Source organism: Lissotriton vulgaris, chromosome 6, assembly GCF_964263255.1.
Source record: "Lissotriton vulgaris chromosome 6, aLisVul1.2, whole genome shotgun sequence".
Lineage (NCBI taxonomy): Eukaryota > Metazoa > Chordata > Amphibia > Caudata > Salamandridae > Lissotriton > Lissotriton vulgaris.
In genome coordinates, this window is record NC_141694.1 from 388,102,670 (window position 1) to 389,256,102 (window position 1,153,433).

The window sequence follows — 1,153,433 nt, forward strand, 5'->3', positions numbered from 1 at the left end:
TTTCAAGCCAGAGGTACAGGCGCACATCATCAATTCGCCGATCAATGGGGAAAACCGTTCTCTGTAGCACTGTGGATGAGACCCCTTAACAATTGAAAAAAGGACAACGAAACTTCAAAGTCAACGTGAGCATTGCAATTCAGAGTAAACCTATGGAGAGGAACAACACCAGCTGAAGACAAACAAGAGGAGAAAGTTTCTCTGGTACAACTTCATCAGAGGTTTCAGCGCAAAGCCAAACTTGGACACCATCACAACATTGGCAGTATCAGACATAGGGACGCCTGGCCTTTTGGGGACGTTTATGAGGAATAGCACAGCCTCACAGAGGAGAGAGCAGCCTCCTCCAGCTAGAGACTTATCACACCATCAAAGCCTCTCACATACAATACAGGACTTCCTTCAGCAGTAGAGGAAAATAACATCAGACAATTGGATATTAAACATCGTAAATACGGATACTGCTTAGAACTTATATAAAACACCACCACCAAAGGGACCTAAGAAAGTGGTCCACTCAAAAGAGGAAACATCCCATCTAGTCAAAGAGGTAGAGGAATTGCCGGGAAAAGGGACAATTGAAAAGGTCCCAAAGAAAGATAAATCAGGGAAATTACTCAATAAATGTTCTATTTCCAAAACAGAATGGAAATCTACGTCCGATGCTAGGTCTCCATTTTATATAAACAAGTTCATAAAGACTCAAAAAATTAAGATGACAACACTGCAAAAAGTAATACCACAGTTAAGATATGAAGATTGCATAGCAACAATAGACCTAAAGGATACTTACTTGCTCATCCCAATGAAAAACAGACACCAGAGATATTTGCGCTTTGTAGTCAGCAAGACATACTATCAATTCAAGGTACTGGCCTTCAGGATAAAGTCTGCACCCAGGGTGTTTACAAAGGGCCTAGCAGTAGCAGCGCACTTAAGACAAGGGATACACATATATTCTTCCTTAAATGATTGGCTAATAAGAGCACATTCTTTAGGTAAATTTCAAAAAGACACTCAGAAGATGATAGCAACACTTTTCAGTCAGGGGTTCCCAGTAAACATAGAAAGGGCATCACCAACGCCAGAACAAGAACACATCTTTCTAGGAGCAAGAATCAACTCAACAGAAGCAAAGGCTTATCCTTGAGAGAAAAGGATAGTGTTGGGCCTGGCCCTTTGGCAGGGTTATCCCCAAACGTTTTGCCTTCTTCCTCCTATTTTTTCTAACCTTTTTTTGTTGGCTTTAGGATTCTGGGTGCTTTACCACTGCTACCCAGAGCTCAAGTGCATATTCTCTCTGTCCAAATGGTATTGGTTTATCCACGATTGGCATTTTTGATTTACTGGTAACACCCTGGTAAAGTGTGCCAGGTATGCCCAGGGCCTGTAAATCAAAAGCTACTGGTAGGCTTGCAGCACTGAATATGCCACCCACATGAGTAGCCCTGCAAACATGCTTCAGGCCTGCCACTGCAGTGTCTGTGAGTGCAGTTTTAAACTGCCATTTCGACCTGGCAAGTGCATCCACTTGCCAGGCCGAAACCTTCCTATTTATTACATGCATGTCATCCCTAAGGTAGGCCCAAGGCAGCCCCATGGGCAGGGTGCAGTGTATTTAAAAGGTAGAACATGTAGTGGTGTTTTTTACATGTCCTAATAGTGAAATGCTGCTAATTTCATTTTTCGCTATTGCAAGGACTATCTCTCTCATAGGGTAACATGGGGATTGCCTTTAAATATCTTCTAAGTGCATTTTCCCATTGGGAGCAGTTAGAGGTTTGTAGTTTGGGGTCTCTGAATTCACAATTTAAAAATGCATTTTTGGTGAAGTTGATTTTTAAATTGCATGTTTGAAAATGCCACTTTTAGAAAGTGTGCAGTTTTTTTACTTAACGATCCTGTGCCTCTGCCTGTCTGTAGAATACACATCTGGATTGGTTGAGCTCTTGTGTATTCACTCTAGATAGTCACACAAAGAGAACTGAGGTGTGGCTTTCAGATCCCGATGGGCTATCACCAGGGTGATGGGTGTTCCTGAGCTAGATTGTTGGGAGGAGTAATCACTGACACCTGATTAGGCTGTGTTTGTTCTCACACAAAGCTGTCTCTTCCCCCTGTAGTGTGTCAGGAGCCAGGTCGGGGAATGGCAGGGTTGTGTGTACTACAAAGGCTTTCCTTCAAAGTTTGCCTACTTCAAAGGCAGAAATGGGTCTATGTATTGGACCTCTGACACCCCAAAAACAGAACACTTCTGGACTGAGGATATTCTGACAGGAAAAAGAACTGGATGCTGTAGGAGGGACTGCCCTTCTGCCTGTTGCTGTGTTGTGCTGGCCTGCTGCTTGCTGCTTCTTCTGTCCTGGAAGTGAAAGGACTGGATTTTGCTTTCTACATCGTGCTTCCAAGGCTCTCCAAGGGCTTGTGCATGCTTGCCTCCAGTTATGAAGTCACAGTGCCTGTGCTTTAGTGCTGAGAGTCCACATTTGCCAGGTGGTGCCAAATCCAGTTCTTGGTTCCTTGGAAGTGTATCTTGATGATCTAAAGAGAAAATCCACGCATCGACTCCCAGCGCCTGTTTTCGCTACGCTTTGCTGCACAATATCGACTCATCGCTGCTGCCTGCACCGCAGCGTGGTTCCACTGGAAGCATCAACCAATGCTTTTACCTTGGCCCCAGCTCTCCATTGCCACTACTCCAACTCTAGTGCAGCAACTGGTTGTGGCAAAAAAATGGACACAGTGCCTGCCTTGCAGCTGCAAAATCACCACATCGCCTGCTTCGTTGCTGCCGAATCGACTTAGCACATCTGGATTTTTTACGCATTGTCCCCCAGGATGCCGACTCTTCATCTGCACCGCACCGCAGTAAGTTACTGAAACTGCTTGTCCGGAAACCGACGCATCACCTTCCCTTCCAGTAAGGAACCGATGCATCATGTCTCCTGACGGTCAGAGACATACATATTACCTTGCCTGGCAGTAAGGAACCAACGCACCACCTCCCCTGGCAGTAAGAAACCGACAAATCCCCTCCTCTGTTTAGGGAGGAACCGACGTATCACTTTGCTTTTCCGGCATCTCCTCTCCCCTGCTCGTGGCACCATCTTTGATTTTTGATGCATCTAAGGTACTTTGTGTTAAAATAAATGCTTTCATTTATTTCTGTGGGCTAAACTTGCTTGTTCTTTTAAAAGAGCTATCTTGACTTATTTTGAATGTTGGATTTTTGTCATTTTGGTCTTGTTTTATCTGGATAAATATTGGCTATTTATCTAAACTGGTGTGGACTCCTTTTGTAGTGTTTTCACTGTGGTATTGAGTGTATGTACAAATGCTTAACACATTGCCTCTTAGATAAGCCTGACTGCTTGTTCCAGGCTACCAAGGTAGTGAGCAGGGTTTATCTTTGCTTTGTGACTCCCTTACCATGGTTAAAATGTGGGTCCCTACTTGGATATGGTGCAAAGCACTGCCAACTAAAGGCGCCATTTCTAACATTGGAGTGAGGATCGGACTTGTGTTTCAACTTTGCATACAGTGATTGGTGTACACTACTTTCATATTGCAGACCATTAGCATCAATGCTTCAAGAAAGTCGCCTCTGCCAGAGGGTGCAGCCTCTGATAGCAAGGACTGTGAGAAGGATAATCGGGAAGATGGCCTCTTGCATCCCTCATATTATATGTAAGGCTATATATGAGACTGATTTAAGAATGGGTACAAAGCCCAAGGTCACAAACCACGGGTAGTTGGGAAGATATAGTGGTTGTTACTCAAAATATATAGGAGGAGACAGTGTGGTGGAAGGGATCACATTTAACAGCAGGAATGCCATTTATACAACCAAATCCAACAGTAACCATTATGACAGGCACCTCAGAAATGTGTTGGGGAGCTCATATGGGCACACTCAAGATATATGGATGGAACAGGCAGCAGTACAGCAAATCAATGTTCTGCAGGTAAAGACTGTGAGCCTCATTTATGGGGTTTTGGTGTAGGGCAGAGCAGCAAGTCACCTTGCTGCGCTGCCCTATGCCAAAGTGAAACAGCAGCAATGCACCGTATTAATTAAATACGGCGCTGTCCTTTCCTTCTGCTCTGGTGTTGTTTCTGCAGCCTTACGCCAATGCAAGCATCCTTGTACCATGGTGCAAGGGTGTCTGTGTTGTAGGCAATATTGCTTTTGGGCAGGAAAGGGGAACCTTCCTGCACAAAAGCAATCCTTAGAGGTGTTTTCATTCTCTGTGTGCTGCAGAATGAGGCACGTATAGAAAGAGGAAAAACAAGGAGAAATAAAGATATTTCTCCTCGTTACGTGTGCCCTTGAGAGGCATAAGATTTTGACACATTCCCAGGTTTCCAAGTCCTTGTAAATCTGGGAATGCATCAAAACCCATGAAAGTTGCATGGGAACACCCACCGCAACCCCCATGGAATGCCTCCCTTGAGCAGAGTAAGGTGATGCAGCTGTTTGCACTGTGTTGCCTTACTCAAGATTTATGAAGGCACTCAAAGGCACACAGTGTGGCTTTTGCGTGGCTTCATAAATCTGACTCCGAGCCTTGCGTCACATTTGCATGGTGCAAACATGACGCACCATATGCCCCGGTGTTCCTAGCCTTACAAGCCTTTCAGAAAGAGCTGTGGGGAAAATCTCTTTTAGTTCAAACAGACAACACAACAACAATATTTTATCTCAACCAGCAGGGAAGAACACAATCCCTTGTTCTATCAAAACTAGCTCAGGAAATCTGGAAGTGGGCCATTCGGAGACAAATAGGCTTCACAGCAATTCATCTTCCAGGGAAAGACAATGTTGAAGTGGACAAGCTAAGCAGACAAGCTTCATCATCCCAAGAGTGGGAACTCATTCAAGCATTACTCAAACAGATATTCAAATGGTGGGGAACACCAGCCATAGATCTATAAGCAATACCAGCAAATGCAAAATGGCAGTAGTTGGTGAATGTTCTGTCGATAAACTGGTCAGGGATATTTGCTTGTGCTTTTTGGGTGGAGCCTAGTGGCAGCGCTCATGCACTGCTCGCTCTGCGAGGCATGCGGTAGTAGGGTATGCTGTGAAAGCCTCGTCCACTCTCCGCCCATATTTGTCATTGGCTTTGTGTCATTGTCCTTCTTAAATACTGGCTTCTGATTGGTTGATAGGCTTTTTAGTCCCTTCTTGGTACCGCCTTGTCTCTATTTGTTACCGCCCATAAGGACTGGACCTTTTACTGGTCATGCTAACAGCACTATTTTTCTTATTATTTTTTTATTTGCAGCGCGGTCCACTTTCATTTTAGCAGTCGCGTCTGTTTATTCAATTAATTTGCAGCGCGGTCCGCTCAAGTGGCAGCGCATGGTTATTTAATTAAATTGCAGTATAGTACGCTCACTTTAGCGGCCGCGCTTGGTTATTTAATTATTTGCTGTTTTCTTCTGCGTGAGGGCCACAGGCGGGGTTAGAGCCAGGCACGTCAAGCGAGGCTTGGTTCTGTTGTGGTGAAAGGCAAGGACCTTTACCTATACAACCATTTGCGATTCAATGGGTCTCACATATGCGTGAGTTTGAGCTATTGACATTGCAAATGACAATGCGTTTTATTTTTGTTTTTGTTTTTAAAACCTAAATAAAAGGCATTGTCATTTACAATGCCAATAGCTTAAACTCACGTACATGCGAGACCTATTGCATTGCCAATGCTTGTAATTAACTAGCATTTGACAAAGGAAGAACTATGTCCCCCAAAGCTAGAAGCGAACCAGGTCTATTTGGGCTCAGAGTTGGCCTAACTTCCAGAGAGGGAGAGACCAGTTAGGGTACTGCCAACTTTGAAGGGAGGCCCACCCTTGCGCCTGAAGTAATCTCACAAACCCTGTGCCGCTCGCTCTCCTTAACCGTAATCTGAAAGGATTTACACACCTCTGAGGGGTTGACTGTCAGAGAGAGCGAGCGAGTGACCCGTCCCGGCGTTGCCAGCTGTGATAGAGCACCTGAAGGTACGTCACAAGTCCTGCCCCTGGACTTCTCGTTGCGCGTGATCTGGTGGATAGGCATTGGACAAGCTTGACCTCTACACTTCTGCACTCAGGCACTCTCTATGAATTCCTACTACCCACAGTCTCCTGGGCACACCCGAAATACCTGATCCAAGCCCTGCGGCTCCAGGGTGGATACAACATCATGTCTTACAGTCAGACACATACCATGAACAGGCAGTGCAGAGGAGCCAGAGACAGGCACACAGGAGTGTGAGCAGATCTCTGCAGCGTCCTTCCTGAGCTGAGTGAGTGCAATGCTCTATTTCTTACTTTATACTGAATCCACTGTACAATTAACTCCTTCCCTGCGGGGGTAATTTCCCCCACGGTGCGGGGGGGGGCTAGGGGGTGAGCGCGGCGCCGCGGTGCTGCGGTGCTCGTGACGAGACCAGCTCATCATGAGTCACGGTGGAGCTGTGCTCATGACAAGCTGGTCTCGTCACGACCCCGCCCACTGATTAATTCGCCCGCACAGGCAGGGAATCAATGGCGCGTGGGCGGAGCAGCGCCGTTATGACGAGACCAGCTCATCATGAGCACAGCTCCATTGTGACTCGTGACTGGTCTCGTCAAGATCACTGAAGAGGTTAATAACGTTTATGAAAAACTACAATGGCTGTCACATTCTCGCCAAAACCAGATGACCCCTTTCGACTCCAACGTCCATGGTGGGTTTTATGCTGTTTTTCCGACTATACTACGGTCACAACTCTATAAAGACGCCTCTCCTCATCTTGAACAAACCTTGCTTACCCAGTGTCTTAATCCAAAATGGAGATGTGAGGTCTGAGAAGTGCTGGCACTCTCCAATTAAAAGTATTAAATCCCCTCAAAGGAGTGCAGATGCTCCCTCGCAAATCAAAGAAGTGCAGGCACTCAGTACTTGCCCTTTCACAGCAATAGTGGTAAACAATACTGTCCCCTTAGCATACTGCCCAGTAACCACTGGCTGAAACGTGAACCAAGAAAAGCCCTCATCCCTGTGCAGCAAGCAGTGCATGCTGGCATGAAAGAATCCCTTGGATGGGAGACATTTCTGGGTAGCTGCACCATGAACTTGACAAGACAGCTGGTTTGTTTTATCTGCTGAAGAGAGAACACTTTTTGAAAGCGACTTCCGCGCACCTTGCTTATCTTCTAAGGCAACCTCTTCTCCATTCCAAACATTTCCAGATAGTCACTCAAGACAGCAAGCACTGCTCTAAGACACGGCAAGAGAGACTGGACGCTTAGTAACAGTGCAGTCTTGGATTTAAAGTATCCCAAGGCTACTAGTTACACAATTGCATCCCACGTATGGTTCCAGAAACTGGAATTATATGGACATGGAGAATCCAGCTGTGTGGCAGGGTTGATTAAATTATGTCACAAGAAAATACAAATGATGCTATATAATGTGGCATGTTCTGTGGCAATAATTATCTTACTAATTACTATTTTGTCATTTTAACACACATTAATACTGTCTGGGCACATGCTATTAAAGAGTGACCTGTCAACATCTGTAAAAGGTCTGCTACAGCTCGGCATTCCTTGCAGAACCTTTTTTAAGTAACTTTTGATCTTTTTGATGAAGACACGAAATTATTGTGGTTATAATTTGTTATTTATGCAGCAGATGGTGGAATAAGAATGAAAATCCATAATCATGCAAAAAAACGCTGCAGCTGCAGAATCCCATAATTTCAGTGGCCCTTCTAATACATGGCTCCTGTCACAAACATGATTCATACAGACGAAAATGCCACAAATGAAGTAACTTTTTTTATAACACATTATATTGTTTGTGTTCCAGACATATCAATGATCGAAGCAGTGAAGTGCATGAAGTTCAACATTCTAACGTCATTTTCTGATAATTACCACTGGACTGGACCCCTATTACAATTAACACATGAAGTGATCGCTCCCGGCCCCTGGTCTCCCCTTCCTGTTCCCCTCATATCCCTATGTCTCCTCGTTCACGCATCTGACCATCATAAATTCAGATTTTTTTCATCCAGGGTTTGGGATTGCGTCTCCAAGTCGATGCATCTATATTGACAACTGCCTATCCATATTTGACCATTCTTCTGTGGGCACTCACTGGCATATCCAGACTCATGCAGTGGTCCAAGTCTCTCTTCCAGCCCTCTAAAAGTGTCAAGGTGTACTCCGCTGGATCAGGATGCAGCAAAAATGGTCCGCCTCCAAATCCCACCAACACTGATGTCAGGAATATACAGAGTATTCATACGATTAGGCGAGGGAAGGAGAGAAAGGGAACAGCGGGGAAAAGGGACCTGAAATGACAAGACACTAGTTAATAACTGTTCATAAATACAAACTACTCTCATAAGATCTCGCTAAGATAGAGTACGCACATGAGGTGGTCACCAAAAGACAGCTAATATATACACGTTCCACAATTTCTCTCTGGCCTCGAGAACCTAGATATAAAGGAGCAACAGATAGTTATAAATATGCACTTCTGAAACATAGGAAACTTAAATATGGGAAATGACCTTTTATTCACCCCTCAGTACCTCAGATTGTGGATTACTGCAATCTCCACTGATATATCAATAAAGTTTAAGTTGACCTCAACAACAAGAAGAAATCTCTCCTGAAAAAAACCCTTCCCTTTCTTCTTTGGAGAAAATAAAGAAACAGAAATGCTCCCAGGCGATAAGGTTCTAGACACCTTTGCCCCCAAAATAACTCCTTCAATATAATGTTGGTACTGTTTTCAAACACAGTTCTCCAAATACGGCAAAACGTGGCAGCCACCACCGTTTTCCGCTTTGGCACTTGTAATCCAATAATGCAAACAAAACATCAAAAGGAAACTGATTTTCCTTTCCTTTCTTCGTAATGGAAATGTGTAGCGTCCGCCACCACATCCCGCTCACCTTAAATCCTAATATAGTCGCTTGTTTTCATGACGGTAATATGTGGAAGCCTCCACTATATTCCGCCACACCGGACCGCCTAAAGTCAGAACTCACGACGGTAATACGTGGTATCAACCACCATATTCCGCCGTTCACTAAAGAACACCGTAGTAGAAGCCCCAGGAGAAAAGAAAGATGAAAGGTTCACGCTGCTGCACAACCCAGCGAAATCACTTACTGCTTGCTCTCCGTTCGGAAAGCAACTTGAAATACGATCCACGTCTCTCTCCAAAGGAAAACGTGCTTGAGCCCAAACACGCCGGTGCAACAGAATCGGCTCACTCAACCCGGAAGGAGCAACCGGGAAATAATCAAAATTAGGTACAACGTGGTTCGCGTATCACTGAACTTTTATTACGGCTTCACAGTCCGTGCCTCATGGGACTTGTAGTTTTCTGGCATGGTAGGCGCGACGTGCTAGATCCCGACAGTAGGCCCACCCGCCAACCGCCTCCTTGGACCAGGCTTGGCAGGGAACCTGCGATGGAAGGAAATCACAGCTTGCGGAGCATGCACATTACGCCATGGTTCCCAAGAATCATTCTCAGCAGAATACCCTTTCCAGGAAACCAAATACCACAGCACACCTCTACGAAATTTGGAATCACGAATGCTTTTCACCTCATACTCCAACACACCGTCCTGCATCACGGGGGAGGCAGCCTCCTACGGCCAGCAAGCGCCGGTTTCAACAGATGGCAATGGAACACAGGGTGGATACGCAGAGAACCAGGAAGCTTGAGTTTGTAAGCAACAGGATTGATTTGCTTCACTATCTGGTAGGGGCCAATATACTTGGGATGGAAAACACTACGAAGTCTGAACCTAATATTCCTGGTCGATAACCATACTCGATCCCCCATTTTATACTGTGGCCCATCGCTCCGATGACGGTCCTCCCATTGTTTATAAACCTGTTTAACCTTTAACAATTGCGTTCTCACCCCATGATGAATCCTTTGTATGCGTAGTACCTGAGCCTTAACTGATGGATGATTCGTAATGACCTCAGGAATATGAACAGGCAAGGTATTGGCATTGTACCCAAAATTGGCCTTAAAAGGAGAAATACCAGAAGAACTGTGCAAAGCATTGTTATACCCCAACTCGGCCAACCACAACAGTTCCACCCATGATTCTTGAGCCTCCTTAGCATAACATCTACGAGATTTTTTCAAGGTCTGATTTAAACGCTCTGTCTGGCCATCGGTCTGTGAGTGAAAACTAGTGGAAAGAGCGGTTTCGATATGCAGGGCTTGACACCACATTCTCCAGAAGCAAGCTATAAATTGTGGACCTCTGTCCGAAACAATCACTTCTGGAACCTCATGTAATCTGATAATGTTACCTGCTAGCAACTGAGCTGTTTGTCCAGCTGTGGGAAGTGTTTTACATGGGATCTTTGTGAGACTATCCACAACCACTAGAATAACTGTGAAGCCCTGATCAGTAGAGAGTCCGGTCACAAAGTCCAAATTTATGTTCTGCCAAGGCCGTTGTGGGTTCGTTAGCGGCAGGGGTTTTCCTTTTTTCCGAATCTTTTCCCCCTTTGCTCTTGCACATTCCTCGCAATGCGAAACCCACACAGCCGCATCTTTAGACAATGTTTTCCACCAGAAGTGTCTCTGTATTGACTGTACTGTCTTTTTAAGACCTGGATGGCCTGCCATGGGAATGACGTGATACCAAGCAAAAGCCTTCTTTTGCAGCTCTACTGTGGGCAAATGCAGTTTGTACTGAAAAAACGGAAGACCCTGTTTCACTAATCGTTCATCACCCTGCCTTGCCCAGGAAGTCCATCCACCCCTGACTTGATGCTTCCCCACCTCAAATAAGTTTTCAGCATCTATCACATATACTACCCTAGATGGACTTATGATGGCATTGGTGTCTTCCAGCCTGGGTATAGATGGCAATACCTGTCAGGACAAGGCATCTGCTTTACGATTCTCTGCTCCGGGTCTGAATGTTACCACAAAATGGAACTCAGAAAAGAAAAGCATCCACCGCATTTGCCTTTGTGTAAGATGCCTAGCAGATTTCATATACTTCAAATTACGATGGCCTTTATATACAGTTACCGAATGACAAGCCCCCCACAGATAGTGTCTCCGCTCCTGGAAAGCCGTCCTTATAGCCAGAAGTTCCTTCTCTGCAATAGTGTAATTCACTTCGGCGGGATTCAGTTTCTTTGATAAGTATGCTACTGGATGGAGCTGCCCCGTACCTTGGTCTCTTTGTGACAATATTGCCCCAACAGCCTCATCGGAGGCATCAGCCTCCACCACAAAAGGATGTTCTAAGTTTGGATGGCCTAATATTGGAGCTGTGGTAAACGCCTTTTTTAGGAACTCAAATGCCTCCCCAGCCTTATTGGACCAGATGAAAGGGGCACCTTTTCTCAACAATCTAGTGATAGGGACCGCAACTTGGGAAAAATGAAGAATAAACCTACGGTAGTAATTTGCAAAGCCAAGAAAGCTCTGCACTTCTCTCACATTTCTGGGAATTGGCCAGTCCTGTACCGCCTTCACCTTCCTCTCTTGCAAACCCTCGGGACTCAACATCATCCCTAGGAACTCTACTGTGGTCACTCCAAATTCACACTTGCTCAATTTTACAAACAAGCTGTGCTCACGCAAACGTTCCAATACTTGGTAAACCTGTTCCTGATGGCATTCCCTGGTGACTGAATAAATCAGGATATCATTAATGTAGACCACAACAAAGTGGTTTACATATTCCTTTAAAACGTCATTAAGAAAGTATTGGAATGCCGCCGGGGCATTGCACAGTCCAAATGGCATAACCAAATATTCGTACAGACCAAAACTAGTTTTGAAGGCAGTCTTCCACTTGTCCCCCTCACGTATTCTTACTAGGTGATAAGCCCCTCTGAGATCTAATCTGGTATAGATCTGTGCTTCTCTCACTTGATCCCACAGTACTGAAATAAGAGGCAATGGATAGCGATTGCAAACGGTGTTCTTGTTTAACATCCGATAATCCACACAGACCCTGAGATTCCCGTTAGCCGTTGCGATGAAAAATAATGGGGAAGCTGCCGGGGAACGAAAAGGTCTAATAAATCCAATGGCCAAGTAATGATCTATGTACTCCCGCAAATGCTTGGTTTCTGGCACCGATAAGGCATATACCCTGCATGATGGTATCGTAGCTCCTTCAACCAAGTCTATGCAGCAGTCGTATTCCCTGTGAGAAGGTAGCTGCTCTGCCTTGATTTCGCTGAAGAGATCCCTATAGGAATGGTATTCCACGGGTAAGACTGTCTCCTTCTCTACAGCGGTAGCCACCAAGAACGGAGAAGCCAATGCAGCCACCTGTGAAGGTGGACTAAACACCAGGTGATCCTGACATCCCTCTGATAAAAATTGAAGAGACCTGTCTTGCCAATTAATGGAAGGATTGTGGAGGCACAGCCATGGCATCCCTGGAATCACCTCATACTGAGGAGTGTCTATGATGTTTAAAGATAACTCCTGAATATGTTGTCCTCTGTTGACATCTATGGACAATAATAACACCTCAGTGCATTCGATAATAAGACCTGACTTCAGGGGTTTACCATCCACTGCTAACACTTCCTCAGGTGTATCTCTGAGCACTCTTGGTATCTCCAAATGATTCACGAGGCCGTTGTCTATAAAGTTACCTGTCTCCCCTGAGTCCAACATGACCAATACCTGATGGACTTTATGATTGCTTTCAAGACTCATATGGAGTACAATATGTCCTTCCGTATCTCCTGTACTCTGTGCGGATAGCGATGGAAGATTCCACCCTGTGTTTACATTTTGCTAAACCTTGTATTCCTCAGTACTCTCTGACTCTCTGATAACAGCTGATACCGCAACTTTCTTATTCCTAGCCCAAGCATTGGATGTCTTAGGTTTAGAGGGACATTCCCTCACATAGTGACCCTTTCGTCCACAGTACATACATAATTACATAATCCATGCACTCTCCTACTGTCTCATTCTTCTTTTGAGAGGAGAGCCCTTATAGCCCTTATTTCCATAGGTTCTGTAACTGCCTCAGGGGGACTCAGTATCTTGCGAGGGGATCTATCATACCTGTAGAATCCGCTCTCCCATTTCCTTCTTTCACTCCCTCTCTCGAATATGCGACTATCCAAACGTAAGGACAGATTAATCATGTCTATATAGGTGGTAGGCTGGGGATCTATTTGACCTATCATGTCTTTTAATTCTTAACGCAATCCTTGATAAAACAAGGACATGCGTTTCTCCTCAAGCCATTCAGCCTCAGCCACCAACCGATTAAAGGTAGTTAAATAAGTGATCAAATCCCCCTTTCCTTGCCTTAGGTCAAGCAATTCTCTGTCAGCACTAAAGGTAGTAGCCCTACGATCAAACACTCGCTCAAACTCAGCCCGAAAAGCATTCCAATCAGACAACACAGCATCATTTTCCTTACTAATGGAACCGCCCAGTTAGCTGCATCACCCACTAAATATGATATGCAAAGGCCACTCTTGAGTGATTATTCGGAAAAGATGCAGGCTTACGAGAGAAATGTAGCATCACCTGAGTCAGAAAAACCTGGATTTTTCAGGGATCCCCTGCATATCTCTCTGGATTTGCTAATGGGATGGGTGGTGGTACCGTCACTTGTATCTGGGAGGTGGCTGATGAGGCATTAAAAGTGTTCCTAGTCAACTGCTCCACCTTATCTTTCAGGGCTGCAGTCTCAGCCTTAGAAGAGGCCAACTCTTGTTGAACCAAAACCAAAGTGTTCAACACGTCCTCCATGGAAGCCATATTTTTCTACAACCTGATCGGGCAGAATAAATATTCTTGGGCGCGTAATTCTGTCAAGGTGTATTCCGCAGGATCAGGATCAGGACGCAGCAAAAATGGTCCACCTCCAACTCCTACCAACACTCTGATGTCAAGAATATACTGAGTATTCATACGATTATGCGAGGGAAGGAGAGGAATGGAACACCGGGGAAAAAGGGACCTGAAATGACAAGACACTGGTTAATAAATGTTCATAAATACAAACTACTCTCATAAGATCTCGCTAAGATAGAGTAAGCACTGAGGTGGTCACCAAAAGACAGCTAATATATACACGTTCCACAATTTCTCTCTGGTCTTGAGAACCTAGATATAAAGGAGCAACAGATAGTTATAAATATGCACTTCTGAAACATAGGAAACTTAAATATGGAAAATAACCTTTTATCCTCCCCCCAGTACTTCAGATCGTGGATTACTGCAATCTCCACTGATATATCAATAAAGTTTATGTTGACCTCAACAACCAGAAGAAATCTCTCCTGGAAAAAAAAACCTTTCCCTTCCTTCTTTGGAGAAAATAAAGAAACAGAAATGCTCCCAGGCGATAAGGTTCTCGACACCTATGCCCCCAAAATAACTCCTTCAATATAATGTTGGTACTGTTTTCAAACTCAGTTCTCCTAATACGGCAAAACGTGGCAGCCACCACCGTTTTCCGCTTTCGCACTTGTAATCCAATAATGCAAACAAAACGTCAAAAGGAAACTGATTTGCCTTTCCTTTCTTCGTAACGGAAATGTGTATCATCCGCCACCACATCCCACTCACCTTAAATCCTAATATAGTCGCTTGTTTTCATGACGGTATTATGTGGAAGCCTCCACTATATTCCGCCACACTGGAACGCCTAAAGTCAGAACTCACAAAGGTAATACGTGGTATCAACCACCATATTCCGCCATTCACTAGAGAACACCGTAGCAGAAGCCTCTGCCAAAACAACGGCGTTCAACCAGGAGAAAAGAAAGACGAAAGGCTCACGCTGCTGCACAACCCAGCGAAATCACTTACTGCTTGCTCTCCGTTCGGAAAGCAACTTGAAATATGATCTACATCTCTCTCCAAAGGAAAACGTGCTTGTGCCCAAACACGCCGGTGCAACTGAATCGGCTCACTCAACCTGGAAGGAGCAACCGGGAAACAATCAAAATTACTCACAACGTGGTGCGCGTATCACTGAACTTTTATTTTGGCTTCACAGTCCGTGCCTCATGGGACGTGTAGTTTTCTGGCATGGCAGACGCGACGTGCTAGATCGTGACAAAAAGAGGGATGCCAACACTATTCAATTCTTGGGCTACATATCTCTTAGCATCTGCTAACCCCATTCAAAGCAATGCCGGTTGTCATCTATTGCCAGATTTAGGACTAATCTGGAGTCCTTCGAGACTCCCCAGGCCAGCATCCAAATTAATAGTTACTTTTAAAAATTTTAATTATATCGAATTTACCCCTCATTGCTATTAGGAGTTCCTGGGTTGCCAGATGGTGATGGTCAGATGCTTAGGTCGAACCTAGTGGCAGCGCGCATGCGCTGCTCGCTCTGCGAGGCATGCTGTAGTAGGGTATGCTGTGGAAGCCTCGTCCACTCTCCGCCCATATTTGTCATTGGCTTTGTGTCATTGTCCTTCTTAAATGCTGGCTTCAGATTGGTAAATTGGCTTTTTTGTCCCTCCTGGGTACCACCTTGTCTCCATTTGTTACCGCCCATAAGGACTGGACTTTTACTGGTCATGCTACACGGTCTGCTTTATCATGGCTAACAGCACTATTTTGTTTTATGTGCAGCTCGGTCCGCTTTCACTTTAGCGACTGCACTTGCTTATTTAGTTCAAATCAAAACACCTTTATTCCATTTTGCATTTAGAAAACCATAAAAGTTACACAACATCCAAAACTCATTTAAAACATGATACATTAAAAATACAGTTAATACCAATAAAAAGAAGATGGATCCGTTAAAAACACATGTACCACACGTTAAAACAGAAAACACCTTCTACCAGTGGGATAGCTACATTTCCAGGCAAGCCCTAGTTCTCACCGTAGATTTAAGATATCCTACGATGAAGAAAATGCAATCTTCCTTACACAATTGCAGTGTATTTAATTAATTTGCAGGTCCACTCACTTTCGCGCCCATGCATGGTTATTTAATTAATTAGCATCAACGTCTGCATACTTTAGCGGCCGCGCTTGGTTATTTAATTAATTTGCTGTTTTCTTCTGCATGAGGGGCGCAGGCGAGGCTAGAGCCAGGCACGTTAGGCAAGGCTTTGTTCTGTTGTGGTGAAAGGCAGGCACTTTTACCTAAACAAGCATTTGTAATGCAATAGGTCTCGCATTTACGCAAGTTTGAGCTATTAACATTGCAAGTGACAATGCCTTTTATTTTTGTTTTCGTTTTTAAAACATAAATAAAAGGCATTGTCATTTACAATGCCAATATCTGAAACTCGCGTAAATGCGAAACCTATTGATTTGCAAATGCTTGCTTCCCGATACCATTGCTACACAGGATAATCAACAAATGCACATATTCCAACATGTCACTGTGTCTTATTGCCCCTCAATGGGCGAGACTAACGTGTTACTAAAACCTGATAAGAATGGCGCAGGGCAAGATTCAACGGTTACCAAGACAGCAAGACCTGCTATCAATGGAACGGGGAAAAGTTATTCCTCGAGAACCAGAAGGCTATAGTATAACAGCATGGTTCCTGAGGACATAGAATTGGGCCACCTAGGTTTAACAGAAGACACAATGGCCATTCTCAGAGAAGCAGTAAGGCCGCCAACAAGGAAGTGTTATGTAGCCCAATGGGAAAGATACTCTAAGTGGTGCCTAAAAATTGGGCTATTACAGGACAACACTAAATATACAATGGTTGTTAATTATCTTACGCACCTCATAGACTGCAAACTAACTTATGCTTCATTAAAAGTACATTTAGTAGCAATAGTGGCCTACACAGGAGGTCATATAAGAAGGGGTTTCTTCAGAACACCTGTAATAAAAACGATTCTTATAAATAGCAAAAAGGATAGAGCCTCCTGGGCGGGTTCCAGCCACTAGATGGAACTTAAACCTGGTACAAACACAACTAATAAGGAAACCTTTTGAGCCTTTCCACAAGGCCTCCCTAAAAATACTCACTCTGAAAGCAGCATTCCTTTTTTTTTCTTTATTGAGTTTTTAAACCAGCAGACAGACAAGAAGATAAATGCCAAAATAAATACACTATATCTCCATGGATTGTAAAACAGCAACAGCGAAAGACACAATGATACATACACAAATATAACCAACAGAATCCTTACTGCCCCATCCATTTCTCAATTGGTAACCATAATTTATGCCCAAACATTTTTCGTCTAATACCCTTAAGTTTGTACAAAGAAGATTCAAGATGATATATAGATAACAATTTAGCTTGCCATTTTACAAAATAGCATTCCTTGTTGCAATAAGATCTCTTCACAGGGTGAGTGAACTGCAGGCACTTACAATCCAACAGCCATATTTGCAAATCCACATGGATAGAATAGTCATTAGGACAGTTTCTCAATTCCTACCCTAAGCCATTTCACATTTCCACATAAATCAGTCAATTCAATTCCAAACTTTTTCAAGGAACCTAAAAATCAAGCGGAAAAAGCGTTACAGGCACTAGATGCAAGAACAATCATGTACTATATGTAAAAGACAAAGGCATGGAGGGAAAACAAAGCTGTTACTTGTTTTGTTTGCTAACAACAACATGGGTAAACCTGTGACAAAGGGTACAATCTCTAAATGGATTTCACAAACGATTCAACTGTGTCAGTCAAATGCAGGAATATAGTTATATTCCAAACCTAAAGCAGACACTACATGCAAAAAAAGGAGCAACAATAGCCTTTCTAGCAAATATACCTTTGCAAAGCATTTGCATGACAGCTACTTGCTCATTGGTGCACACTTTTAAGAAACATTACTGCATAGATATTCAAATGAACAAGGAAGCTCAAGTGGGACGAAAAGTATTAAAACATCTATTTACAAGCTCAAGCTCATCTTCATACCAACCTACACATGTTCAGCAAACTGCTACAAAATCAATGCACAGCATGTGACTCCAAAAAAGAGTCATGCTGCAATAAAAAATAGTTTGTAGGAGTTGTTTTGCAGCTGGAATAATTTTCAGGAATCACAGGCAACCCGCCCACCTCCCCTAGAAGACGGAAGAATGAGAAAAACAAAGAAGAAAAAAAGAATCTGAAGATGGTGACCACACGTGGGAGCCTCCGGGAGGGTGTATGACGTCAAGAGATGATGGATAAGACACCAAATAGAAGGACCGTCGATGCCCAAAAACTAAAAAAGAAAAAACACTACTAGGCAATGTTCCCTCTAATAATTGTTTTTGCTGTGTGGCAATGGAGTGTATATGTGCACGCTTTTCTGAGCTGTGTGCGCAACTGAGTTGTAACAGGAGGGAGCGTGCTACCTCTAAAAAAGGTGAAAGGCAACACCTCTCTTCCATTTTTAGAGAAAATGGGAGGCGGGGTGCAAGGTCTAAAGTTTTTTTTAAAAAATAAGTGCTATGATGCAGTTATCATTGGCAGCACCATATCTCTTTTTGTTGTTGTTATGGCAGGTACAGGGGCAACATGAAATGAAATTAAATGAATTTGTACTTGAAAGCGCACTTATACCCCAACCGGGGTTTCCTGGCGCTGTACGCATACCGCTGTGGAACCCTTCCTGGCTTTTCCCTGTGAAATGTCCACTCCTGGGCACCGCCAAGGTGAGTCCAGGCATCCCAGCGCTGTTGGGGCCGTTGTGGAGATTAAGCAAGCTATTGCCCAGAGTTGCAGAGTGGGACCCATGATTAAAATAGGCACCGAGGCGAGAATTATCAGGTCCGAGGAAATTGAGCCCAAGACCCGCCGAGGCAGGAATTGAAACCTGGTCCCGGGCTAGACCTCTGCATCAGGGTCAGCCGCTCTAACCATTGAGCCACACTTCTCCACAACATGGACAGCAAGAGGAGAGAGGGAGGGAGGGAGCAAGCAAGAATACAAACAGTGGTAAGAGACCGGCAAGAACACTGACAGCATTTGGGGACAAGCACGTAACAGGACGGAGAGTGGGAGTTAGCTAGCAACAACACAGAGAGCTGGAGGAAAGTGGGAGGGGACAAGCTACAACACGGATAACAGTGGGCGGAGAAAGCAATTAGACAGACAGCAGGAAGGGGAGAAGTACATGAGGGAGCCAGATGTAAAAGACCCACTCTGGTAGAGTCCTTAAACCTATTTAAAAAAAAAGTAGAACCTAATAAAATGAGCAGTGGAAGGATGCAAGTATTGCATCAATACTCCAGGGGAGATACGAACAAACAAAGAGGACTATGTAAAATTGTGGGAAGAAAATTGTTTCCTGGTGTGTTAGCTAAAATGGATCAGCCCATATAAACTGAGAGCACAACTCCTAGAATGTACATGGTTGTTAAATGAAAATCTAACTTTCAGCATATTAATGGAAGTGAAAACGGTGGACTTTGAAAAAAGGGCTAACAAGAACAAGGGCCAGTTATGCAAAGGCATTTTGTGTTTACAAAAGTTCTGATTTGCAATATCGGACTGTTTGGAACTTCAAAAATACATTTTGGTATGTAGCAAATCCAAATTTGAATACAGTAACACGTTATCAAATCGCAATTTGTGTTTGCCACTAAATACCAACTCGGTATTTGTAAATGATATATTTAGGGCGTCCCTTTTAAATACCAATTTCGAATGGGATGAAATATTTTTTCGGCCTAAATCAGGTATTTTACTGACTACACAAATGTCACGGTAACCCTTTGTTAATGTTGACAAAAACATTTCTTTGCGTGTGCGGTGGTCCCCTCCCAACTCTTGAAAAAAAAAAGTATTTGAACTTTTCTTTTATTAGGTTTTCTTTTAAATGCATACAGTTTCCTTTTAGGACAATGGGCTGCATTGAACATATATATATGTTATTGCTTTATTTAAAAGCAATCACAGTCATGGTGATTTGCTGACCCAAGCAGGCCACTCTCCCTGTGATGGCTGTGAATCATAGTTGGTCTTATTTTGACCTACCTTATTAGTGTTCATGAGGCAGGTTGAATTGTGACCCACTGCAATTTGGCATTTTGCAAACCAACCTATTAATACATAGGTCGGTTGACAAAATGTCACATGGTTCAAAAATACTGGTTGCAAAATGCGACCAGTATTTTGTGACCAGTGCTTCATACATGTGGACCAAGATATTTAGTAAAATTACTTTTTGGGAGTAAATTAACTACCATCATTTCTGCTTAGTGCAGCGCTTCACAAACATTTTAGAACCACTGCCCACTTTTTAGTATGACAAACTTTCTCAGCCCACCTAGCTTTAATGGACATGAGGTGAGCGATTGTTTAATGTAACTACAGGATGGTGTGTTAGCGCTTTTTCATTTACGGATAGCACATTTCCATTGAAATGGTCCCTAAATTTGCACAGACAGATAGTTTTAAACTGTTTTGCACATACATAATAATGTGTAGAAATCGGGGTTCAGTGAATATTTATTATTTGAGGGTCTTGATTTCTTCTGATCCTAGTAAAAACTGTTTCAATCACACTTCAGAATTATTCAGAAATGTGCTTTATTTTTGCTTTCATATCTGCTGAATTTATACAGTTTATTTACAGGTATTCACATGCTTGCTTTCTGCTACGAAAAAACGACATCCTACAGCCTTTCCATTTTTCACACTTTATATACCACAGCAAGATTGGCACATAATTCACTTTGCTATTCTTTCTCCTCACTGCATAGTGAGAGTAGTTTAAAAACTCCTGTTCTGTGTAAAAAAAAAGAAAACATAAGCAGCAAACAACATAGCCTGACTTTTTCACCTACGTGTTTGAAGTGTGCAGCAAACTTGACAAAATAAACTCCGAATTCAAAGACATCTTTATATACAGCTTGGACCTATCACCATGAATAAAGTTTCAGGAAACTCTGGGTTAGAGCTAAAATTAAAAGAGTGTCTATAAACTGTATGCAGAAAGGTAGAAACTGAGTATAGTCTGTGACAAAATAAGTAACTCTTTGCAATGTGTTAATACCTTTGATTTACTGTGTTTTCCTTTATTCAATTCTAGTCTTTTCTGTAGCACAACAGAAAAATGCTGCAACATTTGAAGGCAGCCCACATTAATCGGCCTCCAAATGGGTTAAATATTTATCCACTCTGCTGTGCTTTAACTAAAGCCAGCCAGTTTCCCCTGCCCCGAGTTGTCCTTTTGATTGCGGGCACCCCTATCTTTGTTAGTTTTCAGACGCCCATAAAGATCTTCCCTGCTGATCAGAATTAGGACCCTTTGTAATGCGCGCTCTGAAGGGCCCCCTGCTCGGCGATAAATGACCATGTGCACGGCCGCCCTGGCGCGCACTCTAGAGGGAACAGTGCTACTAGGATACTAGAGAATTCCAGACCCAACCACAAGATGGTGTAATAATGCACAACATGTGAATCCCAAAAAAATTTCAAGTTGCAAAACTACTTCTACAGGTAAGGAACTATTTTGATTTCACGTCTTGGCCTAGTCAAGATTTCTATCTCCTGAGCTAGTCTCTTATTTGGAGCTCAAATCCTCTATTGGGACAATCCTGAAGCTCTACCGGATGAATTGCTCTTAAAATAGATGCCTTTCCTGTGATGTCCTGCTGAAGCTAAGGAGGTCTTTGAGGTTCAAAAATGTTCTAAATCCCAACTTTTCACACTTTCAGGAGCAGCTCCTCTTGGTCATGTACAAGACTCTCCAGTCCTTAGGAATAGTACTTTGGGGCCAGGACTCACTCCAGCAGAGCCCACCAGTAGGGCTGGTATAGTAACAGCAGGTCGCTATAGAAAAAGGACTCGTAGAATGGTATGTACTTGTAGGAACAGAGGAAATCTGAACCTTGCAGGGCACTTCTCAGTCCAGGACACAAAAGGGAGCCAGTCCAGCCCTTCAGGTCTCCACACAGGTAAGGAATAGCAGGCCCAATCCTCAGTTCATCTAAAGGTCCAGATGTGTTCTGTGGAACTTGGGGTAATGTGCCCTCTATTTGAGAAAGGACACAGGCAAGTGGGACAGGAGACTCCTCAACACTAGCAAACCAATGAGCAAAAAGCTCCCAAAGGTGAATCTTGCAGCACATCGTATTTGCCTTACTGCAAACTATCCAACAGTGAACAATTATTTTTTTATACTTACCTTTATTAACAAAGTTGCACATAGAATGTTTACATCAAATATACGTCCCACCATTAGTCATACATCTCAGCTCTGAGCCATCTATATTTGGATACAAGAAAGCTTGGATTTACATTTATGTAGCATACATTTTACTGTTGCTTTCACACGGACTCTCAGAGAACTTGTGGCTGCATTCGGGTGTCTATTTATCTCGGAATTTTGCGTGCAACCATTTTATTTCAGGTATAATAAACAATAACAATACTACAACCTCTTATATAGGAAAAGGAGAAAATAAAGATGTGAAATAAATAACAGAAAAGGGGGGGCGGGCAGCGACCTGACTCTCCATCATCTTATGTAGATCATAGAGATTTTTCTAGGGCATGGGCATCAGGTACTTAAAGCAAGAACCTCATACAGGGGTAGAATTAGTTGGTCAAAGCTTAATTTTGCCTATGTGTGTGTAGGAAGTGAGTGAGGGGAATCTGCATTATCTAAACTTTGTATAGGTGGCATGCTCTCTGGTGTCTCCTCCCCATGTGACGGTTGGTTAGCTGAGTAATGGAGGGCTATCAGCATATGTATACACTCATCCAGATCTCTCTCTGCATTTTCATCCATGCATACACTTTTTAGGCAAACTTCCTTTGCTACACCCCATTCCAGCATATTTGCCCTCCATTTATCTATATTGGGGGTGCTTTATGGGTTCAATAAATTGCAATTCTGCGTTTTGCCGTAATCAGGCCTAGAAACACAACTTTATGTCTCACACATGACCCATTTTTGGGGACTGGATGCACTCCCAGTAGGCAATGTTTTAGGGAGGCTTCAACACGTAACTCTGTGGCTGCACCTATCTCCTGTCTCACATGCTGCCAAAATGCCTGGAGGTGGGCGCAGCTCCAGACCATATGGAGGAACGTGGCTGGATCCGAGCTGCATCTGGGACAAGCGGCAGACCTAGCACGAATATAAAGTGCCAATCGCTGGGGCGTCAGATATGCATGTTGTAAAAAATAAAACTGAGTATGTTTAAATCTAGCATTACTGGCTACCTTGGGGAGCTGTGCAAATACTCTTGTCCACTCTCTCTCCGTAAGCGGGGCGGGGAAGGTCCACTTCCCAACTATCTTGAGTTTGAGAAAGCTCGATAGTACGGTCTGCCTTTAAGGATTTATATAGACGCAATATCAATACTCTGGTGGAACCTAGGTCAAGAATTAATGCCAATGTGTGAGACTTTACCTGTTAGTCTGAGAACGAGGTCCATATCTCTCAGGCCGTGCGTGTTATTTTTGCATATTGCAAGAACTGGCCATCTGTGACCTGGTACCAGTCTTTCGCCTCTTGAAACGTCAAAAACGTTCTATTTGCATATAGGTCTCCGGCCGTCAGACAGCCCCCTTCATACCACTTTGTGATATCCATTACCGTTTGAATTTGACAAAATCCCTGCAATCATTGCAGGGTGGTGCTGTGGCGTATGGTGCCCTCCGGATAATCAGGGTGACTACTTTTCCCATGTTGTCACCATTTGCCAGACTATGTGAGGGCCGTCTTTAGGGGTGTGAGAGCCCATCATGAGGTATCCTGGGAGTGTCATACTGTTATTCTGATTCGCCAGCAGTTCTTTCTCTGTGTTCCGGCCCTCTGCGCACCATTGTAAAAGTTCTGCCAGATAGAGCCTAAAATCTGGGAGACCCAGGCCACCCGATTCTGTATCAAGCTTAAGGACATCTAGTTTGACTCTGCTTCTCCCTCCAGCCCTCACTAAGGAGATCAAGAGGCTGCTCAGCCAAACGTGGCTTTTGTTATTGTACAGAACGAGTTTGGGAGCACATACAGGCATCTCAGGAGCATCAATATCCTTCTCATAGCTAACCTTCCAATGGCTGAGAGGGGGGGTTTATTCCAGAAATTCACCGACTCTTTGAAGCCATCTATAACTTTACCTACATTCAAGGTTTATTGCGCTTCCAGTTGTTGTGTCACCTGTATACCAAGGCATCGAAAGTGACTGCTCTCCCATTGAAATGTGACTTCTGTGAGGTTTGATGCCTCCTCTGTCGAGGGAAAACAACTGTTTTTTGACAATTCATATGTAGGCCTGGCAACGATCCAGAAGAGGCTAGGATGCCCAGGAGAACTGGGATTGCCTCTTTCGGGTGTCAAACATACAAGAGCACGCCTTCTGCATATAATGAAATTACATGTATACGGCCATCTATAGGCATATGCCATCAATGCATGTCCTGACATGACCTGACTGCTAGTGGCTCCATCGCCAGGGCAAACAAGAGTGGTGACTGCGGACATCCCTGTATTGTGCCCCTTTCAATAGTAAAGGCTTCCGATATCAGACCCCCACTTCCACAGTGAACAATTCTAATTGAAATCCAAAATGGCAGAATCCTTCTACCCCTAGAGGACACTGGCATCCTAGTTCAACAAAATCAAGCTACTTCAGAACCACAGACCAGTTTTCACACCTCAAGGAAAAAGCACTGATTGGGTGTAGCTGCGTCCGGCTAATTAGCATTATTCTGCCAATTAAACTAATGCTATTTAGCCTAATGGAGCTTCAGGCATGCAAAGTCTATCTTTTTCCAAGTTAGCTTCCTTGTATATTTATCAAAAACTCAACTTCACAATCTAATTTAAATTTCAAGGATATTAAAAACAGTGGCTGAATTACTCTGTAGCTTATCCTAAACCAGAGTTAATAAAAAATAGTATTTTAATTGCACTTTAGTGTCTACCATAGGATCAGCTACATCCCTTTACAGTGAAAATAGCGTTGGGGGCCAGTTACTGTTGAAACATGTCATCGTAATTTTTGCATGTAGCACTTTTAAATGCATTGCACCCTAAAATGTAGGCTAGAAGGCCTATTTAGGAGTGACTTGCCTAATCTTTAAATGTAGATTTCCTTCCTGTCAGAAGAGTTATTTTGACAGGCTTGCTTGCAGGTGTAAAAGCTATAACAGTCTTATATGTTTTCTAGTGCCCTCTAGAACAACAAGATTCAATATTCTAGCCCCTTGGCACTAAGGACTCAATCAATGTACCAACCAGAACCAGAAGATCAGTTGGTCTGCTCCCAGTACACAACCCTCATGACACTGCTATAAAGAGAACAGGAAGGTGGCTGGGTATGTAGGCGCACATACCTCACTCAGTACCGGTAGTATAAATGCATAAGATTCCGTTTCATGTATCTCCATGTATCATTTTTGGGGCTCTGGAGAAGGGAGAATTCAAGAGGGTTCTCTGAGCACTCAAGAATCGATCAGATGTTGAGGTCGTTGTCTCAACAGTTCCTATATTTACCTTGTCCACTTTCAGTCCTTACAATAGGACTTACACTTGCCAACACATGTTTCATCTATTGCTGCAATCATAACAGCAGACTTCCCCAGGGCTCGTTCTCAATCTATTCAATTAAGTCGTTTTTTTTAAAGTTATAACTATCTTGTTTGTTACGTCCAGATGGTCATTGAGTAAGTAGTCTGCTCTTAATATTTCCCAAAATCTTGTGTGAAGACTGGGTATGTTTATGGAGTCGTGGTAGGAGTGGTCCCGTGAAGTATCAGGTCCCCGGCGTGCCTGAGAGAATGTGCACCACCAGGCTTTTATTAAAACATCTTTGCTCAGTGTGATTTTCTTTTTGCTTATTTACTTGTTTTAAAGCTAAGAACAATTCAACTGACCCAGTCAGTTTTAAAGTACACCAGTATTGTGATCTGCTCAAACTGCATGTAGGAAAATGCCCCTTTTAGTATGGTTGCCCCCACATTTTGCCAAACTGTTGATTTACTTTGACTGAGTGTGCCCTGGGTTCCTGCCAACCAGGTACCTAGGGCCTATGTTCTTTCCCTAAATTGTACTGTTGCAAAACCCAATTGGCAACTCTCTGGCCACATGTAAGTCCCTTGTAAAAGGTTCCATAGGCACCAACGGCACTGTGACCAGGGAAGGCCTCTAAGGGCTGCAGCAGTTACTGTGCCATCCTTAGAGGCCCTGTACTTTTACACACACACACTGCCATTGCAGGCTGTGTGTTTTGGTGCAGAACAAAGTGAAGAGTCGACATGGCACACATCCACAAGAAGTATTTACAATACCCCTGGATAAATGTTACTAGGCTAGAGGCCCTGAGAGATAGGAGGTGCCAGTGTCACTATGGTAATAGACACACTGGTTTCCCCAGCGCAGTACCTTATTGGGGAGTCTTACCCAGACACCAACGCTGACAGTGTTACTACTAACCATGCCATGGCTATGGTGGCATTAGACTGGAAGGGGGGGAGGGTTACTGGCCTGAAACAGGTAGTCGTCTCTCCAAAGCCTCCAGCTGCCTGTCTGCTTGGAAATGACCTGGAGGCCTCAGCATGGGCTGAGGTAGAATTGAAAACCCATGCAGCAGTGCTGGACATCCCTGAGATTGTGTGTATTAAGACTAGAGCACAGAGCTGAAAGAAGGGAGGTCAGAAGACTGGGAAACCAGCTTCTGGATAGCCAAATAGCAGGACCCCTTTCCCCAGGGAGAGGACTTGGAAGCACCAGAGGGAACTCAGCCGATGGAACTTGACCCTTACCAGGTTGAGCTATTATGTCCAGGGGGATCCACTAGGGAGGAGCTGTGCCTTGGACAGCAGACCTGTCCAACTCTTGATACCCAGAGGCAGCAAGCTGCTACACAGGAAAAGGGAGAAATCAGTGGTACCTACAGAGCTTATTGGGAGAAGCCACTCCTGTACACTGAGGCCAGGGACCCCAACCCTGGTGCCACTAGGAGAGTGGTAATGCCTCAATTGTACAGAGAGTTATTAATCACTTTGGCTTATGACATCCCCCCTAGCTGAGCATCTTGGCAAAAACAAGACTTGGGAAAGGCTAATCATTCACTTCTACTGGCCCCAGATGTCCCAGAAAGTAAAGGAGTTTGTCAGCTCCAGTGTTACCTGTCAAGCCAGTGGAAAAACAGGTGGACACCCAAAGGCCCCCTTAATTCCACTACCAGTGGTTGGGGTTCCATTTGAAATGGTAGGTGTGGACATATTGGGTCCACTTGAACCTCCCACAGCATCATGAAACAAGTTCATTCTGGTGGTAGTGGATGATGCCACCAGGTATCCTGAGACAATTCCCCTTAGGACTACTACAGCTCCTCTAGCAGCCAAGGCCCTCATTGGTGTCTATCTAAGGAGGTAGGTTCAGACAGGAGGTCAAACTTCATGTCTGTATACCTCAAACATATGTGGAAGAGTGTGGAGTGCAGTACAAGTTTACTACACCTTATCACCCACAAGCCAATGTTCTAGTTGAAAGGTTCAACAAGACATTGATGGGCATGATCATGCGGCTTCCAGAAAAACTTGAAAGGAGATGGGGGTCTGTTTGCTATGCTTGCTTTTCACCTACAGAGAAGTGCCTCAGAAGAGAGTAGGGGTTTCCCCCTTTGAACTTCTGTTGGGCCCTCCTGTTAGAGGACCACTCTGTCTTGTTAAAGAGGGTTGAGACACCTCTCCAGGAACCCAAACTAGACATTGTGGACTATGTACTAGGCCCAAGGGCCAGAACGACAGAAAATGTGGAAAACGCTTCTAAATATCTTGAGGCCAGCCAGGAGCTCAAGAAGCATTAGTATGAGCAAAAAGCTGCACTGGTGGGCTTCCAACCAGGGCAAAATGTGTGGGTTTTGGAGCATGTGGCACCAAGGGCCCTCTGGGACAAATGGAGTGGCCCTTACCCCATCTTAGAAATGAAAAGAGAGGTCAACTAATTGGTAGACGTGGGCACAAGCAGGGCCCCCAAAAGGGTGATCCATGTTTACCACCTAAAGTTTTTTCTTGACAGGGTTGACATAACTATGCTGATGGTTACATGTGAGGATCAGGAGACAGAGAGTGAACCTTTTCCTAACCTCTTCTCTTACAGTCCCAAAGATGGGTCAGTAGAGGGAGTTCTCTATTCAGACACCCTTACTGCCAACAGCAGGCTGACTGTAAGCAAGTCTTACAGCAGTAAACTAAGCTTTTCCCCTTGACCTCTGATCAGACAAACCGGTGTACCCATGATGTGGGCACCAGTGTGGGCACTGGGGACGGTGTACCTGTCAGGAACAAAAGCTATCGACAGTCTGATCAAGTTAAGCAGAGCATCAAAGCTGACGTCAGCAATATGCTGGAGTTAGGGGCTATTGAACCCTCTGAGAGCCCCTGGGCTAGCCTAGTCATTCTAGTCCCCAAACCTCATCCACAGAGTGGAAAGAGAGAAATGAGGTGGACTATAGAGGACTGAACTCTGTCACCAAGACAGATGCTCACCCTAGCCCAAGAGCTGATGAGTTGATAGGCATATTGGATGCAGACACATTTCTAAGTACCTTTGAAGTAACTGCAGGGTTCTGGCAGAATGGCATGGCACCAGGAACAAAAGAGAAACCAGCATTCGCCACATCTGATGAGCAGTATCAGTTTACTTATATGCCCTCTGGTTTGAGGAATGCCCCTACCACCTTCCAAAGGATGATGAACAAAGTCGTTGCTGGATTGGAGGCCTTTAATGCAGCATATCTTAATGATATTGCAGTGTTTAGCTCCACCTGGCAGGATCACTTGATCCACCTGGGGAAGGTTTTGAAAGCCCTGCAAACTGAAGGCCTAACTATCAAGACATCCAAGTGCCAGATAGGGCACGGAACAGTTATATATATGGGCCACCTTGTTGGTGGAGGCCACGGGCAACCTTTACAACCCAAGATCCAGGCCATCCTGGACAGGGAAGCTCCAACCACTCAGACTCAAGTCCGGGCATTACTTGGCTTGATTGGGTAATACGGGAGGTTTGTGAAAGGATATGGGTCCATTGTGACATCCCTCAAAGAACCTACCTCCAAGAAGATACCCAAAAAGGTGACCTGGACATTTATCTATCAAAAGGCTTTTGACACCCTGAAAGAGGCAATGTGCTTAGCACCAGTTCTCAAAGATCCAAACTATACCAAGCAGTTCATTGTGCAGACTAATGCCCCTGAGCTAGGGATAGGAGCGGTCCTATCCCAGACCACTAATGAAGGTCAAGACCAGCCTGTTGTTTTTATAAGCTGGAGGTTACTTCCAACATGTGAGAAGTTGGCGTGGTATATGATGTCCACTATTCTAGTGGGCACCTTGCACCAGTCCAAACGACCATTATTGATGGTAGGTTTAAAGTCAACTTTTATAGAAAGTTATCCTAGTGGTAGCTGTGGAGAGCAGCCTTCAGGCTAAGACTTAGAGGCGAGTTGAGCAAGTTGTTTTACCAGTTATAATATCTTGAATGATCAAATGAAAGCACACCACACAAGGTATATATCAAATATATATATTTATTCTAAACACAACCCCTCTGGACTCTTTATGAGGTCAGAGGTAAAAGTACAATACAAGGAACTTAATTAGCATACAATAAGTTGCACAGTTTACGTTAAGCCCTAGGGGCCTCACAAACCATACACTAAAATAGTGTTATAAGAACCACGTGAGGGTTAGCAAGCAGGCCTGTGGTCTGTAGAACCGCTGGAGCTACCAGGAACCACCCAAGGTAGGGACGCAGGAGGCCCCCGGGGACGGGGGCAGTGTCTAAACACAACCGCAGATCACCATTGACTTTCTATGGAGAACAAACAAGTTACAATTTTAAAGATTAAGGGTACTTAGAGGTGAACTACGATGGAACCCTTTTAGACTAGGACACCTCCAGAGTCAAGACTCACAGGAGCATAGGAGTACTCGTGTTACCACACCCAGGAAATCCGGGTGCATAGGTGTCTTTTGGTGTCGGGTTTCGTCGTCGATTCCTTTTAAAAAATATATTTTTATTGGTTTTTCACAAAAACAGTTTCTTAGCAAAGCAGCAAAAGAAAGAGAATTCAAGACCCCCCCCCCCCCCCGGACTCTCCGCCCACCCCTTACAACCAATAAAAGCCAGTGGCACAGGTACAAAGAAACATTAAAAAAAAGACCAAAATAGAGAATATAGTAACAGAAGAATATACCTAAAGAGGTATTGTAGGGTTCTAGTGACCCTACTATGTCTCTTGGTCCCCTTGCCCTTGTTGATCAATCCATTTGGAGAATGCCCCCCAAACTTCAAGCCCAGTCCTCCTTTTCCTTCGTCCTATCTTGGCAGATACAGATTTTTCTAGATGGTATGTAGCAACTAATCTAGCCAGCCATTGTGCGTAGGAGGGAGACTCAGAATCTAGCCATCCGGAGGAAACGCATATCCTCCAAACTGCCATTGCAATAAAAGTCAGCCCTTCCTCCTTTACTCTTGAAGAGTCAGATTGTGTTCCCAAAAGAATGGTCGTTGGATTTAGGAGGATTGGTTGATTTGTTATTTCACCAAGTAAGTTCTGTATTCTGAGTAGGGTGGAGTCAATAGTTGGGCATGTTGCAAATATATGTATAGAGTCCGCCCCTACCTCAGAACAACGTCGGCATAATGTTCCTCTCCCAGATCCCCACTTGATGATTTTACTAGGTGTCATATAAAGAAAAAATATAGTTTTAAAATGTTGTGCCTGTAATTTGGCAGAAATTAGGATTTGTTGTGATAACCGCAAGGAATTATAAAAAGCACTTTGAGGGGAATCAAGTTTGGTGTGCCATTTGGTAGCAATAGATTCTAAGTCGTCTGGGGTTTCCTTGTTTAATATTTGATGAATACTTCCAATGCGAGCAGTGGTGATATTCCGGAGAGTATTCATAAGCTCAACCTCAGCAAATCCATTGGCTCCTCCCACTTTCCTAGAGAGGTAGTCATAAATAGCCATGTATTTAAATAGATCTTGACTTTTTAGTTTGAATCTAGTCTGTAAAGTTGAAAAGGATTCAATCCCCCTAGCTGTTATAAGATCCCCTAGTTTTATTATTCCTGCTCGATACCATTCAGACAGGTAGGATGAACTAAATATAGCAGGTAAGTTGTTGTTGTTAGTTATAGGGGAGTAAAAGTTAAATCTACAGATTCCAAGGATTCTCCGGACATGGCGAAAATCTTTATAAGAGTTCATTAGCGTCTTAAATTTAACGCAATTGTAGTATCCATAAGTTGTTTCACAGATTAAGCAGCTCCAGTGTTGTTCCCCTAACAAGGACCGAAAGGGTGAGGGTAAAGACGGTTCAGCTCCGCAGGTAGATTCTCTAATTAGAACTTAACTATATTGTAGGACTGCCACCCAATAGTATAAGGTGATGTTAGGAAAAGCCCATCCCCTTCTATCTTTCAGTAACGTGAGATGTTTTAGTGCACGTCTGGGCTGAGCGTATGCCCAAATAAATTGGGTGAAGATGTGTTGAAACTTAAGGTCTTTTTTACTGAACTCAAGGGGTATACAGCGAAAAAAATGAAGTAGCTTAGGGAAATAAGTCATTTTGACGACGTTGCACCTGCCAACCAGCGTTAGATGTAAATTATCAATTTGTTTTAATGCCTTCTTTGCCTGGACAGCAAGGGGAGCCAGATTGACTGCGACTATTTCCTCCAGCCTAGATGAAACCAGTACGCCCAGCTATTTGGCCTTTGGCACCACTCTGGCGTCAGTCCAGTTGTTTTTGTTGTTTACGAGTATCTGCGTTTTGTTCTTATTTAGGACATACCCAGATAATCTCCCAAACTTGTGGGCCTCGCTTTCTAGTGCCCGTGTGGAATTGGCAGGGTCTGGAGTAGTAATGGCGAGATCATCAGCGTTAGCCAAGATTTTACAGCTGTTTTGGAAATATATTACTGGAGAGATGTTATGATTTTTCTCTATTTGCTTGATAAGGGGGTCTAGGTAGAGAGCGAACAGTAACGGGGAGCAGGGGCAGGCCTGCCTTGTGCCTCGTGAGATTTTAAAGGGCTCCGTCAGTTGTCCATTTATGGTGACACTAGTAGTTGGATTGTAATAAAGTGCTTGCGTCGCCTGCATGATCCTGCCCCCGAACCCCATACTGTCCATTACCCTCCAAAGGAATCACCATGAGACCCGATCAAAGGCCTTTTCGGTGTTGAGTAATATAAGTGACATCGGGTCTACGGCTACTTGGGCAGCATCAAACAGAGTAATAACTCTTCTGACATGTTCGGTGGTCCCCTTCTTGGGTATAAAACCAGGTCGTCGATTCCAATGGGGAGCTGCGAAGAAATGCTGCAGGCCACCAGAGGAAAAGTGTCCGGGTGGATCCAAGAGTGGATCGGAGATGTGGAGAACCTAAAAGCAGAGGGTAAAGAGTCTGGGTCACTAGCCAGTGACCAGGATGGCGATAGGAAGATGCCAACCAATGTCGGGTGTTTTCAGGTGAAAGAGGTGAAACTTGACTCTTCAGCCACGAGGACCAGGAGGCGTTGACGATGACCAGGAGCTGGATTTGAGTTGTCCCACAAAGGATGTCGAGTGCTGTAGCGTTGGAATTCAGATTGGACCCAACAAGCCTTTGCAACAGCAACCCACGCAAGATGACAAGATTGGCTTCGGTTCAGACCAGCAAGGTCTGGGGGACTCCTCCTTTGAAGGGGAGTCAGAGCACATCTGAAGCAACCAAGAAAGCTCAAGAAACAAAGATTGGCCTTCGTCTGGGCTCACTAGCTAACGGACTAGGAACCGTGAAGGAGTCTCGAGCTGCGTTGAAGAAAGGGGGCTCACGCGGCACTCGTGGACTGCTGTCCTCTGTACTTCGGTGCAAAAGGTGCTCGGGGCAGGGGCTTCAAATACCCCAATGCACAACTTCGGGATACCTCGGGAAGTAGGTGTAGGTGCAAAAATGCAGGATGTCCAGGAGATCCGGTCCCACGTCTCTCGTGTCAGCTACGGGTCTCAGCTTTGCTGGGATCTCGGGTCAGCTTCAGAGATGTCTGGAAGTCCATGCCCTGTGTCGCAGATTCTTCGGGATCTGGCGGGAGCCTCGAAAATGCAAACCGGCAAAGATGCTTTTGTTGCCTGTTTGAACAAGGTGGTCACTCCTTGACCACAAGGGAGAATTCTTCCGTCTTCCAGTCGATATGGAATGTCGAAGGTCCAAGATATATGTTGCAGAGTTTTGCCCAGGGTAATCTAAAGTCCTAGGGACTGGGTTCCTATTCTTATAGTAAGTTTAGGGGTTGGACTAACTCTAAGGTCCCACCTATGGGTGGACCTGAGGAGGGGATGGTTACACCCCTTCTCCTTTGTCCAGTTTTGCACCAGAGCTGGGGCTGAGTGCCCCAGCAACCGGTTTGAATTGGGAAATGCATGGGGCACCTTGTGTGCCCCAGGCAGTGTCTGAAAAGCATTCCCTGAATGCAACCCACCCTGCCCCCATACACTAAAGCCTATCTGGGGAGGTGCTAGCACCTCCCTGGACATGAAACCTATTGTCCAGGCCTCCACTGCCGGAGTTTCGTCCAGCAGCAGGAGGGCAGACTCGTGTCTGTGGCAGCAGCATCCATTTTGTGATGCTGGGGCTCTGTTTAACTTTAACCGGGTATACCAGTGTGTACATGTCTTCTCCCTCTAGAAGGGTGGAATGCGACCCCCACCACCAGAACTGGTGGGGGGTAGTATTCCAAAGTGTTTGACACCAAACACGACATGTTTTGATAAAGCCAAACCAATGTTAGCATTAACTGCGAGGATTATAATCACTTAGGAGTATATGGTGGGGCTATATCATAGAACAGCTTTAAGGAGATATTTCCAAAAGCTGCAGAGAGGCTCAGCTCATGCTAGGGCACCCTCTCACACAAAACCAAGCACTCTGTTTTCAGGATTGTCAAGGCCTACCATAGGAGTGACTTATAGGTTACTATGTGTTGATATGTAAAGGTAGATATAGGTATACGATATCTAAGTAAGGGGTGCTTACACCACCTTACCCAGGCTGCAAGTGCAGACCTGTGATGTCAGGTTGGAAGGCTAACCAGGGGTGGCACAATACATGCTTCAACCCCTGGTAGGCCTCTGGGGTGCCTATGCCCTGGGTACCTAAGATACCATATACAGGGACTCACAAAGGTGACCCAGTAGCCAATCTGGTATGTACCTAAAGTACATGGAATACATTTTAGTAAGAAAGCAGATAGACTGGGACCCTGAATACTAGGATCCCAGTCCAACTAAGTCGAAAACCAGCACAACACCAGGCAAAAAGTGGGGGTAACCATGCAGCAAGATTCCACCTTCCTAAAACAAGGAGCAGCGTTGGAGTGCCATTGAGAGAGAAGCTTTTTCCATGGTTTGGTCCCTCAAGAAGCTGAGGCTATACTTGTTTGGCACTCACTTCACAGTTCAAACTGACCACAAACCTCTCAAAATGGCTAATACTAATGAAAGGTGAAAACCCTAAACTTTTGAGGTGGTCCATCTCCCTACAGGGAATGGACTTTACAGTGGAACATAGACCTAGGACTGCCCATTCCAATGCAAATGGGCTTTCAAGGTTCTCCCACTTAGACAATGAAGACTCTCTAGGGAAAGGACAGTTGCATCTTCTTTCATTTGAGTGGGGGGTGTTGTGTAGGTAAGTGCCCCTTTTTGCATGGTTGCCCCCCCCTTTTTGCCAAACTCTTGATGTACTTTGGCTGAGTGTGCCCTGGGTTCCTGCCAACCAAGTACCCAGGGCCTAAGTTCTTTCCTTAAACTGTACTGTTGCAAAACCCAATTGGCAACTCTCTGGCCACACGTAAGTCCCTTGTAAAAGGTACCACATGTACCAAGGGTACTGTGGCCAGGGATGGCCTCTAAGGGCTGCAGCACTTATTGTGCCACCCTTAGAATCCCTGTACCTTTACACACACACACTGCCATTGCAGGCTTAGAGTTTTGGTGCAGAGTAAAGTGAAGAGTCTATAAACCAACTGGAGGACACTGTTCCTGCGGCGGGGGTGCAAAGTGTCACCCGGACGCCCAACAAGGATAGATAAAGAAAGGAAAAAGATTAAAGAATCCTAGGAAAACGGAACCCACCAGTGAGGGGAAAGAAAAACTCTTGCCTCATGTTTACCTCACACACCCCGAAGGGTGTCATGCTTCATCATCGGGCATATGCTCATCGTAGGGCCGGCGCTGCAATCCCCTACGGGCCCCCCGAAGGGTCTCTTTGATGGAGATCTTTTTAGCAATGCCGGATGGTGCCTGCGGGTGTGTGGGGAGGGGGTTTTTTCTTGAAAAAAGGGTGAAAAAGTGCCTGCAAAGGTGAATTATAAAACTGTCTAGGGGTCACTATACTCAGGTAAAAACTGGGAATTAAGCCTTTAAAAAAGAAGTATGAGAATAGAAACCAAAGGGTAAAGGATGTACCCCTCAGGTAAAGTTTTCCTGGGTATAAACGGCCAACATGTTTCGCGCCCTTGTTGCCACATGGGTCATTGGCGCTTCTTCAGGACCAGACACAACATAAGTGCACATGACAGTGAAATGAATAAATACCCTTAAAATGAATCAGGGGGAGTCAATTCCATAAGGTTGAAGACTGCTACTGAATGAAACCTAGGAAAGGAAAACACAGGATAGAGACAAAGAATGAGCACCAGTCCAACTTGATGCGTCATAGTGTGCCACGGTTGTGTGTACAAAATATCACATAGAAAAGAAGACATGTAAGGTAGGACAACCCAAAGTGAGACAACACATCCCACGTGACAACCCAAACATATGTCACACGGAGGGCCAGGCACAAATAGCGCCAAAAATGCCAGCCGTCAAGTGTGCAAGTCCCCCACAAATCATATCGTTACACAGGGAATGCAACATGCTAAAACTAGAACCCCCATAGTCATTTCATGGGACATCTCTACACTCCTTACCCCTTGTTGTTAGGGAAATACTCCAATAGCTCGGAGCGACAGGACCCTGCATCTCGCTGGGCTAGACGACAAAGGATCGAAGAGTCGAGATCAAACACAACGTACCCCTCGGGAAATGCCAGAGGCAGAAGTGGTCCCGGGCACTCCTCGCTCGGTTAGCCCAAACTATGTGGAAAGTACACACGAAGTCCCTACTTACATAGCATTGCAGGTGCCTCCTCCCGTCTACCTACCCCGTCCATGCTCCAGCCATAGATGACTCACACAAGGCTGCGCACAGACTAAATAATGTGAGTAATGGAGGACTGGGCGGCCCCTCCTTCTGGTGCGTCCTATTACGGACGTATGCATCAGTAAGCGGTATACACGGCGCATGCGTGCTGGGAGAGAACTACTTCCCAGTGCATGCGCAGAGGAGTGCTGATTAAATAAGTACCAAAACTGACACCATTGACTGTGGACTGCAGGTCCACGGAGCGTGAAAAAGGATAATAAATATGGGGTGAAAACAAAGGGGGGGGGGGGTAAGGACAAAGAAGGTTTGTGCTGCAAAAGTGTGGATGCCAGGGTGAAATACCAGGCAAGCTCTCACTGTAAAGGTGGTCTCAACCAATGTGTAGAAAAGGTAAAGTCAAGAAGGAGGATATATATATATATATATATATATATATATATATATATATATATATATATATATATATATATATATATATATATATATATAGAGGATAGAGAAAGAATAAGGTCCCTCGGCTGTCCCGCGGTGCTACAACTATATCAATACAATCCAAGTAAAGGAATGGGACCAAGGAGCTATTAACGGTCCAGTGCCCATGCTCCTCAAAACATGATATATAAACCAACTGGAAGACACTGTTCCTGCGGCGGGGGTTCAAAGTGTCACCCGGACGCCCAACAAAGATAGATAAAGAAAGGAAAAAGATTAAAGAATCCTAGGAAAATGGAACCCACCAGTGAGGGGAAAGAAAAACTCTTGCCTCATGTTGCCCTCACCCACCCCGAAGGGTGTCATGCTTCATCATCGGGTATATGCTCCTCGTAGGGCCGGTACTGAAATCTCCTACGGGCCCCCCGAAGGGTCTCTTTGACGGAGATCTTTTTAGCAATGCCGGATGGTGCCTGCGGGTGTGTGGGGTGGAGTTTGTTTTCTTGAAAAAAGGGTGAAAAAGTGCGTGCAAGGTGAATTATAAAAACTGTCTAGGGGTCACTATACTCAGGTAAAAACTGGGAATTAAGCCCTTAATAAAAAATTATGAGAATAGAAACCCAAGGGTAAAGGATGTACCACCCAGGTAAAGTTTTCCTGGGTATAAACGGCCAACATGTTTCGCGCCCTTGTTGCCACACAGGTCGTTGGAGCTTTTTCAGGACCAGACATAACATAAGTGCAAGTGACAGTGAAGAGTCAGCATCCCTGTGTGCCATGGCTACAATCCACTACCCTGGCATAGGTAAGCCACCCCTCTAGGTGGGTGCACTATACCATTGGTAAGGGTACAGTTGCATGAGCCCTGTACCCCTACAGTTTCTAAGTCAATTCTTAGACATTGTAAGTGCAGTAATGCCATAAAGAGTATATGTTGCCGGGAGTTTGTCATTACAAACTCAAGAGCACCATAATGGCTTTACTGAAAACTGGGAAGTTTGGTATCAAACTTATCAGCACATTAAACCCACACTGATGCCAGTGTGGGATTTAATGAAAAATGCACTCGGTCTAGTGTCCTGGCTGAGTGGCTGCTCGCCAGCTGCCACCACCGGACATGTTTCTGGACCCCTGGGTCGAGAGCCTGCCTCCCTCAGGGTCCTGAAACAAAGCACATCCTGGGATGAGGTGCCAAGCCTCCTCCCCCAGGATGGGCAAGGTCCACAAAGGGGAAGCTTCAAAGGCTTGCTGCCTTTGTGAGCTACCCAGCCATTTGCTGCTCCCAGCAACTGGCCCCCAACGGTTCTGACCCTCACTTTGGGTGGGAGAATTGGCTGGAAAACCAAGTTAGGAGGAGAGGTGTGCCCAACTTTGCCAACCCCACCTCTCAGGTGTGGGATGCGAGGTGAACAACTCTCAGTCCCCGCCATCTTGCAGATGGGGGGACCCAGCCAACCAGAGTGAGGCATATGCCCCCCTCCCAAGGATGGCATAATAGCGGGTGAGCTACTCAGCCATTTGCTGCTCCCAGTAACTGGCCCTCACCGGTTCTGACCCTCACTTTGGGTGGGAGAATTGGCTGGAAAACCAAGTTAGGAGGAGAGGTGTGTCCACCTTTGCCAACCCCACCTCTCAGGTGGGGGATGCGAGGTGAACAACTTTCAGTCCACACCATCTTGCAGATGGGGGGACCCAGCCAACCAGAGTGAGGCATATGCCCCCCCTCCCAAGGATGGCATAATAGGGGGTGTACTCACCCCAAGGAAGGGACCCATTGGTTCCAACCTGTAACCACCTGTAATGCACCTAAATACACTATTATGGGGCAACCCCAAACCTAGCCTACTCAGACAAGGAGAGAAAAGGAGGACTGAAGAAACCCTGCTGAAATAAGAAGAGCAAGACAACAACTGCGCTGTGGCTTAGTTCCTGCTCCTTGGAAGCAGGCTCTTATTACGCCACTGCTGAAGAAACCCTCCTTGAATCCTGAGTGTCTACAGAATTATCGGCCTATCTCCCTGCTACCATTCCGGGCAAAAATTGCCGAGCGCTGGGTGAGCTCTTGTCTCTCCAAACATCTGGAGCAGAATCACTTCCTGGACGAAATACAATTTGGCTTTCGTCCAGCCCATGGCACCGAAACAGCTCTACTCACTGCCAAGGAGGACCTCCGTATGCGTGCAGACAGGGGCCAGGCAGCAGCCTTGATCCTGCTGGACCTGTCTGCCGCATTCGATACGGTTAACCACGTGATTCTATTGGAGAGACTAAGGGAGGCAGGGGTGGATGGCACTGCCCTGCTCTGGTTTCATTCCTTCCTGCGGGATAGGAAGCAGGCTTGTTCCCTTCCCCCGTTTCAATCGGCCTTCTCCCCAGTTCTCCACGGGGTGCCTCAAGGCTCGTCCATCAGCCCTATTTTATTTAACGTTTACCTTAAACCACTGATTACGTTAATAAAATCCCACAGGTTAAAGGCAATCAACTACGCTGACGACACTCAGCTCATCCTCTCTTGGGCGGGTGAGGAATCGATCCCTCTGGAATCTTTTCATGACTGTCTGAGAGACACAGCTGGTTGGTTACACAAAAATTCTCTACAGTTCAACACCTCCAAAACCGAGGTTCTGTTCTGTGCCGGAAGTCGGATCCCCCGCCCGTTCCCGGCTGAGTTTTGGCCCCCTGAAGCCCCGGAAAAGCCACAGCCGGTCACCACTGTTCGCAATCTGGGTGTTATGATGGACAACAAACTCAGTATGGAAGCCCAGGCTGCGAAAACAGTGTCCACCTGCTCGGCCCTCATGCGATCTCTTCATAAGATCTTGCCACTTCTCCCCTCATAGGCCCGGGCTTTAATAGTCAGGTGTACCATTCTTAGTCGCCTTGACTATTGCAATGCGCTGCTGCTCGAGGCCCCAGCTGTATTGATAGACAGACTCCAAAGAGTTCAAACTGCCGCTGCCAAATTGGCCCTTGGTTGGCCTAGGAGATCTTCGGCCACTGCGGCTTTGGCCGAGCTTCACTGGCTCCCTATGAAACAGCGAGTGGCCTTTAAATCTCTCTGTCTTGTTTTTAAAGCCCTGCATGGAGTCGGGCCCGGCTCCCTGCAATCCATGTTCACCTGGTACATTCCAACCAGAGCCCTCCGATCTACAACAGCCTGTCTTGTTACAGTACCGAGATTCAAAAAGGTCAGGACTGGGGGGAGATCTTTCAAAGTTGCAGCCGCAAAACTTTGGAATAGCTTGCCCCTTGGCATCCGCCAAACAATGGAACTTCTCCCTTTCAGGAAGCGGGTCAAAACCTTGCTGTTCCCTAAATGTTAAACTCTGGCTACTCTACTAATGTCTCCCAGTGCATCCATCTTAGGAGTTATCTTTAGCGCCAGGATACCTGCAAGGTGACAGCCGCGCTATATAAATGTTTTAAATAAATAAATAAATAACTGACTTGGCCACAGCACTACCAGCCTTTCCCAACCTCAAACTTGCTCCAGCGAAACCTTGTTGGGTCTTGTAGCCAGCAGCCCCCAAGAACCCGGAGGACCTGCCCTGCCTTCCAGAACCAAGACTTTGTCTCCTGTGAGTACCAGATTTGATCACCAACAGACTCTGGTTCCGGTCAAATCTGCAAGTCTGCACCCCTCTGCATCCAACGCCCACGGACCAAGTTTGAGTGGCCCAAAATCATTTGAAGGTCTCCTCAGTGATCCTGACCTGGGATCTGGTGATCCCTGACCAGCCTCAAGTCTCCAACTGATGCCTGCAGCCCCTTTCCAGAGGATCTCCCCGACTGGAGCCGGTAAGAAAAGCCTGACACCTAAAGACACCCCTGCAGCCGACGTCTCACGTCCTTGGGGGGCCCAAACCACACATCCCCAGGCATCCCAACTTACCTCTCAAACCGGTGGTCGCATCCAGAAGATCTTCGTCCCCAAGCCTGCAGTGTTTGTTGCAACTGGAAAATCCCCATTGAAATCAACACAGCAGCCGACGCCAAACCAGCAACCTTTACTAGGCCGCCCCAGTGCCACTGTGGGTACACCTTGTGTGCTAACTCGGATCCCCATTTGGCCTGAGCCTAACACCAGGACCTTTGCTCCCAAAACCTTCTGGCCTGCTCATGAGCAGCTACCAACCGGAGGCCCCCTATCCCCCATTGGATAAAATTTGGCCTCAGCACTCTGCACTCAGTCGCCCTAGTGGTGCTGAGGGTCGTTTAAGAGTGCATCCTCGACCCTGGGGGAACCCTAGTTCTAACCCCAGAAACCCAACTCCCACAACCAAGTGCTCACCGGTAAACCAATAACTTCATTTCCTCCCTTAGGATTGCATTGACTGCTTTTCCTTGAGTGGAGTTGGTTTGTATGAAACCTTGAAAAACTGCAAATATGCAAAAACTGAATTGCTTACCTTTTGTCTAGGAATTGTCACAGTGTGGTTCTAGGCATATCACACCGATTATCAAAAGTGATTTAAAAAGAAATCCAAGAAGTAACATGTACAGTAATCTACAAAGTAACTGAAAAGTAATGTTGACTGTTGACTTACCTGTAAATCAACCAACTGTATGTTAACCTGCATTCAACTGTAATTGACTGCATAAATCTTGCAAAGTATTATTTCACTTACCTGCACCAAACCAGGCATGGTTCTAGAAATAAAATAAGTAAATAATATTTGTATACAAACTGAATTGGTTCTAGTTCAGTCTTTGAGTGTGTGACATAATTTCTTCCCTGAGTGTGTACAAAAAATGCTTAACACTACCCTCTGATAAAGCCTTACTGCTCGCCCACACTACCACAAATAGAGAGTGAGGTATTGTTTACTTTTACCTCTGCCTACCTTTGGGGTTCCACTGGACTCTGCCAATCAATCAATCAATCATTGTACTTGTAGAGCGCGCTACATACCCGTGAGGGTCTCAAGACGCTGAGGGGAGGGGGGTGCTGCTACTGCTCGAATAGCCAGCTCTTGAGGAGTCTTCTGAAGGTGAGTCGGTCTTGGGTCTGCCGTATGTGGGTAGGGAAGGTGTTCCAGGTTTTGGCAGCGAGGTAGGAGAAGGATCTGCCACCGGAGGTCATTCATTGGATGCGGGGGACAGCAGCGAGGGCGAGGCTGGTGGAGCGGAGCTGGCGGGTGGGGGTGTCGAAGCTGAGTCTGATGTTCAGGTAGGATGGTCGGGCATTGTGGAGTGCTTTGTGTGCGTGGGTGAGGAGCTTGAAGGTGATCCACTTGTCGACGGGGAGCCAGTGTAGGTTTCTCAGGTGGGGGGTGATGTGGCTGTCGCGGGGGACATTGACGATCAGTCGGGCGGAGGCGTTTTGGATGCGTTGTAGTCGACGTAGGTGTTTGGCTGGGATTCCTGTGTAGAGGACGTTGCCGTAGTCCAGTCTGCTGCTGACGAGGGCCTGTGTCACCGTTCATCTTGTTTCGGTCAGTATCCACTTGTAGATCCTGCGGAGCATGCGGAGGGTGTTGTAGCAGGAGGAGTAGACGGCGTTGACCTGTTTAGACATGGAGAGGGAGGAGTTGAGGATAAATCCTAGGTTGCGTGCATGGTCGGTGGGTGTTGATGCTGCTCCCAGTGTGGTTGGCCACCAGGAGTCGTCCCAGGCTGAGGGGGTGGGTCCGAGGATGAGTATTTCCGTCTTGTCCAAATTCAGCTTCAGACAGCTGCTCCTCATACAGTCGGCGACGGCCTTCATTCCCTTGTGGAGGTTGTTTTTGGCGGTGTGTGGGTCCTTGGTGAGGGAGAGGATGAGCTGGGTGTCGTCGGCGTAAGAGATGATGTTGAGGTTGTGATGGCGGGCCACTTGTGCGAGGTGAGCCATGTAGATGTTGAACAGTGTCGGGCTGAGGGATGAGCCCTGGGGGAGGCCGTAGATGATTTCGGTGGCTTTGGATCGGAAGGGTGGAAGGCGGACGCTCTGGGTTCTGCCGGAGAGGAAGGACGTGGTCCAGTCAAGGGCCTTCTCTTGGATTTCGTCTTCTAAGAGGCGTGTCTTTAGAGTGCGATGGCAGACTGTGTCGAAGGCGGCCGACAGGTCCAGGAGGAGGAGGACTGATGTTTCCCAGTTGTCTAGTTGGTGCCTGATGTTGTCTGTGGCGGCGATGAGGGCTGTCTTGGTGCTGTGGTTTCATCTGAATCCGGACTGGGATGGGTCCAAGATGTTGGTGTCTTCCAGGTGGGGGGCCAACTGTCTGTTGACGATTTTCTCGATGACCTTTGCCGGTAATGGGAGCAGGGAGAAGGGCCGGAAGTTCATGAGGTCCTTGGGGTCCGTCTTGGGCTTCTTGAGGAGGGCGTTGATTTCGGCGTGTTTCCAGCTGTCCGGGAATGTCGCTGTTTCGAAGGAGATGTTGATGACCTTCCGTAGTTGGGGTGCGATGGCTGCGTCTGCTTTGTTGAATACGTGGTGTGAGCACAGGTCTGACGGAGATCCTGAGTGGCTGGAGTTCATGACCTTGCGTATCTCGTCATCGTTGACGTTGGACCAGGAGGTCAGCCGGATGGCGCTGTTCACATGGGAGGTGGAGTCTGGCGTAGTCGGGCGGTCGTGGTGTTAGAGCTGTCATGGATGTCAGCGATCTTGCGGTGGAAGAAGGTGGCTAGTGAGTCGCACAGCTCTTTACTATATACTATACCTTACTTTGGTATAGTATATACAGAGCCAGCTTCCTACACTGCATACTTTTCCAAAACTTTCTTTGGGAGGAGGAGGGGGTGACTAAATAGTGAGATGGATGCATCTGGCACAGTGGGTTTTAGGGTACACCAGTTCCTGCTAATTATCCCTGAAACTAGAAGCCGAAATGCTGGATCCTGCGCAATAGATCTACTGACACAATGTATATTATATTCCGACATTTGCGAACTAGCCTGCTAAAATTCGTGGTCGGAGAATCCTAAATCCCAGGGAATTGTATTCAATCCTGTTACTACTTAGACCATTGATAACTACCTCGCGTTCTTTAAAAGACAAAATTCGACACATTGTCCGAAAAATTCCCCTCTCTTTTGCACAATGGGGTCCTGGGGGGGGGGGCCGACCGTAGGGAGGCCTGCCCCGCCCGGGGGAATTTGGGGCCGGGGAGAGGGGGGGGGGGTAGAGATGGCGCCGTCACGGGGCCGGGGTTAGGTGTTCGGTAGCTTTTGGGCTGGGGGGCGGGGCTGGGTTGGGCTTCCTTTTGGGCGGGGCTTTAGGATCCGCCCGGCCACGCGGCAGAGACACCATTTTAAGTGAGGTGTCTCGGCCGCCGGGCGGGGGGTGGCGGGTGGACAATTTTTGTGTGGCGGGGGGGGCAAATTTTGGACAATCTCCTCAAGTCCCCATGGTTGCGGCACGAGCGGAGGGCCTGCAGCGGAGGGGACTTCACGATTGTGGGTGACGGGACTTTGCGGGCTTTCCGATGGGTCAGGTCGGGCTTGTGAGGAGACTTTTCAAGGCGCGGGACACATCGCTGGACACATCGCTGGACGTGGGAGGAGCTCGGCGAGAGCAGCTTGCGGCTCCACGTGACCGAGCGGATGGGCCTGTTCTGGCTAGTGCGGGCGGTCAGGCTCCCACGTGGGACTAGGTGAGTCACTTCTGCCCCCTACCCGAAGGGTCCGTGCGGCCGCCGGGGTGCCCCAAACAGTACAGCTCGGACGATAAAAGTTTCATTGGAGTGCCAAAGGCCCCCGTCGGGGGCGGATTTCCGAGAGTGGCGAGTCAAAGGTTAAAAAGCGGATTGCTCCTCGAATGCATCACTGGAAATGTTGCTGTTTGATTTCTGTTCCAATGCTCGCTGTGCTGAAGTAGGATAACGTGCCGAGTTGAGCATTCGCACTTGATAATTATCAACTACGCTCTTTTTCAGGCATCTGTGTAAAATATTTAATCAAGCCCTCTTACTTAAAATAGGCAACCAATACTGTTAAATGTATTTATGCATGTGTTTTTAGACTGCTACAGATGGGCTCCTAGACTGTTGTATTGGGGGCGGGGGCGGGGGGTGAAGACCTTGAGTGTTGGTTCAAAACGTGGTTTGTTGTACGGATATTGTTTACAGGGGCTGTTGTCTTTCCCCACAGAGGGGGGGTGGAGGCAGGCTGGAGCTAAATATGTGGCTAGCAAAGTAGATGACCACAAAGTCTGCCTTCTTATTGAAAGTCCCCTTCCTCTTCGCGGGTATTGTCTCCATCTTCTAAGTGGGTGCCAGTGACTATGGGTGTTTAATGAGAAATGAAAAGGTGTGGTTGGTTACCTATTTGGTAGTTTGTAAATTTTCGAATGCACGTTCAGATAACTTGTCGTCTGGTCGTAAGGGGTGCCAGTTTTTACTGATGGCCAAGCGCAGTATAGCCATGCACTGGGGAAGAAAGAAGGCGCCCGCTCTGGAGGACTGGGTTCGGGATGTCACATTTGGTCAAACACAATTAACAACTTATTGGGAGCTGATGCCGTCGGCATCCAGGCCTAGGGACATATGGTGCCCCCTTTGTGGAATGGGCACGCGCTCATCGGGAGGAGGATGGGGGCACTTCTGGTGCCCGAGAGGCCTCGAGGGTGAACTCCTGTCAGTCTTCTGAGGTTAGAAAATGCGGGACTGTGTTGTATGATATACACTAGATATGTCTTCATAGTTGTGGAGGTGGCAGGCTAGAGGTTGAATGTGTAGGAGTGGTAAAAATGCGTTATTTATGGTGTTAGATGGTATTTTTGGTGGCGTGCACTCCCTACGTTAACAAATATGTATATTCTCTTTATTCAGTACGGATGGAACTGTACACTCGATTTGTATTTAAGCAATACAATAACATAACAATGGCTAGACGCTGATACATAGTACGTAAATGGCTGTTGGTTGGAAATGTTTGTTATTAATGGAAATGCTAATAAAGATAAACAAAAACATGACATTTCTACACCTTCACTGGACATGCCTCCTAAGCTGGGCGTGGCCTCCACACCAATAGAGAGTGAACATCTAGGTGAGGTGTGTGCCCGTGAACTGTCCTAGGGACAACAGCTTATTTCGTTTGTGAGGAATGCCAGCTTATTTACCTGAGAGGGATTCTTTATTTTCTACAATGGAATCTGTTGAGACCGGGCATTTGCGGTGCAATAGGTATCACATTTACGCGGGTTTGAGCGGTTGGCATTGTGGATGGCTGTCTTTTATTTATGTTTTGGTTTTAGGGCATGGATGAAGGGCATTGTCGTTTGCGGTGCTGATGGCTTAGGCTCGCAGGGGCGGGGCCTATTGCATTGCAAATGCTTGTTTTTAATAGCTACAAAAAAAAAAAAAAAAAAAAATGCCATAACGTTAATGTTAGCAGCAGTTTTCCCCGTGATCCCTGTAGCTAGTGCCATATAGTGACATGTTGTGAATACTAAGCTAACAAGGCGATAGTTTACCGCGGTATTTAAAATATTTATCGCTAACTGAGGTTTCGCAATTTCTTGAGAATATCCCCCTGGGTATTTTCTGCCAGCCTGTGGGGAGATTTCAGGACTTTTTATGACCAGAACAACCATAGTTTACATAATTGTCCCAGTCAAACTTCTAAATGTGAGGTTCGGTAGTAGTCTTTCAATACACCAGCTGGTCAGGGAAAATAAAATGAAAAAGGAGCAGAGCCTTTTTTATTACCGTATGGGGAGCCCTTCATCATGAAAATTACTTTTCCCTCGAGCTACAAACATCCTTTTTTGAGCCCCATTAAAGCCGTTTCGACAGGCACTGTGTGGAGGACTTCTTTCTGGGCGCCGGAGGGGAAGCACGGTCCCATGTCGGTGTGGTCATCTCCGTAATGAGCTCGACTCCGTGGCCAGGGAGCACGCCCGCCGAGGACAGGGGGGGGGGGGTTCGCGACGAGGTCACGGTCGTGCGTGCGGGGTACGTGATGCAGTGGGTTTCTTCCTGGCGGACAGGCTCTGGGGGTGACGCACTGTGTGGAGGACTTCTTCCGGGGCGCCAGAGAGGAAGCACGGTCCCATGGCAGTGTGGTCGTCTACGTGGTGAGCTCGACTCCGTGGCCAGGGAGCACGCCCGCCGGGGGACTGGGGGTCTGACGCCGAACGGCAGGGGTTTCTTCCTGGCGGACGGGCGCAGGTGTGGGGACACGCACCCGGAGGGCTTCTCTCTCTGGTGGGGCGGAGCGGCTCTCAGGCCTGGTGTTCACAGGGGTGGGCCTCTGCGCCAGAGAGGGGGCACGGCCCCGTGTTAGTGCGGCATACCTGTTAGGGAGCTCGATTCCGCGGCCAGGAAGCACGCCCCGGGGGGTGACGTCGACTGAGGGCATGGCCCTATACGGTTAGTGGCGGAGGGCATGGCCCTATGCACGGGTGTCGGAGGGCATGGCCCTACGCATTGGAGACGAAGGGCATGGCCCCTAAACATTGGTGACGGAGGGCATGACCCGATACGTTGGTGACGGAGGGCATGGCCCTATACATTGGTGACGGAGGGCATGGCCCTATACGTTGGTGACGGAGGGCATGGCCCTATATATGGGGGACGGAGGGCATGGCCCTATACATTGGTGACGGAGGGCATGGCCCTATACGTGGTGCGGAGGGCATGGCCATATACATTGGTGACGGAGGGCATGGCCCTATACATTGGTGACGGAGGGCATGGCCCTATACGTGGTGATGGAGGGCATGGGTGTCGGAGGGCATGGCCCTACACATTGGAGACGAAGGGCATGGCCCTAAACATTGGTGACGGAGGGCATGGCCCTAGACATTGGTGACGGAGGGCATGGCCCTATACATTGGTGACGGAGGGCATGGCCCTATACGTGGTGACGGAGGGCATGGGTGTCGGAGGGCATGGCCCTACACATTGGAGACGAAAGGCATGGCCCTAAACATTGGTGACAGAGGGCATGGCCCTATACATTGGTGACGGAGGGCATGGCCCTATGCATTGGTGACGGAGGGCATGGCCCTATACATTGGGGACGGAGGGCATGGCCCTATACATTGGTGACGGAGGGCATGGCCCTATACGTGGTGACTGAGGGCATGGCCCTGTACGTGGTGTCGGAGGGCATGGCCCTATTCATTGGGACGGAGGGCATGGCCCTGTGGTTGGGGGGAGGACCTGCCGGCGGTTTGGACGCGTGGATAGGAGCACAGGGTTTGGGGGATTCCGCGGCGGCCATATCGTTAGGGGGTGGGCCTGCCGAATGGGCCAGGTGGCGCGCCCCGGGTTTAAGGAGGGGGAGTCCTAGGGGGGGGTCGAGGACCGTTAGCTCGTCCCTCGAGTGGCGGTTCTTCCTAATATATGGGGGAAGAGTGGAGAACTGTTTGGAGTATCGGGGGGTAGGTCTAGCACAATAAAGTATTTAGCCAGGTGGAGAGGCAAATTGACGTTATGCTAATTGTTAATGTTTGTGGATTGTGGGAATCAGTTAGGGGAGGGGGTGGGGGTGAGGCAGGAAATTACATATTTATGAGGTTTAGATTGTGCGGCGCAGGCCGAGGATGTTATTGTGTAGGATGCACCTGCTTCCAATAAAGCGGCCTTTATCACACTTACATTGAGTCCCGGGTCGGTGCTTTCTCCCCCCCCCCCCTTTCCCCAATGGGCCCCAATGGGGTCCTGGGGGGGGGGGCCGACCGTAGGGAGGCCTGCCCCGCCCGGGGGAATTTGGGGCCGGGGGGAGGGGGGGGGGTAGAGATGGCGCCGTCACGGGGCCGGGGTTAGGTGTTCGGTAGCTTTTGGGCTGGGGGGCGGGGCTGGGTTGGGCTTCCTTTTGGGCGGGGCTTTAGGATCCGCCCGGCCACGCGGCAGAGACACCATTTTAAGTGAGGTGTCTCGGCCGCCGGGCGGGGGGTGGCGGGTGGACAATTTTTTCCCTCCCTCCCTCCCTGGGCCATGATTCGGGGGGGGGGGGGTGCCCGCGGGCAGGCGATAATCTTTACGGGGGATTTTCCTTTGCGGGGGAGTTTGGGGGCACTGGGGATTTTGGGCAATTTTTGTTGGAGGCTGGTGCATGAAGGGGTGACCGGGGTGATAAGTTTGGTGGACGGCGCATCTTGGTGTCCTTAGGCTCAATAGAAGCAAAAGAGTTCTTGCTTTGTGGATCATTGCTCTTTATTGTATAGATGAAAATGTGGTAGCCGACAGGTGCTTCGACTCTGTGGCGAATTGCGCCAGGGCTTTTCAAGGCTATTTACAATGTTTTGTATTCTGTGCAAAAAGGGGTTTTAATTTTTTGGATTGGGTGGGGGGTTTTCGCATGTCGCTGGAGCAGGTGTGGGGTGCATTATGTGTGTAGGGCGGTTCTTCCTAATATATGGGGGAAGAGTGGAGAACTGTTTGGAGTATCGGGGGGTAGGTCTAGCACAATAAAGTATTTAGCCAGGTGGAGAGGCAAATTGACGTTATGCTAATTGTTAATGTTTGTGGATTGTGGGAATCAGTTAGGGGAGGGGGTGGGGGTGAGGCAGGAAATTACATATTTATGAGGTTTAGATTGTGCGGCGCAGGCCGAGGATGTTATTGTGTAGGATGCACCTGCTTCCAATAAAGCGGCCTTTATCACACTTACATTGAGTCCCGGGTCGGTGCTTTCTCCCCCCCCCCCCCCCTTCCCCAATGGGCCCCAATGGCCGGAGCCGCCCCAAGTCATTTTAAGAGGGATGTTAAAATAGCCCCACCCTTTCAATACAAAATCTTAACTGTCCCCTTCCAACCCCGGTAAAGTCTATTTGCTCTCTTACATCACGTCCATTTGCTGAATCATAGGAGCCTCTTCCAGAAGTGTCAAGATGAGTAAGAAATAACTGCTAAATATTTTGTCTTTTCTAGGGATAGATTGGAATTTTCATGACCCAGGTAAGACCGCGAGAGCTTCCAGTTATGAATAAAGCATATAATTGTGTCCAACCAGATGCTTGAGGAAGACAGACATCCCTGGCTTTGATTTGTATGACATATTTTTGCATTCTGATGCCTTTGGGGTTATGGTTTCTAAAGTGAAAGCTAAAACTACAAGTACCAGAATGCACAATAATCCGAGCTATAAAGCCGCGACAGGCTTAAACTCATCTCTGCTGTACAAATAAATGTTAGGAGGGCCATTTTCAGCCACAAGAAGACAAGATCTAAAAGGCTCACAAATAACACGAAGAGTGTAATTGACCCAAGAGAGCTAAAAAAAACATGCTTAAAATTCTCACTCTACCTCGTAAAAGCAGTGAAGCTGTGTGTTAATTCGGAGGTAATTTTAGAAAACGTCTTACACTTCTAAGAAAACGCAACAGATGAGATAACCACTCGCCCGAAAACATAATTCGTATGAGGAGTTTGCTGGCCGGTGAGGCGGCTTTCGCAGAGAACATTCTCGTAATTGGCTCAAGTGTGCTGAAGAGACGTGTCCAGTTAAGTAAGGGCGAGATCTCGTCCTCCTTTCTAGCCCTCCAGGACCCATACGGGGAACAAGGAGGGCGGGAAGCTGAATGGAGCAGCCCTGCCTCCCGTGAAACTGGAGCTGCTGCTGCTGACACTGCTGCACAGCTGTGCACACCGCACCGCTGCCCGGGCTGCTGCAGACTCACGTGGCCTCGCAGGAATGCGGGGCACGCACATAATGATGAGTGAGTGTGGGAAGGAGGGGACAAAAGCTTTACTGCCAAACCCTCTGCTGCAGCCTGCCATCCAAACCACGCACCCACCCACCTCGGACTGACAAAGGCATCCTCCAATAGCACTGCTCCATTTCCATCGCGCGTCCAATCATCAGCACTCCAACTACCACCGTTTGTTACTTTGAAGGGAGAACAACACTATCCAACAGCCAGGGTAGAGGGGGAAAAAAAAATCTTTCCGGGCTGGAGGAAGAGGAGTTGAAGAAGAGGCACGGATCCAGGGAGGATGGTGAGTGGTGGCTAATGTGGGGGGCCCTTCTGCGTGGGCGGTGTTGCATCCGTGCTGGCAGGCTTGGAGCATCTCTTCTGCAGATTGCTGCAGCCTCGCTGACCTTTCTGCAGAGTGAGCCGATACACAACCAGCCTAGAGAGACGTGAGGGCATCAAACATGCCAACTCTCCTCATTTAGGAGAAAGGCGGCGAGACTCTCGTGTTGACGTTTCTTAACTTTTGTTTTGAATTCTCGGTCCCAACATTCCATCGAAAGACAGGAGTTTATTTAAAACGACCGTTTTTTTCGTATCGCAATCGGGGTTCCCTGCTCGATATCCAGAGCCGACCATGCACCTTGCCCTTATTCGTGGACACTTTTTCACAAGTCGTTCATTGCATATTTTCGCAGTATTCCGCCTCGACGAGAGGAGTTCGGTGATTTTTTTTCTTTCCAGTGTGGCTTTGCGTTAAACTTTTAGTGACGTGGAAGAAGAGGGTAGAGGGGTGCGTACATCGCACAGTGAACACTGTCTCTAAAAAGCAATGCCAGTACTTTGATAACTCCGGGGCAATTTGTCTTCTATTTTCAGCTTTATCACGAACTTCAGCTGTATGAACCAAACTGCTATTAATGTTGCTAGCGCAGCTGTGTGTCTCCATTTGGAACAGGCTGCTGGACACTGGTGCTGTTATGACAAAACTGGTGGTGACATCAGCACATTCTTCTTCTTGCAACATGTCTTGGGGATGTGACTGGTTAGCACCAGTCCTCTCAGCAGCAGTCCATCTCGGAGCACATCTGGACGTGGGAGCCCCAGCTGCTCACATGCTCTTTAAAGGCGTGCGCGGTGCGCTTCACGCCACGGCTGCTGGGCTCCGCCGAAGGGGAGGCAGGATGCTGCAGTTAGACCGACGCTGCACGCTGTTTGGTCGCAGTGGACCATTTCACACTATCATGACGAGGCTGCAGTGACCCAGAGGCATAACATTAGTCAGCTTCTGGTGCGATTTGTTCGCATATATATCAGTTTACCGTATAGTAGTGATTTTTGCCCTTGCTCTTTTTCTCAGATTGTAATATGACAGCATGTGAAGGGAATCTGTAAAGTTCAGAAGTATCAATGTCATCACCTTGTTTGTTAATGTATAATTATGTTAACTGTTTGGGCCTGTTGGGTGCATTTTGTTATCTGTCTGGTGTGATAAAATCAGAGCTCGTGCATACCGCATGTCTCTGTTGTGGGCAGCAGTGCTTGTATCTAGTGGGCTTTATGTCCTTAGCAAATTGCTCTTCAAAGGAAGTTTATTTGATCTAGCACCTTCTGCGTGCAGCTACACTGAGCAAGAAAATCAAGTGCCTATAATTAAAAGTGCCACAAGGTGAGGTGAACGGGGCACGTGCACAGCACAAGCTCTAATAATCGTAATTTTGTTTAGGGAAATTAAAATGTACGGGCCAGTTTGGAGGAAGAAAATAGAGAAAGAACTTGAAGAGTACGCACAAAGCACAGAAACAAACGTCCAGGAATCTATGAGCGGACCGTGTAGGGTGGAACCAGTAGCTTTCAGTCCTAGAGGCAAAGCACCAGAAAGCAGAAAGGTCACTCCAGATTTCTTACTTGGGAGTGACAAGAGGGGAACGGTTCTCAGAAACACTTTGGGACTCATCGATAAATGAACTTATGAACTCTGAAAACAGGTGTACTACTGCTTGTGCTCACAAATTCATTTGTGAATCGTCCCCGAAATATTTAAGTCCTATTAGTAAAAGTGAAAAGAGGGTACATTCCTTTCTATTTATACGAACTGTTTATGAATATTTCCTGACTACCCCAATAATATTCCTGTTTTATGTGTTTTGGTCCAATTTACAGAGATATATACAAGTGAGTGAATACAGAAATACAACTTTGCATAGTCATAAATGCTTTTGTCAGCCGGCCCCTTTATTTATATTTTAGCACATCTGGTAGCTTCTTTTAGTATTAAGTATCATGCCGCGCCCTCACTCACAATCTGATCAAATAAGTCATGCTAGAGCATGTTTTTCATTAATAAGAGTTAAAGAATAGCTGTTTTGAGGGTGTCATCAAAGAGGTGCGTCTTCAACTCTTTCCTAAATGAGATCAGTGTTTGGCGGCGCTGCTGGATATGAGGATGTTGTTCCGGATCCTCACTGCGTAGATTGAAACGGCCTGCTGCCTTGTTTTTGCACACTTCTTAGTCTGCAGTCTGCCAGTGTCATGCCTACAGATGTGCTAAGAACCACCGGAGATGATAAGCTTGTCTGCATGCTGTTTATGATGGCCTTGCAATGAATAAAGCTGGTTATAAAGATGGTGCAGGCCGGCACGGTGTGGCAGTCATGTTCCATGAGGATGGAGGTGGAGTTTATATGTCTTCAGGGCCTGTATGAGGTGTGCTGAATGTGTAGGATTCCCCTAATGGTGCCCATGTGTAATCTGGGAGATCATGAAGCAGGGCATTACCGCCTTCCATATGTGAGAATATGAGGGCTTAACCCCATCGCTACGGCGGCTATTGCGCCGCAGCGCTAAGAGGGCGGGGCGGCCGCGCGGCGGCCACATGCTGGTGACAGAACCGCTCCGTCACCAGCCGCGGTTGGGCTGTGCTCGTGACGGAGCGGTTCCGTCATGGCCCCGCCCGCCTAATAGAACGCGCTGCGCAGGCGCGAAATCAGCGCCGCACAGGCACGGCGGCCGGGCCATGACGGAACCGCTCCGTCATCAGTACAGCCCAACCACAGCTGATGATGGAGCGGTTCCGTCATCAGCATCGAAGTAGTTAAACCGGAGTTCTAAAGTCACTTTCTAGAAGAAATGGTTTCACTTTGTTTGGTAGAGAGAGCTGGAATAAGAGAACTGGAATGAGAACACCTTTGGTTTTTGGCAGTGTGCTCCTTGGGGGTGAGGTTGGGGTTCAGAGTGAATCCAAGTGACTTGGCATTTGGTGAAATTTGGGGTTTGAAACCGCCATGGTTCATGTCATTGAGCCAGGTTTGTATTGACTCTTGTTGTTCTTGGCAAATAACAGCAATTCTGTTTTGTTTGGGTTAAAATTGACTTAGGCACTGGACAAATCGGTCTGGATGCTGTGTCAGCAGTGTTTGAGGCATTGTATGCCTGAAGCAAAGGGGACTTTCAAGTAGTGTTGTGTATCATCTGCATATTGGTGAATCCTGATGCTGTCATCTCTCAGATGAACACCAAGCTGCTCCATGTAGAAGTTGAAGAGAAGAGGGGACAATGGAATCTGGAGAACTCTGTAGGTGGAAGGGATCTTTTGTAACCTGGACTCACCCATTTGAACAAACTGCTGTTGGTTGGAAAGAATGAGCGAAGGACATTGCCAGTGAATCCCATTCTAAATGCCAAGGTGCGTATGAGGGTAGGATGGTCGACTGTGCCAAAGGCGGCTGAGAGGTTCAGCAATATCAGGAGACAGGGGGTCATCTTCATCTGTCGTCAGAGGGGAATACTCTATGATTTGTAAAGTAGTGTTCTTCTCTGTGCTGCAGCATGATAGAAGACACATCTTTAATTACAAGCCCCACCTCCCAAGCTTGTTCAACTTGTTGAATGACCAATTTTTCTGCAGCTCAAAGACTGTCATGCATCACAAACCATCCTGCAAATCCCTCTTTGGCTGTATGCTGCTATTTATTTTACTTTTCTGAGTGTTTTCTATAGCATAGACACATCTTTAAAGACATCAAACTACTTTTGATAGGAACATTGAGATACACAATATCTCAATGAATACGTAGGGGTAGAGAATAATTAATTTGTGAGGCTACTTAAATTCAACAATATCCATAGGATGGATGTAGTACTCAAACATGATGGCACTAGACAAATAGCTTTTCGGGTGTATTTGAAGCTAAGCTCCCAGGACGTGAACAATATCCCTCTGCACATAAGACTTAAGCATGCACTTGTGTAGTTAAGAAAGATGCTGAAAGCACATCTCTTCAAGGAGCACTCTATCTGCCACAAACACATACTATCTAAAAGAGGGTCTAAGGGCTACTTTAATGACTCCAAACTGGACACATGCCCCCAATAGAACTACTTGCAACAGAAAGTATCCAGGAGTCACAACCCTGTTTTCATACTTTAGACTCAACACTATATGACTAGCAAACTAAATTGTGAGTTAAATATAATTAGATATGTAAACACCATCTAGACACTCATATCTATGACATACAGCCCAGGTAGGAAAATTTTCCCATCAGTTGTCGTTCTGTGCCACCATTATTACATCATTTGGGTACTCCTTACCCAGGAGTTAGTATGAAGTCCGTCACCCTAATTAAAAGGTGAGGGCTATATGAGTCAGGAGATGTTGGTAATAGTGTTGTTACTGGGTGGTGTCAGTATGGTGTTGGTGTTTACAACTGAAAAAAAGCAGTGCAAGTGAAGATAGGTGAAGTGAGTAAAATTAGGTGGAACTGAGTAGAACAGAAATTTTAATGGCTTCTCTCAGACCCCTAAATTTAAAAACCAGTGAACAGTGAAAAAACAAGTAGATTTAACATAATATCTACTCAGCAAGTGGTCGACATTTTCTGCATATAGGTGGAAGTTATCCTATGCTTTCTTCAGGACCATGATATTGCTACTGCTGTATATTATTGAGTGAGAAAAATAAATAGAAAAATATCACCTGTTTTTCAGGTGTTGATTCTCCACCACAATCCAATTTCTGTGGGGATGGCGCCTCACCTCACCTGGCTGCAGCTCAGGTAAATAAGGAGCACCGCTCTCTCTGTCGGTGTCTCCCAGCGTCCCTCTGGGCTGTTCTGGGGAGGCCAATCTAGGCACTCTATCTGCCACCAGCGAGGAACTTCCTCCTCCATATCTGTTTCACGTTTTTTCTTGAGACATAATCATCTAAAGAAAGGTAAATACCTTCCTGAGCCCCACTCTCCGAGTCAGACACAACCTGCTTAATAGGAGCACCGAAATCCAGAACTCTTTACTGACACTACCACATCTGTACTCATCGCAGTGTTCAACCAATGTAAAAGACTTTTCAAAATCTCAAGGCTCCTTATTGACTAATACACCTCAATTAGATGGTACCACAAGTAAAATATTTTAGTCAGATAACCTATTGGAGATGCTAAGAATGTCTGACTAAATTCAAGTTTTTTAGTTTTAGCTGCGCAGTGTGGTAATACCACTACTAACTAATTTGTGTTCTGGCCCCATTCCTCTCCACCCTTTTTTTTAATCGCATGCCACCTAATTAAATACCAGGCACACAGTGCTTGTTTGCATCAGAGTACACCCTCCTCGGATATGTGTGCCACAAACTAGGACCATACACCCAATTACATATAATCCGCGATCCATAATAGGCTTGATTTTGGAGATTATAGGCCTCATTAGGATTGCGGTTTTTCCGCATCCTCCGGGCCGGCGGAAGTGTCCGCCGGCCCGGAGGATGCGGAAAAACCGCTGCGGAGCCTTCACAGACCCCCCCGCCAGATTAGGATGGCTGGGGGGTCAGGAAGACCATCCGCCGCTTTTCCGCCGCGGTCGCCTTACGACCGCGGCAGAAAAGCTCTAATATGGAGGCGGTGTCTAACAGACACCGCCAGCCATATTAGGATGGGGGTAAACAGATGCCTTTCCGCGGCGGCTTCTCCGCTGTGGAAAGGCATACAGTGATTTAATTGGGGGCCGGTTGCGGGCCCCCAGGGTGAGAGGTGCACATGGGGGGTACCTATGGTACCTCCCTGCCTTTGCGTGCACACAGCGGCAGGCACCGCGCGGTGCCTGCCGCTTTGTGCATGCAAATGCAAAGCATGAATATTTAACCTTGCGGCTGGTGCTGTTTCAAGCAGCACCCGCCGCAATGTTAAATATTGAGGATGTGACCGCCAGGGTGGCGGTCACATCCTAATTGCACTGGAGGGACCGCCGCTGCCCCTGCGGACGGTCCCTCCTCCTCTGTGGTGGCGGACGGACGCAGGTCCGTCCGCCATCCTAATGAGCGCCTTAGTCTGGATTGAAGAGATGCAGCAGTTAAAGATGGTGTCAAGGATTTTAGTCTGGGATAGACTTTCTAATTCATATAGTGCAAATTGGGTCATTGCTATATGGGCAAGCAATGCTGATCATGGTGCTTGTATTTTCCTTTTTGGCATACATGACGTTGCTGCTAATCCAGTCTTCTGTGCCAAAATGCATTATGCTTTTCTAGGGCGTAACACATTTGAATTGCCAAACTGAACTAACAATCTTTGGCGTATCTATAGTGCACAAACTGACAATGCTGCAGGCAAATATGCACGTGCAGTGAAAAACACACAGTGAAGCTGCGTATGCACACCTTCTTTCCCACAGACACGTTGGGTGCCGATGAACAAAACCGCGACTGAGACCCTTTTTTGGCACTGCAGGCATCGAACACCTTCAGCTAAATTAATGCAAGAAGCAAGCCACTCTTAGAACACATTCTTTAAGAAATAGAAGGTAAAATACATTTTCCAAAGAATTACTCTTATGACGTCCCCTCTGAATACAGGAAAAGTGGAGGTGGTAAACAAAGCACTTTGGGCTAAAGCAGAGATTGAGTGGATCATCTGATTGAAATCTTCAGGACTTTTCTGACCTTACATATGCATAAGAATTCTCATTAGGGCAGATTCTGACTTATTCCTCACATGTAAGGGCATCAGAATTGACCTAGGGAATCGAATTCATTAAACTAGCTAGCCATGAGACACTTCACATAGTTTTAACAGTAGGCGGGGCAAAGGTGGTGACCCTGTTAAATCATTATATTGGGTGATATTTTTTTTATTGCTTGATTAATAAAAACCGTAGCATTGAAATACATAATAAACACAGTACAACAAAGTATAAAATCAAATCATCATCACCTAAAGTTAAATGTTCATGAAATCACTTAAAACCCATTAAGATTTAGGGAACTTGTTTTAAGATCAGGGTAAAAAGGTTCTAAGAGAGTAGAGCGACCATTACACAAAGACCATTTAAAAATAGAGTAAAAGCGCAGAAAAGTTTTTAAGTGCTTTAGGGTGCAGAGGTGAAGATTCTAAAATTTTCTATAGCAAAACCAAGTAGGGGATGCAGGTAGTGTAGTCTGAGGCGAGCTTTAGGAGGTGACCCAGCATTATATTGGCCTAAAGTCTTGATGGCTTGTTGGGAATTCGGAGATGGTACCTTTTGGGAATAAAGTGCAAGTGCTTATGCCATGGTCAGTTACAGTCAAAACAAGTTACTGGGAAGAGTTTAAGGTATATGTGCGCGAATAATCAGAAGTAGTAATATTTTCTCAGGCAATTACTGCTACCCCGTCTTCTGCTGATTTCTTAATGGCAGGCTTCTTACCAAATCTCTGTAAATACTTGACCATAGTATGATTCTGTTGGATCAATGCAGGCCAGCACCGCCTTTCTGCATGACCGTAAGCCCCAATCTCTCCACTTCCTTCACAGAAGCTCTCGTCGATCCTCCATTCATGCTTGACACAGGCATAAGACATGAACAATATTCTCCGGTTCTTTCCTGCATAGCCGGCAAATATCTTCCCGTACTCCTTCCCCATGGGGAGGGGGAGATGTCTTAATAGGGGTAAGAAGCCAAGCTTGTATTTCAGGAAGTGGACTCTAGCCTGACTGCTGTATGGTTTTGCAAGGTACCCTTGAGGTTTTAACCTAATGTAGTTTTGAAGTGCAATCCACCTGTGACTGCACTTGGACAGCCTGTCTTTGTCCTCAAACATTGATAGCCACTATTATCTTGATTTAATGGCCTAGAATAGATCCCAGGCATTAGGCTAATGGAAAGCAAGCCCAGATTCAAGTAGACCTGTACAAAATGTTGCAACCCCTGAGTAGAGGTCGTCCCCTGGTGCACAGCGTAAAGAACACAACAACGTGTTAATCATAAGTTTTCACCAGATTAGAATGGCAAAGTCTTTTGCTACTGGTATGTTTTTATTCGAAGATCACTTATTTTCAATGATCCTTATTTTTCTCATTATTGAATGTTTTCACAACATGTAACATTTGAGTCACTCAGGATGTAAATAGGTCCAAAATCATAAAGCCATAATCCCAATGCATTTCGGGCATTGATGTTGCTCTTCATCAGTGGATCAATCTAGGGGGAAACAAAAAATGAAGGGCTCTTAAAAAGGGAAAGAATCTCGATGGGGCTTAATAGTCAGCTGAAAGATTTTCAAGCAGGTGAGAGGAAACTCACGTGACGTGATAGTCAGAATGAAGGCATAGATTGAGACTCATGCCATATTATAGAACATTTTGTCACTTGCTCTGCTGTGTTGGCCTGTGCCTGCTACCTCTGGAGTGAGGGAGGTCTGAAACTGCCCTCCACAACCTTTTTGCTACCCAAGAACTCCAAGGGCTTGTTGACTTGCCCCCTGTTGTCGAGGTATCAAAGCCATCAAAGACATCATTTTCACCAGATCGAGCACTGTGCTCTACAACATTCCAGCATTTGCTGTTGGACTTCTAAATAAAATCTACAATGATCCATGCTCTGCACCGATCGTAATCGCCAGCTCTGTGCATGGGCTGACGCTGCAGCACCGAGGAAAGCCTTTGTGTGTGTACCACAGCATCACCATAACAATCAGAGACATAGTGCCAACCAAACCTGAGTTCTGGAGGACAGGGTGAGTTGTGAGTTAGATTGCTGTATCGGGCCCTTTATTTTGCTAGAGCCACCAGACTTGTCTGCCTTCAACCTGCCAGCCCAGGCTGACTGTCGTAAGATCATCTCCCAGCTTCGAGAGCTTGCCGTGTGACCAGCCCTGAACCAGGATATCGACACTCCTGTCACTCCAGCGAGAGCTCAAGTACTGTGGGGTTGTGCAATCCTGGCTGCCAATCAGCATATCAGGGGTTGCTGGGAGGACATTTGAAACCCCAATTCACCCTTTTTAGGTCTTGCCTATGCGCTGCTCGCTTGGAGACTATTGTCTTCGATTTAGCTTTGGAAGCGGGATGAAAGCTCCACCCATGCTTCTGTTTGGCGCGGGTCAAAACGGCGTGCATTTAATTGGAAGGGAAGCATGTTATGGTCCCGCCCTGCCTCCTGCTCGCAGTGCCTGCATGGCGCGCTTCCACTTTCTTTTGTATGCTATTCTGTCATCCCAACAGCGTTTCAGCACAGCGCTTTCACTTTCTTCTACATCCTGCCCCATACAGCACTTGGGGCACCGGCTTCAATAATGGTGGCTGCTTCTTGTGGTGTCTTTCTACATTCTCTTGTAACCTCTAAGTTCTATAGAACACAGAATTGTTGTCTCATACCTCCATACAAAATATCTATTGAATCCTGGTATTATGAAGAACATTACACTGGCGACGATCGTCAGATTTTAAAACGGAGGAAAATCACCTCAACATCCAGATGAGTATCTGACGCTGTCTAATGTTGGCATAGAATTAAATGCTGACAGAAGTTATTTGAAATTGAAATTTTGTCGTCTTGGCCAGAGAAATACAGGTAGTCCGGACCTGTAAGGTACTGTGAATCATTTAATTCTTTTGGTCTGTGTGGCGTTTTGATGAGAGACAGCAAATGGGGGTGTATAAACTAATAATGTGTGACGAAATACACGGAGGGAACTTAAAGAGCATAATATTATCAGGAAAATCTATGGAAAAAGATTTGGACTTACATTATTTCCCAAACTCCTCCAGCGGCTGTTTGTTTTCGAAGGGAAAGTGGATGTGCATTTCTCCAGCGGCTGTTTGTGATTGTGTGTTTGTGGTGAGGAGGATGATAAGAAAGAACGGAAGCTTCTTGGGTCTTCGTCTCAAAATTATTAATAGTTTTGATCATTGTGTGGCTGTTAACTCAACAACAGCAGTTTCCTGTTTGCGAGCGATCGGTAGTAACAAGAGCTCCTCTCTCCTCAACAGTCTATGGTGACTGATGACGCACTAGAATCCCGCAAAGGGATTTGATGATTGTGAAGCGTCATCAGTCTCCTGAGCTTCATTGCGCAACTGCAGACTTTGCCTCTTATGACAGAACCAACACGTCACCTCTGACAGAAACAACTTAGCAACTTGACGGGGGCACTGTTTGAAAGAAAAGTGTCTCTACCAACACGTCATCTCTGACAGATGTAACTTAGCAATTTGACTGGCCCTGTTTGAAAAAGAAAAGTGTTTCTAAGATTGTTTAACACGACGATCGGCACGTCTTTTCTGTATTCATTTAATTTAGTGGTCCGCCTCCCACCGTTCAAGTCAGAGGCCACTGAAGTCATTTGCGGCGTGCCACAAGGATCTTCACTCAGCCCCACCCTCTTCAACGTATATATGAGCCCCCTCGCGACCATCGCACGCCAACACAACCTCAACATCATCTCCTACGCCGATGACACTCAACTGATCCTCTCACTCACCAAAGACCCTCTCACCGCCAAAACCAACCTACATGAAGGAATGAAAGAAGTCGCCGAGTGGATGAAGCACAGCCGTCTGAAACTGAATTCAGACAAAACAGAAGTCCTTATCCTAGGTACCTCTCCCTCCGCCTGGGACGACTCCTGGTGGCCAGAGGCCCTAGGAAAAGCACCCATCCCGACGGACCACGCACGGAACCTGGGTGTCATCCTGGACTCCTCACTCTCGATGACCAGACAAGTCAACGCCGTTTCATCATCCTGCTTTAACATTCTCCGCATGCTCAAAAAAACATTTCACTGGATCCCCACCGAAACTAGAAAAACGGTCACCCATGCTCTGGTTACAAGCTGCCTGGACTACGGAAACACCCTATACGCCGGTACCACCGCCAAACTTCAGAAAAAACTCCAACGCATCCAGAACGCATCAGCCAGACTCATACTAGACATCCCGCGTAAAGACCACATTTCTGGCCACCTGAAAAACCTCCACTGGCTTCCCGTCAATAAGAGGATAACATTCCGCCTCCTAACCCACGCACACAAAGCACTTTACGAACTTGGACCCGAATGCCTCAACACACGACTTTCCTTCTACACCCCCCCTCCCCGCCAGCTACGCTCTTCCAACCTAGCCCTTGCCGCTGTCCCTCGCATCAACAAAACCACCATGGGAGGAAGATCCTTCTCCTACCTGGCGGCTAAAACCTGGAACTCACTTCCCATTCACCTTCGCCTCACTCAGAACCACCTAGCATTCAGAAAGCAACTTAAAACCTGGATATTCGACATGTAATTTCCCCTCCCACCCTCAAGCGCCTTGAGACCCTCTGGGTATGTAGTGCGCTATATAAATTATTTGACTTGACTTGACTTGACAGTATATATATTTGATCAGTATTTCAACATTCACAGTGATATTCACATCAAAGCTTTAGGTTATTTTTTTTGAAAAACACTTTAATCCTTAAAATATGTTCAATTTTAGAAATCCTACTTTGCACTGGCACATTCAATTATTTTGTTGAAGCATAAGTTGATGAAATTTCATGAAACTTCGTGTCAATTATATGTGAAATAATTACATATATGTATTATTTAATTTTAAAGTATGTATATATATATATATATATATATATATTTTAAATAATTTATTTTGTTTAGAAATTTGCAACACAATTGTGACAGCAATGCATAATGTACATGCTCCACCTTTCTTTTTAAGTAATCCAGGCGAACCTCCTATTAAATGGAGTAAGTGGAAAAAAATATTCTCTCACTATGCTACGGTCTGTTGATCAAATGTAAGTGATGAAAGAAAATATTCTTTACTTATGAACTGTTTAGGCGCTGAAGGACAAGAGGTACTAGAGATTTTACCTGCTCTCACTATGCAGGAACCGAGAGGGCTAGATGAATATGAAATATGTATTTTACAACTAGATAGACATTACTTACCTTGTGTAAGTACAATAATGGAGAGATATCATTTTGGTCTAAGAGAACAGGTCAAAGAAGAGTCTGTAGAAGAATATTTGCTCACAAATCTCTATTATTTCTAAAGAAACATTTTGCAAGTGGTTTCAAGAAAAAATAAATTATTCAAGATGGATGTGAATCCAGGAGGCTATGGCGGACAACCGATTAGCATGTTAGGTTATTTCAATGCTTGTATAGAAATGGAACAGAAAATGATTGTTGGAAAAATGTATGTCTCAAAAGTAGGGGATAGTCTGCTTGGTTGGCCACACCAACGTTCATTAGGAGTTACTTTGAATCCTAATCCTGATCCACAAGTTCAAGTTCACAAGATTTGAAGGTGAGATTAATAATTTTGTGGATAAATTCCCATGTTTATTTCAAAATGAATTAGGTTGTCTAAAAAGATGCAAACATTGTATCAAACTATAGAATGGAGCTATACCAATAGTGGCGAAGGTGAGGTGAATTCCAATTGCTCTTCAAAGAAAAGTTGAGCTAGAGTTGGATAAACTACTACAACAGGGTATAATTACTCCAGTAGAAGCGTCAGAATGGTTGGCACCAGTGGTGGTTGCTAGCAAACCCAATGGAGACATCAGACTTTGTATTGATTTAAGGTCCCTTAATAAAGAGGTGATTGTTGACAAATTTCCTCTCCCTCATATCGATGAAATTATGTCAACTTTAGATGGTGCTAAAGTTTTTACGACTCTTGACCTTACTCAAGCCTACCATCAAATTGAACTGACACAAGACTATCAAGATTGTACAGCTTTCATCACTCCAATGGGTGCATTTAAGTACAAAAGAATGCTGTTTGGTCTTGTGTCTGCGGCGTCTGTCTTTCAAAGAGTTATGTGTTCTATTTTGAAAGGTGTGAAAAATGTAAAGTGCTACCAAGATGATCTGTTAATATTCGGTAGTAATCAACAAGAACATGACGATTCTGTGAGGTTTGTTTTAGGAAAATTAGAAAAAGCTGGTCTCTCATTAAAATTTGAAAAATGCAAATTTAGTGTTCAAGAAGTAAATTATTTGGGCATTGCATTTCTGCTACAGGTGTAACTCCTAAAAAAGAATACATTGGTCAATACTATTGTTAATTTAGCATCTCCAAAGAATAAAGAAGAAGTGGTTTCTTTCTTCGGTATGATCGAATATTATGGGAAATTTGTAAATAACTTGACTAGTAAATCAAATAATATGAGGAAATTACTTAGTTAAAACAAGGAGTTTATTTCGTAAGATGAATTTCAGCTGGAATTTTTAGATTTAAAACAGGATCTAAAGATTGCCCTTAGTTTGCAAGCCTTTATTCCAGCTGAACAAACTTGTATTGTAACTGATGCTAGCTCGAAAGGATTGGGTGCGATTTTAAAACAGAATAGAGGTGGTAAAGAACATTTAATTGCTTGTGCATCCACAAGTTTATGTTGAGCGGAAGTAAATTACTCGGTAATAGAAAAAGCAGCTTTGGCCATTTTCTGGGCTCTGAATAAGTTTAGAAACTTTGTTTGGGGAACTTATTTCAAAGTATGTTCTGACCATAAGCCATTGAAAGTGATTTTTACTAAAAAAAGGTTTGAATTGCATTTCCTCAAGGATTAGGAGATGAGTTATTGATCTTCAAGATTTCAACTTTTTTGTGGAGCATCTTTCTGGTGTTGACAATGTCACACCAGATTGTTTATCTCGCCTTGTATGCGACACTGAGGAAGAACAAGTTGAGGATGATTTTCAAGAAGAAGAAGTGAAAGTGTGTGAAATAACCTTTGGTGTAATACACAAGGATGAGTGGAATGATGAAGTAAAGAAAGATTGTGAGCTTACAAAGGTTATGCATATGATTAGGTTTAATGTTCCCTTTGACAATTCTTTGGTAAAGGTTTGGTGCTTAATTGCAGAAGAATTGTCTGTGGAAAATGATATCTTTTTAAGGATTGTAAGTTACTTCCTCCTTCCTCTCTTAGGAAAAGATTAATTGAGGAAGCTCATATAGGACACTTAGGAATTGTGAAGACCAAATAAAGACTTCAAACTTCTTTCTGGTGGCCTGGAATGGATGTGGAGATCGAGCAAGAAGTAAGAGAGTGCATGCAGTGCAAAATTAGTGATAAAGTACTTACTCCTCCTCCTGTCCCCGTGGTTTGTCACAGATTACCGAATGGTCCATGGGAGGATATTGCCATTGATATTTTTGGTCCACTTAATGGTGAACATCGCACTCCATTTTTGATAGTTTTGATGGATCTCTATTCCAGATGGGTTGAGGTTTCATGTGTATCAAATGTGACATCTTCTTGTGTGATTTCCTTTTTACAATATATTTTTAAACGAGAAGGTTTTCATAATACACTTCTATCTGACAATGGTCCTCAATTTGTTCTGGACAGATGTCTGATTTCCTTTTGTTCTGTGGAGTTTTTCATAAAAAATGCTGTTTATCATCCTGAAACCAATGGAGCAGATTTAATAGGGTGAAAAAAAGAAAATATTCAACTATCTAGGGTAAATTATTTAGATTGAAAGGAATAGTTACAAAAATGTATTTTAGCTCATTGTTTCTCCCCTCACACTTCTAGTCTGAGATCGCCATTTGAATTGTTTAAAGGTAGATCTTAAAATACCAGATCATGTCAAAGTTGGATTACCTGGGGTAAGGGTGTGAAAGACAACGGTATTGGTGATTGGAGGAAAAAGGAGGAATGGATGCAACAAAAGAACAAGTTACATTTTGATAAAAGGAAGAAAGTTCTAGAAGTTATTGTAAAAGTGGGCGAAGTAGTACGTGTAAAAGCTCCTGTAGGAGCATTATCCTGGTCCAAATACACTGCTCCCATGCATGTAATGAAATGTTTCAGAAATGCTGTTAAATTGCAAAATGGGAAGATTTGGAATTTGAGTTGTGTTGTTGTCTCAAGAATAATTCTCATTTAATATGTGTGATGAAGATGTGGATGTTAAGTCCAGTGTCTCAAAGGAAAGTTATCCAAAACACAGCCTTCGCAAACCATCTGTACCAAGCTATCTGAAGGACTATGTTGTTCATTAACATTTTAGTTTGGGGTTTTAGCTTATTTATATCTCTAGGTTGCATTTGTTCATACTGTGTAAATTTGATGTGTATTTTGCAACACCATCTTATTTACTTTGTTTTAAAGTTATATTGTATCTCAATATGGGTAGGGAGATGTTTGGTGTCTTGCTCCATTCTCTTGTAACCTGTAAGTTCTATAGAACACAGAACTGTTGGTGCATTTGATTGTCTAGGAGGCAGTTGCTCTTGGGTAGCTGATGGCTGAGGTGTAACTAATAAACCTCCATACAAACTATCTATTGAATCCTGGTATTATTAAGAACATTACACTTCTGGTTTTAAATGTATTTTCTTTTGATGTTTTGAAGTCATTCACTCGGGAGGTGGGTGCAGCCTTCCTATTAGTTATTCTGCTGCTGTTTGGGTGTAGGTTTTGGTGCGCAGTCATTTTCTTTGATGCCTTGTTTACAAAAAAGAGGAATTTATTGGGGATTTCGAAACTTGCATTTTACTGCAGCGATATTCATTCAGCAACTGCCGGGACCGTTTAGAAAGTATACCTGTGTGGCCTGCGTGTCTATGCTTCTCGCGCACTTGTTGGTTCTACCAGTAAAACTCTATCACTCCTGCGGCGAGCCAACGTATTTAATGTCTGTAATGCAACTCGTGCTCATGTAAAGCGCTCTGCTAACTTTGGGTCCCTTCACAACATGGGTGCTCCGCTTGATGTTGTAGCACAGCACCCGCTTAATTTCATATGCAGAAACACCACGCTTAATCACAGCTCCCACTTAATTTAATATGCATGGATGCTGTGCGTGATCATGGCGCCCGCTTAATTTCATGTGCCAGGGTGCCACACATGATTACGGCGCCCGCTGAAATTTAATATGCACTGGCGCTGCGCTTAATGTTGTAGCACGGCGCCCATTTTGATTATTACTTTTTTTTTGTAGTCATCAAATCTGGGCCATCCAGTGCCCCATTTGAGGGCAGGCTCGCCGTCAACGTCACTAGCCTGTGACAAGGGACAGTATAGGAGCAGCAGCCTGGAGCCAATGGCAAAGTTCCCTAACAGTACCTAACGCCAGGATGACTCCCACCAAAGCACAGATTTTTTTGTGTGATTCGGAAAGCATGACAACGGAATGAAAATTACCAGTTCATGTGTATACCGAACGTTATTTGTAAATATTCACATTTTTGCTCTGCTTTGGTCATTATGTGGCAAAATACTCTGGTACGTAAGTAAGCATTCCAGTCAGAATAATTATAGAGTAGCTTCATGTTTGATGACGACTCAAGATAAGCTTGCAATATGAAATGATTGGGCTAAAACTGTACCAAGATTGCTAAGCCCGTCTACGCCCGTCTACGCCCGTCTACGCCCGTCCGCGCCTGGACCGCGCTCAGCGCCAGACCCCCTGGTTCCTGTAATACCCAGCCCACTCGCATCACTTACGATGCCGACTCCCTCTTAGCCCTTAACTCCGGCCGCTCCCTCAACTGCGTCCAAGCCGCTCCTGGACACACCCATGGACCCTTCTCATGCAACTCCTGCAAGTTCGACGGCACCAAAACCAACTCCTCATCCACCAACGCGACACAGAGACCCGACACCAACCACCTAAAATGCATCCTGCTCAACACCCGCTCAATCCACAGACATGCCATCGACCTTTGGAATCTACTAGACACCATCTCACCAGACGTCGCCTTCCTAACAGAAACATGGATGAACGCCTCATCAGCCCCAGACATCACCATTGCCATCTCAGAAGGATACAAGATCATCCGTAAGGACCGCGTCAAGCATACAGGAGGAGGCATCGCCATCGTCCACAAGAATTCCATTCACATCTCAACCAGCTCAGATGACAACCTTGCCAGCGCCGAGCACCTTCACTTCCAGATCCACACCGACCCCAAAACCATACTCAGAGGCACCCTTCTCTACCGGCCCCCGGGCCCCCGGGCGCAATTCAATGACGATATCGCTGACTTCATCACCCCACACGCCCTCCCCTCCGAGGACTACATCCTATTGGGAGACCTCAATTTTCACCTGGAAAAGAGCAATGACAACAGCGCTACCACCCTTCTGGACAACCTCGCAAACCTCGGACTTAAACAACTTGTCACTTCCACCACCCACCTTGCAGGTCACACACTCGACCCTATCTTCACCTCCAGCAAATACGTCTCTTTCAGCCACACCACAGCTCTTCATTGGACGGACCACAGCTGCGTTCACTTTTTCTACAATAAGCCCACAATCCACTACCACCCTCAACCCACCCTGCGTAGAAATTGGAACAAACTCACCATCGACCAGATCTCTTCATCGCTCCTCCAAATCCCTCCTGTCCACTCCTCAAACCCCGACCAAGCAGCCATTAACTTCACCCAATGGCTATCCAAAAGCGCCGACATCCTAGCACCGTTGAAAAAACATCAAAACAAACTAAGCAGCAAGAAGGCCTCCTGGTTCAACGATGATCTTAAGAAATCCAAGAAACTCTGCCGCTCCCTGGAGAAAGCATGGAAAAAAGACCCAAACTCCAACACCAGAGACGCCTTCAAAAACGCCACCCGCATACACCACCAACTAACCCGGTCCGCCAAGAAAGCCGCCTTCAAAGACCGACTAGATAACAACGCCCACAATAGCAAGGAGTTATTCAACATCGTCAAAGAATTTACCAACCCATCAGCCAACTCCAACGACATCACCCCCTCTCAAGCCCTCTGCGACTCCCTAGCCTCCTTCTTCCACAACAAAATTGCAGACATCCACAACAGCTTCGACAACCGACCCGAAGACCTACCCACCCAACCTTCTGCAGGACCTTCTCCCCCCTTGAACATCCTTAACAACTGGAACCCAATCTCCACTGAGGACACCATCCGCCTGATGAACTCCATCCACTCAGGATCCCCAACTGACCCATGCCCTCACCACATCTTCAACAAAGCAGACTCCATCATAGCACCACACCTCCGAGACACCATCAACTGCTCCCTCAACTCCGCCACCTTCCCGGAAAGCTGGAAACACGCAGAACTCAGCGCCCTTCTGAAAAAACCCACAGCTGACCCCACCGAACTCTAAAACTACCGCCCCATCTCGCTCCTTCCTTTCCCGGCCAAAGTCATCGAGAAAGCTGTCAACAACCAGCTTGCCGCCTTTCTCGAAAGCAACAAATCCCTCGACCCCTCACAGTCTGGATTCCGAGCCAAACACAGTACTGAGACCGCACTCATCGCAGCAACAGATGACATTCGAACCCTACTGGACAATGGAGAAACAGTCGCCCTCATCCTCCTTGACCTCTCCGCAGCCTTCGACACAGTCTGCCATAGCACCCTTTTACAGCGCCTCAGTAACATCGGAATCCAAGGAAAAGCTCTGGAATGGATCACCTCGTTCCTCACCGGAAGAACTCAGAGAGTCCGACTCCCTCCATTCAAATCAGAGGCCTCTGAAGTCATCTGCGGCGTGCCGCAAGGATCGTCACTCAGCCCCACCATCTTCAACGTATACATGAGCCCCCTCGCAGCCATCGTTCGCCAACACAATCTCAACATCATCTCCTACGCTGACGACACCCAACTGATCCTCTCACTCACCAAGAACCCCAACACCGCCAAAAACAACTTACACGAAGGAATGAAAGAAGTAGCCGAGTGGATGAAGCACAGCCGTCTGAAACTGAATTCAGACAAAACAGAAGTCCTAATCTTAGGTACCTCCCCCTCCGCCTGGGACGACTCTTGGTGGCCAGAGGCCCTTGGAAAAGCACCCATCCCGACGGACCATGCACGGAACCTGGGCGTCATCCTGGACTCCTCACTCTCAATGACCAGACAAGTCAACGCTGTCTCATCATCCTGCTTCAACATTCTTCGCATGCTCAAAAAAACTTTTCGCTGGATCCCCACCGAAACTAGAAAAACGGTCACTCACGCACTTGTCACGAGTCGCCTGGACTACGGAAACACCCTATACGCCGGTTCCACCGCAAAACTCCAGAAAAAACTCCAACGCATCAAGAACGCCTCAGCCAGGCTCATACTTGATATCCCTCGTAAAGAACACATCTCTGGTCACCTGAAAAACCTCCACTGGCTCCCCGTAAATAAGAGAATTACCTTCCGCGTATTAACCCACGCACACAAAGCACTTTATGAACTTGGACCCGAATGCCTCAACACACGACTGTCCTTCTACACCCCCTCCCGTCAACTACGATCCTCCAACCAAGCCCTGGCCACTGTTCCCCGCATCAACAAAGCCACCATGGGAGGTAGATCCTTCTCCTACCTGGCAGCCAAAACCTGGAACTCTCTTCCCACTCACCTTTGGCTTACTCAGAACCACCTAGCATTCAGAAAGCAACTTAAAACTTGGATATTCGACAAGTAATTTTCCCCCTTCCTCAAGCGCCTTGAGACCCTATGGGTATGTAGCGCGCTATATAAATTTCTGACTTGACTTCTATGATGGGTGGTATAGAATTGCACCTGGAGATGATTTTGGATTTAAAAATGGCACGTTCTCTTACAGGTACCAACTGAATGAAAGCGTCATGCCTATAAATATACATGTTCATAATGGAACAATTGTTATTCTTATTGGGTCTAAATTACAGTGTTGCATGTGACACCCAGCTGCTTCAAGGAGCTATAAAGGCAAAGCACCAGGCTATCGCCAGAAAGCCAAGGGGGTTATTATGCAAACGATTAGAGCAGCAGAATTTGAGTTCTCAGCACAAGTGTTCACAGTGTCATCTTCTTCCCTCTAATGCCATTGAAAGTAGAGGAGCCGTTCTTAGCTGTAAATCAAATGTAACACCCTACCAGTCAGTATCGCACGGTATGTCTTCCTCATCTAAGCCTCAAAGCACTGTAAACAAGCTTTTACAATGCAATCATTCTTGCATTACTAAAAGTTTAAGGTATTGGCGTTGCATTATTATTTGCAATGCCAATAGCTCAAACGTCAGTAATGCGAGACCTGTTGCATTGCAAATGCTTGTTGTAACAACCCACTAACTCCAAGTCTGTCGTAGCCTTGCTTTCCCCCTCCCCCAATGGAGCCATTCCAGGTCTGATCCCCTAGCGGTGATTATTGTACTTGGACTAGAATTTCCATTATAACCCCACAAGAAGCACATTTGTACTAAAGCACTATCAGCCAGATTCATAAAAGACTCTTTTTGCGCGTCTTTAATAGCGATTCATAAGGAATCGCTATTACAGACTCGCAAAACGGGATTCATGTAGGAATCGCAAAATAAAATGTGATTCCTACACATTCCTTATTTGCGATTAGCAATTTGCTAATCGCAAATTAGGAATGGTAAGGAATCGCTATAAAAAAGCGATTTTGTACATACATACCGTTTTGCGAATTCCAAATAGCGATTCCTTAAAATTCGATATTTGGAATTCGCAAAACGGAACTATGATACATATGGCCCGAAATTAGGTTAACACACCATATTACCATTGTTTTTAGTGTAGACACATCACTTTTTCACAAGGTCCTGAGGAATTGCCGCCAGATCCACCAGACTAACAGGCAAGAAACATGTTGACCGCATAAGATTGAGCGCTACATTCTGCAACATCATTGCAGAGAGTCGCTATTCGTTTTTAACCAGGGTGGGAGGCAGGATCATTAAAATTATTTTTCCTAACTCTTCCAATTCCCCGTTTTAACTCACTAGGTCTACTTGACCTCTACTTCTGCACTTCTACACTCTAAAGACCCCTTACACCCACTGCACTAAATGGCAAGGAATAAAAGATCTCCACCAAAGAGCCCCTGCATAGGGTGCCCGTTGGGTATTGCAGCGCCGACCCGACGAGGAGCATGCCTGATGATGAAGCATGACACCCAGCGGGCTGGGTGTGTGAGGGCCCTCATTCCGAAAGGAAGGATTCCCCGTGCCTCCTTTCCTTAGGAACCTGTTTTCTCCCCGCTTCGGATCCCGCCTTTTTACCTTCTTACCTCCTCCACCCTCCAAGGAACTGCATACCTATTTGTTTTGTAAGGGCCTGCTCCTCCCGGCACACATGGGCTCAGCCAGCAGCTGAAAAATAAAACGATAATAAAATGTCATTTTATCTTTCTGCTGCTGGCTCTGAGCCATTGGGACGATGCTCCTTTGCCATTGGGGAGGGGCCAATGCTGGATGTACTATACAAGTTGTTGACGAGCCTTCAGGCTTTCAGTTAATCATGTATTTTGAGCAAAAAGATTCAGGGGAAGTTAAAGAGTCTATATGGGCGGGCATGAGACTACCCAATTCATGATGAATGATCAAGAATTCCTACATACTGCCAGGAGTGTGACTGTTTTCTTCCCTGTCAATCTGTTTCTTTGTTTTTAGTGTCTGTGAAGCAAAGGTATTCGCTTACAGTTGAGGTGTAGATTGCAATGGTCCAAGCTAATTTCCACATAATTCATCATGAGTGAGGTTTGTCTGGAATTACTGATGTGGTGTTCTTGCCATGGCCCCCTGTTGCACACAAGCAAAACAGCCATATGTATAACCTGCTAGCTCAGATATTACCATCATTGTATTTCATCACTCTGGTAATTAAAGAGCTAACATATAATATTATCATTAACTCGACTGAAATAGCCCCCACATTCATACTTTTTGCCACAGCTCAGACCTCATATTGGTGGTTCTGTATGTCTCTAGATTTCCATGAGAGGGCAGAACAACAAATCTAGCATAGAACTTCTCAGACCCAGATACACAATTAAAGGTAAAATGCATTTTTTTCATGGTTGTTTTTTCATTAAAAAAAATTTAATCAAGCAGGGGCACCAACCCAAAGGGCTCTGTTGTTCAGTATTGAGCATTTAATGAGAGTTGTAGTACGGAAATATACTTATTTCCAGGATTACTGATAATAGGAAGATATCCTTAAAATAGACACATTTTAGGTATGCTGTAGGCAAAGCTTTTGCTGTGTGGTCAGCCTCATGTAATAACAAGCTTTGGGAAAGCCAATAGGTCCGGCATTCACTTTGGGTAAGCCATCTTCATCCATTGATCTGTTAACCGTATTCACTTTTTGCTTGCGCCCACTACAGCATACAGCAGTGGGTCAGCACCCATCAGCCATTGGCTCCATTGCACAGTGAGCGACCATATTTTTCCTCATCACAAGTCATAGGTCATCGGGATTTATTGAGAGCACATATCACCCAGGGGTCTCAGAGCGCTAGCGATCTCCAGTAAAGGCCATGGGCCGATTGACAAAGAGGGGAAAGGCGGTCTTCCTGAACTGTTTATGGTCTGTGAACATGCTGAGCTGTAATGGGAGTTTATTCCAAAATGCAGGAACCAAATGGGAAAAGGATCTACCGCCATTCTTGGCGGTATGAACCCTGAGGGGAGTAACCTGAACATCCTGTTAGGTAAGTACCAGTTACGTTTTTTGACATACTAACATGGCCCATTTTCATACGTGGTCTGAAGTACCAGACTGATAACCTTAAAACGGATGTGTTTCCTGATCGGAAGCCAGTCAAGAGCTTTCAGACTAGGTGCAGATGGAGACTGCGATGGAAGCTTTAGCTCCAGCCTGGTGGCAGTATGCTGTAATACTTGAAGTCTGGAATAAAGCTCGTGGTTTCCTTGATTACATTGGAATCCATTGAAAAATCTTACGTAAGCTACTCATTAGTCCATAGCAGGTGTTCATTGTATGGTTTATATGATCTTTTATGAATATCTGATTATCGATTTTTACTCTAAGATTCCACACCATGTGTTTAGGAGATGGACCGGGGCCAAGGCTCTGGGACCACCAGTCATTCGCCCAAAATTCATATGCCTTCTCAAAGAGGAAGACCTTGGACCTACTGGCATTAAGATTGGTTTTATTTTGTTTATTTGCATTTCCCCCCCAAAAAAACAACATACAGAAGTAAAAACAAAAAACGTGAAAAGACAATCCGTTCAAATCATGACATATACAATCCGTGGTAACATGGAAGATACAGAGCAAACAACAGATTTGTTTCCAATGGCTAGCGCATGTCTAACAGATGACCTGTAATATGCAGCCACTTCAACACTGTCAATGCGACCTCATAATCAGTGCTATAAACACACAGTGACTACCAACAAACACAGCAGAGCTATGCATCATAATTAATATCAGAATGCAGTATCAATTATGTCCCTTGAACCTATGACTCCTGTGGTGTCTGTGATGGTGTGTCGTTAGGCTCCTGTGAGCGCTGTAAATATGCGAGCAAGGGTTGCCAAATGTCCAACGGTCTAGAAGCAGGCGGCTGCAATTTAGCATATGTATCGCTGGTGGTGTTGCAATATGTCATGCTGTGCAACCATGCATGAAGTGTGGGGCTAACTTTACCCGCCCACTTAAGGGCCACCTCACATTTGGCTAGCAGGAGGGCTATTGCTACAAAACAATGCCGGTACTTTGGAGAGGTCGTGGACGTACCCCAATAGGGCAAGGAGAGGTGATGGTACTATGTCTAAGTCAACCATCTTAGACAGCTCACTAAAAATGGAAGTCCAATAAACCTCCAATTTGGGACATGTCCATGTCATGTGGGCAAAGTCCGCCTGCGGGGCTTTACACTTCGGGCAGGCGTCAGACCGCTGGGTCAATGTGGTGTAGTTTGCAGGGGGTGAAATATAGACGCCGCAGAAACTTGAAATGCAGCAATTTATGACAGTGGTTCAGGGATACTCTCTGTGTTTGCTCACAGCAATGCCGCCATTAAAGATCAGTTAAGGGATGTCCAAGATCGCCCTCACCGCCGTGTCTCTACTTGATAGCAATCCTATCGCCCCTTTATACAGTCTAGCAACCAAGTGGTTCCCATCACCTCCAGTAATGACTTCAGTCAGAAGAGGAAACTCAGTGGGCGCCAATGGGTAGCTCTCAATACAGGCACACGCATTGTGGCATCCCGGAACCGAGGATCCTCCATATGCAAGAATATGTGCCCCCCAGGGAACAAGTCCCCAAAGGTTCGCAGCTGGAGTTTAGATAATGTGCGCTTGACTAGCGCTTCTTGCAGGATAGGTATCCAGCTGTTACCGGCTAGGGGAAGTGCTTAAGAGTACAGGATATTCATGCTAGTCACCTTCGCCAGTTTGCACCAAGCCCAACTCGTGGTGGACAGCGTTTAACTATCACGCGGATCCCGAGGTAAACCGCGAGGCAGCAGTGCACAAAGTAGGTCCGGGGGTGCCAAATCCACCTCAGGCCGATAGTTACGAATCCGGATATCCGTGTTATACCAGTGTCGAACGAAACTGGCCTGTGCAACCAAATAGTAGATATGCAAGTTCGGGACTCCAAATTCAGCTCTGATAGCACCAAAGTGTCCCTTCCAACTCGAGGCTGTTTCCCACCCCACACCAACCTCCCAAGCAAAGTGCGTAGTCTAGAAAAAAAACGTTCTAGAGAGGGATTGGGATGTTCGTTAAAAAATACAAAAACTGTGGCAACACCACCATTTTTATTAAGGCTATGCGACCTGCCATGGAGAGGGGGAGTCGCAACCACCGCTCCACATTGCTCTTGAGCCTTTCGACCGCCGGGCCATAGTTCAACTGTAAGACACGGTCCCGGTCCCTATGGATATGGACACCTAGGTACTTGACCGAGTCATCGCACCAAGTTAATGGGTAGTCTATTTATTTATTTATTTATTTAGAAGTTTTCTATAGCGCTAACAAGACCCGAAGGTAGCAGAGCGCTTTACAGTAAAAGGAATGAAAAGGTGGACAAAAAGACACGTAACAAATAAAGGTGATCATCAAATGACAATTAGGGGAGAGGAGAAGTTCGTACAGTAGGACTTCTTGGTAATAGGATAAAGAGTTATCACATAGTTCTGGGGATGGATGTTGATCCTAGTTACCCTGGACCTAGGGAACGGATGAGGAACAAGGATTTGAGTTGGCTCTTGAATTCCGCATAGGACGGTATGGTTCTGATATGCGGGGGGATAGAGTTCCATATTTTGGGGGCATTTCCTGAGAAGGAGCAGTCCGCAGTTTTCTTCTTTCTGGTTTTTGGTAGGATGAGCAGCAGGGAGTTAGAGCTTCTCAAGATTCTACTTTGGCCAGCTTTTGTGAGTTTGTTTGCCAGGTATTCTGGTTTTCCGGTGTGGAGGGCCTTGTGGGTTAGGCAGGTCGTTCTGAAGGTGCTACGCATATCCACCGGGAGCCATTCAAGTTCTTTGAGTGCAGGGGAGATGTGGTCGGATTTTTTGCATCCTGTGATCATTCTTGCTGCCGCATGCAATGTTGTTTTTAATGGAGCCAGGTGTGATTTGGTGATGCCTGTTAGGATAGAGTTCCCATAGTCCAGTCTAGATAGAACTAGAGATTGCGTGGCTAGTTTGAGGTCCTTGTTGGGAATGAAAGGTTTGATTTTGTTCAGACGTCTGAGGTTAAAGAATGCGCTTTTTGCCGAGTTCTTAATGTGGTTTGTCAAGGTTAGTTTGGGGTCTAAGGTGAAGCCCAGAGATTTTACGGAATCAGCTAGCGTGAGAGAACCTTTAAGAGCATCGATCGACTTCAGCCACTCGATGATTTGAGGGTTGTCTTATTTGTTTGAGATGAGAAGAGTTTTGGTCTTGTCGGGATTGAGTTTCAGGTGATTCTTTGTCAGCCAATCTTGAACATCATTTAAGACGGCATTTAGTCTGTGGATGTCGTTAAGTGAAGAGGTTTCCAGGTAGATCTGTGTGTCATCCGCGTAGAGGTGGAAGTGGATATTGGCATTCCTGAGTAGTTTGGCGAGCGGTTCCATATAGATGTTGAAGAGCTGAGGAGAAAGTACTGATCCTTGGGGGACACCCCTGTTGACTTGCTGGGATTCGGAGGTGAAGTTCTTCATTTTTATTATTTGCGAGCGGTTGTGTAGAAAGGAGGAAAACCAATCGAGAACTACCTCGCCGAGGCCAGCTCTTACTTGCAGAGTCTTGATGAGGAGCTGATGGTCCACCGTGTCGAAAGCTGCGGATAAATCAAGGAGTATGAGGAGGCAGCATTTGTCAGCGTCAAGGGAACCGTGAATGTCGTCTATGATGTTCAGCATCGCGGTTTCTGTGCTGCGGCCTTGTCTGAAGCCGGATTGGAGGGGGTCTAGGAGATTGATGTTATCCAGATGATGAGTCAATTGCAGGAGAACGCATCGTTCCAGTGTTTTGGTGAGTAGAGGGAGGTTAGATATCGGTCTGCAATTGTTCAAGTCAGTAGAGTCAAGACTGGGCTTTTTCAGCAAAGGGGTGACTTGTCCCATTTTTAGACAGTCGGGGACCACTCCACTTTGTAGGGAGCTGTTTATGATTTTGCCCCAGATAGGTGCTAAGGTGAGCTTCATTTTTTTGATTAGTGAGGGAGGAATGGGGTCTGAGATGTGAGCTGATGGTTTGGAGGTCGAGATCAACAAGATTATCTCAGTTTCCTGCACGTGACGAAAGCTTGGCCAACGGAGGGGGGAGGAGCCGGATGCTAGGGCCTGTGGGATGGCCGCGTTGTTCTTCGGGAGGTGTGAGTTGTTGATGTCTAGAGATAATTCGATTTTTAAGACTTTATCGTTGAAGAAGGTGGCGAAGTTATCGCATAGTTCTTTGGACTCCTGCAGGGGTGAGGGCAGAGGCTTGGATGTTTGACGTCTGATAATGTTGTAGAGCTCCTTAGGTCTGTTTTTGGAATTGGCTAGTGCCTCTCGGAAGAAGCTGGATTTCTTGTTTTTGATGTGGTTGTTGTATTTCCTGCGTGCTGTTTTTAGTTGCAAGCGAAGGATGGCTGTTGGGTTGTTTCTCCACTTTCTTTCTTTGGCTCTCAAGGATCTTCTTTCTGCGTTGAGGTCCGCATTGAACCAGGTTCTAGAAGGGGTGGCACAGCTTCTTTTGAGCTTTAGTGGAGCTAGATTATCGAGAATGGAGACTAGCTCGGAGTTGTAGTGGTCGATGAGATCATTGGTCGAGAGGTGCAAAGAGTTGTCTGGAAGAAGTGAACTTAGTTGACCTTCTAGAATGTCTTGGGGTACTTGGGAGAGGTTTCTTGACCATTTGGGGGGGTCTTGGGGAGGTTTGAGCGGGATGATGGGGTGATTGATGTGAAATAGGATCATATGATGATCTGACCAGTCAACAGGTAGTATGTGGTTGACCGTGATTGAGTTCTTTTGTGCGATGATGGCGTCTAGTGTGGGTCCTTTGTAGTGCGTCTCCTCAGTGCAATGTTGAGTAAGGTTGTTGTTGGCGAGGAGGCTGGATAGCGATTTGATTAGAGGGTTATGGATTTCGTTCCATCGGAGATTCAGGTCACCAAGAATTATGTTGTTGGAATCACCGAGAGCGTCTTGTGCAATCAGGTTGGATAGTTGATCTCCAAACTCGTTGTTTCTGCCCGGGGGGTGATAGAGTAGATGACACAGTAGAGAGTCGTTGCCTTTGGTTTTGATGACAGCGGATAGACATTCGAATGAGTTGTACTCGAAGGAGGAGGTTTCTGTGATGCTCCAGCTGTCCTTGTGGATAATAGCAACCCCACCTCCTCGTTGATCAATCCTGTCTTTGGAGATGAGGGAGAAACCAGGAGGTACCAACATGTCAAGGCAGGGAGGAGATGCCTTGTTTAGCCAGGTCTCCGTGAGGAACGCAACGTCAATGTCATGTGTGAGAATAGCTTCGGCTAAGTCCGTTGCATGTAGTGAGGCCGATCTGCAGTTGATTAGGAGGCAGTTGGTGATTTTCTCCTGATTGCTGGTGGTTTTGTCTTTAGCCTTTCTAGGTATAGCGGTGAGGACTGGTAATCTCTGTCGTTTGAGGGTGGGTAGGTCTTTCCGGTAGCTCGTGATTACTTGGAATTTTGATTTAGGTGAAACTGGGATGGTAGGGTCGTAGGTAGTGGCTAGTAAGGCTGCTTCTCTGTCTGACATAGGAGCTTCTGATCTGCGCGGTCTGGAGGTCAGGTGTTTTGAGCCTGCTAGGGAGTGAGAAGAGATAGTGGTCGGGGGCCTGGTGCATGGGGCTCTGGAGTGTTCGAATTTTTTGGGACTGGAAACCGGGTCCTTGGGATATGGATCGATCGGGTGGGCATTGAGGGCTACTGTGGGCCCCTGGGTGATGTTGGCGAGGAGAGGGGTTCGGAGAGGGGGTTTGTGGGGTTTGCAGGCTATACCGAGGTTAAGAAGGATTTTGAATAAGCCCTGGCTGATAGTGTCGACCTGGTTTTCAAGGGCTGTGAGCCGCTTTGTTATGGAGTCAATGGGGGGGTTGTGAGCAGCTGTGGTGGGGCCGAGCGTGTTATAGTTAGAGAGAGTGGGTTGAGAGATAGGGATCGGGGTAGTGGGAGGGGGAGGTTTGGGGAGAGGGCTAGGGGGAGGTTTAGACATGGGAGAGATAGGGAGAGGGACAGGAGGAGGATTGGACAGGGGAGGTTTGAGAGTAGGGGGGAGACTAGAGGGGAGGCTCGTTGGCTGGGGACTGCCTGTTGGCAGGAAGGGAATTGTCCTAGGCGGTGGTCGGTGGCTGTGGCTGGGGGGGGTGAGATGGTTAGAGGGCGGGGTAGGGGGTGAGGGTTGGGATTCCTGTTGGTGGTGGATGGGTGGGCGAGGGGGGTGAGATATGGTAGGTGGAGGGGGAGCCTGGCGGGCTGTGTGTGGATCGAGAAGTGGCGTGTCGAGGTCTTCTCTGTCAGCTGAGAGAGTGGTCGGTGAGGGTGTAGAGGCGAGGTTCGGAGGGGTAGGGAGGGCTGCCTTGAGAGAGGGAAATAAGGAGTCAAAAGCTTCCAGGTTATCATTGTTGGCTTGTATGAGGACTGTGCCATTGGTGAAGATAGTCACGGTAGTATAACCTCTGCCAGCTGATCTGAACGGAAGAATCGCAGTTAGTTTGCAGCTGTGAGGAGTGGAGGTAGTTTTGGCGATGAACATCCGCGTTCTGATCGTGGAGATCCAATATTCGGGTCTTTCGGTGTGAAATATTAGATCCATCTTCATCGGTCCTATGGAGGTCGAGTGGTAGATGTCAGTGATTAGGGTTTCTTTATGTTTGCGGATGAGTTTCTGCTTGAAAGTGCGTCGAAGCTTTGTAGAGAGGAGGGGGGGGAAGATGATGGTGAAGGCGTTCCGACTGTGAGGTTTGAGGTGTGCAAGTGGGACTGGAGAGGGAGGAGGAGGCTGGTCCCGGGCCATCGTGGGGATGAAAGAGGGGGGGGGGGGAGCCTGATTGAGTTGCGATGTGGGGCTTGGAGCTTCGGTGGCCCAAGGTGGCGAACCGTGGGGTACCAGTAGAGCGAAGAGTAGAGCGAAGAGGGAGAGGCTCCAGGCCTAGGAGGGGGTCTTAAAGACCGGGTGATTCTGCTTAGGAGTTTGCAGGTAGCCAGGCTCTAATTGGCAGTTGGACCTTTGTGAGCTAGCACCATGTCGTAGCAAGCCTCAGCAAGGCCTGCCAGTGCAAGGGATTCGCCCTTCAAGCCTCAGCAAGGCCTGCCAGTGCAAGGGATTCGCCCTTCTTTGCTCAGAGCCCTCAGACCAATAATAAGAAGTTGGCACAGAAACTGGAATAGAAAACAAAGTATTTATTAAACCTCATGAGATGGAAACACAAACATACAACACCCTTCGGTACTGTATGAAGTAGCACACTGACTAGAAGGAGCTTGGTCCTTTTATACCCACACAGGGGCTGAAATAAAGGTGGTACAAGGCACAGAGTGTTGGTTTCAAATACATATAAGGTCATACAGAGAGTGTGCTAGCAACAAGTGGGAAAGGCTGACAGTAAGCTAATTCTGGTGGACACATCTTGACAGTTACAAATTAGGAACAGCTGTAAGCTCTGCTGGGCATTTGCACAGCAAAGGAGGATAAATATATCTCGTCTCTAGGCAGATTTCAAGAGCAGTTAACAGGAAGGTAGGACAGAGCACTTGGTGAGCACATGGCAAACAAAATGGCTGACAGAAATTCAAAATGGATTCCATAAACGGACAAGATAATCTCTAAATACAGGATGTCTTCTGCTAATGCTTAATCTAATCGCTGTTCATTTACAACAGTCCCCGGTCGTGGCGCAAACTACATCAGTCAGGGGAAACACCTCTGATTTACCCCAATGAATGTGTAAACCGGACAAGGTGTCATATCTAGTAACCTCGCCAAGCAGCGGTTGTAAATTGTCATCAGGGCGCCGCACATATAATATAATGTCGTCGGCATAAAGTGTGAGCAACAACGGTCCCATCTTGAATTGTAAGCCACAGTTTCCTCTGTAAATGGCGCACCAGCGGGTCTAGCGCCAGTATAAAAGAAGGAGGGACAGGGGGCATCCCTGCTGTGTCCCCTGGGTAAGTGGAAATGCCCTAGTCCGTGTGCCATTGAGGCGAATGCAGGTTGTCGGCTGGGTATACAACAGTCTAACCACTGCCAAAAACCAGCTCAAGGATCCCCAGGGCTCGCATGGTGGTATATAGGAACGGCCATTCCAGTGAATCGAACGCCTTTTCGACATCCAACAACACCGCTGCAGCCGGTAAAGTCGGTTCAAGCCTAATAAGAGTGGTGAACAGCCCTGGATTTGTGCGAAATAAAACCGGACTGCGCCGGGGAAATGTGATGCTCAATAATCCATGCAATAATCCATGCAAGCCTAATGGCAATTGTTTTAGCAAAAATCTTATTGTCCAAGTTCAGTAGTGACAGGGACCTGTATGAGGAGCATTTCAGATGGGCTTTACCGGGTTTGGGTATTAAAATTATGACTGCTTCCCTAAGAGTGGGCGAAAGTATCCCCTTATCTACTGCCTCCTGGAAAACGTCTATAAGATGAGGGACTAACAGATCTTTATACTTTTTAAGGAAACAGCTGTAAAACCGTCCAACCCAGGTGCATCAATGGCGTCCGAGATCTCACCCTCTGCAAAGGGTGTAGCTAGGAACTCCTGATGCACCTTGCCCAACCAGGAGAGGGAAATCTCATCGAGGTACTCCTGGCAATCCTCCAGGGTCGAATCAGTCCTAGAGGTGTATAATTCCATATAATATTTCAGCACCTCGCGCAACACCCCCACATTCCCAGTTATCCGCTTCCCAGAGTCCTAGTCAATGCTGCAATGTACGTGGGTCTGCGAGTGTATCGCATCAGCCGTGCCAGTGTCCTGCCAGGCCGTTCTCCCTCCCCGTACCTACGAGCTATGGAGTATTTACCCAGAAAGTTGGCCTCTCTATCCGCAGCTTCATTGAACTCGGCCAGCAGAGAAGCATGCCTAAGCGCATCAGAGGAGTCTGGTGCGTGTGAGCTACCGTTGAGGTCCCGTAGTTTGGTCTCTACCTGCGCAAGTGTGAGGCGAAGTGACCGGAGCACACCAGCATGTTTGGAGATACAGATACCCCTAGCGTATGCCTTAAACGCCTCCCAGAGGGTGGCCTTGGTGTCAACTGTACCCACATTCAGTTGGAAATCTTCAACAATAGCTTCCCCCAATTCAGTTGCGAAAACAGAGTCTTGTAGGGCCATGTCCAGAAACCACCAAATGCACTCCACCCTCCCAGCCCTAGGAATACGCAACTGTACCAGTGCCGGAGAATGGTCAGACAATGTATGCGGCAAATGCTTCACATCTCTAAGCCACAGTAACGTGGCTTCAGAGAGGCACCAATAATCGATGCGAGTCCAAGTGTCATGGGGTGCAGAGTAGTGTATCCTAAGTCGCTGCCAGAGTGGTGGCGCCAGGCATCTACCAGATTAAATTGTTCGAGAACACCCCACAAAGCGCGCGTGTGGTTTAGTGACTGTAGTGCGTGAAGTACTATCCAGCTCCGGGTTAAGAGTCAAGTTAAAATCACCTCCTAAATATACATAATCAGCCCCCATGCGAAGAATATGTGAATAAACATTGTTAAAAAACTCAGGGTCCTCCACGTTCGGGGCATAAACATTAACATAGAGTACGGAGTGTTCCAGCATGCATCCCTTAACCAACACGTATCTCCCGCCCTCATCCCTGCATACCTCCTCCTCATGAAAGGGCAATCTCTTGTGAATTAGCACAGCCACACCTGAGTCATAAGAGCTATAACCCGCAAAGTATCTATGAGACCCCCAGGCTGAGCAACTAATGGGGTAGCAAATTTAGACAGGTAAGACTCTTGCAGGAAGGCAACGTCTACCTGGTGGCGCTGTAAGTAATTTGTCACTAGCCTACACTTGCGAGTGTTATTAAAACCCCGAACATTCTAAGATAACAGAGACACATCAGCTTCCGCCAGAACATTACTAGCCATAGTCCAGTACAGAGTAGACTATTAACTAAATTGGAGCAGATTCAGTTGAAGTTCTCTGAAATGTCGAAATTAATGAATGAAGATTGATTGGGTCAATTATTTCGATCAATAGGTCTAGGACCACTGTTTATTTATATCGTAGTATACCCAGGTCCATACCTTGTGGGCTACCCCATTTTCTTTAATGACTATACATACAATAGGCATGCTAAACCACAAAATGTACACAATACCACATATAGTACACAAATTCGACCAACTGTCCCAAACCACTCCCACCCCCAACCCATCCGCCCCATCAAACGTGGGGGGAAAACCCAATCCCACATCAGAACTCCAAGATGTGACTGCAAACTGAAAACCCCAACAATGAGTCCCCAAAAAATCAAACAAATGTGCATCCGCACAAGGGAGGTGGCAACACCCCGCCGTAACCCCATACCATAGCATAACACAGCAACATCTTCGCACCTCTGTGGCGGCACAGCCCGCGGCGCCATTGAGGCGCCACTATGGAGAGCTGCAATCAGAAGGAAAAAAAAGAAAGAAACACACACATAACGTGGTGAGCAGTGTCAGCAATTACAATAGAGCAGCACAACACACAGAGCTAACCGGTGCCAAACAGGTCAGCACTCTCTCTTGAATCCGGAATGTGCTGAGCGTGCAATGGAGATGCGCCAGAGTTCTTCTTTGCAGCATTGGAGTAATGGTGACAAAACTCCTGAGCTTCATTGATGGTGTCGAAAACCTGTGACCGTCCATCCACATCCACTTTTAGACGCTCAGGATACAGCATTCCGTAGCGCAGGCCAAGTTTCCGCAGTGCAGCCTTAACCCCCGCATATTTCCTGCACGCCTCCTGCACCATCGCTGTGAAATCAGGGAAAAGGGAGATGGCGGAGCCCTGCCAGGTCAGTTGCCCCTTATCCCTAGCCAACCATAAAGCAGCATCCATGTCCTTGAAATTCAAAAGACGTGCTATAATCTGGCATGAAGGACACCCCGGTTTCAGTCGAGGCCCCTGGATGCGGTGCGCACCTTCCACTACAAAAGTATCAGTGAGTACCAAAGAGGTCAGTGAGGAGTTTTTCAACAAATAGGTCCAACCTGCCCGTGTTGGTCGACTCGGCCACTCCCGTAATGCGGATATTATTTCTGCGCCCCGGGCCTCCAAATCTTCGTTCTTCATTGCTACCTTTTTAAGGAGCCTCTCTATCCTCTCATACTTTTTGGCCATTTGGGCCGCCCCATTCTCCAGGTCGGTGATCCTACTTTCCGCCACTGTCAGATGCCCCTCATGAGTGTCCAAACGGGCCACCATCGCATCCAGGCGTTGGTCAAGGGCATCAAATCTGGTTTCCAGGGCCTTGAATCCTGCCCGCACCTCAGCCAGAAGGCCCACCGTCCCAATCGCCGCCATCGCGGGAACCTCGCCGCCCTCCGCCATGGTAGATTGCTGTGCCGCGGTGCCAAGCCCCAAAGCTTTGAAAGGAAATGTGCTCTGGCGGGGTCCTTACGACCAATACCCCTTTACTGGCTGCACAGAGTAAGTAGAGGAAGCAAGAAGCAGCGCTTTGAAACAGCCCCCGTTGGTAGTCACTGGTCACAGCAGTCCCAAATATATATAGAGAACAAGGCAAGGCGGGCTGCAGCTAGTCAGCAGGCAGCCTTGCAGCACCCAGAGTGGACTCCAGTGGGGGAGAATGAAGGTCCAGCAAGGATCACCCCCAAACGAGCACAGGCGCCACAAGTAAGCTAGATACAGTGCCAGACCAGAAGGTGCAGGGGCAATCACACAGGCCCAAACACAGGGCAAGGCTCCAGGCAGCAGAGGAGTAGGGCATCAATGGGGGCCAAGGTGGAGGGCCCCGCAGGAAGGGTACCTATGGCAGGCAGGGCAATCGCTGTCAGACGCCAGGGATCTAACACAGGTGGGAGGGGGGTTCCAGGTACATCAGTGAGGTAGGGCTCCAGCCAGCGCCGGTCGGCCATCACACACGCAGCCTCCAACACCGCGGTTCTGCCACCGTAGCCTCCACACAGCCTCAATGACTAGGGAGCCACTGACCCCCCACTCCGGCAGCCGCTTACTGCCCATCCACCGACAGCATTGCAGTCCCTCTGACGCGGTACAGCTCCCGTCGCAGCCAGGTCTGCAGCATCACGCAAGGCCCCGGCTTCAGCTCCCGGCACAGTCCCAACCAAGCGGCATCTATCTCCACACGGCGCCGCTCCGTAGGTAGCGTGCGGTCCGAAGCTGCAGCTGCCGCAGTCCTCCCCCTCGCCTCTCGGAGTCATTCCTGCAGCAAGATACCCGTAGGAGCCGCCACAGATGAAGTAGAAAGGATGGGCTACTGCGGAGCTGCCAGGCTACGCAGCCATCACAGTTGGCGGCTAGGCCATGTCCCCCTACTGGCATTAAGTTGGAGCTGGTTGGTTTACATCCAGTTATTAATGTGGGTCATACCATTTTTAGGTCTCACGACTTATCAATGCGCATGCGCATTGAGCGGAGCGAGAATTCAAGTTCTCAAAATACTCGTGAAACCACGGGTTTTTTCGTGCGGTTTTCTTCGAGTTCATGTGGCCACAGGCACGCGCTTTTGGGCCATAAACTCTCACGGCCATATGTTCCCCAGCTCCAGCACCTCCCCTCTCTCTCCCCGCGCACAGCCTTCCTTGCATTTCTCCTCCCCCTCCCCAGCCAGCTTCCCCCAGGCCGTAGCAGCACTCCTCCCACACCTTTGAAGTGAAGCTCCCCTGCTGCTTCACACCCTCATCGCCAGCTCTCCCCGCTCGGCCTCCTCCCCTGCCCGCCGTGTCGCATTTCTCCTCCCCCCTCCCCTTCTCTGCCTTCCCTCCGTCTTGTTTTTTAGCTCCGAGTAAATCGACATCTTCCCCTATTATTGACCTACATTCTTACATTTTCGTCCATCATTCAAACAGCTGAAAACAGTTTCATATTTTGCAGCGCTTGTTATACATGAGTTTGGTAACGGTAATTTCTTCTGTTAATAGCCAATGCTTGCCCCAATTAGTAACTTGGTATTGCATTGTAACTCAGATGAGTTAGTTAGCTGTAAAGCGCCTTAATCGTGGAGCAACACGAACACAGAGTCAATAAAAGCAAGGCGCAGCAGAAGAGCTAGCACTGTATGTATGCTTCCGCTACTCCATCTGTATTATATAGTTTTCTGTCCTGAATTTGTTTTTCACCAGTGTGGCATGCTTCGGGTACAACAATGGAGACCACGGCTTTCTTTTCCTATGCTTGGCTCGCTCATAAGACAAGGACATGAACAACATGAAAGGCAAAATTATTTTGTTTACAAAGAGACACATCGCGCTAGAACTTTAACAATGGCGGCCGCATCCTTTATTTTGTTGAGTGTGGCTGTCAAAATACAATCAGTCCTTGCACGGCAACATTCTAAATTATATTTCCCATCGTGGCACGCCGCAAATAATACTACACAATGACGGCCGCGCGTCTTCTGTGCACTGAATGTTTGTTCTTTCCTTCATTGCATCCCCTCCTTCAGCGTACAGTGACAATACTTTCGACACAGTGGAACTGGAATAGAATTGTCATGGTGGCTTCGCGCATGTGCACATTTAGTTCTACTTGGAAAAGCAAGGCAGACAATAGGCGTTTGAAAGGTATCATGTACCTCCTTGCCCTGGTAGTGAATCAAATCAGATTCATTAATCACACGACTTGCATGGTCTAGTGCTTGTTAAAGTGACAAGTTGCTGTTTCTGTTGCACATGCGCGTGGTGGATCAGAGGCGCTGACGGCTTGCATCGTGTTTTAAGCTTCTGGATCGCGAATTGAGCCTCTCTTACTACTGACATCATGAATACTACCCTATGCCGAGCCAACTCTCTCTTCACTTTCTCCATAAGTGCCATTGCTGAGAGGTTCGTGCCTGTTGGCATCCACGTGCCACAGGTCCCAATTGCATACTGGAGCTAGCTGTTAAGCCCCAATAGCCTCATGCACTAGCATCATCACTCTCCTCTTGATAACATTGTAACTAAAGCTTATTGCCACAAACTCAAAGCATTTGGAGCCAAAACAGGCAACCTCTATCCTACATAACTTCCTTTCTTTCCCCCTCGTACTGCGGTCTTCTACATCACTGTGCTCTTCGGTATCACTGTGCTTTATTCAGAAAATGTTTTTCCCTTTCTCTTATTTTGCATGGCTCGAACAGGGACATTTTGTAAAAGTTACATTGTGCGCTTTTAGTAACATTAATGGCGGGCGCAAATGCACTAAGCTAGTAAAGGGTGCAGTGCCACAAGCTATTACTAGTTTTTTTTCACAACTCTCATGCCTGGCTGCCCTTCTCATCTCAGCTCTGATCCCAAAGCTTGTCGTCCGTAACAAGGACTCAGGCCCTGCCCGCCCTCTCTTTTATTAGACACGGTCCCCCGCAAATTATTTTTTTTTACAACTCTCATGCCTGGCTGCCCTTCTCATCTGAGATCTGACCCCAAAGCTGGTTGTCCGCAACAAGGACTCAGACCCTGCTCGCCCTCTCTTCCCTATCCTGTGTCATCTCTCCGGATCACCAGGGGCTGCATTAGGCTACAACCCACAGCCCACTCACTCCAACTCGACCATCCAACTTCACCCTCCAACTCCACCCTCCAACTCCACCCTCCAACTCCACCCTCCAACTCCACCCTCCACCCTCCAACTCCACCCTCCACCCTCCAACTCCACCCTCCATCACTTAGGGGCACCACCACATCACTCGGGGACACCACCACATCACTCGGGGACACCACCACATTACTTTGGGACACCACCACATCACTCGCGGACACCACCACATCACTCGGGGACACCACCACATCACTCGGGGACACCACCACATCACTTGGGGACACCAGCACATCACTCGGGGACACCAGCACATCACTCGGGGACACCACCACATCACTCGGGGACACCACCACATCACTCAGGGGCACCACCACATCACTCAGCCCAACCACATCATCACTCAGCACCACAACAGCACTGTCCTTGCTTGCTACCAACAAGCATTGCCATAGCCAATAGGACTGGCATTAGGAAAGTGTAAGCTATTGGCTTTGTGAATAACAATGCTATTAATTTATATATTTTCAAAGCCAACACATATTTAAAAAATGTGTCATTTACATTACCAATAGCTCACACTTTCCTAATGCGAGACCTATTGCATTGGCGTTATTACAAAACGAGGAGAGGGTAGCCTCACACAACAGGATGTGTAAAACATTTAGTGGACACCTCAAACGAACCCAATTGGTGAGGCTCGCGGGTGGGAGTTGATGGTTGTGCTATCATGTTAGGAATATCACTAAGGTTTCTCACCTTTTAGGTGTTATAGACTGTGACAAGGGGCGGGGTAGTGATGCTTTCCTATATTTTATACAACACTCGGCACCACAACAGCACTGTCCTTGCTGGCTAACAACAAGCATTCCCATAGCCAATATGACTCGCATTTGGAAAGTGTAAGCTATTGGCTTTGTAAATAACAATGCTATTAATTTATATATTTTCAATGCCAACACATATTAAAAAAACAATTGTCATTTACAAAACCAATAGCTCACACTTTCCTAATGCGAGACCTATTGGCAATGCCAGTGCTTGTTAAATCTGAATCTAGTGTTTGTTGGATTAAGACCAAGGGTGGTCTGTAGTTTGGTATCGTCAGCGTATGACACTACATCGAATCCATAGGATCTGATCCCTTTGCCCAAGGGTGCCACACAAGGATTGAAGAGCAGGGGACTTATAATGGAACCCTGAGGGACTCCCATGTCTACCAACCGACTACGGGAAACCGGGGTGCCCAATTGTACGGTGGAGGTTTGATCTGTTAGATAGTTTCTAAGCCAATCTGAGGCTGTTCCTCTGAGTCCCGTCTCCCACAGCTGTTGTTCCAAAATACTGTGAGAGATGGCGTTGAAGGCAGCCGACAGGCCCAACAGAACAAGCATGGCTGACTGCCTGTTTCCTTGGGTAAGTCTTATGTTGTCGGCAACCTCCACCAGCGAGGTTTCAGATTGAGAGGGGTCCAAGAGTTCATGGCTTTCTAAATGAGTTGTTTGTTAACTAGGGACCCGCGTACCTTTCCAAAATAGGGAAGAAGAGAAATAGGGTCATAATTACTGTACTCCTTAGGATCTATGAAGTTTTTTTCGGGATGGGTTTAAGGACATGTTAAATAGGTCAGTAAGGTTTTTGAGGAATGAGAGGGCAATGATAGACGGAATGTGGGGTGAGACCGGGTCTTCTGGAGAAGCCGACTTGATCCTAGAAAGGGCAGTTCTGACTTCATCTTGGGTGAGTTTGCTAATCTCTTCTAGAAGAGGAGTAGTAAATTCAGGATTGGTTGGTATCCAATTTGCAATAAAAAAATAATATTGTGACGAGGAAAGGTGCTATGAATAGTATTGATCTTTTCCTCAAAAAAGGTATACAATGTGTCTATCCATACTTGTGAAGAAGGGTTGCCAGACTGACAGGGGGGAGGATTAGTAAATTCCTTTAGTATTTTATAAAGCTCCTTATTAGAGTTAGCAGCTTTGTTGATTCTATTGATGAAATAAAAAATGTTGGTTAATTTAATATTGTCTAAGTAACCTCGGTGGATGAGTTTGTAGGCTTGGCTATCTTTGATGCTTTTTGTTTTCCTCTATTTGCATTCAGCTTTCCTACTAGATAGTTGTTCAACTTTTAGTGATTCAGTAAACCAGGGTGATACATTAGGCTTAAACCTGACCCTTGACAGAGGTGCAATGATGTCGAGGGCCTATGTAATTTCTTTCTCAAAGGCCTCCACTGCATGATCAATACTCTTGGTGCTTTTTTTAGGCAGGGGGCTAAAATGGAACGAAAAGTTGCATGAGTAACTTCCCACCAAGGCCTACTCCACATCTGCTTACTACTAGGATCATTTTTAGTGGTGACTGTTTGTAAGGAGAATTTCAATAAGCTGTCATCTGAATAGAGCAGAGGGATGGGCTGTGTTAGTGAACAGGAGGTCAAGGGTATGACCTGCCAAGTGGGTGGGTCCCATCACCATTTGTACTAGTCCCAGTATGTTTAGGTTAGAGATCAGTTGACTTGTGTCAGTATCTAAAAGAAGTTCTGTGTGAAAATTAAAATCACTGATAAAGAGTAAGTTATCAGCTGCTAGTATGTGTGGAGCAGTAGTCTCAATCAGGCGGTTGATAAAGTTGGTTTTCGGGCCAGGAGGTCTGTAGACTAGGGCACCTTTCCAGGTTCCCTTGGTTTGTCTTTCAGTTCTAAAAATGCACAGTTCAAACTATTCCAAGTTGATGCGCTCCAAGATATTGATCTCCAGTCCAGCCCTGGTGGCTTTTGCTATACCACCTCCTCTTCTCTTGGAGGTGCAACCACCTAAAACAAAGTACACTTCACCTTCAGGGCATCTGGGTCAATAATTTACTTTGGCAATGTTGTTTTGTTCCCCGTTATTTTGTTTTTCATTTTTATGTATGAAGAATGTTATCTTTTGGTTATAGTAACTTAAAGCAAATAGTACCTTATATTTCCAACAATATGAATCATATTGTCCCGTGACCCCATTAAAACAAAAAAGGGTTTCTATACCTGTTCTAAGTACACTTGCCTGCTATCAGACATCCATACTCTTCTCTTAAAATATGTGATTATTTTCATTTTTACTAATTTATTTTTCAAACGTAACAATTTTATTTCAAGTGTATTGGCACGGTGTTTAGGCAGTAATAGTGCTTTCATTTTAAAAAGATTTTGGGTGATATACTTGCAATGAAAAATGAATAAATGTATCCATCGCACATGTCTGCCATGGCCAGATGATTGGCTTAGCCTAGTGATTGTTTATATTTTCTCCTGTGATTTCTGTGCTTGGTCAAGGATTCAGCAAAGATTCATGCATTTGCCCCTTTGGAATACCAACCAGCATTATGGACTCCAGTCTGTATTTTGATTCTTTTTAACTTGGCGTGTAAAACAGCTATCAAGCACCATCCGCATTATTATTATTTATCAAGAATGTTTGGGGAAATCCTACAATTGCTTATCTATACCAACTAAGGGGCTAAAATAATGAAATGTGTTGCGTGCTAAAAATATTAATGTAAAGAAGCTATTGGACCTTCGATGTCTCTTTGATTTGATGCTTACTTGCTCAGTGGACCAGGTGAGCATGTATGGTATGCATAATAACCATGAATCTAGCACCAGCAGCACACAGCTATGCCATGTCCCTTTCTTATTCTGCTCACTTTACCAATAACATAAACAAAGTTGAGATCAGGAGCAGCATTCAACATTTCACTGTGTGTGTGTTCATGAAAATGATTGTGATTTCACAGACATGTCTTCATAGTCTTCTGATGTGATAGACTGACCAACATTTCTAAGTGCTTTGACGAATAAATTACTCCAGCTGTGTAGTAAATGCCCCAGGTGCAGAAGTTGTTATGTTATTTTATCAATGAATTGTAAAGCGCTTGTACACCGCTTGGTTTCTTGGTGCCGAGGCGGCTAGGGGGCCGCCAACCCGGAAACTGTTCATTCGTATGCTTGTGTGAATAGCCAGGTTTTGAGAGATGTTCTAAAGTTTAGTAGGTTAGCACTTCTCCTGATTTCCAAGGGGATGGAGTTCCACAAGCGTGGGGCCAGAGTAGCAAACCTACATCCCCCTTGGCGCTTCAGCTTGAAGATAGGAACCGTCAGGAGTTGGAGTTGGGCAGAGCTGAAGTTTCGTGTAGGAGTTGAGATTATCAATGAATTTAGGGCTGCGGCCGTTTAGGGTTTAAACACCAGGCAGCCCTCTTTGAAGGCATAGCGCTGGGGGATGGGGAGTCCGTGCAGCTTCCTAAGAAGAGGGGAAGCGTGTTGCAACCAGGGCTGTTTGTATATTAATCAGGCCGCTTGGTTCTGTACCAACTGAAGCTGCCTAGTGAGGCCAAGTGGTAGTCCAAGGTATGTGGTGTTGGCGTAGTCTAGATGAGATAGACCAGGGCTATCACAACCTGTATCAGCGCAGCCTGGGTCAGTAGCCTACTATCGTTCTGATTTTTCACAGCTGAAGGAAGCAGGTGAAAATCACCTTTCCTACATGCGTTTTTAGGGACATGTCGTTGCCTATGGTGACCCCTAGACTATTTACTGAGGAGGAGGGGGCGGGGGAAGACTAATTCGCTAGGCCAGTATTGTGGGCCCCACTGATTGTGGCCTCCACCGTCTGTATCAGTTCGGTTTTACTTGGGTTTAGTTTTAAATGGTTGTGATCCATCCATTGACGGATGAAGATCATGGTGGATTGAAAGTCAGATATTGACTGGGGGGAGTTATCGATTGTAAACATAAATTGGAGGTCGTCTGCAAAGTTAAAGGTGGTCACTCTTCTTTCCTTTAGAGATCTTATCAGTGGGAAAAGGTAGAGGTTGAACAGGTGCTGGGAGAGCGAGGAACCCTGTGGGACCCCGAATGTTGTTTTTAGTTTGGGGGCAGTAAAATTGGCAATTCGGGCTGCCTGGGTACGTTTTTTTAGTAAGTAGTTGATCCAACTAAGGAATGGGCCCTGGAAGCCTGCCTCGCTGACACGGTTTGCCAGCATTTTATGGTCAACCGTGTCAAATGTGGCCAAAAGATCTAGCAGCACCAGGGCCTAGGGAGTACCTCCGTCCGCCTTTTCTCGTAAGGAGTCCAGTACCGCCAGAATGACCTTCTCCGTGGAGTGAGCTGGCCGACAACCGGCTTGGCTAGGGTCAAAGAATCCTGTCTGTTCCAAGAAGTTGGACAGGCATTTTGCCACATGAGCTTCTAAGAGCCTGGCCAAATAGGGGATCTAAGAGATGGGGCAGTAGTTTGCTAGCGTCTCAGGGTCTGTGCTAGGTTTCTTTAAGAGGGGGACTACTGTAGCCTCCTTGAAAGCGTTGGGGACACATCCCTGGGACAGAGAGTGGTTTAGGAGGGCAAGAGCTGGGTCTGTGAAGGCCGTGAAGACCGCTTTTAAGACGTGAGTGGGCAGTGGTCCAGAGGAGAGCCATATCTAACTATAGCTAGTCGGTTACTCAAGGTCTCTATGTCAATGGGCGGAAAAGAGTCCAGAGAGTGGGGGTTCCTGGACGTGGACTGGGTAATTTCTAGTGATGTCTGGGAGGGAATGCTGGCTTTGATGGCAGTGATTTTGTCGATGAAGAATTTGTTCAGAGAGTCACAGAGGGCCTGAGAGGGCTTGGGTTTGATTAGAGCTCTCTCTGGATTTGACAGTTCATCAACTATAGCAAATATTTCTTTGGCCTGGTTGTTGGAGGCAAGGATTCTTTAGGAGAAGTAAGCGCCCATGCAATAAGATTATTTTTAAACTAAGACTATCTTTTTAAATTGAAGTCCTTGTAAACTGAGCATGAAAACCTGTTTTCAAATAAATGGCGTTTGATAACATCACACTTCTGTTGTGTGTCTGTATATGTATGTATGTATGTATGTATGTATGTATGTATATGTGTGTGTACATATATATATATATATATCTGCGCAAACTCCAAAAACAGCCACTACTGGTTCTAGTAGGAATCAGAACCCTCCAGGCAATATAAATATGTGTGTGTGTGTATATATATATGTATATATATATATATATATATATATATATATATATATATGTGTATATATATATATATATATCACAATAGTACCTCCTCCCTCGAGAAAGATCACCACGGACACCTCACATGGATTGCAGAAATTTTAATCATCCAACTGCACAGCAACGCGTTTCGACTTTACGTCTTGATCACGCTATATATATGTATATGTATGTATATATATATATATATCCTTGTTCTCGACTCACACCACTGGAATTCCCTTTCCAAAGAGAGGAGGTGAACCCAATTGCGTGCTGAATATTTTGTATTTCTTTTTCTTGCCCAGCACCGCCGCCAATATATATATGTATATATTTATCTATTTCCAAAGGAATCGAAATCCGGCGGAACAGATTGCTCGGGCCCACTCTTTCAATTAGACAGGTAGACAGGTACGTTTATTTAAGTTGCAGACAAGGACGATGCTTTTGACCACGTCCGTGGTCTTGGTCACATGACCTCTGCCTCCATTTACAAGTCTTTTATAGGTACAGTGGCGCATTCATAGACATAAAGAAAATAAATGTTTTGTCACAATTAAATTATATAAGTGCCAAAATTCATAATTAGAAATAAAAGCAAGTAGCAGACCGAGCAATTATGTATAGATTTGGTATTGCTTGAGGTGTCTCTTGATGAGGAGTTAAAGCTTGTATGGTATGTGTGATCTATGTTATAAGACGTGAAGCTTGTGCTTGGTTTATATATCGCTATTATAGTGTTGTAACCTAGCTTTTGAGAACAGAAGGCTTGCGGGTCTACTGCCCCATGCAAGGAGTGTTCCAGTGTCCAATCAATGTACTGATCTGATAAGATCAGCGGGCACGTTTGTGTTGTACATGAGTTTTTGATCAGTAGTGCAAGTGAAGGTATAGTACCCATGGTCTACGTGAAAACAAGTGACTCAGAGTAGATGGGGTGACCGCCCGTGATTCCAGTGCTTTATAGTTAATACAAACGTGACATTCAGGTGACTCTCAGCTGCACTCCCCTGGAAAAATCAAACCAACATAATGACATTAGCAAACTTGGTTTGAACCACATACATTACCATCTGTGCTCAAGTAAGACATCTTGTTGAATGAATACTACAAGAGAAAATAGGTTGCTATTACAATGTTAAAAACAAGAAGGGTTTGAAGTGAAAAGTAACAGGTGGGAAGTGAGTAGTTCGTCAAGGCAAGGACAGTAACTTCTTCTAAAAATTTACAGGTGGGTATATAACTCCTCGTCTTGATTTAGGCCATCTGGGAATTTAGTGTCTGCTAAAAGGACGAAGCGTCACTCACGTTTGTGAAAGGCCGCTGTTAGATTTCCTCCTCTTGGGTTATAAAAATCTGGCTTTGGTCCAGCCCCATTTTCCTTGGAAAAGTGTCTGGCTGTGCTGTATCTTTGGCCGCAATTGGCAATTGCACGCCAGTGCACTAATATTCTCTTTTTTTACTGCAAAAGTTGTGGACACCATGTACCAAAGGTCACACAGGCATACTATGGCATACACCACAAAATCTGTGTTACAGGTTATCAGTTTGGGTATCCTCCATTGTGTTTTGGTTCTCTCTAGGGTGATCTCGGTGACATTACTGCTATGCTTACAGGCTTTGCATTTTCCGCATTTGCAGAAGCCTTTAGCCTGCCTGAGCCAGTTGCTCTCTTTGGGCTGGAGGTGACTGTGCACCAGTATGTCTCTCAATGATGCACTTCTCTTGTATGTAATGGATGGAGCTGCACTTATTTCGTCCTATTTAAGGATGTCCCATCTGTTTTTGAAGATTCTGCGTATTTGATTAGATTGGCTGCAGTATCTAGTGATGAATCTGGTGGGTTCTTTGGCCATATCTTTGTGGGTTCTTTTGGGTATTCTTTTCTCTAAGATTTCTTCTTTGCAATGCTTCTCCACTCGCTTTTCTGCCTGGAGTAGTGCTTTTCTAGAGTACCTTCTCTCTGTAAATCTCTTTCATCTCCGGTTTGGTTTGTGTTTAAGATGCCTTGGTACTACAATTTCGCTTAGCTCTAAGGAATTCACTATAAGGAATTCCCCATCTAAAGCTTAGAGAAAGCGAGCTAGCGGAATGCAAAATCGAATTTCCTGCAGTAACTTTTCTGAATAAGTTGGTTCTCACTCTCCCATTTTCCACAGTAAGTTTGAGATCAAGAAACTCAATGGAACTCTGGCTGTAATGTCTAGTAAATTTCAAATTGACATTATTCAAATTCAAACAGTCAATAAACAAATTAAGTTCACTTTCAGGTCCTCTCCACACAAAGAAAATGTGGTCGATATATCTCAACCATTTTGACACATTGAAAATCCAGTGTTCTGTTTGGTCGTACCGAGCACCTGCTTCTCCCATCAGCCCACCATGAGGTTGGCGTAGCTGGGGGCGAAGCAGGCGCCCATGGAAGTTCCTTGCAGTTACTTATAATATTAATTTTCTTTTCTTTTTTTTTATTAGAAAAAAGACCTGGTCGTAACAGAGAATAAGTACAATTCATCAAAACATATGTCTTATGTTAAAAAGCAATTATAGTTTTAGATAAAATTCAGTTTGTAACACTAGTTAAAAACAGCAGTACATAGAAAAACTGAAAACACAGAAAGACAAATACATCATTTGCAAATATATACAGAGTTATATACGGGGTGTTATCCATTCCGTGATTGGTCTCCAGATATTTTGTCTCCACTCCCTTATCACTCTACATCTGCGTTTATAAAGAGCGTATTCGATATTAAAGATTCCCAAGAGCCTTGCCAGCCATATCTGATAAGAGCGGGGTGATACGTCCTTCCACCAAGCAGCTAGCAACAGCCGGAAGACCGCTACTGATTTATATATATATATATATATATATATATATAAGCTTTGTTCTCCTCAATAAGGTCCAAGTTGCTATCAGCTCCAATTACCATTAGGGTAGGGGATAGGTCAACCCTAAAACCTAGCAGCCCCTCCCAGAATTTTTCAATCTCCCCCTTAATAACAGTTAGCTTGTCACTATAATAAAACATATGTAAAAGGTCAGCTGGGCCTTCCAAGCATCTAGGGCATTTGTCATCCCCTCTTTTCCCCCAATCAAACAGTTTAGCAGGAGTGAAATACAAGTTAAAAAGTGTTTTAAAGTGTTGAGCTTTTAAGTTTGAGGACCGGAATACTTTATTTGATAACTGCAGGGATTTATATATGTCCGCATCCAGGTCAGCCAATTTGAGAGCCCAGGACTTTTCATTCTTTTCTAGGTCATCATGCAAACTAGCAATCAAATTACCATAACTCATTTTAATGTTAGATCCACCTTTCAACAAATAGTCTATAATACTAATCTGGCCTCCTGGAATAATCCGGGGACTGATGTTCTTCAATAAACCGGAGATTTGCAAGTACTTAAAGGTCTGATTTGCTGGAATTCCGAATTTCTGCTGTATTTCCAAGAAACTCAGGAGATTATCCGCTTCATAAATATCTCCTATTCTTTTAATCCCCTGTTGTTCCCACATTGCCCCCATGTTATCATAACTAATCTGAGGAAAGATGCTAGAGATCCACAGGGGAATTTAAAAGTTAATTTTAGGAATTTCCAGAACTTTTCGAATTTTTGACCAAATTCCACAGGCACTCTCAACCACCTTAAAGCGCGTCTTCTTATAATAATATCTCCTATTATTAGTAGCAGAAGGCCGAATGCCTCCTTACCCAGCAACAACTCATAAATAGATGGTATGTATATCTTGGTTATCATATCGAGTACCAGAGGTTTTTGTTGCTGGTTCAAATAGAATCGCTATCTGGCTCAACAGACAGGGCCGAGTGATAAAATCTGATATTTGTCATCACCAGCCCACCCCTTGATTGGGGAAGTGACAAAAATTTCCCCGAACACCTAATTTTGCCGTATTGCCATACAAAGTTTATGAATACTGACTCAATTGTTTTTAACATAATGTCGTAAATCAAATAGGGAATTGAGCGAAAAGGATCGAGTATTTTAGGAAGCATAGTCATTTTAAGTATGTTTACTCTCCCTATAATATAAAGATGGAGAACATCATTCTCTTAAGCTCTGTATTTATTATTTTTACCATTGGATTGAAATTGATTTTTACAGTATCCGTGCTCACAGAACTAACCCTTATTCCTAAATAGACTGTTGACTCCTGGTATCTTTGATCTACCTTAAAGATGTTGTTTGTGCAGATTATTTGCGTTTTACTTTCATAGAGAAGATACCCTGAGCCCCAGCCAAACTCCTTTGCTATACCAGCAATCACTACCATGGCTTCCTCTGGTTCTGGCGTAACAGCTTTGTTTCATAGCCATTACAGACCACTGGTTTAATTTCTACGCAATTTAATAAATATCGTACCAGCGGGTCAATATACATCGCAAAAAGAATGGGTGAGCAGGGACACCCCTGTCGTGTCCCTCTTGAAATGCAGAATAACTCTGAAGAGACTACCATTAATTTGATCCTTGCTTTTGGCTCGAAATACATTGCCCTAATTGCTCTCATAATTTTTGGGCCAAAACCCCTCCGGCCCAATATCCCCCACAAATAATTCCACGCAACACGGTCAAAGGCCTTTTCGGCGTCGAGGAGGATCATGGCCATCGATTGCCCCATGACAGCATGGACATCAAACAATGAGATGGCACGTCTAATATGGTCTTTGGTCCCCCAACCCGGAATAAATCCATGCTGCCACGGAGAAACCAGATGACCCCCTCCAGCCTCTTGGCCAAGACCTTAGCTTCTATCTTTCCGAATTTATGAGGGATAGTGGGCGATAAGAGCCAGGTTTCTCTTAAGGTTTGCCCTTTTTATGAAATACAATGATATTAGTCTTGTCCCATGAGTGTGGAACCTTACCAGAAAATACAATACCATTAAATAAATCCAATAAAATGGGAGTAATTTCCTTCTGCAGGCTTTTATACACTTCCAGGGGGATTTTATATGGTCCTGAGGCATTTCCTGGCGCCAGCTCCTGGAGTGCCTCTATTAGTTCTTGGACATCTATATCTTTATCAAGCCGAATTCTTTCCATCGCTGCCAACTGGGGGCCATCATCCATAAATTTGAGATCCGAGCTAACGGATTGTATCTCTTCAATGTATAACTTCTCATAGAAGTTTCTGAAAACCCTCAGGATATCTTCTGGCTCTGTATAATTCTGAGCACCCTCTTCTATCTCAGTAATTATATTTCTATTGAAGCCCTGTCTTATTTTCAGCGCTAAAAGTGTCCCTGCCTGTTCCCCTGTCTCGTAAAGTCTACCCCTATAAGTATGATAATCATCCGCCGCTTTTTGTGCTATCCCCCTACATAGCTCCGCTTTTATGGCCATGATCTTCTGCCAACTCCCAGAAGCGTCATTTCCCTGAATAATATCTTCACTGTGGCGTTCTTCACTCTCCACCAACTTAGCAGTTAATCTCTCATTATCCTGGCGCTCCTTTTTCTTAAGACTTGCAGCGAAACTTATAGTTTCCTCTCTGAGAGCGGCTTTAAATGCATCCCAGACATTATTTCTGCTAGCACTATACCGATTCATATCGAAATATTCTATTGTCCATTTCCTTAGATGATAACTGAATAATGGATTAGCCAAGAGCCTTTTTTCAAAAGACCACTTAGAATGAGTCCTAGGAGGTATGCCTGTATCATATTGCAAGATAAGTGGATTGTGATCAGACAAAAGCTTAGGTAGTTTTTTAATCGCAACCCTGTTCAACTCTGTTGACGTTATAAAAAAGTAATCAAATTTGGTGTCTTTTTTTATATGGACAGGAAAAGTAAGTATAGCCCTCTTTATTCGGTTCCTTATTCCCCAAACATCCACCAGCCCGTGTGATTTCAACAACGAGCTTAGATCCCGATATACCTTGGGTTTGCGGCCACCCTAAGTCGTATTATTCGTTAAATCAGAGGAGATATTAAGATCTCCGCATAAAATTATTGGTATTGGCCAATTTGCTAACTCTAACTCCATCAAATTAAGTACATCGGGATCGTCTACATTTAAGTCATAAATTGTGCACACTGTACCTCCAGTTTCCAATTCCGCCACAGCCCATCTCCCTAGCTTATCTGACATCTGGCGTCTAGCTTTCACTCCATTGGATTTGGCCAATATTGCTACACCTTTGATCATTGAAGTCTGTGTAGAACAGGTCAAAGGATCATACCCCCTAAGATTGAGTAGATATTTTTTTAGACCAGGGAAGATGGGTCTCTTGGAGGCATATTACACCCATTTGAATCGACCTAACAAAAACACCTATATTTTGCCTCTTCCTCCAGTCGTTCATGCCCCCTATATTAATTGTGCAGATTTTAAGCATCTTTCAGTTCTAGATCATTTCCTGCTATTTTACCAAAATATATCATAATTATCTCTAAATCATAGACATAGATAAAAACTTCTCTGTTTGACATACATACCAGGAATTTTTCATTTTTCCCCCTTTTTTTGTTCTCTCTCCCCTCCCTTTGCCCCCAAGCCCCCCTCCCCTCCCAATCCCCCCAACACACCCCTCCCACCCCCTACAGCCTTTGTGCTACTGAGGCACTCAGACCTTGGTCTTGGCATATGATACGCACACCAGCAGCAAGCTAAAAGCACAAAAGTTCCTTCCTTTTTATTTTTGATTCTCGAGCCCCTAAATCCTATTCTAACCAATACTTCAAAGTAAACAATTCAACCTCCACCCATGCCCACCTACTCACCCCCAGCCCTGTGTCCCTCCAAAAGCTATGGCCCTATCTACCCAAAGAAAGTAAAATAAGAAAACCATGAAATAAAACATAGGTTATCAGCAAAAAAAGAAAAACACCATTTCAGACCACCCCTGAGATTCCCCCTGCTACTCAGGATAGTTTCAATATGACACTTTCAACTTGTACTATTCCTATGTATTTACAGTCTCTAAATAGTCCTTCGCTTTAATCTCTGATGAGAAATAATGTGCCCGTCCATTATGAACCACTTTAAGTTGAGCCGGGTTGATAAGGTAGACTTGGATATTTTTATCCTGAAAAGGTTTTATTAGCTGCCTCAGTCTCCAGCGTCTCTCCACTGTTGAGTGGCTAAAGTCGGGGCGAACAAAAAATGAGATTCCCTCGGCTGACCTCCTAGCTTCTGGCCTAGCTTTCTCTGAGATAGTTTGTCTAAGGAGAAAATTACCTAGAAAGATTAGAATCACCCTGGGTTTATCTCCCTCTTTTGCCTGTACTTGCAATTTAAACAGCGTTCGATGAGCCTGTTGAATCTCCGTCCCCCAGTTCCACTCGCTCAGCTCAGGGAAGGCAGATTTGAAGAGGTTGGCAATAAATGATCTAGTATCTTGCCCTTTAACCCCTTCCAGGACACCCAGAACTCTGAGGTTATTCCTCCTCTGCCGATTTTCGGATTCTTCCAACTTCCATTGAATGTCACAATTTGCGAGGTATGCGATTCGGACTGGACAAAGGCATTAGAGGCTTCCGCTTCAGTAGTAACGATTCTCTCCTCCAAGTTTGATACTCTTTCTCTTATGTCGGTGCAGGCTTTGGAAAGTTTCCCAACTGTCCCTTGAATCTTCCTCACTGTCCTGGCGCGTCTCCTCCCTATGGGAGAGGATAGCCTGATGTATTACTTCAAGCGTCAGAGTATCACCGCTAGTTTGTGGCTGGGATTTATCCGATCCTTGAGCTGACAGGGGGTGTTTGATGAATAGTCCCACTTAATGTCTCTCTTCCCAGACCTCAGGCCAGTGACTGAATTATATTTCTTAGCAGTCATGGGAAGGTCCCCTTCAATTTCTTCTTCTAGATCAGAATCTAGATTGCTTGTTCCAGGGGAAGAACTCTGGTCTGACCATTCCCCTGCGTCCGAAATTGAGTAAAAGCAGTCACTAGGCTCCTTATCCCCCTCAGATGTTTATTTGTCAGTGGACACAAGATCCATAGCCTGAATCGTACCATTTATTTCTTTCTCTACAGCCAACAAGTGGTTACCTTCATTATCAGTAGTTCCATTGCACACCGATTTTTCTTTCCTCATGCATTCCTCCACAGTCAGGACACCGGGATGAGTGGCCGATAAAAGGTCTGATGGAAGACCTACTTCCTCAGATTTGTTTCCTAAGTTATCCCCATCACTAACATTATGCAATATGGTCTGTGCACCGTCCCCATCTGCAGCCTCTCTTTCTACACCCAAAGCTATTGGTTGTTGTTTCAGTTGTTTCAGCTGGGACCCTTGGGGTACCAGGCACATTCGAGCTCACCTGAGTAGCTTCATTTCTTTTTGCCGTCCCCTTCTCTGTCTGGATCTGCACTTGCGGGTTTTTCCCACGTGTAAGCATCTCTGCTATGGAGGCGGATGGTGCTCGGTTCTTCAGTGTCAACTCTTTCTTCATTTGTCTTGCCGCACCAGGTGAGGGAGTTTGGTCCGATCTAGTCACCGCCCGTTCCTGCTGCTCCTGGGCCGAGAGCGCTGAGGCCATCCGCGTTTCTCCGCGGGCTTTCTGAGCTTTCTATGTTATAGCGGCTCCCTTTGCATCCGTAGATTTCGCATTAATCCTCGGAGCCGGATTCTTAGGAGCTGCGTTCTTTGGAGCCATTCCTTCCTCGAAACAAACGCTCCCAGCGGCCGGATGAATCAGCTGCCACAGGTAACGTAGGACCGCCCTCTCGATGAAGCGTTGTCCGGTACTGCACCGACACAGTGCGCTGCAGATACTTCGTGACCTCAGCATAGGACCCTTGGAGGGGGTAAGAATCTTTAACACTTTTTTAATCCGATCAGGGATGGTTCATGACGGTTGGTGACGGCTGAAGTTAGGTTAGGGAGCTCTTTCTCCTTAAACTACCTAGCTCATAGCTTGCTGCTGCCGCTATTGACCTCTAAGTGGTCGCCATCTTGCCTCCCGATATAGTATTCATTTTCAAAGATAAACATCTTTTAAGCATATTGTGATCATGTCTAGGAGCATTAAAGTCTAGAAATTCTGCCTTACGTGTTTTCAGGCAAAACTGACATGCTTGAAGGCCTTCATCGTGCCTAATAAGTGTATAAAGCGCCTCCACATCCAAGCACACCAACCAGTCATTGTCTCCTAGTGTGACATCTTTGATCTTATATAAAAAGTCGGTTGTGTCCCTCAGATAGGACGTGAGATTCTTAACATAGGGGAATAGAAAGTGGTCCACATACGTACTGCTGTTTTCCATCAAGCTGTTCTTAGAAGACACTATGTGCCTGCCTGGCAGGTTTGTGGTATTTTTGTGGATTTTAGGAAGGAGGAACAGTATGGGAGTGGTAGGGGTATCATTTTTAAGGAACTGTTTTTCATCCCATGTTAGGAGACCTTGTTCATGACATGCCAACAGTTTGTTGTGATATAGATTTGTTTTAGGTCCGTCAGATATTTCCAGTCCACCCTCCTATAGCATGTTCTATCATTAAGCTTGCGGTTTGCTTCTCTGGTATACATGGTTCTAGTCATAAGGACCACGTTACCTCCTTTATCGGCGGGTTTGATGACCAGCTCATGATCGATTTGTAGGTTGCTCACCGCCTCCCACTAGGGTTTTGTCATGTTACCGCTCCCTTTGGTGTCTCTTAGGAGTTTGAGTAGATCTTGAGCCACCAGGTCGCTAAACACATCAATATTGTCTTTAGCGGGTGTGGGCACATATTTGGATTTGGCTCTAAATTTGATTTGAGCGGCTTCTCCGGTATTGATTCCTAGGAGATCAGAAATACCAGTGGTGTGTGCATGATTGAAAGGGTCAAGGGAGTCACTGATGAATTCCTGCGATCTCTGCTGTTCAAGATTAGTCATGGTTTGTAGCTTGGGGATGTCGTCAATGGCAAAACCTGTGTCACTGTCTTTGTTAGGATCGGTATTCGTCCCTCTCTGGTCTTTTCTGGTAGCATGCATTTTATACAGTTTAAGTTTAAGCTCAAATTTATATAGGAAAACTCTGGCCTGTGGGTAATCATAACCTATCTCAGGGCAAAAAGACAAACCTAATTCTAATACACTTTTTTCATCATTGGTCAGAATCTTATCTGTCAGATGAATTACTGTTAATTTAGGTGAAGTGTCCTCCATTATTGGTTCTTTGTCTTCTGGCCTCTTGTCCCCATGCCAGTTGTTCTTAAGTTTTCTGCTCCTGATGTTCCGTTTGTGGTTTTGCATGCTTTTCCTTGTCTTTTTCCTTTCGGCCTCCCCCCTGTTTGATTGTTCTTTCGCTTTTTGCACGAGGCGTAGTTCCCTGGAAAAAGACTGCTGTTCCATACTGCTTGATGTTGTGCTGTCCATTGATTCTTGATCCGAACTTAAGTCCATTGTATACATTTATAAAGTCATAGTTAGTGTTGCTGAGAAAACCTCAACATGGGTTTAAAAAAACTTACAAATGTACCGGAAAAAAACTACAGTTAAAGTGCAGTTATATTAACCAATGAATCTAACAGAAATACCGGAATTCACACATATGGGGAAGAGCACCATCCATAACTCACACAACAGCTGTTCAAGCTGGAACACTTATACCAAACGCAGTGCCCATGACCTCACCCTTATTGAAGCAGATGGAATTGCACATTTTTAAATCATTAACAGACGTGATTACGTCAGGTTTCCCTTATCCCTTTGACCGGGATGACTATGAAAGTAGTATCTTTGATTGGTTTGATTATGTGTTTAATTACATTTTATTGAAATGAATATTAAAAGGTCATAAGCATTTGGTGTGTGAATTATGGATTACATAATTGTTGTGCTTGTTATGTATTGTTCTCCTAATCCAAACATGAATTTCAATGGCTTTTATTTGTAATGATGATTGCAATCTAAATGTGTTTTAGGTGAATTTCTGGGTTTTTACATTGAGATGTTAAAACCAATGCCGACCATAATTTCACTTCAACCTTTGATTTTTTTATCACATACCACACCCAAGAGTTCTTTGTGCCTAACCCTCTCCTTTAGCTGTGCACAGGATGGTTGACCACAATCCAGGACTTCAGTCCTTTCCCCCACCGTCTGCAGGCAGCCTCCAGGCTACCCTGTGCTGCAGGGTTGGGTGCAGGGCCTGGCTTTTGGCAATCCTCTGTGTCTGTCTCTATGTGGGCAGCCGACACCTGCAGCACACAGCTTTTGGCTGTGCGTAGAAGGGGCTGTCCATAGAATCTAACAGTTTACCAGACCCTTCGTACAACACTCGACTGGTGGTTAAACCAAATTGTGCACAGTGTTTGCCCATGCATATTAAGAGAACTCCCATGTATCCGAGTTCCTCTATAGCCTGGGTGGCCAACACCACGGTTTTTGATCTTGCACAGAGAGGGTTGACTATAGGGCCTGGCTTGAGCCCTAGCCTACTGCAGGCAGCGTAACCCGACTGCACATGGCTTTACGCCCCATGCAGAACAATTGGCATCAGGCCTTGCCTCCAGCCAGTCACTGGTTCTGACGCTAACACTGGTGGTCAACACCCACAATGTATGGCCCATAGCCTCTACAAAATCTAGCTTCCATCCAAGCCCTGCCCCCAAACCTCTGCAGATGGCCAACCCCTGCTACACACAGACTTAATCTATGTGCTATGAAGGATTGGCTGCAGGGTCTGGAATGTGGTCAGGATCTGCTTGCACCCTGCTGAGTAGTGATCTGAAAACTATATTTTTCTAGAATCATGAATTCTATACTGAATTTGTGAGTACAATAATAGAAGACATTGGATTCACGAATCGTAAAGGAAGATGGGAGAAAAATCTCCCTCATCCAACTGTGTGCTTAAGGAGTAGGTGGTGACTGACAACAAAAGAAAAAGTTAAACATGTTTTCAATTGGCATTTTTATTCTGAACCACATCTGCAGTTTCACAAGTTTCGTGTACTTTTTTTTAATAGCAAGTCTGATGTGCCAGCCTAATTTCTTTATTTTTTATTTTGATGTTGAAGTGGCATATGTTTACAATAAAGAACAACATTAAACATCGCACCAGCTTGTCAAATCCAGACCTATTGACTTTGTCAATGGTCATTACTAGTACGTTTTCACCCCCAGTACTCTTTTCATTCTTGGCATCAAATAATTCAAGTAAAATGTTGCAATGTGTGCAAATAATAATACTACATAATTTTAGCTTCTATATGTGGAAAGAAGTTAGGGTAACAGTTCAACTTCTCTGCGCTTGCTGATAGACAAATGCGTTCTTGTTGTATTGGGGTCAGTAGGAAGACTGTCCAGAGTGGAAGGAATCCAATAAACTTGGTTGTTCCCTCGATTTCCACAAATATGTCCCTGGTTCGTCTTTCTTTAGTGGTGTTTCCAAGGAGATGATGGGAGAATGCAAGTCACTTTTTTTCTTTCAGCTTTGGCAAATATTAGTCATAGATTAAGACCAGTGGAGCCAGAATAAGACTCGAGAGTCGAGCTCCCAAGTGAATAAAAGCGCCGACCTGCCACTCCCCTCCTGCGTAGGGCTTTGAAACTGCCCTACACGTGAATCAAGCTTAGGAAAGTGTGGACGCTTTTCCTCCCGCCCCCTATTGTGCTGAATTCTGATTGGACTGGCTCATAAAATATTCTTGATACACTCTTTTTATTAGCCTTAAGGTTGCCTCTGACTTTGAGATATGAATCGATCAATCTATTTTTTGTATTTTTATCATACATTTTTATGGATAAAATCAGCTCATGTAATGCTACTGAAAATCGGCCTAGTGCAAAACCTGTGGAATTATTGTGCTTCAGTTGTAATTAATGCATACTTGAAGGTGTAAGAACATAATCCCGTTTTAATTATTTCGCTTTAACCTGAAATTCTATTATTGTAACCCTTCACCCAGTCGCTACCGTAAATTATGTATGCTTGTTTTCCACCTTTTGAATTCTCTTGTTTTTATGCAGCCTTTTAATGACTGCCAACCACACCCTACACCCTTTATCGTATTATTACTCTATATATGACCACTCTAACCTCTTCAGCGTCCCCTATAAGTTGCTAAAATGTTAATGATGTCTCCTAAACCATTGTTTCACTTGTATCAAAATAATGTGAGACTCTCTAACGCCTCGCCGGTATATTACCTCATAAATAAAGAGAATACGAGAGGGTATGTGAGCAAACACAGCCACCTATCTGCCAGTCCAGTAAAACGCATCAAAGAAAGAACGGATTTATTTTTGGCGGCTAGAAGCAGATACAAAGAAAGGCTGAGGAGGAAGAAATGAAGAGCAAACTCTGCTGTTGACTGAGGTGGGCCTTGCAGGAGGGCTTCTAAGCTGGGAGAAGATGCAGAGCTTGGCTAAGAGTGCGGGTCTTCGAAGAGAACGGTGGCAGTTGGCATGCACAATTCTTGTCCCAAGAATGCACTACATGAAAGTCCTTTTGAGTGCTCATTCATTAACAATAGCGGTTAAAGCACAAAGGGACCTGCTGTTTTCCACAGGAGTCCAACTCAAGGTTCCAAAGTCCTGGGTTTTCCTACTTCCAGGGCTGCCTATAGTCTTGATTTTACCTCATGCCTCTTTCATGCAACTCGCCTGGCCATTCTGCTTGTCTTGCTTTGATTTATTTGGTGCAAAAACGAACGTCCAACGAGGACAAAGACTTTGTTCCTCTGACCATGATGCGATGCGCTACTTGCCCACGCCACCCATTGTTGAATTAAAGCACTTGCCCACACTGCCCATGTACTTGTTTCACAATGTGAGAATCTTGCGCAATCTAACAAGAAAGACATATATACATTGCAAAGGCTTAATATAAAAACACAGGGTTAGGGTGTTGTTGTTGGGCACCCAGGTATAACAGCGCCAAAAATCGAGCACACTAGATTTATATAATGCAGCACCGCTCCGATATCAGAGAAATCAAAATAGGGAACACTTAAGCCAAGATGCTTCAAATTATCCGATCAGTCTGAAGCCTTGATCTAAAAGGGGAAAGTTTGAAACTGGGCCATAAGGGAGCAATTGAAAACTGAAAATCAAATAACCATGCGGTTCTTTCTGCGGTTTGTACAGGTGTTTGTTGATGTAGAAAAACTATATACAGATAATACAACGCAATGCAAACACATATCAACAAGATGGACAACCCGAGAGACAAGCCGGTCGCATCATATAGAAGGCCTGGTTTGAAGCCGGAGTGCCTATAAACTAAAAATACATCTTGTATCGCGTACTTACTACACAGCTCCGGAAAATCTACCGCCTGCAATCATTAAACCATCTCACTAACTGCGTGTGAGGCAGCAATCACAGCTCAAAGTGCATGATGAATAGAAACAACAGCATGGATAATTCCACGTTACAGCTCTCATGTTTAAACCATGTCACGGTGAACGCTGATTTCTCAGACGGCTACATGGCCCAGTGCAGCCGCTGACATTGCAGATGTGTTAGAAGTGTGGGAAAGGTAGAAGGACGTCCACTGACGTGCCTGGACAGTTTGCAAATGTGTTTCCCAAGGGCATGTCCTGTTTGAGCCCTGTTTAGATGAAGTTGACACATAATTAGAGAGCTGGTCTTTCCAGCCCTGGGGAACGGAAAGTACAGTAGAGCTATTGATTTGACCCAGGGAGACATTTAAAGAGCAAGCAGTCTGGTCTTTACTCATGGCTGTGCTTTTCGCACCAAACCAGGAGGCAGAGTGTTTTAAAGATATGAGAATGTATTTCATCCAGGTGTGTGTCGGAGAGGGGTAATCGAAAATCGGATATTTATGCGCACTTTGAAACTAAGCTGCTCGGAAGCTTTGAAACCACCTGCAGAATAAATTGTGTGGAAATATTCAGAATTAGAAGATTTGTATAAAATCTAAAGCTTGTATTTCAAAATGTAGATTTTTTTGAGGAGTATGCAGACAATATTCAACATCAACCTTAGTTATACACTATGCATTCCAGGCCACTCTATACTAAACATTTTGAGGTTCTACTGGGCCTATATGGTTGCATATCTAAGAATCTTAAGGTAGTTGTTTGCTTTATTTATTACTTTTTTAAATTGTATTTACCATTTTGTTTAGAGCATACATGGTCCCAGAGAGCTTTCTGTGAGAATAGTTTGCATGTGGACAGTTTACATGAGGACAGAGTGAAAGTTTACGTGTATGAATAAGTCTTGCTGCAAGGGAACATTCTTTGAATTGTATGCTGCAGCAGTAAGTGTCAGTGCAATGGCGAGCAGTTTATCCTCCAGCGTTTATCTTACCCCCACTGCCAGTCTACACTCCCTATTGCTTGGAGTGTAATAGATTACTTGGCTCACACCTAACATGGTGTACAGGGTCAAGCAATGATTTCAATGAGATGATCTTGCCCAGGGTAAAATGGACACAGTGGTCTGATCTTTTTTATTGAACTAGGAAAAAAATATGGCCACCTCCTGTGGGGCATACAGCAGTTATACATTGCTTCACGTCTAAGAATATTCACCTAAATCTGTGATGATGACATACGATCCTGTGATGATGACACATTTGGTTGAGATTGTCTAGATAGGCTGCCCTACCGCTAGCCTGTGAAGCCTTCTGTTGTGCTATCGCCATCGCTAGCCTATGAAGCCTTCTGCTACACTATCGCTAGCCTGTGAAGTCTTTTGATTCAAGCACCCGCCTGGCCGACCCCTGCAGACTACTGCTCATGATGTATGTGCATTAAACAACAATAACCGGATAGGACACAGGGTCATTCCTCACCCTCCGTCACTGTCTCCAGGACCAGCAAGGCAGCTGTATAGTGCTTCTGGTAGTGAAGGAGATGTAGAGGCCCAGTTTCCAGGCCAGGAATTTCAGAGCTGCGTGCCATGCTAATCCTCTTCCTCAAATCTCATGTAGGCGAACAGCTTTAGGTAGGGCCTTTCAGAGTAAATCAGGAGGGCTGCCCCATCTTTGAAGGTGTCCTGTTTCGACTCAGTCCGTGTTGTCTTGCTCAGGAGTGGTGACTGCAACAAGGGGCACCAGCGATGGTGAGCCAGAGGGGAGCTCACAGAGGAAGCCCTTCCCCCGGGACTGCCTTGTTGTTATAAATCTATAATCTGCAAACCAGACTGTAATTTAACATTTTAGACTATACCATTGCTTATTAAGTTACACTGGACACCAAGAGCTAACCCTGAGCGCATGACGCTATAACTGGCTAGGTATGCAGTGGTTGAAAATGGCCCTATCTTGACTGTGCTTGGACTTTGAGACTGTGTCTGGGAAGCTGAGGCTATATGTGGGCAGTTTATGAAAAGTCTGAGTATATGACGATTGTGATAGGATCCGTTCCTTGGAATTGAAGGCTGTGTCTTGGTATTTAAAACAATGCCTTAGCATGCAATGACTTTACCAAATCAGTTGAGGCTTTCTCTGGATATTGTTGTTATACCAAAGCATACCATGATTGTGTATGCTCCTATGAAGCAGGGCCTCACTTTGAAGGCAATAATTAGCCAATTGAGACAGTGCCTGGACATTCCAATCTATAGCTGAGAACGCTGTGACACTGCGTATCAGTCTGTCTATAAGTATTTGAAGATTTCCCTGGGTGTGTAATGTTTGTAGGTATGTGTTATAGTTGTGCCTGATCATTTGAAGTTGCACCCTGGTCTTTCATACAAGTTAGCATCAATTGCGGCTATGCGCTGGCATTTGACACTCTGGGAATATGAAAGTTTTGCCTAAGAATATGCTGCCTGTGCCTGGCATTTTTACACTGTTGCCGGGCTTTTGAAACTTTTCATGGTCATACGATGCCCTGGTGTTTCAATAAATGATTGTGGCACTGCAGCAACTATTTGGAATGGCCTTCACTTTGATATCTGCCCGCTCCTATCCCCTTACCTTCATCTTGCATGGGTTTCCAACCCGCCTTTTGATCCACTGTGCTATATCAGCTCCTCACCAAGTGACCGCATGAAGGGAGCTGATATCGGTGGCACCATGTGTGTCGGCAGGTCTGTGTTGCACAAATATAATCTTCAAAATGAGTTGCCTTGTTATCGGGGAGATGCTTTGAAATGGTTAAGCCTCTAGCAGAAGGTACTATGATATTGCTCTGCAACGTAATGACTAATCGTGTCAAGAATTTAAAACAGTATATCGGTACAGTGGAGACCTTTTTTGTATCTTGCACCAGAGATGCAAGTGACCTAAATCTTTGAAATGCTCGTATTTGTCTTTTCATAGGAAACTTTATATTGCAACTGAGGCATTCTGCCTTCTCCTTGAATACGTGTGCTTGCGATGACCCTCCACAAATGCTTGAAAAAAAACCACAGTTCCATATTTACATCCAAACGAGGAATTCCAAGTGAGTCCTGTGCACATTCCTATATGGGACCTGTGAGCCTTGTAGATCATGATGTCTCCATTGAACACAACTCGGAGGAAGCCTGCAGAATCTAGAACATCCAGAAGTCTGTCTACATGTAGGTTACCCCGATGAGAAAATTGTGAATAAACGGAGTCTCCGACCCCCCCCTTTCTGACATTCCAGCCCACCTTGCCATACGAGGAGGGTGCCAGTGGCGTAACAGACTAGCTGCATCACCCCAGGGGATGCCTAGGAATACATGCAAATAGACGAGGAAGGATTTCGTGGTACTGAACAACGAAGTTCTGCTGTGACTGCACTCACCCTTTTGAGAGACCTTGAGTCACCTAACTAAAGCCAGGGCGCTGAGTAGCAGGTGACACTGCAAACTTGTGTATATTGGCATGTATAGAGGGAATCTGCGTTACCAGCGGTTACACCTACACAAATTGCAGGGGCACACTTTTATATAATGATAACCACCCTGTTTGACTAAACGGAACATTGCTTGCAGAAATTCTACGTTTCGTAACAATATATTTTGTCGTTTTCTTTGATTTGTGCAAATTATTCAAGTTAACCCTAAGTATTCCTACACACATTAAAGTAATTTAAAAAACATGTGGCAGCTGCCAAGATAAATAGTGTTTGTGCACTTGATAAAAAACACTTGGATGTCTGCCATTGTATCTCTTAAATACTTTTTGAGCCAAGATTATCGGCTGCACAGCCTGCTGCTGCAAATAGCCAAGTGCTAAAGAATGCTGTGCATTTAGAACTTCTACTGAGGACCTTTTTAGGAAGTACCGTTGCCCGGTGGCATTCTGAAATCCACAGTTACTCACTCCTGATATGTAACTATGGCTGCTCAACCTACATTCTTAAAAGTCTGTTTGTGAATAGTAAGTTTGCTGTCTTTATAAAACTACTCTCTTACAACAAATTCGGGTATAGATCACATAGATTGTATTAGTAGCGGTGACACTTTGCACTAATATTTCTGGATTGTATAAATTGTGCTTTTTTTGCCAGTGCACATTTTTCCCAATTTGTACATCATCACCGCTATACATTTTGATGTATTCACTGCTCAGTCTTGCAAGTGTCATTTTTAGGTCTTGCTTAATACAGCACATGTGCTTTCTTTTGCCAGATCTTTTATTACCTTACAGGGGGCCTAGCGGTTGCCCATTTTTTGCTATTGGTTGGTTTCATTGTCACTCTTATTTCTTCGCCTCTTATTTGTCAACTTCCATAGGCTTTTTTCCTCTCTGTGTGTCGGTCCCACCTAGAGCTTGGAAGCATTACTATTTCCTTCCGCTGCTAATTTTTTCAAGAGGTACTTTTTTCTTTTTGTTTAAACTTTTGAGAGAGAGACAACGCTTTTGATTTTCAGCTGTATCCCTTATGTACCTCTCTCCTCTCCATTTTACTCCTCCAATCCTCCCCACCTATCCTTCCACAGTTGTCTGTGTGCTTGATTCATCCTCCCAACCCTCCATTGTCCTTGTCCTTCCTTCAGTTCCTACTCTGTTATCTGTGTCTTGCCACTGCTTCTGCTGTCTCTCCCTCCCTCCATGTTGCTGTGGGAGCACACAGTCACAAATAAAAAAGCAATATGACAGGGCCAGCACAAATGTGCTTGTTTTTTGTTTTTAAATGTGTGATAGCACTTTATTTTTTATTAGTTGTGGCCTTGCTGCACAAGCAGCTGTGCTTCTGTACAGCATGGCTACAAAACTTTGCTAGAGCCAACAACATATAGGTGAGACCTTTTGGCTTTGCCTGTGCTTGTCATTCAGTGCACTCACAGTGCAAGAGTTCAGTCGTACCATTTCAGTCAATGTAATGTGAACATATTGATGCAAATTTGCACCCCATTCAGTGAAATCTATGGAATCCTGCCCAGGGGATCTTATTTTCACCAGTTCACTACTAGGATCATGTTGATATGTTTCTTATAGTCTCTGAGTAAAAACAATGGAAGCGCTGTGCGCCTACAGGACATACTTGGCACTACACAGTAGTTCTTAGTCACTGTTGCAGCTTCATAGGCTATATAATGCTTCTTTTACTTTTAATGTCTGTGTTTCCTGTATTCTTTTTGGTTGTAAATGGATTCATCATTATCAATGAACTGTTTGAAAGTTTGCCTTACAAGAACCTGTACTATTCATGGGGGCGTGGCTAAGCACGCAATGGCGGAGGACGCAAAAGGGTAGAGCTCCGAGCTGAGCTCCCCTTCCCCGGGCCGATTCTCCGTCAAATAATCCTCGAAACAGGCTGAATTAGCAGGCGGACCACGGCGGCAGTATCCCGGGCAGTCTGGCCGAGTTCCGAAATTGGAGACCCGAAACAACGGCACCGACCTTTCCTGAGGGCCACTGGCGGGACATGTTGCCGGCCGGAAGGCGTGTGGGAGTACGGGAGGCCGCGGCTTTGGCCTGACGACAGGGCCCTGCTGCGCAACACGGAGCCGGATCGCCGCGACCCCCTGCCACACCGGGAATCGACCGTCTGGACACTCTGACCCCTGCTTCCCCCCCTGCTCCTGGAGAGACGCGTGGGGCCAGTGCTGGAGTGGCGCAAAAATCAGCCGGCGGAGCACAGCTGTGACGCCGGAGGCGGCGAGTGACACCAATGCGACTGCCCGGATTTTGCTGCACACACGCCTGAGAGCGGCGCGACCCTGACGGCACAGCTCCCATCACACCGGCGGACCCGGGAGACCAGGTGAGAGGGCCCCCGCACCCTGGACATTGCCTGAAGTGGCCCCCCCGCCCCCACGCAGGGGTGGCGACACACGGGGGAGACGGACACAGGCGGGGGCCTGAGCTACACGCCATAGCACACGCATCAGCGGCGCTGAGACCCGGACGGCGCCCCACGCCCGAGCGGGAACGGGCCCTGCTGAGGGAACTGGCGTGGCGTTCAGCGCACTGAGGGTGCCCTCCCCCCACGGCTCCTTGTGACCGTCGCCAACCGGGAGCCACAGGCAAAAGTACAGGCACGGAGAGACTGGGGCAGGGAAGCCACACACAACTCGCCGCCACTGTCACCGGTCAGGCCCGCAATCGGTAGATGGTGGCACGGCGGGCATCCCCCCCCCCCCCCCCCCCGCAGTGAAGACACACGCAAAGGCATCTGCGAACTCCCCCCCCCCCCCTCCGCACAGGCAAACGTGCAGGGAGGAAGGGGGGCCAGGAGGGAACGACCGGCCTCACGCGGGACACCCGGACCACAGGAGCGCCCGCTACCTCAGGGGCCGCGGAGGGGCGAAGACCCGACGGACCCCCCGCTCCCCCACGCGACGGCCGCGGCCGGGGAGGAATTAGGAACAACGAGCCCCCAACCCAGGCCGGGGGTGGTCCCAGGGGAGCCACCAGACCGGCGGAGACGATCAATCCGCTGGCCGTCCACCACCGCACATGTCAGGAGGAGTGCGGACCCGCACCGGGACTGGTGGGGCCCCGCAGAAGGGGAAGACGAACAAGCAGCTCGACAAAATGGCTGCCGAGCAACTGGCCACGAGACTAGACAGCGTGCTGGCGGCCGTCGAGCGAATGGAACAATCGCTCCAGCAGACCAGGACCTCCCTGGAGTCCAAGATAGACGGCGTGGCCGTGGACCTGACCCTCCTGAGAGACGATCACAGGAAGCTGTCCGACCGAACGAAAGCCCTGGAAGGCACAGTGAAAGAGATAGAGCCCAAACTCACCCAAACGGACAAGCACGTGCAGGATCTCCTGAACAGGGTAGAATTCCTGGAAGACAGGGCCGAAGATGCGGAAGGGAGGGCGAGACGCAACAACATCAGGCTCGTGGGTGTCCCGGAAAAATGGGAAGGGATCCACCCTGCACAACATGTGGAAGACTGGCTACGGACCCTGTTGCCAGAAGGCGCGCTCTCGCCCCACATTGTAGTAGAACGAGCGCACCGAGTGCCGACCAGGCCCTACACGACCGGCGCCAACCCAAGGCCACTACTCTTCAGGATACTGAACTACAGGGACCGGGACGCAGTGCTGCGGGAAATGAGGAAAATGGGCGAAATCCGCATAGACAATGCGGCGATCATGTTTTTTCCCGACTACACCATCCAGGTGCAGCGCCAGAGACATGACTTCCTGGAAGTTAAGAGGAGGTTGCGCACCGCAGGCCTCAAATACTCACTGCTCTTCCCCGCAAAGCTGAGAGTGGTAGCGGGGGACAACACGTACTTTTTCGGGACCCCCGGGGAGGTCAGCGAGTGGCTGGACGGAGGCACGGACGCGGCACCCAAGACCCATCGGGGGGGCGAGACAAGGCCCAGGCGACGCGGCCCACGACACCGCCAGAGGCACGGAACGCAAAAGTCCCAACGGGCAGAGGGAGGGTCACAACACTCTCCCCCGTTGGATCTAATGCTCCAGGAACAACGCGACGCTATGCGGAAAGTTTCCCAGCTCAGCAACCCACCCTCCCAGGAATCACACCCCGAGGACGGGCAGCAGACAGCGCCCAGCGACGACGACGAAGCCATATACGGGATCCCGAACTCACAGATCTCTGTGGACCTGCCGGTGGTCACGCCGCAAACCTCAGACCTGATTCACTAGCCCCACAGAAGCAGTCTGGAACAGGGCCGTCCAGGCGAGGGGGATGCGGCAACGACCGGCGAGACGCTGGGGCGCAGCTAGCGCCGGGTGCAACTGGGAATGCACTCCTCCACCCCACCTGCCTGCCGAATGGACAGCGGACCACAGACACAGTGAGTACTGCCTCAGTGGCGTTGAAGACTGATGAGATTGATGATGGTGGGGTTGCCCCTTGACCCGTGCTCATCCTTGGCCGGCTGCGGGTGTGACCTGGGGGGGAGAGGCGCCCTCCCTGACTGGGGCCAAGAGATCGCACAGAACTGTGACCCTTCCCCCCAGACAAAAAAAAGGCCGGGGTCCACACAAACGGGGCTCCTTGGGACCAGAGGAACGTCAAGTGCCGGTCCACAGCCGGAGGCCAGCAAACGGCCTGCACCCTGAGGCTCGGGGATGGAGCCGGAACTCCTTTAACTGACTTAACTTCCTCTTAGCCTCAACCGTGCTAATGTGCACTGCCCCTTAGACTGGAACTGTTGTCCCTCTCAATTGAGATTATGGACGGTGGCCCGTTTCGCCACGGTCCCTTTGGTATTTCAGTGGGTCTTGCCCACAGTTGGTTAATGTTGATTATTGTTTTTCCCCCACCTAATGTCTACCTGATCTATGCAAAGTGTACTACGAGGGGTGGCGATGAAAATGCTGAGGATGGCGGGAGGGGGGCCTCTAGTGGAACGGCTGTTTGTACGAGGGAGGGGGAGGAGTACACGCCGCTAGTATGACTTCGATTAAGATATGCACCTGGAACATCAGGGGAATGCACACACCTGCGCGCAGATACCAGATATATTCCTACTTGAAAAGGCAGCATGTCCAAATCGCACTCCTGCAGGAGACACACCTATGTGGGGCGGAGGTGGCTGCACTGCGGCGCAGGTGGAGGGGTCAGTTGTACGCCACGGAATACTCATCGTTTGCCCGTGGGGCACTACTGTGGGTTAGGCCAGGCACCCCCTTCACAATGTCTGAGGTGCTCATAGACCAGGGGGGGAGGTATGTACTGGTGAAGGGCCGGATGGACGGGCAGCCAGTAGTTCTGGCGTCCGTTTACTCTCCAAACACAGACCAGGGAAGCTTCCTAACACACCTATCGGAAAAATTGGCGCCCTGGCACGGAGTCCCCTGGGTACTGGGAGGAGATTACAACACAGTGCTAGACCCTACGCTGTACCGCTCGACCCCACCCAGGCCAGATGCTACATCTTTGGGGGTTGCACAGGCGTTCACAAGATGGGCGACACAGTGGGACCTCAGGGATGCATGGCGCGCGCACAACCCGGACACCAAGGTATATTCATATTACTCGGGGGCACACACGCTACATGTCCGCCTGGACAGATTCATGGTGACAACGGAAATGCTACCGCACATTACTGAGTCGCAATACCTCGGCCGGACACACTCAGACCACAACCCACACACGCTGACGATAGCATGGGAACGCCCACACCCACCAATACCCACGTGGTGGCTACAACCCGCCCTGCTGCTCGACGCACCCTTCAGAGACGCCCTACAGGCCCGAGTAGCGCAGTACTTCACCGACAACTCGGGCACGGCATCCTCCCCAAATGTGGAGTGGGACGCCTTCAAAGTGGTGCTTGGGCACACAAGGGAGCATACAGAAAGAGTTAGAGGCGGACCTAAGCAAGGTGGAGGCGGACCTGCTCCGTTGGGAGCGAGAGGCAGTGATCGGAGCGAGTGACCGGCTACGGGAGGCCCGTGAGGAACACGCTACACTACTAGAGAGACTGAAACACGTCAACTTCGCGGCCCACTCAGCGAGGGTGCACCAACATGGCGACAAACCGGGGAGGTTGCTGGCTTGGCTGGTCAAACAGGAATCCCGCACGGAACCAGTATCCGCCATTCGGACAACTGGAGGGGAGATCGTGTACACACAAAGCAAGATACACCAGGCATTTGTGGGGCACTACCAGGCCCTATACAAGTCACAGCTGAGGGTCTCAACGGCCACCATAGAGGGTTTCCTTGCTGACATCCAACTGCCTTCTCTGACGAACGCACAGCAGGAGGACTTAGGGGGCCCATTCACCCAAGAGGAATTGCGAGAAGCCATCTTCGCAATGTCCAACGGCAAGTCCCCCGGCCCCGACGGCCTGCCTGCCGAGTTTTTCAAGGCCTGCTCGGACGTACTGGTCCCGGAGATGCTCAAGCTCTACACACACGCGATTGAGGACTCGGCGCTCCCAAACTCTCTAAACGAGGCGAACCTGGTTTCGCTGCTGAAGCCAGACAGGGATGGCACGTGCATGGGGTCCTACAGGCCACTGGCCATGCTGAACACGGACTACAAAGTGTTCACCTCCCTGCTGGCCCGCCGCCTGACCCTAGAGGTCCCGGCACTGGTGCATGCAGACCAAAACGGGTTGATGCCGGCGAGGAGCACTTCCCGTAACCTGCGACGTCTCTTTCGGGTCCAGGAAGCGGCCACACTACATTGGCCGAGGTCGGGGTGCCTCGTATTAGACCTGGAGAAGGCCTTCGACTCGGTGGAGTGGCCGTACTTGGGAGCGGTGCTCGACAAACTCGGCGTCGGGGATGCCTTCATGGATATGGTCGGACTGCTATACCAGCGACCGAACGTCCGCGTAAGGACGGGCAAGCTGCTGTCGGAGACGGTGCGGGTGCGCAGGGGTACCAGACAAGGCTGCCCCCTGTCGCCCCTTCTCTTCTCCCTGGCGATCGAACCCCTGGCGGCTCTACTGAGGGACAAGGGAGTGGAATGGGGGATCCCACTGGCGGACGGGGTGCACACAGTCTCGCTCTACGCGGACGACCTATTACTCTATGTGCGAGACCTCACGACGGTGCCTGCAAAGCTGTCGGACATATTCCGGACATTTGAAGGGGTATCGGGCCTCAGAGTCAATTGGACTAAGTCCGGAGTATTCGCCTTCAGCTCGGACCTGGAGGAATGTGAGGTGCACCTTGGTGGCGCCCGGCTCACCTGGTACCCGACCACGTTCAAGTACCTCGGGCTCCACATTTATAGAGACCCGCAGAATATACTGGAAGGCAACCTGGTGCGCGCCGTGTCCTCGCTGAGGGCCCAGATGAACTTCTGGAGGACCCTGCCGTTGAATGTACCTAGCCAGATCGCTCTGTCTAAAATGATTGCGCTACCGAGACTACTCTACCACTTTGCGAACGTCCCGCTATATGTCCCCACAATGATCTTCCGCGAATTGGAGGTGATGCTCCGAGGCCTGATCTGGAACACAGGGCGCCCACGAGTAGCCCTGGCGAAGTTGTACTCCCCGACGGCGGAAGGGGGGCTGGCGGTCCCCAACATGGAGTTATACTACCTGGCAGCACAGCTGCAGTGGGTCACGTACTGGCTTAGCGACTCACACCTCGACGACACCGCCAATGCGGACTACCAATGGACACACCCGCAGGTGTGTGCCCTGTTTCACCCGCTGACCAAAGGGCCTCGCCCCCTGCCCTTGCACGTGGCCGTAGCCCGCAAATGTTTCCTTCGCTGCCTGAAGTTGACGAAGGACGTCAAACCGTATGCCCCCGCCCTTCCCCTGCTGGGTACCCCCCGGAGGAACGGGATGGTGTCACCACGTAGCATGGAGCCCTGGGTGGCCGCCGGAGTGGAGACAATGGGAGACCTCTACGCGGACGGGGGCCTGCTTCCTTTTGCGGAACTATCGGTGAGCACTGGCCTGCCAGCAGGGCAATTCCTGCTCCACGCGTCAGTGGTGCGGGAGTACACGGAGTCCTGGGGGGACATCCAGGAGGAGCCACAACTTCACTACTTGATCCAGTACCTGCATGTTATGGGCAGGGGATCACACATTACACACTGGCTGGCACAGGCGCTCCTCATGCACACTCAGAGGTCCACACAACCGATCAGGGACAAGTGGGCGACCCATCGGGGGAGGGGGTGGACAGACAAAGAATGGAAACTGGTCCTAGTTAGCCCTGTGAACATCCCACGTAACTCCCGCTTCCGCACTATTCAATTGTATATACTGCATCAGGCGTATCTGTCGCCGGACAGAATAAATAAGTATTTCGCGACAGACACCACAGCCTGTCCCAGGTGCGACCTGCTGGATGCCGACATCCTACACATGCTCTGGAGCTGCCCGACTCTGTCCACATACTGGGGGGAGGTGACATCGCTCCTGACGCACAGCACAGGCCCGGGACTACCCAACATGTGGGAGGCATGCGTTCTTGGGCTATACAAGAGAACTAAACAAAATAAAACACTAGCCCGGTTCTGGGACCTAGGCCTTATCACGGCCAAGCGCCTGCTTACCAGGCACTGGAAAAGTAGAGAACCACCAACCCCCACACACTGGTACACATCCTTTCTCAACTGGGCCAGAGCAGAGGGCACGGCACTGCGAAGTGAAGAGATAGCGGGTTTGAGGCAGTTCCCGATCGCACATGTTTGGAATGATATCCTGGGGTCCCTGCGGGAGGAAGGCGAGGCCAGGGGGCTCACGCAGAGACAGCTGAGAAGGGTAGGCGCCCCACGAGCGGCGACACCATAGGCAGGACCGCACGCCACGCTGCCCCCCCCCCCCCTCCATGTAGGCAGCACTGACTCCCCCCGACGTACAAGCCACGACCAACAATCAGCCGCACACACGAGGACCCTCCACCACACAACAGCACGACCACGGATCTTAGCAACTTTGCCCTGACCCAGCCCCCACGAGTACACTTTCCCCCCCCCCCTCCCCCCCTCATGTCCGACCCCCCCCACGTAACCCCAGGTTAAAGATTCCGCACTCCTGTTCTTACCAGTTGCGTGAACACCCACCGTCACACAGCGGCGGTCAAGCGCCACTGACTGGACACTCGACAAGGAACACAGGAAAGGGTGCCACCCACCGAATATGCAACAGGGGCGACACTTGTGTCTGCCACGCACGTCGTACACTGAACCGACGAACGGGGGGATGTCACCGCCCACCGAACCTGTTCCACACCAGCTTCACAGCTACTCACACACGCGAGCTATAGACCCCACATTTCACTGATGCGCCACCGACGCATGCCTAACATGTTGATGGGACGTTGGTGCCGTGCGCACAGATGATATGTGGCGCGGCACTGGCAACACAGACACAATGGGACATACTGATATGATCATCCCTGTTTTATGTTGGAAAGTTATTGGTTGAATTATAGAAAAATGTAAAATGAGACGTCAATTATGGAACAGAACGTGTGCGAAATGTGAAGCGTATACATAATCCGCCAGTGAAGAAGCGCGCCAAACAAAGAATGAGCTGATGCATAATGCCTTCCCCTGTAACCCTATGCCCCTACAATTCACTGATTTCTTGCAGCCGGCCCGCAGGGTTGTAGGCTCTGCTATATGTACTGCACTTTTTCTTCTACAATAATAAACGTCTTCAAAAAAAAAAAAAAAAAAAAAAAAAAAAAAAGAACCTGTACTATTCATGTATATCTTTTCTCTTACTTTCCTCTGAGGATTGCACAGACTTGACAGTTTCACTAATAGCGATCTGGCGCAGCATTACATACTCCTATACACCACTGCTAGGGATTTTCAGTGTATCCACAATAATACAAGATATTTTCTTCTGACAAGGGCTTGCAATACAGGCCATTTCCTTACTTTACTCTGCATCTAACCTTTAACTGGCTCAGCTTGTTACCACCATTTCATACAGCATACCTAAGACAAGGAAGAGCATGATCAAGGTACAAGCTAGACTGCATTTACAGAAGGCCTAAAGTGAAGTCATTTTGAACTCCTCACTTGAAACAGCGTTTCCAAGTCTGTGGATCGGAAACCTCAGGTGAGTTGCAAGACCACTTTTGGTGGGTTGCGGAGGTCCTGATCTATATGTAAATTACTGAAAATTATTAGCCCTGTTTGTGCACCAGTGGAAGGGTGCTGAACATTGTCCCTAAGTCCAGTTTTAAGACAAACCCCTGCAAGTATTCCCAATCAAGACTCTGAGTGAACCTACCAGAATATTTTGCTTCTGTCATTTTACTTTGCCATGCCGCTTCAACAAAGAATGTGCTCACTATACATGATCATGCACAATCATACCACTTGTGTACAACTTTCACACATAAATTGACAAATATGAATGTGGCATAATAGCAAGAGCTACCAACTTTGGAGATGGGTAACCAGGTTCCAGTCCCGCACTGGCTTAATATCCTTTGATTCTGGGCTAATCACTTAATCTCCTGAGCGAATCATGCTGATGATAGAATTAATCTGACCTTAAGTAGTATAATCAGGTGCTCATGTAAAGTACTCCAATGCCCTTGGACTGTGTTTTTGCCATATCAAACTGCAAAATATATATTCACTGAAAAATACAAATGTTAAAGTGACGTTATAGTTAGATGAAAATGTCAGTTTAAACGTAAGATTTTAAATGTATAAACCAAAAAGCTCACCAGTAATAGTTTACTGAAGTAACTATAACTTGTGCCCTCATATGCACAGTGTTGTCATAAATGATGACATCTGAAATGACATCAGTGATAATATCAATTATGTCATAGAACATGCCTCTCAGGTCACAGACCACAGGCCTAGTCCTTTTCTGTTCTTCCTCTGGTCCAGCAGTATTCTGAAGTGGGTGCCTGAGAGGCTAGATGGTGCTGGGCATGCACAGGTGTAGTGTAGTTCTTATATTCCAATAGGCTCTGCACATTGGAATAATTTATCCTATAGATTAGATTTAGGACTTAGGTCGACTGGGTCTCTATTGAATATATTAGACTTAATTGTCAGTGCCAGCTAGCTCAGAGGTCACTAGAAACTTTTTCCAATTCACAAGAAGGGATTAGTTTCTGACAACCGCTTAAACATGACAACTTTGTTTTCCCAAGAATAAACGTATCTTCAGAGTCGTGGAAACAATAGATAGATATTCTACTCAGTCAATTGTGCATGCTTCGTTTCATCAGAGGTGCAGAGAAACAAAGAGACGGGCGTTTTCAATAAAAGGATTTATTGAACAGTCTTCTTTCTCATGCAAGTAAAGTGAACTGCTACAATCGCAATACAGGCTGTAAAGTATAATGCATACAGCGAAAAGAGTATTATGAAATAACACTGTAAAAGCATTGAATGGTTTCTAAACCATAGATAAATACATACATAAATAACAAAGGCTAAAAGTACTCATCTGGTTCTTCTAAAGTACGCATACCCCAATGTACCTACCTAAGTCTAGTACGAGGGAAGAAGTAAGTGTGGTGTAGCATAGGTTTAGTTTCTTTGCCAAGCATCTATCCAAGATTTCTCTTTAGGGTCTAATCAGCTCCGTACCTTGGTTTTAGAATGAAGGAGGTCTGGTATCTCTGTCTCGGGACTCGATTTCCCAACACCCCGCGAGGGGAGCTTGGAAACACTGGAGCTGGATTCTCAGCGAGAGAAAGGACAGCTTTTCGATCAGTCCCTCAACTGGTTTGTCGGTTTCCTTCGGCACTTGCTGTAGAGAGCTGCGTCGGGCAAGTAGATAGTCGAACTGCTCTGAACCACTGTGTCTTTGCTAGACCAAGTGAAGGCATATTTATACCTTGAAGGTGCCTAGTTTGACGTACAGTCGGGCATAATAACGTCATCAAAAAACCCCAACGGAATGATAGTTCTTTGAAAACTCCAGGAGTTCTTGGACAAATCAAAATTCAAGCAAGGGCATGTCCCTGATTGCTTAAGGCGATTTTTCCAAGAAATCGTTGTGGCTTTTTGGAACGGGTGAAAGTAGCCATGCCTGTATTTGGACTGCATGGGATGTGTCTAAATATGGGTATGATTTCTATGCCTCTATTAGGCTAATGTGAATTGTACCTATATAAGGGTATGAATCGGGAAATTTCACTCGGATCCTAAAATGCCATACAACACAGGAGTCATTCCCACCCACTAGCATGAGTTATATATAAAAATCCAGAGACGGACGTCTGGTAAGACAATGCAGGGTTCATTAGCAACCAGAGAATTAAATATCTATATCACCCTAGGCTTGTTCTATGCAAAATGTATCTGAACCCTACACAGTGAAATAAATGTTAGGCTTTCAGTCTTTTTGTGGATACGCTTTTTAAATATATAGTGCGTATAATCGGTTATTGGCTGAGGGAGGCGAAACCCTACTCGAGTAACAACCACAATCCTGGTCAGAGTGAATCACAAAAGTCACTAAATTAACCTGTGCCTAACCCTCTGAAAGCTTGGCCCAAAAGCAGTCAGGCTTACCTTGGAGGGAGTGGGCTAAGTATTTATGCAGCACACAAACAAAAATAAAGTGAAAACACAACATAAGAAAAATCCCACACCAATTTGAAAACACTAGATTAAAGTTTAATGCATTAAATGATACCAGAATGGCAAAAATACAATAAATAGAACTGGTGATATGCAATTTCAAAGTCTTAGGCAAAAGTAGTGCCAATAAGGAGAAATTGCAAAATGTGGTTATCTGATCGTGCCGGTTCAGAACAGTGTCACAAATTCAAGCTGAACACGATGGAGCGCGGACCAGGTACAGAACTAAGTTTGGCCTGCTGGGCAATATACCTGGTAGTACTTGGACTGAGATGTGAAGTCCTGCATCCTGCAGCGTCGACTTCCATCGGTCTTGCTGAGGCTGCCGATTATGAGCTGTGAGACGCTCCGATGCGACATTGTGCTGCGCCAGATCCGATGAGGACACCAATCATGAGCTATGAGGTGCTGCGATGTGAGGCCATTCATGGCGATGAGTCAAGTTTCTTCATACTGCGTAGTTTCTGAGGGGACCCACAGTTTGGCCCGGAGGAGTAAACTCTGAATCCAGCCAAAGGTCCAGGACCTGGGGGATATCTCTTGGGGATCAGAGCTTACTCCAGCAGAGGCCAGCAGCATGGCACAGGCAGGTCCAGTTGAGTGTGGGTAGCCTGGCAGATGCAGGGCAGGTCTTTGGAGCTTTTTGTGTCCCGGTAGCTTAGAACAGGAGGCCGTTCAGCTAGCCCTTGGAGTCATTCTGGTGCTTCTGGGTTCAAGTAGCAGGTCCAGCCTTCCTTCCTGAAGTAACAGGGCACCAGGGCAGTACTTTCAACAGCAGGGCAGTTCTTCTTCTCAGGCTTTCACGGGTCCTGAAGTGAACTGGAGAGAGATGATTTGAGGGCCCAATATTTATAACTAGTGCCAACTTTGAAGTGGAAAAAACCTCTATACTCCATCACCCCTGCCAATCTGATTCTGAATTTCCCTCCTTCCCCTGTCCTAGTTCAGAGAGGTCTGGGGAGACAATTGACTAGCGTGAAGTCCTTTGTGAGAGTGCAGAGGGAGCCCCTTTGAGGAGCAAATGTAGGTGACAGCTCCGCCCTTTCCATTATATGACCCATCCAGACAACATCCAGTCCCCTGTTTTGATGCTGTCTGAGAATAATACACAACAGGCCAGTTGCCAGCTACACCTTGTCATGATACCCAGGAAACAGGTTGCAGGCACCAAATGGTTAGGACAAGAGATTTTCAACTTGCCACAGAATTGTGACTTAAAATCTAACTTTACAATTAATGTTCGTTTTATATTAAAATTAATTTAAGATCAAACTTGGCAGTCCTACCTGCTCCCAATCAAAAGTTATCACTTTTTAAATGTAATAAGATAATCCAAGGTTGTCCTAATGGAGAGGTAGGCCTTGCAGTAGTGAAAAACAAATGTAAGAGTTGTTCACTACTAGGATATGTAAAACTTAAAAGAACATGTCCAACAATACACTGAACCCTGACCTATGGGCTGGGTGGGGCCCACTGTCTGCCCTAGGGTCTGCCCTAGGGGTGAAGTATATGTATTAAAAAGGAAGATTAAGGTTTGGCAATCGGTTTAGTTAGCCAGGTTGAAATGGCAGTTTAAAACTTCACACAGGCTGCCATGGCAGGCATGAGACATGTTTAAAAAGGCTACTTAAGAGGGCGGTACAATAAGTGCTGCAGGCACACTAGTATCATTCAATTTACAGGCCCTTGGTACATGTAGTTCAACTTTACTGGGGACTTTTAAGTAAAGTAGTTTTGTCCAATTGGGTTTAATCCAATTGTACCATGTTTTAAGGGAGACTGACAATTATTTTAGCACAGGTAAGCAGAGTCCTAAAGCCAAAAAAAACAAATTCAGCAAAACAGGAGGAGTGAAGGCAAAAAAGTTTGGGGGTGACCCTACAGAGAGGGCCAGGTCCAACACAAGGGTATGCCAAGAAGTGGGTCCTGACCTCACTGAGCCACTATAATCAAATTATACCTGACTGATTAGCCCCAATATGGGCGAAGCCGGTGTTGTATTGCCAGTGTTCCAGTTCAGGGAGGGTCTAGCCTGGAGGTTCAGGCTGGACTGTTCCTATTGGAACAGGGTCAAGACAAATTTGCATATGACTGGATCCAAACTGAGGTAGCATGGTGGGCAAAAGGACCATGGGGTGGAATGTTATTGGCAATGGTTCGACAAATTGAAAGCATTCCTCCCATCACCATTTGTGCACTTGATATAACGTACTGTAAGCAACCATCTGGTACCTGGTCAATTGGTCTGCTCTGTCATTATTCTCTTAGAAGGCAGGTAGCATTACATCTGTGCGAAGAGCAAATTAAAGATCCAGAAGAACATGGTGCACTCTCAGCTTGGGCTGAAGCATCCTTGCTGTGCAGACTGCAGTGGTGTTTCAGTGCTCGTAGTCATTTGAATGGGCATTCAGCAAGCCACACACTGACCCAGACAAAAAGGGTGGCAGCAAGAATGCAGAGTTCAGTATTAAACAAAGGATGTCAAACCTGGGCTTCCAAACCAACGCCATGAATTTCAGGAAAGGGGCATGAACAACCCTATGATAAGGCCTTTTCAGGACTGTGATCTATCCAGAGAATTCTGACTGATATTTCAAATACATGGTGAAAAAGAGTCTTTTCCTCCAATGTCGGTTGCTGTTTACATCCTATTGAAGGAGGCGTTTGCAAGTGATGGGTGAATTGCAATTCTTTCATTCCCTTATTTTCTTCACCCATTTGCTAGAATATTTGTCCCTAATTTATGCTTTCAGATAGAGCTTCTTCTGTATCTACTCCCAAATGTTCTTGACAGGCTATATTCTCTTCCCCAATCTCTTTAAACTTCCTCTTCAATTAAGAGCTACAAGATTGCCAAGAAGTTTTTTTTCCTTTAATGATTTTCCCTCCCAACTGGGACCCCCCTAAGGTACTTGATACCTTTCATGTATACAATTAAGCGTAGAGTGGTACAAGTCTACCTTGCAGTCAAGAGGTAAACTGAACAGACCTCCTCCGCATCCAGTCCTTGACAGATATATTTGGCATTGCCATGGCAGAATTTTCCCTCCCAACTGGGACCCCCCTAAGATACTTGATACCTTCCATGTATACAATTAAGTGTAGAGTGGTACAAGTCTACCTTGCAGTCAAGAGGTAAACTGAACAGACCTCCTCCGCATCCAGTCCTTGACAGATATATTTGGCATTGCCATGGCAGAATGTAAGGGCATCCTTTGCAGCTGTTCATGCACCTGATTAATATTTCTTCTCTGTAAATTTGTTAAAAGTCTGTAAGGAGCCACACTTTCCTTTACATCTTAATCGTGGACTGATTTGAATCACTATTGAACAGTGTATAGTGTATACTTAAGTTTAACACGTTTAGGGGTTAAATGTTCTAGTAGTGAGAGTAAAGGAAGATACATGATTGTTTCTAGAAAACGGTTTAAAATGGTTCCAGTGGATAGTGGTGACTGGCCTTATAGGTGGGTTTGCTGGCCCATGCAAATAAAATAAATACCGGCCCATCTGATGCCACATGCCCTTTCAAAAGATCACAAGTCTCCATTTATTTCTCCGGTGGAAGTCCTTAGCTGTTCGGACAATCTAAAGGTAGATCAGCGTTTTAGAGCCCGATTCACCATTATCTATGTGCACAGAAACTATTCAATGCACAACTGTGGAAGTGAGAGGGTATTGATCAAGACATTGATCAACTGCATGTGTTTGTCAATGAGGTATGTGAATGTTTTGCAACTATTACCAAGTGATTGTTCAACATTCACGTTTTATTACGCGTGGTTGACAAGCGTTAGCCAGATAGGAGTGAGTGGGGAAGACTTTTTTGTTTTTAAGTTATCCCAATGTTTTTGTCCAGGATCCTTCTTTTGTGATGCTGGATCAATAAAGTGCCCACTCTCCTGGGCAGCTAAGTTATTTCCTCTCCTTCTTCCCTACAATGCGTTTTGACACGAGATGCCAAAAAGAGAACCATTGAGAGATACCATCAGAGGATGGATAAAGAGTTTAACATCCCCGACATCCTGCATTTGATTTAATCATTTTTAGGTCTCGCCTACGCAGCACGCATGCGCTGCTTTGGAGACCTTTAGCCGTCGTTCAGGTCTTTTTCGAAGCACATAGTCGTGCTTGTGGCGGCATACACCTTGTGGAAGCACGCCGGGACGCGCCACAAGAACGAGTATGTGCCTCGAAAAAGAGCAGACTGACTTTCGTGGCCGCATCGCTTTCACGGCCACACGGCCAATACTTGTTCTTTGTTGACATTGTTTAAACAGGCGCAGGACTCCCCTATTATTTGTTCTTCAGCCTAAAATCTTTCCTAAGGGGCATATATATTTGGAATTATTTCAAACTCATGAGGGGTAGTATTTTTATGGAACAGTATTTTCGGGACTTAAGCGCTCCTGACGTTGTATTTCATAGTGATTTAATGAGCATTACATTTCCAATCACAACTCCACTTCATAAAGATGATCCTTTTATTACCAGATAGCAATCCATGGCAGACGCACAATGAGTTGACACTATCTTGCCATACATGATGCATACATTGGAAAGTCACAAATAAAGCTGAAGCGTCACATTTTATACTTATTTAAATTCGAACACTAATGTCAGAACCCGTGTTTTAATATCTCAAAATCTCTTTGATTATCAATTAGAAGACAACATGGTAAACGTTGACTACTGCCAGATATAACGCATGGCAACAACACATGAAAGGTTTAGAGCATGTTGTAGTTAATAAGCTTTTGAAACTCATCGAAGAGGCGACGGAAGTGAATGCCTTCCAATGCTGGCTATTCTGTCACTTGTAGGCTCGCACAGAGGAGCATTCTGTTTACGACAGACACGCAGCCGCTGTGTTTGCAGACAGAATCGTGAAGTTCATTTATAGCGCAGATATTTTTGGCGCTTGTACTGTCAAAACCTGGAGTGATGGTGCATTCATATGGGAATGGCCTGTGCTCCTCCAGCGAGGTCAATTGCAATTTAAAATTAGTTAATGGGCGCTTTAAACAAACTTGTTATCATACCATTCCAGGGGGTGTTTCCCTACTCTCCAGAAGAGTAATTTTACTGGGTCAGTGCGGATTAGATTGTGGTAGCGTGTTAATGCACACTGGAGGTTGAGACACAGCAGACCCATCCTGCACTGATGTAAATAAAAATACAGGGACAATTCATATCCATATTCGACTGTTTTCATAAAGTTATAAAACACCATTGGTACATTGCTGAAGCAATGTTTTCTACACGTTGTTTGACTTTATCAGCTTTTCTCCAGGCACTCTATGTTCTTGCTTTTATATAGAAATGCAAGCACGGCTGTCAACAGCACCATGTCTTTGAGGTCCTGGCTTTTAAGCAAACCGCTATGAGCATGCTGGGATTTGTAGGCCCAAACAAATAAAAGGAAAGTGAAACTACAAGTTCCAACAAGGTTAGCGCTGGTGGCTAAAAACCTGGACTGTCTGATCTGAAGGCCACTCTTCGGAAATAGGTAAAAAGCTATGCTTAAGGGATAAAGACATTTTTGGATAGTTGCCTTTTTCTGTAGCAATGTATAATTCTGCAGTTCACTGAAAACAACAAAGGAGCAAAATATGTGCTGCATGTTTGTTAATAAGCAGGATTGGAAAGTACATAAAAGAATTCTACTATTGCTTAATGTCATTACCTCTTTTTCAAACTCCCAGTTGTTACCAAGAAAGGGACCAAGGAAAATGATTGTGGTTCAGTGGACTAATGTACCCAGTCCAGAAATCTGTGTTTCACCTCACGGTCACAGATTTGAGTCCCAGCAGGCCCACTCAGACTTTTATCCTTCTTGAGGTTGATTAATGAGTACTGTTGACTTGGGTAACAATAATCATCTGTTGTTTCAATTCAAAGAGACCGGAGGAAGAATGTGTGCGTAATATTAACTATGGTCTAGTGGTCCTCCAGCTGGCATGGACATACAAGAGCAGCTGTTTTTCCTTTTAAACTCAGACCAAAATTACACAAAACTAGACAATTTTCTAACCCTTTCCTAGTCTCATTGCAAATTTGATCCTTTGTCCCATGATTGCCCAGTAAACTAACTAATATTTGCTTGCGAGTGTAGGTAAAGGGCAAGGAATGGAAACCACAGAAAGTAAACATGACAGCAAAAGGATTGTTTAATGCATGTTCCTGCTGTTAGCTCGTCGTCACATAGCCAATAGGTCTCGCCTTTGGGACCTTATAAGTTTTTAATTATGCAGCACATGATCCTTCGTGCAACATCAACTGTTGCATGGCTAAACACTTATAATGTCCCAAAGGGGATTCCCATTGGCTATGCCGATGCTTGTTAACGTAGTCGCAGGTTCTTCAAACAGAAGGCTTTCATCTTTGATCCCCTAGCAGGCGCTGCACTGTAAAGGGGATTCTAGAATCTCAATAGTGTTATATCAGCTCACTGTGTATCGCATTGATCAACAAAGACAAAGTCCACATAGGCCTTGTTAACAATACAATAAATGCTCAACCCAACTCAACAAACATAACAGGCCAGAAATGTTGACAACCCAAGCAAATTTACACATCGGGACAGATAAATCATAAGCCAACCATATCATATACGACAATTTATGGAAGTTGCTGGTACACTCTTAAAATATTCAAGTAACACTATCTGGAAAAATTAGTGTGCATGTATGTTGTGGGGATATGTCTGTTAATAATATATTATACCATTGGGTTCAAAATTTGTTAGTTAATAATATCGGAATAACATAAACATGCAAGGCAAAACATGTATTGGCAAATCCAATATATGTGGATATTTTATATGTTGATGTTCTGTTTGTTTGATTGGTGAGTGTATGTTGGTTTGTATGGGTGTTAGTGGGTGAATGCAGGAAAGCATCTTTTGTGCATTAATGAGGACGTGAATGGATGAGCAATTAGAAAGTATGAATTATGAAGTTAATAGGATTTGTATGTATTGGCCCTGTATTTAAACATATCCATAAAATGTTGAGCACACCTACATATATTTAAGTTATCCACTGTGAGTCAAGATTGTCTGAGATAAATAACTCAAGCCACCACTTCTCAATATTCGCATTATGACACACATTCGAGATAGACCCAAGGTGCTTTGATGTGGCCTTTAAGCAACATTTCAATCCCCACCTTTTGCTGCCCTGTTGGCATATATATTTGTCAAGAAAAGGTGTAGCTAGAATGCCCTTATAATGTACACATATGACAGTAACTGGTCAGAGACCGGTGCATTACGCCTGATTTTTTCATTCAACTCCCATCGTATTACTCCCAAAATAATAAGGTCTAATCTGTTAGAGCACCTACAACCCTTAGGAAATTGTGACCTTTTTCACAGAAATGCAGAGCTGCTGGGTGTCTCTGACTTCCCCACCACTGAATTATACTCTGTCAGGTGGGAGCTTAAAGGTCAGACAAACCTGTCAGTGAATTGCTCATCTACTGGTGTAATATATAGAGCCCTGCACACCACACCCTTAAACCAGTATGTACACATAGTAGTTGTTGGTATTTTACACTTTATGATTATTTATTATACTCTATTCATCTGCAAATCAGACGCACTGGTTGTAAGTAGTACAAACAACGCAGTAGCAATTGTAAAAATGAGGTTAAATAGTCCCCATCATATTTCATTACACATTCCCTACTATTAATTTGAATCTCTCTAACTTGTAACCAGCTTGCTGATAGCATGATTATTTTTTTTATTTAAAATTTTCCATGTCATGTAAAGCCTACTGGTGTATCTTGCTGTGCTATCAAGCCTGAAGTAGAAACTTGGTGTTAGCTTTTTCCCCAGCAACAGGTCCATGTGTTTATTCTTCTATGCCTCTCATGTGCATGGTGTTATATGGATTGCCCATAGGGGAACAGCTGAAGCTCGGCTCCTGTAACCTTCCATAGGATTATTGAACAATACTTCATGGGTGGCAGCTATTTTTCGGCCTCCAGATAAATAGTGAATTTTCTCTGCTATTTATCCAGCTGCTGACTGATTAGTAGAGAGATTATGTACTGCTTGTCTGACAGCCATGCAAATAGCAGAGCAAAGGCACTATTTCATCATCCATGGGCTAAATAGTAGTGATTCTGCACTGTTTGGCTGGCGGTCATGCAAACAGGAACAAAACTTCGCTAGATACCCACCTGCTGGCTAAATAACATATTTAATTTACTGTTTGGCCGGCAGCCATGCAAACAGCATATACGCATCACTATTTTAACGGCTGTTGCCTGAATAGCAGAGATTATGCACATTTTGGTGCTGGTCATACAGATAGCAAAGCAATTTCACTATTTACCCAGCCATTGACTAAATAGGAGGCATTAAGTACTGTTTGATAGAAGCCATCACGGTAAACTTTCATTATTTACCTTGCTAAAAAGCAGACATATGCACTGTTTGGCCATTGGCAAACCAAATAATGAGGAAATGTCATTATTTACCCAGCTACTGGCCCAATAGCTCGATCATGCACTCTTTATCCAACCGAATGATAAAGAGAAAAAAAACTATTTTCCAAGCTGCAGGAAAAAAACAGAGATCAGGGACTATTTGTCCAGTGGCTATACAAATAGCAAAGAAACATCACTATTAACCCAGCTTCTGGAAAAAAATGCAGAAATGTGCATGATTTAGCTGTGACTGTGCAGTTAAAACAAAGAAGCTTCACAGTTTGCCCTTGAGTGTGCTCGCATTTCCATCAACCACACACTTTCTTCCCGGTCTATCAGTTCTCCCCCCACATCTGCCTGCTTTCCATTCTATTGGTCTAAAGTTGATGCTTGACCTTTTATGCGATCATGAGTTTTGATCATCTTTGGGTTAGACTTCTTGAGATTAAAGAAGATATCAAGTCAACAATTTTATATGAATATTTAAGGCCTCATTCACAAAGCTTTTATTTTGATGAATACATGTGATTATTAATGCAAATTTGTAAGTATGTTACACATACTTGCAGAAGCATGTGAACTAGGTACTCATTGGCATACATGTACTTGTATTTAATCAGATGAGCAGATCTTTGAAAAGTAACATAATAATTTTTTTTAGTACAATTCCGTGGTTGTTGTCTTTTTTTTTGTCCAATTTTTGTCTTCCCCTAGTTGAATCTGGCGATGTATATGTAAGAATGAAAATGCGTTGCTGTTACCCATCGTGGCACTGGGAGTATTGGCCTTGCAGTCAGGAAAGGCTCTCCCCTGTAGGGACTTTAGAAAAACCAAGTTTTCATTTCGTTCCTCAAAAATGACAGATGACTTTGGGCTTCCCGTTGATGCATGCGGAGGGAGTTCTAAAGTTTTGGAGATAGAATAGATTGTCATCCTTGTCCAATAATATTGCATTTTAGAAATAGCAAGTAGGTTTTTCAAAGACAGCGGCAGAAGGTGTGATGCATGATGAGTGATTTTGTTCCTAAAATAGTCAGGACCTACATTGTTAAGATTTTTGTGTCAGGCATAAGGATTTGAAAGAGATTCTTATACGAACAGGGAGCCAGTTTAGATTCCTAGATTTGGGTGTGATTGAAACATGGTTTGAGATACCCAGCATAACATCAAAATAACTAACTGCGATCAATGTAAGATGATTTGTGTCAGGGTGGCACAAGGCCATCAAGAGATGTAATAGCGTTGTCTCCAAACCATTGCAATCAGATATAAGGTCATGTCTGTGCAGTTAATATTTCAAAGCAGAAAGAGTATTAATGAGCCTGAATATTATGAATTGGCTCAAGGGGTGTGGGCAGTTGTGATTAACTATTATAATAGGGCTCATAGGGCTGGTCTAACAGGTGATCGTATGGGCCGATTTTATGGTCTACTGGGCTAGTCTTGACTATTAATTTCCCTGATATTAAAACAAACTTTGGCTGAAGCAAGCTCAAATACATGCAACCTTACATAACTTGTCAATCACTTATGCAGCATAGCTTTAGAAGTTCAATACTGCCACAATTTGAAAGCATGGGACAGGTTTGTAGTTTCTAATTCACTAGTGGATGTCATCGTTTCAGTTTTGGTGCCCGAGCCTATTTTCTGTCACAGGCCTGCCCTGGATTCAGTACGCTGTGCCCCCGAGTGTTAGGCAAATGAGCATGGTGTGGCACAGTGTTCTAGTTTTAGGGTGGTGTAGTAAGGAAGATAACCTTCCTATTGTGTTGGCATGTGACACTGACATGGCTAGCAGGTGAAGGATATAGCGTTTTTGGTGATGAGGCATTAACTTTAGCTGAGAAGATGCTTTTAGAGCGAACTTCATTCCGGTCACCAAATGAATGGTCACTTTGTATCTCTTGATTTTGGTAAGTTTTATTCAAAAAGCATTCTGCAATGCTTGGATATTATGAAGTTCCTTTTTTGTGTGTGTTTTTTAGGCAAGTGCAAATGTTGGCTACAACGCTATGAGGAACTCAGGAACTGATTTAAAGATGATAGTTTAGTATGTCTCTTGCATTTTTAATATTGCAGTTATTGGGTACAGAATGGAAAACTCAGTGTCTTCACCACTACATTGTGTCTGCTCAGGTTGTTAGAACTGTGACATGAGGAGTTTCGTATCAGGTGCCTTTAAAGAGAAGCTTGCCGACACCAGCTGCGCTTCAACGCGTCTTTATTCTGGCTGTCCGCAGCCCTATCTGCCGTTTCCTTCCTCCGCCCTTTCTCCTCCCCTTCCGGCCATGCCTGACCCTGATATTAACATGCCAGGTCAGGCACAGCAACACTACATCACTGGAAAAGTGTGGCTCAATGATTAGAGCGGCAGACCCTGATGCAGAGGTCTAGCCCGGGACCTGGGTTCAATTCCCCACCTCGGCGGGTCTTGGGCTCAAAATTCCACGAACCTGATAATTCTCGCCTCGGTGCCTATTCCAATCATGGAGTCCCACTCTGCAACTCTGGGCAATAGCTTGCTTAATCTCCACAACGGCCCCCACAACGCTAAGGATGCCTGGCCTCCACCTTGGGGGTGCCCAGGAGTGGACGCCTCACAGGGAAAGCCAGGATGGGTTGCACAGCGGTATTCGTACAAGTGCCTTGAGACCCTTGCGGGTGAGTAGTGCGCTATACAAGTATCAATTTACATTCTTACATCTCCCCCCCCATTTTATTTTAAACGTTCAAAGTTGTGCTTTCTTGGTCGGTGAGAGAGACTCCCTTCTCTCAGCTCACTTGGATTCACCATCAGTTAATATTCTTCTTGCTCTTCGCTTTCTCTGTTTGATATGTCTGTGTCCCATATAGGTTTGTGTGTTCGAATGTACACCGCAGGATTGCATTTCTTGAAGTGTGACACATTTCTTGTTGTTCTCTTGGTCCCAGAGGCGGCTGTGATCATGGTTCCTTTCGGCCTCGTCACTTGCAATGGTTGAACACCATATTGACGGTATTCCGCTCCTGTCTTACTAGTACCCAGTCTCCTTCTCAGATGTCAGATGCCCTGGCATGTCAACGATTGTCTGCATATGCTTTAATTTTTGCTTTCTTTGTCTTGTCAATGTTCAATAGGGTTTCGTAGTCCGAAGTCGGGATCTGGGTTGCATGGCAACATCTGCAGTTGGTATTCTGATGCGTGGTGTTCTTCCAAGCATCAGAGTGGCAGGCACCTGTTGGTGGTGCTGTATCGTGTGGTCCTGTTCGCTCATAATACTTCATTCAGTGCTGGCTGGATATCGCGTTGAGTCAGTTCGGCTTGTTGTATCATTTTCTTTATGATGGCCATGAACCTTTCGACCATCCCATTGGCCTGAGGCCACAAGGGAGTGATCTTTCTGTGTCTGAAGTTCAAGTGATTGGCAAACTCTGCAAACTTGTGCCCGTTGAATGGTGGCCCATTGTCCGTCTTCACTACTGCAGGGATTCCCCCCCTAGCAAACGCTTCATTGATGACTGGTAGGACTGCAGCTGCTCTTCTGGATGAGATGTGTTGCACAATAGTAAATCTGGAATATTCGTCCATGATGACGATGATGTATTTCCCACACTTCAGTGGCCAAAGAGGTCAACATCTACGTGTTGCCACACCTGGTCTGGGAGGTCGTACTTTGCAGCCGGGGATGCTGTTCTTCTCGTCCTACGAGTTGACATTGAGGGCAGCTTTGGAGTGTGGCTTCTTCCATCTGGTCAGGGGATGGGAACCAGGGTCGCTCCAGCAACGCTTTCTTCGTTACCTCCACACCTCGGTGTCCTTCGTGTGCTAAATTGACAGTTCCTTGTCTCTGTTGTTGAGGGATGATGATTCTCCTGTCTCTCAGTAGTAGTCCATTGGTGCTGATCGTGAGATCGTCCTTGATGTGTCCGAATGATACGAAATCTTGCATGTTAACTATGTTATCACAAGATGAGTTCTTTAGATGCCTCCACTAGTCTGTGTGGATTCGATGCATGACGTTTTGGAGCGTGACACCCTTGGCCATAGCTTCTATGATGGCATCGAGTGGGACAGCAGGTGGTTTTGCTTGATTGTTGACAAAATGGAGATATTCTGCTGCCAGCGAGCACTTTGTCGGCATCGAGGCCTGCGGATGTCATGATATGTAATATGCTGGGTTTTCCGCCTTCCCCGGTTTGTGAATGATGTTGTACGTGTAGTCTTGAAAGCGAATTCCCCACCTTTCGATCCGTGGCGGCATCTTCGCACGGGGATTTCCGAAGATTGTTGTTATGGCCTGATGATCAGTGATGAGCGTGAAGAGTTTACCATAGACGACCAGATGGACATGCTCACACACCCATACGACCGTCAGGCTGCGAGTATACTTTCTCCGTGTCCGTGAGGCTGCGGATAGTAGATGCCACGATGTGATGTTGTTCTCCTTCACCATCATACTGGGTTAAGATAGCCCCAAGAACGCCAGGGCTCGCATCTACTGTGATCTCCGTCTTTTTCTGAGGGTTGAAGTATGCTAGGTTGATGCCGGAGCTCACTGCTGTTTTGATTTGATTGAAGGCGTGCTCATACTTGGCTGACCAGTGAAAGCTTTGACCTTGTCTTGTGAGTTCTCGCAGTGGATAGCTGATGGTCGCATAGGCTTTAATGTAGCATGCACAGTAGCTAGCCATGCCTAGGAATGATCGTATGTCACTGACATATCGGGCTGTGGCGTGTTAGCTAGCACCAAGACTTTTTCAGGATCCAGTCTCATTCCATCTTTGGAGAAGATGTGACCATAGAATTTTAGAGTTAACTTGTGGAACTCTCATTTGTCTTGGTTGAGTGTGAGGTTGGCATTGTGGAGGGCATGGCATGCTTGATCCAGTGCTTTGTCATGGTCCTTGCGAGTTTTGCCAAATACCAGGATATCGTAGCTGTAATTGAATGATTTTGGGATGTGCTGAATGACGCGCCATACCGCCTCTTGAAAGATTTCCTCTGCAGAGGAAATTCCGAAATTGAGGAGCTTGTATCTGAATAGTCCTTGATGTGTGGTGAAAGTGGTAATATATTGAGACTTCTCGTGGAGCTCAAGTTGGTGGTCCCCCTTGTTCAAGTCTAGTTTTGAGAAGAACTTCGCTCCATTTCGGCAAGTGATCAGGTCGCTGATATGGGGACCTGGATGACGCTAGTGCTCAATCGCTTTGTTTGGGGCTGGCATGTCCACACACAGGCACACTTTGTTTTATTGTCCTCGTTTGGGCACAACCACCACCGGTGAAACCCAGGGTGTGGGTCCCGTTGACTTCTCTGTGATGTCAGCTCTCAGTAAGTTCTGTAGCTCTTCGTCCACTGCTTGCTGGAGGTGGAACATTACTTTCCGGTGGTGCTGGGCCACAGACATCACGTGTTCATTGATATGTAGTCGTACTGTGAAGTGAGCTAGTTTGCCTAGACAAGACAACAGTTTTGAAAACTTGCTGATGATATAAGGCGAGCCGTCAACTTTAAATAGAATTTCCACTAGTTTCAGACGTTCGGCTGTAGGTAAGCTGTGCAGACAATCAGCCGCTTTGGGGCCTTCTATCACATGGATTTGCGAGTGTACTGTCCTGTTCTTGTAAGCCAGAGACATGCGAAATTGACCCAGGCACGGTAGGGGTTCTTTGGAAATCCATGTGTATAAACGTACAGCAGCCAGTTCTAGCTTGGGCTTCGGGCTCATCTTCTTGTACTCAGTCGTGCATATGTGATTAAGTGATGCTCTGGTATCTAGAATGAACTTTGCTGGGTAATTTCCCATTTGAATGTGTAGCAGGTGATACTTCTTTAGTCGGTCGGGGTCTGGTACCGTGTATAGGTACTCGTCACTGTCTTGTGATTTCGGAGAAGGAGCTGACGACTCTCTTGAGGACAATCATTGAGACCGATATGAACCTCGCAACTGAGTGCTGGATCTCGACAAGCTCGTTGATCGATCTCTTCGCCCTTGTAAGGCCCTTGCATGGTGACTCTTCGTTGCGGGTTTGACACCACTTCAAAGTGGTTGACTTTCCCACACCAGTGACACTGTTGTCTGATGGCTGGGCATGGGCCCGTGTGGGGGTAGTCCTGGCCGCAGCGATAGCATTGTGGCGGTTGTTTGCGGGAGTTGCTGTTTCTGTTTCTACTGCGGGGTGAATTTGTAAATTGCAAGGGTTTCCGACGATCTGATTGATGTCTTGAAACTGTTCAGGACTGTATGCGGAAGGCTTGTTCATGTTTCTCTGTCTTGCCAGTTTCCATCTTTTTTGCGTATTCTTCCACTTGGTCGTTTATTGGTGTGAGCTCCTCAATGTCATCAAGCGAGTAGTGCTTCTTCAGCAGGCGATGGCGCAGTGATGCTGACTGGCACCCCTCAATGACTGGTAAACAAAGTGTGTCTTCAGTGCTAAAGTTGTCAAATTCACAGTAGCGAGCAAAGCGCTTGAGGCGCAATATGAAATCACCCATTGATTCACCTTTTTCTTGAGATGCAAGATTGAAGGTGTAGCGCTCATAGTCCAGGTTTCGTTTGAGGAGAAATGTCCTGTTTAGTGCTTTCTCACATCTGCGTACGGCACAGAATTGGCCGGCGATAGTTCTTTGATGATCTGTCCGACGTCTTTACCCACTAGGTTCCGCAAAGCAATGAGTTGCTGATTGGGGTTATTGACTTGTGAGCCCTTCATGAAGTCCTGAAAGTCTTCTAGCCTGCTTTGCCACTTTGGGATCATGCTATTTCCAGAAGTCAGCAGCAGGGGGACACAGGAATGATACCCCCATCAGCACTGGACTGGGCTGTATAATTTGCACTGGACCTGGTTGCGCATTTTGCGAAGAATTTGGTGATGTGGACATGATGATGTGCGACTGACTTCGCTCCCCTTTCCTGTCTCAGCGGGCAGTGGGCGTCTGGTAGTGGAGAAGTGCAGTAAATCAGCAGACGATGGCGCAGTGACTCTGACTGGCACCCTTCAATGATTCATAAATGAAGTGCGTCTTCAGTGCTAAAGTTGTCGAATTCACCATAGAAAGCTAAGTGCTTGAGGCGCAATATGACATCTCCCATTGATACATCTTTTTCTTGAGATGCAAGATTGAAGGTGTAGCACTCATAGTCCAGGTTTTGTTTGTAGAGAAATGTCCTGTTTAGTGCTTCACTCACATCTGCGTATGACGTAGAGTTGGCCAGCGGTAGTTCTTTAATGAGCTGCCCGACGTCCTTGCCCACTAGGTTCCGCAAAGCGATGAGTTTCTGATCGGGGTTATTGACCTGCGAGCCCTTCATGAAGTCCTCAAAATCTTCTAGCCAGCTTTGCCACTTCGGGCTCATGCTATTTCTGGAAGTCTGCAGCAGGGGTTCAGGGGACACAGGAATGATACCCCCATCAGCAGTGGACCAGGCTGTGTAATTTGCGCTGGAACAAGTCGCGCATTTTGCGAAGAATCTGGTGACATGGACATGATGATGTGCGACTGACTCCACTCCCTTTCCTGTCACAGCAGGCAGTGGGTGTCTGGTAGTGGAGAAGTGCAGTAAATCGCTGTGGGGTCGCAAACTATCTTTTGGCTGAAACAGGGAAGCATTTTTTTTCCCGCCTGACTTTAAGATGGCCACCGAACTGGTGACCTAGGCCTCTTTAATGCTGTGGCCTGACTTTAAGATGGCCAATGGGCGCTATGGCTGCATGCTGCATTGGGCATTTGGATTTAAGGCATACCCCTGCTCGAGGTGATGTTTCCTTCTTCTGAGCACTGGGCATTTGTTAGTGCTTGAGTGGCAGGCAATGTAGGGCGGGGGTGGTGCTCAACTTCAGCGCGATTTGCAGCGCGTGTTCATATTGGCACACCTTACAACCTGTTCACTGCACGAGCTGCAGTGCGTCGTCGGCGTGTGCAGGTTCGAGGGGGGTGTCTTGCATCCCACCCTCGTCCCCAGGTTTCGTGTCAGGCGCATTTAAAGAAAAGACGCCGACACCAGCTGCTCTTCTACGCGTCTTTATCCTGGCTCTCTGCTGCTCTATCTGCTGTTTCCTTCCCCCGCACTTTCTCCTCCCCTTCCGGCCATGCCTGACGTAAACATGCCAGGTCAGGCACAGCGACACTACAAGGAGGGACGTTTCAAGTAATCTGAAGATTACTTACTGGTGTTTTTCAGAATACTGAGTATCTACTTATTCTGTTGACAGCCTTGGTTGCCGTTCTCCAGTGCATTCTATGTCTCTTACAGCTGGATAGTGCAGGAATCAGTGTAATTTGTATTTACGTTTGGCTTTTTATGCTGTCTTTCATAAATACCATCTTTTGACACTGTGGAGAAAGAACTGAATTCAGCCATTTTGATAATAGGCTATGTACAAAATTAGTTCGCGAAGAGTCATGTCTTAAGAATCTTCCTGAATTGAACAGATCGGATTTGTTATGACAGTGGGAGGAAGAGAGCGTCATAAGAAGGCCTGTGTCTTAAAGTAATGACCACAGCAGCTTGCTAAATTATGGTCTGTTTTAGAGTTTGGCAAAGGGGTACACAATCAGGAATTATTATTAGAAGTGCATCATATCCGATGTTTCTTATAATAAGGCGGACAAGATATTTATCACATTAGTTGGGAGTAACCGGTCTGCCGAACTCTAAATCAGGGTCTTTTCACGGTATGCTGCAGATGGCATTTGGCTCTGAGACAATGCACAAATGGGGAGCCAGCGTAGCTATTTGAGATAGCTATATACGTTGTCAAACGTTCTAGGTTTGTAGAGTAATCTGACAATAGCAATCTGAAATCTTAGCAATCAGGCTATGCTTTTCTTAGCAAGGATCGAGTATAGTGAATTGTCATAATGTAGTCTTGACTGAATGTAAAGTATTGGCTACAGTGACTCTGCAAAAAGAAAGGAAGGAAGTCTCCTGTGCACCATTCTTGATGGAAAGACAGGTTTTAGTGGTTTTAAAGACTGCAGTTTATATAACATGATGGTTCAAAGAGTCCATGTAATTTCCACCTGTTTCTGGGCAGTTGCCAATAGAGCGTGTCCAAAGTACACTGAATCATCTGCTCAGATTGTTGCCGATGGATAGAATTTCGACGTAGAAGGGTTCAACTTTAAAATGTTTTTCACCATCCATCTTTGTGGTTTCTAGGTCTAGTAATAGGTTTGGATTAAAGTAATTCATATTGTCAGATAGCCTACATATAAACTGGACAATCATTTCTGTAGAAATATGCTCTTACATTGAAGTCCTGCATCAGAAATTCTAAAAGGACATAAGTAGAGAGCAAATCAGAAAGAGTAAATTATTGAGCTTTGCAGGATGCCGTAACATAGAGGTTTGTAAGTCGAACGATAGGTTCCCAGAATTAACTTCCTTGCAGGAAAGAAGAAATTAATAACGATAGTGTTCACACAAAGACTAATGATGCATGACGCGAAGGAGAGTTGGGTGTTCTATGGTATTGAATTCGTTGGGGAGGTAAAGTAGTGTAGGAACTCCTCCGTCGTCTTTTCCAACCATCATCCAAATGTCATCCAATACAGTAGTGACAATACGTTTTGTTCCTCCATTTAAAACCTGCTTGGCTAGGGTTGTAACAGCAAGGTCTTCACCAGAAGAGATTCCCATTAAAGGGTAACCGCTTTCTCTAATATGTTGGAGATATATGGCAATAATGCGATGGGCTTATAATGTAATTACTTATTCAAATCTAGCTAAAGTTTCTTTAGAAGAGGGTTCTCAGAAGTTTGTTTAAAATTCTCAGTTAAGATTCCAGTGTTAAGAAACATAGTTTTCATTCCCATAAGGTAAGGCAACACTTTTGAGTGTTTTCTAGAGGAATACTGGAATAGGATCATATGGATTAAAGGACTATCTGCTATAATGAGGATAACAGGTAATCTCTGCTTTATGCATGCCAACTCGATACTCCAGCTCCAATGGATGATCTTTGGTATGACATTCATAGAGAGTTAGACCCATTATGTGATTAATAACAGTTTACATATTTTCTTCTATGCCTTTAAATTATTGTTACTTTTTTTGTGATTTTTTTATTGTGGTTTCAAAATTCCTTTAATCATTTTTCTTGAATGGGGGGGGGGGGCGACACACTCATTTTTCTGTGATATTGAGTGTACCAGCTTTCCAACTATAACTTTTTTTCTCAAAATGTAGTTCAGCGTGTGATACCATTTAGAACTTTTCATCCTGAAAACGCCCCTAAATAAATATTTTGGTTTTAAATTTGCTGCACAGTCAGTGTTTTTGTGAAGAATTTATTGTAAAGGTTCTTGCGACCCAGTCCATTCCTTTGAGTTATGGTTTTGACTGCAGCACATATGTCTGAAAACATAGATGTTGGGGAACTCTGTAGTTTGATGTGGAGCAATCGCATATTAGTATTACTTTTTGTATATTACACTTAGATGTTTAATTGGTTGCTCAGATAATTGTAGGGTATTGCTTTTCTCAATGACTTTGGATACGTGGGGAACATTCATCTGTGAAGAACGTACCGTTTGAGATGCTCCATATATAATACTCTATCCATCATTAAGAAAATGGCATGACTTTTTAAATAGGAATCAACCCAAGCTTATTATCCTTTCATCCCTTTACCTATAATTTGTGTCATGTGAAGATAGGTGTTTCCAATTGTGATAGAGAATACTGGGTTTTATTAGTCTACTTCTCCCTCCAGGAATGCCTCCCATTCTAGAACTGTGGCTTTACTGGTTGATTGTTTTCCAATCACTCTTCCTGATTTTTGGTATAAAAAGGGTTTTTGATTTAAACATTTTTTTTTATTTTTAGGATTTTTCATCTTACTGAATGCCGAGAACATTTCTAGATATTATGGATCTTATAGATACCGATGAATTCCCACCTCCACCACCTGAAGGTAAGTAGTAACAATCAGTAGTGTTGTTGCAGAATTTGTGACTTACGTTTCATCCTTATAAAATACTACATGCACCTTTCACCTACATTGCCCTCATATTACACTACATAACGGTTATTAGGACTGGCCTTTTACCTAGTTGAGGTAATGACTAGAGGACCTGGGGATTTCTCTGAAAAGCCTAAGCCTCATTCATTATTCATGAGGATTCTTGGAATCATAGCTGGACAGCAGGCCGGACATCTCCTGCATAAAAACTATGTACAAGGGTCATTCCTTTCGTCATCCTAGTTCCACATGACACAGCGAGGGATATCCCAAGGGGGTATTACTTTGGGTATATATACACACCATCTCTTGCTAAGGTGGAGAGAGGAGAAAAGGACTTCAATGCTGACACACTGACACGAGACGCTGAGGCTCCTGCACACAGACATTCCACCCCTTTCGGGGTGTCCACCTCAAGACCAGAACGGGGTCCAACAGTCTCTCACTTCAGGTAGTGGGGTTGACCTTATCCGAGAGGTATTTTTGGCTTTACACCCACGTCCATGCTAGGTACATTCAGATATATCTAGTTAGGGACGCATCGTAAGAGTACGCTTTTATTACTGTCCTGTATTATTATACTTGCCTGTATTTATCGTTTTAGCACTATGGTAGAAGTCTACCCTCCTTTTAATCTGTTAGTGCTTATAATCTTTTATATTTGTTACTGTCTAATGGTTGTTTCAGCACACCTATTTTACATTAGAATGAAGCTGGTTCAATAAATACTTATTGAGAAATGTCCCCACCGTTTATTCTGTGTATCTCTCTCTGAGACAAAGTGAGCACGAGTGACTGAGCGAAAAGTAGCATTGTTTCCACGATCCCTGATGGGACAGAGTTGTCACGTTGGATAGTTGCCAAGAACTAGTCTCTCCTTGGTAAGAGGGGTTTCTAGTGGCACTGTGAACTAGCTGGTATTAAGGCTGACATACTCAATGGGGGTGTCCGGAATCAGTTTGGACACCAAGCCCGCAGTGTATGTTGTCGAAACGGGCAGATGCTATATAGGGTTATATGAACTACACGACCATGTAGATGTCGTACTTTTCCACTGTAGAGAATTTACAGCCCCTTCTGGTAGAATTCAGAGACTGCTCAGGACTATGGATTAAATAGAGTAAGTAATAATTAATGTTACTATGAGACTGCAGTGTGATCACCGGGAAGGAGCTGAGATACCTGTGGAACAATGTGAAGATTCGGGATCTTGGTTTTAGTGATCCAGTAGGGGTAGAGCAGCAATAAATAAACTAAGTAATCTAATCAATAAATACGCAAATGTACTTCTTTCCAAAATTAGTCACATCTCCTTATTTAAGATGATTATACTGTAGAGGTTTCTATATCTCTTCCTTTTCCTTGTCATATGACTGGCAACACAATTGTTCACTAGAATTAAATCTTTCTGTCTTGAATTAGGGAGGACATCGGTTGCTCGAGGAAGAAGTGGGAGACATTAGTGCAGTGTAGTGAAGAGAGGGTTTCAGCCCTAAACTTTCCAGCATTTTCTTAGTATCACAAATGCTCTTTCCATCAGGGTCACACAGTAGTGATGTCTCCCACAGGTTTACACTGAGCATTCACTGATCATCATAACAGAGGAAGATGGGGAAATATTTGGCAAAACCCAAACATTGTTATTGCCGTTAAATACATGGTTCCTGAACAGAAGGCCTGGAAGTGGCATGCTCGCTTTCTTAAACGGGTATAAAAAGTTATTGGTCAGGCTTGTTATGTGGATTTTTAAACAAATAATTGTTTTGTGACCTTAGAGGAGGTCAAGTAAGGGGGCTTGCATCTGCACCAGATATGATTATATATGTTAGAATAAAGCTGACTATAGCTTTTCTACAGAAGTGAATTCCATCCTAACACTATACTCTCACCATATAAAACTTTAAAGACAATATGCATGAGAAGAGCAGGTTATTCACAAATGTGTACAAGGAAGCTAGTAACATGATGGGTGTGGCTAGCTCATAGGCATGTCAGGTATGAGAGATAGCTGTCACTATGGGCCTGATTCCAAGTTTGGCGGTCTGATTGACCTCTAAGCCCGCAGTGGCGGTGCGGCTACTAAGGGAACCCTACAGGTCCCCCTGTTGCCTCTAGGCCATGGGATAAATGCAGGAAGACACATGGTAATGGCACCTCTGTCTGTATGTTCCCCCTGTTCCATCACGGCATGGACTTAAGAATCCATGCAGTGCTGGAACGCGCTGTGGCATCCCATGGTGCAGCCTTTCTAAGGCTCACATACGAGCCTTTGAAAGGTACCACCATGGGACCACAGCCGCAGGAGTGCCTGATCTGTATTCCAATCTAATACGGTGGGACTTCAGACTACGGGTTTGGTAGACTTGGAGCGGGGCACTGGCATGGTGGCCTGCTCCAAGACCACCAAACTCATAATCAGGCCCTATGTCTTTATCAAATGAGGACTGGACATACTTGTGCTTTATTTATTTATTTTAGAAGTTTTATATAGCGCTGGCCTGGCCCGAGGGTATCGGAGCGCTTTTCAGTGGATACATTGCAGAGATAAGAAACTATACAAGAGAACGAGACCATAATAATGCATGGCGATGTTGAGGGGTCAGCTTCGTAATCAAGGGAGCATCTGTTTTACAGACTCACGGACATGATGATGGAGCGGTGCGGGGTGTCTGTTACCCCACTCTGAGTGCTCCTATTGACTCCCTAAGGGACGATTGAGGAACAGGATTTTGAGTTTGCTTTTTAATTTTACAAAGGTGGAAATGGTTCTGATGTGAGGGGGAATGGAGTTCCAGATTTCTGGCGCCTTTCTGGCGAAGAAACAAGCCTCAGTTTTTTGTTTTTGAGTTTTTAGGGGATGAGAAGGAGGGAGTTGGAGCTTCTGAGGTTCCTGGCCTGACCCGCTTTTTTGAGTTTGTCCGCCAGGTATTCGGGTTTGCCGGTATGTAGGGCTTTATGAGTGAGGCAAGCGATTCTGAAGCTGATCCTCATTTCAACTGGGAGCCACTTAAGTTCACTGAGTACAGAGAGATGTGGTCAAATTTCTTAATTCCTGTGACCATTCTGGGTGCATCATTCAGAGTTGTTTTGATGGGAGCTAGGTGTGACTTTGCGATTCCTGGGAGGACTGCGTTCCCATAGTCCAGTCTTGACAGTACCACTGTTTGAGTGGCCTGTTTGAGATCACCAGGTTGAATGAAGGGTTTTATTTTGTTCAGAAGTTTAAGGTTAAGGAAGGTGCTCTTTGCCGAATTCTTGATGTGTCTGGTCATGTTTAGTTTCGGGTCTATTGTGATGTGTAGTGATTTGACAGTGTCAGCTAGGGTGAGATTTCCGTTGAGCGCAATTACGGCCTTTTGACATTCAGCAATTTGAGGGTTCTCCTCCTTGTTCGAAATGATAAGTATCTCGGTTTTGTCGGGGTTTAGTTTAAGGTGATTCAAAGACAGCCAGTGTTGGACATCATTCAGTACGTCATTGAGTTTTTGAATGTCACTGAGGGAGGAGGTTTCCAGATATATCTGAGTATCGTCTGCGTGAAGATGGAAGCGGATGTTGGCTGCTCTGAGTAGTTTGGTGAGAGGTTCCATGTAGATGTTAAAGAGTGCGGGGAGAGCACTGAGCCTTGATGGACTCCCTTGTTGATAGGGTGCGAGACAGAAGCAAAGTTTTTATTTTTTATTTTTTGAGTGCGATTGTGTAGTAATGAGGAAAACCATTGGAGGAACGCCTCACCAGCTCTTTCTTGGAGAGCCCGAATGAGGAGTTTGTGGTCTACTGTGTCGAATGCTGCCGATAGGTCAAGGAAAATGAGGCGGCAGCATTGATCAGAGTCTAGTGAGTGGTGGATATTGTCAATGATGTTGAGGATCGCGGTTTCTGTGCTACAGCCTTTTCTGAAGCCAGATTGGTGGGAGTCCAATTGATGTTATCCAGGTGTTGGGTAAGCTGTTGGAGTACGCACTTTTCTAGGATTCCGGACAGAAGTGGAAGGTTAGATACAGATCTAAAGTTATTCAAATCCGTTGTGTCAAGGCCAGGTTTTTTCAACAGGGTTGTGACTTGACCTACTTTAAGGCAGTCTGGAACTTCTCCATTTTTCATGGAGCTCTTTATTACTGTACACCAAAGTGGTGCTAGAGAGTGCTTCTGTTTTTTGGTTAGTATGGGTGGAATGGGGTTAATTACATGAGAAGAGGGTTTGGAAGTGGAGATCAGTGTGATTATCTCATGTTCCTGAATGGGGCAGAAGCTTAGCCAAGAATTGGAGGAGGGGCATGGAGCGACAACGACCGCCCCGGGCGTGGTGAGCAACAACGACTGCCCTGGGCGTGGTGCTCATAGTGGGTCGAGTGTTAATGGTGTCCAGAGAGAGTTCGATCTTAGTGATCTTGTTGTTAAAGAAGTTGGCGAAGTTGTCACAAAGTTCGTTGATTCAGAAAAGGGGGTGGTGATGGACAGAGTATCTGAATTAAGCAGAACACTTGTACCCAGTCAACAGATCAGGGCTTGATCCACCACTATTTTTTAGCTCACTGCACCATCCCAGCTCAGAACCTGGCTACATGCGAATTAGTCTGTCCCTGGCCCAGTGCATCATGGGAATAGGGCAGACCAAACTACCAAGCCAATTCTTGTACTGGAAAGGAAACAAGCTTCCGGGCACCGGTTTCTGGCATTACAGCCGTCTTCAGCCCGGCTTGCTTGAATCCTGATGGTGCAGTCAGCAAGGGACTCATGTCTGAGCATACCCTTCCACGCTTATGGTGGACAAACCGATTCAGAAAAGGGGGTGGTGATGGACAGAGTATCTGAATTAAGCAGAACACTCGTACCCAGTCAACAGATCAGGGCTTGATCCACCACCGTTTTTTAGCTCACTGCACCATCCCAGCTCAGAACCTGGCTACATGCAAATTAGTCTGTCCCTGGCCCAGTGCATCATGGGAACAGGGCAGACCAAACTACCAAGCCAATTCTTGTACTGGAAAGGTAACAAGCTTCCGGGGACCGGTTTCTGGCATTACAGCCGTCTTTGGCCCGGCTTGCTTGAATCCTGATGGTGCAGTGAGCAAGGGACTCATGTCTGAGCATACCCTTCCACGCTTATGGTGGACAAACCGATTCAGAAAAGGGGGTGGTGATGGACAGAGTATCTGAATTAGGCAGAACACTCGTACCCAGTCAACAGATCAGGGCTTGATCCACCACCGTTTTTTAGCTCACTGCACCATCCCAGCTCAGAACCTGGCTACATGCAAATTAGTCTGTCCCTGGCCCAGTGCATCATGGGAACAGGGCAGACCAAACTACCAAGCCAATTCTTGTACTGGAAAGGAAACAAGCTTCCGGGGACCGGTTTCTGGCATTACAGCCGTCTTCGGCCCGGCTTGCTTGAATCCTGATGGTGCAGTGAGCAAGGGACTCATGTCTGAGCATACCCTTCCACGCTTATGGTAGACAAAACGATTCAGAAAAGGGGGTGTTGATAGACAGAGTATCTGAATTAAGCAGAACACTCGTACCCAGTCAACAGATCAGGGCTTGATCCACCACCGTTTTTTAGCTCACTGCACCATCCCAGCTCAGAACCTGGCTACATGCAAATTAGTCTGTCCCTGGCCCAGTGCATCATGGGAACAGGGCAGACCAAACTACCAAGCCAATTCTTGTACTGGAAAGGAAACAAGCTTCCGGGGACCGGTTTCTGGCATTACAGCCGCCTTCGGCCCGGCTTGCTTGAATCCTGATGGTGCAGTGAGCAAGGGACTCATGTCTGAGCATACCCTTCCACGCTTATGGTGGACAAAACGATTAAGAAAAGGGGGTGGTGATGGACAGAGTATCTGAATTAAGCAGAACACTTGTACCCAGTCAACAGATCAGGGCTTAATCCACCACCGGTTTTTAGCTCACTGCACCATCCCAGCTCAGAACCTGGGACAGACTAATTTGCATGTAGCCAGGTTCTGAGCTGGGATGGTGCAGTGAGCTAAATAACGGTGATGGATCAAGCCCTGATCTTTGGACTGGGTAGGAGTGTTCTGCTTAATTCAGATACTCTGTCCATCACCACCCCCTTTTCTGAATCGTTTTGTCCACCATAAGTGTGGAAGGGTATACTCAGATGTGAGTCCCTTGCTCACTGCACCATCAGGATTCAAGCAAGCCAGGCCGAAGACGGCTGAAATGCCAGAAACCGGTCCCCGGAAGCTTGTTTCCTTCCCAGTATAAGAATTAGCTTGGTAGTTTGGTCTGCCCTGTTCCCATGATGCACTGGGCCAGGGACAGACTAATTTGCATGTAGCCAGGTTCTGAGCTGGGATGGTGCAGTGAGCTAAAAAACGGTGATGGATCAAGCCCTGATCTTTGGACTGGGTAGGATTGTTCTGCTTAATTCAGATACTCTGTCCATTACCACCCCCTTTTCTGAATCGTTTTTTCCACCATAAGTGTGGAAGGGTATACTCAGATGTGAGTCCCTTGCTCACTGCACCATCAGGATTCAAGCAAGCCGGGCCGAAGACGGCTGAAATGCCAGAAACCGGTCCCCGGAAGCTTGTTTCCTTCCCAGTATAAGAATTGGCTTGGTAGTTTGGTCTGCCCTGTTCCCATGATGCACTGGGCCAGGGACAGACTAATTTGCATGTAGCCAGGTTCTGAGCTGGGATGGTGCAGTGAGCTAAAAAACGGTGATGGATCAAGCCCTGATCTTTGGACTGGGTAGGAGTGTTCTGCTTAATTCAGATACTCTGTCCATCACCACCCCCTTTTCTGAATCGTTTTGTCCACCATAAGTGTGGAAGGGTATACTCATATTTGAGTCCCTTGCTCACTGCACCATCAGGATTCAAGCAAGCCGGGCCGAAGACGGCTGAAATGCCAGAAACCGGTCCTCGGAAGCTTGTTTCCTTCCCAGTATAAGAATTGGCTTGGTAGTTTGGTCTGCCCTGTTCCCATGATGCAAAGGGCCAAGGACAGACTAATTTGCATGTAGCCAGGTTCTGAGCTGGGATGGTGCAGTGAGCTAAAAAACGGTGATGGATCAAGCCCTGATCTTTGGACTGGGTAAGAGTGTTCTGCTTAATTCAGATACTCTGTCCATCACCACCCCCTTTTCTGAATCGTTTTGTCCACCATAAGTGTGGAAGGGTATACTCAGATGTGAGTCCCTTGCTCACTGCACCATCAGGATTCAAGCAAGCCGGGCCGAAGATGGCTGAAATGCCAGAAACCGGTCCTCGGAAGCTTGTTTTCTTCCCAGTATAAGAATTGGCTTGGTAGTTTGGTCTGCCCTGTTCCCATGATGCACTGGGCCAGGGACAGACTAATTTGCATGTAGCCAGGTTCTGAGCTGGGATGGTGCAGTGAGCTAAAAAACGGTGATGGATCAAGCCCTGATCTTTGGACTGGGTAGGAGTGTCACCGTTTGAGAAGATTACAGAGTCAGGGATTGACTAGAGGAGAGAGTCTGTCCTGAAGCACACCTGACTTGGATTGATAGTAAAACAATAGCACCTTCATCTTGAGACCTCCCGTGGCACCAGAAAACTGCTACTGTTAGTGAGTTCTCTTCTAGGATCTGCTTGTTGTTTCATATTTGCGGGGCTAGTGAATCTCAAAACAAAACCATTGGTGCTACCCTCCTATGCCTTATTGTTCCCGAGTTCTCATCAATACAGATTTTGGTGTGACCCTAAACCTAACCAGGGTTCTTCTTGTTCCAGCTGCATGCCATCTTATATAGTGGCTGCCCCTGTCTTGAGGTTATCACTCTTGCCCAAGGTTTTGACCACAGCTGACCTGGTCTAATGTAGAGAATTCTAAGGCTTATACCACATGCTCATACCCTATTTTCCAGGATATGTTGGTACCCTGAGCTACGGTGGAGATACATTTGATGCAACTGTTACTCTTGTTTTGTCATGGAAAAACACATTACAGCCTCCGACACTTTAAACCATAAACATATCAGAAAGACATGTGAATACAACCCGTGCCTAATTTCCTTTTCTCTAGCCAAATAGGAATCACGTTTTCATTGGCCGGGGATCCTCAATTCTCTTTTACGTGATGTTTTCTTTTTTTTTTACATTGGGCACTGCATTATGGTCTCAGTGAGCTGCCTTTTTTAACTATAGATCTCAGAGTAGGTAGGGCAGACGTCAGAGGTACAATAGCCACTTTGTACTCTGACATTTCCTGACTCGTGCCTACCATCCATTGACTAGTACTTGAACTGACAGAAATAGAGCCAAAGGTTGCCAAGTGTTTGTGGTCCATCTTCCATATGGAATAGTCTATTAGTGCCAGTGTTAGCATGTTTGCTCATAAGGGCTTCAATAGCATTTTTGAGTCATCACTTAACACCACAAGGGATAAAAAGAACCTGGTTTCTTTTGGAACAACTTATTTTAACCTTTCTATTCCATAAAAACGTATTTGTACAAATGAAAAGGCTGACTAGGATTTGAATTTAATGAGTGCTACTGCTCTGCCTTACTGCATCTGAATTCCGAACTTGCTGTCACTTCCAGGTATAAAGTTTTCACCCAAACTATCCTTTAAATTCAGCCTGATTAACTACATTTTGTATAGTCAAATGATTGGCCGTGGTTCAAATTAGCTTCCGCCAGTCCATCATACCAATAAGAGACTTGGCCTTTGTGTTCTTTCATGTATTTATTGTTGCTATTAGTATTCTGTAGAGTGGTGTAAAGCAAAATGATGCCACCTCCCTGCCGAAGAATGTGATAAGGGGACCCTGAGTCTCCAGTGTGTCCCACAAATATTCACAGGCTTTGGCTGGATGGAGCCCCCATAAAGTGTTGGGGGTCCCCTGAAGCGTTGGTGCCCCTCTTGCACCGCAGGGTCTAGTGTTACGCCCCCGATTCTGTCCTAAATTTATGTTTGATTGGATATTAAACAATATTTCAGTTCTGCTTGTTTGACCTTCTTATCATATCGATTAATCTTCCTTTCAAAATCACTCTTACTAGAAATTTTAAACATTTTCCGAGTACACAGCATAAAGACCACCCCACGCCTCTCGGAGAGTCATGTTTTAGTGGATGGAGGGAAATCCCAATAAACTTGGCATGCAGCGCGCTCATTTTAAATCATGCAAAAGAACCCGAAAACCTTCTGCCAAATGTTTCTGAAATACTGATAATTGGAATATGTGCACGTTTTTATTTTGCATCTCAGGGTAAATGAAAACATGTGAGCGTGATAAAGAGGCCTGTCAGGGATCTTGCTCTATTGTTCAGTGCATTCTCTTCATTGGCCATTTTTTTTAGTATGAATCTGTTTTCCATTGTAATTTCCCATTAAAATCTGCTGAGGTGACTTACTGTTCGCCGAAGACCGATGGAGGGTGGTGCACTGTAGTTGTGGTCGTTGAATAAGTACGCTTTACCACAGCTACTTTGCAGCTTCTCCAGAGTGTAGGGAAATCTTGCGAGAGAGGTGAAAAAGCGGCGATGATTGTTGTTGCTCTTGAGGTTATGCTGTGAAAAAACTCAGCAAAAAAAGACAGCGTTATTTCTACAAGGAACCTTTTATATACGGTTTTAGTGAACAACGTCCTGTTTCCTACATTTTTAACAGAGATCATGTATCTCCATTGGTCTGCATAGATCAGGTTTGTGTGCACGCTTTATTATTTTCCTACGGCTTTCCTAGTGCAATGGATTACTACATGGAAAGCGGGTTTGGGCAGATTGTGACTTTGCACTAGTTGAATTTTGATGACAATTTCCCCACATTCGAATTTATCAAAACGTCTGGGATTGGTGGACTTTTTGTGGAGGAGAGACGTTCCGATTGGTTGTTAAATGAGTGGCATAACTTTCTAGAATCTGTGGCAATTGATCACATTAAGATCACCCTTTATGTCAACCTCTGTTGCTTGGAAGAATCTCGTGGTTTGCTGGAGGGCAGGTGTTGGCAGGGCTATAAATATGTGACATAAACTCCAGCTGCCTTGGGATGCACAGCGTGCTCTACATCGATTACTCGTTTCCCCCCATTTTTATCTCACTTGATTTCCTCTGCACGGTGAGCAAGGCCTGCATTGTTTGGAGTACTGTGGCAGTTGACAAGGTGTTAGGCATGTGACATATGCTACAATGGGAATTCTTCAAAATTCGCCACATTGTAATCCAGGAAATAGATTAGATGTACAAACATGCTTTTATACCCTGCATGTTTGTACAACAAGCTAACAAGGATCTGAGAATCGAATGGAAAAAAGAACCAAAATGTTTTAATGACATTCTTAACCATACCCAATGCGAACAGACTAATCTTAGACCATTTCCCTTCTGTTGCCTTCTATAACAAGGCCACGTTGACCTCTTAAGTAAAAAAAAAACACAAAAATCACATGACTGTCGCTCACACAGCATTGTCTTTGGATGGCATTATTGTTTATTTTTGAACTCACTAAGTAGGTAAATCTGCCTCCCCTGCTTTGGTGTAGGAATGCGGAACAGCACTGCAGAGCAGGGAATCCTATTTTTATCAGTGTTTGACTATTTACTCTAGTAAGGTCTAGTTACTTTTTGGTGGGGTTTAGTGCCTTTTGTAGCATTAAACCAAAAGCAAGAAAGATTAGCCAAATAATTTTGAATCCTAGATTCTGTGCCATGCAATATGTTAGTCGATCTTGCTAACGTTTAATTCCCACAACATCTTATGCGCGCATTCACAGGCTTTGGACGAGTGTGGATATTTGTCATTAAACCGCCTACTTTTTTGAATATGTAAAAAATAGAGGGTTTGAAAGTTGAATTTCTTGCTCAGTTCGGGGCTAATGCACTTTTTTCAGGCCAGTACCATTACCCTCAACAGTTTGCCGATTCAATTTGTAAAAAATGTATTATACAGAGGCACTCAAACCTATCTTCTCTGTTACATACAGACTACACCAAAGTCAAAATGACAGTTTCCCAAAATCCAGTATTCGTTATTTCAAATGCTTTCTTAAGAGATCAATTCACTTTCATTGTTTTGAGTTAATAAAAACCGTCACAATATTACCAAATACTTAAATATGATAAAACTTTTCACATTCAATAGGTTATATGTTTTTTGCCAGTTGTCCTAGAAATTTCCATTTCCACTACTGTCCTTGGATTTATATTGATAATAATATTTGCAATCAACAGGCTAAAATATAAAAATGTAATGTAGTACATAGTCCTTTATGTTTATATTAGGCGCTTGGCATTGAAGAGTCATCTCTTTCACTGCCAAGGAGTGATTAAAGTGCCGTTGTGCAGATGCATATCATTAGTACATTACTACTAATTGTACAAAACAATACTGCGTAATAGGCATCCACTAGCAAGTCTAAAATTACTTAATATTTCTTGAAATGCTGACTTTTCCTTAGTTTTTATGTTTTGTGCTTTACAATATTTATCTTCTCTTGGGCTATATAAATGTAATTAAAGTGCTATTGTGCGTGCATGTCAAATCAATGTATTGCTTCTAATTATGTAAAGTACTACACAACCAGATATCCACTAGCAAGTCTAAAACCACTAAGAAGATCTTGAAATGCTAAATGTCATGGCCATTTAGTTCATTTATCGTTGATGCAGTTGTGCCACTATTTTCACCCAGGATAGCCTACTGTTTATGCTATGTCCAGTGGGCTCTGTTTTTAAGTAAATTACTATGCAATGTCAAAAACTTCAAGAATTTGCAGTGGATCTGGGGGTCAGTAGGTTCTAGACTCCTTCATTCTGGCCGTCAGAAAAGTTTGGATCAGCCGATGATTAAAAATGCGCTTAAGCAGTAAAATGCGGGCTCCCTTTACAGCAGGACAAATGCACATCAGGCGTAAGATATCTTTCTTGAGGGCGCCACATAGTCTGCATGATCTTAATCCATTATGTCTCCATGCGCCTTGGCCAGCCAGGGTTGGCAAGACCCCTAGCCGAATAGCCGTCGGCTTCTTCTTTAGACAAGCTGGATATTTGTATCAAGATATGATGCTGGCTGTAAAGTGTTGTAAGTTTGTATTACCATTCAGGCATGTGACCCAGCAGTGAATTTGTCCTTATCATTGGGGACCAGGACATCAATACCACAACACCGTAGTTTATCAGAATTTGAGATACTGAAATGGGAAGTTACCTTGGACCTAAATATCACTCTGGCACCCCCAAGATTGCCATGTTTTGAAACTTGAATCAAAGCCAAATCACTACTCTGGATAATTTTTAAATCATATATTTCCACAAAACAACTCAATAAATAAGACCTTTTCATATATAGCTCATAATAAAAAATAAAGACAAAATCCAGCGAAAGGGATACAGACGGCTGAGTGCTAACATAATAGTCTCCCTTAGACAATTTTATAGGATCATAAATCACATCACTGCCAATAGCGGATGCAAATAATGCATCTTCAGGATTCAAGCTACATTTTGCACCCGATTCAGTACTTGGATCTGTGGTATTAGCTACTTGAGACACAGAGAATGCAGTACAGGATTTCAACTGGAGTGTGTTAAAGTCTGTTGGAGAAACTTTCGCTTGAACATCTAAACTCTAGTGATCTCTTTCAGCAGGGGTTGGAGGTAAAGTTAGATTTATATTAGGGTCGAAACAGATTTGCTTAGCCCTTTTCTTCTTAATCCTCCAGGTGTTTCCTCTTTTTGTTTTCTTCTTTCTTCTAGCGGATTTTCCTTCATTTTTTAAGGCCTTTTCTTCTGATGAAATATGATCAGATTTTAGTTCCTTCGTAGTAAGATGAACAATTTTATTAATCCTTGTTTAAAAAAAATAATTGGATAAACTTTACGTTCTACAATAACTTTGTCCTTTCCTGTAATCGAGAGAGGTGAATTAGCAGAGGGCGACCTAAAAGACTCAGACTAAAAAAATAGCTGTAGCAAAAAGAGCTGAGATTCATCAAATAAATCCACACTTTCTTTATCTCTATGTTTTGGGGAACCAAGGGACATGTCCACCTGAGCACCGAAGACCCGATAATTTGGATTTGTACCAAAGCTCATTTGGGTAGATTTAATTAGGTTTTGATTAAATACCTGTGTGTGTAAAGGAGGGGTCTCTAAACAAAATTTAGACTTATCAGATAGAGGGAGGGAAACCTTACTGATTGGATGTATATGATCTGAGAATATTGATTTGGTCAATGACAAAAGTGAATCCAGAATATAATCAGAATTATTTACAAATCTTTCCATGAGAGCTAAATAGAAGATAAGACTCTTTCCAGGCAAAACAAGGATTCCAACATTAATATTTTATCATCAGACTCCTTAGTTGGGGGATCAGAATCCATAGGCAAATCAGGAGTGATAGAAGCTCTAGAGCTTATTGAGTCTGCTCCACTAGGCATACTACTGAAAAGTTGCATTTTAATAGAGATACCTTGAAGATGTACTTGAGAGTTTGGAAGATGTGAGATATCAAAAGTACGTGGCTTAGGTAATTGCGAAGCCCTCGAGGAATGGTTTAAATTAATATTTAAGTCTAAGTCAGGGAGTGTAAAATACTCCAATATAAGGCCATCCACTCCAGACTCAGAACATAAATCAATAAGGGACTGAGACATGCTTTTTCAGTAGAGTGAATAGTATAGATTTCACATGAAGAGCCCTCCACTCTGGTTTAAGGACTTACTGCATCTCTTACCCTATCCATTCTATTTCCAGGAGAGGAAACGGTAGTCAGAGGTGTAGATTCCTCTGTTCCTTCTACCTTTTGGAGTAGAGATCCAGACTTAGGCTCCATATGTGCCTCCTTATTTTAACGTATCTCTTTTTTGAGAAAAAAGTGGAGATGGCATTAAATCCTTTTAAAGTATTTATCTGTACTGACTTATTCCTTAGAGGGTTGGCTTTAGTTTTTTACATGCTCTTACAAATACCAATTTCCCTGAGCGTAGTTTTTTTGTTCTAAATAAGGCTCAGATTAAATCTGTTGGCTGTAGGGCTAAATAGCGCTATATTACGATGAAGCTGCTAAACCGCTGATTCGGTCTTCTTGAGGTCCCCTACGGCACAATCAACAGGAATCTTCAGGAAACGTGTCTCAGTCCAGCAATGTGGCAATTACCTTAGGCATAAATCCTTGTATGCCCGCGCCTCCTCGCCTCTTTGCTGCTGCTGCATCCCGCTAGCTCCTCGCATGCCGCGGCGGCGGCAGGGGTGGTAAAAATAAACTGACGAGCCGGGTGGGCTGAAAAACCTGGAACTGACTCCTCCCGGACAAGGAGGGCAAAACCGTAGAGCAAGGACAGGAGCAGCCAACTGGATGTGGCCGCCCGACCCGCAGGCTGCACCTGGCCTAATGCCAACAGCCTCCGCGAGTTTGCAGGTAGGGCCACAGGCTCTATTCTGTGTTGTCACCACCGGGCAGGAATCACCAAATGTTCACTGAGGGTGGAGAGGGTCACCGGTGTGAATCGCCAGCGCCCATGGCAGGAGGCTCTCTCGCAGCTCCTGTTGTGAGCACGAATAATGTTGCGTACTCCTCCACTTGCCCGCTCGTGCCTCACGGCTCATGGGAAACAGGAATGCCAGCTAGCCACCTCAGCTTCCCAGGCATGCGGCTGCATGCGCTGGACTGAACTAAGGATATCCCGGCCCCTACAAACCACACAGTGCAGGCCCGTTCGGCAACCTCCGCGGTACACTCTTTGCACACTCAGCAAGGGCTCAGCTGCATCCACAATCCCAGCAGGCTTTCCACCATCAACAATAAATATAGAGTCTGTGATAACTAATGAATTGATGTCAGAATTTATTCCACCCTTCAAGGGTATCTGACTCTCCTCATTTAACAATTGTGATCTTTCCTGTTGCTATCACCCTTAAAAACTGGGAAGAATGGGAACTTGCACTGAATGGGTTAAGCTCCATGAAAAGTATCTGCTTCTTGGAGGTAGTTCCCGCGAGGTAATAGCACTGAATAACAAATAGAGAGAGATGGACTTTCATGCAGTCAAGCTCTAGGTGTAGCTGCTCTTCTTGGAAGCAGTTAAGTTGTGGTGATGGCATTGAGCTACAATGGGAAATAATGGTCTCACAGAGTGGGTCAAGACTAATGGAAAACAGATGTTTTGGCAGCAGTTTTTATGAAAACAACCATGGCATTTGAATGCAAAGAGGAATATTATGCAAGGTGAATTGTATTTGGTATCCAAAGTTTGTTTTTCACACAACCAGGCTTAGTACCTTCTCTTGCTTTCATAAACGTAGCTCACTCTTCAAAGATATTGCCATTTTCTGGCTTCTCACTCTAATTAACCCCTTCGATGCTCATTACGAGCTCAGCTCGTCATGCAGTACACTGCTCGTGTGCTCATGACGAGCTGAGCTCGTCATGAACAATGGGAATGAATGAGAGTCAGCACAGAGGGGGAATTGCTGCAGCACTGATGAGGTTAATAGGCCTGGGTGGAGTCCATGTAGTTCTGCTCTGCGGATCTCCATGAAGTGCCCAAAACTGCCCAAATTGGTGGAGTGTTGTATTTCCCGCTGCTCGCGCTGATTTTTAGTGCCAGGAGTTTCTCCATTGCTGCAAGATCAGTGCGAACAGTGCTACCCATCGCACCAGAGGGAGCTGCTTCTTTCTGTTGCTCAAGTAGATATTCTACTTGAGCGGCAGCTTCCTCAATGCAAGTGGCAGATTTCTCAATGTGAGCGATCGTGACCTACCGTCCGTGTTGAGAAATCTCACCGGGAGGAGGTCTAGCGCATGATTTTTCCTGCTTGCGCTTGCCAACGTAAAATTGGGGCACCTCGAGCAAGAAATAACTCTGCTCTGTGTTGCTTCAGAGTTTTTCTGAACAGTGGGCAAAACCCTGTGAACTCTGCCGGCTGAGCAGAATATTTCGCCCCCCCCCCTGCCCCCGCCCTACTAAGCACCTTCAACATTAGGTACCACATGACATTCTACTCAAAAGTGTAGGTCAAAATGAAATATAAAATGTATGCAAAAATGCAAGTAGCACCTATGCATGTTTAGACATGACATGACATTGGAGCCATGTCAGATACTGACATGGCTCTAAACGGGACCATCATCTCCTTATGTTTGCTTTGTTTCTCCTAAGTTGGCAGGGTATAACAAGACGTGGGTCCATTGCTCACTTTGCAACTGGATTCAAGCTAGCCTGGCTGATGAGGGGTGCTACCCCGAAACCGGTCTCAGGGAAGACCTGGCATGGCAGTTCAGGCTGGACTGTTACCATGAGGCACAGAGTCAAGACTGATTTGCATATGGTTGGGTCTGAACTGGGGTGGCGAAGTGAGCTAAAGAAGGATGACTGATTCAACCTAGATCAGTGACTGCGGGTGAGTGTCTGAAAAGTTTCAGTGCTCCGTCCATTATCTCTTTGCGTTTTCTAAATGGGATCTACCATCACCCTCGTAGCCTCCAAGCTAGACTAATCAATCGTCATTTAGACCAGTAAGCCAAATATTGATTCATTATAGCAAGAATTAGATGTCTGAGCAGTAGAGGGTACGAGCATGATGTCCAATTAGTTGTTTCATTGCATCTATAAAAGAGTTGATGACCATCAAAATATCATCTGTAGTGTGTGCTCATACAGTAGTCAAATTATTTCTGTATATTTTGTTACCTGTTAAGTATCCTGGACATATCCGATATAAGTACAATTATAGTAAGGACTAATTTACCCGATAAATTCACTTATGGATATGACACATATTTTCTGAGTTTTCATAGGAATAAATTGTCGAAGCTGAAAGTGCATTCATCTTTAATTCATTCATCTTTAATTCATGAAAAGCTCAGCCAGACAAAGCCTATTTATATGTACGTCAAATCGTGCATTTCCTGACTCAGAGTGAAGCAATTTTTTTCCTTTCTCCCACCGCGCTGATTTGCTGAAGTGATGTCTTTTTCTCGCAATGCTCAGTTGCAACTGATGGGGATGACCCGAGCCAAGAATACAGCGCTAAGGGAAGAACAGAATATGAATTGTGTTTGTGAATGGCCTTTTGTTTCTGGAGTTGCTTTTCAGCTCTGTCCCTCCTAAAGCCCATATCAGAAAGCAAAGGCTGTTGGTAGAAAAAGAACAGTGAACACATTGATTTCAAATACAAGTACTCTGTATTGGTAAAATGACTGCAAGGGTGAATTTTGCTTCCTGGGACGAAAAACATTAAAGCTACTGGAGTAGCATGTATTCTTTTATTTAATAACGGGCTGTATCATGAACAGTTGCACTGGCTGAGATTATGTCAGAGTACCAGTCTTTATGCATTTTTAGTTTCTAAATCTCAAACATATAGCTCAAAGTTTCTCCGACGAAATGCATGCACTGCAGATAGCACAAGTCGAGAACAGTGACAAGTAGTTGCGTATCTTTGTGTTCAAGCTCTGCTGCGAACAATTCAAGCATGAACTTGTAGAAATTCGAAGTTACATTTTTATGCTTTGGACACTGAAAATGCAAAAAAACAGGTGTTAAGTTGTTCCCCGAGTCAGAGCAGCTGTTCAAGATAGGGTTCCAGCTGGTATTCGCAACGCACCGTTTTAGCCTGCACAGACCTTAAAGTCGCCGAACTTTGTGTATCCTGGTCGCGCATCGGATATTGCGCACTGTAATACTTTTAGCTGCCCCCTCACCTGCACGCGCCCCAGAGCGCCTCCCGCTGATCGTCCCCGCCTTGCCGGTCTGGTTTTCGGAGCAGGGACGGGCGAGTCCACCATCTTGGGCGGCTCTGGGGTCAGCGCTGCAGTTATTTGGCCCCTCCACCCCCTGCCACATCCCTTGGCCCTCCTCCCCTATGTGTCCCTATGTCTTGGTTACGCTGTCCCGGCAGCGCAGCGGACGAGCGCAGCGGGCGCGACGAAGGCGCGCCTAAGTCAAGCCCGTCTGCGCCCATCCGTGACGGGCCGGGACCAGGGGCCACAGACTCTGCCCTTCCTCTGGTTTACACCTTAGCTCAACTCTCTGCACGTCTTGCAACCTCCCTTCCTCCTCCTTCTCTATTGCATCGTCTTGATTCTTTTGGTATTCTTGCCCCCCACCCTCCCAGTCTGTTCCCTGTCACCCACAGCCCTACCTCTCTTCCTTCTGATCCCTCTCCTGTCACTCGCTCTTCTCCTGTCCTTTGGCAGCTTCCGCCTATTTGCTTAACACCCGCTCTGCAGCCAAACATCAGACGGAACTCTTCAATCTTCTGAACACAGACTCCCCAGACTTTCTATTTCTCACTGAGACCTGGTTCTCCACTGATTCCCTTCCGGATCTTCTGGCCATTCTCCCCGATACCTATTACGCCCTCCGAGCAGACCGCCCGGACGGTAAGGTTGGGGGAGGTGTGGCGATGATTATCCGTTCTACTCTGAAATTCCAACTTCTTGCCCACCCCCCCATACCTAACGTGGACTACTTGGTGGCCCGATCACTCAATCTTTCCGTACCTCTCACCGTAGTCCTTATGTATCGTCCCCCTCAAGCCATGCCTTCATATGTAGCTACTCTACAGGACCTTTTGGCCACGTTGGTGGTCAATAACTCTTCGGTTCTCCTGCTTGGCGACTTCAACTTATGGCTGGGTGACCCCAAGGAAGATCTGTCTTCTAAAGACTTTTCTGCTACCCTTCAGTGTTTGAACTTCTCATCCCATGTCTCGGCCCCCACCCATGTCCAGGGTCATATCCTGGACCAAATCTGTTCATCACACTGCGACGTTTCATCCCCCTCTATACTCCCTTGTCTCTGGTCGGACCACTCTATTATATCATTCTCCATTCACTTGGGTTCGGCCGACAAGTTCCCTCTACCCAAAAATATTCTGGCTCGTAGCTGGAACCAGACTGACCTTGACTCTCTCTCGCTCTCCTTGGCTTCCTCAGCTCCTGATCTTACTGATCTCTCTTTGGATTCTCAGGCAGACCCCATTAGTATCTGGCTCTCTTCTTCCTGCGATCAGGCCGCCCCGCTCAAGAAGGTCAAAGCCGTCCGCCCCTATGACGCGCACAAATGGTTTACCACTGAGCTTAAAGCTCTTAACTCGGTCATTGGAGACGGAACTATTGCCCCACTCTCCGCGCCAAATACAGACTCCTCCTCAATGATTATAAAAGAGCGCTCCTCGCGGCTAAAACGAAGTACTTCACCGAGAGAGTTGCCCTCTCTGCCAATAAATCTCGAGAAATCTTTTCTTTGGTTCATAATCTTGCTATCTCTGACCGCACCAGCACTAGTCTCGTCCCTTCTCAGATCCTCTGCTCCTCACTTAATGACTATTTTATTGATAAGATCGCCAACATAAAGGCCAATATCCCTACTGTGCTTCAACCTGGTTTCTCCTGCTCCCTCCCCTTGCCCTCCTCCTCTCTGGATCATTTTCCACCTATCTCTCTGGAGCTATTCCTTAACTTGCTTGTAAAAGTCAAGTCTGGTTCTCCTGCGGACTGTGCTCCTGCACGGATTCTTAGAACTCTCTTCACTAGCTGCCCCGCCCCTCCTCTCGCCCTTCTTAACGCTTCTCTGGCCCTGGGTTCTGCCCCTTCATCTTTTAAATCTGCTATAGTTCTTCCCATTCTTACAAAAACTGGTCTGGATCCCTCTCTTCTTTCTAATTTTAGGCCTGTTTCTCTTCTCCCTTATCTGGGCACGATCCTTGAAAGCTATGTGCATCTTGTCTGTCCACCTATATCGAGGAGAACCACCTCCTGGCCTCCCATCAGGCGGGTTTTCGCCCAGGCCACTCCACGGAGACAGTGGTCCTCGCGGTCCTGGACGAACTCAAAGGGAAAGCTGACATCAACCTCCCCCAAGCCCTGGTCCTCCTCGATTTGTCCGCTGCGTTTGACACGGTCGACCATTCCATCCTTCTCGACCGTGTCAGCGCAGCGGGCATCCGGGGCGCTGCCTTCTCTTGGCTCGCGTCCTTTCTACAAGATAGGTCCCAAGCGGTCCACCTCTCAGGTTTCTCCGCTCCCCCTCGCTCGGCTACCTCTGGGGTCCCCCAAGGCTCTTCCCTTTCCCCACTTCTTTTCAATCTTTATATCCACCCTCTTATCATCTCTCTTCTCGAGCTGGGGGTCTCTGTGTATAACTACGCGGATGACCTCCAGCTCGTCTTTGATCTCTCCTCCCCTCCTGATTCCCTCCCTAAGTTCTGTTCCACCTTAGTTTTCATATCTGAGTGGATGAGCATCAATCACTTGAAGCTCAATCCGGACAAGACGGAGCTTGTCCTCACCGGTGGTCCTTCAAACCCTTGGTCCTCGGTTCACTGGCCCCCTTCCTTTGGTTCCCCCCCTTCACCGGTCTCCTCTGTTCGGACCTTGGGCATCAAGGTCAGCCATGACCTGTCCATGCATGCCCAAATTAGCTCCGCCGTGTCCTCTTGTTTTCTGTCCCTCCGGCTCATCCGTAAGATTGCCCGGTTTTTCTCTGCGGACGCCCTCAAAACCATCGTCATGGCTCTTATCACCTCCCGCCTTGACTATGGGAATGGCCTGTATGTGGGCATACCCACCTATGAAACCCGCCGCCTTCAGGCCATTCAAAATCAGGCAGCCCGCCTCATTCTCCGTCTCCCCAAATCTTCCCACATTACCCCTGCACTCAAGTCCCTTCACTGGCTCCCTGTGCGCCTTAGATCTTTTTTCAAATTGGCCTGTTTGGCCTTTCGGGCGCACACCAGATCAGCTCCTTTCTTTATCAGATCTCTCATCACTCCTCACGCCCCCAGCCGCACTCTCCGCTCCTCTTCTCTATCTCTTCTGCATGTCCCCCGCTTCCACAAATCCAGAACAGGGGGCACCCGATTTTCGGTTCTGGCCCCCCGGTTCTGGAACAGTCTCCCTCTTTCCATCCGTTCTATCCCCATCTATACCCATTTCCGTAAAGCTCTCAAAACTTTCTTGTTCTCCCAGGCGTTTCCCTGCTAATCTCCCTGGGTCCCCTCTGTGAGTCTGGTCAAGTCCCCAGCGCCAGGAAGCCGCTTGGCCGCAGTGCGCTTAATCAAGTACTTTTTTCATCCATTCATTCATTCATTCATTCATTCATTCATTCATTCATTCATTCATTCATTCATTCATTCATTCATTCATTTAAAAAAACAAGATTGTCTTTGCTGGAAATTACCATCTCTTGCTTGGTATCCCACCAGAGTTTTGCCTTTTGTAGCTGAACCCATTTTTGCTGGCCATAGGACTTTGTGCTTTTTGCTCCTGCTAACTAGTGGTAAAATGCTTGTGGTGTCGATTTTAAACATGACAAAATTGGCATACACCTAATTGCCGCATTTAATCTACTTGTAAATTCCTAGTATATGGTGCAGCACATGCTGGAAGCCTGTAAATTAAATGCTACTAGTGGGTGTAAGAAAGGGCCCTCTTTTTGCATGGTCACCCTAACTTTTTCCCAAACCATTGATGTACTTTGACTAAGTGTGCCCTGGGTTCCTGCCAAAACCCAATTGGCACTCTTAGGCCACATGTCAGTCCCTTGTAAATAGTACCACAGGTACCTAGGGCACTGTGGCCAAGGAAGGCCTTTAAGGGCTGCATCACTTATTGTACCACCCTTAGAGGCCCTGTACCTTTATACGCACACACTGCCCTTGCAGGCTTCTTGTTTTGGTGCAGAACAAAGGAAAGAGTCTACATGGTACACATAGGTGTGCATAGTAACTCTGTACTGGAAACTACACATGCGTGCCATGCCTAAAACACACTGCCACCACCATACATGTTTCTGGGCCCCTGTGTCGAGACCTGCTGCTCTCGGGTGTCTGAAACAATGCACATCTTGGAACGATTGCCAAGCCTTCTCCCCCAGGATAGGCAGGGACCACGAAGGGGAAGCTTCAAAGGCTTGCCACCTTTGTGAGCTACCCCAGGCATTTGCTGCTTCCATCAACTGGCCCCCACAGGTTCTGACCCCCACTTTGGGTGGGAGAATCAGTGGGAAAACCAAGTGAGGAGGGCGATGTGCCCACCTTTGCAAACCCCACCCCTCAGGTGGGGGAGGCGAGGTGAAGCACTACTCTCAGTCCCCGCCATCTTGCAGATGGGGGGGAAACCAGCCAGCCAGAGTGAGGCCTATGCCCCCCTCCCAACGGAGAGCGGCATAATAGGGGGTGAACCCACCCCAAGGAAGGGAGCCATTGGTCCCAACCTTTACCTACCTGTAACACCACTAAATCTAGTATATTGGGGCAACGCTGAACCTTGCCTCCATAGAAAAGAATTGACGAGAAGAAGAAGAGAAGAAGTAGGACCGAAGAAGCTGTGCTGAACTAAGAAGAGGAGGACGCTCACTGACTTGGCCCCAGCCCTACCGGCCTGTACCTACCTCAAACCTGCTCCAGCGAAATCTTTGTGTGTAATGCAGCCAGCAACCTCAAGAACCCAGAGGATCTGCCCTGCCTTCCAAGCCAAGGACTTTGTCGCCTGTGAGCACCGGATTTGCTCATCCACAGACTGTCCACGGCCCGAGTTTAAGTGGCCCAACACCACGGGGATGTTTACCCTGCGATCCTGACCTGAGATCTTGTGATCTCTGACCTGCCTCGAATCTCCAAACGACGCCTGCAGTCTCTTTCTGGAGGTTCCCACTGACTGCGACCGGAGCTGCTAAGAAAAACCTGACGCCTAAAGACACCCCTCCACCTGACATTCCACAGCCTTGGGTGGTCCAACTGACAGTGTCCCAGCATCTCCAGGCATCCCAAATGACCTCTCCAACTGGTGGTCACCTCCAGAAGATATTCGTCCTGAGCCTGCAGTCTTTGTTGCAACCGGAGAATCCCCATTGAAATCAACAGGGCACCCAACGCCAAACCAGCACACTGCACCCAGCCATCCCAGCGCCGTTGAGGGTGCACTTTGGGTGCTAACTCGGATCCCACTTTTGCCCAGAGCCCGACACCATGAAGCCTGCTTGTGAGCAGCCACTTACCGGAGGCCCCCTATCCCCTGACATTGGGTCTCAGCACTCTGCACCCGGCAGCCCTAGTGCCGCTGTGGGTGCTTTGAGAGTGCATCCTAAACCCTGGTTTTAACCCAAGAATACCAACTCCCACAAAGTTGTACTTACCTTGAACCCGATAACTACATTTCTTTCCCTAGGACTGCATTGACTGCTTTCTTGTGACAATTGTTCTAAGTGTGGAGTTGGTTTTGTAAAAGAACTTGAAAAACTGCAAATAACTAAAAACTGCATTACTTACCTTTTCTCTAGGAAATGTTCCAGTGTGCTATCTAGGCATATCACACTGAGTAGAAAAAGTAATCCATAAAGTAACCTGAAAAGTAATCAAAAGTAAGCTAACAGTAATTTCCAATGTATTGAAACGAATTACAAACCTGTAACAGTCATTTTCATTCAGCTTGCTTGTATAGTTCAACCTGCCTTGAAAAATACCATTTACACTTACTTGTTCCAGGCGTGTTTGGTTCTAGAAAATAAATATAACTGAATAATATTTATATACAAACAAAGTGGTCTGAGTTCAGTCTCTGAGTGTTTGACCTCATTTGCTGCTTGAGTGTGTACAACAAATGCTTAACACTACACTCTGATAAAGCCTTTCTGCTCTGCCCACACTACCACAAATAGAGAGTAAGGTGCTATCTACTTTTACCTCTGACTAACATTAGGGTTCCACTGGACTCTGTGCACACCATAACTCACTTTGGTATAGTATATACAGAGCCAGCTTTCTATAGTGGGCAGCAGCACTCATTGGACCACCAATAAAGTAGCACTGTAAAATCTATCGACATGTCTGCCATTTCGGCATAGGTGGGCAGTTTTAAGCTGTCATTTTGACCTAGTAAAATAAAACTTTTGCTAAGCATAAACCTTCCTTTTTAGGTCTCGCCTAGGCAGTGTGCATGCGCCTCTCTAGGAGATGACCTTTAGAAATCGGTCAGCTCTTTTCAAGCACTTGTGCTGGCATCCACCTTGCAGGAGCGAGCAGCGGTGCACGTGCTAATTGAAAACAGATGGCCTGCACGCCACTGCTCGCTCTCGTGGATGCCAGCACAAGCATGAGTGCTTCACTAGGCTTGTAGCTTTAGTGAGCCTCTCGTGGAGTGCAGAACTCTTTTGTCGTTGTTTGTGTTTTCAAACTTTACCGCTCCTAAAGAAATGCGAATTATGGAAATTAGTTGGCAAGAGCTGTTTAAAATTATCCTCGGGTAAAACCGATCATGATGCTGTTTGTGTGTGGCATCACTTGCCTGAATGCTGATGTAAGGCTCCGCCTGCACTCCCAGGCTCATCTCTTCGGCATCTCCACAATGTGGAAGCACCCGCCGTTGCTCCCCAGGCGTTACTAATAGCTTTTGCCGTGGCGATTGAATTGTCAAGGGTGCGCTTTGCATGTTGTTAGTTGTAGTTCTAACAATGTATTTTATTGCGGGTGCTACTGGAATTTACGTTAAATATCGTTAAACCTTCACACAGTAAATGGAGGAAGTGGATCTGGCGATGCCATACAGTGGAAGCAAAACATGCACTGAATCAGAACTTACAGACATGCATGGATACCATAGAGGGCTCTGTAGAATCTGCTCAAGACTTATTGGTCTCAAATAAAGCTTACATGCATGACCAGCTTAAGAGGTAGTTTGATCTTTACAGAAAAGGTTTGCTGGAGGCCAGGACACACCTGGAATAGTGGTTCCATGCTTTAACGGCCCAATATCACCAACACCCAACAACAGGCATCTTCCACCTTCTTCCCAGGGCTAATATGGACTTCAACTCTCTGTTCATATCCCTGGCAGAAGAAGTCCTAGTGCGACTGAAGCACCAACACTATGAGTTTGGAGAAATGGTTGGATGGTTGCTTACACAACAGTTGAAACAGGAAGCAGCCTTGCACTCTGTACCAGAACTAAGAACCTGACAAGGGCTAGTCATCAATCCCAAATGTATTGTGGAAGAGTTCATGGCCTTCTACGGGGAGCTGGACACACCCTTGGATATTGTCACAATCTCAATAGAAGAGTCATGCTTCTTTGAATAACTGTGTCTTTCTCATCTTACTGACAACTCTGCTAATGATTTACAGGGCGACATAAAAGAAGAAGAAATCTAAGAAGAGATTAAACATATTCCACCTGGCATATCTCCTGGAGATGATGGCCTACCCGTTGAATATTACAAAATAAACCCACAGATTGGTACACTACTTCTGTTCAAAGTCCTTAAAGATGTGCAGCTCTTCAACATCAACGTCAACATCGTTCATCTCCCAAAGCTGGACAAAGATCTGCTTAACTGTGGAAGCTACCGACCTATCTCTTTCCTAAACCCAAACTTAGAAACTATTGCAGAGGTGCTGGCCATACTACTGAGAACGTGTATACCCAGGCTGGTGCATAGATCTCTGGTTGGCTGTGTACCTGGCCGCTCTTCTTTTTACTATAGGATGTTTCCATCACATGTGGTCTGGCAAGCAAACAGGGAAGGGGTGATGCTGTGGCGTTACTCCTAGATGCTGAAAAGGCATTCAACAATGTAGAATGGCTGTACTTGTTTTGTATTTTGGAGAGAGTGGGCTTTAAGAATTGTTTTCTCCAAAAATCAGACCTCTCTACTACACTCCTATGGTTCCTACTGCCAACACTGCAGACAATAGAAGGGAAAGGGGGTGGGTGCATGGGAGGTGTCAACAGCACAGACAATGGAAGGACAGCAGGTGGGAGGAACAGGGAAGTGTGGAAGTACATGTGGAAAGTATGAGAGACTGCATCCATTGATGCTTTCTCAATGCAGTGGTTCTGGTAATATCTTGGAAATTAACAGTAAAAATTGGCACACCAGACCATATAATAGGGCTGCAAACATCCCCCCCCAAAAAATGGCTCAAACATGCGTCCAGTCAGACAACCCACTCTGGCACTGCCAGAATGATTGCAATATAGTCTGGTATAACCCTGCATCTGTCTGCAGTGCTTATAGTGGCAACACTGCTTTGACCTGCAATGCTTTCAGTAAAGGCACTGTTTGGAATGGCAATGCTTACAGTAAAGATATTAATTTGATATGCAGTGATGGCAGTGGAGGCTCCACTGGGATGTCTGCAGTGCTTGTATTAAAGCTGTTGCTCGGATCATCAGCATTGACAGATAGGGCACTGATCGGATGTGTCCTGCATACAGTAGAGACACTACTACATCTGTCTGCAGTGCTTACAGGTGAAGCACTACAGGGACTGGCGGTGCTTACAGTGGTGGCACTGCTAGGTTTTGTCTGCACGGCCTACTGTGAAGGCACTGTTTGGATAGGTTCTGCTTACTGTTGAGAAACTGAAGTGAAATGCAATGCTTAGAGCGGAGGTACTTCTGGGATCTGCCTCCAGTGGTTAGAGTTGGGGTACTGCTGGGATCTGCAGTATTTACAATAAACACACTCTATAGAAGTGGCGCTTTGGAGATAGCAATGAGGGAGAATAAAAGCATAGGAAGGTGGGAGGAGGGCACCAGGGAGAATAAGAGAGAAAATGAAATATGGAGTGACAGACAGGGCACAGCTGGACAGACAGTGTGTGCAGCTGGACAGACCAAGATTGCAGCTGGGCGGACAGTGTGCAGCTGGACGGACAGTGTGCAGTGGGACAGACAGTGAGTGCAGATGGACAAACACCCCTGCCAAGTGTCACACATCCCGCGTTACACTAATGATTTTTAATTCAATGTACCCCAAGTCAAAAGATTGTCACGTAAATCAGCTTACTAAAAAGCTGAATGTATTACCTGTCTTCATGCTTTGTAGAATCCACTGTTTCATAAGCTTACCGAGACACAAAGCAGGCCGCACAAAGTAGCCAATGGGTATTTCTGTTATGAAACAGCTGGTTCACTCTATGAAGGCGGTGGTAACCCATTCATAAACAGGACGAGGTCCCCAAAGGAGCCCTTCCCATTGCAGCAACAAATGGTGGATGGAATGCTGAATAAAGCAGATATTCACCCCCAGTCAAGAGGGATTCAAGCTAGCCTGCCTGAAGAGGGATGATACTCTGAAACCGGTCTCAGGATGCTTGTTTTCGATCCAGGGAGGACATGGCTTGGCAGTTCGGGTTGGACTGTTCCCATGAGGGGCAAGGTCTAGATAGATTTGCATATGGCTGTGAGCAAAAGAGCTATGGATTTAACCCAGATCTCTTGACTGGGGAGTGAATGTTTGATTTATTCAGCATTCATCCATCATTTGTTGCTGCACCATTATTTAAAAAGCAAACACAGAGATGTGGTCTGCTGACCCCAGCAGGACACCATCCCTGTGATTATAGGTCATGCCCAATTGCTCATAAATGACGACCTGCCTCATGAATATTGATGAGGCACGTCAATTGTGACCCAATTGGGAATCACTCCATGTATCTGAGACACATTGGTACATCGCATTTTGTGACTTCCTAAGTGCAAGTAGGAAAAAGTTCAAATAGAAACTCTCAAAAAGTTTACGGCACACATGTGGCCCATAGAGTGGAGTGGAGTGGTGTGTCGTACAGTGGAGTGGGCTAGTGTGATGTAGTTTATTTGAAAGTGTCATAGAGTGAAGTGTAACTGAGTGGATTCGACTGTTTTACAGTGGAGTGGCATGGAGTAGAGTACAGTGTGATAGAATGGAGTGGCATAGAGAGAAGTAGAGTTGAGTGGTATAGAGTACTGTAGAGTGGAGTGGTGTAGGGTGGAGTAGCAGATTCAAATTGAGTATAGTGGAATAATGTGTTATAGAGTTGAGTGCAGTAAAGTGGGTTGGAGTGGCATTGAGGGAGTGTCGTACAGTGGAGTAGACTGTTGGACAGTGCTATGCAGTAAACGAGTGCTGTATACTCACATAGATTATAGTACACTATTGTATAGTGGAATGCTATAGAGCAGAGTATTATGTATAGAGTGGAGGGGCGTAGAGTATCATTGAGTGGAGTACAGTGGAGTAGAGCGGAGTAGTGTGTCATAGAATAGAGTGGAGTAAAGTGTAGTTTAGTGCCATAGAGGGTGTTGCAAAGTGTGTCCTAGAGTGGAGAAGAGTGTCGTAGAGCGCCATACAGTGTCATACAGTGGAGTAGTATGCTGTATTGTAGAGTGTATGGCATAGAGTGTAGAAGAGTGTTTTACAGTGGCATAAAGTGTAGTAGAGTGTTGTAGAGTGAGTTGTGCAGAGTAGAGTGTCGTAGAGTGGAGAATTGTAGAGTGGGGTGCATTGAGGTAAGGGTTTGCAGAATGAAGTATAATGTATGTAGTAAAGTAGAGTTCTTTAGACTCACATTGGCTGGAATACATTGTACAGGGGAGTGCTATAATGGGGAGTATAGTCTGATAGAGTAGAGAGGCATAGACAGGTAGTACAGGTTTCTTGAGTGGAGTACACTGGAGTGGCATGGAGTTCTGTTGATCACAGTGGAGTTGTGTACACTGGAATAGTGTACAGGAAAGGAAAATACAGTGGAGTGTCAAAAAGTGGAGTGGCGTACAGTGGAATTGCTTACTTTGGAGTGGTGTAGATTTGATTGGCATAGAGTGAAACAGGTTAGAGTGGGATGGCGTACAGTTGAATAGCGTATAGTGGAGTGACACCGAATGGAGTTATGAAGAGTGGAGCGGTATGCACTGGAGTGGTTTAGAGTCGATTGGCATAGTCTGGAAGAGTGGAATGGCATACAGTAGAGTGGCGTAGAGTGGAGTACAGTGGAGGGGGTACAGTGGAGTGGGGTAGAGTGGAGTGGAGTGGTGAAGATCAAATAGTGCTGATTTCAGTGGAGTAGAGTGTAGTTGCATACATTGACATAGCATGGAGTGTGGGTACAGTGGAGTGGCATAGAGTGCAATAGCATACAGTGGAGTGGCGTAAAATGAAGTGGGGTAGAGCCTAATAGCGTACAGTGGATTAGTGTGGACTGGCATACAGTGTAGTGAGGTAGTGTGTAGGGCATACAGTGGAATAGAGTAGAAGTGCAGAGTGGAATGGCATAGATGAAGTGATGTAGAGAGAAATAGCATAATAGTGAGTGATGTACAGAGGAGTGGTGTAGAATGGTGTGGCATTGAGTAAAATAGTGAACAGTGTAGTGACGTACAGTTGCGTACAGGGGAATACCATATAGTGGAGTGGCATAGAGGGGAATAATGTAGCGTGGTGTGGCGTACAGTGGAGTAGCTTAGAGAGGAGTGACATAGAGTGGAATAGCATACAGTAGAGTGGAGTGGTGTAGAGTGGAGTGGCATAGAGTTGAGTGTGGTAATTGAAGCAGACAGAGTGAGAGTGTGCAAACAGATGTAGATCTGATTTGGCAGGAATATAGATTATGAGGTGTAAATGGCAATTTGTGGTAGTAGATGTAACTAGTTTAAGTAGTATTAAAGTTATGAGTGTTAGTTATATATGGTGCCATGGTGATACCAGTCCGTGATTTCGCAGGAGCGCCGCAGCCGGAGCACATTTCAAAGCCAAATGCCGGGGAGGACGGGAAGACGTCAGGCAGCTGGTCGATCCGCTCCCTTCAACCCTTCAGCCTTTTAGCTTTTCCTTCAGCCCCAGTACCCTCTTATGGCCACTTTCTTGACGTGGCGGCCGGAGTTGAGGTAGACGAGGGAAACGACTGCCGCCCCCTACCTCCGGCCCCCGGCTCCAGTGCCAGTGCTAGCTTCTGCGTCTGCTCCCACTGACGGCCGCTGTCCTACCACCACCCCGGCTCTTACCCCCGCTTTTATTAGCGGATAGTGGGGGGGCAGTGGTGACGGATGGTATACAGTGGCAGCTGTGGCAGCGGGACTGAGCGGTCTTGAGTGGGACCGAACAGCTAGCAACTGAGCAAACCGTGCACTGTTGAGCAGTGGGGAGGAGAGGCAAGCTTTACCTCTTGCTGGTCTACAGGCGGCAGGAGGCAGAGACAAGTGCAGGCACGGACAAGTGGAGAACGACAGCGAAATAGGGAGTTGAGCTCTTGAACCTTTGAGCTCTAGATCTGAGGATTTTCTGAGTGTACCCAGGTAGCGGCACCGGCGCAGCGTCACAGATGAAGTTAAGGTGTGCAAGGACGAAAGCAGAGGTGAGCGGTGAGAGCGCAGGGGTGCTTGAGTTGGACCTGATCCCATCATTGGCTCTTCGCTCTTTGCTCTAAAAATAACAAAAACATCACCATTACTTTAGTTCACCACAAAAATCCACCCACCACCAAACACCTAGCACCACCCAGCACCTTAGCACCTTAGCACATAGCGCCATCAACTGCAAAAGGAGCAGATCAACGCAGAAGTGCAGAGTGCACTCAGCTACTAGAAACAAATGCTGTAGTTTAGATTCAGGCATAGTTTATTTCTGGTGGTGCAGTAAGCCGATGAGCATGGCTTACGGAAGCTCCATCCAGACAGCGGCAGAGCAGTAGCAGCGGAAGCAGCACTTCGCTACACGAGGGACATAAGTGTTAGCCAACCAACTGTAGGCGGGATGGTGATAGTGTCTGGTGAAACTGGTGAGCTTGACGTGGCCATTCACTATCTTAACTAACCAAACTTAGCCCAAATTGGCATTGTATTTGATACCAACTGCCAGGTACGATATAGTTGGAGCAAGAAAAGGGTAGCATGAGGTCAGGTCGTGTCCGAGGCGGCACAATAGTCAAAGGGGTGACAAAAAAGCAGAAGCGAACCACCAAGATGCTCGAGGGCGCTAGGGATGAACCGCCACCAAAAACCAGACTTGCAACACAGAAGGACTGCTCCCTTATTGAAATAACCGCAGCTGTAAATACTTCAGGGCTAGAAAAGAGCGGTCATCCTTTAAATTGGGAGACACTCAAGAAGCCAAAAAACTGGCAATTCTCGTACCAACCAAAGATTTTCACAAAATTTTGCTTTCTAAAGAATGCAGGGGACACTCTCCTTTCAAACGCAAGAGAAATACCAGGCCTTCAATCACCTCTTCAGCCAGTACAGCCAATACAACTGTTACAATTTACTGGCGCACAGGGAACTACTCACGAAAAGAGAAGTCCTAGTCCTAGCACAACTAGTAATGCTAGCACGACAGCCATTAGCCCATTACAAGCAACATCAACTCCACAATACAATAATACTTGGATAATCTATGAAACTATAGGCAAAGCTCCGACAATTGATGTTGAACTAATCCAAGTGCACAGATCAAACAAAGCAAATGAAACGTCTAAAGATGATCAGGAAGAAAATTAAGTAAACAGCTACGATACAGCTGGTGACAGTGGACCTTCGTACAATGAAAACAATTGGCAACTGTGCCATAATTGATGCACCAAAAATGTACGATCAGCTAAGCCCAGAGGCAAAAACGCTCTCTAGGAACACCGATCTCAACCAAACGAAGATAAGGGAGGTACGGAGAGGAATAGAACTCACTCTGGTAGCGCCCACCCCAATTATACAACAAAACAAACAAGCACCAGATTACAACACAATGCCAAATGTTGGGGGGGAGAGAGATAAAAAGGAGAGGCCAGCAACTAACTCTGCAGAAGAGACAGAAGTCTCTTCATATCTGGAAAAAGAAGAGTGGGAAGACCTTATGGCCGCCTACACCCAAAATAAGTGCAGGAGTGGGCTCATTGCAAACACTTTGAAAATGACAACTGAATGTAACCAGGAATTACATGCGGGGGTAGAAATTAAAGATGATCAAAATGAGACAACAAATAGAGCAATTGTGGAGGGATCACCAAAAAACTCAACTCAGGGAACTGCTTGGCCTAGCTTGTTAAAAACAATGCAACTTTTGGTAGAGGCCCTCCATTACCAATCCGATAAGATGGACACCCAACTGACGCTCTTAGATACCTTGGCTGTCTTTGTGGTTGCTATCGACACTTCTACAAAACAAGTATGACCAATCGCAAGGTGTGAATTAGAGTTGTGGATGTGGTCCAATTATTGATAAACTGGCCTCACTCCCATTAGTGCTGAGAGACCTATGCACACAAATTAAAAAGTCCCCGCAGGGCCCAGACACGGATTCTTTTGAGGGCCGCACTGGAAATGAAACAGGCAAGCATTCTTTTGAGGGTCGCACTGGAAATGAAACAGACAATCCGACAAATACAGAATACTAAAGCCATCAAAAAGGTATGCCCCGGGACAAAGGATCCACAGACTCTTACGACCCAAAAAGAAGAGGCCAAAGTAACCGAAACAGCAGATGACCAAACGCCCGTAGTTTCAAGGGAAGACAACCAAAAGGTAAACAAACAAATGAACGCAAAACAAAGGCGAGCAAAAAAACGGAAAGGCAGAAATCAAAAAATTAATTTAAACCATGAAGAATTCAAGCGTCTCTTTGGGTTGTCATCGCCATCAGAACAAGGTGAACTGAAGCCTGAAAATGACATCAATAAAAATCAAGAAGTGGAAGCCCCGCATCAGGAGGGGACCAGCCTGCTTCCCCAACCAACTAAAAAAGAAAACACACTAACTGAGCCAGTTCAGAAACAACGACAAAAGAGCAATACCATGACTCGTTCTATCTTCAATAAAATGACAAATAGTTCACACACTACGGCAATAAGGCTTGAGAGAGAAAACAACCAGCATACAGTCCCTAAACTGCAAGAAAATACAACAAGATGCGACCACGAACTGGCTTCCTTCAGATAACTGACTACATCTATACATATGAGGGCAAACCAGAGTGATAAAACACAGGCACACGCAATGGATCTGGGAACTACGCCAGTTGTCCCCCGTCATGGAGAGGAGGGCCAAAAGTTAAACACAAGAAGCACAACAAACACTTTGTCAGAAAGTGAGTGACGAAGTAGCACCTTCCACATATCAAACAATACTGACAGCAACACAAGGACATTCATTTACACAAGCAAGCTGAGTGAATAAAAAGACCAGGAGCCCCTAATATTTAAGAAATGTAACCAACACTATATGGCTCAATCCGGACTATATCTCGAAAGGTAGGCACAATATACTTAATAGAAGCAATATTTTACGGCTGCTATCTCACATTCCCTCTCTGGCAGATGTGACAACCTTGGACCTGGCTTCAATCAAATTCATAGCTGACGACGGAACAAGTGGTGAAAAAGCAACATGGACAACATCACTAGTTGCACACAAAATACTGCCAGAGGCTAAAACTTTCAAAAATTGTGGGATAACAATAGCTCCTTATATAAAACCAAGATATCCGGAATTATTAATTCCAGCAGCAACAGATGGAGTACAGGACTCTGTTAATGGATCCGGAACATCAGTACTTAGAGGAGCAATAGGGAAAGGCAGAGCAAGAAATGTGCAACATCTTCGAATTATTGGAAGTATTCCAGATGGCGCATCATCACCATAGGACTAACCGATCTAAGATGGATCTGCAGAACCATAAACAATCATGCAAATTAACAAACAAGTACACATTCAAGATCGAGTGAGCGCAACCATTTTAGTATATGCTCATGGAACGTCAATGGCCTGGCCTCTAAAAGGTCAGATTCAGACTTCGTCAGGTATATAAGATCTTTTGATATTGTGGCACTGCAAGAAACATGGCAAGCAGAGCCTCCGCACCTTCATGGATTTTTGCGTTTCTTTACTAGTGCAATAAGGACAGCGAAATATTGTCACCTTCAAGGCGGTCTATTGACCTATGTTTCAGCCACAAGTGCCCATGTGGTCAAAGAAATTGGATCAACTTCTCCTGAGTCAATGGCAGTATACCTCTCCATCTTGCAACTAGGCATGGGGAGAATACATCTTACATTGATCTATATCTATATTCATCCAAAGAGAAAATCAAAGGCTGCAAAAGAATTATGTAAGTTCCTGGAGAAGTGCATAAGGGAAAACCGTCAACAGATCTTATGATCACCGGGGATCTTAGTCTTATGGAATCTCGACAGATGATGAAAATCTATATCAAAATTCAGCCTGGGTTATACCACTCCAAGGGAAGCTACAAATATCCAAACAATCCAAGCTAGACAGGGAGATATTCGAGAACCTCGAGACCTCCAACATCAGAGCATTAAATGGAAGATTTATTGGAGACAACCCCCCAGCGAATACATTCCATTCAAGAAGAATCAATAATATACTGGACTACACCTTTATTTCATTATCCTTATTCCAACAAATGGCCTCATTAGGTTAGGGGAAAAAGTTGACAGTGATCACTACCCCCAAGAAATCGCTCTCAATATTAGCAAGCCTATATTTGAGTTATCCTTGGTGCCTAAAGATTCAGTTTACACTATCAACTATAAAAGGATCAAGTACTCGGCAGCGACCGATGAAAGCATACTAGAAAAGGCTAAGCAGCACTTTGAGGATAGAATTGGATCTAGCGAAGTTGAGAAATGGGAGAATTTTTTAACAACTATGGCTACTTATTCTACGATTCCTAAGCTACAAGTGGGACTGATTCGCAGTAGCATGAAACACTTTACACGAGAACATAAAGAGAAGATCAGGTACATAAAAAAATCTATCTATCATACAATGCAACAACTTAGGCGTAACCCAATGGATATAGTGAAACATGATCGTTTACGGGAATTAAAAGCATCACTGAAAAAAAGGAAATGGAAAGCGAACAGATCTGTGGAGGATAATATGTGGGCAAAACTACACACGGATACCAAACAGAGTGATGGTGCAAGATTTTGGAAAACCATAAATTACTTCATAAAACCTCCTCCTCTAAGAAGAAGTGTGGGCAAATCATCTTAGAAATCATTTTAATCAAGACAGAGATTCCCTCTTGGAGACAGAAACTGATAAGATGATAAGAAGTTTTGATAACAACAACTCAAAGTCACCGCGCAGGAGCCCCTGCAATCAAGAAGGCTATAGATCAACCGCGAATGAAGGAGTAACAATTTTACAAAAAACAATTAAGCATCAAATCAAAAAAGGAAAAAGAGAGGGGGCGCCAGGTCTGAACGGAATTCCGCCCATTCTTTACAAACAGGAGGAAAATGAATGGGCTGGAGCAATCGAGCCACTTTTTTTGGAAATTAAACACTTCAATAGATTGCCCGGTTCCTGGAAGGGTTGTACCATTTCTCAGATTTTTAAATCTCGGGACAAGTCTCTCCCACAAAACTTTAGATTGGTTGCCTTTATGGACAACAAGGCAAAATATGTTGCTGGGATACATTTAGAGGAATTGCAGGACTGGGCCACAGAGAAAACCCTAATTCCGGTTAACCAGACTGGCTTTGCTTAATTGGTTGGGACAACCACCAATATTTTAACCATGGGCCTGCTAATTGACAAGGCTAAAACAACTAAAATGCCCATCCACTTTTGCTTTATAGATTATAAATTTGCTTTCGACCATATTAATCGGAACCTTCTATGGTCAAAATTGAAGAGGTGGGGTATACCAAGGCCACTGTTAGACCTGCTGATCAACTTGCACACTGAGACATGGATCCAGGTAAAGCTGGGTGACTGTTCACTCCTGTCAAGACATATTCCAACCAACAAGGGTCTTAAACAGGGTTGTGTCTTAGCTCCCACACTTTTCAACTTGTTTTAAGGTGACCTTATTCCGATCCTTCTCTATGCAGATGACATAGTCCTAATCAGCCATACAAAAGTAGGGCTGCAATATCTTGTGTATGCTACACAGAGATATTCGGATGCAAATCAACTAACCATAAATCTGGAGAAAACACAGACAATGTCAATCAATAAGAAAAGGAAAAATTCCTACTCCTGGTTTTGGAACAAAACCGTATTGAAGATACGTCCGTGTATAAATATCTAGGAGTCAAAATTGACAATGGGGGCCAGTTTACTATTCAGAAAGCCAGCATTAGAGGTAAAGGCATTGCCGTAGCAATCTCTCTAAAAGCACTAAACAGTAAACTTACTAGCCCATCTCTTCTGCCTCTGACACAAGTAATACGAGCCAAACTCTTACCAACAATTACTTATGGGAGTGAAGTACAGAGAGACAGAGATGCAATGATTCTGGACAATACAGTTACAGCTGCATATAGGATTATTTTTAGCCTGCCGAAGCACACCTTCCACGGCTCAAATTAGGTTTGAGTTTGGTGGCCAGAAACCGCTTCTGGCAAGACAGGGGGCGTACATAAACGCTTGGGACAAAGTGCGAAAATCTAAACAGGGAACCTTAAACGATTATTTATGGATGGAACTAGAGCGGAACCCAGCCTCGCCTGAAAGTATCTGAAAAACAGCCTGGCGAATCTCGGCTTACAACAGCTTTGGAACCAACCATATAACGGTTAAAAAACTGGTGAGGAAAACAATTAAACATCTTTCATGGACTGAAGACAAGACTTCTCTTGTGAAAAGGTTACATGGCTGGATGACCCTAAACTCCTATTCCGCACAAGCACCACAGAGCTATCTTGACTTGGGCTACTCAAAAACTACTAAATTGAAGTTTTTAAAGTACAGATTGGGCCTGTTACACTGTATCTGCCATTTCCCACACTGGGATAAGGATAAGGTGTGATCCCTCTGTCGCTTATGTGGCATGGCGCCTGAGGATCTGCTGCATCTGTTGTGCTCCTGCGACAAATTGCTGGAGGACCAAAAACATTTGTTAAAATGTCAATTTAACCAGTGAGGAATACGTTTACGAAGACAAGCAGTTCTTGCCTGCTTTGCACCCCACGACCCGCAGCTGAACTGTAGTTTTGTGAAGTTTATGAAGGTGGTGGAAAAGAAAATGTCAAAACTTGACTCTAAATTGGCTCTAAGATAATATTATAATACATGTTATATCTCATTCTCAAAACGATCATCAAAAAATTGACATTTTAATGATTTTAAATGAAAAATTGAGACAGAAGATATACCATTTTATGTATGCAGATGTAATTTTAATGTTTGTAGTGATATACGTTCTTGCGTGTATACGTAATTTTAATGGTTGTATTGCAATGGTTTTAATTAACTATGCAAATAAAAATTACTTACTTACCTTGGTATACTGCGGTAAATGATCGGTATACCACTGTGCATACTGATGACAAGGCATTATCTAATTGGCTAATGGTTGCCTTTCCAAAATGTAAAAGGCATCCATTAAGTTTTCAGCACACTTTCACTGCATTCTGGTTTAGGGCCTTAGATGTCGGTATGTAGTAGGTTTTGTCATTGTTCCTTACATTTAACACTTTATTAAAGTGGTAATAGGTTGGAAAATCTTTATATTTTTCTATATATTTTCACAACACTTTACGGAGAACTGCGCTTTAAAAAAAAAAAAAGAAACACATGTAGAAGGTAAATTATAGGTATTACTGCTGTATTGCATAGACTTTTTTGTAAAACATTGAATATGTTAAACATTTTACATACAATGCAGTATGCTATATTTGTAAAAATATAGTGTAGTACAGTGTATTTTTAATTTTTTAAAGGGAAGGTTTCTTTGCTGGGTAGGTTTCTGAATGTTCCCAAGATGTCTTAAGCAAACCAGACAGATGTCCTGCCTGGTAGGCTTCGTCCTAAAAACAGGAGCGAGTGCAATGTTGTATTGAAAGGTTCATTTGACTGCATTTTATTGTAGAGGTTTCCCTTTTCTTCTTCTCACATATGCGTGGCAATCATTGGTGTCAGGCAAGTAAAGATAAATATAAATTTCAATTTCTCTGTGCAATCAGTTCTAGAAAGCGACTTCCATCAATGTCATTCAGAAGAAGACGAAGGAGAGAAGTTTGAATTCGATAGTGATGACGACGCTCCTGAAGCTGACAGAAAGCCACCCACTCCTCCCTCTGATGAGCCCAGAAGTGATTTAGAATGCAAAGACAATTCTGATGCAGGTACCTATAATTCAATGTTTATTTTACTGGTCTTGTAATTGTAATAAACAGGTTCCTCCACCCAGAATCAAGTGTCACCTAGTGATATTTTGCATTGACTCTCAAGCCTCTATTAAAATTGTACGTCGGATTTAGTTTTAGACAGGAAATTGAAAGAGCATTGACCCAGGAGGAAAGTGTATGAATTTCGAAAATGAAGATGCTTAATGCTAATCAAGGAAATCAATTGTGTGCTTAACTGTATGTCTTAAAGCCCTTGAATAAGAAAACACTGTCCAACAGATGGAGATTCATGATCACCTCATTTGTTTTCATGTCTATATATTGTGTTGAATTATCTGAGCCATTCCTGTTCAGCCTTTCGTAATCCATTGTAAGAAATAAGATGCTTGCTTACAGGACAACTGCCAAAAAAGGATTGTTACATCAATTAAAAAAGGCATACTTTATACTTAGAAAGACATGTTTGTTTCACCTGCAACATTTACAGCGTTACTCTGCTCCATGGAGACGAAGTAACATACAGACACAAACATATATACACAGACAGCTACACAAACTCTCTCTCTCTCTTTTCTTCGGCAGAAGAGCGTTGTCCCACTTGCTGCTAGCACTGCGGTAAACACAGAATAATAAAATGGTCATTACCATTTTATTATTCAGCGCGCCGATGGACATAGCGAGTGGATGGTCGAGGCGGGATGATTTCTGCAGATTTCAGGATGATATTTTAGGTGTTCAAGGGCACATGTAAGATTGCCTGGCTGCTTCTTACAGCTGGCCAATCTGACATACACCTTTCAAAGCCAGCAATCCCAGCTCTGTAAAACAGTTGAGGGATTGCAGGCACAATGAGTGCCTGGTTAGCCTGCTCCAACCAATCCTGGAGCTGCAATGAAGCTCCAGGATTGGTTAGATTCACGTGGCACAAGGGAGGAAGTCCCCTCCCCTTTCCTTCCAGCTCCGTGTCACCCCCAGGATCTGCGGGGAGAAGAGCATCTGTTTGGAGTATCCGGACCCCCAGAAGAATTTATGGTGAGTGCCTCACCATTCATTATTGTTGCCAGCGCCACTGCACGCACTCACGCACTCACTCACTCACTCTTTCTCTCTCTCTGATTTTCCAAAGGGGTTATCCAATCTAGATGTGCTGGAAACGGTTTACAGATTGCATAAGCCACTCATTCTGCTGTCCATCCATTGCAAAAATACCTCATTACCTAACAGGAGAGTTCTATGGGTGGGTAGTTGTAGTAATTGAGGGCCTCTTCCAGAACATTCCCAGATTAGGGCAAAACTCACTCTGTGAAGACAAGTGAATGGGGCAAAGTCCTGTTTGGTTTTGAGCATCAAATGTCCCTATGACGTTCTCCCAGATATGCAATAAGGCACGTTGGAATGAGCAGTTATAACTCCCTATGAATTGGCTCTCATTGTAGTATATATATGGGCATGTGATGTTGCTTAGGGCACAGGGGACCGGAGATAATAGGCACATCAATTATTCTTTCTCTGAGGAAATCCTGTACACACTGCAGCATCTTCAGTCCTGCAGACCTAACCCATATTGCTGACAACAATAAGTAGTAAAGGGACCTGAGAAGGACATGGGCTTCTAGGGTTATGCCCACTACTCCTTCATCTTCAGCCCATGAATCGGGATGCTGGTCTGCTTTCATATCAAACTGAGACTATCAGAGCATGCTGCCCTTCATTTATAACCTGCATCCTTCTCCTTATCTTCAAAGAAATTATAATAATTCTTCTCTTCCTCTATCTCTGCCTGTGATGGCATAGAGGGAAATCCTCCATCATAGCCTACAGGCTTCCGAGTCTCCTGCATGGAATGGGCCTAAATGTATATCTTAAACTGTGGCTTATAACGATATGCCACTGCCCGGGCACAATGGCCTGTCACGTATGATAAAAGAGTTACCAACTTGAGCATTCCTGTCTTTGGGTCCTCACCCTCCTGACTGAAAACTCTCACCAGGTTGGGACTCAGGCTATTGCATTTATACTTACTATCTGTAACTGGTGCACAACTCTACCATATATCTCTTCTTTTCCCAGCAGGGGTCTTATGCCCTGCAACATTTCCGAAAACACAGCTATCGAAGAGACCACTTAAATTATAGGCCACAATTTTATAAGTCAATAGGTCTGACTATTACAGGGTCTAATTGCACTCGAATATAGACTGATATTGGACTGTTTTATTCCACTCCACTGTAGTTTGTATGTAGTTGGTGTTTGAAATTGTTCTCTACTGCAATTACAAAACCATCATACTCTCCTACGCCTACATCAGAGTGAAAACCCTGCACAAACTCACCCAGAGATAACAACTGAGCTAACTTGTGATAAACAATCAGACGGCCTACAAATCGTACCCAGGAATTCTTTCCAAGAGGCTTGACCTATACAATTAAAGGCATGTCTTAAAACATGTTAACCAAAATCCTTGTATTTCCATAGCATGCCACCCAACCAGTATTTTGATGCCTCTCGGTGGCTTTCTGTTTCTTTATCCAGACATATAACGCAACAATGGACATATACCTAAAACAAACAAGAACTGCTGGTTTTGCCAGTGTTTGTTAGAAGTATACTTCTTTTCAATTCAGTTACTTTATTATGATAAAAAAATCCATAAAAGAGCAATTTACATAACTGCACATAAGTAAAATGCAGTATAGCAGTGTAAGATAAAGCAGTAACAATGATTTTGTCGTGAATAATTGGGATTGAAAATGTTTCAATGCAGTAGATAGGACTGTAATAAAACATCACTGACACCTGTGAAAGGGAAAGTGGAGTCTCAAAACACTCATGTGCTTCCATTCACACAACTGTCCTCTGCAGTCTCTCTGTTAAACATGTCTGCCCTTCTTCTCTCTACATCTTTCTAAAATCAATCAATCAATCAGAACATTTGTAAAGCGCACTACTCAACCGTGAGGGTCTCAAGGCGCTGGGGGGGAGGAAGCTACTGCTCGAATAGCCAGGTCTAGAGTAGTCTTCTGAAGGCTAGCAGGTCCTTGGTCTGCCGTAGGAGGATGGGGAGGGTGTTCCAGGTCTTGGCGGCGAGGTGGGAGAACTATCTGCCGCCGAAGATCGCTCTACGGATGTGGGGGACGGTGGCGAGGTCGGCGGAGTAAAGCTGGCGGTTGGGGGTGTAGAAGGCGAGTCGTCTGTTGAGGTATGCTGGTCCTGTGTTGTGGAGTGCCTTGCGTGCGTGGGTGAGGAACTTGAAGGTGATCCTCTTGTTGACGGGGAGCCAGTGCAGGTCTCCCAGGTGGGGTGTGATGTGACTGCGGTGAGGGATGTCGATGATTAGGCGTGCAGAGGTGTTCTGAATACGTTGTAGTCGTTTCAGGAGTTCGGCCGAGGTTCCCGCATAGAGGGCATTTCCGTAGTCCAACCTGCTGCTGACAAGGGCCTGGGTAACCGTTCTTCTTGTCACGGTAGGGATCCATCTGTAGATCTTGCGGAGCATGCGGAGGGTGGTGAAGCAGGAGGACGAGACGGCGTTGATCTGCTTAGTCATGGAGAAGGTAGAGTCTAGGATGAACCCCAGCTTGCCTGCGTGGTCGGTGGGTGTTGGGGCTGTTCCCAGTGTGCCCGGCCACCAGGAGTCGTCCTAAACTGAGGGGGTGGAGCTGAGGATGAGGACCTCTGTCTTGTCGGAGTTCAGCTTCAGACGGCTGTTCTTCATCCACTCGGCTACGGCTTTCATTCCTTCGTGGAGGTTGGTTTTGGCAGTGAGGGGGTCTTTGGTGAGGGATAGGATCAGCTGGATGTCGTTGGCGTAGGAGATGATGTTAAGGTTGTGCAGTCGGGCGACGTGGGTGAGCCGGACTTCATCTTCATATTTTGCATCTCATCTCTTTCCTCTTCAGCTCCACCTTTTCACTCACGTCTTCTGCATGTAATTCTTTGCATCTCGTTCATTTCCTTAGCTCCCTCGCACAATAGATACAGTCACCTGTAAGCTTTGCATATTCTTTAGTTTTGCCCTGACAATAATTCTATAGGAGTGTACCTTCTTCATACACTTTCACCTATAATTACAATTACAATTGCCAAATGTGACCATGCAGAGAGGTCAAGGATTTAATGATCATGTATTTTAAATACTTCCATTATCCACTGACAGGCACCATGGGAATACTTGCACTGCCTTCAGCCTTCAGCGCTCTCAAAAAGCTTGCCTTTTTTAAACATCTACCCACATATTTAATTTCCACAGACAATTAGAAGTGACTGAGTTCACAGTTCACACTCTGCAAGAATAATATGCTGCGTAAAAAATCTACAGAATCCCAATATCCTGCAAAAGCAAACACTCATAGAGAATGCAATATTAAGTAAAACAAGTTAAATGTTATAAGGGACTGCATTGCTGACTTGGACTTCTAGTATTTTCCCTGCGAACATAGGTGTAGTGTTGCTCCAGTGACGCAACTGGAGTGACCGGGATTGTTCCACAATGCCCTCAGGTCAGGTGTGTGTGCACCAGGGGGAAGAGCGTTGTTTGGTTTGGTCTGCACCGTTTGGTGCATAAAAAAAAAAGCTACCCCGGCCGGGCGTGGTCTAGGAGAGAACCCGGACTTGGGCAGAATACAAATTACACCGCAACTGTGTCATTCATTATCAGGCCCCCATGGCTTTGAGCATTCTGCATCCCCATCATCATCTGGTTGTGGCCCAGGCCTGTATACCTGGGAGATAACACTACACTGGTGATGAGTGGGTGTTGTTCCGCTCCCTCCAGCATTGTGTGGCTGCTACGTACCTGGCAGTAGTGTACGCAGTGCTCAAGCCACGTGGCTGGTGGCCCTGTGAATACCTATCATACTTCAGACAATCAGAGGCCACCCGCTCTCCTTTTCAGCGCGAGCGGAACCTCGGTGCTGGGGCTATGCGGTAATGATCAGCGGCCGGCTCAGTCATTAGAGGGATGAACACGTGGTGAGATACGCCCTGCTGGCTTACTCAGGTGAGTGGAAAAAAAGAGAAAGAAAACCAGCATATAATTAACCGGTCGGTACATTGGAAGCAATGGACACAGTGGATGGGGATGAAGCCTGCACATGTGATCTGTTCCTGTAGCAGGGTGTGCTGGCAGGCAAAATATATATATTTTTTAAAGTGGCAGTGAGAAGGCTGCCCCATAACTGGAACTTGAGGGCTGGTGAACTGGTAGTCGTATTTTCTCAAGAACAGGAGGTGACAGTCCAGGGTACACATCATCCACCTCATGGCGAACATACCAGCGGTGGAGCCATTCAAAGTTGAAGGTGCTCCATCGACACAAGCTCCTAAGTGGAAAGAATGCTTTTCTTTGAAGCAACTAAAGTGGACAATGCACAAAAGAGAGTGCTGATCCTACACTTAGGGGGACGGGACATTTATAAAATATTCAAATCCATCAATGAAGTGGCTCCCAAAACACACCTTACCCTCATAGCGGCTCTCATTGCACATTTGGAACCAATGGCGAACCAGGACTATGAGAGGTTTGTGTTTAGTCAAGTGAGGCAGAAGGTGTGGGGAGCAACCTATGACCCTGCTGCTGCACGGCTCTGCCTGCATTGTTTTTGCCTACTCTTGTATTTTTCCCCTGTGCCTAACTTGCTTTCTTGCCCAGACTTGTTTTTATTCCTCTATGCCTGTACTTGCTTTCTTGCCCAGACTTTTTTTTATTCCTCTGTGTCCGTACGTGCTTTCTTGCCCAGACTTGTTTCTATTCCTCTGTGCCTGTACTTGTTTTATTGCCTAAACTTGTTTTTCCTTCCTCTGCCCAGTTCTCCCGCAGCCCGCCCGTTTTTCCCACCGCTGAGTCCCTGTGGCCCAACTCCCTGCAATCCCATTTGACGCCCCACTCCCAGCTGCTCCTCCCTCCCACATCCCCTCATATGAAGGCTGCGCCGCTGCCTTGCTGCTGGCACGCCGAAGGCATGCCTAAGGCAAGCTCGTCTGCGCACGTCCGTGCCTGGACCGCAGCGCCAAGACCCCTGGACCTCGCGAATGCCACGATGCCCGACACTGCTATGATACCAGAACCCTCCACGCACTCAACACCGGACGATAACTCACCTGCTTCCTGGCCGCCCGAAGCACACCCATGGAGCTTACACCTGCCGGAACTGCAGCTTCACAAGCATCCGCCCCACCATGCTGCTGACCAGGAAAGAACCCAACCACCTCAGAAGCATCCTTCTCAACACCTGCTCCGCCCACAAACACGCTGTTGAACTCTGGGACCTACTCGACTCAACCTCCCCAGACATCGCCTTCCTGACGGAGACCTGGCTGAACCCCGCCTTGGCACCCGACATAGCCATAGCCGTCCTGGAAGGCTACAAGATCACCCGCAGGGAACCGCAACAACAGAGCAGGAGGAGGAATCGCCATCGTCCACAAGAACACTCTCAGAGTCTCGACCAACACCGACGACCTCCTCAGCACCGCCGAACACCTGCACTTCCAGATCCACACCGACCCCAACACCCCCCTCAGAGGAACCCTCATCTACAGACCCCCTGGACCCCGACCACAGTTCAGCGACTCCATCGCCGACTTCGTCAGCACCCACACCCTCGCCTCCACGGACTACATCCTCCTCGGGGACCTGAACTTCCACCTCGATAACAACAATGACACAAACTCCACCACCCTGATCGACAACCTAGCCAACCTCGGACTCAGACAACTCGTCACAACACCCACCCACTCCAACGGTCACACGCTTGACCCCATCTTCTCCGCAAGCCCCCACGTCTCCTTCAACCACACCACCGAACTCCACTGCAACAACCATCGCTGCATCCACTTCACCTTCAAGAAACCCACCACGCACCACCGCACCCAACAGATGCCTCGCCGCTGCTGGAGCAAAGTCACCGAAGACCAGCTAGCCACCACCCTCGCCCAGAGCTCACCCACCGACCCCACCGACCTTGACACCACCGACCGCAACCTCAGACAGTGGATCAATGACTGCGCCAACACGCTTACCCCGATCAAGAAACCCTCCAACAGTAACACCAACAAGAAAGCCAGCTGGTTCACTGAAGACCTCCGGGCCTCCAAGCAAACCTGTCAGAAGCTGGAGAAGATCTGGCTCCGTGACTAAACACCGAACAGCCACGTAGTCCACAAGAACGCCACCCGCAGACACCATTACCTCATCAGATCCGCCAAAAGGGCCTCCTTCAAAGACCGCCTAGACAACAACACGCACAACAGCAAAGAGATCTTCAATATCGTGTAGGAACTCTCCAACCCCAACGACGTCCCACCCTCGCAAGACCTGTGCGACTCGCTGGCCACCTTCTTCCACCGCAAGATCCCAGACATCCACAACAGCTTCAACGCTACAACCGCCCTGACAACAACTAAGACCTCCGCCCCTATGACCACCATCCACACCATCCGCCTGCTCTCCTGGACCAACATCAATGACAACGACACCATCAAGATCATGAACACCATCCACTTCGGATCTCCGTCAGACCCATGCCCAGACCACATCTTCAAAAAAGCCAGCACAGCCATCGCACCCCATCTCCAGAAAGTCATCAACACCTCCTTTGAGACAGCAACCTTCCCAGAGAGCTGGAATCACGCTGAGATCAACTCCGTACTCAAGACTCAAGAAACCCAAGGCGGACCCCAAGGACCTCAAGAACTTCCGGCCCATCTCCCTGCTTCCGGTTCCCGGCAAAGGTCATCAAGAAGACTGTCATCGAACAACTGACCTGCTACCTCGAGGAGAACAACATCCTGGACCCTTCCAAGTCCGGGTTCCACAGCAGCCACAGCACTGAGACTGCCCTCATGGCCACCACCAATGACATCAAGTCCCTGCTGGACAACGGAGAAACGGCGGCCCTCATCCTCCTGGACCTGTCAGCAGCCTTCGACACGGTCTGCCACCACACACTACGAATACGTCATCACAACGCCGGGATCCAAGAGAAGGCCCTAGACTGGACCATCTACTTCCTCTCCGGCATAACACAGAGCATCCGCCTTCCCCCCTTCTGCTCCGTAGCCACCGAGATCATCTGCGGCGTACCCCAGGGCTCATCCCTCAGCCCAACTCTGGTTAACATGTACATGGCACCGCTCACCCACGTCGCCCGTCGGCACGACCTCAACATCATCTCCTTCGGCGATGAGACCCAGCTGATCCTCTCCCTCACCAAGGGCCCCCACACCGCCAAAACCAACCTTCACGAAGGAATAAAGGCCGTCGCTGAATGGATGAGGAACAGCCGACTGAAGCTGAACTCTGACAAGATGGAGGTCCTCATCCTCGGATCCACCCCTTTGGCCTGGGACGACTCTTGGTGCCCGACCGCACTCGGAACCGCCCTAACACCCACCAACCACGCACGCAACCTAGGCGTCATCCTCGACTCCTCTCTCTCCATGACTAAACAGGTCAACGCCATCTCCTCCTCCTGCTTCCACACCCTCCGCATGCTCCGCAGGATCTACAAGTGGATCCCTACTGAAACGAGAAGAACGGTCACCCAGACCCTTGTCAGCAGCAGGTTGGACTACAGAAACGCGCTCTATGCAGGAGCCTCGACCAAACTCCTGAGACGGCTCCCATGCATCCAGAACGCCTCTGCACCCCTGATCCTCGACATCCCTTGCTGCAGCCACATCACACCCCACCTGAGAGACCCGCACTGGCTCCCAGTCAACAAGAGGATAACGTTCAAGCTCCTCACCCACGCACACAAGGCACTCCAAAACACCGGACCAACGTACCTCAACAGACGACTCCGCTTCTACACCCCAACCCGCCAGCTCCGCTCTGCCGACCTCGCCCTCGCCACAGTCCCCCGCTTCCGAAGAGTGACCTCCGGCGGTGGATCGTTCTCCCACCTTGCTGCCAAGACCTGGAACACCCTCCCTATCCACCTATGGCAGACCCAAGACCTGCTGACCTTCAGAAAACTCCTCTAGACCTGGCTTTTCGAGCAGTAGCAGCATTCCCCACCCCAGCGCCTTGAGACCCTCACGGGTGAGTAGTGCGCTTTACAAATGATATGATTGATTGATTGATTGCTTGATTGATGAATCGTTTGATGTCTTTAATGCACGCCTAAAAGAACTTGCGGTTGTGGTTTTAGTGATGAAACTTGTGATAAAACTTGTGGTTTTAGTTATGAAAATGAGGAAATAAGAGGCCAGATCATTCAGGGATGTGCCTCTGCAAAACTCTGTGAGTGTATACTAGAGGAGTCTGATAAATATCTAGCAGACATCCTAGCACTGGGCAGGAACAAGGAACTTTCCAGAGCACGTGCTGCTCACATGGGAGCTACCTTACAGACCCCAGTAAAGACCAAACCGGTCAACATCATCACACAAAACCCGCTGCCAAACATGATAGGAGAGAGGCTACCAAACTGCAAACCTTGGATACTGCGGAGGAAGCAGTCATCGCCCCTCTGAATGCCCAGCGAGACGAAAGAAGTGCACAGGGTGTGGAAACTCAATAATTTCATGAATCTGTCACTCAGGAAAAGGAGCAAGAGCAGCGTACCACTGTAAACAAACGTAAGCGAGAGAAGCAGCAACAAGGATGAGGACAAAACCAAGAAACACACCATCCACTCTGTCTTCACCATTGGCACCACTACTCAAACCCCACGCCGCCTCCCAAAATGCCAGATACAGGTCAGAGATCATCTCAGCGCTGATATGGTGGATACCATTACAAAGTTATGTCCGCTGAGGTTTACGATACCATGAGACCCACCTCAGAATTGCACTTCGCGAGGATCAAGATGCTCACCTATGGCCAGGATAAACCTCTTGCGCTGCAAGGAAAATTCAAGGCTGCCTTAACTTATGGCTCCCGCTTACTCGACTACAGTTTTTTAAGGAATAGGATGCCTGAAGGGAAAAGAGATCCACCAGTATATTGACTTGCCAGTGAGGCCAGTAGCGCTCCAGCATTGCATTTCACTTGATACCCCTGGTAGAGAAAGAATTGGACTAGCCTGAGGCTGCAGGCATCATCGAGAAAGTAACAGTACCGACACCCTGGGTAATGCCGATCGTGACACAAAAACCCACCCAGCCGGGGTGGCGCGAATATGCGTAGATATGTGCACGCCCAATGTCGTGATAAAGAGGGAAAGACATTTACCACCGACCATTGACAACCTGATTGGTGAACTCAGTGGAGCCTGTTTGTTCTCTAAACTGGAGTTGCATTCAGGATATCACCAGCTAGTCCTGGATGAGGAGTCCTACAACACATGTAGGCCTGCAACACTACAAGCGTTTGAGTTTTGGCATTTCCGGCTTTGCCGAAGTTTTTCAAAACACTATTCTGGAACTTCTTGTTGACCTCCCAGGCTTCGTTAATGTCAGAAATGACATTTTGATCTAATCGAAGGCTGTGCCAGAACACAATATGAGGTTGAAGCAGTTGCTCCAAAGAATTCAGGAGTTCGGTTTCACACTTCATCACAACAAGTGTGAACAGCAAGAGTTACACTTCTTTGGATATGCGTTCTTAATGGAGGGAGTGACTCTGGACCCTTGCACCTGCCATTGTGACTGAGGTTTGGTGTTTTTTGGCAAGGTCTATTATTGGGGCAGTTTCAATACAGCCCTCGTGACCCTGATACAACCTCTCCCAGACCTAACTAAAATGTCAGTGCCGTGGTCCTGGGGTCTCAAGCAGGAGGCTGCCTTTCAGGCCACTAAGGATGCCCTGTCTTCTAATGCCACGTTGGAATAATTTGACCCCCAAAAGGACACTAACATAGCTGTGGACGCTGGCCCTAAACGATTGGTGGCAGTACTGATGCAACAATCCACTGACTATGATGAATGGGTACATGTGGCATTTCCTAGTCACTCTATAACTAGCACTGAACAGAGACTTTCTCAAATTGAGGAAGAGGTGATAGCCATCCACTTGGGATGTCGCCATTTCCACCTTTATGTTATCGAAATCCATTCACTGTGGCGATGGGTCACAAACCGCTAATTCCTCTATTCAAAGGTACTGCGGCTGAGCCACCTCTGCGAATTGAAAAGTGAATCCTTCAACTCTAGGAGTACAATTGTCACGTGGAGTACCGCCCTGGATCTCACAACCCGGCGGACTATTTGCCGCGGCACCCTCGGGCGGCCACTCTGGTGGAAGAAGCAGATGACGATGAAACTGAGGAATATGTACGATATGTGACTGATCGGTCACATCCCATTCCACTCTCAGTGGATGTCCTATGCCAAGCTACCAGCCAAGCTGAGTGCCTTCAAAAAGCTCTTTAGACAGTACAAACCAACCAATGGCACACCTTCAAGAAGAATTTGTCTTTGCTCGCCCCTGAGTTGTGGCAAATTTTGGATAACTTATATCATGATCAACAGGAGTTGAGAGCTGATCCAAACAGGTGTCTTTTGAGAGGGCACCACCTAGTCTTACCCACCTCCCTTACTGACAGGGTCTTCCAACTTGCCTATCCTGGACACCAGGGTATGGTTAAGACGAAAAACTGACTGCGAACAAAATTGTGGTTTCCTTTGATGGATGAAAAGGTGGAGAAGGTGGTCCGATCCTGTACCTGGGCCAAGTAGCTAAAGAGGATAGTCCTCCACCGCCAGTAGTGAACCATAATGTCCACGACATTTGTGGGTGTGTGCCATTCTTGACTTTGGGAGCCTTTCAGATGGGCTTCATATTCTTGTGATGATCAATGACTATTCCAAGTATCCGGAGGTAGAGATTCTTGCGTCTTTGCGTGCCAGTGATGTATTGCCTAAGTTGGAGAAGGTTATGGCCACCCATGGTTTGATAAAGGAACTGTGCACTGACAATGGCCCACCTTTCCAAGGGCAAAAGATGATGTCTTATCTCACCTCTTTGGGGATAATGCGCAAGAAGATTACTCAGAGGTGGCCCCAAGCAAATGGAGAAGCCGAAAGGTTTATGCAAAATTTGTACAAAGTCATTCGAATCACCTCGGCTAACCAACAACATTTATTAATTCCTGTGAGTCTAACACCAGTCTCCCCATTCTACCACAGGTCAGGCTCATGGGCACCTCTCCATGGGATGAGTAGTATTGGAACCAATTCCTCACCATCCAGGAGGGTTTCCAGATCCAGTCAATGATCACTGTGTGTATGATCAACAGTAAAAGTCTAATGATTAAGCTAGTTACTGCCGCAGAACTAAAGTGCCTGATCTGCAAGTGGGTGATGAGGTATTCGTTCCAGATCGTTGCTCTGGCAGCAAGTTTCGGTTAACTGTTGTGGGAAATCCATGGACCATTGTCCCGTTACATGGCACCTGAGTCACTGCTCGTCATGGACAAGAAACCATCATGAGGAATATTTCAGCTTTTAAACAGTTTTATCAACCACGTGACTGTTCCTGAGGGAGTGGTATTGAGGCCCCTGCAGTGGATGACCCGGAGGGTTGTGTCAACTGAGACTTTCCAGAATGTGTGTCATCTGAGTCTAGCCCCAATGAATCAGGGGCTCCCAGTGTATCTGTGATCCCTTCGCGGAGCTCCCCAGCCAGCCCTTCTGATCCTCAGCCCAGCCACAATACCTGTACTCCATATGGTTTCCGAAGCAATCCTGTTCCATCTACTAGACTGAGAGACCATCTGGTGTAATGTAGTGTAGTTCCTAGTTTCCCACTAGGCCCTGCGCATTGGAATAACATAAACAGTAGTATCGACGTAGAAGTGCGGATCTTCCAGGCCTCCACTGACTATGCTAAACTTAATTGGGTTTGTTACCAACTAGCTCAGAGGTCACTGGAAACTTTCTTCTCTGTATAGGAAGTGATCAGCTTCCCTGGCACAGACAAGAAGGGATTCAGCTTTCCAACAACCGTGCAACATGACAACTTTGCTCCTCAGATCAAGAGTCAATCTCTAGGGTCGTGTGAAACAATAGACATGTATTTCACTCAGTCAGATTAGTGCAGTTTACTTTCACGAGATGTAGAGAATAGAGAGACGGGCGTTTGTCAATAAAGGGTTAACATTTATTGAACAGTCTTTCTTCTCGTACACGAGAAATGTATTGCCACAATTGCAAGACTTGTTATTATGAAGAGTACGTACAGTAAGATAAGTATTGCGAAATAATACTGTAAAAGCATTGATATGGTTTCTTAGCCATACAATGGTTTAAAAGTAATAAACATATATACAGTCATATATACATTAGGCTAAAATACTCAACTGGTGCTTCTAACTAAGCCTACCCCGGTGTGCCTGACCTAAGCCTAACACGTGGAAGGGGAGTAAGTAAGTAGCTTTAAGTTAAGTTGGTTTTGCCAAGGTTTGCTTCAAGAATTCTCTTCTAAGGGTTTAGTCAACACCATACCTCTGAATAGAATGATGGAAGTCTGGTATTTCCTTCAGGGGAAACTCGGTATCCCAGTCACCCGCGAGGGCAGACTAGAAGCGCTGGAGCTGGATTTCTCTGTTCAGCGCGTCGAGGAGGAGGACGAGGGACAGCGTCCGCGGGCAGCTTGGCATCTGCTGGGCTCTTCGCGGAGGGACAACTGTTCAGCACCTAAGCTCACCACACCATCGTTCGCGCTTTAGCAGCGATAATGGTATCAGTAGCTTCACCAACAGCAGCGGGGCAGCAGGCTGCAGCAGCAGGGTGCATACAGCATACAACAGCTAGCAACAGGGTAGCAGGCTGCAGCAACAGGCTATTGCTTAAGGCAACGTTGGTAATATTTATACCTGACAGGTGCCTGGTTTGACGCAAGTTTGCTGGACATAAGACGTCAATTAAAGATGTCACTAGGAAGTGATAGCTATCAGTTGCTCATTAGAGTTCCATTACTAATCAAAACACAGCAAGCGGGGATTTCCAGGTTTGCTGAGTTTTTATCTTGTTGAAGAACTCGGAGTGTTAATCTGGGAATATCAGATAGTGACTTCTGCTCTGTCATTGCACTAATTGGTTGCAAAGGAAGTGGCAGAAAACTATTCTGGAATGTGGCTCTGTTCGTGTGAGGCCAGAGATGACTTTCTGAATATCGCACTTGAACGGTTATGCCAATATAGGGAATAAATGGATTTATAGCCGAATAAGGGCATAAGGTCGCAGTATCGATCAGGAACCTAGATAAACACGCAACACCCACTCCACGTTTTCATGTCCATCAAATTACTAAAACTAGAGCAATAGGATGCATGTGTAACATTGCCCACCCCAAAATACATAAATGCATTCGAAATAGGCGTATATTGTAATACGTAAAATTTAGGTACTGTACGTTTTTGAAGCATAGAAATCATTCAAAAATTATTGCATATGAAATCAATGAACGATTATGCAAAAAGAATTACACATGAAGTATCTCTGAAACAGAAGAAGGGCGAGATAAATCATCACATATAAATGCATTGCATTAACATGTGCTAGAGGCTGATGTAAGTTTGTTATGTCTCTAGATGTGTTTAGAAATAGAAGTTTGAAGCTTCTGTTCTCTAAGAATAGTTTTTACCTTAAGCAAAGATTTGTTCGTGCCAAAAAAGGTCAATATTAAAAATGTCCAATTCAAAAGAATTAATGCTTGAACGGGAAAATAGAGTTCCAACGCTTTTAGCAGTTTTTGTTGATCAAAACTGAAGGCCGAATTCAGAGTTCATGGGAACGCTGTGTGTCGGAAAGCTTCTCCAAAGTTATTGTTTCTGTACGGGTGAGAACATCGTATCAGACAGGCTCTCAAAGAATTGGTCTACAAAATCAGGTGACAGTTCAACCAAATTCGATAGTGCTGTAACTTGGCAGGTGTGAGAATGATTGCTGTCATCATAGTCGGGAGCAGCAATGCTCACAGAAGGTCGTACCTGGGTGATGTTGCTTTTGTCACTCGCTCCACTGTTACCACCTAGTCGTAGTACAGGAGTCTCAACGAATGCCGTCATCAGGATTGGTAGCCGCTGGGGACAACACAATGCGTGAGCCGTTATTGGACTGAGCAAAGTATCGACGTCCATTGGTACTGCTGATGGAAGTGAAAGACAGATGTCCAACACGCATTCATCTCCGCATAGCATACATCGAAGTACCGGTAAGATACAGTTCTGCCATATAGGTCTGAATGAAAGGAACCAGGTCATGTTTAGATCTCTCAGCCTGGCCAATCCAAGGACGTTAGTTATCCTGTCCCGGTAGCGCATTGCTAGGATTGTCTCTTCCATTCCCATGGGAGCTATGTCTGAGTTTCGGCTTGCCATAACGAAGCAGGAGGGTTAAAAATAAAATCCCTGCTACAAGTCCCAAAAATAATGGTATGCCGCCAAAAACAGAGTGTACAAAATTAGGAACGATTCCCAAAATTGCCTGAAAAGGTGTTAGCAGTCCCGTAAAGACTGTCTTAAATATGCCTGGGATGCTTGTGGCACTAGACATGTTAAGGAGTTGGCTGAGCATTTCTACAAAATGCACGGGGCAATTTGTTGATAAAAGTTCATGAACTTCAGTAGCTGTCTTGCAACTAGAAGATCATACGTCTCTTTTGATGACGTTATAGGCACTGTTGTCTGCAAAAGCACAGACTTCATTTTGCTTAAAGTATCAATTCGTATAGAATAGAGATTCAGACGAGGCCAGATGGGAGTCACTGTGTCTGCAGGCCCACTCGGGAACAATGCTTGCATACAGCATTTGACCATGGATGTTACGCTTACTAGATAACTTTTCCCTGGCACAAGGCCACAACATCTGTGATCCGTTCTAAGAATGTAACTCCCGTTTGCAAGTTGCATAAAGAAGTGCTCTATCTGAGTTGCAGGTGTGACTAGCTGGTGGCATGAAAGGTTGTTAGAATTTCCATCACATGCTCCGTGTAAATTAATACCCTGACACAAAAGTATACCGCTTAGTGAATGTTTACAATTTTCACCACTAAGAAATACATTTTTGTCGCTGTCACTATAGCAAGAATGTGTGTATGGTAATTTCCATTCTGATTTTACATATCCTTTACCCAATCGTTCATACTGGCCAGTAGGTATGTATTCAAGGCATTTTTTAAATCGGAAAGTTGTTATCGAAATAGTGATAATTCTGTGTATTATCCATTCAATGACAGGACTCTCTGACATTGTCAATGGTAATCTCTCAAGTTTTTCGATGCTCAGGATTGTATAGTCTGCTCCTTTCTGTGCCAAACTGATCTGTTTATCAGTAAGGTTAAAAATGGAAAATAAGTACGTTGTGTTGATTAAATGCCAAGGCACATAGCCTGAACGAAGATTTTGCAGCGTCCAGCCTAATTGTATAATAGAACGTAATTGAGATTGGTCATGTTGTAAAATTAGCAAGTCTCTATCTATCACATCAAAGGCAGAGGATACAATATTGTCCAACGAATATATTCTGGAAGACAGAGTCATTAACCCATTGTCTACTACAGAAAGTGATTTTTCCAAATTAATACGATCAATTTCTCGTATTTTTTCTGCTGTTTCAATTTGTGTGACTTTCCAAGCCTCGTTGTACGCAGCATAGATACTGGTCGCTATGAAACGCTTTTGACGCTGTTTGCGTGGTCCAAGAATGAAATCGCGCAAATCAGCACCATCTTTTAGTAAAGACAAGTGTTGCTTAATTTCAGCCAGTGTGGATGATGTTAGCCATTCAAGGCAGAGTTTCCCTACACTGTATGTTGTTATTATCCCTGGATGTTGTCTCTGGGAATATCTCGGGTCTAGTCTGGTCCTTTTTAACCCCTGTGTTTTATTCAGGAATCTATCTTGACAGCTGTTTGTGTCAGTAGGCCAGATTAACCACTTTTTCCAATCAGGATGTGTTCTGTTGAAATGTAAAATTTGTTTAACGTCTAACTTAATATCCGCAGTTGTATTTTCAGGTATTGGCTTTGGTATAGACGGTGTTTTATGGTCTTTGATCTTAGCTAGGCCAAGACAAGATGTTTGGTGTATTGTGTCATTTAAAAACAACATTTGTTCTGGTATCATGCAGGTTCTAAATAGTGCTTCAAGGCCCTGTACCTGCCAATCTTTTGTACCCCAAATTGTTTTCGTTTCAATGTTATTTTTCCAATAATCAAAACCAAATGTCATCATTTTGTCATAAAATGCTTCTGAATATATCAATTTAGAATTTGTCAGCATTGTTTTCATTCCTGTTTTATCTAACAGTTTGTAATAAAACGTTTCTGCATCACTAGTGTTAAACCCTGAGAAGTATTTGAATTTCTCAAAAAATGCTTTAGAACTGCTTTTAGGTGGTGTAGCACAATGTTCCCATTGATTATACATAAAAACATTTCTAGGCTGTGCAGATTTATGCAAGTAATGATCACCATAATGTGTGAAACAGAACAGCTGCTCATAACTAGATGAACCTTGTAAATAATCATGATCTGTGAATCTAGCTGACGTGACTAAATCAGACATCATGTCATTAATACTGTTAAAGTCCCAATCATCAGAGAATGTACTAGGTGTTACAAAGTCACTTAAGGAAACCTTCAGTTGATGAGGATACTTCAGGATTTCGACCGGACCATATATTTCATAGTCTGTTTTCTCCCATACTACCCCACCAGGTATTGGAATTGCTGTGACATTTACTGTTGACAGTTCTCTTTTCTTCACATGGGATGATCTGTGTGGTTTCAGGACTAGGTTGATGTTCTGACTTGCTGTGTCCATTGTAATATATTTTCCCTCAATGAATTTTCCCAAACAAAGTACCACGATGAGCCAAAGCAGGAGGCAAAATACACCTAGACCGAACCAGAACTCTAGCCAAGGAGAAATAAGGTAGATTTCCTTTAGTTGTTGAAAGAGTTCCGTTGCTTTTTCTTTAAAAGTCTTTTTTGTTTCTGGCATCACTTCGGGGTCGTTTTGATCTTCAGAGAAGTTGTCGAAGTTGATGAAATAACCAGAGGCAGTTCTGTCAATTGATGGGATTGTTCTTTCAATCTGTCTTTCGGTAGCACTTTCTGATGCCACATTAGTGTAGACTGGTGTTGTTTCTTGACGAACTGTTTCAATCTGTGTCTCAAGAGGCACGAGTTCCATGGCATTATTGCATAGTCCTTCTCTGTGCACTGCAGGCTGATCGAATGTGATTAGTCTTTCAGTTTGAACCTCTTGGATTGTTGCAAGTTTGGGTATTCTGTTGTTTCTTGGGAGTCCACTGGGCCTACTGTTGATTATAGGCCACATGCTTGTGGTTTTACCAGGTCGATAGACACGACTCTGTTCTCCTTTTTACCAGCAAGGGGCGGTAGTACAACTGATCTTGTTCCGGTGACTGCCAAGACAGGTACTGCTTTTCTGTAAGAAGGCCCAAATTCCTTCTTCACCGCGATCTTTTCTCTGACTAGATCCCCAATCTTTGGAATCCAGACAGGCCTTGCTGGGGCTGTTGCTTGTGGTGCCTCGTCAGTGGTATCTGGCTGTTGCTTTAACTTTATGTTGCTTAAGGATTTTCTTGTTTCATTCAGTTCCTGTAAAACAGCCAAACGATCTTTGATGTCAAAGTCTGTTGTTTTTTCTTGTACCACTGACATCTGACTATCGAGGTCCTGAATGTTCATTCTAATTCCGAACAATAGTTTGTATGGGCTGAAACCTTTTAGAGAATTTCTTGGCAAGTTATTAAGACTAGTCTGGACACTTATTAAATGTTTGACCCACCCAGCGCCTGAACCTAATACCTTCGCTGTTATAGATCGCTTTATGTCCCGTTTTTTTCTTTCAACCACACTATTCCCTTCGGGGTGCGACGGACAAGAATACCGCAACCCAATTCCCATGCTGGCCATGGCCTCCTTATAAGCTCGAGAGCTGAAAGCAGGACCCTGGTCAGAATGGAACGTGGTAATTGCGTATATGCCGATAAAGACTCGCAGATCTCTCTTATAACAGTTCTAGGCGTCAACCGAGTGCCGGAGGCCACATTTTTAAGTGTGTTTAGCCTTAACTGTGTACAATGGGACGCGCTTCTCTTCTTTGATTGCGCAGATAGACCGCCTTATGCTGTCTAGCAGGGATCCTGAAACTACACTGGCCTGTTCATTACTGCGATCTCTGTTGCAGTCTTCACAATTTTGAGCAAAACATTGAATATCTATGCCCATTCCTGGCCACCAGTACTCTGATTGTAATTCTTTCAGAGAAACCTTGATTGTTTGGTGTCTCAGACCCAACCCCATGTGTGCTTCCAGTAAGAGGAAGCCCCTCCTGCTCCTATTTGGAATTACTCTGTCCCCCACTCCAGGGATGCGAGCAAAAGGAACGGAGTTTGCATCGATTACGTATGCATAATTGAGTGGATAGTTCACGGGTAGTGCTGCACAGTCGCCTTTTACGGTCGTTTTTACTGCCAGCATGGTTTCCCCGTCTATGTATTTTTCTGTACGCTTTTTTGTGGCTACGGAAGCCGGTTTAGTTGCTTCCGCTGTGGCTGTATTAGCCAATGAATTCCCTGCAACGTGAACGCCATCACGTTGAAGACTCTGTGCGTGAATCACGTGAGTCTTTTGTAGTTCTTTGTGTAAAAGAGCTACCTGTTTCCAGAGCAATTTATGCTTTATTGTGGCACCTGTGTCATCTTTGTAATCGTTTTCAATCCAACTCTGCAGTTTATTGTTGTAAGAGTTGACGCAAAAATGAGAATCGCACACGATAAGTGTCGGGAATTCACGTTCTGCATTTTCGAGCGCCATCTTTAAACATCTGATTTCAGTTCTCTGAACCGAACAGTTTCTTACAGATTCAGTTTTTGTTATTTTCGGTCTGAATTTACCGCACAGCCAACGACCTTTAATGATCGCACATGCTGCATCGTAGGATTTTCTCTCTACGTTGAAATGCTGTACTAATCCATCTGTATAGATTATACAGGCGTATTGTGGGAGAGGCAGAATTTCGATTGGCAGAGGATATTCTTCTTCATACTCTAAATCATTCAGTTCTTTGAATTGCGGGGCGAAATAGTATTTCACATCTTCCGCTCCTAGAGAATCTACACACTGTATCCATTTCGGATCCAGTGACACTGTAGGCAGGTTTACTGGGCTGAATAGCGCTTCGAAGGCGGATTCCGCTCTAAGGATATTAATCCGTTTGCCGTGTGCTAGTTCTCGTTCATTTGCTAATGCGATTTGCACTGCTTTCACAGTTCTTTCTGTGTGACTGAATGTTTTTTCTGCTTGTGTGTACAAGTGAGATTTAATTGAAATTGGTACCTTTTCTCCCTCATTAGAGGTCAGGTATGTGAATCCGCATCTTCCTGAGATGACTCGGATTACAAGATCGATCGTGTTGTCACGTGTATCTAATTTTGTTTTTGCTAACATGTCTGTTTGCAGTGATCTCAAAATTTCTGTGTGTTTTTGAGTCCAATTGATTTGTTTAAAATCAGGTTTAATTAGTTCGTAGAGAGGTTTAACCCTCTCTGCGTAATTTAGAATGTAAGTTCTTCCGAAATTCAGAAAACCTAGAATGGATTGTAAATTCTTCAGCGTTTTTGGAGCTTGGAGTACAGCGCACTTCTCTAAGAAGTTGTCCGCTAGGCTTTTCCCTTCACTTGATAATTCGTACCCTAAAAATAGTACCGTAAGATGGGCAATTCGAGACTTTTTAAAGTTGAATTTGTAACCCTCTGCTGCGAACCCAAGTATAATGGTGTTCACTCTTTTCAAGTGAGTATCCAAGTCGTCGTCTGTGAGATAGATATCATCTACGTAAGATGATGCCTCATCATCATATATGTGTAGTAACTCTGTTACCCTAGCTGAGAATAGTCCTGGGCTGTTCTTGAACCCCTGTGGGAGTCGACAGAATTTTTTCTGCGACCCAAATGCAGAGAAAGCGGTCAAATATCTGCTTTCTGGTGCAATGTTTTGACAAAAGAAACCATTAGATATGTCTAATGTCGTTTTGTATTTTTTTCTAACTATGTTATTCATTAGGGCTGCACTATGCGAGTTTTGTACTGCAAAAGTTTTACAACATGTATTAAGGTGTCTCTAGTCCAAAACTAGACGATATGAATTGTCTGGCTTGGAGACAGGAAACAAAGGATTGTTCATTTGAGAGGTGCATGTTTCAATCACCCCCTGGTATTCAAGTTGATCTAAGATCTCCCTGACTTGTTTTTTAGCTTCTTGCTTAATGGGATACTGCCGTTGGGCAGCTGGTTCACTTTTTAATTGGATTTTGTGAGGAGTTGAGTCCTCATCCCATCCTACATGATTTTTATACAATGCAGGTGCCTGGGCCACTGCCCATTTCCTTGCATATGTATAGTTTTTGTGAATCGGAATGTGATTCGAGAAGGCAGGCATAATCATTTCTTCGCCACGAGGGCACTCCCTGACAAACTCCGGGGGCCAATCTTTTTCAGCTAACAGAATATCATAGCCTTTTGAGAGCTTATCCCAAAATAGACCTCTTATTTTCCTAGTCTTATCACCCTCTATACGCAATGTTATTTCGTATATTTTATGGGGCTCGCTAAGTCTGGTGTCGGCAGTTTCAACCTGAATGTATTCATTCGTGTCCACTGTCTCCAGATGACTCCTCAAGATCTTGCGCGCTATACTGATTTCTGCTGCACTGTCCAACATTGTCAATGCCCACTCCCCGTTTTTCAACTGTGTCCTCAGTATTCTCGGCATGGTTGATTACTCTAATACTGGCTACCTTCTTTTTTGGAAATTGAGATTTTTTACTCTGAGCAGGTTCCTTGTCTTTGGACTTGGTGTGCTCTCCTGGGTCTGACCGTCCTCTTCTTTCCGAATTCTGTGGAAAAGATCGAGAGGGACGTGTATCAATACTTTGATATCTATCAGGTTTTTTCAGATTATCCCTATTTCTAAGGTTATATCTTTTCTCAGAGGGCTCCCTCTGGGGAGACTGGTGTTCTCGAGTCGGAGTTCTTTCCCTCCGTCGAGGAGACTTTCCTCCGGGCTGGAAAACTTTTTCCTTGGGAGTGGATTGTTTATTTCCATCCCAGCTCTTTTTAGGAGTGTTTAAATTATTTTTAATAAATAATTTTACTAACTCTCTATATGCTTTTGTTAATTCTCCTATGTTCTTCTTTACACATTTCTGCAATGTCAGGATGTGGTGTGTAGCTGGCTAGAACCGGCCACGTTGCTCCTGGTCTACCTAGTGGACCGAGCCTGGTAAAGTGATCATTATGTTTTAGGGCGCCATTAAACCAGAGCAGGTGCTCTTGAAATTTAAGTGGAATTTCAATCTCCTCGAAAGGAGCGTACTCTTCCGGAGGTTCCTCTATTTTGTAATAGTGAAACTCTTTTGTTGTAGCGTTTGCCGCTGGAAAGTTTATCCATGAATAGAATACCTCTGTCTGCCGATATTCGTGAGCCTCTATCACGAAAATTACTGTACCACCTTGTGGTGTCAGTCCGTTTTCTATAAGTTTTAACGTTATAGATTTTCTTAAATGGACCGGGATGATAATAGCACCCGGGTCTGTGTGTTCGGGACCCTGCTGAGTCGCATCTGCTGCGCCCCCAGTGGTTCCGTTTTCTCCTGGCATTGTTAAAATGCAAGGTTTGCAGAGTTGGTCTCCAAGGAGACAAAGATTAGGTGCACAATATTTTGGAACACTGTATCCTTCAACGTTGAATAAACCAGAGCTTTACATAGGAATCTCTTCCTACTAAGGTCGGGCGGATTTTAACCTTTCACCCACTCCAGACGTCTATTGGAGTATTTACGGGAGAAAGGGGTCTGTGTGAAATATGCACGACTGAGTTACTCTAACGTCTTGCGTTAGTTTATCGCCTTACCAAACGTTTGGGCGCCATGTAGTGTAGTTCCTAGTTTCCCACTAGGCCCTGCGCATTGGAATAACATAAACAGTAGTATCGACGTAGAAGTGCGGATCTTCCAGGCCTCCACTGACTATGCTAAACTTAATTGGGTTTGTTACCAACTAGCTCAGAGGTCACTGGAAACTTTCTTCTCTGTATAGGAAGTGATCAGCTTCCCTGGCACAGACAAGGAGGGATTCAGCTTTCCAACAACCGTGCAACATGACAACTTTGCTCCTCAGATCAAGAGTCAATCTCTAGGGTCGTGCGAAACAATAGACATGTATTTCACTCAGTCAGATTAGTGCAGTTTACTTTCACGAGATGTAGAGAATAGAGAGACGGGCGTTTGTCAATAAAGGGTTAACATTTATTGAACAGTCTTTCTTCTCGTACACGAGAAATGTATTGCCACAATTGCAAGACTTGTTATTATGAAGAGTACGTACAGTAAGATAAGTATTGCGAAATAATACTGTAAAAGCGTTGATATGGTTTCTTAGCCATACAATGGTTTAAAAGTAATAAAACATATATACAGTCATATATACATTAGGCTAAAATACTCAACTGGTGCTTCTAACTAAGCCTACCCCGGTGTGCCTGACCTAAGCCTAACACGTGGAAGGGGAGTAAGTAAGTAGCTTTAAGTTAAGTTGGTTTTGCCAAGGTTTGCTTCAAGAATTCTCTTCTAAGGGTTTAGTCCACACCATACCTCTGAATAGAAAGATGGAAGTCTGGTATTTCCTTCAGGGGGAACTCGGTATCCCAGTCACCCGCGAGGGCAGACTAGAAGCGCTGGAGCTGGATTTCTCTGTTCAGCGCGTCGAGGAGGAGGAGGGGGGACAGCGTCCGCGGGCAGCTTGGCATCTGCTGGGCTCTTCGCAGAGGGACGGCTGTTCAGCTCCTAAGCTCACCACACCATCGTTCGCGCTTTAGCAGCGATAATGGTATCAGTAGCTTCACCAACAGCAGCGGGGCAGCAGGCTGCAGCAACTGGCTATTGCTTAAGGCAACGTTGGTAATATTTATACCTGACAGGTGCCTGGTTTGACGCAAGTTTGCTGGACATAAGACGTCAATTAAAGATGTCACTAGGAAGTGATAGCTATCAGTTGCTCATTAGAGTTCCATTACTAATCAAAACACAGCAAGCGGGGATTTCCAGGTTTGCTGAGTTTTTATCTTGTTGAAGAACTCGGAGTGTTAATCTAGGAATATCAGATAGTGACTTCTGCTCTGTCATTGCACTAATTGGTTGCAAAGGAAGTGGCAGAAAACTATTCTGGAATGTGGCTCTGTTCGTGTGAGGCCAGAGATGACTTTCTGAATATCGCACTTGAACGGTTATGCCAATATAGGGAATAAATGGATTTATAGCCGAATAGGGGCATAAGGTCGCAGTATCGATCAGGAACCTAGATAAACACGCAACAGTAAGAGGGTTTGTTTTTTGTGTCTAGTGTCAGGTAACTTTTGTTTTCAGGTATGTGACTTTATCTTGTGGGTGCTACCATTGGCACCTATAAGCAGTGGGACTTTCTATTCTGTGTTAATTGTGAAGTTTTTATGACAAAAGTGTTGCTAACTTTAATGTGTTGTCACTTTGTATTTTGGGGAGGAATGTAGTGTTGCTCCAGTAAAGCAACCGGAGTGATCAGGATTGTTCCTCAATGCCCCAAGGTCAGGGATGTGTGTGTGTATACTTGTGAACCTGCAGTCATAGCGATGTTTGGTTTGGTCTGCATCACGTGGTGCATAAGAAATAAATGGAACCCCGGCAGGCGTGGTGTAGGAGAGAACCCAGACCAAGGCAGAATACACATTACAGCACGTCTCTGTGTCATTCATTATAAGGCCACAGGGCTTCAGTACATTCTGCATCCTGATCTTCAGGTTCTGGCCCCGGGCCTGTTTACCCAGGACGCAACACAACAATAGGGACCCTTTTCAATGTCTGTTTTTAATTACTGCTGGATTTGAGACCAGGAGGGATCTTCCCTCTTAAAGCTCTGAGTATGCTATGTCAGGCAAAAGTTTCAGGATTACTTTTGGGAATGTCAGGTTGAAAAGCCTCCTATTCTCTGAGTACAGCACAAGTGTAATGAAGTCAGTTCATAAACACATTTTTTCCTCCAAAGCATAAACATCTTCTCCATGGAGAATGTTTCTGTGAATTTTCACCAAATGTAGTGGTGATTCATTCTCCTTCTCACCCTGGAAAGAAAGTTGTCCCAGCCAACTTTGGGACATCATGTAACCAAAATAATTTGACCTTTCACTGCAGGAAATGAGGTATTACAGCATTGTTGCTTGCTTGAATGCAGGTGCTCCAATGTGATGCTTGGGTCAAAATCCATTGTGACCACTAAGGAATTCTGTTGGAAATGTATTAATTCAATTGTGGAGTAACGAATGGCAGTGTTTTGCCCCATCACTATTTATTTTTTCCCTGTCAAAGTCTACCAGGGAAGGAGAGATATAAGTTTGCTGGTTGTTGTCTGCAGTTTTTATATACTATGGGGCTCATTACGATGATGGGCGGAAAACCTCCTCTCGACAGTAAGAATCTCCTCGACCGCGTCAAGGCCCTTCCGACTGACTCGGTCAGTTTACATTCCGATCACCTGATTACAATCTTCGCTGTCGAAACGTAAACCGTCCAGTCATTTCGACTCAGTTCCGAACGACTTGCGGAGTATTCCTGTTGTTTATAACCGCATCGTACACCCCTATGGAGAGCGTTTCCACCTTCAGGATTAGAATGCCAATTTCCAACAGCCTTTCCGTGTCGGACAGGCTGTCATAAAGTGACTTGGGGGAGAAGGGGGGGAGGGGGCGGGAGGGGCTCGCAGGGTCCCCATTCCCCCGGTCGGCAGGCTGTCATAAAGTGACTTGGGGGGAGGGCCTCACAGGGTCCCCTTGCCCCCGCAGCCTATGGTTGATGGCCGAGCGGGTACCTAAGGGACCCCCCCTGTAAAACCCTGCACTGTGTTGCAGACACTGTGGGATGCCTGCGACAGGGTGAAGGGTTTTCTACATGCACCCCATTTCCCCATAGGAGACTGTGCTATGACCGGTTGATGGGCATAACACGAGCTCCCATTGGGGAACAATGGCACTCCGACCAAACAGCGGTCGGTCGCATTGTAATCCGGTGGTCGGAACCGCCGACCGCAAGTCAGTCGGTCCAGAATCCGAGTTGGTGTCGGGCGGAGGTTTTCCGCCCGACATCGTAATGAGCTCCTTTATGCTTTTTGCCACTCTTAACATTTCTAAATTAAATTATTTTTCGACATCCAATAGCTTATAAAATATTTAGTGATGGCAGTGTGGCTATAGCAGAACTGTGCATTTGAAATTGTTTACTATGTGTTCCTTGGAGAAGATTTCTGTTGTGCCATGTAATTTGGACGTCTGATTTACTTTTGATGTTGCAAATTTGACTCTACCTAAGAAGTACAGAGTGAACATCTCTGCTCTCTTTTATAGAGATGATTTAGATACATGACCATACACAATTTAGGTTGCAATGAACTTTATGATGAATTTACTTGGAATTAAGTCGAAAGCATTAACCTTTGAAATGAAAAAAACATCCTATACCATGGTGGATTTGTGAACTAGAAATAGCAGATTACTGTAAAATTGTTGTAGAATTACTGTTGATTACAGGATCTTTTGACCCCTCATTATTTAAAGCTAACCAGCAACAGTCCCAATGAACAAGCTGCGGCATCCCAGCACAAAGTTTAACGATTGGAGTACTATTTTAAAAAGTATGTTTCATTCCTTTTTATTCCTTTTTACGGTCTGAATTCCCCTACTGTGAACAACATGTCCTGAGTAATTAATTGAATGTGAATACATACGATTAAAACCTATGCACATTAGTTTAATCTTGCTTTGGTCTTACAAATGTCATAATCAAGCTTTCATGAATATATTTGTGGTATTTAATCATTGACGCTGACTATTTCCTGTTTAATCATTATTAGGAAATTACATTGTTTCGAGAAGGTTCATAATTTGTGTGTTTTTTTTAAAGAACACTGTCTTATAGAGTGAAAATAGCTGAAAGGTCATTACATTACGTTCTGATAAATGTTTATTCTGTAAATTAAGCTTGTGAATAATCTTACAGAAACTACGCATAGGGCATTAAGAGTCAGAGAGGACCTTCACTTCAGGCGGCACATGGAGGGGCACAGTCACCCGCCCACCTTAACTGAAGGATGCTGTGAGGCAATCGACCTTCACTGGCTGTCTGATGGTGTACTTTGCTGCCTGTACTTATCACACCCACAGCTGCCTTTGTGAGCCAAAATAGAACTTATTGTTCAGAAAACAAATACTGTAGTGTGAATCATCTTTGAAACCAAGAATAGACTTTTTATCTACTAATATGCTAGAGCTAATATAGTGCTTAGTACTAGTAATCAAGGGCGTTAGTGCTATAAAATACAGGGTAATCATGTTGGAGTACGTTATGCTGTTTACACTACCCATAAACTTCCTCACTACCTTAATGTTATCTTCGTTGTGATTACAATTTATATTGTGTGCACTAGATTAGTGTATTCAAATGTATATTCTATTTTTTAGTGATCCTTGTGTGTGTTATTAACTTATGACAGAGGTTTGGGGCGTGGTCTCGCTCAGCAGCAAGATGGCCGCTCTGTAGGCGAGCTCTGCCGGCTTAGCCAGGAATCTGTACTCATCTGTGCATCCCAGAGCCTCTTAGGGACACAATACTGTGCAGACTGTGCCCTGATGCTGTACATCCGGTGAGGAGTTGTGACTGCTGGCGGCTGGGCCAGGAAGGTCCGGGTGCTGCGCCTGGCAATGCGCGATCTGGTGATTGCGCCAGTCGGGCTTGCGTGTTCTGGGTGCATTGTCGGGCACTGCCCCCTTGGCCTTTCCCCCGCATTGTGGTGCATTTTTGGTGCACTATCCCCTCGGCCTGCTCCTGGGCGCCGCAGGCCAGGTGGCTTGGCCGGGCCCCTGATTGTTGAAAGCGGTGCTGGGGGTGCCTCATGCTTACCACAGGAGTAGGCGGCACACACCGTCACAGTGGACACTGGCCAGCCCATTAACCAGGATATACCTTGTTGCTGTCTGCCCTTCTGTCATGTCTGGGGGTCTGGAGTGGAGCGCCTTATACTATCTTTGTCCAGCACTTGACGGTACAAGTGTGGTGCTCTACTAGATCCTCCCCCACTGGCCTGTCCCTCTGCTAAACAGGCTGAACTGCTCGCCTGCACATCACCTTCCTTGGTAGCCAATTTACGGTCTTGTCTCCCCTGCATCTTCCTGTCACCACCAAATTCTGCAGAGAGTGACATACACGCTTTATAACCCAGCCCTTTGCCATGCATGGAGTAACATCCGCCTACATGGCCAGGGCCTTGGCGGAGGCTCAGTGGGACTTACAGCACAACTGTCCCCCCACTTCAACCCTGTCCCTGCTGTCCGCTGTCCTTCGGATCACAGCTCGCCATGGGGAAGCACAAGGCTAAGCAATCCAAGCTCTTATTTGAGCGGCGGTGTGCCTCCCCACAACCTGACTGTACTGAGGATGAAGTGGCGGGACCACTGCTGGCGGTAAACTCGGGGGCCACAATGCATATTTAAAGGAGATACTCATGGAGGTCAAATCCAGCCTGAAGGCAATCGATTCCAAACTAGATTTGCTCACATTGCGCTTTGACATTTCAAAAAACGAGTAGAAATGCATGACACCAGGCTCGACCAGCTGGAAGCACGTGTCTCCTATGCCGATGATAGCCAAACTGATACTAGAGAACAGATTTTGCGCATGGACAAAGTGCTGTAACTCATAAAGGCCAAAAATGAAGACCTCAAAGCGCACTCTTGGCACAATAATATCTGTATCTTGGGCGTTCCCAAGACCATCACGATATCCAAAATGCAGAACTATGTGAAAAACGTGCTTAAAGATTTTTTGGGTGCTGAATTATCCTCTGAATTCCTCCTTGAAAGGGCTCACAGGTCGCTGGGGCCCGGGACTCCGGTGGGGGCAGCCCCTCGCCCTATTATAGCTCGACTGTTGAACTACAGGGATAGAGTCTCGATCCTCACAATGGCGCAAGAGAAAGGCAAACTCCAACATCAGGGTAACTCGATCTCCTTTTACCCTGACTTCACTCTGGCCGTCCAGACATACTCGTCATGAAATTCTGCCTACCAAGTGCCTGCTGCAACAGATTAGCACGCAATACTCTGTCTTGTGCCCGGCAAAGCTCACGGTCACGCAGGACGGCAGGTCACAGTATTTCACAAATGCTAGACAGGCCTTGAAACTTGCCAAGCCGAAAGCCAAGTCTACTCAAACGCCAGCGACCTCTCCTAGCTCGTCAGCTGGGGCACAGCTAAGTGACAATGGCTGAATCCTTGTAATTCATTTGTAGCTCTTGCTAGATATTACATATTGTTGCTACTTCTTGGGGTTTTAGCAGGACTTCGAGTTTGCTTGCTTCTCCTGGCTGTTGGGTCATTGGGCTGCACTCTGCCTGTTTATGTCTAACCGTACCATTTTGTATTTGCATGATTCCTGGGAGGGCACATCTTGTATGGGAGCCCCTGATGATGCTCTACCCTCAGCCACCCAGCTATGGCGGGTAGTTAGCTCGGCGTTCCCATAGTGGAGAAGTGTGGCTCAATGGTTAGAGGCCGCAGACCCAGAGGCAGAGGTCGGCCTGGGACTAGGGTTCAATTCCCGACGCGGCCGGGTGCAGGACTAATGTCAGCGGGCCCGATAAATCTCGCCTCGGTGCCACTCTAATCATGGGGTCCTGCGCTGCAACTCTGGGCAATAGCTTGCTTAGTCTCCACTCCGGCCCCATCACTGCCAGGGATGCCTGGCTGCACCTTGGGGATTCCCAGTAAAGGGACCATTTCACAGGGAAAGCCAGGACGGGTTCCCCAGTGGTATAGCGCTGGGACGCTTCAGGGTAACTACGCGCTCTATAAATCCAACAATCATTCATTCATTCAGTCATTCATTCCCCCATGAGTTGTCTCCAATTTTTTTAATGGTAGAGGGTGGGTTAGCTCAGCCTAATGAAAGGTTGGTGTGGCACGTGAGAGAGTTAGAGTAAGCAAGTTCTTAGTTGGGGTTGGGAGTGGTTGTTTAAAAAGTTGTTATTTACTGTGCATGGCTTTCATGGTATAAGTTGTACATACACATCTGGTATTGATGCTACACAATCTTTCAGTGTCTTCGTCGCTGCCCGATTCATGTTCCTTCTTCCTTGTCCAAGCCTGTAGTGAGATGTCCATGGTAATTTGCCTAACTTGGAACATACGCGGACTGAATGATGGCCGGAAGTCCTGATTAATCCACGGCTACCTGAATAGACACAAAATGGACATTTACATTCTTCTGGAAACCCACTTGGCCAAATCTCCACCCCCAGGGTCTCTTGCCAGGGGTTGGGGGGGGGGGGGGGGGGCAACATACTCCTCGGCTTACTCTAATTATGCCAGGGGGTTCAGTATTCTTATGTGGAAGGTTCTCGCTTGGGTGACATCCCACTGCATCTGTGACAAGCAGGCGTGTTACATCATTCTGGCAGGTATACTACATAATCATCCCATTACGCTGGGTGCTATATATTGGCCAAATTCGGATAACTCTGAATTCTTTACCAAGATCTGGCATCTGATTGCAGACACGAGTTCCCGGACAGTGTTTGGGGGGGGGGCGATTTTAATTTCCCACTAGATGACACACTTATTAGAGCAGGCAGCACCCGGCGCCCCCACCCTCACGTGGCCCAAACCCTCCACACACTGATATCTGACTACCATCTCACTGACATTTGGTGACTTACGCATCAGGAGGCGTGAGACGGCACTTGCCTTTTGACATACCACAAAGCATTGTCCAAAAATGACTATTGGGTAACAACCAGAGATGTACTACTATGGGCACTGTCCTTCACTCATTTACCTCACACTCTTTCTGACCATGCTCCAGTGCAGTTAACAATTCAATTGTCCCTTTCTCTTCCTCGTGCTTTCTCCTGGCGTCTACCCCCAAACGATGCAGTGTTTAAGGAGGAGATCCGAATGGCTATTTAGGAGTATTTCGAGTTGAACACTAACTCAGTCTCGCCTTCCGTTCTATGGGATGCATTTAAGGTGTTCGTTCGCAGCATATGCATTTCGAAACAGAATGGCATCCTTTGGGATATTCACGGCATGCTCATTAGATTAGAAGCTCGAACTCAGCATTGGAATCAGACTTCCATCAGTCTGCAATTGCTGCTGCCCGTTATGGTGCGCCTGGACCAAGCCGACTTTAAACCCGACAGATCTACATCCCACTCTTTGTGGTGCTACACCACCTGCACCCGCAGTTTCCTGCTGCTGCCGAGTTAGATACACTAGAGTGAGCATATCTCTTTCCATTGCTGCAGAGACTCGGACTTGGCACCCGATTTGTAACACAGATTCAGCTCACGAACACCATACCCACTGCACGTATTCAACTTAATGGGCTAATCTCAGACCCAGTCCCTATCACAAGCGGCACTAGACAGGGATGCCCATTATCCTCTTTGTTATTCGCCATTGCGATGGAACCTCTGGCGGCACGCCTTCGCCAATATCCTGCGGATAGAGGCCTGGGCCTCACGTCTCGGGCCTCGTTGTCTCTTTATATGCAGATGACATCACCCTTGATATGAAGGACCCCCCGGGCCAAATTAGCACCACTAGTATGTTAGGTCATAAGATCTGGCAGCCACTCAGGTGTCCAAGTGAACTGGTGTAAATATTTATTGTTTCCTTTAAATGATATAACCATTCCCTTCTCTACGGAATACCCACTACAATGGTCCTCCAGCCCAGTTAAATATTTAGACATCTAGATCAGCAGAGACCCGGACGATCTCTGGCATTCCAACTACAGCTGGGCCGTAGACTGGCTAGAATGTCACATATGGATATGGTCTAGACTACCTTTATCTATAGCTGGCCCCATTGCCATCCCAAAACTGATTGTATTGTAATAGTTTCTATATTTATTCATCAATGTCTCAATTCCTCTTACTTCAGTTTTTTCCAAACGCTTCTAACGCTTGCGGTCAAACCTGATATCACTGCTGTGGGCTGGTCGACAACCCTGCACATCTTACGAACTGCTCACTCTACCACTATCGCAAGGTGGGCTGGAATCCCCAGATCTGCGCTGTATGCATTGTATGCTCACGCCCACTTTTTACATTACTGGATTTATCCTACACCATTCCAGCCTCATGTCACAGTTCAATTAGACTGAGCCTCTCCTAGGTTACTCTCGCCGGCCCTTTTCCTCCGTTACAAGCCACCTAGAGCCGAGATTGACCTAGTGCATTGTGTTCGCTGGGCCTGGGCTGGGCTCAGTATTTGCTTAGTTTGTCCCCAGCTATAACCTCCTTGGTCCAGTGGGAACCATCCGTTAAGACTACCCCTGCCAGACTGGGGCACTATTGACAGTGCAGCCAAACTTGGCATTCATTCATTTTTCGATCTGTACCCTGTCAACCAATTCCTAGCTCCTCCAAAATCAACTGATTCAATCACGGTTACTTTGCTGGACAAATTCCTATACTTTCAGCTGCGTGCCATGTGCCGTGCGCTACACAACACCTTCCCTAACCCCCTGCTATCACTAATAGCGCTTGAACATTTATACACAACACCGTCACCACGATAGTTAATAACACGCCTCTATTGTCTTGCGCAACAATCTACCACTGCGCGTATGCAAAAGGCGCGAGGAGCATGGTGTGCAGACGTCGCCACCCCCCTGTCGGATTGTCAATGGTCTTACTTGTTGCTCCTTACTTGAAATGTTATGCCCGAAGTACCGTCGCATTCATGGCAAATTTCTCCACAGACTTTATCGCATTCAAGTGCAGCTGCAGAGGATTGGGCTCTCTCCTGACTATGACTGCCAGCACTGCAATGCGCCTTACTCAGATTGGATGCATTTGACATGGCTTTGCCCGACAGTCACAGCATTTTGGATTGAGGTCTTCCGCACAATAGCTACGATCGTGGGTGTGGCTATTCCCCTCTCTCCACTCACTGCCTCCTTCATGTAGCCTGTTGGGCTACATGAAGGAAGTGCCTAGTGAGTTTCGTAAGCTGGTCGCCTTGACACTCCTCCACGCAAAGCACAGAGTTGCCATTCACTGGGGTATGTCATGGCCCCCTAAACTTAAAATTTGGGTTAAGGACATAGTTTACTGCCATGAACAACTTTCGACATGTTGGGAATTGTTGACTCTAAATGCCCGTCCCCGGGATATTTGGGAGCCTTTCACCTCCTATCTTCTTCGTACAGACACAACCCTTACTACAGACAAGAAGCACAACACTAGTTCACAAGTTGCACCCAACAGCACACCCTGCCCTAATCCACTGTAAGAATGATTTGTGATGTTGTCACTTAGCCAGCATTTCTGTGAAGCTATCAGTGCAATGGGAGCACAATGCGATTGACATCTCTGGTGGACTGGGGTGTGGGCGTCCCGCTTTCAACCTCTGTACATGGACTCTTACCTGATATGGCATCTTTTTTTTACATAAGCTATACAATCAGTATCATCCTTGTTATTGTATGTACATTGCCAATGCATATGTGTCATTGTTAACTGATTTGGATTTGCCAACTGTTAATAAAATAGAAAAATAGTTATGAAAGAGGTTTAGGTGTTTCACTAACAGTACCTGCCATGCCTCATGGATCTGACTGTCATCTGAAATGCACTTTATGCAAACATTGCTCAGTATGCTCCTTATGGGTTGCAGTCAAACATTCTTTGATTCATGTAGGTGCATTGACTAAGTCCTTTAGGTCAGCGAGTCAAGAAAAACAAACTCTGTGTCTCCAGAAAATTTAACACTGCGAAGCCTAAACAATTAGGCTAATGAAATAATGATAATTTCTTCTTTTGCCTGTAGATGCCCAAACTGGTATTCAATTTGGAATTTGAAAGAGGATAGTTTAGAGGCACAGATTTAGAACTAATATGTGATTGATAAATACAAACCATATTGAAGTAATTTTTTCGGAGATTGGGCTCCACTCATGTAGTTTCTGCATGATATAGGGTCTGCTCTTATGGTATTATCACTCCTATTTTTCCCCAGTGAGGTCTATAAATACTTTGGAAATGACCGTGGCCTGGCTCAATGAACAAGTTGGTAGAGAAGAGTGGGAAATGCTGTGTGAAGTTGCTGAATGACGTGGAATAGATGGGGAACCTCCAGTTTCCACCTTAACTCATGTTAACTTCTCCATTTAGGGTAACTAAATGGCCTAGGATTGCTAACTCCAGGTAAGGACGGGTGGACCTAATAGGGAGAACCTCATAATCCCATTTTTAGTTCATCAAGGTGATCTATATATGTAGTCTAATAGTAGAGTAAGTAATGATGAGGTTACATGTTATGCACTGGCTTCAACTGAGCCACAAGGCAGACTGTAATTAAAATGTGAGGAATGGATTTTTTCGCTTAAGACTGGAGGTAGCTAGACTTTGAAAATATCGAGGGAACATGGGTGGGATAAATAGGTCTTAAGGTTAATGGGCACCTACAGAATGAAAGAATGAGACATGTCTTGTTTTGTAACAGTGCTATATATATTTTGATTTCCTGAATCTGACTATGAAACAACTAACACATGAATTGAGGAAATACCTGGATTAAACTCACTCAGTTGCAATTACTCTTCTATGTCTAGAGTGGATAAAAAATTACTGACTGGGATGTGGCCAGATTACTAGTGTCTGGGATAAATTGAAACATTCCTTCAATCACCTTGTTGATTTTTTTTTACGATACCCTAAATGCGATCAGCACACACATATTCAGGTACCATGCTCATTGTGCCATATGACTGCATCTGCACCTCACTAATGAGGGCAAGGTTGTCAGAATCCTGTCTGGGATTGCTTAATCTTTCTGCCTAGCCCTATGTGTTAAGGTAGGTAAGTTAAATGCAGCCTCTTTATCATAACAAAATGTTTTAGTGACCAACCCTGATCATTTGAAATTAAAATATTTAAAAGGTGTGAGGAAAATGGCTGTAGTTAATAATAAATTGCAAAAGCATCACCCTTCAACATCAATTGTCTTAGCTCTTTGACCTTGAATAGTTAGGTTTGTGATATACAAATCCAACAAACATACCTAAATAGCTATATATATCCTTATTGATGAATATATATATATATATATATATATATATATATATATATATATATATATATATATATATATATATATATATATATATATATATATATGTATATATATATGTATATATATATATATGTGTGTGTGTGTGTGTGTGTTATATACAAATACCACAAATCTATTTATAACATTAATATATGTTAGTTTGTCTTCTTTTGATCTGCTCTTAAACTTGCTAATAAACTCCAATTAGAATCCAAAATAATAGCTGAATTGATTAACTAATTCAAGACTCGAACGCTTGACTGAGAAACATGACCTAGACTAGTGTCACTTGAAACTTTGAATGCCAGAATGGCCTACTACCAAAAAATACTAAGCAAAGTAGAAAGACCCCCACATGGCCTAAAGACCTTCTGAGGTTGAATGATCTGAATGGTGCTGTGTGCAATTTATTTTAAACAACATAGATGCTGCGTGCCCAGGAAACCATGTATCTTTGTTCTATATAATTAATATATGTTGCATATTTAATTCATTTAATTCCTTTTAATAGCTCCAATCAAGAAAGAAGGTACACGAAACAAAGTTAACCCATATTCAGTTATTGATATCACACCTCTGCAAGACACTGATGAAAGCCTACCTCAAGAACTAAATTGCCAACAAGAAAGCACTGGTCCCTGGGTACCAAGTGGATATTCAGTTCCTGTGCCATGTGGCTATGCTGTGCCATCAAATCTGCCTTTGATACTTCCAACGTACTCCACTCCAGTAATAATAAGGAATGTTTCTGTTGATGAAGAAGGTATGATCTTGCACAACTGTGCTTCCTCTCCTTATAGTTTAAGCTTTGTTTTACATCTGTACATAAAATCTTATCTATTTTGCTTACTTACCCGCAATCCAATTTTTTTTATTTAGTTGTTATTCATTTAATTGTTTTGTGCAACATTGATCTGTCACAATCATGCCACTCTGCAGTGTTAGGGAGTTGTTTGTACTGGTGACCCTCTTGGCTGATGGAAATCATAGGAGTTGTGACTCTAATTTAGAGGAGTACAAGCTTCATCTACCTTGTAGCAAAGCACTGAATTTACTAGGCAGTAGAGACCCAGAAAATGCTGATTCACTTATACCTCCGGCATTTATACATAGCCAGAAAAATGTGTGCTTCCCTTGCTGACGGAGTAGGGTAAGTAAGTTTGTAGATTTATATAGCGCCGCTTATCACCCATGAGGGTTTCTGGTAGATACAACTGCTATGGGCATGGGCATTCTAACTGAGCATCAGTCCTCTACCCCAACCACATGTGTCAATTTGACAAAATGGGTTTAACAGTTGATATGAATAGGCCATATCCTCATGCAAATATGGTGGCAGTTCTGACCAAATGTAACATGTACTGCTGTTGGTCAATGACCTGAAGGACGTTGTAGGTATGTGCACAGTGTCATAATTTGCTGTTTCACATCTTTATTTAAATTTGAAATTGCAGTGTATATATATACATATATATCTCAGTTAAACAACCATTCACGGTGACAATTTATAATGGCAATTCATTATTTTGCAATAACTTGACAGCTAAAATAATTTTTGGGAAATTAAGGAAGTCCTTGAAAATAAGATCATATGTACACCAAGGTTTTAGTTATTTTGCATGCTGTTGTACTCTGCCGTTCCAAGATGTCCTTAGATGTATGTTGGATTAAACAAAAAATAACTTGAGCCACACTACTTATTTAAAGGAGGGTTTCCTTACTGTTCTTCTAGAGTCTACTGATTCTTCATTATTGTCAGTAAATCCTGACAGTTTCATTAACTCTTAATCAGTAATATTCTTGCAGTAGCATAATGCCGTTTTAGATGTAGTGACATCGTATTCATCAGAAATTGACTGGTACATAAAAGCAACAGTGATGGAACTGGCTGTGACCTACATTGGTGGACCAAATATGTGAAGAGCTGTATCCAGAAATTTAAATTAAGTGCCCTCTAGGTATGTATCTCTTCATAACCCCCTTTTAATCTTGTTGGCTATCCATAAACATTCCCGGAATAAACACTCACCCCTCTTCTTCGTCTCTAAAACATCCTTCAATTACATGTGTTCTTCCACCTTATGTGAGTGTACTAACCTGTTGTCAGACACACACAAGCCACAGGAAACAACCAGACCCTCCTCCAAATATTAAACTGATCTGTAGCTGTAGATCACCTGCAGTTTATTTAAAACTTTGAACATTGCCCTGTTCATATGTGAATTGAAAATATTTGACTTCCCTCTTTCCCTTGACTTTCTTCGCTTCTTATTACTAAAAGTTTAGTGTGACCCAATTGTTGCCTTTAGTCTTCAGCCGTGATCTACATTTCCCTTGTGGATACCCTTTTTCCTCTCCTGTACTTCTACTCCTGTGAGATTATGCTGCAAGAATATCATAAGCATCCTCTGCCCTTATTTCCAGTTTTCCTTTCACAAAGAATTGCAATATGGGATTCCAACTTCATAATTGAGCCCTCATACGCCTCTTTACCTACTTGATCATCTTGAATATCTTCTTCACATTTTCGGTATGTCTTGGTTGATTAGTTTCCATCATGCTAATTTTAAGCCAACTTCAAATGACATTTTCATACATGTGATCACCTTAAAGAAGTCTACCTCTAAAATCTCAAGCCAAACCAACACCTCTTCATTCATTGTTGCAAGATTGGGCACATCCTTCATTTGTAGGGGTGAATTTCTGATCACTCTTCTGGATTTCTTGATCTCTAGCAGATGTTAATGTTTACAATCCATTCTGGCCATTTTAAATTTGAAGACAAACCCCTCCATAACATGGAATAAAACAGTTTCCACAAGTAAGTTTCAATAGCTAGGAGGACTTCCAGATATCACAGTAGAACTGTGAAAGCAGTTATGTATCTGGTGAAAAAACAAATTATAAAATAATATTTCCAACAGATAAACAATTAAGACTCTGTTTTTTTGTCCTTTTCTGTTCTTCACCCGAGATGGAGTCCGCGCCACCCGATCTGTCTTCAATGTATATTTTCCGTTGTGGTGCAGGTCCTGTCCACCCTACTTTTTACCTAATTCCAGAAAATGTCAAGGATATATTATGAAGTTTTGAGGAACTCCGATGTGCCATTTTCCAATCAACTATATTGCGATAGACATCGTTTTCTCTATCTGATATCTTCAATGTCACACTTTTTGCCAAGTAATATTTGTTTCAAAGGTTTGTATCTGTTACTCATTTTCTTGTACCAGCAAAGGTACACCTTAGATGTAAATCTCCCCTACCGTGCAGACCCTCCACCCAAACCACTTGAAAAGAAACTTGTATTCTGTAACTAAAACTAATTCACCAAGGAGAAGGAAGTGGGAGGAAGAAAGGAGAAATAGTGATGCGAGGCTAAACTGTGGCTAGGGGTGCAAAAGCATATTGCGCCCTTTTGACAGAAGTGGCATAGTCTCCTATCTCTGGGAAATTTGAGTCGTTACACAGGGTCCGATTGAAAGAAGCACAGCAGTGCAGTTTTTCAGGGTATTTACCCCATCTCTGACAAAGCTTTGTCTTGACTGGGGGATCTTTCTGGCCAGAAGGAGTGGGTTCTGTGCTCCCTGCAGTGCAGTCGCCATCGCTATGCACCACACCACTCACCTGGAGGTCTTCTAGCTTCCTCTCTCCCCCTGCCACCCCTCTGTGAAGAAGGCCATCCCAGGTGCATAAATGATTGCTCTTCTATTCAATTCCTCGGCCCCTCAGTTTGCATTTTTTTAATTGATGCGGCCCACCCCCCAGAACTACAAACCAGGGTTGGTTCTATAGCTATTCATTGTTAGCTGTCCTTGGGTGCCAACAGATGGTGGGAACCATGTTGTTAGTTAAAGCAGTAAGTCATGTTTATTTGGATGGTGATATGGGTAACTAAATTACACTTGCCTAATGTGGTATAAATTCTTCCACTGGCAGGAAGAGGTAAGTGTTTAGTCCACTGCCACTAAGAGGTAAAAGTTTAGGTAAAACATATCCAACTTCCTTCCTAGAGGTGGAATAATACTCTCTATTTTGGCACACGGGATAGAAATTGATTTCAGTGGCTTCCTGTAAGGTGTTACGGTTTTCTTTCTGATAGCCATTAGTCCTTGAAGAGGTCACCTGACTATAGTATCTCTCTGCTTCATGAACATATCATGTTACCTAGTAATGTCCTCATTTATCCCATCTTTTATGTCAATGTTCATTTCACTTCCACTTATCGACCATTAAATGCAGTGGCGGCCGGCAAGGATCGGGGTGGGGTGTTGGGTGGGGGTAAGAAGTTGTGAAAAGAAGAAAAACTGACCTTTTGCTGTGTCTCTCCCCTGTCTTCTCTCCCAGCCGCACAGGAACCAGGTAGAATGCCCAGGCTTCCCTGATAATCACAACCCTACAATGCCGTCTTGTTATTGATCTGATCGTTGTGGTTCAGCAGTTAGCTAGGGAATGGGAGCCTGGGCATGTTCTCCACCTAGGCAGGGTGGAGAACATGCAAAGTGCGCATGATGGTTTGACTGGCCAGCCAAACATTCATATACACTTAGAAGTGGTCAAACCACTCCTCCCCTGTTCCTCTGTCATCGGAGCAGCTCTGCCCGCAAAGCAGCAGCTGAATAAAAAATAAAATGATAATAACCTTGAGTTATTAACATTTTATGTTTCCTTTATTTCACTGCTGCAAAGCAGTGATGCGACGGACCTCAGCGACTGGTTAAATCTGTCTTTTTCCATATGCTGTAGGCATATGAGTCTTCAGAGAAGTTATGGAATCAAGTTATATATTTTGTAAGGTTTTACTTTGACTGTCCCAAGAAGGTTTAGCAGAATGATGTCCCAGTTGTTGTGCCCCAGGGAACATTGATTAGAAAAGTAAAATAGGACAACTAAAATAATTTAACAGAATCCAACAGTTACTGTTGCTATGTGGACAGCATGTAAAACAAGTTTTATGATGAGGGAGCTAGAAATATATTATTTCATGATGTGCAACCTTTTTGTTTTCATAAGGTACGCAAGAAGTAGCTACAGACAGCCACTTAAACTTCGAGGGCTTGGACGATCCATCAAGTAGGTCTGTGTCCATGGAAATATATCCCTACTAATCTTTTTATTTAATGTAAGCGTTAAATATACTGTAAAGAAATAGTTTGAATATATATGTATGTAAACAAAAGCATTTAATATTTATATATGATTTTAAAATAGTACTTCAAAAGTGGAGAAAATATATGCAAACTATACAATAAACATTTTCATAATTTTAAAATAGCTCAATGTGCAACAGACACTGATAAATGGCATTCAAGAATATAAAGATTATGAAGCAGCAATGTATAGGAATATTATGAAATATTATTAACTTATGATATCGTTTATTGCATTTATTTAATGATTAACTCAGTGTCTACAAACGTGTACATTGAGTGATTTGGATCTGCTAAAGATTTCCTATTTTTGTTTCACTCCTAAGAGAAGACATTCAAGTCAAAGGAGAAGAAAATGTACTAGCCAAATGGGTTGCTGATCCAGCCAACACTGAATGGATGGAAAGTAAGTTGCTGTTTTTAATTGCAAGTATTCCTATGTGTTGGCAGTCCTTCTTCTCCATAAAGGTTTTACTATTACACATATGCTGTCCTACTTACAAATGCACAGATATCTTAAGGAGGGTGGTTCCATGAAGGATTGTAAAGCTCTTCAACACAGATGCTGCAGGGAACTATTAAAATATTTAGCCCTCAACGGGTGTCCCTTCTGCCCTTTAGGTCAGTGGAGGCTATGTCCTCCACTAGTGGAGGACTACCTGCAGAATGCAGAGATATTCAACCCTACAATGGAATTGCAACACCAGAGCTTCTTCTGTAGGCTCCAGTGGTGTCCGAGGAGCATGCTGGGGACATACTATAATGTTTTGCTCTGCACAGCATTGCTTTTTTTTCTGAACATTTGTCCACTTTGAGGGTTTGTTATCTTTCTATGTGTGTATTGGGGCCTTTAATACAAGATCTGGAGCAAGGTCACTCTGCCAGGAGGCAATGATTCTGATCTCTTTCTTCATAATCCCAAGACACTTGTTAGCATGAGATTGAAGTTTTCTTTACAAAATGGGAAAATAGTTTCACGGTTGTGGGTGCCTGTAAAATACTGTGCTGCCTTTTGTCTAGGTTTGCACCATACAAATACCCATACAAATATACATATTTGCAACCATAAAAAGTGCATATTGAGTCAAGTTCAAATCCATACCTACCCACCATCCACCAAGAAGAGGCTAACAACAATGTAATTAGGGTTCTAGAAGAAGTGGGAATCATGCTCAGCAGAAGGCAATAGAAGAGAAGCCACCATCAACTTTGGGGAAGGGAATATACTCAAAAAATCACATAATCACAAAAATGATAGAACACTCTAATCACCCTGGATATTCAAACTCTGAATCACTGTGTACACTCTGCTCTTAAGTGCAGCCCGATAAGAAATTATTGTCTGCTGCAACGGGGAGTGGGGGAGTGGTTCTGGATAACCCTCAATTAAATGTTTGCATATTTTCACAATCCAACATATTCTGTCCATCAATAGTACCTGTGGTTTTTACTCTAAAGCTACCAGCAGAACACATTTTATCAAGCAAACAAGAGGTCAACGCCTTTCCAGGTAGGCTTGCCTAATTTCCTCCCTGAAATCTCAGAATTCAGGAACTTTCATTTGTATAAATAAATTGAACACATGGAAAGTATTTAATAAGCAAGTGCTGTGGTTCAAATATAACTGCTTTGTGTAAGAAAATGGGTTATTGGTTGAGGGGGTGAAGCTCCTACTCCAGGAACAACCACAATTCTTGTCAGAGTGAACCACAAAAGTCGCTAACCTGTGCTTAACCCTCTGGTAGCTTTGGACATTAAGCTTAACTTAGAGGCAATGGGTAAAGTATTTTTTGCATCATTCAAACAGTAATAAAGTGACAACACAACATAAGAAAAATCCCAAACCAATTTCGAAAAATAGATAGAATTTTAATGAATACAAATACACAATGAACACAATTAAGTCCAATCAATAGAACCAGAGTTATGGATTTTTTATGTTTTTAATGATAAATATTGCCTAAAAGATCAAAGCATCATTTTTGGTTATCTGTTTACGTGAGACTGAGCCAAAATTAAAAGTTAAGGCTGACTGTGATGGCTCGCAGGCCAGCTACATGAATTACCATCGGACTTTGAAGACATTTTGGAGAAATGTTATTGAGAAGGTAGAGTTTAGCAGGGCAAGGCAGCAGGTTGTGCTTCAAGTGGAAGCATCTTGTAGGGGAGCTGGTGGACAGAGTTGTGTGAAATGTTTACCTTCCAACTTTTTGGGACGTTGAAAATCTCCAGAGGGACAAAGCAGCAGGCTTTAACTGACTAGGGCTCCATGATGCCAGAGAGCTTCACTGAGCGGTTCCGCTGGACAAGATTTGCTGCTGTGGAGAAGAACATAGTTGGAGCAACCCCGAAGTCAGGCTGACCAGCGATGCATCGCGGGCTGATCAGCTGGCTGTTAGGTTTTGGTCTTGTGCTGCTTCTCAGGAGACTTTTGGTGACAGTTTTTTTTAAGTCTCAAGATTTAGGGTTAGACAGGAGCATCGCCTCTAACACCACTTCCAATGGTTTAGTACCTTGGGTGAACCACTTGGAGGGTGAAGCGGGGGGTGTTTAGGACCCTTTCTAGCAGAGGGCAGGTGCTCTGAACTTTATGTTTTGTCCCTGTTGCTCAGTCAAGAGACCAGCCAACTAGCCTTTGTTTGCTATAGCCCAAACTGTTTAAGTCATGGGTACTCACAAACTTTCTCTCTGGGGGCAAATTTACAGTGTGGTTTGTGGTTGAGGGCCGCACCGGTGGTGACTGGGTCAGTGGGGGAGGGGGCGGGCTATAGCAAAAAAGAAAACTATGACCATGAGGTTGAACACAGGCCCATGCAATGGACGCCTTCGTCCACTGAGCCACCAGACCTGCTATGTAGATGTGTGTGTGTTTGTATGTGTGTGTGTATATATATGTATATTTATATATATACGTATGTATGTATATGTGTATGTATGTATATATGTATATGTATATATATATATGTAATATATATATATATATATATATATATATATCCCTCCCTCTGTCTCTCTCTCTCTCTCTCTCTCCGTCTCCCTCTGTCTTACTCTGTCTGTCTCCTTCTCTCTCTCCCTCTATGTCTCTCCCTCTCTCTGACTCTGTCTCCCTGTCTCTGTCTCTCTCTTCCTCTCTCTGTCTGTCTCCCTCTCTCTCCCTCTGTCTCCCTATATCTGTCTCCTTCTGTCTCCCTCTGTCTGCCACCTTCTTCCCTCTGTTTCCCTCTGTCTGTCCCCCTCTGTCTGTCTCCCACCCCCCTCCTTCTGTGCCCCCCTGACTCCCTCCCTCGGTCACCCTCGGTCTCGCACCCCCTGACTCCCTCTCCCTGTCTCCCTCCCCTGTCTCTCTGTTTCCCTGTCTCTGTCTCCCTGTCTCTGTCCCTCTGTCCCCCTGTCTCTATCTTTGTCTCCCTGTCTCTGTCTCCCTGCCCCCCTATCTTCCTGTCTCTGTCTCCGTCTCCCTGTCTCTGCCTCTCTGTTTCTGTCTCCCTGTCTCTCTGTTTCCCTGTCTCTGCCTCTCTGTCTCCCTGTCTCTGTATCCCTGTCTCTGTCTCCATCCCCCTGTCTCTGTCTTTCTGTTTCTGTCTCCCTGTCTCTCTGTCTCCTTGTCTCTGTCTCTGTCTGTCCTGTTTCCCTGTCTCTGTGTTTCTCTGTCTCCCTGTCTCTGCCTCATCTGTCTGTCCCTGTCCCAGCTCTCACTCTCTGCTGCCCTTCATCACCCTCTGTCACCTCACCCTGTGTGTGTGGCAGCCCGGGCTGAGACAGCTTCCCAGGCACACACACAGCCAGCCGCACCCCAGTACTTCACAGGTCTTTAAAATACCATTTAGTTGTTAATGAGGCTTTGTTGTAGTTCACCTCTTCTTAGCTCCTCTGCATCTCCACTCAGTCAGTGGAGGTGTAGGGGCGCTAAGAAGAGGTGAACTACAACAAAGCCTCATTAACAAGTGAATGGTCTTTAAAAGAATCGCCCGGCCCCCATAGAGCAGAGTCCATGCTGCTGCAACCGGTGGTGTTTGACACTCTTAAAAGAAACAAACACAGGTACGATGTCTGCAAGGTCCATGGGCCGCAAAGGAAGGTGATCACTTCCCTTTATCATTACTTTTTGTTATTGGAAAACCTAAACAAACTCTAGTTGTGGTCTTTAACACGTCAGCCACTTATAATAGAAATAAGGGGATCATGCTCAGGTGAGCTACTGTGGACTCCCACATGATACTTGAGGAATTACTTATAAAATCTGGGGGCCACTCTATTAACTACCTGACTGTCAAACCACAAAAGGTAAACTGTATTCTTGGTATGATAGTCAATGCTCCAAGTCCCATCCAAATATTTTCTATGCCTTTAAGCAGATTCCATGTGACAGTGACCTGGTACGTTGGCTTAGACATTAATATGAACAGGCTATCTTACAGAGAAAAAGTGATATAACTCAAGCCTGGGATAAACTCTATGTAGCAAGCTGTAGCAAAGATCTTTATATGTTTTGGAAAACTGTAAATGATCTGTTTTTTTTATGCTGATCAGAAAACACAGAATGATATCACTATTCCTTCTCAAGATTGGCCTGATCATTTCTTAAACCTATTTAGTGAAGGTGCCAAAGATAGTCATCCTGAATTGCATTTTTCTACACAGTTATGATATAATATACCCATAGATCTACCCTCATATAAGGAGCTTCCCAACGCTGAGTCGCACTCAGAGAAACAAGGCCTCTAGCCCTGATGGAGTTCAAACGGATCTCTCTTTAGACAATCCTGAGCTATGGGCCCCCTTATTGACTAACGTTCTGAGAAGTGTGCCAATTGAAGGTCCTCCAAAAGCGTGGTCCTAATCCACTACAATACCTATTTTAAAAAAGGGAAACAGGCAAGAACCCTGGTGTTACCGCCCAATATTGTTAATTGGCATCACATGCAAACCTATGAGAAGAATTTTGCTTGAAGATTGGAGTTTTGCGTAACGTGTAAGGGGTGTTTTTCAGCTGTGCAGTATGGTTTCAGGCAAGGCCTTGGTACTGTTAAGCAGTGTCTCAATCTCCACCTACTGATCTCTAAATATACACCTGCCATGGCTGGTAGTATCCATCTAGGTTTTATGGATTTAACAGCTGCATTTGATTAGGTTGATAGAGGGAGATTGCAGATAGCTCTTCTTAATATGGGCATTGATCTGCCTCTAGTACATTTTTTGGCCCAAATGCATGTAGAAGTCGTAAGTATTCCTATGTGTTGGCAGTCATTCTTCTCCATAAAGGTTTTGCAATAACACGTATACTGTCCTCGTTACAAATGCACAGAGATCTTAAGGAGAGTGGTTTCATGAAGGATTGTAAAGCCCTTCAGCACAGATGATGCAAGGGACTATTAAAATATTTAGCCCCGAGTGGGTATCCCTTCTGCCCATTAGGTCAGCGAAGGCTCCACTACTGCAGGTAGTCCTCCACTACTGGAGGACTACCTGCAGTACGCAGCGATATTCAACACTACAATGGAACTGCAACACCAGAGGTTCTTCTGTAGGCTCCAATGTTGTCTGAGCAGCATGCTGGGGACATGCCATATTGTTTTGCTCTGCTCAGCATTTTTATTTCTATCTTTCTATCTGTGCATTGGGGCCATTAACACAAGATCTGTAGCCAGGTCACTCTGCCAGGATGCAATGATTCTGGTCTCTTTCTGCATAATCCCAAGACACTTGTTACCATGAGATTGGAGTTTTCTTTTCAAAATGAGAAAATAGTTTCACGGTTGTGGGTGCCTGTAAAATACTGTGCATTGATCCGCCTCTAGTCACTTTTTTGGCCCAGATGCATGTAGGAGTCGTAGGGCTGGTCAGATATGGAAAAAAGACGAAGAGCTTAGTGAAAGTTTTGAAATTAATCACAGTGTAAGGCAAGGCTGCATATGGGCTCCTTATCTATGCTGCCTGGACAACGACCTACAGAAGAACCTCAATTTAGAAGAGGTGGCTCCACCGAGAGTTGGATTTCGGAAGTTACTTGCCTTATTATATGCAGATGGCTGCGGTATAATCTCAAGAACTTGGGTAAATTTGCAAAAACTGTTAAAAAGATAACATGTGTTCAATAATGATTTGGGTTTAAATGCCAATACCTCCAAATCTCATGTGATGATTCTAGGGAAATCCTCAAAATCTTTGAAATCATTCCATATTAATGGTGAAAAATTATCAACTGTGTCCACCTTTTCTTATTATGAAATACTTATTTGACGGAAAAACTACTTGATGCTTTTGAATAAATGCAGGACGCGAAGACTTGAACAAATTATTACTGTGTTATTTAGATTTGCTGGGAAATTGGTTAGGAAACCTTTGGATGTTATGGTTAAGATCCATTCCATACATTGTCCATTGTCATTCATGGTGCAGGAGTCTGGGGTTACGGTGATGTCTCCAATTTACAAGTGTCAGAAAATGCCTATTTGAGGGGGCTTCTGTCAGTACTAAATAGTCTCCCTATTAATTGTTTGTCGTAAAGATTTGGGCTTAGTTCCTGTAGAAGATTATGTTAAATTAGCTCCTTTGATGCTCTGGGGATCCATCTGGTCAAAACAAGCAACAACACTTAATCACTCTATAATTAAAGACGGCATGTCATCAGATAGTGTTTGCCAAATTTGCAACACAAAAAGATGATGGACGGAATGTTAAACCTTGTCAAAAATTCAACCCCAGTCACAGACCTGGGTTTAATCCATTGCTATTTTGCTCACCACACCACCCCAGTTCAGACATGGCCATATGCAAATCAGTCTTGACCCTGTGCCTCATGGGAACAGTCCAGATCGAACTGCCAGGCCATGTCTTTCCTGAACCGGAATCAAGCATCCTAGGACCGGTTTCGGGCTTTCAGCCCTCATCAGCCAGGATAGCTTGACACCAGTGGTGTAGTGAGCACGAGACCCACGTCTGAGCATAGCCTTCCCACTTAGGGTGAAAATGCAACACAAAAAGATGATGGAGGGAATGTTGAACATTGTCAAAGATTCACCCCAAGTCACAGATTTGGGTTTAATCCATTGTTATTTTGCTCACCACGCCACCCCAGTTCAGACATAGCCATATGCAAATCAGTCTTGACCCTGTGCCTCATGGGAACACTCGAGACCGAACTGCCAGGCCATGTCTTCCCTGAACCGGAATCAAGCATCCTAGGACTGGTTTCTGGCTTTCAGCCAGGATAGCTTGACTCCAGCGGCATAGTGAGCACGGGACCCACGTTTGGGCATACCCTTCCCACTTAGGGTGAAAATGCAACACAAAAAGATGATGGACGGAATGTTGAACATTGTCAAACATTCACCCCCAGTCACAGATCTGAGTTTAATCCATCGTTAGTTTGCTCACCATGTCACCCCAGTTTCCAAATGTACCTGGTTGAGATTTGTCAAGGAACTTCTTGCCTTGATATGGAGAGAGGACTGCTATTCCAATCCACTTCAAATGGTTAATGTTATGAAAAAGCAGTTAAAATATGATCTGCTATTAAAGCGCATCAAAGGTAAGAAAAAGATAAAAAGAGGGTAATGGACTATCTCCAACTTAGTACATCTGTAAAATTGAGCAATATCTTACTTCGCATTTTCTTACACACAACGCTATTATTTGATGAGATTCAGGTTTGGCCTTGCCCATTATTTACTCTACTACATGATTTATCAAGATTCTGTTTTTAGAGCCCTGCCTGTGTGATTCAATCACAAGTCATTCCCTTTTGCATTTTTTTTATAAGCTGTATACTGTTCTGAGAAAACAATTTGTATACCATTCTTAAAAAATTTGAACATTAGGAGCTGTAATCCAGCCCTTATATATCTGCAGCTGCTCCAAACTGAATATATAAGTTTCATAATCTATAAATACATAACTTTCGCTGTTTGCTTAAGGCGATTAGTGGGGAAATACGTTTTTCCTCACTTTCACTAATGCTGTGCCCTTGAACCTACACTATGGCAGTTGGATGGAAAACATGGCGGCCACTGGCTAGAGTGGTTTGCGTGTTCGGATAGCTCTCCGAGGCTCTCCATGCACCATAGTACCGCTGACAGAGCGTGAATGTAGGCGGAATCTTAGCCCTCCACTCGGTTGTTTGATCCAGCGAAGACGACCTTACCCCCACCTCTCACCTTGTCGGTCGGCTTGCTTCTCGGCTTGTGGGCCTGTCGGCTCCCACCGCGGAGCTTCGGCGGGGTTTTTGGGCAACTTTCCTGTGTCATCCAAAGCACCACGGCACTGCTGATTGAGGAGAGGTCTGCTTTTCCACAGCGGTAATGGGAGCGTGAGCCCTGGCAGAATCTCGGCCCTTCGCTCGGAGTCTTGTTTTCAGCGATGATCCCATCCTCGCCTTTCATCTTGCTGCGGAGCTATTGCGGAGTTTCTTCGTAGGGCTGGTTTCTCACAGCGGTAATGGAAGCATGATTGCTGGCTCTTTAAAGCTCTCTAAGGCATAACAGCACTGCAGACCAGGGGCCGAGAAAGTGTTTTTGCCTTCTACAGAGGTATTGGGAGCATGACTAACCTCCCTAACTGAGAATTTTTCAGCGACTGTCTACAGTGATAAACCCGTGCTCACCCTCCTACTTGCCTGCTGGTTCCCATTGCGGAATTACTGCGGAGATCTCCACGGATGTGTTTGCGGGTGGAGCCGTGCCTCCCGCCTCCTGCTTCCTCGTTCTGCTGGAGTCGGGCCGTCGTGGAGCTAAGACGCGGCCGGAGAGCGGCGGCCCGGGGGGTCCTGGCGCTCAGGCTGGGCAGCAATAGAGGGACTGCTACCACCACCCACCCAGGTAAGGCGCAGGATTCGACTTTTTTTACCCCAGAGACGACGAAGCTTTTTGAGAAGCATATTGACAACCAAGGATTTCGGAAGCTGGATTTGGGCACCGTGAGTAGGGGTGAGGGGGGGTTTGGGAACCCGGATCTAGCCCTGACTCTGCTACAGACAGTCCAAATAACAGCACTAAGAAGCAGATCCCAAGGCGTACACCCAGAGTTCAGGCTCAGAGGAAACCAAGGAAGAACCAGAAGGCTGGGAAAAACAACAAGTCCCAGAAGGCACCACGGGGGAGGTGGAATCTCCGGGCAGAGTAGCAGAGGGTGCCAGTGCTGAAGAAGGGGGGAGGTCAAGGGCCAAGCAGAAGAGTAGGAGCGGAAGTAAAGAGGGGAGTAAGGGGGCAAAACCCAAGGGTAGGAGTAGCACAACAAGGGTCACCCCCTCCTTGCGCTCCTTCTTCAAAATACTGCCCCAGGTTGTGAACCTGCTACCAGCAGCTGAGCCCCATATTTGCACGTCTACAATGTCCACAATGTCCGCGGCAGCGCAAACCTCCACTGTGTCGCAGTCAATAACTGCACAACCCAATGCTATTCCGACACCTGCACTACAACCAGTGCAACCTGCCAAAGTACCGCAGCCTATAATATCGCAAACTACCGTTACATCGCCATCGTTATCTACAATACCAACAACTGATCCCAGGCAGCCTGGGATGGTGGACACTCCACGCCCAGAAGGGGGACCCCGAGGCAGGTGGTGGGGGGACGGAGGAGGAGAGTATGGATGGACACACCGGAGGGAATAGTGTGGGAAACACATTGGAGGCTTTGGTGGCTTCTATAGCCTTCAATGAGGGAGGAGATAAGAAATGACTTCTTAGTTTCCAAGGCCAACCAAAATGAGATCAGGTCCTCATGTGAGATCCTCAAGAGGAAAGTGGATGGCTTGTATGAAAGAACGGAGACGCTGGAGGGAGAAGTGGGTCTACTGAAATCTAGTTTAGGGATCACGGAGTCTAAAATTCAACACCTGCGGCGTGAGGGAGAGGCTATGCGGGAGAGGGCGGAATCACTCGAAAACTATTCTCGGAGGAACAATATTCGGCTCTTGAAGATCCCTGAAGGAAAAGAGGGGGGAGATGTGAAGGCATTTGTGGTAAGGATCCTAAAAGATTCTCTGTGCCTTGAGGAATCGGAGGAGGAACTAGAAAAGGACATTCAACAGATCTACCGCGACCCATTCCGTTTAAATTCTGGCAGAACCAAAGCCAGGAAGATATTGGTCAATTTCTTAACCTACTCCCTAAAGGAAAAAATTCTGAACTTAGCCCTAAAGGCAAAAACTCTGAAGGGCCCGGATTTCTCTTTCGAGATAAGGTCAGACCTGTCAAAATCCACATTGGACAGGCAGTGGGAGCTAGGCCAGCGTATGGATAAGTTCAGAGCTCTAGGGGCAACAGTGCAGATGCGATTCCCGGCGTTTTTACGCATAATGTATAACAATAAGATGCACAACATTTGATCACCCGCAGATGCTGATGAACTGCTAGAATCCATCAATATTCACTTTCAGGGGGGAGTCTAGCTTTTAATAACATGGATATACGCTAGAATATTATAACACCAGAAGCTAGGGCTTGACTAGAGGTTAGAAATGAGAACTTTAAGAAAAAAAAAAAGAATTCACTAAGGAAAAAGGGGTGTACACGTATTAGGGTAAAGGGGTTACACTTGGCAGGAAAAAATTAATTAAAAAAAAAAATGATGAGTAAATCCGGAAAATATAGAAAAATGAATCAGGAAGGAAAATCAAAAGGAATACATAAATACAAAAGTAATCCTAAAAGAAAGGGGAACAAATAAGTTACCAGTATAAACATATAATCCGCAGCAGCAACATTTCGGCACTACTGGTACTACTAAGGCTGTTCTCATACTGGGGGGTCAAGTCAATTAAAGTCTCCAGATAGTTAATTTTTCAGTATATCCCCGGGGTCCAGCGGGGCCAAATGATGCGGAGGGGGGGAGCTGTCGGAGGACACAATCCGGCCCTTCATCTAGCCGGAGTAAGTATGAGTGGGTTTTCGAGGGGAGGGGGGAGGGCTGGGGCAAGGGGCAAGGGGCAAAATGATAAAAAAAACCCTCATAAGATTGCTCTCTGTAATAGTGGTTTGTTTTATAACTGGGGTGCCAATAAAAGTCATAACAAAAAGTTAGCCAGGAGGCAGTTTAGTAGGAGAGAGTGGAAATTTACACGTTGATGTCAGTCCAGTTCTTATCTTGGAACGTCAATGGTCTGCGCGTGAGGAGCAGAAGAGAAAGGATCTTGCAATATCTCAGAGACTCCACCGCGCAGATCATTGTGTTGCAGGAGACACATCTATTGAAGGCTGAGGTTACTGGGCTATTAAGTAAACGTAGATGGATAGACAGTTTTTACTGTACGGATCGCAAGGTTAACATCAGAGGGATCCTTTTTATTTTTAAAAAATCCGCAAAAGTCCAGGTTGTGGACTCTAAAGAGGACCAAAGTGGTAGATGGTTGATGTTGAAAATTTCAGTGGATGGCTGGATATGTACAGTGGTTGGCTATTACGGCCCTAACACAGATGATAAAACTTTTTTTAGAGATAATTAGTGATAACTTAGTTTCCTTGCAAGATCCAGTAGTATGGGTTGGAGATTTCAATATTGTGCTTGATCCCAAATTAGACAAATCTCCGAGTTCTAGAGCGAATATCTCTTCCAAATCAAGACAGACGCTTATTACTTCAATGTTGCAACTTGGATTGGCAGACTTGTGGCGGGAAAGGGTGGGAAACAAACTAGGGGCATCCTTCCGTAACTTGAAATATAAACACAAGTCTAGGATAGACTACGCTCTATTTAGCTACAGCCTTAAAGACAGACTATCCATAATAGACTACCTCCCTTCTCATCTGTCGGACCACTCAGCTTTAACGTTTGTCCTCAAAATAGAGTCTCCGGTGAAACATCCTTCCTGGTCGTTTGACCGTACTCTTCTACTGGAAGGTGAGGAAGTAGCCTTTCTTGTATCTGAAACTAATTCCTTCTTGGAGGTTAATCTGGGCTCTGCAGCAGTGGCCACAGTATGGGAATCCCTAAAAGCTTTTCTTAGAGGTTGTATCACAAACAGAGCCTCGTATAGGCGTTAAGCGTATCGAGAACTGACAAACAGGCTAGAGTTGGAGATGAGGCACTTCGAGGATAAGCTGGGGGTGTCTATGGGCTCTCAGGAGGGGCAAAAACAACTTGGGGCAATGAAAAGACAGCTGGAGAGCATCCTCCAGGAAAGAGTATAAAAAAGATGGGAGGCAAGTAAGATCTCGCATTTTCAATTTGGCGAAGCGGCAGGGAGGATCATGGCTTGGAAAGTTAAGACCGAACAAGCCAAGAATTACATCAGAGAAATAAAGGTGGAGGGGGAGGCCCTGGCAAGGACCACTAAGCCGGATATTGGGCAAGCTTTTTATGAGTTTTTCGAGGACATTTACAGGGAAGATAACCCGAAAGACACTGCTAAAAGAGATACATGGTTAAATAACATTGCTCTGCCCTCTCTGTCAACAGCCCAGAGTAATTGCCTGGAGATGCCCATATCGGAAGCTGAGGTTAGTAAGGTTATTGGACATCTGAAGCAAGGGAAGGCGGCAGGACCGGACGGTCTGCCAGGAGAGTTATACCGAGTCCTGGATACCGCGGTTGTTCCAATATTAACGACCCTATTCAACATCATATTAAAGAACGGCGAGGCCCCCCCAAAGTCTTGGGGAGAGGCGACTATTGTTTTAATCCCCAAGCCAGGGAAGGATCCGACAGATTGTGGATCCTACAGACCAATCTCGCTTTTAAACAGCGATTATAAGATCTTCGCTTCCATTTTGTCAGCAAGACTGGGGGCTGTGATAGGAGAAATTGTGCAGCAAGACCACAGGGGTTTTATCAAGGTAAGGCAGCTGTCCGATTTAACCTATGATCTTCTTGGGGCAATAGATATAGCCTCGACCTTGTCTCTCCCTTTAGTCACTCTCACCCTGGACGCGACAAAGGCCTTCGATAGGGTCAATTGGTTTTACTTGGAGGCGGTCTTGAAAAAGTTTGGCTTAGACGAGGATTTTTGTCGTGTCATCTCGTTGATGTACAGTGATCCTTCAGCGAGGCTCCTGATAAATGGTGCCCTGACTAGCCCCTTTAAAATCACGAGGGGAACACGACAGGGATGTCCGCTTTCCCCTCTACTCTTCGATCTTTACATCGAGCCGTTTGCCCAGATCTTGCGGGAGGATGAAAACATTCCACCATTCAAGTTTGGAGAGTGGGAGAGGAAGGTTGCATTATACGCGGATGGCCTCCTAATCTTCACACCTGACCCAAACAAGGCATTTCCCGTAGTGATTAAGAGGGTGGAAGAGTTTGGGGGTATATCTGGTTACAAAATTAATGCCAGCAAAACTGATATCATGGCATGGAACATTCCCAATCTACATCTTGCGGTGAGAACCTCCATGAGATATTTTGGCATTAGGGTGGTGCAAGAAATAGGGGACATCGCCCACCATAATCTAGAGCGTATACATACCGAATGCAAGAAACTCATGAAATCATGGACTCATCTTCCCCTCACTAAGTAGGGCAGGGTAAATCTAATTAAGATGTCTATCCTACCTAAATTCATCTTCCTTTTTAACACAATCCCTTTGGCGGTAAATCACTGGACAAAAGTCAGCGAAAAATCAACTCCTTCATATGGAATTACAAGTCCACTCGACTAGCATGGAAAAAGTTGGGGAGGAGAAGGGAGAAGGGTGGGCTTGCTCTCCCGGATCTGCAGTATTATGCATGGGCTTTCCAGCTGTCACATATAAGAATGCTCCTTAAAACGCCACTGGGTACATCTTCTGGGTTAATGTTTAAAGCCATGCTGAGGGGGTCCGATTTGGCAACTGACGGGTTCTTCTTCAAATTTGGAGACCAGAATTTTTTTTAAAAGATCAAATTAAAAATTCTGGCTTCCATGGGGACAGTTTGGTCTCAGATCAGGAAAAGAATAGGGCTGGCCTATCATTCCAACTATGCACCGATATGGGAATCCCCGGGTCTACCACTATGTTTGCAAGACAGTCTGTCCATTCCTGTGAGGGATGCCGGGGTGGCAAGATGGGGGGAGCTTTTTGCGGAAGGGAGGTTGAAGGCCTGGGAGGAACTACGGGAGTTAGTGGGCACAGGCTTCTCAAGATTCAAATATTTCCAGCTAGAAAGTTGGGCTAAGGTTTTGATCAGGAAAGGGGCCCCATTGGGTAAGATTTGTAGTCTAGAACAACAGCTGGTGGAGCGCCCAGGGGGAGGCAAGGAGGTTGCCCTATGGTATTGGTCTCTGTTGGAGGAGGTGGATGGGTATCTGGTTCTCCCGAATGAACTGTGGGGTGAAGAGCTCGGGCTCCCATGTGAGGCATTATGGATAAAATCATTTACCCTCCTATACAAAATTGTGAAACCAGCCTGGCTTAGGCGTAATCATTTGTTCACGCTACATAGGGCCTACCTTACGCCCCTGAGACTGTCCAAATTCCTCCCGGGTAAGAAATGCAATAAATGCAACTACAGGGAAGCATCCGACATGCATATGTTTATTGAATGTCCCCTTATCACCAGCTTTTGGGAGGAGGAAAAAGGTCCCTGGATTCCATTCTAAACGTCTCGCTGTCACTCTCACTGCCACTGATCATCTTTGGCCTCGGGCAGGTATAACTGGTCAGGCTAGGTCCTTTTTATTATTCTTTGCGATCCTCCTGGCTAGGAGGCAAATCTGGGTAAAACCAAAGGGGATGATGGACGGAGCGTTGACAAAACAAACAATCACCCCCAGTCAACTGATCTGGGTTTAATCCATCACCATTCTTTAGCTCACTCCGCCACCCAGTTCAGACATGGTCATATGCAAATCAGTCTGACCCTGTGCCTCATGGGAACAGTCCAGCCCGAACTGCCAAGCCATGTCTTCCCTGGACCGGAATCAAGCTTCCCAGGACCGGTTTCTGGCATTACAGCCGTCTTCAGCCGGGCTTGCTTGAATCCAGTGGCAAAGTGAGCAAGGGACTCACATCTGAGAATACCCTGCCAACTTAGGGCGAACAAAGAAAAACCAAAGGGGATGATGGACGGAGCGTTGACAAAACAAACACTCGCCCCCAGTCAACTGATCTGGGTTTAATCCATCACCGTTCTTTAGCTCACTCCGCCACCCAAGTTCAGACATGGCCAAATGCAAATCAGTCTGACCCTGTCCCTCATGGGAACAGTCCAGCCCGAACTGCCAAGCCATGTCTTCCCTGGACCGGAATCAAGCTTCCCAGGACCGGTTCTGCAAAGTTTGGGTGGAGAACACAGCCCTGACACTCAGGTTGGCTTACATCGCTATACGAAACTTCTAAAGTGGACCTTGCTAGAACGGGGAACAAAAGAAATCTGGCCTTTTGGGACATGTTCGTTCAGTGGAGAGGTTGAGCCCGGGGTTTTTTTTGTGTTTTTTTTTCCCCCGGGTCCAATGATTAGGCCTAGAATACACCATGGACCAAGTACAAGGGCGCCCGTCGATAGACTGTCGGTCCGGCAGGTTGAGACATACCGAGATGGAGATGGAGGAATGGTGTGCTTGCACTCTACCCTCCCCCCTCATTTCTTTCGGGATTCCCCTCCCGCCAGTATAAATAATCGTGTCTCAACACATGAGGGGCAAAGTTCTGAAGCCTTCTGGCATGTGACACGCGAGGTGGTTGGCGAACTTGAATGGAGGGCAAGGCAAATGAGGATACAAAAAAAAAAAAAACTAATGCTGTGCCCTTGATGCTTTATTCTTGTTTACTGTTATTTTATGTTCAGATTAGCAAAATGTTCAAGTTTAGGAGTGACAGTGATTTATTGTATTTTTTTGTGCTGCACTGTTATTTACATCTAGTAGTACTATACTTATTTGGCTTGCTATTAGCCTATAAAACCATTGATCCTAATAATGCAGATTTGTTATGTATATATGTCTGTGGACTAATTAAGAGCTGCTTTATTTCTCCTGCTTATTTATTGCATGTTTTATTTGTTTTATATATTTTATTTGTTCTTTATCTTTCATGGTTGCATTTTTGTATAGCGAATAAAGATTTACCTGACTGGTGTCAGGGTCCTTTGTGCATGCTGAAGGCAAGCCCATTGACGTGTAAGTGGGGCTGGGAATCGCTCCCCCCAGCCATCTATGCTGGATAGCCCATCATTCCTACATCCAGTAACTTTTGTCTTTTAGTTTGGCAGGAATACACAAACCCCAGCAGCACAGCCCTTTACAATTACGTGACCTAGGGCACTGGCAGAGGCCCAAAAATGAATAGAGTAGGAAAATGCCAACGTTCTAAAAGTGGAATTTTCTGAATTGTAACTTAAGTTTTACTTTACCATTAAAGAGAATTTTCACTTAGAATTAATTTGAGTCAAAATATATTTCTACCTGCTCCCAATCAAAACTTAGCACTTATTAAATGTAATAAAGTAACCCAGTGTATTCCAGTTGGTAAAATAGGCCTTACAGTAGTGAAAAATGAATTTAGGAGTTTTTTACAACCAGGCCGTTTAAAACTTAGAGTTCCATGGCCTGCTTTTCAAACACAGTGCACCCTTCCGTATGAGTCTTTATAGCCTAATTTAGTAGTGAGCTATATGTATTTAAAAGGAAGATTTAGGCTTGGCAATTTGTTGGTTTAGACAGGTCGAAATTTTAGATTACAACTTCATTACAGGCTGGAGTGGCAGACAGAGACATGTTTTGAAGTGTTGCTTTAGTGGGTGGCACAATGAGTGATGCAGGCCCTATCAGTAGCATTTAATGCACAGGCCCTGGGTACATGCAGTACCACTTTACTAGGTGTTGGACCCGGCCCTTTAGGCAGGTTCACCCCTAGACTTTTTGCTTTTTCCTAGCCTGTTTATGGAACCTGGTGGTGGTGATTTTAGGCCTCTTAATAGCACGCCTGATAAGTATTTTAAAACTGTAATTGGCACATTGTCTTCGAAAGTATTCCAAGCTACTCTCACCTGCACTTTAATTTGCTCGTGGCCCCGTTCCGCCCCGGCTCTGTGCCGTTTGCTGCGGAGGGTCAGCTTGAGGAGCGTCACTTCCTGCTAGTTACACCACTTCCGCCCTGCACGGAAACTCCGCAGGTTAGCGGTCTAGTGCTGCCGAGCCTATTGAGTACATAATTCCCGCTTCCAGCTCCCAGCCCCATTGACAAACGCGGCGATCCAGGCTGCGGTTGTGTTGTGTTGTTGCGGATGCTGCTATATACTTTTTATCTCGCTGCTGACTTTAATAGCATGCCTGATAAGCATTTTTAAAATTGTAATTTGCACACTGTGTTTGATCTTGTTGATGATTTTAATAGCACGCCTGATAAGTATTTTAAAACTGTAATTGGCACATTGTCTTCGAAAGTATTCCAAGCTACTCTCACCTGCACTTTAATTTGCTCGTGGCCCCGTTCCGCCCCGGCTCTGTGCCGTTTGCTGCGGAGGGTCAGCTTGAGGAGCGTCACTTCCTGCTAGTTACAGCACTTCCGCCCTGCACGGAAACTCCGTAGGTTAGCGGTCTAGTGCTCCCTCACCATTAGTATTTAATGGCGATTTGGAGGAAGCGCAGTGGACGAGCGCAGCGGGAGCGCCGACTTCGCGCCGAAGTTGCGCACAAGTCAAGCCCGTCTCCGCCCGTCCGCGGCCGACCAGGCCCAGGGCCTTGTCGTAATGCCCAATTACTTCCCTACTCCTCTTCCGACCTCCTGACACTTAAATCCTCAGGGTCCATTCCCGCCCGCGCTATTAGAGCGGCTCAGGATTGTGGCATTTTTGTCCCTTCTGATTTCTTGGCACTAGAATCCCTTCATGACCTCCCCCCTATAACGCCGCCAACTTCCGCCTCATTACTCATTTGCTATCTCAATACCCGTTCCCTCATCCGCCACCAGCTTGAGATTTTCCAACTGTTGCATCAAAGCACCATTGATATCCTTCTCTTAGCTGAAACCTGGATCACTGATGACTCAGCCCCTGACATTCTTGCAGCAATCCCTACGGGATACTACATTATGCAAGCCAACCGGCCCACTGGGAAAACTGGCGGCGGGGTGGCGGCTATCATCCGCTCTGAACATACTTTCTCTGAGGTCATTATGACTCCTATTCCTAAAACTGAATGCTTAGCTCTAAAATTTACATCTGCTAAGTCGTCCTTTATTTGTGTTATCGTTTATAGACCCCCCGACTATATGCCCCTCTTTCCCCAACTCTTCAGCGATTCTATCGCTCAACTTGCGATCAATCACGCAAACATCTTGGTGATTGGCGACTTCAACTATTGGCCATCTGCTGCCCATGAAAGCCAATCTTCCGCGGAATTCACAGACCTCCTAAATAGCATGAACTTTTCCCAGCATGTTCACACCCCTACCCATCACAAAGGCCACATCCTTGACCAAGTCTGGACGTCCAACGTCGACATCTCACCTCCCGATGTCCTCCCTTGCTCCTGGTCTGATCATTGCTTCATCTCCTTTCAACTTCTTCTGCACACTTTGTGCCCTCCCCCTCGTGCAAAAAAGTTCGTGGCTCGTAACTGGAAAAGGGCCAATTTGCCTGAATTCCATGATCTACTGGCCTCTACTGCACCCACGTCATCGAACTCGCTAGGGGATCAGGCGGACCATCTAGATGAATGGCTACGCCAGGCTAGCAATAAAGTTGCCCCTTTTAAAAAGATCAACGCTAAGCGCCCTCACGACGCACAACGGTGGTTCACGGACCAACTCAAAGCGGACAAACTTGCCCTGCGGCAAGTTGAACGCCGTTGGCGTCGCAACTACGACCCACAGCTCAAACACGTTTACACTGACTCCCTAAAGTCTTATAAAAAATCGATTCTGATAGCTAAGACGGCCTATTTTTCTAAAAAAATAATGGACTTGAATAACAAAACTAAGGAGATTTTCTCTATTGTCAACGAGCTTTCCCTGCCTGATAGGGTCATCCCCCCCACCCCAGCCAACTCAAACCCTATGCGACTCGTTAAACTCTTACTTTATTGAGAAAATCTCAACCATGAAACACAATATCCCGACCCCTGCGTCCCCTACACCCCCTCCCCTTCCCCCCAGAAACACCAGCACCCTGACGGAGTTTCCTCCTATCTCCCTACAAGATTTCTCCTCTCTTCTTCTCAAAGTCAGCTCGGGTTCTCCCAATGACTGCTGTCCCCCGCAGATTCTGAGAGAAGCCTTCCTTGCGTGTCCGGACCCCCCTCTAGCATTACTTAATAACTCTCTGGCTACTGGGGAGGTCCCTCGCTCTTTCAAGCAAGCAGCCGTTTTACCCATCCTAAAAAAAAACTAACGCGGACCCCACAATCCTAAGCAACTACCGACCCATCTCCCTCCTCCCCTACCTAGGTAACATTTTGGAGACCTATGTCACCCGTTGCCTGAGCTCCTTCATAGAGAAATCCTCCTTTCTGGACCCCCAACGAGCTGGATTCAGACCCCATCATTCCACTGAGGCGGTCATTGTAGCAGTCATGGACGCCCTTAGGAAAGGTGCAGACAAAAACATCTCTCAGGCCCTTGTCCTTTTAGACCTCTCGGCGGCATTCGACACGGTCGATCATACCATCCTGATCGACCGTGTCCACAATGCCGGCATCCAGGGGGTGGCCCTTGACTGGCTTAGATCTTTCTTTGACCAGCGATCACAATCTGTTTACCTGTCCACTTTTTCTGCACCCTACACTTCCCTCACCTGTGGTGTCCCACAGGGCTCTGCACTATCCCCCCTTCTATTTAATTTGTACCTGCAACCCCTCTTAGCTTCCCTCCGCAACTCCCCGGCCCCTGCTTTCATCTCTTCTGTCCTGACTCGTCACATTCCCCTTAGAGCTCTTCGTTCAGCATCTCTCAACCTCCTAGTGGTCCCCAAATTTAAACGGAAAAAGCACGGTGGTTTGAGTTTCTCTGTTCTGGCCCCCTCCACTTGGAACTCCCTGTCACCTTCACTTCGTCTATGCCCCAACTATGACTGCTTTCGCAGACTACTAAAAACCCTGCTCTTTCAATCTGCCTACGAATAACCCCCTCACCCTTGATCACTGCACCTGTCAAAGAGCGCCATGAAACCGTTGGAGAAAGTGCGCGGTATAAATCATTTTAATGGGGAATATGTATGCCCATGGTAGTTCCTGATGTGTGGGGAGTGCAGGGTCGAGTTTGGTATGTACAAACTCGTGAGACTGAATGCTGCAAAATGGTATTTGCGGCATGATTGTGTCTAGTCTAGAAGCGCCACTTTTAGAAGTTGGCATATTTGTGTAAGTTGGTTCTGGCTTGCGATTGGCTGGTGAGCCTGGCCCAGGGTGCCTAGGCCTGCTGTGGATTAACTGTCTGGTTGGAGGGTGACAGGGGCTGCAGAGCCCCGGAGGTTGTCTGAGTCAGCCCAGGGGTGAAAGGCAACATCTGTTGCCAGGGAAGGGGGAGGAAGAAGCGCCTGAGAGTGCCGGGCTGTGTCTGCCTGACCACCATGCTGGCTCACTCCCCTGCCGGCCCACTGTCACCTCTGGCCCTGAAGCTGACAGGAAGAAGAACACCAGAAACATTCCAGTCCTCAGGGCCCCCTTGCACCAAGACTTCAAAGGACTTCAAAGACTTTTCTGTGTATAAGAAGGGGCTGTGTCCCCTTCCAAAATGTTCTTGTTCTTGTTTCTGACTTGAATCAACCAGGGGCAGGCGCTGCCCAGCCCCTGGATGCCTGGAGGACTTCTGGGGGACCCCTCTGCCTTGCCTGGGCTGATGGGGGGACTTTGCTTTGCCCTGGGATCCTGGGGGACCTTCCTCTTATCCCCCCAGGACTTTGCTGAATCTCCTGAAGAGCTTTGTCTGGACTTTGCTGGCTTCCAGTGCCTGGAAGCGCTGCACCTTGGCCAGTAGCGCTTGAGAGCGCTTTATTTTGCACCCGTAGCGAGCGTGTCGCTATCACGCATTTTGCGTGAGGTTTTGCAGGTGCCACCCTGCGTTAGGCCCCAGTAGTGCTATTTTTAACCTAAATTGTGCTACCCCTTGTTTGATGCCCTAGCGAGTGCCCACCTCGCTTATTTGCCGTTTTGCATATTTTTTAACTCGAGGGAGCCCACTCCTCGGTTAATTGAGACCCCGCCTAAGAGTGCCTGAAACGGGCCGCCGCGCTGCCCGCGACGACCCGGAAGTGCTTGGCCGGCCGGCCAATCCCAGCGCGGCCGGCCGGAAGTCCCACCCCGCAGCCTGGGAGGCGGAGAGGAGAGGAAGAAGGCGCCCGAGAGATGGCGGCCGGTGCCGAGAGGAGAGAGAGCGGAGGGGGGCCGCGGGGCACATTGTCGGTGCCCGCCCCCCGCCGCCGGTGAAGCCCCGAGTGAGGAAGCGAGCGGCCGCCTCACCGCGAGAAGGTGAGAGCCAGGGGGCCCGAGGCGCATTGTCGGCGCCTGCCCCAGGGAGACAGAGGAGCCGTCTCGTGAGTCCCGGTGAGTGGGGCTTTGCCTGGGCGGTTCCCTTCGTCAGAGCGGCCCCGTATGGCAGCGGGCCGCTCCAACGGTGTGTAGAGCCTGGGAAGGCTCGAGGGGCCAGTGTTTGTGTTGAGCCCTGCAAGGCTCCAACGAGGGGGCAGAAGAGAAGGGAGGGGCGCCGGGACACATGGTCGGTGTCCACCCCTCCCCATTAGCACGAGCTCGCACTTCTTGTAGTATGAAGCCATGGGGGCTTCAAGGGAGGCCCCGGTTGGCAGTGGGGGCGCCCCAACGTGTGTGAGCCCCGAGAGGCTCTAGGGGGCCATTTCTTGATTTACGAGTCCGGCGAGGCTCGAGGGCCCTTTTGTTGTTGCTGGTCAGGGCGGCCCCGATTGGCAGCGGGTCGCCCCAACGTTAGCGAGCCTGTGTGGATCAGAGGGGCCATATTGGGTTTAAGAGCCTGTTTGGCTCCAGCGTTGGGCCATTTCTAGTGAGAGGGGGCGTCGGGGCACATTGCCGGTGCCCGCCCCGCCTGCCTGCGAGAGATGTATTCAGAGTCTGTGTGGCTCCAACGTCTGGGGCATGTGCGATATGCCCAGAGCCTGGGTGGCTCCAGCAGTGGCACAGTTTGTGCCTAAGGGCCAGTGAGGGCCCTGGCGCAGTTTTGTTGGTCCTCAGCTGCCCAGCACTTTGTGGGCAGCTGCCACGTTTAGGCTTTTGTACTTTGAGACTGGCGCTGCCTGGCAGCACACCCTGACTTTGGACTCAGGGCATCTTTGCCCCACAAGGCCAGTTGGCCTAGGGACTGCCACAGGTGGTGGCTTATGTGAGTTTTTGCGCAATTGTATGGTTATTGCACCTCTGAATGTGATTTCTTGCATCATGTGTTGTTCCTGCACCTCTGAATGTTTTAGACATCATGTGATTCTTGCGCTATTGTATTGCTCTGGCACCTCTGAATGTTTTTATGCATTATGTGTCTTTCTTTTCCTGCGCTGCACCTCTGAATGTTTTAGGCCTCATGTGTCTTCTTGCGCGGCACCCCTGAATGTATTTTATTGCATCATGTGCTCTGTTCTTAAACACCGCTGAATGTGTAGGTTTATGCGTCATGTGTTTCCCTTTACTACTCCTCTGAATGTATATTTATGCATCATGGGTAATGTGTTCTTTCCTAGACCCCTAAATGCTGTGTGATACTTAGGTGGTTGGTCTTTTTAGTACAGGTGGTCCTAGTGAGGTCCTGGTTCCCTGCGTGACAGTCTCCTAAGGTGTTTAGGGTTGCGTAGTGTGTACTTACCTGTTCCCAGTAGTTACTGGATGTGATTCATAACTGTTACTTTGTGCTACAGTGATTTTATATTCTTTTATTCTAATTTCTGACAGTATTTCATTTCTACTAAGTGCTGATTATGACAGTGGCCCATGTGGCCCTGTCTTGCGAATAGTCCCATGTGAATATTGCCTGTGCCAGTTGGCACAATGTATATGTGTGATTTTATCTGATGTGTTTTTACAATTCAAAAGTTATTTTTATAATAACCTTGTGTGGAGTCTCTTTTGTGGTGTGCCTAGTATGTTGTTGCTGTTGTGCGCTGGCGCAAATGCTTTACACATTGCCTCCGAGTTTAGCCTTACTGCTTGTGCCAAGCTACCAAGGGGGTGAGCAGGGGTTATCTTGGCGTGTGACTTCCTTGCCCTGAGTAGAATGGTGGTTTCTGCCTGGCTTTGGCGTCAGCCTTAGCCTACCAGAAATAGCCAGTTCTAACATTGTTGGTCAGCGGTGCGGATTTGGACTTGTGTTTGCGCAGTGCCATAGCGACAACTGGCTACATTACAAAACTCTGCAATCTTTTTCAGATAGTCACATGTTTGGGATTATTGTTTTTGATTTTTTTCCTCAAGAGTGTCATTTTCAAATGTGTTCATGCGCTTTATGTTTAGAGGCAGATGAGAGAAAGTGACAGGGCAGGACGCCAGTAGAGGGGGAGGTTCCCATAGATTTGGAATCCCTTGCGGGGTCCAGTGTCCAATCCCAAATCCTGTCCCTGTGTGGGTAGATGGAAGGGAGGGAGTGTGAGGAGAAATGACTAGCTCAGGAGGGTGGTTATCGCCTGAGTGTAGTGGGTGTGTCTGGATTCCACAGTATGGTAGGATCCAGTGGTGGCAGCTTTAATGTGTCCAGTGTGTTAATTCCCATTCCCCGCTCCCAGAGTTTGGTACCTGTGTCACATGTGGTCAGGTTGAGTGATCAGGGGTGGTAGAAACTGCCTTACCAGTCCGAGGGGGGGGGAGTGTGCGAATGAGTGATGTGCTGAACTGGAGCAGTTGGTGTGAGTTTTCTTTTTGTTAAAGAGCTTGCATGCGAGGTGTACCTCTGGTGGTGTGCAGGAGGTCCTGCAGAGGCACTGGACAAGAAGGTGGATGTCTGGCGATGTGCTAGATGTCTTGCAAAGGCATTAGGGAGTGATTCTAAAAGGAGTGGCTTGTGTATCTGATGATCCTGTGTAGGAGAAGAGGTTACTGTGTAGCCCAGCTAGATCCCATTAGAAAGGGTAGGGTGTAGGGGCTCGCGTCCTGTCTCAGTGGAGGCGGAGTGAGTGTGGGACGGTGTGTCCTATGTTGCCCGAAACCCTGCCTGAGGGCCTGGAGGGTTCCCTAAAGGAGCGCCAGGTCAGGGGCCTAAGCTGTACATAGGTCATTTGAGGAGGATCTTCCTGTGTCTAGAGGACGGGGAGTGTCTGTAACCAGAACTCCGGCGGTCCTAGTGTTGGGCAGTACCGCTCCTAAGTGGAGGGTGCAGAAGTCCTGGCTCGCTGAGCATTTGACCGTCTAGAGTGCTTGACCATTTGTGGGGCTTCTGGAGGTCGTTCCCCGAGGAGGGGGGAAAGCCAGGTTGGGGCTGTGGCCTGACCTGGAAGGAGTACTGAAGGAAAGTGTGTCACTGATACGCCGCTGGCGTGTGCTCTGTCTAGCCTGGGACATACTGAGAATTACCCTGTGATAGGGAGTACTGGAGGAGAGTGTGTCGCTGATACGCCGCTGGCGTGTGCTCTGTCTAGCCTGAGACATACTGGGCCTGTAGTCATGGAACTGGAAGGGGGTACAGAGGGACGGTGTCCTTACTTCTGACCCCGGTGCAACCTGAGGGTTTAGAGCTTAGGTTGGGAGATTAGGAAACTTCTAGGTCAAGAGGAATCTCTGCCAAAGTGGATCAGCTGAAGAGACTGAGGGGGGCTGCCCTTGCTGTGTGATCTGGGGCTCACCTGCAGTTTGTTGTTTCCACCAAGGTAGAGGAAAGGGGGCTTTGCTGTGTGCTGTGTCCCCCCACTTGCTTGAAGAGGGACTGTGCTGTGCGCTTTGTACCTCAGAAGTGGAATAGTTTCCAGGTAGTAGGCCAGTGATGGAGTGAGGTCCTGATCTGGTAGGAGAATTGTGTTCTGGTGAAGTGCTTTTCTGTGAGGGTGCGGAAACAAAGAAGTAGAGGTAGGGTGGGGCATTCTTGCCCGTGACCTCTGGTCAGCCTGGGGGTGTGGACCCTAGGTTGTTGGATCAGTGGTAGTTGTAGCTACACTGAGAGAGAGAGTGGAGAATGGCTATTGTGTGCCAGGGGTTACTACCCCCCGCTCTGTGGATTGGTTAGGACCTGTGATATTTGGATGGTCTTGGCTGTGGATGACTAGGGAGTACCAGTATGGTATCCTGGTGGTGTCAGAGAGTTATTGTTTGGAGGTAACCAGGTGGGTTCAGAGTGGCGTAAAACCGGAGGGTGTCCCTGCCGTGCAGGTCCGCGTCCGTGTTTTGTCGCCCAAAGCAAGGAAGCCCATCAGTATAGTGATTGGTCTACCCTGCGTTTTGGCTGGAAGGGGGTTATGTTGGACCCGGCCCTTTAGGCAGGTTCACCCCTAGACTTTTTGCTTTTTCCTAGCCTGTTTATGGAACCTGATGGTGGTGATTTTAGGCCTCTGCACACTTTTCCACTGTGGTACAGTGTAAAGCGCTTGAGCTCTTTGTGAATGAGTGGTGAGTGACCTGTCCTCCCATAGGAATGAATGGGGAATATGTATGCCCATGGTAGTTCCTGATGTGTGGGGAGTGCAGGGTCGAGTTTGGTATGTACAAACTCGTGAGACTGAATGCTGCAAAATGGTATATGCGGCTTGATTGTGTCTAGTCTAGAAGCGCCACTTTTAGAAGTTGGCATATTTGTGTAAGTTGGTTCTGGCGTGCGATTGGCTGGTGAGCCTGGCCCAGGGTGCCTGGGCCTGCTGTGGATTAACTGTCTGGTTGGAGGGTGACAGGGGCTGCAGAGCCCCGGAGGTTGTCTGAGTCAGCCCAGGGGTGAAAGGCAACATCTGTTGCCAGGGAAGGGGGAGGAAGAAGCGCCTGAGAGTGCCGGGCTGTGTCTGCCTGACCACCATGCTGGCTCACTCCCCTGCCGGCCCACTGTCACCTCTGGCCCTGAAGCTGACAGGAAGAAGAACACCAGAAACATTCCAGTGCTCAGGGCCCCCTTGCACCAAGACTTCAAAGGACTTCAAAGAATTTTCTGTGTATAAGAAGGGGCTGTGTCCCCTTCCAAAATGTTCTTGTTCTTTTTTCTGACTTGAATCTACCAGGGGCGGGCGCTGCCCAGCCCCTGGATGCCTGGAGGACTTCTGGGGGACCCCTCTGCCTTGCCTGGGCTGATGGGGGGACTTTGCTTTGCCCTGGGATCCTGGGGGACCCTCCTCTTATCCCCCCAGGACTTTGCTGAATCTCCTGAAGGACTTTGCCTGGACTTTGCTGGCTTCCAGTGCCTGGAAGCGCTGCACCTTGGCCAGTAGCGCTTGAGAGCGCTTTAATTTGCACCCGTAGCGAGCGTGTCGCTATCACACATTTTGCGTGAGGTTTTGCAGGTGCCACCCTGCCTTAGGCCCGAGTAGTGCTATTTTTAACCTAAAGGGTGCTACCCCTTGTTTTGATGCCCTAGCGAGTGCCCACCTCGCTTATTTGCCGTTTTGCATATTTTTTAACTCGAGGGAGCCCACTCCTCGGTTAATTGAGACCCCGCCTAAGAGTGCCTGAAACGGGCCGCCGCGCTGCCCGCGACGATCCGGAAGTGCTTGGCCGGCCGGCCAATCCCAGCGCGGCCGGCCGGAAGTCCCGCCCCGCAGCCTGGGAGGCAGGGAGAAGAGGAAGAAGGCGCCCGAGAGATGGCAGCCGGTGCCGAGAGGAGAGAGAGCGGAGGGGGGCACATTGTCAGTGCCCGCCCCTCGCTGCCGGTGAAGCCCCGAGTGAGGAAGTGAGCGGCCGCCTCACCGCGAGAAGGTGAGAGCCAGGGGGCCCGAGGCGCATTGCCAGCGCCTGCCCCAGGGAGACAGAGGAGCCGCCTCGTGAGTCCCGGTGAGTGGGGCTTTGCCTGGGCGGGTCCCTTCGTCAGAGCGGCCCCGTATGGCAGCAGGCCGCTCCAACGGTGTGTAGAGCCTGGGAAGGCTCGAGGGGCCAGTGTTTGTGTTGAGCCCTGCAAGGCTCCAACGAGGGGGCAGAAGAGAAGGGAGGGGCGCCGTGACACATGGTCGGTGTCCGCCCCTCCCCAGTAGCGCGAGCTCGCGCTTCTTGTAGTATGAAGCCATGAGGGCTTCAAGGGCGGCCCGGTTGGCAGTGGGTCGCCCCAACGTGTGTGAGTCCCGAGAGGCTCTAGGGGGCCATTTCTTGATTTACGAGCCCGTCGAGGCTCGAGGGCCCTTTTGTTGTTGCTGGTCAGGGCGGCCCCGTTTGGCAGGGGTCGCCCCAACGTTAGAGAGCCTGTGTGGCTCAGAGGGGCCATATTGTGTTTAAGAGCCTGTTTGGCTCCAGCGTTGGGCCATTTCTAGTGAGAGGGGGCGTCGGGGCACATTGCCGGTGCCCGCCCCCGCCTGCCTGCGAGGGATGTATTCAGAGCCAGTGTGGCTCCAACGTCTGGGGCATGTGCGATATGCCCAGAGGCTGGATGGCTCCAGCAGTGGCGCAGTTTGCGCCTAAGGGCCAGTGAGGGCCCTGGCGCAGTTTTGTTGGTCCTCAGCTGCCCAGCACTTTGTGGGCAGCTGCCACGTTTAGGCTTTTGTACTTTGAGACTGGCGCTGCCTGGCAGCGCACCCTGACTTTGGACTCAGGGCATCTTTGCCCCACAAGGCCAGTTGGCCTAGGGACTGCCACAGGTGGTGGCTTATGTGAGTTTTTGCGCAATTGTATGGTTATTGCACCTCTGAATGTGATTTCTTGCATCATGTGTTATTCCTGCACCTCTGAATGTTTTAGACATCATGTGATTCTTGCGCTATTGTATTGCTCTGGCACCTCTGAATGTTTTTAAGCATTATGTGTCTTTCTTTTCCTGCGCTGCACCTCTGAATGTTTTAGGCCTCATGTATCTTCTTGCGCTGCACCCCTGAATGTATTTTATTGCATCATGTGCTCTGTTCTTAAACACCGCTGAATGTGTAGGTTTATGCGTCATGTGTTTCCCTTTACTACTCCTCTGAATGTATATTTATGCATCATGGGTAATGTGTTCTTTCCTAGACCCCTAAATGCTGTGTGATACTTAGGTGGTTGGTCTTTTTAGTACAGGTGGTCCTAGTGAGGTCCTGGTTCCCTGCGTGACAGGCTCCTAAGGTGTTTAGGGTTGCGTAGTGTGTACTTACCTGTTCCCAGTAGTTACTGGATGTGATTCATAACTGTTACTTTGTGCTACAGTGATTTTATATTCTTTTATTCTAATTTCTGACAGTATTTCATTTCTACTAAGTGCTGATTATGACAGTGGCCCATGTGGCCCTGTCTTGCGAATAGTCCCATGTAAATATTGCCTGTGCCAGTTGGCACAATGTATATGTGTGATTTTATCTGATGTGTTTTTACAATACAAAAGTTATTTTTATAATAACCTTGTGTGGAGTCTCTTTTGTGGTGTGCCTAGTATGTTGTTGCTGTTGTGCGCTGGCGCAAATGCTTTACACATTGCCTCCGAGTTTAGCCTTACTGCTTGTGCCAAGCTACCAAGGGGGTGAGCAGGGGTTATCTTGGCGTGTGACTTCCTTGCCCTGACTAGAATGGTGGTTTCTGCCTGGCTTTGGCGTCAGCCTTAGCCTACCAGAAATAGCCAGTTCTAACACTAGGGCTTACAAGTAAATTAAGTGTTCAATTCGGGTATAGTTCAATTTTTCAGTGTTTAGGGGAGTGATCAAAAGCACTTTATCACTGGTTAGCATTGGTAAAGTGCACAGAGTTTAATAGTAACAAAACAAATTCTGGTAACCAGAGAGTTGAACATAAAAAGATTGGGGTAAAACACACCAAAGATATCAGGTCTAACACTTTGCGAACTACTTTATTAAATTGTATATTAACCCTCTTCATGCTTCTGTCAGGGATCCCTTTCAGTATATGCTAACTGTTCAATAATCTAGCTTTGCCTACCCTTCTATTTGTGTGCTACAGTGCCATAATGTAAAATGATAGGACCCCAAGCAGAAGTTTAGAGGGGCTACCAAGACCCTCACATTTCACCAGTACTCATCCTTTTTAGATTGAATGGGGTCCCCCTGAAGGATGGAAGTCAACAGGAGCTACAGGGCCTGCATTACACCCCTGATCTGCGACCTCTGTAAAAGTAACCTCATGACTGAATTTTTAAGATTTTTGTGCTCAGGTCTTTCATGAAAAGATGGAAGAAGTTCTTCTCCGCTAGAACATTCCTGCTTCTACATGGAACATAACTGTTGTTCTAAAAAATCTTTCGGCCCATTCTTTTGTATTAATGTATATAAGGCACTGTTGTTTTTTTTAGGCAATTAGATCAATTCAGTGAGTTACAGGCCTTGGTAGGAGACAAAACATATTTGGAAGAGTTTATCGATAGTATTGTGTTATACACACATTCTATATTTGTAATTAGCATCAGCTTATCTTATTGATCAATCTTTCCTATAGACTAGAAGGTAGATTGTAGTTTGCCAGTGTTGAGCATATTATTTCCATCCTCTTCCCCTACTCTACGTCAACCATCAGTCTGTGGTAGTTGAAGATACCGCTTTACAGCCTGTACATAGGAAGTGAAACTTGAATAAATGTTTGATCAACATGGAAAATGTTACCAATAACCATCAATGTGCCACTTGTGCTGTGGGAGATTCACAAGTGACTGTACCACTTCTCACATTTTTTGTGAATATTCAGACTCCAAACAGTGTGGTACATGGATGATAGTGTATCACCCGGAAAACGGGGATAAAGCCTAACACAGTCGGTCATTAGGGTAAACTAGACTCTTACAACCACAGGAAGAGTCCTCCTAGCGGCTGAGTGGAGAAGATGAAGTAGCACCTACCCACGAGAGCAGAACAGCAATTCAAGCGCATTCTTTGGGGTGAGCCTGCAGGAGGCTAGGTTTCCAGGTTCTCCCGCCTGCTTGGAACCAACAACACTGCGGCCTTCCCCTGCCCCTCTATTGAGTAACCGCTGCAGTTTCCCTGACGGACAATAAAACCTGCTATTTCATCTCCCTCCTTAACTACTTGAGTGAATGTGGGGGCGGAGAGGATTGCTTCCCTGGAGGGTAACTTGAAGCTTCCCACAAAGGTCAGCCCGGCAGCTCAGTGGGGTTCTTTGCAGCTTGTCAACAATGGCATGTTCGGAGTTATCAGCAGAATAAGGTGCCACAGGAAGCCCCGGTGCCTTGGCTGTAGTTTATTTATTTTATTTTATTTTCAGAGTTTTATATAGCGCGAACAAGATCTTTGCAGATATCAGAGCGCTTTACATAGAAGAGTACATGTGGGAACAAAGTCAAATAGGTAGGTCGATAGTTCACAGAGTACATAAGGGAACATGAGGGAACAAAGTCAAATAAGTAAATCAGTAGATCATACAATACAAATAATACAATTGGGTGGCTGCAAAGCAATCAAGTGGGTGATAAGACAGCTCGTACAAATAGATAAGGGGTCAAGCAAGTAATAAAGATCATCGCAGGGTGTTGATAGGGTTCGAGATAGTAGTACAGGTGAATTTAGCCATGAAGATAGCTTTTACTTCTTTTTTGAAGAGTGTAGTGGAAGAGAGAAGCCTGGTTTCGGGAGGGAGTGAGTTCCAAATCCTAGGCGCCATTCCTGAGAAAGAGCGCTTGTATGTTTTCTCCTTCCGGAATCTTCGAGGTTTCAGCAGAAGATTGTTTGCGCCTCTCGTGTTTCTGGTTCCCCCAGAGATTGTCAATTTCTGAGCAAGGTAGCCGGGTGAGTTTAGGTGTACAGCCTTGTGTGTCATGCAGGCTATTTTCAAATGTATTCTGGCTTCAAACGGCAACCAATTCAGGGATTTCAAGTCAGGGGTGATGTGGGAGTGCTTTTTTGACCCCGTGATAAGTCTCGCTGCAGCATTTAGAGATGCTTTTAGAGGTGCGGTTGTAGTTAGTGGGAGTCCACAGAGGGAGGTGATGCCGTATTCAATTCGTGGGATGACTAGTGCTTGCACCGCTGTTTGGAAGTCTTTGGCTGGGAGGTAGGGTTTAAGTTTCCTCAGAGTATTGACCTCTCTTGCTGTGTTACATTTCCGAAAATGGCACCTGCTGCATCATTCTGCTCCGACCCGCTCTCAAGAGTGTCACTGTTTGAAGTACACATGTTAAAAGGACAATACAACGACTTTGTATGTGGGAGCAGGTTTCAGTGCGGGAACGAAAGTAAGCTGGCCTGCTTGTTGGGTGGTGGTCATTTCGCTGCAGACAGCGCTTTACTAATGACATTCGAATTGGTACATTGCGCGGAGTTTATGGCAAAAAGGCTTATAATTTTACAATACTGCACACGTAGCCAATTTTACGTAGGACATTCGAGGCTTACAAAAGCTACTCTCATAAATATTTGGAAGAGTAGACTAGCACGAGAGGTCACGGAGCTAGGGACCAAGGATCTTAGACAGTGGTTATTTCAGAGTGCTGGCTTCCATATTACATTCAAATTATTCATTCCTCGTCAAGGTTAGTAAGCGCTTTATAATATAACAGGAAAAACAAAGAAAAATAACGCCTAATAGCACCCTTCGGCCTCTTTTAAGCAGTGCTTTAAATGTAAATATAGAAGTGCTGATACTCACTCTCTACAGTACTTCTTTGTTCCTGGGAAGGGCTGTCCCATTTTGATTCACTTAGAGCAATCTCATAACCATACAAAACATATCATGCGCTGCCTCAGTGTCCCGGCCTTACACCATTTAGGGCCCATACACTGGAACCCTCTCTACCCATTGACATTCGTGCCTCCCAATCGCTTAGAAATTTCAAAATAGTATTAAAGTGTTGAGCTTTCGCCATTCTCAGCCCTTTTCCGGTTTAGTCAACTCAAACCTAAGCCTTTCCATGCAGCCCCTGTAATGTACAGCACAGCCAAAAATGATCCGACTGGAGATTCGCTAAACTGGAATGCCCCTGCTGCTCGTGCTCGCTGACATGGTTCATATAGCTCTTCATACCTTTGTATGTTTCTACTACAAAGTATATTTATATCGGGTATACAAGCGTACAAACTTAAAAAGCCAGGTTCGAGTTCCAGTGTTGGTTCATTAAAGTTACACTTAAAGTTCAACTATTTGACAACTTCGCTTGAGTGCCTTGCCTGTTCCTGATCCCCTCCTCCCACCAACCCCCCTTCTGGCCCCCACCTGCAAGGACCCTGTTTCTGAAAAGCTTGCATACTGTTTTTCTTAGAATACAATTCCAGCAACTTGCACAAGAACAGAACATTCAGGAAGACTCTATTCTTAACTGTTCCTCCCACATTCTCTAGTGCTTACATTCATGATGTGACTCTGTGACTGACTCCTCTGCAAGCGGCAATCACGGTTAGTGTCTCTTTCACATTACATCACTCGGGTGAATAATTATTTTATTGGTTAGCATGCCAGGGCGTGTGAGAATGGGTTAACAAACTAACATTTGAAAATGTTCTTTCTCATTTTATTTTGGTTTTACAAAGCCACACAGTGATTTTACAACTACAAGTGAAGTATTAGTTTGTCATGCTTTGTACTTTTTCTAGTGCTTATTTTATGTCAGTTTATTTTTTATTTAATACAACACTGCACATCAACAGAAATCATTTACAAACAAAATTATCGTTAAATTAAATCAGTAGGTGTCTTTTTAACCGCAATTGTATGCTTTCTCTTGCGTTGCTAGGCTACACACAGGAATGCCAATGTGCTGGGCTGCTTGCAAAGACAACAATCATGATAGTGCAGGTTAGAAATACCAAGGATTGCTTTTAGGTCACAAACTCGCCTGTGTCTTTATGTAGCACATTAGACCGACGTTCTGCTTCTGACAAGCACAACAAGGGTCTCAGCGTTATTATATGATGGACCCACCCATGTCTGTTTTTTGTTTTTTTTAACCAAAGAGCATGGCACTTTCTGGGATTTATAGTTTTGCTTTTAATATCGTAAAACCCTCTATTAAAAAAAGAAATCACAATTTACGAATTGTTAATGGTTGATTCAAAACTTGGTGAAACACAGTCAATGCGTATATGCTGCGCAGAATGCTGTATTCGTGTTATACTGCATTGACAGGATTTCTAGAAAGTTGTTCATGGCTCTGCTGTAAAGGCACACATTGGTGCAATTAGAAAAGGAAAATGTCATCATTCATGTTTAGGTTTTGCTTTTGAATTTGCCATTGCTTATTTAACTTCTACTACAATGCACCTCGGTGTGTGTGTGTAATCTTCATAGCGTTTCTCAGCCAAAATGCATATTCAGAAAAGTTAAACTCATGAAAACATTCTGCGATTAATAATTAAGGCCACACTATGTATGTTTTTAGATTTAAAACATAAATATATAACACTAGTTCATGACCTGACAAAGCAAATAGACTTCAACATGAGGGAAGTTAAGCTGGAGACCACTCTAATTAAATGTAAGGTTCTACATATTATCTCTTCAATTCTTTTCTATTCAGTGTATCTCCGCTGTTATTAGCTGTAGACCGTCATTTATAGATATGAATATTGGCTTTATCTAATGACTGGCTTTACCGTGATTCCCAGCATCGTTGGACAGATGATTGGGCGACTGCCTGAAGTATAGTAAGGGTCATACACTGCAACGTTTACAGCGGGTGCGTGTTAAATCTGACATCTTATTACGTTAAGCATAACTTGCCACTGACACCCATTCTTTCAGGCTGTTCAATAATCTAGTGATGTAGTCGTTCACAGAATGTTATAGTGCTGTTGACTTGCATTGAGGCACTTTAATTTCTATCTGTGCTATAAAATGCCTTGGAATGTATCCATAAATGTTTCCAGAGGCAAGCATGTATTCCTGAATCAGATTGCATGAACCATTGTGTAGTAACTGTATAGCTCTTCAATCCCTAGCACCACAGCACTCAGGATAATGTGCTGCATGGCTAAACATTTATAAGGTTCTGAAGGCGAGTCCTATTGGCAATGCCAATTGCTTGATAATAATTGAAGATAGAATGTTGGTCATAGTTGGGATTTTAGAGAAACTAGAATAATTGAAATGGTTCATCTGAATTTGGAGAATTATCATAATGTTGAGGAGACCCTTAACTTATTACAATTGATTCGCCAGAAGTACATATTGACATTTATTCATGGTTACAAAGCCAATGTTAATGCCCAGCAAGTTGTGAAAAAGATGGTGTAACTGGGACAAACAGTTGTTTAAAATATTGTTGAATAAAATATAAATGTACTTAGATAAACAAGTGAATTTTTAGGGCATTCTAGTGTCATATTTAGCTGCCTCGACGATTTTGCCATCAACAAACAACATTAAACTTGAGAAGCACAGAGGCAATCCCCATCATTCACTATTTGTTGGAAGTATAATTATCATTTTGGAAATATTATTTGTTATTAAAAGTGTGAATTATGCCACATGGGATTTTTCTAAAGCACTGACTGAAGTACTGCATTATAATTGTAAGTACTTCTATGAATTTGCACGGAGAGTTGTGTGTGGAGCATTAGGCCCTCACACCTCAAACCACCACTCAAAGTCAGTGCCTGTACTACCTCTCTGTCCTTCCACACCCCCTCCCGCCAACTACGATCGTCCAATCAAGCCCTCACCGCAATTCCGCGCATCCATAGATCCACCATGGGGGGAAGATCCTTCTCCTACTTAGCGGCTAAAACCTGGAACTCTATCCCCACCCACCTCCGCCTCACACAGAACCACCTCTCCTTCAGAAAGCAACTAAAAACTTGGATTTTCGATCAGTAAAGCACCCCCCTTCCTCAAGCGCCTTGAGACCCTCTGGGTGAGTAGTGCGCTATACAAATTTCTGAACTTGAACTTGAACTCTTAGACTATTTCATCTTTTTGAACAACAAGGGATATGGAGGTATTGCTGCACATACTGATTAGGGGCTCCTCATTCTGCAGGCTCAGCTGCTCCTCCTCCATCTAAAAACCTTATTGAACCTTGTGTTTACTGCTCGCAGTGTGTTCGGTCAACAATACTCATATTGATCCTCAGCCACCTGCCCTTTTGTCAGATATCCTGTGCTTTTTAGATGGTCATTCTCGAGGAGACCCACCGTGAATGGCATCAACTCACTTGATCTGCTTCTTTGGGAGGTTAGTCAGTAGTAGGGCTCAGGGAGATGAATCTTGGAGAGAGCTGGAACAGGGAAGTTGGTCATTTAAAACAATGAGACTGTTGCTTTTTCAAACTGAAGTCCCACATTCTGCTAAAGTTTAGGTAGAGGGATGACCAGAGCCTCCCTATTTGTGTCTGGGAGCTACCCGGATGACAGCTCCTCTGCGTAGAGAGCCTCCAATCTCAGCATCAATTCACCAGCACAGGCCACACAGAACTCTGCCAGTAGCCCGTCAATACCTGTGGATTTAATGTGCGCCATGTTTTTAATCGCATTTGCAATTTCTAATGCCATAATTGGTCCCTCTGCCACATCCTGAGGAAGGTGCCAGGGTCTCAAGCAATTATTCATGGGCCCTAGGGATAGATAGATAGAGTGAGGGCGATAGATAGATAGAGTGAGGGCGATAGATAGAGTGAGGGCGATAGATAGAGGGCAAAAGATAGAGGGCGATAGATAGAGGGCGATAGATAGAGGGCGATAGATAGAGGGCGATAGATAGAGGCGATAGATAGAGGGCGATAGATAGAGGGCGATAGATAGAGGGTGATAGATAGAGGGCGATAGATAAAGTGAGGGCGATAGATAGAGTCAGGGCGATAGAGTGAGGGCGATAGAGTGAGGGCGATAGAGTGAGGGCGATAGAGTGAGGGCGATAGATAGAGTGAGGGCGATAGATAGAGTGAGGGCGATAGATAGATAGAGAGGGCGATAGATAGAGTGAGGGTGATAGAGTGAGGGTGATAGAGTGAGGGTGATAGAGTGAGGGTGATAGAGTGAGGGCGATAGAGTGAGGGCGATAGATAGATAGAGGGCGATAGATAGATAGATAGAGTGAGGGCGATAGATAGATAGAGTGAGGGCGATAGATAGATATAGTGAGGGCGATAGATAGATAGAGTGAGGGCGATAGATAGATAGAGTGAGGGCGATAGATAGAGTAAGGGCAATAGATAGAGTAAGGGCAATAGATAAAGTAAGAGAAATATATAGATAGATAGAGTGAGGGCGATAGATAGAGTGAGGGCGATAGATAGATAGATAGAGTGAGGGTGATAGATAGATAGAGTGAGGGTGATAGATAGATAGAGTGAGGGTGATAGATAGATAGAGTGAGGGTGATAGATAGAGTGAGGGTGATAGATAGATAGAGTGAGGGTGATAGATAGATAGATAGAGTGAGGGTGATAGATAGATAGAGTGAGGGCGATAGATAGATAGAGTAAGGGCGATAGATAGATAGAGGGCGATAGATAGAGTGAGGGCGATAGATAGATAGAGTGAGGGCGATAGATAGATAGAGTGAGGGCGATAGATAGATAGAGTGAGGATGATTGATAGAGTGAGGGCGATAGATAGATAGAGTGAGGGTGATAGAGTGAGGGCGATAGAGTGAGGGCGATAGAGTGAGGGCGATAGATAGATAGAGGGCGATAGATAGATAGAGGGCGATAGATAGATAGAGGGCGATAGATAGATAGAGGGCGATAGATAGATAGAGGGCGATAGATAGAGTGAGGGCGATAGATAGAGTGAGGGCGATAGATAGATAGAGTGAGGGTGATAGATAGATAGAGTGAGGGCGATAGATAGATAGAGTGAGGGCGATAGATAGATAGAGTAAGGGCGATAGATAGATAGAGTGAGGGCGATAGATAGATAGAGGGCGATAGATAGATAGAGTGAGGGCGATAGATAGATAGAGTGAGGGCGATAGATAGATAGAGTGAGGACGATTGATAGAGTGAGGGCGATAGATAGATAGAGTGAGGGTGATAGAGTGAGGGCGATAGAGTGAGGGCAATAGATAGATAGAGGGCGATAGATAGATAGAGTGAGGGCGATAGATAGAGTGAGGGCGATAGATAGAGTGAGGGCAATAGATAAAGTGAGGGCAATAGATAGAGTAAGAGAAATATATAGATAGATAGAGTGAGGGCGATAGATAGAGTGAGGGTGATAGATAGAGTGAGGGTGATAGATAGAGTGAGGGTGATAGATAGATAGAGTGAGGGTGATAGATAGATAGAGTGAGGGCGATAGATAGATAGAGTAAGGGCGATAGATAGATAGAGTGAGGGCGATAGATAGATAGAGGGCGATAGATAGATAGAGTGAGGGCGATAGATAGATAGAGTGAGGGCGATAGATAGATAGAGTGAGGGCGATAGATAGAGTGAGGGAGATCGATAGATAGAGTGAGGGAGATAGATAGATAGAGTGACCAATCAAATGACTACATATTAAAGCCAGCCTAACAACCCTGGGGTCCATGGCCCCTCAGCATGTAGGAACCCCCCACTGTGCACCAGCCAATCACCACCCACCATAAGCCCCAGACAGCAGCTCCCTTTCAGGCCTATTTCGATGTATTTATCTTCTGTTCTTTTTAATCAGACAGTATCTGCAACTCTGTGGAAAGCTGTTATGGTGGTAGACAAAGCAGTGTGTCAAATGGAAGGATGAGCGGGGTGCCTGTACCTTTAATAGGACAACACCAGCGCTGCAGCAAAAATGAGTTTACTTTTAATAAGACTAAGACACTACCACTGCTTACTTTATATAGGACAGTGGCTACACTTTTACGCAGGATTGTGAATTAGGATAGTGCCTGCACTATTGAGCAGGTTGTGAATCTGGACAGTGCCTGCACTTCTGAGCAGGATCATGAGTCTGAAAGTGCCAGCACTTTGGAGCAAGGGAGTTCATTTAATTGTTCCAGAGCTTCTTTGCAGAGTGAGTATACTTAACAGGATATTACTAAGCATGGCCGAATTTTGCGAATCTGGCGTTCGCGAATTTGCGTATTTGCGAACTCGCAATCCGCAAAATCCGCGAACTCTTGCGAATTTGCGTTTTTTTTGTGTTCGCAAGAGTTTCTGCCAGTTCGCGAGGGTTTTGTACCAGTTCGCAATTGCGAACTTACTTGTCGGCTCGCAACGGTCGTGACTTTGTTGTTTCTACGTCTGGTTCATCATCACAGGTTCACAGCACCCTCTGTTTCACCACTGCCACCCTCTGATTCACCCATGCCACCCTCTGATTCACCCATGCCACCCTCTGGTACATCACTGCCACCCTCTGATTCATCACTGTAGATTATGGGGGGGGGGAAGCAAGCACACCTGCCCTGCTTCAACTGACATGAATTAATTTGGGGTTGATTAATGTGTCACTGAATTTAAACTTCCTGTCTGGCACCTGCTTCCTTATCTGTAATTTGCTTTCTGTTGCAGTGCAAAATTTTTTCCCAGGACCTTTGTTGCCTACTTGCAGCTATTCTATGAGCCTGCTGTGAGGGTCAGAGCAGGGTCATAGAATAGTTGCAAGTAGGCAACTGAACTCTGGAGGGGCCCCTCAGGAAGCACTACAGGGAATGGTTACTAATGATGAGTTTGAACTTTTGCACCTGCTGAGTGCTTTCAGTTTTGCAAAACTCGTTTTTCTGCAGAACAGCAACTGTAATGCCCCAAACAAACGTAGGCAACTGAACTCTGGAGGGCCCCCTCAGGAAGCACTACAGGGCATGGTTATTAATGATGAGTGAACTTTTGCACCTGCTGAGTGCTTTCAGTTTTGCAAAACTCGTTTTTCTGCAGAACAGCAACTGTAATGCCCCAAACAAACTTACTTGTGAAAGTTGATTTCTAATCCAAAAGTGATCCAAAGAAAGTCAAAAAGGCCTCAAATCCAAAAAAGTGCAGGCAAATGTCAACCTGAGGAGTTATTCTGATAAAAATCATCATTTTCAGAAGGTTTATGCTGCTTGCTGGTGGATTTCTTGTGCAGAATTGCAAATTTTGTAATTTCGCGAGTGCGAGATTGTTGCTGCCCGCCGCATCTACATGTTCGCAATTGCGAACTCTCGCGATGCGTCGCCAAACTCCAGCGGGATCCCGCAGCAAGATCCAAAATGGAGCAGCACTCGCAAAATATTGAGAAAAACAACTCGGCAAACGCTGAATGACGGTAAGTGAATGCCGCACGCCGCAATATTGTATCACCAAGCAAAAAAATCCGCTGCGTGCAAATTTGCGGATTTTCGGTAAATTTGCAAGAGTTCGGGGATTGCGAATTTACCGAAAATCCGCAAAATCCGCGAGCGGAACGGATTTTCCGCCCATGCTTAGATATTACAACACTTGAGACTCTGGTGACTATACTTTTCATAGGCCTTGCTGTTGTACAACATGGCTGAAAGGCTTTCTAGGACAGCTGTCAGTGTTGTCAATGTTTTTTAAGCATGTGCAGCAGCGCGGCTGCTGTACAACATGTATAAAAGTTTTAAAAAGTGCTATGACATGAAGCCCTGCTACATCATATTTCTTTTTTTTAAAAGTAGAACCATGTTGTACGGCAGCTGAGCTACAAAACATTGAGAAAGCCAATAGCTCTTGTAGGTCAGAGTTTGTGACTTTACCAATGCTTGTTTATGCACTTAAACTGCTAGGTTTTAAGGGGATCTGTAGGACACTCAACAAACAGTTCCTGGGTCTGTAAAGCCTCTAGCACAGGACACAGTCATTAAGCCTTTAGGGCTTTAGTGAAATTGACTGACGGCATGGGGCCTCTAAACGGTCCCCAGGGTGGGGTGGCACATTCCTGCCACATGATTCACTCTTCTACAACACCACTGGCTTTTTAGCATCACTTATTCTGTCACAATATTTTGACAGTCAGAGTGCACTTTATGGTTTATATCAATGACTTTGTGTCTCAGATAATACAGTGCTTAGAAGGTTGGGCGATCCTGTATGAGGATCTTTATGAAAATAAATGTTTTTTCCCTCCAGGTTGTTGAGCTGAAAAGACAGTTCGCCCCCTTGCTGCTGCAAACACTGGACGTCAATAGACGTGACGTCCAGACGTCAATAGATTTGACATTCAGACAGAGGGGTGACCCCGCCCGGCGCTCGTAAGCGTGCAGTGGCGTCACTAGGGGGGTGCGGCCCGCACCGGGTGACACCATCAGATGGGGTGACACCAATCTGGTAACCAACTCTTTCCTACTGCGGCAGACCTCTGAGCAGGCCTGAAATAACTCTACATATGAAAACAAAAGTGCTGCACGCTTACGAGCGCCGGGCGGGGTCACCCCTCTGTCTGAACGTCAAATCTATTGACGTCTGGACGTCACGTCTATTGACGTCCAGTGTTTGCAGCAGCAAGGGGGTGAACTGTCTTTTCAGCTCAACGAGGCCCTGTTCCCGTGCTCAGAGTCTCGTGACCCAGCTGTGTGAGTCGAGTCTTTGCAGATGTCCTCAGGTCAGTGGGTGCGGAATTACAGGGAAGGTGGGAGGGAACTGTAGTGATTTTGAATTAAACATTCCCACACGGAAGAAGGCATGGAGGCGAGTGGTTTAGTCTATTGCAGGTAGCACTTAACCAGAGCTTACTACTCATGCTCACATGTCAGATCCTGCCTAATGATCACTTGCACTCTATCATTATAGATGCAATTTAACAGCATCTGATAACGCGCTCGAGCAGCATATCATAGCTGTATGTGCTAAGTATTTTTGATTGATGCCTACTTCACATTCCTTACGGCAATAAGGTACTAACAGTGCAGCCCCCCTCATAATAATTCTATGTGTAGTAAGTATTCTTATGTATATTAGAAACTGCAGTTTTACATTGAAGTGGGATTTTATTTGCTCTCGAAGACGTTCAAAACCCACCTAGTCTGCTTTTCAAAAGTGTACATAGCACGGAGGGTCTCTGGTTTTAGGAGCAGGAAATGGCATCATTGATGTTGCCCTTTGCCTAACGTGATTTACAGGTTTGGTGGCCTAGTCTTTTGACCCCTTTGGGGGTTAGGAAGATGGATGGTTGTAGGGTGCAGTAGGGGCTGTTGGTAGTTGGTAGTTTGGCAGACTGTCCTGTCTATGCCAACAATGTAATTCTAGCTCAAGGGCTTTGTTTCACAAACTCCTATTAGCGTTTATTATTGCACACTGCTTTTAAAGCTTACATGGTATAGTAAGCGTTTTTATTATTGTTGTAGGGTCCTATCTTCATACAATGAACAGGTCATAGATGTATTAAAAGCGGACAATCTAAACATGAGCTAGGCAAGGTGATAAAGTGCCTCATCCCAGCGAGTTAGGGCTCCCTCACAGAGGATAGGGTTGAAAGTCTGAGGTCTCTAGGAGCGAAGGATGTCCTAATGTGATGAAAATATACCTTTGCTCTTTCCCAGTCTTTGTGCCAGGAGGAATCTGTTACGGTGAGCATTTTTTTTGCTTGAAGGGCACCCATGCGAGTTGGCAATTTCTTTTCACAATGTGCAAAGCAAAAGAGTGCACCTTTTGGCTGTTTGGTAGATGTGATCTTCACATGAAGCAATTAAGGTGCGCCACTGGAAAAATGGATGGGTGTAGCTTCCGTCTCACAATTTGCTTACTCACATTTCCATAATGGGTCACGAATGTCCCTCTAACAGAGTATGCACACTGCTATGATGATTAAGGCATATTATTATTGCATACCAGAACAGATCGGATATCTGGCTTTTGCCAGTTAGAGAGCTCATTGCTTAGGAGTAGAAAATGCATCTGCGGCTAGTATTATTCTCCACAGAGTCCTTCTCTACAGCCCACAGGGTGGAAAAAGATGGGTCTAAGGCTATACATTGTAAAGGACTTGGACCAGTTGCCAATTACTATCTCACTAATGGATGCTTGTGGGTGGCTTTGGGTTCTCGAACAAAGCTATTCTCAAAAAGTGTCTGTCTTCTAGCCAATAAGGGAGAGGGCCTAAGTTTTTAGGCACACTCAGGCACTGATGTATTCTTAAAATTTCAGTCCACTGTTCTGTAGAGGAGCCGTAATAATTTTGTAAACACAAAAAAGACCTGCCCCAAGAAAAGTTGTGTTAAGTGATTGAGTTGTGAAAGGTGAAGCTAACAATGAGGCACAAGAATGATATTGAATATATTGCACAAGTGTTTTTCTTAAGGTCTCAGGTTTTTTTAATTTTACCTCTTCAACAAATTATAAAGAATTAATGTACACTTGGATATTTCCACACAAATTTTCTTGGGTGATCCTATGGCAATGGCACAGTTAACCAACGCAAGTCAGACCTATAGACGCCATACTCCATAGGAACTGGGATTAATGTATTGAATCACTCTCCTTTTGGACTGGGCCTTGTAAAATCAAGTTAAAAGGCCATTGGGAAGAGTTGCTGTAGACTTGTAGTAGTTGCAGCTCTGTTGTTCATCTTGCACTGCTAACAACGTTCTGTGATCTTAAAATAGGAACAGATGAACTACGCTGGGCTGGTAAATGCTATTATAAATACCTATAAAGCAGAGTGAAATTTGAAAGCATAAAAATGTCAATATTAGTGTCAATGGAGGAGCATTGCAAATGGTTTATCATGGACCTACATTTACAAACTTTACTGAGGATTCTGTATGGTCCCGTAATTTGCCAACTGTGTCCACTCGGGGGAACAGCGTTTACAACGCAACTTTAACAACGCAGTACCTTTACGACGCAACCATTACAACGACTTGCGCTGGGGGGGCGCTCTAGGATAGGGAATAGTTTTAATTTACTATCCAACACCTTCCCTACTATCCACGGGGACTGGAGTTGGAATAGGAAATTAAACTATTCACTATCCAGCGCCCCCCAACGCAAGTGGTTGTAACGACTTGCGTTGTAAAAGTTGTGTCATAAAGGCATGCGTTGTTAAACCATGCGTTGTAACGACGTACATCCATCCACTGGCGGACTCGGAGCGGAGGAGGTCCATGCGGTAAGTCGTGAGGGGGTGACACCATGAGTTACCCGCACCGGGTGACACCAACCCTAGTGACCCCACTGCGTGCAGCACTTTTGTTTTCATATGTAGAGTTATTTCAGGCCTGCTCAGAGGGCTGCCGCAGTAGGAAAGAGTTGGTTACCAGATTGGTGTCACCCCATCTGATGGTGTCACCCGGTGCGGGCCGCACCCCCCGCACCCTCCTAGTGACGCCACTGCGTGGTGGGGAGGGGGTCGGGCTTCCTTTGAAGTCGGATGGTGTGGCAATGCGTGGTGGGAGCGGGGAATCGCATTGCTTGGCAGGCGTGGTGCGGCGGAGATCAAAGGAAGGGTGGGAGGGACATTGACGAGCGAGGGGTGAGGGGGTGTGCAGTCTTGTGAGCTGAAGTGGCAGCAGAGGCAGAGCGCGGCACGCATGCACGAAATGTGCGTGGTTGTGCTCACATTCACTGTACCCGATCCGCAGTTTGGGTAGACTATTGAAAGCTTTACTATAATCTCCCCAACAAGCATTGCTAAAGCAATGCCTTAGGCTTGACCTAAAAAAGAGCTAGATGGGTTGGAAATGGTTTCTCTTACCAAGCATCCATCTGTGACAATCAGGTTAGAATCCAACAGGGCCTTTTTCAGGAAAATGACTTGGCTCTTTTTAAGGTCTTAAAGATCTGTTGCTGTCTGCATTATATTTACCCAGCGCCAAGACGCCTCGGCAAAAGTGCGCTTTATAAGCTCTTCAGTCAGTCAGTCAATCAGACTGATCGGATGCCGGATCTGGGTTCCTGGGATGCCAGTCTGAGCATCTCTGGCGACGTAGCCAAAGCAGCAGCTATTGGACAATCTTTTTTTCTTATTAGAACAAATCTAGCAGATAGTGTGATGATAAATGGGGGGGGGGCATGGTTTTGTGCTGTGGTGACATAGTCACCCTCCATCTTTTTCTTCATGTAGACTAGTTGTGGATCGGGCGACAGGTTCTCAGCATAGTTGGTGGATGGGTAGTTCTAAACCCGGATTGCAGGGAAGCAGGGAGGTGGGTTTTATGTTTACTCTTCGTATAGTTCACAAGTTTGATGACATAAAGGGTAAATAAGGTCATATGTACAGAGTGCGACACTAGCTCTACGAGATTTATTAAAAATTCTTTGCCCATATCCTCCTGAAACAATACAGAGGGAAAGATATGAATTTAGGGTTGAAAGTCAGGACACTGAAGAGCAAACCCACCACACCCCAGACTGGGGACACAATGGTGGATTACACACAATAAAGGATAAGGGACTGAAACTCCTTTCCTGGAAGTGAATGGACTGGGGGACAAACTCAAACATGGGATAGTCCTACAATATATAAAATGACTCTCACCAGATGTAGTACTACTACAGGAAACACACTTAATGGGCAACACATGTAAATCTCAGACTCGTTGGGGGTACACATTGGTGACTCACTCTGGGTTCACCACTGGATCTAGTGGGGTGGGAATACATATGTGTGGCACTTTTCCCCAGGCAATAGACCATACCTGGTTAGACACACAGAGAAGATATATTGTGGTGGCCGGAGTCTGGGAGGGCCAACCTATTATGATTGTTGTGATCTTCATCCCTCCGGCACTCCATATTAATGCTTTCCAGGACCTGGGAGACCTGTTTTTACCTGTTTTTGAGTTTCCCAGTGGGTAGGTTGATCTTAGGGGAGATTTTAATGTCACTTTACCAGGATCATTGTTTCTCCCCCATGGCTCCTGCCACAAACCATCACATTTTCTAAATCTCTTGAGGCCTTGGGACTTTTAGACATCTGGCAAACTCACAACCCAGATGGGCAACAATTTAGGTTCCACTCTGGGGCCATAATAGTCTTTCCAGAATTGACTATATACTTACATTGGCGGATCAGGCTCTATGATGTAAGGACGTACTCCACTTGGCGAGGGGCATCTCTGACCATTCCCCTTTATTGGCGTTCTGTACATCAGGAACAAGACAAAATGGGAAGTTGTCAATGGTTGACCCGAGGTTAACTCAAGTTACCACAGGTGAGGAACGGCATGTAAAAGAGAAAGATTATTATTTTCGCGAAAACGATAGGTCGGTGGTGTCTGCATTAATTCTCTTGGAAGCCTTTAAGGCGGTAGCCAAGCGACAAGCCATCGCCTTGATCGCCAGGGTCAAGAAAAAAAAATTGCTTTAGTAGATAAAGTAGAAAATGAAATTTTGCAGTTGGAGGGGGAACTGCCTGGAGACGGCTCTGGGATAGTCAAGCATGCATTGAGTAGCAAACTGAAAGAATATAAAGAACTAGTTAGCGAAGCTGCTAGGGCAAAGTATAGAGTGACACGACATACAATGTATGATGCGTGAGACAAGGTGGGAAAACTACTTGCATGGCTTGATAGACATGTGCGAGCAAGTAGATAAGTGACCAAACTCTGGACGGATCGAGGGGTGACACTACATGACCCACAGATGATAGCAGACGATTTTGCTGCCTACTACGAACTAATCTTCTCCCCAAATAACGCTTCTACTGGGGAAGCATCTAATGAGTTATTGGTGGACATGCCCCTGCCCAGTCTCAGCCTGAATGACTTAAAGCCACTAGATTCCGACATCACTGAAGAAGAAATAGCTCAGGCCATCCGTGGGCTTAGCTCATTGAAAGAGATGAGACCTACTGGCCTCTCAAACGAGCTCTGTAAGATGGTGACTACTAGGGTCGCCCCCTAATTAAAGAACATGTACATAGAAAGTTGGATAATGGGTAAACTTCTTGCAGATCAACAATTAGCCACAATTATCGTCATACATTAAGAAGGCAAACCACAAGACTGCTGCTCTTCTTATTGCCCATTTCTCTGCTTAATGCGGAAGTCAAGATTTTGGCAAATTTGTTAGCCTCAGGTCTAGCAAACACAAGGAGATGAAACTTTATAGACACTCACCCCCAGTCACAGATCTGGGTTGAATCCATCATCGTTCTTTAGCTCACTTCGCCACCTCAGTTCAGACCCAACTTTATCCAAATCAGTCTTACTCTGTGCCTCATGGGAACAGTCCAGCCCAAACTGCCAAGCCAGGTCTTCCCTGAACCTGAAACAAGCATCCTGGGACCAGATTGGAATAACACCCTCATCACCCAGGCTTGCTTGAATCCAGTGGCAAAGTTAGCAAGAGACCCACGTCTGGGCATACCTTCATGTCTAGTACAGATTATCCCGAAGCTAGTACATCCAGATCAGTCAGGTTTCCTGCCAGGACGAAACACTGCACTCAACCGTCACAGGTTAAATAGTGTGCTGGGGCACGTAGAGGCACAAAGAGAGGATGTAAAATGGCTTTTGACACCATTGAAAGGCATTATCTGTTTACAGTACTGGAAAAGATTGGATTCAGGCCAAATTTTATGGCCTGGCTGAAACTCCTTTACAGCTACCCACTAGCACAGGTTGTAACAAAGGATAAGCCCTTTCCAATTTTTCTACTTGGAAGGCGGACGAGGCAAGGTTGCCCCCTTATCACCCTTGATTTTCACCCAGTACTCAAATCCCTGGCCACCTGTATCCACGGTGATCCATTGATTAGAGACCTGCGCTGAATGGGAGAGTGGCAGGATCCGATCTACCTCTACGCTGATGACGTGCTTTAGTACCTGGCATCTCCCAAATCCTCACTGAATAGAGTCCTAAACATATTTACACATTTTGGGAAATATTTGGGGTATACAATCGATTGGACAAAGTTTTTTATTTACATATTGAATGGTACAACCCCCTTGCCCAGGGCATGTGATGCAAAAGTTACAACAGAGGGGTTTCGCTACCTATTACCACTAACCCAGCATTATTTTACGATCAAAATCTCTTACCCCCTGCTACAAAAGACTAGAAGGAGATGTGTTGCATTGGAGGTACATTCCGTTCTCTCTGTTGGGGCTTGCGGCCCTATTGAAGATGATTAAACTCCCCAGATTTGTTGTTGTTGATTTAAAAAAATATTATTATTGCAGTTAGTGAAAACAAGCATAAACCGACAATTCATCAAAATACTAGTATCATTAGTATACGTAATAGATACCCCTCAAATTTACATAAATCAAAACCTATACAGACAAAGCCTTACTGGCAGTAAAATCTATTCATATTGATTTTACAATTCTCCTTATTGAAAGAAAAGGACAATTCATAACATGATTGCCCTCACAGCCTAAACCTACTTCCCGCCCCAAATATAATTTTTTTAACTAAAGCTCCTACTCTTTGCGAATATAATGTCTCTTTTGCCTCAATTCGAGACATCTTAAGTAGTCATTGAGAAAGATTTGGGAGCTCAGCCACTTTCCATTTTGCAGAATCAGGTATTTGGAGACAAGTGATGCAATAAAAATATACTGTCACTGTTGAATAGATAAGTTGAGTGTATCGATAATTCATAAAAAGACAGTGTTCGGTTCAGGGGCTAAGTTTTTTTGGAGCTTGTTGCTAAGCCAGTGAAAGATATGCTCCCCAGAATTCAGTTAAAGCTGGACATAAAAAGCAAATATGGGACCAATCCCCTTTGGAGCAATTGCATCTAAAACATGCTCCCGAAATGGAAGGACACATTTTATGGAGGCGAGATGGGGTATAATAAAGGTGCCATTTGCCGAAAAAAGCCATGCACTTGAAGTTGGCCCCCTATTATAGCTTTGTGCGCCCAGCTATTATAAGCTCTCCATGTTTGGATATGTACACAGCCTGTGGAGCTCTGATTCTTTTGTAATGCTTGAGGTAGTAGTTTTGGATGCAAGTGATCCAGTAAAATCTGGTACCAGTTCCCTGCCCCTCCTGTTTCTTTCACATAATAGGTATGACTAATCTGATTTGCCAGGGCATCTGGGGGAATTTAAAGTTACTTAAAAAATTACGGAATTGAAAAAAAGAGAAAAAGTAATGCGGAAGGGAGTCCTGGATTGGTCAATTTTATTTCCAGATTTTATTGTCCCTTCTATAAGAAAATCCGTAAAGCAATGTAGATCCACCTTTTCCCAAGATGATATACTTTTCTGACTTATATGGAGTACTTCTCTCAGTTTCCTGCGCTCGACCCGGAATCACTTGCTAGACTGTCCACTCGTGTGAAATCTGGATCCCCCAAGGACTGCTGCCCTCCTTTCGTGCTCCGTGACATTTGCCATACCTTTCCCCACTGTATCCTCCCCTTGCTCAACTCTTCTCTCAATTCAGGCACAGTTCCCAGCTCATTCAAAGAGGCCACATTGGTGCCCCTTTTAAAAAAGCCCGGCGCCGATCCAGCAGCCCTGGCCAATTATCGCCCCATCTCCCTTCTACCTTTCCTCTCCAAAATCCTTGAGGCTCATGTCACGACCTGCCTCTCGCACTTTATCGAGGAATCCAACTACCTGGCACCTAACCAGGCGGGGTTCAGACCAGCTCACTCCACTGAGGCCGTGATCCTCGCTGTGCTGGATAATCTCAGACGCAGCGAGGATAGAGGACAACCCCAGGCATTAGTTTTACTCGATCTATCGGCGGCTTTCGACACGGTGGACCATAACATCTTAATCCACCGTGTCGAATCCGCCGGAATCGGTGGGGCTGCTCTGTCTTGGATTAAATCCTTCCTCGAGGAGAGGTCCCAGGCAGTAAGCATGGGTCCCTTCTGCGCCACCAGTGTTCCCTCGTCCTGCGGAGTCCCTCAAGGATCATCTTTGTCTCCTCTTCTTTTTAATTTGTACCTTCAACCCCTTCTTCACTCCCTGGGTAAATGGGATATCACCGTGTTTAATTACGCGGATGATTTACAAATTATTTTTCCCCTCACTTCCCCCGATGCTGTCACTAATTTCCAGACTGCCATGACACATATCCAGCTTTGGATGAACCAAAACCAACTCAAGCTCAATCCGGGCAAGACTGAGCTCCTCCTTCCGGGGAGAAGTGCCCATTTTTGGGGCCCTCAGTACTGGCCGATTGAGCTCGGAACACCACCTTCTCCTGCTGGATGTGTCAAGAGCCTCGGAGTCTTGATTGACTCCGGGCTCACCCTCAAGGCACAGGTGAGCGCAGTAACATCTTCCTGCATGTTCCAACTTTACAGGATTCGGAAAGTCGCTCACCTCCTTTCACCTGAAGCCTTGTTGCAAGTCCTAATAGCCCTGGTGATGTCCCGGCTGGACTTCTCGAACTCAATCTACTACGGTCTCCCTAAATCTTTGTTATCGAGGCTGCAGATCGTCCAAAACCAGGCCGCCCGGCTGGTCTTCAAAACCCCCAAATGGCAGTCGGCCCAACCTTTACTACGCCATCTTCATTGGTTACCAGTGAACGAAAGAATCACTTTCAAGGTTCACTGTCTGATCTTTAAAGCTCTCACTGGTCCTGCCCCTGCTTTCCTCAAGGCCCTTATCACTCCTTATCGCCCCCCTCGCACCCTGAGGTCTACTCACCTCTCTCTCCTTGCTGTCCCCCGTTTCAAACTCTCAAGATCAGGTGGCCGCAGCTTTTCTTGTTTAGCTCCTAGGCTGTGGAACTCCCTCCCTCTTGCACTTAAGTCCTCTGGTTCCCTCCTCTCTTTCAGGAAATCCCTAAAAACAACACTCTTCCCCCACTAAATTCCTTTGTTCCGCTGCTTCCTCCCCTTCTTTCCCAATCCAATCAGCGCCAGGAAACCTCTGGTGACAGAGCGCTTAAGAAATCTGTTATAACATAACATAACATAACATAACTGTCTCGCTACTATGTGAAATCAAAATTTCAGTATGGAAGGGGATACACTGGTATTACTTCAATTCAAAAAATCTATCAGAAATAGCCTGAGGGGTCTTGTTTCTGCTGCCGCGTGGGAAGCTAAGGAATTTTAATAAATGGAACAAGCTGAGTGCCGGATTCTAGAAGCATTTGTTTCAAATAAAATTTGCCTCCCAAATTGTGTCTAGTGAGTGATCTTGTACACCAATCGCAAAACGCTGCCTGATAATATTTTTTAAAGTGCAGGAGTGGAAGACTGCTTTCTTGAATAGATAGCTGTAAAGTCTCAAGTTTTGTGCGAGGTTTCTTGCCAGACCAGACAAAATGACATAGCATTTGGTCTATCTCCTTAAAAAACTTGACGGATACTCTGATAAGTACATTAGCAAAAATGAAGAGAAAAAGAGGTAAATTAATCATTTTGGTAACAGCAATTCTCCCTATTAAAGTAAGAACTGCCAATGTTTTGAAAGGTTTCCGGCCTTCAAAAGTGTTAATTCATAATTAAACTGGTATAACTGCGAAAAGTCATATGACATATATATCCCTAAATATCTGATTGAACTGGTCCAATAGACCTGGTTACGCATATCAGATGGAAGAATGCAGTTGGACCACTTAAAAACATAAAACCTCAGATTTAGAATGATTAATCTTATATCCCCCTAGATACGAAAAAGATTTGATTTTTTTGAAGACATTCAAAATATTTTGTTTATCCGCAGCCAAGTATAGTATAGTATTATATTGTCTGCAAGAAGTTTAAGTTAAGGGCCTCCCGGCAGAGGTGCCTTGATTTGTGGATCTTGCCATAACAAAGATGCTAGAGGTTCTATAAATAATGTGAAAAGCACCTTTGACATTGAGCACCCCTGCAGTGTGCCTCGTCTAATTTGTAATGATCCTACTGTTTGAGGATTTATTATAAGCTTGGCTTCAGTGTTGCTATATATGTTTTTCAATAAATATACTCATTCTAAGGGGAAATTAAATTTAAAAAGAATTGCAAACTGAATTTGCCGTGGAGCTGAATCGAAAGCTGTTTCAGCATCTATCATGATGATTGTTGCTTTTATCTTTTTATTCATATATTAATCAATTGCCTGGATTAAAAAATGTTTATTAATTGCCATAGTTCTCCCTGCCTGATCTCTGCGAACCACTTCTTGAGCAGAGATGGTTATTCTAGCTGCCATAATCTTTGTGAACATTTTGTAATCACAGTTGAGTAAGCCAATTGGCAGATGAAATCCTGGATTATCGGTAGGTTTGACTTTTTTAACGAAACTTATTATGGCTGCTTCGGAAAAAGACTTGGGCACCTGATTTCTTTCTAACATTGCATTGAATAATTCAGCAAGAAATTTCACTAATTGCGTCATGAATACCATATAAAATACAACTGGGAAACCATCGCAACCACATGCTTTACCATTTGTAGAATCCTTAATGGCCTCTTGGACTTCCTCGACTGTGATGGTAGCTACTATAATGGCTTGTTGGACACTGGTAATTTTTGGTACCTCTATAGATTTAAGAAATTCTTCTACAGAAGCCAAGGAAGGTGGAGATAGATACGTATATATTATCTTAGAATAGGAGTGAAAAACAGCTCTGATGTCCGCCACTTGATCAACTTATTGATTTCTATTTTAATTGAAAATTTGATTTAATCATAGCATTATTAGTTCTCTTTTTTGTAGACCAGGCCAGAAATTTGCCAGCATGTTCGCTTTCTTAATACAATTTTTGAAAGCATGTATTCTGAATGACAATAGTCTTAGACTCATAAAAGGCTTTTAGCTAATATCTAGCTTTCTCCAATCTACTTTGGGTGTCTTGAGAATAGTCAATTATGTCTCTATGAACTGCTTGATCTAAGTCCCACTGCAAGGCCAAAACAGTAATCTTCCTTACTCTAGATATGTTAGCTTTATAAGATATTATCTGTCCCCTAATATAAGCTTTACAAGCTTCCCTAATAGAGAAGTACGAAGCAGACACCTTATTTCCTTCTAAAAAAAATCCCTAATCTTAACCTGCATATTTGTAATCCATTCTTTTTCGGTTAATAGTGTTTTATCTAGAGTCCATCAAGGATATTCTTGCCTAGTAAGATTGACTTTAAATTCATTCGCTGGAACTGAATGGTAAGGAAATTGATTTGATAGAATATAGGCTTTACCCCGAACCCAGAGATGCAAGATTAAATAAAAGTCAGTACTTGAAGCCGAGTTGAATCTTTTAGAAAAACTGTTATATTTGCATGTCTGGGGATATTGGACTCGCCAGGGATCAAGTAAAGCGAAATCTTGTATCAAAGTAACCAAACGTCTAGCTACTCTGGGTTTATTTTGGACTTTATTCTTACGTGAAGAGTTTCTTTGTAAGTTCTGCAATACATTAATATCCCCCATAGAATAATATAGCCAGGAAGGTTCAAGAGAGTGTCCGTTATAGGTCTGTAGAAGCCAACTATCTAAAAGATCTGGTTGCCCATCTTCCAGCTTACTATAATCCATCTATCGCTGTCATCTTTTATAATCTGTACACCTTCTCCCTGGCAATGCAGTGTAAACAAAATTGCTATCCCCCTAATTGCTGCCCCTATTGATGCAAAAAAGCATGGGAGATATAGATAGGTAACCTGCAGGGGGCCTATTCTTTTTTTAAGTGCATCTCCTGAAGTAAAATATTCTGAATTTGGGCAGATACCAACCACTGAAAAGTAGATTTAAGTTTAGTATGGTTGTTAGCCCCATTAATATTGCATGAGGCTAACCTAATCATTTGTTGCACTGCCATTCTGATTCAGCGTAGAGCCTATATCTCTGCTGGCTTTTTTTCCTCTTCTCTCCCTTTAGCGGAAAAAATGCTAAGACCATATTAAGAATGAAAAAAAGTTTTCCCTTGGAACCTTGAATTGGAGACTTGAAAACGTTACTAACTGCAACTTTTCTCTTTTCCGTCCTCTCACCCCCAAACACCTGTGCACCTCCAGCCCCTCAGCTCTCCCTTCAGAGGCACTACCCATCATGGGACCAATGTCCCACCTCTCCTAACCCCTTGCCCTCCCTTCTCCCTTAAATTAGTACTTTGGAATGGTATTCATAAGCTCATTTCCCGTAAGGAGAAGTTGATGGCTTAGATTATTGGCGGTTATCTTATATAACAAATAAAAATATAATAATACTAAAAAACATTGAATTTACCCCTGCCTTACCCCTATACCTTTCCCTTCTTGTTGATCGCATGGCTGGCATTTTTGTTCAAGAGTGCAACTCCGCCTTACCCATCTCTCTCTTTCACTATATGCTAAAACTTTTGAGCTCTGTCTACAGACAAAAATACATGGGCATGACCTTTAAATAACACTCTTAATTTGGATTGATACATAATCCTTTAAATAACACTCTTAATTTGGATTGATGCATAATCCTTTAAATAACACTCTTAATTTGGATTGATGCATAATCCATTAATCAGTCCAACGAATTCTCTTTGCCTTTGTGCTGCTAGAATCCACATATTTGCGAAAATTCAAAACGTAAAAGTTCTCTGCTTTGGAAAAGGATTTTTTTAGATTGCCTGTGATAGGATCTATTTTTTTATCCGCACATCGCCAAAGCTAGTCACAATAGTTTGAGGGTATTTGGCATTTAATGGGCGAATTGATGGGACCTGATGTGCCTGATCAATGGTGAGATCCCCTCCTTCGATTTCTGGCAATACATGCTTATGGATCAGATCAGAGATCAGCTTTGCAGCAGATGAACCAGCTTCTGAGCCTTCAGGTATTTCTGCAAATCGTAGATGTACACGTCGAGCTCTATTTTTAACATTGTCAATCTTTAGTTGGAGATCTTCCAGTTCAATCAGCATTTTATGTAGTGTAATGTCTTGGTTCTTAGAAAAGTCCTCTAGTGAAGAAACTTTGAGCTCCGCCTGGGTCATATGGTAGGATAGTTTCTGGAGATTCTCATTAATTTGCTCGAGGTGCTCATTAGTTTCCTTATGAACCTTTTCTTGCGAGATCTTCATCTCCCGTAATTCATTTATGATCTGATGCAAAGTCATATCATTCATCAATCGGAGAAGGCAACAAAGGGAGCAGAGGATTAGGAGTTGAGGCAGTTGGAGCCTCAACTACTGTATAATTAGACTTGACAGGCCCATAAAGACAGGCGGTGGAATTGCCTGTATCTACAGAAGCAATCTCTCAGTTACTAAAGCGTCCGCCCCTTCTCTTACTTCCTGTGAATACCTCTGCCTTGATGTCATAAGCGAAAGCAAACCGGTCTGCTCACTTCACATCATATACCACCCACCTGGAGACAAGCTCTCCTTCTGCCAACAACTCATGGACACAATAACAACCAATTCAGGACGGCAAAATACCCAAGTTTTCCTTGGCGACTACAATCTCCATTGGAACGACAGCAGTGACACAGTGGTTAATAGCCTCAAAAGATTCCTCACCGCCCTTGATTTCACCCAAATATGCAATAGCCCGACTCATGAGAAAGGTGCTGTCCTCGACCTCATCATCGCCAAAGAGGACGCTATTCAACTGGAGTCAATTCAACCTTGTGACTGGTCAGATCATCATATTGTCTCCTTCCTTATCAATGAAAAAATTAAATTTAACCCATTGCAACCCTCTAAGCCCAAAGTCTGGAAAAGGGACATGAAGAAACTCAACCCTAACTCATTACTGCCTAACAGCTGCAATCTACTACTTCCCCCGTCCGGCGCTACGGACGTTCAACTCCTGACTGACCACTATCTAAATGCTATGTCCACAATAATCAATGAGGCCGCACCCATGCAACTGAAAAGAGTCTCGTCCAAGATCTCCAACCCATGGTATGACGGGAGCCTCAATGAGGATAGACGGGCCATGCGAATGGCAGAGCGCACGGAAGGTCAGACCCCTCTGCACTGCACCTAAAAAGCCTGAAGAAGCAGAGAAATGCCTACTTCAGGAAAATAAAACGCTCAAAAAGAGACTTCTTCAGCCTCCAGCTCGCCCAAGCAAAAAACCGCCCAAGGAAATTGTTTGAGTTAATCAGAACACAATCCAAAGAACAACCCCAGACAATCAGCACCATGGGCATTACACCTTCCTGTGAAGAATTCTCTGCTTTCTTTAACCAAAAAAGCGACAACATAAGAAGCGATCTCCTCAATGACGCAATCCTTTACTCCAACCCCCAACTCACAGCAGCGCCTGAACCAAAGAACAACGCTACATGGTCATCCTTTAGCACCTACTCCGAAGAAGAAATTGGCAGATTGCTCAGCACCCTGAAACCATCCAATCACCTAACTGACCCCCTTCCTGCAAGCGCTGTAAAAGACTTTACCCCTTTGCTCCTCCCACACTGGACTAAAATCATCAATAGCTCTCTTCAACAAGGATCCATCCCTGATGCCCTCAAAGTCGGACAAGTCACACCTCTACTAAAAAAACCAACAGCAGACCCCACTGATCTAAACAACTACCGCCCTATTACAAATATTCCCACCCTCGCCAAACTGTTGGAAAAATGCGTACAGCTACAACTGACTAAACACATAGACAAGTTTGATCTCCTCAACGCTCATCAATCAGGCTTCCGTGCAGGGCACAGTACCGAAACAGCCATGACGCACATAGTGGACGACGCCCTCCAAATCCTAGACCAAAACGAAACCTGCCTCCTCATCCTTCTGGATCTCTCCTCAGCATTCGACACAGTTAAACATGAGAACTTACTCGAACTGTTAAACACAAGAATGGGCATTTCAGGGACTGTTCTCAAGTGGTTCACCTCCTTTCTACACAACCGCTCACAAAGATTCAAAAGCAACAACCTGATGTCCTCTCCGGTACCTGTATCACTAGGCGTCCCACAAGGATCCTCCCTCTCCCCTACACTGTTCAACCTAGTTATGGAACCTCTCACTACTTTGCTACAGACATCCAATGTTCACTTCCACATGTATGCCGACGACACCCAACTCTATCTCAAAATACAAGCCCCCAAGGACATCATGCTTCTGAACACCACGATCAGAAACACCCAGTCCTGGCTTGCAGAGAATCACCTCAAACTCAATGCCCTGAAGACTGAGTTCCTCCTGATCTCTCCTCCCGCAAAAATCTCCACGGCTCAAACATGGCTTAAGCAGTTAACAGCTTTAAATGTACAACCTACCGTCGTAGACTCAGCAAAATCCTTAGGCATAACACTTGACGCCAATCTCAACATGCAGCAGCACATCAGCAAGGCAACCAAAGGAGCGAACTTCCAAATCAATACCTTGAGGAAACTTAAAGCCTTCCTTCCACCCAAAGACTTCCAAACTGCAGTACAATCTATAGTCATCCCGCACATAGAATACGGAAGCACCGCCCTCTGCGGGCTCCCACTAACAACAACGGCACCCCTTAGAGCGTCCCTTAACGCTGCAGCGAGACTCATCACTGGCTCAAAAAAACACTCGCATATTTCCCCTGACTTAAAATCCCTGAACTGGCTGCCTTTTGAAGCCAGAATACATCTGAAAATCGCCTGCATGACTCACAAGGCTGTACACCACAACTCGCCCAGCTACCTCACTCAAAAGCTGACAATCTCGGGTGGCTCTAGAACTACTAGAAGTACAAACAATCTTCTGCTGAAACCTCGAAGATTCAGAAAGGAAAAAACCTATAAACGCTCCTTTTCAGGAATGGCGCCCAGGATCTGGAACTCACTCCCTCCTGAAACCAGGCTCATCTCCTTCAACAATCTGTTTAAGAAAGAAGTAAAAGCGATCCTCATGGCTAAATACACATGATCTATTATCCTGTAGCTCTCATGAATCCGCTCCGTAATACCGGCCTGACCCCTTGGTCTACTAGTACTATTTGTATTATGACTTATTTGATTGTATATGTTCCCTCTTTGTACTACTTGTACAACTGGTATTATGACTTATTTGATTGTATATGTTCCCTCTTTGTATTTTGATGTACTACTGACGCACTTGTCTGACTTGCACACTGTACCTACACCTCAACCATCCCTACTTTTGTACTACTGATGCACCTGTGTGACTATACATCCTGCACGCACCTACCTCAACTATGCCCACCTTTATGTTATCTCCAAAAACACTTGCAGCACGCTTAAATAAGTATATGCTTACTTTTGTACTTTTATATTATTGGCGCAACGGTTTGACTATGTACCTTGTACTGACACTACCTCACCTATGATCTACCTCCGGCTTTTCTTTGACCTACCTATGTAACTATGCACCTTGTACCTAACTACCTCAACTATTACATTCTATTACTTCATCTCCCCCTGTAAAGCGCTCTGATATCTGCAAAGATCTTGTTCGCGCTATATAAAACTTTCAAAATAAAATAAATAAAATAAGATCTTGTTAAGTTGCCTCATTCACAATCAGGGGTTCTGGCTACTGGGCTTATAGTAAATCAGTGGTTGTTTGAGTAATATTAGACAGTACAAGACTGCCTTCCCGAATCTCTTTAGTAGTAGTCCATGAAAATAACTGATATGGTTGCTTCCCTTTTTCAGCTTTTAAGGATGAAGGTAAGGGGATCTTGCAAGTAGTTAGAATGCTGGCTGCACTCTCCAGATTTTTCTATTTATTACAAAATATACCAAACCTGGTCCCAGCTTGTTATTTCAAAGCCATAGAGAGTGAGCAGAGAACACTCCTACAGGATGGCTAGCCCCTTCGGATAGCCACACAGAAATTGGTAAGGGGTGGTACGACGGGTGTATTGGACTCCCCAACATTCAGAAATATTACTGGGCATCGCAACTTATGGTAATTAAGCAATGCCTACATAGACCCCACGATGAACCAGCATATAGGATGGACAAATTGGTTTTACCAGGTGGTAGATACGAGAGGGCACTTTACATCTCACCAACATGGCTCAAGCTAACAGGTCCTAACAAACATACACTTCAAGTCTAGCATGCGGTAAACAAATGTTTAGGTGGGGACAACAAGATTACACTCGCCACCCCACTATGGGACACTTGGCGACTGGAAACCCTGAGGAACGCCAAGGGATTCGACAATTGGGAGCTCATAGGTATCTCACATGTGGGCGATTTGCGGAGACATTGAGATGTGGTCCCCTTCGCTACACTTCAAAAAGAATATGACCTAGCAGGTACTGAACTGTTAGATACATAGAAATCAGACACACTCACCAAGCAGCCATCCCCAAGGGGGGGTGGGGGGGGGGACTCCGGGAGTACTCACAGCTCAAAGACAGAATTCTCACTGACTACATGGATTAGGGGCGATCTCCTTGACCTTCAAGAAGTTAATTAATAATTCCCCAAACCTACTCCTTCAACTCTGAGAACACTGGGCACAAGATGTTGAGGAATTAGATGACGAAGAATGGAAGGAAGCACTGTCCTCACCCCAAGAGGTGGATATTTCTGCGAGATTCAAATTGATACAGTTCAAAGCACTACACAGAGTGTACTTCTCATGCCACACATTAGCTAAGATTGGTCTTGGGGTAGATCTGGCTTGTAGGAGGCACTGTGGGCAGGAAAGTACATTCTACCATACAGTCTGGGAGTGCAACTCTATAAAGAAATACTGGGGGCTGGTTATATGCTGCATGGGAGAGACATTGGGGACTAGACTAGAGCCAGAACCCAAACAGTGGCTCCTAAATATATGTGAAGCCACAGATTTGAAAAATAAAGTAAACGTCCTGGCTTAATTTGGGAATGACAATGGCTAAACTTAACATTACATCACAAAACTATGGGGAGCCCGAGGCGCCAACCCTCAGAGCATGGAAGGATGACATGGACTGGTGAATGATATCAGAAAAGACAATATATGAAAGCGGGGGCTGGTCGAAGAAGTGGTCATAGATATGGGGTAAATGGAACTCTTTCAGAGGGAATATATATATGTCACCACTATTTAACTCCCAAGCCCCTGCTGGAAATTGAATGGTCCATAATTAGCAGAGGTGCGTTTAAGAACATAATACAGATTGCTATAATGTATCATTCATGGTCTTTTCATACGCTGTCCCCTCATATCGAACGCATTGTAATGCTGTTGATATACCCTGCTTTTTTCTCAATAAAAATAATTTTAAAAAGAAGAAATGTGTGTTGCCATTCATCATGATCTTAAATTTTCCCAGGGAAAGGAGTGAATTTTGTAGCCCTTTCTCTCATAGTGCCTTTTTTTCTCCAAAAAGGAGGCCCATTTGGCTTATCCATCGTCCACTTGATTGACCTGTCTGTCCATGCTCGCTGCATTAGGGTGTCTAGTGCAACAGTTTAGCCACTACTGGCTGAGGTGGGTTCACCATGGCCAAAGGCTAAGCCAGGACCCCATGTGCCCATTCTATGGCAAAGAATTGCGTGAGTTGAGTGGGGCCAGTTCTTGAGGAAGGCCACCATATCCGGTCCCTCAGATCCCTCGGGAGGCCCACAATTTGGATGTTGTTTCATTTGTTGCACCCTTCCATGTCTTCCCTTTGGCACACCAGCCTATTGTGCCAGTTGCAAGACCTGAGTGGCTGCTTTAGAGTCTTTAACCTTATACGCCAATTGGTGGTGGTCGGCACGAAGCATGCCGAACTCCCCCAACACCATGCCGATCTCCCTGTGCAGGGTGATATTAGAGTTCTCAATGGCCCCAAGGATTCTGTCCAATGTCAACTGCTGTGAGTGGAGAAGGGGTCAAGGGACAACTCTATATCCTGTATGTCATGCTGCTCCTCAAGCATACTTGATTGGGGGCTGGGGACTTTGCTTTAGGTTTACCTATCTCTATGTTTAGGATTGAAGCCCGTGATGGGTACAGCATCCCGTCTCGGCCTGGTGGGCGTAGTTGGTACTAGACTGGTCGCACGCCCTCCAGTAGGCCCATCCAAACAAGGACACATTCCAGGTGGCTCAGGTGATGTACAGCTGTTGGGGGTGCATCACCAGTTCTACATCTTCCAGTACCATCAGCCTAGGCCTTGAACACGGTCGTGGATCAAGTTTCTCACCTCAAGAGTCTCCCAAGCCTCTGTGGGCAGTAAGGGTGGCACTTGGGCCTGTTTATTAGTAAGGCTAATCCAGATCACAAGCCCTCTCCACTTACTTAGGATCAGATGATGGTGCCCCACAGGTTCTAGAGCTGGTCTCCCCATGCAAGACTTCTACAACCGGGACTCAGGCTGACACCCCAGAGAGACGGAGGAAGGCCAGGCTGGTTGGCAGCCCAGTAGGTCAACAGACACTACTGTCTCTGACCGGGGAGGGGGGTGCATCTACTCCTAGGGCCACGTCAGAGCTCCTCACAAAGCCATCTGGTTGCTCCACACTCCGAGCATAGGTAGATTACACTGCACAAGTGGACCCCATCACGAGTTCTGCCCCCTGGTGCACATAAAAGCTCTCCCTCGTGCCCACGGAGGCCTTCAATATGCACAACAAATCTGTGCTCCTCTCTTTTAGAGGGGGGGCGAGAGCAGTATGTCTGTTGGGGTGGAATTTCACTGGGAATGTTCAGAAGGTTCTAGTGACCGCTAGGAGAATTCCATCACAAAGCGGGGCCACCTCCTCCTGCAGCATTCCGTACTGGCTACGTCAGTTGGCAGCCTCTGATGGGTCCACAGGGTTAAGTCTTCACTCGGGCCGCCATCGATACGTGTGCCATTTCCCATCACCTTTGTCTGGAAGAGTGGTGCCCCCATTTGGTTAGGGCTCCCTGGATGGACAAAAAAAAAGGCAACTTCTTAGGCCCGGCTATCTGGGACAGCAGGGCTCCTGTCACTGGGCACTCCTGGGGGAAATAACCCACACACAAGGGCCTGGTGTAGCGCCTACTTCTCGGTTCTCCTTCTTTTGGCACCGATCTGCCCTTCTTGACTGTCGGTCCGCACCACACCAAGAGTGTCCCGGCCACCTGTCTTGTAGAAGCTGGTGAGTGTGCCATTATACAGCTGCTGTCGCTTGCCTGACATACGATTCTTGGTCACCAGGGCCGCCCTCCCGTTGCGGTTTTGCATGTGGGATCACTGCAGCCTGCCCCTGAGGCTACGCCAATCCCCCGGTGCCCCCAAGAACATGACAGCCCAGAATTAACTGCACCTGAGGGGTCTGCTACATCCCCCTGGGTTTAATGAGCTTCAATGGACCCCTTAGGTAGGCGATGGGGGTCAGGATCGGCTCGGAGCTCAAAAATTGCACGGCCGCCACGTTGGCCTGCACAGCCACGCCCCTGTGTATATGTACACTAATGTGCCATGAGACACTTTTGAAGATAAAATCAACTTTCTTTTTTGTAAGATATTTTCATGTTCCTATTGAAAAATTACACTGATTCAGAGTGAAGTAGATATTCGAATTATTCTATTATCGAATGCAAAGTTTTTTACGATTGTCACACAAATTGTAAAACTGTGTTTGGTTTCTTTTAGACCCCGATGAAGTTATTTACGATGACGTCCCAAGAGAAAATTCAGGCTCTACGACAGGTGTGATTTTTAAACATAGTGAATTAATAAACTGTGACTGCATAATTGCTTTCTATATGCATGCTGCCTGCATAATTATTATATGTAACTCTGTATTCATGCAACGCTGTCGTTGTAAATTAATAATATTCCCTAAAAATAAGGATGTTTTCATTCTGTATTTCGTTTCTCATTAATTAATTAAGATAGCACCATCTTCACCCCTATCTCCGTTTAGGGCACTTTGTTATGAACAGGTAACAAGTGTCTCATTAGTGTGCGGTATAGGCTGAAAACCAAGCGTACTGCATGTAATTGAACTTATATAACCACCCGAACTTCATCGCCTGCAAATGTTTATTACAGCCATGATGATTCATTGATTGATTTCTAGATAAACCAGTTCCTATCACCACTGCTATAATTTACTAATTGTCGTAATGTAATAGCTGCTACTAAGATGTACCTGATTCTACCTGCTATCTGATGCTTTCTCGTATTAATGGTTTCATAATATTTGGAATAGAAGGATACCCGAGTTCTGCTCTAACCACCCTTCTACATGGATAGCATGACAATGTTTTTATGTTAGTAAACAAACTATCAACGTCAATGTCTATTGACAATTGACAAATCTGATTTTTATGCTAGGCATGGTCCTCATTTATAAAGATATTTACATCATCCATATTAGCTACACTAACACCACTCATTTTGAAGCCTTAGCAATATGTTGCAATCTTTCTCTTTCATCTTCTGCTGGGCTAACTGTGGCAGTGTTTAAACCTCCCGAAAGATGATTCAGTTTTTTTAGATTCTATTTCTGCCTTTAGGTATTAACTTTTGTCAGATCCCTCTTCATTCCTAGTACTAGGCAATTTTAATACAGCAGGCCTCATTCTGAGCAATACATATGACTTTTTTCACACAGAAAGCATTTCTGGACAGGTTATTCTGCTGTAATATATGGTGCTGCACAATATTTAATTCTTCTTCTTAATATGGACCTCAGGGTGGACACAGCTGATAAACGAAAAATGGCCTTCACCAAAGGCAGAGAATTAAGTACTTTGAAAAAAATCTAACGAATACTTACCAACGCAAATGCACGCATTACTATTCTGATGCACACACTAAAAAGTAAAATACAAATGAATTTGTAAATATTTTACAAATATTTCAGAAAGACTAAAAAGTTTTATTAATTGTTCCTATCAATCAATATTTAAAACAATCTCCACTGAACCTACTTTTCTTTTAAATGTATCAACATATTTATCTAAAGTTAAAGAATGAAGACATACGAGATATTATTCACACATAATAGCAAAAGCATTCAAATGAATGCAAGCTGATACCCATGATTTATAAAGACTGCTTACAGGTTTAAAATAAGGAGAGAGAGATACGGGGTGCGAATTACAAAGGCCAGACGTGGAAATAGCACTTCGCATAATGTAACAACATAGATTGGTAAAAAAGATGCCTTTGAGTTTGTCTCTTCAATTGGAATTCTTCCCTCTATCTCATAGTGTCCTTGAAGAACCCCCTCTATGTAGGGCCAGTTTAGCATGTCTTTCAGTCGTTGCTGAACTCAACATCCCTACTTGCTAAAAGAAAAACTGAGATGCTCAACTGAATGATCATGAATGAACATTAATGGATATACTTGCAGTACAAAAGATAATTTACAACCAGAAATCTCCTCCAGGATCAACTATGCCAATGTATGATTTCTCTTTGACAGCATATCCAAACTATTTGTGTCAGTGACAGTCACAGACCTATTTACAATTCAGATTGATAAACTTACTTGGTAAGCACCATTCAGTTGCACACTTGGAATATACCTCTCTCTCACAAAGCCAAATTTGACACCTTTGTGCCACTCTCTGTAAAATCCTTTCTGTTTACAGTCTTGCAATTGCTGTGCAGAATCACCTATACAGTATACCCAGCGCATGTTTTAAAAAGTTGATGCCTTGTGTTGTAGACTATTTATAAGTTCATATAAATTACTCCCCACTCTTTAGTTTATCAAGCAAAAAAACTGTTATTCTGGTGTTAAACAATTGTCCACTCAGCCAACTTTCGGCCCTTTCTTGCAGTTGTCCTATGTCAATAAATGTAGGTAATGTGCTGTAAGTGTTCACCTCCAACATTCCATTAAATCAATCAATTAATCAGTGCCTACTGAGATTTGTTGCATCTAATGAAGAAAATAGATATTGTGATGGACTCTTTAATTGGCAGTCTCAGGTTAGTGTAGGCAATTTTATTTTCTTAAAACTCAGTAACATTGTGGACTATTTAATTTATTGTCTCACCACTTAGTGACCATAGACTTCTGGTTCTCTCACTGCATGCCTTGCTCTTTGTTAAAAAGGCTGTTGTGGACCAATCCCTCCTTTTATCATTCTCTGGAAACCGTGGGGTGATCAAGAGCTGGTCGGAGACAGATTAAACCATCTTCCTAACGTAGCTAGTGGTTTCTTCACTCCCTGATTTTCCAAAATGTCTAGTTTATTATTATTCACAGGGCTGTGGCACCGAGCATCTTCAGAGCTACGTCAGGATTTGTGGTACAGCTTATGAACGGTTTTCGGTACCAATTAAATCGGGCAGCAGATCGCCCACTAAGTGGTTTGCCTCAAATTGCACGAAGAAACATAACCAGTTTCTAGCTGACCTGAAGAAAAAACCCAGAGATCAGGACGTGGTTTGAAGCTGGAGGACCCTGTATCATGTGTTCCCTTAGAGCAGGAAAGAATGCTATTAGAGAAGAAGCCTATTCCTGCCTATTGCAAGCAAGTGAGCTAAGAGACAGAAAAGTTTTCTGGGCAACAGTAAGCCACAATTATTTTGAGAAATTTAAAGGCCCTGGCATTGATACTGCAATTTCTCCTGATATCTGGATCACTCATTTCATGAAGCTCTATTCTGGCTCTAATATGGAGAATATTGTCTCCCTAGGCCGCACTATAATTGACGCATCTGGGTCGTCCGTAGGTTCTTTTGTATCCCTTGAGACCCTGACAAAACTTTCTACAACACCAGAAGTTGAATTGAGTGAGGTTCTATTGTTAATAGCCAGCTGCCCGGCTGGGTGTGCTCCTGGATTCCTTCGGACATGTTTAAAGCTAATACTTTTTCATGGGCTCCTGACCAATATTCTCTGTGTAGCCCTAGCTGCACGGAGAACCCAAGGTTTGGTCCCATGCTACTATTATCCCCATATTTAAAAAGGGCTCAAAGGGTGATCCACAACATTATCGCCCCATATCTTTGATTAATTTGACTGCCAAAATCATGGGGCGGATCTTGTTGGACTGCCTTCATCTGTCAACCAATGAACTTAATGTAGGTCCAATTCGTCTTCCGTCCTGGCCTAGGAACTGCAGAGCAGTCTTCGAATTTATACTTGTTAATAACTAAATATATAGTGGCGAAGAAGGCAAGCCTTTCCTGGCTTTTTTGGACCTGAGCTCCAACTTTGATTCCGTTAATGGGTCCAAACTCTGGAGCATTATGACAGACATGGGGGTTGATCAGTATATTGTCAATTTCCTCAGAAAGCTTCACAATGATGTCACTGCCAGTGTGAGGTATGGCCCTGGCAAGAAGACAACTACAGCCTTTAGTCTAGCTTGGTGCACTCACCAGGCCTGTGTCTTGCCCCTGTTTCTAGTTTCATTGTTTGTGAATAGCTTGGAGGAAACTCTATTAGAGCTTAGGGCTAACTGCCCCCACATGGGTGATCGCAGCGTTCCCACGTTAATCTATACTGATGATACTGTCCTAATAGCCAGGATAGCAATCGGTCTACAAAGTCTGTTGGACCGTTTCTGCCAGTTCATGACTAACTCAGATCTAAGGGTCAACCAGGTCATGATGCATGTTATGATCTTTGGTGCAAAGAAAAAGGATAGCACTGCCTTTTTATTCAATGGCTCCAAGGTTAGCATTGTACCTTTGTTTTCAGATTTTGACATTTTCTTTAACAGTCTTCTAACCTGGGGTCCTTTGAAGTCCAATAGAACTGCTACCATCTCCAAATTCATTGAGGCTGTTCTTAGCTTTGCCCGTAGACTAGGCAAGAAGCCTGTAAGGTAACTCATTGCCAATTAGAAAGCTATATGCTGTGCTGTCACCTGCTATGGGGTTGGGCTGTGGGGCATTACTGATCAGAAAGGACTGAAAACAATTGAGAAAGGTATACATTAAAAGGCTATTATCCGTCCCTAAAAGTACCAGTTCCTTCATAAGTCATTCAGAGATTGGTCATATAAATGATATTATCAGAATGCAACCACTCCTCCTGTGGCTCAGAATCGGCTAGAAGACCTCAGTCAAAAGGGCCATGAATGCTGATTGTCTGAAACTTGACCAATGTTTAACAATTCCCTGGATAAGGTACATTCACAATATCTGTCTAAGTCTGAGGCTGGAAGATCTGTTTACTTCTCACGGCAGCATGACAGCTGCCGCCCTCATTTCGCTAAAGAAAAACATTTTTCGATGGCTGCATGGAAGAGAGAATGCGGATGGTGGTTGATATGTCAACTCTTCAGGGGTACATGCGGATCTGTAGGAACAACAGCATTGAACCTTATTTAAAATGAGTATGTAACCAGCATCACAGATTTTTGCTAGTTAGACTTACATTGTGCACTGTGCACGTTCTGGGCGCCTTTGCTCGATAGGGTTCCTATTTTCATAGGTTGTGCTCAAAGAAACAATTTATGTTATTTACTTGTCTAAATTCTTTTCATTGCTGATATTTTTATTGCACAATTAATTAAAATCATTGCAATAGAGCCATATGAAAACAATATAAAGTGCATAAGTTCCAATATTATAAAAGGGTATATGAGGATTTATCACCCTGTTATTCTGGGATTAAAAAGGATTAGACACCATTTGGGCTACTATAAACATGGGGATTAAAAACAGATTTAAAACAGTTGGCTGGGCAATATGGATTACAGCTCTATATGATTATTCGAATCCAGAACTGCTTTTACTTCTGAGAGGAATTTGTTGAAGAGTGCCGCAAGCTGCACTGATTCACCTTTCAAGCACTCGACCAGGGCAGCTTGACATGTCTGTATATTTAAAATACGCACAATGGGGCGAAGCCAGTATATTCTCAAAGTCCATAGTTTCTCACAGCTGCACAGTATGTGGCTTAGAGATTCCTCTACTCCCCCACATGCTTGGCAATGAGTGGATACATTCTCTTTATACCTTCTTCCATTCTTATATGCCAACAGTGGAATCAAGCCAAACCGTAATTTCATTAGTTGGTGCTTCAATATTGGTTTTAAGGGTGAGGACAGGTAATGTGACAAGGCCCCACTGTTGTAAAGTTTTGAAGCCCAGCTTCCATGTCTTAAGTTTTTCAGTGTTTGTGTGTCAGTTTCGCCTGACATTATCTTTGCTTGTTTTGTTAAGAGTCATGCAGCTGCCGATGGGGGTATAAGGGTGGACCATTTTTCCTGAACTTTCAATACCGTAATACAGTAAGCAAGAAATTCACACCTTGTGGACCCTCGGCTGTTCATCATTGTCGAGATGTTTTTCTTTAGAATGTAATACTGCACTTGTTTGGCTTTTAGACAATAGGTTATGAATCTAGCTTTTAGGATCCACTTTTGAGATGAAAGGTTGAATTCCCTACGTATTTTCATATTTAAGGTAGCAGTCAGTGCAAAGGAAACTCTACCAAAACAGGCTGACTGAGCTCTATCCAATGATGTTGTCAATTTATCTTTGAAGGTAATTGCGCCATGGGCTACTGATGGAAGAAGTTTTGCCCCATTACTCGGATTAAGGGGGTAAGATTTGGTGAGTTTATGGCTTTCCTTGCTCTACAAATGGCACCCTATAAAAATTGAGCCATTTCTTGCATTGCAGGTATGTGAACAGACGGCCGTCCTTTGTGATCGATCCACACTCCTAAATACTTGTAAGCGATGACGATCTCAATAGGTTTACCTTCAATTGGTCCACCTTTCCTTTTTATTTGTCGGGAAAATATCATTCCTTTTGTTTTTGTCGTATTTATTTTTAGATTGTTTTCTCTGCAATGTAAAGACAATGCAGTTAGCAACCGCTGTAATCCGATTGGAGTTTGATTGAGCAAAATTGTGTCATCCGAATATTGGAGCGATTGGATTTTCGTTCCGGCTTATTTGGGAGGGAAAGCTTGAGCTTCAGCCAAACAATCCGGTAAATCAGCCAGGTATAGATTATAGAGCATTGGGGCCAGTAAGCATGCTTGCTTCAAACCTTTATTGTTTTTTTTTTTTTGGTGGTAGACCAGGTTGTAGTAACTCTAATCTTGATCCAAGTTTCCGAGTATAGAGCAACCAAAGCTTTTCAGAGAGTATTGTCAATGCCCCAGTTCTTTCATTTCATCTGCAATCTCGGGTGGGACACAGTTTTGAATGCAGTTTGGAAATTAATGTATGCAAGATGTAAAGCCCTACCTTTTTTTGCAAGTGTTGTCTCAATCAGGTGGGACATGCAAATCAGGTTCACTTCGATATGCAATCCCTTTTAAAACCCTATTTGCATGTGAGCTATCATTCTATGCGCTTCTGTCCTAGCCGTTAGTTCTTGTAACGATATACTAGAGTAGCACTTCCCGTCTAGATCTAAAAGCGCGATCATTCGATAATTTTCAGGGAGGAATCTTGAGCCTTTTTTTGTATTGGGAAGAGGAGGAATTCCCTCCATGACTCAGGGATGCTTCTTCCCAGCCTATACTCCCAGAATAAAGGTGCCATAATTATTGCCTATTTCTATGCCATCCCTTTATATACCATGGGTGGAATACCATTGGGGCCAAATGCCCCTCCAGAATGCATTTTTTAATGAGAGTCATAACTTCGTCAGGTGTTATTTCTGTTTGATCATGGGAAAGATATTGTGACTCTGTGATCCTATGTACGTTGTTACTGTTCCTCATGATACGGATTGCGTTATTATTACTGGATGTCTCCACATAGATGTTTTCTATGTGGCTTTCCCGTGATGTAGGCGAGATATTTATAGTTATTTCACTGGCTGGATCTGAAGCAATTAAACATCCAGTTCCAACATCACTTTTGGTCTTGTGATTTTATTATTTCATGTGCTTTACCCCAATGGTCTTCAATCATTCTGGTGTAGGATAATCTTGCTTTCATATATTACCAGCGGATAGCTGTAAGCTTTGCTTTTAAAAATCTATGTTCAGGGATACCCTTGGTGGTTTGGCACATGATATTATTTATTTTGCGTTTTATTGTCACTATTAGTTGTTTTTGTTTAGTGAGGCGATCATTTGTTTGGTGGAAATAGGTTGGGTCTTTACTTTGTCACAGTAGTTAATTTTTCCCATTATTTGAGAGCAATTCGCCATTAAACTGAGTTACTTTATTCAAGAGAGATTCCACTTTTGAATTAATTTTTCTTGATGTTCTATCACCCACCTTATTTTATTTATTGGTTCCAGTTTTTCCTCCTCACCGACCAGTTTGATTATTGGCCGGTGGCATTCCGGGGATATAATATCACAGGCGATGATTGCGTGATCGTTTGCCACAGTTGGTATTACCACATGAAAATGGGCAATCGAGATCCAGATGTAGTCCAGTGTGGCCAATCTAAAATTTGAGGAATGGGTATAAGCTGATAGCGAATCAGCTGCTGATCTACCGTTTAGGATTAGGAGGCCCAGATGGTTAAAGAAAGCTGACAATTTGAGACCATCATTGTCTTTTCGTTGGTACTGACAGCTTATATCTGGAATTTACCAGGTGGAGTCATCCAGGGCTACCAGAGGGGAATTTAGGTCTAAGTTAATTAGGTTGGTCTTAAACTCTCCCATTATTATCCATAGATCTTCTGGACACTGGGAAAGGAGGTCACATATTGATGGTAACATTCTACTTAGGGTTTCTTCTCGTTTTGTTTTAGATGGATGGAGATAAATGCAACCTAGGGTCATGGATTGTTCAGCCTCGGTTGACATGTCTGGTTTTAGCCACTTTGCCTTGACAAAAATATAATTTCCGCTTCCCTCACTTAGCAGTGATACCTGAGCTGCCAGGTTGTTTTTAACATAATTTACCCCCCCTCCCAAGGCATGTCCACCCACCTGAGATGCTTTGGCATGTGATTCGTAGACCGTGTAGTCCAGCACTGGTGTTGAGCGCAAGGCCCACATTTCTTTTACAGACATGATGTCATAACTCTGGAGATGTTGTATTGCATCCCTTTTATCTTCATTAGCCGTTAGACCCCTAATATTCCCAAAAACGTTTTTTTACTTGAAAGCAAAATTGTACTTGTTAGGAAGGAGCGCAGCGGTGTTAGGGACGGGTTTTAAGGCCCATGGTACCCAGGACCAATCTTTTCTGTTCTTTCCCTTAGTCAGGGATTGGCATTTGCCCCCTTCTGAATCAATTGGGATTTGTATTAACCCTTCGCTCGTCGATTTTGTTCTCGAGCCATCCTTAATGCCATGCAAGGTGGAGCCTGGTGGGGGTTTTATTGTGTCCTTACTGTTCTCTCTTTCTTGGTATTTTCGTTTTTGTTTTGCCTGCAGTACTGTAGCAGCTCCTCTTGTTTTCAGGATCGCTGGATATTTAATTGTTGCCGGGTTTCTGATCTGAAACCCCTCAGTCATCGAATCGATTTTTATTTTCCCTTAGGGCATTTACCATTGCCAGTTTAGAGAAAGTAACCATTTCATTGCTGAGAAAACACTATTTGCTACACTTTTGAAAAGAAGCAAAAATTCCCTCTCTCCTTACTGTGAAAATGGCTTATTAACTGCTGTTTACATTCAATGTGCCATAAAGCAGAGGGCCTAAATGATTATGCAGTAACTGATGCACTTCTCATTGTTCCTGTCTGTATGGATTTTTATGTTTTTAATTATCATTTTATATAACAGCTTTTTAAGATTTCTTAATATTATGCTGCTATTGGATGGTTTTCTGTGGTCAGTATTAACTTATATAAATCAATGCTCTTTTATACTTTATGGTCTTTTTTGACCGAATAAAGTCAAATCTGATCCTGGCACAGGCTGTGGGGGTTCCCATGCCATTGTCTGTGCAAACGGCACTGCTGGGTATATGGACGGACTCTGAGGCTATGTTTTATAATAAACTGCTGCTCATCTTGGGCTATATGGTGACAAAGAGAAATATTGCCTGGAAATGGGGCAGCCCGAACTGCCTAAGGCTCGAGGAGTGGAGAGAAGGAATGGAACTGTGCAGGAACAGAGAAAAATTGGTCAATGAGGGTAGGGGATATACCAGTAAATATGATAAAGTTTGGGGAGGATGGGAGGCTGTGACCAAGACACCTAACTAGGGGAAGGAAAGTAATGTGTTGATCAGTGGCTGAACAGGGAACAGCGAGGACACTCGCTGAACAAATGGAAGTGTACGAAGCAATCTATTAAACTCCAGAGGGTTTTTGTCACATTTACATTGAGTAAGACGGGGGCGGATTATTGTTGCTCCATGCTAACTGCCTAATTTGTTGATATGTTTGACAACTTTGACAATGAAATCAAAAAATGTTTACAAAAAAATATTTGCGTAATATTTTACATGTCTGTAGATTTCTGTTTTTATAAATATGTGAAGTGACTGGCACCATTGAACAGGTCCCATATACAAGAATCAAAATAAGGAGAATTATTGTCCTGCGTATTCCCTGAAAAAGAATGCCCTCCATTTCTTTACCAACGTGCAGCTGCTTTATGTTTATGTATGTTTGTACTTCTTTCCCATTGCTTTTTTACACATGCACTGCTTTAAAAATGCACAGATCATCTTTAATTATTTATATCTTAGAGTAATGTGGTGTACATGTCTAGACAGCTAATTACTGATTAAGTCTTACCGAAAGCAGCATGTCCCCTGATCAAACTATGGCATGGCTGCTATGTATGTAAATAGTAAAGGGTTTTTAAAGTGCATACGGACGAACGCTTGGTTGGAAATACAGGCACGAGTAAAGGTAAGGACAGTATTAAATGGATATAATAACATATTTTGTGACATTTTGCTTGCTTCTTCTTTTACAAGATCCAGAGGAAATGATTTACGATGATGTAGAAAATGGCGAAGAAGGTGGCAACAGCTCTTTGGAATGTGGATGGAGTTCAAGTGAATTTGAGAGCTATGAAGAACAAAGTGATTCAGAATGTAAAAATGGGGCTCCAATTTCCTTTCTCCGAATATCTAACAAGAGGCATGTGAGTAATCTATAGTATTTGCATTGTATTCTATTTTAGAGCCTGGCAATTATAATAAAGTAGCCTTTACATTTATTGACTTAGTGAGAAGCAGGATATTTGTTCTATTTACAGTAAGAGGTTAAGAATTTGATCATTTGGTCCAACACCATCGTGTTAGCAGAGTTGGAGCCAGAATCTATCATCAAATTCAGTGAAATAAAGCAGGGGTTCCCACCCTTTCAGTTCTGCATCCACTTCTGATAAATGACCCCCGCATCCCTCAATGAGCTACTGCCTAATATATGGACTATGTAAGATGTATGTAAAGTAAGGAGTTGAAGCAAAGAAGAAAAGAGAGGAAGGTAGGAGAAAAAGGAAGGATGGCAGGAACTAAAGCAACGAAAGATGGTACGAAGCAAGGAGAAAAGGGAGGAAGATGGAAATCAGGAGTGAAGGAGAGAACATAAAAATGAAAAAAACAAAGAAAGAAGAGAAAAGAGGAAAAGAACAGATAAGAAGGAAAAGGAAAGGAGGAGTAATGGAGGGACACAGATGAAGAAAGCGGGAAATAAATGAGAGACAAAGCAGAATGAACAAAAGAAGGAATGAATCATAAGAGAAAAGGAAAGAGGGACCAAAGAGGAGAAGGAGAGGAGTTGAGGCAGACAAAGACAAGGTAATGAAGTAAGGTGAGAGTGAAAGAATATAAGATGAAAAGTACAGCAAGAAGGAAAGGAAAGAAAAAGTGACAGAAGGAAAAAAGGAAAGCTGAAGAGAAAGAAAAAGCAAGAAAGGAACAAAGGAGAGAAAAACTGAGAAAAGAGGAACAAATTAAATGAAAGAAAGAAGTAGAAGAAAGGAAGGATCAAGGAAAGAAAGTGAATAGAAAAGCAATAAAAAAAAGAAAAAGAGAGTATATGAAAGGAAACACAATAGAAAAAGAAAGGGAAAGAGTGAGACAAAGAAAGGCAAACAAGGCAAACAGAATGGAAAGGAAAAGGAAGAACAAAGAGAAAGAAAGAGAAATGGAAAAGAAATAGAAAAAGGGAATTTAAATGTAGGGATGTTATCAATTACTCTCAAGTGATTTAAGCAATATGTTTTCAGGATAGTTGTCAAGAGAGAGTTACAAACAAATTGTGCTGAGGCATTTACTTTCAGGCTTATTAAGAGGAAGCAGCACGACGTTTGTTTATTTAACACAAGAGTGAACCTCCGAGAATTAGGCTCACTATGTTTTTAAGTGCACCACTAGCAGATTGGCACAAAGTTGAATGATTCCAAACTCCTGGCTGGAAGCTACTCCAACACCGCCTTAGAGCTACTGGTAGCTCATGATCGACATGTTAAAGGGTTCACACTGCAACTCTTTTGAGGACCTAGTTTTGGAATACATGGCCAGCATATATATTCACATTTTCAACCACATACCTCCTCTTAATTCAATAATTTTCGTCTGTCTTCTAGGATGCCCAATGTTTGTACAACTTATGCACTTTGGGTGGCAATAAATATAAATGTATTTATAGTAATTATGTAGCTCAGATCTAATCAGAAGGGCAGCTGAGCACTTTGCATGAAATTGATAGTAAAGTAACATTACAACAAAATATCAATAACAATAGGAGAGAACACAGTGAAGGAATTAATCAGGAAGGTAGAGTCTAAATGGGAGCCTTTCTAAGTCTTTTGTTAAAGCAAGGAGATTAGGGTTAAGTCAAATCTGGTTCGGGATGGAGGTACATAGTCTAGGAGCAAGACCTGAAAATACTTCTTTTGGGTTTCTTTTTTGCCTTTGGAGATTGAGAATTTCTGTTTCTGGTATTTTGTTCACCTATGGTTTGAAGTTTGTTCTTCATGTATTAATGAGGGAGATTGTGAACTGCTTTTTGGGTTATGCTTGTGCTCTTTAAATTAACCGTCACTTCAGAAAGGGACCCAGTGAATGTGTTGGGTATTAGGTGTGGTGTGATCAGGTTTTTTGGCTTCTCTAACCAACCAAGCAGTGTCACAGACAATAGCTCAGAGAAGGTTTGAAGGAATTGGGGTAAGCCTACTAGGAATGCATTTCACTTGTTCAGATGGGTGAGAACTAGTGCCTGAATTTGGTTTTTGCAAAAGTGTGGAATTGATGGTTTCATCTTCCTGAGCAAATAGAGTAGGTTAAGGTTTTAAATGATGATGAAGCTGAGAAACTTTACATGGAAGAGTAGAAACTTAGGCGATGTACAGTATCAAACCATTTGTGTTTTGGGGATGGACAGTTGTGGGGGGGAGAGCTAGGAATTCCGTTGTGGTCAGTTTAATTTTCAGAGAAAGCAATGACATCCATTTAGTTAGCTTCTCTAGAAAGATTTTTAGATTTCTTATCCTTGTGGGATCCCAGACTAGATGGCACAGCTGAGTGTCATTGGCATATTGGTATAAGTCGAATAGATTTGTTATGGAGTATTGTCGTAAGAGATGGCATACGTAACAGGTGAAAGAATGAACCCTTGTATGGCAAATCTTATTGGAAGTGTAGTTGATTCAAGAGGATAATTTTCCTTAGTAAAATTCTGAAGAGCGAAATGATTGAAACATTTTGAAATCATAGAAACCATTTATTTTTGTCCCAATATCTCAAAAATTCCTACACTCAAAGCTCTTTCGATGACATGAGCAATCTGGAGTGTTTACAATTGGTCAACCAAACCCAGTGATTAAGGTGGCACAGATCCTATTCACAGACCCAAGTGCGTTACAGACTTCACTGGTTATCTGCTTCTCTCACTGTAAATTCATGCTCTCATCCATGTTTCTGTACTTGATAAAGACAACCAAAGTGCGTATACTCCTAAATCAACAATCTACTAGGTTAGGAACGTTAACTGTATACAGCCCAAGATTCCTGTACGATCATCCCTGATACATCTTTAGTCACATTTGATGCCCTGGCAGATATCCTAGCTGCCCTTTTCATGTTACAAGTACCACCTTCAATGCAGGTGCCTCTTCTAATAGAAAGGATAGCCAAAGCTGTGTCATCCAGCGTACAATAAATGGTGCAAATTAAATTGCTCAACAAATCTCTTCTTAACAAATTTACAGTACTCAAATCGCAAACAACAAACTAGAGTTTTTCTTCAAAGTAACCTATTTTGACTGTGACCTTTTCGGAAATTAGATTTTTAATCTGTTTGTTACTCCGACAACTTGGCCGAGAGGGGTTGGTATGTGACTTCTACTGTTATAATATTAAATCAGATAGCTCCTGTATCAATAAGAAATGATACAGAGTGGCCGTACACTTCAGCATCTACATATGGTCCACTCTGGTCTATATCTAAGACTGCTCCAAGTATGAAATCTGCCTCCCACTCAGGCACCTTCAGTAAGAAACATCAGAACCTGAACCATCATTTTTTTTTAAAGGGATACTGCTGTAATGCTTTTTGATTTGGGTTAGGAAATGGTTCAATTGAATTCTGAAACAAGTTAGTATTATTTTTCGGCTTCTGATTTAAATTTAATCTGGGATTTCCCATGTTTTGTTGGATCATTTGAGCTGGTGGGACTGGCATGATTGGGACTTGTCCTTGCATGGGCACCGGCATCTGCTCTGTGGGCATGTTCTGCACCTGCGCTCTTTTTTGCATTAGAACATTTTCATTAACATTTTCTGGATTATATCTACACTCCCTCTTCCAATGCCCGATTCTGTGACAAATGTGACAAGGAGTAACTTTTCTCTTTGCAGCAAAATATGCGCCTGAACCTTTATTAACAAGAGTACCAGTACATCTACTCTGAGCCACATTAAACCCTTAAACCTTCCTTGGTTACCCTGGAACAGCATAACCTTGCATACCGCCTTGATTCCGTGTTAAAAAAAAAAAGGATTCTGAAAACCATTCTGAGACAACCTTGTCTGTGCTAAAATAAATTTCTCTTTTTTTTCTGCTTCATCTCCAATTCATCACTACAGTATTTTGCATATCTCTGAACTTCAAGTGATTTGCTCTGTCAGAAGATCACACTTTGAGATTTGCACAAACTGATTTCTGGTCTCAGCCCTAAGACAAGCTGAGACACAAACATTCCCATATCCTTTTCCTCAAGATATTCTATGCTTTTGGAACACCTGTAACAGTCTTTTACAAAACTCATGAACTAATACTTTTGGTTCCTGGGTTGTTTGGTTAATTTAAAGCCATTCCAAATATTTTCATGGCACTCGGCCCTTCAAGAAAGCAATCACTGCTTCATATTTCTCAATAACTTCTGGAGGTGGTGCATTAGTTCTAGCTTTTCTCACTGGTTCCTCATGTGGCCAGTGTGCAGTTGTGTTACACTCATCCCACAAATCATTAGGCATTACAATATCAAATAACAAATCCTTTTCAGCTCACAACACATTTGAAATCTTTATAAGCCGCTCTACTTGTGAGTACCACTGCAGAGGTTTGTCTCTCAATTTTGGGAAGTTATTCATAAATGCTGTAAGATCACCTCTGCTCCAAGGTACATGTACATACATCCCTTCTGCTATTTCTCCTAGTGGGTATGTTGTGGTTTCTCCCTCATTTTTCTCATCTTTCATTCCTGTTGCTTCAGCATCCCTCTTTCTCTTGTCATGCTTCTTTGCCCAACCGCTGACAGCCCATCAGTGGCAGTCCAACTGCCAACAGCCCTCCAGTTCAACCACTGTATTATGATACTAGTGGTCGCACCCACAGCTGTCGGATGCAACACCGCTGCCTCTTCCAGGATCATAGATCCCGACAGAGCTGCTGTCGAAGGAGCGTCCCTGAATGGCGGGAGCGTACAGGCACGCACCGCCTTTGGGATTAAAATATCCCTTTCCGACAGCCTTTTCTTGGGAGGAACCCTGCCATAAAAATGTTGTTGGAAAGTGATTGGGGGCCCAAAAAGGACCCCCGGGTGTTGTACATCAATGAAAAGTGTCACTGGGGCACATATAGTGCCCCCCTTACCTCCGTTTACCGCATGCCATGCACGATATAGTGCATGTTACACGGTGCACGGACATGCAGGAGGTGCTCCACAGTTGCGACATGTGTTACAGGCCTTTTTCACAGCTGCAGCATTCCCTCACCATGGTACTGATTACTTTCTGACCGCCACCCTGTCAGTCAAATCAAATATAGCAGTCAGACCACCACATTCTCATTGGGCGGTTTGCCTACCTCTGCAATAGCAGCTAGCAGTCCAACTGCCTGACATCATAATGAGGCCCTTAATTCCTTTTTTTTTGTTTAACCCCATTAGCAAATGCACGTTACCAGTTCCATAATATGCCAACGCATTCCTATAGGACGTATATTTTCATTTGCTACATCATCTAAATGAACCCTGTAACTTTCAGGAAGATGGACATTTCTGGAAAGATCTATTTCATATTTCTGACTTCATTCTGTCAATTTATCATGTATGAAAGATGCTTGGCTGGTCATTTCCTTACACAGGTCAATTCATTCCTTCTTTCGATGTGGTTCTAATTCCAAATAACCTCTTATTATTGCCTCCTATTCCACTTTTAGTTTGGTAATGTCTTGTAGCCTTTCTTTTTCAGTATTCAAATTAACTTGTGAATCTGTGCTTTCTGTCTTTTTAATCCCTGCAGCTTCTTCAAACTTAGGTACAAAAATGTCATCCTCAGTCGAATTTACTTCTCCTGTGATCAAGCTATGGTAAAAACAAGTGTTCCTCCATCTATGAGTGCCTGTACTGTCTGTGGTGTTCTGTGCCTTTACTGGTGGTGATTGTGCTGTACTATCCACAACATGTGTACTTGTCACAGTAGGAACTGTAACTTTGGTCGAGCTACTCCTGGTGGAACAATTTGAAGTATCTGTAGAAGTATTTTAGCCTGTACTACACTGGGTTCGATAGTTGCAGTAGCCACTGTACTATTCATACTAGTATTTGATTCACCTTGCACAGTGGATGTTCAAAAGGGTGGAGGTCTTGCAGCTAGTATCTCTTCTAAAATATCATCCTCTGAATTGCTCTCTGTTTCATCATCATTCTCTTTCTTCTCTTCACCCATCTCTGTTGCTCTTCTCTTATTTCACTTTCCTGCTGTTTCTGTTGTAATTACTGGATATAATCTAGTTCCATCAATCACAGATTTTCTCCATCTACACTGTCCTTCATCCTATTGAGCATCTTCATAATTACCAAATGCTCTCTTTGTCCTTCCCTGATATGTTTCCTTCTCTTTTTCTCATACAACCCACTCTCATAGTTCAAAGCTTCATATTGAGGTTTGGTGTGGTCTCTTTTTATACAATTTACCTTTTAAGTTTTCAATAATTGTAGTTTTAAAAGTTTAAAAACTCAATGGACCCTCTGTTTTGTGACCTTGCACCGTTGATGGAGCCAACACATGTATGTAATCCATACTCTGTTGTCATAATGTATGCAGTTGTACCTTCAGGAGGTGCCTTTTCACCTTTCTGCATAGTCCTCGCCCCTTGATATACACCAGTAAAGAAAATGTGTGTCGCATTAGAGAAGTAATTTAGCTTGGGTACACATTATAAATCCGGCCACATTTTTCTGGACACCATCTTTAAAAGTGGCAGATGAGTTGCAGTGATGATGTAATATATCAGGAAACATGAGACCTATATACTTCATTTTGGTGGCAAAACACAGGTTTTGGGGGTCAAGTAGTATTCTAGAGACAGAAAATAACTCCTTAGAGCAACCCTTCCTCCATTTTCTAAATGGAGGCTCTTTAATAATGCATTTTAGCTATGATAGTGGTAATTTATTTTAAGATTGTTTTTGTTTGAAGTTTTACGTTGATTCGAATCATGAGTGAAGCAGGTGATAGCAGAGGATGAGTGAAGCAGGTGATAGCAGGTGATAGCAGAGGATCTTTACCTCCTGACCGTGTTGCTAACTACAAAATCTGAGGACTCCTAAAAAAAAGAAAAATGTGTCATATACCAAACTAATCTGAAAGAAATGCGAACAGAAGAGAGTTTGAGATGATGTAGAAATACGGCAAGAAGAAGTCACAAAAGTTTGAAACTGATGGATGAATAGGATCAATTATTTCATCATTGTAACAACCAGTGCTGCAAGTCATATACAATGGGGAAAAAGCCTGGGAAAAAATATGTAAAAAAATAGCAGAAACCAGTGAATCACAACAAGAATCCGAGTCTTCTGAGAAAGCGGTGACAACCAAGCCCGGTGCCCATCCACTTAGAAGATCGATGGCTAACCCCCATAAACCTTCAACTACTGATCAGAAAGCGGAGGATCTCCAATGTGTAATCTGTGGTTTAGATAGAACAATAGCAAAAGGGATTGACAAAAGAACAAAGTACAGAATATGTGAGTCTCAAAAGGCAAACATGTTTTTATCTGCAGATAGTTTCTTCCAGGATGAAGTTTTCAGACGAGTAACCGATCTAAACAGCAAGGTGAATGTATTTGCAGTGGATTTGTATGCCCACCCAAACTGAGGCGCACATAATCAAGGCATGTGAGCTGTAGATCACATGCTTATGCAGAGATCACCATCTAGTGTTGGGCCCGGATGTTTGCACTTTATTTCTCTTCCAAGAAGTCTCCCTAATCATGAGGTAGGTGACTCCTCCTTTCGGTGATAGTGTGCATGGTCATCGACTCCATCTTCAGATTGTTTTTTTCCACCATCTGGTTCGGATGTTACTCGCTGTGCTCCACTTCAACACCGATCGTTTGGTTTCCCTTGGTGTGTAGAACACTCAACCTTGATGGTATTGTTTCAGATCGCGTATTCCATTCTTCACATATCGTGTTTAAACAAAAAAAATCGTATTTCGATCAAAGAGCTCGTGGTAGGCCGTTAGGCCTAGCCCCCAGTTTGACTATCTGTCGATGGAACAAACTCCCTTTATATTCTGTCCTCGGTGCCACGTGAAATACAAGTGCACCGACTCGCACGAAGTGTGCAACCTGTGTTTGTCACCAGAACACAGTGAACAGGACTGCAATGCGTGCTGAGATTTCTGCTCCAGAAAGACTCTTCGCGACCCTCTAGCTCGACGACGCAACATGCAGAGCCAACACAAAGGCTCCATTCTGGACCTGTTCGGACCGGATTCAGATGAAGAAGCCGGCAACCCTATAGAAGCTGAGGAGGAACAGGAACAGATCTCCCTTTCTGACGATGGCTCCGACCAGGATGAAGACATTCAGCATGGACAGCGTACTGTAAGTACAGTCCTTACTGTGCCCTGAATCCCAAGTCAGCCGAAAAAGAAGGCTCCGGACCAACCTGTGCCCTCGGGTCCCAGTCGGCCCTGAGACCACGTTTAACACCCCGTGTTCAGGCTCGGCACCGAAGCATACCAAAAAGACTCCAAAAAGCCCTACGCCAGGTCGTGTAACGAGCCAAAGCCTTCAGGATTGAAGCCAAAGTCCCGCTCCGAACATCACCATTCGGCACCAAAAACCACCTCTGATCTGAAAACACCAACCCCGAAGCCGTCGGCACCGAAGGTTTTGGAGCCGAAACAGACTGATACACCAAGGTCGCCTAAAAAGCACAGTTTGAATAATCCGTTCCAGAAACCGGACCCGAAACAGAAAATATTATACCTACATCCTAAAACTGGGCACATTACAACAAAAGTGACTCTAAAGAAAAGGACTAATACTGAAAAGGAATATCATATTCCATTGAAGAAGAGAAATATTGGCACAAACCCTTCCCCTCCTCTTCCATCACCACCTTCGCCTCAGTCTCTACCTGTGCCAACTTCACCTGAGCACTCACTACCACATACACCTGACAATCAGGGTGATGGGGATGGGGCTGATAATAATATTGATGATGATCAGCTAGCACCTACAGATGAGTGGGATGAATATAACACTGATTCGCCCACAGACAATGATCTTGACCCATATCCTACCATGTCCTCTCCACCAGACGACAGTGTAGGCTATATTGAATTGCTAGGCAGAGCTGCCAATTACTATGGGGTCCAGCTCCATAAGGAATTCCTTGAAGAGGATTTCCTTTTTGAAACACTGAACAGCACACAAAATCAACACATATGTTGGCCATGCTGAAAGAAATAATCAAGCATGTAGGCGAGATATTTTAAGGATCCTGTCAGGGCATGTATTTTTACCCTAGGGTGGATAAAAATACAAGCCCGCACCATCTGTTCCAGTCTACATAAGAGGACAGTTACCCTTAGATTCGTTATTAGTTTAAAATGCCCCCCGAAGGGCAGACTCCCAAACTACTGGAGACAATCAACCCCCAGATAAGGTGTCAAAGCTCCTTGAAGCTTCAGGGAAAAGGGTAGCCTCTCAGGCAGCTAACTTTTGGTGCGTATCTAATACACAAGCATTGCTAGCCATATATGACTGTGCACATTGAGATGAAATGGAAAAACTCACCCAAGAACATAAATCTAAAGCACAAGATTTGGTACGTGAGGGACAATTAATTTCAAACAATCAAATTCGGTGCTCCCTAGATGCTACTGACACATCTGGCAGAGCAATGAACACTAGTGTCCTTGTAAGAAGACACGCCTGGCTACGCATATCAGGGTCCTGAGGTTCAGACCTCCATATTGAACACACCTCTTGATGAAGAACACCTTTCTGGGCCGGTGGTAGGTTCTTCTCTTAAGAAGATACTGAAGTGGGAAAATCTATGGGAGCCCTTCAGTCTACACAAGGCAGTGGTTCCTTTTGGCACTCTTTCTATTGGGCAGGGTCCAAAAGTACTTCCTTGGAAACTGCATCCACCTATAAGGGCAATAATTCACCCTCAGGTTCCAAAACTTACTTTAGAGAGGGTTAGAGAGGAATTAACGGCAAAGCCTGTATATATAGAGGTTTGCACACGTACCTCCCCCTCCAATACAAAGCAGTGACTTGCCAATAGTTCGCTCCGACCACTTAACACTTGTGGGGGAAAGACTGTCACAATTCCTACCAAAGTGGCAGTCAATAACAGACATGTGGGTTCTACAACATATCCATTTTGGTTACTGCCTGGAGTTCATCAACACTCCTCCAAACATTCCCCCAAAGTCGCACAAACGTTCACCGGATCACCTACACCTCCTCAAACTAGAGGTGCAATCTGTACTACTAAAACAAGCTATAGAGCCCGTACCACCACAACATCAAGGGTGGGATGTGTATTCCTTGTACTTTCTAATTCCCAAAAAGGATGGCTCTCTCAGACCAATATTGGATCTCGGAGAACTACATTTTTACATACAGTCCGACCATTTCCACATGGTAGCACTTCAGCAGGTACTACCTCTTTTGCAAAAGGGTGACTTTCTGTCTACTCTAGACTTAAAGGACGCCTACTTTCGTATTCCAATCCATCCGGCACACTGCAAATTTCTCAGGTTTGTGGTAGCAGGTCAACATTACCAATTCAAAGTACTCCCAATCGGAGTCACAACTGCCACCAGAGTTTTCACAAAGTGTCTGGCGGTAGCAGCTGCGCATCTAAGAAGACAAAGCATCCATGTCTTCTCATACCTGGACAATTGGATCATCAAAACCGGCATGTATCAACAATGCTGCAAGCATACTTCCGTAACCATTTAGTTACTTCACCAGCTGGGGTTTACAGTCAATGTGTTAAGATCACATCTTCAGCCAGCCAAAACTCATAACTATCTAAGAGCCACTTTGGATACTCAAAGGGCTCTGGTTTCCCAATCAGCCAGAATTCAAAACATTCAGACATTCATTCTCAAGTGTCAAGCCAATCAATCACTTCCAGCTCAAGTTTTATGCAGCTGTTGGGAATGATGGCGTCTTGCATCATGATCGTTCCCCATGCCAGGCTGCACATGCGTCCACTTCAACAATGCTTAGCCAGTCACTGGAACCAGTCCCACGGTCTATTAACCAATCTATTGCTGGTAAGCCACCGTCCTCTCGCTCTCTGCAGTGGTAGAACACCCACAAGTTGCCAAAAGGATGGCCATTCATAGATCCGGTTCCACAGACAGTATTACCAGCGGACGTGTCCCTAACTGGCTGGGGAGCTCATCTTCAACGACACACAGTGCTAGGGCTGTGGAGCCACCAGCAAAAGTTGCTCCACATCTATCATTTAGAACTGATGGCAATGTTTCTAGCTCTCAAAGCCTTTCAAGATCATCTGTCTGGCAAAGCTGTCTTGGTTCGAACAGACATACATGACAGCTATGTATTACATACAGAAACAGGGTGGACACACTCTCTCCCACTTAGCTATAGACATCTGGAAGTGGGCGATTCACCACAATATCTATCTCCTAGTGGAACACCTCCCAGGAGTCAACAACCAGATTGCAGACCTCCTCAGCAAAGAGAGGTATCAAATACACAAATGGGAAGTTCACCCTCAAGATCTCCACCCATACTTCCAAGCCTGGGGAGTCCCTCACATAAATCTGTTTGCAACACCCCAAAATGCCTAAGCTTCTCCTCCAGGTATCCACACCCGTTGTCCAAAGGCAATGCTCTATGGATGAACTGGTAAGGGATATTTGCTTACGCTTTTCCACCTCTCCCACTCATTCCATCAGTGGTTCGGAAACTCAGGCAAATATCCCTCACACTAATACTGGTAGCTCCAACATTGGCACGTCAATCCTGGTTCACAACCCTGTTGGAACTCGCTCTGCTACAGCATTAAAAATTGCATTTAACTCCCAGTCTCCTCACACAGAGCAATGAAGAAATCAAAAACCCAGATACCAAACAATTGAACCCTGCAATATGGTTCCTGAAGTCATAGAGTTTGGTTTTCTGAACCTTCCACCAGACTGAATGAACATTAATTAGGCGGTCAGAAAGCCTACCACAAGAGCTTGCTACGCAGCCAAATGGAAGTGATTTGTTATCTATTTCAATAATAGTAACATCAACCTTCTTGATGCTTCCACACAAAACATTATCTGCTACCTGTTACATTTACAGCAGTCATCATTGGCCTATACATCCATGAGACTGCATCTCGCTGCAATTGCAGACTATCTTCAAAATAGGCAACATTTATCGCTCTTAAGAGTACCTGTAATCAAAGCATTTATGGAAGGATTAAAAAGAGTTATACCACCAAGACTTCCACCTGCCCCCTAATGGAATCTTAATATAGTCCTCAAAAGGCTAATGGGCCCACAATGTGAGCCTTTGCACAAATGTGAAATACAGTTCCTCTCTTGGAAAAAAGCTTTCCTCATTGCAATCACTTCATTGAGTAGACTGGGTGAACTTCAGGCACTAACCTAGAAGAGCATTTTTTCCAGCTACACAAAGATAAAGTGGTTCTTTGTACCAATCCTAAATTCCTAACTAAGGTAATATCTGTAGTTCACATAAATCAATCGGTTGAATTACCCGTTTTCTTCCTTCAACCTGACTCAATTGCAGAAAGAGTTCTACACACTTTAGATGTTAGATGTTGTATTACACTGAAAGAACAACATCTTTCGTAAGACCAAACAACTCTTTGTCACTTTTGCACCATCTTACAAGGGCAATCCTATATCCGAATCAGGTATTGCTAGGTGGATCGTAAAATGTATTTAGATTTTCTATGCAAAAGCCAAAAGGACGTTAATGGTACCCCTAGACCACATTCCACTCATAATATAGGGGCTACTGTGGCTTTCTTAGGGAACATCCCTATTACTGACATCTGCAAAGCTGCAACATGGTCCACGCCACACACATTCACAACGCACTATTGTGTAGACATGTTAGCCAGACAACAATGTAATGTGGGTCAGGCAGTACTTAAAACACTATTTCAGACAACTCCATCAGTTACAGGATAGCCACCACGTAGGGGAGACTGCTGTATAATGTATACATAAGCATGTGATCTACAGCTCACATGCCTCAAATTTAAAATGCTACTTACCTAGTATGCATCTGTTCTTGTCATGTAGAGATGTAGAATCTCATGCACCTGCCCACCTCCCTGGTTACCTGTAGCTGCTGTAGTTCTCTTGTTACTATTCATACATACACATGGACATCTCTATTATTTACTACTACTCCATTCTGGAAAGATTTAGGTGTTGGACTTAATGACAAATTTTGTGATACCCCATAGCTCCGCAAATCAAGAATGCCAAATGTTGTCTTAACCCCTTGCGCGCTGCGTGAATTTTCGTGCTGAACGGGTAAATTAAAGAGTGGGTGGGGTTTGGACGGCCCCAGACCATCCTCCTCACACACCCACTGTGATGTCAGACGGCCGTCCGCAGCACTCAATGGGTTCAAACTTTTTACAACCTTGTTTAATATCACCAAAGAAAAACAGAAGTCAACAACATTGATGATGGCTTTGAAGATATAAGCGAAGAAGTGCAAGACAATCCTGTAAACCCACAGGCTAACATTGTGCAAATGTACTGTCTTTTCCAAATCATGTTTTATGAATTCCATCACAGCAAAAAGAAAACTCTGCTACACATGATGACTGTCTATGCAATCTATGACAAGTGCAAAAATAGAGAGCGAACCCCTTCAATGAATCAGAGTGGTGTATGAACATATTATAATGACACAGTACGGAGCAGGAACTTGTTAGCAGATCATGCTGTAAAATCTGAATCTAACAGCACACCACTTCCAAGTCACTTTACCTGGAAAGGATTTACAATTGCTGCTCTTTCTATATTTAATTTTGAAGACAGTTCTTCTTTGTCTGGAACAACAAGCACACATCATAGTGCCATGGTGCTTTTTCAAGACTGTACCAATAAAGTAGCTGCTGGAAAACAAGCTGTGTCAGCTGTAAGCATAAACAAACAAAGTTTGCACCCAATTGCCTTGCCAACATGTGCAAAATCACTACCAGCTGTCAACACATCCCAGTCTACCAGAAAGTTTCAAAGTTGCTTAGGACATGGATCTTCTCCTACCTGTTTCTGCGCACTGCAAAGCTGATTTAACTGAATTTATCATATCACTTGTTCGGTGCAGACTGAAGGATGAAGAAAAGCCAGTTCCATCCGTGTGCAAATTCATGCTCTGATCTCCCAGAGTACCATCCCACTGTAGAAGGTTGGGCTTTTACCGGTAATACCATCTTCAGTCACAAACAATGCAACAGTATTCACATCTCTAAAAAATTTCCAAAATGTGCGTGCTTAACTTGAAGACGAGCCTATACTGCCAATTTTCTACAATGAAAGTATTTTCTGTATTGTAGCCGACATTTTATGAGCAGTCCAGTAGAATTTGATGATCTTTATCCAATGATGGACGTTTTCCACATGACAAAAGGTGCGTTGCAGTGTGCAGGAAGTTATCTCAGCGGATGTGGCAAAGACAATGCTTTTATTGACGCTAAAATCTTTGGATGCAAAAGGATCCAGTCAGTATTGAGCGGAACTCATTATGTTTGTTAGTTATAAGGTATGCTCATCAGATCTAAGGAATAGAATGAAAAATTTGGTTTTGCATTTCTTAAGAAGTGAAAAAGGCACCAGGTGAACTTCATTCAAAATATATAATGCAAAGCCAGGCAATGTTCAATGCACTCAGTTCAAAATCAGAAAATCAAGTTCGTAAAGTTAGTCAAAGAATTTGAAGAAAAATCTGAACTTTGCAAGTACTGGGAAAATGTTTTACACATGATATCTCTAGTGAAAAACCTGGTAGATGCTGATCAGGAAGGTGATTGGAAGCTGCACGTGAAGACTATGGAGTCACTGATTTAGGGTGTTTTGCAAATTAGATTGCATAAACTACCTGAACTATAGTTCTTGGTATTTGGAAAGAGTGAAGAAGCTAGACATGGAAAACCATACCTTTACAGAAGATTCATCCAAATGCATTTTGTGGTGAGAGAAAGAGAGGGAAGGTTCAATGCTGTGGCTCCAGATAAGCAACTGGAACAGATGATTCAGAGATAACAGAAAAGCTCCAAGGGAATTGTTGTTCAGACACACAAAAGTGAAGACGTTGCTCAATGGCAGCTAGTCTATTATCAAGTCCTTTCTATTTGCAATATTTTTAGAGAGAAGACAAATTCAAAATTAATGGGTCATTGTGAAACTGTTCCTCACCACAAACCTGTGAGAAAGAGAGGGGAACGTTTTAATAAATATGCTGACAGACTTCTTCATTTCTTGCAGCAGCAAGGAAACCCCTAATAATGACTGAGCTTGTGCAACTATACAACAACATTACCAAACAATATGTGGATAACAAAATAAATTTGTATTAAAAGAGAAAAAGCTTTTTGACATAATCACTAAAGCTACACTTCCACAATTTAATTGCCATGGTAAGAGTTTCATCCAACCAGCCACTACAAAACAGGTTACAAAAAAATTGCTTTAGAGTGATGGATATAGCAGAAGAAAGGGTTGAATTTATCAAGGACATTTTGTCGCATGATCTTCTTCCAACATATACATTATTTGATAGAGATGATGAAACCAAACCAGTGAAGTACAAACTCGTACAAGAGGTCGAAAAAAACCTTTCACCTGAAGAATTCCAATTTGGAAATTTGTCCTCATTGAAAACTGCTGTTGTTGTGGACTGTATGTCACAATTACGAATGGTCAAGGTTTAATCCGTGCAAGACTTATGAGAGGTGTTCTATAGATATCAAAGTCAGTGTGCACCTTGCAAGAACTGCACATTGTCTTTGACAGTTATCTTGAACTGTCTGTCAAACAATATGAGAGAACCCGACGAATGTCTACAAGGGAACAATTGATCTTGCCTGCATCAACAATTTGACACCTATACATGTGAAACTTGATAAATTCTGGTCATCAACATAGAACAAGATGGATTTGGAGATGTTGACTCGCCAAAAAAATGCTGCTGCTTCAGTGAACACCCAGTTTCCAATGAGTGCGAATGGAATTCTTGTCAATCAGAAGTTGGTCCCTGCAGAGATATATTCAAAAGGGGCGGGACATATCAGGGCACATATTCTTACTGGTGATGGCACTATGATCAAAATTGGAACAAAGCTCTGAGCTTTAATGGCTACACATGTGAAGTTTCTAAAATAATTTGTTGAGACAGAAGAATGTGACTTTAAAGACATAGAAAAATACTTTGTATGTGTGTGACAAATGAATTCTGACTGTCACCCATTTACCAATCTTCAGTATAGTGAGTTCAAGAGATCAGTCCCACTAAGTGACACATTAAAAGGACATTCTACTTGATCAGAAGATGTGTAAACGTTTTGGATCATGCATATGTAGAGAACGATCCATGTGAATTTGTTTGGGAAGTTATTGATGGAGTGCTAAAACCTATGAGATTTCTAAAGCCTCTAGCCACCAAATTTACAAATACATGCGCTTGCAAAACCTGTGGTGCAACATGATGTCCCTGTCGATATGCTGTTTTCAAATTTTCAACATTCTGCAAGTGTACCAAATAAATGAAGTGAACTATGAATTGTTTATAAAAGAGGATCAACTTTTTTTTCACATTCAGAACAAAAACTTAGTTTTGTATATACATAATAGGATTAAAACCAATTATTATGTGTTTCATTTCTATATATGTCACTTCCTCTTTTATAGCTCGCATTTTGGAAAATGGTGGAACGGTTGCTCTGAGGAGTTATTCTCTGTATCTAGAAGAGTACTTGACCCCCAAAACGTAGGTTTTAACACCTGAATGAAGTATATAGGTCTCGTGGTTCTTGAAATATTACATTATCACAACAACATGTCTGCCATTTAAAAAAATATTGTCCCAAAAAATGTGTTCCTTATCAGCAAAGTCTACGCAAGATAAATTACTTCTTTAATGACCCAAAAGCACAAATCAAAAATAAAAATCTCTGGACAGCAATTGTTTTACAGATGTATATGAGGGGAATTCGTACTGGGATTGTAACATCTCCCTTCACTGAATCCTAAATTTCTTTAAAAACATTTCTTGATCGTGATAAACTGAAAGGCAAAAAACTTAAATTCAATATTTTGATTCTGTTCCAGATTTGTCCATTCTCTACAGGCCTTTTTGTCAACAACTCTCAATGCGGTATTCACTCAACCACTGACCAATCCCAGCAAGGCACCTTTAAGTCAAACCACCAATCCCAGCGCATAAGCACACCAAGCAACCAATCCGAGTGCAAACCCTATGATGTATGATTTAATTCTTTGCAGCTGTTCACCCTTTCTACAATTTCTTCATGCTTGCACAAACTTTAGCACAAATGTTCTAATGACGTGACAAACATGTACCAATTCTTGCAAAAAAAACACAATCGCAAGTGCATTCTTGACAAGTGTAAAATCACTCTAATCAATGCTGCATCACCCTTTTGCGCAATTAGGTTCTGATAACATTAATCTATAATAAACAATCACAACAATGTTTTATTATCTCTGTATCAATGGAATTGGTTATGGTACCTCTCACGCTTCACATCAGACCTGCAAACAAGAAATACCATACAACAATGGCTCTTACAATCCCAGCATCATTCTATCCTGGGATCTTTAGACTACGGAAAGTTTGAAATTTTTCAACCTCTTTACATAAAAGTAAATAACAGCTCCATCCATTTATTCATTCAACTCCAAATCACAATTCAACACCAAACGCATTATCCTATTAATACTCACACCTCCAAAATAGTAACCGCCTTTGAATATTACCTTGCCAGATCTTCAGGTTCTGGGCATTTGATTTCTGTAATTGGGTAATTTATTCTAACTTGGGAAATTATTTTATAGCTAGATTTAAGGTGTGAACTGTACTCTTCTGCCCCAAAAACTGATACCGTGGAAAGAGTCCAAAATTGTATTTCCATTGTCAGTTCAATCTGTGGCTTACAAGACTGGGCTCCAACTCTCCGCAAATTCTTTCCTTTAGTCGACAGATATTTGCCCCCATTTTAGAATAGAAGCTAAATCAAATCATATTAATCGACATCAAAATTAAACAGCTCTTCAGTTCTGTCAATAATGAAAGTTTTTAGATCAGTTTCGAAAAACGTATTCTCATAAAGAGATTGGAAAACCTAATTTTCTTTTTATTCGATTAGTAAATCAGATAAAATCCATTTACAGAAATGTATCAAAGAAATTGTGGTTAATTTCACTAATAATGCAAAAATGACAAGCATGTTCCATAAATGAGTGAATCACTATTCTAAACGAAGGTCCAGTATTAAAAGCTATTAGAAGAACCCTTAAAGAGTTCAGGGAAAGAAGTGAGATCATAGGAGCATACATTAAAAAAATCAAATTAAATAGTGAAGTCCTCATGAAGAGTAGTTCCTGAAACTCAGCCGAGTCTGAATATCCAAAGAGCATTAGCATACAGTTGCATTAGCAATCTCTACAAATAAAGCCTCAACAGGGAAACATGGTGCAACAGATGCAGCAGTAGCTACAACAGTCAGGGATAGAAAAAGGATAGTTGAAAGTCTGCAAGAGAGAGAGTCTGGCAGCATTTCCTTCAAAAAGTGGCATCCCTCTAACTAGAAACACACACTGATACAAAAGAGAAGAACACATGTAAACAACATTGTCTCAGATTTGATCACTTCGGTCCAATGGGGAGACATATTTCAATGGTGAGCAGGCTTTGGTTTGCCATTCCCATGAAAAACACAGGAAGTCAACATTCTATTATAAAATATGTACCAGACATCACTGAATATTTGTTTCTGGAAGAGTTAACCTTGTTTCCCAGGGAAGCTTAATGCAGAGTCTATTCTATCATCTTTTCAATTTTCTACTGCGTGACAATGATACTAAAGACAGAAACATTTACTTGAAGATCTCCAGTTAGGCAATGCTTTTCGTATTTCATGTAAGTGAGAGTTATTGTTCAAATATGCAATTTTCTATTCCGCATTATATGAACACGAGATAGGAAGTTGATGCTTGGTGCAAACAAGAACATGTAGCTTAAGGAAGATATTAAAGTTATTAAACCGGAACAGTTTGCAGTTATGACGAAGATTCTAAGCAAGTTACATTAAGGTATCAAATACATTTGTCTATAATTCTACAATTTCTAAAGCTTCCATTTACTAAAAGAAATATACATTGGTCTACCAGTGAATATGGCTGCCTAATGCAGTTGGCATATTTTGATTACGTTTCATATTACAGTGTGTTGTTAAGTACATTTCTAAGGCAAAACATCAGCTTTGATTCATTTTTAATTTAACATTTCAATTTTCTCATAATTATGCACCGATAATAACAGTGTGCGCTGATTCCCACAATTCAATTGTATAGACAGGTGAAATTCAGCTAAAATTGATGATGAGGTGATGACTGCAGGTCATATAACTTTGCTTGAGGAGCTCTAAAGTAAAGACTCATAGGAGGCGATCTAATAGAAAACTAATTAACACGGGGTAAATCTTTATTTATTCTACAGGAGTGAGCATGAAATTATGAAGTGAATAGGTACAATACCACACAATCTCTTCTTCAAGAATCCCATTAGTTTTCTTATTCATTCTCCATATTTTTTTTCTGGAAGATAAGCTTGCACTGGCTGACAAAAGTGCATAACACAGTCTTTTATTTGTTTACATTTTTATTAGTAAATTTGTCTTTGTCGTTTTATGTACAAAAGGGATCTATTGAAAAGACCGGAAAATAGAATGGAAATAAATGAGGAAGATAAGGCGTTCATGCATTTAAGACAAATGACATCTTCTCCCCAAAAAATGATAAGGTTTGGGTGCTTAGCTAGATTATTAATTACTCATTTCATCATTTTATTTGCAGGGGACAATACCAGTTGGTAAAATAAACCTTCACTTATGAGTGAAGAGAAACAATGAGGGATAGCTGATAAACATGATTAAAAAAAATCTTGTTTGATATCCTATTTCTCAGGAGCAAAAGCTTTGGGAAGTCATTTATTAAGGTCATTGAGGTTTCAGTCTTCATTACTTAAACCCCACAGCATGAGGTCTTAGTACATACATATAGGCAACTGTTAGGCCCTCATTACGATTTCTGGCAGACCGACACCAACATAATGTTGGTGGTCCACCCGTCATCCAGGGCAGTGGTCTGGCTGCCGGATTACAATACCGGTGGTCGGAATGTAATGGTCAGGGGAAAGACCGTCACCTCCGACAGGCTCAAGGAGCCCATCGGGGGAGCGGTCAGACTGTAATCCCTACATGGAGGCAGTGCCAACGCAGGCACCACTGTAGGGATTATGATGTCCCTTTCCCTCAGCCTTTATATGGTGATCCCACTGCCATGTGAAGGCAGACAGAAAGGGGCTTTGAGGGCCCCATCTCCATGGGCCACTGCTCAGTGGCCAAGGGGGCATATCTGGTGCTCCCCAAACATCCATTCACAGTGTGCCAGGCACCAAATGGTGCCTGGCACACGGTGCATGGATATTTAAAAACATGTTTTCTACAGCAGCTTGTGCTGCAGCCATTTTCCAGGCCACAGCACAAGCCACAGTAGAAATAGACAGTTTCCGACCACCTACAAACCTGTCTTATCATAATATGGCAAGTGGGGCTGAGGACTACTTGTCAGACAGTGTCAATGCTGCTGCGATCTGCCATTGTAATGAGGCCCTTAGTGTCTGATAGTTTGTTCAGAGTGACAATATGGAGGAGCCCTTGGGAGGCTCGCAATGTGTCCGATTAGTTTTTCCACCTTAAATCTTCCCATTTAAAGGCCTCTTCTCACTTCTTTGTTTATAATTTTGCCTCAATTAGAGATGATCAGAGATTAATAAAATTTGAAAAAAGGTGACTATGATTATCGGAGTTTGAAAAATGTATAGTAAACAAAATGTTATAATCACATTTAAATAAGATCCTAGGGGCAAGGTCATGCAGCGATCAATGCAAGCCAGTTAGGTTTTAGAGGAAGAAAGATAACACTTAGTAGGCCATTTGAAAAGTTGAACTCTACACAGTGAGGGCCATTCTGAGAATGGGATGTTTTGTGGCACTTTCTGCCTAATCTGTGGAAGACCTAATTTAGTTCTATTATTAACTATCTGATATAATCTTCATCCTTGATTATTGAATTTTTAGTGATTGTTTAAGTGCCATAAACTGTTGGAGCTTGCTTGCCCAACAACCCTCAATCTAGAGAGGGCTAGTTACACCAGCTTTCTGGGTTTGCTGTTTGTGCACCCTAAATACCCCATGGCTTGATTAGGTCCACATCACATTTAAAGTGGAGCCATGCAAACATTTCGCTTTTCAAAGTGCTTATTGGTTTTTGTCTTGAGTACTTTTGTATTTTTGTCATTATGAAACTTTGTCTCTAGACCTAGTTGAGGATATGATTCTTATCCCTAGATAATTTAGGTTTTCGTTTCACTAAAGCATATTTACCCATATGGTAAGGGGCATTCTGATTCAGCTTTACAAGGTCTACTGACATGTTGGTGCTGTCATAGAATGTCTGTCTTTCACCTCTCTGGGTGGTGATAGAGTTTGTACAGCTCAGGTAAAACACAACCAGGGGATGCTGCAGATTGTATTCTGTTCGTTCTGGGTGCTCTATTTTAATCCCCTTTTCAGAAATATTTCCTTTGGTAATAAAGTTAGTTTGAGTGTGCGCCCTAAATGATGTTTGACTTGTATTTACACCTTTCTCGTGTGCTATACTAATCAAATCCATATAATCATTTGTAAATTCATATATCTTCCACAAATGATTAGGGCCCTCCCCCTTGCTATGATCATGAGGGCCTGTCCATTAATGGCATGTCTAATAGTAATAACTTTGCTCTTATCATAGTGAAAATTTCTGTTGCAGCGAATAAGCATTTGGGCTAAGTTACTTTATTGTTAGGCTCCTTAGTGTAAGCACTCTTTCTGCCCCCTGCGAGGCGCAGATGATATTCTGTCCATGTCTTGGATTGTCCATAGTAATGAAAATGGCCTATGAGTTTCTTGGGTACAGTCATATTCATACCTTACTTTTTAACGAACTCCACCTCCTCAAGCAGACTCTTCCTTCTTCTCACATGTCAATCTAAGATATGCTGCAAGGAGTGATGACTTGGAGGAGACAATACTGTATTTTGCTGTAAGAAAAAACCCAAACCCTTCCTTACAGGAAAGCATTCATTTGATAACTTTATTTCGGTCGAAGACCATAAAAGTGCAGATAAAATACATACAAATCACAAGACATTAAAACAATAAATAACGAACAAGTCCATATTAGAGATAAAATTAGATTAAACTCAAGAGTTGTCAAAAGCAGAAATATAGAATTCATAGTTCATCACATATATTATACAAAATGTTTCCTTCTGCGCCACATACCAATTAAGAAGCGAGATACAGCGAGAACAATAGGGGGGTGGGTATCATATATTAAGACCCGGGAAGCCTGAATAAAGTGTTGTAATCCAAGGTTCCTGCATAACTGGATCAACCAACATTTCCTTATTGTTTGCATATGCAGGACAAAAAAACATGACATGGGAGACATCTTCACGTTTATAATTACATGCCGGACAGGCTTCCTTATCTAATTTTGTCCATTTACAGTTAAATGCCCTGAGTGGTAGACTGCCATGCCTTAGCTGAAGGTACAACTTCCTCGCAAGAGGTGGCTGTATTACATTTAAGAATTCCTCAAATCGAGATTCCATTTTAACTAAGAGGAACTCTGCAGACAGCTTGCCCAGGGTTGCTGATCTGTGTAGGGCTAGTAAGTTCTGTCGCCTCATCAGGTTTTGTAGTTTCAATTTGGATATCCCCGGGCAACACAGCTCAGGGGTCTCCCAAAGCTGTGGCAGACCTATCCGTGTAGTAAGAGCCCTAATATGGAGCAACCAAGGGATATTTTTACTTTTTAGGGAAGCCCAAACCTCCAGGAATTCCGCTCTGTAAGAGGCCAGTTCTAGAACAGACTACAACCTCTTCCAATAGAGCATAGGCCGTGCAGCTACGAGCTCCTCTATTGACTCCAGCCTAGATCAAATCGCAGAGGAATAAGTGGTGTGCTTGGTGGTAAACCTACCAAATTCCTCATTAAGTTTTGCTCCACCCTCAAGAGGTTAGATGTATTTTTATGGCCCCAAAGTTCAGCATCATATACTGTGGCCATTCTGGCTTGAAGTCGCTATATTTCAAGAGCCGGAGCTGCCGGTTTGAGGTCTGATATTCTATGGACTTTGCGGATACCTCCAGTTACTTGGGATAGCTTGAGAGCTGATTTAGAAATTTGGTAGCCCCAATCAAAGTTCTCCGTCAGGGTAATACCAAGATAGACAAAGGTCTTGACCCTTTCCAGGAGAATGCCATTGAGAATAGGGTTCGGGCGTGTCTGCTTCGGGGGATTAAAAATCATAAACTTGGTCTTATCCAAGTTTACTTCCAATCCCCGCGAAGCACAAAATGGTGCAAAGCCATCCACAATGCGCTGAATGCCCGATGATGTTCTGGATAACAGCAGAGTGTCATCCGCAAACATCAGAGCGGTCACTCTCCCAGTGGCTAACCTAGGAGCGGCATTGTCAGTTACACCAATTAAATGGTCTACAAGACCATTGATGTAAAGACAGAATAACGTTGGGGCCAGGTCGCACCCCTGACGTACTCCCTTCAGAACAGGAAAACGTTCTGAGAGATCCCCATACCTCCCGCACCCAGTGGCGTAACGATAATTGAGGGGGCCCCCCTGCCAGGTACGTGGAGGTGCTCCCTCCGGACTCTCTTAGCAGCTCTCAGGCCGAAGTCCAGTGCTGAGGGGGCCTGCGGGGGATGCGGGGGCCTGTGTTACGCCCCTGCCCGCACCTAACTTGGGCATAATTGCCAGTGTGTAATCTAATTAGTATAGTCAATAGGTAGGGCGGGAGACCCAAGTCTGCCAAAACATTCCACAGCTTTTCCCTGAGAACAAGATCGAAAGAGGCCCGCATGTCAACAAAGACAAGGTAGAGGCTGCCACCCTCCACACTTGCCGTTTTCCAAAAAAAGACCTGCAAACTGAATATTTGATCCAGAGTAGAAATGCCTGTCCTAAATCCAGCCTGGAGTGTGGTCAATACTTAATTTTCCTCCATCCACCCCAGAATCCTGTCCAAAATAATCCTGCCCATTAGTTTTTGTGTTGCATCCATAAGACTAATGGGCCTGTAGTTTGGTGGGGTTAGCGGACAACCTTTCTTATATATGGGGACGATCTCAGCTCCAAGCCAAGTCCCTGGCAGCTCAATCCCCATTAGGATCTCATTAAATAGGACAACCAAATATGGTGCCCATATTTTAGGTTGGGAGCGAAATAGATCCCCAGGCAATTTGTCCAGGCCAGGGGCCTTATTGGGAAGTAGCCTTCCTATTGCTGACTCAACCACAATCAGTGTGATAACCTTGTGCCATTCAAGATGGCACACATCCCCATCATCCAGGGAATCCCGCCGCCGCTGGTCGCCCGAAGTCCCCACCAATCGGTACTCATGGTGGGAGCCCAGGGCGGCCAACAGAGGAGGCACCACATCTTCTCCCAGAACCAAGTCTGTCGACCCCGCAATCCTTGCTCCTGGAAAAGTTCACGACCTGTGCGGGTTATGGGATTGACTCAACACTAGCTTATAGCATCCCCAGTCACTCTCACTCATAGCTGCCTTGGCTCTGGCTGTCAGAACCAATCTTGACTCAGGGTGTTCTGGTCGGCCTTCCAAAGATGAAGGCAGGAGAAAGAGATGGAACTCTGGACACAGGAGTGGGACCATGGGGATTTTTGAGTACTGTGGACCTGGGCTCTTAAAATACATGTAGAATTGTTTCAGTTTTAGTCTGTGGTCTCATTACTGATTCCATAGGCATCAACTCGATTCATGTTGTTCCCTAAATATAGAAACTGTCCTAAATCCAGCAACAAAGGCGTGCCTCAATAGTTCACATATTGTTAACTTTTAACCCACTTATGTGATCGTTATTAACTCTCTCACCCTTTCGAAATAACACAATGACATAAAAACGAGCACTTTCAGGAAATGGCATGACCACCTGTTCAGCCACCATCGTCCAGACTTGCACAGTTAAAGGAAGTGATACCGACGAATCAGCCCAAATGCTACCATTTGCTTTCAGAACCAAGCAGGCTTTAGACCGCGTTAATGCATTTCATTTCTTATATCAGTAAACAGTCTACTTGCTTTTTTCAACTTAATTTTTAGCTCTTGCAGTGGTGTCGGGAGGAAACTAGCCAGGCTGGTAAGGTCAGTCTGAACAGAGAATGGGTGCATAGTATGGAGGTGCAGGTGGAGATGAGGGGTTGAGTGAAATATATGCAGTCGAAGACCTTATGTGAATGATGTATAGGCAAGTGAATGCAATCAAGTTAAATCAAATTTGTTAATTTATGATGTTAAACGGTCATTTTATGAATAATGTATTTTCGAAGAAAATTTACAAGGTCTGTTTTTTGCATGAGAGATTAGGGGTGCTTGAAATGCTGCATATATGTCATAAGGTCCAGTACCACTGCAAAGTAAGCAGGGATATTCCAAGTTTTCCGCAGCCCTATCACTCTCTTACAGGAGCTTTAACAATACTGACAGGAAACGTTGGCATATCAGCATAACCTGATGATATGCAAGCAGCATTGAAGCACCCTAATACCAACTGGTGCTTCCCGTTGAAGATGGGAAATCAAACAGAACATGAATCTAGAAATACACAGACATATCAGCACCAAATCATGATGATAATGTCCTTAATTGTAGGTTACTGAATAGATCACAAAATAAATTTACCTCGAAGTAAAGGGGAACTTACGCTTATATACCAGCAGTGTGTGCCCCCCTTCCTTTAAAGATGATTAATTTGGAAAGGTGTGTTTGGTGAAGGGATTTTGAATGGCCCGAGGTTAAAGAATGTGATATAAGGGCTATTTTAGAAGCAGTGATTTTAAATCCACAATGCATTGATTTGTAGCAGCTCAATTCTTTCACAAAATACTGATTAAGACATGCGTGCCATGAGCTGCGTGTGGTTTCTTTGTGCTTCAATGGCGAAATCATTGGCAATCTTTCATATTAATATCAATCAAATGGCCTCACGTGTTGTCCTGATAGTTGGTATAAGACTAGCTGAGGATCAGATATGTATGACAAGTATTTTGGAAATGTTGCCCAGTGAATTTTAATTTGTTGGCCCTTAATAGTACTTTGAGGTATGTACAGGTCTGTTGTGACCTGGACCACCTATACACATGTGATTGCAAGATGCCCTTGTCATAGAGTCTCCCGGAATACTCTTGAAATACTGTTGTACAAAGAATATCACAAATAATAATGCACACCACTTTGGCCAGCAAGCTGTATTTGTTGACTTTTTAGCATTGTCAGTCCTGCAAGGATTTTGGGGTTGTGTTTCAATTTCTTATCACATTTATTGCATATATGTTAATTCTTAATAAATGGCAGGTTGTCCAGGATTTTGTTCTGGACCTGGGAAGGAAATTAATCTGGGTAATTGGGATTTTACATGCACTTACGTTTTCCAAGAGTCCTCGTTTCTTTCCAGCATAGTTTAACATTTCATATGATGCACACATGTTGTTTTAGAGTTGTATATGTTTTACTATTATCATTTTGCACCCCTTGATCTATAGAGATGCATCCATGACTGTGTGTGACAGATCTCTCTTAGTCAGATTCACAAAGGCCAGGTTTCAAAATTTAGAAACTTACTGCTCAAAGGAATACCAGCTACTGTAGGGTTACTCCTCTATTTGGAGTATATGCCGGGATTTATAGGGCTAAGCAGGAATCACAAAAGTCCTGTTTTAAACTTTTCATGATTTTAAGAAGTACTGTAAAGTACAGAATTTACTTAGGACCTTTTTAAGACTATGGTAACACATCAAACCGATGATGCCACAGTGATGGTGTGGGCACCAGTGGTCTGACCACCCCATTACGACTTGTGCAGTTGGGCCGCATTGACCCCACCTCAACTGCTAGGAATCAGAGATCCCTGGTTATGTTGCAGTGGTCTTGAAGCCCCAATATGCTTGGTTGGGCCTCTGCGGCCCCGCCAAGCATATTACGAGTTTCCTCTCCGTCACGGTTTTCATGGCGGAAAGCCCGCTATGAAAAGTGTGGCGGAGAGGAAACCAAGGAGGCCCTACCTCTTGCATAAATGCTAGGGGATTCATGCACAGGGCACATGGCGTACCCCCTATCTGCTTGCCCCACCAGTTCCTGCAGGGCACTGACTTAAAAGTCCATGTCCTCCAGGTACCTGCAGTGGTGTTACCATTAAACAGGCACTCTGTGGGCCAGTTGCCACAGGACTGCCCAATCTGGATTTCAGTCAGAATACAGAGGGCGGTCCAATTAATATTTTGGCAGTGTGGGAGCGGGGCGCGGTTGTGGCGGCCTGCTTCCACAATGCCAAAGTCATAATAAGGCCCGTAGGCAATATTTTCATCTCGAATTGAATTCCTCTTGACAATGATGTGGACATATTTTTGAGATTGAAGCATCATGTTGACCTTTGAATTTTACTTTGCATCTCCATTTTAGTGAATTGGAAAATATTACTACTGCAGGTTTTTGGGTGTTGCATTCTAAAGAATTGAAATCTAATTAAACAAAATTCAATAAAGTTGAAATTAAATCTAATTAAATAAAATGTCATTCTCCTGGCAAACATAAAAAAGGCTTCTTTGTACTTATTGGCAACGCCTTCACTATGCAAAATACTATTACAAATAGTAGTTGATCAGAAGCAATTATTTCCCTAAATTTATGTGAAAATGTAAGATATTATATTTTGGAATGTGTTCACATGAAAGACCTGCATTGTTTTGATGCCTACATGTTGTTACTATTTTAACATATCCATATGAAATGATTACCTATGCTATTTTTAGAAAGCAAATAGATCAGTAGGATCCATTTTCCTCAGAGGAATGTAATAGAAATCCATGGCAAGGTGTGTGCCTTTGTTGGTAAAGCTCAAAATGTATCTAGAGTACGATTTCTTGATAATTATATGTAGTGCTTAGAGTTTGTGTTCTTGCATGCGGAGGGTCTGTGCTGTGTTTTTAATATGGATTAAGAAAATAAAAGTACTTATTTAACTTAATTTCCTAGCTATATTAGAGCAATTATTTAGGCAAAATGCTTAACTGCACATAAATCTCTTTTGCTCGTATATTTGCTCATTCATTCATTAATAACTCTAAATCGCGATGTAAACGGTTTAGTCCTTGAAAATATTTTGTCGTTCTAAATCTGCCAATAAACTAGCTTTGTAAAGTGTGTACTGTATTTCTTTGTGTAGCTTTCTCAAGACCTAACTCGTTTAAAGGATCACTACGAGAAAAAGATGAAAGATTTGATGACCAACAGAGTGGGAGCTGTAGAAATTCAGCAATTAAAACAAAAACATGAGATCAAGGTGATGTGCCTTCAAACTGATATTGAGCTATATTATGCATGATGACCTTGGAAAAACAATGAAACCTCAAAATCTGTTTTTATGTATATTAAAATTACTAAGTATGTAAATCAATAATGGTCCTTCTCTTGCAGATGCAGCGGTTGATGAAGGCTGCAAAAGACGGCACAAAAGATGGACTTGAGAAAACTAGAGCTGCTGTACAGAAGGGTCGTTCTTATATTCGAACCAAATCCTTCATACCTCATGGTATGTCACCTTTGTCTTGTGCCCTTTAGGCAGTAGTTATAACCTCTGTCCAGGCTTTTATAACAAACAAGTAAACATCATTCATCAATAAGGTACCATGAGGATTAAAACATGACTCATTATTTCATCCTCTCTACAAATATAACAATTGTTTATAAAATAAGAACATCAGGAAACTGGCATATGCTTAACTTGCATCCACATCTTAATATCATGCCCTCCACTTTGCCTTTAAAGTAGGAACCAGTGACGCAGTACATACCCAGATCTATTCCTCAAGCTACATAGAATGGCCTCAGCTCAGTGCCTTCTTTCCTGCTAGTGAAAATGAACGTTGTGATTACTATTCTTATAAATTAACAGCAATGAGCAATTATTAATAATTGTTTCTTATGGTATCCGATGGAAAATTTGTTTTTGAATTTGTACTAGACAATTTGATCCACTTAAAGTTGCGTTTCACCTTACTCTATAAGTAACCACAAGTAATCCACTTAGAAAAATCCACAATGTTCCACAATTGATCCAGTGAGCTGTCCCTGCTTTTCATAACACCTGTCAGAAATTGGCGTATTGATTTGGGGAGGAATAACTGCTATCAACTAATCTGGTTAGGCCAAAATATATTTCTAATTGAGTTTCTATTAATCCCACGGTAGCTATGACACTTAAGGTAATCCGGGGCAAGCGCCTATTAAGTTCAAACAGTCCCAATTCTTTAATGAACAAAATAGGAGAAAAATTATAAACAAATCACAAAAAAATAGAAAAAAGTTAGTAAGCAAAAAGGCACCAAAAAGTCAGACAAAGGGATTATGAAATATCTTTTTTTAAGGTAGTAAGTAGAAAATAAAGTGCCATTGAAAAACAACAGTTTGCTGTTGACCAGCACCTAAATGTGATTTCAGGCCATTTGCAATGCAGTGGAGGAGGTTGGATACTCCAACCGGTTCATCCGTTCAGAGCTTTTAACTTCTCAATTAGTCAGTTTTTTTGTATGTCAGAATACTGTAGTGGGGCAAGGTCCAAGGTTGAAGTCGACAAGAGTTCCTCACAGTAGGATACATCACCATCAAATTCCCACCAAAGGTTCACTACGCCAAAGTTCTATATAGGACAATGGTGGATTTTGTAGTCACTAATCTGAATCCTGCAATTGACGCCTGAGGCTTGAGCCGGGCGGTTACTCTTACTCCTTCTCTAGAGCTGTTTTTAAAATATTATTCTTTGTGTGCACTGCCCTCTGTGTCCCGCTGTTGTCTTTTCCGATTTTGGGTGAAGACTTCAATTCATTTTAAAATTAATTCCTGACTAGTCTGTACTTACCACACCTAGCGCTACCTCCCCCAGAGGGTCCGGACGATTTTGGGGCTGTTCGACCTGGGGCTCGGGCAGAGTTAGTGCGGCAGCCATCTTGGGTAGGGCTTCCTCCCTTGGGGCGAGAGGAAACAGTATAAAAACAGTAGAAGGACTCTATTCGCGAGAATCCTGCAATTGACGCCTGAGGCTTGAGCCGGGCGGTTACTCTTACTCCTTCTCTAGAGCTGTTTTTAAAATATTATTCTTTGTGTGCACTGCCCTCTGTGTCCCGCTGTTGTCTTTTCCGATTTTGGGTGAAGACTTCATTTCATTTTAAAATTAATTCCTGACTAGTCTGCACTCACCACACCTAGCGCTACCTCCCCCAGAGGGTCCGGCCGATTTTGGGGCTGTTCGACCTGGGGCTCGGGCAGAGTTAGTCTGGCAGCCATCTTGGGTAGGGCTTCCTCCCTTGGGGCGAGAGGAAACAGTATAAAAACAAACGGCTATGACTCCGCGCAGCGGACGCGTTCAGCAGGCGCACCGTATTCGCGCCGGAGTCAAGCCAGAGTCAAGCCAGAGTCAAGCCAGAGTCAAGCCAGAGTCAAGCCCGTCCGCGACAGTCCGGGGCGCGGGGCGACTCCTCTAAGTCCTCTGACTCCACTTGATGTCCCGGAACCGGTAAGGCACCTCGTGCATTACTCGAAACAGGAGCTTCTTGTTCTACGTTCCAAAATGGCCATTGGCTGTGATCATAACTATCCAGCCGATAGTTTACCTACCACATGCGACTTCTGTAACCACACTTTTTCATCACCTAATAGCAATACACTGCTCTTAGCTAAACCTAACATGCTATTACTCAACTGTAGGTCGTTGAAAAAACACAAATTGGAAATACACGATCTAATTACTAGCAATAAGCCCGTAGTGCTATTTCTAACTGAGACGTGGTTGGATGAGGAGTCTGCCCCAGAAGCGCTGGAAGCTACCCCCCCTGGCTACTGTCTATTGCGTCTAGACAGACACAAACAAAGAGGGGGAGGGATCGCCCTCATTCATAAAACTGAGCTAGAATGCACCCTAACAAAAGCCAATATACTGCATAGTGAAAGCGGCCTATTTACCATCAAACTTGGACCGAGAAACATCATTAACGGCCTGTTGATATATCGTCCTCCTGGAGCAGCTGGACAATTCGAAAGTAATCTTCTTGATTATATCACGCAACCAGCTCTCCGTTACAAAAAGTTTATAATTTTAGGTGACTTAAACCTCCATTTTGAGGATAGGGAGTGTAAAGAGGCACAGGAGGTGGCCACGGTATTGGCGTCGTTGGGACTGAAACTACAATCTACTGCCCCATCACACCAACACGGCCATCTCTTGGACCCCATCTTTGCCAACTGGGAAGGCATCACTGCCTTCCCTCCGGTAAAAATTATTTGGTCTGACCATTTTGTCATTCCGTTCCTGATAGATAATACACTCACAGATAACAGAATCCTTAAACCCCCTTCCCTTAAACGAAGAAACTGGAAGAAGTTTGACCAAGAAGCTTTCAGACTTGCTCTCCAAAAAAATCCTCCTTTGCTAAGTAATTCTCTTCAAGAAGCCTACGAAAGTTATGAAAATTGGCTGTCCAATGCCCTAGATGAGATAGCCCCTTGGACATCCAAGCCCCCCGCCAGGCAGTCTAAAACCGCTCCATGGTTCTCTGAAAAATTAAAACTAGCCAAAGCCAGATGTAAAACTCTAGAGCGCAACTGGAGAAAACATTACAACCACGAGGATAAAATGCTTTATAAGACTGAACTCCATAAATATCATAAACTAGTGAGATCGGAAAAAAGCTGCCATCTCAAAAATAGAATCGACTCAGCGGATAATCCTACCAAAGAACTGTTTTCGATCTATAAAGAACTTACTATTCCTACTAGATTGAAAGCTCAGGACACGTATTTGAAAGAACTATGTGACTCTATTGCTGATTTTTTTGTTAACAAGATTGACAAAATCCATGCCACCTTCACAAAAGATGAGCCCAGTTCTAGCGAACCGGCAGAAGTCAACAATTGCAACACGGGGACCCCTGGTCTCACGTGCTTCACCACTCCTGAGAAACAAGAGCTTCTCAGCATTGTTAACAGCATACAATCCGGTTCTCCGAGTGATGTATGTCCACCGACCCGCTGCAGAGGAGTCATGGAGTCTACAGTTATTGACTATATCAGTCTTATTGTATCACTGTCCTTCAAGGAATGTAAGGTACTAGATGCCTGGAAAATTGCCCAAGTAATCCCCCTGAAAAAAAGGCCAACATCCACATCTCCCAACTCCAGAATCTCCGCCCCATATCCCTCCTCCCTTTTTGTGCCAAGATTGTGGAGAAAGTAGTGAATAGGCAGCTCATGAGTTATCTGAAAGATCACTCGCTCTTACATCCTACTCAATCAGGGTTCAGAGCCGGATACTCTACTGAGTCAGCCCTACTTTTCTCCACCGAGAGTCTTAGACGCATAGTGGATGAGGGAGAGACAGCAGCGTTGGTACTATTAGATCTAAGTGCAGCCTTTGACACCGTGCTGCACTCAACGCTGCTGTCTTGGCTATCTGGAATGGGAGTAAAGGGGTCAGCCCTTGCGTGGCTGGAGTCCTTCCTGGCCAATAGAAACTTTCAGTTGCACTGCCCCCCCTTTAAGTCCTCTCTTAGAAAGGCGAGCCATGGGGTCCCTCAGGGCTCGAGTCTGAGCCCCACCTTGTTTAATATCTATATGGAACCCCTGGCTCGCATAGTAGAGACTTATGGGGTAGGCATTGTCAGCTACGCTGATGACACCCAATTGGTGTTCAAACTTACGCCCGACCACAGAGAAGATGCCACCAACTTCTCCAACTGCCTCTCTTCCGTGGCAGCTTGGACGAACAACAATTGTCTTTGCCTTAATGGCTACAAAACTGAGCTGTTGGTGGTCGGAAAATCCTCTTCCGCATGGTCCCACATGTGGTGGCCTGCGGAACTGGGCAGTCTGCCTTGCCCTGTGGCTTCGGTGCGGAACTTGGGCATAACATTGGACTCTAACCTGTCATATAAAACTCATGTGAACAAAGTCACAGCAAGATGTTTCAGCGTACTGAGGGTCCTTCGGAAGGTACTAGACCTTCTCCCCATGGACTCAAGAAAGACCATTGTCCATGCCCTAGTCACCCCCACCTGGACTATGGGAACGCATTGTTACTGGGTTTGAGCAAGAAGGGCACCCACCAACTCCAGTGCGCTCAGAATGCCGCTGCGCGCCTAGTGCTCAAGCTTCCTCGAAGAGCCTCAGGGAGACTGGCCTTGTCCAGACTCCATTGACTCCCCATCAAGGAGCGAATTAAATTCAAGGCCCTATGCTTTGCCCACCGCATAGCCCATGGCACCGGTCCAGATTATCTGCACAGTTTACTCACTATACATCGTCCTACCAGGAATCTTAGGTCTTCCGGTACGATGTTGTTCAAAATCCCTAAGATAACTAGAGCCAAGATGGGTGGCTCCTCGTTCAGATACTTGGCTGCCAAGGGCTGGAATGAACTCCCTCTTGAGATGCGGATGGAACCCTCCGAAATAAGATTTCGAGGAAAATTGAAAACCTTTCTCTTTCCCCGCATCTAACCTCTTCTTCCCCCTTGCCCCTGTCCGTTCTTCCTGTGTTCATTCCTCTGAGCTCTTTTGCGGTTTTCAGCGCGGGGACACTCTGTTCTTGAGTAACCAGGCGCTTTATAAATGGCTTCTATTCTATTCTATTCTACTAAGATCAAAAAGGCTATTTACCTTCAATGTGTCACAGCAAAGTTTTCAAACTGCAGCCAGAGCAAACTGGTTGCTATGGCAGCCATATCATTGTCTCATCTATGTGGGTGGTATAAATACAGACTACACCCTGCATATGATATTTAATTTACATGCCACTGGTGCAATTTCTGCACCATCTACCATGGTCTTACAGGAAAGTTACATAGACTATTTGGGTGAAACCTATTTAACCAATATAATTCTAGGGTTCGAGCACCCATGCATTTTAGCAATCAATATTAGAGTCACAGTGTACAGAGTGCTAATACCAACAACATTTAGCGTCCAGAAAATGGCGAATATTCAGGTCTTGCAATGCAGAAAAAACCCTGATTTTCTCCACGTTGCTACAACTGCTTTATTAGGCACACTTTACAATATTTCTTCAGTTTACATGCCTGTTAGTTATCAATAATAACAATCTGCAATTTTCCGCATAAAGCTTTGCCCCACATAGAACATCGTCCAAGTTCCATGTTCACCCTGGTGTTTCCTGTAATGACACACCATTCTTTGTTGATTGCTTTTGTGTAGCATATTTTTAATTCAAACATTTTCTGAAATATTTCCACTCTTTGTTTTGTACATAGTGACTGTATTATTGCACTCAGGTGTGCAGGGTGACGGGGCTAGTTGTTTTATAAGGACAGTGGACCAGATTAAGGCTAACCTTGTTAATTGTTGGTGCAGGTGATCAACAATGCAATTGGTGGGTGGCTAGGTACTGCTGTTACATATCTGTTGCTTTGAAACTGTGTCATGCCCATGATGGTGCTCAAGTGATGCCATTATGACAATCACAGACAGCAAAATGCAGCAGGGCAAGCTGGCAATTGATCTTCCACAACTTGCAGTATGCCTAGTCCTGGTAGAGAACTAAGAACGCAGAAGCATTCCAGATAGATTCCAAATGCAAAACTGATTTTTTTGCCAATAGAAGGCTCACACTATTTTTGAGCGTGCAGTGGGAATAAGACAACCAACAGTCCCCCAAGCTAAGGAACCGGTTTTAAAACAAAAAATAATGCTTGTTGTACTTGCCATGCAGCACGACCAGGAAAAAGATGAGAAACGGAAGCAACATTTTTGGGTATGTTAAGCAATACATTGTAATCTGCACTTCATTTAAAATGCTTTAAATTCCATTTCTCATAACTCAGGTTGGCTAACTCATGAAGAAATACACATAAAGTAGCAGCAGTGAGATCTTGAGCTTATATCACCTCTCTTCATTGATCTTCATAATAACATGTTTTTTGCAGTTGATTGCTTTATAACAAATATTACATATATCGTACTAAGTCTAAAGAGTTTTGCCAAGCAATGCAATTGTTTCTGGAATAGAAAGTACACCTCTTAAAATACAGTGTAGTTTATTTTGGTTCACTGCACATTTTTTGCACAATTTATGTGATCTTCATTTCAGATCGCAAATCAACATGCCTTGAGGATGAGGAAATGAATGTATTTATTGACGTAGACTGTATGCATACTGAAGCAATAATGACTCCCATGCCAGAAGGATTATCACAACAACAGGTAATTATCGATAATTATCGATAGGGCCATTGGTTTACAAGAAAATATGTTTGCATGATGATGCAAAGGGGAAGCCATTAACACGTAGCTGCATGTTATCCGTCTTTTAATGTTACAGGCACTGTAACCTGTCTTGCATGACTAAGCAAACTGTATCATTGCTCTCACTTTTCAGGTGCTCGAACGAAGCATGAAGGTACCTACTCATTTTGTTTACCATTCAGTGATAGTACTCGGTGTAGTCCTTATCCGTTGTTCTGTCTCTCTTTGTGGTTTTGCATTGATGATGGGCTTCATACCTGTCTGAAGTAATCAGTCCTTGGTTCTGAACCAATCCTAAATGTCTCCTTGTTGTTGTGGAGGACAAGGATGCCAATTTTGTCCTCTCTAAGAAAAGATCCACCCTTTGATTATCTAAGATAATCCTCCTTATTTAATTAAAAGTGGTTAATTTCCCTGTGATCTTTATCATTGATATAAGGTGTCACAACTGGGTAACTTGACCATGAAAAAGTTGGTAGAGAATGACAAGGAGGGGTAAATGATTTGTGGAAGATATACTCTTTATAGATCTCAAAGGGGAATGCTTAGTATTTGATGCTCAATTGCAATCTTACCTCATTTACTTCAGAAACAGTTTTACCCTTTCTTTTTGGCTTTTGATCCTGGAAAAGATTAAGCAGGACAAGATCTTAGGGGCACATGCATTAAGGTAGGCAATTGCGATTCCATAATTGCGATTATTAAGGAATCACAATTATGGAATAGCAATTGCCTGTGCATGTAGGTTTCGCTAAAATATTAGCGATTCCTACATACTCTTTAATTGCGAACAGCAAATTGCGATTCCCAATTAAGGAACAGCTTCCCATTCATTCCTATGGGCCTATAGAAGTGGTGTCCAGGGACTGATAAGAATCCTTGCAAAATTATCGAGAACCGTTATTTGGCACTTATGGTGGGTGGAACACTCACCAGGAGTTGGGAACAAAGACCCCATTCAAAACAGGTCATAAAGGTCAGAGATATTGTTATTTAATTCTGGCCCCACCTTGTGCGTTTTTGTGTCTGCTTCTGGGTTCATTGGATTCGGATACTGCCATGGCAAAGAATCATTCAATTTCCCCTGGTGAGTCTCTGGCTGTTCTGTCCCCCCAGGAGACCTGAAAGTCACTGCATGCTTTAATCTCCCCAATCTGTAGTCTCCACAGTAAGTCTGGGGATCCATAAGACTCACTCTGGAGGCCCAGGCCTATTGTGGTGGCCTTGCATGCAGGGGAAGCTCCCAGACTTAAATCAGTTATGGATACCGCCAACTGCTCCCTGTGCTGACTGCAGTGAAGCATGGGAAGAGCAGAAACAGGTGGCTTCCCTGCCCAGTCGCAGGAGATGAGAGAGCCGGTTATTAAGGAAGCCCAAGGCAGCATTGTCATCCAGTGAACTCTTTGTGTGGGTGCTCCGGAAAAAGCATGGTGACACACAGGGAAAAAACACAAAGAGGCACTGTCAGTTTTGAAAGAAAAGCAAGAAGAAGAGGTAAAAACATCAGTGTCACAATGCCACAACACAGAGGTCCCATAAGCCACTACTGGATTCAATAAAAGTGTGCATACTTCTCTTTGGGTGCTTCCTTAGGGTCTGTCAAGAGAATGGCAGCCACAGAGAATTCCACGTATAATTTCCAAATGTCTCCTGGGTGGAAAAATCCATGACCTCTGGGAAGGTGTTATGTGTTTGCAAGCGGTCTTGCAACTGTTGATATTGGTGCAGAGAGTTGGGAGCGTGTGGTCCTTTATTTCTGGGCCCTCTGTAGTTGGTCCACCAAGACCAGATCTTACGGTGCTTCTGTGGGCAGTCCCTCGCCTGAAACACCACAACCACTGCAGGCATACATCTGTCTAGCATCTTTTTTCAGTTGGTGATGCTGCATGGGAACGTACCCTTCCAATGTTGTGCTATATCATGCTTAGCTAAGGTGAGACCCAGAAATAAAAGGTGTCTCTTATAACAGTTCCCCAAATGTCCTCTGTGCTCTGTAAGAGTGCCAGTCTGGAGTCCAATGGGATATCCCACGCCAGGACGTGACCCAGGCAAGACAACACAGCGGACCAGAATGGCAGAATCACCCCACATCCCCACACCGTGTGTAAAAACGAACCGTCATCCGTATGACAGCAGAGACAGATCGGGGATTGGATTGCTCCCATTTTCCAAAGCCTATGGCGAGTGTAATATAACCTATTATGGTATTTAAACTGGATCAGTCTGGATCTGGTAGACACAGCTGCATACCGAGGGCTAGCCAAAGCCTCGGCCCAGTCATCATCGGCCAGGGCCAGCAGATCAGCGGTCCACGCCCCTCGGGTCTTGTAGATAGTGGTTTTAGTATGTGTAGTGAGTGTCTGATAAATTTCCCAAATTTTGTGAGCCCCGATATCCCCCATCAATAAACAGCCCTCGAGTGGGTGGAACTCAGGTAAAGGTTCCAACTGCTGGAGCAGGGGGGTCAAGGCATGACATAGCTGCAAATAGCGATGGAACTGCGATTTGTGAAGATCAAAATCCGATTGCAGCTGCTGAAAGGACTTAAGAGTGGTCCCCTGCATAACATCCCCGAGCGTGGAGATACCAATCAGGTCCCACTTGAACCCCTGGAGCGCCAAAACCGGCTGTACATGGGTACCCTGCCAGAGGGGAGTGGTGCACATCAGCTCCCCCCACCAACCCATGGACCGGACCACCCGCCGCCAAGTCTGTATGACTATCTGACAGGCCGGAGGGAGCGTGCCCAATGACGCAGTGCTATATAGAAGAAGGACAAAGGGGTGCCGGCCATGGCAATCCGTTTTCGGCGTAGGCCGGGTCCGTCTGAGATCCATACCAACACTCGTTAATCACCAGGAGGTGCGAGGTGGAGTATTACATACGAACATCTGCAGCTGCAATACCCCCATAGTATGTGGACTGTGTGCATGTTCAGAGCACCACGCGAATCAGACCCCCTGCCTGAAGAATCTATTCAAAAGTGTGTTGAGCTGAGTAAACCACGACAGAGGGATAGGGTGCAGATAATTCTGGAGGTTATAGAGTAAGCACGGTAAGGACACCATCTTAAAAATTGCGGTCCTACAGTGTAACGATAGGGGCAATTGGGACCAAATCGCATTTCGTCGCGCAAAGCCAGGAGTAGCAGAGCGATATTGTGTGTCTAGGCGACGGTGGGATATTGTGAAATATAGACCCCCAAGTATTCAAAACCAGTTTCTGCAATAATCAACTCCGAAGCCCAGGTCTGACTCCTTTGATCCCCATATGTAGGAAAGAGCGAAGATTTGGACGGATTGTCGAAGAGACCCGAAGTCTCGCCGAAGATGCATCCAGAGCATCGTCTGCATAGATCGCAATTCAATCTGAGTTATCCTGTGACCAATCCAGTCATCTGATTAGGGGATCCTGGTGTACCCACGCAGCCAGGGGGCTCTATCGCCAGGGCGAATAAAAGTGGGGACAATGGCCATCCCTGACGTATACCTCTACGAATGGGAAAGGGGGCCGAACAGCAACCGGCCTGGTGAACCCAGGCGTTAAGATCTGTGTACAGCAGCCTCGCATAGGCTATGGACCATGGACCCAAGTTGACAGCTTCCAGAATCTTAAAGAGATAAGTCCAGCTCAACAAGTCAAACCCCTTATCCATATCGACCAGTAAAACCACCACTGGGCAGCCTAAGCTAGAGTCACTCTCGATGGCATTATGGGCTTGCCTGATATTGTGTCTGGTGGAGTGCTGTGGCATGAAGTCGGACTGGTCCGGGTGTACAAGGTCTTGTACACAGGTGCAAAGGGGGTCTGCCAGAACTTTACCCAGGAGCTTGGGTTCGAAGTTCAACAATGTAATGGGGCGATAAGAGCCAGGGTCTTCTGGAGGGCGACCAGGTTTAAGGAAAACAACATTTTCAGCATGTCGCCAGTCTGGAGGCAAAATAGGCTGTTCCAGGGCTTCATGCCATGTCTCAAGTAAGTGAGGACCCAGGGTCGCCATGTGTGGGTGCAGAAAGTGGCTGGGGAACCCATTCGGACCCGGAGCACTGCCCGCGTGGATGTTAGCTAGCGCCGCCTGTAAATCGTCAGTCGTGAAAGAGGCATCCAGCAAATCACGTGCTTCATCGGACAGCCGGAGAGGAGGAATATTGGAAAACAATTTGTCTATTAAAGGCTCAGCTATTACCTCCCGCTCCTCATACAGAGCGGTGTAGAAGGAAGGGAATGCTTTGAAGTTCAACAATGTAATGGGGCGATAAGAGCCAGGGTCTTCTGGAGGGCGACCAGGTTTAAGGAAAACAACATTTTCAGCATGTCGCCAGTCTGGAGGCAAAATACGCTGTTCCAGGGCTTCATGCCGTGTCTCGAGTAAATGAGGACCCAGGGTCGCCATGTGTGGGTGCAGAAAGTGGCTGGGGAACCCATTCGGACCCGGAGCACTGCCCGCGTGGATATTAGCTAGTGCCGCCTGTAAATCGTCAGTCGTGAAAGAGGCATCCAGCAAATCACGTGCTTCATCGGACAGCCGGAGAGGAGGAATATCGGAAAATAATTTGTCTATTAAAGGCTCAGCTATTACCTCCCGCTCCTCATACAGAGCGGTGTAGAAGGAAGGGAATGCTTAAACCACGGCCTCGAGGGGATGAACAAGCAGTTCCATCCGGGGCCACCAAGAGGGGGGCCTGCGCCGGGGTTGACCTAACCTGGCACAGCCTTTGAAGCATTTGGCTGGACTTATTGCCCCATTGATAAATCCTGTGTAGAGTCACCAGCCACGCCTCTTTGGCATGGTCTTCATGTATATAGTGGAGCTGCTGTTGGACATACAAAAGATTCCGAATAGAACAGGGGTCAGATCCCTCTACCATTTGGGACTGCAGTTGGCCCTGGCGGTCCTCAAGTTCCCTCACCTGTGCCAAGCGCCTCCGCTTCTCCCCAGTGCAAAAACTAATGTCCGCCCCCCTATTCGTTGGCTTGGAGCCTCCCAAATGGGAATAGGTGACGGCGAGGTGCCCACGTTGAAACTAAGATAGTCCGCAATTGCAAAATTTAAAGTTTCCTGATAGTTGGCATCCTGAAGGAGCCTAAGGGGACATGCACCACCTATACGGGGTCCGGTGAATTCTCAGGTGCAACTTGAGTTGGACAGTTGAGTGGTCGGATAGGCCTCTGGGCAAAATGGAGGTGTGTGCCCCTCTATGAATTTAGTTGTGTGGTAGGAAATATAATCAAGACATGAAAGTGTAGGGTGGACCGCCGATGCATATGTAAACCCCGACTCCGTAAGATGAAATGCCCACCAAGAGTCAGACCAGCCCAGAATATGTGCAAGTACATTCAATTTGGAAATGGGGGGGTCATCTGCCTACCGGCATCGCACGCCATCTGTCGTGTGGGGCCATGGTGTCATTCAAGCCTCCATCCAGTATTGTCAGACCCCCAGGAAGGTCCCCCCAAAGCTGCGTGATTTAACAGATGAACATTGACCAGGCGGGGGAGGGGCATAAACACTCCCAAATGTCATCTGTTCGCCGGCCACTGTGCCTGAGACTACTGTGAAGCGCCAACCGGGTTCTAGCCAGTGCTTTGTGATATGGATCAGCAGTGGATAAGGATCGCTGTGCCTCGCGCGCCCCTCCTGAAGCCGGAATGGTACACTGTGGTGAAACCAAACCTAGTAAGGCAAGGGACTTTATTACCCAGGAGATGAGTCTCCTGCAATAGTAAGATGTCGATAGAATGACGCTTCGCTAGGTGAAGTATCGCCCCCATTTGATCTTATTCGATAAGCCCCGTACATTCCAAGAGAGAATATTAAGTTCTCCCATTGGAAAATTACCTGCGTTGTGAGTCATCTCCAAACATCAAAGTGTATGTCGGGCGGTATTGGAATGGTGGCATAGCATGTGACTCTGTGTCTGGTGCACGGAACATAAAAACCATTAACATGAGACCAAATAAGCCCTATCCCTCTCCCCCACCTCCATACATCCATTAAAAAGGTGTACCTGTTGCTGTGGAATTATGTCTCAGGTCCCAAACGTGAAGACCCAAGCAGTTCCCCCAATGGAGCCCATCCAACCCAACATTACCCAACATAACTCAAAGTGTCAAATGGCGTGGACTGTCTGACACCGCCCAGAGCCGATGCAAATGACACAAGAACATTAAGGTCCGATAACTCCAACAAGGAGCAATGGCCACAACATAAAAAGAAAAACCTGGCCGGAGCTGCTTCAATCAGTAGTTTCAGGTGGGCCATGGGCTCGCCAGTTAGACCGGGATCTGTGGTGCCTTCTTTTTTAATGTGTCTCTATCTTATCGGTTGCTCCTATGACATACCCTGCGAGAAGTAGGAGTCTATCTGCGGCGGCGTGTGTGGCCGCAGGTTGCGCTTCTCGTCAGTCCAGGTGACTACCTCCTCCGGAGAATCAAACAAGTGGGTCTTGGCATTAAAAATCACTTTCATCTTGGCTGGGTACAGCTGCGCATAGGATAAATTCAGCTCCCGGAGCCTTTGCTTGGCTGCAACAAAGGATTTGCGCTGCTGCTGCATCAGTCTGGTGTAGTCTGGGAAGACCATAATTGGATGAGAATTGAAGGTCATTTTATCCTTATGGAGCCGGGCGAAGCAGAGGATAGCATTGCTGTGGGCGTAGTTGAGGAGTCGGGAGGTGGCTTCTTGCTCAAAGCGTGGTGGGCACTCTCGATCACGAAGCAGGGGGACATGGCCTCGGGCAGCAACAATGCCCTAAGCTAGCCAGTGAGGAAGTCGTCCATGGATGTGCCCTCGCATCCCTCCAGAAAGCCCAATAGGCGGATGTTGTTGCGCGGCGCCCTTCCTTCCTCATCCTCTACCCACGATGCCAGCTCCTTTGAGACCATGGCAAGTTTATCGACCTTATGGAGGGTATACACAGTGTCTTCCACCGTGGAGACCCTAGTTTCCGTCTCCATGATCCGATCCACAGTTTCGAATGGTCCTGGCGGAGAAACGACACCTCTGATATGACCGCCCGATCTGGCCTCGAGAGCAGTCGGTGATTGATTGATTGCCGATAACAGGGTTGCATTGTCAGGAGATATGCCCTCTGCTCACTCCTTACCTGTGGGCGCGGTAGTATAGTGATCCATTGTGTTTTGTTTGTGGCAACCACCCCATATTTGTCCTTGCCCATCATGAAGCGGAGAGCCTGATGGAGATAAGAGCCCAAGACAGACGGCCGGAGAGGGTAATCCGGATAGGATTGCCCAACTCGCTGCTGCATTGTCCGCACATGCCAGATGAGGAGACACCGCAGTTACAGGCCCACCAGGCTATGGACGGTGATGCCGACAGACCAGGGGCTGGACACCGGCCGTGCCTCATGGAATCCTACCCTCCATACAGCAAGCCGCACCAGGCCTAGCCCAGCTACTTCAGCCACCAAGGAGGGACAGCCAAGTAGACCCCCTACAGGGACCAAACTCGCCGGACCCCGACCCAGGCATCCGCCCTGGCTGACTGCAACCCGGCTCAGCAAACAGAAGGCCCCACAATGATTGCACCTCACCTCTGGCAGTCGTAGCTGGAATGAAGGACCTGCAGGGCACGGGAGTCAGAGGAGCCAAAGAACTCCCAAACCGCAACAGCATGCCTCCCGGGGTTCCACATCTCTCCAGTCCTAGAGGTCTCCAGGAGGCCAAGAGTCCACTGCAAATGTCTAGGAGGGATGCCCAGGTAAGTTCGATTGGGCCGGAATGGGCTTCAAAGGCAGCAACAGTTGGATCCCTGCCCTTATGAGAGTTGTGCTCCTGTCTGCGGATGCCAGGAAACTCAGTGCCACCACTATCAGACAGGCCGGCCTGCCCCCGGGATCATAGCCACAGCTGACCGGATTAATCCCTCGCTGGCAGCCCCGGGGCCCGGTCAGCTCGCAGGCAAGGAGAAAAACAGGCAGCCACGAAGCCGATGGCCCCTGCCACGTCTAATGCCCCCAGGGCACGCGGCTCTGGCCGGGCACACCACCAACACAGAGCTTTCAGGGGGAGTCAGGTGGTCCACGCAGCCACCGCGCCCAACAGCAGAACAAGGGAAGAGAGGGAGAGGCCCGCAACTATGGTGCCGCTAGGGAGGCCAGGACCAGGTGTCCGATTCCACCCGTCTGCAGGTTCATCAAAGCCCCAAGTTCTCACCGGCACCTGGAAAAAGTCTCGATGGTCAGCAATGGTCGCCGCTGTGGGGCTCATGAACAGGGTCCCATCTGCTGCGGCCTTGGCCGCGCAGCTCAAGTAGCGCATCCCACACTTCACTCGGCCTCCACCAGGCCTCAATCAAGTCCACTCCGGGCCCAGGCCGATATCACTCACCACCACCATGATATTTAGCCCCAGGGGTCTTGATGGCCACCGCGAGCACTCCACTATACCTATGCAGTCTGGGCTCCAGATAAATGATGGATTCTGGCTTTACATGGGCTCAGGCTAACGGAGCTCTACGGAGACATGTCCGCCATGCATGACTCCTAAGCCATGCCCCCCTTTCTTTGCTGTTTTGGGTTATTTTTGCTTACCTCTCCATAACTTTTTTCCACATAACGTAGCAACGCTAATAATGTGTCCTTTTGTCTAACATCATGGGGATTTCAACAGTACCCAGGGCTTGTCGATGTAGGCATGCATGCACCCTAGTGCATGGGAGTCTACGTGATAAGTTAGACTTCTCTAGGAAATGGCCCGCTGCTTCATATAACAATTTCCCATTGTGATTTTTTTACTTTATGTAAGTGTGCTTCAGAATGCACCACACATCGAAACAGAAAATTGCAAGTAGAAGATATTTCTCCTTGTTACACTAGCTTCAGGCAGGTGCCTCATTTTGGCACAAATCCATGCCTATAAGTCTTTGTAGATATTGAGTTGCATAAAAAAATGGTGGATGCACAAGAACACCCATGCACCACCCATGGAATGTCTCCCTTACACCAAGTAAAGCAAGGCAGCGCAAAGCACTACATTCCTTTTTTATTTGCAGAGCAATGCAAATAGCCTATTGTGTTCCTTTGTATAATCTCAGCAGTAGTTTGTATTGGGTATGAATACAAAATGCATGCACACAGTATGTAAAATTGTTGGAAATCTGGCACTTATTATTTTAATGAACTCAAAGGCCACACCTAAAACTTAGCCCACATCAACACATTGGGGCAGTTTTGAATTTGAAAAAGAGAAGCTATACAAGTGTTTTGTATTGTATAGAAGACTACATATATTCTGCTTGCAAACTCCGCACTAACATGCCCATTCTGTTGGCCAACCCACTCTCTGGCTGTCCAGTAGATTAGAGTGTTTTAATCCCTAGCGGATGCATTTGCTCCCCCATGAGAAAACAACATAGTTAACCCTAGGAGGGCCGAACCCCAGAATGTGTGAGTGCCATGGTGGACTGGCCTATTGGGCAATCTGAAAATGTTAACATTGCTCGCCGGACAGGTCTGCATGTGAGATTTATTTGGGCTATTTATGATGACCTGTTGTATCATCATATGGGTTATTTATTATGGTTGATTTTCCTGCTATTACCACAAACATTGCATACAGTAAACACAAATGCATGCAGTCTGCCATAACTTTGCAAAACAAATATACAGAATGTTTTTGCAAGTTCAAAAATGCCCTGATTTGTAGATGTGGTACACTTTTTTAGCTATCTTATTTGCTAATGGGACCCCACATTTCTTTTGTTGCCCGGGTCCGTTTCCTATCCCAGTCCAATCCTTGTAAATGGCATTTTGTTTTCCCCTGGGGGATACACATGTGTGGCCAATCCATCAACAGTCCTGAATCGCTTGTGTACCAGTGGATTTGCAGGTATACAGTGTGGTGTTCTGATTGTGGTGCATCGATGATCCAAGAGCAGGAAATTGTTTGGGAAAGGCATTGCTGAAAAAGGTCGACTCTTCCCTTTCCAGTAATGCCTTCCTGGGCCTAAAATCCACAACAAAGACAGGAGAGTATACTCACCTGGTCCTCCTCGCCACGCCCAGTGGGGTGACATGACATTAGCTTGCTGATGATTGAGAAAAGGGATTCCACTTTGATGCCACCCTAGGGTTTTAAAAAAAGAAACCTCCAGGCTTACACCTTCACGTAAGGGTTTAAAGGTGAAAATAAGATTCTCAATGAAAGGTGGGCTTTTCTTTCTACTTACCATTACATTATGTCAAAGCCCATGACATGTTAGCACTGAATAGTGAATGCAACAATGTTTAATATTGCTGAAGTTTTTTATTATTATTGCAGGGTTTGTATCTAGCAAGTTTATTCTATGATGAGAACCTTGAAAGACTATAGACCTGTTTTTTTTTATTTATTTCCAAACTGCACACCACATATTAGGTACCTACAGGGACATTGGGGTACCTGCATCAAGTATTTTCGCCTTCACTAACGGGCTGAAGCAAATAAGCTTTTCAGATGCAGCAAACCCCAATTTGTGATTCGGTAACCTGTTATCGAATCGCAAAATGGGTTTGCGTTTCAGTAGTTGGAAGGTTAGGTCGTCCCTTCCAAATACCTAATCCTAACGGTATGCATGATTGTTTTGTGAAAACATTAACATATTACCACCTACTTCAAATAGGTGGTAACCCATTCACAAATGAGAAGGGGTCTCCAAAGAACCCCTTTCCCTTTGTGAATGGTTGTAAAATTATTTTTGACCACTGCCTGGTCTTAAAAAAATGAAAATAAAACTTTTCATTTTACTTTTTGTAATGTTTCTCGTTTTCCGTTGAGGAAAACGGTCTGCTTTACAGACAAAAAGATTACCCTCTACTTGGATGTTTGCGCCAAACGCTCATCTCACCTTCCCCCATCGCAGCAAGAGGTTTCGAAACCCCAATGAATTGCCTTTTGTTCCCTCTTTTTCTTTAATACTTAGCTTCCCGCATATATTTACATTGTCTCCTGAAGTACAAAGCCTCATCGAGTGTACACTTTTCATCCCAAGCCTCATTTATTATTTTTTGGTTCCCCTTTTCCTCTTTTTCCCCTTCACTCTTTAATTTGATGTAACTTATTGTTGTTATCCTAGCTTATTATTCCTATCGCTACTGTTGTATTACATATTACTTTTTGTAATGACAATTTTGTTTACCCTAATAAAATTTTATTTGAACTTAAAAGCAATCACGGAAATGGTGGTCGGCTGATCTCAGCAGGCCGCAATTCCCATGATTTTTGCGATTCCTAGGGGGTTGCAAATTACGATCTACCTCATTAATGTTAATGAGGTAGAGCGATTTGCAACCCCCATAGGAATCGCAATCTGAAAGTATTTGAGTTTCATGTATTGTAAATTACGATTACGTAATCGCGATTCTCAGTACTCGTGATTTGGTATTTGCAATTTACAATTTTGATGCAGGTGCCCCATTGTGTTTGTTGGGGCTAAGGTACACAGATCATTAAATGTTGGTCCGGCATACAGGGTCTAATCTGAATTTAGGTGTTTATTAATTGACATTTACCGTTCCTTGTAGTGGAGCCCTGTAATTTGTAAGGGCCTTAAGAGAGTGTCCGCAATGGTTCTTCCATCTGCCATTAGTACATATTTTTTAATATTTTGCCTACTATTTAGTTTCGTGTTTATTAAATTACATTTATTTTTTAAAGAAAAGTCACTAACTGCTCATCAATAATGTTTGTTGAATTGATCAATTCTGAGACTTAACCCCGTAGCTCCTCCCTAATTAAGATGTTTATATGGAGATTGTAAACAATCTCGCTTTTTAGTTACGGTCATCATTACTGGTGTTTGTAGTAAGTTGACACTCCTTGGTATAAATCCCAGATAACCAAAATGTACAGAAACTGTTCCTATATGTTTCTGGTTCATCAGTCAGCATCAAGTACATTATACCTCTCATGCTGAGTGGGATTCTGGTGGTTCATTTGTGATTAAGGGTTTCACAACTCACATAGGGCCACATTAACATCAGTTTTAGGCAGAATTGAAACCAGGCCGAAATTCAGGAGCATGGGAATTATTACTATTCTTGAATTAATATGAGCGGGGTCCAGAGTAAGTATCTAATAATTCTCCACAACTTTACACGCAGCTTTTAATCAGTTCTTGCCTCTATGATGACACCTCGGACTCTGTACAGCTCTGGCTGTCCATAGTCTTTTCATGAGTGAAAGCACACATGCAGCATTCACACAGACCCCACTCAAAATGCACGAACAAGAATTCAGGAATCCAACCTGGAAACCAAGCAAGTATAAATCGAAACTAAGAGATAGCCAGCTGGAGCCCAATTTAACTTCGCCCAAGTGGTTATGGGCCAAAAAAAAAGAAGCATAACAATATAGTGTGCAGTCCGGTTATCTGTGTGCAGCAGTATCATGGACAATGCCATCTGTGATGTCACAATGCTATTTGAAAATTCATCTGTGAGGTCATGGATGAAGAAATTTAAAAAGTAATCAGTAATGTCATGTGTAGTCATGAACTGTGCATGATGAGCGTGCAAGTTAAGGTTAGTTAAATATATACTAGCAGTAAATATGTGTTAAATGTAAATGTATAACTGAGAAAAGAAGCGAGGTTTTTTGAGCGCACTGCTTCTTTCTTGGTGTCTTATGTTTCACCTTTTCGTTTATAACTTTTATCAGTTTTTGCGTGCTGTCAAGGCAGTGCCTCTTGCCGGACACTCACTGAATAGTCCAAAAAGTTGTGCTTACCACTGACAAAGTGGAAGCATCCCTTGGCGCACAGCCGTAAATCCTACTGGGAATCACCCAGAGTTCCTCCAAAGTTCAACAGTAAGATTTTAAATGTTTGTATGTTTTTTTATTTTTCAAACAATATCATATTTGATTGAATTCATCAGTTTTTTCGAATACATTTTTAGTACTTAAGTCCAATGCATTTCGGTCATTTAGACCTTCATCTGGGACCACATAGGATTTGTAGTGTTAGTCAACATCTTATATCTTATGTTTGAGGTCACTTCGATAACGTTCCTCGACGCCAAAACAGCGTCTCCTCTCTCCTAATCTCGATTAGTCTGCACGGTCGGTCTTTCCGATGCCGAAAGACCGACCGTGCAGACTAATCGAGATTAGGAGAGAGGAGACGCTGTTTTGGCGTCGAGGAACGTTATCGAAGTGACCTCAAACATAAGATATAAGATGTTGACTAACACTACAAATCCTATGTGGTCCCAGATGAAGGTCTAAATGACCGAAATGCATTGGACTTAAGTACTAAAAATGTATTCGAAAAAACTGATGAATTCAATCAAATATGATATTGTTTGAAAAATAAAAAAACATACAAACATTTAAAATCTTACTGTTGAACTTTGGAGGAACTCTGGGTGATTCCCAGTAGGATTTACGGCTGTGCGCCAAGGGATGCTTCCACTTTGTCAGTGGTAAGCACAACTTTTTGAAATGTAAATGTATAGGCATTTATATAGCGCACTACTTACCCGTAGGGTCCCAAGGCGCTTCGACCGCTGCGAAACCCTTCCTGGCTTCCCTGAGAGATGGTCCCTTAATGGGTATCTCCAGGGTGAGACCAGGCATCCCCGGCGGTCTGGTGGGGCCGTTAGTGAAGATGAGGCAAGCTAATGCCCAGAGTTGCCGAGTGTGATCGCTGATCAGAGTGGGCACCGAGGCGAGAGAATTATCGAGTCTGCTGACCCTGGTCCAGAAACCTGCCGCACCGGGAATCGAACCCTGGTCCCGGGCCGTCCTCTGCTCTCGAGTCTGCCGCCTCTAACCAGTGAGCCACACTACTTCACTTCAGAATTAACAATGAAACATTAATGGACTATACATATTTTTCTATCATTCGTCGCATGGTTGACAAGTGCCTAGTTCAGCTGTGAAAATCAGGATATCTTTAAATGAAGGTTTATTAATGTATTTGTCTCAACTGGAAAAATCTGAGAGATTTTGATGGGTCCTAAAAAAGAGAAATAGATTGAAACTTTTAAGGTGCCCAAAATAATCTTTGTGTTTTAGTATGAAATAGGATCTGTATAAATATTTGCAAAAGGAAACCATGTACATACATAAAATGTAATACAGAAATGTGGTGTTGGGGAAATGTCAAGCAAACACAAGTACATTGATTGGAAATGTGCATGAGTAACTAAGAACTGGAGTGTTTCCTGCCACGAGATTTCTAGAGTGGTCTGTGAGGTCACTGTGTACTCTCGGGTGGCGAGGGGCAAACAAGGGTGCGGATACCTTTATACAAATAAGCAATATTATCTAAGGGAAAGGGGTAGATAGCTCACTTACTTGTTACTATCAGGGCACATTCTGGACTCCATATCAATGCCGACAAGTTGTGCGCTTTGCCCTTCACTGTCGCCCACATGGGCCCCACCTCGCTGTTAGCTGACAAGGATATCCAGGTGGGCTCACAAACATTATGCTATCTTGGCATTCAAATGTATCGCGAGCCGCAGTGCAACTCCATTTGTGCGGTTAACTTACTTTACCCTTATTTGTGGCAGGCTGTTGGGCCCTGGCAAAGATGGTTATAGTACCGCACCTCTTATACTACTTTGTGAATCTGGCAGTAAATGTTCTGGCATGGGTGTTCAGGCTGTTAAATATTATGCTGTTGGAGGTTGCCTGGAGCGCTGTATGCCGCAGGGGCAGCCTAGCTAAATTACAACTGATGATGGATGAGGGCGGCTCCTGACTTTAAGGCCTACTGTCTAGCAGGACAGCTGCAATTGCTGTCCTATTGGTTGGCTGGGCACAATCTGCCATAAACAGGCTACACAGCAGATCAGATTGATTGGGGTCACCTCCATAGATTGGTGTATTCCATTGCAACATTACCACATACGTGTTTTCTGATATCGCGCATAGCACTGGCATATTGGAAAATTAAAACGAGATACACCGCTTCCAGTTTGGCAAATAGGCCAAATATCCCATTGTGCAGTCTCCCTACATCCTCCGGCACCTCAACAGCACATAGGGTTGGCACTTGGGGGCAGGAGGGGGCACTGACAGTGGGCTTGTTGTTCCAGGATGGCAAGCTGATGTTGCATATGGATTTTGTGCACACACAGAGATTGCCAGACACTCATTTTTTAATGCACTCTATCTTTCTCCGCTATATACAACAACATTGGGTACCAGATGGGAATGAGCTCGTCAAGCATGAGCTAATCCAAACACTACATACCATGGGACACAGCAGGCACCTAATTAAGATGGCTCTATCGTAGGCTCAGGGCACACCTCAAGACACCCTTTATTTCCTTAATACCTAAATGGGAAACAGATTTAACACAGAAAATGTGCAATAGAGACTGGCCCCGCTTACTGGAATATCCCAAGAAAATCTCACAAATTTTGAGATTTGCCTATATCCAGTTCTCCATATTACACAGAGCGTATTTAACACCACCCATATTTGATCCAATGTTTTACATCGCTTTTTCTATGTGTCTCATTGTAAGGCATTAGATGCCGATCTCCTGCATATGTTGTGGACTTGTCCCCTTCTGTCTGCTTTTTGGGTAGGTATTTCAGGTGCATTGTTAGAATTCACTGGCTTAGACCAATCCAATGCACCAGAACAGTTTACATCCAAGGCCAAGGCATTCCAAGGTTACCATACGTTTTGATAAATTGGTCGTGGTGCTGGCAAAGAGGCTCATAACTAGATGCTGTAAATCCCAGTGGGTTCCACAGGTGGATCAGTGGTGAGAGGAGGTGTGGCACTGGGGGCTTGCAGAAAGCGGGACTTTGCGGCGGGAGAAATATAGAGGTTTGCACAAAAAATAATAACATTACAATGGAATGCCCTCTTAGAAGTATTCTGAGTGCAATAATTTCGCATCAGTGGGGGAAGGCTGAATTTATACATGCTTCCTTGATGGGCTCCCTGGCACACTGTATCCCACTATACCCCCCTCTCATTATTTTCTACCAAAGACAATAACAAGCACATGTTAATGAACACCTCCGAGGGGACACAGAGCCTAGTTCCTGCCTCCACAGCTGGAATGCTGAAGCAATTTCCCTCCTCCGACATACAATTCTCACGTACGTTACACACACTCTCATACACAACGCTTCTTACACACGGACCTTTTGATAAGTGACACAGACAGTTAGCAGGGGGAGGGTGGGGAGGGTTATGTTTGGGCTGTTTTGCTATTTTATATTATACTGTATGTCCAGATTGGTGAATATCCCAGTGGTTATGCTGTGGGATAATACTCTCACATCCAATGTATATTGTCTTGAACTCAGAATATAATGTGAAAGATGTTTCGCATGATGATTAAATGCAATAGAGTTTGTGCTAAAAAAATAATTATATAAGGGAAAGGGGTATTCAGGTAGTTATTGATGAGGGTGGAGTCAGAGGGCCTGAGTGGTAACAAAACGCCCAACTTCACCCTGGTTAGTAGCAACATGGATTTCATTCTTCCTTGATTAATATTGATATAGTAAATCAGACCCTTAGAATATCGATTGAGGCTACTGAGTGATAAGCATTAGAAGTGTTTGGGGGAGCAAGATGGCGTCCGGCTAAACAACACCTTTGGGATGCTCCGCTGAACATCCCCAAGCAAAACTGTGTAGAAAGCTGAAAGAACACCTTCGTAAAAGTAGCCTCGTGATTCAAGACACACAAGGAATGCTGCAAGAAAAGCATTTTTCTTTTGTCCTGACCTGGCTGTTGTGGATTGATGGAACGCAATCTCACTGCCTCGAGGAGGTGGCCCCCGGGGAAAGCAGGTCGGCAGACCAGTCTTTTCCCCGGGGTGTTCGCGCGATAGGACGGGTGGGCAGGAAGTTAGTTAGGGGAGGGATTAGGGGGTGGGGGTTAGGAGGTTACTTAAGGGGACAGGAGAGGAAGGACTTCCTCTTCCTGTCCCCAGTGCCTCAGGGATTAGGTTAGTTTGTCCGCCCACCCACCCTACAAGGTTGAAAGGAGTGGAGATACTGGGCGCTTTTGTTCGACAAGTTGTGAGGCAAGCCAGTTTAGGACAGGATGGCACGGGGGTGTTTGCGGGACCTGGGAGGGGTGGGGAGTCCATGACCGGCAGAATCACCCTTCCGGGGAGGGGGTTACAGGTGCAGGATGGGGGTGTGGTAGACGGGAGTGCGATGGATGGAGATGATGGAGGAGTTTGGAAGTGAAAGGGGGAAGTGATTGGTATATGTGAAGAGGTTGTGGTGTGAATTGGGAGTGGCTATTGGAGTACGTGAGTGGATGATGGTTGAGAGGTAGGATGTTTGGGGGGATTGTTAATTGTTAATGATGTTATGTTGATTTTGGCTGTCATGCCTGTCCTAATAAAATGGCCTTTTACGCTAACTAATGCGTGGAGTGGTTACTGTGCGACGTCTGTCGGGCTCTGGCATCCCAGATTGAATCCAGCCTGCGTGTAACACTGACAGATCAGCAAAACTGGAGACACTGGCAGCTCTATGCAAAGGGTGGGGGAGCCCAGAGGAAATACCTTTACACACTGGCAACGCGAGGTGAACACCACAAAGCATTTCTCAGAGCCGGAGCACTCGCTGTGTCACCCACTGTGTCATTCAAGGAGTGTCAAAACCGGCGGCTAGCTGCAAAGCACAAGGGAGTACAGAGGAGATACTTTAAACCGCTAGAAGCACATGGTGAATAGCACAAAGCTTTTCTCAGTCCCTCCTCATCATCCAGGAGAAACCAGTAAGGATGGCCAGCAAGGGGGGTCGCGCTGCAAAAGGCAAACATACTTTAACTGTTACACAGGGCAGCACAACCCTGGCAGCCTCACGCCAAAAGAAACCAGAAACCTTGGGAGTAAAAGGCAGAAGTGGGGGAGAGAAAGGTAGGGGAAAAGGGATTGTGCTGATTAAAGTCTCGGGGAGATCGATACAGCAAACAATACCATTGCAAAGAAAACACCTGCCCGCCTAATTAAAGAAATTGACTGCTGTCAGCCATTAATTACCAGCAGTTTTGGTGCTGTGGCAGCTGTGAGTGGGGAGGTGATCGATCCCAGGTTGTTGGCCGGGTGCTTCGGTGAAGCAGCTACTATGCCTGCACCAACTGAAGGAGAAATAGCAGATCACTCCGCATCAGCCAAATTTAGTGCTTTACTGTTTCTTGAGTCTCCCCCCTGCCCCCCACTCAGGATATTATAACTGGTTCGGTACCTTCTTCTCAGTTAGAAAGTACTCCTTTGGACAGTATCAACAGTGGCAACAACACCAGCGCTTTCCCAAGGGATAGTCCTAATGCTATAAAGGTTGACAGCTCAAAGGCTTCACCGGCCATCAGTACCACACAGCATGGCTACAAGCCAAGAACACCTCGCAATCAGGACTATTCTACTCTCTTATAGATGAACCTAAAGTGTCTGATGTGAGTATCTCTTTGTCAAGTGGAGAAGAGGAAGGCAAATGGAGCAGTAGCTCTAATTCCGACTTACAGAGACACAAACATCGCTTCAAGAAAGTGCAAAAAAAAGAAAAGCAGAGATCGAGAGTAGAAAAACGAGCTATCTGATAAGGAAGATACTGAGCTAAAATGGGATTATAATGATATATCACTTACGATCTGTTCTAACACTTCAGGGGGCAACCAAACAATTATTGATACCGGCGCAGCTGAAAGGGGGACGCACGGCACGCAAAGTAGTGAACCCGCTTTAACAGACATTTTGCAGTCTATCAAACGTTTTCAAGCTGAAGAAAAAGCTTATAGCCGCAGATCCCACCTGGCAGCCAAGAAATTGCAAGGAGCAGTCAGGAAAGTGGGAAAAACTTGCGCCAAAATTGTAGACCGAAAGGCATCAGTGGAAGAAAGAATGGAACAACTAGAGAAAGATGTTACCTCACTTAAAACAAAATCTGAGGAGCATGAGGGGCGATAAAAAGATCACATGTGGAAACTGGAGGAACAGGAAAACCGACAGACGTAACAACCTCCACTTCATAGGGATTCCAGAAGGCATTGTGAAGGATGATCCCAGGAATTCATGTTCTCGCTCCTTTGGGGGTCATTCCCCAAACAACAATCATGGGATTGGGACAAGGAAATGTAAAGAACGCATAGATTTCTTTTGACTCCTGGGAAGCGCAACTCTTCAACTCAACAACACCCTTGTGCGATGCTTTTGCACACGCCACAGTTGAGCACAGGTGGAGACTGAGGCAGCTCTTCGATCCCTTCCAAAAACTCGGGGCAACAGTTTATCTTCAAAACCCTGCCAGACTAAAAATTGTTCATCAAGGGAATACTCGTAGCTTTATTTCCAAAATACAAGCCAAAAAGTATCTTGATTAAATTTCAGGACATAAGTAATATGTACTAAACCAGGCTTAAGGGATACCCTGGCACAGCTTATTTGCAGTTAATGTGGGTTCGGGGTATTGAAAGTAGCAGCTATAGTTGCATTGCAAGCCCAGCGTGTAAATAATGCGAATTATGTGGTGCCCTTTAATTTCTGGATGTTTGGCCTTATATTGGGGTTTGGTTTGGGTATTGGTTCTTTTGGTGTTTCTAGTTACTACATAAGGGGGGTGTTTCAGCGGACTCATTGGGGTATTGCATGACGGATGTCTCGCACCTGGCCCTGTGCTGGCCAAGTATCCTCCAATAATGGTGGGGGGTAGGTGGGTAGGGGAGGGTAGGTGGGTGGTGGGTAGGGTGGAAAGTCGGACAGGCCATCAGTACATGCAAAAGTAACAGTAACCGGGGCAGGGTAAACTGGTATGCTGACAATATCAGGTCATGGTACGACAAAGGATCCATGCAAATGCCGGAGCAAACATTCAGGAAACTTGAGACTAAAGGATGGGGGCACTAAGCGTGTTATCCTTAAATATTTGTGGCCTAAATGATGTTAGCAAGAGGCAAAATGTTGCAATAGGATTGCAAACTATGGGTGCTAATGTTGTCTGTTTACAGGAAACCCATATAGAGGGTTCTCAAACACACCTTTTAAAAACATTGAGCTATAAATTGGTTGTGCAACATCACAAGGGGCTTGGGTACGGGGGGTTGCTATTTTAGCCACCGGCTCAGGATATACTTTTATGCGCTGCAAAGCTGATAAATTTGGATGCAGGGTAGTCACAGAGTGTCAGGACGGACAGGGCCAAAAGATAACGATTTGTGCTGTATATGGGAGCAATAGCAATGACCCGACTGTATTCAACGATATCTCTAACAAACTTTCACATTGGCCTCTACCTTTACTGATTTGTGGGGACTTTAATATTGACCTCCCCAGCGACTGGTCCATTAAGGAAGACTGGTGGTATAATGGCCCGAAACCCAAAGTGTTTAAGGCGATGAAACACATGTGCTATACACATGGGCTTATAGATGGATGGCAAATTTCGAATACTAATGATCCCAGCTATACTTTTTTTTCTAACCCATACCATACACACGTAAGAATAGATTACTTTCTGATGTCTAATTCACTTAAAACTAAGTCTCATATCAAGAAGCTGCCTAGAATTCTCTCAGACCATAACCCCTTAATTTGTACACTAGATTTAGCACGGGGAAACATAACGCCCAGATCTTGGACATTTGAGAAATCACTGCTGTTTGATGATAATTATTGCACACACGTGCGAGAGTGGATCCCTAATTTTCTAAAAGATAACATCGGGAGTGTCTCAATTGAAGTTATGTGGGACGCCCTAAAAGCAGGGATTTGTGGGGAAATGATGCAATTTTCATTAAGAGCTAATAAAATTGCCAAAGAGTCTATGTGGGAGCTGCAGGAAAATCTTCGATTGGCCGAAGAAGGGTTGATAAAGGCAACCCATGGGAACCAAGGGATAGAAGAAATTAATAGAATGCAGAGCCTAGTGGCCTTCGCAAGGGCCGCAATCACAGATGTCTTTACCACCAAAGCCATAAAAAAAGCCGCAGCTAATAAAGAGATGGTGTACGAGGATAACAAGCAAGTTGGTCACCAGTTAGCTATTCGTATGAGACAACAGGCTTCAGTAAATCTGATACTGGAAATAAAGGACCCAGTGGAAGGCCAAATTTCTGATCCAGAATTGATTAGAGAGGCTTTTGGCAATTTTATAGTACCCTATATGCTGAGGAGGAGGGGAAACGCAGCTGAGATTCAAAGTTATTTAGATAGTGGTGGCCTTGATAGGTTTAACGAAGCAGATCAAGTTATTCTAGAAGAAATTCCTAATACAGAAGAAATTTTAACTATAATCAAAAATGTACCGAAAGGAAAAGCAACCCGTTTAGATAATATACTATCTGAATTCTATTTAGTTTTTTCAGACCAGATTAAAGGTATCTTACTTGATTTATTTATTTACATTTTTAAAGGGGGGCAGCCCCCAAACTCCTGGTCCAAGGCAAAGATAGTAATTTTCCCTAAGAAAAATAAACCTCCAGAACAGCTAGGCTCATACCGCCCCATCACCCTCATTAATGCAGATTCCAAAATTTACTCGAAACTCCTGGCGATTCGAATTGCCCCTATCATTCACAAAGTAATAGCCAAATACCAGCACAGCTTTGTGCCAGGGAGATCAACGGTTAATTATATCCATAGAGTGATTACCCTATTCGACCACTCAGAAGTTGCAGGAGATTCTATGGCGTTGGTTCTCCTTGACGCCGAGAAGGACTTTGATAGGGTCTCATGGCAATTTTTGTGGACTGCCATGTCCAGGGTTGGAATTCAAAAGGGGTTTATCCAGGCAGTACCAAAATTATATGTTAACCCCAGGGCTATGGTAATGGTAAATGGTAGCCTTACTAAAGGGTTGATTATATCTCGAGGAACCCGGCAGGGGTGCCCTTGCTCCCACCTACTGTTTGCGATATATCTTGATCCTTTTATTCGCAGACTGGAAAGGAACAGAGAGATAGAACCGATTTTGTCACAGGAACAAACAACCAAAACCTTGGCTTACGCCGACGACATAGCGATTGTGACAGCAGATCTGAATATAGCCATGACTGCTATCACTAGAGAGGCTATAAAATTTGGAATGGTATCGGGATATGCACTCAACCAGGGGAAAACACAGATTGTGCTGAAGAAAATTAAGATGTGCGATCCTCTAGTGGTAGATAAGTCGACATATCTGGGCATCTGCATTACATCTAAACTTGAGAATCAGGTAGAACTAAATGTGAAGTCAATGTTGGATTCTGATCAGAAGGATCTCCGCCGGCTAGACAATTTACATCTTTCTTTAATTGGAAGGGTTAACGCCTTGAAAATGTTCTTCTTCCCTAAAATTCTTTACCTATTTAGAGCCATACGTTTAAAATTCTCAGATCAATGTTTTAAATCTATGGAACGTACCTTTTCCAGTTTCATCTGGGCATACGTGCAACCCTGGCGTGCTTATACATTTTTGACCATTCCAAAAGAAAGAGGTGGTTTAGCCCTCCCAAATCTTAAAGCATATTACTGGGCTTCTGTACTGCTCTACAGTCGGGAACTATTACAGAATATTAGCGATGACATGATACCAGGGGGCGTTCTGCCATCCATCTTTCAGCTAATTTTAGGAAGTAAAAGCACCGGATATTTATTGCGACATCTGCACAACAGCTACCTTAAAAAAGTGAAGTTTAAGACATTATTGAGTGGGTTTAAAACATGGAAAGCTATGAGAAAAATGCTGGGTTTAGGGCGAGTATCATATTATACCCCCCTAAGGGATAACTCTGATCTCCCAGAGATTTTTAGAGATAACTGCATGAATAAATGGGACGCGGCGGGAATAACGCATATTGGGTGTCAATTCTTCCCCGTCGGGATTCAATCTTTTGAAGAACTAAGGCAAAACTTCCAGGAGGACTGGCAGGACTTTTTTAAATACCTCCAAATCCGAGATTATCTTTCACGAAGGGTGAGGGAGGGGCTCCGTCTGAGAAAGTAGCACTAGTGGAAACATTAATTCACAGTAAGAAAAACACCTTTGGGGGAATATACTTCCTTGTAAATATGATGTTTCCAGATGATCTGGAGAAAACCGCTCAGAAGTGGCAGGGGAAAATAGGTATATCTTTGCATAAATTTAACAATGCCTTTTCAATGTCTCAAACAAGTCTTATGTCCACAAAACTCCAAGCACAGTTTTATAAAACTTGCTTTTTCTTATACTATACTCCTGATAAAATTGCCAAATGGGGGTGTGGTAAAGGGGCATGCTGCCCTAGATGTAAGCTATTCAATGCCAACTGTGTGCATATTTTTTTTACCTGTGACGGATTAACCTTTTTAGAACGTGACATTGAGGAATTCCTTTCCGCCATATTAAAAAGAGATATAATCCTGTCTAACGAAGTTATCCTAGTAGGGGCTTCAGATCCTAGCACTCTCAGATTTGGGTATGAATTCATTTTTTATTGCTATGGCAGTGTTAAGGATTTGCATAACCTCGGCGTGGCTGGATCCGATTGCTCCATCCTTTCAGCAATGGCTTGCGAGGTTACTAGCAATCTTTAATTTGGAAATTGGCATTTACTAAAGGAAAGGCAAGAAAAGGCATAAACAGGGGTTGAGAATTTGGTCCCCTCTAATGGATTGGTGTCAAACCCAAAGTAATACCTTATGATTTAGGAGGAAGATTATTTCATTGTATGCATCCTTTGGGTAATGTGAACATTGATTTGTAAAATGTTTATGGAAATGATGAAATGAGGATATTATGACCATATACAAATATGTATTGTATGTTTACTTGTCTGACCTGGAGGGAGGGGGGTGGGGTTGGGGAGTGGGTAATTGTCGAGAAAAACCAAATAAAGATATTTAAAAAAATAAAAATAAAAAAAAAGAATTCGGATTGACGTTCACATACTTATTTGCTAGGTACTGTGTTCTCTTTTGCACCATTTTGATCGAATGTTTAAATAAACGTCCCTACATGATGTTTTGGTGACATGGCTTCTTCATGTTTGTGTCCTATTGAAAAATGCATTGTAGTGAATGTCTGATTTTGAAGATCGCAATAAGGAGCTCATAAAAAGGGTGATAACAGATATTAGTCATAATATATATAAATAATTTATTGGCTTTGCTATACTAATTTTAGAACTTTTGAAGAGATATACTATGATTACAAGAAACACAAAATACACCATCCAATGTGTTGTATTTTCCATTATATCAATAAAATGTCATTTATCACAAAATAATTAGCCTATACTTTACTATACTTTCTTGCTACTTATAATACTAGAGTGCACTCAAATGAAAATATCTCTAACATGGGCTAATAACAGTAATACTGGGACAACAGTCAATTACTCACACTGTGTTTGTGGATTTCACCTTGTGAAAGTTCTAATCCTCTGCTGGGATTTCAAGACCAAGATTTTCTTTAATAATTTCTCATGGAAATTAAGATTTGTGTTCCAGAAGCTAAAATCAAGTCACATGTTGTATAAATGCATAATAATCTACTCACATTGTCTGACATGGTAAGACATGTACTTCCAGCAGCAACAGTAGGCTGTTAGTTAATTCCCAAGTGTTCTATTGTAGCTTCACCTCAGAACTGCGGTGAACAACTGGAGTGTTAAAATGTTACATTAATGACTATTACTAGCATGATGAACCGCATGTTACAGGATTAGAAGCTTTTGAATTTTAAACTGTTGCTGTTGCTGGCGAGGTGATGTAAATACTCATTGAGGGATTAATACAGATCTGAAAAAATCTGCTTAAAAAAACATGATGGAAAGTATGGCTTTTAAGGGACATTTGGCATAATCTATATAGAAGCGAATAAAAACAGTAAATGTAGGTGATCCATATCTGTGCTCAGTATTGCTTTCAGGGCCGGCTTTACAGCTGGTGGCACCTTGTGTGACAATGTCTGTTGGTGCCCCCCCAATGACCACTTCTCCCACGGATTCCCTCACCTGTGCCCATCAAGTGTCCAGAACCACTGTCTCTAGGATTAATTTTGTTTTAAACACCACTCATACCAGTGTAAGGTGTCAGAGCACTTTACATCACACACACATTGCACAAAGACAATCATAGGTGTGTAAATCAGTGTTTAGGAAATGTTACATCAGACAGGACTACAATGTGTAGTGTAGGAGTAACATACCATTAATACTGGTAGGCAATGTAGTTTAAGAGTCCTTATTCTGGAAAAGCACAAATTCAGAATTTAAAATGTAACACCATTGTTAGGGGTTCACTTTAATAACAATAATTGTTTTCCACCCAAATGAACCCTTTTGTCAATTTTAGGATAATGAAAGACTGGGCAAAAAACATATAGCTCTAACATATACCTTGCTATTTACACACAGCTTTGTGATGACAGTTAATAGCTCATGGTTCTATATTACGATTCTGACTTGCAAACAACAAGTAACAAAAGGAGCTCTCCTACAGAAGCAGTAACCCACTGACCAATTTACATTACATGCACTTTATCTTCATGGTGCACGTTCTTAGCAGCAGGCGTTTTAACCCTATGCATTCCTTTGGATGAGCCAAAACTTTCCCTAGACAAATGGTCTCTTTCCAGGAACACGATAAATCACCAGAGTTATCTTGACTCTTTAACTGATGCCTACAAAATTTGCTGGAGGTCTGGAACCTGCCAGCAGGTTAGTGCATTTAAAATGAAAATATTACTTGTAAAAATGACGCCGCCACCCCAAGTCAGCACCCGGTGAGGTGGCACCAATCGCACCGCCCTAGAGCTCGCCCTTACCAAGATTGCTTTTCCACACCGGTTTCCTCCGAATTTCCATCATTAGAATTGCGTAATGCTTAAAACGTAATTTCGAAATAGAATCATTTGGTAGACATAAAAGCCTTTTCAAACCTCCATTTAAATAAATGAGATTATTTTTTCATAGGCATGGGAAGTTATTTGCATACAGATCACAAAGGTAAAACAAATACATTAACAGTCCTACGAGCAATGAGACCCTCTAAATGAGTTGTTTTTTCGACCTTTAATTTTAATCTTTAATTTCCCACTTTTTGTTAGTAGTTGTATCTACACAAATAAATGCACATTACTTTAAATTATTTCATTTGTCAGGCAAATGTGTGGAAATTATAAAATGCATTAATATACCTAACTAAACAACTACGTACACATGTAATTAACTAAAAATGTTAACATAGATAACACTGTATATCAGATTGAACAATGAGGCAACTATTCTAAAACACAGTAAAAAATGGTATGACTCCGCAGCTTTCAAATACTGGTAACAATTTAAGTGACACGTTTACTAGCAAAGTGCTGCGCTCCATTGCGTGAAAGTGAGGGAGCAGAAATGCTACATATTTGCAAAGATATGAAGCATTACTGTCTTTTCCTGTGCTGGCACACCTTTGGCTGCCCAGCTCTAACACAGGCAGCCGTGGGTGCCTTTGTTACAAGCAGGATTTTTTGTGCAGTAACGGCAGCTCCCTGCACAAAAACAATCCTCTTTCTATGTGTGCTGCAGAATGTACCATGTATGGAAGGAAAAAATAATAAGGAGAAATAAAGATATTTCTCCTCGTTATGGCTCACCGATGAAGGCGTAGCATTTTGACGCATTCTGAGGTTTTCTAGATTTAATAAATCTGTAATTGCACCAAAATCCGTAGAGCTGAAGTAAATCGGGAATTGCACTAAAATCTGTGGGTGGATGTAAGCGAATGTGCACACGCTACACCTATTTCTTAACAAAGCAATCCAAAGCGGCGCTAATCGCCCCTTGTTTGGCTCTGTAAATATTGCTGAAGCCTTTGCGTTGTCCTTGCGTAGACTTGTGAGACACAAGGACAACCCATTACTTCAAAAATCTGCAACTAAATATACAACACAAACACATTAAAAGGAATGTTTATGGGGACATTAATTTCAGGAAATTATAGCTTCAGAGATGAAAATAATTTTCATGCACATGTTCAGCCTTGTACACCGGAAATTAGATTAAATTCTAAAGCTGTGTTTACTAGCAGCATATGTGTAGGTTCATTCTGTGAGCTAGTTTTTTATTAGAACTCTGATCTTAACAGGAAGGTGATCGGAACAGAACAGTAACTCTTCCAAACTTGTGTTGCATTCGTTTAGCAAGTGAGACCAATTAGGAGTACATTACTCAAAATTCCCACAAGGTGGCATTACAGTTTAATACCAGCTATTATTACACATATAACCTAGATGGAACCATTATGTCCAACGAAATACCAAGTGTCTAGAGGTTTTTCACTGTCACGCTGCCCAGAAGGATGATATAATTTACATGCAAGGACAAGAGAATATAATGTGTGATGCTTTCTGTCTCTCGCAGTATCTTATTAAAAGACAGACACTGATTCTCATATTGTGCTTCTTTTGGGGAGTTAAACCATTTAATTCCATGATTTCAAGCACTAGCTCTGTCAAGACCCTGAAAATAGCTTTTAATCACATGACGTCTCTTTTATTTATGAGGAAAAATACCAGTTTTAGTGGAATGTAAGCTGCAACAGTTGTAACAATTTTTAACTACATTATTTTGTGTGAGTGATTAGCTGGACCAGATTGATAAAGAATAGTCCTTCATCTTGAGTTACATCTAAATATTTAAGGAAAAGAGAAACCAAATGGAAAATCTACTTAAAAGGAAGAATAATATGTTCCTTCTTTTAAACATGTTGCACACTCTTAGAGGTTAAGTTGTTAAATGAATGCATTGGCATTGTGTATGGGCCACTGGGGGTGCAGAATGTTGACGCTGCTTTATAGACTATGCAGATATTTTATACAAACCACAAAGTGCCCAATAGAGGAGCCCATGTGAATTTAAAATACGTACATGAATTGTGAGTGGTAAGTGCCCAAATGGGACTGAAGTTTCACTTGCACAGGATTGCTGTAGAATTTGGAAAAAGACCTCTGTTTCAGAGTCTCTGTTAGACCTGGCATCCTTGGTGTGACTTTCCCCCTATCATTTTGCCTTCAACCCTCCTTTGTTGGCTTTATCATTCTACATGCCTACCACTGCTAACCAGTGCTAAAGTGCTCCCTCCCTACAATATAGTAGAATTGGCTTATAGCCAATTGCCATATTTAGTTTTCTTGTAAGTCCCTACTAACATGGAACTAGCTGTTCCTGGGGCTGTAAATTAAATGCTACTAGTGGGCTTGTGGCACGGATTGGGTCAAACTTCCAAGTAGCACTTTATACGAGCTTCAAGTGTGTCATTGCAGCCTGTGTGCAGTTTTAAAATACAATTTGGGCCTGGCATAATAACCCCCTTTCCAGGCCTAAACGTTCCTTTATAATACATAAAGGTCACCCGTAGGGTAGGCCCTGGACAGCCAAGAGGGCAAGATGCAATGTCTTTAAAAAGTAGGACATATACTCTTAAGTCTTGCATGTCCTGGTAGTGAAGAACCCTTACATTTGTTTTTCACTACTGCAAGGCATCCCTCTTCCAAAGGTCACCATTTGAGTTACCTTATAACACTTAATAAGCTGTAATATCCAAATGGTAACAGGTAACCAGTACATGCTTGATGTCTTTTGCATTATCCTAACTTATTGTGAAGTCGAATTTTAAATCACAATTTTGAAAATGGGACTTTTAGAAAGTTTGCATTTTCCTGCCTTAGCCATTTGTTGTCTGCAGTCTGTCTTTGGGTCACATGGCTGGGTGTAGTGTAGAGAGTTTTGAGGAGGTTTTCCAGTTGCTGTTAATATATTGAAAAGCAATGGCAAGAAAGAGATCAATTAATTGGTTATCAAATGCAGAGGAAGACCACATCTCAGCCAGCTTGTCCATGAAAAGGCAATTAACGTAAAAAGAATGATATCCCTAGAAAAGTGTAATAATTTGTTTCCAGACTTATCTCACAAGATAGGTACATATGTATATGCATTGAATAGCAATTAATATTATTACAGGACCAGCACATTTGTATACCACTTTTATACATTTTTTAAAGCGATTGTGGAGTGAAGAGTAAACAGTTCTATATAAAGTACAATGTTTGTGCTAGATTTGCATCTCTTGAAATTTTATGGAGTCTAAACCAAATCTTGTCCCAGAATATCTGAAACCTGGGAGCTTACAGATCTTGTTCCCAGAGCAATTAATTATTTATTTTTGGTCTAAGAGAGGATAAGGAGGCAAGAAATTTGTACAAAAGCGATGCCTTGGGATTCGCTTTAAGTAGAGGCAAAATGTTTTCATCAAAGGACGATTGGAAGGAGGGAGATGGAATAGAGGTGATGCCATCTACAATCACTTTTGATATGGAGAGAAACGCAGGACCCAATTTAGATCTTTGAAGGACTCTAGTTATCCCTCCACTGTTAAGTTAACAAGTACTCCACCAAGCTGACAAAATCCCGCCCGCCATATTTAGACGTATACTGGCTGATCCTGCATCCACACGGACAGTGTTTTTCTTTGTGTAAGTTCCTCACCGCTGCCAATGCAGTGACTCCTCTGCTGGCTAACATTACTCCGTCGCCCGCAGGGTGGCGGGATTGCGCGGCGCATATCCCGATTTCACAGTTGTGCTGGTGTTGTCCTTTTGGCAGATTCCTGAGGGAGGGATTCCAATGTGGGACTCGCTCAACATTATCCAATTTTTGTGGCTTTTGGAAGGATGCCAGCATCACACACCTGATGTCCTTTGGTTAATTGTTTATACCTGTATACCACACTAAAATGGGACTGAAGTTTCACTTGCACAGGCTTGCTGTAGAATTTGGAAAAGACCTCTGTTTCAGAGTCTCTGTTAGACCTGACATCCTTGGTGTGACTTTCCCCCTATCATTTTGCCTTCAACCCTCCTTTGTTGGCTTTATCATTCTGCATGCCTACCACTGCTAACCAGTGCTAAAGTGCTCCCTCCCTAAAATATAGTAGAATGGGCTTATAGCCAATTGCCATATTTAGTTTTCTTGTAAGTCCCTACTAACATGGAACTAGCTGTTCCTGGGGCTGTAAATTAAATGCTACTAGTGGGCTTGTGGCACGGATTGGGTCAAACTTATAAGTAGCACTTTATACGTGCTTCAGGTGTGTCATTGCAGCCTGTGTGCAGTTTTAAAATACAATTTGGGCCTGGCATAATAACCCCCTTTCCAGGCCTAAATGTTCCTTTATAATACATAAAGGTCACCCGTAGGGTAGGCCCTGGACAGCCAAGAGGGCAAGATGCAATGTCTTTAAAAAGTAGGACATATACTCTTAGGTCTTGCATGTCCTGGTAGTGAAGAACCCTTACATTTGTTTTTCACTACTGCAAGGCATCCCTCTTCCAAAGGTCACCATTTGAGTTACCTTATAACACTTAATAAGCTGTAATATCCAAATAGTAACAGGTAACCAGTACATGCTTGATGTCTTTTGCATTATCCTAACTTATTGTGAAGTCGAATTTTAAATCACAATTTTGAAAATGGGACTTTTAGAAAGTTTGCATCTTCCTGCCTTAGCCATTGGTTGTCTGCAGTCTGTCTTTGGATCACATGGCTGGGTGTAGTGTAGTGAGTTTTGAGGAGGTTTTCCAGTTGCTGTTAATGTATTGAAAAGCAATGGCAAGAAAGAGATCAATTAATTGGTTATCAAATGCAGAGGAAGACCACATCTCAGCCAGCTTGTCCATGAAAAGGCAATTAACGTAAAAAGAATGATTTCCCTAGAAAAGTGTGATAATTTGTTTCCAGACTTATCTCACAAGATAGGTACATATGTATATGCATTGAATAGCAATTAATATTATTACAGGACCAGCACATTTGTATACCACTTTTATACATTTTTTAAAGCGATTGTGGAGTGAAGAGTAAACAGTTCTATATAAAGTACAATGTTTGTGTTAGATTTGCATCTCTTGAAATTTTATGGAGTCTAAACCAAATCTTGTCCCAGAATATCTGAAACCTGGGAGCTTACAGATCTTGTCCCCAGAGCAATTAATTTTTTATTTTTGGTCTAAGAGAGGATAAGGAGGCAAGAAATGTGTACAAAAGCGATGCCTTGGGATTCGCTTTCAGTAGAGGTAAAATGTTTTCATCAGAGGACGATTGGAAGGAGGAAGATGGAATAGAGGTGATGCCATCTACAATCACTTTTGATATGGAGAGAAACGCAGGACCCAATTTAGATTTTGGAAGGACTCCAGTTATCCCTCCACTGTTAAGTTAACAAGTACTCCACCAAGCTGACAAAATCCCGCCCGCCATATTTAGACGTATACTGGCTGATCCTGCATCCACACGGACAGTGTTTTTCTTTGTGTAAGTTCCTCACCGCTGCCAATGCAGTGACTCCTCTGCTGGCTAACATTACTCCGTCGCCCGCAGGGTGGCGGGATTGCGCGGCGCATATCCCGATTTCACAGTTGTGCTGGTGTTGTCCTTTTGGCAGATTCCTGAGGGAGGGATTCCAATGTGGGACTCGCTCAACATTATCCAATTTTTGTGGCTTTTGGATGGATGCCAGCATCACACACCTGATGTCCTTTGGTTAATTGTTTATACCTGTATACCACACTAAAATGAAACTGAAGTTTCACTTGCACAGGCTTGCTGTAGAATTTGGAAAAGACCTCTGTTTCAGAGTCTCTGTTAGACCTGACATCCTTGGTGTGACTTTCCCCCTATCATTTTGCCTTCAACCCTCCTTTGTTGGCTTTATCATTCTGCATGCCTACCACTGCTAACCAGTGCTAAAGTGCTCCCTCCCAAAAATATAGTAGAATTGGCTTATAGCCAATTGCCATATTTAGTTTTCTTGTAAGTCCCTACTAACATGGAACTAGCTGTTCCTGGGGCTGTAAATTAAATGCTACTAGTGGGCTTGTGGCACGGATTTGGTCAAACTTCCAAGTAACACTCTATACGTGCCTCAGGTGTGCCATTGCAGCCTGTGTGTGCTGTTTTAAAATACAATTTGGACCTGGCATAATAATTTCCAGGCCTAAACGTTCCTTTATAATACATAATGGTCACCCGTAGGGTAGGCCCTGGACAGCCAAGAGGGCAGGATGCAATGTCTTTAAAAAGTAGGACATATACTCTTAAGTCTTGCATGTCCTGGTAGTGAAGAACCCTTACATTTGTTTTTCACTATTGCAAGGCATCCCTCTTCCAAAGGTCGCCATTTGAGTTACCTTATTACACTTAATAAGCTGTAATATCCAAATGGTAACAGGTAACCAGTTCATGCTTGATGTCTTTTGCATTATCCTAACTTATTGTGAAGTCGAATTTTAAATCACAATTTTGAAAATGGGACTTTTAGAAAGTTTGCATTTTCCTGCCTTAGCCATTGGTTGCCTGCAGTCTGCAGTCTGTCTTTGGGTTACATGGCTGGGTGTAGTGTAGTGAGTTTTGAGGTTTTCAGTTGCTGTTAATGTATTGAAAAGCAATGGCAAGAAAGAGATCAATTAATTGGTTATCAGAAGCAGAGCAAGACCACATCCCAGCCAACTTGTCCATGAAAAGGCAATTAACGTAAAAAGAATGATTACCCTAGAAAAGTGTGATAATTTGTTTCCAGACTTATCTCACAAGATAGGTACATATGTATATGCATTGAATAGCAATTAATATTATTACAGGACCAGCACATTTGTATACCACTTTTATACATTTTTTAAAGCGATTGTGGAGTGAAGAGTAAACAGCTCTATATAAAGTACAATGTTTGTGCTAGATTTGCATCTCTTGAAATTTTATGGAGTCTAAACCAAATCTTGTCCCAGAATATCTGAAACCTGGGAGCTTACAGATCTCGTTCCCAGAGCAATCAGTTTTTTATTTTTGGTCTAAGAGAGGATAAGGAGGCAAGAAATTTGTACAAAAGTGATGCCTTGGGATTCGCTTTCAGTAGAGGTAAAATGTTTTTATCAGAGGACGATTGGAAGGAGGGAGATGGAATAGAGGTGATGCCATCTACAATCATTTTTGATATGGAGAGAAACGCAGGACCCAATTTAGATCTTGGAAGGACTCCAGTTGTTCCTCCGCTGTTAAGTTAACAAGTACTCCACCAAGCTGACAAAATCCCGCCCGCCATATTTAGATGTATGCTGGCTGATCCTGCATCCACATGGACAGTGTTTTTCTTTTTGTAAGTTCCTCACCGCTGCCAATGCAGTGACTCCTCTGCTTGCTAACATTACTCCGTCGCCCGCAGGGTGGCGGGAATCCGCGGCGCATACCCCGATTTCACAGTTGTGCTGGTGTTGTCCTTTTGGCAGATTCCTGAGGGAGGGATTCCAATGTGGGACTCGCTCAACAATATACAATTTTTGTGGCTTTTGGATGGATGCCAGAATCACACACCTGATGTCCTTTGGCTAATTGTCTATACCTGTATACCACACTAAAAAAACACACTCCATTTCAGACCACTATTCTTTGCCATTCCACGGCAGCACCACAATATTAAGGAGCACTTTTGTCAGTAAGGTGAAGTCTTTGTTTGCTTTCTCTGTTTCTTGTCCATTTTTTCTTCTTTAACTTATTTTCTTGTGGGTCATTAAATATATTTTAGGATATTGTTTTGATAATGGCAGGGTGGAGAAATCCTCTTTTTGCTGAGGGAGAATTGTCAGTCATGGTAAATTACAATATTAGAGTAGAGCCACAATTGTTTGGAGCCCACGTACAAAATACAATTATAGCTCAGAAAAGGCAAGTGTGGGCCAGAATAGTTTACAGATTGAATGCTGTAGCAAAGAACCAGCACACACAGGAGGAAATTAGGAACAGGTGCAATGACCTATGGGCGAGAGTTCATTCTTTGGTCACTAAGCGTCACCTGGGGGCCCAGAAGACTGATGGTGGATCGCCCAAACCCCCTTTAAAACTTTTTCCCTGGGAAGGTCTTGCAGATCCTGCATCCTGAAGGCTTGTCAGGAATCCCTGGTGGAGTGGAGACTGGTAAGGTAAGCCTTTGAATCTGTCACTAAACCTAAATGTCATTGTTGCTTTTAATTTATCTGTTGGTAATGTGGCTTTCACCTTTATTAAACGTATAGCCCAAATATACCTTTATAATATTTATGTTTTGAGGAAATTTGTAGCATTGTTGTATCTCTCATTTTACAAATGGCCAATATGTGTGCTGTTCTTCCTGTATTTGTTGTTTTTGCCTTGTTTGTTAGACTGTATTTTGTTGTATATAAGGTTGCAGGTTTCAATCGCCATTTATTTTCACATGAAGGTATGGTGCTTTTAATGTTTTATTTCACCAAATAGCATATTTCATATATGTGTCTTGTATTGTCAATGATTGTTCATTTTCACTGCATATATTTTTCTAGGTATGTTCAACTTACAATTTTGCAAGCATTGTCAATGTTTCATTGTAATAACTACAACTACCATGATGCCTTGTTTTTGCTTTGTGAAAATAATATTGCAATATGATGTTTGTAATTCTCTCTTTTCTTTCAAATTTTCACATATGTTAAAGTGTTATGTGTTTATCAATCGCTAGTTCATTCTATGTTATGTTTTGGAATGCCAGTTTTTGTTTCATTTTGTATGCTGTCACTTTCTTGTAATTTTATTGAATTGATCTCATTTTTTTCACGAATCAAAGTATGTTGACTTAATTTTTTTATATATGCTATGTTGTATGCTGCATACAAGTTGTATTGATAATAAATGTACTTTGCAATTTTTTGTGATGACTGATACAATATAGCCTTCTAACTTGTTTAATAGACAACATTTTAGGCTGTAAAGCCTTGGAATGGTTTATTTCACATTCTTCCTCTCTACTGTGTTGTGTTGAATGTTTGGTATATTTTATGTAGACTTTCTAATTATTCTTTTCTTTTCAGGACATCCTTTTATCTGCTTTTCTGAAGTACTGTGTGTAATTTAAATGTTGTGAAATGTATTATAATATCACTGAAAGGTAAAATCATTCTATTAATTCTTTTTTCCCTCTTAGGTTGATTCATTTCTAGCTTCTCGATCATTTGATGCATAATCCAGACATTTACAATTGTGATCTTTTTATATTCATAATAGTCCAACACCCAGAGTATGTGGACAACCATCTGCCACAGAGGATACCTCTACTCCACTTCACTCCACTCCAAGAACAAGCCTTCAGTGAGGACTCCACTCCTGCAAGTCCAGATGTCGAGGAACTGCCTGGTCCATCTGGTCTGCCTGGGCAGACCGCGCCAATGAGTCTCACTTGGCCCACACTTACAACACACCTCCCACCCAGCTGTTAACACACTTCAGCTTATGGATACCTCTACTTCCCATATCCAAAGGAACATCACCCCTATCTTGTGCCACCCCAGTCCTGGCTTCTGTTGATCCAACTCGCATTAAAAAATGTTAGGCAACTGTATAATTCAACAATATTGTGATTCCATCTTAAGACTATTGGGGTATTTGATGACAATGACTAGTAAAGCAAACCTATCCAAATGTATTGCATCCAATTTGATCCAACACCACCACCACCACCATCTCCAGTTCAGCCTGGACTTGGTGGTATGTGGCTAACTTGGTCACGGGCACAGGGTAATGGGGGTAAGGGTTTGTGGGTGGGAACCTGTGGGCTATCAAGGTCTCTGGATCCCTCTATCAGTCCCAAGACATGATGGGCTAGCTCCAGTAGTTGAAGTAGTTGCAGATGGAGCACAACGTATAGATGGGCTCCCTGATTGGAGTGCTGCATGATATTTTTACCCATATGTACAAGGCTTTTCCAGCAGCAGCTTCCCCTTTCTGGGGTCTAACAACATCTGGGCCAACTACATCCATCAAAGCCACAGAACGGGATGCCCCGCTACAAGAGGAACCAGCTTCAGCCACTTTAGACCCTGCAACTGTGGATCCACCAGCCCCCCTCAGGAAGGGACGTTCAACTGGACTACCAAAAAAAGGATGGCAAGATCTCCATCACCACCAGCAAAAGGCACATAACCTAATTTCCTCCAGTGTGTGACTACCATTTACTCTGTGATCTAATTTCTGGACACATTTACCTTTTTGAAGCCAGTTGTATTTTGTACCTTTGATTCAAAACAATGTTGTCTATTCTATAATAGTTTAATTCACCATTGTTGACCTTTTCCTTGTTGTTTGCTTTTTTGTTTTCATCTTGTTTCAGTTTATTTTGTTCTGTTGAATAAAATCAGAACTAACAAAGTCAAAGATGGTGTCTTATTTCTATTATCAATTTGTTCATTATTTTCCTTCCATCATAGATTTTAAAATGTAAACATTAAAATGAATTCATAAATAAATTCCATGGAGGTAATGTTTCTCACATTTTTGAGTAATGATAAAAAAGAACAAAAACCCCAAACCCAAAACTAGTATTTGATTATATTGGAATAAAGAATTGTTTGACTCTCAATAGGAATCCCACATCAATAATACAAATTGTGAAAATCGGGCCAGTACTCCATTTTGTGTTAACATTATCATTCAAATACACTATTGGAGTATCTGGTGTACTGTCCAACTTTAAGTGGTGTGCTACAAAAAGTTATTTCTACCATGAGGATACGCATCAACAGCTTAATATACATACCGAAAACATTTAGGATTTTGCGAACATGAAGGGTGCTTAGTATGCTTTGGGTCAACTACCATGTGTTTAGAGCTATCTAACCAGCACATATTGGCTTGGTGGTAACATTCAGCAGAGAATAAGTCTAATGCAATCTTAAAAACTTCAATTCCATCACTGTGCAAGGTGTCTTTGTAGATGATATGTATACCCACAGTGTGTGTTTGTCATACACAGGGATCAACCCATGTTCTCTTTTTACTTTGCGACAGCAGCATATAATAGCAAATGTCACAACTTTGAAATGTCCAAATGAAGATGACCTTTTGAAGGAAGCTAAAACAGATTAAAAGAGAAAGATTTTTCAAATTAAATTACAAAATAGACACATTACAAAGGAATAATTTTAAGGACACATTTTCTAAGAACAATCAAAGATAAACAATGTAAATGAACATCTTAGTCAATGTGTCAAAACTCTTATCAGCAAATTAACCAGCATAGACCTTCCTCCTCATTAGATTAAAATTGGTTTACCAATGAATGTAATAATGTGTAAATATATACTTACACTCATTTGAAGGAGTACCATCTCAATGTTAGTCAATTCCTTTCTCTTCACCACTATCATCTTAATTTGGCATTTCAACATCCTCACCCGGTAGCTCTTCATGGTCTTCATCCTCTGCAATATATGAAATGTTCCGTTGCAGGACTATGTTCAGTAACATGCAGCAGGACATGGTGATTTGGCACACCTTATTGGCGCATAGAGTAGGGCTCCTCTACTCTCCTCCAGACATTGAAACCTGGCCTTTAGAAGCCCAACAGCATCCTCCACAGGACTCTGTGTTCTTCCGTGGGCCTCATTGAAGCAGACTTCCCCTGGTGTTGTCGGATTCCTCAACAGTGCTAACAACCATGGTCGGTTAGGATAAGCTGAGTCTCCTATATGAAAGAAATAAAATGAGGCAAAGTCTTATACTATTTTAGATCATTAAACTTGAAATTAACCAAACAATATATTGACAGATTGACTTAACAACAAGCCATACCCTCCCAGGTCCAAGTTATGACATTTGCAGGGGTATGATGCTGTTGCGTTGTCCAAAGGAATCCGGCATTGATTCTGGAAAATGCACACACACTCTTGTGATGTACAAATCTGGTATGCAGACAACTTTCACATTGATTGAATGGAAGATATTTCGAGTGTGGTAGGCTTGTTCCCTGACGTGTGGTGGCACTAAGGCAAAATGTGTACCATAAATTGCTACAAACCACATGTGGTTCGCGAACCAAAGCATAAAAGTCTGAAGCTGTTGAGATATCTAATCCTTGAAGAAAGAACTTCTTTCAGCACACCCCTGAAAGTTAGTTGTGACATTCCACCAGATACTGCAACACTAGATTGAAATGATCCTGTGACCACAAAATTAAATACTGTCATGATTTTGACTATTGGTGTTATTGAAGTGGGATTCCTACTGTGAGCCACAAAAGCTGACTCCACCTGATGACATAAATCAATAATCGCTTGCCTATTCAATCTGGTTTGTTTGATAATATTCCATTCTTGGGAAAAGGCCTTTACACCGAAACCGTTACAACGCATATATTTACCCCGCATACCGTTGCAACAAAAAAGGTGTGTAGCAGTGGGTAGAAGGTATTGGATTTAACTCCAACACTTTCCCTACTGTTGCACATACTGGAGTTGAAATAGAAAATCAATCTATTCCAACTTCCAGCAAGTCGGGGTAAAGTTTGGCATTGCAACGGCATGCGGGGTAATGGAATGTGTTGTCACCTCAACCCTCATTCTTCTATGATGGCAAGGTCTGTAAAACATGAGACTGTTGTCTTCTCACTCTCCCTGAGTTCATATGCCTGCATTAACAAATAGAAAAATATTTCATATTATTAGGAAACTTTTTTTATATAAGACACAAATGTCATGTATTTGTAAAAGTATATGTTGTTTCTTAACACAATCAAACACAGCTTTTACTAGTGATTCATTTAAAATAAAAATGTTGACCTGTCTGTACATTTTTGTGTAGAAATGTGCAAATAATACATTTTAGAAGTATTATTAAACACATTAAAAATTCTGTCAAGGGAAATATAAACAAAACCACGCAACATTCTCATTTAGCCAGAGTAACACACCACATAATACTTTTCTGTTGAAAAAAAATGAATAACATCAGCATTTTGTATGTGTAAACAAACTAGACACAATTGTAAGTGGTGGTGATGCACTTAACATTCACAAACACCCTATTTCTCAATTGAAAATGGCGGGCGCCTTACCTCACCCTCAGGGCATTTGGAATTAGGCAGATGTTGACCGATTAGTGCGAGTAAAACTCCATGACGGATGGAGCCATAAGATAACGTGTGTAAAAGCAACACACAAAAGCCAATGAATGTGCCCATATCTGTTGAAGATCACACAAGTCATGTAGATGTGCGTAGCATTTCAAAAAAATTTCATTTGCTACCTAACACTGCAGCCAGCTACACCTCAACTTTTGATGCTGTTTCTGACCTGTGGGAGCCACAATGCTAGGGAAAGCTCGACACAGGGCGCCAAACCTCTCTCCAGAGGAGCTGAAGTTGCTGGCTACTAAGGTCCTTTAAATGTACTGCTAGCTGTGTGGCTCACCAAATGAACAGGTACATTTTAAAATGAAAATGTATTCTGACGAACTTCTTTAAAGTTTAAGCACAGGCTGCAGTGTCGCTTTTAGTTCCTAAATGAAGTGTATTGATTGAAGTGAAATTTCTGTTCTTTTTAAATTACATAAAAAAATGTTAAGGGTGTTTATTTTTAAACACATTATAATTAGTATGTGTTGTGTGTTTGACCTGCTAAAATATATATATATATATATATATATATATATATATATATATATATATATATATATATATATATATATATATATATATATATATATATATATAATTTGAAATCTACAAAATTACCATGATATTCTTTTAGAAAATATATTATATTTTTAATACAAATTAACATGTATATATATTTACATAACAAAGAAAAATTATCTTTGCTATTTGTATTATCACACAAATACCTAGATGATGTTACTGGTCTGGATTAGACAAATGAGGACATAATGAGGTATAAGGGTACTCAACAGGTTACTGCCAATTTGTTTTTCTTTTATACAAAAAAAAACAACTTTATTTTTGTAACTTTTTAAAAATGCTTGTGATTGATTTCACAAAATTGTGTTACACCAATATTAACAAACAAAAGTCACAAACACTTATTAGTTTTTTTAACTTTTTGTAGCCATACAGGTCAACTCGCATCAAAAGAATGACATCTGGAAGGCCATCGTAAAGACGATGCAGCATTCACTGCCGAAAGCAATGGGAGGACCTACGAGCTGGACCAAGAAGTAAGTAGAAGTCCATATCTGTTTGTGTTCATTATTAATTTATGTCCAGATGATAAATCAATAATGAACACAAATAGATTAGTTAAAGGTATTTTGGGAGATGGAATGTTCCGTAACATATATGTTGGAGCATCCCGTCTGGAAAACTCCAAATTAGGCACTCAGTAAGAAATTTTAGAAATGAATCAAGGTTTAATCTTTTTCAGTTTGTGATTTTAAAACATTTATCTGAATCAGTGTATTACTGTAAGGTAATTTACTGTAATGTTGTACCAATTTTTGCCTAAAATGAAAGCCAGAATATTTTTTAATTTTTTCACATTGGTAAAAGGAACTAAGAATAACCCACAATATTTTGTAGTCACTTGTAAAAAATGATTGCTCTCAACTAAACTTGATGAGAAATGTATCAAGCCCTATGTATTTACTTGTGCTGTATAAGTAATTTGAAATTACCAACAATCTTTTTTTTTTAAATTCTTCAAAAGCCTGAGTTGATACTTTAAAAGCAACATAAGTACTGAATCCATTAAATGAATTTTATCTTTTTAAAAATACTTAAGTTACTTAAAGTAAGTGTTAGCATTGTGAAATGCCCAAACAAAAGAAACATGCTTTCACTTTATACAAATATTGTATAACATTGCTGTAAATATTAACACACATTGATTGATTTTTCGCCTTGTACACACAATGTACAAAGCGATTTTTGGTTTATATTATTTTTTGTAACATATGTTCACCATTAACAAAAAAAACAGTTATGGAAAATGATCAAAAATAAGAAAGGGGCAGTATTGGAAATTACAAAACTCAAACCAAATGGTTTCTGAAGATGTTCCCTACATACAAAAGATCATGATAAAATTAAAGCAACAATTAGAAGCCTTAAAGCTGGTGAAATATGAAAATTTGGAAAATGTTTTCAGCAAAACGTTCATGATCATTGCTATTTACACAGATACAATAAAGCTATTGTATATGTCTTTTCAGCATCTTCAAGAGCAGGCGGAAGGGACATTGGCAACGAAGGTGGGAAAACAGTTGGCTACTGTGTTTCGAGTGGTGAGACATCAGACACTGAAGGACGCAGTGACCTGGAGGGTGAGGGGACTGGAAAACAAAGGCCACCAGCACATCATCCTCTTCGGAGGTCTCTACAAGCGACCAGTCTCCAGTGATGGTGGACCCTACAGCAACTGTACCAACCACATCCTAGTCTGCCACCCAGAGACCCATCTCCACCCTCTGTCTTGCTCCTCACAGTTGACTAAACTCCACCCCCTAAAAGTGCTACATCCACTTCACCCCCTGCTGAGAGGCTATTGACCTCTTACGCAGCATATCTGTAGGCCAGACTGCAATAGTGAATGGCATCCAGGGCCTTAGTTGCCAAATTAAACAAATGGTTGCGCTTCTGGATGCCAATCGCAGTTCAATGTCTGTCGTGCAGAGATCACTTACAAATATAGCCTCCTCACTTACCACAGCCTCCCATTCAGCCCAACTGTATGCCCCAACTCCGGTCCCTTCCTCAACCAAAATCCCAACTCCCACATCAATCCCAAGCACCCTCACTTCTTTGCAAGCACCCACTTAAACAGACACAAGCATCACAATCTCACACACACACACAAACATATAAACAAGCAAACACAAACAACATACCACAGTATTGACACTACACCCACTGGAACCACAATCACCACCATACCCCCAATAACTAGCACAACCACCACCACACCACAAGCACCACAACTACTACCACACCTACAACCGGACATGTCTCTTTACTACGAATGCACTACAGCACATTCCATTGCAACACAGTTGTTACAAAGACTGTGTTGTTTCAACGCAAACCATTACATCGCAAGTCTTTTCAACGACTTGCTGTAGGGGGAGTGCTGGACTTAAGAATAGTAGAATTTACTATTCATACTCCAGTTTGTGCAACAGCAGGGAAAGTGTTGGATTGTAAATCCAACACCAGCGTGCCCCCTACAGCAACCTGTTGAAACAACTTGCAATGTAATGGTTAGTTGTAAAGACCTCGTTGTAATGGAATGCGTTGTAGCGCCTTTGTAGTAAACGATGTCTCCCCCCACAACCATACCAACCAACTTAACAGCACACTCATCCAGCCTCCTCCATCACCACTGCTTCCCATCCAGCCCAAACGTTTACCCCAACTCAGGTCCCTTCCTCAATCCAAATCGCAGCTCCCACCCCAATCCCAAGCACACTCACTTCTTTGCAAGCACCCACTCCAACAGACACAGGCAGCACAATCAAACAGACATAAACATAAACACATAAAAATGCAAACAAACATACAAACAACTTATACACACCACACCCACCCCAACTACCTCAACAGCACACTCATCAAAATCCATGCACTCACAAAAAAGCATACCTACATGCAAAATAACACTAACCGAACCCATATGCATGCACTCGCCAGAATACAAAACACCAGCCAAACCACACACATCCAAACATACACAACATACACCAGACCCACATGCAAGTGCAAAACATATATACACATGCACCACAACCACCTCAATGACATACTCATCCAAACCAAAGCACTTACACAGAAGCACACCTACACCCAAACCAACACCAACAAAACGCACACACTCACCCCGAACACCACACACATGCCAAAAACACACTGCTTTCCAACCCTGCCTACTCGTACTCTTCCTTCTAAATTCTCATATTACCTGCCCCAGTCAAAACTTAACCCATCTCTCCCAAGAAAGATCCTTGAGGATCTGCTCTGTGCACAATAGATGCCTCTTCTTGAGGAGGTGACTCTTTGGCATTAAGTATAGGAAGCAAGTTTTGGACAACCGTATGATAACTTGTTGTGAAGGGTAGCTTTTTGTTACCCTATTATGTTTTCCTTTAAATTAAATATATATGAGAGAAGTATCTAATTTGTTAATAAAAAAAAGTATTTTCATTTAGCAAAGTTTGTCGGGAAATTATTTTTCATTTGCAATTCATTAATTCCTAGAAATGTTAATGATGAAAATGTGAATAAACATTTTTTTCTTACAATTATGGCACGAAATACAGCTGTTTTTTAAAATGTAAAATTTGTAAAGTCCATTCACTAGTAAAAAGAATGTGATGGACATTTACATTTTGGTGCATTATTCATCAGGACAATGGGCACTTAAACCAAAAAGAGTGGTTTCTTTTTTAAAGTGTTAATACAGGGATGTTTATTTGAACATGATAAGTTGCTTTTTCTCCAGATGTTTCTTTTGGGTCTTTGTTGGTCCACAACACCAATTCAAGGATCTAGAAGTTCTGAGGTGCTCCTTGGGGATATAGGACTACAAGACCCACAATCACCTTGCTAGATCCTTAAGAGTTTACTGAACGCTGTCTTGCTGGGTTCTTCTTGGTGGAGATTATACAGGTAGTGCTCTTTTATTCTGTTGCTCTCAGTGAGTTGACTCCTCAAACTTTTAGAGTGAGTCAAAGTCCTTCTTTTGCTAAAGCCCAAGGAATACAGCAGGTGCAGTCCTTCAGAGTGCAGTCCTCTTGGTGCAGGCCAGGGGTTCAGCAGGGCAGTCCTTCTTCTTGTTTCTCCCAGGCAGGGAGTTGCTGGGCAGATCTCCCACATTTACCCATGCTTCTGGGATAACCAGCAGGGGGGCAACCCTGACCAATTGGGTATTGTGTGTCACTGTCCGGTATGACAACTTCCTCCAAAGTGTGGCAAATTTGTGTCCCAGAAAGCACTGTTTGTCAAAATCCAAACTGGAGAAAATATCTCCTGGAGCTTAACATCTGGCCAACCCAACCTACAGGTGTGGCTAACTTTCACTAACTCACCCCTTTCAGCCCCTCTGCTAATTCAATTACTGGTGCTTGCCTCTGGCAGGTGGGGGTGCAGGAAGTTAGGGTGGTGCTGTTCCTGCCCTAAACTCTCATTCTCACTTCGACCAGTTTGGTTACTCACCCCCTTTCTTTCTTGTGCTTGACAGCAGCAGTTCTCCCACCAGATGTTGCCTTTGTCCACATGCACGCCACTTCACTTCTTATACAGCAGTTTGTCTGAGCCTGTCAAAGGCTGGCTATCAGGAGAGATTGCTTGAAGGCTGGAATTTGGCACAACAAAAGCACTTCTTTTCCGTCATAGTTATAATAAATCCAACTTTGGCAAGTTGTTGGATTTGTTCTATCTATTATTTTAACACTTTGAAGTGTCATTTTAGCTCACTCCTGTCAAGACTTTAAGTTTAATCAGGTCTTCCCATGTTAGCCTATGGAGCAAATGCACTGCATTGGGGGAAAAACGAAATTGCCAGTTTCTTCCAGACCAGGGCTTATAAAACGTATTTTCTAATGTGACTGCTTATAGTTACAAGGCACCCTACCCATGGGGGTCATGGGGAGACCTTAGGTATGACTTCTAGGTAAAAATAAGGTAGTTTAAGACTTTGTAAGTACCTTTAATTCCAAAGTCGCTTTTGCATTTAAATTTTAATTTAAAAGCAGCCTGCAGAGCAGGGCTGACTGTTGAAATGTCAGCAGGCCACACACCAGTGCACACTTAATTGGGCCTCTAAATCTACATGCCCTACCATGCACTAGGTAATTATAGGTAGGTTGTCAGTACCAATTGTAATTACACCTAATTACAATGTACTTTTAATCAGAGCACAGACCCTGGGTCTGGTTACCAGGGCCTGGACCTATTCAGAATCAGAAAACCAGCATTTAGTGCTAGAAATGGGTGCATAAAGTGGGGGGGGGGGGGGGCACTGCAAAATGCCCTGGTTTCTCACACAATCTCCTTTCCACCCCAGTCAACAGTCCAGGAAACTTAGCCCAACCCTGGGAGACATTCCCTGGTTTGTCAGTTGTGGAAGAAAGTAAAGAAAACAAGCTGTACCACTGCAGGGCCTACTCTGCCTTACATCCTCCTGCTAAGATCACTTCCTCTTGGACGTTGACCCATCTCCACAGTAACAGGACCCATTTTAAACTGAAACTTCATCCCAGCTGTTTCCTTTTCCTCCTCTCTTTTTAGTTTAGATAGTGAGGTGCCCACCTTCACTATCCCTAACTTCGCTAGGGCAACACCTAGCTGACCCACAGAGGTTACCCCACACTTGAGCAACACCACCATGACCAACAGGGTCAGGGGGCCTAACTTACTTTTGCGTCTTGGGCCTGCCTCCCATGCCATGTACAGTGCAGCCATGAAGACCCTCACCCAGAAGAGGCTGCTGACAGCTGTCAGAATCCAGAACCATGCCCTAAGCTCTCCACTGACGTTCATGTACATCATTCTTAGACTGCAAGTAATTAAGCTGCTTCACATGGAACTCAGTTTCACATTGTGATTTGAACCAGAAGATAATACAATTAGGGAGGACTAGAAGGTAATGTCCCCACAGAAGCTCAACTGAAACGTGTATATTAGCAGTGGCGGTTTCTCTATGAGGGCGCCGGGGCTCCGCCCCGTTACATGCTCAGCAGTCATTTATTAAAACAAAATACCCGACAACGACATTGCACGGCCAGTCATTCAGTTTATGAGCTGCCAGAAAATGCCTTGAACGTGGGGCACTGTATGCCCCACACTCACTCACACTCCCTGATATGTATCACCACTAATGTGAGTCACGTGACTCACCCAGCCTGCCCTGTTGTTTCTTGCTAAGGCTACGTGGTGTTTGCCGGCTGAGAACCTCACAGCCCTGAAGGCTGTGACGTCATCAGCTCGGCAAAGACCTAGCTGCGAGGCACAGTCTCCACCCCCTGATGGCGTGGAGGTAAAGTTAGCCCCGGGCGTTTTCAATACAAGCCCGGGATTGCTAACCCGCCACGTCAATCAGAGAGAGTGGAGAGCTTGTTACTACACCCTTTCCCAACTCGCTACAGGGAGTGGGTGGGACCCCTCTCTGTGATGAGTTGGGAAAAGGTGTGGCAGGCAGGAAGCAGGAATGGAGTCTGCGCAGACTCGACCACCTCAGGTGTCCCGCGCATGAGTCGGCAGTGGGTCGGTGTTCCTTTTGTGACTGCATCATCAAAGTAACGAGGTAACACTTTCTTTAATCTTTCTCCCTTTTTATTTGCCCTTCCAACTGTAATTCCTCAAAGTCCCCAGTATGACCCCCCGTGCCATTTGTCCCCTGTCCGGCCCAATTTATCATGCCCCCTCTGTCCCGTGTCTGCACCTCCATCACGACGCCGGCCTTCAATTGAGAGGATTACCCTGGGCCTAATCGACATGGAGCTCGTCCCATTCTTTTGTGGCTTTGAAGATAAGGAGCGAGAACCTGAGTAAATCTCTTCATACTGTACTTTCATTACACTCTGCCCTCAGGCCCTGACTGGCTGCTGAGATGCACAGACACTTTCAAGAGGTGCCACGATTGCGTAAGGCTCCGACCTGCTGGCGGGGAGCCTGGTTCACATCACAGTGATCTCTGACTGTTTTGGAACACCCGGAGGGAAGGTGCCCTGGGAGAGGAAGAGATAGAGTGAGGAGGAAGCTAAATCTGTGGAGGAGACATAGTCCATCGCGCAAGCCAGTGGATGCACAGCAGGAGGTGTCCCTAGATGTCAGGGCCTCCAATAGTTCAGTAGGTCTTGGGACGGAGTCAGTCATGTGTTGGTTGAGTGCAAACGTGTTATTTTAGAACTAGCTGGCGTCTCTAAAATAGGGTTAGACAGATTATTAACTCAATCTGGCAGTTTAAGTCTGCTTCATTCTAAGCCTCTCTAGCAGATTTAAATGGAAAATATGTGTAAAAAGCTGTGTATTGCAGTACACCATATATTTTGTAGGTTAGTTCCCACTTTTACCATGTAAACAAACTGGTCCCTCACAGGCACCTATGCGCTGCTTATGTTTGCAGAGAGTCAGGCCGTGAGACAGGCATCCACCCTAGACTCCAGAGGAATCCCGCCACTGCTCTAGGCCTCGGAGTCGGTTACAGATCATGTGATGGGAACCGTGTGCATTTCAAACATGCCACTGACTTCACAAGGCCAGTACGCCTGGACCAATGTCAATCACATATCAGGTTTGTGTGTGTACCTAATCTGTAGATCTCTCTTTCGAATTGTTCCTCAAGTGAGATGGCAATTTCTCGATTTCTGACTTGTAATAACCTTGAGAACCCCTTGTGATAGTTTGTCGATGCATTTCACTCAAGTGAATTAATTATGGTACAGTGCCATGCTAGTTGGTGAAAAGCAAAGTTTGTTTGAGAAAAATGCCATTTATATAGAGATGGAAGGTGCATTAGGCCCGAAAATATTTTTGATGATAGCATTTACGAAGTTTCTCAGGTACAAAGTGACTATCAGTAGGAAAGATGACTACTTTTTATGACCAATTCGCTAAAGACCATTACCTCATGATATTTTATTTATTGGTATTTTATTTGCACTCAATTGCATCCCCAATTGCCCTGCTCCTTGAATGCACTTTGGTTTGTGTTTCAAGATCGGATCCTGGTTGCCCTTCCTATCGTCTACACATCTTCCCCATCTCATAGTGTGGTAAATATTTGATTTACCGTCCTAATTTCTATGCAGGTAAGTACTTTAACAAAAATAACTCAATCGGAAAGAAAGAGGCAGAGTCCGTGGTGTTAGAGTTCTTAGGGGTTTTATTCCTTAAAAAGGAATGGTCATGGTACCAGATCGGATATCGTGTTCCTGCCACCACTGGGGTGCAGGAAGGGATAGAGCAATATTTTATTGACAATACATAGCTTATATACTTAAATCATACAAAAGAAACCAATACAGTAGGCGTAACAGCTGAGAGAAACAAGATAAGAGCACACACGTGGTAGTGATACGTAATTAGAAGGCGTGAACTAGGCGTGAACATAGAGGTGTGTGCTAGAAACATCACATGTAAGTGTCACGAGTAGGTGGGTACTTAGCAGAATTTGGCAATGTCAGCAGAAATCTGAGGCCTGGATGCGCGCGCAGCTGCATGACGCGTGAATGACGTGGAACTGGAGGGTGCAGGGGACTTGACATTTACACTTGCGGAAAGAGACAGAAGTCTGGCATGTCAGATCAACTCGTACCTATATCATATCTGATATCTAATGTTTGGGAACCATATTATCTAGAGGAAAAGGTCTCTTGGGCAGAGGCTATTCTATACTGACTGTGAGTGCGTGTATAAGCGTCTAAGTGTCTGCATGAGATGCGAGGGGGTATGGGCCTACCATGGTAACAGAGGCTATGAATTACTTGCACGGAGACAGTGAGGCCGGGCCCTTTGCTCTGCAGCTGGAAGATGTTTACTTGAACTAGTAGGCAGGAATGTATGTTTGAGGAGCGGAACAGATAATTCGAAGGTTGAATACAGTGTTGGCAGGCAGCAGGCTGAGCTAAGCGCCGTTAGCCGCACAGGGAGTAAGGCAGAGGTCACGGGTACAGAGGCAGCCCAGGCTGAGGCGTTCAGAATCAGAAGGCAGGAAAAGGCTCGATGGCAGAATTCAGGGCCTACTTCGCCAGAGCTGAAAAACGTGTAAAGTACACCACAAAAAGACGTTGGCATGGCATATTTAGGAACAGAATATTCAACCCATTCAGGGTGGATCTGAAAGAGGACATGTTAACGTTGGACGCAAATGTATTTGCGTCTTCATAGCTGGCACAGGAGGGAAGTTACATGCACTTTAAGCTGGTACATGGAGACGGTGGGGTACACGTTAGGGAACATTTCTTGACCATAAAATTTATATTTCCTCAATAGTTACGCCAGGCTCCGCTTGTCCCCCTTTACTTTATGCTTTCAGAGATACAAAAAACGGGTTGCAGAACTCAGCCACATCCGGTAATGCTGTACACCAGTAGAGTACAGAGCAGTGAATTGCAAGTTTGTTTTCTGCCTCCAGAATAGAAACAGAGCAAAGATTAGCAATGCAGTATCTGCATGTGTAATGACACACAATCACGCTCTGTCTGTTTACGGAACTGTTTTCAAGTTAAAAATCCATGTAACAATCTATTGTGGGAAGTTGTCAGATTTTCAGTCAATTATTTTCCTGTTGTGTCTGATCGAACAGGGACAGGGTGCTCTGATGACGTTCTTTCATGTTGAATAGTTGCACTTTATTTAGTGCCCACCAAGAATGCACATTGCTTCTTGGCTCTTTTATTGAGGCGTTATTGTTAGCTGGAACAATGAATGGGAGGGTTCAGTCGTGACCTGCTGTGTAAACAACAGTGCATGCATGAACTTGGCAAGCTCTTTTACTGAGATTCGAATATGTGATCTGCCTGAGTGATGTGGTACATGCGTTGATCTGGTGAGCTACCTTACTTGGGTTCAAGTGTGCAACCTGCAGATTAAAATGGTAGATTCAGCTCGTGGGGGCAAGGCGCCGGGTGCAGTCACATTGGGTGAAATTGGTACGGTGGCTGCAAGGTTCATGTGGATCTATGGCGCAGGTTTTTTAACCCACTGAGCCCCCACACGCTATGCGGGTAAGGAAAGAATCAGATATTACATTGACTGGCTTTGAAAAATTGAGTAATGTAACATGACTGCGCATTTGACAATGGTGATACCTTTTTAGGGGCAGACTTGCACGCAGGATTTAGAAGTATTGCGTGGTTAATAAAGAGTATTACATTTTCATGTATGAATTTCTGCTTTTAGAAGAGTAAACTCGGTCTATGTAGAGCACACTCTGTACCTCACCTCTGAATGGGAGATGTAAATGTAAATGTAAATGTAGTATACTTGTAAAGCGCACAGCTGCCCCAGCAACGAGGCGTCCCGGCGCTGTATGACACTGTGGAACCCTTCCTGGCTCTCCCTGTGAGATGCCCCTCCTGGGCACCCCCAAGGTGAAGCCAGGCATCCCAGTGTTGTTGGGGCCGTTGTGGAGGTTAAGCAAGCTATTGCCCAGATTTGCAGCGTGGTGGGACCCATGATTATAGTAGGCGCCGAGGAGAGAATTATCGAGTCCGCAGACATTGAGCCCAAGACCCTGCCGCGTCGGGAATTTAACCCTGGTCCCGGGCCTGATCTCTGCTTCAGGGTCTGCCGCTTCTAACCAGTGAGCCACACTTCTCCAGATGTGGTGACCTTAGGGCTTCCAGTGTTCAACTGGTGGTGCTACAGCTTCTGGCTTTATAGATCCCTTGTGTATAATTCTGAAGTTTAATAAACAGTTGTTTTTTTAATACAAGTTAAAAAATATATCATAGCTATGCGTACGTTCCAGTTATGTTATACTTTATTCTCCTGCATATTCTTTTAAATCTGTATTTTCACAGGGGGGGGGGGCAGGTTTATAGGACCCTTACAATATGGAGGGAGTTCAGGATATAGTAGTCTATGTTCCATTAACAATTGACAGTGTCCACTGCCACAGAGGAACTCTATGGTCAAAGCGGAGAACGTAATGCCCTTTCCCACTGAGCCCAAAGCACCCATTAGACCCCAGGGGCACACGCACTGAATTCTGCTTGATATTGGACCCTCATTGCCAACCACAGACTGAAGCCCATCTCCTGGACTCAATCTTGTTCAATATACGGTTTACCTCTGTGGTATTCTATAGTTGTGCACAAAATAAACTCACTTGTGGTTGTACATCTGCTTTAACGGTACATTTGTGCTCCGGCCAGACCATGTGCTGGCAGCCTGCAATGGAATTAATTGTAATTCATACCTTACAATGAGTCATTTCATAGCAAGATTGGGTCTCTTCCATACCAAAGTGCTCAGGAGAATGGTGCCTGCTCACAGTATTCCTGGAAAGACACAAATAAGCCCCCTCCCCTGCTCTTAATGCGCCAGACCCTTGCTGTGCAATGTGGCACTGGGTTCTAGAAAGCCAGGTTTGAGTCACTGCTCTCCAGGTTCTGGGCAGCAGCATGTGTGTTACTGTTGGAATTCAGCGGCAATGGTGGTGCAGGAGGGCCAGCCTAGGTAGGCACAGTGCCAGCAGAATGCAAACTTCCAATTATATTTGCTTCTATAGTGCACACTGCAGAATTCAATTGATTGTAGGCGCTTCAGAGAGCTTTAATCTGGGGTTAGGGGTCACGGTTACCATAACTGACCCAGAGCTTGAGGCTGCAAAATGATCACTAACCAATATGCTATTCAATTCGATGTGGAATAAGTAAGCATTTTACTCTGTTGGGCCAACTTGAATGCCACTTTATCTCACATAGGCACTGGCTCAGTAGACAGATCCAACCTATTTATGCAACATTATTAAAATTAATTGTGGTTAATTGCAATTTAGAATGGCTCATTCATGAGGCCTTGGAACTGACAATAGTTTGAGGGGAGGCAGTGGTCTGTTTCTGTTTAGCAAAGTGGCTCGCAAACGTCTTGAAAATGCACCATTTGACCACTCCTTTTTCAAAAATTTCTCGGGGGGGAAACCCTCCGAAACCTCCTTAGGTTGTTCGGGCTCGCTGGCTATGCTCGCTCGGCACGGTGTGCTCCAAAACAAATTTTACGCCGCACCACTTTCAAATGCCACCAGCCGCCACAGTATATTAGATATCACAAGCTTACGAACAAGCTGAGGGAATACATTTTTAGGTATGCTTTGTTTAGGAGGTCAGTAGGTTGGGAGCTGTAGGCTGTATTAGCTGTAGCAGTTAAGGTTCTCTTTTGGGCGAATGTAGTTCTGTATTTACTTGTTTCGTATTTCTGGGCAAATCTGCTTCTGAGAACTGTCAGGCCACCAGTTGGCAACTCTTGTGCCAGATAAGAAATATTGTTATGATAGAATGTAACATCCCATTTAAAATTGGAAGATTTATTTGTGAGGATGGCAGCATCTTTGATGCTAGAACACAAAGCATGACAGCAATTAATGACAGCGTTTATGAGCAGAAAGTCCTGTCACTGCCATTTAGCTAAATTTCTCCTCGTCCTCCTAAGGACAGCAGATTCACAGTGGTTAGTTTTCTTGTTTGTGCCAGCATTTTACGAGCGGGCTAGCTATTTTGAAACACAATATTGAATATCTATTTTATAAATTAAAAGCTAGTGCCTAAACTCACTTTGATGAATGTGTTTCTCGAATCAAAACTATATGTATCCATAAGTTACTCATATATGACATTGTTTTTTCTTTTAAATTCCAACAGGTTGTAAGAAGGTATATTCTTGGTTCAATTGTGGACAGTGAAAAGAACTATGTGGATGCTCTGAAGAGAATTTTGGAGGTATTTTACTTTTGATGTCAGTGATGTGGCTAATCATATTTTGTCGGTAGAAAAACGTATGCGCATTACTGTGTTTTCTATCATATATTTTTATCCCGCATAACAATTCGCATCTAGAATATTTCGTCAGAAATATTTGCATTTTCATCAGTGTCTTTTTCCCCTGATTTTCAGGAATATGAGAAGCCACTTTCAGAAATGGAGCCCAGGTTATTAAGTGATAGGAAACTTAAAATGGTCTTCTACAGAATTAAGGAAATTCTTCAGTGCCATTCACTTTTCCAGATAGCCCTGGCAAGCCGTGTGTCGGAGTGGGACACTCTGGAAATGATTGGTGATGTTTTTGTGGCTTCGGTAAGTACATGCATGAAACTGGTTGGCTATAAATATGCCAAGATGAGAAGCGTTTTTATAAAAAGTTAATTCTCTTTCATTCTTGAATACCGAGGTAGTAAGATATTTTCCAAAATTCAAAAATGCTTAAAAACAAATCGCTAAATCAAAAAGGCACACCAGCATCTACTGGTGAGCTTGTAGTCCCCTTCTTTGCTTTGCAAATATCTGTAAGTACCTCTGCCTCATACACCCTTTACATTATTTCCTTGCATACCTTCTAAACAACCCTTTAAACAATATTTGTGTTTTTGTGAAGTTTTGACATTTGCTTATATGTATATTTGGACCATAAAATGTTTTACATAGAAAACCAATGTTCAATATATAATGTTCATAGTCAAAATAATGTAAAGTCAAGATGGCTGCACCACATTTTTCATGTCCTAGTCTAAAAGCATCTGGAATTTAAATATCTTCATCTGATTCTTAATGAGCACGCATACGGGAAGCAAGCTCCATGAAGCCTATCTAACAAAGTATTCCTAACCCAATAAGAATCAGCATTTATGAATCCAGGATTATTATCTGAGATGAACTTCAAAACTAGTCTCTATTTTTTTAGTTTTTTTATATAGCACAGTCTTTTCCTCAAGAGGATGAGCCATAAAGTGAGCCATAATCAAAACAGATTGCTTTACATGAAAAAGTCACAGATCAAATGCAGATAATAGGTATGGAGAAAGTGTTAACATATGAAATCAGGCAGGTACTATAGCTTACATATAACTAGCAGCAGTAGTAGGAACAGGACTAGAATGAACTTGTAATATATAACACTATCTGCACGTGAGAAGAATTTGAGCGCTGATTTACAAAATAGCATCAACCTGTACTTGGATAGTTTTCCATAAATGGAGAGGATCACCATGCAGCTATACAGAAACGTATTAAGGGCCTGAATAGGAGTTTGAGTGCCCTCCTGTAACACCACCACTGCTGCGCTGCCGGTAGGACTGCCAAGCCAGTGGTGCAGCCACCACCGGATTCCACGTTGAATTCAGGGCAGTGCTGCAGCGGTCTCACAGCAGTGGCTGTGTTAGGCTCATAGGAGAGCCTCAACAGCAGACCATCGCCATGAGACTGCTTGAAGCTCGTTTCTGCATGGTGTGGCACGGTGTGGCATGCACCATGTCATACATGTCACACCGTGCATGACCAAGGGTGCAATTCCAGGGAGGCAAAACATGTGACACCCCCAGCATGCACCTTCAGGCCCAGAAATTGCAGGGGCTCCTGTTTTGGACCACTTACCTGCATATTCGCCACCCTCTTCATGGTGGGCTCCCGCCGTGTTTTTGGTATCTGTGTTTTATAGGCTGCCAGATTTAGATGACCTTGCTTCAGCTTGTGAACCCACATATATTTTTCTGAGTATAATTAGTTTGTCAACATCACAAATTACAGGGTTAGCTTGGGGCATAGGCCCAATACTATGTTGACCCTGACCTAACTCCATCCTTTAGAAACAGTTCTGTTTTTTGATATCCCATAAAAAACAGGATTTCCTCCTCAAATATTTTTCAGAATATGGTAAATATAATACACAATCTCTTCAGTAGAGTCTTCATGTTTCCCTCAGAATTTCTGCATTGTTATTGTATATATAACCTTTAACATACTTAGATTGTTAGAGTTGCGGTTGTACAAACAGTGATAACTTGTATTATGCCATATGTCAGTACTCGTAATCTGCACCATCATGGTTTATGGTACCATCATTTTTTTTTTGTCCTCATTTACCGCCCATCTCACCTTGAGTGTACATTCTGATTGTCCGTACCCACACTCAGCGAACTGAGAGGCATAGGGGGCTAAGAATTTTAACCTCGCCCACCTACCGGCACTAAGACTTATTGGTATGCGCACTCAATGGTCAACCTAGATGACTCTATTTTACAAACTTCCAGAGCTTGATGGCCTTGTCTGAAAAGCACCCCGATAACCTTGGGGATGATCCTGACCATGACCTCAGAGTGTTCAGGCAGCATAATCATAGGACCCAAGAGGAAAAAGAAAAAAATAAACCCTCACCAGGTCTCATTGTGATTTCAGGATATTCCAAAAACTTCTCTTCTTTTGGCTGCCAGGTCTTGATAGATCCAATTTTGAGATCGCCAGGTCCAAAGATTCCCATTCTAAAAAGGAAGGAGGGATAGGATCTGTCCATTTTATGCAAATTTGCCTTCTAGCCAGGAGCACAACATAAAAAAGTAAGGATCTTGCGGGACCTCTGACATTCTATTGAAGGCCAAAAAAGACCAGAGGAAAGTCAATAATAATCTGGATTCTAATAAGGTCCAACATAAACTTGCCAAAGCTATCCCAAAAAGGAGCCAGAGCCGGGCATTCTTTAAACATATGCAAATCCGATGCCGGGACCAGGCCGCATTTCTTGCAACATACGAGTAGCTCTTTGTTGATTTTAGAAAGTTTCAACGGGGTAAAGTAGACCCTATGTATGGTATATAAGTGATTCCTTTTCAGCCACGCGGGCTTTACTATATCATGTAATAAATTACACGGGGCTTGGCACAGGGTATCGCACTCTTGGTCTGGCAGAACATTTCCCCATAGATCTTGTTCAAGTTTAAACTCTCCATCCACTGCCTCCAACACTGCCTGGTACCAAAAGGAGACTTCTTTCTTCCCTCGTGGTCTGGTCACAAGACTAAACTCCAAGTCGGTACCTTCCCCCAATAGGCCGCCCTTGGTAGTTTGTAGCGGAGCCTGAACCCAGCTAGACAGTTGGAGATACTTGAACCTAGAAAGGCCTGACCCTACCTTATCACTCAATTGCTCCCAAGCTAGTAGTGATCCATCAGAGATCAGATAACCCCAGACTTCCAGGCCTAGTTCCCTTATCGGGGCTGCCAAACTATCCCTCAGGCATTCTGGACCCCCGGGTGAGTGCCATAACGGGGCCATTTTCGAAAAGTAACCCAAAGATATCGACCTCCTCAGATCAATCCATGTTCTTGCCAAGCCCTGTAGCACCTTCAACCTAACTTTTTTGAAAAACTTAACATCCCCAAACTTAAACAAAAAACCCTCCACCGGTAAGTGTGCACCCTGAAGCATTGCTAAAAACATCCCTCCTATCTCAGTATTAACCAGCATTTTTAAAAGCATATGAGCATGAGATAATTGGAAGGCCCAGGCATAAAGTTGGATATCGGGAAGAGCCAGGCTCCCCTTCTCTCTTCGTCTTCTCAGCTTTTTCCTGGCTAATCTCACATATTTATACCCCCAATCAAATGTATTAATCTCCCTCTGAATTTTATCAATTTGTGCTTTATCAAAGTACAATGGGATGCAATTAAAAAGAAGAGATTTTAGGAAGTATTGACATTTTAGCCATGTTTGCCCTGCCGATAATCGAGAGAGGCAACGAAGTCCAGGTCTTCATTAACTTCACACACTCTCTGGTAACGGCCTTCAGATTGATCTCCGCAATCTTGGCTATGTCTTGAACTATCTTAACCCCTAAATATCTCATAGCGGGCTTATTTGATACAGATGCTGTGCAGCCGTCTGATTCCAAACCATTACCTCCGTTTTAGCCGTGTTGATTTCGTACCCTGAGACTGAACCGAATTTTTTAGCTTGACTAATGATGGCTGGAAAGGCCCTATCAAGGTCGGCCGTGAAGATTAAAACATCATCGGCATACAGGGCTACCTTCCTCTCCCACTCTCCATATCTGAAGGACTGAATATTATTATCCTCCCTTAGTCATTGGGCAAAAGGTTTGATATACAATCGAAAAGGAGAGGGGAGAGTGGGCAGCCCTGTCTAGTGCCTCTAGATATATCAAAGGGCGCAGTAAGACCACCATTTACCAACAACCTAGCTGAAGGTCTCCTGTAAATTGCTTGTACAAAGCGACAAACCTTCTCACCCAGATTGAATTTTTTCAAGGCCTCCGACAGGTATAACCAATTTACTCTGTCGAAGGCCTTGGTTGCGTCTAGGGTCATCGCTGACAATGGAAGAGAGAATGTAGATGCCAGGTCTATTGCCCCGATAAGGTCATAGGTTAGGTGTGATAACTGGCGGTCCCTCACAAAGCCCTTCTGATCAGGATGCAGGACATCCCCCACCACTGTACCCAGCCGCGCTGCCATAATAGATGTAAAACTTTTATAATCAGCATTCAATAAAGATATGGGTCTGTAGGACCCACAGTTAGATGCCACCTTCCCTTGTTTCAATAATAATACTATAATGGCCTCGTTCCAAGAGTCTGGCGGGATCAGGCCTTCTTGCAAGATCTGATTGAAGAGTTTGGTCATAATAGAAATAACCTGATCCCCTATCACCTTATATATCTCGGAAGGTAAGCCATCTGGCCCTGCGGCCTTACCCCTCTTAGTTTTATCAATTGCATCCTTTACTTCCAAACAGGAAATCTCCCTATCTAGATATCTTTGTTGCTCAGGGGTGAGAGAGAGAAGCGACATGCTCTCAAGCCATCTCTGGGAACTCTGGCTATCATCTTCGCCATTCTCAAGGAAGATATTCTGGACAAAAAGGAACGAAAAGCATCATGGATTTCCATATCTGTTGCAAAAATACCCCTTTCGTCTCTGATCTCTCAGATATAGCTCCTTGCTCGGTCCTATTTACTCTTCCAAGCAAGGAGCTTACCAGCTCCTTCCCTATATTCGAAGTGTGAAATCTTACTGGCCTCCCACCTTCGTAGAAGCCTGGTGTTTAAAATGCTTTCAAGCTGGGATTTTAACTCTCTAATCTGATCCCGCTTCGCCTGTAAGATTTCGATAGACATTGAAGCGGCTAGGTCTACCTCTGCGTCCCTTAACCTATGCTCAATATCTGAGATCTCTTCCTTATAAAATCTGTTCTTATAACAGGACCTATTAGTAATGTGTCCCCGTAAGAAGACTTTCAAAGAATCCCAGACTGAAGTGATTCGGGCAGTGCCCTCATTCCCCTCTAAATACCATGACGCTTTTTGTGAAAGATAAAGTTCTTCTTCCTTCTCCCTAAGTATAGCATGATTGAAAGACCAAGTCCTATGTGCACTAGGTGTTTGGCTTTTGAGAGTCAAGAGAACCCCAGAGTGATCCGAGTGATGGGATGCCAATTATGCTACGTTCTTAACCACACTTCTTAGGGAGTAGCTTACCAACACAAAGTCGATACGTAATTGATACCCCTCGGATATTTGCTGTTTGATTAGTACTAACATGGGAGTCCACCCAAGAATGGTGCTTTAACGGGGCAGTCATCTCCTGTTCCAATAGATGAGTTTTCTGGAGGACAATGAACTGTGCCTTGGATTCTCGTAAGTATTGTAAAATGCTATCTCTCCTTGGCCTCGTGCGCAGACCATTGCCGTTCCAGGAAAGAATCTGCAGAAAGGTCATGATGACTCCCCCTCCTCTACCCTAACCGACTGTAGAATGTTAATTATTAACACCCGCAAGACATTACCTATACCATTTATTTTAATTCAATTCTGGACAAATCTAAAATAGCGGAAATGAGGATTTTATGGACAATTTTAACCCTCCCACCCCCTGTATCCCCCACACATGGAGAACCCTACCCCAGTCATCCTGACAATTAGTCCAGACAGTGCAACCTGAGATTTCCACCCATATCCCCAACCTAAAAAAAAAAGAAATATAAATCCGCCCTGAATTGCAAATCCTAAAATTTCAACCTAGACATCCCATCTACCCACACCTATCCGTAAACCCATAAAGTACCTCTTAATCTCCCTACCCTTGCATACAGTTACAAATATAAACCTATTGTTCTCTGAAAAAGAAAGGAGGGAAGGGGGGGATGAAGAATAGAACCCAAAGTATATAAGGGGAAGGTATGGTCTAAACTAACCTAATCTCACTTATCTCATCTCACTCCCCCTCTCTTCCTCCATTTTCTGAGGAAGCCCTGCTTATACTCCCCCAACCCTTTCCTAGACCAGCAGATACCTACACTTCTTATTTGTAAATGCAAATCCTCACAAATCTGGGAATTAATCTAAAACTAATATCTGCTGAGACTAATCTATGCATTAAGACAACTGTAAATTTCCAAGTAGGTCCTCAGCCTCCTGTACCGATCTTACATTGTACATTTTATTTTTAAACATAATCCTCAGGGAGGTGGGACATTTTAGTGCTCCCAATTTTTTTAATCCATCCAACTTCCTCCCCATTTCCCATTGTCGATGTAGAGTAGCTCTAGCCAGATCCTAGCGGATCTGGAAAGGAAAATCCTCACCCCTCAGTGATTTAAGTTTGGGAGAAAGATTCAAAATCTTCTCTTTAACTGAATAGGTATGGAAATTTATAAGGATTTTCCTTGGCTTGGGATGATTAGGATTACGTCTGAAGGGGTCCCGGTGAATTCTTTGGATATCCCTGTCCAGCTCCTCGGCAGTGATCTCTAAATCCAGTGATTCTTTTAAGAGATTTATCATAAAAGGTTTTCGATCACTCCCTTCGCTGCCCTCTGGGACATTCAATACCCGTAAGTTATTCCTGCGGGAATTGTTCTCTACAATTTCCAGTCTGTCTCTCAATGCTCCCTCCACTTTCTTCAAGGCTGCGAAGTCCCCCTTCATGACGGTAAGCTGACCAGTCAGTGACCCTACTTCAGATTCCAGCGTTTCTGTCCTTACATTCAGAAGATCCACTTTTTTATCTAATGATTCGCAGAAACTTCTGATCTCCCTTTGGTTTGAAGCTGAAACATCAAAACCCTTTTTTATGTCCACCACCAATGAGGCCATGAGTTGTTCTAAAGAAGCGATTGAATGGGCCTCCATAGCAAAAGCGGAAATTTAAATCAGGGCCGCGGCCTGAACTGGAGCCGAAGCTAGGGCCGACACTGGGACCAGAGCCGGAGCCGGGACCGAGTCCTGAGCCAAAGCTAGAGCCGGAGTATGCACCTCTGAACTTTTTGCCATTGCTCCTCCATCTGAACATTCTCCCACGTTGTTAACAAGAGGGCTAAAACCCTTAAGTGTATCCTGAGGATTTCCTGAGGAGGCTTCATAAGGGATCTGGTCTGTGGACTCCTCTCCTCTCCCCTCTCTTTCTCCACCTCATCCTGTCACCTCTCGCTGCTGGCTCAGCGCTGTCTGTATCGTCTATAGTATCACCGTAGCACAAACACCCCCCAGCGTGTAGGTACCTAGATTTACTTTTACTAGGGAAGAAATAGAGGTACCTGCCTCGCTTGGGTCTGGTGCTGACTGAGGTCCGACCTCTCTTATCATTTTATAAGCTTCCCCCAGACATAGCACTTCTGGCAAGACCTTAAAATAAGACCTGAGGGAAGGTGTAATCTTGGATTTTGAGTCTAAAAAGGGACCATTAACCTTGGCTTTAGAAAGTTTGGGGTTCTTCTTTTTAGCCCACTCCTGATAGGTAGGTAGAAATACACTTTTTACTAACCTTTCCGCCTTTCCTGGTCTTAGCCTTCACCACCGTCCACCCGGCTCCGCTACCACCGCCACCACTGCCCAATTCCTCACACTCGCTCCCACTCTCAATATCCCCAGGGGTAAGACTGCTTGTATCTAGTCCTGTATCTATGTCCCCTTTGGTTTAATCCACTGCACCTGGTCAGCTGCTTTTTTTACGGGCTTAAACCTGTACTTCCTATCCCTCCCATGGCTCTTACTATTGCTCGACGGAGAGCTAGGAGAGGGGGCAGAAGCAGGCACAGGGGTGGAAGCTGGGACCAGGACGCCCCCTCAGTTATCCTGACACCTTTAACCTGCAACCCTTCCTGGATAAGCTGAGCTTGAGTGTTCACCGGCTCCGCCCGAACCTTGTACCTCCAAAAGCTTTGCCTCCTTGGACCTCTCCAGGTTTGCTTCTACTGCTGCTCCTTTGATACCTCCTCTGAGGAGACCGCGGGCCGCCACTCTGCGGCTCCTCCTCAACTCCAGTGCCGCAGTCCCCCAACGGGTGGAGCAGAATGTGGAAAAAGAAGAACAAATTCTGGAGTCCGCACAGTCAAGGCTGAGGAAGGCGGAGGAGATGTCCTTGTCACCCTCGCCCCCTCCAATGCACATCTGGATTAGCTGGACTATCTGGCTAACAAAGAAAAAAAACAACAACAAAAAAAGCACTGAAAGAGAAAACCAGATAGGAGCTAGGGGTCGAAGTTGAGCCCCGACAGTCTCGTACAGAAAAAAAAACCATCCCACAAGTACCTCAGCCTTGTTTAAGGTCGCCACAAGTGGCCGTCATCTCCCCCACTCTGCCTCAGCAGAACAAAATGCCAAACTACAAACTGAGAAACTTCCAAGACCTCCAAGATCTCCAAAGAAGCCTCACAGACCCACAAAGATTGAACCAGTACCATCATTTATAAAGCTTATCACGTATTTAAATATATTCCAAAACAAATCACACGTTTGAGACCCAGGAACACATTGGAGTAGTCGGGCAGATATTTTTATACAGCTCATTATGCTTCATATTCAAAATGGAATTCACTGCCACGTGGCCCATAGGGACATTGGTATTTTTCAATAACTTAGCATGTGGACGTTGCAGCTTCCTTGCTGCTTTGTCACGTTACTACATGTCTTTATTTGCGCGATAATTTCAATGACTGCTTTCACATGAGAACTCATCATTGTGTTCATTGTGCATGTTTCTAGGATTTTCACTGAACATTATGTGCAAGGGCCAAACGTTAGCCCTTAGACAAAATATACCAATGCAGCTGTTGTTTGGATAACATACTTTGGTTTTTAGTGAGGTACACGAATAGGTGACACACTTGGAGAGAGACCTTTCCAGGGAGAAGAGCGAGACAGCCCCTATGATGTAGATTTACCATCTATAGGCTCTACCATCTATTGAGCAATTTGATCTCCTCAACCCTTACCAGTCAGGCTTCCGAGCAGGACACAGCACAGAAACTGCGAAGACTCACATAATTGACGACGCACTTCAAATGCTAGACCAAAACGACACCTGCCTCCTCATCCTTCTTGATCTCTCTTCAGCATTCGACACCGTTAAACATGAGAATCTACTAGAACTACTAAACACAAGAATGGGTTTATCTGGAACTATTCTCAAATGGTTCACTTCCTTTCTTCACAACAGGTCGCAGAAATTCAAGAGCAAGAACCTGATGTCCTCGCCAATACCTGTAACGCTAGGCGTCCCCCAAGGATCCTCTCTATCCCCAACCTTGTTCAACCTAGTCATGGAACCTCTCACCACCCTGCTACAAGCATCCAATGTACACTTTCGCATGTACGCCGATGACACCCAACTTTACCTCAAATTACAATCCCTCAATGACATGCTGCTCCTGAACTCAACAATCAGATGCACCCAATCCTGGCTTGCAGATAATCACCTCAAACTCAATGCCCTGAAAACAGAGTTCCTTCTGATCTCACCTCCAGCGAAGATATCCACCACTCAAATCTGGCTTAAACACCTAACCGCACTCAATGTCCAACCCACCATCGTGGACTCAGCAAAATCCTTAGGCATAACACTTGACACCAATCTCAACATGCAGCAACATATCAGCAAGGCAACAAAGGGAGCGGACTTCCAGATCAATATTCTGAAGAAACTTAAACCCTACCTCCCAGCCAAAGACTTCCAAACCGCAGTACAAGCACTAGTCATCCCACGAATTGAATACGGCTGCACCGCCCTCTGCGGACTCCCCCTAACTACAACCGCACCACTAAGAGCTTCCCTAAATGCTGCAGCGAGACTCATCACTGGGTCAAAAAAGCACTCCCACATTACCCCTGACTTGAAATCCCTGAATTGGCTGCCTTTTGAAGCCAGAATACATCTGAAAATCGCCTGCATGACACACAAGGCGGTACACCTAAACTCACCCGGCTACCTCGCTCAGAAATTGACATTCTCTGGGGGAATTAGAAACACGAGAGGCACAAACAATCTTCTTCTGAAACCTCGAAGATTCCGGAAGGAAAAAACATACAAGCGCTCCTTCACAGGAATGGCGCCTAGGATTTGGAACTCACTCCCTCCCGAAACCAGGCTTATATCTTCCTTTACACTCTTTAAAAGAGAAGTAAAAGCTATCCTCACGGCTAAATACACTTGAACTATTATTTCGAACTCTGTTAACACCCTGCACCGTTCTGTATCACATGTTTTACCCCTTTACTTATTTGTATGAGTTGTCTTATTACGCACATGAACTATTATCTCGAACTCTGTTAACACCCTGCACCGATCTGTATCACATGTTTGACCCCTTTACTTATTTGTATGAGTTGTCTTATTATGCACATGATTGGCTTTGCAGCCACCTATTTGTACTGTGTGATCTATTGATCTATTTGTTTGACTATGTTCCTTCATGTACCCTCTATGTAAAGCGCTCTGATATCTGCGAAGATCTTGTTCGCGCTATATAAAACTTTGAAAATAAATAAAATAAATAAATAAAGGTATGGGGTTGGCTGACAAAGCCCAAAGATCTTTGATTATATAATAATACTACTTATTGACAAGGGGAGAGAGGTTAGGCACTTTTCTCCATTGTCTTTTTATAATGACATCTCCCTTCATGATATATGGACTAGCTGCAATGCTGACTGTATTTGTACTATGCCTTTTTCTGCTTGTAGTGTCACGTATACTGCATGTTAGGGCACGTTAATTAAAATAAATAATTTAAACTTTTTTGTGTCTCTTGGACAAGTACAAGAGTGTGAGCGAAAGGGTGTGTCTTGTTGTTACCGCGATTCCTGAGAGATCTGGGAGTGTTGGGTTCTGGGGTGTCTACTAAAGGTGACTTTCCCCTTCCTTTATCTTGAGGGTCTATTTTCCTTTTGTCCTTCTCGAGCCAATTCTCTATACATAAGAGCTTCATGCCCTTCTGTCAGGATCCAAACTGTTTTTCTCTCCTGCTAGCGTTTTAGATAGAAAGGCTAGGATGGCCATTGAAATGAATGGAAACTCTTCTGCAAGCCAAAGTGCAAATAAGTGTAAAGGCTGTCATTGGGGCTGCTAAATGTTCGAGACAAGGGGGTGAGCAGGCCATTAGAAAATACAGACTCACTTAGAAAGGGCAAATACTTCCAGAGATAGGCATAACAGTGCGCTGCACTTTGCACACTATGATTATACTTAGCAGGAACATTTCCATGTCTATGGAGGCAGAGATAGTACAAAGGCCTCACATGCGCAGAGGTAAGTTGCCTTGAATCAGCACTTGTTATGACTACTTCACTTATGCTTCAATTTGCATTTGGTCTGTTCATGCCCACATCTTTTGTTGTTTTCACCCCTCTTTGTTCCCCTTGACTTCCCATTTCTATTTGAACCTATAACCGGCTGGTATCTTGTATTTAGTAGTTTTGTCTCTCTTCACCCAGGTTTCCTCCTTACCTGTGATGCAGCATCTTATCCTCGTAATTTGTTTCTTGAGCTTGACTTAGTTATGAAGGGGGGTTTGTTACAGTCTGCCTGCACTCTGGACTAAGTCCAGATCCTATTCCAGTGATACCTATAATTAAATGTCCTTTGTTGTGGATCACTTCACTGATTGTGCTTGGTCTCCCTAATGTGGAAGAATACCAATCCCATGAATATTGGTCAAAGGTGCTGTACCATAACCAGCCAATCTAATTCTCCCATCTACCTACCACCAGGAGTATGATTTTCTTACTCTCTTTTTCCGTTACAACTGGATCCTCTTCACATACCTTGAGATAGATACAGGAGGCAGTGGCCTAGCAAGGAATCGCCAACATTGCCACCCCCCTGCGCCTAGATTTTGCGGCTGCGGGCAACAAATGCAGGAGCCTCAATGATAGGCCCAGGGCCTAGCTACATCACTGACAGGAGGTGAATTGACAAGTAGGGATGGGGTAGGAGGAAGAGGAATGGGCTTTGACTTCCTCAGTGTTTCTTAGTTACATTCATGTCATTAAGTGATGAACACTCCTGTCTCCCTGGGCCCAGCAACCAAAGCATTATCCTCTATGAGACAGTTTGTTAAATCTCAGCCAGTAATATGTATTGGGTTTCTGGAGTACTGTTGAGATGCAAGCTAGATCAAAAACTTTTTTCTTTCATGCAGCACTAACTATATTTTCCATACAATCTACTTTCAGCATGGTATTTCATTTTTTAACTTAATTGAAAATAACGTTTCATCTCTTTTTAACATTATCCAAATAGGAAATAAGGATGAATCTAATCCAATCCGGACCTTTTCTAGACAGCTGGTACTGTGAAAACAGCTTTCAGACAACTGTTCATAGAGAAAGCATGGTATTTCCAGAGTGCACAATGGCATACTTTTTTATATTAAACACCAGCCTTGGGATCTAAAAATGCACACTTTACGGGTTACTTCTCTCATATATAAAAATACAGTTCCCTACATTTCAAAGGGAATGTTCCCCGCAATGTGTCAGTTCAGTAGCTTTAAACTGCAGCCTAGAGAATGTACAGTCAAACTCCTGAGAGCCATTAGATTTTTATCATACTCAAGTGTTGTAAATGTTGCATCCCACACATGACATTTAACTACCATACCACGAGTGCACTTTCTGTGCCCACTTTCAGTGGCTTATTTAAGCGTTAGACACAAATAGTGAAAAACGATTTTACAGTACCATTTTAGAATACGAGCAGATGCTCTGTGGAATTGAGGGGAAGGGTTACAGTGCACAGAGGCATAATACCAGCGAAAATATAGTCCAGGAAAATAAACAAAACAATCTGGAGCACCAAATATAAAAGGCAACTTTGTTGAGAAAATCATAACAGTTCATTTCCATACACAATTGTGTGGCTGACTAAGATTTTATTTTACAGCAAATGTATTATTATAAGCAGGCTCCAATTTATAGACCTGATAGTCCTCCACGTTTACATCTTACCTCCTGTGAGAAAGGGCCTCTTTTGCATGGTTAGCCCCTCACTTATTTTTAAGTTTCAAAAGAAGTTTATTGAAAAATAGATTGCAATACATAAAATCATAATACTCTTAATGCAAAATAATAGCAATCATGGCAAAATAGGAATGAAATTACAATATAAAGGGAAAAACGAAAAGAGGAGAAAAAAGGAAAAAAGCAAAGGAGAAAGAAAGAGGGGAAGTAGGAAAAAGAAGAAAGAGGGAGGAGTGAAAGAAGAAGAAATCACAGAACAAAATTCTAATAAAAAATGCAGTAAGAATACAAACTAAGTAGAAATTCAACATAAGCTATTACATAATAAAGAGAAATACCCATATGATATATGAAAATTGGAAAATATAAACATATCATGGGGGTTTTAAAACTTCTTCACGTAAGGGGGTATGTAATGGATGAGATCGTTTGATGGCAAGTTGAACAGGATATACATAAGCTCTGTCAAGTCTATGGTTGTAGCAAATACCATACCACCAAGCCTGAAAAGAGACATTTGTAGCATTCTTCCATGACTTGGTGATCTGTTGAAAAGCCACTGCTAAAAGAAGATCAATGATGGAAACATTGGAGGTGTGGGAGGACCATATATCTGCTAAACTGCCTAGAAAAATGTGAGAGAGGGAAAACGGAAAGTGAGTAGAAAAAATCTAATTGATTTGTTGCCAAACTTTAGACCAAAAAATATGAATCATAGGACATGTGAAAAGCATATGTTTAAGATCAGCAGATGTATGAGGGCAGGACCAACAGGACGAGGAGATAGATGAATCAATAGCATGTAATTTGGAGGGAGTAATAAGAAGTCTATTATAAACAAAAGTAGTGTTTGAGTGGTATTGGCTGCTCTAGAGGACTTTCGTAATTTATTCCATATATCCTGCCATAAAGGGATATCATAAGAAACATTCAAATCATATTCCCAAGCAAGCTCAGTTTTGGATTTATCGCGGAGAGGAGTTAGCAAGAACATTACCTGCCTTATTTTGCGAAGAGTAAAATTTGGCACTAGATTTAAGTAAAAGCAAATTGGCAGAATTGGTAGAAAGTTTATTAAACGAAAGTTTCGCTGAAATGAGTTGAGTTAGAACAGAGGGGGATTTGGATGAAAAATAAGAATGTTCAATATGTTTTAATTTGGGATGTCAAAGAGGAAATAGATTTGGAAACCAGACGACGTCTCTTGGCAACGTGTGAAATAATGAAGTCCCTAGAGGCAGCCTTAAAAGTGTCCCAAATTAAGTGAGGAGAAGTGTGAGGAGATTCATTTTCAGTAAAAAATCGGGAAGCAAAATCCGGGAAAGCAGCAGTGAATGAAGGGTCTAGAAGAAGAGAATTGTTAAATCTCCATCTTCGTGTACCTGTAACAGGTGGGAGTAAATCAAGGCCTAGGGAGACAGGAGCATGGTCGGAAATTAGAACAGAACCAATATCTGAATGAGTAATGTGTTGGGTCAAAGCTTTAGAAATAAAAAGGTAGTCAATTCTAGATTGAGATGAGTGGACAGGAGAGAAAAAAGTGTATTCTTGTAAAGTAGGATTACTAAGCCTCCATGAATCAACCAGTGCTCGTTGGGAAATAGTGTTTGTAAATTGAGTATGTGCCTGAGAGGAAGAAAAATGAGAGGAAGATTTCCTGTCAAGAAACTGGTCCATAACCATGTTGCAATCGCCACCAAGAATAAAATAATCATCTGCATATTGCATGGAGGAGGAAAGAATTTGGGGCCAAAACAACTTATCAGGAGCAGTGGGAGCATAAATATTAAAAATGGTGAGAGGTATTTTATCAACCAATAAAGATACAACCACCCACCGACCTGAATTTTGGGAAATCAGTTGAACATTCAAACGTTTATGGCATAAAACTGCAACCCCATTACGTTTACCCGAACCCGGGGAAGCAAAAACATGGCCCACCCAGTTACGACGCAATTAAGGGATTTCAACATCTTTAACATGAATTTCTTGTAACAAAGCTATATCAGTTTCAAATGAGCTAAATGGGACAAAACACGTTGTCTCTTAATAGGAGACCCCAAACCTCTAACATTCCACGTAACTATATTAATCGACATTTAAAATAAAATATGAAACATATCCAAAATGCAAGAACAATGAATTAAGAACATAAGCATATAATAACAATTTAACCACACTAAGTGAAGATAATAGAAGCAAAAGAGAGAAGAAAAGATGGTAAACATGGAGTGAAGAAACTGAAGAGAAAAATGAGAACAGACTGCAAAGAAAGAAAAGTGAGAAGAGAGGAAAACCGAAGAAAAGAGGAAAGGAAGAGAGAAAGGAAATAGGAGAAAAATATAGAAAACCAGACGAAGGAGAAGAAAATACACAAAGAGAAAATAGAACATACGTGAAGGATAAATGAAGTAACAAAAGACATACCACAAGAAAACGGAGAGAACAGGGGTGGTGGAACCACATAAGGGAAACAGAACGCTGAACAGGAGACTCCAAAACGGGATCATGAGGAAACGGATAACTGCCAGGAGAAACAAGTGCGGTAGAAATTGAGAAGGAACCACAGTACATCGTACCTAAAAAAGAGAAATGTGAGGAAAAAAGAACAAGTCGAATATTAAAACACGTACTGCAGAGAAAGACAAGAAAAATCAACGACAAACATTATAAAAATCACCACACGATACAACAGTAAAAATCACCACACGATACAACAGAAACAATGATAAACACGACGAAAACATTTTTGTGAAGAAAAAATAAGTCTTCATGGTCGAGGAACTTCCATGGATTCTCCATTGCAATTGTCCAGAAATTTCTGAAGAAGAGCAGGGTCTTCGTAAGTGGCCGTCTTATTATTATAAGTCACTCTGAAGAGGCAAGGATGGAACAAATCATATCAAGCATTCAAACTGCGCAGAGCAGGCCTCATGTCCAAAATCTTTTTTCGACGATCTGCAGTGACTTTAGCGTAGTCTTGGGCAAAAAAGAGAGTAGAACCTTTCCAAGTCAGTTTTCCACGTTGTTTCGCAGCGTGTAATACTTTGAGTAACTCCGTATATCCAAAAAAATAAAGAAAACACCTCTGGGTTTCGAAGAGGCCGAAGCTGATGGAGAAACTGAACCAAGACGATGAGCGCGTTGAATATTCAGAGGAGGAGTATCAGGAAGACCCAAAAGAGTTGGCAAGAAGGACTGAAAAAAGGATATTGGGTTCGGACCTTCAAGACCTTCAACCAGACCATAAATACGCAGGTTGTTGCGCCTATTACGGTTTTCTAACTGCTCAATCTGCTGTTTAAGCTGAGATATCTCCTTAGATATGTGAGGGACCTGGGTAACCAGACCTTGAACTGAGTCCATACGATTTTCCAAATCCCCAACTCGTTGCTCAGTAAGGGACCATGAGGACTCCAAATTTTGTAGACGAGTATTCGTCTCTTCCATATGTGGTTTAAGGGCACAAATTTCCTCAAGAAGGAGCTCCATCGATATTGAGGAAGAGAAATTAGTGGGAGACGGTGGGTTAACTTTCACTCTCTTGCCAGATGCATTCGTTGACGTCGAGAGTGCTTTAGCATTTTGCTTCGAGCTGGTGCGAGAACTAGAGGAAGATGCAGAACCCTTAGACACAGGGGAATCCGCGTTGGAATCATCCACAGTCTCCTGAAGAACATTGAATGGATTAAAGTCTTCCAAACCAGCCTGTTTAGAGGACAGAGACGTGCCTCGAGGATTTCGAGATGCAGCCATGAAGAGACGTACAAAAAGAAGTCCGTCAGGAAAGTTATGAGGAGAATCTCAAAGTTGTGAGGTAACAACGAAAAAGTCAGTCAGCAGAGAGCAAAATGAAAGAATCAGCGTGGTGAAAATAAAGGTCAAAAGTATCCAATGTGAGAAGAAAAGAGTTGTCATCGCAGAGGAAAACATTTTCTGAGTGAAAAAATCATCACACACAGAAAGGAGCAAAAGTCTGCGGTAACGCCGAAAACAAAATGGCGGCCGCAACGTTACGCTAGGGTGAAATAACAAATTGAAGTGAATAAGGTTGCTGAATTCACCATGAGAGCAGATTTTCGCTGCATTAGGAGCAGCTCAGGTTCCGACGTCCGGGAAGGAGAAAATTCCAGTCCGGACCGAAGAAATAAGTCCTGGAGCCGTTCAAAACCCTCACGTCTCGGCGGAGCTCCCAAGAACAGCGGCCATCTCCGAAGGCTCCGAAGCCTAGCCCCTAGCCCCTCACTTATAACTGGTTTTGATGTGGTCTCTGAAGTAGTGCCCAGTGTCCCTGCCTTCCAAGTGCCCTGAGCCAGTGCTCCTTACCTAAAATTAACTCTCAATCAGTACTTCTACCCCGTACATCCTAGTAACTGGTACCCTTTCTACCTAGGGCCTGGGAGCGGAGGAGGGTCTCTTGTGACTCCCCTCCCTGGAACCATGCCACAGCTTGCATGCCCCTGGGAGGGAGACAGTGACAAAGTCGACATGGCACCGTGTCTGGGTGCCATGCCAGCCAACACTGCCTGGCAGCATAGATAAGTCACCCCTCTAGCAGGCTTCACAGCCCTATGGCAGGGTGCTCTATCCTACAGTTTAGGGCATATCTGCTGGAGCAGATATGCCCCTAAAATATTGGGCACCATTTCCCAATATTGTAAGCGCCAGTGAAACCTTAGATTGTACATGGGCTGGGAACTCAACAACTTGAGGTCCACAGCACCATGATCGCTTTACTCAATATAGGAGTGTCTGGTACCAAACTACTCCTTTGAATAAATCCCCACTGATGCCGAAGGAGGATTTATTGTACTGTGTGCCCAGAGGGCACCTTAGAGGGGCCCCGTGAACCCCTACCAACCCTGTTGTGCTCTCTGACCGACTGTAGGCAAAAATGTTTCTGGACCCCTGTGCAGAGACCCCCTGCTCTCTGGTACCAGAAACAATGCACATCCTTGGCAGAGGTGTCATGCCTCCTCCCCCAGGATGGCAAGTGCTAGAAGAGCGGAGCTTCAAAGGCGGGCTGCTTGTGTAATATGACCCCCCAGCCTCTGTTGCTAGCAGCAGATTGCAGCAACTGGTTCACACCCTCACACTGGGCAGGAAAACCAGTGGGAAACTTTAAAAACACAGGATGGGTGCCCACCTCAGTCAACTCCACAGCTAAGGTGGGGGTAAGTGAGGTGAAGCACACTTTAAGTACCCGCCATCCTGAAGATGGGGGGACCCCTCCAATCAGGGCTAGATTTATCCCCCTCCCACAGGAGGGTGGCATAATAGAGGGTGTAGTCACCCCAGATAAGGTGCCCATTGGCCCTACCTGCTACCCCCCTAAAAACGCCTCCTACATGTAGTATTTAGGTGGCTACCCCAGACCTGACCCTCAGATCTGCGGTGACCTAAGAAGCAAGAAGACAAAGCCAGGAGACAACTGCCTTTGCCCCACCCCTGATGGCCTGTCTCCCACTTCGACAAAACCTGTACCCTGTCTTTCAGCAGAACCCCCAAAATCCCTGGGAGGAATGTTTCCTTCAATAAAGGCTCCAATCTCCCGAGGACAGTGGAACTGTCCAAGAAGAACCAAACTCCAAGAACTGCCACAGGGAGGACCTACCTTGGTTGATGTGACTTCCTGCTGCACAAGAACTCCAAGAACCGCCAGTGTTGAGGACTGACACTGGTGTCAACACAATTCACTGTAGCCTAAGATCTCCCAAAGACCACAGTGGTAGAGGACTTGCACTTGTGTTGGCGCGATTCTGCCCTGCCTGCGGAATGCCCCCCATGACACGAGTTGTCTACAGCTCTGGGCCCAAGTGCCTGTACCCTCCTGCTAGTGGCCCTGCCAGCCACTTCCTGCACTGCTGACCTGACTGCAATCTCTCCAAGATGATCTGACTGTGGTGGTCCCCCATTCTAACTACGGCCATTGAGCGCCAGCGACCACAGCAGTAACTGTGTTGGGTGCCAGCTGAAACCTATCCCGCTCATTGCCCCTGCAACAGAACCAGCTTCCTACATTGGTGGTGCATCGTAGGGGTACAAGGCTTTGACATTTGTTTGACTACTTGTATGATAACTGATTTCACTGAGGAAATCCAAAAATTGTCTTTCAAATATAATTGTTTTCAATGTTTTATTTTTTTCTAAATGGTTAAAAAATAGTGTTAGGGCCTTCGGTAAGTCCCCATTGTTTTGGAAACTTAAGTGTTTAAAGCAGTTCGCCCTTTGAAATACAAAATTTTGTAATTCTCTTATAAGACCAACTTACTTTAATAACCATGACTAAGTCAGCAGGGAACAGTCAGGAACTCAGGCCGAGTCCCCATGCACGTCTTAAAGTTGCCCAACTTAAAGATTTGTGCAAAGCATGGAACCTTGCAACGGGTCCTAAACCCAATAAAGCCCATCTCCTGCAGTTGCAGGCAGAACATGATAAGACACTTGCAAGCAAAAACTCCCTCTATTAGGGAAGAAGTAGATGAAGATGAAGATGATGAAGTAGATGGAGAGGATCCAACAGAGGACACCGAAGCACACCAAATGTTTGTCACTATCATCCAATTTCAAAATTCTGTGAATCAAACAGTCAAAATGAATTTCCTTTAAAAGAATTCCACCACAATTGCTGTGTCGGGCCCCTTTGTTTGGTTTATTCCTTGTCAATACATATAGAAATCAGTAGCAGCTGACATAAGTCCCCCCCCCCCCTCCTCCAGGTTTTCTCACGGCTGCAAAAACATATTTACAAACTGTTTGTATGCTGTATTGTATTATACAGTTTTTCATATATAATGAACAAAGTTAACAAATGCCCTTATTGCTGTGTATTTAAAACACAACAATGTAAACATAGAAAAAAGGAAGAAAATAGAGAGAGACAGGAATGTCCATTTAAAATTAGTCAAGACCTAAAGATCTGTGAAGAGATTCCCACCTGATAATGCCCCAGAGAACTGTAGTGGCAAAACTACATTCAAGAACATTCCAACCAAGATCTACACTTGGTAGTTGTTAAATTTGGAAAAAAGGAGAAAAAACCCTGTGTGGAGGTTTACTCCAAGTGAATTAAAAGCTGAAGCATATGCAAAATTGGTTAAGATGACGAGGATTTATATGGTTTTATCCATATATATATATATATATATACCCCACCTAATGTTATCATAGGCCATATGGCTACAGAGGAACAAATATATATCCTCACGTACCCGGTCATTAAATTATGCAACGGACCAGATGTAAGAAACCTCACCTTGAATTCAATAAGCTGAGTCCACTTTCTTGTCTCAGATCGCAATATTCCAATTGAATGCATTAAATCGTGGTTAATCCTGAACATGAACAAAGGGGAGAACAAACACGTTTAAGGAAAAAAAATCTAGAGATGCTCTAATGTTTAACAGTCGGACCCAAAACCAGACAACAACCATATATGATTGCTCCCTGTCATCACCCACAGTGACGTTTACCAATGAATGTAAACAAAAAAGTAGCCTGGCTAGCAGTTATGTCAATTCTTATTGTAACTTGCATGAGTTTTTGTCGCGGACATGGAGGAAATTAGGCTCATGCACGCATGTAGGACCTTGATACGTCCTCTCTACAAACAAAACAAAACAAAACAGGTCCCAAAATGTTTGTTGCCGAGTCATCCTCCCAAAAAAGTTATCACCAAAGTAAGGTTTGCACAAAAGCACAATGCACGCCAATATTAACCACCCTCTTCTGCCTAAAATGAATACCATCAGCCTGATTCATCAAGCGAAATTGCGCTCGCAAAGGGCCAGATTCTGAGAATCTGGCCCTTTGCGAGTGCAATTTTTGCATTTGGGATTCATCATCCCAAAAGCAAAATTCGCTAATAATAAATTCCCAAATTTGCGAGGATTAGCATTTAAGGAATCTCTATTAGAGATTCCTTAAATGCTATTCATGAAACATTAAAAAACTTGCGATTTCGCAATTTTGGGCCGCTATTTACCACGAGGTCAAACCTCGTGGTAAATAGCGAAAACTTAGAAAAATGCATTTAAATGCATTTTTCTAAGTTGCATGTTACGCACACACATGTCCTTTGGACATGTGTGTGTGTAACATCTGTGTGAATTTACATTTCAGGGGTGTTACAGGGTGTCCTTTGGACGCCCCTGCACCCTAATAAGGAACCTGTAGGAATCGCAAAAAATATTGCGATTCGCAAAACTTCACTATGATGAATCAGGCTGCATGTATCTTCAATCCGTGCACCTTGTGACCGGCAGCGGCGCGTGTTTGACTCGCGGGCGCCATCTTTTTAACTACCCACACTCCAAGGTAATGGTAATAGAAAGCGGACTGAGGTTTCTTTCAGTTCTGTAATAAATCCTCAAACATTCAGTTCTGAAATATTATTATGGGCATTCCTTTCTATGTGTAAATACAATAGAAAAATGTCATATGTCCAATTTATAGTTGGCCCAGATTTTTAACGTATAATAGATGCAATTTCACAGTTTCTTATATATGTAAATCCTTGTCTGGAATCGATTCAACCCGAGTGCAGAGCTCCGAGTGAAAAGGAGGTGCTGGATCCTAGAAAAATGGACCAGTTCTCCAAGAGAAAGGGAAAGAAGACTGGTGGACCAGACTCTGAACAGAAGCCAAGCCAGGCTCCTCCTCTCAGGAAGAGTACTTGGTATTCTCGGAGGGAACTGAGCCTGAAAAGATTGGGCAGATCTCTTGGGCCCAGGGCAACCCTCTAGGATGGACCAGTGCGAGGGACAAGAAACCCACACATGAAAGCCAGAGGCAGCAAGCTGCTGCACAGGAAAATGATGACAGCAGTGGCACCCACAGGGACTATTGGGAGGGTGAGCTCCTATACACTGAGGCCAGATACCCCAAACCTGGTGTAACCAGAAGAGGGGTAGTACCTCAGAGTTTTAGAGATTTTCTCCTTACTTTGGCCCTTGATATTACTTTAGCTGGGCACATTGGCCAGGCTAAAACTTGGAGTAGGTTGGTCAACCACTTCTACTGGCTAGGGATGTCGCAGAAGGTGACAAACTTGTGTCAGTCCTGTGTCACCTGACTAGCCAGTGGCAAGGCAGGAAGCCACTGAAAGGCCCCCTAAATTCCCCTTCCAGTGGTTGGGGCACCCTTTGCAAGGGTAGGGGTCAACATTGTTGCACTCCTGGACTCTCCAAAAGCATCAGGGAACAAATATATTCTGATGGTAGGGGATCATGCCACCAGGTATTCTGGAGCTCTTCCCCTAAGGGCCACCACTGGTCCAGTGGTGGCAAAGGCACACCTTGGTGTATTCACCAGGGTTGGCTTCCCAACAGATTGTTGTCAGACAGAACTACCAACTTCATAACATATGTGGGATGAGTGTAGAGTGAACTACCAATTCACCACACCCTATCATCCTCAAACCAATGGCCTAGTGGGGAGATTCGATCAGCATTGAAAGGTATGATTGGTCGGCTCCCTGAACAACTCAAAAGGAGATGGGATGTCCTACTTCCGTGCCTGTTTTTTGCCTACGGAATGTGCCACAGAAGGGAGTATGGGTTTAACCCTTTAAAGTTCTGTTTAGGAACCCTGTTAGAGGTCCCCTAACTCTGGTCAGAGAAGGTTAGGACAGAGCTCTCAAAGAGCCAAAACAAGACTTAGTGAACTATATGCTTGGCCTTTATTCCAGGATAGCTAAGTACATGGAGAAAGCAATCCAGAACCGTCAGGCCAGCCAAGAACTTCAGAAGCAGTGGTATGACCAAAAGGCTGACCTGGTAGAATTGAAACCAGGATAGAAGGTGTGGAGATTCATGCCTGTGGCCCCTAGGGCCCTGCAGGACAAGTGGAGTGGGCCCTACCCGGTCCTTGTAAGAAAAGTGGAGGTCCCCTATCTGGTGAGCATTTGCATTTGGAAACACCCCAAAAGGATAATACATGTCAACCGCCTGGAGCCCTATTATGACAGAGCTGACTTGACCATGCTCATGGTCACAAATGAGGGACAGGAAAATGAGAGAGAACTTCTCCCTGATCTCCTCTCCAGCAATCCCCAAGATGGATCTGTTAACGGAGTGGTCTTTTCAGACACCCGCACTGACCAACAGCAGGTTGACTGCAGGCTAGTAAAAGTCAGTATGCTGAGCTCTTCTCTCTGACTCCTGGTCATGCTAGCTGGTGTACCCATGATGTGAACACTGGTGACAGCCTACCTGTCAAAAACTAAATTTACAGGCAGTCTGACAATGGCAAAGAGAGCATCCAAGCTGAAGTCAGCAAGATGCTGGAATTGGGTGTCATTGAATCCTCAGGGAGCCCCTGGTCCAGCCCCGTTGTCTTAGTCCCTAAACCTCACTCCCAGGGTGAAAAGAGAGAAATTAGGTTTTGTGTGGACTATGGGGGCCTCAATGCTGTGACAAAAACTGATGCTCACTCAATTCCTTGGGCAGATTAACTAATGTTCAGTTTAGGGGTAGCCAAACATCTTAGTACCTTTGATCTCACATCTGGGTACTGGCAGATAGGTCTGACCTCTGGAGCAAAAGAAAAATCTGCATTCTCCACTCCTAATTAACACTTACAGGATATTGTGATGCCCTTTGGATTAAAGATTGCACCTGCCACCTTCCAATTGTTAGTGAACAGCGTATTTGCTGGGCTGGAATCCTTTAGTGCAGGTTATCTTGATGACTACAGCTCCACCTGGCAGGATCACCTGATCTACCCTGGCAAGGTCTTGGACGCTCTGAAATGTCACAGCCTCACTATCAAGGTAAGCAAGTGCCAGATAGGGCGGGGGAAGGTTGTATACTTGGGTCACCTGGTAGGTGAAGGCCACGTTCAGCCACTCAAACCAAAGATCCAGACCGTTCTGGACTGTGTAGCTCCAACAACCCAGACCCAATCCAGGTCCTTCCTTCGCTTGACTGGGTACTCTGAGAGGTTTGTGAAGGGCTAAAGGCCCATTGTGACTCTCCTCTCAGAACTTACCCCATGAAGGATGCCCAAGAAAGTGTACTGGACGAACTTACCCCTAAAAGGATGCCAAAAAAAGTGACCTGACTGTGGCCTGTCAAAAGCCTTTCAACACTTTGAGGAATGAAATGTCCTCTGCCCCAATCCTGAAAGCACCAGACTATACCAAGCAGTTAATTGTGCAGACAGGTGCCTCCGAGGATGGGATAGGTGTAGTCCTAGCCCAAACAAATGATGAAGGACATGACCAACCTATTGCTTTTGTAAGCATAAGACTACTCCCTAGAGAACAGCGTTGGAGTGCCATTGAGAGGGAAGCCTTTGATGTGGTCTGGGCCCTGAATAAGTTGAGACCATACCTGTTTGGCACTCACTTACTAGTTCAGAAGAGACAACAGGCTTCTAAGGTTGTTACAGCAGATGAACGGTGAGAACCCCAAACTGCAAAGGTGGTCCATATCCCTACAGGAAATTAATTTCACAGTGGAACACAGACCTTGGACTGCCAATGCAGATGTCCGTTCCAGGTTCTTCCACTTAGAAGGTGAAGAATCTCCCAGGGAAGGTTTGTTTAATCCATTTTTGTTTGAGGGAGTGGCATGTGAGAAAGTGCCTATTTGAATGGTTATCCCTCCACTTTTTGCCTGATTTTGATGTGCTATCAAATGTAGTGCCCAGGTACTCTGCCATCCAGGTGCTTCTGAGCCAGTAGGTCCAGTTGCACGACCAGGTAGGGCCAAATGCAGCAGGTCAGCTGTGCAGTTGCTGAGTGGCCTTTGGAGTCTGTTGTGCCCCGGTAGCTTAAAACAGGAGCTAAGTCAGCTAACCCTTTGAGTCACTCAGCCATCCATGTGTCTCTGGGCCAGTGTTCCTTACCTAAAACAAACTCCAAATTGGTACATCTTCCCCCTATAAGTCCCAAGTAAATGGTACCCTATGTACTTAGTCCCTGGGAGCTGAAGAGGGTTCTATGGGACCACCCTCCCTGGCACCATGCCTCTGCTCTTGCAGCCTGCATGCCCCTGTGAGGGAGAAAACAACAAAGTCGATAAGGAAGCTATCTGGTTGCCTGCCACCTAACACTGTCTGGCAGCATTGGTGAGTCACTTCTCTAGCAGGCCTCACAGCCCTAAGACAGGGTGCACTATCCTAAAGGTGAGGGCATATCTGCATGAGAAGATATGCTCCTACAATATTGGGCACCATTTCCCAATATTGTAAGTGCCAATGAAGCCATATAGAGTACATCGGCTGGGATCTCCAGAACTCTAGCTCCACAGCACCTTGATGGTTTTACTGAATATAGGAATGTTTGGTACCAAACTACTGCTTTCAATCAATCCCCACTGATGACTGCGGAGGATTTATTGTACCAAGTGCCCAGAGGGCACCTCAGAGGTGCCTCCTGAACCCTTACTAACCCTGGTGTAGTCTCTGGCCGGCTGTAGACAGCCAGCCACCACCAGACGTGTTTCTAGACCCCTGGGTTGAGATTTCCTGCTCTCTGGGACCAGAAACAATGGACATCCTGGGCAAAGGTGTCATGCTTCCTCTCCCAGGATGGACAAGCTTGAAAAGGGGAGCTTCAAAGTTCTTCATTTTTAATGGTGACCCCCAGCCTCTGCTGCTAGCAACCAATGGCAGCCCCTGATTTACACCTTGGGCGGGAAAGCCAGCAGGAAAATTAAAAAAGATAGGTGGTGTGCCAACTTCTGTCAACCCCACCCCTAAAGTGGGGGGAAGCGAGCTGGCACACACTTTTTTCCCTGCCATCCTGAAGGTGGGGAGACCCCTCCAATCATAGCTAGGCTTATGCCCCCCACAGGAGTGTGTAGTCACCCCAGGTAAGGTGTCCATTGGCCCTACATGTTACTCCCCTAAAAACGCCTACTAAATTTAATTTACAGGTGATTCCCCCAGACCTTGCCCTCAGATTTGTGATGAACTAGGAAGCAAGAGGACACCCTGCAGCTGAAGCCAGGAGGCAACAACTGTCTTGGCGCCAGCCTGATGGCTAGTCTCCCACTTCGACGAAACCTGTGACCTTTCTTGCAGCACAACCTCCAAAACCCCTGGGAGGACTATTGCCTTCAATAAAGACTCCAATCTCCTAAAGACAGCGGACCTGTCCAAGAAGAACTAAACTCTGAGAACCGCCACAGGGAAGACCGACCTTGGTTGACACGACTCCCTGCTGCACAAGAAGTCCAAGAACCGCCGCTGGTGTTGCTGCAACTCACTGTGATCAAAGATATTCTAAAGAACACAGTGGTAGAGGACCGGCACAGCCCACAGAGCTCACTGCAACTGGACAACCTCCACGACCTCGAGGGATCCTCTCAGAACCACGACCCGAGATGTCCACAGCTCCAGAACTCAGATCCTGTACCCTGCTGCTGTGGCGCTGCCGGTCACCTCCTGCTCTGCCGATCGCGATCTCTCCAAGACGATCTGAAGGGGGCAGACCCCATCCAAACTACAGCCATCGACCGCCAGAGACCTCAATGGTAACTGTGTTGGATGCCTGCTGAAACCTATCCCGCTGAATGCGAGGGCAAAAATCATAGCTGGCGAAGATACTGAAATCTGCAGTGTATGGGTGCCCCAGTCCCCCACAACTAACCCTGCACTCCGTGAGGTTCTGACCACCCGAGGACTGAAAATTTAAGTTTTATACTCACTTGATAGACCCCTCATTTGATTCCCTCCAAAGGAATTTTGAACTACTCTAATATAACATTTGAACGTGAAACGTATGTTTACTTGAAAGTTACTTACATTAGCAACAAAGACTTGCTCTTAAAAGAAATACAAACAAAGTATAATTTTGTAAGATTGGTCTGGAACTCGTTGTGTTGTGTGTCATTTATTGATTATGTGTTCACAATAAATGTCTTACACTCCTCTATGTTAGGCCTAAGGCTGCTTGTCCACACTCCCACTAATAGAACACTTTGGGCTTTGCCTTGAACCCTGTATACTTTGGGGAAATCTTGGATTCTGTGGATTGTATTAGCAACTAGTGGAAATATAATATACAGAGCCAGCTTCCTACAGCTCCTGGTTGCCCTCACCTATGTCATGTAAGAATGTGGCTTTTTCCAGACACTGCACCTCATATAAATATGTTAATAGCTCATGTAAAGACAATTCAAAAAGAATAAATACGTTTACCATAAATAAATATATACCATTCTAGACACTCCCTGACTGCAGAACATGCTTGAGATTATATTTAGATCAAAAGCTTCTGTTTTAAAGTTTGATTTATTGTCCGATTTCATCTGTTTTCAAATTAACAGAGTTATTTATTATCATGAGATAAGAACGGGTGCAAAAACAACCCAGTGCAATGAACATAAGCGCTGGGTTTGTGTATATGTTTGCACCTGATTATTGACATTGGTGGTAGGTAGCCCGTGGCTAAGATCTCTTTTTTCTTTAAGGATCTTTGACCCCTGAAGCCAGTTTTCAAGTGTTATTCCTGACCGAATACCTTGTGACTGCAACGTATTTACGTTTAATTGTTGTATTTTTTAATTAGTGTTGTGCATTCAAAAGTTTCTGCTATAGTGTTTTTAATTGTAACATTTTTTTGCTGTTTTTCAGTTTTCTAAATCAATGGTGCTAGATGCATACAGCGAATATGTAAATAATTTTAGCACTGCAGTTACAGTTCTCCGGAAATCATGTGCCACCAAGCCTCAATTTCTTGAATTTCTGAAGGTAAGCTTGAGAAAACACACTTAATCCGTATTTCTATTTTCAACGTGTCTTTGGTTCCACTCAATTAAATAAACATGAGCTCAGTGTAAGCCACAGTTGCCCTTAAACGGCAACACGTTGTTGGATTCCAAATGGGTATTTACTGATGACATTTAAAAGTTAATTTAGGTCTAAAAATACAAGCCTGGGGTTTTGAATGGTGCACATATTAGCACGGGCTACACAGAGAGAAGTCTGGGTTCGATACACAAAGGCCCACTTTGCAAACCAGGATGTGCAGTTTCAACAGCGACTGGCTTGCAAATGCTTATTCAAATTTAAATGTAGCCAATGTAAAAATAGCTACCTTCACGAATTATACATTTGCAAGATGTTGCAGAACGACCTTTCTAAGGAATATTAAATACCCTGTCACAATTTGAGACTCATTGTGTATGGCTGTGAATTCAGTGGTAGGGTGGCCTGCGAAGGACAGGAGACCACCATCCTTGCCTTCACCCTTCTAAACTAGAGTAAATAAAAGCAGCCCTGGTACATTAAAGGGTCCTGCTGTAAAAATGAATGTTTTCAGTTTAGAAGCACATCAAGGAGAGTAGGCTCCTTTGCCTGTTTCCTTTAAGGCTGCCTGACTCTTCTTCTAAGGGGGAACCAGTCCCTCTGGAAAACTTCCCATTTGCAATATTACCCCTTTGAGGTGTTCATATCCAAGCAACAATAATTTGCAACCATGGCTGCAAAGCATTACTAAATTCCATTGCGACTCCCAAATAGAAGAGGATGCTCTTATATGCACCCTCCTATTTGTGATTTGTAATGTATCACTCTTTTTACAATTCTGAAAGAATTTCCTGATTCATAAAACATGTTTTATATATTTAAGAACACTCTTTTGCAGTCCCAAACCATCTAATTTCTTGAAGCACAGTGTGAGAAAGGGGGTTACTAGTGGAGTCTTTCTCAAGTAGCAGCCATAATCCTTGTCAGGTGAACCACAATAAATCACAAAATTAACCTTTGCCAAACCCTCTGGTAGATTGGCACAAAATCAGTCAGGCTTAACTTAGAGGCAATGTGTAAAGTATTTATGCAGCACACTAACAGTAATAAAGTGAAAATATAACACAAGAAAATCCCACAGTAAATTTGAAAAATAGAATACAATTTTAAATAAAGTATTTGACACCAAAATGACAAAAATAAAATCAGTAGAACAGGAGATATGCAATTTCAAAGATTTCAGCTAAGTATAGCACCTAAAAGCACAAAGTGTCACTCATTGCTATCTGGTTGTGTGAGACTGAAAGTCACAGGTTCAGACCAGCTGCAAAGGAGTACGGGCCAGATACAGGGATCGGGTTAGTCCTGCTGAAAAAGTTACCTTCTAAAGTCAAGCAAAAGAGTTCTGCTCACAGTGGAGGGGTCCACAAGCAGTAGAGAGCACGTTGGGGAAGGCTGTCGCTGTACCACGGAGATACTGTTGGTCATCACGAGTGGTTGGTGTTGGAGCTTTGCATTGGTGGTCCCAGCAGGCTGTTAATGCTGTCACAAGAAGTGCAGATCTAGTATTGCTGGTTGTTGCTGATGGTCGCTGTAGCAAGAAGAGTTGGGTTAGCCAGAACTTTGCATTAACCGGCAGCATGAATGGCAAGATTTTTGCATGAATGTGCCCGTTCATGGTCACGAAGAGCCCAGAACTTGAGGATTTCTCCTTTTTGTCAAGGATGAGCTCAGCTGATACCACACCATGTGTCCAGTACCTGGTAGGCACCTCTTGGGGATCAGGAACTCACTCCTGCAGAGGCCAGTAGGTCCAGTTGCACGACCCGGCAGGTCCAAATGCAGCAGGTCAGCTGTGCAGTTGCTGAGTGGCCTTTGGAGTCTGTTGTGCCCCGGTAGCTTAAAACAGGAGCTAAGTCAGCTGACCCTTTGAGTCACTCAGCCATCCATGTGTCTCTGGGCCAGTGCTCCTTACCTAAAACAAACTCCAAATTGGTACCTCTGCCCCCTATAAGTCCCTAGTGACTGGTACCCTATGTACTTAGTCCCTGGGAGCTGAAGAGGGTCCTGTGGGACCACACTCCCTGGCACCATGCCCCTGCTCTTGCAGCCTGCATGCCCCTGTGACAAAGAAAACAACAAAGTCGATAAGGACGCTGTCTGGTTGCCATACCACCTAACACTGTCTGGCAGCATTGGTGAGTCACTTCTCTAGCAGGCCTCACAGCCCTAAGACAGGGTGCACTATCCTAGAGGTGAGGGCATATCTGCATGAGCAGATATGCTCCTACAATATTGGGCATCATTTCCCAAAATTGTAAGTGCCAGTGAAGCCATAGAGAGTACATCGGCTGGGATCTCCAGAACTCTAAGTATAGGAGTGTTTGGTACAACACTACTGCTTTCAATCAATCCCCACTGATGCCTGTGGAGGATCTATTGTACAAAGTGCCCAGAGGGCACCTGAGAGGTGCCTCCTGAACCCTTACTAACCCAGGTGTAGTCTCTGGCCGGCTTTAGGCAGCCAGCCACCACCAGACATGTTTCTAGACCCCTGGGTTGAGATACCCTGCTCTCTGGGACCAGAAACAATGCACATCCTGGGCAAAGGTGTAATTCTTCCTCCCCCACGATGGACAAGCTTGAAAAGGGGAGCTTCAAAGGTCTACTGCATTTTTAATGGTGACCCCCAGCCTCTGCTGCTAGCAACTGATGGCGGCCTGAGATTAATTTACCAGGTCCAGTCTTCCTTCTCAGCAAGCAGGGCAGGCCTCCCACAGGGTAGTTCTTCTGTCGCGAGGGCAGTCCTTCTTTTGTAGTTTTCACAGGTCCAGGAGTGTACTGAAGAGTGGGCCTGTGGGTCCCCTCTTCCACTTTGTAGTGGAAGAAACGTCTGGAGTTTTCCCCTAGTGAGGTATCTTAAGTTTCCTGCCTCCCTACCCCGGTCCCAGTCTGTATGGAGTCACAGTAGGCTAGTGCAAAGTATGTTGCGTTTGAGCTGAGCCATGCCTTTGAAATGCAAGTATGGTAGGTGACAGCTTCCTCCCAGTGAGTCATGATGGCCTAGCCTGCCAACACCCAGACCCTCCTTTTTGATACTGCCTGGCAGGAATGCACAAAGACTAACCTCCAACTACACATAGTCATGTGACCCTAGATCTGGTCACTGAGCACCACAGGCCAAGATAACCTCTGGCAGATAGATGCCTATGGACCACATGGCAATATGGAATCACAAGTAAGGGAGTGGTATCCATGTGGTTCCACCTGAGTCCGCCCCGCTACCAGCCCCTCCACTGAAAATAGGGCCTAATTTCAAGAGTGGCATGGGCCCTTGAGACAGAAGTAGTGCAGGGACCACGATAGTCCAGCCAATAAAATCAAGTAAGAGGGGGTGCAGGGAAGTGAGGTCAAAGCAGGCTGTCACAACAGCTTTACGGTGACTCACTATGAAGGCACTCTAAACCCTCCCCACAACTCCAGACACAGCGAGGGGATCCAGTACCACTTCAGGCCAGAGAGGAGTGCATCAGCACCGACTGAGGGGCAGATGCAGGCTATCCAGCCAGAGGAGATGCTGTCAGACCCTCAATGGAATTTTCACTTTCCTAAAGTAATCAGCCTCCATTTTGCAATTGCTGCCTGGCTGAGGCCATGTGCGCACCATGCAGCCCATTTGGCCGCATCTGACAGGTCTCACAGGGGCCCACTCAGGGTCCTTTTCCAACAGATGAGCCACAGACCACCCAGTCCTGCACGGCACAGCATTGGCCCTGTCAGGCACTCGGTGTAATGGGCCTCACCCACTAGACAATTACTCAAGCTGCGTACCGGCCCCTCCAAGTCAGCTGCTACACCCTCATTCACTCACCATGCAATTCCACAGCACCCAAACAAATGAGGGCTCTGTGAGACCGATTCCAGTTTTAGCGAGGGCGGAAGGCCCTCAGACGTGCCTCTGATACACCAGTCACCCCACACCTCCCTGGCTGATCAGACCCAGCTGCGCCACCTCACCACCTGTCCCGCCAGATGCAGGCTACAGCCTCCAATGCTTTAATCCACAGGGGCAGCAGTGTTCAACTGCAAGGATTGATGCTACTGTGCACAGACCCAGCAGACCCCAGGTTTAATCGCCGCCTGTTGAGGGCCCACACAGCAGTATATGAGTGGTGGCCCGCCCCCGGCCTCAACTCACGAGGCACAGAATGCTGCTTTAGTTTCCCTGATGGCATCAGTCCCAGAGACAGAGGGGCCACAATTTTCAGCTCCACATCTCAACAGGAGTTACAATATGAGGGAGAAGAGCAAGTGCCCTTGAAAAGGATAGATTTTGCCAGATTGTGTGGATTGGAGATTGGAGCTCGGCAATTAGGAGGCCACCTCAGTCGGCTGCAGGCCAAGCCCCCATCTTCCTCTTTTAATTTAGTCCACTCTTTAGTACTTAACACTGCCGCGTCTCCCCAGTTAAGGGTGGACACAGAGCAGGGCCTTACGCGCTTGACCTGGAAGGACCTAGGGCTAAGATCCTTGTTCCAGGTAAACTAGTTTCATTATGTGCTTTGCAGATATCACCACTTCCACACTCATATCTAGATCAAACTCATTCACCCACATACCACTCACTAGAACATGCACCCATCACACAGCACAATATACTCAATAGCTATTCTTCAATTCATATTCTGTAGTCATAAATGCTCCACATCATCACCTAGCCAAACTATATGCACTCTTTTTCATTGAAAATCCTGTCATACCTACTATCACATACACCCTGGGTGCCTTCATCTGTGAGGTTTATAGCATCCAACAGATATACCACACACTCAAAACAAGAATGGGACTTACAGTCTTATAAGGATATCATGGCCCTGTATTCTTAGCAACTGTACCATACCTACTTCTTTCAAGCTCCTTCTCTTTCAAGTGCCTCTCTCAACCTTCAAAACAGCTTCTTTCATCTAATGAACAGACCACTTGGACCAAATTACTGCATCCTAGAAGAACTCTCATACCTCATTACATGTACCTCTATCCAACAATCCCACTCCATATCCTTCAGAGGCTTGAAAGTCCTTGGCAACTCCAATACGAAATACATGAAGGAAGTTGTTTACCGACTTGTGAACCCATTAGCTATAAAAGACTATCAATAACCCAACGCCCTCTAATCACTTCACACTGGGTCCTCTAATGTGCCCTGGACTTTCTTGACCACTTCACCATCACATATATTACATCTCAGCATGATAGCCCGGTGAAAAGAGGAAAAGTAATCTTCTGTTCTATCAAGGATATCCATCTGGAAAAATCCAAGAAGAACTAAATAACCTTCAAGAACACTTCAATTTCTCCACTTATGGCAATACTCTCTCTGGCATTAACAACACTATGTTGAAGTCATGTTGAGCATTAAGCCCACTGGGTGCAAGATTCCCCAAGCCAACACCTAAGCACCCTGGTACACTAAATAGGCTACTAAAAATAAACATAACATACAAAAACGGGAATAGAAATGCAAAAGATCAAAATATGCAGATGACCCACCCTACTCCATACACAGAGTCAACAGTAAAATAACCAACAGAAGCGAAGCCCTCATCAAGGTTATCACCACTGCACCAGTCATCTGCCAGTGCACACACTTGGCAAACAAATGCAATGCCATCAACTTCTTTTTCACATACAAGAACAACAAAACCAGATTAAAAATCATTACCATTTGAACAGTCCCTACGTTCCAGCCATGCCCCATAGCTTTATATACAAATGAACCTCATTCAATTTAGTTTTGCACATTAACCCTTCCAATATCATACAGCCTCTTAAGGCAAACTCCTATGAAGATGACACACTTTCTTCTTCCATCACCAAATGGCCCTTGTATCCCATCTCCACATTCTTAATGCCTTCTTATGCTGGGTAGCATTCTTTGATGCCCTTAAGGTGGGTCAGGTGCTCAAGTGCTAAAATCCAGCCATTCTATCCAGCTTTCACCCTATTACTCTCCTTCCATTAACAGGGAAAATCATTGGGAAAGCAGCAGCAAAATAGCTACAGGTGCACATTAGCAAGAATAATCTACAGGACTGGCAGTCCGGCTTCAGACCATGCTGCAGCACTGGGAAGCCATACTCCAAGTACGCTATGAAAGGAACGATCCCTACCTTCTGGTCCTTCTTGACCTCTCTGTAGCCTTTGCCACTATCCACAAGCCAACTCTGATCTCCCCTAAAAACATACATAGAATTTTCATACACTTTCTTGAAACGGTTGTTCTTCTATTTCACCAATCAGCACCAGGTCATTCAAATAGGCTCCATAAGATCAAGAGGAAACTCCCCATCAGTGAAGTACCTCAAGGCTCCATCCCCTCTCCTAGATGGAATCCCTTGGATCCTATCTTACAGACATCAGGATTGAAGTTCATTAATATGCAGATGATATCTATCTACCTAAGCTAAACAGAAACTCAAATGCTGCCTTGAACTCACCCAATGTTGGATAATAGCTTTCTTCTTGGAAATAAACCCCACAAAGTGTAAATTAATCCTATTTGCCAGCGGCACCAAACAACCCTAGATTCAAGACAGGCTCACAAAATAAGGCCTACTAGACCAATTCCCCCACTCCCTCCCCTCCCCTCCCCCCAACCCCCTCCACTCCCCCCCCCCCACCCCCCAAGCTGGCAGACCATGTAAATCTCCCTTTAAACAAACCTCTCATTCAAGTTACGCATCACCAGGTGTACCAACACAGCTTGTTTCCCCCTCTCTCTCTTTCTCTCTCTCTCTAGAAAAAAAGTGAAGCTATTTCACCAGATGAATACAAGACAGGCTTACTGATGCCTTAGTCCTCTCTTATCTAGATCGAAGCAATGCCATGCTCAGCAGTACCCCAGAGACTCTCTAGCATCCCTGAGGGGTATCCTACATGCAGTAGCATGGCTCATCAAGACTTCGAAGACATTTCAACCACAGTACTTGATGTGATAATATCTACACTCACTCCCCCTTTTAGACCAGATCATCTTCAATACCAGCTGAACCATTTATAAAGCCATCAACAGAAAGACCACCGCTTGTCAAAACAACAAGCCATATCTGGGGCACAGCGCCAGAATAGGAGATCAGTAGACCGGAGAGACAACATTGCAAGAAGGAAAAAACAAAATGCAAGCCTCTCATTTTCTGTTCCCAGGTTCTTGAACCGCATCCCTATCTATTTATTTTATTTTATTTATTTATTTGCTTGTAAAGCGCCTGAGTCAATTCCCGAAGGGATATCTCTGCGCTGTTGCTTGCAATTTAAGGCAGATTACTTTGTGCGTAGTAGCTGAAGAGGGGGGATGAAAACTATGGCCTGGTGAAGAGGTAAGTTTTCAGTTTTTTCTTGAATAACACTAAATTCCTGATCTGTTTCAGTTCGGTGGGTAGGGAGTTCCAAAGTATGGGTCCTTTGTAAGACATCCTACATCAGATCATCACCAATACATTTTTAAGGACCACTGCTCTTAACAGTTTCCCCCAATAATTGCATCTTCCCAGGGATCCTGCCCCACTCAGTGCTCCATTGCTCTTAATCTATATTTTCTCTCTACAAATATCAAGTCATACATACAATCATCCCGCTGTCACATTCAGGTCTTTTTCTCCTATATGCATACTATTTTGAAAGCAATTTTTGCAGCTTTTTTCACGATAGTAGCAAAGCCAACAGGGCAGTCTTTAATGTGTAACAGCATTTGTGCATGCAATGTATATGATAAACATTTATGGATACCCGTGTTTGCATGTCTTGACATATTAAATTAAGACCTATTCGGTTTGTCAGTGATTATTATGTTTTGATATAATGCCATTCCAGGTGGCACAGTGCCCATGAAGCAAAGGGGTCATAACAACAAAGCTGTTTGACCTCTGTTAACTCGTGTGTGAGAATTATGGCAATACTATATTCTGCAGGATGGTAGGAAATGAAATGTGGGGTCTTCTTAGTCATTTCTTACTTTTTCTTACTTCTTCATATTAAATGCATTTTGATCAGTATTATGTCAATTTATTAGGAACACATTTTACTTGGTTTGCGATAGTACAATATTTATTGTAAATAACATTTCAGTCAAATGTTGTACGTTTTTTTTTATTATAACAGCAGTGCCAGGAATCCAGCATTGATCGAATTACTCTCTATGGTTTAATGATGAAACCAATCCAACGCTTTCCTCAGTTTATTCTTTTGCTTCAGGTAATCGTCTTTACTTAAATGAACTAACCTGTTTGTTCTGAATATGTATGATATTATTTATGACTACACTTGTTTAACTTCAAGTGAAAGGAAATCCTTTATTCATCTGGATGGTGTCTACTCATCCCTAGAAATAGAGTTTAAACATTAGGCGATGTTACTGACGACTGTAATATGAAAATGAATTATTTAATAAATCATGTGCAATGCTGAAGTACTACAAACATTGGTAGCATAGAAGACGAGTTGATGCTTTCCCGTGTCTGCTACAAAGGTGTATAACTGTCATGAACAGCTGGAGATGCTATATTTCACCAGATGGCGCCCAGGTGTTTTATTAGACGATGTCCATTTTCATAGAGCCTGCCTTGGTATCAGTTCTAATTTGGTGGTTTCTTCTGTTTAACAACCTACAACGATGCGCAAATCCATCCTATTTATTTACAGTTTTATGCATTGGATTGGATTACAGTTACAACTGCAAAGTGCAACAATGTAAACATTCAAAGTCTAAATTTCGTGTGATTACAGGGGGATTTCAGTGCTTATGCCACATCGTGTATATTATGAAAGCAATGCTGTTCTGAAAATATCCCAGCATTCTAAAAGAAATGTGCAAAGAAGCAATATTCAACAGCACTCATCAAATACCTTTTGTGACATAGTCAATGGTTGCGTCAAAATTACAATCAAAGTTTGTTTAAATGCCTTAACTTTACCCAAAAACTCTAGGAACTGTATTTTCAATACAGAGAGTTGCAGCAATTATCCCGTAACTGAGAACTGAATTCAGCGCGTAAATTATCAATACGTGCTGGACTGCATCCAATGCGCAAGTGATTTGCAATAGGAATTCACAAAGGAAGAAATAATCTCCACGGAAAGTGCTCAATGCTCTCCGCCCGTTAACCGTTGAGACCTAGCTAGCTGACCGATGCCCGGTGGAGCTACCTGTTAGCAAAAGAGGAGATGGGTTGTGGACTTCCCCTTCAGCCGTAACCTACCCAGCCGGACTTTGGGCAGACTTTTTTTCATCTCTCCGTAGTATTCTTCCCCTACCCTTTTACCCTTCCACCTACCCTTCTACGCTCCATTTATCTCGTCTTCCTATGCTCTTTAAAATGTTTTATTTTAACCGAGACCTTGCTATTTGGCCGATGCCCGGTGGAGCTACCTGATACCTGAAGAAGAGATGGGCTGTGGACTTCCTCCTCGGCCGTCACCTACCCAGCTGGACTTGTGGCAGACTTTCCTTCATCTCACCATCGTATATCTCTCCTACCACTTCACCCTACCCTTCTACGCTCCATTTGTCTCATCTCCTATGCTCATTAAATGTTTTTCTAGTAACTTATGTAACCTGTTAACTGATGTAATTTTGTAACTTTGTGGTACCTCATGTAAAGCGCTCTGATACCTTTGAGTCTAGCCAGTGCTATATAAAACTCAACAAACAAACATTATTGATAATTTGGGTATTTGATGATTGCTCTTGAATATTGCTTCTAGTCCTGATGATGACCTAATAATTTGATATGGTCGAAACGCCATTCATGTTCCCTCTGGCAAGTTAATAGGACACATTTAATGAATCATGGATCCTGTTACATATTAAACAAAAGTTCTTGCATTCCATGTCAACACTTTTTGAGTCATGAGATTTTTCAAGGGGACTATAGATGGATCATCAAGGCCTAATCGGTGTAAATCTCAGTTTCAGAAATCCTCCAAGAGATCTAATGGAGTTTTGCTGCAACTGATTAGCAGAGATGGTTTCCTAGGTGAATACTAGCTGCGGAGTGGTTACTCTCTTACAGAACCCCACATCCTGTTAGGAACTGCCAATGGATTCAGTGAAAGGGGTGACCCATATTGTTTTTGCCGACCTTACTATCCTGACCAAGAAAAAAAGAAGGCGAGCAAGCTAGGGGGGGTTGATGATTAGTGTTCCAACAGGCTCCACTGAAATCCAGTTGCTTCAAATTCTTGTCTAGGTTTACCAGTGGCTGTAAGTGGGATGAAAAATCTGAGGGGTGTGGGAGAGTCTCTTAAAGGGGTGTGGCTGATGTAATTAAGGGCATGGCATAAAAATCAAGTACGCTAAAGATCTGTGTAAAGCATAGTGTGCCGCCCAATAGGTATTTTGCTGCTTCTTTCACGGCATTCAGATATATAATACAAGTAACATTACTCTTAAAACAAGCCAGGACTATTTGGTTTGCTAATGGCTGTTAGTTGCATAAGATAAATAAGCAACAACTGTGGCTTTGTTGTATATAATAAAGAAAATGCTTCAGATCTGAAATGATGTGACAGTGAACGTACTATAACTAGTCTCTTTGAAGTTACATCACAGGCAGTGAAGGGTGGAACTGCTGCAGAGTTAAGATTTGTTTTCTCCATGATGGTGAGGGCAAACATGGAGAGCCCAATAGGTACCCGTCTCAGCACTTGCTTATTAGAGTGGCTGGTGCTGAGCACAGGCAAGACCTGGCTCACTTAAATCCCTGGATTTACTAATGAAAGCAAGATGTCTGAGAGGGAATGCAAATAAAGAAGTGAAAAAGTAAGACTATACTGGAGATTACCTCTACAGTAGTCCATTCCACACGTTAAATCATACACCTGGTGACCTAAGTGAGTTCAATACAACTTGTAAAGTAAAATATAACTGTTGTAACTTGTTGTACATTTAGAAGAGCAAAATTGTGCATACTCACAGAAAACCTGTGAACAATGACTGAGGGTTCCTATTCCCATTTCAAATGTATTAAGTGCTATTGACTCAAGTGTTCACATTAAAAATAAATGATAAATGTAACTGCATGGATAAAGAAGGACCAGCTAAAAGGGGTTAAAATGTCAGGCAATAGAGCAATGGGTAGAACCATCATGTAATGGAGGGAGAGTTAGACGTCCACAGCATCCTGTGTTAGTGCTATCTTTACACATAGGCTCTTATATATGTCATTCATGGCAACTTGCTGACAAATAGGAGCATGTAACATAACTCACCATACATGCTGTAAAGTATTATTGGCTTCTTATCCAGGAGTCATACTGGGTATATATCATAGATATGTCTGAATTGAGGGATACTTGAACATTTATCTGCATTTCCTGCTTTTAAGAGACCACTAACGCATTGGTATATTTTCCCATTGAAAGTCATCAAGGCAGTGTTTCCTTATGTTTTAGGATATGTTAAAGCACACAATTAAAGGACATCCTGACAGGCTTCCTCTTCAGATGGCGCTCACTGAGCTTGAAACACTAGCAGAGAAGCTGAATGAAAGGAAGAGAGATGCAGATCAGCGCTTTGAAATCAAGCAAATAGCAAAAGCAATCAATGAGCGCTACCTAAACAAGGTAAGGTCAGTCCACTTAAGACTTTAACGAAAGACCATCTGCCTTTTCAGAACATCATTTCCTTAACTATTTTGACTTTGAATTATTGGCTATACAGAGAGCAACCTCCTTTCCTAAAGAACTCAACCCTGTTATTTCCAGAATACAAAGATTAGGTTTTGGGTCAGCCTCTTGCACATGGCTGGATGGCTTAATTGCTCGGCTCATGTGCCTCCTGTAAATTAGTTGGCTCTCCTTTTTAGGTCTCGTCTAGCATTACAGCGCAAAGCGCTGCTCGCTCAGCAAGAGATTTTGTGGCTGAGGGGTTTTCAGAAAGAGACTCGAAGGCCGCCCCTCATTTCCATTTGCTTGCGTCACCGTTTATGCTAAATGATGGCCTGCCATTGGAAATGGGGTTTTGGAGCTGCTGCCCTTCCGCCTTTGTGTCCGGCCCATAAGGACTGTCTCGCCTACTTTGCAGCTGTTGCAAAGCATTTTCTTATCTTTTTCCTGGGCCATCTGTTTTCACTCAACCCCGTGTTTATTTTTGCATCGCGCTTTCAGTGAAAGCACGATGCAAATATAAACAAGTGGCTGAATGAAAACAGATGACGAGCGCTTGTTTCAGCTTGACCTGGTTCCGCTTTGGATATTGATTAAAATCAACAGTTCCAATATGGATTAATTAGAACACTGAAAGGGAATGGCCCAGAAAAGTGGGTCAGAAACCACTTGCTATATTTGAATGTTAAGACTAAAGTGAAATCCAAAACTGACAGAGATAAAATACAATAGAGGCGCAATGTCTGTGATAGAGATACCAAGCGACACCATCAAGTACAAAGTTGTATGTGAAAATATCTATATTTAATATCAATCACTAGATGATTGTTTTTCCCTCTGTTATCGGTGAAAAGCACCATAGATTCTTATAGTAGATGGGTAAAGAAAGATCCGTAACACAAATAAAAGGGTTCCCTTTTCATGTATTCTTTGGTAAAGAGACTAAAGTCTCAGAGGGATCCAAATAAGAGACAGTGGGTAACCACTGGGTTATATCTGAGGTTGTATAGGGGTTAACAAATTTACAATTTATACAAAGCGGAACTATTTCAAATGATTGTATCAGACATCAAGTAGAACCAATGAGAGTGTGGAGACAAAAGGATTTTTTCAGGTATATCTCTATTTATACAAGTATCATAGGTTAAAAACATCATATTTATTCATAAAAAACATTTCATAATCTAAAAAGATCCGGCCAAGTATTTGTTACTAAAAGTGGAATCGCGCCACCTTGTGGTGAAGTAAGCTAAGTACATCTACGTACCAGATGTAAATCCAAAGTATGTTATTTAGAAGTGGGTAACGAAATTGTATCCATTGCATTTGCCCCTTTTCCTGACATGATTTCTCTGAAGTGTGTTCTAATACTTGTAGTTCTGTCCAACCTTAAGTTTGCAGCCCGACTTTGCGCGCACACATTTAAAGTCCAAAAGGTGAACTCTGTCTATTGAGTCGGTTGCTCCTGCAGAGTGGCCTTTAGCAAGCATGCAGGCACCGTTAATGACACAGCCATGGCGGGACAGCAGCTCGGCACTGAGTGAGCGACGTTACTGCCAAGCAGAGGCTGGCTGGCTGCAAGGAGACGAGAGGCTGCTCAACCTCTCCGGGGCTTAAAACCAAGTGTTAGACAATAGCAAAGCAGAACAGAGGCGCTTGAATTCCAAAGTACAAAGCAAGGACAAAATACTCAACAGGGCCATCAGGTTATAAGACTGCAGCTCTCTGCATTATTAAGTGCATTTGTGACGCACTTCAGTACCGTAAATCATAAATGCAGGGCGGTTTGTCACGGACCTGACTACCATTTGAGCAGTTTGTCCTTAACTTTATCCACATGCAGGAAACACTATTAGACTAACATGTACGCCTACTCACCCCAATCATCAACATACTCTCACTACAGGAAACATGACAGACTGAAGGTGGCAAGGGTGGGTAATGGTTAAGAACCTTCAACCACAATCAACTGTAAATCACACCAGATTTGTTTTGATATTAAAAAAACAACCATTCTTTCATGCGAGATTCAATTCTCCCATAATACAATGTGAAAATGCGTAATGTTGTAGCAAAGTTGTACTCACTAGCGCTCGTAAGCCTCAGCTTGCACGTTGGCAACACTAACTTCCTTCTGCACTTCACCTTTGTCGAGAATAATGGGAGCACCTGCTTTCTGGCACACCAAGAAAAAATACTTTAAAACCATGCTTTCAAGGTGAGGAAAACTGCGCGATAAAAGCATATTCCACACACCAGGTTATGACGCACATCCGCTCTTAGAACCCAGGCAGACCTCCAATCTCTGGATCAGTGTATCGCTGCCTTTGACCCTGTACAGCGCCCTGCAGCCTTGCGGGTAACTATGTGCTATACAGTTGCTGTATTTATACACACAGTCAACAACACCAAACACACACCACAGAAAAGGTTACATTATCCACCAACTGCTGCCAGACCACCCCACCCTCACCCGTGTTACTGGCCATCTTCCTGCTCCAGTGAGTTTTTGCACTTGTACAGTTGCACTGCTGTGTTGTAGGTGTGCACGATTTAATACCATATACAGATACACACCATATTGCCAGAACTCTAACATTCTCAAACAACGGGAATGTTTATAGTCTGTCATATGAAAAATAAAAGCCTTTCCTTTGGCCTAAGGATCTGGATGTAGGTACATTGTATCCAATAAATCATACTTTTTAACTTGAGGGTGTTTATTGATTAGATGCCTCTATAGCATTTAGCTGAAAAAGACCCCTTTGTCTTCTTACCTATGCACTTGGAAGCCTGGCTTATTGCCAAGGAAATGTAAAATGTAAAATACAGAGAAAAAACGAATTTCCATTTGCAAGATGTTAATCAGCTGGCGAGCTGCCAACTGCATTCTGGTACCACTTAGTACTCACTGTCCTGAAGTGGCCTGAATTGTTTTGTTGGGCATATTAAACTGATGGCATTTAAAGACAACTTTCCAGGGCTTGGAGGGTTTTAATACAGGGCAGAAAGCTAGAGGCAGACACTATGCTTTAAGAACAGTAGGGCTGTAATTATGCTGAAATCTAATTGGAATTGAAACACAAATTATTCAAGCAGAAGGGGTCTGAGAAGAACTGTCAATCAACTTTTGAGTAAAGGTGCGACAACCAGTGGATATTTAATTTACATATAGTCGATCCTTGACTTATGGTGATATTTATAATTCCTGTAAGAAACCCCCTGTTGGTTTCCTGACCTTTGTCGCCAAACGTCAACGAACCCTTGCTGTCTCATGGCATCTAATAGAAAGGATCTGGTTTTAGACAAAACCCTGGAACGATTATTAGGGGACTTGTCCAAAATGGGGTCCAAGACAATATAAAAGTCGCCGGCTAAAATTATAGGTCCTGAAATTGATAGTAACTGCAAAAAAATTGTTTCCAATGTCGCGGGGTCGTCCTGATTCGGACCATAATAGCCGAATATTGTAATTGAAATCCCAGCAATAAGAACTGACGCTATAGCCCACCTACCAGAAGAGTCTACGACCTGTGAGATTAGCTTAGCTTTGGCTCCTTTTTTAAAGATAATTGCAACCCCTCTTGTGTGGGATGTTTGTGTGGTAGAGACCATAAAATCGATCCATCTATTCTTTTTAATTATTACCGACATTTCAGTATGCGTAAGATGGGTTTCCTGCCACACCATGACCTGCACATCCGAGTCTTTCAGATATTGTAGAATTCTGTTTGCTCGGGGCTTAGTGCGCAGGCCATTGACGTTCCAGGAAAGGAGACCTATACTACTCATCTCTTAACCAATAGGACAACTTGATTGGTGTTACATCAGAAAGAGATACTTGTAATACTGTTAAATGTTTGTATCCAACAATTATATGTAAGATATGTGAGATATGTAAAACATGAATTACCATTCCAAAAACTTCCATACTAGTTATTGAGGACATTTTATATTTTTGCCACCCCTGTGCACTCACCCGCTCAAGGTGAGAGCCCCCCCCCCCCCGTGAAGAACCCTTGCATTATCTAACCGGAACATAGTCCCAGTAGATAGTGCCCCACCAGTTGATCCCCTACAGAAAAGTCTAACCGTTAACTATTCAGGTAGGTAGACCTAAGTGAATGAGGAGATTATTTTCTTTTTTCTTTTTTTTTCTGTTTCTCTCTCTCCTCCGCCTCCTTTTAAACAAACAGAGAGAGAAAAAAAAAATTAATTAAAGCTATACGATTTTTGACTAATGAATATTAAGTGCGTATATAGTGCAATTAGGGATATGTGCCTCTGCTCATTTATATTCAAAATTAAGATTATGACAGAATAAACATCAGAATTTACTGAAGCAATTTAGTGAAAAGGAAAGAGAAAGTTATCTAACATTAAAGCCTAAGGTTCTTTTCACCCAAACCCATTTATGGCTCATTACTGGTTATTCTGACCCTGTACAGCGCCCTGCAGCCTTGCGGGTAACTATGTGCTATACAGTTGCTGCATTTATACACACAATCAACAACAAAGACCGCACCAAACCCACACCACAGAAAAGGTTACATTATCCACCAACTGCTGCCAGCCCCCCCGTCACCCGTGTTACTGGCCATCTTCCTGCTCCAGTGAGTTTTTTCACTTGTACAGTTGCACTGCTGTGTTGTAGGTGTGCACGATTTAATACCATATACAGATACACACTATATTGCCAGAACTCTAACATTCTCAAACAACGGGAATGTTTATAGTCTGTCATATGAAAAATAAAAGCCTTTCCTTTGGCCTAAGGATCTGGATGTAGGTACATTGTATCCAATAAATCATACTTTTTATCTTGAGGGTGTTTATTGATTAGATGCCTCTATAGCATTCAGCTGAAAAAGACCCCTTTGTCTTCTTACCGATGCACCTGGAATCCTGGCGTATTGCCAAGGAAATGTAAAATAAAGAGAAAAACCGAATTTCCATTTGCAAGATGTAAATCAGCTGGCGAGCTGCCAACTGCATTCTGATCCCACTTAGTACTCACTGTCCTGAAGTTGCCTGAATTGTTTTGTTGGGCATATTAAACTGATGGCATTTAAAGACAACTTTCCAGGGCTTGGAGGGTTTTAATACAGGGCAGAAAGCTAGAGGCAGACACTATGCTTTAAGAACAGTAGGGCTGTAATTATGCTGAAATCTAATTGGAATTGAAACACAAATTATTCAAGCAGAAGGGGTCTGAGAAGAACTGTCAATCAACTTTTCAGTAAAGGTGCGACAACCAGTGGATATTTAATTTACATCTGACAATAAACAATAACCAAACTGTATGAATATTAACACAATTCTAAACAAACAGCACGCAGGCATACATAAAAGCATACCGCTTCACGGTTACAGGCAGGCAGTGCTGCAGGTGCTGTTCGAAGTAAACCTCTCTGGGACAGCCATCTGCATGACAGGTAGATGCTGCCCCCCCACCTCTCGTTGTTCCTCTATCCCCTTGCTTACTTGCCCTGTCCATCCTGACATACACTCAGACCCCCAGGATATAGCGCATGGATTAGCAAATTTAGCGGCACAAATTTGGCAATTTAGCGGCACAAATTTGGAAATTTAGCGGCATTTTTACGGCACTTTATTTTACTCATAATCATTCATTTTCATTCATTTTCATTCATTTTCATTCATTTTCAGCCTGAAATCACGTAATCCTTGGATTACCGGCTAAAACACAACATAAATAATAATGAAAGTCTTGAAATGAGGCCCTTGGACTAAGGTGCTCTGGTGGGCAAGAAAGAGCTGAGATCTGCTCGGTTGGGGATCCAACCCCTTAATCCGTCCTCTTGAAACAAATACCATGGGAGGCAAACCCAGGGATAGACTAAGGAACATACAGACGGCGGCCCGACACTGATGATCACCCTGTAAACAGAAGAAATTGACCCGGCCGGGCGAGGAGATCAGAGGAGTTGAGACTAGGCTGCTGCGCGAACCCTGTGCTGGATGGCGTTATGAGGTTGGATGGCGCTGGTCACCAAGTGCCGGACAGGTGGCACCTAGGAGACTCATAGGCTGCAGAGACCAGAGCAGACATTGCGACGTCAAGGGGAGCCGCTCCTAGTGGCATGCCCAGAGGAGGCCTGGGCAGGTGGCGAAATTGAAACGGGCAGCTCGGCGAGCGGCAGTCACTGGGACCATGACAGGCAATTATGGGGCGCGCTGTGAGTGACGAGCCGGCATTAGTGCTGATCCTGAGACTTAACTCTGGAGATTTAACAGTGGAGAGGCCTGAAACAGCGATACAAACAGCCAGACACGGTGGAGTCGTGGCGTGGTACTTCCCAGGTGAGGCCTGAAAGGGCGCAGGCCGTATGAGTGAGGGCTGCGAGGGGCAGTGCCTGAGAGACTAAGAAAGGAATAAAGTGCTCCGAGCGTGTGGGGGGACCAGGCGGGGCCTGGCCTACTGTATCTGGCCCGAGATTATTACGGGGAGGCACTGGCCCACTGAAATAACAGTGGTGATTGGCTCACACCCTTCCTACCCCTCTAAGGGATACTATTTGAATAAGGGGCGGGCGGCCAACTCTGCACCGAAGATAAGTAACGGACACATTTCAGGATCCAAACAGGGAGCTGGAGGCATTTCCCTTGACATCAGTCAGCAAGATGGGAGAGCTTAAAGGCCAAGGTGTCCCTCAAATCAATAAGATAGACCTGTGCAGAATTTGATGGATTTTTTTTTTTACAAAATTGCAGATTTTGCTGGCATTTTTGCAAAAATCGCGGCATTTTTGCAAAAGTACAGATTTCGCGGCAAATGGCGAAATCCTGAAGGGTCTGTACACTGTTACTCCCCTAACCGTCGGTGCAGCCACCTCGCCCCGGAGTCTCCACGTCTTCCTCTGGCATAAAAGACCCCCAGCCTCAGGGGCGGCTCTAGGCTCATGGTTGCCCTGGGCAGGGAGAGTAGGTAGGAGGCCCCGGAAGAGGGGGTCCGGGCGGGGCGGGGCGGAGCACGGAGGCCAGTGAAGAGGGGGGGTCAGGGTGTTTGGAAGTGGAACAGAGCCAGAGGCCACCAAATCCCTGCCAGGGGCCACCACACAAATATGTATCCATCCTCAGATGATTATTATATTAAGGATATATATTGGTGTGGTGGCCCCTGGGATTTGGTGGCCCTGTGAAGGTGCACAGCTTGCACATGCCTAAGGCCGCCCCTGCCAGCCTTAATATCTGCGCAGTACCAACTTTTTTTAACACATTCAAAGTTCTGGTCACCCGAGCCAGTGCTCAAAATAAACCTAAGGAACCTCTCAGAATCGCAGAAGGACACAGACTTCAACAAACAGACTGGCACTCGGTCCCATTACTTAAGCATTGGCATACTGCAAACAGTCTGACGTGCAAATGTAAGCGAGAAGGCGCTACCACAGGGTGTGCACACAACGAGCTGCGAACCCCTGCAGAGAGCCGGTCTCCAGCTCATCGTATCGAGGCTCGGTGCAGCCGACGTGCACAGGAGGTGTGAGATCTCCCCAGGAAGCGGGGTAGTGGGGGTGTGATGAATTTAACGTGCCCCAAGTTGTTATAGGCACACAGCCCTGACCCCTCCTTCAAAGGTGAAAGTTTTGCACAAGTTGGTATGCCTGAAAGGGCAGACTGATTCCCGCAGGTTTGAGGCTAGTTCCAAACCTGAGGGGTGCGCTGATTGAAGCAAAACACTGTTCACCAGTCACCCCGGTGTTCGGGCCAGAGCTGCCAGCTCTGGAGGTAGGGAAGCTGGCTCGGGTCTCGGCATCTCCTCAACATCCTGGGCAAATCACTTAATCTCTTGTGCCTAAAAAACGGAATGTATCCTTGTGTAGTATAACTGGTGCTCATTTAAAGCACAACAGACCTTCAGGTCGAGTACGCGCTAAGCTAAATAAAATTGCAACACAAACAAAACAAGCATTACAAATGCAATAGGTCTCGCCTATCATTAAGTTAAAGCCATTTGCTTTGCTATACAATACCATTAGCATAGCAAATGGCTTTAACTTAATCAAAGGCGAGGCCTATTGCATTTTCAATGCCTGTTATTCTTGCGTTTGTACCGCCCAGGAGCATTTAAATCCATGGTGTTATGACTAGTTACCCTGTATGCTTAAACTGCTGAGGTTACTCCTAGGAACTATGTCATTCTTCTATGAACTAGTCATAAAATTGCATGTGATGTAATACTATCTTCCCCCTTTACTTTACTTTCCCTACCTCCTGACTATCTATCCTCACTGTTTATCTATTGGCTGTTTGAGTGTGTACTGCATTTTACTGTGCATGTGATCTGCTTCATTAGCTGGGCATCACGTTTTCATCCTCCCAGTAGCTGGTGTTATATGGTAGTGCCTCCCCCAGCTGTGCAAGACAACTTCCCCCCACACATCCTTAACTTCATAAGGGGCCATTGACCTGGTGTTTTCTGCTCTTCAGCGGTTTGGTGCCACCCATGGGCCTAAACATGCTGTACCGCTTTATCACTGGGTGTGGAGCTTTGTTGACTCACTATTCAATCAATCAATCATAGCATTTGTAAAACGCACTGCATACCTGTGAGGGTCTCAAGGCGCAAGGAGGGGGAACGCTGCTACTGTTCGAAGAGCCAGGTCTTGAGGAGTCTTCTGAAGGTTAGGAGGTCTTTGGTCTGCCGTAAGGGAATGGGGAGGGTGTTCCACGTCTCGGCGGCGAGGTGGGAGAATGATCTGCCGCCGGCGGTCACTCTTCGGATGCGGGGGACAGTGGTGAGGGCGCAGTCTGCAGAGCGGAGCTGGCGGGACGGGGTGTAGAGGCTGAGTCGGCTGTTGAGGTACGGTGGTCCAGTGTCGTGGAGTGCCTTGTGTGTGTGGGTGAGGAGTTTGAAGGTTATCCTCTTGTTGATGGGGAGCCAGTGCAGGCCTCTCAGGTGGGGTGTGATGTGGCTGTGGCGCGGGATGTCGAGGATCAGGCGTGCGGAGGTGTTCTGGATGCGTTGGAGCCATTTCAGGAGTTTGGCCGGGACTCCTCCGTAGAATGCGTTGCCGTAGTCCATGTAGTATCCCTTTAACAGTGTGTCACTGCCTTCTTAGAATAGTTATGCTTGTCATGTGCATTCTACATTCTCTGTGTGGTAGTTGACCATTTCTGCTGAGCTCTATCTACAAGTGGTTGTACAAGCTGTGTCCTGTGGATCTGAATAAACTACTTCCTCTGCAACCTGTGTATCAGATTACTTCACAAACTGGCGACGACTGGGATGAAGAAGGACTCACCCTCTGCCTAATGCAAGAAGTACTATTTTTTTTTTATCTTTACAATATAAAAAAAAAAAAAGAAGAAACCAAGGACCAGCGTTCACACGTTTTAAGGTATTTCTCTTTTACCTCTGTTCCTCTCTGTTCACGTGTAATATGATTGCACCAGCGGCAGTAATTTATCAAGTGCTTTGATCGCACCCGCGGCAGTGCGCAACTACGTGTTTCCTGTCATCGATTGCTGTGTGTTATTTATTGCCCCCTCTAACCTTGACAATTTCCTCAACCCGCGTTAACCTACATTAACATTTTTTTTTCTTTTCTTGGCGTTTGGGGTTGTCGGAAAACGAAGGAGTTAAAGCGCTGACCTGTTTTCCTTCAAACGCGTGTCAACATTCTGCCGCGTGTGCTCTTCTGTCAGTCTTCGCGTGGAGCTCCAGGTCGCGTTGACTTCCCTTCCGCGTCTGCTTCGTGTCAACATTCGACACGACGCGCTGAACGCATTAACCTCACGCTTCAACTACGCAAAGGTCAGAGGTCGCACAGCGACCATTTTTGACAATTACGTCGTTTTAACTTTACATCGTGTGCTTTCAGCCTCGCACATGTTGGTTGAGAAAATCATCATTTCTTCCATTTGAAACCATACAGCCTACATCTACATTTTGTGAACTGCTGGATTATTATTTTTTTTTTCGTCTTCTTATTTTAACGTCTGAAGGAACACTATTGACTATGGTAATTACCCTTGTCGCTATTCTCAAGAAACGAAGTTGACCACGGTGACTACGTTTATTTTATTAATTTATTATTTTCAGTGTGCACTCAAATGTTTGACTAAGTTACCTACATTGTAAAAATTTTCTTGCTTTCCTGTGTTAACTGCTTTATTCCCTGCAGGTTCCTCATTATTACTAGAAATGTCTAATAACATTGCTGCTCCTGCCCATTTTTTACCCACTGCTGGGGATCCTAAGGTAGAATGGGACCTGTGGTATCCCACATTCCTGGCATACGTGGATGTAGTAGAGGAGGATGGTTGCTCAGCTAAGAGAAAACTAGCCTTATTAAAGAATTGTTTAGGTGGCGCAGGCCTTAAGGAGTTAGAGAACTTGCCTCCCATCGATGGAGCAGGTGATTTTAACATTTTTGAGATCGTGGTAAAACAGTTAGCCACCAGATTTGGTAGGAGAATTAACGTAGTTATGGAAAGATTCAAATTTTATTCCCGTGCGCAGAAAGACGATGAGTCAATCGAAAATTATGTAGCTGTGTTAAGAACTTTAGCTGCTTCTTGTGCATTTGAAACAATCAATTTCGAGCAAGTATTGAGAGACCTGTGTATCAGATTACTTCAGTCCAGTCTACTACTGACGAGGGCTAGGTGACCGTCCTTCTAATTGTGATGGGGATCCACTTGAAGATCCTGCGAAGCATGCTGAGGGTGTTGAAGCAGGAGGAGGAGACGGCATAGACCTGCTCCATCAAGGGGAGTGTGGAGTCGAGGATGACCCCCAGATTTCGGGCATGGTCGGTGGTTGTAGGGGGTGCTCCTAATGCTGTTGGCCACCAGGAGTCATCCCAGGCTGAGGGGGTAAAACCGAGGATGAGGACCTCTGTCTTGTCCGAGTTCAGTTTCAAACGGCTGTTCCTCATCCAGTCGGTGACAGCCTTCATTCCTTTGTTGAGGTTGGTTTTGGCGGTGCGGGGGTCCTTGGTGAGCAAAAGGATCAGCTGGGTGTCGTCAGCATATGAGATGATGTTTAGGTCGTGCCGTTGGGCGACGTGGGCGAGCGGTGCCATGTATACGTTGAACAATGTTGGGCTGAGGGATGATCCTTGTGGTACGCCGCAGATGATCTCGGTGGCTTTGGAGCAGAAGGGGGGAGGCGGACGCTCTGGTTTCTCCCAGAGAGGAAGGAGGTGGTTCAGTCCAGGGCCTTCTCTTGGATTCCGGAGTCATGGACGCATGCTTTTAGTGTGCGTTGGCAGACTGTGTTGAAAGCGGCAGACAGGTCCAGGAGGATGAGGGCCGCGGTTTCTCCGTTGTCGAGCAGGATCCTGATGTCATCGGTGGCGACGATGAGGGCAGTTTCGGTGCTGTGGTTGCTACGGAACCCGGACTGGGACGTGTCCAGGATGATGTTGTTTTCTTCAAGGAAGCTGGTCAGTTGTTTGTTGACGCCCTTTTCGATGACCTTCGCCGGGAACGGGAGCAGGACACAATGTATGCTTTGCAGCGTAAGACAGTTCACAAATATTTTTTCTTTCTTAGCTTATTTTAAGGGGAATAAAGGCGGAGCAAGGCTAAAGCTAGGGATGTATCAAAGGATGTAAGCACAATCAAAATAGCCCCTCATAAATATATTATCTTATATTATCTTATATATTTTAGAGCACAGACATTGTACGTGTCCATTACTGTGTGAAAAGTGATCATAAAACATCTGTTTCTTCCCCAACACAGCTTCTTAGCAGTGAGAACAGGTACATCATCCGGTCTGATGATATGCTCGAAACAGTTTACGGTGAGAGAGGAGAAATTATCAAAACGAAAGAACGACGACTCTTCATGCTAAATGATGTACTAATGTGTGCTACTGTCAACACGCGGTAAGTATCCTGTCTTGCTCATCATTTACACAAACGTCTCATCCCAAGTAATTTTTTCAATGTAAGACCAGAGTTTAATGTATACAAATAATTTGCATTAACATTTCTTTCAACAGCAATTAGTATGTTATTTTGTGTTGGTTTTATTTGTGCAGTTATACATGTTTTTCCATTTCTCCACTCACAAGTCTAGCTTGCACAGGGATTTCACAGTTCTTCAGCATAATCACTATAACAAAACCTCTGCCTTTCACTGGAGCACGAGGCCAGAGACTGTGCAGCTTGTGCCTCCTTCCGCTCCAAGAAGACCATTAGAGATCGTCGAGTTCGAAGAATAATGGCTCGCTCGTCGACCTCCATTCCCGACGACATCTTCCAAGAGGGAGTCAATGTTCCAGAACAAGAGCGGGTCAAAATATACAGCGCCTCCGAAGCCGAGGACTCCGATATCGAAGATCTCACTTTGGCGCAGCGGGCCGTAAGTAAGAACGTCAACCCCAACCCCCTCCACCCACCATCCAAAAAGGCTCCGGTCACACCTTCACCCTCAGGCCTTGGTGCTCACCGAGAGACTGCTTCTCATGCCCCGCCCTCGGCGAAGAAGCCTATTAAGCCTTCAGGCCACTCAGGCTCGAGTCAGCCTGCTGTCGGTACCGAAACTCATTCACTGGCACTGAAAAAGAAAACGCCCTCCTCCTCCGCGCCGAACACTACCTCTACATCGAAGCACTCATCACCAAAACCAACCACCGACCATTCCACTCCGAGAAAACACTCAGAGCTGGGCAAGAAGCCGCTCCCTTAAGATTCAGAACAACCTTCGGAGCCAAAAACTTCAGAACCGAAAAAACCTTCGGAAACCAAGAAAACACTGATTCCACATTCAGAGACTGTAAAACCTCACAGTTCGAAGCCGAAAGACAAGTCAGTGCCAGAGACTGTGCCCCGTAAGGCAGCCAAACCCAAAAAGTCGGCACCGAAGGACCAGAAGAGATTTTTAGGCAAGATCCTAAACAAAAGACTCTTATAAAAGATCCTAAAACTGGTCAGCTCATCCTCCGCTCAAAGAAGAGACCACTGGGTACGCCTGCATCGTCTCCACCACCAAAGAAAAGGGGCATTGCCACTTCTCCACTTAGAATTCCTTCTCCATCACCGCCTCCTCCTCCCCCACCTTCTCTTCCACCTCACCTACCATACCATTGTCCTACACCATCCCCCCCACCAAGGGACAATGATGATAGTTCAGATAACACAGGGGAGGGGGCCGGTGAAGAGCCACCAGTAGACCTTCGTCCACATTCTTCCCCTGACCCCTGGGATAATTACAACACTCCAGATATCCCTAATCTCCCACAGGAGGATGTATTCACCTCCTGAGGACACAACAGGTTTTAATCCTCTACTCTACAGAGCTGCACAATACCATGGGGTTAACTTACACACAGACCCAGTGGAAGAGGATTTCCTAATGTACACTTCTGACACGTCACAAAGGACCACCTCTATCTTGCCTATGCTAAAAGGGGTCTTCAAGCATGCACCCGACGTTTTTAAAGATCCTGTTAGGGCTAGAGTTATCAACCCCATGATTGAAAAGAAATACAAAGCTGCCTGCCCCTGCAGACCCAGCTTATATTAAAGGCCCTGTACCCTTAGATTCATTAGTAGTTTTTAATGCTAGAAAAAGAGCCAATTAATTCTCAGTCATCCGGTGATGCTCCACCCCCTGATAAAGAGTCCAAACTCTTGGACGGTTCTGGCAAAAGATCAGCGTCCCAAGCTGCTTACATATGGTGTATTGCCAACACTCAAGCTCTGCTAGCCAGGTACGATAGGGCACATTAAGATGAGTTAGAATCCCTACTACAGCACCTTCCCGACAAATATAAACACAGGGCCAATGACCTTATACAAGAGGGAAAAGTGATCACTAATACTTCCATTCGCTGTGCTCTTGACACAGCGGACATCACTTCTAGAGCAGGGAACACAAGTGTCCTTCTGCATAGACATGCGTGGCTACGCATTTCTGGGTTTAAGCCTGAAGTTCAAACTTCTATTCTAAACCAACATTTCGATCAGGAACACTTATTTGGACCTAACGTCGATTCATCTATAGAAAAAATTAAAAAGGACACGGACACAGCCAAATCCATGGGAGCATTGCAATCGTAAGTGCCCAGATGGTCATTTGTCGTACCTTCTACAAGGGCACCTCCAGAGGCTACTCCTCTGACAACCCCTCCACCTCTTACAGGGTTCCCACCCAGTCTACTTTCACCAGAGGTTACCAGAAAGGTGGGTACAGAGGCAATAATAACAAAGGTAGAGGCAAGACTAATATTACTAGATCTGCCTCCACACCTACCCAATGACTTCCCTCCACTCCCCGCAGACCATTCCACTTCGGTCGGGGGAAGAATACAGTATTTCCTTCCTGTCTGGAACAACATTACCTCACACAGGTGGGTGAGACAAATCGTTCAGTCATGTTACTGTCTAGACTTACCTCTACCCCGCCAGCATACCACCCAGACCGCGCCAATGCCGTTCGAACATCTATCGCTGCTCAAGCAGGAAGTCCTTTCACTCATGCAAAAGGGTGCGATAGAACCAGTTCCCCTTCACCAACAAAACACAGGAGTTTACTCTCTGCATTTTCTCATTCCAAAAAATGACAGCTTTCTAAGACCTATTCTAGACTTGAGACCCCTAAACCTGTACATACAATCAGACCATTTCCACATTGTCGCAACATGTTCTTCCTCTTCTTTCACACGGCGACTTCCTTGCCACTTTAGATCTCAAGGACGCCTACTTTCATATTCCCATTCACACATCTCACAGAAGATACCTCAGGTTTGTAGTGGACGGTCAACACTACCAATTCAAAGTACTCCCATTCGGAGTCACAACAGCACCCCGAGTATTCACAAAGTGCCTAGCGGTAGTTGCAGATCATCTCAGAAGACAACACATTCACGTCTTCCCATATCTCGATGACTGGCTAATAAAAGCCAGCTCATACAGTCAGTGTGTACATCACACTCACGCCACTATTCAACTGCTCACCAACTTAGGGTTCACAGAAAATCACGCAAAGTCTCATCTGCAACCGTCCCACATACAACAATACTTAGGTGCCATTATAGACACCCGAAAAAGCACTAGCTTATCCCAGTCTAGCCAGGATAGCAAGCATGCAAACCCTAATAACCAAATTTCAGCCTCAACACTCTCTTCTAGCTCGAGTGTTCATGCAGCTCATAGGGATGATAGCCTCTTGCATATTCATAGTGCCTCACGTAAGACTCCAGATGCGTCCTCTACAAGAGGGCCTAGCACGTCTATGGAACCAGGTTCAAGGTCAGCTAACAGATCTGGTGTTGGTAGACGGTCGCACTCATCGCTCTCTGCAGTGGTAGAACACCAAAAACCTTTGCAAAGGGCGACCGTTCCTAGAGCCAGTTCCACAGATAGTCATGACAGCAGACACATCGCTCTCCGGCTGGGGAGCTCATCTATTGCATCACACCATGCAGGATATCTGGACTCCTCAACAAAAAATTACTCCACATCAACCATCTGGAGTTATTAGCTATATTTCTAGACCTAAAAGCATTCCAAAAGCAAATATCAGGCAAAACTGCCCTAGTCCGAACAGACAACATGGCAGCAATATATTACATACAGAAGCAAGGCGAGACACACTCACTACAACTCTTCCAACCAGCACAAAATATATGGAGATGGGCTATTCCTCAGAAAAATGTTCTCCTAGCCCAACATGTCCCAGGAGTACAGAACAATATAGCTGATCTGTTAAGTCGTCAAGCGCAACATATTTACGAGTGGGAACTTCATCCACAAGTTCTTCAATCGTTTTTCCACATGTGGGGCAACCAAACATAGACCTCTTCGCCACACACGAAAATGCCAAATGCCCAACCTTTGCTGCCAGGTATCCACACCCATTGTCCAAAGGCAATGCGATATGGATGAATTGGTCAGGCAGATTTGAGTACGCTTTTCCGCCTCTCCCACTCATTCCACTGGTGGTGCGGAAACTGCAGCAACACTCACTAACACTTATCCTAGATGCTCCAGCATGGGCCAGACAACCATGGTACACAATATTGCTGGAACTATCAGTAGTCCCGCACCAAAAGCTACACCTCTCCCCACTCCTCTTAACCCAGAACCATGGAGAGATCAGACACCCAGACCCAGCACAGCTCAACCTAGCGATCTGGCTCCTGTGGTCTTAGAGTTTGGTTACCTTAACCTTCCCTCTGACTGTATGAACGTTATCAAAGAAGCTAGACGCCCCACCACTAGAGCCTGCTACACAGGCAAGTGGGAAATATTTGTTATTTACTGTAACAACAACAATATTAATCCATTACATGTGTCTATTCAACACATCATATTTTATCTATTACATCTTCAACGGTCAGGTCTAGCATACACATCTATTAGGCTGCACCACGCTGCCATTTCAGCCTACTTACAAAATAGGCAACATCTATCGCTATTCAGAGTACCTGCCATTAAAGCATCCATGGAAGGTCTCAAAAGAATAATTCCTCCAAGGGTACCACCCTCACCTGTATGGAATTTGAATATTGTTCTCACAAGACTAATGGGCCCTCCATTCGAACTTCTGCATAAATGTGAGTTACAATTTCTTACATGGAAAGTCGCTTTCCTTGTAGCCATTACTTCCCTTAGAAGGGTTAGTGAGATACAAGCACTCACTATTCAAGAACCATTTTTACAACTCCATCATAACAAAGTAGTTCTTAAACCCAATCCAAAATTCCTTCCTAAGGTTATTTCTCCCTTTCATCTCAATCAGTCTGTGGAGTTGCCAGTTTTCTTCTCGCAACCACTAACAGTTGCAGAAAGAGCTCTACATACACTTGATGTAAAAAGAGCCTTCCTTTATTACATTGAAAGAACAAAACATTTTCGTAAAACAAAACAACTTTTTGTGTCTTTCTCACCACCACATAAAGGCAACCCAATATCAAAATCTGGAATTGCAAGGTGGATTGTAAAATGCATACCAATTTGCTAACACAAAGCGAAACGCACATTATCTGTTCCTCCTAAAGCCCAATCTACCCGCAAAATAGGGGCTTCAATGGCATTCTTAGGGAAAATTCCCTTAGATGACATCTGCAGAGCAGCTACATGGTCTACACCACACACATTCACAAAACACTATTGTGTAGATGTGCAAACAAAACCGCAAGCTGCTGTAGGCCAAGCTGTACTCAAAACATTATTTCAAACTACTGCAACAGATACGGATGGTTGCCGCTAAGGATGGGTACTGCTATACAATCAATGGATAGTGTGTGATCTGCAGCTCATATGCCTCAAACTGAAAATGCTACTTACCAGTATGCATCTGTTCTTGGCATGTAGAGCTGCAGATTCTCACACGCCCACCCGCCTCCCCGGCTACCTTTATCTGTTCCGGGATTATCTTAATTAGATACAGCATACATGAGGATCTTTTCTGTTTCTTACAAAACTCCATCATTTCCCTGCTGGCGAAAAACAATCTGAAGATGGAGCTGATGCCCATGTGCACTATCATCCAAAGTAGGAGTCACCTATCTCGTGACTTCCAAAGACTTCTCCAAGATAAAATCAAGTGCAAACAACCGGGCCTAACACCTGATGGCGATCTATGCATAGTGTGTGAATCTGCAGCTCTGCATGCCAAGAACAGATGCATACTGGTAAGTAGCATTTTCCTTACTGAATCACACATGGCTGTTAAACATGAAACTACATCTATGATTTCATGCTCTTTATGCTAATACCATTACTCTACTTGTCACTGGACAAAGATGGCGGGTGCTAATAAACTCTCTGCTGGAACCTTTATAAGTTATTTTCAAAGCATTTCCCATACCTTATTTAAATCTATCACTCTCGCAAAGCCTTATAAAAGACTTATCTCTGCTCCGTGAGTATAGGGTAAACGTCGTATTATAATAGTAATAACAATGCAATGGTGCCTGACTGCATCTCTAGTGATAACGTGTGTGTGCTCATTTGAACGTTACCTTGTTTGTGGATATTGCTTTTCATGGCCCAATGAAACATAGTGAAAACTACAGAATGTAAATTTCTCCAGTACATTATTCTATCACAGGAAAATAATACAGTTTTCTCGAAGATGAATGCTAATTCTGTTTGAGTATGAAGTTGGCACTACAACATAAAACAGTCATGGATACTATCAAATTATGCAGACCGTATGGTGACTGAGATTAAGTAAAATAAAGAAACTATATTGTGCTTTTTCCAGCTCTTACAGTGATGGCAGTTGTAGGACATCTACTGGTCAGAAATACCTACTGAAATGGAGTGTCCCTCTTAGCCAAGTAGAGGTTATAGAATATGGAAGCAACGAAGAGCAAGGAGAAAGCTCCAGGTTTCCTCCTGAGCATGCAGCGGAACAAGTTATTGTCCATGCCAAAGCCAGTAAGTGTTCCTATTCATTTGTACAAGTAGAAGCATTGGCACAATGAAGGAGTGTTATTTTGTAGACTGGCCTAAACAGCACTGTACCAAGGAAAGTGTACGAGAGATATCACCAATATATTTTCTACAGACTTTGAGGGCCAGTCGAGAATTACTTTGGGAAGGTAGTTTTCAAGCATGGTTTAGTCTACAAACTGTGTTATGTTAATAAAATGTATACAGCGCATGAATACACACGGGTGTCGTAGCGCTTCCAGTGCAACATACTGTACTAGGTGCTACTACTGCTCAAAAAGCCAGTTCTCAGATAAGAGGGGAGGGAATTCCATTCCTTGATTGTGTTGAAAATAAAACTCCTTCACCCCCAGTTCATCTTTTTTATTCTGACTGGCTGCATCAGATGTGCATTAGCCGAACGCAGAGTTCTATTTGGAGAATACCATCTAAACAGGTCCTCTAAAAATGTCGGCTCTTCTTTGTGTAGTGCGTTATGGGCCATGCAGAGTGTATTAAACATTATCCACTGGTCAACTGACAGCCAGGGGATTTCTCGCAATGCTGATCTGACAGACTGATATTTCGGTATGTCCAGAATCAATCTTGTGGCGGTGATTATATAGTCAAGCAACATATAGGTGATTGTAATGTTAGTGCTGGGTGCTTGAAGGGCCAGGCGTTTAGATGATGGTTTTTGTTTGTGGGGTGTCAACAGGAGAGATTTCAAATGGTGGCCGGGGGTGGTGTGGGGCAGTTCTAGGTACATGCAGTTATGGTGAGGTTGCTCGATTGGGAGTGGGTGTCCCCTCACCTTGATTGTATAATTGAGCTATATCATTTAAGGGGGAAGGTTACTCCAAGGTGGTTATTATTGACTGAGGTAGAGTCAAAAGACCTTATATTTTTGGAGGATATTCACACAATGATATGCTAAATAGTGTGATTTCCAAGGTACAATTTAGATGGAAATTTACAAGAAGCTTAGCTGTCAGATTTTTTTTAGGTCTCGCGTGGCGTACTGCGCACATGCGTAGTCAAGCTCGCAAGATTTTATGTTTTTGGGAGAAGTTCACTAGCGAGGGTTAAGCCCCGCCCCTCTTCTCCATTGGCTGGCCTCCTAAACGGTTGCCAGCCATTGGAGAAGAGGTCCTAGTGACTTTCTTCTTTCTCTTTTAGCCCCGTCCTTTTAAGATTGGGTTCCTTGCCTTACGTTTGTGGTAAAAGATTTCCTATCTTCTTTATGGGTCCAGATGGCCCCATAAAGAAGATAAGGAACCTTTTAGCCAGCAGGAAGTCCGTCTGAAAGGAACGGGGCTGGCGAGCGCTTGTGCTGTTGTACTGTGGGTCCTCTTTCTCTGGTGCTTGAAGTGATGGCTGGTCGAACTCCTCGGGTGGCTGCCCTGCTGGTTGCAGAATTGCTTGGTAGTCATGCTGTTGCACAGTTACTTACACAGCATTGGCTGTTGCTTGCCACTTTTTACTCATTGTTAGCTCACTTTAACTTGGGTTTTCTTGAATGTTACCTGGCCGTGATCCCTGTCGCGCTCCTGCTCTTTGAGGTCCATTGCTTTTCCCTAGTTGCTCGCGTCTGCGTCCATCTCGCAGGAGGGAGGGAGTGACCGGGGAATGGAGGAGGAGCGGGAGGGCACCCTGTCACTGCACAGGAGAGGGAGGCTCCGAGCGCCACTCACACACGTCCGTTGCGGGTACGCGGGAGGGCGTGAAGCGCATCAGGAGGAAGCTCGGGTAGGTGCCGCATGTGACACTTATGTGCAGCGCACTGACTCGAGAACTAGAAAAATCTCTGCTAGTTCCTTGATAAAAAAATATTTATGCTTTGCCTGGACTCCGATTTAACGCCCAGATACCGCTGCATTTCGCACTTAAATAAATCACTCTGTGGCTGTGTCGCCAGCAGCAGGCACGCCCTCCATGTGCAGCATGCACTCTGCGTCTGCAGTATATTTTTAGCTGGATCACACCGAATACATGTCTCATAAGGGGTTTGAGAGTATCTGTAATTCGATTGCGCAGTCAGGCCAGACCGCCCAGTGGCCGTGCTGTGGAAGGTGTTGGTGCACTAAGACCCTGCTCGGAGCCACGATAAAAAGTGCTGTTATCCTGTGGGTGTAATTGTATCCGCGGGTGGCTCACGTGCTGGTGCCCATGTGGTGTGGGTTTATGTGGAAAGTACACTGTCTGCAGCACACTGCCTTCTCTGGAGCCAATCAGCCCAGGCTGTAAATATTCAACATTCCTGCACGTCAGCCAGACCGGGAGACATATCCCGGCCCCAGGGCATGCCTGTTAAAGCAACAGTCATACCCGAGCGCAAGCAAGCTGTGGAGAAAAAAAAGCGAAACAAAAAGATATAAAAATATAAATTGCGTCACATGGGTCAGGACATTTTTGTTTTCAGTAGAAGACGGGAATGGAGTAGCCAATCAACGTCCAACTACTTAGATCTAACATAAAACGCTGTGTTGTTGTGTTTCTTATTTGGAACTTGATACATTCTCGACATGAACAAAGCAATGGCACATGAAAGAGGATCATCTACAGAAAACAAACATTAGGAATGCCAACGGACGTCCCTTAAAAGAGAAGCATTAGCTTTATCAATGGTTTTATTTAACCATGTTGAACAGCAGCTCAGCAAGTGTGCATTAGGGCTGAAAGTTAAGAAAATTGTGTGAGGCAGTAAACTCTTGCTATGTCATAACGCTTTTAAAAAAAAAGAATTTCGGCCATGTTGCAAAGTGGCCACGCTGCTGTGCAACATGGTTTAAACATTTAGACAAAACCAGTAGTTCTCGTATAGGAGATACTTATTGGCTTTGACAGTGCATACGAAGGCCAGCATCCCCACCACTCTTTGAGAAAAAATACTGCATGGGGGTGGGGGGTTCATTCACACTCCGCGGTGCAGAGTGCTCCTGTTACTCCGCTCCATCAGAGCTCTTGGGCTCTTGCATAGCGAGTGGTTCAGAACTCACAAAATTGGATGGCAAACCGTGCCGAAGGGTGTTTTGGTGAAGCAGACAAGCTGCCCCTGCCTACCCCACCCTCACCCCACCCCGGGTAGTAAATTATGATGGAAGTACAGAGGGTCCCTCTCACTCCTGGGTCTCGGTGCAGCTGCACTAATAATACCTGCTGCACACTAGAACAAAGACCAAGCTTTCATCACGACGCATCATTGTGCGCTCTCTGTGAAACCATAGCTGTATACCAAGGCTTCCCCTGAAAGTTGTGTTTTTAAACATCACAAATGTGCACTCTTCCAGTCTGCCCTTTAACGGTGTCCCCCTGTCGTGTCCCCCAAGCCGGGGCCTCTCTGAGCTAAACCAATACTTCTTTAAGTCAAATCCACCCTCTGTGCCATTAGGAGGATGTGTAAATTGGTCTGAAGGGGGAGGGGCGCTGGAGGAGGGTGCGAGGGCACGCAGGAATTCGAAGGCGGGGCTGGGGTTCGAAGGAGAGTCTGCCTGTTTGTGTCCCCCCCTTCCCTCAGAGCCCTCCCACACCCTGCAAGAACACAGACTCAGCTGTGGGTTGCTCATGGCAGAGAGACCTCGTACTGTAAATCCCCCACCAGGACTCCCCTGCCTGCCTCTGTTTACTCCGGCAGTGGTGGCATGTGAAGGTGATTGAGCCTTTCTTTCCTCCTTGGAGTCACTTCTCTGATGAAGCAAACAATATTGGTGTAAATTGCTGTGCACGCACTTACAATTAATATTTATTTATGTAATTGACTATAGTGTTGCTTCAAATGCGTGACTACCAATAGTTGTGTAGAATGTATAGGTGGATGTCAGGAGTGTGTGTAAAGAGCATTCTCGCAACTTCAGCAACTCCTCTACTTGGGAATAATACCATGTGTATGATGTATTTGATTACTTCACTAAGGATGTCGTGACATCACCAGTCATGTCACGTATGATGTCACTTATGATGTCATGTCGCACATTCATAATTACGAGTACACTCTCATGCCTACAGCTGGACGTGGGAACGCACCGTGGTTCATCTGAGTGATTCATATGCTAAGATAGCGAAGCTCATATTTTCCCTTGCAGCAATCCATTGGATCTCGGCTTGCCTTTACAATTAAATATAGACAGAATGCATTTCACTCTTTGTAAAATCCTATTATTGGTGCAAGTGTGAGAGGCCTATTTAAATATATAAGGAAGCATATTATTATCCTGTTAGCCCTTTTCTGGAAAAAAAAAGTAAATTAGTAAACACCGTCAAAGAAAGGTGGTGGCTTGGTGTTGTGTGTGGCTCTGTGTGTGGCTCTGTGTGTATGTGGCTCTGTGTGTGTGTGTGTGTGTGTGTGGCTCTGCGTGTGTGTGTGGCTCTGTGTGTGTGTGTGGCTCTCTTTGTGTGTGTGTGTGGCTCTGTGTGTGTGTGGCTGTGTGTGTGTGTGTGTGTGTGTAGCTATGTGTGTGTGTGTGGCTCTGTGTGTGTGTGACTGTGTGTGTGTGACTCTGTATGTGTGTGTGACTCTGTGTTTGGCTCTGTGTATGTGTGGCTCTGTGTGTGTGTGGCTCTGTGTGTGTCTTTGTGTGTGTGGCTGTGTATGTGTGGCTCTGCTTGTGTGTGTGACTCTGTGTGTGTGTGTGTGACTCTGTGTTTGGCTCTGTGTATGTGTGGCTCTGTGTGTGTGTGTGTGGCTCTGTGTGTGCCTTTTTGTGTGTGGCTGTGTGTGTGTGGTTGTGTATGGGGCTCTGTGTGTGTGGCTCTGTGTGTGTGTGTTGCTCTGTGTGTGTGTGTGTGTGTTTTTGAAACATAAATAAAACGCATTGTTATTTACGATGTCAATAGCTCAAACTCGCGTAAATATGCGACCTATTGCATTGCAAATGCAAAAGGGTCTCGCATTTGCGAGAGATTAAGCTATTGGCATTGTAAATGACAATGCCATTTATTTATCTGTTTTCAAAACCATTACATAAATAAAAAATTAGTCATTTACAATGCCAATAGCTCTAACTTTGGCAAAGGCGAGACCGTTGCATTGTAGTTGCTTGTTTAGTGATAAAACACTGCAACTTTTGTCTTATTGGAATGTATTGTAGTGAAAACCTGCTTTGTAGTATCACAAACAGGTCTAGGGAGATAACCGATTTTAGTCAAAACATGAATCATTGACAGGTGGTGCCTTACTAATTTTAGTATCTTTAGATTTCACTCTAGGAAAAAAGCTGATCCTTTGCTGGGATTAAATTAACCATCATTGAGAGGCTGCGATTTTCTTTCATGCTTTTCTTTTATGCGATTTTCTTTCATGCTTTTCTTTTATGCTTTGTGCTCCAGAGGCTAAAATGAGAACACATTTTGTGATTGAATATTAAATGAGAACAACTGCTTATTTATTATTCAATATCCTAACAGCCCCTGCACTTCATAACCAAACAGAATCACCTGCAAGGGTATTTCTTGTGTAGATGCATAAAGGACCCTTAGTCTGGTGGGCCCCTGCTTGGGCAATGAAGACACTGCTCTCAGTGACTGAGAAGGGCCAGGGAGGGCTGTTAGGCAGCAGTCACCCATTTCAACTGAGGAGTGCTCATTTAACATTCAGTATCTCACAAGTCTCTCTGCTTCATGAGCTTCCAGCTTGGGCTGCATGGGAAATGAGTCAATGCTTTAGCTACCCTTGACCCCATCCGAGAACGGTAACCCCTGTATTATCAAGCTTTTTTAGCACAATGCGACCTCCATTTTGTGTCGGTAACAAGCTAAACTATTCTTGACTGACCGTGCTAAAGCAACCTTTTTGCTTTTCTATCTAAGTATTGTATCATGTGGAAAACTCCAAGAATTTGGGGCAGCATTTGAGGTTCAATATTTTGTTAACATCTGTTCAACAAGTCAGAGCCATATTTGTAAAATGCCAAAATAACCAGACTGCTCCTGCAGATTATTGCGGGAGGGGTTATCTCGTACATCCGCTATTTTCAATGGGCCTGGAGAGATGAAGCTGCTACAGCTTCATTTTGGCAAGTGCTCTAAGAAGAATATAGATATGTACTTTTCTTAGTTGTTAATCAACATGCCTCTAGCACTCCACATAAAGACTTGACTCTTCAGGTCGAAGTGCAGCAATACCACAGGCATAATAAAAGAAGATGGCCTTTCAGAAGACTGCCAATTGTGCTTCATGCTGAAATAACCATTTCTACTACTAATGCAGAGGAACCAATGGAAAAAAAGGCAAATGTTAATGGAATTTAATTACTGAAGGAAAGGAATGCTACCAAAAAGGCAATGTTGTGTTTACATTGCGACAATGGTGTGCATTTTATTTAAGGTTGCCCTGCCTTGGAGGGAAATGGCACTACTTAGCCCCTAATGGCACACCAGATTTGGGCATTTTACTCTACATTGGGTCTGTCAATCGGAAAACCCATTTGCTGCTAGTGCCCCAATTATATGGCTGGCAGAGTGGTTAATGAGGTCACCAGAAATCTTAGTTGCAATATTGGACCATATTGCACAGTTACCCAGCAGAGGACACACAGTATATAATAATGTGTACACACACGTATAACACTTTGGAAAAACATTCCCACTTCAATTAATATCAGTCAAATTAAAGCAAGTTAGAGCAGTAAAGGTTTTCACAAAGCTTTCCCCCTTCAGGAGCATATATTTTATAAATGTAAGCAAAAGTAATACCATATGTAACATTGAATGTGGACTTTAAGTATCCAGTTATGCCATTTGACCTTTGTAAACCCCCTGCTGCCTTTAAGCATTCGATTAATTACATTTTTAGAGACATCTTTGAAATTGCCATTTTTTCAGAAACACTGAGTGAGCACCAGATACTGAGGCAGAAGTATTATCATTTACAAAACCATCTTACTTTTTTGAGGTAAACACAACATTGATTGACTATGATGCCTTGGCAAATCAAGCTAATTGTCTTGCACATTCCTCCCTTAGATTTGGCATGATATTTGTGTTTTCCGCTTATATAACCCCATTGCAATTCATATATTGGTATATTAATGTGCCTCAATGCACATTTGTCATTTATAAATGCATTCTGCATTTAGTATTGATGGTACAAGTACAACATATAATAGTTGCTCTTCTATGGTTTGGTAATGTCTCAATTATTCATATATGTGTGTTGATGTCATACATATTGTTTGATAAAACCAGTGAAGGTCCAGCTGAATTCATATTGTATTGTATTGTAATTGCATTTATATAGCGCTTACTACCGCTGACCAGGCGTCAAAGTGCTTTTCCGGCGAGTAGCACGCTACTCCGGGACCCATAGAGGATTAGTGTTGAATTAGTATAGTGAAACATGCAAGTACATTTTAAGTGGTGGATAGGTTAGTCAGTTATTTGGATTTGGAATGATAGCAGAAGAATAGAGGAGGACAAAGGTTTGTATTTATATAGCGTTTGTTGACACACGCTATTCAGGAAGCCTACAAAGGATTAGTGGTGAATTAATATGGTGAAATATGAAGTAATTTCAGTGGTGGATATTAGTCAGTTACTTGGAGTGAAAAGGATAGCGGAGGGATAAAAGCGGAAGAAAAACTTGCATTCATATAGCACTTTTTACCCCTGATGGGTGTTGAATCGCTTTTCTGGTGAGTAGCACGCCACTCCGTAACCCATAAAGGATTACTGTTGAAAATCATTATAGTAGAAAAAATATGAAGTAATTTGAGTAGTGGATATGTTATTCAATTATTTGGGTAGTATATTAGTATAGTTTAATATGGAATTTGAGATGTGAACATGTTAGTCTGTTAATTTTGATTGAAAAGGATAGTGGATAAAATAGTTAAATAATGTATTCATTTATTTATTTATTTTTAGGTCTTAGCAATAGTAGGAGGCATTTGGATGAGTAAAAAGGAGTTTTGGAGGGGAGGACTCAGAGGAAAGAGTTTAGAAAGATTTGTTTTAGGGGATCAGTATAGTAAAAGAGGTGTCAGATGATACAAGGAGGGGTAGAGTAGGAGAGAGTTATTTTGAAAGGGTTATTTTGGCAATCATTGTAGTGGTATGGGGTTTGGGATAAATGAGAGAGTGGATGTAGAGGATATATTGATAGATGTATAGGATGAGAGATAGGGTAGTGCATTGGAAGGAGTAGTAGAAGAAGTTTGAGATGAGTCAGAAGGTTGGGCTAGAAGATATATTGAGCGAAGTATAGGCTGAGAAATAGGGCAGTGCACTGGAAATGCTAAATTAGAAGAAAGTGATAAATATGTAGATCCATAATTACATTGAAAGCATATGTGTTGCAAGAGTTACAAAGTGTGGTGGTGTGCAGTGTGGCTGTTGTTGGGATAGTAGGGTGTGTAGATGTGGTTTGGTTGGGTTTGTAGTGCAGGCTGGTATATTAATCTGTGCATAGTGTTGTGCGTGGTGTACATTTGGTGTGAGTGTGTTGCTCTGTTTTTGGATGTGGATGGTGTGGGCTGGGTATTGCTAAATGAGAAAAAGGGCAGCATTTCTGGCCCTAGTCCCGACCAGTCTCGAACCAGCTCAAACAGGAAACTGCCCTTGTCCTCTCTGCCCTTAACAGGCTCAAACAGAAAACTGCCCTTGTCCTCTCTGCCCTTAACAGGCTCAAACAGGAAACTGCCCTTGTCCTCTCTGCACTTAGCCTCGACGCCCGGGCTGAGACGCCCTAAGCCTGGCCTTTTTTATAGCCTTAGTAATCAGGTGACTCCGTCAGCTAATGGGAACCCTAGCCCTAACCCTATCCAATCACAACACTAGCCCTAAAATCTAGAACCAATAGGAGACCAGGACCTTACAGCCAATCCTAGCCCTAGTCCAAGCACCCAATCAGTTCAAAAACCCTGATCTCTACGTCCAATAAAGGCCCTAGCCCTGCCAGTAGTCCCAAAACAAGTCCATGTAACCAATGGCACAGATAGCCCTAGTCCCTACTTCCAATAGAAAGCCTAACCCTACTCTAAGTTCCACACCTAGTCCAGCAACCAATCACACCAGAATCCCTAATCGTTACTTCCAATTAAAGGTCTAACTCTTGCCCTAGTCCCACCCTACTCCCAACAGCCAATAACATAGGAAGCCCTAGTCCCTACTTCTAATAGAAATCCTAACTCTAGCCCTAGTCCCAACCCTACAATGATTGAATCACAGACCCAGAACCCAATCAGAACCCTCAAATACTCAACCAATGAGGACATTAACCCTAATCCAATAGAAACACCAGATACAACCACCAATCAGTGTAGACATGTACCAACCACTAGCAGACCATATAAGGTCTCAGCGACCTCAGACAAGGTTTGCTGGCCAGGGAGTTGGAAGCTGCTTCTTCTGTTCAGAATCTCCTAGGAGACAGACAGGCTCAATCCACACTTTGGACTTCAGCAGGTAAGGGCCTCACTAACTTGAAATCTAACAATACTGTTTGAATAAAACTTTACTCCCCCTGCTGGCCAAAAAACGAAGAGCACAGGCCCTAGTAAAACACAGTTTAAACAGCTCACAGAAGCACCCTCTGATGTAGAAAAAATCCCTGTTGCTGGGGGCTAGGGGGTTCGCCGGAAGCACGGGGGTTGGTTTCATTGGCTTATGAACACAAAATGGTGGCTGGGAGTGCACTGTTTTAACATACAGGTCTTAGCACAGAGCAAAGGAGAAATTTGGTGGGAAAACCGAATTGTCACCAAGGAATGAGAGGGACAAACTACAGAGGTTGGAATGCAAATCCCACAATTCAACACACTAAATGGAGGCAATCATGGGCAGGGAAAACCACAAATTTAAAAAACAACACAGGTGATAAAATATGCAAATACAGGCAGGCTAAAACTACAATTCTTAACTGTAGCAACCACCTCCTGAAAATCAGCAGATCTTGGGTCTGTCGTAGGCTCAGTGGGAGGGTGTTCCATGTCTTGGCGGCGAGGTGGGAGAAGGATCTCCCACCGGTGGTTGTTCTACGGATGTGCGGGACGGTGGCGAGTGAGAGATCGGCGGAGTGTAGCTGGCAGTTGGGGATGTACAAGGAGAGCTATCTATTGAGGTAGGCTGGCTGGTCTTGTGGAGTGCCTTGTGTGCGTGGGTGAGGAGCTTGAAAGATATCCTCTTGTTGACGGGGAGCCAGTGCAGGTTTCTCAGGTGGGGGGTGATGTGGCCGTGGCGTGCTATGTCGAGGATCAGTCGTGCCGAGGCGTTTTGGATGCGTTGTAGTCGTATGATGAGCTTGGTCGGGGCTTCCGCGTATAGGGCGTTTCCGTAGTCGAGTCTGCTGCTGACGAGGGCCTGGGTGACTGTCTTTCTTGTATCTGTTGGGATCCATCTGTAAATCTTGCGGAGCATGCGGAGGGTGTTGAAGCAGGAGGAGGAGACGTCGTTGACTTGCTTGGTCATTGAGAGCGTTGAGTCGAGGATGATTCCCAGGTTGCGTGCGTGGTCGGTGGGTGTCGGGGCTGCCCCCAGTGCCGTCGGCCACCAGGAGTCGTCCCAGGCTGAAGGGTTGGAGCAGAGGATGAAGACCTCCGTCTTGTCTGAGTTCAGCTTCAGATGGCTGGTCTTCATCCAGTCGGTGACTACCTTCATTCCTTCGTGGAGGTTGGCTTTGGCGTTGATGAGGTCCTTGGTGAGGGAGACCATCAGCTGAGTGTCATCGGCGTAGGAGATTATGTTGAGGTCGTGCTGTCGGACTACGTGTGCGAGCCGGGCCATGTAAATGTTGAACATCGTCGGGCTGAGGGAGGATCCCTGGCGTACGCCGCAGATGATCTCGGAGGCTTTGGAATGGAATGGGGGAGGCGGATGCTCAGGGTTCTGCCGGAGAGGAAGGAGGTGGTCCAATCCAGAGCCTTGTCTCGGATCCCTGCGGCGTGGAGGCCAGCGCGTAGTGTGCGGTGGCAGACAGTGTCGAAGGCGGCAGAGAGGTCTAGGAGGATGAGTGCTGCGGTCTTGCCGTTGTCCAGCAGGGTCCTGATGTCATCGCTGGCAGCAATGAGGGCAGTCTCGGTGCTGTGGTTGCTGCGGAACCCTACTGGGAATTGTCCAGGATTCTGTTTTCTTTGAGGTATCAGGTTAGCTGTCTGTTGACGGTTTTCTCAATGACCTTGGCCGGGAAAGGGAGCAGAGAGAGGGGCCAGAAGTTCTGGAGGTGTCTTGGGTCTGCCTTAGGTTTTTTGAGTAGGGCGTTGATCTCAGCGTGTTTCCAGATCTCTGGGAAGGTCGCGGTCTCGAGGGAGAGATTGATGACGTTGCGCAGGTGGGGTGCGATGGAGCTGCTTGCTCTGTTGAAGACGTGGTGCGGGAATGGGTCTGACGGAGAGCCGGAGTGGATTGTGCGCATGGTCTTGATGGTGTCATCGATGCTCACGCTGGCCCAGGCTAGCAGGGGGTCGTGGTCGATCGTGTGCGGAGGGTCTGTTGTGTTGCTGTCTGTTGGGGCTGTTTGGGTGTTGAAGCTGTCGTGGATGTCTGCTATCTTGCGGTGGAAGAAGGTGGCGAGGCAGTCGCACAGGGCTTGCGACGGTCTGATGTCGTTGGTGTTGGAGCTGGGGTTGGAGAATTCCTTCACAATGTTGAAGAGCTCCTTGCTATTGTGTAATTCTGGAATCTGTTCCAAGAGGTGTGGCTTAAAACATGTTAACTAAAATCTTGTGCTTCACATAGCGTGCCATCGGCCCGGTATTTGGGTGCCCCTGTGTAAATTTTCTGTTATTGCATACAGACATATAACAGAACAATGGACATATGCCTAAAACAAGCCAGACTTATTGGATTTGATAATGGTTGTATCAAATAAGCGAATAACAATAATGGTGTGAATAATTAGAAATTAACATGTTTCAATTCTGAAATTATGAGACTGTGAATTAAATATTATTAAGGTCTGTGAAAGCCGTAGTGATCTTCAGAGTGTCTGATTCATTCTCCTTCTCTTCATGTCACCTTACAGTCTCACTCTTGTAAACACTTAGGGCCTCATTTACAAAAAATTGGCGCAGAGTGTGGTAACTCAGCGATTTGTGCTGCCATGCCTTACTCCATATCCATGAGGTCATGTAAATCCATGCAGGGTGGCTCTGTGTCACCTCATATAAATGATTGAGAGGCCTGCGCCAGCAGAATGACAGAAAAAGAGAGGCTCCAGCTGCGCAGGCCTCTTGTAAATAGGGCTCTCAGAGCCTCATTTACAAAAAATTGGCATAGGACAGAGCAAATCATCTTGCTGCGCTGCTCTATGCCAATGTGAAAGGGCAGGAATGCGCTGCATTTATGATATATGAGCCAGCGCCAGTGCTCAATTTGGTGCCTAACGCCAAAGCAGGCACCCTGCAGCATCGTGCAAGGGTATCTGCATTGATGGAAGGATTCTTTTTGTGCAGAAAGGGGAATTTTATTGCACAAAAACAAAACATGGGGGTGTTTTCCACATTCTATGTGTGCTTCAAAATGCATCACACATGGAAAGAGGAAAAAACGAGGAGAAATGAAAACATTTCTCCTCGTTACGCCTGCTCTGAGGAGGTGTAAGGTTTTGGCGCTGCCCCAGAACTATGTGATTTTGTAAATCTGGGGCAGCATCAAAATCCATGGGTGTTGTTTGGGAACTCCCACCGCAACACCCATGGAACGCCTCCTTGACATAGAGCTTTGCACTGCCTTGCCATGCTCCAGATCTATGAGGCCACGCAAAGCCACACAGGGAAGCTCTACGTCACCTCATAAACATGATTGATTGGCCGGCGCCACCGGAGCGTTGAAAAAGTGACGCTATGGCAGCGCAGGCCTCTTGTAAATAAGCCCCTTACACCCCCTGTATCTTTCAGAATGTCCTCAATATGCATCTCTCACGTATCTCAGCACTTTTTCACTCTCTCCTTTTTTAAATGTATCTTCCTTAAGTTTTCATATAACACAGTATTCCACCCCAGTAACTACACTGCACAAGATACAGTTAATTTAAAATACATATCAGGAGAGTGAGCATCCTATACAGCATAGGCAGTTCAGTCCATAACAAAAAAGATCAACACTGCTAAACAAACACCCCCCCACTCTCCTAAAACCTTCCTAATTCAAGCCGAAAAGCGCATTTTATGAACTAGATGTTGAAGCCTGTTCATTGTAACAGATTATGTAAGCCTTCCAGTAGACTTCAGAATATTCACTGTAGCAGGGAGTTGCACACACTTACTCTCAATTCTCCTAGAAGAACTTCCACCCCTCAAATAAAGCTGTAGTAAATCTGGAGTCTAGGGTGGTTTATAATCTGTATTGTGGTTGGCAGCCCATGAAGGGGGCTCCTAGTTCAGTACCACTGCTGCTCTGACTGCTTACTGAGCTAGACTAACAGTAATGGTCATTTCAGCCTGCGCAAAAATGGCATTTGTCACATTTCAATGTGCTTTGATTGGGAGCCTGCTGGATCTTCAGTTCTTGATTATCACCATCTGCGCTCTTTGCCCGTCCAGTTAATAATCTACTGCGTTACCTCTCTGAATCGTGCAGGACTACACTACCGTTCCACCCCATATGACCAAAGGTGGCCTCTTCCCCAACACATCTAAGGCAAGTATGAATTGTATTTAGAAACGGCCTGTAAGTGCGCTGGAGTCAGGTATGTACGATGGACATAATTTAACTGAATTGACTTGAGCTAGGTATTCCTGGAGATTTTAAGAGTAAATTGAAGGGCTCATGCCCATTCCGCATTGGTCTTTGCGCCTTGTAGGTCCTTGTTTTATTCAGTTCTAAAAGCATCTATGTTCTTTGTCATGCCCCTCTAATTGTTCTATTCACTGGGGTGACTAAATGACGCCCCTGACCCCATGTGAAAAGAATCTGAGTCACTGCACCTGTTAGCCTTCATTTGCTACATGTTTGCTTAACCACTTTCTATTTGTGTAGCATGGACAAGGAATTGCCTCTGTGGGATTTGTGTGCTACACTAGACTCCTTGAATGTTATAAGACTGCCAGATTCATACAGCCGACTAACCGAAGTTATATCGACTCTGAGACAGGTCGTCTTATCTGGATCACTGACAGAATATCGACAGTCAAAATATTATCTTGCCAAAATATCGAGGTAAAAATATAGAATGCCAAAATATAGACTTTCTATCTACAAACAGGTAAGTACAAAAATATCGACTCCAAAATATCGATAGGAAAAAATTATAGACAGTCAAAATATCAAATTTTTTAAATATCTTAAAAGTAATTTAAAACTAATATAATAATAAATATAATTAATTTAAACATACTTAAAATATTTAAATAAACTTAAAATTAATAAGTAATTAATGTAACGTAATTTTTTTATTTTAAAACATATATATATATATATATATATATATATATATATATATATATATTCGTTAAAAAACATAGGTTTCACAATCGTTATAGTTAGGAATCAGCATTTAAAGAACCTTAGAAATTCACTGAAAAAACCATAGGTTTCACACCAGTTATAGTTAGCTTAACATTTTACTCACACAAAACCATTGAAATTCCCACGTTATAGTTAGTTGGACTCACTATAACTCGCGCACCCGCAATCCACTGCTGATGATGTCACATATTACATCATTCATGACATGGTCAGTGACATCACTGATGATATCACTGAAGACATCACTGATGACATCATTCATGTGATAATACGATGCATCTCCTCACACTCTAATCTAACCTTTGATACACCCAGTGTTAAATACAAACTACTATTCCTGAAATTAATGACACACCAATAGCAGTAACTACATACGCAGTCACTGATTCCTAGGTCTGCACTCACATCCACTCATTCACCCATACAATCACTCATACATACAGACACTCATCAATACAACACTATGATATCCACTCATACACCTATACAGATACTTAAATGCTGACACTCATCCACAAAGTTACTCAAACACCTAGTCAGTTATACAAAGAATCAATCACACTCCCATTTCATCAACTGCAAACTTATACACACTAAACCTTTCTTATTCAAACATATACTAACACATACTTACTCTCTTTTACAATCACTTATACAAGTACACATTGATCCATACAGTCACTTACGCAATCACAGGCTCCGATGTTTAGTCATTTATATATGCCAACTCTCACATGCACTGTGTTTAATATATGTACTTACATGGACATGTAGCACTGATATATCCATTCACTCAGCAACACACCCATGCACACAGTCAACCGCCCATACAGCTGTTTCTACATTCACTTTTGAACCCATATACCTAGTGAATGAACTGGTCACACATCTATGCACAGAGTCACACACCTCACAGCCACCGACACACATACTCACCCTCACATTCAAATACTTAGACAACCAATCAATAACCCGTATAGCCACTCATATAGCTACTGATCAACACATGCAGCAGCTTACACAACAGACATACTGATGCACACATTCAGACAGTTTAGTCACTAACCAATGAATTCAGTAAGACACATTTAATCACTCACTCATATAGTCAGTCACCCACCTCCTAAATCCTTCATCCAGACACTCATACATACACTCATTCTTCAATATGTTAGATACATTTTAACTTTACAGGAACACACATTCACTGGATGATGTCATCAGTGATGTCATTTGAGATGTCATCAGTGATGTCATCAGTGATGTCACTGACCATGTCATGAATGATGTAATATGTGACATCATCAGCAGTGGATTGCGGGCGCGTGAGTTATAGTGAGTCCAACTAACTATAACGTGGGAATTTCAATGGTTTTGTATGAGTAAACTGTTCAGCTAACTATAACTGGTGTGAAACCTATGTTTTTTTTAGTGAATTTCAAAGATTTTTGAAAAGCTAATTCCTAACTATAACGTTTGTGAAACCTATGGTTTTTTCAGTGAATTTCATAGTTTTTTTAAAGCTAATTCATTTGTATATCGACTTTGTAACCTACGATTTTTTTTTGTTAGCTGTTTTATACAACAATTAATTATATATATTTTTTTTAAAAACCATTTGTTAAATGTATATATATATTTTTTACATTTTTTCCCGGTGCACTCACGGTGCGCGCACCGGTAAGCTCTCCCGAGAGCGCACCGACAGCGCTATTTCTGAGTTAGTAAAAAAAAAAATATGTATGAAAAGTAAATAATAATGGAAGACATTTAGTACCATACTTATAAAAGCAGTATTTTTGATTTACGAAATGAAAATGATAGGAGCACGACTGCGTTTGAAAGGCAGTTGAGTAGTGACATCGGAGCCCACCTACCCTCCCCACAATAATAATAACAAGCGGAAAACAAGCATTTACAATGCAATGGTCTCGGCATTGTTAAAGTTAGAGCTATTGGCATTGCTCATGACATTATTTTTATTTATGTTTTTGTTTTTAAAACATATAAATAAATGGCATTGTCATTTACAATGGCAATAATTTATTCCCTCGCAAATCAAATGCGAGACCTATTGCATTTGCACCCACACACACACACACACACAAAGAGCCCTCACACACATAGAGCCCCGCACACACACACACAGAGCCCCACACACACACACACACAGAGCCCCACACCCACACACAGAGCCCCGCACACACACAGAGCCCCACACACACAGAGCCCCACACAGTGGAGAAGTGTGCCTCAATGGTTAGAGCGGCAGACCCTGATGCAGAGGTCTAGCCCGGGACCAGGGTTCAATTCCCGCCTTGGCGAGTCTTGGGCTAAAATTTCCTTGGACCTGATAATTCTCGCCTCAGTGCCTATTCTAATTCATGGGTCCCACTCTGCAACTCTGGGCAATAGCTTGCTTAATCTCCACAACAGCCCCAACAACGCTAGGATGCCTGGCTTCACCTTGGGGGTGCCCAGGAGTGGGCACTTCACAGGGAAAAGCCAGGAAGGGTTCCACAGCGGTATGCGTACAAGCGCCGAGATACCTCATGGGTGATTTGTGCGCTATACAAGTACTACTACATTTACATTTACATACACAGAGCCCCACACACACACACACATAGCCCCGCACACACACACAGAGCCCCGCACACACACACAGAGCCCCGCACACACACATAGAGACAGTCCTCATAGTAGCTCTGGAAGTGATGCTTAAAGCCCATAGATTGGCAGACCGCGACGCTGGCTGTCCAGAGCGAAAAACAGACCTGTTATCCCAGTATGCAGGCACTGGGTGAAGCTTGGTGTCCCCGAATATAGTCCAATCTACTCCCAGGTGTTGTGGGGCTTTGGTGCAGGTTACGTCTCCTTAGGAAGATGCTGGGTGCACATGGATAACGGCCCGGGGAGGCGATGCTGTCCCTTTACTGATAACGGCCTGGAAGTCCCGTTACATATAGAATTCATCCCCTCACTCCTTTCCATGCAGCCTCCGCTCTACGCCTGGGTCCCGGTAGGAGCAGAGGACGCGGCGGCGGCGGCAGGCAGGGGGAGGCTTTTACAGCCTGCGCGGGAAGCTCCGCCAGCTCCTAAGCAACCATTTTTAAAACTCTGCGAGAGGTGGCGAGGGAGGTGGGAGGATGCACCCCCCCCCCTTCTTTGCACCAGAGTCACTAAAGTAAGAGAGGGGCGAGAACGTGAATGGGCCTCATTGCCTAGCGCTCTGCTCTTGACAGCCAGAGTGTCGGGAGGAGTGTTTTGAAAATGTCCTTACTAGTGCATACGAATAAAAAATGCAATGCGAAAAGTAAACGGCAGGAACAATAGGCATGAATGGGTCAGGGTTCCTGACAGGCAGCCCTTATCGAGCGGTTGGGATGGCATTCAACGGATTACATTGTAAATGTCTGCAGTGACTGTCCTGTACGGGAATGTGAACTGCCTATTCACTGACGGACATAGAGCAGTCAAATGCAGAGCGTTCAGGGTTAGTTTGAAAATGTGTAAAGTGGGAGATAGGTTACTGCGCCCACTCCCGAAATCAATGCGTAATTTGTAAATCACAGGATCAAAGTCAAGCAGGGCTGGCTCCGCCTGTCACCCATTTCAGGTGGATAAGATAGATGTTATTTCCAAGTGGGAATTATAAAAGTGTACAAAATGTTCTCATCCTAAATTATGATATATAAACCCTGGCTGCTCATTTTTAGTACTTCCTCGCTTCCCAAATAAAGGCAACCCATTAGTATCCCAAATAGTTCAACCCCATCTTACCCTTCATCCTAATAAAGGCACATCTTAAATTTACCAATTAGGGTGAGCCCCACTTCGACATTTAACCCCAATAGTGTTGAGAGCGACCTTCTCTACCCCAATGCTCACAACTCTTACATTTCTCGAATAAGTGAGGACTTAACCCACACCCTGTTGAGGCCATCCTTGATCCCAATTTAGAGAATACGTATATCCAACAGAGCATGATCTATGGGCTGGCCCTGCTCCCACAAATAGCAGGTTCTCAACTTCTCACCTCTTTCGAACAAAGACATCTTACTTCACTAGGGATCATCCTAAAGATTAAAGCCTCAACCCAGACCTAATTAAAAGATTGCTCCTCGTACTTCCAGTGAGAAAAATCACATTTCCTCGACAGGTGGTCCCAAGCCTCAACTTAACCAGTCTCACACCCTCCCCACACCACCTAAGATGGAAAGAACCAGGGCCTGTCTTAGGGCGCTGGCCGCCCAGCTGGGGAGGGGAAGTGTGACGCTGTGTTTTACAATAATTTAGGATTAAAAAAACACGTGGCAGAGTTCCTTTTGAGTCCAGTTTTCATGCAACATTAAAAATATCAATTTATCTCTTGTGATTAATGTTCCTGCAAGAGAGAGAGAGGGAGATCAGAGTTTTGTGTAGGGGCAGTTTTCACTTGTTGTAAAGTAGCGCAGAGGGTTAATATGCCTGCTGTAAAGAACTGGTACCATGCAGATCACAGATATATATTTTATGTGGATAGCTGACTGTATTACTGCTTTAGTCACCGAGATCTTTTTGTTAAGGCAGTTCATAAGGTACACCCATTTCTATGGTGAGCCAAATTATCACTTCAACCTTGCTTTTTATTTTGTATGTTTTGTATTGCATATTTATGTAGCGCGAACACGACCCGAAGATGTTGAGGCGCTTTACATGAGCACCAGTTACGTTACACAATTTCAGTTGCGCACCAATGGCAGAAACACAAAAGAGCATGTTTGCCTTTCTTGCCTGCATCTCTCACACTTTTGTTACCCCACACACTGGTATGTGCTGCACCATATCTCGTGCACCCTTCCATATTGACGAGGGGACAATATTATCAATAGGTACAAACAACAAATAAACTCATTACATTCTTAAGGAACCGCTTGTTTTTTACAGTACAAAGTAAAGTGACAATTGCAAGGGAACCTTTTCCCTTGTTGGTATTTGTTAAAGGAAAGTATGCGGCATTACCTTCCTTCACAACACCCCCTCAAGAAAGCCATTGAAGTAGTTGGATTCCCTCAGTGGTCCGCCCAGCATTGGCGCAAAGGTAATAACCGTCGGGGAGCAGAAACTCTCCCAATGTCTGCGGAAAGGGTAGGCAAAGCAGACAGGTGGCAGGGGTTGTACTTACTTCTTTGTTGTCTCTGTCCCTTGAAGGGCTGCCCGCTGCAGAAGTATTCTAAGCAGTTCAAAGTAATAAACACCCAGGGAACGTGTCACACTTGCCTAGTAACCCTGTGCGCTGATCTCCCTCCAGTGCGCGGTAAGGCGGTGCAGGTCCCCCCTGCCGTGTGCACCCCCGGCCCCCTCGGCCGGTCAGGTTGAGTCCAGCATGGGTACTCTCCTTTCACCATCAGGGGCAAGGGAAGGGAGCCCCGCAAGTGCCGGCAAGCACCATGCTGCTCTGACCTCAGGGGGGGTCCAGGACACGGGGTGCGGAAACCAGCGCAGTTCTGTGTCCTCGGGCGCGGCGACCATCTGAGCGCACTCAGAAGAAACCGGGGTTTTGTAGCAAAGCAGGGTGGGGGCGAACACGATTCCACGGAACCCCCGCTCGGTCTGTCCCATGAAACGCTGACTTGAGATAGCCATGCAAACCCCTTTCCCAGAGACTTGAGGCTAGTAGGAACAAGGGGCGCCCCTCTGGATGAGGTCAGACTCAAGGGGGAGGGGGCAACGAGGTGGCTGCAAGGGGCGCTCAGAGGGATGTATGGCCAACACTACCAGTGGTCTCTGCTGTCCAGGAGAGCATCTTTCGGAGAGTAAAACTCGCGACCAAAGCTCCCTCCTAGAGGGCAATTTGACCAGGGAGTGATACATTTTACAGATCTGTAAAAAGGTGGGATCTGAGCAGGGGGGGCAGTCCCCCGGCTTCTCTGACAGTGCTGATGGTGAGAAGGCGTTGTGCTTCAATGCTTCGATCAGCCAGTTTTTGTGATGGGGAGGGGGGGCGTGTTTCACAATGACCCCGTGCTTCACCATGGTAGTGTTGGGGGTCCACCGGGTTGCACCTCTGCCAGTACTGGAGGTGAAGTAAAGCTGTACCCCAGTGCGAGGAGCCGGCAGGAAACAGATTCAGTGTCACGAGAGCCACAGTGCTGTGTGAGGAGCCAGCAGGAGACAGACACAGAGTCACAAGAGCCGGCACTCACAGAGCAGCTGTAGTTTCAGGCGTCTGATCATACTCTATACAGTCCACTACTCTTATATTTTTATATGTACAGAAGTATCTTTTCTAGATATTTCCACTCGACTATCGTCCACAAACAATGAACTACACGGTCACAACTGAATACATTGAATTAAGATGGTATTTATATGTTGTTCACAGAAGCCGAAGGAAAAATCACAACGTCCGACAAATATTAATTTAAACAAATCTAATCCCCACGGGCTGATGAATGACTCGGGACAGGGTTTCTCCAGACCATGTTTGGTGCACTTCACGGGGACGGGTCTCTTAAGAAATGTGTTCACCCGACTGTATCCGCCGTTCATGTCGCAGCCAAGTTCGTATTTCTTTATTTCATCTTTGCGAATGAAGAAGAGTGAAGTGTTCATCTCTACATATGAGCTGTGAAACCTCCAGACGTGTGTATGTCTAGTGTATGAAACCCTTCTGTCGCCATCCAAGGAGGTTGGGAAAGTCTTGTCCTCGGCTCCAAACTCTTCCTCGGAAGTAATTGCCGGTGCTCCTCTCACGGCTACTTTCTGTTCTTAGAGAAAGGGTCCACGTGGCCGGAGCTCTTACAACTGCTTTTCGCGCGTCTGGGGGCTGGAATGGACGTTTCTCGCACACACAGCTCACGTGCCGCAGGACTGAGCAATACAAATGATGTCATGTTTGACACTGTGTAATTCCGGCTTGGGAGCCCGCTCCAGTGCCGGTCGCAGTTTGTTTAGTGAAATGACACAAACAAGCCGCACCACCACGTTTCTCCGAGGCCAAGCCGAAATGCCTCAGAGAAACGCAGCGTCATTTTTGGATTCGGGGGCGTATTTTCTTTCTCCTCTTCCCATTTTCTGGAAGGTAAAATTTCAGCCAATAGGAAGAGGAGAGAAAGAAAACAAGAAAAAAGCTAAAAAAAATACGCCCCGAATCGGAAAAAGACGGGGCTTGAACGGAGTGACCCCCCTCTCCTCCAATGGATGGCCAGCATTTACGAGACCAGCCAATGGAGAAGAGGGGCGGGTTCAAGCCCCATTCTAAGAAACATTAAATCTTTGGACCGAACTGCCCAAGCGCAGCCTACGGTCCTTGACCTAAAAAGAGAAATATCTGCTGCACCATACTAATGCCTGTCAACTTAATACTTTTAGCAAATGCTCTAGTCCCAGGACCGAAGCATCTGCCCAAAGCAGGCATTAGTTATGCATGAGGGGGTATGCAGTGTGTGCACGAGAGGCTGCGATATGGGAGGATGGAGGGGCCTGCAAGTCCCAAAAATTGCAGTTATAAGACACAGTAAACCAGCCCTCCGTGTACTGCGGAGCTGTCAGTACGCAACATCAGTACAAAGTATAAAACCCGGAAGTGCGCACGCAGCTCTTGGCCTAGGAGCCTGGGAGTCCACGCAGCCCTAGTGTGCAACAGAATGCCTGCCAATGCACGCCGCATTAAATGTGCAAATATCTACTCACAACAGCCGGAGGGAGCACACATCGCACACAGCCCCATGGTACAGCAGAATCCCTAACTTTACATATCTCATTAAACAATGAAGCCAGACTGGGTGTACACCAGCTATTAAAATGCACAGCCCAGCGCATATGCACAGCCCTGCTTGTGTAACTCTACATAGACTTCAAGTACACTTCTCAGAAGGCAGGCAACCCTCTCAGAACAAAACTCTGCACTCTTCTAAGTGTCCCCCTCTGTCTGCAACAGTGTACTGTACACAGGCTTCATGTGCAGTGAGATCTGCCTTACACTCAACCACACTCCCGGTTCGGGAGAATGCTGGAGCACTACATCAGATAGTCCTTGGAGTCACACGTGGGGTCAGAAGTGTGCAGTGTGATTAGCGCTTTTTAGTTTGCGGCTCTATTTTCTCTACACAACTGCCACTCGCAGGGCTTTAAATGAACCGATACTGTCATATGTGTATCAGCCGTGTGAGCAGATAGTGTGCAGCGGCGCTTGCACAGCCCCACGAACAGATAGCATTTCTATAAACTAGGCACTATTTTGCAAAGGTGAAAAAATGTATCAGGGTTTACCACAGTTTGAACACGATCCTTGCTCACAACGATGCCTTACTTTACAGACCGCACCACACACAGTGCCTTGTGCTACCCACTTCCAAGCTGGCAGCTCTAAGCAGGCTTACATTTTTCTCTCAACCAGGCCCAGCCTACTCCTCTCTCCAAATGATCAAAGAAAACTTTCTACCACTGCTGCCTTTGTGTAGGCCGAAGCCACCAGGAAGCATCAGAATCCTTTTCAGCCAGGCACTTGGTAAAATTGCTCCATGATCCACTTGAAGTACACCAATAACTAGGGGTGGGCGGACTTTGCGTAGTCGCACTAAGCAAAGCTCTGTGAAACGGTAAAAAATCTCCGCATGCTCGCAGAGTTCCGTGAACACGCAGAATTGCTTGTTCCTCCCGTTCGTGATGCTTTTGTCCTGTTTGCGAATGCAGTTTGCGCGCTCGGGGGGAAATATCTTGCGAACGCGCAATTTGAAAGTGCGAACAAGCAAAAAATTCTGCGAAGTCGCAGATCGCGGAATTTTTGGCAATTTCGCGTTCTCCGCAGATCGCTAAATTACGCAAATTACGCACGCGGAACGGAATTTACCACGCAGGCCTACCAATAACCTAAGATTCACAGCAGGATCTACTGCAGAAAAACTGTTACGCCATCTGTGCACACTAGCTAAACGTTTAGGCAGAGTGTCTTTCAGCTTTGCAGAAGTCAGTCTCGAAAATAAAAATTAGATGTGTGTATTGATATTTCATACTTAAAATGTATTTCTAATTAAGTACAAAAAGTTACAATAAAAAAAGGTGACTACAGCTACTTGCACAAAACAGAATATAAGCCCATGTTCTCTTCCAGGACGCAAATAGGAAAACATTTTAAATTTCCGATGTTCAGACTAAGCAGCTGTGCAGCACCTTTTAATACCCGTTTGCACCTGTCTTGCACGAGACATACGTCTGCTATGTTAATTGTAAAAATAGCGTTGCTTTGTTAAAACATAAACATAGCCCATCCTGCCAAATTCATATTTTCAATCTCACGTTGCAGTATACTTCTCAATGTAAATCGGGGAAGTTTTTCTGCGGGGTTGCATGTAGAATATGCATTGTCTGTCATACATCTGACTTACCACAGCAACAAATATGTCAATTTATATTGTAAAAAGAAATACTGTCCCATTTTGAACATTTAGATTAAGTTGGGGGCCTCTTCAGCAGCTTCCAACTGTCCAGGTGTTAGCTATCCAAAGACAAATGTGAAGAACAATGCAAAAAATGTATTTGCTATGGTAACAGACCATGGATATGGAGTGAGCCAGCATGAAAGGAGATGAAAACTTGCATGAAGCTAGAGAATTCATATTAATAAATTTGGCAGCAGTGAGAGAGTTTATGGGCGCAGAATACATGGCAAGAACAAGGACCTATACATGGTTAGATTTTGAGTGGTACTAGAAATTCTAATTGTTGACTGTAGTTGTTGGCTTGGGGCTCACATGCTCTTGTGGCAAAAACTTTTCGGAAACTACACTTCAGTGGCCAGAAATTCGCGATGCACCCTGATGAATGAGAAGGTCAGGTATGATGCATACAATCTAAAAATGCAACAAGAAACGCGCCAGTGCATCATCACTGGCAGGAACAAAGAAAGCCAAAACCTTAAAAGGAGAAGTATGCACTAATTGTAATAAATGGTGCTTACGTTATTCTGTTAAGTACATTGACAACGAATGATCACAGAAGTTGTGTTCGAAATCACTTCTGATTTAAACGTAATTTCATGACTTGATAGCGACGTTGTTTCGGTAGATAACCAATACATTGTAACCGACAAGGTACCTTAGACAGAAGGCTGAACAAGGAAGTGTAAAGATCAGGTATCGCTTAACAAACAAACACTATACATTTGAGAGCGAGAAGGGACGGCTGATTCAAGATGAAAGTACTGCGGCAAACGTGTGTGAGTACGCACAAAAGATAAACACCATCACACAGGCGCACATTCTCTATTTCTCCGTCTCTCTCGCACCCCCCCCCCCCCCCCACACACACACACACACTTAAAGAAACAAGCTTAGACTTGACCTCTAGTGAACTTTGTTATTGGATTAGAGGATGCACGCAGCACTGGCTTCAAAACTGGAGCTCAGGGCTCAGCACATTCTATGCACTGGAAAAAGCATTCTGAAAAATAGCGGTACATGAAGTAATCCAGAGCAGGTCGAAGCTTGAAGAAAGAAAAAAGTGACTAGAAGCGACCTAAAGTAGTGAATTGTGCAGAAACAGGATTAGGTAAACATATAACTCGCAGCAATCAAGTGTGTAGGAGATACATTGAAAGCAACTGCAATTGAAGAAAGTTTTGTTAGGTCATTGTTAGGTAAAAATGTAGAGGAAGAACAAACCTGTTGTTAGAAATAGGATTTCTGGTTGGCTAAGGCTTGCGCCAAAGCCAGGCAGAAACCACCACTCTATTCAGGGCAAGGGAGTTACACACTGATGATAACCCCTGCTCACCCCTTGTAGCTTGGCACAAGCAGTCAGGCTTATCCCAGAGGCACTGTGTGAAGCGTTTGCTCAACACAGACACACAGCAGCAACACACTAGGCACACCACGAAAGAAACTCCACACAAGGTTATATAAAAAAAAATCTATGTATTATCATAAACACATTAGAAACGTAATCACACATTTACACTGTGCCAACTGGCACTCGGCAATATTCACAGGGGATTATATACAGGACCGGCCAATCGGACCACCGTCAGAACCATCAAAATCCAGGTAAGTAAATGCAAAACACTACTAGTAACTACCATGCAATGGGAGAGGCCTGAGACAAGTGTGCACCTGCACAGGGCCGCCAAACCCCAGGGGCCCCCACGACGAGGATCGGATCGGAAGGATCAATGATACATCGTGGCACTGGCGGCCCCCTGGCAGGATTTGGCGGCCTCCGGCTCCGACCCCGGCTTCCAATACTAAGTTCTGAGTCCGACAGTCACAGTTCCAAGCTCTGACACAGTGAGTCACCCCCCCCCCCCCCCCCCCCTCCTCCCTTTAACTTCCCTGGCCTCTGGTTCCGAGTCCGCACCGACCTCGTTCCTGATTGGGCAGCAGGGGCACCGGGGTGTTTCAAATCATCATGACTGTCACCCGGCTGGCTGGCACAGACGCCGGAAGCCAGGATAGAGTGATCTGCGGCAGCGCGCAGACTCAACCTAACCTGCTGCTTGACTTCCCCACGTGCGTAACTAACTTGTGGGACTGGTGGCGGGTGACTCCCTCTGCACAGCCCAGCCATTTGGTGGTCGTCGATGTCGGAGTCGGTCAAAAGCTGAGCGGCCCCTGAGCTCAGACTTAGAATAAAGTGAAGAAGTGTGAACGCACCTGCCGGGTAAGGGCAGAATAGATCCATTCTCTCGGATGATTGATAATGATATTTCTGCACACTGTTTGTGGCACTGACTGACTATCGTGACACGTCATGGCAAGCAAGCGAGTCATATGAAGATAGGTAGCCGGGCGTGAGTGTAGCTGTTAGTGCTTGAGGTCAGAGGGGCGAATTTACTGCACTGCAGCCGGGAGTTTTGCCGCATCAAGGTAGGCCGCCCGCTGTCTGTCTTCCAGTGGCAGCGCCGGCCACTGATTTCCTTTAGGCCCCTCTCCGCCTGTGTGCCTGCAGGGCCTATAATAAAGGTGGAGTCAGGGGTACTATTTTGCATTAAATTAAGCTGCAGTATATGGCTCGAGTCCCAGCCAGCGGAAGGCCTAATCATTGCTGAGTATTACATTTCGGAATCACTGACACTTTCTCCGAGGGGCAGGGGGCCCGCCGCATTCAATTTGCCGGTGCCGCATCCATCGACTTGTAGGCCGCTGTCTGTCTTCCAGTCAGTGGCACTGGCAGCGGGCGCGGCCTCCCATGTAAACTGGTGGTGATTGATTTCTTTAGGCCCTCTGCTCCGCCTGTTTCAATAAAGGTGGAGAGAAAGGGTATTTCTGCACTATTAAGCGGCAGACAGTTGAAATATGGCTCCAAGTCCCAGCGACTCCTGGGGGCCCCTAGAGCTCAGGGGGCAGGGGAGAGACCGGGCCAACCCGAGCACTTTCAGTTTGACACAGCCAGGCGCGGGCCCCGGTGGAGCGCGGAGAGCATCTATGGTTACTCCAGGGGAAGGAACTCGCTGCTATCTCTCTCTCTAGCAGTCCTGCTGTCCGTTACTGGGACTCACCCAGCTCTGCCAGAGCACCTCACTCCTCAGCTGGGGCATCCCGCTTATGTGAGATACATAGAGAGGGAGGCCCGCAGGTACTGGTCATCTAACGACTTTTCTGGACGTATTATTAAAACACCTTCCTGAGCTCCGCCCTGTCCGGACCCCCTCTTCCGGGGCCCCCACCTACGCTCCCTGCACAGGGCCACCATGAGCCTGGAGCCGACCCTGCCTGAAATAGGTTTGAAAGGCTACTTTGGTGGGTGGCGCAATCAGCGCTGCAAGCCCACCAGTAGCATTTAATTTACCAGCCCTGGTTATATGAAATACCACTTTACAAGGGACTGACAGGTAAATTAAATATGTCAAACAGGTGTAGACCAGTCTTACCATATTTAGCACAGAGAGCACACGCATGTTACACTGACCAGCAGTGCTAAAGTGCCCATAGTCCTAAAACCACCAATTCCATGTCAGAAAAAAGGCTAGGAGAAAGGTAAAAAGTTTAGGCCTAAATATTGTACTTTCTGACAAAACTGTAGTTTTGACGGAGACACTTTATGTCCTTCCTCTGCTAAATGATTTAATAGTACAACTGTGTCTGAAACACATGCATCTTTTGTTTTTGATGCCACTAACTAATCATCAATGTATTGCACTAGAACTGATTCTCCAGGCATACTTAAACTTTCTAATGATTTCTTTAGCAATTGATTAAAGATAGATGGACTCTCAGTATACCCCTGAGGAATTCGGCACCATGCCAAGATACGGTCTCCGAACCGGAACACAATTATTGGCTGGCTTTCAGGATGTAATGGAACAGTAAAGAACGCATAACATAGATCAATGACTATGTACCATTCTGCATCATGTGGAATTTGGTATAAAATTACTGCTGGGTTTGGCTCAATTGGACAACATGGAACAATAATTTTATTTACCTTTCTCAAATCCTGTACTATTCTAAATGTTCCATTAGGCTTTTTCAATCCCAATATAGGCGAGTTACAAGGACTACTTTCTATTTCTCTCAAGATCCCTTGTCAATCATTTTATTTATCACTGGGGTTGTTGCGTGCTTATCTAGGATCCTGATCGATACTGTGACCTTATGCCCCTATTCGGCTATAAATCCATTTATTCCCTATATTGGCATAACCGTTCAAGTGCGATATTCAGAAAGTCATCTCTGGCCTCACACGAACAGAGCCACATTCCAGAATAGTTTCTCTGCCACTTCCTTTGCAACCAATTAGTGCAATGACAGAGCAGAAGTCACTATCTGAGATTCCTAGATTAACACTCCGAGTTCTTCAACAAGATAAAAACTCAGCAAACCTGGAAATCCCCGCTTGCTGTGTTTTGATTAGTAATGGAACTCTAATGAGCAACTGATAGCGATCACTTCCTAGTGACATCTTTAATTGACGTCTTATGTCCAGCAAACTTACGTCAAACCAGGCACCTGTCAGGTATAAATATTACCAACATTGCCTTAAGCAATTGCCCTGTTGCTGCAGCCTGTTGCCCGTCGCTTGATGAAGCTGCTGTATGCAAGCTGCTGATACCATTATCGCTGCTAAAGCGCAAACGATGGTGTGGTGAAACTAGGAGCTGAACAGCCGTCCCTCTGCGAAGAGCCCAGCAGATGCCAGCTGCCCGCGGACGCTGTCCCCCCTCCTTCTCCTCCTCGACGCGCTGAAGAGAGACGCTGTCTTTCTCCTGCAGAGAAATCCAGCTCCAGCGTTTCTGGTCTACCCTCGCGGGTGACTGGGATACCGAGTTCCCCCTGAAGGAGATACCAGACCTCCATCATTCTATTCAGAGGTATGGTGTTGACTAAACCCTTGGTGAGAATTCTTGAAGCAAACCTTGGCAAAACCAACTTAACTTGAAGCTACTTACTTACTCCCCTCCCAAGTATTAGGCTTAGGTCAGGTACACTGGGGTAGGCGTAGTTAGAAGCACCAGTTGAGTATTTTAGCCTAATGTATATATGAATGTATATATGTTTTATTACTTTTAAACCATTATATGGCTAAGAAGCCATATCAATGCTTTTACAGTATTATTTCGCAATACTTATCTTACTGTACGTACTTTTTATCATAACAAGTCTTGCAATTGTGGCAATACATTTCTCTTGTACGAGAAGAAAGACTGTTCAATAAATGTTAACCCTTTATTGACAAACGCCCGTCTCTCTATTCTCTACATATTGTGAAAGTAATCTGCACTAACCTGACTGAGTAAAATAACTGTCTATTGTTTCACACGACCCTAGAGATTGACTCTTGATCTGAGGAGCAAAGTTGTCATGTTGCACGGTTGTTGGAAAACTGAATCCCTTCTTGTCTGTTCCAGGGAAGCTGATCACTTCCTATTCAGTCAAGAAAGTTTCCAGTGACCTCTGAGCTAGTTGGTAACAAACCCAATTAAGTTTAGCATAGTCAGTAGAGGCCTGGAAGATCCGCACTTCTACGTCGATACTACTGTTTATGTTATTCCAATGCGCAGGGCCTAGTGGGAAACTAGGAACTACACTACACGGCGCCCAACGTTTGGTAAGGCGATAAACTAACGCAAGACGTTAGAGTAACTCAGTCGTGCATTTTTCACACAGACCCCTTTCTCCCGTAAATACTCCAATAGACGTCTGGAGTGGGTGAAAGGTTAAAATCCGCCCGAGCTCAGTAGGAAGAGATTCCTATGTAAAGCTCTGGTTTATTCAACGTTGAAGGATACAGTGTTCCAAAATATTGTGCACCTAATCTTTGTCTCCTTGGAGACCAACTCTGCAAAATCTGCATTTATATAATGTCAGACAGTGAAGAGGAAATCGAACAGCTAGGCTGGCAGCCCTACTAATAGAGGAAGACTCGAGTCTCCTACAGACAGACCCGGATGCAATTATCATCCCGGTCCACTTAAGAAAATCTATAACTTTAAAACTTATAGAGAACGGACTGACACCTCAAGGTGGTACAGTAATTTTCGTGATAGAGGCTCACGAATATCGGCAGACAGAGGTATTCTATTCATGGATAAACTTTCCAGCGGCAAACGCTACAACAAAAGAGTTTCACTATTACAAAATAGAGGAACCTCCGGAAGAGTACGCTCCTTTCGAGGAGACTTAAATCCCACTAAAATTCCAAGAGCACCTGCTCTGGTTTAATGGCGCCCTAAAACATAATGATCACATAACCAGGCTCGGTCCACTAGGTAGACCAGGAGCAACGTGGCCGGTTCTAGCCAGCTACACACCACATCCGGACATTGCAAAAATGTCTAGAGAAGAGCTGTAGTACAGCTAAAAACACTTATAAAAATACATAGGCAATTAGTCCAATATGTAATGCGGACTGCAACAGTCCAACCAGCTGTTAATGTACCACAGCTGACCCCTCATCAGAGGAACACTAATAAAATTACACCACAGAACATACAGTCATGTCTTGGTAAAACACCCGTAAAACGGGAACAAATTCCTTTCTGGTTAGCACAGAAAATCACTCAAATAGAGGCAGTATTTCCTGATACTACCCCTATAGAGAAACACAGAATCTTGACCATCTGCCTTCCTATGGGAATCGCACCACACGTGGAGGACTGTGACACTTGGGGTACAGTCTTTGCTTCCAATTACACAAAAACACATGGTGTTCCGTCTATGGCGGTAATACCAGAAGTGCTAAAACAGATTAAAAATGAATACGGTCCAGAGCCCGCTTTAAATCTAGGTATGAAATTACTGAAAGACTTCAAGCAGGTCTCGGCTATATTATTAGCCAATATAAAGGGAGAAGCAGCATCTGTGGCGATTCGCCAGAAGTTGAAGGAAACAGATATAAAAGATCAGCCAGTTGAGCTTGCCAAAATCATAGAAAAATGCTATGAAGAATTAGGTAGAGACAGCTTGGGTGGGAAACCAGTAAAGCCCCAACTGCTCGAAAATCCTGAAAAATTATTTATTAAAAATAATTCAAACACTCCTAAAAAGAGCTGGGATGGAAATAAACAATCCACTCCCAAGGAAAAAGTTTTCCAGTCCAGAGGAAGGTCTCCTCGACGGAGGGAAAGAACTCCGACTCGAGAACACCAGTCTCCCCAGAGGGAGCCCTCTGAGAAAAGATATAACCTTAGAAATAGGGATAATCTGAAAAAACCTGATAGATATCAAAGTTTTGATACACGTCCCTCTCGATCTTTTCCACAGAATTCGGAAAGAAGAGGACGGTCAGACCCAGGAGAGCACACCGAGTCCAAAGACAAGGAACCTGCTCAGAGTAAAAAATCTAAATTTTCAAAAAAGAAGGTAGCCAGTATTAGAGTAATCAACCATGCCGAGAATACTGAGGACACCGTTGAAAAACGGGGAGTGGGCATTGACAATGTTGGACAGTGCAGCAGAAATCAGTATAGCGCGCAAGATCTTGATGAGTCATCTGGAGACAGTGGACACGAATGAATACATTCAGGTTGAAACTGCCGACACCAGACTTAGCGAGCCCCATAAAATATACGAAATAACATTGCGTATAGAGGGTGATAAGACTAGGAAAATAAGAGGTCTATTTTGGGATAAGCTCTCAAAAGGCTATGATATTCTGTTAGCTGAAAAAGATTGGCCCCCAGAGTTTGTCATGGAGTGCCCTCGTGGCGAAGAAGTGATTATGCCTGCCTTCTCGAATCACATTCCGATTCACAATAAATATACTTATGCAAGGAAATGGGCAGTAGCCCAGGCACCGGCATTGTATAAAAATCATGTAGTATGGGATGAGGACTCTCCTCCTCACAAAATCCAATTAAAAAGTGAACCAACTGCCCAACGGCAGTATCCCATTGAGCAAGAAGCTAAAAAACAGGTCAGGGAGATCTTAGATCAACTTGAAACATGCACCTCTCAAATGAACAATCCTTTGTTTCCTGTCTCCAAGCCAGACAATTCATATCGCCTAGTTTTGGACTACAGACACCTTAATACATGTTGTAAAACATTTGCAGTACAAAACTCGCATAGTGCAGCCCTAATGAATAACATAGTTAGGAAAAAATATAAAACGACATTAGACATATCTAATGGTTTCTTTTGTCAAAGCATTGCACCGGAAAGCAGATATTTGACCGCTTTCTCAGCATTTGGGTCGCAGAAAAAATTCTGTCGACTCCCACAGGGGTTCAAGAACAGCCCAGGACTATTCTCAGCTAGGGTAACAGAGTTACTACAAATATATGATGATGAGGCATTATCTTACGTAGATGATATCTATCTCACAGACGACAACTTGGATACTCACTTGAAAAGAGTGAACACCATTATACTTGGGTTCGCAGCAGAGGGTTACAAATTCAACTTTAAAAAGTCCCGAATTGCCCATCTGACAGTACTATTCTTAGGGTACGAATTATCAAGTGAAGGAAAAAGGCCTAGCGGACAACTTCTTAGAGAAGTGCGCTGTACTCCAAGCTCCAAAAACGCTGAAGAATTTACAATCCATACTAGGTTTTCAGAATTTCGGAAGAACTTACATTCTAAATTACGCAGAGAGGGTTAAACCTCTCTACGAACTAATTAAACCTGATTTTAAACAAATCAATTGGACTCAAAAACACACAGAAATTTTGAGATCACTGCAAACAGACATGTTAGCTAAAACAATATTCGATACACGTGACAACACACGCGATCTTGTAATCCGAGTCATCCCAGGAAGATGCGGATTCACGTACCTGACCTCTAATGAGGGAGAAAAGGTACCAATTTCAATTAAATCTCACTTGTACACACAAGCAGAAAAAACATTCAGTCTCACAGAAAGAACTGTGAAAGCAGTGCAAATTGCATTAGCAAATGAACGAGAACTAGCACACGGCAAAAGAATTAATATCCTCACAGCGGAATCCGCCTTCGAGGCGCTATTCAGCCCAGTAAACCTGCCTACAGTGTCACTGGATCCGAAATGGATACAGTGTGTAGATTCTCTAGGAGCGGAAGATGTGAAATACTATTTCTCCCCGCTATTCGAAGAACTGAATGATTTAGAATATGAAGAAGAATATCCTCTGCCAATCGAACTTCTGCCTCTCCCACAATACGCCTGTATAATCTATACTGATAGGTTTGTACAGCATTTCAACGTAGAGAGCAAATCCTACGATGCAGCATGTGCGATTATTAAAGGTCGTTGGCTGTGTGGTAAATTCAGGCCGAAAGTAACAAAAACTGAATCATTGAGAAACTGTTCGGCTCAAAGAGCTGAAATCAGATGTTTAAAGATGGCGCTCGAAAATGCAGAACGTGAATTCCATACACTTATCGTGTGCGATTCTCATTTTTGCGTCAACACTTACAACAATAAACTGCAGAGGTAGATTGAAAACAATTACAAAGATGACACAGGTGCCGCAATAAAGGATAAATTGCTCTGGAAACAGGTAGCTCTTTTACACAAAGAACTACAAAAGACTCACGTGATTCACGCACAGAGTCTTCAACGTGATGGCGTTCACGTTGCAGGGAATTCATTGGCTAATACAGCCATAGCGGCAGCAACTAAACCGGCTTCCGTAGCCACAAAAAAGCGTACAGAAAAATACATAGACGGGGAAACCATGCTGGCAGTAAAAACGACCGTAAAAGGCGACTGTGCAGCACTGCCCGTGAACTATCCAATGAATTATGGATACGTAATAGATGCAAACTCCGTTCCTTTTGCTCGAATCCCTGGAGTGGGGGACAGAGTAATTTTAAACAGGAGCAGGAGGGGCTTCCTCTTACTGGAAGCACACATGGGGTTGGGTCTGAGACATCAAACAATTAAGGATTCTCTGAAAGAATTACAATCAGAGTACTGGTGGCCAGGAATGAGCATAGATATTCAATGTTTTGCTAAAAATTGTGAAGACTGCAACAGAGATCGCAGTAATGAACAGGCCAGTGTAGTTTCAGGAACCCTGATAGACAGCATAAGGCGGTCTATCTGCGCAATCAAAGAAGAGAAGCGCGTCCCATTGTACATCCTTAAGGCTAAACACACTTAAAAAATGAGGCCTCCAGCGCTCGGCTGACGCTAGAACGGTTATAAAAGATCTGCGAGTCTTTATCGGCACATACGAAATTACCACGTTCTATTCCGACCAGGGTCCTGCTTTCAGCTCTCGAGCTTATAAGGAGGCCATGGCCGGCATGGGAATTGGGTTGCGGTATTCTTGTCCGTCGCACCCCGAAGGGAATAGTGTGGTTGAAAGAAAAAACCGGGACATAAAGCGATCTATAACAGCGAAGGTATTAGGTTCAGGCGCTGGGTGGGTCAAACATCTAATAAGTGTCCAGACCAGTCTTAATAACTTGCCAAGAAATTCTCTAAAAGGTTTCAGCCCATACGAACTATTGTTCGGAATTAGAATGAACATTCAGGACCTCGATAGTCAGATGTCAGTGGTAGAAGAAAAAACAACAGACTTTGACATCAAAGATCGTTTGGCTGTTTTACAGGAACTGAATGAAACAAGAAAATCCTTAAGCAACATAAAGTTAAAACAACAGCCATCTACCACTGACGAGGCACCACAAGCAACAGCCCCAGCAAGGCCTGTCTGGATTCCAAAGATTGGGGATCTAGTCAGAGAAAAAATCGCGGTGAAGAAGGAATTTGGGCCTTCTTACAGAAAAGCAGTACCTGTCTTGGCAGTCACCGGAACAAGATCAGTTGTACTACCGCCCCTTGCTGGTAAAAAGGAGAACAGAGTCGTGTCTATCGACCTGGTAAAACCACAAGCATGTGGCTTATAATCAACAGTAGGCCCAGTGGACTCCCAAGAAACAGCAGAATACCCAAACTTGCAACAATCCAAGAGGTTCAAACTGAAAGACTAATCACATTCGATCAGCCTGCAGTGCACAGAGAAGGACTATGCAATAATGCCATGGAACTGGTGCCTCTTGAGACACAGATTGAAACGGTTCGTCAAGAAACACCAGTCTACAATAATGTGGCATCAGAAAATGCTACCGAAAGACAGATTGAAAGAACAATCCCAACAATTGACAGAACTGCCTCTGGTTATTTCATCAACTTCGACAACTTCTCTGAAGATCAAAACGACCCCGAAGTGATGCCAGAAACAAAAAAGACTTTTAAAGAAAAAGCAACGGAACTCTTTCATCAACTGAAGGAAATCTACCTTATTTCACCTTGGTTAGAGTTCTGGTTCGGTCTAGGTGTATTTTTCCTCCTGCTTTGGCTCATCATGGTACTTTGTTTGGGAAAATTCATTGAGGGAAAATATAGTACAATGGACACAGCAAGTCAGTACATCAACCTAGTCCTGAAACCACACAGATCATCCCACGTGAAGAAAAGAGAACTGTCAACAGTAAATGTCACAGCAATTCCAATACCTGGTGGGGTAGTATGGGAGAAAACTGACTATGAGATCTATGGTCCGGTTGAAATCCTGAAGTATCCTCCTCAACTGAAGGTTTCCTTAAGTGACTTTGTAAAACCTAGTACATTCTCTGATGATTGGGACTTTAACAGTATTAATGACATGATGTCTGATTTAGTAATGTCAGCTAGATTCACAGAACATGATTATTTACAAGGTTCATCTAGTTATGAGCAATTATTCTGCTACACACATTATGGTGATCATTACTTGCATAAATCTGCACAGCCTAGAAATGTTTTTATGTATAATCAATGGGAACATTGTGCTACACCACCTAAAAGCAGTTCTAAAGCATTTTTTGAGAAATTTAAATACTTCTCAGGGTTTAACACCAGTAATGCAGAAACGTTTTATTACAAACTGTTAGATAAAACAGGAATGAAAACAATGCTGGTAAATTCTAAATTGATATATTCAGAAGCATTTTATGAAAAAATGATGACATTTGGTTTTGATTATTGGAAAAATAACATTGAAACGAAAACAATTTGGGGTACAAAAGGTTGGCAGGTACAAGGCCTTGAAGCACTATTCAGAACCTGCATGATACCAGAACAAATGATGTTTTTAAATGACACAATACACCAAACATCCTGTCTTGGCGTAGCTAAGATCAAAGACCTTAAAACACCGTCTATTCCAAAGCCAATACCTGAAAATACAACTACAGATATTGAGTTAGACGTTTCACAAATTTTACATTTTAACAGAACACATCCTGATTGGAAAAAGTGGTTAATCTGGCCTACTGACACAAATAACTGTCAAGATAGATTCCTGAATAAAACACAGGGGTTAAAAATGACCAGACAAGACCCGAGATACTCCCAGGGACAACATCCAGGGATAGTAACAACATACAGTGTAGGGAAACTCTGCCTTGAATGGCTAACATCATCCACACTGGCTGAAATTAAGCAACACTTGTCTTTACTAAAAGATGGTGCTGATTTGCGCGATTTCATTCTTGGACCACGCAAACAGCGTCAAAAGCGTTTCATAGCGACCAGTATCTATGCTGCTTACAACGAGGCTTGGAAAGTCAAACAAATTGAAACAGCTGAAAAAATACGAGAAATTGATCGTATTAATTTGGAAAAATCACTTTCTGTAGTGGACAATGGGTTAATGACTCTGTCCTCCAGAATATATTCGTTGGACAATATTGTATCTTCTGCCTTTGACATAATAGACAGAGAATTGCTATTATTACAACATGGCCAATCTCAATTACGTTCTATTGTGCAATTGGGCTGGACGCTGCAAAATCTTCGTTCAGGCTATGTGCCTTGGCGTTTAATAAACACAACGTCATTATTTTCCATTTTTAACCTTACTGATAAACAAATCAGTTTGGCACAGAAAGGAGCAGACTATACAATCCTGAGCTTCGAAAAACTTGAGAGATTACCATTGACAATGTCAGAGAGTCCTGTCATTGAATGGATAATACACGGAATTATCACTATTCCGATAACAACTTTCCGATTTAAAAAGTGCCTTGAATACATACCTACTGGCCAGTATGAACGATTGGGTAAAGGATATGTAAAATCAGAATGGAAATTACCATACACACATTCATGCTACAGTGACAGCGACAAAAATGTATTTTAGTGGTGAAAATTGTAAACATTCACTAAGCGGTATACTTTTGTGCCAGGGTATTAATTTACATGGAGCTTGTGATGGAAATTCTAACAACCTTTCATGCCACCAGCTTGTCACACCTGCAACTCAGATAGAGCCCTTCTTTATGCAACTTGCGAACGGGAGTTACATTCTTAGAACGGATCACAGATGTTGTGGCCTTGTTCCAGGGAAAAGTTATCTAGTAAGAGTAACATCCATGGTCAAATGCTGTATGCAGGCATTGTTCCCGAGTGGGCCTGCAGACACAGTGACTCCCATCTGGCCTCGTCTGAATCTCTATTCTATACGAATTGATACTTTAAGCAGAATGAAGTCTGTGCTTTTACAGACAACAGTGCCCATAACGTCATCAAAAGAGACGTATGATCTCCTAGTTGCAAGGACAGCTACTGAAGTTCATGAACTTTTATCAACAAATTGCCCCGTGCATTTCGTAGAAATGCTTAGCCAACTCCTTAACATGTCTAGTGCCACAGGCATCCCAGGCATATTTAAGACGATTTTTACGGGACTGCTAACACCTTTTCAAGCAATTTTGGGAATCGTTCCTAATTTTGTCCACTCTGTTTTTGGCGGCATACCCTTATTTTTGGGACTTGTAGCAGGGATTTTATTTTTGACCGTCCTGCTTCGTTATGGCAAGCCAAAGCTCAGACATAGCTCCCATGGGAATGGAAGAGACAATCCTAGCAATTCGCTACCGGGACAGGATAACTAACGTCCTTGGATTGGCCAGGCTGAGAGATCTAAACATGACCTGGTTCCTTTCATTCAGACCTATATGGCAGAACTGTATCTTACCGGTACATCTGTCTTTCACTTCCATCATCAGTACCAATGGACGTCGATACTTTGCTCAGTCCGATAACGGCTCACGCATCGTGTTGTCCCCAGCGGCTACCAATCCTGATGACGGCATTCGTTGAGACTCCTGTGCTACGACTAGGTGGTAACAGTGGAGCGAGTGACAAAAGCAACATCACCCAGGTACGACCTTCTGTGAGCATTGCTGATCCCGACTATGATGACAGCAATCATTCTCACACCTGCCAAGTTACAGCACTATCGAATTTGGTTGAACTGTCACCTGATTTTGTAGACCAATTCTTTGTGAGCCTGTCTGATATGATGTTCTCACCCGAACAGAAATAATAACTTTGGATAAACATTCTGACACATAGCTTTCCCATGAACTCTGAATTCGGCCTTCAGTTTTGATCAACAAAAACTGCTAAAAGTGTTGGAAATCTATTTCCCCGTTCAAGCATTAATTCTTTTGAATTGAACATTTTTTAATATTGACCCTTTTTTGGCACGAACAATTCTTTGCTTAACGTAAAAACTATTCTTAGAGAACAGAAGCTTCAACTTCTATTTCTAAACAAATCTAGAGACATAACAACCTTACACCAACCTCTAGCACATTTATTGCAATGCATTTATATGTGATGATTTATCTCGCCCTTCTTCTGTTTCAGAGATATTTTATGTGTAATTCTTTTTGCATAATCGTTCATTGATTCCATATGCAATAATTTTTGAATGATTTCTATGCTTCAAAAACGTACAGTACCTAAATTTCACGTATTACATTATACGCCTATTTCGAATGCATTTATGTATTTTGGGGTGGGCAATGTTACACATGCATCTTATTGCTCTAGTGTTAGTAATTTGATGGACATGAACCCGTGGAGTGGGTGTTGCGTGCTTATCTAGGATCCTGATCGATACTGTGACCTTATGCCCCTATTCGGCTATAAATCCATTTATTCCCTATATTGGCATAACCGTTCAAGTGCGATATTCAGAAAGTCATCTCTGGCCTCACACAAACAGAGCCACATTCCAGAATAGTTTCTCTGCCACTTCCTTTGCAACCAATTAGTGCAATGACAGAGCAGAAGTCACTATCTGAGATTCCTAGATTAACACTCCGAGTTCTTCAACAAGATAAAAACTCAGCAAACCTGGAAATCCCCGCTTGCTGTGTTTTGATTAGTAATGGAACTCTAATGAGCAACTGATAGCGATCACTTCCTAGTGACATCTTTAATTGACGTCTTATGTCCAGCAAACTTACGTCAAACCAGGCACCTGTCAGGTATAAATATTACCAACGTTGCCTTAAGCAATTGCCCTGTTGCTGCAGCCTGTTGCCCGTCGCTTGATGAAGCTGCTGTATGCAAGCTGCTGATACCATTATCGCTGCTAAAGCGCGAACGATGGTGTGGTGAAACTAGGAGCTGAACAGCCGTCCCTCTGCGAAGAGCCCAGCAGATGCCAGCTGCCCGCGGATGCTGTCCCCCCTCCTTCTCCTCCTCGACGCGCTGAAGAGAGACGCTGTCTTTCTCCTGCAGAGAAATCCAGCTCCAGCGTTTCTGGTCTACCCTCGCGGGTGACTGGGATACCGAGTTCCCCCTGAAGGAGATACCAGACCTCCATCATTCTATTCAGAGGTATGGTGTTGACTAAACCCTTGGTGAGAATTCTTGAAGCAAACCTTGGCAAAACCAACTTAACTTGAAGCTACTTACTTACTCCCCTCCCAAGTATTAGGCTTAGGTCAGGTACACTGGGGTAGGCGTAGTTAGAAGCACCAGTTGAGTATTTTAGCCTAATGTATATATGAATGTATATATGTTTTATTACTTTTAAACCATTATATGGCTAAGAAACCATATCAATGCTTTTACAGTATTATTTCGCAATACTTATCTTACTGTACGTACTTTTTATCATAACAAGTCTTGTAATTGTGGCAATACATTTCTCTTGTACGAGAAGAAAGACTGTTCAATAAATGTTAACCCTTTATTGACAAACGCCCGTCTCTCTATTCTCTACATATTGTGAAAGTAATCTGCACTAACCTGACTGAGTAAAATAACTGTTTATTGTTTCACACGACCCTAGAGATTGACTCTTGATCTGAGGAGCAAAGTTGTCATGTTGCACGGTTGTTGGAAAACTGAATCCCTTCTTGTCTGTGCCAGGGAAGCTGATCACTTCCTATTCAGTCAAGAAAGTTTCCAGTGACCTCTGAGCTAGTTGGTAACAAACCCAATTAAGTTTAGCATAGTCAGTAGAGGCCTGGAAGATCCGCATTTCTACGTCGATACTACTGTTTATGTTATCCCAATGCGCAGGGCCTAGTGGGAAACTAGGAACTACACTACAGGGTTATTCCTTCAATTATTTTAGCTGTCATTTTGCATTGGGGAATATTCTGGTAACGTATTCCTTCTTTCACAGAAACTTTCACAGGATCTACATTTTTCATCAAGCCAATATATTCTCCTGTTAAATCCCACACTTGTTCATTGACTACTTCCTTCAATTCATCAGGTATTTTCTCTCGATCAAAAACAGGAAACATACTATTCTTTTCTGATTCTATTAATGACATTGTCATTTTATACAAACTATCCTCATCCTGGGTTTGAAGCTCAATGCCATCCGGTGAACAGTAAATGGCACAGTTCATTTTGCACAGTATGTCCCTGCCAAGAAGATTAACAGGACTACTGTCACACACCACAAATCAATGCATGTCTTTGAAGTTCCCAATTTCTATTTCAACTGGTTTTGTTAAGGACGTTTTAATCTGCTTATTGGCTACACCTACAACTTGAATGTGTTCTCCCGAGAGAGGAAGATTTTGAATTTCCACTGATCTAACAGTAGAACGGGTAGCACCTGTATCCACTAGGAAAGTCGCATCTACATCATTCACCTTTCCATTCACATAGGGACCAGATTGATCTACCTCTAGAGTAGCGCCAAGTACACACTCTTCTCCGTCTCTCAGGCACCATCAGAAACTGTCATCCGACTCACTCCCGTATTCCCTCAGACAGTACTGCGGACTCACATTCACTCTTGGATTTCTTATTACCTGACCTCCTGCGCAGAATCCTGTCTCTGCACTGTATCTCTGTAGGCTTACACTGTGAGGAAGTGGAGGTTGTGGCACCTGACTCTGTTGATTAACTAACTGTTGCTGTGGGGAAGGCTGTTGAATTACCTCATTCTGCCCCTGTGGATTCAATGATGTATTTTCCAGGTTAACTTTCGGTGGATACTTATACTCTTTTGTCCAATGCCCCATCCTTCAGCAATTATGACATGGACATTTCTTCTTTAGTTCTTCTATATTTCCTGTTCATTTTTGTTTACTGAAATTTCCCTTCATTCTATTCTGATTTCCTTCTGCACTTTTATTCTCTAATTGAGCTACTTGATGTTCTGCAACTTTCACTTGGGCCCACATTGCTTTCTCTTTAAGTTTTCTTTGTTTTACTTCAATTTCATCACTATAGTATTTTCATGTCTCAAAACCTCATCCACTGAGCATGATTGCCACCCCATCAAAATTTGCTTAATCATGTCCCCTATTTCTGGTCTTAATCCAAACACAAAACGATATACAAAATGACTCATATCTTTTTCATTCAGTTCCTTATTTCCACTGTATTGCTTAAACACTAATAACAGTCTCTCATAAAATGCATGAACTGATTCTTTTGCTTCTTGCATTGTTCTGTCAATCTTTACCCAATCTGTCTCTTTTGGTGGGATTTTATTTTCCAGAAACACTATTACTTGCTCATATTTTCGCATTACTTCAGGTCAGGAGCACCTGTTACTTTATCTCGTGTATATTAAGTTTTAGGCCAATCTACGTTGATCTTACACTCTGACCATAGATCTGCTGGTACTACTATATCAAATAATCTGTCTAAATCTCCCCATAAAACTTTTTGAACTTTTGAAACTTTTACAAATCGATCTACCTGTCTATACAATTCTACTGGTTTCTCTCTTAATCTGGGAAAGTCACTTGTAATTGATAACATGTCCTGTCTGCTGCAAGGTACAGGTAAATATCCTCCTCCTGGTATTTCTCTCATAGGAAATTCATTTACCACTTCCTCTTTCTCTCTTACTGGGAACGCTAATGTTGATTTGTCATTGTTTTCCTCTCTTTTCTTTGTCCAAATTATTTTCCACTTATCAATGTCTCCCCATTTTTTCAACAACATAATCAATTCTTTTATTTGAGTTATTCTTCCTGCTGTATTCATATTTTCTATATCTTTTTCTGTAAAATCCACTCTATAAGGTTTCTGCAATGCCTTATATTTTGTAAAATCTAGATCCATTTCACTTGCTAACCCTTCAAATCGATCATGCATATTTTCGGTTTTCCATGTTATACTTTTTTTTACACATAAACATCAATTCATCATCTTGATAACTTTTCACTCTATCTGTCCCAATCGTTCCAATTATTAGTTCTTCCATATCCATTTATAGTCTAGCCACATCTAAAGTTTTTTGGTTAATTTTCTTTCAATTTTAAAGTTTTAATCCAATCACTTAGGGCCAGATGTATGAAGCTCAAATGGGTTCGCAAATGCCGAAATTCGGCGTTTGCGAACTCATTTTAGCAAAATGGTATGTATGTAGCAAATTTCAGTGCAAAATAAGGAATCGCAAATTTGCGATTCCTTATTTTGCGATTGCATTTAAGGAATCACAAAATTTGCGATTCCTTAAATGCAATGTATGATGCAAAAAAAAATTGCTAATTGTCCCTAAGGAATCGCAAATTACCACCAACTTCAAGTTGGTGGTAATTTGTGAATCTCTTTAAAAATGCCCATTTTTGCATTTTTCAAAGTGCCATGTGATGCACATACATGCCCTTATGGCATGTATGTGCACCACATGTGCACCAATGCTTATTTCAGGGGTGCAACAGGGTGTCCTTTGGACACCCATGCACCCTTGAAATTATTCTCAATTTGCGATTTGCAAATTGCGAATCGCAAATTGAGAATAATTTCACATTCATTCCTATGGGCCTCCTGGCCCATAGAAATTAATGGGAAAATATTCCTTAACTGCGATTAGCAATTTGCTAATCGCAATTAAGGAATTTTAAGAAATCGCAAAAAAATAGCGAATTTCTACATACATACCATTTTGCAATTCTCAAATATCGATTCCTTAAAAATCGCTAGTTGAGAATCGCAAAAGTGTATCTTGATACATCTGGCCCTTAATTCCTGCTCTGACGGTCCTACTGGAGTTTGTGTCAAATCGATTTTCTCTACACTTTTCTCAGGAGTCATGGAATCAGACTCTGCTCCTGTTGGGAATTTATATGGAACACTCTGAATAAAAGTTAAATCTGGCGGTGTCACTTGATTAGTACTTTTAATTTCTGACAAGTCTGGGTAAACCTTTTCCTTCACTTTTTGTAAACTCTGATTCAAAGGAATTGTTAAAGATGGTTCTTTTATTTTCTGATTCTCAAACACTGGGATTACAGGACCTATTGTTACCGAACAGTTACTGCTTCTATATTTTTAGTAAGTTCTTGTATCTTTTCAGTTAACTCATTTGTTGAACGTATATATTCTGAAGTACTCATTTGTGCTTCGATTTGCCTTTCTATTATGTTCTCATTTTTCCTTGTTTCATCATTTTGTTAAGATGTCCCAGTAAATCTGGTTCCTATTAATGGAACATCAGAATCATATCTCATTTCTACTCTTTCTGGAAGATCTCTGAAATTTGAAAATTGTATTGTAGTTTCTGAAAGTCTGTCCTACATCAGTGGAGCATTTGGGGTCGTACCTATAGAGTTTGGTTGATATGGTGGTAGTCTCCTATTTAGGATCTCCTCCAGAACTGTATTCTCTGATTCACAATCCTCTTAACCTTTCCTTCATATCTCTACATTATTTCTCTTTTCAGTACTCTTTCTCCCTACCCCCTCATCAACCATTCTAACCGGATACATTCCATCACACATGTTAGCATTTCTCCATCTCCTCAGAATCCACAAATTCAATTCTTTGTTCCTATGTAGACCTCAAACCTTTCTCGCTCTAAATCATGCATTTCATCTTCCCACTCAGTCAAAGCTTCAAACTGAGTCGGTCTAGGTCTTGGTTCAAGCTTCATCATCTTTTCTCTCAAATTTCCTTATACTGCAAGACTGAAAGATCCTACTTCTGGAAAAGCGAATGCACCATCATTTTTGGTATATCTTGCCCAATTTTCTAACCATATAGATGTATTGTAGCCATATTTTGTCATCATGTATGATGCAGGTGTTTTAGGCGGAGGAAGCAATTTTCCCTCTCTCGTTTCAATTACTTTATCCTTTTTAAACACATTTTTCAATTTTTGAAACCATGAAGATTTTTCTCTCTCCGCTCCATAGTAAAATTAAATTTTTCAATTAATTTCCTGTCTTTCAAAAGATCGCACACTCTTCCGCAAACTGCTTCGTAACACCAGCCTATCACAGCGCGGTTCACACTAACGCACCAATTAGAACAAGACATGTTTCAGTAGTGCTCAACCAATTATTTAGCTGCTTCTACTGTACCTTACTCTGTCTTGGCCACACGGACCAATCCCAGTGCGACACTTTTGACGTCCGCCATGCTCCGGTTTCTGCAGCTCTGACTGACCCCTCCTTTACAAAATTTATCGGCACACTGTATCTACACTTTTATACAGCAAAATCAGTTAGTAATCACATAAAACAACTCCATTCGTCTGTTACACTAAAACCAAAGTTATAGTTTCCTCAATAACACAAGTATTCTGTATTTCCAGTAGACAGCGCTTACCTCTTCTCTACCACAGAATTTTACTTTCGCCGATAAAGTAGCACTTCCCTCTACCTTACCCTTCTCTCAAGCTTAGGTTAAACTTTATTACTCTCTCCGGGTAGAGTTTTAGCCACAATACGCAATGATCCCTATGCTCAGGCCCAGGATTTCACAGGTTGCCATCGCTATGCATTCACCACTTTTACACGTAAAGGTCCCTAAACTTGTAACATACGACGATGCCATCACTTTGAAACAGACTATGTGATGTGCGGCTTCACTTGCCACACTTCTTCTGCCTGCAGACCGACTGACCAGCTTAACACACTTTCCGGAAGCCTTTTCCAGACAACCTATAACGCAATACAGACTCAACATATGTTAGTCATGAATTCTGTACATCAAAATTCTATAGCAACCATCCTCTACTACCTCATAAATAACTGATGCAGCGCGTCTCCAGAAATTCTCTGTAAACCATCACCTTAACCCAAGGAGCTATTCACAAATTACTCATCAGTGGGCCCATAACACTGTAAATCATTCATACACACATTTACCCTGCTCCGAGGATTTGGTGAAGACCAAAGGAGAGCTGCTAGATTATAGCGGAGTGTCTAAAACAAAAATTGTATACATTATTTACATCTGCAGTTTTATTTTTAATACCATGGTTTTGATTTGAGAAAACATTAAAACACCCCACCATTATTTGTCAATTGATCAGCTAGTAAGCGTTAACTAGAGGATAACAAGACCTGCTTAGTTCTCCATTTATTTAATTTTTATTTAGAGATTAAATCTCCTAGCATGACCTCTATGTTTTATTTCAAAGTACATTTAATTATACATTAATAACCTGAAAGGAAAAGTTTAAAATTCAAAACATTCATTCATTAGCATGACAGTTTAGAAAATAAGAAAAGGTCAATATTACCAAAATGTGGAAAAGCAGACATCAGCATAAGACAGAATAGTTCCCAAAGAACACCTCTCTATCTCTCTCGATGTTCCCCTCTCATAGGACTCCGCACACATTCAAAAGTTAAAGTTCAGAAAGTTTCAAAGTCCCTGTGCCATAGGGAAATTGAGCAGTCCTACAGCATATCGTGATGCAAAGATTAGATCGAAAAGCAAGCTTTTTCATTGTCCCAAATGTCCTCTTTTATACCCTTTTTCACTAACTTATCTATCTAAAAGTTGAAACTTTAGGTTTCTAGACTGTCCGTGATTGGTCACTTAACCTCATGCGCGCTGACATTTTTCCCGCTGTGCACTGAGTTTTTAAAAAACCCGCGTTACGTGACTAGCTCAGCTCGTCATGAGCGTACGACAGGTGTAACTCATGACGAGCTGAGCTCGTCATGAGCGTCGAAGGGGTTAAGGGGTGGATGAGCATCACCTCATCGCATTACTGTTCAATTTCCGCAGAGTCACCGTTATAATTGAAAAAATAGTAAGCCCATTGTTCATGTCATGATTCTTCCGTTGTGTCCGTTAATTTGTTACTCGATGCCCTATTCCCACGTTCAAGATGCTGACATTCAAAAAAGTTGGCATCTGTTCAAAGTGGCAGGCCACACTGTCCTTGACCCATTCTGTACAGGCACAGGCAGCTCACACTTCTCCCCCCGCATGCTCACTTCCTCACAAACTTGGAGTCGCAGTCAGCCTCCATTTTCTTTAGGCCACAATTTAGGAACTATTATAGAAACAAACACAAATAAACATAGATTTGAGAAATAAAGCCCATCTGTTTACCTCCCCCTTTCTAATAGTATCCCAGTTAGTATTTACCTAGCTTTAAGCAACATATATGCGTGATTTAACTTACCAATCTTCATGATTTATGCCACAAATAAACAGACAGAAAGCACATCCATGCAATTTTCAATTAGATTATGAAAAATGCGTACTTTTGATGACAAAATACATAACAGATTAGCAAATTATGCTTGGCAATTACATGCAATTTAGTATCCCACGTGTATTTGTGTAGGTGCATTCTATTCTATGTTGGTTAATTTCAAAACCACACAATTAATACATGTTACTATTCTGGAGAATTGACTTTACAAGGGGTATACAAAACATTTTTGATTCCACCTTGCTCCATCAGCACCTAAGCCAGGCAGAACCCACCACTTTAGTCAGGGTAAGGGAGTTACACACCCAAGATAACCCCTGCTCACCCCCTTTGTAGTTCGGCAGAGCAGTCAGGCTTATCCCAGAGGCAATGTGATAAGCGTTTGCACAACATATATACACACCAGTGACACACTAGGCACACAGCAAAAAGAGACTCCACATTAGGTTATTTAAAAATATCTTTTGTGTTATACAAAAAACACATAGACCACAATCACAGAAATCACTTTGCCACTAGGCAATTGTCATATTGATGCCTAGATCATAAATTACTTTGCTATAAGGCAATTGTCATAAACCTATGTAGTGCACTGAAGGACATACTCATACCCTGCACAGGTCGTAAATCACTTTGTAGAATAGGCCAAATACATTAGATCACCATCACAGATCATTAAACGCTGGGCATTGCATTAATTCTACCCATGTAGGCACGTTACTGGCTGGTCACAAAAAGGGTCAACTTCAAAAATACAGCTTGGTCTGGAAACAGGCACACTCTGGTTTGGTATCCCAGGCTGCAAGTATGCCGGTGCGCTACCACAAGCCTTGTGGTAACCGATCTGTAAATACCCCTTTCCTCTCATAACAATAGTGGCTGTTTGTGCTCCTGGCGGCACCACGGGGAGGGTGTTGTGAGGAGAGAGAGGAGGGGACAAGGGCACCCACCCGGTACTTTGGCCTATAAGAGCTGACTCCAGACGAGGGCGCCTCCTCCAATAAAATGGCATAACTAACTGATAAAAATGAGCTTTGCAAGAGAGCAGACATTAGTTCAAACACATCAGTTATTACAATAAAAATGTGCAAATACCAGAATGTTTGGTTGCTTGTTTTGAAGACACTTATTCTTTTGAGAATTTCGGACAGATTTTTGGATGTTGTCTCTCACTCAATGAAACAATAAAAGGCAGCCAAGGGTGTTGCTTGTCTTCTTTGAGTCCGATTAAGATGAAGATGGGCAGGGAATACAAAATTATGTTAACTTTTGCTTGCATAGAAGTGCTCAATGTTTCTGCTGTGCTTGAATCGTACCTCTTTAGTTTCACTGAAATTCATGTGCATTTACATCTTTTTTTAAATCAGTAATTGTATATAATGCATGTCATACATTAATCTTGAAGGAGCCTGGGCCTACCTGTTCAGTTCAATCCACTGTCGGGCTTTGATGGTTCTTTTTAGCAGTATGAATGCATAGAGGGAAGAAAGGGGTCATGGGTCACTTGAAATACAGTGTAACAGAAATGGCTACATAAGAAACCGAATCAACAACTAATTGAAGGTTAAGCCGGTTTATTACAAATTCAAAAATAGTTGGACATAAAGAAATCTTGGCATTAGGGTATAAAAAAACAAAGGGAACAGAAGGAAACAGAACCTCCTAAAAAGGTTAACCCGATGGAGCATGAAAAGAACTATAAGTTTAACAATTATGCATGAAACTAGAAAACAAAAGTTCAAGTCCGCTTGCATCGGCACTTCTTCGGTATACAGCATACGGTTCCAACTGTCCCTACTCTAGTCTAATAGTGGCATCCCAAAGTTAGGATAAAACTATAGGACTCTAAAGAAACCAGGTGTCAGTTAGCAAGGCCTTCCTAAAAAGTCACTTCGCCATAGGATGGGTCTGGGGCATGAAGCCACAAGCAAAGGAAAGGAAGCACATTAGCACACAGGTGCTGTCAGGATGGCAAGCAGGAATAGGTTGTCTGTCCTTCTCTATAAGGCATCATATACTGAAAGTTAAGTTCAGAGAATGTCCTATAATGATTTTCTTCTCATAGGTTTCATAATGGGCTCAGCCACAAACTTTTCCTAGACGTTGACCCCCTTCACGACCTTCTCCACACACACCCCTCTGTAGCAGCTCGACCTTGGTCTTCTCTCGTGTGAAAACACTACCCTCCACCTTATCTCCTACAGCCAAGCTAACTGTTACTCCTTAATTCTGCAACCTTGTTTTATGGCACAATTCCCCTACTCTTCACTAGTAAATGTTGTCCACCTGCAATGCAAACGTGAGACAGAAAGCATTATACGAAACTCTCATAAGAATTAAAACATTACTTTAAAAAATCGACGACACTCTAAGTGTATTACAAATTCAGCCTATGATATAAGCTAAATTAATGTTACGTTATGTTAGAACATTTTTTAAGCGCAACAGCTGCCCCAGCAAAGGGGCCTCCCGGCGCTACCAGATCAAGAAACAAAAGCAGAGGCCATCCAGAAAACTTCAAGGGGGAAGACTATGGTGATGGAAACAGAAAGGTTTTAATGGCCTTCCGGAAGTCTAGCATATTCTCAAGGCCACGGATATAGGTCGGCAGAGAGTTCCATAATTTACCTGCCAACACCTGGAAAGAGCGGCCACCCATGCAGCATAGTTTGAAGCGCGGCACCTTTGCCAAATGTTGCCCCATCGAGCGCAGACGACGCTGCGGGACATACCAGGTCAACAGAGGGCGTAATAAGGCCTGGCTCTCAGTATTAAGAATCTTAAAGGCCATCACCATGGCTTTAAACTGGATCCGAGATGAGATCGGTAACCAGTGTAGTTTTTTCATTGTAGCTCTGACAGAGCACCAACGAGGGAGCCCTATCAGGGTTCTCGCGGCCATATTTTGAACTCTTTGCAGTCGTAGGATCTCAGATTTATTAGCACCCAGAAGCAACACGCTGGCATAATCCAAGCGTGAGGATATCAAGGCTTGCATGATGATCTGCCGCACCGTTGGTTCAAAATATTTCAGGATGGGTTTAAGGCCTCTCAGCAGACCCACACAGGTAGCTGCCACTCTCTTAGTATGGGTCTGGAAGGTTAGTGAGGAGTCCATCAAGACTCCCAAGTTCTTAACAAGAGTCGTTGGTACTGGCATTTCACCCAGCGATGCCGGCCACCAGTGCTCAGTCCAGAGGGCGGTGTTCTTCCCTGCCAGCAAAACCTCGGTTTTGCTGGTGTTGAGCTGCAAATAGTTGTCCGTCATCCACTGGGCAACAGCTGTCATTCCATCTCTAAACCTGGTAGCAGAGTCAGATGGCCCTTCGGATAAAGTGATGACCAGCTGGGTATCGTCTGCATATGATACCAGCGTGAGGCCCAACTTTTTTGCTACATCGGCCAGGGGTTGAACATAAAGATTGAAAAGGGGTGGGCTGAGTGCAGAACCTTGTGGGACCCCCTGACCGATAGGGTGAGGTTTAGAGATGAATGGTGGAGCTGAGACCCGAAAGGATCTCTCCTCAAAGAATGATCGAAACCACTCTAGGGCGGATCCCGTGATCCCTATCGCTTCCAGCCGAGACAAGAGGATGTCATGAGATACCGTGTCGAAGGCAGCACTGAGGTCTAATAAAATCAGAGCTGCACTCCGACCGGCGTCAAGGATCATCCTAAGATGTTCAGCTGTAGCAAGTAGGGCAGACTCGGTGCTGTGACCCGGCCTGAACCCGTTTTGGGACGGATCAAGGATATCATTGTTGTTCAGATAACAGGACAGCACATCACTCACATGGGCTTCCGCAATCTTTGCAGCCCACGGAACGAGAGAGATGGGCCTAAAATTTTCTGGCTTAGAAGGGTCAAGAGACAGCTTTTTAATAATGGGAGAGACCCAATCCTGTTTCCAGGCTCTAGCTACTTTAGCAGAGGAAAAAGATAAATTAATGATGTCACCAAGCGGCTGTTGGAAGTGCGTCAGGGACTCCAGAAATTGTGCTGGCCTCATTGGATCCGCTGGGGAACCTGATTTCACCTTCCTACAAAGTTTACCTAGCTCAGCATCAGAAATTTTAGGGATGGTTTCCAAGATAGGGCCGTCCACCCTAACTTCACCAGGGATTTGAGGGCTTGATACGTACTGTGGGAAGGTCTTATAGATCTTTTGCACTTTTTTAATAAAAAAGGTGGCTAGTTCCTCACAGTGCTGTATTGAGGATATTTTAGATGCTGTACTTCTGGGGTTCTTTAGTTCTTGCAAAATTTTGAAGATGGATTTAGTAGGGTTTGAGGTGGTTTGTATTTCCTCCACATAAAATCAGGCCCGAGCGGAACAAATTGCTTTATGATACACCTTCAACTTAGCCAGGTAAATGGCTTTGTCCCCCTCCTTATAATCTTTCCTCCATGACCGTTCGGCTCTCTTGCATTCCTTCCTCAATGCTCTTAGAGCATCATCGTATCATGGATTTGAGGTTTTATCTACGTCCCTTTGTACATTTCATAGGTATACAGGCGTCCAAGCCTTTGGTAATCCATTCACAGAAGGCGGTATACCCCGTACCCGGATCTGCCATATTTTCCAGGGAGAGCCCTCCAAGAAATGCATGGAAGTCCTTTAATTTAAGCTTATGCCAAGGTCTTTTCAGGACCCTCTTCGCCTCCTCCACCCTTCTTGGCGCCAAAATCTCCAAGCTGGCTCTTATCAAAAAGTGATCGGTCCAGCCCATAGGTTTTGGGATAGCTAAGGACATTTCTGGGATGTTAGAGAACACTGGATCGAGGGTATGACCTGCTAGGTGCGTAGCCCCTCTCACCAGCGGGTCCAACTGTAAGGCCGCTAGGTCTGCCAGTAGACTGTGGATAGTTGGGTCCGGGGCCAGAACAAAGTGCAGGTTCAGGTCCCCAAGAATTGTAAAATTGGCAGACCTCGCCACGAGTGAGTTAGCTGTATCTAGCAGAGCTTCGATGAACTTAGAGGCAGGCCCTGGTGGACGGTAGATATATAGTCCTGAAAGTGTAAAATGTGCATTGATGGTAATCTTAAAACAAGCACATTCCCCTCCACATGTCTCTTCCTTAATAAAGGTGGAGGGGTACTGGGCTTTATAAATTACCGCGATACCACCGCCTCTAGTCTCCCTATTTAGTGCCTTCATTAGGTAACCTGCCGGAAGAGTGAGATTAATTATCCCTATCATGTCATCGTCTCGCAGCCATGTTTCACATATAAAGAGCACATCCGGAGATTCCTCACTAATGAGCGTCTGGACTTCTAGATAGTGTTTACCAAGTGATCTAACGTTCAGCTGGAGGACCGATATCGATGCCAAAGTTCCTGATTTTCTATCCGGTCTCACTCGACCAGGAACGGGGGTTCTGAACTGACAAACAGTACATTCCAAACAGGCTTCACCCAGCTATGACAGCGGTCTCGTACATCTCTCCCCCCCCTTGGTTCAAAGATAGTAGTACCTCTCTCATAAAACGGGACGTCCGTATAATTCGACCAGCGGTACTGGCGAGAGGCGATGACTTGGCGAGGACGAGCGCAGACGGGCTTGCCTTTGGCGCGCCTGCGGCGCGCCGCCGGCACGCCCGCTGCGCCCGCCCGCCCGCTGCGCCCGCCCGCTTCGCCCGCCCGCTGCCCCCGCCCGCTGCCCCCACCCGCTGCGCCCGCCCGCTGCGTGGACGGCTGTTGGTTGCCTTATATTGGGGGGAGGGAGGGGGCGGGGATCTCCCAACAACTAGACCGTCACCCCAGACTGGTCCACGTATGGCGCCTGGGTTCGCGGTGGCAATGGCAGTGCAGAAGAGAGAAGCACCGCGTGGGGCAAGTGTAAGTCACAAAATGACACAGTACAATACACAATTTGAAAACAAGCACTTTTAAAAAATTTGCATTCAATTTTCTAAAATGCACGTAAACTCCTTGCTTTCCCGGCTGTGCCTCAGGAAGCGTTTGTAACAATCTGGCTAGCGCGCGAGGTCTCGGCGCAATTCAAATAACCTCAACACCAGGTGGCGGGGATCTCCCAACAACCCGACCGTCACCCCAGACTGGTCCACGTATGGCGCCTGGGTTCGTGGTGGCAGTGGCAGTGCAGAAGAGAGAAGCACCACGTGGGGCAAGTGTAAGTCACAAAAAGACACAGTACAATACACAATTTAAAAACAAGCACTTTTAAAAAATTTGCATTCAATTTTCTAAAATACACGTAAACTCCTTGCTTTCCCGGCTGTGCCTCATGAAGCGTTTGTAACAATCTGGTGAATAAGTTCACCATACTTTGTAAGTCAGAGGTTACATCAACCGTTAACATTCGATAGGAGCAATCCTCTCTAACTACATTAATTCACGTCTTGCATCCACATTATTAGCCTAAAAAAAGTAACACAATGAATACATCACCAAATCATATTTACTTAACTAATGAGGCATAAGGAAACAAATCACGTTGATTACCATAGTCAGTTCACATTCTAAGCATTAATTACTGAGCCTTACATTGGATTGCATTAACTTTCATTGGAACATGTTAACCCCTCCCATGATGACGAGCACAGGAGCACTGTAGCTCATGACGAGCTGAGCTCGTCATGAGCACCGGGGCGCTGTGCGCGCCCCCCCCACACCCTCCAGCACAGCAGGAAAATTACCCCAGCAGCCAAGGGGTGAATTGGTTGACGTTTCTACTAACATCTAATTCTCTTATAACGTTGGATAATATGTGAGTGCGTTCAACAAACATTGCACTCCTCACTAGTACAACACGTAGGATATGAATCTTCCACTCTATTAATTGATAAAATAATTGTCTTCAATCAAGTGATTAAAGAGCAGTTTCTATGTAATATTTTTCCACCAGATTAATCATAGTGCTGTCATTTTACATTGTTGATTCATAGAAGACTGTAACAAAAAAAATGCGTTGCATTATAATTACAGCCAATTTTTACATTCCAGGTTGACAGGAATAGATTAATTCTTTATAAGGAGATACTCCCACAGCATATCGTGGCATGCTTCATTATAGGTGGTCTAGCAACACCAAAGCTCTACACAAGGCTGACCACAACCAATGACCTGCTTACATTAACCACCGCCTTAACTTCCACCAACCGCCGAGAAGAGTATGCTCCATCTCCCTTTCACTTGCCCATACTCCCTGCATCCATAGAAGCAGAAGAGTAGGGTGCTCCCTCTCCTGCATCTCTGACAAGACCTGGAACAGACTTTCCAAGCAGCTCTGGACCATCACCTCACTTCAGGAATTCCAAAAAGCCCTTAAGACTTGGCTGTTCAAATGAACCATCCAGGACCGGCAAGTGCCTGGATACATTATTATGTGATTAGCAGAGTTTTATAAATTCTGATTGATTGATTGATTGTGGTTGGTGAATACCACCTTGGCGTACTCAACCAGTAATGGAAGTTCTTATATAAAGTGTCACTGGATGATAGCAGGGATCCAGCCATATAGTAAAAATATCTGCCGGTATACCCTTAGGGAATTCTCTTTATTCAATGAGTACTCTAAATATGATTAAAAGCAGAGAGTTTTGGATCTTCGATGAAGGTCAGTTGTTCATCCATCCAGAGATTTCAGCAACATGTTTCGGCTGACTTGAAATCCTGTGTGGGACTTATTCAGTGATCCTACAAACTCTGCCTGATTGTGCATAGATTCCATGCACTCTTTTGAGGCATAACCTCTAATACCTGTTTCTTCACTCCTCATGGTACACCTGCAAGTGAAATGTGTTAAATGATTACAAAGAATTGTTCTATACTTTATTAATTCTTCAGCTTCACACATTCACCCATCACTCATGAACACTGCAAATATCGAAGCACTATTTTAGTCATAATTTTAACTCAGAATTCCTCATAGCTGTACTTGAGCTGCAGATGAACAGAAAAAGGGTGGCACAGAAAGGCAACCACTGCCGACTTTCTGACCTGTGCTGTTTCCAGGTTATGTACTAAATCCAGGTTAAGCCACTATACGTTATCAACCCCTCATCATTATACTTTAAAACTGTTGAAACTTTCTGTTCTAGTTCAGACGATTTTTCATAATTAAACTATTAATGTTGCAATAATTCCATTACTCCAGCACCAAACATTAGAGTCCAATGGGAGGGAGGTTTAGGAGTAACATATCAGTGTTTAATATATTACAGGGAAAAGAGCCTTGACTATTTTGTCACTAATGATTTCTAATACATTTTTGAAGAATACATGGAATCCTTCACCTTTCTCACTTAAACTCAATACCTTTCTAACCATTATTTCATACTTTCAAGGTAAAACCCTGACTCTCGCTCTTGTTATACACACAATCCATCTATACCAAGTCTACAATTCATCATACCGTTCTGGGACTCTCAGATCCTGTGGTAGTTCTTGACATAAATGCATGTGCAAGTGGTATTCATAAACTTGCTGAACTTGCTTTGTTTACTACGAACACTTTTCAGACCTGTTATTTTTTTCTTCAAATTGGAGTGAATAGCAGCTATTCATCTATAATGGAATAATGTGAATGTAATAATATTTTCTAAGTAGAAAATCCATTCCTAATCCTTTTACCAAAGGGAAAAATCCAGATTAGTGACTGTGTGGTATAATAATATCTCACCTGTACTCCGTGGATGCGAGGGCCTTCCAGGCATGTCACCTGCATCAGAGAAATCACACATTCTCACATTGTGATGAACAATCTGAATAAATATAAATTTCTCATGGAGCTCCTTATAGGAACTGCCCGAGTATGCACATATGGCCTATTCCCAAAGGTAACTAACACTTTGAATAATTCATACTTTTGATTAAGTTTACTACTTTTTAGCTATTCATAAAATCTGAATGTAAATTTACTCTAAAAGTGTAACTTATATGCCTCGATGAAATTGAATGGTGTGGGGGCTATTCACAAACTGCTGAGGCTATTCACAAAGTTTACGTACACTTTCCAGTAGTTTCCTACTACAGTTTTGAGTAACTTTACCCACAGATTTATTTAATAGCTCGAGGTAGTAAAGTTATTCTAATTTAATATCTGTAAGGGACATGTCCAATACGCCGATTAATTCAGTGTCAATTAATTTGGGTCTGGAGAAAATATTAGTGTAATCATATATTCACAATTCTTTGAATCATTTCCATCAGGTAGACTGAGGCCATCTCCTTTTGTATCACTAATGTTATTGTCTTTTTCCTTTGCAATAGTTGTCTCTCTGCTCCTAAAATTTAAATCAGTGAGATCAGCATGCTTAACATTTTTAGCTTTGTTATTACCACTATTCGAACCCTTGATTTTTAATGTAGCTTGATAACTATTTGGAAAATATCTCTCACAACTGACACAACACTCTTTGTATTAACTTCACTTCCATTTCGTTAATTCATTTTCATTTCAGTTTTATATTTTTCACATTTTGGAGCATGATTCAATTACATTTAATGTAGGTAGGGATGTTCTTATTAGCACAGCCAATGAAGGTAGTGTTTGAGCTAACATGGTCTGATTGAGTCTCTTTGAGGCTCACCAATGATGTTAGGATCAGACTTCTTGCTTCTGAAGAATTGAGTAGGAGAGTCTGTCAGATATTCTCATCATTTGATTCTTGTTTTAAAAGAAGGGCCACAGACATTCTCTAAATCCTCCCGGGTATAGGTTTGATTCATAATTCCAATCATATCATCTTTCCCGGCATTATTTCTAAATTTGAATATTCATCAATATACACAGCTCATGTATAGTTAGCACTGTAACCTGGATTATTCTTTGTCTGTAATAAGAATGATGACAAGTGCTGTGATAATGATTTATTATTAAGTGGAAGGGAAATGTTCTATTAGTTTTCTGAGACTATGTATTACTTGCCTTTCCCTAGCCTTTATAGGAGTGAAATCTGTATGGGCCATAAAATAAGTGGTCTTATTATCTGTTATTTTTCTTTGTTATAGCTTATACTTACATGTGATTCTAATTTGTGGTGTTAAGTCTCAGCCTGAATTTTTAATGTTTTTAATGTTTATAGGTTGTTGGTTTTTCAGAGAGATAAATAAATATATTTAAACCTCACCAATAACCTGGGAGCTAAAGTGTTTGTCCATACCACCCATGTGAGGCACCCATTCCCCATGTTATTGCCTACTCGAGTGTCATTTTCAATTTCGCCACTTAAAAGAATACAACCTTTAATGCTCATCTCCTCAGTTTGTTTGGCCAGTACCACAGCCTGTAATGCATCAGCATTTTCTGACTGCTTCATTTTGCGCATTATTCTTTCCCACCCGGTGATTCACCAATGGCCCAGTGGCATAGAAACACGGTGCTTTACTAACTTTGTGCACTTTGGTACGATATTTAATTTTTGTGACCCTCAGTGCAAGTCTCCAAAATGGCACAAAACACCTCTTTCCAGAGCTCAAGAACTGCAACTGCTTTTTACAATTGAACATCACCACCTTTCACTATAACACAGGTACCAATGGTTGGCGTTCTCTAAATACAGTCATTTTTATTTAGATAATATCAATAATCACGTTAAATCTGTATGACCGATTTTCTTTCATATATAGGCCTATTGTCAGCTTCAATATTCGACAATCCACCCAACTTAATAATTGGAAAAAACTGCTTTTGGTCTTCCATGTTCTAATTCCCAGCACCATCTTCTACTATGCATATCCCTGGGAGATTATTAGTACAACTATCAGGCAAGTCCTATTAAAAAATGTATAAGACTTCCAGCAAAATGCAGTTGCAACTTGATCGAGTATTTATGCCCCACCAAAGCAGATTAACCTTGGTACCAAACCGAGGGGGTGTGTGGCAGCATCAAACAAACCGTTGCATTGTTGTGGTCTGGAACTGTAGAACACTGGCAGTGCTAGTAGCACTAACAGAACCAGCCACTCTGGCAGTTTGTCTCACCCTCTCCCTCCCTTCATCTCCAAATGTGTCAACAAGCCAGAGAGAAGTCATCAATACAAAAGGAGAAGATAAACAGTTGTATGGAGTTGGGCAGTGCTTTATGGGGAGTAGGAATGCATGTATGTATGTGGTCTTCTGTGACACCTCTATATGTGGTGCTTGTGAGAAAGTGTTTTTTGACCCACCGCAGGCCCCTAGATTTTTATTTTTATTTTGGACCACCTTGTTTTTGGATCTCTGCTGTGAGTGATTCTAACTGAGTGCCATTTAGTGTGAGATCTATTGAAATGGTTTAAGTGCTACCCACTGTAAAACGTTCTGAGCAGGTTACACTTGAACAAGTGCACTTGCATGTGCACACATGATAGGCTAGGTGAATGCGATGACTGCCTATCTCAGCTCAGTATCAGCGCCCCAGCTAGCTTGCCGCAGATGGGACCTCCAGTAATTTGATTATGAACCATGCAGCCTGTCTAATTTAATTGGGCTCCCAAAAGGAAATATCCTGATTTATTGTTGACTATAGTGTGTCTTTGCATTGGCTCAAATTAGATAAAGTATTACTGGGTCTCTCCCTAGGTTTTAAAGGTCCTAAGTCCAAATGTAATATTTTTTGGGCGACATTTGTACATCTTCATATATTTTGGTTTTGCAATAGTTTCCGGAGTCATTCCTTTAACCCCTTAAGTGCTGCCTCGGTGCGTTGGCCGACGGCAGCACTACCTCCCCAGTGCTGCGCACGACCATTGGACGTCCATTCAGCACTAGTTCCAATGGACAGCGCAGCACTGGTGAGGGATGTTTAATAGCAGCTATGAGGTTAATTAGATTCTGGCATCTCAAAGCTTCCTCTAGAAAATATGCCCATTTTAGGAAGATTTCCCATTTTCTGGGAGAGGAGGAAGAATCTGCATGGAAAAAATTAACTCACACTTACTAACAAGCCTGAGGATGCCCTTTCTCTCAGAAACAGAGGGAGAAAGTGAGACCTCTGGCAGAACGTACAGGAGTGGCTCTCTATTGCTATTTTGAAGGGATGAACCAGTTTCCTTCATCAGTTTGGGACAGAGCTACAGGCTGTGGAAGAGTTATAACTGGTCAAAGGCTGATTTTGCCATCTTGGAAAAACCCAGAATTCTATTCAGTGGGATGGATCAAGGTAAAGGGATGATGTGGCATCTTCAAATGGCCCTTTCTAGAACAGTCCACCTCTGCTTTTAAACCTCGGCACAAGGGAGCAACTCTTAGAATGAATGCAAACTTCAGAGACAGGTAGATGGGCTTGCTTGCTGATATAATAGTACTGCAGGCTTGTACCTCTAAGAACTCAGATCTCCAAGACCAGTGACATCGTAATCCCATTCTGAAGCAGTGGAGATTGGACTTGCAGGGCAACCTAAAAGAGTCAGTCCTTTTCAACCTATAAAGACTGGTCCTGCAGTAGGTACATTTGGAGGGGAACTCCCTGACCCCTGCTAGAGACACAGGAGTCCTGCAAGTTGCTAGGTCTCCGCACTAGGCCTGGGCGGAGCTCGCAGATTTTCAATCTATGGAATTCCGTGGAGTTGCTGGAAAACTCAGCCAGATTCCATGGAGTTCTGTGAGTGATAGGAGTATTGCTAAGCCACCGAAACCCTTTTCTCCATTTCACATTCGCCCTCTGTGTGCAACACTGCACACGTTCAATTAGGGCTTACCATTCCTGCGTATCACCTATACATTTATATGTGTGGGTGGGGGGTGGTAATATGCACACTGTAGCTGCAGAGTCGACTAGAAAATACATTCCTTACCTCCATATGCAGCAGGCTACTGCTGCGTTTCCACCTCACTTCGCAGGCTCGATATGGAACTCTTGCTCTGTGTCGGGGAGTCCTTGCGTGTTTACTGTGCCACTGAAAACCTCAGCATGATGTAGGGAGGGAACCTGGAGGCTGAGTACAGTTGATCAGCCGGGCTGTATGGGACTATAGGAGCAGAGGCTGCGCATAGCAGAATGTGTGGTGCACTTGCTGGTGGGTTCTCCTCCATGACGCGGCAAACGGGAGCGCGCACAGGAAGCAGCACCACACAATGTAAAAACAGTGCGCCACTTTTAAACTGGTTCGTCATTTTACTGCGGAACAGAATTGCTAGGCTACACATAATGAATGCTGAAGTGTTGAGCTAATGACCTTGACTGGAATTCTACAGCTTCCTTCTCACTCTAACCTGGCGTTATAACCCCCATTCTCCAGTGCTCTTCTTTACTTGGTTGTTTGGGTTCATCAATCTGCCCTGTTACACTCTACACCAATGATAGACCTAGGAAAGGAGCAGTCACTTGAGAAGGTCTGACTATGATACCACGCACATGCTATCACTATTCTAGTGGTACATTGTTGTCACTCGTCACATAAGTAGAGCATCATGGCTTTGCTGCTTCCCAGGCTGGGAAGTTGTTGCTAGCTTTGTGGAATGCACCATGCCTACTATTTCAACGGAGCAGAGAGAAGCAGTTCCTCATGAAATTGTCTTTACGGCCTGGTTCACTGGATGTCATCACTTTTGTCAATAAAGTTGACACGGTAAGAGCAAAGCGCCATGTGTTTGGGAGGAGGGAAAAGTTGCCCTGTCTGATCTCATTCAGCTGTAAGGACGTCAGACGGACATGACATCAAACTCCACTCTGCCGGCGGTTGCATTTTCTTTGCCATACTCCGTGTTCCAACTGGAATGCAGAGTGGCAAAGCTCAGCCAACTCTGCCAGTTGAGCGGAATTTAACGCTTACCCCTACTCCCCAAAGCTATAGCTGGGTTTGGAGAAGACCTTAACAACCAAGCCAAGAGATAAAAGAGTAGGAGGGATGGCCATAAGTTCTCTTTTATTGGAGGGAGAGCAGTTCAAATTTGCCCCAAGAAATGGGAATATTTAAGAGGCAATGATGCCTTAAGCCGACATGTCAGTGAGCTGGAAATGCCACTAGGAGTACAATGCTGCAGAATGCAACTGTCTTGGCCCACTGGGGCCTATAAAGCAGCTACTGCCTCTTCCCTCTCGGGAAGTTGTTCTGTGGGACCCTAAAGCCCCTCCGCTGCAGAAAATATAATACATTGCTAACCTGCAAGGAGGCAATGCTGCATTGCTGTATTGCTGTGTTTTCACCATCATGTCATTGTCTTAAAAGTCAGCCTGTGGGAATAGGCACATTGTTTTTTGCCCCCCCCCCCCCCTTCCCCATAATCAGTTGTGGTAAAGCCTGTTATTCAGTACCAATGTTTAGTCTTTGTTTCAAAGTGAAATGGTTTCTGACCACAGCTAAGACTCTGGGGTCAGACACATATTTCTTAAGTAGTTTGTGAACTATAGTCTTTCTCACACTTTCAGTCCCACCATTCTGGGCATGTACATATTAATAATTTGTTTGCTAATAGATGCAAGTGTTTAGGAACATTTTTTATGTCAGAACGTTAATTGGGTTTCATTGGTAGGTTTTAGGCTTTATCTCATCTCCTAGTTGAACAAATGTAGGCAATAATATTTGAAAAATGTGTTGATGCTTGCGTTTAATGGACTAGAATATCAAGCAGCATTTGCTCCATATAAATCATGACACTGAATACATATAAATGGAAGATCCTGCATGAAACGAACCATTTATTGCATCATGTCAATGACACCTATATAGTGATTTTTCTTACTAATTTCAGATAAACTTTACATGGGACCTGGACAGCTTTATCAAGATTTACAGAATTTGCTGCATGATTTGGAAGTAGTTAGTCACATTACTCAACTAATAGGGCATCTTAAAGGAAATTACCAAGTAAGTTAATGATTTCATATGATCAATGTGTTTGTTGTGTCCTAGGATGTCTCCAGCACTACATCCAGTTTTAAATTTTAGTTCTCTCATGTCTGTTTTTATTTTCTGCTCCCCGTAATATCCAGTTAGCTAACCGGCACTCAGTATATTTTTTTGGTGCCTTGGACTATAATTGTGCTTCTTTGATTGTACCACCAATTTCAGATCAGAAGAAAGGTGTGAATACAAATAAAATGATATGCTTGTTAAGGCCAAACATGATGATACACTCTTTATCTCTCATAGTTACTAGAGATAACAAATATTGATGAGTTTTGCCTTATTTATAGTATTACTGGCTATCTTATTTGAATGAGGTAGTAAATGGATTGCTTGTTTTATGAACGTTTATGGTTGTGAATGCTGAAATAAAGTATTGAATTGATATCATCTGATCACCATAAACGCTAAGGCACTTTTAAGAGCCAACCGTTTTCCCAAATAGTAGTTCTTTTTATTTTGAACCTATTTTCTAACTTTTCACTTGGATCCACAGATCTGACGTGGATTGGTGGACAAATAAGGTGTCTGTTGATGGTTTCAATACAAACCAACAACACATTTAATACAAACATATCCTATTCCCATTTTTATAACTGTTTCAATGCCTGTGTGTGGAGGAGTGAGTAGCTGTGTAAGCAACTGTGTGGGATGTATGAGAGGCTATATGGGTGTTTGAGTGGGTGCATTAGTGGCTGTGTGGGTGTGTAACTGGGTGGAGAATGACTGTGTGTGTGTAAGTAGCTGTCCTAGTCCCTGTGTGGGTTATGAGTTTCTGGATCTGTGAGTGGGTGTGTAAGTGGCTGTATGGATGTGTGAGTAGGTATGTGAGTGGTTGTTTGGGTGTGTAAGTGGTTCTGTGAGTGGGTGTGTGAGTCCCTGTGCGGGACTGTGAGTGGTTCTCAGGGTTTCTGAGTGGATAAATAAGTGACTGTTTGGGTGTATGAGAGGGTGTGTGACTGACCCACCATCAGTCCCATTGAGTCAGGGTAAATCTATCCTGACCCCTTAAATAATATTTAGACTTCATTCCCTCCCCCCGGGGAACCATGTCCCGATTCACAAAATGGCAGCTGCAACTTTTTTCTTTGGTTGCAGCTAACCAGTAATGGCATTGCTGTTGGGGCATGGATCTGCAAATCCTCTGCGATGGATCCATGGTGGATCCGCGTCTCTAGATATACATCTTTTTTCTTGAATAACTCCAAAAATATTGAACAGATTTACATCAAATTACAAAAGGCACTCTATCTGGACAAATATCTAACTTTGTGCCAAATTTGACCTGAACTTCAGGAGGGGATAACAGGGCAACCATCAGAGGAGGGGCTAGCACATGGAACACCGGGTAGGAAATATTGTTGCAGCCAATACAAGAAAATAGAGAGATAAATAGTGTATTTTAAGTATATTGATCAAATGTGATCCGATTATATCAAACTTGCTTTAGTGGATTTGACAATGTTTATAGATTACAGATATAGATGTATAAAAAGGGGAATTAGTAAGACAAAGTAAAAGCAGCATTTATAAATTCTAATCCAAAGCGCTTTAGAACCATGGTTGGCAAAGGTATTTCAAGACCACAACCATTTTTGCCAATTCTCCCCAAAAACATTCTGTAAAACGATGAGGGAAAATGTTCAATTTTGTCTTCAGAAATTCGCTCATGTTTTAATGTTGATGAAAGCTATGTTTTCTGTCTGCTCATCAGGACATTGCATCACATGCTTGTTTTAGACCGCACACATGTACAGGTCTCAGAACATTGTGACGTGTGGGTTAGCCTGATTAGTGACTGGCAAGTCTCAGCTTGGGTTCCTAGTGCCTCTTCCATTCCTCCTGAAGTTGAATATATGATTGCCAATCGGCTGGCATTATTGTTGTCACCTGCTAAATACTTACAGGAATCTGCAGTATTGAAAATCAAAAACAAATTAGTCATTGTCTCACCACACATCGAGCAGTTCACATTTGAAATGACTGAGCTACATCCAGAGAGGAAGTCACCAGGCCTAAAAAACTGACAAAAAGGTATCTACGTTGGAATAATTTTACACCACACTTCTACTATACAAAGGACATATGTATTCATTGAAGCTCCAGAACACACAGAATGTTTGACTGATGGGTAGAGGTGTTTTCTTTACATGGGAGAGGTATGCCTCTCGTTAGACATAAATGTGTTGAGACTTCACATAGCTGACCTGCCTCCCAGTCTATCCATAGGTCAGGCGCCTGTCACCTGAGGTATCCCTCAGATGAGAATGTGCCATCTCCAATGGCAAAAGCCACAACCTATCATTTTTGTGGCTCAATGTTTTCTAAAATTGCCACCAGCCCTGTGTTTAGCGCCTGACAGCACCCACTAAAATCTATTGAAAAACTAGACGTGCAAGATATGATTTAATCTTGCATTCTCTGTCTTTTTATTGAAGTTAACAAATGATGAATTATCCTATTGTGTATATGTAGAGTTGGTGGAATGTGATTACTAGGCCTTTTACCCCTGCTGATCTATTTCCTAGGCACCTTACCTAGTCCACCATAGCCCGAATTACAAGTTGCAATGTACTGTGGTGTGCAAACTCCGCATCAATAATTACCAGTACTGGCAGTATCAACCCGCCCATATAATGCAATTATAAGTTCAACCCCATAGAATGGGAAATTACTTTTAAGCGCTAAATTAACCTGGTGGTATTATACGTTATAGCCCCTTTTGATTTGGGATTAATGCACACATTTACCAAATGCTTCCAGCAGGTGGTAAAAGCATAGAAGGTGTTGTGGGAAAAGTGTGCAGGGAGCTGTTTTAAGGCAGGGGTAGAAGGAGAAGGGTGAAACAAGGTTGGAGAATATTGGCTGACAGGGAAGCATCTTGTGCCTTGTCTGAGGTTTGGGAAGGGGGATAGAAAGGGTCCGGCTCAATGCATCGTTGCTGCTAGATTTTCTGATCAGTAAAATTCAATTTGTTCTTCCTGCACCTAGTATCTGAGTTCAGGAACACTGGACCTTTTAAAATTGTGTGGAATGGGTTTCCACATGGGAAATCAGCTTGTTTCCAATTAGGGTCCATGCCTTTTATGGGCATCTTGTAGGTGGGCTAAGTAAGTAGAGAGAGTCTAACACTTTGAGGCATGAGAAACAACGAAAACAAATAATAAATTGGAGAGAGGATGTGGCTTAATAGCTAGGGCGGTCGTACTCAAATCTGGGGAACTGGGTTCGACTCTCGGCAATAACACACATCATCCTGTGATTGTAGGCAAATCATGTAATCTCCCCGTGCCTAACAAAAATGAATGTCTCCTTGTGTAACACAACTGGTGCTCATGTAAAGCACTCTGATACCCGCTACCTTCGGGTCAAGTTTGCGCTATATAAACTCTGAAAAATAAATGCCTCCTCTACCAGTAATTGGATTTTTTGCTGAACTCCGTGGTTGTAGTGGGTACCATTTATTGGGAACAACTTTCCCAATCTTATAAAAATTTACAATAAGTTCCAAAACACAACAATTGCAAAACTAATACTACCCTCAGGTTCCCCTGGCTGAAAGGAAAGAAGTGGGAGAGGCCTTTTCTGGGAAGCTAAGTGAAAGTTATGCAGCAAAAGAAGAAGTAAATCTATTTGCCAGGGTGCCAGCTCCCTGAAAGAAATGTAAATGTACGCAGTTGGGTAATCAGCAATTCTAAATGGTACCTGGGAGTCAGTATATGACTTTAATTGATAGTCATTTGACGCTTCATGGTGACAAAGGTTTATTGTTTTTGAGATGTAATGTAAGGTTGTTATCAGCTCTGTTTTGGAGTGTGTCCTTCTAATGAAACTAATTAAAAAAGGTTTACACAAGGTACAGTCTGGATGTGTATTACTAAAAAATATACATTTTTGACACACTGTTTTTCTTTTAATCTTAAACATGTAGGGCAGATTTACTAACAGTTTGTGCTGGGTTGACGTCTCAAAAGTAACACAAACCGATACTAACAATGGGTAACTTTCCAGTTTAAAACTTCATTTGCACTGTAAAGTAGGCATCAAGTAACACAAGAAGTGCAGTGCTGCTTTTTGTCAAGGCGACATTGCATGGGTGGTACATGGGCATTCTCATTCACCCACTCATTGTTTTTTAACACAAAGTCCTATATTAACATTTGTAGATAGGGCTTTGTGCAAAGAAATACATCTTTCATTCAGGGCCCCAACATCCACACTGCACCTATCACAGTCCAAATCTTGTTAATATCGGCGTTGCAGAGTTGTGTCTATTAGGATGATGACAAGGCAGGCACGTCGGGCTATTTATGGAGCAATAAAGCAGAAAAGCAGATGAAATAAGGGCGGCCAGTGCAACCTGTAGGCCATTCTAAGTGAGCAAGCTACACCAGCCTTACGCTGGCCGCCTCAGCTCAAAAAGAGGGCCATTGTGCTTTTTCTCACCATGCCACCCCAGTTTGGATCTAGCCATTTGCAAATCAGTCTTGACCCTGTGCCTCATGGGAACAGTCAAGTCCGAACTGCCAAGTCAGGTCCTCTCTGGACTGGAAACATGCATCCCAGGACCAGAAACAAGCATCCTAGGACCAGTTTCGGCGTATCACCCCTCATCAGCCAGGCTAGCTTGAATCAAGAATCTTAGTGTCTGCAGTGATGTACATTATTGATAGAGTTGTGATGAAAGTTTGGAAACCCAGAGTGTAAGCTTCAACAGCCTATAATGGAATCTCAATTTGTGGTAATTAAAGTCTAGTGGTCGAGGTGTAGTTTTAGAAGAAGATTTATTTGTCTTAGTTGCAGAAAAGTACATCCATAGCTTGGTCCAGGATTGCCCCCAGAACAGCCATACTGCTGCTCAGTTCATTCTCCAACTGACACAACCCATCACACAGGCACCCCAGCATTCCTGCATCACCACCACTCCAACGTTCCACGAAGCACAGTCACATTAGCTGACCAGCAAGGGCCAAAGCAACAGCATAGATAAATGTACCAGACGTAACATATCCTCCCCCTTTAAAAAACACATACAAATACACAAATGGTATAAAGCATTACGTGAGGGATATAGAGTCAAGGCGGATCAGAGCTTTCTTCGTGTTGAGTATGATGTATTTGGAGTGTTCTAACGTTGAGACCTGCATAGTCCGTATAGCCTGAAGCGGGATCTCATTGAGCAGGTTAAGTTCTGCGTCTAGCCACTGGGTCTGTACTCCAAGTTATCCCTGAACCACATCGCCCTATGTTTACAAAGGTAGGCTGTTTGGTATATCCTAAAATTAGGAAGCGCTGCACCTCCTTTTTTCTTGTCAAGTTTCAGCTTCTCCATTCTAATTCTCGCTCTTTTACCTTGCCACAAAGACTTACTGATGGATTTGTCTATTTTCTTGAGGAAATTATCTTATAGTGTCATGGGTATCATACTGATGAGAGGGGTTATCATCATTTTTACAGCTTTTGTTTTCCCCCACCATGTTAAAAATTTCGGTGACCATCCGTCTAAGAGTTCTGTGATTTTTTTAATGATGATAGTTTCGTTCTCTTCTAGCGTAGAAATCAGATCATTTGAGAATTCAATGCCAAGATATTTGATCGTTCCTGTCTGCCATATCAGTCCTGAGTCCCCCAAAACATCTCTGAACCCGCCCATATTAAGTAGCTCTACTTCTGATTCATCTTTATTAAGGGAGTAGCACTAATACCTCTGTGTAGTCTTGAATCGTTTTCATTTGGGCTGGAATGGCCGTGTCAGCTTCTTTCGCCACCACTAGGATGTCCTCCGCATAGGCTGCAACTTTAAAATTCGATTTGCCAAAGTCTATGCCTAGTATAATAAGAATAGACAGGAAAACAATCTACTGGAAGGAATTGTCTCAGAAAGGCATTCATTTTTATCAAAGATCTTTACGAGAACACTCTACCAATTCCATTTAATGTCCTCAAAAATGAGAAAGGGTTAACAGATCTAGACTTCTACAGATTCCTTAAACTCAAGGTACTAATCTCTAAACTTAATACAAATACTTCACCCCCTTCACTCCCTTCCAAATTGAATAGCTTATGTAGCTCCAACCACATAGTCTCAAAAACATACAAAGCCCTGTTGCCTGAGTCTCGTAAGTCTCATAAATCTATTGAGGCAAAATGGGAGTCTGAACAAAATAGCAAAGCAATTAAACCGGATTGGGAACTAATCCATATGATGCCCTTTAAACACAACATTTCTCCGTCACTATCTCAAACAAAATACATGATAATAAATAGGAGCTATCGGACGCCTGCTAGACTGCACAAATTTAAACTTATCCAGTCACCACAATGCTGGGACTGTACCTCCCATATAGGCGATTTGCCACACATGCTCCTCTTCTGTCCACTATTACAGAATTTCTGGAATAAAGTCCTTAACCATATATCCCTGACATTCAACATCTCCCCGGCGAAAGACTTTTCGTATATCTTATTTGGTTTCCAGGATCCAGATCTAAAAAGGGATGCTGACCGCTTTCTGCTTGATCTAATGTTGACATTGGCTTGTAAAATAGTCCTGTGTAACTGGAAATGTTTTCATAAAATCTCATACAAAATTTGGCAGGAATGGCTCACCTTCCTGAGGGGCTCAGATAACATCGCTCTACAACTTTCCCCTTGGAAACCAAAACACAGGAAGATAACCACAGTGTTTAAACCCCCGTGAATTTCAATAGAAATAACCAACAGGTAACACCTGTAGTCAGCGAAAATCCCAATAAGGGTGGGTGAACCTTGGCCCTGAGTGAGCGCGCCTTTCCCCTTCCTCTCTCTCTCTTCTATTATTATTATTAGTATTATTGTTATTTTCCGTAGATGTCATTGAGGAGGAAGCTATGTAAGGGAGTCAATAGAAATGTGTGGCGTATGATCACATTTGTGAAAAAGAAGCACACCGCCAAGTGCACTCAGATGCATGCATGGTTATGTAGGGTCTATACTCAACACGTTTCAGAACCAAAATGTCTACTCAACTGATATACTGCAGTAACAAATGTATAATGTAAACACAAATTTGCTTAAAACAAAAGCCTCTGAGCTCTCTTTGTTTAACGATGTGAACACTCTTATACAATATTTTATTTTAGTGTATTGTTTTTTCTATATTGTTTTGGCTAAACTCAATAAAAATTTACAGAACTAAAAAAAACATTACGTGAGGGAACATGCATAGAGAAAATGGGAAGATGCATAGATAAAATACCCAAATTATCACACATCCTCCCCCTTTACAAAAACTCTTAAAATATAGCAGAAGGAAACCGGTCGCAAAGCATTTTCTTTCAAATCACAAGTTGCTGGACAACAGCCTGAGTAAGGACCTATAAGTCCTACATCACCAAATGATATAAAAAAAGACAATGCCGCTCCTATTACCACCCCTCCAACCACCACCAACCACACCAAAGGTCCAGACAAGCATGACAGGTGGCATAACACAGCGTGTCCAGGAAAGACATGCCTTAGTAGTTTGGGCTTGACTGTTCCCATCAGGCACAGGGTCAAGATTGATTTGCATATGGCCATATCTGAACTGGTGTGGCGTGGTGAGCAAAATAACGATGGATTAAACCCAGATCTGTAACTGGGGGTGAATGTTTTGCCAATGTGCAACATTCCGTCCATCACTTTGTGTGTTTTACACCAACCAACTGTAACAAACACTCATACACTGGAGAAATAAAATACTAGTCAATTACTAAATCAAAGAACACTCGTCATCATACAGAAATAAGGGGTGTGATTCACCCCTCGAAAACATCCCCAAGCAAGGGCAAATAATGTAAAACGTAGAAACAGGTGATTTCCACCCCAAACCGCCATCCCTCATGTAAGGACATCTAGCGTAAAGTATAGAAATGGGTGCATTCCACCCCATCAGTCATCTCTCATGTAAGGGCATGTAGCATACAATGTAGAAATGGGTAAGTTCCACCCATACAGCCAACCCCCTATACAAAAACTCATAAAATATAGCAGAATGAAACTGGTCACAAAGCATTTTCTTTAAAAACACAAATTGCTGGACAACAGACTGAGGAAGGAACCCTTAGAGTCCTACATCACCATATAATGTAAAAAGAGACAATGCTGCTCCTATTACCACTACCAACCACACCAACTGGCCAGGCCAGCATGACAGGTGGCATAACACAGCATGGCACACCAACCAACTGTAACAAACACTCACACAAAAGAAAAAAAACTACTAGTCAAATACTAAATCGATGAACACCCGTCCTCACACAGAAATAAGGGGTGTTATTGACCCAACACAAAAATTCCAAAGCAATGGCAAATAAAGTAAAAGGTAGACATGGGTGACTTACACCCCAAACCGCCATCCCTCATGTAAGGTCATCTAGCACAAAGTATAGAAATGGGTGACTTCCACCCCATCCAGTCATCTCTCAGGTAAGGGCATGTAGTGTACAATGTAGAAATGGGTGAGTTCCACCCATACAGCCATCCCTCATGTAAGGGTATGTAGCGTTCAAGGAAGAAATGGGTGACTTCCACCCTTACAGCCGTACCACATGTAAGTGCATGTAGCGTAAAGTATAGAAATAGGGGACTTCCACCCCATCCAGTCATCCCTCATGTAAGGGCATGTAGCATAAACTATAGAAATGGGCGACTTCCACTCCGTACAGTCATCCCTCATTTAAGGGCATATAGCATACAATGTAAACAAGCATTTGCAATGCAATAGGTCTCGCATTAGGAAAGATTGAGCTATTGGTCTTGTAAATGACAATTTTTGTATTATGGCTGAGATACCCGCCACCCCCTCTCAACACAATCCCCAAGGATGGGAAACCGGAAACAGTTCTGAACTTTTGGAAGACGGGAGGGAGTGACCCTCCCGGCCGTATTTATTAAAATATGAAACAAAATCAAAACATTAAAATAACAGTTTCATATTATGTACAATTTCATTACCACATTACGACGTTTGGCTAACCTTAACATATTCTCTAATACAAAGGTTCTCCTAGCCGAACTAACATCCTACAAAACCTTAACTTGAAATTTTGAAATTGTACATCCTAACGTTTAAGGGCCAACGGCAAGGTCGTAACCGGTGTCAAGATCCCTAAACCAGAAATATCCCCCTCACTTGTGAGGGGCGACCGCACAGAGGTGTACCTCAAGTGCAACTACCAATTTCCCTTGACTTGACGGGGGCCCCACTAAACTCGACGCCACTTAAAGGTCGTCCAAGGACTCGTGTGAGGTATCTAGAAGGTAGCGTAGACCCCCCCCAAACCCCACACACTTACCACATCTGCCGTCGCAGATGTCCTGGCCCCAGGAAATTCCACAGGAGGGGGCTGTAGCCCCTCCTACCCAGGAAGGGGCCTTGACCGCCTTTCCTTTCCTTTCGGCGGCCCATCCTTAGAAGGGACCGCCTCCCCGTTGAGGGGCCAATGGCCACCTCCCTCGAGCGCTCCCATCCGTAATGGGTGACGCCCACTCATAGGGATCTTCCAATTAGTGCTCACCGATCATGACCTTACCGCCCGACCAAAATAAATACGACAATTCTAAACTAAATGACTAATTTACTTAAAAGACAGTAACCACAACCACTTTATTAGAAAGCATGCTTACTGATCAAACACTAGAGCAGGATTACTTTATTTACAAAACATACCACAAATTGACCATTCTTTATTGCATATTCAAAGTTATCACGATAATAATCCCAACCTGTAAACAAAATTAGAGTTACCACATCAAACTTTATTCAAAACCACTTGCTGTCCTCAGGGGCTGGTGGGTGGGTCAAAATTGGCTCTTCGTTCCGTCTCGAGCTCACGTGCAGCGAGGAGGTGCAGCTTCAGAGCACAGGAACAAGAGGATGCTTTCTTGGCTTGTTGCTCCTTTTATCCGTCTTCAGGGCGGGCGTAAACCCGCCCCTGCCTGCCCCAAGGGCGTGGCCGGCCGCGTCAGTGTCTAGGCCAGCCTACTCCAGGGCGGGAAAAAGGCGCGCCCCGGCTACGCCGCTTCGGGCATACCAGCCGAGACTCGCCTCCCGCCCAAGATGGCTTCCCGGGGGGATCGTGGTACTCCGCCATACGTTCGGGGGGACCGAATGGTCGCCCCTTTCCATTATGTGTGGTTTTTGTAAATAGCTAAATTAATAGCTTTGTCATTTACAATGCCAATAGTTATAACTTTCGCAAATGTGACACCTATAGCATTTGTAATGCAACATGTTTTGTATTTACGTGACTTAGATGTATTGATATTACAAATAACAATGGCTTTTAATTTTTTTAAATAATTAATACTTAAATAAAAGTGATTGTAATTTATAATGGCAATAACTTAAACTTTTGTAAATAACTTTTGTGAAGATTATGTTCAGTTTATTTTATTCTGACAAAAATCCAAGAACAGAAGTGAAATATTAACAGCTTTTTGTGATATTTGTAATAAAGCTTGAAACATTGAGAGCACATATTTGAACCAGTGATGCTGTGGTGGTGCTGAGTGATGCTGTGGTTGCGCTGAGTGATGCTGTGGTTGCGCTGAGTGATGCTGTGGTTGTGGTTGTGCGGAGTGGTGCTGTGGTGGTGCTGAGTGGTGCTCTGGTGGTGCCGAGTGGTGCTGTGGTGGTACTGAGTGGTGCTGTGGTGGTGCTGAGTGATAATGTGGTGGTGCTGAGTGATAATGTGGTGGTGCTGTGGTGGTGCTGAGTGGTGCTGTGGTGGTGCTGAATGATGCTGTGGTGGTGCTGAATGATGCTGTGGTGGTGCAGAGTGGTGCTGTGGTGGTGCTGAGTGATAATGTGGTGGTGCTGAGTGATAATGTGGTGGTGCTGAGTGATAGTGTGGTGGTGCTGAGTGATAATGTGGTGGTGCTGAGTGGTGCTGCTGAGTGATGTTGTGGTGGTGCTGGGTGGTGCTGTGGTGGTGCTGAGTGATAATGTGGTGGTGCTGAGTGATAATGTGGTGGAGCTGAGTGAAGCTGGGGTAACGCTGAGTGATGATGTGGTGATGCAGAGGGCAGAAAGGCACAAAAAACGAGTCTAACAGAGGGCAGAAGGGCACAAAAACAGGGGAAAAACGAGTCTAACAGATGGCAGAAGGGCACAAAAACAAGTCTAACAGGGTGCAGAAAGGCACAACAAGGTATCAGCGGGAGACACAAATAAAATGAATTAGTGGAAGAGTACATATTGGTGGAGATCTCCAGATATGAATACTGTGGTACAGGGGCTGCGAGTGTGTCCGAAGCGTTTTAACATGACAAGAAAGGTAAACCGTGCGCATGGAGTGCTGGTGCAACCAATGTCAATAAACTTCCTGTACGATAAATGTGGCGGAAAAAAGTGTAACAACTAGTGAAACAAGTACTGGTGTGCGTCCTGGATTTATTGGACTGTGTGATATAGACGAAGAGAAAAGAATGATGGTGCACTACGGGTGTTGGGTGCGACAAGTATAAACGAGTGATTGAGGAACCATAAAACCACAATTGATTGATTATGTCTTGCGGAAGTATGATCGGTATTCATACCATTCAAGTGGGTAGAAAAACGCGCCAAGCGGAGTGATCAAAGGTGACGAGGTGACAAATGTGGAACCGGGTAAATAGATGAGTAAATACTCACATATGGTATACGTGAATTACAAAATTTCTGTATCTGTGAAAGAGACAAAGATACTGTTACCGCGAGCGGATAATGGCATGCTGTAAGCATAATGGCGTGCGACAGTTAAAAAAACTTACTTTGAACTTGAAAATGGTGTGTTCTATGCGTTCGTGTAAACGGTGTCTGGAAATGTCGATGGCCCGATGGTGATCTCGGAAAGGAATGTAGACGAACCGGAAGTGACAAGCGAATCCCGAATGTGATTCTGGAGCGTTCAACTAAAATGAACTACGTGAAACAAAGACTTGTAGTTCTGTGACCAGTGCCGGATAGTGCTAGTGAATCTGAGCGATGCAGTAGATTGCGGAGTGTCAGTAGTGTGGATGTATTATTCTCATGTATTAAAGAAAGTACTCTCATGCGATTGCAGCGTATCATTAAAAAATGAACAAAATAAAGGTAAAAGGACATGCTTTGTGACATCAAATGAACTTATGTATGAGTAATCTACAGACATGACAATAAACGCGAGTCACGGCTTGGCGGCCGTGAAAGTGAAAGTACGGCCGGCAGGCCGTGGGCAGTGAATAATTAGGGGAGGAGAAATGCCTGAGGCAGAGCGCACGCTGGGGGGAAGCTTCAGATGCCTGTGGGAAGGAGGCTGGTGGCTTTGATGTGCACGCGCTTTTCACGGGCACTGCATGGAATCGCCCGATGGTTAAGCTCTGGTTAAGCTCCAATATCTCTCGCAAGCTCAATGTGCAAGCGCATTGGCAGGCTCGACCTAAACACACACACTCTCTCTGTCCTTTCTGTCTTGAAGGCCTTAAGAAAGTAGATTAGTATAAAAAATGTGTTTTAAATGTCCCCACCCTACTCTCTCTTACCACGGCCCCTTAAGCCTCCACCCCCTCCTCCCATGTCCTGCTTCTCATATATTGTGTTTTAACAAGATGTCCCAGTGCGACTTGGGAAACCTGAAGCTCACACCCCCAATCTTATTGACTAAGCTACGCCCTTGCGTGTCATGCACATGGGGCTGGTGGTGGGTGTGGACAGCTCGTGCTCCCTAGTCCCTGGGTGACTGCAACCTCCAAATGAATGTGTCCTTGTGTAACGTAACTGGTGCTCATGTAAAGCGCCCCAATACCTTTGGGTCGAGTTTGCGCTATATAAATCTGAAGCTAGTGCTTTAAATGGGCCGGTACTGTCCGGTACTGAGTACCAGCACTTTTCTATTTTGAGAGGGAGAGTGCCTGCACTTCTAAAGAGAATCGCAATACTTTTAATTGTAGAGTACCAGCACTTCTCAGAAACAAGCTGGCACTCTGGTACAGGGTACCTGCACTTCTATTCCTCCATTTCAAATATTGATCTGCACTCAAAAAAACACACAAGTGAGGAGTGAAGCCCCTCATCCCGGAGATGATGACCTCAGCGTGCTTCACCCGTGCCCTTCACGCTGCATGGTGCCGTCAAGCCGCTAGGTGGCAGCAGACCTGCAACAAGTCACACCCACACGCTACCAGCGCCCAGTGCCGGCCTGTGTCTCCCAAGACAGACCGGGTCAGCGGCTTTTAGAGCGCAGGCGGCCCTGTCTCCAGATAAAAAATTAAATGTAATATTTTAGCAGAACCTGTGTCCGTCTGTCCCTACCGGTGCCAATCTCTGTGCTGTATGTGTGTACCGCAGTCCATGTATGTTTTTACTGCGCGTGTGTGCGCACGCCAATGTGTGCCTGTGTATATATATATAGATATGGGACGTATATATAGGTAATTGTGTGAGTGTATATGTATGTATGATACGTTTCTGGTTGTACCTATGTATGACGTGTGTTAGAGGCTATATATATATATATATCATGTAATTTATGAGTTCATGTATGAATCATGCGTGCGTGTATATAAATCTGTATGCTGCCTGTGTGCACGCGCATGCATATGTGTATTAGTTTTTTTCAGTGTGGCACAGAGTGCCAAAGGGCAGCTTCAGCCCCAGTGACTAGCACACACAGCACAGAGTTAGCGCCGTGAGTGCGGCTTCCAGGCGCCTTACAACAAGATGCAATTAAAACACATGAACAAGCTATCAACCTCAAAATCAAGTCAAGTCACTAAAATGTATTATAATATTAAATCAAGAAGAGCAGGGGGGTATAACTGGCTGAAACAACGTGACTGGCGCTATGCGAGTGAATATGGGGGAGTGAAGGTGTGTGTTAATGGTCTGGGTGACTGTGTGTGCGCGCGCGTTATGTTAGTGAAAAGGTTGAATGCCTGAATTAGTGTTGTGTGGCGCAACGGGATTCCGTGAACTGAGTGGGCTTCCAGAGTATGGGTGCACGATTCACTGTGACTGAAAGAGTTAATACATGAGCGAATGAGTAAGTTGGGGGCTTAGATTTCTCCAGTAGCGCTCGCTGCTGACCTCCAGGCGCTTTGTGACTATGTGGATTGGGGGCTCCGTGTTACTTAAAGGTAGGCGCTATTCATTTAAAGCGCTGCAGTCATTGGATTGCATCTGCGCCCGGTGAACATGTCATGATGTCAGGGTGTGTGTTATTACCCATCTGGACAGGCTTCGAGTACTCTACCTCGAAGGATAACGGGTAGCGTGTGCCCTGCCTTGGTCCCAGCACCGCGCCCACAGACCACCCCAGCAGAGGCTCACTGTACAGACCGCACAGATTTACCGAAAACACTACAATTGAGGGGCGCAGAACCCCATCTTTTCACTGCCCCGCAGGGCTGATTAGAGACAGCTCGTATAGTCGGATTAAAGCCCCACTGGTGCGATAAAACCTACACATTTCTTATTAAAGGACTCCTTCTTGTGGGCGGGGGGCTCTGGAGCAGGGTCTGGGGCAGGCAGAGGCAGGAGTAGAGGCAGGAAACCCGATCAGGCACCTCCGATTGTTCCAACACATGTGTTTCCACTGAAGGGGGCGTGCTTCAAGCAGTGCACAATGGGGGCTTAGGGACAAACATGCAGCTCCCCGGGCCAGCACCCCCTTGGAAGAGTGGGGTATATGTGCCATGGGGCCCCGCAGCGCCGCAGGCCAGCTCTTGACTGCCGGAGACACCAGCACCCTTCAAAGAGTGGGGTACATGTGTGCTGGGCTTCCCCTAAGCGCCGTGCCGGGGTGGGGCGGTCTCAATCACCAGTACCCCTCAGCGGAGTGGGGTACATGTGTACTGGAGACCCCCTAAGCAGTAGGCCACCTCTCTGCTGTCTCAGAAGGCAGCCTCCTGGGGTATATAAGTACTGTCTGGAGACCTATAAGCACTAGACCAGCTCGGGCTCCCTCAAATGGCAGCACGCTTGCGGAAGAGTGGGGCACTCGTTTTCTGGGCCCCCCCTGAACACCGAGCCAGGGCTGGGGTGTCTCAGGCCACTTCACGCCTCGGGTGAGCGGAGAAGATGTGTTCTGGGGCCGCCTGAAACTCGCCTGTAACCCACATACACTGCCCCTGACTTGACCTAAACTTGGCCGTCCACTGAGCCCCGGAGACAGCTCAGTGGGTTAACGCTCACGCAGCAGCGATCTGCGTGTAACCTCTGTGCTACGGATAGGAATCCTGCGTGATGGCTCAGCCGTTCATTGCCCTCGTAGGGTTGTACTATGTCCATGTCTGCTGCCGCTATCAGTCTTGGTGTAAATTTAGTGAAGCGCCTAGACATTCCTGGATGGATAATGCACGCTACATAAACACAGCAATTAGTAGAGCAAGACTACGTTGGGTATCCCAAGAGGAAACATGGAAATAACAACCCTGAATGAATGAAATGAAGTCTGAAAGGGAGGCTGGGAGGAAGGGGTAGGAGTGTGGGGTATCGGGTATGTGGAAAACTGGAGGCTGGGCTGAGTTGAGAGTAAGCGGCCGGCGGGTCAATGACACGGGACCTGTGTTTTCTTGTCTGCTGTCACATTCTAGGGGTCTCCGTCCCCAGTTCTTTCTCATCTCTTGCTATGAGGTAATGCCCCACTAGTAACACCTATGAAAAACGACCAATTATTTAAATTTTGATCCAGCAAGTATTTGCTAATATAAGCAACTTTTTACACTCTCCTAACTGGTATTTATGGGAACTTAGACGTGAGAGATAAATGATTTGCCCAGGATGACACAATATGGCCTACTGGGAGAGCCGGGATTCAAAACAAGAAAGGAGGAGAGAGGAGAGAAGAAGGGAGGGGAGGCAAAGTGGCGGGAAGAAGAGAGAGGGCATGAAGGGATCGACGGCAAGGGAAACAAGGCAGCGCTGGGAGGAGGGCTGGGCAGAAATGCGAGTCACGGCCTGGCGGCCGTGAAGTGTGAAGCAGTGGGCGGGGAAGCAGGAGCAAATGGTAAGGGGAGCCTTTGAAGAGCAAGGCAGGGGGATAGAAGCGCGTTCACCAGCATGTGCACTTCTACAAATCCTCAGCTTTCTGGTTTGACTGCAATAGGTCTCTCTACGAGACCTAAAAAGGGTGTGTTCCACCCATACAGCAATCTCTCATGTAAGGGCATGTAGCGTACAATGTAGAATTAGGGGACTTTCACCCATACAGCCATCCCTCATGTGAGGGCATGTAGCATACAATGTAGAAATGGATAACTTCCACCCATATTGCCATCCCTCGAAGAAGGGCATGTAGTCTAATATGTAGAAATGGGTGACTCCCACAAATACATTAACTCCAGTGTAGGGGCATGTAGAGTAAAATGTAAAAATCAAGCAATCCAACATCACAGTAAAATAAGTGTTGACTCTCACATTAAAAAAGCTTGCACACCTGTAGGAATGCACCACACATCGAAAAAAAAAATCACCACAGCACCTTGTTGGACTTGGCCCTTTTTGCTTGCAGGGTCATCCCTGAACTTTTTGCCTTTCTCCTGTATTTCTCTGATCTGTTTTTGTTGGTTTTATGACTCTGGGCACTTTAATAGTGCTGATCAATGCTAAAGTGCATGTGCTCTCTGTTAAATTGATGCAATGAATTAGTGACTCCATGATTGGCTTATTTGATTTACTTGTCAGACCCTAGTACAGTGCACCACGTGTACCCAGGGCCTGTAAATCAAATGCTGCTATTCGGTTTGCAGCACTGATTGTGCCACCCACAGAAGTAGCTTGTAAAGTGTGTCTCAGGCCTGCCATTGCAGAGCCTGTGTGCAGTCTGTAACTGCCATGCCTACTTGGCAAGTGCACCCACTTACCAGTCCCTAAACCTTCCCTTTTCTACATATCGGACATCCCTAAGGTAGGCCCAAGGGCATGGTGCATTGTATGTAAAAGGTAGGACATGCCCTGATGTGTGTGGCATGTCCTAATAGTGAATTACAGTCATTTTCGTTTTTCACTATTGCAAGGCTACCTGTCAACATATGCTAGAATGGGCAGTTTGATTATAACATCTTATAATCCTAACTGACCCAGGGAAAATTATAGAAATTCAAATTTAGTATGCCTGAACTCAGAATGATAAAATACATCTTTTAGTAAAGTTGGTTTTAACATTCTGTGTTTGAAAATACCACTTTTAGAAATGGGTATTTTCTTACCTAACCATCCAGCCTGCCTATGCTAGCTTGTGTATTGCTTGTCTGGTTTGTGTGTGACAGGGACTGGGGAGGCTCCAGGAGACAAAGTGAGTCAGCACATGGCTAAATAGACCTATCTGCATGTGGAGTGGTGGGAGGAGTAGCACCTGGGCCTGAATATGACTGTGCCTACCTTCCACAATGCTGGCTCCACCTCCTGATGACCCTGGCCGACCCTGCCAAATGAAAGAAGAGTAATGTATACAAAGTGCACCAGGACTGCACAGAACTTGTTTGGACTAGATACTGGACCCTCTGCCTTCAGAGGGCAAAGGATTTTGCAGTATAAATATTGGGGCCCAGACCCCAGGACTTTAGATCACTTCTGGGAACACAAGCCAAACCTTTGCAGAGGAAAAGAACCAGGGAAACTGCAGGAGTTTGGACTGCCCCTCTGCCAGTGTGCTGTTTGCTCGGTTGGCCTGCAGTGGTTTCTGTATTGCCAAGGAAAGGAGAAGGAACTTTTTAAGAACTTTCATCATCGTGCAGAATATTACTCCAAGGGCTTGATTTGAGCTTGCCTCCTGACCGAAGTCTCAGGGATAACAGACGTAACCCCTTCTGTTTGCCTGCACCTGGAACTTGCTGTTCTAGCTGCTACAGAAGGAATTCTGCAACACCGAAACCAGCGAACAACGCCGTCCTCTGCATCGAAGCCGTAAGCGCTGCTCCGACCTGCAAAGTAGACCTGACGCTGGCCACAGTGCCACATCGACTCCAGCGAATGATACTGTAAGCCTACCACAGCCCTGAGCGTTGCTCCGACTTGTGACGTAGGCCCGACACCTGCTGCTGTGCCGTATCGACTCCAAAGCCGGCATCGTCGCGGAGCCAATCGTCGACGTGCATGGTCAAGACTCCATCAACAACATGACATCGTACGGAACCGTGGTTTCTGTGCCATCGTGATGTCACCTCCTCTCCGGTAAGGAACTGACACCTCCCCTGCCTGTGCCAGCATCGAGGACACCGACGCATCATCTCCCCCGAAGCAAGGAACCAACGCCGCAACGCACCAACGACGCTGCACCTCCCCGATGCCGTGAGCTATCTTTGTTTTCGCTTTTCCAAGGTTCTGTTCTCTGTGGGTCTGTTTGGACTCCGGGCCCGACGCCACGCACCTCGCGGTGTGGCGCCGTACTTTGAGATTTCTTTCACCTTAACGTTGTGATAACTCCCATTGGGGTTATTGGTTGCTAAAGACTGCTTTAAAGTGAATAACCTATTTTTGAACTATTCCTACCATCTTGAAGAGTTATTATTGATTACAGTATTGTGGATTTTTGTCGTTTATGGTCTTGTGATAAGTCTATATAAAGAATACTTATTTTTATAAAACCGGTGTGGTGTCCATCTGTAGTGTTTTCACTGTATTACTTTATGTGTTCACAAATGCTTAACACACTGCCTCTGAGATAAGCCTGTCTGCTCATCCCAAGCTACTAAGGGGGTGAGCAGGTGTTATCCAGTAGTGTAATCCCCTTTCCCTGACTTAGAAGCAAGGGTCCCTATTTGGTCAAAGGTGCAAACCATTGCCAGCTAGAGACCCCCAGTTCTAACACACCTCAGTAGCTATAACAACATGAAGGAAACTTGCGTACTGTAGGAAATGACCCACACACTGTAAATAAACTATCACTGCAGAACTGTAGTGAAGATACTCATGCACAGAAAATCTCTAAACCCCCAGACTCCCAAACACAGGTAATTCTAGAATAAATAGTTTTCTAGCCTCTAACACAAAATGCACATCACCAACTGCAGAGGACACATGGACCAAATAGGGTTGAAGCACTCACCTAAACATTGACAACAGAGCAGAAAAAAAAATATGTAGCAAAACCTGACCTCAATAAACAGAACGCATGGTAAACTAGCATTAAGATTAACACAGCACAATTCCAGGAACATACTATCTAAGTTACTGGTGAGCGACCTCTCACCCGAGTATACTGCCACTCTGCACAAAACTGGCACATGCGTTCTCTGACCTGGAAGAAAGTCCCTCTCCAAGTCCAGATGAGGCCAGTGATACCCAACCGGAATCTTTTGAAAACTTCTCCACCTCAGGCTGCCGATAAAATCGTTGGATTAACGTCACTCCTTCGAGCGTCTGAAGTTGATTCCAAGTCCCAATGCCAAGGGATTGTCTTGATGACTGTATGCCCCGTAGAAGTTTCAATGACCAATGTGCCGCTATGTGTACCGCGGCACCTCAATGAGATGTCAGGGGTGAAGGACTCACGAAACACTGCCTGACAGAAAGACGCGCCGCGTTACAGTAATAGGGCTGGAAACAAGACACATGAAGGTCAGTATACCAGCTCACCCTTATATGAATATGCCGAACCATTACACCAGAATTGTAAATTGGCCCACTGTGCTTTTGATAACAAAGAAAGATGGCAGCACGTAGGGACATCCAGTGCCGGGTGATTCCATGCTTGTGCATACTATAAACAATGATGCAAAACACGCATTTTTGAACTGCATCAAAGAGACATCGCTGTTCTTCGCACTACACCTTCTTGCGCCCCCATAGAAATGGTAAGGGGACTTGTGCACCCTCTGGTCCTGCTCTCGAAATAGAGAGATGTCAGCTTGTGCATCAGGTTCAAACCCAGACTCAGCCCACGCAAAAGTAGCGGTTAATAAACAAAGCACTAGTCAAAACTCCATTATTTCAAAAACTTAATCTTCAGACCCAATCCTAGAATCTGGTTAAACTCCAATGACACTTAACTAGACATCACATCAGGCCTCCAACATTGATAAGATACTATCAGTGCGTGCCGCCCCCACAAACCAAAACAGATTTTTTAGAGTCACTACCCTCGGAGGTCAGAGATCTGGTTACTCATTAATTCCAGGTTTAATCTTCCTCATGTAACTGGCGGTTAACCATGCCTTGTCCTTAGACTTTCCGATATGTTGATATGTAAGTTACAGAAGTACTCTCTGGCTGGGGCTGTCCGATTTAGAGGACACTGGTGAGGCTGCCAGGCATAGTGCTTCGCTCTCACACCGTATTTCTTGACTCAGTTAGTTTCTTTAGAATTTCAATTTTCCAGAAGTTGCACAAAACTACACGGATCGTTCTGTCTCTAGATCGTCGCCAAACTTTTGTAATCGAAGTCTGGTAGCCAAGTTGTATTTTTAGAAGAAGATTTATGTGTCTTATTTGCCGATAATTACATCCATAGCTTGGTCCAGGGTTGCCCCTAAAACAGCCCCACCAGAGCAGCCTCCCTGCTGCTCAGCCAATACTCCAACTGACACACCTCACCTTCAAGGCACCCCAGCATTCCATTGCATCACCACCACTCCAACATTCCACACAGCAAGGCCCAAAGCAACAGGGAAAATGCATAGATAAGTACACAAGATATGTTATGTTATGTTATTTATATTTTTATAGCGCGCAGCTGCCCCAGCAAAGGGGCGTCCTGGCGCTTAGACAGGCACTATAACATAACACACAATAAAAGAAAGGGACAACTATTCAGAGACGGGAAACAAGAAGGTTTTAATCGCCTGCCTAAAGGCGAGCAAGTCTACAAGAGCTCGGATGCGCACCGGGAGCGAGTTCCATAACCCTGCCGCGAGCACCCGAAAGGAACGGCCACCTATTCTGCTCAGTTTGAAACGGGGGCAAACTGCCAGGTGGAGCGCCTCAGATCTCAAAGATCTCAGAGGGATATAAGGAGTGAGTAAGTTGGCAAGTGCCGGCGGCGAAGAAGATTTCAAGATCTTAAAGGCCAGACACAGAGCTTTAAACTTAATTCGCTGTCTGACCGGGAGCCAATGTAGAGCCACGATGGTACCAGACACCGAGCAATGTCTGGGGAGGCCCACAATGGCCCGTGCCGTGGCATTTTGCACCCTTTTGGAGCCTAGAGGCCTCAGCTTGATTCATCCCTAACATCAGCGAGCTGCCATAGTCCAGCCGAGATAGAATTGATGCCTGGACCACAAGCTGTCTGGTAGGGGAATCAAAATATTTTAAGACCGGCCTGATACCCCGCAGGATGCCATAACACATGGCAGCCACCTTCTTGGTATGGTCGATAAAAGTGAGCGCGGGGTCCAGCCAAATACCTAGATTTCTCACTCCAGCGGCTGGAATCGGAGTGACGCCCAGCTCTGGTGGCCACCACTGGTTTCCCCATAGCTCAGCGTGCTTCCCTAATACCAACACCTCAGTTTTGGTGGCATTCAACTGAAGGCAGTTGGTGCGAAGCCAGCTTGCTACTGCCACAAGACCCGCTCGGAATCTGGGGGCCTCCACCTCAGGGTCTCCACTAAGTGTCACCGCTAGCTGTGTGTCGTCAGCATATGAGGTCATCGTCAAACCCCACTGTTTGACGACTGCAGCTAGCGGTTTCACATAGAGGTTGAACATTGTGGGGCTCAACGAGGAGCCCTGTGGGACTCCCAGCTCCAAGGAATGGGTGGCGGATTGGCCTGGTGGTATAGCCACTTTAAAGGTACAATCCGATAGAAAAGATCGAAACCACTGGAGAGCGATGTCAGTAACTCCAGCCTCTTGTAAGCGTTGGATCAGTATATGGTGGGACACAGTATCGAAAGCAGCGCTTAAGCCTAATAACAAAAGCGCTGCAGTACGACCAGAGTCAAGTACCTGGCGAAGATGTTCCGTGATGTAAAGTAATGCTGTCTCGGTACTGTGTCCCGGCCGGAAGCCATTCTGACTGGGATCCAATATCTGGTTACGAGCCAGATGCTCAGACAGAACAGAGTTGACGTGGGCTTCCGTTACTTTTGCTATCCAAGGCAATAGGGAAATAGGTCGATAATTTTCTGGCAGCCGAGGGTCAGAGTTGGCCTTTTTTAAGATAGGAGTAACCACTGCCTGTTTCCAGGCATTGGGTACCGTTCCGTTGGACAATGACATATTGATAAGGTTCAATATGGGAGCTCGACACAGCGGGGAAATTGTGCTGATAAAGGCTGGCTTCAGCGGGTCTAGAGGAGAACCTGACTTAACCCTAAGGCTAAGCCTGTCAAAGGTCTCAATAGACAGGTCTGGAAGAATAGCCAGGGTCTCATATCCCACTGCGTCAGAGTCGGTTACCTCTGGATTCACCTCCCCCCCCTCCATGGAGACTCCCAGGGCACAGGGGTTATTAGTTCTATAATTTCAGAAACAAACTCCTTGGGGAGTTTGATGATTTTGAAGAGAAAAAAAAGTTTAAAAGGTTGGTGAATGGCCATCCATCAAACTATCTAGACCTTGAAAGGAACCACTGTGACAGTGGTTTCTTTCGAGATACAGAAACAATCGCTGTGACATCGCTTATTCAGAAATGTGATGGAAGAAGTACCATCGGGAAGGTGGAGGTAATGTGTTTCACCATCCTGACGTACACTATCTACATCAAATTCAGCCTCAGACTCCAAATATATTTAAAAGTAAAAATGAAAGTTTTTCATAATGGACCAAATTACATGATGTGATAATATTTCTAAAGCAATTGAGGAGTATTGTACCAGAAACTTACAAATTCAAAACAGGCCTGCATGTATTTCTTATTTAGCAACAGTTGAGCATGATATTCTACTCAAGGCCAGAAAGAAATGACAATTAAATTTAAAGCACACGTGTAAGTGCTGTGGATGCAATCAGTTGAATATAAACTTTGTTCATATGTTTACATATTATTGTGTCAAACTCAAATAATAATGGTAAGAAGCTTAGAAAAGATGCATCTACTGAACAGCGATCAATGATGTCAAATTCTTCATAGGCTTAAAAAAGATATATCGAATGCATTGTTACAAAAAAGTTGGCTGTACGCTGGAAGACAAGAAATACTAGGCTGATTGGCAGTTTGTAATTTTTGACATAACTACACTAGCTTCCTTATGGATAGTTACATTCAACGGCAATGCCTTATATAATCTGTGGTTCTTCTTTGAAGTAAGACTTTGTTATTGTTGTTGAAGACAAAATGTATTATGTTAGGCGATTTTCAACTTTCTGTATCCTGTCTCTCCTAATGTGTACCCATTCTCGTTTCTGCTTCCCGTCAACACATCCTTTCATTTTGTTGTGTTGAGGTTACAATGTTAACATTATATAATAGTACCTTAATGCATGCGGGCAGAGACTTGTGACTCGTAGCACATTTAGTACGTTATTCAAGTGATACTATTTTAAATAATAGTTTATGATGTAATACTTGCTTGACCTTATCCTTATGATGTAGGTGAATATCTAGCTATTGTTATTGCCACCTTTTGAATGTATCGGGATGTTAAGTTATATATCTTGTCATTTTTATGAATAAACTAAATATATAATCACACTTGTAACCCACTTTGGTTTACAAACAGCCCTAGCTTAATGTAAATGAATCAATGAAGCTCAAATTCTTGAACGGCTATAGAGAAATCAGAAAGGAGGTAGAAAGCACCAATGTAAAAAAACAAAACACACGGGGGCATATTATCAAGCCTGTGCGCTAAAATTATCGCCGCTTTATCGGCCGAAAACGGCCGATAAAGCGGCGATAATGGGCTTGATAATATGCTCTGTGGAATTCCAATCGAAGCCCATGTTAGATGTCTTCACATCTAACATGTGCTTCGATTGGAATTCGATAGAGCATATTATCAAGCCCATTATCGCCGCTTTATCGGCCGTTTTCGGCCGATAAAGCGGCGATAATTTTAGCGCACAGGCTTGATAATATGCCCCACGATCTTTTAAATTGCAGGTACTAAAATACCCCTCATCACAAATCAGGTTGGAAGCTGTGAAGTATTCGAGTGCATTCTTCCCTAAGTCAATGTTGAAAATACATGGTGCATGAAGTACAATCCTCCTTTGTTGGAATCACTGTCTTTCGGGACCAAGATGCATAATTTCTCGATCTCTCCTTTAACGTAGTTGAAACAAATTGTTGAATCCACAGAATCGCGCTCTGCCTCTCAAGAAAATCAAACTTGTTTCTCTACTGCTTTCAGATCTGTACTTAATTGTGGCTTCTTCAATGGAAGTTATGAAAGGGCTCTTAAAAAGTATAGGCGGCCCGCAGCCTTCCAGGAAATGACCTTTACACCTGTATATTTTAACAGTTTCCCATAGAGGAAGCCTCTTCAGTTTTAGTTCAAGGGATACTTAGATTAGTTGTGGTCCTAGTTCAAAAAGTTATATACATTTTATGTTCAAAGCAACACAGATATTTTATGATCCTCTTGGCTTTATATTTGTGTTAGAACAGTTTTGTGGTAGAAAGGTGAAAAAAGAGACTTATGATTACCATAAATAAAGAAAATAATATTCTTATTAATACATTGGTCAAAATGCTGATGTGTTAAAATTCTCTTGTTGCAATAAAACAACTGATCAAATAGTTTCAAGTGGTGTTGGATATGAATTTTGTTTAGGCAGTAGTGCCGAATGAATCTGATACATTTTTCTCTTCGAAAGGCATTTTTAGGTGTCACCTTTGCTTGCGTTGCGCTTGGGAAATCAATTGTGCTAATATAAATCTTAAAAGCGGCTTACATCCAACCCTTACTTTTCATTTGTTTGTGCGCTTGCAACTTACTTTTCCTCCTTTTTTATTCATTGTAGCATACAATTTCCGGTTGTTCTTCCTGTATTCTTCTTATCTGTCTTCCAAGGCCCAAATATTATTTTTATCCACTTTTCCCGAGCTTCCTTTGTCTTTCTGAGCAAGAGTGTTCGCACACCTGCCTGTCTCCTCCTCCCCCGACCTCTTCCCCAGGTGCAGCAGCTTGACCTCCTGTGCTGCTCCTCCCACGGATTCTTATCTTGGATGCTCAGCCGCAGCATTATCCTCAGCGCTCACTGTGCAACCCATCCTGGCCCTCATAGCTTATACTGACATGCGCACACCATGAAAGCACGTTTTAAATTTTTTATTTTTAGTATCACACTCCATCAGAGTGCACGTTTTTGCAGGCCTTCTCTATTGCTCCCTACACCTCCCACGCCATCCTTGTTTTATTCTTTCACCGTTTCTAGTGGGTGCATGCTCAGACATGCTGTTAGAAACAGCCAGTCTGTCTTTTACCTTGCAGGCACAACTGGGCCTGCATTACAAAGGGGGCGGGCAGAGATCTCCTCACTGCACCTGTTTACAGGTGGAAGTCAGGGAGGGATCTATTGAACCCTTAACCCTACTTTCAAGGGTTGACCTTAGGAGGTGCACTGTGGCACACAGTGTCCTCGCTGACAGCAACTGTGTCTGAAATAGTAGTAGAAGGATTCCGAGGGAAACTATTAACTCCTTTGCACTAGGTCACACCTACTTTAAAAAAATGAATGCGCCTTGAGATTGCGCCTGCACCACATGAGAGCCAGCATGATCTTTATCACAGGAGTGGTCACACAAACATCTGCTGCCACTTTTATACTGCCAGAAAGTGGGTGTTCATGCCTTTTCCGTCCCCAAAGTACTTTACCCATCTTCGCAGGTGGGAACAACATCCGCTTCAGCCACACCACGCAGCCCCTCTGGATGGACCACCCCTTCGTTCACTTCTCTTTCAACACAACCACTGCTCTCAAACCCACTCCTCACCCTCTGTGAAGGAACTGGAGCAAGGTCACAGAGGAGCACCTCAACTTCACACTCATCCACGATCCACCACCACCCCCCACTTCGACCGATGCCAACTCTGCAACCATGAATCTACACCGCTGGATCACCAACTGCGCAGACAATATCTCACTCCTCCGCTCTCCTCCGCACCACGGACAGACAGCGTCTCCTGAAGGCCACCTGGTTCACCACCGACCTCCAAGAAGCCAGACGCTCCTGCAGACATCTCGAAAAATGATGGAGAAACAGCAAAATCACAGAAGACCTGACCATCTACAAGAACACCATGACAGAATACCACCAAAGCATAAGATCCACAAAAAAAGACCTTCACCCGGAACAAAATCCTCACCAACTCCAGCAACTCCAAGGAACTCTTCAACGTCATCCAGCAATTCACCAAACCCCACAGCAAAGCCATGAACCTCACTCCATCCCAGGACCTCTACAACATGCTCGGCTCCTACTTCCACCTGAAAATCAAGGCCCTCTACGACAGCTTCAATGAGCAGACTCCAGAAACCACCCTTCCCTCCAGGGACAACAGCCAACCCACCATCCCCACCTGGACCCCGGCCACCACTGAACATACCACCACGACCATGAAGAGCACTCACTCAGGAGCCCCATGGACCCTGCCCCCACACATCTTCCACACAGCCACCGCCGCCATAGTGCCTGAGCTACGTCGGACCATCAATGCCTCCTTCAAATCCGGCACCTTCCCCGATGACTGTAAACATGCAGAAGTCAAGCTCCTCCTCAAGGAATCCTCTGCAGACCCAACACACCTGAAGAACTACCAACCTATCTCTCTCCTTCCTTTCACAGCCAGTCACTGAGAAGATCGTCAACACACAGCTGACAATCTTCATCAAAGAGAACTCCATCCAATCAGGATTCCGCAGCAACTACATCACCAAGACTGCCCTCCTCGCTGCCACAGACGACATCCGCATGCTGCTCGACCAGGGCCTCACCACAGCCCTCATCATACTGGACCTCTCCGCAGCCTTCTACACCGTCTCCCACGGCACTCTCGCAGCCAGACTCCACAACCCCGGAATACACTGAACCGCCCTTGACTGGCTCCATTCCTTCCTCGCCGGCAGAACCCAAAGGATCAGACTCCCGCACTTACTCTCTGAACCCACAGAGATTAACTGCGGAGTAGCACAAGTATCATCACTCAGCCCCACGCTCTTCAACATCTAAATGGCCCCCCTCGCTGCCATCGTCCGACAGTATGGACTCAGCATTGTATTCTACTCCGATGATGTCCAGCTCCTCCGCTCCTTCACGAATGATCCGAAACCACCATACTCGGCTTTCAAGATGGAATGAAAAATGTTGCAGCTTGGATGAACAGCAGCTGTCTTGAAGCTCAACTTGGAGAAGACAGAAGTCCTAGTCCTTGGATCCAACCCCTCAGCTAGGGACTACCCCTGGTGGCCCTCTGCCCTCAGCCCCCCCCCCACCCCCACGGACTACGCCCGGAACCTCAACATGATACTCGACTCCTCCCTCAATACGACCCGACAGATCATCACCCTCGCCTCCACCTGCATCAACACCCTCCGCAAGACCTTCAAGTGGATCACCCATGAATCCAGAAAGATAACCACCACTCACCCACCACTCATGAAAAGCAGACTGGACTACGGAAGCGCCCTCCACACTGGAATCAACAAATCCCTGCTACGCAAACTCCAGAACTAAGCATGGGCAGAAAATCCGTTCCGCTTACGGAGTTTGCGGATTTTCGGTAAATTCGCAATCCGCGAGATTCGCGAATTTCCGGCAAAATCCGCGAGCAGAACGGATTGGGTCAAAAGTTTAAACTGACTTTTGTAACTCTTTTAGAATGGCGCCGGCAAGCTGCCAGAGCCATTCTAAAATAGTTACAAAAGTCAGCTACAACAGGAAGCTCTAACAGATAAAGTAAAGCAGGTGCTGCTCAAATTCAGTTACACAATCATTAATCACCCCAAACTTGGGGTGGTTAATGATTGTGTAACTTAATTTAACCTTCAACTCGAGCACTGCTTTACTTTATCTATTAGTGCTTCCTGTTGAAGCTATTTGTAGCTATTTTGGAATGGCACAGGGTCAGACTGATTTGCATATGGCCATGTCTGAACTGGGGTGGCAGAGTGAGCTAAAGAATGGTGATGGATTAAACCCAGATCAGTTGCCGGAGGGTGAGTGTTCGATTTGCTGAAACTCTCCCTCCATCATCCCCTTTTGTATTGCTTTGTAGGTTTGATGGCAGACGTGACAGCTGAAGGGTCCGTGGGTGTTGGCCGGCGAAACTAGCTTGCAGTTGTTGATGATGCCTGAGTTGAGTGCGTGGAGTGCCGCTGGGTAGTAGCGTTGTGGGGGGGAGGGGGGGGGGATCCAGGGTTCCTGGCGCTGGTCGCGGTCTCAGTCAGGTTGCGGACGGATGCAGACGGGCTTGCCTTTGGCGCGTCTTTGGCATGCGGCCGCCATTAAGTAGGGGTCGGGGAGGACTGGACAGCTGAGGGGCGGGAGGGGAGCTGGATTGGGCCGGTCGCGCTGGTCGTGCTGGGGGGGGGCGCCACGAGGACAGCAGTGGCGGGGAAAAAAAGGGTGGAAAAAGGCAGAGAAAAATGTCAAAAAGAGAGGGGAAAGTGCCAATAAGGCAGCAAAAGTGCACGCAGAGTAGAGGATAGACACAGAGGAGAGAGTGCAAGGGGGAGATTGAGATGAGGGTGAAAAATTAGTGAAAACAGAGGAAAGACACAGAAGGAGAGTGAAAGGGGGAAGATCAAAACAAGTGAAAAAACAAGTGAAAAAGGAGAAAAAAGCAGAGCAAGAGAAAGGAGACAGATGTCCACCATGAACGAGGCGCAGGTAAAACCTGCGGTGGAGGAGGGCTTGGAACACCAACACTCAAGAGTGCAGGGGCTCGGCAGAAGGCCTCACTTAATGGTGGAACTCTGAGGGAGGGAGAGCAATTTCACTGACATTGAGTCAGTGGTCTTACTCTGCAGATGACATAGCAGGCACTCTCTCCTGAACTCTTCCTCTCAGTCATTTAATAACTTTTAGAAAACGGTAAATGAAAATGGACTTTACAACAAAGTCCCCCCACACTTGAATCCACTGTCAGGAAGAAATGTACCTCAAGTCTAGTAAACAACTTGCAAAATACATGCAAAGCACCTGATCTGTGTGTCAATTGCCTGTTGGGGATTCCCCAGATGAGAAGACATATACTGTGCCCACTGCTTAGAAAGGTATTCCCCCTTCTCAGCACTTACGGGAGCTCAGCATGCCATCTTGGATAACCACAATACTCAGTGCTGTGGTTTACTCTTTGTAGTCTTCTACTTATAACCTACAAATTATTGCTGTCATGTGTGTTGGTGTAATTAGTTCAGTGGCAGAAAAACAAGACATTAGGGTTGTGCTCAAAAGCCCAAAACTGAAAGAAGAGAGGTGGTCACCCTAATGTAGTCACTCTGAGGTTCATTCCCTTACCAGGCTCCTCCCTGTCTCCACCCTGTCTGTAAAGAGTGAGTAAACTCTCTGGTGACTCAGTGTCTCTCGGTTCTGCTCTTGGCAACTGATCCTCTGTCTTTGAGAGAGATGATGTAGTAAGCTCTTCTGATGAATAAATCCAGGAGAACAAATGTATATATTATAATTTGAAGTTTTAATCATGGAGTAAATAACCCACGACCAGTAACATGAGATTACAGGCTCATAATGACACTAACATCACAACACACCATTCTAAGAACATAAGATAGAACATTAGAGATACATTCCTTAGAGCAACCAAGTATTATTAAATACAGTACATACTACACATCCTTCCCCTAATAAAATAAAAAGAAAAAAAGAAAACTAATTCAATACATAGTCACGAAGTCTAACAGGAACAGTTCTAGTTCTACAACCTACACCCATACCATCCCCCTTACCATCAGCATTTAAAACTGGTTGAAAAATGGGGAGTGACGTAACGCTTGTGGAATCACCACGAGCCAACAGAGAAGAAGAATCAGAAGAGATATTCACAGGAATATTGTAGGGGACAGGTGGAGGTATAGAATTTTCCCCAACACCAAACCAATCAGAATCCAAATTATCAGAGAAACTTGAATCCTGTTTGTTGGAACAAATGATTTTGGCTTGTTCGTCAGAAACCTTAATGAGGGCATTCTTGTTCCACCAACCCCTTTCATGTAAAAGGGCTGCTGCACGAGAAACTTTTACCAATTTCACGGGAGCAGAAAATTTGGACTGACCTTTAGTAATTTTAACAGGTTTTTTGATAATAACCCAATCTCCGGCAACAAGAGATTTTTCTGCAACATGCATACGTTTGTCATAATTATTTTTGTAACACTCTTGTTTCATTTTAACACAGTCACATACTTTAGGTAAATCAATATTGACCTGAGAATTTTTCATTAACCAAGGAGGATTCAACTTAGAAGTTGGAATGCGACCACGAAGTAAAACAAAAGGAGAAACCCCCGTAGTACTGTGTGGAGTACAATTATAGTTCCAGATTTTCTTACAAAGAAATTCAGAAATATCCAATCTATTAGCACAGGCAGTTTGAACAGCCTCTTTCAACAAATGGTTTGCTCTTTCAACCAAACCATTTGATGAAGGACTATAGAGGGGAACGAAAGTATGCTTAACATCTGAGCTGTTCAAAAACACATTCAATTCTTTTGAAACAAAGTGTGAACCGTTGTCGGTTACAATTTCATGAGGAGTACCATCAATGAAAAATAAACGTTTCAAAAATAAAATCACAGAAATGGAATCAGGATTCCTAACAAAAGAAAAATAAATCCATTTAGAAAAATAATCAATTGCAACAATTAAATACTTTTTTTAGAATTAAAAATAGCAAACGGGCCGGAGAAATCCAGGGCAATCTTTTCCCAAGGAGCTTCAGCCCACTCCACAGGTATTAGTGGCGAATTGGACAACTTCCAATGCTTGTCAGAGCATAAACATTGTGGACATTGATTGACAAACAATTTAACTTGATTGTCAATACCAGGCCACCAATAAGTTGACTTAATTTTATTAGCAGTGCCAGTGATGCCTGGATGTCCTTCATGTGCTAAGGATATGATGGATTGTCTAATTCCACAAGGTGGAACAAATTTGTCTTGTCTAAATAAAATGTCTAAAGAACAAAAAAGAAGACACGCTTCTGTCTCCATTTAGCTGCACAACCTATTTTTATGAATTTAATGAATTAAATTCGTACACCAAAGTTTCTATTTCTCAAATTTTCACCATTAATTTCTTCATTGCTTTGCTCTATTTTACACTTCAATCCATTATATCCATTTGTTGAATCCTTAAACTCTTGCAAAAACCACAGGAGAATCCTTGTTTCCTTGTACCACGTTTTATTTTCAGTCACCCAATGCTTTTCGGGAATAAGATCCCTTCTTCGGGGGTTTCTAAAGTATAAGAAATACATTCCAATCAATTGAAAGGCACTCATGTTATGCGCTAACACACATTTTAAACACAAGCATTTAACGAGTTGGAGCTAAACAATGTAAAATGGCATCTGCTTATTTTTAAAAAAAGACACTGTAGAGTTGCACTGATTATTTATGAACATTGAAAGTGCTTCTGGTGTTCCCCGTGCTCACCGCTATTCCACCCGATCTTTTAAGCATAATTATTTAAACAACAAATGAAAAGGCTTCTAAGAATGCGTACTCCCCTGCCACCATGAAAGCTGCAGTGCACAGTTATATCTGAAAAATCGCTTACCGTGGCACTAGTTTTCTCAGTCACATAACTACATCTGGGCTGCAGGTTAATTCCACCGCTCTGCTAACTTCAGCTCCCACTGTGAGCTTTGCTCTGTACTACCGTTTGCTCAACTAAATCTCCTTCCAGAATCTGCTGTGTAACCACGTGACCTCCTAATTAGCTTCAGGTTTTTTTCAAACTGCTGTGACCTTCCTATCTCTCATGCTCGCGCTGCTCTGCAGTACTACATCTCCCAAAAACCCTCTGTGTATCGGTCATGAAATACTGCGGTCAGGATTTCTTCCTAACAAAATAAATGCTTCCTTACAATGTAAATGCTACTCTGTAAAACCCAGAAGCTTTTATGAAATACAGTTGATGCAATTAAAACATTTCAGCACTCTTAAGCGTGATGCACATTAGCAACGACTGTGATGTTCATCTGAAAGTCTAAAATCGATGTCTTCAAAGCACTCTCTCATGTGGCTAGGAAACACATCTCCTGAATTTCCAATTTGACAATATCAGTTCCATGTTTCATTTACTCCTCAGGTTTCTTCATTTTTTTCGGGTGCAACCTCTCCGTAAGGGCGAGAAGTTCATTCAGTGAAAGTAGTATGGAAAGATGCACACCTGCTTCATTCATGTTAATCCTAACATTTCTATCGATTTTCTTTTTACTCATTTTCGGCGTGCCAGCTGTATGCGCTTCGCCCATCCGCACTGCAAATGATTAAAGAACAAAAAAGAAGACACGCTTCTGTCTCCATTTAGCTGCACAACCTATTTTTATGAATTTAATTAATTAAATTCGTACACCAAAGTTTCTATTTCTCAAATTTTCACCATTAATTTCTTCATTGCTTTGCTCTATTTTACACTTCAATCCATTATATCCATTTGTTGAATCCTTAAACTCTTGCAAAAACCACAGGAGAATCCTTGTTTCCTTGTACCACGTTTTATTTTCAGTCACCCAATGCATTTCGGGAATAAGATCCCTTCTTTGGGGGTTTCTAAAGTATAAGAAATACATTCCAATCAATTGAAAGGCACTCATGTTATGCGCTAACACACATTTTAAACACAAGCATTTAACGAGTTGGAGCTAAACAATGTAAAATGGCATCTGCTTATTTTTTAAAAAAAGACACTGTAGAGTTGCACTGATTATTTATGAACATTGAAAGTGCTTCTGGTGTTCCCCGTGCTCACCGCTATTCCACCCGATCTTTTAAGCATAATTATTTAAACAACAAATGAAAAGGCTTCTAAGAATGCGTACTCCCCTGCCACCATGAAAGCTGCAGTGCACAGTTATATCTGAAAAATCGCTTACCGTGGCACTAGTTTTCTCAGTCACATAACTACATCTGGGCTGCAGGTTAATTCCAACGCTCTGCTAACTTCAGCTCCCACTGTGAGCTTTGCTCTGTACTACCGTTTGCTCACCTAAATCTCCTTCCAGAATCTGCTGCGTAACCACGTGACCTCCTAATTAGCTTCAGGTTTTTTTCAAACTGCTGTGACCTTCCTATCTCTCATGCTCGCGCTGCTCTGCGGTACTACATCTCCCAAAAACCCTCTGTGTATCGGTCATGAAATACTGCGGTCAGGATTTCTTCCTAACAAAATAAATGCTTCCTTACAATGTAAGTGCTACTCTGTAAAACCCAGAAGCTTTTATGAAATACAGTTGATGCAATTAAAACATTTCAGCACTCTTAAGCGTGATGCACATTAGCAACGACTGTGATGTTCATCTGAAAGTCTAAAATCGATGTTTTCAAAGCACTCTCTCATGTGGCTAGGAAACACATCTCCTGAATTTCCAAGTTGACAATATCAGTTCCATGTTTCATTTACTCCTCAGGTTTCTTCATTTTTTTCGGGTGCAACCTCTCCGTAAGGGCGAGAAGTTCATTCAGTGAAAGTAGTATGGAAAGATGCACACCTGCTTCATTCATGTTAATCCTAACATTTCTATCGATTTTCTTTTTACTCATTTTCGGCGTGCCAGCTGTATGCGCTTCGCCCATCCGCACTGCAAATGATTAAAGAACAAAAAAGAAGACACGCTTCTGTCTCCATTTAGCTGCACAACCTATTTTTATGAATTTAATGAATTAAATTCGTACACCAAAGTTTCTATTTCTCAAATTTTCACCATTAATTTCTTCATTGCTTGGCTCTATTTTACACTTCAATCCATTATATCCATTTGTTGAATCCTTAAACTCTTGCAAAAACCACAGGAGAATCCTTGTTTCCTTGTACCACGTTTTATTTTCAGTCACCCAATGCTTTTCGGGAATAAGATCCCTTCTTCGGGGGTTTCTAAAGTATAAGAAATACATTCCAATCAATTGAAAGGCACTCATGTTATGCGCTAACACACATTTTAAAGACAAGCATTTAACGAGTTGGAGCTAAACAATGTAAAAGGGCATCTGCTTAATTTTAAAAAAAGACACTGTAGATTTGCACTGATTATTTATGAACATTGAAAGTGCTTCTGGTGTTCCCCGTGCTCACCGCTATTCCACCCGATCTTTTAAGCATAATTATTTGAACAACAAATGAAAAGGCTTCTAAGAATGCGTACTCCCCTGCCACCATGAAAGCTGCAGTGCACAGTTATATCTGAAAAATCGCTTACCGTGGCACTAGTTTTCTCAGTCACATAACTACATCTGGGCTGCAGGTTAATTCCACCGCTCTGCTAACTTCAGCTCCCACTGTGAGCTTTGCTCTGTACTACCGTTTGCTCAACTAAATCTCCTTCCAGAATCTGCTGCGTAACCACGTGACCTCCTAATTAGCTTCAGGTTTTTTTCAAACTGCTGTGACCTTCCTATCTCTCATGCTCGCGCTGCTCTGCGGTACTACATCTCCCAAAAACCCTCTGTGTATCGGTCATGAAATATTGCGGTCAGGATTTCTTCCTAACAAAATAAATGCTTCCTTACAATGTAAATGCTACTCTGTAAAACCCAGAAGCTTTTATGAAATACAGTTGATGCAATTAAAACATTTCAGCACTCTTAAGCGTGATGCACATTAGCAACGACTGTGATGTTCATCTGAAAGTCTAAAATAGATGTCTTCAAAGCACTCTCTCATGTGGCTAGGAAACACATCTCCTGAATTTCCAATTTGACAATATCAGTTCCATGTTTCATTTACTCCTCAGGTTTCTTCATTTTTTTCGGGTGCAACCTCTCCGTAAGGGCGAGAAGTTCATTCAGTGAAAGTAGTATGGAAAGATGCACACCTGCTTCATTCATGTTAATCCTAACATTTCTATCGATTTTCTTTTTACTCATTTTCGGCGTGCCAGCTGTATGCGCTTCGCCCATCCGCACTGCAAATGATTAAAGAACAAAAAAGAAGACACGCTTCTGTCTCCATTTAGCTGCACAACCTATTTTTACGAATTTAATTAATTAAATTCGTACACCAAAGTTTCTATTTCTCAAATTTTCACCATTAATTTCTTCATTGCTTTGCTCTATTTTACACTTCAATCCATTATATCCATTTGTTGAATCCTTAAACTCTTGCAAAAACCACAGGAGAATCCTTGTTTCCTTGTACCACGTTTTATTTTCAGTCACCCAATGCATTTCGGGAATAAGATCCCTTCTTCGGGGGTTTCTAAAGTATAAGAAATACATTCCAATCAATTGAAAGGCACTCATGTTATGCGCTAACACACATTTTAAACACAAGCATTTAACGAGTTGGAGCTAAACAATGTAAAATGGCATCTGCTTATTTTTAAAAAAAAGACACTGTAGAGTTGCACTGATTATTTATGAACATTGAAAGTGCTTCTGGTGTTCCCCGTGCTCACCGCTATTCCACCCGATCTTTTAAGCATAATTATTTAAACAACAAATGAAAAGGCTTCTAAGAATGCGTACTCCACTGCCACCAAGAAATAGGTTGTGCAGCTAAATGGAGACAGAAGCGTGTCTTCTTTTTTGTTCTTTAATCATTTGCAGTGCGGATGGGCGAAGCGCATACAGCTGGCACGCCGAAAATGAGTAAAAAGAAAATCGATAGAAATGTTAGGATTAACATGAATGAAGCAGGTGTGCATCTTTCCATACTACTTTCACTAAATAAAATGTCACCAGAAACAGACAACTCAGATGCAACTTGTGCATAATGTTTTTCCTCCATGGACATACTCCTATCCATAGGCCAACCTTTAATTAAAAATCTTTTAACATTCTGTAGGCAAGAATCTTTCTCCATGCCTTGCAACCAATCTTGTTTAGTGATTTTAAAATCTTGAAGTGCATCATCAATGGAAAAAACACATTCAAGATCAGAATTGACTGACCCATGCATTGGTAAAGGAATGCGTGATAAACAATCTCCACGGATGTTTTTACCTCCCGGCAGATACTTAATTTCAAAATTGAATTCTTGGAGACATGCCAGTAATCTAACTAAACGAGAGGAAGCTCTATTAGAAGAACTTTCACCAAGCATGTAAATCAAAGGCTTATGGTCTGTGTACAATTGAAATCTTGTCCCCCCAAATATACATTCTGAACTTTTCTACAGACCACGAACACGCCAATGCCTCTCGCTCGATCGTACTATAGTTAACTTCAGCGGATGTTAAAGAACGTGAAGCAAAGGCAATAGTGCACTCTTCGCCTTTGATCATTTGACTAAGAACGGCACCCAATCCCCGGGAACTAGCATCTACTGTAATGATACTCTGTACACCATGAAAAAATGGTTTGATAGCAGGAGCAGAGAGAATCATGTCTTTAATCGAATCAAAAGCAACTTGAGATTCTGTAGACCAAATATATTTAGCATGCTTTTTCAAAAGGTCTCTAAGAGGTTGAACAACCAAGGCATAGCCCTTGACAAAACGAGCATAATACTCACTTAATCCAAGAAACGCCCTCAATGAGTCTTTGTCTAATGGACAAGGAGCATTCTTAATAGCCTCTAAAAGTGAAGACTTAGGTTTAATTCCTTCTTTAGATAGATTGTTGCCCAAATAATCAACTTCATTAGCTAAAAATCTGCATTTCTTTTTGTTGACAGTAAGTCCATGATTTTGAAAGGTTTTCAAGACATTCTCAATTAAAATATAGTGTTGATCTAAAGATTCAGAATGTACTAAAATATCGTCTTGGAATGCTTGAATTCCAGGACAATTATTGAAAATACTATCCATAAACCTCTGAAAAATACTAGCTGCAGAAGCAAGGCCGAACGGAAGTCTTTTATACATGTAAACACCAAAAGGTGTTACAAAGGTTGTCAAAGGTTGGGACACTTTAGATAATGGAATCTGATGATATGCAGAACGCAAATCAATAGTTGAAAAATATTTGCTACAACCAATATTAGCTAGCATATCATGAATCTTTGGCAGAGGATGCACGTCAACAACAATGTTACGATTAAGAACTCGAAGGTCTGCACACAAACGAATCTCACCAGATGGTTTTCGTGCTACGACGGCAGCAGAAACCCATTCTGATGAATCAACAGGACAAATAATGTCCTGAGCAATCAAAGATTCAATGTGTTTCCTCAAATCTTGTTTAACTGATAGAGGAACAGGGCGCACTTTTTGAATGACAGGGCAAACCTTTTCCTTCAATTTTATGGTATGCTCAAAGTTTTTTACTAAACGAATTCTCTCATCAAAAACATCTTTGTACTTTTCTAAAACATTGCACAAAATAGGATCATTGCAATTATCTAGAATAGCAAAAATCGGTAGATCGCCTAAAGCAAATGGGTTCAGGATGGCCTGGCTTTAAAATAATCCCAAGCCTAGCTTGATCCTGCCAACCCAAAATATCTCTTCCATTAAGTGCTACATAGATCTTGGTGTAAATTATTCTTCCTTTAAAGTCAATATTATCAGGGAAATAACCACGCATGGTTATATCAAACCCACCAAAGGCTTTAGGATTCACATCGGTTGGAAATAATTTTGTATTATCCCAAGAACTTTGAAAAGTATGTTCATCTAAGATAGTAATCGGTGATCCCGAATCTGCCATAACTTGTATACTTTGCACACCAATTGAAATTTTACAAATTGGACCTGTTCAAAAACCTTTTTTCCACTTGAATGGTTAGAAACAACATTAACATTACTATTATCATTTGTTGCCTGCGAAACATTACAAACAGCTGAGGAAGAGGCATTCTGTTCAGCTAAAATTTTAGATGAAACAACTGAACATTCGATGCTTTTTGCAATAACTATAACCTCATCCAAAGTCAGATTTTTGCAAGTTAAAATTCGCTCTTGAATCTTTTTGTTGAAGCAATTGAAAACCAATTGATCACGCAGAGCAGTTTCAAGATAAGTACCAAAGTCGCATTTTGAGGCAAGGACACGCAAAGTTGCTAAATAATCTTCTATGGACTCCTCTTGTGACTGTTTCCTCTTAAAGAAAACGTGACGTTCAACCATGACAGATGGATCATCTTTAAATTGTTTACCAAGGCGAGTTAAAGCTTCAGTATATACATTCCAAGTGTCATCATCTACTGGAGTCTGAACAACAGCTAAATTATCAAATAATTGTTGTCCTGCATCTCCCAAATGATTAAAAAGAATAGCCCTTTTCCTTGAAGGAGGATAATCCAAAGCATCTATTGCCTCCAAGTAATTAGTAAAAACACGTAACCATTTATGCCAGGGTGTAGGAGGCTTGCCAGGAGCAACTAAAAATGATGGAGGTGCAACAATTCCGCTGTTATTGTTATTAGAAGAAGCCATGTAGAAGAAGCAAAAATATCTTACTTGTATAGAAATGAATCGGTATAAAAATCCACTGCAACCGATCGTTTTCGTTTCCGTTGAATACATTTTTTTTAAATATTATCGCGTTGTAAAGATCTCCTTATTGTTGAAATGAAAAGAAAACAAAGCGCGATATGTATTTTTGTTGTACAAAATGGCCGCCGACGTGATTAGCGTAATGACGTTCAGGTGTAATCCAATTAATTAAGACGTCTGTTGATACACTGATCTTCAAAGGTGAATATTAAATTAAAATGAAACTCACAGTTCAGGATCCCAAAAACGCTGAGAAATGGTAGAGAAACAATTTCTTGATTTCTCCGTTTTTTTAAGCTTAAAAAAATCTTTGAATCTTTGAAAATATCGATAAAATCCTTACTGTCGGTGGGTCTGAAGTATTTAAAGATGCAGAACTCTTGAAAATCGTCGCCAATAAATGTAGTAAGCTCTTCTGATGATTAAATCCAGGAGGACAAATGTATATATTATAATTTGAAGTTTTAATCATGGAGTAAATAACCCACGACCAGTAACATGAGATTACAGGCTCATAATGACACTAACATCACATCACACCATTCTAAGAACATAAGATAGAACATTAGAGATACATTCCTTAAAGCAACCAAGTATTATTAAATACAGTACATACTACAGATGACAACTCAGGGGCTTGGTGTCTCCTCTCACAACCTCTGTTTTTCTTAACTCCTACTAGACCAGAACTGACAGCAAGGCCCCAAGTAATGAAAGGTGGCAGGTTTCGCTCTTCCCTTACTCTTTCACCTTCAGACTTTGATCCATGTGAGCCCAGCATTAATTAATCACATTGATAGGTTTGCACAGGGCTAACCTCCCAGGTACATGGGTCGGAAAGAGTCACTCACTCCCTGCCTCCTCTCAGGTGTTTCACTGAATGAAGTGACCCATTGTGGGCACACCAACATGGGTAAGAGTTAGTCACCCCTGCCTCCTCCTAGGTGGTGATCTGCCTGGTCTGGCCCTCTGTGGCTACACTTCCCTGTGCTGTGGAGTTGCACAGGTGGCTAAGTGTAATTCACACCTGCCTCCACCTAGATGGTGTCCTGCCCGGCATGGCCCTGTGTGGCACACTGCCTTTTACTGTGTAGGTGCAGAAGTGGGAAAGAGTCAGTCATCCCATCCCTCCTCCTGGACAACGGCCTGACTGTACTGGCCCCAGTGTAGGCATACTGACCTGGGCCTTGCTGGTTCAGAGTTGGGTAAGTGTCACTCACCCCTGCCTCCTACTGTGTATATTACCCTGTCTGATCTAGACCTGTATGGGCACACTGCTCTGACCTGTGCTGGTGCACTCTCTAAGCCACCCTACTCTTAACCACTGCACTATATGCCAATGTACTCAACACAACTGCACTTTGTACCTGCACTCTACCCCAGTGCACTCTACTCTGCATCACTGTACTCTATGCCACTGCTCTCTACGCCACTCTACTCTACTCCACTCTACATCACTGCACTCTGACACTCTACTCTGCAACACAGCATTCTCTGCCACTGAACTCTATGCCACCCCACCCTGCACTACTCTGCTCAATGCTACTCCACTCTACACCATTGCACTCTGTCAATGCACTCTACAGCACTGTGCCCTACTCTGCACCACTCTGTGCTACTAAACTCTACACCACTCTATGCTACTATACTCTGCACAACTCTATGCCACTGCACTCTAGACTCTACTCAGCACTCTATGCTACTTGACTCTACTCTGCTTCACTACCCTCTGCATCACTCAGTTCTACATCACTCCACCCTGCACCACTCCACTCTGCTCCACTCCGCGCCACTGCATTCTGTGCCACTGCACCCTACTACGCACCACTCTAATCTACACCACCGCGTTCTATGAAGCTGAATTGTACACCACTGAATTAAATGCTAAGGCACTCTACGCCACTATACTCTTCAACACTCTTCACCAATGCACTCAACACCAGTCCACTCTACTGCTGCCACTCCAGTGTATGCCACTCTTCCCGACTCCACACTATGCCACTCCAATATACAACACTCTCTGCCACTCCACAACAGTTTACTCCTCTCTTCGCCATTTCGTTCTGGGACATTCCTTGTCACTCTCCTGTATGTCACTAACTTTAAGCCATGCCAAACAGCAGCTACGCTGGTGTACAATGTCGCTAAAACACATTCTCCAAGCCAGTAGTGCTTGCAAAGGCGCTACCTATTGGCTTTGCCAATGCTCATTTTATTTTGAGGCTTATATAAGCAACAATATATTTTCCCACCACATTTTGGCCACCTGCTTCATGTGACAGGCAATCATTAGGAAAGGATTAGTGGGGCAAAAAGCAGAAATAAGGCTTCCAATTCAGTTGAGTGAACTATTCCTCAGGGACTGTTAAGTAGAGCTTTAGGGTCCTCCAACACTGATAACCCTTCATTAATTGTTCATCGCATGATACAATTGTTGACCCCTGCTATATGCAATATAATTTATTTCCTTGGGTTTCATTGTGCGCTCTGGAAATCACGTATGAAAATCTCAGTTTATCATTAAATGTGTTGCTTTTTAATGTGACCTTCTATTGCATTAGTGTCTATCTGCCATGGATGCCAAAGTGGGGAACTATGATGTGGAGCCTCTATGTAATTTAGACTGTGCGGTCAGTATGCAGCTTATTCTACTTGTACGCTTCCCCCTTTCATTTTTTTAGAACTTAAATCACGCAGTTGCCCAAGACTGGACGCTTGGTTTGCAGAAACTCATCCTAAAGAAAGAGGATGAAATCCGAGCTGCAGATCGCTGCAGAATCCAGCTGCAGCTCCCTGGCAAGCCAGACAAGTTAGTCACACTTTATTTTCCTAATGCACAGTTTGGCATGAAAATAAATGTAGTGGATGATGCAAAACAGTTCACATGAGGATTTAATTATTTCTGTATGCTTTTTTTGTATTGTGGCAGATCTGGCCGGCCAACCTTCTTCACTGGTATTTTCAATACGTGTTCCCCTGGCAGTAAACAGTCTTGGATCAACAATTTACAGATGGCAAAACTTGCTCTGGGTAAGATGTAATTGTCTTATGGTGGGTAAAATATACTGTAATAAGTTCCTTAGGGTACATCCATTGATTCATATTTAAACAATATTCATAATCATTTGAAAGTTACCTTTTTTGTTTTGTGGAAACGACTGACAACACAAGGAAATGAATGACCAAGAACGGTCACATAAAGTAATAGCAAATCTCGCACCAATTTTTTGTGACCAATCTATAATTTTGCAATGTAGCCTGAGGACGAATAGGTCACGTTGCAGGATCTCCAGCCTTAAGGCGACGCAGAATGACCTGGCTAATGAATATTAATTAGGCAGGTCACTATGTGCGATTGGGGGTAATCATAGGGAAGGTGGCCTACAAGAAACAGCAAACGACCATCCCTTTGTCTGCATTTTTAAAAAGGAATCTTTTTTTAAACAGCCCATCATTCTTAAAGGAACTTGTGCTTCTTTGAAAGTAAAAAACAAGATTCCCGTTTGGGGAAAACACTGGGGGCAGTAGGCTTTGGTCAGAGGCGGCTGGTGACATTTGAAAGTGGTAGGGCGTGAAAGGTTGTGATGAGTGACCTATGGCCACCAAGCACAGGGAATCGAGTAACACTGTCATAAACAAGGTTTCAACTTATTAGCACTAGTACCCAAATATCCAAGTAGTATGCAACTGAAAAGTGAACTGTCAACCTTAGTGAACCATTCTCCATTTTTTAAATTCATCAAACTAATATGTTCGTTATTTCAAAAATCCTTAAACTGCAGTGAAAATTAGGATTTCCTTTAATTAATCATAAACATGGGGAATGTTGGAGCTAGGAGTCTCATTTATATAAGCTCTGCAAATGAAAAAAAAACGGGCACCAATTTATTGCAATGATATTGACTCGTTCTTCTCCTGCCACACTTCTGTTGTTGTTAAAATGCTAACAAGGGTTATATTTAAGCGCAAGGAAGCTCGTTTAAAAGGCCAGAGAAGATGTCGTTCCACAAAAAAAAGGGACATTTTTTTCAGTTATCGGATCCTTTCAACAGAGTGCAACAACAACAAAATGCCCACTCTGCACCACTTAACAGGCTATCACAGTGTACAGTTCAGATGTTAAAATCTGTGTAATTCCGTCACATTACATGTCCCTGGCCGTCACATGATCTGAAATAAAATCCTTTTACATCGAAGGCTGCCTTCTTGACAGATGACACTCAAAGGCTTTTAAATTGCACATTTTCTTTCACACACATGTTAACAACATCTGCTCTTCCTGCCTCCTACTCTACGGGCGCTGCAGGTCCTTTCTCTGTACACAGCACAGGAAAGGAGCGTGATTAAATATCATAGCAGTTCCAAATTCCAATGCCATGATTTATGATTATAGTGCTGGCCCTAACATTTTAAACTAAATGTGAGGCTGCTGTAGCCCAAAGTGGAGCACATAGTACACTTTCACTGAGTAAGTGAGGGACTCCATCTTTCCCCTGGCATACTTTTTGAAGTGCGAACACCAAGGTTTTTTTTTCTTTTTTCACAAAGAAATCAGAAGCCAAACACAAAACGCGATCAACAGAGCAATTAGAAACGTTTTACATTAACGTATGCACCCCAGCACTCCAGCACTGCAGAGCCCAGGGTCGCTTGACCCCCAGCACTCACGTGATGTCCCGGGTCACTGCTCCCAGGCCCTTCCGGAGGCCACCAAACAACATTACAACAAATATATTTAAAATAAAATAGTAAACTTACTTAGAGTCCGGAGACTCCGTCCCGATTCCTGCCGTCCTCATTTTCAAGTCCTGCAGGCAGCACGTCATCAGGAAGGCTGCGCGGCAGGCAGCCTCCCTCTCCACCGCCGCGTTTTTGATTGGTGCGGCCGGCTGCCCCAGGCTACGTCATTTTCTCTCTGTATACAGAGAGAACAGGGAGAACGGCCTCAGGCTGCCCAAACAGTCAGTATTAACAACAGTGGGCAAGCCACTCCCCCAAGCCACTCCCCCCTGCCCTCGAGTAACACTCACACTCTAAACCAGGAAGTTCTGCTTTCTCGCCGTGCGAGAAGGCAGAAACAATGGTAGTTATATTACGGCAATAAATTCACTACCATTTGTTTCTGCCTTCTCGCACGGCGAGAAAGCAGGGGGGGGCGGCGCCCAAACGCCCCCATGGAGGAATCGCCACTGGCTGTGGTGCACTGGCTCTGCTTCCCCAGAAATCAGCCAACACCATTTCCAAAAGGGAACGTGTCCCTTTGGCAAGTAAGTTACCATCTTCTTTGAGGTGTTGGTAACTGTTCGATGGTTTATGACCACAATTACAGTATAAAATTATTGGTACATGCCATACAGAATCTCAGTTAGTGGACACCCGTTTCACGCTCCTTCCTAACTGTGGAACATTGGGATCACTAAACCCATTTTGCGAGTGGTAAATGAGTTTAATAGGTACCAAAAACAATTTAGGAATTGCAAACCATAGCATATTGCCAATTTCAAGGTTCTTAACAGCATCTTGCTATTTAGGTTTCGCCTACGCAGTGTGCATGCGCTGCATAGGCAAAAAGATCTTTTGTTATCGGTACAGCTTATCAGCCAAAAACGTGCACGCGCTCCATTGCCTTTAATGGCAAAGCGTGCACGTGTGGCGATTCACTTGCGGGAACAAGCGCCACCATATGGTAGCAATTATCGCTCCCACAAGTGAATCGCGCAGGCCCCCCACCTCCCCCTGCTGCCGCGCAAGCTTGTGCTTGTAATTTAGGATGTCAGTCGGTTTTTCTTCGATCGCCCACACATGGAACCCCTACTTGTTGATTACGATTTGCTTAAAATGATGCATAGCCAATGAGCAACATTCAATATAGTTTTCATCTGCTAAATCATCTTTGGCTGCATTTTTTTTGGAGTTGGAACGATTTGGCTCCCCTTATAAAAACAAAAAAAATACATATCTAGTGAATCCGAGGGAAAAACTTGCCAATAATACATGTTCGCCCCGTTCATTGATCGCAGTCTTCATTGCAAGAACGTGTCACGATTGTTTGCTTTCTGCCCCATAGTCCCTGAAAGCTGTCTCCACCCCGTCCCTGAAGGAACATTATATGGCCACCTCCATCGTCTGCCTACCCCATTCCTCTCAGTGATGTCCTCTCTTCGTTTGTTTTGTCTTACCAGCTTTATACTTTTAAGACCTAGGCTGCTTCTTTCTCCTTTCCAACTAACTTTCTCTCTCCATCTCCAGAAATGAATATTCAGCTGTGTCACTATTGTTTCCACTGGGTGGCGCTACTATCCCTCGTGCTATATTCATCAGAAAATGGAGAGCGTGTATTTCCCTTCTTTATCAGCACCAAAGCCCCTACTAGATTCAATCCATTTACTTCCTAACTGATCATCCCACCCCTGCCAGAAATCTTGGAAATCTCTTTAACCCATTCATGACTCTTTCAACACCATCATTCATAGCCACTGCAGCACATTAGATCTTCTAAGACCCGTCACTACATTCTATTCCACACTGGGCTAGAGCAGTGATCAACAGTCCGTAAACTAGACTCCTGCAATAGCCTACTGGCGAGCCTCCCCGCTGCTATTTCCCCCAACTGGAAAAGGTTGATACCGTGTTGTGAATGTCTAGTGCAGATATATGTAATTAATACTTGCTTCCGCGTGCGAATGTAATAAGAGGTCGCATTACTGGAATGTACCAAGGAAGTCATTCAAGCCCGCTCAGACCAATCCCGGCTCTTCTGCCATGCTGGGTAATAGCATGAGAGCAGCATCTGTATTGGGTGGGGAAGGAGAGCAGAGGAGCACAGAGGTGGTGGGAGCAGAGGAGCACAGAGGCGGCGTCCAGCAGCAGCAGGTAATTGTGTTTATTCTTTTTAGTATTTCCCCCCCCCCCCCCCCTGCGCTTCCCACCAAGATTTAGTGGCAGCAGCCGCCACTGCAGCTTTCCTCCATCCCTGTTAGGCACCACTTTTTGTAGGACTTCTACCTTGACTAGAATCTTTTAACTCTGTTATTCTCTGGCTGACGCTTTCTCCCATGTTCCATACACTCAAGTCTCTCCCCTCCTGTCCACTGTATTGTGTATTGTGACACTACACTAAACTAAACTGAATAATTAATTTGAGATACAAAAGTAGGCAAGTGTTACTGCTTTTTAAGGCCTTTCATTGATAATTTTGCATCGCACCAAAGATGAGCTGTTTTAGAAATGTATCTCATTATTATGAACATAACTGCAGCTGTGTTCTAGATCTGCTCACACTGAACAAATAGTGGAGAGCGTTGAGATGTCACATACAAACTCTGCCGACCTGCCACTACCCAAAAATGTAAAGTAGACAGCTATGAATGTGAAGTGTGCCACATGCTTCCACGGGAGGAGGCTGAGGGCCCATTGACTAGAATGGATTCAGGACTGGGAGTAGAAGGAACAAGCATTGGCATAGCCAATAGGTCTCGCTTTTGGAAACTTATTAGTGTTTAGTTATGCAGTACAATATCCTTGGTGCTACAATATTAGCTGTTGCATGTCTAAACACTAATAAAGTTCCAAAGGCGAGACCTATTCGCTATGCCAATGCTTGTTTTCTTTCTGTTCACCTCTTTCAAAATGTGCTTACCACCAACTCATCATTGTAGATACTCATTATCAGCCTAAGCATATGACATTCTTCCTTTTCGATATATGCACATCAAAAATGCAATGACTTTACGTGAATTATTCTTATTAGGTGCATAGTCAGCAATCCCAAGTTACTAACATAAACATTAATATTTGGCGCTAAAGAGAAATATATAGAAACCGGAATCATTTGGCATAACTTTATTAAAAAATATGTCATCCATGATGTACAGAACCCAGACTTTACGAAGCTGTAGAAGCACAATACAAATTAAGCAACAGATAACTTAGCCTAAAGAACACGTCTCTTTTGGGAAAAATAATTTGATGGTGAATTTGGTGCAGAAGTTAGTTACCAGTTGTTTTAGAAGATGAAATTTAAGAGTCGGAGCTGGACTGGTTAAACATGCTTTAGACACACCAGTGGTTTTCTAGCGAACTAAGGGCAATGAAACTGTCACACCGTCAGAAGGAGAGAAAGTTGAGAGCACACTACTCTCCGGGAGACAAGCTCCTCTTTAAAAAAGAGCAGGAAAATGACAAAAAAGCTATTAAGGCAGCAAAAGTGGAGTATTTTTTCTTGAGGATTCTGAACTCCACAAACCGATCGAGAGAGATTTTCTCGATTGTGAACGAGCTGTCCAATGCCGACAGAGTCTCGCCTAAACCTACTCCTACCCAGGAGCTATGTGACGAGCTGAACACCTTTTTCCTGCATAAAATAGCGACAATCAAATCCAGTATTTTGTGTTCCCCATTAACTGAACCCCCATTAGATACATTTATGAACACTTCACTGCTAGAACAGTTTCCTATAATTAGTCCCCAGACACTTCTTCTGCTGGCCAAAGTAAAATCAGGATCTCCACGGGACTGCTGTCCTCCGAACATCCGGAGGGAAATTTTTTCCAACTTCCCTCAGTGTGCCCTGTCTTTCCTGAATGCCTCACTGTCACAGGGCTGTGTCCCTAAATCATTTAAAGACGCAATAGTGGTCCCCCTGGTAAAAAAACCTGGTGCAGATCCATCAAACCCCGCCAACTACCGTCCAATTTCCTTACTCCTGTACTTGGCCATGGTACTGGAGGCACATGTGGCCAAGTGTATGTCTGACTTTATAGAACAGCCTGGACATCTGGACTCCCACCAAGCGGGCTTTCGCCCAGGCCATTCTACGGAAGCAGTCATCCTGGCAGTACTAGATGACCTACGTAGGAAGGCGGACTCTGGAATCCCCCAGGCACTGGTCCTTTTGGATTTGTCCGCCGTGTTCGACACGGTGGACCATAAGATTCTGGTGGATCGTGTCGGGCAGGCTGGCATCCAGGGCTGGGCCATGGAGTGGATTATGTCCTTCTTGGAGGGCCGGACACAGGCAGTGCGCCTGGCTAATTTTACAGCACCCAGGTCGAATATTACCTGTGGGGTACCTCAGGGCTCCTCCCTGTCCCCCCACCTATTCAACCTGTACCTTCTCCCCCTGATTAAAGCACTAAAAAAGAGAAATGTGACCACAGTCAATTATGTGGATGACTTGCAACTATCTTTTACCATAGACAGCTCTCCTGATTCTATCACTAACTTTCAGGAAACTATGTTGTACATCCACCATTGGATGGATCACAGTCACTTGAAGCTCAATCCTGGGAAGACGGAGGTGCTGCTGATAGGTGGCAGCCACGTCTTCTGGGGCCCCCATTACTGGCCAGCTGAGCTGGGGCCATACCCTAAACCCTCCACCTCTGTAAAAAGCTTGGGGGTAACTATAGACAGCGATCTTTCCCTGAATACCCAAATAGGGACAGTGGTCTCAAAATGCTTCTTTCAATTACGAAAGATCCAGAAGATACACCATCTGCTTACTCACGCAGCATTGATACAGGTGGTGATGGGGTTGGTATTGTCTAACCTAGACTATGCTAACTCCATCTACCTAGGGCTCCCTTCCTGCCAGATAAAGAGGCTTCAACTTGTACAGAATCAGGCCGCAAGACTGATTTATCAGCAGCCCAAGTGGCATTCTGCCAGTCCTCTTATAAAAAAGCTACACTGGCTCCCATTGCTTCAACGATCCACTTTCAAGACAGCGTGTCTAACATTTAAGTCTCTAAACCGTCACAGCCCTATATTCATTAATAACCTGATATCCAGATACACTCCTATTCGGGACCTACGCTCCAAATATCAAAACCTGTTAGTCAGTCCGAAGTTCAAGCGGAAACGATATGGTGGTTGCCATTTTGACTCTTGGCCCCACAGCTGTGGAACTCAGTCCCACCGGAGCTCCGGTCCTGCTCTGACTTACTTCGGTTTAGGAAGCCTCTTAAGACATGGTTATTCACACAGGCTCATGAATAAGTCCTTCCTCGGTATGCGACCAGCTTAGAATAGCGCCATGAAACCTTGGTCTACTTGCGCTTTATAAATTTGTTATAACATAACATAACATAACCTAGTGACTATGTTCGTTAGCTAACACCTCAAAAAACATGGAATAAAATATTGCATTATTTACAGGATCAGCTACAGCCGTCACCTGCCCATCTGCTAGATCTGCAATCAGTAAAGAGGATGACCATGTACACAGATCATTGGGCGTACAGCACCCATGACTGTGGAATGCCCTTACTCTCTTCTTGGGATTCGGACCCATCTACTGACAGTTAAGGAAACTTCTCAAGGCTGACCTTTTGAGCCATGTTTGTTTATAACTGACCTCCTCGCTGACCCCAGGTCATGATCGAAGAAGATTGTTCAGAGGCTCATCACTTGCGTTTGGACTCTTAACAACCCAAGTGTCATCCTGTGTACAGTCAATTCTCTTGGAATTCTCAAGTAATCGAAAGGTTATTATATACCCCATTAACTCTGCAAGAAATCTGGATTCTGGTATTGATGGTAGCAATGAAGTAGCTTGATATCCACATTTGATCTGAGCTCCAGCGGGTCTTTCTTTAATTGAAATAATATAGAATTTTAAACAATTATGTTGAAGCCCAAATCAAATTATGCTGTTTTTCCAATTTGAGTGAATAACTCAAATAATCTTGAAAATAAAGTAACAGAAAAAGCACTCTGGGTCGACCAGATAGAAGTAGTATGAACCGTGATAAAACTGGTCACAGAAGAGATTTAACGAAATAGTAAAAGGACACCACTCATGCTGGACAAACATAGGCACACCAAATTGCGGTCAAATGTACATGACGAAAATGAGCACAAGTATTCTTGAAGTAACTGAACTTGAAAGCAGCAGGTAAATGAAACATTCAGAGCATTCTCTAACTCAGCCAGGTGCAGGTAAAACACAGTAAACAAGACAGGGATTTGTTTCGTCACCACTGATGTTCATGTAGGTGGGAGGCTGGGGATTAGCTGAGGAAAGTATGGAGTTTCCTAGGCAGGCCAGAAAGCAGAGGCCTCCTTATCACCCTAAAACTAACCACAGCCTTCACAAACATTGTGGTGGCTCCTCTACCCAGGGTGGTATCAGAGGCAACGGGTACAGTATTTACATAAATAAATAATGCTTAGCAGACACTAAAGAAAATAGGGAAAAAAATGCAATTAGATGAGCAACGATAACCAACACCTTGGGACCATTGGTGACACAGCATAAAATCATAAAAAACACACATCTCTTGAAAGTAATATTGGTGGGTCCATAGACCACTTTCCTTGTGTTTATCACCAGGAGTGACTTTCACCAGGCTGACTGAATACAACGGGGTGAAATCCTTTCTTAGTCAAAAATAACATAGAGCATATTTGTTTTCCTCTAACATCTGGGCATCCAACTACATTCTCACCTTTATCCAGCCTCACCCTAACGCTAAGCTATTTTCCACCCAGTGTTTTTTTTTATAAGCTTCTATTTATTTTTCCCAGGTTACTCCTTAACTTCATTGTACTGTTCCCCATCTTCATTTTCCTTTCCTCAGAAACTTCGCGGCCCCTATTAGGCTAAATTTTTTCGTGTTTGTTTTTTATGTAGCATCTGGTTCAGCCACATTTACCTTCTTTTCCTTCTAACCATTTTGCATTCCATCCAAATGCCCCTTCTACTTTACCTGGTCTTTTTAAGATACATTTTCTGTTTTCATCTGCTTATTGCATGGGATTCATTCCCAATCTCAGATGCTAATGTTCAGAAAGGACTTAAAAACCTGGCTTTTTGCTCAGTATCATCCGCCCCTCTGGCTTCTTGTTTCTTAATCTAATTAGCACCAAAAGTCTCCTACAGAAGGGGGAGCATGGCTTACCGCAAGACATGATGGTCGCAATCTAGGGGAGCTTCGACTACCTCTTTCGCTCCTCATAGAATACTGCTGCCTATTGTTTGTATACATACCTGCTTTGGTTAACCAAGGTCCTGGGAGTCAGGAGCACAGTCCGTGGGTGTGGCAGGCCAAACTCCGAGTGCCGATCCCGGCAACAAGATGAATCCCGGCAGTGCTGTGGCATACAAAATGGCGATGGGCGGACTCAGCTACTTCTTATGAGCCCGGCCACCCCCATCCCCTTCTGAATAGTGGGCTGCTTTGACCTGGGCTGCCGTGCAAATGCATCAGTGCAACCGGCCCCGTGGAACAGAGGCAACTGAGAGAGGCATACTGGCATAGCCACGTGAGATGGCTGCCTCACCTCGCAGCGAGTCACTAGTATACAGCATGGCAGCCCTCTACTAGCGTAGTGGACTTTGTCCGTGGGAAGGTGGCTGCCCACACATGGAGGAAGTTGTCGAGGCAAGACTCACCTGTATAGAGTAGAAAGGAGGAACTGCTAGAGAATGGTGGGCTGGGTGACTCTGTAGTGATCCAACTAACTCTGAACTACTGGGGACACCCAGTGCACCAATGAGAAGGGGTCACAAAGCGATCCTGGTTGATGGCCCGAGGTCCAGCGCGGGGTCGATTGCTTTTTTAAAAAAAATTGTATTGATTGAATTTGTTGCAAAACAGACACAAATGACACAGAGCTAAAATTCAGTGCAGAGTCACAGTACAGGGCAATAAGGTAAAGTCCAAAACAGGCAAAGAGATACAATGAAGAGCCTTTTGGCGACATGAGGATCCAGGAGCGATACAGTGGCAGCACCAGAACTCCATAGGGTCACGTCCACCCCAAAGGCACACATAAAAGAGCGATAACCGAGAAGGGCAGAGAGTCACAATGGCGGCTATGGGAGATATCGTTAGGGGCGGACCAAGGGCCGGCGGGGAGAGCGGGAGAAGCAACCCTGCCGGGAAATGAGAGGGAATGGACGACATGGGGCCAATCAGACATCAGGGCGGGAGTGACACAATCTCAGCACTATGAACCCGGAGTCAGTACCCGCCCCCCCGTTGGACATAGATGGAAGGGCAACAACGAAGAGGACCTGGAAATAGCAAAAGTGCCGTGGGAGTCAGGGAAGGAGGGTAATCACTGACCAACATCTGCGGTCGCCGCGGGCGCAGGGCCAGCGGGGAGCTGGGGAGAGACAGCGCCAATGGAGTGAGAGCGGGAGAGGAGATAGGCAACAAAGGGGCCCCAAATGTTGACAGGGCTTGACCTGGTGGGCATCAAATCCCAAAACTCAGATAAAAGCATCTGATAGCGGGAGGCATCCTCCAGCCAACTCGTAGCCCCAGGAACTGGACGCCGACCCCAACACATGGCCACTCTACGCCTGCCCAGCACCAAAAGCATCGCAATCCGACGGCGAGAGACATCAGGGAAAGCTTTAACAAAGCCGAGGAGACACAGAAGAGGATCATGGCACACAGCCGCGCCGGTGATTTCAGAGATATTGGAGCAAACTCCCCGCCAGAACTCCTGAACCTTAGGACAAAGCCAAGCCAAATAAGCAAAATCCGCAGTTGAGGTGGCACAACACATACAAGAGTCCTCGGGGATAAGCCCTAACCGATGGAGATGCACAGGAGTGTGGTAGAGCTAGTGTAAGAACTTGAAATGAATCAAACGGAGCCAATAGTTCGGGGAGAGCTTTTTAATTTGACTACAGCAATAAAGCCAGTCGGCGTCCGAGATATCAGTGCCAAGGTCCGCACCCCACGCCTCGTGCACCCGAGGATATGGGGGATGACAACAGGGCAAAAGCGTATAGTTTGGTGACGAACTTGTGTTGCGACGTGGAAGTATATACAAAATCCAGGGCCTGGAAGGTAGGGGGGGTTGTGGAAAGGTCGGGTGCAGTTTCCGGAAGGTAGCCCGCAACTGATAATATAGTAGCGTGTCCTGCAACGATGGGGACTCCGGAAGAGAGTAGAAGGAATTCTCTGGATAAAGATCTGCTACAGTTCTCAGGCCCAGCCGCGCCGCATGACGAGACATGCTAGAAGACTGAAGGGGCGGGAAATCCGGATGGTCAATAATGGGCATAGCATTAGTAGATAGAAAAGAAAGACCAGAAAGCCGGCGCAGGGATGACCATGCCCAGCGTAGAGTAATGACTGTATCGACCTTCGTCCGAGGGCGCACCGCAGGAGCGAACAGTGCAGTAGTCAGCGGCCAGGGGGAAGTGACATCCATTTCCACCGCAACGTGGGGCTGATAGGGGGTGGGGTGAAGACAAAAATGCAAGAAGCTGGCCTGAGCGCATAGAGCATAGAGACGAAAGTGAGGTGCACCCAGACCGCCGGCAGACATGGGCAAAGTCAGGATATCATAGGCAACCCTGGGTTGCCGCCCCGCCCAAACCAGCGAGACGACCAGAGAACGTAGCCTGCGGAAGAAATGAGAAGTTAGGGGAATTGGTACGTTGGAGAAGAGGTAAAGGAATTTAGGAAGAACCATCATCTTGGATATAGCGATGCGGCCGGCCAGGGACAGCGGCAGACGGCTCCACAAAGGGATCTTAGATTCAAGCCAGTCCACCACACTCCCAAAATTCGACCTCCAAAGTTTATCCAAGTCTCTACTCAGCCAAAGGCCCAAGTAGCGGGTAGGACCAAACGGCCACTTAAACGGGAACTCAGGCACGAAGGGGAGAGTAGCATCCGTCAAGGGGAAGAGAACGGACTTGCTCCAGTTTACCTGAATGCCCGAGAGCCCGCCAAATTAAATAACCTCCCGCACCAAGGGGCTGAGATTTTCCTGGGGGTGACGGACATAGAGAGTGATATCATCCGCATACATGGAAACTAGGAGGGAGCGGGACGAAAAGCCAATACATCTGTAAGTATGGTGCTGCCGTAACCGAGTGGCCAGGGGCTCCATCGCGATAGCAAATGCATGGGCGATAACGGGCACCCCAGACAGGTTCCACGAGTAATGTTGATGGGGTCGGACACGTGATCATTAATGCAAAGACGGGCGGTGGGGCTGGTGTAAAGGAGCTTAATATTACGCAAACAATGGGCACTGAATCCCATACGCGGCAGGACATGAAAAAGGAAGGGCCACTACAGTGTATCAAATGCCTTAGTGGCGTCAAGCAGGGCAGCTACGGCCGGAAGAGTAGGATTAATTTGATGTAAAACGGAAAAGATGGTGCGGAGATTGTGGGAGGTAGACCTACCAGGAATGAAACCAGATTGGTCGGAGAGGGCGATGGTGGGCATTAGTAAAAGGAGACAGGAAGCAATCAATTTGGCAAGGATTTTATTATCGATATTAATAATGGAGAGAGGGCGGTAGGAATCGCGGCAGTCGGCGGGCTTATCAGGTTAAAAGAGCAGGATGAGCGAAGCCTCTCGAACGGACGGCGGGAAGATGCCTGTGTCAAAAGACTCATCATACATAGCCGCCAAGTGCGGTTCAAAAATGGTGGCGAACGATTTATAAAACTAGGCAGGCAGGCCGTCGAGACCCGGTGCCTTGTCACTAGGGAGGCTGCTGATGGCTGCCAGAATTTCCTCCCTAGAGAAAGGCTCGTCAAGGAATTTACGATGGTAATCTTCGAGCCGAACAAGGGCAATGGACTTGAAATACTGATCAAACTCCTCTGGGGACGGAGGGGAACCGGCAGAGTAGAGCTGGGAGTAAAAAGTGAGGAAACAGGACTTCATTTCTTCCCGAGAGGTGGTGTGGTCTGGACCACCATCACTGAGGGATGTGATATAGCAAGCTGCACGCGAAGGGTGCAGAAGGTTGGCAAGAGTGCGCCCGGGCGGTCCCCCTCTCCAAAGCGACGGGCCCGACCCTCCCTACCAAGGAAAGACAGCTCACGGCCGGCCTCATCCGAAAAGTCGGAATGTTTTTGACGCAAAAGCGCCAACGTCTCGGGGCTGGGGCATTCCCCCTGGGCGGCATCCAAGTCCCGGATCTCCCCCTCCAGTTTAGCCAGGGTGGAGCGAATAGAACGGAGAACACCCGCCTGTTTGGAGATACATTCTCCCCGGATGAAAGCCTTGAAACCCTCCCATAGGGTGGAGGCAGAATCAACGGAACCCACGTTCAGATCAAAATAGTTAGTGATTGTGGTCTGGATTTCGTCACAGAACACAGAGTCCCTAAGGGCATTGGGAGAGAGACGCCAGGTGAAAGCCCGACGCTGAGAATTAGGAGGCCGGAGAAAAAGCTGGACCGGTGCATGATCGGAAAGGGTGCGGGCCATGTGCGTGATCTCAATGATCCAGGACAAAACGTCAGGCGAGGTGATCCAGAGATCAATTCTTGACCAACAACCCCTCGCACCAGAGACACAAGTACCTTCCTGAGTGTCGGGGTGGAGATGACACCAGGCATCATAGAGCAAATTATCGGTTAAGATAGAGGAAAGAGCAGTGGTGGCCGCGGGTGAGACATGTAAGAACCAGATCGATCCATGGTCGCAGAGAAAGTAACATTAAAATTCCCATCCCCAGATTATAGCTGCGGGACCGCAGGAGGAAATAAGATGCCAAATGTAATGAAAGAACTCCTGTTCATCAGAGTACGGGCCGTAAACCGCAGAGATTGTAACCGGCTGAGCCAGTAGTAAACCATGTAAAACAACATACCTTCACTCCGAGTCAACAAGGGCACTGGAGGTCTGCCAAGGGAGGCCACGACGCAACAGGATTGAGACTCCCCTAGCATAGGCTGAGTAAGTGGAAGAGTGGGATTACCCCCAGTGGCAAGATTGAAGTCTGGAGTCAGTACCGGGAAGCAGGTGCGTCTCTTGTAAAAGACAAATGTCCACCCTGTGGTGCTGGAGATGTGCATGAATCAGGCGAGCCTTATGGTGGTTATTCAGGCCACGGACATTCCATGTCCAACAGGTTAATTCAGCCATAAAGAGTATGACGGGAACCAGCATTATGCAGAGCGAACAGCAGGCGGTGCAGTCTTACATAGCACATATTGTTAGCGGGGGAGTCGAATAACAGCTGGGGAAGAACAGATAAGGGAGCAGCACAGGGGAGTAGAGACCACCCTCGGGCAGTTGCCAGAGAATAAGTGGCATTAAGGGACAGCAGGAGCTGCTAGCGGGCCAGTGTGATGTGGATGACGTAACGCAAAAGAAAAGGAACTCAACAACCAGCAAGCTGTACAGTGGGGGGACGTGACCCATGAAACAGCAGGAGCACCTATGGGGCATCAAACAGAGCTGCAAGTTGTAGCTGGGAGGCACCTTCAAGAAAAGGTATAAAACATAACACCATGGAGGAGTCGGGTCCATACCAAGTACAGGGTGATAGCGACCCGCAAGGATGTTGCACAAAATAGTACAGTATAGTAACAGAGCAAATTGTGAGGACATCGTGCAGCTATTCGGCCCGAGGGGGGTAGGACGACCTGAAACCAAAGGAGCAGAGGAAGTCAAACAGCACAATGGGACATACTCTGCCACGCTGAGCACGAGTAGCCAAAGTAATGAGCATAGCACAATAAATAGGACATAAGAAATAGCATCAGGAGCATATAGGAAAAACCCTAATCACAGTACAGTATCTACAGTAGAACATGCCAGGACAATATGTAGCAACAAAACGGCGGCAAATTGAAGCCACTCCTCACTAGAGGAACAGAACAACCCACCAACCCCCCCCCCCCCATGTCCCAAAACCAATACCACCCCACACCCACTCCAACCCCCCAATCAGGCTGAAAATACCACCCACCCCGCCCCAGGAACCCAAAACTTGAAAGGGGTAACAAAGCATCATAAATGGGAATCCTTGCAGTGGGGGGATTGGCATGACTCGGCGGACACCACTGCAGTGAAGCAGGGTTGCCAAGCTTGGGTTAGATAGTGACATCAACAACAGAGAACAAGCTGATCAAAGTACAGAATCTGCACAGTCAGTCATTATCACTGAGGCGGCTGGCACTGTCTTGTGAGGACTAAGGAGAGGAGGAACAAGATTCTTTGTCCAGTCTTTTTGCAAAAGCCAAGGCTTCCCTTGGGTCGGGAAAGATGAATGTCTTGGAGCCCTGTCGGACCCTTAACTTCGCCGGGTAGGCCAGGCAATAAGAGACGTCGTGCTTTTGAAGGATACGTTTGGCAGGCAAAAACTCTCTCCTGGCTGCTTGAACGGTCAGGTATAGTCCGGGTAGAAAGAGAGGTTGTTACCTTGATGCGTGATGGTGCCCTTGTAACGAACCGCACAAAGGATTGCATCGCGATCATGAAAGTTCAGAATCCTCGCCACGATAGGGCGGGGTGGCAGACCAGGACCCGGGCGTGGGCCAAGGGAGCGATGGGCTCATTCAACAACAAAGAATCGGGACAGGACGTCCCCGAAGGTCTCCCTGATCAGCTGTTCAACAAAGTACTCCATTTTGGAAATGTTGGTGGACTCCGGAAGGCCCGTGATACAAAGGTTGCTCCGACGGGAGCGAGCCTCCAAATCTTCAGCTTTCTCGCGAATGACGGCCAGGATCTTGTCCATTTGGAGCAGCTTCTGCTGTCCTGCGTGGCCGCGTCCTCAACGTCCGATACCCTGGACTCCACATGGAGCAGTCTGTTATCATGCGAGTCTTCACTGAGTCAAGGGGAGCCGAGAGCTTGTCACGCTGAGATGCAATTCCGGTGACAGTAGACTTTACCTCAAGCATGATTGCCTTAAGGTCATCGTGCCGGCTCGGGGTCCGACGCTGCAGAAGAATCGGCTCAGTTTGAACCCGCACTATCTTGACGCGAGGACTTCCTCAATTCGAAGGCGATCTTGGGCTGCCTGGGGTCCGATTTACCCATATCGATGAGTACTCAAAGCAGGTTCTTAGTTAACTGGGGTATGAGGAGAGTAGGCGATGGAAGGGTACACACTAGTCCTCAGCGACACAGGGTGTAGTACAGAGCAGAGTCCAGGCACCATACAAAATGCAGTGCCAGCAGGCCTGGGGAGAGTGCCCCAGGGCAGCTCAGCTAGACAGGCAGCCGTGAATCAGAAGTGGAGGATAGGAGCCTGTGACGCAGTGCGTTGGCCAGCCTCCACCAGCTAGGGGTGCACAGGGAGAAACAGGAGCAAGGAACTGTGTTGGGTGCACCAGACCAGAGCGGCGTGGAGAAGGTTCCAAGGCCAGGGAGAGCCCATTAACCAGTGAGCCCAGCTAGGCGTAAGAGATTGGCACGCAATCCCTGGGGATGTGGAAGGAGCAGGTGGCGCACAGAAGCAGAGGCAACATAAGTCAGTTGTAGATGTGTCTCTAGACACAGTATCAGTGCAAGGCACCCAAATGATTCAGGCGGTCACCACCAGGAGATCCAAGGCGAAGCAGGATGGCAATGCAGCAGAGAGCAGGACTCCATGGAAAGCTGGCAGGGATCATGCATTGGTGAACAGTACCAGATCCAGCAGCCGCCCTCGAGGGAGAAAGCTGTCATGTCAACTCGCCAAGGGAGGGGGGCCTTCAAAATATTGGAGCAAGGCGCCAAAGCCCAGTGGGGCACACCAGGAACCCCCCCTCCCCAGGGCAGACGAGGTGCCTGGCAGACACAGCAATGCAGGATTGCGGGATGAATTGCAGCCGGAGTCCCCTCAGCCACACAGGAGGAGCGGGTCACACAGCAGGATGCGGGATGACCCCGGTAGGCACCCGGGGCGCAGCAGAAGAAAAGGGTCGGCCGCCCTCGCATGGCCGCGAGGGCAGCCGACACTCCAGAGCCGCATGGCAGAGGCAAGGCGGGAGATTACGCCGGCACGCTTCAGCGGAGGGAAAACCAGCGGGGGAGGCGAGGGGGGCCCGCCATTCCCACAGCCCGGCCCGGGCGCCTCAGCATGCAAGCGAGGCGGGGAGGCCGCAGACAGACAAATGTAGGCTGCGGCGCCCCAGACCAGTCAGCACAATGGACGGCCCACAAGCCCGGCAGGCAGACCCCCAACAGCGGTTGTGCGACTCACTGCCAGCAGATGCCCCAGGTCCTCGACGTCACCAGGACATTCCGGCAAGTCCCCGCTGGCCCGGGATGCCTCGAGGAGAGCAAAGGTGGCCTCCTGGCCCAGGGACCCAGCGCAGACCACGACATACTGATCTTCGCTGAAGAAACGCACAGGAGCACCGGAAACAGGCAGGTGGGTGCACCGAGTGCTACAAAGACAGGGAGGCTTGTTGTAGTACAGATTAGATAGGGATGCCTGCAGGATTGTGGCGGATAAAGAACCTTGGCCTGCAGAGCCACAGCCCTGTGCGAGGTAGATTGTTGGTGATGTACAAGCGGGGACCCCCTGATTGCAAGAAGAGGAGGACGAACCGGCATCTCCTCAGGATTCCATATCTCTCCTCTGTTGTCCCAGGGACAACTGTCTGGAGCATACTAAGTAACTGGTGGGTGTGCTGGTGCCTTGGACCCTGTGCTGACACTGGCTGTGCAGCTTCTATTCATGATTTCCTCTGCTTTGAGGTATCCCTGCTGTTTTACAGTAGCGATTGGGACTGGGTGACCTGCACCCCCCTTTTCCATCTGAGCCCTGTCTGGCAACCCCCCTCTGTTGATTAATACTTAGCTGACTGAGGCGTGACACACTGGCACAGGGCTTGGTAGTTGCCATGGGCCACTCTATGTTTACCAGTAATGACTCAGTAGGGGACACCCAGGATGCCACAGGTGAGTTGCAGTGTACACTACCTGAAGACCTGATGCAAGGGCCAACTATAACCCTTCTCCTGATTGCACGGACAAGCTGGACCTAATTCCTAATGCAGTGAATTCTTCTTGTGAGGTTCTGGAGTACAAAATAGGAACGGTATCATTGGACTCAGAGCCGACCACCTCAAACTGGCAGATAAGCTGAAGCACAATGCGAGCACACTTGAGGAGCTGGGAGCCATTGTCTGAAGATTGGAGGAGAAAATAACTGACTTGCTAAATTGCATGGCCTTGCTGGACTTGGGGGGCGGAGGACACTGAGGGGTGAAGCTGTCAGAATAGTATACAGATTGTTGACCTCCCCGAAGGGGTGGAGGGGCCGGACATGCTGGCCTACCTAGAACGCCCGCTGACCGAAGAAGTTGCATCCTGGGTTCTGCCACAGTTTTGTGTCTTTGAGAAAGCCCACAGGATCCCTGCTCTGCCACCCCTGGCGGGCTTGCCATTACGCCCTGTGGTCGCCCCCGTTTGCTGAACTGCAGGGATAGAGACCTGGTCCTACAGAAGGCCCAGGAGACCCAACACTTCAGTATTGACGATGCCTCATTAGGCATATTTCCGATTTATACAATGGCTGTTCAGCAGAGGCAGGCCTCATTCATGCTGTTAAAAAGGTACCTGTGGGACACAGGAGTGCACTATATGTTCTTGTTGCCTACCCATCTCAAAGTGACAAATGTTATTCTTTGATGACCTACTTGCAGCATGGGATTGGTTAGAGACATACAACGGGGCCTTGGCTGGTAGGCGGAGCCCAACCACCTAAAATGAAACATAGCTGCTGAGGACGGAGTGCTCACAGGAAGGAGGCAGACAGAGATGGAGAGGGTGGTGGTGCTGGATGCTGCAGTTTCCATGAGAGCTTGCTGGAGGCCTACCGTTAGTGGCACTGATCCCTTTCTGGCTCTGAGAGCAAGGATTTAGATGCACTATCTGAAGACCTGACATCAGGGACATCTATAATCCCCAGGTTGGCGGACAATCTTTGATCTAGAGGGCCTTATTCTTCCCTTTGACCACTGTCCCTGGGCTTCCCACCAGTGCAAAGCTGACCCTTCTTTTTTTCCAACAGCAAGATACTTTGTCTGCAATTGGTCACTTTGTACCTGCCCACACATCTAACTCATCCTTTAACTAGGGCAACCTGGCTGCGACAACTTTGACCCTCAATCACTCTGTATCGTGCAAGACAGAAGCCTCTACAATGGCTGCTGTGGCAGTCCCCCTCACGAGAAACCTGTGCATGACACAATGGTATCGGAGTTTATCCTGTTGTGTAGTTCCCACTGATCCTTAGGAGCTGCGGGTTTGTTGGACAACAAACTTTGGGTCAGGTGCCCAACTGATTCCGAGGACCTCCGCAGGATATGTTTGCCTGTAGACCAGCCAGCTCACAATCCCACCACAAGCCCCCAACCTTACCAGAGAGAGAATGATTTCTGGTAACCACTTTTTGATGAAAACTTTGACACATCAGGGATAGTGGAAACAGATCAGAACCTGTTGCTCAGTCACTTGTGCCTACTAGAGCTCAGAGAAATATACAGAATACACAGTATGTTTCTCAATATATTTATTGAACCAAAATCATTCTTGTATAGAATACATGTGCTGCAATAATCAGTAGACAGAAGCAGATTAAAGTGATTACAAGCACTAAAAGAGTAAATAGTTATGAGTGGCCTTAAGGGATGTGTGGCCTTTTGGAAAACACTGCAGCTCCCTGTTATGGCCTGAATAGCACTGCCTGAAATGGTGATCCAACCCAGAGTCCTTTATTTTTTCATAAACCTCCTTATTTAACTACTGGAGAACTGGTCCTGATCCCTAAACACTTTGCTTAGGGAATTGATCTGGAAAGGGCAGTGAGCCAGGGTGTCACTACGTACACTCCAGAGACCCATAACCAGGCCTGGACTGGCCGTTGCTGGCACCGGGCAATCCCCCGGTGCGCTGCAAGGGTGGGGGCCGGTTTTGTTACAGGGCTGTTTATGCAGCATAGCTGCAAAATCGGCCCTGCAACAAAATCGTCCGAAAACCGGCCCCAGCAAAGAGCTTAGACCTCCCCGCTGGGGGCGGCCGAGCACTTTGCCGGGCCGGTTTTGGTTCCCAGTCCGGCCCTGCCCACAACTGCAGGCGGTTTGGTTGTTCTGGACAACAAATTGTATAACTTATCTGCACAGCTGCAGTGGATCGGCTGATGGCTGGTGGGGGCAAATTTGGCAGAAATATGGGAGCTCTGGGATCCTGGCAGAGAAGGAGCTTTACTAGCTACATTACTAGTTGTTAAGCGCTCTCCTCTGCATAGGCTGCAACTACTTCGTACTCACTCAAGTGGAGACAACTACTCTATATGCACTGGCTATGCCACTGGTGGGTTTGCCAAATGTGGAAGGGGGCTACTTACCTCCCAGCTGGTCCACTGGACAGTTTCTCTGAAAACACCTTTTGCATGCTGGAGGAGCTGATGGTTGAGAATAACCTTCCAGCTTCTCAGTTCTTGACATATAGGGCACTGATGGGGGCATTCACATGTTTGCTGGGGGTCCTGGAACCTGAATCTCCAATGCCCAATCTTCTGCAGATCTTGCACACCTTCGGCAGGGGTCTGCACCTGTTTTCGGTGCCGGATATGAGCGTGGATAACCTCCCAGCCTTAAACACCAAGTGGGAGGATATTGGCCGAACATTCAGTGGAAAGGAATGGGGCCAGACCTTTGAGCATGCATAAACTCTAACACGCAACACAGGATTCAAGTACACTAAATTCAACTACATACATGGTACATATCTCACGCAACACTTTGTCTCAGATTACTTTTGTGAATCAGGGCCTAAGTTTTTACAAAATGCCATGAGTGAGTGAGTGAGGGACGATTTATGTAGCGCAACTTAGCCCTCGGGCATCAAGGCGCATAGAGATGGTATGGCTGTTTGAAAGAGGAGGAGAAGTGCGCCGGCTATGGGTAAGCTTCTGTGAAAAGCCAGGTCTTCAGTGCCTTTCGAAAATGAAGATAAGAGTTTTGGACTTTGAGCTCAGCCGGAAGTGTGTTCCACATTTTCGGGGCAAGGGAGAAAAAAGCCCTCCCGCCCCATCTGGCTTTGGAGACTCGAGGAACAGAAAGAAGGTTTTTATTGGCCGAGCGAAGTGCCCTACCGAGAGCATAGAGGGACACAAGGGATCTAATGTCTTCAGCACCGGACCCATGCACAGCGCCATGGGTGAGATATAGAACCTTAAACTGCAGTGGTAGTTGCACACCTGTGAAAACAGAGTATCCGTGTATTCCCATACACATGGACGATTGACTGATGAAGACTGCAACGCTTTACAATCAATAGGATTCTACCAGTTTTTATTTATTTTTAATTTTTAAGGGATATTGTGAGTTAGAAATACAGTGTACATTGCTGATCCTTGTGGTTGATAAGAAAAAAGCACTATGTGTTTTTAAAATACCCCTCACACACTATGTATCCCATAGTGTCATGCTTCATCATGGGGGTCTTCCCGTCCCTCTACGGGGCGGGCGTGCTGCGACCTACGGATTACGCGGGAGCACTTGTTGTTGTGGAGTCAGGCTATTTGTGATGTGCAAAGAAAGTGAGTGGTAGGGGTGGAAGGATTATGTGAAATATATTAAAATATTAAAAATTCCCTGGCTGGTAGAAAAAAAGAATTTTATTCACTTCTCTAGCTGGGAATATTAAAATGGGGTTGTGGTAGGGAGATCTACTATGCCCGACTTGGTCGACATGTTTCGTAAGCAGTCCCCACTTCTTTACTCATCAGGACCTCTGTTGATCCCTACTACACTCGAAAAAACGAATTTGCTAGTGTTATATGCCTACTTTCCTAAAATAGACTTGAAAAAATAAGCTAGTCTATTTATGAACAGGCTTCAATGAGCCTTTTGAGAAAAATGACCCAGTTTGGTCTCTGAAATAAAAGAGAAAAAAAGAAACACAGTATCACATGACTTCAATGGCCAACTACATAACACATCACCAATATGTCAATCAATCAATCAGTGACACTTATAGAGCGCGCTACATACCCGTAGGGTCTCAAGGCGCTGGGGGGGCGCCGCTACTGCTCGAACAGCCAGGTCTTCAGCTTCTTCCTGAAGGAGAGGTGGTCTTGGGTCAGGCGCAGGTCGGTCGGGAGGGAGTTCCAGGTCTTGGCGGCCAGGTGGGAGAAGGACCTTCCTCCTGTAGTCGTTCTTCGGATGCGGGGGACGGCGGCGAGGGCGTGGTTGGCTGATCGGAGGTGGCGTTTGGGAGCGTAGAAGTTGATCCGGCTGTTGAGGTAGCTCGGGCCTTGGTCGTGTAGGGCTTTGTGTGCGTGGGTGAGGAGGCGGAAGGTGATTCTTTTGTTGACGGGGAGCCAGTGAAGGTCTCTCAGATGTCCGGTGATGTGGCTGGTACGTGGGATGTCGAGGATGAGTCTGGCTGAGGCGTTCTGGATCCGCTGGAGTCTCTTCTGGAGCTCGGCGGTGGTACCGGCGTAGAGGGCGTTGCCGTAGTCCAGTCGGCTGGTGACGAGGGCCTGGGTGACGGTCTTCCTGGTCTCGGTGGGGATCCACCGGAAGATCTTCCGTAGCATGCGTAGGATGTTGAAGCACGCCGATGAGACGTTGTTGACTTGCCTGGTCATGGAGAGGGAGGAGTCTAGGATGAAGCCCAGGTTGCGTGCATGGTCTGTCCGTTTGGGTGCGGTGCCCAGGGCGGGAGGCCACCAGGAGTCGTCCCAGGCGGAGGGGGAAGAGCCCAGGATGAGGACCTCCGTCTTGTCAGAGTTCAGTTTCAGGCGGCTGGTCGTCATCCACTCGGCTACCTCTTTCATCCCTTCGTGCAGGTTGGCTCTGGCGGAGGCAGGGTCGTTGGTCAGGGAGAGGATCAGCTGGGTGTCGTCGGCGTAGGAGATTATGCTGAGGTTGTGTTTGCGTACGATGGCCGCGAGGGGGCTCATGTAGACGTTGAAGAGGGTGGGGCTCAGAGATGATCCTTGAGGGACGCCGCAGAAGACTTCGGAGGCCTCTGACTTGTACGGTGGTAGGCGGACTCTCTGTGTTCTTCCGTCGAGGAAGGAGATGATCCATTCCAGCGCCTTGTCCTGGATTCCGATGTTGCTGAGGCGCTGTACTAGGGTGCGGTGGCAGACCGTGTCGAATGCCGCGGAGAGGTCTAGGAGGATGAGGGCCGCTGTTTCTCCCTTGTCCATCAGGGCTCGGATGTCATCGGTGGCGGCGATGAGGGCGGTCTCGGTGCTGTGATTGGCTCGGAAGCCGGACTGTGAGGGGTCGAGGGATCCGTTCGTCTCGAGGAAGGCGGCCATCTGCTTGTTGACGGTCTTCTCGTTGACTTTGGCAGGAAACGGGAGGAGCGAGATGGGGCGGTAGTTCTTGAGTTCGGTGGGGTCCGCTGTTGGTTTCTTGAGTAGGGCGCTGAGTTCGGCGTGTTTCCAGCTCTCAGGGAAGGTGGCGGTGTCGAATGATGTGTTGATGATGTCTCGCAGGTGGGGTGCGATGACAGCGTCGGCCTTGTTGAAGACGTGGTGAGGGCAGGGGTCGGTCGGTGATCCGGAGTGGATGGAGTTCATCGTGCGGATGGTGTCTTCGGTGCTGATCGGGGTCCAGGCGTGGAGGGTGGTGGTGGGGGGTGGCTGTTCGGTCATGGTGTGCGTTGGTTGGTTGTTGAAGCTGTTGTGTATGTCCACGATCTTGTTGTGGAAGTATGAAGCGAGGGAGTTGCAGAGTTCTTGCGATGGGGTGATGTCGTTGTTTCCTGCGCTGGGGTTGGAAAGCTCTTTCACGATGTTGAAGAGTTCCTTGCAGTTGTGTGCGTTGTTGTCCAACCGTTCCTTGAATGCTGTTTTCTTGGCGGCGCGGATCAGCTGGTGGTGCTTCCGGGTGGCAAGCTTGAAGGAGGTCCTGTTGTCCGGTGTAGGTTCCCTTCTCCAGACTTTCTCGAGGGCTCGGCAGTTCTTCTTGGAGCTCTTGAGTTCGTCGGTGAACCACGGGGCTTTCTTGCTTCCGGGTCTGCTGGGCGGGGTCCTCAGCGGGGCGAGCTCGTCCGCGCAGATGCTGATCCACTTCGTGAGGTTGTCGGCGGCCTGGCTGGGGTTCGCTGAGCTGGCAGGAGGGTGCTGGCTCAGGGAGGTGGCGAGCTGGTCTGCTGTGATCTTGTTCCAGCTTCTGCGGGCAGCCTGTTGCTGGTGGTGGTAAGTCGTCGTTCTTTTGAAGGTGAAGTGGACGCAGCTGTGGTCCGTCCATTGAAGCTCTGTGGCGTGGCTGAAGTCGATGTCTGTGCTGGAAGAGAAGACTGCGTCGAGTGTGTGTCCGGCGAGGTGGGTGGGGGTGGACACCAGTTGCTTGAGTCCCAGGTTGGCGAGGTTGTCCAGCAGGGTGGTGGTGTTGCGGTCGTTGTTGTTCTCCAGGTGGAAGTTGAGGTCCCCCAGGAGGATGTAGTCAGCGGAGGGGAGGGCATGCGGGCTGACGAAGTCGGCGATGTCCTCGCTGAATTGTGTGCGTGGTCCAGGGGGTCGGTAGATCAGGGTGCCTCTGAGGGTGGTGTTCGGGTTGGTGTGGATCTGGAAATGCAGGTGTTCGGCGGTGGTCAGGGTGTTGTCGGTGCTGGTCGTGAGACGGATGGTGTTCTTGTGAATGATGGCGATGCCTCCTCCCATCTGGTTGGCGTTGCGGTCCCTCCAGACGATCTTGTAGCCCTCTGGGATAGCGATGGCGATGTCGGGAGCTGATGAGGCGTTCATCCAGGTCTCCGTGAGGAAGGCAACGTCGGGGGCTGTGGCGTCTAGGAGGTTCCAGAGTTCGATGGCGTGTCTGTGGACGGAGCGGGTGTTGAGCAGGATGCACTTGAGGTGGGTGCTGCTGGTGTTCGACTTGGCGGGTGCTGGTGTGAGGCAGGTCCGGATGCAGGTGAATTTGCAGGCGTGGCAGCTGAAAGGTCCGTGGGTGCGTCGTGGTGTGGCTTGATGGCATTCTGGGAGTCGGCCGAGTTGAGAGCGATGAGGGTGGCGGCGGAGTACGTCAGGCGGGTCGGTCGGGGTCTTCGGGGGCCAGGGGTCCTGGCGCTGGTCGCGATCCGGTCGCAGACGGGCTTACCTTTGGCGCGCCTTCGGCGCACAATCGGCGCGCCCGCTGCGCGTGACCGCTGCGCGTGACCGCTGCACGTTCGCACGGTCGCCATATAAAGGCGAAGTGCGCGGGTGGGCGGAGCAGCTGGGAGGCGGGAGCGGGGAGGGAACAGAAGGAAAAAAGGGGCGGGGTCTGCGGTGGTGGCGGGAAGCGGGGAGCGGGGAGGGAAGACGTAGGGCGGCGAGGTAGGCGGGCAAACAGGAAGGACACAAGCTTAAAAGTAAACCGGCACTAATGGAAGCAAAAAACGCTAACACGGGCAAGAAATACAGTAGAATACAAAACAGTATAACAGGCACAAATGGCAGACAAAACAAAGTAAAAACAAACGACAACAGAGTCAGCCGGCGGCGAGGCAGGCAGCGCGGCAGGGACAAGGCTAAGGGGCACACGCAGCAGCTGGTGGCCGTGCGGCGCGGGGGTGTCCCACAAGTGGGTCACACTTACCTGTGTCGCACGGTCGCCCTATAAAGGCCAAGTGCGCGGGTGGGCGGAGCAGCTGGGAGGCGGGAGCGGGGAGGGAACAGAAGGAAAAAAGGGGCGGGTCTGCGGTGGTGGCGGGAAGCGGGGAGCGGGGAGGGAAGACGTAGGGCGGCGAGGTAGGCGGGCAAACAGGAAGGACACAAGCTTAAAAGTAAACAGGCACTAATGGAAGCAAAAAACGCTAACACGGGCAAGAAATACAGTAGAATACAAAACAGTATAACAGGCACAAATGGCAGACAAAACAAAGTAAAAACAAACGACAACAGAGTCAGCCGGCGGCGAGGCAGGCAGCGCGGCAGGGACAAGGCTAAGGGGCACACGCAGCAGCTGGTGGCCGTGCGGCGCGGGGGTGTCCCACAAGTGGGTCACACTTACCTGTGTCGCACGGTCGCCCTATAAAGGCCAAGTGCGCGGGTGGGCGGAGCAGCTGGGAGGCGGGAGCGGGGAGGGAACAGAAGGAAAAAAGGGGCGTGGTCTGCGGTGGTGGCGGGAAGCGGGGAGCGGGGAGGGAAGACGTAGGGCGGCGAGGTAGGCGGGCAAACAGGAAGGACACAAGCTTAAAAGTAAACAGGCACTAATGGAAGCAAAAAACGCTAACACGGGCAAGAAATACAGTAGAATACAAAACAGTATAACAGGCACAAATGGCAGACAAAACAAAGTAAAAACAAACGACAACAGAGTCAGGCGGCGAGGCAGGCAGCGCGGCAGGGACAAGGCTAAGGGGCACACGCAGCAGCTGGTGGCCGTGCGGCGCGCGGGTGTCCCACAAGTTTGTGGATTGTATTTGATCCTGTAAAGAAAGTGATATATTTTTTCAAAGATTAATGACTATGTAATCCTTATGTTTAAACGGCGATTTTCGTCATTATTTGAGATCAATTCGCCATTTTTTGGCTGCAACGCAACAGCAGTGTTGTGCACACACCCAACCCACCATAAACCTGCTTCACTAACTGTGCTTTACCATGAAAGCCGTAAGGTTTCTTCTACAACCCCTTCCAATCCAACCCTATTTGTGAGGAATTCTCATTACAGAGGACAGCAAAGCAAATGCCAGTCAGGAAAAAGCCCAGTCCTTCCATGCACTGCTACCTCTTTTTCAGCCAGATCAACAGGTTGCAGTTCACACAGTCATGCGCCTCCTAGGCATGATGGCCTCCTGCATCGCCATAGTACCACACACAAGATTATACAGGTAGCTGCTGCAAGAATGCCTATTGCATCAATGGTCTCAGATGGAGGGTTATTAGGAAGAGCAGGTATTGATCAACCACCACACTCAACGCTCTCTGCAGTGATGGAAGATCAACACTTTGTTGCAAGGGCGGCCTTTTCTCAACCCAGTTTCACAGATTACTATTACAACAGGCAAATCTCTCACTGTGTGAGGAGCCCATCTACAAAATATGACTGTCCGGGATAAGTGGGATACCAGTCAAAAGGGCCTCTACATCAATTATCTGGAGTTGTTGGCTGTCCATCTAGCACTCAAGGCCTTCCTTCCCCACATAGTTGACAAGATCGTCATTGTCCAGATGGACAACATGAAAGCCATATATTACATACAGAAAGAGAGAGGAATACTCTCTTCCCAGATTTCCCAGCTAGCTCAGTCTATCTAAAGGGAATGCGATTCAAAATTGAACCTAGAGACCAAAATCATATTACTTACCTATTATTAACCTGTGAGATCTGCAGTTAAGATAAACTACTCTCAGTACTTGTAATAGAAAATTAGGAAAGTTAGAAAAGTTTATTTAATAAATGAAACCGCATACTGAGGAGAAGTTCGTTATAGCCATTCCTAGTATCGGTGAAAGGTACACAAATGTTCATGTTTGGCTGTCATTTAACTGGCAGATACACGTTGATGGCAACACTTTGGTATTAACTTATCATTTGGACAAATCTGAATATCTTATATTTTAGAACTTTCAGCATATTATTTTTGTTGCTGTTAACCTTTGGTTTGAAAAACGTTTTTTTTATTGAACGGTTCTGATGAACAAATGTATTCTATGTTGAGTGTTTTAGACTGCCTTCTATAACGAGTGAGGTTGAAGTCATGCAGAACCTTACTTCACCTGTATTGTTTTAAATCATCCAGAGGATCCTGTGATAAAACGGATTAAGTGGAAACAGCTTTGTACATGTTTGTGGGTAAATACTGGAGTCGATAGAAAGGTAGCTCTTATTAAACACTAGGGTAGACGGTTATGACATTTTTAGGAGATTTGCTTGATTTAGATAGCGAATCTTCAAGAGTACTAAACAAGCCTGAACTATATTTGAAGAAAGTGGGCAAACATTTCTTACCTAGTGTCTCCAGCATAATGGAATTATATAATTTTGTGTGTAGAGTTCAATCTAGACATGGAACGACCTCCCTCTACTCATTAGAACCTCCTCCTGACTTCTTGACTTCCCCAAGAAGGCGAACACCTGATTCTTCGTACAAGCACCATAGAGAACACTTACCTACACACCTGCCAAGCACCTGGATACCCTCTTGGGTGATTAGTGTGGTATACAAAACAACATAACAATATAAAACAGATTTTTTTGAAGAATCAGTAACAGCTTTGAGAAAGTCTATATCAAGCTGCAAGTTCAGAGAACAAACTCTGAAAGAAAGGAGGAATCGATTTCTTCTTCATTATCATTCTGGGAAAAATCAAGAAGAATTTTAATTGAAAGATGAACCAAGTGTGGGGCAAGTGTTACTAGCAATGTTTGTTGCAATTGAAGGCAGTAAGTCGTTAAGCCCTATTATGTGAGAGAAGGCCAGTGGAGAGATTTAGTTTTGTGTGTATAAAGAGATTGTGATTGATAGATTTCCACTTCAAATCATCATCATCATCATCATTGAGATTTTATCAATGTTGTTAGGAGCCAAGTTCTTTACAATCTTGGAGTAAGCCTCTGCTTATCGCTCGATAAGGGTTCATACAAACTAACCCGACTTAACAGCCTTCATAATGCAGATGGAAGCATTTAAATGTATGCACATGCTGCATGTTTGGTCCTTGCTGCTATGCTGTTCCAACAGGCCATGTCACATTTGTTGAAAGGTCTAGTAGGAGTCAAGTGCTATCTAAACAATGTACTAATACATACATATATGCCAACATTTTGGAAGTGAAAGATTTAAAAAACATAATCCGGAGAATGTAATTCACCCATTGATATCTATTGAAGCAGAGGCAAGTTTAGACGGGACACAGGTAAAATGAAAGCTTTGGCTTCAGAAATCAGGAGCCTCTGTTCTAAATCAGGTTTATTGGATTATATTTATGTTGTAGGACAAAAATGAGAGTATGATAAAAGGGTGCTAGAGGAGTTAAAGAGACTTGAAAAGCTGGAATAATTGTGTGAGCTTATAAGTGTTTATTCAGAAATAAAGACATTTCATATTTTTGTCATTCTGTTTCCAATACTTGTGTGAGACTGAAAAAAGAGCTTAGTGGACACAGTATGAAATATGAAAGAACCTGGATGCAAAGATGAACATTTGACTGATATTTACATTTACAATCTTTATTTCGATCACTATGGATCATAAAAGGTTACAACAAAGATTTAAAACAACTAAAAAGAAAGGAAGTTAGATTGTAATTTAAAAAAATAAAGAAACCATAAAAGTTAACAGTTAATAAACATTCAAGAGAATGTTATAAAATGGACAATTAGAGAATGTAGCAGTTAAAAAATATCAAGCAATGCTTTTAACCGTATTTAACTTAATACAGCGATTACGAATGTGCCAGACAGATGTTAAAAACTTCGCAACAGCAAACACAATGGGGGGGGGGATAGGTCAGTCTTTAGTATTCTGTGGGCGGGAAGATATGATCTGAACCCAAGGTTTTTCAAGAGTGGGAGAAGCCAGTATTTTCTTGGGCTTTGATAGGCTTTGCAAAAAAACAAAATATGAAGATCATTCTCGGAAGGATGTCGACAAGCTGGGCACTGTGCGGGAGGCTTGGACCTGTCCCAACGATCCGTGAAAGCGCCAAGCGGCAGTGTGCCGTAACGCCACTGCATAAAAAGTTTCCTTGTTAGGACGGGACTAATTCCATCAAGGACCGGCTCGGGGAAATATAGGTCCTTAGACATGGTAAAGAGATTGGTTAGTGACCCTTCGCGTGAACTCTCAATCGAGACACGTAACTTTCGCTCGTAGTACTCTCTCGACAGGAGTTTCCGAGGGGTCCTGGCACAAGCGTTGCCCGGGTCCTGCCATAATTCCGGCCTTCCTAGAGATTCGCATGTTGACCTGATGTAACTCAGCCATGGTATCTGGGGGGCGTTTGGTAGGCGAAGGATCTGTGAGCTCGTTCCTATAGCTCGATAAATCAGGTGAGCTCCAGATTCTGCGCCAATAGGTTAAGGGTTTCAGACCCAATTCTTCAGTAATAGGTCTAAGACCCAGGTCTAGTCTCAGCGGGAGGAGGGGGGTGCCAGATGGTAAAGCTGCCAACTGCCTTATAAAATTATTCTCAATGATCTGGAGTTTCTTGGCAGTAGCATGGCCCCACATTTCTCCGCCGTAAGTAACGGCCCCTCTTGCCTGCATTTTGTAAATGTGGATAAGGGGACCAAATGGTTTAAGAGTAGACCCGCTTGCCAACCTACAGATCCCATCCGTTAGTTGTGTTAGTTTCATGGTGGCCCTAGTGCAATGGGAATCCCAGGTCAAATTTTGGTTAATGGTTAGGCCCAGGTATTCAAAGGTGAGGACCCTCTCTAATCTCAACGACCCTATGGTAGGGCTTGGACGAGTTGTGGGAGGAGGGCTGAAGATCATACATTTTGTTTTCATGGCATTGATCTCCAGCCCTCGCTCCACACAAAAGGTCGAGAACCCGTCCAAGACTCGTTGTATGCCCATGGGAGATTTAGATAGCAGCAGGGTGTCGTCTGCAATCATAATCGCGGGGACCCTGCTGCCATTGAGCTTGGGAGCGTCAATATCGACCAACCTATTCAGGTGGTCAATAACCCCGTTGACAAAGAGGCAAAACAGGGTCGGTGTTAGCACACAACCCTGCCTCACCCCCCTGCCAACGGGGAAACTGTCTGAAAGTGCCCCTCTTCTGCCACATCTGACCCGGGCATAATTCCCCTGGTGTAACCTCTGTTATGGTGTGACTTAGTGCTATGGTAGATTTTTTAACAATCTTGCTGATTGAACTATGGAGATTAGTGGCTTGTTGAAGTAGAAAACAGAATTTATATGGGGTGGTCATTGCAGAAATGAATTAAATGATGTGAAAAACAAGTTAGAACATGCACTTGATTTACAGGGTTTTGTGCCAAGTAGAAAGTGGGTGGGCTCTCCTGACGCCAGCGGGGTAGGGTTGGGCACTGCCTTGAGCCGGGTGATTGCTCAGCTGATTGATTATAATGTTAGTACAATAGCGTTCAGAGCTCTTAATAGGGTGAAACTAAATTACATATTCATTGAAAATGCAGTGTTAGCTGTCAGTTGTGCTTTAGAAAAAAAAGTAGGTTTTTTTTGGGGTGTTGAGTTCATTGTCAAAACTAATCGTCAGCCTTTGTGTGAACTTATTAGATGCTATTTCGGTTCAACTCAGAAGATTGGTTGTGGAATGTTATAAGTACAAATTTGTGTATGCTATATTCTTGGTGCTCAGGATAGACCAGCAGATTGTTTTTCAAAGTCAGTTAATCCCAAGGATAATAGTGAGGAAGCTTCAGTATTTAAAGAGGATATGGTCAAGAATGTGTGCGTTGAAACCCAATGAGCTATTACAGAAGATGATTGGTAAGTTGCTTTAGACAGTGACTCTTTACTTGTTGAGATTATGCTGTGGGTAACCTCAGGGTGGTTGAAAGAAAAATATATCAATAAAAGGATAAACAATTATTGGTCTGTGCAAAATGGTTTATTGTTTTGAGGCACCAGGTTAATAGTTCTTTGAGACACAAACTGGTGGATATTGTACACAAATGTCATCTTAATGACATCTTAATGCTAAATATTTAGGCTGAATTACCAGTGTCTGGGTTTAGATTTAGAGGTAGAGAATGACAAAGTTTTGAAAATATGCAGTCTACCAAGTGTGTGTTTTCCTACTCCAGATGGTTAATGAGAAGAAGTGACTTTTGACGTTGTGGGGCCTCTCATGTTGAGAATGTCATATGTTATATATTTGTGATGGTTAATGTTTACTTGTGATGCCCTTGGGTAAAAGTTCTAACCATGTCATCAAATATTTGGAAAAGGTTTTATAGAGAGAAGTTTATTGTCGCCAGATTTTTACAGACAATGACGTGCAGTATCATACAAAGGAATTTGAAGATTTTCAAAAATGTTGTGGGGTAAAGCAACAGAAAAACCTTCTTTAGCATCCTGTTAGCAATGGTATGGTTGAGGGTTAAATAAAACCATAAAAGGGAGTATCCTGTTGGGAAAGGTGAATAGCCTAGACTGGAAGAAAAGTTTACATGTACGCCTGGTGGCTTACCATATATTTCCCCACCAAACCACTGGTAAGACACCATTTAAGTTCTTCAGAGGAAGGAAGCCAGACAGTAAGGCAGTTCCAGGATCAATGGAATGGGCCAACGGGTGGAGTGATGTATTTTGGTGTGAAGATTGCAGGAGTAGAGAATCAGTGTTGAAGATGAGGAGGAAGGTTGGGTATGATCAAAGGAGAAAAGTGTGTGATGTGGTGAAGTTAGTTGATTTTGTGAAGATACTTGCCCCTGTGTGGACCGAGAAGTGTGAAAACTTTACTAGGCCAATGCTTGTGGTAAATCTGTTTTATAATGCTATACAGTTGGATGACAATGAATGGATCATGAGCAGAGTAGCATTATATGGTAGTCTGGTTCATAGTGATGTGGAAGAACAAATGACTCTGACACTGCTGAAAATGTCCCTAGAGAATCCAAAAAAGAGCTCTCAGATTCACCATGTCATGGATAAAGAAAGGCCAGTTTTTAGAAAACCCGCATTTTTATTATGTCTCATATTGTGAATAGTACTCATTAACATATTTTGTTTCCTTTTCCCACCTGTCATGTTGACATGTTCATAGTGTCTCAGACATGTTTTTCTTGTTCGATTCCAAATCTTTTCACTCATACATTTTATGATTTGTGGCTAGATGTACGAAGATTAGGAATAGCAATTTCCTAATTTTGTTTTTTTTTGTGAATCGTAATTAGAAAATGGCTATTCTTAATATATGAAAATCATTAAGTTTCATTTAGCAAAAGACCTATCTCATGAATATTACAGAGGTGAGTTGCAATTTGTGACCTACTACGATTCGCTACCATCACAGGGATGGTGGCCTGTTGGGGTCAGCAGACCACCAGGTCTGTGATGCTTTCAAATAATGCTCCACTTTTTTTCAAACACAGCCTTTTTCCTTAAAGGAAAATGTGTTTTACGGTTTCTACTTTCCAGTTGGAGCTGCACATTTGTTGGACAACAGAAACTTTGGGATTGGTGCCAGACTGATTCTATGCGCTCCCTCTGGATATGTTGTCCTATAGGACAGATATCTCAAAGTGACAATTTACGCCCCCCCCCCCCTAAGGTAATGAATGGTTGGATAATCTCTTAACATGACAACTCTGTATCTACACAGGAATCTTGGCAACAGATCTAGAACCTTTTTGCTCAGTCACTCATGCACTCTTGGAGAAATATACAAGACATACCCAAAGGGGTGTTTTCAATATTTATTGAGCTTTTGTGATTCTTGTATAAAATATATGTGCTGACAATGATCAATAGACAGAATCAGATAAAACTGATTAGTACTATAAGGAAAGTGAAGAGAATGAACAATTCCACCATCGTGCTAAAACAGTGTATATATGCTGGTATATACATACTTGGTATATTGTACTCCCACTGTGCATTCCCTAACCTAGTTTTCTAGTGTGTATGCTCTGTCAAGAATCCCCTTTAGGATGATCTAACTCCCCTTTCCCTGAAGGCAAGGTTTGTAGGTCCTTGCCTTGGTCATAGGTTAAACATCCCTCCACGCAGAGGGATCAGCAGAAACCAGCTAAGTTGAAACTCCAACACAGCGATGACCTCACAAGTGACAGATGAGTGCTCCTCCAATTTGCGCACAGAAGTACATGTTTATTTCCGGGTCGATGCTTAAGCTGAGATGAAATTGTTTATTTTCTCTTTGATAACAACATCACCACATGAACGAAATAACAAATAACATTTGCACAATGTGTATCAAGACCTTGTACGAAATGTTTAAGGTGTTGTGATGGTGTACCTGCCAAGTGGTTTTGTAAGCAATGTGGTTTCAGAGAAACTAACCCTCCACTGTCACGCAAGAAAATCTGGGTCAAATGTTATTGCATGAAAGAGAAGGCAACTTAAAAAATGTGTGTATGTTAAATGTTTCTTCTTGGGCCTAACTGAACCAGGTAACAAATGGGCTGCATTTAAAAAGAAAAAATTAAACATTTAAATACATTTTTTTAAGAGCAGGCACTGTCCTTTAGACCACTACCTGCTCTTGAAAAATATTTTTTCAACCATGCTCAAAGGGGAAGTGGCCCCTTGGGGACCCCTTACCATTTGCGAATGGTTTACCACTAACTTTGAGTTGGCAGTAAAGTGTGAATGTTTTGCAACCGCGCTTCGGTCGCTAAACATTTGTACATACCAATGTAAATCAGTATTCCGAAGGGACACCCTAAACACGCCCCTTCCAAATACCGATTCGCAAACCCAAAATGCGATTCTGTAACAGGTTACCGAATCGCAGTTTGGAGTTTGTGCATTTGGAAATGCCTTTTGGCATTCACAAAAAAAGCCCAATTCTGCAAATTGTGCAGTTTGCAAACTCAAAAAGGCTTTTTATTTTCTTCTTTTTATTATGTAGAAAAGGGAGATGTATGTTGTCTAGCTTTGGTAAGGGAGGGCCTTGGCACTGTATTGCTTTCCTTAGATATATCTCAGAGAGTTCTAAATGGTGACATAGCCAAGGCTGTGGTAGTTGGGAGTGCAGCAAATATATGTACCTGAATATGTTTCTAGTCAACAGCATCTCATCTTCAAATGGCCTCCTTATTTCACAGTATGTTGCTTGCTTGAAAGCAGCAGAACGATCAAGGAGTATCAGAATATATGATAGTTGGCTTTGGTACGTATGGCTGATGAAATTAGCTACGTGTGAAGATGGTGTGGTGCAATGGAGGGCACAAAAAACGAATTGGAAACTTCTGTGCACATTGTAGAAGGTGGTAGCAGTATTCAAGCACCCAACAATGAATGGTGTTCAGAACAAGAGGTCCTGAATTGAGGATTTTTGAGAAAGAGTGTATCCATTCTACATGGTTTTGTTTGCTGCCAGAAGTGTTCATTAGAACCATGAAGTATGAGAGTGTGTTAAGATGTAGGGCCTAATGTAGGAAAGGGTTTTTCCTTTCCGTGTCTATGAGAATATGCCATAGTACATTAAAGCTATAGGGCCTTATATTATACATTTTCATCCCCAGTGTCTCAAATTACCCCAGTTAGCAGATTTTGTAAACAGGGTTTCCGAAAGGGTCTGGTTGGGGTGGCGAAGAGGCATTTAAATTTAGACAGTAACGGGATGTCCGCCCATAAATTTAAGGATTTCTATCTGCTTGCTCCAGTGCCCTGTTACGAGAACAGAAGAAGGGGGCTTCCCAGAGAGAGTGTCTCATCTGCCACCATGTTAATCATGTGTTGATTTCAACAAGACCAGAGATTGTGGCATATTGGTCACACAATTGATAGTCATCAGTCTGTTACCCTTTCTATCAGTGTATTACAAAGACCGAGCATGTCGAAAAGCCCTCATTGATGTATGTTTGTTTTAAAATCAATTACTCAAAACAGTGTGGTTTGATAACGAAATCTGCATTCATTTTTACTTCATTTGATTTTTGATGCAGAAGAAGATAATCAGTGTGGATGGTTTTGTATAGAAGATGATGGCAATCAGATTAGAAAAGAGAAGCACCCTCTCCTTCTTGGCCACATGCCAGTCATGATGTCAAAACATCAGGAATTTAAGGTAATTGATAGGTCATGATGTAATACTTTTTAAAAATATGGGTTTTTCTCTATTTCACCTGGTTAGTGAATCAGTTCCAGGTCTTAAAGTTCCGTGTTTGTTTTCCAATTGCTAACTGAAAATTGTGCTTTGGTTAATATGTCTATTGTGCGCCTCACTTAGGCTGTTGCTTGTTTTCTTTTGTCTTTCTATTGTTTTTTCTTCTCTTCTGTCTTCTAGCATTGTATCTTCTTCCATTCTTTCTCCTCCAATGTTTCTTCCTTCCTTCCTCTATATTCCTTAAACCCTTCAGCCCCTTTCCTTCCTCTATTAATCCCGTCCTCCTTCTTTCTCCTTTCTCTCTTCCTTCCTTTCTCTATTAGTTTGTTCCTTCCTTTTTTGTTGTCTTCAATATCTCCATTCTGCCACTCTCCAGCTTCTCTTTTTTGCCCCTTGCTAAATCCCTTGAAACCACTTTGCCTGACTTTCTGCCCGATCTAGTCTTGTCATCCCTCTCTTGCGTTATCAGTCCATCGGTTCCTTCCCTCCATTCTTCTTTCTTTCCTCCTCGATGCTACACGCTAGCTCTCCTCTTTCCTATTTCAACACCCCCTCACTCCCTTACTCTCTTCCTTTCTGCTCCCTCCCTTTTTCAATTCTTCCGTCCCTGCATTGCTTTATTCCTTTGTCGTATTTCTATTCTTCCTGTCTTCACTTTCTGCCTCCGACCTTCTGTCCCAATATCTGTTTTTCACTCATCCATCTTTCCTTCTATTCCTCCTTCTAAACCTCCTTCGTCTTCATCCCTCTTTTCCATTATGATGATTTTTCTTTCTTTCATTCCTGAAATCATCAGTAATGTCTTTGATGGTGGCATCTCAGATTAAATCCGTATTATTATGCGTGTGGACATGTGCACCTCTTGGCCAGAACATGAATTATTATTTATCATTTGTGCAGCTTAACTTAACTGGGGAATTTACAACCCTAAGCACGTGTTTTGTATTATAACCATAATGCCACTGTAACTGTAACTTTATAAGGGAATGTTTTATTTTTTTGTAATGAATGTTTGATTGGTATGAGCAAAGGCATTCATAATTTAAATTTAACAATGTTCTTGTGGTGTATTTTTATGACTCCTTCCAGGAAAGTTTCAGGGTGATCTGTCAAGCAGAGGCCGGGAAAAAGGGAGGGGGGTTCCAAAACATGTTTTCCCCGTTTTTTTATCCATAGAAAAATTGAACAGTAGTACTGCAAAGCCTAGATCTTTGTCCAGAAACTATATATTGGTTGACAGAGCACAGCAACAAAACTACACAACTGACTCGAACAAGCCAGAATTTAGTTTAGCAACAATAGTACAACTCCAATAGTATGAAGAAGTTTATTCTGATCGCAGATCTTCACACCCATTGACACGTAGAAACAACAAAAGAATGTGTTTTTTTTATAAGGTTATAAATGTATGTTTATATCACTCTCTGGACGGTCCACGGCCGATCTGTGAGGGATCTGTGAGGGATCTGTGAGGGATCTGTGATGGATCTGTGAGCTCAGCCATGTGATTGGCTGGCTGCAGCCTGAAAGAAAAGCTGCGGTCACTGTCTTGGTACTTGAGAATGAGCTCACAGAGTCCTAAAAAATAAAATAAAACAAAATAAAATACAAGGGGGCAGGGTAAGGACCCCCTGACCTCCTGGGCCATGTGGGGGGCAGAGAGGACTCCCCTTGGGTCAAATTTTTTTTTTTTTTTTTTTCTGTGGATCTACCGCAACACCCAGTGTGAAATCCCTGGGTATTCATAGTGGATCCGTGGATCTGGAGAGAATCCCCAAGAATATCGTTCTGAGCATCACCGTTGATCCACAGAACCCCCCAAAAAATATAATATCACACATGGCGAAGGCCTTGCCCAGCGTAGGTTTCGATACCTTTGGGGGTTTGGGTGCAGGGCATGGCCACATGCACATGATGAGTATCGTAGAAACCTAGAAATTCACTGGAAAAACCCCAAAAAGTTAAAGTGTTACTATAGATAGTTATAGATATTTATAGTATTAATATATTAACTTACATTAAAAAACTTTAGAAATTCAGGGGAAAATACAAAGGTCAAAGAGATGTTATAGTTAGGGGAAAATGTCAGATAACACATACCATTTTAAACTAACAAAACCACTGAAATTCACTAGTTATAGCTATCTCAAGTAACAAACAGAGTTTTATGTTCATGTTTTCAAGTTATGCATGTGGCATTGGACATGATACAACTGTGTCCTCAAGTATTTATTTTTGCTAGAGATATGTCACCTATCTTTTGTGCTGCTAGGACCTTTTTACCTTTTCACATTGTAGTCGCCCCTGATTAAGGGAGTCTTCCAATATACATTGGGTACATGCTATAGTGGATGAAATTTACATAGTCACATGTTGAAGTAACAAGCTTGAAGTGGCTTCTTCTACTAACTTTAAATACTGGAATTACCATGCTGTAAATGAAATATGGTCGATTTGGAAATCAATGTTTCAATTGGACTAACATCAAAAATAGTGATAAAAATGATTTTAAAAATTCTGATAATAATGTTCATGATATTACAATGGCCCACGGGCCTGTCGACTGTGCCTCTTGTTTTTGATGCACAATGTTGGCACCACATTGCACCAACTTTTTTAAAAGAGGCATTTTCTAAATTGTAACTTAAAATCCAAATTTACCATCAAAATTGAATTTTTAATTACAAATTCTCCACCAAACATGAAAGGTTCAGCTGTTCCCAATCAAAAATTAGTGCTTAATAAATCTAATAAATTCAGCCGATGTTATCCTATGAGAGAGGTAGGCCTTCCAGTAGTAAGAAACGAATTTCATTGCCAGGACATGTGAAACTTAAAAGTACATATCCAACTTTTTAAACACACTGCACCCTGTCCTATCGGTTGTTTAGGGCCTATCTTATGGGTGACATATGTATTAAAAAGAAAGGTTTAAGCCTGGCAAGAGGTTTATTTTGTCAGGTCGAAATAGCAGTTTAAAACTGTACAGAAAGGCTGCAACTTGTTTAAAAGGCTCTTTAAGTGGGTTGCACAATTAGTGCTGTAAGCCCACTAGTGGGATTTAATTTACAGGCCCTGGTTACATGTAGTAGCACTTTACTAGGGACCTACAAGTAAAAAGAATGTGCCAAGTGGGTGTAAGTTAATTTTAAAGTGTCTTAAAGGGAGAGCACAAGCTCTTTCGCACATGTTCGCATTGGTAAAGTTACAGTCCTAAAAGCCACATAAAAGTCCTAAAAGCCACATTCCTGTTCAGAAAACAGGAGGGCGAAGGCAAATGTCTGCGGAGGACCCTGCAGAAAGGGTTGAGTCCAACAACCTGTATCTGCCTCCATGGGATTTTATAACAGCATATCTCTGTTCACAGGACACATAAGCATTGTCTCTCCGCACCACCTTCTAAAAGCATGTGCCTTGGTAATATTCACTTTGCTGTCTTTATTAGCAAGGTTTTGGTTTAATTTCCCCACATTGTAGATCTTTGAGATTTCACTGAGAACCACCTCTTCAGTAACCTCTCCTGCAAAGCTTCATTAACTGGTCTGACATTTTCTGACTCATGTCTATAAAAGATTTGCCCAATAAGCAGTGAGAATGCAACAGTTGACAAAAGATAGGTATCGATCCATCCCTAGTTTCTTTTGGGGTTGTGTTGGAGCCTAGGGAACACAAAGTGTATGTAATGCTGCCTCCAAAGACAGGCGGTGCTATGTTTTCTTACACAAAAAGATGTTCACCTGTGGGTCATTCTTGCTATGTCATCTTTCAATATTCACACTTACAATCTGAGCAATACATTGTTGGTAGTTGAACAATCTTGGCAATATTTTAATGTTGCTTACGTGCATGGAAGAGGTGGTCATGAATGTGGGGAAAGTCTAATATTTGGTGTCTGATGGGAGGACAGGTTCTAAGAGGCCTATTGAACTCTATGAAAACAAAACTTGCAGTAGGACCACTAGTGATTTTAAGCAAGGAAGCTTAGAACTCTATAGCACAAAAGCACTGACTAAAATGTAAGGTGGTATTATATATAATAATTAATTTCTAAGATGTTAAGTTTAGGAAGGGGTAAAGGCATTCCAACCAAAATAACCTCTACTGGTAACAGTTAGGTATGGTTCAGGGGCGTATCAGGTCTAGTAGCAATAGCAATGCAAGAAGAAACAATTCTTTTGACTCTTATGTGTGTCATTCATGCAGCTCTTGCAGTCATACTAGGAGCTGAGATTGATAACTATTCTAGCAGGCTGCAAATAAACAGAATATGTAAATGCGTGCACCAATTTGAGCCTCTGGCAATTACACTGTTTGCATTCTAGCTCATTAGCATATGGTTGGGCCCAACAGTAAGTGTAATTATAAGTGATACTGGCTGATTTATTCATTCCCATCCACCATATATTTGCTGGCCTGACAATTCGGTTGGACACATTTTTTCATCTCATCTTATTTCTTTTGGGCCATGTTTGTTTTTTAATTCATGTTCACCTGAAGGTTTATAGCACTAGGTATTTAAACAACTCTTTTAGAGATAGAAGGATAGTGGAGGGATCAGAGGATAAGCATGTGAGTTTTTTAATTTGTCCCTAAAAGCGAGAGAAGGGTTTTCTCTTCTGAGATGTAAGGGAAGAGCTTTCAAAAGGGAATGTAGAAGAATACAGACAAACATTGGCAAAGCCAATAGGCCACGTCTTTGAAACCTCTGGCTTTGTCAATAATTGTTAGCCATGTTGTACAGCATGCCTAAAGGCAATAAACCTAAATAATGGTGCTGTGATCCAGTGGTCATATCATTTTGTGGGTACTCTTACCACACAACATGGAAGGTCTAGGTGGGGGGAGCAAAAGGGTGGGGTTGTCGAAACCAGCATGGCGGGAATGTCGGAAGACATGGGTGATTGAGGAGGAAGGCACAGGTAGGAGAAAGCAACTTGGGGGCAGGGAGGAGAGGAAGAAAAGTGGGGGGCAGAAGCAGTAGAGAGAGCATTGCTGGAGAGGAGTAGCAATGGGCAAGACAGAAGAGCAACCTGAAGCTTGTGGGAGAAATGAGAAGAGAAAGGGATAACCTTGGAGCAGACGGGGAGAAGCACACTGATGAAAAAGCAACTCGGGGTAGAAGCATATAAGGAGGACTTCATCAAGGAAGGGGGTGCGGAGAAACACATGGTGAGAGAGCTCAACATGGTGCATGTGGGGGGAGTTAAAAACGTACACAAGTGAGACATCTGGAAAATGTGTGCACTCTTGTAGAGTTCTTAAGTAAAAATAAAAACAGGTCCCTAAAAGTGAGCAATGGGAGGACACAAATAGGATGACAGTACTCCGCATGCGCAGCAGATACAAGCTGGACAAGGCAAGCCATTGATTAAGAACCAAGCCAATGAGAGTAAAAGGTAAACCAACCAATGGTGAGAAACGTGCGGGCTTGAAGCCCCTGTATGTTCTTGCTAAGCCAACAATATGTCTTGCAACAGACCATGCATGTTCTGTCTAGAATTGACCTGACATTTGCAAAGCCAATAGGTCTTGTCTTTGAGACCTATTGGAATTGTTAACAGCTTTTAGCCTTGCTGTACAGCATTCATTTAGAATCTGGGAAATAATCTGGAGTCTTTAGTATAGGTTGTGATGGATTAGGCAGAATATGTTTAAGGAACCTATAATAGCATAGACAGAGAGTGAATTTATCATACAATAGGTGGTGCGTTGCTGAACTGAGAAGCATAGGTTATCATTTTGGCTTCCTGGTTTTATACGGAGACAATGTAAGATGTAAGAGGGTATAAAATCTCTATCATAGTAACTTGATGACCATTATGTCTGCTGTTATCAGATGTATGGAGTAGATACAATTTCACCTGGTGTTAGGTGTGATGTTAATATTTGTGCTGTGGTAGTATTTTTGAGATCAGTTATGTTTGTATTTTGGCACAAACATCTTTGGTAGCATATCCTGAAATTGTTGTGTCTGTACAAAAGAAAGCAACATATTTCTGGAGTGCTTTAATATAGGTTTCCTTTCAAGTAGAGGAGGTGTCTCTTTTCTTAGTACTGCAATTGCTCTGTGATTGCTCTTCAGTTATCAGATGCTTTTATGTGCTTCCCTGTAGATTGGTCTTTAAAACACAGGGCCTCAGCTAATGGACTAAATTTGCAGCGAAATGGGCCGTAATGCTCAGTTTTTTTTTAAAATGAAGCAAGGTCAATCCTTCATACTAGATTACATAGTGACATCAAATGATTGTGCCTAAAGCTGGGAAATGTGTGCAAACATTTCCCTGTCATCCGCTGGGTAAATAATTCACAATGGGGTTGCTTGTAGAGTTTGACCGGAAGAACCCCTAAATCATTTTTGTAATTGGATTAATTTGCAGTGTTCATCCGATTTGGGTTGGGTATTAGTGTCATATTCAGTATATGTGAAAGGGGCTCTATTTATATTTAAATTCCCTTTTGGAAAACCACAACAGTATGATTTGTTATGCAAATAAATTGATGGAAGGAAGCAGGAATGGCTTAAATAGAGATAACAGCACATGAGCAATGATGTTTGGAAAGAGTGTGGGTATATGGAAGAAAAAAGGAATAACTGGTATTGTCACTGTGATTTGCAGAGGTTTTCAATCTGTAGTGGAAGGACATATAGTCAATGTAAAATGTAGTAGACAAGGAGTATTAGAAATGTGGCCTCTTATAGATGTTAATGGGCAGATTCTTCTTTCTGCTAAAGGCAGGTGTCAGAATGGTGTACTGCCTGATTCTGCAGACCCTTTCCTAGGACTCTGGGGCCTCATTTATGAAAAGTGACGCATCACTGCGTGAAAACAGCGATGCGTCACTTTTCACTGCGCACTCCTTACGACATTCCTGATGCGTCATATTTAATGTATGACGCATCATGTCGCAAGGAGTTACAGATACGTCAGTATTTCTGACGTATCTGTAAGCGCAAAAGTGACGCTTTGCTGGAGTGTGTCACAAAAGTGACGCAACTCCAGCAATGCGTCCTTTCACATGGGGAAAGCTCCATGTGAAAGGGCTTGCGTCAGTCTTACGCCTGCTGTGAGGCAGGCGCAAGATTTTGACGCAACAGCGTCCTAAAAATGACGCCGTGAAATCTCATAGATTTCACTGCGTCACTATTACGAGGCTTTTGCGGGGGAACGCCCCCTCTGCATACATTATACCTGACGCAGGTATAATGTGGCGCAGGGGTTTAAAAAGTGACGCATCTACCTAGATGCGTCACTTTTTAAATATGGTGCAACGAGGCGCATTTTTTACACCCCTGGGGCCTCATTTATGAAAAGTGACGCATCGCTGCGTGAAAACAGCGATGCGTTACTTTTCAGTGCGCACTCCTTGCGACACCAATGATGCGTCATATTTAATGTATGACGCATCATGTTGCAAGGACTTACAGATACGTCAGTATTTCTGACGCATCTGTAAGCGCAAAAGTGACGCATTGCTGGAGTGTGTCACAAAAGTGACGCATCTCCAGCAATGCGTCCTTTCACATGGGGAAAGCCCCATGTGAAAGGGCTTGCGTCAGTCTTACGCCTGCTGTGAGGCAGGCGCAAGATTTTGACGCAACAGCATCCTAAAAGTGACGCAGTGTAATCTCATAGATTTCACTGCGTCACTATTACGAGGCTTTTTGCGGGGGAACGCCCCCTCTGCATACATTATACCTGACGCAGGTATAATGTGGCGCAGGGGTTTAAAAAGTGACGCATCTACCTAGATGCGTCACTTTTTAAATATGGCGCAACAAGGCGCATGTTTTACGCCGCAGATGCGTCACAAAAAGTGACGCATCCGCAGCGCAAAACTGACGCAAGGCCTCATAAATGAGGCCCCTGGTGCGTCACAAAAAGTGACGCACCGGCGGCGCAAAACTGACGCAAGGCCTTCATAAATAAGGCCCCTGGTTCTGGCGCAATTGTCTACATAAAGACATCTTGGTGTGAAATTTGGGTCATGCAATAACATCAATTCATTATAAATGATGGCAGAGATGTAGGGCCTGATTTAGGGGTTAGCAGACAGTGTGGAGGAAAACAGGGTGGCAGAGAATGTTATGTCTGCCCCCATGCCTTTAATCCACCCACAAAATTTGCAAATGTACAGCTCCCCTCACTGGCCCTTCATGGCAGTTCCTATCAGCGTAGGAAACGTTTGCCAAGGGGCTTCTTCGGTCTGTCAAACTTTTTTTTCTATTTTTCAAAAACAACTCTCAATTTTGTAGTATTTTTTTGTAAATAAAGAAAAATGACCCCCACACCATGGATGTTTTCTCCTATGGTGTGAGTCTATATTTCTTTTTACTGTCTCTCACTGCCAGCATATCCTTGGTGATGATAGACAGTAAGAAAAGATACCATCCAAACTGGCAGTCTAAATAGGGAAGATAATCAGATGGCTTACCTCTGATTGCCCCTCCCCCCTCGGGTAGTCGGAGGCGGTTTTACACCTGCAGAGTAAACTTTACTCCGTTGAAGGGAACGCGGCGCCCCACCCTCCTCTAAATTAGACAGTGCGATCAAGAGTATAACAGACAAGACAGTTCATCGCCATTGCAACTGAGCCAAACTCAGCCATACTCTAAATCAGGCCCTAAGTTTAGCTCACAACTACTTTTGGGACAAGTCTGTTCTTTTCAGGTCAAATTAGTGGTTCTAAATCCTATTAAAATATATTTTTCGCCAACTATTTCTGTCAGGTTCTATGAAGTATGAGCAAAACAAAATGCACAGTAGCAAGTGCTATGCTATGCAAAGGATTGATAAAGAATAAGGCTACCAGCCGGGCTTACCTGCGCTGCAGGTCAAGTCCATCACATAGTGGCTGAGACAAAATCAGGTAATTCACAAAGGTATGTTTTGAGTGATTTCTTGGATTCTCTAATCGATCTTGGTGATAGGAGTAACGAGTTCCAGAGCTTGGGTGCAAGGTAGGCAAATGAGTGACCTCCAATTCTTGGTTTCTTGATCTTTGGTACAGTAAGACATGTCTGATCAGAGGAGTGTAATAGTCTTTCAGGTTTACAGGGGATATCAACCGCTGGATTAGAAGGGGACATTTATTGTACATTGCCCATTGGGCCAAACAGAGAGTTTTAAATTTGATTCTTTGAGAACCCGCAGTCAGTGCATCCCTACCAAGGATACAGAAACTGACTGAGACATGGGGATCTTTACGATACAAGCAGTAGCATTCTGAATGATTTGTAGGCACTTGGTTACATACAGTAGACTTCCTGGGTTAACTGAGTTGCCATAGTGAAGCCGGGAGAGCACTAGGCCCTGGACTACTGTTCTTCTAGTGGCCTGAGGAATCCAGGTATACTACCACTGATTAATGACTTTCATTGGATAATGGAAACATTATTTGTTTAGGTTTGATTGTAGTTTTCTATTTATATTTCATTTCTAAAAGGATGAAAACACAATCATCAGCCATCACCAGTACTTCTGGCTAACTTGTAGGTTCTTCTTAAGATGAAAATATAAATCTGTTGGCAAAACCTTTCACTGTAGTGTTCATGAATGACATAACATTTGTTAAATATGAAGTTAAGAATGAGATATTAGCAACACACTCACTTTTTACAAATGTCAGTGAATTCCTAAGCTTATGCTTTTTGGAATGTGCCTTGGAGATTAGAGGAGGTGAGAATATTCCACCAATGCAATACTACATGCAATCTAAGGGCCCAATGTCGGTTTTTATGGACAGGGTACACCATAGCACCAACAATGGAGTACCCTGTCCACCAAGCTCCTAGTCACCTTCCCAAATTTGTGTTGGACTGGCCGCCATGTCTTTGCTGACAGAGTAAAATATGTTCTGTAGACTAAACCTCCTTCTAATGGTGTAAGGGAGTATGGGCCTTTTGAGGTAAGCTATCTGACCATACATCCTATTTAGAGTGGGCAGTCTGGTGGCTTTTTTTTTAACCATCTGACAGTAAAAAAAAAACAATTCCTCCCACACCATCGAAGAAATCTCCTGTAGTGTGGGGGCCATTGTTGTTTCATTTTCCTAAAACAAACTCCTGCTTTGCAAGTTTGTTTTTGAAAAGTAAAAGCATTTAAAAGTTTAGTGTACACATCTATTACAAATGACAAATGAACACCAAACTTTTAAATGGCTTTGTAAGATCTGCTGTGATGGCATTTCATACAGCCCCATATAGTTCACTGCAGGGCTGGGGGTGATGTAAAAATTTGTTGTGAAGAGTAAAGTCCGGGTGGTGGACGTAAAGTCCTCCACCACCCTGATTGCCTTTACTCTATCTGTCAACCACTAAATCAGGACCTAAGAATGTAGCTCTGCAATATATAGGGTATACATGTTATGCTACTTATCATGTTACCATCATAAAACCAACAGGCCTCTTTTATAGAACATTTTATAAAAGTCTGAAATCCACTCACTGTTTGTATCTTCCTACGATTTTTGTAGTTCATCTATTTTATTTTGGGAACTCAAATAAAATTTCAAGGATACTCAATAAAATGTATCCATGTTTTGATTTACGATAAGTAATCCTACTGACTTTTACTTACTCATGTGGATAGTCCACTGGACAGAAACTCCCCAGCTGACATTTACATTAGCACATTTTCTCATTTCTGCAACCCATTATATTTTGCTCATTTAGAATCTTATTTTCTTCCACTTCCTTCAAGTATAGGGGTGTTTGAAGGTTCTACCCACTCAATTTGCACACCTGCTTCTACCATTTGGAACCTACCTCAAGAGTAAAAAGTATATGTGAAAAGCATGGTGGAAAGCTGTGAATAGATCCAAAGTTACAACCTTGTGCTGATTTATTATTTCATGACGATCATGTCCCAAACTAAGTATGCAGGACATTTTGAAAGTGGTTGATTTTCTGCCGTTATATCTGTGATTAAGGTTGAAAAAATCATCTAATCATAATTCTCTGAGCAGTTTTATGGGGTGTAAATCCTACTTACAATTCTTGTAAGAAGGCACTTGGGAGACCTTTGGGTATAAGTACACAAGTAAAATGTTCTGCATCTCTAATTCAGAATGCATGTGAAAATAGTAGTGGCCAATGCTAAGATACAAAACAAGACCATCAGACAGATGCATATACCAAATATGTGTTGGGATTTCGAGTAGATTCATTCTTTGGCATCCGCAGAAAGGGCAAATGTGAAAGAAAATGGCTTAACTAAAGGCAAACTTAAATGCAATTATTAGCAGTTCTTTTAAGAGTTGACAAGGCATTTACTTCTCTATTTCGATTAACCAGGTTTTCTTTCAAACTTTGTAGATTGAATGTGCTGTCTATAATCCTGAACCATACCTCGCTTGCGAAGTTAAATCTGATTCACTTTCTATGGATCATGGTTTCCTTTGGGTAAGTCATTATTTCCATGTCTTCATGATGCCTTTGAAAGAAGTATTGTCAAGGTGCAGTGTTACTGTATTATTACCAATGCCTGTCACCCCCATACCCCTGCTTCTTTGTAACCCCTAACACTGTATGTCAAGATAGATCTGCAAACCTCTGGTGAGAAAAGATTTTGTTAACGACCACAGGATGACCAGTTGTTTTGATCCTTTGTGCACTTTGAGTCACATTAGTGTTATAATGTTCTTGGGCAGCGTAAGCAATGTTGAAGCTGCAGACCGTATTATGATGTGTTGACATTCTACGATAACATATCAGAGTTCTGGGTTTTGAACCAGACAGTTCAGTTGCTAGCTGTGCCTGGCAGGACTGCGGTGTGGGGTGTTTCTCTTTTGCATTAAACCTAATCCTCTTCTGACATGATCCGGTGTGGAACCCATCTTTCATTCTGACAATTTTGGCAAGGATTTCGCCAGGCACTAGTGAAAGTTCCAGAGATTGGCAGAATCCCCAACAACAAACCCAGGTGGGCGACAGCACAAGGTGCCTGAGGTGCTGTCAAATGCCTGCAGCTGATTTTCATCATACTTTATTCATCTTATCAGCTGTAGTCACAGTGGAGCCGCTCTCTACACCGACCATCTGTGGTGATAGAGGACTTGCTGTGGCGACAATGGAACTTCTCTCAGCTGTAAACTGCTGTGCTCACTGAAAGGCTGCTAGTTTGCTTCAGCCGCTTCTGCAGTAGGTCTGGTCTCATGCTTACATGCAGAAAAGTTATGGAGGTATATTTAGCGTAAAGACTCAGACAAGGCCGCAGCAATATTTTTGTAATGATTCGGGCCGAACTAGGGAGCACAAAAGTGGACAGGTCAAGGCAAGTCTGTGCAAGGTGTGCACTTGCTAATCTATGAACAATCTGATAGCTGCTCTGCTAGCGCACCTTGGACCACAGAGCGCTAAGTTAAGCTGTTCGCACTAGTCCATGGGCGGGCAGAGCGTGAGGTGAATGTGCTAGCCTCGAGATGGACCGACCACTTGCTGTGTCAACGTGTGTTAGAAACGGAGCCGAGTGTCAAAGTGCCGTGCAGGCTTTAAACACTGTAGAGTGTTAGCAGTGTGACCGGCTGCTGTTTAAATACAGCATGTTGAAATAAATATATTTTGAGCTTGACCTGCTGGCACCCACACTTCTTGACATACTTTGAGTATGACTTAAAGCCAGTGAAGGAGGAGAGGTGTTTTTTTATTATCGAAATTGTGATTACCAACTGCACCTAAGCATTGATCAGGGATTGGCTTGCTTTATCCAAGTACCTGATTGGCTAAAAGTTCATCTTGCAAGTACGTGATTGGTTAAAAGCTTGTTTTGCAACGTATGCAGCTTTGTCTACCAATATTCACCTTGTACTGCCTCTTGGTGGATTAAAAACATATATCACTGCTTAATCAATTACTATACCATAGATTTAGCCATCTCTATTGGAGCACCTCCTCCTTTCTTGATGATGCCAGGAGATCCTCCTCTATAGGGGGAGACTGGATTCATTGCTTTGAGAATTCTTTATTAGCACTCAATGGTCTCGGATTTTCTGCAATCAGAAAATAATTAATGTTATTGGGATCATTGGGTAAAGACAGCCAGCACGTATTCAAATATTACCCACCTGTTTGAGATGCTCATGGAGATGTGATGGGTGATGTATATAAAGAAGCAGTGCTACGATTGCAAACTAGGTTTGCCAAGCAAGTGAATGTGGTGATGCATTGCAACAAATTCTACACACAACCACATTGCTCTGCTGAATCTATTGATGACTTTGTCGCCAGATTGAGAGAGCTAGCAGCAAATTGTCAATGTGAACAGAGGACGGAGAAAATGATAAGGGATTAGTTGATTGTCCAATGTAATAGCATAAAAATACAGGAGGGATTATGGGCTGCTAGCAGTCCCATACTGAAGGATGTAATAGCTATCGTGAAGGTGGTTGAGGGATCTGAAAAATGCATGCATGAGATGAAGAATACTGGTGTTGCCTGATGATGGTGACCAGGTGAATGCAGTGAGGACACAAATACAATTTGTGGGTGGCAGCAGTAACAAGAACAGTGACTCGAGAAGTTCAGTATTGTTGAATCTGAAGGGAAATCTTCATCTCGAGTCTGCCATAGGTGTGAAAGCAATTATCATATGGTAGATTTATTTTATTTTATTCTAAATATGGTAGATTCTAGGAAGTATTTTGCAGTGGGCAAGGATTGCTGCAAGTATGGGGAAAAAGGACAATTTGTGCACATGTGTAAAGATGCAGAGAAGAAAATTGCAATGGTAGATGAAGAGCAGTCGGAATAAAGGGTACGAATGGTACAGGATAAAAGTACTTTGGGAGGTATTAATCTTGAAAGGAGGTGAACACGTTCCAAAACAGACTTTGATATCAACCAGAAAATGGGGTCATTGATGGTTGATACAGACTACTTATACACAATAAGTCCAAGGAAGTTGTTTGATGTCACATGACCAGGAGTGCTACTGGTGGCCTCAGATGCCATGTTGAAGGGATACCAAGGGGCTGATATAGTAGTTTTGGGATTTATCACTGCACAGATCAAATTTGCTGGGCGGCTGACAACAGGGAAGGCATATGTTGCTCCAAATGGTCTTCCTATAACCAAGTAATGATTATTGATGCAAATGATTTGAAACACATGTTGTCTCACCATGAGGGAGTTTTCGAGAGCAGATTGTGAGAACTATGTACATGAGATTCAAATTTTTTTTAATTCAGTTACTGTCATACATGTTGGATGGAAATACTGATGGCAGTGAGGGTGAAAGTGAAGGAAATAATTCAACATCCCTTAGAGGATAAAGTGATAGACAGTAGAGGTGGCTGAGTAGCTGTCTCCGGTGGTTATTATAAAAAAATCTGATGGGTCCCTCAGATTTTGTGTTGACCTTTGCAGCCTCAATCAGAATGTGAAGATGGGCAGTTTTTTCTTTGCCAAACATTAATGAGCTAATTCTAATGTTGTTTGAGAGAAAGTATTTTTCAAAACTTGACTTGAGGAGTGCTTATCATCTGGTGAAACTCCATCCAAACTCCAGACACCTTCCAAGACACCTTCCAAGACACTTTTCACTTTTGCAGACTTTCTTTCAGCTTGTCTTTAGCTGTGCCTGATGACAAAAATTATTTCAGGTTTCAGTAAGGCCATTGTTTTTCAGGATGATATCCTGGTGTTTGGAGGGGATGGTGAGTAACAGAGCAAAATACTTAGTGAACTGTTAAGTCGCATTGGAGAAGCACGGTTGACTTTGCATGGAGAAAAATGTGTATTATCCATTCAAATGTTAGAGCATTTGGGTTACCTAATCACAAGGGAGGGAGTAAAGCCCAAAGACAGTTTGGTGAGCTCGATAGTAAATGCCCGTGTTCCACATGGTAGAGATACACTTAGGTTCTTCATGGGTTTAGTGTAGTATTGCTCCAAATTTGTGCAGGATTTCACTCAGAAAACAGAGCCATTGAGAGGGTAAGACGTTAATTTGGGGTGTACTATTGCCAAAGACAATAATGCACATGCAGGGGTGTTGGTACAGTGTCAAGGTGCCTTGAAGACCATAGTCACTGTGGATGCCAATGCACTAGGTATTGGGGCTGTTTTAGCGCAAAATCATGGCAAGGAGGAAAACACCATAGCATTTGCTTCACATTCACTGATGGATGTGGAACATAGTTATTCCATCATCGAAAGTGAGGCATTTGCTGCTGCCTGGGCAACTGTCCATTTCAGGGTGTTATTATGGGGAGAGGAATTGGCTTAACGGCTAGGGCAGTCGACCTCGAGTCTGGGGAACTGGGTTTGAGTCTCGGCAATGACGCAGAACATCCTGTGATTCTGGGCAAATCACTTAATCTTCCTGTGCCTAACAAAAAAAATAATAATAATGAATGTGTCCTCATGTAATGCAACTGGTGGTATGTAAAGCGCTCTGATACCCGGTTCGGGTCAAGTTCACGCTATATAAAACAAACAAGCATGTTTCTTGTCGGAGCAGATCACAATTCCCTTCTCAAAGTGTTGGGACTAGGAGGTATAACATTTTTCAGGGGGGTTAGTAAGATTGGCAGTTAAATTCCAAGTGTACAGTAGAATATATCCTGGCATGGAAAAATAATGGCTGACTGTTTATTGAGATTGCCTGATAAAGCAGTGGAAATGGGTGAGTTCGCTATGGAAGACGTTGTGGCTAGTCTAGATGATGCTACAAAAGGATTAGGGAATTCCATCTCCAAGGAAGACTGGATCATAGCAATGGGGCAGGATGTATGCTCAAATGTGTGGTGAAGCTAGTTAAAGGAATGGTGAGGAGAGAAAGTATCTTGCCTGATGGGGTAGAACACTTTGTCAAGGTGGTTGATGAGTTATCTATTCATGCCAATTGTTTGTTGATGAGAAAGCAAAGGTTTGTTGCTCTCAGATCAAGGTTAAATAATTTGGCACATGAGGGGCATCTGGGTTGAGTTGAGTTGAGAGAAAATGTATATAGCGCTACTTTGCCCTTATGCATCAAGGCGCTGAGGATGGAAAAGAAAGCAGCTGTGTGAGGGGAGAGCGGGGAGGCTGGTTAATGGTAGGCCTCCCTAAAAAGCCAGGTCTTCAGAGCCTTTCGGAAGAGAAAGTGAGAGGTGAGTTCCTTGATCTCAGCCAGAAGAGTATTCCAAATTTTAGGAGCACGGGAGCTGAAAGCTCTGTCGCCCCATCTGACTTTGTTGGTTTTAGGAACAAACAAAATATATTTGTTGGCTGAGCGAAGTGTCCTGCCAGGGACATAAGGGGTCACCAGGGGTTTAATGTCAACAGAGCCAAGCCTGTGCAATGCACGATGGGTGAGACACAGGACCTTAAACTCTATTCTGGCTTGGATGGGAAGCCAGTGAAGGTCCTTCCTGATAGAGGTGCCTGAGGCGAGCCTCGAGGCATCAGCAACAAACCGAGCTGCTGCGTTTTGTACTGTTTGTAGACGCTGTATCTGCAATTTATTAATTCCAAGGTACAGCGTGTTACAGTAATCTAGCCTTGACGAAATTAGGGCCACCGTAACCTGTTTACGGGCATCGGTGGAAAGATAGTGTACTAATTTCCTCAAGGTTCTAAGGACCCCACAGCAGGTAGAGGTCGTCCTGCTAACTTGTTTTTCAAAGGAGAGCTTGGTGTCAAAAATAACACCCAGGTTCAGAGCGGACTGGGAGGGCGAAGGACAGGCTCCAAGGGCGGGAGGCCACCAGTCCATTGACCAAATCTCCTCTTTGCCTCCGAAGATTAGCACCTCCATTTTTCCCCATTCAGTTTGAGGGAATTCTTCACCATCCAATTTGCAACCGCTTCCATGCAGTTCTTGAAGTTTCGGGCTGTAATATCCGAAGTTTGGGAAAGAGAGACCATAATCTGGGTGTCATCAGCGTAGGAGAGAACTTCCATCCCAAAAGATCTTACAAGCCTAGCAAGGGGTGTAACATAAATGTTAAAGAGCGTGGGGCTCAGGGACGAGCCCTGAGGCACCCCGCACTCCACAGGTTTGGCTGGGGAAAGAAAGTCACCCAGCTTGACCCTCTGTACACGGCCATCCAGGAAAGATTTCAGTAGGCTAAGTGCCGGTCCTTCCACTCCTATCTCCTTGAGACATTCGACTAAGATGGAGGGGGCTAGGGTGTCGAATGCGGCAGTGAGGTCAGGCGTTAACCACCAGGAGAGTTAGAGAAAGGTTTTGGTGGGCCCTCATGAATAAACAATTGAAGGAGTGAGTTGAGAAGTTTGACATTTGCAAAGGTTCTTAAAAATGTTGGAGAGTGGGTATAGAAAACTTGCATGAAGAACAGCATGTGTCTGAAGTAAGGGAGGAATAGGAGAAGGTATGTTAGAATTTATTGGGTCTTTTGCTCTCCTCCCATAACATACGTTTGTTGCTGTGTTTGTTGATGCAAAATCAAAGTGGGTGGAGGTGGCATTTATGAAATGTGTTACTACTACTTAAACCATTGCTGTGTTAAGTGAGGTGTTTAGAAGCGAGGGTATACCCTCTGTGCTACTCACATATAATGGTACCCAACTGACTTCAGAAGAAATGAAATGTTTTGTGGATAACATTGGTGTAAGGCGTACATGTTCTTCATTGTATAATCCCCAAGGAAATGGACTAGTCGAGAGAGACAGCAAATTGGTAAAAAGGACGATGCAGTTGGTGGGTAGTGCTGGATTTTCAGTGCAGGATGCAGTCAAGGATATGTTTTGGGCCTATAGTACCACTGTCAATACCAGTACAGAAAGGACCCTATTTGAGATGATGCGTGACAGGCAACCTGGAACTAAATTAGTTCCATCTTCCGTGCAGGAAGGGATATCAAGGAAAAAAGGGTGCCCAACACAAAATGTGGAAAAATGGTTGACGTGGGAGACTGGGTCATGGTTAAGCCGGATGTAGGTGGAAAGGGTTTAACTAAGATCCAGGACACTTATAATGTCAAGTTAGTTGATAGAAATTGGGCCAAATTACACAATGGACAAACCTGGAATCTCAGGACGGTGTATCTTTTACAGAGCAGTCAGTGTACCTGACTTCACCCCACTCAATTGCTATGGCCGATTGGCATGGCAGTAATCCTCACTGCAGGGGTCTGCGTCTTTTCAAAGTAACCTCTCCGCTACCATGCCCTTCCTCCAGAAAGTGAACTGTCACAGCAGGAGCGACTCCAAACCTAATAGCCTCACAGCACTGGCCCTAAGAGTGACTAGAGGTTCACAGCTGGATGCCAGCCACAGTGATGTGTACGAAAAGGTTACCACAGAGCGTCAGCCCTACTCTTCATGATTCTCCTATCAACCTCATGTTCTTCTGGTTGTATGTCGTTACAATGCATTCCGTTGCAAAGCATTCCTTTACCACGCATGTGTTACAACTGAATGTTTTTTGTTCGCATAATCTTTTCCACGAATATTCATTTACCACGCATAGATTTACACCGATTTTCGTTGTAAATGTATGCATGTTAAAGGCATACTCGTGCTAAAGGTTATAACCCTCCCCCCCATTCCTTCTTATATTTACCCCTGCCCTTAACCCTCAATCTTTTTTTTAAAACTTTTAAACTAAAATTCACCTTACCTCTTCACGTCGTCTCCTGTCTTTTATCTTCCTTTTTGACGTTGGATGTCGTAAAGAGAAAGCAGAAGCTTCTTTCCGTTTTCTCTCTAACGATGCTGATTGCCTCCACTTCGCTTCACATCAGGTGCGTTTTTTTATTCCCTCGCTTTTATTTTTATTTTTGGGGGGAGCCCCCCTAAGCTCCCTTTTTCACATTTTCGCCTTTACCACACATGCCTTACACATCTTGTAGTAAAGGTGTAATGCATGCGTGGTAAAAGTTTGTGTGGAAACTACCGCATTGTAGTGGCTGTTTCCCTCTTCTTCCTTAGATGTGCTCATGCCCCTTCCCAGTGTCCTGTCTATGAATGAAAAACACACTTTGAAGTACACTGAGGAGCCTGGCTCTCCCTTCTTCCAGTGTGTTCCACCCAGTTCACAGAAATGCTGCAATTTACAAATCTGTCTGTAGGGATTCCTTTTCCTCCTCATGCTGCTCCAGTTGGCCCTGTGTCTCCCAAAAAGAAACCCAGATTCTTCCATGTACTGTACCATTTACAGGCATACATACACCTAGCATTTGTATATAACACACACACACACACATTGTGCCAGCGTCGGATTGGTAACGGGGGCATTCGGGCAATGCCCGAGGGGCCGGGGTCCGAGTTCCACCTGAGGGCTGCTTTTGAGCAGCCTGGGGGCCGATTTGGGCGGTGTCTCTGTTGTTCGACTATACCGCCAGCGGCCCAGTGGGTGTCTGAGTGGCCTTTTTGGAGGGAGATGGGCGCTCATTACCTCCCGTAAAGCAGCAACAGGTAGAGGTGTCACCCCTTTTCTCTCGCTGGGCCTCCCATTAATGTAGGCATACTGAGCGGGGCAGGGGGCCTGAGCAGAAGTGGCCTCACTTGTTTTTAGGTGTGTTTCACTAGTGTATGTAGCGTCGTGCTGCAAATCACGACAGACACACTATGTACGTTTCAAGGAGCCTTTATTCATGCTGCTGCTCATGACTCCGTCAATATCCTAACTGCCTCTTTCCTGTCCCCGCTCCTCCTCTTCCTGTAGCCCCCTAACTCCACCCACCAAAGACTAGACTGCATACACCTTATTACATCTCCCCCTTTGTTAACAAAATGAAAAATAACAAAGTGACTTGATTATAGTTCTTCAATTAGCCGTGCAGGTCGGCGAATAGTTCGTTTGGGCCGCAGGAGCACACCTCCATTGTCAGATCCAGCTTCCGTCTGATTCTCAGGTATCTGTGCTGCAGAGACAGTTTCTGGCCTCTCTGTAGTCAGCCATTCAGTCACTTTGTTGTGTGGTTCTTCTGTCGCCTTGACAAGACCATCCTTGACTGCAGAAGCGCACCTTTGAAAATGTGAGATATCACATGTAATCTTCTTGTTCTCAGATTCATTGCGGTTTCCAAAAAAGCTTCTGGTTTCTCCATTCATTTTCAGATTCTGAGGCGATCGTAATTGCCTCTCATGATGTGACTGTTGATGACGCAGCTTGATTGCGACCTTCTGTCTTCCTTTTTGACTCTTGTTCGATTGACACTCGATCTCCTCCATGAGTAGAAGTTGTTCTGGTTCTCTTCCGTGCACACGCGTATAGTTCCACTTCCTTTTGTCTTGTCTGGTCGAGGGCAACACTGTCCTTCTGTTCAAAATCATGCGTCCCAGACGGTAAGGCACTATCTGAAATGGGTGTCCTGATTTGGTTCTGGGACTCATTTGCTGACTATGTTTGTCTTGTCTGGGTAGGAGCAACACTATCCTCTTGTTCAGAATCATGCATACCAGGCAGTAAGGCACTATCTGAAATGGGTATCCTGATTTAGTTCTGAGACTCAATTTCTCCCTCTGTTTGTCTCGCCCACTCCCACTCGCGTTTGGGGCTAGTGAACCCTTTGACCATCCAGACATGTGCATGTTTCTCTCTCATCCGACGGCGATCCGTCTCTGTCACCACGTTTTGCCTTTCTTGCAGGGTGACAGGATAGTCCTTTCCCACCCTGTGGGTAATGTCCCATATATCTGTTTTCCTTCCGTAAGCCCTTTGAGTCAGCCTCGCTGACCCCATCAGGGGTGACCGTACATTGTTCAACTCTTGGTGTAACTGTGGCTGACATGACATGTTGTCTGGTGGGGTGATCGAATATTCTGAGTCATTGGCATGATGTATGTTGCTCTGGACGGGGACGACGTCCTTAGATTCCATTGTGCATTCGAGTGATTGATGCCGTGGGTGTTTTCGGGACCATGATTCCGTTGACCGGAGTGATCGTACAGACATGCTTTCTGGATCAGCGGAATCTTCTGCTGGTTTACTTTGAGAACGTTCCTTTGGGAGTGTCTCGACTGGTAAACTTCTGGAGCTGGTAGTCTGTGATGACATGCTCCTGGAGTCGGAGCTATCGGTGGGACATTTCTCTGGGTACATCTCTTGACGTGTTTTCTTTGTTATTGCTGTGAAGAGGTTGTTTGCCACCCACACGTTTACTTCTTTAGTTTGATCCTGGAGCATTTGGTCCCTGCCCCCCCCATATGACTTTAATTGTCTCTTCTCAGTTTTGTCATTATCATGGGTGTCTTGAGTACACGTGCCTCTCCCTCTTCTGTGCCTGAGTGGCTTACCCCGCCTCATGTGCTTTGTGTATTCTTCTCGCTTGTTGGGTTCACTGACGTCAGTGCCACGTGTGTGATGTGTCCTACTGCTTGACGCCTCTTCAGAGGGGTCTACGAAATTTGATAAGCGGTGGGTTGTTCGAGTGTGTTCGTATACCCGTTTCCAGAGATGACATGACTTGTCCACTCGTCTGTATTTGGTCTTTTTTTATAACCGTTGAATTGACCATCCTCTGTCTCCTTTGTGTGGTCTGGCTCACTGATTGATGTTTCTCCAGAGAAGTTTGTTGAGTGACCTCTCCAAGTTATGTTAGTCATGCTGTCGCAGTTCCGGATTGTCCCAGTCTTTCGTTCGCCATCATCCACTGTCCTTTGTATTGTTGACTCTGGGAATTTCATGTCACTTTGCCTCTCATGGTGTCTTGTCTCTTGTCTGCCTTTGTCCCCCTTCTTTGTGGCGTTTTTGATTTCTTGGGCTTTATTCACTAATACAAGAGATGTCTCCTTTCTCTTGTCTTCCTTTCTTGTCTTAAGAATGATGTCAGGATCATCACTCACTCGATACAGAATTTCAACCAGCTGAAGACGCTCAGCAGTGGGTAAGCTGAGGAGACAAGTAGCACAAAAAAGGTACAAAGTTCCCCGGGAAGAGTGACGGAACAGAGGTGTGTGTGTGCTAGTAAGAGGGGGGAATCCCCTTGTTGGAACTAAAACCCTCACACACCCAGCAAGCTAGGTGTCATGCTTCATCATATGGGTTCTGCTCCTCGTCAGACTGGCGCTGCAATGTCTGACGGGCTCCCGAAACCGGGGCTCTTTATCGGAGATCTTTTGTTCCGGCCATATGGTGCATGCGTGTGAGAGGGTGGGGAAGTGTGGTCGTGACGTGAAATTGAAGCTAAAAAAGGTGGGTCAGTCCACAACCTAATTTATTCTCGTGGTAGACTCCCTTGGTTAAAAAGGGGTGAGAGGGGAGGTAAATGCCCTAGAACTATCCAAGCAAATTAACTACTACCCTCAAATTTGGTCGACATGTTTCTTGCCTAATGGCAATTCTTCAGGACCTCAGTAGATAGTACCACACAGTGAAAAAATTATAATAGTGATGGATAAAACTTGCAATGAGGTATATAACCTTCTATGGTCGGTAATACCGGAGTGCAGGCCGATTGGTCCTGCCGCAGTATTGTGACCTGTGGAAATGAAATGAAAACAGTTCACGAGATAGCAGCGTCAGTGAAGTGTTCCAATGAGAAGGATTTTCTCAAATTTAGTACAAGCACACCCACACACACAAACCGTAGTGAAGGGTTAAAAACCGAGCATATAACATAACAAGTTGGTAATTGTATCAAGAGTCCAACTAGTTTATGCAACAACATGCAGCGGTGAAAACGATGAAGGCAAATAGTGCTGCAGGTAAGGAAAAGGGGCTGGTTAAAAAGCTTACCCCAGAAGATTCCCTGAGGTACCTCGCAGTCTGCTCCCGTGGGACCGGCTGAGAAGGTATGGTACCTAATGGGGGGAATCATTGGACAGTCATCTGGGGAGTCATTATCAAAGTCGGGCCATTGGTAGGAGAAGGGCGCGAAGTCTCCCCACCATCAAGGGCAAACACTTGGAGGTTGGCAGTCTACCTCGTATTCCGAGTGCCGGTGTTTCCCGGTATAACTATTGCTCCGTGGCTCAGTAAGGGCTGGCCTGCTGGTGGGGTGCTAAGGGTGTGAGAGCGCGATGAACCAGGCGCCCGCAGCGCCCACGCTGTGTTCCAGCCAAAAATTCAGCAGAGAATCACAGGTCGGCGGGGCGAAGCAGCCCCGCACAGCGCATCCACCCCGGCAGCCAAACAGACCCGCAGTCAGTACCGCGGCACGGTAACAAACAATTACCCAGAGACCCGAACTCTGGGAAGACAGAGAGTTCTGGCCGTCAAAACTCACCGGTGTCAGGGTGGTGGACGGAGGGCAAAATAGAGAGTGATCCTCACCTTCGGCGGCATCCGGTCCTAACCGAAGCACCTACCCCACGAGTGGCATCTGAACAAGATGCAGAGCAGCTGGTACCGGACACCTCGGAGAACCATTGTTTATATAACCAGCCTCTGCGCGTCCAGTCACACACCGCCGCGGGAGTCCCGCCCCCTACAACAGCCGCGCATGTTCGTCAGTTGACAGAAACTAGTCATCAGGCTGTACGGTGACAGCGGCGGCCATCTTAGAAGGGAGGAATCGGCGGAATTGGATAGATCAGGAGAGGGGCATCGGTAGAGGACCCACTCCAGATGGACTTATTTACAAAAAACGGCCGGCTGATTGGCTGACAACTTGTGTTAGTGCAAGTATAAGCACGGGATGGAGGGGGTACAAGGGGGTTTATTAATACCACTAGTTCATTATATGGTGGAGGGAGGGATCAGATAAACTGATTAGCGGGACAGTTAGTTTACAAATTCAAGGATGCCCAGGGAACAGAGTTGTTTAACCCCAGTGAGTCTAGTTGGAGACGATAGACCCATCTCTGCTCAATCCTAAACAGTGCTTTTTTGGAGATGGCTGGGTGGGATTCCAGGACCAGCCATGTGAGGCTGTCTGCAGAGTGGTTGTTTTGGGAGTAATGCTCGTACAGTTTGGTATGTGTTTTGGAGCACCTGATGTTGCTTTTGTGTCCATAATCCTCACTTTGATGTGCCTCATAGTCATCCCTATGTAATTTTTCCCACAGGGACAGGTAATCATGTAGATACATCTTGTGCTGTTACAGTTCGTATGGTTGCGAAAATGCCACACAAAAGGGTCTGAGATTTTAACCTCTTTACACTGTGATATCTGTGGACATACCGCACATCCGCCACAAGGGAAATGTCCTACCACTGGGGGGAGGTTCCATAGTGTTCTTTGGTTATCAGTGGTGCTTTTCTTTGGGCGTGTGTGGATGAGGGCATCTTTTTGGTTAGCAGTTCTTTTAAAAGCGAACCTGGGGTTTGGGATTTCTAATCCACCAGAGTTCACTATGGACCAGTGTTGATTTATGGTTTTCCTTACAAATGATGAGTTTGGAGTGAAACAGGTGACACAGGTTATCTGGTCATCTTTGGTTCTTGGGTGTTGTTCCAGTAAGCTCTCTCTTGGGTTATTCAGTGCTCTTTTGTGCGACTGGTTCAGTAGTCTAGTAGGATATCCTCTATCCTGTACTAGCACACACACACCTCTGTTCCGTCACTCTTCCCGGGGAACTTTGTACCCTCTTTGTGCTACTAGTTTCTGGACCAGTACACTGGACCCCGTAAAATATTGTCCTACTCCAGTCCCTCCTTTGTTCAAATAGTTATGCGCGAGAGCAGTCTCGCGGGTCTTTGAGGTTACCTACAGTAATCAGTCTTTACTGAGAGGACCATTGGGTGCCCACTGACACAACCACTGTACAGCTGGGTATCCATATTAATTAAGAAATCACCTTTTGTTTTGTTTTTTTCATCTTCACAACTAGTTAGTACCTAGATCGGTACACACAATACCTCACCATGGAGGATGTACCAGGTCTGAGTTTCGATGAAGAAGCAATAGAAGAGGCCTTAAGATCAGCTCCCTCACTCTTTGGAATGGGTGGTGCTACTGCCTCAAGTGCTGCTAATGAGGATTGGGCTACGGTAACCTCACTAAAAAAAGAATGGCTCAGGATAACTGTACATGGGGCAATGATGACAGAATACCTAAGGGCCATGATCGCCCGACAGGGACTAATAGTTAATATCATGCCAAGACTGTTCCTTGAAGACGGTCAATTCAAAGTAGACTGGTGTCATGTCTCTTGGAAGTGTACAAAAGACCTCCTGTTTCTGATTGTCAAAACGGCTAAAAGATTAGCTGGCGCTCTATTAGTCAAGATTGCAGCGATCGAAACAGCGATCCAAGGTACAATGAAGAAGACTCCATTTACAGCCAAACTGGTGGAGATCAACCAAGAGATCACTGACAACCAAGAATTTCTCATACAACAGAAAATGACTAAACTGCAAAAAGATATAGCTAAATTCGACAAAGAGAAGGTATACCTCTACCTTAAAGAGGGATACACTAATAACAAGAATAGCTATTCCACTGATGAGAGCTCAGGTAATGACAGCCGGAGGGGCTCCTCTGGGAGTGATTCCAGTGATAGTTACCCATCCGACAACAGAGGCAACCAACGCCGCCCTAGATGGAACCAAATGCCGAACAATGGTCCGATGTTCCAAGGTCCCCCACAGATGCCACCACCTTGGCAATACCCCTTTTATCCCCAGGGCGCTCCACAATTCTACCCAATTAACCCACCTCTTTTAGGCAGAGGCTGGGGCAGAGGAAGAGGGCGCAAGCGAGGAGGGCAAAAAACTGTCCAATGGCAAGATCAACCAACTGCATAGACAGCAGTGGAGACCAGGAGCACAACCAGAGGCAGGAGAGTCTGATTGTGAATCTCTCTAGCAGAACACTGGACACAATGGAGACAGAAATCCTTGAGAAGGGACTAGGCTTCGTTCCTACTCCAACACCTGATAGCTTCACTGAAATGTGTGAAGTAAAACAACTTTTTAGGAAGGTACGTCTACGATCCTTCTTTGCAGATAAACCTGACCAAGATAAAACCGACACGGGGCTACGTAAACCTTCCACCTTTACCCCGTCTGACTCAATGGTTCCCCCCGAGATACTAGCTTTCGAGAGGGCGGTGCTTAGGAGTCTGGACAACAAACCAACTACTGTCTCTTACAAAAATCTGAGCACAGCTGAGAAACAAGCTGTCTTTGCACTGGGTAATGACACCAGTATAGTAATCAAACAGGCAGACAAAGGCGGGGCTACTATTATCCAAAACAGTACTGATTATGATATCGAATGTAAACGCCAACTCTCTAACACCACCTATTACAGACCGCTCACTACAGACCCCACAAAACGACTCAGTACTACAATCACGAGTCTTGTTTTAGAGGGTGAAACGAATGAGTGGATCTCTAGTGAGAAGCAGCATTCTTAATCACCACAGACCCTGTTATCCCATACTTTTTCACCCTCCCTAAAATCCACAAAGGGGTGTGACCAGTCCTGGGAGGCCGATTGTCTCCGGCATTGACTCACTGCTTGAGCCACTGTCGAAATTCTGTGACTCTTTTCTTCAACCAGTGGTCAGAAAAATTCCATCTTTCTTACAAGACACTAGAGATGTCCTCCGCCTCATCGAATCCATTGAGGGGAGGGATGACGTTGACCTCCTCCTCACTATGGATGTTGAGGCATTATATACTAACATCCCCCAGCAAGCCACACTGGAAGCAGTGGAGTCTACCCTGCTATTAGAGGAGTGGTCCTCTCCAACCCCTGTTTCGTTCATTATGGCATGTGCTTCCCTGGCATTGACGGAAAATTTCTTTCAATATGGAACACAACTGTACCACCAGATCCAGGGGACTTCCATGGGTTCGACATTTGCTCCAAGCCTGGCGTGTATTTACATGGCAAGTTTTGAAGAAAGCATTATCAGGTCTGCACTCAACCCCTACCTCGACAATATCACTCTGTGGCGCAGGTATATTGACGATATCCTCATTCTCTGGAAGGGCGAACATACAACTTGCGAGGCTTTCTGTGCCTGGGTAAATCTTCAAAACCCATATCTTAAATTCACTGGTACCATCTCCGCAACAACCATCCCCTTCTTAGATCTCTGCATCAATCTCAATCCCACTGGTCTCAGTACAACTCTCCACCGTAAGAGTACTGACAGAAACAGCCTCTTAATGTACCAAAGCTACCATCCACGAGCCCTGAGGGACAATCTTCCCTTCGGGCAATTCCTCAGGGTTAGAAGGAACTGTACAGCAAAAGCAGATATCCAAAGGGAAGCAACACTCCTGCAACACAAATTACAGGATAGAGGATATCCTACTAGACTACTGAACCAGTCGCGCAAAAGAGCACTGAATAACCCAAGAGAGAGCTTACTGGAACAACACCCTAGAACCAAAGATGACCAGATAACCTGTGTCACCTGTTTCACTCCAAACTCATCATTTTTTAAGAAAACGATAAATCAACTCTGGTCCATAGTGAACTCTGGTGGATTAGAAATCCCAAACCCCAGGTTCGCTTTTAAAAGAACTGCTAACCTAAAAGATGCCCTCATCCAAACACGCCCAAAGAAAAGCACCAATGATAACCAAAGAAAACTATAGAACCTCCCCCCAGTGGTAGGACATTTCCCTTGTGGCGGATGTGCGGTATGTCCACAGACATCACAGTGTAAAGAGGTTAGAATCTCAGACACTTTTGTGTGGCAGCTTCGCAAGCATACGAACTGTAACAGCACAAGATGTATCTACATGATTACCTGTCCCTGTGGGAAAAATTACATAGGGATGACTATGAGGCACATCAAAGTGATGATTATGGAACACAAAAGCAACATCAGGTGTTCCAAAACACATACCAAACTGTACGAGCATTACTCCCAAAACAACCACTCTGCAGACAGCCTCACATGGCTGGTCCTGGAATCCCACCCAGCCATCTCCAAACAAGCACTGTTTAGGATTGAGCAGAGATGGGTCCATCGTCTCCAACTAGACTCACTGGGGTTAAACGACTCTGTTCCCTGGGCATCCTTGGGTATGTAAACTAACTGTCCCGCTAATCAGTTTATCTGATCCCTCCCTCCACCATATAATGAACTAGTGGTATTAATAAACCTCCTTGTACCCCCTCCACCCCGTGCTTATACTTGCACTAACACAAGTTGTCAGCCAATCAGCCGGCCATTTTTTGTAAATAACTCCATCTGGAGTGGGTCCTCTACCGATGCCCCTCTCCTGATATATCCAATTCCGCCGATTCCTCCCTTCTGAGATGGCCGCCGCTGTCACCGTACAGCCTGATGACTAGTTTCTGTCAGCTGCCACACATGCGCGGCTGTTGTAGGGGGCAGGACTCCCGCGGCGGTGTGTGACTGGACGCGCAGAGGCTGGTTACATAAACAATGGTTCTCCGAGGTGTCCGGTACAAGCTGCTCTGCGTCTTGTTCAGACGCCGCTCGTGGGTTGGTGCTTTGGTTAGGACCGGATGCCGCTGAAGGTGAGGCTCACTCTCTACTTTGCCCTCCGTCCACCACCCTGACACCGGTGAGTTTTGACGGCCAGAACTCTCTGTCTTCCCAGAGTTCGGGTCTCTGGGTAATTGTTTGTTACCGTGCCGCAGTACTGACTGCGGGTCTGTTTGGCTGCCGGGATGGATGCGCTGTGCGGGGCTGCTTCGCCCCGCCGACCTGTGATTCTCTTCTGAATTTTTGGCTGGAACACAGCGTGGGCGCTGCGGGCGCCTGGTTCATCGCGCTCTCACACCCTTAGCACCCCACCAGCAGGCCAGCCCTTACTGAGCCACGGAGCAATAGTTATACCGGGAAACTCCGTTACTCGGAATACGAGGTAGACTGCCAACCTCCAAGTGTTTGCCCTTGATGGTGGGGAGACCTCACGCCCTTCTCCTACCAATGGCCCGACTTTGATAATGACTCCCCAGATGACTGTCCAATGATTCCCCCCATTAGGTACCATACCTTCTCAGCCGGTCCCATGGGAGCAGACTGTGAGGTACCTCAGGGAATCTTCTGGGGTAAGCTTTTTAACCAGCCCCTTTTCTTTCCTGCATCACTATTTGCCTTCATCGTTTTCACCGCTGCATGTTGTTGCATAAACTAGTTGGTCTCTTGATACAATTACCAACTTGTTATGTTATATGCTCGTTTTTTAACCCTTCACTACGGTTTATGTGTGTGAGTGTGCTTGTACTAAATTTGAGTAAATCCTTCTCATTGGAACACTTCCCTGACGCTGCTATCTCGTGAACTGTTTTCATTTCATTTCCACAGGTCACAATACTGCGGCAGGACCAATCGGCCTGCACTCCGGTATTACCGACCATAGAAGGTTGTATACCTCATTGCAAGTTTTATCTATCACTATTATAATTTTTTCACTGTGTGGTACTATCTACTGAGGTCCTGAAGAATTGCCATCAGGCAAGAAACATGTCGACCAAATTTGAGGGTAGTAGTTAATTTGCTTGGATAGTTCCAGGGCATTTACCTCCCCTCTCACCCCTTTTTAACCAAGGGAGTCTACCACGAGAATAAATTAGGTTGTGGACTGACCCACCTTTTTTAGCTTCACTTTCACGTCACGACCACACTTCCCCGCCCTCTCACACGCATGCACCATATGGCCGGAACAAAAGATCTCCGATAAAGAGCCCCGGTTTCGGGAGCTCGTCAGACATTGCAGCGCCAGTCTGACGAGGAGCAGAACCCATATGATGAAGCATGACACCTAGCTTGCTGGGTGTGTGAGGGTTTTAGTTCCAACAAGGGGATTACCCTCTCTTACTAGCACACACACACCTCTGTTCCATCACTCTTCCTGGGGAACTTTGTACCCTGTTTGTGCTAATAGTTTCTGGACCAGTACACTGGACCCCGTAAAATGTTGTCCTACTCCATTCCCTCCTTTGTTCAAAAAGCTGAGGAGACAGTCAGCTTCCGGTCCTTCAATAACATGTATGTAGGCCGGCACAGATGTGGTTTTGTGCTTGAGCGTGGTTGCAAATGTTCTCAGGCATGGGAGAGGTTTCTTCGACATCCACGTGTACACTCTGACATATGCCGGGCTCAGGGTGGGTTGCGGCTGCATTTTGTTGTACTCAGTTATGGGGATATAGTTCAGTGATGCCCCACTGTCCAGTACAAACTTGGTTGCATCGGTTCCCACACATATGTCCAATCTGGGGTATTTCTTCAATTGGTCAGGATCAGCTACCATACTGGCAAATTCATCAGTGTACAGCAATGCTGGAGATGCTGACCTGGATTCTCTGGATGGAGATCTTCTCATCCATTGTGACTTGCGAGACTCTCTGCTAGAGTGTGAGGAGGCAGAGGATGACTCTGGCCGAACTTGAACTGCCTTTGCATGATGTCGCTTTGTGACGGGGCGAGAGGATCTCGTTGTCTCTTTCGTTCTGTCTTTACGATACTCCCCACAAACAATCTCAAAGTGATTTTCTCTTCTGCACTTTCGACACTGCTATCCAAGCGCCGGACAAGCATCTGTGTGTGGAAAGTCATATCCACACCTGTAACACCTCAGGGGGCGGTCTTGTTTCATGTCTCCACGGCCAGACTCATGGCGTCTGCGCCCTGCATAGTGTTGGCGGGAAGAAGGTCTGGATGTCCGCCTTCGATCTCGAGAGTGTCTGCGAGTGGTACTGGTTTGTAAGCGGTAAGTTTGTTCCTGCCTCTCAACACGTCCCGCCTCCAGTTTTCTGGCATGTTACTCTGCTTGATCATGGACTCTGGTCATCTCTTCGATTTCGTCTAAAGTATGACTCTTCCGTAAGAGCTGCCTTCTGAGGGTCTCTGACAGGCATCCTTCAATGATTCGCAGTCTAATGGTATCCTCCGTGGAAAAAGTATCAAATTCACAATAATGGGACAGTCGTCGTAGCTTTGTTATAAACGTACTCATTAGTTCTTTCTTTTCTTGACAGGCTAGGTTAAAAGTGTACCTTTCATAATCTACTTTTCTCTTATGTAAAAACTTTTTATTTAAAGCATCTCACACCTTGGCATATGATCCTGTTTCTGCAGTCGGCAGTTCCTTGATTAGCTTGTCAACTTCTTTCCCCACCAGATTGCGCAACGCAGTTAATTTTTCATCTTCATCCGTGACTTTTGATCCATTGATAAAATCTTCAAAGTCCTCGAACCCGTCTTGCCACCTGAGGCCCATGCCACCTCCAGCTATCAGGGCCAGGGGTTCTGGGGTGCGCAAATATGAGACGCCTGCTGTATTTGGCATGGTCGCCGCTGTACCCGCGACATTTCTATGCGGTGACGTCGACATTTCGATTTATTTCTTTATCCCTCTGTCTTTGCTCGTGTTTCTTTGTCTTGCTTTTGTCACTGTCTTTGCCTTTGCTTGTGCTTGTTTTCTTATTTCACCTCTTTCATTTGCTTGCACTTGTTTATTTGATTCACCTTTTGCATTGGCTCGTGCTTGTTTGTGTCGACTTGTGTTTGCTTGTGCTTGTTTTCTCATTTAATCTCTTGCATTTGCATGTGCTTGTTTCATTTACTGTTGTCTTTGCTTGTGCTTGCTGCTCAATGTCTGGTTGCCTGACTTCAAAATGGCCGCCCTATGCTTTCAATAGGGACTGGAGCTCACCGCCTGACTTCAAAATGGCTGCCGCTATGGAAATCTCGTTTCCCACGAGATTTGGGCTCATTCAATCTTCCAGGCTCACGTTTCATCAACCAGCACTCACCGGCAGCCGGTCCTTGCAGCAAGCGGCACCTCCACACACTCCCTGGGCACCAGAGCGACAGGTAGGATCGGGGTGGGCTCCCGATCTTCCTTTCTTCCGCCGCACACTCGACCTCACGCATCCAGGGTGGGCACCCGATTCCAGCGCTCTACAGCGCTTTCCCGACGGGGCAATTCCAGCGCTCGGCAGTGCTTTCCCGACTGGGCTCCACGCGAACAGCTGGTCCGGAGCGGCGGGCATTTACCGCTGGCCGCTTCACTCGTGGCGGCGGTCTCTGCAGGGCACACGTGTCGCGACGGCAACTTCCTTTAGTGTGGTGCACGGGACGGGTCACTAGTCTCCAGGGGTCCAGGTGGTGGCAGACTGCGCCCTCCCACACTCGTCGCCAGCTGTAGCGTTGTGCTGCAAATTACGACAGACACACTATGTACTTTTCAAGGAGCCTTATTCATGCTGCTGCTCATGACTCCGTCCCTATCCTAACTGCCTCTTTCCTGTCCCCGCTCCTCCTCTTCCTGTAGCCCCCTAACTCCATCCACCAAAGACTAGACTGCATAAACCTTATTGCAGTGTAAACTGATGGGTGCATTTTTTTAACCCCCCTTTTTAATGTAAAATTACGCTGAAGTAGTAATTTGAGGGAAGGCAATATGCAAATGTGGGCCGATTTTTTGATGCGTGCCCGGGCCGATTTTTAATCCCAATCCAACCCTGCATTGTGCAGCCCTACGCACTACTCTAACATAGGTTAAACACACATCAATGTAAATGTAAATGAGTGAGCAGGTAGGCCTCACTCCAGTGATGCAGGTAAGAAGGCCTGTTCACTCCTACTGATCCCTATACAATAGGCTTCTACCAGTGGCGGTTTTACCATTAGGGCGTTTGGGCGTTGCCCCACCTATAATTATCAGGCAATTTATTCGAGCGGCGCGTTAGTAAAAGTTTTATAAATTAACGCGCCGCTCGAATAAATTGCCCGATAATTATTGCCCTGCGGCCGTGGTGTGTGTCATGGACTTGGACAGTATGCACTGTCTGACACTGGGTGGCGCTGGACTGACTCTGTGCCGGCACAGTGCGCACTCACTGCGCATGTGGTGTTTGCCCGGCAGGGCTTCTTTAACTAGATAACTATGTGGTTTTAAAAAAAACCACCGATTAGGGGTTTGCCTGCCTAATGCAACGTACCCCATTGCTCAAAAAACGAACGACGTTTTTTTAATGCTCAGCCCAATCCTGATGCTACTTTCTTTAGAGAGCAGCTCTCCTCTAAAGAGAGCAGCATCAGGATTGGCTACTACTGTCCCTCGTCATCGGCAAGTTGGCAGCCATCAGTCTAGGCGCCAACGGGACCCCAGAGCAGAGATGGTGCGGACCCGGTCAAGTGAAGACAAGGTAAGTTTTTTATTTTATTTATCCCCACCCCCCTGTGAGCGAGCCGTGACTGATCTATTGTGGTTGGTGTCTTAGAAGTGATGGGACAGTCTTCAAAAACATGTATATGTCCTCGAGGTACGCACTCAAACTAAAGCAGATGTCGCGATCAAATGAGTGTTATGTAACAGAAAATGGTCGAACTTTGTAAACTATATAGCCTGGGGTTCGCATCTGTAATGGTCCTGGAACTAAATTATATATCTCTGTCCAGCAGAATGCAAACAAGCTGTTATTTGTGCAACGCGGTAATGAGTCGATGCGCCATGCACTTTGGTCCTTTTGAAATATAAGCTTGTGACCCTGCTGTCTCCAATTTATTGCCCATAAATGTATACGAAACCCTGGGGATACTGTCTGCACGCGACTGCGTCTGGCAGAATCATCGCCATGTATTCATTCCCCTGTCCTCTTTGACCTTGAGTTTTCTCACTGAAGAAGCAGGGAGAAATGTACGATTCACAAAAAGAGTATTAGGGCATATCCATTTGTTACGATTAATCAGGCAACGAGTAAAGCAGCATTTCACGTGCAGCTGGGTTTCTCTGGATGTGAGGAGCTTTGGTGACTGGCGCGGAGCCCCCTAAAGGGTATGGTGACCTCATGGGTAGGAGCAGAGCAAAAAAAAACCTCTGGGGCCGAGAGAGAGCCAGTAGAAGTCTCTGGGGGGCAGGCAGTGCACGTCTCATGGGGCACGCACAGTATTATTCTATGGGGCAGGTACACATCTCCGGAAGCAGAGCAGTACTCTCGAGTGATAGGAGCATGTCACCACTTTGAAAATCTACCAGCCGCCACTGAATAGTACAGAACTTTTCGCCCCACCACTTTGAAAATCCACCAGCCGCCACTGGCTTCTACCACAGTTCTCGTGCTGCTTAACTCTTGGCAAAGGCAGTAGCCTTTAACCACTGAGGGAGTAGTGCTTTAGACGCCCCTCCCGGTCCAAAAGTACTGCAATCTGTGAAACAGCCGAAGTCATGGTGCACAACATTATCAGTGTCCGTCCATGACCATAAAAAAAAAAAATCTTCATCATGAATCCAAACATTATTGCAATCGGGTTAGTCATGACAGGTGTACACGTCCACCCCCATGCGAGGGACTTTTCCGTCCCAACATGTACCCAATTTGGCAAAGTGGAAATGCTTTCAACATTATTATAAGCAAACCAATGTATACCTTTTCTCACTGCAGCTCCATCACACAAAGTGCTAATGCTATATTCCGTAAAGTATGCATGCCAAATCTACATTGTATTCAAGTGCATCTGTCAATAGGAGCTGCTGCCTATTTAAAAAGCAGGCAATCCATTTCCCTTTAGAAAATCTCTCTCATTAAAATCTTCATGGAAGGATTAAGAAGGGTTATCCCAACTAGAGCTACCTTTTTTCCTACTTTGTATCTCAGTTATAGGTCTGCCTTTTGAACTACTTCTCTTCTGGTCACTACAGTCCTTAATGTGGATAGAAGCATTTTTGGTAGCAGTAATTTCCTTGTGCAAAGTTAGTGAACCCACGTGCTATCAGTGAAGAACATCTCATTAAAGCCCACAAAGACAAGGTAGTCCGATTTACACACGTACAATTCAAACAAAAAGTTGAATCAACTTTTAATCACAGTCAAATAATTTATCCCCAAAATTCTTTAAAAATCCTGCAAGTAGAGCAGAAAAGGCACTACATTTACTGGCTGACAAGTGAGCACTCGTGCTAGATAGACGGCACAAAATATGAATGCAAATTATAGCAGTTATTTTTCTCTCATTCTTCCATACTACTTGGGCAACCTATCTCTAAAGGGGACGCAGTCATATAGATTGCATACTGATGGGCTATGTATGTGTGAATAGAGAACTCACATACATTCGGCAGGCACATTCCATTTGTAAAACCAAAAGAAAATTACAGTTTTACTAAGCAAAGTAAATTGCTGATATTTACAAGTTAGCAACGTGTACCTCGGCTCTCAGGTTAACAAAAAATCACACCTCAGCCTCGGGCACTTCTTATTGATGGCGCAAAGCATGTAATCTACAACGTTTCTGCGAACGGAAAATGTTACTTGCCGATAACTAACTGTTCGCGTAGTGTGTTGTAGATTTTCATGCGTCACCCACTCCCTCTGTGGATGAAAAGTAAATTCATTTTTAGTAAGCTTTACTAAGGATTACATCACACACACACACACACACAAGCAGAAACACCTATTCTGGTAGGGAAAAATACACTATAATGGTATTCAGCTACCTGATCAGGGGTCATTCTGACTCACAACTTGTAATATTCCAAACCCAACACTAGATGGCAAGACAGTGCAAAGTATGTTATCAACCAGAGAAGAGAGCTCAAAATATGTGATCTAAATTACGACATGGTGCAAAGAGTTGGCTACAGGTAAGGAAATTTTCCTTTTCACACCTCTCCAAACACTCATATATATGAATAAATAGAGATGATGACCGTGCTGCAGATTAGACAGAGAATGCACGTTTTAAGTTAGAAAAATAAGAGAGGCAGTATTGGAATTCTTTGGAAAGATAACATTTTACTTATTAATGATAGCTGCTATAAACATGCAGAGAGTGACACTTCACTAATGCTCTGCTGTTTTGTTTTAGATTGGCAGCTGCACTAACCAGATGGGCCAAATTACAATAATCTCTCTGCAAAACTGCTCCTCCAAGGTCATTGAATGCTTTAATGTGGAATCTCGCATCCTCTGTATGGTGTACATTCCAGAGGAAAGAAAGCACGAGCTAGAGGACGCTCAGGAACCTGAAAATGTGAAAAATTCGGATGTTTCTACTATTTGCCTGGGCATGGAGGAAGGAAGGTAAAGTGCTGTTTCTAATTGAAAGTGAATTTTATGCAAAGAAGTTGTGCACAGTGCCATGGGCGTCCGCAGAAATGTTTCCATCAATAGGGGCGGGGCTAAAATGGCAGACAATCAGGATCGGGTAATGCTCAGGCCAAGCTGAGAAAAACAAGCATTGGCATAGCCAATAGGTCTCACCTTTGGGACCTTATAAGTATTTAGTTATGCAGCAGGTCTCAAAGGCGAGACCCATTGGCTATGCTTGTTGTTATATCTGGGCATGTTGAGAGGCTAGCGGAGTGGGTCTCGATGTCTGGTTGGGAGCACAGCAATGACCTACTCAATTTGAATGCGTAAGTAATACAACCGGAGGCGTGAAATGAAAGGTTCACTACCAGAAATAACAGGAAGATAGAAAGTTAGGCTGGTTAGAAAGGTAAGGAGGGGTAGAGGCAAGCATGGTGGTGAGGGGAGAAACAGATGCATCTTAGGAGAGCGCTGTGAGGGAGGCGAAATGGGAAGAGGCACTGAAAGGTGGGCCGGGTAAAGACCGTAGTGAGGCAAACAGAAGGGTAGCGAGGGGTGAAGGGTAGACAAAGAAGTGAGGTGTAGAAGAAAAAGATTCAGGAGCAGAGACAGGTAAATCAAAGATAGAGAGGGGAGAATAATGCAGTTGTAGAATGTGAGAGGACCAGGTGAGAGAGGGTGAGGAGTGTCAGAGACGGGTAGAGACAGCTGAGGAAAAGGTAATAATAAAGACTGAGGTAGACAGATGAGGTAGAGGGGTGCGTTAATATAAAGGAAGTGCAGAGATGTGTCAGAGATGTTACTGAAGAGGAAAAGCAGTAGAGGTATTGAGAAAGGAGTAAAGTACTAAAAAAAGTAAGGGAGTGAACAGAGGTAGAACGAGTGGAAGGGCAAAGAAAACACAGAGAAGATGAATGCCAGGGTAAAGTTAGCGATCAGGCAGTGAGTGTGAGGAGTGTGATACAGAGGGATATGTGGCAGTGAGCACGAGGTGTGGGGTACAGAGGGATATGTTGTGGCAGTGAACGCGAGGTGTGAGGTACAGAGGGATGTAAGCCCCGGGGGGCTGATTCTTCAAGCAAAAGTCAGAGTGGATCTGCAGGGGCTCTAAGCAGGGGGGGGGACATCAAAGCCTCATTAACAAGCAAAGGGTCTTTAAAAGACCCGTGAAGTACTCAGGTGCGGCTGTGTGTGTGCCTGGGAAGCTGTCTCATCCCAGGCTGCCACACTCGATGGTGGGAGGGGGGGGCTGAAGCCCTTGGAGTCCAATGGGCATTGCGCGCCTGCCTCGAGCCCTAGTACTCTGGCGCCGTAGGGCCATAAGCTCCAGTCCGCAAGCTCATGACACCGTTGGTGAGTCCCCCTCCTGGTTCTCACTTCCATTGAACTCAGCCCTGGTATATGGCAACCCAACCTTTGATATTGCCGCCTGCTGGCTTCCTAGCAAAACTTTGGGCCCCACCACGTATTCTTTTATAAATTAAGCACTGGTAGTGCCATTTATACACATAAATATGTGCAACGGGTGACTGTTTCAGATTACATGCCTTTATTAATAAACCGGTTCATTTATTGACATGTAGAAGCAAAATGGAAATGAATTGCTGATATGTACTGCTTTCGTGTATTTGTCCGTGTCATCGTATGCCATCTTGCCTGCATTCTAGGTGTGTGTTATTTCCTAAGATTTGAAGTTCCATGGTATGCTGAACAGTAGAAGCTTTGAAAAACAACATTAGCTGACTTTGAGCTAGTGCTATTGCTTGACACGTAACACAATAAGACGTTCAACATCATACTTGATCCATAAAATTGTAAGCCATCATGTGTTTTAGTGATTTTCATTATGTTTTGGGAATTTTATAAGATGTATAAGATGAAAGCGCTTAATTTCCATCGCGTTGAGTTAAGCACAACCCAGTTGATTGAGGTCCCATCATTATTAAGGACAGGACTGGCAACGTTATCATGCTAGGGATACCACTAAGTATCAGCATTTGAATCATGGAAAAATGCTGCATGGCATATAACATCAACTTAACTTTCTTTAGGCTACCACCAGCATTGCTAGCCAGTAAACACTGGAAGAGCCTATCCAACTTCCGTTATACTAGAAGGATTTGGCTTTATATTTGCGCTCTCTCCGCGGGCTGGATTTAGAGCTGGTGGCGCCCGGTGTGACAATCATTTTTGGCACACCCCATGGCCGCCTCCTAGGATTCTCTCACTATCACCGGGCAAAAGTACACCTCATCTCTCCAAACATAAGTCATTGCTAAACACAGCGCCCCTCCCTTGAGGTCGGCACCCCCTCCACAGGTCAGCGCCCAGTGCAGCCGCACCAGTCGCAATGCCTTAACCGCTTCAGCGCGGTGCGAATTTTCACGCTGTGCTGAAGATTCGAAAACGGGCGTGGTCGTGACGGAACGGTTCCGTCACCAGCACAGCCTAACTGACGCTCGTGATGGAACCGTTCCGTCACAAGCGTCGAAGGGGTGAAAGCCGGCCCTGCTCTCTCTTGACACTGCACCTTTATACTGTGTTTCGAGGATGGAAAAGCTAAATCCGGAAAGGAAGCTTGAGGATAGTGTGCCATTGGTGGTATATCATTGGTGGTTAACATTCCTTGCGCAATGCAAACTATACATAATCGAAATTCATCCAGTCCTACAGGGAACTTCATCATTAATATAGGGGCATATTTCTTAAAAATTTGAGAATCCAATTTCACTTGCATATTCTGCAAATTCAAGGCATGCTCAAAAACAAGGAGTCATATAGGAGAAATGCTGAATGTGTGGCACAGATAAGGTGGGAGGCAGTTTCATACCTGCATTGACCTTTGTAGGTTAACTGGAGGGTCAAATGCACATGTCATGCCTCTTCAGTAACCTTGGGGAGTTCTACACCTTGTGTCTGCCTTCTGGTGTCCAAGCTCTCAATGAGGATGGGAAGGGGAAGACTCTGGTCTTTGAAATGGGAACTTAAGGTCCCCACAACTTGGATATAGTGTGGAACTCGACCCAAATTCACGAGTGTCTGTTGATTCTGCCTCGGACGGTTGTCATCCTGCATCATAGCGTGACAGGGTGGCGAGTAAACTGCATGTTCTCTAAAAATACAGCTGCACACAGTGACAACAATGACACACATGGCACAACTTTGTCCATATTCATGGAATTTTGAAGTTGCACATGCAAAAACGGATACCCAGCCCACATTTACATAATGCCAAACAAGAGAGTCCATTACAATCCTATAACACCAGTGAGCAGACAGTACAGTAACAAGGTGACCAACATCAACAGGGCATTCTGGAGGGTCCATTTCCTATCTGGCTGCCTTCCATAATATATAAGGAAAAATAAAGAACTTGTTTCTTTTCCATCAAGTTGAAAAACATGGTTTTTCAAAAGTAGTTTCTACAAGCATAGCATTTCCTTTTCCCTCTGGTGTGGCTTCAAAAGTAGAGTTGGAGGACGAAATACCTTTTCCAACCAAATTTTCCATCATGTTCACTGGCATCCTGATTATAAAGTGAATGGGAGGCAGAAAATTATTGCAGACTCTGCTCATCAGGGGTTATATTAGAGATAGGGCCAACCGTCCTACTCTGCAGTACATCCTTAACTTGGTGATCCAGGCTCAGCCTGGGACAGTATGTCCTATTACAGTTAACGTGCTGTTCAGAGCGCAGGCGCAAACTGCTTGCACCTCTACTTTGAACAGTGCATTAGTAAAAAGTGGACCAACAGTTTAAACCCTGACTTAATTTTGAAAGGAGGACGAGGATCCTCCCACAGTCGGGTGTAGTCACTGACTGCACTCTCCATCAAAGGATGCTCCCTTCCTTCTTCCAAGGCATATCTTTGGGGTCACCATTACTGTGACTAGGTTTACATAGTCCACATTTAGCTCTACTGAGAGCTTCTTTAGCTCTGCACCCAACGCTGTAATGCAGCACAGGTCAAATCCATATAACAGAAGGACCCACACTAATGTCTGCATTACCGGAGCAGAGCGGAGTTCCACAGAGTTTGTTGTCAACTCCATGGCCCTCCGCTTAGCCCCACTGCGACTGGGGTTATTCAGCACATGACTGACGTCACAGGGCCATGAGTTGAGTCTCATGACCCTGTGAGGTCACGTCATACTAGTTCAAAAGCATTTATTTTTACAAAATGCAGCTTAACTATATTAATCATAGCACAATATAATGTGATTTGATTACTGTAATACACTGGACATGCTGTAAATAGAAGGGAAAAAAAGAATAAATGACCCTTCCCTTTCCCTTTTGTCACAGGGATGACTTGGGAAAGGGCAGGGCATTAATGCTCCTCCAGCAATAAGCAGCCTCGGGAGGTACAGGACTTGAACTGTAGCCCCCCGAGGCTGCTTTAAAACATGACGCTGCCTTGTGTCATTTGTGGGAGGTCTCCAAGGACTTCAAGATACTGAATTGCAGGGATGACACCATGTCAGCCCACATTTCCAGAGATGCATATCATGCATTAGAGCAAATTCTTTACATCTGCAAACTCACATATGTCACAAGAAGCCTGCCTGACTGCCTGCCATCTCTGATGCTCATTTCTGAGCATCGCCCATCAGGCAGGCAGCAGCGTAGGAGTTCAAATCCAGCAATGGCACTTTCACATTTCTTTTAAAATGCTAAAGAGCATCATCACTGGTCTTAATTAGCTTTTTAAAAGAAATATGGATGCCGGTAATTGCTTTTTGCAATTACCATGATGTTAATTGCCATGAGCAATTACCCGCATGAGCCAGAGTCATGCAATAGGGTGGGCAGAGCCCCAGCGCCTTAATGAAGATACCACCCCTGCCAGAGACGCTGGTAAAGCACCTTAAGCTCACTTGCAAGGGTCCAGGACTGGGGTAGCACCACTTGGCATGGTAGACTCACTGATGGTAGAGTACAGGTGCTGATGAAAGGTTGTTGAAAGCCTGCTATGTCCCTGAGGCTTCAGATAAGGAGGCCAGGCAACTAGCCCTTGGAGGCACTCTGGTTTTTGGGTTCGAGAGATGCAGGTGCAGTTCTTCTCACCCTGTTGTATGGCATTTTAGATTCCGAATGGATTTTCCAGATTCATGCCCCATTATAGGTACAATTCACATTGCCCTTATATAGGCATAGAAATCAAGCCCTTATTTAGGCATAGCCCATGTTACCCAAAAACAGGCATGGCTACTTCCATCCGTTCACCAAACGTCACAACGATTTCTTGGAAAACCAGCTTAAGCTGTTCGGGACTTCCCCTTGCTTGAATATTGATTTCTCCAAGAACTCAGCTACTTTACAATGAACAACTATTCCTCAGGGGTTTATTCATGACGTTCATATGCCCGACTGTACGTCAAACATAGCATTCCTAAACACCTTCAAGGTATAATATACCTTCACTTGCTATGGCAAAGCACGGTGGTTTGGACGGAGCAGGTCGATGACCTACTTGCCCGACGCAGTTCGCTACAGCAAGTGCCGAAGGAAGCCGACTCTCCAGTTGATGCACTGATCAAGAAGCTGCAATTTTCTGCCGGGAATCCAGCTTCAGTGTTTCTGACTTCCCTTGCGGGGCATTGGGAAATCAAGTCCCGAGACAGAGATACCAGACCTCCTTCATTCTAAGGTATGGAGCTGATTAGAACCTAGAGAAACCTTTGGTAGATTGTCGGCAAAACTAAACCTATGCAAAAGACCATACTTACTTCCTGCCTGCCTCGTACTAGACTTAGGTTAAGTACATTGGAGTAGTTGCATTTTAGAAGCACCAGTTGAGTATTTTAGTCTGTTAATTATGTATGTATTTTTGTATGGCTTAGAAACCATACAATGCTATTACAGTATTATTTTATAATACTATTCTCGCTGTACGCATTATACTTTGCTTTCTGTCTAACGATTGTAGCAGTTCACCTCTATTGCATGAGAAAGAAGACTGTTCAAATAACCTTTTATTGAAAACGCCCATCTCTCTATTTCTATGCAACTCTGTAGAAACGAAGCATGCACGATTGACTGAGTGAACTAGTTATCTATTGTTTCCACGACTCTGAGAGATATATTCTTATTCTTGGGAAACAAAGTTCTCATGTTTATGCGGTTGTCAGAAACTAATCCCTTCTTGTGTATTCAAGAAAGTTTCTACTGACCTCTGAGCTAGCTGGCACTCCCTATTAAGTTTAGTATATTCGATAGATACCTATTGACATAAGTTCTATGTCAAATCTATAGGATATATTATTCCAATGCGCAGAGCCTATTGGGAATATAGGAACTACACTACAACCCTGGCAAGAGGGAAGCAGGCAGCTGTTTAGCTCAGCTAAGCAGCAACCCAGCAGAGAGCAGTCAGGAAGAGTGTCAGTCCTTCAGCAGCACAACAATACTTCTTCTTGGCAGAGTATCCAGAGGTCCAGAAGTGTACTGAAGTAGTGGTGTCTTAAGTCCTTCTTTTATTCACAGTTATGCCTTTGAAGTGGGGAGAGGCATCTGGAGGCATGCCTTTGAAATTTACAGATGCCCTGCCTTTCCTACACTGACTCCAGATTAACTACAGGGGGTATGCAGCCCTTTGTTGTTTGAAGACAGTACACAGTCTATTCAACTGTAAATGAGGCAGGACCCAGCTCCTCCCTCCCATTCTGCCAGTGATTGCCCATCCAGTCACACCTAATCCCATTGTGTGTGGCTGTCTAGGAGGAATACACAAAGTCCAACTGCCAACTGCACCCAGTTATGTGACCAGAGACAGGTTGCAGGCCCCAAATGGCTAAGGCAAGAAAATGCCAACTTTCGAAAGTGGCATTTTCACAATTGTAATTTTAAAATCTGATTTCACCATAAGCTATGATTTTAAATTTGGATTCCTGTGACATTAAACATAAAGCAGATGCCTCATCCCATTTGGAAATTACTCTTATTCAATGTAATAAGACAAATCCAATGTTATACTGTGGGAGAGATAGGTCTTACAGTAGTGAAATATGAATATAAGATTGTTTTACTAACAGCCCTATGGGCTGCCCACGGCCTGCCCTTGATGTGACATATGTTTTGAAAAGGAAGTTTTGGGCCTGGCAAAATATTTATTTGGCCAAGTTGACATACCAGGTTAAAACAACACATACAGGCTCTACTCTGGAAGGGCTACTTACGTGGGTGGCACAATCAATTCTGTAGGCCCACTAGTAGAATATTCATTTACAGATCCTGGGCACATGTGGTGCACTTTACTAGGACTTATAAGTAAATTAGATATGACAAGTGAGTATAAGCTTGTGTTACCATCTTTTGAGCAGAGAGCGCAAGTATTTTAGCACTGGTTAACATTTGGGAAAGTGCACAGAGTCCTAAGGCCATCATACACAAAGTCAGCAAAACATGAGGTTTGAAGGCAAAAAGTTAGGGGGAAACCACACCAAGAAGCCAGGTCTAACAGCCACCATATATATATATCAAAATAACAAATCAAACGGTGTGATCTTAGACTGTACATATAAGCCCATTTTCTGCTAACACAAGTGCTGCAAGTACATCAGATGGTAATGCTGACAGGAGTTATGAGGAAGGTGGATTGAGGGATTTTCAGAGGGTGGCTAATTAAGGCCAAATTAGTCCCCTCGTAGTATGTCACTGATGATCTGGGTGCATTGTAAAGCATGACAAGGGATTGAGGGAGTAAAATGTGACTTTTGTTACTCTGATTGTGTTGTTTTCAATATCTGCCACAGAAAATTTCCAGCTTCTCAAACACCCATATGCACTGACGAGCATCATTCTTAGTAGTAATGTTGGGATATTAAAAATGTTCTTTATGCTGATAAAATCCAAGTGATTTCAATTCAATTCAATTCAATTCAAAAGTCTTTATTTCAGTCATATAGACCATAAAAGATACAGTACAGTAATTAATAAAAACATTGCTTAAAACAATAAAAGCACATTTCATACAATCTTACAGTTAATTTCCCCACTGTACAAGGAAGAAGAAGGTTAAAACAAGCCATTTCAGTGTCCACGCATTAAAGCATTTTTTTTCCTAATCTGCCACATTGCCATTAAATATTTGGCTACTGCAAACACAATATGGGCCAGAGTGCTGGTTTTCATTATTCTAAATGCATTGGCATAGTCACTGAACCCCAAGTTTCTGCAGAGGGGCGCTAGCCAGTACTTTCTGGGTATTCTATAGGCAGGGCAGACAAACATAATGTGGAGCTCATCTTCCTTAAAAGTATTACAACTTGGGCACATCGTATCACCACCATTGTGCCACTTATGGGTAAATGTTCTTGTGGGCAGAGAACCTAGCCTCCATTGTACATATAATTTCCTTGCAAGGATGGGAAAAATAAGGTCCATGAAACTTTCAAAGACATAAGAATTTTTGAATTCTAAAAACCGATTTGTGAGGGTGCCGCTGTTTTGCGAATTCAGCAGGATAGAAAGTCTTTTTTCTTTGTACATTTGGACCAGTTTTTTACATGGAACCCTTCGACAGCCCTGTTCGGGATCCTCCCAAAGTTCGATTAAATTCATGAGGTGCAGTTCCTTTTTTATAAAAGCGAGCCAGGGAATTTTGTCATTTTGATTCAGGTTCATGACATGAACAAGGTCCTGCCTATAGTGCTGGAGTTCATTAGTGGACCATAGCCTATGCCAGAACCTCACCGGCTTTGACTCTAACTCCTCAGTAATAGAGGGGAGGGCCAAATCTAATCTCAACGGCAAGAGCGGTGTGCCTCGTGGAAGAGCCAAAAGGCGTCTGACAAAATTATTTTCCACTCTTGCTAATTCTTGGCCAGCTTTGTGCCCCCATAATTCACTACCATATGTCGCAGCTGCCTTAGCTTGGGTTTGGTACAGTTCCAGTGCCTGATGGGCTTATAGGTTGAGGTGTTTGCTACCTTCAATATTGCACCCGATAATTGGGACAATTTAAGGCGTGATCTCATTATCTGGGGGACCCAGGATAAATTTTCCTGCAACGTTCCACCCAGATACAAAAAGGTGGTTACCCTCTCAAGGCTGGCAGTGCCCAAGGTGGGATTGGGTCTGGCTTTTTTTGGAGGATTTAATATCATGAATTTGGTCTTTTCTGTATTGATCTCAAGACCATGTTGACTACAGAAAAGACCAAATCCATCCAGAATCCTCTGAATTCCCATTGGGGATTTGGAAAGGAGGAGGGTATCATCGGCAAACATAATTGCCGGAACCCTCCTTCCTGCCAGTCGTGGGGCATCATTGTCCTTAACCCCTTCTAAATGAGATATAACATTGTTAATAAAGAGGCAAAACAGAGTCGGTGCCAGGACACAACCCTGCCTCACCCCTCTACGCACAGGGAACCTTGATGACAGTCTTCCGTCCCTCCCACATCTAACCTGTGCATAGTTGTTGTCGTGGAGCCTGATTATAATATTTAATATCTGAGCGGGAACCCCTAGCTTTTCCAAGACCTCCCAAAGTTTCTTACGTGGGACTAGGTCAAAGGCTGACTTCAGGTCTACGAACACCATGTACAGCCTTCCCCCCTCTATCCCTACCGTCTTCCAGTAAAGCAGGACGAGGCGGAAAATCTGGTCCATGGTGGACGTATCTTTCCTGAAGCCAGCCTGGAGGGGACTCAGGATATCATTGGCCTCCACCCAGTCCAACAGGTGGTCCAGGATGAGACGAGAGAATAGCTTTTGGGGGACATCTATAAGGCTGATCGGCCTGTAGTTGGCTGGGAGCAGAGTGGAGCCCTTTTTAAATATGGGGACAATCTCTGCCCCCAACCAAGTACAAGGGATCGCCATACCTCCTAAGATGGCATTAAAAAGAATAAGGAGGTACGGGCCCCATATCTCAGGGTGGTGTCTGAATAGATCCCCCGGTAGTTTATCTAAACCCGGGGCTTTCCCCAGCGCTAATCTCTCTATTGCAGTCATCACCTCACCAAGGGTAAGTTCTAGGCCCCCTTCCAGGGGAACAGGGTCCTCGGACACCCCCCCATTGGATACTAGAGTAGGATTTTGATAAAGTGTCCCGAAGTGGGCCTCCCAAACAGAGGCAGCAATATTGGGTTCCACTGCCGATTTAAGTTCCCCTGCCCCGTTGTTCACCAGAGCCCAAAATTTCCTGGAATCTTTGGCATCTAGGGCGTCAGACAAATCGTGCCAGTGGTTCCAATCCCACTCTGAACTAGCTGTTTTCATTACCGCTTTATACTCCCTTCTGACTTCTGCCACCTTGCCCTTGTTGGACCCATCTTTTATAGTGGCGATTAGCTCAGACTTGATCTTCCTACAAGAGGAGTTGTACCAGGTCGGGATGTGAGTCTTTTTTCTGCGGGACAGAACCTCAGGATAAAAAACATCCGCAAGACCACTCACAAGATCCACGTGAATTTGCGCTAGTTTGTTGTTGTAATCTGTCGGTCTCGGTTGATCTATAAGATCATCCACTTCTTTGAACCTGGGGAGTGCTATTTCGTATAACTTACTCATGCCACCTTCCGCATTAAGCAACTTCCCCCATTTAACGCGACGCCTATTTGTAGTGAGGACCAAGTTCCCAGGGTCATCACTAGAAATAGAGGCTAAGGGCCCATCTGCAGGTGCAGGATGTTGCACCTCCAGCAAGAGCGCATTGTGATCACTATCTATTCTGGATAGCACCTTAAAATCCTGAACTTTGGGCCACAAACTAATGTCTATGAGAATGTAATCTAACCTCGACTCCTGCCCTTTCCTGTTGAAGGTGCATACTGAAAGGGTATCGGATGGGGTACGGCCGTTACAAGCCCTCAGTGCAAAATTCAGGGTGAGGGACATAATCTGTACTGCCAAAGGGGACCAGGTTTTGGGGTGTGGAGATGAGGATGGTGGAACTCCCCAGAAATCATCCTCAGTAGTAAGAGCGCCCTCCTTTAAATCTGCTAGGGGTTCAAAATGACAGTTTAAGTCCCCGCCCAACACTATCTTGTAATCACCTGGCAGTTGGCCCAAGAAGGATGATAGGTCGTCTAATGTGGATGATTCCTTTGCCGCGGCAACAGGCCGTGAATATACATTAATAATTGCCCAGGTTAATGGGCCTGGCCATCTGAGCAGCACGCACTGGATGTCCTGCGAGAGCGTAGCCACACTTACCGCCTGACACCCTACGTGAGATGCTACCCATACCGCCAGGCCGCCCGAGGGCCTTCCTATACCACTCCACTTAGCCGGAATTTCAAAGATGTCATACCCCGTTCTACTCAAGGGTTCCCTTGCCCATGTCTCCTGAAAAAGGCAGATGTCGCTGCCATTTATCAGGAGATCCCAGTCAGTTGTATTCACCTTATTTCCAATACCCGCCACATTCCAAGAGAGGACCCTCAAAGGTGGGGTGCATGATGTTCCTGCCCCAACAGATGTAGTGGATTCAAAGACTATGGGAGGGTCGAAGATATCCGGAACAATTGGGGGTACTAGTGTCAAGGGCGTGACATACTCGGCTGCCGGAGTCAAGTTCGTACCCGTCAATCTCTTTGAAGAGTTGACTGATTGTCCCTTGTTACTTCCGAATGATATCATATTTTTATTGGGGAAATCCTGCAGCCCAGTGTTGGTGTTGCAGGATGGTCTCATCTCCCCCCTGCCTACCTCCCCAGTAAGAGATTTTTGGGGGGACTGTTGGATAAGGCCCTTTTGTGGTCAGTCCACTTGATCAAGGCAAGAGTATCTATTTGGGTGGATGAAATTACCATAGTTAGGGAGTGCATTGTGCCTAGGCCTATATCATGAGCCGTCCACTGCGAAGCCAACTCTAGTCCAACCCTCATCCCTCCTCGTGGCGGGATTACAAGCGCTAGGATAAAAGTGTGAAAGGGCCATCACTTCAATAGATGTATTACCAACACTGCCAAGCCAATTACAGATATATGGGGCAACCTGCGGACTTTTAAAACTAACAATTATGCAATCCCCCACATTTTTTTAGGCGTAAACCCAATCCATGTGACCCTTCTGACCATAAGGACATCTCCTTTTTGATTAGGTGGGAGTGGCCTATGGATATTTAGCCAATTAATTACCTTGTTGCGCAAGGAATCCTGTGATTCCGTTACGCCGCCGGTAAGCTCCGGTACTCCCACCAAAATCGCAGTATAAGCTACTGCCTCAGGGGGCAGATTGACTGTTCTACGCCTAGTGTTGGGGCTAATAGGACAGCCAGTTTGCCCGCTGGGTGGTCTCTCCTGTCTAGGTTGTTGTGATGGAGCAGGATGTTTAGACCTTCTAGGTGCAGGTACCGGAGGCCTCCCTGTTTGGGGCGCTGGAGGATCCAATTGGAGGGCGGGAGCAGTACTATTTCTTGAGGCTTCCCTCGACTGCACTACTGGGGGATTTGGGAGCTGAATAGTAGTTACTAGGGACAGATGACTGGTCCTGGCACTATCTCTTGGGGCCCTTTGAGAAACTGTGCCCAACCCAGAATCTCCACTATTGGCCGTACAAAGTTTTTCTATGGCCATCAGTCTGGCTTCTATAGAGTCTAGTTTTACAGACCGGGGATTCAAAAGATTTTTTAATATATCCATGACTGAGCTAGTAAGCGAATCTGCGGTGTTAGAAGGGACCCCACCAAAAATAAATGGCCCGGTACAAACCGGCAGAGATGAAACTAATGGGGAACTTGAGGGTTCTATCCTATTACTTGTGGGTGAAGACCCTGGAGAGGCCTCATTGTCTGTATTGTCATTTTGAGGGGGCAATATAGCATCAACTTTAGCCCTTTTGGCATCTTTTGGCTTCCTTGACCTCTTCCTTTTGGACGGATGGCCCCCCTGTTGCTCTTATGTTCAAATACACCCTCCTGCATCTCTATCTCTACAGAAACAGCTTCCGGGGAGTGTTCTGCACCTCCAGAGAGGTGTAATTGGTCTCTATCCCTATGGGAGGTTGAAGGTGTCCTCAGTTGTTGTAGGACTGATTCAATAGTCTGATCAATGCTGTCCATAAGCAACAAGTGGGTGGCATCAAGCAGTAGAGGTGTGCTAGCATTGATTGAGGAACCAGGGGAAGCCAGTAACAAGTTATCAGTGCCCTCTTCTGGTTGGCTTTCTAACACGGTAAGCCCTTTGTTGACCACAGCATTGGTTTTCTTGAGGAATTTTTCCATAGTGCCCGAGATCTGTTGGGCAGCCTTACTTCTAGATTCTCTGGTAGCCATATAAGTAGGACGCCTTGGACACACAAACCGAGGGCAAAATATGAGCAGGGCGTCAGAGGGGTAGCCCGGTCTGGTCTCTGCCAGCCTCTAACGGCCTAAAACGGCCCGCCCTTTGCCCGGGCTTAGCCCGGCGACCGCCCGCGCGCGTCCCGCGATGCGCGTCTATGTGATTGGTCTTGAGCAGGACAGGGCGGGTGGGCGTGCCCAGCCGGGAAGAGACTCCCGGTGCGGCGCTTACTCTGCCGCTTAGGAGCCTGGGCCTCGCAGTCCCGCCGGCTGCCGGTGGTGTTGAAGATGTCCCCGCTGCTGTCTCCTCTTCCCAGGGCGCAAAAGAGGTCAGAGTCCTTTCTCCTCCTTACACGCGTCTACGAGCGCCAAGTGATTTCACATCTTCATCTTCTCAAGATATGTTTCTTTATCCTGCTACACACCTGCATCAGACTCAATACCTGATGTATCATCATATATAAGCCAGGTAATATCTGCATTCTAGGGTGCCTGGTAACCACTATAGAGCAAGTCTGAATAAAAACATGAAATTCAAGTACCTTAGTCTATGGTTTGAGGGTACGAAAGTCCTGAAGACTCAACAGAAGTTCATTTCTAGTTTAACCGCCTAGTTGCTGTACTCACCTGAAGCAATATTTCCCTATTACCTTTCCTCTCTCTTGCAACGTTCCAGTCCTCCATTCTCCTGTCTTTCCTCCACTCACGAATCTTCATTCAGACATCCCCTCCTCAACTCCAATCACTATAATATATTCCCATCTTGTAATTCCCATTATCTTCCCCTTCCCTCTACTGATAGTTGAACCATTCTCCTCCTGTTATCTCCTTTCATAGACCTTCCTTACTCAATTGTAAAATACCTCTCTGCCCAGCACTCTATTGCTATGAAGAAGCATGTGCTCTTTGTAGATTGCATACATAAAAAATAGGTATCGAAATTACTAGAACAAATAACAGTATTGTATTGAAATGCCCGAGATGTTGACAGTGCGTTGATCAGCACTGGCTATATGGGTGAAATGAAAAAGGCCAATGTAGTCTGTTTTATCCACTCCGTTTGATTGTCCCTTAAGGCAAGGTGCTTCCTGCTTGTGTGACGTGTACTTCAGCTTCCTCAAAAGCACTATTATTTTTATATGTGCTTCCCCTATACCGTTCCTATCTAGGTTTGCCCTGCACAAATACTGTCCGACACATACAACCACTGGTTTAGCAATATGTGCTTGTATATATTCACTTAAGGCCCACATCTATGTTAATTGTGTTAAGCCCTGCTTTGGTATAAGGTGTACACTCAATCTTTTTTTGGGCTGGGATTGCTGTTTACTGTGTGAATGTCTATCATAACCCTGCAGAATTCTTAAGCGGGTCATTGCAGCATTAATGGAGGTCCACGGCCCATGCACAACCAACACAGATACACTTTTAACGCGTCTGGAAACATTACCGTAGCTCAGGAACCGAGCATACTAATGAGCTGTTGCATGTCCAATATTCCTAACTAAGAACTGCTGAAGAGCCTCTTTATCTGTATGTGTTTCTCTTAATCATTTTAATACTCTGTGGACAAAATACATCTGTGTACTAAATCCGTTCATAAATATACTGCTTGTGATATTGGCTAACGTATCTGCTACAGTTTATTCCCAACATTATTATTTTGCTTGGCTTGTTGTTTGGAAATTAGTATTAACGATGTTTAAATATGTGATGGCTAGTTCACAATACATTTCATATCACTTTTTTTCTTTGACAGCATTTCTGTTTACAAAAGTAATCAGGGCTCTAAGAAGGTACGATTGCAGCATTTCTACACTCCTGACAAGTCAACTGTCATGAGCCTGGCCTACGTATCCGGCCACATATTTGCTGGCCTGGTTAATGGGAACATCGCAATCTATGCAAAGGCGGAAGGTATGTAGGTGGCGACAATGCAAATTTGATAATGGCATCCAAGAATGATCACTTTATGTAAAAGAAATTAATATATCTGCAGTCAGTCCTAATGAAGTAATGATTGTGAAACTAACCTGCACATGTAAAAGGTATCAAGTAATTAGTTACTCTAAATATTTATGAAGATATTCCTTAGAAGAATTCAAGGAGGGAAGGGATACTTTCTTCTGCAGTGCTGTTCGCAGAAATAAACTACTGAGTGACCTGTTTGTCAGTGGCTCCCTTTTCATGCCTAAAAAAAGGTGTTCTCCTCTGTGTTAATGGCTAGACACAAAAATTGCATCTTTCTGTCGTGTTTTATTGCCAGGAGAAAGGGCAACACCTTCCTGTCGTAGTGTGTTGCTTGCCAACTGGTATTACGTGAAGGAAGCAAGCTCAAATGATAGGCCACACATTAACCCTTAAGCATAACAAACTCCAAAAGGTGCAATCAATGTTGCCTAGAGCGTGAGAGAAAAGTAAAGTGATAATTGTGGAGGAGCAGACACTTAACCACTCGAGAGGGAGCTAGGTATAAACTGGTTCAACAAGGAACCCTTAACATTGCAGGTCTAGCAGTATAGATGGAACTGGGACAAAATTTAGGGACACAAAAATGAACGTGTGAACGCACTGACAGAAACCTCATAAGAGTCCTTGTGATTCAGAGTACAGGAGTCTAAGGCTCTTTGCATATGGGTAGAACATGAAATAGTAAATAGCATATCCGGAACAGGAAGTAATTGAACTGGAAGTGCATTCACAACAATAGATAGGGGTCACCGTAAACTAAGCAAGTGGTGATGTCTAATTTGTATTGGGTATTCAATGCTAGGGACCCCTCCAGTGCTGAAGAGACCGAGAACTGATGCCATGTTACTCCAGCCACTCGAGAACCCAGCATATGATCCTGCACAAGTCTCAGCTTTCAACACTTGATGTCCCTTAGGAAGCGAGACCCCACACAGGAACTCATTGAAGAGCAATGCAAAATGTTAACATGAGGTAAGTATATCTTGATCCGGGACCCAAATGCCGGGAAGATTGTCTGACTGGAGACGTAACACCATGGCCTTTATAAACATCTTTTTTCAATGGAATTTGGTCCAATCAATGAATAATGGCCATCATGGTGTCATAGCTCAAAGCACAATCACTTTACAGGCCCATGATCACCAAAATTCCCCACCCCAGATATTCAAGGACTACTCTCCCCTTGTCATCTGTTTACCTTGGAGAAGACAATTCCATTTCTATCATCGTGAAGCAGAGTAGCAGTGGAGACAGTGAACGGGAGGCAACTAAGGCTCTCTTGGGGAAGGGCAAGTGCAGGAAGAATACTGTCTTCCCGAAAAGAGAGTTCTCATGTCACCCTTACTCCCTGATGTCTCTAACTTTCAGGCCATGCCTGGAGGACTAGATGTTCCTATTGTGGGACTCAGTGTAGGCTTACAGATGCCCTTCTAAGTTATAACACATGAAAGGAAGATTACAGTCCGCAAATTTGCTTCATAACTGTGTTTTATCTCTTACTAAGCACTTTATGTTTAGTACCAATTTTTAGTATAGCACAAAGTAAAGAAATAATATGTCAGGATTTAAGAATAATAGTGTATTTCTTCTAAAGGAATGTAGCCGACAATCCTGAAGTCCAACTTTTCTAACCAAGGTATTGAATAACAATGTGCATGTTAAGAACCAGGGGAAATATGGGAGAATGGAAAATACACTGGAGACCCTGGTTTGAAATTCACAAGATAGAGAGAAACGGAGAGACAAACAAACATACTATATATCTAATCAGTGAGCTGTATTGCTTACTTTTTGTTTGACGAGAATGTAATGGGAGGTACCCCCCACCCTTCCCTCCCAACCAGGAATTAGGCCTCAAACTAAACCACTGAGTAGAGGATCCTGGACTGATGGAAAGAAATAAGATAGCATGCCAGTTGAGCAAGATAGTTTCAGAGGTTGTTGCAGCGCAGAACCGGTTAGCAGAGATTGCCTCTCTCGGTTTCCAACTTGTTCTGTCTAAAGTTCATGTATAAGATTGGAGAAATTTTGAGTTACATGTATGATCTTTAGATGCCTCATACACATAGAAACATATGATCATTTTTTAACTGAGCCAATGCAACTCATCGTGATACAGCCCCTGGTGGGTCTTGAGATTTCCAATGGGCTTATTTTCTGTAGGGTGAGTGCTTTTAAGTTGTTAAAGACTTTAATCTTGAAACTGTTTATAGGGAGTCTTTAGTCAAAGTAGAGCAGAGTACTTTAAAGTTTAGGTAGTTGCCAGAATCCGTGATGTTGATTAATGTCCTCAGGATAGTAGACCCTTATCCCGTTCCTAGATCATTGGAGTTTACAATGCAACATCTTCAGGTGTTTGTAGTAGGTTGCTAAAAACAGGAGGACAGGAATGGCAGTGGAAATATCATATCAGGATACAAAATTGTTGACATGAGCATACTTTTAATGGTACCCAGTCTACGCCACCACGAAATATGTGGGAGACAATGTCAATATCTTATTTTTACTTCTTACTAAATTTGTGGTTGTATTTGATTGAAAAGGGTTAATATGTGTCCTGTGAAAGGAATACTTATATAAGTGGTATTCGATGAGTTCCATTTAAACTTGCTTTGTACAATAGGAAGTTTAGCACAGCTTTGTTCAGTGGACTGCTTCTGATTTGTCCTTCTTAAGTATGTAGCCTGATACTGAAATAGAGGAAGTTGTGTCTTTCAATAAATAAGGGATTACATTTTTAGGGTCTTTCAAGAGATTGGAGATGCTATCTGCATAAAAATTGCATACTCATATTAATTTCAGGTGATTTTTATACCCATTATTCGCCATTTATTTTCATTCTTTCTAAGAAGAGCTCCAAAGCCAATATGGAGAAGAGCAGAGAAAAGAAGCAACCTTTTCTTGACCCATTTTGGAGATATAAGATAGTAGAGAGTTCATCATTGTTCAGAACACATTAGCTTTGTGTAAGATTGAATATAGACTATCCCATTTAGCTCCTGTTTCCTTCTCCTCTCCACTATGTCAGCTAACCCTCTACCTCTGTATATCTTTCCGTCTCGTCAAAGTGCATCAATCTAGACCCCTGATATGATTCCCCTTTGACCTGCCTGTTTCCCACCCTATGTTTTGTTTCCTCTTGCAGTTACAGGCATACTACTTCAGGCATCACTTTCATCTCTTGCGCTTTCATTTTCTGCCTGCCGTATTTTGTGCCTCTTGACAGCACTTCTCTATTGCACAGACACCTCTCTTGCCCCGTCTATTTTCTTCTTGTTGTTTTGTTCCAGATTGTTTCCATGCATCTTTCAATATCTGGTCTGTGCCTCCTGGAAGTGTTTTAGACAACATACCTTGAAGCCCAGTTGTGGCAATCATCTTATTACCCTCTATAGTGGTGGCAGTGATGTAGGCCGCGCTATGACATTAACAGCGAATATACAAGCAATTTAAGATCTGACAAAAATGCAGGTGCCACTTACACACTGTAATTATCTTTCCTATATTACCATCCTGAACAATCCCCTTAAATGAAATGTGATTTATCTCCTGTTGCCATATGACCAATCTATATGAATGATCATTTTTTTACTCTGTTCTCAGATATCTTAGGTCTTAAATCTATTTTATCAGTGTAGCCCACACAGCAAATGGAAGAAAAACCTTAGTGCGAAAACAACTTTATTTGGAGTAATGTGTTTTGCAGATTGATAATATCGCAATAGAAGATAAACCGTTTTTTAGATATCCACCAAAGAAAACATTTGATGAAAGACGGGCTCGCTGACTCTACATAATTTGGCATGTCCAAGAAATATGGCAAACACTTCCACAGTAGGATTTAGATCTTGGGATCACCCTGACACTGCAACCCCATTTGAAGCCAATCAACAAACAAAGTCACCCCTGAACCGATAAAGGCATAAGCAGAACCTATAGATATGAACATTTTCACTGTGGTATGCTGATTGTTGTTATTGATTCTAAAGTATAGGTACAATAATGCCTTTATCTACAGTCAGTGTGAATTCAAGCTTCACTTTGTCGTCCTAAACTATTGCATTTGTTTCACCGCATAGGGGTTTCAAAAGATTTAAAGGTGTGTTCCTAGATGTAATGGTGCTCGAAAGATAGTAGTACTGAATAATGTGATGTTCGAAAAACAATATTACCTTTTAATCTGTGTAGATAAACATAACATGAACTGGAAAGGAGGAAGTATTTTTTAGGGTCTTTGTTTCGGTAAAAAGTGCTCTCATGTAGGAGTGTCTAAAAAAGAAAGAACAATATCTTGAACTAGGACAATTGTGAATTGCGGATATTGTTGGAACAAAGATGCTCAAGCAACCAGCAACATGTTAAATCTTTTAAAGAGCTGTCAAGTGTTGTCTGTGTGCATGTAATTTGGAATGCTTGGATATTTTTACTGCACCATATAGTGGCCTGTTTAGTGAATTCACCTGTAAGACGTCTGTTGGGTTGCGTGGTTGAGCTCTGCTTGACACAGCTTGCACACTCAGCTTAAGGTATAAATCAGTAAAGTATTCTCCTGGGTGCGTGTACTCCCATAGTAGCAATGGTCCGCTCCGTTTATATCACTCTGCTTTGACCTTAATGGGAGCAAACCAATGTGATTATATTGAGCGCGTGGTGTCCACAGATGGCATTTTTGATACTCATCTTTCACCACATAGATATTGACTTAACAGAGGTCCTCCTTTGAAGGTCAGAGTAGTATAGTTGCACATTTCTGAAGTAGAACAGACCCTTGGATTTCATCAGACATTTACCATAGCACTTGTAAATATATCCTATACCGACCCACCATCCACTTCAGTGTTTTTAGACATGGAGTGGGATTTGCATATCTTAACACTAGTGAGCAGCATTCCAGTGGGCCGGAATTCACACAAGTAGATAGCGATAGTCCTTGCATGGGTCACTGGACAGCCTTTACCGTCTTTTTAAAAATCCTGTAAGCAAATAAAAATGTGTACATTTATCTTACATCAAAATTGAAAGGCAATGTTGAACGAGCAATGTTACTAAGGAGGAAAATGCCGCCTTTTTAATCTTTCACTGTGGTGGTTTCAAAATAATTATAAATGATTGTGAGCTTAGCCTGGGGCATTTGACATACAAATCAGAGCAGCAGTGATCACGTTCTATTTGTATCTACCAGGCTTACGTCCTAGAAAAGGAGGCTGCATCCGTTCCGCATCCCACCTTCAAATCTGAGGCTATATACAGAATAGTTAAAAATACTCTGGTCTGACGTGGTCGAATGCACAGATCAGTGCAGTATAATATAGAACTACAGCACAAGGCAACGTTGCAACTGAAAATGTTACAATAAGCCTGGTATTTGGTTTGATAGACTCCAGGTACCGGGTAAGAAAAAACTGGGTGCGTTTGTCATTCATGCATGGCAATTTTTGGGGAGGAAACATCGCTCGATTTCCACTACTTTCGTGTTACATCTGCAGTATTCTGTGAATTAATCTAGTTATTTCCACCTATTGGTGTTATAGGATGCAAAAATTGAATAAGCGGTGACCTTCTCCCCTTATGTTTGTTTAAACATCAGTATTAAGAAAGTATTCGCGCAAAGAATAAGGTAAAAACACATGCTTATCGTAGTTCTGGCACTGTGCTAATTTTCTGTCTCATTTTATTGGTTAAGTTTGTTTATAGTTTGATTTTATTAGTTAGTTTAGCTTTAGTTTGAATTATTTTCGTCAGGAATGTCCTTGTATGTTAAATGCTCATTTGAGTTTTATGTATAATATTTAATAATATGCATACTTGTATATGTATATATATATATATATATATATATATATATATATATATATAAATATATATATATGTGTGTGTATTGTGTTATAAATGTTTGTAGTTAATTACATTTATTTGGGTTAATTGTTATCAGTTTAGGGATATATATATAATTGGGTTATAAATACGTATTTTGGTTATGTTGTATAATTTGCTTTTTACTCTGTCATGCATTTATACAGTTTAATTATTGTTTTTAATAATTCATGTCACAGTGTTTTTTATATTTATTAATGATAATGTAATTATTGTGATCTTGTTGTGATCAATATTGTGTGAATCAATATTTTTGACATATCATATGCCTATTTAAAGATGTAAGCAGCACTCTTCAATTTGTATTGCAATATAATTGATGGTAATGAGAGGAAAAGCTATTCCATTATGCTGTTCGTGGCCAAACCTGGAATATAGACAGTAACGTCCTGGACACTGTAATGAATATAGACCCAGTTTCAAAGGGGTGATTTACTATTCTCTACATGTACTGTGATTAATGTATTATTTCACAAACAGGTTTCTGATCATTTAAATATCCTTTTTCATTCCTAAGTACAGTGTCCATTAAAGTGCCAACCATTGTTTAACTGTCCCTGCATGATCTAGGTCAAGGCCAAACAAACACCCAGGAGCAATGAACCGTTGAACCATACAAAATAGCGCTTTAGATAAAACAAAATGTGACAGATAATTATATTCCTTGTTATTCTGTGAATCACTGGGCGTCCACATTTCTGAATATGTGCACAGGAGCATTCACAATGTATTAATGTCTAGCTGCAGTTTGCAATTTACAGTTAATAATGATAACTTTGCTTTCATTTGTGATTTCTAAATTGCCTGGCTAAATCAAACACGTTTGTAAAATATCTGGTCTTCTAATGTAAGAATGACTCATCCGCTGATGTGCTGCACATGCAGTTCTGGTGTTGTGCACCTTTCTAAGATGTCAGACGCTGATGTTCATCATGCAGCTTGTCTGAAATATTTTAATGCCCTTCTGTGTGCCTGATCATCCTGTCAGAAGCAGTTGTTTTCAGGTCAGCCTCGTTTGTCTTCTTGCAGTTACTGCATGGTAATACGAGAGACGCAGTCTGGTTATCCAGACACAGCCAGTCCTGAGGGGGCGTTTTACTGAATCTCTGACCTATTTTACCTCAGACAAATTGTTCCAGGCGCGCGAGAGAGTGAGCTAGAACAGAGCAAGGGGTGACCGAGGGACTGTACAAGTATTGCATTTCGTAAATCATACCGGAATAAAAATGTCAAATTGTTTTCAAATGGATTTATAGTAGCACGCACTCAGGCATTAAAGCTCTAATCTCCGATTGAAATCAGAGGGAACTCGAGGAGGTGCTGGCTGAAAAATACAGTATAGTAATTGAATATATTGTGATAGTAGCAAAGGCTTTATTCAAATAGAAACAATACTTTACAAAATGGCATATTTTCTCGGTTAAGTATTTTTATTACGATACATATTGGACTAAATAAAGCAGGAGCGTAGGGTCGGTATTTGGGATGTGACAACCTCCATATACATGCATTTGTGGCTTTGCAGTTGGGTCAGAGGGCCCAAAGTCTGGACTTTTATTTCTGGGCCAGTGTGCCTCCTCATGAGCCAGGAAAGAAAGACAAAATAGTAACCTGTATAAATAGAATCAAGAGAATGGGACCGAGGTACCCATCTAGTAGCTGAATTCCAAAATGTAAAAACAGATAACTTGGTGTCTTCCCTGCTTGTCCAAATTGTGCGATCCTAGGCAAATGTTTCATTTCACACAGCCTCTGTTTTCTTTATTATCGCCTTAGAGGACATGTTACTTGTTAAGTACTTGAAACAGTATGTGCACTGTACGAGCCTCTCTTATATTTGATTTAATAGACTGTGATGTTGCTCCATCTATTATAAGAATGTAGGTCACATTTAGAGTTTAGATGACTACAGACTTGCCTCTTAGTTCACTAATAGCATTGTCATTGGGGCGAGCCATGAATGTTTCTAAAAGCTATTGCTTCTAATAAATGTCTGTCTTCGCAGTAATATAATCTGAGTTGGGTCTGCTGTATCTGTGTATGTTTTTCTTGTCGTTCTCATTTCACTGAAAGGTTTTAGCTTGTTTATTTTCTCAATTGTGATCTTAAATATATATATTGACAGGTTTACTAAAAAGAAGTAAATCTACGCCCATAGACATCTCCCTTGAATGGGTGCAAATTTGCTACTTTTTACAAATCACAAACATTGGCAGTAGAAGGCTTGGAAAGATACACTGGTCCCGACTTTCCAGGCATACTACTGGAAACCAGGCACTCAAATTGTGATGGGATGAATGCTCACACATAGACGAACCAGTGCCAGTCACTGGGAGGTAGCATTCCAGTGCATTGTTTTCCGCTCACTGTGCATTGTGCAACTCTAGACTGAGGCCCACCTAATTCAAAACAATACAGACCCTGTTCCTCATGTAAACAGTCCATCTTACCCCTCCACTCTGCAGCCCATTGCTTTTTTATATGGGAATTTTGATATCCACCCCCCCTGAATCTCACTGACCAAGTTTCGCCCCTGGGTTAGAGTGATTGAAATTGAAAAAGTAGAACATTTAGAATTTGCATCCAAAGAATCCTGGTAGCATTTTTATGAGTACCTATCTTTCAACCAAGTATACTCATAAGGACTATTTGCAGGATGGACAATTCGCTAAGTGGGTTTGACAACAATTCACTTTCTTTTGTTTGCATCTTTTATTCCTAGACAAACATATATTTTTGACTATGGAGAATCTTCTCCCCCTAAACCATTACCTAATATAGAATCTTGCCTTTTCTTACCCAGCTTGGACAAACACTTACACCTTTTGCATAATTAGACTTCTATATATGTCCAGGTCTGAAATAACCACCTAAATGTTTGTGAATGTCGGCAAAGTTTCAAGATTGTATATGTTTGCTGTGTTTTGCACAGTGACCCAGTAACCCGTAGGACCTGGGTAGGAAGTAGTACAAAGTACGGTGGTCACAACGGGATCAATATAATTTGTAATATTAATGTGTACCCAATATCAATGAAATCACTACACTGAAAGAGTCCGATATCAATTAATGATTTATATTGATTATATGGTCAAATTCATGAAACACATTGTCATGTGAGATGAATGCTCGTGGGTAGAACAGAAAGTAGTAAATAAATCAAGTGTGATTTTATACAGTGCATATCTACAATTCAAATATGACATGTCTAGGTGCCGCTCGTAGCCGTGAACTGCTGGTGTAAAACCTTGCGTGGCAGCTTGGAGCATCTTTTGGGACACGGACATATTCCCCGACCTGACCCAGGCAGAACTGAAGCGGACCTGGTATTGGCTTAGCGGGACTGCGAGGACCAGATGGCTAAGCGTCTCTTCCCGCTCACTGTCTCCCTGCACTACAAAACGGCTCGCGGCCCCCGCTCCGCGGGAGCCGCTCGTAGCCGTGAACTGCTGGTGTAAAACCTTGCGTGGCAGCTTGGAGCATCTTTTGGGACACGGACATATTCCCCGACCTGACCCAGGCAGAACTGAAGTGGACTTGGTATTGGCTTAGCGGGACTGCAAGGACCAGAGGGCTAAGCGTCCCCTGACTCGATGCACCTGGTGCCTCTTCCCGCTCACTGTCTCCCTGCACTACAAAACGGCTTGCGACCCCCACTCCGTGGGAGCTGCTCGTAGCCGTGAACTGCTGGAGTAAAACCTTGCGTGGCAGCTTGGAGCATCTTTTGGGACACAGACATATTTCCCGACCTGACCCAGGCAGAACTGAAGCGGACCTGGTATTGACTTAGCGGGACTGCGAGGACCAGAGGGCTAAGCATCCCCTGACTCGACGCACCTGGTGCCTCTTCCCGCCCACCATCTCCCTCGGTTTAGCCACGCCTATCAACGCGATTCGCAGGGACGTGAGCGGTCGGCACCGGGCGAAGCCTGGGCCAAGGGTGGGCCCGTTGTAGCCTGTTTGTGACCGAGTGAGACTGGACTGGGCCACCCCCCTAACCTCTGGCATTCTCTTTCTTGCGAACCCGGGTCCTTGGAACCTGAGTAAGTGCCTATTGACTGATCCTCTTTTATAGAAATGCCAGCACGGGAAAGGAGAAATGAGACTGCGGTGGGGTCTCTGTTAATGAGAACTCTAGATGACTTTATTATAAGAACAAATTCAGTCATAGATCAAGGGATAACCTTGATGGAAAAGCGGGTGTCGCTGGACTTAGCATTAGCCAAAAGATCGTCTATGGGTCATCTCGCAAACGTACGCACATCTGAACCCCTCACCAGAGCACACACTATAGACACTGAGGTACTTATACATAGTCTCCCCAGTTCGCAGGGCTCTTTCTGTTCCCTACCAGTGGCCAATACACAAACTCTAGTAGACACAGAAGACGTACAGGTGGTAGTTGAGAAGACACCTCCAAAGGGAGGAAACACTAGAAAGCTACGTGGAAGAAGGGAAGGGGCCATACCGAAAAGTAAGCAGTCAATGACTGTTGCTGGTGGTGGTAGCAAAAAATCTAAATCCACAAAAGTCCAGGGCAATCACGCGAAACCAGTTATTCATAAACTGGATGTTCTTGATAAACAACAATTGGGCTCTGACCATACTCCCCCGGATGCCTCAACCCAGGCTGCGGCATCAGGAGCTGGCGTAAATATTAACATGAACACCGCCCCAGGCAGAGCTGAATTTGACGAGAACTCCCTATTAAATAAACTGGGGTCTTTAATAAGGTCCATCTTCGCCCCCCTGGAAGTAAGACTTCAAGGAATCGACCAACAACTCGTTAAGTTAGAGGAGGAGATAATGGGTAGTAATGTCAGTGGGAAAATGACAAGCAATTCCTTGTGTACATCTCAAGTAACTGCAGTGCCTGCCTGACATTCAGCCCACCCTAAAACATTCCCAAACAGCGGAGCTATCCTGCTCAAACTATTTAAATGCCCAGATAGCTCCAAGCGCACCAGTTTTATTACAAATTCGTCGTACTTCGGGCAAGGAATCTATATTACCTGTAACAACACCGTCAGTCGGCGCAGGGAATACATCAGAGGAAGCACCCAGGCGGGATCGTCCTATTATCCTACCCCCAGTCAGTAGAAGAGTGCCAGCCTGCACTCTAGATTCTGCAGGATTATGTGGGCTGGTCGAGAAGTCACAATTCATGCATCTGCCATCTTGGTATGCCAAGCCACGCACCCCCTGTGGTATCCATCTTTTACTTAATAACATCAGCTATAACCTATGACAAAGTGCATGCTATGACAAGGTTAAAGGTAACCTGAAACATTATGAAGATGACCAAAACTCTCCTAGGCTTTTTGTAACATTTGCAATGGCCAAACCCTTCTTAATCTCTCAAAAAGGACAAAATAGGAGAAAGAGAGTCACTGTTTCTAGAATATTTGCATATCAGAAATAATTGTGGCTTAAACAATAATGTGGCTCCCTTTCTTCCCAGCTTCCCCCTTTGATTGTATAAAGGGGATCTGCCCTTTGTGAAATGTAACATAAAGTTGCCTCAGTGTAGTGGCCCGAATAATAGACTAATAGAAATTTTGCAGGTAAACATGAAAATATTCATGGTTTGCAATCAACAAGCAGCCATGATCAGCATGCTGCCAAATGTTTGTATTTTAAAGGCCTTCTTCAGTTTCATGTTCAATTATATTATTAGAAGGTGAATATCCTGTAAATACATTGCAGGGTACGTACAGTTGTTTATTGACAAATCACAATTAGTGCACCTTTGTAGAGCTCTGCATTTCCCAAGCATTTATCACTTAAGTAGTCCCAGGTTCTGTTCTATATTGGTCACATTGTGGACTCCTTGATAGAGGGAGGGGTGTGTCAACCTGAGAAAAAACGTATTTACAGCTCTAATTGTTACATTCTGCTACGCATGCCCCCATAGGATGACTGTGTATTTGGATGCTGCAATGTCCAGACCTGTTTATCTCAAGTGACGTGCCTCCACCTGAGCCACTCCAAAATGTGTACAAAATGACAACACATATTTGGTACAGTGTCTCAACCAGATACATTTGCCACAAGTACTTTACAGACTCAATGACGATATGACAGACCCTTCCAGGCTTCCCTCTATGCTCACTCTCGTAACTTTTTTTGCATTAGATCCAAACTAGTAAAGTTGTGTGGAGGCAAATGCACTTACACCAGAATCATATCATATATAGAGATAAAGATTTTGAGCTTTTCATTCTTACTGCTAAAGTCCGCCTCCCACCCTTCCGCTCGAAACCCACCGAGATCATCTGCGGCGTCCCACAGGGATCCTCCCTCAGCCCGACGCTGCTCAATATCTACATGGTACCGCTCGCCCACGTCGCATGACAACATAACCTCAACATCATCTCCTACGCAGACGGCACCCAGCTGATCATATTCCTCACCAACGACCCCCACACCGCCAAAGCCAACCTCCACAGAGGAATGAAGGCTGTAGCCAACTGGATGAAGGACAGCAGACTGAAGCTGAACTCAGACAAGACAGAGGTCCTCATTCTCGGACCCACCCCATCAGCCTGGGACGACTCTTGGTGGCCCACATCGCTAGGCACAGCCCCGGAACCCACAGACCAAGCACGCAACCTGGGGGTCATCCTCGACTCCGCCCTCTCCATGACCAGGCAAGTCAATGCCATCTCCGCGTTCTGCTTCAACACCCTCCGCATGCTCCGCAGGATCTTCAAATGGATCCCTCCCAACACGAGAAAAACAGTCACCCAGGCCCTCATCACCAGCAGACTCGACTACGGGAACGCTCTCTACGCAGGAACAACTACCAAGCTCCTGAGACAACTCCAACGAGTCCAGAACGCCTCGGCACGACTGATCTTTGACATCCCCGCCCCACCCCCCCGGCAGCGCGTTGAGACCCTCACGGGTATGTAGCGCGCTTTATAAATGCAGTGATTGAAATGCAGTGATTGGTGTATTAGGAATAGTCATGCGGCGCTGGCCCCAATGGCATACCAAATCAGATTTGAAAATGTGGAGCCATGTCCTGGCATTGCTTTTAAATTAATCTATCCTTCACATGTAAGTCATGCATCTTGGAAAGATGTATGAAAAAGGCCCAAAATCAGAGGCCAGTAGTTATCTACTTATTGCACTGTCAGAAGTTACTTGCCAGGCTCCTCCTCTCATTTTTATTATCTTCGGCCGAGGGAGGGAAACATCTTCCGGTCAATCAAACGTGCTTCAGATGTAACTGCTCCACCATGGTCAATGTATGAATTTTAACCAGTTTAATCCATTGCACACTGAAATTAAAAATAACTTATTTATTTGTTATTTTGTGGATTTTTCTACTGCGTTTGATAAGGTTTTAAGACACAGGCTGTTGTTAAAGCCATCTCACTAGGGAATTGACGGGGCTCTTTACAGGTATTAATTGAACTCCTTACAGATACCAGGATCCATGTGAAGTTAGACAGATCCCAAGAGTTTACACCAATGATAAAAACCTATAATGGCCTTAAACAAGGTTGTATATTGGCATCCCTGCTATGTGCACTTTATATTGCTGATCTAATCCCAATACTCAATCAGGACGATGGGCATCCTTCAGAATGTGGCAACAAGAACATTTCACACAATTTATGCTGAACTTGTTTTAATCAGGGCGACCCAGATGGGTCTCCAAAAACAGCTAAAATGACTGCAAAAATATAGCACTGATATTGGTTTACTTATAAATCAAACTAAACAAAAATAATGTGATGTGGTAAAGTAACGTCAAGATTCACCTGGCAACTGAATAAGGAAATCGAACATATGACAAAGTATACGTATTTAGGAATGACCTATGATTAAAAACTCACATGGTTGCTACATTTGGAACGGATCAAGAATAGAGTGAAATCAACTGCCAGAGCCTTTGCACGTTTCGCACTTCTATATGGAGGGGGTCTGCTATGGGATCGATGCTAACGGTGTTAACAATGAAAATCTGTCTAATTATTTATTACAGGGTAATCATATTTAATAAACAAAGTATAGAGGTTATAAATATAATTTTAATACAACTTATACAAGTTTTTATTTGTTTGTCCTCATACACCAAAAAAGATATTCTCAGAGTAATCAATTCCTGCCACGCCCTACACAGCAGCAGGGGGGGCCCTTCTTAAACTCTGAAGATCTTAATGGGTGCTCTTTCTGCAGATACCCAATGCGTACCACACAGTACTACAGAATATAGATTCAATCCAGTTCTTCCAACTTTCCAATCCCTTGAACTGATCTTAGGGTAACCCAATCTGCAAAAAGGCATAATCATTAGACAAAATCGTTCACATCCTATCCAGCCAGTTAATACATGGGATCGAGAAATGCTTCCTTCTCTTCCAGGCTACCTTATCCAGTGTAAGTGTTTACTTAATTGCCCTGATCCAATCTAGGTATGAAGGTGCAGTGTGCCTAACCCAAAGTTTGCATATCTCTCTACGAGCGAGAATAATTAAATACAGAGATAATTTATTAATGTCTTGAGGAAGTTCCTCATAATTCGAAAATAATCCAAAGAAAACCAATGATATACTAACCTGTATATCAAAATTGAAGAGCATTTTCTTACCTTCTTCTACCTCTAACCAAAAATTCCTTAGAGCTGGGCAAGTTAGAAACATGTGAAGGTCGTTTGCCTTTTCCTGGTAACACTTTGGGCAACAGGGAATAGGACCCTTAGAGAATTTGGCCAGCCTGGCCGGAGACCAATACACTCTATGGAGAGAAAAAAGATGATTGCGCTTTAAATTGGCGGGTGACACTGTAACGTGAAGTAAATCAAAGGATACTTGCCATAGATTCTGCAAGTCGACTTCTGGAACTTGGTTCCTCCAAAGTTTGACCGGGAGACTGAAATCCCCATCCTCTGCTTCCAGGATTGTCCAATAAAGAACTGATGTTTTTATTCTCCTTGCTTTCTTCAATAAAAGTTGCGCCAGGACTGAGTTAACGCCAATTCCCACTGCCATAGCCTGAGCCCAACTCTTGATTTGTAAATATTTAAACTTAGATAAGTTATTCTGCGTAAGAGTAGAGATCTACTCCCAGGTCAAAAGAACCCCTTCCGGCATTAACTGGCCCCAAGATTTTACATTTGCTACACGAAGCGGAATAGTCAATGCATCTTTAGTCCACTCTGGAGAGCCTGGTAAATCCCAAATTGGAGCCATCGCAGAATAGTATGAAATGTTTAGCAATCTTCTTATTCTGGCCCAAACATATGCCATATCTCTAAGAACCTTTAAACGAACCTTCTTAAAAAAATGCGAGTCGCCAAACTTAAACAAAAATCCCTGAGTGCCTCCCTGGAGCTCAGATAGCATAGTCTGGAACATAGAGTCTGTTTCTGTCCTCGCTGGGAAATCGAATAGCCTTATTCCTGCCTAATTAGTAAAGTCCATGCATATAGTTTCAGATCTGGAGCACAGAGCCCTCCTTTACCTTTCTTTCTACGCAACTTCTTCTATGCAATCCTAATGCCCTTGGAAGCCCAGATGAATGAATTCTATTTAGCTTGAATCTTACTTAACCGGGCTTCCTTAAAAGCAAGTGGGATATTCTGAAATATAAAGATTAATTTAGGTAGCAGCATCATTTTAATAATGTTAACTCTTTCAATTAAAGTCAGAGGAAGAAGTGACCAGCCTTTCAGAGATTCCGCACTTTCTCTCTCAATTTTCACCAGATTTGATCGGCCAATTGATGTATGTCCTGCGTGATTTGTACCCCCAAATATCTTATTTCGTGTTTTAAGATTGGAATAGATGTTAAGGTTGTAACATTCCATGTCATACATTCTGATTTAGACTGATTGATGTGGTATCCAGAAATGTGTCCAAACTGCTCTGCCGCACTATAAAGGAGGAATTGCATTAATAGGGTCTGATGTATACAACATCATATCATCAGCATCTAGAGAGACTTTTTTCTCCCAGTTATTATATTTGAATGGTAAAATACTCTGGTCTTGTCTGATTTTTTCAGCCAATGATTCGCTATATAGATCAAAGAGCAAGGGTGAAATAGGACATCCCTGTCTTGTACCTCTATTGATTTTTATAGGTGATGAAAGGCTTCCATTTATGAATACTCTAGCTATTGGGGCATGATAGAATGCGGATATAGATCTACAGAAATTCCTACCCAAGTTAGAGCTTTCTAGGACTTTAGCCAGAAATACCCAGTTAAACCGATCAAATGCCTTAGTGGCATCTAATGTTATGACGGCCAACGGAATTTTATGGAGGGATGCAAGGTCAATTGCACCTAATAGTGCGGCCGTCAGGTCTTGTATAGAACGCCCTCTGACAAATCCCTTTTGATCTAAGTGTAGTAATCTGCCAGCAACCCCATTCAGTCTCTCTGTAATTGTATTTATTAAACAAAGTATAGAAGTTATAAATATAATTTTAATACAACTTATACAAGTTTTTAACTTCCAGACTTCGACTCCACATGCCATGATCTGACTAGAATTTGGTCTTGCTCAGTTTACTGTTTTAAACAACATAAATGTGGTGTATTATTTATGTGGTTGTCAGAATGCATCTTTGCACAATTTAAAAGGACTAATCAGGGAAGACCTGGAGATATACCCAGGTGTTTAAATGATTGCAAACCTATATCGAGCTACATCTCTTACAATGAAGTCATTGGCTTCTTACAATAAAAGCTCAAGCGACAATCCATAAATTGACCCATAAACCGCTAATCAAAAGGAAGATCAAAATGGTATTACAATAAAGTGATTCACTTGCAGTAACAGAATTAAAACATTTTTACTATGCACTTGCAACTTTCATAAATAAGAGTCAACCCTATTTAGACTCCAATTTTAACATGTGAGCAAAAGTCTTTTGTACGTTTTAGACTTTTAAACATCCCAATGCTGCAGTTACAGGGGGCTTGGATTAAGACTGGGGATAACAATGCCGCTTGTGTAACCTATTTCCTGGAACATATGTCCACTTATATAGGATTCAACAATACATTTCTGAAACCCCTATTTCAACAAGCAGGCACAAGGGCATCAACAGACACCACGCATTTCTATTTTGCTGGGAGCTCTAATAAATCTATTGGGTGTCTCACTACATTTATTTTACTGGTAGATCTGTGTCTGAAGGCCCCATTTTAAATAAAGTATATTAGGGGCAATGCATATAACTTCATGAGTATGGCTATTATTATTATTATTATTATTATTATTATTATTATTATTATTATTATTATTATTATTATTTCTGAGTTTCTAAAGCGCCTGGTTACACTTACCAGTGTGTCCCCGCGCTATAAGTGGACTAAGCAGCACCCGGGCAGACAGGGGTAACCCTGCGACAAAAACTTAAGGCTTGGGAAACAAAAAGGTTTTTAGCTCCCTCCGGAACACAGCCTCCGACGACTCCACACTGAGTGGGAGGGTGTTCCATCTATGTGCAGCTAAGGAGCGGAAAGATCTCCCGCCCATTCTCGCCCTATTGATCCTAGGGATCGAGAGCAAGCCTGGGCCCAATGAGCGCAGGAGCCGGGTAGGTTTGTACGGGAGGAGCAAATTGCGCAGGAAGCCAGGGCCCTTCCCATGAACGATCTTATGACTCACACAGAGAGCTTTAAACTTGATGCGTTCCTTAATGGGGAGCCAATGCAATGTCTCCAAGGCTTTTTTAGAGGAGGCTCTTCTGGGCAACAGCAGCACAAGGCGCGCGGCTGCATTCTGGATATGCTGTAGTCTTTTACGGCAGCTCGCATTTGCTCCCAGATATAGGGCGTTGCCATAGTCCAGCCTGGACGTAACCAAGGCATGGACCAGGGCCCTTCTAGCTGACACAGGGAGCTAGTCAAGTGTCTTTCTCAGACTGCGAAGAATACCAAAGCATGTCCCTGCAACCCGGCGAGTGTGATAGTCAAAAGACATCAATCCAAATGCCTAGATTCTTCACATGGTCCTTCGGAACGGGTAGCGGGCCCAGTGCCTGAGGCCACCATGCAGAGGTCCAGACCAAAGGGGACTTACCAACGATAAGCACCTCCGTTTTGTCCCCATTCAATCTGAGACGATTGTTGGCCATCCAACCTGCCAGTAATTGATGATTGACTGTAAATGTGAGGTTATTTTACTGTTGAAGACAGTCTATTGTATTGACTTGTAATATAAGTTACACGATAAAAGCTTTACCTACCTACCTAATCTAGAGAGAAACCTCTAGAGTTTAGCTTACAAACAAGAGGCTATGTATTCAGTAGTTGGAGAAAAGTAACGATTCAATCTCTACAAAAGTTTATTTTGGACGCAGGTAGCAAATATTCCAGTTTAGTTAATTCATACTCATCTTTTAGCCCCTAAAAGTGGAATAGTAACATATAGTCTTGATTACTTTTTAAATGATGCAATGACATATAAACCCATTGCTCATAAGTGTGCTGGTCATTACTGCACAATCGGGGTTACAAACTGATTTCTCCGAGCATACTTTAAAAGCTACACACTTGCTAGCAATGGCATCTAGTCTCTCAAACTGGTGATAACTTTGGAGGCGCACTTTAAATAATGGGTAGGCCTGTCATTTGGAGGCCTCAGCCATTTGACCAGTGTGTCTGGTCCATTTGAACAGAAGCATGCTAGGACTGATTAAAAACAAAATACAGGCCTCTGACTTTTGTGGTGACTACAGTAAACTTCATTTTGAACAAAACATTTGGGAAGTTACAATAGCGAGTTGGGTTCATCATGTCACTCTACCACCCTCCGAAAAGCAGAGGCTCTACTTAGCCTCATTATGGATCACTTTCTCAAGGAAGAAGAATCATGAGAACCCATCTACATTGATTTGGTGACTCATTTCTTTTGTGGAGCACTGTGAGGTGTAAACATTGATGAGGTATATATTATCACAAGTAAACAGGATCATAAATACTAATTTCTATAAAAGTTTAAGTGTAAATATTGTAATAAGGCTACATGTTAGTCTTCCCTCCTTCCATTGCGTTGGGCTAAACTAGTAGCTTTACAGTTCTGTACTTCATTTTAGATTGCTACTTTGGACACACTTTCCTCAGGTGTAATGGCTGCTTTTCCTATGGGGAAATGAAGACAGCAGTATCATACAAGTAGTCAACTGTGAAATATTCCAGATGAGCCTTGAACAACTTCACTATTTATTATTTTATTTATAATAACTTGTAAGCAGAAAGAGTACTTCGATCAGAAATGAAAATATTGAGCATATTAGTACAGATGCTCTTGAACTTGAACTAGTACAGATGTTCAGTAAATTGGGTTATTTGCTCAGTAGGTGTTCGAGGCAGTTTGTTATTGATAGATAGTTCCAGTATTTAAAATCAAACATAAGCATAGCTGATCACTAGATAAACACCAGAGTATGCAAACTGGGTATTCTATGTACACATTTACAGATGGATTGGACATTAACTTTGTAGTGTTTCATAATTTAGCTGGTTACTTCTCAGTAAGATTTCGAACTCACGTGAGTAGGTGGCATGAGGGTCTGAAGAAAAGGGGTATCAAAGAAAGAGTCGTAATGTGTTTGGTACTTGAAGGGGGAAGGGGGAAAAGCTGGTTTAGGTGCTCTCAGAAGATTTTGGTTCGTGAGTATAAGATTGAAAGTTGGTATGTGCCATGGTAAGGTGTCAGAGAGGCAGCTAGGGAACAGGTTGTTTATTGATTTGATTGATAACATTAACTATATGTAAATGCCATGTTCTTTGCGGAGAGCCATCCAGCCTGATGTCAGTAAATTGAGGTGGAATGTGTCTGGGAAGGCTGAATGGAGTTTTGGGAAGGTAGGCCGAGAAGCTTTTCTAAAGGTAATGAGCCAATGAGCAGGATGTCAATGAGTTGGGGTTTGGGTGTGTTGAGTGAGTGGATCTTGCGTTGCATTTATTTAGTTGAAAGTGTGCTACTGTTTCTGTACTAATGATCATATATGTACTGAAAAGAAACCTTGATTTTTGCTGATGGTCCAGAAACGAAAGAATCTATGGTTAGAAAGGATGTCTTTAAGGAGCTCAAAGTTGCAACTGAAAAGTAAAGGAATTTGAGAAACGTTTAGCCTAAATTATCATAGTGCCATTTATTGGCAAGTGACTGTGGAACAGTGAGATATATGTGACTGGAGGTGAGGTGTTAGTGTTGGGGGGAAGGAGAAGCAGATTTCGGGGTCATCAGCATAAAAGTAAGACAAGCTATAGAATAAAACTGTGTCACTGAAAAAGGGGTGTAAAATGAGAAGAGAAGGCGGCCAAATATCTCTTAATCTCCTAGCGAAAATAAACAACATAAAGTTCAATGAGAGTAGCAATTACAGGTTGTAATCTTAATTATGATCTTCAGTTAGGTGCTGCAGTCCCCTTTTTTGGTAGTCTCCCTCGGATCTAGGTGATTTCCAATGACTATAGCACTTGGTATATTTCGTGCATAGGTATTAATTAGGCATAGGTGCATATTACTTTAAGTAACCTTACTGATTACATGTGCAGCTACATTCACCATGTTTTGCTACTTACATTAATTGGCGCAAAAGGTTTATGCAGCGGATTTGTGTGTGTTCTAGTCTTTCATTCTAGGCAAAGGCTAACCCCTGTTGGATGACAATACATTTCTAGCAATGTAGCAGGTGCAGTTCATGTACCTGCCCTTGCAGCGGCAGCTTCACTTCTAATGGACCCACAGCAGCAACCTTGCACTGCCCGAGGGGCCACTGGACAGAGTTAGAGTGGCAGGTCAGTGCAGGGTTACTTATATTTGGCCTCCTCGGCCTGGTGCAGAGAGACACTCAGGTACAGCAGTAGTGCAGTTCACATAGGAAACGGTGCAAAGAGATTGCGAGAAACCCTCACCACATTGGTTGCTCCTGCTTCGTTCTCTATGGTAGTCATCTTTACTCTGGGTGTTCCTCCTGCTGGAAACATGCAGGAAATCGCATCCCAAAAGGTCAGGCACTCCCCTTACATCTATCGAAGGAAGGCAGGGTTCTAGGCAAACCCTTATCTCCTGTGTCCTGGGTTGCTTGTGTTCCGGTTCAGGGAGGGACTGGCCCGGCAGTTCGGGGTGGACTGTTCCCATGAGGAGCAGGGTCAAGACTGCTTTGCATATGACTGGGTCCAAACTAAGGAGGAATGGTGAGCAAAAGAATGATGGGTTGGAATGCTACCCTGAGTGGTTAGATATATTGCAAACAATCCTGCCATCACCTTTTGTGTGTTTCAAACCCTTATCTCTACCAGCAGACTTCGGGTCATGTCCCCTCACCTCTAGGAAATTGGATGTCAGGCAGACACCAGCTCTGTTCACACAACTGCTCTTACTCTGCTCTACAAAGCAGTCTCTTTCCTGAGCAACAAGAGCTTTCAACTTGACTAACTGAAGTGAGGTGATTTGGGTCCGACTTGTATACACGTTTACGAGACAGGTGAAGTGGATCCACTGTCTACAGCTTTATAGCCACTTTGGGCATGGTTCCCTTTCATATTTCATTTTCTGTTATTTTCCGAGGTACCGACTTTGTGCTAGTTCATCAGTATCACAGCATGTAGCAACGGAGCTGGCCACAAACAGGACTATCCGGAAAAAAATGGACAGTGAAGTGTCAGATCTCTGCACCTTCCTATCATCAGCCTGCCAGAAGAAACAATCAGGAACAGACAAAATGGGAGACCCTACCTAGACCGGTCCTTACCCTGAACAACAGAAACTGCATTCCTACTCCTCTTTCCTACAGTCTAATGTCATAATCCTCTCTCCCTTCATTGTCTGAGTCTCGACTATTTGGCCACAGGTTTACAGCCAATACTCTTCCACTGTCTGAGGAAGCTGTCCTCATAAAACTTGTTTCAGAATTCAGACTCGTACACACTCAGAACCCTACTACTGCATGTGTGCTACACACAAACTACACATGCACTCCTCATATATGCAGGATGTCAGTCAGTGGAAATTGACATGAGAAGAGCCAGTAGGCCACTAAAAATAAATGGGTTGCTAGTTGAGGGGGATGAAATCCTACTTAAGCAGCAACCACAATATTGTCAGGGCGAAGTTACAAGCAAAACCCAAATTAACCTGTGCTCAACCCTCTGGTAACTTGGCAGAGAGCAGTCAGGCTTAATTTAGAGCAATGTGTAAAGTATTTGTGCTCCACTTCAAACCGTAATATAGAGAAATACAACACAAGAAAAATCCCACACCAATTTAGAAAAATAGAGTAAAATGTAACAAAATTTAAGACCAGAATGACAAAAATCCAATCAGTAGAACCGGAGATATGCAATTTTAAAGATTTAGGTAAAAATAGCACCAAAAAGCAACAAGCACCAACTGTGGCTATCTGGCCGGGGTAGACCAGGTCAAAGTCACAAGTTCAGGCACACCACAATGGAGCATGATCTAGGTGCAGAGATCCAGTTAGGCCCGCTGAACAAAGTACCTTACATCCGGTTTGCTGAGCTTTGCGCGATCCACATTGAGGATGCACGTGCAGCCAGGGTTCCGAGAAGCTGCGATGCTGCAATGTGAGGTCCTGCGTCATTGTCAATGGTGCCATCAACAAGGGGCTTGCAATGGGAAGTACTGTGTCACAGATGCGTTGCGCACTGGCATGTTCTGAAGGAGTTGCTGGGCTTGCCACGCAGAGTCCTGCATTAGCGTTGAGGATGCTGTTCGATGAGAGGTTTGTTAAGCCAAGACCTCCATCAGAGTTTGCATTGTGCAGCAGTGATTCAGAGGAGATTGTGGGCTGCGATGCAAAGTCCTGCACCAGTGATGCATCGCACAGCAGTTTTGATGCAGGGCTTTGAGAGGTGATGGGTGTCACTATGGTTACAATGAGAAGCTTTATGAAGTGATGCATTGCACTACGTCAGTTCTGCTAGGATCACAGCTGGGCTGGCAGAGCACCTTCAGGCCTACTTCCAAGGGTCCAAGACTGGTACGGCAAAATTTTGGGGGGCAGGACTCGCAGCTGGAAAAGTCCACATGCTGCCTTTAATGTTAATGGAGCATGTTCTGTCCCCGAGGCTCTGGTCAGGAGACCAGCCAACTAGTTATTGGAGTCACTCTGGTGGTCCTGTGTTTAAGGTGCCGATACAGTACATCTCACTCAGGCAGGAGGGCAGGGCCGCAGAGTGGCAGTCTTTCTTGCAGCACAGCAGTCGTCCTTCTGAGACTTCCACAGGTCCAGATGTGTACTGAAGAGTTGGATCTGAGGGTCCGTTATTTACACCTGGAGCCCACTTTAAAATAGTATGCAGTTCTGGAGGTTTCTGCCTTCTGAGGTGTCAGGCATCCCCATCCTTCCTGCCCTGGCCCCAGTTTGTTTGGATACATAAAAGACTAGAGACAAACCCTCTGTCGGTGTGCTCAGGCAGGGCCTTTGTAATGTGCAATTATGGTACGTGACCCCTCTGCCCCCCTAGGTCAGAGTGGCCTCTCCTGCCAACACCTATCTTTTTTTGTCTCACTCTTTGGAAGCTCTATATGAGTACAAACTGCCATCTATACCTAGTCATGTTACTTAGTATCAGAAAGAGACACGTTAGTGATAGATTCCTTACCTTAGAATATTCCCCGGCGTCAGACTAGATCTGGAAACGTTTGCGTAGCAATACCCCTGCGCGTCGGTAGGCGTCGTCCGCGGCTCCGCGTCCATCGTCGGCGTCATTAGCGCCGGAATGACGTCGCCAGAGTACTTAGACGCCGCCCTTGCTCGCTGACGTCAGTTCTTCTTTTTTCCGCGCAAGCTAGCGCAGATCCGGAGAAGCTCTACCTCTCAGTCACTTTTTGACTAAACTTTTTTGATCTTTTGATCTGTTTTTCTCGAGTCTTTCGAATCCTATGGTGCCGGTAGGGATGCCCGGGTTCAAACCTTGCTCCAAGTGCAGCCGACTGATGTCGGTTACCAACCCCCCTCGCCGGTGTTTTCAGTGTCTAGGCCTCGACCACAACGACCGAACCTGCTCCGACTGCCGGGCCCTGACCTCTAAGGCTAGGCGGGAGCGGTCCTGCAAGCGGCTTGAGCTCCAGCAGTCGACCTGTGCCGTTCAAGGTCCCGGTCCCACAGGAGGTCGAGGGACCGGTCGCGGGGTCGGATCCCTCGTAGTTCCGAGTGTTGGCATCGGTCTTCGGGATCAAGATCCTCAGGTAAGAGGCATGAGAAGTCAGAAAGGCGTCATCGCTCTTCCAACCCACCCCGACGCTCACGCGATGCGGCTGGGGGTTTGGGGGACACCACCCACGTGGCTCCGACAGAGTCGCGGCGCCGCAACCTGCCCCATACCTTCCGGTCCCTGGGCACGATGCGACGCCAGAGGAGATCGAGCGGTACCTCATGGACATGAGGTCTCTCCCTCCTCTGCCGTGCTCCGTGGTGCCTTCGGGCCCAGTGGTCCCGGCTTGGGGGCCTAGCGGGTCGGGTGCTTCGGCTTCGATGCCATCGGATGCTTCAGCCCCGGTGCCGCCGGCGACTTCAGTCCCGGCACCGCAGGCCCCCACTGGATCCGGTTCCGGATCCGGGTCTTCGCTGGTCAACCTCAGAACCTCACAGACGCCGGCCCCTAGGGTGTTGCCACCGGAGCCGCATACGGGCGACGCCGTCACCGATCCTGCCCTGAATTCGGTTCCAGCGCTGGAGCGGCGCCGCTGGGCGCCGCTCTCGACGTCGTATGGAGACTTTTATTTCCACGAACCGGCCCCATCCTTTGAAACTGAATTTCAGGTGATGGGTGACGAGGGCGATTGGGAGGGGTCTGTGGACCCTCTGGCACAGGAGTGCCAGTCTCAATAGGCCTGGACATGTGAGCTTGGGGATGCCAGTGGACTGGACACTTCGCCAGACACTGGTTTTGTCTCCCCTCCAACTGTGGCTACAGAGGAGGGGGCTGCCTACAGTGTAGTGTTGACGCGGGCGGCCAAGGCATTGGGCCTAGAGCTCCCCGTCACGGCCGTGAGGACTAACCTCCTCACTGAGGTCCTTAAACCGCAGGCAAGCTCGTCTGAGCCTCTGCTGCCGTTTAATGATGCCTTGTGTGACGTTCTTTCGGGCGCTTGGTCCAAGCCCGCTACAGGTCAGCCTGTAGATAGGAACGTGGCCAGACGCTACCGCCCGGCTCCGGGCGAACCTTGCTTCTTGTCCACCCACCTCAACCCCGAGAGCCTGGTTATCCAGGCCTCTACTTCCCTGACCGCATTCCCAACGGCTCCGCCCGATCGGGAATCCATTAGGTACGAGCAATTCAGTAAGAAGGTGTTCTCGCCCCTGAGTTTGGGACTGTGGTCAGTCAATACCGCATGCCTCTTAAGCCGCTACACCCACACTCTGTGGGACACGGTCGCGGACGTGCTGCCACAATGTCCGGAGGAGGCCCATACTACACTCGCCCAAGCCCTTGCGGAGGGTCGAGATGTGGCACGCTATTCCATCCGGTGTGGGCTGGATACCACAGACTCACTAGACAGAGCGATGGCAACGACGTTGGCGGTTCGACGCCACGCCTGGTTGAGGACTGCCAACTTTTCAGCTGATGTCCAGGCCGCCCTTCTGGACATGCCGTTTGATGGCCGTCGCCTCTTTGGTGACAAGGCAGACCATGCGCTTGAGCGTTTTAAGGACTCCAGGGCTACGGCCAAGTCCTTGGGCCTCTCGACCCCACGCCAGCAATCGGGTGCCTTTCGCTCCTTTCGTGGCCAAGGAAGGGGCGCTCCCACACGTGCTGCCAGCCACGCACTACAGACTAATACACAGCGCAGGGGCGGCCGTGGAAACCGCTGTGGCGGCAGTTGGGGACAACAGCGAGCCTAGTCCACACCTTCCCCTGCAGCATCCGCCACAAAACCCTCCTAGTCCGTGCTTTCAGGCCCATGATTATAGTTTGCTCAAGAGCTTAACTTAGTAGTGGTTCAGTTAAAAATGATATACAATGTAGTATCCTGCAGCCTTCAGGACAGCTACTTGCTACCCCAAAGCACATCACCTTTGGCCCTAACCAAGAGCAATTGGGCACTGACATTAGAAAGGGACAAAATAAAAGTTGATGCTGTGAAATGTATAACTTTAGTATTGGATGAATTGCTCAACATAAATAAATGAGCCCTCTGGTGCTGTCTCTACCCTTGGCATTGCTGTCTCAGCAGTCGTCTGGTTCTCCTAGTATCCATTTATCTGTCTCCTGGGGCTCCTTGCTCTTGTCATTAATTTCTGTCTCTGGAGGGGTCACCACAGGAAGGGTCAGCTTTGGAAAGATGATAGGATTGGGCACCAAATAAAAGCACCCCGTACAATTAGTGATGAATTAGATAGCTAAGCAAGCATTGGCATAGCCAATAGGTCTCGCCTTTTTTTACTTTATAAGTGCTTAGCCATGCAACAGTTGATATTGATGCACCAAGGATATTGTGCTGCATAACTAAATACTTATAAGGTCCCAAAAGCTAGACCTATTGGCTATGCCAATGCTTGTATTTTTTGGATCCATTTTACAGGGAAGCAACAAAATAAAAGGAGGAAAGAGAGCTTGTGAACTATTTCTTCAAGTCATAGTTTTCAGTAAGTGAGGAGCAAGACAGAAAGAGAGGGAATAATAGGAAGAGTGGGGTGGGGGGTCAGCTGCCAGCACAGAAAAGAAGAGGACATTGTCTCTGTCTTCTATGGGCAGTGAGGAAGAGACCGAGTCCTTTTTCTTCTCTACCCGTCCCCGATCGTCCACAAAAGCAACCAAACTCACACATGTTGCCCCCTGTCCCCATCAGAGGTATTCTCAAGCCTCATTGCGTTACAGCCTTAAGAAAAGAGGAAGAAGGAGGGAGCGCAAGATTAAGTAAAGCATGTGAAATGTAAGCAGAAACAACATGGTTACCTAAACGATCTCTCACTCACTATTCAGAAATCAGCGAGTGGTTTTACCTGAAAAGTTAAGGACATGACTACAGGGTCCTGAAGGAAACCGTTTCAATGTCCATTGCTTATATCTTTAAATAAACGTAAACAGTATGGTTTAAAATGACCACATCCATAAACACAGAGGTACACATTTTGTTTTCCAATCCATCCATCAACCAGGTATTGCAATACATCCAGGAATGGTGCACTTCTTCACCTGGGGACAACAATGCTGTTCAAAGAAAGACGAGAAAAGAAAAGTAGCACTTCACTGCAAAGTCTGTAAAGTGAGGCTGATGTGTTTGGATGTGAATAAAACCAATCTGGCCACTTTGCAACCATTCTGTCTTTCTTTCTTTATTTATGTATTTAATTTTCATATTTAAAACCTTTTATTTCTCTCCATCTCGAAGCTGCACTTTGGAGTAGAAAAATGTCAGACAAGCACTGACATAACCAATAGGTCTTGCCTTTGAGACCTTTCAAATGTTTAGCCAGAGCTATTGGCTTTGGCAAGGTTTTTAAGATATGCAGTGTGGTTGATGTGCAGTATGTTGAACAATTATAATAAAAAGTGCTCTAAGCATTTTTGGTACCTCATATATACCCAAGAAAACATTATGTACAACTGAATGACCCTATTAAAAAAAGAATTAACATAAACAAATCACTTCTAGTGTTTTTTTTCTTTGGAGTGCTTGCAGCTTCTTCCTGCCTGTTTCTAATGCCTGTTTGTTATAGTTATTTTTGCTTTGGGGGCAAAGGGTGTAGGGGCAGTAGCGGCTGGTGAACTTTGAAATTGGTAGGGCGCAAGACCAAGTAAGTCCTGAATTATCTTGAATTGCGAGGAAGCGCACCAAGTTGGTATACACAAAGAGAAAGGAGTAAAGGGATTCATCCTGGTGTGATTGAAAAGGGTTTAGGAGACAGGGCCACCTTCCCTCTTCAGTGTCCTTTACGCTCTTCTCTTTTGTTCCTTCCCTTCCTCAATACCTCTCTTTCTCTATATGCCCACGCCTCTCCCTACTAGGTAATTGCATTCCTTTTCGTCTCCATCAACATGCCTCCCTCTTCCCTCGATATTCCTTGCCCAGTATGTTCCCTCTCGCACCCACTGCTTTATAAAGTGTACGGCGGACATGGATAATAATGGCTTGTTGAAAACATAATTCACTGCCCTGAGGCTTCCCTGCAAGACCCACCTTCCCCCAGCCACTAAAAATTAAGTTATCAGGGCATTTGCAGGGGAGTACTCTATGTTTTTGTTTTAGTTTTAAGTAGCGTGGAATCTAACCGAACGCATTGGAGCGCTTTAGATGAAAACCAGCAACATTACTCACCGAAGCAATGGTTTAGGGGGTCTTGACCAGTAAATCCAGTCCTGCGTGACACTACAGCATGATAAACACCAGCATTAGCATACTAACAGTCGCAGCCGACATTACGGGCGGGGGGGGGGATTGGAAATGGGGTCGCACTTGCGACGACCTGACGGGGTTGAGGGGGAAAGCGGGAGGGGTTTGGAAACAACAAATATATTTAAAATAAATAAAATAGTAAACTTACTGTCCGGAGACTCTGTCCCGACTCCCGCCGTCCTTGTTTTCAAGTCCTGCAGCACGTCATCAGGAAGGCGGCGACGCAGGCAGCCTCCCTCTCCACCGCCGCGTTTTTGATTGGTGCGGCCGGCTGCCCCAGGCTACGTCATTTTCTCTCTGTATGCTGCAGCATACAGAGAGAACAGGGAGAGTGAGTGGGTGGTGTTACTCGAGGGCAGGGGGGAGTGGCTTGGAGGAGTGGCTTTCCCACTGTTGTTAATACTGTGTGTTTCGGCGCCCTCAGGCTGCCCAAACAGTCAGTATTAACAACAGTGGGCAAGCCACTCCCCCCTGCCCTCGAGTAACACCCCACTCTAAAAAAGGAAGTTCTGCTTTCTCGCCGTGCGAGAAGGCAGAAACAATGGTAGTTCTATTACGGCAGTAACTACACTACCATTTGTTTCTGCCTTCTCGCACGGCGAGAAAGCAGGGAGGGCGGCGCCCAAACGCCCCCATGGAGGAACCGCAACTGTGTAGGGGACATATACAATGGGAGGGTGGAGGTTGGGAAATAGTACCTGAATTACAACATGAACAGTGGACGGACAATAGGGAAGAATTACCAAATGCCAGATTTCGAGGGCAGGCTGAGGTGGTGATGGGTGATGCTGAGGTGATGGTGTGCTTAACACATTACGTTTATTTGATGGCACTTTATCAAAATATAATAAAAGCACATGATTCATAAAGTGCAGTAAATACAAAAAGCTTTCTGTTTAACATGCAGGAAAACAGAAGTTTTTGCTTTTTGTTTGCAGGTTGATAATGTCTGTAGCAACTCCTACAGCATGCACTCGCCGGACTGTGCACTAAGGACGAAGGCTGTCACTGACACTGTCTGCACCTCGTAGAGGGTTGTTTTAATTTGGTGCTCTTCAAGCTTAAAATTTCTTGAGGCCTCACCAAAAATAAAAGCATTCATGCATGGCAAGCCAATGTCAACGTTTCTATTCTTTTGACTTAAAAGCCTGAATATGGTTTAATGGGAGAGCATGTATAGATAATTTGAACTTTAGAGATGGGAAACATGGATGGGTGCAAGGAAAGATGGATGGGTGGAAGAATGGATGGCATAATGTATGGGGTTGGCTAGATGCTCTGGTGAAAGAATACATGGATGAATGGTTGGAACCATGTCCAGGAGAGTGTGTCTGTAAGGGTGCATGGATGGATGAATGAATGCTCTGCATGATGGACAGATGGATAGATGGGTTTGGCTTTTGTATACTGCAACGGTTTCCTCAAGCTTTATTAAGACAGAGTACACGTTTCCTTAAAAACCATATGCTTACAAACGCACACACACTGACACACACTCACAAAACAGGTACAGCATCAGCAGGTGTGCCACATCTTGCATTAACACGCTCATATCATACCTCTGCAGTGTGCCACATCTTGCATTAACACGCTCATATCATACCTCTGCAGTGATACAGGACAGAGTTGGGGGTCGTAGGAGCAGGAAAGGGAAAGTGCAAACCAAGTTGTTGCAGGTTGGCCTGAGCACTGTGCTGAAAGCAGGACAGGTTGTGGCTTGTTGCAGACAGCATGCCCTGTGCTCGCTCCCCAGAAACACATGGTGGGGTGAAATCAAAATCCAATCAAATTTGAGCATGCTATGAGAACAAGTGTGCTCTCTAGCACTAATCATGTTTTCACAGGTCACTAATGGCATCTAACTACCAACATTGGCACATAGAGATTGCCCAGCAAGGGAAAGGCACACAGGAATAAATAAGAATCTCTGTTCACACATCATAGGAAGATGCCGACTCATGAAATATGGAGGCAATGTGCTACATCTAAATCCTGCGGCTGGGGAACATTCACTCTCCTCACCCAACAAAAGCTCCGCAAAAGCTTACCAAAACAATCCAAGGTCACTACCGATTTCAAATAGTAACGGAATGTGTTTCCACCAACTGATTCATTAGGTGCACCTGGGTACTGTGGTGTCATGTGAATTAGCAATGACTGAACCCTTTTGGCTCCTGCTGGGCGCCGTAGAACTGTGACGTAAGTTTTAGAGCATAGTGAAGTAAATGCAGGTTTAAAATGTTGAGTTTGCGGTTACACGCAGACGAATAAAGATTTGTAATACCAAGCTCTGTGTGTGGCTTGTCATTGGCAGGTGCCCAGGCTGGAAAGGATGCTACCACTGGTGATTAGATAGGGGGCAAGTAACCCTAAGATTGACAGTGCTTTACCATAGAGTTTATAGTGGTCCAGCAAACTGCTTGTGCATGCCACAGCGGTCTCAGTTCAAGTGCAAAATTGACTTTGGCGTATGTGGAGTCAAGGCGCAACTCCAGCCTGTATGAAATATTTGAAGACAACCAAAGCTACATGAGAAGTGTACATATCATTGACCAAGAACCTGCTGGCATGGCCATGAAGAGAGGTACTGCGCTACTACACAACCTAAAGCTTTACATATCATGAAGTGATACCATTAAAGGCAAATACAACCAGATTGTGAAAGAGCGGCAAATACTGGCAGGAAATTGCAAGATAACACTACTATCAGAAGCGCTGTAAGGCAGATATCAACCTGGTGTCAGACAGTACAAAGCGAAGCCTAAAACCAAAGTGTTTCTGATACAAGAAACGGTCATCTGCTTACCAGAACTGATTGAAGAGAGTCATCATACCACAGCACAGCCACGGCCAGTAGTAGGTGTAACTACAGGGCAGTGACGTGGGGAGGGGGAGGGGCAGGGTGGGGGTAGTAATGTCAGGATGACGGACTTTAACAGGTAAGTAAACATATAAATAAATAAAACAAATTTCGTTGCGCGCACTGCATTGCATTTGGTGATGCAGTGCACTCAACGAAATTCGTTTTATTTATTTAAATGTTTACTTACCTGTTAAAGTCCCTCATCCATACATTACTACCCCCCACCCTGCCCCTCCGCCTCCCCACATCACCGCCCTGCAGTAACACCTACTACCGGCCGTGTCTGCCACAGCGATTATGTGAAGAGATGCCCGGGGTTGTGCTTACAGAGCCATCCATACACTAAGAGGCACACCACCGAAGCTTCCAGGTGGCAGCTCAGAACAACTCCACAGGTCTCCAGAAAAGTGAAGGGCTCACTGGAAACCAAGAGGGAGATCAAGGTCCCACAGACTATCCAAGATCAAAGGTCAAAGGCCAGCACAGCACAGGGCCTTAGAGATGGCACAGATGAAGCTGTAGTGCTAGGACAGCAGACAGTGTCAGAGAGAGCTCTACTCTCCTTGCCAGCCAATCTCAAAAAATGGTTACAATGCCACTGCTTTCCTGAAACCACCACCACCATTCAATAATGTCAAAAAACAAAATATTGGCAACTGATGGACTGCTTGGATAGAGACATTTGATTATTGCATTGATGTGCTAGAAGAAACCGGTAACATGAAGATTATCAAATTCCTTAAGAATCTTGCTGGTGAAAATGTAAAATAACTCAAAGAAAATACTGTGAGCTGACAAAGTTACATACCGTCAAATCAAAGACGCATTGAATCTCAAGTTCAATCCAATGCCTAATGTAGATTATGAAAGATACATTTTCAGTCAGGAACATCAGAACGATGGTGAAACCATTGACAAATATGTTGAGAGATTGGATGTGCTCATCATACACAGTAAGCTCATTTAATTTAATGACGAGGAAGCTTTGTGTCTCAGAGATATTGATGGATGCCTGTCAGATTCATTGAAACGATGAATGCTGACAGAAACTCTTAGTCTGGAGTGAGTTCACATGAGTGCCAGTGTGGAAGAGCATGCTGATCAACAAGCTACTGACATGGAGGCCGAAGGTGCCCGGAGTGAGTCATTATGAGTATGAAAGTTAAGTAAAAGCAAATGGCTGAACAACACAGAGCGATGTCTCCAGGAAAAAAGTTATGCTTAAGGTGTGAATTTTCATTTGCACACAATGGTAAATGTCCAGCGATTAGACAGATTAGCAAAGACGTTCGGAAGGTAAACCATTTTGAATAGTTTGCAAGGTTAAGGAAAAACTAAGTACATCATGGCCAAAGACAAAATGGACACCTGAATGTTCCAAAGCGGAATTTGATGCATGTCTACAAGGTCAAGCGACAATGAAAGTCGAGGCAAATGAACACCAAACAAAGTCAATCATCATCTTCAGTATCAATATTTAGTGTAGGTGAAAAAATGGTTCTGTGATATTGATCTTTACCTCTGAATAACGTGTGTATCTTGGACTGGCCACATGTAAAGAAAAATACAGGTCAAAGAAAAGTCAAAATGGAAAAGCGCCAAAGTCAGTCAAATATTGTCCAAAGATTACACTAAAAGTAAATGGTTGCTTGATACCTTTTATTGTCGACAGTGGTGCATCAATAAACTTTATGCCTGAGGAGAAACACAATGAACTATCTCCATTGCCACGACTGGTGCCATTGAAAACTAAAGTGCATACATGTGCTGCATTGATGCCATTACAAACTCAAGATTATTTGTAGCAGTGATGAAACACAAAAAAACAGAAGTTCAAGCGCCCATTAATGTACTTCTATGTACAGCTTTAAATGCTTGCTTGATCAGCTTCAGCACAGCTGCTGATATGGGGCTGATATCAGTGAACTATAACATGAATGCTCACCACCAAATAGTAAGTCAGTTCCCTTTGTTGTTTCATGGGTTAGAAAAACTCGGGACTATGGAAGTACAATAATGAGGACGTCTGTCCTGTTGCTCAAAGACACAGACAAATTGCATTTTATTTACAGGAAGCTTTTAAAAAAAGAACTTGAATCATTACTCAAATATGATATCAATGAGCGTTCCACTTGTCCGACTCCATAGATTTCTCCCATAGTGTTAGTACCCAAAAGGGACAGTGAAGGAGCTGTTTTCATCTGTGTTGATATGTGTGAAGCGAACATGGTAATTGAAAGAGAAAAACATCCAGGTGTGCAAATTGATAACATGATAACACAATTGAATGGTGCAAAGGTCTTTTCTCGACTTGATTTGAATACAGGATATCATCAGTTTGAACTTCAGGAGAATTGCAGGTACATTACAACCTTTTCTACACATATTGGCCTCTTCCAATATAAAAGACTATGTTTCGGTGTGCCATCAGCCGCAGAGATTTTTCAAAATGGCAGATGCAGGTTAACCTTTAAATGCTGAGAAATGCGATTTCCATAATACAAAGTTAAAATTGTTTGGACATATATTTTCTTATGGGATATGACAACAGTCCCAGCTAAAGTGCAAGCGTTGTGAAATGCCAGTCCCCCCTAAGATGTTTCCATGTTATGCTCATTCCTTGGCATGGCTAGCAACTGTTCTAGATACATATGAGACTTTGTTACCATAAGGGCTCCGTTTAGAGACTTGATGAAAATGAATGTTTAATTTAATTGGTCACGTGAATGTGAGCAAAGTGTCAAGAAAATCAAAAAAGCTATTGAAAACGATACTGAAATGGCATACTTTGATGCAAAGCTTCAAACCGAGGTTGTTGTTGACTCTAGCCCAGTGGGTTTAGGGGCAATCTTTGTACAGTGGACACCCTTATGCTCGAAGAAATATTGTGGCACATGCAAGCAGAAGTTTCTCCCACACCTAGCATGCTTATTCATAACCTGAGATAGAATGTTTAGCAGTGGTGTGGGCTTGTGAATATTTCTACATATTCTTCTATGAAAATCCTTTCATGCTTGTGGCAGATCATCAAGCACTGTTGACCATTTTTGGCAATTCAAAGGCCAAGATGACTCCTCCCATTGAACATTGGGGTCTATGATTACAAGGATACAACTACACACTCATTCACCATCCAGGAAAAGATGACAAAACTGCTGACTACTTATCAAGAGTGCTTCTACAGTTTCATGGTGCCCCTTCCAAGACGGCTGAAGTCTACATAGATTTCGTTGTGAAATCAAGCACACCAGCTGCCATTTCATTGGAACAAATTGCACTGCCATGAGTCAATAGAGTGGCATGACAAAACTAAAAGACATGATTACACATCTGCCTAGGAACCAGCACATTCAACCTCTTACCAGTGACAGTGAATACCAGAAGTTTAAAAATGTCAAAGATATATTTTCTATTACTCAAGAAGATTTTCTGGAGAATCTGTGGCAGCAGATGATTAAAGTGGCCCATGAAGAACATTGAGCAATTGTTGCCACAAAACGAGCTCTCCGAGACAGAGTCCAGTTTCCTCGTCTCGATGAGAGAATTAAAAAAGTATTGAAGGCCTGTCATCTAAGCAACTTTCTTTCATCAAAAACCACCCATCACAACTTAAACATGTTAGAGTTGCTAAAGCATGCATGGGAAAGAATTGCCATTAACTTCTTTGGTCCTTTTGACAATGGACATCACTTGATGGTGATTGTTGATTAGTAGTCCTGTTTTCCATTAATAGAAAATCTCTCATCTATCACTCAAGAAAGAGTCATTGAGAGTTTAGACAACATAGTTGAATTATGGTGTAAATGAATGAATGAATGAAAAAATGTATTTATTTATATTGCACAGTTACTTAAAACCATTTGCAATACAACTTACATACCATTAAAAAGAAAGTTGGAGCAACCAGTTTAAAAAAGTATTCATAAAAAAAGCATTTACATACACCAGTATCAAAACATAGTAAAAGGATGAATATATACATTAGTAAAACGACGAGAGATTGCCAGTTCAACATGTTTGCAAAATTTCATATGAGTTCTAAGATTTAATAGTTAAAATTACATCTTCATCGGCTGGTTACTGGAGATGAATTATTTAATCAACCAAATTGACTTTCGTATTGCCTGGCCCCTCTTATTCCATAAGCCTAAGTCGGAGCTCGGCCATGTATCTCCCAAACCTGGCCAAGTCTGGCGGTAGAGTGCCGGAAAAGAGTACCGAGACGGCTTCTTTTACTGTCCGGACCCTGTTACGCAGCCATGTTTGTTTTAAAAGGTTCTGACAGGGCTGAAGCATACCAGGACAGCAACAAATCAAGTTTAGCAGACTTCATGTTTGAAGTTGCAGATTCTACATCTAATTTTGTGTTCAACGGACTTCCACCCAGGGTTTAATTCTTTAATTGGGAGGGGCACTAATCTGGCCCATATAATATTTTTGAGTGCTTTCCTTCCCAGAGCTTGATTAAGATAGGGCTGGATTTTGTGCCCTGCATATGATGTTAGCAGCCCTGGTGGACCTCTTCCTGTTACACATTCAGCTAGGTCATTTGTGTGCGGAAGTCGGAAACATTGTTTATTAATTGAGTTTTTGATGGCCAGATAGGTTATCGACCCTTCGGTCCAATTTTCAATTGCCAAACTCAACATTTCCACTGCTTTCTCCATGTAACATGCAACAGGTTGATTGACCCTCCACAGATTGGCTTCAGCATGTAAGCTTCCGGCTGGGGCTGTTAATACTTGATAGTAGTATTTTGCGTGCATTCCCAAGCATTCCTTGCTTTGTTGCTTCAGTCCGAATTCCAAACGAATTAAGCTGTTGCGAGTATTTAGGGAGTATGAAAATGTGTTTGCAGGCCAGGCTTTCTGCTTTGTCCAACATTGCTTCCCTTTTGCCTGGAAATGCCTGCTGTGCATAACCTGCGGTTGCCCTAATTTTAGCTTGTATTACTTTTTTGATAGGGGCTATTGTTGGACTATGCATTAACTCATTTAGTTTGCATAGGGCAAAAGTTGTTGACTGTACTCTGGCCTTCATTTTATGCAGATGTAATGTTGCTTTACCCGTTTCACTTAGCCAGCACCGAAGGTAGTTGTATGATCTCGGGGTAGTGATGATTTCTTTGCCCACATGCCATTTCCATAAAGCTATTTTTGGAAAATGACCGAAAATGACCACTGTCGTTTTTGGAGCATAAGCTTGTTTCTTTCATTATACTTATTGAGGGTGTCTAGGCCCCTTTGTAGCCCGATTTTTGTTTGGTCCATTACCACTACGTCGTCTGCATATTGTAATATTTTCAGTTTGTTGGTCCCAATTTTCGGGGTTACAAGACTGGAATTATGAAGCGTTTTCGCCAGGTCAGCAGTGTATAGATTAAACAATGTGGCGGCAAGTATGCATCCCTGTTTTAGTCCGCTATTTGTCAAGCACTTCTTCGTTGTGGTGTTGTCTGCTAACTTCACTTTGATCCAGGTGTTGCTGTATAATGAAATAATGGCATTGAGGAGACCTACTGGGATATGCCAGGTACTCAATTTATCCCAAAGCTTATGTAGGGCACCCCATCAAAAGCAGGTGAATAGTCAACAAAGCATGCAAAGACTGGTTTGTTATTTTTGCAGTTTGCTTGCTGGCTTAAATACGACATGGCCACGAGGTTATTCGTTGTGGAGCAGCCTTTACGAAATCCGGTCTGATAGTGGGGGGTGGATTTCGTTCTCTTTACTCCATCTATTTAATTCATTCAGTAGGATGCTGGCGTAGGCTTTTCCTTCAATGTTCAAGAGGGCGATTAATCTTTAATTTTTTGGGTCTGTGTTATCTCCTCTCTTGAAAATTAGATGTAAAAATGACCCTCGCCATGAGTCAGGTACTTTTGCTTTCAGTCTACATTCGATGAACAGTTTCGATAAAATGTTTCCCCAATATGCAGGATCTTCTCTAAAGATAGCTCCTGGAAGACCATTGGGCCCGGGTGCCCCGTCTTTTCTTATCCTAATTTTTACTTCTTGGTCTGCGGTACAATCTTGATCTTTACTCAATAATTCCACTGGGGCCTCCGCGTCTGTATCAGCACTGTACGAGGGACAAACCTCAGAGCTTTCAGCTTTTAGATAAGTCTTTACACCTCTCCCTTGGTTCTTGGGTTCCTGCAATTGTTTGTGCTCTTTTTGCCCTCTTTAGCTTACATATTATTGTGGCAATCTTAGTAATGTCTTCAGTGATGCCACTGACCATGAGTAATGTAATAGCTAAGGTCATAACAAGTGCATTGTGGGGGCGTAAGTTATAGTTAGCTCAGGTAACTAAAACTGTCGAATTTCTCTGGTTTTGTACAAGTGAAATCTAACCCTAACTATAATGTCCCTGTAACCTTTAGTTTTTTCAGTTAATAGATAATTATGTGTGTGTGTATTTACATATATGTGAGCAAGGCCACCTGCAATGGCCAGAATGCGTCATACTGACATGTCAATTCAATAAATGTTATTTGAGAAAGCACATATCTCTGGAGTCCGTGTCCATGTGGTGCATTCAAAGCACTTTATCTGGGACTGCTTTCTTCTTATATATGTATTATATATATATATATTTATATATATATAGAGAGAGATATATATATATATAGATATATGTACAAACACACCAGCGCACACACTTTGTGCTTAACATGTATATGGAAGACCCCACTGTGAGGACTGAAATAACCCTCCTTCATAGGGATCGAAACATTGTCGACACACACCTACATCACAAGCTCTGATGACTGATTTCCAATTAGTTGATGTCTATTAGAGTGATGTGTATATCCGGGAACATTTGACCTGTTTTAGGCCGGAAAGGTTATATCATGTATACCTGATGTATATATGTCACTTCACCTCTTCCCTGTCCTCCACCCACACGCTTTCACTTGATTCCCAACCTTTCCCCCATTTCCTATATCAAGAGCACTGTAAATACGTGTTGCACTGGTATATGCTTGAGCAACTGTTTTGCAAAAAATAAACAATGCATTGAATTAAAATCACATTACATGCCAATGATTCATAAAATAAATTGGATTTATGCATTACATGAAAAGAAAGCCTGGTGAATGCTATAATATTTATTGTTTGTTGCAAGTGTTGATACTGCGACCACGTGTTTACTGTACCGTAACATGTATATGGGTCACTGCATAGTTTTCATATAAGTTATTTGATTAGATGATTATGGGTCTTTATTTATTTTATCTATCACAATATGTTAATATGATCCTAACAATTGTATCTACAAGTGCTTCTCTATTGAAAGCTGAAAGTCTCAGTTTCTAACAAGCTATCCATACTTGCAAATATGGAACTTTATGCACTATAATTTTAAATCTCTTTATTATTTTCCTTCATATATGTATACCCTTTCTATGTGGATTTGTATATATATATTGTATTACTTTACTTCTACTGTAGAAAAAAAGCTTTGTAGAAAAAACCATCAACTCCTCCAAGGCACTACTCTTTCACCCCTCCTCTATCCCTTCTTGACACCCCAAAGCTCAGTCTACTATTATGGTCCCACATAAGACTCTTTCTAGATACTTCCCTCCTATATCTGTCCTTCACCCAGCCCTCATTTTATTGCTGTAATCTTCAAAAAAACATTTCCTATACTCTTCTCTTCTTTATCCCTCCTTTGACTTATCCTAAACCTCTGTTTACTACTATGATCTCCCTAATAACCCATTTAAGATTCTTCTCTCCTCTTTCCCTCCTTTGACTCAACCCAAACCTCATCTAACTAATATGATCTCCTAAATAACACTATCTAAACTCTTCCCTCCCCTATCCCTCCTTTATCCTTATTAATCAATCTAATCGACTGACATGTCCTTCACTCAAATTAACATGTTATATCTCCCTATACTAATCTAACGCTAATCCTTTGGGTTCAGATTGCTACTCGCCAAAAAGTGCTTCAACACCTTGTATGGGGTAGTAATCGCTATATAAATACAATTACAACTACAATATACAACTACAACTACAATATGAAACATTGGAACTGCCATGCTTAAAGAAAAAGGTCATGCAAAGCACTTCTTTGACCAAGCATGTATAGGGAATATACCTCTGCTGTTCAGTCCATTTCTTGTAATACCATTCCTGTCAGCCCTAGTAGTGCCAAAGCTTTGCTACACCAACAACCAAGATGTCGTAGTAATTTACAGTCTAATGCATTTTTATATGCCTCAATATAATTAATAATAGATTTTCCTTCCAATAGCTTTTTCCCTTCTCACATTTGTTTTCCATTTAATTTATTGGGTGTTTTGCTTTTGAATGAATTGGCAACATTTTTGGAGGACTCAAAATGACTTCCACTTGAATGCATTTGTGTAGAATTGTTGCGCAGAGACAAGATAGTATTTATAGTCTAATAACCATTTCCATGAAACGATTTTCTCTGCAGGTGGAATTTGAAGGTATTTAATCCTTTCTTTCCATTTACTTCATTTTGTGACTCTTACATGAACGTGTACATAGATAGCAATTCTTTTTTCATGTCAGTAATTTATAAGGACTAAAAAGTATGCGTCTTAATGTTTGGTTTATAAAACACTACAGTGTTATGTACTTAGTCATAAAAAAATGTTTTTTCAAAAGAGGAAAATAAAATGGGATCTTGCACAGATGATACCTTTTAATTGGCTGATTTATTTAGTCCTTTAAAAATATACTATGATGTTTGAGAACCTAACTTTCTAATTATTTTAATATTTAAAAATGTAATGCTATTTTGCAAAGGGTACATTGACTATACATACAAAAAATATTTTTCTGCATTGTTGGAACACAGGATCAATATGTATAATTAGGGCTCTCGGATTTATGGTATTTATTTTTGGGCCATTTCCATCTGTATTTATCCATATTTATTTTTTGGCCATTTTATCTGTATTTATCCATGTTTATGTTGTGTTTTGCGTATACATGAAGTTGTAAAACGCTACATTTCCATATCTATTTAACTGATAGACGCGCACTCATACTTTCATATCTGTCGTGTTTTAGCTATTTAAGCTGTCATATATTACATAACAATACAGCCACTGGTAAAAACTAGCATTATACCATGAATGTATGTTGGCATATGCCATTATTTAAAGAACTTTCATCCTTTTTTTTAAGTTCCCATGCTGTCCATCTGCTCAGCTGCTGGCCTCTAATTCATGAAAGACAGCACAGAGAGTCACTTAAAAGAACCACAATTTTCTGAATGTATCCACTTTTAAAAATAAATGCAGACAGAAAACACATTGTTTTCTGTCTGTATTCATCTGTAAATATCAGTAGAAACGGAAAACTGGGAGCCTTTCGTATAATATTCATTAATCATAAACATAGCATTGTATCTTTTGATGTGTCACTTAAGCTTAAATAATTACAGCATTTTACATGTGCTAACCTGATATAATTATCTCCTAGTGTGTTAATTTCCCTCTGGTCTCCAAAAAATACATGGAGATAAGTGTGTTACTCATCTACGTTTCTTGTGTTGCTGTTACACCTCATCTTATGTATGCAGAGGGTCTACCTTGTTAATAATACCCACAAAGTTCAATTTTTAAAATATACTTTCCCATTTTTAATACGTAAAATTATGTTTGCCTTTAAGCTTTTACCTTCCTGTAGCCACTGTAGAAAACTTTGAGATACTCTAATTTTCTGCAGAACTAATACATCTTTCAGGTTAAGTTTAAATATGTAGATAAGAGAGGAGCTTAGGTTATTAAGGAATATTAAATCTATACTTCTATTGCTAATTACACAAAATTGTGGTAGTCAATATTCTCGATATCATACTTGAATGGAGCAATATGTTTGTTGTCAATATTTCAACATACAACTACAAACAAAGCATACAGATTTGTGGGTTCTATTTGAGATAAGGCTGGTCTCTACTTCTGCCCAAGTTTTATCTGGTAGAAATTGATATAAGCTACAATTTTACAAGTGGCCAGAGCACAATATGACCCCATTTTTGGGTACTTTAATCTAGAACATTCCACAGATAGCAAATATAAAGCCTTAATAAGGATGGAAGCTTTGCATGTTCAAGGATGAAACAAACAGTTGATGTATCTTCATATTTAATTTTGGAAGAATGAATCCCATAAACAGACTAACAACATTTAAGGAAAGTCATGTAGCAAATAGTACTGACATTCATGAGCAACTTCAAGTCTTCATGAACTATTCTTATATCATCCAGCATCTATGAAGCCCTCATTTTCCAATTACTGATTATGTGAACTGAACTATATTTTCGTGTGAGAGAAGCCTGTTGAAATTTCACAAAGTTTTATTAATGCTTACTAAATTGAATTGCTAATCACCTATAGTAAGCACAGTTATTTGGTAGAGTATATTTATTTTGTTTTGCACAGCTGTCTGATTCACCATAAAAAAGTATGATTTATTAATCATAAATTACACTGTTATGTTGTGATTATTGATACTTCTACTTGTCTATAGCAAGCAGTAGTGGCTGTATCTCCTTTCCTGTAAATATTAAAGAGGAAGGCAAGCCTAATTGTATTAAATGTAGACACATATACATTTCTTAAACAGCTTATGGGGGTATATTCACAATTCACATACCGAATTTGTAGTCTAAACCATTATTTGTATTTATTTGTAGTAATTGTATATATCAAACCTGGTAAGAAGAGCAGAAGAGCTTCATACAGACATTAACATAAGCAACTGTAACATGCATTAGCATAAGTAACTGTAACAAAAATTAGGAAAGGCCAGGTTTAGGGAAAGCTAGACAAGAAAGTGGATATTAAAATCCATTAAGTCTGGAAGTGAGTTCTGAAGAAGTCATTCTTATGACATGCCAAGCAAGCTGAGCCATAATAGTAGGCATTACAGACCTATCTATTAGAATGCAGAGCTCTAGAAACTTAAAATAATGTGTATGAAATTAAAATTAGCAAATACAGCAAAATATGGTTGCTTCGAATTATATGCTAGAAATTTATTTTGGAAGTTAGTACTGGACCTTCCTTTTACCCTATTGAGTAACAACTATTTACTAAATGTGTGCAAAGTGTTCCAAAGAGTAGTTTGCAATGATAAATTAGTGTGATGTGTAATCTATGTCTCTATATATTTTGTTCCCTTTTTAAAAGATGGATCCTGGCAATCAGAAACACCAAAGCTGATGCAATTAGGGGTGCTACCAGTACGAACTATGCTGGTGATGGAAGATACTGTTTGGGCTTCCTCTGGTGGACAGATCTTCATAATTAGCACGGAGACTCATACTGTAGAGGTAATTTTAAAATGTCTATATTTTGTTACTGTTTTGCATATATATTTTTTTGTTTCTAATTAAATAGTTATGTTTATTAGAATTAGCATACATCCCTTAAAGAGTTAAGCCAGACAATTCTTAAATAATTATGAGCAAATTTGAAAATTATAAAGTTACATGATGTTAAGAAAGACAAGGTATTATTAAAAAAACAAATCTCATCAGTGCAATACATTTAAAAAAACAAAGTATTATGAAAATAAAAATGTCATCAGAGCAATACATTTTACAGGATTACAGAACTTAACTATTTTCTCACTGCTACATTCTTATTAAATGTTCTTGATTCAAGCTTCTCGCTCCAAACATGCCATTCAAAAGAAATGCATAGCTCTAATATGCCCATATCATTTAGCCAATGCATTGCATGACTTGCTTTACATTTACCAGAAAAAACAACCAGATATAGTAACATTATACATTTTTGGAGCAACCTCAGGCTACCTAAAAGCATGTGTAGTAGGGTTGTTTCATTTTGCACTTAACACATTCCAAAGTAAGAGTTGTAAGTGAAAACTAAAAAATAAATATCTATTGCATGATAGAAGCATTTATTCTGTGGAGATTATGTCTTTTATTTCTTGTTCTGGAGTGCTAGACTTTCCCTGGCAGCCCCAAGAAAAATAAAATGTTATGCCTTGTAAATCACGCTAAATAGGCCGGATTGTTTAAAGTATTTTAAACGACAACTAATTATCAAATGGGCCATTGACCCAAATTTTCCACTGACCAGAGCTAGTGAATGCTCCATCATAGGAAACACAGAGGTTCTCCTAACTTGAAATGAGGCTTATAGTCTTTGTGTGGACTGTGACTGGGCTCCTTCACTGCATAACATTGGAAAATAAGTAAAACAGGATTTACTAAGGGTAGCTGTGCATATCTTTGACAGCAAACCTATCAGACCACTATAGTTAAAAGAGACAAGCTATTTGTTTTTTGGGGTGGTTCTCAAACAACTGTTTTGTGTGTGTGTGTGTGTTTTTATTAGGGTATTTTTGTGTTTAGAATTTGTTTTAGCAACTATAGCAACAAGCAGACAATTTAGAACTTTTTTTTAGTGCTTGAACATCTGGAAATTGTCTTCCATCTTCTCCTCACCTAGCGTCTTACTCTATTCACCTCACCAAATGTTCACTTTATGCAATATAGAACGAAAACATTCAGGTACTGGATAATTTTCTCTGGCATGCTTGGAAAGGTGCCACTGTCCTCTGCCTCTGCCCTCTCTGGCCCCCTCATGTACTCCCTCTCATGATTTGACCTGAGATGTGTTTGCATGGTCACAGTTCCAAGGGTACTGTGACCATGCAAACTTTGTGGCCTTGACTGAGCTTTTGGTTCAGAGCTTGGAAGTGAACATGCAGGCATTTAGTTTATTTTTGCCTGATGGATGACTGAAGTACTCCCAAACCACAGAGATGTTTAATGTTTTCTCCTGCTCCACTGTCATTGTAGAGCAGACCACCTCTTTATCTGACCCCCTCTTTATCTGAAGCAGTAAATGTTAATGATAGTCCTGCCATGCCTTTTTGGGTCTTATCTGCCTACTTGTCTCTGGAAATGAGCAGTCTCTCCCTCACACAATTGCTCAGGCCTCCTGTTCTTTTCCCAAATGAAAAATGTGCCTCCTGTTGCCACTGAAAAAGTACTTTTGTTGTGTTGGAAGATTTCCTGGGATATTGACCATTGAGAAGCTGAAATTATCTGTAAAATTGTCCATGTACTTTTACAGACTAAACAGGAAGTACAGCCCCTATTGCCAGGTACCATGAATCTGTGGTCTTGGAAGAGAGACAATGAATTTGATGCTCCAAATAAACTTGAGATCATATCAATAACCCTCCAAAAATTAAGGACTATATAAATTAATGTAGTCACAAAAAGTGGTCTCACTTTGTATACCGCCTTTTTCCAACCACTAAATAATTTTATGAACCTACCTAAGTGCGAATGTTTGTTCATGAATCTCATTAATATTCATAAAGTAAGTCAATTCGATTGATGGCTGTCAGAGGGATGGTGGCCTGCTAGTGGCAGACAGAGCACAATGTCTGTGATTGCCTTCAAAAAAGAAAAAGATTTATATTGTTTGTTCAAGAGTTACTATGAACTTACTATAACTTGCGCACCTCCGTACAAGGTGTCAACCTGCTAGCCAGACAAAATAAACAATAACTTGGCTCTCTACATGCACATTCTTCTCATACATGATGTAATTTAAGATGTCATGAGTGTTGTCATGAATGCTATGGTTTAACATGCTATAAGTGATGTAATATGAAATGATATAAGCAGTGCATGAGGAAGGCACAAGATATAGTTAATTCAGTCTGGCTAGCGAGTTGACAAAACTCCATATGGAGGTGCGTGAGTTATGGTAAGTTTTGGGTGGACATACGTTATAAAAATAAGATATAGCTATAAAGTTTTAACTAGAACTTTTGAATTTCTAAGGTTTGTGTAGTTTAAGTTGGTATGTACAGAAATAATAGATGAAGTTTTCTTAACTATAACTAATTTTAAATCTTAGATTTTTTAATTGGATTTATATGTTTTTAAAATGTATTTCTAAGCATAAAATCTTGTTAAGTACAGTGGCAGCTGCTGACTTTTGAAAGAGGTGAGGGTGTAACAGTCCTCACACGAAAGAGAAACGAGTGAGCTAGAAATCCACATGGTCCCAAGTCTGAATTGCGCAATGTGAAAAGTGATCATAGGTAATTTTATTTCCTTTACCCTCCTTTTTTTCCATTACCACATATGAGACCACCTTGAAATACACAAGTTCAGGATGTGTGCTTTAACACCTTGGCTGCTAGGGAGTTTTCCCCTCCTGTGCTGCAGATGCATGATCCCCATTGTTCATGACAAGGTCAACTTGTCAAACGCACAGCGCAGGTAACACCCAAGACGAGCTGACCTTGTCATGAGCATGGAAGTCTTATGTTTATTTAGTGGGAAATAAGGTTGTTTCATATATTTTATATGTTTCTTTTGGAGTCAATTGACCTTCCTCAACTGTGACTTAGATAGCGATCCCTTCATGTGACTATTAACCATCTGGGGCTGGTCTGTGGGCAGTGGGCAGCGTCTACATTGTATAGCCGAAGGAGCAGGTGGACATGATCTAAACTCTAAGGCTATTCATTCTCAGCCAGTTTACATTAACCAAAGTCAACTCCAGATAATTAGTGGAGGAGTACGGAATCATGTGCCTTCTGACCCTGACAATGTCTTCTCTAATTAGAGACCTGCGCCCTCTCACATGCTGTATCCAATGAGTCACCTTATTTCTCTGGGTATCTTCACTCTCAAAACCTGTAGGGCTAATTTTTTGACATTGTTCAGTAATACTTTGCAGGACTCATAGTTATTTAACATCATTGAGAGACCATTTGCTCCACACGTGTGCTAGTGGACGGCTCAGCGAACCCAACCTTCCTGGATCTAATAAAGCACTCTGACCCCCACTTCCTGCTCTCCCAATTGTTGGAATTATATGTACAGGTCTCTTTTCTACGCATGTATAACCCCTTCGATGCTGGTGACGGAACCATTCCGTCATCAGTCACGGTTGAGCTGTGCTGATGACGGAATGGTTCCGTCACGACCACACCAAGTTCATAAAAAAGCAGCACAGCAGGAAAATTCCTGTAGCAGCGATGTGGTTAATGTACCATTTCTATCTAGCAAAACCTCGCAGTTTGGTGCAGGAGACAGCGCAACCTGCCTATTACCCACATTTACTATAATATTTTCCTTAGTGACAGGTCGATTAGACCGACTGGTTTGTTCCTCAGGGCGCAAAGGTGTTGGTTTCTTAAGGGCCATTAACTCCCTCATCATCCCCCTGAGGTCACCGATTATGGATTTCAAAATAATAACATCTGCCTTTAGCTTACTGCCAGAATTATGAATGCTGAGGTTAGTAGCAGAAATATTGTTAATTTGTTTTGTGGTAAAGTTCTCAGTGCACCTTTCCCTAATTTTAATGGGGCTCTGTAAAAGGGCAAATCGATTACTGATTACAATTGGCGGATCTACTTTGTTATTGGAATATGTGTCAGAATGTGTTTCAGATTGAATTGTGACTGCTGCTTCTAAGTATTTGTTTAGCTGTTTTGTAGTGAGCGCAGTATCCTTTTTTATTCTTAGGCTTCAAAAACATCTTTCGTATGATTTGAGTTGTGCCATAGTTAGTGGGATTAGAGGGACCATTGGGGTTGCTAGAGCCTGCCTCCGCCCCATTTACATCTAAAATACCCTCACACTCAACCAAAAGGCTGTCTATACAGTCAAGAACGCAATAGCTCCTTGCATGCTTTGCTAGTTTCTTGGCTTTCTTGGCTTTCTCTGAGCCTGATCCACCCCCACCCTCTGTTGCCTTCCTTTTGGCCATTGAAAAAGAGGATGAACTGCTGCAAATGAAGACCTTGCCAGACAGCCACTGTGTCAGTTAGTCAACCTTAGGGCTAATCTACCTTAGCTGGTCTTAGCAGCCTCCCAATAAATGGCATATAAGATTAAAATAAATAATTGCAGACCAAAATTGCAGATGTAAGGGGGTGGCCCAGCCTCTTCCGGGCTCTGACGGGAACAGATGAGCCTGTGCATGTTCCTTGCTGCAGGAGAGTTCTGGTGCCTTTTTGGCATGTCGGGAGCTTTGCCCCACCCATCTCCACGAGGGCATTGGCTTGGGGGACAGAGTCCCACCCCAGCGAGGAAGCACCAAGGAGCAGCACCACAGAAGCAGGTCAGTTGGGGCCTCCAGTAGCCCAGACAAGCGTCCCGCACTGCAGGAGTGTTCTGGTGCCTTTATTGCATGTTGGGAGCTTGGCCCCACCCCCTCTCAATGAGCGTGTTGTGCTGGGGGACCGAGTCCCAACCCAGCGAGGAACAGAACAGCAGCACCGCAGCACCATCAACGCAGGTCAGTTGGTGCCTCCACTGGCCCAGACAAGTCTCCCGCGCTGCAGGAGTGTTCTGTCGCCTTTATGGCATGTCGGAAGCTTGACCCGACCCCCTCTTGATGGGCAAGTTGCACTGTGGGATCGAGTCCCACCCCAGTGAGGAAGCAGCGAGGAGCAGCAGCGCCTCAGAAGCTGGTCAGTTGGGGCCTCCACTGGCCCAGACAAGCGACCCGTGCTGCAGGAGTGTTCCAATGCCATTATGGCATATCAGGAGCTTGGCCCCGCCTCCTTTCAACCAGCACTTTGTGCTGGGGGACCGGGTCCTACCCCAGCGGGAAAGCAGTGAGGGGCAGCACCACAGCACCGGCAGAAGCAGGTCAATTGGGGCCAGACAAGCGTCATATATAAGTCTAGGCCACATGTGCAGTATTCATGACAACTGATCTGCTCCTTAGTTCACTAATGGCATTTTGTCAGGTTGGAAGGCAGGAATGTCTTGAAAGATCATGTTTATAAACTATCACTTTTAAAAAATTCCGCTCAATATAGTCATGTTGTCTGACACACTACGGTGTACGGTGAAATGCTTCCTAACGTTAAAAAAAAGTAAAAGTTTTTGAATTTTGAAGAGACTTTATATTACCATTACATTATGTCTGTTGCATAACGTTTTTGATGGCTCGGCCTTGGCCCTCGGCTCTCTGTGTTAATGTGTTGGCTTGCCTATTGAAAGGTATTTAGGCCATCTTAGATGTAGGCACATTGCCACAGATCTCTTGCTTTGCTTTCAGCTAGTGACATTCTTCTCTAATACTCAGCAGTCACACAACACATGATAAACAGGTGTAGTTTTAATTATGTGGAGCTTCAAACTCTCGCTTGCCGCGGACGTTCTTCGAGACGCAGGTTCTTTACCTTTTAATGCTGTCGTGGAAGTCAGGTATTACCTCATGTCTATACAAAGGCAAGAGGAGCTCAAAGACGTCTCAAGGGCAATAAACAAATAGAAACATGCCACTCGAAGTAAACACAAAATATGAAAAGTTGGAAAGTTGGATTTTAGCCAGTGTTTAAAGGCATCCATTGCTTTTTGGTGTTTGATGCCAAATTGACTGTTCCTTCCCACTAAGAATCGCGTTTTCAGCCGGTTTTTTTATACGCTGGCAAGCGAACATTTGTTTTGTTGATCTCCTGCAAACTCTTGTTTTCATTAACTGCTTATGTTCTCCTTCTTCTCTGTACCAATCCATGGACACCTACAGGTTTTGCCTGCAAAGCACAAGCATGCAGCTGTTCAATGAATATTTGTATATTCTATTTTAATATTCGTCCCACTTCCATTTTAGTTCAGTTTGCCCTCATGCGGTGTTGCTTTTCCAGCTCGCTCACAGCTATGTCTAAGGGCAAACCATAAATTGTGCATGTCGTGTGGCCATACGCAAACTACAGGCCAACCTGACATGCACAGTTCAGTCAAACAGCCTTTGCTCCCATTTGACAAAAAAGCTACGCCCACTACTGTCTACCGGGAGTGGCAGATCCGTGGAGTGACATACATTCTGTTTGTACGTATGCCGGTGTGATGCATTGATTTCAGGCAAGTAATGTGATGGCCGTAATCAGGGGGTCCATCCTTTTCACCCGATGCAGAAACCGCAGCTGGTTAAATATGGCATTAATTATTTTAATTTTAATGTTGGTACTGTGTTACTTTCACGATAAGTCAAAGGTCATTATGAACATTAGCATGCCTGCATGAACATTTTGTTTTCATTATTTGTTCCTCAATAGTACAGTATATACCTCCATAAAATGTTAAGATTATATTTGCATAAAATAATTATTTTTGGGATTTAGAATATGGATTCAGGGTTTCATAGCTATTTTTGCTTTTACCTGCAACAAATTGTATATCCATGTTAGCATCCCATATAAGTAGAATTAAAGGGGTGTAGTCATTGGTTAGTTGTGATGCTTGTTGTCTTCTCAGATTGTATGTATTTTTCAGTGATTTGGTGGTAACCGCATGGTTTAAATATGACATTGAATTGTTGACTCTTCTTTTCTGTAGAATTGGTCTTGGGAATCCAAAGCAACATCTTGAGTAATATTTTGATTTTCTCTGTTATTTTCTTTAATTCAATTACATGAATGAAAGCATAAACCTTTCTCATGTAGTTTCTTGTTGTTCTCCTTTTTGTGGAAAGTCACAGGTCACAAGCAGTTCAATAAAATGTAGAACTGAGTCATCAGTGTCATATCCAAACTTAGGTTGATGTGTGATCCTAAGCATATGAATGTGTGGTGCACCTCTTGCTTGATACTCTTCCCCAAAAGTAATCAAGTACTTCTCTGATGGGATTTTTCGTTTGTTGTTTAAGTAGTGAAGCATAGTTTGAAATTTAGAACAGAAATTTCTGCAAACATTGGCAGGATCCAAGGAGCATATCTCTGCTGGTGTTTTGCAGTTAATGTCCAGAATATTTGCATTGGCTACGAGGAGAATTTGATACAAATCATCCTTTTAGCACAGCTCAGCTAAAAGTAATAAGCCAAGTAGGTGGCCATAAATTTGTGAGCATAAATTTCAATTGTGTGTGTCTTTGAAACCAGTATACATTTGTCCCTTATTGGCATACCATAATGTTGATTAAGTTATATTCTAGATTTTCATCTTTTTCATGCACCTTTTACCAAAATACTGTGCTTTTTTATTAGTAACGCCAGTTGCAGTTTGCATAAGATGTGCAACAGCATTAGTTCCCTTTCATATAGTAGTGTCAAAATATAAAGAAGATCTTTTTGAAAGAATGGATCCTCTGAATACATTCTTGTAGTTTGGTAATCACATGCTGAAATTTTAACTGAATGATCAACATATCATCCACCTATTCCAGTGGGGAATAAATGTGGATACCATCTTGCTGTAAGTGTTTTTTCCCAGGCATTAATAGGCTCTCCTTTAGCTTCTTTCATCTGATATATCTCTAAAGCATCAACCATCATGTATCTTGGGTGTAGTGGGTGTATACTAAAATGTTCATATATTTGTTTGGCTTGTACTTTACTAATCTGACCAAATTGTCATGTTTAATTTGCTTTTTCAAATGATAAGTATGCTTTTCATCGTAATGTTATTTCTTATCTACTTTTCTATGTTTTCCTTGTCATGTGACCAGAAATGTTTGTTTCAAATGCCTTTCTAATACTTGTTAAACATCATTACTGCAGACTTGTTTGTTTTCTTACCTCATGTTGGTTTTTGATAGTATTGTGCTACATTAGTATCCCAAATTGTATTGAGGGCAAAAAACTGTCTGCCACTATGTTCCATGTTCTTGAATGTCAGTGTATGTGCAAGGTAGTTTGGGGTTGGTTTGATGGGTACATTTAATTTGTCGGGCCAGGCAGCATGCTAACAAAGTAGGTATTGAAAAGGATTTAGGTTCGAAAGGAGTTGAACTAACATGGATTGCTGTAAGAGGTTTGTTATTTATTGTGACTATCCCTACTTTATTGCTGTCCACTGTGGAGGCTTAACTTGAGTTAGATTGGAAATTGAGATGAAGGCGACATTTTCCATATTAATGTCTGTTTCCGAACACTCACTTTGTATTGTCAAATACTTGTCAGACACAAGAGTGGAAGTGGAGTGGAAGTGTAAATTCTGCTAAGTTTGAAAAGACTTGAAGGCATGTGAACAAGGCAGTGTCAGCATTCCTTTATTTCATAAAATGTCTTCCATTTTTCATTTAAATTAAAAATATGTTAGTGCAGCACTGTATTGTCCTGATGGTGTACACATTTTCAACATATGGAAACCATATTTTCATTTCAAACCTAAAACTTTGGCTTGGCAAACAAATATAAATGTTTTGTATAGAAAAGGGTCTTATAAGATCCTCCCAATAATATGTCCAATGTTTGTGTGCATCCTATAAAAAATTGTTTAGATTCCAATAATTACCACAGTACTTTTTAGATACTTTCAAGAAATCATGCAGTACTTGATAACCTTTTTTAAAATGTATACATCAATGAAAATACGTTTCCATAACTTTACAGACTATGCTAAACTGCCTCATTTCTTCCTATATGATACAAAAAGATTAATAATCTATATTTAACATTAAAACACAGCACAAAGACAAAGTGGGAGCTAAACAATTTAGCTGCCTTGTTATTTTGCAAAGGCTTTGATTAATCAATATTTTGTTTTGTCATCACCATGTACACCACAGTATGCCATGAAGGTACAGTGGTATACCATGGCCCAATATATCACTAACTTTTTCTCCATTTTTACTTCAAAACTGAACAAATTCAGATCAAATAGCAAAAAAAGGACATGATCTGTATTCCTGACAATATTTCATGTAAATTTGTTCAGTCATTTTGCTACTGCGCCTGTCTCTTGGAGATTCTTCAAACTGTGACAAGCAAGCAAGCACAAACTTTATGAAATTCTATCTCTCTGAATCCTAAATATAACTACAGAGTGGCTATATAGAAGGATTTGTAGGTAAAGAGTATAGTGTGAGATTGTGTCTTGCAGGTGGCGAATTCAGTGAGAGGGGTGTCTAGAGGTTTAGTTGTGGTAAGATTAATGTTCTTGTTAGCCAATTCCTGTGTTGTATGAGACTGATTTAGGTAGTGCCAGCTTTGCGTGGAACTGGTGTTTATTCCTAGTGATAAAATTGTTGGAATTCTGTATTCTGTGTATTGTCTAGAGAAGAGAGGGTTGAACGAATACAGGAAGGCGAGGATATTGGGTTGCCGTAGCTTGCATGCCAGTTGACAGTACTTGCTTGCAATAGATTAGATAGGAAACTCTTGAGACTGAGTAGGAGCTTGCTCTTTGATATTGAACTCCAAGGATTATTTCACTTCAGCTGGGGTGTAGGGAGTCTAAGAAGGAAGAATGCCTAAATCTTAGGTGGGATATTGTGGCATCTAGCTGGGAAGGGGAGAATGGGAGATCGCATTTCTGTTCCAGGGGACGCAAAGTTGTGAATTAGAATGCACTGTGGTTATCGACTAGAGCTTTTGTAATTAGGGGGAGGGGATTGTTGTCATTGGAATTAAGAGTTGTAGACCTTTAAAGGCTGGTGGGTCACTGGTAGGTGCAGGTTAATTGTTCCCAGCTAGGGGTGGTACTTCCCAAAAGTGTATTTGGATTTGTTCAGGGTTACCATTGATGAGGTGGTGTACTGAGTGTTGTTGAGACTGTGAGCTGTTAGGTGAGATTGGTTTTGTATGTTGCACAAGGTGGTGCTGGATGGCACCTGTAGGAAATTGGGTTACTGGTTTAGGTGGTGGAAGCCTACTCAAACAGCGACCAAAATTCTTTAATAATGTCAGGATGAAATACTAGTAAATCCAAAATTAACGTGTGCTCAACTTCCTAGTAGCTTGGCACCAAAACAGTCAGGCTTAACTTAGAGGCAATGTGTAAAGTATTTATGCAGCACTTCAAACAGTAATAAAGTGAAAGCACAACACAAGAAACATCTCATACCAATTTAGAGCAATAGACCTAAATTAAATAAATTATTTCAGACCAAAACAGCAATCATCTAATCAGTGGAACCAGATATGTGCAATATTAAAGACCTGGCCGCAAAGGCCGCTCGCAAATATCTAGTCATACGAGACCGGTTGAAAGTCACAAGTTCAGGCAGACCTGGATGGAGCTTGGGTCGGATACAGGGACGAGTTTAGTTCTGCTGAAAGAGCTACCTTCAAAAGACCAGCGTGAAGAGATCCCATCACGGTGGAGGGAGCCGCGAGGAGCAGGGAGAGCACTGTGAATGGTTGTCGGTGTTGCTCAAAGAGCAGACTAGGCATCGTGGTTCGCTGCCATAAAGCCCCTCCCCTTCTAAGGGTCGGGGCAATATGTCGGTGAACCGGAAGACAATGGCGGATCCGGTTTCTTGTTAGTGTTCCCAGGGGCTTCTGGGAGTTGTGGTTTTTGGTGTGTCCTGCACCCTTCACTGGCCCCCTAAGCTCCTCAGACACAGCCACACACATACGGGACGATAGTGAGAAAGGAAGGGCCACCCCATGACCCCCGCACCCCTTTTCCCGAGCCGTGATTGTGACAAGATAGCGGGTTTGTCTCGAAAGGGTAGAGCTGAAAGCACAGGAACAGGTTCCCTATATTCATGACTGGACTCCTCCCCCTCCAATATCTACCACTCCTGGAGCCTCGGGGGGAGGTACACCAGGAGCGGGGTTCTTTACACTGCAGGCTGCCGCCTCACCTTCCTCAGGTCCCACTTCCACAGTCCATTTTATTCAGAGCCCATCATACCCTTGGCCCCTCCTGAACGCTCTTCTGGGGATCCTAAGAAATTTGAAATGTTCCTTAACCAATGCAGACTACACTTCCTATTTAAGCCTGCTATTTTTCAGGACAACGCAGCAAAGACGTCCTTGATGATGCCGTACATGGGTGGTAACGCCGCTAGTTGGACAATACCTTTGATGGAAAGGAACGATCCTGTATTACACAACTTCCAGGATTTTTGTTTGGAGATGAGAAAACTGTTTGATCGGAAGTCCCACATGCTTACACTGGATCGTGAACTAATCACTCTTAAGCAAGGATCACAGGACTTGTTAACCTCCCCTTCTAAGGGTCGGGCCTTGACAATCTCGCCATTGATTTCCAAAGCATTGGAGTGGCGGAAGGTATTCCCTGCTGGAAATCCCACTGGTATTTTCATAGTACCTCGTTCCGCTGTTACCATATTCAGTGGTACACTTGGACCTGAGAGGGCTGCAGAGAGCTTCGGAAGAAGAGCCTTTCCAGGTACTGCAGGGGACGGAAGCGCTGGAGCGCTCCCCCTGCTTCTGGGACTCCGTTTTTTTGTATTATTGTTTAGTTCTTTGTTCCTGATAGGAGATAATGTGCAGCACCAGGAGTGAGCTCGAGCGCTGTGAAATTCAACAGTGGTTTTGGGCTCTCTATTTCCTTTACAGTAATATTGGGCGCACTGACTTGCTGGCGCTTCTCCGCATCAGAGCAGTATAAAGTTTTACAGCGGTGTTATTCAAATGCAATCAGGCTTGAAATATATTACGAGGCCTTATGAGTTCCCAGCACCCTTGTTTGGCTTCCGTGGTAGAGTGGAACTGTCAGGGATTTTTTGGCTTTTATTGATGCATGCTACCATTTGGTGTTTGAGACCTGAAGAGAGAACCAGGAATCCAAGTTTTCTTTTGTTCTGTTATAATGTAAGTGGTCTTCTTCTGGGGAGGCCTGATACATGTTAACAAGGCTATTTAAGTAGGTGGCACAATAGATGCTGCACGCTCACTAGCATAATTTTATATGCAGGGCCTGGGTACATGTAGTTTCCTAGAGGCTTACAACTAAATTAAATGTGTCAGTTCGGTGTAAGCCAATGTTATCATGTTCAAATGAGAAGGCAAAAGCACATTAGCAGTGGTAAAGTGTGCAGAGTCCTAAACCCAACACAAATGGGCACAGAAAATAGGAGGGTGAAGGTAAATATTTTGGGGAGGACCATGCAGAGAGGGTCAACATGACCCCCCTCAAGCCAAAAGCTAGGGTAGACCAATCAATACCTTGATAGGCTTCCCTGCTTAGGCAATAGAACATGGATGAAGGCCCTGTTATTAAGAGATACGCATCCCTGAAGGCAGACAGTACAACTACGGCCAAAAATGTAATGTGGCCCCTCCCGCCCTTTGAATCAGACTTCTGTTCACCACCCAAGGGAAATTCTGCCCATAATGAGAGCAACCAACAGAGGCCACCGACAACTGTTAATGTCAAGAGCCAGACCCCAGGCCATCCAGGGTCCTCTGACCTTTGAGGTTTCTCAGAGTGGGGGCAACAGTCTCAGATGTTAGGCACCCTTTTTACACTCTCCTTCGACCAGTCAAGGTGTGATAGCTTGATACTGGCCACTCTGCCAGGGTCTGTAACCTGAGACTGAAAAGGTGCCTGGCAAGCCAAGTCTTCCATGGGGGAATCACCACCCCCCTCTATGGTGGCACACTTCACGTGTGTCCTGCAGAGGTTCGCCTGGTGCAGGTCTCCAACCCTCTGTCTCTGTGACAGTGCAGAGAGCGAGCACCTCTAGTCAGAAGTGGTTTCACCAGGGTCAGTCTTAAGGTACCCTTAATCCACTAGACCTCCAACTCCTGCCCCTCTATCTGGGCCTCTGTACTCTACCTGAAGTACTTCCTGAAACCAGAACGTTCTGGGTGCCATGGGCGGCTGCTACTCCCGGTCATTCTGACACTGTGAAGCTCCTCCCTGTGGATTGCCTTAAGGTACAGACCAGGTCCCCTTGCTTGTGCCCCAGCTAGGAGAATCAAAAATTCGAAATCAGGCACAACCTGGGACCCCGCCTACCTGAACTACCCCACCTATTCTTAGAAAGGGCATGGGAACAATTTCCCTCCACACTATACTCTTACCTCTCTGGGTCACTTTGCATCTCTCCATCACTCTATTGGGGGAAACCTGAACCTACCTTCTCAGGATCACTCCCAGAAACCTTCCCAGGCACTCTACTAACCAAGAGGTCTGCCTCCTTTGGAAGCTCTCTGTAGTCAGTAAGCTTGCAGTCAACCATGTGTGGGTGCAACTGTGTGAAACAGTTACTGTGCATGTTCTCTCCTAAAATTAGATCATACTATCATTCATAACTACTCAATTGGATGTCCTTCACACAACCATTTAGTACTGGAGGAGTCCAGAAAATCTACTTAAGACAGGACAGTCTGTCTTTGACTGTCCTGACTTAAACAGTGTCCCTAAACTAAGCGGTGTCCTTCTGGGATGAGACTAAACTTCGTGATACAAACTGCTTTCATGGGTTGTGTAGATTATCTGGCCAGTCACCTTTAAATCCGACAGGGTATCACTCCCTAAAGCTGGCACGTGCCTCCTCATACTGTCCCCCAAAATCTCCTCTTGGTCCCTATGTATTCTAAGGGCTACCTTATAGGAAGCAAACCATCTATCAATACCATTCCCCACCTTAAACCTGGGTACCAGGACTTTAGGTATATAGACTCCTTCATCTCCTTTGGGCACTATGGTGTCATTCCCATCATTAGTGCTGGACTCGGATAGCTGTCTGCCCCTCAAGTCCAGCTCATTTAGACTCAGTTCATGAGCCAACAACGTTTTTCTCTCCTCCAAGGCTCTTTCCCCCTCAGCCTTTCTCTCCTCCACTAAAGCTTTGTCTGCCTCATCTCTTCTGTAGCCAATTTGGCTAGCTTCAGGTCCCGCTCAGCTTGTCTGTCCTTCGACTCTTCAGGAGACAGGTTGTGAGAGGATACACTGCTTCCTGTAAGGGATCCAGCTGGGAATCTAATTTCTGTGGGCCCTCCTCTTTCATCTGGAGCCATTGCTAAGCCATTTCCTTCCTCATCATCGTACTGCTTAGGACCATCACTCTTTTCACCATCTGGGAGTGTCCCCACCAGCGTGCTATCTCAGAATCACACAGTGCATTCCGAAGGTCCCGCTAAGTTGACCCCTCTTCATGGCCTGCCTCGTCTCCTTGCAGAATGCAGACCTCCTTCATTTCCCTCTTATTGTAGTATGATAGGCAGTTCAGTTGAAAGTCCAGACAGCAGGTCAGATGGGAAGATGCAGGGAAGCCTCTGGGGCTTGTTATGTCTCTGCAGCTCAGAACAAGAGATCAGTTAGCTGACCCTTGGAGTCACTTCAGCCTGGGATGAAGAGTGCAGGTCCAGTTTTCCTTGTCAGCAAGCATAGCAGCAGAGTAACAGCGCTGCAGGGTAGCAGTCCTTCTGGAAGAAGAGCAACACAGCAGTCCTTCTTCTGTAGTATCCACAGGCCCAGAGGTGTACTGAAGATTTGGGTCTGAGGGTCCCATATTTATACCGGGGTGGCAGCGTTTAAGTAGAAGAAGGTTCTGGAGGTTTCCACCCCAGAGGTATTTGAAATTTCCAGCCCCCCTGCCCTGACCTCAGCTTGTCTGGGGCACAAAAGCCTAGTGTCAGTCCCTTTGTGAGTGAGTTAAGAAGCGCCTTTGTGATGTGCAAGTGTGGTAAGTAACATCTCCGCTGCCCCTGTCAATTCAGAGAGGGCTCATCCTGTCTAATAGTAGGAATGAGGAGATGGGAGATGTCCATGTGGGCACTGTGTGTTCAATAGAGGTGACTGTAGGATAATGTGGAAAGATATAGTATCATAGAAGTGTTCCAGTGAAGTCAAAGTTAAGTAAGCCTCCTTTGATTGTTATTTGTGCATCCAAAAGCTTTTATGGGACCAAAGTGTTGCAGTTAGGACCTCCTTTTTATCGATATTTCATAGAATCCATCTCCATGACAAAACTTCATCCTATTTCCGATGCATAGTCAATTGCATAAATTGCATGTTGGATTTATTTACGGTTTTGGTGTAGCACTGCATACTGCATTAACTACTACATTCAAGAACTACGGGGATGTAGAGGTAAAATGAGGAAGTCAAGGTACTGCTGACGTGCCACTAAATTGAGTGTGCAAATTCAATGTCCTTGGTGGCAAGGAAAGTCCCCATAATCATCATACACATTAGTTGTGGGAAAACTAAGACATTGAAAGAAACGCCATTCAGTGTGGGAAATCAGATGTCAGGAAAGCTTTTAGGTGCCTCTCCTAAATTAGCAGTTTCTTTATTGAGGGCTCAAAAACATTCTCAGTATTGCATATGGGCATATATGTTACCTGTTAAAGTGTGCTGTGGCATTCCGAGCGCATCATCTGCCCCCCCACCCTTCAATCATCTATACCATCAGTTGGACCTTGACTACGTCTTAGCTCTTCTGCAGTTAACTGCTTTCCCAGTGTCCTAGTCAAAGCGCCCAGGCATGTGGGTCCTTTTTAGGTCTTGCCTAGCAACGCAGCGCATGCCCTGCGCGCCTTGGCGAGATCTATTGTTGTCGATTTTGCTTCCTAAGGGAGACAAGGGATGTGCACGTGCCCGGACAGGCGATGTGCACTTTGCGGTGTTTCAGCACAACACGTGCATGGTGCGCTTTCACTTCCCAAAGTCGGCTCCAGATTATCTCGGACAGGAGATGTGCACGTGCCTGGACAGGACATGTGCACGGGTATGTTGTGCAGAAACGGCGCACTTCTTTATTTCTACGAGCTCTCCGTGCACGCTCTCTCACAACTTGCACTCGCCACACGTGCCCTTGGAGTGTAAGATCTCTCAGCGATCCCCGACTCCTTATACAAGATTACTATTTTAACATTGGTTTATTGTCAAGAAAAGGATTTTGTTTTTAGTTGTGCGTCTGTTTTGGCATGCAGGACGAGCCAGTTATATTCCATGTTTGAAACCACAGCCTAAGCGCGGGACTGGGGGCAGTTTGCGACTGAGTCAGTGCATTTAAAGTCAGCGAGGCAGTGAGTAATCACCCAAGTGTAGCGAGGATGCCTAATTGTCGGACATGAGGGCTGACGAGTGGGACTGAGCCACTGACACAGGGCGATGGGGTCTGTTGACCACCATGGTCTGGGGATTGGCTTGTGCATCCCTGCAGGACGGGGAGGAGGCAGACCTCTCGTGGTGGCAACCCCATAGCTCCATGTCATGACGGGTACAGTCGGCTCTCCCAGGACAACTCGATTATTAGATGTGAGCATCTACCTTGGATCGTAGCACATATGCCACATAAATAGCTTTATAGCACTAGCTAGCAGATGGGGTGAACGGGAGGTGGGAGGTTTCAGCCTTTGATGTAAAAGCTAGCACTGCTGGAAGCCTGCTCTTGCATATCTTTCGCCCCCTGCAGGAAAGGATGGTGGAATACAGTTATGTAGAATCCTTCAGCAAAGTTATATTTGTTGCCATTATATTATATTGATCAGACATGCTTATTGATCCTATATCACCAGTTTCTCTGGAATTTACGGAGACTAATAAAGCTTTTGTTTCTGTAATCCATTGGATGAGGGGCCACGTCCCCAACGTAAACACCAGACTGAAAGACGCTGCTACCAGTGAGATATAAGTGACAGGTTATGCAGAATTGGAAATCCCGCAAGCGTATCCACAAGGTATTTGTGGCCTGGGAGGCAGTGATGATGATTGATAAATGATATTGTTGAACACTGATGTAAATGATGCATACCTATTATGTGCACTGTGCCTTGGGTTGTGTAAACTCCCGCAATTTTGTCTGTTTCATATCTATGGACACTTGAACCTGCCCAATTGGATAAGGTAGACTGAACCGTTTATATCCTCTTGTAATGGAATAATTGCTTGTACAGGTTGTAAATATGTACTTTATTCATTTGAATTTGACCACTAGACTTAGGTTGTGCCTCTGCATGAGATCATTTGTTTGCAATTTCGGACACATAAGGGGTGGCAGAAGAAGATTTATTCTTCAAGAAGACAGCGTAAACATCCACTTTCAAAGAAACCATTGGTCCCACTCAAACTGCTGTTACCGAATGGCCCAAAAGGAATCTTAACACAACATTCCTAATCGACATTCCACAACTAGGACACTACATTTGACTCCCTAAAACTCAATAAAAAGTATTGTAACATGCGATGCAATAGGTCTCACATATACGTGACTTTAAGCTATTGGCATTGTAAATGACTATGCCTTTTATTTAGGTTTTAAAAACGAAAACAAAAATAAAAGCCATTATCATTTGCAAGGTCAATAGCTCAAACTCGTGTAAATGGCGAGACCTATTGCATTGCAAATGCTTGTTCTGACCACTGGGCAGTTACTCTATGCTGCAGTGTTTGGGGGATAGTAGCAACTAGCCGGCACTTTACTGTTTGTGCTTGTACAGTCGAATCCCCTGCGGAATTGTTGAGGCGGTCGGTCCTTGTAGTTGAGCTTTCTTGACAGATATGAGCTGTGGTGAGTGGCTGGCAGCATCCTCTGTACATTAGTGCTCTTTAAGGATTCAGCAGAGTCTCCTGAGTTAGTAGGGGAGATGAATTGTTAGTGCCTCCTATTCAGCATTGAATGATCACTGCTCTGTGGTTGGAGATGTCCGCAGAGCTTCCTACACAGTATGGATTTCGATTTCAGTGCAATTTGAGGGATGGCTCCTGTGGGACCAGAACTGGAGTCTGATGTATTGTCATCCGCTGACTGGTTCTTGTGCATTCAGGAGGACGTATCCTGTGTTGAGTTAAGGAAAAAGGAATGGTATCTTTAATGTTTGTTGAATGTATCCGGTTTCCCCGCAGAAGCGTTCCTACTCGCAGTGGTCTTTTTATTTCCCTTTAAATTAATTGACATAATACGACTACGTTTACCTTATCCCCAGAGGATGAGGATTTCCTCCCCCTCACAACACAATACGTGCTTGCACCAGATAAGAACCCAGATTGTTGGGTTTGTCGTTGCCTATCTTGTGAGGGTCTGTTGTAATAGCTGACCCCACTTGACTGTGTTAGTGCCTAAATAGTAAGCGTTTGCTTTTTTTGCTGGTACTATTTCCTACTCGTTCCATTTAGAATTAAGAATTAGTGGTCAGAACAAAACCTACAACAAAAACGGTTGGACTCTCTCTAATATTCTTATCCAGAGGTTAACAAGTGTCTTGTGCCATGCGTATTTTAGGCCCTCATCACAAATCAGGTGCTAATTTTGATTTGGACACTGAGTGGCATTTGCGACCGAATGGAAATTATGAGATGTGTGCAAATTGATCACCTCACTGTTTTTGGATCGCACTATTTTCATTAAGTAAAGCCAGGCACCCGGCCAAGTGGGCAAGATGGCCGCCGACAGACCGTAGGAGGCAGCAGCTCCTGACCACTCTCCCGTAGTCAAAGGCTGGGAACACGGTTTGGATGAGGAGAATCGAGGAGAATCGAGTGATATGCTGCACTTTATGTGACGAAATCAAGTAGCAGTAGCTAAAGAGTGCTGAAGAGTTACACAGCGGGATGCTAAAGGATTTGATCAACTGGCTTGATTTAGCGGAGTGGCCTTTTACACGTACGCTTGTCAGTTTCGAGAGAGAGCCATATACCTTCTGGCAGACAGTTGGAACAGCGATTGAAGAGGCGCTCCAGCGATTCCAGAATACTTGGCGCACTGGGAAGCGACTCATGGCTCCGAAAGTAATGAAGGCAGCTAAGGATATGGCGGGAAGAGAGGAAGAGGATCTACAAACAAGCAATACTGAGATTCCAGCAGTAAATCTCAGAGCGAAGGCGCGACACAGAGCCCAATTGCGGAGAGAGGCTGCCAGGATTCGCGAAGAAGAGAAACTGACTGCAACGGAAAAGAGAAAACAGGACAAAGAGACAGAAAGGAGGAAAAAAAAAGAAATAACTGGAAAAGGGCTTACGAACAACATGGATGCCGGTTCTGAGTCTTCGAGGGAAGCTACCCTGCGGCAACCAACACTGTTTGAGTCATTCCCGGTGCTAAGAGCTGAGAATGCGTCCATGAATGCCGCCGGATCGAATGACTGTGACGGGTCAGCTGGCATTACAGAGCAGCTGTCCTCATTGAAAGATGTAACCGAGGCTGAGTTTCTAGAGGCCGAGTTGGATCCGGAGGGTGACGTCAGCGAGACGAGGAGTGTGGCACAATCTGGGGCTGCAGCTGCGGTGAGTCAGAGGGAAGGGAGTCAGAGTCAGAGGGAAGAACGGCATGACACGGCAGGAATTAGCAGCGGCTTACGGAGAGGGTCAATGGCAGGCAAGGAGGCAGCCCTGGAACTCGAGAATGGAGCAGTTGCTTTAGAGCGTGGGGAAGACTGCAATAGAAAGGAGTTTCCGGAGGTGGTGGCAGATCTGGAGCATATGGCTGAGATAATAAAGACTAATACAATGCTTGGAGGCGCAAGAGATGAAATGGGGGAAACGGATCCACACAACAATGATTCAGCGAGAGAAGCCTCCTTAGAGGCCGAGCCTCAGCCTACAGTATTAACACTTGAGAATCAAGCCCAGACGGGTAAGGAGCAAGAGAGGGGGAGTCAAGTGATTGAGAGCACCTCGATAGCTGAAATGATACAGCAACCTCCTGGTAATAAGGAAAAAATAGGTAGGGCCACCTTAATTAACTCAGGAGATAACCTCGCAGACAACTCAGCAGATAAAACGAGTAAGGTTAAAAATCGGCATCATCGATAATATTTCTGAGGGGGTTCCAAATAGCTCTCAAGCAATGATTGAGGGGGCGGATAAGGGGGGTGCTGACTATAGGAATGTTTACCTGCCTGCAGCTACTGGCTCACCTAGTGATGACTGTTTTTTTACTGGGAATGATGAGGACAAGGAAGATAATGAGGAGGAGGACGAGATCGAAGAGTCAGATCCAAGTCATAACTTATCTACTAACTTAGATGATACATCATCACCCACGGAATGTGGCTCGGAGGTATCACAGATAGATACTTCAGAGCTAGACACTGAATCTGAGTCAGAACACAATACTGTATTAAAACGAAATCAAGTGAGTAAGCCAAGCAGAACCAAGGGAAGGACCCGTAGAAGAGCAAAGAAACGGGGGAGCATAACACAGTCAGGTGTGGCTAAAAAACTGGATTTGGATTATGCAGCCACCTCACAACTGTACCAGGAGGGTGCGGCTGGTGGTTCTGTACAACCAAATAAATCGCAGGCCCAGGCTCAAAGACAGGAGAAAGACTATGCAGCAAGTTTTGACCTCCTGTTTTCAACCCTAAAGCAGATTCAGGGGGAGGCTCGGCGGGAGAGTCAAAGAGCTAAACACGCAAATAAGAAAATACAAGGGACTCTACGTAAGGTTGATAAAATATACGCGGAAATGTCTGGCAGACTGGTGGAAGTGGAGGAGAGGACAGACAAAGTAGAGGATGAAGTCGTAAAGCTGCAGGAGTATAGAGACGAGCAAGAAAAGATCTCATTGGATGTTTTGTGGAAGCTCGAAGATTTCGAGAATAGACAGAGGCGCAATAATATAAGTCTGCTCGGTATTGAGGAAGGGAAGGAGGGGGCGGATGTACGTGCCTTTGTTGTAGAGTTGCTGAAAGGGGCTTTCCCGGAGATGGATAAGTGGGATTGGGATAAGGAGGTGCAGCGGGCACACCGGTTTCCTTTGACGCAAAGAAAAAACACAGGCTCTAAATCAAGGGCCATACTAGTGTACGTGGGAAATTTTTTGCTAAGAGAGGAAGTAATCAGAAAGGCAAAGCCAGTGGCCAAACGTACATATGAAGACATAACTTTTTTTGCTCGCCCAGACTTCTGCCACACTACTGTGGAGAGAAGGTGGCGTATGAGGCAATTAATAACACCCTTCCAAAATGTGAGATGTGAGGTTTATCTGATGTTCCCCTGCCGACTCAAAGTTGGCTTTAATGGCCAGTTTAGGTTTTTTTTCTCTGAAATAGTGGCACAGGAATACTTGACTTACCTAAAAGAAGGGAAGGCACAAAGAGATGGGAAAGCGCAAAATGACAGGGCTGCAGCTATAAGGCAAACCGCTTATGTGACACAAAAAGAAAAATGAAATGAAAGAAGTCAGAGTATGTGAGGGAGGTTGCAGCATGGATAACCCTGGCGATGCAGGATCAAGAAATGGATATTGAGATTTTGGGAGAGTGGGAGGGGAGAGGCTTCCTGGGGGGGCTCGGCTGTCAGACATAGGTCACTATTGACCTGTTTGCCAGTAGGGGTGGGAGGGAGGGTAGGGGTCAGGGGGGGGGAGGGGTACAGGGCACGGTACAGCAGCAAAAGGCAGAACCACTCACAGAAGTAGAAGTGGGAGAAAGAGGAGACAATATAAGAGATTTGGGGCTGAAAGGAAGGAAAGGTTTATTTGGTGAGGGGCACAGATGTGAGAAAACGGAAAATAATGAAAAAATAAATAAATTGTGTAAACACAGGAGTATATATGGCAGCAAAACAAAGAATTACTTATGGGGACTAGATATGTAACATGGAACGTGTGCGGTTTAAACGATGCTCAGAAAAGGTTAAAGGCTGCAGTGTTATTAAGGCAAATGAACGTGGATTTTATTTTTTTACAGGAAACACATGTTATGACTTCGCAAGAATTTTATTTGAAACAATTGGGTTTTCAGGTATTAGTAAGCTCACAGCAAAGCGTTAAAAAAAGGGGTGTAGCTATACTATCCAGGAATAAAAATTTGCTTCTGAGAAAAAAGGCACAAGATCAATGGGGGAGATGGGCAATGGTTGAGTGTATGATAGATGGGGAGTGGACTACGCTGGTAAATGTATATGGGTCAACCGAAGATGACCCGGAGATCTTCCAATTTTTAGATGTGGAATTAGCTACTTGGGCATCCAGAATTATCATGGCAGGGGATTTGAATATCAACGGTGCTGATGGTCTGGGCTTAGGCTCATTTGGTAAATATTCAGGTAGAAAGAGACGTGTATGTCGAGCCCTACAGGGATTAGTTGTAAATAACGCTCTATCCGATGTCTAGGGGAAAAGAAGGGTAGGAAATAAGGGTTTTACATATTATTCTGCCCCACATAAAATCTGTGTAAGATTGGATTATTTTTTTGTTTCAAATACACTCTTATCGGAATCAAGGATAGAAAGACTCCCACGGATTTTAAGTGATCATAATCCCCTAATTCTTACAATAACAAAGCCAGCAAATACCAGACAACAAAGAGTGTGGACTTTTGAAAGAGGGCTATTGCAGGAGGATAAATATGTGAATCACATGAAAATATGGATTAAAGAATTTTTCGAGAATAATAGAGATAGTTCTACTGTAGGGGTAGTATGGGATGCCTTTAAAGCGGGGGTCTGGGGGGAGACCCTGAGCTTTAATTCTTATAAGCGAAAACAGGAGCAGATGAGGAATATGGAACTTGCAAAGGCAGTTGTTAAGGCTGAAGAGAAGCTAGAGGAGGGTATTATGAGCGGAACCCCATTAGATAATTGTGACGCGGGGGACCCCGACGAGGGCCCCCCTGGTATGCCTAGTAATGTGTCTACCTTTTCTTCCCAGCATACAGAGGCGTGGAACACCCCCGACGTCGTACGGAGACGACCTGAAACAGTGCACCTACGGGACTACACCTTTAAGGGGGCGGAGTCGGAGTGGCGCCACACCCTCCCTGACGACGTAAAGCCCATTCCGGAGTCCAGCCAGGGGTGCGAGACACCCGGAGGCGGAGTTGGAGGTTGGTGGAGCGAGTGGAGAGACAGCAGAGCGGAGTGGACGGAGGAGGAAGACGACGAGCGGAGGACGGAGGAAGATCGGAGGTCGGAGGACGAGGAGGACGGAGAGAGTAGGACGGAGGTGGAGGAGGAACAACAAGATCATCCCAGGCACGGCGGGGACAGCGGAGAGAGACCAGGAAGGTGGAGCCGGACGGAATCTGAGACGAGGCAGAGCTACAGGACGACTCCAACAAGGAAGGCAGCGGCGGGACCAGACAACGAACCTGAGGTGGATTACCGCGGGAAGCCAGGGGGCTCTGCGGGACGCGCATCGCCCAGCCACACTAACACGGAAGTGTGGCTCACCCAGAGACCAGCGAGACGGCGGGGAAAAGGCCTACAACACCCAGGAGACCTTGGGACAGGAGAGCAACAGGAGGACGATCCAGGACGGAGGAGGCGGACCCACCCCTACCATTTTATAGAGTGCCTGTTCGCAAACGTCGCTTGTACAAAGCAATAAAACCTGCATTACCCAGAGAGCCCGTGTGTGCGAATCTTTTCGAGAACCCCGCAGTACAGACTCAACCCTGGTCCGAAGTCTCACAATAATGTAATGCTGGAACTCCTAAAAGTGAAAGGGGATGCTGAGGGAGACATCGCCAGAAAGGCTGCAAAACTATCTATAACAAAAAGAGAGAAATGTCACGAATTTAGTGAAACAGTCGGTAGAACCTTGGCTGTACGAACAAGGCAGCAAGAAGCGTTAGGTACTGTGAGGGAGATTAGGGATACCTCTGGTAGGATTTATACAGAATCAGAGGAAATAAGGGAAGTCTTCAGAAACTTTTATGAGAAATTATATGAGGAACCGATAAGGGGTGATGTCAGTAAAATTAGAGATTATTTACAGGAAATTCCCGGTTGTCAGGTTCACGGACGAGGAGGCAGAAAACTTGGAAGAGGTTTTCCAGGGGGAACAAATAAAAAACGCTATCTCGAACCTCCCCTCTGGAAAAGCTGCAGGCCCGGACCAGATTCCAATAGAATTTTACAAAATATTCTGGGATATCTTAGAAGTTGATATAATCAGGACAATGCAACAGGCGCAAATAGGTAAATCTATACCTGGGTCATGGGGGGGGCTGAAATAGTGATAATTTAAAAAAAAGGGAAGCCTCCGGAAGAACCTGGGTCATATAGGGCCATTACATTGATGAACACGGACACTAAAGTCTTCTCTAAAGTATTAGCAACAAGATATGCTCAGATAATAGATAGGGTGGTGAGTAAGAACCAGCATGGCTTTATACCTGGAAGGGGCACCACCCATCATACGCGCAAGGTAATAACTTTATTCGATGCTGCAGCAGTCTCAGGGGACCTGATGGCGATCATGTTACTAGATGCGGAAAAAGCATTCAACCGGGTCTCCTGGGACTATCTGTGGCATACCATGGAAAGATCAGGGGTTAAAAAAAAATGTATCAAAGCAATCCAGGCATTATATGTAGACCCAGTGGCCTCTGCACGAGTGAATGCGGGGACTACAACACAATTTCGGATAAGGAGAGGTACGAGGCAAGGTTGCCCCTGCTCCCCATTGCTATTTGCTATGTATTTGGACCCATTGATTCGAAGAATAGAGACTTGCGATCTAATAAAATCACTACCTACACGAATTGGTCACTGTAAAATACTAGCGTACGCCGATGACGTTGCAGTAATTACACCAACTCCAACTGAGGCTATTGTCCAAGTGGAAATCGAAGCTTCGAGGTTTGGAGAAATCTCGGGCTATAAACTTTACACCACCAAGACTCAGATAATTAAAAATCATTATACTACCTGTGCAGATAGTCGAGTTACTCAAGCAGGAACATATCTGGGAGTGACTATATCGGCTGATTTAGATTGTTTAGCGGAAAAGAATATAATACCCTTAAATAATAAAACACGGAAGGACTTGGATAGATTAGATAACTTACATCTATCAATCGTGGGGCGGACGAACGTAGTAAAGATGTTGGTCTTACCTAAGTTTCTTTATTTTTTTAGAGCAATACCATTATTATTTGAGGCTAAGTTGTTTAAAAAGATTGAAGATTTGATTAACAGATTTATATGGGCAAAGGGGAAAACCAGGAGGGCACTCAGGTTCATGACACTTCCACGGGAGAGGGGTGGGTGGACACTGCCAGATTTAAAGTTTTATTATTGGGCAGCAGCTCTGCAAAATATGGTTGGCTTGGTGGGGGGGGGGGCAGAATTTGAAGGATGGAATGAGTTGGGATCATTGGCAATTTATGGCTTGCTATTGGGGCCAGAAGCGGAGAATGTATTCTTAAGATATACTGAACCTAGCTACTGCAAAAGGACACGGTTTAAAACGCTCCTGGCAGCTCATACTGTCTGGAAAGCCTAAACTAAAAGATTTGGGCTGGGGCGGTATAATTCATACACCAGATTGAAAGGAAACCCAAATCTACCGGAGGAAGTTGTTGCTGGTCCTATACTTGCAGAATGGGAAAGCAAAGGAGTCAGAAAGATAGGAGACATTCTGGGACAGCAAGGGGTTTACCAGTTCTCTGAACTACAGGCCAAGTATGCACTAGACAAAAGACAATTCTTTAAGTATTTACAAATAAGGAGTTTTCTATATAACAAAAAAGGTGGCCCATCAGGATTTAGCAAAAATTCAATCATGGAAGTGATTCAAGCAGGGGAGGATTGTACCATAAAAAGATTCTACGCTGAACTAGTGATTTCAAAGGAGGACGATATGGAAAAATGGGCAAATAAATGGAAATGCAGTTTGGATGTTAGCGAGGAAAGTTTCTACATGTCTTTAGAAATGGGGTATACACTGCTGTGCTCAGCGCCTCTCCAGGCACAACACTATAAAACTATATATCATCTTTACCACACGCCTGCAAAGATAGCTCAATGGGGTGGCACAGCAGGAACCACCTGTTTAATATGTGGAAACTCAGATGCAGACTTAATACATGTATTTGCAACATGTCCTCACCTGCAGTTGCTCAAAAAAGACATTGAGGGCTTCATAAATCGAGTATTAGGAACAGATACTCCCCTAACCCCCTCAATAATTCTTTTGGGAGTAAAGGAGGAGGAGGGGCAACAGCAGGGCGGGGGGAATCTTTTTTATGTTTAGCTATGTCAGTTATGAGACTTTGCATTGCATCTGTATGGCTGGACCCTTTGCCACCATCATTCTATCAGTGGTTGGCTAAATTATTAACAATATATAATTTGGAGATTGAGATTTATGCAAGGAAGGGGAAAAAGGGAAGGAAAACTGGTAAACAGATTTGGGACCCTATTACTCGTTGGAAAGAAGAGAGTAGGGATTGAAAGGCTTGAATAATACATATGCTTAATGTGTATTGGATTGTTTAATTTAAGTTTATGTTTTTGATGTCTTGCCTAGCTGGTTGGATATTTTGCAATTCTGTTTGGACTTTAAATTATTTCGCTTCTTTACCCTTTATCTCTAAATGCTTGGTATGTTTTTGTTACATGAAATATATTGCCGTGCCCTGTATGTAAAATTGGGAAAAACTCGTTCAATAAAAAGATTTAAAAAAAAAAAAAAAAGTAAAGCCAGGCACACGTTGTGCAGGGAAACTGTACAGTTCTAGTTTTCACGCTGCATAACAAGAGAAAACGGTGCATTCACCCCCATTCCAAGGTTTTAACCTCGGAATGATGTGTAATTGTACCTTAGTTAATTACTTCAACTACCAATATCGATATTTACGGGGAGCGCAATTTGCACCCAGAATTATGGTGCACTTGGATCTTTTACAGAATTGTTTTAGGCAAATAGTTAAATGTAGCATTCATATTGGACGCCTTACTAGACATGAGAACTGGAACAAGCATTGGGTAAGTGGGTGCAAATTCTGTCACAAAATCAATGCCCTTGGTCTCTAAATATAAGGCAACTCCACTCACCGGTGACACATATTATTCAGAGCACTTAGTATAGACAGCAATTGCACTATGAATGGCCGTATAAAAAAATGGTACTAATAAATGCCATGCTTTTGTAGCATGATTTCTCTTCCGCACATTTAATCCATTTGCCTGTTTTAGTTTAGTGCACGCCCTGAACACAACTCTTGCAACTCATCCTTACAGTATGCACCTATTCATGTTGGCATGCAGTGGGTCTGCAATTCACTGTGCAGTTATTTCTCAGGGGATGAATGTTGTCCATAAAATGTATGTGAGGATGACGCGTCTAAACCATAATCTCACTTCAGCTACTTACTAAATTGTCAATCTTGCATAATTGAGACACCTCCCTATTGTTCCTGTAGGAGGAACATTGAGACTAATAAGCCAGGCCGTGGTCGGCTTCGCCACCAATTCATTAAAGAAACAGAGATGCATTCTTTCTAGCAAAATGACATTTCCGGCAAAGAAAAAGAAATTTCAACGTTTCTTGAAATAAGCAACTTTATATTTAGCAAAATAGCATCCACATAAAGTGAGAATAGGTAAAATAGATCAAAACTTAACGCATCTAAAGGTTTCACTGTCAACTCATTGAAAAGGGTGCTTGCTGGCTGCTGAAACGCGAGGACAATATGGGCCTTTGTGTGGTGTTTGCTGAGTTTGCGAAGGGCTTCGTATTCTTGGCACAACTTTTTGGGCCCGGCGACCTCCACTGAGCTTGCAGTATTCATAGGAGATCCGTTGAAAGAGACTATTTCAGGCACACGCAATTCTGCAGAGACAATGGCAGACCGTGTCCGCTTCTAGCTGCACCCAGAGTGTTTTGTAGCTCTGGTGTTGCTATAGCATCAGATCGAGGGAGCCTGAGAAAGAGATGTGTGACAGGAAGTGCTAGATTCAATGACCTTCACCGTAAATCTGACTCACAAGGTAAGCAAAACGTTTACATTTTAAAGTACAAAAACTGCTGGAAAAATATACCTCTCTTCGCAGTGAGTGTAAACGTACACTAATAGCTACACTTTAAAACCTTTTTAGAGTCTTAAACACTATAAAACGTATTTCCTGTCGGATATCCAGAAATGAAGTCTAATGCATGCAGAACATTGTATTTTTGATGTTATTTCTTTAATCACATTCTGTCTGACTAAACTACAAGAAATTACTGTGCAATATTAACTCCCAAATAGTAAATTTTTGTTGACTGAGCCATTGCAGCTAGTATTCCCAAAATGGTGCAAATGTGTTGCTGCAGATTTACATTTGTGGTCTTACTTTGAGTCGGCTGTGAAAGAGCTATCATTTTATATTCAAAATGTACTCATCCTGGAGCATTCCCATTATGCCATTGGCATACCTATATTCCTCCAGTTACTTATGTCAGACCTGGTTTACTGTGTATGTATTGAATTTGATAACTTACCCAATTCAGCCAGGTTTCCCAAAGAGACCCCTGAGCTAATGCAGCATGAAGTAATAGGTCAGCCGTCCTGTTGTTCCGTGACGCAACCGGATATTGATGTACCGCTTCATCCATGGGCCAGGCCTGGCCCGCGGGGTTAATAAAAGTGGAGGATTGTCACGTGGTTCATCTCCCAAGCTGACACTGGGTGTGGAGTATACTGTGTCCCCACGCCCGTCTATGCGTGAGGCCTTGATCGCTGTATTTCCCTTCTACACTGGCAACGAGGGGGTCATGACCTGCGATCCACTGACCTGGTTGACCGATATCCCGACAACCTCCAGCGGAGACCGGTTGGTGCGGCCGCACCTTAGAAGAAGCAGTGTCTGTGTCGCATCGCATACACAGGAAGAGGCAGCATCCCGTGTACACTCTGCGCCGGAAAGCGGAATCAGCCACGATGGCCAGCAGCAACACAGTGAGTACAGAATGCCTCGCTGTGGAGAAAGGCTGCGCGGGCCCTGCTGAGCCACGGAGGAGCGTCATAAGTGTTTCTGAGCCAGCCCCGCCCGCGCGGAGGGAAGAAGAGTGTGATGCAACACACAAAGCAGGGCGCTATCAGTGGCACGGCTCCCACTGCCCCAGAGCCCGAGCCAGAGCCCTGAATAGAACTGAGGGAGAGCAAGGCCTATAGAAGGAGGCACAACACCAGTAAAGCAACAAGTGTTATCTAACACAAGCAGACAACCCAAGAGAGCACTGGGCCAGAGAAATAAAAGGAGATAAGAAGGAAACACACACAAGCAGCACAAGGGAGACCGACTGAATATAACACCAGATGGCAGATGAAGCACAAGTCTCACCCCAACAAGGGGTCACCGTACAGTACACCCTCACAGGGGTACTACAGCCATTTAGCGAGCTGGAAGATCCAGCAACCGCGTCCACACGGTGGAAGATATGGATTGAGAGACTAAACAACTACTTCATTGCGCCAAGGGTGGTTGATGCAGCAGTTAAGAGGTCACTACTCCTCCATAACGCCAGAGCTGAGATCTTCAAGCTCTTCAAGCATCTACCGAATACAGGTGTTGTGACGTACTATGACGCTGCTGTTCAGGCACTGAATGTACACTTTGATCCACAGCTCAGCCAGGACTTTGAGCGGTTCAAGCTGCGCCAGACACGCCAACTGGAAGGGGAGTCTATTGAAGCGTTCCATGCCCACCTGCGCGAGCTGGCAAGCACCTGCATGGCAGACGATGAGCCGAAAGAGATCAGAGCGCAGATCATCCCAGGGTGCAGAGATAAAGTGCTCAGAGGACTCTTCCTGCGCCAACTGGAGATAAGCCTAGAGAACATGCTAATGCTGGCGAGGATACATGACCTATCTGCAGCAAGGGCCAGTAAGATGGAGCAGGCTCTCAAAAGAGCCCAGGAAAGGCCGGCAAACGTCAAGACGGAAAGGGTCGACAACCTCAGCGTGAAGACAAAACGTGACACATACTGGAAACAAAAGCCCCCAGTGAACAAGGAGAAGTATGGTTACCGTGGGTGCAAAGAGCACCCGGCGAGTGAATGCCCCGCCCAAGGCCGGACCTGGGCCAACCGTGGTATTCCTAACCACTTTGCAGTGGTATGCCGGAAAAGAAACAACAGAGGACAGAGATCGCAATCCAGAGCGGTGTGTCAATTGTCTATCATGAATGTGTTGCAATGCAAAGAACCAAAAGGGGCCAACGGGGCAGGCCACAGGCAAGAGGACTCCTTGGATGACGATGACAAGGAAATGTACCATATATCCTTCACACAAAAGCTCAAACGCTGGGGCAGACCCCAACCCACGTGCGTTTTCAAGGGCGCCGGGTCCGAAATCAAGACCATCATCGACACCGGAGCCTCGGTCAATGTGATGGGCATCCAACAGTACCACCAGCTCCGGCCCAGGCCGGCTCTCACACCGTCAAAGACAAGATTATTTGCCTATGGAAGCCAAGCACCGCTACCCTCTAAAGGGAAAATGTCAGTGCCAGTCAAGGCGGAGGACCAATAAGTAATGACAATAATCCACGTCATAGACCGCGAGGCATACACCTTGATTGGCAGTCACACCTCCGAAGATCTGAGGCTAGTGTCTTTCACCAGGAGTGTGTGAACACACCAGATTGAAGACATACTGAACCAATTCCCTGAACTATACCAAGAACTAAGTCACCTCAAGTGATCACCCATGAAGCTGCATATCGACAAGACCGTAACCCCGATGGCATTGAGACACAGGCACCCTTCCACCTATGGTGGTTGGTGGAGAAGGAGCTAGAGAAGCTCGAAAAGCAGGGTGTGATCAAAAGAGTATCCCAGCAGACTCTGTGGGTGTCACCAATGGTAACCGCAGAAAAACCCAAACAGCCAGGCACAATACGACTGTGCATTGATATGAGACTCCCCAATCATGCCATCAAGTGAGAACGACACATCACCCCAACGATGGATGACATGAACGCAGTTGTCAATGGGCCCTGATGGTTCTCCACATTGGACCTCAACACGGGGTACCACCAACTGCCCCTGGAGGAGGAGAGCCGATATATAACAATGTTCAGCACGCATCTGGGGCTACGGTGCTACAAACGGTTGAACTTTGGAATATCATCAGCTGCTGAAGTCTTTCAGAACACCATCTGCGAGATGCTATCAGGTCTACCCAGTGTCCTAGATGTCAGTGACGATATACTGATCCACTCAGCAATGGCAGTGGAGCACCACAAACAACTGAAAGACACCTTGCGGTGCCTCAGTGAGCACAGTGGGATATTACACCGGGAAAAGTGCTCATTCTTCCAGCCTTCCCTAAAATTCTTCAGCTATGTGTTCAACCAAGAAGGCATTCAGGTGGACCCCCGCAAGTCGCAAGCCATTCGAGGTGTGCCGGCCCCCATCACCCTATCCGAAGTGAGCAGCTTCCTCGGCATGGCCACCTACTGAAGGCGGTTCATCCCAGACCAAGCAATCCAAGCCGAACCACTGTAAGCCCTCACCAAAACAGAGGCCAAGCAGACCTGTGGTAATCGGGAAGACAAGACAATCCAGACCATCAAACACTCACTCCTCATTGAGGCCACCCTCGCTTACTTTGACCCAGCCAAGCAAACAGAACTACTGGTAGATGTAAGTCCGGTGGGCCTAGGAGTGCAGCTGACCCAAGAACAGGAGCCAGGATGGTGGGTCACACTTGCGTTTACCAGTAAGTCGTTGACACCGACCAAAGCCAGATATGAGCAAATCGAGCGCGCAGCCCTCGCCATTAAGTGGGCTTGCAATCATTTCCACCTGTATCTGAGCGACTGATCATCAACCCCTACTCCCGCTGTTTAAAGGATCCACTCCGCACCCACCACCGCGGATCGAGAGGTGGGCCATTCAGTTGCAACACCACCACATGGAAGTTGTGTACCGCCCAGGAGCTAAGAACCCTGCGGGCTTTCTATCCCATCACCCCACACCGGGGAAGGCAACTAGACATACCGAAAAATCTGAGCAACACATCCGGATGATCTGAAGAGTGGCGTGCCCCCAGGCAATGACCCTGGATGACATAAAGAAGGCGGCTGAGCTCAACCCAGTAGACGCAAATACCCTTCAAGCCGTTCAAAGTGGATCGTGGAGAGAATTCCTACGGCAGTCACATGACTGCAAGGGCGAGCTAACCAAGAAGTGGGGAGTAAGGAACAAACTCAGTGCCACAGAAGGAGGTATCCTTCGGCAGGGTTCCCACCTAGTGATCCCCCAGACACTTAGGCAGCAGGTCACCCTACTCGCACATGGTGGACATCAAGGATGCGAGAGAAGGTGTGGTTCCTGGAGCTGAAGACAATGGTAGAAGAACTTGTGCGTAAGTGCCAGGCCTGCCAGCTAACCAGCCTGCCAGAACACCCAGCAGGGCCGGCCCTAGGTATGTACAAACTGTGCACCTGCACAGGGCCGCCAAACCCGAGGGGCCGCCACGACTACCGACCGAGCCGAGGATCAGATCGGAATTTGGATCACTGGCGGCCCCCTTGGCAGGATTTGGCGGCCTCCGGGCAATGGCAGCGACGGCGCGCGTGAGCGCTGTTACTGTGTACAATAGTCAGTCATTGGTTTCACTTGAAGTTGCCCAGGCAGCCTGTGCAAATTTGACAGATAGCTTGGTCCACTGGGGCGCATTTTAAAAGTAATTTTACATTCCCTACTCCTCTTTTAATTAATTAAATGGTTCGCCGTGCGCAGCTTCGTTGTCTTCAGGCAGGGTGGGGCAGGTTTGGGCTGGGATTGTCATGCGCAGTGTAAGCTGCGTGCACTTGAGGCGTCCGGGGCAGTGAGACTGACGCCATAATAAAAATTGCAAGCCGTGGTCTTCTGCCGCCCGCCTGTGCCTGCCACCAAAGCTGGAGGTAACTATCAAGTAAGTAGTTGCAATTTGTCTCTTTTGACGCACTTCCTCCGGGCGTCTCTTTGTGTTGTGATTAAACCAAATTGTTACATTGATCCCTTCCTTCCACTTGTGCTTCCCCTTTGTGAACGGGGAGCTGACAGCCTCACAGCCTACCCCATCTCATTTCCCGACCTCCCATCTTTGCCCGCCCCGCCTTTTGTACTCCCTGTCTTTGGACAATTCGGCCTTCGGATTGTGGTGTCGAGAAAAAAGGGATTCCCAGAGATGAAACTGAAATACCTTCCTGCCGTCACACAGGCCTTTTCACCAGCAGCACATGAATGTGCCTTGCGGCCTAATCTGATGTGTCTAAACCTCTGGGCCACCCGCTTGTGCCCCTGTCCCTGACATACTCCAGTGGATGAAACTGCCCATATCGAAGAGAAGTGCAAGAGCGCAATCACCCACCTGGATGCTAGTTTGCAGTGTGGGTTATTCGGCACCTCGCCAGGGGTTGTAAATGCTAATGATATTCTCAATCCCTCTTCATTCCTCTGCTTTAATTCAGGTCCCCGGGGTGGTCCTGCTTGCGTTTTGAGACTCGAACTGAAAACCGTTACCTTATTGCGATATTGGGGATGTATTGCGAGCCTGCATGCAGCCCTGTGAGGGCTTTGGACTGATTGATGTTTTTTTAATGGGTCCAGTGTGACTCTGGTCACTGCAAGGGGGAGGCAGTGGGGCAGTGCTCCTATGGTGGTGGTTGTGATGACACTGCTGTTTTTTTAAAACGCTGGTGGATATTGTGCATCTCATGATGTTAGCAGTGTTTGACCTGCAGAAAATGTGTTTGTTAATTATTCACACAAGTACTCCTATAATTCATTGTGATTTCCAAAAAGGCAAGACATTTACTCCAAGATAAAAAATCAGTCTACGTAAGTAAATGTCCTACTTTTTTTCTTAAAGAAATGTAAGGTTCAGAAGTAATTCAATAAATGCTTATAATTATCTTGCTGTAACAGCCAATACGAGATGCATGATTCAAGCCTAACGTGAAGAAATGCCATTCTAACATTGCTGTACAATGAAAATAAAAATATACATATTTTCTACATACAAAGATATGAAAGTGGTGTATGATTTTACAGGTGCCATTGAAGCTTTGCATCTCACAAGTTACGAACGGGTTCACTTAACTGCATGTCACCCAGAATGCACTGAGTTGCAGAATGAAAGCCCAACTTATGTTTGACAGATCACCAGTTGCTTACAGTTCGTATAATTATGCGAATGTTAAGCTTCCGTGGTCAACCTGTAGGCCAAGCTCTTCTCTTGAGTGCAAACCGCCACTACGCTGAGTGAGATCAGGGCTGGCTTTAGGGAAATCCGACTGGTGCCACCACGCCAGGCGCCAAACTCAAGTTGGAGGACAGTATTTTTAAATATCTTATGGGTCTAAAAGCACCTGTTTCAGAGTTTGTGTGACCAGCAATTTTCAGACAACAATAAAAATGTCAAGATAACTCTGGTGATTAATGTTCCTGCTGGAGAGAGACTGGAATTTTGTCTAGTGGCACTTTTCACTCATCATTGAGTCGTGCAGAGGCAGCTATGGCCCGTCTTTATGGGCGGAAGGGCCATACTAGCCCCACCTCCCCCGCCCCCCCCCCCCCCCACCCCTACAAGAATAGTGTCCATCAGGGTGAGCAAAGGTCAGCCTGACAGACGCTGTTCTTGTTCAGGTCAGACAGCAGTTAACTATGCGCTAAATGGCTCTCTGAGCTGAACTTTGCCTGGCTGCAGATGTCACAGCTCCTGAGGGCATGACATTTTCGACCTGGCAAAGCACCTCAATGCTCTCCCCCTAATAATGAGGGGGAGATACATTGGTAGCCTCAGACTTGGGTGCTTCATTTTTAAGCCCTGAAGTGCCCAGGGCCAAATGCCTATCACTGCACCACGTCACAGAGTAGGGTTAGCAACTCTCACTCGCTCCATCCCACTCCATTTGCCTGCTGCAAAGCATGTGTACCATATAGATAATGGAATTGCATTTTATGTATTTGGCTCAATGGGTTACTGTTTCCTTCAGAAAAATCATTTTGCTACTTGCAGTTTTTGAACTACAATCCTAAAATAGCACAGTGAGCTATGTACTGTCATCAAATAGCTGAAGGCATACTGCAACCTATAGGTTAGAAAAGTTATGTTGTTCGTTATCCTAATGTTGCTAAAACGAGTTTGTTTGGGTAGCAAGAAATTTGTTTTAGTCAAGCCATACCTAACCCTTGATTTAGGTTAAGTTCTGAGTTTGTCCTTCTCCATGCCAGCACTTTTAAAATAATCTGCCTACCAGTATGGATGACATGTGACTCCTCGCCTTGTAGTCCTCTTTGTCATATCTATCATTCCCTATGCATTGACTTACACACTTGTATGATTCATTGTCGCCGTTATAATGTATGTGTGATGAAAAGTTCTCCGACATCCTACAATGGGATGAGTAGTGCTATACAACAATTGAAATATATGTGAGAGAGGAGATTTGGAGAGTTGAAGGGAACTGTTGAGCAGGACTAGACTGGCCTACCCAGCAACATGCATTTTGGTGGGGTGGTAGGGTAGCATCCAGTTTCACTGAAGGTGAGGGTCGGTTTTGTTGCTGAGGACATGCAGGCCATGTTCCTATTTGCAATCAGAAAAAGAAGTGCCTCTCCACAACTCAGTTAAACCCCTATTCATGGGACATTGAAAGCGCAAACTGTCGTTTCCAACCAGGTACTTTTATTTATACCATTTAATTAAACAATTGTACTTCATTTGTCGAAAAAAATATCATAAGCAGACAAAGAATGTGTTGAACATAAGGTCAAACCACAGTAGGACTTTTAAATGCACGACAGTTTCAAAACTGAATGTGAGCAAAATTCATTGTAATCATTAATAAAACAAACATTGTATGAAAGAACAGACAGTGTGACATTTAAACATACATAACAATAGATGGTGAATACATTCTGACATTTGATTAAAGCAAAACGAAAAATGGAGAAAAAGAGGAAATTTAAGGAAGAGACGCGAAAATGAATTCGAGAATCTTATGACACCAGTGGTGGCTGGTGTGTGAATTGTCCTTTTTCAAATTAGCCGACGCGTTTCGAATCCTGAGAATTACTTTCGGGATTCTCATCAGGGCATGGTTATTCTGTCTGTAAAGTTGCCAAAGAGAAAGTAACAATGTATAAGTATCTTGAAAAGGGACAGAGGCTCCCTGTGTAGTGACACTCAGCATGAGGGACCTACCGCTATTTGAAGGGCGCTAATTCATTGGAAGTATGGCAGTGCAGACTGAAGAGGGGTCCAAGGATTGGGACTACCTACAACAAAATGAATTAAGATTATGCCAATTGAAGAACTGATAGCTAGACAAAAAGCGCAGTTTAGTTTGTATGGAATTGGACATACCGTCAATTATTTCAGGATTGGTTTTGGCGGTTGTCTCTTGGTTGAGTGCAGGCTCTTCGTCACACTTTAAAAAGTAGAACGGCCTGTGGCGCTGTGTGCAAGAACAATGGTGTTGATCAGGGGAGCAGAAGTTTTAGAAAATGTAATTGACTATTGAGCAGGTTTGCGCGGAACGTACCTTTTAGTTCAAACTTGAAACGGAGCAGTCCTAGTTACTGGACAAACATTGTGATTGAAAGCCGGCGTGTTAAAATGCACCCGGGGTCCGTTTCCGCTAAAGAAAAACGGAACAGCTGTTAGCATGTTTACCGCGTTTAACCGCGAGTGAAATAGAGGGCGATGGCAGGCGCTGCAGAAGCGCCGCTTACCTTCGTGTCTCTCGCTCTTGGCTCCCTGTGTTCTGGTGAATCCACAAGATGGATGCTATCGGCGTTGTCATGGCAATATGCTTTTTGGAAAGGCGCTGAGCCTTATGGGATTAGTAGTTCGCGATAGTCTGGACATTGTGGTAATGGGGATTGTCCTATTAGAGGGACGAGTTTACAGCATCGAGACGCGACCTGTCCGGTCATTAGGTACCAAGGCACTATAGGGTCAAAGTCTGGCAATTTCAGATAGGCTATTAAGGCCCTTCTGGACACTATTGAATTTAAGTATTAAGTATGCTTCCATTTTAAGGAGCATTCTATCAAAATCAACGTTGCTCTGTGAGGGACGTAATGTATGCAAAACAGTCCATTTCAAGTCATTGGCATCATGGTTCACATTTACAAAATGTTCCACCATAGGGGCAGTCATGATTTTATTTTTGATCCTTGAGCGGTGTTGGCAAATACGTGTGTTGACCTGTTGTCTGGTTTTACCAACATAAATGAGGTCACAAGGACAACGGACCAGATAAACGACATTCTTGGTTTTGCAATTTGAAAAGTCCAGGTGTTTCCATCTAATGGAACCATGTTGGAACTCATCGCCCTCAATTGTGTTTGGGCACACGACACAGGTGCCACACTTGTGGTGCCCCGTAATCGGTTTGAGGTTCCACTGGCTCAAAAGGTCGCTTTTCTTTTTCGGTAGAGATACATCCGCCTTCATGATGTGTTGTCCTACATTTTGGTTTCTCTTGTACGCGAACAAAGGTTTTGGCAGTGGACATTCTAAGTTTGCCATTAAGTGCCAATTACTCAGCACAGCTTTTCTCAGTTTATGAGTGTCTGGTCCAAAAGTGGTGACACAGACCAGTCTTTCAAGTGTAGGTTTAGGTCGTACTTGCAAAAGAGTTTCACGGGGGGTGAAGCGCGCTCTTTGTAGAGAATGCTTCAGAAGTTTCTTTGGGTACCCCCTTTCCTGCATTTCTTGGCAAAATGTCTCCGCATGGGACGTGAAGTCTCTCAAGTCAGAGCAGTTTCTCTTAATGCGCAATGGGCAATTATTGCCCCGTAGCCAATCCGGCCCTGCTGTAGGAGGGACGTAGTGAGTGAATTAGTGGAGAGGGAGGACATTGGTGGCGGAGGGGGGGCGTCAACAAAGATAGTAAAACCGGGTGCCAACAACACTAAAGCAAGCCCTGCATGAGATTTATTGGTTACAGGTGCCAAAATGTTATATTTTTATCATATGTAAATTTTCTTGGGTAAATTAAAATCAGATACTCTAATTTAGGCCCATGTGCATAACCTACTTGAGAGCGAGATATTTTCGAGGATGCCTTATCTCTCAATGAAGAGATTTGTGACCTTGACTTTTCTTTTTTTAGAATGCAGTACATTTTTCAAAGGGAGTGCGAAATCCTTCTCCTCTGATCATACTCTTGAGGGTGCAGCCCAGCAGTCAAACCTATGCTCTAGGCTCTATGTTCGATTATGAATTATTATTTTGTCATCCTCGTTTGCCCTTTTTCTCTCTTTAATTTATCAGCACAGGGTCGCTAGTCCAAGTAGCTGACTCATGCTAAATCAGATATAGTGGCTAGGTTTTCTAAATCTTCTGCAACGCCTCATAGGTAACACCACTTTGAATTCTGGGATATGAAGTCTCACTGTTTCCAATATAGGTGTAAGTTCAGCACTTACACTCGCTGAAAAGACAAAACTAGTTGAAGGTGTCACACACTACACACGCAGCTAAGCCTAGATTCATACATTTATGTGCAACTATTTGTCAATAGTGCTGAGTGTACCCGCTGCGTACACTGAAAACGATAAAAAGCTCTCCTTTCAGAGAGGAACAGCTGATGATGAATTGCCCATGGTGGTTTAACAAAAGCCCCCGCGGTGCGGGCAGGGGGAGCTCCAAAAGCCACCACCTCAGCCCTGGCAGGTCCCTGATCTGAGAGCTCCGGACTGGGTCCAGAGTGTGGGGGGCCCCCTGCATGTACTTTGTAGGGGGGCCCCTCAAGTTTCGTTACGCCACTGCAGTGCGCAATTTAGCCGCTCAGTGACGCGTCACGGTGCTGCTGTGTGTGGTCACGTCACGCTCCGCCCGCGGCGCCTCACTGGGAGAGTGCGTCAGTGAGCGGTGCGTCGACTCGTCACGGTCACATCGTCGTGAGATTCATTGAGAGAAGAATTAAAAGTCTAGAACAAATAAATTAACCATCCTCGTCCTGTCGCCCCGATCATCGATAGAGACACTAGAACAACTGTAGTGTCTGACTAGTCTCTTCCCCGAGAGTCCGACTCCGACCCTTCAAATAACGCCGGTGAGAGACTGTGCTCACAAAATATATTTATAATGACTTGTATAATCGCCTGCCTGTCTTTCCAGTTGAGCTGCCTAGTAATGATATGATTTATGAGTGTTAATAACATCTGATGCGCAGCGTAGTCTAGTAGTCAATAGTACTGAATGGTTTGTCTCTGCGCCACATTATGTTCACGAGACACGACACGCGTGTGTAACTATGTGAGGTTGTATCTCTGCAATATGCAAAGTATGTGCCTCTGTAGGGAATGATGTGCTCTTGCAAGATGCTACAATACGCCTGCATCCTTCTGAAATATTCTGATTCCCAGAAACTTCCCACGTGTGTTCTGTAGTTAAAGGATCTGCAGCTTGCATGCTGCTATCAGGTGACTAGTTAAATGTATAATTGTGTGCCAGGGGCTACATATTTAATCCTTGCACCTGTAAGAGATCCAGGTAAAACGCAGGCTATTAACACCAATATTCTATTATATAGTCTTTGTAAATTCGCATATCTGCGCTCCAGTAAGACGTTCTGAGTCTATGCATGAAAGTAAATATTTGTGCATCTGACATTCTGCGCCCGCTAAAATGTTACAATGCGCATCGCTGTAAAACATTCAGTTATTACAAAGTGCCTTTCTAAAATGTTTTGCGCCCTCACTGGATGCTATGTGTGGTACACATCATTTATTGCCAACATGTGTTGCTGTCACAATAAACAAATACAAAATAAGACATAAACGATTAAGGCGCAATAAGTTGTCCGATGCCCCTATTAGGTTTTGATGATGTCAGTCCCGTTAAGCCGTTCACCACACCAGCAATATGTCATGTTCCGTTACTAAGTGATTTATTTCTTTGTAAGGTGGCTTGAACGCACACCTTCTATGTTATACAATACTTGTACGATACAAATAATGCTCTCCTTGAAGTGGTTTAGTGACTGCGCTGGTGGCTGGGCTGTTATAATACGTCACTAGCTACAGCGCGCAAAAAACCACCTATGGGGGTCCGCTCCCGTGTACAAGTACTGTCAATAGAAGCTCCATCATCTAAACATACTGTTTGACCGTAGTTGTACACAAGAACTGAAGACTGGAGCGTATCTGACTGCCCGGTAAATTCGTATGCCAGGAGAGGTGCCATTATGCACTAGCCGGGGCCCCCACCTACGCTCCCTGCACAGGGCCACCATGAGCCTAGAGCCGGCCCTGCACCCAGCCCCAGTGCTGACGGAGGAACCCTGCACCAACCCTTGGTCCAAGCTGAGCATGGACTTTCGGAGCATCCCAGGGGGAAAACTACACTTGTATTGGTGGATACCTACTCCAAGCCCCCGGTTGTGGAAGTAATACCCTCAACAGCTTTCATGCATGTGGTGCCCGTCCTGGAGAAAACATTTGCAACATTTGGTATCCCAGCCAAGATCTGGAGCCATAATGGGCCCCCGTTCCATGGGGAGGAGTTCACTGATTTTCTTACCCAGCAAGGAATCCATCCCCAAAAGATTACCCAGCAATGGCCCCAGGTAAACGGCGATGTAGAGAGGCTCATGCGCACGTTTAAAAAAACACTGCGCATCGCCCTGGTCGAACAGGCTGATCCAGAACAACACCTAAACCTGTTCCTCCGTGAGTACAGGAGCACACCCCAGTGTACAACTTTACAAGCCCTGTGGGCGATGATGTTCAATGGACCCCGGAGGGATCTACTCCCCGCCTGTCCAGGCTGGATGCCTCTGCCTCATGACGCCATAGGTATGCAAGCAAGGAGGAAGCAAAGGAATGACGAAGCTAGCTCATGCCAACATGCCGTTCACAGGTTGATCCAAACAGGTGCAACTGTGGTCATTAGGAGTCAGTGGCCCGGAGCAAGTTCAAGACCACCCATGAACCAGGGACCTGGAAGGTCATGGCCAACCGAGGCACCATGGTGACGGGCCGAAGAGGGACAAAAATGGGATCCTGTAGCATCTTGTGATTCAAGGAAGTTCTGTCAATCCCATCCCGGCAAGTCCCAGAAGCCCCTAAGGAGCTGTCAGGGAACTGCTACCACATGACTAGCGAGCGGGAAGAAAGCCCAGGGCCTAAAGAGGCCTGCAAACCATCAGTCAGCCCACCACCAGTCATGACTCTGAGGCCTGACCCTCCTATCCGCAACCACCTGCATTGCTATAGTTTGAGGCCAAATCCTCAGCCAAGCAAATGGCTTCAGGACTTTGTGCGCTGAAAGTTTGGGACTATGATCAAGGACTAACTTGGGAAGTGATGTAATAGGTCAGCAGTCCTGTTGCCCAGTGACGTAACCGGATATTGATGTACCACTTCATCTGTGGGCTAGGGCAGGCCCACAGGGTTAATAAAAGGGGAGGAATCGCAGGTGGTTCATCTCCCGAGCTGACACTGAGTGTGGAGAAAGTATACTGTGTCTCTGCACCGCTCTATGCGCTAGCCCTGATTGCTGTATTGCCCCTCTACACATTCAACATCTCATGGCTATTTTGTGATTAAGGACTTGCTGAGACTCCATTGCACATGGTAACGGAGGAGAAAGCCTTCTTTCTCCAGGGAACCAGGAAATATCAGAAATACCGCAGAGAGCAAGTTTAGGGGAATAGTGGCTTAGTCTAATACACGCTCCCAGATTAAAAAACAACGTGCATTGCTTCAGATTGTTAATAATGTACTCAGATAGCAATGCGAGTGTGCTGAGCATAGAAAACTACAAAAGAAGCGGTCCGGCCACAATTTGATGCTTCGCAACTGGTTCTTCTGCCCTGAACTCCTGTTCACCATGAAGTTCACATTCGTCATGTGATGATGACCAACCCTGCTCACTGTTTTCCTGTTCCTGTCTCCTCTGTCTTATTTAGTCCTTATCCTTCATCTTTGCCTTATTTCACGGTCACCTATATATTTTTTCCTAGTCATTTCCCTCTCACATTCAAGTCTACATTCTACTAAAGTATTTTAGTTCTGCTCCAGTCTTGCATTGCACCTTCTGCTTAGATGCATTCTACACCTCCTTTCGATTCTAGGTTTTATTTCTGAATCCAGGCTCACTGTGACTCCCTATAGCCTTCTTTGTCCAGCATTCACCACTTGTCCAATCTTTTTCTTTTTCAAGATGTGATGAATTAGGCTACAACATTTTGTGAAATCTTGCTTTCAGGGCGTAATGTGACTTGCTGCTATATACTCTGACTTTTGAAAAGCGAGAATATATCTTGCATAAGTATCTAGTGAGCATTTTTTACGCATGTTATGCACTTGCTTAAAAGAAATTAAGCAAAATTGCATAATCTAAGAAAAAAAATTAAGAATTTTGTGAATTTCTTCAGCGTAGTTAAACTATAATCAAGGCCTGTAAGTTAATATTGGGTGGCAGATCGGTAGAAATGTTCGATAACAAAGCTACTGATTTTTTTCCACTATTTCAGGTTCTTATGACCCGTGGCTGGTGGTGTTTTCACTTTATTGTGATGAGAATCGGAGTTGTAATGGAATCGCTTTTTAATAACTGTAGTAAATAATCAATCACAATGCATATTATTCTTTCATATGCAAAGACCTGGGTTTATCTTTTAATGCCCTACATTAATCCAACATATGCCTTCTTCATGAATGCACCGGCTTTTAACGGCTTGGTGAATTAGTTACCCAAGAAACCCGTGTTCCCTTGACAGTTGGGCTTGAGGTTTTGTGTGTAAGAGTAAAACAAAGTTTCCCCATTTTTTACTCAATTCTTAGCGAATGCTCCAGCCTGTGACAGTTTGTTTGATGTCGTAAGCAGCAGGACGTTGAGCAGGTGACTGCTTTATTCGTACGGAAAGAAAATAAATGTTTCCGTTTTTTCCCAAACCAAGTCAAACAGTTAACTTTAGAAAGCCGCCCTTCGCATTGAGCGTGTATTTATATATCACGTCTGGAGGAAGTGGGTTGTGAATGACTAACTGATTTATTTATGTATATTTGTTCGTTCAGATGACACAGGAAACTAATATTTTTATTTCCCTAATGCCTTAATATGTTAATATATTCATTAAAAATATAGAAATAGCAGAAACTTGGATTGAATAGCTCGTCATTCCACAAATATCATAATTTGACTAACAAATGTACCAGCTATAAAAGGTACTGCCCATGAAGCTGTCACTGAGGTTAGGTGCTGAGAATTCTTTCTTGAATTTTGACTATGAACCTGATTTAGATCTTGGTGGACAGGTTACTCTGTCACAATGGTGACGGATATTCCTTCTGCTGAAATATAAATCCCATTATATCCTATGTGATTTATAGTTCGGCAAACGCAATATCCGTCACTTTTGTGATGGAGTAACCTGTCTGTAGTGTTGGGCCTCAGGCCCAGATACTGGTAAATGACGGACACTGACACTGCTTAGTTGGATGCAATAACTGGCCATGAGCACGTGCACCCAGGCCCTTTTATTGACGGGCCACGTCACTCGTGACACCTGTGATGGATGGGTGTGGGGGTGCAGTGTGTCCAGCCCTCAAGGGAGTGGCTGGAAGTCTAGCTTCCTGCGGAACACTAAAATGTGTCCCGCAGGACATTGCATTCCTCCCCAACTTTATTGAGTAACAAACAAAGTATTAGTCCAACCAGTGGGGATAAAACAAACAGTTAACTAGATATCACAGGGTCCATCAGTCTCTAGAGTCAGGTGGCAGGACGACAGCAGACCTGGGCTGGTGACTTTGCTTGCAGCAGAACCTTCTCAGCGGGCACCAGTAATTTAACCTGATGGCTCAGGACACGACCGCTGGCTTGGAGACATCCGCTGCATTCCCTCGGTTCGTTGGAGATGACATGTCTTGCATGGCTTCCACTGCTTAGTTGGATGCAGTAACTGGCCACGAGCACGTGCACCCGGCCCTTTTATTGACGGGCCACATCACTTGTGACACCTGTGATGGATGGGTGTGGGGGTGCAGTGTGTCCAGCCCTCAAGTGAGTGGCTGGAAGTCTAGCGTCCTGCAGAACACTAGAATGTGTCCCACAAGACATTACACTGTCTGCCGAGATCTAAATCAGACCCTATGTGTATATTTCAATTTTCTGTCATGTCCATGGTTATCCATGTTAGCTTGCACATTCATGAAAGGCTAATTATATATGGGATGAACTACAATTTACAAAACATGATAAGCAGGTTACTGTACTGTTCTGTGGTCACAGAGGATCAAGCCCGAAAGCTAATTTCCTTCTCTAGATCAGAGAACTCAAAGGTGACTAGCAAATACCTTTCTTCACATGGCACAGGTTATACCTCCCACAAAAGCTTAAATGATTGGCTCTTGCTCCAATTTGAAGACTGAATGTAAAACCTACAGTATGAAGTGGAAGATACTAAACAACAAATAATACAATACAAAAACATGGTAGGCAGATTATTGTGCACCACTTTCAAAAAGTTATATTTCATATGTGGTAGGTAGTAGGTGCCAAGACAACTCTCTTCTACTTCAGTGTGACTATAACCTCGTCTTGTCTTTCTGATTTGTGTTGGTGTCTGTTTTCTGATGTTTTTCCTGCTTGCTGCTCAATCTGCGCCCAACTCAGTAACTACTCTCTTTGTTTGTGCTGTCTGTTCTATCTGCCCATCTCTATTTAACTGCTCCTTTTTGCATCTTTTCTTCTTGATAAGAGCCCCTTTTTGCATCTTATGATCCTCTTACTGTTCTGTTTTGCTTCTTGGTCTCTTCTGTCAGGTTTTCCCCTTACTTGGTCTGCCGATTGAGTTCTCCCACCTTACCCAACGGACTTTCTTTTTCTGCCCACCGAACATTCCAGTTCTTTCCACCAGACTTTTCCTCTCTTGCAGAGCCCGCCTATCACCATGTGTCCCTCCCACTCTTCAAGTCCCTACTCATTGAAGGCTGCAGTGTCGCTGGTGCACCAAAGATACGCCAAAGGATAGCCAGTCTGTACCCCTACGTGCCTTGACCATTCCCAGTTCCAGTTACGCTGGCCCAAAGGCCTCCTGCAGCTACGATGCTGACAAACTCCACCCACTCAACCCTTCACACCACCAGAAATACTGCTGCTGAGCTACACACCACTCCAGGGTGGACTACTCACACTGCCACATGATGCCTCCACAAACTGCTCCCACTGCCCACACACATACGCACCATACCCCTCACCAAATCAGAACTCAAGGCCCACACTCACACAGCCCCACACACCCACCACGTACAACACTCACTTGCATGCATGCTCTTCAACACATGGTCACTTAGCAAGCACTCTGCAGAGATTTGGGACCTCATTGACTCTAACGCACCGGACCTCCTCTTCCTTACCGAAGCCTGTCCCAACCCCACATTGTGCCGGACATCACAACAGCCATCTTTACTGTTTAACAAAACCCTGGCCCGGGACGGCTCCCATCAACCAGGATTAGGAACCGCCATAATTCCTAGAGACGCAACCAAGTATATCTCTTACACTGACTCAGAAGCCACTTTTATGGAACATATGCACTTCAAAATTCAAGCAGACAGTAAAACCACTATTAACCCCTTGCACACGTCAGATGGCCCCCGGCCACCCCACGCCACGGTGGGTGGGTGCGTCAGACAGCTGGGGGCCGTCCGAACTGCGCATGCGTGGAATTTCTCCGCACCGCAGTGGAATTCCAGCTGCGCCCAAGGCGTTAAAGGCACCATCACCTACTGGCCCCAGGACTTTGCACCCACTTCAGCAACCACCTCACTGACCTCACCCCTCACCATAGACACCAAAGACTTTATATTCCTAGGAAATCTCAACTTTTATCTCGACCCCACAGGCTCTAACTCCACAGACTTGTTTGAAAGTCTACAGAACATCAACCTCACCCAGCTAGTACAAGGCCCTACCCACATCGCCGGGCACACAGTGAAACCCCATCATTTCCAGTGATAAGGTTTAACTCAGCCACATTACTCCACTCACATGGATGGAGCACTCCAGCGTTCCCTTCCACATCACATGTCCACAAATCAGCCCTACAGAGTCCAGCAACACCCCAAGCAGCTCCTGAAAGAAAGTTACAGAAATACAATGGCGTAATGTCCTCTAACTAAACTACCCAGACCCCACCAATGACCTCATCAGTGACACAAACAACTTCAACAACTGGATACCCATCTGCACCAATCCCTTTGTGCTCCTAAAACATACCAAACCCAAAGATCCAAGAAGCAAGTTAGCTGGTACAATATTGACCTCAGAGAATCCAAGAGAGGTTGTAAACAACTCAAAAGGAAATGGAGACCCACCCAAGGAACCACTGCAAGAAACACCTACAAGGCCACACTTAGACATTATCAACATCAAATTAAAGTGACCAAGAAAACGGCCCTTCTCCTGCGAATCAAATCTAGATCCAATAATTGCAAGGAACATTTGCCATCGTCAAGGAATTCCCCCATCCAACAGCTGCAACCAACAGTATCACCCCTACAAAAGAACTCTGCAACAACCTCTCCAATATCTTCCATAGAACAAACGGCAAGATCTACATCAACTACGAACTCCAGCCACACCCCATCAACCTTCCCAGCCTGCTAACCTCATCAACAAAAGACAACCAACTGACAGCATGGAACCCTCTATTCATCAAGTACACTATGGCAAGAATGAAAGCAGTCCACTCAGGTGCAACCATCGACCCCTGCCCCCACCATATCTATAACAGTTTTAACTGCCATTTTGACCAGGCAAAAAAAAAAAAAATGGCAGGCTCAAACCTTTCTTTTTAATGCATATAGATCATCCCTACGAGTGGGCCCAGTGGGCAGGGTGCAGTGTTCAGTGTATTTAAAATATTGGACAGGTACTTTTACGGTTTACATGTCCTGGTAGTGAAAACTTCTTAAATTTGTTTTTCACTACTGCAAGCCTTATATCTAGTCCTGGGCGGTGAACTTCGCTCAGTTCACTGAGTTTTCTGCACTACGCACCCTGCGGAGTTCACGGAGTGCAGGAAACTCTGCTTCGTGATGTGCAGCAGAGTTTTTTCCACGCTCGCGAACGGTAACTTCGCGATCACAAACGGTAACTTCGCTAGCTTCCGCTCAGGTCGAATTTCTACCCGAAAAGCAGCAGCACCTCCACTACAAATAGATGTTGAGGACACTAAGCTTCCGCTTTCCTTATTACTAGGGCATGTCTTATGCCTTACAGGGGCATCTAAAGTGGGGTTTAATGGCCCTTTAGCAAGAAGACCCTAATCGTGCCCACTACCCCCGGATTGGTACCTAACTGAGTTAACCCCTTCAATCCTTCCCTAGTTTACCAATACTGACTGTGAACGGGTTGAGAGAATTGTTTCCCAAGTTGGCTAGCCTGGCCTCGATATGAGAAGGTTTTTGTATTATGCAGTTAAAGAGGCGCAAAAACATTAATTCCATTTTACAGGGGGTATCCTCAGTCAATGAATTTGCTGAGGGTTCCACTATCCGCCCCTCGCCCCCTCAATCATGATTGAAGTTGTGCCTTGAGCGTGTTCAGTGTGAGGCTGGGAGGGTTTCCAACCTATATATTTCCGTGTGGGTTGATTTGTTTTTTTTAATGCCCTGCCCTTTTCTTAGATGGAGGCGCTAAGACATGGGCCTGTGCACTCTTAGCCTTTTGGCCCCTGGTTGTAACAGTGGGGCCGGAGGGGCTCCAGCTAATTACCGACTGTGTCAGAGCTGGTGGTCCTTGACCTATTGTAATCACAAAGAAGGGGCGAGGGTTAAAGACAATTTATACTCCGCCACCCCGAACCCTTCGAGAGAACACTAGTGTACACACGAAAGGGGTGGGAAGAGTAAATAATAATACCGTATATACTAATATGGTAAAAAATAGAGTCAGCCCCAATAGGGCAAATCGCTCTATTTGGAAAAACTGCCCTCACTCACATACCGAGGTATGTGACATGCTTCATCATTGGGCCTGCTTACAATACGCCCTGGTGTACCCCACACAGGACGGAGCATAAGGGAGGGGGAAAAATAATAAATTCCACTTAACACAACATATAGTCAAACAGACTAGACAGACACAACACTTAACACATCCACTGTGGTGAAAATAGTGCAAACACTTTGAGTTTCCAAACCGAAAAGTGCGACAAAGAAATTGTGCAGTATGGGGAGTGATTTAAGACTGATTAAAGGTGTCAACTAGAAAAACAACTTTATTAAACGTTACTTGGCACCTCTACCAGGATTAAAAAGATGAAAAAACAGAGGATGGGAAAATGCCTTCAGGAGATAATTAGGAACCTCAAGGCTTCCCTCCTACCACTGCCAGAGTCAACATGTTTTGACCGCTCTTGATGCGCCTGTATGGTCACTCCGGTCTTCGTCAGGACCGTCGCATTCGGTTTCTCTCGGGGTCCCCCCGTAATCTGGGGGAAAGTTATTACCCCTACAGGGAGGTAGGTCCAGGAAATCCTTACCAATCCTGTGTAATCTATGGAGAGTGTCCCCTTAAGTGCGGGAAAACAATCACTGTGGCAAAGAAAGAAGAACAGAGGGGGCGGATAAGGACCCTTATGTATATCCACCCATTCCAACTTTCAATAACGTACTTAGTTTAATTTGTGGCCACTAAGTGGTGTGTCTGATGAGTTTTAGAAAGCCCCAGATGCATAGTCGTGCATAGGCTACTTTAATAACAACCTTAAGAATCCCTATGTAGTCTGAGAATCTTAGGCATGCATCCCTTATAGTAAACCATTTAACTGTCTTGGTGCAGACAGCAGTCCCAAATACTTAGAAACACTATATACAGTACAATAACCGATTCCAACCAACAGTATCCAAAACTGTTGTAATGTCCCCACTGTAGGTGTAACACACAGTCATATAACTTACCGAGTTTATGTGTTACAAACACTTGCACTGGTGTCCGGTGTACAGGACGCCAGAGAACACAATCTGCAAATAAACATATAGAGGGAACAATGAGGTGAAAAGTATATGTCCCTCTTATATGTCAAACACACTCTTGTGTTCTATTCCACTATAGTTCTCATCTTTTTAACGAGTGGGGAAATCGCCTATGCCAGGAGCGATCCCCACTCGCAACTCATTGCTCAAATTGCCCTCGTCAAACCGTGAAAACCGCTTATGTCAAAAGCGTTCACCCCTCCAAAAACGTGCACTCAGGATTGCCCTCGTCAGTTAATAAGCAGCCGCTCATGTCTGTAGCGAATATCCCCTTCCTTCTAGTGAGGCCCCCACGGTACCGTTCTGAAGGCCTGTCCTCCGCAAGTCTGGTACGACCCGTGGCACCGCGTAGATGGAATACGCGGTGGTGCACCCGCCTTCTTGTTGATCTGGGATGCACTCGCGTCCCACGTGACCACGTCTACGGACGTCTACGCGTCTCCCGCGTATGCCCCGAGGATCATGGGAAGTGTAGTTGCACACGCCCATAGCACACTGTGCCCCGGGTTCGAGGCTGCTATGGGAGCAGAAAAAGGCATTTTTACTAGAGTAGCGTGACATAATGGAAAAATGTCCTGATATAACCCTTGATAATATGACATGATTTTTCTCAAATAAAGTGATGTTGGCCACTCACATTTCCCAAATAATGGCGTATAAGATGTAGAAGAAAATCCAAATAACTTGTAAGGAAGTCAGGTGAAATCAGAAAGTTGACAAATGAGTCCCTAAGGAAGAGTTTATAGTTATTGCGTGCACAAATGGTTAGGCGTATTATAAGTACAATATTCCTCCTTGAATGAGGAAGAAGGCGAGTGACGCAGGGAAAAGAACAAAAAGGTATCAAAGAAAATTAATTTCCCCTTCGTGGTATCCCATGCCTCCGCTCTTATACATCTGGATAAGCCTATATAGGGGTTCCAAAAAGGGAGAATACACACGATGGTGGAGCCCTTGGGACAGATCAAACCCCCTCTTCGTCTTTCATGATTCAACATTGGTCTCAGGGCAGAAGCTCCAGTCAGTTCTAAAGAGCGCTTCAACATATTCAGAGAGCCCTATATGGATCTTTTTGGGATATCTAGACCCCTCTGGTCCTGAAGTCAACCCTGTTGCTGGGACTGACAGATTCATATGTTGGGGCATCGATAGCTAAATCTCTGTATTCGGAGCTATTGCCTACTTAACGCTTGCCATGGAATATCATCATTCAGTCCTACCAAGTGACTTTTTAATCGATATACCCATCTTTGCTCCCTCCGGAGCAATAGATTCTGGTTGTCTACTTGGTATCTCCCCAATTGAATTTTTTCTATAACAGTCCACTCCAGGTCATCTATACCATGTCCCTTTTCCTGGAAGTGGGCTGTAAGACGGGTATTGGTCTTCCCGCACCTGATGGTACTGCGATGTTCAGTGATTCTCACACGGACCTTCCTACTTGTCATCCATACATACATTAAATGACAAGGGCATGTGATCAAGTATATTACCCCCTGGGAATTACAGTTGGTATGAGTTCGTTGTTCCCAGGGGGTACGGAGGCCTAGATCTATGGTTTTTGAATTACGTGTGAGGTGGCAAACGCTACATGATCCACACCTCGTTTGTCCAGTCAGTTTAGGTAGACCTGGTAGTGTATTGGTCTCCTTTACTCCCCCCAGCTCCCTGGGTCTGGTGTGTACCAGTAAATCTTTTAGATTCTGGCTCCGTCTGAATGAAAAAAGAGGTGGTGGAATGTTCCTTCCCCCTGTGTTCAAGATTTTCCAATTTTGCATTACCAGGCGTTTGATATGATGTGAGGCCGTATTAAAAGTTGACACGAAAACTGGTTTGTTCATTTCTGGTTTTACGGTTTTCACAAGTAATGCCTCTCGGTTCGTGTTGAGGGCCCTTTTCTTGGCTTTTTTGATTATTTTGGGTGGGTATCCTCTTTGTTGGAGTTTTTTAGTCAAAATCTCTGATTCAGATTGGAAATCTTCTATTGCTGAACAATTTCTCCGGATCCGGAAGAATTGTTCCACGGGTAAGTTCTCCCGCAGGGAGCGGGGGTGGAAGCTCCCAAATTCCAACAGGGAATTCTTGTCCGTGGGTTTGTGAAACACCTTTGTCTTGAGGGTCCCATTCGAAGCTTCAATCATAAGGTCTAGGAAGGGTAATTGTGTTGTAGTGATGGTAGAGGTAAAATGTAAGAAAGGATTTTGGGCATTGAGCCATTCCAAAAAGCGATCTACTGATGATTTATCACCCCTCCAGATTATTAGGACGTCATCGATGTAACAACGCCATAGTCGGAGGTTGTCACACCAAGGTCCATTGCTGTCCAATACGGTTAGATGTTCAAACGCGCCTACATATAGCCCTGCCAGGCTGGGGGCGAAAACGCTCCCCATTGAGGTACCATGGGTTTGGAGGTAGATGGACCCCTCAAATTGAAAAAAGTTTCTAGTTAAGGCAATTTCGGCCAAATGTAGGATGAAGGTCTGCGGTGTTTCATACGGCCACTCACGTTCAAACAGTAATGTTTCCAATACCCTGAGGGTTTCCCGCTGCGGAATGTTCGTATATAGGGCTTCGATGTCAAGCCCTATTAGGAATTCCTCCTCAGGGTTGAACAGAATTTCCTTCAATAGATTAAGGACATCTAGGGTATCCCTCAAATAAGTTGGTAATTTTTGGACAATGGGTTTCAGGTAGAAATCGCAAAACTCCGAGGGGGGTTCTAGCAGGGACCCCATCCCGGAGACGATAGGTCTCCCAGGAGGGGGTCGCACTGCTTTATGGATTTTAGGCAAAATGTAGAAGTACGGAGTCCTTGGTGATTTTTGTACAAGGAACTCCGCTTCTTGTTGGGTGATCCAATCATTATCCCTTGCTTCCTCTACCATGATACCAATCGCTGTGGTGATCTCCTCTGTAGGATCCTGTCTTAATTTTTGGTAGGTTCGTGGGTCTGCCAGCAAGCGTAAGCATTCCACGCGGTAGGCCTCGGTATCCATGATTACGGTGGCCCCGCCTTTGTCTGCAGGCTTTAGGATGATGTTTTTGCTGGATGCCAGAGTCTTAAGAGATTCCTTTTCTTGATTTGAAAGGTTGGAAAAATGTCCAAAATTTTCCAAATTAGCCGCTTCCAAATCATGGATCACTGCTGCCTCAAAAGCCGCAATCTGTGGCGGGAGGGCTGCCAATTGTGGTGTGAAGGATGATTTTGGACGGAAGGGTGTGTCGCCCCTATGTCTCTCGAGAGGGTCTTGCTGTTCAAAGAAAACTCTCAATCTCACATTCCTGAAAAATATGGCCAAATCCTGTCGCAATTTAAATAAATCAGGATAATTTGTAGGAACAAAGCCCAGACCCTTATTTAGGATCTGTTCCTGGAGGTCCGTCAACTGGTGGGAAGACAAATTGACCACTAGCGATTGTCGCTGCTGGTGCTCGGTGTAGTTCCCTGTGCCAAGCTCTTGGTTATGCGTTGGGTGATTTCCGGATTCTGATCTGACCAGTTGACCCTCGCGGGTGTCTTCTGCTTGCCTCGACCCCTTCCGCGGCCTCCCCCTAAAAAAAGACCTTGAAAGTTTTGGAACTGCGGATTCTGAAAGTCGGAGTTCTGGAACCGTGGATTACCAAATCCTTGATTTGGATATTGTCCTGTTGGGGGAAAACCCATCATAGGCCAATTGAATGCTTGGGTGGGAAATTGTTGAAAAGTTTGCTGGAAAAATTGGGGTCTTGGACCCCTCCAGTTTCCACGTCCTCTTCCCCTTCTCCTGGGGTAGGATTCATTATCACTCCCTTCACTGGAACTGCTGGTGGTATACCGGCGAGGTCGGCCTTGTTGGTTGGTCTTATTCCCTTCCGCCATTTTTTGTTTCGCATACTCATCTGATGTATATGGGTAAGCCTTATCCCGTGAAAAATTCTTCAAATCTTTTTGTAGTTTGGAGATCTTCGAATGTATCAAATGATCCCTATACTCCGAAAGTTGAGTATTAATCTGATCTAGCTTATGGTCGAATGTTGCCATGACGATATCAGTTTGTAAGCCCCTTTCAGTCGTCTGGATTTTGATTAGCAAAGCATCCGCCAATCTCTTGGCAGTTCAGATGATTAGCACGAGCCAGTCTCTGGTGCATTTCCATGACACCAGAGCCCAGTCCCGTCTGAATTCTTCATCATCCAGGAAGATTAGAGGCTCATTAGTCACAAGTAAGCCCCTGGGAGTGGCATTTACCCTCAAATATTCGGTGAGTATTGCACCATGAAGAATAGTTTTAACCTGATTTTTCAGTTCCAATAAGGTGTCCCACCCCTCCCCTTGTGCTAGTACTGCAGTGACTGTGCTATCGCCCAGTAAAGAGGGTCCTGCTAGAATGTCGGTGACAATATCATCCCCAAAGGAGAGGCCAGGGATTAGTGCCATTACAAAACCTTGTTCAGAGGGGCCAAATAATGCCCCCACGTAAGTGTATTGGTGCTTACGGGTATTCAGACAAGTAAGAACAATGTGGATCACCCCAGATATATATAGAGTGAGGAGGTTGCTGAGAATGTCAGTAGGGTAGGTAAGTGTACTGTGAAAGTGGTACCAAGATAGGTAGGCACCGTAGTGTCTACCCAACGGGACAGGAAAAGAAGGGAACAGAACTGTTGTCCTTGACCTATAGCACCCAGATCACTTAAAGGGGGAGGAACTTCCACAATCTCCACATTTTCCCAGGACTCAAAGGGGGCGGTGGAGATTTTCGCATCAAAGGGTATTGGGGATCTAGGATAGCCTCTCTCCATACGTTCAATTTCGTGCACTAGAACTGATTCCGCCCTTTTCAGGAAGGCGTCCAAAGTCCCCACAACTCCCTGACCAGGCATACATTCTCTACTCATGTTGAGGTCCCACAAGACAATACAAGTACCCCTGTATAACACCTTGTTGTTTTGTAGACCCAGTCATGGGTTCTCCAGTTTGCCCGGTCAATAATGTGGCCCTGCCCGGCCTCCTTCGGGCTCTGAGAGGTGCTGACGGGCCAGCCCTTTGGCCGGGCGCGGCCCGGGCATGCCCACGTGCGTCCCGTGCTGCGGGAGGCCTGTCCCCCTTTTGTGCACCTCCCTGCGCTTGCTCCTCACGTGTGCGGCGTGCGCGCCGCTAAGGGTGCTGGGAGCTGTAGTCTCTAGTCCGTGAGACCAGCTCCACTCCCCAGGTGACTCAGTTTTTGGTGGCGTGGGAAGGCAGCAACTGGCAGTGGCGGCGTGGGCATGCAGTGACTAATGGTGGCGGCGTGGGCAGGCAGCAACTGGTATTAAGCTACGGCATCCCACGCTGCGGGAGGCCTGTCCCCCTTTTGGGCGCCTCCCGGCACTTGTTCCTCACGTGTGCGGCGTGCGCGCCGCTAAGGGTGCTGGGAGCTGTAGTCTCTAGTCCGTGAGACCAGCTCTACTCCCCAAGTGACTCTGTTTTTGGCGGCGTGGGCAGGCAGCAACTGCTGGTGGCGGCGGGGGCAGGCAGTGACTAACGGTGGCGGCATGGGCAGGCAGCAACTGGCGTTAAGCTTTGGCGTCATTTGAGATGTCATCAGTGATGTCACTTACCATGTCATGAGTGATGTTATATGTGACGTCATAAGCAGCGCATTGCGGGGGCGCGAGTTATAGTTAGCTGAACTAACTGTAACGGGGGAATTTCTGTGGTTTTGTTTGAGTGAAATGTCCAACTAACTATAACTTTCCCTAAAACCTATGGTTTTTTCAGTGAATTTCTTAAGTTTTTTTAAATGCTAATTTCTAACTATAACATGCCTGAAACCCATGGCTTTTCAGTGAATTTCAAAGGTTTTTTAAATGCTAATTTCTAACTATAAGATGCCTGAAACCTATGTTTTTTTTAAGTGAATTTCAAAGGTTTTTTAAATGCTAGTTTCTAACTATGCCTACAGAGGTTGGATATGTGAAGAAAGAATAAAAAATGCATAGAAAGAAGCAAAATAAATGCAGAAGAGTCAACAGAAGTCCACAAAGATGAACAAAAGTACAGGAAGAAGCAAGACGTGCTGAAAGAAAAAATAGAGTAGCAGAAAAAGGTCTTTTTGCAAAATCATCCTGTACCCACAACTTTTTCAGATGGGTACTGGTGATAACTGACTCTGACTAACCAGGCCTAGAGCCAGTGCTACGCTAAAAGACACTTAGAATACAGTGAAAGCACCTACATACACTTGGGAACACTATGCATTGGGGTACCCCTGTGATTAGCATGACCTCCTCTGTAAGGCCCTAGTACATAATAGGGCAGGGGGATTAAAACTACCTCTTAAAATGCGCCACTGGGAGCGTTTGCACAGTGGGGAAGGGAATGGGGCCTGAGGTGACATGTGAGCAAACACGAATGCAAAAACAAGTTGATGGACAGAATGCATAATAATGTCATACATTCACCCCAGTACAGAGATCTGGGCCTAAATCCATTGTTTGTTTGTTCGCCATGCCATTCCAGTTTTAACTCAGCCATACGCAAATCAGTCTTGACCATGGGAACAGTCCAGCCCGAACTGCCAAGCCAGGTCCTTCCTGCAAACATGCCCTGTGGCCATTTTAGGTTGGGATTAGGTTGAATCCTGAGGGTCCCTGGGGTCCAACTAGCTCACGAGGTACCTCCAGTAAGCACCACAGCGCTGCTCTGCAGAGAGGTGTAAAAAGCGGTGTGACCTCTGAACACCTCTCTGCAACGCAGCTCCCTGGCGCATAGTGAAGGTCCCTGGTGGGCTAGTTGGCCTTTTTCTGTTAGCATTGTGTGACTAAACTTCACACACAGTTCCCCTCTGATGTGAAATCCTCTTGAGGTTGCTGCCCTACAGTCATGCATTTTAGGGCTTGTGTTGCAACTAGGTGATCTCTTGTGGCCATTTGCAATGGTGCTATAATGCTGCTTACTACAATGTCATTGGTAGTATCTACAGTTGATGTCTGTAATTACAGCACACCTTCTTCACTGTTTAGTAATGGAATCTAATGAGGTCACATAGAATGGCGGGGTAGAAAATGCTGGGAGAAAAGGCTGGAGTCGCTGGAGATGGCTGGATAGGATCTTTTCTCCTTGAAATAAGCCTGCTTTCTTGATCAACTTCTGACTGCTGCTATCCGTAATAATACCAGCTTTCACACTGGCAATGAGCATGGGATTCAGGAGATCCTAACACCACGCCCGCTCTGCTATGACAACTTTGTGGGCTCTGTGGTAAGTGTGACGGAGCCCTTACATCTGGTGAATTACAAGAACAGTGGAGGCCTGTGAAATATTTGTAAAAAGAAATTCTAGTGTGTCAGCAAAGCGTGACAGACTACAGTTGCAGTTAATGTTGGATTCTCATATGGTTTTTTTGGGCCTCTCAACGACTCTTGTGAGTAATTGGAGGCTGTGCTATCCATGAGACCAAGCCAAACTCGATTGTTTCGTCTGTATGGATCGTCTGTTATCAAGCGCGAGGCAGTTTTGTGCGCCCGTCTGGCAGGACTTTGCATGCAGGCAAGATTGTTTTGCCTGCACAGGGCTTCTGTTGTCAAACAAGAGGCAGCTTTATACCTTACCAGGTGCTGCTGCTGAGGACTCAGAGCAGTTCTGAAACTCATGTGTTGAGTGCGATGCAAAACTATTCATGGAAGCAAGTGTTACTGAGCGTGAGGCGGCTTCGCATACCATGAGTAGAGTTGCGGCTGCCACAATAAAGAGATGGTGGGGCAGGTGGAGGTGGCACAGTGGAGTGTGGGAGGGGGGCTCGCACAGGATGTGGGTTATAATAACAACAAAAAAATAATTACTTGGAGATGCCTCTCGCCTCCGTCACATTCGGCACAGTTCTTCCTCGTCAATGCAAGCAAGCACTGGGGGCACGTCACGGATTCCCTGCAATCTCCGCACGGCTCTCACGTGAGAGAAGCCAGGGATTGGTCTGAGCAGGTATGAAATATGCCCTGCTCAGACCAGGTGGTCTGTGGAGTTTCTCCAGCCCGGCTGCTCATTGCAGGTGGGCTAGAGAACACCTAAGTACGCATGTGTTTTTTGGTCAACCTGACACGGCCTTCCAAAACTCATATGTGCCCTAAAGGAGTGGAGTGCATGTTGCGCTTCTCCTCCCAATGCTCCGTCCCTCCCTTCGCAAGCACTGATTCTGAGCACCGCTACCAGTAAAGGATAATTGTTCAGCATGTTGCATGCAAATGTGGCATACAGTAAGCGGCAAAAGGAACACTAGCTGCAACTACCTATTCTGCGACTTCACAGCCTGGGAGTTCATCGAATTGTGCTGGAGACCAAGTGCTGAGTTTACTAACTGTTTCCTGATTCGTTATTCTTTTCTGCTTCACCATTGGCTCACAAACAAGTTTTTTTTGATTGGCCAGTCTTTCCCGAATATTTGTCTCTGCTAGGTGAAAGTACTAACTGTAGAGTGGTGGAATCTCTTCTTCTTGAAATAAACCTGCTTTCTTGGTCTTCTTCTGACTGCTGTTGTCCAACTTTCACATATTGGTGTAGAACAAGTCCTGTCCGCAACGTGTTGTCAGCCTGACAGTTATAAGTAGGAGCTGCCCCTCCCCAACATGGGTGTACAAGATACCATCTCATGTAGCTAACTCTGCGAAAATCATCAGCTCTGTAAAAGCTGTGGCTTTGCCTTCAGGTAAATATGGAAGCCTTCACAGCTGTGGTATCTTCGACATGCCTACAAATCAAACACCGTTTCCTGTTTAAGTGTTATCCGGAGTATGACACACTTGCTCCTGTGTCCCTGAGTGTTCAACAGTTACCTTGAAGTTAGCAGGACTCATCTTATCTCATCAAGAGGATTTATTTAACCCTCCCTGCTCCCGAGGTCAGGATGATGCACACCACCTGAAGATTTGGAAATCAGTCATTGGCTGTCATTCGGTACCGGATTTATATCTTCTCAAATGGAATCATTGTAGGCTTCCTACTAGAATAAAATGTGGCTTCCTGTTACTTCAGAAGGATGAGTATGTCTTAATCTAGTGGCGTAGCTAGGGTGGTGCGATCCACCCCAGGTGCCATAAGTTTTGGGGCTGCGGCCTCCCCTATGGGGCTGCGGCCTCCCCCCTGCCGTCTCGGGGCAGCAATAGTCCACTGCTCAAACAGAGAAAACTCTCGCCAGTACCCCCTCCCCTTGGTCTCGGGCTTGGGGCTGCATACGCAGGGACCACCATGAGTGGTCAGAGGGCTAGATACAAATCTGTAATCTAGATCTTCATGACTGTCTGTAATGATTGAACTACTTGTTGACAACCTGCCTCTCTGATGTGTATACTCCCCAGTGGCTGTTGGTGCAGTACCCTGAGAATAGGAAAAGAGTAAGTCTCTTTAGTTTCCTCTTCTTGTTCTGATCCTGGAATAGTGTCATTCATTCACCAGTCACTATCTTGATTTGGGAGGTGCTGCACTTGTGTACAGAAAGTGGCCACAATCTTAAAGCGGGCCAAGTGCCATGGTCATTTTTTACTGGAGTCCCCAACCCGCACACTGAGTAGCCTTGCTCAACCCACCATCCATAGTGTCTACTCCCTCCATCCTGCTAAAAGCCCCTGCACTGCTACAGACAGGATCTTGCAATTTTACCATGACCCTTGTATCTATTTGCCCCATGAATGAAACCCAGTACATTCAACTTCCGTAAGTCTTGATACTATTTCTTAGTTTTATACTATTTTATTAACCAATCGCTAAGCATACTATCAAACAGATTAATGATAATAAACACACATACATTAAGCAATATGAATAGAATATCAACCACATTAATTTTTCTAGTCAATAAAAATGCGTTTGCCAAATGAAGGTTTTAATTTAGAAAAGAACAGAGTTACAAAGTGTCAGCTGTCATGATTTAACCGAAGAGCTCAAAGCCGTGCGTGCATGTCTCATCAGAGCAGCTGGTTGCTTCAGTTGACTTGTTAGTGATTGAGTGCATTATTTCACCGTAGCTGCTGACTTTGAGTAATACAGCACACAATTGCCACTGCGCTTAAAAGAACGCCCTGAACAAGTGTTTTTGTGAGTTCTGTTTGCTGGAGATTGTTGCTACAGAAACGCATGAGCAATCTTGTTCTTCAAAGTATTGTATCCATCTAAGAATATTTAATAAAACCTTGCGCAAGCACAGAATGAAAAAAGCATTTTTTTTTGGCCGAAGGGGACACAGATGAACAAGATGTTTTATCGGGATAGGTTTTTATTGTTTTCTATGTTTCCTTGCCACTTCTCAAATGTTTTGGACTTGTGATTACATGACGATGTCTAATTGCACAGCAAGATATTTTCCTAGAATAGCAGAATGTTTTTAAATGCCATAGTTTCATCCTCCATTTTAATATGGTGAAATGTGTGGCTGTGCTGGTTAAGTGCATACATTTATCGTCAGCGCTTAATCTGAGCCGGTGGTTCCTGGTGGGGCCTACCAGCACCCATGTTAGGTGACCTGCATCAGACATTTACCACGAATAAGAGAGAGAAAAACACACAAGGCGGAGAGAAGGAAGAGAAAGACTGAAAAAAACACCCCAAAGGGAGAACGCTTGAACCTGCAATAATGAGATAAAGGGACAGGGAGTGTCTGACAGTGGATTAAAGAGGCCTAAGGTGGATTTGAGACTACCAGCTTTGGTGTCGGGCGTGCCTATGTTTATGTGCGCCACTGCGGGCTTCTGAGCAGAGCTGTGGGCACATGCACTCATTCTTTTACAAATTAAGCACTGCAAGTCCGCTCATTTCATTGCTCTTGTCAACAATTTACAGATTACATTTCTAAACTGTTCCAGTAGACGAATAATGTATTTCCATTTCCCATTTTAATCTTGCCATTTAGCGATCATGTGATGCACTGTTGACCGTAATAAATGTATTACTTATATCTGAGAGATAGCAGTAATTTTATCTATAGGGGTGTATGAGTGCCCCCCTCCTGAGATAGAAAAAGTAGCTGAACTAGTGGGGAATAATACCAAAAACTCTGAAAGATGAGGGAATTTGAGTGTTTTATGACATACCATACACTTTTGATATTCCAAACCATTTATCTTTTGAGTGAAATAAAATGCATCCATTGAAAAAAGTGCCTATTCCATGTTATCCAGTAAGAAAATATTTCATTATTTATCAATTGTTGAAAATGTTGAGGGTGTACTAACATGGGCAGTGATTCACAATCAACACAGAAATGTAGAAACTGTTGGGCAATATGTTCATAATAATTCTTCATTTTATTGTAAACTTTTGTAATAATATGGTTTCGTATTTTACAGTGTAGTTGGAGTTTCACGTTGTCGGTATTTCTTAGATACTTACTTAGTTACATATGCCTACTACCCCACTGCCCCCCGATCCCCCGGTGCCTATGCATCAGGACCCTCCAACCTTCTCTGTCCTGGGCTTTTATTTCAATCTGGCGCCATGTGTAACCCATCTCCTTACAGTCAGCCTCGAGGCCTCGACGCCAGGTGTTTCTTCGCCTTCGTCTTTTCCTTGAGGAATCCAGGTCAGGGCTCGTCTGGTGGTATTTGATGCGGGCTTGCAGAGGGTGTGACCTATCCAATCTCCAGTGGTTTTTCATGAATCCTTATGAGCAGGGAGTTGTAAAGTCTGCTGCCATAGGTCTTTGATGCTGATGAAGTTTGGCCTGAGGAGATGGAGGATTTTATGCAGAAAGGTGTTGATGAAGGTCTGGGCTTTGTTGGTGGTGGTTACAGTTGTCCTCCCAAGTTTCTGCTCCATACACAAGGACCAATTTTATGTTGGTATTAAGAAGCCTGGTTTTGGATTGCAGCTTTAGGTCCTTGGAGCTCCAGATCTTCTTTAGCTAAATTATGGCAGCCCTTGCTTTGCCATCGGCATCTGTGCCGCCCCGCTTGTCCATGACACTGCCCAGGTACGTGAAGGCTTCAACTTCCTCCAGTGCATCGCCCACAAGAGTGAATGCAGGTGTGCTTGTTGTGTTAGCCTTCAGGATCTTGATTTTTCCTCTGTGGCTGCTGAGGTTAATTTGTGCAGCTATGTCTGCCACATTGTTGGCCTTCTCTTGCATCTGTAGATGGGTATGATAGAGTAGGGCCAGATCATCTTCTATGTCAAGGTCGTTGAGCTTGCTACTTCCTATACTTCTGTGGCAAGACCATGAATTAATCTTTGCTTGTCTGCTCTTATGCTCTTACGTTTTTCTTTGCTTTTGGTGTTTTTGCCTTGTGCTTTCCTTTTTTCTGGTCTTGTTCGGCTGGTGTTGAATGCAGCTTTCTTTTCCTTTCTCACTTAGAATTTCCAGAGCGTCTCATGGAGATCTATTTTTAATGCTGGTGTTGCTTGGAACCCAGTACCTCCTGGCAGGTTGATGTCGCTGTTTCTTTGATCGTCTCCCACTGTCTTTCTATTGGTTCTTTGTTGTCCTCTAATTCTTGCAAGACTTGAAACTTGTTACTAAGGGTGACAGAGTATTCTCTCAGGTTCTGTGTATCTTTGAAGAGGGTGGTATTATATCGCTGTCATTGGCTTGTCGGTTCCATCCATGCCTTCTTTAGCTTTAGCTTTATCTTGGCCCGACAAGGTGATGTTCTGATGCCACATCCTCCTCACTCATCTCTCTCACATTTTACAGGGACCTTAGGAATTTCATGGCAATATAGACATGTTTGAGCTGATTCTCTGTTGAATAGGCTGGTGACATCCTTGTTGCCTTGTGCATTCTTTTGCATAGGAATACCTTACCCGGTATCACCAGACTGTACTGGCACAGAGAGCTGCAATTCGTTCACCATTCTTGTTCATGTTGCCAAGGCCATAGTTGTCCATGATGTCTTTGTTCCTAGTGTTGTGATTTCCAATCTTGGAATTGAGGTCCCCCATCAGTATGGATGTGTCTCTTATGGCATTTCTCCAGGATGGATTGGAGTCTGTTATAAAACTGTTGTTTTTCTCAACTTTGTGGTCATTTGTAGGTGCATTGCACTGAATAACATTCATGTTGATCCTCTTTTTGTTTGTGTGCAAGGTCTCTGTAATGATGCTGGGTCCCTAGGCTTCCATTCAATCTTTACTCTGTTGGCTGCTAGCATTAGCATCAGTGCTACTCCCTAAGTATGTGGGGTGTTCTCTTCCTCGTGTCCAAATTACAGCAGCCTTCCTCCTGGAGCCAGTCTTTTCTGTCCGGACTATGTTCATCTGGTCTCGCTGATGCTAAGCAGGGCAAGGGTGTATTTTTTCTTCTCCGCTGCCACTTGGGCTATCTTACCTGTCTTGTACATGGTCCCCAGGTTCCATGTCCCAATAATGATGGTCTTAGTTAAAAGCAGTTAAATAGGCTTGGTAGATTCCAGGGATCTCTAGCGTTTACCAAAAGACTCTCCATGAAGGAGATTCCTCTCTCTCCAATGCCAGAATGTCTTATGGTTGGCGTTTCTGTAGCTAAGATTTATTTTTACATGGTAAGGAAACTAGCCCCATGCATAACCCTACTCCTTTCGCAGCGGAGTTTGGGACCGGCCATGGTGTAGTTCTTGCTCAGATAACTTGGATAATAAGATTTTGGGTAATATTGAATAATTTTACACCTTATACCAACTTCACTGGATCATCGAATGTTCAGCACCGGGGCTGCCATCCCCACGCTTCCTCTAGTAGATATCTTCCTGCATTGCATATATTTCTTCTTAAATGAGAGCTCAATTCCATAAACAAATATGCCTGAAAGATAAGCCACAGGTCCTGTTATTCCACATGCTGTTTCAATGAATGGAATCACAACTGAGCCACCACCCCCTTAGCACCTTAAGACCCTCATGGGTGAGTAGCGGTGCTGTACAAGCTCTGGATTGATTGATTGATTGATTGATTGATTGAACACATAAAGTCTTGTCACGCAACTGCCATTCAAGGGTTAAAATTAAAATTATTTTCTTTTTTCTGGCTGTGGAAATCAGTGTGGCCCTCTGTGTGGTACTGCTTGCATGGTCTTGCGTTACCATGGGTTGATGCTTTATGGCAGTACCTCAGGAGTACTGAGATACCACACAAAAAAAGGAATACAAAAAATAATATGAAAGCTGTCAGTCTGGGTGCTGGGGGTGTTGGGCACATGGTCTGACCATAGACCATGCTCTATGGCCAACCCCTTACAGTGTGTAGCTGAAGCCCTCCCGTCAGGAGTTGTGATAGGGCCTGGCCTCATGCCACACACAGGCTAATCTTTAATGAGAAGGAAAGGGTAAGAACTTCTGTACAAGTACCAAAACAATTCTTACAACTAATCATATGTCTATATTTTGTGCCATCGGTAGCATAGTACCATTTTCAGGTACCACTGTACCATTTTTCAGGTACCACACTACTGCAACGCCTAAGCATGGATACTCGTGATTAAAAACACACAACATCTTACTCAATTGTGCAAATGAGGAGACAGTTAGCCTCAACCTTGGGAAACAATCACCCCTTCATTCTAAACACCACATTGTTTCGAAGGCCTGAGTCCTGTGGTACTCTTTCGGAACCAGAACCGGAAGTAAACCCATGCCCAATTCATCTGGCACCCGCTCATTGTTTCTACGAGTCCCACAGGAGTAATGTGGTACATAGGGAGGTAATAACATAGACATTATAGCAGTTATTTGGTTGGCAATACTAAAAAAAGCATCCTATAGAAACAACACAAAATGATTTCGCTAACCACCATTACTGGGTAGATGTTTAACAGAGACAGTTTGCAGTAAATACAACCTGAAACCATCACTACTTTCAACAGAACCAGAGATCAGCAAATCCCAAGTGCATCATCCACCAGGCCCAAGCACAGTATACCATCTGAAGATAAAGACATCCTTGTTGTCCCATGCCCTTCTGCAGCACCACAAGAGGCAAGTCCAATGACGGATTAACTAGTGTGGCAGTTTTTTGACCTTCAAGCTGGCAAAACAAAAGTTAGTGTTCAGGCAGTGACAGTGCTCTTTGAGACCATGTGCTCCACAGAGGGAAAACTGGCCAGATTTTAATGGGAACTACTGGAATGGGGGAGCACTTGACTTGTATGCACCTAAACAAAATAGCGCATGCACAGACAAAGAAGAAGCGAGCCGTAAAAAAGAGTTGTGGCCTGTGGTGAAGTTAACATATAGAAGGGCCATGGAGCAGTAAAAGCAAATAGAGCACAAATACTTGTGCAAAAAATTAAAGTAATAAAAAAAGTTTACAAATTTTAATCAATATCAAAAACAGTAGTTAAAAACTGTAAAAAAAAAGTGAAAAACAAAACAATTTTTTAACACTATCAAAACATTTGCAAAATCAGTAGTTGAAAACTGCAAAACTAAAAATGTGGAAAGAAAACACAACCCCACCCCAAAAAGTATACACTCTTTTCTATACCTGGGGCTGGGTGCCCTCAGAAGTTTTGCCCAGCGCCCAAACCCCCAAAATGCATGACTGAAGGCTGTGCATGGCAGGGTGTCTGCTGCTGTGCAGGGCAGGGGGGTTGCTTCTTGCTGCTTTGCATGTTGTGAGGGCTGGGCACAGAGTCTGCACAGAAGGAAGTTCCAGGGCCTGGCTGCATGCCAGGCCACTGTAGCGCACAGCCAAAAGCTGACTTGTGGCTTTTTTTTCTTTTTTCTCAAGACTCACACCGAGTCCGAGTCCTTAGATGGCTGCCACCACTTCCTGGTTCAGGTCGTGGCAGCCGATCAGATCTCACTTTGGCAGCTTATCAGATCTCACTTTGAGATCTGTCTGAATCCTTAAACTAGGCAATAAAGATATATATATATATATATATATATATATATATATATATATATATATATATCTTTATCTTTTGTCGACTTGCGTCAGTCCTAAGCCCATTCGTTACACATATTTTCAATAAATCTCTTGATACTACAGTATACCCAGACTTATGGAAGGAAAATATTATATTTCCACTATTAAAAAAGCTGGTATGGATATCCATAACCCAGTAAACTACCAACCAATTTCCCAACTGCCATACCTGGCTAAAGTATTGGAAAAACTGGCCAATAAACAAGTGGTTAACTCTCTAGAAAACATTGATCTTTTGGATTCATCCCAGACTGGCTTTAGAGCCTCTAACAGCACAGAAGCCACCTTACTTGCAGTATCAAATAACTTCCGATCCTTGGTGGATCAGGGCAAAGCTGCTGCCCTGATCCTCTTGGATTTGTCAGCAGCTTATGATACTGTATCCCACGATCTTCTGCTGAAAATCCTGCACTAACAAGCATTTGCAATGCAATAGGTCTCGCATTAGGAAAGTTTGAGCTATTGGTATTGTAAATGACAATTTTTTTATTTATGTGTTGGTTTTGAAAATAGCTAAATTAATAGCTTTGACATTTATAATGCCAATAGTTTTAACTTTCGCAAATGTGACACCTATAGCATTTGTAATGCAATATGTGTTGTATTTACGTGACTTAGATGTACTGATATTACAAATAACAATGGCTTTTAATTTTTTTAATCATTAATACTTAAATAAAAGTTATTTTAATTTATAATGGCAATAGCTTTTGTAAATAACTTTTTTGAAGATTAAGTTCATTCTATTTTATTGTGACGAAAATCCAGGAACAGAAGTAAAATAACATCTTTTTGTGACATTTGTAATAAACCTTGAAACATTGAGAGAACATATTTGAACCAGTTGAATGGTTGCACAGATTGATGCTGTGCTGGCACTGAGTGATGTGGTGGCTAAGAGTAATGCTGTGGCGTTCAGTGAGGCTGTGGTAGCGCATAGTGATGTTGTGGTGCCCCTGAGTGATGCAGTGGTGGGGCTGAGTGATGCTGTGGTGATGCAATAGATGGATAGAGTGAGTGCTGGAGAGGGGTGACTGGGATGGAGAGGGGTGACTGGGCTGGGGATGGGTAACTGGGCAGGAGAGGGGTGACTGGGCAGGAGAGGGTGACTGGGTAGGAGAGCAGTGAATGGGCAGGAGAGCGTTGATGGGCAGGAGAGCTGTGACTGGGCAGGAGAGGGGTGACTGGGCAGGAGAGGGGTGACTGGGCAGGAGAAGGGTGACTGGGCAGGAGAGGGGTGACGGGCAGGAGAGGGGTGACTGGGCAGGAGAGGGGTGACTGGGCAGGAGAGGGGTGTTGGTCAGGAGAGGGGTGTTGGGCAGGAGAGGGGTGTTGGGCAGGAGAGCCGTGAATGGGCAGGAGAGCCGTGAATGGGCAGGAGAGCGGTGAATGGGCAGGCGAGGGGTGAATGGGCAGGAGAGGGGTGAATGGGCAGGAGAGGGGTGAATAGGGGAGAGGGGTGACTTGGCAGGACGGCGGTGAATGGGCAGGAGGGTGGTGAATGGGCAGGAAAGGGGTGAATGGCGGGTGAGTGGATAAGGGGTGGGAAGGCGGTGAATAAGGAGTAACTCGAATATGGGCGATGGTAAAAATAAGTTTGAACGTGGATCTGGGGTGTGCAGCACCTCCTCTGAAGAGAGGGGGAGGCATGGAGGCGGGGAAGGGACACCGAGGCCTGAGGAGGCAGCTGGGGCGCTGCACGTAGGAGAGGGCGCATCAGTAGATGTGAAGGTCGGCAGAGGGGGGGAGTTCGAGGAGAGGTGAGAGTGGAGGAGGGGCTGTGTACAGGCTAGTGACCGAGGGCAAGAGGGGGGCTGCGAGAACATAGGGCCGAATAAAGCTAAGGGCGGACAGACTGGAGCCGCACCTCATGAAAGGTGAGAGACAGCCACAGCAGAACCGGGGCTTGGTGCTGCTAGAAAGGGGAAAGTAGGCGGGCACGGCAGGTGAAGTTGCTGACCTGTTACCTGCGGCCCCTGGGGGCCATGACATCTTTTGGCTGCTTCAGACCGCCCTGACCTTGGTGGGGGCCACCTGGGACTCCCCTAGGCACTGATTGGGGCACCGCTCCCTGTAACTGGAGAGCCAGGCACCGTATACGTAGGAGGCGGACTGGGCCCCTGGGAGAGCATTGAGAGCGCAACGCATCTAAGGCACGGTGTAAAGCGAACACAGGTATATGGCACGGAAATAGGGAATACTATAGGAAAACCGCCCTTGTACTAGTGGGGTTACACCCTCAAAGTTGCGCTGCAAGCGAGTATAACTGTAGAGGATACTTACATTGGCAGATCAACGAGCAAAACCAGAAAAACCAAATAAGATAATAGTGAAATAGGCCATTCACACACAATAAAAATAAATTAAACAATGACAATGAAAACTTCTAACGGAAACAATCCTAGATTGACAAAAAAAAAAAGGCAACACACTACCACAATCAGCAAGTGCCTGCACAGAGATGCAACGCCTTTTACACATAGTGTCACCGAGCTTCACAACTACTCAGGCGCCGAGCTGTACAAGATGCTCACGATCGCTGCCCAGTATCAACGCTCTGGAGATTAAAGTGGTTTTACCTCTGTTTCAGCATACTTTCATCTGTCAAATGGGAAAGTCAAAGAAAAACAAGCGTCTTACCCAGTTACTTCCAAGCAACCTGCAAATCACTCCCGTGTGTCAGAAGGAGACAGTACAGACCTGGCTGCCTTCTGTATCCGGGCTGTGAGGAGTGGGAGGGCGGGGGCTGCCTGCGCATGCGCGCTAATACCACTGCTAAGTTTCGTTTTGATTAGCGAGACCCGGCGCAAACGCGAAGTGCTGCAGCTGAAGTCCCGGATCCCAGGAGGGGGCCCGGGTGAAGACCAGCGGGGAGACTGCGGGGCTCCCATGCCTAAGGGGAGAGCCCTGCTTCATGCTGGCCTGGCAGAGGAGCTTGAGTGCTCTGCGGAGCTCCTATGAGAAGCCTGCCATATTCCAGATGGTGCGAGCCCGGTGTGTACTGCACGTGTTTTAAGCATTTCATTTTAATATGTTTAAACAAACTAACTATTTCAGATGTTTACACGAGCGCGCTCCAAACAGCAGAACGCCAGCACCAAGCACTATACGCGAAAGACATAACTGAGAGCGCAACCGCGCCCACACAGCAAGCAGCCAGCAGCAAAAGCGCGCTCACACAAACAAATCTGAGACGCCAGAAGCGCCTGGCCCACCGCTGTCTCAGATTCCCAGGAGATGGGCAACAATAGTTGTCGAGCTAGACGCATGCTACGCATGCGTACTCTAGCTCGACCTAAAAAGGATTACACTCGAAAACCCATGGTTTAACTCCTTCCTTCGCAACAGAACACAAAAAAGTCAAATGGGCCCTTACTCTTCTAGCTCAAAAAACACCTACAATGGCGTCCCGCAGGGAGCCTCTTTAAGTCCGACCCTTTTTAATGTCGATGTCTCTTCATTTGCTAAGAACGGCAGGAAATGGGGCTTTAGTATCTGCTCCTATGCAGATGATGAACAGCTACTAGTTGCCTTTGAAGAAAAACACGAGGACACCAGAAATAACCTAGTCAACTGCCTCCCAGAAACAGCAACTTGGATGACGGAGCATTGTCTGAAGCTAAATGCTGAGAAGTCCAAAATCCTGGTTTTTGGATGGGCTCACTTACTCTGGAATGACACCTGGTGGCGTCAGTCACTAGGAACCGCCCCAAAACCTAAACATGTTGCAAAAAACCTGGACTTACTGATCGACAATGCTTTATGCGGAAAATGTTTCACCATGCTAAAACTGTTAAGAAGACTCTTCCCATGCATCCCCCTAAACTGCAGAAAGACTATTACTTGGGCATTACTCTCTAGTAAACTAGACTATGTAAATGCTCTTTATGTGGGCATGCCTGAGTATCTTTTCTCCTGACTGCAAGTGATCCAAAATTCAGCTCCCAAGTTGGTTTGTAACAAAAGCAAATGCAGTTCAGCATCAGACAGACTATTCACTAGTTATGGAAGTTCCATGTACGGGAAGGTTACCTACAGCATCTTCCTCTGCTGTCAAAAGTCCCTCTGATTTGCGTTACCTCCAGGCTGAGCCTGGGTTTTGTCTGTCTGTTATGGCGCGAAGGCTCCAGGGGCCACAGAGCCGGCCTCTAGAAATTGTCATCCCAAAAGGGTCTCAGCAGGGTGTGCTCCGTGTGGGCCCCTTTCAGCGTCCTACCTTTTCCGCAGATCAGGCACTTCTGCTGGTGTTTTCTCACTGCCTCCGTCCCACCACCTACACCCGAGGGCGGCAGCCAGCTTCTCAGATGTAGGCCCCAGGTTTTTTATTTTTAATTATTTATTCAAAAGGTTTTATATAGCGCTGGCTGGACCCAAGAGTATCAGAGCGCTTTACAGGCATTTAGGTAATACAGGCTAGGTAAAGAACAAAAATTACAGTATGTCTTAGTACATCAGGGTCCAGAGACGATTAGAAGAATAGAGATATAAAAGACTTTAATGGAGAGAAATTTGCAAGGGACAGGAAGAATGTGAGGTTAGGAGAGAGGGAGAGGAGGGGGAGGGCGGAGAGGGAGGGCAACTAGGGAGGGAGAGGGGAAGGAGAGAGGAGGGGTAGGAAATAAGGTTAATCCTGGGAAGTAGGGCAGGGGTGGCCTGAATGAGAGAAAGGGATGGGATGGGGCGGAGACAAAAAAGAGGAGAGAGTAAAGATATTCGAAGGGAGGTAGGTAGTAGCCAGTGACGATATCTTAAGGACCCCAGTATTTGTTGAGAAGTAGAAACTTGAGTTTTTGAAGCTGGAGTAGGAGGAGTTGCAACGTAGTTCTTTGGGGAGTGCATTCCAGATGGAGGGTGCGTTACCAGAGAACGATCAAGATTGTGTGGAGCTCATTTTTAAAAGAGGGGGGACAAGGACAAGAGCTTTGGTGCTCCTCAATGATCTAGAACAACCAGCTTTGTGGAGTTTGTTGGAGAGGTAGGATTGGGTATTTTGATGGAGGGCTTTGTGTGTGATACAATCAGCCTTGTAGGTGAATCTACCTTCAATAGGGAGCCAATTGAGGTCTTTGAGGATGGGAGAGATGTGTTCAAAGCGCTTACTGTCAGAGATGAGCCCGGCAGCAAGGTTCAGGACGGATTTGAGAGGGGCAAGGTGAGATTTAGGGGTACCGGTGAGAGTGGCATTGCCGTAGTCGATTCTAGACATGACAAATGATTGTACCACCGATTTGAAGTCATCAGCAGAAATAAAGGGTTTAATTCTTTTTAGATGATGTAGGGCTAAGAGAGCACCTTTGGCCTAATTTTTTATGTGGGGTGTGAGACTGAGGTTCAGGTCGATGCTGATGCCGAGAGATTTGACAGAGTTGTAGTTGGAGATGGAGAGAGAGGAGCTAAGGGCTTTGATGTCAGAAATCCAGAGTTGAATAGGGAGAGAGTTCTTTTTGGCAGAGAATAAGATGATTAAGGGTTAAGTTTCAGGTGGTTGCAATGGAACCACAATTGGATCTTGGACAGGGCATCGTTCAGATGAATGACATCAGCATGAGATTTGATCTTATAGTAAAGTTGGGTGTCATCAGCATAGAGGTGATAACTGATGTTAGCTTGTTTGACAATGAGGGTGAGGGGTTCCATGAAGAGGTTGAAAAGAGAGGGAGATAGAATAGAGCACTGGGGGACCCACTAAGTGACTGGCAGGGGTTTGGACAGGCAATCGCTGATTTTGATTTGTTGGTTTCTGTGAAGGAGGTGAACCATTTGAGGATGGTACCATCTAGGCCAAAGCGGTCTTTAAGAACATTAAGTAAGGCGGCATGGTTAACAGTATCAAAAGCAGCCGAGAGGTCAAGAAGGATAAGAAGTGAGGATTCACCTTTGTCAAGGATGTGGTGTATGTCATCAATGATGTTAAGCATGGCTGTTTCAGTGGTACAACCCTTTGGAAAACCTGATTGTAAGGGATCCAAATGGTTGAACCCCTTAATGTGGTTGTTCAATTGAAGAAGGGCGCATTTTTCCAGGGCCTTGGATAGGAAAGGAAGGTTAGAAATTGGGCGTAAGTTATTTAAGTCATTATGGTCGCTTGTGTTTTTTTTATGATGGGCGTGATTTGACCTAGTTGGAGGGATGCAGGAACAACACCAGAGGCAAAGGAGGAATTGATGATAGTGGTCCAGTAAGGGGCTATGATGTGTTTCAGGTCTTGAACAATATAGGCCGGGAGAGGATCTTTTTTATGAGAGGATGGTTTGAGCTCAGAGATGATGATGAGGACATCCCTTTCTGAGACTGGACAGAAATTATTCCAGGAAGCCATGTTTTTAGTTGAGGGGTGGGGTAGGAGGCAACAGAGGAGGTGACATCTAGAGGCAGAAGTGCCGGATCCGGAGGGGAGGTAGGGGTGGGGGGAGAAAAAGATGGAGAATTGATGGGGATAGGGTGGCATTGCGGGAGGGGAGAAAGTATGAAGGATTGATCAATCTTAGAGATTTTATCTGAGAAGAAGCTGGCAATTTCTTCACATCTCTTGACCGTGGCCAGTGTTTTGGGAGGGGCTGAGGCAGGTCGATTTCTAGCCCTGTCAAGTTGAGAGCAGAAAAAGGATGCATTTTCATTGAAGATGTGTTTTTTATAGTAGGCCCTTGCGGCTCTGAGGAGGGCCAGATTGGAGGGTGAAGGCTGTTGCCTCCAGGTGCGTTCAGTCAATCTCAGGGCACGTCTCTCATTGTTGAGGTCGGTATTGAACCAGGATTTAGAGGGTTTATTTTTTTGCAGTTTAAGTTTGGCCGGGGCAATTTGGTCAAGAGCTTCAATGATAGAATTGTTGTAGTGCTCTGTAAGATCGCAAGCACTTTGGGAGTGGGGAGCGGCCTGGAGGTGAGCTTTGATTTTAGACTCTATTTCGTCCGGGGGAATAAGGTGAATATTTCTGGTCAGCTTCTTTTTTTTGAATGAGTTAGGGAAAGGGGGGGGGGGCACAGAGCAGTTAATCGAGAAGAGGATGAGGTGGTGGTTGGACCAGTCAATGGGGATGATGCGTGAGAGGGAGGTCAGATCCTTGCTAGTGATAATAGTGTCAAGGGATGGCACCTTTGCAATGGGTAGGAGAGTTGCAGAGCTGGTTCATGTCGCTAATATTGAGTAAGTCATTAATGAGTTTAATCGAGGGGGTCATCATTTTTATTCCAGTGGAGGTTAGAATCTCCAAGGAAGAGGTTTCTAGGTTTGGAAATTGAAGATTGGATAAGGAGATCAGATAGTTCCTCATCGAAGGGAAGGGGGTCACCAGGGGAATGGTAGATGCTATGGAAGTGAATAGGAGGGAGCCCTGAGAAGTATGTATAGCACCTAGGAATTCAAAAGTGGAAAAGTCAGGGTGCTGTATGGGTAGAAGTTGAAGTTCTTCTTTATAGATTAGGGCGAGGCCCCCTCCAATTTTGCCAGGCCTCTATTTTCTGATGATGGAGTAACCAGGGGGAGAAAGCATGTCAAGGGTAGAAGAGGAGTGGGCATTGAACCATGTTTCCGTGGAGAAATCAATGTCAATGCTTTAGCTGAGAATGGTTTCAGCATTTTCTAAAGCATGACAGGTTGCCGCAAGGCAGTTGACCAGCATGCAATTAAGGGGTTTGGGGTCATTGAATATTGTAGCGGAGCAGTGAATGGTGGTGAGTAGTTGGGGAGGTCTAGGTGAGACTGGGAAGGAGGGGGACCTACTCAGTCCCAGGATCACGGGGATAGCTGAGGAGGGAGGAGAGAAGTTGGTATTTGGAGAGTTGGGGGGGTAATTTTTGTTAAGGTCAGGGAGGTCAGGGGAGGGGAGTTGGTTAGGGGAAAGGGGAGAACTAGGTGGACAATTAATACAAGGCGGAAGAGGTGGAGAAATGTCGTAAGGGGTAGGGTTCACTAGGTTGTGGGGTGTGGGGTGGGTTAGAGTGGAGTCCGAGGGAGAGGAGTGATTAGGGAGGTTCCTAGTGGGGAGGTGGTTGAAGTCATTTCTGAGAGAGGAGAGTTCTAATGCGAGGGTGGAGAGGTGGAGTTCTATACTGAAGAGAGATTGGGTAAGGAGAAAGAAAGGGAAGGGGGTTGGGAGATCAGAGGGGAGGGGAGGAAGGTCCCAGATGGATGGGAAGGATGGTCTATGGTGAGGGAAGGGTGGGAAGCCGGGCCGGGGAGAGAGAGGTTTTTAAGGTAGTTAGGAAGAAGTAGTGTTGTAGGGGTTGAGGGGGTTATCGGGGGTCATCTGGGAGACCTGTGGGGGGGGAAGGTGAATAGAAGGAGTGTGCGCAGCAGTAGGTTAGATCGAGTGGGAGATGACTATTAGGAGAAGAGATGGGAGTTATTGGAGGAGCTGAAGGGAGATCAAGGGGAGGTGTAGCAGGAGAAGGTGGTGTTAGGGTAGTCGATGAGATCAGAGTTATTCGCAGAGTTGATGGGAGATCACGGGGAGGGGTAGCAGGAGGAGGGGGATAGGGTTGTCGATGGGATAGGAGTAATTCGTGGAGCTGATGGAGAAACTAGGGGAGGTGGAGCAAGAGGAGGTGGGGTGAAGGTAGTAGAGGGCATTATGGTGGGGTAATTGGGAGAGAGGTAGAAGATATTCGTGAGGTCAAAGGGGGAACAGAGGGCGGGGAAGCCGGGGGGAAGTTGAGGAAATGGTAAGAGAGTCAGGAGGAGGTGGATATGCTGAGGGGGTAGTAAGAGAGACGAGGGGAGGGGGGATGTTGAGGAAGTAATAGGAGAGTCGGGAGGAGTGGGGGATGCTAATGAGGCCGTGGGGGAATGCATCCGAGTGTCGGGGGACTCAATGGAGTTAAGTGATTCAGGGACCGAGAGGGAAGGGGTAGGAGAGATGGGGTACAAACCGGCAGCGAGTGTTTGGGAGGTCAGGGGTAAGGGAGGGTTGAAGGTATTGTGAAAAGGAGCTGAAGTGACGATCAAAGATGGAGAGGTGGTATTCGGAGGCTTGGATAATGATGTTACCTGATTTAAAAATAGAGATGTCAATTTCACTGGAGAAAGAGGGGGAAGGAGTGGTGGAAAATTTCATACCATAAGGGATTTGGCAGGAATTGGAGATGGGAAGGTGTAGGAGGAAGATACTTTTCCCATTTAGAGGGACGTTTAGAATAGAATATGTAGTTTGTTTTTATGACGGAGGTGGAGCTAGAGTATATGTCGGCAAATGGGGTTTCTTTGTGATGCATCAGAAGCACCGTAGCGTGAGGCAACACCGTCGCTCACAGATCTGCCCACTCTTCACCGCAGGGAGCACTCGCTGGGTCCACTCACTGGGTCCACTCACTGCCTGGCTTTCTCTGCTGCGGCTTGCGCCGGCAACAGCCCCCACAGGAGACTCCAAACCCAGTCAGAACCGCCTTGCGCCAAACACCCGGGGCCTATCGTGGTCACCTGATGCGTATTGAGCCGTCGCCTTTGCATTCAGGGGGTCTTGTGGTTCACAGGCAGCGGGACCTTCATGTCGGCACTCCTTACCACGCGCAGATCCCTTCTCAGCACTCATTATATGACTGTACATAATAATACGAAACACACACAAAGTGTGGGGAATCCAGCATCCGTATTCTTTAGTGCCAGTACCAGAGCCTTAAGTTCTGCCAGCTGTGCCGTGCAATCATCTAAGTTTTTTCAAGTTCCATCATGCATACAACATCTTATACCTGTGCATGCAGCTGAATATTGATGTTTGGTCTCTAAGGCAGGCTGAGCAGAACCATTAGTGTAAATGATGTAGGCATAGCGATCTAGAGGCATGATTTCATTAGGTCGAGGATATTTCTGCTCGTACTGGAGAAATGCTTTTGTTTGTAGCGTAGGGTAAAATCTATAGCCGGCATCTGTTGTAATGAGGGTATTTGCCCATTGTATCCATCTTGGATATAGAGCTTTAACATTAAGAATGCTTGCTCTGGTAATCGTCTGTAAGGTCGGTACCAGGGTCACAACAATAATTTGTTTTCCTTGAGCCAGGGCACACTCTTTCACTACAGCAGTCTGAACTGTTGTCATGATTTTTTTAATAGGTGTAAAACGCATTTCTGCATTGGTTTACAGATGCAATTTTGTATGCAATTGGTACTGTACTACCTTCAATGTACCCTGATATACCCGCAATTACATGGATCATCAAGTTTGCTTTATTTACATGTGTGTGCAAATGTTGGAAGCTATCATGTCCTCTTGGACAGAATGTAAAATTTCTGTGTGCTCTTGTGTCCAATATGTCTTTGAAAAGTCTGGATGAATAAGATTGCAGAATGGTTTTACCCATTTGGGTATTCTGGAATATATGTTGTGTCAAAATTCAAAAATCCTAATATGGATCATAATCTTTTTAGCGTCGGAGGGAACAGCAATGCACATTTTTCTAAAAGATGGGTCGCCATGCTCTTGCCCTCACTTGACGACTTGCATCTCAACAAGCATTTGCAATGCAATAGGTCGCGCATTAATTAAGTTTGAGCTATTAGCATTGCTAAATATTGCAACACCAATTGCAACAAAAGTCTATAAATTGTAGACCAAAAAAATGTGTATTTGTTTTTGTAGCAATGGTGACATGCTGCGCTTTAGATGAATATGAGTAAAGTGCGCCATACTGTGATTGTTACAATAGTAAATTGTAGATGCGTTAACAATTGATGTGTGCACTGATGGCTGGTGGTGTGTTTGCATGTAGAAATTGTGCACTGATGGCTGGTGGTGTGTGGGCCTGGTGGAAGTGTACACTGCTGGCTGGTGATTTGTGAGCCTGGTGGAAGTGTGCACTGATGGCTGGTGGTGTGTGTGCCTGGTGAAAGCGTGCACTGACGGCTACGGGTGTGTGTGTGTGCCTGGTGAAAGTGTGCACTGGTGGTGTGTGTGTGCCTGGTGAAAGCGTGCACTCACGGCTGGTGGTGTGTATGTGCCTGGTGAAAGCGTGCACTGACGTCTGGTGGTGTGTGCCTGGTGGAAGCATGCACAGACGGCTGGTGGTGTTTGTGCCCGGTGAAAGCGTGCACTGATGTCTGGTGGTGTTTGTGCCCGGTGAAAGCGTGGACTGATGACTGATGGTGTCTGTGTCTGGTGTAAGTGTGCACTGATGGTGTGGTTGTGTGTGTGTGAGGTTGTGTGCGTGTGGTTTTGTGTGTGTGGTTTTGGTTGTGTGTGTTGTGTTGTGGTTGTGTGTGTGGTTGTGGGGTGTGTGTGGTTGTGTGTGTGTGGTTGGGTGTGTGTGTGGTTGTGTGTGTGTGTGCTTGTGTGTGTTCTTGTGGTTGTGTGTGTGTGGTTGTGTGTGTGTGTGGTAGTGTGTGTGTGGCATAGCCAATAGGTCTCGCCTTTGGGACCTTATGTGTTTAGCCACATCTTTAGGCTATGTTGCAGAGCATTGGGGATGCTGTGCATTATGTTGAAAACTTAGAATGAAATGTGTTAAGCATTTTTGTTACCTTTATACAAACAAAGGCAACATTATATGCAACTGAAAAACCTGATTAAAAAAAGATTTTAACACAAAAATTGTCTACTCTTTTTGTGCTTGCACTGCTGGCAACTACTTCCTGCCTGTTCTCATGCTTGTTTGTTATAATTTTTTTGTTATGGGGGAGCGGGACATAAATAACGGGGGAGTAGATGTATGAAAACAGTAATTTAATTAGAACATAAGCAGCGGACAGACACTAGGGGAGACTCAACAGATGCCAGATTCTAAGGGCAGACTGACGTGATCCTTAGGTGGTGCGCTGATGCAAAATCGTGGTGGTGATTGATGTTTGGTGTTCAGATGGTCATAATATGTGGTGTGGATTGGAGGTACGTTGTGCATTGTGGAGTTTTGGAGTTGAAATATGTTGTTTGGTGTGTAATTATACGGTGTGTATTGGAAATGTGTGGAGTTGAATTGTGTGGCCTGGAACTGTGGTGTTCTGTGAAATTATGCTTAGTGAAATTGTGTCATGGTGTGGAGTGCATTTTGCATTTAGTGCAGTGTAATTGTGTTGCATATAATTATGTGGCAGTGAGTGGTATTGTGTGGAGTGTATGTTGCATTCAGTAGAGTGTAATTATGGGGCACTGAGTGGTATTTGGAGTGTATGTTGCATTGAGTGCAGTGTAATTATGTAACATAATTATGTGGCACTGAGTGGTATTGTGTGGAGTGTATGTTGCATTCATTAGAGTGTAATTATGTGGTGTGTAATATGTGGTACTGAGTGGTACTTGGAGTGTCTGTTGCATTGAGTGCAGTGTAGTTATGTAGCATATAAGTATGTGGCACTGTGTGGTAATATGTCAAGTGTATTTATGTTGCATTGAGTAGAGTGTAGTATGAGGTGTGTAATTATATGGCACTGAGTGGTATTATGTGGAGTGTATGTTGTATTCAGTAGAGTGTAATTATGTGGCACTGAGTGGTGTTTGGAGTGTATGTTGCATTGAGTGCAGTGTAAATATGTTGCATATAATTATATGGCACTGAGTGGTATTGTTTGGAGTGTATGTTGCATTGAGTGCACTGTAATTCTGTAGCATATAATTATGTGGCACTGAGTGGTATTTTGTGGAGTGTGTGTTGCATTCAGTAGAGTGTAATTAAGTGGTGTGTAATTATCTGGCACTGAGTGGTATTTGGAGTGTATGTTGCATTGAGTGCAGTGTAATTATCTTGCATATAATTATGTGGCACTGAGTAGTATTATGGGGAGGTTATGTTGTATTCAGTAGAGTAAAATAGTGTGGCGTGTAATTATGTGGCACTGATTGGTATTATTTGTAGTGTATGTTACATTGAGTTCAGTGTAATTATGTAGCATATAATTATGTGGCGCTGTGTGGTACTATGTGGAGTGTATTTATGTTGCATTGAGTAGAATGTAAGTATGGTGCGTGTAATTATGTGGCACTGAGTGGTATTGTGTGGAGTGCATGTTGTATTTAGTAGAATGTAATTGTGTGGCGTGTAATTATGTGGCACTGAGTGGTATTGTTTGGAGTGTATGTTGCATTGAGTGCAGTGTAATTATGTAGCATGTAATTATGTGGCACTGAGTGGTATTGTGTGGAGTGTGTGTTGCATTCATTAGAGTGTAATTATGTGGCACTGAGTGGTATTTGGAGTGTATGTTGCATTGAGTGCAGTGTAATTATGTGGCATGTAATTGTGTGGCACTCAGGGGTATTTGGAGTGTATGCTGCATTGAGTGCAGTGTAATTATGTGGTGTGTAATTATGTGGCACTGAGTGGTATTTGGAGTGTATGTTGCATTGAGTGCAGTGTAATTATGTGGCATGTAATTATGTGGCATTGAGTGGTATTACGAGTGTATGTTGCTTTGAGTGCAGTGTAATTATGTAGCATATAAATATGTGGCACTGAATAGTATTGTATGGAGTGTGTGTAGCTGAGCAGCCAGGCAATACAGAACTATTTCAATTATTTGCACACAAACATGCAGAGAAACACTCATAGAAACATAACTTTGCCTGTCTCAGCACTGTTTCACACAACTAATGTAAACGGTATCAATTTATTTTCATAGATTGAATAAGTTACACCAAAAGCCAGAAGGTTTTCAGTTGACATGATCAGTGGAAATGCTCGAGCCCTTCTCGTGTGCAATCCTCTGATAGAGTACTGAGGGCTAGTGAGATCTCCGTTTGTCCTGCTCCAAATAGATACAGAAGTGGAGAATGACAGAGAGAAGGAAGGTGGTGAAGGAGGCGAATGTCAGAGGGCACAAGAGGAACGGAAAGACGGGGCACAGGGAAGAGGGAAGGGAAAGGATTAGCGGGAGAATGAAAAGCACAGATTATAAAATAGTGAAAGTAACAAGAGACTAGGTTTTAACAAATGCCAGAAGATTCACGCGTCGATGTACCACACACTGCAGTGAGAAGTTCTGAGCAGCCAGGCACATACGATGGGGGGTGGGGGAGCGCATTCCTTTGAAGTGTTTGAAGTCTGATGCCGGCTGGAATCAAACCAGCATGAGTGCGGAGAGAGGCAAATGGTGTGCGATGTGCACGCGCCCGCGCACTGTAGGCAATCCACCTTTGGGTGCATTTTTGAGAGCCCTTGCTTCTCACTGAGAACGCATGCGCATTCGCTCAGTGAGACGGTTACGTAAGTTTTAAAGTTTTTTCAATAAATTCCTTTGTAGGAGACCCACCTTGTGATTTCATTTTGTCCTTGTTCTTCATGTTATCTCACTTCTTCTTTGTCAAAGAGTTGGGTCCTTGCTTAGAGTTATCTTTTTCAGAATTACTCTTTAACTGCGGTTTTCCTGGTCTGGTTCCCAAATTATCTCTATCCAGCGTAGCATAGGTTTCTTTGATACTTTTAGGTAATTTACACTCCTGCTGTGCAGGAAGCAAATCTCTTAGGCATTGGGGTATAGCTAACACTGCTACTGCCCCATTAATGTTACTCAACATTATGGCGGATACTGCGGCAAAATTGCCCATCAGTTTCATCCCTAAGTCCAAGGCAAGTGCTGCCCCATGCTCATTCTGGGCCTGTTTTACTACTTCAGGTAGAACCGCCAAAGATGGGGTACCATGTGTTCTGGTATATACACCAGCAAAGATCGTGCTCCAAGTGGCACAGTCCTCTACTAGAGAGTGACCCAATTGGCAAGTAAATTGTTAGTATCCTGTGTTATTTCTGCGGGCCCGAATGGGGAAATACTGCTTCAAGCTGGTTTGTTTGTTGTGCAATCCAAAATGGAATTTCTTTCCTTTTGGTGGGAGCTTTTCCCATTACTGCATTCAATGTTTGTGGGCTAATGCCTGATGTAGCTAACTGTAGTGCTACCACTTGAACAGTCCATGCAGGTGTAAGAGTTAAAGTTTGTATCAATACCTGTGTGTGGCATCTGTAGATTATTACTAAATTGTTGTATAATACCCGCAGCTGGCATGGGGTCAAGTAGTTGTGTAACCAGCTAGGACCGGCCATGTTGCCCCTCATTGCTGAGTGGGCCCAGTCTCATGTTTTGTATCCTATGGGGGAGAGAGCCTTTAAACCAATTAGAATGTGCTTGGTAAGTTTGAGGGACTTCTATCTCCTCATATGGAGTGTATTCATTGGTAATTTGTCTACTTCATATTTGGGAAATACCTGTGTAGCATCATCTTCAGTAAGCAATGTAACTCGGGAGTAAAATACCTAACCCAACATGTGTATGTGTAAAGAGCACGTTCACCCATAGGCATCTTGGTCCTGAATAACAAATGTTTATTGTTCCCCAACTCAATGGTACTCATTTTATCGACCTCAGATCGAAGAAAGGCTGAGTGGACCTGCTAGGTTTTGAACCTATGACCATGAGGTCAAACACAGGCCCCTGCGGTGGACGCATTAGTCCACTGAGCCACCAGACCTGACAGACCAGACTAATACCTCTGTTCTATAAGCCTCATGTGCCTCTACCATGAAGGTAACATCCCCACCATCTAGTGTGAGGCCATGTTGTAGTATTTTTGGAGTGACTGCATGTCTGAAGTTTTCAGAAATATTTTGGGCCCTAGTATGTAGAACATAGATTACAGAATTTGGCCTTACACAGTGGGAATGAGAGCCTTTCAAGCTTGAATTTATCAACAGACAATACAGAGATTATATCCACTCAGCTGCAGAGGATTTTCCCTACCATCACAGATGTCCCTGGTTTAAAAGATGTCGAGGTATCTCTGAGGAAGCACAATTGAACTTCTCAGTTGATCTATACAAAATAAGAATCCGAACAATGTTGGCAAAGCCATGTCATGTAGTCTCCATTAATCCATAGGAACTGCGTATTTGTGGATGACATAAACTTAGGATGGTGCCTGATTCATGCACTCCTGCAGGTTATGTTGTCCCTTTGACCAGCTAGCTCAAAGTCCCACAATAAATACCCCCTAATCCTAGACAGAGAGCAAACAATTCTGGCAACTACTGAACAGGACAACCCTGTTCCTTCAAGAACTGTGGTGATAGACCAGCCTTTCACTCTGACACTCGTGCTGACTATTGCTCAGAGAAATATACAAAGACTACATGAAGGGACGTATTACAATATTTATTGAACCAAAGTGATACAAGTATAGAAAATATGTGCTTCAATATTCAATAGACAGAACCAGACAAAAGTTATGAGTGACAAGACAAGACAGTGAATAAAATGAAGAGTTCCACCATCTTGTTTAGACAATTTATATATGCATTCATATACAGTATTATAACCTTCTAGCGTCCTCCTATGATGCAAACCCTACTCTAAGTGTCTAAGATGTAAATGTATGGTCTGCCAAGAAAGCCCCTCCTGGATGATCTAACTCCTTTACCTGGCGGTTAAGAGTATAGGACCCTGTCTTGGTCACAAACAAGACACCCCCTACGAAGAAGTCAGTCAGCTGGTGTGCAAAAGCTTCTGCATGTATGGACCCCTTGAAGTCAGTAGATGTGTCTCCTCTGATTATACTTCGGGAAACAAAACGTTCTAAATAGAAAAAGGCATCCTTGCCTTGGACCGAGATTGTGATCAGGCTGCCATTGTTTTTTCCACAGATAGCTGTGTCGCCATATGGACTTAGTAACAAACACATTTGTATAACTCACATGGTGATCTTGTACACAATGCCATGGCAGTGTGATACTGTTTTCACAAAGTTCTCTGTCAACAAGGTTACTGTTTCCAACTAACCCAAGTGCCATGAATGACAATGTGTGTCAAAAGTTGATGTGACAAAGTGAAGGCAACTTTAGGAAAGAACTGTGTAAATGTAAAATGGTACTATTTCCTACCAGGCCGAACTCGGGCACATGACACTATGAAGGAGCTAAAGGATTTCTGCAAGGACGGGTACTGGAAAGGAGATCCACAGGGGGGGAGTACTCCTCTGAAAGTCTTAAGGATGCAAACCCTTGGAAACTCCAGAAGGATCCCAAACCAGAAACCCAAGAGGGCAGTTGACTAAGAAGGGAGCAGAGGAGAATAAAAATGAGTTTGCAGAAGCACCAGAGGAGACAGGGGAGCTCACAAAGAGGGTTCCCTGCTGGAAACAGTGTCGCCTCACACATCATGTCCCCTGAAGAGTTCAATGACAGACCGGCAGAGAGGGACCAGCAGCTGTGGCTGGCCCAACTGGGTGCAGAGGAGAGAAGGGATGAGACTGACAACGCCATGGCTGGGGAAAGGATAGTTGAGACTGAAAGGGCCTTAGCCAGAGAGAAAATTACCATGGAGGCCGCTGAAGATGAGAGAGCCACATAAGAAAGGAAGTTCTTGTGAGCTCATGAACTGAGTCTAAAGGAACTATAAATAAAAGCAAAGCAAGATTTGGTGCCTGACTTCAGGGAAGGGGGTGACATGCACAGGTGGTTTTAGGAATATGCGGTTACTCTATTAGCGCACAGGATTGGCGAGATGTTCTGTGAAGTCATATACCTGGTGATGGGAGGGATGCTCAACTGGCCCTAGATGGGAGAGACAGTCTGAGGTATCCCACCATGAAGGAGCCCCTTGCCAAGAGATATGGCTTCACCCCAGAAGAGTGCAGGTTGAGATTTTGGGGCAGTTGGACACTGTCTCACCAGTCCTGGGAGGATTCTATTGGTCACTTTGTCAGGGCACTGGATGGTTGGGCGAAGGTTAGTATGGTGAATACAGAGGAGGGGGATGTACAGTTTGATTGCCAGAGCGTATATGTTCATTCACTGTTTCCCAGAGCTATGCCAAAACCTGTTGGATTGTAAGTTCACTGACCCCAGTGAACGTGCAACAGAGGCAGACTTCTGGGTGAGTACCTGGATATATGGGATGGCTTTGGGAAGTGCTCCCAAGAACGGTGGCTCAGGTCTCCTCAACAAAGTGAGCAGGCGGTACTAGTAATCCAGACAGGTCCCAGTGCAGTAGCGGGAAAAAAGGGTTCCATGTACTTTCCAAGTGTTGGAAAAGGGGTTTGCATGGGAAAAGGCCCAGGTGCCCTATTTCTAGCCTCAGTGCTTGGATTGCTCTCAGAGTGGGCATGAACAGGGGCACCTGGTCTGCACTAGGAGACCATCCAATGATGGGAGTCCTGCAGTGTCAGGAGAACTTGGGGGGCAGCTGCCACAAGGGTCCTACCAGTTCTGGTTTCTGGGGCTATCACTCCACAGTGGAGGGTACATAAGCCCAGACGGAGGCGCAGGTGGTGGAAACAGTCAGGCATTGCCAGGTCTGCAATCAGGACACCCCTGGACTGACCAAATTGAGGCCCCTTCTGGCCTGGGGTGGAGTCTCCATGCACTTTCACAGAGACATAGGGCGAGGGTCCTGCACAGTCCAGACTTTTGTACAACCCATCCAGGGTGTGTTTCCCTTGAGAGTGGGGGGTAGGGGTACTCCCCTGGAAGTCCTGGCTTGACAGGCACATGTTCAACCTAAGGGTACAGCCCTGGATTCAAGAATCAGTGTCAGGATACCACCCCTGAACTGGTGGGAGGGGAAGTGGAAACAGGGTGCAAGGCACCTGAGTCTAATGCTCTTCACCCTGAGAAGTAACAGGAATCAGAGAGCCCAGAATGGCCTGGGGCCTAGCTCTTGTCACTGACAGCTGACAGCTGTCAGTGACAAGAGTGTGTGTGTATTGCACAAATACTTTACACATTGCCTCTGATTATAAGCCTTCCTGCTCTGTGCCAAGCTACGAGAGGATGAGCGCATGTTATCTTTGGTGTGTTACTGACCTGCCCTGACTGGGTTTTGCTTGGCTTAGGTGCATACCTTTGCCAACCAGAAACCCCATGTCCAACAAAGCGATTTAGCTGAGGTGTTTGCTTAAGGAATAATATCTGAATCTTCTTGTTTTTTTTACCCACGTTTGTTTAGTAGACCTACTTTAATTATTTGTGATGAGGAGAAATTCTGGGTGTAAGTTTCAGGTGCCTTTTCTTTAGTTATTTATGAATATTGCCGTAGTAAGATTATAAAATGGTAATCAGTTGAGTTGAGTTCATCTTTAGATACAACCGTTTATCACCCACATATTGCTGGAATAAGACACATTAAGCCTTATCTGAGAGGCAAAAACGTGTTTGTTGCAGTAGAAATGTGTGTGAAAGTTGAAACGTTCAGGGCATCACCTAATTTAAAAAAAGGTTTTCTGAATCCAGTTCACATGTATTTACAGACATGGGGCCGCATTACGCATGTGGCACACTTTCCTTCATTGCGCCTGGCGCACCTTTAAAAAGGTGTGCCCGCTGCAATGAAGCAAAGTGGTGCATGCGCTGTCCGCAGGACAGCCACAAACATGTGTTGCCCTGGGGGCAGTGCATTCACATGTGTTTTTCACTGTGTAGCCAGCAACCCGCCTGCACTTTTAAAGGGAAATAGAGATCCCCTTGCAGGTGGGTGCAGTCAGTGACTGCACCTGCCTGCAAGGGGAGGTATGAAAGTTCCATGGGACCCCCTTTACCCCCCGCAGATGGCTGCTCTCAGGAGATGCACTGACAGTGCACCACTTTTTAGGTAGTGCGCTGCCAGTGTGCTTCTTAAGGGTATATCGCCTCTGCACCTACAACCGTAATATGGCCCAGGTACGGAGGCAAAGCATGTCCCCATGAAAATGAGTTAACGCCCCCTTGGAGATAGCGCTGGGGCTTTGTGTGCCAGCACTATTGATATTACAGAAGGTGCCGCACAAGCATCTGCAGCCCCTTCTGTAATACCATAGTCCATAGTGCTGTGGTATTCATATTTTGACACAATTTGTTTCAAGTGTTCTTTATTTGTAATGTTTATGCTTGTTTTTTTATTCTGGGTCCTTACAGCGCCAGTTTGATGCCCATCATGAAGAAGGCATGGTGATTTCTCATATGGCTGTTGTTGGAGTTGGCATCTGGATTGCCTTCACATCTGGGTCGGCGTTGCGGCTCTTCCACACAGAGACACTTGAGCACCTTCAAGATGTTAACATCGCAGCTCCTGTTCATCATATGTTGACAGGTAATATTAGTTCAAAATCACCGTAACATATTGCACTTAAACAGAAGTTTACAAAGGTATTAAAGCCTGGCATGTTCATGTTAGTGATAAAATGTTACTAACTTAAGCGTGGAGATTTCCGCAGCCCTAAATGCCACTGAAGGGATGGAAAGTGGGCTTGAGGGTGGTTTACCTTGGAGCTTTGGAAACACCCACAAACCTTTCTGTTTGTGGGCATCCCTAAACTCCTCTCCGTCTCCTTGCCCCTGAAAGGGTTCTTCCTTAACCTCCCGGCAAGGGCTGACATGATTCCCTTTCCAGTTTGGGATGAGGAATACATCATCATCCTGATTTGCTAGGGGTATAGAGGAAGGTGATTCTCTACAGGGGAAATATATTCCCCGCAAGAAAAAGAAAGTGCATGTTTTCAGATCGACGAATATCACATAGATGGTGACAGCATCTATTTGATATTCGTCGACCTGAAAATGGCCTTTGATTTGGTCCCCAGAGCAAAATTGTGGGAGGTTCTTAAACAACAGGGAATCCCCTCCATCTCCTGTTATTGATCACAACACTACATGAAAGCAACTTTGCCTAAGTAAGGTACGGGAAATATGGGGAATTAACACCTCACTTCCCAGTTAACAGAGGAGTAAGGCAGGGGTGTGTGCTTGCCCCTATCCTGTTTTGTCTTTTCATCAACTCTCTAATTGCCCAATTTAATGAGGTAGCGGACAACAAAGCCTCCAAGCAGGTACATAGAAAGGTGCCAGCAATGCTGTTTGCGGACGACACTCTCCTGTTGCCGAAGTCGCCTATGCGCATCCAGAGGGTTCTTGATAGTTTTGTAACATTCTGCAAAAACAGGGGGCTGGAGATTAATACACTAAAAACCAAATGTATGGTCTTTAACCCATTCAATACTTCCCGCCCAAACCCCTCTTTAAATGGTACCTTGCTAGAGAGGGTGACCTTTTTTGACTATCTTGGCTTCAAACTGCCGGAAACCTTTCATTGGGGTCAACAAATAGCCAAAGCAAGCCTCAAATTAGCATAGACGGTTGTTTTTTAAAAAAAAACCTATATGAATTCCTCCTATGAACCGGCAGGCCCGGTGGTTGAGATATATAAAGTATAAACCAGGAGTGCTGCAATGTTTTGGGCGGAACTATGGGGCCACTGTCCCCCTGGCGCTCTGACTAAAACAGAGAATGATTTTATGAGACAGTTGTTGGGCCTTCCTCTAAGTACCCCTCTTATCCCCCTAAGCATGGACTTAGGAATCAGACCTATTACAGAGGAGACTGGTCCTAGACCTTTGACCTTCTGGCGTAGACTGTGGGTGACCCCAGAACTAGCAGTCTACCAGTCAGAACTAATGGAGATTTTGGATCTCCCGGGTATGGGTAAACTGCCATGGCTCTCACATATAAGGGATGCATGTTATACGATAGGTCTCCCAAACCTATGGAGCAACCCAGAGATAGCGTGCTTGGCAACTTCATGTCATAAGTAGTAGGAGCATATAGATCCCTCAAATTAGCTGACATTGAGAGAAACATCCAACTTGGTAATTTAACAGCTTATTTTTTAAACATTAAAACTGAGTATCAGCTCGAGCCCCTTCTGGACGACATTCAACCTGTCCTGGCAAGGAAATTATGTATCCAGTTTAGAATAGGGACATTGCCGCTTCACGCCTTCACTAACAAATGGCTATAAGCCCGCCCTGCTATTCTTGTCTTTTTCTTTTGCCCTGGCTATAAAACAGCCAGACGTCAATGGCTACTACCACTTTACAGAAACCTGGGGTGCAGGCAGTGCGAAGAGCCATTTAGAATATTGAGAATGGATACCCACCCACCCATTGTTTTCGCCATCTCCTGTTTTTTGAACTCCATGTAGCATTATCGAAAGGGTGTTGTTAAACTCATCACTGCAAGCATAAAACATCCACAGTCCCAACCATGTCATATTCTAATCATTTTTTACTTTTTAACTTCTTCTAAACTGTTTTTTTTAACCTTCTTCTCATTTCAAAAACCAATATTATTGATGCATTCAAACTAGACTAAACTAACATGATGTGGGGTAAATGCTGGTTGTTGAGAAGAAGCTTTTAAACCTATTAAGTATTGTTCTTATGATGAATCTTGATGTTGTTTATAATCAAGTTTTGTTTCCATTCTACTTTTATGCATTGGTCTTTGCTATGTATTCTCTTTGTCATTCTTGTATTTTGTACTTGTTATGGTTTGTATTGACCGAAGTAAAGTTTTTTGGAATGGAATGGCATGTTTGCACAGCTGATCACCTGTGTGGACTTTTCTGCTTTGGAGAACACTCCGCATAGATCCTGCTATAAACGTTACCTGGCACTCCCAAAGGTCCACCTGGAAACCTGAGCCTGGTACAACTTACCGGACGTCCTTCTGGGAGTGTTGATGAATAGGAAAAAGTAGGAAAAGTGTGTCAGGCAGAGTTAATCTCCACCCGTACTTTGCCCATTTCTTGTGGAACTGTTTAGTGAAGATGAAGAACAATGCAAAATGTGTGAAATGTATATTGTGTGCTTGATTAATACATTATGTATCAGGGTGTTTCACTGAAGAGAGCTAGTGTTCATGGAAAAACATCTATTGAGTAACACAATTTGTTTCAATATTTATGCAAATGAACACACTAGGAGTTGAGGAAACATATCATTTTTTGCTAAGGAAAGTAAGTGTTGCCGTCGGCCAAATTCCCAACTAGTGGGACTTGTTAAAAATGTGTTACCTCATTTGCTCATAAATTATGACTGAGAGCTTTATAAAATCTCCAGATGTAATACAACAATACATTTAGAGACTGTGGCCTGCAAATGGTATTACAGTTTTGCAGATACGAAGTGATATTTTGAGCACCTCCTTCACCCTTACCAAGAGGACAGCAAAGTAAACTGCTTGCAGGGTCAATCTGGCATTTACATACTGATCTTACTCTAAATGACTGCCTATTTATAGATTGATTTGCCTAACAACAAGTCACAGGGCCTGCCACTAATAGTAACTTGTTTAGTAAGTAATGCTAAATACCGCACTTCTGCAGTTACTAAGCACTGTAAATGACAGATTTTGTTATGAGCCAGTTTATTGGTGCTGGGTTTATCAGTCTCTTAAGAATGAAAGCATAAGATTGGCCTTGCTGGGATTCAAACATTTGACCCACAGCTCACATCATATGCAATATGAGCATTTAACACTGTGAGCGTTGTTGTCAACTTACTTAGTAATGTTACCAGTTAACAGAAATAATTATTTTTCAGGAACATTTTGGTGAGTTTGAAACCTTGATTTTGGAGATCTTTTTGTGTTCTGCAGTGTTTTCTGATTCAATTTCCGAATCACTGTTGATTTAGTATATATGTGAATGCAATTGGTTCAGCATAGTTTTTATTTTAACTCCAGGCAAGTGTCCCTGATCATCATCTTTTATTTATTTATTTATTTATTTATTTTTGTGTTCTGTAGAGCGCAAACTTGACCCGTTAGGGTATCAGAGCGCTTTACATACTCAATGAGTTGTACAAAAGGCATGGCATCACTGGAGTACAAGGGGATGCAAGGAACACAAGGTAAAGTTAGCATTACAGTATCAGAGGACATGGGAGGGAAGGAAGGATACAAAGTATGGTTAACATTACAATTGCTGAAGATAGGCCCCGGGTTTCATGGTGGGGCAAACGTTCGACTGAAGGAGGCAATAGTCTCTGTTGCAGTTATGGGACAGGGTTTAGTTGACGAATTTACTCATGAGGAAGGATTTGGCCTCCTTTTTGAAAAGTGCAACAGAGGGGATTCTTCTGATGGCGGGTGGGAGGGAGTTTCATATTCTTGGTGCAGCCCCAGCGAACGCCCGATTATAGGTTTTATTTTTCTGAAAGCGTGCGGGCTGGAGTAGGAGGTCTCTGGCTGACCGTGAGTTTCTGATTCCTCCAGATAACACAAGTTTCTGTGCCAGATATGCAGGGGAGTGCGAGTATAAGGCCTTGTGCGTGATGCATGCCAGCTTAAGCTGTATTCTGGCCTCGAGAGGAAGCCAGTTCAGCATTTTCAGGTGTGGAGAAATGTGATCAAATTTCCTTGTGCCGGTGAGTAGTCTGGCGGCCGCATTGAGGCAGGCTTTTAAGGGTGCTAGAGATATCTTGGGTAAGCCAGAGAGCGGGGAGCAGCCATATTCCAGTCTAGAAATGACTAGTGCCTGGACTGCTATTTTTAGGTCTGGAGCGTCCAGGAAGGGTTTCAGTTTCCATAGATAGCTCAGGTGGAATCTGGCAGATTTGGCCATCGAGCTGATGTGGTCTTGCATGTTCAAGTTGCAGTCCAAGGTTATTCCCAGCGATTTGGCCGAGTTCACAATAGTCGGTGGATAGTTAAAGGCTGTGATGGCCTTAATCCAAGTCTGAGTTTCGGGGTTGGTTTTAGGAGGGGAAATGAGAAGTAATTCAGTTTTCTTTGGGTTGAGTTTGAGTTGATTGGAGGTGAGCCATTGGATGATCTGCTTCAGGGCCTCATTCAGCGAGAGGACCTCCTTGAGAGATGAGATTTTGATGTAGATCTGAGTGTCATCAGCGTATATATGGTAGTAGATATTTGCGGTGCGGAGGACTTCGGCAAGTGGTTCTTGAAAAAGGTTGAAGAGGGTGGAGGACAGCGTTGAGCCTTGAGGGACTCCAAATGTGACCGAAGAGGGAGCGGACAGGATGCCGTTGATTAGGAATCTCTAAGATCGGTTTTGGAGGAAGGATCTAAACCATTCAAGGACTGTACCATCTAGTCCCATCCTAAGTTTTAGACATTCGAGAAGTTTCCCATGGTCGACCGTTTCGAAGGCAGAGGATAGGTCTAGGAGGATTAGGAGACAGGTTTTGCCTTGGTCAAGGGCTTGGAGGGCATCATCGACGATGTGGAGCATGGTGATTTTAGTGCTGTGTCCCGGCCTGAATCCAGATTGGAAGTCTACGAGTATGTGGAAGTTGTTGATGTGACGACTAAGCTGCAGTTGCACACATTTCTCCAGTACTCTGGCTAAGAGAGGGATGTTGGAAATAGGTCTGCAATTGTCAAGTGAGGCTGGATCTAGAGACAGCCTTTTCAGAATGGGGAGGACTTGGCCCACTTTTAGGAAGTCAGGAATTGATCCCTGCTGGAGGAAGGCATTAATTATCTTAGTCCAGCTGGGAATAATGGATTGGGCGACGGTAGCTAGGCATTTAGAATGGGAGCGGGTCGTTGAAGTGGTTGTTCGGCTTTAAGGTAGATAGGATTTTGGAGACAGAGTCTTCATCGTAGAGTGTGAAGTTGGTCCAGTGTGCTTGGTTTTTGGGTGAAACCTGTTGGGGCGGCTTGGGTGGAGAAGGCAGGTTGGGGGGGAGGGGTTAGAAAAAATGGGGCGGAACTAAGTTCGTTACCTAAGGTTTTAATTTTGTCCGCAAAAAACGAGGAGAATTCCTCAGAGGAAATTAGAGACTTGGGGTTTTCTTTTGATGTTTTGGCCAATTTGTTGGATTGGTGTTTGACCAGTTCTAAGAGTTTGCTGGGCCTGTTCTGAGCGTTCCCCAGTTCCGATCTGAAGAATTCTTTTTTTGAGTTGAGCATGTTCTTGTTGTATGTATTTCTAGCCTAGTGGAGAGGTTTTAAGTGAGCGGCGGAGGGGTGCTGTCTTCAGATTCATTCGGCTGGTCGGAGGGATCTCCTCTCAATTTTGAGGAATCCAGTGAACCAGGGGTTTCTATCTTTAATTAGAGTTCCTTTTAGTTTTAGTGGGGCCAGGTCATCCAGAATGTTGAACATAGTAGCAGAATAGTGACCGTTGAGGTCACTAACCGTTGTGATATGCGGGGGAGGGGGGAGGTCAGATTTGCACCGAGCCTCGAGTTCCTTGTGGTCTAGGTTCTTAGTGTCTCTGACCCATCGTTTAGGAAGCACCGGCTGTGGGGCCCTTGTCTTGAGGGAGACAGAAAGTAGGAAAGCAATGGGATCAGTGCTTTCATGCCTTTGCATCTCTTTTGTCCTACTTTTGTTCTATATGGCTATTTCCTCTATTAAGGCTAATTAAAGTTGGCAAATATTACCTATACTTAGGCTTGTCAAAGGTTTTTTTGTGAGGCCGAAGGTGAAAATTACTTTTGGCACTTAGGGCAATATGTACAAAAAGTAAGAATTGCTATTTCCTAATTGTGATTCTTTCCGAATTGCAATTAAGAAATTGTAATTCCTAATGTATGAAGACTTGAAAATAATAAATAGCAGTTCCAAGTCAATAGCAAGTCGGGATTGCTCCAAGAATTTGGAACCCCTGGCACCTAAAATCGGAAAGAATCCCTCAACTGCATCCTTCAAGAAAGAAGTCAAAGCACTCCTTCGGAACAAATTTCTTCCTACGATACCCATCCTGATCTTCAATTCTCATCATGACTTCGACATACTGACGACCTGGGGTTTTCGACTTCTCAAGCCTGACACTACTCCCACTATTCTGGACACTACATGATCCTGCAGTTTTCTTGACTATGATGATTCTGTTCTTATTATTTTATCTCCTCTGCTCTCTGAACACTGTAAAGTGTATGTCATTTCAAATAAAGGGGGATTGTGGACTAATGAAGTTGGGGAAATATTAAATTGGTTGCAAGGATCACCGAGGCAGGGTCCATATTAGAGAGAGTGCCCCATAGGAGCAATGGGCATGTGCACCCGCTATGTTCAACCCTTGGGCACGTTGGTATTACAGAAAGGGCCCAGAAGCTTTTGCATCCCCCTCTGTAATACTGATAGCGTTGACGCAGATCTCATCTATATCATTAGAGGGTGTTCCCACATTTGCATGGGGGCATGGCCCCATGCAAATGCGGGGATCACTTTGCCTCTGTGCCTGACCTTATTATGGATGAGTGCTAATGGAAAACAAGCCTTTAAGAGGTGCACTGAAAGGCAGCCCTCCGGAAGGGAGAACAGGCATCCAATAGTCCCTCATATATCTCATTGCTCCCACCTGCAAAGTGATCTCTCTCTCTCCTCTTGAAAGTGCGTGCAGAAAACAACCTGCACTACAAAACATGGAGCTGCTTTGAAGCACCCACTCTGTATTTCACTTGAATGCGCTGCCACCAGGGTAGCGCGATTTTGCATTCACCATAATAGGGCTCAATTTCCCTGTTTGAGCCCGGAGCACCTGTTTCAAGGTGCACCGAGGTGCAAACAGCGAAAGTGTTCCCTTATTGTAATACGACCTTAGACATATTTCTCGGAATTACCTAATAGAAAATCAATCGTTAATGATTTTAATGCCCAGAGAACACCAATCATACATTGTAAGACCAAGAAGAAATACATCATTGTGTGTTGTCTTGTCAAGATGGCAGAGGAATCTGCATTAGAAGGCATTGCTTCTTATCATGAAATCAATGATATTGGCCTAGATGTTTTGAGTACAGCAAACACTTTTTCTCTTCACACAAACATTTTGGTGAACAATTTGCATGGCATTTGGTTTCTTCTTGAGAGTTGTAGTTAACAATGTGTTGGAAGATCACAGTAGTACTTTCCGTAGCTATTTATAGAGGTTTGTAAACTAATTACACCTGTGTCAATATCAGTGCTTGGAAATTAGTGCTACATGGTTTGCTAAAGTGATGTGATTAAACGCACCAGGGACCAGTGACAGGTGGTGGACCGGGGTGTATATGAACCACTTGATGACCTGGCAGATTGGAAGTCCTTTAGTCCATGCAGGCCACTGTGGGATTTCTTTGTTCGTAACAGTCCCACTTGAGCCGAGACCTTTCTCAAAGGCTGTCTCACTTTCTGTTCCTTAACAGTTGAAGGTGTATTTATTTAATTTACTGACAAAAGTCTGAACTGATCTGATTTACAGTTGGGGCCAAAGTCCTTTTCAGGGCACCCCCTGCATGTTACATGACCTATCATGCTTTTCAGTGCCACAAATAGAACACAGATAATCTACTGTGATCAACAGCGTCTGAATAATACTGTCTTTCGTGAGTCTTATATTTCTTGATTGAAATGCTAAATTGTTTTAGGGCAACCAACCAATTAAGCCCCTACTCTCACCATGATTACACATGTGTCTTTATTGAGATTGTATGCAGTCAATCAGTCATCCGGAGAATTCTCCACTTCTATAGTAGGTGCAACGTCCATTACAGCTTCATCTAGTGAGACGAAACCGCTCAGCAGACATGTAATTTTAGAATACATAGGGCCAGATGTATCAAGATACAGTTTTGCGAATCCTAAATAGCGATTTTTTGTGAATCGCTATTTAGAATTTGCGGTATGTATGTACAAAATCGCAAATTTTTTGCGATTCCTTATTATTCTTTATTTGCGAATTCGCATTTTGCGAATTCGCAAATAAAGAATAATTTTCAATGCATTCCTATGGGCCAGGAGGCCCATGGAAATGATAGTGCAATAATTCTCAAATTGCAAATTTGCAATTTGCTAATCGCAATTTGAGAATTATTTCAAGGGCGCAGGGGTGTCTCAAAGACACCCTTCTGCACCCCTCAAATCTACATGTGTATGCATGTGGCACATATACATGCCCTATGGGCATGTATGAGTGTCACATGCCACCCTTACAAATGCCAATTAGGGCATTTTTAAAAGAAATCGCAAATTAAATTGCGATTTCTTAACACAAATTCGCAAACCAAAAATGTGTCATACATATCATTTAAGGAATCGCAAAATTTGCGATTCCTTAAATGCTATGGCAAAATAAGGAATCGCAAATAATGGCGATTCCTTAAATTGTGATTTTTTCATACATATCAAAAATTGCAAAACGGCCGTTTGCGAGTCGCAAAGGCCGAAATTCTGTGAATTTCGGCCTTTGCGAGTCACAAAAGCCTTGATACATCTGGCCCATAGTCTCTAACCTTGGTTTATAAGTAAACAAATAGCCTTCATTTTGTCGCAATTACAGGGATGTTTTCTGTCTGGACTCTACCCTGCCTGTCCTCCAGTAATTCCTTGTGGTAAGATCACCTGCACCACATCATCTTTTCATCTAGCACTCTACAAACACAAATTAAGTGTGATCTCCACCAGCCCATAGGTTACATATTAGCGAGCTTCCTCATATTTGGTTCGAAACAGGCCTAGTTATGTTTACATGTATATGTCCCTCGGCTGATAAGCTCCCATGACAAGATGCAACTGTTAGTTCTTCATTTTTTTGATTGGGAAAGAAAATTACTTCTTAAGAGAAACGCTGCCAGTTTGAACTTGCTACATAATTCTGTTTAACTTGTAGGTTTGAGGCTCGGGGCACCACTGGCAAACTTAAATATTTTGTGAAGCTTTTAATATTGCCAAACTCGGTTGTGCACATTATGAAATTCAGAAAAATAAAAAAGGTTGAGTTGTTTCTGGCTTGATCTCAACCTTTCACCTGCAAATTGATCATAAATCCCTGCACCCAGCATATTAGCCTACATAATTGTTATACCACAGAAACGCAATATCAAGGAATGGTAAATGAATGGATACTTTAGTTGTTTGGTTAATTAAACACATTTACAAACAAGCATTTACAATGCAATGGTTTCGCCTTTGGAAAAGTTAGAGCTATTGGCATTGTAAATGACAAATTTTGTATTTATGTGTTGGTTTTGAAAACAGATAAATAAATGGCATTGTCATTTACATTGCCCTTAGCTTAATCTCTCGCAAATGTGAGACCTGTTGTACCCTACGGACGAGCTCAGCAGACAGCAATTACTACCACACACACACACCCCCAGAGCCACACACACACTCACCCAGAGCCAGCCACACACACACAGAGCCACACACACACACCCAGAGCCACACACACACACACACCCAGAGCCACACACACACACACACCCAGAGCCACACATACACACCCAGAGCCACACACACACACACCCAGAGCCACACACACCCAGAGCCACACACACACACACCCAGAGCCACACACACACACCCAGAGCCACACACACACACACCCAGAGCCACACACACACACCCAGAGCCACAGACACACCCAGACAGCACCATACATACATCTTAAATGTACACAATCCATTGTGTGTCGGGCCGATGCCCCGCACACCGCCCTACTCTACACACGCTAACATGTGCTGCATCAATGCCCACAGAAGAGTGCCACAGCCCAGCCACCGCCCTGCATCTCTGGCGCTGCACAGATAAACAACTGTTGATATATGTGATACCAATGCAGCAAACCCGGATGCCGTATCATTAGAGACAGGCATGCATCCTTTTATCGTTGTCCTGCTACTATAATGCTTCCTATAAATGACTTTGATGTGCCAATGCCGCTCCCACGTTTCACGTCTCTACCAGGACAGGTCCCACCAACAGGGTCTATACCCCAAAAGCTTTACTGTCATCTTTATGATATTGACAAAATGGGCGCCAAACAGAAGGTGGGTGGCATTAATCTATGTAAGCATTTGGAGACAAGTCAGCCTGCACTATGAGTCATTGTGCGCTCCAGCAGCTTATTAATTCCTGTTTCAAGTCCTCTCTCAACCACGAGGGCCCTAATGCTCATAACACCAAGACACTACAGTGCTCACATTTGGGCTCAATTGGTGGTAAAAGCTCCGAGTCACAATCTTGGCCCAGTAACTCCTGTCTGCCATGGCCTTCCTGAATTAAAAAGCCCCCCACATACACCATCACTTTATTGAATTCAAGTGCATGTCATCAGAGCTTTCAGGTAAACCACTGCCAAGAGAAAGATTTAAAAGAGAAACATGGGCACACGTTTACATCTCAAAGCATTCTGGGATTTGCAGTCTTTTTCTTCCTGTGCACGAACTGTTTAAGAAATCCATAATTTTTTGACAAGGCTAAACTAGAAACTAGGTCACTCGAGCATTAGGTAGGCCATCAGCGCCCTGTCAGCAGGAGGGATGCGGCGCGAGGAAGGAGAGGAATGGGCAAGAAAGCGCAACATGCAGAGGGACACTTAGCTGGACTGGGAGATTAGTCCAAATACACCCACAGGCAACACACCTTCAAAGGATCGCAACATCAGCACTTTTCTAAAGCGGCAGCTGCAGGGGAAACTTTGCTGAGGCGCACAATCATTACCAGGTCCCTCGGACGCAGCCCAGAAAATAATCAGCAGGTTCCTCTTTGGAAGAAAACACTCCTGCATACAAAACAAAACCACCTGCAACACCCCAGCCCACTTTGCTGAGGACTGGCAACCGGCTCCTTAGTGCGAGGCGAAACAGGGCCGTGCGCCTGCAGCCTTGACGTCCACTAACATGGGCTCGGGCAAACCAGGGATGGGGCTCTCTCTGCCCGAACACACACAGCAACATGCTCGCACTCAACAGCACAGGCAAGCACACAGGGGCACAGTGACTGTTCGGCACGCATAAACCAGGGACGGGGTCTCTCTCCCCGGACACACACAGCAACATGCTCGCACACCAGCACATACAAGCACACAGGGGCACAATGTACTCTTCAACACGCATAAACCAGGGACTTAACGGGCTCTCTCTGTATCGGACACAAGGCAACATGAGTCGAACAGGCACACGGACAGCAGGAGGGGGGCGGGAACGGGTACACGGACAGCGGGAGGGGGGGCTGGTTAAAGGGCACACGGACAGCGGGGGGGGGCAAGGGAAACTAATAAAGACAAACAGAAAGCAATACATTGAAGAAAGGCGAGAGAAGAAAACAAATGAAATGAAAACACCATGGACGGGGCGCCGGAGGGGGGAGCGGAACACGGGAGGTGCTGGAGGGCGCCGAGGCTCATGGGGTTCGGGCACAGAGGGGGAGACCACGCCCCCGGCATCATGGAGACATCCTCGGGGGCTGCCGAAGCCAAACAAGAGAAAAGGGTCCGAGCTGCTGAGCTTCCCAAGTAAGCTACTGCCCGGCCTATTGCAGTGCAAATGCTTGTTTAAAGTGGTTTTAATCCCACATAATCATAAAGCCGACGAATTAACACCCCTTCAGCCCCCTTCCTTGTCCTCCCATCACCCTTGACCCCTGCTGGCACACATCAACCAACCACCTTCAGCCGGAGGCAGCGTAGCTATCGGTGATGTAGGTGAGCTGTGGGAGGTCGTGATGCTTGTGTTCAGAGCCAAGTCCAGGGGCTCAGCCAGGTGCAGATCAGTGAACTCGAAAGGCACTACCCCCGTCCCCCTTAATTCACTACCATCAGCCAGGGCGCCGATTTCCCTCCTCCTACGCCCTGGGCTTAACATGAAGTGATAACGCCCCTTTGGAAACCAAGTAAGAAGCAGTTCTCCCAAGCCCAGGGCTTTTGGTTCCTCCTTTATTTTATTTATTGCCATTCAACAGCAATGTGTGCGTAAAACCCGAGCCCCTGGTGTGCAGAAAGCACAAGGTGAAACAGCCCGAGCAAGCTGTAGAAGAATGTAAATGGAATTGGTTGCACGCGGAGGATGACCACGTGTCCCACGGAGAAGGTCTTTTAAAAGCCATTAGCGCTCCCGTCCTCCACGTTTGGCCCTGTGAGCTATTACCTGCTCCCGGACATGTTTGTGAATGTACTGCGCTCATTTCCTTGGCCATGCAAATACATTTTTTGCTCTTTGATTGAATTAACACACAATGACCGAGGACATCCTTTATTGCGGTTTTATATTGCGCGAGGGGGGGGGGGGGGGGGCAGGGGCGGGAACGGGCACACGGAGAGCGGGAGCCGGGAACGGGATAAAAACAAAATTATTCAATAAAAAATGCTGCTTACCTGATCAGCGCCTCAGTGCATAGCCCACCCCTGCAAAAGACACGGTGGAAATGAGGAAAACATGGCGAGACGAAAAAAAAACAATGCACGCGCCCATCGCCGCAATGATGACAGGGAAGAAATCTCGGGAACGCCCACGAATCTGGTCTGGCCATGACGGACAGATCTCTGTTCCAATGGCTAGCCTCCATTTATGGAGCTAGCCAATGGAACAGAGGGCGTAATCCCAAGCCCACTCTGTTCTAACATAAGATTTCGTCTGCGCCGAAAAGCTGCGCAGTGGCAGCCTTCGGCCAGGCGAAACCTAAAACACTATATCAAGGGTGGAATGCTACATTTTAAAATGTAGTATATGATACCGATATCAAACCTTGATATGCAATAGTAAAAAAGAATCAAAATCTCAGCATAGGATAAATCCAACACCACACCATCACTAAACCTTTACAGAAAGTACAATTGAGTTAGTCCCTGTGTGTATTTGAATTCAATTGATTAAAATGATGAAGCCCATCTATGGGCATGCACTAACTTAGCCATTACAAGTTGCACAGCCTATTCCAGACACTTAATTAATTTCATAGTTAGCTGTGAAAAATCTTCTCAGTGGCGTTGAATGAATACTTGTTAGCAGGCTCAAATTCCTAGTTCATTTAGTAGGGCAATTCCTGTCTCATGACTACGTAGGCAGTAGTTTTGAGTCACACAATTTACAAGCCTATAAGGTGAAATATTCATAGATGGAAATAAATTAAATCAACATTTCAATGTATTGTGATTCGAAACAAGCACCTAAGTAGGGCTTCCATCTAACAAAGGCATGAGAATTTAAGATTATCCATGAATGCGATCAGTTGTTCAGAGATACTTTGTCTTCCACATATGTTAAATCCTTAAGCGGTGTATTTATAACAAATCATTGGGCATGTTGGAAATCTGTTGTTCTATAAGGCTATGTGTGCAATGACTGATTTAAGAAACACTTGGATACTATCCTGTCTTTTTAATTTCAGTATTTTCCAAAGTGCATGTTTTAGTGGGTAGCAGGGAGACTTTTTCAGGACATAGCAGGTTCTGAGATATGTGGCTTGTGGAGGATAGTCTTGTTTACTTAAGTCAAATTCAAGACTAATCTGGACTTTAGAGGTAGAAGACGGAAATTAGTATAACATTTTGTATGGAACAAAGAGTCTGGCAAATTTATCAGTTGTCCCCTCAGCCCCATAAGAAATGGATGGCAGAAATGTGGTTTTTACTTAGAAGTAATTGTTCAAGCTGAAAAGTGGAAAGGCAGTGATAAGCCTCTGCAGACTTACAGAAGAACAATGATAAAGGCAATAGATGGCATACAAAGTGCATTCCCACCCCCCGCCCCCCACTGCATGCTTTAAAAGAGGCCCCCCTTCAACATCAAACTCGGGAGTCTTGCTTGATTTTCTGCAGTGTGCTTGTTTATTAAAATTAAGTTCACAGGTCAATTACTTCATTGACCACCATTTCTTTATTTATTAGCAAAATTATTACATCACAGTATTTAAGAAAAATATGCCTTATATACAATATACACTCCATTTACCGCCCATTCTCCAATGAGCCTTTGGTTTGACTTCAGGGTTGCGCCAGCAGGCCACAACCCAGATCGCCTGCTCTCTTTACGTTAACCCCCTTCCGGTCAACAGAGCCGCAGGTCAATAATGTGCCCCCACTTGGGCAACCAGCGGCCTCCGGGGTAGGGCTGAAGAGCCAAGGCCACCAGCAGGTCAGCCCCAACTCTCCCGCCAGCCCAGAGTCCAGAATGATTTAGAAAACCTGTTCAGAGGTAAAACTGTCACTAGACAAGAAGTTCCCGTGGTATTCTTGTCCGGAACCCCGCCACAGGGCGAGGTGCTTACTGGCGGACTCGACCTCCCCCCCCCCGCGCTCGAGAGCTTCGGAGATGGCCCCTAAAACTGTTTCTATAAATATCTCAGTGCCCGCCTCTGAAAGGTGCACCCCATCCTCCGCGTATAAATCCGGCCTGGACGTTTGTATCAACTTGTGACGAATAGTTCTAATACTAGATTTCTGTAGGATTTCTGCCACCGACTGGTTCAACCTTTTTATCGATTTGTTCACTGCCTTCGTGGGTGCGCCCCGCGACCATACCAGCCTCGGGATGACTTCGGACCATATTACTATAGCTTCAGGCAAGATACTTTTGACCGCTGCTAGAGTAGAAAACAAGAACTCCTTCACTCCTCTCCTTCCGGCCGGGATCATATCGTTGCCACCGCAGTGAAACACGAATACATCTGGATAAGGCATGCCTCTGGCCAAGGCCGCCTTTACATCCCTCGGGACGTCCACTAGGCGCTGCCCGCCTATGCCCACCCAATGATGATCACATCCTTGCATCATGTGCACCCTGTTTTCGAGCGTCTTTTCGAAGTGCACTCCCGCCCTGTGAATGAAGGAGTGGCCACACCAACATATTTGGATTCTCTTAGGGGAGGTCCCTATAGTAAACATTAAGAAACACGGTGAGAATGGTCCTAGGCAGAAGGGGACGGAAAATTAATGATACAGACTTAAACTAATTGCGGGCGGACATAACGTTCATAACATGCTGATTTCCAGCGACCCAATCTCTTAATCGCCTGTTCGGGCAGGCCTAGGCCAGCAGCTGTTGTCGCTGCACCAATTCGGAATGAATGGGATGTAAAGCCGGTAGGATCAACCCTGATCTTTGCAAGGGTCATTTTTACTACCCGTGTAAACTGGAACCTGGTGAGGGGTAGACCATTCTTGTGAACCAGTAATCTATCATCCGCTCCTTGAGGCCTGACTTGCATGAACCCTCTCATCAAGTTAACTGGACAGAAGGGCTCCCCTTCTACTCTACCCAATTGTAACCAAGCCCCTTTACCTAAAGGGTCCGTTTTCGATCTACGAACTCGGAGTCTCAGGACATCTTCTGACTCCATTATGTCTGAGCACCTTAGGCCCCCCTCCCTATCTGTTTTAGATGCTGGGAGTAATTCAGAGATCCGCAATGCTCCACAAAAGGCTAAGGCGTAGGCTACTCAGAATAATTGGGTCTCGTATGGGGAAAAACAAACAAACGGCAACGTCTCTAAGATTTTTACCAACTTCCCTACATCTATGGGTCTTCTGGAATCTTTTGCCCCAGGTGTCAAGCGCTCCCAACCCCTCACTGCTCTTCTTACCCTCTGGTCTTTTGTTGGGTCCAAGACTCCCTGTAACCCTGCATAGAATGCCAATGCCGACAACTGCCTCTTCATAAATGCCACTGATTTTCCCTTCTCTTTCTGCTGTACTATGAAACCTAACACGCTCTGAGGCACGAAGGCGTCCACTAGGCCCGCTCCCCTTAAGTATGTCTTATAACAATCCAAGACCTTTGATACATACACTTAGTCTTGGGGGCCAAGGATGCTGCTATCAACTCGGAGGCAGTGGGGCACCAAATTTCCATAGCTCCGCTGGGAAGGCTGTCATTGTCTTCTCTGCTTGCGGCCAATGCGCCCGGAATTCTGTCAACTTAAAACGAGACAACGCATCAGCCGCTGTGTTCTCCACACCGGGGACATGTCTAGCAGTGAAATGGACATTGTGGCTCAGGCATTGCAAAACTAACTCTTTTAACAGACGGAGCACCCAAGTGCAGGTTGCTCTCTGGTTATTGATCACCATCACTACTGACATGCTGTCCGACCAAAATACAATGCGCCTGTTTGCGAGCATATCCCCCCACAAGTGCAACACTACCACTATGGGGAACAACTCTAGGAAGGAAATGTTACGGGTCAGACCTCGTTCTATCCATTCCTCTGGCCAGTGCTGCATGCACCACTTAAGGCCCAAAATAGCTCCGAAGCCAATACTCCCTGCAGCATCAGTGAACAGCTCAAGGTCAGCGTTTGAGGTGCTGGCTGACCGCCACAACACCGTGCCATTGAATTCCTGTAAGAAACACTTCCAAATCAATAAGTCCTCTCTCACCTCAGCAGATAACCTCAATCTGTGGTGCTTTGCACGCAGCCCGGACATTGCCCTTGCTATACTCCTGGAGAAAGCCCTGCCCATTGGTATGACCCGCAAGGCGAAGTTCAGTTGGCCCAAGAGAACTTGTAACTGGTGTAAAGTTACCTTCTTTGCTCCTAGGCAGCTATCAATTGTGGCCTTGAATGCATCCACTTTTGCCTTTGGCAACCTGCACACACCTGCTCTGGTATCGATTTCAATGCCCAAAAATGTCAAACATGTAGTTGGACCTTCAGTTTTTTCCCGCCGCCAATGGCACCCCCAGCGCCCCGGCCAAGTGCTGGAAGCCCAGAAGGGCCTTCCTACATGACTGGGAACACTCAGGGCCCATGAATAAAAAATCATCCAAGTAGTGCACCACTGCATGGGATTTGTCTGAGGTCAGGAATTGCTCCACAGCCCATTCTAAAAACCTCGCGAAAGTCTCAAAAACTGCACAGGCAATAGAACATCCCATAGGCATGCACAAGTCTATGAAGTAGTTACCATCAAAAGTGAAACCCAACAACCTGGTATCTTCTGGGTGAACAGGAAGTAACCTAAACGCCAACTCAATATCAGCTTTGGCCATTAAGGCTCCCTCCCCCAGTGCCTGCAATTTTTCAATGGCCGTGTCGAACGTGGTATAGCGCACCGTGCACAGATCTGGATCTAACTTATCGTTGACCGATAACCCTGGGGGGCTTGATAGATTATGAATCAGGCGGAATTTACCCTCCTCTTTTTTGGGAACTAATCCCAACGGCGAGCAAACCAAATCGGGGATAGGTGGATTTTTGAAAGGGCCCCCCACCCGTCCCAAGGATACTTCCTTCATGATCTTGTTTCGCGCTGCCTCCATATTCCGAAGCACTGAGCTTTGATTGCGAGGCGGGACATTAGAGGGGGGGGCTGAAGGCGGGATACGGAAACCAAACGTAAAACCATGAAGCAGGAATTGAGCCTCGACAAGGTTGTCATACTTACTGAGGAGGTGTGTCAGGACATGTTGTTTAATGGGAGTTGGGAGCCTTGTCAGATGCTTTAGGTGGCTTTCCTTTTGGGGTAGTATGGCTGGACTGTTCTTTGGGATTTCCAGTTTTCTTGAAACATCTGATTTCTGGGTGGGATGTTCCCCCGCAATACGAACAGCAGTGTTTGAACCTGCACGAGACCCCCGTAGTACACTCATTTCTGTTAAACTGCCAGCAGGCCTGTTTTCTATCGCCGACTCCTTTGTCACTCCGAAAGGACTGACTCTGAGCAGGGGGACTAGTCTTAGACGTTGAGGGCGAGGAATAAAACACTGTGTGCCATAGATTGATCTCCCGCTGTCCACCCATGAAATACCTGGGTGGACTGCTTTCATCTGTCTAAACATTTTATCATATTTTAACCACCCCAGGCCTGGAAACTCAGCTGCCGCACCATGTATCAGGGATATGTAACTCATCATTTGAGGACCCAACACGGGATACTTTTCCAATATAACTGCGGCATAAAATCTTGTGATCCAATTCTTCATAGACGACTCCACCCATGACTTCTTTTGATTATATTCACCCTCTTTCCCACCTTTGGACTTCCCTGCCGCTACCCCTGCATTAAGAAGGTCAAACACCTCCACATATTCACCTCTGAGTATCTTTTCTTTCATATCTGCCGGAACGTGCCAGGTGATCCCCGTAGATGGCGATAGGGTCATCGAGGATGAACCAAACATTAACGGGCTGAATGCTAGCATTGGGTGGCCTGTCGGTTGCCCCCCAGCCCCCCTTGTATCTGGCTATTAGGAGACCCCGACAAATCAACAGCGGTGTTAGCCATTGGGGCCTGTGGTGGACACCCTAAATTCGAGTAAGCATTCATCATTAAGGGGGCCCCATTTGTCGGGTAAGTCATGGTGGGGATCATCGAGCTTATAGGGCCGTTACCAATTGCTTGCCCATGCGAACCATATAATTGCATCCCTGGTAACTGTGCGACCCCTCCGGGTTGCACCCACACTTGCGACACTCCGCTACCTGGTTGCGCCACTACTGACGGTAACATACCCTGCGAACAGGGCCCCCCCACATGAGTGACAGGGAGCCCTCCTATTTGTGCAGACTTAGAGACCACGTGCTGTCCCTCCGCACTGTCCTTGTCCTTATCTGCGACTGAATTCAAGTCAATTGTCTCTAGCACCTCCTCCTCACCTGGTGATGCTGATTGGGGGTCTGCCGGCCTAGACCGCTTGCCTTTTGCTGGGCCTTTAAACCTCTCTGGCGTACGCTTCGCTCTCTTGCCTCTCCCTCTTTCTTCCTGAGAATTCGCCTCTGCTCTAGCCCCTTCTCTCATGTTCTTTAGCACCCACTCCACGCCTTTTTCTTTCGTGAACTCCAGCAGCTCCGTAAAAGCGAGGTACTCATCATTTTTGGCTGCGGGCTCTTTGCCCTTCGGTGCCCTCTTTGGCGGCATCCTGCACTTAAAGAAAACAAATGTTAAAAAAACCTTTAACTGACATTACATGCATTTGGGCAAGCCGTGCCGTGGCTTGAGCTTGTTCCCGGTGAATCCGGTTGCACTGTATGCGCATGCGCTCGCCCCCCTGGGTATGATGACCCGACTGCTCGATTACTGCCCTTATCTCCGTTGCCCCATATGCCGAATACAGTCTTTCTTATATAGTCACCCTTCGTACAGAAAAAAGCTTTCCCCTGAACCTCCACTGCCCGCACGATACTGATTACGAAGGCGGGTACTAGCGGAGACCTCAAAAGGCATTTGAAATTACCGCGCTGGACCCCCGATCACAGCGCTCCGCCATTGCTCCATTCAATCTCGGAAATAACGTAATTCCGTAGGGATCCCACTCACACCGCGACTGCCACACACACGTTCAACTACCTTCCCGCGTGCGCGTGAGTCGCGATGCCTGCGACCCGTTCCATAGTCAACTTGCTCCCGAAGCGGTACACTTCTCTCACCTAAATCACTCGAACGCTTAAAAGATATGCATGCATACCGCTTCACAACAACCACGCAACACACTGCACGGCCCGCTAACCTAGATCACGAGTCGGATTGACCCTCGCTGTTCACTTCCACGCGATGGTCCCGCGATGCCTTCTTCTCGCGACGTCCGAATCCTGGGCGGTCAGCGGACAAAAAGAGGGGGCCTCTAAGGTGGTCGCGGGCTTTTATGCCTCGCGCCCTACGACTACTTCCGGGGCGTTCCGCAGCCCCCCGATTCCATTGTGGTCCTTGCACGATATTCACTTCCGGGTCGGCTGACTCGGAAGTGAACCTCCTCTGGGTCGGCCCTTTGGCTGCCACTAACGACGCCACTCCCCGAAGGGGGTTGGCACCTTGCAATTGAGCATTTTTAAGTTACACAACACACAAAGGGCCTCATGTACTAAGAAAATATTCACAAAAGTGGCTGTAAATTGTGCTCTAACTTCTTGTGAATCAGTACTGATTTTGAGAACTGACCTATGTAGAAATAGGTTGGTTCACAAAATACTGAATCCACGGGGTTGCAGATGGACATTCCTAATGAATATTTATTAGGAAGTTCGAAATTAGCGATCCCCTATAATCAGCCATAATCACAGGGATGGTGGCCTGCAAGGGTCAGCAGACCACCATGTCCAAAATAGCGATTATGAACCCATTTTGAAACCAATTTAGTGATTCTGAAAACTTTTTCTGAATGCTAATTATGGGCCTTAGTCGAACACTAGGATCCATCATGAAGTGAAAGGGAAATTAACAACCTACAGTGATTTACAGCATGTAGATAAATTTGCAATTAACAACCTGTACTCAGATACGAATGTCCAGTGTCGCTTTGCGATTCAAGTCTTTTGTTCCAATTCGAAAGAAGATCTCTGAAAAACTGGCCAATGTCAGTTTCCAGGAAGGATGGTAATAACTGTCAATATTAGCTGGGTAAACTGTTTAATCAACTTCTCAACAATAACATGTTGGAACGTATTTTCTTGAATTTGCAACTGTGGCCAGCTTTTATCATACAAATTTCCGCATCAACAATATTAAAACCTTATTTATGAACTAAAAGAGACGAAAGAAATGTGAGGCATATCGAGAATATATAATACGTACAAACTCGAAATCATTTATTGGGTGATTGTATGAGTGTTATTATTGACATCATGTTTATTATTTTAATCCCCTTCTGAAGGATGAAACCATGGGTAGTTAGTCCCTGTTCACCCTTGAGGCTGTAACCAAATAATTGCATCCAGATCTATTCAGAAGAGCTATCTCAATGAGCTATCTTGCTGCATAGGTTATTGTTTGAGATAGCGTGTTCGTCTGTTGAACCTTTACTCACTTCCCTCCCTCCTTTTCTTCTGCCTCCTTCCTTCTACTCCAATATTTACACCAATATACCTCTACACCCATTTATGTTGCTATCATGTGCTTCTGTTAACAAACCTCATCATGAAATCGTAAATATTTCCAGGATATTTGTGTCTCAAAGCCCTTTTCTAACTTTGGTGAATCGCACAGAGAGGTTTGGGCAACCTGATTGGTTTGCAAAGATCCAAGGATCATGGAAATTTAGCAAGAGACGTTTTACAAACCCTTTAGAAACCTTTCATCGGAATATTCGGCCAACCCTATTTGTTATTTGTTTGTGGGAAAGGCTCAGAGAAAGCCTCCATCCATCCCTTCCCCTGCTTCTTTGGCTTATGCAACACTGCCTCCAACTTCTACAGAGACTAGAATTGCTAATGTGGCCTTCCTTTCTTTTGCTCTCTGGACTGAACTCTCCCCCTAGAGATAGAATCCCATCCATTCCAAGCCACAGCCGCTGTGATTGTGGTGTGGACGTTTCCTACTTCCATTTAAGCTGCACTCAGCCCACCATCACCCTTGTGGGAGCTATCTATTGATTATAATCATGTTCATAGTAATATGAATCTATTGCAATTGAAACGAAAACACTAAGAAGTATTACACCTATTTTTCTTAGCCTATGCTTGAAGAGGCCTCAGCTAAGCCTTTTTACACAATTTTGAAAAATAAAGCTGTTGTCTCATAATAATAATTGTATGTTAATATGTTTTCATGTCACAATGCATGCAGCAAAATGTACACTGTTTATATTCCTGTTCCTGAGGAACTCTGGAGAAAGCCTTTGCTACATTCAAGGCTCTTTCCGGTTACACACTTTCAGCAGAACATGTAGGAACCTTTCTATTGTTTATTGAAACGCATTTGTTATGCCACCTCCAATGCCATTAGATCAGAAAGAGTTTAATATATCCATATCAGGGGAGAGAGCTAACGTGGTAGGATTATATGAAATTTTATAATGCTGAACTGTGATTTGTTGTTGAAAAGATTCATTTGCTCATCTGATTCTAATTGTGCAGTTCTACGCTGCTTTCTATGCTAGAATGTATAATAAAACCCCACAATATGGGGTGAGCCAGAGAAATTTTCTGAGCCTTTAGGGATGCTGACTGATTTCGTGTTCATGCACACTTTGTACTTGGGCTATTTTTCTGATTTTGCTCATTATTACATCTGTATTTATTATTAGGAGCCTTCACGGAACATTATTTCCCTATGTCCTATGCTTGGCTTATTTAACTGAGCTATATTTTTGCCTTCTGTACTGTACTCTAATATTTCTAAAAGCCTAATGGTTTTCTCTACATTTTTGAGCTTGAACTCCCTTTTCGATTCAGACCTTTGTTTCTTATTTACTGTATTCTCTTTGGAATCTTGCTTTTAGGTACAAATGACCTCATCTATTCTTTAAGGTCAACCCTGTCCTAACCCTGCATCCAGTCGCCACTATCATGTACATTATTTTAGTGACAGCGTGTCCTCGCCTCTTCTGCAGTATAAAATGCAGGGGGCCTGTATCCTGGTCTTTCAATTCTTTGTGTGTGGGACCAGGGCTGCATTTACTGTAGTTCAGCCTATCAACATTAGCAGTACTAGCGGTTGGAAATGGCCTCCCTCTGAAATTTCAATTGTCATTGATTTGCGTTTTAATGGCTTTTCTGCGTGTCAGGGAAAATAAATGATAGCCTAAAGGTCTGGTAGATTTTCCACTTTCATTTCCATAATGGCCTTGCACCATTATTCTAAAATCACTGCTGAATTGGAACACACAGAAACACATCGCCCTGCTTGTAACATTTTCATTGGGTGTTTTTAAGAAGTCAAAACAGCTTTTTAAGCAAAACCAAGCTCAAATGTTGTAAACTCAAAATATAGGCTCTACAAATCGACAGTTAAAAGTATAAGTTAGAGAAAAAAATGCCCGAAACCGTCAGAAACATGTCAAATACAACAAATACGTTTCCAGTGTAGGAATGTGAAACACATAATGATGACTACATTCACCAACAAGGACAGAACAACAGGAGAAGAAGTGCAACTGGTAAATGCCATTGCACACACAAGCATACAACACAGCACCATCTCGAAATGTAATCTTAATTGCAATGCCTTCGCAACCACTGAACCGTGCAAGTACTGCGTATGCACTGGTGTCCGCCAGTCCATGTTTTCAGTATTTTACCAGAAATGCCTTGTTCCGGCGATTTCACTTACTCGTAGTGCATAAGATATAACCACTGCAAGCTCAAGTGGGTACTAAGCCATAGCAGGTCTTGACTGGGGATAGTTGAATACCAACCCTAGTGCTGCCAGTCAACTTTGTAGAAATGCTTTCATAAATTGCCGCAAATTATGTATTTATAGCATATTTTTACACATGTACAGACAGTTGGTGATTTTAGAGATATTTGTCACACCCCTACTTCCACTTTATTAACCGGTACTACCCGCTAGGTGCAAAGGTATGGTTGTGACAAACATTAAATTGTGCATGAGAATGAAGAAGTGTGCAGCAGAAATGTTGTGGCTAGTTTATACATTGTGTCCAATAAAGAATAAATCATCACAAATCCCACGCCAAGGTACATCACATCAATGCCAGGAGAACGTTTACTCATCACTTTTTCTGTGCCAGAGAAAAGTCATCAAAACTGCTGTTCCCGATGACAGAACACTTTCAGAATTGCTATCCTGTTCTTGCTGTCTCTCCGATCTCTGAGCTCTGTTTCTCCTCAGCAGATCTATACTCAGTCCCTGATGATTGTGAGCCACCGATTACATCGAGGCAATGGTATTAATAATATGATATTAATACTGAGTGTGTATTAAATGCAAGTCATTGATAACACCGAGCCACTAAATATTGTGGGCCAATCCTAATGTTTGTTAATTAATTTCACTGAGCCATGTTAGCTTGCCAGGACAATCATCTGGGCGTAAGTTAGCGTTCTATCAATTCTATTAATTGAAGCGCTATCATATTGCATTTTACTCACTGATGTCAAAGTGCCTCATGAAGTGCTGATCGAGGCAGCTGCTATTATGCTCTTGTTTCTTTGGTTTTTTTTTATTTATAAGCAAACTTAAATGTGAATGTATCAAATAAATGTATGTATATTATATAGTAGGAGGAACTACTAATGTAGGTCATGATGTGTTGTGCCAAAGGGTGAATTTGATTGATGTAGACACATCCAACCAAACACGTAATTGATCCTATGGCTGGATGGCTAAATTAACACAAACTATATGTCAGAGGCCTAATATTTACTTATTCTCATGATTGTTGGGGGTTATCCGTCTTTTACTTTTTCTTCAGTGTAAATTAGAAAACTTAGAGAGAGTCAGTGGCATGAATGATGGGTGGAACGGAGCTGTCATTAGTGGATGTGCTGTTTTGAGTTGCTGAGGCGTGATAAGAAGTCAGAGGGAAGGCCAGTGGCCAAATTGGTCATTGAGTTTAAGGCTAATATAAGTAATACCAGTTATTTGTATTTTGCCTTTTCTTGGCGGAATGCCAGCTCTCCTGGTGACAGTCAGTGGAGGTAGGGGTGTGCTTAGGTAGGCTGAATAGAGTACAGGCAGCAAAGTTTAGAAACATTTACTACCAGTGTCTAGGATGTGTTGGAGAGGCCCAACAGAAAATTATTGCAATGGTCAAGTCTACTGAGGGCCAGTGAGGAAACAAGTTTTTTTGCTGTGTTGAATAGTTATAAAAACTTAGCGAACCTTGCAATTGTTAAGCAATTGGAAGAGAGCGGCTGGGGTGTAAAGAAAGCTTTCTTAACGGAAGCCTGCAGAAATAATCACATACCCCCCATCTTTGCATTTCCTTCTTGAGCTTAATTAGACACAGACAGTTATAGCTTTATTGGCTAGGAAAGCTCCCTTCCCCTTGCAGAACTTGCTTCACTGGCTCCCTACACAGCATTGTTTTCATTGGAAAGTTTATGGTATTGCACATTGAGGGCATTACCAGTTGAAGTTAAGATACTTATTAAGCGCACGACTACCAGGCGGTTTTTGGGCGCTAGGGATACAGGCCCAGGGGGGTAAGGGGAGGCCACTAGGGCGAGAAAGCTTGTGAGAAGAGGAAAGTCTTAAGTGCTTTGCGGAACTCAAGATAGGAGGCAGAAGACCTAATAGTGAGAGGGAGGGTATTCGAAAAGGGGGGGGCAAGGGTGGAAAACTTCACGCCCCCAGATTTCCTCTTCCTAAAACGAGGGACGAAGAGGAGGGACTAGGTAGAGGAACGCAGCTCTCTGCTTGGGGTGTAGGCTTTAATTTCAGAATTAATGAAAGCTGGAGCGGTTCCTGTGTGGGCCTGGAAAGTTGTGCAGCCCATCTTGAAAAGAGTGCGTTCCCGAATAGGGAGCCAATGCAGGGCTTTAAGTAAGGGAGTAACATGATGTGATTTGGGGAGGTTATAAATAAGTCGGGCAGCTTGATTTTGGACCAGTTGAAGGCGCCGGAGATTGTAAGCAGGGACACCAGTGTACAAAATGTTCCCATTATCAAGGCGTGACATGACCATGGCAAAAGAATAAGTTTTAGGGCGGAAAAGGAAAAAAAACTTGATATCTTTCGGATTGTGCAAAGAGTCAAAAAACAGGATGAGACCACTGAATTGATCTGGGAGTGCAAGGTGAGGTGATTGTTAAGTGTTATCCCTAGAGTTTTAACTGAGGAAGAAGGTGAAGGAGAGGTACCCAAGGAGTGGGGCCAAAACAAAGGGGTCCAGGGACTGGAGCTGCCAACTGTAAGTACCAATTCGGTTTTATCAGGGTTTAGCTTGAGGTGATTGCAGTTCATCCAGTCACTGATGAAAATCATAACGGATTGGAAATTGTGGATGGACACGGGAGAAGAGGAAAGGTTGAAAATAAGCTGGAGGTCATCGGCATAACTGGTATGATGATGCCATTTTATAGCCTTATAAGTTCTGCTCATTTGTTCTCTCAAAGAAACCTCAGCATTACAGCCTCTACCAGAGCATATACTTGGGTCTGTTGTTGTACCTCAACATTTAAAACATTAGAGAGGTGGCAACTTGCACTCTAAGTTATTGCATAGTATTTTGTATTGCACTGTCCATTACCTTGCACAACATAAACAATGTTTTTCGTTACTAAACAGTGCTTGAAACCTTTTGGTAAAAATGCAGTGCCAAGTGTTCCTAAGTAAGTATATAAGTTCAAGAAGAAATAATGGATGACATTGAGGCCCTTGTAATTGAACCACTGATGATGCTCAGCTGGTTTCAAATATGTGCAAAAAAGATATATGTATGTACTTTTTCACAGAACCTAGGTATATGGAATTCTTTGAAGGAAAACCATACGTAGTCAGGCTAAATAGCCCACCTACTTGAAACAATATAAAGTCTGGCCTGGAGACAGCTGGGGTTCTCTCACTAATCGAATGTAATAAAAAAAATACATAAAATATCGCTACGATGTTACATGCTTCAAGGGTCTTTGGGTAGCTCTTTTCATCCATTGGTCAGTTCAATTGTTATTCACATTTTGCTTCCACACACCACAGAATATAGCTTGAGCAATTGATCAGCACACTTCAGCAACTCTTATTCTGTGAGGAATTACATTTTGCCTATGAATTGTGCACATCCACCTGAAAAGAAGTGCACTTCATTGCCAGGACTGATGGGCCAATGCTTTACTTTCAAACGCTTTTTTATCTTCAGTCCTTATTTTGTATTAATTTTTTGGGTTGTGTTTTTCTGTGGCTTCAGTTTACAGTAAGTCTAAGACTATAATCATGTTTTCCTGCGAACCACTTTAAAACTAAAAGAGTTTCTGTATCTGCCTGCTAACAAACATCCATACTGTTAAAAGTATTGCAGTGGTAAATTTTTGTACATTTCAAATAACATTATCATTGCAACTGTATGGCAATTGTTAGACCTGGCTAGTCCAGTGGGTTTATCCCCAGACTTTTTGGCCTTCTGTTTCTGACCTATTTTTGTTGGTTTTATGACTCTGGGCAATTTAACACTGCTGATCAGTGCTAATGTAAATAAGCTCTCTCTGTAAATTGTTGTCATGTATTAGTGTTTCCCTGATTAGTTTATTTGGTTTACTATTACGCTCCTAGTACAATGGACTGTGTGTGCCCAGGGCCTGTAAACCAAATCCTGCCAGTGGGCCTGCAGCACTGGTTTGCCTCCCACACAAGCAGCCTTTCAAAGGTAACTCAGACCTGCCACCGCAGTGTCTCTGCGAAGTTAGGTACTGCCATGTCGACCTGGAAAATGCACGTGCTTGCCAGGCCCTAACCTTTACTTTTCCTACATGTGAGTTACCCCTAAGGTAGGCCCAATGTACCCCTGTGGGCAGGGTGCAGTGTATGTGAAAGGTAGGACCTGCCCTGATGTGTGTGGCATATCCAGATAGGGAAATACTGCAAATTTCGTTTTTCTCTATTGAAAGGCTATCTGTCCCACAGGATAGAGTTGGAGTTTATTTATAACATCTTATAAATATGACTTCCCTTTGGGACAAGATGGAAAGTTGGAGTTTAGTATGCCTGAACTCAGAATATAAAAATGCATCTTTTAGTAAAGATGTTTTTTATTTTGTGTGTTTGAAAATAACACTTTTATAAAGTTGATATTTTCTTGCTTAGCCATCCTGTGTGCCTCTGCTGATTTGTGGATTGACTTTTCTGGCTTTTGAATGACAGGGGCTGGTGATGTGCATTCTCTCAGTTGGCCACCGGGGGCATGGGGTTGATGTGTATCCTGCCTTTTCTGGATTAGTCAGGGCTGGATAGACCTGGGTTGCATTTAGAGTAGGGGGAGGAGATTTATTTCACACCTGAATGGGCCTGGTCTGCCTTGGACAATGCTGTCTCCACCTCCTGCCAGGCAGCTGCACCAGAGAAAACCAAACTTGTTTTGGCTGGGGCAAAGAGCTTCTCTGCCACCAGAGAACAAAGGAATTTGTGCTTCAAAAAGTGGGGCCCAGACGCTAAACTTTGATTACTGCTGAACTAAGGGTTCTGCCAGGAAGAAGAACCGGGAAAGCTGGAGGAGGAGTACTGCCCCTGTGCTGTGTGCTGTTCAGGATGGCCGGCAGTGGTTTCGTCTGCCTTGGCAGGAAAAGTACTGGACTGTGCTTTCTTCATTCTGCTGCTAGAGTTTTCTCCAAGGGCTTGAAGTAGAGCGTACCTACTGTTGGAAGGCTCAGGGATGGAAAACTCTTCAAAGACCACTTTTGGACTTCAAGAGGAGCCTCTGCCAAGGACAAGAGCTGGAACAAGCTGGAGGAGGAGTACAGCCCTTTTGCTGTGTGCTGTCTGGTGTTGGCCTGCTGTAGTTGTTTCTGCCATGGAGAGGAACTGTGTCTGTATACTGCTTGAGAAAGTATCTCCAAGGGCTTGGAAGTGGAGCTTGCCCTCCTGTTCAAGAGGTCTCAGGAACAGCAAAGACCTCGCAATCCTTCTGGGTACTGTCTCTGGAACTGCAGGTTTCAGTCGCTGCATAAGAAAAGTGCAACCAACTCTGTCACCAAGTTCATCGCAGGATGCCATGTCCTGAAAGGCCCCGCAGAAGGCACCACTGCATTTCGCACAGCATACTTGAACTCACCGATGCCACCTGGAGCCGTTGCTTGCACCGTGTTCTGTGGGCACCGCACTTGGCACCGCATCGTTACACCCTGCCTTGACGTCACCGATACTGTTGCTGCCTGACCTGAAAATCGACCGGCACCGTCGTCTGTACTTCAACCTACCAGCATTGCATCCAGCACTGCCTCACCCTACACCGTTAGCCTTGGACTCACCGGCTCCGTCTGGATGATCTTCATCGAGCTGCACCCTGCACCACTTCCATTTTTGCAACGCAACCGCAACGGTTGCCCGACCAACACGCACCGCTACGAGAAAGTTACTGTTCATGAACCTATTAACGCTCTTGCTGGCCTGTACCAACGCAGTTGGCTGGAATTTTGAGACTCTGTTGTTTTCAGCATTGCGGCAGAGCTACCGACTCGGAAGACCTGTGTTTTGTGAATATTTATACAATTTTAAGGTTTTCTTGCACAGTAACTATTTTTACAGTATTGTATGTTGAATTGTTATCGTATATTGGTCTTGTTGGTTTAGATAAAGTTTTGCTTATTTTTTAGAACTGGTATTGTGTCCATTTGTAGTGTTTTCAGTGTGTTACTGTATGCATGCACAAAGGCTTTACACACTGCCTCTGAGATAAGCCTGTCTGCTCATGCCAAGATGCCAAAGGGGTGAGCAGGGGTTATTTTAGAAGTGTAGCCTAACTAGGAAGAAGGGTACCTACTTTGACAAAGGTGCAAACCATTGCAAACTAGAGATTCCCATTTCTAACAGCAAACATTTAAGCAGTGGCAAGTTTTCTTATTTTTCTTCTTTTTGTAGCATATGCTTGCAAAACCATGTTGTATTTTCCTGAACCCTATGCTGATGATATTCATTTTGGTCAGTGTGCTAGTTGTTATTGGATAGAACAAGCAGGCAGGTACTTAATGAGACCCACTGCGGATCCACGTTCTGTACACAAAGCTCACTTTTACTACGAGTTGCTGATATTCTGTTGTTTTATTGATTTTACTACGCTTTGCAATATTTTTCACATGTTAGGCTAAAATTACTTTGTCAAACTGTCATTGATCTATTTTACTGGGGTATTTTTTTCTTAAATGCATTGCTGAACTATGGGAATGTTGGTGTCTATTAAAGACAGATATTCCTGGTGTATTTGTGTGAGATATGTTAATAAACATCCATACTCCTAACACTACAGTAGCAGCAACCATTTTTGTCATTATGGTAGTTCAAGGAGGAGACATGCAGGTGGGCACTTAATGAGTCCCTGCGTGGGTTTGTGGCAGTGGCACCCACGCGGCGCACCAAATGCAAGCCCGTCTGCACCGGTCTGAGATCGAACAGAGCCTGGTGCCCAAATCTGTTTCATTTCTCAGCAATATCTAGTAAGCTATCCCCCACCCCCGCCCAGAATTCCATATTTTTAAGGCCCTTGATATGAGTGGCCTGTTAAGTGGTGTGATGTCTATTGGATCGGATAAAATCCAGATGCACAGTGACTGCATTTATTTGATGCAAATAATATCACCCAGTTAGTAGCTTTTGGAAAATAAAATGTAGATTTTAGTGCTAACCTCTATCAATATCGGCATGGTTGACCTGCTGGTCATCATCACAAAACTCGTAATTGAGATATGTGCCTTAATAGGAGTTGCCAAACATATTGTATTATACAAGCCCACTTGTAATGATTGTCGAAGGCCTTTTCCTCTTTTCATGTGCTTAACAACAAAATAGAACAAAAGGTAATGGAACTTAATCTGGGCATTGATCCATTGTGCGCTCTTCCGGGGGTTTAGAGGTAGCATGATCTAAATGCATGTAGGGCTTATTAAAAATACACCTACTGTAGCTAAAAGCCCTTTTGCTGAAAGGAGCGTAATCACTGACTATGTATTTGATATTATTAGTATCACTGAACCTTGGTTCAGCGACCACACAGCTGAAGTATACAATGATATCTCTCCACCCAGGTATAAACTGTTTGAAATACAGCGGCCACATACACGTGGAGTTGCCCTAGCTTTTATTGTCAGGAACAGTATTACATGCTCACAAATTGGTGCTATCTATACCCCCGATCAGGAAACTCTGACAACCAGAATTACTAGTTCTATGGCTATTTTACTGTCTTTTCACTAAGTATGTTGACCGCCCTAAGGCAGGGCTTACACAAAGGATCTTTCAGCCTCAATGATAACTCACAAGACTATCACCAAAAGCCTTAATGTTTTGCTACGATATTTAAACATATGTTTTGATAGTCCTAATGACCCTCTTCCAGTCAAGTTCCTCGACATGTTTTGTTTTGGTATTCTAAAGATAATTCTTACAGTTTCTGCTTATATAAGGCCATATGTTGGATGTCATCTGTTCACATTTGCCAGCACATAATACTTTCTTTCAGTCAGATAATTTCAGCCTGCCTTTTACATGTTCACTTAACCAGCCCATCAAACAAAATACAGTTCAGATTGGATCAATGTCCTTTTAAAAATAGAACAACACTTCATTTGAAACTCTGTCAGATCATAGGCCTTCAAACGATAATGGAGAACTATGAATATTTGTCCAAAGTGTGAACCAAATTGCCTCAGTTGTTTATAGACCTAGTAAAAAGATTTGTCATGTATTTACATTTGTTTTATTGGGCTATTTAAAGGTAATGCCATAATTCAGTCACAGACATTTTACCACATGTCGCTAATCTCAGTTAATATCCATCTTCAGCAGTCTCAATCAATCCTTGAGCGCTCCTAGCATGGAGGACCAAATAATGCTGAATGCCTCCAGATATCGTTTAGATGGGATTTGCTCAGCATTAAGGGCCAATATTCATCAAGCTTTTCTTGGCAGTCTTCAAACTAGCAGTTTACATGTGCGGAAGTACCATGGCCCCAGTTCATTGCCACTTGGCATTAAGCCAGCAGCAGCATCATAGCAGTGATTTTTCGTATACAACAGGTGGAATGTCTTTAACGTAGCCTAACAGTGCAACCAGGGGACAGCGTCGGGCATTGTTGTCCTTTAAGCTTACACCATCAAGACCACAGCGTGCATATCATGAGTCCTCCCTCCTTTCCAATTATATAGCAAATGCAGGGGTACAGTACGCTTTGTGGTGGCATTCAGCATGTATGAGATGCAACCTATGGTTTGGCAACAGGGCTCTGCTCTGTGTACAGGAGAAGTACCATTGCTAATCGGATAGTTCACAGTAGAGGTCCGTTTCCATTCAAGTTTCGCCCTAGACCTGACCACTGCTGCCTTGTCCTCCAAAGTGAAGTACAGCCAAGCGATTGTTCTCCTAGGAGAGTCAGAGGCAAAAACAATGTCAATGTCATGAAGTTGGGAAGGGTGCTCTGGGAGTGTGTTTTGCAGTTTCCTGTATATGGCCCACAGTCAGTAGTAAAGCTGCATGTCCAGCAGCTTGCAGTCAGTAGTTTCCTGTAGTGCCTGTAGCATGATGAAGTCATTATCAGGATACAAATCTCCCATTGCGGTCAGACCTAAGCATCTCATCTGTTGGTGCACTTGTGAGCAGCAACATTGGGTTCTAAGTTAAGGGTAACCTACTCAAGTGCAGGTAGTCCAGCCTGCCCATCAGTGCAGAAGACCCCAGGCCCAAACCGTGCAGCCCACAATGTCAATTCCAACCTTGGGCATTCCAGAGGTGAGAGGGGGTGGGGCAATGTTCAGTGGGCATGGGCTAGAAATATCTGCCTCCCTCAACTGCAATATTTTGAACAGCTTCTAGTGGACCAAGTGGTATACAAACTGGGCATGTGCGCAGTTTAAGTAGAATTCACGATCTGGTGCCCACTGATCCCTATAATGAAAACAATTCTGCGCTTCCTTTCAGCTCAAGCAGGCCAACCATAAGGGATCTGTTTTTGTGAAAAAAGTCCCTTGTCGACGGGATTGGGATGTTTACAAGAGGTAAAGAAGCTACAGCAGTACCACCATTTTTGTGATAACACCACCCATAGACAATGATAAACTAGCCCAAATCAGCACCTGTTCCTCCAACTATGTCTGCAATAATTTTCCTGCTATACTGCAACAGGTTCCCTGCTAACTCGTAGGTATTTAACAGCAGAGTCTGCCTTTTTCAGGGGGATTTCCACATTGACTCTGAGGCCCAGATTACGACTTTTGGCAGAGCGGTGGTCCGTCGATGCAAAGCACTGCACCACTGCTCTACCGAAGGTCGCCACTGCCTGCCAGCCAAATTATGACTTTCAGGTGGTCAATGGGACTTCACAACAAGGTTCCTGCATGCATGGGCTTGAACATCCATGCCATGCAGGAACCTATGTGCATGTATGTTATGCCCCCCTGTCTGCATCCACATGAGGAGGAAGCACAAGGGGCCCTTTAGGGCACAGTTTGTTCCTCTCTGCCAGGGATTTCATGGATTTGGAACTGCCGTGAAAACCCTGGTGGAGAAGAAACTCGCAATAGGCTTGGCAGGACCACGGCAGTCTCACCAAGCATATTGCGGCCTCAGGGCTGCTGCGCCCCCTCCAGAGAATGACGGTTCCCTTTGACTCTCCCAGGATGGTTCGACCACACAAGTCGTGATCGGTTATTAGTTATATGTGGGATGGTGGGTTTGTAGGGGCCTAGGGTGGAAAGTTAATTAATAATGAATAATGTAATGAGAAATTATTAATTGAATAATAAATAGCGGTAATTAATAATTAATAATGAGTAAATGTTAATTTATTAATAAACATTAAATTAAATATTAATTATGGTGATTGTGTGACATTTATTTATTTATTTATTTATTCAAAGTTTTATATAGCGCGAACAAGATCTTTGCAGATATCAGAGCGCTTTACAGAAATAGGTGTAGGGGCGACTGGAGGGTGGATAAATCCACTATGGGGTACAATATGGTAGCCTAGCAGTAAAGGGTAGCAACAGTACATATATAAAACCAATAAACAACATGTAAATAATGATACCGAAACAGTACCGGGTCGTGGGTCCAGCAGCAATAGTGACCAGGTGTACTTAGACATTTACTTCTTTCTTAAAGCTCGCAGGGAAGGGGGTAGGGGCAGCAGGAGGGTAATTGGAACAACTATTAGGAGCAATATAGTAACGGTAGCATACTAGGATATCAGTCATATACAAGGATAGTAACCAATAGTCAATTAGGTAACCAGTCCAGCGGCAACGGTGCAGCAGTCTCTGTTCCATTAGCGGGAGAGAACAGGTGAACTTGGCCATAAGGAAGGCTTTTACCTCTTTCTTAAAAAGTGCCGTAGAGGAGATAAGCCTGGTTTCAGGAGGGAGTGCATTCCAGATTCTGGGGGCCATTCCTGAGAAGGAGCGTTTGCATGTTTTTTCCTTCCGGAATCTACGAGGTTTCAGGAGTAGATTTTTTGTACTTCTATTGGTTCTCGAGCCTCCAGATATAGTCAGCTTATGGGTGAGGTAGCTGGGGGACTTGTGGTGAATGGCCGAATGTGTCATAACGGCTATTTTCAGCTGTATTCTGGCCTCAAAGGGCAGCCAGTTCAGGGATTTTAAATCCGGGGATATATGTGAATGTTTCCTTGAACCAGTGATGAGTCTCGCGGCAGCGTTCAAGGAGGCTCTTAGGGGAGCGGTTGTTGTAATGGGGAGTCCGCTAAGGGCAACAATTCCGTAGTCTATGCTGGGGATAACTAGGGCCTGTACAGCAGTTTGGAAGTCCTTAGCAGGCAGGAAAGGTTTAAGTTTCCTCAAGGTGTTGATTTGGAAGTTAGCTCCTTTAGTAGCTTTGCTAACGTGCTGCTGCATGTTGAGCTTGGCGTCCAGTGTAATGCCTAAGGATTTCGTAGATTCCACGATGGTGGGTTGGACATTGAATGCCGTTAGTTCCTTGAGCCAGGTCTGGGTGATGGCAATCTTCGTGGGAGGTGATATCAGAAGGAACTCAGTTTTCAGAGCATTTAGTTTGAGGTGATTATCGGCCAACCATGATTGGATGTTTCTGAGTGTGGCGTTCACAAGCTTGATGTCTTCCGGGGATTGTAGCTTGAGGTAAAGTTGAGTGTCATCGGCGTACATATGGAAGTGTACATTAGATGCTTGAAGCAAGGTGGTGAGTGGTTCCATGACGAGGTTGAACAAAGTGGGGGATAGGGAGGAGCCTTGTGGGACGCCTAATGTTACAGGCACCGATGAAGACAGCACGTTGTTGATCTTGAACTTCTGAGACTGGTTATGTAGGAAGGAAGTGAACCATTTGAGAACAGTCCCGGATAGACCCATTCTGGTATTTAACAGCTCCAGTAGGTTTTCATGTTTGACAGTATCAAAAGCTGAGGAGAGGTCCAGAAGGATGAGTAGGCAGGAATCGTTGCGATCAAGGATTTGGAAGGCATCATCAATTATGTGCGTCATAGCCATTTCCGTGCTGTGTTTCGCTCGGAAGCCTGATTGATGAGGGTTGAGGAGGTCAAACTGATCGATGTGTTTTGTCAATTGGATTTGTACACATTTTTCCAGTAGCTTTGCCAAGGTGGGGATATTGGTGATAGGGCGATAGTTGTTCATGTCAGCCGGGTCAGCTGTAGGTTTCTTGAGTATGGGTGTGACTTGCCCTTCTTTGAGGGAGTCAGGGATGAGACCTTCTTGAAGGGAGCTGTTAATGATGTTCGTCCAGAGCGGGAGGAGCAGGGGTGTGAAGTCTTTCACAGCATTAGCAGGTAGGGGGTCTGAGAAGTGATTAGCAGGCTTCAAGGTGCCAAGCAGATTGTGAATTGTCTCTTCAGTGTAGGTGTCGAATGACGTTCATGAAGCGTTTTTTTTGGGGTGAGTGTTGGTCATGCTGATGGGTCTGGAGTATCGGCTTACATCAATGAGGAGATCACTTCTTATGTTGTCAGTCTTTAGCTTGAAGAATGCAGAAAAGTCTTCACAGTGTGGAATATCGCTTGTTGCGCTGTTTGATTGAAGCGGCTGCATCTTAGTTTGAGTTTTGACTAGTTCGAACAGTTTTCTTGGACGGTTCTTTGCTTGGTCCAGCTGGAGGCTGAAGAAGTTAGATTTCGAACGCTTGATTTTCCTAAAATAGGCATTTCTCTAGTTCTTCAGCGCTTTCAGGTGCAGTGCTGAGGGATCAGATCTCCAGGTGCGCTCCGCCAATCGCATAGCCCGTCTATCTTCATTGAGTCTGCCATCGTACCAAGGGTTCGACTTCTTGGTGGAGACTCTCTTCAATTGCAGGGGGGCTGCTTCGTTGATTATTGAGTTCATCGAGTTGAGGTAGTGGTCAGTCAGTGATTGGACATCAAGGGCACCAGTAGGGGGAAGGAGGAGACTGCAAGTGTGAGACGGAAGGGAGATAGGGTTGAGATTCTTCAAGTCTCTTTTCCAAATCTTGGATTTGGTGGGTTGAGCCGTGATAGGTTTAACTTTTTCGTTGATGAAGAAAGTGATGATGTGATGGTCTGACCAGTCACAGGGTTGGATCGACCCCAATTAGGTAGAGCCTTCTTTTGCGATGATAAGGTCGAGGATCGAGCCTTTGTTGTGTGGCGGGCTATTGCATATTTGGGTGAGGTCAAGCGCATTGAGGAAAGTTTGAGACCATTCACCACTGCGTCTTTCTGATCGTTCCAATGTAGGGTGCTGGTGGGGGGCAGTGCAGGTGCGTTAGGGGATGGGGGAGGCTGGAGGCAGTGGGTGTGTGAGGCGGGTATTGGGGGCTGAGAATGGGGGGGAGCGCGGAGGAGGAGTTGAAGTAGGGGAGGTGATGTGTTCTGCGAGTCTAGTTGGGAGAGTGGGGTAGTGGGGAGTAAGCGTGGGAGGGGAGATAGGATAGGAGACGGGCCTGCTGTGGGGCGGGGGAGATAGGTTCCGACCGATGGAGGGGTCTACCAGACTCGTGGGAGGTGAGAGGTGTGGGGTAGAGGAGGAGGGGGTATGGAGGATGTATGAGAGGGGGAAATCTCCGCCATTGGGTGAGGGGAGAGGAGAGGTTATATCAGGTGTGTGATAGGCTATAGCGCTGGGGACGTGTGGGGAGGAGTGGACTTCACGGGTGGGTGAGAGGTGTGGTGAGGTTACATCGGGTGGGTGCCTACCTACAGGGGGATGGGAGAGGTGTGTGTCGTTCGGCTGTTGTGCTAGGATAGGCAAGTTAGATTGGAGGTTGGTGGTGGAAGTGTAGGGGGTTGTGTAGCATGAAAAGTTAGGAAAGGAGGAACGCCGGTTGGAGATGTGTTCGCGGATGGTGGGGAACAGGTTGTCGAGCAGGTCCGGGTTCCTATCAGTGGATTGGAATAGGATGGTACCGTTGTTGTAAATGGTGATGGTGGCTCTACCTGGGAAAACTTGGGATGTTGTGATAGTGAGTGTTAGGCCATGAGCGGATTTTCTGGTGGTGGAGATGGTGAGAACGGAGAGGAGGGCTATCCTCACTGTGCTCTTCGTGCATTGTAGAGAATGGTATCGGTGCTCGTGGCGCCATTGACCAGAGAAAAATAGGTGTCCACAAACGGGGTTTCAGGGTGGGTCTTCAGGAAGTTGTGTTTGAAGCGTTTGGTGTTTTTTTTGGATAGCTCGGGTGGATAGTTAATTTTGTATGTATGTTTGCCCATGCGTTCCATATTGGAAGAGGAGTAGGTAGGTAGGAGAAAGAAAAGAAGTGGGGGGGGGGTATACGTTGTTGGTCTCAGGTGTGGGCAGTTGATGCAGATGACTAGACTAGGTAGGCCACCGCAATGGGAGACTAGTCAAAGATGGCCGCCCGAGTAGCACATGCAGAAACAAGCGTTCTTTGTAGTAGTCCTTTGTCTGTTGTTGATGTCTTTTAGAGAGTTAGGTTTCCCTTTCTACTCTAGGGCAGGTCGGGTTAGTCCATCATCTGTGTTGGTTGGTGGGGAGGAGAAAGTACAGCTCCTGTGTTGCAAGGAGGAGAGGAGAGCATCTTATCTCTATTTTGGTGACCCCTGAACTCATTGGAATGTAGCCTCATGGTCATCTGGTGGGCAGTGGAGGCGATTTATAGCTCTTCTTTATGGCCCCGCCATTTTAGTTAGTGGAGAGTGCAGGGACCGCTTTGTCCACAGAAATAATTTTGCATGCCGGTACCACTGTGGTAGTCCGTTCAAATCATTCAAAATAGTTATTTGCGTGCATAAAACTTCAGGAACCTCATGAACATCATGCTCACCAGGCTGCAACAGTGTTGTTCAGGACAGGCGCTTCACCGGAGACGCCCTGGTTGCCCAGCTCGCCTGTGCAGACGCTGCAATTGGGAGCAGACTCTCTATTTTTGTACGTCATTTATTGGGGAGGGGGGGTGGTGGCGGCAGGGCATCCGGCTGAGAGACACGGTGTGAGCAATGTTCCACGATCTCACCGAGAGTCTCCATGGGGGTAGGGTTGCCCTTGCTCGCCTGCGCTCGTTCAGTCCATTCTCCCTCCCATCTGCAGACTTACTTCCCCGATCGCGGCTCCATAATATCTCAAGGGGTGGTGTGGGGGGGGCGCAGAGCTCAACTTGTAGAGTGGGGGGGGACACAGAGCTCACCTTGGCAACAGGGAGCTTGCTTCCACTGGTGTCGCAGAGTTGTGCAGATTCAGACCCGGAGCCCCGGAGCAGCAGTCAGGCAGGAGCTCAACGAGCAGGACAGCACAGCTCCTAACGGGGCACCGGGGATCTCGGCGGTGATTGCAGCCCACCTTGGCAACAGGGCGCTTGCTTCCACTGGTGTTGCCGAGTTGTGCAGATTCAGACCCGGATTCAGAGCAGCAGTCAGGCAGGAGCTCAACGAGCAGGACAGCACAGCTCCCAAAGGGGCACCGGGGGCTCGGCGGTGATTGCAGGCAAGCAGGAACACTCCGCAGCGGGGTTCCCGTCATCCGTCCGGCGCCAGCATTGATCCCTGTCCGGCTCCACTTCCCCGATGCCCGTCGCTAGCGGTGGTGATTGCAGGCGGGTCGGATCCCTCTGGTGCACAGCCACAGCTCGTCTCTCAGGCAACCACTGGCTCACAGGCAGCCACAACGTGTACCAGTCGACCGCGGCGGGCTCCAGGCAATAGATATCCGTGTCGTGCTCTGCATCTGGCCAGGGGGAGCCCAGGGACCGAAGAGGAAGGTGGGGGTGGCTCTTCTTCTCCTACGAGGCTCAGCTTCCAGGCAGGTCGGGGATCCTCAGCAGCTTTCGTCCTCCACCAGGCAGGTAAGGAAGTTACTGTTACTTGCAAATCCAGTTACTTGTGATCCAGTTACTCTCATGTTGCTTAGCACAAAACGGAAGGGATGCAGCTGGGTGTTAACGGGGATAAAAAAACAAAATTGGGATCCCCAGCACTTGGAGCTCTTACCAAGAGCTCCTACCCGGCGGCCATCTTGTCGAATTTTAGTTATGTTTTAAGTGCAGGTTGCTAAGTTTGTGGGGGTATTGTGTGGTAAGTTAAGTAATAAGTAATGGCCATTGTTTTTAAATTGATTATTACATTTTAAATAATCATTGTAATTGTTTAATTATTTATATATATAATTATTTTCGAGGTAATTAATTACGTTTATATTAAGAAGTTTATATTTTATTATAAATTAATAGGTATATGTTTTTATATAGATTATGTGTTTGAAGTGAAGTACTTTTCCTACTGTTGCATAGACTGGAGTGGGAATAGTATATTAGGACCGCAATACAGGCGCAAGCACCTAGGAAGTTGCTTCCCCCGTCAAGGCTATGCAGCCCTCTCCTGTGATGGCAATCTGCTCTGCGGTGGCGATATGGATCAAGGTTCAGGCTTAGCATCAGGTGCAGCAGGTCTCAGTTACTGGTGACCAATCCAGCACAAAGGGCTGTAGCAGTAGGCTGGTCCCCCCGCTGCGTTTCTGCCCAGCAACAGCTGTGAGGATGGTGTCTGAGCCCTACCAAAAGCCCAGCAAGCATCAATCTCCAGCTCCTGAGCCAGGCGTAAATCTTCCAGCAGTGCTTCAGTCACCTGTCACCTTCCAAAACACCCAGGAGTTGTGCATCATTGTGTCATTTTTCCCAGATCCTCTCACTGCGACATGCATCAGGTCCAGTCAATCCTCCCCCTCACTCACGCTCTCTAGGACATTGCATGATGAGCCCATCCAGGCCCATAGTCAATGCATTTCACAAGAAGGCCTGAGATCAACCAGTTGTCCCCAGCTCAATCAAAGTCCCTAAAGTTAGTTAAATATGCAGCCTGCCACCGTGGGAGTGATACCTGCTTCAAGCTTTGTAGTATTCTGTCTTAGATGGCATGGATTGATGACGGGTTTCTCTCCTGGGTGGCAGAACCTCACAGAGAGGCGGGCATTTTACACCCCATCTCCAGCAAAAAGATTTGTCAGCCCACTAGTTGTTTTGTAGGGATCTTCTGAAGCTGAAATGCTCTTTACAAGAAACATAGTGGCACTGCGCTAACAATCCTGCTATCACACTTAAGTGACAGAATGCCAGCTAGGTTAACACAAAAGCAAATTAAGAAAGCAAAACAAAACTTTTATCTTAATAAAACCGTCAATGCTCACATTCCACCCCTGGCTATCTTCACGGTAATGAAAGAACCCAACCCTCTAAGACAAACAGATCCAAGCTGTTCTAAAGGAAAATGCAATCCTGTGTTAATTTGAGCTTCTTGAGCGAGCCTCTTTGTTGCACTGGATCTTTCTTCTGTTCTCACTCTTCCCAACCCAGCAAGCTTATTGTCAGAGTTTACTCTTTTAGGATTGTTGGTTCTGGCCAGTACAATTCAAGGTTCTCCACTCAACCCTTCGACCCCCTCCCTCCCATAATGCATAAAAGGCATTTAGTTCTTCCCCTTACTGACCAGAACCTATTAAAATGCATCTTTATCTGCCAACCAGATCCCCAGGCTTCTGAAGTTGGCCTCCGTATCATCTCTGATCAAAACACCTTCTTTGGACCCTTACATTCTGTTCAACTGCCAGCCAAGCTGTATTTAACTAAATTGCTAGAGCAGGCAGTTATCAATTATCTATCAGCTTTCGTAGAGCAAAATACTCTGTTACATCCGATACAAATAGGATGCTGCCAGGCCTTTTTTACAGAATTGACTGTTCTGTCTCAGCTTGATGATTTACGTCTCTGTGTCGATAATAAAATTTCGATCCTTATGGATCCATCAGCAGCTTTCAATATGGTGTGCCAGCGAAAACTTACTAACAGGTTTGTGCATTTAGGAGGGAGTCTCTGCACTACTGTGGCTCAGCAACTAATTATCAAAATTATGCTTTCAAATAGCATTATCCCCTTACTCATCATCACTCAGACTCTCAAGGCTCCAATCTTTCTGTTCTATTTTTCAACTTGTATGTGATTCCCTTGGCTCACCTTATAAAATTCTATGGTTTCTGACTTCGTATGCTGATGACACACGGATAGTCATCAAAATCACCTCAGATGCTCAGATCGCAGCACATCAATTATTTGAGTGTCTTTCCAGAGTAAATTGCAGGATGACTCATTAAAATTTTAAATTAAATTTAGAAAAAACATGCATTCTTTCTTCTGTAAAACTCTGCCATTTCTGGGAACTTAGCACCTGATTTAAATGCTAACCGATCTCTTCCGCAAAAGGGATGGATTTCCCTCCCCGCCAACATTTTAATTGAGACTGACCATAGTTTAACGATGTTGGAGACTACTAGATTTGGCTATATGTCCACCCACCTAATTTAGATAGGTGGGCATATAGCTGTTTTTAAATGTCTGTCTCTGCTAGGAAAAACCTGGTGGTAAGGGGCATTGAAAAGTGTGCAGTCCCCCCTCAAAACTCTAATTGATGGGGAATAATAACAAACAGAGAAATGCTTAGTATTACCCCATCAATTTTATAGAGAATAAAATGAGATGAACAAACTTTACATATTTAATCAATTTATCAAGCTAAACATGCTGTACAAGTGCAGCAATTTCGTCGATCTATTGCAATTGTGTAGGATGGAACTCTATAACTAAATTATGATCGGGATTGAAATTTGAATAATACTGATTGCGCCAGATTCTTAACTAAAACTCTCCCTAAGAAGCCTCAGTTGACTGGATCTTTGTTATCTGCTGAGAAGTGTAAAGGGGTGAAAACAAATGCATTCACCACCAAACAGTATGGACCATTCAACTTAGACTCGGAAAGGACCACTGACTCCGAATTACAATTCAGAGGTTTTATTACAAAGCCAAAAATAACTGGACATACAAGCACCTCACGACGAGGTTGAAAATATACATGGGCACTAATACAAAATTCATCCTATGCACCAGTCTGATCCAGTGTAGCATAAAAAGAATGAGCTACTCTAAAAATACTAAACAGGTAACAACTGCTCCAACATCTAAATCAGTCTTCATTAGTGGCTTTAAAAGAAATCTGTTAAATCTGTCCCTACGCTATCACTAAAGTGGCATCCCTACATAGCATCTTCCAGGCAAGAACAAGAAAAGGTGTCAACTTGTGAAGATTTCCTAAGAAGTACACTCACGTTGTAAGGGTCAGTAGCTAAAGCTAAGTCTTCCTTCAAAGAATCAATCCCTTCTTTTACCCTCCGCACATCTCTCTGCTAATTCTTCCCTCAGGGCACTGTCCTTGATACAAAATGAACACTTAATAGAACACGCCCCTGAAACACTTCCTCTGGCCAGGCACCTCATGTAGGTAATTTTCCACCGAAACATGTACTTCGTCCCGCAACGGTTGGTATGTCCTTGGGTCTCAGGCTTCTTCAGCGAGCTTCCAATTATCAGCGTTCCTGGACACTATGTTGCAGGTCTCCTCCATACCTAACTCCTAAAACAAAGAGCGTCAGTCTATCTAACAAGAACGTGTCCTTGCACCTGCAACAGAAGCATGAGAACGGAATAGCCTTGCATGCACATTAATTTTGCTAACTGCCTTCAAATGAGAGCTTTACCAGAGAAAGCACATTTCGGGCCTACACAAGAAATTACAAATAGGCCTTTCATAGCAAAATGTTAACATTCATTTTAGGCCTTTACACAGCAAGAGTTACACACATTAATAAATGTTACATCTGCAAGCACTAAATTTCTTCACATTAAAGCACAATTAATCATTCCTATGCGTGCAACTTTAATATGGTGCGCATTTAAATCTAATGCATCACATTATACATAGGCTACTTCATTACATTTTTGCAATGGACATCGAGGATTAAATAATTGTATTTAAATGTAATTTCCTTTCTCTAATAACACAAACTAAATTTCTATCACTACTCTTACACATTTCGATATTATTCGACATTTCTAATGATCATCATTTAGTATAACATAAGAATATACGAGGGTGCGTACTGTCTATGATTAGGGTGCACCCCTACAATTTTCGGAACATCATGACGCTCTATCAATACCAGTAGTACAATTTAGGCATGGAAAAATGTGTGCATATAATATTTGATAGAATCCATGGTGTGAATCCCCAAAATCCGATCTCGCCATTTGGTGGTTGTTCAATATCACACTCTTGGGGTTGATGTCTGTGGGATACATGAATATGCGCCAAAGGCGGTGGCACATTCAACAGGATCCGAAACCTTTGCACTGTCTTCAGCAAGCCAGAATGAAGCCACTTATTGATCATGACTAACATATCACAATCAAAGCTGTTGACCTTATTGGTAGAACACACTGCAGCTCGTGGTATTCTGCCACCCAGAACAGTATCTTTAAAAGAGAGATAAATCAATGCCTACACACGAGCACATTAATCAAATATCATCTGGCCCAGAGGATACCCCGTGGATTACGTATCGCTCTAAAACCTTCATTATGCAAGAATGCAAAGAGATTCCAAGAGCGATGGTACGCAATTCTCAATAAATGATCGTTAGACCTCATATTATTGATAGTGGAAGAATTGTCTAATATATTGGAAGAGCTTTCAAAGGAAATTGTGGAGGTCACGAATGAACTAACTAACATGATGTCAGCGGAGGACTGGTCCAAAATACTGGAGGACATAAACACTCAAATGTCTGAACACTCTCAAGAAATCAATGAGTGCAAGATACGCAAATACAAAAGAGACACCCTAGATTATAAACTAGGGAAAGTCTATACCTGTGCCGAGGTATACACCCAGAGGCGCAGAAATCGTCCTTACACCCAAAATACGGGCACGTCATCATCAGGAAGTGAGAGCGTAGAACGCCTTAAACACAAAATTCCTCAAGAAAGGAAGGCCGGACCTGCTAACATAGAATCACAGGCGAGAGAAGGGATACAACAACAATCCACATCTGGACAGTCTTTTTTAGAAGGAGGCCAAGGAGAAACAGAAGACCCAGGAGGGTAAAAAGACAAAGAAAAGGAACACCCGAACACCAGGAGTACCACACATCCGAAACGGGACAAGAAAAAGATACAGAAAGAGACTTAGTCATCAACATATCAGATTACGAGCCAGGACACTCCTGAGTATTAGTGCGCATTATAAAACTGCTATATCATATCATACCATTACGTGCTGACACCACAAGAATCGAAACTACTACAAAAGGGCACATCCTTTGTTCTATCAACAGATGGTAATCCACTGGAACTTGATATATGTTTATTCAAATTCATGTGTAAACTTCGACTTAGGAACTTCTTTGACAATGTCGTACAAACTCCAATGTCAAGTGAAGAACATGACGAACTACAAGGCTTGAGAAGCCAGAATACCTATATGGCTCCAATGAGCCATAAAACCCTTGACCTTTTTGAAAATTTGGTTAAACAAGAGCTAACTTTATCAAGTTCAAAAAGAAGACGCATAAAAATATCACACAGAAGGATTGGAGCACTTTAAAAAAAATTGGCAAACAATTCAAACATAGTGTTTCAGAAAGCGGATAAGGGTGGAGCCCTCGTAATACTTAACAAGGTCCATTACGAAACAAAAGTAAGGGAACACATCATGGATAACAACATATATATGAAATTGGACAATAACCCCACCAAAGAATATTCTACGACACTGAAAAAGATTGTGGATAGCGTACACAAAATGGGGACAATAAAAGATAAAACAAGATCTTTTCTACTGATACAGAATCCAAGGAGCCCTGTACTATATACGGTACCCAAAATACACAAAAGTACCACAGATTCTCCCTTTAGACCTATAGTTTCGACATGTGGAAGCGTCCATGAATGAACAGGTCAATTGATAGACAAATACCTCCAACCAAGTGTAAAGAAAATTACATCATACACAAAAAAAAAACACCACCGATTTCTTATTAAAGCTTCAAAAAGTGAGTTGGGAAACTAATGAAAACATCATACTGTGTCCAGCAGATGTAAAATCCCGATACACGTCGATTCCCCACAACATGGGATTAGAAGCCATGAAACATACTCTCCTCAACTCAGAGTTAGAAACATCAAATGTTTATCATGGAACTAGTACATTTTTCACTCTATAAGAGCTATTTTAAATGGAAGCAGGAATGGTTCCTCCAACTCAGCGGTACTTCCATGGGCAATTGTATGGCGCCCTCGTATGCCAACCTCGTGATGGAAAAATTTGAAGAAGGATATATCTTGTCGAATCAAGAATGGAAACAACACCTCATAATGTATCAGCGATACATAGATGACATCTTTATATTGTGGAAAGGTACCATCGAAGAAGCCAAAACCATTATTCAAACTTGGAATACATTTAACGAACATCTCCAATTCACTAGTGAAACATCGGAAACACAGATCACATTTTTAGATGTATTGATCATCAAGACAGAAAAAGGTCTGGAAACAGACATTTTTCTAAAGAAAACGGACAGAAACAATATACTTCATTATCTTAGCCGTCACCAGTCATCCCTCAAAACACATCTACCGACATCCCAAATGCTGAGAATTCGAAGAATTGTATCCAATGAGGTAAAGGCAAACCAAACGATAAATGAGATGGCACATAGATTTAAAGATAGAGGGTACCCTACGACTACGATAGCAAAAGTCAAATGACAATCGATCACACAAACAACGGCTCTAAACACCACTGAAAAACAAACAAATACCAGAATGGTAGTGGTATCAAAATTCTCGACAGCAAGTACAACCTTCAAGAAAATTATTATCAAACACTGGCCAATGCTAACAATGGAGCCAGATTTCAACAACATATTTTCTCAACCTCCCTTGTTTGCCTACACAAGATACCACAACTAAGTGAACTTCTCAAACAGAAGGATCCACACAAGCAAACACACAGTGGGACTAAACCCTGTCTGAATTGTCAAAACTTCAATAACATAATTCGTGGAACAATCATTTATCACCCGATGAAAGGACACCAAATCAAATTAAGAGTAACTGCAACATGTGACACAACCAATGTAATCTACATGTTAAAATGCCCGTGTGGCAAGGTTTATGTGGGGAAAACCGAGAGAAAATTATGCTTGAGAATTAACAAACCTAAGTCAAACATAAGAATAAAAAATAGCAAATCCATGATTGCTACACATTTTGCAGAACAAAAGCACAACCTATCACAATTGAGGTTCTTGATTCTGGAAACAGTAGATAAAAAAGAGGGCACAGACAATAACAATTATCTACTAATGAGAGAAAACTTTTGGATATATAAACTATAATCTTGGAGACCTCATGGCCTCAATAAACGCATCGAATATGCCTGTTGTCTGCAAATAACAGGCGTGTTTATTTTGCTCATAAGGATATGCAATAGCTGCCACAATAACGTTGAACTATGATAAAGGCATTTTTTGACTCATGCAATGAACCATAAACTATGACAAAGACATTCCTTTAACTCACGTAATGAACATTGTAAATGTATATAATGTTAATCCATTTTATTTTATTCCATCTTGTTTTGATTTTTATTCAATATTCTGTTGGTAAACCCTCCATATTCTGATTCACACATAAAACGCTAGACATACATTGTTGAACCATGGGCCAACACAACATGTCCACTGCGATTTTCTTCGACAGTCCGTTTTTTAGTTTTAGTCTGATAAGTCACTACACGCCCATGTGCGAAACCACACACATTTCACAAACAGTCCTTCCTTTAGTTTCAGTTCCCGAAAGGACAGCTGCGCACGCGCAGACACACATATTCAGACAAGTGGGACGCCAGAAGAGCGTTTCCGAAAACAGAAGCCTTATCAAACATTTCATGACATATCTATAAACTTAAGTTCATATTCTACAGCGAAGCGCTCCGTAAATCAGCGTGAGCACGAACCCCTGTCGTTTTGAGTATGGCTAGGAAGTTAACTCATTTAGCATGTATAACAGCCATAGCGTATCGATTAAGTTTACGGCTATAATTGCCAGCAATGGAACAACCGGCTCTTGAACAAGCTACCTGCCAAAAAAAAAACACTGCAACTACGCTAACTATGCATGTTACTCAATAAACATATTGTGATCCATCCAAACCAACATGAGAACCTAAAGCTTGTGGTCTTACTGAAAGTAATCCTTTTTTTCACACAATTCTTTACACAGTTCACCGGCGAATCACCTCATCGTGAGCCTATATGTGAGTAACATTTAACCCATAATATTGTACGGTGTGACACACAATAATCACGTTTACATCGGGATATCACAACTCTTGCACAAATAAGCACAATAACGATATGTATGATCCCTAAATCAAACAAGCATTTACAATGCAACGGTCTCGGCATTGCAAAAGTTAGAGCTATTAGCATTGTAAATGAACGCGAGTTTAAGGTCTTGACATTGTAAATGGCAAGGTCTTTTATTTATGTTTTAAAAACCAAAACATAAATAAAAGTCATTGTCATTTACAATGCCAATAGCTCAAAGTCACGTAATGTGTATGCCAAACTACATTAGCCTCCTGACGAGTGCCCTTTCACCTAATTTTTTACAAATGAAAGCCCTGGCATTTTTTTTTTTTAACAAATTAAGCACGGGTGGTGTCCGTGTGTGCATGGCAGTGGTGGTGTCCGTGTGTGCATGGCAGTGGTGGTGTCCGTATGTTTATGGCAGTGGTGGTGTCCATGTGTGCATGGCAGTGGTGGTGTCCGTGTGTGCATGGCAGTGGTGGAGTGCGAGTGTGCACGGCAGTGGTGGTGTGCGTGTGTGCACGACAGTGGTGGTGGTGTCCGTGTGTGCATGGCAGTGGTGGTGTCCGTGTGTGCATGGGAGTGGTGGTGTCCGTGCGTGTATGGCAGTGGTGTTGTCTGTGTGTGCATGGCAGTGGTACATGCATCATCAAAATTATTAATTCATATAAATAAGGTCACCATAAATTACACATTTAAAAAGCTTTGACCGTAGCTCACAGAACAAGGTGAATTCTCACATGGAGTATGGGAGTGTAGCGCAATTCCTAGCTTTTGTGGCAAGTAGGTCAGGGATCTGATGTTGTGGAAGGCAGTTCACCCGGACCCAAAGAACTGCATTATTAGGCCTCCTGGAAAAAAGTTTTACGCATTAGGGGCTGTTTATTGCTAAGAGGTGCACTGCGCTGAACAGGTGTTTAAAGGACGCTCCTGAGGTAGCGATTAGACCCATATGCAGCAAGAGAGGTATATTATTTTGCAAACTTCATTTTGTCAGGCCGTTGCTTGCTTAAATAAGAAATGTGTGTGGCTTGTGGATGTCTAACATTATCATGCATGAGCGACTTCTATGCTTAGTTTTACCATTTGGTCATCCATAGTAAACTCAAGTTATACTATACTGTACCCACCACTCTGGATCGTTTTGGCATAGTGATGGTGCACGTGCTATTTCTTCATGTTGAACATCTAGTTTTGGAAATGCCGATAAAGCTGTTTATTAAAAGAAATAATAAAATGAACAGTGCCCCTGTTAGGGCAAGGCAATGGAGCCAGTAAGCAGCGGCCATCTCATCCCCCAGATGCCCGGCATGTTGTGGCAGTCACTGGCACGTACATCACACATGTATATGCGCTGACAGTTGTGATTCTTAAAGGTCCCATTTTACGGTTCCAAACAAGAGCTGAATCTCAGAGATGACCTCACTCAACGAGCTACATTCTTTACGAGTTAGCGTTCACATCAATAAGACTAGGTGTAAGGAACACTGAACACACAACGCCAAAATCAAAATGTAAGGCAGGCCATTAATTCAGTCTTAGGCTTGGAATGGGACCTAGCAATGTTCTTGACTGGCAGGACTCTTGCGCCACTTTGTGTCCTCTTGCAGGACCACGTTAACACCTCATCCACGAACACAGATTGACAAGAAATGCACATTAAAGCAGGAGTGATGCAATTGCCTGGGAACTGAGAATGGCATAATGCTTTGATTCGAGATGACGCGAGGGAGAAAAAAAGGCAGAATCAGACTCCTGTCGCCGTTCAAACGTGGAACCAGCTGTTGACTGTGGCACAAAATGTGATTATATTCCAATTCATGAACGTATGCTTTGCGAGGTCGTGCCTCGAGTGAGTAGCAGTGATTAAAAATCAAATTTAGCAATGTGGAAACAGCGTACTGAATGTTTTTGGTACGTGGGGCAACCTAGAACAGCACATACTTGACACAAGGCAACTAATTATCTAACTGCAAAGTCAACCGATCGGCGGCGGATGAAGCAAAGAAGCCTGCTTGAAGGGGCAGCCATGTGTGTGTTATCAGCGCCGCGCGCTGGTATGCAGACTCCCCTTGCATACCAGCAGGCGCGCGTTGCGATCCGGGCTGCATTCGCATGCTCTGGATACAAGACCTGGCCGCGCGCACAACGTTATCCTAAGGGGAAATGCTGCGCGCGGCCAGGTCTTGTCTCACTTCGGCTTCTCAGACTGCTGAGACGCCGACAATAGTTCTCTGGCGAGAACGCGCTTTCAGCGCGTTATAGCCGAGCCCTAAAAATGAAGCATATTCAATGTAAAGTCCTAGTATTGTGATGCATTATTGATATAATTTGTATTGCATATATTACTCCCTGATGAAGAGCTACCTAGCTCGAAATGCATTGGAGTACATCTGAGATATGAAATGTTAAGAAGAATTAACATATGATAAGTTGAACTAATTGAAATTTAGTACAATAAGAAAGAAAAGGAAGTTCTTGAACAAATATATTTAGGAAATATAAGATGAAAGACTTGACTTTGATCATTTAAAATCCGGTCCGGATACAGAAGGAGTGCCCCAAGGGGGATGCAACCAAGTCAGTTGGAAGCACTCATTTATACTTAATTCCTTGACGTTATACTAATCGGACGGAAACGTCACCCCTGGGAGTAACCTATAAATCAAAGGAAATTACCAAAAAATACAAAAAACACAGGCAGAAAGTACTTTTGAAATTCTGTGGCTGTGCTCAAGCAATCCATAATACGAACTTATTGGTATAACACACTGCAGCTCGTGGTATTCTGCCACCCAGAACAGGATCTTTAAAAGAACCCATCCAAAATGGTGACTTGCGGTGGTAAAGGTGATAGGTATTGGTCCATTTCTTAAAGCTTTTTACTAACAATGGCTGTTTGACTTTTAAAAATCTCGTAGTTCCTATGAGTTTGTTGTAGAAAGATATTGTACGATAACAAAGGCTGAAATTCACAAAATCCCTAGGTTTGCAACTACAGAATTAGTTTTGTACTGTAAAAATCCACTTTTGCTAGCCCAAAACGTCAGCCCAACTTGCACACATAGGTTTTGCGACTCTTTCATGAATCGCAGTTAGTAGAGGACATTAAAGGGGCAATTCCTACTTATTTGCTAGTCAAAGTGGGTATATAAGTGGTTTGTGACTCCAATTATGGTGACAAATCCTTGATGATTATTCAGCACTTGAGCTGGCGTGATACCTGATTCGCAACGGGAAAGTGGACCCTGAGGGTCAGATTCACCTTTGAGAATCTTGGCGGGCAGCCTCGAGGGAACAGAAATTGTTCCAGGAGACCACTTTTTACTCCCTCTGATGCTTTCCCAACTTGCCAACTTTTTTTTAAATCCACGACTCTAACTTGAGGGTACATGGGCTGCTAAAAAAAAAAAATGCTGTTACACTGGGAAGGCAAGCGCAGGGATGGAAGCCTGCTGTTGCTCACTGGTCTCCATCCCTGAGTTCACAGCCATTCATAGAGGGTCGCAAAATAAGGCTTGCCTGATAAACGTTTTTGAGGCAAGAGGATTTGCGGCGCTCTATAAATATATATTTGTTGATGCAACTAATTTGTACATCAGTCGCATTACACAAACGAGCAGTTCTGAAATCAGTGGTGTGCAATTTGCGCATCCTCGTTTGTGAACTGTTCTTAGGTGATCGGGCCCTAGATCTATAAACGCATATTGTGGCATATTCTTACGTTGACATAAGTGCAAAACTGGGTCACCTGCATATGATTTCATCTTGATGTGGCAATCCTCCTTGGGAGCTCTGCAGAGAATGTTATCTGTGATTGCTGTTGCCAGTTCAGCCTCGTGTGAATACGTACAGCAGTAGCTGTGAGACTTGTATGCATCCTACCCGTCCCTCTGTTCTGGTGGCCCATGCCATTTCCTTCCTTGGGGACTTTAAGTCATACTGTCCCCCTAGTAAGCCATTTAATCTAGTAGAAATGCCGAAACACATTCCGCTTCATCCTAATACATATTAATTGTTTTCTTTAGGATTGGAATAATGGGATTATGTTTGTTTAATCATTCGCATCTGTTATAAAATATATACTTTTTATGTTTTGTTGAGGCAGTGAGATAACTCAGTAGGATAGCGGACCCACTACTATCCCCTAAACATCTCATTCATCCAAGACTGCTATTACGAGTGAAGAAGCGTTTGGCATTACTGCTGTTCTTTTTAAATCTGTCCCGCACTGAACCTTCTGCTTTACCTTCATGAAGTGCAGAATGTCTCAAAATGTTTGCAGCCTGTTAGATTTGAATGTGGGAAACAGCCAGAGCGTGTTTACTATTCTTCATGCATGGTACCATGGTAACCACACAGAAATTAATCGAAGGCCTGTCTTAAGCTATTTGTGATTTGGAATCTGCATTGGGGTGAATTCCGCTTTCAGTCGCCTACTACTAGCTTGCAATCTGCTGGGACTGCTCATCTCCACCAGATGGCACATGACAAATACTTGACTTAGCATGTGTCATTCTGTGATGTATGCTTCCAGGAATGTCGGCATCTTTCTGCCTACGGCTAAGATGTTCCCTTACTTCACGTCGCACTCGAGTTGCTTCATTTGGCAAAGATTCCTGTGTTATTGGTGTTATTTTTCTAACCGGAAGGCCTCGAGATGTATGTTTCTAAAAATTAAAATATATAAAATATTTATAGATGGGAATAGTAACTTTACCTGGGCTGCTGTTAAGAGTCTAAACATTGACCATTCTATGACCTATCCTGTGGCCAATATTTTGGATATACTGTATAATGGAAAATATGTGTGTTGAAGTTCTGTTTCAACACGTTAATCCTGCTTGCTCTGAATAGTTTAAAAGTCAAATTATACTAGAATAAGTCTTGAGGTTCTGACTTGAGATGCTGATGGACGTGCGCACGTACACGAGGAGGAGCCTTGCAGCTTTGCAACGCTGACCCCGAGTTCATGTCCACCACTGGCATTCTTGCCGCCCCATCAGCATGGCACACAGTTAGCCTGTAGTTGCCTGCTTGTGGCCGCTCACTCTTTTCCGGCCTTTAGACTGCAGCCCAGGGCCATGTTGACCACAGGCTTGAGCGGCCAAGGCAACTGGTGAGGTGGGGGTGGCATCAAAGTGAGTGAGGGGGGGAGGCGACAGGAGCTAGGAGCCAGGTGGGAAGCTGCATTACTAAGGGGACCCGCACCATAAGGCCCCAAAGATTTAAGCACTTAAGCAAGCCAGTAAGCTACTGCTTTCTTTTTAAATACCAGCTTGCTGCTGCTTGTCGACCAACCCGTCGCTTGGTGAGTCCAGCGCACAACAGTCCATTCAAGCCTACACTGGATCTGACTGTGAGTCAAAGGGTGGGGACAACAAGGTGTGTATGACCCTAGGTGTCGTTCCCCTATAGGTTGAGCAGCCTGGTTAGGTTCAGGTGCGGCTTATGGTCCCGGTGAGCTCCCTCGATCTTTGTGCCCCCCACCCCTACAATCAGATCTACAACCAGTTCTGCGGTGGCGTGCTGCAACGTTATTACCCCTCTTGTGCCCAGATTAAGTTTAAACAGCCTCTGCATTACAGGCCTTGCAAGTTGTGAAACCATGAGATCCGGTACTTTTAGGAAAACATTACCACCAGATTTAAAGCACAGGAGGAGTAAGGCCATTTTCCAAGCGAATTCACATCTGGCAAGGGAGCCTTCGTCCCCCGACCTTGAGCTGTGTCCTCAGGCCTCGGCATTCAATCCTGCCCTCAGTTATCCCGTAGCCAGCCCTGAGAATAGGGCAGGGCAGGTCAAGTGGGCTCGCGCACCACTACCCTTCTTGTTTTTTTTATTAAGATATCTCAAACTGCTGACTCCACTCATACCCAACAAGGTGGGGGAGTCTTCCACTGATGAATACCCGGTGCAGGCTGAAGCTGAGCCATTAAGGGCCATTTTTCAAGCTATAGTCCTTGCTGCCAAGCTGTCCATATGAGAATGGCAATGGCAGCAACGCTGTAGATGGCGCGAAGGCCTGTCTCAAGAACCCACCTGCTTCATTTGTTTTACCTGACTCAAGTCCTACATTGTGTTTATCACCTCCCTTTTTTACTGGTTTGTTTTTGCGCCTCACTCATAGATAACTTGTCATCACTTTCAGCCTTTCGAAACACCTTTTTAACTGTGATAAAAGGGTTCAGAGCTTGCTCTGCACAATGTCTAATCTTAACTGGGGCAGCACTTTCCCAAGCTTTTGATGTCTTCAAAATTCTATCTCTGGAAGCTCCTTCTTCGACAGATCGTCTCAGCTCAGAGCATGCAGGAATATCTCCTCAGGACAACTTGGTCATTACCACAGCAATGCCAGCTCAGCCTGCTCTCAGAACACCTGACCCAGACCGAACTCAGCCCTTTTCACCCTTAAGTGAAAGAGAGAGGACATGTCGCTGGAAGAAACAGGATAAAAACAGCAGAAATTCCTTTTGAGCAACCCAACAACTGTACCCATTGTTCATTAAAAGGAGCTCAAGGAGCCCAGCGTCCATCGAGGAAAGAAGTGGCACTCATCGAGCCACAAAGGCCCAATCATCAGATCAAAACGTTAGCATGGAGATCTTTAACCTAAATGTTACCTGTAACTCAGGTGCCAGAGAGACAAGACAAACCAAAAGTTCTGCACGGCAAACCAACCTGAGTGCCGAGGAAGTTGATACAAGGGTGAACCAGTTGGAAAGGAGGGCATATCTACCCCCCCTCCCTGAAGACAGTGGCTGTGCAGAACCAGGGGTGCTTAGTTGACTCCCCCAGATTTTGCACTCGGGTCAACAGAGGAAGTATTCATGTTACAATCGTAAGGAAACCAGTGGGCTGCCCACTGGTGAAAGAAAATCAGGGAGGTTACGATGCTTTAAACCCTATTCAGGATTCTCCGCAGCCCAATTAGTAGCCAAGGAAGCACTTCAATATTCCAATGTCAAATTGTTGTTCAACACAAAATATTGCACACAAGGTCCCCATGATGTCCTGAACAAGGAAAACTTCCAAGGTTAATGAAGGCTATCTCGGCACTCTGCTTTCTGGAATCACAGGACATCATCTTAATTGAGTTTTTGGCCCCACGGGGCACACAAATCTTCTAAACTACGCTGGTTACATTTGCTTCTGCAGCTCATACGCAAAAGATGTTATCTAGCGAAGAATTTTTCAATTACTGGGGCATCATGCTCAGTGCCTTTAAGGAAACCGGCTCTGCTGCCAGACTGCCCCAGCTGCGTCTACGCAAGATACTTACTCTATCTTAAAAAATGCATTGGACCTCACCTTCACAGTCCCTTAGTGACTGCGAGAAGGTGTCACAAGACCCTTTAGGGGCTGAGTGGAACTGGCGACCTTCAGTTTTAACCTGCATGCGCTCCAATTGAACTAAGGAAAGTGTGCACTCACATTTCATTGATTCTTTACCTCTTTCCTTATGCTCTTGGAACATTTCTGGTCTCACCCAGAAACAGCGTTTCACAGAACTTCCATTTTTAGAGCAATTTTGAAATCATTGCCCTACAAGAAACATGGTCTGCTGTTGGTCAACCCATCACCGGCTTCCTTGAGTACAGTAAACAAGCTTTTAAAAAGTACAAAAATGGCAGACCCAAAGGTGGCCTGTCATTGTATATTTCCCTAAAGCTTTGGGTGACGATTCAACCTGTAACCATTCAAGGGAACCAGTTACAAGTAGTCAAACGTCTCAATTGGAGACCACATCACTAGCTCCTGTTAATTAATACTTCTATTAACACATGTTCAGGGGGAAAAGACCTAAATTGAAATTGAATTTAACTTAAGATGAATCAGTTTGACATGTTACCCTGTTGCTTTAGCAAGGTACGTTATTGCAGTCATTTAATCTGACAGATGGTAAAGCCACTCTTTTTGAACCCCAAAACTAAATTAGTAACTAATTTCATCCACAATTGCGCCAGATTTCACATGCCAGTCCTGAATCATGAATTGGTTGAGTACATCTAAACTATCCCACAACTTCCACAGGGCATGGTCTCATCCACAAATATGCCTGAACAACTGATGTCTGAGAGATCGTACATACATCCAAGCATCACAATAGTCTCAACCACAGACTCTATGCCACGTTTCAGCAATCCAGTGTTAATCATCCTCTGAACGTTAGCACAGTGTCCAGAGCTGTATGTACCCTAAACAACCATAGCACACAGAAAATCCTAACCATAGTTAAACCCAAATACTACTGCAACACGTTAACTTGCTCCTACTACAATGCATTAAAAATCTGGGAGTCTTGCCACTGCCTACCTTTGGAAAGTAAACTGAATGACCCCAATAGCCTAATAACCTTCTTGACCCCAGATAGGCCTAATACCCTCCGAGATATAAGATGCTAGGCCATACCAGAGCTAAACTTGCATAAAACCCTCGAATAAATTGTATAAACTCAAGAAAAAACTCCAACGTTGGAATTAATGACCTATGTTCGATTAAAACTTTGAGACTGAACATATCACAACAAACCCACGAAACACCAGGCAATCACTAGTTAATAGCAGCATTAAAGCATGGCTATATGTACAATTAAATATTCATATTGTACCATAATAGCAGAGAACGAAAGGGAGGCATGTACCCCTGGTCACAATGGTAGTATCCTTGGAAGTGGGCAAAGGAAAGTTGCTAAGAGATCATTTAATTAACACCCACTTGAAATGGTCATGTTGTTTGAGGTCACATTTGGCTTCAATATTATGTCAGTGATCTGTACATCTTAAATGTTTCAAATGGGTACGAGTGAGTATATTTCATAGGCCCTTCCCATTATTTTCTTCTTATGAGTTAGGTATTGGTTAAAACATGCACGAGGGCATACCTGCATATGTTCTATCCCCCCACCTTACCACCCCCTTTTATATAAATAACCACCAGATGAGGCATCTGCCTGAAACCACGAGGATTCTGGGAGTGGAGGCCTTTGACTGAAGGTGAGCAACACCACCGGAAGTAACTTGCAATTACCTGTATTTTGCTGTGATGTGTTTTGATGGCACATAACATTCATTAATTTAACTGCACACATGTATGGTGTGTAATTTCATAGTTTGCATCATGCATTTCCAATGCTCTTGAAGTTACATACCTACTAGCCAGGCCTTAATGTCCTAGTACCGTTCCATGACACTTATCTTTTGAGATTTTGTTGTTCCCCAGTATCAATTACACTTGTTTGGCCTTCAGTACCATATACCATGGCATTCCAAAACCACAGTCATAGGGGTCACCACAATCCAAAGCCAGACTATGTAATGGTTTCACTCCTTATCCTTATGTAGGACTTATCCATGCTAAGTAACTTCCAATCAGCCACTAATTCTATCACTTGTAGAGTCGCTCAAGGGTATACATTCTCTTCATTGTTTATAGCATGTTTTGATGACTCCTTTACTCAATATTAATATTTATATTGCTTTTCCCACCAAGCCTATGCCAGTACTATTCACATCTAAATTGTGCTAGATAACACAGCTAACTTGTTGGACATAATATTATATTGCTTGATGGAGGTTGAGTCTTGAATGAAAAATGACTGCCCCTAATTAAATGGAGTAAGAATGAGTAGTTTGTCTTTAGCTCTTAGGAGGATTTCAGAATACTTAGTTACTGTGACTTCCCACCAAGCTCCCCTATTCATCTACTGAATGACTTACATTCTCCTTCAGGACAAGGTCCAAATGCCCAGCTGTGACCTTAAGGGCAGCAACTACCATAACCATATTTTTCCAATGCAGCATTTGAATTGATACTTCTGTAGCTTCCTAGATATCTATTGCACTGCATGCACCATGGACAAAACACGCTTCAAGATGTGTGGCCAGGTCAAAGAGGGAAATGGTCTCCAAACTGCATGGCTCACTTTAGGCAGCGCTGTGTCTTGTATCACTGAAGATCAGCTCTCCAGACTCCAGCCACACAGGCATCATATGTGAATGATCGACGGCACTGTTCACACTGTAAAATGCTGCTTGCTTACTAGAGACATTTTCAGCTATTTCACATGTATGTTCTTATGTAGGTTCTGTTTTATGGTAATTTTTATTTGTCTCGTCTATAACTAAGACGAGGATGTTGCAGAGTCATGGTTGTAAAATGACACTTCCTGGTGCAACTGAACCTTGGAAAGATCCAATGCTTATGTACATATTCACGAAGGGTGGTATGGCAGCCACAATGGATAGATGATGCTGAGAAGGTCTAAAAGGCAACCTGCCTGTGTCTAGCATGCCAATGTGTCTGATTTACACAAATGCTAAGATAATAATCCTCTGAATTGGAAGAAGTCTCCTAGCTGTTTTATGCTTTTCTTCCTCCCTTCAGGAGGTTTAGATTGCACACTGTTAGGGTGTATTTTACTACATGTTATGCTCCGGCCTGGATGATTTCCACCGCCTCTTAAAATATGCTCACTTTAATAATGGTAGTGGATCCATTTCTGATGACTATGGAAAAGCAGTGCTTGGTTTTTACATTTATGCCATTTTTACATCATCCCGATGTTGTTATTTGCAAACCAGTTGCCTTTTTTCATTGCTTGATAATTTCACTCCAACATACGGACTTTCTCTGTAGTTCTGCCCTTTACTGTTCCCTGTATGTTGCATTATTGCCACTTTGTCATTTTATACAACTGTGATAAATTGGCATGCTTTCCTAAACTAAGCTTCCCCAGTTTTAATGGATTAAGTCAAGTATGTGAAGGTGGTAGTAAAAAGACTGTACAGGCATACGTAATGGTCGAATTTAAACTCGGCTTGAACTGTAAGATAATTTGGCAGATATACAGTTACAGATGTTTCCTGATATTGAACCTCACTCCATGACTTCACAGTTGTGCAAATAGTTTTCTGTGTGAACTCGCCAATTCTGCTGGAGTGTTCCTGTGGTAATTTCCCATATTCGAGAACGTAGAAGTGCTTGGATTTTATTTTATTTTTTACATTTGCACATTTTAAATGTTACCTTTTTTTAGGGAAACATCTGCTAGCAATGCGCGTGCATATATTGTGCCAGTATTTTTCAACTTTAATGCCTGACAGAATGGGTAAAAAGTCAGTTTTACAAATAGCTACGTGGCATGTGATACATTTCTGCATATGCTTCAAGTTTAATGGTTTCAGGGATCTTGATTAAACATTTGAAATATATTGGCTATCATCGAATCGCAATACGTAGTTCATTGTGATTTATGTTCAGTTAGCAGTCACACCATTTAACGTGTGGCTTTCTTCTTGTCCAGTTCTGCTATCCTTTAAGGTGGTCAGCGGTTAAGAAGAACTTTTAAAAGCAATTTTTCACTGGCTTTAAAACTGTAACATAATGCACCACCTCCTTAACTCTTTTCGAAGTATAGGACTTTCATCAGTTGTCTCCTCTTAGCTACTTTTATAAAGCTCACTATCAGTCTTATCATGTAGAAATCCATATGTGTCTATTAAATATCATGATCCACTTTGCTTTCCAATATTGGGTAGAGGAGTTGGCCTAACGGCTAGGGCGGTCAAACTCAAATCTGGGGAACTGGGTTCAAGTCCCGGGATGGACGCTTAACATCCTGTGATTCTAGGCAAATCGCGTAATCTCCCTGTGCCGAACAAAATGAATGTGTCTTCATGTAACGCAATTGGTGCTCGTGTAAAGCGCTCTTTTCACCTTCCCGTCCTAGAAGGAAAGTTCTTTGAGCCCCAGGCAGGAGCAAATCCCAGATCCTTTCCAGAGTGGGAAAGGCTCGAATCACAGTTTGGGAATCCCCACAAATGTACGTTTGAGGGAGTTCTCAAGTTCCAGGGGCAAACAATGCACAACATGCTCCTTTCCACTCTTTGAGTGGGATTTATGATTGCAGAAATCTCTCCACTCGTAGATGGGAAATCCACAGTCATAAATGCATTTACACCTGCATAGAATAATTGTGTGGCTAGGTAGCTACAGTAAATGATGTACTTTCAGCCATAAACGTAGGTTTATGATGAAAAATAACTTAGGCACTTTGAGTTTACTTATAAGTCCCTAATATACATTACTCCCTGGTGCACTGGGGCTGTAAATTAAATGCTATTAGTTGGCCTTGCAGCACTGCGCCACCCACTTAACTAACGTAGCACTTGAATTTGTGTCTCAGGCCTCCCTCTAGTGCCGTTTTAAACTGCCATTTTGATCTGGCAAAATTAATTTTTACCATGCTGAAACCTTCATTTTTAGTAAATATAAGTCACCCTTAGGGTAGGGCCTAAAGCCTCATTGGGCAAGGTACATTGTATTTTAAAAGTAGGACATGTGGGTTTATGTTTGATATATCTTGGCAGTGAAACCCCCCTAAATTTGTTTTCATTACTGTAGGGCCCATCTCCACAATTGTATAATATTAGGTTACCTTATTACATTTAATAGGTGCTAACTTTGATTGGGAGCAGGTACATATGTCATGTGTAGATTCCAATGAATTGCAATTTAAAATCCTCTTTAATGGTAAAGTTGGATTTTTAATTCATAATTCTGAAAGTGCCACTTTTAGAAAGTTTACATATTCCTGTCCTAACCATTTGTGCCGTCTGGTCACATGACTGTGTATGGCTCTGCTGTTGGGCACCCACACAGTGACACAAACGGGTTTACATTTGAACAGGATGGGCCATCCTGCTAGGATGGCTGGATGTGGAGCTGTGCCTTGCCCCATGTAAAATTCAAAGAGCTTGCCTCCAACACACACAAAGGAATCTGACACTAGTCTTTTGACACCACAGACTTGTTGGAGCCTTGACAATGGAAGAGAAGAACTTTCCAGAACCAGCTGTGGAGGTAGTATAGGGAATCTGCCCCCTCCCACTTCAAAGGCTGAGACTCCTGGATGTGTAGAAAACTTCAGATGGACTGGACCTCCATAGGACTGTCTTGCTGCTTGAAGGCCTGCCTTGCTGCTTGAAGGAGACCTGGGCCATCCCCTTGAACATCAGGCCGCCAGAATTGTCGTAAGGCCTAGTTGTCTGTCCTCTGATGAGATACAGAGACATAACAATCCCCAGATGCCTCAAATCATGTACTGTCTTTTGCAGGAGTCATTCCTACACCTCCCCCCTCCCAAGCAATGCTCCCCCTGACCTTTGACACTTGGAAGTGGTGTTAGAAGTGCTGCTCCTGTCTAATCCTAAAACTTGAGCCTTAGAAACATTTTTACCAAAATGTGTCCTGAGAACTGGTTGAAGACTGCAACCTACCTGCCAGCTGATCGATCCCAAGGTGCATCGCTGGTCTGCCTTACTTAGTAGTAGCTCCCACTATGTTCTTCTCCGCAGCAGCAGATCCTGTTCACTGGGACCCCAGGCAAAGGTATTTTGCCTTGTGGCACCCTAATCAGCTACAACCTGCAGATTTTCAACTTTTAAAAAAGTGACTAAGGGGTTGATCTTCTAAATAGGTAGATGGCCCATTGTTCCACCAGTGGGATGGAGGGACCGCCTACCATATTCATGACTGACCACCAAGCAGGTGGTCATTTAAAATGCATTGGCAAGAACCACCGTCACTGCAGTTCCTGCCAGTGCATTTAGCTATTTATGGCAAAAAATGTAAAGCCCCCTCACGAAGGGAGTGTTCTCCCAAGGTTTTCCTGGCAATGATAGGGAGTGAAAAATGGCTACATGTCCGTCCATCCTAATTCGGTGTGTGACCGTATATGCATTTCTCTGACTGCTCTTATTCTGTCGGAAAAGATTAGCTATTGCAGTGACAGAGAAGAAACCGCCATAGCCACACTGAAGGTCGATCTGCATTAAAATCAGGTGGACAGACCTTTATCTTGCCGGTATGAATATGTTGTCACAATTGTGAAGGAGTATACATACCTCTAAGATATAAATCAACCCCTAAGTCTAAATGAAAAAATGTCCTCCATGACTTCATACAGCAACTCCTCGATGAAGCTTCCTTCTCGGACACCACCTATCTTTGTCCCGGTCTCGCATGACCAGATACCTAAAGTTGGCACTAAAAAGTTTAAAAAATCATAACTCCTGTGCTACTGAGTGGATTTAATTTACTCTATTTTATTAATTGGGCCAGGATTTTTCTTGTATTGTAGCTTTAATGTATTATTGGTTGTGAGCTGCATAAGTACTTTACTCATTGTCTCTAAATTAAGCCTGACAGCTTTGTGCAAAGCTACAAGAGGGTTAGGCATAGGTTAATTTGGTGACCAGAATTATGGTTGTTGATTGAGTGGAGCTTCCATATCCCTTAACCAATAATCCATTTTCTTGCACTATTCCATGATCTCGAACAAGCGAAATGAAGGAACTTTCACCACCTGGCCTAAAAGGTTGCTCTAAAGGCTTGCTGTTGGACCTAGCCCTTATTGCAGCGTCACCCCTAGATATTTGCCTTCTGTTGCTAACCCCGTTTATGGTGGCATTTGACTCTGTGAACATTTTCCCTGCAAACCAGTGGTAAGGTGATTGTGCTCTCTCTCTCTCTACAAGCAGGGTACAATTGCCATCTACCTGACTGGTACAGTTAATTTACTTGTAAGTCCACAATGATTGGCACTACATGTAACTAGGGCCTGTAAAATAGATATTACTAGTGTACCTGTAGCACTCATTGTGGCATCCACTAAGAAAGCCTTTTAAAACATGTCTTAGGCCTGCCATTGCAGCCTCCTGTGTGCAGCTTTAAACTACAATTTCGTCTTAGCTAAATAAACCTTCTGCCAGGCCTTAACCTTCCTTTTTAATACCTATAAGTCACCCTATATTTGGCCCTAAATAGCCCATAGGACAGGGTGCAGTGCATTTAAAAAAATAGGATATATGTACGTAGGTTATACATGTCCCGGCACTCTGGCACTTTCCTGGCTGTATAGGGTAGATTGTAATCAGCAATGAAGGGTACGGTACATGCTTTGTAGCAATATGTATTGTAATAGGTGAAATTGTGCAATGTTTTTTGCTTTTCTGGTATATTTTGATACCCTAAACTACTACGTGTCAGTTAGCTTCATTTAAACATCACCCTCCCAACAGCGTCTTTAGTCACCAATATTCTCCCAATGTCCTGAAATGACTACCAACTAATCTGGTTACACATTTACTGTCCTTCCACACAATGTTCTTCTGTAAAACAAACCAAACAACAAGTTGAAATGTGATAACAAAATCAACATCAACTTAGTCCATATAGAACTACTTCCCTAAAGCATTTGAAAAGAGAGGTAGATGGTAACTTGGCTCTTTCCAAACTTGACAAGTGTGTTAATAATGCCATAAGCTTTGGGGTCCATAGAAAACCTGGTGAGAGTAAATCTGTATTCGTAAATAACGACTTTCTTTTTTGCAGTTTTATATTGCATGAACTAGACCTGAAGATATTTGAGCGCTTCCCATGAGTCTGTTACTTTACACAAGGACATATTAATTTTTTAGTAGTCATTGGGAGGTTAAGTGATTTGCCCAGACTCACAGGATGTTGAGCCGATGCTGCGACTCAAACCTGGTTCCCCAGCTCCAAAGCTGCCAGCTTTAGTCGTTAGATCCTGCATGGTAAACTCCCTACAGAACAGGGTGGAGACAAATGAAGGACCTCTTGTTATAATGCAGCTCTATGGAAATATAGGACACAACAAAAATAAATACAGACAACTCTTTTAATAGCTAAAAGGCAATATTTGAGTAAATAGATTCAGGACGTCAAAAAGTATTCCTCTTAACCCTTTGTCTGGCATTCAGTTTGCCAGTGTCACAAAATGTATGCAATGTACTTGCAGATAATTTCGGCCGGAAAGTCCAGCTAAAGCGTAATGAAACTGTAAAGACTACCAATTGTAATAGGAAAACCCTTCACCTGGTATGCCAGGATGCCCATAAATTCAGGTGATCTAATTTCAGGCCTTTAGCATTCTAGTGGTGTCTTATATCTCCTCAATTCGAGAAAAAAGGGCTTTCCCAGTGATCCTTGTCCTCCTTCTGTGCTCCAGCTCTTAGTTCCTGATCACAAAATCACAGAGAAAAGCTGCTGTCCAAATAGCTTTCAGTATTCCTTTTCCAGCATACTGGATGACTGGAAGCTGGGATTGTGTCCCAGTAGAGCCAAAGGACCTTCCCTAGTATCAATAATGGATGATGTCAGATTTATCTTGAAGATGATGCTTTGTACAGTGATCCTACTAGATCTCTCTGCTGCTTTTGACAAGATTGACCACAAGGTTGACCTTCAGGTGTTCTTAACTATATTTATTGAGGAAAGTATCAAGGACACAGTGTCAAACTGGTTTGGTCTTTCTTGGATTTCCATCACTAGTCCCTAAGACTACCCGTCTCAGTCTCATCTGACCTGTGAGCATTTCAGGATTGCCCTCGCTCCAGGTCCGACGCCCGCTGGATGATCTTATTTTTATCTATGAGCTGAAAGAGACGCATCTGCCTGCCCGCCCGGGGTCAACCTATGAGCAACCGAGAGTGGCTCTCGCTCCAGGTCCAACGTCTGTTCGCACTAGTGCTGGCGATCCCCTGTGTTTTTTTTGCTGCTGTATGTTTCTGCCGCCTCCTTCCCTCCTCGATCCTACCCGACGCTGAATCCTCTAGCCTTGCATTACCATCGCGGTGGGGGCGCTGAGCATTACCTCTCCTACAGGACACGGCCCTACCACGACCCAATCTGGCGCCCGCATGCCTGGGGGCGGAGCCTTTGTTGCCGCTGATTACAGGAGAGGACTCGCCTTGGGTGCTGCATGTTGCGTGCAAGGTACGTCATACTCATCTTGAGACCCTTCCACCCGCTGCATAGTCCCGGGTTAAACTCCTAAGGTGCTAGAATGGCGGTACTTCAAAGTGCTCTTTAAACTTCCCAACGCTCCTGAAACCCACACCTTCAGTGGTGCAGAAACACAAGCGCCACATATAAAATATGAATCAAATGCTTTTCTGCCCTCTAATGTGTGCTGGCCTTTGAGGTTTTCGTGTACACTTTTACCTGCACACTACATGCTGAGCATTACCTGACTCTAAGATGGAGAGGATTCCAGTCAACCTAACTTCTTCTTAAGGTGCCTGACCTTAAGATGGCGCAAACCAAAACTTTTTTTTCTTTTTTCATCTCTGTTTACATTGTTTCCCTGAAGTCTCACCTACCTCTAAAAGTGTAGATCACTACTTCATCAGATCCCTACTACACTAAGGCTTTTCAGGACTCATCTACGCTCACCAGAAGACCTCCCATAAAGACCAGACTTTACCCTACTACTCACATCAGCGCCTTCTCCTAACGATCATGCCGCATCCTGACCTGACATGGTGTGGGGAAAACTCCTACACTCTGGTCTACCCCCCCAAACTCTCCAAAACCGCTGCTAAATCCTTCAAATACGCCACCCTAAAAAGACACCCTGAAACACTGATATCAGACCTGCGCTTCAACGTGGACAGTGGCACTTGCATAAATGACTTCATTTTCTATTCTAGAAGAACCGCCGCCTGGCGCAAATCTTTGATGCACCTCCTTAACGTTCGCTCAACCAGTAACATTCCTTACGGCACCAAACTCTCAATCGCTCCCTCCTCTACCCTACGAGCAGACCTCACCATCTACAGAAATGGCATTGTTCTGATCCAGACCTCAACCAATAATCTGAATACATTTGCAGATCTTTTTATCCTCCTCAGAAACCATGTTCAAGACACTAATAGGATATCTAACACCTGCACCATTGGCCCACCGTCTGACCATCCTATTATGCCCAGCTACACGCTTACCCCCATCCCAAGGGCACCCACTGCAGCTCCTCCTATCGTCAATGATCCACCGTCCGACCAACTTATTATGTCCAGCCACCCGGGTACCCCCCTCCCAAGGGCTCCCACTCCAGTTCCTCCTACCCCCCCCCCCAGCATGCCCACCGACCCCGAATACGTACGCTCCCTATACCCTTTATCCCCTCCCTCCCAGCACCCCGTACCAACAGGGAGACTGATACCCCCACACTGACCCCGGACTTAACTCAAACTAGTCCTCCTTTGGCTCCCAACAATGATCGCCCTCACCGCTATAACTCGCCCACCGGCACCTCTAACAGAGCTACTTCCAGACCTCTGACCTCCCCCCACCAGTCAGCCACCAAAATCGTGAGCTAGGTATGCCACAAACGACCCTGGAGTCTACTCAATCCAACCTACCTTCCCCCCGCTCTTACTTGCCCCTGGGACTGCTCCCGAACGTTTGCCTCCTTGTCCTCTTGCACCCTCTGCTTATAGTGATCTAGAAACTCTGCACTCCAGAGTGACTAAACTCACTCAGAGCATTCATAGGTCCATTCGGGACCTTATGAACCTCCTTCACCTTGCCGAGCTCTCTGGCCAACCTCGTCACCTCTTACACCCCCCCTCCGTTCTTTGAACCGCCCAAACAGCCACTCCCGCCACCTCTGAGACATCTTCGCCCATGCCACCTCTCAGAGGAGGAATCCCGAGCTCTTGCACTCTCCTACAACTCTACCACCGCCTCCTCTAACCCTCTAGACCTCACGGGAAACAAAATCCTAGACATCCTCCAAGACCACAGCCTGCCCAAGCCATCCCATGCCCACCAGACACGAATCCCGGACACCCCATCAGTACTGTCACCATCAACTCCAACAGGCCTCCTACCCTCCACCACAGAAGTGTGATGAAAAGCAACCTTGCACCTGTATTCCTGACCGTCCAGACCCCCGACAATCCCCCAGACCCTTCCCTATCTGGTCTCTTAATCAATTGCTGCTCAGCAGTCAGCTGACATTGCTGACCTCATCCTGAACAAAAATTTAGATCTAGCTATACTTACAGAATCGTTGCTCAATGAATACTCCTCCCCTTGCTTGGACTTACTAGTCCCTCCCAATTACAATATCGCCAGACTCGACAGACACTCCAACAGTGAAGGAGGAGGCTTTGCCTGCATCTACCGTTCCTCCCTTCTTGTCACAGAATGACTCCTGCGAATACCTCGCACTCTCCATTTGCAGCAACTCAGTACATCTCCTTAACTTGTACATTTTTTACCACCCTCCAGGCTCCAACAACTCTTTCACCGATCACCTCCTTGAAATCATCACAATTAAGATCTCCTCCAATGCCAAAGAGATCTTCCTATGTGATTTTAACCTGCACTGGAATGACACTAAAGATCCCTACGTCAATGCCATTAAAGACCTCTTAACCGACCAAGCCCTGACTCAAGCTTGCTCCCTACCTACCCACTCAAAAGGGGCCATCCTTGACTGGATAATCTCGCAGGAATCCTCAGTCAAGCTTATCTCCATAGACCCTTACGACTGGTCCGACCACCACTCCATATCCTTCATCTTACCTGGGACACACAAGTCAAAGACACTGCAACCTGTGATTCCTAAAGGCTGGACCAGAGACACTAAGAACCTCGACCTTACAAAACTGGAGGCTTGCTGCAATTTTGACCTCCACCTCCCCTCGCATTTGACCACGGTCAGCGACCTCAATGATCTTTACTCGTCATCTATAGCAAACATTCTGGATGACCTTGCCCCTGTAAAACTAAAAAGAACTCAAATCACAGACAGAAACCCCTGGTTCACTGGTCCCCTCAACACTGAGAGGTGATCCTTACGGCAATCCAAAAGAAACTGGAGACAACATCTCTCTGCTACCCATCTAAAACTGCTCCGCCAGGTGAAAAACTCCAACAACAAACACATCCTCAACTCAAAAAAAGAATACTTCCGATCGGAAGAAAAGACCCCGTAAGCTATTTGACCTGGTCAAACACCAATCAAAGAAACTGGCCAAAACACCAAAAGAATCCCCCAAATCCCTAATATCGTCAGAATTCTCTTTTTTCTTTGCAAATAAAATCACAACATTAGGAATTGAACTAAATATTGCCACTTAATCTCAACCCTTCCCGGACCTGTCCCCCTCTTCTGCACCACTCCCTTTGGCCTCTCCTAAAAACGAAGCCCGCTGGATTGACTTTGAATACTATGACAAAGACTCCATCTCCAAAATCCTCTCATCCTTAAACCCAAACAACCATTTCAATGACCCGCTACGTTCCAACTGCCTCGTTACTGCCTCCCAATCCACTGTTCCTTGCTGGACTGCAATAATCAACGCCTCCCTCCAGCAGGGTTCGATTCCAGACCCCTTGAAAGCTGGCCAAGCCATCCCTATCTTAAAAAAACCTTCACTGGACCCAGCCTCTCCTGACAATTTCAGACATATCTCCAATATCCTTCTATTAGCCAAAGTATTGGAGAAATGTGTACAACAGCAACTAAGCCACCACATCAAGAACTTCCACCTACTCTATAACATCCAATCTGGATTCAGACCGGGACACAGCACTGAAACCACTATGCTCCACATTGTTGACGATGCCCTCCAAGCCCTAGACCAAGGCAAAACCTGCCTTCTAATACTCTTAGATGTATCCTCTGCCTTCGATACGGTCAACCATGACAAACTACTCGAATGCCTTAAACTCAGAGTGGGCCTGGATGGTGTGGTCCTAGAATGGTTTAGGTCCTTCCTCCATAACCATTCTCAGAGATTCCTCATCAACGGCAACCTATCAGCTCCCACCACAGTCACGGTTGGAGTCCCCCAAGGCTCTACTCTGTCCCCCACCCTCTTTAATCTTTACGTAGAGCCACTTACCGAAGTTCTTTGCACCGCCAACATCTCTTACCATATGTACGCAGATGATACCCAAATATACATCAATATCTCTTAGCTCTAGGAGATCTGCTCTCTGAATGAGGCCCTGAAACTGATTGCCCAATGGCTAGCCTGCAAACCAACTCAAACTCAATGCAAAGAAAACTGAATTTCTACTAATCTCCCCTTCAAAAGCCGACTCGGAGATTCAGAACTGGATCAAAGCCATCACCGCCCTAAACTGCCTGCCAACCATTGTGGACTCTGCCAAATCCCTGGGCATAACCCTTGACTGTAACCTGAACATGCAAGACCACATCAACTCGATGTCCAAAGCAACCAGATTCCACCTGAGTTACCTATGGAAGCTGAAACCTTTCATTGACACTCCTGACCTAAAAATGGCAATTCAAGCTCTAGTCATCTCTAGACTGGAATATGGATGTTCCACCCTTACCGTTCTACCCAAGATCTCTTTAGCACCTCTAAAAGCCTGCCTCAATGTGGCTGCCAGACTACTAACTGGCACCAGAAAATTCGACCACATCTCTCCACACATGAAAGCGTTGAATTGGCTCCCGCTAGAAGCCAGAATCCAGTTGAAACTGGCATGCATTACTCACAAGGCCCTATACACAAAATCCCCTGCCTATCTGGCACAGAAACTAGTGGTATCTGAAGGAAGCAGAAATTCCCGGTACGCCAGAAACCTCTTACTTCCACCTGCCTTTTTTCAGAAAAAAAGAACCTACAATAGGGCGTTCACTGGGGCCGCGGCAAGAATTTGGAACGCTTTCCCACCCGACATCAGAGAAATCCCTTCTCTTGCACGCTTCAACAAGGAGGCCAAAACCTTCCTCATGGGTAAATTCCTCATCTAATCCCTGCCCTCACCCACCACATTATGCCTGATGAATCTAAGACTATTGCTTCCCTTCCGGAAGAAGCTAAAACATTGCCTCCTCCCCTGATCACTAATTATCCCGCAAAGAATATGTGGGCCACTGCTTTTACTGTTTCTAACTATGATTGTAATCATTCACGTGTATCGCCTTTCCTCACATCCAACACCCCTGCCCCGCCAACCTTTTGTATAAATTCTGTATTTCTCTGCATTTTATGTTTGTTTGTTGACCTTGTATACCATGTAAAGCGCTCTGATACCCTCACGGGTCAAATTTGCGCTCTATAAGACACTAAAATAAATAAATAAATAAAATCCATGTGCTATTTAACCTGTATGCCCAACCCCTATATGGCATTCCTTATCTGTTTGGCTGCCAAGTCCTTTCTTATGCAGATGATACTCAGAGTTTGATCTGGTCGGATTATCATGTGCCCTTTCCTGCAACAAGGCTAAGGTAACATTTCTGGGGGTGCTACTTGATTACAAATTGGCGTTTGACCAACCAACTGTGAGCTCCTGCTTCAGCATACTAAAAGCTCTGAGGAAAAATTGTGATTTCTTCCCCAAGGCGCAGAGGACTCTGGTGGTATCATCCTGCATTATGTCCTGACTATTGAAGCAGCCAGGCACCAACATTTTCAGAAGTGAGGCTGGTGTGCAACCTCACCAAATTTGCTAGAGTATCAGTAGCAAGAAGAAGTCTGTATTGCTTACCCTTTGACCATAGAATCACGTTTAAGACATTATGCCTTGTGCGTAAAACGTTCTATACAGGTGGTATCTCTTATGAAACTTGTCACCAAGACTGTCCTTTTACATGTTCAGAGAATGATCAATGTTTGCAGCAGGGTTCGATCCTTCTGCTACCAAGCTTCCAAATTATAGAATAACGTTCGTGCATGCTCAAGACATTTCACTAACTATTCATCATTCAGGAAAGCAATTAACGCATTGCTGCTTAATTGAGAGAGCTTCTTCTTCTCTAGATTTAGCCATTGCTCTCTTGCTTTACTTAGCTCGTTTTAGATTTAGCAACAAGAGGCCACTTGGATGTATGCTGTTCAAGTTGCAAGAAAATAAAAAATCAAATACACACTGCCTACAGTAGCTCTCAATTCCAAACCCTATTCAAATTAAAAAAATCCCTGCATTCTTCCTTGTACTCCAAACATAGCTCACATGAAATTAGGCATGCCATTTGGCTACCGGTCACCATTTCCCTTTAAATGGCAGTAAGCACAATAATTACACAAAAACTGCAGTGTATAATTTTAAACTCATGTTCTACAATCCTTTACAACCAGCTGCCGCTTCCCCGTAATAGCAGAGGACTGTCATCCCACTGGCTCAGAGCCAGCAGAAGAAAAATAAAACAATATTTTATTATCGTTTCATTTTTCAGCTGCTGCCTGAGCCAGCATGTGTAGAGAGGAGTGGGGCGCGGCCGGACCATGGGAAGGAGAAGCATGTGCACTTCTAAGTTAGGCCATCTATTTTTAATCCAGATAACAAAGATGGTGGGTCCTCAAATGAAAATATGCCCAATTTCCATCTCATCAGCAAGGAGTGGCTAATCCATTTTGTAGACTTAGCTTCAGTCAAAAAACCTATTATGAGTGCTGCAAGTGGGAAAGCCCTTGGTCTGGGCGGGGTGCAAATTGATCTTTTTAAAAATAACATGGAATTCTGGGCTCCCCTTGTCACAAATGTATTGAGGATTGCAGTGAAAGACGACCTTATATATTCATGGAGTAAAGCCATCATTATACCCATCTATAAGAAAGGAGATTGCAAGTGCCCCACAAGTTATTGCCCAATCTTGCTGATTGATTCAACTGTGAAGATCCTCAGGAGGGTATTCCTGGACAAATTGGAGGACTGAGCAGAGGCTAGCTCATTTTTTCTTCCCTGCCCAGTATTGCTTTCAACAAGGTCTACCTTACATCATTGGCAAATATGCCGAAGCCAGGAGAGGGGCCATACATATGGCGTTTATGGACCTCTCCTGTACTTTTGACCTTGTAGATAAGAGCATACTATGGGATCTAATGGAGCAGTTGGGTATTGATCCCCCTCTTGTGGATCTGGTAAAACGCATGCATTAGGACTCCACTATGAGTGTGCAGTTTACATGGAATAGGGACTGTACAGCCCCAATAAACATGATTAGAGAGGTGAGACTGGGTTGCATATTGGCACCTTTTCTTTTTTGTTATACATCAATTCCCTAGACCGTAAGTGCCATCCAAGAGCTTCTGAATGAGTTTAACGATTTTATGCTGAGATTAAAACTTGAGGTAAATCAGTCAAAATCTTTTATTATGGCCTGTGGTCCAAAAGACACCCAGTCAAAAATATTTTATATGGGGGGAAAAAAATTGAAAAAGTTTAAATTACTGTGCCATTTTATTGGAGACAAATGGATTGTGGAACAGGCTACTTACTCAAAGAGCACAAAAGATGCGTGCAGCAGAAGATGCAATATTCAAATTTGCAAAAAGGCTAGGTCTGCGAAATGGTCCAACTTTACGAAAGCAAGTGCCTATCGTTCGGCAATTATGGAGCCAGAGTCTGGGCTGTATTGCCTGCATGAAACTTCAAGTAGTTGAGAAAAGGTTTTCGCGCAGGCTTTTGGCTTTTCCTAAATCCTCTTCAAGCCTTATTGCACATCTGGAATTGGGTATAGAGTTCATGGAGGACCGAATCTCCATGGCACCTCTTTTATTATGGATGAAGCTTTGGAGTTCCCCGAGTGCAGACTTCTCAAGGAAGGTATTACTAGATTGTCTAAGATTAGATAACATGACTGCTATCCCATGGTTGGCTTATATACGTAACATTTTATAGTCTGGGGTACAGTCATCTTTTTGAGTCACCACAAAGTATAACCCCTGATCTTAAATTTAAAGACAATGGGAGCTATGAAAGCTACAAAGAGGGAATAAGAATTGAAAAATCCCTTGATAGGCCTAAAGTTACAAGATATATGTATATATTCACATCATCTGATATGGAGACTTATCTGAATTGGATAGCAAATCCAGAGTATAGATTTTATCTCACTAGATTTAGACTAAACACAGTTCATTTCTTTGTGGCTTTCCCACTAGTGGGTTCCTGGATTCCCTCCCTCCCATGTTGCCCCTGTGACTGTGTTACTGCCCAATCCACCGTACATTTTATGTTCTTTTGTACTTTATATGACTCTTTTAGACTGCACTTTTTACGTCCTACCATATTGTATAAGAGCGTTAATTCTTATTAAGAGGGCCTGATCTATCTACAAAACTTCGAATCACGAGATTTTTGCACTGCTGTTCTTAGCTATATCATTGCTGCGGTCAAATTGAGAAGAAACTATTCACTTAAGTGACTATTTGTTTATGATGCTTTTAAATTGTTATTTATATTTCTGAAGATGTAAAAGTTGTATTCTGTGCTTTTATGGTCCTACAAAGACGGAAGAAAATGATTGTGACTTTTGACTTTGACATCTTGTTTGAGATGTCACATCACTTTTTCTAACAGCATTGCAACACCACCTGGGGTTACCAAATACTTCCTTGCCACTAAACCAATTTACTGAGAAGAGAGAAGTGCAGGGTTAGCTATGACAAATTATACCGTTACACAAGGTATTTACTTTAGGACTCAATGACAAGGCTACAGACATATATTTACAGGAAACATTCACTTTGCTCCATTTTATTTACCAGCAAAAGAAACACAGAATTTTAGAATTTTGGAAAGGAGTTCAGAAATCCAGGGCTTTGGAGCGAAGACAGAATGTGTATTTGCTGGCCTCTGTATATGCCGGCCGGAAGATGGCTTGAGCTGATAAGGTGTTGTTTGACTAATATATTTGCCTAGTGGCTAGTGAAGTGGAAAACTATTGAGGATAGCTGAACCATATAGGATGACCAATCAACCAGATTCAGATACTGCCTGAAAAACATGAGATTCCGTAAACATTGGGTCTTTAATTTCAACTTAAATGGAAACAAATTCCCCTATGTCCAAGCTATAACATTCACCCTTCCCAGTCCTCGGATTTCCGCATAGGTACCACCATTTGAATGCAAACACTTTCCATGCCTGCTTATTACACCTCCATTCATACATCTGTCAATTCCGAACTCAGACTTCCAAATCTTTTTTTTTTACCTATTTGCATACCTGTGATGGAAATTCCATCCTTGCCAATATTGCCTGCCTTGGGGGTACTACTCTTTGCAATGCCAGATTGGCGGATGTTAACCCAACAAGCACATCATCCTGCAATATTCTTTACTGCCTCAAATTAGAATGGTTATGAATATGGTGAGAACATCTCTCTACCTGTGTGATTGCTCTAGAGGATTGTGTTAAGATTTTCATATCCCAGATTCTGAAAAACGTCACTGTCACTCCTTTCTCTTCAGGTAAAATTAATGTACAGAAGATCTTGAATAGGGTATTTCACCTTTCCATTTCTAGTGGGAGTCTCACAACTTTTGTGGTCTAACTTTATTTGTTCATATCCATATATTCGACCATTTATTTTTTCTCATGTTATTTCTGAAACTGTGTTTATGTACAACTAGATGCTAGTTTGAGGGTATATAATTTGCAGAGCTTGTTTCATGTTTTATCTAGTCCCAAGATTTCCACTATTACATCTGTAGAGACAACATTCTTACCCTCTTCATGTGGCTGAAGATATGCCTAATCCATAGTCGTTTCCAATCTTTGCCCAGAACACAAAGATGGGACATCACCCCACTGTTTCTACACCATCCTCACCACCCAACCGCACATTATCTTCCCTTGTATAATGAAGTGCAAAAGAGTGCAGCTGTTGTTCACCATGCTGAAATAGCTGTAAGTTGTTACCACTACCAAGCAGGAAGGCAGTGTAATCACGACTCTCTGATGTGACTTAATCCATAATTTAAAGAAGTAATAAGGTACATTAGTGTATAATGATTGATTGGTTTCTGGACATCGTTTTATCAAATGAAAAAATGACTACAAATGAAACAGCGAAACCTTGAGAAAGCTTTACAAAAGCCTCATGACGTGAAATTCAAATGTAACACTGTAGGCAAGTTTTTACAGACAATTAAATGTATGCAATTCTTAAAATGGAGTGACCATTACTTTCAGCATTAACATTGTTGTGCCATTTCCCTTAAGGGAGTAGTCTACTTTGAAGTTGAAGAGAAACACTAGGGACCAGCCAGTATACTTTAAGCACTATTTTAACCCCTTGTGTGCTGATGACGGAACCGCTCCGTCATCAGCTGCGGTGGAGCTGTGCTGATGACGGAGCGGTTCCGTCATGGCCCGCCCGCCGCTCATGCGCGACGCGAATTCCGTGCCTGCGCTGAGCGTTCTATTGATCCCTGAAATGCTGATATCTCAACTTGAGCACATTGTATGGTGTTAGCAAAAACACTTAATCTCCATATCAATCATTTCCCTACCTGCCAAATTGCGATTTACACTTCTATATATGTTCCTATACACAGGACTACAGTAAATTTAATTTCCTAACTACTTATACAACTTTTTTTTATAGACCTTTCAGAACACCAAATCTGTTCCTATGGATTTTACCAATGATAACTAAGATGAGAGGTTGAACTATTGTAATAATACATCATGGACATCATGGGCAAGACATTTGTGTCAGAAAAAATATGTTATTTGATGGGGTACCCTGGCAATTTAATGAATGCAATATGGGTAATCCGCAATACAGTTCTAGGAAAATCCCTGTTCAACTCTTGGTAGCAATAACATGAGCAGCAATCAATTCCTGAGAGTAGTACGTGTTAAGTTCAAGCAGTTTGAAACAATTTTAAAGTCCAGAAAAATAATTAAACCCCCTAAACAAATTTAGAGAAATCGGGACAACTGTAAGAACCCAAAAGAGACAAAAATGATCAAAATAAGATAAAAGCGACCAAACATTAGGGCTGTTTCATGCTTTAAGGCAAAAAGCACCAAGAAAACACAAAGCAGCAATTGCAAGTCACAGTTTGCTGTTGACCAGGCTTGTTTTCAAAGTGAGCTTGATGAGCAGAGGTCAGGTTATCAATGCAACTGATACCAGTAAACGTTTTTACTTTTTGATTAGTCGTTTATTTGGATCCAAGTCCTTCAACAGGGAAGGCAAGAATCTGAAGCTGGAGAGGATTCCTTGAACTTGAGTATGTCATTGTCAAGCTCTCACTGAAGCCTTTACTTGTGAAACCTAAAGCTGTGAGCAGGACAAAGCAGCATTTCATAGGTGCAGACTTTGCTTCACCGCTGAGGTAGATTTGCCACCTTGCTCCAGTCCAAGGTGTTACCCTGGGACTTAGTCACTTTTTTGACTCTCAAAATCGAGAGGCAGTACATGGCTGGAAGCTTTAACCAGATAGAGCTCCATGAGACAAGATGCCTTCACTACGTGGTCCCATAGAAGATTTTCATTTTACTGCAAAAAGCTCAGAGCAGGATGAATCTGAAATTCTGCCTCAGCTGCTTGTCCTGCACCTCAAGAGGTGGAAAATGACTAAGTTCCATTCAGATCCTGGTGCTGGAAAAAATGCACTTCTGGATACTCCTGTTGTCCTCAATTCCTCAGAACAGGCTTCTAGGTAACATGTCTCTCATCGACCAGGCTATTGCAAGGTGCGGTCCTTAGCTGTCTCTGGGCTTTCTTGGCGTTCGCGTACATTTAGCAGTTCAAGGAGGCCAATTTCTTGACCCTTGGAGAGCATTTAAGTTCCTGGGTGCCATTCAGAAGCTCTTGCATATTCCTTTTTACAGGTTGTGACAGGGTCTTCCTTCTTCAGGTGTCGTATTCCCATGTCCAAGAATGTTCAGAGGTGGTGGTGAGGAGGAGTCAGTCTTAAGCACTGCTCTAGGCATTGACTGGAGAAGTCCCTACACCTAATCCATCAACATTCTTGAAGAATTCTCACCACCTTTTTCAGCACTTTCTTTTTTAGTGTACTGCATTCAATCAGCAAACCCCTCATGCAATATGGCCATTGCCTTCTTCCACTTTCAGGAGCCTTGTCCCTCTGTCTACTTATTGCCCTTTGGTGCAGTGCTCCTTTAATACTATAACGGCCTTTCTAAACAGAAGGTTTAAGGTGGCATTGTGTAGTAATGCTTTCAGTCCCTGGTAGTCCATTTTGGGATCTCCTTATCAAAGGAAGAACTGTGAAAGCTGCTCTTGGTACTGACAACTATTCCTGCCCATGCTAGATGGCTAGTCTTTGCAAGATATCCACTGTTATCCCCACTCCAAACTTCTTGTTGCCAGAAGCCAAGCCTTTGCCTTCCAAGAGGATGGCGTTTAACACGTATGACATTTAAATTCCAAACCACTGACATTTTCTATTCTGTTTACTATGACCTCAATGCAAGCCAGAATAAGCCAATAAAGTTAAACAAATATGCAGTATATATTTTGAGAAAAAGCACAGATGCCATGCTACTGCTTAGCAGTGTAACAACACAAAGAGTGGTAAAGAAAACAAACAAGACAGGAACTAGTGGAGGACAAAATAAAATGATGTCTTTTCTTGCGATTTTGAAAATACATTTAATGAATTCAACATTGTCCTGGTTATAATTAGTCATTGAATTAAACATTTAATAGGTGATAGGCCAGACATAGCACATATTAGAGAAAAATAAAGATAGGCTCATGTTTCTCTCTTCATTAAGACAGTTGAGAAATCATTTATTTCTAGGATTAATGTACTGCAAATGGAAGTATGCAATGGAACAGATTCAGCCTGTAGTTATAACCATTTTGGTGTCAAAAGAGTTGTAGTATTTTGATTAAGCCGTAAAGGATCTTTAAGACCATAGCGGGTGGCCCACCGGGATAGTGGAGCCCATGGCCTTTGCTCCAAATCGGAAATCCCTTTTTGCCTCCCAGGGATTTCTAAGCTTAATTGCGGTCTCCACACCAAAGCTTGCACTGTAGATTGAGTGAAATTCCGAATGAGCTCCACGTTGTTTTTCATAACTCTCTGGATTTCTGTTGATTTTAGACAAATGAACTCTAAAGTAGCAGCTTGTTTGTGCATTTTCCCTGCGTGTGGCAGCCATTGCTGGATTTCCCTGTCTGTAACCACCATGCCTCACACTGTGGCACCAAGCAGGGATATCTAAGGGCAGTCTCCCCACCCTTTACAGGTTAGGGCAGTCATCACTATGACATTGGCAGCCAGGCCAAATAAATAGTTTCCATCACCAGTCTACTAAGGCTATCAAGAGTTTCCATCACCAGTCAAGTAAGACAATCAATAGAAATCCTGCACTTTGCCCAGCTCTAAATGAGGCAGGTGAATTGCAAGCTTGGCGGGACAGGTGCTTTGCTAATTTTCAGTGGGACTCCTCCTCTTCCAATCTCTAAATGCCACCTTCAATTTAAATTGAACCTCACAACCTTCTCTAGGATTAGAAACTGCGTTTTATGGATCACGGTGGCACACACAGTAATCCACTTTGGCTGGTATCATAAGTCATTGCCTCAGCCACTTTGGTGCTCATGACGAGCTCAGCTCAGCTGAGAGCGGCTGCTGTCGCCATCTCAGAATATCTCCTCTGATGCGTGTGAGAAGCTTGGTGTAGTTCAGTTCGACTGTCTACGATGTAGTGGGCATCAAATCGATTCCCAGATACGGGAGCGCCATTTGCGTGGAAAATCCTCCCAGTTGTAGTGAGCCTCTGTTGGCCTGACGGGCGTTACCCCCCAGAGGGAGAATCACGACTTTCCGACATTCATTTTGAAGCCTGATACCCTCCCGAAGCGCTCCATTTCCGCTAAAAATGCTGGTATCGAGACCCTAGGGTTGTCTACAGTGACCAGAATGTCGTCCTCGTATAGGCTAATAGTTTGTTCTTCGCCCCCAAAGGTAATGCCCTTGATAGCCTGGTTGTCTCGTACGCGCTGGGCGAAAGGTTCGATATAGAGGGCGAATAGCAGCGGCGAGAGCGAGCAGCCCTGCCTCGTGCCCCGTTGGATGGCAAATTACCTGGAGCTCGTCCCGTTCACCTTTATCGTTGCTTGGGGAGCGGCGTAGCAGCTCGCCACCCAGGCCCTGAACCTGTCTCCTAAACCAAATCTCACCAGCGTCCTGTCTAGATGAATCCAGTCCACCTGGTCGAACGCTTTTTCGGCGTCGACCAACAGAAGGGCCGCGTCCGTGTAGTTGTAGTGTACTTTATCAATCACATGCATCAAGCGCTTGGTGTTATCTGCGCATTGACGGGAAGGTATTAAGCCCGCCTGGTCTGGTTCTATTATACCTGGGAGACAAGGGCCCAGCCTTGCAGCCAGAATCCCTGTGAAGAGCTTTAAGTCGAGGTTGAGGAGTGAGATCGGACGATATGCCGTGCACTGGGATGAGTCCTTGCCTGGTTTCGGCAGGACTATAATGTCTGCCTCCAGCATCTCTTGCGGGATTGATCCCGGACCTTGAAAAGAGTTTAACAATTTTGTCAGTACGGGGGCTAGGAGGGGGCAGAAGGATTTATAAAAGCCCGCGGAGAAGCCGTCTGGGCCGGCCGCTTTAAGCGGTTTGAGACGTGCAATAGCTGAGATCACTTCTTCCAGTCGTATGGGGGCATCCAGAGCATGGGCGTTTGCATCATTAACGGCTGTTACCTTAGCTTTGTCTAGATATGCTGTGCCTGCCCCAGCATCCGGAGCCGGTTAAGCCTTGTAAAGTTTGGCGTAGAATGACCTGAATGCCTCCGCAATGCGATCGTCTTCCCCACCGTCCTCGTGAATGACTAGGATCTTAGATCGGACGATTTTCGCCTTAAGTGTGCTGGCCAGTAGGCGGCCTGTCCTATCCCCCCCACATAGTACGTGTGCTTGAGGCACAATGCTGCGTATTCCGCCCGGTCTAGATCGAGGCTCGCCAGTTGCGCTCTGGCGGCCTTTAACTGGCGCCAGATCCCAGGGGCCCCTGTTCGGCTGTGCACCCTCTCCAACTCCAGCACCTGTGCTGTCAGCTCCTGGCGTCGTTCCTTCCGTTCCCTATTGTCCGCAGCCGAGATCGCTATGAGCTCCCCTCTGATGACCGCCTTGAGTGCCCCCCAGACCGCTGTCATGGCCCCCTCCCCTGTGTCGGTCTGGCTTAGATAATCTGTGATGCTCTAGGAAAGTTGCTGAGTGACCCCTCGGCGGGAAAGCAAATTCTCTCTGAGGCGCCATTTACCCTTGTGTGAGTGCATACGCGGGACCTGTAAGCGCATTACTACCGCATCGTGATCTGACAGGGCCGCTGGGGTAACCTCCATGTCTTGTACCATGGGGGCCAGTTCCGCAGAGCCGAGGAAGTGATCTATTCTGGCATATGTACGGTGCACATGTGAGTAAAAGGTGTACCCCGGGGCAGTGTGGTGGATCTCCCTCCATGTGTCCAGGAACCCCCTACTGGCGAGCCAGTCCTTCCCCTCAGTAGAGAGAGCTCCCGAACCTCCGACCTGATCTATCCCTCTCATTGTCCATAACCAGGTTTATGTCCCCGCCGATCAGTATGTGCCTCGAGTCTGTTCTCATGACCTCCAATGGTGCCCCCATAAGAAATGTCTCCTGCTTGGTGTTGGGGGCATAAATGGACCCCACTGTGATCGGCAGGTTTCCAATAAAAACAGTGTGGGCTAATAGCCTGCCTTTAATTTCTGCCACTTTGTCTCCCACCGGCCTTAGAAATGTCTAGCGAAAAGAAGGGCTACCCCTGCCTTCTTCTCCGTGGCGGAAGAATAAAACTGAGTCGGGAAAGCTCTAGATTTCATGCGGTGCCAGTCCTTGGCCAACAAGTGCGTCTCCTTGAGAAGGCACACTGCCGCACCGGAGTTCTCCAGATAGGAGACTACTGCCCTTCTCTTGATTGGGTTATTGAGCCCTTTAACATTTAGGGTAAGAATCTGAATAGGCTCGTCAGCCATGAGGAGGTATGAACCTTATCTCTCTCTTCCAGCAGTCCCATTCCGAAAGCTGCCCCACACACCTGTTCTCGCTGCCTGAGTGAATTGAACATGCCGGAGCCCCCCGCCCCCCAAATCCATCCCCCAGTCCACACCCTCCACCCCCTCTCTTCCTTCCCCATCCCCAAACTGAAACCCCAACTGATGAACATTGGCCCAGGCCTATACATTGGCAGTCCAGGCCTGTGGTAGAGTGTCAAATGTAGGGAAAGCGTGGTAATGGCGGCCCGAGGCCCCCCGTCCCGCCCCCCCCACAGTGGTGTTGCAATTTAGGTGGATAACACACTCGCCTCAATCCACTCATGAGTCGGCGTTGGTGTCTTTGGAGACCTCTTGGATCGCCGCAGCTTGTTCCTGTGCCAAAGTCTCGGGATTCGGTTTGAGGCCTTTCCTGGAGGAACGTCTACGTCGCACCTTCTGCCAACAATCACTGGTCGTCCGCGGGGGTCCGGACTGGGCCCCGGAGAACCGCCCCTCAGGGTCGTCCTCTGGCGAGTCCCCCTTGTGTGGAATGCCCAGCAAGGCGCAGGTGTCTCGCAGGGACCTAAGCTGGTGCAGGGCCCCGTTCCATTTGAAAATCAATCAAAAGGGGTGCCCCCAAGAATACGGGACCCCCTTGTTGCATAGGAAGGTGGTAGCCACTTTGAACGCCCGTCTTTTCTGCAGGGTGATTGCTGATAAGTCTTGAAATAGTTCCACTGAGTGACCCTGAAACCGAAGAGGTTGCTGTAGGCGTGCCGCCTTCAGGATGCGTTCTTTGAGGGGGTAGTCGGGCAGGAAGGCCAGGATGTCCGGAGGGGGAGCCGGCGCCCGGCGAGCCCGGCCCACTCTGTGGGCTCTGTCGATATGGATCACAAAGTCCTCGCCCTCATCCAGCACCGCTCGGAATAAACTCTGCAGATACGCCATCACGTCTTCCCCCTCTGCTTTAGACGGCACGTTGCGGACCCGTATGTTGTTGCGTCTTGAGTGGTTCTCGAGGTCTTCTGTGTGGGTTTGTAGACCCAGTTGTTGCTCATTGAGTCTAATGATTTCCTGTTGCAAGAGTTCTACCTCTTCGCTTCTAGCCTGCCCAGTGAGCTCGGACGCTGCCACCCTTTCACCGAGGTCGTCGACGTTGCGGCGCAGTTCCTTGTAGTCCCCAGCCATATCTTGTCTGAGCGTTTGAATGTCTTCCTTGAGAGAGGTGAATAGGGCCTCCATAAATGCCTTAGTCGCCAGGGCCTCCCCTTCATCGCGGTCCTTTCCTTTACGCGGAAGCGGCTGTGCCGGCTTGTCCGGGCTTTTATCCGTCTTGAAAGACCCTTTGGCCAACATTTCTGGGATGGTGCGGCCCCCTCTGCGACTAGAGGAGGACATGTTCTATTCCCCTGTGAGTCCGGTCGTCCCCTTGGTCGTGCTGTGTTCCCCAGTGGGTCCACAATCAATGGCGGGTCTATTGGGGGGGCCAGGAGCTATGCGTGCGGGTTGCACTGCGCTGTGGTGAGCGCTGTGTGCCCACCGGCCCAGGACCCTTGGCCGTGCTATCCTGCGGCCACTTCGGCCAATAATCCTCCTTGATATACCGTCAATCTCGTCCTGCCTGCCGGGCAGTTGCCGCTCCCCACACCTGGCCGCCGCCGATCCACGGGGGCCCGACCTGTGCCCCCCCCCGCGTTGAAGCTCTCAGCGTTGGGGTCTGTCCTTTGGTGTTCTGCGGGTCCTTCTCTTCGACGCCCCGCCGGTGGTCTTCAAGGGCCTTCTTTCAGCCACCCGGGGGAGGACTCGCAGACGTGGCGCTGCTGCTAGGCCGGGGTCCGCCCCGCAAGGCCACCCTTGACGGTGCGGCTATGCGCAGAGGGTCTCAGTGCATGGGCCCCGGTCAGCGGCAACCGGGAGCCTAGGTGCCACCATCCGGAGTCGCGTTCCGCCTGGGGCCCGACCGGTAGCCCCCGAGCGCCAACCTCAGGGCCCGTCGCGCCTTCTCGCCAGCCGCCACTCGTCCTCCCCGGCGGCTGACTCCCGCTGATTGGGCCCAATCCTGAGCTCTGGCAATGTCCCCGGCCGTCTGGCCCCGCTCCTCGTGTCGCTAGCCTCTCGGGCTGCCTCCACGCACCGGGGGCTCGTTGTTTTTAGTTTTAATAGACATCACATGGAGGTATGATGTTTCTTAGTGCAAGGAAAGGCTACTATTAGCCCTTAATTGCTGTACCCTGGAGACCTATTTTTTTTTTTATTCGTTTTTGTCTGTTAGTACAGTGCATTCTTTTCAAGCATAAACATATAGCTGAGCATTGGATCTTAACTGGAGACCTATTTTAAACAAACACAATGACAAAAAAATTGATAAAAAGTGGAAAGAAAAAAAGAATTTCCAAACTAAAGTACTGGCCCACCAGCCTGGCCTTGAGGTGCACATTTTAAGGTAAATTTGCCCATGTAATCAGGAAAAATGTTGTCACTCGCAGTGCAAGATGGTTAGTTGCCTTTATGACGCTTTACCGCATGCTATTTATTGTGGAGCGTGGAAGCGGAATGTGAATAATAGCTGAACAGACCCATGGAGGAAGAGGGTTGAGTAAATTCCCCTCTAAATGTATGCATTTTTTATTTATGGATGTATTTTAATTTCATAAGGCTGATGAGACAGCTAAAGATGTCTTTGACCAAGCCCAAAAATCAAAAGGGGTTAGCTAGCTTGATTTTCAGGCATAGGCTGAAGAAGGACAGATCTGTGATTTGTTTTGCTCAATTATTATTTTCTAATGTATCGAGTTAAGACAAGAGAGGACAGGGGCATGTGTGTGGGTTGTGAGCTGAGATTCCTACTGTGCCAGAAGACACCACAGGTCAGACAGTCTTGATTATTTGAGGCCTCGATCATATTTCCAAGTGTTAGGTAGGATAGCTAGAACCAGGAACCTAGCAATTCCTAGAAGGTCGGTGGCTTCAAGCAGAGGGTTTCAGATGGTTAGTATTTTATAGTGTGGTGGCATTAATGGATGAATAGTAATACTGTTTAAATAATGTGATGTCATCTTTAGGGATAACTGAGCTAAGATAATGAGATTTGCATAGTGTTACACAGAATGTTCCCTAGAATATTTATCTACTTACCTTCTGATACCAACGAATGACGATGTAAGAAGATCAGGTGGGAGGGAGACATGATTATACATCAGCCTTCATGCTTGGCTGTGTCACGCCTTGGCTGGTGGATTCATGACTCACAAAGAGGGATAGTTGAGATGTTTGGCATCCCCTTTCAGAGCCTAAAAATGTTTGTAATTGACTGTTTTCCATAGTGCTTAAATACCGTGAACCAACAAAGGTCCCACCCATCATTGCCTCTCCTCTGCTCCGCAGATCCAGTATGACACAGTGCTTGTTCGGTGTACAGCAATGGCCCAAATTAACATACTAAACTACCAATACCCACTACCCAATGGTGCTGCGATCTCATAATGCTGGCCTACAACACCATGCAGGCCTAGCATAACCCACAGTGATGACCAATGTTCACGTCTTTTAATTTGTTGAACTCTTTCTGAGGATTCCTTCACATTGTCTGATCAGACCAGTCCATATAAATAGAACAGGATGCATTATTATGCCCATTGTGTATAAGAGGAAATGAGGATGAGCCCTTTAAATGAGGATCCCATGAAAACTGTGATGCTAAAGGAGGGACAATGCCCATGACTGTACAAATACTGTTTGGGTTTACCTGGTTTAAAGAAAAAAATGGTAAAGCAGTAGTCTATGAGTGTGCATGTTGAAGCTGCTTTGCCAGAGTTTTCCCTGCAATCTCCTTTCATGCAGTAAAGATAGGTGTAAGGACCATGACCACTTACATTACAGACCCCCAATGTATACATGCCAATATATTGTGAATACCTATTTGCTAATATTAGAGAAATACATTTTAATTCTATTTTCTGTTAACTTTCTTGATAATGAAGGAAAAAGGATGAGAAAGTTAAAATATAGTTTAAAGCTAAAAGTCTCGCCCTTGTTTCACAAGTTTTCACATGCATGCCATTATGAACTAAGTGCTACTGTTCATGAGCTTGTCCTGATCTTTTCGTGGCCTGTGTTCTCTGTGAGGAACAAGGCACCAAGCAAAGATCTGAAATTCCAGAGGCAAGGTCTGATAGGGCTGAACCAGGACCCCACATCACTGGAACATGATAGTACATTGGTGGCCCAACATAACTCAATGCTGGCCTAAATCACAGCAATCGCTCATTATCTGACAAGAACGGTTTAAAAATCACAGTGTTGAGTAGTATGCGCACATTTCTAGCCAAAGACAAAACAGAATAGGTCAAGATCATTTAAAGTGCATTGGGCTGTATATATATTTTAGTGGGTCATAACAGCAGAGCTATTAATTACTGGTTATGTCACATGTGCAGAGGGAATCCGCACATATGGGAAATTTGAGATTACTAACAAGGACAATGAAAGTACAAAATGAATACACAACAGATGGAAGTAGTGCCATTGTATCATGTCCCACTTCTAGCCCCGCACACTAGCCATACCTCTAACTCAATTTGATGAGTACCTGCACTTATTTTTTTCCATTTAAAGCACATATCCACAATCCTCCAGCAAGAACAGAGAGCAACTTAATGGGTGGCACACCCGTGGAATCCAAGACAATAGTCCTGAGCGGAACATTTCACTGGTGCAGAAGTACACAAAGTGTGCATTTACTTTAATGTGAACCTCTTTCTTAGCCAGCAGAGTCTACAGTAATTAAAACCAAATTCCAAAGTATACAGTTCTGGAAGATCCTCATAATCCTTTAGTCCAGCAACTGAGTGAAAACAACGATACTTGCTTGTATGTCCCAATATAAGACACAAAAATATCTCCTGACATAAATATTACCTATTTATAAATCTAATGGGCTGATATTGTTGTAAGCAAAACTTGGGCACAATATTTATGCCATACGATACTCTGACTTCGATATTCAAGTATTATGCTGCTTTTTGTTGTATTGTGCAAATAACTGGAATATGTGCACATCCGCAGGTGAAACACAGAATAGTCAAACTCTGAATTTCACAACCAAGGGTTGCATGGCTATCAGGAAGACGGACTGCATCACGACCTTGAATGCCTCTACTAGATGCAGTAGAATAAAGGCTAACGTTCTAATCCTCTTAAAGTTGTTCAAGTCCCTGGGGAGCTAACTGTGTACTTGAGAAGGTACCCACTTCCCCTCATTACATACCAATGTTGAATTTCACCTCAAACAATGCAGGTCAACCTGTGAAGCCGAATTTAGACATAAAAAGCAGACTGCTCACCTCTGTAATATATTGAATCTGGTCAAGCCACCGAAGGCAAAGTTGCAGACGTTGAACCCACTTAACAACCCATACACGTAAATATATTAAACGTTTGATGCATTTCAATAAAGAAATTTGCAAAGTACACATATTCAAGACCGTTGATGATCAAATTAGCAATGCAACTAAGCTGCAACCTCTAGAACAAATTATGCGAGGGGCACTATTCTTAATTAATATTTCCTAATTGCGTATAAGATTCAAAAACCTTTTACAAATTGAGTAACTACTAGAAACGAAATGCAATAATACATATGACGGTGCACTGCGCCGGTCTATAGAGATGGGAATGCCCATATCTGGATTATAATAACCCACAACCTCGCTTGTTTATTGTACTCCTCTATAGAAAAACACTCACAGTAAAGGGCAGTGTGATTCTCTTCCATGCCCATATATTCAAATAGAATAAATACGAGTATGTGACTCTGCCACGACAGCTTCTCGTGTTACTGTACTGTGTATGGTATCTCTGTGTACATATGGTGAAATCCTATCAGACGACTGTGAATTGGCTTCATTGTTTTGCTGTTCGCCATAGATTGACTCAGTTGCGTTGCACTCAGGCAGGCTTAAGCGTCAGTTTGTAACTGATGACATTCGTGTGCATAAACAGAGGCGTCTCTTTACTGTTTGTGACGCTTGCGACTTCTGCTTCGTTGTCACTCGGCTCTTGCTACTGCTGTTGTGGTGTGAAGAGAGAACACGTCAGAGCGGGTACCTCTGCGGCATGTAGCCCCATCCCTCTCTGTTCTTAACCCCTTATTCTAAGGAGGATACACGTGTACAGCAGCATAGGAAGAAGAAACAAGGCCATGACGTGCCTAGAGTCTGAACGTGTCTATTGTTTCCTATCACTGACATGTGTTTCCTATGCCCTGGGAACATTTTCCACATTCTCCTTCCTGCAGCCTCCCCCATGCTGATGTGGCCCACCCCTCCCTCATATTTTCCGTACACCTCCCACCTTCTTTTTGCCTGCACATTGGGATCAATAATCAATCTGCTGCTGCGGACGCCCACATCCTACTGTTTGTTGTTGTAGTCTCCGTTTGTAGCAAGAGGGTGTTTTCAAAACCTACTGCGTTTGTGGAACCACAAAAGAGCGCTGGAATGCAGGGGGGTGTAATTGTTTGTCAGAGGCCATGAAAAGAGTTACTGTACCACAAAAAAGACATTGTGGCATTTCATTTGTACAAATGAATACTCATACACAATCTGCAAATATTTTAATTTCTTATTTGTTTAGAAAGTGGAAAAATATGAACATGCACACTCATAGCATAACCTATACTGTATATACTCAATGATTTTGTTTTGCGCGTGTGCATATATTAGAAACATATAATAAAATGTGATCAGGTTTCTTTAAAGAATTAAAGATTGCCCACTGGCAGATTTTCAATGTATTGATTTTTTGGAGGGCACGAAAAGGTTGATTACATGTGACCGGTAATCCAATCCCAAAATCCCGCACTTTTGAATTATCGATAGTGCAGTCATCGGGAATTCCTGTTTGCGGAAATGACTCCTGTTTTCTGGATAACGGGAAAAATGTAGAAATGGAAATTTCTGCTTTCAAATGAAATGTATCATTCAAATGAGCGCGTAAACTCCCCTTACTGCTCCCACCAGGGGTGAACACGGTTCATGGAATGAGGCTCGAAATGGTCTCCAAACCCGGCAGAGGGATACCAAAAAGAACAGTAAATTGTTTGGTGAATTCTGACAGCCCGAAACAAATCATTCCCCGATGTGCGCAATGCCCTCTTTGTCTGCGATCACCGGGCACTATGGGGTGCCATCAGGGGCAAGCATTCTTAGACTCAGTAGCTGGCTTGATCTCTACTATTTCATTCTGCTCCCGATTTCACTTGGGTGCACACACATGTGGAGTTGACTTCACAGTCAACCTTGCTTGTAGCCATTAGCGCTGGTGGTCATGTTCTTACATTTTTATGATGTGTCTTGAGGGAAGATTGGTGTGATACCAGTTAAAAAACTGTAATTTCCATCCGAAACCAAGTGCAGTCTTTGGGGCTGGCTCCAAGTGGGTGGGCTAATTCCACCATTGTGTAAACCTCTGTTTATGCATTGGTCGAAACTACGAGTTTGAAGCTATGTAACGCCGCCGTTAATTTCCAGATGCATTCAATAACTATATTTTCATTAAATTTCGACAGGTCGAACTTGCCGAAATTTAAAAGGGGAAAAGCATACGGTATTTACAGTCTCATGAAGATTTTGGTGCGTTAAACACCAACATCCACGTTATCCCTAAGAGACTTGTCATAGGTGTCATTTATTACACCGAATAATTAACACTGGGATTCTTATGTATCAGATGTGTTTAATTACACTTAAAACCGCAATCAGGCACTTAGTGGTGTCCGTTCATCCACCCGAGGTTCCAGTGCGACATCAATGTATATATACATCTAGATGCTTGCAGGGCCGGCTCTAGGCATGTGCAAGCTGTGCACCTGCACAGGGCCACCAAACCCCAGGGGCCACCACGCCAATATATATCCATAATATATTAATCCTCTGAGGATGGATACATATTTGCGTGGTGGCCCCTGGCAGGGATTTGGCGGCCTCTGGCTCTGTTCCACTTCTAAACTCCCTGACCCCCTCCCCTCTTTATTGGCCTGCGCGCTCCGCCCCGCCAGGACCCCCTCATCCGGGCCCCTCTACCTACGCTCCCTGCCCAGGACCACCATGAGCCTAGAGCCGGCCCTGATGCTTGGCCCTCCTTTTTTGGTATCTGCATATACAGCATCAAACCCAAAAGCTCTGGACGACTAACTGCGGATCCACAGGCTTTGTTTTCTAAGGTAGAGTTTAAGAGGTCTGAGAAACATTATGCTGCTCCTTATGCTTCACAATTCGATTTATCATGACGAGTTTTGCTTCTGATTCTTATTTCTTGGATTGGAAGTGGGAGAACTGCAGATGGTTTATTCGATGTGGATCTGATGAGATCCATGCAGCAGAACAGGGGCCTGTTCATGGATCACTAAAATTGACTGGATATATCTCTTGCAGCAGCTCTTGCAGTGTTCATATATTCATTATCTTTAGCCTCCACAAGCTGTACCAGATCTTTGACCAATATGTCAGAATTCTGAACCGGGATACACGAGCTACCGGTCTACTTATGCACCTACCAAGATTGCATGGATGCATCTATATGTCATGCTAATAACACCAGACTCAGTGCAACCAAGAGGCCTGCTTCTATGTTTCTAAAACTCCAGGGTGAAATCTTACAGACACCTCACCCTACCTGAATAAAAGCACCGGTACCCAAGTACATTTCTTATTGCAGGGTGTACCACCGTAAACACCGCCCCCTGAAACTACGTCCCTGATCAGGACAATGAAAGTCTGGAGGAAAAAAACATTTTATAACATATACCATGCAGTTTGCATGCCGCCATTTGAATACAGTTCGTAGCTCCCTCTGGTATATTCGGACTGCAATTTAGGACCTGCAAGTAACAAAAAGATTTCTATGACAAAAAAACTGTAAACCACTGAGCTGTCTGCATAAAATACAGTTCTGTCATCTGCATTGTACATGCTCTATACAGCAGGCATTTTAAACCTCTGCGCTCCTTTATGATGAGTCCAAACTGCCACCAGACAAAACTCCATCCCTCTCCAGAAGGAACATTAATGGCCAGAGTAATCTTGACATTTTCATGGGTGCCTGAAAACTGCTGGACATATAAGTAATTATTCAGTTGGTACTTTTAAATCAGTTAGTTGTTTCTGAAACTGGAGCTCAGCGCGAGGTGCAGCTGCACCAGCCCCACTGCCCTAAAGCTGGCCCTGGCACTAAGCAACTGAAATGAAGATAACTTCAGACACACACAATAGAGAGAATGGGGGGGTTCCCTTCCAGGGCTTGGAGGCTGCGCCATTCATGAGACAGAGGTGGGGGGTGTTACGCTCCTGCTCTGTGATGTCTACTTTTCGATGAATGCATTTTAGTAGCAGAAGTGGGTGCTTCCTGGCCTTTATACTTGTGTACCTTGTTCTGCTTGCACATCCCCGCTTGATTTTTCTTTCCCCAACGTTTGTTACTATGCTCGAGCTGCAGCTTGTTGATTCATTGAGCCTTCAGTGCCTTCTGTTCAAGAGAGGAGCTACAGTAGATGCTAGTGTAGTCGCACCAGGGCTCAGATGTGTGAGAAGCCCATATCACTTTGGTTATGACTGTCGTTTACTATTGAGCACTGTCGTTTACTAGTAAACTTAGCTTATTGTTCATGTTAGTTTGCTAAACTGGATGTTCCCTACCCCTTCTCTCCCTGTAACTCTTAAAAAGTGGTATAAGCCAACCTTATAGCCTAGCTCTCCTGATCTCTATTGTAGCTGGACCAAAGGCTCTACACCGTTCTTATATTGTCGTCTATTTGATTGTTTATTGTTATTCCAACAGCATATGACTATTATCCGATCATGCTATTGAATATTATACTGTACCCAATATTATGTTTAGTCACCCTCTTGTTCCCCTCACCGCCTGCTTCTGTGAAGCGCTCTGATATCTGCAAAGATCTTGTTCGCGCTATATAAAACTCTGAATAAATAAATAAATAAATAAATAAACATAGAAGCCTGGCTAGGTTACACTCTGCGCAAGGCCAATGTTCAAGTAATAACAAGACCAGGTATCTACACGGTTGCTCCAGGGCACAAAATGGAAACGGCCACCCACTTTGTATTACACATAACTTCTTGGTGTTAGATTGGTACCGATGACATCACAAAATGTAGCCAATAGCCGGCACGGTGCCGGGGATCGAATCATGACCCCCAGATTCCGGAGTCAGTCGCCCTAGCCGTGGCGCCACACCTCTTCCCATAAAATCACTAGGCACCACACTGGACTCTAAGTTAAACATGCGAGCTGTAACCAAAAGCGCTAACCTACATCTGCACCTGCTAAGAAAACTTAAACCCTTCATACCACTGGATGACCTAAAAACTGCGGTTCAATCGCTAGCGCTCTAAAGGCTGGACTATGGGAATGCCGTATTGTTAGGTCTACTGAAAGCCAGCCTAACCCCATTGAAATCAACAATAAATGAAGGCAGTGCTTAATTTATAAATTCACAAGTGCCTGGGCTCTCATTAGTGGACCACTGTAGTTTGCACCACTAATTGCCCCTGCCAGTGCAGCCAATGACAGAACCATCGCACTCCTACATGTGTGACAATTCAGATTATTCCAGCCCCTACCAACTATGAGACTGGTTTGGGCGTAATTTATTATTAATTTTTGATTTACATTGAATCCATAAACAACTGTTGTTGTGCCCATCTCTAAATTGCAAACCGTTCTACTTTGTGGCAGACTTTCATAAGTGCTGGGGTTGATGATTAGGTTCCGTTGCCGAGCACCGGAAACCACTGGCTCAAATTAAGCAATGGCCGAAGGTTGTTTGAATAACACACAAAGCTCTTCACAACTCTGATCGCAATACTTGGTGAATAGGATCAAGCTATCCGGACCTAGAAGGGACTTGAGAGGTGCTAACTTCCTAATACTAGAACCATCCAGATTTAAATAAAGGAAAACTCACAGACTCACATTTGCTGGATCTGCTCCCAGAATATGGAACTCCCTACCATCCTCAACGAGACCAATTACCGCACTCAGGAACTTCAAGAAGAAAGAAAGAGCTGTACTACTTGAAAAATAAGTGCCTTAAGAGAACTATTCTATAACGGTCATTCACCCTATTTTATTTTATACTGTATCCGATTATACCTTGCACTCTAAGCTCAACATACAGCGCTCCTTATTTTATATTGAAATGTATTGTATTTATACTGTGATCCGAGATCTCTTTATACAGATTACCTTATTGGGTCAGGCGTTTTATTGCATTGTAACCCTCTCCAGCTCTCCCATTGTACAGCGCTCTGGTACAGCGAAGGTCATGTTTGCTCTTTAAAAACAAAATAAATAAATAAAAATAAAGTATAAACATTTATTTTTATGAAGGCAGTGTGTAAAAGTGATTGGCAGGCCCTTTACACATTTGAAATGTCCACTTTCGATAAGAGAATTTGTAAAGCTAACTGCATTTCTATTAATTGGTTTTTGTGCATGGCTTCAAATTGAAATCAAGTAGCATGAATTCTGGACACGTAGGTACCAAATACCGGTCGCCGTTTCCGACCGGTATTTGGCCTACTGAGATGTAGGGGACCTTTTTTTGTCCGATTCGGTATTTTACCGATTCGGTAAAATTACCGAATCGCAAAAATACCGAATCGGTAATTTTACCGATTTTTTTAAATTTGGGATGTAGGTGGGACTACTTTCAGTCCCACGGGCCCTTCAGATTCGGTATTTTAACACCCAATCCAATTGGGTGTTAAAATACCGAATCCAGGTGTGCATGCACATGTGTGCATGCACACCTATGCCATGTGACAGACAGACATGCCCTTAGGGCATGTCTGTGTGCCACATGGCTCACATGCCTTTTTTTGGGGTGCTGGAGGGTGTCAAAGTGACACCCCCTGCACCCTTGCACAAATCGGTAATTACCGAATCGGTAATTACCGATTCGGTAATGCCCATTGATTCCTATGGGCTTCAAGGCCCATAGGAAGCAATGGGGGATACCGAATCGGTATTTACAGAATCGGTAAATACCGAATCTCACCGAATCTGAAATACCTACATCTCCCCCCTCTAATTTACCACTTCATAAATACCGATTCGGTATGATTCGGTATTTATGAAGTGGTAAATGTAGATTTACCAACATCGGGCCCGTAGTATGGAAAAGTCAGTAAGAGGTGAAAAAGATCTCCAATTTTTTTGCCAGACTCAACAAAATGAAAAGTAGGTAGGTTTTAAAATCTTGCTAATGCGCAGTATGGTTTTAGACTCACCATCTTTTAATCATTTTTATTATCATTTTGTGTCTTTTTTGCACAGAAAAATATTGGATGCACAAACTTCGAAACAGCTATCTTGCACTGCATGCAGAAGCATGATCGTCTATCTTACCTGGTATCTAAAAATAAACCCTGATATTTCCTTGTAAAACCCAGAACTAACCATAGTTTCACTGGATCAACTCTGCTATGAACAGATGTATTAACACGCATTGTCAAAGCCAATAGATGTCACCTATTAGACCTATTGGCTTTGACAACGATTTTTAGCCAAATAGTTCAGCAGTGCATCTGCTGTGTAGCATGGATGAAAACAGTATAAAAAAGATGGCATGGGCATCATTTCATTGTGTAGGCGCATGCCACTTTGGATGTGGACACCTACAAAATGAGGTGAGTATATTTTTCTTTTTATATACCAATCTGAGATGAATTTGTAAATAAAAAGTTGTGCACTTTTTAGATAAACTAATGCACATCGTTGCTGTAGTACAAATATGCTTTCAAATAAAAAAAATAGGGGACTGGGGAGGAGGTTGGGGAGTAGCAACACAAAGGGAGGGCATTAAAGAAGGATGTAGGTGGGGTAAAGATTGACAAGCAGGAGAAAACAATGGAGAACCATATGGTCAATGGAGGGCGGGGGATTGGGAAGCACATGGACAACAGAGGGTGTGCAGAGGATGGAAAAGCACAGGCACAATGGAGGAAGGTTGGGCAGTGATAATGGTGAAGCAAACTGGCAACTGAGGGTGGGGGATGGGGAAGCACATGGACAAAGGAGGGTGGTTGGTGGCAATGGAAAGCAAGGGAGATGATGGAGCACACAGAAAAAAGGTTTGTGGGCGGGGATGGGTAAGCAAATGGGGAAGCCTACAGACAATGGAGAAGGGGCACCAGTGATAGGGAAGCAAATGGAGAACAGCGGCTGGACAGACTGGGATGCGGAAGTAAACAAACAACAAGGGGGAATGGAGAAGCACACAGACATAGGAGGGGGTGTAGGAAAGTAAGGACAGAACTGAAAGGTGGACAGGCAGGTAGGAAGAAAGAATGGCAACTGAGCGAGGAAGGGCTAGACAAGAAACATACAGGTATGAAACAGAGACACAGAGTACACAAGGAAGAATGCTGGAAAGCACACACACTCTCATAGAGTGCTTAAAAAATTAAAACAGCAGTGGAAGGACACAAATAACGGGTCTATGGCCCAGGGGATGGGGAAACACCAGAAGATGAAGGAAAGCCTACAGAATCTGGCGAGTAGGAAGCAAGCAAATATGGTCACAATAAAGCCAATCAATGGTAAGCATTAGGTGAACCTAAGGCCCACTGTAAGCTAACTGTAAGCTAACAATTGCTTAGCAACAGATAGTGTATGCACTGTCTCTGGCAATACCTATAAAGCATACCGTTCACAATGTGCTTAACATGGCTCATCTGTGACCTTTGAGGCATTCCACTGATGTGATCTATTTTGGTGCTTCATATTTTCAATACTCCAATTTCCCTACCAGCCAGTGTGGAAACCCATTATCAGTGTTTTATTTTTTTGAGGCTCAGCGTTTATCAATAGTATGTCATGTTTTTGAAGCATCAGGAACTCCTAGATAACTACGCAATTTGGATGAATTAGCAAAGAATTATTGGTTACTGGAAACCATCTGGGAAGTTTAACTGTAACTCTCAGATAGAGAAAGCTTATATGTTGAACTGTATCTAGAATAAAGTCTGAGGTATACATAAGCCTGCTAATCTTCGCTCAGGATAACTTCTTACCTGTATACAACTACCTAACTATACCAGGCAGATCTTTCTCTTCAAACAACAGTACGAAATCCAGAGGTCTATAATAATAGTTAAATAATGTGGAAAACCACTACTGACTGGTTTACATAATACAACTGTGACATGTGAAACAGAACCAGTAACTAAGTCCAGCAGAACTAACTGGGGCATTTCCTTTTTCAGGACGAAATCCCTCACTCACCATAGGTGACATGCTTCATCATTTGGGATTCTCCTCCCAGAGGAAAAACCTAGTTCCTCTGGGGGCTACAACATCTTCCCTGAGAGGGAGAAGCTCAGGGATGTTTTGTATATTTTGTTAAGATCTCTTAAATCCACAAATGAACAGCTACATGTGTGAGTGAGGGTGCAGCGCAAAAGAAACCAAAACTGTGAAGAAAGTGAAATTAAAACTAGCTCAAGTGTGCCAAACAGACCTTTATTAAGAGACGCTCTTCGCTAAGGTTAAAAATGCAGTGCACCAGCGGTATGGATTTGAACCGCGATGGTGAAATGAGACAATAGGTCTTCCTCTTCTCCCACTTGTCTGAAGTAATGTATTAGAGGAAAATACATCTATTATGCCTGGCTTCTGTTAGATCTGGCATTCTTGGTGTGGTCTTTTTGCCTCTACCTCCTGTATCTTTAATGTTATGCTGGGTTATGCACTCTGGCCAAGTGCTCCCTTTGTAAATTGTAATTCTAATTCGTTGTCTATGATTGACATATTTGATTTACTGGTAAGTCCCTAATAGAGGGCACTATGTTTGCCCGGGGCCTGTAAACTAAATGCTACTAGTGGGCCTACAGCACTGATTGTGCCATCCACATAAATAGCCCTGTAAACTTGTCTCACGCCTGCCGTTGCAGTGTCAAAGAGTGCAGTTTTAAACGTTCATGTTGACGTGGCAAATGCACCCACTTACCATTGCTGAACCTTCCTTTTTGTTACATGTAAGACACCCTTAAGGTAGGCCCAGGTACCCCCATGGACAGGGTGCAGTGTATGTGGGAGGTATGACATTTACTGATGTGTTTTACATGCCCTGATAGTGAAATACTGCCAATGTAACTTTTTTAGGTCTCGCCTACACAGCGCGCATGGGCTGCATAGGAGGGGACCTCTTTGAATCGATTTGCTTTTTCGCCCAAAAATGCTTTGCATTGCTTTCATTTGAAACGTGTGCACGATTGGCTTTTCCCTTGCGGAGCGAGCTGTGTCACCATCTGTTTGTAATTATCATGAAAACAGATGGTGTCCCTGCTCGCTCCGGCAAGGGAAACGTTGTGCAAGTCTTGCTGGTTACTTTAGTGCTGGCAGCCCCGCATGGTGCTCCTGTCCCCGACTCATGCTCACACGTCATCTGCAGGGGAACAGGCTCAGCTGCTGCTCCATTGTTGCTGATATGCCTTCATTTTCCGACCCACTTGAAACTAAGGCTTTGTTTACACATTCCTCATTAAGGCGGTAATTAGATGCTGTCTGGGAATGTCATTATATCAATAAGAGGCCGCATCTCTCATAAATGTGAACCATAAGCCCCCCTCCCTCTCGTCCCTCTGGGTAATTATACATTTGTTTGTTGACTCTTTTCGGCTAATTGACATTAGTGGTTTTCGGGAAGTTAGCCAAAAGCGGGACCTTGATCCAATTAAAAGTGAGCGAAGGCTGTTTGTTTTCGGTTCGGATAAGTGAGCATTAGGAATGTCTTGGCTGGGTGGGTTGCGGCAGACGCTCAACTGCGCTTGTGCTGCACACTCTGCAGCAGCCAGAGGCAAAACACAGGGTGCTGGACCCGGTGGCTCATGTGCAGAGCAGATGGCTGTTGTAGGAATCCCCGGGTGAAGTGTGCAACTTTGTTAAGCAAATGACATCAAATACTATGTTTTACAATATTAAAACACGAATGCCATGTTGTTCTTTGCATGTCACAAAATACTTTTCTATCATTACACTTTCACATGTTATTACTGAATACCATCTAATAACCAATTGTTATCATGACAAATGAATATATATGTGGATCCGGACTGTTCGTGATTATAATGCACCCCTACAAATGAAACAGCACCATCGCGCTCCTTCAGCCGTTAACAATAAAACTTGACAGTATTATTGACAGCCCCTCCCTGTTCACATTCCGCAAACAGCTAAAGACGTGGTTATTTGACCAATAGCCTTGTATATCTTCTTTACCCCAGTTGCTGATCCATCCCTTAATTAGCGCCGAAACGCCCACGGGTATTCGCCGCGCTCTACAAATGTCAATAAATAACTAAAATAAAAAAATAAATTATTTGCATGAAAATGATCACGTTTGCCATTGTCATATAGAGCAATTTCTTTTGGATTGTGGGTTTATGGTTTAGGCGTGATTTCTCAAGAATAAAAATATTTTCAAAAAATGAAAGCATTACATAACTAAACATTCAATAAAACCTCAGCGGGTGCCATAATACAAGGAGACAAACAAACATTACTTTCCCTCCCAACCCAAATCCTGTCTGTTACATGTTTCAGAATGGAATAAAACAATGTGTTCCTGACGAAAGCAAGCAAGAGAGCAAATCAATTTGCTGCGCTTTTGCTTGCTTTCAGTGCACACAATAGTCTGGTGTGTGGAGGAGGCAGGCCTGAAATGACACATGGATGGCTGCCACATGTCACCAGCAGGCACAATACCATTATGATACATGCTGCATAGACAACAGCAAGTATCTTTAACCACATGCCGCATGCACAACATCCAACAATATGGTAGAAAAGACATAGCACACACATCCAACACAGCACAGATACACCATGCAGGCTATCCTTGTGATTCTGGAAAATGGGTTAAATGCGAACTCCAGTGCAATGTTTGCACCTGAATTAGGATTACAAATGGTGTTCTAATTCTGCACCTTATTATTTCCCCCCAAAACAACATTTTCCAGATTATATTGCCTGTAGGAATTTGTGCAGGCAAAACAGGCCTGAAAAATGGAAATTATGTCAATTGCCATACAGTAACATAAATTCCACACTGTTCTCCTTCTTCCGTCCCAGAAAACTCATAACCGAGAGATATTGCTCAGGCGCTATAATGGAATAACACTCGCTACTTCCAAATACTTTGCATACATGTCATTCTGCAGGGCAATGGCCATGACTATTCTTCTACAAGTTGCACAAGCAATTTAGTACAGCACCCTGATGTCAGCCATAAAACACCAAGAGCATTCACCCACAATTCAATAAGTTGCGGCAACCCACTGACTTAGTTACTCTTACTGTCTCATAGAACTGACACTAGTGTGGAGCTATAACATTTTTCAATTTTAGAATTTCACAAACAATCCCAGAAATAATGAGAAAAAAATGCTTGTTCCCTTAAAAATGGTCGGTGCATGTTCAACAGCCCTCTTTTGAACCTTCAAACAACATATATTGAATACAACATAAAGTTTCTTGTTGTTTATTTCTACTTGCCTTATCCCTGCTCTCTTCTAACTCCCATGCATATCTGTATCGATCTCGGCCACAAACAAGAGGCACCATTTTCCAAGGATTTTCTCTTGTTTATTTTTTACTAAGAGCCTTTTCCTATGCTGACCCTTTTACCCAGACATGCTGTATGCCTACTCATACACAGCCACTATCAATAGTCTGTGCATCTCCATACACCTCATTTTCAAGCTTACAATGACTTTTTACCTTAAGCGTCGCAGATACTTCAATTTGTAAAGCATGTCTGTTGTAAGAATACTTTTATTACTGTGCCCCTACAAAGCCGCCAGATCCCTAGCTGCATGTTCCATTTGGTGTCTATAAGTAAGAACATTTATTGGTCAGCACTTCCGGGTTTCTCAAACTCAGCGCCAGGGAAAGTGAAAGCGCGCCATGCCCGCTTTGTATTGAAAATCACGGGGGGGGGGGGAGGGAAAGTGAAAGAGCGCAATACATGTGTTGTCCTAAAAATGCAGCGAGCCGGAGATGTGCACGCGCCAAAAATCACGGGGAGGGAGGGAAAGTGAAAGTGCGCCATGCGCACGTTGTCCTGAAAACGCTGCGAGCTGGAGATGTGCACATCGCCTGTCCGGGCGCATGCACATCGCCTGTCCCCCTTCGGCAACCAAGTTGACGACAATAGATCTCGCCAAGGCGAGTTGCCCATGCACTCGTCGCTAGGCAAGGCCTATAAAACAGTGTTTCATGCTACAAGGAGGACCTTTGATGACCTAAAAAATCAGTAACATGGATGAAAATAATTTTCAAATAACACAAATAAAACGAGGGCCAAGCCAATTGAGTTTACTGTCTCTCTTTCTGTGCCAAGTCACTCACAATTGAAAAAAGACAACTAGGTGAACTTGTTTTCTATATTTAAAAGAATCCCAGCCTCTTCTTATAATCACTTTTAGAAAGTGGGCATGTTCTTGTTTAAACATCTTGTGCCTCAGCCTGCCTGTGGAATTAATGTCCGGTTTAGACTGACAGGGGCCTGTTTGTGCATTCACTCTAGACAGTCACACACAGGGAGTTGTGGTGTGCTCTGCATATCCAGATGACCCATCACTAGGCTGATGGGCTTTCCTGAGATAGAGGTTTGGAGGAGCTGTCACCTGCACCTGAATTGGGCTGTACCTGGCCTTTCGCAATGCTGTCTTTATCCCTGGAGTGTGTCTAGAGCCAAGACCAGGCAGAACAAGAACTTGTGCACTAATAAGATAATCTTTTGAAGAATGTCTCCTTCAAAGACCAAAAGAGGTATAATATTGGACCTAAAACTTCAGACTGTAGAACACCTCTGGATCAAGAGGAACCTCTGCCAAAGAGAAGATCTGAGTTGGCCTGCAGTTGCTGCTTCTGCTATGCACAGGAAAAGGACTGAACTTTGCTTTGTATCCTGCTTGTGAAGTAGGGCTTGTGTGTGCCTGTCTCCTGTTAAGAAGTCTAAGCCAGCAAAGACTTCACCTGCAGCATCCCTGAACTCCATTGCTGGGAGTTCTGACCTGCCAAGTGGTACCAATTCCAGTTCTAGGCCCTTGAAGGTTGTTTCTGCTGCAAAGATCTTCTTAGAAGTATCAAAAACAACACATCGCCCTTCCAGCGCCTGTTTTTCCGATGCAGTATCACTAAGTGGGAGAAATTTCCATGCACCGTCAGTGTGCGACCAAAGAAACCATTGCAGTGTCTTTCAGTGGCCAAAGAAACTGCAGCCTGAGTTCAGGGTACCATGTTTCTGAAGTCTGAGGCCCCCACACTGACTCTGACGCAGGCCCTGCTGTACAGCAGAGAGAATTAACGCATCGTGGGAATGGGGCTGAAGAAATCAACACAGTGCCTGTCTGCTTCCACTGCAACGGCCACTAGCCTGCCCGGATTTCCACGCATTGCTCCTGTGTGCCATTTTTTTTCAATTCATCGCCCACAGACCAGAACCACCATGTATTTCGACACATCACCTCCCCCAACAGTCCAGATTCAACACAACACTTCTCCTGTGTGCAGCAGAACTGACGCAGAGTCTTCCCAAGGACTCAGAAACCGACACATCGATGTGTTATCCAACTCTTCCCTCCTCTGCTGCTGTTTGGATGCATCTGAGGTACTTTGTGTAACATCACTGCATTCTTAGAGTTTGTGGACAGAATTTCTTGAAATCTTTTAAAAATGATATTTTGAATTGTGTATGTTGGATTTTTGGTGCTTTGGTCTTGTTTGGTTTAGATACAGATACTTTCCTTTTCTAAACTGGTGTGGTGTCCATTTGTAGTGTTTTCACTGTGTTACTGCGTGTGTTATGTACAAATACTTTGCACTTGCCTCTAAGATAAGCCTGACTGCTCATGCTCCGCTACCAAGGGGATAAGCAGAGGTTATCTGGGTGTGTAACTCCCTTATCCTGACTAGAAGGTAGGGTCCCTGCTTGGACAGGGTGTTTACCACTGCCAAATCGAGACCACCATTTCTAACCGCTTTAACCAGTGCGCCATAATAAAGTGTGCTTTTTATGTTATGAACCAATCTGTAGATTGTGCATGGAGCTGACTCAACCTTTATGTTCCTGTTCATAATGTGCATGTTGTTCCAGTAAGATGAATGCCAGTGACCCTTTGTTCAACATTACAGATTGGAGGATAGAGTAGTTTGCTTTTTCCAGTAGACCAAACAAATGCCCTGGCAATCTACATGCACCTAAATTACTGGTTTAAAAGTATTTATTAGAAGCATATTTCGGTCCCATGCAATTCTAAAAAAGACTCACCAACACTATTGTCAGTAGTTTCAAGTACCAATACTCTCCCATTGAGTGTCAAAATCCTATGTGATATCCAGTGTAGCCGTGTCTTTTGTACCTTTGTTTATCTATATGGACTCGTTAAAGCACTCTGCCACCCCAAAGGATAAAGATGCAGTAAAGTTCTGGGCACAAACCAAGGTTCCTTGGCACATCCTGTAGTTCTTAGAAACATGCATCCGTGCTAACTGACCATCAATGAATGGGTTATGATGAAAAATCATCAGAACTTCATCAAACCTCAAACTAAACTTGTAATTCAAATGTCGGGGTTACCCTTTATCAGTAGCTGTCCGATATCCTGTTTCCAAGATATGCTGCAATGACTAGGTGGCCGAAGCAGCATGGGCTACCATCCTTATCCTACCATGAGCTGGCAGGCCAGCTCATCATTTATTCAAAACAAGCAGAATATGCATTGTTTGTGCCATTCTTTCTATCAGAAATACCGTGTGCATATGGTGCTCCTGTTTCTTTTCTTTTTGGACCACTAAATATTTGAGCTCTTCTTTTCATTCAGGACTGCTGAGCCCCATACGTTTCTAACATGCTGTGCCATTATGCTCTTAGTTCAACTCATGTGATGCCTTGGCTATGTAATGTCAGGACAGAATAGTTACTTTGGTAGAGTTTAGAATAACATCATGCATCAGTTTTGGGCCGCCAGATATCTTTTACTTGAGGTTGTTCTACAAAAGTGAAGTACACAATGTGTACTAACATGTCTCATGTGGTTACCACTGACCCACACACAGGGCTGAGAGGTGGGATTATCAGCTGCTAATTCTTTGAAGGATTATTATTATTAGCGCCATTAGAACTACACCGGTGACAGCTGCTGATACGGGAAACTCATAATTTTTTATTATTAATGAAAACACGCACATCCCCATAAAGGTTTTTAATATCAACTTCACTTTTCAATTTATAATGCATACCAACATATTTTTCTCTCAGTATTGCTTCTTCTACATCACATTTTACAGCCAAACTTCAGTCAAGATGCACTCACCTTGCAATCCAGATCCAATGGGAGTGATGTGACCACACTGTACCAAACCCACTGCCACTCAGCCATACACTGACAACATGTAGCTTAGTTGTATACGTAAGGGAAGGGGGAAAGAGGGAGGGGAATGGAATAAGGGAGAGATGCAGAGGCACCTGAAATAGTCACATTGTGTGATTGCACAGCTGAGTCTGAGGTGCACCGCAGAAGTATTAATATCTATATGAGAGAATAAAAACTTTAGTATCGCTCCTGTACTGACTCTGGAACTGACTTCTGGTGTTGTATACAATGTGCCTTTTGCCAATGTAAGTGTTTATATAAGTGTTTCCAACTTAATATAGTTGAATGGAACTTGGTGTTTACCTCAAGGTGAAACATAATTAGTATGTATATTATATATGCAAATATTATTCTGAGCTATTATGCATTGTTTCCTAAAAAGAATGTCCACCAGAGTTATGTGGTAATGTTCTCAGGTTTGGATTACTTTCAAAATAACTGGTTCATAGATTGCAACATGAAAAATGTTCTTTATTTCATATAGTTTCCCTAAATGACCAACACGCATATATTTCTCTACAACAATCCCTTAAAACTAAGGGGCATATTACCAACAACTAGCGATAATTTTTGTCTCTAACTTGTTTAGAGACAAAAATTATCGCCGCACATCGGCGATTTTTATCGCAGATAAACCTTGCTATTAACAAGGTTTATCGCAAATGCGATAAAAAACGGCCGAAATGCATGAATATCGCTGAAAAGTCAGCGATATTCATGCATTATCGAGCAAATGCTCTTAGCCATGTTATCCACCTCCCATTGGATAACATGGCTAAGAACTGCTCAGGGCAGGTGTTAGCTTTTGGAGATATTCCCGCTTAGCGCGAATATCTCCAAAAGTTGGTAATAGGAGATAGCGATGTTAGCGACTGTTTTCAGTCTCTAACATCTTGGCACGCCCACTTTGCATCTCATTAGTGATAAATATCACTGACATGCAAAGTGGGGCCCAAGATGGTCGCTATCTCCTACTAGCTGTCGCTAACTGGTGTTAGCGACAGCTTGGTAATAGGGAGATAATTTTATCTCCGCTTTCTTGGCTTTTAAAGCCAAAAAAGCGGAGATAAACCCCCTTGATAATATGCCCCTAAATGTCTTCTAAACAGGTAGAAGGAAATAACTGTCTGTGCTGAATGAGGTTTACATAACTTCTCTTGCAGACACAACAAATGCAAAAAATATTTCAAAATCCAAAATAAATGCTTTTGAAAACATGGAAATGAAAATAAACACGTGCAAAGAAACATTTATAATCCCTAACTACTGAAATAATGCTGGGTTTATGTGGATCGTAGAACTCAAAACAACCAGAATATGCATTGTTTGTGTCATTCTTTCTATCAGAAATACCTTCTGCATACGGTGCTCCTGTTTCTTTTCTTTTTGGACCACTCAGGGCGGAGTCTCTTCCAATCCATTAACTATTGCAGGTGTTTTCTAACAATGTGTGTATTTGAAATCTTATGTACTAATTATTCTTTTTACGCATTCACGTGAATTGGCGCTGGACTTGGAGCAGGACCTGTTTTCGAAGAACAGGCTTTTAATCTGAACATATGAAAGCAGATGGATTTTCATGGACTAGGACAGCTTGAAATGTACAGTTAGCGTATTTGTGAAATGTTCGAACAGTAAATGGACCAATAAACTAAGGCTGAAATGTTTGAAACTTTTTTCTGTAAATTCTTCATAAGTGACCAGACTATATTCATCCACTGTTGATTTGGGTTCTTGAATTCTTTCGTACTGGCTTAGTTGGCCAGGCTATTATTGGCCTTTTCCAGTGATTCTTTAACTGATTTTGTTGTGACACTGCAGGCATTGGCCTCTTAATTCATTGACCAGCAGTGCTGAACGCATGCTAAATCATGCAATAGAATCATGAACAAATTTCTGTGTGAGGTGGGTATACTTTTGAGGATTCCCAAAGAATTTGTCACTCCAACTCCTATGAGTGGACTACAATCCTGTGAGCAGACTCAAACTCTCACAAGATCATGAACGTTTGGATTGCCTACTCTGTAAATAGAGTTCCTTGACCTGTTGTTCTATGCTCTTCAGTAAGTAAATGTAAATGTAGGCGTACTTGTAAAGCGCACTGATACTCCAGAGTGTCCTGGCGCTGTACTCATACCGCTAGGGAACCCTTCCTGGTTTTTCCCCGTGAAATGTCCACTTCTGGGCATCCCCAGGGTGCAACCAGGCATCCCTAGCACTGTTGGGGGCTGTTGTGGAGACTAAGCAAGCTATTGTCCAGAGTTGCAGCGTGGGGCCCATGATTAGAATAGGCACCGAGGCGAGAAATCAGGTCCGAGGAATTATGAGCCCAAGATCCACCGAGAACAGCCGAGGCGGGAATTGAACCCTGGTCTCGGGCCAGACCTCTGCATCAGGGTCTGCCGCTCTAACCATTGAGCCACACTTCTCCACTAAGTACTCTTGTGAAGTAACTGCTGGAATGCTGGTTAATAATGAGTGGGGATGGACTGCATGAGAGAGTTTCTTCACCATGAATAAACTCCAAGTCGTGTTGCATGTTTTCCTGTAACGGCCGTGGGAGAGTTTCAGCACCACAAGTCCTTCTTCCGGAGTAATACATCCAGTACTGAACATAGAACGGGAACATGTGGGGACGTTTTATGCATAGAATGATGACTCTCTCCAATGACAAACTACACATTCACAATGTGCACCCAACTAAATCTTCGAAACAATGGAATAATTAAAAGGTTCGTAATGTGGAGATGTAAAAAAAAAACAACGCTGACTGCTAGAGGGACACTTAATGTGCTGTCCCCAGCTAGCTATGTTTTGAACCATTTTTTTCCCAGTATCTATTGCCAGAATCTAGCATGGGCCCGTTTTCTGACCAGAGCCACAGGACCGTTTGAATCTGCTGTGGGAAAGCTGCTTTCCTCCAGGAGATCTTGACCCCAGAGACTCAAGCTGCTGCTGCCTCAGATGACACGTGCCAGAGAAGGATCCTGCACCAGTCCAGCTGTATCAGTTACCCGCTCTGCTACTAGAACATGTTGGAAGAACTGCACCAGTTTTGAAGGGACTCTTCCAACTGAGCCCTTTGCATTTGTGTGGGGAAAAAAAGATTTTTAGTTCATTCCCAAAGACGCGTATGAGCCAAGAGCATTAATGTGTCTGCAGCAAACTCGGCAGATGGCCGCACTTGTTTCTTCACTCTGAGATTTTCAAAGCAGGTAAAACCTGCTTACAGAATTTTCCCAAAAAGCCCATGTGACCTTCATTGGCTACATCTTTTAACTTGAACCTAGTAACTTGTTTTGAGCTTGAAAGCATTAACAACATTTGAATGTGGGAATGCTCAATCGCGGACCCTGATGTGATGGGGAGTGGTCACAGGCGGGTCTCTTTACTGAGCGGGGCTATACTGTAGGTATTATTGTGGATAGGAGCAGTTCTGATAGGAGATGGACAGAAGACATTAAATATTTCAAAGGAAGATCAAGGAGCAGGTCAGAACTCTAGAGGGGTGTATGATGAAAGTGACTCAGGTCGAAAAGAATTGCGCACAAAGTATATGGGACAGGCCTGTTTGCAAGAAGAGAGTGAAGGGGTGAACAGGAGAGAACTGTCATTAATAAGGTCAGTTAATGCTAACTCCTAGCAAAAACTACATTTTCCTAGGATATCCCATTGGAAAAGCATAGAGACCCCCTGAAAAGGCAATACTTAGTGATCTGCGTCGAAAATCACAGTCCACTTGAGAGATACGTTTTGCACAGTCAATATCTCGTCTCATATCATTTCATATGACTGAAAGGGAATCCTTCCACTTTTTCACATGATGGTTGTTCTCTCGCCAGTCTGCATAATGTGCATCTGTCAGTGAGCATTTTCTTGAGAAGCTTTATTACCTGTATCTTGATTTTGAACCTTTCGAGCGCAAACCCGATAGACTGAACTGTGCTAGTGAGTATGACATTGTAAACATGTTCTTTGTTGTTTGTCTTTGCTGTGCCACAATTGTGCAGTATTACCGCATCTGTGATAACGCAGAAGATTCTCTCTAGGGCAAAGGGTAGGCAGTCCATTTTCCCATCGACCAGGTGCATGGTGAAGGAAAAATAGAGGCACAGTGTTGAAAAGTGTTTGCCAAGTTTCTTTGCTCTGCTTTGCCATACTGACCTACACTCGCTGGTGAGACAGAATGATAACTCCCCTTCTATCAGAAAACAAAACAAAATCTCAACCAATCCGCATACAAGCAATACAAAGGGTAAGGCAGTGAAGATGGGGCGAGCAGAGCTGTTCATGGGGTCAGCAGTTAAGGTAAATTAACAAATAGTCAACAGATTACCATGGAGACAAGGAATTGAAAGCCTGCTTCCTGCCTAGTCCCTTAGCAGGAGTTTTTGTCCTCAAAGAAAGTATATCTCCGTAGCCAGTCCTAAATTGTTCCAGCATAGGGGCTAATGTGCAATTATTTTTCTCTACAATTGTGTTTTTGCTTTGGTTTATGTGACTCTTACAGCATACTTCGAGCACCATTAGTATGTGAAATTGTGTGACAGTATATTTTATTACATCTTTGTTACATGGAAGCTTCCATGTTTTTGGTGAATAAACATATGTGAATTTCGGCCAATATATGCTTTTGTTCATTTTTTATAGGACATCAGCATGTCTCTGTGACTAGTCTGCTGGTGTGTCATGGATTATTGCTGGTTGGAACAAATCTCGGTTTAATTGTTGCATTACCAGTTCCTCGATTGCAGGGTATTCCGAAAGTGACTGGTAAGTGGTATTTCCTCTGCTTGCATGGGGCTTTACTATTTCTAGTTGAAGTATTTCCAGTGTCACAAGAAAACATTCGAATGCAATGCACTTCGCATTTTATATAATCGAATACAGACCTTGTACTTCCTGTTTTAATAAACCAAGCATCACTGAAACTCTTGCTTATAAGATTTTTCTTCAGCCTGCTGGCAGTTAAGGGAGCCCTGCCTACCCAAATTCTTAATGTTATCTTGTAAATAAACGTTATGGGTTCGAAACAAGGATGAAGTCAGGCTGTTAAATAATATTGTTACTTCAGGATTAGAACTCCGTGTCCATCACAGAGGATAGTGTTTCATATTATGAAGAAAGAATCTATGAGTTAAAAGAAAAAAAAATATTGAGTGGGCGCTCTAGAATATCTGAGCAGTGGGAAGCAGCTGGGGGAGCGCTTGTACCCATTATCCATATTATAAAGCCTGCTGCTACGGAAGTCAGGACGGAACTGAAAGGAAGTACATAACATGAATTTGAAGGGGAGTCTAAAATCATCCGCGAATTGGGAGGAAGCCTTGGACTGTCTATGAAGGAGACATGCAAGGCATAGGAGTAGGCCAACATTAGTTCCAAAGAGCTGCAGGGCCCAGCTGTCTATTATGACTCTTGGCGCTTTTACGTTTTGCCTTATGCTAAACTCGGCTCATTACCTTGTTCTGACAACATAGCCCTTGACTACTGTTATGAGCAAATTTACCTGTGATGTGGTCATTATTTAACCGGGGTTCTGCATTCCCTGCAGGGCCTGGTCTCTGTGCTCTATGGATCTAAGGTCCACTGGTAATATAAGGACTGCCTGTCTCTGACAGTTAGAGGATCAGGGCATAGAGATTTGGAACACAGCCCATTTTTTATTGCCGGAAGGTTCATTGAAAAATTTGGAAAAGACGGGTAAAGGTCGAACCATTAGGTGTTGAGTGAAATCTTTTTAGGTGTCACTTTTTGTTGGTCTTCAAACCTCCATCGTGCCCAGTGTGAAGCGTGCGTTTATTGGCTGGAGTATTTGTGAGTGTGATGCCTCCACCACTTTAAATGTGTAATGGTGGATTGGTGGACTTCTTTAGTCTAACAGGATAGCCACCCCTAGTGCTCTGTGGGCATTTCGAGTGTATTTTAACCATCTGTGAATTAATGATGCTGATCCCTAAATAACAGTAGCCAAACCTGCATAAGGGTAACCAGCATTTCGCCATATTGGCCATCATTGGCATTATAGTGGCTATTACTTGCATAATGGTGGGCATCCCTGCCTTTATGGCGGGCGACCCTCACACAATATGAACCCATCTAACATCTGGTGGCCAGCAATGACACATGATTGCTATTCATGACTTCTGATGGGAATCCAATGGTGCCCTCTAGCTTTTTAGGGACATTTGATTGTGAAGCGCTGAACAGTGTGTCACAATCTAAACCTCTCATTCAAGGCAGTGGTAAATTCTAAATTTGCTTGGCCAAACTAGTCCAAGTTAGGGACCACATTAGGGCATTTACTAAAACTTAAAGCTAGTATTTGGGGACATAAAGATATTTTGTAGCCAATAAGGAACCTTTTTTTTGGGCGGGGAGGTTTACCTAAATGGATAAGCTGTTGTCAGCACTTACAATCGAGATAGGTCTACAGTTAGAACAATCTTGCCAGTCTTCCCCTTGCTTAGGAATGACAGTGGCAAGTGCAAAGGCAAATTCAAAGGTTTCTGGAGAGCTTCGTCCCATAATGTTATTGTTGGTCAGGTGCATAAAAATCTTCTCAAAATCCTGCTGTAAGTTCTTTTAAAAATCCTTGTAAACTAATCAAGCCCGAGTGATGCCTTAGCTTGGCCTAAGCATATAATGTCTGCTTGCATTCATTGATTGCTCTTTCTACTATTCGGTTTTACCATTCTGCTGGTAGGACGTTTGCCTGGTATTGATTAATTCAACCGAATAGAAGGGCATGTAATCCTCTACAAGATTTTCTCAGCATTTGTACTATGCAAAACATAATTGCTGTATGTAGCACTGATGACCTGCCTCTACAAATAAATGCTGTGATTTTTGTCTGGTTTATCTGCATACATTTGCAGATCCAGTGATTCAGGTGCAGCAGTTCTCCTTTTAAAAGATACTATGCTCATCAGCTTTCTTCTCAATAAGGTCTTCAGTGCCCCCAAAAAATGTTAATTCCCTGAAAATAGTTGTTGTGCTCTGACTAGATTTTGTTCTATGTCTACTTTTAGATTTTAAATTATATGGTTATTAGTTAGGATGAATGTATCAAGTCACCATTGCACAAATGTGGAATTCCTATAGGCCGACGCCCAAGACATATTGTTTGGGGTCAAGGGCAACAAGTTTTCATGTGTATTTTGTCCTTGTGACAAGTAGGCCCAACCACCTGCAGCACAAACCCGTTGGCTGCCAGTTTGCAGTACCACATTACAGATCAGGGAAGGGCACTGTCTGCAGCTAAGGTAATATTCTTGTCCATATGTTAATGCTGTTCGAACTTGTATTTATGGTTCATTAATTGGAAGCCTTTATTATAAGGGTGAGCGCTGTAAGTAAATGTTGTAAGCTCTGACTGCACTACTGAGAATGGTTCCAGTATACAAATATGTGCACAAGTTTTCAAAGTTTAGCAAAATTAGGCTATGTATAATGCTCCCAGAATGCTCTCTGATTTGATGCAAATATTTGCGAAAGTTTGAAAGCAAGATTGATGATTCTTTGCTTTCAAAATAAAATGTTCATAAAAAAATTAAAGGAATCATAAAAACATTTAGCTAAACTACTGCAAAATTTCAGGTACCATTTCTGCGCAGCATCATTTAGTAACATGTGTTGTTGAATGCTAGTATTTCCCCAAAATATTCCTAATGGAAAATCAGTGTAACCAGTTTCAGTAACGTTATGGGAAACAAAAATAAACCAGCATTGTCAAAGCCAGTAGGTTTGAAATTGGTGGTCAGCTATTTAGTTTTGTCAATCTGTGACTCGTTTTGCCATGGTTTTTAAAAAATCTTATTGGTGTGGGAGCTGCCGGGCCCTCACCATTATAACAAACATTAGCAAAAGCTAAAATTGTTTTTGGTCTCAAAATGCACACTCTGCCACAGTAGTTACAGGCACTGAACAAAACTACTTTGTGTGCCGATATGCTCCTTGTGAAAGAGCAGAATGCTTTCTCTCACAGAGAAGACAGGCAATACAGAGAGAGAGTGACAGAAGTTTAATAAACGCAAAATGTCATAGTCAATGCTAGACCAAATTAGAGGCCCGTTTATTAAAGAATGTGTCAAAAGTGCACCCATGGTATATGACCTTTCATTATGTGCAGCTATACGGCTTTCATGATTTCCCAAGAATTTACAGAAGTAGGACAATAAATAGTACTCCTAGAAAATATTTGTGAACTGTATTTTAGCATGAGCAAATATGCATGTGTAGATTTTGGTAGATGTTTGCAAGTTCACTTTCCCTCCAACTACTTTTTCCCAACTCTGGAAGAAGGTATACGTCGGCCATTGTCAAGAGTAAATTTCAAACATTTCGCAGTATGGGAAAAGATTAGAGAAGAGTTGTTGTAACCCCTTAAAACAAGCAATTTAGTAGGCTTGCACAGACTCAAAAGGGCATTCTAACCTCAGAGCTATTGCTTGCCACTACCTTCAGCCCTAGTATGTCGATCTGTGGAATAGTGGCAACATAAGGGAATTGCAAGTATTCAAACACTACTATGGTATGAGCCCTGCCATAATCAGAGTCCTCATGAAATGAGATTGCTGCCGCACTAAATGGCACCAAAGGGACAAGTGGATTTTGTTACAGGACAAGTAGATTTATGAAGCAACCTGCCTCCATGGACAAGTAGATATTTTATTAAATTCCACCCCCCTGCTGTTTAACCCCTTAAGTGCGCCCATCGGCCAACGGCCGTCTCAAGCACTACCTCGGTAGTGCTGCGCACGTCCATTGGCCGACGCGGCCCCGCCCGTGCAATAGAACGCCCGCACCGTGGCAGAATTGCCGCCGCGGTAAACGGGTTAAACCTATGAGAGCATGATCCGAGATAGCTGTAAAGTTAGCTGGGGCTGGTAATTTACTTTGCCAGGGATAGATTCCCGGGCATTCTGTTTTGATTGCAGTATATAGATTCAGTAGCTGGGTGTGAGTTGAGCCTGAGCTTTAGCATCAGCCCTTTTGAGGTGATGCAAGATTATGTTCTTGTTCTATTTTGTTGCTGAAGCTGCTGGAAAGTTATGCTTAACGTTTACCACTCCATATAAAACACAGATGCTGAAGAAAATTTTAACAAAAACAATTTACTCGAGTATAAGCGAAAGCACAATATCTTCTGAAGGTGGGAGTTGACTGATTTGTGGAGTCCAGTCATTTATCTTCAAAAGACACCCAATCACCAGAACATTCTCTGGAGGGTTGCCCCTCCTCCAACAATCATAGATGTTTAATCTTATTAGGCTATTATAAGGGCCAACATTGGAATTCACCATTTTCAACGACTGACTACTGTTCCCTTAGAAGCTTGCACCTCTACTATTGACATCAATATGGTGAAACATGTTCTACTGCTATAGAATTCAATTAGTCCATTTAATAAATATGTATTTAGGAACCATAACCGTAAATTGCTTTTGCCGAGACATTTTGCCTTTTATCTCCTGTATTTGCTGATTCTTTTTGTTGGCTTTGGAACTCTGAGCAGTGCTAAAGTTAATGTGCCTCTCCCTTAAACCTGTTGACATTGGTGTATACCTGATTGACATGTGTGATTTACTTGTAAGTTGCTTGTAAAGTAGAGTACTATAAACCCAGGGCTTGTAAATTAAATGCTACTAGTGGGCCTGCAGCACCGATTGTGCCACCCACACAAGTGCCCTTCCAACCCTGTCTCAGGCCTGCCGTTGCAGTACCTGTGTGTGCAGTTTACTGCTACTTCAACTTGCCATTTGAAACTACTTGACAAGTCTCAAACTCCCCTTTTATTACATATAAGTCACCCCTAAGGTAGGCCCTAAGTAACGCTAGGGGAAGGGTGTCATTTAATTAAAAGGTATGACTTGTGTGGTTAATCTTAACATGTCCTGGTAATGACAACACCCCAAATTCGTTTTTCACTACTGTGAGGCCACCCCTCTCATGTTAGCATTGGGAATTCCTTAATATTCTTTAAAGCTGTAATTCCTAATCAGACAGCAGTGGCTTTTACATGTTTAATATATTTGTAATGTTAATGATAAATCCTCCTCACTGGTTAAGGGGGATTTAACATTAGTGTTTTGGAAATTCCACTTTTAGAAGGAGCGCATTTCTCTGCACTTGCTACTCTGTGTGCCTGACAGACTGTCCCCAATGCATGTCTGGGGTGTATGACAGTTAAACTTTGTGCATTCCTTCTAGATAGCCACAACACAGGAAGGATAGGTGTGCCTGAGTACCCATCTACATACATCTACATTCTAATTGCCTTGCCTGGTCAGGATGGAAGGGAGGGGCTATCCTGTCACTTGAATAGGCAATGTGCTATCCCCTCATAAAGGACTGATTACCCCCCGCATATAGCCTGGCAGACAGGACTGGTTTGGAAGGGATACTTGTGCACTGCAGAGAGCTGCTTTGAAGTAACCCCCACATCAATGGCACTTTTGAGTATATGTATCTGACCACATCAAATTAGATACTACTGGACTGTGTAGCTAAGCTCTGCCAGAAGAACTGATTTGCTGCTTAAAGGACTTAAGTGGAATACTAATCAGAAAGCCTGCTTTTCTGTTTGTTGACCTGCTGCTCTCTGACTGTGCTGAAGGAGAACTGGACTCTTCCTTAACCCCAAGTGATCTTTAAGGGCTTGTTGTCTTGCTACTGTTGCTTGAGAGTCAGGGAAATCAAAGTCTCTGCCCCTGCTACTTTGACTGATTAACTGGAAGTGGCCCAGATACTATGAATACGGATTTCGATGCATCTCCTGTGTGCATGTGGCATAACCAGTGCATCAACCTGGTGCAGGAGTAAAATTGGCGGATTGCATCAGATCCAGTGCTTTGCCTCCACAGATAAATGCATCGGGCAGAATATCGCCACTGCTGCAGCTTAGTGAGATCGACGCATCCCCTCGACTGAATGACAGAATCAGGCGCATCACTCGTTGCTTGCAATCAGAAAAGGTACTTTGCTTATCAGGGCCTGCATGGGTCCTGAAGTCAGTCGACAAAAAATGTGAATTTGCCCCAGTGCAGCGTGACCATAAGTAACCATTTATCTGAAAGAGACACGTTAGTGATTGATTCCTTACCTTAGAATTACCCCAGGCGTCAGACTGGATCCGGAAAGTTTTTGTCAGCAATGCCCCTTTGCAACGGAATGTGGCGTTGTGCGGCTCCGCATCCATCCTAGGCATCATGATTACCAGGACAAAGTTGTGGCAGCTTCTTAGACGCCGCCCTCGCGCAATGACATCAGTTCTTTCTTTTTCCGCGCCAGCAAGCGCAGATCCGGAGAGAGCGTTAGCCCTAGTCAATTTTTTACGGAGTTTTTGGGACTTTTTGTCCCCGTTCTATTGAGTCTCTGACTCCTGGTGTATAGGGATTTCCAGTTTCAAGTCTTGCGTGGCTTGTCCCCTCACGATGTCAGTGACGGACCTGCACCGCAAGTGTCTGTACTTCCTGAGGTGCGACCACGACCCAGCGTCATGCCCGACTGCTAGACCATGGCTCCAAAAACTTTGCGGGAGTGGTCCCAAAAGTGGCTTGAGGCCCGGGAGTCGGCTCCACGTCATTCAAGGTCCCAGTTTAGTGGGAGGTCGAGGGACCGGTCTCGGTGCCGCCACCATTGTTTGATGAAGTCTTCGCACTAGGGGTCAGGTAAGATAAAATACAAGAAGTCGAAGAAGCGACGTCGCTCTTCACCTTCCCTTAGCCTGTTGCACGACAATCCTGAGAGTGCGGGTGGTGCCACCCCCACGGCTCTAACAGAGCCTACGCAGTTGCCGATGGCCTACTTGACCTTCCCGGGTCTGAGGAATTTCTGTCAGCAACGGCCTGCCTCTTTGGCCCGTTGGGCCTGCCGGCTTGCCTTTGGGCCTGCGGGTCTGACTGGTGTCCTCGCACTACTTCGTCTGCAGCTCTGGTCCAATGGCGGCGGCTCCGGCCTCAGTGCCGTGAGACCCCCATGGATCCATGCATGGATCCCAGCCGATGTCGGTTGTCCTTGTGCGACCTCCATCGATGTCTACGGCCCCAGCCCCAGCATCGGCTGGCTCCCCTGCCGACATCGCCCCCGGCTTCCACCCCGACATGGAGACAGTGCCAGAACGGTGTCGATCGACGCCGATTCTGACGCCAATGGGGAATTTCTATCCCTTTCTCCCTCCTCTAACTTCTTTTCTGCCTGCCCAGCAGGTTACGGAGGATGGGGATGCCTCTCCCAGCCCAATGCGAGTTATACCTGGACTGGGAAGAGGATTTGTAGGACGCAAGTGAACTGGATTTTTCTCCAGAACCTGGCACACTGTCTCCTTCTACTGTGGCTACGGAGGAGGGTGGTACTTATTAAGTGGTGTTGGGTAGGGCGGCCAAGGCTCTCCACCTTGAGCTCCCTACTGTGGCTGTCAGGACTAACCTCCTGACAGAAGTGCTTCGGCCGGTAGCTTCCTCTGCTGAGTGGCTGTTGTCCTTCAATGACACACTTTTGGACGTTCCTTTGGGCACCTGGTCCAGGCCCAATAGAGGGGCTCCTGTGGACAGGACCATCGCCTGGCACCGGGCGACCCCATCTCAGTCTCCCAACACCCTACCCCTGAGAGTTTGATTGTCCAAGCTTCTGCTTCCCCGAGTGCATTCCCTTCTGCACCTCCGGGCAGGGAATCCGAGAAACAAGAGCAGTTTGAGATGAAGATTTTCTCTTCTGCCAGTTCAGGGTTGCGGTCTGTGAACACCACATGCCTCTTGGGCCGTTATTCTCATTCTATGTGGGATACGGTGGTGCAGGTGCTGCCTCAGTGTCCGGAGGAGGCCAGGATGGTACTCTCCCAGGCTATTGCTTAGGGGAGAGATGCAGCCAAGTTGACGATTCGTTGTGGTTTTGACACCGCCGACTCGCTGGGAAGAGCGATATCCAAGACAGTGGCGTTACGCCATCATGCCTGGCTGAGGACAACTGGCTTTTCAGGGGATGTCCAGAACACTCTGATAGACATGCCTTTTGATGGCACTCACATTTTGGGGACAAGGCAGATAGTGCATTGGAGCGCTTTAAGGACTTGCGGGCAACGGCCAAGTCCCTGGGCCTTTCGGCCAAGTGCACTACTCCGGCTTCTGCTTTTCGCTCCTTTAGTGGCCATGGAAGGGGTGCTCAAACACATTAGTTTCACCGACCTGTGCAGAAGCAGGCTCTGTGCAGCTGCGGATGTGGGACCTGCCGAGGTGGGTCACCGGGCCAGCGGGCAGGTCAGTCCACCACCTCCCCTGCCGCCACTGCCTCCAAGCCTCCCTAGTTCAGTGTTTCAGCCCCACCAAATGCCAGTGGGCAGCAGGATTTGCCATCACCTCCCCCAGTGGCGCACTATCACTTCGGACAGGTGAGTTTTGCAGATGGTCCGAAGGGGCTATTCCCTCCCCTTCGAGACTATCCCTCCAGCCATGCCACCTAAGTAACACCGCATGTCAGGGATCACTTGGCAATTATCCAGCAGGATGTTGCGGCCCACTTGGCCAAGGGGGCCATCAAGTGCATTCCAATGCCAGAAGTAGAATGCGGTTGTTATTCCCACCACTTCCTGGTTCCAAAGAAGGACAAGGGCCTGTGTCCTATCTTAGACCTTCAGAACGTCAGTCCCTTCCTCTGGAAGGTGAAGTTCAAGATGCTCACACTTGTTCAGGTCTTGTCTGCCCTAGACCCGCAAGACTGGATGGTAACGTTGGACTTGCAGGACGCTTATTTTCATATCCCGGACCTGCCGGCCCACCGGCGTTACCTGCGGTTCACGGTAGGCCACAAGCACTTACAGTTCACCATGCCCCTTTTTGGCCTTACCAGCGCGCCTCGGGTGTTCACGAAAGGGATGGCGGTGGTCGCAGCTCATCTGCGCAGATCAGGGGTTTCAGTCTTCCCCTATCTCGACGACTGGCTGTTGAAGGCGGTCATCTCCAACCTCCAGACTACGACTGACCTCCTGCATTTGCTGGGGTTCTCCATCAACGTGCTGAAGTCGCACCTGGTTCCCTCTCAGAAGCTCCTCTTTATCGGAGCGGTTCTGGACACGGTGCAGTTTCAGGTTTATCATCAAAAACAGCAAGTCCGGTACATTTGGGCTGTGATTCCAATCTTTTGGCCGTTGTCCTGGGTTTCAGTCAGGGTGACCTTGAGGCTGCTGGGCCTCATGTCCTCCTACATCCTGCTGACCAATCAAGCCAGATTGCATGTGCGGGCTCTGCAGTGGGACCTGAAGTTCCAGTGGGCGCAGCATCAAGGGGGCCTGTCTGAGTACGTCCAGATCTCGGAGAGCACTGCACAACAGTTGCAGTGGTGCCTCACGAACCAGCATTGGGTCAGCTGCAGATACCTCTCCCTTCCCCAACCGGGGAACAAAGTGGTAATGGATGCGTCCCTCCTGGGATGGGGCGACCATATGGGAGAGGCGGAGATCAGAGGCCTCTGGTCTCCAGCGGAGTCCAGGCTCCATACCAACCTTCTGGAGCTCCGGGTGATCCTACTTGAACTGAAGGCATTCCTTCCCTCTGTCAAGTGGAGAGTAGTGCATATGTTCACAGACCACACCACCGACATGTGGTACTACAACAAGCAAGGCAGGGTGGGGTCCTGGACCCTGTGTCAGGATGCTCTGCGTCTCTGGACATGGCTGGAATGTCAAGGCATTTCCTTGGTGGTTCAACACTTGGCTGGTTCTTTGAATGCCAGAGCGGACAAACTCAGCCGCATGTGCATGATGGATCATGAGTGGCGTCTTCACGTGGAGGTGGGGCAAGGTCTCTTTCAGCAGTGGGGAGAGCCTTGGTTGGATCTATTCGCCACCAGAGAGAACATGCAATGTCAGAAGTTCTGTGCGTTGGAATTTCCAAGGTGGCACTCGCTCAGCAACGCTTTTTGTCACAAGTGGAGTTGCAGTCTATTGTGCGCCTTTCTGCCTATACCATTTCCAGCGAGAGTGTTGAAGAAGATCAGGCGCAAGTCATTCTTGTGGCCCGGGACTGGGCTCGAAGAGTTTGGTATCCCGAGCTACTGAATATGAGGATGGATCCCCCGATCCGACTGCCTCTTCTGGACGATCTTCTGTCAGCAGCAGGGGACGGTCCTCCAACCAAACCTGTCCAGCCTCCACCTCCTTGCGTGGAGATTGAGCAGCGAAGTTGATTCCATTTGACTTGCCCCATTCTGGCAGCCAGGCATCCCTCCACTAAGTTGGTATACACCTGCAGGTGGAACAAATTTGTGGCATGGTGCACAGCAAGGGCTGTGGATCCCCTTTCTGTCCCTCTTTCAGAAGTCCTCTTGTTCCTTCTTTCTTAACCCGGCAGGGATCTGCTCTAGGAACTATTAAGGGCCACATTTCAACAATTTCGGCCTTTCTCAGGCTCCCAGATCAGTTGTCTCTTTTCAAGTCCCCTGTCATAAGTAGATGTCTCAAAGGCATAACTCACCTTTTCCCTCCTATTCCTTTTGTGATGCCACAGTGGGACCTGAATCTGGTTCTTACCTATTTGATGTGTGCTCCCTTTGAGCCGCTGCACAACTGTCCTCTTCATTTATTAACTTTGAAGACTGCTTTCCTGGTTGCCATCACCTCCGCTAGGGGCGTGAGTGAGCTCCAGGCTCTTTCCTGTAAACCTCCTTTTCTGTCTGTTCATGTGGACAAGGTTGTGCTTCGCACTCGTCCTTCCTTCTTGCCAAAGGTTGTTACTGCCTTCCACATCGGGTAAACTATCACCTTGCCCAGTTTCTTTCTGCCTCCGCACCCTTCCAGAGAGGAAGCGAGGCTCCACCGCCTGGACCCAAAACGTGCACTTATTTTACCTGAATCGCACACAACCAAGAAAGGCCAAGCTGTACACAAGAAGACCATCTTCCGCTGGGTCGTCCTGTGTATAAAAGCCTGTTATTCTCTGGCTAAAATGGAACCTCCGGTGGGGTAGCGCGACCATTCTACCAGGGCGATAGCAGCTACTACTCCATTGGGACGTGGTGTCCCCCTGCAAGACATCTGTCAGGCAGCCACTTGGGCCACGCTGTACACTTTTATTAAGCATTATTGTTTTGACAGTCAAGTCCGGAGAGATGGCTTCTTCAACTGTTCTGTTCTACGTGACTTTCTGGTGTGTTCTTAGTTCGATTCCTAACCTAATATGTCTAGGGTGAGTGAATCTGCTGAATCCCTGTAGGGTGATCTGACTCCCAGTTACCTGTGGGTAAGTGTCATCAGACTGCCTGTCTTGTTGTAGATCTGGTCAGCATCCCTCGTGTGAGGTGAACAGGAATCAGATGGCTGGAATTTCGGCATGGGTCGGCCTCCCAGTGCCAGCAAAATGCTCCTCTGTGTAAACAAAGGATTACTATCATATATATATATATATATAATATCATCCACGTTACTATGCTTAAGCCCCAGTCAGGCCACTCATTTATATTACTATGCTGAAGCCACAGTCAGGCTGCCATTGTTTTTCCTATTGTGATAGCTGTTTCACCGAATGCCCAAATAAATAACAACGGTTTGTGTAATGAACTTTGCCTTTGTGCAGGTTGTTCTAAGTATTTGATAGTGTGCATATGCAGTGGAAATGTAAGCAAAGCTCAGTTCAGAGACTATCATCCTGTATTTGCACGTAAATAAATGTATGTCAAATGTCATTGTGTTTAAGGAGAGAAGGCAACTTAACAATATGAGCATGTCAAATGACGTTTCTATGCAGGTCTAATGTAACCACGTAACAGGTTCAATCAATCGTGATGTGATGTTGATTAAATTGTCATGTTCAGTGTGTAGCTGATGGTAGATTTGTGTGTTGTCTGTGTATTTTTATAGGTTCACATGTTATTAAACTAAGACTGGTGTCAAGGGGGTGAACGTATATGTTAAATGAGAAGGATTATCCTTGTGGCATGGCACTGGACTAATACCTTGCAAGTAATTTTACTAACCCAAACATGATTTCGTTTGACTGGGACTGGTGAGAAACAACGGGACTTCTAAGAGAGTGTGCCAGGCTATGTGGGCCCAATGTTTCAGCATTTAAAGATCACTTATGTGATTATCAGTATACTAGCCAGAGTTCGGTTGTGGGGCATTACATTTGCTTTTTTCCTTACCCATGGAAATTAAGAGCTCCTGCCTCATGTGGGCAAAGGATGATTAGGGGTTCCATAGAGGTCATAGAAACAATGATTTAGTTCAATGTATTCTTAGTGCTGTTTTGTCACATCCCTTGCCATGGTCTTGTTGAGTAAGTAAATGTGAGAAATAGACTGGTATTGTGTTAGTATCTTCAAGTCTGTGGATTTTTTTTAGTGGGTGTATCCAAGGTGTGATTCAGCAGACTTGGAATAACTCCCGATCATAACAAGGAATTTATCAAACTTGTCATGTCTAGTGTTATGGAGGTAAGCAGTTGTTTGATGCATGAGGTCAAACATGGGGTTCTTCGGAGAACTGGATGCTAGCACTTTGTTGGCTCAGCTCACTGCCTTGTCAGTCAGAGAAAGTGATCCAGTGAGTTAGAGTTTATGTCCATCTGGTCTTTTAGGTTGTGAAATTGTTTTAACACATCAACACACTCTTGGCATTAGGGAAGAATGTTCTATATGTGAAGAGTTACTCGGAATGGTGTTTGATTATTTAGCTACATCAATATATGCTGAGGGTATGATCTTTGCCATGTCGTGAAGGAACCAATAACAAAATATTTTTTATTCGTTTCTCATTAATGGAGAAGTGTGAAGTCTGTTTTGTCTAAAGCTATTTATTGCTTTTTGCTGTTAACCAGACAAGTACAGAGGTAGATTCCAACGTTGATTTAGAAAGTCTAGTTTTGCTATTTGCATTGAAAGGGTGGAATCTTGAGTGATGAGGTAAAAATCTATAAAGTGTGTAATTAAGAGGTGCATTGTCCCAATTTAGGCTGTTACCTAGTCCCAGTTTATTTTTCAGCTATATATAAATAGCATTAATAAGATTATTATAGTGGATTGATGGAGTTTACATAAATATCACAGATGATAATGATTTCTAGGTCGATGTTGCTCCACTACTGATCTAATACAGAAAATGTGCACTAATGCAGTGAAACGGAGCAAACATGTTTGCACCATTTTTGCCGACTTGTAAACATGAAACAAACACATCTTTCCATATTTTCCTGTTGTTACATAATTAGAAATGTAGAAAATATGTTTTCTACATTTCACGTTTGAAAGATGTTACTTTGTTTGAAGCAATAACAATCTGTTCCGAATTTTATAGCATAAGCAGCAAAATAGGTTTGCTGTGTTTAAAAGAATGTTATTTCAAGCATTAGCTATTAATTGTTAAAAATGATTTTTCTCGTTTAACATGATTTATAATCAATACATATGTTGCCTACTGTTTTTCAATCACTTTCCTCCACTTTTGCCAGGTGCATATCATCTGTCCAATTTAGAGCACAGGAGCCCGACCCCAAAAACATTTTGTTTTGGACAGTTACTGTTTTATGTCCTTGGTGTTTAGTTAACCCCTTCCATGCTGGGCCGTTTCCGCCGCTGTGCGGTAAACAAAAGAACAGGGCGGGGCCGTGACGAACCCCAGCCGTCATCAGCACACGAGCGCCGCCGAGAGTGACGGCTGGGGTTTGTCACCAGCATGGAAGGGGTTAAGGTATTGCTTGCTTTACTGCCCTTTTATGAAAGCTGGTTTCTGGCGGAGGTAATGTGTGAGAAGAATGTTTGCGCATATTTATTGAAAGCCATTTTGCTGTGGTTGTGAATCGTTCTGTTGTTTTCTGGGCTGCAGTGTTTTTGTGCTGCATCATTGCAATCTGAAGTCATAGTGTTGTATTATGGTTGTTGAACTGCATTTTGTTTTGACTGTTTTTTGGGGTGTTCCCTGCTATCTTCTGTGTTGTTATGTTGCTCTGTACATGTTATTGTCTTACGTGCTGCCTATGCTTTCGATTTTTCTGTGAGAAACAATCTTTTACTGCCGTCTAAGGTGGTAAGATACTACATGTCAACATGATCCAAGCCGACCCCTTAGAATCTTGTGAATACCTAGGTCTGAATATAAGATCATCAAGTAATCAAAAATGCAAGTTGCATGCATTTTACCATCCACCAGGAGATAATGCAAAGTTCATAGAGCAACTAATAGAGATCATAACTGCCAACTCCAATCCAGATGCCAACAACATATTCCTGGGTGACTTTAATCTTCACTGGGACGACGGCAATGACAAACTGGTTAATTCGTTTAAAGTGTTCCTCGCCGAACTAAACCTCATACAAGCATGCACCCAACCTACCCACGCACAAGGAGCGACTTTAGATTGGATCATCTCTAGAAACAAAGAGACATCGATCTGCGCCATAGATCCATGCGACTGGTCTGACCATCACGTAACATTTGTGATTTCCACAGTGAAAAAGGGTAGAACCGTGCAACCCCCCAAGTCCAGAAAATGGATCCGAGATATAAAAGAGGCGAATATTGAGCTATTGGTCGAAAGCTGCGAGAGAGACTTAAAGCCACCTAACGAAATGCAGGATGTAAATGAGCTGACTGATCACTACATAACCTCAATAGGAAATAGCATCAATGACACCATGCCTCAAAAAATGAAAAAAGTTACAGATAAGCCAAAGAATCCGTGGTTTAGTGGGTCACTGAATGAGGACAGGCGCAAACTGAGAACAGCCGAAAGGAAATGGAGACAACACCCTTCCTCACCTGAGCTGAAAGCCCTCAGGAAAATCAGAAACGAATATAACAAAAAGGTAATCAATTTGAAAAAAGAATTTATAAGAGCAGAACTAGACAATGCCAAAAACAGACCACGAAAACTCTTCGAGATACTAAAACAGCAATCAGATAAACTAGCCAAATCAACCCAAGAAAACTCAAAAACTCCCTTAAGCTGTGAGGAATTCTCTACATACAGTGAAGTAGTGTGGCTCACTGGTTAGAGGCGGCAGACCCGAGAGCAGAGGACGGCCCGGGACCAGGGTTCGATTCCCGGCGCGGCAGGTTTCTGGACCAGGGTCAGCGGACTCGATAATTCTCTCGCCTCGGTGCCCACTCTGATCAGCGATCACACTCGGCAACTCTGGGCATTAGCTTGCCTCATCTTCACTAACGGCCCCACCAGACCGCTGGGGATGCCTGGTCTCACCCTGGAGATACCCATTAAGGGACCATCTCTCAGGGAAGCCAGGAAGGGTTTCGCAGCGGTCGAAGCGCCTTGGGACCCTACGGGTAAGTAGTGCGCTATATAAATGCCAATACATTTACATTTACATTCTCTGAGAAAACAAAAGCGCTAGAGGTAGAGCTCTCAAACGCCGCGGTTATCCTCCCGACCCAGACTTTGCCGAGGAGCGAGGCCTGTGTGACAACAGAGAGTAATAAGACAAAAAATGAAGCAAATTGGGACACATTTGAATTATATGACCAGGTCAAGATCGCCAAAACACTGTCAGAAATCAGACCAAACAACCACTATCAAGACCCTTTACCGGCAAAATGTGTAAGAGAAATCAGCCACATTGTGGTTCCAATCTGGACCAAAATAATAAACGCTTCACTTACACAAGGGATCCTCCCTGATTGCCTAAAAACAGGACAAGTAGTGCCAATAATCAAAAAACCGACAGCGGACGCATCAGATCCGAATAACTATCGACCAGTAACCAACATCCCTTTACTGGCCAAACTAATTGAGAAATGCGTGCAGAGCCAATTGAAGCAACACATCACCAAGTTCTCCCTACTAGACGAATGCCAATCAGGGTTCAGAGCAGGGCACAGCACAGAAACAGCGATCCTGCATATTGTTGATGACGCACTACAAGCCCTAGACCAAAATCAAGCATGCCTACTGATTCTCCTTGACCTGTCATCTGCTTTTGACACGGTAAACCACGAAACACTACTGTCCAGGCTACAGGACAGGATGGGATTGGCCGGTAATGTGTTGAGATGGTTCAATTCGTTCCTAAGCAACAGAACTCAACGATTCCGGGTTAACCAAGCAATTTCAACCCCTTGTCCCAATGCAATTGGGGTCCCGCAAGGCTCAACACTATCCCCATATCTATTCAACTTGTATGTCGAACCTCTTACAGACATCCTTCGGAAATCAACGATATCCTACCACATGTATGCTGACGACACGCAAATATACTTAAAGATCGCCTCCCTGGATGACATAGATCTAATGAATAAGACACTAAAGATGGCTATGCAATGGTTAACGACGAACCATCTGAAATTAAATGCCCAGGAAACAGAATTCGTGCTAATTGCTCCTCCAAGGAGCCACCCGGAAGTAAAGGAATGGACCAAATTGGTGACTGCGCTTAACTGCACACCAACCCTAGTCAACTCAGCTAAATCATTAGGAATCATATTAGATGAGAACCTCGACATGAAAGCACACATTAATTCAATGGCGAAAAGTGCCCGCTTCCATCTGAACTACTTAAGAAAATTAAAACCATTCATATCAGAGGCAGACTTAAAATTGGCGATACAGTCCCTAGTCATATCCAGGATCGAATATGGTTGCTCTACATTAACTGGCCTACCTAAAACATCCACAGCACCACTAAAAGCCTGTCTCAACGCTGCGGCAAGACTTATCACTGGATCGAGGAAATTTGATCATATATCTCCTCACTTGAAAGCACTAAACTGGCTACCTTATGAGGCCAGAATTCAAATGAAGACAGCATGTATTACTCACAAAGCGGTTCACTATAACACGCCAGGATACCTAAGCAAGAAAATAAAGCTATCAGGAGGAAACAGATCAACGAGAAGCGCCAAGGAGCTGCTGTTGAGGCCGGCCTTTTTTCGAAAGAAAAAGACCTATGATCGAGCATTCACTGGAGCAGCCCCCAGAGTTTGGAACTCACTCCCTCCAAGCATTAGGACGATTCAAAATATTGCAACTTTCAAACGGGAATTGAAAAGCCATATGATGAGTAAATACCTTGCATAGGGAAGCCGACAGAGCGCTGGTATGGACTCCTACCCCAGCTGAAGAGTGGTCCCTCTCCATGAATACTAACATTGTCAAGAGACTAACTCCACTCACAAGCCTCGGCTGTACTCTGATCGATACCACAGTCTTGTGTGAACCAACTGCTGTTTTCATAACCAAACTATATAACCTCTACCTCACCTTATCTACTGATATGGATCGTGTTATAAGCTAGGCCTTTCTCACCTTTTATTTACTAATTGCACATGGGTTTGGAATATACTTATTTATGCACCCCGTATAGCCACAGCTTCTTTAACCTTATATCTGCTGGTTTTGAAGTGATATCTGACTGTCAATGTGTAACCTATCTTGATGTTATGTTATATAATGTGCTGAGATGGTTCAACTCGTTCCTAAGCAACAGAACGCAACGATTCCGGGTTAATCAAGCAATCTCAATAGCTGTTTCCTTAGCCAAACTATATAACCTCTACCTCACCTTATCTACTGATATGGATCGTGTTATAAGATAGGCCTTTCTCACCTTTTATTACTAATTGCACATGCGTTTGGAACAGACTTATTTAGGCACCCCTCATAGCCACAGCTTCTTTTACCTTATATCTGTTGGTTGTTAGAATTGATATTTGACTGTCAACGTGCAACCTACTTCGAAGTATTGTGATGTAATGTGCTAAGATGGGAGATGGTTCAATCCGTTCCTAAGCAGCAGAACTCAACGAGTCCGGGTTAACCAAGCAATCTCAACACCTTGTCCTAATGCAATTGGGGTCTCGCAAGGCCCACTTTATCTACTGATAGGGATCGTGTTATAAACTAGGCCTTCTCACCTTTTATTACTAATTGCACATGTGTTTGGAATATATTTATTTAGGCACCTAGCCATAGCGTCTTTTACCTTATATCTGTTTGTTTTTAGAATTGATATTTGACCGTCAATGTGTAACCTACCTCGATGTTAAGCGCTCTGATACCCACGGGTCTTGTTCGCGCTATACAAAACTTTATAATAAATAAATAAATAAATAAATAAACTGTGCTCCAGTTCTTAAAACATTTAATACACCAGTCAACCCAAAACTGTGACGAATACTGTCTTAATTTAGCACTTGCAGTGCTTACTTCATGCGATTCAGCCCAGTTTTTAATACACTATAACTTTTTAAAAAATTAAACATGATTTGTTATGTATTTATTGTAATGTGTGCTTCAGGATGTGCCTTAACACCATGGAGCAAATATCCTGCATGTAAAAAGGCATGTATTCACTTACAAGAAATCGGTAGCCTGGAACATAAAAAGTGTATTGGTGCCCAGTCTTGGGCGATCAAAATGAAGTGGTGATCTAATTAGTGCAGACTCATCTCTTTCCTTTACAATGCAACCATAGTGTTGTGTTCTAACACAGAGGTTGTCACAGGAAGCCAGGTAGAGTTTCATTGACTTTTGTATTAGTTCCATGTAGATGAATACAATAGTCCTTATTCAAGTTGTCGTCAGCCATTTCTCCAGCCCAGTTTCCAGCTCCTACACCAGGAGCAGCCTCCCTGCTGCTCAGCCCATCTCCAACTGTCACCACTCATCCACACAGGCACCCAAGCATTCCATTTATTAGAGTCACACGATCATTCCGTTACCATTTCTCACTCTGGCTTAACAGCTAGGAGACAGCTAGGCTGGGTAGTAATAAATATCGCAGTGAGGATATAACACATAGCCTCTTAATTTTTAAACAGAACGTCTCTGCGATCCCATCAAAACTGCTAATATTTAATAAGCCTGGTTAAGTTTCAGAATTAATTAACGGTACTTGGATGTTGTGGACGCTGCCGCTGACACAACTTTTGCATTTTGCTGAGATGTGCTTTGTGGCACTATATTCAGAGAGTAAATCAAAAACACTCCGTTAGAGCAACAAGCTTACTAAAAAAAGCAGTCATATGTATGTTTTTACTGTACATAAATCAGTGGTAGGAAAAGACAAAAAAAATAGATTTCAGCTGCTCTACCTCCTACCCTGTTCAACTGTACCTCATGCCTTAAAAAATAAATTCAATGTATTAACCTCGCAAATTCAGCCAGTTACAGAAACTTTGAACACCTCTTTTTCTGTATGGCATGTTTTTTAACCACTTTCTAAATTTTTCATAAATTATGATTGTTTGTCTGTAGCCACGTTCACCTTTGTAGCTAATTTCCTTAAAGTTGTTAGCACACTTGCTTATATCAAGAAATTACTCAAGAACCTTGGTAATCTTGCTTCCTACAAGAAACATTTTGTAGTGATAATTAACATTTTGCCTGTCTCTCCACTGAGGTAACTCTGGTTAACTCAGGGCCATAAATAATATTATTGTATCCATTGCTGAAATGAATGGCGAGACCTCTGCAGCACTGAATGTTTGCTCCTTAAAAGAGCAAGCAGATGAATTAGTTAATCCAATATTGTTGCTGTCAAAAACAATTTGTAAGTCAAGGCTTCTTTGTGTGCCAGTTAACGATCCTTCAAGTAATGACAGAACAGCCGATTACATACGGCTTAGTGATCCAAAACACATTACCAAAGCCTGACATGATGTACTAAGGGATTTATTTGCTTGCAATGTTTATAACGCTCTTGCTTTTAAGGGCTGACCTGCAAGGCTATTTTTCTTTTATGATTGCACAATAACCTTACGTCGAAAAACTTATAAGTAGTATAGTGTGGCTCAATAGTTAGAGCGGCAGACCCTGATGCAGCGGTCTGGCCCGGATCAGGGTTCAATTCCCGCCTCGGTGGGTCTTGGGCACAATTTCCCCGGACCTGATAATTCTCGCCTCGGTGCCTATTCTAATCATGGGTCCCACTCTGCAACTCTGGGCAATAGCTTGCTTAATCTCCACAACAGCCCCAACAGTGCTAGGATGCCTGGCTTCACCTTGGGGGTGCCCAGGAGTGGGCACTTTACAGGGAATAGGCCAGGAAGGGTTGCACAGCTGTATGTGCACAGCGCCTTGAGACCCCTTTCGGGGGTGATTCGTGCGCTATATATAAAAAAAAAGCACTACATCGCATTTTGAATAAAATATAACATGAAAACAATGTGGCAATAAGTGCACTATCAATGTAGGTCTCTTTACTTAGTTAATTTAACTTTTTATATAGCGCTACATGGCCATTTTTGCCCCTTCAAGGTGCAAGCAGAGTCGATTTTAAGTATTAGACCTGCCAGATGAGATTAGAGTAGTCCATAGCGACTGGTGTCAGGGCAGAGTGGGGGGGGGGAGGGGGGGAGGGGGGGGGGGGGGCTCAGGGAGCAGACGACAAGAACATAAAATAAAAATAACTTACCTGCTGCATCACCGCACTTCTGCTCATCTCTGGACAATCTATGGCCAATCCAGATGCTGGCAGCATGAGAGCAGCGTCCTGTTGGCCTGAGCACCCTGGATTTGCTGGGAGCCTGTGACTGCTGTCTTCACCCCAGCAAGGCTGCTCAGGTTGGAGACATCTCCGTGCGCATGTCGGTTTGGCCATCCTAAGTTGGCCGGCCAAATCCACATGCACACTGACAACAGTGCCCACGACCCTTTGGTGACTGCCCTGTGATGGCCCCGCTCCCAAGACTCAGCCCTCAGAACTTGAAAAATAAAGCAATAATAAACCTGTTTCATTTTATAAGTTTTGAGGCTGCTGGCGGGGTCGAGGGGGGGGGGCGATGCTCCTCAGCCATATCGGAGGAGCCAACGCTGAGAGTATTCAAGGGGCCAGTCAAAAGGGAGATACATCTATACAGTATTCATCCTTGTCTGCCAAAGTTACTTCTTTTTTGAGTACCACACTTTTGTTTAGAGAGATTTCTGAGGTCATATCAGAAACATGTGCTGTTACACAGTGCACAGCTGAGAGCATGTTTGTATGAGATTGCACTGTCTATAGTGCTGGTGCACTCATTCAACTTGGGATTTCTCTGAGTCAGACTATGGCCTACAGACAGCACATCTTGGACACTGTGAAGAGTGGTTGCCTCTGCCTTATTGAGTGGTGCTGACTGCAGCTCATGGACTCACTTGGAGAAATGTAAATACAAGTTCATGATAAAGGCCTCAGCCGTAATGTTTGGCACATAATCAAACTTTTCCTAACTTCATCCTTAGATTTTCTTTATTTCGCATTTTATCCGTCGTGTTTTATGTAGACGTGAACTGTGAACAAGTCTCTCTTTCTGCTTGTTTCTTTGTACTGATTAGAGTGGAATTTTGATTGCAAAGAGGTAAGTGGTCTGACCTGGCTCAGCTTCTTGTGGCAAATGCAAAAACAACAGTTGATGGACATGACCATATGCAAATCAGCCTTGACCCAGTGCCTCATGGGAACAGTCCAGCCCGAACTGCCAAGTCATGCCTTCCCTGGACTGGAATCAAGCATCCTAGGACCGGTTTCTGGCTATCAGCCGTCATCAGCCAGTATAGCTTGACTCCAGTGGTTTGGAGAGCACGGGACTCACGTCTGAGCATACCCATCCCACTCGGGGTGTCGAATGCAAAAACCACAGTTGATGGACAGAATGCAGAACAATGTCATACATTCACCCCAGTACAGAGATATGGGCCTAAATCCATCGGTTTTCTGCACTCCACACCACCCCAGTTCAGACTTGGCCATATGCAAATCAGCCTTGACCCTGTGCCTCATGGGAACCGTCCAGCCCGAACTGCCAAGCCATGTCTTCCCTGGACCGGAATCAAGCATCCTAGGACCGGTTTCTGGCTATCAGCCGTCATCAGCCAGGATAGCTTGACTCCAGTGGTGTGGACAGCACGGGACTCACGTCAGCTTCGTGTGGGGCTGAAACGATTTTCACTTGATTCTAATCCATTCTGGTTGAGAGGAATATGGCATCCTTTCAAAGAGATGAAGTGAGAGTCTGCCGTGCAAGGATGTCTTGACTCATAAAACAATCCAAGCTGAATCTCCTCAAAGGCAATATGTGGCACCAATAAACAATACAAAACATCTACCTAAAATGTAGTGTCCTCCCTGGCCCTTGACCATGAAAATTAAATCTGCCACACGAGAGCTGCAGTAAAATTACTTCTTTATTCTTCAGCAATCACTCACACAATGCACACTTTCTCAAACTCAACATTAACCACACTCAAACACCCCCCCACATATCAGGTGTTTCCTCTCCAGAATCTACCCAGAATCACAAGAGTCCTAGAGTGCATATCATTAACATGCATTCCCCCCTTTGTTATACTTAAAAATCAGAAATAGTGAACATCACAGAAATCACATTTCTTCAACCAGTCAGCGAGGTGTCTGCACTTGACCGGACCGGGTGATTCAAGATGATTAAGGTCCATCCTGATCGGACAACGGAAACATTGGCTCAGGTTCTTGAGCTGGACCTGCTGCCAGAGCAGCTCCACGCTTGGTGTCAGGACTCGACAAGTGTCGCGGTAGGTGTCTGAAATGTAACGTGTCCCGAATGATGAATTGTCCGGGACTATGTGCTGTTATCATATGTCCCTTGCACGCTACAGCCTGCAACCTATCAGCTGCAAAAGGAGAGTCTGTTTTCAGTCTTCTTTTCTACTAACCAGTACTCAATGTTGTTTGTTAAATGCTGTTTGTTGGGCAAAGCAAAGCTGATCTGCATACACCTTTTTCTTTTTCTGAATTGCATCAGTGTCTCAAACCTTGTCGTGATTCACTGCCCTCTCCGGGTTCCATTGAGATAGTTCTGATAGCTCTCCCAGATAGCAGGGTGGCTGGGCTCTCACCATTTGTGGAGTGAGGAGTTGATTTTTAGCCCTGGAGGGCCTGGCGCCGGGCTTGGCAGAGATTGATTCCCTCCATGGATGCTTGTTGAATGACCCTTCTGAGTGTGCCTCTTGGACCTGGCACTTTTTGCAGGGTTATCCCCAAATATTTGCCTTCTTCCTCCTATCTTTCCTGTCCTCTGTTTGTTGGCTGTAGGAATCTGGGCACTTTACTACTGCTAATCATTTCTAAAGTGCATGTATTCTCTGCTTTTAATATGCTATACTTGGTTTACACCTGTTTGCATGTTTATTTACTTGTAAGGCCCTTGTACTGCTGTACCCCATATACCCAGGGCCTGTACATTAAATACTACTAGTGTGCCTGCCGCTCTGCTTGCACCACCCACAGAAGTAGCCTTTCAAACCTGTTTCATTCCTGCTCCTGCAGGGCCTGTGTAAACAGTTTACTGCCCCATTGACTTGCCATTTAAAATTACTACCAAGCCTCAAACTCCCATCTTTCTACATACATGTCACCCCTAAGGTAGGCCCTGGGTGGTATTCAGCCAAAATAAAGAGTTGGAAATATCGAATGACACTAATCTCGAGTTTGAAATACCGTGACACGGAAATATCGCCAGCAAGAATATTGTGGTGAAGTATATCGACTCTAAGGTGAGAAATATTGTTTGTGACAATATAGAAGTCATTAATATCATTTTCAAAAATACAGCTGTTTAAAATATCGATTTTTTATTAGTGTTATGTATTTTAGTATATATTTTAAATATATGTACTGTATTTTTTTGTAAAAGTATTGTTTATGTTTATAATATATGTTAAATTTTTACTAGTTATTAATTTTATTTTAATAACATTTTGTGTGCTTTAGTTCTGTCGCGAGTTGTGGGTTTAAAGGGGAATAGGGTGGGAAGTAATTTTGTTATAATAAATTCATGGATTTCTATATATATTAATATTCATTTAATTGAGTTTTTCTAATGTGAATTGTGTTTTTAATTTTTCTGGGTAAATTGTAGGTGCAGGTTGTGGGGGTTATAAGGGTAAAGTGTGAGAAGTAATTTATTTTTAATTAATTAATTAATTAATTAAGTAATAATTGGTTGTTAATTAATAATTAATTGACAATTAAATATGGAAATTGTGTAATTAAATTTAGTTGCAGGTTGTTGGGTTTTTAGGGGTAAAGTGTGGGAAGTCATTCATTTTTAATTAATTAATAACTTGATGATCTAAATTAATTAATTGATAATAAATTAGTGTAATTTGTTGTTTTTTGTGGGTGGGTTTTGGGTTTTGGGTTTATAGGTGTGACGAGTGGAGAGTAAATTAAGTTTACTTACTCAATAATTAGTTGTTCAATATTATTGCTTATTTAATGTAATTTTTGTTTTTTTAATTGTGTAATTATTTTTTTAACTGTTAAACTTAGGTGTGGGTTGTGGGTAGTTAATGACATTTTAGGTGTTTTAATTTGATTTTTAATATTCGTTTAATTGATAATTAAAATAGACTACATTTATGTAATAAATAATGTTTTTGGTAATAAATTATTTCTAAATCAAAATATTTGTTTGAAAATTATTTACTTTATTTAATAAAATATTTATAGGAATATGTACCCCTCTGCTATCCAACACTTTCCGTACTGTTGCACTCATTGGAGTGGGAATACTAATTCCTACCCCTTCGCTATCCAACACTTTCCCTACTGTTACACTTACTGGAGTGGGAATAGTAAATTGTACCCCTCCGCTATCCAACCCCTTCCATACTGTTGCACTCATTGGAGTGGGAATAGTAACTTTTACCCCTCTGCTATCCAACACTTTCCCTACTGTTGCACTGACTGGAGTAGGAAATTTAGTTTAAAGATTTTTAAACAGTTTAATGTTTTAATTTACAATAGAACGTTTTTTAAATAGATTTTATGTTATTGGTACATACCATAAAATTAAATATATATATATATATATATATATATATATATATATATATATATATATATATATATATATATATATATATATATATATATATATATATATATATATATGTGTTAAATTTTTATATAATTATAAAATAAATAAAAATTATTAGATCAAGACATTTTCCAAAGTAAATATATATATATATATATATATTATATATGTGAGTTTAACTATTTCAAATCAATCTAATTTATTTTAATTTTTACATTTAATTTTATCAATACTTTTTTTCTCAATATTTTTGTACTTACCATTATAAATATAGGATATCGATATCTTTTACATCTATATTTATAACTCAATATTGTGGTACGGTGATATTTTTGTTGTTGATATTCTGTCAGTAAACCCGCCTAGGTAACCCAGTGGACAGGATACTGTGTAGGCGAAAGGTAGGACATATTTACTGTATGGCATGTACTGGTAGTGGCAAACAGCCTATTTGATTTCTCACTGCTGCAAGGCCTATTCCTCTCATGAGCCAGTATTGGGAATTCCCTTACAGGTACCTAAGAGGTAGTTCATGATCTGAAAGAAGTAGGTTTGCCATGTTTGGAATTGCAGTGCTAAATACTGCTTATTGATGTAGGTGGATTTTTCTTTACTGTTGTAGAAATGCCACTTTTTAGAAATTGGGCATTTCTTTGTGCTTATTACTCTATATGCTTTGCAGCTTGAATCCACTTATAGGGCAGAGTGACTGCTACACTTTGTGCATACTTTTCAGACAGCCTTCACACTGAGAGGATTGAGTGTAACAGGGTTGCATCTTCATTCATCTACATACTGAATAATCTTCCTGGACTGGGAGAGATGGTGCGGGGTGAACTTACATTTGTATGGGCTGTGTCCTGCCCTCACACAAAGGGCTCATATACACCCTACTGTATGTCTGGAGTCAGAGCTGGGTAGAAAGGAGTCATTGTGTACTTCTAAGGTTATTTTGAAGTTACCTCCACAGTATAAGTACAGGGACTCTGACCCCATGATTTTAGACTCTGCATGGACTTGTAACCAGATGCTGCTGGCTCTACAGACTGCACATTGCAAGAAGGAACTGTTATACTGCCAGGAACAACCACCATTGGACTGACTTGCTTGTTGTGCTGATCTGTGGCCTGTTGATTTACAAAAAGGACTGCCACCTTGCTTCAAGGACCCTGAGGTGCTGGCCTGCTGCTTGTTCCCTGCTATCGTGCTCCCCAGTTTTTCTCAAGGGACTGGGTGGTGTGTCCTGCCCTGTTTAGCTAAAAATTCTACTTCCAGCATTTGGAGAGTTGTGCTGGAGTGCCCATTAATCCTCTTGCCAGCACATGGGTAGCGCTTTATACTTTCCCTAATACAGCGCATGTTGGGCGCTGCACTTGGCTTTTCATGTGATGAACGCTGTTCCAGGTCTTACAAGTATTCAACGCTCTGGGCAAGACAAGCTCTCTGTGATTAGAATGAGGAGGGGGGTCCCCGGTGATGTGAGGACTACCCTGTGCAAGGAGAATTGCGTTGCTACAGTCCACTGACACCTGCACATTCCCCAGCAGGGCATGTTTGGTCCTGGAGAGGCTATGTGCTGCAGCTTCCCTGCTCTTCATCATTTTCTGTGCTTTGTGAGATGGCAGAAGACTGTGCTGAAGCACCTCTGGCTGGGAAGTGGTGGCAAAACTGAGCAAGCAGGCACTCGATAAAATCTTGTGTAGAACATGAATGATAGCTCGCGTCAATGTCTCTTTGTGTTCCATTGTCACTGTGAATGATCCTTGGCTTTGTAGTGACTCAGCCCTGATGGAGTTCGGTGAGGCACAGGGGATATCCTGTTACATTTTTCCACTTACATGATATTTATAGATGCACTACTATCTGTAATAAAGTTATGAGGTGATCATTAACTTTCAATGTGTTTTTGGGAGTGAGTCCAAATTAAATTTGTCATGTTATTTGATAAGCTGTCTTTGAGCTATGATTTGATTTACAGGCACCTAACTCCACATGTGCACACCATTCTTTGGTAGATATCATTAGTGCACACCCTTCCTCTTCACTGATACTCGACAATGAAGTTGTAGATCCTTTAGATGATGAGCTTTACAACAATTTATCTTGCCTGGTTTCTACTTGTAGTAGCTGATATTGCTTTTTGGTTTTGTGCGCATGGCGGGAGGGCTTCTGGTAATTCTCGCGTACATCTTTTCTTTCCATCATGACGCACTTGATTTTTCATTAGCTTGGCACACAGTTATGAAATGATTCTTTTTTCCACAACCTTTGCAGACCTTCCCGATGGCTGGACATTAACCTACATGCAGAAGCCAAATCCTACATTGTTACCATAGCTTTGATTTCTTCAATGACGTTGACTTAAGTGCATGTTGCATTTGCTTATGCCTGTTTTTCACAACCAATGTAGATTCATTTTGGGCTGTTCCTGCTTCCATGTCAGCAGCTTGTTGGTCTTATCATTCATCTGCTCTTGCAGCCATCAGCATTTTCTCTAAGCTGTGTGTTTCTCTCAACATGCGCCAACTAAATGAATCTGAAAAGCAGCCATCAATGACTCTGAGGCGCATGGCTTCTTTGTCAGTGAAACCACAGAATTTGCAAAGTTTAATTAGGGTATCAAGTCTTTGAACAAATTTGTCCATTGCTTCACAAACCTAATGCTGTGCTTTGTTGAAGATATACCTTTCATAGTCGATACTCGGTATTGGATTAAACCTGGCCTGCAACGCTTCTTTTACCTTCTGTTATGATTTTGCATCAGTCTGTGAAACTTTCTTTAGCACTACTTTTACTGCAAGGTTTTTCAAGTATTTGATGATCTCCTTTTTATCTTCCTCCAGTGCATCTAGGAAGTCACTGAATGTTTCGAACCAGGCAGCCCACCTAGAACCAATATTCTTAGAAGTGTTGAAGGGAAGTGGCTTCAAGAACATGGTTGCATTGTATTGCGCGCTCCCTTTTTCTGCCATTGAAAGCACCTGCTGTTAAAACAGCTTTTCTGTACCTGTTGGCCTCTGCAAATTACACCTGTGCTTGAACGTGGGTTACCACGCCCAATCTGAGGTTGTAGAATGCTTCACCTGTCGTTGACGTTGAGTGAAATCTCTGTTTCACCTACCTGATTGTTGATGTAATTACCTTTCTGCTTCATTTGAATAATTGCTCCATCTTCGGGGCATAGCACAGTGTTTCCGTCGACCGTTTCACAGGTGGTTTTAGCTGGCGTATTGCATCAGTGGGGCCTTCACTTTCTTCTTTGCCTGTGTACGGGCTGGAACAGGGCTTTGAATCCACATGTACCAGTTGCAGACTCCTTTGCATCAATCAATTTTAAGCACAAATAGAAATAATATAGAAATTTGTAAACGCGCACAGCTACCTCCGGAGAGGTGTTCCCATGTTGGGGGCTGTTGGGAAGATTAATCAAGCTATTGCCCAGAGTCACAATGTGCTGGGCTAACCTGCCGCTGGCGAACGAACTGTGAGCGCCTGTGTTCCGGAGTCAGCCACCCTAGCCGCTACACCACACCTCTTCCCAAAATGGCATGCATGAGCAGTTTGTCATTGCATTGAACAGTCAGGGGGAGCAGCTTTGTTTCCTTTGTAGCATATATCCCCTACTTGTCGCCAGATGTAGTGTCTTCTCCAGCCCTGGAGAATACGCATGAAATGCGCCACATGGGAACTGCAGTCAAATGCTTCTTTATTTCTCAACATACACGCACCCACTGTGCATTATATCATACTCATCTTTAACCACACCCTAACACCTCCCCACATATCATGTGATTCCCCTCCAGAGTCCACCCAAAACCACAAGGGTGCTAGAGCGCATAGCTTCAGTATGTTACACTAATGTTCCACCACCAAAGTGCCGTAAGAATGTTACTTGAATGTTCTCAAATGGCTCCTTTGCTAGGGAAGGAGAAGCTGGAAAGTGTCTTTGTCAGTGCTGCGAAGATCTTTGAACTAACCCGAAGGAGATGTAGTGTGGTCAAGTCAGCACATAGGAGTTGAATGAAAGTCATGATTTTATATCTTGGCTCTCCAAAGATTCCCTGTTCTATCCATTGAACTGAGGTGCCAAGCTCTAATTTGAGCTACTATTGACGTGTGAAGAAATGTAAACAATAACTGGAACCAGGGCACTAGTGACGTGCAAGTCATACTATGCAGCATCTTTTAATTTTTAGGGTAAATGCAGTCTTCCTGAGTGAAGGCTGGGAATAATTCAATAAGAACGAACATTTTATTTTTGAAACATGATTTAAAACAAACGATTGTCATGTGTAGTCTTTCAAATAAATTAACAAGTTATTATGGTAAATATATTTTCTGATAGATCCTTATAGCTGCAGATTCCTCACCTTTTGAATATTCCACAGGCTTCAGACTGTATCTGGATACTTTTCAGCAGTACTTTTGCACCCTGGAAGGTGGCGCCTTGAAGCTCCACAATGACACAGTTACGTTCTGGAAATGACATGGGTCCATATATACACCAGTCCTGCACGCTGACATCAGTTCCTTTCTTTCTGTACCTCCAGAGGAGGATCTGGAGCTTCCTCTTTTCTCTTTGTGACACCTTACCTCAATTTTCCAAAATTCTGAAACAGTATGTCACCCCCCTAAAATAACAAGTTTCAAGCCCTGTAGGAAGTGTTGCAAATAGATTTCTGTGATTAATATCCATTAGGTGTGCTTGTGGTGTCTGGGGTTGAACCACAATTTAAAGATCTGCATAGACTGCATGTTGCTGAACCCAATAGCAATTTGGGAATGTGAAGCAAAACTTTGTTATCATGTATAAGAAGACCCCACGCCGGGACCACATGTCACTTTCCGCATTGAAAGTTTACTCCCGGTCCAGCTCCCATTCCTGAAGTTGACAGAGCTACTCCAGAGACTGATCTTCATTCCACTCCAAGTCATCTGATAAGCACAAGACGTCAGAATGGAGTTCCACTCCTTCACGCCACTTGCATTCAGATGGGCAATTGCATGGGTGGGATTGATACTCTTGATAGTGCTCTCAAGGCCGGACAACTTTGGAGCCTATTCCGCAGCTGGTTCCGACACATCCTGAATTTCTGGGGCCTTCAGTCATGCCTTCTTAAATCAAAATTTTACACACGGCTATGCTCAAGATTTCCCTCTGGTGTGCCTTTGGGCCGCAAGGAGCAGAGAAGTTTTTCACCTGGAATACCGACAACAGCAGCTGATCCCTCTGAACTCCTGTTCCGACGCCACTTCTGGTGCTCAAAATGATGCCACTCCTTGGTACGTCAGTCCCAACTCTGCTGCATGAAGAGGTGCCTGTGACTGTCAGTTCAGTTCAGTTCATGAAGCTTTATTCGGTACAACTGAATGACCATGAAAGCACAAGGTAAAACAGTAAATACATCATGATTAAAAGGGATTAGAATACAAAGTTTAAAAAGGACAATAAATATGGTACATTAAAAAATCATATTTTTCCTGGAATAAATGCACTTATTTAAAAATGTTGCAGTATAAAAACAAATATCTGCTGATTGTAAATTTAAAATCAGGCCCATGGCTTCCTTAACTGTACGTATACCATATTTGTTCAGCATAGGTTTCAAAAACATAGTACGCTGTTCCCTGTACAGTTCACAGAACAAAAGAAAGTGCTGAGTGCTTTGGGTAGATGTAGAGTCACACATACATGGTCCTGTCGGATGTTTCTTAATCTGGGGATGAGCCACTAAATAATGTGCCATCCCGAACCGCAACCTTGTAAGTACAAACTTGTGTGACTGTCTGGTTACCATCAGGAGATACAACGGAAACACTTCTCCTATAACAAATGAGTTATAAAACAGTACAGTAGATAATGATCCAGAGGCTAATTTACGCTTTCTATCTGCAAATCCAAGAAAGATATTTTTCATTTCAGTCTTAGTAATATTGGATGCTGCAGTTGGGTCATTAACAATGTTAACCCCATAGATTTCCGAAAAACAGACAACAACATATTTGATCCATGGGATTGCTAAAGATTTGTCCATTAAAAGGCAATCCTCAATGACAGATCTGTTAAAGACCTTCTCTTCCTTGAGCCAGATCGAGCGCCATACCATCAAAGGCCTAAGGGATAACAAATCACCTAAAAAGTGGATGTTAAGCTCTTGATGGGTTAATTCGTTAGAGGTTGAAACAGGTAGGCACAGAAGCTTTTTAAAAAAATTATTTTCTTCAACTTGCAAGCTGTCATGCCGGCTGTAGCCCCATATGCCTGCACCATATAGTGCAATAGACACACACCTTGCCTGATAAATTTTAAGCATGTCTAAGGTGCGCCTCTCCCCCACTTTTGAGGCAAATCTATAAACACCATAGGCATTCTTGGCCATTTTATTCCGGATATTGGTGTATTCACTGGACCATTTCCTGTCATTTGCAAAGGTAATTCCCAGATAGCAAAATGTATCCACATGTTGGACTTTTTCCTTATCAATAAAAAAGGCATTTGGACACTTCCTTTTTTCCCCACAGGTCATTATTACAGTTTTCCCTTTGTTAATCACCAGTTTCCTTGCTTTAATAAAGGCTGAAAAACTATCCATTAGACGCTGTAATCCTATTGGCGTTCTTGACAGTAAAACAGCGTCATCAGCATATAATAACACTGGAATAGGGTCGCCATGAATCTGGGGGGCATCAGCCATAACTTTCTTTAAAACATTGTCAATCCCGTTAATGAATAAAATGAAAAGAAGTGGGGCCAGGACACAGCCCTGTCTAATTCCCCGCTTGACGTCAAAATTCGGGGTACATTCCCCCCCTTTACCAAAACGAACGCAGGTCTGCAGTTTATCATATAATCTAGCCAGAAAGAATACTATACCCTCTGGGGCACCTAGATTGAGCAGGGTGGTCCACAGAATGGGATGGTCCACTAGATCGAAAGCGCTGCTCAGATCTGCAAAGCAGAGGTATAGGGAGCCCTGTTTGGCCTCGGTGTACTTCCCGATCAGCAGATCCAAATTGATGCACTGATCGAGAGTTCCCCTACCCCTTCTAAAGCCATATTGGCTATTAGCCAGAATACCCTCCTGCTCAGCCCATTCCTCCAATCTTACTAGCATGACCCGACTCATGATTTTGACCGACGAGTCAAGGAGGGATATAGGGCGATAGTTTTTGGCCTCTGACCTGCTTCCTTTTTTGTAAATGGGTACAATAATTGATTGTCCCCAGGTAACAGGTGCATCACTACAGACAGCAGCATTAAAAACAGATGCTAACAGGGGTCCCCACAGTTTGGGTTCAGTCTTATATACATCGATGGGTACCCCATCGGGGCCCTGAGCCTTACCTCCTTTACTAAGTGTGATGCAATGTTCTACTTCCTTGGGAGTGATGTCAAGCGGCACCACATCCCACCCCTTGGGCACCACCAACACTGTTCTATTCGTGTCAAAAATGTTGGAGAAGTGAGTTATCCACCCCTCACTAGACACAGTGGAGGTTAGTTCTGGGGTATCGTCCGCTTTAAGAAATGGGGAATTAATTGTTGCCCAGAACAAGGTGGTATTCGATGTTTCAGCAGCTAAATTTAGTGAATCCCATGCCTGCCATTGAAGTTCCCTCTTCCTCTCAATAAGGGCGCATTTATATTCCAGTCTTGATTTGGCAATTAAAACAGGGTCCCTAGGTTTAACCAATAATGCCAACTTCAGGGAAGTTAAAGAGACTGTACAGTGATGATTAAACCATCCTGGATTCTTCCTCGATAGAGTGTTGGCTTTCCCGGTAAATTTCTTACTAATAGCTAGGTTAATACTTTTAAAACACAACAGTACCCTCTCATGATCATTAACATTAGATAAAATTGAATCGATTTCTGCAAAGCTCTCCTTAATAATACAACTGGATAAATCCCCAGCTTTATCCCCTGCCCACCTGAGTCTGACACCGTTAGTCCTATGGGGTTCCAGGTTAGAAACAGTAGGTCCCACTATAACTGACTTATCCGCCCAGAAAGTAGTTTCTATTGTGATACAATTATGATCACTAGTATCACAGACAACTATTTTTGGGGTGGCGCAACATGAAATTACATTGGAGGATATAATCACATGGTCAATGACCGAACCTCCTAGACCATTCTTAAATGTAGGGACAGTTAGACCATGTTCATCTTTACAGGGTTCCAAGATTTCTAAATCGTAACAGCTCATTAATTTATGCAATTCATCTCCGTAGCTGCCATGGCTAAAATGCGGAGCTTCCCAGCCATCATTAGTTGTAACCCCGCAGATCCCCAAAGTTGAATGTTCACATATCTTGATGTTGAAGTCACCAACCCAAATAAAGTCGAATACAACCTTGGTATCTGAGCATAGATTTTCAAGGGCATCAGCTAAATCGTGTACCACTTTGGACCTAGTATTGTCGAAAATATTATTATAATAATTGATCAATATAATGTTTCGAACCCCAGTCTCGACAAGCTAGAGGATCTGCCCATGGACACCCATTTGCAAGTATTTTTTCACCACAATGGGGCGTAGTATAGATATTAAAACCACAAGGCCCCCTTTAGCTCGCCCTGGGCCTGAACCATAGGCAGGTAGGTTGTAGGACTCAAAGCCCTCATAACTGATCTCCTCCCTGCTCCATGTTTCCTGGAGGCACAAGATATCATAACCATTAACAAAATCAATCCAGGCTGGATCCCTCTCCATTGACCTAATCCCTGCCACATTCCAGCTAGCAAGTGTGATTCCCTTCAAGCTGTGACCACTGTGATTGATCTCCCTTCTCCTACAATCAGCCAGGCCACATACTTCAACAGTGTTACTAACACCCCTGTTGTCCAGGGCTACATTTGTACAATCTACAGCCTCGTACCCTAGGCAGATTACTGTCTCCGGGTAAATAGGAACAGAGTTATCACATTTTCCTATTTCTTCACCAATATCATATTCTCCCTGGGCAAGCGACAAATGAGGCACAGGAAGTCAATCATTACAATCTAATGTATGTGACTGTCCTTTCAGATGCTGACATGACTTCAACCGACATCACACACAAATCGAACTGGGGCACCCATTTCTGCTTTTGACTTAGCATAAGGTGGCAACCTTCTTTGTATTCCCTTCTTGGCACAGACCCTAATAACAATCGTGACCTGGTTGATGAGTTCGCTCAGCCCTATCAGAATGACAACTGGTAGAAGACAGCCTTTCTCTCTCCTCCTGGGTTGTCCATGGAAGAATTGGCATCCTATAGTATGGTCATGTGAGGACGGCCAAAGTCATTGTTATCCAGCTTTCCACTCCTGAGGTAAAAACTAATGTTCTGACCTAGGTCCTAAAGCTGGGCCAGACTTCTACTGAACCTCTCTCACTCTTTAACAATGCTCTGATGGACAACCTTTTAGGAACTTTTGCCAAGCCCAGCTTTGGTCTGCCAGTTTATAGAGGTATCACCAGGCACCGGGTGAACAGTCATAGGGAATCCGACCAAGTGAAAACATTCGGTAAGTGCCACTTTTTGTCCACTAGTTTGGCCCTGCATTCTGTTCATGTCTCCTGTTTGTTAGGCTGTTATAGTCACAAACTTTGGCATTTGGTGGCACAAGTCCACCCTGGTATGCCAGAAGATCTTTGCTCTGTTCTGTCCCATGCGGTTCAAGATGGCCAACGTGTGACCAAGTTCATGATTTGTTGTGCCTTTGACACCATTGATTGCATTGGGCATGCCGCTCGCACCAGCTTTACCATCCACTGCCATGTGAAGCTGTGCTTGAATGGTTTCTCTGGAAATGTCTAGCCCTTCTTGATGGACATGCCCTTTGATGGGACTCGCTTGTTCAGGGACAAGACAGACTCCTCTCTCAAATGTTTTAAAGACAGTACGGCCACCGCAGGTTCGCTGGGCCTTTCTGCCCTTCCTCTTCAACCACACCAGTTCCAATGCTGCTTTTGTGCCTTTTTCCTGTACCGACATCCTGTCCAGCCCCCAAGGGACCCAATAAATTCGAGGCAGAGGAGCCCACTGCCCAAATAGACAAGGTGAGCATGACAGTCCATTTGGAAGAAGTGGAGATCAGAGGCTTCTGGTCATTGGCGGAGTCCATACTTCACTTCAACCTTCTGGAGCTGAAGGCCTTCTGTTTGGAGATGAAAGCCTTCTTTCCATCTATCACAGGAAGGGTAATGATGGTGTGCACAGACAACACAACTACCACGTGGTATTGCAGAACACAGAGCAGGGTGGGAATTCAGGACTTCTGTATGTCTTTCCACTGATACCACTCCTGCCGTGAGATCAGGCCTGTCGGGTCCCAAGTCACCCTAGGGGCTCCAGATTGGGCATGAAGAGTATTGTATCCAAAACTGCTGGACTTGAGTATATGTCCTTTGATCAGGCTGACTCTCTGGGAGAACCTGCTGTCATAGCAACTTGGCAGGGTTCTGCACCTGGGTCCAAGCAATCTCTACCATCATGCTTGGAGATTGAGTAATGACAGCTTAACAATTTCGATCTTACCTAGAGGTGGTTGATGTAATCTTGGCAGCCAGGCATCCCTTGCCAAAAAATGTACAAGCATGTCGTTGGGACAAGGTTGTGGCATGGTGTGGCGTTTGCCAGTTTGATTCCCTCCAGGCCAAACTCTCTGATGTTTAGTTTTTTGTTATGCCTCTTGCACAGCAAGACTGTGCTCTGGTCATGGTTAAGGATTATCTTTCAGACCTCACAGTCTTCTTATGCTTGCCTGATCAGCCCTCTTTGTTTAAATCACCAGTTCTGATGCATTTTTTAGAATGGCTGTAAAACATGTTTCCCTCTTTGTCATGCCCCAATGGGACCTTAATCTGGTCCTGATTTATCTAATTTGCACTCCTTTCAAGTGGCTTCACAGCTGTCACAGCTCCTTACTATCAAGACCATGTTTCTCATTTCCATCACTTCTTCAGGCTCTCTGAGTCAATCCACTATACACGTCCCTCTTCCCAGACAAATTGGTTTTGCATACAATGGCATACTTCCTGCCGAAAATAGTGACACTGTTCCATATCGGCCACCTCAAACCTCTAAGAAGGAGGAGAGACTTATACTTCAAGAGGCACTGAGCATCCACATAGACCGCATCATATACAACTGGGTGGAAGATCAGCTCTTTGTGGGGTTATCTGAAATGAAAAAAGGGAAACACCATGCAGAATCCATTAAAATAAGTGAGGCAATATAGAGTTACTGTCTGTCATTCTTTTCTATAAAGTCTGAGATGCATAGCGAATCATTGATAGGTGTGGCCTTCTTTTTCTTTCAGTTAGTAGCAAGGTAGACTTACTTGATGTTTTTTTATCTATTTGTCCATATGTACTAACCGTGTGCATAGGATCCAGTGAAGATGATATTTTTTCCATCTCTCACTACCCCACCAGTGACCTTATACACAAGAATATAAAGGCCAGGGTTAAAGAATGGAAAGGAGAATTTTAGAGAGAAAGCTGAAACAAAGGCTTTACCACCCTGATTTATCATTTTTGTTTGTCAAGGAATAAACCTGTAGTAGGTTTCAAAAAGATAAAGTTATAACTTAAGTAATGAGTACAAAAGGCTGCTAAGCATAGGCCCTTGTAAATGTATTTCAATTTGAGACTAGGAATTCCTGAAAATGAAAGAAATCAAAAATAAGTATGCCCTAACATCTCTGACTGTGCTAGGAACCTAATACCTTCTGCAAGGCATGTACGTGTGTGTGTGCTATAGTTTCCCACATTCAAATACTCCCTGTTACTTCACAGGGAATCTCAAGTAGAACATGCAAACCCAAGATTAAGAGTTCAAATAATTATAACCTAGCCTTTATCTTTAAGAGTTCAGATCATTGTTCAAGAAATACATTCAAACGTTTTCATCAAAACATACATTTCAGGATATTATTCTGTAATCTGAATGTTCATAACAACAATCCTTTAGAAAGCAGGAGTCTCGACAAGGAAAATCTGAGGTTCATGTAGCTAGTTTCTTGCTTCAGCAACATTGTAGTAGATTTGCTAAGCAGAAAACCAAGAACCACAAGGGAAGGTATACATGCGGATCCAAGATTGTTGCCTCTAGACATGCAAGAGTCTATGGATGCTGGGACATTCATTGAGAGCATTCGGCCATGCACATCCTTTTTATGTGCACAGCCGGATTCAAGTCAACATCAGCACTCCAGGATAGCCACCAGCCTTTCCTGAAAGACACTCCGCTTGAGCATGTTTTAAGTACTACAATGTTGTCCCAAACATAATCCACACTAAGCATTAAGCAATACTTCTAAACCCTTTACCTGAAAGTACACCCCCATAGACCGTTGTCTTAGCGGTGCGGCTCCCTGTTTGTCGGGATGCCTTGCATAAAATTCTCGTAATATTCATGGAGAGTAAAGATTCTAAGCTGGTTCTATAATTGTTCTTGTGGAAAAAACCCCTTTCAGTCCATCAACATTTGCAGTGTTCTTTGTACAATGCTTGATTCAAGATACTTGTACTCATTTTCTGAGTTCAGCTAAATTGGCATAAGTTGTGATGCAAGACATGTTTTTGCATGACAAGGTTTGAATAAAGATCGATTAAATACCTGGATGGGTTTTTTTGGACTGTGACAATTCCCATATTAGAATATTTGGATTCGCAATCTGTTCTATCACAAATATGCAAACAAATGTAGGCTGCAATTTAGAAGATTTTAGAAGATTTTTCTAAATGTAAATTTTTGTAAGTAACCACACCTTCAGACCTATAACATATTGAAACTAAGAACTTCCTTTATGATCAGCATAAAACCTATAAGGATATTTAGCATTTTCCAAAGCCCTTGTGCAGATGTTTTTACATAAAGGCGACTAAGGAAGACAAAAACTGACTCATGGGAAACATACAAGGATCCTACCTTAATATACTGAAAAAGGTTACATTCCAATTGATGAGTTGGGCTGCATTAGTGTATGTTATATCTGATTACCACAATATCTTGCTCAAAACCTACTCTTGAGCCAAGGCTAATATATCTCAAATACCGTTGAACACATTGATAACATATTTTGTTCTGTCCTTCCAACTGAGGATGATAACTGGTAGACACACACACACACTTCAATATCAAGTTCCTTACTCAAGGAAGACCAGAAGTTTGAAATAAACTGGAATTCTTTATTAGTAATCGGAACCTGTGGAACACCAAGTAAATGAGCAAGGTGTTGTGTAAAAATCTGAGACAAATTTTTGAATGTGGGTAACCCAGGCAGAGATTTAAATTTACCTATTTTTGTCAAATGATCCACAACCTTTAGAATTACTTTACAATTATTTGGCAACTAAATAAAAACGTTATTGGTTTACTATTGGAATGCTGGATTTGAACATGTTTGTACTCACAAGCTTAATATGGAAACACTTGATTTGAGCTCAGACTGACCATGTTTGTTCATAGGTTTTGATATCAGTAAATAATATTGGCCACCAAAAAGTTTTAGCAAAATTAGGATGCACAGCCATCTTTGAATCAGGAAGCAAATGGGTTGCCTAATGTCTTAACCTATATGGTTTTATGTACACAGCATTTTCATGATACAATAATCCATCTTTTACATTGCTAGTTACTTGTTATTTTAACTAGGCCTCTTTCTCTAAAAGTTTACTTTCTGTATATACTTTGGTCAAAAGTGAACTTACATTGATTAAAACAATAGTATGATCACATATGATCATTGGAAACAAAATGGTGAATCTTTGTTCACTTGATTTACATGCTCCATATGATCAGGTCGTGATAAGGCATTGGCCTTTCCATTCTTAGGACCTGATCTTTCATTCAGTTCTGCTGATGAGCATTTCTTAGTAAAGTTGGCTACTGATCAAACCTTTCCAGCTTTTGGATTTCTCTGATATAAATCGCCTCCTATCACATGACAAGTAGAATCCATCTCAACTATGAAAGACATTCTCTCTTTAGTTTAGTAAAACCATACGCTTGATTGCTAGAAATGTGTGCACCTGATTACAAACTGACCTTACAATCGTAAACCTTGTGCGGAGTTAAAACAATGATGCCATTCCTTTCATAAACATTACTATTCTTCATAACAAGTAAGTAAAATGTTAGCACACCAAATAGCTGGCAAGATTACCAGAAGTAATTTGAACTGTTCTGCCAGTCTAACCAAGGCAATGGTAATCCAAGGTCATTCATGAACACCAAAGCAGACAAAACAAATCATGTGTTTACGAACGCTCACTAATGCAGAAGATAAATTGGAACTATCCACTGACTAAGATCCTCAGGGATCTTTTGCTTTATGACTGGAATTTGCAGAAATTGAGCAAACGTAGTAGCCTTATAATTACCAGAATATTCAGAATATAAAAGTCTTGAAACCAACATTTCCTGACCCTTTGATAATTTTATCTTCATGATAATTATGATGTCCACCACAGCTGACTGCATCATAGTTACAGCCCATCTGGAAACATAATTAATTACTGACACATGACTCTTGAGTGGCTTGGGTTTACTTCTAGAATCCTTTGCGAAATGGCCTAGTCTTCCACGCTACATATGCAAACCATTTACATGTCTTGATTCTGTAACTTCTGTACACATGAACCCCCTCATGTTGTTTAACTACATTGTGTCAAAAGTCTCCATAATTCTCTTCTTTCCTACTTTAGGTGGCAGTACTAGGACTTTTTTCTTTTTTTAAATGTTAGGCAGATACATGATAATCCAACTGCACCACTACTTCTATGATTTAAAGACACTGAATAGGAATAATAAACACTTGTGTCCAAGATGACTTTGAAATCTTTTAGGAGACCTTGATAAAATAAAAATGCTCTATTTACTTCTGGCCAACCAATGTCAATTACTATTTGAAACTTATGGTGATATAGGTAGATCGTGATGGCCCTGTTTGAGATTTAGTAACTCATTAGTAAAAGAAAGAATATGTTGCTTTATTTCAAACCATTTTCTCATCTGATCACAAAGAACACAACCTTTATCAATCAAAGAATCATTTCTCTCTACTAATGGTATACACCAGTTTGCCATGTTACTACTCTAAGAAAGAACAAAGGGCATCTTGGTTTGATCATGGACAAAAGTCAGGTTTGCACAAAAAAAGTACCTGAAACTGCTGAAGAAATAATGTGAATTTCTTTGGAACTTCAGAGAACTTTTCTGGAGGCGCTAAGGTTATAATTAGAGTCAATGTTGAACACGAATGTGCAATACATTTAGTATCCCTCAAAGAGAGGCGGTAGTGCCTACAAATCTGAGCTCTTATCATTTGTGGCCAAAGTTATTTGTCCTTCATCTTCTTTTTGTGGTTTTATTACAAACCCTATCTCTCTTTTCAATGTGATTAATTCTGATTGTAAGGGATCTATCGCTTTATGTCAAACCTGCGATGCATTCTGTGTTCAGGTAGGGACTTAAAGCTCCACCCACTCTCCATCCATATTTTTCATTGGCTTGTGTCATTTTCCACTGCAAACTGTGGCTGTTCATTCTATAGGCTTAGTTTAATCTCCTTGGTACCGCCCAGTCTCAATTTGTAACCTCCTATGATGACACCCCTTGTTACGTGTGTTGTGACTCAGTAGGCTTTTATTACAACCTCTGAGCACTAAGCAATAGGTCTTGCATTTGTGAGAGTTTAAGCTATTGGCATTGTAAATGACAATGCCTTTTATTTTTGTTTTAAAAACACATAAATAAAAGGCATTCTCATTTACAATGGCAGTAGCTCAAACTCTCGTAAATGCGAGACCTATTACATTGCAAACGCTTGTTTTTTATTGTGGTTAGATCAAAATGCAGGGACCTATTCTCTGTTGTAACTAAACTGGGGTTTTGCTGTTATTTCTTTGTTTCTATCAAGATCTAACAGTGGTGTGCAAATCCATTGATAAGGTTGAGTGATAACGTGGGTGAGACAATCTTTCAGGTTGCACTAACCTTGTGTGCAGGATCCAGCAGAAGCGATGTTCTTTTATGTCTTTCAATCCCCTAGCAGTGACCAATTACACAAAAAGGTGACGGTGGAAAATGAGCAACTTATTTTATATTAAAAAAATACAACTTCTTAATATATTTGAAAAAGGTGGGAATTTCCCCAAGCAGTTTGTTTGCACACCACAAAGAGCATAGAATTTTCACTCAAAACCATCCCGAAGTGGAGCCAATGTGAAAGAAGAGAAACTCTGCAGTCACTGGTACATTTTGTGAAGTAATCAGTCCCCCTAAATACTTGTAACATAGCATTGATGAACTGATGAACCAGTGCTGCCAAAACCTATTTTCAGAACCATTTGTGAACTTGGAACAATATATTGGCTCCGATCTATTGTGTGAAATTGCCAGACCTTACATATTTCCCACACAACTATACATATTCCACTTGTGGTTTTCATAATGTTAATGTTTGTCGCTTAACGAATCACCCCGAGACTTTCAGGATAGGAGTGGAGCAGGCCATACATTTTGAAAATTTTGTGAAGATTTGTCGACCAGCGCAAAAATTATTCCAAATAGAATGTTGCAGATTTCCTATGGAAAATAGGTCCTAACTATAACTACCTACTGGCGACCGCCAGTAGGTAATATATATCCATGATATGATTAAAAACCTTCTATGTTTGCAAGAAACATCGAAAGTTTAAAATCATATCATGGAACCCATCAGTTAAAGTTGGTTCAGCTGGTTTTCATAGTTATTTTTAGCTCACATCCTCTGTGCACTCTACTCACCTTTGTACACACCACACACACCCACTTCATCATTGGCCAAGATCACAGATAAAAGATCTCTGGCAAAGAGCCCTCCAGGCGGGGCCCGTTGGGCATTGCGGTGCTGGCCCAATGAGGAGCTGGCCGATGATGAAGCATGACATCCTTTAGGGCGTGTGAGGGCTCTTGTTCCCTTTTTATTTGAAACATATTTTTATTGTCATTTAAGCATGAGAGCAGACCAGTTATTAACATTGTACAAGCCTCATTACACATTCTTACTTAAGGAAACCATTTTAGCATTCATTTTAATCTTAGCGTGTATCTATAAATTCTTTATATACATTTCATATAGTACTATGGTGTTATTCATTTTCTCCCATTATGTGGCTTTCCAGTGCTTAGTATGAGTTGAATATAGATGTGTCAGTTTCAGGTTTGCTTATGTCAACTATAAAAGGGGATTGTGGAATGCCATCTGTGTTCAGTAATCTAAAACTTATAAAAACGATCATTTAATTTAACTTTTGCAGGAAAGTGGTATATACTACCAAGTCAGGATTTAGAAATATTTGTAACCTGGGAATTTAGAATTGGCATCAATATGGACATCAAGTTTATGGACTGAGTAATTGTAAAGCGCTCTGATATCCTTCGGGATCAAGTTTGCGCTATATAAAACTTTATAAATAAATAAATTGAACAGCTGCCCATCGTTTCCAGCCAGACATCAACTAGTGCCCAAGCATTTTGAGAGGGAAACTAACAACAATTCAGTTTTATCTGGATTTAACTTCATGAAAATATCAGACATCCACAAATGAATAATGGACATAGAAATACTTTAATTGAAATGCCCATTTAGAGATTTGATTATTCTGAAGATCAGCTGTAGATCCAGTGGCAAGTATGCATTTAGTTAATGGCAGTATATATATATATATATATATATATATATATATATATACATACATATATATAACTAGTGGAGGTGACAAGTGGAGTGAGTATCATCACTACTGTTGCAATGGTTCACGTAAGGTATGATCCACTTTAGAAATTTACCATGAATGCTAATGTCATCAGGCCTTAAAACCGAATGTGTTTTCTGGTATCAAAGGATGCTGGCAAGTCAAGCAAGACCATGGCACCCACTCCTCCATTGTCAACAATTAGTCGCAGATCATCTAAGATGGTGACTTCTATTAATTCCATAGTTCTGCTCGGGCAGAAGCCAGCATGGTGACTACTAAGAATACCGTTGGATTTGACAAAACTTGAAGGTTGGACAAATACTAATTTTCCAAGAATCTCACCTAGAAAAGGTATATATAATATAATCAAGGGGGTAGCATCACTCAACGATAAGAACACCAGGGTGACATTGCTGCCATTCTAAGCATTCATTTGATATGTATACTTTGTAATATGGCAAACATTAAATATTTACAGTAGTTTTATTAGAAGAGTATCGTTGTTACAGAAAAATGTGCATTGTCTGCTCCAGTTTCCTGGGGTTTGCAAAACAATGAAGTATACAGCAGTGAACCTCTGAAGTGGAATAACAGTTCTGATCTTAATTTAGAAAGGTCTGTGGGTCAACATGCCAGCCTGCACACCACACTTATGGATACACCTGTGACCTGAAATATCACAGCTTTGGAAGTTGCTATTTTAGATGCACATCCTGTTATTGTCAGCAGTATCTCTCTGCAGCACACAGTCCATATTCAGTACACAGGGATTTAATAACTCTCTGATATGCCTGATGACATGGATGTTGCCTCGGAATGCTTTTTAAAGGCATAGTTAAATTGAAGATTAAAGAATTAGCAAACAATGTGAAGAAAGTGAAACATGTTTGCCCAAAGGTAGAATTCAGTTTTAGACACAGGAGTGGGAAAACCCCTGACTGTTTACAGAACCTAGCCAGGACAGCAAAAACTTTTTAATGTGTGAAAATGCTTTTTCTTTTTCTATGATATGGATGTATGTACATTTTTGGCCTGGGGCACACATTGTATTTTGCAGTAGATAAAGTAGTACTAAAGTAGTATGACTGGCTTACTCCAAAATGCAACTCACAAACCTACAAGTTTAAATGTCTACCTTTTTTCTATGAAGAGATCCTCACGCATGTAAGTTTACTGTTTAGTAGTAAATTTTGGAGGGACTAAATGAGTGATTGGAAAATCTGGTGTAATTACTAAACAGATTTGTGGGCTTTAGGGAGGAGTACGTAGGAGTTCAGTGAGTGTTAGGGAGGGTTTGGGGGGATTATACCCGCCCACAATAGAGTAAGCCCATTACCATTCACAACCTGTACTTCTAAAGTTACTACAGCCTAAAACAACCAAATCAGTAGTAAATGTATTCCAGCTTTGAGTATGTCCAGCACCACATATGGCCAGCCACTGGTATTGCAACAAACTTCCATAGAAAATAATTGAAGTAGAGACTTTAAACAAAACACCATCAGATAATGTTCAATTAAAATATATTATTTATACTATTTAGACAGCTAAATGCATATGTATTAAGAATAAACTGTGTTTATTTTATTTTAGCATATTTTAATAAATGTTTTTAATTAAAAATGATTGTAGCATTATTTTTTACTTCAATATAAATACATTACTTTTAGTTAATTCTATACACAACATTTAATAATTATAATATAATTAAAAAACTGTTTTACTGTAAGTGGAACATTTTGTAATTTAAATTTTTGAAAAAATCTTATTTTTAATTTAATATAATAATCTAAAATAATTCTATTTTTAATCAAACTACCTTAATGGTGTTTTAGCATTTTAATGTTTTTTACTTTTTAAATTAATATACACCATGAAATTACAATAACATGTAATATATTTTATTAACCATTTTTTTAACTTCAATAAACATTTTTACATTTGCCTATACTGTACAATAGCGAGAACTCTGCCACCAGGGTGGAGATTCGTATATGCCCTACTGAGAGGTTTCTACACAATACGTTACAGCTATGTAAATGGCTACAGCCATCTAGAATAACTAGGTAATATATAAACTATCATTTAGCTGGTAAATGTCCATAATAAAATTACATTTTTTTGCACTACCTATTCTGTAGAGAGGTTTGTGGAAAGTTTTAACAGCATTAACTGCAGTGTTGGTTAAATGTATGTAAATGCAGAAAATAGGTGAGTTTAAAAAACTGTGATCAGACAATAATGAAAGTCAAGGTAATAGCTTTGACGAAAATCAGGATCTTATGCCCGGGCTGCCAGAAAGCAATCCGTATTTGTGTAGGGCAAGATGCATATCCCTGCCGTGCTGCCTTGTTCCCCGTACTATTGCAGTAAGTGACTTCGACATAAATAATAGTCAGCAGTGTGGTAATACAAGATGCCTATTGCTAACAGCGGGAAATGACACCTGAAAAGTGAGCAGTATGTACCAGCTCCAGTGAATTCGAATCGTCTGCTTTCCCTCCCCATGGCTGTGAATTTGTATTTTCGTTCCAAGAATAAAACCATTAAACTCCATATCCAAAATCAACACACGCCTGACTTACTCAATTGTTGGCAGGATATTGTGATTGTGCTTTTCCAGCACGGGTTGCCAGGTGTACAAAACAAACCCAGGATGATGTCAGTTGTGCGACAGATTGCTGTGGATTTTTTGGAACTATGATGGGCACATCTTTATTGTTTTCAAATTTCAACACAATTGCAAAATGTTATTTAACATTTTTTTCATCTTAGAAATGTTTTACGGAGAAAAAAATATTCTTTTCCTTATTTCACAAACAATATTTTGAAAAATGACTAATAACAGTTTGTGCAATTATTCTATTTATGTCTTTTCTGAAAAGAGTGCAGTGCAGGAATCCTGGCCAATAGTAAGAATGAATCAAAATCACGACGTTGTTTTATACTAGATCATCAATCACCTCTCCATGAAAAGTGTTTCCAATCAAATTCTAAAAATTACTCTGGTGGAAGGGTTTACTTGGTAGTTTATCTGAACATTTCTAAACTGTTCAATGACTGGTTCATACAGTGTCTATGAATGATGATATAATATGGTCATTTGATAAATGTCCGTGCTTTTTAGGTATTTTACATCGAACATCTGCAGATAATAGTTGATCAAATATTTAGAATAGCTGGTGCAATAATTTTAGAGCTGTGGCAAAATGACATGTTACTGTTTTTCCACTCCATATTTGAGGCTTGGTTGCATTTTGCCAATCGCTTTATTTGGCGCTGTGAGGTGTCTGGGTTGTATAGCCTTACTGTAGCATCAACACTAATTTAACATTGTATATTTGTATTGAACCACTGTACTGTCCCAGTGTTTCCCAGTTCTAAAATGTGATGTCTGTCTGAGAATTTATTCACACTTCTTTGAAAAAGAGTTTCGTTCTGTAAGTGCAAAAAAACATCATCCAAATGATTCTTCCCTTTACCCACAGGAAGGGTCAACATTAATCCTTCTGTAGTTTCGCTTTTTTTGGGTGAGGAAAACTAATTGTTCTCACTTCACAGGTTAAGTTCCAGGTCCTCTCAAAGGACTATTGCACTTCAGTGACACTTATGAATGCTGTTATGTGCTTCAATACCACTGGTCCCACAGGTACAGCTGCAAATCCAGTGGTTGCTCAACATCTTGTGAGTCCTATGGCCATCTATTGTACAGCTCTCTCTAAGCCTCGCTCATGCTTGAAATTCCTGCATGCTTTTAGTGCTTTCAGACAGAGAGCAACCAGAGTTTACCCACTCCTTCGCCTTAGCTTGCAGAAGCTGTGCGTCAGTCCATGTCTTCAGAGTTTGGGTGAAGGCAGCTGGAGATGCTGGATTATGTGAGCTATATCTAGGGGGTATAGGGACCATCGTTCAGCATCTACCCACTGCCTTCAATCTGTCTGTACATCGCAGATTATTCAGGATGCAGGCCCCTCATCAGACCTTGAGACCTACCTCTAAGAAGGTTGGGAAGTTGTGGTTGAGTTTCTAGAGAGTCTGGAGAAAGGTGGGAACCATGGGTTTTGCAAGTGCCAAAGTGAGCTCTTGACCATTATGGCTTTTTGGAATGCCTCCTTTTGCTGTAGTCTCAGGGATATTAAACACTTCACCTTTCAACCTCTTCCCAGCACCTGGACTTACCTCGCTGTAAGTCTTGCTCTGCCAAGTGGCGCCTGTCCTGTCCAGGGCCCTTGGATGTGAGTTTAAAGTGCTGCATCTGCCAGAACCTGGGATCTAATATCGCTGCACCGTTAGGACACCGATGTATCGCCTACTGTGACATCGGAATCGATTTACACAACCCCTGAAAGTTCTGGACCCATGCATAGCCAGCCAGTGTGTGGAGTTGGTCAACACATTATCTACAGCGTGGATTAACCCAGAGCATTGCCATCACATCCTGGACTCCGTGTTTTGTCCAGGGAACCGAGGCCTTCCACTACTGCAGTTCGCTCTGTGACAAGGATTAAGGTACTGTGCTTAGCAGACCCTGATGGGTCATGTAACGGACTTCTCTCTGTCGTGGGCAGCCTGAACTCTTGACTTTGTCTGTGTGAAGTAACCCCAAAGCGCTATTTGCTTTTAAGAGCAATTTTTCACTTCTCATTTAAAAATTAATATCTTGCCTTCTACTTTTTGGAGTTTTGTCATTTTGGTCTTGTTTGGTTCAAAATATCATAACCTAATTTTCCAAACTGGTGTGGAGTCTTTTGTGCTAATTTTTCTGTGTTACTGTGTGTGTGTGTGTGTTACACATTGCCCCTTTAGGTTAGCCTGACAGCTCCGTGCCAAGCTACCAGAGGGTGAGCACAAGTGATCTTTTAGTGTGTACCTCACTTATCCTGACTAGGATTGTGGCTCCTGCTTGGACATAGTGCATTCTTCTCAACCAGAAACCCGATTTCTACCTCTGGACATCACAAACACCCTTGCAGTATAATGCAAGGGTGTGTGCATGATGTAGGCGGACTAATGTGCACCAGTGCAGGGATGACCACAGCAGCACCATATCTAGAAAGATATGGTGCTGCCCTGCTGACTCCCTTTCATGCAGCTCAGCTCAGAAACTTTGTTAAATGCTGCAATGTGTCATTTCTAAGTAAAGCTAGCCTTAGATTTAGAAATATATGTGTAATTGTAATAGACACAATTCAATGTAAATCTCAGAAAAGATAACAGCAACAGAATGTAATAGAAGAATAGAGTTGCTATAGTGCTCAATCAAGTTGCACATAGTATTACTATTCATGATCACTGACTGATTGCCAAGGCTGCTCTGTTCATAATTGATTGACAAAATGGCGTGTTGCAACTCTTCCAACCTAAACAGTGACTTTATGAGCACTTGGTAAACTCAGCAGATACACAGAATAAATGATGCAATCTGTGGGGATAGAACACAAGAGCAACATTCTAGCGCAATAAAAGCAAGTGAACTCTTAAAAGTTTAACCAGGAAATGTAGCTTTGTTTAGAGTTAGGGAATAGGATATCTCACAGCCCAAAGGATCTAGCAACACCAGGTCACTGGGTCAATGTTCATAGCTGGCATATCTTGACGCTGATATGGGGCAGACAGTGTTCTGACCCTCAGAGCAAATTAGGGGACAAGTCACTGCCACCAAAGCCACAAATAAGAAACATAAAGGACCTATCTGAGCTTCTGGAATCAACTAGGACACACGCCAGCAGGGAGGTAGATCTCTGCTCAGCAAGGCAGACTCAGGAGACATCTACGTATCTATCATGGAAGTTTCTTTTGGCACCTGGGCTCTTTGGTTGCCTGAATGGAGAACAATGAGTTACATGAAAGGCCAAGTCACGGGTGAAACATTTTTGAAGCAAAGCAAATGTAGGCATGGAAAATAAATTAGCTTATGAGGCAGAGCCACCACCCACCTCACCTGCAAGTAAAAATTCAGTCACCCCATTCTATGATCTCTCTGGAAGCCTAGGTGGCACTCTTTGGTACTCTATGTATGAATATCTGCTCTCCATACATATGAATGGTGGCTTATAAATTGTCATGTCAAGCAGCAGAAATCAGACAAGCATAGATTCAGTTTGGTACAGGAATAGACCTAGCCCTGAGGAAATATGTAGCCAACAGACTTTATCAATGAAAATCATCTCTTTGATGGAGGGGGATCCAGGAGATCCAACATTTATGTTCAGTCCTTGGCATTTGGGAAAAAAACAATGCCAGTCCGTGCTAGTACATGTTTTGAGTTAAAAAACCTGATCTCATAGGTGGGAACTGATTTCTCATCCAAGACAGGTGGGTGGATAGAGCAGGCAATGGCCCAGTTCTAGAATGCATTCTCTGAAATGTCTGTATGGCTCCAGGCAGGAATACGTCCCAGCTGTCTAATCTGGTGGTAAACCCTGTGCCTTCCCTCAATAAAACAACAAGCTGATCAGAGTGCACCTTAAATTAATTGATTGGGCTGCATTCTTCACTATTGTATTTCACTCACTAGTCTTCTTTAGACAGAGACCTGCCACGTGCAATTCAGTATTAGTTCTAATTACATAAAATAGTCTAGCTTAACTGACAGGCCAGGTACCCTCCAGGCTGCAACACAAACAACACCAGAACAATTTGGTCCTAATCGGGCCTAATAAGTAAACTGCAGATTGAGTCTTGTAGCACAGTGATCAAGAACACCCATAAAGAAAGTGGGAAATGGGCACTAGCTGTTATTTTTCTGTGGGCCACATCCTTCCTTCATCTTACATGCACTATAATTATAAAAAGAAGTTGACTGTCAAATAAAGGTAACCGTAATGGCAGCTGCGGTAAAGATGATTACTGTGTTTACATCCACTCTTTTCTGTTTTTAAAGTCTTCATATACAGACTTGGAGGAAAAGGTTAGGGTTAGATCTGGTGGTCTCTAGTTGGCAATGGTGTTCACCTTTGTCCAAATAGGGACCCTTACTTCTAAGTCAAGATAAGGGTATTACACTGCTTAACCCCTTCGAATCTCATAACGAGCTCAGCTCGTCATGAGCCACGATGCTAGTGTGCTCATGACGAGCTGAGCTCGTCATGACCTTTAGAACGCTCGCACACTGGGCTAATTCCCCTGCTGTGCGAACGTTCTAAAGAAACGGGTGTGGTCATGACTAGCTCAGCTCGTCATGAGCACACGACCACCTTGGCTCATGACGAGCTGACCTAGTCATGAGCACAGGGGCGCTGTGCGCGCCCCCCGCCCCCCAGCACAGCATGGGAATTTGCCCAGCTGCGAAGGGGTTAATAACCCCTGCTCACCCCCCTCTGGGCACTTGGCACGAGCAAACAGGCTTATCTCAGAGGCAGTGTGTTAAGCATTTGTGAAAATACACAGTAATACAGTGAAAACACTACAGATGGACAAAACACAGGTTTTATAAAAATAAGTATTTTTTATATAGACTTACAAGACCACAAACGACAAAATCCACAATACTACACTTAAGGTTACTTAAAAGATGATTAACGTCTCTTAGTTTAGGTTGTTGGTAAATGCGACAAAGTTCTCAACAAAGTACCTGGATGTGTAACGCAAAGTGAACAAAAGGCTTGCAAAAGGTGAGATGGGTCGGATCCAAGACCCGGGGGAATGGTTGCGTCCTTCCCCAATACTTGCGCAGAGTAGGGGACTCATCGTGAGCCTTACCGGTGCGGAGGTGATGCGTAGATTCTAGGCCTGCGGGTCCTGTTGCAGTGCGCAAGATGGCGCCTTGATGCGATGCGACGATCCGGTTGCGATGTGAGAAGATGGGGTCCTTGATTTATCGATGCTATGATGATGCGATGACACCCTGGCAGCCTTGCAACGACTCTGTACTTTGGAGCCGCGACAGACCCTGCGACACGCTTCTCCGGTGATGCGATTGCGACTCAATCCGCCAGAAATTAAGGGAATTTGATGTAACAGAACAACCACAAGAACTAGCCAGAATAATTGAAAAATCCTATGAAGAATTAGAGACAGTTTGGGTGGGAAACCAGTTAAACCACAACTGTCTAAAAGTCCTGAAAATATCTGTATTAAAAAACATCTACCTCTTGTAAAAAGAAGTGGGAAAATAATAAACAACATTCAAAAGAGAAAGATTCTCAATCCCAAGGTAGGTCTCCTCAAAAGGAACCCTCTGAAAGGAGTTATAACCTCAGGAATAGGGATAATTTGAGAAAACCTGACAGGTATCAACACACTGATACACGTTCCCCTCGTAACTTTCAGATCTCGTCACAGACATCCGAAAGAAGAGGACGGTCAGAGAATAAGGAAGAGCGCGTGAAGTCCAAAGACAATCAACACGTTCAGAAAAGCAAACCAAAACCTCATAAACCAAAAAGAAGTTAGTAGGTCTAAAAATCAGACATGCTGAGGATCTTGAGGTCACAACTCAAGAACGGAGAATGGGTTTAGATAATGTTGGACAGTGCAGCTGAAGTATCAATAGCTCGCCAGAACCTGCAGGGACTCCTGGAGACTGTGGACTTGAATGAAGACATTGAAGTTGAAACTGCAGACACCAGGGTTAGTTCTCCACATAGGTTATATGAAATAACACTCCGGATGGAGGGAGACATACCAAGAAATGTGAAAGCACTCTTTTGGGAGCTACTTTCAAAAGGATATGATATACTTCTAGCGGAATAAGACTGGCCACCAGAATTTGTCAAGGAGTGCCCACATGGCGAAGAAATCATTATGCCAGCCTTCTCCAACCATATTCCAATACATTTAAAATATACTTGTGTCAGGAAATGAGCAGTTGCCCAAGCCCCGGCATTATACAAAAATCATGTAGGATGGGATAAGGACTCACCTCACCACAAAATCCAGTTAAAAAATCAACCAACTGCACAAAGGCAGTATCCAATTAAGCAAGAAGCAAGAAGCTTAAAAACAGGTCAGGGAGATTTAAGAACAACTTGAATATCAAGGGGTGATTGAAACATACACCTCATCAATGAACAATCCTTTGTTTCCTGTCTTCAAACCAGACAATACATATTGTCTAGTTTTGGATTACAGACATCTAAACTCTTGTTGTAAAACATTTGCAGTGCAAAATGCACAAGTACAGCATTAATGGATAACATTGTGCGTAAAAATTATAAAACTTAATTATGTTATGAATTTGTAGAGCGCGACAGCTGCCCCAGCGACGGGGCGTCCCGGCGCTAAGAACCATATCATACCCAACTGAGAAGGGGAAAAAGGAGGCCTACAGGGGGGGGAAGAGGTGAGTTTTAATAGCTTTACGAAAAGCTGAAAGGTTGTCGAGGCAGCGGATGTGGAGGGGAAGGGAGTTCCATAGCTTTGCTCCAGCAGTCTGAATGATCGTCCTCCGATGCGACAGAACTTAGTGTGTGGGACCACGACTAGGTGTTGCCCTCTAGAACGGAGGTTGCGTTGGGGGTGTAGGGCGTTAACAGCGGGTGTAGGAACTCGGGCCCTCAGTTTTCAGAATTTTAAAGGCAATGGTGAGGGCCTTGAATTGGATGCGGGCTTCCACGGGCAGCCAGTGAAGTCTGTGAATGGTAGCTCTCGCGGAGCACCTTCTCGGCAGGCCTACTATTGCCCTGGCCGCAGAGTTCTGTATACGCTGAAATCTCTTGGTTTCAGCCTTGTTAGCGCCTAGCAACAGGACACTTGCGTAGTCCAGTCGGGCAAGGATGGTCAATTGTACAATGAGTTGCCGCGTTTTGGGGTCGAAGAAGCCTAGGATGGGGTTGAGGCTTCTCAGTAGCCCAATGCAAGTCGCGGCTACTTTTTTGGTGTGGGACTGGAAATTTTGCGCAGAGTCCAGCCATACTCCTAGGTTTTTTGCCAGAGTTTTAGGGGGAGGGGCTGGGCCCAGTGAGGGGGCCACCAGAGGTCACTCCAGCTGTTGGGGTTCTTGCCCAGGAGCAGCACCTCGGTTTTTCCTGCATTAAGTTGAAGGCAGTTTGCAGTCATCCAATTGGCGACGGCGGCCAGTCCATCCCTGAATCTAGTGGCATCGGGGGAGGGCGCCTCGTTGAGGGTGATAACCAGCTGTGTGTCGTCGGCGTACGACACCATTGTGAGATCCCACTTTTTGGCTACTTCCGCCAGAGGCTGCATATATAAATTAAAAAGGGATGGACTGAGGGCAGAGCCCTGTGGGACTCCTTGTCCTATAGCTTGAGGTTGGGAGATAAAAGGGGGGGCTGACACCCAGAAGGACCTATTCGTGAGGAACGATCGGAACCATTCCAGTGCCAAGTCTTGGATCCTGATATTTTCCTGGCGTTTTAGAAGGATGTCATGGGAGACCGTATCAAAGGCCGCGCTGAGATCGAGCAGTATCAGCGCAGCACTTTGACCGGTGTCCATGATTTTCCGCAAATGCTCCGTGGAGGAAAGGAGAGCGGACTCCGTACTATGGCCCGGCCTGAACCCGTGTTGGGAGGGGTCCAGGATGTTATTTTCCGCCATGTGGTCATTTAGTACGTGGTTTGCGTGGGCCTCTGCTAGTTTGGCCACCCAGGGGAGCAGTGAGACGGGCCGGTAGTTCTCCGGTTTGGTGGGGTCTAGGGTGGGTTTCTTTATAATGGGAGTGACCCAGGCCTGTTTCCAGCAGATGGGTACTGTGGCCGAGGCGAAGGAGAGATTGAGGAGTGAGGTCAAAGATGGGAGGAAAAAGTCCAAAGCTCCCAGAAAATGGACTGGTCTCATAGGGTCTGCAGGGGCCCCGGATTTCACCTTCCTGCAAAATTTGGCTAGCTCCTCGTGAGAGATAGCTGGCAGGCAGGTGAGCCTGAAGCCCTCTAAAGGGGCGTTGGGAGAGTTGATGTACTCTGGAGGGTTATGAGTGAAGGAGTTGTAGATCTTCTTCACCTTTTCAGTGAAGAAAGTGGCGAGGTCTTCACACTGCTGAGTGGAAGAGAAGTGAGAGGCAGGCTTATCTCCGTTTTGGAGTTTTTGGACGATTTTAAAAATAGTTTTCGTGGGGTTGGGGCTTGCTCAGATCTCATTAGCGTAGAAGGCTGCACGAGCTGTGCGTATGGCTTTATGGTATGCTTTGAGCACGACCAGGTATGACTTTTTTTCCTCGTGCTTGTAGTCTTTCCTCCAGTGTCGTTCCGCTCTCTTACATTCTTTCCTCAGTATTTTCAAATTCTCGTCGTACCAAGGGTTGGAGGGCGTGTTACGTCCTTTAGTCCACTTGGCTGGAATAATAGCATCCTGCCCCTTGGTGATCCACTCCTGGAAGGCAGCATACGACGTGTCAATGTCGTTTGTACCCTCAAAGTTAGGTTCACCTAGGCTGGCAGCGAGGTCTATTTTTTGGAGTTTGTGCCAGGGCCGTTTCAGGCAGGAGGCGGGTGCATTTTTATCGGGTGGGGTAGCGATCGGGATTGAAAATGTGACCAGAGAGTGATCAGTCCAGGCCATGGGCTTGGGAGAGTCAGCTCTGGCTTCTGGGATGTTGGTAAAGACCGGGTCAAGTATGTGACCAGCGACATGCGTGGGGGATTGTAGGAGAGGGGTCAGCTGCAGGGCTGATAAGTCCGCTAGGAAATTGCTGATATTAGTGTCCGAGGTGTCGTCTAGGTGGAGGTTAAGGTCCCCTAGGATTGTAAAGTTAGCGGAGCTCGTGATCAGTGCGTGGGCTGTCTCTAGTAACTCCTCTATGAACTTCGAGGAAGGCCCCGGGGGTCTGTAGATAAAAAGGCCAGAAAGGGAGCAGTGGGGGCTCGGGGAGATTTTAAAGCACGCACATTCACTGCCAGTAATGTTTTCCTTTTGGAAAGTGCAGGTGAAGGAAGTTCTATAGATGGCGGCAATGCCGCCTCCTCTAGAGTCTCTATTGATGTAGGTCATGGAGAACCCATCCGGTAGCGTTAGATTGGGGATGCTGGTTAGATCATCTCTAAGCCAGGTTTCACATAAAAACATGATGTCTGGGTTCTCGTCTATTAGAAGCGTTCTTACCTCCGCATGGTGTTTGACCATGCGGAGACATGTCTAACGGTTTCTTTTGTCAAAACATTGCACCTGAAAGCTGGTATTTGATCGCTTTCTCAATAATGGGGACACAGCTTCAATTCTGTTGTCTCCCGCAAGGATTCAAGAATAGTCTGGGGTTATTCTCAGCAAGGGTAACAGAGTTACTACAAACTTGTGATGATGAGGCATTGTCATATGTCGATAATATCTATCTGACAGACGATGACCTGACTAGGCACTTGAACTGGGTGAACACCAGTATACTGGGCTTCGCCTCTGAGGGTTATAAATTAAATTTAAAAAAATCAAGAATTGCCCGTCTTAACATCCTTTTTCTAGGATATGAACTTTCAAGTGAAGGCAAAGCCTGGCAGCCAACTTTTTTGAAAAATATGCGCTGCTCCAACCTCCGAAAACGCAGAAAATATTAGTCGCTTCTAGGCTTCCTGAATTTCGGAAGAACTTACATTCTAAACTACATAGAAAGGGTTGAACCTCTCTACGAATTAATCAAACCTGATTTTAAAATTACACATTGGACACCAGAACACACAGAAATTTTGCGTTTACTTCAAGCTGATATGTTAGCAACAAATCACTTACAAACACAAGTAAACATATGCAACTTAGTGATCCGAATCATTCCAGGTCAATGCGGATTCACCTACTTAACTTTTAACGAAGGTGAAAAAGTACCAATTGCATACAAATCTCATTTGTACACACAAGCAGAAATGAAATTCACTTCTACAGAAAAAATTCTGACAGCAGTTCAAACCGCTGTGGCAAAAAAAGAGCCCTAGCACAGGGGAAACGCATTATGGTTTTAACACCTGTACCAGCCTTAGTGGCAGTAACAAAAGCCAGCATTCCAAATGCAAAAGCTTTACATCCAAGTTGGATAGAATGGGTTAATTATCTTGCTGCAACTGATGTTGAATACGTTTTTGATCCTTATTTGAAAACACAAGCATTCCTGCAATACGAACACGAATATCCTCTGCCTGATGAAATTCTACCTCTAGACCAGTATGAAAGCATAATTTATACTGATGGATCAGCACAACCCGCTAAGGGAGGGTAAACAAGCTTATAGTGCTGCATGCGCTATCGTTAAAGGTCGTATGAGCGATGGCAAATTTAGACCTATGGTTACGAAAACGCAGATTGTACAGCTCAGCGAGCTGAACTACAAGCATTCACAAGGGCAATGAAAATATGTATTGCGAATTCCCCACAATCATAGTGTGCGATTCTTTTTACTGTGTTAAATTTTACAATGAATATTTACAGAACTGGCTACAAAATGGTTTCAAAGATGCAAAAAATGGCACAATCAAGCACAAAACACTTTGGAAACAAGTAGTTCAGTTGCAAAACGGACTACAAAACACTCATGTGATACACACACTGAGTGATCAACGTGATGGCGTTCACGTTGAAGGGAATTCATTGGCTGATAGTGCTGCGAAGGGGGCTGTGCAAACGGTTTCCGTAGCTGCAATCACTTGTTCAAAAACGAAAATAGACCGTGAAATAATACTGGCTGTCAATGCTTCAAGCAAAGGCAGCGGTGTAGCTTTACCTTAAAAGTTTCCACTCAAATACTCGTATATAATTGATGCGAACAGCGTTCCATTTGCTCGAATCCCTGGAATGGGGTATAGGGTAATTCCAAACATGGAACGTATGACAGCTTTGATTTACGAAGCACATCTGGGGGAGGGTCTGACACTTCAGGGGATCTCTAAAACAATACTAACTTTAAAAGAGATGTACTGGTGGCCAGGGATGAATGCACATAGTCATATCTGCATCATTAACTGCATAAACTGTAATAGGGACTGCAGCACAGAACACCACCAGATTCCTGACTGCAACGTAGCCATCCCAGTACAGACACCATTGTTAGACAGCATTAGACTATCTACGTGCAGGGGTCCCTCTGGACGAATGCAGTCTAATAAACACTGTCTAGGTTCATTTGGATGTGGCCTCAGCGCTCGGCTGACGGTCAAACTGTTATAGAAGATTTGCGAGTCTTTATCAACACATACACAATAGGCACACTTCATTCTGACCAGGGCCCTGCATTTAGCTCTCGAGCTTAAGAAGAAGCCATGGCCAGTTTGGGAGTTGAATTGCGGTATTCTTCTCCATTCCATCCTGAGGGAAATTCTGTTGTGTCAGCTAGAGTATTTGGTTCGGGTGATGGGTGGGTCAAACATTTTTATGGGGTCCAATGTAGCCTAAACAATTTACCAAGAAGTTCTCTAGGAGGTTTCACTTCATATGAGGTCCAATTTGGGACAAGGATGTTGGTTCCGGATCTTGAGTGTCATGGAACAGTGGTGTAAAATAAGAAATTTGATATCAAAGATTGTTTGTCTGTTTTACACGAGCAAAGCAACGTGTTCCTGATGCCAACCACCACTGGGGAAAAACCAACCGTCCCAGCAAAGTTTGGTGATCTAGTCAGAGAAAAGATCGCGGACAAGAAGGAATTTGGGCCTTCTTACAGACAACAAGTACCTCTCCTAGCAATCCAACGATCAAGAACAGTGATACTGCCGACCCTTGCTGGTAAAAAGGAGAATAGATTTGTGTCCATCGAACTGATCAAACCACACTATGTGGGCGATACTAAGCAGCAGTCCAAGTGGACTTCGACAATGTAGCAGACTCACTCCTCTAGCTACAATCCAAGAGGTTCAAACTGAGAGACTCATCACCTTTGAAGATTCTACAGTAAGATAAGAACAACAAGTGATCAATTGGTTCCAGCGATTTCCACAAATCCTGATGCAATTCCAACCATTGACAGAACTGCCTCTGGCTATTTCATTAAATTTGATACCTTTTCTGAGGATCCCAGCGAACCTGAAACGACACCAGCAAAAAGAACTTTCAAAGAATAACAGACTTTTTTCATCTCCTGAAAAAGACTCATCTGGTTTCACCATGGATTGAACTAGGAATTGTTTTGGGAATATTTTTCATTCTACTTTGGTTAGCTCTGGTAATAACTTTGGGTATGCTGATAAATGGAAGATATATTCAAATGGACACAGCAAGTAAAAAATGAACTTATTTCTCTAGCCACACAAATCATCCCATCGTGAACATAGAGACTTGTCAGCAGTGAGCAAAACAGCCATTCCTATACCAAATGATATAGTTTGGGACAGAACTGAATATGAAATTTTTGGCCCAACTGAGCTTCTGAAAATTCCACACTTATTCAAGATTTCATTAGGTGACTTTATTACCTCTAGTACCTTTCCTGATGATTGGGACTTCAAGATTGTTAATAACATGATGTCTAATCTAGAAATGTCTGCAGTATTCACAAGTCATGAATATTTAGCGGGTTCATCAGACTATGAACAAATGTATTGTTATAACCATTATGGTCATCATTTCTTGCACATATCTGTAATGCCTAGAAATTGCAATCAAATTTCCATATTTTTCAGGGTTCAATTTATCAAATGCAGAATCATTTTATTATAAAAATGGGAATAGACAGGAAAGAAAAGTATGTTGGCCAATACAACATTTCTTATTCTGCACCCTTTATTGCCCAAACTGTCTAGACAGGGTTTCGATTTTTGGAAAGACAACATTGAGACAAAAACTGTCTGGGGTAAAAAAGATTGGCACGTTCAGGGGGTAGAAGCTTTGTTTAGAGCCTGTATCATCCCGGAGCATATTATGTTTTTGAATGACACTGTCTAACATACGTCTTGTCTTGAATTAGCCAAAATCAAGGACATGAACAGACCGACCATACCTACACCTGCAAGTAATTGCACTACACAGGGGGAGGTCGACGTACATAATATTTTGCATCACAACGGATCGGATCCAGAATGGAAAAAATGGTTGCTCTGGCCTACAGACACAAACAACTGTCAAGATCGATTCCTGAACAAAACACAGGACTTCACTATCAATAGTCCAGACCCAAGATATGTTCAAAGACAGCATCCTGGGATAGTAACAACATACAGTGTAGGGAAATTATGCCTCGATTGACTACAGACATCTACACTTGAGGATGTAAAACAACACTTATCTTTACTTAAAGATGGCACAGACCTTAGGGAATTCTTGCTAGGACCAAGAAAACCGTGTCTAAAATGTTTCATTTATGCCCGTATCTATGCTGCATATAATGAAATATGGAAGATTACCCAAGCAGAGACTGCAGAACGAATATGAGAAATTGATAGTAGTAATTTAGAGAAATCTCTCTCTGTAGTGGACAATGGGTTAATGAAGATGTCGTCCAGGATATATTCATTGGACAGCATTGTATCTTTTGACATAGACATTATGGAACAAGACTTGGTCATGTTGCAACATGGTCAGTCTCAACTATGTTCTATCATGCTATTAGGCTTGACGCTACAAAACTTGTGTGCAGGCTATGTGTCTTGGCGTTTAATCAACACTATGTCGCTGTTTTTAGAATTCAATCTCACTGATAAACAGATCAAACTGGCACAAAGGAGAGCAGCCTATACTATGCTGCCCATTGAAACACTGAAAAAATTACCATTCACAGTGGCAGAAAAACCAGCTACTGAGTGGATCATGCATGGTAAAATCACTCTGCCTGTTACAATTTTCCATTTTCAGTATTGCCTAGACACATACCAGGAGGCAAATATTAAAGGTTGGGTAAAGAATACATCAAGACATCCTAGAATTTACCATACACACACAGATTTTGGAGTGGGAGGCGTGAAGTGTTTCTTAGCGGTACTAACTGTGAAAACGTACTAAGCGGTTCTCTCCTTTGTCAGGTTATTAATTTACACGGGGCCTGTGATGGTTCCACTACAAACTTATTCTGTCACCTGCAAGACTCACCAGCTGCAGTAACGAATCCAATTTTTGGACTACTTTCTAATGGGAGTTACCTAATGTTGAATGATCACAGCTGCTGTGGCATGTTGCCCGGTATTCCATATCTAGTGACTGTTTCATCCAGGGTCACTTGCTGTATGCAAGTATTGTTTCCACAAACAAAAACAACCAGGGAGTCTCCTTTATGGCCTTCACTGAACATCTCTTCTATACGAATTGATACTCTAAGCAGAATGAAAGCCATTCTTTTACAAAAAACTGTGCCACTGACCTCGGCTAAGAAACCTATGATCTACAAGTCGCAAGGACTTCTGCCGAGATACATGCCCTTTTGAATACAAACTGCCCTATACATTTCTCAGAAATTTTGGAACGTATCTTAGACATGTCTGATACGAGCGGTATTGTACATCTATTTAAGAACGTATGTTCAGGACTGTTAGCACCCTTTCAAGCAGTCCTCAGAATAATTCCAAACTTCGTGCACTCTGTAGTTGGCGGATTCCACTACTTTTTGGACTCGTTGCAGAGATCCTATTTTTGTTCTTACTGCTTCCATGTGGCAAGCCAAATCACCAGCGACACCCAATTCACCGTGGAGAGAGCTGTGCTGCAGATGAAGTGTTGTGAGTACATTGTTTAAATTTTAGGTTTACTTTGTTTACTATAATTAAATACCAAATGGTTTCTGTCATTCAGACCAATCTGGCAAGATTTCTTTTTACCTGTTCTACACTGCCTGCATCTGTCTAACACTCCCATCAGTCATGCCTACGAATGTCGATACTCTGCTGGTCCCGGTAACGGCCCATGCAAAACAGGACATCCTTATTCAAGCCAGAGAAAATAATCTTTCCATCTTCGACTGTCAATGCCCCACCCTCCACACTTTCCTATCCTCAATCCTTAAACCCACCACCCCTCCTATCATTGCCGAACATTCCCTCTCTTCTTCTCACCACCCTGCCAAACCGATCAACCCCCATGCACCAACCCTCACTTCAGCCCACACACACCCCTTCCTTTCTCCAATCCCTCTAAATACAGCATTGCATTACAAGATCCAGCTTTTCCCCTCATCAAGTCATATATCTCCTACCCAATCACCCCAAACTACCACACATGATTCTCTCTCCTACAACATCAGACAAGACCCAACCTTGACCCCTGCTCCAGCTTATGACTACTACCAATCTACCTTACACACTCCCTTTGAGCCTACCGCAACCCAACTGATCACAATCACCCGCCTGGAACTTTAGATCAACACTATCAATACGTACGGACTTGAAGTCCAACCCCAGCTTGCTCCCTGATATGTCTACCACAAACCCACCCTCGGGCATCTCAAACACTACTACCTGGTCAACTAGCCCTCTCAAACAGTACCATCGCAAACCTAGACATGCCACTTCTGAAATTTCACAAAGTGAAGTGGAAGTCTTGATCAGCCCATATGCCACTGTTACCAGCCCATCCTCCTACCCTATAAATGTGGTTATCCTCAGTGCAAGCAGAATCGCCCTGCCTGGCCACCAGCCCAACTCACCTCCATTGACCTCACACAATGTAAGCCAAAATTTGAAACCATATTTAAAGAAAAAAACTTTATTTATCATTTCATACAACAAATACATACAATAAAACCAGAACTAAAATATAGAACAATAACACGCACAGCAAATGTACTAGGAAAGAAAAAGATAAATGTTAATAAAAGGCCAAGAAGAAAAAAAACTATAGAGAAAAGTTACACTTCAAAATCAGACACAGCACATCGGGACATCACAGAGTAGAACAGGAGAATGCCATATTGCCAGATAACAAGGGTTTATCCTGAAGTTTCATTATCCCCAGAACAATCCATGGACAACGAGTAGTCCTGCAACGGATGCCAAAAATCATTGGCCTGGAAGTAACTGGCTGCAGGTAAGTGTAGAATTCCGAGTTAATAGAGCTTTCAGCCAGGGTGACACTGTTGGGGGACTGCGAGCACCCAAGTGAATTGAGATCTGCCGTTTGGCTAGGAGAAAGGCAATAGCAGTAAAACAACGTAATCCTAATGGTAATGGTCTAACTTACCCCTGCGAAGCCATCAGGGCCAGGTGCAAGAGGTTGTTGAAACATGGAGACAGACTAGAATAGATGTCACCCCAAAAGGATGCTATCACCCCACAGTTTCATGATAAGAGACAGACAACTGCATGGTCCGCCTGGCATTTAGGGCTACGATGGGATATGGAGGGTTCGAATATTGCCAGCGCCTCAGGAGTAGTGTAAGCCCTTTGAAGATGCTTATATTGTAACAGTTTGCGACGGTGGGTACCAGAACTAAGTTTAGTCAGTGTACAACAGTAATACCAAGTCTTATCTGGGATAGAGACAACTAGGTCACGTTCCTATGCAGCTCTGGCCTTCTCCGCTCCGGTGGACTTCAATTGTAAGGAAGTTTGGTACAATTTGGAAATTATATGGCTGTTGTCTGGGGGACTTAATCACCAATGTGAGTGGTGGGAAGTTGCTAGGTTTGGTTAGATAAGCGGGTAACACCATGCGCAGCGTGCTATGTAAATGATGGAGCGTGAATACCTGTGTAAGGGTCAAATGACCTCCCTTTGCCATAGTGGACCTGGGTTTGAACATGTCATTTGTAAACAGGTCACCTGTGACCCGTAAGTCAGTTGAGTGAAGGGAATGCTGTACCAGGTGTTCTTGAGTTAGTGGGAGCCATGAGTTCTTTATAAGTGGAACATGTGGGGAATAGATATTACCTGCACCTAGGTAGCGCAGGAGTTTAAACCATGCACAACTATTTGCAGCGAGTGTCTGTATGGTATGGTATTGGGGTCACGTGGAAGGCCCTGTGGCAATATGGTGAACATTGGGAGATGCTGTAGTTGCACCCCTTCAGGTTTGATGAATGGCAAATGGGCATCCGGGCGATACCAACAGTAAGCATAATGAGCCTGGGCTATACAGTAATAACGTTGAAGGGCTAGGACACCAAACCCACCGTGCTCATAGGGATTGTGAGGATACAAGTCCAGTAACTAGCCATATGAGTCAGATGAGTAGCCCATGCTGAGAGAATGTAAAGCTGCAAGTTAAGGCAATGGGAATATTTAAAAATAAATACATGAAAAACATGGCAGCACAATAATTGTAATGATTGCTATGCATCCAGACATGCCCAATGGGGGTTTGATCCATTGCTCCACTTGCGTCTCAAGTTTGTCCATAACGGTGCCGTAGTTATGAGGCATAGTGGCATCTGTAAGCAGGAATAATTTGACAACCATCTTAATTTGCATGCTCCTAAACTGATGGTCAGCAGCCAAGAATGTCACTGGAATAGTGGAAACTATCCTACTCCATAGAATCGACCTATGCTTTCTAACGGAAATTTGGCTAAATGACTGCTCATCTGCTATCACTGAACTCCTCACCCGACCTGGTTTCTCAATCATTCATTGTGACCACAAAGATCGTTCCAGTGGTGGACTAGTGATCATACATAATAATAAACCCTGCCTATCACCCTTCCACACAGTCGAATACTTAACTTTTGAATACCTAGGAGGTGCTGTTCTCTCCAAAGGCCCCAACCCTTTAAATCTCCATACCAGCTATCACCCTCTAGGTAAAAATGTCAATTCCTAGAAGAACCAATGGACCTTATGGCACTAAACTCTTTTTTTTCCCAAAACCTTTATTGCACCTTTACCTTTACACAGCTGTAGGCCTACAACCCGTAGGGCTGGCCGCCATCACAATCTTGCAAACACCATGCAGTAACATCAAACTGGAATCCGGGTGTTGTTCTACTTACAATCCTTATAACTGCATTAAGTAAAAGGTACTGTATACTCATTATTCTGCCAATAAGTGCTGGTTATTGGTTTTCTATTTTTGCAATAACAACAACAAAACAAAGAAACTTGAGGAATCACATTGCGGTCATGCATTGCTGGATATCGGTAGCATTAACTGAGTAAAGAAGTGTCTCCCCAGTGTCACCTCCATCCGATTCTCCCAACACCACGCTAAAACCTGCCAGTGGGAGTGGTCAGGCTCCCTCAGACGTAGCTCCCCTGGTTCCCCTCTCATCTAACTCTCGAGTCTATCCTGTAAAACCTTAGTTTGTCCCGAGTTCCAAGGCCACCCTTCCCTTTGGACTCTGTGAGGTCTGTTATACCTCTTCCCCTTCTTCATCCGACATGTCCTGACCGTCTTCCGGTAAGGGATCACAGATCTCCCCTCTGTACACGTTCCACTTGGTCCAGATTTTGTTCCATTTCCCCGGACAGGCTCTGTTAGAGTACACCGCCCTTTCTGTCACCATAACCCTGTCCATGTTAAGGCACCATTGTGTCTTTGTTGGCACTTCTGCCGCTCCCCATCGCTGTGCGATATCACGTTTCGCTACTATCAAGCCCACCGTGACCCAGAGTTGACCATGTCTGGACAAATCAGTATTTTCCCATACATTTAAGAGGCACCTCCGTGGTCAGGTAACAGTGAAATCTCTAGTGTCTGTGATATTGTTCGCATTATTTGTCTCCAGAACTCCTGGATACGGGGGCAGTCCCATACAGTGTGAAAAAACGTGCCCTCCTCCCCGCACCCATGAAGGCAGTAAGGGTGTTGTGCTCTGTTAATGTGGTGTAACATAGTTCTAGTGTAATATACCCTATGTAAAACTTTCAGTTGAACAAGTCTCAATCGTGCGGAGATGCCTACTTCCTTAGGCGACGCCAACGCCTCATTCCATTCATGTTCGTCCATCTCACGGGTGTCACTCTCCCATTTCTCCTTCACTAGGGTCATTGGGTCTGGTAAGTTGTTAAGTAGTTTACGGTATGTAAGTGATGTCGCACGCTCAATCATAAACTCAGTGAGAACGCGGTCTTCAAGCGAGGATGATTCCGGCAACGCAGTGTCTGGGGGTATGGCAGCGAGCAACGCATGTTGTATCTGAATGTATCTGTATAATTCCCTCTCTCCCAGGTCATATAGCTCTCTCAGTTTGTCAAAAGGCACCACTCCTCCCCTTTCCCAGAGATCCCCCACTGTAGATATCCCTATAGTATCCCAGTGTGAGAAGCCTCTGCTGTTTCTCATGTTACCCGAGGCTCGAGAGTCCCACAGTGGTGTAAGTTTGGTTATCCTCCCCTTCCATCCTAATGCCCCTGTCGCCGTATGCCACAGCGTCGCGGTTAGTCTGGTGGGCCCCACCAGTTTACGCATTTTGCTCTGGTCATATAACGGAGCCATTAGACTATTTGTGCTTAGTTGTGCCCTATCTGCTTGAAATGCTGGTTCATTTTGCGGAGTGTGTATCCAGTGGTTTATGGGTTTCAGTTGTGCCGCCCAATAATACAATTTCAGATTAGGCAACGCGATTCCGCCATCGTACCAACCCCTGTGTAGTTTGGTTTGCCCAATGCATGCCAGGAGGTTCCCCCACAAAAGAGTTGATACCAATGCCGCTACTTTCTGAAAGAATCTCGGAGCCACCGGATACAGAGTATTTTCGAGTATATACAGAATTCGGGGCAAGGACATCATTTTATACAGTGCAGCCCTCCCTAGTAGTGTTAAAGGCAGCCCCGCCCAAAACTTAACATCCTGTTTAAGTCGCGCCATGGGAGGTCCCAGATTTTTATCCATAAACTCTGTTGGGTCCCTTGTAACATGGATACCTAAGTATTTAAAAGAAGATCCAGCTGCCCTTAGAGGGCAATCTGTACTCAGCGCTGGAATCGGACCCTTCAGGACATGCATCTCCGATTTGCTCCAGTTCAACGTGTACCCTGACACTGTACCATGGCTGTCACAGAGATGCAAGAGTGCCGGCACCCCATGTTCTGGGTCCGTTAGATATACCAGCATGTCGTCCGCATAGAGTGAAAGCCGGTCCTCCCAGCCCTCCGTCCAGCGTATTCCTGTCAGTAGCGGTGAGGTCCTTATTAAAGTGGCCAGTGGTTCCAATGAAATTGCAAATAGCAACGGCGAGAGGGGGCATCCCTGACGAGTGCCCCTCCCCAGAGGGAACGTTTGCGAAATATGACCATTTGCCACCACCTGCGCAACCGGGTCAGCGTATAGTAATTTAATCCATGCAATAAACTTGGGACGGAATCCCAGACGAGACAGAACTTCAAACAAGTAGTTCCACTCTACAAGGTCAAAGGCCATCTTGGCGTCCAGGGCTAATATTACTGCTTGAGTTGAGATCGAGTCCGCCTTAGCTAGCACCCCATCTAATCTGCGCAGATTTAGTGCCGTATTTCTATGAGGCATAAATCCAGATTGGTCCGGATGTATGAGGTTGGGCAGATGAGGCAGGATTCTGGTCGCCAATAGTTTGGCGAGGATTTTGACTTCTGCATTAAGTAGCGAGATGGGGCGGTATGAGGAGCATTCCTCTGGCGGCTTCCCCGGCTTGGGGATGGCTACTATAGTGGCTAGTCTCTGATCTGGTGGAAATATTCCCTTCTCTAAACACTCCTCGTACATTGCTAGTAGATGTTTACTCAGTCTCTCCGGCGTCGATTGATACCATTCTATAGGTATGCCATTCGGTCCAAGCACCTTGCCCGGGTTCAAAGCATTAATATCTAATTGGATCTCTTCTGTAGTTATTTCCGCATCTAATTCTGTTGCAACCTCTGAAGGAAGTGTCTGGACCTCAATCTGCTCTAACGCCGCTCTAGCCATTTCAGGTGTTACTTCTCGCTCAGGGGTATATACCCTTTCGAAGTGGGACACAAGCGTTTCGACGATTTGTTCTGGGGTTGTGTGCATCACTCCCTGACTATTCCTCACTTGTTGGACTCCTCTAGAACTGCCTCCCCTCTTATCAAGCCATGCCAGCATCTTACCCGCCTTGTCTCCTACTTCATAAATCCTATTCTATGTGTCAGCTATATGACCTTTAACCTGATTCCGTAAATGGTCCGTGTAGAGTTGCTGTTGGAGGTTAAGTGTGTGTGACGTGGCCGGAGTGAGGTGCATTTCATGCGCTGTTGATAATTCCTGAAAATTTAATTCCAATTTGGTTAGTTCCTGAGCTTGTTCCCTTTTGTAGCCTGTCATTGAGTTTATGGCGTGACCCCTTAACACTGTCTTATATGCCTCCCATACAACCTCTGAGGAGCGTACTGAGTCTACATTCTCAGTGAAATACTGTGTCGTCACCTGTTTGAGTGCCTTGCGAACTTGAGGGATCCTAAGGTATGTAGCATGTATGGGGTATATTTGTTTCCGTGACTTCTCCTGTGTGGATATCGTCAGTGTGATCGGGGAGTGGTCTGAGATTCCCCTAGGATGAATTTCTATGGTGTCCATGTGTTGGATTCCATTGCCTAAGGCCAGGAACTGGTCAATTCTTGACATGCTGCCGTGCACTGTGGAGTGGAAGGTGTATTGCTTAGCCTGGGGGTGGGTTTGCCTCCATATGTCGGTTAGACCCATAGCTGTCAAAAAACGCTGGAAGCGGGAGAGTCCCCCAGCGGGAGCCATCGTCGGGAACCTATCTAGTTGAGTATCCACGATGGCATTGAAGTCTCCCCCAAGAACAACATCTCCCTCGGGGAGAGTCAGTAAGAAGTCAGCCAGTTTCGGGAGCTGCCCCGAGTGGAGCGCTGGGGGAATGTATACTGAAACCAAATTAAGGAGCCTACCCTCCCACTGCCCTTGTAGGGCAGCGAAGCATCCCTGATCGTCAGTCTTAGTTTGCAGTGGAATGAACTTTGAGGATTTCTGAATGAGGATGCCAGTCCCCCTAGACCCTGAGGTAAATTCGGAATGAATTATCATTTTGTATCCTCTCCTATCCATTGCCTTGGTTGCCCCCCCGTTAAATGCGCCTCTTGTAGCAGTGCTATAGTGGGGTTTCTGCCTTTTCAGTGCGGTCAGCACCAGTCCCCGTTTTACCTTATCTCCCAACCCTCGCACATTCCATGTCAGTATTCGTAGGGACAAGCCCTGCGAAGTCGGGTCAACCCCCTCCCATAACCAGAGTACTTGCGTGTAGGGGAGAGAGCGTCTCCCCGAGCAGGCGGCATCCCTGCTCACATCTGGGGCTAACCAGGCCAGCGTCCAACTGCAACTGTAAAACCTTAGGTCTATTAACAAGAGACAGCGACCATTATTGTCCATTCTATTCCGGGTCATTCTTCTCCATCAGCCTCCGTGAGTTCCTGGGTCGTAGACCTTCCCGCTCCCCCTCTGCCTGATGTTTGCGACCATGTCCGGCTGTCATCTCGGCACCCGTGATTCGGTCTATGAGTTCTCCGCGGCTGGTCTGTAGTGTGCCAACCCTTAAGCCAGTCTCTGGCCACATCAGGGGAATCGAAGAACCAGACCTTTTTATCAGCCACTACTTGGAGCCGGGCTTGGAAGAGCATTGAGTAAGGCAGTTCTTTTTCTCTTAATGTTTTTTTTTACTTCAAGAAAAGTTCTCCTTCTCCGCGAGACCTCCGCCGTGTAGTCTGGGAAAAAGGACACTCTGGAATTCTGAATCTGGATGGTTGGAGCCACTCTAGCCGCCTGTAGAATGGTGTCCCGGTCCCTGAAGTTGAAGAGTCTCGCTAGTATCCGCCTCGGTGGGCCTCCAGTCTTCGTCTTCCCCCCTGGCACCCTGTGAGCCCTTTCCACAGAAAAGAAATGCGAAAGGCCTTTGGGCTGGAGCTGATTTTTGATCAAATCCTCCACATCGAGGTCCATCGCTCCAGTAGTTTCAGATTCCGGTACACCTAGGATGCGGACGTTGTTCCTCCGTGAGCGCCCTTCCTGATCGTCCAGCTTTTCTCTAAGTATTTTGTTGTCCGCTTGCAATTTATCCATTTCGATTTGCAGTTCCGATACATCCTCGACTAAGGACTTGGTTACTACTTCGACTTGTCTACTTCGACTTGTTTTACTCTCTCGTTCATCTTCTGGATGTCCGCACGTATCAGGGTGACTTCAGTTGCTGTCGCCCCCACTGTCTCCTGCACCTGCGCCAATGCTGCCAGAACAATGTCCAGTGTAGCTTTCTTTGACGCTTCGGCTTCCGCCATTTTCCCCGCGGGTTTGCGTTGTTCTTGAAGGGGAGTCTGTCTTTCATAGGCGAATTTGTCGAGTTTAGCCTGTGTGGAGCTGTGCCTGGGGCCTCTGTTCGCCATACTGTACAACCAGCGATTGTGCTATTCACCAATAGGGGCGTGCCACCTGGTCCGGGAAGGGAATCCACTTGTGACTCTTGGGTGATATCTGCATCGTAGTCGCGGCAATCACTTTGTAGTGCGTGGTATAGGTCCCCCCTCGTGTGCCCCGTTCTCTGGTCCGTCCGCTACTGGCGATGCAGGTTCTGGCAGGATCCTGTGCAAGCCTCTGGCAATCGGGGTGTCTCTTCCGCCCTCTTTCAACTGCCCCCAAACAGTGTCACAGCGTAGTAATCCTTCTGACTCTATGAGGATACACAGGTTAATGGCCGGTCTAACGAGAGCACACGGTGCCTGCCCCCGGTGCTACCAAGTGTGTCGGTGTGTTACAGGGCCAGAGCGTACCCCTTCAGCTCCATGTGGTAAATGCTCAAGCTGCCGTGTGCTGTCTCTGTTCCAGTCATAGGATGGGGGGGGGGCAGCCACTCGCGGTTCGTCGGCCCGGTATTCACCGAGTCCTGCTGAATCTAAAACCTATAAAAACGATCATTTAATTTAACTTTTGCAGGAAGGTGGTATATACTACCAAAATCAGGATTTAGAAATATTTGTAACCTGGGAATTTAGAATTGGCATCAATATGGACATCAAGTTTATGGACTGAGTAATTGTAAAGCGCTCTGATATCCTTCGGGATCAAGTTTGCGCTATATAAAACTTTATAAATAAATAAATATTATTCCCTGGAGGCCTGCAGGGTTCGCTGATCGCCCCTCACACCCCCCAATGTCTTACTCCCGGTCCCGGCACCTCCGGCGTACCTGCACAGGGTTCCCGCGCTTGCCTCTCGGAGTTACTGCCTTCGGGTCAAGTCCGCAGCTCAAGATAACGGTGCCGCCCCTTGCGCCGCGGTGTCTTCCTTGGTATCTTGCGCACGCTTCTCGTGGCAGCGCCCGCTATGTGAACCATCCACCAGTCCGCCTAAATATTGCGGAAGCTTCTCGGGTCTATTTCGGCGATTTGGTCGGAGGTCCGACACTTCCGGTTAATGACACCTGCCGATGCTCCACTTCCGCCCGGGTTCAGTCTGCCAACCACTCCGCTGCGTCGAGGAGGACAGTAGGCCCCTCCTCTCTCCTGTCCTTTAGGCCGATCGCCGGGCCGCCGCTGCCTCAAAACTGCTTTGTTTGGTGCTGCACAGTCACCAGACCCAGTCCGCCCCGACAGAATAATAAAGTTATCGGATATTGTCGACGGATTTATGTGGGATGCCGCCTCACTGTGGGAGCCTCCCTAAGCTGCGGCCGCCATCGTTGGCTGCTAGCCACACCCCCCCGGCACTAAACTCTTTGAAGGGTTTCACAGACATAGTTTTAGGAGACCTACATATACACCTGAATGATACAGATGACACCACAGTACAAGCACTAGAGACCTTCCTCGGATCGAAAGGCCTCCCTCAACATTGTAAAAAGTAAACCCACAACAAAGGTACTGCGGATTATCAACCCATCCAATCACTTCAATGACCCGTTACCACCTAATATTTTCAAATTAGTTAAGGATGAAATCACCCCCTTCTGGACATGGATAGTTAATTCTTCCTTGTCACAAGGTATGATCCCAGAATGCCTCAAAGAGGCACAGGTAATGCCTATATTGAAAAAACCCACAGCCGATAGTACAGATCTTAACAACTTCCGACCTATCTCTAGTATTCCTACCCTTGCCAAACTCCTGGAGAAATGCGTCCAATTCCACCTCCTGGACCAACATCTATCTGGCTTTCGTAGTGGACATATCAACGAATTGGCCCTCAATCACATGTTTGAAGATATATTAACAATGCTTGATCGAAATGAATCCTGCCTCCTTATCCTACTTGACCGCTCCTCCGCATTTGACACTGTTAATCATGACAACCTCCTATTCATTCTGGAACATAGGATGGGCCTCTCAGGTCAGGTGCTGCATTGGTTTGGGTCCTTCCTGCAACACAGAACCCAAAGAGTTAAAGCGAATCACTCATTCCCCCAGCCATCCCTGGTCATCATGGGGGTTCCCCAAGGATCCTCTTATCTCCCATACTCTTCAATCTGTTCCTGGAACATTTAGTTAACGCTCTAAATTCTTTGGACACTAGGTTCCACATGTAAGCAGACGATACCCAACTCTATTTCAAAATCTCCTCTCCGGAGGACATCACCTCACTCAATTCTACCCTCCTGACTACCCAAAACTGGTTGACTAAGAAACACCTCCTGCTAAACACCTCTAAAACAGAATTCTTCCTCATTTCTTCTCCGAAATATACTCCTAATATCGACCTATGGATGAACCAACTAAACACCTTCAACTGCTCCCCCCGCATCATCGATTCAGCGAAATCCCTAGGAATTACTCTGGACAAGCATCTGAATATGAAGTCTTACATCAGCAATGTGTGCAAGGGAACTAACCACCTTCTAAGAACACTCATGAATCTGAAACCTTTTCTACCACAAGCAGATTTCAAGCAAGTGGTCCAAGCGCTTGTCCTACCGAGACTTGACTACGGCAGTGCCACGCTATGTGGACTCCCCAAATACGCTTTGGCCCCCCTGAAGGCCTCTCTGAACGCAGTGGCCAGACTGATCATGGGCACCAAGCGTAATACACACATCTCTCAGGTTCTAAAATCACTAAATTGGCTACCTTATGAAGCTAGAATTCATCTGAAGATTGCCTGCCTTTCACACAAAGCCATCCACTTCAAAACCCCTACCTACCTCGCACAAAAACTAGTACTATCAAGGAGTGCTAATTCCCTCCTTCTGAAACCACGGACCTTCCGCAAAAAAAGAACCTGGCAACGAGCCTTCTCGGCATCTGCTCCTAAAATCTGGAACTCTCTTCCACCCGAAATTCGGAATATCGCTGCCAAGGCCACTTTCAAACTGGAAGCAAAGAAATTCCTCATGAAGAAGTTCTTACCTTAATAGGAGGGACATTATATATACCTTTCTTGTACTTTATTTTCCGCCCGAAAGGCGTCGTTCATTGTATAGTATGAGTCACCCTTGTATATGATTACTAGTAGTGTTTTTTTTCTTCCACAGCGCACATGCACCTAGGATTGTAAATGTTTATTAGCTGCTTACCACTTGATTCAATGCTTAGTATAAGCCCCATATAACTCATGTTTAGATTTTACTATTGTGCGACTATTATTCATGTTTGATTATTCACTTAATACCCTTATATCACCACGCTACATCATATAGCCCCCTTTGTCCTCTTTGGACTATAATTGATTTGTTATGCGTGAACTATTGATCTTATGTTTATTTTACTAACCATGTTTGACTCATGATCTGATTGTTACCTTCCCTACAACTGTAAAGCGCTCTGATAGCCTTCGGGATCTAATCCGCGCTATATAAAACTTTATAAATAAATAAATAAAGGTTCTAACTTTGATGATATAATCAACAACAATACCATATCTCCCCACTTCATCCTTCCCATCGACTGGTCTGACCATCACCTAATTCTTTTCGATCTAAGCATCAAATAAGCTACACTCCCCTCCCAAAATCACCTGCTGAAGTGCTGGACGAGATACACACCAAATTCAGCAATCAGAGTTAGAATACATAATCACCTTCCAAATTATCCCCTCACCAGAACTGGCCACCTGTGATGAACTCATCTCCCACTACAATATAAAAATGACATAACTTCTTGACTCCATCGCCCATCTTAAAACTAAAAAATTCAAGAAGTGCCCCCACCAGATTATCATACAACACAAACTTGAACAATGAAAGCCAACAACTCAGACTAACGGAAAGAAAATGGAGAAATTCACCCACTCTAGCCCATCTCTCTCTCCTCTAAACTGAATGCCTAAAATATAAAAAACACATCTACAGAGAAAAATCAGTTTTTTTTCTGAACCCAGCTGTTCCATTCCAAAAACTGTTCCAAAGACCTTTTCAAGAGCATCAAAAACCAAACCTCTTCCATCCATCAACATCCTATACATGCCTGCAACAAACACTGTGAAGATTTCACTAAATTCTTCACAGATAAAATAACAAACATTGAACTCTCATTGGACCCCCCTCTCCTATTCTCCTCTAAAGATGAGCCCACCTCCAATGTTACCCCTCACCAGCTGATGACGATCTCTACAATTCCACCCACTTTGAATACCAGAACACCACCAACAATCACCTTCATTCAAAAGTAATACTACCTGGTCCAAATTTGAAAATATCTCTGAAAAGGATGCCTGTGAAATACTACATGAAGCCGACCTATTTTACCGTCTACCCTCCTCTCTTGTCAAAAATCTCAGACGCATCATAATTCCAACCTGGATTAATATCTTCATCTCCTCCTATCCCGTGGCTCCGTGATGGCTTTTCATAAACTTGGCCCAATCACCCCCTTCATCAAGAAGCCTGATGCCGAACCTAATGGCCTCAATAATTACAGACATATTACCAACCTTCCTCTACTTACTAAAACCATTGAAAAATGTGCCCTCTCTCTATTAAACAACCACATTGATACATTTAACTTGCATGACACATTTCAATTCTGATTTAGGAAAGGCTGCAGTACAGAGACTGCAATCCTGAAAATCACTGATGACATATACAGATCTCTCGATGAGAGAGATGCCTGTCTCCTAATCCTCCAGGACCTCTCAGCAGCCTTTGGTGACATCAACCATAGCATTCTTGTTAACATGTCTCACAACTTGCTGGCATCAGTGGTACCGTACTACAAAGGTTCTCATCATACCTGAATGAAAGGTGTACCCTTATCAAACTAAGTCCACATACAACAGCAACTCTAGTGAACCAAGGAGTCCCTCAAGGCTCAATACTATCCCCTGCCTTCTTCCACCTCTATATGGAACCAATTGCACTGATCCTTAACAAGCTAGGATTGCCTACCGTCTTTATGCAGGCGACACCCAAAATCTATATCAAAATTGTGTCACCTAAAGCCAACCAACACCTCAACAACACACTCTCCTTCAACCACACCTGTTTCACCAACATCCACCTAAAGCAAACCCCCCCTGAAAAAAATGAACTCCTAATTCAGCCTAAAAGACATCCTACCCTATGCGCAACTGGCTCAACAGCTAAACTGTACTAAATTGTAAAATATCTATTTGCAACTATTTAAATCTCTTGGGATTACCCTTGAAAAAAGCCTGAACGTGAATGAACATTTCAACACCTCAGCAGAAAGTGCCTTTTTTATACATACAAATGCATATAAAAAATTCAACCAATGATTCCCCATGAAGGCGTGAAAAGCGTAATTCAATCCCTAGTCCTCTCCAAGATGGACTATGGCAATGCAATGATCACTGGCAGCCCAAAAATCCACCGTCTGCCTATAAATTCCACACTCTACGCAGAGGCTAGACTACTCTCTGGAGCGAGCTGATTCGACCACATCACTACCACCCTCAAGAAACTCAACTGACCAATTTAAGCGAGAAGTATATTCAAAACAGCTTGCATAACCCACAAAGACCTCTACTCTGGAAAAACAAACTATATCTCCAATCGACTCACAAAAGCGGGCTAAAAAGACCTCTACAAAGCTCAAACACTCTTCTCCTCATCCCTACCGAATTCAAGGCAACCAAATCTCTCATTCAATCCTTCTCTAGAAACGCACCTACAATTTTTAACTACCTTCCTAAGGAACTCGGAGACAACCAATCCTACCTTCACTTCAGGATAAACTTAAAATGATCTCTTCCCGACAAATATCTAAACTTGTCTACCTAAATTATTTTGTCCTACCTTGACCGACAAACATACTGCTCACTTTGACTTCTTTTCCCACCCCCTCTGTCTATTCCACCCCCACTATATTCTATATTATTCTATGCATCCCAGTTGTACCTTATCTCTTGTAAATGACCCATGTTCCCTCCTCACAATGCTCATCTCCCTCCTTCCTTATATTGTATTATTCTTTGCTTCCTACTTATGTTATGCCACCTGCAATCGATGTATGTGTAACCCTTGTAAAGCACTTTGTTGCCCTCGGTCAAGATGTGCTATATGAAACTAAAAAAATAAATAACACAGTGTATTTGTAAAGTGCATTTCATCAATGGGCATCTTGGTGCTGAATTACAGATCAGATTGTCATTGTTACCCAACTCATTGGTACCCATTTTATGGACGTCAGAGGATGAAAGGCTTAGTGGACTTGTGAGAATTTGTACCTGAGACCATGTGGCCACTACAGTGAATGCATTAGTCAACCAGACATCAGGCCATTAGTTATTATGACTGGTTAGGAATTTTGTAGGAGAATGTTTTGCTTCTTATTTCATTCCCTACCAATATTAGAACTACAGTAACTCACAACTCATCATATTCCAAATATCATCCTCATCAGTACTGGCCAAATGACTCTTGACAGTGGAGTTCACATAATGGGATTGAGTGGATGCTCTTTGATCCGAATAACTATCAACCTTATTGAATTACACTCTGGCTACTTCGTTGTAAAGTTTATGTGAGACTGCTGAGTGAATTGATTATATTTAGGTCTTGATTTCCACCACTTTGCTATTAATACTCTGACTAATTAAAGTCTTTACCAGTTGTAAGATCAGAATTCCACTCTTATTCCGTGCCTTCATGAAAAGTTACTTAAATCTTGACGCAGTAACTTTCCTTTAATTGAACATTTTGAGTCTGATCTACAGGAGGATTGTTGCACTTGCAAAGCCTGCACTAAGCAAAATTGGAAGATACATGAGTGCAAAATCCAAGTGTTTGAAAGTGAGACTGCAGTGACTTATAGTGTCTACATTGAGAATCCTAAATCACAAGGAAAAGATGGCAATAACTTGCAAGCCCCCTACTTTGTGACTCACAGGGAAATGTATTGATGGTGTGCAACTCCTTTGGTTATAAACCATTAAAGAATCAGTAGCACTTAAAGCAGTTAGTATTCATTTGTATGGTGGAAGCTGTCAGTGATGGTCAGTTTTCACTCTGTAAATGATAGCTGCGACCACAGCATATAATCACCCCTAGCTGTGCGCCACATTTTACTTGCAGCCTCCGCTTCTTTGCAAATGTGATTTGTTGTGCCTTCTAAACTTGCTGCCAAAATTCACAACCATTAGCAAAGATTTGTAGAAGAGCCCTGCCTCATTATTATTATTTGCAAAAAAAGAACCTGCCATTCTACCCTACTTTTTGTGCCTCAAGCTATTACGTTCGATCACGAGTTGCGAAGATCTTTTTCACAAAGTGTGCATCTTCCGTCTCTTTTTAGTTTTGCAGTATTGACCGCGACTATCATAAACACAGCCTCACTACTCATCTCAGTCCAAATATCTTCATGAGTGCACTCTGAAGTTGCTTTTTAAACAACGGATTTAATTTTTTGTTAGGATTTTTTCTGATGGTATGTTACTTAAGTTTTCCACTGGAGTTGGAAAAGGACACTTACCATTTATGGGATATGATATACATATTGTATCCTGTGCACATTTACTTCTTGATGATGTTATTATGGGGTTCTACAGCACATTTCAGTCTTTGATAGCTTATGAATATTCATCCTAAAAATCCAGAAGCCTCCTCCTATGTGCAGCCATTAGCATGGAAGGGGTCTGCAGCACAGGGTGTTCGGGAAAGACGTTAATTGTATTGGAATTGTATGTAAGCATGCTTTCCATCATCATTTATATATTTTATTTTTTCTTACAGGAAGAGGGATGGTATCTTACCATGCTCATAATGGTCCTGTAAAGTTCCTTGTCATGACAACGCCCGTAGGCAAGAAAACAAGACGGAAATCCAGCAACAATATGATGGCCCACCCAGTGTTGAAAGAAGATCAAAAAGATTCTCATGTCCAGCAAAATGAGGGACCACTGTCTGTGTCCACAGGCAATGATGATAGTGCAGTTTGGCTCAGTGGCTCTGTAGTTTCAATCCAAAAAAGTGACTTGTCCTCATCGAGTAGCTCTTTGACTTCATCCCACGTATCCAACCCACTGGAAAATGGCCCTGAGGATGGAACCATATATGAACTTTTGAATGATCCAGGTGTATCTCTCCAAAAAAGTAAACAGCGGTCCAAGAAAATGAGTGGAAGTTCTGTTATAGTAATCTCTGGAGGTCAAGGACACAAGAAAGTAAACAAGAAGTTAAAGCCCCAACGACAAGAGGAGCAGGTCTCCTCTGTGATGGTGTGGCAGATACCGCTGTTACATGTATAGCTATACAGTTGATGTCATACGGTGCCTTTTCAATCTGTCTTAGTGTCTGTAGAATGTGGTTGTCCTACTACAGTGCTAAATATCGATCATTCCTTAAGAAACAAGTTTAACTTTCAATTTAATTGTTTTAGCCTGATTTGCTGCAGGGTTCCAGAGTGATAAAAATAACTCACAACTATATAAATGTTAGTGTATTAATCTTTGGAATTACTTGCTTACATCTGTATCATTCCTTAGTTCAGTGATTGCCAAATTTTGAAAGGAAAGTCAGGGTTTACCTACTAATAAAGAGCAGGCATCTTACAATTAGTTCCCCTTTTCAGTGTACTATCGTAAAGGCAAAATGTCCTTGCAAAAGTAGCAATGAAAGTAATCCATTACTGAATAATATTATGGTCTGGAAGGTACTTGTTTTTAGGTAACTAAAAGGAAAGAGATACATCTGCAACTAAATAGAGAATACAATGAAGGTACTGTTCTTTTTTTCTCAGACATACTGAAGAAATTTTGTGTACTTGCACTATTTGCCTCGATAGACAGAAATATATTTGCCAAAAAAGTTTGGGGGTTGGCGATCAGATTGTTCATTTGTGGTTCTTGTTTGCAAGGTAGGTTTAATTTTCTCACACTCATCCAACTGTGAACAGCTGATAAAGACTGTTGCCTTTGAGCACAACCTCTTCCTCACCTAACATTTGTTATAATATAGTACTCTCTGTAACTGGTGGGAAGTTTACAGCGTCAATGTAACTTTCAAATTTGTTTTAGTGTTACGGCTTCCATAACAATGCTTTTTTCCTCTGCCCTTCAAAACTGAGGAGATTCAGAAAGAGAAAACTATACATATACACTGATTGGTAAAGAGGAGCCATATTAATCTATGGTGCAATGTAGTGTGCACACTCTCTTACAAATGTAAATATAAATATGATATAAATCTAAGTATATGTATATACACTCACAGATTTACCTATACCGTAAGTACACCAATGTGTCTGCCAAATGACTTTTTGTCACTGTTATGGTAGTGATAGGGATTTGTTTATAAGAATGAGAGGCAGGCCCTCAAGTAACGTTGCTATCCCTTCTCCAACCATTGACACCAAGTCACATAATTTGCTGCTTACTGGCAAATGTATGGTTTATCACTCGTATGACAATAATAGTAAATACATAACATTTTCTCAAACTTTACAGTTTCCAAAATATAAATTGTGATGTAAAGGATAAAAGGGGACTCCCAATTTAAACATTTAAAGCAAATCTGGCATATATAGAACAAACAACCTTACACATAAGACCCAGAACAGTACGTTTTGAAATTGTGTTTTGTTCCATTTGAAAATCCACATTGTACACTGTTTATGCCTGCTGCTAAGTGTTAGGAATATGTTTTCACTGTCCAGAGGTTCTGCATTATAATGTTTGGGGAGAAGTTGTTCCTAGTGGTTTACTTTTGTAGTCAATTAAATAAGACACTTGCACGTTTTTGTCATATGCAGCTTTATTATGTTCGTCAACTGAAAATCAGTGTAAAGTGAGGACCATTTAATCGTTCTGCTTAATATTTTTGGCTTTTAAGGATGTGCTTGTCTGCTGTTGGAACCAGACATGGACCGAACTTGGAGATGGTAGCTCTCTTTATTAAATGATTTCATTGTTATTGACAACATTCATAGGCCTCCTTGCCCCAAGCAATAAAAATATGTGAAGTCAGCTCAAAACCTGTTACTATATTAAGTTCTCCCATAAATCTCTGGCTGCTGGAAGTCTTCTCTTTTCTTGTGCCATTATACAAGTCTGGGTTGTTTTTCCACATAAAGAATTTAGGAATTGTGGGGGAATAGATGTACAGTTCTCCTCTGTGCGTTCCGTTCAACTTGTTATTTAAAGTCAACTAAGGTTACATCAGATTGGTACAGTCATTAATCGAAGAATGACTGAACTCATGCTAAATGCAATTTCCTATACACAAAGACAGACTCGCGAGCAAAGTTAAGGTACTGTGCATTTTACAATGCTTTATAATAAAGGAGTGATGTTCTATAGCTGGAAAATCTCCTAAAGGAGAAACACAGCAGTTATTTTGCACAGAATGATCATTGTTGCATATTTGTGTTTATTTTGTGATCAACACATTCCAGTCTAAACCTGGTAGCTCTATGTCAGTCAATGTCAGTCAAAGATAAGTTTATTTTGACCACTTGGCCTTTAAACTATAAAACATTTTATCACAGAATAAAAAATACAGTTATTAAAATTCATAGAAGCCTAAAAACCAATTTCATAATATGCTCATAACATATTTTGTAATAACACATTATAAATCACAGTGAAATACATAAAAGAATTGCAATATAAAAGGATTAAAAACATGCAATTCTATCAATTTGTCATCCCTTAGACCACACAATTTTAAATCATTGTTCCAACAGATATCTTTTGGCTGCTTGTAAAAATTTTGCCAAGGCGATTGCACTCTCTAAGGTCTGCATATCCGTAAGAAGCTCAATTGCTTGCAGCCTTGTTCTTATTCTATATTTTAAGAAGAGCAGTCTTAATATCAAGCACCATACTGATATCAATTTTGGACAATCCATTAAGAAATGAAGACTAGTACATTTTAAATTTGAGCCACACGTACAATTACCACAGTTGTCCATTAGCATGTTTTTCACTTTCTCATTTTTACGGGCGGGATTGATGCCTATTCTCACTTTTAATAATTCTAATCTCATCCTGTGGTCCGGGACAGTATCTAAGTATGGATATGAATTGATCATAAATTGCACAGACTTTTTTTGCTTCAGATACTCCATATCGATCTGTCTGGATTTTTCATTTCCCAGATTTTTTAAGGCACTCTTCCCTTCATCAATGCACAATAATTTTTGATCAATTTTTGCTTCCAGGGTTTCACAAATGGAGTACAGTTTATTTCTAGTAGCTATTGCCCACTTCAATTCACCTTGTTGGATCTCCCTCCGACACCAGCTCGACACTTTCTCCCCTTCTCCTGCTCCCGTCCTTTTCCAAAATCTGCACAGATTTACCTGTGCTTGTATATTCCATGCTGGCCAGTCCAGTTCTAGTCTAATGGCCTCTATCATTGAGGAGCTAGGCAAGGAGAGAAGAGCTTTTAAACATTTACCTTCCTCCTTCTCCCAGGCACATTTCCCCCCCCAAGTACAGAATTTCCGCCCCATCCTGTACCTACGGGGGATCATGGCCTTAAATGCCTTCAACACGGGTCTATTAGATTTATCACCATAGATATCGTTGAATTTTTCAGCCCACAAGTACCGGCAAATCCTTTTGTTTTTTGGGCCTGAAGGTGCGTATTCCAATTTAGTGCTCTGTCGAACCATACACCTAAGTATTTGTATTCATTTACAACTTCTAATTTTGTATGGCCCAAAGCCCAGTTGTAGCCTTTGTGTTTCTTTCCAAAACACAGTATTTTAGTTTTAGCCATATTTACTGTTGATTTTTTGGATACGCAATAGTTCTCAAAGACATTTAGTTTTTTTTGCAATCCTATTTCCGTTTGATCTAGAATAACTAAATCGTCTGCATATAGCAGGCATGTCCGATGCTTTCCATCTACCTTAGGGCTTGCAGATCTTTCAGTTATTAAAAGTTTCGGCAGATCAGCGAGAAATATAGAAAACAAAAGTGGAGCCAAGACACATCCCTGTCTTAGCCCATTTTTTATTCTTATCTCTTGGGTTAGGCCACCTGATGTATCTTTAATAATTTGTGCCCAATTTTCATTATGGAGACCTTGGATTACTTCTAGGATGTCCATGGGGATATCATATCTTTTTAACGTCTCCCATAGGCATTCTCTATCTACTAAGTCGAAAGCCGCCCGGAAATCAACAAAACAGCAGTATAATCTCCCCTGCTGTTCTACCGACTTCCTCGCCATGGCCACAGGGCAAAACAATGGTCAAGAATTGAATGCCCCTCCTTGAACCCTCCTTGTTCTACCGGGACAATTACATTTGAGTCAACCCATTCCTTCAGTTTACCCAGGACTATTTTAGAGAACACTTTAACCCCAATGTCTAGAAGATTGATTAGCCTGTAATTTTTAGGATCCTTTCTATCCCCTTTCTTATGTATGGGCCTAATTACGGCTCCCCTCCAAGACTTTGGGATTATCCCTGTGGTCAGAACTGCTGTATACATTTTTGAAAAGAATAAGGCCCACCAATTTAGCTCTGTTTTTATAATTACAGCAGGTAAATTATCAGGCCCGGCTGCACGGGTTAAATTTAACTTCTTAATGGTGTCTTTTATGTTTTCAAACGAGCATAGGGGGATTAGGCTCTTTACTACTTGTCGCCTTAGTGTTGTCCCCTTATTAATTTCTGCCACATTTTTTGATTTATATAGTTGCTTTAGATGCTCCTCCCAGGAAGCCTCATCAACTTCACAACTCATGGTTCCTGGGGATCGACCAGAAGCATCTTGAATTAATCTCCAAAACCCTTTAATGTTTTTGCTTTCTATAGTTTCAAGTAAGGAAGTCCAGCATTTTTCTTTAAAACACCTTTTTTTATTCAACACTAAAATTTTGTATTCCTTCCTTAATTTTAACACTTCGTTATACCCCACTTGGTTATATCTTAGCTTTATCTTTCTTTCCTCTCTCCTTAGCCGCCTTTTTTTCTCCCTGCATACAGAATCAAACCAAGTAGTTTGCCGTTTTGCTTCTCCTTGCTGGTTCTTTCCCCCTGTATTTATTTTCCTTATATTTGTAGACAGACATAAGGCTGCCTGTTTGATTTTTTCTTCGAACCATACAACCATCTGGCTCCACTCTATCTCTGGGTCTAGATTTTGTTGGAAACAGGACAATTTCCTAACACATTCCCCAGTCAATTTTGTGGTTAGTCTTTTTGAGTAATCCATCCGCTGGGGTAAAACTTTATCACATTCTCTTGGGGGTGCTCTTTCAATTTCACAGTATAATGGATAGTGGTGACTATCTATGTCATTCTGATGTAAACCGCCTCACTCCTTTTTTAAGCTTTGTATGGCTGGGAGTTATGGGTTTGTTTCATGACGAAAAGGTTCATTGACAGATACATTTTGTGGCTGATTTTCTACTATTTACTGGATGGGCCTTCATTGAAATCAAACTGTTTGTTTACTGGTCCTGCTGGCTAGCTTATTCCCTGCTGTAGTGAGACAGAATCAAAGAAAAGTATTCGTTATTTTCTGGAAAATCATCATTACTCTGAGTCTAGGTCTTCCTCTTCACAGCCTTAGTGGTTGAACATTTCCCACTCCAAAGCGGTCTTTTACTAACCCTTCTATTGTGCAAAATGGTATTCGTTAAGTTGTTTCCAGTTGTTTATTATTCATTATGATTTGAAACGCCAGAGAGTTCCACATAAAGAATACACAGAAAAGTGCAAATAACAAACCTTACAATTATTAATAAACAAGATAAAATGCATTCCATAAGCTAATAGTATAGGAATCTCACAATTGATTATGTACAAAACAGATTACATAGCAGCGGCAAGCGGAATAAAAACACACTCCACTTATAATGGAAGTCCTTAACTTGTACAGTGCAAGTGTGCTACACATATTTGGGATGAATGTGAAACCTGACCAGCGTGCAAAATACAATAGACACAGTTGTGCGATTCTAATACACTATATCAGAAATATTCAGTGCAATCAGCTTTAGGCATTATTAATGCTATAATAGTTTCAACAATGTAATTCTTATTACCCTAAAGATCTATTTATATTACACAAATGTTATTACCCTTAAGGACCATAGTGAACATGCGCACAACTGAGAACAGTATGATAATCCTATCTAAAAAATGTTTAAAATTCTTTTGAATAAGGGAAATGTTTTGTAACATGCTGATTCAATAGGTAGGGCCCAAAAAAAATTCTGGACCTTCACTGCCGAAATAATATCGTACTGTAAGAACACTGGTCTTAACATCCCGCGTCGTAGTGGCTGTAGTAAGGACAGACAAATAATACATGGTTTAAATCTTGCACCTGGTTTCCACAAAGGTCATAGAGACTATCTTTCCTAGCTAATCTTTCCTATGCTCCTGTTGTAATGTGTAAGGGGAGCAAATTCAGCCTTAATAGCAAGATGGTTCAATGCACTCCATTGGGAAGGTTCTAAAAAAACATACGATTGAGGGTCTTTGCACATGCTACTCTCCACTATTATGTCATTCCTAGTGTGCCGAGAACATAGTAAAATATCCCTTTTCAACTGACTTCATAGATTGTTTTTTTAATTAAAGGTTTCAAAGCCTGCCCTGAAAGAGGGTCTGCTTCAATTCTAAAAGCAGTACTTTGTCCCTTCAAGCATGAGAAGATTTCATGTTTTAAGGCAGCCTGCATGGAACTCGCATCACTATTCAATATACTATTACCCTAACTTAGGCCTTCTGCCATAGCCTACATGTTGGTCGAGAGAAGCCCGAATTGCAACCGGATATCTATTGTAGTAACTATATGATTCTGGTTACAATTTGGCAGAAAATGCGCCCTTCCACCTTCTCCAAAAAATCCCAGTGCTGCTCATCAACTGATGCACAAGCATAACTTTATGAGGGTGGAATTGTAATCTAATATACTGCTAAAACATGGGCAAAGTGTTTTTGTCCACAACATCTATACCCTACCAATTGCAAAGGCCTAAGATATTACCTTACTTCTGCACTGACTAGTGTGATCACTGCTAGAGCAGTTGCTTGAGAAAATTCTACCTAAATACAGGTACAACTTCAATGCTTCCAGCTTATCTTTCCCCAAGAACCAGTGCTCCTTTTTCCTAACACTACATTTCCGTGACCTAAAAACCATGATTTTACTCTTAGAAATGTTTCTTTTTAGGAAATATTCATCAGTATATTTGTCTTACTCATTAAGACGCCTTTGTAAGCCTATCGGAGTTAAATCTAACAGAATAGTGTCTACAGCATACAGTAAATGACCAAGTTTCATTATTCCTAGCTTTGGTGTCCTCCTCCTTGCAATGCCCCACCCTACTAGGCACGTCATTGATATAAAGGGGCATACTGGGTTTCTACTTGACTCAAATTATCTTGGTTTCCTCCCATGAGGGCCTGAGTCCAGGTAGAAGAAAGCAGTGCAATAACTAAACTGAGCAAATGTGTGGGGATCCACATTGCAGCCAATTTCCTCCCCATCGTCCATGGTCAACCCTGCTAAACGCTGTAGAGGAATCTATAAAGGCAGCATATAAGGCTATACCCTTACCTTCTGGGTACTTTTCAATCAAAGTTTGCAGAGCTGTGATGTTATCTAAAGTACCACAGTGCTTACGAAAACAGGCATACTCCACAGGAACAAGGTTGTTGCCAAAACCCATTCCTGGAGGTTAAAAAGTATACTCTTGGCAAACAATTTTCCTATACACATCCAATAATGTGATCTCCCTAACACTGGCAGGAGAGGTTTTAGGACCCTTTTTGTATAAAGGTACCACAATGCTTCCTTTTCAAGAGGACGGAACACTGCCATGTACATATCAGTAGTGAAACAGTTGATGGAGAAAGGAGACCCATGCAGAGATACCTTGCTTAATAAGGGATATTGGGCGATTGTCCGGGCCCATCGCCCCGAAAACCTTGCTCTCTTAATAAAGCACTCTGTCTCCTTGTGAGAGGGAAGGCCATAAACATTTCTGAAAGGGAACTCATCAATTGACTCCAAAGTTAACCTGTCCCTAGAATTTAATGCATATAACTGTGAAATATAGTGAATCCAATCTGCACCAGATATTGGGATGGCTTCAGCCTTAATTCTGCAGTCACAGTATTCGGATATTAAAGTCTAGTAATTGCGCAAGCACCTGAAAGTGCAATCTCTCTCAATGTCATCTATTTTTGATCCTCCGCTCCTCTGCGTTCAAACGCCTTCAATCATGTTCTTACCCGCTTCAATCGGTTCATTTCCCTTTGCCTCATTAATGCTGCCTGCTTAAATTGATCCCTTACTAAGGAGTTCAGCTCCCTGTTTAGCTTTTTTAACTTTCAAGAGGTAGCGATAAAGGGGTCAGCTCCCTTAGCTCACTTCTTGCTCCCACATGATTTAAATAAAATCGAATGCTTCTCAAACCAAGCCATGAGATTTTCTTGTGTGGGATCAGAATTCGCCTTTTTAACCAGTCCCGGCAAGTTTATCACATTTTTATTTGACCAAAGGTATGCCCATTTGTTTTATTACACACAATAGTATCATCTCTGGGATTCCAAGATTCAAGTGTCTTTAGTTCAAGTTTGATATCCACAGAGATAATACTGTGATTGCTCAGATTTGTCTTCAGTACCTTAAACCGAGTACATGCTCCAAACAATTGGTAGGATAACACAATGTAATCAAATAAAGACTGCCCTTGAGAGGACCTACAAGTAAAGGAAGCAGGAGAGTCATCTTGAAATCTCCCATTTAAAGTAACAAAGTTATTGTTTCTAAAATAATCCAAGAAACGTAATCCTCGCCTGTCTGATCTAATATAACCAGGCAAGGTTGTCTCAGGGATGCTCCATACGTCTTCCAACTACAAACGTAAAAGAGGAACAATTCGAGATATTAGTGTTAAAATCTCCCACCATGATTTTCACTGTGCATTCTTCTAGAATACTGATATTGAGCACAAAAGCAAACATGAAGTCAGAAGCCCTCCCATGGAGAATATAGATATTTACCAGTAAAATAGTTGAATACTATCCTCCTTTAGCACTGCCCACAGCCAGTTTTACATACAAGCAGAGATTTGACAGATGAACAAAGACCCAATGATTCCAATTTATAGTACAGCTATGTAAAATAGCTAAGTTGCCACATTCATGACCTTTTACTGAAGGATTTCCTCCACAACAGAAAAAATGTCGTTTTCATAGTTAAAATCTGCCCAACTCCATGTTTCTTGTACACAGATTATCAATGGATGGAATGACATTAAGGAACTTAACTTTGAGTTAGGATGTCCTAAACCTGCCATATTCCAGGACAGTATTTTACCCAAGGGGCTACCTCTGTAACATAGGGTGTTTAAGGTTTTCTTTGGCAGTATTCAAAGAACCAGCTGCCCAACTCCAGTGGGCAAACTCATCTCCGCCTCTAGATTCACTGGCCCTTAGGTATTCGTATCCCACAATAATAATCAATCTTTTCCCTACCAACTGAGATTATGATGTCCTTCGGTTTTACAACCCCACTGCTGTTAGATACAGCTCTACCTGAACAAGAGTCTAACTGCACAGTAAGTGTCTCCTCGTATGGGAAGACATCAATCCCCTTTGCATTACAATGATTCTGGAGCTAAATGTTACTCTAGAGTTCTGAAGTCTGCTTTGAAGAAACAGAAATATCCGATCAATATCTCTTTGTGCTACCAGTCTCAGATCCTCGATATCAGACTATAACTGCAGAAGAAAGCTCCTATTAAATGTGCCCAATTCCCCATCAAACAAGGAAACAAAGTTCAAAGTATTAGATACTTGTCCGGACCCAGGTCCTGTAACTTGCTTATTGCTCTGCCTTTGCTCAGCCCCAGCATCGATCATTTTTCTTTAGCAGTGCCCCCAACATTCTTCCCTTTCTCCCCAGTGCCCTCCTGCAGCCCACAGACGATCCTTGATCGGGGTTCCATAAGTTGCTACGGCCTCCTATTCGAGGACACTTGCTAAAAAGAGGATTCGCATTATCCGGATCCCACTCCAGGTACCCTACAGCTATCCCTGACATGCCGTTCCTTCCCTGACCCCTGTTACTTCATTCCCTAACCTCCCTTCTTTCCTTACAGCACTCCCCAACTCAGACAACCAAGTCCTGATGATGATCCGAACTAACACGGATCGAAACGCCGTCGACCTAAACAGCCTAAACAATAGGCGCACTCCTCCCTTGTGGCTCTACAATGAATTCAAAGAACCTTTGCCTACTGTGATATCACACTGTCACATGTGCCTTTGAGCCACCCACTGTAAATTATTTGCACCTTATTCACAGTGCGTCACCAACGCTGTTCACTTTCACTTGCGTCGCCACTTGCACTTTGTACACTTTTATGCACCAAGTTTTGTATGGTTGTCACCAATTCAATTTATGCAGTGCTGTTTTCAACTGTATACATCCGACCATGGAACTAATGTTACAATATAAAGATGAGTAACTATCTTTTGTCATACCAACGAGTATTCTCCTTTCTGTCCAAGTAATGCTATGTGCATGCATGTTTTAATTGTCTACAGACTCTTGCCTCTCAGGACATTGTTTCTTTTGTTACATTTAGAATGCGGTGCACCATGGGGAAATGACAGATGCGTGACGCATCTGCTGACGTAAAGGCGGCGCATTGTTGGAGTGGCATCGCAAGCGCGACGCAGCTCCAGCAAGGCTTGGGGGTGCCCTATCCTGTTAATGCTGCGTCAATCCTTACACCTGCTTCAAGCATGCGCAGGGTTTTGACACAGCATGGGCTTAAAAGTGACTGAGTCAAATCTTGTAGATTTCACTCAGCCACTTTTAGGGGGCGTTCTGCGCTGGAATGCCCCCCTCCGCTGCGCAGGAATGCCTACATGTAACGCATCTCCCAGATGCGTCAAGTTGTAAGTACCTCGCACCATGGTGCAGGATTTGCGCCGCCGCTGCATCACAAAATGGATGCAACGGTGGCATAAAATAGGTGCAAGGGGCTGGTAAATCTGCCCCACAGTATTTCTAAATAGTTTTTTTCTTCCCTTATCTACAGGTATATAGTGATGGTCAACAGAAGGCAGTTCTGAGAAATTTCCTGAAGCAAGGGGGAGGAGGTGGTAGAGAGGGTGCTGCAGGGAATGCAGTAGAAGAGGCAGGTAATGCAGGTAATAAACTGGCAGAAAGGAGGGAAATGCGAGCAGCCCTTGCAGACGTGCTTGCCTTTCCAGCTTAATGCAGGCAGTTTCTGTGCAGCCAGAAAGAACCGCGGCTCTAGCCTTACCCATTCTTCCGTTTCGTCTACACTTATCTCACAGAGCGCCCCCAGCAAGTGGTCCCTCCACCTTCTGCCTCCTCTATGACTGTCGCTTACCTTAGCCTCACCCACAAACTGGTTCAGCGGGACGCGGAGCCGAAGCAGCTTCTCCCTCTTCCCTACTTGCCACTCGCTCGCTATCACTCTAATCACGCCACTTCCTGTGTACCCTCAACCTTGTTAAATACTTGTTAAATACATATTAAATATAATTTTCACTTCAAGATGCATTCTGCATCCAATATCTCCTTTAACAACTTCAACCGCCTTCTGCCTGAAATGGTTTCTTTCAACTGCCCCACTTTATATAATAACCAACAGTAGCAAAATAGAGAAAATAAGGAGGGAATATAGGATGGTGCCAAGGATGGCCAAGAATCATAGTAATGTAAGTTAGTAATTAGTCATTACCTATTTGGCTGCCTTCCTCATCCCAGTGCTTTCTAATTGAGTAATAACGAGTATTATTTCATTCTATAAGTCAATTTCAATGTTCAGTCTTTCTTGTAGTATTCATTTTTTCTCTTATCTTTTTTTCTTGCGGAATACTGCAAAACTAAAGGCACTTATAGTACTGATGATAGAACTGAGTCCTCATGTGACATAGAAGACTGATTGCCAATTTGCAATCTATAATGTTATACAAAAGAAAGGGTGTAGACCAGATGGCTTCCATGCACACCTCCTTCATAAAAACTCCTTTAACCTCCATCCATGAGGCTGCCACACTACAGATTAACCTTGCCAGAACCTGTTTTGGTAAAGGTATATTAGAATCTAGGAATGCCTTTGAAATAACTTTTTTCAACCATCTACGCAATGTGCCAGCTGCCTGTTACCTTTATAAGATGCATTAAAGCTGGCAAAAAGCACATTAAATGTTCTAAAGCCTGCTGTTCATTTCAAATAAATTGATAATGCTCTATGGTAGCCTGGCATACGTAAATCTTTCTCTTCTGGTATTTGATGGTCAGGACAAAATGAAGGTAGAACTATAACCTGCTCCAAATAAAAATGAAAAATTAATTTTGGATGAAATGTGAAATTAGGTCTTGAAACAAACCTGTCTGGAATAAAAACTCTCCTAAATTGATCACTTGATAAAAGAGCAATCAATTCTCTGATCCTACTAGTTGATGTTATCGCTACCAAAAGTAATACTTTGGTAGAACAGAACAGTAAAGAGGCCATTTCCAAATTTTGTAAAGTGTTTTTTTTATTAAAAAGAGACACAATTGCCTTCCAATCCTATGAAGGAATAGAATACTTTGATTTTCAAAACTTTTCAGCAACTTAGTAACTCCTTTTTCCAAGTTGGAAAGTTCCGCTCAAGACTCAATAAATGACATAAAGTAAGCCCAATGCTCCCTTAGTGGATAGTTAGATAGACTTAATATGAATCCAGCTCTTAAGAAATCCAATATTGTAGAAGAATCACAACATATAGCCTGGAGTTTGAGAAATGTATTGAAAATAAAGTATTCAAATGCTTTTTAAAGTTGAAGAGCGCCAGATGTATGAATACCCAACACCACGTAACAGGAACAAACCTTCCTTTGGTAACCTTTCTTTTCAAACTCCAACCCATCTTATGGAGATGATGTAGCTTTGTTTCTGAAAGAAACGGAAACAGAAGTGGAGTGGGTTGAAGAGGAATGATCCATGTTTTTTTTATATATACCCTCTCCTCTATGAGAGAGAGAACTCTGTTTATTTAGACCATAGTCATTAAACTCCACGGATCTTATAAATACATAAACCATACAAAACAAAACATCTAAAGAAGAAAGCTCATTAAAATCGCACAGTAACCTTGCTGCCAGCTTACGTGAAACATATATATTAAAACCGTGTCCTTCATCACCCCTAGCTGCCGCTACATTTCCAATTTTATATACTCAAATAAATAGGTTAAAACAGTATAAAACATGATTAAACAATGGTACCAATAGATCATAAGTTTAAAAGGGTACTTTACCCCCATCGTTCCTCCTTAGCAGCAGTAGTTTAAAACCATTTGGACTTTAACTATCTTTGGACTTGAGTGTCTATATACCGAGTAAGGGGTTAAGGCTAACTCAATCACTGTCCTTACTTAATTTTTTTCCTTGCAAAACAAATTATACCTTTCATATAATTTGCTAGTGCAATAGCAATATCCAGACATGTCATTTCAATCAATAATTACATGGCTTGGGCTTGTGACCTTATTCCATACTTTACAAATATAGGTCTTAAAAACAATTTTCTCAAATCTAGAACCATAAGGCAATCTAACAATATGTGCAATATTTCAGACTTTGTCTCGAGCCCACATTTGCATGTTCCATCGGGATATAGCATTTCTGCCTTTAACTTTCCCTCCATTAACCATGGGTTAGTACCAATTTGTATCTTCAGGATTTCTCATCTAAGCCCATGGTTTGGCAGAGTTTCTAAGTATGGATACCAAGCTACGTCCTCGAACGATTTTATCATGCATTGGACCGATTTTTTCTTTCTCAAGTATTGTAAGTCCTTGTTCCTTGATTGCTCCATTCCTTGGGACCTAAGAAAACTCTTAGTCAAAACTACATCCAGGGGATTCTGGCGATCTCACCGTCAGACTCCCAGTTATAGCCTTAATTTTCCTTCTAGCTTCCATCGCCCATTTTAGGTTGCTATGCCGGATTTCCTCACTACACCACTGTGAGACCTTCTGCACTCCCTCTTGATTTTGGCGTTTCCAAAATCTTGTGAGGGCCATTTGCGCCTGGCTATTCCATGCTATTGTTCCTATCTCTAATCTGATCGCCTGTATCATTGCTGAACTTGATAGGGACAATAGCATTTGTAGGGCCTTACCTTCCTCCCGATCCCACCCCCCTTTGCCGCTTAGGTGGAGGACTTCTACCCCATACAGTACTTGGGATGGGATCATAGCTTCATAAGCTTTTAACATTGGTTTATGTGACATCTCACCATAGTCTTCATTGAACTTTTTCAGCCCACAGATATAAGAAAACGCTTTAGCATTTTTGGGCGTCTAGGTGAGTACACCATTTTAGGGAGCTTTCAAACCATAGGCCTAGGTATTTCTATTCTTTTACGATTTCTAATTTTATTTGACATAGATACCAGTTGAAACTTTTGGTTCTTTTGCCAAAGCATAAGATCTTCGTTTTGTCCATATTTACCACTAAAAATGTAGCCTCACAGTAGTCTCTAAAAGCATTTAATTTCCTCTGTAGCCCCAGCTCGGTTTGATCAATTACCACTAGGTCATCCGCATATAACAAGCTTGCTACTTTCCTACCGCACATTCTGGGGCTTGCCCTTCTCTCTACTTCGCGTGCTGCTGGTATGTCTGCTAGAAAAATTGAAAAAAAGGAGGGGGGCCAGGACACAGCCCTGTCTTAGCCCATTACCTATGGCTATTTTCTTTGTCAATGCCCCTTGGGTATCCTTAATTACCTGGGTCCAGTCCCCTCTATGTAATTCTTTTAGAATGGCCAGTAGGCCTACTGGTATATCATATTTAATCAAACACTCTCATAAGCTCACACGGTCCACCAAATCAAACGCCGCCCGGAAGTCGACGAAACAGCAGTACATTTTCCCCTTTTGTTCTATTGACTTCCGGGCGAGGGCCCAGAGAGCGTAACAATGGTCCACAGTGGAATGCCCTCCTTTGAATCCCCCCTGTTCTACTGGTACAATTGAATTCAGTTCTGCCCAATTTTTTAGTTTACCTAAAAAAAAATTGCGAAAATCTTCTCCCCAATATCTAACAGATTCATTAATCTGTAGTTTTTTGGGGTATGCATATCACCTTTTTTGTGTATGGGCCTTATTATTCCCCCTTTCCAGTTGTTAGGGAATCTCCCAGTGTCTAAAATGACTCGGAACATTTTATCAAAAAATTCAGCCCACCAATCCATCTGGGTTTTAATTATCAGGGCAGGAAGGTTGTCTGGGCCAGCCGCTCTTGTTAAATTCAGACTCTTTATCGTGCTTTTGACTTCAGAGACCGAGAAATCGTGTTTAATAATCCATGGTTGATCTTCTACCAACTGTTTTAGATTTGGGAACCATGGTCTCTGTGGCCACCATGAATCACTGAGACTTCCTCATCTCTAATCTTTGCCACCACCCTGAATAGAAGAGGGAAAGTGGAAAAAGGTTCCGGAATGTTATTAGACAATTACTTCCCACCTCTACGCTTTGGGAGTCAGTTGGGCAAGCAAAACGTTGAAAGATGAATATCTTAATGCAATGTTTCTATATGAATATCTGACTAAAAACAAATATCCCTGGCTATTCTGTTTAATGGAAGAGGTTGAGTCACTTCCTGCCTGTTTATATGAGATCTCGCCACCTTATTGCCTGTCCACATCAACAGCCTGCATCTCTTTATGAGATGAACAAAATGTAACAATATCTTCTGCACAGCTGCTAACTCCCTCCAATTGGATGATTGGAATGGCTCATTGATTGACCCAATGTGCTATACGTTTTAAGACATAACCACTGCACCCCATCCCGCATAACTGTCACCTGATGTCACCACAACTGGAGATGTTGGAGACAATAGGGCCCCTTTCAAAAGGTGGGAGAGATCCATCCACCAACTCAACTGCCTTCTGAAATGGTTTGAAACACGACAAACACATTTATTATGCTAAGCCACTGGTGACCAGTGAGCCATCAAATGAAACAGCAAAGGTCTGATATGTATAATGGCACAGGTTACCACTGTTATTGTGGTTGTCAAATGTCCTTGGAAACAGAGACACAGATGCACTAAGATCTTATCTGACTCAATGATCTGTCCAACAGGCACTGGATATTAGGTGCTCTATCCAATTTTTAATGTTACTGGGGACCCAATAAACTGAAAATCTTGAGATAAAGTCAAAGAAGATTGTTTTGGTGTTAGTTGGAGGCAATGTTGATGAAGTATCAACTCTGTGGCTTCCTCCACCTTAAAAAGGAAGATGCAGGTATGAACCACTCATTGTAATAATGAATGGTACTAGTGTACTAATGGAGATAGTACCTTTGATAATACAATTGGCACTGATGCCATACCGAAGATTAGAACAATTCTGATGGAGGTTCCTCAAAGAGAACCTCAGAAAATATTTGCGAGTGGTCTGTATGAGTATGTGTTCATATGCACACATAAGATCCAATGCTGTCAGAAAGTAGAATTGTTGAATTAGGGGATGGAAAGTCTATAATGTCAACACGCTGAATGGCTTGGTTAGCAGACGTTTGTTGAAAGGATAAATATATAAAACCAGCCTCTGGTCTTCTAAAGACATCTGTACGAAGAATAATATTGAATAGTTTCCCACTCTACTGCTTGCTTGTCCACCATAAGACCTGAAGTCAGAGCTGCTTGTTTTACCCGATTTCTAGGAAGAGGAGTTTGACAGAACGTGTTTATCTGTGGAAGTTCTGCAAATTCTGTTGAATAACCTCAGGTTAAGCCATGAATCACTCAATTGTCCTCGACTGATGCGCAGAATACTCCAGTTGAACATCATCTGGTCTCTTTTGTAGCTCAGAATTCTAATTCTAGTTGGTAAATGCTGAGAGCTGGTAGACAGATCAGGTTGCTGGGGCTGATTTATTTCTAGAAAGAGTGGGCCTTCCTTAAAAGGGATGTCAGTACTGAGGTTGAACATCACATGTAAGCTGTAAACCTAAAAACCTAAACCTAAAAATGATCACCATCTTCGCAGTTGTGCATGTAAAGGTAGTAATAACGTTAACCTACATCATTTTTTAATAATGTTGTCAAGTTGGTACCAAAACAGTTGTCTATCAGTAAAAGTTAAATTCATTAATTGTCCTTTATATGAACTGTCCAATCTTTTATGGGCAAAGGCATATAATATGCTGGGCCGCAGTGGCTGCCCCTGCTACTGCAGAAACTGCTGAACATATATTACCAAATGTAAGTCCCATAAAAATCGAATCGTCGTTGCCCTGCTGAAATAAAGCCTGGAAGTCTTTTATCAAAGATCGAGGAATATATATGTGCCTTAAATTGAAAATCACAGATTGAAATTTGTTGCTGAGTAATTCCTCTTAATAGCGCTGTTCACATTTTTGGCCACTTGATCAGAAGGTGGGGATTTGTCAAGCACTACTGTTGAGCAATGTATCCTATTTGCCAGGAGTGAATCATCTTTAGGTACTGGAGAAAATTATTCCTAAGAATGCTCCAAATTATAATTAGTTGCAAGAATGTAAGGAAGTACATCTGGATAACCTGGTTGATATTGGTCAAATAATACACTTTTCTTGATGTAAAAGGGGTCTGGAAATCTTAAGTTCAACATAATGTGAATTGAAATGAGCTCCCCAAATGTATTTTTTTGTGTGTAGTTCAACAGGGTCAGGGTGAAGTGGATGTTCACTGGCCTCATCTGTTTGGAAAACTTGAGCCAGTAATTTATCAATCAAGGACAAAAGTACCAATTTTGATAGACCTATATGCCTATCTCCATTCGACAGCTTATGGTTAGAAGAGGTATGTTGATTCTGCTGTGTTCTTGCCAGGCTACATTTTAAACTAGAAAGCCTTGCAAGCACCAGCTTCTACACTCTGAGGGAACAAGTGCTGCTGAGCAATGTATAAATAGGCATGGTATGGCCACCACGTAGGATAGAAATGCTAATACATGCTCAGGATGTACTATGCACAGCACTGTAATTACACCTTCCCTTCCTGTCCTGCAGTTGTAAGGAGGGAAACTATTAAAAAGACCCACCCACAGTAGCATTGCTCATGAAACAACATGCATAGAGGAAGTCAGCTTGTCACCCCACACTTGCAGCTCTTGAGGAAAACCACCATCCATGAAAAGTATGCTAAAACACTCAAACTAACCTTTATTAATCGCGACATGGAAACCCATCCATGCACAGAAAAAAACAGGAAGAAGGGGAAAGTCAGGAAATCAATTAAGTCAGAAGATTATGGGAGTGATTAAAGGGGGTAGCAGAAGCATGTTGTGACATAGAGTTACAATTTTTATTGCGTATTACAATTGTCTAGGACGATTCAATAGAGGGGGCAGTAAAAGCATGTTTGTAGAGCGGAAAAAACTCAATCAGTGGGTATAGGGACTAGGACTGGGAAATCAGATCAGGGGGTAATGGTAGGTGTCAGGTGAGAAATATCCTCCTGAAGTAAAAGAGAATTAAGTTAAAATAGTGTTGAGTTGGATTTTCAATCGGTAAACTCTCTGGTCCATTTCTCAATCTCAAAATCAAAGGTTTGTTTAGCTACACATCTTCCTAAACAGAAAGGAAAGAGGTATGCTGGGGCAACGTTATGAATTATTGATTAAAAAAAGGGAATGGAAAGCCTTCAAGCATAAGTATTTCGATTACAAAACTTACTATAAAGCCACTTTCTGATCATGTACATTATGGCATGTCAACTTGAAGTTCAGAAACTGAGTGTAACTTTGTAAAAGTGTTCAAGTGACAATGAAATCTTCCAGGGTCTTTATGCATAATAATATTTTTGCCAAATATTTTGTATTGAAATGAACTTTTTGTCCACCTGCCGACTGAAATGAATGCCACTAACCGATACAAAACTTCCAATCACATCATGTGTTTATAGGTTTTATAAAATGATATGAAATGTTGAAGAAAACTTTGAGAAATTACTGCATTTGAAGTGACTATTATTACAGTTGTACCACATTTTCTTTCATTAAAAACAGGTTGCTATATTTAATTTATTATGGTATTAAGTTGGACTTCTGTCAACTGGACAAAGTATTCAAACAGCAATAATTATCCTTTGCCTGACCTGTTTGCATAATTGAGTGCAGTGTACAAGCAGCCTATGCCCAGGTAATCTGAGACTGAGCATTTTTTTTTCGATGACGGATTTATAATTTATGGAATGAATGCATAGTAAAATAGACTGAATTTAAAGAAACTAGCTATAAGCTGCAAAATAGTTATTATTCACAGAAGACAAATTAATGAACGTAAACTTGAACAGTAGTGACTACCTTCACGGGCTGTGTAGCTGGAAGAACGATATTTAGAATTGGTTGTGTGTCACAATTTATCCACATATATGGGCATATATGGGGATGCTCAGAGTGCAGCTCCCGTGAGCGCCCATGAACAAACATTGCATGAACAGAGTGCATTAATGTTACACCCTGTTCTTTGCATTCACCTTAATGCTATAGCCACTGCACGTGTAATTTAAACAATAAAGGATGGAGTACTAATTTAAATTTGTATTGTATTGTACTTTCTAATTTGAAGATGATCGATTTTTTTGGGCTCTCTGCTTGCTTTGATATCACAAGTTTTTCAATTCTCATTGTATTACATGCATATAGGCTTCCTTTTCCTGTTGGATTCTGTAATAAGTATTGTATTAAAATATCAACACCAACGTCAGATTGTGTACATCATGTATGTCGGTGTGCACTAAATGGTAGGAAGTATGTTGTGTGTGCAAATGTTTTATACTACTTACTGGCACTGACAACTTATTTGATCCGTTTATTGTTACTGATATAGTCATTGCATTTGTATGCATGTACTTTTAATTTAAATCATTTTTCAAGTACAGGTAATAATACAATTATACAAAAACAAAAAAAATTGAATATTGAAAAAACCAAAAACATAATTGAATATGAATTCTGAACAATTCTATCTAACAAACCTTTGCTAGTCTTCCGTAAAATATGGATGTCACGGATATGGTAGGGTGCTTTGTCATGTTGCTTAGTTATTAAGTGTTCTGCTCCGACATCCTTTCTTGTACATGCTGAATTCATTTGGGCATGTACTGTACTCTGTTTGGTTGCAAACTATAGATGAGAATGCGACAAGGGGAAATATAAAACGGAAAAGAGGAAGTAGAAACCAGGTGAGAAATAAATGAACAGGGCTAATACAGAGGGTATACTAGAGTATATACATGTAAGAGTAAAGTTATTATGGTAGGTGTACAAGTATGATGCTATATGAAGACGGTACCAGGGTATGATCCGCTTCCTTACTTCTAGGTTGTAGGTTAGGATAGAGGTGCTAAGAGATTGATAATTATATAGCACAGTCAGGGGTAGGGTAGGGTTAGGAGTACCATGAGGTGAGCGTAGGATATATGGAAGGCTGTTCCCTCCGTCGTCTACGAAGAAGAGGAAGGGAGGATAATGCTGGAATGTTTGGTTGATATATCACTAAGAAAGAAAAACAATGGTTCTGTTGGATACTTGAAGAAAAGGAATGCTATAACTTTTACCAATATGAAGAACAAAGCAAAGAAGCATATCACCAGAGAAAGATTTTCCAGAAGATGCACCCTTAATTACGTATTTTTCATCAGTCACATACATATGACACTCTTTAATTTAAAAGCAACCACAAAACTTGCCCAGAGGGCAGGTGCCATCACAAGAATTGCCAAAAAATCACCACTCCGTCCATTGGCACCGGCCATTCACATCTACAAAGCCCAAGCTCGGGGGGGCATCACTTATGGAGGCGAGCTATGGGGACATATACCATTGCACACCATACAGGTTGCAGAAAATAATTTTATAAGACAATTGGCTGCACTTCCCCCGAGTACTCCATTACTTCCCCTAAGAATGGATCTGGCATTGCGTCCAATCGCGGAGGAATTGGGTCTCAAACCACTGACCTACTGGAGGCGCCTGTGGAGTAGTCAAGAACTTGTTGCACTACAGAAATGAACTCCAGGAATTATTGAGAACAACCTTTGCTACTAAAATCCCGTGGTTAAAGTACATTAAGGACATGTGTATGCTTCTCGGAGTCCCAGAGTTATGGTCCAACCCGGAAGCAGAAGCTGTAAGGCTTTCCAGAAAGGATCTCTCAAACCTGTTTTATAGCGTCATGCTCCAGAAAACTATGAATTCCATACGGGATGGATCCCTAACGGACAATTTTATTAAAACAAAAGACTCCTACAGTCCCGAATATGTACTAGACACTATGATGCCTGTGTCTGTCCGGAAGATTTTCATGCAATGGAGATACGGCTCCCTTCCATTGAGGTCTATTACAAAATCCTGGGCTGGCAACTTGGAAACAGGAGAGTGTCCAGCATGCAAGTATAAACTCGAAAGCGATCTCCATGTGGTCCTGTTCTGCAGAGCTTATAGCAGAATCAGAAAATACTGGCTGGTCCCTTACTTGAGGAACTTGGGTTTCCGTACCTATGCCCCGGCTTATAGAGTCCTAAAGACAGACGTATCGCCACCAACCGTGTTTGCAATGGCGAAATTCTTGACGGCAATGTGGCGCTTACGTGCAATAATTCTCAGGAACTCTAAAGCCCCATGAATATCTTCCTCTTTTTTAAATTTCAATGCTCTTCCAGATAATCTGTCTCTAATCATGAGTTGGGGGTATTTCTCTTAAAATATTTTTATATAATGTTTTTTACTGATGTAATTCGTTTTATCTCTTTTATGATCTCACATGATCGAAATAAAGATTGTTTGATATTGATATTGAATTTAAATCTAAATTAAAAAATAGTTCAAAGATTCCTATTTCAAACAAATGCATAATTCACCTGAAAAGTCTTAAAACATTCATTCTACACAATAGAGCAACCTAACATTTTTCATGTATAGACCTGTCCTTAAAGGGAGACATTTACTTTCATACTAACAAACACAACCTCTTTGTGCTTTTTATCTCACAAATAAACTGCATATCAACAGTCAATATATCAACTCAAATATGATGCCGTTCACAATGCAGCTTTTAGAAGACAATGCAAACTGATAAAAATCAATTGGTTCCATCTTTATTAAATTAAAAAAGGTGGAATTTATTTCAAATCACAGTAAGTACTGATGCACCTAACACAAAATCTTGGTAAGAGCTAAGCTTGTACCACACTTCCGTTTTTATTTTTTCTCAAATATTCCATAAAGAAAAATGTCACCATAACCTATCTGCTTTTGCCATACTCTAAATGTGTGAACTGGTTTGTGACTTTATGCTCCACTCTAAATATTTACTTTATGCAACTGACAAGCCGTATGTAGAATGCAATGTTAAACAAAGATGTGTTTAGTGCTTTCAGAGTCTAGGGCCTTTTCTATTATGGCATCAAACAAATATGCTGAAAAATTCAGCCATTTAGGTTTAGGAGTTTTATTCACTTGAATGCTTTAATGCAAATAATTTGCAGAGTCCACAATCTGTTGCCTCTCCAGTAATCACCTACATGTCATTTGGGCCCTGTTAGAATTGTGGGTCTCTAGTTAGCACAGGTAGGCACTTGTGACAAATAGGGACCCTCTCCTCTAGTCAGAGTAAGGGGGATTACACTCCTAAAATAACCCCTGCTCACCCTCAAGACGGCGCGGCGCGAGCAGTCAAGACTTATTTTAGAGGCGTTGAAAGTTTAGCATTTGTGACCACATACAGTAACCCAGTGACAACACTACAAATGGACACCACACAAGTTTTATATCAAAAATAAGCTATACTTTATATAGAGTTACCACAAGACCAATAAACGACAAAAAGAATCCACAGTACTATTAGATTTCAAGAGTTCTGGTTAAAAAGGCTTAAATCAAAGTTCTGTGCAAGTCGCTAGCCCGGATGGGCTACAGCGTTGCTAAAATAACAGAGTCTAGCAAATCCAGCAGACCGCGTCGGTACGGGCCCACTCAAATGGTCGACAGACTCAGTCACAGTACCTTTCACTTGGGGCGGCCGGCACGGATGTGCGAGCCGGTTCCGGTGATCGTCGCGGTTGAGAAAGGAAGAGTTTCAGGAAGCGTTGTCCCTTGATGCGGTGCAGGCAGCGGCCCATTGACAGTCGGTAGATCCAAGGTTTGCGTTGCCGGGCGAGACGGTGCTTCGATTCGGTGCTTGCAACTTGCGGTGTGGCGAACGAGCCACAGTTCGGAAGCTGGCGTCGGTCAGTCCGAACAGCGGCGCGAGCCGGACGGTGCGTCACAAAGCATGCGAGGCGGTGTCCAACTCTGGTGCGGTCACAGGACTCGAAGTCAGCAACAGTGACCGCGTTGGTCAGACCAGTTCGATTTGGTGTAGCGAGGTGTTGCACGTCGTGGTGTCCTTCCAGTCGCGGTGCAGGCTACGGCTCGGAGACGGCATCAGGACGGAGTCGGTGAGCGCAGAGCTTGCGTTGTTCGAGGCGGATGTTGCTTGATGCAGTGCCTACAAAACACTGGGCCGGTTGTGAGAGTTGGTCACAGCTCCCTAAATCTGTAGCCACTTGTTTCCAGCAGCAATTCACAAAGGGTGGTGATGTCCACTGGTCCTGGGACTTCGGTCAGAGGGCAAGCTCTCTTCCAAGCCCTTGGAGATCTTTGCACAAGTTGAAAGAGGAGTCCACAAAGTTCTTTCCCCTCTCTTTGGGAGTCAGGCAACCACTGCAGGCCAATCCCCCAAGCAGCACTTCAGCGTGGGAATAGTCTCTCCTCGGTTTCTTCAGGTTCCTTCTCTTCAGCAGAGGTTTTGTCTTGTAAGTCCAGAAGTGATCTAATTTCTTGGGATCAGGGTCCCACTATTAATACCCCCAAATCCTCTGTTCTCTGAGGGGAGAGGGGCCTGTGCCCAGTTCAAGCCAGTTCTGAAGCACTCTGTTTACCAGACTTATCCTTTCCTTTCACAGCGCAGGGCAGGCACATCAGACTCCCCACAGGAGGTGGAGCCAGCATTGTGGAAGGCAAGTACAGTCCTGGAGCACTTTGTTGACAGTCTTGCTTCTTTTCTTTCAGTGTGCAGGGCAGAGACATAAGATGCACCACAGGGGGTGTAGCCAGCACTGTGGGGGCCGGGCACAGTCTATTCATGTCTCAGGTGCAACTCCTCCCTCCCATCTAGATGCAGATCTCCCTATTCACCACTGGGCTGCCCCAGCCTGTCTCTTGGAATTCCCCAGCCCTGTCACACACAAACCCAGACAAGGAATACACAACCTTGCAGAGGCAGGCTCAAATGGTTAGGCAAGCAAATACCTACTTTCTAAAAGTAGTATTTGCAAACACAGAATGTTGAAATAAACTTTCCTAAAAGGTGTATTTTATTATTCCGAGTCCAGGCATACTAAACTCGAATTTCTACCATGTTCTCTGAGTCTGCTAGGATTATAAAGTATAATAATTCTAACAGCCCATTCTGGCCTACGGAGAACAGGTAGCCTTGCAATAGTGAAAAATGAAAATGGCTGTAATTCACTATTCGGACATGCCGCACACATCGGGGCTTGTCCTACCTTATACTTACAATGCACCCTGCACTTGGGCCTACCATAGGGGTGACTAATATGAAAAAAAGGGTAGGTTTAGGGACTGGCAAGTGGGTGCACTTGCCCAGTCAGCATGACAGTACCAGAGTGCATGCAGGCTCTGCAATGACAGACCTTAGACATGTTTTACAAGGCCGCTTCTGTGGGTGGCACAACCAGTGTTGCAAGCCCACTAGCAGTATTTGGATTTACACGCCCTGGGCACACTCAGTGCACTGTACAAAGGTCTGACAAGTAAGCCAAACATCCAATCATGAAACCACTAATCAATACATACATTCATTTACAGTAGGGAGAGCATATGCACTTTAGCACTGATCAGCAGTGGTAAAGTGTCCAGAGTCATAAAATAGCCAACAACAGGGCAGAAAAAATATAGGAGGAAGGCATAAATTTCAGGGTTGACCCTGGAAAAAGGGCCAAGTCTAACAGGCCCACTCAGGATTTCACACGTTACAGCTTGTGTAGTCCACCAAAATAGCCTGGCACTCCTGGTGGTCTTCCTATATCTTTTCTCATGATCTATGCTGTTATATGTCTCCACTGCCCAAAACAATTCTGTACATATACTTCTCTCTTTGTACTGCTAGTTTACCATGCCAGACATCCCAAATGGAAAGAATAAAATTACGACATTTTCGTATCTTATGATAGTGATTTCATGAATTGTGAATCCTAAATTTGATAAAAACCAAGAAAAACTACCTTGCATATCCAGGCTCCTATTGCCAGAATTCCCATACAATAGAAGTCCATATTTTGCTGTCTATTTTGGCCCAAAGGTTTAAAGTAATCTCTCAGTCGTTCGTTTTTTTGATGTTCCCCTTAATTCAATGTCTTATTATGCAAAATTAATCAAACATAATGAGGGCTACTAAATATAAATCCTGATGATAATGAGGCACTAATCATGTTTGCTGGAAACTCGGAATGGGAGTTATAAGTAACTTCAGAAGCGTTGTGTGATGCAGCCTTTTTAGGATAGATATCGCCTCAGAATAATAAAACACACACAAACCTCCACTTCGAAAACGTAAACTGATGGTAGGCAAATTGTTTTATCAGTTAGGGGCGAAAAAATGGTCACACATAATTTTCATAAATGTAAGCAAGCAGTGGCCCGATGGAAGTGTACAAATGCATTAAAGTTGAATATAGGTAAGACCTGTCAATAACACGATCGTCAAAGTGGTGGCTGGAAGATCCGGGTGAACCTCCATTACCAACAATGGTGGCAAAAAGCCAGGATCTCATTATTGACCAAGGTTTTAATTTGGACAAACAAAGCAATACAGGCTCTGCTTATTGTTGTTTTATTTTTGAGACTGTTGTAAAAGGGTTTCCCAGTGCTACAGAAGAAACATACAAATCAGTAGTACAGGCTAGAATGTTGTTGCATTTAGGCTACTGTAAAATCCTACATTTAAGATGGCGGGGGTTGAGCTGTTCCCCTGACCCTCTTACACTTCAAAGTACTTTCCCTCGAGCATACATAAAGGGTCCTGACACTAGCTTTTTGTCACCCTAGACTTCTTGGAGCCTTGACAGGGGAAGGGAAGAACTTTCCAGAACCAGATGTGGGGGTACTATAGGGGATAGCCCCACTTCAAAAGCTTGCACCAGGTATAAATATTGGACCCTCAGAGCATCTCTTCAGTACACTGCTTTACATGTGGAGGACTTCAAAAGGACTGCCTCGAACCCCAGAGGACTGGCCTGCTGCTACCAGAGGACTGCCTACTGGTTTGTCGACCCGTCTTACTGCTTGAAGGACAAGCGGACTACCTCTTTAAACCCAGGACTGCCAGCAATGACCCCAAGGGCTAGTTGGCTGGCCTCCTGTGTGAGCTACAGGGACATAATAAGACCTGAACCTACAAGTTGTGGCCCAGGTCCTGGATCCTTGGAAGTGGTGTCATAGGTGCTGCTCATGCCTGCTCCTTGAAATTTGGGACTTGGATATTTTTCACCAAAAACTGCTTGGAGAACCAACAGATGAAAGCGATCTCTCTGCCAGCCGATATGCCTAAGGTGCATCACTGTTTGGCATTACTTCGTTATAGCTCCTGCTACATTGTTCCGCACAGCAGCAAATCCTGTTCAGATGGACCTCTCAACAACAGTATACTGCCTTGTGGACCACTATTCAGCTATAGCTTGTAGCCTTATCCCACTGAAGATTTACAACTTCCAAAGGTTGTCTTAGTCTGAAGGTAAAAATCTCCATCAGTTTAACATTGATTGCCCCCTCCCCCATTTACAATGACAACCTCCTCAGCCTGGAAATCTAGCATTTCCCACTCTGAGCTTTTTCCCATCATCATCAATGCTTTCACCAAGACTTCACTCAGTGGCTCCCGGCAATAATGACTTCTCGGACACAACCTGCTGTTTTGCTGAACCCTGCGTTCTCTTGGACTTTTATTCAAGAAATGTTTTGATGTCCGAAGGTAAGCTGAGACCGGGTCAAATCCATCCCTTGTATACATCATGCGACCCATTGTGGTTGACCTTAAGTTTTGACTTTGCCCCTGTCTAGTGCAACCACATACACATGGTTGGTGTTTTGATCATTTAGGCAATATTTTACACTAAAATCTTTACAAATTCATAACTTTGGCTTTACTGACTGGCTTTCATTCATTTATGTGTCATCTTACTTTGTAAACTTTCCTCTAGTTTTCTAAATTGGAGGCCTATTAGGATGGCGGGCGGACCTGCGTCCGTCCGCCACCCCCAAGGTGGAGGGACCGTCTGCAGGGGCAGCAGCGGTCCCTCCATACTAATTAGGATGTGACCGCCACCCTGGCGGTCACATCCCGTATCTTTAACCTTGCGGCGGGTGCTGCTTGAAGCAGCACCCGCCTCAAGGTTAAAAATGCATGCTTTGCATTTACATGCACAAAGCGGCAGGCACCGCGCGGTGCCTGCCACTTTGTTGCATGTAAATGCAGGGGGGTACTATAGGTACCCCCCATTTGCACCCCCCACCCCGACGCTCTGGGGGCCCGCAATGGCCCCCCAAACACAAAAGACCACATGCTTTTCCACAGCAGAAAAGCCGCAGTGGAAAAGCATGTTTCAGCCTGCATCCTAATATGGCTGTCGGTGTTGTGCAGACACCGCCACCATATTTGCCTGCATACACCGTGGATCAGCGGCGGACGGACTTGCCGTCCGCCGCTGATCCCACCGCCATCCTAATAAGGCGGTGGGTGTTTCCAATGTCCGCGGCGGTGAATCCGCATCCTCCAGGCTGGCGGTGGCTTCCGCCGGCCCGGAGCATGTGGATTCACTGCCATCCTAATCGGCCCCTTGGTTTGGGATTTTTTCTTTTGAAGTGTTTTCCCTTTTTTTTTTAGCATTTCAGTGCTGCATAAATACTTTAGACGTTGACTCTTGGTTAGGCCGGAATGTTTTTGTGCCAAGCTTCCAGAGAATTAAGCAGATGTTAATTTAATCACTTTTGTGCCTTGCCCTAACGTGGATTGTGGTTGTTGCCGAAGCATGCCTTCTACCCCCACAACCAATAACCCAACTTATTACAGTATGCACAGCCACATTATTCAATGTTTTGCCTTTTAATCCCTGCCACAAAGCCACCATAGTCTAAATCAGGTGCTTCCTTGTACTTACCAGGTGCCTACCAGAATCGCCGCAGCAGTCAGTCAATGCGAAGGCTACATCCCGAGAAGAAGTGCTGTTGAGCACGAAACGCGTCGGATTAAAGACTTCTAAATTCCAGCGTGGCACCTGTCTGCTGTTTCTGAGGTGTCCTCTTCCATTAAACCTGCAGCTGAATCCAAATACCATCGTGGGCTCTCTCTTTTGACAGGCAAACAGTGTTTGTAATATGAGCGGTCAGCCTGAGCCGTGAGGAGAAGCCCAGCTGCACTCCGTGCAGTCCGCTACCACGTCAACCGTCGTGGCAGCTAGGAGATTGGTATGCTGATGGAAGAGGCAAACTAACACGCAAAGGCAGCGGTTTGTTCCACGCTACCCACATGGGTTTCACACTTATGCACAAAGACTTTCACAAAGCGGCACCTCACTGAATGAATACGTGAGGCACTAAAATAACCAGCAGGCCACTGTTGTGGCTACGCCCACCTGGGCGGGGTAAGATGTACTTACCAGGTGCCTACCAGAATCGCCGCAGCAGTCAGTCAATGCGAAGGCTACATCCCGAGAAGAAGTGCTGTTGAGCACGAAACGCGTCGGATTAAAGACTTCTAAATTCCAGCGTGGCACCTGTCTGCTGTTTCTGAGGTGTCCTCTTCCATTAAACCTGCAGCTGAATCCAAATACCATCGTGGGCTCTCTCTTTTGACAGGCAAACAGTGTTTGTAATATGAGCGGTCAGCCTGAGCCGCGAGGAGAAGCCCAGCTGCACTCCGTGCAGTCCGCTACCACGTCAACCGTCGTGGCAGCTAGGAGATTGGTATGTTGATGGAAGAGGCAAACTAACACGCAAAGGCAGCGGTTTGTTCCACGCTACCCACATGGGTTTCACACTTATGCACAAAGACTTTCACAAAGCGGCACCTCACTGAAGGAATACGTGAGGCACTACAATAACCAGCAGGCCACTGTTGTGGCTACGCCCACCTGGGCGGGGTAAGATGTACTTACCAGGTGCCTACCAGAATCGCCGCAGCAGTCAGTCAATGCGAAGGCTACATCCCGAGAAGAAGTGCTGTTGAGCACGAAACGCGTCGGATTAAAGACTTCTAAATTCCAGCGTGGCACCTGTCTGCTGTTTCTGAGGTGTCCTCTTCCATTAAACCTGCAGCTGAATCCAAATACCATCGTGGGCTCTCTCTTTTGACAGGCAAACAGTGTTTGTAATATATATATATATATATATATATATATATATATATATATATATATATATATATATATATATATATATATATATAAACACTCCTCTACACGCAGGCACAGGAAGACGATGCCATGTTCTCCTTTTTCAAAAGTTTATTGCACAAGTCGGCTGCTAGGACGCGTTTCACCAGGCTTGTTCACCACAGTGCGAATAAAGTTTGCATTACTTGAAGCCCAATGACGCTCAATCACGTGAATGAAACTACAATTCTATTGCCATAGAAAACAGACTCGTAGTTTTTACGAGACACGTATTCAAAGCGGTAAAACATAGCTCAACCCATGCATTTTCGTACACAATTTCAATTCATTTTGAGTTTACAAACAACATTTTTACCTTGTATTGCAATCTAAATGTCGTCTGGTAAAGTGACTAGTGCCTTAAATATCATCGGACGATAGAAAATTTTGAGCAAGTGCTCATGTAAACCATTGTATTGCAAAGGAATTATGCAGCTAAAAAACCATTGAAATACATAGGAATTAAACCGCTGCAATTTTATGGATAAAGCCCAAGTGGGCGTTTCTGTAGGCAAAACATTTCATGTCTATCATTCTTTCCTGGACTTTAACCATATAGCCCAATATCACCCATAAATGAAGAAAAATGTTAAAAACAACTGCAAACATCGTAAAGTTTTTGCTGCTAGTGAATTAAAGGTGTCTATGAAGATCTTCTTCCATGTTAAGGCCTCCCGGGTACTTACTATTTAACTTTATTATGTACATCGACTCAAGTTTTCGCAGCTTTTTTTCATAATTCCCACCTCTGTCATTTTTCTGAATAGCATCTATCACGAAATAAGACAATCCTGCCAAATTCCTTTCATGTTTTTTGTCAAAATGTCTTGCGACAAGATATGCCTTATCTCCATTTTTGATGGCTCGAAGATGCTGCAAGGTTCTCATGTGAACAGGGAGGGTGGTGCTGCCTACGTACTTCAAGCCACATGGACATGGGAGCACGTAGACAGCATGGTCAGTTTTGCAGTGGTAATGACCCTTGATTTTAAATTTTCTATCTGAGAGATTAGATGTATAAGTCGAGGTATTTTTGCCATGGATGCATGCCTTGCATTTTAGACATTTTACAAAACCCTCTTTTTTTGATAAGCCACAATTTAGCTGATTTTTTGGGGAGGGGAACTTTGAGAGTATTGTTGACCATCATTTGCTTAAAGCACCTGGCTTTTCGGAATGTTAACTGCGGTTTTTTGGTGACAATTTTGCCTAGAACAGGATCACTCCGTATTAGATGCCAGTGCTTGTTCAGAATACCTCTAACTTTAGTGTGTTCAGTGTTATAAGTAGTGATCATTCTACAAGTATTTGTGTTTTCATTTTCTTTCCTTTTAATGCTGTTACTTTTCCCAAAAAGAATTTCCTCTCTTGGTTTTTTCTTTGCTTTTGTGACTGCCGAGTTAACACATTCTGTGGTGTATCCTCTGGCTTTAAATCGTCTACTCAGATTTTCAAGGGCATCATTACATTTGTTTTCATTACTGCAATTCAGTATAGTACGTAGACTCTCCCCATAGGGGATGCTACGGATCAGGTTCTGAGGATGAAAACTCTTTGCGTGTAACAACGTGTTGCCCGCAGTTTGTTTTCGATAGAGAGATGTTTCTAGTTTACCATCTTCAATGTAAACTGTGAGGTCCAAAAAATTAACCTCAGTTTTACTGATGTTGCTGGTAAACTTCAGGTTTAAATCATTATGCTGCAGGTTCTTAATGAAGTTGACCAACTGAGTTTCCGTGCCTTTCAACACATTGAAGAGGTCATCAATAAACCTACTCCAATGCATGAGGTTTGTCTGCCAGATGTCTGGGTACTGCTTCCGGACTACCTGCTCCTCCCACCAGCCCATATGCAAATTAGCAAAGCTGGGGGCGAAGCAGGTACCCATCGCAGTACCACAGACTTGATGGAATAGTTCCCCATTAAAGAGAAAATAATTGTTTTGCAGACATATCGTAGCCATTTCCAAGATCATTTGTGTATGAGCCCAATATTTGACTGGTCTACTTCCCAGAAAGTAACTAACTGCATTCAGACCATCTTGATGCTTATGCTTATATACAAGCTAGTTACGTCAATGGTTGCCAATATATAATCCTCTTCCCATGGGAGATCATAAACTCTTTTCAAAAAGTCCCCAGTGTCTTGAATATATGATGGGAGGGATTTGGTAAGTGGGCACAGAAATGAGTTGATGTATTTAGATGTGTTGGACAAGGCGCTTTGCATCGCAGAGATTATTGGCCTGCCAGGTGGGTTTTTCTGATCTTTATGTACTTTCGGTATTAAGTACACTACTGGAGTAACAGGTTTGTCTATCTTGAGAAATTACATTTCATCTTTTTTCAACAGGCCTTGCATAAACCATTCTGATAAATTGCAATTGTATATCAGGTGGCTATTGATCATAACCGACTCTTCTACTTTCACATAGTGTTATCGGATGTTCAGTTGTTTATATGCTTCCATAAGATATTGTTGCCTCCCCCACAATACTACATTTCCACCCTTGTCAGCGTTACACACAATACAATTTGAATTGTTCGCTAACTTATTCACCAAAGCATGATATTCTTTTTGCTGCTGTGAAAATTTATTATTTTTAGAGTGGATTTTTGTGCACAAGTTTTTTAAGTCATTTACCACCAATTCACTGTAAATGTCAATCGAGTCTCTGCTGGTAATTGGGGTAAATCTTGAGGTTGGTCTGAATGATGTAGTATCATTGCTCATGATATTCAAATTTTCTTCTGTTGCTATGTCTGTTGCTTGTCCAATATTGTCTCTCTGTGATGTCGCTTCATTTTGCGATCCCTGTTGCATCTGGTAAACTTCTAACATGAGGTTCATGTCATCTACTCTTAATTCGTTATCATCCATAACCTCTATAGAACTCCCAGTCTGATTGGTCAAATTAGCACTGTTCAGAAAATGTTTTTTTAATTTCAAATTTCTTATAAATTTGAAGGTGTCAATTCTGGTGGAGACGTAATCAAAATTGTCCTCAGGACAGAATGACAAGCCCAACTTCAGTATTTTTTCTTCTTCTTTGGTTAGTACAATGTCCGTTAAATTGACAATGGAAGTTTTGTCCTCCTCTATCAGTTATTCTTTTACTTCGCGGGCTCTCCTTGCCCGGAATAATTTTGCGCCTTTCCTCCTCTTGTTCCTTTGCGTTTTCCTCTTGGAGGTTTTGCATATTGAACGAATTGCCTTGGTCTCAAATTGAACCTGCGTTCCTGCTCTAAAAAAGCAAATTCGTCGATGACTGTTGGTGCCGGGCCATAATTTACATTTCTCTCCTTGTACCTTCTTCTGCGTCAGTTTCTACTTCAGAACTGACTGCACTGCTTAAGTCTGTTTGACCTTGTGTTGTGTTAGCAGTAGCTTTATTCATTTTTTGTTTCCTAATCGATTCAAACTTTTTGGCAAATGTGTAAATCTGGCCTCTCTCGTAATCCAACTTGTCCCGCATAAACTTTTGTGTTTTGCGTTCTTTGATAGATACTTCCAATTTTTTGAGTCTTGTCTGTATTTCTCCTTTGTATTTCGTGATAAATTCCTGGTCATTATCTGCTGAAAGAAATTCTTCAATCTGTCTGATTTCTTCCATGATTTTTATCCTATCAGACACCGCATATTTAATAAGTATGCATAGCATTTTAACTGAGGCTTCGTGGTTGTTTTCTGCCCATTCCTTTAGCATAATTTCATCAGGCTCTTCGTATGTTGGTGCTACCAAAATTCTTAAGCCTCTCGGAATCCGCTTAACTTCCAGGTATTTAGTGAGTGATTTCGCTTCCCACCACTTGGAAAGTTCTGTGCGCTTTAATTTTTCAATCTTTTCAAACGAGAAAGTGTATCTGTTTTGGTGGTGTTTGCTGCTTCTGTTCGTCTGCGGGAGGTCCACTAGTGCTGAGATCAAACAACGCTACTGCAGCCTCCTCCCTCTCCTTGATTTCTTCAGCCGACATAATGTGTGTTTAAACTAGGAAGGTAATCGAAACTTTTATCCTTCCTGCAGAAACCGCCAGGTATTTACCGCGCAATGCAGCAAAAACGTTTTAAGTTAGTGACACCTGGCTTTCTCTTCTCCCCTTAATTCAATATTAACCAATCTCCTGCGCTCACCTCGATTTTCCAGTGGTCTTCCGTGGGTCCTCCGACTCGTGGAGTCCTTCCGTGATCCTCTGGTTTTTAGGCAATATGGTTATCGTTCGTAGAACAGCTCTGCTCCTGATGTTCGTTCAATGCGGGGGGCGGCGGTTTGTAGAAATGCGGCTCCAATTGCCGAGTCACAACCACCACAGCACCACAACGAAGAGTGCGTCGTCGCCAAGGACTGACTCGACCAAGTCCTTAATGTATAAAACACGCCTCTACACGCAGGCACAGGAAGACAACGCCATGTTCTGCTTTTTCAAAAGTTTATTGCACAAGTCGGCTGCTTGGACGCAGTTAACATTCCGAAAAGCCAGGTGCTTTAAGCAGATGATGGTCGGCAATACTCTCAAAGTTCCTCTCCCCAAAAAATCAGCTAAATTGTGGCTTATCAAAAAAGAGGGTTTTGTAAAATGTCTAAAATGCAAGGCATGCATCCATGGCAAAAATACCTCGACTTATACATCTAATCTTTCAGATAGAAAATTTTAAAAATCAAGGGTCACTGCAAAACTGACCATGCTGTCTACGTGCTCCAATGTCCATGTGGCTTGAAGTACGTAGGCAGCACCCCCCTCCCTGTTCACATGCGAATCTTGCAGCATCTTCGAGCCATCAAAAATAGAGATAAGGCATATCCTGTCGCAAGACATTTTGACAAAAAACATGAAAGGAATTTGGCAGGATTGTCATATTTCGTGATAGATGCTATTCAGAAAAATGACAGAGGTGGGAATTATGAAAAAAAGCTGCGAAAACTTGAGTCGATGTACATAATAAAGTTAAATAGTAAGTACCCGGGAGGTCTTAACATGGAAGAAGATCTTCATAGACACCTTTAATTCACTAGCAGCAAAAACTTTCCGATGTTTGCAGTTGTTTTTAACATTTTTCTTCATTTATGGGTGATATTGGGCTATATGGTTAAAGTCCAGGAAAGAATGATAGACATGAAATGTGTTGCCTACAGAAACGCCCACTTGGGCTTTATCCATAAAATTGCAGTGGTTTAATTCCTATGTATTTCAATGGTTTTTTAGCTGCATGATTCCTTTGCAATACAATGGTTTACATGAGCACTTGCTCAAAATTTTCTATCGTCCGATGATATTTAAGGCACTAGTCACTTTACCAGACGACATTTAGATTGCAATACAAGGTAAAAATGTTGTTTGTAGACTCAAAATGAATTGAAATTGTCTACAAAAATGCATGGGTTGAGCTATGTTTTACCCCTTTGAATACGTGTCTCGTAAAAACTACGAGTCTGTTTTCTGTGGCAATAGAATTGTAGTTTCATTCACGTGATTGAGCGTCATTGGGTTTTAAGTAATGCAAACTTTATTCGCACTGTGGTGAACAAGCCTGGTGAACAGGCGAAACGCGTCCCAGCAGCCGACTTGTGCAATAAACTTTTGAAAAAGCAGAACATGGCGTCGTCTTCCTGTGCCTGTGTGTAGAGGAGTGTTTTATACATTAAGGACTTGGTCGAGTCAGTCCTTGGCGAGGACATACTCTTCGTTTTGGTGCTGCGGTGGTTGTGACTCGGCAATTGGAGCCATATATATATATATATATATATATATATATATATATATATATATATACATATATATACATATATATATATATATATATATATATATATATATATATATATATATATATATATATATATATATATATATTAATTACCTACTGGCGGTCGCCAGTAGGTAGTTATAGTTAGGATTGGCTACCATAGGAAATTCCGAACATTCTATTGGGAATAACTTTGGTGCCGATTGAGGGATCTGCCTGTAATTTTCCCTAAAATGGTCTCCCTGCGCTCCGCTCCTTCCCTGAAAGTTTCGGGGGATTCGTGAAGTGGGGGTCGAGAAAAAAGGGGGGTCCCAAAACGTGTTTCCCCCATGTTAATTTCCATAGGACGGTCTGACAAGTCTACAGCCCGAAACGCTGAACAGAATTACGCCAAACTTGGCAAAATTGTAGGGACTGGTACGCAGATGTGCCTTTTCTATATTTGGTGAAAATTGCTCCAGTGTTTTTTTTTAAAATTAACTTCAAAAACAAATATATGTCTATAGGCGCGCTCCGAGCGCTCACAGGTGCACGTACCGGGGAGCGCACCTGGCGCGCTACGGGAGTGCCCGAGCGGAAAGCTGATTGGCTGTCGGGTGTCTGTCAACATTCTAAACAGTCCGGAGAGTCCGCCATCTTGTGTCTCAGTAGAATCGAGACACAGGAGGTGAAAAAAGAAAGGGGGATATAATTAAAAGGGGGCAGAGTAGACACTCCCTCACCCCCTAGGTTTTCCGAGGGGGGCCTAGAAGGACCCTGAAGGGCAAAAAAACTTTTTTTTTTTTAACATTTTCGCGGGGTAAGCGCTGGGTGCGTTTCCGGGTACGCTCTCCGGTACGCGCACCCTGAGCGCACCACAGGGAAAAACAGTGTAAAAAAATTGAGTAAAAAAATAATGTAGAGTGTTTAGTGGTAAGTTAGCTCTGAACAGAGCTGTTGTGTTCATTGGGTGTTTTTTGTGTTCAAGTAGGTACCAATGCAGGTGAGGCAGGTGCAAAATTTTGACACAACAGCGTCCTAAAAGTGACGCAGTGAAATCTCATAGATTTCACTGCGTCATTTGTACAACCCTTCTGTGCGTCAAAACGCCCCCTTTCCATACATTACACCTGACGCACATATAATGTGGCACAGGGCTTTACAAAGTGACGCATCTACCTAGACTTTTTGTATTTGATGGAAACCTTATTAAAAACAGGCATAGTTCTGGTGGTGCCTCCTCTCGACGTGGAGCACTACATTTCACTGTCTTCTGAAAATTCAAAAAATGGCGGCGATAGTGTACTTTAGAGAGAAATAGTGAGAAAAAGAAGGTATGAGATGAAAAAGAGATGTGAAATGCACATTGGAGAAAATATAGTGGGAGAAGGGAAGTAACTGTTAGTTACAGAAATGTTGCACTCTATACTATAAGTCTCACTTTATACCACAATCATTTCACTACTATCTCATAAATTTCAAGTAAAATAACAGAAAAATGTCTCAAACAATTTATAATTTATAAATATAAATTTATTCTTCAGAATTTCCATAATTTAGAAGTACTTCTAGCATTGATTGATCAGGAATCTCCTCATCAGAACTCTTCATAAATGACTCCTGGAACTCAACATAGTCCAAACATTCCATTAATTCAACATCCAAAGTCTCATCATTAAAATCCTCCATTCCATCTTCTCTCAAAACAAGGTCTGCTTCTTGGATAGTGTTATGAATAGGATCATTTGAGACCTCAATCAAACTCTTCTCAACAAAGGTTGCAGAAATTTCAAAATTAATATTAACGGTGTCCTCATTGAGATCCGTATTCTTTTTAAATTTCTTGCTGAAAATAGTAGAAAAAAAACCACTTTAATTTATCGTTTTTAGTAATAGATAATATTAAACTAGCTTTATCAAGTATTAAATTCCCCTTACAAATTAACAACGCACCTTTTAGAAAGCAGTAGAAGAGATAATACTGTGTAAATTTCACACCAGAAATAGAACACCAGAAATTCCTCACAAATGTACCTCGAAGAGTACTATCACAAAATGGCTGTGTTTCCCTCTCATTAGAGAACCATTTCATTAGTAGAAAACCAATGAAACTTCATCACACACAAATTCAAAACCAAAGAAACATTTTAATTGGTTGTAAATTTCAAAAGCTAATTGGCTCTTGAGTGTCTGTAAACATTCTAAATGGTCTGCATAGTCCGCCATCTTGTGACTCTGAAGAACAGAGACACAAGAGGTGAAAAATAAATGGGGAAATAATTAAAAAGGGGCAGAATAGACACCCTCTGACCCCCTAGGTTTTGTGAGGGGGGCCTAGAAGGACCCTGACAGGCAAAAAAACTTTTTTTTTTTTTTAATTTCGCGGGGTAAGCGCTGGGTGCGCTTCCGGGTGCGCTCTCCGGTACCTGCACCGGGAAAAAATGTTAAAAAAATATATATATTTAACAAATGTTTTAAAAAATATATATATATATATAATTAATTGTTGTAAAAAACAGCTAACAAAAAAAATAATCATAGGTTACAAAGTCGATATACAAATGAATTAGCTTTTAAAAAAACTATAAAATTCACTGAAAAAAACATAGGTTTCACAAACGTTATAGTTAGTAATTAGCTTTTAAAAAACCTTTCAAATTCACAAAAAAAAACATAGGTTTCACAATCGTTATAGTTAGGAATTAGCTTTTAAAAAATCTTTGAAACTCACTGTAAAAACCATAGGTTTCACACTCGTTATAGCTAGGAATTAGCTTTTAAAAAACCTTTGAAATTCACTGAAAAAACCATAGGTTTCACACCAGTTATAGTTAGCTGAACAGTTTACTCATACAAAACCATTGAAATTCCCACGTTATAGTTAGTTTGACTCACTATAACTCGCGCGCCCGCAATCCACTGCTGATGATGTCACATATTACATCATTCATGACATGGTCAGTGACATCACTGATGACATCTCAAATGACATCACTGATGACATCACTGATGACATCATTCATGTGATAATACGATGCATCTCCTCACACTCTAATCAAACCTTTGATACACCCAGTGTTAAATACAAACTACTATTCCTGAAATTAATGACACACCAATAGCAGTAACTACATACGCACTCACTGATTCCTAGGTCTACACACACATCCACTCATTCACCCATACAATCACTCATGCATACAGACACTCATCAAAACAACACTATCATATCCACTCATACACCTATACAGACACTTACATGCTGACACTCATCCACAAAGTTACTCAAACAGCTAGTCAGTTATGCAAAGAATCATTCCCATTCCCATTTCATCAACTACAAACTTATATACACTAAACCTTACTTATTCAAACATATACTAACACATTCTTACTCTCTTTTACAATCACTAATACAAGTACACATTGATCCATACAGTCACTTACACAATCACAGACTCTGATGTTTAGTCATTTATATATGCCAACTCTCACATGCACTGTGTTTTATATATGTACTTACATCGACATGTAGCACTGATATATCCATTCTCTCAGCAACACACCCATGCACACAATCAACCGCCCATACAGCTGTTTCTACATTCACTCTTGAACCCATATACCCAGTGAATGAACTGGTTACACATCTATGCACAGAGTCACACACCTCACAGCCACCCACACACATACTCACCCTCACATTCAAATACTTAGACAACCAATTAATAACCCGTATAGCCACTCATATAGCTACTGATCAACACATGCAGCAGCTTTTACAACAACAGACATACTGATGCACACATTCAGACAGTTTAGTCACTAGCCAATGCATTCAGTAAGACACATTTAATCACTCACTCATACAGTCAGTCACGCACCTACTAAATCCATCATCCAGACACTCATACATACACTCATTCTCCAATATGTTAGACACATTTTAACTTTACAGGAACACACATTCACTGGATGATGTCATAAGTGATGTCATCAGTGATGTCATTTGAGATATCATCAGTGATGTCACTGACCATGTCATGAATGATGTAATATGTGACATCATCAGCAGTGGATTGCGGGCGTGTGAGTTATAGTGAGTCAAACTAACTATAACGTGGGAATTTCAATAGTTTTGTATGAGTAAACTGTTCAGCTAACTATAACTGCTAATTCCTAGCTATAACGAATGTGAAACCTATGGGTTTTTCAGTGAATATATATATATATATATATATATATATATATATATATATTTGCGAAGTGCCATAACAGAGACATTAACTGTCTTTCCTATTTTGTTATCGCCGCTGTCCCAAAATCCAAACGCGGCGGCAATAGGGAAAAGAAGTTAAGACAGCTGGAGACCAAGTTTATATTAGAATTAGACAGCAAATGGCCGAGAGGTCTTAACAATTCGGAGGATATCTGTAAAATGTGTACATAGTGGTTTATATGTCTGTGTTTATACAGTGTATTATAGTCGTTAACCTGCATTTTGCTTTCAGTCCATGTGCATATTCACACATATATATATTTTTTCTGCAATGTTTGCTCTCATGCCTCTCTTCTATTCTGAAATTAGCCTATATTGACTATTACACCAATATATATGTTTCATGGCTTTTCCCATATGTCCTATGGACACTGGTAATACTGATTTCTATAATTGACTGTATGATAACATATGTTTTTGTGTATATAGTACTGTATAGCTATGAATTTTTTTAGCTAATATGTCAATATAAATCACACATTGCACATTTTATATTTATATTTATTACCTTTTTGCACTTTTGCACTAGAATCAGCACTTTTTGCATACATTTTGCAGTATTTATGGTCAAGTAGGACTCAGATCAATTTTTTGAATACATGAATGTAGGGGTCATTTTACTTGTGATATACATCGTTTGATCAATGCAGAGCTTGTTTAAGGTTTCGTAGTTTGATCTAAAAAGTGTCAAACCTGGGGAGCAATATTGTAAATATAAGATATAAGGATTTATCCTGTAAAATAATTTACATATTAGCAATGTATATTAACTCGCCTTAAACTTTTTAATTAGAGATCAAGTTGTTATAAACAACTAACATGCATTTAAGCAGTTATTTAGTTTGTGGTAAATCACCCCGAAAGACGAATATCCATTCGGTAGTCTTTTCATCATGTTTATTAATCATGTGACTTGTAGTCCACTTTGCGTGGGGGGCGTGCACAGTGGGTGTAAAAAACGTATAAAAATTACAATGAACGCAATGTTTGCTGAATGTGATCAAGGGCTCTGGTAGCCCGAAACGCATCGTTGCAGGCTGGTAAAACGCAAATAAACCATCATCTTGCCTGAATCTGTTGTGGTGGTCTGAGTTCCTTCCTCGCCGCAAGCCGGAAGTGGTGGGAATTGTTTGGTGTATATATATATATATATATATATATATATATATATATATATATATATATATATAAGAATCCCGACCGCTTCTCGCTGCGGTCTAAACGGGCGTAGACCTCCTCTCCACCATTCAATCAATTAGATGTTAAATCATCGAAGCCACAACACCGATCAAAGTGCCAGCAGTGCAATATTTATTTTCAAAAGTGTGTCAGAGCAAGTGCCCTCTCTGACGCGTTTCGCTCCGCGAACGGAGCTTGGTCACATGACGCATCAGGAGCAGGCAAAGCATTAAATGGGAATTAAAAGCCCAAGCGCCTAAAGAAACAAGACGCATGGGTAAAATAAGGTAGCAAACAAGCAGTAAAGCGAAAAAATTTGACAATTTAGGATCAGATAACTTTGAATGATCTAAAGACACAATTAAAGCATAGTGCTTATGAGTGAAAAGGCAAAACAAATCAGTGTAAACAGTAGTGACTTGGTTAAATCCATTCAAGTTAAAAAAACTGTTTATATTAACATTGTAATATGGTAAATTGCGGATTATAAACAATAACATTTACAATCCATATCAAAGTTGCACGTAAAAATAGTATAGACAAATAATTTACAAGTGCAAAATATAGCTATATAACCATGCAACACTAGCCTTCACAAATAGAGTATAAATAATCAACTCTTGCATGTCGATGTCTCAAAGTGCTTGAATGCTAAAGTGCAAGTGCTTAAAAAACGTGGTCATCACAATCAGATGTTACATACATGGAATGTTAGAAATGTAGGCGGTTGAAAACTCATTTGAGAACCTTCAGAAAAATGTACACTGAGTACTAACAAATATTCATCATGTATATATATGTATACTCTGAAAATACATTAGAATAATGGCAAAAGGATAACTTAAAGAGATCAATGATTCAGAAAATCAACACAGTTACAAAAAGTGGTGAAATTCATCAAAAGCATTTAAACCGTTAGGAGATCTAGTGTCGAGCAATAGAATAAAATAGGCTTCTCTTTGACGCAAAAGTTTTTCACGATCACCACCTCTGCCCGGATTGGCGACAGAGCACAATAAAGTATATTTCAGATCTTTAAGTTTTTTATCGTGCACTGCCTTGAAGTGGCGAGCCGCTGGATAGTTCATGTCAGAGTTTACTATTGCTCGGATATGCTGCAAGATGCGTTGGTTAGCTTGCAGCTTGGTGCTGCCAATGTAAGAGAGTGAACATGTGCAGGTAAGTTGATATACAACAAAATCGCTGCAACATGTAAGATGTTCTTTTATTGCAATAGGTCTCTCACTGAAAGCTGATGTGTAGTGTGTGCCGTTGACAGCAAACGTGCAGGCACTGCACGAAGTACACCTGAAGAAACCTGGTTTGGTAAGCCAGGAAGTTTTTGGTTGGAGCTCAGGTTGTGTTCTCTCCAATAGATCTTTCATAGAAGGAGCCCTCCTAAAGGTGATGGCCGGTAGCTTTGGTAAAAATGGGCCTAAAATCACATCAGTTAGCACAATCGGCCACTCTGACTTTATGATCTTTCTTAACTTTGGTACCTGGGAGCAGTAGGTGGTGATGAAACAAATAGATCCAGCAGTAGCAGAATCTAGGGTGGTGTTAGTTTTTGGGGTGAGAAGTTCCTCTCTTGGGCGAGCTAAAGCCTTTGTAAGAGCCCGGTCTAAGGTTTCTCGTTTATACCTTCGCCTGAGGAATCTTTCCCTGGGATCAGCCAAACACTGATTGGTGGTGTCAGAACTGCTGCAAATTCGTTTAATGTGGATAAATTCGCCTAGCGGTATGCTGTTGATTGTATGTGGAGGGTGAGCACTGGGGGCATGCAAGATTGAATTCCCGTAGTGCTTTTCCTACGTAATTTTGTCTGGATTGTGTTGTGGTCAATGTATACTTGAACATCTAGGAATTCTGCAGAACTAGATGTGATGTTAGCAGTAAATTTAAGGTTCCTGTTGTTCACATTGATGTCATTGACAAAATGTGCTGCCTGCTCGTGTGTTTCCTTCCAGACGATAAAAATATCGTCTATAAACCTCCAATAATGGGCGAGGTGGGGAGCCAATGCCCATGGGTGACCTGTAGAACATGCTTCTCCCACCAGCCAACATGAAGACATGAATAGCTGGGGGAGAAGCACGATCCCATGGCCACTCCACGTTCTTGATGGTAAGTATCCCTGTCAAATTGGAAGTAATTGTTGTATAGACAAATCCGTATCATGTCCAACAACATGGAATTATGTTCTCGCATGGCAGCCTCACATGTGTCAAGAAAATATTGGACAGCTCCCAAACCTTGCAGATGATTAATGCTGGTGTAGAGTGCCTCAATATCCATCACCAGGAAACAAAAATCAGAACACCAAGGGACTTGACTAATCTTAACTAAAAAATCAGTGGTATCTTTAAGGTAGGAGGGGAGTGAAATCATATGGGGTTGTAAGAAAATATCCACATATTTAGAGATGTTTTCGATCATGCTACCTTGTGCAGAAATGATAGGACGGCCTGGAACAGGGAAGGTGCACTTATGAATCTTGGGTAAAAGATAGAAAAGAGGGGTGATGGGATGTGCTACATTTAAGAATTTTGTTTCATCTTTGGTGAGCAGACCCTGTCTATACCAAAGATCAATTTATTTTTTGGTGTTTTCATGGCTTTTAAGCATCACAAACTTTGTGGTTTTGGTGTAGCAAAGGGGGTCACCTAATTGGCGGGCTGCCTCTAGCAAATAATCAGTTTTAGCCCACAACACAGTATTACCACCCTTGTCCGCATTCTTCACTATCACATGATTATTGTCCTGAATTTTTTTGACAAGTTTGGAATATTGTACATAATTGAAATCACTTTGTTTTTTCCTTCTGAGCACCGTTCTATTCAATGTCTTGAGTTCAGTGTTGATTCTGTCACTGAAAACATCCAGGGCGTCTTTGGGCATCAAGGGTAAAAATGTGGACTTGCCCCGAAAAGAAGTAGATGGTGATTTGTTAACAGTGATGACCTGACTGACTGTAGGGGTGGATTGAGAACTGTCTTCATGCGCCAAAGAAATCAAAGTCTGAAGCCCTTGTAGATTCTTGACCTGTAATGGCTCCTGATCTGATGTTACAGCAGGCAATTCAACACCAATGTTCGAGTTTTCCCTATGTATCAAAAAATATTTCATTAATTTGATTTTTCCGATAAATTTGAATACATCGATACGTGATTGAACATAAGAGAAGTCATTGGGTGGACAGTACGAAAGGCCTAGAGAAAGAAGTTGCTCCTCCGCCTTAGATAATGTCATGTCAGTCAGGTTAATTACTGTATTGTCCTGAACAATAGTTACTTGTTCCAATTCCTGCGAGTGTTGCCTCGCCCTCCACCTCTCTTTGGCAATACGTTTCCTGCGGCGACGTTTTTGACTGCCGCTTTGCCTGCTGGTGGAGGATTGTTCCGTGAGCGCAGAGAGTATCTCCGGTCCTCGCTGACAAAATTTAATCTATCCACGTCTGTAAAGTTTGTGAGATCTGCGGGACCTGCAGCTGCAGTTGATAAACTTTCTTCAGAACCACTGAACGATGCTACCGATAGATTGTCTTCATTGGTTAGGGTAGAGCTTGTGGGTGCCGTCTGACCAGCTGTTGCACCCGGTTTTTGTTGGACAGACATAGCTTTGCGTTTGTAAGAGTCGTACTTACGCGCAAAGGTAAATATAAGACCTGTCGCACAGTCACATGATATTAATAAAAAAACACAATATTTTTACCATGCAGGAGGGTAACATTTACTATTACCACTCCAGTGAGTGCAACAGTAGGGAAAGCATTGGATAGTTTAGGGGTAAAAATTACTATTCCCACTCCAGAGAGTGCAACAGTAGGGAAAGCGTTGGATAGCGTAGGGGTAAACATTACTATTCCCACTCCAGTGAGTGCAACAGTAGGGAAAGCGTTGGATAGCATAGGGGTAAAAATTACTATTCCCATTCCAGTGAGTGCAACAGTAGTGAAAGCGTTGGATAGCGTAGGGGTAAAAATTACTATTACCACTCCAGAGAGTGCAACAGTAGGGAAAGCGTTGGATAGCGTAGGGGTAAAAATTACTATTCCCACTCCAGAGAGTGCAACAGTAAGGAAAGCGTTGGATAGCGTAGGGGTAGAAATGACTATTCCCACTCCAGAGAGTGCAACAGTGCGGAAAGCGTTGGATAGCCTAGGGGTAAAAATTACTATTTCCACTCCAGTGCAACAGTAGGGAAAGTAAATATTTAATATATTAATACAAATAAATTAAATACCAATACCTCTAAAAAAATTATTAAAAGTAAATACCAATTTAATATAATATAATAATTAATCAATTAAAAAATATTAATTATTAAAATTCAATAACTATTAATATACATTAATTACCAATTTACAATTAATTAACAAATAACATTTAATTACCAATTAATTCAAAATAAATACAAATAAATAAATAAAAACATTTAATTACAATTAAGAAACTTACCACCCTATTTCCCTATAAACCCACAACCCACTACAGAAAATAAATGAATAAAATTCACACAATTATCAATTAATCAATTAATAAAAATGTTTTACCAATTAAAAATTAATTAATTACCAATCAAAAAATAAATTAACAACTTATTCAAAATAAATACCAATAAATAAATTAAAATATTTAATTATTACAATTGAAGTACTATTCCCCTATAAAACCACAACCCACTACATAACTAAAACGCAAAATTAAATTAAAAATAATTAATAATTTCTGAAAATGAATATTGTATTTAATATAATAAAATTATTTCCCACCCTATTCCCCTATAAACTAACAACCCGCTACAGAATTAAATTACGCAAAAATTAAATAACATCAAATTCATTACTTGAAATAAATTACAAAAAAAATACACTTTTCACACATATACTAGCATACAAAACACTTAAAAAAAATCGATATTTTTAAAAATTCGATATATTTTAATAACATATATTATATACTTCGATATTTTGACTTTCTATATTTATAAAAATCGATATTACATTACTTACCTTAAATTCGATATTTTTGCTGACTATATTCTGTGCATTCGATATTTTGTCCATTCTATATTTTGAAGTCGATATTTATGTAATTCGATATTTTTTACTCAATATTTTGTCTGTATACCATCATAACATAGTGTCCAGGCCTGGTGGACCACAACAGGCTAAGTCAAACAAAGTCCAGTAGACCCCCTCCTTCTGGGTCCCCAGAAATTCTCTCTCCATTGGGCCTGGGAGTAAGTCAGGAGGATGGAGTGTATTTTCACGGTATTGGCAAAAACACAATTTGTCTCCCTGATTTTGAATATTGGACATAGAAAAGGCCGCAGCCATGAGCTAACCACCTTTAAAAAGTTGTATTGAGGTTATTACTTTGATGGAAGGATCATTCTGCATAGGATATATTCCATTCAAATAACCGACACATCCAAAGACAAGGAAAAATCCTTTAATTCATACCAGGAACGGGCAGTTAGACATCTACAATGCTGTACATTAAAAAAATTCTCCAGGACTCCGTTTTTAGCAAATGGATTCTCCTGAGGAAGACTTATTAGCCGAAAAGTGTGTAGAGAATAGGAGAACAATGAAGTACCCTTCACAAACTAAATATAGTATATAGCTGAAGAAAAGCTAGAGCATCTTCTGTACTCTGACTATTGGAGAGCACTAAATAATGGAAGAAATAAGATTTGTACTAATGATTCATTGTTTGGAACTTCAACTGTAAGGTATCTATTATAACTGTTCATTCCAATCAGACTTGCAGTCTGTATTTTATGATTTCAACAATATTGGAAGAAGACTTAGATGTCTCACAGCTTAGAATTGTTGTTAAGAGTGTGGGTTATGAGTGCTGTGATTGAGTGAATGATGCAAGACTTTTTTAAATATGCATATAGGTTGTAGAGTCCATTCATAAAATTGATGAATTTTTTATAATATTTTAATAATTGTGTGTATTGAGCCTTATTGTGAGAAATATAGAAGTTAAAACTATAAAGATAGTTGCCTGAGAATTTACACTATTATTAGATCACTCACAGATACACAAGAGACTGTGCAGACAACCATGGCCCCCTATTGGCTTCTCTCTACCAAACAAGACTGGGCCCTCCGGACCTTATTGCTTATCTAGACTTGATTCGACCACTATGGCTAGAAGATGAACACAAGCATTACATAGATGAACCATTGACAGCTGAGGAAATCATTGTAGTTTTTGGAACAGTGCTTGCGGACATCCGGCCTTGACGGACTCACCGCAGCGTTCTATAGGATGTATGCCCCTTGATTGGCCCCACACCTTCTTGCAATGTATCAAGAATCACTCTCTTATGGGTCATTTACCTCTGTATGTGAAGCACTCATTGTCAAAATTTTTAAGCCTGGCAAAACCCTCTATTATTTTGATTCTTTTCGCCTGCTATCCATGATGAACACAGATAATAAGATACATGCCAAACTCATCGCCATGCCCCTCCTTCCACTCCTGCCAATCATGGTGAGACCTGATCAGGTATGCTTCATGCCTGGAAGATCTAGGTCCTTTAATCTCTGCACTTTCTTTGCATCCTCCACACCATTGATCCAGCATTGCACGCAGCAGCGGTATTCCTGGATGCCACCAAGGTATTCGATTCTCTTGAATGGCCATTTCTTTTCACTCTATTGACACACCTGGGACTGAGTCCCACCTTTCTTAACCTAATGCCTGCTCTATTCACAGCCTATGGCTTGGCTGCGCGTGATTAGAAGGATCTCTGATCCCTTTGAGGTGACGAAGGGCACCCGCCAGGTTTTTCCCTGATACCCATACTCTTTGTGAAAGTGATAGAGCCACTGGCTGCTAGACTCTGACAACACAATGCCCACCGCAACCTTGTGTCTACTTCCCATAGAATTCTGGTGTCCTTATATGCCGACTGTTGGACTTGGCCCTTGTGGCAGGTTCACCCCGGAACTTTTTGCATTTGCCTAGCCTGTTTCTGTAACCTGGTGTTGGTGATTTTAGGCCTCTGCATACTTTTCCCTGTGGTCCAGTGTAAAGTGCGTGCTCTCTCTGTGTATGTGTGGTGAGAGTGACCTGCCCTCCCATAGGAATGCATGGGGAATATGTGTGACCATGGTAGTTCCTGATGTGTGGGGAGTTCAGGGTCGAGTTTAGTATGTGCAAACTCATGAGATTAATTGCTGCATGATGATGTGCGCAGATTTATTGTGTCTAGTGTGGAAGTGCCACATCTAGAAGTAGGCATGTCTGTGAAGTAAATGTGAATTGACTGTCTGGCTTGTGATTGGCTGGAGCTGGCTGGTGTGCCTGGCTCCAGGAGTCAGGATGGGTCTGCCCGGTGGTGAATGGAGAGATCTGCATGTTGATGAGAGGAAGGAGTGCACCTGGGATCTGAATAGAGTTGGGCCTTCCCTCCACAATGCTGGCTCTACCCCCTGTGGTGTGTCTGATGTCCCTGACTCATCCTGTGAATAGGCTGAAGGGCTGAGCAAAACAAAGTGCTCCAGAACCAGTTGCATCTGGTTCGCCCCTTGCCTGCACCTTTGTAGACAAAGGATTCCTGTGTATAAAAAGGGGCTGTGACCCCATGAAAAATGTTCTTGTCTTTGCTACTTGAATCTACCAGGGGCGTGCTGCTGGTGGGGCCTAGGAGGAACCGCCATGGGGGCCCCCTCCCTGCTGGAGGGCCCTGTGAGTTGGCCCCTGCCCCTGGATCACTCGAGGACCTTTCTACTTTTTGGATCCTGACAGGGGGGGCTTGCTGATGGTCGGGCCCAGGAGGGACTGCCATGGGGGTGTCTCCTTGCTGGAGTGCTGTGTGTGCTGATCCCCAGGGCCCTACAATGCCACCCTGACCTCCAGGACCTTTTGCTTTGCTTTTGCCTTTGCCCCAGGAATTGATGCTGCCTGTGTGCGCCCTGGGAGCGCTGAGGTTTGGTTCCAACTGGAGTCCTGGAGCTTGGCAGCGCGGAGCTGCCCTTTTCCCTGAGGGAACCCCCGGTGCAGGGATTCCCTCCAAATTGCCGCATTTATGGGTGCCTCTGCTTATTTAATTATTTTAGTGTGCGGGGGCCCACCCAGCGACTTTGAAAGTATTTGAATGCATCTATAGCGGGTGCCCACCCCGCTTTATATCGTTAGTAAAGAGGGAGCCACCCCCTCGTAGTGCCCATTGTAAGGAAGTCACTGCTGCGGCCCGGTTCAACCGAAATCGGAAGTCAGGCCGAGTCGCCTGACGTGGGGCAGGACTTCCGCTTCCCCGAGGGAAGCCCCGCAGCCACTGTAAGGCCGGAAGAGGAGGCAGGCCGAGTGAAGGCGTCCCATGGCCCGGGGTTCCCGTGAGCTGTGGAGAGTCCGGGGCCGCCAGCAGGAAGCAGCATGAGCGGTGCGGGGCTCCCATACGCTGGAGGGAGTACCGGAAGAAGAGCTAGCCCAGAGCCAGGAGGGCTCCACATCTGAAGTCCCGGTCCCGAGATGGGGGACCCGGTGAAGACCGGCGCCTTGTGAAGGTGGGGCTCTCGAGAGGAGGGAGATCCCCGCAAGCGCTGCCTGTGTCCTGCGGAGGGGGGCGCGAGGCACTTTGCTGGTGCCTGCCCCCATGCTGCTTTGTGGGACCTGCCGCCCCCCGGAGGAGCCCCCTGCCAGAGAACAGCCCAGTGGGTGTTGAAGAGCTGCAGGGGGAAGCTTCGGGGGTGCATCATTGTGCCTTGGAGGAACGGGGACAGATTCTTCTATGAGCAGCCCTGCCTGGCAGCGGGCTGCTCTCACGTGTTGTTGTTCAGTTAGGGAGCCAGCGAGCTCCAACCGGGGGCATCTTGATTGCAAGAGCCAGATGGCTCCCAATGTGCCCCATTTATGTAAAAGGCCCCAGTGGGGGTCCCGAGGGCCAGAGGGGCCCGTGTTCGTGTCCCTGAGGGCCCCAGTTCTAGGGGGCACAGTTATTTTAAAGCACCAGTGGCTTGGGGCATGGTTATTTTAGGAGCCAGAGTGCTCCAATGGGCATAGCTGATTTCAGAGCCTAGAGGGCTCCAACGCTGTGCGCAGTATGTATTTTCAGAGCCAGATGGCTCCCACGATGAGCACAAGCACTTACTAGAGGGGCCCAAATATACGCCCACAGTTCTTCCAGGGGACATAGGTGGCTCCAACGTTTGGCGCATTCCTATTAAAGGGCTGGTGAGAGCCCATGTCCCAGTTTTGATTTATAGCTGCCCAGCAAGTAGTGGGCAGCTGCACCGTTTAGGCTTTTCTTTCAGGAGATGTGTTCTTGGTGAACCTAGGAGTGAGTCACACTCCCTTCGCCCCTACCTTGGCCTTCCACAGCTGCGCAGCACTTAGTGCCAGCTGCAGCGTTTAGGCCCCAGTTCATTATTCTCAGCTGCCCAGCAAGTAGTGGGCAGCTGCAATGTTTAGGTTGGCGCAGATGGCGTACCCCTGACTGGCGCTGCATTGGCAGCGCGCCCTGACATTCTGGACACAGGGCATTGAAGCCCCTTCTTGGAAGGCCAGTTGGGGGCTGGTATAAGGATAGGGCGCTCTAATGTGATTTATGTGCTAAATGTGGTGCTAGGAAATGTAATGCGTTTAGTATGTGTTTACACACCCTGTGCTTGATACCTCTAGAGATGGCTTTACCTATGGAGGTTTGTGTTAGTGAGATTGTACTTCACTGTAATTTATGCCCCTAATGCGAGTTAGACTTAGGAGGTAGGGTCTAATGTGTTTAGACTAGTGAGCAAAGTAAATAATATAATTTATGTTACAGGTTGAGGCAGAGTACAGTGATTACCAGTAGTTGCTGGTTGTAGGTTTATGATCTATTTTTACTTGAACCAATCTATGCTAAGTGTTGACCCTGACAGTGGCCCACGTGGCCATGTCCTGTGTAAATAATCCCTTGTGAATATTGCCCGTGCCAGTTGGCACAATGTATATTGTGTGATTACTATCTGATGTTGTGGGACACCCCCGCGCCGCACGGCCACCAGCTGCTGCGTGTGCCCCTTGCCTGCCCTCTGCCTCGCTGCCTGCCTCGTTGCCGGTTGCCGGCTGCCTCCGCTCCGGTTGTTTTTGCCTTTGTTTTTACTGTAATTTGTGCCTGTTTAGTATATTTTCTTCGTGCCTGTGTTTTGGTTGTTTTTGCCTTTGTTTTTACTGTAATTTGTGCCTGTTTTGTGAATTTTATTCGTGCCCGTGTTTTGGTTTCCTTCCTTGTTGTCCGCCTACCTCGCCGCCCCCCGCTCTCCCTTCCCGCCACCGCCGCTTTTCCCCGCCCCTTTTTCTATTCTGTACCCTCCCCGCTCCCGCCTCCCAGCTGCTCCGCCCACCCGCGCACTTGGCCTTAAATGGCGACCGTGCGACGCAGGTGAGTGTGACCCACTTGTGGGACACCCCCGCGCCGCACGGCCACCAGCTGCTGCGTGTGCCCCTTGCCTGCCCTCTGCCTCGCTGCCTGCCTCGTTGTCGGTTGCCGGCTGCCTCCGCTCCGGTTGTTTTTGCCTTTGTTTTTACTGTAATTTGTGCCTGTTTAGTATATTTTCTTCGTGCCTGTGTTTTGGTTGTTTTTGCCTTTGTTTTTACTGTAATTTGTGCCTGTTTTGTGAATTTTCTTCGTGCCCGTGTTTTGGTTTCCTTCCTTGTTGTCCGCCTACCTCGCCGCCCCCCGCTCTCCCTTCCCGCCACCGCCGCTTTTCCCCGCCCCTTTTTCTATTCTGTACCCTCCCCGCTCCTGCCTCCCAGCTGATCCGCCCACCCGCGCACTTCGCCTTAAATGGCGACCGTGCGAACGCGCAGCGGTCACGCGCAGCTGGCGCGCCGATTGTGCGCCGAAGGCGCGCCAAAGGTAAGCCCGTCTGCGCCCGTCCGCGACCGGATCGCGACCAGCGCCAGGACCCCTGGCCCACGAAGACCCCGACCTACCCGCCTGACGTACTCCGCCGCCTCCCTCATCGCACTCAACACCGGCCGACTCCCAGAATGCCACCAAGCCACACCACGACGCACCCACGGACCTTTCAGCTGCCACGCCTGCAAGTTCACCTGCATCCGGACCTGCCTCGCACCAGCACCCGCCAAGACGAACACCAGCAGCACCCACCTCAAGTGCATCCTGCTCAACACCCGCTCCGTCCACAGACACGCCATCGAACTCTGGAACCTTCTAGACGCCACAGCCCATGACGTTGCCTTCCTCACAGAGACCTGGATGAACGCCTCTTCAGCTCCCGACATCGCCATCGCTATCCCAGAGGGCTACAAGATCGTCCGGAGGGACCGAAACGCCAACCAGATGGGAGGAGGCATCGCCATCATCCACAGGAACACCATCCGTCTCACGACCAGCACCGACAACACCCTGACCAGCGCCGAACACCTGCACTTCCAGATCCACACCAACCCGAACACCACCCTCAGAGGCACACTGATCTACCGACCCCCTGGACCACGCACACAATTCAGCGAGGACATCGCCGACTTCGTCAGCCCGCATGCCCTCCCTTCCGCTGACTACATCCTCCTGGGAGACCTCAACTTCCATCTGGAGAACAACAACGACCGCAACACCAGCACCCTGCTCGACAACCTCGCCAACCTTGGACTCAAGCAACTGGTGTCCACCCCCACCCACCTCGCCGGACACACACTCGACGCAGTCTTCTCTTCCAGCACAGACATCGACTTCAGCCACGCCACAGAGCTTCACCTTCAAGAGAACGACGACCCACCAACACCAGCAACAGGCCGCCCGCAGAAGCTGGAACAAGATCACAGCAGACCAGCTCGCCACCTCCCTGAGCCAGCACCCTCCTGCCAGCTCAGCGAACCCCAGCCAGGCCGCCGACGACCTCACGAAGTGGATCAGCAACTGCGCGGACGAACTCGCCCCACTGAGGACCCCGCCTAGCAGACCCGGCAGCAAGAAGGCCCCATGGTTCACCGACGAACTCAAGAGCTCCAAGAAGAACTGCCGAGCCCTCGAGAAAGTCTGGAGAAGGGAACCGACACCGGACAACAGGACCTCCTTCAAACTTGCCACCCGGAAACACCACCAGCTGATCCGCGCCGCCAAGAAAACAGCATTCAAGGACCGGTTGGACAACAACGCACACAACTGCAAGGAACTCTTCAACATCGTGAAAGAGCTTTCCAACCCCAGCGCAGGAAACAAAGACATCACCCCATCGCAAGACCTCTGCAACTCCCTCGCTTCATACTTCCACAACAAGATCGCGGACATACACAACAGCTTCAACAACCAACCAACGCACACCATGACCGAACAACCACCCCCCACCACCACCCTACACGCCTGGACCCCGATCAGCACCGAAGATACCATCCGCACGATGAACTCCATCCACTCTGGATCACCGACCGACCCCTGCCCTCACCACGTCTTCAACAAGGCCGAAGCTGTCATCGCACCCCACCTACGAGACATCATCAACACATCCTTCGACACCACCATCTTCCCTGAGAGCTGGAAACACGCCGAACTCAGCGCTCTACTCAAGAAACCAACAGCGGACCCCACCGACCTCAAGAACTACCGCCCCATCTCGCTCCTCCCGTTTCCAGCCAAAGTCATCGAGAAGACCGTCAACAAGCAGATGGCCGCCTTCCTCGAGACGAACGGATCCCTCGACCCCTCACAGTCCGGCTTCCGAGCCAATCACAGCACCGAGACCGCCCTCATCGCCGCCACCGATGACATCCGAGCCCTGATGGACAATGGAGAAACAGCGGCCCTCATCCTCCTAGACCTCTCCGCGGCATTCGACACGGTCTGCCACCACACCGTAGTACGGCGCCTCAGCAACATCGGAATCCAGGACAAGGCGCTGGAATGGATCATCTCCTTCCTCGACGGAAGAACACAGAGAGTCCGCCTACCACCGTACAAGTCAGAGGCCTCCGAAGTCATCTGCGGCGTCCCTCAAGGATCATCTCTGAGCCCCACCCTCTTCAACGTCTACATGAGCCCCCTCGCGGCCATCGTACGCAAACACAACCTCAGCATAATCTCCTACGCCGACGACACCCAGCTGATCCTCTCCCTGACCAACGACCCCGCCGCCGCCAGAGCCAACCTGCACGAAGGGATGAAAGAGGTAGCCGAGTGGATGACGACCAGCCGCCTGAAACTGAACTCGGACAAGACGGAGGTCCTCATCCTGGGCTCCTCACCCTCCGCCTGGGACGACTCCTGGTGGCCTCCCGCCCTGGGCACCGCACCCAAACCAACAGACCATGCACGCAACCTGGGCTTCATCCTGGACTCCTCCCTCTCCATGACCAGGCAAGTCAACAACTTCTCCTCGGCATGCTTCAACATCCTACGCATGCTACGGAAGATCTTCTGGTGGATCCCCACCGAGACCAGGAAGACCGTCACCCAGGCCCTCGTCACCAGCCGACTGGACTACGGCAACGCCCTCTACGCCGGTACCACCGCCAAGCTCCAGAAGAGACTCCAGCGGATCCAGAACGCCTCAGCCAGACTCATCCTCAACATCCCACGAACCAGCCACATCTCCGGACATCTGAGAGACCTTCACTGGCTCCCCGTCAACAAAAGAATCACCTTCCGCCTCCTCACCCACGCACACAAAGCCCTACACGACCAAGGCCCGAGCTACCTCAACAGCCGAGTCAACTTCTACGCTCCCAAACGCCACCTCCGATCAGCCAACCACGCCCTCACGTTCATCAACTTGGCAACTCCACTGACTCTGCACTTCAGTCGTCAGCTCAGCATCCGAAGAGCGACTACAGGAGGAAGGTCCTTCTCCTACCTGGCCGCCAAGACCTGGAACTCCCTCCCGACCGACCTGCGCCTGACCCAAGACCACCTCTCCTTCAGGAAGAAGCTGAAGACCTGGCTGTTCGAGCGGTAGCGGCACCCCCCCCCCACCCCCCAGCGCCTTGAGACCCTACGGGTATGTAGCGCGCTTTACAAGTGTCACTGATTGATTGATTGATTGATGTGTTTTGACAATACAAATGTTATTTTTATATAACCTTGTGTGGAGTTTCTTTTGTGGTGTGCCTGGGATGTGGTTGCTGTATGCGTGCGCAAACGCTTTACACATTGCCTCCGGGATGAGCCTGTCTGCTCATGCCAATCTACCAAGGGGGTGAGCAGGGAATATCTTTGGCGTGTAACTCCCTTGCCCTGACTAGAGTGGTGGTTTCTGCCTGGCTTTGGCGCAAGCCTTAGCCAACCAGAAATCCCATTTCAAACACCGACAATGTCCCTTTGTATGTTAGGACCCAAACCCACACCTCAACCCTCTCATTAGGGAATTCACCCAATTTGGGGGTTTATCAGGTATTGAGATCAATTGGACAAAATTGCTTATCTGCCCACTGACAGATGTGATGTCACAGTTCACCCTGGATTACCCACTCGCTTTGGTTGACAGCCCTATCAAGTACCTCAAGATCTGGTTGAGTAGAGATGTTAATAATCTGTGGAAGCTCAATTACGGCAAATTATTACATGGCTTGATGATAGAATTGAGTGCTGGAGGCAACTCCCTTTGCCGCTGACTGGCCACCTGGCCATTGCTATAATGATAATAATCCCTAAGATTGCTCTAACTGTTCATCAACTTGGCAACTCCACTGACTCTGCACTTCAGTCGTCAGCTCAGATCCTGACTTGTTTCACTGGTATGAGCGTGTGGACAACTGTATTTCTCCTGGGAAGTAATGACACTCCCCTTATAGCAGGGTGAATTGGGAACCTCTTACATGGACCAGTATTATTTATGCGCTCAGACTCAGTACACTCATTATTGGCTCTTCCCCACTCAGTTCCTTACCCATATTGCCCCTGAAGCAGATCATGTGGCTCCCTGCCCACTCCCAATGGCATTGTTCATAGCTCCTAGGCATCCTTGAGTGCCGGTTGACATGGTGGTGTCCATTGTCTAGGCTTGGAACAGGCTCCGGTGCAGGGCTTGCGTCAGGCACCTCTTCACTACTTTGGGGCTGCTAATCGGTCATCCCTCCTTTCCTATCAATGAGGATCCAGGCACTCACTCCAGACTGTGTGAATAGGGATTTACGATGATTGGTGCAATAAACCCAGACAAACCTTTTTATCTCTTCTCAACAGGCTTTCCAGGTGGGGGCATCAACTTGTTAGACATATTTACTCTCCCCACTGGCTCATTACGCAGGTATATGCTGAGATGCAGAACACTGAGCAAATATGTTCGCAGAGGAGCCGAACTGCATGATGCACGGTTATAGTCCCTCCTCTCATGGGTGAACAGTGGAGATACTGCTGTGTCCAGTCGCATGCACTTTTCCCAAACTCCAGCCTCTGTCTCATTCATTTTAAATATATACATTATTTTTATCACACTCCTGAGTGGCTGTTGAAGGTGGGTGTCTCAAAGATGCTTGTTGCGTGTGCTGTTCTATTCGCATGCCCATGTTCCTTCATCTTGCCTGGGACTGTCTGGGAAACACTGACTATTGGGCTGACATTTTTTTACATGAAAGCAGAGATTAAGGGGCACCTCCCTGAGCGCACTCCCAGCGTAGCTCTCCTGGGCTTTGTTAGTGATGGACCCTCAGCGGTAAGCAAACTGACAGCAATCCTCTTCCTGCTTGAGAAGCATAGGCTTGGGATGCAATGGGGCAGGCACACACTGCCGCTTGTGGTTGATTGGCTAAAGGATGCAGCGTACTGAAATGAACAATTTATTGCTTCCTTGGATCTTTTTTGGGTTTTTTGGGGTTTTTTTAGGTCCTCATTTCACAATTGGCATCTGCAAATGAACATTTAATACCCAATCCGTCCTGGGCGCCCAGGGCTAATGTTCTTGCAATCACCTGAAGCCAACCCGGCCTGCTTCTTTGTCCGAGGCATGGTGTAATCATAGAACCTTTGAGACCTTAGACCAGCCTCATTTCTCTACCTCACGAGATCAAAGGTTCCCACACATTGCTATTATGATTATGTGCCAAACCCATTTCTGAACGCGCCATACCTAATGCTGCACGCAACCAGTTTTCATAGAGAGGGGCACTAGCATCCTTCCATAGTTTGCAGATCTCTCTACAGGCAATCAAAATTAGGCTAAAAAACATGGACACTTGTGACTCCGATAGCACCCTTAACACCTTGGCTGCTAAGGCAATTCCCATCCTGTGCTGGAAATTAATATTCTTCTTTATTTATGACGACCTCAGCTCGTCATAAGCACAGCTCCAGTGTGCCTCATGACGAGCTGAGCTCGTCATGAGCAGGGAAGGGGTTAAAAGATCTGCATCCAAGCCAAACAGTACTGTAGCTGTATTAAGGCACACTTTAGCTTTAAAAATACCCTCCAAAGCCCTCTCCACATAAGCCCAAAAGAGACTCAGAATAGCACATTAAAAAAAGATGTGAATATCATCAGCCTCAACCAGGCCGCATCTGGGGCACTTGGGGGCGGACTCACACATTTTGCTATTTTTTTGGGCGTATAGTACAACCTATTGATGACAAAGAAGTGTTTTTTATAGAGAGGCTGGCCTGATGAACTTATATAGGATTGGGAGGGATGTCCCATATAGACTAACTGAGGCTTCCTCTAGCGTGGAGGAATTCCAAACATAGGGGCCTGGAGTAGGCGGAAAATGCCTTTTTACAGTCCGCCAGCCGCAGCCAGTCCATCCGCCATATTAGGATGGGAAGCACTGTCAAATTTCCGTACGCCGCGGAAGTAAATACACCCGACCCCGCGACAGATGTAACCAATCCAGAGACACCACCGTACGGAATGACGTCTCCGACCGTCCTCTAAATCAGGATGGCGGAAAAGACGCAGAAAATCACAGCGGAAATACCACCAGCCTGAACACGGCAGATTCACCACAGCGGAGAGGCACAACATTGCAGAGATACCCACCACAGGCAGATCGCCGTCATAGACCCAGCTCTACACGCAATTCCGCTCCTCTTCGTGCTCCACCACCAGCAAGTCATGGACCGTCGCCAACGACGACGCAGGTACGCAAACACACCAATCGCTGTCGGAAGGAGAGTACCTGCCGGGGCTGTGACCTGGGAGGGGCATGTTGGGGACACAGCATTTACGATAGCGCCAATATATCAACAATGCAAGGAGACAACTAGGAATGACACAGCAAAACCACTACACAGAAATAACTTGCTTTATTGCACATAGTAGGGGTTGACACCTAGAGTAGCCAGGAGCATGGGCACTGGATAGAACAGAACAGATACATCTGAGGCAGCACATGGGAGGGGCAACGAGCATCAACAGGCCATGGCAAAGAACAGAGCAGGTACATCTGAGGCAGCACATGAGAGGGGCTAAGTGCATCAACAGTCCATGGCACAGAGCAGGTACATCTGAGGCAGCACATTAGAGTGGCTAAGTGCATCAACAGTCCATGGCAAAGAACAGAGCAGGTACATCTGAGGCAGCACATGAGAGGGGCTAAGTGCATCAACAGTCCATGGCAAAGAACAGAGCAGGTACATCTGAGGCAGCACATGAGAGGGACAACGAGCATTAACAGTCCATGGCACAGAACAGGTACATCTGAAGCACCACATGAGAGGGGCACAGAACATCAACAGTCCATGGCAAAGAACAGGTGCATCTGAAGCAGCACATGAGAGGGGGACAGAGCATCAACAGTCCATGGCAAAGAACAGAGCATGTACATCTGAGGCAGCACATGAGAGGGGCTAAGTGCATCAACAGTCCATGGCACAGAACAGTTACATCTGATGCAGCACATGAGAGGGGCTAAGTGCATTAACAGTCCATGGCACAGAACAGAGCAGGTTCATCTGAAGCAGCACATGAGAGGGGCACATAGCATCAACAGTCCATGGCACAGAACAGGTATATCTGATGCAGCACATGAGAGGGGCAACGAGCATCAACAGTCCATGGCACAGAACAGAGCAGGTACATCTGAAGCAGCACATGAGAGGGGCACAGAGCATCAACAGTCCATGGCACAGAACAGAGCAGGTACATCTGAGGCAGGACATGAGAGGGGCTAAGTGCATCAACAGTCCATGGCACAGAGCAGGTACATCTGAGGCAGCACATGAGAGGGGCTAAGTGCATCAACAGGCCATGGTACAGAACTGAGCAGGTACATCTGAAGCAGCACAAGGACGTGTGTCATGCGCCCCGTCCCATGGACAATATTAATGCAAGTGTGGTCTCAATGGGCAATCCAGACACCAAGTACAATGACATGTGAGAGATGGGAACTGCACCTCACAGCACAGAATCAGGTGGACTGATTGCCCTAGTAGCTTCAGACACAGTGGCAGGATCCGATACAGGATTGGGAGATACAGCCACAGTACCAGTGACTGACACATAAGCCTTAGACCCAGACACACTGCCAGCACCAGAAACAGGAGTGTGAGACCCAGCCACAGATCTAGTGAGTGACACATGAGCCATAGACCCAGACCCACTGGCAGCACCAGAAACAGGAGTGTGAGACACAGCCACAGCTCTAGTGACTGACACATGAGCCATAGACCCAGACACACTGCCAGCACCAGAAACAGGAGTGAGACACAGCCACAGATGTAGTGACTGACACATGAGCCATAGACCCAGACACACTGCCAGCACCAGATACAGGAGTGTGAGACACAGCCACAGATCTAGTGACTGACACATGAGTCATAGACCCAGACACACTGCCAGGACATGTCCCTGTACAGTGACCAACAAACACCATGCCAGCATCTGGGACATGAGAGTGGCGGACACACACACAGTGGCAGCACCTGAAACAGGAGAGGGCACAACTGACACAGTGCTACTATATGAGGCATGACAGTGAACAACTGACACAGTGCCACTATCTGACACATGAGAGTGAACTGTAGCTGACCCACTAGGACCATTGAAATGATGAGCCACAGGGCTGTATGGGCCGGGAGGCAGGGTGGCTCTGGGAGCTGGGGACAGCTGTACTGGAGCGATATTGGGGTGGTCAGGTGTCACTGGTGTGTGTCTCCGTTTCTTTGGGATATGTAAGGGCACCCTGAACATGACTGGACTGGTAAGTGGTGCGGGCTCATCTGAAACATCACCCATCAAAGGTGGATCATGTGCTGGTGGTGGTCTGCTCTATGGGGACGTGCTAGACCCTGCTTGTTGCGTGCTATGGTCCCGCCTTCTGTCCTCTGTATCATGTGCAATGGGGGATGCAACAACAGTGTACTCCTTCCTCTGCTGCACCGGGGTATGGATGGGAGTAGAGGTATGGGGGTGACTCCACCTCTGACACATGTGGTGCACGTTCCTTCACCAACACCAGCTTCAGGGGACGCAGGGGTGATGTATGCCTGTCCTTGGTGGATGTCCTGTGAATGGGAGAAGCCTTGGCCCTGGGAGGTTCCTTGGCCGTGGGAGACGCCTTGGCCCTAGGAGGTGTCCTGTCTTTGGAATGTGCCTTATCCGTGGGCCGTGCTCTGTCCCTGGGAGTTGCCCTGTCCTTTGTAGTGTCCTTGTCCTTGGGAGTGTCCCTGGCCGTGGGAGTTACCCTGTCCTTTGTAGTGTCCTTGTCCTTGGGAGTGTCCCTGGCCTTGGGAGTTGCCCTGTCCTTTGTAGTGTCCTTGTCCTTGGGAGTGTCCCTGGCCTTGGGAGGTGCCCTGTCCTTTGTAGTGTCCTTGTCCTTGTGAGTGTCCCTGGCCTTGGGAGTTGCCCTGTCCTTTGTAGTGTCCTTGTCCTTGGGAGTGTCCCTGTCCTTGGGAGGTGCCCTTGCCTTGGGAGTACCTTTTGAGGGGGATGCCTGTGTTACATGTGAATCCCTGACCCCCACCACCCCTTGAGGATCCTGTGTGCCAACTCCAGGGTAGGTGATGTTGTGTTCTGTGAAAGATTTCCCTGTCCTAGGGGATAGTGTCTGTGGCCTCCGTGCCCTGCCTTGCTGCCTGTGCCTGCTTCTAGTGCAATACCCAGAAAATGAGGCCTGGTCAGAAATGTCACTCTCCCCTGAGACATCAAGTGGTGTGGATGGGGAAACTAAAGTAGAACCTTGTCCATGTGACTGTTGAATGGCTGCAGACACTGTGTTGGATAATGACTGAACTGTTCTGTGGAGACCAGCAACATTGCCATGCATCCCCTCCATGAATGCTACCACCTGCCCCAACTTCCTATCGTGGTCCAGGAATGCATTGATCATGTTGGTCTGCCCTACACACAGCTGTCACAGCAGATCAACTGCCTCAGCACAAAGGGAAGTTTGTGTCACAGGGGCAGGGGCAGTGGTGCCTGCACCGAAGCCCACTCTGCTCCCCCTACTCTGGTGAGCACGAGCAGTACTTGTTGCAGTTGGTGGCAGTGTGGGCCCAGTGTGCTGTGTACCGACTGAAGGTGTAGATTGCCCACTCCCTGTGTCTACCAACAGTGCTGACTCACCACCACAGTCTGAAGATGAGGACGATGGTGTCTCCACATGTGAGTCCTCAGGGACAGTTATATCCCCCTCTCCGGGGCTGCTCTCTTCAGTCTCAGTCTGCGTGTGTGTGATCTCTGATCCGGATGCATTGCCACCACTAAGCTCTGACGTTTGTGGGTCAGTGCCCTCGGCCAAAGTTGAAAGTGAGAGAAAAGAGGTATACCTAAGTACCACACTCACGTACTGCAAATTACAAAATCAAAACTTCCTTGACTGCTGATCAACATGTAGCACCCATCCTGCACACAAACCATCCCTACCAGACATCCTCATGTCATAGAACTGGGGGTGCCTGTGAAACATGTACATCAAACATACAGGGCAATTGCATGCTGACCACCACACATGTGATGCCATGAGACCACAGACCTCAACGGCATGTCCTGGGACGCTGCACTACAATGCAACTGGTATGTCCACCTGGCTGACATGGATGCTAACGCTCACTCCGCTAATGGCACCAACATGCAATTGCAGCACAACATACACACCACGGTTGTCACTAAAGTGTTTGTACAAAAGGGGGGGTGATGGACGGAGCATCTGAACCAATCAAACACTAACACCCAGTCAACAGATCTGGGTTTAATCCATCACCGTTCTTTAGCCCACTCTGCCACCCAAGTTCAGACATGGCCATATGCAAATCAGTCTGACCCTGTGTCTCATGGGAACAGTCCAGCCCGAACTGCCAAGCCATGCCTTCCCTGGACTGGAAACAAGCTTCAGAGGACCGGTTTCTGGAATTTCAGCCGTCTTCAGCCCGGCTTGCTTGAATCCAGTGGCAAAGTGAGCAAGGGACTCACGTCTGAGCATACCTTGCCAACTTATGGCGAACAAAGTGGTACAAAAGGGGGGTTGATGGACGGAGCATCAGAACCAATCAAACACTAACACCCAGTCAACAGATCTGGGTTTAATCCATCACCGTTCTTTAGCCCACTCTGCCACCCCAGTTCAGACATGGCCATATGCAAATCAGTCTGACCCTGCGCCTCATGGGAACAGTCCAGCCCGAACTGCCAAGCCATGCCTTCCCTGGACCGGAAACAAGCTTCTGAGGACTGGTGTCTGGCATTTCAGCCGTCTTCAGCCCGGCTCACCCACCGCCGGGTGCAGGTGGTGGGTGACCGCCCTGTGTATTGATGTTACCCTGGCATGGATGGCCAATCACCGGTCACTCACCACCGGGTGCGGGTGGTGGGTGACCGGCCATGGCCATCCATGCCAGGGTAACATCAATACACAGGGCAGTCACCCACTGCCCGCACCCGGCGGTGGGTGACTGCCCGCACCTGGTGGTGGGTGACTGCCCGCACCCGGCGGTCTGCGGTGGGTGCTGCTATGTGACTGAAAGGGGGGATACCAACTGCCATTTCCACTTGCACATTCAAGTGTATGTGTAAGTCTGCCCCACCCCCGCAGAATGCGTGCTCCGCTATTGCAATGCCAGTGAGTGATGATTGTCAAAAGATGCACCATTGCGGTTGTGCGCACATGCGGTTGGCGGGGTGTGACCCTGATGATCCTTGAACATGCAGCAAATGTTACGCACAATTGCAGTATTAAGGATCATCTTCTGTGTTGGCGGAAGGAGTACCCAGATGCCGTGTGTACAATAATAATAATAATAAAGGGGTTTATAAAGCGCCTGGTGACGCCTCCCGGCGTGTCCCCGCGCTGTGGAGAAGGGTCAGAGTACAGGTGGAAAAGAGGTAGGAGCTAAAGGGAGAATAGGTGGGTTTTCAAAAGTTTTCTGAATATGGATTCATTGTCCGCTAGCCTAATATTGGTGGGAAGAGAGTTCCATTTGTTGGTTGCCAGCGCACGAAAGGAGCGACCCCCCATTCTGGCTTTCTTTGTTCGGGGGATCTTGAGAAGGCCTGCTCCCCTGGAGCGAAGGGTTCTATTAGGCTCGTAGGGGACGGCTAGGTCTGTCAAGTAGGACGGTGCTTTGTGCGAGATGATCCTATAGCACATGAGGAGCGCTTTGAATAGAATTCTCTTTCTTACGGGCAACCAGTGTAGAGTGGCCAGGGTAGGTTTAGAGGCAGCTCTTCTAGGTAGTCTAAGAACTAGACGCGCTGCCGAGTTTTGGAGCACCTGCAGTCTCCTGATGTTCTTTTCGGAGGTTCCTAGAAGAAGCACATTGCCGTAGTCCATACGTGAGGTTACCAGGGATTGAGTCATGGTGCGTCTGGCCTCCAGAGGGAGGAGGTCCAGGGTGCGGTTGAGGGTTTTCATAACCCCAAAACATTTCCCTACTACTTTATGTACGTGGGTGTCGAAAGAGAGTTTGGGATCCACCCAAATACCCAGGTTCTTCGCTTCCCTACAAGGAGTGGGTAGGGGCCCAAGACAGGATGGCCACCAATCTTTAGTCCAGCTAGTGTCCTTACCTCCTATTACTAACACCTCAGTTTTAGAGCCGTTAAGTTTGAGGCAGTGTTGGGTCATCCAACCTGCAAGATCCTTCATACAGGTTTTGAAGTTGTCAGCAGCTAAGGTGGGGTCTTGGGACAAGGAGATCAGCAGTTGGGTATCGTCGGCGTAGGAGACTAGCTCTACGCCGTACGATTGGACCACCTCTGCCAGCGGAGCCATATAGAGGTTGAACAGGGTGGGGCTCAGGGCAGAGCCCTGAGGCACCCCCTGTTCTAAGGCTATGCTGTCTGAGAGGTGAGTGCCTCTCTGAACCTGGAAGCAGCGGTCGGTGAGAAAGGCTTTCAGCCAACCCAGTGCCACCTTGGTGACCCCTGCCTTGTTTAGACACTGTAGCAGGATGGAATGTGCTACAGTGTCAAATGCGGCACTGAGGTCCAGCATAATAAGTGCCATGGTCTGACCCTCATCTGCTCCTTCCCGTAGAGTTTCGGTCGCTCTCAAGAGAGCTGTCTCTGTAGAGTAGCCAGATCTAAAACCAGATTGCGAGCTGTGTAGAGCACTGTGGGATTCAAGATTGACCATGAGTTGATCATTGGCTATTTTTTCCGCCACTTTAGCTAGGTAAGGTAGCAGAGAGATGGGTCGCAGGTTATCTAGGGAGTCCTGGCTAACATTGGTTTTTTTTTTATAGGGAGTACAATAGCTTTCTTCCATTCTTCTGGAAGACAGGCTGAGGCAAAGGAAACTTCGAGCACATGTCTAAAGTAAGGCTCCAGAACAGTTAGACTTGCTCCTAGTATCTTGGGAGGAGCAGGATCCCGGGGGGAACCTGATTTAATGCTTTTGCAGATTTTCGTGAGTGTTTCAGGGGGAGGGACAGCAAAATATCGTAGGCATGATTCTGTGAGAGCGGCATCTTCATTCTCAACAAAGCCATGACCAGATGTCAGATTACCCGAGAAGTTGGCATAAATGTCAGTAATCTTACCAGCAAAGTATTTGGCGATTTTGTTACAGGTATCAACCGAATCACTGTGGGATGTATTATCAGTGGTTATTACTGAGATTTCTTTAAAGATCTTAAAAAGCTCTTTCGAGGAGCTTACTGCTTCCACAATGCGATTTTTATAGTGTGATGCTTTGGTGACTCGAATCTTTTTATTATAGTCCTTTTGCGCTTTTTTATATAGAGTTTTAATTTTCGGGCAAAAGTTGGTTCGCCATTCCCGTTCAAGTTTTTTGCATGCAGATTTAGCTGACTGGAGTTCATGGGTAAACCATGGGGTAGATTTCCTCGCCCTCTTGGTGTTTGCTAGAGTTCGGATAGGGGCAGTGCTGTCTAGGGCCGTTATAATGCAATTCTGTAATTGATTATAAGCAGTTTCACAATCTGACCCTCCAGGAGGTCCTGCATTTTCAAGTGTCTTAATAAAGGTGTCAAGGGAAAAGTTTTTCCATTTCCTACAACGGTAGCGTTGTTCACTATCTTTTTTAAGCTCGATCTCAGATACCCGTATTCGCAGCGGAATTAAAAAGTGATCAGACCAGGGTACCGGTAGTGGAGGAAGAGATAGCACTCCGGTCCAGTTCCTAAATATAGGGTCCAGCAGGTGTCCTAGTTGGTGTGAGGGGTCCTGATTCTTAAGCTCTAGCTGTAGGGAGTGTAGTTCAGACCTGATGTCCGAGGCATCTTTGTCAAGGGGATCATCAAAGTGGACATTCATGTCTCCAAGCACTAATAGTCTGGTTTTCCTTAATGCTAGGTGGGCTGTAGCCTCCATTAGGCTAGTCGTGAAATCAAATAGCCTACCTGGGGGTCGATATACAAGGATAACCGAGAGGGAGTGTTGCGGCCCTATTAAGATGGTGAAGGAGCCGGCTTCACTGTGATCTATCGTCAGAGGAGAGAAGGAACATTCCAACGGCGCTTTGGTTGCGATAGCAATCCCCCCACCTCTGCCATCCTTCCTGTCCAGTCTGGAGAGGGAATAGCCAGGTGGCATGGCCTCTATTATATCAGGGTCTGAATGTTCTCCTAACCAGGTCTCAGTAAGAAACAAGATGTTTAGAGCCTCATCCTCAAGTAGGTGATAAATTTGAGTGCTATGTTTCCTGAGAGATCTGCAGTTTATCAGTGCCGCCTTTAACTGCCCTTTCGTGCATGATGTAGTAGGGGTGTTCTCAGGAGTAAAGGGACATATTGAGCAGCTGTGCAGCGATAGTGCCTCCATAGAGTGTTTACATGGAAGAGTAGTAGTAGGACAGAGATCCAACAGTTCCTTTCTACCATACCGTAGATTGTGGGATTTTGGCCGACCAGAGTTTGTGGCCCCGCGCCCCATCCGTCCGCGGACGGGCGCAGACGGGCTTGACTTTGGCTCGACTTCGGCGCGCTTCCGGCGCGCCCGCTGCACGTGTCCACTGCGTGGTCGCTGGCCTAGACACATTTATAGAGAGTGTAGGGGCAACTAGAGCGCTGACCTGTCAGCCCTGAGCCCGGAAGTGCTAGGCTCCTCCTCACCCTCCGCATCAAACGCCCAGGAATGGACGCGGCGGACCGGGGCGGGAGTGGGCGGAATGCGTGGTCACCCAAGCTATGAACTCAGCCTAGAGGTGAGGTGCAGTTACAGAAGTTACATGAATTGTTACACAGAAGAAAGTTTTAAAATTAGCCTTCAATCGCTAAGTTAAAAACAACACGCTATAACAACAGCCCATCCACTGTAACCGCGTAGAGCACAGCGCTAAGCAGATATAGCCCGCCTCTGCCACCGGCAAGACTTTTCTCCACAGCGCGAGTGCGTTTCACTAGCCTTTAAGTATTAAACACCAACAGCGCAACTAGAGCGCTGACCTGTCAGCCCTGAGCCCGGAAGTGCTAGGCTCCTCCTCACCCTCCGCATCAAACGCCCAGGAATGGACGAGGCGGACCGGGGCGGGAGTGGGCGGAATGCGTGGTCACCCAAGCTATGAACTCAGCCTAGAGGTGAGGTGCAGTTACAGAAGTTACATGAATTATTACACAGAAGAAAGTTTTAAAATTAGCCTTCAATCGCTAAGTTAAAAACAACACGCTATAACAACAGCGCATGCAGTGTAACCGCGTAGAGCACAGCGCTAAGCAGATATAGCCCGCCTCTGCCACCGGCAAGACTTTTCTCCACAGCGCGACTGCGTTTCACTAGCCTTTAAGTATTAAACACCAACAGCGCAACTAGAGCGCTGACCTGTCAGCCCTGAGCCCAGGCTCCTCCTCACCCTCCGCATCAAATGCCCAGGAATGGACGCGGCGGACCGGGGCGGGAGTGGGCGGAATGCGTGGTCACCCAAGCTATGAACTCAGCCTAGAGGTGAGGTGCAGTTACAGAAGTTACATGAATTATTACACAGAAGAAAGTTTTAAAATTAGCCTTCAATCGCTAAGTTAAAAACAACACGCTATAACAACAGCGCATCCACTGTAACCGAGTAGAGCACAGCGCTAAGCAGATATAGCCCGCCTCAGCCACCGGCAAGACTTTTCTCCACAGCGCGAGTGCGTTTCACTAGCCTTTAAGTATTAAACACCAACAGCGCAACTAGAGCGCTGACCTGTCAGCCCTGAGCCCGGAAGTGCTAGGCTCCTCCTCACCCTCCGCATCAAACGCCCAGGAATGGACGCGGCGGACCGGGGCGGGAGTGGGCGGAATGCGTGGTCACCCAAGCTATGAACTCAGCCTAGAGGTGAGGTGCAGTTACAGAAGTTACATGAATTATTACACAGAAGAAAGTTTTAAAATTAGCCTTCAATCGCTAAGTTAAAAACAACACGCTATAACAACAGCGCATGCAGTGTAACCGCGTAGAGCACAGCGCTAAGCAGATATAGCCCGCCTCTGCCACCGGCAAGACTTTTCTCCACACACTGCATGTCTCTGCACACATGTAATGTTTATAGGTGTACATATGTGTTAGGCCATGTCCGGAATGCATCAAGAATCATTATGTCATATCAATGGCCCATGTCCACGTGTCTCATTTATGTCCATTAGTTGCATGTGTGGTCATGCTATTGACCTTGCCAGTGGTTGACAAAGGCCAGTGATGTGAGCCCAAGATGCGTCTGATGTGCATGGCTATGTGGTGACGTCTTGGTTTTGAGGTCACACGTTTCTAATTGTCACATCTACACAGTACATTAAGGCTGTGTACCCACATTTTGAAGCAGTCGTGAGTGTGTGGTTTGTGTGTGCAAGTAGCAATGATGGGGGTATACATGCTTTCTGTGTATGCGTCTGTGTGTCGCCTGTTGTATGTCCATGCCTGTCATGTGAGGATGCACAGCATTGTAGGTGGGGTCATGGGTGCATGAAGACAAGGAGGGTGTATTCCATGTTCGTGTTGTGTGTGCACGTCCATGTGTGTCTGTGCGGATGCTTGTGCACACATGGGCCCTCAGTCATGTGATGTTGGCTGTGCTTTCAACATGTGTGCACGTACCATTGGACATGTTTGCACAAAGAATGTTGTTTGTGGGTGAACATTGTGTGTGCAGTTAGCTGTAGTGCCTCATATTTCGGTCACGTCACACATACAATCAGTGTCTGCAACATGTATTATTTGTATTGTGTTGGTCAAGATGTGATAGTGTGGCACAGCTGTGCGGTGTTGGTCAATTGACATCTGTTCCCATCTACTCCCACACAGGAGGGCTCCAAATGTTCATCGACCATACACTGTGCTGGAGGACATGGTTGAAGAGGAGGTAATCCGCAAATTCCGGCTTGACCGACCAACATTGCAGGACCTTGTAGCCCAATTGGCACCTCATCTGCAGCCAAGCAGGCCATATCCAGGAGCAATTACACCCACAGCAAAAGTGATGGCGGCACTTCACTTCTTCCCCACAGGCACTTTGCAGTACACTACAACATATATCCTGAGCTAACAAGAGAATAGAAATATGAAAGAACAAATAACAAGTCCAGTATTTCTTCTTTTCTTCTTTTATTTCATGTGGTAAGCGTTCTTAAAATTCTCTAGCCATCGCCGACACGTGTTTCATCTCTAGTGGTGTTCAACCACAGACTTCTTCAGGGCTGTTCCTTCTAAGGTCTATCTATAAGTCCTTCCTTCCCATTATCCGATTAGTGGTGTACTGAGAGGTGTCATTCCCAGTCTACTGTTAAATATTCATGTTTCTCTGCGTAATTTAGCAGCAATGTGACACTGTGTTCCACATATACGTAGAGAGTAAGTATTTTCCTCCTGAGACGATATCACTTCTTCATTCAAGGAAAGTATCTGGCGTCTAGCCCTGAAGAAGTCTGTGGTTGAACACCACTAGAGACGAAACACGTGTTGGCGATGGCTAGAGAATTTTAAGAACGCTTACCACATGAAATAAAAGAAGAAAAGAAGAAATACTGGACTTGTTATTTGTTCTTTCATATTTTTATTCTCGTTAGCTCAGGATATATGTTGTACTTTGCTTATATGGTTATGAGTTGATCATGCCAGTTGGTTGTAGACGGATCGCCTAGACCTTATCCTTGGAGCTTTCCGTATTGTATGCAATAATATTAACATCACTGTGACCCAGCGCAATCTTTACCCAGCCATCTTTGCTTGCCTTACTTTCCAGTACACAGTTGGTCATCCCGCAGGGATGTCCCAATCCACGTTCAGCATGGTACTGAGGGATGTGCTGCAAGCCATGATGCGTTACAAGGATGATTACATCCATTTCCCACGTCTGGCAGAGCTGGCTGCAGTGAAAGATGACTTCTATGCCCTGGGCCAGATTCCTCACGTAGTGGGTTCCATTGATGGCACACATATTGGTCTGATTCCACCCCAGGCATGTGAACCCATCTATCGCAATTGGAAGCACTACCATTCTATCAATGTGCAAGTGGTGTGCCTGACTGACAACATCATCTCCCATGTGTGTGCCAGATTTCCCGGGTCCGCACATGACTCCCCCATCCTGCGGAGCAGCATTGTCCCCCAACTGATGGCTAATCTGCGTCAAGAACGTGCGTGGCTTGTAGGTGGGTGTGCTGTGATGACTACTGTGTTGTATGTGTGCCATGCTGTTCCCACCAATCCTGATAATGATGGTTGTGTCTGTCATCCCCCTACCTAGGCGACTCCGTGTACCCAAACCGCCCGTGGCTGCTAAGCCCCCTATGGAATCCTACTACCCCAGGTGAAATGTGCTATAATGAGGCCCATGGGAAAACACGTCGGGTGGTGGAACGTACATTTGGACTGCTGAAGTCAAGGTTTTGCTGCCTGGATAAAACCGGAGAGGCCCTGCCATACTCACTGGGCAAAGTATGCAAAACAGTGATTGCCTGCAGCATGCTCCACAACCTGGACTTACGCAAGAATATTGAACTGATCATGGACCCTGCAGACCAACAGGTTGCTCCGCCTGCCATACCACCCATGTCCAGTGATGAGGATAGTGGGGAGGAAGAAGGCATGGACCAGAGGCGTCAGCTCATTGCTCGCTACTTTCCTTGAATGTGAGTAACTACCTCTTGTGCTGCTGTTCAATGCGGGACATTTGTCTGCTGGTGATTCGTGGATGTGGTGTGTGAATGCTGCCTGTTATGTTCTGTTTGTACATGAGTGTGGGACATGGTGTACGAGCAATGCTCTGTGATGTGTGTCCCGTGATCCGCTTACTTTGAGATGATTGTGGGATGTGGGATGTTGCAGTACGTTGATGGGTGTGATTCAGTTTCCTGACCGCGGTTGTTCTCTGATTGTCCATAGGTCACTCACACAGAGCCATGATTCCAGACAACATTAATCCCTGCACCTGGTGATGACAACAACTGAGACAAACCTGTGTTTCAACATGGAGATCACACAGCCTTGAGTGTTTCCGTGATTTTTATTTACAGGGTGTGGATTACTGTTAGTGCATATTTACAAATAGGTGTTGGGGGAAGTGTGAGTTGAAGGTCATGTCAGATGACAACACCGTGGGGACTCCACATTGTGTGATGTACACCTAGTCCAACAGACGTGTGCCAATGCTTGGCATTGTGGGGCAAGATATTTCGCAGAGTGAACGCCAGGCTCAAGGAAGTGTGAAGTCAGTGACGGCCCCTCTTTGAGCGGGTGGATGGTGCATTACCACTGCTCTGTGCTGGATCCAGCTTCGGACGGCCCCTCCGTCTTGGAGCCGGAGCAGAGCCAGCTGTGGGGGCAGGTTGTTCTGGGACCACCTCCCTGTCAGTGGCCTCAGGTGATGGTGGCGCTGGTGTTGGTGCCCTGTCCCACTGGCCACTTGGGGGAGGGGGAGGTGGTGTTGGTGCCCGGTCCCACTGGCCACTTGGGGGAGGGGGAGGTGGTGTTGCGCGGGATAACCACTCCCTCCAAAGAGCTGTTTGCTGCCCCATGAGGTCAACAATTTGTCCCATTCGGGTGTCCATGGACTGCAACAGCTGGCAGGTCTGTAGCGAGTCTTGGTGTGCCCGATCTGCCTGTGCCTGCGACCACTCGTAGGAGGCTTGAACTCTGGCAATGGCATACAGGGTCTCGGTCCCAGGATGGGCTGGGTGTTGTTCCCGACCTCGCCTTGCACCGGCACTCCTGTTTGTGAGCTGTGGCCTCACCTGTGTCCTCCCGCGTCCACTCTCCCTGCTAGCCTGAGATGTTGATGGACCATCATCGAATGATGGGTCAGGCAGGGTGGAACTGGCAGGAGTGGTGGTGGTGGTGGTGGTAGCTGCACAGCTCACAATGACAGGTGTTGGTGTTGTTACACTGGCCAAGGTGGTGGAGGCAGGGATGTTGTGGGAGCCTGATGGCCCTGGGAGTGTGCTTGGGCCAGCATCGTCCTCTGCACCCGAGGTGTCCATGGAATCTTCACCGGAGAGTCCTGGCTGTGAGGGGGGGCGACTGGTGCTGGCGGTTGCTGGTTTCGCCTGTCAAGTTGCGATCACCTGAGGGACAAAAATTTAAGAATCAATGCTGTGGACATGACAGGTTTGTTGTTGTTACATTACACATTTCTAGGGAATCAGGACATGGTTGTTGGTGTCATTATGTTGGTGTGGTAGACAGTACTGGGCATTATGGTGGTGTGGAGGTGGGGAGACAAAACTTGGATATGTGTGGTCCGGTCCTGCTATTGGATGGTGCCCCTGTGAAGATGGCTAACTACCTGTAAGTTTGAAGGGGGAGATGCACTGGTCAGCAAATGGTGGGCGGACTCCATCTTGCTCTGGGATGGGACATGGGGGCCGGTTGGGAGTTGTAGTGCTGGACCCACCCCCACCCTCCCTGTGGACATGGGGGCCTGTTGGGAGTTGTAGTGCTGGACTCTCACCCACCCACCCCCACCCTCCCTGTAGACATGGGGGCCTGTTGGGAGTTGCAGTGCTGGACTCTCAACCACCCACCCTCACCCTCCCTGTGGACACGGGGGCCTGTTGGGAGTTGAAGTGCTGGACTCTCACCCACCCCAACCCTCCCTGTAGACATGGGTGCCTGTTGGGAGTTGTAGTGCTGGAACCCACCCCACCATCCCTGTGGACATGTGGGCCTGTTGGGAGTTGTAGTGCTGTACTCTCACCCACCCACCCCCACCCTCCCTGTAGACATGGGGCCTGTTGGGAGTTGTAGTGCTGGACTCTCACCCACCCACCCCTACCCTCCCTGTGGACATGAGGGCCTGTTAGGAGTTGTAGTGCTGGACTCTCAACCACCCACCCCCACCCTCCCTGTGGACATGGGGGCCTGTTGGGAGTTGTAGTGCTGGACCCACCATGCCCCACCCTCCCTGGGGACATGGGGGTCTGTTGGGAGTTGTAGTGCTGGACTCTAACCCACCCACCCCCACCCTCCCTGTGGACATGGGGGCCTGTTGGGAGTTGTAGTGCTGGACTCTCTCCCACCCACCCCCACCCTCCCTGTAGACATGGGGGCCTGTTGGGAGTTGTAGAGCCTAGGAGATGTGTCTTGGCAGTTGTGCAAGGCAGACCATGACAGTGTGATAGTGGTCATTGGTTTGTACTTACCAGCCTCAAGTCCCTCTTCTATTCCTTCCAGGCTCTCAGGGTGCAGTATGCCCAGCACCTTCTCCTCCCATTCGGAAAATGGTATAGGCTCCGGGGTGAGTGCCGCCGCCATTGTGTTGTGCCCGCAGGTGGTTCTTGGCCCTGATGCCTTTCACCCTTGCCTTGAGGTTGTGCCACCACCTCTGGATATCGTGTTTGGTGCGTGGCACGGTCCCTGAAGCATTCACTCTGGTCACTATCCTGTCCCACAAGGTGGTTTTAGTTGCCAAGGTAGTCTGCTGGACTAGGGTACCGAACAGATGTGGTTTGACACGGATGATTTCATCCACCATGACCTTCAACTCATTCTCTGTGAACTTGGGGTTTTTCTTGGGTGCCATGGTGTGTGATGTGCAAGGTGTTGGTGGGGTGGGGTGGGGTATGCAGGTGTGTGGTTTGTAGGGATGGTGTTGTGGGGGTTTGTGTGGTGGGTGTGTTGGTGTGCAGGTTGTATGTGTGTTTGTGTATGTCTGCTGTTTGTGCTATTCTGCCTCTTTTTTCCAGCTGTGCTGTGATGCAAAGGATTGTGGTAATGGGAGGGATTCATTTTATACTCTGTGTGGTGGTTGTGTCCCAATGGTTGTTGCCAGTCAGGTGTTCTGTGGGTGTGGTGACTTGGGTGCTCTTGTTTGTGGTGGGGGGTGTCGTTGGGGCGTGTAGTTGTTGGGGGTGGGTGTTTCAGGTGGGTGTGTGTCCTGTTTTTTGTGTTTTATATTTACTTCCGTCTGCCATGTTTTAATCGGTTTGACGGCAGTGGTGATGTTCATTTGGTCCTTCCGCAGTCATGCTCCGTTTGTCGGTGCTTTTTTTTCACGGCTGTCGAGGAAGGTGGTGAGTTCCGTTGGGATGGCGGGGTTATCTTAATCGTGCGGCCGGACCCTCCGTAGGTCTGGCGGTGGTTGGGCCTGTTTCCGCGGTCAATGCTTCTGCGGCGGACAGTGTTTCTGTGGTACCGTCCGCTTGCGACGGTCTTTGATGTGATCCATCCGCCGCGGTCGGTGTGTGATGACAGAAATATCCTAATCGCTACCGCGAATTATCTGCGGTGCGGTCGGGAGTATTTTTGCCGCGACCATGGCGGACAGAACCCGTTTCCGTCCGCCATCGTAATAGGCCTCTAGGTGAGGTGGAGGAGACTTTAGATCCTCCGCGTCCAACAGGTTTTTATACCAGAACCCCACTTCTTTTTTTCTGGGGTTAGGACATTGGAGAGCATGCTCGATATCCCAATTCCCACCAATACTCTCTTTCTATGCCAGGAACCAAGAGCAAAGTTGCATATATTTGAATCTGGAGAAAGAGTCCCCTATCTTTAATCTCAGGACCTCCCAAGGGAGAACCCCCTCAGATGTTACTAGGTCGGACCATACCTTAATCCCTGCTCTCCTGATGGGATGGTGATAAACTATCTCTGAGGCATAACGGTAGACCCGGCGAATACCAAATTTGGGCGAAGTCGGAGTAGTATCTTATACACCATCTCCCTTTGACTCTGTTCCAGACGTGAAGGGCTAGTTTTAAGACCTTGAGTCAGACTTTTTTGTAAAATGTTGGCGCTCCAAATTTATACAGAAAACCAGAATCTCCCCCCTCAAGATTAGCCATTATAGTCAAGATTCCCCCCCAGTTGGAATCATCGGGTTTAGAAAGTAGACTGCGTATATTTTATAGCTGGAAAGAGAATGGGTACCAAAGCACATGCGGCTGTGCTAAACCTCCTTTTAACAGTTTTCTTTTTAGCTTTTTCCAGGAGAGCCTGGAGTTTTTATTCGCCCATATAAAACTGCCTATTTTCCCCTGGATTTTCCCCAGAAGTTTATCAGGAAAACCCAAAGGTATAGTACTGAACAGGTACGTCAATTTGGGCACGATGACCATCTTAACCAAATTCACGTGGCCATATAGTGTCAGAGGAAGGTTCTGCCATCTGGAGAAAAGATGGTCGATCTCCTTGGCGACCTTCTTCATATTAGTCCGGGTGATGCTGTTTAGGTCTTGTGTTATTATTATCCCCAGATGCTCAAACTCACTGCTGCGGGTGCCTGACCAGTTATCAACCCCCCAGCACATAACCGCGGTTCTGGAGTTGTTAATAAGGTAGCCAGAGTACAGACCAAATTCAGTCAGAGCATCCTCAACCCTAGGGAGCACCTCCGCCGGATTACTGGTATAATCCAGCAGATCATCAGGGTAAAGGGCTAATTTACAGCTGTAATCCATAACTCTGAAAGGGGTGATCAAATCGTCCATCCTCAATGCCTGCGCAAGGGGCTCAATATAAATATCAAACAGAAGGGGCGAAATGGGGCACCCCTGCCTTGTTCCCCTTTTTATATTAAAACGCGGCGTCAGGAGGGCATTTAGGAGTATAGCGGTACAAAAGGGGGTGGTGATGGACGGAGCATCTGAATCAATCAAAGACTCACACCCAGTCAAAAGATCTGGGTTTAATCCATCACCGTTCTTTAGCCCACTCTGCCACCCCAGTTCAGACATGGCTATATGCAAATCAGTCTGACCCTGTGCCTCATGGGAACAGTCCAGCCCGAACTGCCACGCCATGTCTTCCCTGGACCGGAAAGAAGCTTCTGAAGACCGGTTTCTGGCATTCCAGCCATCTTCAGCCCGGCTTGCTTGAATCCAGTGGCAAAGTGAGCAAGGGACTCACGTCTGAGCATACCCTGCCACACTTATGGCGTCCAAAAGCGGTACAAAAGGGGGTGGTGATGGACGAAGCATCTGAATCAATCAAACACTCACACCCAGTCAAAAGATCTGGGTTTAATCCATCACCGTTCTTAAGACCACTCTGCCACCCCAGTTCATAGCACCTTACGCGTGTTTGAATAAAGATTGTTCCAAAGCCCATCATTCTTAAAACTTCCCAGAGGAAGCCCCTTTTCACATTGTCAAAAGTCTTCGCTCCGTCATACGCGGCCACTGCCAAGGCCTCTGACAGTGCCAACGCTAGATCAATGCTGCCTATTAATTGCAGAGTTAGCTCTTTAATAGGTCTGCGAGGGACAAAGCCCTTTTGGCCAGAATTGATAAATATGGGGCCAACTTAGCCAATCTCCCTGCCAAAACGCTGGTAAAGATCTTTTACTCCACGTTAAGCAGGGAGATAGGCCTATAAGAGTCTGCCTTAAGAGGGTCCTTCCCTGGTTTTAAAATATGTACTATAATGGACTCTTTCCAGGATGGAGGAACCCTCCCCTCTGGACTGTATACATAGTTAAACAGCTCGCAAAGCCTTGGGGCCAAGACCCCCTGAAAAACTTTAAATACTTCTCCTGGAAGAGCGTCGGTCCCTGCAGCTTTATTATTCTATATTTTCTTTATATAGGGCCTGATTTCTACCTCCGTAAAGGGGCTATTAAGCATGTCTCGGCCTTCCTTTGTCAAACTTGGTAAGGCCTTGCTTTCCTGCCATTTTAGGGTATTAGCAGGACTTGGAGACGCCTCCTCCTCATAGAGTTTAGAAAATAGAGAAAGCAGATATCTCTGCATATCCTCCTGAACGCAAGAGGTAGTTCCCAGATAGTCTATAATTAGGTTATTAATGTTATTTCTAACACGATCCGCTTTGATCCTACGGGCCAGAGTTGCTCCAGCTTGTTCCCCATATTCATAATTCTCCATACCATGGACAGCCAATTGCGCCTTAACTTTTAAATCTAGCATCCCCCTATATTCCAAACGTAGACGTTTCAAGTCATCCAGGACTTGTGGCAAATTATCTGGATGGCCACTCAGTCTAGAGCTTTCTAGATAAGAAATCTTATCTTCCAGTTTTTTAAATTTCAATATCTCCTCCCTGTTCTTAGTACAAGTCAAGCTGTGCAGATGACCCCGAATGTGGGCCTTGAATGCGTCCCAAACGTACTCAGGCGATGTTGAGTTGATGGTATCGTGGAAGTAATTGTCAATTGATGTACTGACCACAGTGACTATGTCCTGATTATACAGTATTGCCCTTTTCAGGGTCAATCTAGGCGCTAAATTTGACCTAGATCTACCTATCAAGAGTGTGAACAAAATAGGGGCGTGATCCGATAAGACGCTTGGGAGTATATTGATATCCACCAAAGTCTCTAAACATGGCCTGTCCATTAGGATATAATCTAATCTTGACGCATGCCCGTGTTTTTTACTAAAATAGGTAAAGCCCGGGACTGCCTCCCTCTTGGCCTTCCAGGCATCTATTAGGCCTAGCTCATGGATCATGTTGATCAAGGCGCAGCGGGATTGTGTAGCGACAGTGTGCTGACTATAATTTGATCGATCCTGGCGAGGGTCGAGGAGAACGTTAACATCACCCCCTATAACTACAGAAGAGGTGACTTCCACCAATTTATTCTGCACACTGAACAAACAGGCAGGATCATTGATATTGGGGCCGTAGTAAGATACAATAGCCAGCTCCCTCCCCCAAAAATCTGCCTGCACCAGAATCCACCTTCCCGTCTGATCTGTAGATATTGACTTCATGGAGCCGCCAGTCCCGGCCTTAATTAACACTGCAACCCCCTTATTAGACCCTGTCTGCTCAGAACAGCAGAATGATCCCACCCATCTGAATTTCCCAAAGATCTTACTCTCGCTGAAGCTTAAATGGGTCTCATGAAGGAGGAAGACTTGGGTTGGAGATTGTGCCAAATACTTCATTACCAGCCTCTGTCTCCGGGGACACCGAAGCCCATTAACGTTCCATGAAGTACATTTTATGCTAATATTAGCCATCAGGTGACATCCACCTCACTTGCTTTAGCTAAGCACTCTGGAGCCCATTTGCCCAGCAACAACTAAAAGAAGTAACAGGGAAATGAGGACTCATTTTTTTATTTTCTCCCTCTGCAGCCCTACCCGTGCCCCCCTTCCCTCCCCTCCTGCCCCCGTGACCTCGAGAACCCCATTCCACCCTGGGGAACCCTCCCTTCTTCTCTCAGCAGAAGCTCTTAGGCGGATGCCCCCCTGTGAGCAATCGAAATAATGAATAAATTGTAACAAATGAATAGGTTTATCCTAAAAAAAATGGCTGCAAATAGGCTATGAGATGCTCAATTTAATGTGGAATTATAGGCCCCTTTATTTAATAAGTGAGCTGCAAATACGTCCCAGCTAATTACACCCCAACCTCGCTTTCGCCACTACTGCCTTTCCTAATCTTTTCAATTAAGCTGTCAGCTTCCTGTGTCTCACATATATTGTACATATGATTATTCCACATTACGTGGAGTGATGCAGGTGATTTCAGCTGGGCCCGGGCCCCTAAGGAATTCAAAATTACCAATCTCTTGCCCAGCTCCCACTGCTTCGTGGCAGTTATATGAGAAACATCTGAGCGAATAGTAAAGAAGAAAGTGCTGGAGAAGGAAGTACACTTTATAGATCCTGTTTTTAGAGCCGAAGACAAAATCCTTTCCTTAATGGCATAAGTGAGAAAGTTCACCACGATCTTCCTAGGACGCTCTTTCCCTGGGTTCGTCCTATATGGGTCTTGATGCACTTTCTGAATGTCCCCCAATAGATCCAAATCCGCATCAGGAGAATATTTTAAGATTGCCGTCTTAAGGAGCATGACCACAAATGTCTTAATATCGCTCCTTTCGAGATCTTCTGGGACATTCATAATTTTTAGGTTGTTTTTCTAGAGTGATTCTCGAGACGCTCGATATCGTCCTTCATCTTCCGGTTCTGCTGTATCAGTTTATCCATTGCCATTGAGGAGAAACTTAAAGCAACCTTAATCTCGGGTATCTCTGCTTCCAAAACGTCTGTCCTTTGTGGAACCACCTCAACCTTCTGGGCCAATGCCTCACACGATGCCTGAATAGCAAACTGACCAGCTTCTGAAATTGTAAATCTCCTGCCGATGTCCTCCTTCAAACCCAACAGAATATCCGTCAATGTCCCCGGCACAGACACTAACTGTGGAGCTGTTACTATGGGCATAGCATCATTGGTCAGAGGGGCCTCTCCTTCTATGGAATATAGATATTGAATATATTTCCTATATGTACATATTGTGACTATGGGATGTTCGCTATGGACAACTGAATTGTTTGTGTTTCTCCTGGCTACCTATCATATTTTATGTATTTTGTGATGGAGTGTGGGCTTAACATGAATTGACAAAACACAAAGTATATTTTTGATCATATGGGTAATATAAGGCACAAAATTGGCATTCTTTAGCAATTGGTTGGCACCAGAGTTTATTAGTTGATTGTCAGAATAATGGTACATATGATAATATTGCCTTTTCTTTTCTCTAACCATTTAAATGTGTCACTCAATTAATCTGGCCACCATTCTAGCGTCCAAATCAGATTAAGTGCCCCCTAATATTATTAGTTCTGTTTTATCTCCACTTAATTTGACTTAGTGGGACTGCATCCACATTGTAGCTGCTCTTAGGGCCAGATGTATCAAGATTACATTTTGCGAGTCTATAATAGGGAATTTTACAGATTCGCTATTATAGACTCGCAAAATGCAATATATGAAGGTTTAGCAAATAAAATTGCGATTCCCACGCATTCCTTATTTGCGACTCGCAAATTGCGACTCACTCCCCATTCATTACTATGTGCCTTGAGACCCAGAATGAATGGGAATTGCATGCGCAATTTGCGAGTATCCAATAGGTACTCGCAAATTGTGCATGCAATTTCAAGGGTGCAACAGTGCCAATTGGACACCCTGTTGCACCCCTGAAAAATGCATGTGTGCACATGTGGCACACATAAATGCCCTAAGGGCATGTATGTACACCACATGGCACAGAGAAAAATGTAAAAAAGTGCATTTTTCCTAGAATTCGCAAATTACCACCAACTTGAAGTTGGTGGTAATTTGTGATTCCTTATAGCCAGGTCGGCAGTTTTTTTTTTCCTCCTGCATTGCTTTTAAGGAATCGCAAATTGCGATTCCTTACATGCATTCGCAAAATAGGTAATTGCAAAAATTGTGATTCCCTCTTTTGCGAATGCCCTTTGAGATGATACATTCCAAAAGGCTTATTTCCCATTCGCAAACGGGATGATTCTGCGAATCAGCCCGTTTTCGAACGGGAAAACGCTTGATACATCTGGCCCTTAGAATCTTATCAGCTGAACCTAGTCTCAATAGAATTACTAGACAAGGAGAACACACCCTGTGTAATAGCTACAGACTAGGTGAGCCTATCAAGCCATGTAAAACTAGATATCATGGCACTCAATGCGAACCCCAGTAGGACTCATTTGCCTTTGAGCTGAATGGTTTCATAATTATCAATTGCATTATATTAGTAAGAAAAGACTCAAACCACTGCAATGCTAGGTCAACATTCGATCTTGCCATAAAGTAAGTGTAGCACTGCCACCTCTGTCAACAGCTTTTGGATATTGTCTGTTATTACCAATAGTGCATGCAGTAGGCATATCCCAGCCAGAATCACATTCAAGAAACAATCTGTATAAATGTTGATAGCTGGTAATGTATCCCTTTTCCCAGCACTTTCTCTGGAAAAATGAGACTAGATACTGGGCAGTAATTATTCAATACCATTGGATCTGCCGTAGGCTTATTTAGACGGTGTGAGGTTGCAACATCACTTTGTCCAATCCTGCTTGACAGGGTTGTTAAGCCGCATGTAACACTGGGTGCACTTAAAAGTGAGGGAGCAGGATGCCATGACAATTCCTGTTGATCTCCTGCCTGGTTGCTGAAGGACCGTGCTTTTGTTCTGCCAGACTTCTGAGATTAAAATATTGTCTGGGGTTTTATGTTAAACATATGTTTATGTACAGATACTCTGATTTTTAATAACATTAGTAGATTATATCATATATTTTAAATTATTGTTTACAAAGGAATCTTCATATATATATATATATATAATTCATTTAATATATTAAAATATTGTATTATTTAATATACATTTCATTTGAAGATGTAATCATTTAATGTGCTGTGACTTTTTATATTATTGTTTTCAAGTAAAAAAAACATTTAAATAATTTACATTTATACAACACTAGCAGCCCTTTCCGACGTTGTTCGGGTATGAATTGCTGCCGGCCAGTAGTATATTGTTTTGTAGGATTTCGTTTTCTTAGGATTTCTTATCTTTGACAGGCCTGTGAAACGCTCCGATTCACAGTGCACTGCTGATGCACTGAAGAGTGCGCGTTCAGTAGTGTGTGAACTTGAGTTTCCCTACTTTATTTCTCCTTGTAAAATTATATAGCGCGAACTCGACAACATGGCATGAGCACAATTTACATTACAGAAGAACACATTCATTTGTGGTAGGCACGAAGAAACAAAGCGATTTGCCTGGAATCACAGGATGTTGAGCTGATGCCGAGATTCGAACGTAGCTCCCCAGCTCTAAAGTTTGCAATTCTAGAACTTGTGGCGGGAGGTGTGTCTAAAAGTGTATGTCGGTGCTGGCCATCAATGAGAGAGACCTGTGCATTTTTCAAATGGGTGGTGAAAAAATATGAGTATGTTGCTGGAGATGTGGGCCGCCGTGCCACCAATGTACTTACCGGGGGAGGGTAAACACCCATTATTCGGCAACTTTCTTTCCGCACACCATCACTCCGCATACTTTCATTACGAAAGTACCATGACTCCGCATTGCCATTATAACGCAAGGCATTACATTTTATATGCTTTTACCACACATACATTTACAACGAAATTCGTTGTAAATGCATGAATGGTAAAAGCATGTTTTATTTAATGTTTGGATAAGGTAAGTATGGGTATAGGGGTATATATTTTGAGTACTGAGGTATATGCTTTGGGGTGTTTGGGTATTGTAAGGGTTCAGATATAGTTTTGGGGTATAGGGTACGGGGGTAGTTTTAGAGTTTAGGGATAGGTATGGGTTTTGGGGTACAGGGTATATTGATAGGGTTAAGATGGGTTAGTGTTTAAGGGTGTTGGGGTATTTTAAGGCGTAAGGGTGGGTTATGATTATGAGGTGCAGGGGTATTTAAAGGGAGCAGGGTGGGATTAGTTTTTAGGGTGTAAAGGGTAATAAAATAAAATAATAAATAAAAATAATATAAATAATGCAATTTAAAATAAGAAATCTTTTAATTAAATAAAAAAATGTATATATATATATATATATATATATATATAGATATAGATATAAATACACATATATACAAACATATATTTGGTGTTTTAATAATGTACTTTTTACAATGTTTATGACTTTACCACACATGCATTTGCGTTATAATGGCATGGGTGATAAAGTCATATGCGTTGTAAAAGTTTTAGAAATAATGTCTTTGCGGAGGAATAGTCCCGCGTTATAAAAATTGCGGAGTGATGGTGTGCAGGATGTTGGTTTGCGGAATATCATCACATATTCCCGGGGGAGGGATAGTCCCTTTCTTACTATTTCCGTGGAGGCGGGCTTTGTGACCGGAAGTGCGTGGCACGAGGCCTATGCGCAACAGAAGTGGAAAATCATCAGCGTGCGCTTCAGAAATCACCGTAAGTTAAGGCGAGATTACATTTCCTGCACAATGGCCCCTGTTTGCGCTCCTTACGGCCCTTGGGAATAGCGCCATGCCTGACCTCCATACAGTAAAGCAGGTGCACGTCACTGGGAGCGCGGGGCAAGCACACCCGGAGCTGGAATGTACAGAACCTGGGAAGAAAAAACAATGAAATATTGGGCACAATGCTCGATTCTTTTTTCCGGAATCCCGCGCCCGCACACGCCCACGACCCCAGCACATGCCCACAGCACACAATATGAGACATGGCATGAAGTGCGGAACGTACCACACGCCCCCTGCTTTTGTCACGCCCCCAGCACACGCCCACAGTACAACGCAGACACGGCCACAAGGGACTACTTTGCTGGCACGGTTCTTTTACCTATTAAATGTATATGGTGGGCATCTGCATAGCCTATGTCCTTCTGCTGCAACTGCCCTTTCCAACGCTGTATTGGGTGTTGTGATTGGTGCTGTGGTTCCTGAGATTACCCGCCTCAAAGGTTTGGGCTCTCTCTTTATTATATGAGTATAGATTTAAATGTATGTAATTGTTTTATATTAAACTTAATAACATTTCCCTTTAATTTCACATAGGGAGATCTCCGTGGTGGAGGTCTCTGCTCAGGTGATGAACATGTATACATTGTTTTCTTAAACTTTTAATACATTCCTCTAAAATCACAAAGGTGCTCAGCACAAGAAGTACCCACGGTAGTGCACTTTTTAGACTTTTATCCATTAATTGAGACTTTACCTTAACGTTTATTCATTTTTGTGCATGATATCCTGAGGCAAGCAGCGAGTTTATCAAACGTGATCCAAAACTGTGCTCTATTTTGTCACATTGTTCCGTCCTAAACCCCAGAAGTAATATATTCATTCATGCTGGGAAGCCAGCTGTATCAACTTCAAGTTCTCGAAGGCCACTCAGTAGGGTCTCCGATGCGACTTTCATCTTCAGCTGTGGAGCACGGAGGCAGTGATTAAACAAAGACCATTTGCGCTCTTCTTTCAGGATTGAAACACTTGCTTGTAAAATCACTTTGAAAGTCTTGCATGAATGAGGTATATTGTACCATTAATACTTGCGCTTTCTATGCACTTTCTTCTGTACGCCTTCATATAATTAAATTCCAGGCATAATCAGACAAGTAGACCGGCTGTACCACATACAGTCCGCACTGAGCACACTACATCAAGACACAAGGTGTCGGATCCCAAAACAGTTTTGATTGTTGCTATATGCTGTCCTTGGTGGCAAGTTAAAGCAGTGCTTGCTTAAAAGTGGTTTTTAAAACCAGATTCTGGAGATTGCAAAAATGTTTGAGCACTTTTGTTGGCTAGCATTTTGTTGTGGTGGTGATGTTTTCTGTTATTTTATGCAGCTGTGTTTTTGTGCTTCATTATTGTAATGTGATTTTGTTGTGCTAGACTGTCGTTGATGTGTTTCATAATGTTTTGATTATTCTGTTGAGTTGCACATGGGTATATTTTTTTTGTGTTGTTATATTGCTTTGGGTATGTTATTATTATTATTTTTTAAATATTTTTATTGAGTATTTCCCCCCCTTTTTTTACATGTACAGGGCACAACACAATACAGAAGATATTACACAAATACTACGATTTCACACAATGTGGTTACATTCATTACATTCTGAAATACTCTTATATTATAAAGAAAGAACCAATAGGACACTGAACGGATAAATCCAAATTTCCAACTAAACGATGCTTCCCTCTTTCCATCGATTAATAGGTTCCCAAATTTGCTCGCCTAGTTTTCCTCCCTTTTTCCCCTTTCTTACATAAATTGCAGTCTCTAGGTTATAAATCGACAGTAGTTTGGCTAGCCATTGGTGATATGTCGGAGGTAAAGAATCAAGCCACACTGAGGCTATGCATAGCATCAGGACTGCCATGGCGACAAAAATAAAATAACCGCCTTTCATCTGTCTGTCCTTATTATTAACCCCAAGGAGTATTATCGAGGGAGTCAAAGTAATCTCAGTTCCTAATACTCTGTGCATAAACGTCTCAATGTCTTTTTGTGCTGGTTGCAAGTGAGTGCATGTCGCAAAGATGCGTGCTAAATCGGCCTCTGCACTTCCACATCTAGGGCAGTTAATACCCAATGTCCCTCCCCATTGAGCGATTCTCGCAGGCATTTAATATAGATGATACAAAGTTTTGTAGTGTTGTGCCTGGATAGATGCTGAGCATAAAATACTCTGCCCCATATCCAATGACAGGTAGAAGCACTCTTCCCCTATATCTAGCTTAGTTGCCCATTTGTCCACACTCCATTCCATATCATCCTGCTTTAATTGTATCAACTCAGAATAGAACCTCTTAATCGTACAGTCTAGGCCAGCTTGAATAATCTCCATAATTGGGCTTTTTCCAAACCCTGCCGGGCCACCCCTCTTTGTGGCAATATAACTTCTCACTTGTAGATATTTCAAAAATTGTCTCGACTCTGAGCCATACCTTGCCTGTAACTCCGAGAATTGCATCATCCCTTGTGGGCCCATAACATCAGCAATCATCCTTATCCCCTGCCTCCCCCATTCTCCAAATAGAGAACCCAAGAAAACATATAGGGGGAAAGTAGGGTTAGCCCTCATCCTAGTATAGGCATTATATTTCCCAAGACCAAATCTCTTAGTAAATGCTTTCCAAATACTATGTGCGGCAAGGATTGTCTTAAATCGTGTCCTTTTAAAATAACTCGTGTCAGTGTACTTCAAAATTAAATTCTCCGCTTCTACCCCCATAACTAAACCATATATTGCTAGCGTGCCAAGCTCAAGGATGAGCTTGGCACGCTAGCAATTAGTAGAACGCCCAGCCCATGACAAACGCCGGGTCATCACGAGCCCAGCGCGAGCCACAAGCTTAGGCAATGAAGCGCATAATATAAATATAACAATCCTGCCCCTCTGCCTCTGCTCTGCCCAGATGGCCTGCCATGTACTGTAATCCTGATAAAGAAGAAAAGGTGCCAGGGCTCGATTTTTAGACCACCAAACTTATTTATTCAGCTGGTGTGAACCTTCATTTCTTAGTTTTTAGAAGGTATGCAATCGTCATTATTTCAACATTTCAAAAATATTTACACATTTCAGCAATATACAGAGAGAGAAAAACATCCCTTCTACTGGGGATACAATGTAAGCAACATTTCATATGTTTCCAATATTACAGTGTATTCAAATGAAAGTAAATAAAGAAAAATTCAGAAACAGTTACACATTCATTGTTTCGTGAAACAGAATTAAATCATGTACACCAAAATGGGTTGTGGTATATTGGTTTTGTGATTGTGTTGCCCTATACTATTTTGCGTCTCTTTTCAACAGCCAAATAGCCGACGCGTTTCCAAACCCTTCTTATGGTCAATGGGGTTCTTCCTCAGGGCTGGGCTGTATACCTATGGTGTAAAAATTGGGGACATTTAGTATCTCCTTTTCCTAAAATTCGAGGTTAGCTTCATATACAGGCGAAGCCTGTAAGGTTTTTTACCTTATGTCATGGTGTCTCTGTTTTCAAGGAATGGGCATCGAGTGAGCTTGGGTTATCACCAACACCTAAACAGAGGTAAGGATTGGCGATTATAATGAATATGTGTGACTTACACTTCCATTAGCAAATGTGGTTCTCAGTAAAAGATGTGCTGGCACTTACGTGATTGTTGTTGGTTTGGTTGTTCTCTAACTCAAACTTTTCTTTGAAAATAGTCTATTGCGCGTTCCCCGGTAAATTCATTCTGTGTGGTTTAAGAATTAAAAGTCAGTCCCGGTCGGACATATCTTTGTGTTGTGCTGAGAGTTAAACATGCATTTTGCTTACTTGGGAAGAGCGCGGCAGACGACCCTGGCGTTTCTCAATTCCAAATCGGTGGGCGGTTGTATTTCGATCCTGATTCTGTGAGAAAATTAAAAGCGGTGTCTACCGTTTGTTCGGCGATCATGTCTACAGTCAGTACTTAAACTTTTGTTGCGCTAAGCGTCCTACCTTAGTCGAAGGGTATCTAGCTGCGCTCGGGATTCTGTGAGGTCGCGCTGTTCTCGCTCGATGTGTAGATTGTCAAATGAATTTTGCAAACCCGGTGGAACGCGGTTTCCTGTTTATGTATGCTGCTAGGTATTGTGGGATTTGTAGTCCTACAGTCTATTTACATCTTCCGTGTTGTATGATGTGATGCTTTAAGACTTGGAGGGTAAAGTGCCAAAGCACATTAGCTATGGTCTCCTGAATAGTATGATTCTCTGCAACAGTGGGGTTCACAGGGGACTCATTGATAAGATCTTTGTAGTTCAGACATTTCATTCAGGCCGTCCATCACACAATTGAATTTTAAAATTAAGTACGCTTCTTGTTTGAGTAGCATGGCATCGATGTTTCCTCCTCTAGGAGGAACTTTCATCGCTTGTAGTATAGTCCACTTAAATTCGTTTTCATTGTGTACTGTAATCCAGCTGCCCAATAATAAAGCTTTAGATCTGGCTGCGCCCACCCTCCCCTAGCCCGGGGGAGTGCCATAAATTCAAGAGCTCTCCTTTCCCTTAGCCCAGATACATCTGTTAATCATATGCTCGCAACCCTTGAACCACTTGGCTTCAAAGAGCAGTGGGATTGCTCGAAAGATATATAAGAACTTGGGTAAAATCATCATCTTCACAATGTTAGTACGGCCCACAATTGAAAGATGCAAGTTCTCAAGTCTATCTAATTCCTTCCTTACTTTAGCCATTATTGGGGTTATATTTTTTTCCACTAAGGTACCTAAGTCAGAGGTAATAGTTACACCCAAATATACCCCTGCCTGAACCACTCGATGATCAGAGCAGTCCCCCTGCTGGTTTTTTATTATCGCGTCTTAGACGTGTTCAGTGCGTACCCTGAGACCTGGCCAAATCTCCGGGCCTCGATCTCTACCTGTACTATAGCCTCTGTGGGATTAGGTGTTATCACTGCCACGTCATCGGCATATGCAAGTATCTTGCATTGATCCATGCGTGTGGACAGCGGGGTGATCCTTTCACACATCTCTATTCTGCGGATCAATGGATCCATATACATTGCAAATAAAAGCGGGGAGCACGGGCACCCCTGCTTCGTATCTCGCTTTATTTGAAGTGGCCGGGTTGATCCTGCATTAATTCGTATAGAGGCCGCCGGGGCTGTGTATAACGCTTGCACTGCTATGACATATCCTTCTTTAAAACCCGCTCTTCTTAAGATATACCATAGGTAGTCCCAGGAGACCTGATCAAAGGCCTTTTCTGCATCTAATAGCATTACTGCCATCGGGTCTCCTGCGACTTCTGTGACATCAAATAACGTTATAACCTTGCGTGTATGATGGGTAGTACCCCTCCCTGGAATGAAGCCGTGTTGATTACTGCTCACAAGAGTTTCTATTATTCGGGCAAGTCTTGTTGCCAATGCCTTAGAATATATCTTTGTGTCGGCGTTCATTAGCGTAATCGGCCTGTATGATCCAGGCAAAGTAGATGGTTTCCCCTTCTTTAATATTATACCAATTTCCACACCCCCCCCAGGACCCTGGTATAGAGTCCCCTGCCTGCGCCTGCTGCATCGTTGTGACCAAATCCTCACCAAGTATATCCCAGAAAACTTTATAAAATTCAATTGGGATTTGGTCAGGGCCTGACGCTTTTACAGAAGGGAGATTTAATATGGCGACTTTAATCTCTTCTAAATCCAGGGGTTCTTCCAGCCCTTCAGATTCTTCCTCTGTCAACCTTGCCACCGGGATGCCCTGCAGATATGCACTTATTTCCCCTGGGTCTCTACCTTGCTGCTCATCATACAATGTAGCATAAAATTTCCTAAACACTTTGCGTATTTTGTCAGAGTCTGTGAGTAATCTACCTGTTACGTCCCTGATTTCCCTTACCTCTCCTGAAGCCGCCTTTTACCTGGTGCGAATGGCTAATGTACGCCCAACCCTCTAACTGAATTCATGGCATCTCTCCCTTTTTGTCATAAAGATCTTAGCCGCCTTAATTGCAATATCCTCTTCTGCCTCCATTTTAGCCTTCGCCACCTTAATGAGTACATGATCAAGCGATGCCCCTGTTAACACACATTGATACAGCTCCTCCTCGGTATCGAGAACTGCCTTGGCTAAGTCTCTATTCCTAAGCTGCTCCTGTTTACGTTTAAAGGTATTGAAACTTAGGGTCTCCCCACGAACTCCTGCCTTAAAGGCATCCCAAACCATGCCTGCTGCCGCACTACCCCTATTGATCTCAAAGAAGACTTTAATCCATCGTGACATATGTTGTACATACTTTTCATCATCTCCTTTCTAATCTTTGTTGGTACAATTAAATTTAAAATCAGCGTGTTATGATCGCTAAATATCTGGGGGAGCCTTTCTATTTTTAAACAGGAGAGCAGTGAGTTAGACATGAAAAAATAATCTAACCTTACACAAATCCGGTGTGGGGCTGAATAAAATGTGAACCCCTTATCACCAGGTCTTGTTTCCCCCACACATCTGAAAGCACGTTATTTCTTACCAGACTAAGTAGCGCATGGTATACCCTTTTTTTCCTGCCTTGGTATCTCCCAAATGACCCTGGCCCTAGCCCATCCGCTCCGTTAATATTAAAATCACCAGCCAGAATAACACGGGGGCCCAGGTGGCTAGATCTACATTTAAAAATTCAATGATCTCCGGATCGTCCTCCGTAGAGCTGTAAACTACCCCTAAGGTGGTCCACTCCCCCTCCAACAGGCACTCAACAAGCGCCCACCTACCCCACTGGTCTTCCAGTTTCCTTCTAATTGTTACATTATTATTTTTAGATAATATGGCAACACCTCTATTCCTTGCGCCTTGCTTAGAGTATGCTAATACGTGAAAACCTAATTGGTCCAGGAGGTACCATTGCGAGGCCATAATATGTGTTTCTTGCAGAAATATGAAATCTACATTCATCTGTTTTAGTGATATAGGGACCCTTTGCCTTTTCTGATGATCTTTCAAACCACAAACATTCCAGGTTACCAGTCTGGTACCCATTAAAGACTTCTAGTAGGTTTTCCAAACCAAAAATCCATATGGCATTTTTTTACCACTTTCAATTTTAACCCCTCTTTACTTATTATTTTCATAAACACCATGATACTGAATGTTTTCAACCATTCATGAACCCTTCCTGTTCCACCCTTGTGTTTTCTTAATGTGCCGTGCCCTGTACCCCTCTCCACCCTCCCCCGACTACCCACCCTTGAGAGCCCCCCCCCCTTACTGGCAAATAGGTCAATCCTTACCTATATGTGACAGCCAGGACCCCAAGTTGTCCCCCCCTCCACTTACTCAAATACAAAAAATGACATCCTTTACTATACTGGCCCTGTTGCTACTACATACAGTGATTTCCCAATAACCTTCCATGCTCACTATTGTTGTGCCTTACGATTTGTCTGTCTCACAGCTACCGTCTGGCTGTTCTGCCCCTTATTCTCTCTCATGAGAGTGAGGTACTCTTGAGCCATCACTTCAGAGTAAAACACCCTAAACTGACCGCTAACCCCTACTTTGAGGCGAGATGGAAACATCAGATACGTTTCGCCCCCTGCATTTTGTTATGTTATGTTATGTTAAAGAAATTTGTTACTGCGCACGGACACCAATTGGTTTCATGGCGCTCAGGGACAAAGTGGAAGAACAGAGCAGTCGGGAGTGAGCGTAGAATTAGTCATAAGCAAGCTGAAAAAGATAGGTTTTGAGAGATTTACGGAAATTGCTGTAGTCAGAAGAAAGCCGGATTGAAAGAGGGAGAGAATTCCAGGTAGAAGGAGCCAGAAAAGAAAAACAAGAACCACCATGTTTCTTGCGTTTGAACCTGGGGGTGATTAGGAGGTTATGTGCAGAAGACCTAAGATGCCTCGAGGGGATGTGGCGTTTGAGGCTGAGAAAGGTAAAGGCAGGGGCAAGAGCAAAAAGGGATTTGAAGATAGTGCAGACCATTTTGAACAAACAGCGGGAAGCGACCAGAAGTCAATGCAGACTTTTCAGCAGGGGCATAACATGTTGGTGTTTTGGCTGTTGGAAAACCAATCTGGCCGCCTGGTTTTGTACCAGCTGGAGCCGATGGAGGTGATATGCAGGAATCCCTACATACAAGCAGTTCGCATAGTCAATGCGAGAGGTGACAAGGGCCATAATAACAAGTATGAGAGCCTCTGCGGATAAGAACCTACAGATTTTGCCAATTCTGCGTAGATGGTAAAAGCAGGCCGAGGTAACAGAGTTGATTTGAGGTCTCATCGATAGGTCACTTGAAATGATGACACCAAGGCTCTTCACAGACTTGACTGGGCAAGGAGGGGGGCCGAGAGCTTGGGGCCAAAAGTTAGAGCTCCAAGGATTGGAATACCCTCCTAATAGGACCAGCTCAGTTTTGCTGGGGTTAAGCTTCAACTGACTGAAGTTCATCCACTCAGAGATGGTGAGCATGGTGGATTGGAAGTTAGAACAAGAGGAAGAAGAAGAGTCAATAGGAAAGATGAGCTGTAGGTCGTCTGCGTAATTGAAAATGGTGACAGGGGTGTGACGAAGAGAGGCTAAGAGGGGTTGCATATAAAGATTGAACAAAAGGGGCGATAGAGCAGAACCCTGGGGAACACCGCAGGAAAGTGAAGAATGGGGAGCAGAGAAGGTAGAAAGCTGAACCGATTGAGAGCGTTGATGAAGGAAGGACCCAATCCAAGTTAAGGTCATGCCCTGGATGCCCGCATTTCCGACACGGTCGATCAAGATAGCATGATCGACCGTGTCGAAAGCGGCCGACAGATCTAATAGTACCAAGGCCTGGGCTAGATTCTTGTCAGCCCCCTGTCTCAGCGCATCCATCACGGCCACAATGACCGCTTCCGTAGAGTGGGCCGGTCTAAAAAAGTATGGAATGGAGGTATTAATTGCCTCATACGCCACCTTCTTTCAACGGTGGCGTGACAAAAATCAGGCCGGGCAAAAAAGCTTATGTCCTTGTACATACGTTTGGCCTCTGGCTTTGCCTTGCTCATTATTTTCTCTCTTAACAAGAAATTCCCTATGTACACCAATATTGCCTTTGGTTTACCAGGTGCATTCCCCTTTCTCTGTGTCAAAGGGAACAGGTGGGCTCGCTGGACTTCGTTTTCCCAGTCCCACTTAGTCACTTCAGGGAGCGCTCCTCTAAGCAACTCAAACACAAATGCCCGAACATCTTGCCCTTCCTTCCCTTCTTCCACCCCAAGTAGTCTTATATTGTTAGGCCTTTGTCTATTTTCAAAGTCTATGAGCTTCCAAAGACCGTCTGACAATGTTTTTTCCTGCTCCTGTCTAACTTCCTAAAGCTTTGTGACTTCATCCTCCAGCTTCCCTGTCCTTTCTTCCACCTCCGTAACTCTGCCAGCAATGTCTGCGTATAGTTTATTTACTTTTCGCAATGTCCCCTGTATTTTTTTGTTAGCTTGCCTAGCCCTACAACTTTCAGCTCTGGCTTCGCCCTGAATCTGTTTCAATGTTGTAAACAAGAGGTCGAAGTTAGAATTTTTAATCTGAGCCAGCAAGTGAGATTGATTAGGTTGTTGTGAACTGGCACCAGCCCCCTCTTGATACAGCTGTGATGTGGCAGAGTAGTCCCAATCCAGCTTCTTCGCTACTTCCGATTGCACAGGGCTTAATGAGTTTTTTGCTCTATTTCGTGATCTACTCTTGGCACTATTTGACTTCCGGCGTGCATAAGCTCTATGTACTGTGTCCCGTTCTACTTCTGAGGTTTCCAGCTCCGAATCCTCCGAGTGACCTTCAGGCGATAGTGAAACTAGATCGGAATCTGAATTTAAGCCTTCGCTTAGGCCTGAACCTGACCCCTCTTTGTCCTCCTCACCTTCATCATCGTTGACAGAGAAAAAGCAACCATCGCTGGGTGAGCCTGGGACTAGGGAAGACATACTTGACCCTTGTATAATAGCTTGATTGCTGGTTTGCGGTTCTCCAGTGTTTATCTTTGTCACAGACTGCATCACTAAGCCGAATTCCTCCCCTACAGCTTGCTCTTCCGCCCTGCTATCAGGAACCTCCTTTAAAGAGCCTAGTGGGTTGGTGCCTAAGCCCTGTGCTACCAAGGTTTCTTTAATACCAATGCTGGCACTGCACATGATATTTTTATCAGGGGAGATTACACTTTTGCCATGTACATCCGTATCTGTACCATTGCTTCGCTTAGTGATCTCGCTACTAAGTGCAGGTAGCTGTCTCCCCGTACCTGTGCATCCGTGGAGATCTGCCCTGAGTGAGAGTCCCGGTATTCCGCCAGCTGTAGTTGCTGTGCTTGCTGATGAGCAGAGATTACGGGGCCCTCCCTTCGTGCGTCCGCATTGCTCGCGTCCCTCTCTGCACCGTTCGTGTTCTGAATCTCTGAAACGGCCCCATGACCTGCGTCTCGGCCGATTGCTCGTTACTCCCATTACGTGCCTCATCCTGCATGCGTATGCAGCAGATTGCTTCTGTATCATCAAGTTGGGGAGGCAGCTGGACCTGAATCAACCTTGGAGTTGGTGCCGGCATAGAGGAGAAGGATTCAAACAAGGTCGGCTGTCAGAAGACCAATTCTCTTCCTGATTCTACTCCTGTTTCCAGATCCATCGGTCGATCCTTACTACCTTTTTTGTTAACGAGCGCCCTTCCCTTCTTTTCCTTTTCTTTTTTCTGAGCACTCTCCGACCATTTGTCTCCGCCCGTAGCTTTCCCCGCATCTCTCCGAGCCTGGGCTTTTAGCTGGGATTTTGCCCTTGAATTAGCGGCCGGTGCTCTGGGGTCACTGGATGTTGCATTCTCGTTTTCATCTTCTTCCTCCAGTAGCTCTCTCTGCTCCTTCAGAGCCCTCTGATTTTTTGGTGCCATGGCTTGCATCAAACTACTCCAGCCAAGACAGCAGTACCTTATGGTTGCCTCTACCAGCAAGATTGCGCTCCGGGAGGTGGTTTGGGACTCCGTTTGCTTTAACCTGATCAAACGCAGCTGCCGGGAAAGCCAGTCTGTCCAATTAACAGATGCTACCACCATCGCTAGTGCCCCACATTTCCAAACTTATTACAGTGCCTCGATATTCCAGGAAACCAGCTATGTAGAGGCAAACGTGGATAAGTCGTAATAAATAAATGAAAGTGAATAAGCAGCAACAAGGAAGGGGCAAGATGGCCGCTGTTAGGCCATCGGGAACGGTCGCACTTTCCCTCCTCTCCCAGGGGTCTATGATTGCTGACCTTCTGCTGCTTTGGGTATGTTATTAATGAGTATTTTGTGCAACAAACTCTGCATCTCCTACCCGCTGCTGCCCCTCTGGTTCTCGCAAATGTCCCTCCTCTCCGTGAAAACCAGAGTGAATCTACTGAACAGTTAATGGACAAATGCTTGCATTGGCTAGTGAAAAATATTAATGTGACCAACCGGGGGAGGAGGCTGTTGGCCCATTAACTAATTATGGCCAGGAGAGTTGCTTGGGTGGGGGGACAAAGGAAAGCCTTTGGTGGCGATTGTGTGATAATCAATTTTAATAATGTATATGCAAGTGTTTCCCTTCTGGCTAATTTTCACAGTCCTGCTCTAAGGAATACCCAGATAATACCTTAGGAGTTGGAATTTTTCTACACTGGCCAGGATGTTTCTACGGGGAGGGTGCACACTGACAGAAATAGGAATCCAATTATTGCCCAGAATGGGCGTCTCATTACCAATCATGGGATTACATTACAAAATAGGTTTGCCGCTTTGTCGAATCTAGAGGTTTGTAATTGACTAACCCCGTTACCACTCCAATTATCCATTAGCCCACCCACTGTGACTCCAGTAAAATGTAGCCCACTGACACTTCCACCCATCATACTTCCCTCTGAGGAGATCCTTGCAGCTGTAACTTTAATGCAAGGAATTCAGGGCTATGGGCAGATCTTAGTACCTGCAGCGAACAAAACTGAGGGCACTAGAGCAAATATGGTATCATGGAATGTGGCAGGCTTAGCCTCCAAAATTGCGGATGGTCATTGGCTAAATGAGTGGAAAGCTGATAGTACTTTTCCAGGAAACCTGAGCAATAGACCCTCCCATTTTCATGGGGTTTCGCACTTTTCATTCTCCAGATGTCCCCTCAGTATCTGGAAGGGCAAAGGGGTGTTTACTTATTCTGATTTCAAATACTACTCCACTCCAAGTCAGACAAGTTGGGCCCCCACACACCCATTTCCAGATGTTAGAGCTGACCATCAAGAAACAGACCATCTGTACTGTCATTAATTTTCATAACAACAAGTTTGGGAGGAATTTGGAGGCTGTGGTGGATGCCTTAGTGGTGGAGATGAAGAAGAAATTGTACAAAGGAGAAAAAGGGGGCACCGTGAATCTAATATGGATGGGGAATGTTAATACCCACCCATGTAAGCTCAATGGGACTAGGGTTTGTGGCATAGAAGACGTTCACAGTAATCCCTTCTTTCACTTTTCACATGATGGGTATGGAGAGACTCTAAATAGTATGTTATTTCAGTGGAATCTCTCTATGCTAGGTGTGACGAATGAGAGAGGGGTAGGGACAACCTTTAGAAGGGGCACACAGGAATTCACTATCGATTTTGTTTTGGTGTCTGGCCAGGTACTTCAAAAAATGGCCCTCATGAGCATCCGGTTTACTTCCCATAGTGATAATTCCATGCTTTTGACCTATTTAAAAATCCTACCTATACCCAAAAAACATAACCAGACTGTTGAGGATGTTATCCTGTCCACGAGAAAAGGCTACCAACTAAAATGGTCAGTGTTAATAAAATAAGATTTTGGCCCCGAATGCTTGAGAGAAGGGGAACCGCCAGTAGATCTGGTCACTAATTTCATCACCCTCTTGGCAATAAAAAAAAATTACAATTATGCGGGTGAAGTCATCATACTCCACAGCAAAAAAAGGCTGGTTTGATTCAGCCTGCACCAAAGCGAAAACGGCCATTGTAAATGCCTTAAAAACTCTCCCTAGAGATTATCTCAAGATTTGTTCACTACGTAATGAGTATAAATCATCAAGGAGGGTGAGAGAGAAAGATCTGAGAGCACAGGTGTGGGAAGACCTTGAGCAAGCAGCCAGTTCTGGCAGCAGCAAAGACTTCTGGGAAGTTGTAAACGTGACTTATTTTAAAGACATTAGTGACCCCGCACTTGATGTACACATAGACGAAGAGGCATCGGTGAGACATTTCAAAGGAACCTTTGGGCTACCAACTCCTCCACCTCTATTAGTGTCCCCCCCCCCGAAATTCCACCTCAGGAAGGATTAACCTTACTGTATCTGAGGTTCGAAAGGCACTAGAATCCTGTACCCCCGGTAAGGCTCCGGGGCCGGACCGCGTACCAGTTGCCGTCTTTCAATACGATTATGATATGTGGGCCCCCTTACTCACAAACATCTTTTTTTTTTGTTTAGGAGATTTTTATTAAAGTTTTACAAGATGCAGTACATTGAAATACAAATACTAGATGTAGGCGTAAGATACAAAATATATTTAGAGATCAAGGATGTACAAAATAGGACAAAATAAATACTATAATGATCAAATGAATGAATAAATAAAAATTTCAAAAGAGAAGGGAGAGGGAAAAAGAGAGAAGGAAGAAGAAAGGAAAAAAGAAAAGGAAGGGAAAAAGAGGGGGAAACTTGAAGAGAACAAAGGAAGCTAGAACATAGGGGCAGATGTAGAAAGATACGTAGTTAAAGGTAACCAGAGAAAGTCAGACTTAATTTTGCGAGAGAGGGAAATAGAAGAGACAGTAGAAATCCTATGTTCATCAGAAACAACATTCCACCAGGTTATTAAAGAATTTTTAAAAGTATCTTTCCAAGAGGATAAAATAACTTTAAAAGCAAGAGCAATAAAAAGGTCAAATAACAATGAAATAGGGGATGTGGTCTTAATATCAGAAGATAAAGAGCCTAAAAAAACATGTTGAAATGTCATTGGAAAAGCACATTGAAAAATTCGCATACATATATCCCAAACTGATTTCGAGAACGAGGAAACGTGAGAGCATTCAAATAATTGATGCATTAGTGTACCCTTAACAGTAGAACATGACCCACAGATCTGAGAAGAGGATGGAGAAAATGTAGAAAATTTAGAAATACAAACAGGAGTGATAACTGCTCTATTAAAAATAAATAAAATACAGGGACTGCGTAATACGAGCAGCAGGAGAAAGTTTGAACAATTTAGACCATAACTTATCCCAAGTGGCAATAGAAAACGAAACAGATAAGTCAGTTTCCCAAGCAAGTTCAATATGGGATTTAGGTCTTTCATCAACAGTAGATAACAGTAACTTATAAACAAGGGCAGCTTTAGGTCTTTGAGTGGGGAAAAGTGAGAATAAAGGAGAAGAAGGAGTAAGAGAGGGTGTATCATCAGGTATAACAAAAGTGGCTGGATGTGATTGTATAGCAGTGGAAATAGTGGTATATTGAGCAAGGGAGGAGTCTGGTAAATGAAATGTAGTCTGTAGGGTAAGAAAAGGGAGAACAGAACCAAGACGTACCAATTGATGTACGTAGAGGATACCCTTTTCTTTCCAATATTTGAAATAGAAAGATTTACCCTTATACGTAAGACATTTATTGAACCATAAAGAGGAATAAAGGAAACATTGGAGTGGTGTAAAACCAACAGAAAAGGTAGTAAATAACAGGTATCTGGAGTATTTTAGGATAGGGTTTGTAGATAAAAAAGTACTGTTGGACATGAAGATGACATCCGAAAAGGGAAAATCCTTGAGGAGGGAGCGCTCATAAACAATCCAGGTTGGAAGAGGAGTATCACCAAAGTCACAAGCTAAAGCAAAAGATTGTTTGAGTAAAAAAGCAGAGTGATACATTTTGAAATTTGGAAAACGAACCCCACCTTCTCCTTTAGGACAAATAAGCTTGGCAATGGCAATACGTGGGTGTTTGTTATTCCACAGGAATTTTGAACATATAGAATTGAGTTGAGAAAAATAAGAAAGAGGAATTTTAACAGGGACCATAGTGAGTGTGTATAAAACATGCGGGCAATCATCATTTTTATGGTGTCTAACCTACCCGACCAAGATAAAAATAAGGGAGACCAAGTAAGTAAAAGTGACTTGAGTTTGGATATTAGGGCATTGAATGTGAGTTTAAGAGTATCAGGTAAGGAAGGGGCGAACCAGATTCCAAGATATTTCATTTTGGAAGGACACCATGCAAACTCAGTATTATCAAACATAAACTGGTAACAGGATGCGTTCAAGGGTAGAACCTCTGTTTTGGAAAGATTCAATTTATAACCAGAGATACTAGAATATAATTGTACTTCATTCAAAAAAGGAGTCAGGGAGTCAGTGGGATTGGACATATACATTAATATATCATCAGCACAGGCAGAAATTTTCGTTTCAAGGGAATTATGCTGAAAGCCTTGAATTTGTGCATTAACACGGATACGTTCTAAAAAGGGTTCAAGGCAAAGGATAAAAAGTAAAGGGGAGAGAGGACACCCTTGTCTGGTGCCCCTTGATAGAGGGAAGGATTTGGAAAAGTGATTATTAACAAAAATACTAGCTCTGGGACACAAGTATAATAGTTTAACAAAAGAGATAAAGGAGGGCCCAAAACCAAACCCTTGGAGAGTTGCAAACATAAATTGGCAATTAATACAGTCAAAAGCCTTCTCTGCATCTAAAGAGAGGGCGGCGAGGGGAGATTTACATTTTTTGGCATAAGAAATAACATTAGCGAACATTCATGCGTTATCAGATGCCAATCTGCCTTTGACAAACCCAACCTGATCTGTTTTAATTAATAAGGGAATCACATTCTCAAGATGGGTGGCAAGGATTTTTGCAAAAATGTTACAATCATAATTTATTAGGGAAATGGGATTTTAATTCTTACAGTAGGAGTGGTCTTTATCCGGTTTAGGAAATATAATAATCACAGCATCCATAAAGGATCCAGAGGCTTTTGCATTGGAAATGAAAAAATTAAAAAGCGCCAAGAGCTTTGGGACAAAAATGGAGGAAACGTAGTATAAAATTCAGCAGTAAGGCCATCAGGACCCAGGGCCTTGGACTTTTTCAGTGATTTTATTGCATTAATTATCTCTTGAGAGGAGATATCTTGTTCTAAAGTATTACATTTGTCAGGTAGGGGAGGTGGAGAAGGAAGGCCAGAAAAAAAAGTATGTACATTTTGAGTAGAGGGGAAGGTATCATCAGAATAAAGAGATTGATAATACATATGAAAAACATCAGCAATTTCTTCATCCGATGAAACCTTTTTATTAGAGGATTCATTTAGGATAGGCCATAAACATTCAATAAAATTAAGGTTTTAATGTGGACAACAATCTTTGCTATCACCCAACGACCATCTTTATCAGTTTGAGTGGGTAAAATTTGTACAGAAAGAGATTTATGAAACAATATGGCAACACCACCTTTTTTGTTGGAGGTAGAGGAGTGACCAACCTGACCAACCCATTGTCTCTTTAACTTAAGCGATTCAGCTTCAGTACAGTGAGTTTCTTGAAGAAAAGCAATGTGAAAATTAAGTTTGGATAGATGAGACAGTACCTTTTGATGCTTAACCGGGTTCCCAATACCACGGACATTCCACGTAATGAGTTTACACATAATGGAGGTACACGAAGGGATGAGAAACATTGCACGGAAACATCTGAAAGAAAAAACAGTAAAAAATAAATAAACATAATGTTACACAGAATACCAGAACATCCAAAAATTGCGAGATGTATATAAAAAAGAATAACATTGCAAAACAAGAAAAAATACACTTAGGAAGAAACCAACCAGTAGAGATACATGCCAATTGAGAAGAAGCCCAGATAAGGAAAATATGAACAAGAAGAGAGGAAAAGTGGAAAGAGAGAGAGAAAGGAGGAAAAAGCAAGCAGGTAAAGAGGGACAGATAGATAGAAGTACACAGACCGAAGCAAGAGAGCCAGGTCTGAGGAGAAAAGAGAAACCGAGATAGCAGGAGCATAGAGACGCCGAAGAGGAGACAAACCCCCAGCGAGCAACACAGAAGATAAAAGGGAGACAAAAACCTCAAGACTACAGAAACAACAAGGGGAGAAAGAATTGTAGAGGAGAAATATAAAACACAAAAAAAAACTCAGAGCAATTCAGACCGGAAAAGTGACATAAAGGAAAAAGAAAAATCAATCATTAGTATCCATGCCAGAAGGAGATATGTTCTGCAAAAAAGACGGGCTTTCCTGCGGATCATCAAATGAGCGAGTACGACCATTATGTGTAACTTTACAAAAACATGGATGAAGGATGCCATAGTGGATATTCAATTGTCTCATCTGAGGTCGAAGATTCAAAAATTCTTTGCGTCGAGCATTCGTTGCATTAGGAAGGTCTTGAGAAATACAAATATTATGACCAGACCAAATAAGACACCTTTTGAGCTTAGCAGCCTTCAACACAATCATTAACTCAGTAAATTCGAGAAAAAGCATAATAATACCATGAGGTTTAGAGGCATTAGGCTGAAGACAACCTAAACTATGGGCTCTCTGGATATTAAGAGGTTGCGCTGTAGTTTGGAGTTCTAGAAGATCCATCAGAAATTTCTGGAGAAAAGACACCATATCAGATCCCTCAACATTTTCAGGAAGACCGTAAAGGCGTAAGTTGTCCTCCGATTACGATTTTCAAGGTCCTCAGTGTGAAGTTTCAATTTGTGAATCTCTTGTTCTAATAAAAGGACCTTGATGGAGACATCTTTAATATCGCTGATACGTTGTTCCAGATCTAGAACTTTACCATCCATAACAGCCGGTTTTGCTTCGATTTGATTGAGTTTGACATTGGTAGCGGTCATAAATGGTTGAAGACCGCGAACCGCTTCTAAAATAGAATCCAGAACAGGATTTGGCGATGACGTAGAAGATGGAGGGTCATTCTTTGGTCTCTTTACCTTAGTTCCAGTGAGAGAATGCTTCGAATTGCCAGACTCATGAGACATATTTAAAATTTCAAGTGCAAAAAAAAATAGGCACAAACAGTCTCGTTCAAAACGATGTAGAATGAGTAAGGATGCGTAAATATATGGTTGTCAAGAAAGAAAGCAGGAGGCATACAGAAATACTGAGCGACCATGCAGCATATAACTGAATGCCTAGCTAAAAGAAAAAAAAGCATAGACCAGTCACAGGAGAGGCAGAACTTCCAGGACGAGATGGAGTAAGAATCCGAAGTAAGCACCATTCATATTATACTCCAAGGCGTTTGCAAGGTGAACAGAATAACAGGAGCCACAAAAAATAGCAGAAGTGAGCATTTGCACCAGTAAGCAGAGCTTGTGAACATCACGGTTTAAACCACACTACAGCAATGGAGGAAAGGTGGACAAATGATAAGTGAAATGCTCTAGAAATTAAATAAGCCAGCAACAGTTATCCATCATAATGTACTCTGAAGCTTTTCATGGTGAGCGACGATGCAGGGGCAACCAAATATTAAAAAACGAGCATCCACGCCAGAACACAAAATTGCGGCAGCATTACCTCAGGTATAGAAGTAGAGGCGGGTTGAGGAGAAAGTTGCCCTTAAATATAGGTTGCGCTTCACACCAGACAGCAGTAGCCAAAAAGAGAGTTAGCACGCGATTTAATAAAGGTAATGACAGTTATAAAGCCAGCAATTAAAGTTTATGGGTTGTAGAGAGGACGAGAGCTCAGCGTCACAAAATGGCGCCCACCACGTCCGAAATCAGAAAAAAAATATACCGGCAGTGAAAATATGTTATTGAGGATCAGCAGGCAACCGGCATGGAAAGCATTCTTCTCCCGGCACCTTCCGACGTCTGAAACTGCAACGGGGAACCTCTATAACGTTGTCTGAGGTCCGGAAACAGCATTGAAGGCTCGCAGCATCGCGGAGCTCACCGAGGGAACGCCATCACCCGTCGGCGGGTAAGCCACGCCCCCATTCACAAACATCTTTAACAGCATTCTGATAGTAGGTCCATCACCCTCATGGAACCAGAGTGTAAATGTTCCTATTTACAAAAAAGGGGATAGGGTCTCCTCGAAGAATTACCGGTGCATATCCTTGCTTGATACCACCGCTAAACTAATGGGGCGGGTCCTACTGGCTAGATTGGAGTATTGGGCAGACTCGCATACCATAATCATGAAGGCACAGTATGGGTTCCGTAGAGGTATGGGGACAATTGATCAGTGCCTAAACCTCTCCCTAACCATAGGGAAATACTCGAAGGCTAGAAACAGGAAGCTATATATGGCTTTCATGGACTTAATATCACCTTCGACTGCGTGTCACATTCCAGGCTATGGTCCATGATGGAGGGTATGGGCATAGACCAGCCGATCATCGGGTTTATCCGCCAGCTATATGCTAATGCCACTGCCTGTGTAAGGTATGGTAGAAAGGGGGAGTGAACTCGTCTTTTCAAAATCGAAAAAGGAGTTAGACCGGGTTGTGTCCTCGCCCCGTTTCTATTTTCAATCTATACGAACGGAGTTGAGTCCTCCCTGTCTGCTCTCTCTTTGGAGGTTCCAAAATTTTATCAAACCCCCCTCCTGATTCTGGCATATGCCGATGACGCGGTACTGATGGCAAGAACTGGGGTGGCCTTACAAAAACTAATCAAAGCTTACTCCATCTTTATGGCTTCCCTTAACCTGAAAGTCAATGAAACAAAATCATATATAATTGTGGCCGGATAGGCTAGAGGTGAGAAACATCCCCACTTGCAGATGGAGGGCAAGGAAATTAAGAGGTGGTGGACTCCTTGTTATATCTAGGAGTGCTCTTTGACAAGGATCACTCCTGGTCTAAATTAGTAAAAACAAGCGGCCAGGGCATGCAAAGAAGCCTCAATGCTGTTAAGAGATTCGCAAAAAAGTTGGGCGGAAACCCATTGGACGCAGTTAAAAACATATATTTAGCGAAAGTAAAATCAGCCGTTACATATGGAGCAGGTGTTTGGAGGATGGGCAACGATGGTCCGTTACAGCAAATGGAAGACTCCTTTTTTAAAAATTGTGTGTCTTTACCACAATCAGCCCCATACCTCATTTTACATCTTGAGCTGGGCTTTCCTTACTTGAGTGGCTCCATAATGATGGTCCCGGTCCTCCTGTGGTTGGCAATATGGCAGAGAACCATGGTCGACCTAACACAAACCATTATAACAGAATGCTGTAATCTAGATCATTACAAAAGGATCGGGTGGCTAAAATATGTAGAAACAATACTGAAAGCCCTAGGGATGGCAAACCTTTTTCTGGACCCCTATACTTGCAAAGAAGTCAAGAAGAAATGGTTAACGGATCTATATTGCCAAAGAGCAGAACAAGCCCGTAGGGAAATAAAATGGATCTATCAGTCTTCTATTGCATATGACCTGGTTCCACCATTATCAGGAAAGGGTTTTCATTATTTATCTCGCATAAACAATGCGCAGCACAGATTCATATTATTATGCTTCAGACTGAATATGATCCTGATATTCTTGGGATACCCACAAAATAAATATAGATTAGCAGATCTCGCACCCTGCCCTTGTAACAACCATGCTTTCCAGTCGGACCTACATATTTTACTATTTTGTAAAAACTACTTTGATGAAAGGAAAATATTTATACTTCCAATCCTTAGGCACCATAAATGTAGGCAATGCCGGGTCACTATGTATTTTCTAAAGGCTTTACCAGACCCATCTGTATGTTTATGTTTTGCTTCATGTCTATGGGCCTGTTTTAAGAAGAGAAAAAAGGTGGGACCACTTTTTGATAGTAGTGTGTAATTTATAATCATGAACTGTTCTCTCCTTTCATACAAATGATTTTAAAGGTCCTAGTTCTGATCACAGCAAACTAGTTTAATACTTATTTTACCCATGTAAATATGTATTTAATAACTTGAAATTATTGTATATGCGCTGTTTTGCTTTTATGGTCTATTTACAAAAGATCAAATAAAGCTGTGTGACTGACTGGGTATGTTATTGCTTTTTAAAATTATTATTTGTTTTTTATTTGGAAGTACATAAAAAGAACAGAATAAATATCTATATTGACATGTGACAGAATAAAATATATTCCACAAGTTTAGAGTTATCTCCTCTAACAAATATCCCAATCTATGACCAACAATTCTTTCTTGTAAAGTGCCAAATTGATAAAGTGGCACACTGATATTAAAATTATCCAAACAATTAATCACACATTCTGGTACTCTTCTAGCATATTTTTAAATAAGTCTACAAATGAAGTGTTAGACCTGGCATCATTGTCATGGTTTCTACCTATCTTTTTGCCTTCAGACCTCATGTTTTTGCTAACATCATTTTTGCTGGCCTTAGGACTGCACACTTTACAGTGGTAAAGTGTGCACTGTTGACCAGTGCTAAAGTGATTATGCTCTTTCTTCAAACATGGTAACATTGGCTTATAAACAATTGTCATATTTCATTTACTTATAAGCCTCTAGTAAAGTGCAGTGCATGTGCCCAGGACCTGTTAATTAAAATCTACTAGTCGCCCTGCAGCACTGATTGTGCCACCGACTTAAGTAGCCCTTTAAACATGTCTCAGCCCTGCCATTGCAGATTCTGTGCTTGCAGTTTAAACTGCCGTTTTGGACTGGCAATATAAACCATTTACCAGTCCCAACCCTTTCTTTTTGAATACATATATGTAAACCCTAAAGTAGGTCCTGGGTAACCCAAGGGCATGGTGCAGTGTATTTAAAAAGTTGTACAAGTGTTTTTAGGTTTTAGCTGCCCTGAGAGTGAAAAACTCTTAAATTAGTATGTCACTAATCCAAGGCTTACATCTCCCATAGGATAGCATTAGAATTACTGTTGGACTTGGCAGTTTTTGGAGAGTCATCCCAGAACTTTTTGCCTTCGTCCTGGTATTTTTTCGGACCTGGTGTTGGTTTTAGGACTATGGGCACTTTATCACTGCTGTTCAGTGTTAAAGTGCATGTGCTTTCTATGGTAAACCTGGTAAGATTTGTCTACACCTGTTTGGCATTTCATTTATCTATCAGTCCCTTGTAAAGTGGTATCTCATATACCCAGAACCAGTAAATTAAATACTACTGATGGGCTTGCAGCGCTGCTTGCGCCACCCACCAAAGTAGCCTTTCAAATCTGTCTCAGGCCTCTGCCATTGCAGGGCCTGCACGCACAGTTTACTGCCGCTGTGACATGGCACATAAAGTGGTTGCCACATCTGTGACTCCCCTCTTACTACATATAAGTCACCCCTATGGTAGGCCTTAGCTAGCTCTATGGGCAGGGTTCACTGTAGGCATGTGCCTTAACTGTGTGACATGTCCTAGTAGTGACAAACAGCCTATTTGGTATCTCACTGCTGTGAGACAGACCTCTCATAGGAATGCATTGGAGATTCCCAGATATATGTTTCAGTGGTAATTCCTGATATTCGAGGGGTGACGTGTTCAAGTTTGGTATGTTTGGAATAGTGGCAATAAATGCTGCTTAATGGTGTTCCTCAGATTTTTTATCACCATTTTAGAAATGCCACTTTTATAAGTGATTCAGAAAAGGGGGTGGTGATGAACAGAGTGTCTGAATTAAACAGACCACTCTTACCCAGTCCAAAGATCAGGGCTTGATCCATCACCGTTATTTAGCTCACTGCACCATCCCAGCTCAGAACCTGGCTATATGCAAATCAGTCTGTCCGTGGCCCAGTGCATCATGGGAACAGGGCAGACTAAACTACCCAGCTAATTCTTCACCAGAAAGGAGACAAGCTTCCGGGGACCGGGTTCTGGCATTTCAGCCGTCGTCGGCCCGGCTTGCTTGAATCCTGATTGTGCAGTGAGCAAGGGACTCATGTCTGAGTATACCCTGCCACACCTATAGTGGCCAAAAACGATTCAGAAAAGGGGGTGGTGATGAACAGAGTGTCTGAATTAAGCAGACCACTCTTACCCAGTCCAAAGATCAGGGCTTGATCCATCACCGTTATTTAGCTCACTGCACCATCCCAGCTCAGAACCTGGCTATATGCAAATCAGTCTGTCCCTGGCCCAGTGCATCATGGGAACAGGGCAGACTAAACTACCAAGCCAATTCTTCACCAGAAAGGAGACAAGCTTCCGGGGACCGGTTTCTGGCATTTCAGCCGTTGTCGGCCTGGCTTGCTTGAATCCTGATGGTGCAGTGAGCTAGGGACTCATGTCTGAGTATACCCTGCCACACCTATAGTGGCCAAAAACGATTCAGAAAAGGGGGTGGTGATGAACAGAGTGTCTGAATTAAGCAGACCACTCTTACCCAGTCCAAAGATCAGGGCTTGATCCATCAGCGTTATTTAGCTCACTGCACCATCCCAGCTCAGAACCTGGCTATATGCAAATCTGTCTGTCCCTGGCCCAGTGCATCTTGGGAACAGGGCAGACTAAACTACCAAGCCAATTCTTCACCAGAAAGGAGACAAGCTTCCGGGGACCGGTTTCTGGCATTTCAGCCGTCGTCGGCCCGGCTTGCTTGAATCCTGATGGTGCAGTGAGCAAGGGACTCATGTCTGAGTATACCCTGCCACACCTATAGTGGCCAAAAACGATTCAGAAAAGGGGGTGGTGATGAACAGAGTGTCTGAATTAAGCAGACCATTCTTACCCAGTCCAAAGATCAGGGCTTGATCCATCACCGTTATTTAGCTCACTGCACCATCCCAGCTCAGAACCTGGCTATATGCAAATCAGTCTGTCCCTGGCCCAGTGCATCATGGGAACAGGGCAGACTAAACTATCAAGCCAATTCTTCACCAGAAAGAAGACAAGCTTCCGGGGACCGGTTTCTGGCATTTCAGCCATCGTCGGCCTGGCTTGCTTGAATCCTGATGGTGCAGTGAGCAAGGGACTCATGTCTGAGTATACCCTGCCACACCTATAGTGGCCAAAAAGGATTCAGAAAAGGGGGTGGTGATGAACAGAGTGTCTGAATTAAGCAGACCACTCTTACCCAGTCCAAATATCAGGGCTTGATCCATCAGCGTTATTTAGCTCACAGCACCATCCCAGCTCAGAACCTGGCTATATGCAAATCAGTCTGTCCCTGGCCCAGTGCATCATGGGAACAGGGCAGACTAAACTACAAAGCCAATTCTTCACCAGAAAGGAGACAAGCTTCCGGGGACCGGTTTCTGGCATTTCAGCCGTCGTCGGCCCGGCTTGCTTGAATCCTGATGGTGCAGTGAGCAAGGGACTCATGTCCGAGTATACCCTGCCACACCTATAGTGACCAAAAACGATTCAGAAAAGGGGGTGGTGATGAACAGAGTGTCTGAATTAAGCAGACCACTCTTACCCAGTCCAAAGATCAGGGCTTGATCCATCACTGTTATTTAGCTCACTGCACCATCCCAGCTCAGAACCTGGCTATATGCAAATCAGTCTGTCCCTGGCCCAGTGCATCATGGGAACAGGGCAGACTAAACTACCAAGCCAATTCTTCACCAGAAAGGAGACAAGCTTCCGGGGACAGGTTTCTGTCATTTCAGCCGTCGTCGGCCCGGCTTGCTTGAATCCTGATGGTGCAGTGAGCAAGGGACTCATGTCTGAGTATACCCTGCCACATCTATAGTGGCCAAAAACGATTCAGAAAAGGGGGTGGTGATGTACAGAGTGTCTGAATTAAGCAGACCACTCTTACCCAGTCCAAAGATCAGGGCTTGATCCATCACCGTATTTAGCTCACTGCACCATCCCAGCTCAGAACCTGGTTATATGCAAATCAGTCTGTCCCTGGCCCAGTGCATCATGGGAACAGGGCAAACTAAACTACCAAGCCAATTCTTAACCAGAAAGGAGACAAGCTTCCGGGGACCGGTTTCTGGCATTTCAGCCGTCGTCGGCCCGGCTTGCTTGAATCCTGATGGTGCAGTGAGCAAGGGACTCATGTCTGAGTATACCCTGCCACACCTATAGTGGCCAAAAACGATTCAGAAAAGGGGGTGGTGATGAACAGAGTGTCTGAATTAAGCAGACCACTCTTACCCAGTCCAAAGATCAGGGCTTGATCCATCAGCGTTATTTAGCTCACTGCACCATCCCAGCTCAGAACCTGGCTATATGCAAATCAGTCTGTCCCTGGCCCAGTGCATCATGGGAACAGGGCAGACTAAACTACCAAGCCAATTCTTCACCAGAAAGGAGACAAGCTTCTGAGGACCGGTTTCTGGCATTTCAGCCGTCGTCGGCCTGGCTTGCTTGAATCCTGATGGTGCAGTGAGCAAGGGACTCATGTCTGAGTATACCCTGCCACACCTATAGTGGCCAAAAACGATTCAGAAAAGGGGGTGGTGATGAACAGAGTGTCTGAATTAAGCAGACCACTCTTACCCAGTCCAAAGATCAGGGCTTGATCCATCACCGTTATTTAGCTCACTGCACCATCCCAGCTCAGAACCTGGCTATATGCAAATCAGTCAGTCCCTGGCCCAGTGCATCATGGGAACAGGGCAGACTAAACTACCAAGCCAATTCTTCACCAGAAAGGAGACAAGCTTCCGGGGACCGGTTTCTGGCATTTCAGCCGTCGTCGGCCCGGCTTGCTTGAATCCTGATGGTGCAGTGAGCAAGGGACTCATGTCTGAGTATACCCTGCCACACCTATAGTGGCCAAAAACGATTCAGAAAAGGGGGTGGTGATGAACAGAGTGTCTGAATTTAGCAGACCACTCTTTTCTGAATCATTTTGTCCACCATAAGCGTGGAAGGGTATACTCAGATGTGAGTCCCTTGCTCATTGTACCATCAGGATTCAAGCAAGCCGGGCCGACGACGGCTGAAATGCCAGAAACCGGTCCCCGGAAACTTGTTTCCTTCCCAGTATAAGAATTGGCTTGGTAGTTTGGTTTGCCCTGTTCCCATCATGCACTGGGACAGGAACAGACTAATTTGCATGTAGCCAGGTTCTGAGCCGGGATTGTGCAGTGAGCTAAAAAACGGTGATGGATCAAGCCCTGATCTTTGGACTGTGTAAGAGTGGTCTGCTTAATTCAGACACTCTGTTCATCACCACCCCATTTCTGAATTATTTTGTCCACCATAAGCGTGGAAGGATGTGAGTCCCTTGCTCATTGCACCATCAGGATTCAAGCAAGCCGGGCCGATGACGGCTGAAATGCCAGAAACCGGTCCCCGGAAGCTTGTTTCCTTCCCAGTATAAGAATTGGCTTGGTAGTTTGGTTTGCCCTATTCCCATCATGCACTGGGACAGACTAATTTGCATGTAGCCAGGTTCTGAGCTGGGATGGTGCAGTGAGCTAAAAAACGGTGATGGATCAAGCCCTGATCTTTGGAATGGGTAAGAGTGGTCTGCTTAATTCAGATACTCAGTTCATCACCACCCCCTTTTCTGAATCACTTTTATAAGTGGGCCTTTCAGTGTGCCTTCCTGTTGTGTATTGCATGTCTGGCTCTTGATGACAGGGCCTGAGGATGTGCAGTGGCTCCGTAGGGCCTGGGTGAGTCAGTGTGAGGCGGAATAGGCCTGATCTGCATTCCAGGTTTGGGAGGAGTAGCACCTGGACCAAAATAGGACTGTGCCTGCCTTACACAATGCTGGCTTCGCCCATTTGGTGTGTCTGGGACCAGAGCCTACACTAACAATGTGGACTGCTGTGCAGATGCTAAGTGCCCCCCAGAACTGGTTTGGACTAGGGCCAAGGTCCTGTGCCAGGGCAGAACAAAGACTTGAGACATGGAAATATCGCGGCTGTGAACCTATGTGTTGTGCTCACTTGGAACTTGTGGTCGGTGGGCTGCTGGACTGCCAGGAGGAACCGCCGCTAGAATATACCTGCTGCCTGCTAGGTAGCTGAAGAGGTGCCCTCTGCAAAGGGGGCCCTGTGTGCTGGCCAGCCTGGTCTGGTTTCCTGCCTCTGGGCTGCCGAGAGATAGGGCGGGGAGCGCTTTACTTTTCAGCCCAAATTCAGGGTGACTTGTTCCACCGCAGGAGCGCATGCTGAGCGCTTCGATTTTATTTTTGACCTGGTACCACAGTGGAAACACATAGTGAGCGCTGTTGCCACAGTTGTCCTCGGAGCCAGAGCAGGGGCTCAACCCTGCGGCGGATGCAGAATGTGAGTTTGCATTGGAAGACAGAACGAGGCCCCGATGGAGACTTCTCTCCATAAATCGCAGTGGCTGGAAGTCAGGCAAAGCCTGTCTGTGGGCAGAGCTTCCCCCGAAGGAGGAAAAGGAAGTCCTGCGGAGGAGCAGCCTGTTTGTGGGCAGGTATCCCTTTTTGTTGAGGAGAGCCCCAAATGCTGCCTGAGCCTGTATGATAGCAAGACAGAGGAAAGGAGGACGGTGACAGCGGCCCATGTTGTCCCGACCCCGAAAGGCCAGACCAGAGCAACTCTATTTGCCGCCTCCCCCAATGAATGCAGGAGCCCAGGTCATCGGTTGCAGCAGAGGAATGGTGAGTGGGGCTGAGGTCTCTTGTAGTAAGCTGCGGTTGCTGTGAGGCGGGAGCATTGATCATTTTGAGTCAGGTCAGAGGAGGGGGAGCAAGGTGTCGGCTTCTCTCCCCAATCGACGTCCGAGACCACTGGGGCCACCGTTGGTCCCTGCCGTCATTGGCCTGAGACGCTTTGGTGTTCCTCCAAGTTTGGGAGAGAGAATTGCTGTTTGCAGCTGCTCTGCTAGATCGTGGGTAGTTCCTTGAGGGACACGCATTGGCCTGAGCCCTCACTGTGGAAAGGGGCAATAATTAGGCTCATAGAGTGGGATGAAACCTCGACGGAGGCCCCCGAGTGCCAAGGTAGTTGGCCTGCGTGGGACAGACGTACCGGCTAACATGAGTCACATCAGAAATGCCTCTGAGTACTGGATGTTACCTGATGCACATGTGTGGTGCCATGATTACTGTAGTGCATTATGCTGAGGATATATGTACATAATGTGCTATGCTGATGTGGCTATAATATGGGGCATACTGTGCAGTTATGTTTATGCATAAGAGAGGCATGATTGTTATGGGTCTGATACACTGCACTACTGCTGATTTTGTCTTGCATAAAATGCTGTACTAGTTAATGCTGTGATGTTCATGCCTAAGGTGTTAATGTTGAGTGCACCCTTACCAGTAGTTACTGGTTGTCTTCACTAACGTGAATTATGATGGTTGAGACAGTGGCCTGATTGGCCTTGCAGTGTATATAAACCTTGTACAATCATACCAAATGCCAGGTGGCACAGTGTATATATGTGATTATGTTATAATGTAGTTTATGGAAAAAACAAAGGCTATTTTTATATAACCTTGTGTGGAGTTTCTTTTGTGGTGTGCCTAGTATGTCACTACTGTGTGGGTATGTTGTGCAAACGCTTTACACATTGCCTCTGGGATAGGCCTGACTGCTCTGCCAAGCGTCCAAGGGGGTGAGCAGGGTTTATCTTTATCATGTAACTCCCTTGCCTTGACTAGAGTGGTGGTTTCTGCCTGGCTTAGGCGCATGCCCTAGCTAACCAGAAATCCCATTTCTAACAATTACCTTATTACATTTTATAGGTATAATTTCTAAATCGAAAGACGTTACTCGTCCATGTTTGGGGTCTGTGGAGTCCTAATTTAAAATCCTAACTTATGATAAAGTCGGATTTTTAATTCTGAAAATGCCATGTAACGAAGGTACCCACGGTCAAAAGAACTGTTTTAAAAAAAAGCTTTTTGTTATTGAGATAACTATTTACAAAACATAAAATATATCAAAAAAGTTATACGGATATATACAAATATATACAAACTGTACTCGTAAAGTTACACATAACAAACTTATATTAATACAAATTACAGTGTAAACAGAAAACAAACACAATGGCAGTGATAAAATACTGTAAAACGTGTCCAATATGTATTAGGATCAATAATGGAGTAATGCAGTAAAGGTGCCAGAGCGAACATCTATGGTGTTTCGACCTTAGGAATTTGATAGGTCATCATTAGGATACAGGGTAAAGATTTTGAAATCAACCATCAGAAACCATTAGTAACTCAATAAATGGTCACGTCAAAGTTCAAGTTCATTTAGATGCCTCAACTTGATCGTAGGACTCTAGGAACCGTACTCTCAAGAACAGATGTTTCATAAATGAGGAATTCAATTCCAAGCTCGGATTTATGATATTCATGGGACTGCATCTGGAAACATCAGTGATTCACATTAGAAATTTACCAAGCTTACAGAATGGCCATTACCAATCATATTATGTTGCAACTTGAATATCAATGGCCTGGGGAGGCTATGGAAGGGGAATTATCCGGGCGGGGAAAAAAGTGCATTGCCCCCTTACTCAACTGATGTCTGGTCACACTTAAAACCACAGGAGGGGGGGGCCGTAAAAATTTTTCCGACCCAGTAGCGCAGTTGTATTACTTTGGGGTCTCTCATCAGTTGCTTAAGAACTGCACCATCAAGAAGTTCCGCCGGCTTATGTCTGACCATAACCTTTGGTCTTAGAAGTAGCAAACACAGGGGCAGATGCACCGAAATGCACCCGGACATTTCACAGGGGTTTGCTTCAAGATCCTGAGTATGTTCGACATATGACTAAATGGGTGGAAGAAATTCTAGAGGTCAATAGGTTCAGTGCTAGATGCAGGATGGTGTGGGATGTTCTCAAGGCTAGGGTTCAAGGGGAAACTCTGAACTATTCTCTGAATTGGAACAAGAAAGCAACACAGCCCTTAAACATGATCTATAGCACAATGATAGACACAGAAGAGGAGCTTGTTAGGGCTATAGCTAATGGCTTAAGTATTGAGGGGATTCTCCAGAAACTTGTTCTAGTAAAGGCAAATGCTGGAGAAATCGTGGCAGCAAGAGCAGCAGAAAAATACCTGTGCTAACGGCAACGCTGCCATGAATACAGCGAGCAATTTGGGCACTTGTTAGCCACCAGGACAAGACAGAAAATTGCAGAGGGAGAGATCTTTGAAGTTAAAAACCAAAAGGGTGAACTAATCTCAGGGGTAAGGAAAATCCACATGTATTCCAGAGATTTATGGAAAGTTATATGGAGAGGAGGGTGTATAAAAGAGTATTTAGAGTAGCTCCGTATGGAGCAATTTTCACAAGCAGGTGCCGAATCCCTCGATGGTACATTTACAGAAGAAGAAATTCAAAGAGCTTTAAAAGAACTCCCCACCACTAAGGCTGTGGTCCCAGATCCAATTCCATTAGAGTTTTATAAAGTCTTCTTTCCTGTGCTGGGGGTTGACCTAATCTACATAATGTGCCATGGTACAGAAAATAGAAGCCCCCCCGGGAGTTGTGGGCAAGAGCCAACATAGATATTTTTACAAAAAAAGAGAAACCCCCTAATGAGATGCGATTTTACACACCCAATAGTCTTATGGATAGTGACACTAAGATCTTTTCAAAAATATTGGCCAATTGTCTAAGTGGTATCATAGGGAAGGTGATATCCTCTAGGCAGCATGGGTTTATTCCTTGTAGAGGAACGGCCGAGCATATTCATAGAATTAAAACCCTGCTTGATGGCACTTCAGTCATCGGAGACCCTATGGCACTTATTCTACTCGATGCAGAGAAGGCTTTCACTAGGATCTCATGGGAGTACCTCTGTGCCACTCTAGAGAAGGTGGATATTGGAAAGGGATTTATGGAGGCCATACAGACTTATATAGAGCCCCCTGGGCCCGACTCCGTTTATGGGTGGACAAAGCGACCCTATTCTTATCACGCGGGGGACTAGACAGGGGTGTCCTTGATCTCCTCTTTTATTTGCACTCTATATAGACCCCCTAATTTGTAAAATTTAGGCCGATACAGGAATCCAGCCTATTTAGCTACAAGGCTTCAAGACCAAAATTCTGGGGTATGCGGACAATTTGGCAGTAATGACATTTGATGCCTTAAGGGAGATAGTGATCGAGCCAAACGTTTTGGGGTAGTCTCTGGGTATTTCCTCAATCTGGAGAAAAGGCAAATAGTCATCAATAGTGAGATCTGCTTGCCAGATCCACGGGTGACTGAATCTGCAGTTTATTTAGTGGTTACCATAACCTTGGAACTGGGAAAAATCGTGAAAATAAATCTGGCTCCTGTGATTCAAAAGGGCAAGAAAGATTTAGTCAGGTTCAACAATCTGCACCTCTCGATTGTTGGACGTTGTTGGACGTTGTAACATAATTAAAATGATATTTCTCTCAAAGGTCTTGTGTCTCTTCAGAACGATACCCCTAGTGTTTGAAAGTCACTGGTTTAAGGAGATGGAAAATATGGTTTTAAATGGGCATAGGGAAAGACCAGAAGGGCCCTCAGGTTCATGTCCCTCCCCAGAGAAAGGGGAGGGGGGCTGTCCCAGTCCTGAACATTTACTACTGGGCTGCAACAATCCAATACATCCGGGGTTTACTCAGAGGAAAGGTCGTGGACCGGTGGAGAAGTGATGCTCCCCCGGATGTATAAGAATTGCTGCTGGATGGTGAGGCCCCTGATTGGCTATTGAGATACAGCAAATCTAGCTATTATGAAAAAGTTAAATATAAGACCCTAGGGGCAGCAGTCTCTGTCTGGACTATGGTTAGGAAGAAGCTAAGGTTAGGTAGGTTGAACTTTTACACTCCCCTTTTTGGTAACCCATCATTCCCAGAGGTATTCCATGACTGCCCTATGGCACAATGGGATGCATTAGGAGTAGAGAAGATGGGGATCTACTCAATTCAACTGGCGTAATATCATTTGAGAAGGCCCAGTTGTCCTTCTATATTGATCGTAAAGAATTTTTTAAATACCTTCAGGTTCGAAGCAACATCCTAAAAAAGAAAGGGGGGGAGCTTTCTCTAAAGATCCTATTATGGAGGCTATAAGGGATCTAGAGGGCTGTACTATCACCCAGAGTTTTGGAGGGATGAGGCATTTGATGGCTGATGACTTAGATAACCATCACGAGAAGTAGCAGCAAAAGCTAAGTATTGAAGGGGCTGAGTTTATGGAATCACTTAAGCTGGGCCACTCTGTATTGAGGTAAGCTGGGATGCACGCACAGCATTATAAAAATAAATTTCACTATACCATACGCCAGCTAAGATCGCCCAATGGGGTGGCACAAAAGGGATCCTCAGTCCCCGATGCCTTAGTGCTGATGCCGATATTATTCATGTTTGCTTCTTGCCTGGATTTAGAGCCTCTGTAGATAGCTATAGAATAATTTTTAACACATCTTTGAGGATTCAAACAAGACTTCCAACTGATCTGATGTTATTAGGGGTTACGAAGGAAGGAGAGCAATGGGTGCAACATAAGTTTGTCTTCTCTGCCATGACAGTAGTTAGAATCTGCAGCTTTTAGCTATTTATAATCTTGAAAAGGGTATATATGAGAGGAAAGCATGGAAGGCTACAAAACTAGGAAATCATATCTGAGCTCCCATCAACAATTGGAAAGCCGATGTTCAGTCGAGGCAAGCCACAACCATAATGATCTAGGGCCTCCGGAGTGTTGAATGCAGCCTAATAATGGTATTTTACCTTATGTAATGACATTTTTGTAAAATGTTTTTATTTCCTTTCTTATCCTATTTATGATCGGTAATGTTTCCTCATGTATTTATTTAAAGATGTTGTAAGAAATGGGGGTTACCCAAATCTCCAAGGGGGTAGCATGGCATCAAGCGGGCAGGCCAGACTTCGAGGACATGTGAAGCATTCACGCAGTACCCACAGTCGACACACCAGGCACACTACAAAAGAGACGCAACTCCACCTTTGGTTGGAAAAGAAGAAGTTTAGTGATATCTCCAACCTGTAAGGTAAAAAGGAAAAATACACTGGTAATCACAACAAGGGGCCAACTGGCACCCAAGCCAAGTACTTCAGTGGGGGATTATTTACATGGGACAAAAAGGGTTGAGTCCAAAGTCCATAGCTGAAATATCAAAAGGTTAGCACTTGGCACGTAACATCAATGACATCTATGTAAGGGAAAAATTCACTTGGCGTGTACGCCCATTAAGCATGCAATCAAACATTAGGGGTAAGAACCCAAAATAGCTGGCATTGGCGACTCCTGCAAAAAGAATAGGAATCACCCGGCATTAACATCAGGCAGGAACACCTGTAATAAAACACTAGGTTTCTTCCCCCCTCCACCTAGGGAACTACGCATCAGGCAGGGCCAACTCAGGCCTTCATCCTTGGTAGTAGGCTGTAATTACAAAAGGCAACATCCTGCATAACCCCTGTAAGGAAAGACATCATGGCATACCAGCATCCACTAGCAGGCGGGTATAACCATAGGACTATTAAGCCACCTTCGCAAGATCTACAGGGCATGCAGAACCCCAATGTTATAGCATTAGGGAGAAGACCTGGGGAACATGACTCCTTAGCCCCCAACCTGCAACACAAACATCAGGTAGTGCATTGGCATCAATAACATATAAACCAGGCTTGAATCCCACTGCACCTGGGCATCAATCCCCTAGCTTAGGCGTAACACTGGGCATGACATCACAGCACATTATCATTGGTCCCCCATCACCATAAATGAATGGGCCTTATCATACCAGCAGGGGCCACATTACCATAGCTGCATTACCATAGGGCATCATCACCTGCGATGTAAACAAAGGGGGCGGTTCAGCAGGGGTAGAAGCACAACGAACTCCCCAAATAGACAGGTCCCCTGTAGGGACAATTAGTCTCGGCCGACTACTGACAGCGGGGAGTCCCTCCGGATCCTCGGGGGGGGGGGTGTTACCCAGTCCAGGGGGGGTCTCCTGCGTACCTCCAGGGCCTTCAGGACCCAGTCCCAGTTTCCAACAGAAGAGGGGTGGGGGCGAGCATCGACCCTGTGCCCCGTTACCCTCTCCACTTCCCACACAGTTTACTTAAGGCCCCACTCACCGGCGGTACAGGAGATAACCCCTCTTCCCATGCAGGGCTCACTCTCCTCAGTGGCTGGTGCGGGGCTTCCCTGGGTTTCAAGGCGGAGAGGGCAGGCACCGGCAATGTGCCTCGAGGCCCTCTCCGTGCAGCACTCCCTGATCTCTGGCCGCAACACTCGGGGCTCTCCCTCACTGCGGCGTCACCCAGGCCCCTCCTCCTCACAGGGCCCCGGGGGGGTTCAATACGGCCTCCCGGCGGCCCAATCGGGGCTCCCTCGTCCACACGGGAGCCCCACAGTCACTCTGTTCCTCCGGCCGCCTCGGAACAGAAGGCGGGGCTGGCACCGTCAGTGTGCCCCGGCCCGCCTACCTCACCGGCCCCTCTCTCAGGGGCTCAGACCGGCGGGGTGGGCTCCCGCTCCGGTTGCTTCAAAGCGGGGTTCCCTCTTGACCACGGGGGCCCCGTTCCGCTATTTCACCTGGGTCCCGCTCTGCCCGGGTTCCCTCGGCCTCACGGGAACCCGGGACTTCCGTGGGCTTCTTCCTGGCTTCTTCCGGCCGGCAGCCAATCGCTGCGCGGCCTTCAGGGGGCGCGGCTGCTTGTCCAATCCGTGTGCGGCGTTGGCGGGGGCGGGCAGATGACGCGGCCGGGCCCCCGTCACGTGACGAGGGATCTGACGGCCTCAGGGCCTAGCGCGGCCCTTTCTCTACTTCGGCGGCCCTCTCCTCACACCGGGGGCCGCCGCAACGGTACACACCACAGCTGGTGGCTCCCCACGACAGCCCCGGGCCGTGGCGGTGATTTACAACCCCAGGCGCAATCTCCCAGCAGCGCCACAGTCTCCTCAGCACCCGGTCGGCGATGGTGATCTCCGGCTGCAATAAGGGGTAGGCTCCCTTGTATTTAATTATTTATTTCACCACAAAAGCGCGCCAAACGCGGGGCAGGCTGCCGGGGTGCTTGGTAATCACCTCAGTTCCCTCAGGCTATGCTCCCCAGCTCCTTACTCGGGCCACACAATGGGGGAACAACTCCAGCCCTTCTCTAGCGCTTCCAAGTTATAGCGCTTCCCAGGCAGTACAGTTTAGGTCAGGGCAGCAACAGTCTTGGAATTTTCAGCGCTTAGATAGGCAAACCAGGGCTTCCAAGTAGGCTCCTCACAGCCCTGAGCATCCAAAGGGGGCCACAGCTTCCTGGGGGCACCAACCAACCTCCCCAAACAGCGTCTGACAGGCGCACCTCACGGAGGGGGGCGAACAGTTCCACAGCCAGCCCCAGGAGCACACTCCTCACCTCCTGGGGGGTTCAAGCCCACAGCATTCCTCCTCTTCTGGGGACCTCTTTCCCTCAGCGCTGGCGTAGTTCAAGGTCCCACAGCGTCAGGGACCTAGGTAGGGTCCTCCCTTGTCAGGGGTCCATGGGGACAGCAGAGGGGGGGGGTTTATAGGGGTGCAGGGCCCAGCTCACAGGCCCATGTGGCGGTAGCACCTCACAGCAGGTCCCCTCTCTTTCTTGTCCCAGCGCTGACTGACTCTCTGGTGACACTTCTCCCTATTTATACCCTCCTCCCAGGCAGTGCCAGGACCTTCTAGAATGTTGGCAAATCTGGCCTAAACTGGCTCAAGGGGAGGGGGTGAGCACCCTGGGTGCCAGGCTTTCCCTCCAAAAGCTAGGGGTAGCTGGGTAATATTAACTAGACCGCCAACCTAACGCAGTCAGGTGGCACTACCCAGGGCCATGGCATCCATTTTAAAATCACAGTACATTTTAGTCAGGTACATTTTCAAAATGGGGGATATTTTCTGTACACCATTTAACAACATGTAATTTTACATCATGGTAACTCTTACCACACATGGTCCTTATATGTTTAATACCATGGGGGAGTTATTCAAATTAGGGGGGCAAAAAGCGAAAAAATTTTGGGGGAAAAGGCCAAGTCCAACACAACTCCCCCCCAGCCAAAAGCCAGGGTACACTGATCAATGCCTTGATGGGCTTTCCTGCTTGGGGCGGAAAAAGGTGGACGCAGGCCTGCAACTACAGGAGCACCTGCAGTCTCTCCTCCACTCTGGAACCCAAAGGTTCTCTTTTGCAACCCTCCCTTCAGCAACAAAACCACCCCCCTGGTGTTCCCTAGTGGGATGTTTCTCCTTCCTAGAGTGGGAGGCTCTAGCCGCAGGCTTGTAATTCTCTTGGACCACTCTCTTCTCTCCAAATTGCCACTGGTCAACCCACCTGGGGTCTACACCCTCAGACTGACCAGCCCTTAGGGGCGAGGCTCTCCTCCCCCTACTTCTCCTCCAAGGGTTCCTCCATCTCCTACGCCTGGGGACACCCTCACACAACCACTCTCTCCCCAACCTGGAGTCGAAACCCTCAGGTTGACCTGGTGACAGGGGCGAGTCCTCCCTCTCCCTGCACCCCCTCCCAGAGTTCCGCACCCTCCTACCCGGAGAAGTACCCCTGGGAGTCACTTCCGGGGGGACTCTGGTTGGTTACAGAGGTCCCTCCCACCAGGGCAGGCAACTCCTGTCCCTGGCCAACCAACCCGGATCTATGCCCTGTGGCTGAGCCGGTGACAGAGAAGAGACCTTCCTCCCTCTGCACCCCCTCCCAGAGTTCCGCACACTCTCACTGGGAGTGGTACCCCTGGGAGTCAGTTTGGTAGGGACCTGCATTACAGGAACCCCACCCTCCAGGTCAGGCAACCCCTGAACCTGGAACCCCAGTCCAGGATCTAAACCCTGTGACTGGTCAGACCCCCGAACCACTGGAGCTCTGATTATTGATGCTCCGGGTTCTCCTGACATAAGGGGATCCCTCCCTCTGGATGACACATCGGGGCAGCCTAGCCTCCCAAGCTGGGGTTCTCTTAAAGAACACTCCAGGCCCGGTGGCCGCAGCTGGGGCACCTTGGGACACCTCCCCGTCTCACTCCCTTCAGGATCACTCCCCTCAGCCTTCCCAGACGCTCTGGCACTTACCCAGAGGTCTGCCTCCCGTGCAAGTTCCCTGGGGTCTGAGAACCCGCACTGCAACAGATGGTGACGCAGTCTTGGGAAACAACTCCTCAGCATGTGCTCCCGGATAAAGGCATGGCACAGCCCTTCCCAATCCTCCACTGCACTCCTCACCACCCAATCCTCCAGTACAGTCCAACACTCCTCCTCAAACTCTCCCCAGGACTGATGGGACAGCTTTCCCCTACCCCTGAACACTAACCCGTCCTCCTCTTCCGGGGAATCAGGCACAGTCTCCTGGGCTTCGGGAGTGGGACTCCTTGCACTGGACCTACACTCGCTGCCACCACTGGATCCCACCCACCTCGGTGAATCCAGACTCCTAAAACCACTCTCAGGGGACAAACTACCCACCTGAGCTGATCTCTCCCTGGCGAAGGCCCTCTCCGCCTCCGCCATCCTCTCCAGCGCTAGGACTTTTTCAGTCTCTAGTCGCTGCTCTTCTACACTCAGCTGCGCTAAGCCCTCGGCATGCCTGAGCTTTGCCAGCGCCAGCTGATACTCCCTCTCTTCTCTTCTATCTACCCACTCTTCTGGGGACAGGGAAAGGGATGGGGCAGTGCCCCCAGGACTGGACCCAGTGCGAGACTCCCTATCTTCGGTGTCCTCCACAGCTACTGGCGTCTCCGCCCTCTCAAACTCTTCCTCCTCCTCATCGGAGTAATTACCTCCCAGGGTTCTGGATGGGGAGCCCTCTCTCTGGTCTCTAACCCATTGACCCTTCAAAACCTCGGGGGGGTAGTCAGACAAGTCCCCATCAATCTCTAAGGGCTCTCCCCTCTTGAGGGCCTCATAGAGAAACAAATTCCTCCTAATGTTTCCTACTGGGGGTATCCCTCTCTCCAGGAGGAAGTCTATCACCTCCTGTTCGGTGTACTCCATCAGTTCCACTTCCTGGTAAATCAACCCCATCGTGGCGAGGTACACCCGGGACACACCCTCCCAGTGGAACAAGGGGACACAATTCTGCTACAACACTTTCCAGGAGGAGGCACTACAAAGTCACAATGTTCTGCCAAACAACAGTAATCCCCACAAAAAGGCTGTGATTACCTCCAAGCTCTATTTGCAGTGTAACCCGTGGCCGCTGTGGTACTGCGCAAACACAAGTCCTATCCCACCGCTTGCCACCAATGTAAGAAATGGGGGTTACCCAAATCTCCAAGGGGGTAGCATGGCATCAAGCGGGCAGGCCAGACTTCAAGGACATGTGAAGCATTCACGCAGTACCCACAGTCGACACACCAGGCACACTACAAAAGAGACGCAACTCCACCTTTGGTTGGAAAAGAAGAAGTTTAGTGATATCTCCAACCTGTAAGGTAAAAAGGAAAAATACACTGGTAATCACAACAAGGCGCCAACTGGCACCCAAGCCAAGTACTTCAGTGGGGGATTATTTACATGGGACAAAAAGGGTTGAGTCCAAAGTCCATAGCTGAAATATCAAAAGGTTAGCACTTGGCACGTAACATCAATGACATCTATGTAAGGGAAAAATTCACTTGGCGTGTACGCCCATTAAGCATGCAATCAAACATTAGGGGTAAGAACCCAAAATAGCTGGCATTGGCGACTCCTGCAAAAAGAATAGGAATCACCCGGCATTAACATCAGGCAGGAACACCTGTAATGAAACACTAGGTTTCTTCCCCCCTCCACCTAGGGAACTACGCGTCAGGCAGGGCCAACTCAGGCCTTCATCCTTGGTAGTAGGCTGTAATTACAAAAGGCAACATCCTGCATAACCCCTGTAAGGAAAGACATCATGGCATACCAGCATCCACTAGCAGGCGGGTATAACCATAGGACTATTAAGCCACCTTCGCAAGATCTAAAGGGCATGCAGAACCCCAGTGTTATAGCCTTAGGGAGAAGACCTGGGGAACATGACTCCTTAGCCCCCAACCTGCAACACAAACATCAGGTAGTGCATTGGCATCAATAACATATAAACCAGGCTTGAATCCCACTGCACCTGGGCATCAATCCCCTAGCTTAGGCGTAACACTGGGCATGACATCACAGCACATTATCATTGGTCCCCCATCACCATAAATGAATGGGCCTTATCATACCAGCAGGGGCCACATTACCATAGCTGCATTACCATAGGGCATCATCACCTGCGATGTAAACAAAGGGGGCGGTTCAGCAGGGGTAGAAGCACAACGAACGACCCAAATAGACAGGTCCCCTGTAGGGACAATTAGTCTCGGCCGACTACTGACAGCGGGGAGTCCCTCCGGATCCTCGGGGGGGGGGTGTTACCCAGTCCAGGGGGGGTCTCCTGCATACCTCCAGGGCCTTCAGGACCCAGTCCCAGTTTCCAACAGAAGAGGGGTGGGGGCGAGCACCGACCCTGTGCCCCGTTACCCTCTCCACTTCCCACACAGTTTACTTAAGGCCCCACTCACCGGCGGTACAGGAGATAACCCCTCTTCCCATGCAGGGCTCACTCTCCTCAGTGGCTGGTGCGGGGCTTCCCTGGGTTTCAAGGCGGAGGGGGCAGGCACCGGCAATGTGCCTCGAGGCCCTCTCCGTGCAGCACTCCCTGATCTCTGGCCGCAACACTCGGGGCTCTCCCTCACTGCGGCGTCACCCGGGCCCCTCCTCCTCACGGGGGCCCGGGGGTTCAATACGGCCTCCCGGCGGCCCAATCGGGGCTCCCTTGTCCACACGGGAGCCCCACAGTCACTCTGTTCCTCCGGCCGCCTCGGAACAGATGGCGGGGCTGGCACCGTCAGTGTGCCCCGGCCCCGCCTACCTCACCGGCCCCTCTCTCAGGGGCTCAGACCGGCGGGGTGGGCTCCCGCTCCGGTTGCTTCAAAGCGGGGTTCCCTCTTGACCACGGGGGCCCCGTTCCGCTATTTCACCTGGGTCCCCCTCCCTCACGGGGACCCAGGGCTTCACGTCGGCTCTGCCCGGGTTCCCTCGGCCTCACGGGAACCCGGGGCTTCCGTGGGCTTCTTCCTGGCTTCTTCCGGCCGGCAGCCAATCGCTGCGCGGCCTTCAGGGGGCGCGGCTGCTTGGCCAATCCGTGTGCGGCGTTGGCGGGCCGATGACGCGGCCGGGCCCCCGTCACGTGACGAGGGATCTGACGGCCTCAGGGCCTAGCACGGCCCTTTCTCTACTTCGACGGCCCTCTCCTCACACCGGGGGCCGCCGCAACGGTATACACCACAGCTGGTGGCTCCCCACGACAGCGCCGGGCCGCGGCGGTGATTTACGACCCCAGGCGCAATCTCCCAGCAGCGCCACAGTCTCCTCAGCACCCGGTCGGCGACGGTGATCTCCGGCTGCAATAAGGGGTAGACTCCCTTGTATTTAATTATTTATTTCACCACAAAAGCGCGCCAAACGCGGGGCAGGCTGCCGGGGCGCTTGGTAATCACCTCAGTTCCCTCAGGCTATGCTCCCCAGCTCCTTACTCGGGCCACACAACGGGGGCACAACTCCAGCCCTTCTCTAGCGCTTCCAAGTTATAGCGCTTCCCAGGCAGTACAGTTTAGGTCAGGGCAGAAACAGTCTTGGAATTTTCAGCGCTTAGATAGGCAAACCAGGGCTTCCAAGTAGGCTCCTCACAGCCCTGTGCATCAAAAGGGGACCACAGCTTCCTGGGGGCACCAACCTCCCCAAACAGCATCTGACAGGCGCACCTCACGGAGGGGGGCGAACAGTTCCACAGCCAGCCCCAGGGGCACACTCCTCACCTCCTGGGGGTTCAAGCCCACAGCATTCCTCCTCTTCTGGGCACCTCTTTCCCTCAGCGCTGGCGTAGTTCAAGGTCCCACAGCGTCAGGGACCTAGGTAGGGTCCTCCCTTGTCAGGGGTCCATGGGGACAGCAGAGGGGGGGGGGTTTATAGGGGTGCAGGGCCCAGCTCACAGGCCCATGTGGCGGTAGCACCTCACAGCAGGTCCCCTCTCTTTCTTGTCCCAGCGCTAACTGCCTCTCTGGTGACACTTCTCCCTATTTATACCCTCCTCCCAGGCAGTGCCAGGACCTTCTAGAATGTTGGCAAATCTGGCCTAAACTGGCTCAAGGGGAGGAGGTGAGCACCCTGGGTGCCAGGCTTTCCCTCCAAAAGCTAGGGGTAGCTGGGTAATATTAACTAGACCGCCAACCTAACGCAGTCAGGTGGCACTACCCAGGGCCATGGCATCCATTTTAAAATCACAGTACATTTTAGTCAGGTACATTTTCAAAATGGGGGATATTTTCTGTACACCATTTAACAACATGTAATTTTACATCATGGTATCTCTTACCACACATGGTCCTTATATGTTTAATACCATGGGGGAGTTATTCAAATTAGGGGGGGCAAAAAGCGAAAGATTTTGGGGGAAAAAGGCCAAGTCCAACAGATGTATATCTAGAAATGTGGTTTACTGATGGTGGCAAAATAAAAAAACATTTATAACCAAATGCAAACAAATATAACGATCAGCAAATGTATTCAACATTTATAAAAAAAAATAAAAAGAAACATACAGCAATGGACTCCTAAAACAGGTGACTCCTATACCTGTGTGTGGATGTACAATAAAGACATGATCAAGGCTCACATCTGTAATAAGCTGTCATGGTGAAGAACATGGCCAATCTCAGTAGAGAGGAATGAACATTTATAAAATGTTAATATATAAAAAAGGATTCCACTAGAGTGCTGTATTTGAAGAAGTCACAGATGGGAAATATAATAAAATGCTGTATAATAAAAAAATTCTAAAAAAGAAATTCACCAAGTGGAAATTCAACATGCTAGCCAATTCGAAGTGTTCTCCGTCCATGTTATATTGTTTATGTGTCTCAGGTTCTGGGTAGTAGGACTACCCCTGTTGCGTTAATCAATCACTTTTGAAAACTTGGTATCTTCTTGTCTTAGCCATTTGGTGCCGGCAGCCTGTCTCTGGTCACCTGACTGGGTGTAATTGGCAGTTGAGCTTTGTGGATTCCTCCTAGATAGCTACACACAATGGTGGCTTAGATGTCTGCATAAAACATCACTGGCAGGATGGGAGAGAGGAGATAGACACAGCCCAGATTACACTTGAGAAGGCTGTCCTGTCTCCACAGAAAGGGCTAAATAACCCCTGTAGTTAGTCTTGAGCCAGGACATGTGTGCGCTTCAAAGGTATGCCTCTATAAGCTTTTCACCACTTCAAAGGCACAACTGTGTTTAAAAGAAGGACCTCAGACACCACCACTTCAGTACACTTCTGGACAAGTGGATGCTCAACCAGGAAGAAGGACTGCTGTGCTGCTACAAGGACAGTCACTCTTCTGGACTGCTGCTCCAAAGGAACTGCAGCCTGCTGTGCTGAACTGCGGACTGCTGCCCTCTAGCCTGGGGAAGAAGAACAGGAACGGCAACTTTATCTTGGGACCAGGACCCCAGAGTGACTCATAGGGCTAGTCCGCTGGCCTCCTAATTTAAGTCTCAGGGGCATACAAAGCCCCCCAACAGCTCCTGGACCCATATTCAGCGATTCTCATACTCCAATGATTGAAACCACAGAAGAGGATGATGTGATGGATGGACAAGGACAGGGCCTCCCTGAGATGCAGACTGCAGTTGAGAGGGAGGACTTGGCCCCTTGAGTGGAGACTCCTCCTAGAGACATGATGAGGTATCCCCCCATGAAAGAAGCCCTTGGCTAGAAGTATGTTTTGAGATTCAACAGGACTCTAAAAGGCATTATAATGTGCCTTTCTAGTGTGAAAGTGGGACATACTCCTACTGTGCCTTTTAGTTGCCTACAGGGAGGTACTGCAGAAGGGGGTTGGCTTCAGTCTCTATGAACTTCTGAATGGGCACCCTGTGAGAGGACATCTTGGTCTGGTTGTAGAGGGCTGGGAGCAAACTCCCCGGAAGGCCACCCAGGATGTGGTCAGCTGCAGGCTGGCACTCCCTAACCAGATGAAGTGCTGATAGAAGCAAGTGCAGAAAAATCTAGAAGCTAGTCAGGAGGACATGAAATGGCGGTATAACCAGAATGCCACTCTGTTTGAGTTTGAGCCTGGACAAAAAGTGTGGCTAATGGGGCCAGTGGAGCCCATGGCCCTACAAGACCACTGGTCTGGGCCCTGTGAAGTGAAGGAGTGCATAAGTGATGTTACCTACTGGGTGGACCTCAAGACTACATGTCACGCCTCAAACCCCACTACGATCAGTCTGAGTTAACCATGCTCCTTGTCATGGATGATGGGGTGGAAGAGGAAAGTGAACTTCTCCTCGCCCTCCTTTCTTTCAAGGAGCAGGATGGTTCAGTGGAGGGTGTGAGCCTCTCCCCTACACTGACCCTAGAGCAACAGAGACACTGCCACCAGTTGTTGGGGCAGTTTGCCTCTTTATTCTCCTGTACTCAGGACAAACTATATGATGTGCCCATGATTTTGACACTGGGGACAGCACATGTGTGAGGAACAAAATGTACAGGTTGTCTGATTAGATGTGACCACAGCATTGAGGAGGAAGTTTCCAAGATGCTGATGGTATGGGTCACGGAACCATGAAGCAGCCTTTGCTCCAGCCCAGTCGTGTTGATCACCAAGGCTGTTCCTCCAGGTGTCACTCTAGAACTTATGTTCCATTGCATTACAGTGGGAATTATGCAGTCACCAAGACTCCTGCACACCCCATCCCCAGAGCTGTAGAGCTCATAGATTGCCTACGAGCTGCAAAGTTCTACAGTTCATTTGCGTTAACATATGGGTACTGGGAGATTGCCTTGACTGAGGGGGCCAAGGAGAGGTTTGTGTTCTCTATCCCAGAAGGGTACTTCCAGTTTGGGTAATGCCCTTTGGGTTGAAGAATGCCCCCCACCTTCCAGAGGCTGGTCAAATGGGTCCTGGTTGGGTTGGAGAACCTCAGTGCTGCCTATCTGGATGACATTGTAGTCTTCAGTCCTAGATGGGAGGACCACCTGTGCCACATCAGATAAGTGCCTCAAGCTCTGCAGAGGGCTGGCCTGACTATCAAGGCCTGTAAGTGCTTGTTAGGGAAGCCTTTATTTGTGCATACCGACGCCTCACTGCATGGCATAGCAACAATGCTCTCAAAGCTAAATGAAAAAGACCTGGCTCAACCTGTAGCCATCATCAGTAGGAGGTTACTTCCTTGGAAATGGAGGTAGAATGCAATAGAGAAGGAAGCCTTTGCATTGGTTTGGGCAGTGAAGAAGCTGAAACCATGCCTGTTTGATGCTCACTTCCTGGTTCAGACAGACCCCAGAGAATCTCAAACTGTTGAGGTGGCCCATCTCCCTACAGGTAATGAACTTTATGGTGGAATACCATCCTGGAACAGACCACGCCAATGCTGATGGTCTTTCCAGGTTATTCCACCTTATGAAGAGAACTCCCAGGGGGTTGGGTACTTCTCTTCACTTTCAGCTGGGGGACACACAAGGTACTTGATTTAGTCCTTCACTTCTGTAAAAATAACGACTGTTATTGGCATGGAGATATACATCTGAATCTATAAGTATCAATAAGTAATTCCTGGTACATTAAAATAGCCTAACAAAGGTATACGGCAGATTAAAGAAGATTTGGATCTGAAATTGGCCATCAAGCTTCTCAAATATGAGAGTCTAAAAATTATGGAATTTGTGGAAATACCAAATGAGTTGAGACCAATTTGCAATATTTCACAGCCTTGAAAAGGTCACGTAGTGACGAAACATGCTGGCTGTTCATCTCTGAAGAATCCTAATTTGTGAATCATCTGTACCTGAAGAATATTTGACTTTCTACACTCTGCAATAAACAAGAAATGTGCTCTTTAAAACAAGTCCTTACTGTTTGGACATATTACTTATTGTTTCAATACTATTTTGAGTGCTTTAGTTTTCGTATTATATCATAAAAAGAACTATAACCTCTCTTTTTAAAAAAATGGATGCCCCTTTTAGCTTACTTTTAGAACTGGGGATCTCTAGCAGGCTGGGGTAGGTACCTTAGTCCATATAGGGACCTTTGCTTCTAGTCAGGCTAAGGAGGGACACACTCTGAGATAACCCCTGCTCACCCCCTGGTAGCTTAGCACAAGCAGCCAGGCTTATCTCCAAGGCAATGTGTAAAGTATTTGCAACCACACTCCCAGTAACACAGTGATAACACCACAAATGGACACCACACTGGGTTCATAAAAATAGCAGTATCCATATGAAAAGGAATACAATTAGACCAAACAATAGAAATCCAACATATGCGTAATCGTAATATTTCTCTTTGAAGGTTATTAAGCTAGCAATCAAGGACTACATGGCAGTCTCAGGCATGCAAAAAGCACCTGCATACACCGTCGCTGAGATACACTTGGAAACATTTATGTTTCTGAGTTTCAACATCAGAGGACCAGCTCTCCTTGAGCCCTTGGAGACAATTTACTTCAGGGCACAGCGCACAGAAAAGTCTTCTCCAGCAGGGGGACACAGCACACAGCAAAGTCCCTTGTACTCTCCTTAGTCAAATCAGCAAACTGCAGGCCAGCCCCAGAGCACACAGCAAGGACAGACCTTCTCTTCAACTGTTCTTTTTTGGCAGAGGTTCCTCTTGATCATAAAGTAGTTTCAATGCTTTATCAGTATGGATTTCAGTCTTTAGTTCAGGGGCTTCAGCTCTTACATGTATACCCCTAAATGCCTTTGAAGTAGTTGTGTTTAGGGGGCTATGACCGCGGTCCAAACCAGACCTGGTTGTCTTCCTGCCAGTGCACACCCTCTTCCTTTGATAGTCAGGGTATGGGGCCCAGACTCTCAAAGGAGGTGGAGCCATCCTTTGGTGGCAGCAACACAGCCCTCTTCACATCCAGGGGCTATTCCTCCCCCACATCAAACGCAGGCCAGCCTGTTGCTGAGGCAGAGGCACAGAGGATGGTTTAATACAAAGAAACCAGCCACTTCTAAAAGCGTGGTCTCCAAACACACAATTCAAAAACCATCTTCACACAAAGATGCGTTATTAAATTCTGAGTTCAGGCACACTAAATTCCATCCCTCCATCTTATGCCTATGGGAAGATATGCTGGAAACATGGGACACAGCATTCCCCATTCTGTCCTATGGGCAAAATGGCCTTGCAACAGTGACAAGCAAATTTGGCAGTATTTCACTATCAGGACATGGTACATACCTCAGTACATGCCCTACCTTTAAACTACAATGTACCCTGCCCAGGGGGTACCTTGGGCCTACTATAGGGGTGTCTGATGTGCATAAAAAGGGAAGGTAGGCCTGGCAAGTGGGTGCACTTGTAAGGACAATAAGGCAGTTAACAAACTGCACGCAGGCACTGCAGTGGCTGGCCTGAGATCTCCTCTTAGGGCTACTTGTGTGGGTGGCACAATTAGTGCTGCAGGCCCACTAGTAGCATTTGCATTACCAACCCTGGCACACATTGTGCACTTTACTAGGGACTGTACTAGTAAGGCAAACGTTCCAATTATGTACAACCAATTACCATAACACTTTATACAGGGAGCACTTGCACTTTGACACTGATCAGCAGTGGCAAAGTGCCCAAAGCATGTAATTCAGCAACATAAATAGGAAAATGGTCTAAGAGGAAGGCAAAACGCTTAAGGAACTTTAGCCAAAAAGGGCCAAGTCCAACACTTAGCCATAGCTATCCTTGCACATATTCACTACCAAGGCCTATGACACAGACACATTATTCACACCATCCTTAAAGAGATATGGGAAACCAGACATTGGTGATGGCTATTAGAAGGAGAGCTTCAAAGACATGCTAGTTAAGAAATACAGGCCACACTGGTACCCGAGTAAAGATTAATTTAGGCAACACCTGCATCTGAAAAAGATGTTTTGACGAACTCCATATGGAAATGATGAGTGACAGGGTTCACTGCAGTAGTGGGAAGTGACGAAGCTATGCAACTCAACGCAATGCTGGGTGAGGCCACAGTTCAGTAAAAAATCAGCGGAGGGGCGAGATACCCATGAGTCTGGGATTTAGTCTGGGCTGAAACCGGTTTCATCAAGAGGCCCCTGGGAGGGGTGCTGCAGTAGTGAGAAAGGTTAAAAGAGCTCTAGACTGTGCAGAGCAGCAGTGGAGCATCAGCAAAGGAAGTGGGTAGTGTGTTCCACGTCATTGGCAGCCCCCAAGACCTGAGTTTAATCCCAGAGTCTGTGCCCTCATGCCCTGAACCCCGAGGGCGTCCTCACCACCTGTCCGACCCCCTGAAGCCCGTTCAGGCCCTGGCATGTGGGGGCCTTCTACAGTTGGCAGCTGCACTGGTCACTGCAAGTGGGGACCTGGCCAGTCACTGGCCCACTGACATATCATGTGTAAATGTTGCTTAATCTCTACATGAACTTTGGCTCCCGGTGCTTCTCGGCATCTTGTGTTTCCCAGCTCCTGGTCCCCTGGGTTCTAGCCCAAATTCCAGCAAGAGCACGACTTTAGGCCCCAGGGTAGGAACCAAGTGGTGTATAACTGTGGGTTTAGCGGAGAGAGTGAAGGAGGAAGCAGGTGATTGCAGGTGAGGCCCCAGGGCGGGGCCCCCCAGCAGGCACAAAAGCAGCCGACATTAGGCCGGTGGGTCTTGCTCCTCTTGAGGGGGTGCATGCTGCAATCTACCTTTTAGTTGCCTCTTTCCCACAGAGCGTGATGAGGAGAGAACGAAGATGAGGATGACTCAAGGAGGTTGTAGGGGACAGTGTAATCAGCCGCAGGCCTGGTGTGTTTGCCTCACCCCATGGCTGTGCAGTCTTTTCACCCCCTCCACTGTGCAATTGTGTCATCACCTGCAGTGACTGTCTTGCTTTGTCAGCTCCCTCAGCGTGTTGTTTGGATGCTTATGCTGTCATTTGTTAGGATGCTTTTGTGGGTTGGGCCACAGAGGTTGACCCCCTATATCATATCATTTCTGTTGCTGTCTGAGCCCAACCTTGAAATCTTGAAAATTGCCCATAAGAGACGAGAGCTGAAAGTTTGATAGATTCAGAGTGAAAGTAAACAATGACAGCAATGACAGCAAGAAAGCTGAGATTGGGGTTCAAAGATGCCCCTGCTACATGCTTAAACGGAAAATCAGTTATTCAGCTTATGGGAAAAGTAAAGGAAAGGGGAGAAACCACTCTGAGCAGAACTTTAATTTTAATGTTAATATTAATGTTAATGCTACTGACAATGTGCATTCTATGTAACCTGATGTTAAGGGGGAGAACTTCTTATATCACAGAAGGATTCCGTATGGTGTTTTAGGGGTATAAATAGCCTATCCCCCAACTGACCTTTTTAGGCCCCCCTCTATCAGTGTCAGTGACGTTAATTGATAACCCCCATATAATCCTCCAAGAAGCCTCCAGTAGCAAATGTCCACAATGATAATTTTACCTTACTAGATCATACATAGATCTATCTATGAATTATGGCATACAGGGTATTAGAATGATTTTAGAGACTGTGGGTACAGCTTCTGCAATAGTTCCCATGGGAGTGAGATTGTTCAGTAGCACTCCTTCAAAAAATTCTTCTTTGATATCTCATCTGTATGTAACCCCTGATTTTGCTATAAGTGGCATCTAACCCAGTCACCCTCTAAATGAAGAGGTAAAAGTATCAATCAATCAATCAATCAATCAGGGGTTTGTGAAGCGCACTACTCACCCGTGAGGGGTTCAAGGTTCTGGGGAGAGGGAAAATTCGAGCAGCTCCGTCTCATCCGAAGAGCCAGGTATTGAGGCTGTTTCTGAATGCTTGCAGTGTGGGGGCTCATCTGATGCTGAGGGGGAGTTTGTTCTAGGTCTTCGCCGCAATGTAGGAGAAGGCTCTTAATCCCGGTCTGGCTCTGTGGATGAATGGGATTTCAGCTAGGGCAAGGCCGGCGAAGCGGATGTTTCTCTTGGGTGCTTAGAAGGAGAATCTTTCATTGTGGTATTGGTGTCCGATGTTGTGGAGGGATTTGTAGGCATAAGTGAGCAGCTTGAAGGTCACTCTCTTTTCGACAGGGAGCAGGTGCTGTGTGATGTCTTGTTGTGCGATGCAGAGGACGAGTGTGGCTGCAGCGTTCTGGATGTTCGCCAAGAAGTAGAGATTTGTTGATTCCGGTATAGACGGTGTTCCCATAGTCCAGTTTGCTGGTTATGAGTGTGCGGTTGATGATCTTTCTAGATTCAGGGGGGATCCATTTGGAGGTCTTGTGTAGAATGCGGAGGGTATTTAGCCACGTGGAAGATACGACGTTGACCTTTCACTTCATGGTGGGGGGGAGTTGAGTCTGATGGCGAAGTTGCAGGCATGGTCTGTGGCTGTGGAAGGTTTGCCGAGGGCGGTGGGCCACCAGGTGTTGTCCACGCAGAGGGGGTGGATCCAGTTTTCTCTGAGTTGAGCTTCAGGCAGCTTTTGATCACCCAGGATGCAATGTGCTCCATTCCGTCCTGGAACTGGAAACTGTGTCTAGTGATGTCGGGTTCCTTGGTGAGGCAGAGGATGAGCTGGGTGTCGTCGGCTTAGCATACTCTGCTGAGTACGTGTTTTCTGATGATGGTAGCAAGGGGAGCCATGTAGATGTTGAAGAGTGTGGGGCTGAGTGAGGATCCTTTGGCTACTCCACAGCTGATCTCTGTGGGTTCAGAGAGGAGGGGCGGGAGTCTGATTGTTTAAATTCAGCTGGTGAGGAAGGAGCAGATCCAGTCTAGGGCAGTTCCCTGTATGCATGCTTTGTGGATTCTGGCGGTTAATGTGCGGTGGGCGACGGTGTTGAAGCCTGCTGAGAGGTCTAGTAGGATGACGGCAGCCGTGTGGCCTTGGTCGAGGAGAGTGCTGATATCATCTGTGGCGGCTAGGAGGGCAGTCTTAGTGCTGTAGTTGCTGCAGAATCCGGATTGGGAAGTGTCAAGGATTGAGTTGGATTCTATGAAGTTTGTGAGGTGTTTGTTGTCGATCTTGTCTGTGACTTTGGCTGCGAAGGAGGGGAGAGAGATGGGTCTGTAGTTCTCGAGGTCCTTCGGGTCTGCGGAGGGCTTCAGACTCCTTACTCTGCTTAGAAAGGCTATATCCAAAGCTGTTAGAAAAATGTATGGTGGTTCCGATAATGTTTTGGATACAGTGACAAAAATATTAACGGAATTGGTAATTAATAAATTGGGAAAGAAAACAGGCTCTAGTGAACCAATAGAAATAGAACGGGTTTTGATGTCCCGTAGAGGCAACGTTCAGACAGATGTTGGTTGTAAAATAGATTTTTGGGCCGAAGCTGGTAAACCACAATGTAGGAAGCTGGTTAAAAAAGTTTCAGATTATGAGAGTTTACTAAAATCCATACAATCTTTTTTTAATACTATTCCTAATAGGAAGTGTCCGGATGGTACATTTAGAAGGATTGGACAGGAAGTGTTTCTAATCTTTAAACCCCAGCCTAGATATGAAGTGAATGTTGGTCATTTAGGTGCTCCACTAGTAAAGACGAAGGAGAGGAAGGAAAAATGAAGAGGAAATAATAAAAAACCTATGTGCAGATATGCTAAAAAGAGACAAAGGAGTCTACGTTTCAAAAAAGACATAGAGAGTATATCTAGTACAGAGGGTTTAACCCAATTCCCACAAGTAGTTAATCAAGTTATGGACCCTGAACGTGGTCATGTTAACTAAGTATGGGCGTAAAATCCATTCCGCTTGCGGAATTTGCGGATTTTCGGCAAATTCGCAATCCGCTAATTCTCACGAATTTCCCGAAAATTTGCAAATTAGCACGCAGCGAATTTTTTTGCCTGGTGATACAATATTGCGGCGCGCGGCGTTCACTTACCGTCATTCAGCGTTTGCAGAGTTGTTTTTCTCCATGTTTTGCGTGTGCTGCGCCATTTTTGATCTTGCTGCGGGATCCCGCGGGAGTTTGTCGGCCGCGATTACGTCATTGCGGCTTGCCACCTTGCACAGCGAGAGTCTGTCAACGCGAGTACATCATAAAGGCCAGTGATCACGCATCGCGGGAGTAAACAATTGCGAACACGTAGATGCGGGGGACAGCAACAATCTTGCGTTTGCGAAATTGCAAAATTTGAAATCCTGCACAAGAAATCCACCAGCAGGCAGCATAAACCTTCTGAAAATTATGATTTTTATCAGAATAACTCCTCAGGTTGACATTTGCCTGCACTTTTTTTTGCAAGGAGTCCATTTTGGGGGTGGGAGGGGGGGTGGGAGGAAGGAAGTGCCCCACAGTCTCCAACTTCCTCTTCCTGCCCAGCAGGCTCCTCCCAGTGCTTTGTTCATGTCCTGGTCACTTTGATTTGGATCTTGACCTGGAAGGATTACTTTTTGTGGATGCTGCTGGATATTTGGATTTGAGGCCTTTTTGACTTTCTTTGGATCACTTTTGGATTAGAAATTTCATAAGTAAGTTTGTTTGGGGCATTACAGTTGCTGCAACTACAATTTTGGAACTTTTTCAGAACATTAAATAAAATATATTGTGGGTAGCCACAGTATCCAGTAGGACCAGGGTTAGGTATGGGTGCATGATACAAATGTTTTGTTGAATTTCAACATGATTTAGGGCATGGATGGCATTGGATTGTGGTGATTTTTGTGTGTTTTTCGATTTTTTGGCTGATGTTGGGGCCTTTTGCCCAGGGGTACTCAGTGGTGCGTGGACTGAGTCTTTCTGTGGGGTCTCTTTAATGTAAACATCATGGAGGGCATGGATGGCATTGGATTGTGGTGATTTTTGTGTGTTTTTCGATTTTTTGGCTGTTGTTGGGGCCTTTTGCCCAGGGGTACTCAGTGGTGCATGGACTGAGTCTTTCTGTGGGGTCTCTTTAATGTAAACATCATGGAGGGCATGGATGGCATTGGATTGTGGTGATATTTGTGTGTTTTTCGATTTTTTGGGGTGTTGATGGGGCATGGCCATGTGGGTGGGGGCCATTTTGAGGACTGGTACAGGCGGGGCCTGGCCATGTGGTGGGGGTCTAGGGGCAATTTTGAAGCCAGGCAGTGTGCTTTGTTGTGCCATAGGCCTGCACCCAGTCCGCCATGCTTTCATCCATTATGCCCAGGGGTACTCAGTGGTGCATGGGCCTAGTCTTTCTGTGGGGTGTCTTGAATGTAAACATCATTGAGGGCATTGATGGCATTGGATTGCTGTGATTTTTATGTGTTTTTCGATTTTTGGGGGTGGTGTTGGGGCCTGTCCATGTGGGTGGGGGCCATTTTGAGGCCTGGTCCAGGCAGGGCCTGGCCATGTGGGTGGGGGTCTAGGGGCCATTTTGAAGCCAGGCAGCGTGCTTTGTTGTGCCATGGGCCTGCACCCAGTCTGCCATGCTTTCATCCATTATGCCCAGGGGTACTCAGTGGTGCATGGACCGAGTCTTTCTGTGGGGTGTCTTGAATTTGAACATGATTGAGGGCATGGATGGCATTGGATTGTGGTGATTTTTGTGTGTTTTTCGATTTTTTGGCTGTTGTTGGAGCCTTTTGCCCAGGGGTACTCAGTGGTGCATGGACTGAGTCTTTCTGTGGGGTCTCTTTAATGTAAACATCATGGAGGGCATGGACGGCATTGGATTGTGGTGATTTTTGTGTGGTTTTCAATTTTTTGGCTGTTGTTGGCGCCTTTTGCCCAGGGGTACTCAGTGGTGCATGGAATGAGTCTTTCTGTGGGGTCTCTTTAATGTAAACATCATGGAGGGCATGGATGGCATTGGATTGTGGTGATCTTTGTGTGTTTTTCGATTGTTGGGCTGTTGTTGGGGCCTTTTGCCCAGGGGTACTCAGTGGTGCATGGACTGAGTCGATCTGTGGGGTCTCTTTAATGTAAACATCATGAAGGGCATGGATGGCATTGGATTGTGGTGATTTGTGTGTGTTTTTTCGATTTTTTGTGGTGTTGATGGGGCATGGCCATGTGGGTGGGGGCCATTTTGAGGACTGGTACAGGCAGGGCCTGGCCATGTGGTGGGGGTCAAGGGGCCATTTTGAAGCCAGGCAGTGTGCTTTGTGCCATAGGCCTGCATCCAATGTGCCTTGCTTTCATCCATTATGCCCAGGGTTACTCAGTGGTGCATGGGCCTAGTCTTTCTGTGGAGTGTCTTGAATTTGAACATGATTGAGGGCATGGATGGCATTGGATTGTGGTGATTTTTGTGTTTTTCGATTTTTTGGCTGTTGTTGGGGCCTTTTACCCAGGAGTATTCAGTGGTGCATGGACTGAGTCTTTCTGTGGGGTCTCTTTAATGTAAACATCATGGAGGGCATGGATGGCATTGGATTGTGGTGATTTTTGTGTGCTTTTCGATTTTTTGGCTGTTGTTGGGGCCTTTTGCCCAGGGGTACCCAGTGGTGCATGGACTGAATCGTTCTGTGGGTTCTCTTTAATGTAAACATCATGGAGGGCATGGATGGCATTGGATTGTGGTGATTATTGTCTGTTTTTCGATTTTTTGGGCTGTTGTTGGGGCCTTTTGCCCAGGGGTACTCAGTGGTGCATGGACTGAGTCTTTCTGTAGGGTCTCTTTAATGTAAACATCATGGAGGGCATGGATGGCATTGGATTGTGGTGATTTTTGTGTGTTTTTCGATTTTTGGGGTGTTGATGGGGCATGGCCATGTGGGTGGGGGCCATTTTGAGGCCTGGTCCAGGCAGGGCCTGGCCATGTGGGTGGGGGTCTAGGGGCCATTTTGAAGCCAGGCAGTGTGCTTTGTTGTGCCACAGGCCTGCACCCAGTCTGCCATGCTTTCATTCATTATGCCCAGGGGTACTCTGTCAGTGGTGCATGTTATTGGTCTTTCCATTTTGGGGCGTGGGTATAATAAAAATGCTTACTTGTAAACTATTAATTCAAGCGCTACATATGCAACATTTATTTAACTGATGTTCCTCTGGCTTCGTTTGCTTTTAGGTGCAAAAAAAAAGAATCATCAGCCTGATCGTTCCTCATCAGTGCCAGGAACAAGTCCAAGTGTGTGCAGCACAACGTCACGTGTGGCCACAGACAACTCTGCAACTTGTGCAACTGCGGCCTGCTGTTCTGACATCTGAAGTAGATGGCCCCAAAAAAAGTTGCCCGTAGCTCCTCTAGCAAGAAAGTTGCCAGTAAGGAGCAGAAGAAGCAAGTGGCGCCACTTACCAAGGTGACTGGTGTGCCGACCGCTGCATTTTTTGGGAAAAAAAAGTACGCCTGCAGCAGCAGCGGGGTCTGCTGGGGACCAAGCTGGGAGCAGCACCTCCGCTCCATTGGGCTCAGTGCCACCACCACCACGCCAACTTAGGTCCAAGCCCTTGAGTGCTGCAGAGGCAGCCAGTATAGTTGTTCAATCACCATCGACCAGTGATGTTGGCTCATCGCAAGAAAGTATCAGCATCCCTCAATCAACACAGGTTGTTGTAACTCATCTGAAGAGTGTTCAACAACCACAGCCGCAACAACAACCACATGTGCAATTACAAGCCCAAGTACATGTGGAAGGAGAGGCAGCGCAAGGAGAGGCGCAAGCAGAGGTGCATGGAGCGGCACAAGTGCCCACAATAGTTGTTCCTCCCGAAGTAGGTGCACATCAGGAAATCGACATTCAAGCCGAGGTATCATTTGAGGAAGCCACTCCTCCTGATCATTCACTGTCTTCCAGATCCCTAGCAAGGAAAAGATCAAGGATGGTGTCTACATCTTCTTCAAGCCCCCTTCCTTCTGATGATATGGATGAAAATTGGGAACCACCACTGCCGCCTGAGAGTGAGGCACACCATGATCTGATAGAGGTAGCTAAGCGTAAAAGGAAGGTCCCCGAAAGTCTCATAGTTATGGAGTGTGATGATGACGCTGAACAAGAAGTGGTGTATGCTCTTGCTGATGAAGACTCTCACGACGACGACGCAGTCATCATAGACGTCATTCCAGCCTCAGCTGGCATGCAGCAAACAGACATTTTTACCCTATCCCGAAATGCTGCTGAGCGTGATGTTGGCGACATGGCAATGGGACCACCACCAATGCAGTTAAGTAGTACACCACCACCTACCACTTCCATATTTTCTCGCCAGAAGGGACCTCCATCCACCTCGACCTCCATTTCCTCAATTAGTGGTGCTGTAAGTGCACAGCGTAGTAAATTTCGACAATACACATCCTCCACTTCATCTGGCATTAGCCTTCCCAGTATCGCCTCCTCCGCCCCCCACAGACATTTGAAGTCCGCAGTTTGGGACTTCTTTAGTGTTAGCCCAACAAGGGAAAACATAGCCATTTGTACCATTTGTAAGGTTCGAGTTAGTCGTGGTATGCTTGGTACCAACTATGGTACCGGAGGCCAGAGAGGTCATCTTGAGAGACAGCACACTGTCAAATGGCATGCACACCTAAAGGAGATCAAGGCAGCCCGAATTGCAAGTCAACAAATTGTATCGGTTGATGTTTCATCTGATGATGACGAGGAGGAAGAAGCGTCAAACATTTCTTCACTTACACCCAGTACCCCTGTCAGCAGCACACCCCCTGCAAGATATATGAGACACCAATGCAAAAATGTTCATCATCACTGAGCGTAACTGGGTCGAAGAAGTCATCTTGAGAGCCCACCATTAGAAGCATGTTGTTTTCAGATGCGCCATTTGAACGCAACCACCCAACGGCGCGTCTGTATAACACTAAGCTGGCTAAAATGCTAGCGCTGGACCTTCTCCCTTTTTCTTTTGTGGAAGGGGTTGGTTTTCTTGAATTAGTGGCAACGCCCTGTCCCAAATGGAAGGTTCCTAGCCGGTTCTATTTTGCCAGAGTTGGGGTTCCAACACTACATGAAGATGTGCTGGAGGTGATTGGGGCAGCTTTGCAGAAGAGTGCTGTTCACACTATACATCTGACAACAGACATGTGGACCAGTTGCCAAGCCGTTGATTACATGTGCATCACTGCACACTGGGTCTCTTTTTCAGGGGTTTAAGCAAAGGTAACCGCAGGTGTTGACAAGGACAAAGTTTTTAAAGCTGCTCTGAAACATGCAACACTAGCCATGTTTGCCATGGAGAAAAATCATACAGGAGAAAACATTTTGCATGAGTTTAACACAAAGGTCTTTCAATGGCTGTCCCCAAGAGAACGCATGATTGGTTATGTTTCCACGGATAATGGCGCCAATGTAGTTAAGGCCATGGATAAGGGTAACTATTTCAGAGTGCCGTGTTTGGCGCACTGTATAAACCTGGTTGTTAAAAAATTATTGCGTGAAGAAAGTCCAGTGTGCGAGTTACTGACCACCTGCCGAAGAATGTGCACACATTTCAACCATTCTTTTAAGGCCCGGAAGCAGCTGAGGTGCCTGCAACATGAACGTAAAGTGCCAGTGAAAGCACTCATCCAGGAGGTGGTAACACGTTGGAACTCAACCTTCTACATGCTTGAGCGTCTGTATGAGCAGTATGCGGTAGTCGATCAGTATTTCTTTAAACTGGGTACACCTACGATAGACCTGAGGATACAGGTGGAGCAATGGGAGCTAGTTAAAAGCCTGACAGACATGCTTCGTCCTTTTGAGGTCTTCACGTGTGCAGTCAGCAGGGAGGACTGTAATTTGGGAAAAGCTATCCCATTGTTGCGCATGCTAGAGCACCAACTGAAGGCGGTGTCTTCTACGTTTCAAAAAGATGGAAAGCAAGAAGCATTTGCATTGGCAGAGAAGTTATTACAGCGCCTACTTTGCGATGAACGTCTTCAAAAGATCCACACAGAACAGCATTACATTTCTGCTACTATTCTGGATCCACGGTACTAAAAGGCAGTGGCAGGCAGAGTATGCGTTCCTTTTGATGACACAGATGTTACAAAGTACAAACATTGGCTAGCTGTGTCAGCCAGTCGGTTTGAAAGAGAACAGCAGGAAATTGAAGGAAAAGGCAGTACATCAGCATCAGCATGCCATCCGGAGTCAAAAAAATCCACTTCTGCATCTGTGGCTGTGGCAGAAGTGAGTGATTTTCCCTCTCAGCCATTAACGACACCAGTAACCGTATCATCTGCACCAGACACAACAGTAACATTGTGTGAAGAACAGGATTGGCTAACTCAGCTTGGGTTTGCTTCTCAAAAGGTCCCAGAAAAAAGTAAGCAAAGTGGAGGAACCCTGGAGAACCTTGAGTCGATGGTGCAGGACTATCTGAATGACTCAACAGAGGTCTATAATCATGATGACCCATTGGCGTATTGGCATGGGAAAAGAGATGTGTGGCCAGAGATGACCAACCTGGCTATAAATTACTTGTCTTGCCCACTCGCAAGCGTGTCTTCTGAACGTGTTTTCAGTGCTGCTGGTGGCATTGTAACTTCCAGAAGGACCCGCCTCTCGCCCGCAAATGTGGAAAGGTTAACAATGATCAAGATTAATCAGCACCTCATACCACCAGATTACAAAATACGAGAATGCACGCAGGAAGAAGACGAGGAGGACACCAACTTAGATGAGGGAAGTTCTTCTCTGTTAACTGACCTACTCCCGTCTGAATTCGCAGAGTTTGAGGATGAGCTCTTCTTCCCTGACACCGGTCCCTGAAAATGAGTCAATGAATCACCAACTTTCTTTTTCGTCCTTATTTACTTTTATTCCTGTGTGTCTGTCTTTCTTTGTTTTGCAAAATCTATATATAAAAAAAACTTTAATCACCTAATCACAAAAACAAGCCCATCAGCAGAACTGTCTTCACTTATTTTCTTATTGATTTGAAGGTGCCGCAGTCTGCATTCCTCAGGTTCACAAGTTCACAAGAACATGCTCCTCTATCTTTCTCCTCCAGACTCCTATTTCCCTCAAAGCAGATGGCTGGATTACACCCAATGAAGAAAGACTCTGCACTTGTGGGGGTGTTCGACTTCTTTGCGGGTGAGTTGACGGGTCTGGGGCATTGCTGTGAAGGTCTAATACCGGATAAAAGTGGTTTGGAGAAAATCGGAGCAGAAAAAGTTTTTGCGCTTTTGATCACTTGCCTGTCTTTGGGGTGCTGTTTGGGGGACTTTTAGGTTGTTGGGGGTGGGTTTGGGGATCTAGGAGCACTGCTGGCACAGTCTAATGTTGATTGCATTTGTTTTTCAGGAAATCCATGGTGGAAAAGGGGAGTTAGAACCTAGCTGCACAGCGTATTTGGACTGAATTGAAGGTAGGCCCATTTTTGCTTTTTGCCTATTTGGGGGTGTTCTGCTTTTTTGCGGGTGGCTGCAGGGGTCTGGGGGCATAGCTCGGAAGGTCTAATATGGGAATCAAGTGTTTTGGACCAAATCCACAGTGAAAATGTTTTTGCGTTTTTGCTCACTTGCCTGTCTTTGGAGTGCTGTTTGGGGGGCTTCCAGGTTTTTGTGGGTGGGTTTTGGGGTCCAGGAGCACTGCTGGCACAGTCTAATGTTGATTGCATTTGTTTTACAGGAAATCCATCGTGGAAAAGGGGAGTTGGGGCCTAGCTGCAGAGCGTATTTGGACTGAATTCCAGGTAGGCCCAAAGTTTTCTAAGTGTGGCTTTTCCCGGGTTTTGCCTTTTGGCTTGTTGGGGGTGTTAAACTTGTTTTCGCCCGGGTTGACAGTTCTGGGGCCATTGCTGGGAAGGTCTAATACCCGAAAGAAAGTGTTTTGGAGACAATCCCTGGGGAAAAAGTTTTAGCATTTTCTGAGATTTCGCTCACTCTATCATTTTCGGGGGGCTGTTTGTGGGGGTTCCTGGTGTTTGTGGGGGGGGTTTGCGAGTCTTGGAGCAATGCTGGGTATGGATACATTTGCTTGCTTGCAAGTGGTTTGAATACAATCCATGGTGGGTAAGGGGGGATTTGGGAGTACTTTACTTTCAAAGTACGTTTTGTCACCATTTTCTACTAGGCCTCATTTTTGGAGATCTGATTGGGGGTCTTCTACATTTTTGCGACTGGGTTTAGTAAGGGTCTGGGAGCACTGCTGGGAAGGTCTAATTTTGTTCTAATACACAGTTCACAGTACACCCAGCTTAAGGGGAAAGATCCGCTAAATTAATTCGGCCATACTTATTTATCCTTCAAAAGGAGACTCAGACAGAGTACGCACTTTCAAAAATATTGTACTGTCTATTAGGAAACTCAAAGTGTGACTTTTTGCACTACACAGCGTACATACCGTATATTTATTTGTCAGTGGTGTTCTAATATCACTTCCTGTTTTTCCATCAATAATTACAGGCCGAGTTTCAGCATGTGCAATGGAAAAAAAAAGGATGAAGTCAGGCTTCACATTAGCAAGCCGCAATTCAGCATCCGCCAGGCAGGCAGTGGACAGGGTGTCTTCTGGTCACCAACATTGATGGACGGAGCGTCAGATGGAATGGAGGAGTCCCGCTAATAAGAGGAATGGTTGGATGCATGCAACTTACCAAATTCAATAGGACAACTACAACAACATACAGATACAGTATCCGTTCTTTTCTAATTATCTTTTAAGTAATGTTATTGCTGTGAACTTCTATGAGTGTGACTCTGCATTTCTTTGATCTCTGCTTCTAAATTCATCCCTACAGCCATTGTATAGGTTTTACTTCTGCTATTTTTCAAACCTAATCTAATGTACAAAGTGTTTCTCTGAGTGCAGAGATAGGCAAGTGAAAACGCATAATTATTACTGCAGCCCTGTACTGTCGCATTCTTTCATTCACGGTTGTCGAAAGTACTACTTGCTTTTCAGTAACCATGCATGCAGTAGTGCATGCACTTCCTTTATGTCACTTAAAAGATTTATGGATAGCTTTGTACCCAAAGATTTGTTTATCTTCAATTATTGTTTGTCCATGCTGTGCTTTTTTTTTCTTCACTCAACAAAACTTTCCCAAAACCCCCCATTCCCATCCATTTTCCAAACCCTAACCCTCTTCCCCTGGGCTGTGTGGTTTTGATTGATATGTGACTAAATGACAACAATAATTCCACACTCTTGCTGGGGAGGAGAAGGTCATAGCAAGAGGCTGGAGAAGGAATCCGAGGATATATTCTTACTCAGCTTGACACAGAGTCACTATTGGCAAATGAAAGCAGATTTTCATGTGCGCCATCAACTTTATTGGTCATCAAGAACATCCTCCTCCTAGACGTGGCAAAATATTACGCTGCTGTGTCCTTCACCTTCAGTACTATTTCTTGTAGTAGTAGCCAATGTCAAAGAAATTCAACGCAAGTACTAGTTATACTTTCAATACTTTACCATTTGTTAGGCTACATTGTGGCACTGGTCTAGTGTACTGTCACCTGCTATATTCTCTATCGTACCGTTCGAATGCTATGGTAAGGACAAACAAGGCTGGTAGCTTACTGTTCCATAAGACTACCTGTAACCAACATGTTTCACTGCCCGATACATTTTATGACAGATTCTTCAGGGTTCACCACTCTGTCACCGCACCAGTGTTGGGCATCTTTAAACAGGAAACTGTTGAGTTGAAAGACACATTTAAAACCATTTTAAAACCAATCCTGGACCAGACATAACTCCACATTTTATCAAATAATAAAACAGAAAATTAAGGGGAAAATTACCCTCAACCAGCCATGTCCTCTCATACCAGCTGGTCAGGAAATTATCCGCCCTACTGTCGATTGTAGTATCAATCTGCAAATAGTCAAAATGTGGTTAGAGGTAAAATACCTAACCAAACAGTCCCGCTGGCATGCTGTGTACTGAGGTTTGAAGCAATGCATCAAGTGTTCAATGCAAATCTGTCCCTCATTAGTTTCATCCAAACTTCTTATATCAAAACCCCATGTGAGCTGTACCGCACTTCCGGCACGGGTTTTAGTGTTACCATCATAGCGTTATGTTTCAAGGTAAAAGTTCTCACCAGATAAACAAATAGACAAGTTGCGCCTAAAAGTTCCAAACAATGCCCCCTTTTCTGAATCGTTTTTGGCCACTATAGGTGTGGCAGGGTATACTCAGACATGAGTCCCTTGCTCACTGCACCATCAGGATTCAAGCAATTGGCCAATTCGAGGAGCACATCATCTATCCAGATACCAACCCCTTCCAGAGGCAGATTTGTCTCTGGAAGAGATATATAGACGATGTGCTCTGCATATGGTCAGGCTCCGAGGAGTCTTTGCTGGAGTTTTTAACCTGGCTAAATCCACAGGATCAGAGTCGTAAGTTCACCTGGTCTTATAGCCGTACCAGTGCTACATATTTGGATCTTGACATAGAGTCAGGCCGAGAAGGAGGCCTAAGTACTCGGGTCCATCAAAAACTCACTGATAGAAATTCCCTCCTTCTGTACAATTCATACCACCCGAGGGCTCTTCGTGATAACCTTCCGGTGGGTCAATTTCTCAGATGCCGGAGAAACTGTTCAGCTACAGATACGTTTGTGGAGCAGTCCTGTGACCTGACCAAGAAACTTGACCAGCGAAACTACCCTCGAAAGGTTGTCAAGAATGCAAGGAAGAAGGCACTTAACACCCCACGCAGCGCCCTCCTTGAACATACTAGCAAAGAAAGAAAAGATTGTTTACCAGTAGTGATGACATTTGACCCCATGGCCACTAAGATCAGGCAGTCGATCAGAAAGCATTGGAATCTATTAAGCAATAAAGACTTTTTTATGCCCCCACCTAGATTTGCCTTCAAACGGTCGGGTAATCTTAAGGACAGGCTTGTTCACACCCGGGACCAGTTGTCCCCCAGAAATGAATCTACAACCGTGCCTAATGGGCACTATCCGTGTGGGATGTGTTCACTATGCCCACTGACCAAGAAGTGCAGTAGTGTTATGTTGTCTACAGGAAAGGAATGGTTTTTGAACCAATTCAGCAACTGCAACACCACTAATGTGGTTTATAGACTACTGTGCAGCTGCGGCCTCCAATATATTGGACTTACCACGAATAAAATAAAGGTCCGCATACAAGAACACCTCAGTACAATTAAGGCAGGTAAATTGACTACTAAACTGGTTCAACACTGTCACCAGGAGAAACATAGCTTTACATGGACTGTACTGCAGACAGTTAAGGGCAACCCGAACAACATTGAGGCTGTGTTAATCACTAAGGAAGCCAGATGGATTTTTAGAGAAAGAAGTGATAGGCAGGGCCTGAACGAGATTATTGAATGGAACAGAGTCAAGTAGAACTGCCCTGTTTGATCTTTCCACTCCCATATATATTTCTCTGACTGGTGCCCTTGCTGTCCACCTAGAGTAAACTGCAGTAGGGCCCATAATTGTGTATTCCACCTGCGGCCTTACATCTGAAATGGAATTAAAGATACGCCGTTTTCCTTAGGTTATTTTGTGGGATGTATATGGCTATATACCATACGCTAAATCTTTGATAGAAGGCCTATCCTTTCAGCCTGCATAATGGAATATCGTCTGAACCCGTTAAGTGATGGGTCCAACTGCCATATGGTACATACTCTTTTGGCAATTTATTAAATTTGGAATCCAGTGGCTGTTACAGATTAATTGAGTCACATGGCGGGTTGTCAACAAGGGAGGATATACATTTTAGATATTGTCAACTTACGATCTTCTCTTTATGGTAATGCGCCTTCCTGTATTAATACTAGCTGACACTCTAACATCGTGTCCGCCTGTAAGGATGATGTGAGTAGAAGACTAGCGCACTATGAATAAAAGATCTGAATTGGCGCTCGATGCGTTTTTACAAAATAGTCATCAAAGGTAAAAATAGTTTTCATCGTCAAGATACAATTAATATCTCACGGGTGCTGAATGTACATCTTGATGGGGCTCGACAACAGGGATGCGTACAGATTATTGAATAATAAGAAAGTGGTCTGTTACCCAATACAACTCCGCTTTAAGATGGCGCCCGCACTAATGTGAGGTGTTCGAGAGCTCTACCATCGCGTTGCCATGTCAACGCGCTCTCCCGATCACGTGACCGGACACGTCCGTGATCAACAACAATCGTGCAACTTTAAAAAGCGCGGATACGTGCTGCATGGCGTTCCTGGGATGATTTAAGGTCCCGTTACCATACTTGTACGGTGTGGAGTGGGGGGCGTCGGGAAGTTATATATGGCAATAACCCTTGGGGCAGGTATCGAAAAGTTGATATTTGACGAAAGCGCCTTTGAGAATAGATTTAAACACAGGTTACTGCCCAACATCGAAGTGCAGTGTTGTAAACGCATGTTCCGAGTACAAACAAACATTGGTAGACACTGGCTCTGTAAGAATTTACCGCATTGTTTGGAACTTTTAGGCGCAACTTGTCTATTTGTTTATCTGGTGAGAACTTTTACCTTGAAACATAACACTATGATGGTAACACTAAAACCCGTGCCGGAAGTGCGGTACAGCTCACATGGGGTTTTGATATAAGAAGTTTGGATGAAACTAATGAGGGACAGATTTGCATTGAACACTTGATGCATTGCTTTAAACCTCAGTACACAGCATGGCAGCGGGACTGTTTGGTTAGGTATTTTACCTCTAAACACATTTTGACTATTTGCAGATTGATACTACAATCAACACTAGGGCGGATAATTTCCAGACCAGCTGGTATGAGAGGACATGGCTGGTTGAGGGTAATTTTCCCCTTAATTTTCTGTTTTATTATTTGATAAAATGTGGAGATATGTCTGGTCCAGAATTGGTTTTTAAATGGTTTTAAATGTGTCTTTCAACTCAACAGTTTCCTGTTTAAAGATGTCCAACACTGGTGCGGTGACAGAGTGGTGAACCCTGATGAATCTGCCATAAAATTTATCGGGCAGTGGAACATGTTGGTTACAGGTAGTGGTATGCGACAGTAAGCTACCAGCCTTTTTAACTCACCAGCACACACCTGAGTCAGTAATAAAGTGGTACAATTGGTGTGTCTGTTGATTTTAATTTCACTCTGTATTGTTTGTCACGTCAGGGAGCTATCTCATGAGCTCCTTGTTCAGCACCTTCTTGTTATGCACACTTTGCTTTGACACTATTTTCTTTCTGGAAAAGGAATGGCAACCAATGATGAGAAAGGGGCATAGTATTCGTAACATCTGCCAAGTTCCCCGAGGGTTGTTCGCCCGTGAGGTGCCTTCCTCTCCGCCACACATTTTTTTGACTGTTTAAGTGTGGGTGGATGGACTGGCTCAGTGGGGCAGACATCATAGGATATGTCGAGTTGAATACACACTGGAATTTCCTGCTTGCAGTTACAAACAGTGGTTTGTTATGGACAGTAGGGCATTAGAGAATACACACCTAACCATAGAATTGAAAGGGGGTGAGTCTGGAACTATATGATAGATTATTCCAGTACATTATGTTCTCATGCCCAATAGACGAATGCTAACTAATGTCTAGGGTACAGGGATTTTTTTTTATTGAATTGTATTGAGTGGAGGGCTATCCCATAGGTACCCGTGTTTCCCTCTTAGCTCCTTTTTGCTATTATATATTGACTTTTAAGGGCCATAGGGTCAGTAAAAGTTCTGACTGTATTAAAGATTTCCCTAGTAGAGCCTTGTGCTTGATTAATTTTCTCTTCCAAGTGCCTTCTTTTATGGACAATTATCTTCTTCCGGTATTCTTTAAAAGCTGTTTTGTATTTCTGTTTACCATCTGGGGAGTACGAATGTCTCCATTGTCGTTCCAGAAGTTTGCAAGCAGAGTTTGCACTTGCGTAGTTCGTCAAAATACCAGGGAGCGGAGGGAGCATCTTGAAAGGTTTTATTAGGCCTCATAGGGGCTATAGAATCAATGGCAGAGGAAATCCAATTGTTAAAATTAATCAGACGGGAGTCCAGGTCAGGTGCATCTTTAGGGGCGGCGGTTGGGAGATGTTTGACTAAACTATGTGGAGTGATCTTACTCCAGTTACGGCTAGCAGTCTTGGCCGGTACCCTCAGTCTGGCTTGGTGAGACAGACAGATAGAGAATGGGATCAAAAAGTGATCAGACCAGATCACTGGGTAGGGCTTGCTAACGGAAATGTCTGCCAGGTTTGAGCAGATAAGATCAAATGTATGTCCAGCCTTATGGGTAGGGTGGGAAACCAGTTGGTTTAAACCACCATCCATTAAGGTTGAAAGAAAATGAAGGCTGGGTAGATTAGAAGTAACCTCTGCATGGAGGTTAAAGTCGCCAAGCGGGGTGAAATTCGCATAGCGGGCGGTAGCCTGGAGCACTAAGTACAAGAGAGCGGGAAGAAAAGATACCTTGGACTTAGGAGGGCAATATACTAAATGGCCTGAGCATGTAATATTTGGTGCCAATTTAATACAAAATGGTAGTGCTTCTATAGATTCAATTTGGGCATAGGAAAAAGATGAAGTAGTCCATTGCGATCTATAGATTATGGCTACGCCTCCTCCATGATTGTGACTTTGCCTATTAACGCACAGAATGTTATAGTTAGGCGAAATAGCCAGACACAAGGCAGGGATAGATTCATCACCCAACCAAGTTTCTGTCAGGAAAAGAAGGTCCCACTTGTCGTCTGTCAAGGTCTGAGCTATATCAAGGGAGTATTTCACCAAGGAGCGGCAATTAATTAAGCCCGCCTTGAGAGTAAAATTTTTCTTTACTGGATTGGGCCGGATTGATACCTGTGAGAGTGAACATAGAGTCGCTGGATTACCTGGTTCCTGTTCAAAATTACAGGGCATGCACGGGTAGGAGGAAATAATGAGGTCTGATGGCTTGAGTGCAAGAAAGCACAGAGTTTGGGTCTTAACATAAGTAAAGTGTCCCTACCGTAGCAAATTGATTGGGAGCCAGATCCCAAGGGGTTTCTTGCCACGGCCACTTAGTGGTCGCGGACGGGCGCAGACGGGCTAGACTCTGGTGTGACTCCGGCGCTGCTATGGCGCGTCCGCTGACCGCGTCCGCTGCGCGAAGGCATGCCCGTTTTTTTTATGCACTGGAGACTAGAGCGCAGAAGGTGTAGCCTACCCCCAAGATGGCCGCTGCTCTAATCCGAGGGCCGAGATGAGGTCCGAGTGTGTCAGCGCCTAACTCGGCTGATCACAGGAGTATCACCGGACTGTCACTAATTATTGCGGGGATGGGGCCCACAAGTGTCCTGAGACGAGTGTCCTGAGATAAAGGTGAGCTTGCCTAAGTAAGTTGTTAATCACTTACGTTGCACAGTTAAAAATGCCGATTTTAAAATAACACAAAAAGATTTAAGTTGCTAGTGCTCTGAGGAGGTCCACACACACTCGCGGCACACAGCACAACCTCCCGACCTCCGCCTCAGGAGGACACAACACGCAGCAAGGGCTCGCACTTGCCACAGATGCTCTTTTATGCGCTGGAGACAAGAGCTCAGAAGGTGTAGCCTACCCCCAAGATGGCCGCGGCTCTAATCCGAGGGCCGAGGTGAGGTCCGAGTGTGTCAGCGCCTAACTCGGCTGATCACAGGAGTATCACCGGACTGTCACTAATTATTGCGGGGAAGGAGCCCACGAGTGTCCTGAGATAAAGGTGAGCTTGCCTAAGTAAGTTGTTAATCACTTACGTTGCACAGTTAAAAATGCCAATTTTAAAATAATACAAAAAGATTTAAGTTGCTAGTGCTCTGAGGAGGTCCACACACACTCGCGGCACACAGCACAACCTCCCGGCTTCCGCCTCCGGAGGACACAACACGCAGCAAGGGCTCGCACTTGCCACAGATGCTCTTTTATGCGCTGGAGACAAGAGCGCAGAAGGTGTAGCCTACCCCCAAGATGGCCGCGGCTCTAATCCGAGGGCCGAGGTGAGGTCCGAGTGTGTCAGCGCCTAACTCGGCTGATCACAGGAGTATCACCGGACTGTCACTAATTATTGCGGGGAAGGGGCCCACGAGTGTCCTGAGATAAAGGTGAGCTTGCCTAAGTAAGTTGTTAATCACTTACGTTGCACAGTTAAAAATGCCGATTTTAAAATAACACAAAAAAGATTTAAGTTGCTAGCGCTCTGAGGAGGTCCACACACACTTGCGGCACACAGCACAACCTCCCGGCTTCTGCCTCAGGAGGACACAACACACAGTTTTCTCCACTACATTTGATAAAGTAGATCACTCTTTGCTGTGGAGCAAGCTTTTAAATTTGGGTAAGCTGGGTACCCTTTAAGAGTTAGTCCGGGCCCTCCATTGTGATACTTGCTGTAGAGTTTTATTGGTTGAGGATAGGGGTTTATCACAAGCTATCCCTACCTCAAATGGGTTAAGACAAGGATGTCTGGGGGCGTGGCTTGGACGCCGATCTGGATGGCGGCGTGAGCTCGCAGCTCCGCGCGGAATCCCACTAATTCTCCTGATTCCTGCACCCTGGGCGACCCGTGGTCGATCCTACTGCCCTACGGAGTGTAGGGGAACCACTGGGCATCGGTAGAAAGTTGCTGGGGGACCGCTGGCCCCGAGGAGACCTCGATGAACGACGGCCGAGGTGTCGCCGAGAGTGTGAAGAAAATGGCGGCGGAGCGGACCGGAGGCTCCGGACATCGACATTGAGCAGCCTCGGCGCCGACTGGTGGGGGGTCCCACTGCTGTGAGACCGATGCTCTGGGGGCTGTGGCGACAGTCCTGAAGATTGGGGGACCGGGAACCCGGCACTACTCGGACATCGGGGACGATCGCTGGCCGCTATCCCTCCTCCTTACCTTCCTCCCCCCGACCCTGGAGGGGGCAAGTCAGACGGTGCTAACCCATTTGGCCCTTGGAATCGCGGGCACTGGCGGTGGCACTTGATCCTGTACATTATTGGGAAGTTTGCCCCTTCCCACGAGTGCCGGGACCAGGCTGTTTCCTAGCCTGTGACGCAGTACCCTAAGATGGCGGCTACGGGAGGCCCGGCGGCCATGGAACACGGACAAGAGGACCTGGCTGCGCTGTCTCAGGTGGGCGAGACCCCCCGCCGATGTTGGACCAGGAGCAGCGACTGAATCGGCGCTTGGATGCCATACTGGACGCTATCACATCGACCAAGGAGGCGTTGCAGCAGGACATTGCGCAAGTCGCCACGGGGCTGGGGCTATTGTGAGCGGACCATGCGAAGCTGGCGGATAAGGTCAAGGACCATGATCAACTGCTATTGGACCTGAAACCGTCGGTGGTGACCGCGGAACATAAGATCACAGATATCCTGGCCCGGTTGGATTCGCTGGAACGTCGAGCGGAGGATGCCGAAAGCCGCAATAGGAGGAACAACGTGCGGGTCGTAGGCCTGCCGGAACGAATTGAGGGGGAGGATGCGGTGGCCTACATGGAGGACTGGTTTCGAACTGTGGTGGCACCAGAGGGGCTTACTCCTTTCTTTACCCTGGAACGAGCCCACAGGGTGCCGGCTCGCCCGCCAGGGCTTGGCCGCCCCCCCCCGACCGATGGTGGTGCGGCTCCTCCATTATAAGGACCGGGACCTCCTCATCCAGAGGGCTCGGGCATCGGGCCCGTATGAGGTGGAGAACAGCAGGGTTACGATTTTCCCGGACTACACCCAGGCGGTCCAGAAGAATAGGGCATCGTTTCTGGCGGTGAAGAAGGAACTGCGAGAGGAGGGCATCCAATACTCCTTGCTCTTCCCGGCCAAGCTGCGGGTCATTCTGGATGAGACCACGCACTTCTTTCAGACCCCGGACGAAGCATGGCAGTGGCTGGAGTCCTACAGAGCGGGGACGGATAGGTCTCACAAAAGTAGACGAGATCGGCCTAAACCACCTCAGGTCAGACAATCACAACGAATCCGGTCCCGCAATAGGCGCCAGCGGGAGAAACGGGAGGCCCAAATGGCTGCGGACAGGAGAGAGGCGCTTGCAGCGATGGCGGCCATTACAAGGTCGCAGCAGGAAAGTGAACTGGCGGAGACGGACTCTGGCGGCGAAGGCAGCAGGACGGGAGAGGACCTTTCGGAGGCGGAGAGTTCGAAGGGGCCGGTGGTAACCTCTCAGACATCTGATGGGATTTTTCACGGTTGAGGCTGCATTGGGACTTGGACACGATCTTTTGGTAGGGTGGTATCCTGTTGGAGATGGGTGGGCTGCCGGGTAGGGTGCCGCGTTGGCAGGATGGGATGGGGAGCGCAGGGCTTGGGCTCCGCTAGCTGGGGTCGGCGATAACTCCCCCCCCCTAGGGCCCTTAAGGCCTTCTGTGGTGGCGACCACAGGTTAGAAGGATGTGTGCTTAGTTTGAGGTTTGGATTGGGGCTGACACTGGGTTTGTAGGCTCTGTCCTGGGGAGTGGGGTTTGGGGTGTTTTCCTTTTCAGAGTTTGTTTTGGGGGGGGCAACTGCTATGGTAGGGGTACGAACTGGCAATGTTTGACTTGGATTGTTCACTGTTGGTATGGGGACGTTACCTAACTTAAAATGCCTAATGTGGAATGTCCGGGAGCTGCGAACCATGGTCAAGCGCCACAAGGTACATGCGTATTTGGTGCGAAGGGGGGTCCAGGTTGCCATGCTACAGGAGACCCATCTGACGAAAAAGGAATGTTCTGCATTGCAAAAAAGATGGCGGGGTCAGGTGTTTGGCACCACTTATTCAGCGTATGCTAGGGGGGTATTGATATGGGTGAGAGCGGGGATACCGTTTCAGGTGCTGAACCAAGTGGTGGATCCTGAGGGCAGGTATGTGGCGGTGGAGGGACGTTTGTATGGTCGGGATGTGGTTCTCTGTTGTGTGTATGCGCCAAATGCTGATCAGGCCCGATTCTTCAATGGCCTTTCCGGGTCCTTGGCCTCTTTCCTAGCGGGCCCGGTGATACTGGGGGGGGATTTTAACTCGATTACGGATGTGGTCTTGGACAGGTCTCACCCTCCCCTGGTTGATTCCCCGGTACGCAAGTTAGCCATGCATAGGAAGGATTGGCAGGACAGGTGGGGGTTGCTGGATATGTGGCGGGAACAGCACAGGGATACCAGGGATTATTCCTTTTACTCAGCCCTCCATGCACTACACGTGAGAATTGATTCGGTGCTCTGTGGCGGGTCCCTGGCCCCATTGATCTCTCACACGGAATACTTGGCCAGAACCATATCGGATCATAATCCCCTATTGGTACATGTCCAGTGGCAACGGGAGCGCTCGGCGATTCCAACATGGCGGCTCCGGCCAGACACGTTGGAGGACCCAGTGTTCAGTGAAGCGGTCCAGCAGGGCATCGATCATTATTTCAGTGAGAACGAGGGTACTACTACGTGTAGGTCCACTGAATGGGATGCGATGAAAGTGGTGGTGAGAGGGGTATGCCTGGGTCGGTTTTCGAATGCTCGTACGACTGTGTTGAATGCACTTGCGAATGCGGAAGAGAAACTGAGAGATCTGGAGCGGCGCAGGCCGGATAGACCGGACTTGCAGGCCCGGTTGCTGGAAGCGAAGGAGGTGGTCGCTACCGAAACGGAGCGGTTGAGGGGCTACGACTATAGGCAATATGCCATCAGAGCGCATGCTGAACGGGATAAGGTGGGCACGCTCCTGGCCAGACTTGCTAATCCTGAAATTAGGGGCTGCCCGGTCCTTAGCATCAACAACGCACTTGGGGAAACGGTGTATTCTCAGGCATCGGTGTTGGAGTGCTTTCGTGTGTATTATGAGGGATTGTACCAGAGTCAGTTGGGAGTGGAGGCCCAGGAAATTACAGAGTACCTAGAGGCGAGGCAGCTTCCGGTCCTTGACGATGAGGACGCGAAAGAGCTGGGCGGGCCTATCACGCTAGCTGAAAAACGGGCAGCCATTAAAAATATGGCACGGAATAAAACGCCCGGTGTGGATGGGTTGCCAATAGAGTTCTACCAGCAGTTTGTAGATAGCTTGGCACCCAGACTGCTGGTGGTGTACACGGAGGCTTATGAGTCAGGGGGTTTGCCCGGATCCATGAGGGAAGCATTGATAGTGCCGCTGCTAAAACCTGGCAGGGATGCGACGGATGTGAGGTCCTATCGCCCGTTGTCCATGTTGACGGTGGACTATAAGATACTGAGCCGGATCCTGGCCACCAGGCTGGCTCCACATATGTCTGGCCTGGTGCACAGGGATCAGGCGGGGTTTATCCCCATGAGGAGTATGGCGTTGAATATCCGTCGACTGGTTGGGATAATGGACGCTGTATTGGATGAGAACGGGACCCAGGCGGTCCTGTCGGTGGACATTGAGAAGGCTTTCGATAGTTTGGAGTGGGTTTTTCTAGATGGAGTACTGGAGAGGTTTGGTATTGGTGAGGGGTTCCGCCGATGGACGAAGGTGCTGTATTCCTCGGCGACGGTGCAAGTACGTTTGGGAGGATTGGTGTCTGCGGCTTATCCGGTCGGTAGAGGCACACGGCAGGGGTGCTCCTTTTCCCCCCTCCTGTTCGCCCTGGCGATGGAACCCTTGGCGGTCCATGCTAGGTCGGGAGACAGATATGCGGGGATATACAGCGGCGGGCGGCTACATCACATTTCGCTATATGCGGATGATCTGTTGCTGTATTTAGACGACACAGAGCGGGCTTTGGAAGGGGCGATGGACCTGTTGTCGGAGTTTGGCCGGTTGTCGGGCCTCAAGGTCAATTGGGCGAAGACCTGTGTGTTTCCGCTGAGAGCGGAGTCGACCTGCCCTGCTCGTGACTTGGGGGTGGTCTGGGAGCCATCTTGCTTCACTTATTTGGGAGTCCGTATCTACCACGTGACCGCGGACCTGTTAGAGGGCAATATTGGACGGTGCGTACGGGCGCTGAGAGGTAGTATGTCCTTTTGGTCAACCCTTCCGCTGACGGTACTGGGTAGGATTGCTCTCTTGAAAATGGTGGCGCTCCCCCAGCTCCTGTACTACTTTCGGACGCTGCCCATTTGGATTCCTCAGAGGATCTTTAGGGACCTGAGGACGATGGTTATCGGATTTCTGTGGGGACATGGCCACCGTAGAGTGGCGTTGAGCACGTTGCTGCGCCCCAAGATTGAGGGGGGGATGGCCGTCCCCGATTTTGAACTGTATTACTTGGCGGCACAGCTCCAGGTTCTTACGCAGCATGTGGCTCGGGTGTTTAGGGGACCGGAGTGTGATCGAGAGTTGGGGATACAGCGCCATGTGCTGGCCTATATCGTTATGCAGCAGAAACTGGAGTTGCGGGGCCTCACTATGGAGGAACGAACGCTCAGGTTATGCTGGCAGAGGAGTGTCAGGAGGGCGAAAGCGACTCGACCATATGCGCCGGAGATACCGATTGGCATGCTGACAGCCCTACCACATGGAGGTGATTGGTCCCCATTGCTGGAATGGGAAGAGGCGGGACTTCAGGTGGTGGGAGACCTGTATGTCGTTGGGACTTTGGTGCCCTTCGAAGTACTTCAGGAACAGTTCGGGCTTCCTGACGGCGGTTTCCTCTTACATGCGGCGGTGGTAGCGGCTATACAGAAGCATTGGAAGGGAGGGCTCATTGAACCAAACACGACTATGGCATGCCAGTATGTGGTAATGGCAGCGGGCACCTTTAAGGCGGGGACCTGCCTCCATAACAGGATGTTGAACGAGGGACTGGAACCGCTCCTGGGGCTCAAGGCGAAATGGGAGGAGAGCGTGGGCAGGCCCATTCGGGACACGGCATGGAGCCATATTTTACGGCGTACGTGGAAAGGCACGAGGAATGCACGTTTCCAGCAAGTGCACTTCTTTGTGCTACATAGGGCCTATCTGACTCCGGAAAAAATAAGGCGGTACTTCCAGGTGCAGGACGCCCGGTGCCCGAGGTGCTTGTCACCGGAGGCGGACATGGATCACTTGTTTTGGGGTTGCCCGCATTTGGAGGCCTATTGGGCAGAGGTGGGGGACCTTCTAAACGAAGTGACTGACAGGGAGGTGGAATTTGACATGGCGGCATGTCTGTTGCTCGGGTTCCCGCATACCAAACACACTAAGGTGACGAGCAAATTCATTGACCTGGGGTTGATACTGGCGCAAAGAGAGATTTCGTGGCATTGGAAGTCCAGGGGAGGGCCGTCAGTAAGGAGGTGGAAGAATGATTTGCTGCGGTGGTCTGAATGTGAGAGTGTGCTCCGAATGAGGCAGGCTGTCAAGCTTGGTAATGAGAAAGCCTTGGATACAGCGCGTGCGTGGGAATTGGTGGTGCAGGCCTTGCGTGATTCATTTGTAGAGGATGAGGACTGAGTGGATGGGACCTGGGGACGCCGCGAGGCATACTAGTTCAGAGTTATCATTGACACTGTGGCGGGACCCATACTACAGTTAGGAACATGACACAGACCATTAGCGGTTGCCGGGGAGGGGGGTACTGGGGGGTTGTTCAGAGGGCGTTCGGGGTGGTTTGGGAGCCAGGGGGGTGATTGACCGCGGTGGCGATTCTGGGACTGAGAAGGGCTTGTGGGGCGTAGGTGGCTAGCGGGAGGTAGTAGAGGGGTGCGGGACAGGTATGGTGGGCCCCACAGAGCACGGGGGGGGGGTACGGTAGCGGCTTGTGGCACTGACCTGCACATGTAGGATGGCTGATGTTGTTATTTGTTGTGGGTGGGGGGGGTAAAATGCAGATACGTAAAACGTTCTTTTCGACCATTGTCCCATTGGGACACTCACCATGATGCCTTCCTGTTATTTAGGACACTGCGCCGCCCGGCCTCTGGGATGCGGGCTGAATGGCTGTGTATGGTACACGCTCTTACGATTGATGCGGGGGGACACCATGAGTGGACTGGTTGAATAATTGTAAGCTGTGGTTTCTAATTCTGCAATAAAAACAAATTTAAAAAAAAAAAAGACAAGGATGTCTGCTTGCCTCCTTCTCTTCTCCCCATATATTTCAGACCTTCCTGAATATTTGGCCCGAAGTGAGGGTATTGCCCTGAGAGGTAGGGGAAAGCTTATTGTGCGCCTTCTTCATGCAAACGGCATATTCATTTTTGATCTTACCCTGAAATGTTTAATCAACCACCTGCACGCATTCCAAATCTTTGCTGAGGCTCTCTACTTAAAGATCAGTGTATCCAAAAGTAAAATTATGTGTGTGCATAGGAGCATGATGCCAAAACATGCAAACTTGGCATGGTCACTGTGTGGTAAAATTGGAAATTTTAAAATTGTATCCATTTTTGGGAAGATAGTTTGGGGGTATCTAAGTGACAAAACCCATATAGAAAATAATATGTCTAAAGCCACTTCCCAGGCTAAATGTCTGGGCTCCCTTTATAGGGCCCCCGGGAGAAGACATTTTGCATCTTTATTGGAGGTTTATCATGCTAAGATTCCTGCCTCTTTATTATATGTCATAGAATTCATTGATGTTTTGAAATGGGGCTTTTTAAACATAATGGTAGCTGCTTTAATGCTAGAATTTGGGTTGAGAAGTGTTTTTGAGCAAGAGCGACCATGGTACACTTAGGTTCTGGCTACGAAAATAAGTTTTAGATGGCTCAAGAGAAAATTCGTTAATCTATAGAAATTTCATGACTGTGACAGATTTGCTGCAATTTGACTCCTCTCTGATTTTTACTTTGATGCCGCTACAATTAAAAGTTACTTTAAAACAGGCCACCAGGTCCTTAGGTTTCCGTATGGACAGGAAGGCCTGTATTTTGAAGAGGAGTACCCATCCGGCTATTGATTCCTGTTTGATAAACAAAGCACAGGCCTGTATTTCAAAGAATCTGTCGCATGGAGTGGGCGTTTCCGGATACTGCTGAGGCAGGGCATGCTTCTTCAAGTCTCCTCCTGGCTAAATGGTATGGTTCATGAATGATCTGCAACCTCGTTAAAAATGGTTCCCAAGATATTAACAATGTTTTATTTATTTGTCTTGCTTTGCTGTTATGTCAGCAGAAATGGCTCAGGCCAATATGTTTTCAGTTGTCCATTCTCTCAGCTCAGCATTACTACAACCACTTTATGTTCCTCCAAATGAAATATTTTGTATTAGAACTGTTAGCTTTTTAAGTGTTTTTTAAAGTTATATAAAGGTGTAGTAGCTTCTACATCGTAGAAGATGATAGTGTTTCCTACGTGGGCATTCTTCACCTTTTATGTATCAGTTATTTGAATTGTCTTATTGCCACTTTGTGGTATACAAGTACATTTTTTTTTTCATAACTGCTACATTTTTGCACTGATGGCACAAAAGAAACTTTATATCCTGTTTTGTATAACATGTTACTGCTTGCTGGATTTTTGTTAAATGAAAGTTTTTAGAACATTAGATATCTTACATGACTGTTATAAAGTTTTCAGAATCTTGGAAATCGTATATGCCTGTTAGATCTCTTGGTGGGGTGATGCATTTTACTATGTGTATTCAATTGTTAACTAGAATTTTATTTTATCTATATGTATGTTATTTTGACATTTTATGTGGACCTCTACGGAGTTCCATAAGATAAATAAAAATAAACTTGAAACTTGTGACAGGTAGCACTACAAATGACAGTTAAAGCCCCCATGACTTTAGTAGAAAAGCCCTCAGACCACTGCAAATTGCAGAGGCAGTCAATTTGACTCTGGCACTGGGGCTCACCACTCTATTAAATGTCTATGTAATGTTCAAATATAGGTTATTGAATTTTTCAGCTGTTAGATGGCCTCTAAAGCATTCCTTTTTGGGGAATCTCGAAAGTACCCCCAATTTCAGTATAATTTACTCTCAATCTTACTATACTTTTCTCTCAGTAGACAAGACTTTTGTTTTCGACGGTTGTGTTCCTTTCATGTCCTAGGGCCTTCATGATTTTAGGAACACAATTCTCAAAGTAAAAAACAGAACATGAGTCACTCAGCACTACCATCTCACACATAATCATGCCACATGTCACCATAATGAAAAAGTACTTTTTAGGCTCTGAAATTATACCCACCAGTACAAGTCCTGGGTGTACATAGGGGGTCAGAAAACATCAAAACACAATGTAAAGGAGGTATTTCTGCCAGGTTACACAAAAGAATATGGGACATCTATTCTACGCAAGCTTGGGCATTTAGCCACCTTTTTACACGTTTAAAAGATGAATGAAGGGGCGTGGCCAAGATGGCGACGGAGTAAGACGTGCTGTTTAGTCCCTCGGGCGCCACCGCCAGCTTAGCCTTGTTAAAGCCCCCGGAGCGGCACGATTTTGGTGCCCTTCCCTGCCGCTGTGAGTCCAGAACCGGAGGGGAGTGATCCGGTGGCGGAGCTTGCCTCCTGAGAGGAACAGAGCCCACGTGATCAACCGCGAACGCCGAGACAGGGGTAGGCCTGCGATCCCCGGCCTAGAGTTGGAAGAGTACCTGCGGAGGCTGATAGCCGTGCCCCGGGGTGCCCATGGCCTCGGCTCGAGCGCTTCGCTCCGCCGGCGGATGCTGCGGGGTCCATTGGACAGGAGAGGTGCTGCGGGACGACCACCCGCCGGGGGGTCCAGGAGCGGCACCCTGCGGGAGAGGGGTTCTTCGACACGGCGGCATTGCCCCTCCCCCATCGCCATCCAGGACACCGCCGCGGGAGACCCGACCGGCAGCAGGAGAGTTCAGCAGCACTACTACGTCTCCGGAGACCAGCTAGGGCCCCCCGGGTGGTGGCGGAGGTGAGCGGCCTCTATAGCTTGATCGGCGACCGCCGGGGATCTGCGCCTCGTGGCCGAGTGGACGCTGGCCTCCTAGCAAAGTGAGGCCCGGAGGGCCGATAGTTGGCACAGCCCCTGCTGAACGGCCGTGAGAGTGAGGCCAAGCTACGGGAGGCTCGCAGCAGACATTGTACCCGGGCCTTTGAGTGACTGGAATTGAGGGACAAGCCCCATTTGACCATCGAGCCCCGTGCACGGAACTCCTGGGACTCCCCGGGCTTCCCGGACATAGCCCAACTATGGGCCGGCAGCCTACCTCAATCCGGGGTATGGTGGAGTAGCGGAAGACCTGCACTGCGGTGAGCGCGCCCCCTTGATGGAGGTCTGGCCGTGCTCGTTGGCCCAGCACAGCAGCAGGAGTGGTGTGGGGTCTAGACGGAGCGACGCCATGTCTAACAAAAAGCACAAGGAGAAGCCGGAGAAGCCGGGTAAGGATGTGCCCACGAGGGGATCCCAGCACGCTGCGTCTCCCGGTCCCAGCGTCTCCCCGAAGCCGAACGATGAGGAGGCCCCCGCCACTAAAGCCTTTATGTTGGAACTTTTTGCCTCCATTAAGGAAGACATCACAGAACTGCGTTCTCAGCTGGCCTCGGACTTGAGGCAAGTACGAAGGGATGTGGACGGTATCGGCGAAAGGGTGGCTACACTGGAAGATCACGACTTGAGTGTGGCCAACGATGTGCATCAACTACAGCAAGATGTGATCCGGCTCACCGAGCAGAATATAGACCTCCAGACCCACGCAGAAGATCTAGAGAACTGATCACGTCGGAAAAACATCCGCATTCGGGCGGTCCCCTGCAACGGGGAGGCAGGTGACCTGAAGGGTTATGTCGAGGCACTCTTCTTGCAGGTCCTGGGCGAAGACAACGTTACCGAGATCAAGATGGACAGGTTCCATACAGTCGGCCTGCCGAGGCGCAGTGGGGGTCCTCCCCCTGATATCCTGGTCTGTGTTCATGATTTCCAGCTTAAGGAACGCATCCTTCGGAAAGCCCGGGATATCCAGTCCTTACAGTTCCGGGGCCACCACCCCCAGCTCTTCCAGGACTTGCCAGCGTCGACACTGCAGAAAAGACGTGAGTTCCGCCCTGTGACCACTTACCTGCAAGAATGGAGTGTGTCCTACTCTTGTGGGCATCCCTTCCGCCTTATCTTTCGATGGCAAAACAGGCTGGTTCAGGTTTGCTCTTTGCAGGTCGCCAAGGACCTTCTGGGCCTGGATGACACTGTCCCTTCTCCCGAAGGTGGGAACTCTCCATCCAGGCGACGACGTCGCTCCCCTTCTTGGCACAGAGTAGGCCGGGACACAGAAGCAAGGAGGCCTGATCGTACCACTAGCTTGCAGGAGAGGGGCGCAGCAGTCGCCACTGTTGCCTCTGCAACCTTGCAGCGGAGCTTGGACGGCGCCGGAGGGGCTCTTCTCTATCAGGTACCATGGGTAAATTTGTACTTTTCAGAAGACACCCCGGTCCGGCCCATGGAGGGCACACCACAGGGTGCCCCCTCCCCCGCCCCATTGGGGCGAAAACTGACATCCACTCGAGGGGACTGTTGTGTCTTATGTTCTTGGTTGTTTTTTTGTGGGGGGAGGGAACCGGGGGGTTTGTTGCAGGATTAGGGAGAGGGGTAGTTGGGGACTGTGCTGGGACTGAATTTGTGGGTGGTGGCGACCGATGTGAGCTGTCTGTGAGAACCGTTGTTTTTGAATGTGCGATGTATGTGCTCCTTGATAGCCAGGACCTGGGCGGTGGAGCTCACGGGTTCTTTAATACTGGTGGGGACGCTCTAGTGCTGCTGTTGGGATGGCTTCCGGTGGGGCCTGAAGACTGGATCAGGTGGATGATCGGGTGGGAGACGAGGCATACTGGTGGGATGCGTAGTGGGGATGGGGAGCGGAGGGGAGTCTGGTGGCCTGTGGTGGGGGGAGGGCTGGGACTCATTGACGAGGTGGGAGCAGTGCGGTTGGAATTACTGTTTTGTTATGCCACTTAGTATTGGTACGTGGAATGTGAAGGGTCTGAACTCCCCACAGAAGCGCCAGAAAATTTGGAAATACTTGAATGACCATCAATTGGATGTGGTGGGTCTCCAGGAGACCCATTTAGCGCGCAAAGATGAACTCCGGCTCCGGCACAAACACTTCCCCCTCATTTACAGGTCATCGGCCTCCGCAAAACATAGGGGGGTGGCTCTTCTGTTTCGGGCGTCCCTTCACTTTCAGCCTATGGGAGTGTGTTGTGATAAGGAGGGCCGCTGGTTGATGGTCAAGGGATTGCTGTATGGCAGGCTGTGCACTTTTGTGGTGGTGTATGTCCCCAATGCAGGGCAGAATAGCTTTCTCCAGGAACTGCTAGACAAGATTGGGAACTTTGTAGAGGGGCACTTGTTTCTAATGGGGGATTTCAATTTGGTCTGGGACAAGGAATTGGATAGCTCCCGCACTCAAAGAGCAGATGCAGGCGTATTTTCCAATGAAACGCAGTGACTTAGGGGTGATTTGGGTTTGATTGATGGCTGGCGTGTGCACCCCCAGTCCCGAGACTACACCTTTTTCTCCCATGTCCACTATTCCTACTCCCGCCTATACCACATTTTTTTGAGCCAAGCCCTCAGGGTAGATGTCCGCGACTCCAGCATTTTTCCACTCTCCGTGTCTGATCATAGCTTATTGGTCCTTGGGTTGCACTGGTCGGTGAGAGGGGACGGACTACGTAAATGGTACTTCCCGGCCGCGCTTGTCCGGGACGACACGTCCTGCAAGGAGCTGCGAAAGGCCATCAGGGACTTTCTAGCCCTCAACCCAGTCTCGGATACGTCCGTGTTCAATACCTGGGATGCATGCAAAGCTTCGCTACGGGGCACCTGCCTCGCTCTCAACGCGAACCTTAACAGACTGAGGAGGAAGGAACGGGAGGAACTAGAGGCGGAACTTGCCATTCTAGAACAGGCGCACAAATCAAATTCATCCAGGCTGACCCTTCGGCCGTTGATGGCTGTGAGGGGGAAACTAAAGGCCCACTACAATAATCGAGCTGAATTCACTCTACTGAGGCTACGGGGGAACAAGGTGGGAAAGCACTTGGCCCGCCAACTTCGGGACAAGAGGAAGAGGGAATGCATCGGGGGGATCCAAGACTCGACGGGGACCCTGCAGCACCGGGATGAGGATAAGGTAGACCTTTTTGGCCGCTTTTATGCAGCACTTTACACTGGGATGCCCTCGATCATGATGCCCAGAGAAGATATTTGGCCGATCTCCCCATACCACAGGTTTCGAAAGAATGGAATGACCTCTTGGCTGCTCCCATATCTAGAATAGAAGTGTTGGATTCTATCAAGGCCCTGAAACTCCATAAAGCACCGGTACCAGATGGCTACACCGCTCTTTTCTATCAGCCGTTTGCAACGGAGTTGTGCGACTATCTGGTCTCCCTCTTTAATGAAATGGCTGACACCGGGAAAACTTCGGGATCTATGGCTGAAGCCGTGATCTCCGTTATTCCCAAACCAGAGAAAGACCTGTCCAAATGCTCTTCATACCGCCCGATAGCCCTCCTCAATATGATGCTAAGTTATACTCCTCTATCATTGCACACAGACTCCAGGACTTAATGCCGGCTCTCATTCACCCGGACCAATCTGGGTCCATCAAGGGCCGGCAGACCCACGATAACATGAGACGGGTGATTCATCTGATAGAAAAGGCCAATAGATTTCGCATTCCGGCGGTGCTGGTGGGTCTTGACCCGGAAAAGGCCTTCGACTGCGTAGACTGGGGATTTATGTTTCACACCCTGGTCGCCTTTGGCTTCTCGGCTAAATTCATATCAATGATACGTGCAAACTACAGCAATACCCGCTCTAGAGTAATGATTAATGGTCATCAATACGCCTTTTTCTCCCACTCCCGTGGTACCAGACAGGGCTGCCCCCTCTCCCCCCTCCTCTTCGCTCTAAGCATTGAGCCGCTGGCGCTAGCCGTGCGGGAACATGAGCAGATCAGGGGTCTCCCCTTTACTGGTGAACAGCATCAAATTTCTCTATTTGCGGATGACGTATTGTTATCGGTGGAAGACCCGGCTCACTCACTACCGTACATCCAAGCAGTGGTCTCTTGCTTTGAAGGGGTGGCCGGTTTCAAGGTCAACTTAGATAAATCGTATATCCTCAATCTCACTCTTCCTCCAGCTGAGATGGAGCGGGTGCGGCTGCTCACGCCTCTGCCGTGGGCGACCACCTCTCTCTTATACCTGGGGGTACGACTGACACCCTCCGTAGGGTCACTGTTCTCCGCGAACTTTCCCCCATTGCTGGCGGCGGTGCGAGCAGACTTGGACCGATGGAAGCCGAAGTATATCTCGTGGCTGGGTAGGATCCATGCTCTTAAGATGGTCCTCCTCCCCAAATTTTTAAATCTCTTCCAGGCCCTTCCCATTCCAATAGGCGTGGACTTTTTCCGGCTCCTTAAGACCTTGATGCTGCGCTTCATTTGGCAGGGGGGGCGGGCAAGGTTCTCCTTCGCTACTCTACGACGACCGCGGAAGGAGGGGGGAGTGGGCTTCCCCGATATGCACCTGTATTACAAGGCCGCGCAGCTACGGGTCCTGGTGGTATGGTCCCAACAACTCTCAGAAAAACATTGGCTGCATATGGACAGGAGTGTCGCTGGGAGATCGATCTGGGACCTGGCTTGGAAGCCCAAGGTGGATAGGCCCAAGAACGCCTACATCAGTACACCCACTAGCACCGTCCTAACGGTCTGGGACACGGTCTCTGGTGATGACCGCTGGACTACGTTCCCATCCCCCTTTACACCCATACACTTCAACCCAGCCTTTCCGCCGGCGATGCAGGAAGGCCCCTTTCAACTATGGAGAGAGGGAGGATGTAGGGCGCTTACACACTTGTTCCATGGGTCTGCGCCACTCACTTTTACCAACTGCATGAGAGACTATGGGGTCCCGGCCTCTGAATGATTCCGCCACATCCAGCTCCTTCACTGGGCTACCTCACCGGGAGTGGGGGATGCAGCTACAAGGCCTCCATCACCGTTTGAGGCCTTCATCCTACGAACTTTCACCATGAAAGGCGTGATCTCCTTCCTATACAATTTGCTGCTTACCACTGCCGTGTCTCCCCGTCACCGCTACATGGGGCACTGGGAGGAACTTCTCGGCCGAGATATTACGAATGAGGAATGGACGGGTCTCTGGCGGGACATTGCTGCGCACAATCACTCGGTGGATTTGCGAGAGGCCCACCTAAAGACTCTCATGGATTGGTACTTGTAACCATCCAAGCTGCATCGCATCTTTCCGGCCTCCTCGGACAGATGTTGGAGGGGCTGTGGTCTGCTAGGGGACTTCCGCCACATCTGGTGGGACTGCCCAATCATCCGCCCATACTGGGAGGAGATTCTATCCCATATCAAAGACATTCTCGGCTACCCGATACCTGATTCCATAGCTTATGTCCTACTGGGTCTCCGAGACCCGGTTCTCGAACATCAAACAAGAGCGGAAAAACAAATCGTGTGGCTCTGCCTAGGAGCTGCCAAACTCACCTTGGCTGCAGCCTGGAAGAAACCGGACGCTCCGGCGATATCCCTATGGCACGCGAGACTATGGAGATTACTAAGCATGGAGCGAGTAGCGGACGTCTTCCTGGGCAACTTCAAGAATTTCCTGTTTCGCTGGGGCCCCCTGGTCCGCTTCCTTTCGAGGGGCCTACCATCTGCGGTCTGCCATCCGCAGTGCGCGCTCTCCACCTCTTTCAGATCTAATCAAGGATGTATGAATGTAGGAATGATTGTAAACTGATGTCGTCACCACCTGGGGGGTGGGTAGGGTGGGGGGATGGGGGGAGTTGGTTAAAGTTACTTGTTGCGACACCCTCAGGGTATATGGAGGCTGCGAGAATTTCTTCTTTCTTCGCACTGAGTTCCTCGCCTTGGTTCCACCACCCTTCTTCGCAGGCCTTCTACCCTTCTGAGATCCTGGAGGGGGACTGACTTCGAATTCCTATTTAATTGCCCTCAGAACTGATTCCTCGAGCTGAACTGTGATAGCTTTCTATACTGCCTCCTTTATGCCTTTTTTGTTTCTATTGCCTCTTCCAATGCCCCCTGCGTGGGGAACAATGCGGTACTGTCGCTTGTCTTCTTTTCTTTTTTTTCCTGTTCTTTTTTTGCAAAAAAAAAAAAAAAAAAAAAAATGAAGTAAGTGGAGGTTACTAATATTGAGACACCTCATTAGTGTAGAAAAAGATTGGACGTGTTGATCATTAAAATCAATTAACTTGTAGTTTTATGAGACAGGCACTACATGGTTACAAGTGTGTACATATTTCTAACTCTTATTTACAAGGATTTTCATCATTTTCAAATACAGATATTATACCCTTCTGAATAAACAAATGAATTAAAGATGATGCAATAAGATGCTCAAACATTGCCTGACAATATTGATCAATGGGACAATCCTCTTGAATGCTGTTCCAATAACTTAGCAAGCAGGAGTGTTTTCTCATTTTACAGTTGAAAAAGATGACACCAGTTGTGTATGTTTTGTCATCTGGATATATCTGGCTTTACTTGAAATTATTCATTTACCCACAGTTTTTTGTCTCGTCGCCAACATTAAATGACTTTGCTACTTGACAAATGATTACGTTTGTCAGGCATTCAACTGTGAAATTGTTATATATAAGATTGTATTTTGCATGTTCGATTAGTGATTCAAACTGCATTTCACGTTCAAATGAAACAATTATGTAGTAAATTTTACAATCTGGAAATAGTATGCTAATGTTCCCGAGAAGAATTACGTTGCAAAGTATTTTACAAGCTTATTCCTTCTTCTGCTAGCTGATTGAAAATGTTATTATAAACTCTTGCATGTCCTAATCTTCTTAATGTTGGTTTTGAGATTTTGACTTTTGCGCGCGTTCTTGACATTAATTCTCTGTAACTTGTTTTGTGCAATGGTATTCTTTCATTACATTTTTAAGCGGGCCTTCAAGATTCTAGGTCTCGAATGATTGCTGCTTGTTCTTGTTCTTTTATAGTTTCCCAAAAAATGTTCAATGCAACAAGTACATTAACTGTAATCTTTGCTTAACAGTTAACTCCACTTTCGGTTGAAAATCGAAATTAAGCTGCTTTTCTTTTTGACTTTTTTTTTCAAATAGGTTTCTTTCTGGTTAGATGCTTTTTACATGTTTTCCAGGGAAAGTGATACTGTTCCAGTTACAGAACATACTTTTTCTGAGTCTAGTATGGCCTCTAAAGCAGCTTTTACTACCATTAGCCTTGTTTTCATCAAAGTCTAATAGGTATAATGCTGATAATTATTTCACTTTTCAGAAAGCTAAATAAGCCATTGCTTCTTTCAACACCTTTAACCTAATAATTACTGTTGCTGCATCCAAGTTGAGGACTTGCAATTTATTAAGAGAAGCCACATAAGCAAGACGTACTGAAAAGTAAGATTTTGATGCATACATAGACCGTAGAAAATAATAATCTAACGCTACACATACACATTGACCCTTTATGTGCTTCTTCGACACAATCGAACTGTACCAGGCTAGACTCAATATCATCTCTTTTTGTGTATGTAATATGTTTCTTAAGTAACCTATTTCTCCATTGTAGGAAAGTAGAATCTGCTTCTTATGGTTACCCCCACTTTTTGCCGAATGTGGTACTGTTTTTGACTAGTCTGACAGGGATCCTGCTAATCAGGACCCCAGTCTACCTGCTTTCTCCCTAAACTGTTATGTTATGTACTTAGGTACACTCCAGATTGGATACTGGGGTACACTTGTCAGTCCCTAGCATATGGTACACAAGTACTCAGGGCGTAGGTACCCCAGAGGCATCCCATGGACTGAAGCATGTATTATGCCACCCACGAGAGGCCATGTAAAATGGAACCTACAGGCCTGCCATTGCAGCCTGTGTAAAGTGGTACATGCAACACTTACTTAAGATATAGGTGTACTATACCTAAGCGTCACTAGACTTAAAACCTATAACTCACCCCTATAGCAGGCCTTGACAATCCTGAAGGCAGAGTGCTTGGTTCTAAGTGAGATGGTGCCACTGCATGAGCAGGACACCCCTGTAGCCTACAGAGTCCATTCTCCCGGGTTGTTAGTGCAGCAGCCATTTACGACATATAGAGTGGCATTATGCAACTGCATGATGACCAACTCTAAAAAGGCTGAAAATAACCCTATCATGTTTGGTGTCAAACATTGTGGAATCATAGCCCCACATCAGTAACTGGTATGGGAGGTATGATTCCACCCCTCAGAATCGAGCTGCGTGGGGTCCCTGGTGTTCCCTGTACCAGTGTTCTAGTACCGGGCAGCACAAAATGGTTTGCTGCTGACCAGAGACACATTTCTGCCCTCCTGCTAATGAGCCTAGCTTGGGCAGAGGAAGGTGGAGCAATAGGCATCCTGTCACAGGGAGGTATGACCACCTCCTAGACAGGATTTAGTGTATTAGGGCTCGGTGGGTGCACTTGCCAGAGTCCGAAAGTCTCCATGAGGGGCACATTTGCTGTCCCTGTGCATAGTCCAGTTCAAACCAGTCCTGGGCGCTGTTGGCTCCTGCTCTGGCATGAAACTGGACAAAAGACATGGGAGTAACCTCCTCACTGTCCAGACCCTCCCCTGTCAGGGTCCCCTGAATCTGTCCAACGCTCCCCTGTGGGTTCAAAAGTGCTTACCTGGCTGTAGGACCCTAGATTTAACGTTGACCAGATTCTGAACCAAAAACCACTGAGCTTCGACCATCTGGACACTCTGGACTTCACTGGACTTCATTTGGGCCCTACTTCCTCTCCCTCTCCATCCAAAGCATCGTCTGTTCCCGTGCACCATACAGGCTCCGTGCAGGACCTGTTGAGCATCAGGGACAACTGAAGATCTCTCCCTTGGAGTGAAGGAGTCACTCCCCTGCATTCGCAGGCACCATATCACGACTGACCGGTCTGCTGCTCTTGAGCTCCTACGGTCTCTGAAGGTTCCAGCAACATGGGGCGTTTCCAAGCTGTGGACCAAGAAATGAAATACCAGTATTTGTAAAGCACACAGCTACCTCCGAAGTGGTGTCCAGGCAGAGTAGCTGTGGAGTTTTGCAGAAATCCCAATAAACGTCGGCTCTCTGGCGGTAGCGGCACCGTAGAGATCAAATAGAAGCACCGGGGAAGTGCCCTGGTGATGGGTGTCACAATGATCCTGCCCTGGCTGTAAACGGAGGCATCATGCCAGAGCTACAAATGCCTGTGTCTGCGGGCCTGGGGGTCGAGTTTGCTTGGAGCTGGCACCATGCTCAGTGACGCGGGTCTGGGCTAGCTTGGGGGCTCGGTGGTCCCGGCGCATTAACTTAAGATGGCCGGGCACAGACATTGTTGTGCCAAAAACTGAAGCAGTAACCAGAGGCAGGACAACGGCGGTCGAGGTGCCTCCCTGGACCAAGTAAGCAAGCTGAGTTTCTCTTTTTTCCACTGGTGGTCTCGGAAGACTCGCAGGCAGTGAAGAGGAGGGTGGGAGGCCGGACGGCGGAGATGGTGTCACACCATCACTGGGCTTCCCGCACGCATGGAGCTGAACGGCAGGAGCTAGAAGAGTGGCTGTGACCCGGCAAGGTGCCTCTCATTATAGTGGACAGCACACAATAACGGAGCAGCCGCATGACTGCACAGTAAGGGTCAAGTCTCTGTGCAAAATTCTTACACTGACAGCAGGTCATGGCACGCCAACAGGGGAGACCTGGGCTCGAGGTGAGCAAGGTGGGGGTTGTGACACTTGGCATCGAGGATCTACCAGAGAGGATACTAAGAAGATATAGCTACTGCGTAAGTCTAACAGAACATTATGGTGATACTAGTGATTGTCGCCTCGCGCCAAGCGTGGAGGGGGTGAGTCGACTAGCTGAGAGAGGAGTGGCCATTGCTGGGCCTGGGTCCATAATTGTGCTGTGGACACATCTGCGCCCTGGAAGCATATACAACAACAGGGTAAGGAGTGTGCGTTGGTCTAACTGATATACCAGACAAGGAGGGTCGAGGGCAAAGGAGACCCCAGGCAAAGAAAGCTCACCTTTGAGAAGCCGGGCGATTGATCGGATGCCACAAGCACATTAATGGCAGAAAGAGGCGACTCTGCAGGTCCCCCACAGACGACCTCCCAGAGTAACGAAGCACTAATGTCTGAGTTGCAAGCAGGTTGCAAGGCAGTTGATATGTGCTTCCGCTCACTGGAAAAATGGAGGCCTAGCTGGATCAACACGAAGGCAGGCTGGAGAAAGCTGAGGGCAGGATTTCAGACCTGGAAGACGGCACTGTGCAAACCCTAAAAAAGATTGAGAGAATGGAAAGAGGGCTTAAAACAATAGCTATCAAGAATGAGGACATGGAGGCCAGAGGAAGACGAAATAACGTTTACATTATGGGAGTGCCACGAATACAGGCCGGTTGGATGGATTTGTAGACGGATTGCAGGTTGAGCTGTTTGACTGAGAATCCTTCACTTCTACATTTGTTGCTGAAAGAGCACATTGGACCCTAGGACCTCAGCCTAATTTTGGCTGTCCACTGCACCCCATAATGGTGAGGCATCTCAATTTTAGGTGCCGGGACACTGCATTACGTATGACTTGAGAGAAAGAAATGTTGGAATGGCAGGGATTGACTATAGCTTTGTACCCAGACTTTACGGTAATGGTTTGCTGCGGTCAAACTTGCTTTGAGGAAAGTGGGTCTGAGGTATGGCATGTTGCAAGTCTCAGAGTGCACGTGGATGGTCGTCCTGAACTTTTTGAAACACCTGCTGCAGTGCAAGAATTTCTTCAAACGCTGGATGTGAATGGGCACAAGTCAAAGGAAGTCCCCAACACTGCATCGCTCTCCTGGGATGCATGACTGGTGCCTGTTCCAATTTGTTCTCGACCAGATGATGGATTACCCGCTATGAATATGGTTGATGAGTATTGCCCGTGCTTTTACTACATTGTTGAATATTGGGGTGTTCGCTGTCGGGAGGGGAGGCCGATTTTAATATGTTTTCTTTTATTGATAGCATGCAATAGGGGACAAGGCGTAGCGTTGTCACCGCCCCAGTGGTTAGGCACCTACACTTATTTGTGTGTTGTGATTTTCAGTATTATGATTATTTTGCTGTTTGGGAGTTTTCCCTAGCGAAGACTTAGGGGATGGGAGAAGGGTGGGAGGAATAGGTTAAATTCACAGATTTGTTATCTTTGCAAACTTGTAGAAATGTGCTCAGAATATACGTACTGATCGTGAGACCGAATAGTAGCTTGGATACCAAATTGAAGAATAATGCATGGTAATAATGTTGTCGATACCATAGCGTTCATGTCTTGGAATGTGCAGAGTCTTAATGACACTCAGAAGAGGAAACAAGTACTACACTACTTACAGCATCACAATGTTGACATTGTCTTCCTGCAAAAAACCAACTTGTCGCTACATAATCCCCCCAATTTTGTCTCTAGTTGGGGTATAAATCGTTACTTTGCTAGTTACAGCACCTATTCTAGAGGGGTTGCCATTCTAATCCACAAGCGAGTACCTTTTAGAGCTGTAGAGGTATACTCAGATCAGGCTGGCAGGTTCCTACTAGTAAAAGGGTGGCTATTAGGGAACACAATACTATTTGTTAATGTATATGCTCCAAACATAAGACGACCTGGAATTCTTTATTGACCTACATGCCAGCATTGACAGGATGGGGGCATACCGGGTGTGTATGGGTGGGATCTGAATATTTTATTGAATCCACGGCTGGATAGTGCAGCCAACACTTTAGACACGAAGCCAAGAGCTAGGCAAACTTTGGCAGGATTGTTAGAGGCGTATCAGCTGACTGATGCATGGCGTCACTTACATGCAAGCACATCGAAGTACACGCACTATGCGGCAACACACAATACGCAGACGAGATTGGATTATTGGTTCTTCACCCCTGATGTGGCTGTATGGCTGGTTGAGACCGGGCACCTGACACATACCTTGTCTGACCATGCTCCGGTTACGGTGGGACTAAGGAACCCTGGCCCAGGTGTAAGAGCCAAGCGATGGCGGTTCCCCGAGATGGCACTGCGTGATTCAGTATTTGCAAGCAAGCTTGGTCAGGCCATTGATGATTACTTTGAACTTAATGAGGGCACAGTGGACACTAAAGCGATGCTATGGGAAGCATTTAAAGCATACATAAGGGGGATTGTATATCGAAGGGGGCCAGAATTCTTAAGGACCTGCGTAATACCCTATCCGGAATGGTGAGCCAGTTAGAGGCTATTGTCAAAGAACGAAGAGTTGCTCAGACGGATTCCGGGTTAAGGTGATGAGAAGCAATCCTGGCTGAATTCCATGAGGCCGCCGAGAGGGAATCACACTATTTAGGCAAGTATGCAGTTGCCAGGAGGTACGGAGAGGGAGAGTGTCCAGGCCACTCATTGGCTAGATTGATTTAGCCCCACAGGACCCTAACGTACCTAACCAGCTTGATTGGGGAAGAAGGTGAGACTATAACCGATTGCGAAGGTATAGAGACCAAAATATTATCGCATTATAAAGATTTATATACTACTAAAGTCTCCTCGGATACTGATGCTAGTAATGCCTATTTGGATGAAAGAGCGTGTGGATGGAGAAAGCACATAGGGAATTACTGGCTGAGCCATTTACAGTGGATGATGTGGTTTAAGATATAGACGCAATGGGTGGGTCCAAGGCCCCCAGTCTGGATGGCTATCCTGGAAGTTTCTATAAAGCCTTCAAATGGACACTGGCCCCCCCATTTAATAGATGTTTATAAGGAAGCAATAGAAACAGGTGTAGTCCCCCAACTCTACGCGAGGCAGTTATCACACTAATACCTAAGGCAGGTAAAGACCCCAAGAGTTGTGGCTCGTACAGGCCACTATCCCTATTGAATTTTGATGATAAGATTCTGACAAAACTACTGGCTACCAGGTTGGTCCTGACAGTTGATCAACTGATCTTGCCCGCCCAGGCACGGTTTATCCCGCATAGGTCCACTGCCCTGAACCTTTGTACTTTCTTTGCTACATTACACAGGATTTCACCTGCACTACCAGCAGCTGCAGTGCTTTTAGATGCTGAGAAGGCCTTCGATTCTCTAGAGTGGCCCTATCTCTGTGCTACATTGATAAGGCTGTAGATATCTGCCCAAGGTTCATAGTAGTGGCCTCGTTATTATATACGCTTCCGTTGGCCCGAATTCTGGTAAACGGTATGTTGACGGCCTCCTTCACACTGTCAAGGGGAATGCGCCAGGGGTGCCCTCTCTCTCCATTGCTATTTGTAATTGCGATGGAACCCCTGGTGCGGCACCTCCAGGATAATCATTTTCACAGGGGCGTACAATTCAAGACGGGCCCATTGTTGATCACACTATACGCCAATGATATCATTTTATACATGCAGCACCAGGATGAAAACCTGCGGCCTCTCTTGCGGGAGATCAACTGCTTTAGTGCTGTATTGGGATTGCATATTAACTGGAGGTAAGTCTGAAATTTTCCAACTGACGGAAACCCTCTGTAACCGGGACAATGATTTGGCTTTGAAACAGTGCAATGACTCAGTCAAATAGCTGAGGGTAAGTATCCACAGGGATCCAGACCAAATATTCCAACTGAACTATGGTCCTGCCATAGAGAAATTAGATGGTAAAATGAAGAGGTGGCTTAAACTCCCCTTGGCCATGGATGGCAGGATAGCGTTGATCAAGATGGTGGTTTTGCCGCAATTTCCATACCTGTTTCAGAATATTCCAATACCACTATACAAGACCTTCTTTGCCATGCTTCACTCTAAATTAATCAGATTGGTGTGGGGCTGAAAACACCTAAGGATTAGCTGGGACACTTTGATGCTCCCGTATGAGTGGGGGGTTTGAAATACCAAATTTTTGCGTATACTACCTAGTTGCGCAGTGTAGATTTTACAGACACTGGTTTCACTTGGATTCACGGATTCCATATTTACACTCGAGGCAGATTTATATCACCCTACCCCCTTGTCTGAATTGCTCACAACCGGTTTAAAACAGGACCCGGTGGACATACAGACACTTTCAATGACGAATTGCGGCTGGATGCAGGTGGCTCTAGCTACGGGAACACAGTTGCTGTAATCCCCAGCTCTTCCGCTTGCTGGGAACATCTGGGTACCCATTACCAAGGAGGTAACAATGCAATGAACCTTAACCAAATTTAATTTGAGCACAATTGGGGATGTGTTTCCTGTTGGACAAATGTTCTCTAGGGTAAGAATGGAAGATTTCAGGGTGCCACATTCTTTGATCAGTTCAATTTGTGTAGATTACAGAGAGTGTTTAGATCCTTGGTTCAGAGCTACCCCTTGGAACCACAGCAGTTTCCTCCGCTGACACTGCTTATCAAGGATATGACCGGTGAGCACCTCATGGATAGGATATATAGGGCATCAATAGCTATGCTCCCAGTTAGGGATGAGGGGGTACGTGCAGGCTGAGAACAGGACCTGGTTGCCCCTCTTACTGATGCATAGCGGCAAATATGTTGCGAGCAAACACGTAAACTTTCATTCAATCATAAACTTAAGATATTACACTTTAAATTTCTATGGCAAGCTTACGTCTCTCCTGCCAAAGTTCACCGGATGGACCCACTGTGTCTGCACACCTGCCCCAGATGTAGTACCCCGATGGCCGATTTTGTGCCCATGGCTTGGACCTGTGCCAGGGTGGCGCGATATGGGTCTCAAGTATTTAGTGAGCTATCGAAAATGACCGGCTTGGGCCTTCCCCCGTCACCTATGCAGGCACTGTTGGAGTATGTGCAAGAGATCGCTAAGCCATTTAAGCATTTCAGTGCTATTGAATTATTGTTAGCTAAAAGAGAAGTGGCAATTCACTGGGGAAGTAAATACCCACCAATACTAAAGGGCTGGATGTTCAGCATGCCATATTGTAATACTACCAGTGGGATATATGCACAGTTACAACACCCGATGTCTAGGCCGCTTTATATGTGGCAGCCGTACAGGTCGTACTTGTTCGAACACACATGTTAGCTCCCAAACAGAATAGGATACCAGCTCCCAGAGTGGCACGAGCAATTAAGGTACCCAACTGGAGTGGGGTAAAAAAAAGTAAATGGAGAATATGTCATTGTATTGCCAGGCATTTAAGGTGTAATTTTGTTATGCAGGATTACCATGTATTAGATGGATCACTGACAGTTGTAAGTGTCGAACATGTGTTTTGAAATGCACGCTTTGTATTTTATGAAATGTATAAATAAAGATGACAAAATAAAGGTTCCAGCAACACAGGAGGTGGGTTTCTACATCCCTCGAGGTCCGAGCTGCCCTCTCACCAAGTTTGACGACAGAATCCCTTGTTTGGGCTGCAATACCAGTACCCCTGTGCACCGCATTCATTTACAGTTGCATAAGCATGCTTGTTGGCGTTTCCAGAGCAAGTGCATTGGGCTACGAGTAGCCCCAATCTCTAGCATCATTTCCTACCAAGAATTCTGGCCTCCTCGCACCGAGTACTCTGTGGGCTGCTGTTTGGTGAAATCACTTGAGGTCCTCTCGTGACTCCTATGCCTCTGGCCTGTGAGTCCACTTGAGGGTCAACTTTGCTTTTCTTGGGCTCCCCTGGTTGCTCCAGGCTTGCCCTGACTCCCCTAGCTTTGGTGAGTCTCCTGGACCTTGCTGGTCCAAACCATAACCTTCTGTGACCTTCTAAAGGTCTGCAATTGATGGCTCAAAATACTTTCCATCTGCTTGTATTGATTGCTATAAGTTATGATATATCGTGATGTCTATGTTGGCTTACGTGGGCTAAAAAAGAATATTGTCTCTGTCATTGTATGCAACCCTGTCTGCCACTCTTTTAAGTACCCAACTAAGGTAACCTCTGTCTTGAAATTTGGCAAGCATGATTTAGCATTTTGCTTCAAAGGATTCTTGTGAGCTGCAGTTTCTTTTTCCTCTTAGCAGTTCACCATAGGGTATACTCCAATTGAGAATTTCAGGGTGACTGCTGAGGGCATGGAGAAGGCTGTTGCCAGCTGTGGGTTTGTGAAAAAATCATGTTGTGAAGCTCCCCTCTCTGATTTCTACTATTACATCAAGAAATATAATACTGGTAGTGCTAGTATTGGAAGTGAAGTTGAGATTTCTAGTGTTCTTTCTTAGCTTGTTAACAAATTATTCTTCTGATTTAGTGGTACCCTTCCACATGACACACAGTTTATCTATGTAACAGAGCCACAGAATACCCTTCTCCATGTTCTGCAGAGTGTCTTTGAAGGCGGATACCTGTTCCTCCCACCAGCCCATGAACAAGTTCAGGTAGCTGGGGCGGAAAAAAGATACCAATTGTAGGGCCCCTGAGCTGGCAGAAAATGTCATAATCCAGCATGAATATATTGTTGCAGATGCAATATTCTATCATTTCATGTCGTATTTCTGTGGGCTGTAGGTAACATATTGCTGGGTTGAAATGCGTCTGGTGTGGTGAATAAACACTTCATTTTACTTTCCCCCATGTGAGGATTTTGTTTTTTTTTGGTCCTCATCTCACCTGACAAGCCTCTGCGGGTCTTATGAAGCACCTTCGTGATCTGTGGGCCCCACGGCTTACCACACTCGCTTGGGTCATCCGACCGATCCCTTTTTGTGAGGGAGCCTGGTGTAATCATTAGACCAATAATATTAATCTTAAATTAATTTGGCCCCATCTCACAAAAGGGTGCCAGATGTTTATTGGCTTGTCTTCTGCGCCCTCGTAGTCTAGATGAGCCATGGAGAATGAGGCTTTAGTCTAGATGAGCCATGGAGAATGAGGCTTTAAGCCAGTCTTCCCTTTGTGGGGGTAGAGGGGCCTTCCACCTCTTGCAAACTTCTCTTCTGGCCAACAATATAAGATAACTTAATAGGCCTCTGTTCTTCTGAGAGAAGGTCTGACTGAGACAACCACCATCTCCAAAAACACTAATGGCATGTTAATCTCTATGATGGTGTTGAAGATATCTCAAATGTTATCGCCCACCTAAGTCCAAAATTTTTCAAGTGCTGGAAGTAGGAGAGTAGGGTCTGCTATCCTATGGTCACCCCAAATTTTTGCTTTTTGCTTCACTGGTTTATGACTTAATGTGGCTGTGGGCCTGCTAATCAGACCCACAGCCTGCTGTTCTCTCTCTAAATTACTGCCAATGCACCCTAGGTGCATTACGAATTGGAACTGGTTCACCTTATTGGCCCCTGTAACAGTGTACCCTAGGTACCCAGGGCATAGGTGTTTCCAAGGCCTACCAGGGGCTGCAGCATGTATTGTGCCACCCCTGGCCTGGCCTCCATATTTGACACAACTGGCTGATCACTCAGCTGGGGTAAGTTGATGTAATCACTTCTTACTTAGATATAGTATCCCTATATCTAACCTTAACTGGACACATATGTTCCTATCAGCCACTCCTATGGAAGGCCTCATCAATCCTGGAGTCAGAGTGCGTGGAAATATGTGAGATGGTGCTCTAGCATGAGCTGAGCCTGTCTGCAGCTGTCGAGAACCACTCCCTTAGCTGTTCCGGGATATTGCCATACCATATACTCTTAAGTGCATTATAATCCTCGCGGTTATATGCTAACTTTGGTTTGGCTTTATCAAAACATGTCGAGTAAGGTGTCATACGATTTGGAATACTATCCCCTCAACAGTTCTGTTGACGGGGATAGCATTCCACTCTTCTAGAGGGACACAACATGTGTGTAGCCTTAACCCCGGTTAAAGTTAACCAGAGCCTCAGCATCACAAAATGGACGCTGCCACCACAGACACAAGTCTGACCTCCTGCTGCTGGGAGGCCTTCCAGAGAGGGAGGCTTGGACAAAGGGTTTCCTGCCATGGGAGGTGCGAGCACCACCCCAGACAGGATTTTGTGTATTGGGTAGGACAGGGCTGATAGAGACATGCCCGGGGCACACAAGGTGTCCCCGTGCATAAGCCAGTCCAAACCGTCCTGGGACTTTCCAGACCCAGGCATGGTGAAGAGCTGGACAAAGGAAAGGGGGTGTAACCGCCCCCCTTCCTGGTCCCACCCAGAGGAGGGACCTAGCAGGTGATCCACCCCTCAGATTGGGGATAAGAGTGGGAGCAGTGCCAGAGCACCTCAGATCATCCTGAAATCAACTTTAAACGAAGAAGACGACTGGACTTCGACATTCTGCTGCACAGAAGACTGAAGAGCATCTCCCTTGTGGCCTAGGAGTGGCCACCCTGTGAACACAGGTACCAACCAGCAACTCGATGTCTGCTTTGCCGCACCCTCCCGCCGGAGCCCAAGCCTAAATCCTGACAAGACCCAGACTCCCAGACTTCTCACAGCCCGATCCACAGTCCCTACAAAGAAGGGACCCGTGGAGGCACCGAGAGACGTGGGACTGGACCTCTTGGAAGACACCCGAAGAGCTGACTGTGCAGCATCCGAGGCACCCTCGATGTTGTGCTTTGGGGACTAAGAACCCCCACCACCGAGCAGCCTTTGCACCGAAGATCAGCCCCCCAGCATCTCCACGATCTGCGTGGGGCCCTTTTGCATTGCGCCACTTGACGCGCCATCCCGGCCACTTGCCACGTGTTCAGCGGCCATCTTGGCAACGAAACCTACAAATTACACTGTGGGTCTGGTTGCTCCAGACTTGCCCTTGCTCCTGTAAAAGGGAGCACCCGCTCTGACCTTGCTGGTCCGAGTGTTAAGCCTTTTTTGATTCCTGTGTGGCTTGCATTAGCCAAGACCTGTTTTCTACAATCAAGTTGCTGACACCGCCAACAGCGAGAAACCTGCGTGGGACAGCTCGTGATTGACTCCTGGATGTCCTCAACCCCTCGTGTCTACGTGGCTGCAGAGAGAAGCTACACCTCAACGCCTGTTTGCACCCAACATCGCCTGGTTCCAATCTGGTTCCACGGTAGTCACTGGCTAGTGACTTTGAACATTGTCCCCTCTGCTTTCAGGTCTTCACAACTTCAGATCCACCCTTGGATCCACCGGAACTCCTCACATCGAGCCGCCTGCAGCATCTTCAGCTCCAAGCACCATCGACCTGCGTGACTAAACCCGACACTACTTCGACCCTATGCACCCGCGTCCTGTGGGTGAGGTAACTCAGCAAAGCTGGTGTTCCCACACTGGTACACACCTCTAGGGCCTGTGCCTTAAGTTTCAGCTTTCTAGGTCACTCGGAAGGTTCTTAACTAACTAACTTTGTAACTTTTACGCACCATAGACATTGCATTGGTGAGTGCGTGCACTTTAAACACTGCACCCGAGACCCACGGGCCTTTCCCGACTTAGTCACTGCTAGTCCCGAACAGCTCCAGCGATTCCCAAGGCCCTAGGCCTGTTTCCTTTCCGATTGGTATCTCTTATACCACTTTCTTAGTATATGGTTTAGGTGGCCCCTATGGCTCATCCATATTGTGCAACTTTTGTATATTTTAAACTGTCTTGTGTTTAACGCTTGTGCTTCTGTGCTCATAAAGAGTTAAGGGGATATTTGTAGTTAATAAATCTACATATATTTTCAATATATATCTGTGTGGTGTCCTTTCATTTGGTATTCAAAGGGGTTGTATATGGTAAAACAGCTTGCTTCATATGCCTTTCAGAGTTTAGCCTAAGACTGCTTTGTCCACGCTACCACTAGGATAGCTGGTCTATAAGGTTGACTTACAACCAATCATCATAAGGGTTGCTTGGCATGGTACAAGGTGATCACTAGAATTAGTGAGCATCACATACCAGGCCAACTTCTCACATTGGTGAGCAGCGCATTGGGATCTGAGCTTGCTGTTTGTTTTACCATTACAATCTTTGAGAGTATAATTTGAAAGATCATACAGGTGCCTGTTAGGTACATATAAAACAAAGACTAGTATACTTAAGTTCTACTTAACTTAGTTGTTGTAGAGGATAGGGAGTAGCACACCCTGACTACAACTACTAGATAGGTTTAGTAGGTAAACACCAGTGTAGGTAGATTGCAACATATCCACCCACACTAGAGCAATGTCTGGAGCAGAGGGTTCCACTGGGAATGTCTCTGTTGAGAGTGACCCTCCAAGGGCACCATCCAAATGTGCTATATTTTCCTTTAAGGAACTAAGACAGCTTTGTGTCTTAAGGGGTCTGAAGACAGGGCCATCCCCTACTACAGACCACCTTAGAGAGCTCTTAGACCAGTCTGAGACTCTAAAGACCTCTAAAGCAGACCCCACAGGGAATGCTGAAGGAGGCTCTCCCACTGAATATGACAGTACTGAAACCCCTGTCCCCATAGTCCTGGTTGATGAGGATGACCAAGTCACTGGAGCTCCTCAGATAGATGAGGAGGAGGAAGAAGAAGAGGAAACAGAAGGGGGGAGCAGTGATTCTGATGATGGCAGAAATAGCCAGGTCCTAGTCAGCAGGCTTAACCAGGCACCCAGGTGGACTTAACCAGGAGCATAGGAGGAGGAGGAATCACTCAGGTGACTCCAATACCTCCCAGGCTTCTAGAGGTTCTCATGGTCACTCCAGAAGGGAGATGATTAGCCCTCAGAGAAGGGAACATGAGGCCAAAATGAGAGAGGCTGAACTTAGGATCCAGATACAAGAATTAGAAGTTGCCCTGGCCCAAGAGAAACTTGCTAGAGCAAGACAGCCTAGAGAGAGTGGGGTAATAGAACCCACTGGTGGCAGCATTATCCACAAGGATAAAGACAGGTCTTTTGATAACAGAAACCTGAGTAAGATTGTGCCCCCTACAAAGCTGGGGATGATATCCACAAATGGATGACTGCACTTGAGAGAGCCTGCAAGGTACAGCAGATCCCTCGGGAGCAGTGGGCAGCAATCTTGTGGCTCTCCTTTGAAGGTAAAGGCCAAGACAGACTCCTCACAGTTAGTGATGGGGGTTCTAGAAACTACCTGGTCCTGAAGAGTGCTCTGATTGATGGGTTAGGCTTAACCACTGAACAGTACAGGTTAATGTTCAGAGACACCCAGAAGACACAGGCTCAGGACTGGTCTGAATTTGTTGAGTGGGCCACTAAGGCTCTGGAGGGATGGTTGCTGGGAAGCAAGGTTACAGACTATGAAGGATTGTACAATTTGCTTATGAGAGAACACATTTTAAATAATTGTCAGAACCAGCAGTTGCATCAACATTTGGTTGACTCAGATTTGACCTCTCCCCAAGAATTGGGAAAGAGGGCAGATACATGGGTTAGAACCAGAGTTAAGCAAAAGACCCAGAACCAGAACCAGGGTGGTGACCAGAAGAAAACAGACCAGAAGGGTGGGGAGCAGAAAGCTAAAGACCAAAAGTCTTCAACAGGGCCCCAAACTAATACAGAGGGTGGGTCCCAAACTTCCAAGAAAAAGAAGAAAGAAGGTCAAAGAAAACCCTGGTGTAGTACTTGTAAAAACACCTCTCACTGTACAAGTGAGTGTAAAAATGGTGGAGCCCCCAACACTGCAGCCCCTAAGGCACCTGCACCCACTAGTACAGCTGGCAGTGTTGGTCCACAAACCAAGGGGGTAGTGGGTATCACCTTGGGAACTGAAGGAGATTCTGACCTAGTCAGAACCCTTACACAGGCTGTTCTGATTTGTGAGGGGGACATAGATTTGGCCCCTACCATAAGTCCCAGTAACCTGGGCAAATACAGACAGACACCTTTGATTAATGACAAAGTGGCTCAAGCAAACAGGGACACATGTGCCAGTGTCACTATGGTGACACCTAACTTTGTGGACCCTGGACAATACATGTCAGGTGATAATTACCTGGTGACCAATGCCAGCAATGTCACCACTACCCATAGTGTGGCAATTGTTAACTTTTCCTGGGGAGGGGTAACTGGCCTAAAAAGAGTTGTCGTTAGTGCTGATCTCCCAGTTGAATGTTTGTTGTGCAATGACCTGGAGAGCTCTCTATGGTCAGAAGTTGAGTACAGGACTCATGCAGAGATGTTAGGGATATCATCACATGTCCTTGCTGTGACCAGGTCACAGGCCAAAAAGTGCCTCTCTGAACCTCAGGTCTTGGATCCTGGAACAATGGACCAAGCACCTTCCAAGAAGAAGAACAGTAGGGTAAAGGCTGTGCCTTCCCAACTGCCTACAAGTGAGGACCAGCCTTCACAGGAAGCTGGTCTTGAGACCCCTGTAGGAACTGTCTCTGAAGAACTTGAACCTGACCAGGTTGAGTTTCTGGGGAGAGGGGGACCTTCTAGGACAGACTTGGGGCAGGCTCAGTTAACCTGTCCTTCTCTTGAACCCCTCAGACAGCAGGCTGCTGCTGAGGCTGCTGGGAATGCTCAAGGTGCCCATAAAGTATATTGGGATGATGGACTCCTTTATTCAGAGGGTAGAGACCCCAAGCCTGGTGCAACCAGGAGGTTGGTTATACCTCTGCAATTTAGGGGCTTCCTACTTACCTTGGCCCATGATATTCCTTTAGCAGGACACCTAGGCCAGAATAAGACTTGGGACAGGCTTGTCCCTCACCTTCACTGGCCTCACATGTCTGAAGACACCAAGGAGTTTTGTCGCTCCTGTGTAACCTGCCAAGCCAGTGGTAAAGCAGGTAGCACCACAAAGGCCCCCCTGATACCACTACCTGTGGTGGGGGTTCACTTTGAAAGAGTGGGGATTGATATTGTAGGTCCAATGGATCCCCCTACAGCATCTGGGCACACATTCATACTGGTGGTGGTGGACCATGCCACCAGGTACCCAGAGGCAATTCCACTTAGGACCACAACAGCTCCTGTTGTGGCCAGGGCCTTACTTGGAGTTTTCTCCAGAGTGGGGTTTCCTAAGGAGGTAATATCTGACAGAGGTGCCAACTTCATGTCAGGATATTTGACAGCTATGTGGAAGTAATGTGGTGTCCACTACAAGTTCACCACTCCTCACCATCTACAGTGTGATGGGCTTGTTGAAAGATTTAACAAGACCCTAAAGGGTATGATCAAAGGATTACCAGAAAAGCTCAGGCGGAGATGGGACATCCTTCTACCCTGCCTTTTGTTTGCTTACAGAGAGGTCCCTCAAAAGGGGGTTGGCTTCAGCCCCTTTGAATTGTTGTTTGGGCACCCTGTAAGAGGACCCCTATGTCTAGTGAAGGAAGGATGGGAGTTACCTCTCAAAAAGCTTAAGCAGGACATAGTGGTCTATATACTTGGTCTCCGCTCCAGGATGGCTGAGTATATGGAAAAGGCATCCAAAAACCTTGAGGCTAGCCAAGAATTACAGAAAGCTTGGCATGACCAAAAGGCTGTCTTGGTTGAGTATCAGCCAGGACAGAAGGTATGGGTGTTGGAGCCAGTGGCCCCAGCAGCACTCCAAGACAAATGGTCTGGACCCCATACAATTCTGGAGAAAAAGGGAGAGGTTACCTACTTGGTGGACCTAGGAACTCCCAGGAGCCCCCACAGGGTGCTCCATGTCAACAGACTGAAGGCATATGTCAACAGGAAAGACATGGGCTTGCTCATGGCTACAGATGAGGGACAGGAAGAAGGGAGTGACCCTCTCCCAGACCTGCTCACTCAGAACCCTGAGGATGGCTCAGTTGATGGTGTGGCCTTAGATGGCAGCCTCACTGAACATCAGCAACATGACTGTAGACAAGTTTTGCAGGCATACAGGCATATGTTCTCCTTGACACCCAGTCAGACTAACTGGTGTACCCATGTGGTGGACACTGGTGACAGTCTTCCTGTGAAAAGCAAGATTTACAGGCAACCTGACCATGTCAGGAACTGTATAAAGACTGAGGTGCAAAAGATGCTGGAATTAGGTGTCATTGAGCCTTCAGAGAGCTCCTGGGCTAGCCCAGTGGTTCTGGTCCCCAAACCTCACACCAAAGATGGCAAGAGAGAGATGAGGTTCTGTGTGGATTACAGAGGACTCAATGCTGTCACCAGGACAGATGCCCACCCTATTCCAAGGGCAGATGAGCTCATTGGCAAGTTGGCTTCTGCCAAATATTTGAGCACATTTGACTTGACAGCTGGCTGCTGGCAAGTCAGGTTAGCTGAGGAGTCTAAAGCCAAGACTGCATTTTCTACCCCTAGTGGGCATTATCAATTTGTGGTGATGCCCTTTGGTTTGAAAAATGCACCTGCCACCTTCCAAAGGTTGGTGAATCAAGTCCTTACTGGGTTGGATGACTTTTGTGCAGCATATCTGGATGATATTGCTGTCTTCAGCTCCACCTGGGAGGATCACCTGGTCCACCTGAAGGAAGTGCTTGAGGCTCTGCAAAAGGCAGGCCTCACTATCAAGGCAACAAAGTGCCAGATAGGGCAGAGTAAGGTTGTATACCTGGGCCACCTTGTAGGTGGAGGCCAAGTTCAACCACTGGAGAGTAAGATCCAGACCATCAAGGACTGGTCCCCTCCAACTACCCAGACTCAGGTCAGAGCTTTCTTGGGCCTGACTGGGTACTACAGGAAGTTTGTTAAGAACTATGGGTCCATTGTGACTCCTCTTAATGATCTGACATCCAAGAAGATGCCCAAAAAGTTTCAGTGGACACTAAACTGTCAAAAGGCATTTGATGACCTGAAGAAGGCCATGTGCTCTGCACCTATCCTGAAGAGTCCTGACTACTCAAGAGAGTTCATTGTCCAAACAGATGCTTCTGAGTTGGGAGTGGGAGCATTGCTTTCACAGCTTAATGTAGATGGTCAAGACCAGCCCATTGCTTTTATTAGCAGAAGGCTGACCCCCAGAGAAAAACGTTGGTCAGCCTTTGAGAGGGAGGCCTTTGCTGTGGTGTGGGCCCTGAAGAAGTTGAGACCATACTTGTTTGGCACTCACTTCAAGATTCAGACCGACCATAAGCCCCTCTTATGGCTTAATCAAATGAAGGGTGAAAACCCCAAACTACTCAGGTGGTCCATTTCCCTACAGGGGATGGACTTTACAGTGGAGCACCGCCCAGGGACTGACCATGGCAACGCAGATGGTCTCTCCAGGTACTTCCACTTAGAACATGAAGACACAACTGGGCAAGGTTAGTCTAATGTCCCTGCGTTTGGGGGGGTTGTGTAGGAGAGTAGGGTCTGCTATCCTATGGCACACAGAAGAATACAAAGTTCCCCGGGGAGAGTACAACAGTGTGGAGAAGGAGAAGAGGTGCAGAGTCAGGGAACTAGAGAGGTTCCCTTGTCGGAACTAGAGAGCCTCACACACCCAGAGCGCTAGGTGTGGAACACACCCTGACTGTAGGATGTCCAGCTTCATCATCGGCTCACTGCTCCTCGTCAGACCGGCGCTGCAATGTCTGACGGAATGCCAGGAGGCACTCTTTTGGCGGTGTTCTTTTGTTCCTTGCCAATGGTGTGAGTGAGTGAGAACAAGAAGTGTAGTCGGTGAAAAGTGAGTGAATGTTAAAATAGGGTAAGCAGTCCACAATAGAATTTATTGGCGTGGCTGATTCCCTGGTTAAAAGGGGTGAGAGGGGAGCTAGGGACTGTAAGTATGCAGAAAACTAACTCAACCCTCTATTGTGGTCAACATGTTTCTCGCCAACCGGCGATTCGTCAGGACCTCAACAAGGTACTACACAGGAAAACGGTGATACAATGCTCATTCAGAAAGTAAAAAGCAAATGCAAATACAACCTCACTGGGTCGGGTACAAAGCGGGCCAGGGGTCCTGGGGTCCTGCTCTAATTAGGCGACCCTAAGGGAGAGTAACACAGGCCTCGCAGCATGCTCCCGTGAGGCCAGCGCTGTCTGGTAGGAGTACCTGAGTGCAGACGCTGGGACGGCGGCGACACCTGCCCCTCACGCTCGCGGCACCTATCCTATGGTCACCCCAGATTTTTGCTTTTTGCTTCACTGGTTTATGACTTAATGTGGCTGTGGGCCTGCTAATCAGACCCACAGCCTGCTGTTCTCTCTCTAAATTACTGCCAATGCACCCTAGGTGCATCACGAATTGGAACTGGTTCACCTTATTGGCCCCTGTAACAGTGTACCCTAGGCACCCAGGGCCTAGGTGTTTCCAAGGCCTACCAGGGGCTGCAGCATGTATTGTGCCACCCCTGGCCTGGCCTCCATATTTGACACAACTGGCTGATAACTCAGCTGGGGTAAGTTGGTGTAATCACTTCTTACTTAGATATAGTATCCCTATATCTAACCTTAACTGGACACATATGTTCCTATCAGCCACTCCTATGGAAGGCCTCATCAATCCTGGAGTCAGAGTGCGTGGAAATATGTGAGATGGTGCTCTAGCATGAGCTGAGCCTGTCTGCAGCTGTCGGGAACCACTCCCTTAGCTGTTCCGGGATATTGCCATACCATATACTCTTAAGTGCATTATAATCCTCGCAGTTATATGCTAACTTTGGTTTGGCTTTATCAAAACATGTTGAGTAAGGTGTCATACGATTTGGAATACTATCCCCTCGACAGTTCTGTCAACGGGGATAGCATTCCACCCTTCTAGAGGGACACAACATGTGTGTAGCCTTAACCCCGGTTAAAGTTAACCAGAGCCTCAGCATCACAAAATGGACGCTGCCACCACAGACACAAGTCTGACCTCCTGCTGCTGGGAGTCCTTCCAGCGAGGGAGGCTTGGACAAAGGGTTTCCTGCCTTGGGAGGTGCGAGCACCACCCCAGACAGGATTTTGTGTATTGGGTACGACAGGGCTGAATAGATTGAGACATGCCCGGGGCACACAGGATGTCCCCGTGCATAAGCCAGTCCAAACCGGTCCTGGGATTTTCCAGACCCAGGCCTGGCGAAGAGCTGGACAAAGGAAAGGGGGTGTAACCACCCCCCTTCCTGGTTCCACCAAGAGGAGGGACCTAGCAGATGATCCACCCCTCAGATTGGGAATAAGAGTGGGAGCAGTGCCAGAGCACCTCAGATCATCCTGAAATCAACTTTAAACGAAGAAGACGACTGTACTTCGACATTCTGCTGCACAGAAGACTGAAGAGCATCTCCCTTGTGGCCTAGGAGTGGCCACCCTGTGAACACAGGTACCAACCAGCAACTCGACGTCTGCTTTGCAGCCGCCTCCCGCCGGAGCCCGAGCCCAGAGCCTAACAAGACCCAGACTCCCAGACTTCTCACAGCCCGATCCACAGTCCCTGCAAAGAAGGGACCCGTGGAGGCACTGAGAGACGTGGGACCAGACCTCTTGGAAGACATCCGAAGTGCTGACTACGCAGCATCCGAGGCACCCTTAACGTTGTGCTCTGGGGACTGAGAACCCCCACCACCGAGCAGCCCTTGCACCGAAGATCAGCCCCCCAGCATCTCCACGATCTGCGTGGGGCCCTTTTGCATTGTGCCACTGGCGCCATCCCGGCCACTTGCCACGTGGTCAGCGGCCATCTTGGCGACGAAACCTACAAACTACACTGCGCGTCTGGTTGCTCCAGACTTGCCCTTGCTCCTGTAAAAGGGAGCACCCGCTCTGACCTTGCTGGTCCGAGTGTTAAGCCTTTTTTGATTCATGTGTGGCTTGCATTAGCCAAAGCCTGTTTGCTACAATCAAGTTGCCGACACCGCCAACAGCGAGAAGCCTGCGTGGGACAGCTCGTGATTGACTCCTGGACGTCCTCGACCCCTCGTGTCTACGTGGCTGCAGAGAGAAGCTACACCTCAACGCCTGTTTGCACCCGACATCGCCTGGTTCCAATCTGGTTCCACGGTAGTCACTGGCTAGTGACTTTGAACATTGTCCCCCCTGCTTTCAGGTCTTCACAACTTCAGATCCACCCTTGGATCCACCGGAACTCTTCACATCGAGCCGCCTGCAGCATCTTCAGCTCCAAGCACCATCGACCTTCGTGACGAAACCCGACACTACTTTGACCCTATGCACCCGCGTCCTGTGGGTGAGGTAACTCAGCAACGCCGGTGTTCTCACACTGGTACACACCTCTAGGGCCTGTGTCTTAAGTTTCAGCTTTCTAGGTCACTCGGAAGGTTCCTAACTAACTAACTTTGTAACTTTTACGCACCATAGACATTGCATTGGTGAGTGCGTGCACTTTAAACACTGCACCCGAGTCCCACGGGCCTTTCCCGACTTAGTCACTGCTAGTCCCGAACAGCTCCAGCGATTCCCAAGGCCCTAGGCCTGTTTCCTTTCCGATTGGTATCGCTTATACCACTTTCTGAGTATATGGTTTAGGTGGCCCCTAGGGCTCATCCATATTGTGCAACTTTTGTGTATTTTAAACTGTCTTGTGTTTAACGCTTGTGCTTCTGTGCTCATAAAGAGTCCAGGGGATATTTATAGTTAATAAATCTATATATATTTTCAATATATATCTGTGTGGTGTCCTTTCATTTGGTATTCAAGGGGGTTGTATATGGTAAAACAGCTTGCTTCACATGTCTTTCAGAGTTTAGCCTAAGACTGCTTTGTCCACGCTACCACTAGGATAGCTGGTCTATAAGGTTGACTTACAACCAATCATCATAAGGGTTGCTTGGCATGGTGCAAGGTGATCACTAGAATTAGTGAGCATCACATATCAGGCCAACTGCTCACACTGGACATTCAAAAGAAATATGTAAATCATTAGCAAGGGGTAGTGAACAGCTGGGGCATTTAGGGGCTGGATCTGGGGCAAACTTGGCGATTTTTGCCGGAGTATAATAAAGCCTGTTGATAACGATTTTTTATTTTTTTAAACAAGCGGGCTTGACATATTTGCACAAAATCTTTAAAGAGGGCTCATACAAGGACTCTATTGATGACCCAAGGGGGGTTTCCATCCACACTGCAGCTAAAGGGGGGGTCTCATGATCCTCAGTTTCCAACAAGCTGTTATGCCATATAGAGATTTCCTTCTTGATTGGGAGAATAGATTGCCACATCTCTTCGATCTCTCTATTCCCACTGACCTCCCTCTTTTCTGCATTGTACCATGATACTAGCTGTAGATATTTAAATCTAGAGAGCCCTGGCCCAATCTTTGCCCTCAAGTACTCCCATGGATGAAACCCCCCGGATTCTGCAAGTTCGGCCCAGGTGGTGATGCCTGCCCTCCTTATGGGCAATGCCAAGCTATCCATTAGGCAGCCTGGTGTTCCCGGTGAATCCCAGACAGGGACGCTGTCCGAATAGTATCCCATACCCCAGCTGCATCTGAGCCAATACCATAGCTCCAAGGCCACCCTCAAAACCTTCAGGCGTACCCGCTTGAAAAATGTTGGTGACCTACACTTATATAGAAAAGCCTCACCGTCGCCTCCTCCCTCTACTCTTGCCATTTCTCCCAGCAGCCTGCCCCAAGCTGACTCATCTCTTTTAACAAGTAGCATCCGTATGCTTTTGAACTGGAATGCGGCAGCGTGTAGCCTCACATCTGGAAGAGCAAGCCCGCCTTTCTTTAGTCTGCGCCTTAGTTTTTTCCTTGCCAGACGAACCCCTTTGTCTCTCCAAACAACACTCCTGATCTTGCCCTGTACCTTACTTAAACTTTTTTCAAGAATGTTAATGGTATGGAAGAAAAAAGGTAAGACAGCTTGGGGAGGATGGCCAGCTTTACCAAGTTGGTTTTTCCATAAATGGTTAGGGGAAGGTTCCTCCATCTACTGAAGAGGTCGTCTATTTCCTTAGTGACCCTGTTAAGATTAAGCTCAGGTATCCTCTCCAAGTCCTTTACTATATAAATCCCCAGGTATCTCAGTTCAACACTGACTCTCCTCGACCACTCCAGATTCCAGCACATCACCTCTGTCTTGGTTTTATTGACTAGATACCCGGATAGGGACCCAAACTCGCACATAAGCTCCTCCACCCTCGGGATCACTACCTCAGGATCACTTGTATACAGTATTAGGTCATCAACGTAGAGAGCTATTTTGGAACTATATTGTTTAGATCCAAAAGGATAGATTGAATCATCCAGTCTCAACGCCTTTGCCAATGGTTCCATGTATATATTAAATAGAAGGGGCGAGATTGGACACCCCTGCCTGGTTCCTCTCTGGATGTTAAAGCTCGGCGTAAGCAGCCCGTTTAGCAGGATTCGGGCGGAGGCACCCTGATAGCAGTTCTTCAAGGTTCGAATGAAGGTGGAGCCAAACCCCATTGCCTTCAGGACCTCCCAAAGGTACACCCAGCAGACTCTATCAAAAGCCTTGGCCTCGTCTAAAGCGACAACGGCCAAGGGTTCAGTCCTCTAAATGGCCAGATCTATGTTGCCAATTAAGAGCTGTGACTGCTCCTGGATGTTTCTACCTGCGACAAACCCTTTCTGATCCGGATGTATTAACCTCCGGATCAGTTTTGCCAATCTCCCTGCCAAAATGCCCATAAAGATCTTATAATAGGCATTCAGCAGGGAGATTGGACGATAGGAGTCCGCCTTTTTCGGATCCTTGCCAGTGTTTAGGATCAGGACTATTGTTGCCTCCTTCCAGGTCTTAGGAACCTTCCCAGTTAAGCTGTAGACTGAGTTAAAAGTGACCCCCCATGTGAGGACGTTTGACTTTTGATGGGATTTGACAGTCTGGATTGCTCCTCTGGATTGCTCATCTGGATTGCTCCTCCAGCAAAGGTCATGTGAGCTTTATGTTGCACCTGTTGTCATTAAATGTATTAAGGTAGTCTCTCAACGTTGATTCCTCACCCTTCAATATATGTGTTCACTGAAAAAACAAAGATTACAATGAGTGTATAGTTTTGAATTGTAAGAAGATCTTACTTTACATTAAAAACAAAACTCACAAATGCACTAAAAATCAAAGGTTAAAGTGACTTTATAGTTAGGCTTTGGACTGCTCTAAAAACTGTTGTTTTCAAACAAAAAATACTGAAATTCACCAGTTATAGTTTGCTGAGGTAACTATAACTTGCGCCCCACCATGTACTCTTTATGGCCTCAAATATTACATAATTCATGACATGTGAAATGACATAATTGGTAGCACCATAGCCACATACAGCATCGAGTCACTGAGTGTACATTTGTGGATCCATAGCTTGAAAGTAGCATAAGCTCTGAAGGTAAACACGATTGTGCATGTTAAAGATTATGGGGCCCATTAGGATGGTGTGCGGATTGCCTCCGCCAGGGTAGCGGTGGCCACCGCCACCCTGGCGGAGGCAATCCGCCCGCCATCCTTCCCTGCATTCCCCCCCGCCATATTACGATGGCGGAGGGGACCGCAGCGGTGACAAACACCGCCCGCATGTTTTCCGCCCCGGTCGCCTTGCGGCCGGGGCGGAAAACCAGTAACATGGTGGCGGTGTCTGTTAGACACCGCTCGCCATATTACAATGATGTGGTCTCAATGCCTTTCCGTGGCGGCAATGCCGCCACGGAAAGGCATGCGGTGTTCACTCTGGGGGCCCCCTGTGGGCCCCCTGTGGGCCCCCAGAGTGAAGTACAGGTGGGGGGTGCACATGGGGGGGTACCTATGGTACCCCCCTTCATTTGCATATACAAAGCGGCAGGCACCGCACGGTGCCTGCCGCTTTGTATATGCAAATGCTGACAAGCATTTCTAGCATTGTGGCGGGCGGTGCTGAGCGCTCCGCCCACCACAATGCTAGAAATGCAGGATGTGCCCGCCACAGTGGCGGGCACATCCTAACGCCACCCCCGGGACCCCCGCCCTTATGGCGGGCGGTCCCATTCCCCGCTAGGATGACGGGCGGACAAAGTCCGCCCATCATCCTAATAGGCCCCTATGTGTTTTACTGTTTACAAATCCCCAAAGTTTGGGGTACAAGTATTACTCCCTGTTCTGTTCATAATAGATAATCCACCAATGGATATGCGGACATGTAACCATATTAAACAGTTGTAGTTGTAATACTAATAAAAGGGCTGTTTGAGCGGCTTGGGGCGGCATAAGTACCAAAGGACCAGGGCCCGAGGCATTTAAAGGAAATGCAGCATAGGAAAACCCTCAAGGCATTTAAAGGAAACTCCCCACAGGAAAAACCACACATAACACGTTTCAAAGTCTAAACCATCAATTATAGCATCAAAGAGCAAACGGTCATAGGGACTGCTCAGTTTAAAAGACAAAAAAGTCTGTAAAATATCAAAGCTTAGGAGCAACAAGAGGCCTGACATAAAGTCAGATATGAGAGCAAGGAAAAGTCTGGCATACATCACAAAAACAGTACATTTTAGTTTTAGTTTTACAGTAGTAGAAAATCATGCCCTATGCATGGTGTGAAGTGGCACCATGGACTTAACTAATAAAGACACATTGACAGGAACCAAAATTACAAAAATATGTTACTTAGGCTCGCTCCAGAAACCCTCCCAAAATAAATTTCTAACATCCCCTTTAACCTATATACAAGTGGAAATGGCATTACGAAATTGAGCAATGAACCATTGAAATTAATAAAAGCACATGTTGAGGCTACAAGCAGTAACAGCCTTGAACATTTGCAGAATTACATGAAATCCTCAGCAAGGTTCCTTCCAAGCGATATACAGTCAAAATATTGAGTTAAAAATATAGAATTGCAGTAATATCGAATTAAAAATATAGAATGGACATAATATCGAATGGACACAATATAGACAACAACCATATCGAATATAACAGCAGTCATATCGAATTCAAAATATAGAATGGAAAAAATATCGAATGGACAGAATATAGACACAAAAATATTGAATTTGAGGTAAGTAAGTTAATATCGATTTTTTAATAATATCGAATGTTTTAAAGTGTTTTTTATGTTAGTATATGTGTGAAAAGTGTATATTTATTTTATAATTTATTTTAAGTAATTAATTTTATGGTATTTAATTTTTGCGTAATATAATTCTGTAGCGGGTTGTGGGTTTAAAGGGGAATAGGGTGGGAAGTAATTTATTTATAATTAATTAAATATTTTATTTAATTTATTGGTATTTATTTTGAATTAATTGTTAATTAATTTTTTATTGGTAATTAATTAAAATATAATTGGTAATTAATTTTTATTAATTGATTTATTGATAATTATGTTAATTTTATTAATTTATTTTCTATAGCGGGTTGTGGGTTTATAGGGGAATAGGGTGGGAAGTAATTTAATTCTAATATTTAAATGTTTTAATTTATTTATTGTATTTATCTTGAATGAATTGTTAATTAATTTTTAATTCGTAAGTAATTCAAATATAATTGGCAATTTATTTTTATTAATTTTTTAATTGATCATTATGATAATTTTATAAATTTATTTTCTGTTGCGGGTTGTGGGTTTATAGGGGAAAAGGGTGGCAAGTAATTTAATTGTAATTAATAAAAAAAATATTTATTTATTGGTATTTATTTTGAATTAATTTTGAATTATTTTTTAATTGTTAATTAATTAATTGTTGATTGGTAAATAATTTGTATTAATAGGTAATTATTTTTAATAATTATTTTTAATTTTTATTTTTAATTGATTAAATATTATATTATATTAAATTGTTAATTACTTTCAAATAATTTGTAATTGGTATTAATATTTAATGTATTTTTATTCATATATGAAGTATTTACTTTCCCTACTGTTGCACTCACTGGAGTGAGAATAGTAATTTTTACCCCCTCCATCCAACGCTTTTCCTACTATTGCACTCACTGGAGTGGGAATAGTAATTATTACCCCTACGCTATCCAACGCTTTCCCTACTGTTGCACTCACTGGAGTGGGAATAGTAATTTTTACCCCTACGCTATCCAACGATTTCCCTACTGTTGCACTCTCTGGGGTGGGAGTAGTAATTTTTACACTCTTGCTATCCAACGCTTATCCTCCTGTTGCACTCACTGGAGTGGGAATAGTAATTTTTACTCCTACGCTATCCAACACTTTCCCTACTGTTGCACTCTCTGGAGTGGGAATAGTAATTTTTACTCCTAGGCTATCCAACGCTTTCCCTACTGTTGCACTTTCTGGAGTGGGAATAGTAATTTCTACCCTCCCGCTATCCAACGCTTTCCCTACTGTTGCTCTCACTGGAGTGGGAATAGTAATTTTTACCCCTACGCTATCCAACTCTTTCCCTACTGTTGCACTCACTGGAGTGGGAATAGTAAATGTTACCCCAACATTATCCAACGCTTTCCCTACTGTTGCCCCCACTGGAGTGGGAATAGTAATTTTTTACTCCTACGCTATCCAACGCTTTCCCTACTTGTGCACTCTCTGGAGTGGGAATAGTAATTGTTACCCTCCCGCTATCCAACGCTTTCCCTACTGTTGCACTCACTGGAGTGGGAATAGTATTTTTTAACCCTACGCTATTCAACACTTTCCCTACTGTTGCACTCTCTGGAGTGGGAATAGTAATTTTTACCATCCCCCTTTCCAATGCTGTCCCTACTGTTGCAATCACTGGAATGGGAATAGTAATTTTTACCCCTATGCTATCCAACGCTTTCTCTACTGTTGCACTCACTGGAGTGGTGATAGTACATATTACCCTCCCGCTATCCTACAGTACAAATATTGTATATTTTTTAATAATATTATGTATATATATATATATATATATATATATATATATATATATATATATATATATATATATATATATATATTATGTATATATATATATATATATATATATATATATATATATATATATATATATATATATATATATATATATATATATATATATATATATATATATATATATATATATATATATATATATATATATAAAAGTTGCCCTGCATGCAGATTTTCAACCATTCTGTGGTTTTCCCTTCTTCATAAAATAGACAAAATGGTGCTTCTTTTACAGTACCGTTTATTTGTGTTGCATCAAATAAGGTGCTTGGAAGGGATCACTGACATAATATCGATGACACAAATATAGACTTACCAAAATATCGAGGAAAAAATATAGAATGCAAAAATATCGAATCCCTATCTCCAAACAGGTAAGTACAAACATATCAAATCAAAAATATCGTTGTAAAAAATATAGTTAGTCAAAATATCGAATTTCTTCTAATGTCTTAAAAGTAATTGAAAATTAATGAAATAATAAATATAATTAACTTAAACATACTTAAAATACCTAAATAACCTTAACATCAAAAATAATGAATGTAAGTAAAAACAAAACATACAATTACATTTTCGAATATATATATATATATATATATATATATATATATATATATATATATATATATATATATATATATATATATATGTATATGTATATATATATATATATATATATATATATATATATATATATATATATATATATATTACCTACTGGCGGTCGCCAGTAGGTAGTTATAGTTAGGATTGTTTTCCATAGGAAATCCTCAACATTCTATTTGGAATAACTTTGGCCCTGGTTGAAGAATCTTAGCGAATTTCTCATAGAAGATGGCTCGGTCCGCTGTGCTCCTTCCCTGAAAGTTTGGGGGGGATTGGTCAAGTGGGGGCTGAGATATAAGGGGGGTCCCAAAACGTGTTTTCTACATGTTATTTTCCATAGGACCTTTAGACTCGGCTACAGGTCGAACGGCTGAATGGATTTATAAGAAATTTGGCAAAACTGTAGAGTCCGGTTCGCAGATTACGCTTTTTTCGGAATGGTGTAAATCTGTTCAGTAGTTGTTGAGAAAATTAAAGTTAAAGTCAATTATATATCTATAGGCGCGCACGCGTGCGCGCACTCAAGCGGCTGCGCGTGAGCGGAATTTTTTTTTGCTGCGTGACGTCTGTTAACGTTCGATTCGAAGGAAATCAGGAAGTTTTGTTCGCCATTTTGTCACTGCGAGTAAATATATTGTTCATTTCAAAGCGTTGAAACATGGAAAGGGGAGAAGGTAGAGATTGTTTTGCTGCGTAGCTTTTCTCGGGGTGTGCAGTAAGGGCGTTAAACGCAAAAAGATATAATTTTTTCCCGAAAAAAAATACGGGGTGCGCGCACCCGGTCGCGCACACCTATTTACAAGAGTGTGAAAATGGAGATAAATCAGAAGTTTGAGTGGTTAGATATAAGGTGGCTCTCAAAAGAGCCCTTGTGTTAATTGAGTGTTTTCTGCATTTATAAGTAAGTACCGATGCAGAGCCTGATGTTGCAGAGGAAGATTCTGTTTCCCTCATTCGTGAAATGAACACCGTCTCTCCTATAGACGTCTTGCATGTGGTATCGCAAGTTGTTGTGGTAAATAGAACCCATGCTATAATCTCTGAGGAACGCAGAAACAGATTTTTTTACATGTCTCCTTGCTTTCTCAAATTGTGCACAATGTTGATTGGACCAATTCCATTTCTGTCTTTGGCATATATTGGAATATACCAAGGCAGATCGAGGAAAAAGTGTCATCAATTGTCGAAAGGTGTCTTTTAGAAGCATTTCCAGACCTACCCCAGTGATTGTGCCTAGATCGTTCCCACCACAGTGCACAATTATAAGGTCTGGTTCTGGGAGATGCATAAAAGTTTTCACCAATGGAATCAATTGGTGACATTTCAATCCTCTTTTGCCAATCCATGTTATGTGTACATTTGGTAAGCCGAGGTTGCAAATTCGTCTGCTTACTGCATATTTTTCACTCCAGTGAATATAACTGTGTCCTATTAGCCAGACCTTCATTTTCAAGGGATTTGTAGTCGTCCTCCGATTGGTTCTGGAAGTGGAATGGGAGTTAGAAGTTGAAATTCTAAATAAAGAAAAAGGAAGAGGCTGGGTGTGGTTAAAAAAATAAAAATGATTGGTTGATTGTAATAAGTGGAGATTGAACAGTACGTTGCATGTTAATGTTTATGTTAAACGAAAAGTACTATTGGGTGTGAAAAAACAAGACATGTAACAGAGCTGTGGATTGGCAGGTGTTTCTGGAGGGAAAATAGTCTTCTTAGTTTGTTGTAGAACGTTGAGACATGAACTTTTGACCTGTGCCTTCAGCAAGGTGCAGAATGAGGTGTTACCATGGAAACAGCCGGAGATGGCAGTTGGTGATGGGTTCACTCTTTGGTGCCTCTGCATCTGCACTCTGTTCTGTGGTGGCAGGCGGAGAACTGTTTGTTATTGTGGAGATGAAAGTGTGATAAGGAGAGAAATACGACATAGCGTTTGGCCTGTAGAAGCGTGGGAGCAGTGATTAAGTCTGAGTGAAGCGGAACTGTGGCGGTGCTTGGTAACAGTAAAAAAATTTTTTTAACAGTGGTATAACTGTCTGTACGGTGCGCGGCCTACTAAGAAAGAGTTCACGGGCCGTAATTGGCTTGCAGGTTCTAGTATCAGTAAGTGAGGTCGAGAAAAGAAAACATTCAGGACTTTATTTATGAAGGCCTTGCGCCACCGGTGCGTCACTTTTTCTCATTTTAAAAAATGAGGCACCGGCGGCGGAAGGTCTTCATAAATAAGGTCCTCAGTGTCTACAGTTAAGGTTATGTGGAACCCATGAATAGTTTTTCAATATGAAATCATTTCAGTTGAGATTATGGATTAAAAGAGAAACCGTGAATATTTGAAATGTTTATTTAGAAATGTACTGTTTTAAAGGCAAATCATTATGTAATATGAGTACAGAAATTGCAAAAAACACAGTAATTGGTATTGTCAGTAGTACATGGAATACAAACGCTATAGTTGAAGAAAAATGAATATAGTTGGAAAAAAACATTGTACACTCTTATAAGGAAGTATATCATATTTTAATAAATGGAAGAAGGTCTCTGGCCTTTCAGTTAGGGAACGATATATGAAAATGCAAGTGGTTATACATCATTACTTTATCAATCAGCTGTCTACATGCGAAGCACTATCAAGTTTGTGTTATGTTACTGTGTACGGGGAAAAAAAGGCGCCAAAAGCGACAAAATGGCGAGAGGTGCATGTATGTAATCTGTTGGATGGTGCGCAAATCAGTATTGAGGAGAACTACTGTATTGATATATCTTTTGAAGGTTGCAGTATTGCATTTGAAATACAGCACAAGTAACAATGGAAATATTGTTGAAAGAACATATTTTTCTGTAAAGTATTTTAAATTAATAATTTTATAGAAAATTAAAGGAGCAGAGGCGTGTGAGGCGGAAATAAGCAGTTGAGATGCGAAATGGCGTTTACAGTTATAAAAAACTCGTTTAAAATTTACACATTAATTAGGGTACATGTAGCATATATTAGCGAGTTTTGCATCGAGTACGTTTGAAATAACCTTACATAAGATATGCAATAGAATTGTTGAGATTAGACTGTAAAAAAATAAAGTTGAAAATCGAGTAGCTGAAGAAACAAATGTAGTCCACATAAAAGATCAAAATTTAAACAACACGAAATCATAATGTCCACTGTTAGTAAAGCCAATAGGTCTGTTCTTCAAAAGAAAATATGGAAAAGAACGTGAAGAATATAGGGAAGCAAAAGGAAATGAGGACGTCAATGGTTTGTATAGAGTTATTGAAGCATTGTTTAGGCAAAATAGGTAGCTTCTGCTTGTAACAGGAAATCACTTTTATCATTTGAAAGTATGTCAGCCATCCAATGGAAAAGAGTAAAGCAGTACTCATGATCTGTTAAAATCGGAGCCTCTTTTATTATCAGAGGGCAGCTCGGTGGGTTTTCGATGTAGTTCTCTGTTAGGAAAGAGTTCACCGTCCATTGTGTAGGCAAAGTATGCAGCAAGTGCTTCTAACAGGAAATCACTGTTATCATCTGAAAACATGTCAGCCATCCAATTGAGAAGAGGAAAGCAGCATTCATGATCTGTCATTATTGGAGCGTCTTTTACCATCATAGGGCAGCTCGGTGGGTTTTCGATGTAGCTCTCTGTTAGGAAATCTTGCGCCGCTGCGAATATATTCCAATGACCCAGAACTCCTTGTATCGCTGCAAAGGCCATAAACCCTCCGTTGTAACAAAGCTGTTCATGATCAAGTAACGGGTTCATGAGGTGATTGTAATTCGGTTCAGGAGGTACCAAATTGCAGAGACATAAATCCAGGGCCCACGTGAAATCACAGCTCAGGCAATGAAATACAGGCTGCACACAGGTGAAATACGAATATCGAAATGATAATCAATATGAAGTATTCAAAGTTGAGAGTGGTAAGGTGCCGTAGTACAGAAGCATTCTCTGTCGAAATAGTTCTAAGTGGTCCGGCTCGTTTGCGAAGGCAGGAGGGACATCCATTTTGAATTTCCCAAGATGGTAAAGGAAACGGCGCAGCACTGCCGGTTGTATAGCAACTCCACAGAACTAGGTCGCCGGCTATGCAGTGGAGAGGAGCAGAATGACTTGATAAATTTTCTAGGAGTCTAGTCACTTATATATTGCTTAGTAGTTATCAAAAAAGTAGCTTTTCTTGAACTGGAGGATGCGTTAAAAAATAAGGGAGTGATTTGAGGAAGTTGTAAAGCAAGGTCAATTTTTTTTTACATCAATGCTGTTTTCTGTGAATGTTAGCTAAGTGAAAGATATGTGTGTGAGCAGATGCAACGTTCAGTTTTAAATGTGACAATGGCGCTCTTGTTCATGTCTTCCGATTCAAGGTCGGTATTCGCTGCCAAATACAAAGATCAAGAAACGCATGCGTGGGGTAGATAGTCTGCATTCTTAAAGGAAAGCAAATGAAGGGTTATTTTTACCGCGTTAGCATTGTCGTTTAAAAAGTTACAGTGATTTCCATTATATGTTAAGAAAGTGTCACTGATGAAGACTGAAAATAAATCCTTATAAATAACAGGGACTGGTGTATTTTAGAAAAGGTGTGTAACATTACATGAATTGTGAAAAAAAAATAATGTAATTGAAAGTGTATGGTTTGAAAATGAAAAGTAGAGGTTTATAGTTCACGTTTTGAAAGCAGTTCTAGAGGGTCAGATGCATGATAGATTTATAAAAAATAGAACATGTTTTTCAATAGTATTATGGAAAAAATATGTGCCTTTATGTACTATTTACATTATCTGCCTGTTGCCTATTCTTTGAGTTTTAGTAATCCTGTGTCTTATAAGTTTTCCAGGGGCGGTTTGAGGTTCATGGTGGGTTTGGGCAGGGAGGGTAGGTTGGGGGTTTGTAATAGGGGGTCCGGGTGGGGTGGAGTGCGGAGTTTAGTGAAGAGTGAGGGGGGCGGGGGTTAGGGTGTTTGGTAATGGAGCAGAGTCAGAGGACGCCACATTTCTGTTATGGGGTGCCACGGAAATATGTATTTATTCTCAGAGGTTTATTATATTAAGGATATATATCAACATGGTGGCTCTTGTCGTTTTGTGGTTCTGTGCATGTTTATAATGCTGGCCCTGTAGTTTTTGTTTATGGACCTTATTACGACACACAGGGGAGCCACGTTGCACAGTTGGAGATCAGAGACTTAGGAAATAAAACTTTATAATTGTAAGGGCTCTAAGCGATACAAATCGCCCGTTCTCGGTGTAAAAAATATCACCGCTATTGGTGGTATTTTCTACAGTGTTAGTGCTCGAAGGAGAATAGTAACATATATGTGAAAGAAAATTCTGTAACAGGCTCAGCATTTCACATTATCGCGTGAAAACAAAAGTTGTTCTCACATAGCAATAAGTCTCTTATAATTAAGGGACGGAGTGTATCTAGTGCTATTTACTACACTGCTATGTGAACGATGTCGAATGTTTCATAAGGGGAGGCTTTAAAAGTTTTTCGATAAACTGGTTTTCCAGGGAAGTGGGTGGAGTGTTCCGTGTAAATTGCAGAATAGAAACTAGTAAGAACCAATTGGAAGTGTTGTTTTAAAGTCACATGACTGCACATGCGTGTCTCGACGCCTGTACGCGATAGGTGGGTGCGCGCACCCGGTCGCGCACTGAAAGAAAGCGGCGAGAAAATATCAGGTAATATGCTCTTGAAGCTTGTTTTGGTACAAAGAGTTAGTTCTGAAAAGAACTTTTTTTTTTTTTTGGAAACAAGTGTTATGATGCTTTTGATTTCTTAAAGTTGCTACGACATTTTTCAGTATGTCATACTATCCAAATAAAGTGAAGAAATTTAACTTTTCTTGGAGCATTTATGACTCTCAATTTTGTGTTTAATTAGAATAAAGCTTTGCTCTCCGTATACAAGAAGTTTTCCACAGTTCTTGCATTTCATGTGCACGTTCGCCAGATATGGTTTCAAGTCCATTTCAGCACTCGATGGAGATACAGGTCGTCCACCGGAAGATGTGCTGATTACTTCTGATGGTAATAGCGTGGCCTCCGTTTTTCTTGTCAAAGGTGGTCGCTCATTTCCTTCAGATTCGGAAGATGAATGCGGAGCGGTAGCCATTGTAGCGAAGTCTTCGGGAAGATGTTCGACGTTGTTCTCTCTTGAGAGTAGAAAAGAAAGTGATGGAAGTGGGTGGAGTGCTGCGTGTAAATTCCAGAATAGAAACTACCAAGAACCAATTAGAAGTGTTGTTTTGAAGTCACATGACTTTACATGCAAGTGTCAGGTCCTGTACGCGATAGGAGGGTGCGCGCACCCGGTCTCGCACTAAAATAAAGCGGCGAAAACACATTTCATAATATGCTCTTGGAGCATGTTTTGGTGGAAAGAGTTAGTTCTGAAAAGAACTTTTTTTTTTTTTTTTTTTTTGGAAACAAGTGTTATGATGCTTTCGATTTCTTAAAGTTGCTACTACATTTTTCAGTATGTAATACTATGAAAATGAAGTGAAGAAATGTATCTTTTCTTGGGGCATTTATGACTTTCAATTTTGAGTTTAATAAGAACGAGGCTCTGCTCTCCATACAAAAGATATTTCTCCACACTCGTTGCATTTCATGTGCACCTTCGCAAGATATGGTCTCAAGTCCATCTCAGCACTCGATGGAGACACAGGTCGTCCACCATATGGCTGAGATACCCGCCACCCCCTCTCAACACAATCCCCAAGGATGGGAAACCGGAAACAGTTCTGAAGTCTTTGGAAGACGGGAGGGAGTAACCCTCCCGGCCGTATTTATTAAAATATGAAACAAAATTAAAAACATTAAATAAACAGTTTCATATTATGTACAATTTCATTACCACATTGCGATGTTTGGCTAACCTTAACATATTCTCTAATACAAAGGTTCTCCTAGCCGAACTAACATCCTACAAAACATTTACTTGAAATTTTGAAATTGTACATACTAACGTTTAAGGGCCAACGGCAAGGTCGTAACCGGTGTCAAGATCCCTAACCCAGAAATATCGCCCTCACTTGTGAGGGGCGGCCCAGAGGCGTACCTCAAGTGCAATTACCAATTTCCCTTGACTTGACGGGGGCCCCAATAAAACTCGACGCCACTTAGAGGTCGTACGAGGACTCGTGTGAGGTATCTAGAAGGTAGCGTAGACCCCCCCCAAACCCCACACAACTTACCACATCTGCCGTCGCAGACGTCCTGGCCCCGGGAAATTCCCCAGGAGGGGGCTGTAACCCCTCCTACCCAGGAAGGGGCCTTGACCGCCTTTCCTTTTCTTTCGGCGACCCATCCTTAGAAGGGACCGCCTCCCCGTTGAGGGGCCAATGGCCACCTCCCCCGAGCGCTCCCATCCGTGCTGGGTGACGCCCACTCATAGGGATCTTCCAATTAGTGCTCACCGATCATGACCTTACCGCCCGACCAAAATAAATACGACAATGCTAACTAAATGACTAAACTAAAAAGACCGTAGCAACTACACTTTTATTAAAAGCATGCTTATCAATGAACACTAAAGCAGAATTTCCTTATTTACGAAACTTAACATAAATTGACCATTCTTTATTACATACTCAAAAACATCACGATAATACCACAACCTGTAAACGAAAATCAGAGTTATCCATCAACTTTATTCAAAAACCACTTGCTGTCCTCAGGGGCTGGTGGGTGGGTCAAAATTGGCTCTTCGTTCCGTCTCGAGCTCACGTGCAGCGAGGAGGTGCAGCTTCAGAGCACAGGAACAAGAGGATGCCTTCGGATCTTGCTTCTCCTTTTATCCGTCTTCAGGGCGGGCATAAACCCGCCCCTGCCTGCCCCTAGGGCGTGGCCAGCCGCGTCAGTGTCTAGGCCAACTCACTCTAGGGCGGGAAAAGGCGCGCCCCGGCTACGCCGCTTCGGGCATACCAGCCGAGACGCGCCTCCCGCCCAAGATGGCTTCCCGGGGGGATCGTGGTACTCCGCCATACGTTCGGGGGGACCGAGTGGTCGCCCCTTTCCATATGGCTGAGATACCCGCCACCCCCTCTCAACACAATCCCCAAGGATGGGAAACCGGAAACAGTTCTGAAGTCTTTGGAAGACGGGAGGGAGTAACCCTCCCGGCCGTATTTATTAAAATATGAAACAAAATTAAAAACATTAAATAAACAGTTTCATATTATGTACAATTTCATTACCACATTGCGATGTTTGGCTAACCTTAACATATTCTCTAATACAAAGGTTCTCCTAGCCGAACTAACATCCTACAAAACATTTACTTGAAATTTTGAAATTGTACATCCTAACGTTTAAGGGCCAACGGCAAGGTCGTAACCGGTGTCAAGATCCCTAACCCAGAAATATCGCCCTCACTTGTGAGGGGCGGCCCAGAGGCGTACCTCAAGTGCAATTACCAATTTCCCTTGACTTGACGGGGGCCCCAATAAAACTCGACGCCACTTAGAGGTCGTACGAGGACTCGTGTGAGGTATCTAGAAGGTAGCGTAGACCCCCCCCCCAAACCCCACACAACTTACCACATCTGCCGTCGCAGACGTCCTGGCCCCGGGAAATTCCCCAGGAGGGGGCTGTAACCCCTCCTACCCAGGAAGGGGCCTTGACCGCCTTTCCTTTTCTTTCGGCGACCCATCCTTAGAAGGGACCGCCTCCCCGTTGAGGGGCCAATGGCCACCTCCCCCGAGCGCTCCCATCCGTGCTGGGTGACGCCCACTCATAGGGATCTTCCAATTAGTGCTCACCGATCATGACCTTACCGCCACAGGCCGGATAGTTGACCGGCTATCCGGACCCCCCACAACACTCCTACCTAAAGGTCATGGTGTAACGTTTTTAGCCATGCTAAGAAGTCTCCTATGAGTAACTCATTCCCCACCCGAGACAAATGCACTCCATCCCCCACATACATACTGTCATCATTAATACACCCATGTGAAATAGAATGCAGTGTCTTGGAACGGAACAACCTACTCACTTTATTATTAAGCTTTCTAACAGAATGATTTAAAGCAGGAACCGAAATAGCCCCCCGCCACACTTTTCGTGGGATCATATGGGACCATGCAATTGTGCACCCTGGAACTCTCCTCGCTAACCAACTTACAGTGGAAAGCATCGCCTCAAGGAGAAGTCGTCTACCAGTGGTGACCAAATCATTACCCCCAAGATGTACTATGACTACAGACGGCGGTGACCTCGTCCGCCCTAGCAAACCCTCAAAATATGATTGAAACTGGTCAATACAGAGACCGCCTCTTCCGTAGAAGGACACACTGTACCCGTATTCCCCAGCTACGTGAATCATATCACCTGCCTTGAATACGTCTGCGGCACGTCTCACGTATGAGTGGCCCACGACCCACACCTCCTTTTTCACAGCCGGTGATGTCTGACCGCTGGCCCGGTGTTGGGTCGACTGCAAAGTCCGCCCCGCCTCGTAGGCTTGCGCAACTGAAAACCAAACAAAACAAGAAGCGTGAGTACATTGTTACAGCTTCACAACATGTGCAAACGCACATACCTTTTATAACAATTGGAGGACCAACGCCCCACCCGTTTAACTTGTTCCACATCCAGACCCCTGGCTGTAGCTTCTGTAGCAGCCCCTATCCGAAAGGAATGGGTCCCAAACTCGCCCGGGTTCAAGCCCGCAGCGGCAATCGACATCGCAAGCACCCGCTGAAACTGAAATTTTGTCAGTGGGGTGGCGTCAGCGTGTCTCAACAAGGTCCCCCCCATGATGCCACCCTTCGTGTTAAATAATCTTCTAGACACCTTACCGGGCACATGGAGGACCCGGGAATCCTGCGTATGATTATGCAGTCACCCATCCCACTTTGATCGGTTTTGGACCTGACAAACGAGACCGTCATCGTCTCCCCTCTGATCTGGACGTGCTCCAGGCACAATCCTCCTGTTACATCCTGCTTGTTCCTCGCCACTAGTTCGCTTACCCGCATAGCCCCATGGAATGCCAGCGTAAAAGCGGCTCGGAATAACACCGTCTCAAACTGAGATGAACACGTAGCAGGGAGTCTGGATAGCAACTGGGCCAGCCTATCTAAACCTATCGGGCGCCTTTCATCTACTCTGCGACCCTCAAGGCGTTGCCACCCTCGTAGCGCTTTCTGTACAACGAAAGACGCTGTCGGGTCAAGGATCCCGTGGGCCCTAGCAACAAAGGAAATGGCAGCACGATGCCTCTGAGCTGTGGCCACCGATTTCCCGACCCGATGTAAGGACATCAGAAAATTCACCACCCACTCTTCCTGGCCCCAAAGCTCCTCTCTATCAGTCCCCAAAAAGGCCAAATAGGACCGGAATTCCCCTTCATATGCCTTCCTCGTCCTGGGTGCTAAACTCTCTCCCACGAGGTTACGAAGTTCGGGGCACCGAGAGACCAGAGAGCTTCGGGAAAGGGTGCCGGCTCCGGGTCCGCTGTGGGAAGAAAACCCCAGAAAGCCTGCATACGAAAACGAGACAGTGCATCAGCTGCCTGGTTCATTACCCCTGGGACATGTCTTGCTTTGAATAACACATTCAGTTGCATACACAGTAAAACAATTTCTTTGAGTAGTCTCAAAATCCACTTGCATCGTGCTGCCTGGCTATTGATACACTCGACCACGGTCATATTGTCAGACCAGAATACCACAGAGTGATCCATGAACCCTTCGGGCCAAGTTCTCAGGGCTACTAAAATGGGGAAAAGTTCCAGGAAAGCAGTGTTACTTGTCAGCCCACTGTCATGCCACCATGTCGGCCACTTTTGTGCAGACCATCTTGTGCCGAAGATGGCACCAAAACCTATACTCCCTGCCGAATCCGTCCACAGCCCCAGCTCATCAGAGGACACGGCTGGTTTATTCCAGACGACTCGACCATTGAAATCCGCCAAGAATGCCAACCAAATGCGCATGTCCTGGCGGACCTCAGCCGAGAGCCTCGTGCGATGATGGCCCTCCTTCAGGCCGACCATGGCTTGAGCAATCGAACGAGAAAAGGGGCGGGCCATTGGTATAACCCTCAGGGCAAAATTCAACTGGCCAACTAGTTGCTGTAACTGATGCAGCTTAACCTTGGATCCATTTATACATATTTTCAGAGATGTCCTAAACTTTGACACTTTTTCGGTAGGTAAACGAAAACACCCTTCCTCGGAATCCAACTCGATCCCCAGAAACTCGAGGCAAGTGGAAGGTCCCACAGTCTTACCAGGTGCCAATGGCACGCCAAACTGATTCATTAAAACACAAAATTGAGCCAAAGCCTGCCCACATTCCGGATCCCCGGCTGCCCCCAGGAACAAAAAATCATCAAGGTAATGCATCACATTTCGGAAACCCGTCTTCCTTGTGAAGACCCATTGTAGAAAAGTACTGAATTTTTCGAAATAGGCACAAGATATAGAGCACCCCATCGGCATACACCTATCCATGTAATAATGACCCTGAAACATGAAACCTAGGAGACGCTGATCGACTGGATGTACCGGGAGCAACCGGAACGCTGACTCGATATCAGATTTTGCCATCAGCGCCCCGGGCCCCAGGCGATTCAAAATGGCTACGGCCTCATCGAAGGATGCGTACCGCACCGAACACACTTCCGGGTCTATCGCTTCGTTTACGGAAAGACCACGTGGGGCTGATAAATTGTGTATCAGCCGAAACTCACCCGGGTCCTTCTTTGGGACCACACCTAAGGGGGAACAAACAAAGTTAGGAACCGGTGGTACACTAAACGGACCGGCGACTCGACCTCGAGTCACCTCTTTCCTGATCTTATCCTGTACCACAGTCGTATGCTGGAAGACCGATAGCTGATTTTTACATTTCGTTGCACCTTGAAAGTCCCCCACTGGGATGCGGAAACCATAAGAAAACCCATTCCGCAACACCCCAGCAGAAGTACGATCCGGGTATTCACTGAGCCAAGGAATCATCGCCAAGGTATCAATCGGGGTAGGTAAAGGCGCCCCTCGGACTATATTAGACCTGTTTGGCGCCTCCTCTACCCCCGTTATCACCCGTTTTGGCTCTGCACGTGGACTCAGGATGGGATGATTGCCCACACCCACTACATTCGTGCCTAAATTTGCACGATCCCTGGGGCCTGGTACATTTACCCCTGTTGAAGTTCCAACAAACCCCCTTTTTTCCTGTATTTCCGGCAGGCCTCGAGTAATTGTCGGTACCTGTACCTGATCGAAAGGGCGTCCCCGCATACTGGCGGTAGGATTCGCCAACGTTACTTCCCACCAATGGCACTTTCAACATACCAGTCTCCTTCATTTTATCCCAAGACACAGAATCATAACAATCCCAAGTTAAGCTTTTATCATGTTCTTTAGCCTTTCTAAACAGATTATCATAGCAGAACCAATGGTTACCCTCATGTGACACCGAGTACCCCATGATTCGAGACTGATAAATCGGCAATTCGTGCAGCAGATCGGGCCTTCGTTCCCGCCAAGATCGATGTAAAGACCCCCCACGCTTTGCCCCAATTGCCAATATTTTCGTTCACCTTAAAGGCGGCCATTTTTGCGCGCCAAACACTCGGATGCATGAGATCCTTCTGGCCCTTAACATGCTCCATTTCATAGTGATCAGTAAGCAACGAGAAAATGTTCACATATTCTCCCGCCCATATCTTCTCCTTAATAGCCAAGGGAACATGCTGACCCACCCTTTCCCTACGAGAAGGTGCTGACTCATCCCTTGCAATCGGCAATGGCCGCTTACCTGAACCGGACGGCGTCTCTGCGACCGAACCTGTCCCTTGTGGCTTCTCTACTACCGCAGCCGGTGTGGATACCTTCGCTGCTTCCCGTGACTCACGCAGTTGCTTCATCAGCACCTGTGCGTCGACAGCCGTGGCGCCCTCAATATCTTTACCCAACCACGCTGCTAGTTGTGCTGCCAGCTCAGGCGGCATATCGTCCCCGGACACGGGGGTGACCACAACGGGAATCGGATTCCCTCCCTCCGGCACGGGGGTGGGTGTCTCTAGCGGGGCACTGGGGCCCGGGATGTCTTCCACAGCTCTCCCTCTCCTGGGCCTCTTGTTTTTCCCTCCCGGGGCCGCTCCCGCCAAAGGACGTTTCGGTCCCCCTTCCTCGTTTTCATCCATTCGCCTCTTTAACTCAGTCATCTCTTTCATAAGAACGCGCAGCATCTGGTCAGTAGTCATGCGCTTTCCCGCCTTCTTCGGCATTCTCCAACAGAGTATCTGAAAAACAAACAAGAAAGATTACAACGCTCAAAATTGGCTCTTCGTTCCGTCTCGAGCTCACGTGCAGCGAGGAGGTGCAGCTTCAGAGCACAGGAACAAGAGGATGCCTTCGGATCTTGCTTCTCCTTTTATCCGTCTTCAGGGCGGGCGTAAACCCGCCCCTGCCTGCCCCTAGGGCGTGGCCAGCCGCGTCAGTGTCTAGGCCAACCCACTCTAGGGCGGGAAAAGGCGCGCCCCGGCTACGCCGCTTCGGGCATACCAGCCGAGACGCGCCTCCCGCCCAAGATGGCTTCCCGGGGGGATCGTGGTACTCCGCCATACGTTCGGGGGGACCGAGTGGTCGCCCCTTTCCAGAAGATGTGCTGGCCACCTCTGATGGTAATAGCGTGGCCAGGGCTCTTGTCGATGCTTTTGCATAATGCTCAGGGTGCCTTTGTTTAACATGCCGCAGCATGGTGTGTATAGAAAAGGAATATTTTCTATTTGGATTTCCCCTTGAGAGCTCCGAATTGCATATCGTGCAGGTTACTTTTGGCACATTCACTTTCTTTTGATCTTCAGGATAAGTAAAAAATTGCCAAATGAAAGATTCCTTTTTTCTTCTTAACGGTGGTCGCTCATTTCCTTCAGATTCGGAAGATGAATGCATAGGGCAGCCATTTCAGCAAAGTTTTCTGGAAGATGCTCGACGTTGTTGTCTCTTGAGAGTAGAAAAGATTGTGAGGAAAGTGGGTGGAGTGCTTCGTGTAAATTCCAGAACAGAAACTACTAAGAACCAATTGCAAGTGTTGTTTTCAAGTCACATGACTTTACATGCGCTTCTTAGGACGTGTAGGCGGTGACACTATGTAGTTACGAACGTGATTTCATACTTAGGAACTAGCATTCAAAAAACCTATGAAATTCACTGAAAAAACCATAGGTTTTACACACGTTATAGTTAGGAAATAGCATTTGAAAAACCTATGAAATTCACTGAAAAAACCCTAGGTTTTACACACGTTATAGTTAGGAAGTAGCATTTAAAAAACCTATGAAATTCACTGAAAAAACCATAGGTTTGACACCAGTTATAGTTAGCTGGAAATTTTACTGACATAAAACCAATGAAATTCCACGTTATAGTTAGTTGGACTCACTATAACTTAAGCGTGTAATGCACTGCTGATGACATTACATATTACATCACTCATGACATGGTCAGTGACATCACTTATGACACCATGCAGTGAATGTGTGTCTTTCTAAAAAATAAATATGTTTTATATATGTATATGTAAAGGTCGAGGGAAGAATAAATGTTTAAATTATTGTCTTAACGAATGTTTTTTTTAAAAAGAAATGATTGGATAACTGGCTTATTAAGTGTATCTTAGTGAATACATATATTAGCGAGTAATGTTTAAATATTTAAATATATGTATCAGTGTTTCACTTTGTGAATAAGTGGCTGCATGGGTTGATGAGTACCTACATGTGTGTGTATATGGGTTATTAGATGTTTTTTTAGTATCAGTATGAGTGTCTCTATGGTTTGGTGGGGGTGTTACTTATCATATAGATGCAAAGAAAAATGGTTGCAAAAAAAAATGGTATGGGCAATGCACTGCGCGTTAGGAAAAATTATTTTAAAATAGCTATTTTAGATAGCTGATTTTGTTAGAGGTGCTCCAACTGGTGGCGTAACCGTCCGTTTATGCCAAAATGTAAACCTTAGATATGTGTATACACGGCCTGTGCATACATCCCAGTATTTGGGCACTCCCTCTGGTTCATCAAAAGCGAATAGACTCCATTAACTTTTCAAAATTTCTTTAATTTGAATATATTGTTGTTAGCCTTTCATTAGTAGATTCATTTCATCAACTTTATGTGGCTTTACACAAAATCATCGTCGCTCCAATGCATTTCGGGCCGATTGCCCTTTCTCAAGGAGCTCTGAAAATAAGAACGATCTGCGTTTGCATCAAATTGCACAGTAACATAACAATATTCAAAACGTGGGTCTGAGACCAACCATTTCCCAGTGAAGAGTGATATGCATAAATGGATATGCGGTGAATTAGTGATGGGTACATTGAAACACGGGGGTCGGTAAAGATGGGGTAAATTGCCAGGTCAGTGAATCGTGTTGGTAAATTAAGGGCACCCCCAGGGAAGTGGAAGTGGGTCTTAAGACGAGTTAAGGCACGGGGAGTGTGAAAAACAAAGCTAAACGCTCACGTGTATATTCAGCTGTCATGAGGTGCTGAAACGAACAAAGTAAAAAAATCAGCGTTTGTAATGGTCAAAGGAATTGACGAGTGTAAGCGCTATCGAGGTCATCTGGCAGAGGCTGAGCTAAATGCTTACCGGAACGGGATTCAATGCGGGGACTGTCAAGGTCTCCGAGTCTGCTAACCGCTAGGTAACGCTGCCGGGTTAGTGTATGAGTGACTCACGTAGGGAAGCTAAAGTGAATATCAACGAAGGACTCAGGTTGACAGCTTGTGGTGGTAGAGATCAAAGAAGGACAGATGTGAGCCGAAAGTAGGGGCCATCTTGGAACGGGCATAGTAAGGATGAGGTGAAGGGGATGAACAAGGGGAACATTTGTGGAACCGGGAAAGGTGCCATGGATAATTATGAATCAACATGAAGAAGAAAGTATAAGCATGAAAAATAAAAAATAGAAAATAAACATGGGAAATAAGTGACATTTACGATGAATGCGCACAAGAGTTATGTGTCCTTAGATACCCCGCCGGGTATTTATAAAAAGCAACTTAGTTCAATCCGGTCATTCAGACCGAATGGTTTACAAGATTGTAAACGGTAAATCCATGCGGTTTCTCTTTGTAGGAGGAACTTGTTATTGTCCCTTCCTTCTTTCTTCTCAACGGTCTCCAGGATCATGAATTTCAACTGTGCCACGGTGTGATTATTTTCCATGAAATGTGTAGCCACGCTGGATTTTGTTTGTTTAGTCCTGATGTTGGATTTGTGTTCATTCAATCTGACTTTTATTTTTCTCTCTGTTTTTCCCACGTAGATTTTTCCACATGGGCATTTGAGCAGGTATACAAGGTTGGATGAGTCACACGTTGCATTGACTTTCACTTTAATTTCTGTACCTCTCATGGGATGATTGATTTTGCTGCCAGTAATGATATTGTTGCAATTATTGCAGTTAAGGCACGGTTTTGTGCCTTTGTATATGATTGGACTCGGTGTTTCTTTAGATAGAATCTCCTTTAAATTATTGGCTCTGGTATAAGCAAATATCGGGGGATTCTTAAACATGTCTTTAAAATCTGGTTCAGATGCTAAGATTCTCCAATGTCCTAGAATGATTTTTTTGTATCTCCCACTTAATGTGGAATATTTAGAAACAACTACCATCCTGTTTTCTTCTTTTTTGGTTGCCTTTTTTAAGGCCGTTTCTCGTTGGATTAAAGAGACTTTTTTCATGGCTTCATTGGTTGTGTCTGGTGGGTATCCTCTCTCAGTGAATCTTAAGTTCATTTCATTAATCCTTTGAGTGTAGGTTTCTGGATTGGATACTATGCGTTTTACTCGCAGCATTTGGCTGTAAGGAAGGTGGCGTTTAAGTGAATGCTGATGGAAGCTTGCAAAGTGCAACGTATTATTGCGGTCGGTGGGTTTCCTGTAAAGGTCCGTTATTAGACCGGTTTCAGATCTGGTAATAGATACATCCAAGAAATTGATTTGAAACTCATTGAGATTCCATGTCATTTGAATTCGGTGGTCTTTGGTATTTAGGATACTTAGCTCTTTTTCCAGCATCGTTTTTGTGCCTTTCCACAAGAAGAATAAATCGTCGATGTACCTGACGTACATCAACAAGTTGTTGGTCCATGCCGGGTTATCATAGATATGAAGTTGTTCAAAGTCAGACATGTAAATATTAGCGTACGCTGGCGCAGCGCAATTGCCCATGGACATGCCAGATAATTGTTGAAACCATTTGTTGTTGTGGCAAAAGTAACTATGATACAGGGTAAAGATCATGAGCTCCATAAGGAAAATTTGCATAGGTTCAGAAATGTCACTGTGTAATAGAATTTTTTCGATGGCTTCAATACCTCCTCCGTGTGGTATTGAGGTGTATAAACTATTCACATCTGCTGTACAAAATATGAGGTTGTCATTTTGATTGATTTTGATTTCTGATAGTTTGAGTAAAAATTCAGTTGTGTCTTTTACGTAACTTTTGAGTTGTTTGACGAATGGTTGAAAATATCGATCAAGAAATTTACCTACGGGTTCATGGAGTGACCCCTTAGTGGACACGATCGGTCGCATCGGGGGATCCGTTAAATTCTTGTGTATCTTCGGGAGTAGGGTTATGGTGGGACTTCTTGGGAAATCAACCAGCAGAAATTTCTTAGTGCGTTCATCAATTGTTCCTGTATCGTGTGCTTTGTGAATGATCGATGCTAATATGGCTTTGTATTGGTTGGTTGGGTTAGATTCTAGTGGGATGTAGGTATCGGATTTGCCGATATGTTCGTTCATTTTTGCTTCATACATACTAGAATTCATAACGACGAGGGCCCCGCCTTTATCAGCTTTAATGCATTTGATAGATTTATTGTTGGCAATTTTCCTTAGTGTGTCGTTGTCTTTTTGTGTCAGATTCATTGTTTTAGTTTTTTTCTTGAAATTGATTTTTCCCAAGTCCTGTTTGACTAATGTCTCAAAAGTGTCTATGCTTTTATGACTGACCGGTGGTATATATGTACTTGGTGGGCGTAATCCACATAGTTGATCAGGTTTTTGATCTGTGGTCGGTGGAAGCACATTTTCAAAAAAATGACGTAACCTTAATTTTCTGGTTAGTTTAAATGTACTGGTCTCCAATTCAAGTTGATTGGTGAAGGTAGTTGGGATAAATGAAGTGCCTTTTTGTAGAAGAACGGTCTCATGTTGGGATAATTCTATATCAGAGATGTTGATAACTAGCGATTCGTTTTCTTTTTTTCCTTCTTGGAGCCTCTTGTATTTGGAGCTTCTGGTTCCTTTTCTCTTACTTCGCCTGGGTCGTCGGTTTCTTGGGGGCCTTTCTCTAAAAAAGGACCACTGTCGGATGTGGTAGCACTCTCATCCACTTGTGTTCTCACTTGCTGTTGATTCCTATTGACATCAGAGGTCGTCTTTCTTGGTGGTCTGTTGGATGCATCGCTCCCGGAGGAGGAGGTGTCAGTATATTGACTAGATGGTTTATTGCGTCGGCGTTGGGCGTAGATATCAGCCCAGGTATAGACCTCATCCAATTGGTAGTCCAGAGTGTCACGTCTGAATTTCCTAAGTTTCCTGTCATTGATGTCCTTAGTGTGTTTTTCTAGTTGTGTTTTAACATCCTCTAGCATTTGAGATATGTCTTCAGATGACTTAAAGACTTCAAGTTCTTTTTCTACTTCCTTGATTTCGTTAGTTAGCTCAGTCAGGATGGTAGACAATTCTTCAATAATGAGTAATATCAAATCTAGACTACACTTGTTTAGGATAGCGTTCCATTTAGCTTGGAAGTTTTTAGAGTTCTTACACAGAGACGGTTTGAGTGCGATTCTGAGTCCACGGGGAATGCGAAGGGCTTGATGATATTTCACTAATGTCTTAGCATGTAGTTGCTGGTTGATTCGGCGCTTTGACAGGTATAGGAGATGCTTGACACATTGTTCTCTTGTGCGGCTGCTGGATTCCTGTGATACATCGTCTTGAATTAAAGCGTAGATGCGTTCTTTTTCATCGTCTCCATATGCTAGGAGGTCTGCTCTAGCTTCTGTTGATTTTGAAATAGTTTCGTATTGCATTTTGGATGCGTGCTATTGCCTTGAGGGCGGAAGAAATAGATGCAAAAAAAATGGTATGGGCAATGCACTGCGCGTTAGGAAAAATTATTTTTAAATAGCTATTTTAGATAGCTGATTTTGTTAGAGGTGCTCCAACTGGTGGCGTAACCGTCCGTTTATGCCAAAATGTAAACCTTAGATATGTGTATACACGGCCTGTGCATACATCCCAGTATTTGGGCACTCCCTCTGGTTCATCAAAAGCGAATAGACTCCATTAACTTTTCAAAATTTCTTTAATTTGAATATATTGTTGTTAGCCTTTCATTAGTAGATTCATTTCATCAACTTTATGTGGCTTTACACAAAATCATCGTCGCTCCAATGCATTTCGGGCCGATTGCCCTTTCTCAAGGAGCTCTGAAAATAAGAACGATCTGCGTTTGCATCAAATTGCACAGTAACATAACAATATTCAAAACGTGGGTCTGAGACCAACCATTTCCCAGTGAAGAGTGATATGCATAAATGGATATGCGGTGAATTAGTGATGGGTACATTGAAACACGGGGGTCGGTAAAGATGGGGTAAATTGCCAGGTCAGTGAATCGTGTTGGTAAATTAAGGGCACCCCCAGGGAAGTGGAAGTGGGTCTTAAGACGAGTTAAGGCACGGGGAGTGTGAAAAACAAAGCTAAACGCTCACGTGTATATTCAGCTGTCATGAGGTGCTGAAACGAACAAAGTAAAAAAATCTGCGTTTGTAATGGTCAAAGGAATTGACGAGTGTAAGCGCTATCGAGGTCATCTGGCAGAGGCTGAGCTAAATGCTTACCGGAACGGGATTCAATGCGGGGACTGTCAAGGTCTCCGAGTCTGCTAACCGCTAGGTAACGCTGCCGGGTTAGTGTATGAGTGACTCACGTAGGGAAGCTAAAGTGAATATCAACGAAGGACTCAGGTTGACAGCTTGTGGTGGTAGAGATCCCGTTCCGGTAAGCATTTAGCTCAGCCTCTGCCAGATGACACATTTAATCACTCTCTCATACAGTCAGTCCTGCACCTACTAAATCCTTCATCCAGACACTTATACATCCACTCATTCTTCAATATGTGAAAACTATTTTAACTTTACACAAACATACAGTCACTGGATGATGTCATCAGTGATGTCATTTCAGTTGTCATCAGTGATGTCATCAGTGATGTCACTGACCATGTCATGAATGATGTAATATGTGACATCATCAGCAGTGGATTGCGGGTGCGCGATATATAGTTATTGCAACTAACTATATATGCGAATTTCAATGGTTTTGTGTGAGTAAAATAAGGTTTTGTAAATGCTAATTCCTAACTATATATGGTCTATAACCTATGTTTTTTTCAGTGAATATATATATATATATAGATATATATATATATTCAAAAATGTAATTGTATTTTTTTTTTACTTACATTAATCCCCAAACACTACACTACCCTATAATAAATCATTCCAAATTCTCCATTTCTTTTTCTTCACTTCTTCTAAAGTTTAAGCTTGTCAAACTGTTTGGATTTGATGTTATCTATCTCAATTTCTGTTTACTTCTTTTTCCTGGTTGTTATCTTCTTTTCACACCCATGTTTCAATTAATTTCTTAAGCAAACAACTTCGAAGCATTTTAATAAAATAAATAGACCAACTATACTTAGAAGAATTATGATAATCGGAGTTAGTGTATGTTTAATCATACTTCCGCCAAACCGCTAACCAATCTTTGTTTTTCCTTTTCCAATTGTACTGAACTATGAGCTATTCGCTTCTCAAGCTTGAGTCCCTTGCAAACTTTTAGGTTCATGTGAAACATTAGTTATGTTATTAATATAAACATTAGTAAGCATGCAATTATCAATGACTTATATACAACACTGCTGGTCCTTCAAAACATGACACACATCACCTTCTTTCATGATCAAAATATCTAAGTTAGTAATATTCTTTATTGCCAATTAATTAAAATCAGTGCACCTTACATCTGAGTATTTGTGCATTAAAAATTAAACCAAGGCAGCAGCAAGTACATATATGATGGTGCAGACTTTCACAATTAGAGCAAGGGGGAGTGAAAATTGAGCATTCCAAAGTGATGGCTTAAAGTGTCTGTAAATGTAAAGGGACACATCCTTATTTTTCGGGTAAAGTGCATTTAATGAATAAAAGCTGTGACCTGTGATTACTATCAGTTACAGTGCATATGATGAACGGGATACTAATACCCTGTTGCTAGGGGAGCTAGAAATGAGAATTGTCCTGGTCATTTAATTGGACGGTCTCTGAATTGGAGTGCTGGGCTTGGTGCAGTTTGTTCTTGCTTTCTTGATGTTAGGCCTGGGCTGCTTCCAAAATTGGCACTTTAGTCAATACTCAGGTTTGGTTTCCTGGAGAGTTGCCTTGCTGCCTGGAGCAGAAACCTAGTTGTCCTGCAGGGTAGCTGGATGGAGTGACTATTCAAAAGTGTCATTACTGTAGGGCAACAGGAACCGATTTGAAGAGCCCTCAGCATTGGGCATAACAATGTTAGCCTGTGGGATAGAAAGCCTGGGCACATGCAGATTAGATGGAGCGTGCTTTCGTGACTGTGACCTCATAAACAGCAATGGCTATCTGGCCTGGGCAGGCCTGCTTTTTGGGTACAAGGTCCTTTGATAGAAATTTGCCAAGTTGGAAGAGCAGTAAAGTATGTTCTATAGCCATTGAAAGATGTTGGGTCAGATAGGGCTTTGGGCCTCAGAAGACTGACCCCATGTGCAATTTATGGGTGAGCTCTGCCTTGTCGTTGATCCAAGAATGCAATTTTGCAGCCCTACTGGTTATTCATTTAAGAGCAACAAATTGCATACTTGAATTCCAGGCTATTTCTAATTTTAGGGCGTGAATGGCCTGCAGGAGGACAATTGACCATGAGTTTTAATGGGGATTCTGCCTTCCCTTTTCTAACCAGCACATGCCAGCTAGTAAATCTAATGGAGCTGATCTAAGCTTCCACCAGAACTTGACAAGCGCTCCACTCCTCACTGGGCCATAATGAAACAAACCAAAATCCCGTCATCCCTGAGAATGTGAAGTGTGTTGAGGAGTGGCAAATAATCACTTGAACAGTATTGATTGGAGCAAATTTGGTGCGGTCACATTTCTCCCTTTCAATAGTTCAGATCCATAGCTGAGTGATGGTAAAAACATTGCACTGATGACTTGAAGGAGGTAGTAATGCGTTGTACTGCATAACTTATTTGTAGCAGTTTGAAG

At 44.6% G+C, this 1,153,433-nt stretch overlaps 1 protein-coding gene across 3 annotated transcripts; it reads left to right on the plus strand.

Annotated features, from left to right (window-relative positions):
- Window positions 1–50,243: 50,243 nt before the first annotated feature.
- ARHGEF10 (Rho guanine nucleotide exchange factor 10) lies at window positions 50,244–939,223 on the plus strand. 3 transcript variants are annotated; one of them, XM_086926411.1, is made up of 29 exons: window positions 50,244–50,438; window positions 142,894–142,981; window positions 180,661–180,822; window positions 216,453–216,704; window positions 220,955–221,018; window positions 221,418–221,497; window positions 282,117–282,173; window positions 292,247–292,416; window positions 320,657–320,773; window positions 320,908–321,022; window positions 327,586–327,698; window positions 379,825–379,902; window positions 380,077–380,256; window positions 407,786–407,902; window positions 416,057–416,149; window positions 419,348–419,518; window positions 431,276–431,421; window positions 437,753–437,928; window positions 499,036–499,151; window positions 540,302–540,429; window positions 540,550–540,650; window positions 575,859–575,980; window positions 587,334–587,420; window positions 611,601–611,815; window positions 626,815–626,972; window positions 669,288–669,430; window positions 754,071–754,245; window positions 860,328–860,450; window positions 936,985–939,223. In XM_086926411.1, exons 2-29 carry the CDS (start codon window positions 142,912–142,914, stop codon window positions 937,497–937,499), a joined length of 4,044 nt encoding a protein of 1,347 aa, XP_086782537.1. In that variant the 5' UTR covers window positions 50,244–50,438; window positions 142,894–142,911; the 3' UTR covers window positions 937,500–939,223. The 3 variants fall into 3 exon arrangements, with proteins under 3 accessions (XP_086782537.1, XP_086782539.1, XP_086782538.1); XM_086926412.1 differs by having other exon boundaries at window positions 50,336–50,438; window positions 180,694–180,822; XM_086926413.1 differs by lacking the exon at window positions 320,657–320,773.
- Window positions 939,224–1,153,433: the final 214,210 nt, after the last annotated feature.

What these genes read in the sequence shown, in the direction of transcription:
- ARHGEF10 (XM_086926411.1), top strand. Translation starts at nt 142,912, where the DNA reads ATGCCGAGAACATTTCTAGATATTATGGATCTTATAGATACCGATGAA. An exon ending in CAACACTGAATGGATGGAAA is followed by an intron (nt 221,498 to 282,116) that starts GTAAGTTGCTGT and finishes GGTTTCTTTTAG; the next exon opens with ACCCCGATGAAGTTATTTAC. An exon ending in TGGATCATGGTTTCCTTTGG is followed by an intron (nt 587,421 to 611,600) that starts GTAAGTCATTAT and finishes GTTTTGTTTTAG; the next exon opens with ATTGGCAGCTGCACTAACCA.